The 1,153,433-nt window shown below is 36.1% G+C and overlaps 7 long non-coding RNA genes and 1 other non-coding gene across 11 annotated transcripts; 3 read left to right on the top strand and 5 right to left on the bottom strand.

Annotated features, from left to right (window-relative positions):
• Positions 1–186,662: 186,662 nt before the first annotated feature.
• LOC139361798 (uncharacterized) lies at positions 186,663–212,929 on the bottom strand. Its single transcript, XR_011619440.1, has 3 exons — positions 212,795–212,929; positions 193,358–193,442; positions 186,663–187,086 (listed from the first exon to the last, which is right to left on the bottom strand). It is a non-coding gene; the product is annotated as an uncharacterized lncRNA (long non-coding RNA).
• Positions 212,930–337,549: 124,620 nt separating this feature from the next.
• LOC105477567 (uncharacterized) lies at positions 337,550–915,392 on the bottom strand. Of its 4 annotated transcripts, XR_011620372.1 has the most exons (8): positions 915,115–915,392; positions 714,593–720,796; positions 711,692–711,770; positions 656,022–656,094; positions 553,711–553,782; positions 549,793–549,964; positions 390,507–390,655; positions 337,550–341,615 (listed from the first exon to the last, which is right to left on the bottom strand). It is a non-coding gene; the product is annotated as an uncharacterized lncRNA (long non-coding RNA). The 4 variants fall into 4 exon arrangements; XR_011620371.1 differs by lacking the exon at positions 915,115–915,392 and having other exon boundaries at positions 337,554–341,615; positions 714,593–722,737; XR_011620369.1 differs by lacking the exons at positions 711,692–711,770; positions 714,593–720,796 and having other exon boundaries at positions 337,554–341,615.
• LOC105477568 (uncharacterized) lies at positions 456,573–480,002 on the bottom strand. Its single transcript, XR_984795.2, has 2 exons — positions 460,843–480,002; positions 456,573–457,682 (listed from the first exon to the last, which is right to left on the bottom strand). It is a non-coding gene; the product is annotated as an uncharacterized lncRNA (long non-coding RNA).
• On the top strand, positions 457,894–598,761 carry LOC105477570 (uncharacterized). The gene is made up of 4 exons (XR_003017036.2): positions 457,894–458,597; positions 596,316–596,419; positions 597,500–597,596; positions 598,677–598,761. It is a non-coding gene; the product is annotated as an uncharacterized lncRNA (long non-coding RNA).
• On the top strand, positions 748,091–752,442 carry LOC105477566 (uncharacterized). The gene is made up of 3 exons (XR_003017038.2): positions 748,091–748,749; positions 748,872–749,007; positions 752,357–752,442. It is a non-coding gene; the product is annotated as an uncharacterized lncRNA (long non-coding RNA).
• On the bottom strand, positions 833,329–833,458 carry LOC112425896 (U6atac minor spliceosomal RNA). The gene has a single exon (XR_003017081.1). It is a non-coding gene; the product is annotated as a U6atac minor spliceosomal RNA (small nuclear RNA).
• Positions 915,393–1,029,822: 114,430 nt separating the features above from the next.
• Positions 1,029,823–1,152,357, bottom strand: LOC105470418 (uncharacterized). Its single transcript, XR_011620365.1, has 9 exons — positions 1,151,559–1,152,357; positions 1,132,382–1,132,512; positions 1,077,031–1,077,145; positions 1,061,359–1,061,540; positions 1,060,096–1,060,242; positions 1,059,538–1,059,686; positions 1,058,836–1,058,922; positions 1,058,157–1,058,215; positions 1,029,823–1,033,138 (listed from the first exon to the last, which is right to left on the bottom strand). It is a non-coding gene; the product is annotated as an uncharacterized lncRNA (long non-coding RNA).
• On the top strand, positions 1,057,622–1,062,337 carry LOC139362069 (uncharacterized). The gene is made up of 4 exons (XR_011620368.1): positions 1,057,622–1,057,646; positions 1,058,175–1,058,251; positions 1,061,194–1,061,397; positions 1,062,199–1,062,337. It is a non-coding gene; the product is annotated as an uncharacterized lncRNA (long non-coding RNA).
• Positions 1,152,358–1,153,433: the final 1,076 nt, after the last annotated feature.

The following is a 1,153,433-nucleotide window of genomic DNA, read 5'->3' as shown; positions in this document are numbered from 1 at the left end:
TGTTCTTCCATTTGTTTGTGTCCTCTTTTATTTCACTGAGCAGTGGTTTGTAGTTCTCCTTGAAGAGGTTCTTTACATCCCTTGTCAGTTGGATTCCTAGGTATTTTATTCTCTTTGAAGCTATTGTGAATGGGAGTTCATTCATGATTTGGCTCTCTGTTTGTCTGTTACTGGTGTATAAGAGTTCTTGTGATTTTTGCACATTGATTTTGTATCCTGAGACTTTGCTGAAGTTGCTTATCAGCTTAAGGAGATTTTGGGCTGAGATGATGGGGCTTTCTAAATATACAATCATGTCATCTGCAAACAGGGACAATTTGACTTCTTCTTTTCCTAACTGAATACCCTTGATTTCTTTCTCTTGCCTGATTGCCCTAGCCAGAACTTCCAACACTATGTTGAATAGGAGTGGTGAGAGAGGGCATCCCTGTCTAGTGCCTGTTTGCAAAGGGAATGCTTCCAGTTTTTGCCCATTCAGTATGATATTGGCTGTGGGTTTGTCATAAATAGCTCTTATTGTTTTGAGATAGTTCCATCAATACCGAATTTTTTGAGAGTTTTTAGCAGGAAGGGCTGTTGAATTTTGTCAAAGGCCTTTTCTGCATCTATTGAGATAATCATGTGGTTTTTGTCTTTGGTTCTGTTTATATGCTGGATTATGTTTATTGATTTTTGTATGTTGAACCAGCTTTGCATCCCAGGTATGATGCCCACTTGATCATGGTGGATAAGCTTTTTGATGTGTTGCTGGTTTGGTTTGCCAGTATTTTATTGAGAATTTTTGCATTGATGTTCATCAGGGATATTGGTCTAAAATTCTCTTTTCTTGTGTCTCTGCCAGGCTTTGGTATCAGGATGATGTTGGCCTCATAAAATGAGTTAGGGAGGAGTCCCTCTTTCTCTATTGATTGGAATAGTTTCAGAAGGAATGGTACCAGCTCCTCCTTGTACCTCAGGTAGAATTCACCTGTGAATTTGTCTGGTCCTGGACATTTTTTGGATGGTAGGCTATTAATTATTGCCTCAATTTCAGAGCCTGCTATTGTTCTATTCAGGGATTCAACTTCTTCCTGGTTTAGTCTTGGGAGAGTGTACGTGTCTGGGAAATTATCCATTTCTTCTAGGTTTTCTAGTTTATTTGCATAGAGGTGTTTATAGTATTCTCTGATGGTAGTTTGTATTTCTGTGGGGTCGGTGGTGAAATCCCCTTTATCATTTTTTATTGCATCTATTTGATTCTTCTCTCTTTTCTTCTTTATTAGTCTTGCTAGCGGTCTATCAATTTTGTTGATCTTTTCAAAAAACCAGCTCCTGGATTCATTGATTTTTTGGAGGGTTTTTTTGTGTCTCTATCTCCTTCAGTTCTGCTCTGATCTTAGTCATTTCTTGCCTTCTGCTAGCTTTTGAATGTGTTTGCTCTTGCTTCTCTAGTTCTTTCAATTGTGATGTTAGGGTGTCAATTTTAGATCTTTCCTGCTTTCTCTTGTGGGCATTTAGTGCTATAAATTTCCCTCTACACACTGCTTGAAATGTGTCCCAGAGATTCTGGTGTGTTGTATCTTTGTTCTCATTGGTTTCAAAGAACATCTTTATTTTTGCCTTCATTTCGTTATGTACCCAGTAGTCACTCAGGAGCAGGTTGTTCAGTTTCCATGTAGTTGAGCGGTTTTGATTGAGTTTCTTAGTCCTGAGTTCTAGTTTGACTGCACAGTGGTCTGAGAGAGAGTTTCTTTTAATTTCTGTTCTTTTGCATTTGCTGGGGAGTGCTTTACTTCCAACTATGTGGTCAATTTTGGAATAAGTGTGATGTGGTGCTGAGAAGAATGTATATTCTGTTGATTTGGGTGGAGAATTCTGTAGATGTCTATTAGGTTCGCTTGGTGCAGAGTTGGGTTTAGTTCCTGGATATCCTTGTTAACTTTCTGTCTCGTTGATCTGTGCAATGTTGACAGTGGGGTGTTAAAGTCTCCTATTATTATTGTATGGGAGTCTAAGTCTCTTTGTAAGTCTCTAAGGACTTGCTTTATGAATCTGGGTGCTCCTGTATTGGGTGCTTATATATTTAGTATAGTTAGCTCTTTCTGATGAATTGATCCCTTTACCATTATGTAATGGCCTTCTTTTTCTCTTTTGATCTTTGGTTTAAAGACTGTTTTATCAGAGACTAGGATTGCAACCCTTGTTTTTTGTTTTTTTTTTTTTTTATTGTTGTTGTTTTTTTTCCATTTGCTTGGTAGATCTTCCTCCATCCCTTTATTTTGAGCCTATGTGTGTCTCTGCATGTGAGATGGGACTCCTGAATATAGCAGACTGATGGGTCTTGACTCTATCCAATTTGCCAGTCTGTGTCTTTTAATTGGACCATTTAGTCCATTTACATTTAAGGTTAATATTGTTATGTGTGAACTTGATCCTGTCATTGTGATATTAGCTGGTTATTTTGCTCGTTAGCTGATGCAGTTTCTTCCTAGCCTCGATGGTCTTTACATTTTGGCATGTTTTTGCAATGGCTGGTACCTGTTGTTCCTTTCCATGTTTAGTGCTTCCTTCAGGATCTCTTGTCTTGTAGGGCAGGCCTGGTGGTGACAAAATGTCTAAGCCTTTGCTTGTCTGTAAAGGATTTTATTTCTCCTTCACTTTTGAAACTTTGTTTGACTGGATATGAAATTCTGAGTTGAAAATTCTTTTCTTTAAGAATGTTGAATATTGGCCCCCACTCTCTTCTGGCTTGTGGAGTTTCTGCCAAAAGATCTGCTGTTAGTCTGATGGGCTTCCCTTTATGTGTAACCCGACCTTTCTCTCTGGCTGCCCTTAACATTTTTTCCTTCATTTCAACTTTGGTGAATCTGACAATTATATGTCTTGGAGTTGCTCTTCTCGAGGAGTATCTTTGTGATGTTCTCTGTATTTCCTGTGTTGGTGTGCCTTACTAGGTTGGGGAAGTTCTCCTGGATGATGTCCTGCAAAGTGTTTTCCAACTGGGTTCCATTTTCCCCGTGACTTTGAGGCACACCAATCAGACATAGATGTGGTCTTTTCACATAATGCCATATTTCTTGGAGGCTTTGTTCATTTCTTTTTACTCTTTTTTCTCTACACATCTCTTCTTGCTTCATTTCATTCATTTGATCTTCAATCACTGATACTCTTTCTTCCGGTTGATGGAGTCGGTTCCTGAAGTTTGTGCATTTGTGACGTAGTTCTCATGTCATGGTTTTCATCTCTATCAGTACTTTTATGGTCTTCTCTGCATTGATTATTCTAGTTATCCATTCATCCATTCTTTTTTTCAAGATTTTTAGTTTCTTTGCACTGGGTACGTAGTTCCTCCTTTAGCTCTGAGAAGTTTGATTGACTGAAGCCTTCTTCTCTCAACTCATCAAAGTCATTCTCCGTCCAGGTTTGTTCCATTGCTGGCGATAAGCTGCATTCCTTTGGAGGGGGAGATGCACTCTGGTTTTTTGAATTTCCAGCTTTTCTGCCCTGCTTTTTCTCCATCTTTGTGGTTTTTATCTGCCTTTGGTCTTTGATGATGATGGTGTACTGATGGGGTTTTGGTGTGGGTGTCCTTTCTGTTTGTTAGCTTTCCTTCTAACAGTCAGGACCCTCAGCTGTAGTTCTGTTGGAGTTTGCTTGAGGTCCACTGCAGACACTGTTTGCCTGGGTATCAGCAGTGGAGGCTGCAGAAGTTAGAATATTGCTGAACAGCAAGTGTTGCTGTCTGATTCTTGCTCTGTAAGCTTCGTCTCAGAGGTGTACCCAGCCGTGTGAGGTGTGAGGTGTCGGTCTGCACCTAGTGGGGGATGTCTCCCAGTTAGGCTACTCAGGGGTCAGGTACCCACTTGAGCAGGCAGTCTGTCCATTCTCAGATCTCAACCTCCATGCTGGGAGAACCACTGCTATCTTCAAAACTGTCAGACAGTGACATTGACATCTGCAGAGGTTTCTGCTCCTTTTTGTTTAGCTATGCCCTGTCCCCAGAGGTGGAGTCTACAGAGGCAGGCAGGCCTCCTTGAGCTGTGGTGGGCTCCACCTAATTCGAGCTTCCCGGTGGCTTTGTTTACCTACTTAAGCCCCAGCAATGGCGGGTGCCCCTCCCCCAGCCTCGCTGCTGCCTTGCAGTTAGATCTCAGACTGCTGTGCTAGCAATGAGAGAGGCTCCGTGGGCATGGGACCCTCTGGGCCAGGTGTGGGATATAATCTCCTGATGTGCCGTTTGCTAAGACCCTTGGTAAAGTGCAGTAGTAGGGTGGAAGTTACCCAATTTTCCAGGTGTTGTGTGTCTCAGTTTCCCTTGGCTAGGAAAAGGAATTCTCTTCCCCCTTGCGCTTCCCAGGTGAGGTGATACCTCGCCCTGCTTCAGCTCTCGCTCTTCAGGCTGCACCCACTGACCAGCACCAACTGTCCGACACTCCCCAGTGAGATGAACCTGGTACCTCAGTTGAAAATGCAGAAATCACCCGTCTTCTGTGTCACTCACACTGGGAGCTGGAGGCTGGAGCTGTTCCAATTCAGCCATCTTGGGTGCTCCCCGAAAAGATTTTAAATAAACCAGCATGTCTGGAATAGAGCCAATAGAAAGGAGAGGGTGATCATGGCATATTATGCAGCCATAAAAAAGAATGAGATCATGTGCTTTGCAGGGACACGGATGGAGCTGGAAGCCATTATTCTCAGCCAACTAACACAGGAACAGGAAACCAAACATTGCATGTTCTCACTCATAAGTGGGAGCTGAACAATGAAGACATGGACACAGAGAGAGGAACATCACACACTGGGGCCTGTCGGGGGGCAGGGGGAGGGAGAGCATAAGGAGAAATAGCTAATGCATGTGGGGCTCAATACCCAGGTGATGCATTGATACGTTCAGCAAACCACCATGGCACACGTTTACCTACGTAACAAACGTGCTTGTCCTGCATATGTATCCCTGAACTAAAAATTAAATTAAATTAAATATAAAAAAGAAAAACAAGAAAAGAGAGAGTGATGGGAGATGAATTCATAGCTATTGGCAGTCAGATCCTGGGAAGTGCTGTTGATTATGGTATAGATTTTGGAATTTATTCTAATTAAGATGAAAAACCATTAGAGAATTTTGAGCAAGAGAATAATGCCATTTTACATTTTGAAATTATCAATCTGGTAGCACAATTGAGAATAGAATGCCAAAGGATCAACATAAATACAGGGACTTGAGTCAGGAAGCTAACAATGTAATCCAGACAAGAAATGTGAAAGGGCTTGAACAGAGTTGGAATTGGTGAGTAGTGGCAAGTGGTAAAATTCATAGGGCTTGCTTGTGATCTGGATGTGAGTATAAAGGAAAGAGAGGCAATAAAAGATAATCCCTGGGTTCTTGTCTTGAGCAACTGAGTAAATGGCATGACCACTTTCCCAGATGAGAAAAACTGGGAGAATAGCAGTTGATACGATTTGACTGTGTCCCCACCCAAATCCCATGTCGAATTGTAATTCCCAGTGTTGGAAGAGGGGCCTCATGGGAGGTGATTGAATCATGGGGCAGACTTCCCCCTTGCTGCTCTCATGATACAGTTCTCATGAGATCTGGTTGTTTGAAAGTGTGTAGCACTTCCCCCTTTGCTCTTTCTTTCTCCTGCTGACCATGTGAAGATCGTGCCTGCTTCCCCTTCACCTTCTGCCATGATCATAAGTTTCCTAAGGCCTCCCCAGCCATGTGTCCTGAACAGCCTGTGGAACTCTGAGTCAATGAAATATCTTTTCTTTATAAATTATCCAGTCTCTGATAGTTCCTTATAGCAGTGAGAGAATAGACTAATACAGCATTTAAGGGAGATAATAAAAAATTCTTGATCTGGATAGGTTACCAGTATCATATGAGTATTAGATTTCCAAGTGGAGAAAGTGTGAATAGAGAAAAGGATAAAGAAGTGAACCTGGAGGCACTGCAACATTTAAAGGTGATACATAGCAAAAAAGACTAAGAAGGAGCAACAACCTAAAACCATAAAAACCTTAGAAGAAAACCTAGGCAATAGCATTCAGGACATAGGCATTGGCAAGGAGTTCATGTCTAAAACACCAAAAGCAATGACAATAAAAGCAAAAAATTGACAAATGGGATCTAATTAAACTAAAGAGCTTCTGCACAGTAAAATAAACTACCATCAGAGTGAACAGAAAACCTACAGAATGGGAGAAAATTTTTGCAATCTACTCATCTGACAAAGGGCTAATATTCAGAATCTACAAAGAACTCAAACAAATTTACGAGTAAAATACAAAGAACCCCATCAAAGAGTGGGCAAAGGATATAACAGACACTTCTCAAAAGAAGACATTTATGCAGTCAACAAACACATGAAAAAATGCTCATCATCACTGGCCATCAGAGAAATGCAAATCAAAACCACAATAAGATACCATCTCACACCAGTTAGAATGGCAATCATTAAAAAGTCAGGGAAGAACAGGTGCTGAAGAGGATGTGGAGAAATAGGAACACTTTTACACTGTTGGTGGGACTGTAAACTAGTTCAATCATTGTGGAAGACAGTGTGGCAATTCCCAAGGATCTAGAACTGGAAATACCATTTGACCCAGCCATCCCATTATTGGGTATATACACAAAGGATTACAAATCATGCTGCTCTAAAGACACATGCACACATATGTTTATTGTGGCACTATTCGCAATAGCAAAGACTTGGAACCAACCCAAATGTGCATCAGTGATAGACTGGATTAAGAAAATGTGGCACATATACACCATGGAATACTATGCAGCCATAGAAAAGGATGAGCTCATGTCCTTTGTAGAGACATGGATGCAGCTGGAAACCATCATTCTCAGCAAAGTATCGCAAAGACAAAAAAACCAAACACCGCATGTTCTCATTCATAGGTGGGAACTGAACAATGAGAACACTTGGACACAGGAAGGGGAACATCACACATCAGGGCCTGTTGTGGGGTGGTGGGAAGGGGGAAGGAGAGCATTAGGAGATATACCTAATGTAAATGATGAGTTAATGAGTGCAGCACACCAACACGGCACATGTATACCTATGTAACAAACCTGCACGTTGTGCACAAGTACCCTAGAACTTAAAGTATAAAAAAAAAAAAGAAGGAGCAACAAGTATACTAGGAGGAAAAAGAAGACATGTATTGTCCTAGCCAATACATCCAGTTTGGGGTTGGTAAATTAAAGTTTACATGGCAAATCCTGTCTCCTGCTTTGTATGGCTGTTGAGCAAAGAATGTGTTTTACATCTTGAAATATTTGAAAGAAGAATGTGTTTACATTTTTACACATTGAAAGAAGACTAATATTTATTGACACATGTAATTTATATGAAATTCAAAACTGTGTCTATGAACAAAGTTCTAGTGGAAGATAGCCATACTTATTCATTTGCATTTTGTTGATAGCTTCTTTTGTGCTACAGCAACTGAGTTAAGCAGTTGCAACAAAAGCTATTTGATCCGTAAAACGTAAAATATTTATCAGACTTTATACAGAAAAAGTTTACCAACCTTTCGGTTAATCACTAAGAGAAGAATATGTTTCAAGAAGGAAGTGGTAATCAAATGTATCAAATTCTGCTAGAAGGTTAAGCTAGAGGAGGAGAGAGTTGACCCTGGAATTGGCAAGAGAGAGAGAACTGATGGCCATATCGAGAGTGGGGTTCTGTGGATTGGTGAGGAAAAAAGCCTAACTGGAGTGCATTGAGGACAGAATGGAAATATAGGAAGTAAAGATGGAAAATTTTTAATAAAATACTTCTTCAAGAACTTTTGCTATAAAGGTTAGTATAATCTGGTAGCAACTAGAAGGAACTTGGATTCAGAATAATATATTACTGTGCAATTATATTATACTCTTTTAATTTAAGTTTTACAACAATCCTGCAAGTCAGGTCCATTATAGAGAGAAGAAAGTGTGTCTTGAAAAATTACGTAACTAAAACTTGTGAGAAACAGAATGATTGTCAAAGTTTATGGTGGTAATTATTACAGATGTCTAAACAAAATATTGGCTGAAGCATAAAACAAAACATGTAGAAAGTGTTGTGGATGCAATTACATTTCAGATCTACCATATGCTATTAAGCATTTACTTTCACATAAAATTATCTTGGGGAGGGTTTTTATTGACCTGGCAAATTCCTTCTAATTATTTTTATATGAATATATTAATATATTATGAATATATATTCATAATATGAATATATTATATTCATATATTCATCAACATATCAGCACATACTTGATATGTGGAAATATATATTTTCACTATTACCATTGTAAACTAAACATGGTAAAATTGATCTAGTTAAATGAAAAGTAATTATCAAGGAAAGAAACAACCACTAGTTTTGTTTAATGTAGAGCTTGCTCCACAATAGTAAAATTGTTTCACTTAATTTATTTGTAAATCACAGGCAATGTAGGACAAAATGGATTTATGCATATGATCTCTTACTCCTGAGGATCAATGGAAAGAAAAGGAACATAACCATTAAGATAATAAACACATTCTGTGACCTCACATGTGTAAAAGTTCTGGCCAAGAGCTCCAAAGCCTTTAATAATAACTCCCATAGAAGTCTCCTATGTAACAAATATCAGGATCCTTGGAATTTCAATGAGCCTACTAAAGAGTGAGGTCATGAACTTGAACCTCTGTGATGTATAGAGATATCTAGACTTTAAGTAAAGCCTTTGCGGAAGAGTATTATAGGATTGAAGCTGTCAGGAGAGATCAAGCACTGTCTAATGAACCAAAAAAGCTCTACTAAAGCTGACACAGATGAACTATCTAGGAACAGTACACCCTGCCACAATTACTTGAGCCAAAAATAGTTAGCAGAAGTAGATAATGTAAAGAAGTTAAGTGTAAACTGAAACTAGCTTACACCAACTAAAACTTTTTCATTATTACGAAATATTTGTTGAGTAGCTGCTTGAATAAAGCATGTGGGTTGTAAATAGTTAAGTTATACTGTCCCTTTCCTGGGTGATGGGACACTCCAGTTAGGCTTCTAACATCATGTACATGTATCAGCAAGAAGAATCAAGGTCCATACAAAACCTCAAAAGAAAGCAATGCCATATCTTTTACAGGGATAAACTTTGAATGCAGATTCTGGTATTTATATTCTGTTTTTCTCAGGGTGGTATCCTTCCCTCTTCTCTGGAAAGACTACCACCTTCTGAGGGACTTAACCTTCTTTGTACACAAGATTTAAGATGGGCTGATACTCAGTGAACTCTGCCCTTTCTTATCACCCTCTAAACCATGGGAGATGAAATTTGACCCAGGCTTCATCACAAGTTAAAGTATTCTTTTTCTGGGTGCAGTGACAGAGCCAGTTATTAATACAATGTGTTTTTTTTTTTGAGCCAGTTGCAGTCTTTCCCTGGGGTTTCATATTTTGAGTATAATAGAAGATGATGTAATGTTGAAGTTACTTTCAGTCACACATGCCCCCCACCCTCAACCTGCTTTCATGTTGAAGCTGTGGGAGAAAATCATCAAAACTCAGCATCAAGAGTGGGAGAGTGGAAAGTCAGATGGCATCATTTCAGTCCTTTGACTAATCACTCTCCTTCCCAGTTGTGTGAATCAAGACACCTCTCCTCCTTCCCCTGCTTTTTCTTCCTAAGCTAGTTTGAGTTGAGTCTTGACTACCATATAGGCAGTGATTTATTAAGAGCTTAACTACAATTGTGATTAATAATATGGAAGTGGAAAGAGGCAGTATACAATGTTTTGATAATGTATATGAGCCTATATAAGCTAGACACAAGTTTCTAAGTTTCAGACATCTTGAGAATTCAGGGGAACTTTTAAAATGTCTATTTTTAAGAGCTTCATTATATAAATGAGTGAAGTCACAGAGGACTGGTGTGTCTCCCATAGTCAGCCAGCCAGTCGTTAGAGGACCTGAAACTCAGACCTTCTACCAATAGTTCAATAACCTTTCTCCTATGTTGTTGTGACAGTGATGGATTTCAACATTGGCTAGGAAACTATATTATTATTGAAATCTGCAGTTATGTCTGGACAAAATAAATTATTATATCAATAAATTCAATGTCTACATTTCTCAGGGGGAGAAAGATAGTCCTCTTTAGTGGACTTGTCTCATAAATATAGGACAACAGGAGAGCAAAGAAAAAGAGATTTGATGGAAAGAATACCTTGAACATAAGTATTTGTCAATTACCAAAAAAATGCGTTCACTTTTTCTGACACGTGGCTCATCATTCGTTCTATTGATTCCATTGAAAACTGTGATAGCAAATATACAATATTATCCATAAAATATTCTTTCAGTTTTTGGGTCACCAAATTTCAGTGTCATCCAGTCCGTCAAATTAAAGGTGAGGGAGTTCCTGAAAGCTGGTACAGTGCAATGGACTTATTAATGTAATTTTAAAATGCAGTTTGGTTCTGTGGATATAGCTGGTTAAAACATTTTAAAACATTTGGTACATAGTGCAAAAACTAATCATAGGCAATGGGAAATGACTGCAATGAATAAAATACACTAACAGCAAACACTAAAAATATTGTGTAACAGATTTCAATTATGGAATAGTACTCAGTTAGAAATGGGTTTTGTCAAATGATCAAGTATCTTCCTTTTTTTTTTTTTTGAGACAGAGTCTTGCTCTGTCACCCAGGCTGGAATGCAGTGGTGCCATCTCAGTTCACTGCAACCTCTGCCTCCCGGGTTCAAGCGATTCTCCTGCCTCAGCCTCGCATGTAGCTGGGATTATGGGTGCCTGACACCACGCTTGGCTAATTTTTTTGTATTTTTAGTAGAGATGAGGTTTTATCATGTTGGCCAGGATGGTCTTGATCTCTTGACTTCATGATCTGCCCGCCTCAGCCTCCCAAAGTGCTGGGATTATAGGTGTGAGACACCGCGCCCAGCCCAAATACCTTCTTATACAAATAGGGATAGTAAATGAGACTTCAGTATTCATTGTCAAATTGATAGTTGAAATAGTAGGTTTTGGAATTGGTTGGGAAACAGCATGACTTCTCTTAACACCATTTCTTCAAAACCCATCGTCGCTGACTACCCTCACTCAACACAAACATGGTCAGGGGCTGAACTGCCAAGTGTACCACAGCAAGGATGCAGGGACAGGGAGTAAGAACATTAGATTAAACCACATGATCTCATTTTCATGTGGAATCCAATAAAGATGAACTCAAAGCAGAGTAGAATGATAATTGCCAGGGCCAAGGTTGGAAGAAGACTGGGGAGATGTTGGTCAAAGGATACAAAATTTTAGTTAGATAGGAAGAATAAGTTCAGGATATCTGCTGTATAATGTGATGACTACAGTTAATAATAATGTATTGGATTTCTGAAAATTGCTAAGAAATTAGATTTTAAGGGTTCTCATCATAAAAATAAGTATGAGAGATAATATATGCTATTTAGTTTGATTTAGCCATTCTACAGTGTCTAAATCTTTCAAAACAATATGTTGTTCATAATAAATATATGCAATTTTTGTCGATTAAAAATTAATTAATTTTAAAGAGAAAGTTAATATTGAATCCAGAATTTCTACCTTCACTCTCAGAAGTCCATACTGGGCTATGTCTACTTGAACGAGAGCAGAACATGGGGAAGAAACTTCTTTATTTTCCCTGGATTGGAGAAGAGTCAAATAGGTATGAATTATGTTTTTTAAAAAATTAAATAAAAAAAGAACCTGGGTAGGATATAGGAAAGATGGAGACAAGTCAAGAGAGAGTAAGTAACTGAATGGAGCTTTATAATTTTGAAACATGGAATTCATTTGTGATGCCTATCTGGTTACTATATTTAATTCATCTTTAAGTCTTATCTATTTTTCTCTCATACGTACCTCTCAAGTCTATTTCTTTCAACTGCATCTGCCAACACTCAGCCTGTTCTACCAAGCTGCCAACTCTCTTGGCTGGGCAGCTGCTGAAATCTCGGTACTGGTGTTTCTGCTTCTACCTCTGCTGCTCTGCAGTCAGTGGAATGGCCTGCGGCTGTCTTACTTAGACTTAAGAGCCAGTTGTCGCTTTGGGAGGCCGAGGCGGGTGGATCACGAGGTCAAGAGATGGAGACCATCCTGTGAATGGTGAAACCCTGTCTCTACTGAAAACACAAAAAGATTAGCCGGGGCGTGGTGGCGAGCGCCTGCAGTCCCGGCTACTCGGGAGACTGAGGCGGGAGAATGGCGTGAACCCGGGAGGCGGAGCTTGCAGTGAGCCGAGATCGCGCCACTGCACTCCAGCCTGGGTGACAGAGCCAGACTCTGTCTCGGGGAAAAAAAAAAAAAAAAAAAAAAAAAGAGCCATTTGTGCCCGTCACTTTCGAGCTCCACATTCAGTGACAAGTTTCTAGCTTGAAATTGGCCATGGAAAGAGTATTTAGACAACATGCATTGGGAAATGCTACAAATCTGGGCTTTTAAATACATGTTTTACTAGATAGCTAATTGTTAAAAATTTACTGGTGCATCACTGCTTATATTTTATTCTCCATATAGCTGTAACAGTAATATTTTAAAATCATAAATTATATCTTGTCATTCCTCTACTTTGAACCTGACAGTGACATGCTATAAATTCCAAATTACTTAGATCCTCTGGATCCTAGGATTGTCTGACCTTAGCCTACCCCACACCCTTGCTTTCTTCCACTACCCATTTTACTAAAATCCAGCCAACCTGGGCTGCTTTTTGACCCTTCAACCTCCCAGGTTTATGGTCTTTCCACGTCCAGGCTGCTCTTTTCCTGGATCTTTGCATGACTAAGTCATTCTTACCATTTAGGTATTAAGACAAAGGCTGCCGTCTCAGAGAGGTCTTCCCTGACCACCCTGTCATAAGTTGTTTCTATCATATTGCCTTTTTAAATAATATTTATTATCTGAAATGTTGCATATGTCTTTGCTTTCTATCTCTTCACTGTAATTTGCAATTTGTAAGAACAAGGGTCATACCTTCTAGTTCGTTTGGCTGCTGTATTATAGCATCTAAAACAATGCCTGGTACAAAATAGCAATTCAACAAATTTATCAAATTAATTAATAATTAGATGGATGTATGTAAGTCACAAAGATGCAGCATAATATCTGACATAACTATTTTAATAGATGAATGAAAGAGTGAAACATTAAATATATCAATTTAAGCACTATTGAAGTATCATTTGAGTCTTATCCTATCCTCTACTTACGTATCTATAATAAACCTGAAGGGGAACAACCATGCCCAGTGATCATGGTGAGAAGCTTGTGGTTGGAAGCTTGGGAAATGCCTTTCAGTTTCCTGGGGGATAATTTTAAGATAGCCATAGAACTTTAATCTCATGTTATTGATTCTGCAAACTTGGAGGTTTTAGAGGCTGAAATAATCCATGCCCTGAAGTTTAGGCTATTTTGTTAGCTAAAACATTAGTTTTAAGAACTCTGTTTTAGTTTTGAATTGAGACAGGAGATTTTTTTAAAAGTGTCCTATAAGAATATGCATATTTTTAAAAAAGCATTTAGAATCTCCATAAGATTTCATGACATTCATCTCACTTTTGCTGCTTTAACGAGTTTCATAAAAGCTAAAATGCACACTACAGTACATTTTGGAATATAACTCCATGATCCAATGAACCATCCAGATATAGAAAGAGTGTATCAACGTCCAGGAATGTGAGCTCTTGCCCCTCACTCTGATGTTGGCCACTTTTGAGCCTGGGCCACTCACTCTTTGATGCATTCCTCACCCACTGTTCCTCTCTTAGGAAAATTCCCTTCTGATTTGCAGCTTCGGCTGGACTTAACTCTCTTGCCAACATCTGCTACCTTAACATTGAAGAAAATAAACTCCATCCAGGGTACTCTGTTCTCCCCTTGCACAGTGACCTACACTTCTATCATTTTCAATGTGGAAAGTTTTTGTCACTGAGGTACTTGGAACCCGTCACAGAGTCTGTCATTGTCACGAATATTGTTTTCATTGTTTTAAAATCACAAAATAGATGAAAAAGCATCTGCTTTGCGACAGATGGGCATTTTAATCTTAGTTTAAAAGACTGCAGAAAACACTAAAGTTTTACAGACTTTTCTGAGATTTTTCTACTGATAAAGACCCACTTTTCTAATTGAAATACAGACTAGATTTTGCAAGATATTGGTATATAAAGAATATTTCCTTATATATTTTGTTACTCATTTATCCCTGACCCTAGGACTTGGAAATGCAAGTCATGACTGTTAGTAAGAATGTAAATCAATCCAGCCATTATGAGAAAACACTATGGAGGATCCTTAGAAAATTAAAAATAGAACTACCGGCCGGGCGCGGTGGCTCAAGCCTGTAATCCCAGCACTTTGGGAGGCCGAGACGGGCGGATCACGAGGTCAGGAGATCGAGACCATCCTGGCTAACACAGTGAAACCCCATCTCTACTAAAAATACAAAAACTTAGCCGGGCGAGGTGGCAGGCGCCTGTAGTCCCAGCTACTCGGGAGGCTGAGGCAGGAGAATGGCGTGAACCCGGGAGGCGGGGCTTGCAGTGAGCTGAGATCCGGCCACTGCACTCCAGCCTGGGTGACAGAGCAAGACTCCGTCTCAAAAAAAAAAAAAAAAAAAAAAAAAAAAAAAAAATAGAACTACCATATGATGCAGCAATTCTACTTCCATATCCCAAGAAAATGAAATTAGTATGTCGAACAGGTAACTGCACACCCATGTTCATTGCTTCATTCATGATAATCAAGATATGAAATCAACCTAAGTGTCCATCAGTGGATGAATGGATAAAGAAAATGTGGCATATATACACAATGGAATACTATTTAGCCTTAAAAAAAGAAATTTTGGCACTTGCAATACATGAATTAACCTGGAAGGCATTATGCTCAGTAAAATAAGTTAGGGACAGAAAGACGAATATTGCATGATCTCACTTAAATGTAGAATCTAAAAAAGTCGAATTCATGGAAGCAAAGAGTAGAATTGTGGTTACCAGGGACTGATGGTGGGGTGGGGTTTGGGGAGATGTGGGTTAAAGAATATAAAAATTTGTGAATACAAAATTCAGTTAGATAGGAGTAATAAACTCAGGAGATCTATTGTAAAACATGATGATTATAGTTAGTAACAATGTGTTACATACTTGAAAATCACTAAGACAGTAGATCTTAAATGCTCCTGCCACAAGAAAATAAGTATGTGAGGTAACAGATATGTTAATTATCTTGACTTAGCCATTTCACAGTGTATTCATATATGGAAACATCCTGTTGTACCTCATAATCATATACAATTTTTGTCAGTCAAAACAAAAAAAAGAAGAAAGAAGAGAGAAAGAAGAAAGAAAAAAGAAAGAAAGAAAGAAAAAGAAAGAAAGGAACTGACTTAACAGTGAAAAATGAAAAAAGTCATGACCAGAGACTTAAAGTGTTTACTCTCTAAAAGTTAGAGCTCAGTATTCAGGATACAAACATTCCTGGTCAGGGAAACTGGAATATCGATTTCAATATTTTTAAAGTTCAGATATCCATGATACTTTTTTCTTGTATCTCTGATTAAAGACAACAGCAGTAGTAAATGCTTAGATAGTATATTAGTGCATTCTCACACTGCTATGAGTAAATACCAGAGACTGGGTAATTTATAAAGGAAAGATGTTCAACTGACTTACAGGTCCGAATTGCTGGGAAGGCCTCAGGAAGCTTACAGTCATGATGGGAGGCAAAGGAGAAGCAGACACCTTCTTCACAGGTCAGCAGGACAGAGGAGTGCAAGCAGGGGAAATGCCAGACACTTATAAAACAATCAGGTCTCGTGAGACTCACTCTCCATCAGGAGAACAGCATGGGGGAAACTGTCCCCATCATCCAATTACCTCCACCCTTGGTCCCACCCTTGACATATGGGGATTATGGGGATTACAATTCAAGATGAAAATTTGGGTGGGGACACAGTCAAACCGTATCAGATGGTATGTACTATGCCAGTTCATTGTTCTGAGTGCTTTGCATAGATTCATAATATTATCCTCCCAGTAATTCTATCAAGTAGGTACTACTACTGTTCCTGTTTGCGAATGGGAAAACTGAGAGTCACAGAGTTTGATTCAATTGCCCAATATCACACAGCTATTAGGTGGGGTATCTAGATTTGAACCTAGACACTTGAGGTTCAGAGCCCCTGCTCCCCTGTTTAAGCATGATGCAATCCTGCCTCTGAAAAGTTGGCTATGCTACCTAGTGCAAAATGGAGCAAGAGATCATAGAATACTTACACTTCCGTTCTCTTTTAGTCTGGACACTTGTGTTCTCAGGACTCAAGGATACAATGGAAAAAGCTTTAGACTGAGAATAAAAGGACCATGATTCCCTTCCTGAAGTTTCTACTAACTTATCTTCTGACTTGTACAATCAGAAAGTCAGTTATTCATCTGTGAAGTGGGAGGGTTGAACTAGAGCATCAGTGTTCAAACTCTGCTCCTGGAAAGCTTGGGATTTTGCAGAGGTATGGCAGGGTCTGCTTTTCAGATAAGGGAGTGCCAGGGATGAAGAGTTCCTTCTTGACATTGGGAAGTGTTCCTTCTTTTGTTTTCTGTCATGTTTTATCTTGCTGAATGGGTTCAAAATAGATTTGAAGAGGCAGTGTTTAAATCTGAAGCCACTTCCTTTATTACAATCCCTTCTAGCAGTCTGGCTTTTCTTTCCTGTGTCTATGAATTAATGTGATAATCTTTTCACCTACCAGAAAGAGCAAAGGGTGGTTTCAGAATAGCATGCTTTTTCATGGACCTTTGGAAAGACTGTTCTTGCTTTCTTGTTCTAACTTTTTGACCCTAATGATAAACCTGAAGCTAAGTGGAATAAGAAGGTATTTTTATAGCAACCAAGAAGGGTCTTTCAAATTATAGCATATAAATGGTATATCAGTCTGTTCTCATGCTGCTAATAAAGACATACCTGAGATTGGGTAATTTATAAAGGAAAGAGGTTTAATGGACTCACAGTTCCACATGGTTGGGGAGGCCTCACAATCATGGCAGAAAACAAGGAGGAGCAAGTCACATCTTAACCTGATGGCTGCAGGCAAAGAGAGAACGAGAGCTAAGCGAAAAGGGTTTCCCCTTATAAAACCATCAGATCTCACGCGACTTATTCATTACCATGAGAACAGTATGGGGGAAACTGCTTGCATGATTCAGTTATCTCCCACTGAGTCCCTCCCACAATATGTGGGAATTATGGGAGCTACAATTCAAGATGAGATTTGAGTGGGGACACAGCCAAATCATATCAAATGGCTACCCATTCAATCTGTACATGTTCCAAATGTGTGGTCATAAACACATGCACGTGCACACATGCATGCAAACACACAATGCAGCTAAGTGTTTTGCTCTTTACTCATTATAAGGAACACATATATACACAAATACGCACTTCTTTTCCTACTAGCTCATGGTGATCCCATCCCCCTTTATCCATGGTACTCATCAGGCAGACCCACCCTAATTGGTTCGTGTATAAAGCACTTGGGTTACTACCTTACATTGTAATACAAAAGGAGAAACAGTTATATAACAGGTATTTATTAAGAAGATGAGAGAGAAGTCCCTATTCTGAATCTATCAATCACAACCACTTTAATAACTTAATATGCATCTCAGAGTGGTATGATTTGTTTTATTATTTTTTTTTATTTTTATAGATTTAGAGGTACAGGTGAAGTTGTGTTGCATGGATAAATTGTATAGTTGTGAAGTGTGGGCCTTTGCATACCCATCACCCAAATAGTGTACATTGTACCAAATAGGTAGTATTTCATCTCTCACTCCCCTCCCACCTGTCTACCTATTGGAGCCTCTAATGATTATTATTCTAATTTGTATGTCCATGTGTACCCATTGTTTAGCACCCACTTCTAAGTGAGAATGTGTAGTTTCTGACTTCCTTCTTCTGAGTCATTAGGATAGCAACCTCTAGTTCCATCCACTTTGCTGCAGAAGACATAATTTCATTCTTTTTTATGGCCAAGTAATATTCCATGGCATCTATATACCACATTTTAAATCCAATCATTTGTTGGTGGACACTTAGGTTGATTCCAGACTTTGCCATTGTGAACAGTGCTTTGATAAACATATGAGTGCAGGTGTCTTTTTGATAGAATAATTTATTTTCCTTTGGGTAGATACCCAGCAGTGGGATTGCTAGATTAAATAGTAATTCTATTTTTAGTTATTTGAGAAATCTCCAAACTGCTTTCCAAAGAGATTGAACTTATTTTCATTCCTACCAACAGTGTATATTATAGTGTTCTCTTTTCTCCATATCCACTCCAACATCTGTTGTTTTTTTGACTTTTTAATAACAACCATTCTGACTGGTGTAAGATCATATCTAACTGCAGTTTTAGTTTGCATTTCTTTGATGATTGGTGATGTTAAGCATTTTTTTTCACATTTTTGGCTGCTTATATTTCTTCCTTAAAAAAATTCTGGCGGGCGCCTGTAGTCCCAGCTACTCGGGAGGCTGAGGCAGGAGAATGGCGGGAACCCGGGAGGCGGAGCTTGCAGTGAGCCGAGATCGCGCCACTGCACTCCAGCCTGGGTGACAAAGCGAGACTCCGTCTCCAAAAAAAAAAAAAAAAAATTCTGTTCATATCCTTTCCTCACTTTTTAATAAAAGGGTTATTTGTTTTTGCTTGTTGGGTTATTTGAATTTCTTGTAGATTATGAATATCAGCCCTTTGATTGATAAACTGTTTGCATTTTTTCCATTCTGTAGGTTATCTGTTTAATCTGTTGATTATTTCTTTTGCTGTTCAGAGGGCTTTTAGTTTAATTAAGTTACATTTGTCTATTTTCATGTTCTTTGCCTAGACCAATGCACAGAAAAGTTTTTCTTTGGTTTTCTTCTAAGATTTTTATAGATTCAGGTCTTACGTTTATTTCTTTAATCCATCTTGAGTTAATTTTTGTATATGGTGAGACACAGGGGTCCAGTATTACTCTTCTGCATATGGTTCTCCATTTGTTCATGTCATCTGTGACTTCTTTCATCAGTGTTCTGGAGTTCTCCATGCAGAGGTCTTTCACTTTCAGGAGATATAATTTGAAGGGCAACCAGAATTCTCTTTAGCCCCATCATATATGTAAAACATCCTACTACTAGATATAATTTTAAGTTTATCTTTTTACAGGATACATATTTTGGGGGATTTTAATAAACTCATACTGGTTATCTTTCAGTTATATCTTAGGTGAATGGAATTAAGATGATTTCTTTCTACTGAATAAACTGTTTAAGGTAACAAGGACTTTATGCCACATGACTTATATCTCCTATATACAGTCCCACCAAGAAATTTGTTCAGATGTTTCAAGAATCAGTGTCTGGAAACACTTGGTTCCCTTAGATACACTGTTTTGCCTCTTAAGAGGAAAAGTGAAATGTGTAAATGATTAGTTAGTTTAGTAGCAATAAGGACTTTCCTCTGTTTTCACTTTCCCATAAGCGTTGACCTTCTATGTATATATAACTGAAGTATCAAACTCCCCTTATTCATTTTTAGGTTAACTGTCCTATAGTAAATGGAATTCAAGGAAGAATTGATCTCCTTATCCCTGTGAATTTTCCAGATGTTAACTGCTTCTCAGCATCATGTCCTCCTCAAGATCAATTTGGGAAACTCCTCCCACGGCAAAGACAGCTAGTTGTCTATAATTTGTTTCCTCCTTTTCCTTATCCACAGAACCCTTGGTTTTTAGCTAGGTAGATGTCTATCTATAATAAAGACCCATTTTCCAGACTTCCTTGCTGCAGGTATACCCATGTGACTAAATCCTAGATGATGAGGTTTCTGCTGAAATTGTGTGTGCAACTTCTAAGAAATGTTTCTTAAAACAGTAGCCACACTTTTCTTTGTGGTTATCTTCTTCCTGTTAGAATACAGATGAAATGTCAAGGATTCTAGCAGCCAGCTTCAACAATAAGATGACCTTGAGAAGCTAAACTGCCTACAGAAAGTGACAAAAAATAGTGCTAATCTCAAAGATGGGTGTAAATAATAATGAGAAAATGCATAAGATGTATTTAGATAGTGGTTGTCATGTAAAAGTTATTCAATAAACATTTATTGATTTTGATTTAGATTGAATTCTGATTTTGAGGTGAGGGCTATGAATTTGCCTGTGTGTGTGTGTGTGTGTGTGTGTGTGTGTGTGTGTGTGTTTCAACACTCATCCATTTGACATCAGATGAACTGAGCATCAAGACCTTAGCTTGCACTCAGCTTACCAGACCACATCCACTGGACTATGTGAAAGTCGATCTTAGACTCTCCTGGTAGAAGTTCCCAGACATTCTATTCGATGGGCTAGACCAGATTTGGAGAAATGTGCTCCAGGGGAATCGAGGATAGATCTTAAGGGAGACCAGCTTTTGAGTCTGGGAGAGCTAAGTTGTTTTAAATAACAGAGGCCTAAATAATACAGAGCTTAAAGGAGACAAACATTTATTTCTTTTATGTGAGGGTTAGTGTAGCCACATTTAAGGACCTGATTAGATATTTTGGACAAACTGCTATCCTTCTCCTTAATTTCTGGGAAATTGCCATAGGGATGTCTCTGTTGCAATTAAATACATTTTCTTGGATATGATTATTAATCATTTAAAAATATTCTTCTATTTTGGTTGGGTGCGGTGGCTCAAGCCTGTAATCCCAGCACTTTGGGAGGCCAAGACGGGCGGATCACGAGGTCAGGAGATCGAGACCATCCTGGCTAACACGGTGAAACCCCATCTCTACTAAAAAATACAAAAAATTAGCCGGGCGTGGTGGTGGGCACCTGTAGTCCCAGCTACTCGGAGGCTGAGGCAGGAGAATGGCGTGAACCCGGGAGGCGGAGCTTGCAGTGAGCCGAGATAGCGCCACTTCACTCCAGCCTGGGCGACAGAGCGAGACTCCGTCTCAAAAAAAAAAAAAAAAAAAAAAATTCTTCTATTTAAAAAAGGTACCCTCATGAACTCCTTAGATCATTGGTGAAATAAAGCAGGAGATAACAATACAAATAAAATTAGGTCTGAGAAACTATAAAATTTAATGGGGCATGGTGAGAGAAAGAAGCCTTTTTGGAAGCTGAGTTGATAATACCTGATCAGTGAAACTGAGTGGGGTTCCCTGAGGGCAGCATGAAGACACTGGCCTAGCTGTCAGGAGACTCCAGACATGGAAGGCTCAGGGCCCTTGGGCTAGTTCCACCAGTCTCACTATTGCCTCTCTTGATTGGGCTGTCAGATTTTTCTTTTTTGTTTCTGTATTAATGAGCATTACCCTAATACAATACCTGTGACAGATCTTTAACATTTACTGAGTGCCAGCATGGTACAGATGTGCAGAGATGTTTAAAAGGAAAGAACAGGTTTTCCCAATTTCCTACTGTGAAGGTCATTCCACTTGTTTAGACTTAAAGAAAAATAATGGTGTATATTTTAACACACTTTCTCTCCAAAATGAATGTACAATGTGGGAGTTTTAGTAAGCACTTAAGGACAGAGAAAAATGATAAACACAGGAGGAGAAAGCATAAAAATGAAGCAGGTTCATCAGGTAATAGAAATCATTGTGTTTACTTACTTCTTTCTGAAGTCTAGATAGGCCAATCTATTCTGTGCTCTGCAAAGTACTGAGAATCTGTGATTCTCAATTTTATTCTCTGTAAAATAAAATGAGAACTAAGGATACCCTGAAAGTGAAAAGAATTTGTGGGTAGGGTATAGGAAGAATCTGCAATCCTGAAATGATGTGCCCTAGTGAAAGGTGCCTAGGTTAATTCCATGCTGCATGCACATTAAAAAAAATACATATATATATATATATATATCCATTGGCCTCCTTTGTATTAGGTGAGGGTATCAGAACTCAACTTAAACTAGATTAAGAAAAATCAAAGGGAGAGTTATTATAAGAAAGCAGGAATACTGCATGGAAATTAAGGACAGGAATGAAGCTGGGCTTCAGGAAATCACAGCTCACAGCTAACACGTTCCTATGTTATAGTTCCATGCACTTGTGGATGGCTGCCTCACTGGCCAAAGTACAAATCTCAGGAGAGAGAAATTGAGCAGTTTGAATCAATGACCAGAAGTGAGGGACATTAGGGGATGTAGTAAAATAGGACTGTGAGAGGTTTGCTTTGTTATATTAATGGGGGACCGGAGAAGGTGAGTTAGCCTGGGGTCTAGGCAGGCACCTCGTAAGGTAAACTACTGTGATAAATTTTTGCTCAGCCCCAAAGAGCCTGCTTAACTCCCTGTATGTATTCTGAAACAAAGTAGTAAATAAAAATAGATTTTTCATTTACCTCTTTTGTATTCTTCAAGTAACATCTTGCAAATCCTGCTGCTTTAAGTCAGCATAAAGAAATAGATGCTTCGATTAATTTGGTGTATTTGCTTTGGAGAGGAAATTCTGAACTGCCCGATCTTTCTGTATTTTGAAGATTTAACTCTAGGTAAATTTAAAACAAATGAGTAACTGAGGATGGACAATTTATTTTCATCGATGTTTTAAAACAGTAGGGCCTGTGATGCATGTGTTTGTAACCCATCCTTGACATCCAGGGACAGACCTAGGATCTCCCATAGCAATTTCCCTGTCATCAAACAACTTCTCAGGCCACATTGAATGAAAGAAGAAAATTGGCAGAGAATATCTAGTCACCTTGTGGGTGTATTTACAAAAAGAGTGATTGATTGGCCTATATTTGCAAAATATAAATCTTGCAAAAGAATTCCTCAGCCATCTTTGGATTGCCTGTGTTTGATGCTGAAAGCTCAGAGTCAATCTCTATTTAGATTCGTTGAAATGATGGAAGCAACTGCAGAGGCAGTATTTGCACATCTGATCATGTCAGCTGACTATTCTGGAATCTGGAGAAATGGCACTCTGATCAATGTGCACAAAACCAACATCTTCAGGCAAGCTCTCAGCTTGCAAATCTTGGAGATGCTGTTGATGCTGTTTTTTTGTCTTTCTTCCAGAAAGACAAAAAAAAAATCTATTATTTTTGTCACTCACAGATTATTCCTGGATGCGAGACTCACTACAACTAAGAATGAAATAGTTTCCATTAACATATATATATGTTATATATATATATAAAGTATTTTATATATAATACTTTAAGTACTAGGGTACATATACACAATGTGCAGGTTTGTTACATGTGTATACATGTGCTGTGTTGGTTTGCTGCACCCATTAACTCGTCATTTACATTAGGTATTTCTCCTAATGCTACACCTCCCCCATCCCCCCACCCATGACAGGCCCCGGTGTGTGATGTTCCCCGTCCTGTGTCCAAGTGTTTTCATTGTTCAGTTCCCACCTATGAGTGAGAACATGTGGTATTTGGTTTTCTGTCCTTGCAATTGTTTGCTCAGAATGATGGTTTCCAGTTTCGTTCATGTCACCACAAAGTACATGAACTCATCCTTTTTTATGGCTGCATAGTATTCCATGATGTATATGTGCCACATTTTCTTAATCCAATCTATCATTGATGGACATTTGGAATGGTTTCAAGTCTTTGCTATTGTGAATAGTGCCTCAATAAACATACGTGTGCATGTGTCTTTATAGTAGCATGATTTATAATCCTTTGGGTATATACCCAGTAATGGCATGGCTGGGTCATATGGTATTTCTAGTTCTAGATCTTTGAGGAATCGCCACACCGTCTTCCACAATGGTTGAACCAGTTTACACTCCCATAAGCAGTGTAAAAGCGTTCCTATTTCTCCACATCCTCTCCAGCACCTGTTGTATCATGACTTTTTAATGACTGCCATTCTAACTGGTGTGAGATGGTATCTCATTGTGGTTTTGATTTGCGTTTCTCTTAAGACCAGTGATGATGAGCATTTTTTCATGTGTCTATTGGCTGCATAAATGTCTTCTTTTGAGAAGTGTCTGTTCATATCCTTTGCCCACTTTTTGATGGGTTTATTTGATTTTTTCTTGTAAATTTGTTTAAGTTCTTTGTAGGTTCTGGATATTAGCCCTTTGTCAGATGAGTAGATTGCAAAATTTTTCTCCCATTCTGTAGGTTACTTTTTCACTCTGATGATAGTTTCTTTTGCTGTGCAGAAGCTCTTTAACTTAATTAGATCTCATTCATCTATTTTGGCTTTTGTTGCCATTACTTTTGGTGTTTTAGTCATGGCGTCCTTGCCCATGCCTATGTCGTGAGTGGTATTGCCTAGGTTTTCTTCTATGGTTTTTATGGTTTTAGGTCTAACATTTAAGCCTTTAATCCATCTTGAATTAATTTTTGTATAAGGTGTCAGGAAGGGATCCAGTTTCAGCTTTCAACATATGGCTAGCCAGTTTTCCCAGCACCATTTGTTAAATAGGGAATCATTTCCCCATTTCTTGTTTTTGCCAAAGATCAGATGGTTGTAGATGTGTGGGATTATTTCTGAGGACTCTGTTCTGTTCCATTGGTCTATAGCTCTGTTTTGGTACCAGTACCATGCTGTTTTGGTTACTGTAGCCTTGTAGTATACTTTGAAGTCAGGTAGCGTGATGCCTCCAAAATAGAGAATTGATGATGGTGATCATCTAAATTAATTGCACATGGGACAACCAGGGTACTGATACCACTTACCACTTTAAATTTAGGCAAATTATTTTGTGTCAAGAAATATTAAATGGAATATAGCCAATGTCTCCACTCCCCAAATATATTAAAACATCTATTTGTCTGTCTATCTATCTATCTATCTATCTATCTATCTATCTATCTATCTATCTATCTATCTATCTGTGTGTGTGTGTGTGTGTGTGTGTGTGTGGTGTGTTCAAAAAATCAACTGGGACATTTCTAAAAAGAATATTAATCTTTTAAAAATAATAAACTAGATAATGTTAATTTGTTTAAGAATGATGTAAGTAGTTTTTAGTAGATTCACAGGAAACAACATTTCATCTTACCTTCTGAAATTATTAGAGGTTAATTAAAAAACTAACATGTTTAAGGAAAATAATATGGTTATATTTTGGAATAGTACCTTTTGGATTTTGTCTTGTTTTACATTTACTTGATTTTAAATTAAAATGCCCATGAACAATTAAGACTTCATGAAAAAGAATTTTACTAGATTTTAGTCCAGTGAAATTACAATAAAAATTTATAAGACTCACAAAACACAGGCAAGGAAAGGATAAAAATTCATTCAAGGTAAACATCAGTAACAATGTGGTGATGTGGTCAGGATAACTTTAAAGTTGTTTCTTAAAGTACATGTGTTGAGTAGGGGAGAGGCTATATGTTTTCCTTAATCTAAATGGCAAATACAAATCATTTTCTGTATATTTCTGCACTGTGTTAAAATAATATCTGGACAATCTTGCTATACTGAGAGTAACAAAATAGTATATATATACACATATATATATTTATTATTATGATTATTATTTTCTGGGATGGAGTTTTGCACTGTCGCCTGGGTTGCAGTGCAAAGGCGCCATCTGGGCTCACTGCAACCTCCGCCTCCTGGGTTCATGCAATTCTCCTGCTTCAGCCTCCCGGGTAGCTGGGATTACAAGCATGCCTAAGTTTTTGTATTTTTAGTAGAGATGAACCTTCACTGTGTTGACCAGACTGGTCTCGAATTCCTGACCTTGTGATCTGCCCACCTCAGGCTCCTAAAGTGCTGGGATTATAGGCATGAGCCACCGTGCCTGTCCCAAAAGAGTATATTTTTATTTATTTGATATTTTCCATTTGGAGACTGAATTTATGACACGAGATTTATAGTCATATTCCATTAACATTTTTTATATGAAATATTCTGAAACCTTTACTTTCTTCAGAGACAGGTAGTGAGCTGTTAAACTAAAAACATGACTAAACTAATTTCATATATGCTCAGAATCCATTTTTACTTTGCAATTTCTGTGTCATATTATCCAATCTCTTTCTCCTTTTCCCTCTACATATTTCCTTTTCCATTCTTCAACTCATGCATTATTGAAACTTAACAAAGTGCAAATGAACAAATGTCTGGCTTTAAATGTAATTGAGAATTCCTATTTTTTCTCAACTTTATACATATGCATATCTTGTCATCAGAGAATGATTTCACCATATTGGTTGCCTCCAGAACTCACAGTACTCTTACACCCAAACGTCTTGTTGGCTCAGCATGGTCCCTGGAATAAGAATGCTTTGCATTCTAATTCCAGATATTGATTGACCATGTGTTACTTTGGGAACAACAGCCGACTTGTTTCCTTAGTAGGATAATGAGAAAATTACTGACCTCCTCTCCAGAGAGGTTTGGCAAATAGAGGATTACAAAATGCTTTGCATCAGAAGCTCTAAATATTCTTGTAAGTGCTTTCGTTTTTCTTGGCATAGCAGTGTTCATTTATGGACCATTTTATGGGAAGGCTTTAACCAGGAAGTACATGTGACTATGCTTTAGTCACTGCAAACATCTATACATTCAAGAGGATCTGACTAAAACGGAGTTCTAGAACTCCAAACATGCCCTGACAGAGCCTGACCATGTGCCCGTAAATGAGGACCCCAAGAGCTCCCATGCCATATTTTCCAGATGGGCTCACTCTTGAGCTGTAAGACCTGCAACTTAGCCAGTCTGAATCGTTGCCTACTCACTGTTAGACACTCCTAATTGTGCCATTACTGGGTAAGGGAGAAACCAGTGTGATTGAGATCAGATGGAACTCAGCACAGAAAAGGAATCTCAATGCCACAGTGGCATGGCAGTCTAACACGACTAGAGTTATTCCAGTATTGGCAAACACTTTAAAAAGAAAACAAATGGGGACCAAGCAACATTTCGCTTGTCTCTGTTTCAACAGCTCAAGGCAGAGCTCTGTTTTGCCACTGAATTTTTTTTCATTTTTTAATTGTTTTATTTGAGACAGGGTCTCACTCTGTCACCCAGGGTGGAGCACAATGGCGTGATCTTGGCTCATTGCAACCTCTGCCTTCCAGGATCAAGTGATTTTCCTGCCTCAGCCTCCCGAGTAGCTGGAATTACAGGCACCTGCCACTATGTCCAGCTAATTTTTGTATTTGTAATAGAGATGGGATTTCACGCTGTTAGTCACGCTGATCTCAAACTCCTGACCTCACCTCAGGTGATCTGCCCGCCTCGGCTTCCCAAAGTGCTGGGATTACAGGCATGAGCCACCCGGCCCTGAATTTTAAAATGGAAGTTAGTGTTTCCATCGCATTTGTTTTCCTGACGGTTCAGGTGGTATGAGGTTTCCCCAGGCCAGCTGCAGCCCACTTGCCCTTGGCTCCCTGCTTCTCTGTGGTGCATCTTCCTAGCCTCCTCATAGCTTAAGGTTTTCAAGCACACTAAGTTTGTGTTAGTAAACTATTTAGTTGCACTAGAATCTACAACTTGCAAAGGTCCTCTAGCAGAACTGAGAAGAAATTATTGTAAAAATATAACTACCTGCCCTCTTTAAACACACACACGCACACACACATACACACACACACACACACACACACAGAGAGAATGAGAATGAGAGAACTGGAGAATTGCCATATGTCTAGTGAAGGGTGTAGCTGTTACTACACTTAACTCCTCCACCCTCACTCTAATACCATGTATAACTACATTCTAAGACTTGTTCTAAGGTCACCATATGATTCTCTATAGACTTCAGCCTGCCCGACTACACCCTTGCTCAGACCCTTTCTAGGTACTCACTAGGTTCATTTGATCACCCTCAACTGTTTGGTGAGTACCTTCTACGTGATAACACAACTCAAGGTAACAGCAAGAAACACTGTTAAAATCCCTTCTTTTATGGAATTCGAACTGTAGATTTGGAGACTCTGTTTTTGAACCCGTAAGTTACAGTACAACTTCAGATAGTAACAAGTGTCAAGAATAAAATAAGCTGGGGAAAAAGAGGTATAGAGTTAGAGTTGTCAGAGAAGGTCTCTCTTGATGTACAAAAAGCTGTGTACATTTTATGTATACAACTCCATCCATTTGGAGATAAGTATACACCCATTGTATTAGTCCATTCTCATGCTGCTAATAAAGATATACTTGAGACTGGGTAATTTATAAAGAAAAAGAGGTTTAATGGACTCACAGTTCCATATGACTGGGGAGGCCTCACAATCATGGCAGAAGGCAAAAGAGGAGAAAGGCACGTCTTACGTGGCGGCAGGCAAGAGAGAGCATGTGAAAGGGAACTCCCTTTTATAAAGCCATCAGATCTTGTGAGACCGATGCACTATCATGAGAACAGTATGGAAAAGACCTGCCCCCATGAGTCAACTACCTGCCCCTGGGTCCCTCTCATTACAGGTGGGAACCATGGGAGCCAGAACCTGAGATTTGGGTGGAGACACAGCTAAACCACATCACCCATGAAATCATCACTGTCACTTATTACTCGTCATCATTATTATTGCAATAAGAACACAATGTATTAGCTACCTTCTTAGTAAATTTTTAAGTATACAGTACAATAGTGTTACCTATAGGCACTATGCTATACAATAGATTCTAGGACTTCTTCATCTCCCCATTCTCCCTTAGCCCCTGAAAACCACGATTCCACTCTCTGCTCTTATGGGTTTGACTATTTTAGATTCAGCACATAAATCATGTCGTGTAGTGTTTGTCCTTCCGTGTCTGGCTTATTCCATTTAGCATGTTCTCCAGGCCATTCATGTTGTAGCATGTGACAGGATTGTCTTTTTTTAAGACTGAATACTATTTCATTTTTTGTACATACCGCATTATCTTTATCCATTTGTCTGTCGATGAACATGTAACATGTTGGCCATTGTGAATCATGTTGCCATGAGTACAGGGATGGAGATGTATGAGTTTGGATCTTAAAGTGTGCCTGCTTGTATCTACTGATCACGTTTCCGCCAGTCTAATCAGGTGCTGCCGTGTCACCCGAAGCCGGACAACCCTACTGGAGCTGTGGTTGGCTGAGCCACAGTTCCCTATAGCACTCAAAGGAGGGGCATTCTTTATATATAAATTGCTTCTATGTTTCATAATTTAGACTTGGAAAAAAATAGAGAAAATCTGCTTCTTCATGCTCTTCATCATTGACCAGATACTTGCTTTTTCACTAAATGTCATCCTTAAAAACCACCTGAAAATGATGTGAGAAAAATGTTCCTCTCACCCCCATGTGAGCAAGCCTGCAGTGACCAGATTTGGCCACTAGATGGTAGGTATATGTCAGTACTGTGCAATAATAACAGTTTTCTCTTTGACAAAGGAGTCAAAGAATAGGTTAATGTATTAAAGAAACACAAAATACATGTGCATTTAAAATTCTGTTGGTTGAAATAACTGACAAAAGAAAAAGGAAAAGATAGAAAAAAGCACCACTTTCTGCAGTCCACTTTTTGTTTTTACATTTTTCCTTGAGAGGATTTTTGGCTTCTTTTTAAAATGGTCTTATGACATGAAATACTCATATATGTAAGACAGAAACCCGACATATCATGGCTATGGATATGGAACAGATTCCTCTTGCTCTTCATTTATCCACTGAACTGAGACCTGTTTTCCAGCAGAAAGTGTCTTTTGCCATCTTTGTGCCTCCAGGAACTTGCATAAGTCTTGCAATGTCTTAGGTTTTCAATAATTCTTATTTTAAAGAATGGGCAAATGAACAAAATCTGTTTCCTTTTGCATTTTTTTCCATTAAGAGGAAAAGGTCTTTCCCTATTTTTCTTTCTCTTCCACTTGTACTCATGAACATTTTCACATGAGGAAGGAAGGAAAAAGTATATCCTATTTTCCAGACACTATTTTTCAGACACCATAAAGCAGACCATCTTAGAAAAAGGAAGCCTTAAGGACCAAGGAAGAGGTGGGAGCATGGACCACAGTTGGAATTGCCAAAGCCCGGGATCCTGTAGGGTCCTCACAGTGCACACCCTCAGACTGTCCCTTTTGCATGAACGATGGTGGCACTGGTGGGGAAATCATCCTCATGAATTGATCATCTAGGAGATTACTTGAAGTCAGGGAACCTGACTCTATTACACATCTTTCTCTTTCCAATGATTGACACTTTGCCATGCATACCGTAGGTACCTAGAAATAATAGACTCCCCATTGTTTACTTTCTTATTGGCAGACTGAAATCTTGAGTTAGTGTGATACCTAGAACTGTTCATAAAGTTTTGGGTAAATAATATAAATATGAGCGATTGTGACTATATTGAGGTATCTGTGATGACTGAGAGTTGCTCAGACCTCAAGTTTTCTTCATGAGATAATTTGAATGTTCAATGCATTATGCTTCATGCCTTTACCTGAAATGTATAACTCAGTGTGAATGCTCACTGTATTTCCTTATTGATTAAAATGAAAGAAACAGAAAAGTAAAAGTTTAGAATTTCGTTCTCTTTTTTATGCCAGAAAATAAAAGGCAATTACTTCCCCCCTAGTCATATGGTTACATTTATTTGGTAAGTGGTATTATAATAGAAGTGCATGGATTTCACTTATACTCAACATTTTATTAAAACGAACTTCAAACTCTTCAGTGCTACTAGACATGCTTTGGGGTCTCAAATATTGCTTTAAACATATGACCCATCTCTCCTGTGCAGAGATTCTTGCTGTGATGATATTTTTTGGATAAGAAATTATCTGAACCATCATATGTTTCCCCATGTGTCTTCTGAGCAGAGTCTAGTTATAATATTCCCTGAAAGCTCTTCCTTGTCTGTCTTAGCTTCTTTACAAGCCCTGTCTTAGAGTGTTGGTAAGAATAATAATCACTTATAGATGCATAAGGCTTTACATTTTTAAAAGTATTATATATACATTTTTTCATTTCATCCTCACAGTAATAAATTAAGCAGTATGGATAGATCCACTTTACAGATGAGAAACAGAGGCTGAGATAGTTTCAAGCCACATTCATAGCAATAGTACTGAAAGCAAAAAAAATTAGGTTCCAATTATAGTTTTCAGATTCCTAATTTCTTCCTGACCATGCCATTTCTCAATTGTGCTAATATCAGTTCCTTAGAGAAGGTGGCTTTGGGGTGAGAACTTGTTTTATTTAGCACACCTGAAATGGCATCTCGATAACAGTCTCTTGGCTAATAGCCTTTTTCTTATTCATGATATAGATAAAGAAGCTCTATAATGATTAGCCAATATCTGCCGTGTATTCCAGGCCCCAGACAATGAGCACATGAGCACTGGTGTTACTATTTTTGGGTACAGTATCTATTAATAGATTAGATATTACTTGGGAAAAAGGGCAATGCTTCATCAAAAGACAAAGTGCTAGCTTTGATATCTGTTTGTGCGGCTGCTGGAACACTTCTAGTGCCTGCTTCTAATCTAAAGACTAGCTGGCGGGTTTGCCCTTTTTCTTGTGAAATATCTGTTCTTATGGGAATCCAGTATCAACGCATATTGAGAATTTTTATGTCTTATTAAAGGTTGTTCACTGATATTTGTAGGATCCTGCAGCACCTACCACATTATTATCAGGCAAATTTTAACTTTCCTTGAGAGAAATAATGTTATGAAAAGAGTTCTTCAAAATCCTAAGGGATTGTACTATCACAGTAAGCATCTTTGTTCTTTGTTGTTGAAAATGAATGTGACTCACTTTTTTTGAAGTGGCTTGGAGTAGACTTTGTCTCAGAGCTGGAATTTTAAGAGGAAAGATTCAATGCCACTATTGCAATATTTTCAGACGAGATTGGGCATGGCTTAGTTAGCTTCAGAAAATGAAGTAACTTGGGAGGGTCAGTTCTCATTTGGGGCAGGTTGAGGGATGCCTATCATTTCAGGTACTCAAGGCTGTCTAGTCTGGCAAAAACAAGCAAAAGGGCACGGTTTTCCCTCGGTTCTGGAATAACACATTATAGATGAAGCAAGCAATTGGTACTCAATGATGAAGAGGATAAGGAGTGAGGGGATGAGTCTAAGATATCATACAAACATGTCCTGAGGAGTTGGAGTGGCTTCCAGGAATTTGAAAGCAGAGTGGATCAGGGAGCTGTGGGCAGGGGGCTCAGCCACTGAGGGGGCAATCAAGGCACTGGGCTTCAGGCCCTGGAGGGCAACTAACTGTCCTAAAGAGTCTGGAATCCAGGAAGAGCATTAAGGTAAGGACTTGGTGCAAAAAGAAGGGTTAAAGCTTTGCAATCAGAGCTTGTTCAAAAGGTGAAGCTTAATTCTTTGGAATGAGGCAGAAGCCCACTAATCACTGAGGTGAAGAGACAAATGGAAGGAAAATGAATTAAGACTCTTGAGTTCCCCTTACTCTCTGTGAAATCTTGTCCAGGTCACTCATTTCTACTTAACCTCAATCTTTTTTTCTGTTACATGGCAATGATAATCAGGGCCACTTCAAAGTTGTGAGGAAGCTATAACATATTTGAAATAGCTTTGAGTATTATAAAATACCAAACAGTTATTGTTCATAAGTTTACCACGTGATTAGTAATCATTTGTCTTCTAAGCACTGTACATTTTATGATGAATAATACCTTTTGTTTTAATAAACAACAACAGAATGGCTTCCTTGTGCCATCTTATGTGTGTGTGTTAGGGGGTGTGAAATTTAGCAGTAATCTATGAAACAAACGCTTACATTTTAAAGACAAAAAGGGACGCTAGGAGAGAGAGAGTTGTAGGTTATTCTTGTAGCTCAGGCAAAATTTGAACTGCAAGGCAATACAGGGAAGAAACAGAATGATCTCTTATATTTAAACAATGGCAGCTCACAAAAATTAGCCCAGTACATGACTGATTTCTATCAACACTGTATTATCATAGATACTTTATAGTTTGATTTCTTCTCCAAAATCTAAGTGTACTAATTAAAGTTTTACATCTATAAAAATGCTTTTCTTCATTTGTGACAGAAGTCTGAAATGTACACTTGTCAGCCTCACCCCATTAATCCCTGACCATATAAGGCTTTTTTTTTTTTTTTTTTTTTTTTTTGAGACGGAGTCTCGCTCTGTAGCCCAGGCTAGAGTGCAGTGGCCTGATCTCGGCTCACAGAAAGCTCCGCCTCCCGGGTTCGTGCCATTCTCTTGCCTCAGCCTCCTGAGTAGCTGGGACTACAGGTGCCCGCCAGCATGTCCGGCTACTTTTTTTTTTTGTATTTTTAGTAGAGACGAGGTTTCACCGTGTTAGCCAGGATGATCTCGATCTCCTGACCTTGTGATCCGCCCGCCTCGGCCTCCCAAAGTGCTGGAATTATAGGTGTGAGCCACTGCGCCCAGCCATAAGGCTTTTTGACTTTTAAAAAAGGAGCAAAATTATCCCAACATTATCCTGTGGTTTGTCTTACCTATTAAAAATTGAAGAAGATACAAATACATGGAAGGATGTCCTATTTTCATAAACTGAAAAAATTAATATTGTTAAAATGTTCATACTATTTAAAGTGATCTATAGATTTAATGCAATCCATATCAAAATTCCAATGACATTTTTCATAGAAACAGAAAAAAATCTTAAAATTTGTATGAAACCACCGAAGACCTTTAATAGCCAAATCAATAATATTGAGCAAAAAGAACAAAGCTAGAGTCTCACACAATCTGATATCAGTGTATACTACAAAGCTATAGTGACCAAACAATGTGGTACTTACATAAAAACAGACACATAGACCAGTGGAACAGAATAGAGAGCCCAGAAATAAATCCACACATTTATGGTCAATTGATTTTTTCACAAAGGTGCCAAAAATATACAATGGGGAAAGCACAGTTTATTCAATAAATGTTGCTGAGAAAACTGGATGTTCACATGCAGAAGAATGAAATTAAACTTCTATCACACACTATGTATTAGTCCATTCTCACACTGCTGATAAGAAATATCCATGACTGGGTAATTTATAAAGGAAAGAGGTTTAATTGACTCACAGTTCCACATGACTGGGGTAGCCTCAGGAAACTTACAATCATGGCAGAAGGCAAAGGAGAGGCAGGCACCTTCTTCACAGGGAGGCAGGATGGAGTGAATGCAAGCAGGGGAAATGCCAGATGATTATAAAACCATCAGATCCTGTGAAACTCACTCATTATCATGAGACCAGCATAGGGAAACTGTCCTTATGATCCAATTACCTCCACCTGGTCCTGCCCTTGACATGTGGGGATTATTACAATTCAAGGTGAGATTTGGGTGGGGAAACAAAGCCAAACCATATCACACTGTATACAAAAATCAACTCAAAATGGACTAGAAACTTAGATTTAAGACCTGAAACTGTAAAAGCACTAGAAGAAAACACAGGGAAAAAAGCTTCTTATCATTAGCCTGGGCAATAATCTTTTTTTTTGGATATGACTCCAAAAGCACAGGCAAGAGAAACAAAAATGCACAAGTAAAATTGCATCAAATTAAAAACCTCTGCACAGTGAGGAAAACAATCAATAGAGTACAACCATAACTTATGCAGTGGGAGAAAATATTTGAAAATTGTACATTTGATAAGGGTTAATATCCCAAATATAAGGAACTCTAACCCAATAACAGGAAACCAATGTGATTAAAACACTAGCAAAAGACCTGAATAGACATTTCTCAAAAGAAGATATATAAACGGCCAAAAGGTATATAAAAAATGTTCATCACCACTAACAATTAGTAAAACGCAAGTTAAAACCATGAGATATCACTTCTTACCTGTTAGAATGGCTATTAGCAAGAAAACAAAAGATTACAAGTATTGAAGCAGATATGAAAGAAAGAGAACACTTGTACACTGCTAGTGGGAATAGTAGATTAGTACAGTCATAAAAAATAGTATGGAGGTTTCTAAAAAAATAAAAAATAACAGTATAATGTGACCCAGCAACTTCACTTCTGTGTATATATCCAAAAGGGATAAAATTAGTTCTCAAAAAGATATCTCCCCTCCCATGTTAAGTTGCAGCATTTTTCACAAAAGCTAAGATATGGAATCAACTTAAGTGTTCATCAATGGATGAATGGGCAAAGAAAACATGATGTATATACACAGTGGAATACTACTCAGCCTTAAAAAGGAGGGAAATACTGTCATTTGTAACAAACCTGGAGGACATTATGCTAATCAAATCAAGCCAGGCACAGAAAGACAAATACTGCATAATCACATTTATATGTGGAATCTGACAATGTTGAACTATAGTAGCAGAGAGTAGAATGATGGTTAGTAGTGGCTGGGGCAAGGGAAAATGGGATGTTAGTCAAAGAGTGCAAAGTTTCAGACGGACAAGTTAAGTAAATTCCAGAGATCTATTGTACAGCATGGTGACCCTAGCTAATAGTAATAATTTCTGAGAGAGTAGATCTTAAATGTTCTCACCACAAAAAGATAATTATGCAAGGTGATGGATATATTAATTCATTTGATTCAATCATTTCAAGATGTATAAATATATCAAAACATCACATTGTATGCTTTAAATTGTATAACTTATTTGTCAGCTATACCTTAATAAAACTGAAAAACAAACAAACAATCTGAAACTTAAATAATGAATAGAATTACGTCAGAGGGAAAGAAGTGAGAAGGGCTCTTAATGCTAAATTTAGAAGTTGAAATATGACTCTTCTCAAGAAAACAAAGTTTTATGAATGTGAGCCTCTGATTGCTGTTTTAAAGAAAAGCATTTTCTGAACATGTGAGTTAATGTACATGTTCATAAGCATGAACATGCACATGTAGACTGCTGCTATGGTAACATGACACCAACAGTTACCACCCATGCTGAAAAATACTAGAAAAGCTTTGTTTTATTTATAAAGTGAACTAGAGCCATCTTAAAAAGATGATGGATGAATGTTGGACAAAAGTGTTTCGAGGTGATCTTAGACACACCTCTAATGCCAGTACAACCTACTCAGCAATGTGATATAATTTATGTAATAATTACAAAGCAATGATGCCCTTTAAACTTTAAAAAGTGCATTCAAATGTAAATATAATTTTAAATGTGAACATACTTGACAGTGGAGTTCCAGTGTGCCTACTTCTTGAAGAGTTTTGTAAGCTCTTAAAAAAGAAAATAGTTAACCTAATTAATACCTGGGGATGGGAAAGGGATGGTTCTAAATTGTCCTGCCTATTACATATGTTGCATCTATTTATATATTTAGCCAAAAAGGCCATCTTCATTTATGATTATTAATATAAATTGAACTGTGGATATATGATAGAGAGCTAGTTTTATGATATTAGAATTCAATACTCAGCTCCTGAATTACATCCATTATGAAAAATGAAGACTAGACTGGTTCCCTTTCGGAATACATTTATCAAATGTCACTTACAAATAAGTGTTTAAGGTTAATTGAATGACATGCTGTTGTGTAGGCTTTTGGATGCAAAGGGCTGGCTTTTTCTTTGTGCTATGTTCAGAAAACCCTTTTGTCACTTTTTCACCTCCTTATAGGAAATATGCCTGCTTTGTGGTTTTCAGTCACTCACTAATATTTTTATAAGGGATATTAAATGTAAAAGACCATATCCTTAGAGGGACTGTGACTCAAAGAGTCAAGAAAAAATCAGAACTGTTTCTGCCCTTGGGTTTTTTTTTTTAACTTCAGGTAAACTATGAAATGTACTTGAACAACTTCAGTGATTACATCTGTGAAAATAGGGATTACAATGGTGCCTTAGTCAATTTGTTTCCCTAATACTTCTTGAAACTTTCCCTTCAATTTTTTGATTCCTCGCACATTCTTTTTTCATTTGCTCATCCTTCCAACATCATTTATTATTTGTCATTTTTTGTTTTGCCTTTTTAAAAGTTCACACTTATGTTTGTGAATAGGTCTCTTCTGATGCCTTTATTCTCTTCCTCTCTCTCAATTCAGGGGTGGGGGTCTGTCTTTGCATCAGACGTCATTTTTGTCTCTTCTCAAGTCCTGACTCCTCTACTTGGGGAACTGAGAGGGGATCAGAGACAAAGTGGAGATATCCTTTCCTTCAGTTTCCCATGGTTGTTGGTTTCTGTGTTTCTCTGTCAACATTGAGTGAAGGACATTGTCTACTCACGTCCTCTTTTCAGTATCTGTGTCTGTCAGATTCCCAGCAGAAAAAAAAAAAAAAAAAGGAAAAACAGATTTTGGTAAGGAGCTATAATTTTCTATGACCTATGTAAAAATACATTTAAAAAATCTAAGTTAGAGAAGTCAATCAATAGTTGAGATGGTAACTTACATTCAATATACTGGGGAAGAAAGAGCCACCAAAGAAATAAGTTATAAAAGACTCTAAATGGAACCAATGCCAGAGTCCAGAGTGATTGTGGTCTTTTTAGCTGCTAATTCGAAAAGTTTTTCTTAACACCTGTAGATTGCTTGAAAACTAAAAATGTCAGATATCTCAACTCCTGAAGGCCTAAAGAGACATTTCTTTTGGTAGTGTGTGGTGACCATGCTCTAATTTCATTCAAACTTTTCTCAGAGTAACAAGACCAGCCGCCTTCTGGTGTCTTGCTGGTTTGTTTGCAATAGTGAAGTTCAAACAAGTGTCCCAGCCTCCCTATGCCTTGCTGCCAGACCAACGTCACCCCTTCCTGATCTTTGGGACATTTTAGGTGAGATCCTGGGGAATGTAGTACCAATTGTAAAAGATGACTCCAGTGCTGAGAGGTCAGAGAAATATTTTGGAAGCAACACAATAAAGAAAGTTGGAGATAAATAGAGAGAGGAAATAAAGGCACAGATAAATTACGATTGCTGCATGATATCATAACGAAATTGAGGATAGATTTCAATATACTAGCAGTCTCTGTTGGATTACTTTTGAAATACCATTTTTCCCCAACCATATTAATTGATAACTTTTGTGGTTATTATCAAAAAGCTGAATTAAGATGGTAGTGGATCCATGAAGGCCATAAGCAATGACTGGCATTTGAGTTTCAGAGGCTCAAGCTTTTATCGTTCATGCCTTTCCCATTCTTCCCAGCTTCCGTATACTATTTGGGACAGTTAATATTGGGAGGCACACAAAAAGATGAGCAACGTGGCTTTAAATGTCAATTAGACAGAATTTCTTAAAGTCTTACTCATTGTCATATTATTGTTAACCCTGACACATTTACAAATCAGCAACAACAATGGACTGGATTTAAGAGAAATGAGTCTTGGTCCTGGCTTTGCCACTAGTTAAGTAGTGAATCTTGGACAATTGTTTCACGTCTCAGTTTCCATCTATTAACTAAGACATTTTTATCTAGATGCTTTTAAAGGCCATTTTGTTCCATAATGTGAATTAACAATTCACTAATACACAGTTAGGAAAACAGATTCAGTCACACTGCTTCTCCCATTTGTTTCTTTGATGACTTTCTTCCACTTATTCTGGCTGAGTACTTTCGGCCTCATGATATGGCAAGCAAGGCAGGAGGATGTGGCAATGGGTAGACCACCTTATTCTTTACACTAACATAATGTGAACGAGTCACAGGACTCTAACTGGTGAAGATTTCATAGTTTACCTTGGCCATATTTCAAAATTCAAATAAAGGAGAAATAGCTTAGAAAAGTGAAGCAACCCATTTAATATCGAAAGCTGGTAAATTAAAAAGTAGAAAAGACAATGCATGTCTCTTGACTATTAATCCTCTGATGTATTTATTTAAGTCTTACTATGTTGAGTTTCCTCCTCATATTGAAAATATTTGAGAATCTCATCTGTAATACACTAAGGGCCAGGTGTGGAAGGAAGGGACACAAATCACAAATATGGTGTCTTAGTCAGCAGAGAGATTTAATAAAATCTGCTGAAATTATTAAAAAGTACTTATCCTGTAAGGGCATATTTTTGGATTGTTGTAATTATTGAGAGAGTTAATTGATCATAAAGTGACTCAAGCTATTGCTATACGTATTTTGTCAGAGTCAGAAGGTGATGGTCCCTTTAGAAAAATAAGATGCTGATGATTGCCATTTACACATAGACATAAAAAATTATTACTATTCAAAATATGAAAAAGTCATAAAATCCTTAGACTGTACTAAAATAAATGTTTTTTATAACTTCCAATAGCAGAAACTTCAGAGTGTCTCTCTATAAAATTACAGAGTATTTTCTTCTTCCATAGGTAGTTTCTACATATATATCAATATTGTGTGATTGCAAATATTTAGATAAAAAAATCCCCATGAAGCCAACATTGCAATTATGTTTTTAAAGCCATGTCTCTTTTACTGCTCTTAAATGAATTACAAATGTTTAATTGCAGCTTGCACAAAATGACTCTGTGTTGAAAGCAGCATATAATTAAAGTTCTAAAAATTTTTTCCTCGTGTAATGCACAGTGGTACCTCAAATAACAGATCCTCTGAGGATAAAGATGGACTTGGAATCTGGCCATGCCAGTGTTGAATTGGAAGCAGTGACGGATGAAGAGGAGGATGCAGTAGAATAATTTTAAATATGTATATTTTTTGTAGGAGTGTCAGAGCTTGAACTGACATAAGACGAGAACCACATTCCCCTCTGCTCCAATTTTAAGATTTTGTTACTTGTAAATGGAGGAGCTGCCTGTCACCTTTGCACTGGCAAATATAGATTCGGTGCTACTGGGCAAAGAATCAGTTAAGGATAGGCAGGAATGACTTCTGTAAGAGCAAAGTGTTGAAAGTTAACTTGATCAAGGGGGAATAAATGATAATCATAGCTGCCTCTTTTGAATATATACCTTGTGTCAAGCACTATGACATAAGGTTGTTTATTTTTCTCAGTAAACTTTTTTGGATGCCATTATTGTCTCCCATTTTCTTATAAATTCGGAAAAATTCAGTGAGGTTAAATAAGTTGTCTAAGCTTATACAACTATGAAATAAGTAACTGTGAAATAAGTAAGCTGGAAATCTACCCTAGGTCTGTGCACTTTAAGAGCGCTTGCTTTTTTCTTTATACTATATACTATAGGGTGTTAAGACCTAGAATATATTATTAAGCTACCATATTATTTTTTACTCTTAGTAATTTTCTCAAACTGAAGGGTGTCATTGTAATATAATCTTTAATAATGATTTTTCTGAGTCTTCGATATAGTACATTTTCATACATATTTCACTTATCTTCCAACCCTGAAGTTTAGTTATATTCACTATCGGGAAGGCTATAACCTTCCCAAGACCAAAGACCTTGGTGAGTTAAATACGATCGTTTATGTCTTATATACTTTAGAAAGAAAAATAACCTTTTGTCCTCCCAGGTTTTAACTCTGCTTTTATACTTACAAATGGAAGCCTTTAGAAACTTTCTGTCTTCAGATCTGTGGTACAAAGTGAGAAACCCCTGGTCATTCCTGCCATGTTGTGTCTCTCCACAGGCTTTGTAATCCCAATAACCTGATACCTTATCATTGCTGCTGCTTTCCCTCACCTGATGCTTGTAGGCATTTTCTAACAAGGAAAGATGCACTTTATTGCATGCTATTTAAAATCCTTCAGCTATGCCTCATGAGATTCCTAATTAGCAGCTCCCCTTTTTATGGTTTAAAGCTAAGAAAAAGTCATCCAGAAAAAGCCCACACAGCTAGCAAGATCATATCTGTTACTGACAGAGGTCAGACAATCACTGGAAATCTGGATATAACCCTGCCAATTAAGGAAAGGAGATATATACATGAATATCAGTGGGGTTTAGATAATGACTAAATAGCCAGATCTTAAAGTCTGTTCAGATACAAAAAAGAAAAGAAAAGCTTATATGAGATCTTGTCACTTAAGAAGAAAGAAAGAATTTGAGATGAAATACTATTGGTAATGTGGAGTTACCAAGAACACACTATTCTCATCTTCCAAACCCTTTATTTTATTCTACAGTTGAACCCCAGTGCAGGATATTAGGAGGCAGTGTGGGCTAATGGAAAGAGCCCTTCCCTTGAAGTTTGAAAGTCCTGGGGTTGGGTTGCAGCTTCACCATATATTAACTTTGTGAAATAAATTCCTTATCTTTTTTTGAGTCTTAGTGTGTTACAACAAAAGAGAGACAGTAAACCATGCCTTACCTACCTTAAAAGAATTTGTGAAAGTAAGAAAATGAGATAATATATGGTAAAGGACTTTGATGATTTTAAGAAAGTAATAGCAGGAGTGACTACATAATTTGCCAGACCCAGTGCAAAATGAAAATTCAGGGCTCTTGTTCAAAGAGAAGCAAGAATTTCAAGATGATGACAGAAGCATAGGATCGTTCTACGCACAATGCCCTGTGTGACTGCACGGATCATCAGCCCATGAAGCCAGCCCTGAGTAGTAATAATTGTAGTAGAGAATGTCTCTTTTTGCCTCTACTCCTTGTCCTACATCTGCTACAAAAATCGAGTGTCCACACTTATCACTCTAGTGAGACTGCCTTGTTTTTCTGATGTCCTGCTTGCTTGCAGTCCTTTTTCTCTTAGAAATGAGTAGGTAGGATACAGGCAAATTTGAAGCTAGACTTAGTTAAATTAATACTAAGTGATAATATTATCATGACATTTCTGGTACATTAGAGGTTAAGCTTGATCCAGATGGCATCCGTCTAATGATATTAAATCACTGGTAATGGTTAAGTCTTTCCATGAGGAACTGAATTGACTTTTGACCCTGAAGGTTTTAGAATACAGCTATTCTTTGGTTGGGGACTTCCTGTGCTTCTCTCTAGGAGACCAGCTGCCATGTTAGGAGAGAATGTAGTACCTTGAAAAGTTCCAGTTCAGCTTTCTCTCTAAAGATATTGGATCCTTCCACAGGGAAATAATTAGATCTCCATTTGTGCCCAGAGCTGCCAAGAACACTAATAAAGTCTCTGGAAAATAGAAAGTTGTGGTATAGACACAGAAGGAGATAAACAAGAAATGGAAAAAATCCAATAAGTTGATCCCCCTCTGGGATGGTACAAAATTGTTTACTGCAACCTGAGTTTCCTTCTAGTCTAGTTTTAAATGTAATTTCATAAGCTTCTTCTAGGTCAGAAAGTTTTTTTCTTGCCATTCACCAAAAAAAAAAATATTTATTTATTTTTAAAAAACTTTTCTACTACTACTCGTTGCTTTTCTACTAATTGTGTTTTCTTTCTTAGTGTTTTGCCTTTCAAGTATTTACAGACCTATTTGTAACTTTAAAGACTAGCTGTACAAATCTGATGTTTTTTTCCTACTCCATCAATCACCACGATGTCATCATCGCCACGGCTCATCATGGGACGCTCTCCTCTCTGTCACCTGCTCTATGTGATTAAACTGCTCCAAAGAGGATGAAAAACTTTTGGTTCTTCAGTTGTAGAGATCTGTGCATATCTCAGAATATTATTTTGAAACTGCAACAAAATGATATTGGCCTCTTTTTTTTTTTTTTTTTCCTGCAAAATTTTAGAAGCAGTATACTTACTGGCTACCAGGCAAGATTAACTAGAAGAGATTGCTCAACAGTCTGAAAATCAGAAAGTTCGAACAAGAAAATGCATTGCATGGATTTTATAATTAAGAGACCGGTCTCATTAACCTCTCAGCTGATCAGCCCAGCCACTCTTGAGGCAAGGTTTCTGTGGGTGTGGGAATAGTGGAGATGCATCACTGGGATCTCCCTTAAAGAAGGACTGTTCTTTAGCTGTGAAGGATGCTGTTAGCTAACAGCACCCAACTATAGAACTTCAAGATCTGCCATGGCCGCCGGGCGCGGTGGCTCACGCCTGTAATCCCAGCACTTTGGGAGGCTGAGGCGGGCGGATCACTAAGTTAGCAGATCGAGACCATCCTGGCTAACACGGTGAAACCCCGTCTCTACTAAAAATACAAAAAATTAGCCGGGCGTGGTGGCAGGTGCCTGTAGTCCCAGCTACTCGGGAGGCTGAGGCAGGAGAATGGCGTGAACCCAGGGGGCGGAGCTTGCAGTGAGCAGAGATGACGCCACTGCACTCCAGCCTGGGCGACAGAGTGAGACTCCATCTCAAAAACAAAAACAAAAACAAAACAAAACAAAACAAAAAGATCTGCCATGGCCATTGGACCAAGTTCATCATCATCCCAGGAGGCTATCAGCCCATCACTGATCATGGTAGGGATATTAGGGCCTTGTCATTTCTGCCCAATGTGCACTCCTCCAATAGGTAGTCTTTTCTCCAAAGCACCCTATCAAGTTGGCCTAAGCTTTATTAGGCCTGCATCCTGTCCTGAGTCTTGCCCAGCTCAATTCTACTTCCTTCTCTCACCTCTGTCACAGATATCAGGTCTGTTAAGTGGTCTAAAGGCTCTTCCTGCTCATTCTGCATCCTCCCTCTTTACCTTTACCTTTCATGAGAATTATACCAAAAGAATTCATTTAATTCTGAACAGACACAGAAGGAGTTGAAACTGACTCAGTATGGGCACACAGTGGCATCCACTCAACAGAGCCTCTTTGGTAAAGCTCCATAATGGCCATCTCCATGAAGCCTGTAAAATCCATCAACCTCAACTGGGACCTGATTTCTGTCATCACCTTCAATCTCAGACAAGCACGAAGGTAAAGGATGCAGGATCTGATTTCCTCGGCATTTACTGAAGGAGCAGGTAATACCATCAGACATAAGGAATTAATTGTCCTTGGTGTGAACAACAACTTGTTGGGGACAGGAACCAAGAGGAAACCAGAAAGCAAATGACTCTTTCATCCCTTTCCTCTGGACTGTTTGGAAACACGGTGGTTCTATACACTTTCCTTGCTTTTTTCTTTTGTTTTCCTTTTTTAGAATTATTAGATTTTAGTTTTCCCTAGAACTTTTTAAACTTCAGCTTCACCAAGTAACAGGTCGACTTTTGGAAAAACCACTCTTTCCCAGGCTGTATCCCTTTCCAGGAGACAGAATTCATTATGTAACTTGATTCCAGGATGTTTCCACCACAGAATTCTAAACCAGGCACAGAATCATATCTTCTTCAGTCTTGATTAGAATCAAACAATCTATAGACACATGTAACAGAATCAAAATAGCATATAATGTTTCTTTACTTCTCTTGCTCAATACACTTCCCTCTTTTCCCCCAAAGAGTTCATTACTCAAAGATGTATGAGTACGCTCAGCCCTCCATATCCGTGGGTTCTGCATCCATGGATTCAACCAACTGCCTATCAAAAATATCCAGAAAAAAAAAATTGCACAAAGTTCCAAAAGAGCACAATTTGAATTTGCTGAACACCAAGCACTATGTTGAGTCCGTGCAAATGAAGTGTGTTCTACACACCTTTCTAAAGCTATCCAGTGAGACAGAGCAATCAGTGGAACTTGCTACAAAGCTGTGGCCAGTTCAGCAACATACTCCCTCCTTTAGTGCCTTTTTTCTTTCCTTTTTAAATTATTTTATTTCATTTTATTTTTAGACTTGAGGGTACACGTGCAGGTTTGTTACAAGGATGTATTGCACATGCTGAGGTTTGGGTTTCCAATGATCTTATCACCCAAATAGTGAACATAGTACCTGATAGGTAGTTTTTCAACCCTTGACCTTCTACTTTCCCTGTCCACTTTTGGAATCCTCAGTATCTAATGTTCCCATCCTTGAGTCCATGGGTACGCCATGTTTAGCTTCCACTTACAAGTGAGTACATACAGTATTTGGTTTTCTGTTTCTGTGTTAATTTGCTTAGGATAATAAGTGCTTTTTTCCCCCTTTATCTCTACTTTGCTGGAATAGCTCTCCTTAATAATGTGTTAGCAATAAGGTTTTGACTTAGTCTTTCTAGGGAAACTGGGCTGAGATAGGCATCGCTGGATAGTTGCTGTTATTATTGGTATTCCACCTAACCGAGACTTTTAAAGTTACTGCTTTATTCAGACCATCTTGCTATGCAACCCAGCATAACCTCTCTATTTGTTATAAAAGAGCAAATGGCTTATAACATTTTGGAGACATTCTAGCAGTTCTAGAAAGAGAAGGATTCAAAGACATCTGTTACCAACTAGCTATATATGTATATAACTGATTCTCAATCTGTTTAAGCATAGGGTGTTATATTATGGTTTAGAATTTGTATTAGTAGATTTTGATTGTAATTTTAAGCATAAATTTTCTATTTTTTATTATATCCACACTTACATAATGAGAATGAGCATCTTAAATGTCTTAGAGTTTGAACATTTTTTTGTGGACATTTGTAGGCACTGAAGGTTGCAGAGCAATGAAACGATGTGATCAGAGTAAAGCTTTGTGTAGATGAGTCTGGAGGTTGGCGGGATTCAAAACAAAGAGTCAATGTCAAATGTGAAAGGCTATGGACAGCTGGGCACTAGTAGTACAGCAGACCTCCTTAGACATGGGGAGGACCCCAAACAACTCTCTAATTTGGAAATAAGTAAGAGGAGGGAAGCTGAAAAAAATTGGATGAATGTACCCCAAGGATTCTCAGTAATTGTACAAATATCTACTCTTCATTCCCTAGTGATGAGATGAAGACAACCAAACATTTGAACATTTATTAAACACCTGACATCTGACCATACAAATAATTATACATCAATAGTCCCATTTAGCCCTCTTTAAACACATATAGGCAAATAAATGACCTTTGCTATTATCATAAATGTATATTTAAGATGTATTCTTGTCCATGAATTGAGAAGTAAGTGATTCTAAAACCCTGATGCTCTCCATGGTTTTTGGAAATAAAACCTTAAATGTGTGACTAAAATTTACAGGCATCTGTTGTACTTAAAGCTGAGCTACATATTTGTGGAATCATTAGCTTTCTACTTGGCATGAGACTTGCCTTAGCAGCTTTCGTCATGAACTCAACTTTTCTAGTGGACACCAGGAAATACTTCTGATTGCTCAAATCTCTATCTGAATTTCCATTTAGCCCTCTTAACAATCTTTAAAGTATGCATTCTTACTCCATTTCATAGAAGAGGAAAGCCCTACTCAAAGGGTTGAGTACTGAGTGTTGCATATCTCCTGTGTGACCAAGTCAGAATTTAAACCAGAAATTTATGACTAATTATTGTGCTCTCTACTCTACAGCACACTGCCTGTCACAAATACTGACCTGCATGGTCGAAGACCCAGTGAGTGATAGAAACACAATTGAACCATACAAGGCAGTCTATAATCAAGATATCAGAATTGGCTGAAGATTTTCTTCTGTCTTCTCTTTTTTCTTACGAGTATGAGTAGTGCCTATCTTTGACATTTCAAAAATAAGTTATTATCCATTGAATCCTTGAACACTGTTTTTATGTTCCAGGATCAAGGCATCTGAACAATCTTGTTATAAAATGCAAGAAGAAATCATTTCAGCACCTATATATACTATTTCCAGATGTAAAGCTTTTCTTTATCAGGTGGTATTTGCTATCTTAAACCTCAGTGTTGTTTTTGGACTCAGAGTTGTTTCATCCATTTATCCTTCAGCAGCAGGACCATTGCTGTGTTTGGCACTCATGATGTCTTTACTTTAGTAAACTTAGGAAATGTTCTAAGCATGAGTAAAATTGTTTATAGGCTTGCCAGTGCAGCTGCAGGGGAGTTAAAGTAATTTCCCATACCATCATATTAAATGCAAATTTTACTAAAGTTAAGCAAACAGTTAATAGGATTAAATGGGGTTCTTTATTCTGTCAATAAAATTAACAAGATTTTATAAACAGATTTTATAAAACAGATTCTAACATGTTATTCTGTGATGTGCAGGAGCTTATACATTTTAAAAAGAGTGGATGGGAAATGTTTCTTGGAAACATCTCCCCCTTGGGGAAGGGGCCTAATTCTCTCAACCTCTGCTGAAACCCATTACCAGCTTCCTCTAATTCCTGGCCCTAACATTTTACTACATTATTATTTAATAGCATTGCAGATTGATTTTACTCTAAGTAAACCGTAAAGATAAATTGCAAAACTGATTAGAGATGATTCCTTACTTTGCATGAATACTTGCTATACAGTGACTTTAAAGAGCTTATTGAAAATAAAATTCTCTCTGTAAAGACATCTGTTTTAATATATAAGTTTCTGGGAATATTAGCCATCCTTGATGCTCCAGTGTTGCATACTTATACATGAGTGCTCATAGCTCTAGGAGCTACTGAGGTGAGACCACACTAGGCATGAGCAGCGTTTACTCTCCTCTTTACTGCTGGAATTCGTATAGAATATCTTTTTTCTCTACAAACCATTATCTCTTTTCAGAACTCAGTTAACTCTGTGGGGATGGTAGCGGGCAAAGTGTACATGTGCAGGGAATGTCTGTCTTTCTGCCTTACTGGGAAGTAAACTCCGTGAAAGTAGGCTGTCTGAATGGTTTTGCTGACTGTGGTATCCATAGTACCTAGCAGTACTTGGCACGTGACAACTGTTCAGTAGAGGCCTGTTTAGTTTGTTTACTCATTCAGTCATTTGTTATTTTATTCATGTAACATGTATTGGATGCTGGTCTACTCACTGAAGAAGTTAAATGAAGTGTTAAAATATGTGTGTGTGTGTGTGTGTGTATGTTTGTGTGCATAAGTTTTGTACAGCTCTAGATCCACGTGTTTCTGATAAATTAGTAGCATTGATTCTGAAGGTAATAGTATAGGAATATTTGGTAGTTTAAGTTACTGATGGAGCTGTGATAACTATTACTATGTGGGTGAGGAAGCCTCTTTTCTGATGTCAGAGGGAAGAATCTTTCTATTAGAAAGTTAAATGTATTCCTAGAATATAATTTTTAAAATGTAAATTAGTCTTTTGTTAGAAATAACGTTTAAAAATTGCACTTAAAATGTTTAAGTTCAATAGTAGCAATGTAAATGTATTAGTCTGTTCTCATGTTGCTATCAGGAAATACCCAAGACTGGATAATTTACAAAGAAAAGAGGTTTGATTGTCTCACAGTTCCACATGGCTGGGGAGGCCTCAGGAAACTTACAATCATGGCCGAAGGCACCTCTTTACAGGGCGGCAGGGGAGAGAGGGTGCTAGCAGAGGAAAAGCCAGATGCTTATAAAACCATCAGATCTCATGAGAACTCACTCACTATCACAAGAACAGCATAAGGGATACTGCCCCCATGATTCAATTACCTCCCACTGGGTCCCTCCCACAACACGTGGGGATTATGGGGATTACAATTCAAGATGAGATTTGGGTAGGGACACAGCCAAAGCATATCAGTAGGCTAGCAATGTATGAATAGTAATATACTTAGTTTAGTGAAACAAAAAAACCATTTAACCCACACTATGGCCCAAAATAATGTAGCTTCCATTTCATACACTCTTCATTGGAAAATGTGTTCTGACTTTCTAATTAATTCATTTTTATGTATCCAGATTCGTCCTTGCCATAGTGTAGGTGCTTAAAATACATTTGCTGAATGGTTAAGGTTCCAAATATATGAAAAGTTATTACAAATCACTAAGAAAAAGAAAATCATCTTAATAGGTAAAATGCACAAGATATGAATATAATATCCAGTTCAAAAGAGAAAAATGTTTATTGTATTTTTGTACAAATGTAAAACATGCTAAATTAAAAAAATTTAGAAAGTTAAGACAATAAATTTTCCCTCACTGAATTGACAAAAGATTAAAGAGAATGAAAAGAATCATTGTGAGGGTGTAAAGATATACAGTACAGTTATAAACAGTTTTGGGTTATGCATGTTGGCATAGTGTTTCTGGAGGACTATTAGGAAAAATATTTCATAAGCTTTATTAAGTACATACCATTTGACTCAGTAATTCTACTTCTAGGAATTCATCCTTAAAGAGATTATCTGACAATAGGACTAAACTGTGTATACAAGGATAATTTATAGCAGTGAAATAGTCTGCCTCCAGGCTGTCTTTAGACTCAAGACTACAACAATAAATTTGCCAGCTAGCTGGCCTGACCTGTAGATTTGTCTTGCCAATACCTACAACCACATAAGCTAATTCTTCAAAATCTCTCTATCTCCCTGTCTCTCTCTCTCACACACACCACACACACACACACCATTTGTTCTGTTTCTCTGAAGAACCTTGACTAATATGGTATGGATTGTCAGCCAGGATGGATCCTTCTGGAAAGGATAAGCATCCCAGGCGTCTTGGGCTGGTTCCCTAGAAGTAGACCCTGAGAAGAAGACTTGTGTGCCAGTGATTTATTAAGGAAGTGCTTCAGTGAGATCTTGGAATCAAGTGAGAGAAGCAGGACAGGGAAGAGGAAGAGGCCAAACAAGGATGCAGTTTACACAAAGTCCTAGCCTCTGCCTGGCATTACAGGAGAGCTCTGGAGGATAACTTACACCTCAGAGTTTATCCCGAGTGGAGACAAGGGAGCCAGGTTTTCCAACAATGGCACTATTAGTTAAGAACTGTTGGACACATAGAGGGGAACAACACACACTGGGGCCTTTCAGAGGGTGGAGCGTGGGAGGAGGGAGAGGATCAGGAAAAATAACTAATGGGTGCTAGGTTTAACACCTGGGTGATGAAATAATCTGCGCAACAAAACCCTATGACACAAATTTACCTATGTAAAAATCCTGCACTTGTACCCCTGAACTTAAAAGTTGAAAAAAACAAAAGAACTGTCCCTAGGGGTAGGACTGGTTGGTCAATATCCAGGCACTTCTGGATGCCTGTCTTTGCAGGCGAAGTGGCTTCTGTAGCCCAAGAGAAGTCCTCCTGAGAGAGTCCCAAGTGTGGTGTCATCACACCAGTGGCACAGACACAGAGAAACCAGAGGAAGGGGTATACAGGAACTGTGAAAGAATTGGAGGGGACCTGAGCATTCACAGAATCTATTAATCAGGGCTCTTGGGATTATCACAGAAATGGGATCGTGGGGCTAGAGATAAAAATGAACTTATCTCTGTTACTAAGAGAGAGACTAGGCCGGGCACGGTGGCTCATATCTCTAATCCCAGCACTTTGGAAGGCTGAGGCAGGTGGATCACGAGGTCAGCAGATCGAGACCATCCTGGCTAACACGGTGAAACCCTGTCTCTACTAAAAATACAAAAAATTAGTCGAGCATGGTGGCAGGCACCTGTAGTCCCAGCTACTCAAGAGGCTGAGGCAGGAGAATGGCATAAACCCAGGAGGTGGAGCTTGCAGTGAGCCGAGATCGCGCCACTGCACTCCAGCCTGGGCGACAGAGCGAGACTCCGTCTCAAAAAAAAAAAAAAAAAAAAAAAAAAAAAAGAGATCCAGAGAAATTTTAGTTAGTAAGTGGATCATAGCCTTATTCTGATGCCACTGGAAAAACATTTGTTAGACTACACTGCTGGAACTCAACTGATTCATTAAACACACATGGTTTTCTGTTCTGTTTTGTAAAGTGAGGCTCACCTGTAAAATTTGACATGTTTACAATAGTACTTTAATGACTTGGTAGTAGGCACTCTCTTCTTTTTTCTTCATCGTATCTACCTAGAGTTAGGAGTTCATTGCTATTGGCAAAGAGTCTGTAAAATATAGAACTATATTTCTTTTCTTCTCTACCTCACACTAATGGTGTTTAATGAAATTTACCTTTGCTTAGCAGACATTAAAATAACTGAGCACTTTGCTTTGCTTAATGAAAATATAAGTTAGAAGGTTGCTTGGGGTAGGGAGCTAAGTCCCGGTTATGTAGGATATGTATTTTCTGAGAACAGAAATGCAAAAGTAGAAGTGTAGACCTGTGACCACAGTGTATGAACATTCATTGGAGCAGAAGCCAGTACAGTGACAATTGGTGGTAAACAAACTACGTTTAACTGGAAATGGAGCATGAAGTTTAATATGTACAAGGTAAAAGTGATTCTTCCTTGCTAAACTAAAAAATACTGCCAAATCTAGAATTCCTTTTAAGATTTCCCCAGTAGTATTAATGTTCAACACACCCGCCTGTTGTTTCTCTGAAGAACCTTGACTAATATGATAGTATGCTCTATTTATTAGGTATTTTGTGTTAGATATTGTATAAGAGAGAAAAGAATTGGAAAGATCAGTCTGCGTCTAAGAAATCCACAGCATAGAACATCTATCGATTGGACCTATAAGAATAATAGCCATAAGTTATTTGGTGGGCTGCTGTCTCTGCCAGGCATTGTACTAGGCATTTTGCTCCCATAGCCTAATCTAATCTTCGCTACAGCATTGCAAGTTATAAATTGCTCTTCTCATTTTGAAATGAGTGAGGCTTAGACAAAATAAATTGCTTAGGATAAAATAACTTGTTAGTGCTTGATTAAAGATTTGAATCTGAACCAGTCATCTTTTTACTAAGCTAACTGCTTAAGAATAGTGACAGAAAGTTTGGCATCCAAATTAACCTGAGACTCAAAGAAACACACAAAGACCGTTAGAAGTTAATTTTTAAAAAGCTGTGTTTGAAGAAAAATGTCAATGAAGAAAGTGTGCTGATTAGGGCCACTTGAAAAGTGATAGGAATAAGCAGAGGCTCTCAATGTTTGTTTTACTTTTGTCTTTACTGTAAAATAGAGTGATCTTCAAATCATAGGAGGGTGAAACAAACATTGGTTACTGAGAAATCTAAATCTATGTAGGTAAAGATATTTTGAGACAGCATCTAACAGATTTAAATGAGCTCAGGTCTCCTGCTAGATGAAATATGCCCTTGAAGACTGGGACAACCTAAAACAGATCAATACTCATAGTCCCTCCTAGCACCCTGCATAACAATGTGTATTTTAATTTGTAAGTACATATATATTTCTATGGTTATGTCAACAATTATTTTTCCATCTAGACTCTAAGCTCTTAGTCTGTTGTTTCTCCACCCCCTGCCCCAGTTCCTCTGGTAGCTAGTACCTCTGAAAGTGAGTTGGGACTCAGCATATTTTCAAAGAACAAAGGAGTTTGCTGCATCCTTGTATGTGGCCTCTGAGAAATCAGTGAGAACTGTGGATGATAATATCTGTCTGATTTTGAAAAAGATATTGATGGCAAATAGCACTTTTAACAAGAAGTCACAAACTGGTGGCTTGTAGGACAGACACATAAAGCTGGTAAGAATCTGTTGACTTGTACAGAAGAGGTTTTTGAATCTGAGTACTTTTAGGGACATGTATCTTCTAGTTTATAAGTTTCTACCTCCCTCTGTTGTGTTCCCCAGTTTTATCTCATGGGTAATTCTTGGTTGCATCTGTGATTTAGAATCCAATAGATTGTTAACGTCGATCCTATTCAAGGTTCTAGAATACATAATGGCAAGACTGGATGGTCTGTAAAAATTTGGAGATAAAAGAGTAATCTGTAAGACACAGGAAATACAGTTTTCAGTGAACTCCTTTCTGTGACACCATTTAGCAAAAGAATACAGTAAGTTGGGACAGTGGAAAACTAAATAATTCTATTAGTGATCCAGCATAGACAACATGTTTATTAATGATAGAAGGCACTGGTAAATCATGCTCACATCTAATTTTCCAATATACTGCTAAATAATATACTTGTATACAGTATTTCTTAATTCATCAATTTTATTTGGTATTTTCAGACTTTCTATTTTGGTAGTTGAAGATACAGCACTTAGAATCAGAATAATAATTCAGGATCTAATAACATATTGAGTGATTGGGGAAATAAGTTTCTTAAAACAGAATAGAGACAGAAGTTAACCTCCCACAACAAGATGTCATAAAAAACCCTAGCAACTCTCCTACATGAAATATGAACATATTTGAAAATTTCTGTAAATTATCACCATCATTTCCACTCCTACTCAGTTTCTCCCATTCAGTCTGTTTAAGGATAGAGCATCTTAGGTTCTAAAGAGAAAGGTTGTATATTTCCTATCTTGTCACACTCATTTAAAAACAGTATACAGAGGAAATAATTTGAATAGTGTGCAGGGTTCTACTTCTACCTCAGGATGAATGTGATGATTATATTAGTATTGGGCAGAGACCTTGGTTTGATAAGAAATTGCTCTGTGTGATCTTGAAGAAATCATATCGCTGAGGCTTTTCCTCTGAAGTAAAGTTAATATTGCCTACCCTAAAGGGTTGTTGTGAGGCTTGTATGAGATTGTATATAATATCTACCCTCTACTGAATGCTTTATGGGCCAGCACTGTGCTAAGCTCATCAGATATATTATTTTACATACACTCCACAATAAATGTTGTATTAACTGGGTACTTTGTGGCTGCTGTAGCTCCAAGAAAAATCAAATCTGAAAATTTAAAATCCTCTTCAGATTTTTGCTAATTCTCAAGGACATTATTTTTAAGGGCTAACTCAGCCTACTGGATCCTCCATGGGTTGCCAACTATGTTTTAAAGAATGACAGTTTCTTCTTTAGTTTCTTTGTCAGAAATCACCCACACCAATCACTTTGAGTTTAAAATATGGTGCTGATGATTTTGTAGTATCATGGAAAAAAATATATACATGTGGCACAAAATTTCACCTTCTTGCTGGCTACTGACTCTTAACCACCCCCACACTTTCTTTTAACCTTTTTTCTTCTTAGATTTACCTAGAAATTTCAAATTGGTTTATTCTATTATGCAAAACAAATTCTCCTTTTTAAAAGTTCATGTATAATGATATTCAGGCTCTTGAGATCCCACTTTCCACATCATCATTTGCAAATATAGTTTTTTAAAAAAGTAATGCTACATTTATCAATGTAATACATTTATATAGTTAAAATCAAATAAGACTAATGGGTGCATTTAAAAAAATGCATGTTCTCCTGTCCCATTTTTCCTTGTTCTTCAATCCTACTCTCCTGATTTGTGAATTTCAGCTATTTTCTGGTTTCTTCTGTAATTGTCCAGCATCTTTTAAAATATTTATACTTGTACCTGTTTCTTAATTTATCAATCTTAGTATTTTTAGAGTTCCTATATTGGTAGTTCAGGACCTTTCCATTTTAACGGACTCCCTCCACACACACACACACATTATCTCATACTGTTATCTCAATATTAGTTTAATACAATTTTTAATTAACTCAGTACCCAGTCTCCACATTGTTGAATAGTTGAATTATTATTTATTGCTGAGCCTAGTAGTATACTATCATTTTCGTTTTCAAATTTACTCCATTACTGTACTATTTTTATCATTCTGTTTCTATTTATTTTCCATTTTTCCAAAGGCTCCAATAAATCTGATATTTTTTCAAATGTTAAAACATAGATAACACACATACAGGTTTTTTCCCATCTGAAACAAGGCCTCCTATTCCTCCATCATTCTCCAATCTCAGCTGGTTACACTTTAGGCCTCATGAACAAAAGTCATCCTGTAATTTCCATAATCTTCTTCAGTGCTCATTCCTATTTCTAAAATACTATGTCCTTCTCCTCCTCCTCTCCTTCCTCCTCCTCCTCCTCCTCTTCTTCTTCTTTCTCTCTTCCTCTTCCTCTTCCTTTTTCTCCATCTCCTCCTCCTTCTTCTTTTGTAGCTAACATTTTTAAAAATTGATTTTTATTTTTATTTTAATAGTTTTGTTGTTACAAAAATAAATTCTTTAGTGATTTCTGAGATTTTGGTGGACCCATCACCTGAGCAGTGTACGCTGTAACGAATAGGTAGTCTTTTACTCCTCACTCCTTTCCCATTCTTCCCCCCAGCAGCATCTGCAAAGAAGGATGCCATGTGTTCTCCTTTCTTAGTTCACTCCCTTATTTTGGTGAAGTTTAATTTTTCAGCATCTGTCTAGAAAACAGTGCATGGGAAATAAATTGTTTGAATTCTTACATGCTTGAAAATCCCTTTACTTTCTTCTTACATTTGATTGATAATTTGTCTAGAATAGTGTTTATCTATCATTTGGCTGGAATTGTGGCCATTGAATACCTCTCAGACATCCTCTCTATACTTTTATGGTTCCCTATTTTGTGAGTTCTGTCTTTCCAAGGTGTGATGCACAATATCCTTTTCACGAGCCTCCTTCACAACTATTGTGCAGTTACGTGACTTCAACCAATAAGACAAACTATATACAAGATTTCCACTAAGAAACACATAGCTTGAGCTTTGAAAGGGGCAAAGTTTTACTGGTGAAGATTCAGCAGCAGCAGTTTCGTAGGTGCTGGTAACAGGAATAGTTGTGATGAATTCCAGTTCAAGGTTGGTGGAGGAATAAAGTTTTCTCACCAGTGTGGTCCTGCAGCATGGCTCTGGGCTTTGGCACTGGAAGCCTGAACTTGAGCTTATTTCTCCAGCTCTTCCAATGATTCTACCTACTACCCTTAAAATATTAATTTCTCATGGCTTACAGTATGCATTTCTTTGTTTGCAACTAGGCTGATACAGCCAGCATAGAATTTTGTTTGCAATTAGGCTGATACAGCTAGCATAGAATTCTAGACTGAGGATAATTTTGCATCAAAAGTTGAGAGATTTTGCTCCATTATCTTCAGATATCTAGTGCTGCTATTGTCATGTGATGCCCATTATTTTCTTTTTTAAAATTTTTATTTTACTTTAAGTTCTGGGATACATGTGCAGAATGTGCAGGTTTGTTACATAGGTATACATGTGTCATGGTGGTTTGCTGCACCCATCAACCTGTCATCTAGGTTTTAAGCCCTGCATGCATTATGTATTTGTCCTAATGCTCTCCTTCCCCTTTCCCCCAACCCTCTGACAGGCCTTGGTGTGTGATGTTCCCCTCCCTGTGTCCACGTGTTCTCACTGTTCAACTCCCGCTTATGAGTGAGAACATGCATTGTTTGGTTTTCTGTTCCTGTGTTAGTTGCTGAGAATGATGGCTCCCAGCTTCATCCATGTCCCTGCAAAGGACAGGAACTCATTCTTTTTTATGGATGCCCATTATTTTCTAAGGGTCTGTTTGTCTCTCTGTCTCTCTGTCTCTCTGTCTCTCTCTCTCTCTCTCTCTCTCTCTCTGTGTGTGTGTGTGTGTGTGTGTGTGTGTGTGTGTGTGTGTGTGTATCTTGTAAGCTTTCAAACTCTTCTCTTAACTTGGTAACATTTCTAATGATGTTTCCAATTGTGGTTTTCTTTCATTTATTGTGCTAGGCATTCTGGAGCACTTTCCTTCTGGAAAATTATTTCCTTCACTCCAAGGAAACCTAATCTATTATAATATCTAAATAGTATCAATATTCAGATTTTCTGGAACTCCTATTAGATGTTGGAAAGCTGGGTGCAATTCTCTAATTTTGTTATTGTGTTTGTTATTTTCTATCTTGTTTTACGTTTTAGTTTACTTTCCTGGATTTCTCAACTTGAACTGCCATCCCTGCTTTTGTTTTTTAAAAATTCTGGCTGGGTGTGGTGGCTCACGCCTATAATCCCAGCACTTTGGGAGGCCAAGGCTGGTGGATCACCGGAGGTGAGGAGTTCGAGATCAGCTGGGCCATCATGGTGAAACCCCATCTCTACTAAAAATATGAAAATTAGCTAGGCACGGGGGCAGACGCCTGTAATCCCAGCTACTCGGGAGGCTGAGGCAGGAGAATCACTTGAACCCGGGAGGTGGAAGTTGCAGTGAGCCGAGATGGTGCCATCACACTCCAGCCAGGGGGACAAGAGTAAGACTTTGTCTCAAAAAAAAAAATTCTATCTGTAGTATCTTTCATTTTCAGAAGATCTTTTTTTGTTCTAGACCGGTTTCCAGTTTTAAAAATAGCTTTTTTTTAGGGCTTTAGGTTCATGGCAAAATTGAGCAGAAGGTAAAGAAATTTCCCATATGCCCCTCTGCTCCCACACATGCACAGCCACGAGCAGCATTCTGCAACAAAGTGGTACATTTGTTGCAATTGATGAACCTACATTGATACAGCATTTTCATCCAAAGTTCACAGTTTACATTAGGGTTCACTCTTGGTATTGTACACACTGTGGGTTTGGACAAATGTGTAATGATATCAATTTATTATTATGGCATTATAAAGAATATTTTCATTCCCCTAAATATTCCCTGTGCTTTACCTATTCATCCTTTCCTATGCCCTAACCCCTGGCAACCACTAAAGTTTGTACTGTATCACTAGTTTTGTTGGTTGACTTCAAAAGCTGAGCTTCTAGGGATTTTGTTGGATAAATTAACTAGCTTAGTTTTGGTATCCTCTGCAATTAATGCAGGCTTTAACTTTCTGTATTCTGAGATGTCAGTTACCACTCTCCCATCTATTTTTTTCTGCTCTCAAATATTTGTCGAAATAATTCCACTTCTGTCATTCTTTATGTTACAGGTTGATAACATTTTAATTTCTCAATTGTCATTTGGGTATGATTTTGGAAGAGTTAAAAATGTAAACATATGGTAATCCTATATGTAATTTAAAAGTCTTCTTATTAAATTTTTTAAACAATGATAAACATTTTATTGAGGAATTCTAGTGTCAGCCTTTAAAATAATGAAGTGATCAACTCATCACACCTAGAAGGAGGTGTGATTGTCCCTTTAATGCTTGAGAGAATGAGATTCAGAGAGGTTAAATAGGTTGTCTAGAGTTTTATTCACTTACCAGGTGACAAAACAAAAAGTTAAGTTCAGACCAGTCTGATTCTGAAGGCCATGCTAAGACTAATGTAGCTTAGTACAGTGAGTATCTGACATATCACAAGTTCTCAATGATGGCAACTATTGAGGATGTGAACTCACAAGTATAATATTCTATGTTTTAGATAGATTTTATTTCTAGGATGAGTAGGGTAATAAGACTGTCCTGATACACAGCACATAATTTAGGTCTAAGAATGCTAAAAATATAGGCTACGAATGCTACCTCTATGTAAGGGTATATATATACCCTTATATATATATACATACCTCCAGAACTGTAAGATAAGTTTTTTTGTTATTTAGACAGTAATTTTGTGATAATTTGTTATAGTAGCAATAAGAAATGAATACACTTATTAAATTAAATAAAATAAAGCTCTCCCTCTCTTGCTGTCTGTCTCTCTGTCTCTCTGTCTCTGTCTCTCTCTCTCTCTGTGTGTGTGTGTGTGTGTGTGTGTGTGTGTGTGTGTGTGTGTGTGTATGTATGTGCGTAACTTACCAGATAAAAAGGATGGTAAATGCTTACTTGGGAGCATATGCCGAAAGGAATATGAATGGTGAAATAGTAACTACAGAGATGGAAGGCATCTTGGAAAGGAAGGAGTAATTGGAACTGCAAAGGCACTGCTTCATGGTCAGGGTGGGAGGGAATCCATTTTCATCTTGGACTCAGGACAGTGACTCTTCTTGTCCCAAGAAGTTTTAAATGCCCCTAATTTTGCTATCATAAGCAGAGTGCACAGGCCCTGTCACAGGACCCCCAAGCTAGAGTGAAGAACTGAAGCACTTAAGACATAAGCAAAAGCCAATTCTAGTGGAATGAGAGAGTTAGGAGCTGGTGTTGTTCTTTGTATATGGGAAAGAACAAATCTTCATAGTGTCACCTGATGAACACTGTTTCTAAAGTGACTCTTATCTATCACAGGAGTTGGGATTGGAAGTTAGGTGGGAAGAGATCACAGGTAACACCAGTAGGGAAGTGAGACAGTTGGGGGTAAAAAGCAGCTATAGTTTGAATGTCTCTGCCAAAACTCACATTGAAATGTAGGCTGGGTGAAGTGGCTCACACCTGTAACCCCACCACTTTGGGAGGCTGAGGCTGGAGGATCATTTGAGGCCAGGAGTTCTAGATCAGCCTAGGCAAAATAGTGAGACTACCATCTCTACAAACATTTAAAAGAAAATAGTGAGATGTGGTGACTCACACCTATAGCCTCAGCTACTCAGGAAGTTGAGGCAGGAGGATCCCTTGAGCCCAGGAGTTTAAGACTGCAGTGAGCTCTGATTGTGCCACTGTAGTCCAGCCTGGGTAAGAGAGCAAGACCCCATCTCTAAAAAAATAAAATAAAAATAAAAAAAGAAATTTCTCATTTGTAACAGTATTAAGAGGTGGGGTCTTAAAGAGGTTATAATGGGTCATGAGGGCTCTGCCCTCATAAATGAATTAATGCTGTTATCATAGGAGTGGGTTAGTTATCTTGATGAGAGGATCAGTTTACTCCTCCCCCATTTGTTCTCTGTCTCTGGTGCTCACTTCTGCCTCTTGCCTTCCACATAGACTGACCCTTGCCAGATGTCAGCATCATGCTCTTGAACTTCCTCGCCTCCAGAACTGTGTGAAATAAATTTCTTTTTTAAAAAATAAATTACTCAGTATGTGGTATTCTGTTATAGCAGCAGAAAATTAATGTAGACAGAAGCCAATACTCTAATGAGAAGATTGCCACCATGAGAAAGTAGGGTTAGGACTGCTGGAGATTTCTGAGAGTCAGAGCAGGACAAATCTCACAACTGTCTCCCTGATGAGTGAAGAAGCTGTGATACTTATTTATGAGATCCCCTTTGCAGTGGTTGGGAGTTGCTCTGGGCACTTCACCTTTCTGCCATCTGTGGACTCCCCTATGCTCGGCTGAACATTCACTGGTAAGTATATAAAGCCTTCTGTAATGATCTACAGATGCTTGAAGTAAGAAGCCCTCAACAGGCATATAGCCTATTGACACTATTTCAAAGATAGAGAAAGAAGGAATAATCCTCCCTAAATCATCCTATGAAGCCAGAATCACCATATTACCAAAACTAGGAGAGGACATAACAACAAAAAAAGAAACTACAGACCAATATCCCTGATAAACATAGATGCAAATATTCTCAACAAAATGCTAGCTAACCGAATCCAGCAGCATATCAAAAAGAGAATCCACCATGACCAAGTGGGTTTCATACCAGTGATGCAGGGATGGTTTAACATACACAAGTCAATAAATGTGATACACCACATAAACAGAATTAAAAAGTCACATGATCATCTCAATAGATGAAGAAAAAACATTTGACAAAATCTAGCATCCCTTTATAACAACTCTCAGCAAAATCAGCATAGAAAGGATATACCTTAATGTAATAAATGCCATCTATGACAAACCCACAGCCAACATAATACTGAACGAGGAAAAGTTGAAAGCATTCCCTATGAGAAGTGGAACAAGACAACGATGCTCAGTTTCACCATTTCTATTCAAAATAATACTGGATGTCCTAGCCAGAGCGATCAGACAAGTGAAAGAAAGAGAGGGCATCCAAACTGGAAAAGAAGTCAAACTGTCGCTGTTCACTGATGACATGATCATATACCTAGAAAACTCTAAAGACTCACCATAAAAGTTCCTAGAACTGGTAAATGAATTCAGCAACATTTCAGGATACAAAATTAATGTACACAAATCGTAACTCTGCTATACACCAACGGCAACCAAGCTGAGAGTCAAATCAAGAACTCAACCTTTTTTACAATAGCCATATATATATACTTAAAATAATAATATATTTAGGAATATACTTAACCAAGGAGGTGAAAGACTCTACAAAGAAAACTACAAAACACTGCTGAAAAAAATTATAGATGACACAAACAAATGGAAACACATTCCATGCTCATGGACAGATAGAATCAATATTGTGAAAATGACAGTACTGCCAAAATCAACTTACAAATTCAATTCAATTCCCATCAAAATACCACGATCATTCTTCACAGATCTAGAAAAAAAATCCTAAAATTCATATGAAACCAAAAAGGGCCCAAAGCAAGATTAAGCAGAAAGAACAAATCTGGAGGCATTACATTATCCAGCTTCAAACTATACTAGTCACCAAAACAGCATGGTACTGGTATAAAAATAGGCACATAGACCAGTGGAACAGAATAGAGAACACAGAAATAAACCCAAATACTTACGGCCAACTTATCTTCGACAAAGCAAACAAAAACATAAAATGGGGAAAGGACACCCTATTCAACAAATGGTGCTGGGATAACTGGCAAGCCACATGTAAATTAATAAACTTGGATCCTCATCTCTCACATTTTACAAAAATCAACTCAAGATGGATTAAGGACTTAAATTCAAGACTTGAAACCATAATAATTCTGGAAGATAACATTGGAAAACTTCTAGACATTTGCTTAGGCAAAGACTTCGTGACCAAGAACCCCCCCAAAAAATCCAACAAAACCAAAGATAAATACATGTGACTTAATTAAACTAAAAAGCTTCTGCACAGCAAAAGAAATAATCAGCTGAGTTAACAGGCAACCCATAGAGTGGGAGAAACTCTTCACAATCTATATATCTGACAAAGGGCTAATATCCAGAATCTACAAGGAACTCAAATCAGCAAGACCGAAAAAGCCAAAAAAATCTGATCAAAAAGTGAGCTAAGGATATGACTAGACAATTTGCAAAAGATGTACAAATGGCTGATGAACATATGAAAAAATACTCAACATCCCTAATTATCAGAGAAATACAAATAAAAATCACAATGTGATACCATCTTACTCCTGCAAGAATGGACATAATCAAAAAATTAAAAAACAATAGATGTTGATGTGCATGTGGTGAAAAGGGAACACTTTTACACTGTTGGCTGGTATGCAAACTAATGCAACCACTATGGAAAACAATGTGGAGATTCTTTAAAGAACTAAAAGTAGATGTACCATTTAATTCAGCATTTCCACTACTGGGTATCTACCCAGAGGCAAAGGAGTCATTATACAAAAAAGATACTTGCATACGCATGTTTGTAGCAACACAATTCTCAATTGCAAAAATATGGAACCAGCCCAAATGCCCATCAATGAGTGGATAAAGAAACTATGGTATGTATATACCATGGAATACTACTCAGCCATAAAAAAGAATGAAATAATGGCATTCACAGCAACCTGGATGGAATTGGAGACCATTCTTCTAAGTGAAGTAACTCAAGAATGGAAAACCAAACAATGTATGTTCTCACTCATAAGTGGCAGCTAAGCTATGAGGACACATCTATATTTATATAGTAATCTTCATGGATACATATATGAAGACTCCAATGTGAGTATTGCAGCCAATATATCAGGTACTCAAAGGAGTCAAACAAGATAAATAACACTAATTGTACATCCAACAAGACTTATTGTGTTATGGATGTGTACCACAATACAATTTACTTTCTTTTTCTAAAAACAAAACAAAAAATCGAAGTCCCAGTAGGCCCAGTTGCCAATGTATGTAAATTGTAGAAGCACAACATGTGGTTGAGGATCCAGGTCAAGGAATTGGTTGTACCCTTTTTCCTCCCCTGAAGGTAGAACAGTTGGGAGTATCATCTACATGCACTAAGAACTACCATTTAAAGTAATAGCAATCTCAGATTACACAAGTTCACAGCAGGCTTAACTAACCATGGCAGATGTAATGGCTCAGAAATGAACAATGTAAAAATAAATCAAAAAGCAAACATTTGGACGTATTTCTGTTCTTAACTTACATTTTGAAGGCTATAGTCAATTATAAACTGAGATCTAGCAAAATGTAGATTAAAAACTTTCTTTTTATGTGTTATATTCTTTGATCTTTTCAAAAGGGCATTACAAAGAAAAAGAAAAACTAAAACTCTAGCATTAGAACAAGATGAGGGTTCAAATGCTTTTGTTCTAACATCTATTAGGTTTGATCTTGACTAAGTTATTTAAGTCTCAATTCTTTCATCTGTCAAATATGGATGATGCCTTCCCCAAGTAGTTTTAGTGAGGAGAAACTGGATTAATACATAGCCTTTTCATTGTAAACTTTGAATTGAATGTTCACCCCCATTTCTCCTTATTCACTCTTGGGCTTTCTCAAGTAGAAGGGGTATTTACGTTATTGTAATTAAGTTCAAAATTATTTACTGATACTCTTTTGAGTTCTAGCTACTGTACTAGCTACTGTTGACACCAAAAGAAAATAGAACACAGATTCTGTCTTGAAGTAGCTCAAAATCTGGTGTAGGTATAGACTAAAACAATTCAATACCTTGTGCTATATGCTGTAAGAAATAAAAGGGAAAAGAGGAAGCTAAAGAAAATGAAAAGTTATATTTGAACTGTGCTTTAAGAATAAATACGGTTCATCATTTTATAGGAGGAGAGAGTTAGGGTACTATAAGCAGAAGGATCTAGTATGAATTATGTTTCAAGTGTTTTATATGTGACAGCCTGAATAACATACAGAACAAACAGTTGTTACAGGTTTTGGGAAGTTTACCTTCATAAACTGTATCCTGAATCATTCTGTAGAAAAAACATCGCTTTGTTTTCATAACTGTTATATGGCTGACTTGACTGATCTTTTTGCTGAATATCATTTTGAATGTATTTGGATTATACAGAGAATGCAAAATTTCAGAGATACATTTTCAAACAAGTTTAACCATCAAGAATTAGCCACAAAACAGGAAATGGCGAAAAACTTCTAGATAGTCTCTTCATAGAAGAAGAGCTATGACAGATCCCATAGGCTGATTTTACATTTGTATTTAATTATAGAAAGTATACTGGTGAATTTATAATGTATAAGTATATAGAGAAAAAATAAAAGTTAAGGTTTGTGGCTAAAGCATAAAACATTCCACACACATGTTTTAACCCATGCTCCCTTTATTAGTCAGGCTTATCTAGAGGGACAGAATTAGAGTTTATTAAGTAGTTTATTAAGTGTATTAAGTAGTATTAACTCACACGATCACAAAGTCCCTCAACAGACTGTCTGGAAGCTGAGGAGCAAAGAAACCAGTCCAAGTCCCAAAGCTGAAGAACTTGGAGTCTGATATTCGAGGGCAGGAAGCATCCCACATGAGAGAAAGATGTAGGCTGGGAAACTAAGACAGTCTATTCTTTTCAGGTTTTTCTGCCTGCTTTATATTTGCTGGCAGCTGATTAGATGGTGCCCACTCAGATTAAGGGTAGATCTGCCTTTCCCAGCCCACTGACTCAAATGTTAATCTTTGGCAACACCCTCACAGACACAGCCAGGATCAATACTTTGCATCCTTCAATCCAATCAAGTTGACACTCAGTATTAACCATCACAAGTCCATCCCTTGTCAACTTGAACCCATAGACATCTCCTGAGATCATAAATCTTCGAATAAAGACAATAACAAGGTGATAATTATGCATAATACAACTATCCTTCTTACAACCGGTAATGCACCAATCCCTAACCCAAATGCTATTACATAATGTTAACAATACTTAAATTCTGATATGAATTTAAGTATTGTTAAATCTTATGTCAATAAATCTTATATCACATAATAAAGGAAAAAGGAAATATAATGAAGATATTTTCTTAGTACAAGTGTATACATGCACGAACATGTTTTTAACAAAAGGAGGAGGGAATACTCATGACAATTACAGTCCTCGTTTCTGCAACTGGTCACAAGCTGATATTGATGACTACCTTCTTCTACTACCCATTCTGTATTCCATTTGCCTTCAGCAAGCACCTCAGCAGGTTGTGGTTTTTTCCTGGTGGAGAGACCCAAACATTCATTTCTGAAGGGTCTGGGCCATTTGTAGACCTTGGGCTGTTATAGTTTCCCATTTACCTTAATCACAGGGCATGGTAATACTAAGAGACACCCTAATGGATCTCCTGTATTCCATGCATACTCCTCCTTACCTCCATTGTGCAGTGGTAGACTGATTTCATCTTGATAGTTCAGGTCAATGTCCCCAGCCAACACTGTTACTCCCTTCTTAGCCTGTTGACTTAAAGGTAGGAGGAGCCCAAAGTGTCCAGGTGGCAATCTTTTTTTTTTTTTTTTTTAATACTTTAAGTTTTAGGGTACATGTGGATAACGTGCAGGTTTGTTACAAATGTATACCTGTGCCATGTTGGCGTGCTGCACCCATCAACTCGTCAGCACCCATCAACTCATCATGTACATCAGGTATAACTCCCAATGCAATCCCTGCCCCCTCCCCACTCCCCGTACAGTTTAATAGAATTGTTGTTGTGTCTCCTGGTGGCAGCATTCCTCCCTCTGGAACTAAGACCTCTAGGCCAGCAGAATGTAAAATTGTGGGAACAGGAAGCAAAAATTTTGCTAGTGGATAGCTAGGGGTGATGGTGAGTGGTGCCGCTTCCACTTCCACCACTTGATTCCTGGACCCATAAATCCTGGCTGTGGGAGAAACAGTACCATATATTGGATGCTGATTCAGACCATACACAGTCTTTGGGAGAACTTGGCACCAGTCATGCAAAGTATTGTCACCTAGTTGGCATTACAATTGTGACTTCAGAAGGCCAGTCTGCTGTTCTATCGATCCAGCTTCTTCAGGATAATGGGGAACATGGTAAGACCCGTGAATTCCATGAGCATGAGCCCACTGCCACTTCTTTAGCATAAAGTAAGTGCTTTGGTCAGAGGCAATGCTGTGTGAAATACCATGACAGTGGATAAGGCATTCTGTGAGTCCACAGATGGTAGTCTTGGCAGAAGCATTGTGTACAGAATAGACAAACCCATATCCGGAGTAAGTGTCTATTCCAGTGAGGACAAACGTCTGCCCTTTCCATGATGAAAGAGATCCAATATAATCAACCTGCCACCAGGTAGCTGGCTGATCACCCCAAGGAATGGTGCCATGTTGAGGGCTCAGTGTTTGCCTCTGCTGCTGGCAAATTGGGCACTTAGCAGTGGTTGTAGCCAGGTCAGCCTTGGTGAGGGGAAGTCCGTGTTGCTGAGCCATGCATAACCTCCATCCCTGCCACCATGGCCACTTTGTTCATGGGCCCATTGGGCGATGACAGGGATGTCTGGGGAAAGAAGCTGAGTGGTGTACATGGCATAGGTCATTCTATCCTCTTGATTATGAAAATTCTCCTCTGCTGAGGTTACTTGGTAATCACTCACATTGGATACAAGTATCTTCACAGTTTTTGACCACTCAGAGAGGTCCATCCACATACTTCTTCCCCAAATTTCTTTGTCACCAATTTTCTAATTATGCTTCTTCCAAGTCCCTGATCATCTAGTCAAATCATTGGCTACAGCCCATGAAACAATATATAATGGCACATCTGGCCATTTCTTCTTCCATGCAAAGTGCACCAGTAGGTGCACTGCTCAAAGTTCTGCCCATTGGGAAGATTTCCCTTCACTGCTGTCCTTCAGGGATGTCCTAGAAAGGGGCTTTAGTGCTGCAGCTGTCCACTTTCTGGTGGTGTCTGCATATTGTGCAGAACCATTTGTGAACCAGGCCTTAGTCTTCTCTTCCTCTGTCAGCTGATCATAGGAAACTCCCCATGAGGCCATCGGTACAGGTTGGGGGAGATAAGGCAGGGAGCAGGAGTGGAGACCACGGGCATTTGAGCCGCTTCCTCATGTAACTAACTTGTGCCTTCAGGACCTGCTTGAGCCCGATCACATATATACCACTTCCATTTGGTTATGGAATGCTTCTGTGCATGACCCACTTTATGGCTAGATGGGTCCAAAAGCACCCAGTTCATTATAGGTAGTTCAGGTCGCATGGTGACTTGGTAACCCATAGTCAAATGTTCAGTTTCTACCAAAGCCCAGTAACAGGCCAAAATCTGTCTCTCAAAAGGAGAGTAGTTATCTGCAGAAGATGGCAGGGGCTTGCTCCAAAATTCTAGAGCCCTCCACTGTGACTCATCAATGGGGGCCTACCAAAAACTCCAAATGGCATCCCTTTCTGCCACTGACACCTCAAGCATCATTGGATCTGCTGGGTCATATGGCCCAAGTGGCAGAGCAGCTTGCACAGCAGCCTGGACCTGTTGCAGTGCCTTCTGTTTTGGACCCCACTCAAAACTGGCAGCCTTTCAGGTTACTAGAAAAATGGGTCAGAGTAACACAACCAAATGAGAAATGTGTTGCCTCCAAAATCCAAATAGGTCCACCAGGTATTGTGTCTTTTTCTTGGTTGCAGGAGGGGCCAAATGGAGCAACTTATTCTTCACTGTAGAAGGAATATCTTGACAAGCCCCACACCACTTGAACCCTAGAAATTTTACTGAGGTAGAAGGTCTCTGAATTTTAGTTGGATTTATTTCCCACCCTCTGACACACAAATGTCTCCTAAATAAGTTCAGTGTGTTTTCTACTTCTTCCTCACTGGATCCAGTCAGCATAATGCCATCAATGTAATGGACCAGCATGATATCATGTGGAAGGGAAAAGTGATCAAGGTCTCTCCAAATAAGATTATGACATAAAGCCCGAGAGTTGATATATCCCTGAGGTAGGACAGTAAAGGTATATTGCTGGTCTTGCCAGCTGAAGGCAAATTGCTTCTGGTGGGCCTTATGGACAGGAATGGAGAAAAAGGCATTTGCCAAGTCAAGGGCTGCATACCAGGTACCAGGAGATGTGTTAATTTACTCAAGCAATGAAACCACATCTTGTACAGCAGCTGCAATTGGAGTCACCACTTGGTTAAGCTTATGATAATCCACTGTCATTCTTTAAGATCCGTCTGTCTTCTGCACAGGCAAAATAGGAGAGTTGAATGGGGATGTGGTGGGAATAACCACTCCTGCATCTTTTAAGTCCTTGAGGCATGCAATATTGTTTTTGATTCACTATTTTTCTAGGTAGAGGCAGCTCTAGTGGCTTCCATTTGGCCTTTCCCACCATAGTAGCCCTCACCCTGCCAGTCAGAGAGCCAATGTTGGGGTTCTGCCAGTTGCTAAGTATGTCTATGCTGATTATGCATTCTGGCACTGGGGAAATGACCACAGAATGAGTCTGGGGACCCACTGGACCACTGTAAGTCGGACCTGAGCTAAAACTCTATTAATTACCTGACCTCCATAAGCCCCTACTTAACTGGAGGACCACAGTGACATTTTAGGTCCCCCTGGAATCAACATCTCAGCTCAGAGCCAGTGTCCAGTAGTCCCCAAAATGTCTGATCATTTTACTTTCCCCAATGTACAGTTACCCTGGTAAAAAAGGCTGGAGGTTTCCTTGGGGAATGATGGGAAAAAGATTAACAGCATAAATTGTCAGTAGTTTAGTGGGGTCCTTCTTCAAGGGGATCCAGTCTCCCCTTCACTCAAGGTATTCTGGGTCTGTACACTGGCTCAAGTCTGGAAATTGATTGAGGAGCCATAGTTCTCTGTTTTTATAATTCAAATTAGTCTTTTGTCCGTTGGACCTAGAAATTTTCTGCTTATATAAATTAAGTAGGAATGCAGTAGGATTCCTATCAATTTCACTTCTAGGAACACCATGATTAATTAGCCAATGCCAGAGCTCTACGTGAGTCAAACTATCCTGATTGCCACTTTGCCTCTGCTGTCCATTACAGTAGTTACACCCACCTTACCTTTGATGGGTTAGTGCCACCACTTGGCCCCTGCCACCTCAGGATCCAATTATTCCCACTGTGTTTAAATTTTGTAGTTGAGTGACTATGGTTCTCACTGTTAGATCTGAAATACAGAGAAGAGCAATTACAGGGCTCTTCCAAGATAGAGAGGCTGCCTTCACAAATCTATTCTCAAGACATTGGTAAAGGATATATCTTCTGGACCCTCCCAGTTGGAATGAGTAGGTCTAAAGTTACTAATCCACTTCACCGTCCCAATCTCCCTAAGCCTTTTGTTCCCTTCCTCCACATTAAACCAAGGGAGATCAGGCATTTCCATCTTGCTTACAGTGGGACATCTTTTAATCCATTTTCAGCTAACCAAGCAAATAAACTATTAGAACCTTTTTTAACTCCCGAGCTGCAACATTAAATGCAGAGTACCAACTTAGTGGGCCCAAATCAATGAATTCAGCCTGATCCAACTCTAGAATTTCCTTCCAACATTATCCCACACCTTTAATATCCATTCCCATGCCTGTTCTCTAGATTTCTGTTTATATGAATTAGAAAATTCAAGCAGTTCTTTTTGAGTGTAGTGCACCTCCTCATAGATCACTCTGAACCTCACCTCTAGGGGCCTGCCAGCACTTTAGTTATAGGTCTAGAAGCAGACGGGTGCTGGGGATGGCTCCTGAGGAGAATCAACATTATCTTGCCTGGAAACTCTTTCAGGGGAGGCAATCACTGTTGCCTAAGGCACCACAGGGTTTATTTCTTTAGACAAAAGTGGAAAGGCTAAATGGCAGCATAGGTTGGCGAGGCGATGTTGTCATTACTGGGAACGGGGAAACTGTTTCTTCTGGCAAGAAAAATTCAACAGAGTTTACAAGCTCAGTGTCCCCAGCTTCATCAGGGTCCTCCCAAACTTCCCTATTGCAAGTTGCAGGGTCCCATTCTTTTTCAGTTAATGCCCTCACTTTAACAGTAGACACCTGGTGAGGTTGTGCATGCATCTTTTGTTGCAGGTCAGCCACTCACATGATAAGAGTTTGTGTCTGATTTTCCATAATTTCAGCTCTTTTTCTACAGGAGATTAGTCTCTGACTGAGGGCAATCTCAGAAGATTTGAGGCTCAGTCTCTGCTTCTGAACCTGGGAGTTAGAATCCCTGAGTTCATCATTTTCTTTCATCACTTTGTCCAGTGAACTTAGAAGCAGCCAACCAGCTTTAGTTTGTTCCTTGGTTCTCCACATATGGTCAAAGGTATTATGTATAGAGTCAGTAAACTCCTTGCCTGTCATGAGAGGTGAGTCAGGAGTGTCAAATGCATTTATTTTGCATAACTCTCTAAAACAGTATGTTCTCTATACTATTAGAGGTAGAGTCCTTAGCATTTTTGTGTCTAATCATATTAAGCAGCCAACTCTGGAAATCCCTAAATCAACTAAAGAACTCCATCCTTAATATTCTGTTCTTTCTAGAACCACTCCTGGTACCAAAACCTGTATTAGTCAGGGTAATCTAGGGGGACATAATAATAAGATATATATGTGTGTGTGTAATATATTTATATAAAGGGGTGTTTATTTAAAGTAGTATTAACTCACCCTATCACAAGGTCCCACAGTAGGACATCTGAAGCTGAGGAGCAGTGAAGCCAGTCCGAGTCCCAAAGCTGAAAAACTTGGACTCAGATGTTTCGGGGCCAGAATGGGAGAAAGATGTAGGCTGGGAGTCTAAGCCAGTTTAGCCTTTTCACGTTTTTCTGCCTACTTTGTATTCACTGGCAGTTGATTAAATGGTGCTCACCCAGATTAAGGATGGGTCTACCTTCTTCAGCCCACTGACTCAAATGTTAATATTCTTTGGCAACACCCTAACAGATATACCTAGGATCAATACTTTGCATCCTTCAATCCAATCAAGTTGACACTCAGTATTAACCATCACGCTCCCTCTTAAAACCCCAATAAAAGGACAGTAAAGTGATTTTTTTTTAAGGTACAAATTCACAATGGCAAGAAAAACAATATAAGAGATAGCAACATAGTAGCTAGATGAAAGTTAATCGTCAACAGACTGATTGAAGTTGAAATCTAAACTGGGTAGGGAGTGAAGCCCAGTGGCTTAGACCACATGGAGACATGAAGCATCTTTGAAACTGGGAATGCAAGTAGGACTGAAAAGTAGGAATATTATTGTTAGAAAAGCTGTTGAAGAAACAGATTCCCAGATTTCCTCCTTCAGCCCTGAATCTCAGGTACTTGCTCCTCCCTTCCCCTCAGTGAAGGCAGGTGGATTTTCTGGAGAGATGAGATCAATGAAGTTCTGGGTTTAAGCACCTGCCATGGAAATTTCCAGGTAGAGGGAGGAAGGTGGGATGGGTGTGTGAGTGGGGGTGAGGACCAGAAACTTGTAAATGTTTTAAAAATATTTTTTAAACCTTGTATAATTGTTTGATTATTTTAACACATAAATGAGTGTAGAAAAGTTTAAAATAAAAATTTCCTCTCTTCTTACTGCTTGACAATTAGGGAATTTTCTCGGGCCCTAACACAGAATGATTTTATTTTGGGTACATATGGAGGATATTACAATGTAATTTTTATCTGTATATTACTTCAGTATTCTGGAGTAAAGGAAAAGATTAGTATAACAAAAATAATATACACAAAGCAATTTTTTTCTTCTTACTGTTTCATTTTTTACCATTTTCTTAAAAATATATCAAAATAAGCAAAATTCAATTTATTGCAAACACTTTTCTGGTTTCAGGTGTTGAAGTCTTGTAATAAAATTAGGACTTTTAATTTTCATCCTATCTCTGGTTCAACTTCCTGCTAACCTTAATGACCAATCCTCAATTTTCTGTCAGACTTAAAGAAGATTTGCATCTTGTTCAGTCAAACATGTAACAGTGTTGACTAAGGGCCTGTATTAGTCTGTTTTGCATTGCCCTAAAAGAATACCTGAAACTGAGCAATTTATAAAGAAAAGAGGTTTATTTGGCTCATGGTTCTGTATGTTGACTAAGGGCCTGTATTAGTCTGTTTTGCATTGCCCTAAAAGAATACCTGAAACTGAGCAATTTATAAAGAAAAGAGGTTTATTTGGCTTATGGTTCTGTAGGCTGTACAGGCATCTGCTTGGCTTCTGGTGAGGCTTCAGGGAGCTGTTATTCATGGCAGAAGACAAAGGGAGGGTAGGCATGTCACATGGCAAAAGAGGAAGCAAGAGAGACCGAGGGAAGTCCCAGTCTCTTTTTAACAACCATAACAACCAACAAAGCCATTCATGAGAGATCCATCTCCATGATCCAAACACCTCCCACTAGGACCCACCTCCAATATGAGGATCACATTTCAACATGAGATTTGGAAGGAACAAATATCCAAACCATATCAGGGCCCAACAGTGAGCTTAGCAGTGAATGGGACTCTATCTCTGGAAATGATGGCATCTTTTCTTGGTGACACTGGGACTACATATAAAGCATTTTCTTATTACCAAGCTGTTTCTTATGCTAAAATACACCAGAGGTGTTAATCATATGACTAAAAATAACCTGATAATTTTACTAATCCAAAATTTTTCCTTCCAAATGACTGTTTCTGTTTCAAAGTATTCAGGTTGGAAAAATAGATACTAAATAGAGCAACACATTTTAGAATTCTTCCTTTGACTTTCCTTTGGAACATGCAACATGGTTTTTATCCCTGTCTTTGGAATAGATCGAGATCATTTGAAATCATGTTCAGTAAATAAGTTAGATAAGAAAGTCAATAAATTCCATTTTGGGAAATAAAGTCAAGGAGGGTCAATGTAGTTTGTGACTGCTGAACAATTCCAACAGGAGCAAAAATTTCTTTCTAGGTAACTATTTTGAAAAAGATTATCCATTGAATATATAGATTTTAACAGCTAAAACAGCTCATAGCTAAGCACTCACATAACTTATACCTTACAGCCGAATTGCATATTAATTTAATACTTTTTTAAAATGTGTAATTCTAGCCATAGCAGCTTCATTTATCTCAATTGTCAACAACTATGAGATTATTTTGTAAATGTAGTGTAGTATTATAATAAATCAGGTAATTAAAATACTTTTTTGTTGTAGATGATGAATTTAATAATGGAGATAATGTACATGCATTCAGAGATTACTAGAGTTCAGCAGTAAGCAAAAACACAAGATATCTTCATAATATGGAGACGAGCACAGTTAGAGTTCTGGAGATTACAGCAATGATGGGGTTGTTGGAGAGGTAGTTATAAAGCAGGAAGTTGATAAGGATTTATAAAATCATGGAATGTGGGTCTTTCAGATATTTTAGTCAAATTCCTTCATTTTACGGAAAACTAAACTGAGGCTCAGAAAGGTGATATTTCTAACACAAATGGAATAGTGGGATTCAAATTCCAGGATTTGGGGCTTAATGATTGCAGCCTTCTTTTATTTATTTATGGTCTCTTCCTGCTCCAAACTTCAGGCTACCTTTAATGTAGGCAGTTTGTCTCTAATGTTCTCTTGCCTAACGTCTCATCTCTCTTCTGTTTTATCCTTCCTTCTCCAAGCCTCTGTGCTAAAATGTCCCCTCCAAATTTGTTTTCTCTCAACTGCAAGTTATTTTATATTAAAGGGGAAGATTCTGAAGACCTCTGACCTATACTGGCATAAACGTGCCATAGGTAAAAAAGCTAAGAGCCACTTGTCTTCACACTGACCTCTATCCAAGACACCTTTACCAGAGAAGTTTCTAGCAATTCATTTTTTGGAAAGAACTTCCCAGTTCCTTGGTATAATAAAACTATTCTAAAAAAATTAAAAGGTAAGTAATCAGATCACTTCTCTCCTCCTATCAGGAGGATTCCTTGGGCTATTTGGATCATGGTTTTTTATTGCCTGATTGCAGTAATGGGTGGAGAAGTGAACTGGAGGAAGCCCAGCAAACCCACATTAATTTCAATATGAGCCTACACGTGGAAGAAAAGGAAAGTTCCTGAAGGCAAGTGGAGGGCAGTCAGACAAAGATGCAGAAGTTAAGCTAAGAGAGTTTGGAAGAATTTTGAGGTGTCGGTAAAACAAGTTTTAACAGCTACGTCCCAGAGTAAAAATTCAGAGATGCAGATGTGGGTAGAGGAGATATTAAGTTTCTTTGTGTGAATCATATTAGATGCAATTTTCCTTTTTTTACTTCTCCAAAAGACTTCTGTATAGATATAGGGCTTTTCAAACCTTTGGGAAGTTGGCTTTTTGTTTCACTGGGTGTATCATCATGCTGAGACGGGCCTCTGAGTTGGAGACCAAAGGCCCAGTTTCATTTGGAAAATATAACTGTATATTTTTGATGCACTCCCTGTTTCCTGTAAGTGCCTAGCCAAATTTTTCACAATCTGCATTAATAGGAAAAATGATTGTGTGGCAGGAAGCAAAAGTATGAACTGGGAATTTAATTAATGTTTACAAACACTTATAGGAGGAAAGGGTGACCAACATGCTAAGTGCTTTACTGTCTTCTGTATTTTTGAAATGTTATGAAGATTAACTATGGCAAATGAAATCTATTGACTCACTGGCTGATTAACAAGTCCCTGACTTATGTAATTAAATTTTCCAATAGCACTTTTAAGACACTGTAATTAGTGGCTTATCCCATAATTTGGCTACTGTATTTATGAGATAGGTGAAGATAAGTCCTACATGCACTTACTATACAACTTTAATAAGTATCTGGGACAACACTGGAAATATATAATGAACACTTTTTACCCTTCTTGACATCCTTTTTCTTGCTGCAACTCCAAAGCCGCATCATCTCCTGGTCTGGTTTGTGACACTAATCCAGATGACTGTTTATTTCATTGCAGCCTCTATTTTCAATCACAATAAAAACAGAAGTGGCAGGATATTAGGGACAAAATTGATGGTGCTAAAAAAATTACAGTTTAACTTCTCATTTATCAATGTAATTGAAAGTTACTAGTGGGGTGTGTGGTGCCAGTGTTTCTATTAGGGCATGAGTAATCTGTTTATGCAGCATAATTCATTCTTCTGAGGTTCTAATGAGGACTGCTTAATTCAGGTTTTAATCAAACCTGACAAATTATCATTGAATTGGCAATGGGCTTGTTCACAGGTGCCATTTCCTGGCGAGTCTGACATAGCTTAGATTCATCTCCTCCTCCACATGTTCTTTCCAGACATCATAGACAAAATTTAAAAAGTATTGGTTTTACTCACCACCAAAATGCTAACTGTTTCTGATTTTTTTTTTTTTTACTGTTTAGTGCCATTAGTAGCAGCTGTTTATGTTTGTTACTTTTAAAAATGTGAAATATTGAAAAACAAAATGATTTTTTTTACAAGAATATCTATTCTATTTTACAAAATACATGTGTTCCTGGAGCAGGTTCATGTTCCAAATCTTGCTCTTATCCAATAATCCACTTGACCCAGACAAGAGCCATCTGCTAATGACTAGTAGGGGATGATGCACCAGCTCAGATACACTTAGCAGCTCCACAACGTGAAAGCTAACATCTTATTTCAAAAACAAAATCAGTCTCTTTCCAGCAGAGAGTACATAAGAGATGAGAGATTCATAATACATAAAGAGTGTTGTTGTCAATGACTGCCTGGAACCAGTGTAAAGGAAATTTATCTGGGTGGTAAAGGGATTTACCAAGACAGTTGTGGGGAAAGAAAGGCAGATTTATTAGCAAAAAGTGGGAGATACATTGCAAGAGAGCAATGGGCAATATTGCAGAAGGAAGGCTGTCTGCAAAGAGGAAGGGGCTGGAGGAAAGTTTTAAAAGGTCATGCTGCTTGGGCTGAATGCCTGCAAACAAGACGCTTGGGTGCAGGTGGGCCGTGGACTGAATGCTTGCAACAGGATGCTTGGGTGCTAGTGAACCATTTATGATTGGCCCCATTTCTCAGAACATTGGCTCTCTTCCACCCCTGTTTCTGTTCCTGTCAGCTAAGCCCATTTTCAATTTCCTTTTAACTTCTTAGGGCTCCATAAAATGGTGGCTTAATGTATGGATTTTAATATATGCAATAACTAATGTCAGGGCCTGTAATCTTCACCACTACCATGTGATATGGGAAAGATGTTTAGTAGGTTAGCTCCACCCCCAAGAACAGAATTATGACCTCTAAAAAGAGTAAAGTGTATTCTGCTCACTTAATTTGCTCCGGAAAAAATTTCTGGAGAAACTTAACTCTGTTAGTACATGTAGCCTTTTGCTTTCCAAATCCCATTATTTCCTTTTTCTACACAATAAACACACAATGCAGGTAACACACATAGCAGCATCCCATTTTACCTTTAAACAAATGAGAGAGTAATTCATTTGCCCAAGTCCATACAGTGAAAAGTCATGAAGTCTGACCTCACACCCAGTTACATGGCTCTAAGACTGTGTTCTTTCTATTGCTGCACAGTCTCTCATTGATGTTAGGGGAGATGAGCATTTGATACAGTTCGTGTTGTATCCAATATTATCCTCATCCTGATCTAGGAAATAAAACTCTTTATTTATACAGTTTGTAATTCTTTGAGAGGTTACGAATACAGGAAAATTCCCCAGGTCTTATTTGTAATAAAAGACATTTGCCACATATGAAACCTGTCTTTCATCATAAACTATATCAAATGTAGGCACTTTTGATTTATAGGGATACTAAGTCCTAACTGTTTGTATAAAACACATTGCTCTAAAATCTGATGATTCTGTTTCCCTGCCAAGCATTATAGCAAATCCCTTCTCATTCTTTTGCTGTGACTTGTAGAAATATTTATCTGTGAGGGAACTAACAGAGATCATAGAATAACATAGCTATGGAAAGCAAAAGAAACTGAGGAGAGATGAGTTTAAGTATTAATATTTTATTTAAGGATAATCACTAGTCAGTGTCAGAATCTCTCACTTTTTCGACCATCTGAGTTGACAACCATTGCCTCTATGGATGCATTTAAAGGGTTATTTGTGGCCAGGCACAATTGCTCATGCCTGTAATCCCAGCACTTTGGGAGGCTGAGATGGGAAGATTGCTTGATCCTGGGAATTTGAGATCAGCCTGGGCAACATAGTGAGACCCCATCCCTATTAAAAAAAAAAATAAAGAAATTAGCCAGGTGTGGTAACACATGCTTGTGCAGGCTGAGGTAGGAGCATCTCTTGAGCTCAGGAGTTTGAGGCTGCCATGAATTTTGATTGCTACTGCACTCCAGCCTGAGCAAGAGTAAGATATTGTCTCAAAAAAAATTAAAATAAATAAATAGGGCCCAGCACTATTGCTCACACCTGTAAACCCAGCACTTTGAGAGACTGAGATGGGTGGATCACTTGAGCTCAGGAGTTTGAGACCAGACTGGGCAACATGGTGAAAACCTATCTCTACTAAAAATAGAAAAATTTCCTGGGCATGGTACCTGTATTCCCAGCTACGTGGGAAGCTGAGGTGGGAGGATCACTTCAGCACAGGAGGCAGGGGTTGCAATGAACTGAGATTGCACCACTGCACTCCAGTCTGGGCAATAGAGTGAGATCCTGTCTCAAAAATGAATGAATAAATAAATATTCACCAAAATTCTACTCTAGGCATTACTGAGGTTGTATTCAGAATTGAGCCAGGGAGCTTTTCTGAATGGACTTGCTCCTTGAGCAGTGCTGGTCGAGAATCAGAGTCAGTTGGAGACTAAGCCAGGCTACAGTCTCACCTTCTGCACTGGCATATCCTCACCTGTTTAGCAGCATCACTTAGTAAAACTCTCTGGTCCTTTTTGTTGTAGGAAAAGTTGACTTCATTTTTATCAAGGTGACAGGGAGAGTCTTAATAATCTTACTTCTAGCCTATCAGTACTGGACACAGGAGAAAATCTGAGTTGTGGGGTTAAATGTGAAGTTGAATAGCATGTGCAGGAGGAAGGCTGGGCACACTGAGGCGAGGCAATCTCAAAGTTTGGGGCAAGGGCCCCAATGATTCACTAACTTTTCTTGATTATATCCCTCATGACCATGATTTTGGAACAATGCTGAAACAGGGAGAGAATTATGAAGTGTTAAAATCACAGAAAGTATTTTCAAATGTACATTTTCAATAATGAGTCGAGAGAGTAGGCTGAGCACACAAGCTTATCTATCTTCTCTATCCTAAACCCTTTGAAATTGCAGACTAATTTTTAAACCCATAAACATTTCAAAATTGTGGAAGAAGCATCAGCAGGAAACAACGTATTATGAAGAATTTCTAGAAGATGAAAACCAAATGGGATCTGATTGACAGAAAAGCCAGAGTGAAAATAAAATAGTCTAAACTGGCAGAGAGAATTGGCAGAAAGGAAAATTTGGAGAAACTTCAGGTTTGGAGTTAGGCATATAAATCAGAAGTGGGCATGAATGATATCATAGGGTAATTTCTTAAAGGACCTCTTATATAACATTCTCTGCTTAAATCTCCCCACGCCTCTTTTAAGGAGCTGTTAGTTTTAGAATTTGCTCCAGGATGAGATGCTAAGAATGACTTACCAATTAATAGGCTCTACATGTAGGTAGTTCTTATATTAGATACTGAGAATGAACACAGAAGCAGGGTAGACCTTGAAGTTACTGTGGATCTTTATAATAGACAGATAAGGAGAGGGGGTGAGGAAGGCAGCTCCTTTTAGATGTAAAATATATCAATGTTTATCACGTCTTTAGAGCTTTCCTTGCTTTAGTTAACTTGGGAGTCTTAGCCTGCCTGTTTGCACCAAACCATGCACAATAAGGAAAGCATATCAAGTGGCGCACCCCATTTATAGAGAACCTGTCATCCTATTGTTAGCACTACTCCCAAACACCCACCACACCACCACCGCCTTCATGAAATACAAGAAAGAAAACCATTAGAACCTCAAAGAAAACTAAAGTTGAGTGCTTACATTGATGAGTCAAGACCTTCCCTGAAAATTATAAAATGAAGAATCATCAAATATTTGAGTTAAAGCAACAGTATAATGCAGAGGACCATAAAAACAAACAGGGCTAACTTCAGTGAAAACAGAAATGATTTTGGAAATAATATATACCTTATACAAGCTTGCTTTTTAGTGATTGCAGAGATTGGGGCTAATGTTAAATTCATACACAAGATCTAGAAATTGCAAAAAGTAACAACAAAATAAAAACAATTTCTATTAAAACAGCAATTACAATAATCAAGAGAAAGGCTAAAAATTAAGGTGACTGCTGCTGAAGAAATGATCCGAAAGTTAAATTTGAAGTTTGAGGTGAGACCAGAAAGAATGAAGGTAGACAATATTCAAATAAATTATAGAAGAAAATTTCCCTGAGTTGTAGACAGACTCATGCCTTTAACTTGTAAAAGCTCACCATATAGAAAGCTGGAAAAAATAAAAATAAATATGTAGACAAATTCTAGTTAAACTTCTGGTCTCTAAATGTTACCAAAGCACCAGGGGTTCAGTCTAGGTCCCATTGCTCTCTGAACAGAATGGCAATTATTGAGTCAATGAGTATTGTGAGAGAAGAAGGCTTTATTTGGGTGCTGCGGCCAAGGAAATGAGAGATCATCCTCAGATTTATTACCTTGATTGACTAAAATTGGGGATTTATATATCAGGGAAAAAAATGTAACTATGTATTGAAAAGCAGCAATTAGGGATGGGTAAGGAAGAGGAGTTGGTCAATAGGAAGCAGGTGATTGACTAAGCAATCATAATGAATGAGGGATCTGGTGTCTCATTGTCTAAATGTGCTGATCTGGTGAGTTTCAGTTTCTTGATACTATCTGGGAGGCCTGATGGTTGGTTTATTGAGAAAGAAACTCAGACAAATATAACTTTCTCAAGTTTTAAGATTGGGAGGGTCACTTTATACTTTAATTCAAAAGAAACAGTAAAGATCAATTCCATGGGACAATTGGACTGGTTTCATAAAGACAAAGATAAAATTTGTAAAAGATTCCAGAGACAACAACAGCAAAAAAGTTACTCAATGGATACTGCTGGATGTCTGCTAGTAATCCATTCTCCAATCTTCTATATATATATATATATGCTGCTAGAACTCTGCTTCTATTAGGTAATTGGTAGGTTCTGTGCTTCTTTAGGAAGGCAGGTCTCTTCCTTAAGTGGGAGAATAGTGGTGCTCTTATTCTACTTGCAAGGATTGGTTTGGGCATGGAAATGTGATTAAATTCTAGTTCATAGGACAAAAGAGAAGGTTTGTCTCGAAGAAAGGTTTGCTATTTTGGAGAAAGAGATGAAAAAACAACACCACCACAAACATTCCCTCCTATGCTGCAAGATGTTGTCAAAGGTACATATAATTCTGGAATGCTGGAAGCAATGTCTTGACTAGAAGGATAGCTTGTCAGTATAGTTTAAATAGTATTAAAAGAGTAGAAAAGTAGTTGGACCTTAACAACATTGTTGTAACACTGAATTAACCTACAGTTGTACTATCCTATCTTGAGCCTTCATAGTGAAAAATAGCTTTTTTTTTTTTGCTTGTTTTAGTCTTTTTACTCTAACTTGGAACGGTAGCAGACTAAGTATACACCTACAAAAGATCAAGAATATCGGTGGTATCAGGAGTCCCACCTATAATTCTGGCTACTAGAAGACACTGAAAAATAACGTCAAAAGCATAAATGATTTCTTAACACAGAATTTTCCACCTAGTCAAACTATAATCAAGTTTGTGGGTAAAATATTCATTTTTGCAGAGACAAGACTTCAAAATGTTCATCACTCACACAAACTTTGTGGAATAAAAAGATGATTTGGCGACATAGCTCTGCAACATGAAAAAGGAATGGAAGTCAGCAAAAAGATCCATTACAAAAACCAAAATGAAACACTAAAACCAAAGCAGTAGAAATTAAGTATCACTCAGAAAAAGTAAAGTGCATTAGAAATAAAATAAAAGAGACTCATTAAACATTATATTTTCAAAGACTTACATTTAGGTGGCAAAATTTTAATAATATATAAGTTTGGAACAAAAGTGTACCTAGTACGTACTTCAGAAAACATGATGTTATTAATATTTGAAAAATAGACTAGCTCTAATACATTACAGGAGAAAAAGAAATATTTTACATTAACAAGTTAATGAATGATACAGTTTTAATTTTTATTAATCATTATTTTCTGGTCATCATAAGGTCAAGGAATATAAAGAAAAACACAGAAATAAACAAATCAATAATTTTAATGGGGGACTTTAATTCACCTCTCTTGAAAATTTACAGATGAAGGAAATAATAAGTAAAATAGTATAAGTTGTTTGAATAACACTATTACTGTATTCAATATACTAGGTTTGTATATATAATTTTGTACCAACAAACAGAAGATATACAATTTTTAAATGTCCATGAAACATTCATTAACATTAAGCATGTTATTATGCTGGAAAGAATATCTGCTAATTCTAAATGAGATTATACAAAACAAATTCTCTAACCACAAGCAATAAAATAGACATGGATGAAGAAATTTTAAAATGACCGTTAGTCCACCAAAAAGGTAACCCTGGTCAATATACTTTAACATTTACTAGGTAATAAAACTCACCTAATAGTGAATTACACAATGCAAAAAAAAAAAAAAAAAGTGTTCTTCACATTTGTCTCAATACGTGTGTGTGTATTTAATCCTAAAGTAATCAGTAAGAGTTTATATATACAAAATTAGGAAGGCTGTGAAGATATTTTTAGATTGGTATTATAACTGTCATGAGAAAATGCAGAGGGTTAATTTTTAGCAGTCGCATTACTAGATCATTTGTTGTGAGATTTAAGATTTGATAGTTACTGCCAAGCTCCTCTCTAGAAAGGTGCTTTAACAGTATATGAGAGTGCTGAGTTGTCAGTCTTATTTATAGTGTATATTACTAAGGTTTTCCAATTGAAAACATATCGATGCTATTTTAATTGAGATTGTATAACATTTATAGAGTGAAGTATAGAGAACTTATATCTCACAATACTGAACATTTCTATCCAGAAACATGATATATCTTACTTTAAGTTTTCTTCCCTTCAGGAAAGTAACAAATGGGTACTAAGTTTAATATCTGGGTGATATAATAATCTGTACAACAAACCCGAATGACACAAATTTACTTATGTAACAAACCTACACTTGTACTCTTGAACTTAAAAGTTAAAACATTTTTCTCCCTTATTTTTAGAGTTTTCTTATAGAACCAGCACGTTTATTAAATATATTCCCACCTGCATATGCTTTCATAAAAATATTTATATAATTTTCGAATAGATTCTTTGCATATATGGTACTATTGACTTTATATATTAATTTCATAAGTAGCTGCTTTAGTAAATTTTCTACGTTTGTAATATTTTGGTTGTTTCTCTTATTTTTCTACATATGTAATTCCATCAATATTTAATGATCACTTTCTCTTTTTTCATTTCTCTCTCTCTATATATCTATATCTATATATGTATATATAGATCTAAAACCTCATTTTCTTTTCTAATAGAATTGACTAAGACTTTGAGAATAAAAAGTTAAATAATACTTGTAACACTAGCCTGGGCAACATAATGAGACCTCATCTCTACAAAAAAAAAAACAAAGAAAATCAGCCAAGTATTGTGGCATTCACCTGTCGTTCCAGCTACTCGGGAGGCTAAGGTGGGAGGCTCACTTGAACCTGGGAGGTCAAGTCTACAGTAAGCCATGATTGGACCACTGCATTCCAGCCTGGGCAACAGAGTGAAACCCTGTCTTACAATAAACAAACAAACAAACAAATAAATAAATAAAACTTGTGACAGTGAATGTTGTTGCCCTGGTTTTTACTTTTTATCCTATATATCTTTCTTGAGTCAGTACAAACACCTTACATTGCTTTTACATTTTTTAAACTAATTCACTTAAAAAATTTCTTGTCCTCAAAATGTTATGTTTGACTAAGCTTAACAAACTGCAGCTTTTATGCTGTCCAGACAAGCATTGTAGCACTGATTAAATATCACAAATTTTGTAGCATTCTGGAATTACTTCAATCTTTGCCTTTTTTCTTGGTTACTCCTGAATCCTGATATTAGCTATGGGTATTATGTGTAGTAAAAATTCTAAAAAGTGATCACGTCCCTGGGGAGTGGAAGTAATTCAATACAAAAGGCATAATATTAACACACAAACTGTCATTGTAAGTACTGTGAGAAATGAGGTCACTGCCATGGCTCAGAGGTAATCAAGGACGGGGACATTAAGTAGATGACCATTAGCAAAAGGTAAGTTAAGGTGGAGAAGTGGAGTGCATTTAACTTTAGGGCTCATGTATTTTGTAAAATAGTCACTAGTTTTGCTTTGATATTTTGTTTGCTAAAATCAAATCTTTTACCAAACTTTTATCCTGAAGACAAAATGTGTCTAAAGAATATATTTCCATCATAAAGACATTGTAAGGTTCTAGACTGGAAAGCTGACTTGGTTTATTTCTTTGACTATCAAATATTTTAGTTTAAGAAATAATTCACTTGAGATAAAGAGACCATATTTCTCTAATAGTACTTAGCTCATTCCCAGAGGTACCAGTATTGTAAAAAGTTTAAGTGCTTTTTATCTATCTTCTCTTCTATTACCTAACCACTACATTTTGCCCTGCAATGTAAAGGAAGACATAGGGAAAACTGAGAGTCAGATTTGGTTAAGGGAGTGTTTTAGAGAGAGTAGGATAGATATTCCTTAGGAATGCATCTTCGTAGAATTGTACAATTACTTAAAAGTAATAAGACTCAATGTTTAAATTCCAAACCATATTTTTGGAGGATTATTTGTAAGAATTAATAATATTTTTAATTCTATTTTTCAGGATTAGGTCACAAAACCAATTTCAGGACAAACATAAAACATACTAACTACATTCTTCCATAAACAAATTATTATGCCTCTGATTTATTCCCGAGCTACAGGAGTGTGGAAAAACAATTAGTAACTATTCTTTATCCTGTTTTGCTAGCAACTAATTTGTCTCTCTAAAGTATCTCTTAATCTTTCAGAATTGTGTTTGGAGCACAATGTTATGTTACAGTTTATTACCAGAGGACTTCCGGTCAATACTTTTTTCGATACCCCAAATCTAAAGGCTTTAGGGAGATTAAGAATAAAAGAATGGAGGCTGGGCGTGGTGCCTGTAATCCCAGCACTTTGGGAGGCCAAGGTGGGCGGATCACGAGGTCAGGAGATCAAGACCATCCTGGCCAACATGATGAAATCCCGTCTCTACTAAAAATATAAAAAATTAGCTGGGCATGGTGGTGCGCACCTGTAATCCCACCTACTCAGGAGGCTGAGGCAGGAGGATCACTTGAACCCTGGAGTCGGAGGTTGCAGTGAGCTGAGATCGCACCACTGACAACCAGCCTGATGACAGAGACTCCATCAAAAACAAAACAAACAAACAAACAGAGTACCTTCAAAATTTTTTACCATGCATTGCACGTGTGTTCACAAAGGACTTCTGTGCATCATGGCATGGTACTTGCTAAGTCCTTTAATACTTCTGGCAATCCTGATGGTGCTTCCTGCTGAAATATTTTCAGCTTTCAAAGCTACCTCAACTGATCTTCAGTGCTCACCCTCAGGCTACTTTTTTCTAGGCTACTCTACCTTTCATCAGACACTACTAGCACATTCCACAGTTCTCTTTATGCTGATGCTGACTTCTCTGGAGACCACAATGCACCAAAGCCACCTTGCCTTCCATATAGAGGTTAGATAATGCTTCTTTTATTTCTATTACTTATTTGAGATAAATTTGGTTATTGATACCCAGAAGACCTTTTGGTTTTATATATTAATTTTTTATTGCTGCCATAACAAATTCAGTGCCTTGTAACAATAAACACTCATTATCTTGCAGTTTGGTAGATAAAAAATCCTACACCAGACTCAACTCAAGGTGTTAGGGGCCCATTCTTTCCTCAAGGATTTAATGGAGAATCTGTTTCCTTGCATATTCCACCTTCGAGAGGTTACCCGTATTCCTTGGCATGTTTCCACCTTCCTCCACCTTCAAAGCCAGCAATATTGCATCTCTGACCATTCTTCCTGACTACAGCTAAAAAAGGTTGATGCTTTTAAGAACCCACTTGATTAGACTGGGCACACCTGAATGACCCAGGATAGTCACCCCATTTTAAGGTCTTTAATTATATCTGCAAAGTCCGTTTTGACATACTTGCAAATGTCAAGGATTAGTACATGAACATCTTTGGTGGGCCATTATTCTGCCTGAGCTACATTCTCTAATAGTATATTGAGATTTTGGTATAAAGAGCTCCTTTCACAGTGTTTTAAAATTCTCCCATCCATTCTTTTATAGAATTCAGGCCTGAATCCATTCATTATACCTGAGAGTATAACCTGAAAGACAGACTCCTGATGCTATCCCAATTCCCCATGAAAACATTTCTGGTAATTGCTAGTTTGCACTAAGATCCATTTCCTGCCCTATTATGTCTCCTAACTTGTCTGTTAATGCTATATATTGCTTATATTGTGTTTTCAGCCTTCCAGATGTGTTCAACCAATATAAGACACTGGTGGAATATCAGAAGGTTGCAAAAGTAGAGAAACCAGGATATTTCTTGAGTTAGCAGTTTCTGGTGTGGGCTGTGTCTCTTTCAGGGTAGCAAGTCCTGCCAGAGTAGCTCTCCTTTTTAATACCCATCTTCCACCAAGGAAATCCTGCTGTGGTTCTAGCTCCCCTTGGGTGTTCCTAACTTCTAATTTTTGGTGATACCACCTCCCTACTGTATTCCTTCAGGACTTAGAGTTGGCTTTCTGCTGTTTCTGATCATTTGGTTACTTTTCTATGCCCTGCTTGGCTTTCCATCTCTTTATTACCTCTAACTACTTCCTTATATTAAGTTCTCTGTCTTTAAAACACAAGAGTGTTTTTTTTTTTTTTTCCCTCATTTACCTCTTTCTGATACCAGATGAACAAATACGCGTGCTCAGGCAGTCTGAATCCTGGGACTGAATGTGGCTTCCCCGCAGTGTCAACTTGTGCTATGTGCAAACCCAATTACAAGTTGAAAAGTTCTTAGTGCTTAACAGATGTAGTGGAGCATCTCACTTAAATCAGTAAATAATTAGTAGAGAAACTCTGGAGTCAGTATATTCTGAAAAGAATAAACTTCAGTTTTAACCCACTTTCATATAGCTGACTGCTAAAAATGTTACCGATTGGCACTGGAGTTTCTGTATACAGAAGTCAAAACTTCTGGAGAAATTAGACCACCCAAGAGAAATTCTTACTGTTTGGAAGGATGCCTGATACAGAATTTGAAATTTCTTGCTGTTATGCACTGAATTGTCTTCCTCAAAAGCATAGGTTGACATCCTAAGCCCAAGTACCTCAGAATGTGACTATATTTGGAGATAGAATTTAAAATCACTAACTTTTAAAAAGAGAATTAAGATGAAGCAGTTAGGGTGGGCCTTAATCCAGTCTGATAGGTGTTTGTTTAAGAAGAAACCTGGATACACCAGGGATGCATGCACACAGAGAAAAGGTCATGTGAGGACATAGTGAGAAGGCGGCCGTCTGTAAGCCAAGGAGAGAGCCCTTAAGAGAAACCAAATCTGCCAACACCTTGATCGCCGACTTCTAGCTTTTAGAATTATAAGAACTACATTTCTGTTAAGCTATCTAGTCTATAATATTTTGTTATGGCAGCCCTAGCAAACTACTGGATTCATTCTGTGATATAAATCCCTTCCATTGATGCAAATGTCAATAGACTATTACATTCACAGAAGTCCTTTATGAGGTGTATTTGGGGAGTGGAGTAGGGGAAAGAGAGGGTGAGATGGTATCACAGAAGTATCAAAAAAAAAAAAAAACTATATTCTTTTTTTGTAAGTAAGTTCCAGAGAGAAGGGAGCTGAAAAAGGGATACTGAAATGGAGAGTTCTGTAAGAGCTGGATAATGGGAACATTGATGACTAGGAAAGTATTACCATCCTGATCTGCTCTGAACACCCCTACCTGTGAACACATACCTTACCGCAGCCCTGTGAGAAGGCCTGGAGAGGACAGGGTTTTCGTAATCATAGGGCGGTGAGTGAGCGAGCCAAATCTTAGTGAAATCTTAAAGGATATTTGGATATGTTTATTTAGCTGCAGTGGTTAATGATGGAATTAGAAAACAGTTAAATAGAAGACTTGAGGAAATAGCTGAAGGGAGACTAAGCATATCTAAGATATAGTAAGATGACAATTAATGTGATTAATGAATTACACTTACCAATGTTAAAAGGAACAAATGGGTGAGAGAGGGGGAAAAGCTGCCTTTACACCCACTTTTAAGATGACAACTGTAGCAGCATATAGCTCCATAGCAAGATAAAAAGAAACATTAATTTGACTAGAATATACACGATCTCATGTCACTCAAACGCACAAACACCCACAAACCATGCACTCATACAGATATATCTTTTCTCATATTGTTCCGTCTGCATGAAATATTCTTTATTTTTTCTTGTGCATGTTCAAGTACTAAATATTTTTTAAGCATTTAAGTGCTTTTAATACTAAATACTTTTAAGCATTTAAGTGCTATCTCCCCTTCCAGCATACCCTAAGGTGGATGAATTGCTCTTGCTCCTTTATTCCTCTCTATTAGCTTTATAATTCATTTTAGCATTTAATTAATTGAACCTTTCACATATTCATTCTTACAACTAAATTTTGAAATGTTATTCTTTTTTCATCTTTAATAGCATATAGGAAAATTTATGAACATAATAGGTACTGAATAAATATTTTCTGGGTAAAACTTTTGTTTAGAAGCTACCTTGCATAACTTTAAGAAAACAATAACCTATAATTCAAAACAACTTTTAGTCCAAGATAAAGATTTCTTTGTATTTTTCTCATTTAAGTATTAATATCTACATATGTAGAGATGATTTTTCAGCTTTGCACATGAACTCTTCTGTCTTATGTTAGATTACAGATGAGGAAATGGGTACAAGGAGTAGGAAACATTCCCCAAATGATACACTATTTAAAGGCAATAGCCCAGTAGTGATTCTAATATTTTGCTTAGATAGTGATGTTCACTATTTCTCTATGAGAAATGCCAGCATTACACAAATGTCACTAATGTTTGCTTGCATAAAATTAGGTCCAAACCAACAATTGCTTTATTTATGCCTATTATTTACTATATACAGATATAAGTGGGATAAAATGAATGAATGATAGGACATGATATAGTCACCCCCAATAAGCCGATAATCAAAGTGAAGAGCTGAGTTATAAACATAGGAAATTTTTAGATTGTTGTACAAGTAAAGATGTGTCGATCAATTAGATAATCAGTGACAAAATAGTTGGTTACAATGCTGTCACAAAATTTAACTTGACATTATTAAGGCACTCTACTGGAAGAAACTTTCACATATCCAGCGAGAACTCATACGGTTCAGTCAAAACAACTTTTAAAGATTGGTCAGAATTTGGTCTGAGCTCTGGGCTGATTGTGAACATTCTAAAACATTGACCTGTTTTGGATTTCCTTTACCACTTATGAATTTGCTCTTGTTCTCTAAGTAACCTGCTTTGGCTTCCTGATTTTTGGCTTAAGACTCTTAGTACCCATCTGGCAAAGGTATAGAAGATTGTACAATTAATAGTAATAGCAATAGGTACTATTAACTTAGCATGTATCATGTGCCAGGCTCTCTGCTATGTGATTTATATTATTCTTATAATTATCTTGAAAAGCAAACATTATTTTTTATACTTATAGGTGAGAAAATCATTTTGCAAATGAGAAAAATGAGGTAAAGGAGTTATGTAACTTTTTCTAGACTACTGAGCTAAGTAAGTGGTGTAAATGGATTCACACCTTGTTCTGTTCAGTTTCAGAGGCTGCAGTCTTGGCAAGGCACTTGGTGCAATTTAAAAGATAGAGAGATTAGCATTGTCTGGGGAGTAACTAAAAGATTTCATAATAGTAGTGGCATTAGTGTCACCTTTTGAATGAAGAGTAGCATTTTGACTGGTGAGGTAGATGTAAATCCAGGTAGAGGGAGTATAATGAACAACCAACTATACAATGTAAAGAATGCATTGTAGAAATGATGTAAACTCCAGTCATTCTAGGGATGATGGAGTGAGATAAGACTTGTATAGAAATATGATATAAATTATTTCTAATCATTTTGTTTTCTTAATTTGTTGCATTATGGAAAGTAATTGAAAGCTTTGAGCAATGAATGACATGGCAATAAGAGGATTACTTTACAATTTTGTATGAGAAAGGTGGTTAGAGATTTTGTTTTTCTCAGCACTAGTGAGACAGGTATTACACTTCTATTCTTTCTCTGGGCAGGGCATCTCTGAAAGAAAGGCAGCAGCCCCAGTAAGGGGCTTATAGATAAAGCTCCCATCTGCCTGAGATAGAGCACCTGGGGGAAGGGGCAGCTGTGGGTGCAGTTTCAGCAGACTTAAACATTTCTGCCTGCCGGATCTGAAGAGAGCAGCAGATCTCCCAGTACAGTGCTCGAGCTCTGCTAAGGGACAGACTGCCTCCTTAAGTGGGACCCTGACCCCCGTGCCTCCGGATGGGGAGACACCTCCTAGCAGGGGTCGACAGACACCTCATAAAAGAGAGCTCTGGCTGGCATCTGGCAGGTGCCCCTCTGGGACAAATCTTCCAGAGGAAGGAGCAGGCAGCAATCTTGGCTGTTCTGCAGCCTCAGCTGGTGATACCCAGGGAAACAGGGTCTGGAGTGGACCTCCAGCAAACTCCAGCAGAACTGCAGCAGAGGGGCCTGACTGTTAGAAGGAAAACTAACAAACAGAAAGGAATAGCATCAACATCAACAAAAAGGACAATCTTGCAAAAACTCCACCCAAAGGTCACCAACAGCAAAGACCAAAGGTAGATAAATCCATGAGGATGAGGAAAAACCAGCACAAAAAGGCTGAAAATTCCAAAAACCAGAATGCCTCTTCTCCTCCAAAGGATCACAACTCCTTGCTAGCAAGGGAACAAAACTGGATGGCCAATGAGTTTGAAAAATTGAAAGAAGTAGGCTTTAGAAGGTGGGTAATAACAAACTCCTCTGAGCTAAAGGAGCATGTTTTAACTCAATGCAGGGAAGCCAAGAACCTTAGAGGAATTGTTAACTAAATAACCAGTTTAGAGAAGAACAAATATGACCTGATGGAGCTGAAAAACACAGCACAAGAACTTTGTGAAGGATACATAAGTATCGATAGCCAAATTGATCAAGCAGTAGAAGGGATATCAGTGATTGAAGATGAACTCAATGAAATAAAGCGTGAAGACAAGATTAGAGAAAAAAGAATAAAAAGGAATAAGCAAAGCTTTCAAGAAATATGGTACTATGTGAAAAGACCAACCTTATGTCTGATTGGTATACCTGAAAGTGACACAGAGAATGGAATCAAGTTGAAAAACACACTTCAGGATATTATCCAGGAGAACTTCCCCAACATAGCAAGACAGGCCAATATTCAAATTCAGGAAATACAGAGAATACCACAAAGACACTCCTCGAGAAGAGCAACCCCAAGACACATAATCATCAGATTCACCAAGGTTGAAATGAAGGAAAAAATGTTAAGGGCAGCCAGAGAGAAAGGTTGGGATACCCACAAAGGGAAGCCCATCAGACTAACAGCGGATCTATTTGAAGAAACCCTACAAGCAAGAAGAGAGTGGGGACAAATATCAACATTCTTAAAGAGAAGAATTTTCAACCCAGAATTTCATATCCAGCGAAACTAAGTTTCATTAGCAGAGGAGAAATAATATCCTTTACTGACCAGCAAAGGCTGAGAGATTTTGTCACCACCAGGCCTGCCTTATAAGAGCTCCTGAAGGAAGCACTAAGCATGGAAAGGAAAATCGAATACCAGTCACTGCAAAAATACTCCAAAATTTTTTTTAAATACTCCAAATTCTAAAGACCATTGACACTGTGAAGAAACTGTATCAACCAATGGACAAAATAACTAGCTAGCATCATAATGACAGAATCAAATTCACACATAACAATACTAACCTTAAATGTAAATGTGCTAAATGCCCCAATTAAAAGACATAGACTGGCAAATTGGATGAAGAGTTGAGACCCATTGGTGTGCTGTACTCAGGAGACCCATCTCATGTGCAAAGACACACATAGGCTCAACATAAAGTGATGGAGGAATATTTACCAAGCAAATGGAAAGCAAAAGAAAGCAGGGGTTGCAATCTTTGTTTCTGATAAAACAGACTTTAAACCAACAAAGATCAAAAAAGACAAAGAGGGCATTATATAATGGTAAAGGGATCAATGCAACAAGAAGAGTGAACTATCCTAAATTTATTTGCACCCAATACAGGAGCACCTAGATTCATAAAGCAAGTTCTTAGAGACCTACAAAGAGAGTTCGACTCCCACACAATAATAGTGGGAGAATTTAACACCTCACTGTCAATAATAGACAGATCAGGGAGACAGAAAATTAACATGGATATTCAAGACTTGAACTCATCTCTGGACCAAGTGGACCTAATAGACATCAACAGAACTCTCTACCCCAAATCAACAAAATATACGTTCTTCTTAGCACCACATAGCACTTATTCTAAAATCGAACACATAATTGGAAGTAAAACACTCCTCAGCAAATGCAAAAGCATGGAAATCATAAAAAATAGTCTCTCAGACCACAGTGCAATCAAATTGGAATTCAGGATTAAGAGACTCACTCAGAAGCGCACAACCACTTGGAAACTGAACAACCTGCTCCTGAATGACTACTGGGTAAATAATGAAATTAAGGCAGAAATAAATAAGCCTTTGAAACCAATGAGAACAAAGACACAACATTCCAGAATCCCTGGAACACAGCTGATGCAGTGTTTAGAGAGAAATTTATAGCACTAAATGCCCATAGGAGAAAGTGGGAAAGATCTAAAATTGACACCCTAACATCACAATTAAAACAACTAGAGAAGCAAGAGCAAACACATTCAGAAGCTAGCAGTAAACAAGAAATAACTAAGATCAGAGCAGAACTGAAGGAGATAGAGACATGAAAAATGCTTCAAAATATCAGTGAATCCGGGAGCTGGCTTTTTGAAAAGATCAACAACATAGATAGACCGCTAGCCAGACTAATAAGGAAGAAAAGAGAGAAGAATCAAATAGACACAATAAAAAATGATAAACAGATCACCACTGATCCCACAGAAATACAAACTACCATCAGAGAATAAAATAAACACCTCTATGCAAATAAACTAGAAAATCTAGAAGAAATGGACAAATTTCTGGACACATAAACCCTCCCAAGACTAAACCAGGAAGAAGTTGAATCCCTGAATAGACCAACAACAAGTTCTGAAATTCAGGCAGTAATGAATAGCCTACCAACCAAAAACAGCCTAGGACCAGACAGATTCACAGCCAGATTCCACCAGAGGTACAAAGAGGAGCTGCTACCATTCCTTCTGAAACTCTTCCAAAAAATACAAAAAGAAGGTCTCCTCCCAAACTCATTTTATGAGGCCAGCATCGTCCTACCAAAACCTGGCAGAGACACAACGAAATAAAGAAAATTTCAGGCCAATATTCCTGATGAACATCAATGCAAAAATCTTAATAAAACACTGGCAAACCGAATCCAGCAACACATTAAAAAGCTTATCCACCACGATCAAGTCAGCTTCATTTCTGGGATGCAAGGCTAGTTCTACATATGCAAATCAATAAATGTAATCAATCACATAAACAGAACCAATGACAAAACCCACATGATTATCTCAATCGGTGTAGAAAAGGCCTTCGATAAAATTCAACACCCCTTCATCCTAAAAACACTCAATAAACTAGGTATTGATGGAACATATCTCATAATAATAAGCACTATTTATGACAAACCCACAGCCAGTAACATACTGAATGGGCAAAACCTGGAAGTATTCCCTTTGAAAACTGGCACAAGACAAGGATACTCCTTCTCACCACTCCTATTCAACATAGTATTGGATTTCTGGCTGGCGCAATCAGGCAAGAGAAAGAAATAAATGGTATTCAAATAGGAATTGAGGAAGTCAAATTATATCTGTTTGCAGATGATATGATTGTATATTTAGAAAACCCCATTGTCTCAGCCCAACATCTCCTTAAGCTGATAAGCAACTTCAGCAAAGTGTCAGGATGCAAAAGCAATGTGCAAAAATCACAAGAATTCCTATACACCAATAATAGACAAACGGAGAGTGAAATCATGAGCAAACTCCCATTCACAATTGCTACAAAGAGAATAAAATAGCTAGTAATACAACTTACAAGGGATGTGAAGGACCTCTTCAAGGAGAACTACAAACCACTGTTCAAGGAAATAAGAGAGAACACAAACAAATGGAAAAACATTCCATGCTTCTGCATAGAAAGAATCAATATCATAAAAATGGCCATATTGCCCAGAGTAATTTATGGATTCAGTGCTATTCCCATCAAGCTACCACTGACTTTCTTCACAGAATTAGAAAAAACTACTTTAAATTTCATATGGAACCAAAAAAGAGCCCATATAGCCAAGACAATCCTAAGCAAAAAGAACAAAGCTGGAGGCATCATGCTACCAGACTTCAAACTATACTACAAGGCTACAGTAACAAAAACAACATACTGGTATCAAAACAAATATATAGACCAATAGAACAGAACAGAGGCCTCATATATAATGACACACATCTACAGCCATCTGATCTTTGACAAGCCTGATAAAAACAAGCAATGGAGAAAGGATTCCCTATTAAATAAATGGTGCTGGGAAAACTGGATTGCCGTATGTAGAAAACTGAAACTGAACCCCTTCCTTACACCTTACACAAAATTAACTCAATATGGATTAAAGATTTTAACATGAGACGTAAAACCATAAAAACCCTAGAGGAAAACCTAGGCAATACCATTCAGGACATATGCATGGGCAAAGACTTCATGACTAAAACACCAAAAGGAATGGCAACAAAAGCCAAAATTGACAAATGGGTTCTAATTAAACTAAAGAGCTTCTGCACAGCAAAAGATACTATCATCAGAGTGAACAGGCAACGTACAGAATGGGAGAAAATTTTTGCAGTCTATCCATCTGACAAAGGGCTAATATCCAGAATCTACAAGGAACTTAAATTTAAAAGAAACAAACAAACCCATTAAAAAGTGAGTGAAGGATATGAACAGATGCTTTTCAAAAGAAGACATTTAGGTGGCCAACAAACATGAATAAAAGCTCATCATCACTGATCATTAGCGAAATGCAAATCAAAACCACAATGAGATACCATCTCACGCCAGTTAGAATGCCAATCATTAAGAAGTCAGGAAACGACAGATGCTGAAGAGGATATGGAGAAATAGGAATACTTGTACACTGTTGGTGGGAGTGTAAATTAGTTCAACCATTGTAGAAGACATTGTGGCGATTCCTCAAGGATCTAGAACTAGAAACACCATTTGACCCAGCAATCCCATTACTGGGTATATACCCAAAAGATTATAAATCATTCTACTATAAAGACATATGCACACATATGTTTATTGCAGCACTATTCACAATAACAAAGACTTGGAACCAAGCCAAATGCCCATCAATGATAGACTGGATTAAGAAAATGTGGCATATATACACCATGGAATACTACGCAGCCATAAAAAGGATGAGTTCATGTCCTTTGCAGGGACATGGATGAAGCTGGAAACCATTATTCTCAGTAAACTATCACAGGAACAGAAAACCAAACACATGTTCTCACTCATAAGTGGTAATGGAACAATGAGAACATATGGGCACAGGGAGAGGAACATCACACACCCAGGCCTGTCAGGGGATGAGGGGCAAGGGGAGGGACAGCATTAGGAGAAATACCTAATGTAGATGACGGGTTGATGGGTGCAGCACACCACCATGGCACATGTATACCTATGTAATAAACCTGCATGTTCTGCACGTGTGTCCCAGAATTTAAAGTATAATTTTAAAAAATAGAGAAGAGGTGGGAATAGGTGAGGAGGCCACAATGATATGCACAAGACTGCAAAGGGAGAAGTAGAAGAAAGATGAGAGAGAGAGATGAAGCAATGGCAACTAGTCCCCCTTCTGGAGATGGTTGCTCACATCAAGATAAATGATAGGAAATGGCACATAGAGTTTTCTATCTTATAATGTGCTTTTGTATTTCAATGCCTTTTTCCCCTTTCAGAGCATACATTACTCAAAGGCAGGAAATACGTGCATGCTTGGAGAGAAAATAAAGGGGTTACTAAAAAAAAACCCCAAAACCAAAAAACTTCTAATTTTAGAGAATAAATACAATTGGAATTTATTTTCCAATTAAAAGGAACAGTTGGATAAGCATGTAGAACTTTATGCCCAGAGATCAGAAGACAAAAGAGGGGTAGAGAGAGATTTGGATCATCCATAGTTGACTGCCACATAAAAGTTGACAGGTTTGCCTGGCACATAGACTACAATGTGAATGGGACTCCAGGGTTGTGCGCTGGAGTTCAAACCCACACAGGAGCTGCATGCCCAAAGAGGGGTGGTTCTATTACAGGCATTAAGTGAGGGAGTACAGAAAAAGAACTTTGAGAAATGCCCACATTTAGTGGGTAAAAGGAAAAGAAAGATAAACCAGCAAGGGAAAGAGGGAGAGTCACAAGCTGGTTGAGAATAGTACAGTTGCCATAGCCCATGTCTCTTTCTCTGCATGATATCTAAAACAGTCTTCAAGATTCAGTCTTTCAAAGTGAAAATAGTCTGTGGCTCCTCCTTCACAATGTAACTTCTCTCTTGCTATGTATCTGTCTTTCTCTCTGTGTGTATATGTGTGTGTGTCTGTGTCTCTCTGTGTAAGTGTCCCTCTTTCACACATGCACATATGTATGCATTAGCATTTGACAACTTCTATGCTAATTTCATTGTCAGATCAAATTAGTTCATTAGAGTTAAATGATCTTTGATAAAGCACTATTTACCCACAGCACTTGTTCCTCTTACTAAAATTGATGCTAGTTAGGAAAAACTTAATTACCTTTCTCATTCTATATAGAACATTTTAATTTTAAAGCCTGATTCTCCTCTGAGAAATCGTATTTCACCTTAGAAATTTTATGAGGAATACTTTGTGGCCTTTCAATAGCCATTTCTACCTGCATTATCTCTGTAAAGGAATATAGGTGTTTAAAATGGTTATCCTTGTTTTAAAGTTTCAAGCCATCGTATCAACTTTTGATCATCATCATCTGAAACACTTTTTCTAAAGTCTTTGGTCGAAAAGTTGTATTTCAAAAACTATGTCTTTGGGGACATTTTCTTTCCAAAAGAATAATTAGTTCCTAAGAAATGACACAGTTACACATTGTCAATGTAATTAAGTGTGCTGTTGCCAAACTCAGACAAGCCTACATTTCTGTCATCCTGCCTCATGCCAGAGCCAACATATTTTTTGCTTATTATTTTATAATCACCACTTAGAGAAGCTCAACAAAGCTTCTTGAATCCTAGGAAAACCGTAAAATAAGACTGGCTACAATCCTGGCAATGCCTCAATATCAAAACATGGTAATTTAGTCCACCCCTACCACTTGTCTTTTGTAGCAATGTGTCAATTACGTAGGAATTATTCTGCTTTCTAAAATCATCAGAAGAGGGTTTTCCACGACTTTGTCCTGTAATCAATGGAAATGCATGATAACGTGGATCATCAAAAGTGAAAAACAATTTTAATCGGCATCTTCTTTTTTAGGCAAATGGTGAATAAATTTGATTTATTTTATTTTTCCTTGGCTTCTCTTTACCCATTTTTAACCATCTCTGTCATGGAGTTGGATAGCTAATATTTTTAGCTGTACAGGACAGTGTTTCTTTCCTTCATTACCACTCTCCTAGTATCAGACTTCACCTTCAGGTATGGATTGGATGGGGACAGGGGTATTTACAGGGCTCAGACTTGACCTAGTATAGTGATGCCAACTCCCTGGACACAGTGTTTGCTCTGGGATGGGAGCTAGACCCAAGTATGTCGGGTTGTCAGACAACATACAGGATTCCCACTTAATTTTAAGTTTCAGATAAACATGAATAGGGGTCTAGGATATATTTTTCACCTCTGTTGAAACCTTCTCCAATAACATGTGGGATGTATTCATACTGATACAATTTGTACTTAAGCACTAGTTGTTCTTTATCTGAAAATCAATTTTAACTGGGTGTCCTTTATTTTTGTTTGCTAAATCTGACAACACTATAAGTAGGACCAGAGACTTCTTTTGTTTTGTTTGCTTATTTTATACGAACACAAGAGAAATAATTTCTGTTAGGATGTACAGGACAGGATTAAATTGCAGCCCATCTGATAGCCACTTTCCCTGATGAGTAAGAGGAAAAGTTAGCCAAGTAAAGGGGCGCAAACACCTGAGGTGGCAGAAAGATAAGTCTTCCGAATTCCAGCTCCTATCTGCAGGCTCTGGTACTGCAGCTCTTCCTTTTTATATTATGCACCATTCCAGCATCTTTCTCAGTTATGGCAGCCAGTAGATTACTTTTATTTGTATAAGCAAGTGGGAGTGTGAGCTGTCACTCATGCGACACTCTCCTCCTTCCCCTCCAGCATTTCTGCTTGCCCTCCATGCAGCAGCACACACTCAGACCTCCCCTCCCACACAAGCTGCCCCACCCTGCATAGCACACTGTTTTCCTGCAACAGGACCTTAAAAATTCTTGTTGAAGTAATCAGTGGATAGAGGCACAGGAAATAGGGAGTAACTGCAATACCTTGATTAAAGTATGATATGTGGCTGAGCATGGTGGCTCTCGCCTGTAATCCCAGCACTTTGGGAGGCTAAGGCGGGCAGATCACGAGGTCAGGAGATCGAGACCATCATGGCTAAACAGGTGAAACCCCGTCTCTACTAAAAAAATACAAAAAAAAAAAAATTAGCCAGGTGTGGTGGCGGGCGCCTGTAGTACCAGCTACTTAGGAGGCTGAGGCAGGAGAATGGCATGAACCCAGGAGGAGGAATTTGTGGTGAGCCGAGATCGCGCCACTGCACTCCAGCCTGGGCGACAGAGTGAGACTCCATCTCAAAAAACAAACAAACAAAAAGAATGATATGTAAAAACAAAGTTTTTAGGAGGACAAATCTGCCAACAATGATTTCTCATGTTTCAATCAGAAACTTTTTTTCTTTCCAGTGTTAGAATACAGAAACTTATTTCCTTCCCACAAATGGCAGTTCGTCAGATATCTGGTGGGGGGACAGCTTGTCTGTTTTCTAATTTCAAAAATGAATAATTCCTTTAAAAGCTTTAGATTTTGGTGCTTTTGTCATCTAGCTACAGGGCTCTGGACCCTTGGCCAGTGGCCAGCTTTAGAAATGGTCATTTAGGAAGCAAGGCTTCCCCAGAGAATGCATGTGCTGAGTTGCTGTCATGTTTGCTGGTGGACAGTTGGTCCCCTGTGTCCCCAAGACCACAAAGGCTTTCACGGACAGAGTCCTTCACGGGTAAGAGAAAAAGCTGGGACACATTTTTAAAAAACTTAGTACACGTAAAAGTGATGTACTTTATAAGAAAAATGTTCTTTATTCATTTTGGAAAAAATGTAGAGTCCAAATTTATCAAAGTATAAACACTGAGAGATAAAAGCTGTGGAGATATAAAAAAGAGAAAAACAGGCACTTTGTTTCATGCATATATCAAGAAATTTTAAAAATCAAAGACAAACTAAAATCGTCAGTAGGGGTCCTGCAGGCAAAAAAGACGTCATCTAAAAAGAAGTCTTAAGGAGGGAGTGAAAAAGTAAAGATGGACGAGAAAAGTATAAGTAAATGCTGTATATCTTCCTTTAGGTTTTGAGCACCTTTTGGATTAACTGCCAAAAGAAATCCTTCAAAAGTAAGTGGGTGTGTACTGTCAGGCCTGGCTTATGGGCTTCCCTGCCTTTATAGAAATCACGTCAATTAGTTTCAGCTTCATGGAACATTAGTCATAAAGGTGTGAAAGCTGTGGTCTAATCTAACCACGGGTGGCTTAATGGACTCATTTTAAACACTTTACTGTCCCTTTCTCAAGAAAATAGGAGGCACAATGAAATAAATTGCTAGGCTAAAGCCAAATATCAGGAATCCTGATATTCAACATAGTTAACCCATAGGGTGGATGTAGAATCAGCAGCAAAGGCCCGGATCAGGAGCTAAGTCTCAGATAGGCCTGGATAGATTAGAGAAATCAATCATCTGGGCCAGAGACTTCAATACTGTGAAATAAATAATTGACCTTTACAGCTAATACACAGACCAGTACCCGCTACTTGGAATTCTGACAAAGAGAATAAAGTAATTTAAACCAGATTGACCTCTATAATTTGTCCTGAGCATAATCTAACAAAGTCCAACTTGTTTTGTTTACCTGCTTTATCTCCCATGTTGAGTAAGAATATTGTGGTCAAGATGGAAGCAGGTGGTAGGGGTCTAGCCTGAAGGGGAGAGTAGAGCAGGAAATGGGGGAGGTAAGGATAAGAAGAATTTGTTGAATGCTTTTCAGGAGGATGAAGGAGTACATCAGACAATAATATATTGTCTTTGTTACCTTTTCTTTTTACACAATGTTACAGACTTCAAAGAGATTCTATATTCCAAATCTTCACAAGATTTCTCACAAGAATATTCATATGAAGCAAGGTACATACAATGAAAATGAGACTCAAGAGATTACATGACATGCTCAAAGTCATCTGAATAAGAAATAGCACAGCCTGGATAGACTCCAACGCAGAGCATCCTGAGTGATTTTCCCAGGAATCTTTTCATTTTTATGTCTATTTAATTCTGATGCCCCATTCATATGGAGACATATGATATGGACTTCCATTTACTACATATAAATAAAGAGCAATATGAAGATGGGATAAGGGAATGTCCAGAATGCCAGAATCACACTAGCATCAATAGTGGCAATTATCCAAATGACTGGGGAGAACACCAGGACCTTAGAAATGGTATTTTAGATGTTACCAAGCAAGACCACCTAAAGGAAGCCTTCGCAGAGTTCCAGAAGCAAAGAAAACAGATGAAAAGGCATGAAAACATGAACACTCTAATAACAGTTAAAGTAAATGGGATTGCTCTTGGCAAGGCCTATGAACTGTATCTGATTGGAGAGAAAAATAAAACAGTGGGTGAGGTGGTGCATCCATTCCACAGATATATCTTTTAATAGGGAAGGCAGTTATAGACAAGGTGACTATCCCTTGATTTCCATGATTTTAATTTTGTGACATAATGTGTATTCATTTATATTTTCTACCGCCTATGAGTCCATACACAATTAATGGTTAAATTTTTGAAAATATAAAGATTTTTACTCATAAAATTTATCATTCAAGGTTGGGATGCATACACTTTTGGCAAGAAAAGAGCAACAAATTTGTTAGAAAGTAGTTTTAATTGGGATCCTTTAAAGGAACCTTGTAGGATCATGTTACTTGACACATAAGGAGAATATTGCTCTAGCTTGTGGCTTCAGTGATACATTTTTTTATGGACTGGTTGCCAATGATTCTCACTCACGAAATGTATAGGGAAGTCTGTTGACACTTCTTATCCTCTCTCTCTCTTTTACCTGATTTGAAGCAAAAATAGTGGATATTATTATATTGAAGCAAAAATAATTTTGGAATTAGGAGGAAAAGGACAAGTGAACTTTTGACTTAATCTTAACATTACTGAGCTTCTGAGCTAATGAAAGCAACAAGTTCTTACTTTCAGATTTTGCATTCTGTGACTAAACAAAAAAGACTCCATTTTTAAAATTACTTTTAAAAAATACCTAATCAGATATTTTATTAATTGAAACCAAAGGCATTTCTAACTTCACCCTAACTCCCTGTCTTGTTTTCTCTTTCAGCTTTGTGTCAGTCTTTCTGTTGTGGAGCCTTTTTTTTTTTATTTTTCAGTCTTTTTGTCTGCCTAGCATTTGCATCCCCTTTCTATGGGAGGTTAATCTTCATCTTGGTGGGAGAAAGAGCAAACTTTAAACTTTAGAAACATTAATTATATAAACTATAAAAACTAAAAATGCCAGATATGTTCTCATCCTGATTTGAAGCCAGGGTTTGGGCAGATACTTTGGGCTCTCTATATTGGATGCACTCATACCAGTTTTTGAGTAGGAAGTTAGTGACACCAAAAAACATGGAAAGTGACTCATTCTCTGATAAAGGAAGTGGTTACAGCACAATTGTGTTCTTGATATATCAGTGACAACAGTTTCTAGGACACTCAGTGTTCTAGTTTTGTGGGGGCAGAAGTAGTTTCCTCATCAGCCCAGTTTTGCAGCCTCAATTGGGGCATTGTTTCAAGATTCATTGTTCTGAGCAAGATGATTCCGCTCTCCTGGTGATTCAGAGAGCTACCAATTAGTTTTTAAAATAAAGTCTTTTTTATCCTCCCGTTTATTCAGTCATGATTGATTTATTTTGCTTGATGTATTGTCTATCTCTTAGGCCAAAAGAATAGAGGTCAGAGAAGAGGAGCCTGGCTGGTGGAAACATCTCGCCTTTTCTGCTTGGGTATGCTGTCACCTTTTACAAATGAATAAGCATGTTAATAAGCTGACAAGAGAAAGAGAGAGGAAGAAAACACTGAAAAAAATACAAATAGGCCAGACTCTGTGGCTCATGCCTGTAATCCCAGCACTTTGGGAGGCTGAGGCGGGCGGATCACAAGGTCAGGAGTTTGAGACCAGCCTGGCCAATATGGCAAAACCCCGTCTCAATTAAAAATACCAAAAAAATTAGCTGGGTGTGGTGGCAGGCGCCTGTAGTCCCAGATACTCAGGAGGCTGAGGCAGGAGAATTGCTTGAACCCGGGAGGCGGAGCTTACAGTGAGTCGAGATTGTGCCATTGCACTCCAGCCTGTGCAACAGAGCTAGACTGTCAAAAAAAAAAAAAAAAAAAAAAAAAAAAAAAAAAAAAAAAGAATCACAGCATTTATGGCAATCATGGCATTTATGGCTTTAAGGATCTGTGTAAAAAACTATTGGTAACACTTTAGGGTATGTTTAATGATATCAATTGATGTGTCTCTATCATTCATTCATATATCCTTCATTCATTAGGTAGCCAGGCTCTGTGCTTCTTTGTCTCAAGGATGTTTTGGGTTTGAAAAAAAAACTGAAGTTTTACTTCCAACCTAGGTTTTCATTTTCTAAGTCCATACCTTTTGATAAAATTGTGCTTGATTCCCTTGAAAGAGAGGAGAGAGAGAATGCCTCCTAAGTAAAATAAAAAAAAAAAGGAATTACTTTTATTCATAGTGAAGAGTTTCCTTACACCCAGTTTCCTTACTCCTAGATCTGGAGATCTGTGATACCTCCAGACAGGAGTGCAAGGACACAGAACCACTGTAGGGATCCCTCAAAGGCCACAGCCGGGCCCTGCTCACTATCAGTGCTGTGTGGAGGAAGTAAGACTTCAGGAGGAATGTTGGTGGGTTTCAGGCTTGCCAAAGTTTGCTCCATCCTCAGTGTGGTGCACCGAAGCATCAGTCAGGAAGAAGGCTGGATTTGGAGGGACCCTGTGGAACAGATTCCAGTGTCTAGGTAGTAAACACTGGACACATGGCCAATGACCCAGGGGCCACCTTATGTCATTGTGCTACCTAAGACCTTCACATACTTCATTACCCTGGTAGTAGAGGGTCCCCAAGAATTGCTGAGATAGATTTTTGACTATCTTGGCAAGAAGTGGACAAGAAGTAAGTATTAAGTCCATTTATAGAAAATAAAGAATTGCATTATTATATTAGTTTGTTAGGGCTGTCATAACAAAGTACGTAGACCCTATGGGTTAAACAACAGATATTTATTTTCTCAAAAATATGGTGGCTAGAAGTCCAAGTCAAGGTGTCAGTAGAATGATTTCTCCTGAGGCCTTTCTTGTCTGGTCTTCTCCCTGTGTGTTTACTGTGTGTGCATGATCTTTGTGTATCTGTGTCCTAATCTCCATGTGTTAATAAGTACACCACTCATATTGGATTAGGCTCCCCATATGACCTAATTTTTCCTAATTTACCTTTTTAAAGACCCTATCTCTATATACTGTCACACTCTCAGGGACTGTACTTTAGAACCTCAGCATATACATTTTGCGGGACACAGTTTATTCCATAACAATTATATTTTGCCCAACTGAGTTTGAGATTGTGTTCAAGTTTTCTCTATGATGATGTTACAAATTATTATGTTACTAATAATACAAATAATAATAGCAAATAGGTATTAGGCACTTTTAAAAAACATTTTATGTGGTAACTCATTTAATCCCTGCAATAGTCCATTGTAAGAGATATATTGTTCACATTTTATTAGTCAGAAAGCTGAGGCATGAAATATTTCTGTAACACTTATAAACACTAGGCTACACTGTATCCCAATAAAAGTAATACAGTACTTACTAAGCATGGAAAGTATGGCATAACTGATCCTCCAGTTGGATCAGAGAAGGGATTTTTGCCCACTATGACATTTCCCATTTTGTTCTTGGTTCCTGAAGGTTCTGTCCTATCATTTAACATCGGTAGCTGTATTAGTCAGGGTTCTCTGGAAGGGCAGAAGCAATAGGATACATGTATATATAAAGGGAAGTTTATTAAGGAATATTGACTCACAGGATGACAAGGAGAGGTCCCACAATAGGCTGTCCGGAAGCTGAGGAGCAAGGAAGCCAGTCCAAGTCCCAAAACTGAAGAACTTGAAGTCCAATGTTCGAGGACAAGAAGCATCCATCACAGGAGAAAGATGTAGGCTGGGAGCATGAGCCAGTCTAGGCTTTTTTTTTTTTTTTTACATTATTCTGCCTGCCTTTATTCTGGCCACAGTGGCAGCGGATTAGATAGATTGCGCCCACCAGGATTGAAGGTGGGTCTCCTTTCCCAGTCCACTGACTCGAATGTTCATTTCCTTTGGCAACACTCTCATAGACACACCCACAACGATACTTTGCATCCTTCAATCCAATCAAGTTTACACTCAATATTAATCATCACAGTAGCCATTGGTAATGCTAAAATTGGCTGGCTAGTCATCAGAGGTGAGATAAAACTCTTGAAATTATCTTATTATTATTATTATTTTTTTGTGTGTGACGGAGTCACGCTCTGTCACCCAGGCTGGAGTGCAATGGCACAATCTTGGCTCACTGCAACCTCTGCCTCCCGAGTTCAAGTGATTCTTCTGCCTCAGCCTCCCGAGTAGCTGGGACTACAGGCACATGCCACCATGTCCGGCTAATTTTTGTATTTTTAGTAGAGACAAGGTTTCACCATACTGGCCAGGCTGGTCTCGAACTCCTGATCCACCCGCCTCAGCCTCCCAAAGTGCTGGGATTACAGACGTGAGCCACCATGCCCGGCCAAAATTATCTTCTTTTTTTATTGTAGGGTACAGATATTTGGGTCTCTGGTTTCTATGTTATAGATAAAATCATAGTATAGAAATGCTGCGAGTCTACAGCCTTATTATTTTTTTTTAATTTAATGGGCCTAGATTTCTCTCTGTAATAAGAAATATTGCCAAACCTAAATCATTAAGGGTGCAATCTCCCTGGGCATTTAAAGTCTTATTTTTCAGTCTTAGGATCCATCCTCTTTGTTCAGTTTATTTGGTTGTTTTTTCGTACTCTTCAGGTTTTGAGTGACTTTACTGGGAATTATGTGAGTCAGGGTCTACAAGATATTGATCTAGGACTTATTTCCTTTCTCTAATCATTTCAGGTCAAAGCTCCATTCCACTCTCCGGCTTCCATGGAGGAAGGGCTGAACTGTGCCAAGTTATTTTGAGGTTTGGGACAAAGAATTGAGCACAGTGGTGAGTTGTTTTGAAATGAGAGACCGAGCCAAGGATATGTTCACTTAGTGAGAGGTCGCATCTTCTGCAAATAAAAAAGCAATCAGATCTCTCTCAATAAGACTGGTTGTTATGTGAAGGCACTATAAAGTATAAATAATATGCAAATTGTATTTATTGTTGCTATTGTTCTCTACTTCTGTGGTGTAACCCATTAGTAGCAGATGCTAGTCACTTTATAAAAACTGGAACTAAAAATCAAGAACTACAGTTGACCTTTGAACAATATAAGTTTGAACTGCATGGGTCTACCTATAATCAGATTTAAAAAGAAAATACAACTGGGCTTCTATATTGGCTGGTTTGCCACCCACTACCAAACAAACGCATTGAAAACACAGTGTTAGCAGGATGTGAAACCTGCATATACGGAGGGCCGGGGGCGAATTTCATATCTGCAGGTTCTGCAGGGTTGACTGCGGGACTTGAATATGCACCAGCTTTGGTGTTTGTGGGCAGTCCTGGAACCAATACCCCGCAGATACCAAGGGATGACAATATTTATTTTGAAATAATAATACAAAAACATTTAACAAAATGATTATAGCAATTCATCTTAATCCTGGCTTCGCAGTAGAATTGCTAGGAGGCTTCTACATAGTCATGTTTGATTCTATCAAGATTAATTACATCAGCAGCCCTTGAGGTAAGGCCCGAGTATTACTAGTTTTTGAAACTTTCCAGGTGATTCTAACATAAATCAAGGATTGAGAATCAGTGAGCTATAGGAAGAGCTATCAGGCTTAGTTAGCTACCAGCTGCATGTAATTAAAACTCCTGAGTAAGAGTGGATTAAATAAAATAAATATTTTTTTCTCTTACTTAAAAGAAATCTGGAGGGAGACACTGCAGGGCTGGTGTGGTGGCTCTGTGCTGCTATCAGGAACCCACGCCCATGCCACCTCATTCTCAGCATGTGACTTTCATTCACAAGATCACCTCATAGCAAGATTTGTTATGTATGTAACCATTATTTATTGGGCACCTACCTTATCACTGGAACTGTTCTAGGTTCTAATTGCATTTTAGATACAGTGGCCACAAAATACCTTGCTGAAAAGGTGATGTTTGAGTAAAAAACTAAAGGAGGTTTAGGAGAAAGCCATGCAGATATCTGTGGTAAGTATTCCACACAGAGCAAAGAAACCTAAGTCCCTGCTGTATTTGCAGAAAAGCAAAGAAGCCAACGTGGCTAGCACTAAATGAGTACAGTGTTAAGCAGAAGGGACATGAGACAGATGGGAGAGGGGGACATACTGAGTAAGCTTTCTAGGCTCTGAAAAGACTTTCAATTCATTTCGCCCCTGAGAGTACAAGGTGGGTAGGGTGTTAAACAGAGAAGGGACATGATCTGACTTATGCTTTAGTTTCATTAGGATCATTTTGGCTGCTGTGTTAGAGAATAAACCAACTAATGGACCAGGTAAAAGCCTAAAGACAAGTCAGAAGGCTATTGTAATTATCAGGGTGAGAGATGCTGGTGGTTCCAACCAGGATGGTAGCTGTAAAGGTGATAAGAAGTGTACTGATTCCAGATTTAATTTGAAGATAGAGCCAATACTGTTTGTAAACAAAATGAGGGTGGCACAAAAGCAAAAGAGAGGAGTCAGAATGGTTCCAAAGGTTTTGTGCTGATAAACTGGAAGAATGTTGCCGTTTACTGAGATGGGGAAGACTGCAAGAGGAGAAGATTTGGGTTGAGACCAAGAGTTCAGTTTCAACATGTTAAGTTAAAATGCCTATTAGACATTTGTGTCAGTTATCAATTTATTGCCTCTCAGCTCCAATGTATGCTCTGTGATAAATAATAGCATTGCTTTAAGCATTTCTCCTTTAAAGTGAGCACAATGATAAAATTTCTCAGTAGACAGTGCTGGGGGGCATTGCAAGGAGACTTTCCTGCTGTTTCTGTCAGAGGCTAGGCATTGGCAGCGTGGGCGTGAACACATCCAGCGAATCCTCCTTTGTCCTAGGATCAAGACCCGGTCCCTCTGTGTCCTTGCAGCCTCACCTGGCTGATGATAACATTTTTACTTTTTTTTTTGTTTTCTTTGCAGCCCCATTAACATGGAAACCAGAGTCCCTACATTCTGTGAGGGCCTTCTTCCTCTGCTTGTGCCCCAGTTCCCTCTGTAAACCACTGGCTAATGATCACCTTGTCACATCAGCACTCCAGAGAGGGGCCCATTGCTTTGCCAGCAACTACAGACTGGCCTTCTTTATTATCCAATAGTCAAAACTGTAACCTCTCCAGTAAAATTTGAATTTCTTCCAAGTTTTCCCTGGCTTGAGTATCCTCCCTCAGTCTTAGGGTACCATATGTTTGCTTTTTTATAATAGTTAATAATTCTTTATTTTACACTTCCCTGTTTAACCTACTGTATGGTTTCTATCTGCTAGTTAGACACAGGCTACTATAACCCCCAGCTGAAGATGACGTGTAGGCAGTTGGAAATATAAGCTTGGAGTTCACAGGATAGATTCTTGGTGGGAATACACATTTGGAACCAATATTGTATAAATAAGGACAAAAAGCATGAGACTGAATTGACTCTTAAAGGAAGTGCATTTATAGAGAAAAGAGAAGAGATACAAGACTAAACCTTGTTCTAAAATTTGCAGGAAGAAGAAATAAGGAGAATGTAGCAAAGGGGCTTGAGAAGCAGCCTTAAGAAATAGAGAAAGACACAGGAAAGTATTTAAAGGAGGATAATATAGTCAATTATGTTAAATGAAACTGATTGGTCAATTTATAAAATGGTGGAGAATTTGCCATTGGATTGGGCAGTGTAAAGGTATTTGGTTTCAGCAGTTTCACTGGGGAAGAGGGAATTAAATTCTAATAGATGTGGGTTCCTGAAAGAATGAGACAACAAAATTATAGACAGTTTGTATAGATTCTTTTAAGAAGCTTTGCTGTGAAAAAAAAAAAAGAAATGTGGGTTAATGGATAGAGGACAGTGTGGAGTTAAGGGATGAGTTCTTGTCTTTTTAAGTGATAAAAGGAAAAACAGTGTTTTTTTTTGGTTTGTTTTTTGTTTTTTGTTTTTTTTTGCCAATGGGAAAGTTCCAGTAGGAAAAAAAAATTGTTGATGAAGAAGAGAGAGGAAGTAATTCTTGGAATACTGGAGCAATGTCTTTGAAAAGAACGGAGGAGATGGGATCTTGTATACAGGTGGTGGGGTTTATCCACAGTCACAGGAAAGAAGACAAAATACCTGGGGGACACCAAATGCTACTATATAAGTCGATATGGTGATGGAAACATGTAGAAGAATTCTTTTGATTAAATCCATTTTTCCCATATAAGAAGTAACATTATCAGCTGAGACTAAAGGTGTGGGAGGAGGGGTTCCAGGCTTGAGAAGACAGAAGTTATACATAACTTCTTGTATATGTCTTGAGAAGATATAGTTTACAAAGAGTGGAAGAATAAATTAACTAAAGAAAGATACAATTTGCAAGTGACTTTATGAGTCAGTAGTCATGGCGAAGTTAGAGGGAAGATGGCAGAGCAAGAAGCACCAGAAATACATCTCTACACATAAACAACTATTGCACTGACAGAATCTGTCTGATGTAGTTATTTTGGAACTCTGGAGTCTATTGAAGGCTTCCAACCTCCAGGAGAAGGCTTGGAAGGTAAACTGTGGTTACTTTCAGTCACTTTTATCTTTTGGCCCAGTAGTCGCTACCCTTTCCCTCACTCCTGGCCCCATACCAGACAGCCTGTACACAGATACCTGGAGCAGTTTTTGGGAGGCAGTGTGGGTGATAAGGACTCTCTGTCCACTAAATACTGAAGGTTTGTTCTCTGACTGCTGATTGCTGCTCTGGTAGTGAAGATGCAGACACAGAGGCACGGAGCCATTACTGCCTTCCTTTTGCAATCCTGTCCCCTTCCAGCTGTGGTGACTTCCAGGGAATTTAAAGTATTATCTCTGCTTCATTTTTCTCCTTTCCCCCTTTGTGGTGCCAGATGTTTAATCACTGAAATATTCAAAAGAAACCACATATACAGGGGAATTTAGAAAGTGACTATGCATACCAAAGGAAAGTACAGACTCAGGAAAGACCCGAGAAGATCTTAAATCCATGCCTTGGGCTGATTACCAGCACGTGAATACTCTGCAACAGTAAGAAACAAAACAAAACAAAATAAATCAGCAAACCTTGAGGAAGGAGAAGGACCTGAGAAGGATCTACAAATTTACCACATTATAAGATTTGAAAGTCCAGTATTCAATGACAAAAAAATCACATTATATAAAAAGATAAGAAGGCATTACCCATTCAAAGGAAATGAAATTAATAAACAGAGCCCATTTCTGAGACAGATCATACGGCAGACTAACTAGGCAAAGACTTTAAAAGAACTGTATTAAAGGTGCTCAAAGAGTGAAAACGAGAAGACAAAGTCAAGAGAAAATAATGCAACAAGAATGGAAATATTAATAAAGAGATTGAAAAGTAACCAAAAAGAAATTCTGGAACTGAAAATTACAATAACTGAACTGAAAAACTTATTAGAGCTATGGAAAAGCAGATATAAGCAGGCAGAAGGAAGAATTATGAACTTAAAAACAGGACAATCAAAAGGTCTGAGGTACAGAATGAACAAAAAAAGTTTGAAGAAAAGTGAATAGAGTCTAAGTGATTTCGTGTACACCATTAGATAGTCCGACATCTGCATTGTGGGAGTCTCAGAAGAAGAAAGAGAGAAAGAGGAAGAGAATATTTGAAAAAGTAATGTTGAAAAACTTCCCAAATTTGAGAAAAGATACGTATACAAACATCCAAGAAACCCAACAGACTCCAAGCAGAATAAATTCAAAGAGACCCACGTTGAAGCACCTTTAAGTCAAATATTAAAAGCCAAAGACAAAGACAGAATCTTGAAAGTCACAATGGAGAAGCAACTTTCTACATGTAAGGGATGACTGGTAAGAATATCAGTAGATCCTCGTCAGAAACTTTGGAGGCCAGAAGGCAATAAGTTGGTATATTTAAAGTGCTGAAGAAAAGAAACAAAACAAAACAAAAAACCTGTCAACCAAGATTCCTACATCTGGCAAAACTGTCTTCAAAGTTAAGAAAAAAAATTAGGACATGACCAGAAAAAGCAAAACTGAGTCAGTTTGTTACCACTAACAACTAGACTAGTATGAAATGCTAGTTACCACTAGACTAAGATGAAATGCTAAATTAAGCCCTGTTTCCATTTGAAATGAAAGGACACTAGATAGTGACTCAGATATGTATGTATCAATAAATACCTCTGGTAAAAGTATTTACATGGATAATTATATAAGCTAGTATTATTGTAACTTTGGTTTGTAACTCCACTTTTTTTCCTATACCATTTAAGACAATAGAAACCAATGTTTAGTCTATGTTTCTGGACACACAATGCATAAAGGTGTAATTTTATTACATTGGTAACGGAAAAAGGGTAGAAATAAAATAATATAGTAGTAGAGTTTTTGTATGTTATTAAAATTAAGCTGGTATAGATTCAAATTAGAGAACTATAACTTTAAGACATTAAATATTATTCTCATGTTAACCACAAGTACAGAAAGTAGAACGGTTGTTTCCAGGGATTGCAGATAAAGGGATTGGAGAGTTATTTTTTAATGGGTGCAGAGTTTTAGTTTTATAAGTTTATTTAAATAAAGTTCTAGAGATGGATACTACTAATGGTTGTACCACAGGGTGATTTTACTTAATGCCATTCAAATGTACCCTGAAAAAATGGTTAAGATAGTAAATCTTATATTACGTATATTTTGTGACATTTAAAAATTAGGGTGGATGCAGTGGCTCAAGCCTGTAATCCTAGGACTTCAGGAGGCCAATGTAGGAAGATCTCTTGAGGTCAGGAGTTTGAGACCAACCTCGATAGCATACCAAGACATCGTCTCTAAAAACAAAAACAAACAAACAAAAAAACCCCAAATGTCCATCAGTGACAGACTGGATTAAGAAAATGTGGCACATATACACCATGGAATACTATGCAGCCATAAAAAAGGATGAGTTCATGTCCTTTGTAGGGACATGGATGCAGCTGAAAACCATCATTCTCAGCAGACCATTGCAAGAACAGAAAACGAAGCACCGCATGTTCTCACTCACAGGTGGGAACTGAACAATGAGATCACGTGGACACAGAAGGGGAACATCACACACCGGGGCCTATTGCGGGGTTGGCGGAAGAGGGGAGGGATAACATTAGAAGATATACCTAATGTAAATGACAGGTTAATGGGTGCAGCACACCAACATGGCACATGTATACATATGTAACAAACCTGCACATTGTGCACATGTAATAAATAAATAAATAAATAAACTTAAAAAATAGTTAAAAGTCAAATTTAAGATGAGACCATTCATTATGGTTTTGTGTCTATATTCCGTTTTAGTAGTGTGGTTACAGATAAAGAGCAAATTAAAATGTGAGTTTCCCAAGATTTTAAGACAATTAGGTCATGTGAAAAGAGGATCAAGAAACAAAGAATATACAAAGCAATTAATGTAGTGATTGATTGTGAAATGCAAGCTGATTGCTAAAACTCTCACTGACCAAGTTTGTAACAGAAGGGAGCAGAGGACAGCAAAACGGTGCTGACTAGTCAACTTCTTTTAAAAAGCCCTCTTGGAAGTCCCCAAAACTTACATTTCAGTGGCCAGATTAGTCCTGTGGCAATACATAGCTTATAGGGATTCTGGAAAATCTAATCTTTCATTTTAAGGAGCAATACATTCTTCTAAAACCATGTTATTTGCTAGGGAAGAAGGGGAGTGCACACAGAAAGCAACTAGTCTCCGTCACAGTATGAAACAATGTCTTGCCTAATGAGTATCTTTAAAGGAGGAGAGAAGAAGTTGATTTAGCCTGTGGTTGGGATGGGGAGTAAGGTGGGATGTTCTCCTTTAATTAGAGGTAGGCACAAGGCCATTTAGGCAAAAATAGGAGTCAGACAACAGTATGCTTTTTTGCTCATCCATACATCTCTCTTCATCTTCTTCCTCAAGTCTTTATCTTTTAAGACATAAGACTGATGTACTTTCATCCCTTTACTTACAGAAACTTATTTCAGGAAAGGATGTGGTAAACCTAATTTCATTAAATGGTTCAAATGACTGATAAAGTATAGAGTCATTCATTCAATGGTAGAAACATTTCTAAAGGGGATAGAGCTTGAAGCTAACAGATACAACATCTTGTTGGAGTAGGTTCCTAGCTTAGGAAGTGAAAATAATTTAAAGAGATTGGGTACTTCCCAGAACCTCCCTAATGACACTACCCTGGCTATCCCCTGTCTAAGTGCTCCTAAGGGTATCACTGGCCAGAGCTTCATGATTCAATCTGTCAGACTGTCAATCTGGCAACAGTTATTACATTCAGTCTGAGACGAAACAAAAGGAGCATTTTGCAATTGAATTGAATAAAGGTTAATAGCATAAAAGATGCAGAAATCACGACCACATAGCTGTGGGGACTCAGACTTTTTACCACTTAATCAGTGAATGCTGGGAAGTCGAGTTAACCTCATGGCATCTAGTAGAATTGGCCTAGTACAGACAGAAGCACATTTCTTTCACTGCCCACTAAATAGTCAAATAGAATTGACTGATTATTTGCCACATGCTACCAAGAGATAGTGCATGTGATAGACTACAGAATAGGAATGCTGCTTAACATGAATTTTATTACCTCTCAGCACCTGCTCCAGCCAACAGTCATTACTATCTATGGGAGGGTGTGCTAAGATTATCATTATTCCTGTATCTTTGCATTTGTATTCTGCTGACTACCGTGCAAGGTAAAATTGATAAATGGAGGAACTGATTGTGAGTGGCAGAAACCTGTGGCTGCAAATCCTTTGCAAGCATGAAATATTAGGAAAGGTTGGGGGGATGGATTGTTTGTGTAATTGGAATCATTGTTTAGATAAACCAGCCTTTCCCTCTCTTTATTTTTCTCAATCTCCTTCCTCCCCCCATCTCTATGTTTCTTTCCTCTATTATCTTTTGTCAAGCATTTTATTTTGATAAGAGACAAGAAAAAACATAGCAATAACCAAGACCAACACCATTAGGCTAAAAATCCAAATAAACCTAATTCTTCGATCAGTGGGATCAATGCTAGAATTGTATAAACCTGTGTATTAGGAGCCAGGGCTAATATTTACTCAGGATAGCCAGGCCAGTTGTTGAAATACCTATCTGTTGTACCTATCTGTTGACCCAAACCTTTGAATATATCCTTGCCACCAAGTCCCTTGCTGGGTCCATAAGGGTCCCTAAGATTCTCAAGATTTCTCCAATATCTAGAAACTAAAGCTTTAGACACTGACTTGGTAGAGACTCAGCAGAATCTGCTCTTGTCTCTTACTGGACTGCTCTGAGCGCATGTCACATCAGTTGTAACTGCTCGAATTCTTAACTGCTGGAATGCCCCCCAAAGACTCAAACAAGAAAAGATGCCGTGGGGTAGGAAATATAAAATTAATTGCTTTTGAATAATATATTGGCTTTATGTTCTTAGGAGCAAAACCAGGCTCTTAGTCCTCTTGGGTCTTTGGTGAGGAGTCGAATCAGTATTCGTTTTGCGCATCAAAATGCCTGTTGTTCAGTAGGGAATATCAACTCAGTGTCAGAATAGATGCACAAAAGTAACAGAACATGCTGACTCCACGGGTCAGGGACCCCCCCACAGGTCTAACGCATTTTGTGTGGTCTACTGTAACCCTTCCAACCTTTGCTTATTAGTATGTAACTAGATTACTACTGCATGCATTATTTGTAGGTGCCCTTATCTGGTCGGGGCTCCCAGAGGATTTAAATTTTACCTTTTGACTATTTCTTTCCTTTAAAATTCAGCAGACATAAAAAATGTTTCATATCTTTAGCAGGATTCATGTCTTTTCAATCATAGTTAACAATGGTGTTCTCTGACAGAAATTACATCCTCTGCCGCATTATTATGTGCATTTCTTTGAACCACCATTTGTATGCTGTGTGTGATTGGGTCTGTACAGATTAAAATAGCACCAAGAGAGCCAATTTAAGGCTTGGGATGAGTGAACCTGAACATTAGAGACATTCTGGCAAGCACACACCTCGTAAATCCTGTTGTTAAGTTTGCGGTGCCTGCCATGGAATGTGCAGCTCAGGCACTTTACCCTCGTTAGTGCAAAGGTAAATTGTAAGGGCTCTCACACAGCTCCAAGGGGAATAAAGAAGAAGGGGGAATGGAAAGGACTCTCTTAAATCTGGTAACTGTCCTCCTTGGCACCTTAAGATGCAAATATACTAGTCAGAAAGCTAAGACCTTTGCTAATTTTAGTGTTATGCTAATTAAATACATGCTATTATTTAGTAAAAAGAAAGAATGGCTTTTGCCTGCATGTTCAAAATAGAAGAGGGGCTAGAAAAAATATTCTATAAATAGTTTATTGATAAGATATGGTAAATATGGTAAAAGATGAGGCTCATGATGGCAGTCTGAAAATTGAATATCTATTTTCTTCAAAAATTTGTGATCTTAAATAACAAATATATTTGCCTGATATGATCATCTCTTGGAGCAGTGCTTCTTGACTTTGTTGGCATGTTAGAATCTCCTGGGGAACTTTAAAAAATACTAAAGTCTTAGTCCTGCCCAGAGACATTCTGCTTTATTTGGTCTGGGGTGTGATCTGGCGTCAGAGTTTTTAAAACCTCCGTGGGAAACTTTAATGTGTAGTAGAGGTTTAGAACCACTTGGTGAAAACCACTTTGAATCATTGAGTTTGGGATGAGGTTCTTTTGTGACACAAAAGCTTTTTAAAAAGTAAGGAATCACCTGTTTATAATTGTATATTTTCAATATACATATATTTGTCAAACTGTAAGTGGGTCAGTAAATAATTATTTAAAACTTTTAAGCCTTGGAAACATTTTCATTAAGAGATTGAATTTTTAGTTGAATATATCGAGAAATATGGTTTAATAGCATAGTTTAACACTATAGTGCATAAAGCTAATATAAATCCAGAACTGTATATATTTTAAATTTTATAGTATCTTTAATTCCAAGTCATTGAGAAGTAAAAACAAATCAACAACTCTGGAGTTTTCATTGTTAATGTTTTAATGAGAAATGTTTTCCTGTAGGTACTTAGCAAAAGCAGTGGTATTTCTACGTAACAAAGTAATATTTCTTTTCCATTGAAAGAAAGACAATAATCTCTAGACAGAAGATAATGGCAGCTGAATGCTGAAGACAATTTATCTGATTTTATTACAGTTAGTTAAGAACGCCAGGGTTTCTGAGCATCAAACCTGCTCTATATCAGAGACAAGGGGAGATTATTTTGATGCTTCCAACAGTCTATGAGCTGAGTGAAATCTGTTGGAACTTTGAGATCAGGAACTGGCTTTGATACTATTTATCATTGCTTGGTTATCTACCAATGTGAAGGACAAATTCCCTTCATTAGTAACTTAAAACCCTTTTGGTGGGATCTTTAAAAGTGTCCATTAAGTCTTTAAACATTTGTGTGTGGGGGTGTGGGGGGGTGTGTGTGTGTGCAGAGTAACACCACTGGTTGATTATTTTTTAAAACATTGAAAAATGTCTATTAAAAGGTATCATAATACATCTTTTAGTTCCTTCAGAAATAAATCACCTTCCTTATCTGTCTTTGCTAGATCTGAGTAGAAAATAATGTGAATATTTAAACTAATTGTTCATTCTCCAGTAAGACAGTAAAGTTTCAAGCCAAGACATCCCTAGGTGGCCCTCATCTGCTAGGAATCTACTTCTATCAAAGCAGGGTGAGATAAAAGATGTTAAGAGAAAATTATATATCAGTTTACACTGAGGAGTAGCCTGATAGTTGATGGACAGCATTATCTTCATGGTTCCAGCAAAAGTGTCTTAGAAATATTAATAGTTGAGTTTTAGAGAGTACAATTCTCTAATACAAGAGGTTTTTGATTTATGGATAGTCATGAAACAAGCTCTATTCATTTTACAAGTGCCTCAGTAAAAGATGTTGCAAGACATCTTTGTAGAACTGATGCTATTGTCCACAAAGAGCAGGATTTGAATTTCAATGTTTTCAACTTTTCTTTCTTTTTTTGTTTTCCAATCAATTTATAGGTTTATTTTGTCAAGGTTGAGGATGTGCCTGGGAAAATGAGACACATTACGGTAAGATCTGGGGCCCATGGTTTTCCAAAGAGGGTTTTGAGGGCCTATATATGTATATATAAACCCTTATATATATATATGCAAAACTTATATACACACACACACGTATTCAAGCCCTCAAAACCCTCCATGGAAACACACACACACACATACATATATATACACACATATAAAATACAAACACACACACATATACATATATATACACACATATATAAATACACACACACACACATATATATATATATATATATATTTTTTTTTTTTTTTTTTTCCTTGAAACAAGGTCTTGCTCTGATGCTCAGGTCGGAATGCCATGACACAATTATGTCTCACTGCAGCCTTGACTACCTGGGCTTAAGTCATTCTTCTTCCTCAGCCTCTCAAGTAGCTGGGACTATAGGCATGCACCACCATGCAAGGCTGATTCTTTCAAAATATATTTTTTCTTTTTTTAAATTATACTTTAATTTCTGGGACACATGTGCAGAATGTGCAGATTTGTTACATAGGTATATATGTGCCATGGTGGTTTGCTGCACCCATCAACCTGTCATCTACATTAGGTATTTCTCATAATGCTATCCCTCTCCTAGCCCACCACCCTTCAACAGGCCCTGGTGTGTGATGTTCCTCCACTGTGTCCATGTGTTCTCGTCGTTCAACTCCCACTTACGAGTGAGAACATGTGGTGTTTGGTTTTCTGTTCCTGTGTTAGTTTGCTGAGAATGATGGTTTCCAGCTTCATCCATGTCCCTGCAAAGGACATGAACTCATCCTTTGTTATGGCTGCATAGTATTGCATGGTGTATATGTGCCACATTTTCTTAATCCAGTCTATCATTGATGGGCATTTGGGTTGGTTCCAAGTCTTTGCTATTGTGAACAGTGCTTCAATAAACATACACGTGCATGTGTCTTTATGGTATAATAATTTATAATCATTTGAAACTTAAACAAATTTACAAGAAAAAACCAAACAACACCATCGAAAAGTGGGTGAAGGACATGAACAGACACTTCTCAAAAGAAGAAATTTATGCAGCCAACAAACATGAAAAAAAGCTCATCATCACTGGTCATTAGAGAAATGCAAATCAAAATCACAATGATGTGATTGTGTTAGAATGGCAATCATTAAAAAGTCAAGAAACAATAGATGCTGGAGAGGATGTGGAGAAACAGGAATGCTTTTACACTGTTGGTGAGAGTGTAAATTAGTTCATCCACTGTGGAAGACAGTGTTGTGATTCCTCAAGGATCTAGAACTAGAAATACCATTTGACTGACTTTTCTTTATTTCTTATAAAAATATGTATTATATTTTCTCAGTTTATGAGTCATAAAGAAATCCACAACTTAAAAATCATTGTCTTTTCCCTTGGTTCTAGACCGACAGCATTGAAACCTCCCACATTATAGGTGCTCAACAGAAATGTATCTGAAGGAATAGAAGAAGGAATGAGTCATGATTTACAGAAATAAAGAGGGGAAAGTTGTGATTATCAACAAGGGACTTTTCCACCAACCTACCATCATTTTTTTTTCTTCTTCTAATCAGATTTGAGCTTCTCTATTAACTGGATCATTCCTGAGACATAAGTGCTAGTTCTTCTTTCCCTGTAATTCTGAACAGCACCTAATGCTAATTTATTTTATTGCTTCATGTAGTCTGACATAAGAATTTTGAAGTGTATTTCATCCTTAGGTATCACAGAATGTTAAAAGTTGACTTAGGAAAAAATGAGATACAATTTAAAGAATGTAGCACAGCATATAGCAGATGGTAAACACTTAGAAATTGATTGATATTATTATAATGTATTATATTATCTTAGTTCCTATAGCTTATCCTTTTCTTACTTTACAGCTGAGTAAACTGAAGCCTTGTGAGTCAAGGAATTTTCCCAAAATAAAATTAAGAGCTATCTTGAGAAGTAGGATGAAACACAGGTTCTCTTGAAAGCTGATCTACTGCTTTTTAATACATGTTCCATCAACCTCTTGCTTACCCACGTGCTAGCCAGTGGCATAGACAATGTTATGATGCTTTCCAGGCCCTGTTTCATTTTCCTCTTCTTAGGCAAACAAGGCTATGTTTTCCAGTCTTCATAGATTAAAGTACAATGGTCTGAATGATTGTGTTTCCTGAAAATTCCTATATTGAAATTCTAACTCCCAAGGTAATGGTATTAGAAGGTGGGTTTTTGGAAGATGATTAGGTCATAAGAGCGGAGTCTTCATTAATTAGATTAGTGTCCTTATAAAAGAGGCTCAAGAATAATCCTCTCACTGCTTTGACCATAGGGGGACACTGTAAGAAGGCATCCTATATGAACAAGAAAGTCTGCCCTCAACAGATATCACATTTGCCAGCACCCAAAATCTTAGAATTTTCAGCCTCCAGAACTGTGAGAAATAAATGTCTTTTGTTCATAAGCCGTATAGTTTATGGTGTTTTCCATAGCACCCTGAATGGACTAAAACGGGGGTATTGGATTAACTTCTGGCCAATAGGAAATGGTTAGAATTGATTTAAGCCAGTTTCAGGACTGGGACTTATATCCCTTATGAACCTGTCCTATAGTCTCATTTTTCCTTCTCTGCTGACTTCAGAAACTATGTGTTTCAAAGAGTTTAGCTACATAATGGCTGGGGCTCAGATGCCTGAATCATCACTTGAAAGAGAACCGTCAAGGAGAATAACTCAGGTTTACTGGACTTTAACTTAAGGAAAAAATAGTTTCTTGTGTTAAACTGCTTAGATTTAAGGGTTTCTTTATTACTGCATGATAGTCTGTTCTATCTCCATAGTCCATGATAAGCTGTGGGCTTCAATGAAAGGTATTTTTATATAATATATAAACTCCATAATCCCTTTTCTTTTCAATGGTGAAACAACCCATAACTACTTTTAATTATAAGGAGCAGTGATTAATTTGGCCCATGTTTCTTTATTTTTCTGTCTTTTCTTTACTCAACTTAGTTGTATATAAACAACTAAGGCTAAGCTTTCATTTTTTTGGCCAGGCAAATGTTTTCCATAGGTAATTTTTTCTTTTTCGGCACTCTGCCTCAGTTTCCTCATTATAGAATAGAAACAATAATGTTTCACTCTTTATTACTCAGGGCTGTCAAATAGATAAATGAGTTGATAATTATTAGAAAAGTAGTATCTATGCATAGAACATTATGTTATTATGTTATTTTCACAAAAATAATAAAAAAAGACTTCTGCATTACAAATCTGGGAAATGCTATGAAGGCAAGATTTATGATTTCTTCAGTGATTTGTTTTTCTTTGTAGAATTGGAATAATTCCTTTTGGTTGCATTGATAATCTACTTATCTTAAAACCTAAAGGCATCTTAACACATTCATATGAATATTTAAAATGGTTCAGGACAGTGATACTAAGAATGTTATAAGAGATAAAGTGATTGGTATGAAGAAAAGCATGGGTGGCTTTTAATGCAGTTTCCTATTGCAGTATAAATGTGCAGTTGATTCTAGCCTAGACATAAGTGAAAAATAGTTACAATACCTAGGGGCTTAGTGAACCTTGTATAAAAGTAATATGGATAATAGTTGATCTTAAAAGGAGACCAGGGCCTTAAACATTTTAATTCTTTATAGGACATGTGTCATATTTTAAAACAGTGTTAATATTTAACCATAATTAGTCTTTAAACTTAGGTCATTATTATAAAGTATGCTTTGTGATCTCCTTGAATCATAACTTAATTATGCAAAATGTATTTATTTTAAACTTTGAGACAATTTAAATGTGTCCTCAAATATATTTAACTATGCTAGTCAGGGATTAAAAATAGAGTAATAGGATTAATCACAAAAGAGTAGTTCTCTTGCTTCATACATTCACTTGACTTGCAGAAGAACTAACTTCACTAAAATTTCCTTCAAATGATTCTGATGATCCTTAGAAAGTGCGCAATATGTGTTCCACTGACCCCTGTTCTTGGAAACTCCATGACATTGATTTTTCCTCCTCTTCATCACTGGCCCATTGGGAGAAACATCCTGTCTCGATATGCAAAGCAGGAGCCAGGCTACTGATGAGTCTCAAAGATGCCACTTGTTCTGAAACTGATGCCTGCAAACATGCTCTGAGGTTAATAACACACAGTGCTCAGGCAACACTGATGTTTGCCCTAATGGTCTGTGATCAACGAATACTTGGCATGAAGTGGTTTCTCTAGCCAACTCTGCTCAAAGTCTCATGATGGAAAGAATGATATCATTATTTGTGACAGCAAAAATCTCTCTCAGTCTTTCAATGGCTAATGTTAAGGGTGTCACTCATTACAGAAATAGTAGTAAAACAGCTTGTTTAGGCCCCCTTCCTTTGTTGTTGTTGTTGTAGTTCCCATTACTTACAATTCAGATATGAGTCCTTTAGATGAGGACTCATAGGAACAGACCTAACTAGTAAAAACCATGCCCAGTTTACACTTCCTCCTTTGGTCTGATTCTCACTCCTCTCCTTGTCATGCAACAGAATGTGATTCTGTTTTCCTTTTGGGGGATTTATAGCTTACTAGTCAATCTACTTTATTCTTGCGGTCCAGAAATAGTATGGACGTATATGATGACTAGTCAAAAGGGAAACCAAACATATTAATCCTGATAAGCCTCATCTAAACCTTCAAAAACTATATTGAAGAATATAAATTAGAATCTCAAGTAAGCCTTCCCCAACTTTCATTCTATACATAACTCTTGGGATGTAGTTCTTGTCGAACTAGATTGGGGGCTATTAGAAGAGTGTAGCAATCAGGAAACACGTGTGTGTGTGTGTGTGTGTGTGTGTGTGTGACGATGGATGATACTAGAACATATCCAAGTGTTAATGGGAATTACTCAGTAAAATAGGCAAGGCTGAAGGTGCAGGATGGAGGCTGGTGAGCCATTCGATAAATTCCCAGAGATGAGGGGAGGCATGCAGAAGACTGCTGGACATAACCAGCTTTGGACAGTAGGATGGACTCATGTGTTCTTATTCTTGCACTGGGAATCTTCACTGCTAGAACTCTGCCTATACAATCTTTCTCTGTTTTCTTTTTTCTCTTTTTTGAGACAGAGTCTTGCTCTGTTGCCCAGGCTGGAGTGCAGTGGCGCTATCTTGGCTCATGCAACCTCTGCTTCCCAGGTTCAAGCAATTCACCTGCCTCAGCCTCCCAAGTAACTGGGACTACAGGCGTGTGCCACCACACCCGTCTAATTTTTTGTATTTTTAGTAGAGACTGGGTTTCACCATGTTAGCCAGGATGGTCTCGATCTCCTGACCTCACGATCTGCCCACCTCGGCCTCCTAAAGTGCTAGGATTACAGGCATGAGCCACTGCACCCGCCCGGCTGCCTATACTCTTTCTATTTCATAGTTAACAACCTCATTTCTACCCTTTATTTTGTACACTGTGCAGTAACACCCTTCCTTCTGCTTCCCCACCCTGATTTGGTCTCGATGTCCCTCATTTGTATTCACTAAATGGTGAAAGAATACTTTTATTGTAGAGCTTTTCATGTCTATTGTAAATAGTAACAATTCTTTTACTCCTCAGTTGCTCCAACTAGGTTGTAAACTCCTTGAAGACCTTCTCTAATTAGTTTTATTGTAGTAAAACATACATAACATAAAATTTACCTTTTTAACCATGTTTAAATGTACAGTTCTGTGGCAGTCAGTACATTAACATTGTTGTGCAACCATCACCATCATCTATCTCCAGAACTTCATCTTTTCAACTAAAACTCTGTACCCATTAAACACTAGTACCTCCATTCTTCCCTCCCCCAGACCCTGGCAACAACCATCTAATTTGCTTTTACAGACTCAGAGATGAACTTAATGTTTGTCACGTAATAGGTGGGCAATAAGTATTTATTCAATACATGAATACAGGTACTCATTAATTTGTGTTAATTTTCCTGGGGAAATATGGACCAATGCTTTTATATTTGGAGTTGACTATGTCATCTCTACATTAATCAAAAGAAATTTAATCTACAAAAATTTATTCTAATCACATTGTGCCCTTATTTGATGAAAGAACATTACAATAAAAAAGGACTGAGTAAAAGTGGATGACAATCAAAACCCAAAAGATGGATACGTGCAAACAGAGCATTCAGCTCATTAAAAACATAAACACAAAGGAATTTATTTATCAATAACTTTTACAAGTAAGTACAAGAACAAAAATAATCACCAGTTTCAGAAAAATTCCAAATAAATGACAATGTCAGCCACCACAATTATAGAATTAGAGCAAAGGAAAAAAAGATTACAGCAGAGAGCTTTTTTGTTGTTGTTGTTTCAGAGATATTGTCGTTTCATGATTGGGTTGCAGATGTTGTTTAGAAGTGACAATAAAAAAACAAGTAGGTTGAACCCAATCAAATTATTTGGTTTTTGCGAATAAACAGAATTAGATTTTTTTTTTTTGGAAAAGTAAGCAGTATTATTTCATAACTTTGCAATGCTTTCTTCAATTTTGAGTTTGACAAGCATTTGAAGCTTGAAAGATACTATTTTTGAATGCAGTGGTGCCTTTGGTGGCATCATATTTACTGGAATTTCTAGAAAAGCATGAGTTTACTGAATACTATAGGTATAGTTGCAATAATAAATAAATGACAACAGGCAAATATTCCTGGAACAAGAAATTCCTGTTGGCACTGGTAAAGTTGAGTTTCTCTGTTTCTTTACGCCTGAGGTATAAATTGGCGTTAAGGCTGCTGTGTCAATTCAGCTTTCTTCAAAATACAGGTTAATCTCTTGAATGACATAGAGAAAAATTAATCTAAAGTGAAGTGTCAATTTTCAGTGATGAAAGCCAGTCATGTGAAGTTAGTACACGTTGCCAACAATGAGACAGGAAATCCTGGTCAAGAAGATTGGAGAGTACTAGTGGAGAAAGTAACATTTACAAAATTATGTAAATGTGTGGTTTCAACCCCTGATTCCCTCCAATTTTATAGAATTGTTTTTATAATGCAAAATAATGCTTTAACATTTAGAAAGCCATGTAATCCTATAATTTGGGAAATGATTTAGATCATTTAAAAGTATTAAACAATAACCTAGACTTATCAAGGTAATGTAGAGAGACAGTAGGTTTTGAATAACTTGGCAGATTTTAGTTTTGCCACTTACTAGCTGTGAGACTTAGGCTAAGTTCTTTCAAGTTTTAGTGGCCTTTTCTGTCAAACGAGTAGATTGAGCTAATCAAGTTCTATAAAGTTGTGAAATTTATAAACAAAGCAAATACTAAACTATTAGTTTTTCTTCACACTAAGTTCACCAGAGTTTGGGAGTGACATCAGACAAACAATATTCAACTTACTGAATTGTCTCTCAACTCCCATGTTGTATATATTCCAAATGATCCAGCTGTGTACATCTGACCTATAAAGCACTGACTAATCAACTTTGACTGTCAAGCTTAGGTTAATTACATGAGCTCACATACTTAGACACATGGTAGAATTGGGTTCTATTTTTCTCAATTCTGAAGCACAATTTATCGTGCAAAGATTAAACACTTTTCTTCCTGAAGATAATGAGAATTGATTTTTTTACCCCCAATCACCCTTTAAACTTCAGGAGAGGAACTTTAAATAAATTGGTTTTTAAATCTTGTAGTCTTTCTATGTCCTCAAGGGTAAAAAGGTATTACGCTATTTAAATGATGGAAAACCATGTGCACCTCATTGCACTCTTTTGCACAAGTAAATACGACCTCAGGGACCTTAAACTTTAAAGCAAAAGATTCATCACAATCTTTACCTTAGTCAAGTTTGTAGAGATTGAATGTAGAGCTCACTATGCATCTGAGAAACCTTGAACAACTAATGTACAAGAAGCTAAGTTTTAAAATTTTTTTATGAAAATGTACTCCCTCTTTTTTTAAAAAATATAGTTTTAAATTATCTTCATCATGTTGTTCAAAATCCCTTATTTTTGTAGATTTCTGCTTGAATTAGATGATAGAGGGAAAAAACAAGTCTGGAGATGAATATGTATACATTTTGTTTTTAGAAAGCCCAGACTTCTTTTTTGCCTTCACTATCAAAACATGTAAAGAAAAATTTAGTGTCCAATTGAATTGCCTTGCTTAGTTCTGATAATTAGTATTTTCTTTCTTTAGTTTAAGTTCTTTAGAAGTATGCTCTTCTGGGGGCCGGGCGCGGTGGCTCACGCCTGTAATCCCAGCTCTTTGGGAGGCCGAGGTGGGCGGATCACGAGGTCAGGCGATCGAGACCATCAATTTATTTTACTAAGAATAAAATAAATAAATAAATAAATAAAAATTAGCTGGTCATGGTGGCGGGCACCTCTAGTCCCAGCTACTCAGGAGGCTGAGGCAGGAGAATGGCGTAAACTTGGGAGGCGGAGCTTGCAGTGAGTCTAGATTTCGCCACCGCACTCCAGCCTGGGCAACAGAGCGAGACTTCGTCTCAAAAAAAAAAAAAAAAAAAAAAAAAAAAAAAAGTATGCTCTTTTGAAAGCGAAGCAATGCCTTTCTAGTTTTAGTAAACTTTGAAATTGTTGTCTAGACAATGATTTCCTTGATTCCCTGAACAATGCCATGTTCATTTACTGACATACCTCAAAGAAAGTTTTTTTTTTTTCAGTATAAAAGTGTACTGAAGGAGTCCAGCTTCACTACACATAAGGAAAACAAATGTAGTTCTGGATTCCTTGATCTAAGACTAGGGACCTTTTGATTTTGAAGAAGGTCTGATGAGCCTCATGACTGCAGAAGCCCTTAATGCCACAGATACGTCTTCCAATTTTGGGGTCTTTCAATACTAACTACAAAGGCTAGACACCGGCTCTGAGGTCTTCTCCCATTTTCTACAAACATTTAATGCTACTTCCCTTTCTTTCTCTCAAACTGATTTTACCAAAAGAAAAACGTAAAGAGATATTTTGGATGTCTCAGGCAAACTTTCACTGAGAATAGCCCTTGATGTCAACAGTTGATGAGGCTTAACCAGATTGCGTTTATTGCTCCTTCTCTCTAATGACTAACGAAACAGCTTTTCTAACCATAAATGTAGATTTTTTTTCCTGTAGCAAACATGGGGTTTTCTTTCTTTACAAATCTTATTTCAAAAACTTAAGAAATTAGTTCCTGCTACTTGCCACTTGCCAACTACTTGACCAAATGTCTACAAATTTTGCAGTCTTTCTAAATCCTCAAGGGTAAAATGGTGCTATGCTATTTAAATGATGGAAAACCATGTACACCTAATTTTAATCTTTTGGACAAGTAAATGTGACTTAGGGGACCTTAAACTTTAAATCAAAAGATTCATGACAGTTTTATAAGAAAGTGCCAAACTATTTTCTGTTTTCTAAAGTGGTTATACAATTTTATGCTTCCATAAAAATGGAAGAGAGTTTCTGTTATTTTACATTCTCCTTACTTATTTTGATAGGACACTGTTACTATCAGTTTTTCAAATGAGGATTCCTATTTGGGAGTAAAGGGGAAACTGGAAAAATGTAGCAATGTTCAGGGTCTAAGCCTGGTCTTTCATCATCCTTATTGCTGCTGAAGTGACCCTTGCACCAATTGCCCTACACTCTCTAAAATTCAAATATTGTAGCAAAATCACCACTTTGGAAATAACTCTAAATTCATACTTTTTGTAACTATGACAATGCTTCTTCATAACATGGGTTGTGTCAATTTATTATCAGTCCATATAAGGTGGAAGCACCTATCTCCATAATCCTCTCATTTCTATAAAGAAGAGCCCCAACCCTGATACTATTGAAATTTTGGGCTGGGTAATTCTTTATGTGGGATGGTTAGCAGCATTCTTGGCTTCTCCACACTGGATTCAGTAGCGCCCGCCCCCAGAATAGTGACAAACAAATGATCTCCAGATAATGTGAAATCTCCCCAGCTGGGGGAGCAAAAGTAACCCTTGTTGAAAACCGGTGCTATTGAGGGTAAACAAAGGGCAGGGTGACTAGTCAATTAGGTGAGGATGAAGAAAACCTGACTAACAGAGGCCCCTTTAACCACGGAGAGAGACTGCGCATTGACACTCAAACCACCTGCGTCCACCTCTTTGTCATTTAAATCCTCCCTCTTGCACCTGCCTGCGACCAGGCACAAATCGGTGCAGGCAAAGTTTTGCTGCAGTAGGTCCTTGCTCTGTCAGTGAAGGTCTCAACTGAAAAAGGCCGAGGTGAGTCATGCTGCTTACCTCTGAATCTCCATGTCTTTAATTAAGAGGGGAACGTAAAGCTAGGTCCATTTCAGCCTTCGGTGTGAGCTATGCTCTCCAAATCTGCTTTTTCATTAGCAAGGCTGTATTTTGATTTGCACCAGCCTTTTGGGCTTTATTTTTCCAACTGTTGGGATCCCACAAGGGACACCAGGTAATTAATTAGCATCCCACAAATTTCTAACAATTTGGAATACTGTATATTTGTCTAATCAATGATTACTTTTTCTTCTGTTTTTTTTTTCCCTCCAAAGATATTCTGAGATTTATCATGATTTGAAGTCTGTGTCTTGATCATTGGATTAAACAAAACAAAAAAAAAAAATAGAGGAAATGTCAATCTACTCACTCTATTCCCTTTTACACCAACCCGGACCTAATATTTCGGACCACCAAGGCTAGACATAGTTCAGCCACCTGGCAATTAGTGTGGAAAGGCTGAGGTATCACCTGTTTTCAGAAAACATCAGAGAAGCCTGGCCAGTTTCAGTAGGTTGTGGTCAAGGTGTAACTTGTCTGGTGAATAAACTGTACATGATTTTCAACAACCCAAAAATGTCCAATTAATGTAAGGCCCGAAGGAAAGAAGTTGAAAGCAGCAGGCTATGTTAGATTAGGCAAGAGGGTAGTCATACTCAAAGGATGAGTGCTGTTCTAATTTGAAGAGGAGTTGCTATGTTCTGTGCCTCTCACTTGATCCATAGCACTAGAGAAATACACATAAGGAGTCTCAGACAGGTACTCACAAAAATGCACATGGAGACACACACAGCCACTCACAAATAAAAACAGCTACTCACAGATAGAACCACATATACAGAGTTTATTTTCTCCTTGGGGCTATTACTTACACTGTATCAACACTCATTACCAAATTAACCATCTAAATGAAGTCAGGCTGTACTTTGAATCTCAACAATATTGTTAACTCTTTAAGGTTTTCAATGTTTGGAGCATTGATCTTTTCCTTCTTAGTGTCAATAGGTACCCCCTTAATGGAATACAAAAGTGTTTCCAAAATAATAATAATGTTCTCTCTAAATTAGATTGTATGCTGCATGAGAAGAAGAGACTTTGTTTTATAATTGCCATTGTATCTGTCACAGCACCCAAAAAGTCTGAGAATAAAAGATTTGATAGAGTGGAGTGATGGTGGGGACTTAGAGGATGACATATGAGTGCCAGAGTGATTCCACAGATATTCATTCAACACTAAATAAATAAATAAGCACTTTCTATGTCATAGGCACTGTGCAAATTTTCAAGAATATTATATATAACAGATAAGAGATGTGGTCTTTATATTCTTACAATTTACAGCCTAATGATGAATCTGTTACAAAAACGTTTTTAAAATAAAGTGAAAACCAGTACTATGAGATTTCAACAATTAGCATTTACCTTTTTAAAGTAATATTATTTCCTCTTTTACCTACTAACTTCTTACACAAAATATAAAACTGATGTTAGCATCTGCCTAAGTATAACTATTTAAAAATGTAAAATAGCAGAGTATTGTATAACATCACATACACACCAAAATGCCATTTATACTTAACCAAACTTTTCACAAATAAATAATATAATATAATGACACTATAAACAAATCAGTGCAGTCCATTGCTTGCTTTGTAAATTGAGTGATATTTACATGTAGCACAAATTAGCATATTAACACACAAAACAATTCTCCAAATGAACGTAAAAGATTTGCTGCCCAGTTTAATCTGATAAGTAGTTGTAAAACAAATGTTACCTTTAATGTTATAAATTAAAATATAAAATTACCGGCATTAACCTACTTAATGTTTGTGCAAACTGAAGATAATTGACATCTATTCAAAGGATCATAAGGATTACAAAAGATTATACTGATGCCTTTGTAAACTGTAATTATCACCTTCCATTAATGATAACATTACTTTATGTAAGTCTGTTTCTCTACTAATTAACTATAATTGAAATAATAATGCATGAGATAAATGGATTGTTTTTGGTTAAATCTCATATAGCTCCACAATGCATACATTTTTTATTTATTTTATTTTATTTTGTTTTATTTTATTTTACTTTTTGAGACAGACTTTCTCTCTGTTGCCCAGGCTGGAGTGCAATGGTGCGATCTTGGCTCACTGCAACCTCCACCTCCTGGGTTCAAAAGATTCTCCTGCCTCAGCCTCCTGAATAGCTGTGATTACAGGCGCCTGCCACCATGCCCAACTAATTTTTGTATTTTTAGTAGAGACAGCATTTCACCATGTTGGCCAGGCTGGTCTCGAACTCCTGACCTCATGATCCACCTGCCTAGGCCTCCCAACGTTTGTTTTTTAGTATAATCTCATTAGCTAGTTTATGTACTAAATATAACAAGAACAGATTTTTTTGTTAAGCACCAGCCACAGCTTCTGGGGCGAGAGAAGCTGGAAGCAGAGCTGGGGTTCCCAAAACTTGGGGAGGCCCATCTGTTCAGCCAATGGGGTGAGACAGCCAGTGACTCTTAAGAAAAATGCATGTGGACACATTCACCAATTACAGAGCTAACTAACCTAATGACAGCTGAGCTAATCAGAATCACAGTCCTTTGAAACCCATGGTTGGATTTACTTTTCCTTTGATACTCAAGTTACCATTGTCAAGTTACATACTCAATGTTGTCCACCTGAGGATTCAGACTGTAAGTCATTTCTCTAGCAACTAGAGTCCTATTTTTTGAAAGTCCATTTTCCTCATAAGAATCTAACCATGTACTGGCCAAGATAAAATTAAAAAAAAATACGGGTTTACGATGTGAGGGTGATAAGAATTAATAACATAGCAAATTCTCACTTGTCTCAAGACAATTAATTGTTCAAAGAACAAATTCAGGTGGTTATAGCAAAAAGGAAATCTGGGATATTCATTCTGGATTATACTAAATGTTAAAGAGATGAATAATATGAATTTCTCAGAAATGGTTGAGAGAAGAAAATTGGCTGCATAAAGGACAGTTTGCAATATTTTGAAGATAGCTGGGGAAGCTGCATGGTTTTCATGGCTAAAGAGTGCAGTGTCATCAGGATATTAGTCTAGAGGGGTTAATTACAGGGGATGTAGACATGGCCCTAAGGGTAGATAATGAGAGAGGGATTCCTGTCATCTCTGCAGATTGCTATCATTTATTGAGTCTGTATTGCATGCCAAGCAACTAACCTCAGAACAATCCCAATGTTGAGAGTATTTATAGATGAAGAAACCGGCTTAGAGAGGTTAAGTTCCTCATACAAGGTCTCATATCTGGGATATGAAGAAACCAGGATTTGTCCCTAAACAATTTGCTCAAAACATATGAGTGCTCATTATACTATAATACATAGTATCCTTTGATAGTTCTGCCTAAGGCTCAACTAACTTCTGTCCTTACTTAAGTATATGTAGTGGGCATTTGTAAGTTTTTTGACTGAAGAGTATTGAATCCCATATGCCTAAAAGCATCCTGAGCTCACCCTGGAGTACTCTTTCATTTGTATATAGTCTTGGAGAAAGATACCAGTCCTTCCATTCCTTGTCCTTATATGGATGGAGGAAGAGGAACTAGGAACATACTTGGGTTTGCAAACCGAATGCTACTTTGTAAGACTTTGAATTTTGAGAGTGATGCTAGCAAACAATTGGGGACTTATTGCTCACGATAGGGTTCAAATCAGACTGCTGCTACTGGTATATATTTTCTGCCCTAACCTCTAAGGATCTTTTGATTCCTAATTGTTATCTAGTACTAGCTCTCAGCCTATTGTTGATTCAATTGAGTCCACAGCCTTCCAGTATATTCTTTGTGTGCTTAGGTTAATCAGAGTCAGTTTCTGTTGCTTATAACCAAGAACTCTAACAAGTATTATGACATGGAGTCTGTTTTATCTCCTTGTCCAAATCAAAGGCAACAATAAAATGGAGAAAGAAATAAAGAAAATGTATAAATCTTAAAAATAAAGGGACCATTTCTTTAAGAAGAAATAACATGTAAATTTTTATATCTAAAATTTCTCAATAGATGATTAATAGCAGAAAGAAAAAAAACTGAATTCAGAGATTACAAGCATTAGCTTTACTGAATCTATCTCTAAGAGTCACAGCCAAAAGCCACCAAAAGAGAACTTTTTTGAACTGAACAGAATAAGCACACCAGTATCACATTTTTAGAGTTTCAGATTTTCTAAAGATCTTTCTAAAAATTGACTTGATATTTAATATCTAATACAGAAGGTCCCTGACTTATGATGGGTGGACTTGCAATTTTTCAGTTTTATAATGGTGGAAAAATGATACACAGTCCGTAGAAACCATACTTCGGATTTTAAATTTTGATCTTTTCTCAGGCTAGCAGTATGTGGTAAGATACTCTTTCACTATGCTGGGCAGCAGCAGGAGCCACAGCTCACAGTCAACCACAGGATCACAAAGGTAACCAACACGTACTCTGTAATGCACTCTTGCCAAATGACTTTGCCCAACTGTAGGCTAATGTGAGTGTTCTGAGTATGTTTAAGGTAGACTAGGCTAAGCTATGATGTTTGGTAGGTTATGTGTATTGAATGCATTTTCAGTTTAAGAGATTTCCAACTTAATGATGGTTTTCTTGAGAGATGACTTCATTGTAAATTGAGCAGCATCTGTTTTTGATCTTCCTTTTCTATTTTTCTCTTAGGCACTCTGCCATCCATTTAAATAGCATTGTTGCTCTCTTGGTACTATATATTTTTCCACAAATAACTGATTTTTACTAAATTAATATTTGACCTTTGGAATAAAAATCATATAATTGGATATACCTTTAATATGCATATCACTCTAATTCATTACAGTGAATCAGTCAGGGTAATGATTTTGCTTTGAGATGAATGAATGAATTTCAATAAGGGATCCAGGATTCTGCTCAGGAAAATCATGGAGAAACAGCTTCTTTCATGACTTTTTTGATATGTTACTTTTGAATTTTGATTTTATGGTTTACAAAGTGATTTCAGTACATGATTTCATTTGGGAACGGCATCACAACCAGGAGAGAAAAAAGTTGTTGAAAATCTCTGAAGGAAACAATTAAAATACCTTCTACCATAAAACCTTCAGATGGGGGGTAAAATCCCAGCCTTCTGGGCATAAGTGGATGTTCGAGATTAACTCTTGTTACTGGATTTAAAACTTAACTATTTTTTAATCAAATAGTCCTAAAATTGTGGTGTACATTTCTCTAGCTTTTTAGGCAGAACATGCCTGCTTAAGGGTTCCCTTTCCTACATTCAACTCCAGAAAACTGTTTCTGCAATCTGAGTATGTGATAGCTCCAGTAGCTCTTCAAGGACTAGAAGAGTATCATATTTTGCTTTTTAATTATTTTATTTACTTTTTTTTTTCTTTTTTGAGACAGGGCCTCACTCTGTCACTCAAGCTCGAGTGCCATGGTGCAAGCTCGGCTCGCTGCAGCCTTGACCTCTCAGGCTCAGGTGATCCTCCCACCTCAGCCCCCCAAGTAGCTGGGACTACAGGCATGCAACATCAAACTGGCTAATTTTTGTATCTTTTGTAGAAATGAGGTTTCACCATGTTGCCCAGGCTGGTCTTGAACTCCTGGGATCAAGAGAGCTGCCTGTCTTGGCCTCCCAAAGGGCTAGGAATATAGTCGTGAGCCACCACATCTGACCACATATTGCTTTTTTTTAAGGAGCAATTCTCCTTCTATTTTCTTTAGCTTGTTAGTTCTAAAAGGGGTAACAGTAGAACAGAGGGGTAAGTGTGAAAGCCCTTGGAGTCAAGTTGGCTGGGTTAAAAACCATCGTTTTATCATTTAATAACCATGTGATTTTGGCTGTGAAATCTAGGCCATGTTAGTTAATTTCTCTGTCTCAGTTACGTTAGTAGTAAATTGGTGATCACAGTACATCTAACTCAGAAAGCCATTCATTTGTTCTTTGAACACATGTTATGAACTATTTAATACTGGTATTGGGGATATAGAAGTAAAAAAAAGAGGCAATAACCCCTGTCCTAATGAAGCTCACATTCTACTGGGTAATCACTAACCAACACTTATTTGACACGTAGAATGTCAGGCATTGTGCTAAATGCAATATTCATATATAATAGATCAATATTCATATATTATATATAATATACATCTATTATTAAATACACACACACACACTACATATATACATGCATTCTCACTTTATCTTGACAACCACAACCACTTCATGGGGCAGATAATAGAAATTGATATTTCTATTACTTTAAGTATAGTAACTGTAGGCATTAAGTGACTTGCTCAAGATCCCACAGGATTAGAAGAAAATATGTAAAGCGCTCAGAGAATTGCCTGTTACAAAGAAAGAGATAGATAAATTCATTTTTGTTTAATATTGATATATATTTTTCCTTCAAAAATGTGAAAGTATTCAAATAACACAGAAATATGTGAAGTTAAAAAAAAAAGAGTCCTTTCGACTGTTAAGTGTTTGGCTTTTAACTTATTTGATACGATATCAAATAAACATTATAATATTTGTAATATCTTCCCTACCATTAAGAGTTTGGCTTATAATTTATTTGATGGACTTCTCTTCCTTAGTCATATGTGAAATTAAGTCCCAGAATTTAATAAGCCAAAAATCTAATTACAATCAGTATTCATCTAGGAAATATCAAGTAATATCTGATATCAAAGAAAATCACCAGTAGGAAAGAAATAGCTTGTAGAAGGAGTGGTATAAGAGGATAAGCCATTTCATAATTTACATTTTTTCATTCACCTTCTCATAAGGACGATACTATGCAATATCTCTTTTCTCTGTAGTACAGAAAATAAAGCTTTTCTTTTGCCTAATTAGATTGACTACTAACAAATTGTGAACTTTAAATATAAGTAGTTATTTAGTTAACGACATACTTCAGGGCATATGCTCATTTTTATGTATGAGGAGTCACAATCATAATTCTGATGGAACCAAGAGAAGAATTATTCTCTCCATCTTTTACACATTTTATACCAAAATTGCCTGAGAACCTAGCTCTAATCTTTACTTCCTTTCTTCCATTTTCATTCAGCCCAACTAAAAGGCAATAAATTTCATTTTACATAAATTAATGTTTTGCTATTGTAATTAATAAGAAAATACTTTTGGTAACACAATTAACTAACAAAATTCCCCTCAAGTTTTTAAAACACTATTAGTCTTTCTCTGCTTTTTAAATAAGTAAATGCTTATTGAAGAACCATAAACCAAATGAAAATGTAATCTTTCAAGGTGAGATAATACTTAATAGGTACTATATAGGCCTAAACAGAACTGTGTGCAAATGTGAACTATTATATTCCAGATGTTACCTAGTAAAAGAGAGGGTACTATCGTGGGAAAAATATGGTGTGTGCATAAAAAGGGATGTTCAAAGCAATCAGGACAGAGATAGAATTCAATAGCTTCTATTGGTATTTTTTTAGTCTAATAAATGGGAAGACATAAGGCTTTACTAATATTTGCTATGTTAATAATGTTAAAAAAGAGCTAAAAAGAATCCCTGTGAATAAATTTGCATTGAAGATAAGCAGAAGTAAAGATAAAATAGAGAAAACAATGTTTCTCCCATTCCAATGTCCTCTTCGTCAGCCACAGTAAGAGGCAGAACAATTACCCCATCATATCTGTCATGAAGCTCCTTTAAAAATGAAGCTCCTTTAATAATAAAGATTATTTGAAGTGTGGATTCATATCTACATCATTAATAATGAAACTCATCCTAGATGCATCTTGTGCCTTGAAATATTAGTAATTATTAAGATATTAGCAAGACATCTTGTCCCTAGATAGATATAGTGTATAATGTGTGTATAATGTATATATAACATGTGCACACACACACACGCACTGGGAATACTTTTCCACATTTTTTTTCCTGCACAATCAAAAAAATTTGGAGCACATTCATCTTGTGAGGACAATAGCCATTCTGCCTTTTTAATGAAGGATGAATTTATCAGAAGGAAGGTACCATATACACCAGAGGTTGGAGATACATCTTCTTTGAGCCAAAACATTGACAGAAATATTTTAAAGCAGTACACACATTATTTTATTTTATTTTATTTTTTTACTTAGTTGCTTACATTTAAAACTCCTGGGATATTGCATTTTAAAAGTACAGAATTTTTTTCTTTTGCAAAGTCCTGCCAATAATATGCACACTTTTCTGCATGGGAACCCTCTTCAGACAACATTCTTTGAAGTTCTCTACAGTTTCCGTTACTCCCTATAGTATTACACCCTACTTGTTTTACTCATTTATGTTGCTGTTTGCATTGGAGTCTGTGAACTCCCCTTTTGAATGCAGAGGAGACCCTGTGTGAAAGTTTACATGTTTGTCTCTTGTAAACCTCTTGTTGAAATTTGACCCTTGAGGTTAGAGATGGAGCCTAATGGCAGGTGTTTGGGTCATGAGGGTGGATGCCTCTTGAATAGACTAATACTCCCCCTGAGGGTGGGCAAGGAGTGAGTGAGTTTTTGCTCTATTAGTTCCTGAATAAACTGGTTGTTAAAAGGAGACTGGTATCTCCAATTCCCCTACCCCTTTGCCCCACCATCTCTTACTTCTTCTGTCAACATGTGATCTCTGCACATGTTGGCTCCCTTTTACCTTCCACCATAGTGGAAGCATCTTGAGGCCCTCACCAAAAGCAGGTGCTGGTGCCATGCTTCCTGTACAACCCGCAGGACTGTGAGCCAAGTAAACCTCTTTATAAATTACCCAGTCTCAGGTATTCCTTTGTAGTAACACAAATGAACTAAGACACCCTGGAAGGGGATAGAGTCATCAGAGGGTAGAAGTCTGATACAAATGTAGTATCCCTTTTCTGAAATGCTTGGGAACAAAAGTGTTTCGGTTTTTGGATTTGTTTGGATTTTGGAATATTTGCCGATAATGAGATATCCTGGGAATGGGACCAAACCTAAACATTAAATTTATGTATGTTATATATATACCCTATACATATAGTCTGAGCATAATTTCATACATCTTAAATAATTGTGTGCATGAAACAAAGGCTTGACTGTGACCTGTCACGTGAGGTCAGGTATAGAATTTTCCATTTTTCATGTCATGGCATCATGTAGGTGCTCTAAAAGTTTGGAGTTTGGAGCATTTTGAATTTTGGATTTTTGGGTTAGAAATGCCCAAACTATATCTAAATTACCAGGTGGAAAGCTTTCTGTATTTCTGCTGTGATAAGCTGGAAAGATTTGGACAGCTCTTCTTGTTGCAGCAGTAAGCAGCAGCACAATGACAACTACACGCGAATATTTCTGACATTCCTATGTCATGTCCTGATGAATTTAGAAAGCACTGTTATGTTTACAGATAAATGTCACGAAAAAATAATTAAACAAAATTGCATCTGCAAATACAGTTTGCTTGCGTTAAAAAGCAAACTAGGAAAAAATCATTTGTTGTCAAATCAGGTACTTTTTATTTTTAGAAAATAAAACTAAACAATATCAATAAGGTGTTTATGAATCATTAACAAAGTGGAAAATTAAATCATGGCTCTGCACCTCTGTTACATTAAAGAATCAAAGATTTTAAAATATAAAATAAAACACACTTAAGGTCATGTGTAAAATTCTGAGACTCATAAAAATTTCTATAACTGGGTTAACAAAATTATTTTATCTCTTTCTACTCTCAGATTTTTATCCTCTTTTATTTTTAGTGTCTGTAGATGCAACACCTTAACGAACAGGGAAGATAAAGTACATAATAGTTCTTTGTAGACGAAATAAATTTAAAACATATATTTGCCAGGGGATAGGCTTTAGAAAAACTCCAAGCAGATTATTGTCAAACACACTTTATTTCAATATAAAATGTGACAGTTAAAAAAAAAATTAGTCCCACCCTGCTCAACTTGAAAGGGGAATAAATGTCAGAAAGAAGCTGTCCCAGCATGCGTGCTGTGTCTTGAGTGGGAGAAATAGGCTCAATCTTATGTACGGAAAATGTGTGTATTAATTGTTTTTATCTGGCAAGAAGTGTATGTACCTGGGTGTGTGCGTGTGTGTGTGTGTCTTGGGAATGAGTATAAGGAAGGGCGTGAAGTTAGTTTGTGTATGTAGAGGCCAGAATAGAGTTGATCAGTCATAGAAACTGGACAAACTGAAGGAAAACATCAGGTGAGAAGGAGAAAGAAATTGGAGTGGGGCATTAAGGCAGAAACTCTGGAAGGACTTGCTGCTCATCTTCAGTCATACAGTTGCTTACTAGGGGAGAATTACCCAGAATCTGAGGCAGCACTGAACCTGCAGGGGCAGTTATAGAGCTTTAACCTCAAAGATCAGATTGATAGAGGGTCAAACTGCAAAATGAGCCCTGCTCTATATCAGCACTGTGACATCTTTAACTTTGCTCACAGCCTCTCCAAGTCACTGATTTTTCCTTGCTTCTTTGAAGCACCAAGGGATTTTCCAATCTTCGCAAGAAAGGGGTGATTGCCTGGTCTAATATACCTTAGGGCCCAAGGAAATATTCATAGGAGCACTGTATTGAGAAAAAGTCACGCTAGATCACTTATAGAGCTTCTTTCTTCTTTTTGAGCATGAAATTATACTTTTAAAAAATGCAGTATCTGTAGGATTTGGATTTGGAGTAGTTCCATCAATTGGAGTGGGTTTCCCACTGATTGAACTCTACCTCAGATAACCTCTGACACTCCTTTGTACTCAGAAAATTCTATATATTTCTTACATACAAATTTTTTTTTTTAGGAGATGAACCAATAACTTCAGGATATTTCTTGCAGCATACAAATTCAATGAGTCTTAAAGTAAACGACTTTTTAGGAAGGCATTAAAGTTTCCAAAACTTTACTACTTTTTATTCATACCTTTTTATTGATTAATTTGTTCACTAATTTAGCAGATAGTTGTTGAGCAAATGCATTACTCTGAGTACCGGGAATTCTAAGATGAGAGGATGTAATATCTAACCCCTAAGAATCCACAAGATTAACAAGCAGAACACAGACTTGCTAAGTACTTTGGAGGCACCTCAATTTAAATCACCCAAGTCCTGTGAGTTAGGTTGTACAGATAAAGCAGAAAAAGTTAATTGACTTAACTTGAGATATTACTTAGATTTTAGTCTCCATAACATTTCTTAAAACATTTCCTTTTAAACCAGCTTCCTCGGTTTGTTGTTGTTTTGTCCTTATTGGTTAAAATAGAAATTTAAATACATACGATCTTGAAGGCATGTGAGTTAACTTTATTTGCCATTATTCCAAGCATTTGAAAATATTTTCACCTGTTATTACTAATATGGAAGTGTTAACCATGTTGAAAGGGCCACAGAAATATTTGAGTTGGAAAGATTGTCAAGTATGTCCTTAAAATAAGGTTTAAGAGTCTCTTTTCCTTGCTAAAATGATGAGCTATTGATTAAAAAAGCACCTCAAACTATCTTAAGATTCTAAAATCATTGTCTTTATTTACACCATTCCAAAATAATCTCTCAATGATGCTAATAAAGAGGTTTCATAATCACGTAGGAATTTTATGTAATGTATTCAACTTGCTCGCAACATTTCCTGAAGGAAAATCTTCTAGAAATCGCTTTGTTGGCTCAGATATTTGAATATAATCTAGGAAAGAGTAATGAATGGTAATCATGGCTACTAATGTACATTAGGACTAAGGGAAAAGAAAGAAAGATTGTATATGTTGTTTGAAAAATTTTAAGTGAAACAATTCAGAAACAGTAAGTTAAATACCGCGTGTTCTTACTTATCAGTGGGAGCTAAATAATTTGTTCAAATGGAAATAGACAGTGAAATAATAGAGAGTTGAGACTTGGAAGGGTGTGAAGGTGGGTGGGGGGTTAGAGATGAGAAATTATTCAGTGGTACACACCAGGTGATAGTTACACTAAAAGCCCAGACTTCTCCGTTATGCAATATACCCATGTAACGAAAGTGCATTTGTGCCTTCTAAATCTATAAAAATGAAAAAAAATTATTAGGAGGCTGAGTCAGCTCTATTGCCTTGGGCTTACTTAGGAGGTAAGCAAATTAAAACTCAATTCAATGTAAATAGTAAAATAAAACAAGCTTAACCAATCAGAAATCACTAACTAAACTCAAACTAGATACTTTAACCAGTCAAATATTTTCTTTGTCTTGCTTCCTTAAACATGTTTAAAAAAACACTTTCCTCCTACACTCCTTTAGGTAGAGCCCGACCGTTTGTGAGTCTGGTATTGCCCCAATTCATTAATTTCTGCTGGAATAAATTCTTTAAACTTTTCATATGGCTATGTTTATCTTAAAAATACATATGCTGGCTGGGCATGGTGGCTCACACCTGTAATCCCAGCACTTTGGGAGGCCGAGGTGGGAGGATCAGTTGAGGTCTGGAGTTTGAGACTAGCCTGGCCACCATGGTGAAGCCCCATTTCTACTAAAAGGAAAAACAAAAAAACAAATAAAATACAAATATTAGCAAGGCATGGTGGTGTGCACCTGTAATCCCAACTACTCGGGAGGCTGAGGCACAAGAATCACTTGAACCTGGGAGGTGGAGCCAAGTAAGTTCCACTGTACTCCAACCTGGATGACAGAATGAGACTCTGTCTTAAAAAAAAAAATTCATATGCTGCATATGTTTATCTTAAAACAAAATATATTTAACATTCATTACGGTAATAAGTCTAGATGCTTTGAGGAAGGCTATATTTGTATGTATTTTAGTAAATAGATGATCACAAATGACACTTTAAAATAGATTATATTTTCATTAAATAACTAGATTTATGAACCCACACAACAGGGTATCACATAGTAATTTTTATTAAAGGAAACAACATATTGTTCAAATAATATTTATAGTTTTGGCCCAAAATTTATAGGTTTATTTTGCTCTCTAATTGGATTTTAATTCAATAATGTCATAATATTAAGATAAAGAGAAATAAATGATTGGTTCCACGTATTTATTCTAGTGATTCAATTTTTCTTAAAGAGAAACTTAACAAAGTTCTTGTCATAAGGCAGAGAGAAAAGAACTTAGATCAGCAGACTGAATAGAAGGAAAGAAGTGGTAAAGCATAGTGGTTAGAGGCTGGGCTATGGGAACACACCTTCTAAATTCAAATCCCAGCTGAGTTATTTTCTACCTGTGCAACTTTAAGCAAGAAACTACCTCTCAGTGATTCAGTTTTCTCACCTACATGCCTTGGTGCCCCATAGGTCTATTGGAAGATGAAATGAGTTTCTTACTATTCTTATTATTACTGCAGCTACTACCACCACCTCCTTCATCATTGCTGTGGCTGCTACTGCTGTAAGATAACTAAGAAAGAGTTGAATTGTTTAGAAGTCAACCAAGACAGAAATTGTCACATGGATGTCATAATTCTAAAGTAATAGTGTACAGAGCCTAATGTAGTCAAAGACTTAGGAGTAGTGGAAACAAGTTAGGGGGTGAGCTATACAAGAGGTTCATATTTGGATGTCTAGTTTGTAGTCTGTCAGGCTCCTCTAGACCCAATGTTTCAGCTGTGGCTGCATGGTAATTGGTTAACCAGGATGGGGAAAAATAGAAGTACTGAAGTCAGTATGTGGTCTGTATCCAATTCTTATCAAATGAGATTCTTAGCCACAAGAACTTAGTTTTCTTGTCTTTAAGATGAAGGTGTTAGTAGAGGACTCTAAAGTCTGAGCCTTAGTATTCCGACGACTTAGGAGGTACATGATTTGCTCAAGTCTACACAGTTTGTGAGTCTTAAGAGTTAGAACTCAAACCAAGTGTGTAAAAACATTATAAGTGTATTGAAATAATATTAATCTTCATTAACTTTAGTTTGGAGATGCCTTAATACTCAAATAGAAACAAAGTTAACAAAATCACAAACATATGGTAGTCATAATGTGATTAAGAGTCTAAGAGTTTGGATTTATTCCTCACTGCATAGTATTTCAAATTGGGGCACTAGATCCAAAAGATTGCCTTGACTTAAAAAGAGAAACAGAGCACTGTTCCTGCTGTGTTTAGTAAATAGCTTTAAAAGAGACAAACAAAATGCCATTTCTTGAGATTTTCATCACTATGCTTTCAGCTCTCTGGGGTCTAAAAGGCACAGGAGAAGTTTTAGCAGACCTTCACCATTAGTAAGTGGTATGCATGGTGATGGAAATTAGCTTGACATGTCTTAGGGAGCTTAGGGTTGACAGAGATAAGTTTTGGGTCTAGTCAAATTGAGGGAGGCTTCATCTCAGTCATATCATTCTAACTTCAACCTTAACAATTGAAAAATTATTAAGTGAAAAAGTTACCTTTGGGTATATTTTATTACTTTTTAAAAGTAATTGCTGCGTCTCCCACTCTATTGACATGAGCCTAGACTTTGTGTCTTGCTTTGGTAAATGAAGTGTGAGTAATGTGATGTGTTTCACTTTATAGAAGAAGATTTACAGGCTCTCGCCTGATTCCACCGCTGCTCTTTTCCCTCTGCCATAACAATATTATTGCATGTCCCTGACAGAGGTTGTTGCTATAGTGTGGGACCCCAAATTGAACAAAATCGAGGCAGGCAAGTAATAAAAATAAACATAAGCAAGATATAAACTTGTTGTTAAAGTCATTGAGATTTGGGGATAGTTTGTTGTTATAGGGCAAGCTAGGAAAACCCACTTAATACACTCTTTCTTCCTCCAGCAAAGATACTTTTATCTGGTTACATTTCGAGGTGTTGTTCTTGGTAAAACAATCTTTTGGTGGGCAACCTCTGTGTCAATCTGAATTTACTATTAAAGTTTTGCCTAAAATATCAATATGTTCTTAAAAAAAACCATTTGCCTAATAGACATAATCAGAAATTATGCAATTGTTTTTCCACTATAGCCCAAGTTAATTATAAATCAGATAATAATTTGGCATAGAATGGGCATAGAAATAGAAAGGTTTTTTAAAAAAATTTCTTTCTGAAAAAAAGAAGCCTTCATTGAAAGTTAAATGCAATGAAATTAATTTTGCAATTATTTATATTGATGCTTGGAATCAATGCTTAGATTAATTGACATGTAGTTTCTGTTTCATCTTCCATGACTCTTTCATTACTTTTTGAAGAGGTAGACTGGCATTCCTCATGCCCTTTCAACACAAAGAGACAGTATTTTCAGCATGATGAATGACAGCTGTAAATAGAATGGCTCAGCAAAAGTAAATCCAATTTACTTTCTTTGGAAGTACAAATAGTTCGAATAACCACAATGTTTATAGTTATGGTTGGCTAATCTATGATTCTGTCTCACTCTTCTCATATAGCATCTTCTTTGAGTTTGGGGCATTATTCCAGAGAGACAATTCCAAAGAGTAATGAATTAGTTCTAAACAAGAAAAGTAATCAGAGCCTTTAGAAAAAAAATAAGAGAAATTCAGGGCTGGAAAACGTAAGTGGACCAAAAATTCACAAGAGCTTTTCAAGATAATAATATATTACCTTGGTACCCATTGATGGTACTTATTTATAATATTTTGGAAGAAAGTTTAAAAAAGCAATGTACTTTTTTAACCTCAAGGTTTAAACCTCAAGGTCTGACCTTTTGGTCTTTTTAGATGTGTTTTACAGAAGGCTGATGAAACCCACTGTTCACTGAGAAAAAAAGAATAAAGTCATAAATAACCTGGTTTATCACTGAAACTGCTTCTGATTTCAAGACAATAAGGTTATATTAGTCAGGTTAGGATAGCCTTATGTTGCAGTAAACAATTCAAAAATTACTATTTCTTATTCATACAACTGTCCCATGCAGATTGGCAGGGACTTCTGTTTAACATAGTCACTCAGGGACACAGGTTGTTGAACAATTTACCATTTCTCCTATAGAGACACCATCTGGAACACAGGAATCCCAAGTTTTTCAGAAAGCACAGCCAGAGAGAAGAAATGCTGGAGAGGTTTTCACCAGAAGTTAAAATGCTTTGGTCTAGAAGAAATGCATGAAACAATTAGTCAAGGCAATCACATGGCCTTGATAAATTCAGAAAAGTGAGGAAATAAAATTATCCTCCTGTTGGCCTAGAAGAAGAAAATGAGCTCTAAAGCAGCTCTAGAGAGCTTGACTATAGAAGACCAACCTGAAAAAACGTACTGACCTTGCAATGAAAAGACACGATAACCAGACAAATACAATGAAATAATGTACCATTATTGTGAGTAGAATTTGGAAGAATCTATAAACCAGAATAGAATATTTGCTTTGGAGGACTGTCTTTACAGCTGTGTCTTAAAAACCAGTCATTTATCCATTGTTTTGAAACTATGTTTTGATTCTAAGGTATTTTAAATGTTGTTATTAAACTGGAAAACAGAGCATGGCATTTTCAAAAAATCAGCATCCTGTATCTATAGTCAAGCTTTTTAAATAGAAGGAATTATAGTAACAAGCAAAGGAATACTTTTCCAATATATGGATATTGTCATTGGTAGGAATAAAATAAGAAGAAAATTGGTGGTAGAGAGATATTTATATTTACCAAATAAAAGACAGTAACTGAGGTTGAGAGAGATCAATTGCATCATGCTGGGTAATTTCTTCTTCTGTTTCTGCTATGAAACCAGGCAAAAACAAAGAGAAGACTGTTTGCGAAAACCTCAAGATCTTTTAGTTTATCAAGAATGTCAGTGAAGTTGTAACCGTCACTTAGAAACCTAGTAGCAGAATGAGTTAGTTTAATTCATGCTTTTGTGTAAAAATTAGATCATAGGCCTGGGCCTGGGCCTAAGTGAATTTTAAAATCTCCCTCAGGTGAGCTTAATGTAGAACCTTAGCAGTGAAACCATTGCTATAAGCAGATCAGAGATCATGTCTTGTTTTGTGCACCACTCTTTCTCCAGAGTCTGGCATAATCCTTAGCATATAGTAGGCATTCAATAACCATCTGCAGAATAAAGGAATATAGATGGAAGGAGTATATTTGAAAAAAAAATGTAGAGCACTATATAGATAGAAGCCAACAAAGGCTTAAAATGAGAAGTATATTTATAATATTAAATCAGTTAAATTAAATGATAGTCAACCTCTCTTCAACATTGATTAGATAGTGTCATAGGAGACATGTCAATTAATTTTCTAGTGATGAATCTCATTACATAATTAAATGGAAGGTCATCCTCTCCCTCTTTCTGAGAATCATGATATAGCATGTATTGGCACTCATGTAAGTATGATCCACTCTTTATTTAGATGCCTGAGGTTGCAGATAAGCTGTATCTGTTTTGAGAGAGCTGTAATTAAACAACCCTTTATAAAGATAATAAAATATAATGACTACTCTAATAACATCATCAGAATTACTTTGGTTTAACTCACACAATTTCTTTCCACTTGTCAATTTTTTATCTTTTCCTTTAAAAATTTAATGAATTAATTTTAATTAACAAATAAAAATTGTATGTATTTACTGTGTTTATATGATGTTTTGAAATATGTATAAAGAGAATGGCAGAGCAAGATGGCAGAGTAGGATTCTCCAGCGATTGATTGATTATTCTCCCACAGAAACATGAATTCAAACAACTATCCACACTCAAACAGATCTTCACGAGATGTAAGAAAACCAGATGAGAGATCACAGTACTACCTGGTCTTAGGATAATAATAGGAAAAGACTAATTGAAGGCAGTAGAATGGACAGCCTCACATTTCCCACATCACCCCTCCCCGAATCTCAGGCAGTAAAGCATAGAGAGACATCATTTGCTTGAGGGAAAGAAAAAAATATAAGCATAACATTTTGCCTTGGAACCCTGTAGGGGGGCTGCCATAGTGAAACCCTGCACTAGGCAAAAGCCTCCAGTCCTAGACATCAGGCTAATACTCATAGATCCACCCTGGCAAGAGACAGGCACCTATTGTCCCAGCGGGGTATACTCAAGATCCAACCTGTATTATCATCAGCTGAATACAGTGGTTTTGGCCCCTGAATTAAGTGGCAGGCAGGTTGCAGGCCTTGGGCATGCTCTAAAGCTGCACTGGTGTCAATGGCAGTAGGATTTGGCAAGCTAGGACTGTGTCAGTCTCTGTGGCCATGGGATTGCCTACATCACTCCTCCTCTAACCCTAGGTATTGCAGTGCTGAGAGAGAGACTGTCTACTTGGGGAAAGGAGAAGGAAGTAAGCATAAGTCTTTACCTTGGAACTTCCACTAGGCCCACCACAGTAAAACTCAGTACTAGGCAAAATCCCATGGACCCTGACACCAGACTGTACCTCTGAGCAGAGCCTTTAGAACTGCTATAGTGCCAAATGGGAGCTCAGTGCCAGACAGGAACCCAGGAACCTGGAAAGGCAAACTTGAAATCTGGCCTATATCACCACTAGTCAACTATAGCAACCTTGGGCATTAAATAAACCTCAGTGTTGGGTAAGCTATAGAAACTGCAGAACTTGGGCATGCCCCAGTGCTGCACTGGTCTTGGCAGTAATGAGCTTTAGGTGTGACCCTGCACTGTGTTCAGCTTTTGTGGCCAAAGAATTTCAGCCATGGCAGTCCTGGGCTTAGTGTGCCCCCTAGAGCTTCAAGATTAAAATATAATAGTAATGCATTTAGGGATCTCACCAGTCAACCTACCCTAAATCTCTGGACAGGCTTAGTGCTGAAGGAAGCTCCTAAACAACGCAAGACTGAAGATTAGAACAGATACCTACATAAATGTGCAGACATCAACAAACAGCTACAAATATGAAAATCAATCAGAGAAATATGATATGACCAAATGAACAAACTAAGATGTCAGTGACTGACACTAAAGAGAGGGAGGTGGAAGATTTTCCTGACAAAAAATTAAAAATAGGTAATTTAAGGAAACATCAACTTCAAGAAAATACATAGGAACAACTCAGAAACTTATCAGAAAATTTTAAAAGAGATTGAAAAAATTAAAAGAAAAAAAAACAGTCCTGGAGCTGAAAATTACAATGAACAAAACAAAAAATGCAATAGAGGGCATCAATAGCAGAACTGATTAAATAGAAGAAAGAATCTATGAAATAAAAAACCAGTTAATTAAAAATATAGACACAGAGGGAAAAAATAAGGAAATAAAGAAAGCTTAAAAGATTTATGGGATGGCATCAAAAGAGAAAACTGATGAGGCATTAGTGTGTAAGAGGAAGAAGAGAAACAGAAAGGGGTAGAAAGCTTATTTAAAGAAACAAAAACAGAAAAATCTTTAAAATGATGTAAATATCCTGATACAGGAAGATCGTTTCCTATCACATTCAATACAAATAAGGCTACTTCATGGCATGTTCTAATTAATGTGTCAAAGATCAATGACAAAGAGAATCCTAAAACAGTAAAATAAAACAAATAAGTAACATATAAGGAAGTTCCAATATGCTTAACAGTAGACTTCTAAGCAAAAATTTTAGAGACCGGGAGAGAGTGGATTGATACATTCAAAGTGCTGGAGGAACAAAAACTGCCAACCAAAAATATCAAAGCAAAGCTGTCTTTCTGGGATGAAAGAGAGATAAAGACTTTTCTGGAAAAACAAAAGCTGAGAAAATTCACCTCCAGACATGTCTTACATGAAATGCTAAAGAGAAGTTTTCAAAAATAATAATAAAAAAAGATGCTAATGAATAACATGAAAACATCTAAAAGTACATAATCCACTGGTAAAAGCAAATACACAGTAAAATTCTGAATACTCTAATAATGTGATGGTGGTGTTTATATATTTAGCACAAAGGTTAAAAGATAAAACAATTAAAATTATAACTGCAATGATTTGTTAAGGGATATATAATATAAAAAGATGCAAATTTGTGACATCAAAAATCAAAATATGGGAGGGTGGAGTTAAAGAGTAGAAGATTTTTCTCTCTTTATTTGCAATCAAAACTAGGTTGTGAATATTTTAAAATAATCTTTTTATCACTATAATATTTTAAAATAATCTTTTTATCACTATAAGATGTTTTTTGTAAGCCTCATGGTAATCACAAAGACTATAAGAGATACGCCCCCCCCCCAAAAAAAAGGAATCAAAACATTCTACTAGAAAAAAATCACTTAAGCTCAAATTAAGAGAGTAATAGAAGAAAGACAGTAATGGAGGAAGAAAGGAAGAATGAATCTGTAAAACAACCAGAAAACAAATCAAACTAGTAGCAGTAAGCCCTTACCTATCAATAATTATCTTGAATGTAAATGGATTAAATTATCCAATTAAAAGACACAGAGTGGCCAAATGGATACAAAACAAACCCCAACAATATTCTGGCTGCAACAGACTCACTTCACCTGTAAGAGTACACATAAACTGAAAGTACAAAGATGAATAAAGATATTCCATGTGAATGGAAACCAAAATAAATCAGGAGTAGCTATACTTATATCAGGTAAAATAGATGTTAAATTAATAACTGTAAAAAGAGACAAAGAATGTCATTATATAATGGTAAAGGGATTGATTCAGCAAGAGGATATAACAATTATAAAATATATGCACCCAACATTGGAGCACCTAAATATGTAAAACCAATATTAATAGATAAAAGAAAAAGAGGCTGCAATCCAATAACAGTAGGCAACTTCAACACTCTGCTTTCAGCAATGAACAAACCATCCAGACAGAAAATAAGGGGAAAAAATATCAGATTTAACTGCACTGTAGACAAATGAAGCTAACTGACATTTATAACATTCCACCCAACAGCTACAGAATACACATTTTTTATGAAAATGTGGTTGACTATGGGTAACTGAAACTGCAAGAGCAAAGCCATAGATAAATGAGGAATGATTAGGTATCAGAATATCACAGAAAATGTGCTTTTTTCATGATTTATATAATCTAACCTATAACAAGTACTATTGTTCTAAAGATAACTGTTCTATTGGAAGTTATAGCTATACTGAAAATGAGTTTTCTTTTTTTTAAATTAATTTATTATTATTATTATACTTTAAGTTCCAGGGTACATGTGCATAATGTGCAGGTTTGTTACATATGTATACTTGTGCCATGTTGCTGTGCTGCACCCATCAACTCGTCAGCACCCATCAACTCGTCATTTACATCAGGTATAACTCCCAGTGCAATCCCTCCCCCTTCCCCCCTCCCCATGATAGGCCCCGGTGTGTGATGTTCCCCTTCCTGAGTCCAAGTGATCTCATTGTTCAGTTCCCACCTATGAGTGAGAACAGGCGGTGTTTGGTTTTCTGTTCTTGTGATAGTTTGCTAAGAATGATGGTTTCTAGCTGCATCCATGGCCCTACAAAGGACACAAACTCATCCTTTTTTATGGCCGCATAGTATTCCATGGTGTATATGTGCCACATTTTCTTAATCCAGTCTGTCACTGATGGACATTTGGGTTGATTCCAAGTCTTTGCTATTGTGAATAGTGCTGCAATAAACATACATGTGCATGTGTCTTTATAGCAGCATGATTTATAATCCTTTGGGTATATACCCAGTAATGGGATGGCTGGGTCATATGGTACATCTAGTTGTAGATACTTGAGGAATCGCCATACTGTTTTCCGTAATGGTTGAACTAGTTTACAATCCCACCAACAGTGTAAAAGTGTTCCTATTTCTCCACATCCTCTCCAGCACCTGCTGTCTCCTGACTTTTTAATGATTGCCATTCTAACTGGTGTGAGATGGTATCTCATTGTGGTTTTGATTTGCATTTCTCTGATGGCCAGTGATGATGAGCATTTTTTCATGTGTCTGTTGGCTGTATGAATGTCTTCTTTTGAGAAATGTCTGTTCATATCCTTTGCCCACTTTTTGATGGGGTTGTTTGTTTTTTTCTTGTAAATTTGTTTGAGTTCTTTGTAGGTTCTGGATATTAGCCCTTCAAGGCTACAGTAACCAAAACAGCATGGTACTGGTACCAAAACAGAGATATAGACCAATGGAACAGAACAGAGTCCTTAGAAATAATACCACACATCTACAGCCATCTGATCTTTGACAAACCTGAGAGAAACAAGAAATGGGGAAAGGATTCCCTATTTAATAAATGGTGCTGGGAAAATTGGCTAGCCATAAGTAGAAAGCTGAAACTGGATCCTTTCCTTACTCCTTATACGAAAATTAATTCAAGATGGATTAGAGACTTAAATGTTAGACCTAATACCATAAAAACCCTAGAGGAAAACCTAGGTAGTACCATTCAGGACATAGGCATGGGCAAAGACTTCATGTCTAAAACACCAAAAGCAACGGCAGCAAAAGCCAAAATTGACAAATGGGATCTCATTAAACTAAAGAGCTTCTGCACAGCAAAAGAAACTACCTTCAGAGTGAACAGGCAACCTACAGAATGGGAAAAAATTGTTGCAATAATGAGTTTTCTACCTTTTGAAAATATCTTTGGGCATTTTAAATATGCCTTTATAATCAAATGTATTTGGACATATAAATTCAAATTCTACATGTCTGGCACTGTCATAGGATTTTGAGATACAAAATGACATAGGTATTGATCATACTTTCAGGGAGCTCAGAAACTAGTGAAGGAGACAGACTTTTAAAAAATGAGTATTAAAACTCAGTATGAACTGGGAGAAATATGTCCTGGCCCAAAGCAGGAATTTTAAGGAAAAAAAAAAATTGTTGGAGGACTTTTTCTCTTGGATAACCTTTTGGGTAAATTGCTATCTGTAGTGGAAGTTATCCCTGATTTTGGTATGGAATAATATTAAAGTATTTTCCAAGTGAACCCAGGAAAAAGGCATTCCAGGATGAACAGAAGGGTATGCAAATACACAGAAGCACCAAATTGTATGCACAGTTAAAAAGCGCAAGTAGATCTATAATCTTTGGACACACATTTTGATAAGGATAGTACCAGGTGGGGTCATTACAGTGGGAAATACAAGGCTAGATTATAAAGGGTGTTTTGTGTCATGGGAAGAATCTAGAACTATTCTGACAGCTTTTACGGGGAGCTAGTTAGCTTATGACTGCAGAGAGAATACACCCTTCAACTAAAAAATGCACTGTGAGTTCATTGGATAGATGGTGGTAAAGTCTTTTATTGGCAAATTAGAGAACCTCTAAATTGATGTAAAATGACCAACTTTCTCTTTTACTTTTAAAATACTGGGAAATCTGAAATGAATCCTCTCCCCATGAGCATATTTCATTTTTTTATTGTCACCTGGGGAATGTTAATGCTTTTGGACTGCTGCCTACAGCCTTGGCTTCACTACCTAAGTGGATATTTGGTGATAGCAGTGTACCCTCATAAAGACAGACTGCTGATTACATTTCCATTAAAGACCACAGCCAAGTCTGTCTGCTAATTTCCCTGCCAAAAGCAGTTAGATTTTTACAGTGACCAGTTTGTATGGAAAAGAACCACTTTTCTTTTCAGAGTGTAAAGAGAGAGCATAAGAAATTGAGATTGTGGCCTTTATTCAAAAATATCCAAAATACATTTTCTAAAATAGACTTTACATATTGTAATTTTTAAAAACACCTACCTTTCTTTATGGCAAGTTATATTATTGACTATGCTTTCAAATTCTATTTATCCACTGCAAGTATAAAAACGAAGGAAAAATGAATGTAGAGTAGAGAATATCACTTCAGTCATTCATTCATCAAACATCTATATAACATTTATTATGTTCTAGGCGTTGTGCGAGGTGCCATGGCTTACAAAATGAATGTGGTGCAATGGTTACGCTAAAAAAGCTTAGAATCCAAGCATGCCAATTTTGAGTGTGAAGCATTTTGATAATAAATAAAAAAACCAAAATTCTTATAAAGGAAAGACAATCTATTATAGCACTGTGTTTAGCAAAAGAAACCATAAATAAAATTCTAGGGTCAAGATTATTAGTAGTAGTAAGCTTAATTATAATATTGTCCCTGTGACAACAATTGTTATAATTTCGTCATCATTGTTATTTTTGGATTTTTGTTATGAACTGAATGTGACCAATCAAAATTTATATGTTGTAGCCCTAACCTCAAAAATGTGGTGGTATTTAGAAATGGAACTTTGGGGATGTGACTAGAGTTAGATGAGGTTATGAGGATGGACTCTTGTGATAGAATTAGTGTCCTTATGGGAAGAGACATAAGCGCTAGCCCTCTATCTTGCTCTCTCTGTGTGCACCTACCAAGGGAAGGTTATGTAAGCATACAGCAGGAAGGCAATCATCTGCAAGCCATGAAGATAGCCAGAACCTGAACATACTGGCAACTAGAACTCAGCTTTCCAAGCTATCAGTGAGAATATAAATTTCTGTTTTTATAGCCTCCTAGTCTATCGTATTGTGTTATGGTAGCCCAAACTGACAAATATACCCATCCTATGGTAGGCAACATGCTTAGTGCTTTCTTTTCATTTTTTCCAATGCTCACCATAAATCTTCAAGGCAACTATTACTGTCCTGATTTTAGAGGCATGTAATCTGAGGTTAGGAGGCCTGAACAAATTGCTTGGATGGTATAGCTAATAAGTAGCAAGTGAGGATTTAAGCTTATATTCGTGTTGTCTCCACTACTAAAAGACACCACTTCATGGCATGGATTCTGTCTCAGTCTGGCTTTTATTACTGTAACACAATACCACAGACTGAGTAATTTAGGATAAGAACGAATTTATATTTTACAGTTCGGGAGACTAAGTCCAAGGTCAAGGGGCTGCTGCCACTTAGGGGCGTCTTCCTGCGTCATGACATGGTGGAAGGCGCTACAGGGCAAGAGAAGCACACTGAGAGCCAAACTGGCTTTTATAACAGACTCACTCTTGCAATAACTGACCCACTCCAGGGATAACCCATTAATCCATTAATGATTTAATCCATTTGGGAGGGCGGAACCCTCATGACCCAGCCACCTCTTAAATGTCTCACCTCTTAATACCGTTACATTAGAGATTAAGTTTCAAAATAAGTTCAGAAGGGACAGACATTCAAATCATAGTATTCACCTCTGGCCTCCCCAAACTCATAATCTTCCCACATAGGAACACATTCCTTCCATCTCCATAGACCCAACTTCTTTACTTATTCCAGCACCAACTCAAAAGTCCAAAACCCGAAGTCTCAACTGTGAGCCCATACAATTAAAACAAGTTGTCTACTTCTATGATACAATGGTGGGATAGTTATAGGGTACACATTCCTGTTTTAAGAGGGAGAAATAGGCCAGAAGAAGGGAGTAAAATGCCCGAAGCAAGTTCAAAACCCAGCAAGGAAGACATTAATTCTTAAAGATGACCTCATGTCCAGCATCCTGTGCACACTGGAGCAAGGAGTAGGCCCCCATGATGTTGGGCAATCTCGCCCCTGTGACTTTGCCAGGCTCAGCCTACACTTCAGCTGTTTTGGCTTGGAGTTACACACTGGTGCCTGCAGCTTTCCCTGATGGGCATTATGTGCTACCAGTGGCCCTACAATTCTGAAATCTCAAGAGCAACCCTGGCTGTCACTCCACCTTTCAGTTCAGCATTGCCCTGGTTTGGGCTCTCAGTGGTGGATCCACCCCTGCAACAAGTCTCTGCCTAGGCCCCCAGGCTTTTCAATACATCCTCTGAAATTTAGGTGGAGGCCACCCTGGTATCACAGTTTTTGCATTCTGCACAGTTGCAAAATTAGCACCATATTGACACCAAGCAAGTCTTAATGCTTATGTTCTTTGGAGTAGTAGCACTAGCCACAGCTGGGCCTGCTTGGACCATGGTGTGGTGCCACCAAGGTTTACAGTTTGTACCTCTCAGAGCAGCAAACTGAGTCACAGCTGGGGCAGCCGAGGAGTGTTGCAGCATGATGTAGGAAACAGAGTCCTGAGGTGGCTCTGAGCAGTGAGTTGGTGGAGGGTTTCCTTGGCCCTGTCCTGCAAAACTGTTCTGTCCTCCTAGGCCTCTGGACCTCTGATGTCAGGTGAGGCAGCTTCAAAGATCTCTAATGCCTTTGAGATTTTTCTCCCTTTGTCCTCATAAATAGCCTTTGGTTATTTTCTATCAGTACTAGTCACACCCAAACGTGCTTTTTGTTCTTTACATGACCAGTCTGTGAATTTTCCAAATTTCTATATTGTACTTCTCTTTAATTATAAATTCTGTCTTTAAATCATCTCTTTGCTCCAAAATCTCACTGTAAGCAACCAAAGGTAACTATGCAGCATCTTGAATGCTTTGCAGCTTAAAAATATCTTCTGCCAGATATTCTAGTTTATCACTCTAAAGTGTGGTCTTTCACAAAGCCTCAGGGCATGGACACAGTTTTGCCAAGCCCTTTGCTATCTTTTAGCAAGACAGACTTTATTCCATATTTCAATAACTTATTCTTTATTTCCATCTGAGACCTCTTCAGCATGGCCTTTATGTTCTACATTTCTGTCAGCATTCTGGTCATGACCACTTAAGTAATCTCTAAGAAGTTCCAGATTTTTCCTAGTCTTTTTGTCTTCTAGGCCCTTATCAGAAATCAGAATTGCCCTTAATGCTTTTTTTTTTTGATGGCAATATAGACTTTTTCTAGCTTGCACCTCCAAAATCTTCTAGTCTCAACTCATTACCCAGTTCCAAACCCACTTCTACATTTTTAGGAATTTATTATAACAACAGCCCCACTTTTGGCATCAATTTTCGGTCCAAGTCCATTTTCTATGGCTATAATACAATACCAGAGAAAAAAGGAAGGTAACTTATAATTTTTTAAAAAATATATTTCTTACAGTTCTGGAGGCTGGGAGTTCCAAGGTCAAGGGGTTTCATTTGGTGAGGACCTCCTTTCTGTGTCATAATGTGGTAGAAGGCATCACTGGGACAGAAGCACACTGAGAGCCAAGGTGGCTTTTACAGCAGACCCATTTTTGTGATCACTAACCCACTACCATGAGAACCCATTAATCCATGAATGAATTAATCAATTTATGAGGGCAGACCACTTACAATCCAATCACCTCATAAAGCCCCCACTTACTAATACTGTAACATTGAGAGTAAGTTTCAACACGAGTTTCAGAGGAGACAAACATTTAAACCATAGCAGATTCATTAATCTTTGTTCCCATAATGACAAAATATTATACTCTGATATATGTATTCTTAACTCCCCATATCTTTGGCTTTTTCCATCTCATAATGTAATAATAATCACACAAACTAATTTACCCTTGTTTCTAAGCATTCAAAATGCTTAATGATAATCTATCATTTATATAATGACTTTAATAGGCGTAGAAGCAGGAACATATTTTTTCCTGGGATCCAAATATCATCTTCCTCACTTGCGGTTTAATTTTGTAATTATAAGAAGAAGTAATATAATAGTTGTCTGACACAATATGATAGCACATTATCATATGATTACCGAGATTCTTTGGCTCTGTTTATGTTTATTGTGGAGATTATGTGAAGATGTGAATCAGTGGCAGGCAGGACTGTCTGGTACATCATTTAGGAAGTTATATGGGTCTTTTGATGCTTTTGCTAGGTTTACTTTTCGTATCAGTATTGACTACCCATCTTTTCAATATGGAATGCACATATATTTGGTTACTTTATTTTACCAGTATGTTTTGAGCTTGTAGATTTCCTTGAGTGGTTCCAATAATAAACTTTTATTCCTGGGTCAGTACCTTTTTGATGAGGATCTAGATGTATTCATATTACTGCCTCATTAAAAAAATTTACTTTAGAGAGTGGTTTATACTCACTGATTCTAATTTCTCTCCTCTCTGGCTTTTTAAACTAGCTTAAATTAGATTTTCCCAAACTACTCTTATTGAAGTAACCAGTGAACTTCACATTGCTCAATTCTTACCCCTCTTGACTTATCAGCAGCGTTTGACGCCATCGATTAGTCCTCTTTGAAACTCTTTCTTCTCTTAGCTTCCAGCAGATCACATGCATCTGGTTTTCTCTTTCTGGATAGCTACTGCCTAAAATTTTCTTTGCTAATTTACCTTCACCTATTGGATCCCTACATGTTGGAACGTCTCTGGGATTAGTCTTTGGACCTCTTCTATTTTTTTCTGTATCTCTCTACAGTTGGTGATTTCATATAGTCTCATGCATTTAAATGACCTCTGTTTTACATATCTGTTCCTTTATGAAAAGTTGTTCCAGCATTTAGTGGTTTGAATTCAAAGGTATCTGAGACAGTTCTCAATCAATTTAGAAAGTTTATTTTGCCAAGATTAAGAATGCACCCGTAACACAGTCTCAGGGTTCCTGAGGACATGTGCCTAAGGTGGTTGGGGTACAGCTTGCTTTTACAGCATTTAGGGAGACATATTACATCAGTCAATACATGTAAGATTTACATTGGTTCAATTTGGAAGGGCGGGACAATTCAGAGCAGGGGTTTCCAGGTCATAGGTAGATTTAAAGTTTTTCTGATTGGAAATTGGTTGAAAGAGTTATTATTAATAGAAAGGAATGTCTAGGTCCCAGTAAGACATTGCAGATGAAGCCTCCAGTAGCAGGCTTCAGAGAAAACAGATTGTAAACATTTCTTATAAGACTTAAGATCTGTATTTATGCTAAATGCCAGTTGGCTTTCCTGAATTCCAAAAGGAAGGAGGGCGTAATGAGGCATGTCTAACCCCCACTTCCCATCATGGCCTGAACCAGTCTTTCAGGTTAACTTTGGAATGCCCTGGCCGAGAGGAAGGAGTTCATTCAGAAGATTGGTTGTGGGGGGTGGAGGGGTGGGCTGAGAATTTCAGTTTTGGTTTACAGTGTTTTAAAATAATAATAGCCATTTTATTTCACTTGCCATTTCTCAGTTGAATGGCTCTGGTTTGTGATATCTTCTGAGGTTACAGTCAGTGTCAGCAAATGCAGCAATCAACTGAAGGCTTAACTAGAGACAGAGGATCTGCTTCCAAAGTAGTTCACTCACACAGCTGGCAAGTTGGTACAGATATTGTCCAGAGACTTCTCAATCCCTATGTAGACTTCTCCAAATAGGAAATCATGCACTCATTTCCACCATTGATCAAGTAGGGCTATCCCTGATTCAATGTGAGAATGGAGTATATAAAAACATAAATACTTGGAGGGTTGGCTCACTGGGGGTATTTTTAAGGCTATCTGCCATAGTCCACCCTCTGGCCCCTAATAATTCATAGACCTTCCACATATAAAATATACTCACCCTTTTCTAAATATTCCTTAAAATATAATTTCTTTATGTCTCGGGTGCAGGTTTTAGGTCAAACATCTTCTTGTGTGCTTTGTTATACGTGAATATGTCCCCTCAGAATATATGTGTTGAAAGCCTACCCTTCAAGGTATAGGTATTATTGTATTAGGAGGTGAAGCCTTTGGAAGGTGATTAAGTTATAAGAAGAGAGCTCTCATGAATGGGATTAGTGCCCTTTAAAAGAGGCCCAGGAAAGACCCCTTGCTCCTTTTATCATGTAAGGATACAGTGAGAAGACACCATCTGTGAATCAGAAAGTAGGCCTTCATTAAATGCTAAATCTGTTGGAGCCTTGATCTTGGACATCCCAGACTCTAGAACAGTGAGAAATAAATTCCTGTTTATAAGCTACGCAATTTGTGTTATTATTATTATTTTTTTACTGCAGCCCAAACAGATTAAAATGTCATTAATCTAGTTCAGGTGTGGTGATGCCTCAGGTTAAGTTCACAGAGTACAGCTCTTCAAGTCCAATTTCCCTGTGAACTAAAGAGATAATTTTTCTGCCCCCAAGACACCCGATATACATTAGTTGGACAGACATAGGATAACTTCACAAAGCCCTCCATTTCAAAAAGGGGGTAAATAGCCCACAGGTGTAACTATTCTCAAGCAATTCTGAAATTCAGCTGGACATATGTTTCCAGTCTCTTGATTAAGGCTCATGTCTACTGCCTGGGATTTATACATTTTGATGCTTAACTCCACCGTCTGAGATCTTGATTCCATGTTTTAATTCATCCTTTCTTTTAATAATAAATGACTGGTGTTGGTAACTGAGTAGTGTTTCAGGCTATTTCCAGCCCATAGTAATTTCAGAGTCCAAAGGCAGTTTTCTCTTTTGTATTATATCTGCCCCTCTTTATCTAAGCTAACAGTGTTTCTACAAATACGATTCATTTGTGAGTCTCTTAAAACTACAAGATGTTGCTGACAAAAATCATATCTCACAAACAAATGGAAAAACATTCCACTTTCATGGATTGAAAGAAACAATATTAAAATGGCTGCCCAAAGAAGCCTATAGACTTAATGCAATTTCTATCAAACTACCAATGTCATTTTTCACAGAAAAAAACTGTTTAAAAAAGTAATACAAAGGAAACAAAAAAAGAGCTCAAATAACCAAAACAATTCTAAGCAAAAAGAACAAAGCCAGAGGCATCACATTACCCAACTTTAAGCTATACTATAAGTATTTTACTGGTAAAAACAAACAAACAAACAAAACCAGACACATAGATAGACCAATGGAACAAAACAGAGAACCCAGAAATAAAACTACACACCTACAGCCATTTTATCTTTGACAAAGCTAACAAAAATAAGCAATGGGAAAAGAATTTTCTTTTTAATAAATGGTGCTGGGATATTTGGCTGGTCACGTGCAGAAGAATGACACTGGACTCCTACATTTTACATATCAAAAATTAACTCAAGGTGGATTAAATATTTAAATGTTAAATGTTAAAGTGTAAGAATCCTAGAAGAAAACCTAGGAAACAACATTCTGGACATTGGCCTTGGGAAAGAATTTATGACTAGGTCCTCAAAAGCAATTGTAACAAAAATGAAATTTGTTGAGTGGAACCTAATTAAACAAGAGTTTCTGCACAACAAGTGAAACTATCAACAGAGTAAACAGACAACCTAAAGAACGGGAGAAAATATTCATGAACTGTGCATTCAACAATGGTCTAATATTCAGGATCTATAAGGAACGATTCAAGGGGCAAAAAACAAATAACTCCACTAAAAAGTGAGCAAAAGACATCAACATGAACAGACACTTCTCAAAAGACAACATACAAGTGGCAAACAAACATATGAGAAAATGTTCCACATCACAAATAATCAGAGAAATGCAAATCAAAATCAATGAGATATCATCTTACACCAGTCAGAATGACTATTACTAAAAAGTCAAAAAACAACAGATGCTTGCAAGGCTGTGGAGAAAAGAGAGCAGTTGTACATCGTTGGCAGAAATGTAAATTAATCCAGCCACTGTGGAAAGCAGTCTGGAGATTTCTCAAAGAACTTAAAACAGAACTACCATTTGACCCGGCAGTCCTATTACTGGGTATACCTTGAAAAGAAAATAAATCATTCTACCAAAAAGATACATGCACTTGTACGTTCATCATAGCAATATTCACAATAGCAAATTAATGTAATTAACCTAGATGCCTATCAATGATTGATTGAATAAAGAAAATGTGGTACACATACACCATGGAATACTACACAGCCATGAAAAGAACAGAATAAATCTCTTATAACAACATGGATGTTGCTGGAGACAATTATCCTAAGTGATTTAATACAGGATAAAAAACAAATACTACACAGTATATACACCATGGAATACTACACAGCCATAAAAAGAACAAAATCAAGTCTCCTACAGCAACATGAATGTTGCTGGAGACAGTTATCCTAAGTGATTAATGCAGGATAAGAAAACCAATCACTCATGTTCTCACTTATAAGTGGGAGCTAAACATTGAGTACTCATGGACAAAAAGATGACAAAAATAGACTGGGGACTACAAGGGAGGTGAGGGGGAAAAGGGCAAGGATTGAATAACTAACTATTGGGTACTATGCTAATTACCTGGGTGAAGAGATCAGTTGTATTGCAAACCTCAGTATTCTACCTGTGTAACAAATCTGCACATGTACCCTCTGTATCTAAAATGAAAATTTAAAAAAAAAAACAAGTAAAAAAAGTTTGAATTAAAAAATAAGTAGAGGATAGAGCAAACAACCAGTTTAAAAAGATTCCATGGGTCTCTTAGAAATCTTATTGGGAATGTACTCGATTTTTTAAAAAGTGACATTGATAACAAATTTTGTCACAATAAACTTTATTTTGAACTTCCTGCATGGCTGCTATAGAAAAACACATCTAAAATCCTTGGAAGTTCTGTTGTTAATGAGTCTGAGAGGTCTTCCTTTAAGATTTTTAGAGGCCCTATTTGTTTTTATTTTTGATACATTACTTTAAATATGCGTAAAGTCTTGATAAAGTTTTCACAGTAACACCCTTTATCTTTAGACAGTGTTTTCCTGACAATGTCTTGGATTTGATCTTTTCCTGGAAACCATTTTCATATTTTTAGCATTGTTTGCCATCTGGATAGGCAGGATTTAGATACAGTTTTATTTTAAACATAGAAAGCTCTGGATAATTTATGTATTTAACAATTATTCTTTTAGCTTAACTTTTAATTTTCATTTTACTACAGACAGTAAGAAGAAGCCAGGTGACACTTTCAACACTGCCTGGAAATAGCCTTAGCTAAATTAGCTTGTTTATTAAGTATATTTTGTAGTTCCTATGGTGTTGCAACGGATTTTTTTTTTTTTTTTTTTTTTTTTTTTTTTTTTTTTGTGACTGAGTCTTGCTCTGTCACCCAGGCTAGAGTGTAGCGGCATGGTCTTGGATCACTGCAGCCTTCACCTTCTGGGTGCAAGTGATTCTCCTGCCTTAGCTTCCCAAGTAGCAGGGACTACAGGTGTGAGCCACCATGCCTGGCTAATATTTTGTATTTTTAGTAGAGGGTTTCACCATGTTGGTCAGCCTGGGCTCAAACTCCTGACCTCAAGTGATCCACCCACCTTGGCCTCCCAAAGTGCTGGGATTACAGGCGTGAGCCACCATGCCTGTAACATGGTGTTAACTGTTGTTAAATTGTTGTTAAACAACAATTCTCCCTTTCTCCAGCTTCCAATAACATTTCTTTATTTTCATTTATGTTCTTTCTCACTGTCTTTTTAAGAGCCAATGGGTTTTTGCTAACTTTCTTTTCCTTGACCTTTAGAATTTCACTAACATTCTCTGAGTTTATTTCCCCACGTCTAATGTGAACATATGTATAGACTTTGTGACTGCTTTAATTAATAGGAAGGTACAGTAGAAGTGACACTCTTCTACTTCTGTACCTAGTCATTAAGATTCCAAAATATTTTGTTTCTTCACAACTGGAAATATTTTGGGACACCTCCTCTTAGAATACAGCCACTATGCTATGAGAGAACCAAGCCACAAGCAAGGAAAGGCAATCTGTAAGCATTCTGTTGAATTCCCAGATAATAGCCAGCATCAACTGCCAGCTATATGACTAAGTCAACTTAGATATTCCAGTCAATCAAGCCTACAGATGATTCATTGTCACCTAAAATAAGGGAAACAGAGCCGTCCAGCTGAGTCAAGTCGATATATAAAAAAATGAATTTTGTTTTAAACTGCTAAGTTTGGGGATACTTTTTTATACCTTAATAACTAATAGGAAAATGATTTGGTACTAAAAGTGTGATTGTGCTTTAAGATAAACCAAAATTATATAATATTGGCCTTGAATCTGGTAAAGTTGAATCTACAATGGCCTCAATGAGATTGTTAAGGAAGATTGGAAGGATAAGAAGAAAACTGCTATTGAAGGTTAGAGAAAAGGTAAATTGTGTTATGTAGTAGAAGAAAGTTTAGCAACACTTTTGACCACAATTTGTGATCATTTTGAAAGTAAGAAATATGCATGTGGATTTAGTCAATGAACTTTTCAGGAAGAATGTTGAAGTGCCATCTGGGTTATTTAAGCTGCATATGATAAATTATGGATATTTAGGGAAAAACTAAAGATGAAATTGCATAGTTTTCTGATAGAATTTGGATAAAAATTTCTGAGTCAGGTTTTGCTGGGTGCAAAAAAGAAAGTATTTCTTATTGCCAGTCTCTTCTGGAAAAAAAATTTTTCACAGAATAAAATGGCTTTAGGGAAAATAGCAAATCCAAAGCTTTGCCAACAAAACATGATTTCAGAATCAAAATTTCAAAGGTGCTGCTGTAAGATCCTTTGTTAAGACCACAAAAGTATTTAAGGCAGGGCCAAGTAGACTCTCTCAGCTGGGCAACGTAAAAGACTTTTAATAACCATGACACCATTACATTTTTTAAAATTTCAAATGAGTTTATTCACATGAAATTAGAATAATTAATTTACAAGTTTTATTCCTGAGTCAAGTAAAAAAAAAAATACTTGGTGCTTCTCAAGTACTGGAGAGCTAGTAAAAAAATAGAGTGAGACTTTCAGTTTCTGGGTTCCACATGTAAACAGCTTGGAAGTCACCACTCTATCTCAACAACACTTAAAAAGCTGGGGAAACTGAAAAATCAACACCCTTCTTAAATCTGAGGAGAAGTGAGGTCACAGGACAAACCACTCAACATTTGAGAGACAGGCAGATGCAAACATCAATTTACTGAGCCAGAAATCTCTTTAGAACTAGTGCTAAGGTAGGAAAATGTGAATTGTAATTGACAAATTTCTGGAAGTTGAGTCTGGACAAATATGAGTTAAAACCTCCAGGGAGACCTGGTCTTCGGCGGGGCCCAGTGATTTTGTGAGTTTTATCACCAGGAGCTGACCAGGTTCTCACAGTAATTATCAGAGAAAAATCTTCTCATACTTCCAGCACAAAAGGAAAAGAACCATTTTAAAATATGGAAGAGTGCTGTGTTCTTCCTTAAAAAAGGCCTGTTCTCAGGAAAAACTATTTAATTAGTGACTAACCTGCTGGGGTTTTATCAGGCTTGAGGTAAGGGCAATGCCCAACTTCAGCCAACTCTAGCCATCCTGTCTTACTTAAAAGAGGTGAAAAAGAACTGAGAAAAACTTGTGAAGTTCACAGACGAGAGGCATAAACTCACGAAAAGACTGAGACCTAATAATAGGACTATAGAACACTTCTCCCCAACCCACCTTTAACTACCATGTTTTAAAAACATGTTTACCACAGTTCTTCTTAGTCAGTACATCAAATTAAGCCACCAACAAAAATTACAAGGCATATTAAAAGTCAGAAAACATAATCTGAATAAACAGGAAAAGCATCTGAACCAGACGTGGCAGAGATGTTGGAATTAAAAGACTGGGAATTTAAAACAACTGTGAGTAATATGCCAAGGGCTCTAATGGATAAAGTAGAGAGCATGCAAAAACAGATGGTCAGTGTAAGCAGTGAGATAAACATTCTAAGAAAAAAAAAGATTAGGATTAAAAAAACATTAGTAGACTGGACATCACTGAAGAAGTAATCTCTGAGCTTGAGGCTATATCAATAGAAACCTGCAAAACAAAAGCAAAGAGAACAAAGACAAGTAAAATCAAAAGAGAGTATTCAAGAACTGTGGGACAACTACAAAAGGTGTAATTTATATGTAATTGGAATACTAGATAGAAAGAAGAGAGAAAGGAACAGAAAAAAAGTATGTAAAATAGTAGTGAGTAAGAATTTTTCCAAATTTATGTCAGACATGAAACCATGTATCTAGGAAGTTCGGAGAACATCAAGTGAAATAAATGCCAAAAAACTATACCTAGGCACATAATTCTCAAACTACAAAAAAAATAAATAAATAAATAAATAAAATAAACGAAGAAAATATCCTGAAAGAAGCCAGAAGAAATAAATAAAACTTTTTCTATTATAGAGGAACAAAGATACGGATTGCATCCTACTTCTCTGAAACCATGCAAACAAGAATAGACAACATTGAAATATTTAAAGTGTTGAGTAAAAAATTGACCAACCTATAGTTCTGTATATTGTGAAATTATCCTTCAAAAGTGAAAGAGAAATATAGGCCTTCAAAAATTGAATGAATTGACTGCCACTAGATCTGCCTTATAAGAACTAATTAAGAAAATGTTTTTAGAGAGAAGAAAAAATAGAAATTTGGACTAATATAAAGAAAGAATATTGGAAAAGTACTAAGTGAAGGCAAAACAAAAACTTTGATTTGTTATATTCTTAACTAACTACATAACAGATAATAGTTTGTTCAAAGTAACAATAGCAACCATGTATTTAATTATGTACACATATTTATGTATCAATGTGTATATATTTATGTATAGAGAGAATATACTATGTGTGCTTATATTTAGTTGAAATGAATGACAGAAATGATACAAGACACAGGAGAAAGAAATTATGATTTCAGTACTCACAACTTATAAAGCAATATAATATTATTTGATGGTGGACTTGGATTAGTTGTGAGTGTATATTGTGAGCTTTGGGGAAATCACTAGAAAAAGTAAAATAAATAAATAAATATAACTAATATGCTAAAAATTGAGGGGCCCTGAATTATATAGAAGTCTCAATGAAAACCATAAAAACTTAAAAAAGAGTGGAATGCAAAAGGAGAAAAATAGGACAAAGGCATCAAATAGAATACAGCAACGAATGCGATAGGTATTAATCCAACTATATCAATAATCACATTGAACTTCAATGACCTAAATGTACCAGTTAAAAAACAAACAAACAAGTCCAACTTCCAACTGTATGTTGTCTACAATAAACCTTTATTTATTTATTTATTTAGTTAGTTAGTTAGAGACAGGGTCTTCCTCTGTCACCCAGGCTGGAGTGCAGTGGCTCAATCACAGCTCATTGCAGCTTCGACCTCCTGGGCTCATGCAGTCCTCCTACATCAGCCTGTCCCATAGCTGGGACCACAGATGTACATCACAACATTTTGTTTTTGTAGAGATGAGGCCCCACTATATTGCCCGGGCTGGTCTCAAACCCCTGGGCTCAAGCGATCCTTCTACCTTGACCTCCCAAAGTACTTGAATTACAGGCATGAACCACTGTGTCCAGCCCAAGAAACCCACTGTAAATATAGACATAGGTTGATTAAAAGTAAATGGATAGAGAAAGATATACCATGCCAACAAAAATTTGAAAGAAAGCAGAAATCGCTATATTAATTTCAGACAGAGCAGATTTCAAAGAAAAAAATTATCAGGGTTAAACAGGGGCATTACATAAAATATATAAAGGTCAGTTATCCAAGAAGACATAGTAATTCTTAATGTATATGTGCCTAACAAGAGAGTATCAAAATACACTAGACACAAACTGATGAAATTGTGCAGGTGATAGATTGCACTGTTAATCACCTCGGTATAACTGACACTTATAGACCACTTCATCCAATCACATCAGAATACACATTCTTCTCAAGCTCATATGGAACATTCACCAAGATAGACCACATTCCCTTTAAAACACATCTTAACAAGGCTATAAACCATACCTTAACAGATTTTAAAAATAAATATTTTACAAGCTCCAAAAACTTGGAATAGTGGAGAACTTCCTGAACTTGGTAAAGAATATCTGCAACAAACCTACAGCTAATTTCATACCTTATGGTATGAACTAGAGTATTTCCCACTAAGATCAGGAACAAGGCAAGGATGTTCCCTCTCACCACTTCTTTTCCACATTGTACTGGAAGTCTGAACCAATGCAATAAAACGAGAAAATAAAATATAAGTTATGCTAATTGGGAAAGAAGACATAGAACTTTCTTTGTTTGCAAGACTATTAGCATTAGCACACCAAAGAGTGAAATAGGTATAAATCTAACAGAATATTGATATGGTGATCTATTCAAGGAAAACTGTAAAACTGTTACAAGAAATAAAAAATCTAATTAAATTAAATGATTTCATGGATAGGAAAACTCAATATTGTCAAGATATTAGTTATCTCTAAATTGATCTGTTGATTAAGAAATATACCACAAAAAGGTGGGATGTTAAAAATGGCTGAGGCTATGCATGTCTTAATTATTGCTTTCCCATTACAATGGCAGAGCTGAGTAGTTGCCACAGGGACAGTGTGGTCCACTAGTCTAAAACATTTCCTATCTAGCCTATTCAGCAGAAGTTTGCTAACCCTTGCTCTGGGGTATGTGTTTTCTTAGACAGAGCCCATAGTCTATTCCTTACCTAAAATGGGACTATACTCAGAGTCCAGTGTTAAATAAGACTCTAAATTGAATGAATGTATAAATGAATGAATTCTAGCAGAAACAAATACATATTTAATACTATACCACAAGTACACAGATAATTGATGATTCATTCAATAATCTTTAAGGATATCTTCTTCAACTCAGAAAAGAAGGCTTCTTAGGAAACTTAATGGCATTGTCCCAGAACGTACTGATTCTCAGCCCAAGGAAGACAAGGTATAGCTCAAAGACATATGTAGGGATGGTGTTTGTCTAACAGAGTGGATTGTAACTTATTACAAAGTATGCTGCAATTTTAATAATGGAATTATTACAACTTGGGCTAAAAGGAACAGAGATACTCAACATGACAGAATGCATGGTGCTGGTTCAGAATGACTAAGTATTCAATGAATATTTACTTTATTTGGGGGGAAATTGCAAGGATGTTTACCTAAACTCATTTGATTTCAATTTTGTGTAGTAGATATTATTACCTCTAATTTTAAAGGGGAAAACATTGGCTTAGAAAGATTAAATAACTTACAAAATTTTTAATAATCAGTAAGTGTCAGTAAGTGGCAGAATTAAGAGTGAAACCCAGGTGTTCTGACCAACTTCAGTAGTTTTCCAGTGATGTGCCAGCCACCTCATGTGTTATGATCTGTGAATAGAAACATATGAGCAGACATAGTTTTGTCTCATGGAAACACATATAACTCATACCAAGTCAAAAAAATCCTCAAGCAGTGAACAGTGGAGCACAAATTGTGTAAGGAGGGTGGAGGAGAGGAACTTGGGAAGCACAAAAGTGATAAGGATAAATTGTGCCAATAAAGAAAGGCTTATTTGGTGGAATCAGATCTAGGCTGAATGGTGGAGAGGGCAATAGTTCAAATAGGCAGCCAGTAATGTGAATAAAGGAGTAGAAGTAGAATGACTAAAACTCCTTCAGGCTCTTGTTCTGGCTTGAGTGGAAAGATGTGATGAAGCTTTTGGGTCTTGTTTGAAAGTTAGAGAAAGTACAACATTGGGAATAGGAAGGGAGGTGTTATTCTTTTGACATTTGGTAAATTCTTTAGATGTTAGCATTTCTAAAAAAAAAATCTGTGAAGAAAGTGTGAAATGCAATTAAGACAGCTCTTCCACATGTCACACTGAATAGACAATGGCTTTGTATATTTTGGAAAGAGTATGTAGAATGCAAAAAGTTATTTGAGATTGAAAAATTATGAGCTCATTGTACAGAATGATCTGTGTGTGTGTGTGTGTGTGTGTGTGTGTGTTTTCCCAGTATGGAGGTTGCCTCAATTGAGTGCTCCTTGGAATCTCTTCCAACAAGTCTATCAAATAGTAAAGCAGAGTGCATTTCAGCAACATTAAGAAAAGCTCATATCCTCATTACCTAATATAAACAAGGAAAGAAAGATAAGAGCAAAAAGTTGAGGAGCCAAGTATAGTTAACTACCGATACTTGCATAGTCTGTAAAAGCTAAGTACAATGTGTGAGGCTCCTCAGGGAGCCAGGGAATTGACTTTGAGTGCTGGTACATTAATCCTACTTAGAAACACTTATCATTATAAATAATTAAAACGCTCTGATTTAGGTAGACAGTCTATGCTGAAGGAAGTTCCAGGAAGAGGACCGAATAAAATAATAGTCTCTATGGGATAATATGAGAATGGAGAAGTAGAGAAATCATTCTGATATTATTCCTCTTGGAAAAACAATGCCTAAACTCTCTCAGACCTTCAAAAGAATGAATGAGAACACTCTCTTCATCAGACACTCATTGAATTGAACACAGTGAGACTTAAATGGATGCTGAGTTAAAAAGAGGTGGAGGGGAACGATAATGTAATTGCAACTGAGCCTCTGGTATATGTGAGGGACTATATGTACAGGGACTATAATACAACATGGAATACAAAATACTATGTATTTAATTGTACATGTCCTTCATCATAGCTACCCCAAATCTCTTAAGTAATACATGGGAAAACCAGCTTGTAAAACTAGATGTCAATATGTATGTTATTTCATCCAATATAAATGTAAAAAGAAAGTTAAAGTTTATAAATAGCCCAGTTTTTTATGGAGGAAATGCAAAATCATATTTTCCCTTCAGGTGTAGTCTTTTTCCTGGAGCCAAATTATTAGTGGAAAGAATGTGTGCAATGGTCGATGTATGTGGTCTGAAAGGGAATTGAATTATAATAATAAAAGGAATAAAAGATATAATAGTTATTCCATTTTGGTTTGGGTAGCACATCTTTTAATGCATCTAGGGCATTTCTAAAGTCTGGCTTTTTCTTTAGAAAACTACGTCCTTTAATTTGTATGCTTGACAAAATGATCTCTTAATTTTAAGGTCTTTAATATCTAAACAATGAGATATGGAATTTAACAGTCTTTGGTTCTTTACATCACTCTGGTGGAAGAGGCAATCTGATAGAGTCTCCAGTAGCAACCCACTAAAACTGTAAAACATAAAAACCACCATCTCTTTCTACCTAATAGGCATTTTTTCACTGATTTAAGAGATCCTGGATGACAAAGGATACTTGGTGCTTTTTTGAGCTTTAAATGTGATTCCCTAAAATTTGACCCATGGTGATGATTAATTTTTCATAAATCTCCATTTCACATGAATGGAACTACAGGTTAAAATATTTTTTTAGTATTTTAAGAATTTTCCCAAAAAAGAGATTGCTACTACTTGTCACACCTTAAATTGTATTAGAAATGACAACATAAATGTTCACATTAATGATTTTTAAAATTTACTTATTTTAAACCATACAAAGAATTATGGGTGATCCTAGATGACAGCATATTTATTTACAACTTCTTTACCTGAGCCATTGCTATTGATATCTGAATTTACCAATGAAGAAACTGAAGCAAAGAGCAGTGTTAACTTGAACAATTTCCTTAATTAAGATACCTCAGTTCACAAAGTAAAATTGGAATGAAAACCCAGAGCTGTCTCACTTTAAATTCCTCTTTTTCTTAAAAAAATACCACCTCCCATGAGGGCAAGATCATTCATATATTTAACATTGACTAGCAGGAAGGTTTTTTCCACAGTCGAAACTACTGCGACATTAACTTCCTGATGAGGCCTGGTTTCTTTTCTCCACACTGACATTTAGTAGGTTAGTAGCGAGGTGTAGGGTATCTTACATTCTACTCAATCACTGTGGCTAAAGGGAGAGACCATAGCTGACATCTCAGAATAAGCTAATAGGGTGGGGAGCTTTGGCTATTCCTGAGCTTATTCAGACTCTGTGTTTGGCTGAAGATCATAGTTCCTGGTTTTACTAGTTATCCATCCTCTCAACCTTGTCCAGATCATATTATCAATAAAAAAAAGAATATTTATAGAATGCATGACTACATCGAGACTTTCAGTATGTTAATAGTGGTTTTGATTATTTGGTCTTAAATGGTTTTGTTCATTCAATACTATCATTCAACGCATTAACAATCTTAAAGTATTTCTGATATTTCTGATATTTCTGACTTCTGTAATGCTTAAGCAAAATTAAACTTATTTTTGAACTGTTCGTAATATTTCAGAGATAGTATTTACTTCAATATGTTTTGTAATACACTTTTTATTATAAAATCAATTCTTTTTTTGGTTAAGTTATTCTATTTAATAAATTAAATAAAATATCAAATCTAGTTGACTTCTTTCCTCTCTAAAATCCATCCCCAGCTAGTCTCGCTATCCAAAGGAAACCACTATTAATTTTTTGTTTTTCTTTTAATTGCCTATTAAATGTCAAATAATGTACTTATTTGCTATATGCTTTACTGATTCATCAAATTAATACAATGCTTAATGAATCTCTACTAAGAAAATAAGAAATTATGCACTTTCAACTTTTCTTTCAGTTCTTTTCCATTCCATCTCTCACTTTTTGTTAGTTATATTGTCATTTTTATGTTGCCAAACCTTAGCATTGTCATTCTGTTATTTAAACATTAAGTCTTCTGTGCTATGTCTAGACTGATTCCAAATAATCAAATGCTAATAGGCAGCATTTACAATATGGTTTTCTAAATATTTTGTTCTATAAAATCAATAATATGAATGGATCTGTAAAGGGGAAAATACGATGCTTGCTATGGCATTAAAAATTCATTACTTTAAAAAAGACTCTTCCAAATGCTAATGTTAAATAGACTCCCTTATTTTCTGTCCAGATTCCTGCAAGCCTTTTGGGTTATATATGGTTCATGGATGATAAATTCATTGAATTCTGGCATTAGAAAACTAGAATCTATAAAGGATTCTATACTTTTTCTCACATTTTCTTGATAGTTTGGCAGGGGATAGTATGTGGCACTCCAAATATTTTTTCATTCAATATTTAAAGGGATTCTTTAATCTCTTGTTTCCTATAAGAAAATGTTTGTCAGTATATGATTTTTACTAATTTATCCCAAAAGTATTTTGTGAATACTTCCTTCCATGTAGGTAACGTTTGTCTGTAGAAGTTTTTGAAATTTTTTCTTATCCTTATAATTCGCAATGTTGTATCTAGGTGTTGGTATGTTTCACCCCTCATGAATTCTCCAGGTGTTCTTGTTCTGAAACTTTAAAATTAGGGGAATAGTCTGTTGTATTCTGTTTGTTCCCTCTCTCCATCACTTTTATGTTCCTTTTTGGAAACATTTTTAGATAGATTTCAGACTCTTTGGATCCTTCATGATTTTTCTCTCGTAATTTCTGTGTGCCTGTTTTAACTTTATCATATTACATTCATTTTAAAATCACCAACTTGATTTTGAGTCAAGATTTCTTTTCTATCACTTACTCTATATTTGTAAAAAGTCACAATGATTGTCATGTTTTCTGATTATTCTTTTTCTTTGTCATCTGTGATAATAATTGTAAAAAATATTAGTCATAGTGATCAAAAAGTTTTGTTCCCCAATTTTCTTACTGGGATACATTATTTTATATATCCTTCTTTATGCTGTTGGCACCCTTTGACTATCTTGAGACTCTTTATTATTTGTATATATTTATGACTAGCAAACCTTATGATGATGAGAATAAGTAGATGTTTCCTTTGACTTTGTGTAGGTCTTTACTCAACAGATCTTTGACTTGACTAAGAGTTGGGCAAAAGTATCCTGTGCCAATTAAGGAATTGTGTAGGCAGACCAGCTTCTCCACTGGATGTGTGTGGGGAATTTATTTGATGATATTGCTGACCACTGTAATACAGAAAGAAAAAAGACCTAGGATAATTATTCCATTGGTGGTCTAGTTGGGGACTCATGTGGTACTGAACCTTGGCTTTTCCCTGGTCAACAGTCATTTTCTGGTGACTACTACCAAATTCCTAAGTCTTTGAGTCTCTTCCTTGACATTTTTTTTTTTTTACCATATGCATTTTGAATGAAACTCTGATAATTAACCTTTAACAGAAGGCTGTTTGTCTTGTTATTGGTATTTGATGTGCTCCTTTGATAAACATTCTGTTGTAATTATAAATTTTATTTTATATGCTACATGAAGTTCCTGTTGATCACACAAGTTTTTTACCATAGGAAACAATTATTCCACAATAAAATAGAAATTATAAAGAAGTGATACATTTCCAAGAAAACAAGAGGAATATTGTTTCACGGCAGAATTCTTCAGAGCTTATTGAAAGGCTTTTGAGAAAAGTAAAGGAAGTTTAAAAACATATGAAATATAGATGAGGCAGAATAATGCTTCCTGGATGGGTAGAATGAGAAAAAGTTCTTAATGGCAAAAGAAAAAAGCATGGTTAAAAATCTTTGGTACTTGGTTTTGTACTTTGTAGATCTCTTTTAATGAATGAGTAGTATAAACATAAATAAGACAAGGTAATATTTATCCTTTATAAGGAAAACCTAGGTAAAATATTGATGAATTCTTCTGAAATATACTTCATAACCATATAGTGTACTCATTTGAAGACCAGAGTTGATGCCATAAATACTCTGCTCAATTTAATGTCAGAATGTCAATGCTTGCTTGAGTAGAAGACCTTCACTTATTTTCATTTTATTCTTCAAAGACACATTATATACTTTCCCAGCTTGCATTAGCTTCTCACTATGAAGTGATTTTTCATGTTAAAAAAAGAAAATATTTTCCACCCCAAAATGGCAGATTAGAGGTTTTCAGCATAACCAGGTCACTTGGAAATAGTAAGATAGGCATAAAGATCAATTCTACAAGCTTTAATTAAAGAAGGAAAATGCGAATTATTTGGAATCATGAAGGACACCCCAGGTCCCAGGGAGGAGAATGTGGGCAAACAGCCCCTGTGATGGTGTTCAGCTGATGAAAGTGAGTGAAACTCCAGTATATGAGAGAGAAAGAGAGCCTCCCTCTGTGACTTACCCTTCCACAGGGCATCCAAACAACCCAGACCAAGTGAGAGCACTTTGTTTCTTTCAAGTCCTGGAAATAATTTGGGGAGAGGCTTAGAGTACTTGTGAGAGGAAGACACTGGGAAAATATGCAGACATTTTCCAGTCCTGGAACTGAGAGTAGCATGCTATTTTTGATCTGGGCACAAAGTTAGTCATTTTTTGGTGACCCAGAAGCATGGCCAGGCAGGCATTTAGTCTCAAGCCAGAGACTGGAGCACCTGCTCTGCAACAGGATAGGGGCCTCCAGAGCCAGAACTGTGCAAACTGTCTCAATGTAAGCACTGGAATTATGCTCTCCCTAGGGCAGGAGGAGAGCTGCTACAACTGTAGATTCTCTGACAACAAGACTTGCAGCCAGGGCCAGCTTGGCAAACTGGACCTCATTTGCATGTATCACTGCTAGGTGCCCCAGTCTGCGCTCCTAAGATCATGGTCCACCTCACTCCCAGGCATAAATCCAGGCATTTCGAAGATCTTTTTTTCTTCTGGACCAGCAGCCTGAGTCACCCCGCCTTTCTTTGACATAGATTGTGGTGCAGCAGGGCCCTCTGTGCTCCACGCCCAGGCAGATCTCCAGGCATTCAGAAATTGAGATCTGAAAATCCACATAAAAAATCGATGAAACAAAATTTGTTTTTTGAAAGGATAAACAAAATTGATAGACAGTTTGCTTGATTAGCAAAGAAAAAAAGAGAGAAGATCCAAATGAACACTATCAGAAACAATAAAGGTGACCTTACAACTTATCCCACAGAAATGCAAAAGACCCTTAGAGACTATTATGAATATCTCTATGCAAATAAACTAGAAATCTAGAGGAAATGTATACATTCCTAGAAACACATTTCCTGAGGTTCATTATGGAAGGACCTGAAACCCTGAACAGATAAATATCGAGTTCCAAAACTGAATCAGTAATAAAAGAACTTACCAACCAATAAAAATAAAAGCCCAGGATCAGATGGATTCAGAGCCAAATCACACTAGATGCACAGACAAGAGCTGGCACTAATTCTACAAAAACTATTAAAAAAAAAAAATCTAGGAGGAGAGATTCCTCCCTAACTTATTCTGCAAAGCTAGCATCACCCTGATACCAAAATCTGGCAAAGATACAATGAAAAAAGAAAACTACAGGCCAATATTCCTGATCAACAGAGATATAAAAATCCTCAACAAAATACTAATAAACTGAATTCAACAGCATATCAAAAAGTTAATTTATCATGAACAAATAGGCTTCATTCCTGGGACTCAGGGTTGGTTTAACATATGCAAATCAACAAATGTGATTCACCACATAAGCAGAATTAAAGACAAAAACAATATGCTTATCCTACTACATATGGAAAAAGCTTTTGATAAAATCCAATGTTCTTTCATGATAAAAACACTCAAGAAACTAGACAGTGAAGGAACATACCTCAAAATAATAAGAGCCACCTATGACAAACCCACAGCCAATCTCATATGGAATGGGCAAAACCTAGAAGCACTGTCCTTGAGAACTGGTACAAGAAAAGGATGCCCACTTTCACCACTCCTATTCAATATAGTATTGTAAGTCTGAGCCAGAACAAATAGGCGACAGAAATAAATAAAAGGTATCCAAATTGGAAAATAAATCAAACTATTTCTCTTCATGGACAATGTAAAGCTATAACTAGAAAATCCTAAACACTCTGCCAAATGCTTCTGAAAGTGATAAACAGTTTTAGCAGTTTATATACCAATAACATTCAAGCTGAGAGTTAAATCAAGAGCACAATCTCATTTACAACAGTCACACCAAAAAAAAAAAAAAGGAAAAAAATACCTAGGAGATCTAATCAAGAAGGTAGAAGATCTCTGCAGGGAGAACTACAAAACACCGCTAACAGAAATAATAGATGACACAAACAAATGTAAAAACCTTATATGCTCATGGATTAGAAGAATCAATACCATTCAAATGATTATATGTCCAAAGCAGTCCCAGATTCAACACTGTTCTTAGCAAACTACCAATTTTATTCTTCATAGGATTAGGAAAAAACTGTTCTAAAATGTATATGAAACCAAAAAAGATCAAATAGCCAGAACAATCTAAAGCAAAAAGGACAAAGTTGGAGGTGTCTGTCACATTACCTGACTTCAAACTATACTATAAGGCTATGGTAACCCAAACAGCACAGTACTGGTATAAAAACTGGAACACAATACAGAATCCAGAGATAAAGTTGCATCTGGCCTCTGATCTTCGACAAAGTTGACAAAAATAAGCAATGTGGAAAGGACTCCCTATTAAATAAATGGAACTGAGATAGCCAGCTAGACATATGCAGAAGAATGAAACTGAACCCCTTCATTTCACCATGTACAAAAATTAACTCAAAATGGATTAAATATAATACCTCAAAGTATAAGAGTTCTAGAAGAAAACCATTCTGGATATTGGCCTTGGGAAAGAATTTATGGCCAAGTCTTCAAAAGCAATTGCAACAAAAACAAAAATTGACAAATGAAACTGAATTAAACTAAAGAGATTCTGCACAGCAAGGGAAACTATCAACAGAGTAAATGGACAACTTACAGAATGGCAGAAATATTTACAAACTACTCATCCAACAAATATCTAATATCCAGAATCTATAAGGAACTTGAACAATTCAAAAGGCAAAAAACAACCCCATAAAAAAGTGAGCAAAAGACATGAACAGATACTACTCAAATGAAGACATACAGGTGGCCAACAAACATATGAAAAACTGCTCCACATCACTAATCATTGCAGAAATGCAAATCAAAACCACAATGAGATACCATCTCACTCCAGTCAGAATGACTATTATTAAAAAGCCAAGAAACAACAGATGCTGTCGAGGCTGTGGAGAAAAGGGAACACTTATGCACTGTTTGTCGAAAAGTAAATTAGTTCAGCCACTGTGAAAAGCAGCCTGGAGATTTCTCAAAGAACTTAAAACAGAGCTACCGTTTGACCCAGCAATCACATTACCACGTATATATTCAAAAGAAAATAACAGCAAAGACATGGAATCAACCTAGATGCTCATCAATGGTGGATTGGATAAAGAAAAGGTGGTATATATATACCATGAAATACTATGGAACCATAAAAAGGAGCAAAATCATGTTATTTGCAGCAACATGGATGCAGCTGTAGGCCATTATCCTTAGTGAATTAACATGGGAATAGAAAATAAAATAGCATGTGTTCTCACTCATAAGGGGGAGCTAAACATTGTGTGCCTGTGGACACAATGTGGCAACAATAGACACTGGGGACTACTAGATGGGGGAAAAATGAAGAAGGGTAAGATCTGGAATACTAATTATTGGGTACTATGTTCATTACCTGTGTGATGGGATCGATTGTATCTCAAACCTCAGCATCATGCAATAATCACAGGTCACAAACCAGCACATATACCCCCCAATATGAAATAAAAATTTAAACTAAGAAAAAAGAAATAATATATAGCTATTAATACATGGAATGTGATTAAGAATAAAAAATTTAGGTAATTCTACATAAACCCTAATAATATTTTATTGATATCACATTATTTTCACTTATTATAATTGTGTTTGACTACCAAAACAACAGTTGAAATAAAAAATACTATTTCACTATTAGAAAAACCAACTGGTAATTCTTGAGAGTTCATGTTTAGTAACAAACAGAAGGTAATGACTAAGACAAGAATGTCAACACCGTTGAGTTGAATTGAATTCACTTTGTCTTCAAAGGTCCAAAATATTGTTTTGATGTTCTGTAGCTCTTGATGCACAAATGTATAGATTTTTATTGGTTTAAGGTCACTGATTTTTTTATAGGCATGGAGTCAGAAGAAAGTAAACTACTGACCTACTGTAATGCATTTGTGTTTGTATGTGTGTGTGTATTTATGAGAAATGTTTCAGGAAGGGATCTATCTACCCTTTGCTGTTGATCCCTTTTGTTACTGGCGCTTTATCTTGTAAGAAGCATGCTGGCATGCAAGGATGAAAAAATTATTAGCCAATAGAAGACTTTATGTTTGTCAGGCTTTATTGCCGTTGTGCTGATAAACTGAGCAAAAATTGTCACAGAACAAAAACTATTCCTGTATTTATTTTTGTGTTTTTGAAGGCTACATTAAGGTAATTTTGGCCTAAAAGCCCATTTATTTTGTGATGTTGATTGTATTGTATTGCTATAAATCCATAGAAAGTATTATTAAAAATAAAAACAAGGGTAATTTTACAGTATTTCCTTGGCTGATGTTAACTGTATTTGGAAAAACTGACCCATGCTTTATGCAGATACTTAAAATATAATATCAACAACTGAAATGACTCTAAGAAGCCAAATGTGGAGGAAATTCATTCTACAAATTATTTTATGGTTCTAGGTAATGCTGATCTTCTTGTTCACAAATCACAGGAGTTTTGCATTTTTTTTGTTAATTCATTAAGGCTTGTTACTCTGATTGATCCTGTAGCTTGGGAATGCATCATTCTCTAGCAGTAATTTATGATATATGCAAAGAAACCAGGCCTAGTTTTCTCTTTGCCTAATAATCTCTGCGTGGAACTAGAGCCTTTCTCTGGATAATCCACTTGAAGCACAGTCTTGAGTTTTTAAAGTTCTTGCTCAATACCAGTGACTATAAACATGATTGGATGGTCTAACACATAAATATAAAACACTTCAAAATAGGTAGTAATAATCAAGAATGGTTCCTGCATGCATTTTGAACCAAATGTTTATGAAATATATGCAAAATATGTGTTTGTGACATATACACCTTGTGTTTGGCTCATTTCAGTATGGGAACATAGAGACGTTTGGCTCTCTTTGTACCTGTAGGGAGATAGATTCATGACAAAGCATCCTTTAACAAAGTTATAGTTTTCAAGCCATAGCTGATTGAAAACCTTTATGTGAGTTCTACTCATACTGTACCTACCAGTGTCCTTAACTCAGTTGCACTTGAATTTTAGTACATTTCAAAAGGTTCATTCAACTACCTTTAAATTGAAAATGATGCCCACACATAAACAACATTAATATAGATGTTTAAATGGAACTTGCAAGGAGACAGAGAGAGATTGCAGAATAGGAAGGCATACAACCTTCTATTAAATACCTTATTTTCAATATATTTTGCTTTCTTGATGTGCATAGCTACTGAAGGTTATAAGAAAAGAATCTGTATGGAGAGACAAAACAATGTTCCTGGTGTCACGTACATTATAGCAACAAGGTTAGCCATGAGACAAAGACGTTTTGAAAAGCATATTGTGTGTATTGAATACACATTACATATATTGTGATAAACTCATTTATATGTATTTTCAAAACCCACAGAATGAATTAAATTGGTATCATGATGCTTTTTAACAGAACTCAGCCTGTGTAAATGCTATTATTTTTGAAAGCTTAAATTTTTTTTCCAGTTGCTTGTTACATAGACAGATAGAACGTGACCTCTACCTTGCATATCTTCATGAGAAAAAAAGACAATGCATTTGTGATGGGTAATTTCACATTTCAAGTTTGAAAAGTCCTGTTCCTAAAATACTAAATTTTGCCCTCCTTTTAACTGTTACTGTGTCAAAAATCTCTAGATAAAATTTTAAAAATTTAAAATTTCAGAAAGGGAAGGAAAAGAAAAGCAACGTGATTTGCAACTAAAAGAGGAGAGGTTTAACAAACCATTAGTCAAGAGATTCTTGGGAACTTATAGGTACAGTCTCCAAAGCATCATGTACAAAAGTTTTGTTTTATGGGTCAAAGAAAAACACAGATATTGAAGGCAATATGGAAACTGAAAAGTTGTAATGGGAAGAATTATTTCGAATATGTTTACAGAAAAACAAATACTAAACGAACAAACAAAAACCTTAGGTCTTCGACTTTGCCCAGAAAATATAATTAGGTAAATCATAGACTTGAAACAAATGACCTCAAAAGATAATTATTTCAAATGATATATCAGAATATAACATAATATGGGAGTTAAAAAACATGTATCTTTATTCTTGGTATATTTGTATAATAAAAAACTCCATCTAATGTTCATACAGTTGTTTGATTTGTTATGCAGGAAAAGACAGTCAGCCACTTGCGAATGCATTCCACATTCCAGGAAGTTTACCTGATGCTTCCAGTACTTCCCATTTCATTATCTTGAAACTCTAAGAGGAAATCATTTTGTTCCCCACTTTTACAGATGAGGATCACATGACGTGGAAGTTTGCCCGGTTTCAGTTTTATCCCCCTAACTAGGGGCAGGATGTCACTACAAACCATGGGCTTTCTGACTGGAAGTTTGATGTTCTTCCACTTTACTCTGCTGACATCCTGAGTTTTCAAGCCTTCTAACTCTGTATATTATCTCATTTGATTCTCATGAGAACTGTGCAAAATTTATTAAACAGGAATGGATATTCTCATTTTAAAGATAAGAAAATGGAAATAAACAGTAGATAAACTGACATCCTATTTCTAATTTGTGACAAACATGGTTCTTTAAAATCCAAGTTTCAAATATTAGACGAATGTATTTTCGATGTCAGATTATGCCTCTAATGGCAATACGATGGAAGACAATATACTAATATAGAGATAATTCAGAGTCAGGGTCTAAGTAGTATCCTCATTCAGGATTTGTGTGTATCCTGGATTGTTTGGGCAATGCTGATTCTACTGTCATTTACCAGACGGTTTCTTGTACCTGAGAGGACAGAACCTGATGAGATGCTATCTGGTGGTAACCTGGGCCCTGGCTCAATACCATCTAACACTTTGAAACAGTGCCCTCCCATTTTTCCAAGACAGACTTAAGGAAAAGTTCTGGGAGAACAAGTCAAGTATGGGGAATCTAGTTTGGGAATGAGAAGAGGACTGTATTCGTAGGCAGTGCATCATCAGTTCATTAGGTTCTGACCAAAATTCCCTTCATGTGTTAACTCTTCCCAATACTCATAGAAATTACAGAGGGGAAAATACGTTGAGTAAAAATGTAGTATCATTAAATACACTGCAAAAATTGGGAAATGTAAAATCACTCTTCTGTGGCCTAAAATAAAGGTTGAATCAGATTGGGGGAAGGCATGGCCTCAGACTTGAGCATTTTCACTTGTAGAGAAAGACCACAAAGTAGACATCACATACATGGTGGCCAAAAGTGAGATGAGACCAGCCTTTGAGAGCCCTGTGAATGAGGTCAGTTCAGCAAGAATCTTCTTCTTTTGTATTTAGATTTTTGTGGTTTCCAGGTAATAAATAATAACATCTGCAAATAGTGTGGTGAACATTTTCTAATTATAACAACAGTCATGTGGTACTAATATTTATTGAGTGCTTAACAGATGTCAGAAAGAGAACTGTGTGTTTTCCATTTATTATCTCACTTAGTTCCTGCATAACCTTTATGTTCAGGTATGGTTATTATTTTTGTTGTACACATGAAAATGATGGAGGCACATGCTTAACTGCTAGGTGTTACTTCCTCCACACAGATTGTTTTTTAATCAGAAATTAATTTATTAGTATATCACAGGTGTACTAGTCCATTTTCACACTGCTGATAAAGACATACCCGAGACTGCGAGGAAAGAAAGGTTTAATGGACTTACAGTTCCATGTGGCTAGGGACGTCTCACAATCATGGCAGAAAGTGAAAGCCATGTATCACACGGTGGCAGACAAGAGAAGAGAGTTTGTGCAGAGAAACTCTCCCTTATATAATCATCAGATCTCATGAGACTTATTCACTATCACAAGAACAGCATGGGAAAAACCTGTCGCTATGATTCAGTTACCTCCCACTGAGTCCCTCCCACAACACATGGGAATTCAAGATGAGATCTGGGTGGGGACACAGCAAACCATGTAATTCTACCACTGGCCCCTCCCAAATCTCGTGTCCTTACATTTATAAACCAATCATGCTTTCTCAATAGTTCCCCAAAGTCTTAACTCATTTCAGCATCAACTCAAAAGTCCACAGTACATAGTCTCATCTGAGACAAGGCAAGTCCCTTCTGCCTATGAGCCTGTAAAATCAAAAGCAAGTTAGTTACCTCCTAGATACAACTGGGGTACAGGCATGTGTTAAACACAGCCATTCTAAATAGGAAAAATTGGCCAAAACAAAGGGGTTGCAGGCCCCATGCAAGTCTGAAATCTAGCAGGGCGGTCAAATCTTAAAACTCCTAAATGATCTCCTTTGACTCCAGGTCTCACATCCAAGTCACGCTAATGCAAGAGACGGGCTCCCACAGCCTTGGGCAGCTCTGCCTCTGTGGATCTGTAGGGTATAGCCCCACTTCTGGCTGCTTTCATGGGCTGGCATTTATTGTTTGTGGCTTTTCCAGGCACACGGTGCAAGCTGTTGGTGGATCTACCATTCTGGGGTCTGGAGGATGGTCGTGCTCTTCTCACGGCTCCACTAGGTGGTGCCCCAGTAGGGACTGTGTGTGGGGCCTCTGACCCCACATTTCCCTTCCCTGCTGCCCTACCAGAGGTTCTCCATGAGAGCCCTGCCCCTGCAGGGCTTCTGCCTGGAAATCCAGGAGTTTCAACACATCTTCTGAAATCTAGGGGGAGGTTCCCAAACCTCAATTTTTGACTTCTGTGCACTTGCAGACTCAACACCACATGGAAGCTGCCAAGGCTTGGGGCTTGCACCCTCTGAAGCCACGTCCTGAGCTCTATGTTGGCCCCTTTCAGCCATGCCTGGGGTGGCTGGGATGCAGAGCACCAAATCTCTAGGCTGTACCAGCATGGGGATCCTGGGCATGGCCCATGAAACCACATTTTTCCTCGCAGGTCTCCAGGCCTGTGATGGTAGGGGCTGGTATGAAGACCTCTGACAAGCTTTGGTGACATTTTCCCCATTGTCTTGGGGATTAACATTTAGCTCCTTGTTACTTAAGCAAATTTCTGCAGCCAGCTTGAATTTCTTCTCAGAAAATAAGATTTTGTTTTCTATTGCATTGTCAGGCTGCACATTTTCCAGCTTTTATGCTCTGTTTCCCTTTTAAAACGGAATGCCTTTCACAGTACCAAAAAGTCACCTCTTGAATCCTTTGGTGCTTAGAAATTTCTTCCCCCAGATACCCTAAATCATCTCTTTCAAGTTCAAAGCTCCACAAATCTCTAGAGCAGGAGAAAAATGCCACCAGTCCCTTTGCTAAAAGATAACAAGAGTCACTTTTGGTCCAGTTCCCAACAAATTCCTCATCTCCATCTGAGACCATCTCAGCCTGGATTTTATTGTCCGTATCATTATTAGCATTTTGGTCAAAGCCATTCAGCAAGTCTCTAGGGAGTTCCAAACTTTCCCACATTTTCCTGTCTTCTTCTGAGCCCTCCAGACTGTTCCAACCTCTAACTGATAACCAGTTCCAAAGTCGCTTCCATATTTTTGGATATTTTCTCAGCGGTTCCCCACTCTGTGGTACCAATTTACTGTATTAGCCCATTTTCACACTGCTGATAAAGACATACCTGAGACTGGGAGGGAAAAAAAGTTTAAAGGATTCATAATTCCACACAGCTGAGGATGTCTCACAATCATGGTGGAAGATGAAAGGAAGGTGAAAGAAGAGCACTTGTGCAGGGAAACTCTCCCTTATGTAATCATCATATCTCATGAGATTTATTCACTAGCACGAGAACAGCACAGGAAAGACCTGCCCTTGTGATTCAATTACCTCCCACCAGGTCCCTCCCACAACATGGGGGAATTCAAGATGAGATTTGAGTGGGGACACAGCCTAACCACATCAACAGGCTATAGCAAACTGAAAAAATAAATGTTAAAATACTGAATGATTATTTTAAATTTAAGCCTTCAATTAATATAGCTTTATTTAACGTAGCCAAATAAAATGTAAATTTTTAGAAACTATGAAGAGGACAAAAAATTTACTTCAAAACTACACTGAATAATTTCAAGTATTTGTGGTATTTAAAGTGAAAAAGAGAAAAATCATTTTATCTGCCTAGGTCAAAACCAAAGTTTGGATTTTTATTTGCATAACTGAATTCTATTTGAAAAGCTAGTATCTCTCATATGTCCTCCAGTCTAATTGTAATTCAGTGACCATTGAATAGCATCTTAATCCATTCTTTACACTATTATTCATTATTTGTGAAGTACCTACTAAGAGCATTAATTCTCTATTGATTGCCAGGGATGCAAAATTTGCAAAATCATAAACTCTGCCTTCAACTAGTTGATATTATAGAGAGAAAATAAGCAATATGTTAAGCACTGTAATGGAGGAAACAGACTTCTGGGAGAGCAGTGAGAAAGCCATGCTTATCTCAGCTGAGAAGGCTTATTTCCGCAGAGAAGACAGCACCTAAGTTGAAAGATGCTGGTCCATTGTAAGCCTAGAAAGGAATAGTATTCCGGATGGATGATATAGTAATGATAAGAGTTGTCTCAGTAGTCCTCATCAAAGGGCTCTCATTTGATCAGACAAGTAAAAAAAATCTTGATTCTCATTGAAAGACTTCCAGAAGTTGTTCTTTATTTTTAGATTTCCAATGTTCTTTCTTGACTTGTTCTTTAACCAGATATTAGAGAATATGAGCAAATATGCTTTGCCACACTTTTTTCTCCTTATTATGAAGTTCTAGCTTGCTAATAACCTCTGTAGTGCACATTGATTGCCTCAAATTATAAGTGATCTGTCTACCAGAATTAATGTTATTGACAAATGTATTCTGTGGACACATGGGTTTAAGATACATGACTATTCCACATGATCATATTTGTCAGCTTGCAAAAGTTTCCTTGATCATTAAAATAAAGTATTCAGTTATACAAATGTTTCTCATTTCATTATTCCTTGTACAGTGGACAAAGTAACCTTGGCAAAGAACTTTATATCATGCTGAATACTGTTTCCATTATCCCTCTGCTGCACATAATTTTCTTTTTAATTTTACTTATCTTTGTTTCTTCTGACATTTGAAACTTAGCATCTTAATCTACTTTTTCTTCATTGTATCAATTTTCAATTTCCCAAGGTGATTCACATTTATGGTCCTCTTAGATTCTCTGTTATGGCCTTCCTTTTTTTTTTTTTTTTTTCTTTGCATTTTTGTGTCACTTTCTATTTTGTATCACTTTTATCTTTATTATGTTTATTTTAAATGTGCCATAAAGATAATTAGATTCCTGTAGGTAAAGCTAGTATGATCCCTACACACTTCAAGAGATTCTGGGGAGGTCAAAATTTGGGCGCCCTTGGCTGGGATGTTGAGTTAAATCCTAAATGAGAGAGCAAAGAGATGGTAAGAATAAAGTAGTAGCATCTGTGTACCCCTTCTTCACTCTTCTGACGCCAAAGTGAAAAATAAACATGAAAGCAGAAAAGTATTCTCTCTGGGGGTGGTCACATACCTCAAGCCCATATTTTCAAAGAATACTTTTATCAAGCTTAATAATTGGTTAAGAGTCTCTCAGAACTTTATTCCTTTTATATCACAAAGAAGGTGACCTTTTTAATAATTCTATCAACAGTATAGTTATATTGAATACTTCCTCAAGTAAGTTCTCCAACGCACTTTTCTGGGAAACGTCAATAGTGTATCATGAAAAAGTAATCAGTACTTAAATAAATTTAGAAACATCAAATACTCTATCTCCTTGTATATTCATTGTAGATTTTTCCCATATCAAAAGATGAGAAAATTTCTAGATGAAAGCTATTTGTTTAACACTTTTAAAGTCAAGATTTCCAAAATATATGCGGCTAGGAAATCTTTCTGATATGGTACCATTTCTTGTGGAAAAGTGTTTAGAAAACAGGACCTGAGAGAATAACTTGTTTCTTGGATCCAATTCTTTGAGTCCCTCTAGGTTTCACTGATTATAGATATGGGGTACAGAAAGGCACACATAAACAAATGAACTTGGGAGAACTGATTTTCCACATTCATTTTTTTGATATATTAAAACCCATTCCATAGCCCAGCTCTGACATCAGTTGTGGTTCTGGCAGACAGTTCCTTTGCACACTGACAGAATTATTTTCCAAGTTCCTGCCTGCCTTCTCCATTTCCCTACTAGAGAACATTTTGCAATGCCTGTTTAAGTTGCTGGACTCAAACATAGGGTGGTCTGAGTGTGCTGAGGTGGAAGGCTTGGGAGGCGATGTTAACCTCTGGGTGGCAACTTCCAGCCAATAAGGGGAAAGATGACTGTCCCAGACTCTGTCCTATCAATAGATAATTCTGAAGTGCATTCTGCACAGTTCTCCAGAGGGCTCTCAGTGGCACTGAGTTGATTTGCCCATAGTGGTAACCAACTCATTAGCCCATGCTATATTGGATTTCTTTCCATTCCTTTCTCACTTTCACTTCTGCTTCCTGAGGTTATCTCCCAAAAAAGCTAAGTCCTTGTCTCAGAGTCTTCTTTTAGGCAAAACCAAATAGTGACAATCTTTTCTTCCCCAAGTGGCAAAAATAGGTAAGGATTACACTGACATATGAAAGCATATTCTTGGTTCCTGAAGACCCCATCTGGTCTATATTATGTTTTGAACCAATTCTCTTCTATGTGCCAGGGTTCTTTTTAGGGGTATATAACCTGATGGTCTTTTAGCCCTGCCATTTTGGCCTAAATGTTATCAGAGCTTCTTCTGCTTTGGCCTTAAAGCCATCTCCATTCTGTAAAACCGCAAGAACAGTACCAGTTTTCATTTAAAAAACAATTTTGGCCAATATACAATATGCTCAAAGAGTATTCTATCCTTACAATTGTAGGACAACTACAGTAACATGTAGATGTTATTGTTCTCACTTCACAGATACAAAAAACTTGAGAAAAAGAGAAGTTAAGTGATTTGCAGATCATCCTTCTGGTTATTAGCAGAGCCAGAATTGGAACTCACATCTTTGTGACTCCATGGTCCAAGCTCCAAGCCACTGCTTTCTATTTAAACTCCATGTCTAACAGTTGTTAACCCATTATGATCACATACCCTCCTGCTTGTATATTCAGTAGATTACCAGAAGTTTTCATTTCCTCTTTAAAATGAGGAAAATAATGCTACTTTATAGTACAGTCAGAATTATTAAATGAGTCACTGTATGTGAACATAAAGCCCACTCAACAGTCTCTATAAAAATGTTTTTTATTTCTATTATTACCAGAATTACATAGAATCCATCTCCTCCACTTTTTTTGAGTTCTTGAGTATATCCTCTGTAACCTCTAGTAGGTAAAAAAATGTGATAACACATGGAAAACTACATGGGAATTGTTTTAGAAGCTGAGGCTAGAAATGTATCAATGCTGTATTCTAGCCATTCCATTGGCCAGTATTAAGTCACATGACCCTACCTAACTGCAAGGGAAATTGGGAAATATCATCTAGCTATAGACTATATGTGTGTCCCTGTGGAAAAGGAAGGGAAGATAAGCAATTGCATAGCAATATCTCCCATGTTAATCCTCATTGTTATTAGTGTAATTTAAACGTAGCATATTCAGAAAAGTGTTCTACCTCTAACCTATAGCTGGCATCCCACCAGGTCTCAGTGCATCTCCATCATCACTTTTCTAGTTCTAGTAATTATTTCTCTCCCTGATTGCAATATCTACCTAACTGGTTTCCCTACTCCACTGTTGCCATTCTAAAAATGCATTCTTCAGTCAGAAAATACATCAGTGTCATTATGATCAAATTATGTCTGCCGCTACTCAAAATTTTCCAGTGGATTTCCATCACAGAATTAAAGTCTTTGTCTATGACTTTGGTATTACAGCTTATAAACTCCACCTTGTGGTTCTCTGTGCTGGTCACAGTGGTCTTGCTACTCATTGGACACTCCACGACCCTTCCTGCCTTGGCACAATGGAATTGCTCTTTTTTTATTCTTGAAGTACTCTTGCCATATATCTTTGCATAGCTCCTTCCTCATTTTATTCATTTCATTCATTTCCTCAAAAAGGTCTTTTTCATCATCACACTTAAAATATGCCTCAGTCATTCTCTAACCCCTTAATCTATTTTTATTCATAGCACTTATAGTAGCTGGTAATATATTGTGTGTGTGTGTGTATATATATATATATATATATATTCACACACACATATATATGTGTATATATATATTTACAAGTTTACTCATTAGATTGTAACTTTATGAGGACAGTTTTTAAAATTTTTATTTATTTTTTTAAATTAAAATTTATTTTATTTATTTAGTTTTTTGAGACCTAGTTTTGCTTTTGTTGCCCAGGCTGGAGTGCAATGGTACAATCTTGGCTCACCACAACTTCCATCTCCCAAGTTCAAGTGATTCTTCTGCCTCAGTCTTCCAAGTAGCTGGGATTACAGGCATGCGCCGCCACACCCAGCTAATTTTGTATTTTTAGTGGAGACAGGGTTTCTGCATGTTGGTCAGGCTGGTCTCGAACTCCCGACCTCAGGTGATCTGCCTGCTTCAGATGTCCAAAGTGCTGGTATTACAGGCATAAGCCACTGCTTTTGGCCCTAATTTTTTTTTTATTGATAGCAGAGGACAACTTTATTATTATGTCTTCAGTTTTTTTCTTTATTGAGGTATGCTTGACAAGTGAATATATGTATTTATAGTGTACAATGTGATGTTTTGATTGATATATAAATTGTGAAATGATTACCACAATCAAGCTAATTGGTATATTTATCACTTCATGTAGCTATCATTTGTGTGTGTGTGTGTGGTGAGAACATTTAAGATTCTGTCCCTTAACAATTTTCAATCATAAATTATATTATTATTAACTGTGGTTACCACCTATGCTGTAATACAGATCTCCAGAACTTATTCATCCTCACTGAAAGTTTGTACCTTTTGACCATCTTTCCATTCCCCTTCTACCCTCCACCCCCTATCCCCTGGCAACCACCCTTCTATTATTTGCTTCTATGAGTTAGACTCTTTTAGGCTCCACATATAAGTGAGATCATATAGTATTTATCTTTCTGTGTCTTGCTTATGTCTTCTAGATTTAATCATGCAAATTACATGATTTTCTTTTATAAGACTACTATCTTATGTATACACACAATGCACACACGCACACAATTTTCTTTACCTTTTTATTACTCAGTGGACTCTTACGTTGATTCCATATCTTAACATTTATGAATAATGCTGCAATGAAGAGTGCATATTCTTTTTGAGAAAATTTCATGGTTTTTGAAGTACAATTACTGGATTACATATATGGTAGTTATATTCTTAAATATTTTTGAAGAAATCTGTACTCTTTCCATAGCGGCTGAACCAATTTACATTTCCACCAACAGTGCACCAGGGTTCCCTTTTCTCCACATCCTTGTCAATACATTTTATCATTTGTCTTTTTGATAATAGCCATTCTAACAGGAGTGAAGTGATATTTCATTGTGGTTTTAATTTGCATTTCTCTGGTGATTAGTGATGTTCAACATTTTTTCATACACCTGTAGCCATTTGTGTATCTTCTTTTGAGAAATATGTATTTCTTAAACCTTTTTAAAATCAGATTGTTTTCTGGTTACCAAGTTGTTTGGGTTTTTTATATATTTTTGGATATTAAACTCGTATCAGATGTATGGATTATAAATATTTTCTCTCATTTTGTAGATTGTAACTTTATTCTGTTGATTGTTTCCTTACTGTGCAAAACCTTTTGAGTTTCATGCAGTCTTATTTGTCTATTTTTTGTTTTACTGACTGTGATTTTGAGGTCATATCCAAAAAATCTTTGCCCAGATCAATGTGAAGAACCATATTCTCTGTTTTTTCTTTTAGTAGCTTTACAGTTTCAAGTTTTACTTTTAAGTCTTTAATCCATTTTGAGTTGATTTGTATGTATGGCATGAGATTGGGGTCCAGTTTCTTTTTTCTGTGTATAGAGATCCAGTTTTCCTAACACCATTTATTGAAGAGATTATCTTTTCCCATAGTATGTTCTTGGCATCTTTGTCAAAAATCAGTTGACCATAAATCAGTGGATTTTTTTTTGGGATCTCTACTCTGTTCCATTAGTCTATATGTCTGTTTTTATTTCAGTACCATGCTGTTTTGAGTACTATAGCTTTGCAGTATATTTTGAAGCTAGGTAGTGTGATGCCTCCATTTTTGCTCCTTTTGCACAACATTGCTTTGAGTATTCATGGTATTTTGTGGTTCCATATAAACTTCAGGATTGTTTTTTCTATGTATGTAAAAAATGTCACATAGATATAAATTTGATAGGGATTGTACTTTGATTACAGAGTGCCTTAGGTAGTCTGGGTATTTTAGCAATAATAACTTTTCCAATCTATGATGATGAAGTATCTTTCCATTTATTAGCATCTTCTTCAATTTATTTCATGAATTTCTTATAGTTTTCAATGTACAGATCATTCATCTCTTTGGTAAATTTATTCCTAATTATTTTATTCATTTACATTCTATTTTTAATTGAATTTAAAAGTTTTTGTTTTCAGATAGTTTGTTAGTGTATAGAAATACTACTAATTTTTGTATATTGATTTATTTTAATCTTGCAACTTCACTGAATTTATCAGTTCTAACAGTTGTCTAGTAGAGTCGTTAGGGCTTTCTATATATGAGCTCATGTTTGCAAGCGGAGATAATTCTATTTCTTTATTTCTGATTTGCATCCCTTTTATTTCTTTTTCTTCCTTAATTTCTCTGACTAGGGCCATTACTGTACAGTACAGTGTCTGGAATATAGGATGTGCTTAACACATATTTGTTGAAAGAGTAAAAGAATGACTACTTGACTTTCTCCCATTACAATTTTTGCTCTTGCCAATCCTTGTTAGGGCTCGTTTTCTTTTTCCAGTGATTACAGCGCTTTTTCTTTACCACATTCCTTTTTACTTTTTTTTTCATTTCTGAGATTCTATCAACTGATGACAATTTCCATTGTGGCTACAGCTCAATTGTCTAGATGTCTGAAACACGTTTGTTTCACCCACACTAAATAGAAAGAGAAACATTATTTAATAGTTTTTAAAAAATTTTCCCCTCCCTTCCCCTTCCCTTCCCCTTCCCTTCCCCTCCCCTCCCCTCCCCTCCCCTTCTCTCCCCTTCCCTTCCCTTCGTTTCCCTTCTTAAATAGTCATTCAATTAGAGAGTAAAATCTGGAACAACCTGTAAGAAATAGCCAGGAGATAGACAATCAACAGATTTGAATTTTCACAATGTGTTGCCTATTAATTATCTATCATATCAGAAGGTAGTACAATAGGTGAAATTGTTCATGTGGGCATTACTAATACTACTGCTATGATGCACGCCTATAACCAACAGCAGCTGCTGTCTAAAAGAAAATTTTCACGATGTCCCTTAGACTCCAAGTAATATAAAGAATCAGCTACTGTCTGTTACTCTCTTACTCTTCCATACCAAACATGCCCTTCAGAGATACCTCTATATAGTGAAGACATGATGGTAATTCCGTCATGGTAATTGTTAAAAAAAAATCTCTTCTGCTTCTGAAGAAACATGTTTCTAGTAAATTCCCCTAAAGGAAAATAAATAAAAGTTTGGTGCACTAAATTTTCTGGCACGAGAAATGACTTGTTATACGGCTGCCACCATCATTTAACTTGTCAGTTTTGGTTTTACTACATATAAAATATAAAAATGCAAAAAATTATTCTCCACTTTGTATTTTAATACTTGGCCATAAAGAATCCAAGTATTATTCCTAAACATTATTTGAAAGAATAAAATATATAAATCACTATATGTTTCAGTTAAAGTTTTATACATAGATACATTTACAGCCATTTTTTAAAACAAGAAACACTGTACCAAGACTGTAACTTGACAAACAGTGGACAATTTAGAAACAGGATTATTTCAGTTCTCAATTTATTTTAGTTCAAAACAGCTAGCATTCCTTCTCAAACTGACAAAATGTTCTCCATGTACTCCAAGCAGTTTTTACATTATCTCATAAAATTATGTTTATTTTAGCTGTTCTGTTTCAATAAATATCAATAGATATTTTCTTGACTTAAAACAAGTCTACGCTGATTGGAAAAATAAGACTTTGATTGGACTGCAGAGCAACTCCAAAAAAGTTATTTGCTTTGTGCTCTCTGTCTCTTCCCATCATTATGTTCCTAATGCAAACAAAGATCTGTAGGTCAGAAACAAAGGAAATGTTAGCATTTCCCTAAATGCCATCATGAAAATGTCTTAAAACATACTCGTTTTATATCTTCAGCAAAAAAGTCATTTGCAACTAATCTTCAAATAGTCAATGACAGTCAAATATTTACCAGACCTGACCTAGATATATTCTTCCATGATAAACCTAGAACTTAAGCCAGAGCAAATTCTGAATTCTTCAAACCAAGCACAATAACTTTTATATGGAAAAAATTTAATTACAAAAATATGTAATTACATATTAACAGGTATTTAAAATCAGGCTGCATTATTCTATTTTGTATAACATTGGACTGTTAGGAGCTAGAATGAGAAAATGTGCATAAAAAACTTCAAAACTAAGACCTTAAGCACATATATTAAAAAATGGCATGTGGGCTAATTTTCAGTAGCATTTGAGCTCTTTTCCTTATCATCTCTGAAAATCTCACCTATTTTTTTTTTTTCCTTCTTAATATCCCATCAGCTGATGAGGTTGTCAATCTCTCTTTATTACATTCTCTACTCTTTTTCATTCTATCATGAAACACTAGTACAAAAAGTAGCAGTAGTATATTGCCCTACCTCCACTAAACTACGGGTTGTTGTCAATTGAATTAAATTTATCTTGTAACTACCATCACTTAAAAATGATTTCTGAAGTCTTTTTGTAGAAATGTAATATCAAAAAGTCAAGATTAGATAATTAATGTGTAAAAAGATCCTTAGATGAATGTGGGTGTTGATGAACAGAAGAAAAAATGATACAGAAAGAAAAAAGCGTTATCACAAAGATTAGGAGAAAATACACACAATTTTTCTTTTCAGTAATAAAATAATGCAGATTATTCATAGAGTGTTTGTTTCAGAGACCAGGAAAGGTACACAGCTAAAGACTGCAGGTCAACTGCATAGCCTAAAAAACCACTGGGGTCAGTAAGAGACCCCCAGTCAAAAATATAGTCATAGAGTTATAAAATTTATAATCTGAATTTTCCAAACCAACAACAAAAAGATAGAGGTAATATTCTGTCTGAAAATAATTCAATACATTCTATATAATATGTGGTGGAGTGCCTACCATTTATAAAACACTGTGCCAGACATTAGGTAGGAGTGACGAAGGTGAATTAAGTATGAACTTGGAATTCAGTCAAAAATCTTCTACTCTAGTAAATCTAGGAATTTGCATACTAGAAATCATAATAAATTCTGACAAATGATCCACACCCTTGTCTTTTAACATTTATATTCAACATACCTGAATAAATATTAATGAGAATATTTGTAAAAATATGGGAGTTTTGTTTGCAGATCACTTCTAGGAAAAAAGCTCTATGACGGTATCGTTTATCTCTAGACTCCATTTAGGAGATGCCATACAGGCCTTCCTTAGCCTAATTTTCTGTAGGGTAGGGGAAAGTGCCATGGGTAAGTTGTCTCAGCACAGGTATTAGTCTTCAATAAATATTTAATAACTTATCCCCAGACAGCAGTGTAAGAGTCATCTACGTACTTTGCATAATGCCTGTTGTGCCTGAGTTCTGTGTTGAGTTCACTTGGAGGGAAACTAGCAAAATCACATAATTTATGCCATTAAAAAATTGTTAACTGGATTCATCATGAAGAGATGCAATGAGAATTAGCACAAATCAATCTACAACATCATTCAACTTTTGTTTTCCAGGGTTTTTTACACCTAAGCATTATAGCGCGTGGTATAATGACTTGTATTTTTTAAAAACATCAGTCTGGAAGATAAAGAAGTGGGGAAAAGAAAGTTTCATTAATCATCTTGGGAATTTAAAAATAAAGTTAAAAACCACTTCTAGTTGTCGGATGTTTCCTCTTTTCCTCGCTCTAGTCTGTTCTTGTGTAGATACCCTGTAAATGTTGGTGTTTCCATGTTCCTGTCTTCACCCTTCTCTTCTTATATGACGGTCACTCTGTGGAATTTCATTTATTCTAAAGAATAAATTTATTCTAAATTTTACTATAGAATTTTCAAAATAAAAATAAATTGCTGTTTTTTTAGTCTTGAGACCAAAAGGAATGTAGACTCATGAATACAGAGAAATTAAGTGTATCTCACATGTAAAGTAGAAAATTAAATTCTCCCTGAAATTATATTCTTTGAATTTGATGTTTATCCATCATTTGTTTACTGATGGTTTACAAATCCAGCTCTGCTTCTTACTTGCGTTTTAACCATTTATTAAATTGATTAACTTGATTTCCAAAGGTTACATAAATGTCAGGATGATCAAGATTGAACCTGGCAGGTTCTGGCCTCATCATCCTAACAAAACACCAATCTAACCTGCTTCATTTCCCTAATTCTTTAACTCAGCTAATCACATGGACATGTAAATAGTCATCTAACCTAGACATCTGTAGTAGTCTTCAACTTACTCTTCAATTTTCACAAATTTTACCTTTTAAATATTTCCTGGATACATTACTGCCTGCTACCCTCCTTGTCATTGTTGCTATTTTAAGCTCTCATCTCTTACCTGATTTCCTTACTCCTATCTTACCCTCTTCTAATTCATCCTGTATGATAGCTGCAGTGATATATCTATTTCAGAGGATATAGTTTAAATTTCTTAACAGGGCATATGAAACCCTCCATTATTTAGTCTAACATCTTAAGTATGCTTCCACTTTCTGACTCAAATCTCCAGTAACATTAAACTATTGTAATTCTCCCTGCTCTATACACTCAGCCACTATTACACAAACACTCAACATTTTATACTAACTCCTTGAGAACTGGGACCATTCCTGTCTCACCAATATTTTTCCAAAGCTGCACAGAATCTGGCAAATGATTGTTCAGGAAATGTTTGAATAGTGAGTGCCTAGGAGCATAAATGGAAGTGACTGAGAATGGAAGAAACAAAATTGTCAGTTATAGAATCCAAACCCTTAAGTCTCTGTTCTATTGTTTACATTCACTAACTCAGTGAGTGTGGCTTCTCTCTTCTCGGAGGGCAATATCCAGTTTTGTAGTTATGACTGATCTTTCTCCAACAACTACTTAGGTGTTGAATCTCTACTCAGATGCTGGATTTTTATCTTCCCTGCCACACCATCACCATTTTCCATCTTGATGCTTTACTATGACTGTTTAGTGTTTATCTTTTGTCCTTCCAGAAATTTAATCAATTCTAAAATCTGATATATATATATATTTTTGAGACAGAGTCTTGCTCTGTAGCCCAGGCTGGAGTACAGTGGCACGATCTCGGCTCACTGCACCCTCTGCCTCCCAGGTTAAAGCGATTCTCCTGCCCCAAATCTGATAAACTTTTTGTAGTATTTTTTTTTCCTGAAATTATTCATTTCTTTTACATTATTCCTGTCTTTAAAGTTCTTTAAGTTTAAATTCCACTTTAAATCCATATAGCCTTGCTCTTAAACATTAATCTACTGTTAGAATTCCTTCCTTCCTTCTACCCTTTAAAAAAATATCTTAGGTTGGGAGCTGTGGCTCACACCTATAATCCCAACACATTGGGAGGCCGAGGTGGGTGAATCACAAGGTTAGGAGTTCAAGACCACCCTGGCCAAGATAATGAAACCCCGTCTCTAATAAAAATACAAAAATTATTCGGGCATGGGGGTGGGCACCTGTAATCCCAGCTACTCGGGAGGCTGAGGCAGAGAACTGCTTGAACCCGGGAGTTGGAGGTTACAGTGAGCTGAGATCCTGCTACTGCACTCCAGCCTGGGTGACAGAGTGAGACTTCATCTCAAAAAAAAAAAAAAAAAAAAAAAAAAAAAAAAAAAATCTTAGTTTGATCTGGCTCCAGTCTAGTTTTCTTCCTCTTATTATTATTCTTTTACTTCTGTCATAAATAAACATTTCTATCTTTCTCTTTTGTTCTTTCTTCAGCTGTGAAGAACTCATACTTCAATTCTACATGCAACTTTAAAAGTTGAGAATACATAATTATTTATTAATAAAGCAATGGAAACAAAGATACTGAGTTCTTGGTTCTCTTTCGGGGTCAGTACCCTTGGTATTCTGATCTACCTCACATTGCTTCATGTTCTGCTGCCTCTGCCTCTGTAATGATACCTTTAATACATCACAATACCTGTTTACTAAGAAAAGATCAATTTGTGTTTCGTTATACTTAATCTGAGGAATCAGGTAGCTGAAGAGTAAATTACAAGAGAATGGTTATCACAAAAGTTGAAAAATCTTAATGAAGTAGTTTTTTGAACACTTGTAGTTCAAAACAACTTCTGATATTTTCCTGTATAGAATTCTAATTGTATTCTTTTCTACATATTGATCAATATTCAATATTAGGAAAAGAAGTTTTGACTTTGCTTTAGTAGACTAATTTATTATAAATCTTTTGGAAATAATTAAATGTCTACCAAGTTAATACAATAGTAATTGGAATTCTAAAATTTTCTCTCCTCATAAGAGAAAAAAATTCACATTCAAAAGTATTTAATCTCTTTGAAGAGCTTTAGTTAAATTCAAGACTAAACCATAGTTTGAAAATAGTTCTGTCAGCCCAGTTATTACCTTTTGCTGATGATTTCTCTGTGGTTACTCTGCCTATGCGAGAAGATTCTAAAGCTAGAAAGACTATTTGTTTTTTAATAGCTAGTTGGCCAGACCACCAATTGATTTAAGATGCTGTGGTTCTGAATACAAGTGCAGAGTATTAGATTAATGGCTTTTGCTTTGACCAGCAAGAACAGGAGAGTTAGGGAATAAAAAGCAGGACCCCTGTTTTCCCCATGGCGGAACTCTTTGTTCCCTGAACCACGGGGAGGATTAGTTTGAATAGTGGTGTGTAAAATGGATTCAGTCCTATAGATCTTATCACCTTTTATCACTCCAGTAAGTGAGGGTTCAATTTAATAAGACATGGTATTAGCTGTATTTGCTTTGTTTAGGACTTTTATATAGATTAGCAACCCTGAACTCTTTTCCTGGTTTTCTTTTTTTTGTTGCGGGAGGACAGAGGATAGTGTGATTAGCACTTTAAAAAAGTAATGGCAGCAGGGGTGGAGGAGATTTGGAAGGTAGAGCTTTGATAAATATCAGGGATTTGGGACTCACAGGAAGAAGACACTGTGTCACAACTTCTTTGTTCTGAAATCTTGTGATCAGGATCTTTCAGGGAAGTCTCAGTGGTTTTTGGTTTCTGTTGAATGGAAAATAAGCAAAAAAGATCTCTCTTTGGTTGCATTCTGCTACTAGATTGTCTATCAGTCAATCTGCAGTCTCACAAACAGACTCACAAACAAAAACTGAATGAACACAAAAGCATTTTTCCTAGTTGGGATTCTGGACCTCCATCCACAATGCCAACAACTACCACCCTCCCTTCTAAACTCACAATCTCTATCTCTGTTTAGTATTTAATTTCCTTTCAACAAACATTTATTGAGTGCCAAGCATTGAACTAGGTGTTGGAAGGGAATACAAGATGAATATAAAACCCGGCCTCTGCCTTGTTTTTACCGCCTGAGAACAGCAATTGTATCTCATAGAATGATTTGTTTGTTTAGTGATCTAGATTAGAAACTAGCCACACAGAATACACCTGGAAGCATAACTAAGTAAAAACAATAAATATAACAAGTTATAGGCCACAGGGTCATGTTACAGCATAAGGGAGATAGCAACTTGAGCAACACCTGGATATTGAAGAATTATAGCGCAAATGCTGTCATGTGGTTCCTCCCACGTGGCTTTAGTTCTTAGTGCCACTCAGAGTTAAAACACACACACACACACATACACAAACACACACACACATGCAAACTGCTTGTCTCTGTAGCCAGACATACATGCACAAAAGATATCCAATGACTTGATCAGCATTTGCCATTTGAATAATTAATAGTTTCAGAGCATCTTGTCTTTTCAATTTAAACTTAAACTGCAAATATCAAAATTGAAAAAATAGAGCCTGTTTTATTCTTTTGTCTAATAAAATTATGACAAAAATTTGCAAACCTCATCCTTTTCTTCTGAAGAGATTTAAGAAATGCACTATATAGATTTTTTTCTGCTGCTATGTAAATTAGAGAACACACAGATATTTTCATCTTTACTTTAGAGACAAACTGAGGTGTTGAACTTTGTAATACTTCAAAAAGCCAGGAAACCACAATTAGAAATTTTAATTCCAGGTCTAGAATCTGCATTGGACAAGATGAGATTCAGGAACACACTACGCCAAAATATGACTGTAGGACACCAGATATGCCCCCTAAAATACCTTTCTTTGGCATATTTTGAGCTGATTATTATGAGAAACTGCAGACACAGGAGTAGCTCTGGAAGCTGCTTTTTTTTTTTTTGGTAATGAAAATTTACAACTATAAAGAAAATCTACGTTAGTAAAGTATCTGCATCAGGAAGAGAGCCATTCCAGCGTCTTTTATTACCCAAGATATTTATTATTTACATAACAGCACAACTTCTAGTCACCATATGTTTCTTCCCCTCACTCTCTCACACCATGTATCACCAGCTCTACCCACTAGAAAACCCAAACCCCTATTCTTTTCTGTAGCTCAGGACACTGTATAAGCTTCAATCATCTGACCCTTCCTTGAGGCTCATGTTTCATGCACTTGCATATGTGTGTAATTAAAATGCTTTTTCTCCTGTTAATCTGCCTTATGTTATTTTAATTTGTAGCGCAGCCAAAGAACATGGAAGGTTAGAGGGAAGCCATTTTTCCTTCCTCTACAGAGGCAAAAAGAAATTGCTCATAAAAGACATTTTTGTTAATGTTCTTTGGTCTTCATTAGCTTTTTACCCAGATTTTAACACGTACAAGAAATCACAAAAGCAAAATGACTCTACTGGGCAAGGGGGGCAGAGTGAACTCCCCACCTTCCTCCCACCATTTGTTTGAGCAGAGCTGGTTGGATAGGAAAATAACTGGGGAGTAAGAGGAAATATTTTAAATTATAAACTGGTACATATTGTTCTTTTTACAGGTTGAACCAAAGAGAAGTTGTTCTGAGGAAACAACTTTTCAGAGGCAGAATGATGGTCACTGTTGATAAAGAGAGTCAAGCTCTATAAACTATTTGAAGAAATTTATTCTGAGCCAAATGTGGGTGAGCATGGCCCATGACACAGCCCTCAGGAAATCCTGAGAACATGTGCCCAAGGTGGTCAGGGTGCATCTTGGTTTCATACATTTTAGAGAGATAAGGCTTCAATCAAATACATTTAAGAAATACATTTGTTTCGTTCAGAAAGGTGGCACAACTCGAAGTGGTTGGCAGGGGCTTCCTTCCAACTTATAGGTAGATCTAAAAATTTCCTGGTTGACAATTGGTGGAGTTTATCTAAAGACCTGAGATCAGTAGAAAGTAGTGTCTGGGTTATGATAAGAGGTTGTGGAGACCAAAGTTCTTATTTGCAGAGGAAACTTTCCAGTAGTAGGCTTCAGAGAGATTAGGTTGTAAAATGTTTCTTATCAGACTTAAAGGTATCTGTTGATGTTAATGCTAGAGAGGTATAGTGAGGCATGTCTGACCGTCACTTCCCATTATGGCCTGAAACAATCTCAGGTTAAATTTTAAAATGACCCTGGCCAAGCAGAAAGTTCAATCAGATGGTTAGGGGGCTTTAGAATTTTATTTTTGGTTTACACCACTATCTTAGATTTCTTCCCAAATTCATTACTATAGGAAGATGATATAAAATGGTCATCTATGGCTACCTAGCACAGCTTTAGTCATCCTCTGATGATTGAGAGTCCAGATATCTTCAATTTAGTATATTAATGGGCTTTAATAGGACACAATTTTAAAAATAGCTATACTTCCATATGCTGAAACAATTTTATAAATTTTATGAATTGTTTAGGCTTTTTCTCTTCATGCTTCCAAACAGTTTGAAAATAGCTAAGAAATTCACTGTGACAATTTAAGCAGCTTGCTGCTGATGCAGTGTCTAACATGTTTTGACAGACAGGGGAGGTTTCCAACACATAAACTGCTATTGTGTTTCAGTACAAATCAAACTTCAACCACCTGGATTAGAAACAAATGTGGGATATTTTCTTGGCAACAGCTACTGCTTTTGGCTTTACTAAAGAGAATCTTGCAGGTATCACTATTAAATGAAGAAAGGAGGGGAATACATTTCAAAAAACACTCTTAGCGATTCTTAGGCCTGAGAATGGCTTCAAATAAATGTCCAGTCTTTCCTCCCTGTTTCCAAGTAGAATTACACTCACTTCAGGCAGACATTTATTAGCATGTCATGGAATCAGGCATTTCCCCAGTAGAGTCTCATCTCTTGGGTTATATATTATCTTTAAAGATAACCTTTTAAAATATAAATAGGCTTGACATGAAGTAAGGTTTAATGGAAAGAGAATAAGATATAGAATCAGAGGGACTTTCTTTCATGTCCCAATTTCGTGTCTGACTCTGTGTACAAGTTGGAATACTTAATCACTCTGAACCTCACCTTCCTCATTTGCAAAATGGGGATAATAGCAACTTTATAAATAATTGGAAGAACTAAATGACATACCCTATGGAAACTTTCTAGCATAGCGTTTAGCACTAGATATGATTTTTTATTTAATCCTCATATCAGCGTTATGAGAAAAATGTAATCTCTGTTTCATAGAAGAATCTAAAGCTCAGAGTGGTAATGCGATTTCTCCAAGTACCTATGTTAAGTAAAAAGAATAGCCTGGATAGTCAAATAACATTTAATCAAAGCAAATAAACTTTGGAAACATCACATGCTTTTCCGACATTTCAAATCCATCTTTCAGTCACTTCTGGGGTAGATATGGTGTTCATTTTTTCACAGTTCTCACACCAGTTATGAAGTGAGTAAATAAAAATAGAACCTATATTGCCTCTTTTACAAATAGTTCTTTATCATTTTTGAACACATAGAAATAAATGGGAAGTATTAATTGAATTTCAAACTTTAATACTTTTTATGATTATGTATTAAATGTCTGTCTTTTCTGCTGGACTGAAATTTCAGAAAAGCTGGGGAACACGTATTTATACACTTATTTCCCAGTGTCTGGCTCATAGCAATTATCTATAAATAATTAAGACTGTAATTAAATAATATTTTCATGGTGAGTGAAAATCTATTTTTAAAGCATATTCTTGTTTCTATGTCTGGAATTTTTCCTTATAATATACATTTCACTTATTTCATTAATAACATCAATTCATATTGATAAATATTTAGAGAATATAGATGAGTCAAAATCCAAAATAATGACATTCAAATTGTTATAGTTTGCTATTTTTTAAAAAATTGAAAATCAATTTTAGTTGGACTTCAGAAAGTGTTTTCCTGGAGACTTGTTGGCCTAACCTCTGGGTTCTTATTACAAGAGATAAAGTGCAATAATAGCCTCATTTTCTTCTAAGTTTCAGCCAGATGTCTTACGGAAAGTTTGCAAAAACCTCTTCACACATTTTTAAGTTTTATTATTGTTTTGGTAAGATTTGTTTCATGTGGTATATTGGTCCGTTTTTATGCTGCTGATAAAGACATACCTGAGACTGGGAAGCAAAAGAGGTTTAACTGGACATATAGTTCAGCATGACTGGGGAGGCCTCAAAATGATGGTGGGAGGTGAAAGGCACTTCTTACATGGTGGTGGCAAGAGAAAAATTAGAGAAGATGCAAAAGGAAAAACCTCTGATAAAACCATCAGATCTCATGAGACTTATTTACCACCATGAGAACAATATGGGGGAAACTGTCCCCATGATTCAAATTATCTCCCACCGGGTCCCTCCCACATCACGTTGGAATTATGGGAGTACAATTCATGATAAAATTTGGGTGGAGACACAGAGACAAACAATATCATGGGGTAACAAATCTTACCAAACCAAATTCCCCTCAGGAATCTTATAATTAATTTTTGATTCTTCCTGTTGAGTTTCTCACACTGAAACAGGAACATTTCAATATTATTATATATCATAACATTTCTATTCTCTTCAGATTACTTTTCAGTCCTCTCTGGAGTATGTGAAGTTTGTAAGTTTCTTAAGCTAAAAACTTTAAGTCCCTTCCACCTATGAATCTGTAAAATCAAAAGCAAGTTAGTTACTTCCTAGATACAATAGGAGAACAGGCATTGGGTAAATACACCCATTCTAACTGGGAGAAATTGGCCAAAACAAAGGGACTACAGGCCCTATGCAAGTCTGAAGTCCAGTGAGGCTGTAACTATATCTTGAAGATCTAAAATGATCTCCTTTGTCTCCATGTCTCGCATCCAGGTCATGCTGTTTCAAGAAGTGGTCTCCCACAGCCATGGGAAGCTCTGCCCCTGTGGCTTTTCAGGGTACAGTCCCCATGCTGGCTGATTTCCCAGGCTGACATTGAGTGTCTGCAGCTTTTCCAGGCTCATGGTGCCAGCTGTTGGTGGATCTACTATTCTGGCGTTTGGAGGACTGTGGCTGTCTTTTCACAGCACCACTAGGCAATGCCCCAGTAATGACTTTGTGTGGGGGCTCCACCCCACATTTCCCTTCTGCACTGCACTAGCAGAGGTTCTCCATGAAATCTTCACCCCTGCAGCAAACTTCTGCCTGGACATCCAGGTGTTTCCTTACATTCTCAGAAATCCAGGCAGAGGTTCCCAAACCTCAATTCTTGACTTCTGTGCACCTGCACAGAACACAGAACCACAAGAACCACAAGACACACAGAACCACAAGGCTCAGCACCATGTGGAAACTGCCTAGGCTTGGAGCTTGCACCTTCTGAAGCCATGGCCCAAACTGTACCTTGGCCCCTTTTATCCATGGCTGGAGCAACTGGGAAACAGGACACCAAGTCCCTAGGCTGGACAAAGCACAGGGACCCTGGGCTTGGCCCACAAAACCATTTTTTCCTCCTGGGCCTGTCTCCATGCCTGTGATGGGAGGTCTGCTTCTAAGGTCTCTGATATGTCCTGGAGACATTTTCCCTGTTGTCTTGGTGATTAGGATTTGGCTTCTCCTCACTTATTCAAATTTCTGCAGCCAACTTGAATTTCTCCTCAGGAAAGGGATTTTCTTTTCTGTTGCATCCTCAGGCTGCAAGTTTTTGGAATTTTTAGGCTTTGCTTCCCTTTTCAACATATGTTCCCATTCCAAACCATATCTTTGTGAATACATAAAACCGAATGCTTTTAACAGCATGCAGGTCATATCTTGAATGCTTTGCTGCTTAGAAATTTTTTCCACCAAGTACCCTAAATCATCTCTCTGAAGTTCAAAGTTCCTCAGATCTTTAGGGCAGGGGTAAAATGTCACCAGTGTCTTTGCTAAAACATAGCAAGAGTCACCTTTATTCCAGTTCCCAACAAGTTTCTCATTTCCATCTGAGATCATCTCAGCCTGAACTTCATTGTCCACACTACTATCAGTGCTGTGGTCAAAGCCATTCAACAAGTCTCTAGGAAATACCAAACTTTCCTACATCTTTCTGTCTTCTTTTGAGCCCTCCAAACTGTTCCCACCTCTGCCAATTACTCAGTTCTAAAGTTGCATCCACACTTTTGGGTATCTTTATAGCAGCACCCCAATACCCAGTTCCAATTTACTCTATTTGTCTGATCTCACACTGCTAATAAAGCATGGTCAGTTTTACAATATTGAGCCTACCAATCTATGTACATGGGATGTGTTTCCATTTGTTTGCGTTATCTATGATTTCTTTCAGCAATGTTTTGTAGTTTTTCTTGTAGAGGTCTTTTGACTCCTTGCTTAAGTATATTCCTAAGTACTTTTTTTTGTCCTAATAAAGACATACCCAAGACTGGGTAATTTATTAAGGAAAGAGGATTAATTGACTCAGTTCAGCATGGCTGGGGAGGACTCAGGAAACTTACAATTATGGTGGAAAGGAAAGCAAACATGTCCTTCTTTACATAGTAGCAGCAGGGAGAAGTGCAGAGCAAAAGGGGAAAAAGACCCTTATAAAATCATCAGATATTGTGGAAACTTACTATCATGAGAACAGCATGAGGGTTACAGTCCCCATGATTAAATTATCCCCCATTGTGTCTCTCCCATAACACATGGGGATTATGGAAACTACAGTTCAAGATGAGATTTGGGTGGGAACACAGCCAAACCATATCAATCTGCAAACACTGACAGTTTGACTTCCTTTTTACCAAGTTGGATGCTCTTGATTTATTTCTCTTGTCTGATTGCTCTGGCTAGACTTCCAGTACTATGTTGAATAGAAGTGAAAATGGGCATCCTTGTCTTGTTCCATTTCTCAGGGATAATGCTTTCAATTTTTCCACATTCAGTACAATGTTGGCTGTGGTTTTGTCACAGATGGCTTTTATTACCTTATATCCCTTCCTTTTTTTATATTTTTCCATCAGTTATTGGGGTACAGGTGGTGTTTGGTTACATGAATACGTTCTTTAGTGGTGATTTGTGAGATTATGGTGCATCCATCACCTGAGCAGTATACAGTGCATCACATTTATAGTGTTCTATCTCTTGTCCCCCTCCCACTCTTCCTTCCAAGTCCCCAGAGTCCATTGCATCATTCCTATGACTTTGCATCCTCATAGTTTAGCTGCCACACATCAGTGAGAACATACGATGTCTGGTTTTCCATTCCTGAGATACTTCATTTAAAATAATAGTCTCCAATCTTATCCAGGTCACTGCAAATGCTGTTGATTCATTCCTTTTTATGGCTGCATAGTATTCCATTGTACATATATACAACAGTTTCTTTATCTAGTTGTTTATGGATGGGGATTTGGCTTGGTTCTACAATTTTAAATGCGAATTGTGCTGATATAAGCATGCATGTGGAAGCTTTTCAAAAACTGACTTCTTTTCCTCTGGCTAGATACCCAGTAGTGGGGTTGCTGGATCCAATGGTTGTTCTACTTTTAGTTCCTTAGGGAATCTCCACACTGTTTTCCACAGTGGCTGTACTAGTTTACATTATCAGAAACAGTGGAGGAGTGTCCCCTGTTCACTGCATCCATACCAGCATCTACTTTTTTTTTTTGATTTTTTGATTATGACCATTCTTGCAGGAGTGAGGTGATGTTGCATTGTGGTTTTGATTTGCATTTCCCTAATAATTAGTGATGTTGAGCATTTTTATGGGTGTTTGTTGGCGATTTGTATATCTTGTTTTGAGAATTGTCTATTTATGTCCTTAGCCCACTTTTTGATGGGATTGTTTCTTACTGATTTGTTTGAGTTCATTGTAGATTCTGGATATTAGTCCTTTGTCAGATGTATAGGTTGTGAAGATTTTTTCCCACTCTGTGGGTTGTCTGTTTATTCTGCTGACTGTTCTCTTTGCTATGCAAAAGCTCTTTAGTTTAATTAGGTTCCAGCTATTTATCTTTGTTTTTATTGCATTTGCTTTTTGGTTCTTGGTCATGAAATCCTTGCCTAAGCCAATGTCTTAGAAGGGGTTTTCCAATGTTATCTTCTACAATTTTTATAGTTTCAGGTTCTAGGTTTAAGTCCTTAATTCATCTTGAGTAGATTTTTGTATAAGGTGAGAGATGAGGATCCAGTTTTATTCTCCTACATGTGGCTAGGCTATTATCCCAGTACCATTTGTTGAATAGGGTGTCCTTTTCCCTCTTTATGTTTTTGTTTGCTTTGTCAAAGATCAGTTGGCTGTAAGTATTTGGGTTTATTTCTGGGTTCTCTATTCTGTTCCATTGGTCTATGTGGCTATTTTTGTACCAGTATCATGCTGTTTTGGTGACTATGGCCTTATAGTATAGTTTGAAATCAGGTAGTGTGATGCCCCCAGATTTGTTATTTTGACTTAGTCTTGCTTTGCCTGTGCGTGCTCTTTTTTGGTTCCATATGAATTTAGAATTGTTTTTTCTAATTCTGTGAATAATGGTGATGGTATTTTGATGGGGATTGCATTGAATTTATAGATCGCTTTTGTCAGCATGGTCATTTTTACAGTATTGATCCTACCCGTCTATGTACATGGGATATTTCCATTTGTTCATATTATCTATGATTTCTTTCAGCAGTGTTTTGTAGTTTTTCTTGTAAAGGTCTTTCGATTCCTTGATTAGGTATATTCCTAAGTTTTGTTTTGTTTTGTTTTTGTTTTTTTGCAGCTATTGTAGAAAGGGTTGAGTTCTTGATTTGATCCTCTGGTATGTCACTGTTGGTGTATAGAAGAGTTATTGATTTGCATATATTAATCTTGTATCTGGAAACTTTACTGAATTATTTAATCAGTTCTAGGAACTTTCTGGAGGAGTCCTTAGAATTTTCAAGGTAAACAATCATATTGTCAGCAAACAGGGACAGTTTGACTTCCTCTTTGCTGATTTGCATACCCTTTATTTCTTTCTCTTGTCTGATTGCTCTGGCTAGGACTTCCAGTACTATGTTGAAGAGGAGTGCTGAGAGTGAACATCTTGTCTTGTTTCAGTTATCATAGGGAATGATTTCAACTGTTCCCCCTTCGGTATTATGTTGGCTGTGTGTTTTTATCATAGATGGCTCTTATTATATTGAGGTATGTCCCTTGTATGCCAGTTTTGCTGAGAGTTTTAATCATAAAGAGATGCTGGATTTTGTTGAATGCTTTTTCTTCATCTATTGAGATATTCACGTGATTTTTGTTTTTAATTCTGTTTGTGTGGTGTATCACATTTATTGACTTGAGTATGTTAAACCATCCCTGCATCCCTGATATGAAGCCCACTTGATCATGGTAGATTATCTTTTTGATATGTTGTTGGATTCAGATAGCTAGCATTTTGTTAAGGATTTTAGCATCTATGTTCATCAGGGATATCAGTCTGTAGTTTTCTTTTTTGGTTATGTCCTTTTCTGGTTTTGTTACTAGAGTGATGCTGGCCCCATAGAATGAATTAGGAATGGTTCCCTCTTTCTTTATCTTGTGGAATAGTGTCAAAGGATTGGTACCAATTCTTCTTTGAAGGTTTTATAGAATTCTGCTATGAATCTGTCTGGTCCATGACTCTTTTTCTTCGTAATTTTTAAATTACCATTTCAATCTCGCTGCTAGTTATTGGCCTGTTCACGTATCTAATTCTTCCTGATTTAAGCTAGGAGAGTTGTATTTTTCCAGGAATTTATTCATCTCTTCTAGGTTTTCTAGTTTATTTGCATAAAGGTGTTCACAGTACCCTTGAATGATCTTCTGTATTTCAGTAGTGTCAGTTGTAATAGCTCCCATTTCATTTCTTAATGAGGTTATTTGGATTTTCTCCTTGCTTTTCTTGGTTAATCTTGCTAATTGTCTATCAGTTTTATTTATCTTTTCAAAAAAACCAGCTTTTCATTTTATTTGTCTTTTGTATTTTGTTTGTTTGTTTCAATTTCATTTAGTTCTGCTCTGATCTTGATTATTTCCTTTCTTCTGCTGGATTTGACTTTGGTTTGTTCTTGTTTCTCTGGTTCCTTGAGATATGACCTTAAAATGTCTGTTGTTTTCTTTCAGTCTTTTTGATATAGGTGTTTAGGGCTATGAACTTTCCTCTTAGCGCCACCTTGGCTGTATCCCAGAGATTTTGATAGATTGTATTATTATTGGCATTCAGTTAGAATAATTTTTTAATTACCATCTTGATTTTGTTTTTGACCCAATGCTCATTCAGGAGCAGGTTATTTAATTTCCATGTATTTGCATGGTTTTGAAGGTTTCTTTTGGAATTGATTTCCAGTTTTATTCCACCGTGGTCTGACAGAGTGCTTGATATAATTTCAATTTTCTTAAATTTATTGAGGCTCGTTTTATGGCCTACCATATAGCCTATCTTGGAGAAAGTTCCATGCATTGTTGAATAGAATGTGTATTCTGTGGTTGTTGGATGGAATGTTCTGTGTATATCTGTTAAGTCCATTTGTTCCAAGGTATAGTTTAAATCCATTGTTTCTTTGTTGACTTACTGTCTTGATGACCTGTCTAGTGCTGTCAGTTGAGTAGTGCAATCCCCCACAATTACTGTGTTGCTGTCTATCTCATGTCTTAGGTCTATTAATAATTGTTTTATAAATTTGGGAGCCCCAGTGATAGGTGCATACATGTTTAGGATTGTGATTTTTGGCCGGGCGCGGTGGCTCAAGCCTGTAATCCCAGCACTTTGGGAGGCCGAGGCGGGCGGATCACAAGGTCAGGAGATCGAGACCACAGTGAAACCCCGTCTCTACTAAAAATACAAAAAATTAGCCGGGCGCGGTGGCGGGCGCCTGTAGTCCCAGCTACTCAGGAGGCTGAGGCAGGAGAATGGCGTGAACCTGGGAGGCAGAGCTTGCAGTGAGCCGAGATCGCGCCACTGCACTCCAGCCTGGGCAACAGCGTGAGACTCCGTCTCAAAAAAAAAAAAAAAAAGGATTGTGATTTTTTTTTTTTTGTCTTTTTTAACTGCTATTACTTTAAAGTTTGTTTTGTCTGATATAAGAATAGCTATCACTGTTCACTTTTGGGGTCCATTTACAGTAAATGCCTTTTTCCACCCCTTTAGTTTTATATGAGTCATTTATGTGAGTTTCTTTGAAAACTCTGCTGTTAATCTGATAGGTTTTCCTTTATAGGTTACCTAGTGCTTTTGTCTCACAGCTCCTAAGATTTTCTCCTTCGTCTTAACTTTAGATAACCTGATGACAATGTGCCTATGTGATAATCTTTTTGCAATGAATTTCCCAGGTGTTCTTGTGCTTCTTGTATTTGGATGTCTAGGTGTCTATCAAGACCAGGGAAGTTTTCGTCTAATATTCCCCCAAATATGTTTTCCAAACTTTTAGATTCCTCTCCTTCCTCAGGAACACCGATTATTCTTACGTTTGGTAGTTTAACATAATCCCAGACTTCTTGGATGCTTTGTTCATATTGTCTTATTCTTTTGTCTGTCTTTGTTGGATTGGGTTAATTTGAAGTCCTTGTCTTTGAGCTCTGAATTTCTTTCTTCTACATGTTCAATTCTATTGCTGAGACTTGCCAGAGAATTTTCCATTTCCATAAGTATGTCCAATGTTTCCTAAAGTTTTGATTTTTTTTTATGCTATCTATTTCCTTGAATGTCTATCCCTTCACTTCTTGTATTGTTTTTTCGATTTCCTTGCATTGGGCTTTGCTTTTCTCTAGTGCCTCCCCGATTAGCTTAATAACTAACCTCTTGAATTATTTTTCAGGTAAATCAGGGATTTCTTCTTGGTTTGGATCCATTGCTAGTGAGCTAGTGTGATTTTTGGGGGGGAGTGTTAAAAATCCTTGTTTTGTCATATTACCAGAGTTGGTTTTCTGGTTCCTTCTCTTTTGGGTAGGCTCTGTCAGAGGGAGGTCTAGGGTTGAAGGCTGTTATTCAGATCCTTTTGTCCCATGGGGTGCTCTCTTGATGTAGTACTCTCCCACTTTTCCTATGAATATGGCTTCCTGAGGAAGGAACAATCAGCTGTAGTGATTGTTATCTCTCTTCTAGGTCTAGCCACCCTGCATGTCTTCCAGGCCCTGGGTTGGTACTGAGGTTTGTCTGTACAGAGTCCTGTGATGTGAACCATCTATGGGTCTCTCAGCTGTGGATACTAGCACCTGTTCCAGTGGAGGTGGAAGTGGGGGTGAAATGGACTCTGAAAGTTCTTAGCTTTGGTGGTTTAATGTTTCATTTACGTGCTGGTTGGTTGCCTTCCAGGAAGTGGCACTTTTCAGAGAGCATCAGCTGTAGTAGCATGGAGAGGAAGGGGATTTGGGCAGGGCCCTAGAACTCCTAAGATTATAAGCCTTTGGCTTCCACTACCAGGATGGGTAGGGAAGCACCATCAGATAGGGGCAGGGCTAGATTCTCCTTGGGCGGATCTTGGCTGTGGGTGCTTTGAATAATGGAGGTGAGGTTCCCAGGTCAATGGAGTTATGTACCTAGGAAGATTATGGCTGCCTCTGCTGAGTCATGCAGGTTGTTAGGGATGTGAGGGAAAGCCAGCAGTCACAGGCCTCACCTAGTTCCCACACAATCCGAAGTGCTGTACCCTTCCCACTGTGTCCCCCCCAAACAGCCCCTGGACTGTTTCCAGGCAGAGAGCCATATGAGCTTGAAAATCTGCCCCAGGCTACCTGCCTCCAAGCTGTGAAAGAAAAGGGCTTGGTTCCTCCGGCTTCTGTGGAGTCTGCATACTGGATTCATACCCTTCCCCGAGTTCTGGCCAGGAGGCTTCTCTCCCCATTGAAATTGTTACAAAGTTCAGCTAGAGATTTGCTTCTCCCTGTGTAGTTTTACCCCCTGCTCCTCTCCCATTGCATCCCTGTGGTGTCAGGCAGGAATGGCCTGCTAGGGGACCCAGTGAGCTCCCAGGGCTTTTGTGCTGCTTCCTCTACCGCTGTATTTTGCTCAGCTCTCCAAATTGATTCAGCTCCAGGTAGTGTCAGAAACTTCTCTCACGAACAAACCTTCAGCTTCTTGAATGGGAGTGTGTGTTAGGGAGAGGACAGTCTCCCTTTCCCACTTCTGCAGTTGGGGCACTCACAGTTTTGTTGGGGCACTCACAGTTTTGTGGTTCCTGCAGGAGCAGTCTGCTTTCTTCAGAGGGTCTGTGGGTCCTCTGGGGATTGCTGGTTTGTTCTTACAGTAGGTCTGGAGCTGTAATTCACATTCTGAGCCACCACCCACTGCTCTGTCTGGAGCTGCCAAGGTATGTCCTTTCTTTCTTTTTTCTTTCTTTATCTTTTTTTTATTATACTTTAAGTCCTAGGGTACATGTGCATAACGTGCAGGTTTGTTACACATGTATACTTGTGCCATGTTAGTGTGCTGCACCCATCAACTCGTCAGCACCCATCAACTCGTCATTTACATCAGGTATAACTTCCAGTGCAATCCCTCCCCCCTCCCCCCTCCCCATGATAGGCCCTGGTGTGTGATGTTCCCCTTCCCGAGTCCAAGTGATCTCATTGTTCAGTTCCCACCTATGAGTGAGAACACACAGTGTTTGGTTTTCTGTTCTTGTGATAGTTTGCTGAGAATGATGGTTTCCAGCTGCATCCATGTCCCTACAAAGGACACAAACTCATCCTTTTTTATGGCTGCATAGTATTCCATGGTGTATATGTGCCACATTTTCTTAATTCAGTCTGTCACTGACGGACATTTGGGTTGATTCCAAGTCTTTGCTATTGTGAATAGTGGCGCAATGAACATACGTGTGCATATGTCTTTATAGCAGCATGATTTATAATCCTTTAGGTATATACCCAGTATTGGGATGGCTGGGTCATATGATACTTCTAGTTCTAGATCCTTGAGGAATTGCCATACTGTTTTCCTTAATGGTTGAACTAGTTTACAATCCCACCAACAGTGTAAAAATGTTCCAATTTCTCCACGTCCTCTCCAGCACCTGTTGTTTCCTGACTTTTTAATGATTGCCAAGTCTCGGGATACAAAATTAATGTGCAAAAATCACAAGCATTCTTATACACCAGTAACAGACAAACAGAGAGCCAAATCATAAATGAACTTCCATTCACAATTGCTTCAAAGAGAATAAAATACCTAGGAATCCAACTGACAAGGGATGTAAAGGACCTCTTCAAGGAGAACTACAAACCACTGCTTAGTGAAATAAAAGGACACAAACAAATGGAAGAACATACCATGCTCATGGAGAGTAAGAATCAATATCGTGAAAATGGCCATACTGCCCAAGGTAATTTATAGATTCAATGCCATCCCCATCAAGCTACCAATGGGTTTTTTCACATAATTGGAAAAAACTGCTTTAAAGTTCATATGGAACCAAAAAAGAGTCCGCATTGCCAAGACAATCCTAAGTCAAAAGAACAAAGCTGGAGGCATCACGCTACCTGACTTCAAACTATACTACAAGGCTACAGTAACCAAAACAGCATGGTACTGGTACCAAAACAGAGATATAGACCAATGGACCCTTAATCATTTTTTATTGCATCTATTTGATTCTTTTCTCTTTTATTCTTTATTAGTCTTGCTAGCGGTCTATCAATTGTGTTGATCTTTTCAAAAAGCCAGCTCCTGGATTCATTGATGTTTTGGAGGTTTTTTGTGTCTCTATCTCCTTCAATTCTGCTCTGATCTTAGTTATTTCTTGCCTTCTGCTAGCTTTTGAATGTGTTTGCTCTTGCTTCTCTAGTTCTTTTAATTGTGATGTTAGGGTGTCAATTTTAGATCTTTCCTGCTTTGTCTTGTGGGCATTTAGTGCTATAAATTTCCCTCTACACACTGCTTTAAATGTGTCCCAGAGATTCTGGTATGTTGTATCTTTGTTCTCATTGGTTTCAAAGAACATCTTTATTTCTGCCTTCATTTCGTTATGTACCCAGTAGTCATTCAGGAGCAGTTTGTTCAGTTTCTATGTAGTTGAGCAGTTTTGATTGAGTTTCTTAGTCCTGAGTTCTAGTTTAATTGCACTGTGGTCTGAGAAACAGTTTGTTATAATTTCTGTTCTTGTACATTTGCTAAGGAGTGCTTTACTTCCAACTATGTGGTCAATTTTGGAATAAGTGTGATGTGGTGCTGCGAAGTATGTATATTCTGTTGCTTTGGGGTGGAGAGTTCTGTAGATGTCTGTTACATCCACGTGGTGCAGAGTTGAGTTCAATTCCTGGATATCCTTGTTAACTTTCTGTCTCGTTGATGTGTCTAATGTTGACAGTGGGGCATTTAAGTCTCCCATTATTATTGTATCTGAATCTAAGTCTCTTTGTAAGTCTCTAAGGACTTGCTTTATGAATCTGGGTGCTCCTGTATTGGGTACATATATATTTAGGATAGTTAGCTCTTCCTGTTGAATTGATCCCTTGACCATTATGTAATGGCCTTCTTTGTCTCTTTTGATCTTTGATGGTTTGAAGTCTATTTTATCAGAGACTAGGATTGCAACCCTTGCTTTTTTTTGTTTTCCATTTGCTTGGTAGATCTTCCTCCATCCCTTTATTTTGAGCCTATGTGTGTCTCTGCATGTGAGATGGGTCTCCTGAATACAGCAAACTGATGGGTCTTGACTCTTTATCCAATTTGCCAGTCTGTGTCTTTTAATTGGACCATTTAGTCCATTTATATTTAAGGTTAATATTGTTATGTGTGAACCTGATCCTGTCATTATGATATTAGCTGGTTATTTTGCTTGCTAGTTGATGCAGTTTCTTCCTAGCATCGATGGTCTTTACATTTTGGTGTGTTTTTGCAATGGCTGGTACCGGTTGTTCCATTCCATGTTTAGTGTTTCCTTCAGGATCTCTTGTAGGGCAGGCCTGGTGGTGACAAAATCTCTAAGCATTTGCTTGTCTGTAAAGGGTTTTATTATTCCTTCACTTATGAAACTTAGTTTGGCTGGATATGAAATTCTGGGTTGAAAATTCTTTTCTTTAAGAATGTTGAATATTGGCCCCCACTCTCTTCTGGCTTGTAGAGTTTCTGCCGAGACATCTGCTGTTAGTCTGATGGGCTTCCCTTTGTGGGTAACCTGACCTTTCTCTCTGGCTGCCCTTAACAGTTTTTCCTTCATTTCAACTTTGGTGAATCTGACAATTATGTGTCTTGAGTTGCTCTTCTCGAGGAGTGTCTTTGTGGCGTTCTCTGTATTTCTTGAATTTGAATGTTGGTCTGCCTTACTAGGTTGGGGAAGTTCTCCTGGATGATATCCTGCAGAGTGTTTTCCAACTTGGTTCCATTTTTCCCGTCACTTTCAGGCACACCAATCAGACGTAGATTTGGTCTTTTCACATAATCCCATTCTTCTTGCAGGCTTTGTTCATTTCTTTTTACTCTTTTTTCTCTACTCTTCTCTTCTCGCTTCATTTCATTCATTTGATCTTCAATCGCTGATACTCTTTCTTCCAGTTGATCCAGTCGGTTACTGAAGCTTGTGCATTTGTCACGTAGTTATCATGTTATGGTTTTCATCTCTATCAGTTCTTTTAAGGTCTTCTCTGCATGGATTATTCTAGTTATCCATTCTTCCATTCTTTTTTCAAGGTTTTAGTTTTTTTGCGCTGGGTACATAGTTCCTCCTTTAGCTCTGAGAAGTTTGATCGACTGAAGCCTTCTTCTCTCAGCTCATCAAAGTCATTCTCCATCCAGCTTTGTTCCATTGCTGGCGATGAGCTGTGTTCCTTTGGAGGGGGAGATGTGCTCTGATTTTTTGAATTTCCAGTTTTTCTGCACTGCTTTTTCCCCATCTTTGTGGTTTTGTCTGCCTTTGGTCTTTGATGATGGTGATGTACTGATGTGGTTTTGGCGTGGGTGTCCTTTCTGTTTGTTAGTTTTCATTCTAACAGTCAGGTCCCTCAGCTGTAGGTCTGTTGGAGATTGCTTGAGGTCCACTCCAGACCCTGTTTGCCTGGGTATCAGCAGCAGAAGCTGCAGAAGATAGAATATTTCTGAACAGTGAGTGTTGCTGTCTGATTCTTGCTCTGGAAGCTTCATCTCAGGGGTGTACCCCGCCGTGTGAGGTGTGAGGTGTCAGTCTGCACCTAGTGGGGGATATCTCCCAGTTAGGCTACTCAGGGGTCAGGGACCCACTTGAGCAGGCAGTCTGTTCGTTCTCAGGTCTCAATCTCCATGCTGGGAGATCCACTGCTCTCTTCAAAGCTGTCAGACAGGGTCATTTACCTCTGCGGAGGTTTCTGCTGTTTTTTTGTTTAGCTTTGCCCTGTCCCCAGAGATGGAATCTACAGAGACAGGCAGGCCCCCTTGAGCTGCGGTGGGCTCCACTGAGTTTGAGCTTCCAGGTGGCTTTGTTTACCTACTTAAGCCTCAGCAATGGCGGGCGCCCCTCCCCCAGCCTTACTGCTGCCTTGCAGTTAGATCTCAGACTGCTGTGCTAGCAATGAGGGAGGCTCCGTGGGCGTGGGACTCTCGTGGCCAGGTGTGGGATACAGTCTCCTGGTGTGCCGTTTGCTAAGACCCTTGGTAAAGCGCAGTATTAGGGTGGGAGTTACCCGATTTTCCAGGTGTTGTGTGTCTCAATTTCCCTTGGCTAGGAAAAGGAATTCCCTTCCCCCTTGCACTTCCCAGTTAGGTAATGCCTTGCCCTGTTTCAGCTCTCTCTGGTTGGGCTGCACCCGTGGACCAGCATCGACTGTCTGACACTCCCCAGTGAGATGAACCCGGTACCTCAGTTGAAAATGCAGAAATCAGTCGTTTTCTGTGTTGCTCATGCTGGGAGCTGAAGGCTGAAGCTGTTCCTATTCAGCCATCTTGGGCGCCCCAGTGGTGTAAGTTTTTTAAAAAACACGTTCTGTGAACTAATACTCTGAGAATTTTTTTAAATGGATTTGGATCTGTGACTTTTGAAAATGTGCCTTCCTTTCATCAGTTTTGTTGGTCAATGCTTTGTAGGTTACCTGTTCTTACTTGTTCACTGGAACTAGTAAAAAAAAATCGTGTTGCTTTGATTAGAAAGAAATGAACTTCATATCCCTAATTTCTAGAATATTGTGAGTGTATGATAATTATTTATTGAATTAACACCAAAAATTAAGCCAGCCCATCTTTATTTATTAGATCCATTTATGTTTAACCTCTAAAATATCTAAGTAATGCTTGAGTATTATCATTTACCTCTAAACCTCACTCTTCAATATTAATATAGATGAAGGGTATTGATATTGATTATTTATCCATGTAATTTCGAGTTGAAAATGCTTCCCCTGTTTTTTAGGTAGAAGAAAATTTAGACATTTTTCAGGAAAGATTATCTCTGATTTTCTTTGAAAAACTGCAAAGAAGAGTTTCATATCTGTCTTTGTCTCTTTTTCCAGTAGGTGATGTGTGAGGTACTGGGCTCATTAAAGGATTTAAAGGACGACAATACATACTCTCTGTCTCTAAAAAGTTTGTGAGACCTTTGGAGATATAAACTATAGAGCTCAAAAGCTTTCAGTGAGTTAATTGAATAGCATGCACAAACTCTACAGATAAAGGGAATAGGAGTGGAAAGATATTTCATAAAGAATTGGAGACTTGAGCATTGAAGGGAGGTTGGCAAAGAATGTAATGTAATAAAGAATAAGAAAAAAGAGAGTGAATGAGCAAAGCAGAAGACACAAGAATAGACCGCACATTCAGCATTCTCCAAGCCATTATAAACCTGTTTTCTGTTTAAAATGAGCATTGTTTTCTTTTCATTACATAAAATTTGTTAGCAGTGAGTGTATTTTAATTTGATAGTGTTCCTGGAGGATGATGTGAATATATTGGTACTATAAACATTAGGAAAGAAAGAATTGATAATGTACAAAAGAACCATAAACTAGAATGCAGCCACATTACAGATGCTCAGTAAAATTTTCAAGGTTTTCCTTCTTATCCTTTGGATCAGGCTGTGTTTAGTACAATTTTTGCCCCTATAACTTTTCACTGGAAATCCACTTTAAACTATGCCAAAAAAAAAAAAAATTAAAAGTAATTCTGATGAGGTGGAGCTATAGATTGGCTTCTCTAGAAAGCAGATGCTGACATGAAGGTAAGTCTGGAAAAATAAGTTTATTATGACATGCTTTTATGATCATTACCTGTGGAAGAGATGGAATAGAGGCAGAATTTGCTGAGGGAAGTTCAATCCCAATGCAGTCTCAGTGAAGGTTTTAGCAAACGTCACAGGTTGCTCTGAAGTAGAGGTCAGATTACTTAGCCCATGTTGTGGCTAGAATGAGAGCTACCCTAGGAAGGAAAGAGAACCTTAGTTGAGGCAGATTCCTTCAGTCAAAGGGAATTTTTTGAGAGGTCTGAGAAGTGACAGCTATTAGCACTCTTCCAGTTCTGGAGGAATTAGTCTTTCAATACTGTGTCAGTCTCCAAGGGCTTCTGTCACTTCACTGGAATAAAGGAGCTACGGGGCCTGTCGCAGCCTGCTCGAGCTGCCATAACAAAATAGCATTTTATTTTGGCATAACAAAATGCCAGAACAAAAGACTAGGTGACTTAAAAAACACATTTATTTTCTCACAGTTCTGGAGGCTAGAAGTCCAAGATCAGGGTTTCAACTGATTTGATTTAGGTTAAGGACTCTCTTCCTGGTTTGCATATGGCTGCCTTCTTGCTATGTCCTTATGTGATCTTTCCTTGGTCTGTGCAAGGAGAGGGAGAGAGAGAGCAAGCTCTCTGATGTCTCTTCTTGTAAGGACACTAACATTATTGTATTATAGTTACTGACATACCTTATAAACAGTCTTAAGTACTTCTTACTTTTAATTTATAATTTAAAATAAACTTATTTCTAAATAAGGTCAATATTAGAAAGTTTTTTGGTTGTGCGATGTAGAACATAAAATTTTCTTGAGTTGTAGTTAGAAATGATAATAATTTGGACTGTTTTTCAGAGACAGGTTACAAAATAGTTGAATTAATAGTTGTGGACAAAAGCATTTTTTGTGATTACAAATGTTTGGATTAAATGAAAATGTTTACAAGAATATACATCATAATATGCCTCCATAATATCTGACCTTTTGATAACATTCAAACATGCGCCCTGCTCAACTATTAATGGACCGAGGGGAATGAGGTACTTAAAGGAAAATAGCTCTCTTTTTTCCTTTTGAGTGTTTATGTGACAGTGCAGTGTAGAAATACAGTAATTCCTTTGATATTTGGATATAAAATAATTTGAAAATCTTACCCCCTGAAGTGTAAGTGAAGAAGGGAAGAAATCTTTTATAGATTTTGTCAGTTGAGGGGGAGGTGGGAGTTTCAGATAGTGGATAGAGAGCTGAGATAGAGAAGTAAACATTTTAACACTGTAAAAGTCTCAATATTTATTGAGACTTTCATGTCCTATTTGCCTTTACTTCCTGTTTTGTGTTTAGTAGTTTACTGATAATAATGAAGGACAAAGTTTTGAGACTCTTCCCTAAACCTGACTCTGCCGGCAAATTGTTCATAAAATCCACAGAACACTATCTCCCAGGCATAGTACTGAGGATCTAATAAAATTTTAATCTCCTGTTTCTGAAATATTTCAGCTGGAGGGTAGAGAACAATTCTGTTACTCTCCTCTGTGACAGATTTATGTGTTCTTTAGAGGATGATGAGCAGTACAATTTCTTTCCTTTTCTTCATTTCTTTATATGCCAACTTTTAAATATTCACAGTTGAAAAATGTCACTTGTCACATTCAGGCATGACTATTATCTTCCTATTGAGCATGGAACATATCTAGTCATCTCTCCTAAGTGGATTCTGACCTGAAGAATAAGCAGTCACTTTTAGGTCATCTTTGGTGAAGTTCATATGAACTAGTTGTTCAGTCCTACTGAAGGTGTTTCAAATACATTATCAATTGTAAATACTCATCTTTATTTGTGTTGCAAATGAAAGCTTGGAAAACCATGTTATTCTGTGATATCTATATATCAGCATATCTGTATCTGTATTTATTTATTCAAGTAATTCGTCAGTCATGAAGTAGCACATTACATGATTGAGGGCTAACGTTTGTAAAACAGCTACAAGACAAAGAAATTATTTGGAGTCAGAATAATAAGGATGATTTATAGAAGAGATAGATTAAGAGTAAGTCCTTGAAGGATAGAAATATTTATCCTGAGAATGAGGGCACAAACCAAGTGTGGGAACAGAACTAATTAGACTACATTTCAGAAACCATGGGAAATTTGGCTTAACTCTAAATTGCCTTGAGGCAGTGAGTCAAAAACAGGGCCTGTCTGTATCTAGCTCACCCTTTCACTTCTCACATCCAGCTTAGGGCCTGTGGTAAAATAGATTCTCAAGAGATATTATATGAATGAATGTAAATCGAGTGAGTGAACAACAGAGGTATAGCTGTGTGGGTTGTGCTTATTTTCTGACCATCCTTAGGTACATATTTGACTTTGTAAGGGAGGCTTGTAAGTCATTTCATCCAACTGACCACTTGCCCTTTTCTGCCTGACAGCCAGACAGATATACTCGTGGCTTGGTGTTCAATCCACCTTTCATCTACAATCTTACAGCCTCAAGCAGATAATGCCATTTTGCCATAATGGGAATCATGTACAAACTAGTGTTTTCTTTGATTGAACTTTTGAGTGTGAGAGGTTACCGATATTCAGGGCTTAGGGCAAAATCCAAAAAGAAGCTGAAAAGACATGGGAAAAAAAATAAGTCCCACAAAACAAGACATTTTCTATTGGTCTATGTTTCACATGTATTCTTACAGCAAATACGTGCTCAGGAGTTAAACTGTCATTTCATCAGGAAAGAGTTTTATTAGTTAAGAAAGCACCCGGGCTGGTCAATAGAAATACACTGTGAGTCGACTGGTAGTTTGACCCATGTCTAAATTTCACACTCAAGACAGCTATGGAAGGGAGCTTGAGAGTCTCTGATTCAGGTGGAACAGTCAGAGAACATTACACCTGCCTTAATTTTTGTAAAAGTTTTGCAACCTTCCAGAGGAATATTACATTAATAGGTGCTTAACCATTTCTCCACTTATATTTTTATAGGTCTCCTCCAATTCTCTTCCCAGAGTGTTGTGAGATGAATGGTTGGGAAAGAGAAATATGATCACATTGCTCTTATTTAAAACCATTTAACACATCCCTGTGGGTTTCAGCATAACATCTGAAGTCATTAGAATAGAGTACGAAACTCATCACATACTCCACATTCTCCTTTCCTGCCTTGCCTTTAATGAGTTTGTGAGTACCTACTATGTGCCTGGAACTGGGCTCCTTGCCAGGTTAAAAAGGAATACAGACCTACTGGATTATTTTCCCACATATATATTTATATATATAAAAAATTTATATATATATATTTATATATATATATATTTTAGACAGAGTCTCGATTTGTTGCCCAGGCTGGAGAGGAGTAGTTGATCTCAGCTCATTGCAACCTCTGCCTCGCCTCCCGGGTTCAAGCAATTCTCATGCCTCAGTCTCCCAAGTAGTTGGAATTACAGGCATGAGGCACCACGCCCAGCTAGTTTTTGTAATTTTAGTAGAGATGGGTTTCACCATGTTGGCCATGCTGATCTTGAACTCCTGGCCTCAAGCAATCTGCCTGCCTTGGCCTCCCAATGTGCTGGGATTACAGGTGTGAGCCACCATGCCCGGCCTGTTTCCCCCTACTTCTCAGACCTAATCTGAAGGACATTTAATAGGCTCATTTGCTTTTTCCCATAATAATTTTTGTGCCTGCCTCTCCCCATTGCCCTCTGCTTTTTACTTGATTTATTCCTACTCATTATTAAAAATTCACCCAAGGCCCAGCCCACCTGTTCCCCTCTGGGACCCACAGGCTGTATGCACACACTCTGCATTTCCAAAAAACATTGATTTTTTTCCTTGCATGTAGCTCCTACGTTATGTGCCTTTCTCTGAGAGGAAAGTCTGTGTTTTTGTCTTTAACCTCGTAACTTGCACAATGCCTAGCTCATAGTAGGTGTTGAATAAATGTTACTTAGCCTCTTCGGTTTTCTTAGAGGTCATCCCTTTCTGAATCAAATCTTACTTTTCAGATGGTTACTTTGATTCTGTGGATTTTATTCATTTCTCTGGCAAATATTTCTTGGAAATCTACAATGTTAGTCTTTATATAGATACATTTCACACCTGATTTCTTCAGCAACAGTGGTGTTGAAGAAATGGAAACTCAGCTGTGATGTTGCTAGTCTTACCCTTCCTATGTGTCAGGAATGCTTCTCAAACTAAGGCATATCTGACCCCAAATGCTCTTTTTAAAGGCTATGTTTTTTTTTTTCCTCTAGGATAAAGCATAATTTTCGGTACATCTTATATAGAAAGTAAACATACACTACAGCTTAAATTCTGTCATAATTAACTCCTTAAGACCTCTTAGTTTACTTGCCATTTGATCATAACAAGCACACTGTTGTAAATCTATTTAACTGTCAGGATCTGAACATCAGAGAGGAGGCACTTAGGGCTTTATTTTTTGTTTTACTTTTTGTTAATAAATTATCAGATGAAAAACAAAATAGTATTTTGTTCCCAATAGAGGAAAGAGAGAAGTTCCATACAAGCGACGCTCTTACTCCTTCCCCAAGGTTGTGGGTTGAATGTACTAAAGCTGGTTGGTTTAGGGCATTGTTGCAAGTTTCTCTCTTCAATCACTTCTTTAAGAGGGGCCTGTGGAGAATAATTTTTCCCCGTGTTTCCTCTCTTTGTTATAAATCTTACATAAAATGAGGAGTTTACTTGACACTGTACATGTTGTGGAAACAAAGATGGATGAATGTGGGCTGAGGCCAGTGGAGAAAGAATTAAGTGATAGTTGATGTTTACCGGTATTTGCATAGCAGATTAAAGATGCCTGCAAATTATTTGACAGTCCTCCCATAGAGAAATGAGATTGATTTTTCCTTCCCTTGAGTTTGGGTGGACTTTGTATTTGCTTTGGTATGATACAGTGGAAGGGAAACAATGCTTATTTCCAGGCCCAGGCTTTAATATACTGGCAGTTGCTACTTTCAGTTTCTTGGGACTCTCACTCTTGGAGCCCTGATCTTCCATGTGAGAAGCAAAACATGGTGACCATGTAAAAGAGGGCCTGTGGCTATGTGGGGGGGAAAAGGGCCCACTGAGTCTAGTCGTCCAGCTCTCCTTGCAAGCTGCCAGGCTTAGACATTCCCTTCCTCTCCTCAGCCCGCAACCCGCACTAGCCCAGCCACCAGCTGAATACGATTGAGTGACTGCAATTGATGTTACAGTCTTCTGTGAAGATAATCTCTCAGATGAGTCCTTTCTGAATTCTTAACCTTTATTAAGCCACCAAAGTTTGGTGTAGTTTGTTAACAGTGATAGATAAGCAGAAAAGTTTGTACCTAGTCATCAATTAACAATTACTTTAACTTATTCCACATCTCCTGAGGAAATCACTGAAGCTAATTGAATATATCATATCTTCCTTCATTTTGATAATGGTGTCACCAGAATATATATGTTGACTAGAAGGCAAGATATGGATTAATTGTGTGTGTGTATATTGTTTAATATTTCTAACTGATGGCAATCATAATATTTATTTAACACATTGTATTTTTCACAACACATTTACGATGATTTTTTCTAAATCTTTCTACCATGTGTCCAGTAAGGTCATTTGTCAGGCCTGAATTATGCCATCTTGCAGATGGTGAAACTGAGGCATAGATGGTAGGTTAACTCCTAGGGTCACGTAGCTAAGGTTTTCAGAGCACACTGGGTTTAAACAAATGTTATTCAGAAATTAAATTAATGTTAAGATGGTTATCTGTTTAATGCTTGTCACATCAACTAAACTTTAAGCTCCAAGAGGTCAGAGAACTTGTCTGTCTTCTTTAACACTTGAGGCGTAGAGCCTAGCCCAGTGCCTGGTACAGAAAAACTCACTTGTTATTAATTGAATGAATAAATGTGTAAAGAATGCTGGGGCTCTGACTAAAACCTAGGTTTCCTCATTCAGAGGTTGAGTCTCTTTTAGTCACACTCCTGAGTTATGAGAGAGGGTATAAGTCACTTGGGAATTTCAGTCAGAAGGCACGGGCACCAATCATGCCCTCCCCTTCCCCGGTTCCCTTTCCATCAAAGCATATCTTTGTGTGAAAAATAATAACGTTTTTGAAAAATCTTCCTAGTCATTCTGATATACCTCCTGTTGAGAACTAAAACACAACGCTACCATTCTTTTTCTTAATCACATGTTATTCTATGTAAAGGAAGTGCTATGAGAAAATACAATCGTGTATGCTTATAAATTCTGAGAACATTAAAGTTAAAGGAAGGTAAAATAACTAAGAGATAAAGGAAAACAATGCCAGAAAAAAATGCACTAAAATGCAATTAACATTATTTTTTTTGTATGTGCGTAGTGAACGTTTATCTTTTTGATTTTCAATTTTCAGTATTTTTATCATTTTTTGGAGACAATAGTTTTATAATAAAAAAGAAAATGCCCCCAAAGCCCAGTACTCTGCCTTAAGGACTAAATGAATGGAAGATGGAAAGCAAAGGGAGAATCTGAGTTAATCAATGATCCATGACATGGGAAGACAATTCACTAGGAGGTATTCAACACCTCTGAGCTGGTGAGGACTGTAGCTCCAATAAGGGTTGGTATGTAAGTTGCTTACACTGATGCTTTTCTAAATGCTTCTGAACTCTGAAAGGCCCTTGAACTAAGTGTCAGTATCTATGAATTGGTATTGGTCTTCAGGAGCTACCAGCAGGTCAGCACACTGGCAGAGAAAAAACAAACAAATAAACAAAACAAAAAACAAACAACCTGCTTTTCAGGATTCCCAGCCATGTACACAGTGGGAAAAACTGGCCAATACATTTAGGAAACAAATGCTACAAACCTTGTATTGCTCACTACCCCAAATTCATAGATAGGCTCTTGGATTTGAGTGTCCGAAATGCTGTGTCCCATAGTTATGGTTCATCGGTCAGGAGTAGGGTAAAGGAATATTGATACTGTAAGGTAATTAGAATAGCATTTCTCTTTTGTTTCAGACAAACGTAAACTTTTTCTTTCTGTAGTCAGAACTGGCCTCTCAAATAAGAAGGAAAGAAAATGTGAAGAGAGGTAGAGTAAGGAAGGAGGTAGAAAAGAGAGAGAAGGCTGGGCACAGTGGCTCACGCCTGTGATCGCAGCACTTTTGAGAGGCAGAGGTGGGTGGATCACCTGAGGTCAGGGGTTTGAGACCAGCCGGGTCAACATGGTGAAACTCCATCTCTACTAAAAATACAAAAATTAGCTGGACATGGTGGTGTATACCTGTAATCCCAGCTACCCAGGAGACAGAGGCAGGAGAATTGCTAGAACGTGGGAGGCAGAGGCTGCAGTGAGCTGAGATTGCACCACTGCACTCCAGCCTGGGCAACAGAACAAAACTCCGTCTCAAAACAAAAACAAAAACAAAAACAAAAAAAAAGAAAGAAAAGAAAAGAAGGAGAAAGGAGGGAGAGAGAACAAGAGGAAGAGAGAGAGGAGGAGGGAGGGGAAGACAGAGAGAGAGAGAGAGAGACCTTAGCTCTGGAAAAATAGTTTTCTGGAAATATATATGTATAGATTCACATACCTCCATGAAAATATTAATGAACTAGAGTTATGTGAAAAATAGGGTGCTTTAAGAAGATTGACTAGCTCTAGTAGTCATTGTCAATTGACTGTCAATTGATGGTACATCATATACCAAATATCAAATTAGAAGATAATACCGGAAGTTGCCACATGGGTCGTCTCAGCTATAACTGAGGAAGAAGATAGAAAACTCACAGCATCCTAGGGGATGTCCGTAAATGTATAAACGGTGTCCTATACATGTCAGTTATCCTAACAGAAGGGCCAGTCTGCCAGAGAAGGTGCACTGAGATTCACAAGGATGGCTCCTAGACACCAAGAGAAAGTTTAAAGATATCCCATATAATTTCCTTATTAGTTTTGGAAGTGTACAACTTTTCAAAGATGTTATTTTTCATATCAAACTTAACTATTATAAGTATTTGGGGAACCATAAATGTTAGGATTAAAAAGATTCAAAAACTCATGTTTCAAAGACAAATCTTATTCACATTTTGGACTGTATCCTATTTTTTATTATATTTAACAGCAATTAATCTTGTTAAAGCAACATTCCATAAAAAAAATTACCTGTTTTGTCCCACTGTTCTTGTTTTCACGGATGCAACATGTTCTTGTTCTTGTGATTCTCTTGTTCTTGTTTTCACTGATCCCATTTTGGTCCAGCAAGAAAGTAACTTTCTAAACTAACGTGAAAGGCTACTTTAACATGGACTTTAAAAACAGAGCAAATGAAATTTATTGCAAAAAACTGAACACAGACCCTGGGATGATTCCATGTATGAACAGATCCCATATTATTATGAGGATTACATTGGTACAACACACCTCATAAACTGTGAAGAATACGTAAAAGAATCTGCTATAAACTTTTAGTTCTCACTACCTAAAAACAGAAATAACTCATGACCTGTCTCTAAGAAAGTAATCACTGTTATAACTTATCCTGAATTCCTTCAAATTTCACTGAACCTCCTTGACATGCTTCCCATCATTTGTTTATCATGCCGGTTTATGCTGTGATGTAAACTTTTTTCTTTCCTTCCTTCCTTCCTTCCTTCCTTCCTTCCTTCCTTCCTTCCTTCCTTCCTTCCTTCCTTCCTTCCTTCCTTCCTATTTCATGGAGTCTCACTCTGTCGCTCAGGCTGGAGTGCAGTGGTGCAATCTCGGCTCACAGCAACCTCTGCCTCTCGGGTTCAAGTGATTCTCTTGTGTTAGTCTTCCAAGTAGTTAGGATTACAGGTGCATGCCACCATGCCTGGCGAATTTTTGTATTTTAAGTAGAGACAGGGTTTCACCCTGTTGGCCAGGCTGGTCTCGAACTTGTGACCTTGAGTTATCTGCCCACCTCAGCCTTCCAAAGTGCTGGGATTACAGGTGTGAGCCACCATGCCTGGCCAATGTTTATTAGAAATAATATTTTAAGGTTTTATTCTTAGTCGTTGAACACTGTATAATCGAAGTTTACTCAAATGAGTCTCTATTCAATTAATTAAACTGCACTCCCTTGACCACATTTTGTAGGATGTTGTATTGCCTAAGAACCCCTACTTATCCACTTAATTCTGTAGCTCCTCTTCTAACGTCAGTGCTCCCTGCCTTTTGCCATTTTATTTTCTTCTCAATTAGTATTGTGTGTGTGTGTGTGTGTGTGTGTGTGTGTGCGCGCGCAGCAGGGGGAAAAGGGAACATTTTAGATATTTTATGTCAGGAGAAATAATTTCCTCTTTAGGATTTGAGGTATTTGAAAAATGAGTCATGTTTTTTATTTACTCTAGTGCCCTGCCCCCTCCACTCCCTTTCTGTCTGCAGCAATTCTGTACAGTGATATTGCCTGATTTTTAATATAACATAATTTCTTAAAGATTGCTTTTAATTTTTACCATAATAGTAATTACGACCATATAACGTATTTTTATTTTTCCTCTTTCCACTTATTTTTTATACCCTAAACACTTTTATACTTTCCATAAACTTAACATCATTATTTTTAATTGTTTTTGAACCAAAGGTATATTATATTAATTTTTATTATGTCGTAAAATTAATATAAGTCCAGTAAGGCTAATTTCGAATAGAAGTAAAAAGCGAAGGTTCACCACTCATCTTCTTTGTGATATATGAACAATATATATGTGTGTGTTTATATATATACACATATATAAATATAAAATACAAAGCAATATGTTTACACATATATACACATATATAAATATATGTGTGTGTATACATAAATATATATGTGTGTGTATACGTGTATAAACATTGTTTTGTATTTTGGCATTTGCTTTCTGAAGTGGGAATTTTAGATGCAAGTGTGTGAACAACGAGGTTTCCTAGGTCTCAGATTCTATATAGAGCAATCATACTTCAGCAGTGTTTGTCCAGCTGGCTGTCCCATATTACCTATGTGATGATTATATAGGTAATATTACTTTTGTCTATTATTTAAAGCTTTTTAAAAGGTAAGTTTTTCTTACAACAAAATTAATCACAGTGCTTTGTGAGGTTTGAGCCATATGAAGAAGTAAAATGTATGACATTAGTACTAAAGTAAGGAGATGGAAGAATACTCTTGTTAGTTTGTTATATTGGATGTGAAATGGTATTATATCCCTTGCAGATAGGCTGTTACATACAAGTAAAAGATGTAAATTTTGTACTTGAAAGCAAGCACTAAAATAACACAAAAGTTATAAGTAATAACCCAATAAAGGAGAGATAATGGAATTATTGAATATGATCAGTCAATTCAAAGGGCAGAAAAAAGAGAAAAGGGAACAAAGAGCCGATGAGAGATATAAAAAACAAATTACAAGCTGACAGATTTAAACCTCAGAAAATCAATAATCACATTAAATGCAAATGATCTAAACACATTTATTTAAAAGGGAGAATCACACTGGATATTAAGAGAAGGTCTAGCTATATTCTTCTCAGAAGAAAGCTTTAGAAAACAGAAGAAAAACCACTCACTTATGATGCCAGTGCCCCATCATTGCTTTTATAGTTCGTATTTCTCTCCTTCTAGACTTTGTTTCATAGGTATGATTTACTTTGTTGCTATCGTGGTATGTGTACAGCTTTCTTTTCTGCTTTCTCACTTAACAGTATGTTGCTATATGGTAATTAGCTAAAGCTCATGTTTCACAATAGTCCATTCTTTCTGTAACACTTCAGAATTTAGAAGTAAACTTCCAATATTAGACAAAATTTTTTCAAAGCTGGCCTACATAATCAGCAATAGTATACAAAATAAGAGAGGATCCTGTTCTTAAAAAATTGAAAACACCATTTCTTACAAGGCTTATCCCTGAGTAAAAGTCTTTACCATAACAAAGGCTGATAACTCAATGTTCCAGCTGAGTCATAGATTCTATGGTTGTTTGAATCTGTGTATGTGAAACCCATGGATATGAAGGGCCAACTGTGTGTGTGTGTGTGTGTGTGCACGTGTGTGTGTGTGCATGTGTGTGTATATGTATTTTTTAATCTTTGAAATTTATGTTCATATTTGGTGCTTTAATGTCACATAGTGTATATTATTACATACTATTCAAAGTTGTGAAATTTTAAATAAGTAGCTGCATTTGCGTGATTGAGTGTCAAATTAAAAGATAATCTGTAAGCATATTTTCAAAAGTTAGATGAGTGAAAGTGTGTTAATGCCTGGCAATAGTACAAAGAGAGTAATATAGTTAGAAATAATATAAAAGTGATTGACATTTGGGGGTCCTAGTGAAAATATTATGGTTTTGGAAGTTAATTTGTCGTTAACTGAGCTACAATTAATATAATTAGAAAACATGAGAATATTATCAGCTCAATGCTAAACACAGTACCTATTAAATTGTGAATAAACTTGCTTTTTAAAATAGTAAAAACTGGTCTTTCATACTATGTCATGAAATACTGTTGATATTCTTTTCATTCATTGGGATTTAATTATATTTTTATTTTAGTATGAATATAAAATTTGTGATAAGATTCTATAGATTCAACTACATATCCTTAAAAACATATTTTTCACAGTTGACATGGAAATATTACAATTTCAAAGGAAAAAATTAGAAGTAGGATTATTAAATAAAAGTCTAGGAACAATTTTTATGACTCTTGATGCATTTGCCAACTTTACTTTTTAAAGTGGTTGAACCAATTTACCCTTGTGACTATGCAGTCATCTGTGAGTATGGAAGTTCCACTTAAACTTTGTCAGCATTTGGTAGTGGCATCAGTTTTCATTTTTGCTTAGCTATCAGATTTCTTCTTATTTTAATTTGAGTACATTAATAGGGAGTTGAGTATTTGAAGGTACCCCACCTATAAACAGTTTCAATTGTTAGAAAATTGTATGTATAACTTGCTGAGATATGTTTGTTATAACACACTCCCTTTTAGCCTAGATCAGGATTATTATAGAACACTATTTTCTCTTTTGAATAAAAATCAATAAATGTATCATCTCCAGTATTAAAATAAAAAACAAATTCAAGGTTTTAGCAGAAAGTAATTTTCTAGAAAGAAATTGAACAGGCTGGAGATGGAGGCTAGGTGCTGACATTTTTTCTCTTCACCATCATTTCTGTCTTAGTGTTTTCATTCTGTCATGAGAACTACCATTACCTTGTCAATCCATCAACCTTCCAATATGCCTTTAAAACTTGGTGAGCATGGACTGAAAGTCCTTTCCCTTAGATTGTCTTAGCACCACTAAAGACAGAAAGAAAATAATTTGGGAGGCACCTTAGCATTTATGCTATTTTTGTTTTACATGAACATGTGATAAAATTCAAATGTACAAAAAAGTACACACTGTAAATTAGAAAGCATGTTTTCATCCCACTTTTCCTTCTCAAAGATAGGTAGTCTTACCTTTTAATGCACTTACAAGCAAATTCTGCTCCTTCCTCCCCAGCTCCATATAAATGATTGTATTTTTTGTCTGTCTACTTGGAAAGGATAAAAAGTTTTGGCCTCAGCAGAGACTTAATAAATGGCACAACCAGACTCAAAGCTATCTATGTGACTTTCAGTAAAAGCAGCTCACGTCTCTGAAGTTTAATTTTTTTTATTTGTAAAAATGAAGGAAATTGTTACCTCAGAGGGTTGCTTACCTCAAAAAAGTACAAATAAACCAATTCCTGTAACATAGAGGGTGTTTCATAAATTATAGTTAACACATTTGTTATTATTATATATATTATTGCTATTTTAATTAATTTTGTTGTTAAGAGAGGGCAAAACCCAGAAATGATTAGAGATCATTCTAAAAGCATAACCAAAGAAAAGTATCCTTGGTAAGAAATTCTGGTTCTAAATGTCAGAACAATCAGCAAATAGCATTAGTTGGTTTTTAATCCCCATAGATGTAAGGAACTGCTTTCTTGTTCTTATCTAGATTTATTGCCTCCCATAATATAATTATTCACAGCATCCTCTCTTAAAATAAATAGAAAAAGCCACTTTGGTTCAAAATCTCTAACCCCTTAGCTTTCTTTCTCTGCTTATATTAGAGAACCTTGCTAACTGACTTTCCACATGTTTTGTAATAAGATATGTCAACTCCACTCATCACTGGGTATTATTTATGAAGACTTGCTATTGAGAAACTCTTTCCCCACCAAAAGAAGTGATTATAAAATGATCACACCTTATCCATGCAAGACCCAAGAGAAAAAGCTCCAACTCATCTCTGGTGATTAGCAGAGTGCTTCATATAGGTAGGTACTCATTAAGTAATTATTGAGGAAATGAATTGCTGGCACACAAAGCAATTGGAAACTCTCACTACAGCAACTTGACTATGGCTGGCACATGTCCTAATTCTTCTTCTTACAAAAAAATCCACGGCCCTTTCACTATTCTTAGGAAATGAGCATCTCTCACTTTCTTAGTCTTTTCCTCTACATGTTTGTCACTCGGACTCCTTATACAAAGAAACAAAGATAAAGTGTGTTGCACACAAACAAAACAAAAAAATCAGCAAAGCAAAACTCCAGAGGTTCTGCATACTGACCTCACAGAATGCATCAATTTTATTTCTTGATTTGAACATTCTGTTTGTACCATATGATATTATATTAGCTATTTTCAGGTGTGGAAATCTTCTTTGTTAATATTGATGTATTTAAATTTTTTTAAAGGTTTACTTTTTTGACAAATTATAATTGTATGTACTGTGGAGTACAATGCTAATTTTGATATATGTATGCATTGTAGAATGATCAAATAGGGAAATTAACATATGTATTACTTCAAAAAATTCCTATTTCTTTGTGGTAAGAACATTTAAAATCCTCTCTTTTAGCTATTTTGAAATATACAATACATTATTATTAACCATAGTCACCTTGCTGTGCAACAGAAACCAGAACTTATTCTTCTTATCAAACTGTAATTTTGTACCTGTTGACCAACGTCTCCCTTTTCCCCATCCACTTTCCCTTCAGCACCTGCCCCAGCCTCTTCTAACCACCATTTTACTCTCTACTTCTAAGAGTTTAGCTTTGTAAGTTTCCACATATAAGTGACATTATACAGTATTTGTCTTTCCATGTGTGGCTTACTTCATTTAAAATTATGTACTCTAGGTTCATCAATGTCATTGCAGATGTTGGAGTCTGCTGTATTGAAAAGCTGAATAGTGTTCTACTGTGTCTGTATAACATTTTAAAAATCAATTCATCCATTGATAGATATTTCCATTTTTTTCCTTATCTTGGTTATAGTGAATAATGCTGCAATGAACATGGGAGTGTAGATACCTCTCTGGAAAACTTATTTCCACTCTTTTGGGTATATACCCAATAGTGGGATTGGTGGATCATATGTTAATCCTACTTTTAGCTTTTTGAAGAACTTCTGTACTGTTTTTCAATATGGCTACTAGTTTACAATACCAAATGGAATTGCATCAAACTAAAATGCTCTGTACAGCAAAGGAAACAATTAATAGAGTGAAAAGACAGTCTACAAATTGCGAAAAAAATCTGCAAATAATTCATTGGATCAGGGGCTAATATTGAAAATATACAAGGAACTCAAACTCCTTGATAGCAAGAAAATGACCCTATTAAATGTACATAAAAGGCTGGAATCAACATTCTCAAAAGAAGACATACAAATGGCCAATAGATATATGAAAAGATGTTCAATGTTTCTAATCATCAGATATTGCAAATTACAACCACAATAACATATTACTTCATACCTATTAGATTGGCTATTATCAAAAAGAAGAAAGAACAAGTTTTCAACATTAATAATTTTCTGCCTTTGTTTTCACTCTCCTACCCTTCTGAAAGCAAAAGAGAGGAAACTGAAGACTGTTTCTTCTCCATTGGTCATCTCAGGTTTGTTTGTTTGCTTACTTTTCTCAGCAAAGAAAGAAAAATCGTGAACAAAAATATTGTATACAAGTTATGAAACTGCTTTAAACAAATCTCTCTTTCTCCTCTTTCTCATTTGAAGGTAATTCTTTTTTTTTATTATACTTTAAGTTCTAGGGTACATGTGCACAACGTGCAGGTTTGTTACATATGTATACATGTGCCATGTTGGTGTGCTGCACCCATTAACTTGTCATTTACATTGGGTATATCTCCTAATGCTATCCCTCCCCCCACTTCCCCCTCCCCACAATAGGCCCCGGTGTGTGATGTTCCCCTTCCTGTGTCCAAGTGATCTCGTTGTTCAATTCCCACCTATGAGTGAGAGTGAAGGTAATTCTTATTGTGCCATTTGCTTATTCCTAAATCCTGTCATGGGCAGAATATTCTTACTACAAGCATCATCATGTTAAATTCTTTCTACATTTTCTGCTGAGAAATGTAATTATCATTTATAGGGATATGTGACAAGAAATCATGTAATGTATATTGTATATGTAAAGACTAGACTTGTGATAATATTCGTAAATAAGTAACTCTCAGCAAATCCATTAATTAAAATCATCCTAATATTTCTATTGTGAAGGATAATGAAGGATAGCAATTTAGCTTCCCTTCTTACTCTGTGTCTTAAAAAGATTGTTATTGGAGTGATTGCTACACAGTGATACCAGGAAATTTGCAATTGATTTTTATTTACATGAGTGTTCTTTTTCTCATTCAAGAATATTGTCTCAGATAAGCAGTAATTACTGGAATCAAGAAATTCTTCATTACAAGAAACTAAATAATATTGTTGATAATGGAAGGATGATCTCAGTGGATGAGTTCACTAATATCTGTCTTTTCTTCCAAACCTAAAACTCTTCTCTGGTATTTTAACATTTCTATGCTAAAAGAATAGTACTTCTATTGTGCAAAAATTAATGTGTACATTATAAAAGTTCCAAATATAAAAATATGACTCCTGTGGAATGAGTCTTAATTTGGTAAAAAATGTTCTGGAACATGCTGAAGTGTCCCTTTGTTTGTAGTCTTTTCACAGTGTTAGATCAAAATGGGAAAGGAAAGGGGTAAGAAGGCAGTGATAAGGAAGCTATAGAGCACATGTTTTAACATTCAAAAATTAGCACATATTTTTAGACAAATAAACATGAACTTATAGGGAAAAGAATATTTGAAATTATGACTGTCATTGAAAATATGAACGATAGGTCATATATATTCTTTTTTTACTTTTATGGTCTTCTGTAAAAAAATCTGAAACCATGAAAAGTTAAAAGTATCACAATTAGATTTCTTTTTGCTTACATAAATATTTTAATGACCAAACATATCTGCTTAATAAGCATCAATTTACTAATCAAAATGTTACATGTGCTAAGGAAGAAAAGGTGTTTATATACTATCTGACAGAGCGGAATATTACTCAATTTTATCTTGTAGTTTATCCAACAGTGACTAAATTCCAAAATTTTATCTGTTTCAAATATATTTTCAAATGAGCTGGAAGATACAAATAAACTATAGTTCAGGCTACATATCGGACCACTGGGGGCAATAACACAGATTAATAGAAAGGATTCTTAGAAGGAGTAGCAATTTCCTGAATGACTTAATTTTGTAGCAGTAAGTAGTATTTAATTTAAAATGAGCCTCCACTTGTTTATCAGTTTGTTTTACTAAAATAGAGGCAAAATAGAGGACAACCTGGCATGGGCAAGTAGTCCTCAGGGACAGTATGAAAAAACCATTAGTGTTTCATAAAATTTTTATGGACTTGAATAAAGGTGAGGAATGATTATTTCAACACTTCGTCTACTGTCCATCATATAGTGCCAATCAGTTCATGTCAAATAAAAGAGTGGATGAGTGAACAACTGTCAGAATGAGCAAACACATTGGCGAGCAGAGCTTGAGTTTAGGCAGCAGTGCTATGATTCTTCTTTGAAGATCATCAATCTACTTTGCCTCTCAGTTTCTGAACACTGTAGTTGCAAATAAACATGAGGAAGCTTAATCATATTTATTTCTGTCTTTATTTATATTTTTTTTTTTGTGACAAATTTCTTTTATGTATTTATTTATTTATTATTATTATACTTTAAGTTCTAGGGTACATGTGCATAACGTGCAGGTTTGTTACATATGTATACTTGTGCCATGTTGCTGTGCTGCACCCATCAACTCATCAGCACCCATCAACTCGTCATTTACATCAGGTATAACTCCCAATGCAATCCCTCCCCCCTCCCCCCTCCCCATGATAGGCCCTGGTGTGTGATGTTCCCCTTCCCGAGTCCAAGTGATCTCATTGTTCAGTTCCCACCCATGAGTGAGAACATGCGGAGTTTGGTTTTGTGTTCTTGTGATAGTTTGCTAAGAATGATGGTTTCCAGCTGCATCCATGTCCCTACAAAGGACACAAACTCATCCTTTTTGATGGCTGCATAGTATTCCATGGTGTATATGTGCCACATTTTCTTCATCCAGTCTGTCACTGATGGACATTTGGGTTGATTCCAAGTCTTTGCTATTGTAAATAGTGGCGCAATAAACATATGTGTGCATGTGTCTTTATAGCAGCATGATTTATAATCCTTTGGGTATATACCCAGTAATGGGATGGCTGGGTCATATGGTACATCTAGTTCTAGATCCTTGAGGAATCGCCATACTGTTTTCCATAATGGTTGAACTAGTTTACAATCCCACAACAGTGTAAAAGTGTTCCTATTTCTCCACATCCTCTCCAGCACCTGTTGTTTCCTGACTTTTTAATGATTGCCATCCTAACTGGTGTGAGATGGTATCTCATTGTGGTTTTGATTTGCATTTCTATTTGATGCAATATATGATATAGTTAGAGGATGGGGCATGAAAATATAATACACACCCATGAGCTCACCATCCAACCTGAAGAACCTAAGGACAAGAACTGGGCCTCAATTGCAAAAGCTACTTTTGTTATTCTTTTATCCTGTCTTTGGGCAGGGGTAGCCATTATACATTTAAAAAATAGTTTTACTACATATTTACATTTTTGTAAGTAATAATTTGTTTTGTTTTGCTTTTTGTTAGCTTTATGAAACTTCTATCATACTAGAAGTGATTATTTACCTAAATTATTAACTTTGGTTTACAAAGATAAAAAGTATATTCACTCTTACCATTGCAAAATATGTATAAAGTGATTGTTCACTCTCCCATGGGTGAATAGTTGAGTTGGCTACTGTTATGTACAAATATATGTATACATTCATGTTGGCCATTGCCATGTTGTTATAACAGCATTTATTTATTTATAAATATGCTCCTAAAGTACAAACTCCACTCAGGCAGGAAAAAAAGAATTTGTATTCTTTGTATTCTTTTGTTTTGTGTGTTCTTTTTTGTATACAAAAAGAATATTCTTTTTTTTTCTTTTTAACCTAGAAAGGTGTTCTTTTTTTTTCTTTTTAACCTAGAAAGGTGTATAATTTGTAATGAGCACTCAATAAATGCTTGTTATAGTTGTTGAAGAAAAGAAAAAACAAAAATATCGTATGTGATTCCTACATGTACATGTGCAAGAGGCTTCCTATAATATATATATAGTGTTCCACATTTTGCTCACATGTTCTGCAACAGAATTTTGAAAATCTGTGTGATTCTTTACACATTTTAAAGTTGATATTTAATTTGTAATCAACTGTTAAGTGATTGCAAATGATATAATTTGTGGTATGTTTATATATTGACATTTTAAATTAATACTGTAATATAATTCATTTATATGGATACAATGAATTCAAATAATGTCATAATCTTTTACTCATCATCATTTATTTATAAAATATAGAAAAAAAGGTATTTTCTAAACCAGAAATTTTGTATATTTTCTCCTAAACTCGTTTCCATTTCACTTCCTCCACAGAATTTTATCCTAATGCAATATATAGTTGCACTTATATTGTCTATATTGACACCCTCTTATATGTTGCAACAAAAATTAATATATAAATACATATATAAATAAATAATACATAAATATGTATATAAATTTGATTTAAAAATTTGCTATGCCTTTAAGACTCTTACATGTTAATTTTTTTTGGATTTAGTTATCATAACAACTATTAGCAAACAGTTGGTTAAAGCTATTTCAAAAATAATTACCACATATTTATTACCAAACATAACGTAAAACTTTATAGAAATGCATCTCTTGAGATGGTTGGGGCTGTAATTTTTCTATTTGTTCCTGGTTCTTGGATGACTATCACCTACTACTGAATGAAACAGGATTCAGTGGAAATTCAGACTAAGATAAGTTATTAGGCTACCAGTAAAGTGCAGGGTTTACATAAAGTGTTAAAATGGTCACTGCTAAGTGCATATTGTGTATAGTAGAATCCATTTGCTCTTCCCATAGGAATAAAATCAGCAAATAAGAAAAGTGGTTGACAAGTTACAAAAAATATATTTATTACAAAGTAAAAAAAATAAGGCTTTTAGGTGTCCGGTGGTGTTTGGGGAATAAAATGCAGGAGAATGTTTCTCCTATAAGAAATAAACAGTTCAAAAATATAAAAACAATGTTTTTACTTCCAATATATGTACCATTTCCTCAAAGATTTAATGCTGACATGTCAGAATTAAACATAAATACTTTTAACTTTAATTCTTTGAAATTATGCAAAATATTCAGTTGAGACACAGTCTCACAATTTCAGGGCATGAGATTTGGAGAACATTGTTTTAATTTTAGGGCACTTTTTCAATACATTCTGAATATTTTAATTCAAAGCTAGATTGTGCAATAAGGCATGGAGCCACAGGTTGCCTACGTTGCTGTCTTTGGTGTTCCTTACTCTCACACTGTTTTGCTCTTTTGAGTCTCTCCCTCAAGTACAATGCCTTCTCCCATAATTACTGGATGAAAAAGTGAGGCCATTAAGTGAAATTGTCATCACTCTCATCCCACACTACAATAAATATGAATTCACTGCAGTCTAATATGGTGTGTGTGTGTGTGTGTGTGTGTGTGTGTGTGTGTCTGTGGCAGGGGGGATATTTCTAATGCCCACTTTGTCTTTAATAGAAGCACATCTATACATGATTGAAAAAGGCACAAAGCCATAAGCTTGTTCATGTTACAATCATTAAAGTTGAATTTTCTGCCCCCAGTATTGTAAATTGTTCCCATTATGTAGCTTTCTTGAAGTTTGTACCATTTATGATAAATTATTCTTATGAAATAAAGATGTGTGAGAAAGTTTTTTTTAATAAACTGGAAGAAATTGTGATTTTTGAATAGAGGGATGAAAAATAATTGTCAATACATGTCTAGCTTCTACTAAAGACATTATCAGACAGATGGCCTTAGAATACATATATCACATATGGAAGCTGGGGATCTAACAATTTATTTCCTTAAAACTGTGTATGTAAGAAACTCATTGTGTACTCCACAGTTATACATGTACTAGTTTGAAGACTTCTGATATGTACCTGGGAACGGATTGTCCCATCATGGGATATGCCCCTTTTCCTCTTTATAACTGCCAAATTATTTACTTAGCTACTCCAATCAGAGAGTACAAGAATTCTCATTTTATTCTATATCTTTGTCAAGACTTATTACCAGATTTATTAATTTTAGACAATCTAGTAGTTATAAAAGGAAATTAGATTTTGGTATTAAATAGAATTTTTATGATTACAAATTTACTAATGAGATAGAACATCTTTCCTTATGTTTATTTTCCTTTCATGATTCCTCATCAGTGCAATACCAATGCATGTCTCTTTGTTCATTTTTCTACTGGGTCATTTGCCTTTTCATTATTGTTTTGTAGAACTTTATTTCTGGATATGTTTGTTGTACATGTTGTACATGTTGCAAATATCTTTTCTTAGTTTTTGGTTAGTCTTTTCAGTTTTTTTTTAAATGGAATCTTTTGATGAACAGTAGTTCTCAATGTAATGCAGTCTAATTGATCTTTACTTTTTTTCTTTAATGATGAGAGCTTTTTGTTTTCAGTTTAAAAATCTTTTCTACTCATAGTTTGTAAAGATATCTTGCTCCTGTACAATTTATAAAAGCTTTCTAAAAGTTTCTTATTTTACATTTAAGTCTTTAATCCATCTGGAATTGAGTTTTTTGTGTGGTTTGAAGTAGAGATCCAATTTCGATTTTTGCATCATTATCCAGTACTGTTTATTGTTTAGCGCATCTCTTGGCTAATGATCTGCCATGGTATCTCTCTGTGTTAGACATTAAGGTGTGTGTGTGTGTCTGTGTGTGTGTGTTTCTGGACTTTCTTTTCTTTTATTTGCTTTCTATCTCTATGCAAATACTTCATTCTTTTTAATTTTATGTTTTATAACAAGTATGGCTATCGGAGACAGATTAAAAGGGACAGCAATTTTTTTACATATTTCCATCAGATGGAAGAATATGATTCCTACCATTAAAAATTATACTGCCCTATAATTGTTTTGACCAATGGAATATGACTCCAGAACTTGACCTTAGGGTACCTTCCAGTTTCCAGTGTGAGCTGAGGGATGCCTGTGCCACCAAGAAAGACATCTAGGTTCCCTGCTAGAGTGGCCAGATGGTGAGACCTTAACAACTACATGCAGAGGGAGAAGGAGCCAGCTAAATCCACATGGCTGGCTGTTCCTGCTAAGGTAATACATATTTGACTGAAGCTGTCTTGGATCCTCCAGAACAATTAACATCTAACTGGGTACCACTGAGTGATCCTGATTGACACCACATGTGGTCAGAAAAAAAAAATAAATAAGGCAGCTGTGATGGCTTCCTGAAATGTCAATTTGTTCACCCTGTGGATAGCAGCTTCAGCCTATGCCTGTGGAGTTCCAGCCTGCATATGGTCTTCCCTTCCTGGTTTCCTGTTGGTATAGACTTTGGACTTAGCCCTCAAAATTGCATAAGCCAAGTTCCTTGTAATAAATAAATATTTGTAGTAATTTCCTGCTGAGTCCACTTCTCTGATTTGAAATTTCCTGATATACTAGCCAGGTCCGGCTCAAATTCTTGACCCATAAAATCATAAGATTAATAAAATAGTTGTTTTAAGCCACTAAATTTTAAGATTGTTTGCCATACAGCAGTAGAAAACCAAAACAATATTTCATAAAGCAAGTTATTGGATTTAAAAAAAATGAATATCTTAGCTATTCCTGCTTTTTTTCTATACAAATATTAATGTCAACTTATTCAGTTTCTTTACAAACTCTATTGGTATTTTGATGGGAATTGAATTACATTCATAGACCAGTATTAGGAGAATGACAATTATAATATTGAATCTTCCTATCCATCTGCCTATTTTTCTATTTAATCCTTTAATGTTTTTCAATAATGTTTCAAATTTTCCTCCAAAGGGTATATTATATACTTTTGTCATGTTTTTCTAGATATTTGATTTTTTTATTGCTCTTATGTCTAGGTATTTTATTACAATTTAAAAGTCTACTTGTTTCTATGGGTGGTAAATTAGTTTTATGTACTAATCTTATATTTCTACGACCATGCTGAACTCATTAATTATAATACATAGCCTAAATAATTTTTTAAGTTTTCCATCTTGCTTTTATTCTCTCTCTTCATGCCATGCCTTCTCTTCATAGACTCTAAATGGGAGGTGAATGGAGACGAAAAGCTGATTTAAAGTTTACCCATGGTCTGAGGGCTCCGGGAAGACTGGCAAAAAGCAGATGAAGTTTATCTTTCATGCTATACTATCCTTTAGATGTCCTGCACTTTCTGTGGTCATTTATTTCCCTTTTGAGTGTCCCATGTTCTTATGTGGAGACAGTCTTAGAGGAAATGAAACTCATAAAATTGATCCTAAGGAATTCATACCCATAGCAGATTGTTTTTTCAAAGATTGTTCTCTTGCTCTCTTGCTCTCTCTCTCTCTCTCTGTCTCTCTCTCTCTCTCTCTCTCTCTGTGTGTGTGTGTGTGTGTGTGTGTGTATGTGAATGCTATCCAATATGCTTTGACAATTTGATGTTGCCATGCTTCCATCAAGTGGTAAGGGGTTTTATATTCTCTCTCCTCAAAATCGTGTGGGCTTTTGTAAATGTCGCACACACGCATAATTTTATTCTGTACTTTTCTGCATCTGAATTATTTCATTAACCAAAATATTTTTAAAAATGTACCCATATATAACTAGTTCATTTTTTTTATTGCTAAGTAGCATTTCATTGTATGATTTTATCACAGTCAATACTTCTCTTTATGGACATCTGGTAAGGTGAACAATGCTGATATAAACATTTTCGTGCAATACCTTTTTAAAACATCCATTTTTAATGTTTTTATTCAGATAAATATCTGTGAGAATAATTGCTGGGTCCTAGGGAAATTACATATTCAACTTTTAAAGAAATGGCCTAACCATTTTGAAAGTGGTTGCACTATGTCCTCTTGCACGAGCAATGTATGACAGTTCTGTTTACTCCACATCCTCACCAACATTTGGTGTTGCAATTATTTTTCATTTTAGCCATTTTGATGGGTGATATCTAATTGTGGTTTTAATCTGCATTTCCCTGAGATGAATATTAAGCACTTTATTGTGTACTTATTGGCCTTTTTATATATTGCTTTGTGAAGTCTATTCAAGTGTTTTATCCATTTATTTTGTGGGTTGTTTGCATTTTTTTATTACTGAGCATGGATAATTTTTGTATATTCTGAAAACCAAGTTTTGTCAGATATTTATGCCACCCATACTTTCTTCCAGTTTAAAGTTTTCCTGTTTATTTTTTGATGGTATGTTCTACTGAGCAGAACTTTTCAATTTTGATTAGGACCAATTTTTAATTTAATCGTGTATTAACAATAAGCAGTTGAAAAGAGGAAAGAGGTGGCCAGGTGTGGTGGCTCATGCCTGTAATCCCAGCACTTTGGGGGTCCGAGGCAGGCAGATCACCTGAGGTCGGGAGTTCGAAACCAGCCTGACCAACGTGGAGAAACCCCGTCTCTACTAAAAATATAAAATTAGCCGGGTTTGGTGGCACATGCCTGTAATCCCAGCTACTCGGGAGGCTGAGGCAGGAGAATTGCTTGAACCCGGGAGGCGGAGGTTGTGATGATCGAGATTGCACCATTGCACTCCAGCCTGGGCAACAAGAGCGAAACGCCATCTCAAAAAAAAAAAAAAAAAAAAAAAAAAAAAAAAAAAGGGAAAAGAGGTAAATTTTCAGCCTAACTTACTAAGATGGCATTGCATAAAAGACCAAAGATGAGACCTTTGTGTTTTCTTGTCATTAATTTGTGTTTTCAAAAATACACAGAGATAAATGTAATTAATTTTTCAATGTATTTAGAATAGCAATGTAACTTCACCTTTCTGCTTAGCTTTGATGAAAAGTTTTTGTAAACAAAAGTGATATTTCTTTTCAAATGTAGATTTCTTGAAATTATACCTTTAATGAATTTATTTAAAAATACGAATATACCAGTTGAGAGAACAAAATCACCTTAAGGAAAACAACATTTTGGAATTGAGCTCAACAATAGATTTAAAATTTACTTAAAATGAAAGATCAAGGATTGTAAAAGTTCTTCCCTAAGGAATGTGTGTGTCTCTGTGGGGAGTGTGTGTGTGTGGGTATGTGTGTGTGTGTGTGTGTGTGCATGTGCACAGCATGTTTATGTGTGTTTACACTTTAGTAGAGATCATCCTGGCCTTGTCCTTCCTTTCAAATTGTCATACCTCTCAGACCACGAGGTACCAGCACAACATCCCCGCATGACCATCTTCAGCTTTAAGGGAAATAGTAAAGAAAAAAAGGAATCAGTTATAATTTGGATTTGTCTCTTTCCATGACAATGCACTGGTCTTTTAATCAGACCAATGCCTCCTGTGGTTTTAATGAATAAGAATGCATAAATGATTGTATATGAACTCTGTGTTAGAAACGGGTTATCACCTTGAAGCAAAACTCTGATAGCCTGCCTCTAATAACATCAAGTTAGGCTTGCAATTTACAAACGATCATTTGAAAGATGTTTTAAATTGTTTTTATTTTGATTACTTTACATGATTAAAAGCCTGAAACTGGTATGTCTGTTTCAATAAGATTCAGCCAAAGGTGAGGAAAAAAACAAGACCTAAGCAGAGTTAATAGCAAGTACCACTGGCATATTTAATGGGATCAAATTTGATCTTATTTATAAACGCATTAAATGGTTCATCTGCATTTTCTATTGAGTGTCAGGGCAGCGTATAATTAAGAAAAATTGTAATTGTAGAGTATTCTATCATTTGCTTAACAATCTTCCTACACTTTGTTTAACGTTCTTTAAAATGATTCATTCTTTGGAAAGGGTTATGTTCCTTTTCAAAGAGGGCTAGTTATGTCTAAGGACAGGATTCAAAATTATAGGGGTTGGTTTTATGTAGATGTTATAAATTAGTAAATAACTATTAGCTGGTTATCCAATTAAAGGAGTGTAGGTTAGGATAATTTATGCAATTGGAGAAAGGGAAAACTGCTGAGGGAAAAAAGAAACAAAATATATTTTTTCTTTATGTTTCATTTGTATACGAGAATCATACTGCTATGGGTACCATTCCATTTGTATTTGGCCTCAAATTAGAAAAAAAAGCATAAATCAGTTATAAACATGATTTGAATAGATAGATAAGATAATATCTTTAACCTTTGGTAAGGGCAACTGTTAAGGACTAAATTGTGTTTTCTTAAAATTCATATGCTGAGGACCTAACCCTCAGTGTGATAGTATTTTGAGATAGGGGATTTAAGGGAATAATTAAGTTTAAATTAGGTCATAAGGGTGAGGCCTCAGTCCAGTAGGGCTGATGTCCATAAGAGAAGAGAAAGAAACATCAGGAGGGCGTACACAGTGGAAAGGCCATGTGAGGACAGGGCGAGAAGGTGGCTGTCTGCAAATCAGGAAGAGAGGCCTCACTGCAAATCAACTCTGCAGGCATCTCGATACTAGACTTACAGCCATCAGAATGTGAGAAAATACATTTCTGTTTTTTAAGGTATCTAGTCTGTGGTATTTTGTTATGGTAGCCCAAGCAGACTAATACAGGAGATGAGTAGAATCTAACCTCCAAGTTTTAATATCAATTCTATACATTAGAGTAAATGAAACCTGTAACAGTTGGACACAGCCAACCTTACTTTACTTTTATATTTATAAGTAATATTATGTTACTTAATATGTGTCAACATTTAAAATAAGCTGTATCTAATATCTTTTAGTTTATAAAATATTTTTACATTCATTAACTCATTTGATTATGAAGAAATATGTTGTTCTTGGATCTTCATATTTTGATCTCCTAATAAAATCAGTTAATATGAGTGTGAAATCTCTAAATAAGGAATAGCATGTTAGCATCCTGCTTTACAGCCAAGGAGGCAATGGAAAGAAAATGAATTTGTAAATAAAATGGAGCCTTGCTACTGAAAGTGTGGTTCATAGATCAGCTGCATTAGCATCACCCCAAAATTGTAAAAAAGACAGCATCTTGGGGCCTATCTAGATGTATGAATCAAGATTCGAATTTTAACAAGATCCAAATTGCAAAGTTTATAAAGCATTCGCTTAGAGCACAGAGTAATAAATTAATTTGCTACATGAACCAAAGTGACAGGCAGACTAACTAAGAGAAAATGCAAGGTGTGCACCACCAAGGGCCTTAATAGTAAAGGAAACATTTACTTTGAGTGGAGAAAACTGTTTTTTTTTTTTTTTCCCCCAATAGAAGGAATTAGGTTTACAGAGAGAATAAAGTGAATAGTGTCACCTTGGTAGGAGGGAGAATATATGACTGGGAAGGGTATCCTGAACTTTGGTGGTTTTTTTTTTTTTTTTGGAATTAGATTTATAAATCAATGCCAGATATGACAGTGATTAGGAAGAAAAACCATACATCCCATTTTATTTCACATACTTGACAATTATCTGCCTCCACAATGAAAAGAAATGTAGAGATTCTTTTAACAAAGTCAATTGTTTTTAGATGTTGTTTAAAATTTTATTCAACTTAATCAATTTATAATTTGGTGTGGGGTATGAGGTAAGAATTGTACGAGTTTTTCCTCCAATTCTTAATGAAAAATTTCAATACAATTAGTCATATTTTTAGTTCACTTAAACCTTAAGTTTATACTAAATTATTGTCTTTTCTTGTATTTTTATGTATTCTGTTATACTACAATTTTTTTTCCAGCACTAATACCACACTGTTTGACTTTCCAAAGCTCTGGAAGATGGTTAATGTATGCTAATGTTAATTTTCAATTATTAGTATTTTTCAACTTTAAAAAATCTCCTTATTTGGTTTAAGTGAGAGTTAGCACTATCTCAGCATGTTTCCGAAATATTCTGTTTGTGTTTCGAATGGAATTGCTTTCAATTTACAATTAACTTTGGAAATAATTAGTATCTTCTCAGTTTCCAGAAACATGGTGTTACTCAAGTATTTTGTTTTTCTCAGTCAACTTGATTGTTATTTATTCATACAGACAAAACTTAAAACATTTAGTTAATTGATTAGGAATACTCACTACAATAGATACACAGAAATCTGTTAGTTGCTTGAAATTGCTAATTTAATATATTAAAAATTGGTTTCCTAGCTAAACAGCTTAAATATTGATTATATGCCTTCTATAACATTATATTACATAAATTATAAATTGGGTTTCTGTAATTAACTCTTAAAATATTCTAGAATTTTCTCCAGAGAGGCAGGTTTTAGTAGATACGTGTTTCATGTACCACTGTTTTAATCCCTGGACTAATTATCCAAGATTTACTTGTGTTCTGCTACATCTATAAAAAAAACTCAGGGGTTAATTTAACATCTTAAAATGAATTAATGTACTACATCATTTTAATAGAATAAAGAAAAAAACCACAAGATTATTTTAATCGCTCATAAAAAGCATTTGACAAAATTCAGTACCAATTCATGATAAAAGCAGTCATCAAACTACTAGCAGAAGAGAACTACCTTAAACTGATAAGGGTCATCCATGAAAAACCCACAGCTATTGTAACATCCTACTTGATTGTGAAAGACCAAATGCTTTCTTCTTAAGATCAGTAAATAGACAGGATGTTCATTCTAACTACTCTGTTAAACATTTTAGTGGAGGTTCTAGCCAGGGCAATTAGGCAAGAAAATGAAATCAAAGCCATCTCGATTGGGAAGAATAAAGTAAAATGATTGCTATTTGCAGATGACAGGATCTTGTATGTAGAAAATTCTATAGGAATCCATGTAAACACAAAATTTATTGGAACTAAAAAAACAGCCATTCAGCAATGTTACACGGTACAAGGTCAAGACATAAAAATAAATTACATTTCTATACACTAACAGAAAATAATCTGAAAATGAAATTAAGAAAACAATTGCAATTACAATAACATCAAATACATAAGCCAGGCACAGGAAGACAAATATTGCATGTTCTCATATGTGGGAACTAAAAACACTGATCTCACAGAATTAGAGAGTAGAATGATGGTTACCAGAGGCTAAGAAGGATAATGGGGAGAGGGTGATAAAGAGGGATTGGGTACAAAACACAGTTAGTAGATATAAGGGACAGTTGATATGGGGACAAAAACACAGTTAGTAGATATAAGATCTAGTCAGTAGCACAATAGGGTGCTATTGTTATAGATAATTTATTGTATATTTCAAAATAACTAGAGGAGTAGACTACATGAAATTTAAACAATGTACGAAAATAGTTCTACCAGGAAGATATACAAATGGCTAGTAAGTACATGAAAAGATGTTCAACATCATTAACCATTAGGAAAATGCAAATCAAAGTCACAATGAGAAACCTCAAAACTACAATGGAATACCATATCACATGCACTGGGATGGCTATAATTTGAAAATAACAGATAGTAAGTATTGATAAGGATGTAGTTATAGAAATTGGAACCCTCAAACACGACTGGTATGGAATGTAAAGCAGTGCCACCATTTTAGAAAACAATTTGACAGTTTTTCAAAAGATTATACATACAGTTACCTTATGAACCAGCAATTCCTCTCTTATGGCCTATACCCCAAATAAATAAAATATATGTTCATAAAAAACTTGACACAAATACTTATAGAAGCATTATTAATAATAGCTAAAAGTAGAAAAATCTAAATGTCTGTCAACTGATGAATGAATAAAATGTGGTATATCTATACAATGGAATATTATTAAGCAATATAAATAATGAAGACATATAGATCCTACATATAGACTAACTTTGAAAACATTTTGCCAAATGAAAGATGCTAGTCACAAAATACCACATATTGTATAATTCCACATACTTAGTATATGACATGTCCAGAATACACAGATCTACAGAGACAGAAAGTAGATTCCCTGTGGCTTAGGACTAGAGGTTTGGCGGAAAATAGGGAGAGACTGTGAAGCAGTACAGAGTTTCCTTTTGGAGTGATGAAAATGTTCTAAAATTGACTATGGTTATGGTTGCATAACCATGTGAACATGCCAAAAAACATTGAATTGTCTACTTTAAACTGGTGAGATGTGTGCTATGTACATTTTATCTCAATAAAAGTGTTATATTAATACAAATCTCAGGGTTCTCTTTCTCCATCATAGACCAACAAAAATATTCTACCCGGAACTCAGGGACTAATGAGCAAGAGTTTCCATTGTTGTTGTTTTCTTAAGCAGTGATCTGTCAAGCATGTTTTGTTTACTTCTGTGTTATTTTTGCTTTTTCTGTAAACTTTTTTATTGTATGCTAAACACAAAACTATTCCTAACTTCTTTACATCCTTAAATGATTATCTTAATAAATTATGTCAAGTATTGGTTATGAAAAATGTAAAATTAAAAGCTAAAATATTTTCTAGAATAATAATCAAACTTGTTATTTGAAAGCAGAAAATGAGTGAAATATAATTTGACAAACTGAAAAAGAAAAAATTATAGAATCTATAAATTTAGGCCCAGGAAACAATAGAAACACTTTGAAACTGAAATAGTAACACTTTTATTAAAACAGAATTTCAGAGATAAATTTAGATGTAATTTTGGCTCACCTAACAGACATTAAAAATTTCATTTAAACTGTAGTTGCCAAATGAATTGGCCTGAAAAGAATCACGAAGCTCAGATCACTCAGAAATGCAGGCCCTTTAATTTCCATTTTCAGGTAACATCTTAATTTTTTCTTACTGTGTCATTGTTTATGAAGAGCAAGTTCATGGTTATGTATGGCAGGCTAAATCAATTAGAGTTGTAAATCCGTTAATGTTCTCTGGCCTTAAATAGTTCTCTTTGAGGCTGGGTGCGGTGGCTTACGCCTGTAATCCCAGCACTTTGGGATGCCAAGGCAGGTGGATCACCTGAGGTCAGGAGTTCGAGACCAGCCTGACCAACATGGTGAAACCCTGTCTCTACTAAAAATACAACAATTAGCTGGACGTGGTCGGGGACGCGGGTAATCCCAGCTACTCAGGAGGCTGAGGCAGGAGAATTGCTTGAACCTGAGAGGCGGAGGTTGCAGTGAACAGAGATCGTGCCACTGTACTCCATCCTGGGCACCAGAGTGAGACTCTGTCTCAATATATAAATAAGTAAGTAAGTAAGTAAGTAAATAAATAAATAATAGTTATCTTTGATTATTTTAAAACAGAATGTGTCACCTTAGTAATAGAGCTCAAGACTTTCGTATTTTTAGTGCTAGTTCAACCTGTTCAGAATCTAAAACAAGACAATGAGAATGAGACTAGTCACTTGCATAGCTCTAAAAGCAATAACTTCAAATACAAGTTGCAAAAATAGACTTAGCAAAAATAAATAAATAAGGAAGGAAAGAAGAAAGGAAGGAAGAAAGAAGGGAGAGTGGGAGGGAAGGAAAAGATGTACAATGCTATCTAACTCACTTTGCTTATCCAAAATGCTAAAGTTTCGGTGACCAGAAATTTGTTATATTCCATTTATACAATGCTATTTTTGCTTCAGCATAAAACTCTGACACTGTGCCAAGTTGTTGAGTGAGCTCTAATCCTCCCAAGTAGGATGGATTGAGCACCGTGTGAGTGATAACATTGATCCCTGGATACCATTGCTCCATTGCCTTATAATATGCTTGGCCAATTAATCAGGGGTTTCTAGCTGGCCCCTGGACTGCTTGTCTTTTGCTATCAGGGAGCAAATTTTAGCTATCTCAATAACAAAATTTGTGTCTTCATTTACATACATGTTCACAATGTAATTATCCTTGGCTTTATGAAGACATGGATTTCAAATCTGAGTTTTTAATTCACCTAGGGAGAATTTTCAGTTGTAACAAATCACTTGCAAGGTTCTTGCCCTTTTATCATCGAATGACTGAAGTATCATGTGAGTTTTGTTATCTAAGTGCTTTCCTTCAGGTGGATTTATATGTAGGCAGTTATAGGTGGCTAGCATGATACTAGAAACCCCCCAGTGAAGGCAGTAGGGGTTGTTATTTCTTCTCATAACTCACCGGAGTTCATAAAGTCTATCATTGATGCAGCTATTCTAGCCTGTGCTTAGAAAAGATAATTTTATCTCACTGAGTATAATAATATTTGATAAGGACTATGGATTTTTAAAAATGAAAGGAAATAATAACAGTATGTGACACATTAACTTATACAGCTAAACAGGTTCTAAAGCTTAAATAGTCTAAGAAAGGAAATAGGTAAGCACTCCAGTTTACAAGTAGCTAATCCTTCATCGCTATTTCTTTTCGTTTTTAAAATATATGAGTGTAGTTTATTTTTTCTGTATTTTCTATCTACTTAATCTTTTCCTTGCATTTTTATATTTTATTTTTATATTGACAGATAACTTGTTTCTTTTTATCATGTACAACATGATGTTTTGAAGTGTATCAACATCGTGAATGGTTAAATCTAGCTAATTAGCACACACAGCACCTCACAGTTATCATTTTTTGGTGCTAGCACATGAAATTCAATCTCTTTACAGTTCTCAATAATTCAATATATCATCACTAACTAGAGTCATCTTGAGGTACAAAAGATCTCATGAAATTTATTCCTTCTGCCTAACTGTAATTTTGTATCCTTTGACCAAGAGCTCTCCATCTCCCTCCCCTAATCACACCAAACTCTGATGATCACACACTCTCTCTATGAGATCAACTTTCTTAGATTCCACATATGAGTTAGATCATGCAGTATTTGCCTTTGTGTGCTTGGCTTATTTCTCTGAACCCAATATCCTTCAGCTTCATCTATCATCTATGTTGACACAAATGACAAGATTAATTTCATTTCTAATGGCTGAATTTTATAGCTCTGTGTGTGTGTGTATACATACACATATATATGTACACACACATTATATACATAAGTATGTATACTGAAAGTGTGATATTTGTATCACATTTTCTTTATCCATTCATCCATCAATGGACACCTAGTTTGGTTCCATGAGTGTGGCTTATAATAGGAATAAACATTAGAAATAGCATTATGGTCTACAACAAATTAAAACGCTGGGAATGTCTAAAATTGTATTTCAAAAATCTATAAATTCTTAGCTGTCATTTGCAAGTGGTTGGGTAAATGTCTTTAAAATTGCATGTGATGGCCGGGCGCAGTGGCTCAAGCCTGTAATCCCAGCACTTTGGGAGGCCGAGACAGGCGGATCACGAGGTCAGGAGATCGAGACCATCCTGGCTAACATGGTGAAACCCCGTCTCTACTAAAAAATACAAAAAACTAGCCGGGCGAGGTGGCGGGCGCCTGTAGTCCCAGCTACTCAGGAGGCTGAGGCAGGAGAATGGCGTGAACCCGGGAGGCGGAGCTTGCAGTGAGCTGAGATCCGGCCACTGTACTCCAGCCTGGGCGACAGAGCGAGACTCCGTCTCAAAAAAAAAAAAAAAAAAAAAATTGCATGTGATGTGGCAGATCAGGGCAGTCAATTTTTAAATATTCACATTTTGTTATATATAAAATGGTTGCAAATAATAACTGAAACATTAGCTATGGCCATCTCTGGGCACTGGCTTAGGTTTTTTTTATTCCATTTTTAACTGACACATAGTTGTACACATTTACGGGTAATAGTGTGATGTTTCCATAAATGTATACAATGTATAAATAATCAAATCAGAGTAATTGGCCTATTGATCAGGGGTATCTAGCTAGCTACTGGATTGCTTGTCTTTTGCTATCGGGGAGCAACTATTGACTATCTCATTGACAAAATTTGTGTCTCCACTTTCATATATGTTCAAAATCTAATCACCCTTGGCTAATTACCCTGATTTGATTATTTGCACATTGCATATATGTATGGAAACAGTCACCATTTGTATGTGATAAGAACACTCAAAATCTGATCTTTTTGTTATTTTGAAATGTACATTATTGTTAACCATAGTCACCCTACTCTGCATTAGGACACCAGAACTTATTCCTTCTATATAAGGAATAAGGACATTATAACATGGTGTTTATTGACCAACTTCTCTCCATCTCCTCTCTCTGCTATCTTTAAAAGACTCTGGTAAATACTATTCTACTCCCTACTTTAATGAAATCCAGTTGTTTTATATTCCGAAGAAGGGTGAGATCGTGGGTAGTTTGTCTTTGCCTAGTTTATTTCACTTAACATAATGTCCTTCAGGTTTATTCATGTTGTCAAAAATGACAGGATTTTCTTCTTCTTTACGGCTGAATAGTATTCCATTCTGGATATATATAAAAGAATATTTTATCCATTTATCCACTGATGGACACTGAGGTTGGTTCCTTATCTTGGCTATTGTGAATGGTGCTATAATAGTGGGACTGCAGATATCTCTTCAACATATTGATTTTATTTCTTTTGGATAAAAACCCAGTAGTAGGATTGCTGGATCATATGATATTTCTATTTTTATTTTTTTGAGGAGCCTCAGGGTTGTTGACCAAAATGTTTATGCTAATTTACATCCCCACCAATAGTAGTTAAGAGGTCTCCTTTCTCCACATTTGTTTATAGGTATACTGACTAAACACTAATAATGCTAACTTTGGTCACTTGACTAAGATAGTACTTGCCAGGTTTCTCCACTGTAAAGTTACTCCCTTCCCCTCTTTTCCATATTTTTTTTGGAGGACTGTTACTTCTTTTAGTTTGTATCTAGAAGGGGCTCAGAAATTCAGACCACAGAGATAAGGCTGTGAAAAGATGTATGTTTAGTAAGACATAGATAATTGGGTTTGAATTCCAGCTCTGCCTTTGACTGTTTCTCTTGGGTGTTTCATGTAACCTCTCTGAACTCAATTTCCTCATCCATTCTTAGTTATCTTATAGTATGGTACTGCAATGAGGCAACCCGGGTTTAGAAGCTGACAAATGTAAAACAGTGCTCAATAGGTGTTTATTCTCTCTGTGTTTCTGTAAAATCCATTTACTACAAGACATCTCTTGACTTCATTTTTTCTCACTAGTACAGAAGACAGGACAGGGGCTAGATTTCACCTTTGTTACAGAGAATATGGTTCAGAGCTACATCTCACCAAATGTGGAGGTCTGTGATGAAAGAGCACCCCGTTTCCTGGCTCCTACCAGCAACAATCTATTCTTACTCTTATCTAAGTGAAGTTTCAGCTGAGCTGGGCCAATTTTTCTGATCAGGCTTATACAACAAATATTGGAGATGTGCAGATGTGCAGGGTTCTGAAACGTTCTGGTTAGTAAGATGCACAAGTTTTTGGTAGTGGTTGTCTGTCTTATTTTCTGTCTCTACTTTTCCCTAAGATTCCTGGAAAGATAATGTATGTACATACACAAGACTGTGCTCATGTCGATGTATACATGCCATTTTATTTTAATCATTTATATAAACTGACTTAAAGTGCTGTAAATGACCAGAATTATACATATCTATTTGTTTCTATAAGGGACCAACTTAAACTATCCTAGAAGTTTTCATGACCTTTAATTCCATTGGTAACAGTTATCCACTGCCATCGACTCCTTCCTTCTTAATGATTTGCTCTACAGTTCCCTGAAAAACCGAACTATTCTAGCCCTCTTGTCTTCAGTAAAACTCGCTGGCTGTTTCTACTCTTGGTCCCTGACGATGGACATCATATTATAAAATATTAGCATACTCTTCTAAAACATCCTACATTTTATATCTCTCATGACTTACGATCTATTTTGAACCTTATTTTTCACTGCAAGTTATATTCATATTTCTAACTGCTTGCGGTTGTTTCAGTTTCTCTAATTTTAACCTTGGTCACTTGACTAAGTGACCACAAACTCATTTATTTCAATACTCTATTTCTACTCCATATTTCTTTACCCTAACACACACTCACAAAAATGTCTCTGCATATTTTTTCTTTTTCTTCTCTTTCTTAACAGAAATTTAATTTCTTTTAATTAAAAAAATTAATTTTTAATTTTTACTCAAATGCCTTTCTATGATTTCAAGTTCAGTACTTGAATTTTTCAGGGTAAACTAGCATATGTACCTCTTCATGGACTCTGTTAATTGGAATCTGTGTGGCAATTATTTTCCACACAACTCTTTTTGTTTTTTAAGTGTACTGTCTAATACTGTCATGATTTGTTTACATACCTGTTCACCAAAACTGGTTGTCAAACTCTTAAGTTTGCACCAAAGTTCCTCAAATATGGTGATATGTCACATCCAGAATAGGGTATTACTGCTTTGTATTAGTTTGTTCTCATGTTCCTAATAAAGACATACCCAAGACTGGGTAATTTATAAAGAAAGAGGTTTAATGGACTCAGTTCTATATGGCTGGGGAGGTCTCATAATCATGGCGGAAAGTGAGGGAAGAGCAAAGACACATCTTACATGGTGGCAGGCAAGAGGGCATGTGCAGGGCAACTCCCCTTTATAAAACCATCAGATCCCATGAGACTTATTCACTATCACGAGAACAGCATGGGAAAAACTTGCCCCCATGATTCAGTTAGCTCCCACCAGTCCTTCCCATGACACAAGGGGATTATTACAATTAAAAGTGAGATTCGGGTGGGTCACAGAGCCAAGCCGTATCACGGTAAACTAGTATATTTACCTCTTCATGGACTCTGTTGATTGGAATCTATTTAGCAATTATTGTCCACACAACTCACTCTTTTTTTTTTTGGTAAAACGTACTGTCTAATATCTTCATGCTTTGTTTGTATACCTGTTCTCCAAAACTAGGTGCCAAACTCTTAAGTTTGCACCAAAGTTCCTCAAATCTAATGATATCTCACGTCCACAATAGGACATTACTGCTGCTTTTCACATGCAGAAGATAACTATGCCACTTTTCTTTACATTTTTGAGTTGGGCTATTCTCAAAATATAATTATTAAATAACAAATCTCTTTGATACTATGTGATCTGGTGACTAAATTCAGTACTGTGGCTATTTTAGTACCTGTTGCATCAGATATTATATGTATTTTACATTCTAATAAATTTTACATATTTTATATATCTTACATGCTAATAAATAAAAATTAAATATCATACCTGGCTTATCATGTCATTTTATCGTAACTGGCAGAAAAATGGGCCTATAATTTGAAATAAAAGTATTAAAGTGATATTCTGCTAGCTAGTTGGTTGGATTGTTAGTTGGTTTCTTGCTTAATTCCTAATGAAAACTGAACATAACCTGTCTCTTTACTTTTACTGGTAGCATTTTTCAAAATGCTGACATGTGATAGGAACCCAATCAAAGTTTGTTGAATAAATGAGTAAATGAATAAATAAATTCAATTCAAATATTCAGAGTAAAACTAATTGATGTTCTTCAACACATTAAAAATATGGTAATTTTTCCACTTGTAGATGAGATTCTGGAGTTCATCTCAATCAAAAAGAGAAGTTGTATTCACTTGAGAATAAGTAAATTTTCTCATATATGTTAGTATTAAATTTCACTGTCATTAATTTCACAAAAATATTCCTTGGCAATTTTGATGTCCCTAATATTTTAAGAATTGTATTCTTTTCATGGCACTAGCTGTTAGTATTCACTACAAAACCTGTAACTTCGTAAGTATCATACTGGCTTTTAAAGCTACAGCTGTCATCTTTGTGGAGGAAGTATCTTCTAACATACAGTGGTATTCCTCCGTATTATTAATTCCACTCCTGAGAATTACACCAGGCCTAATCATGAGCCACTGGTTGTACTATATGCAACATTCTTTCTTGATTGTCCAACTGAATTGCAAAGTGCATCTTGATCAAGGCAAGAATTTTTTCAAGTGATACTTGTATTTGTAGATTTCATTTTGCACATATCCTCAGTGTCTTAAGTGTATCTCTTTGAATCTCACATACTCACATATGCATTCATCACACTCAGCTCTTTGTCCTAATTTATTAACTGCCTACCTTAAAATGTAAAACACAAGTGAGAAGAAAGAGATATAGTTTTACAAGTAGCTACAGGATTAATTCCATTTCCTTGTTAGTAGAAACCAATATATGAGGTGAAGTTATGGAAATTATGCAAGAACATCTGTGTCTATGTTTAGGAAATTAATTTGAATTGGGGTTATCTTCTAGTTCTTCTGGGAAAATAACTTGCTCCAAATTCTGCTTTCTTTTATCTGCAAGTTTAATTCCACGTCTCCCCCACACTGTAGTGAATTTGTGTCATTTTTATTTTATTTTCATTTTCATCTAATATATATTTCGAATTATGGCCTGCCTCCATAGTTTTTTCCTTTTAAATTTAAAAGGTTTTTCAGAAGAGGGGGACACTTTTTTCAGTAATCATAACTAAAGGCTCTCAACATTAAGCTTCTCTCATATTTTATTATTCTGTTTCATTCATTCTTATAAAACCAAATTCTTTATCTTTGTTGTCAAAAAAGGCACCATTTTATCAAGGGCCTACTATTTGCCCTGATTTATATACATTATCTCATTTATTTTCCTCATTCAGTCCTAGGTATTATTACTTTTTTTTTTTTTTTTTTTTTTGAGATGGAGTCTAACTCTGTTATCCAGGCTGGAATGCAGTGGCGCAATCTCAGCTCACTGCAACTTCCACCTCCGAGGTTCAAGTGATTCTCCTTCTTCAGCCTCCTGAGTAGCTGGGATTACAGGTGCCGCCATCACACCTGGCTAAGTTTTGAATTCTTTTTTTTTTTTTTTTTTTAGTAGAGATGGGGTTTCACTATGTTGGTCAGGCTGGTCTCGAACTCCTGACCTCAAGTGATCTGTCCACCTTGGCCTCCCAAGGTGGTGGGATTACAGGTGTGATCCACCCTGCCTGGTCTTATTATCTAATTTTATAATAAGTAAGAGCCAGGTTCTGGAAACCTATATAGCTTTCCTTAGGTAAAGCAGCCAGGTCTCACCAGGTCTGAGTCCCCTCCTCCCTCTTCTTTTCCTAAATGCTTACTCTTCTTAAGTAGTTGACAAGGTTTCTTTCCAAGTTTAGTAAGTTTGATTGCCTGCTGCTATATGTTAATTCTTGTGAAAGATAAAGATTTTTAAAAAGTCCACTTTTTTTTCAAGTAGTTTTGGTATGTTGGTGTATTTTACCATGCTGTAGAATTAGGACAGTCACTTCTTCTTTGTAGTTGACCGTGGAGGGTATCTGGGGAAATGAACAAAATCAACTATCAGAATGACATCCATGGATCTACATCTTGGAAAGTGGCACTGCTGTTATACAATATAAAGCTCCAATTCATCAATTATTATTATTTACAGCATGAGTTGGCCAATGAATAGGACCCCTTGCAGTTGAAGCCTCATAAGGGATAAGATTTTACAAATATAATTTTGGAGAATTATGGATGCTCTACGGACTTACCAAATTGAAAAAGATCTTCAGAGATGACACAGGCCATCCCTCAGTCTTCTGGAAAGAACAGAGCTTACCTCAGATGTGAAACAGAAATTTTATTGGTCTTCTAATGTTAATCAGCACATTCACTAAGAAAGGAAAATTCTGGCAAATCAGTAAACAAATACTTGGCACTATGTTCTGGTTAGTAGCACCCGAGTACTATTTAGTTTCCTTAACCCATGTATTTGAAAATTACATATAATTACAACATTATGACTACAGATTCTCACTACTTATATTAATAGGATGTTTTGGCCCGGTAGGATTCCTTGGTAGTTCTGTCACAAGTGAGGATGTATGTGAATTGATTCTGGGCTAAGGGTTATTCAATGAGTATATATAAAGCAATTATTTTTATCCACAATGAGGTTGACTAGTACTATGCGGTCATGAATCTTTCTCAAAGTAAGAGCTCTACTAACCCTCACACATTTGTCTTGAAGCACGGTTAGAATGCTTGAGATCCCTTTTCAAACTCAGTAAGCTGATAAAACCTATCCTTTATAAATAAAAATGACAAGACTACAGTGTATTTAAGAAGATTCTCAGAGCATGAAGATACATGTTTGTCTATGCACATGTGTTTATGTGTGTATAATGTGTTCTCTCTCTTTAAAAAATGAACAGGAAATATTAGTCATTTCTGAACACTTGCAAAGAGCAAAATAATCTCAGCTAAAAGGAATGGTTTTCCCTTTTTCAGGAAGTTTAAAGCAAGTGTCTGAATATAGGGCTTGCAAAATAATTGCTTTCTCCAATAAAATTATAGCATAATTACTGAGGGCCCATAGTATATTTTATACTGCTCTGTTAGAACTCTCTATCTTTTATCCTTTAGAAGATTTTACGGCACTGAACTCAGAACAGAGGTCACAGTCCACACATCCAACAAATAAGTAAGTACAAAAGGAGAAATCCTAAATAGAAAATGCTTGTAACTACATTCCACATAGTAATATAGTACCATGTTTAACCCTTACTTTAGTTATGCTAATCTATTATCTAACCCATCCAAGATTCAATTAAATAAGGAATTCAGTAATGTACAGTGGAAAGCTACTTACTCCCATAAGAGACTGTTTATTTTTAGCTATAGATTCTTAGAATCTTCTGGATACTTCCCTAGTCTTTTCAGTGGAAGCAATGTAAATACATATACCTGTCAAGTCTAAGTATTTGGAGTTGAATAGAAATGTACTCAGTATTAAAATACAAGTGATCATATATCTCAGGCAAAATGTACTTCAAAGAGCCTTTTGCCATCCACTAAAAAGAAGAAAATGACATAAAGAAGATTCTGTATCTCTATGTAAATGCTTTGGACAAGTGAAAATATTAATGACTAAAACCTTTAAATACTAATGATTAAAATTAAATAGTTGTACTTCAACACTCAGTTTCTTTTTATTTTCAGTTTTTACTCTGAAATAATCATGTCTGCATTCACTGTCTTATATTCCAAGTCTAAATTAGAATGGTATGATTCTGAACTATTTGTAGAGGGAATTTAAAACTTAAGTGAGGATAAAAGGCTATGTTGATATTCATTATACCAGAAATTTATAACTTCAATTGTGGGGATTATTGAACTTTGGGATGTAATTTCTGCTTTTGGAAATTCTTGATCTCCTTTGTTTTCTAGTTTTTATAGCTGTGTGAAATAAATTCTAATTTCCAAACACCTTAATAGCAAAATTTATTCTGAGGTTCTAAAGTTCTTTAAAAGTATTTAATAATAGAGACATTACTCAATTATATTCCAAAACCTAATGTTTAGCTTATATTGTTTTTATAGTATGTGTGAAGTAAAGAGGAGGGTGAAACTATTTTCTTTTTTTTTTTTTTTTTTTTTTTTTTTTTTTTTTTTTTTGAGACGGAGTCTTGCTCTGTCACCCAGGCTGGGGTGCAGTGGCCGGATCTCAGCTCACTGCAAGCTCCACCTCCCGGGTTTACGCCATTCTCCTGCCTCAGCCTCCTGAGTAGCTGGGACTACAGGCGCCCGCCACCTCGCCCGGCTAGTTTTTTGTATTTTTTAGTAGAGATGGGGTTTCACCGTGTTAGCCAGGATGGTCTCGATCTCCTGACCTCGTGATCCGCCCGTCTCGGCCTCCCAAAGTGCTGGGATTACAGGCTTGAGCCACCGCGCCCGGCCATGGGTGAAACTATTTTCAAACGACACGTAAAATAGGACAAAAATTCTACGATTTTAATACACGTTAATAACTATTGCTCATACCTTCAAAATTTTTCATAGAATGGAATACCGTTGATTACATTTTTATGAAATATAATGTGTAAAAAGAGTATATATAACTTATATGTTCAGTTTTTAAAGGTTAATAATAAAACCTGAAGTAACACCGCTTTCCTTCAATGGTGGTACAAACATTGCTACTGCCTCACCTTTCATTTCGGAATTGATCACTATCCCAACGTTTGTGCCTATCCTTCTCTCATATTTCTTTATAATTTTATTATAAAACATACAGGATATGTTAGGTATTTATGAATTTAGAAAGATCATACTTCTTTATGTAATGATGCTCTTCATCTCTAGCTATACATTTTTGTCATAAACAACAACTTTAAGGATTCTGTATGGCTACACGAGCTTAAGTTTAATCTAGGTATTTCCCCTTATTTATTTTTCATCTCTCTTTGTCCTTATGTTTTATGTATACCTTGCATATGGCATATGACTGAATTTTGTTTTAATAAGGTCTGTCTGATATATTTTAAATGGAAAATTTTAGTTTATTTACTTTGATTAGAGATATAGGGTTTGTTCGACACTATCATTGTGTGTTTTTCCTTTTTAGGATCAGCTTTTTTTTCTTTTTTTTTTTTTAACATTCATTTTCTTTCTACTGTCTTGCCTTCTTTTGGACTGATGGTTAAGTTATATTTTATTTTCTTTTTCTGCCCATTCAAGAGTTTGGAATTTGTATACTTGTCTTAGTCTGTTTAGGCTGCTATAACAAAATACTGTAGGCTGGCTAGCTTCTAAACAACGGTAATTTATTTCTCACAGTTTTGGAGGCTGGGAGTCCAAGATCAAAGAATTGACAGTTTTGGTGTCTGGTGTGGGCCTGTGTTATAGACAGTCGTTCATAGACAGTGTCTTCTGCTATATCCTCACACGGTGGAAGGAACAAGGCAGGTTCGCCGGGGTCTCTTTTAATAAGGGCACTAATTCCATTTATAAGGGCTCCATCCTAATAATCTAACTATCTTCCAAATGTCCCATCTCCTAACACATCACATTGGTGATTAGGTTTCAACATATGAATGTTGGTAGGGCAAACATTCAGACCATAATAACTGGTTTCTATTTTTTTAGTGATTACTCTAGAAATTTCAACAGCTCTGTTTAATTTACACCATAAATTATACATGGTTAATTTATATTTATGGAATAAGTACCCCAATGTAAGATTTCAGCATCAAGGGATGAGTATTTTAATAGATTACAAAAATGAAATCATATCCTTTGCAGCAACATGAATAGAGCTGGACACCATTACCCTAAGTGAACTAACAGAAGCAAGAAAATCAGCTATCACATGTTCTCACTTGTAAGTGGGAGCTAAACAAAGGATACGTGTGGACATAAAGATGGGGAAATCAGACTCTGAGGACTCCAAAGAGGGAGGGCAGAGGGCGGGGGGCAGGGAGGATTGAAAAATCATCTACTAGGTACAATGTCCAATATTTGGGTGATGGGTACACTAGAAGCCCAACCCCCACCATATGCATGTACTCATGTATCAAATAAGCCTATGCACCCTCTGAATCTGAACTAAATATATATATCTACTGCTATCTTGTCATCCAAAGGAATTAGTATCAATTTTGACTGCAACTGGCAATCTATAAATGTACAAGTTTTTTGCATTCTTGCAAATGTTGTGTATTGTAATTATATATTTCTTTTAGTGCTAATTAAATTGTGGAAAGTTATTCTTTATTGTTGATATTTTCATACATTGATTAACTAGTATTTTCGTGTGTGATTTATATTTTGTGAATTTAGCTATTTAATTACCATGTTTTATGTGCTCATTATACAATTAATCATTTATTTGAGGCTGATATTTTTCAGTGTCTGTGTAACAGACTTGAGCTAGTTGGCTAATTTATCTTGAAAATTTTTTACACCACCATGATGGCACTTTTATTATGTAAACTACGATTTAAACAAATATTTGTTTATATGTCCTTCTCTCTCCCAGACTGGAGAAATATATTCAAATCTCTACTCATGTTGCCTAACACAATGTTTGTGATGCCAAATATAGAGGTCTTTTTTTCTGGGCTGCCAACACTATCATCACTCATTATAAATTACACTAAGCTGTTATTATATTTCAAAAATGACCTCAGAAAGGAACAAAAGAGTATGTGTTTAGTCAGTTTGCCTTACTTAACTATAAGCTAACTACTTCATTTTAACTGTTTTGTTCTAGTAGAGATTATTAGGAGATACTTAATGAGATTCAAGGGTCACCTCACACAACTAGGAGTATTTAATTTAAAAATCTCTAGTTTCTACCACAGAGTGTACATTATGTTCTCTAGGAGGATGGGGCTCATAAATCTATAGGTGTTAGGCGTCTTTACATTAGGCAAACTTCAATCAGAAGCATCTGACTCAAAGCATTCCAAAGGTAAAGATTCTTCTCCTGGAATGAAGCATCATTCTATTTGTCTGGAGACCCAGTTGTTCTTACAAGGAAATGATACAGGATCACCTACCTTATTTTATCTTCCCCAGAAGCATCCATCACCATCCCAACTCTCTATTCCCTTGGTAATTGGGGAAGAAATGCATCACATCAGCTTTAATTCTTTCCTTCCCAGATTTATTCTATGATATGTTCAGCTAAGCTTACTTAACCTGAGGACACTCCTCCACAGGGATGACAAAAGAATGAGGGAACCATGCATTCTGCTGCTTCTCGGTGTGTAAATTTCCCCAGTGGTCCTTACATTATATATTGCTAGTGACCATTGTGTTAATGCCCTGTTGTACTTCTTATTTATATGTATGCTGTCTATTTACACTGGGATCGTCACTTTTTTATGAGCTTAATTTTATTTGTTTACTGACTGGCTGCCAGATGAAAAATGATTACTTACATATTACAACTTGGAGTAATATTATAAATGATAATAGTATTTTTTATTCCAGTATACATACAGAATATAGAGTTTCATGTGCTGAGACAAGTATTTCTAGAAGCATAAAGTGAAAAAAGTGAACACAGGAAAACCTCATGAATAACTGAAAACTTAAATATTGGACTAATACATCTGCTCTTACTCATCAATACATTGTCTAATATAAAATGCTGTCAATTAGTAGTATGCTTTTTTTCAAATGTAACAGATAAACCTCCTTGGCAAAACAATCAAGTTTGCCAAGAAAAAGGAAATTAATTATTGGATGCAAACAGTAAAGAAAAGACTAAAAATACAAAAAAAAAAAAATCATCCTAAGATGTACTCCTGAGGGAAAACATTGTCCCAAGTTACATAACTACTGAGGCTGTAAAAAAGTGAAGACACACAGTTAACATTATGATAAAAAGAGAAAGCATCTCTTTATCAAGCAATAATGTTGAACATCACATAAAATCAAAATGTGATATCGTAAAATGTAAAAAGATAATGACTGTCATTTATTTTACCTAAATTTGAATGAACAATTGATTTGCTGAGAACGAATCAGCTCATTGTATCTGCATTCACAGGAGTGAGAGTTACTTGACCACTTTTTCTTCTATCACTGCAGGCCTACAAAAAGAGGAGAGTTTCTACTCTTATTTTATTTATCTAATGTCTATTTTGTGGTGGACTAGAACAGGTGTTGAGTTATCAGACGAATAGAGTACAAACAGCTACATATGCAGCAAGGAATGAATGCTAAATGATGATAATCCCCATATTCTTGTATTTATAAAGAATCCTGGCAATCAGCAATAGATCTTTATTTGAGGTTAAAATATATAGCAAAAAATGTGAATATTTTTTCATCACAGCTATTTTAATGTGCTCGTTTTAAAGCATGCTGTTCAAGGAACTGGGCAGATAGTATAAGATTCTGCATTTTGGTCGGGCGTGGTGGCTCATGCCTGTAATCCCAGGACTTTGGGAGGCTGAGGTGGGCAAATCACAGGGTCAGGAGTTTGAGACTACCCTGGCCAACACGGTGAAACCCCGTCTATATTAAAAAAAAAAAATTAGCTGGGCGTGGTGGTGGGCGCCTGTAGTACCAGCTACTTAGGAGGCTGAAGCAGGAGAATCCCTTGCAGTAAGCCTAGATGGTACCACTGCACTCCAGCCCGGAGGACAGTGTGAGACTCTGTCTCAAAACAAAACAAAACAAAACAAAATAAAACAAAAAAAGATTCCGTGTTTCCACACCAAATATGGTGACCATCATGGCAAAAGGTGTTCATGTGAATTTTTGAAATGAAAAGTGAAACTTTAAAAAATATCTTCATGGACTGATAATGCTTCCAAAGACCATCTTTTAATGATTCAGTTGACTTGTTTCAGTGAGTATACAAAACAATATAGTGAGCATCTTTAACAAGCCAACAAAGAAAAACAGTCTTAGGATATGGAAAAGGCTTGGGCAAGTCTCAAGTATTCTGTTTGAGCCTGTGGATTTATATGTGATTAAAACCACATTTACCACAACTTTTTAGGTTTCTTTTTATTTAGATATTTTGAGTATGATATATGCCACTTGAAAATAAGAGAATTCTAAAAACAAAATATGTTGTTGCCATTAAGAGCCTAAATTCTGGAGTAAGGCTGAGTAGGTGTAAATCCTGGCCCCATCACTTGCTTATTGTGTGGCCTTGCACAAGTTTAACTTCTCTGTGCCTGAGTTTCATCATTTATAAAAAAATGAAAAAAATTACTTCATAATATACTTGGTTAAAATGAGATAATATATGCAAATCATTTAAAAGAATTTAGTGTATCTGGCATACTTTAAGAAATTAACCCATATTAATATTTTTTATTAACATTTTTTTTTTTTGACAGAGTCTTGCTCTGTCTTCCAGGTTGGAGTGCAATGGCACAGTCTCAGCTCACTGCAGTCTCCGCCTCCTGAGTTCAGGCAGTTCTCCTGCCTCAGCCTCCCAAGTAGCTTGCACTATAGGCACCATGCTTGGCTGTATTTTTAGTAGAGACGAGGTTTCACTATGTTGGCTAGGATGGTCTTGATCTTCTGACCTCGTGATCCACCTGCCTTGGCCTCCCAAAGTGCTAGGATTACTAGGACATGAGCCACCATGCCTGGCTTTTTATTACCTTTTCTGTATGAATTGGGAACCATTAAAAACTAAATGAAAATATGCAAGGAAACACAAAAACACAGAATACTTCTTAGAGCTGAATAAAATGAAAGAATGGAATGGGAATGCATTACCTAAAGTCTCAAATTGAAAATTTAAAGAATATTTCAAGTAATTTGCTTGTAATTCCCCTTAGTGCTAGTTGTGTGTGTTCTTCGCCCAGTGTTGATTTGGGAAGGATGCATTGACCTAGCAAATGGTTCAAAGTGAAGAGGACTGCCCAGAGCCCAGAGGAGCTCTGCCCGGAGGAGGAGATTGTTTTGAGGTTACACAAAAGCCATCTTTAATTTCTTCACTCTTTTGGGAATGTAAAGGAGGGTTTATAGTCTTCCATGAGAAATTCCTTCATAATTTCCATCACTACTTTTAAGTGAAATGCCCAAATACTGGGACTGCCAAATAGTTACCACCATTTAGGTGAATATATGAAATATAATTTTGTTTTTAATTTAGTAGAGAGAATGAGTACATTATAGCTGATGAGATGTGGAATCTGACATGATTTAGGCATGTATCATCTAGTCAAATAGAGAGAGTTTGGTGAAAAATTCAAATTAACACTTATTAGTAGCACCGAAATATTCATTTAAAATAATTGAAATGTTATTTTTAAATTAAAAGTATGATTTTCTAAAGGTGGCAAATTTTTATAGGTATAAGAAGATAGAGAAACACTGACTGAAGGGGAGCGAGGCTATATACAACTGTAGTTTTCAATTTGGGGCATTTAAAGTCTAGAGAAATTGTAAAGATCTCAATTGTAGCCATAAACATGGGAGCTCCAGGGATATTTTGGAAATTGCTTATTGAGCTATTTATTCATGTATGTATTAAAATTATAAGCATTTTATAAAATTAATTTGTTTCCTGGAAGTAACTTTATAATGAAGATATTTTTATCTCCATTTAACAGATAAGAAAATGAAGGCATAAAGAAGTATAGTAATTTGTCTAAGATCATACAGTAGGCAAGTAACAGAGCCAGGAATCCAGCACAGGGTATCGCACTCTTAACCAATCCCATCTGCTGCCTCTCATGATTAGTAATTATTTGATGACGGAAACAACAATGGCTCTAAATCACCTCCTGTTTATACTCCCCAACTCTCATTTTTCTGTCTTCATCTCATCTTATTTCAAGAGTAACTTTCCTCTAGGCAGATAAAATATGTTCCTCAAACATTGATATGATTTGTGTGTTCATTTAAAGCATTTTCACTCCCTCTTCTCTAAAAATTTATTCAACTAGTTTCTCTTTCAAACTTATACTTAAATGTAACCAACCCACCCAGGGCTTTTATTTGAAAAAAAAAATAATAATTTTGCAACACTCATATCCAAAGTTAATTGTCCAGCTAAATGAGTGTACTTTATATGATTTTGAAAAAAATCCCTTTAAAAATTAGATTTTAAATGTCATAATAATAGAGATACAACTTTAGTTTAAAAATTACATGGGAAATAGCAAATACTCATTTATTTACATATATATGTTGAATTTTTTCAGAGCTCATCAAATTATAAACCTCCACATGGTGAGTCCTTAATGTTTATATTGTGCTGAGTATATCCATTCTCTACCTGATGATCAGTTCAGAAGGAAGTGTTATTGACTTAATAAGTAGTTCAAAGTGGGAAGATACCTCAAAGGAGTGGATTTCCTAGGATGTAGCTAGTGACTCTTTCTTTAATTGGTGTGTTTGCTTACCCAGGGAACTTTAGGGTCTCAAGGTAGCTTAATGTCCTCTTAGGACTTGCATTTCCTCGTTTTAAAACTCCTACAGGTGAAATATGCTTCATCCCAGGATAATTTAAATTGCATATAATCAAAACAGAAAGTGGAAAATTCCCTGGAGAGAATTTAAAATCTGAAACATAGAATAAGAATCTTGTCCCAAATCACACAGGTAGTTAGTAATGGAGCTGGGACCATAAAATGCACTAAAGGAATACCATTTAATAACAACATGCAGAGTTTGTAAGAGATCTGAAGAAAAGTTTCTCATTTTATTGTCCCTGCTGCCTTCCTTATTTAGGTGCATCATTAACAACATTAACGATTGCCATTTTAATAGCATTGTAAAAGCTTTATTTGTCAATACTGACTTGTGCTAAAATAAATGTTGTATTTTACAAACCATGTGTAATATTCTAAAATAGTGGTATGGTTAAAAAATTTTAGCTTTAAATATTCAAATTAGGAGAAAAGGCAAGACCAAGGACACCAGATACCACCACCTTCGAGCGATTTTTCCAGAAGTTACTTAACTTTGGTATGCTTTGATTTATATAAAAAAATCACATCATCCTTCAAACCCATTAGATTGCTCAGCATTCAAACAAACAAACAAACAACCCCAGAAAATAACAAATGTTAACAAGGATGTGGAAAATCTATGACCATTGTGTACTGTTGGTGAAAGTGTTAAATGGTGTAGCCACTATAAAAAAACTGTGTGGTGGTTTCTCAAATAAGTAAAAATAGAATTATTATATGATCCAGCACTTTTACTTCTTAGTATATACCCAAAAGAATCGAAAGGAGGACCTGGAAAGGAGATTTGTACAACCATATACATAAAAGTATTATTCACAATAGCCAAAAAGTGGAAGCAATCCAAGTGTCCATCAATAGATTAATGGCGAAATAAAATGTGGTATATATATACAATGGAATATTATTAGCTTTAAAAAGGAAGAAAATTCCAACACATGGATGAACCTTGAAGACATGATACTAAGTGAAATAAATCAGTCACGAAAAGGCAAACGTTGTATGATTACACTTGTGTGAGGTAGCTAAGGTAGTAGAGTTCACAGACAGAAAGTAGAATGGTTATTGCCAGCGAAGTTTTCTGGGTACTAGGAAAGACTGGGAAGCTGGTGTTTAATGAGTATAAAGTATTATTTTTCATAAATAAAAAGAGACTGAAAATTGACTACACAATGATATAAAGATAATTAACATTTTTGAATTGTACACTTAAAAATAGTTAGTCTGGTAAATTTTATGTTAGATATATTTTACCATAATTATAAATAAATAAAAATTCACAAAGGAAAAAATTATCCCAGATGATTCTAGTGTGCAGTCAGGGTTTAGAACCACTGTGCTTGTCCACACCAGTGATACTCGAGGTGTGGTCCCTGGATCTGCAGCATCAACATCACCTGGAAGCTTGAATAAATAATTCAATATTTTATTCACCCTACTTAAAAGAGCATAGGAGAACCTGTATTTATATTGGGTAATCACTAGTCCTCGCTAAAAATAAAATTTATAGTTTAGTAACTTTTGTAAAATGAATAAAATAAGCATATTATAAGTATTGCAGAATTACTCAATAACATTATATGTTCACTTTTTAAGATATTTGTCTATAAGGTAAATAATTTCACTTTAAAAATTGTTCAAATCAATAATTATACAAATAAATTTAGAAGAAAATCATTATAAACGAATGTGAAAAAGTGTGTTCTATGTGAAGAAATGAGCACAGATTAGTTTATGTGGACAAATGAACATTCTGAAGGGTACTAGTCAAAATATTTAACAACTTTTTTTACATGGGCAAATCTTTGGAGGCACTGGCCATGGTGCTGAAGCTGAATTCTGGATGCCCTCTGACTTTCCAAGCATTATCTCATTGGCTAAATATCAAGTGGAATGGGAACATTTTAATATATTAACAGCCAGCCTAGATACACTTTTGTGTAGTGATGAAGATCAGTCCTAGTTGTATTTTATTAGTTTTTTTGAAGACTGCATAATTGCATGTGTCTTCTAAATGATTTTAGTTTTAACAAGTTACACTGAGAAGATGGAAATGTCATAAAATGTAATGTCTGTACTTGAATTAGATGAAGGTTCTGAAAAGTTGGAGATATTAACACAATAGTAGGGGCTGAATTATAGGATGTCAGAATACAAATTAGAAAGAGCCAAGAGTGATTCAAGATAAGCATGTAATCTCACAAGATAGTAGTTCAGTGGTTTGCACGTCCTGTTATTTAAACTTAAGTTAAGTGGATCAGAAAAGGAGGTGGAAATGTTTAATTGTTTTGTGAAATATACTAAATTTAAAAACTGGCCAAATAAAACCTAAGAAAATGATAATTCACAATTATCAGAATGTTTCCAGTTCTGAGGATTCTAAATATCTTGGTTAGTAGTATTTCAATAAGAATTTTTGGGTAGTAGATATATTATTTTTCCAATCATAGTTGTTAAATTACTTCTAGTTTTACATTGCCACACAGAACTTACCTTCCATATTATATATATATATACACACATACACACACACACATATATATATATATATATATTTTGCAGTTGCAAGATTTACTAGAGTGAAAACAGAGCTCCCATACAAAGGGAGGGGACCCAAAGAGGGTAGCCTTTGCTGGTTCATATGCCTAGATTTATATCCCGATCATTGTCCCTCCTGCTGTGCTCTCAGGCAATAGATGATTGGCTATTTCTTTACCTCCTGTTTTGCCTAATTAGCATTTTAGTGAGCTCTCTTTACTACCTGATTGGTTAGGTGTGAGCTAAGTTGCAAGCCCTGTGTTTAAAGGTGGATGTGGTCACCTTCCCAGCTAGGCTTAGGGATTCTTAGTTGGCCTAGGAAATCCAGCTAGTCCTATCTCTCAGTCCCCCTTCTCAACAGGAAAACCCAAGTGCTGTTGGGGAGGTTGGTCGACGACCGCTCTAACTGCTTCCTGCTGAATTGGGGCATAGTAGGGGTTGTGCAGTTGAGATTTCCTCAGGAGGGGTGCCTTTGATGTCATTAATATCAGATCATGGGCTACTAGGCCAGTCTGGGGGGCCACAGTAGATCTTAGTCACTTCCATATAATTTTATAAGGAAAACTCTACATCGTACCTAGGAAAAATAAAAATGTAATTTTTCTTAGGATAGAGACACTAGTTTCTTTGTTTTATGGCTCTAATAAACCTCTGAGAAGACAGTCAAAAGTAAAATTGAAAGTTTTGGTTTTATTCTTTATTCTTGAATCACTGAGAGTAAGTTATGGAGAAGATGCCGCAGCAGTTGGAAATACTCTAGAATATATTTCCTACAAATAGAATGTTACCTTACATAATTACACTGCAGCCAACAAAATCATGAAATTAACACTTATATATGCAACGATCTAATACGGAGGCCCACTCAAGTTTTGTCAGTGTCCTGATAATGTCCTTCATAGTAAAAAGCATTCAGTCAATAATGAAAGGCTGCCTTTGTCATTTTTTTAGACTTGTTCAGTAATTTTGTAGAACATTCATAAAATTGGGTTTGTTTTCTGTTTCCTCATGACCAGATTCAGGAGTATGCACTTCTGGCAGGAGTATTCCAGAAATCATCCTTTGTTTTTATTGTATCTTATTAAGAAATATGTCATTTATTAACCCAATTGTTGGATTAAAGTGTTTGTCATGTTTCTCCACTATAAACACTCTTTGCTCTTCACTCTTATTTTGATATTCAGTAAGCAGTTTGTAGGGAGGCATATGAAACTATATAAATACCACATTGTCATTAAATAGTCACCCATAATTATTTATATAATTGTTTTTCTTTTTTAAAATTTTTGTGTATACATAGTAGGTGTATATATTTATGGGGTACATGAGATGTTTGGATACAGGCATGCAATGTGAAATAAGCATATCATAGAGAGTGGGGTCTCACCCAAGGTCTACTGTAAGCACTTCCTGGCTACTGCCTATATTCACTCAAGGCCCTGGGCTCTACAATCAGCAGGTGACAAAGCTAGCCAGACCTGTGTTCTTCCTTCATGGCAGAAGGGTCCCCCAGGTCCCAGGTGGATCCAGAAGTGCCATCTAGGAGTTAGGGACTACAGTCAAAAACGTTAAATATCGGCCAGGTGTGGTGGCTTATGCCTGTAATTGCAGTGCTTTGGGTGGCTGAGGTGGGCAGATCATGAGGTCAAGAGATCGAGACCATCCTGGCCAACATGGTGAAACCTCGTCTTTACTAAAAATACACATATTAGCTGGGTGTGGTGGTGCGTGCCTGTAGTCCCAGCTACTCTGGAGACTGAGGCAGAAGAATCACTTGAACCCGGGACGCAGAGATTGTAATGAACTGAGGTCGGGCCACTGCACTCCAGCCTGGCAACAGAGTGAGACTCTGTCTCAGATAAAAACAAACAAACAACTATAAAACAAACAACAAAACCCCTTAAATATCTACCTGGTGTTCTACTGTATTGCCCTGAGCTGGCACTCAAACCACAAGACACAGTCCTTCACGCTCTTCTCCTTCGTTTCCAAAGGCAGAGGAGCTTCACCCTGTGGCTGCCACAACCCCATGCCATAAGAAGTACTGCCAGGCTACTGCCAATGTTCCCTTAAGGCCCAAGGTCTCTTAAGTCAGCTTACGGTGAATGCTGCCTGGTCTGGGACTCACACTTCAGGGCAGTTGACTATCCTCTGTCCCAGAACAGGTCCAGAAATGCTGTCTAAGATTCAAGTCCTGGAAATGAGTACCCCAGGAGTTTACTTGGTGCTCTACTTTCCTGTGGCTATGCTGGTACCTAAGGTGTAAAACCAAGTCCCCTTTACTTTTTTCTTTGCTTTTCTCAAGCAGAAGGAATCTTCCTCCATAGCCACCACAGCTAATGATGCACTGAGTCCCACCTGAAGCCAGCAAGCCTCAGAGGCTCACCCAAAACCCTCAGTGTAGTACTTGGGTATCACTGCTGGTTATTCAGAGCCCAAGGGCTCTTTAATTAGCAGGCGATAAATGCTGCCAGTACTGAGTCCTTTCCTTCAAGGCAACAGGTTCCCTTCTGACTCTGTGTGTGTCTAGAAATGTCTGAAACCTAGGGCCTGGAATGGGGGCCTCACAACTCTGATTGGTGCCCTATCCTGGTGTAGCTGAGCTGGTATCCCCTTAGAGTTGCTGCTTTTATGGCCCAGACTGCCTTTCAAGTTTACTTGCAGACACAGAACACTGTAGCCCTCTGTGGGAATGTTTGTAGGCACTCATGTTCTGACTGCTGGGATTGGTGATTTCCCTCAGGCTAGGTCTGGGATTTTTTTTTTCCAACTTCAGAATTCAATTTTATTATATGACCCCATCTAGCTCAATAATATTTAAGATCAGCAACTCAGTGTGGGATGGTGCTCGAAGTCATTCCACTTTTCACTTTAGAACATAAGCTGGTTCCACTTATGATACTGTGTATTCTAAGCCAGCATCGTTGTAGCTGATAGTCTCTTCTCACCCAGCTTTGATGGTGGCGCAGCTCCCATGTCTGCAGCTGTGGTCCAGGGGCTGTCTGTGCTGAATACAGAAGTTGCTGTGACACTAGGCACACGCCATCTGCAGCATCTCTTTTTTCTTGCATCCCTCTTTTGAGCACAGGTATATAAAAGTCTTCTTTCTTCTTCCCAGGCTGATAGTCATATTCTCCATCAGCGTGATCACCAACCACCATGTCTGGTATCTAACAAAGTTCTCCCCATTCTTCTGTCTCCTCTCTTCAAGTGGAATGAAGGGGTTTCTTTTGGAGCACGAGCTGTGCAGCCTGGGGTTAAGGAAAGGTTTTGCCAGCACCCCCTTAGCTGCCCCAGCTGGTGTCTCCGTGGGCGGCATGTTCCACCAGCCCGCTATTCCTGGGTCTAGTTCAGCACCAAAACTCCCCTAAGAGTTGCTGTTTTTATGGCCCAGATTGCCTTCCAAGTTTACCCAGAGACACAGGACACTGTAGCCCTCTGTGGGGATGTTTGTAGGGACTCATGTTCTGACTACTAGAATTGGTGCTTTCCCTCTGGCTAGGGCTGTTTTAAATGCTCCCTTTGTGGGTGGGGTCTGCTGAGTTTGATATGGCTTTCCTTTCTGCTCTAACAGGACAGCACTGAGTTCATTGCCTCACGATTGCTGTGCTCTCCCTCCCCAGCCCCCAGAGATGCTCTCTGTTACAGGCCTCTGCGGCTGAGGGTGAGGGAGGGGTGGCATGGGCAATTCAGGACTGTTTTTTCTGTCTCTTCAGTGTCTCTTTCAGCAATATTAAGTTAAAACCAGGTACTAGGAGTGCTCATCTGATTTTTGTTTTTTATGAAGGTGTTTTTACTGTGTAGATAGTTGTTAACTTACTGTCCTTGTGAGGGTGGACAATAGGTGGAGCTTTTTATTCCACTATTTATTCCCTCTTCAATTTCACCCACTGGTATTAATACCTATAAATATTTCTTTGACTGAATTAATTATTTTGAAAAAGTTTTCCAAATGATAATTTTCTAAATGAATTATTGCTCTCATATTTTGTCACTGGCCTTCTACTGTGACAGTTTCTGTGCTCTCAATTAATTAATTAATTAGTGTCTGTGTGGGCTCATGGATTCCTATTTTATTTGATGAGTTAATGTTAGAAACGATTGCTACTTAACTATATGTGTTCATTTAAAATAAACTTTTTGAAACATAATTTACTTGCAGTAAAACAAAACCATTCTTGGTGTATTGTTTTGAGTTTTGACAAATGTATACATCAGTGTAACTACCAGGCCAATCAAGACGTGGAAGATTTCTATTACTTTAAAATGGTCTCTCGTGTTCCTGTGCAGTAAACCTTTTCTCTCATGTCAAGTGGTCCCAGGCAACCACTCTTTTTTTTATTCACTACAGTGCAGCTTTGCCTATTGTAAAATTTAAAATAAACAGAACTCTGCTACATGTGCCCCTTTTGTGTCTGGATTATTCTCCTCGTTATGGTGGTTTTGATACTTCTGTATGCATTTTAGTGTATGTGTAGTTTTGTTACATCATAGTATTCTATTTGTATACCAAAAACTATTTATCCTTTCACTGATCGATGAACATTTCGGTTATATTCACGTTGAGAATAAAGCTACTATGAATATCCATATACAAGTCCTTTTTGGCATTGGAAATATTACTATATTTGAGCAAATACTCTTAGAATTGCTGTTGAGTCTTTTCATATGTGATTGCCTTCAAATAAACCATCCAGCTGTTTTTCAAAGTGGCTGTACCATTTTGTATTTCCACCAGTGACAAGTGAAAGCCTCAGATGCTCCACATCATCATCAATGTTTGGTAGTGTCGGTTTTATTAACTTTAATCGCACTAGTTAGTGTGGAGTGGTCCCTCTTTATGGTTTTAATTTGCATTTCCCTGATAAGTAAGCATTTGTTTATATATTTACTGGATATTTATATATTTTCTGTTGTGAGATGTCTGTCCACATATTTTGTCTATTTTTTATTGTGTTTTTTCCTTCTTACTGAGTTGTAAGAATTCCTTTTTATTATTAAGATACAATTCCTCATCAAGCATATGTGTTACAAATATTTTGTCCTATTCTTTGAATTTCTTTTTAATTTATATATATATTTAAAGATTTCTACTATATATAGAACACAAAATATATAATATATACAAGTTTATTATATTTTATTTTATTATATATAAAATATGTAATATTTATTTTAATTTAATATAATTAATTACATATAAAATAAAATAATAAAATAATTAAATAAAAATAAAATAAAATAAAATTAAATTAAATTAAAAAATAAAATAATGAAATAATTATTTATTATTTTATGTATAATATAAAATAAAATAATTTTTATTTTGGTAAGGTATTATATAGAAAATATATATTTTATTATATAGAAAATATATAATATTTTATAATATAGAAAATATATAATATTTTCTATTTATATAAAATAAAATATATAATATTTTATATATATGTAAGAAAATATATGTTATATATATTTTCTTTTTATCTTTCCTATGGTGCTGAGTAATTTTCTTAAAGGTGTTTTGGAAAAACAGGAGTTTTTTACTTTGATGAGGTCCAATTTTTTTTTCTGTTATGCTTGGTGCTTTTGTGTGTGTGTGTCCTTCCTGAACAATCTTTGCATATCAAACAACAGCCTTGATAGGACTCCTATGCAGAATTCTGGAATTTTTCTCTATGATGTTCTCTGCTCTGTGGTGTTCTGCTCTATAAATCTCAGCCACTTTTGCTTTCCTGAAGTTCAATCTCTGGTTATTCAAGACTTTTCAAAAAATTTATTCCTGAATCAATTAAGAGTTAGTTACTGACAAGGTGCCACAGCATTCTGAAAACGTTGATGTAGTCACTAGAACGCTGCCATACGCTACCTAGTTTTCCTTATCCTTGTCTTTAGACCAGAAAATGTCTTCAGACAGAAAGTCTGATGAGTTTTGGACTCATCTCATGAATTTTCCTTTTCTCAGGGATCATAGCCATGTACTGCCTATTGCCAAATAGATCAAACCAGTGGTATTAAATATTTTATTCAGTTTATAGTTGTTTATGCTGAGAGGGCAAGTTACTCCATCAGGTACAGGTAGAAGTTCTCTAAGAGACTAACAATTCAATTTTGAGACAGACATTGAAAAGTAAAATGTAGGCTGCAACACCATTCTTTCTTATGAATTTCATTTTATAGAATTAAATCCCTGAACCATTGGATCCTTGAAGTATACTTTCATAAATCCTACAAATTCATCAGGTCTATATAAGCACTGCCCAGTTCTAGTTGGAATAATATGACTGGCTTTTCTCAAGTAAAATTGAAGTCTAGTGGGTGATGTTCAGGAATATGAGTAACAGGAATAAACACTTCCATGGTCCTTCAGAAATCGTGCTGTTAAATACATAAATACATACAAAAATGTGAGGGGTGATCCTAAATGTCAAATAGAAGTACGTACTTATACTTACATAGACCTAGTAAATGACTGAATTCTTTCATCCGTAGTCATGAACAAGCTCTAAATAAAAATGCAAAGATAAAGTGCATTAAAATGCAAAGCATAAGTTAGTCTCCAAAAAATAAACTTTTGCTTCAGTAAAGCTTATTGGACTTATTACATTTCTCCCCATATTCTCATCTGCCACAATTATTATTATAAACAACTAACTTCCATTTTTTAAGGTTAAAAATCACACTACCCTTGAATCATAAAATTTGTTCATTGTGGATTTTTCATCTTTTCATTATCTAGTAGAAGTACCATATGTTTCTGAACTCTGACCATGATGATAATGTTTCTTAACATTAGTCATGAATAGTGAAGATAATATAGATTAATAAGAATTTTATGAGAAATTTGACTGTCACACAGAAATTGATACTTTTTCTAGGTTCTCCCACAAAGTTTTTGGTTTAATTGTTTCTATTCAGTGTTATTATAGCTAGACACACAGAAAAGAGTTTGAAAGAAGCTTCAGATTGCTTAAATTTCACTTTTTGTAGCAGGAGAAATAAATGTGGAGAGACCCAGCTTCACTCTCCTCATTAATTTCCATCCAGCTTAATAAAATTTACACAGTAAAGTTGTGGAACAGAGGGTTTGGCTACAAACAGGGCAAAATACGTGATATGTGGTAGGAGATCATCTGCACGTTTCATTTCACAGAACTGACAATTATTTATCAATAAAGAGCTTCTTAATCATCTAGTGTCTTAGTTATTTTATACAATCATAAATAATAATAATCTAAAAATTATCCGTGCCTAGCAATCTCAGTAGAATCTGGGAACATCACACACCGGGGCCTATCACGGGGAGGGGGGAGGGGGGAGAGATGGCATTGGGAGTTATAACTGATGTAAATGACGAGTTGATGGGTGCTGACAAGTTGATGGGCACAGCACGCCAACATGGCACAAGTATACATATGTAACAAACCTGCACATTATGCACACGTACCCTAGAACTTAAAGTATTAAAAAAAAAAAAAAGATGTGTAAGCATGGGCTGGGCATGGTGGCCCACGCGTGTAATCCCAGCATTTTGGGAGGCTGAGGCAGGCAGATAACCTGAGGTCAGGAGTTCAAGACCAGCCTGGTCAAGATGGTGAAACCCCATCTCTACTAAAAAAGTACAAAAATTAGCCAGTCGTGGTGGTGGGCTCCTGTAGTCCCAGCTACTTAGAAGGCTGAGGTACGAGAATCACTTGAACCTGGGCAGCGAAGTTGCAGTGAGCCGAGATTGCGCCACCGCACTCTAGCTTAGGCAACGGAGTGAGGCTATATCTCAGAGAAAAAAAAAAAAAAAAAGAAAAGAAAACGTAAGCACGAAATCCAATTTATAGTGGCTTTATGATGACAGAATAGACTTCCTGCCCATGTTTCTACTATATTACTAAGCTAATGCTTCTTAAACTTTTGGATGCCTGAGAACCACCTGGAAGGTGGGCCTTTCTCCAGATTTTCTGACTCAGTTGGTCTGGGGCGAGGCCCAAGAATTTGCATTTCTAAGAAGTTCCCAGGTGATGCTGATGCTGCTTGGAGAAACTGCATTCAGGAAAACACAGCATCAGAACAGAACTATTTTCTCTAGGCAGACTATTTCACAAGTTGTAAATATATTCTCTAACTTGGCTGACTGCCTGCCCTTGAAAGAGAACTATAAATATTGCTTTTATACTACATTTAAGTGTTTTAATTCCTGTGTTTGTAACAATAATTTTTGTTGCAGTGATACAGTTTACATCTATTGTAATTGCATCTATAACTAAAGAGCTTCTTTATTCTCACTTCTTTATTCTAGCAAAGCCTAGGTTTTTGAACACAAATTTTGTTTGTTTGTTTTCCGTGTCAGATCAAGTCTGATTTGTGAATTTCCTCTGAATATGTGCCCCATACTCTGATATGAAAGTTGTTTTAGACTATAAGTCAATTATTCAGTTATATCTTACATTGTCCCAACAATTTATTTTTTCCCTTTTTTCTATTACACAACATCAAATGTTCACTTTATACACTTTCTTTCACATATGGATCATGATGTATTATTTTCCACTGCTAAAAAGATATAAATTCAAGTGCAGATTATTAAATAATGAGCCTTTTATCCAATACACAACTTATCTTTTAAAAGATGAGCACCTTTACACAGTCAGTTAGAATTCTGTGCTAATTTAGACTTCTTCCATTCCTTAATTTCTTTTCTCATTGTTTTATTCCTCCTGACACACATGCATAAGTGTTGGGTGCGTGTGTGCACAAACACGTACAGAAACGATATGCCTAGTGTATATACATACATGCACACACACCATTGTTTGATTATCAAAATAATATCAGTGTATTTACATAACAGTTATGATTATACATATTACATACTGGAAATTGCTCTAGCATTTATGTAAACAAGAGAGATGAGGCATCAGATTCTCCTATATCACACACAGGTAATCAGCACGATTTAGTTTCTGTTGTCTCTTTGAGTTCAACTCTTAGGCATGAAGAATATACATCATCTAATAACTTTCATATATCATAAAAATATAATATATCACATATCATATATATACAATAATATACATTCAATTCTGTTTTCCAAAAGCAAGCCTTATTGATAGTGATATCCTGTCTATATTTTTTCCCTTCTGAAATATTATTCATAAATATATTTTTATAATTATTAAGGAAGCAAGTCAGAGTTGGCTGCTGGATACTAGTTATCAACTATAAAATTAGATTTTTTTGTTTAGGTTCACAGAAGCTTACTTTAAAATTTTGGGAAAGAAATTCCTTTTAGCTAATTATAAAATCACCCAATTTACAGATGAGGAAACTAAATTGTAGAGTGTCTAAATGACATGTGTGATACATACAATTTGGCAGAGATCCTAGACTAGAACCAAAGTGCAATTTCTAGAACTGCATTCTTTCCATTACCCATGGCAGGAACCTAACTTCAAAAAGAATGGTGATCCAAAAAAATCTGACTTCAATATTGAAAGAAATTTCAAAGATACTCTCTCTATGTGTAGTTTCCACTCTGTAACCTTTTCATATTATTCTTAGCCTGTGAATAGCTGAATCTCAAAGTAAGCTGTAAGCATCACTGACTTTCAGGAGGGTGAGAACAGTATGCAACAATATTTATCAAGGTCTCATACTATGTCTATCATGAATAATCACCAAGTTATAGTAATAAATAGATATCCATATATTATAGTTCTCATCAACCTCTAAAATAATGTTTTATATTATCTATCTTACCAAATATTTTTTATGGATTAATCATGTTATACTAGGTACTGAACACTCAAAAATATGTTCTTGCTCAATAATGCCTATATGAACTAAGAAAATGTCTATGTTTTTTTTTTTTTTTTTTTTTTTTTTTGAGACGGAGTCTCGCTCTGTCGCCCAAGCTGGAGTGCAGTGGCGCGATCCTGGCTCACTGCAAGCTCCGCCTCCCAGGTTCACACCATTCTCCTGCCCCAGCCTCCCGAGTAGCTGGGACTACAGGCGCCCGCCACTGCGCCTGGCTCATTTTTTGTATTTTTAGTAGAGACGGGGTTTCACCGTGGTCTCGATCTCCTGACCTTGTGATCCGCCCGCCTCGGCCTCCCAAAGTGCTGGGATTACAGGCGTGAGCCACCGCGCCCGGCCTATGTTGTTTTAAAAACCAACCTTTGAAACAGCACCATGATACACCTTTCTAAAAGAACAAAATGAAACCTCAAATCAGACGATTAGGCTGGATGAGTAACATGATTAGAAGCACCAAAAACATTTAATTAAGGTGAAATTGTGCTTAAGAATCTGACAAATATCCCGTTATCTGCAGCATCAACCCTACTCAGTAGGAGAAATAAATTTCTAGAAGGCTTCACATCTGAGACTGTTTCCATCCAGCTTCCATGATAGTAGCCTCTTAAATATTTGAAATCTTAAAACAGTAATGCTACAAGGAACTTTTCAGTTTATCTAGATGAATGTTCACTTTATAGATGAACAAAAAAACCAAGGCCCAGAAAAAAGCATGTCTTCGAAAAGGTCATGCAGTGATTTGTAGGAGAGCTGAGAGTGATACCTCTTCAGAAGACTTCCAAACTATTATACACCAATTACTTGGTCAAGACAAATGGAAACGTTGTTGTTCTGGGTTCTATAGTTACCCATTCTCTGTTTATTCCTTGAGTCACTTTGCTACTTTCTATTCACAGTAAGTGAAATACCTTGAGCCCTAAGCCCAGGAGGTTTAGATTCTTCTATAACTTTCAATTTAATTGAAGCTTTACCTTATTTATTACAGCAGGAGCTAAAAAGGGAACTTCTTTTAATAACAAAAACATCATGAAAGTTATTGTTCAGTTTGGAATGTTAAAGAAAGTGAATAAATTGGTATCTATGAAAAGCTGCTTCTTATTGGTTTAACACAAAAAGTGAACTTTGCAGAAGTCTGTAATTAAAATCTAAATTTTTACTTAGTTTTATATTATGGGGCCAAAATTCCTGGTTTTAAAATGTTGACTTTTTAAAGCAATGAGTAAACTTATTTTGTTCAGTCTAACTTCTTTTTATTCCTTTTTCCATGCCACTGACGTCATATTTTTAAGTTACTGACTCAAACTTTGGGGCTTTGCCACAATGTGGAGCAAAGGATAGGGAAAAGACTAGTAATAGTCTAAATGTTAACACCTGAGTTCACAGAAAAATGCACACAGCCAGTAGCTAAGGAAATGCATTTCTTTAATTGATAAAACATCAGAATTATGCATTTTAGAAAAGTAAAGACAAATTTATGTGTAATTCTTTATTATCAACATCACAATAAGAAGAAAAATAGAAAATGGAGGAGGAAGTTATAGACTTGGAGTGTGGAAATCAGGATTAAAATGATCAGTTTCTTCCCATCAGAATGACTTTAAGTAAGTCATTAGATTTTCCTGAACTTTAGTGTACTCAATCAAAACATAGATGTAATTATATCCGTTTTTCTTGCCTACTCCACCATGCACATGTACAGAGTTATTATGATTATTAATGTTGATAATAAATTTAAAAATGCCTGGAATTGAATGTGATATGTTGTTGTTAAGAATGTACTTAGAATTCAATCGATTGAACATATGAATGATATAAACTCACATCTGACTATTATAGATCAAGTAATTCTAAATACTTCAATTCTATAATCTGAATATCTGTTTTAACTCACCGAGAGGTTATCTTTGAGATTATGGTCAAGCAGTATGCACAGTTCGATTGCATAAAAAAGATATTCCTTTCAACAATTGATATAGGTTCTTTACGAAAAAGATTTAGCCTAAAAAGAAACGGTATAAAGAAAATGCCTTTCATTTTAATCATTTTCTCTTTGGCTTCTACCAATTTTTAAAATGTGTTCCCAAGGTGGAAAAATGGTTCTGGGCTCTAATAAAAAATCAGACAAAGGGAAAAGATATTGTGAAAGAGGCATGCAATTTAATCTGCTTTGCAATGAGTTGTGCCGTTACTAGGCCAGACAGTGTGCTCAGTTTGAGAGGAGAGGCCCTGTGGCTGATTTCCATTGCATCGTGGATCGCTAGAAGCCATGTGCAGGTAATGATGTCATTGTGAGACTGGAACTTCCCTCTGTGTGGATGCCTACAGGCTTGTAATTTCATAACAAATGAAGGAGTGAGATGAGAATGGTTAATTCTGTTCATTCTGACACTGATGGTTAAACAATGTCAAGAGACAACAAATGGGGAGTGAGTGTCACGTGTTCCTAGAAAGATTCTGCTCTATCAGCAAAAGTATCCACTGATACTGTGAATATGAATCTTCAAAAAACATTTTCTCCTCAATTGTCTCTTGTCATGATAGTGAAATTTATGTTAAGTATTGAATCTCAGGCCCCTTATAGAAAATATAGTAAGTCAAAGACAGGGCCCTGAAATCCGTACATTTTCCCAAAAAGACTGTGGTTTGGAAACTGCTTGTCTAAGATGTGCTGAATAGTTTATAACCCTTCAGTGCATATGAGTCTGAGGGACATAAATTTATTTTTAATATACAAGAAAATACAAACAAGAGCATACAGTGGAGTGATTATTAAATTCAAGTATTAACAATAAAAGTTATAGAATATATAGATGAATGCTAAGAAATTTCAAAATTAAACAGTTTAAGATACTCAATTTAAATCAACTGTATCATGGAGAGTTCATCATAATTTTGCCTTCGTAGCCATTTGCACTTAGAGCTTCACTTAAACCTAAATGAGGAACTAAGTACTTACACTTCAGTCTGTAGCAGGAGAACAAGTGTTTTAGTTTGTTACTGTTTCCTGAGATCTTTAACAGGTAATCCTGTGCTATTATAAAATTCAACTTCAATTTGGAAGTTGACATCAAAATTTTAAGAGGTGATTCTATCTTGTTCATTTATAAATGCACTTTTCAAGCATTTACTGAGTACCTACTGCGTACCAGTCACTAGGCAAATGAACATTACCTTAAATACAGGTATTTGAAGTATAGGCACTGCATTCCTCATTGAGGTCTAAGTGAAGCTGTAAATACAAATGGGTACAAGAGCAATAAATAAGAGTAACACTCATTTTCTCTTGTAAGAGGGTACAGAATCAGCTCAACTTAATGGAAAAATAAATTATTACTTTAAAAGGGAACAATATTTTAATTACTTGACACAGTGTAATCAATTAAAAATGAGGAAATGGGAGAAGAGGACAAAAAGGAATTTCAAAATGAAAAAATAAATCACTTAAAAATATTGACAGATTAAAGGCAAACTATATCTTAAACAAGTCTTTAAATTACAAAATCCAGAATTTGAATTACAGGTTAGATAAAACTGGTGAATGGGCACAGGTTTCACACACATTTTCATTAATTTCTAATAACCTGGGTTATTTTGAAAGAGACTAACGGGCAGATTAGGCTTGGTTATGGATGAATAAAAAAGAACAGATGATCAGTTAGAGAAAGGTTAGTAAGCAAGGTAAATTAGGCAGAGACCTGGAATCATCATGGATCAAGATCCAAAGAAAAATCCTGTATTCTTATTTTGAGGCTTAAAAATCCATGTGAAAACATTTCTTAAGAAAACCTAAAGCAAATTACAGGCAGTCTATCATCGACTAAGAATGCAGATTAAGTTTGTTTATTTAACCCCTGGGGCATTGTTTGCTCATTTATTAAATGGTAATAACACATTCCACAAATCCAAAACGTCTAAAGAATCTAAATAGAAAGATTTTTCATCAGTTTGGCACAAAAACTCACTTGGCAGCAAAACTGGATCTCAAGAAATAAGAAGCAATACGTGGTCTTTACTTATCCCATTTATCCCAGTAATAGACCTAGGAATATTTTTGCAGCAGAAATACTGAAGTGTTTATTATTCCTGCATCATTGTATATATGTAATGGAACTTCAGTAAGAATCATGAAAAGATTGTTCTTAGCACTTGATAAGTTGACTATAAATTATAAATGTAAGCATTTATAATTCATATAAATTATAAATATAAGCATTTATAATTCATACAAATTATAAATTTATGTGAAAGCAGAAGACAAAACATAGATGAAACACTTTTGGAGACAAAGACACAGTATAGCATAGTAATGACAATGTTGGACTCTAGAGCCAGACTGCATGGTTTACAGCCCTATGTACATGACTTACTGTGTGACTATGGAGACATTACTTAACCTCTCTGTGACACAGTTTCCTCTTCTGTAAAATTAGAAAAATAAAAGTACCTATCTTATAAGATTGTTTACAGCATTAGATGAGTCAATATTTGAAAACGGCTTAGAATAATACTTGGTGCAAAATAGGTTCATATGTGCTAATTAATAAAATAAGGTGGGAGAAATTTCCCTACATACCACATTTTAACTAAGATGATATGATATTTTTGTAGAGGACAAAATCAATTACAGGAACACAATAGAAAGGCGAGGAAATACTCATATTTAAATAGAATGTTGACATGTAACTAAGGCACCTGAATAAATCACTGAAAAGAAGTATTTAAGTTTATTATTTTATTTATATTTATTTATTTATTTTTTTGAGAGGGAGTCTCGCTCTGTCACCCAGGCTGGAGTGCAGTGGTGCAATCTCAGCTCACTGCAACCTCTGCCTCCTGGGTTCAAGCTATTCTCCTGCCTCAGCCTCCTGAGTAGCTGGGATTACAGGTGTGTGCCACCATGCCCAGCTAATTTTTTGTATTTTTAGTACAGACAGGGTTTCACTGTGTTAGCCAGGATGGTCTCGGTCTCCTGACCATGTGATCCGCCTGCCTTGGCCTCTCAAAGTGCGGGGATTACAGGTATGAGCCACCGCACCCAGCCTAAGGTTATTATTTTAAAAATGAGAAAGAGATGCTACCTCACGTGATATGCAAAAATCAACTTTCTATGGATTAAGAACTTTAAAGAGAAAACTTAAGAACTTTGAAAAGAAAACATAAGAACTTTCAAAAGCAAAAGCTACTTTTAGAAGAAAATATAATACATGTCTTTCTGATGTTGAGCCAGAGAAGCATATTTTGTAAAAGATGTCAAAAGCAAAACTTAAAAAAGTTTAAAAATCAGATGACATAAAAATTAAGAACATTTTTCTCATAAGCACTTTAAAGAGAGTAGAGAGAATGTGAGAAATTATTTGCAATTCTTACAGCCAGCAAAACCCTATAATCGAGTATATACAAGGAGCTTATAAATTAAAATGATATTGAAAATTAACAATAAAAATGTACAAAAATATGAATAGACTTATAACAAAAGACATATGTATATATAACTAATAAACTTACAAAAAATAAGCCAACATCACTAGTAATTGATAAAATGCCATTAAAGAACACAATGAAATACCATCTCCACTACTCACCAAAAAATTTAATAAGTATTCTGAGAAAGATAAGTTTTGGATAGGAAATGGATCTTTTACACATTGCTTGTAATAGTGGAAAATAATACAACCACCTTCGAAAATGATTTGGTGGTGTTTTATAAAGTAGAGCATTCCCAGATACATAATATTCTTAGATAAATGCCTGAGAGTAATTCTTGCACACGTGTACTGGAAGGTATAACAGAAAAAGTCCACTGGGGCACTGTTCATGTTTATAATAGCAAAAAACTGGAAACAACAAAACATCTGTAAACAGTTGGAAGATAAATATCTGGTGGAGTTTTCATAAAATAGAATATCATACAGTAATAAAAATAATCTATAATTAAATATTACATCATAGATGAATCTTATAATCATAATATGTGGTGAATAATATAAGTCCTAGAAGACTGCATAAAATATGTTACCCTTTTAAAGAAGTTCATAAACAAGAAAAGTCAAGCAATATATTGTATAATATCTGTATGTTTAATAAAATTGTTAAAACCTGTACGAACAAAAAAAATTCATATGATGGTCACAATTTTCTTTTCCTAGTATATTGATCAAGCATAGTAACTCTTTTAGCCCCTCTTCAGGTCTCTTCTAGTCTTTCTCCTTTAGTAATAACTTCAACTGATATTTTTATGAAGATATCAACAAGGACATCTTGGATTTGTTGAGTTTTATGAATTGTGAAATCTTTCACTAGTGTTTTTTTAACTGTAAGAACAATCCCTACAGAAAAGATATCTATTCTTAACATATCCAGGATCTACAACAAACTCAAATGAATCAACAAAACAAACAAACAAACAAACAATCCCATCAAAAAGTGAACTAAGGACATGAATAGACAATTATCAAAAGAAGACATACAAATCGCCAAGAAACATTTAAAGAAAACACTCAACATCACTAATGATCAGGGAAATACAAATCAAAACCACAATGCGATACCTCCTTACTCTTGCAACAATGTCCATAATAAAAAAATTTAAAAAAAAATAGTAGATGTTGATGTGGATGCGGTGAACAGGGAACACTTCTACACTGCTGTTGGGAAGGTAAACTAGTACAACTACTATGGAAAACAGTGTGCAGATTCCTTTAAGAATGAAAAGTAGGACTACTATTTGATGTAGCAATCCCACTACTGAGTATCTACCCAGAGGAAAATAAGTCATTATACACAAAAGATGCTTGCACGTGCATGTTTATAGCAGCACAATTCGCAATTGCAAAAACATGTAACCAACCCAAATGCCCATCAATAAACAAGTGGATAAAGAAACTATAAAAATATATATACACACACACACTACATATATATACACATACCACATATATATACACACACAACACACATATGTACACACACCACATATATATATACACACACCACATACATATATACACCATATATGTGATATGTATATATAAAAATATATATATATGATGGAATACTACTCAGCTATATAAAGAAATGAATTAATGGCATTTTCAGCAACCTGGATGAGATTGGAGACTACTATTCTAAGTGAAGTAACTCAGGAATGGAAAACCAAACATTGTAAGTTCTCAGTCAATAGTGGGAGCTAAGCTATGAGGATGCAAATGCACAAGAATGACACAATGGATTTTTGGGACTTGGGGGAAAGAGAGAGAAAGGGGTGAGGGATAAAAGACTACAAATGGTGTCAGTGTATACTGTTCAGGTGATGGGTGTGCCAAAATCTCACAAGTCACCACTAAAGAACTTACGTAACCAAACACCACCTGTTCCCCAATAACCTATGAAAATAAAAAAAATAAAAAGTCAATAAAATGGTGCTCAGAGTGTGTAGCAAACCTAAGGTCATACAGCTTAGGAGAAGATCCAGGATTTAAAATCAAATCTTTTAACTCCAATTTTTGTACTTTTCTCTGCTCTTTTTTAAGGTCCAAATGATAATTCAAAAGACTGAATGTTCTAGTGGGTACTTTTACCCCAACATTTTAATAAAAGCATATATTATTTTTCTGCTCCTAAAATCAGTGCATTATCCTCTCTTACTTCTTTCATTAAATAACGTGACCAGTGTGTTCATTTGAAACCATAAATTATCTTTAATTTTTCCTTCTACACTATCAGCTATCAAGTCCTATAAATTCTTATTGATATCTTTTTTGCTTTATCATATACAGCTTCTATGTGCTCCACGCTGCAAAGGACCTGAATGTTCTGTACTTCCTCACTTTTGTTCCTTCCCTTTCTGTTCTCTAGAATGCGTGCCTTCCTTTCTTTCTTGCCAAAATCTCTTAAAATCTATCACACGCACCCCTTCATTCAGGAAGCTTCTTATTGATCCTCCAATTTTATTTTTTCTCTCTCTGTCTCTGCCAATCTCTCTCTTTTTCTTTCTTCATATCTAGATTGTTCTTTATTTGTATTTTTCATAAGCCACTTGCCTATTTGCTTTGTAGTTTGCGAACCTATCTTATTATTTATCACCATTACCAGATTGTAAGGTTTGTGCTGGCAGATACTTTATGTCACTTATCTTTTTTATTACAGCATGGCAAAATTATGGAGTAGGTAATAAATAAATGTGTAATAACTTAGATACAAATGTGAGGGAAACCTATAGGCTTAATGTAGCCATACGATAGAACATTACAGCAATGTTCTACTGATTTAGATTTTAGACTTGACATGAAGTATAGTAATCATTACTATATACTACAAGAAGTATACTAATCATTTGTAACTATGACAACCATTACTTATTGTGTTTTAAATCAATTTATTTCCTCAAGTTTTTTTTTTCTTTCTTTTTTGAGACTGGGTCTCGCTCTATCACTCAGGCTGGAGTACAGTGGCGTGATCATGGCTCACTGCATTCTCACCCTCGTGGGCTCAAGAATCCCTCCCACCTCAACCTCCTGAGTAGCTGAGACTACAGGTGAGCACCACCATGAGTAGCTAATTTATGTATTTTTTTTTTAAGTGCTGGAATTACGTGTGTGAGCCACTGTCCTGGCTCCCTTAATTTATTTAAAGGAAAGTTTTGTTATTATTATTTTTGAGAGAAAGTCTCTCTCTGTTGCCCAGTCTGGAGTGCAGTGGTGTGATCTCAGCTCACTGCAACCTCCGCCTCCTGAGTTCAAGTGATTTTCATGTCTCAGCCTCCCAAGTATCTGGGATTACAGGCCTGTGTCACCATTCCTGGCTAATTTTTGCATTTCTAGGGGAGACAGGGTTTTGCCACATTGCCCACGCTAGTCTTGAACTCCTGGCCTCAAGTGATCTGCCCCCCTTGGCCTCCCAAAGTGCTGGCATTATAGGTGTGAGCCACAGCTCCCGACCAAGTTTTTTAAAAGAAAGTTTTAATACTGCTGCCTCTATGTTTGATCTAAGGGCACAGAATATTGGAAAATTTCAATGGATTCCTAGAAAAATAGTTTTTGCAAATGTAAAGCCCTTTCAACTTTCAGGACCAAGTAAAAAGCCTGGGGTTTAAATGTGTTGTGAATCCTAAGTTATCTTTTCAAAGCAGCTGTTCATCTACTTTGGAAAAGTCAAAGCTATGTCTTTCCCACTAATACAGGTGATGTATGCAAATAATCGAAACACATCTCCAAATGAGAAGAAATAAGAAGACTTGTACTCAACTTTGAGCCAGGCAATGGTAGCAAATTAATACTGAGCATGTGTTAATTTATATCCTTGAGTTCTGGACAAGAGAAAATGTCAAGATAATACTTAAGTATATGACTAAGAAATACAGTATAAATTCATGCTTTTAGATGCAAATCATATACAAATGCCAAAATTGAATGTTCCTCCATTTATTATCATGAAAGTTAATGATCTTCTCTGATCTCTTCCTAAGATTGCAGAGAACAAATCCTGACCAGCCTGTTTTTTTGACAGTTTCAATAATAGAAAGTTGGTCAAAAACACTAAAGAGAGGTTTTGACTCTTGAATTCCCTAATGCAAATTTATTTCTCCACTTTATTTCTTACAAATTATTTTCTGCATTTATCACATTGCTTCTTATCATTTTTGCCTGAAGAACCCTACAAAAATGCTTGATTTTGTGTCCCCAAAATAAAACATGTGAATCTGGTTTACTCAGAAACTCATGAGATTGGGTAATAATGATTGGGCTTATCATAAGTACACTTGTCTTCTTGGTGAATAAAAAGTGCCTATAGGTTATGATTGGTAAAAGGACAGTCTTTGGAGTCCCATTGTCTCCACTCAAGTACCACCTCTGGCACTCACAGTTACAATTTCCCAGTTACACTTTCCAGAGGCAGTGTAAATTTCCCATGTGAGTTACGCAACTCGGGGAAATTCACTCTGCCTCTCTAAGTAAAATACTTCATTTAAAAATATGACTACAATAATGATATTCAATTCAATGTGTGTTGTGAGAATTATGTGAAATAATATACTTAAGTATATCCTTTTTTTTTAATTATTATTTTTTTAGATGGAGTCTTGCTCTGTCACCCAGGCTGGAGTGCAGGTGTAAGATCTCGACTCACTGCAACCTCTGCCTCCCATGTTCAAGTGATTCTCCTGCCTCAGCCTCTCAAGTAGCTGGGACTACAGGTGCGTGCCACCACGCCCAGCTAATTTTTTGTATTTTTAGTAGAGACCGGGTTTCACCATGTTAGCCAGGATGGTCTTGATCTCCTGACCTCGTGATCTGCCCGTCTCGGCCTCCCAAAGTGCTGGGATTACAGGTGTGAGTCACCGCACCCGGCCCAGTTTTGTCATGTCACATAGTAAGCGTTAAAATAGAAAACTATCAATACTATTAATAAACAGGCAATTCACATTTTTTTTTTTTTTTTTTTGAGACAGAGTCTTGTTCTCTCACCCAGGCTGGAGTGCAGTGACACAATCTTGGCTCACTGCAACCACCCTCCAGCCAGGTTCAAGTGATTCTCCTGCTTCAGCCTCCTCGGTAGCTGGGATTACAGGCACCCGCCACCATGCCCAGCTAATTTTTTGTAATTTTAGTAGAGACGGGGTTTCACCATGTTGGCCAGCTGGTCTTGATCTCTTGGCCTCAAGTGATCCGCCCTCCTCAGCCTCCCAAAGTGTTGGGGTTACAGGCGTGAGCCATCGCACCTGGCCACAATTCACTTTTGTAATAAAGCCAAGATAAATGTAGTTTTTAATCTGGTTGCATAATCAGATTACCTTGCAACCTCTCAATAACACACATGCAGCATAGGTAAAGTCTGGCTATAAGATTTTTTGCTGTAGTCAGTTTTGTATATGGATGATGAAAGTTTGCCACACCTAAAAGAGTTAGCACTATTCTGTGAGTTTCAACACAGAATTCCATTAAAGAGATTCTTTAATCCCTGTTATAGCTTCTGTCCCCTTAATATTCCAGCAGTGCTGGTCAGTTCAAGGTTTCATATATAATAGTTCATTTTTAAAATGTTCTTATGGTGTTTTCTCCTTAGCTCTACAATTGAACTTTTTGCACTGTAATTATTTTGTAATATTGCTTTAAATACAACTAGAAAGAAGAGAGAAAGGAAAGAATGCTATGAGAATGGCAAGAACACATGGCTCAGAAGTAGCTTCAGAAATAGCTCACAGTTTCCCAAAATCTTTTGCAGGTGTTTGGAACCCTCTCTTCACTCAAAATACAATATTTATCCTCTTAAATTAAAACACAGATGTTTGGAAATTCTTGGATTTCTACTAGGACTTTCAGATATTCCAAAAATAATTATAGGTATTATTAGTAACTTTTAAAAACTATTATGTGTTCAATTATTGTTAGATATTGACAACTCTTGACTAATGAAACACTAATAATATCGATATCTGCCTCTAAAAGACTTTTAATTTTTATTTTTTAAAAAATTTTTGTGGGTACTTAGTAGGTGTATACATTTATGGGTTATGTGAGGTGTTTTAATACAGGCATGGAATGTGAAATAAGCACATCATGGAGAATGGCCTCCATTCCCTCAAGCATTTATCCTTTGAGTTACTAATAATCCAATCCAATTACACTCTTAGTTTTTGAAAAATGTATAATTAAGTTATTACTGACTATAGTCACCCTACTGTGCTATCATATAGTAGGTCTTATTCATTCTTTTTTTTTATAGCCATTAACCATCCCTGCCTCCTCCTTATCCCCTTATTACCCTTCCAGTCTCTGCTAACTATTCTTCTACTCTCTATGTCCATGAGTTCAATTGTTTTGATTTTTAGTTATTTGATGAGACAGATAGTAAATAATCATTTCAAACATGCTGAATTAAGTAATTTAAAACCAAATTGACAGTAGCCAAGAAATCCATATAAAAATGAAAATAGTTGTACACAGCAAATTTTCCGAAGAAGCCTGTCATTATAGTAGTCTGGTGATAGAGGAAAGATACATAATCAAGCTATGGTTTAGATGAAATTAGCTAACTTTATTTTATGGCATGACTCCTAAAATCTATGGATTTGTTTTCTTTTCTTTTTTAAATGATATTTTAAGTTCTAGGGTACATGTGCACAATGTGCAAGTTTGATACATAGGAATACATGTGCCATGTTTGTTTGCCCATCAACTCATCATTTACATTAGGTATTTCTCCTAATGCTATGCCTCCCCCAGGTCCCCACCCCCTGACAAACCCTGGCGTATGATGTTCCCCGTCCTGTGTCCAAGTGATCTCAGTTCCCACCTATGAGTGAGAACGTGCAGTGTTTGGTTTTCTGTACTTGTGATAGTTTGCTCACAATGATGGTTTCCAGCTTCATCCATGTCTCTACAAAGACAAGAATTCATCCTTTGTTATGGCTGCATAGTATTCCATGGTGTATATGTGCTACATTTTCTTAATCCAGTCTATCATTGATGGACATTTGGGTTGATTCCAAGTCTTTGCTATTGTGAATAGTGCCACAATAAACATATGTGTGCATGTGTCTTTATAATACCATGATTTATAATCCTTTGGGTGTATACCTAGTAATGGGATTGCTGGGTCAAATGGTAATTCTGATTCTAGATCCTTGAGGAATCACCACACCGTCTTCTACAATGGTTGAACTAGTTTACAGTCCCACCAACAGTGTAAAAGTGTTCCTATTTCTCCACATCCTCTCCAGCACCTGTTGTTTCCTGACTTTTTAATGATCGCCATTCTAACTGCCATGAGATGGTATCTGATTGTGGTTTTGATTTGCATTTCTCTGATGACCAGTGATGATGAGAATTTTTTCATGTGTCTGTTGGATGCATAGATGTCTTCATTTGAGAAGTGTCTGTTCATATCCTTTGCCCACTTTTTGATGGGGTTGTTTGTTTTTTTCTTGTAAATTTGTTTGAGTTATTTGTAGATTCTGGGTTTTAGCCCTTTGTCAGATGGGTAGATTGCAAAAATTTTCTCCCATTCTGTAGGTTTCCTGTTCACTTTGATGGTAGTTTCTTTTGCCCTGCAGAAGCTCTTTAGTTTAATTAGATCCCATTTGTCTATTTTGGCTTTTGTTGCTATTGCTTTTGGTGTTTTAGTCATGAGGTCCTTGCCCATGCCTATGTCCTGAATGGTATTTCCTAGGTTTTCTTCTAGGGTTTTTATGGTTTTAGGCCTAACATTTAAGTCTTTAATCTATCTTGAATTAATTTTTGTATAAGGTGTAAAGAAGGGATCCAGTTTCAGCTTTCAACGTATAGCTAGCCAGTTTTCCCAGCACCATTTGTTAAATAGGGAATCCTTTTCCCATTGCTTGTTTTTGTCAGGTTTGTCAAAGATCAGATGGCTGTAGATGTGTGGTGTTATTTATGAGGCCTCTGTTCTGTTCTGTTGGTCTACATATCTGTTTTGGTACCAGTACCCTGCTGTTTTGGTTATTTTTTTGCTTAGGATTGTCTTGGCCATGTGGAATCTTTATTGGTTCCATATGAACTTTAAAGTAGATTTTTCCAATTCTGTGAAAAAGTCAATGGTAGCTTGATGGGGATGGCATTGAATCTATAAATTACTTAGGACAGTATGGCCAGTTTCACAACATTGATTCTTCCTATCCATAAGCATGGAATGTTCTTCCACTTGTTTGTGCCCTCTTTTATTTCATTGAGCAGTGGTTTGTAGTTCTCCTTGAAGAGGTCCTTCACGTCCCTTGTAAGTTGTATTCCTAGGTATTTTATTCTCTTTGAAGCTATTGTGAATGGGAGTTCACTCATGATTTGGCTCTCTGTTTGTCTGTTGATGGTGTATAGGAATGCTTGTGAGTTTTGCACATTGATTTTGTATCCTGAGACTTTGCTGAAGTTGCTTATCAGCTTAAGAAGATTTTGGGCTGAGATGCCAGGGTTTTCTAAATATACAATCATGTCATCTCCAAACAGAGACAATTTGACTTCCTCTCTTCATATTTGAATACCCTTTGTTTCTTTCTCTTGCCTGATTGTCCTCCCCAGAACTTCCAACACTATGTTGAATAGGAATGGTGAGAGAGGGCATCCCTGGCTTGTGCTGGTTTTCAAAGGGAATGCTTCCAGTTTTTGCCCATTCAGTATGATATTGATTGTGGGTTTGTCATAAATAGCTCTTATTATTTTGAGATACGTAACATCAATACCTAGTTTATTGAGAGTTTTTAGCATGAAGGGCTGTTGAATTTTGTCGAAGGCCTTTTCTGCATCTATTGAAATAACCATGTGGTTTTTGTCATTGGTTCTGTTTATGTGATGGATTACTTTAGTTGATTTGCGTCTGTTGAACCAGCCTTGCATCCCAGGGATGAAGCTGACTTGTTCATGGTGGATAAGCTTTTTGATGTGCTGCTGGATTCGTTTTACCAGTATGTTACTGAGAATTTTTGCATTGATGTTCTTCAGGGATTTTGGTCTAAAATTCTCTTTTTTCGTTGTGTCTCTGCCAGGCTTTGGTATCAGGATGATGCTGGCCTCATAAAATTATTTAGGGAGGATTCTCTCTTTTTCTATTGATTGGAATAGTTTCAGAAGGAATGCTACCAGCTCCTCTTTGTACCTCTGGTAGAATTCGGCTGTGAATCCATCTGGCCCTGGACTTTGTTTGGTTGGTAGACTATTAATTATTTCCTCAATTTCAGAGCCTGTTATTGGTCTATTCAGAGATTCAACTTCTTCTTGGTTTAGTCTTGGGAGGGTGTATGTGTCCAGGAATCTATCCATTTCTTCTAGATTTTCTAGTTTACTCTGTAGAGGTGTTTATAGGATTTTCTGATGGTAGTTTGTATTTCTGCAGGATCAGTGGTGATGTCCCCTTTATCATTTTTTTATTGCCTCTATTTGATACTTCTCTCTTTTCTTCTTTATTAGCCTTGCTTGCTTCTACCAATTTTGTTGATCTTTTCAAAAAACCAGCTCCTGAATTCATTGATTTTTTGAAAGGTTTTTTGTGTCTCTGTCTCTTTCAGTTCTGCTCTGATCTTAGTTATTTCTTGCCTTCTGCTAGCTTTTGAATTTGTTTGCTCTTGCTTCTCTAGTTCTTTTAATTGTGATGCTAGGGTGTCTATTTTAGATCTTGCCTGCTTTCTCTTGTGGGAGCTCTAAGGACTTGCTTTATGAATCTAGGTGCTTCTATATTGGGCACATATATATTTAGGATAGTTAGCTCTTCTTGTTGCATTGATCCCTTTACCATTATGTAATGGCCTTCTTTGTCTCTTTTGATCTTTGTCGGTTTAAGGTCTGTTTTATCAGAGACTAGGATTGCAACCCCTGATTTTTTTTGCTTTCCATTTGCTTGGTAGATCTTCCTCCATCCCTTTATTTTGAGCCTGTGTGCACCTTTGCATGTGAGATGGGTCCTCTGAATATAGCACAAAGATGGGTCTTGACTCTTTATCCAATTTGCCAGTCTGTGTCTTTTAATTGGGGCACTTAGCCCATTTACATTTAATGTTACTGTTTTTATGTGTGAATTTCATCTTGTCATTATGATGTTCGCTGGTTATTTTGCCCGTTAATTGATGCAGTTTCTTCATAGCATCGATGGTCTTTACTATTTGGCATGCTTTTGCAGTGGTTGGTCCTGGTTGTTCCTTTCCATGTTTAGTGCTTCCTTCAGGAGTTCTTGTAAGGCTAGCCTAGTGGTGACAAAATCTCTCAGCGTTTCCTTGTCTTTAAAGGATTTTATTTCTCCTTCACTAATGAAGCTTAGTTTGTCTGGATATGAAATTCTAGGTTGAAAATTCTTTTCTTTAAGAGTGTTGTATATTGGCTCCCACTCTCTTCTGGCTTGTAGAGTTTCTGCCGAGTGATCCACTGTTAGTCAGATGGGCTTCCCTTTGTGGGTAACTCGACCTTTCTTTCTGGCTGCCCTTAACACTTTTTCCTTCATTTCAACATTGGTGAATCTGACAGTTATGTGTCTTGGGGTTGCTCTTCTCAAGGAGTATCTTTATGGTGTTCTCTCTATTTCCCGAATTTGAATGTTGACCTGCCTTGCTCGCTTGGGGAAGTTCTCCTGGATAATACCCTGAAGAGTGTTTTCCACCTTGGTTCCATTCTCCCTGTCACTTTCAGGTACACCAATCAAACGTAGATTTGGTCTTTTCACATAGTTCCATATTTCTTTGAGGCTTTGTTCATTTCTTTTTACTCTTTTTTCTCTAACTTTGTCTTCTAACTTTATTTCGTTAATTTGATCTTCAATCACTGATACCCTTTCTTCCACTTGATTGAATTGGCTTTTGAAGCTTGTGCATGCATCACGAAGTTCTCGTGCCATGGTTTTCAGCTCCATTGGGTCATTTAAAGTCTTCTCTACACTGTTTATTCTAGTTAGCCATTCACCTAATCTTTTTTCAAGGTTCTTAGCTTCCTTATACTGGGTTCAAACATCCTCCTTTGGCTCAGAGAAGTTTGTTATTACCAACCTTCTGAAGTCTGCTTCTGTCAACTTGTCAAACTCAATCTCTGCCCAGCTTTGTTCCATTGCTGATGAGGAGCTGTGATCCTTTGAAGGAGAAGAGGTGCTCTGATTTTTAGAATTTTAAGCTTTTCTGCTCTGATTTTTCCCCATCTTTGTGGTTTTATCTACTTTTGGTCTTTGATGTTGGTGACCTACAGGTGTGTTTTTTTGTTGATGTTGATGCTATTCCTTTCTGTTTGTTAGTTTTCCTTCTCATAGTCAGGTCCCTCAGCTGCCAGTCTGTTGGAGTTTTCTGGAGGTCCACTCCAGACCCTGTTTTCCTGGGTATCACAAGTGGAGGCTGCAGAACAGCAAATATTGCAGAACAGTAAATATTGCTGCCTGATCCTTCCTCTGGCAGCTTCATCCTGGAGGGGCAGCTGCCTATATGAGATGTCTGTCAGCCCCTACTCTCCCAGTTAGGCTACATGGGGGTCAGGGACCCACTTGAGGAGGCAGTCTACTGTTCTCAGTGCTGTACCAGGAGAACCACTGCTCTCTTCAGAGCTGTCAGACAGGGACATTCAAGTCTGCAGAAGTTGTCTGCTGCCTTTTGTTCAGCTATGCCCTGCCCACAGAGTTGGAGGCTAGAGGCAGTAGGACTTGTTGAGCTGTGGTGGGCTCCACCTAGTTCGAGCTTCCTGGGCACTTTGTTTACCTACTCAAGCCTCAGCAATGGCAGACGCCCTTCCCCAAGCCAGGCTGCCAACTGGCAGATAGATCTCAGAGTGCTGCACTAGCAGTAATCAAGGCTCTGTGGGCGTGGGGCTCACCAAACCAGGCACGGGAGAGAATCACCTTGTCTGTCAGTTGCTAAGACCTTGGGAAAAGCACAGTATTAGGGTGGGAGTCTAATTTTTCCAGGAAGTCTGTCATGGCTTCCCTTGGCTTGTAAAGGGAAATCCCCAGACCCCTTGTGCTTCCCAGTTGAGGGGACACCCCGCCGTGCTTCAGTTTGCCTTCCGTGGGCTGCACCCACGGTCCAACCAATTCCAATGAGATGAACCAGGTACTTCAGTTGGAAATGCAGAAATCACCCTTTTTCTGCATTGATCACGTTGGGAGCTGCAGACCGGGGCTGTTCCTGTTTGGCCATCTTGGAACACCACCCCCCGGCTTTGTTTTCTTAAAGTTTATTTCCTTGAAAAAATCAATTTATATTTCTTTCCACAAAACACTGCCTATGGTGTTAAGCACAGCAGTAGAATAATAAGGTATTGTCTCCACCCCAAGGAAGTGTTAAAATATGTCTTTCTTTTAATGCCGTTTTCTTTTAGAGAGAAGATCTATTTTAACAATACAAGAATAAAAGCAAAGTAGAACAAAATAACAGAAGGTATATAAGAAGTCTTTATTTCAATTTACTTTGTTTTCACAATGAAATAAATGGTACTCAAAATATTTTACAGACAGATTGATTGCCAGGTTAATTTGGTATTTGCCAGGTTATTTCACTGAATGGGTTATCTTTCTATTTGTAACAAGCACAATTTTCTGGGGAGGATCCTTTGAGACAACACAAATATTTTGTTTCTTCTCAGTTTATGCCAGGAATTTTAGCATATATCAGCAGATGTTACCTGCCACAATTATTACTATGGATTATCACTGATACTTAACTTTTTGTCTTAACACTTACTGTGTGATAAGACAAAGCTAAGAACTTTTAAGTACATTATCCCATTTAATCCTTACAAAAACATGTTGAAACAAATAGAGTTATGATGGCCATTTTTTTTTTAAAGGAGGGATTTTACTCAGATAGGGTAAATTTTCCAGATTTGCACAGCTTGTAAGTGTCAGAGCTGATATTTGAGTGAAGACAATATGACTCCAGAGACTGTCCTTTCAATAAGCATAATCTGTAGACATCAAAAAAGACCTCATATCGTTTCTATGGGATTTTTTGGCCAAAAATATTCATAGCCTGATTTTAATTATGAGAAAACATTAGAAAAACCTGAATCGAGAGACATTGTAGGAAATAACTGATGAGTACTCTTCAAAAGTGTCAAAGTCATGCAAGAAAAGGAAAGAGCAAAATCACACATTGGATGAGGGCAAAAAAAAAAAAGTAACAACTAGATGTTATCTGGCATCTAAGATACGACTTTTGAGCAGAAAAGAACACATGGAAAAGCACAGTAATAAAAAATAGTGAAAAAACCTGTAAAATTTGAATAAGGTCTGCAGTGTAGTTGATAATATTGTACCAATATTAATTTGCTGGCTTTCATAATTGTATATATGATGTTTACATTAGGAAAAGTTGACTGAGGGGTATACAGTAACTCTCTGTACTATTTTTGCAACATTTTAGTAAGCATAAACTTAATTTAAAATAAAAAGTTCAAACAAAAAATAATTTAATAACTTATAAGTTGATTAGTGGTCAAGTTTTTACTGAAATTGATGTGTGTGTTTTTCTATTCCTCTATGGCATATTACATTTGGATCAAAGTGTATATTCTCTGGTTTTAGTAAACAAAGCAATAAGTAATATGCTAGTATTAATTTTATATTATTTTGAAGTACTGGCAACCTTTTTAAACAAATGCTTTAATCTTAATATTTTAATGATACAAATTAATCCTAAATAGAAAAGAATCTCAAAACAAGTAATGGATTGAATTTAATCAATCAATTGAATTATACTTTAGAAATACTACCAGTCAAATCTACCTAATCAACAATAAAATTCACATACAAATTTACATTAATTGTTTTCAATAAAAATGAGCCATTGGCTCTATCCTCCCAAGACAACAAGGCACTTTGGTATTAAAAATATAATTTTTTAAAAAGTCACATTCAATCCATTATGACGTAGCAATCCTAACCAGATGGGAGAAATTGTGGGAAAATTTCCAGTTCCATTAAATCTATATAAATCCGTGGATTAAGATGAAAGTATACATGGAAGAAAAGGCTTTTTAAAAGGAAAGTCTCTATGAGACATAGCCTGAGGCTTAGAATCTTCTACATCGAGGCTCCAATGACATCTGGGAAATAAAATCCTTCCTAAGTAAGAGTCAGATGAATTAACAACAACAAAAAGTCTATTAAGACATGAATTTGGGCTCAAGTAAGTTCAAAACTAATCTAGGCAATAAATATTTTTGAAACCTTTTATGAGCAAGGCTTTCTTTTTTGCCTTAGCACTGTCAATGATTCATTTCTGCAATCGTGCACAATTAATTACCTTTGTCCCCTAATGCCAAAGATAAACCCTTCTATTAATAATATTAGTTCATTACTTTTATCATTTTTATTATTTTATATTATGAGTCTTTGATAAATTATTAATGCGTAGAAGCTTTTTAAGTTATCGGAAGGAAGGTATAAGTACTTTTTAAGTCACTGTTCTAAGTAGAAAGAAGACTTTTTGTTTGTTGGAAAAAGAAAAGAAAGATAATATATGCACTACTTTTGAGCTTTGAGAAACAGCCTTTACCAGGTGAGAGGGAAATCTGAAAATACTCTTCAGGATAGAAAATTGGAGGGTAGAATTTCCTCATAAATCTCCTCTTATCAAATAATAAAATGACATGATAAATGAGATGCAAGTATACGGATTCTCTGCTCAGAATTCTTGCCACTGGACTGAAAGATTCTATGTAAGTAAAACCTTGTAAGCTTACAAGTCAAAAACCTTTGTAAGCATTTTTAAAGCCTTCAAACTATGATAGCACTTGTGAGTTCACAGACAACAACTTTGTGTCCTTTTGTTTCCCATAACATTATTAAAACAGTAAATGAAAAGTTGCAAGAGCAGAAGAATGGTCCTAGAGGACATAGAAAACATGACTCTTGATAGAAATATATATATATATATATATAAATGTTTCTATATATTTTAGCTAAGAGACTGATTTCACTCAGGATCTCTAGTGTTGTCACATTTTTCTCTCTAAGGATGAATCTGATCATGTCAGAGTGAGGCAGAAACAAAACTTAGAAATCTCTTGTGAAATTGTGTTTTAAGCCATATTAATTTTCCACTGTGAGGAAAATGCTTGAGTAACAGCCGAAGTATACTTATGATTTCTGAAATAAAATAAACAGATCACCAAATCCAAGGAATATACATTTTTGTATATTTCAGTTCAACAGATGACAGTTATTCATCCTGAACAGAGAAGCTGACCCCCTGTAACTTCATAAAAACGGAATACCCTGAGTCCCCTTAGAGTTAAATGCTAGCCAACTTCACCAGTAGTCTGTTTTCCTCCACTGCAGTAATACTTATCCTGTCCTACATTGTCACAATTGTCACAGGAGATTTGGCATTCAACAAGGATCTCCTAACAAAACCCCTTTAGTGAGAAAGCTGAATGTCAACATGCACGAACTTGTGAGAGAAATGACTGTTCCTAACAAGTTTCTGTTCTACAGGAGCAAGCAGCTATTCAGTGAGAACTGATAGCTCAGGTTGCTTGATACATTAGTGAGCTTTCTGCATCTTGAACGCTGACCCAAATTTCTGCATCGAAATGGAAATTCAAGTAGGAGATCTACAGGGAAATCACTCAAATAATTCACAAAGTGAATTTTTCAAAGGAATTTATTTTCTGGTTACAAACTAACTTATGGCCATTTTTCTCATGATGGAAAGGAGCTCTCTCATTTAGAGTGGACCTACCCCTTCATTCATTTTGTATTCTCTTCTTTCTTAAAACATTTTCAATAAGATTTACCAATTCCTTAATCCATATCGGCAAAAAGGAAAATATGACCTTGTAAATTCGCAGTTTTAAAATCTGAGTCAGTAACCCAAATATCATGCCCTGGCATGGTCCTGGAGAGCAGAATGCAGCATTTTTGACCTTGTAAGAAATTCAGAATCTTATGCCCCACTTCATACCTACTGAGTCTGCATTTTAATAAGATCCCTAGGTGATGTATTGTACGTTAAAACTTTAAAAGCAGTATCTTGCTTTATTACGTTGAAATAAGATGTCTGCTTTTCACTTTGCAGTTGGTAATTATGCTTATCCTTTGATTCTAATTGAAAATTATTTATTTATAAGACATATGTATACGTACATCTGTCCTACTGAGGCTTATAATTTAAGACAATACCAGGAAGACTTATATAAAAATTTAGGCTCCAACCAGATGTGTACAAATCTTACTTTAATCTTGAAAGGTATATAAATATGTAAAAATTAATCAGAGATTTACTTTTATGTGAAATAAGCCTTTCTATTGACACGTCATATAGTCTCTTCTCTACAAATTGTAACATAGGCAAAATTACATTCTTTACTTTATGCTATCACTATAAGGGATATAATAATAAATAAAACATGGATTCTAAATAAATATTATTTGAATAAATTATTATGCTGAAGTATAACTCTCACTTCCTTAGATCACAAGGTGATGAAATGCCTTTTCCTGTAATTCTCCATTTAGTAGCATTATTGTGAACTCTTGGGCCTCTTTCTCTGGTGGGGTCCTGGTTGTTCATGATTTCTCCTGGTAGGCGATTATCTTTCACCTCTTCCATCGTATGTAGCACTCTATATTCACACTGTAGTATGTCAAGATGCAGTTGCTACTGTCTTTGCTACTCTTACCAATCAAAAATAAACAAGATATAGTTAACTGGGGTTAGACATGGTTTCATCTCTTTTTTACATTAACCCAAGTGTTGCTCATATTGAGGAGGCAAAGGGTGTTCTTCTCAGCAGGTGTATACCCTTTGATTAGTCTCCCAAATGAACTACAACATTTTAGTCTTTTAAATGTCTCTCAAATAATTCAAGAATTTGAAACACTCAGCAAAAACATTCATTCAACAATATGTGTATGATAAATACCTGTCATATCTAGAATTGTGTTTAGGTCACTTTTGGAAAATGATATGAACAAGAAAAGAGTTTCTGCTTTCAGAGAGGAAACAACAAACATATAAAAGTGACAAACTTCTGGAAGACGGCGATTAAATATCAGAAGGAAATATATAAATAAAGAGATATGATGAAAGAAACTGAGAGTGGGAGGCTATTTCAGACTGGGGTGATGATCAAAATTTCCTAGAGACGATGGTGATGTTTGAAGTCAGACTTGAAGGATGAGAATAGTCTAGCTAGTGAAAATTTCCAAATGAGATTTAAAATATAGCCATGATATAGATCATACATAATATTAAAGGCCATAGAATATGTTTACTAAAGCACCATGTGGGCCAAAAGGTTTAAAGGGGAAAGGGATATAACCTAATTTTTTTTTGTCAGAATCTTTTTCCTGCAGAGCAATCAGAGTGATTATTTTAGAAAGAGGCAAGAAGACTAGTGAAGAGGATACTATAGTACTACAGTTAAGAAGTGCTGGGGATTGGATGAAGATAATGACAGTGGGAATGGGGAGACAAAAACAGAATTTTATATTTACTGTAGATATAGAAATTAGGAAACTTAATGTATAGGATGACAGAAAGAAAGGGAGAAATAAGAAATGGCACACAGGTTTTTAACTTGAGCAACTGTATGATTTGTTTTGTAACTTAGTCAGTGAGCTCAAAGTAAAAATGGATGAATAAATAAATAAATAAAATTATTAAAGAAAATGTTAATAAACTTATGAAAGTTTCTCTATACCTAAGAATTAGGGTATATGAAAAATGCCTTCACATCACAGAGCCCCACTCAATATTATTTTTCTTAAACTCTACCAAGATGAAGCCAAAGCACCTTGCTTCTTCTTTCCTACTTCTGGATGAGTTACCTCAACCCCCACATCCACACTACCCTCTGAGACATACACCAAGAACTTAGCAATGTCCTTATCCCCTTCCTTCATTTATTAATTCCAATATCCTAGCATTTATTCTCCAAGTAGTCACAACTAGTTCTGATAGCCCTGAAGGTAGATATGCTGAGACATTTTCTAGGACATTTATTTCACAAGATACTACCTGAAAAAGTTACTTTAAAATGTATGAGAACTGTCTCCCAAAATCAAAACAGCAACACATTTTTGGTTCTATGAGCACACACAGAGGTACAATGCTGTTAATCCCTTCCATCTCTCATGCTGAGTGCCCCATATATACTGAAGTGTATTGGTTTCAGATGAAAGGAAAAGCTGTGTGCTGATGACCTGTGGTCTGTAAATAGAATACAAAGGCTTAGTCTTTCCTTGCAGAGAACTTGTAGGAGAAGTGTTGTGGAAAAGCAGTGCGAGATAACGTGAATTATGACTTTGGAGACACCAAAAAAAAGTGTCACAATGCCTTTCTCTAAGTACATGTGTATTTGGCTATCTTTAACTCCTATGATCTTTTAGCCTAGCTATTCTATCTATTTGTGCATATTTGATATTAAAGATTGTTTTCTCAATTATGCTAACAGTTCTTAAAGTTGAACCCATATAGACAACCATATGATGTATAATTAACTAATGATAATTTACTGCATAGGATGATTTAATTGCTCTTTGATTAGGACATAGATAAATCAGCCACGGAATTCTCAGAGATTGGAATCAATGACTTAATTTAAACAAAAACAATATATACTACCTGATACTTATGGTTTCTGCTATATATGTGACCTTCCTAACTGTCTTTTACAATTTGATGGATTGCTTTATGCTTATTATTTCCGGAAGGAATAAGAAGATCCTGGCAGATTTCTGCCTCAGAGGGAAGGAGCCTATCTAGGGATTTCCCACACAGAATGAGCCGTGATTTATTCCTGAGTTACTTTTGGTCTATGGAGCTTCAAAAAAAAGTTTCAGAAGCCTGAAACCTGGTTCTAGATCTACTAGAGATTCATCATGGCTAACAATTATATTTTCCAACTTTAGAATTTAAAACTACAACTATCATAGAATATTATTTAATAAGTTATCGTTAATAATTTTTATTCTAAGTGACAGATATGAGACACATGTCTTACCTGAAGCATATTTACATGGGGACTAAGGATTGTTAGACTGTTAGAAAATACACGTAAAAGGAGAACACCACAAAGATACTCCCTGAGAAGAGCAACCCCAAGACATATAATCCTCAGATTCACCAAGGTTGAGATGAAGGAAAAAATGTTAAGGGCAGCAGAGTGAAAGGTCGAGTTACCCACAAAGGGAAGCCCATCAGACTAACAGCGGATCTCTCGGCAGAAACCCTACAAGTCAGAAGAGAATGGGGGCCAATATTTAACATTCTTACAGAAAAGAATTTCAACCTAGAACTTTATATCCAGGCAAACTAAGCTTCATAAGCTAAAGAGAAATAAAATCCTTTACAGACAAGGAAATGCTGAGAGATTTTGTCACCACAAGGCCTGCCCTACAAGAGCTCCTGAAGGAAGCATTAAACATGGAAAGGAACAACTGGTACCCGCCACTGCAGAAACATACCAAATTGTAAAGACCATCGACACTATGAAGAAACTGCATCAGCTAATGGACAAAATAACCAGCTAGCATCATAATGACAGGATTAAATTTACATATAACAATATTAACGTTAAATGTAAATGGGCTAAATGCCCCAATTAACGACACAGACTGGCAAATTGGAGAGTCAAGACCCACTGGTGTGCTGTATTCACGAGACCCATCTCATATGCAAAGACACACATAGGCTGAAAATAAAGGGATGGAGGAATATTCATTAAGCAAATGGAAAGTAAAAAAAAGCAGGGGTTTCAATCCTAGTCTCTGATAAAACAGACTTTAAACCGACAAAGATCCAAAGAGACAAAGAAGGCCATTACATAATGGTAAAGGGATCAATGCAACAAAAAGCTAACTATCCTAAATATATATGCACCCAATACAGGAGCACCCAGAATTATAAAGCAAGTCCCTAGAGACCTACAAAGAGACTTAGACTCCCACACAGTAACAGTGGGAGACTTTAACACCCCACTGTCAATGTTAGACAGATCAATAAGACAGAAAATTAACAAGGATAACCAGGACTTGAATTCAGCTCCAGACCAAGCAGACCTAATAAACATCTACAGAACTCTCCACCCCAAATCAACAGAATATACATTCTTCTCAGCACCACATAGCACTTATTCTAAAATTGACCACATTATTGGAAATAAAACACTCCTCAGCAAATGCAAAAGAACGGAAATCATAAGGAACAAACTCTCAGACCACAGTGCAATCAAATTAGAACTCAGGATTAAGAAACTCACTCAAAACCACACAACTACATGGAAACTGAACAACCTGCTCCTGAATGACCACTGGGTAAATAACAAAATGAAAGCAGAAATAAATATGTTCTTTGAAACTAATGAGAACAAAGACACAGCATACCAGGATCTCTGGGACACATTTAAAACATTGTGCAAAGGGAAATTTATAACACTAAATGACCACAAGAGAAAGCAGGAAAGATCTAAAATCGTCACCCTAACATCACAATTAAAAGAACTAGAGAAGCAAGAGCAAACAAATTCAAAAGCTAGCAGAAGACAAGAAATAACTAAGAGTAGAACTGAAGGAGACAGAGAAACGAAAAACCTTTCAAACAATCAATGAATCCAGGAGCTAGTTTTTTGAAAAGATCAACAAAATAGATAGACCACCAGCCAGACTAATAAGGAAGAAAAGAGAGAAGAATCAAACAGATGCAATAAAAAATGATAAAGGTGATATCACCACCAATCCCACAGAAACACAAACTACCATCAGAGAATACTATAAACACCTCTACACAAACAAACTAGAAAATCTAGAAGAAATGGATAAATTCCTGGACACATACACCCTCCCAAGACTAAACCAAAAGGAAGTCAAATCCCTGAATAGACATTAACAAGTTCTGAAATTGAGGCAATAATTAATAGCCTACCAACCAAAAAAAGTCCAGGACCAGATGGATTCATAGCCGAATTCTACCAGAGGTTACAAAGAGGAGCTGGTACCATTCCTTCTGAAACTATTCCAATCAATAGAAAAAGAGGGAATCCTCCCTCACTCATTTTATGATGCCAGCATCATCCTGATACCAAAACCTCACAGAGGCACAACAAAAAAAGAAAACTTCAGGCCAATATCCCTGATGAACATTGATGTGAAAATCCTCAATAAAATACTGGTGAACTGAATCCAGCAGCACATCAAAAAGCTTATCCACCACAATCAAGTCAGCTTCATTTCTGGGATGCAAGGCTGGTTCAACATGTGCAAATCAATAAACATCATCCATCACATAAACAGAACCAATGACAAAAACCACAAGATTAACTCAATAGATGTAGAAAAGGCCTTTTAAAAAATTCAAAAGCCCTTTATGCTAAAAATTCTCAATAAACTAGGCATTGATGGAACATATCTGAAAATAATAATTGCTATTTATGACAAACCCATGGCACGGCCAGAATGGGCAAAAGCTGGAAGCATTCCCTTTGAAAACTAGCACAAGACAAGGATGCCCTCTCTCACCACTCCTATTCAACATAGTATTGGAAATTCTGGCCAGGGCAAAAAGGCAAGGGAAAGAAATAAAGTCTATTCAATTAGGAAGAGAGGAAGTTAAAAAGGTCTCTGTTTGCAGATGACATGACTGTATATTTAGAAAACCCCATTGTCTCAGTCCAAAATCTCCGTAAGCTGATAAGCAACTTCAGCAAAGTCTCAGGATATAAAATCAATGTGCAAAAATCACAAGCATTCCTATACACCAATAACCGACAGAGAGCCAAATCATGAGTGAACTCCCATTCACAATCAATACAAAGAGAATAAAATACCTAGGAATACAACTTACAAGGGACGTGAAGGACCTCTTCCAGGAGAACTAAAAACCACTGCTCAAAGATATAAGAGAGGACACAAACAACTGGAAAAACATTCCATGCTCATGGATAGGAAAAATCAATATTGTGAAAATGGCCATACTGCCCAAAGTAATTTATAGATTCAGTGCTATCCCAATCAAGCTACCATTGACTTTCTTCAGAGAATTGGAAAACACTACTTTACATTTCATATGGAACCAAAAAATATCCCACATAGCCAAGACAATCCTAGGCAAAAAGAACAAAGCTGGAGGCACCACTCTACCTGAAACTTTAAACTATACCACAAGGCTACCATAACAAACACAGCATGATACTGGTACCAAAACAGATATATAATGGAACAGAACAGAGGCCTCAGATATAATGCCACACATCTACAGCCATCTGATCTTTGACAAACCTGACACAAATGAGCAATGGGGAAAGGATTCCCAATTTAATAAATTTTGTTGGGAAAAGTGGCTAGCCACATGCAGAAAGCTGAAACTGAATCCCTTTCTTACACTTTACACAAAAAAATTCAAGATGGATTAAAGACTTAAACATAAGACCTAAAACCATAAAAACCCTAGAAGAAAACCTAGGCAATACCTTTCAGGAAATAGGCACGGGCAAAGACTTCATGACTAAAACAGCCAAAGCAATGGCAACAAAAGCCAAAATAGACAAGTGAGATCTGATTAAATTAAAGAGCTTCTGCACAGCAAAAGAAACTACCATCAGAGTGAACAGGCAACTTACAGAATGGGAGAAAATGTTTGCAATCTATCAATCTGACAAAGGGCTAATATCCAGAATCTACAAACAATATAAACAAATTTACAAGAAAAAAACAACCTCATCAAAAAGTGGGCAAAGGATATGAACAGACACTTCTCAAAAGAAGAAATTTATGCAGCCAACAAACATATGGATAAAAAGCTCATTATCACTGGTCATTAAAGAAATGCAAATCAAAACCACAATGAGATACCATATCATGCCAGTTAGAATGGCGATCATTAAGAAGTCAGGAAACAACAGATGCTAGGGAGGATGTGGAGAAGTAGGAACGCTTTTACACTGTTGATGGGAGTGTAAATTAGTTTAACCATTGTGGAAGACAGTGTGGAAATTTCTCAAGGATCTAGAACTAGAAATACCGTTTGACCCAGCAATCCCATTGCTGGGTATATACCCAAAGAATTACAAATCATTCTACTGTAAAGACACATGCACATGTATGTTTATTGTGGCACTGTTCACAATAGCAAAGACTCGGATCCAACCCAAATGCTCATTAATGATATACTGAATAAAGAAAGTATGGCACATATACACCATAGAATACTATGCAGCCATAAAGAAGGATGAGGTCATGTCCTTTTCAGGGATATAGATGACGCTGGAAACCATTATTCTCAGAAAACTAACACAAGAACAGAAAACCAAACACCACATCTTCTCACTCATAAGTGGGAGCTGAACAATGAGAACACAGGACACAGGGAGGAGACCATCACACACCAGGGCTTGTCGGGGGCTGGGGGGCTAGGGGAGGGATAGCACTAGGAGAAATACCTAATGTAGATGACAGGTTGATGGGTGCAGCAAACCACCATAGCACGTGTATACCTATGTAACAAACCTGCACGTTCTGCACATGTACCCCAGAACTTAAAGTATAATAAAAACAAAAAAAGAATATAAAAAAGAATATACACTGTAAGAGAAAAGAAAAAATATGACCCATTGTAGAATCTTAGTTTTTAGTGTGGCAATGGTCACTCAGATTAGTTGCCAAGCCCAAATATCTATGAGCTTATGTTTTATCCTTAAATGTTTGAAGAAAAGTTTTGCTAAAAGAAACCTTCAATGGCAATATTAAGGCATGAGTGACACTGTTTGGGTATCGATTTGGAAAAGTAAAATAATAAAATGAAGAGGAACATTTCTTTGTCACAGGTCAAACACACCTGATTTTCATCACTTGGAGGGTTTCAAAAGTGCATCACTCTCTGACACCTGGAGGTTCCAAGCCTCAATTATCTGGTAGCAGTAATGCCTGGAAGAGGAGGTCCCAGGAGGGCTAAACAGGAACACCGGCAAGGGAGGCCCTGTTGGGAACGGAAATACCCAGTCAAGTGGATTATGACCAGATTCTTTCTAGTGATAATGATAGGAGAGTGATGAAGTGAGATGAAGGAACTTTGACAAATATGTGACCTGGGTTTCAATTCTATTTTATCCACTTATTACATACACTTACACTTGTACATGTATGATTATACATATACAAGTACATGTAACTTGGATGAATTATCTTTTCACAATTCAATTTTTTCAATCCATGAAATGGCAACTATACTGTATACTCCATATATTTGTTATATAAGTTGCACAATGAATATTTAAAAATAAACAAAGATAATGCCTTGACAGTTGAAAGAGTGAAAAAGAAAGCAGTTCTCCTCTCTCCTTCCTTTCTTCTCTGTATAACTTAGTACCAGCGACAAGATAACTTAAATTTAAAAAATGAACAAGAGAACAAGCTTTACATGAAAAAAAATGGGAAGAGAGATGATGAAGAAATGAAAATGAACACACATTATGCTTTCCGTAAGTAAATTCAGGGGACAAAGGAGTTAGAGAAGAGGTTAGTTGTTTGTGGAGAAAAACAATTTAAGAAAAAATTGCTAAATGTAGAAGGGCAATAAAATAATTATTATGAGAAATTGCAAAGTACTAAAAAAATTTTGCTTATTATTTTGCTAAGGACATTTAGAAACAATGCATAGGATATTGTCAAGGGAGTTGTATTAAGTCATTTGACAATTATGTTTTCTTCTCTTTTTTGAGTAAGTCCTCCCTTACTCTAACATGCATAAGATATTCACCAAAGTTAGACACTGCATCAGACACTGTCTGTAAAAGAAAAAAAATCAGAAGTTTATCTAAAAAAATAAAAGAATAAATGAACATTTATGGTAATTGAAGGCAATCCAAGAAATGATAAATTAGGTATTCAACAAGATTTATAGTGATGAGTTCTAATCCATATTTTAGAACCCACGAAGAAATATGCACACACAGACACACATTTACACACACAATTCCTGGTTTATCCCAGAGTCATGAATTGATGTAGCACATTGAAATAATGACAAATTTATCCAAATGGTAGAAATAGACATTAACATTTACATGAAATTCTTATAATTTCTTCAAATTACAGATTAGGTTAATTCAGACACTCTATTTCTCCTCGATTGTGGCTTAGCCAGAAAAGTATCAGTATAGATGTTTAAAAACACATTTTTGAAAGGTCATTGATGATTCATAAGTAAATGTAAGTGTTTTTCTCCTTTTGACTCATCTCATGTGGTGTAAAATTTCTTTTAATCTTTACCTGAAACTCAATTTTTAAATATATTACATATTTGAACTTTTAAAAAATACCAGTAGTGTAAAATTAAAGATAAGTAATGGGCCAGTATAAGTCAAATTCTACTTTCCTTTTTATTAATAATTATACATTGAATACTTAATTATATTTTATGTTCAATCATACACATCTATATGCAATGATTAAGCTAAAAAGTTGGTTAAAAATGAATAGTGATGCAATTAGAGTACTTCCCATTAAAGCAGTCATCTAAGAATATGTAAATATATGGAGGTATGATAATAGAGTGGGATTTAAAGATAAATTTTACTTGATTTAGGTGATGAAGGTGCATATTAGGTGCATATTATTTCTCTCCTTTGACCCAATTGTTAGCTGAACATGGAATACAATAGTGTTTTGCAGTGAGTATTTGGCCAGAGACAATAATCTTTCTTTAAAAATCTTAAAGAAAATTAGAAATTAGAAAAAGAAAGAACATACAAGCAGTCATCTTTCAGTTGTGCTCTTAGCACAAAGTCTGTTTTGAAACTCAGAAAATACATTTATTTTTCTTAATTTGAGGATGAATATTTCCACTGTTACTTCAAAGTACCCAGTAACATGGAAGCTTTACAGAAACAAGGCAAAAACTAATTTTCATTTAATTTATTTCAGAGGAAACAGTGCTGTATTTGTTTCTGAAATGTATTTGAGTGTCTGTCTGTAGCCTCGCTTCCTGAGCAATGCTAAAATAGAATCATTTTCTGTTGGTGGCTGCAGTTACTTCTGGGGTCAGAAGAGTTAAATTCTATGCTGCTAATAGTGTAAATAAATGAAGCAGCACAGGGCCTATCTCAGGTTATAATGTTATTTTGGTACTTCTGCCAACTTGACCAACACTGGGAAAACAAAAAGAGAGAGAAGGACTTTTTTGAAGAGGCACGTCCTGTTGAGCAACAGTGCCTCCCCAATGTTGTTTTCCTGCCTTCTTTGTTCTGTTCACCTTGAGCAATTATTGCCAGGCACCCCAGTGTTCACCCACTGTTGAAAGTTGCTACTGTTGAAAAGAATGCAGAGTCAGAAATTTTAGAGGGTTTCCTGATGTTTATGGCTGAATTCCAATATTGCTGTGGCTTCTCCATTGCTGTAGTAGTTCTTTATGAGGGTATTTCCTACCAGAACAGCAAATGCATTTAAGTCATTTAAGAAGATTTTAAAAGGGATTTTAACTGAAGTGGATGAGAAAAAAACGACATATCTAGCAATAAATTTAGTACGGAACTGGAGTGGGGATAAAAGTAAAACCAAAAACGTTGCTTTATACATTGAGATCAAATAGTTCTCTTTCTGTCAGGTGTGTCCTTGCTTTCCACCTTATTGAGAAAATTCAAGACATGGTATGCCCACTGCCACATCTACCTTCCTACCAGCATCTGTACCTACACACTCTGGCTTCCCTTCTGTTATCAAATGTATATATTATTCTAGATAAATTTTCCACTTAGATATTCTCTTATACTGAAGGATGTTGACCATGGATTTCTCTGTCTTGTTCAAGGATGTCACTCCAACAATTTTCCTCAATCTCTCCTATGTCAGTCTCTCCTTTTTCTTGGATTGTATCCATCACCATTCAAACATGCCCATATTTATCATGTCTTAAAAACAATTGTCTTGTTCTCAAGTCTGTTGTAACTATACCCTCATTTCATTGTTCAGCATTATAGTAAAACCCTCAAAAGTGATCAGTACTGTCACCAATTCCTTTCTTACAGACTCCCTTAAATTCACTATAATAAAGATAATATTCTCACCACTTCACTGAATATAACATAACCAAACACCTCCCTGTTACTAAATCCAATAGTTAATGCTCAGTCATAATCTTACTGAAATTTTTAGTAACACTCTTTTTCCCCATTAGTTCACACTCTCATGGTTTCCTATCACCAACTTTTTCTTCTTTTATATTACCCTTTACTGTTCCCTTATCTTATTTCTAATGTTTAAACTTCAGAATGTCCCAGGACTCAGTCCTTGGCCTTTGTCATTTCTCAGTCTGCAGTTACTTATTCAGCCCCACATCTTTAAATAATGACCATGTGCTGATGATACCATGTCTTTTCATGGCTTGATAGCTCATTTCTTTTTAGTGCTGAATAATATCCCATTGTCTGGAAGTACTGTAGTTTATCCATTCATCTACTGAAAGACATCTTTTTGGCTTGCATATTTTGAAATCATGAATAAAACTGCTATGAACATCTGTGTGGAGTTTTTCATGGGGCTATAAATTTTCTTTTTTTTAAAAAATTTATTTATTATTATTATACTTTAAGTTGTAGGGTACATGTGCATAACGTGCAGGTTTGTTACATATGTATACTTGTGCCATGTTGGTGTGCTGCACCCATCAACTCGTCATTTACATTATTTGAGTAAATACCAAGGAGGGCTATTGCTGGATCTTATGTTAAGAGTCTGTTTCATTTTCTTAAAAAATGCTGAAGAGTCTTCCAAATGTCTGTACCATTTAGTATTCACACCAGCAATTAATGCTATTTTTGTTGCTCCACATTTTTGCTAGAATTTGGTGTTATGGATTTTGTTCTGGGTTTTGACTTCTCTAATCGATATGTAGTGGTATGTTATTGTTGTTTTAATTTGCATTTCCCTGATGACAAAAGATATGAATCATCTTTACGTGTGCTTATTTTCCATCTGTATATCTTCCTTGCTGAACTGTTGCTTAAGGTGTTTGGACCGTGTTTCAATCCTGTTGTCCATTTTCTTATGTTGAATTTTAAGAGTTCTTTTTATGTTTTGAATGAGTTCTTTATCAGATATGTCTTTTGCAGTGCAACCATTTTCTCCCAGTCTGCAGTTTTTTTTTTCATTCCCTTGTGTCTTTCATAGATCAAAAGTTTTTTTTTTAACTTTATTAAAGTTCAGTTTATGAAATTTTTCTTTCATAGACTATGCCTTTGGTGTTGTATCTAAAAAGTCATTGCCAAACCCAAGATCATTTAGATTTTCTCTTATGTTATTTTCTAGGAATGTTATAGTTTCACTAGCAGTATGTCTATTTTGAGTTAGCTTTTGTGTAAGATCTGTTTCTAGATTCATTTTTGTTGCAGGTGGATGTCCAGTTCTTCCAAGACCATTTGTTAAAAAGACTATTTTTGTTCCAGAGGTTCTGCTTCACTAGCTTTTGTTCCTATGTCAAAGATCAGTTGTCTTATTTACATGGTCTGTTTCTGGGCTCTCTATTCTGTTCCATTGATCTATTTTTCTGTTCCTTCATTACTACACTGTTTCTATTATTGTAGCTTTATAGTAATCTTGAAGTTGGATAATGTCAGTCTTCCAATTAAGCTTTTTTTTTCTCCAATATTATGTTGGATACTCTGGGCCTTTCCCTCTCTGTATAAAATTACAAATCAATTTGTTGAGGTCTACAAAATAACTTGCTGTGATTTTAATTGTATTGTATTGACTTCATAGAACAAATTAGGAAGAAATTACATCTTGAGAATATTGGATTTTCTCATACATGAATATGGAATATCTCTCCATTTATTTAGTAATTTCTTGGTTTTTAAAATCAGAGTTTTGTAATTTTTCTCATATAGAGCTTGTATATATTTTGTTAGATTCATACATAAGTACAACAATTTTGGGGGTGCTAATATAAATGGTATTGTGTTTTTAGTTTCAAATTTTACTTGTTAATTTCCGATATATAGGGAAGCAATTTAATTTTGTATATTAACCTTGTATACTGCAACTGCTGTAATCATTTATTAGTTCCAAGAGGTTTTCTTGATGTTGCTGTTAATTCTTTTGGATTTTCTACATAGACAATTGTGTCAACTGTGAATAAAGACATTTACATGTTTTCCTTCCCAGTCAGTGTAACTTTTATTTCCTTTTTTATTGTATTAGGTAGTAATATATTAGGTTCTTTCTGCTTTGAAGGGTTACTAATCATTAACTCAATTTATTTAATAGACTTAGACCTACTCAGATTGCGTATTTCTTCATGCATATTTGTGGCAGAGTTTGTCTTTCAAGGAATTGGTATATTTTATCAAAGTTATCAAGTTTGTGGACATACAGTTAGCTATAGTATTCCATCATTATCCTTTCAGTGACAACAAGACTTAAAGTGATATTTCTCTTTTATTTCTAATATTAGTAACTTATACCCACTCTCTTATTCTCAGTTAGCCTGGCTGGAAAGTTTTTGATTTTATTGACCTCTTCAAAGGATCAGATTTTGGTTCTCTTGATTTTGTGTTTTTAATTTCATTAATTTATGCTCTATATTTTTTTCTGCCTCTTACTTTAAATTAAATTTGATCTTCTCTTAGTTTCATAAGATAAATGCTTTTATTACTGATTCCATATCTTTCTTTTTTTCTAATATATGCATTCAATTCTACAAGTTTCTCCGTAAGAAATGCTATTGCTGCATTCCACAAATTTTGGTAAGCTGTGTTTTCATTTTTATTTAGTTCAAAATATTTTCTTTTTAAAATTATTATTATACTTTTAAGTTCTGGGATACATGTGCAGAACATGCAGACTTGTTACACAGGTATTCATGCGCCATGGTGGTTTGCTGCACCCATCGGCCCATCGTCTAGGTTTTAAGCCTTGCATGCATTAAATATTTGTCCTAATGTTATCCCTCCCCTTGCACCCCAACCCCTGACAGGCCGCAGTGTGTGATGTTCCCCTCCCTGTGTCCTTGTGTTCTTATTGTTCAACTCCCACTTATGAGTGAGAACTTATAAGGGACATAAAGGACCTCTTCAAGGAGAACTAAAAACCACTGCTGAAGGAAATAAGAGAGAACACAAACAAATGGGAAAACATTCCATGCTCATGGATAGGAAGAATCTATGTCATGGAAATGGCCATATTGCCCAAAGTAATCTAGTTCTAGTTGCAGGATCTCGGGCAAGTCTTTGACTCTTTCCTCTTTCGGTATACTCTTCTGTTAAATGAGGTATTGAGTAATAAACCATTTACATTCTTTATAATATACTTTCAAACAATACTATGGTTTGTATCTTATGCCTATTACACAAGATTAAGTTGTAAATGTTAGGATTATTGCTTCTGCCATTGTGCAAGGTTTATCTTCTCTTTCTCTCTGGCTCCCTATTATCTTAAGTTGTGTTTGGATAAAAGTACTTGGTAGATAGAACAGAGAGAATCTGGAGGTGAGGGGACTATGGCCATGAAGAAGAGCAAGGACCCATGATGGTTTATCAGATTACAAAATGGAGAACACTATTCAGGGGTGTTAATGATTCCCCGATTGTTTAATGAGCACAGGTTTAGATATAGCAATAGTCAACTGGAGTTTACACAGCCAAAATTTGTTTCTAAGTTGACATGGATTGCAGAGTTGTTTTTCTGTGACCCTTTCCCTATTTGATAAAATCCTGCAAACTTTTCTAACTTCCCTCAAGACAGAATTGAGGTTTATAGATGTGTAAACTTGATTTTTAATACTGATTCCAAGTTAGTATGACGAGCAGTACAAATTAGAGATGGCTATTTAGAAATGACCAGAAAACTTGTATTATTACTTGTATGATACTTTAGCACTTAGATAGTTATCACATTATTATTTTACTTGAGTCTTGACTCTATTCTTCAGATGCATTCATTTACTGATGGTGAAGAAATAAAAATGGTAGCTTTCTCTTCTCAAAACAGAAATTCACAATTGCCTTATAGGAAAGGTAATTGACCATGACCACATTCATGATCATATTGAATAGCAGCATACATTTTATTTAAAAAATAAACTACTTAGAAACTATCTATATTAAATAGATCTCTTTCACATAAAATTTGACTGATTAGGACCCAACCAGGACCAACATCAAAGAATATGATTAAATTTCAAACCCGGAAATATCCCTGCTAACCATAGTCTTAAAACTCTAATTCTTTCTTCATTTCCAAAGGCACAATATATATGTCTTAACAGTCTTACTCAAAACCTGAGGAACATGTATAATTTTATTATGCACTTTGTCATGTATCCATTCCATTGTGTTGGAAACTGCTTCTGACACAAAAAATTTGTATATAAACAGAGAAGATTAGTTTAGTGTGTGTATATATCTATATCTATATAGATATATAGGCATCCTCGATTGCTGGTACGTATGTGCTGACTGCTAACCCTATCTTTGCAACAGAACACTTCTACCTTCATAATTTTATTGCCTGCTTCTGTATTGCCTGTCTTGTCATTTCTAAAAGATATAAAAATATTGACTATCTTGTTATTTAAGTCAACAAAGCACATTTACGTTATCTTTATAATTAGACATTTCTGTCCTCTGTAAATGAGAGAGAGAGACTGAATATTCCTAACCTTTCAAAGTCAGATGTATTTATGTCATTTCTGAAGATAACTATTATTCCCCAAGCCTGTGGTGTTTTCATTGAAAGAGATTACTTTCCCTTGCACAGCTGAGTCCAAATGCTTTTCATTTGGAAATGAAATGGCCTGTTCATTTGAATGTTTTATTATGTCAGTGTCTTATAATTATGCTTTAATTAAATAATGGCACAAGATATATACCAAGTGAAGATATTAAGGAGACTCAATGTACAAATGAATTATAGGATGGTAGTGTGTCAAATGGTATCTAGAGAAGTGAATGCATAAGGAAATATTTCAGAAAAGTAAAGTTTTCTTTTTTTTCTTAATTCTGTTATTTTCTAAGATAAAGGAATACAAGTTAAGATCTGGGAACACTAATTCAGTGCCTTTTAGTCCAAGGCTGCCAATTCTACCTGATAAACTTTTTTGTAAAGTCAAAATGATACTGCTTTCAGGTTTTTCTTCTGTTGTTTTTCATGAGCATCTGGGCTGCTACTGCTCAAAATTTTTACTGTGTTTATGTGGTGTGAGTCACTGAGGGTTCCCTTTCACTGAATATTCAACTTCTGTTTACTTCAGTCCTCCCTTGTTAGCTTTTCAATATTAATTAATTAATTAAAAATGAGAAATGCTTGTATTATTGTGTCCAATGTACTTTCTTATTCTGTTTCGGCAACATGTGAAAATTCTTTTAGATAGTCAGGAAGGAAGAAAATAGCTATCTTTTCAAATATATCAAACACAATGCCTATGAAGTATTTTAGCTTTTATTAAAAGGAAAGAAACTGAAGAGTATGCTCCACATTTCCGCAAACACTAAAGGTGTTGGAAGAGTTTCTACTTTTTTCAGTCCCCAAGCTGGGATAATCGCTTCTGTCACCTCAGCCACTGCCCCAGGACGGGAATGGTTTCTCCATCAATTGTGGGTCCAAGTACCTTGCTGCTTAGTCCCTTCACTGGATCCACTCTGGGTATCTGTGTGAACACCTTCAGAATCAAGAAATATCAGGATTTCTGAGACCGTAATATTTCTACGACATAGTATATAGCTCTTTACTCTGTTGTACTTTTTGACACTTAAACATTTTTTGAGAATTTACCCCAGCCATCTAGTTATAGATTTTTCAGCTGCATGTTTTCAGAAGAGTTGTTCCTCTGTTATAAAATTGTCAAAGCTGAAAGCTTTCCCCCTAGGCTTATCTCATTCAAACCTTGTTGTTGGGAGGAAATGGAGCTCCATACGGAGCAGCCTAACCTGCAAAATTTTGAATGTCAAGAAAACACACACTAGCATATGTTCTATAGGAGGAGTGGTGAAAACAAACTACAATTCATTGGTTACATAATAGGTGGCAGGCCTCCGCTATTTGTTTTAAGTATAGCATTCTTCCGTTCACAACATTTCTACAAGGTAGTTACTATTATTTCTATTTAGCAGTCTATAAAACTGAGGCTCACAGGGCTTAATTATTTGGCCAAGCTCACACTGTCAGTACCTTTCAAAAGCTGGCTCCTAATGTAAATTTTTCCGACTCTTCACAAAAACACATTTTCATTGTCTAAGGGTCACTAATAGTATTATGAGATCTTCATTCTGACCCTGAAAATTTTACCTGAGTTATTTAATCTTTCTGATTCTCTGGTATTTTTTCTGTAAAAGGAAAATAATAGTCTTTATCCACCTCAATGAACTTGAGTGAAGATGAAATACAATAACATGCATAAATAGTTTTGTAAATTATAATTTGCTATAATGGCTAAAAAATCTCAATAGTATTAACTATGATATTTTAAATAACAATTACAATTATCTCTCAAAAGACTGGGGCAGTGAAAGTAAGGGAGGTCATAGATAAATCCAAATCTCATTCAGTGCAAATGTGGTCAAAACATGGTACAAAAGCTGTTTAATGATATATTTGCTTAGAATTTTACCCTATATTTAGAAACACCTTTACAGAAAAAAGTTCTGCAGATATTATCAAGAAAAGAAAATTTCAAGGATAATATCAAGAAAATTTTTTAAATTTCTATTTTTTTTAAAAAAAGTTCAAAATCCAACAGTTAAGGATCACCACAAATAACACAAGTTTCTTGATAAACAATGAACAAAATTACTGTCATCTTGCTAAAGTAGACCATTTCCCCTCACATTTTGAATGAAACTTAGCTCCATCTATGTCTTTCTCTCATTCTTTTTTCCCCTGATTTCTCCACCCAAACCTCAAACATCTGTAAGAGATGCAGTTTAAAACCATAAGCTCTGAATCACTCCCACCCTTCATCCCACTCAAGTCTTTGAATGGCTATAGACAGAAGGACGTTAGCATTGTTCCTGAGGACTGCAAATCTGATTAAAACTATGTAGTATCAACTGTTATCCTCAGCAAACTAACACAAGAACAGAAAACCAAACACCAGATGCTGTTACTTACAGGTGGAAGATGAATAATAAGAACACATAGACACATGGTGGGACAACACACACTGAGGCCTATTGGGGAGGGTGGGGGTGGGAGGCAGGAGAGCAACAGGAAAAATAGCTGATGGATGCTCGGCTTAATACCTAGATGATTGGTTGGTCTGTGCAGCAAACCACTATGGCACACATTCACCTATGTAGCAAATCTGAACATTCTGCTCATGTACCCCAGAACTTAAAAGTTGAAAGAGAAAAAACCCAGTATGTAGTATTTAGAGTACCTGTCCTCTTTAACTTGTGAACATATTTGCAGTTGTTGAATGGGAGGCAACTTTGGGTTCAGAGACATGTTACAGAGTGAACTTTATTGTTTTTGTTGTACTCTACCTCATAACTCAATCACATATCATAGGTGAAGCTACAGTTTAAGCACCTTTTGTGTGTGTATATGTCGGGAGGGGATTATTTGCCTCCAGTTATCTTTTTAAAAAATTTTTGAAAATTATTTTAAACAAGTTTTGTGGGTACATAATAGATGTATATATTTATGAGGTACATGACACAGGCATCCAATGTGAAATAAGCACACATCATGGATAATGGAGTATTTGTCTTCTCAAGCATTAATCCTTTGAGTTAAAACAATTCAATTACATCCCTTAAGCTATCTTAAAATATACAATTACATTATTATTGACTATAGTTACCTTATTATGCTATCAAATAGTAGGTCTCTTCTCTTTCACTGTCTCTTTTTCTTTCTTCACACACACACTCTCTCAATAGAGAAATAGAAAGAGATTAGATAAATACAGATTTATGCACATAGATATATAGATATGATACACACATATACATATATATACACATTTCTCCCACCCCAAGTCTAATAACAGTAAGTATGTTGGTTTACAATGATAACTTTTCTCTTTCTTGAGCCTAGTTTCAAAATAATTTTACTTCAGTCCCATATGGCACAGGACAGTTAAACAGTAATAATGGGAGAAGTGGGTAAAAGAAGTATGAGGAACAGATACTCAGACTCAGAATTAGATAGAGGTGAAGCATTATGGATCATTAGAGATAGAGGGATTATAAGTCAAAATCTATGACATTCTCAGCCCCCATGCCTGGCACATCATACCACACCTCTAAAAGATCAAAACATTGTAAACATGAACTAATATAACTATATTCTGACCTAGCTAGAAACTGAAATTGTACTCTTCAATAACTCACTGGGTTGCCCTCTCTAGTGCCTTGATATTTCGGTTTTATAAGGCTTTGGTATCACATAGGTAACTGTAGTCTCTTATACACAGTATCTAAGGCAGATTTGTTGACACAGTCTACACATTTTATACAGTTATGCATTCTTGGAAACAAAATTCTAGACATCGACATGTTTGTAAAGTAAAAAAAAAAGGTAAGAATTTCATTGAAACAGATTTGTGAATAAAGAAGGAGTTGGTCACACAACCTGGTGAGACACATTTTAAAAGCCTAGAGTAAAGAAAAAAGAAGTTCAGGCCGGGCATGGTGGCTCACGCCTGTAATCCCAGCACTTTGGGAAGCTGAGGTGGGTAGATCACAAGGTCAGGAGTTCAAGACCAGCTTGGCCAACATGGTGAAACCCCATCTCTACTAAAAATACAGAACTTAGATGGGCATAGTGGAGGGTGCCTACAATCCCAGCTACTCGGGAGGCTGAGGCAGAGAATTGCTTGAACCCGGGAGGCAGAGGTTGTAGTGAGCCGAGATGGCGCCACTGCACTCCAGCCTGGGGGACAGAGTGAGACTCCATCTCAAAAAAAAAAAAAAAAAAAAAAAAAGTTCAAGGGATGTACAGGTTGCTTCAAGTGCTAGGTAGAAAGGTGGAATGGCTACATGTATGTATTGCAGAAAAATATTATGTAGAGAAAAATATATCATAAAGTCAATAACATGAATGTGATCTTAAGCCATTATGAATCGGTACTCAGGGAAAGAAACTCATCTTCAAATATCCCAATCCAAAGTTATCTTTTTGTTTGTTTGCTTGTTTTTTAACTATACCATAATACATGTGTTTCGCAATGCAGAAACTGAAGTAAAATGAGTTTCACAGTTTAATTTCTCATTTTGCTATTTTAGCTTTTATGGAACTTGTGATGGTTAATAATGAGTGTCAATTTGATTGGATTGAAGGATGCAATATTGATCCTCGGTGTGTCTGTGAGGGTGTTGCCAAAAGCGTTTAACATTTGAGTCAGTGGGCTGGGAAAGGCAGATCCACTCTTAATCTTATGGGCACCATCTAATAAGCTGCCAGCAAATATAAAGCAGGCAGAAAAACATGAAGAGGAGACATAGGCCTAGCCTCCCAGTCTACAGACTGATATCCTTGATGAACACAGAGCTAAAATCCTTAACAAAATACTAGTTAACCTAATTCAACAATGTATCAAAAAAATAATCCACCATGATCAAGTGGGTTTCATAACAGGGATACAGGGATGGTTTAACATACTCAAGTCAATAAATGTGGTACACCACAAAAACAGAATTAAAAACAAAAATCACATGATCATCTCAATAGATGCTGGAAAAGCATTTGAAAAAATCTAGCGTCCCTTTATGATTAAAACTCTTAGCAAAATCGGCATACAAGGCACATACCTCAATGAAATAAAAATCATCTATGACAAACCCACAGCCAACAGAATACTGAATGGGGAAATGTTGAAATAATTCCCTCCAGAACTGGAACAAGACAAGGATGCCCACTCTCAGACTCTTCAACATAGTACTGGAAGTCCTAGCCAGAGCAACCAGACAAGAGAAAGAAATAAAGGGCATCCAAATTGGTAAGGAGGAAGTCAAACTGTCACTGTTTGCTCACGATATGATCGGTTGCCTCAAAAATCCTAAAGCCTCTTCCAGAAAGCTCCTAGAATTGATCAAAGAATTCAGCAGTGTTTCTGGATACAAGATTAATGTACCTAAATCAGTAACTCTTCTATCCGTGAACAGTGACTGAGCAGAGTATAAAATCAAGAACTCAACCCCTTTTACAATAGCTGCAAAACAAACAAACAAACAAACAAACAAAAAAAACTTAGGAATATACCTAACCAATGAGGCAAAACCTCTACATGGAAAACTACAAAACACTGCTGATAAAAATTTCGATGACACAAACAAATGGAAACACAACCCATGCTCATAAATGGGTAGAATCAATATTGTGGAAATGACCATATTGCCAAAAGCAATCTGTACATTCAATGAAATCCCCATCAAAGTACCATCATCATTCTTCACAGAATTAGGAAAAACAATTCTAAAATTCATATAAAACCACAAAAGAGCCCATATAGCCAAAGCAAGACTAAGCAAAAAGAACAAATCTGCAAGTATCAACACTACCTGATTTCAAACTATACTCTAAGGCCACAGTCACCAAAACAGCATGGTACTGGTATAAAAATAGGTACATAGACCAATGGAACAGAATGGAGAACCCAGAAATAAACCCAAATACTTACAGCCAACTGATCTTCAACAAAGCAAACAAAAACAAAATGGGGAAAGGACACCCTTTTCAACAAATTGTGCTGGGATAATTGGCTGTCCACATGTAGGAGAATGAAACTGGATCCTCATCTCTCACCTTATAAAAAAATCAACTCAAGATTGATTAAGAACTTAAATCTAAGACCTGAAACTATAAAAATTTTAGAAGACAACACTGGAAACCCCCTCTTGACATTGGCTTAGGCAAGGGTTTCATGACCAAGAACCAAAAAGCGAATGCAATAAAAGCAAAGATAAATAGCTGAGACTTAATTAAATTAAAGAGTAAACAGACAACCCACAGAGTGAGGAAAGTCTTTGCTGTCTCTCATCCAACAAAGGACTAACATCCAGAATCTACAACAAACACAAATAAATAAGCAAGAAAAAAAACAAGCAATCCCATCAAAAAGTAGGCTAAGGACATGAATAGACAATTCTCAAAAGAAGATATACAAATCACCAACAGAAATGTGAAAAAATGCTCAACATCACTAATGATCAGGGAAATGCAAATCAAAACCACAATGCGATACCACCTTATTCCTGCAAGAATGACCTTGATCAAAAAATAAAAAAGCAGTAAATGTTGGCATGGATGTGGTGATCAGGTAATACTTCTACACTGCTGGTGGGAATGTAAACTAACACAACCACTATGGAAAACAGTGTGGAGATTCCTTAAATAACTGAAAGTAGAACTACCATTTGATCCAGCAGTCCCACTATTGGGTATCTACCCAGAGGAAAAGAAGTCATTATATGAAGAAGATACTTGCACACACATAATCATAGCAGCACAACTTGCAGTTGCAGAAATATGGAACCAGCCCAAATGCCCATCAATCAATGAGTGGATAAAGAAACTGTGAGATATATATATATATAGAGAGAGAGAGAGAGGAGAGAGACATATATATCACAGTTTATACATATATACACACAAGCATATATATCACAGTTTATATATATATCTCATATATATGAGAGATATATATCTCTCTCTCATATATATATATGTATATATATAAAACACTTGGGAGATAGTACAGAAATATGTCAGCTCCCTGTTCTCCAGGTGGTATAATTGCAAGGGTTACTTTTTTCACAAAATCTATACTAGTTCCTGTTGCTGCTTGAACTAAAAAGCATACTAAGTAGCTAGAAAAAAAAAAAAAAAAAGCACACACTGATTATCTTACAATTCTGGAATTCGGAAGTCCAAAACAGGTCTTACTGAACTCACTTACTTACATGAAGTAAATACCTTAAAGTAAGCGTCATAGTTTTTAACTATGAAAATTTGAAGAAGCTATTTAGTCTTTCTTCATTTTATTTCCCTATCATTACAAAAATATCTACAATGCTTGCAACATAGGTTCTGACTCAGTTCGGATTTTTCTAGTTGTAATATTTATTTCAGTACAAATAGCTAATGTTTTTGGGAAAAGTGTCAGAAACACCACAAGGGAAAAAAAAGGGAAGAAAACCACACAAGGAAAGGAAGGCTGCTTGTAAGAACTGCAATATTGGCCTGGCGCGGTGGCTCACGCCTGTAATCCCAGCACTTTGGGAGGCTGAGATGGGCGGATCACGAGGTCAGGAGATCAAAACCATCCTGGCTAACACAGTGAAACCCCGTCTCTACTAAAAATACAAAAAATTAGCAGGGCGTGGTGGTGCACGCCTGTAGTCCCAGCTACTCGGGAGGCTGAGGCAGGAGAATGGCGTGAACCCGGGAGGCGGAGCTTGCAGTGAGCCGAGATCGCGCCACTGCACTCCAGCCTGGGCGACAGAGTGAGACTCCATCTCAAAAAAAAAAAAAAAAAGAAACGAACAAAAAAACCCCCTGCAATATCAAACCAGTGGTTTGATACCAGTACAGTGGGCTTAGTCCAGCAGAAAAATGTTTGTAAATATGATAATATGATGATAGAGCCAGGCATAGTGGTGCATGCCTGTAGTCCCAACTACTTGGAAGGCAAGAGGATTGCCTGAGATCCGGGAATTGAGTCCACCCTGGGCAACTTAACTCTCCCACCCCACATGTTTTATATATATACGTGTGTGTGTGTGTGTGTGTACCTTTGTATGTATACATACATGTATGTATTCATTAATATCTATATCCATACATATATATGTGTGTATATTTTGTGTGCGTGTGTATGTGCTTATGATAGAAGCAGAGGTAGAAATGATGTGGACATGAGTCAAGGAATGTGGGCAGCCTCTAGAAGCAAGGAAAAATAAGGAAATAATTCTCCTTCAAAGCAGTCAGAAGAGATGTAGCTCTACTAACACCTTGAACTGAGTTCAGTAAGACCTGTTTTGGACTTCCGAATTCCAGAATTGTAAGATAATCAGTAATCAGTGTGTGCTTTTTTTTTTTTCTTTTAGCTACTTAGTATGCTTTTTAGTTCGAGTAGCAACAGAAACTAGTATAGATTTTGTGAAAAAAGTAACCCTTGCAATTATACCACCTGGAGAACAGGGAGCTGACATATTTCTATACTATCTCCCAAGTGTTTTCAGTTTTAGATCTACTCCTTTTAGCTTTCATTCCCTTAAAATAAGGAGAAATAACTGCCTTTCTTGGTTATAGAATAAAAGCTTCAACCATAGATACGCAGAAACTGGCAATTGGCAGTTAACCAAGAAAAACCTAAGGGATGAGTTAGGGCAGGCATTGACAATCTGATACAAGAATTAAATGAGATTATATAAATGAGTATCTTTTTCCATGTCCCAAACAGCGTGAGAAATGTTACCTTTCTTTTTTCTTTCTTTCCTATTCTGTCAAACCCATATTTTTCCTTCAAATCCAGTTGAAATATCAACCGTTTTCTGAAATTTTCCTATTGATAGCAGGCCGAATTGACTTTGCTGAACTATGTGCATCCTTCATAGAAATATAACTATGTTTTCATAATTTATTTGCATGCTTATCATTGCCACTAAATTATAAGTTCTTGAGAACAAAGACCATGTTTAATTGTTTTATTAATTTGAAACTCCCATGTATTGTAATAGTTAGGATCACAAGTAACATTGGTTGAATGAAAGAACTTTTATGTTCAAAACTTGGTTCTCATCTCAGATGGAGATTGCATTTCATAGTTATTTCACACCTGCAGAATTATGTAGGCCTTTATATCATCTTTCTGAGGATTCTAGATAATTGTTTTATTTCATGTCAGCAACTTCACTAAGAAACGTCCCCCAAGATGGAGGTGACTTTAGTGGTCCAACATCGTTTCCATTAAAGACCTGTTCCTATTAGTCTCACTATACTTCCTGCCACTGCATGATTACACTGGGTAATAGCAACCAAAATAATCGAATTAGTGTTTGAAAGCATTTTTTTTTTTAAATTCTGAACATCTGTAAAAATTGAGGCTCTCCATGGAGCTATATTTATTTATGAGAGAAAATACTGAGCTGCTACAACCAGTCAGGCTAGCAAAATGCAAGAAAGTATATATTTTATTCTTCTTTGTTTCCACAACATTTATAACTTCCACAAAGCAGAGAACAGCTGTTAAACTGGCAATGTGCAGTATATTTTGGGCAAGTAGGGCAGCAGGGTGACTAATGTGCACTGTAATGGCATTATAAGTGACTCACTGGAGTGCAATTATCAGTATAGTTGCCACATGCTTGGTTTATGATTAGGTTAATCGGTTCCTTAGCTGATTTCACTCTGTGTCTTCTTCTGGTAAATTTAAACACTTTATTCTTTTGCCTGGGAAACCTAGTCATAGACTTTATTTGTGCTTTTCCCCTGGTTAAATTTCATGTCACTTTCTCTGTAAGTTGCTGTTTTCTTTGGGTCATATTTAACCCCACAGACGAGTTTGCAAACTAAACCACTGTGCAAAATTTAAACAATGCAGAATTCTCAAGGTATCACGCATCTTAGCAACCAGGAGTCTCTCAAGGGAGCATGCTATTTTTCTTTATTGCCTTTCTTACTCTTGTTATTTATTGCCATTGAGATACACTGGAAGGAGATGGTGTTAATTCTTCACATTAGAATGGGCATCACATAGACAATGTATGGTGCCCCTCAAATTGCAAATGACCAGAAGAGAATAGATTTGGGATCACCCCATGAGTTATGGCCTAATATTGTGAAGGCAATAAAGACAGTGCTTTGAAGTTTTATTTCTTTAATCTTCCTATTTCTATTTAGAAGCAAACTCTAATTTTGTTCTTCTTTCAGCACAGTTCTGATTATTTCACTCCCTTACTCAAAAATCTCTGATACATTTATATTTTACTAGAGTCAATCTTAGTTTTACTGTGATGATAATGATGGCAGACAGACACTAGGGTGTACCTTACTTTATCTCTACCAATTGGTGCTCATGCATGTGTTATTCCCTTCTCTTAAATGTGAGCAGCATCTGTAACTTGCTCCCAAACAATGATAGATGTCAAAGATCATGACCAGTTTTTTTCATGATTATGTAATGTTTTGCTAGTATAATTACTCTAGAGATTCTTTCTGGTGTCCAGTGAAGTAAATGGTCATAGTAGGAACACCCATATGGCAAGGACTTGTGTTGGGTCTCTAGAAGTTGAGGGTGGGCACTAGGAGCTCAGGGTGGCTTCTAGCCAATAGTCAGCAAAAGCAATTGATGTTCAGTTTTAAGAGCTGTAAGAAACTGAATAGTACCAACAACTATGTGAGCAGGACACTGAGTTCTTCCCCAATTGAGCCTCCAGATAAGAATGCAACTGACTGAAACCTTGATCATGGCTGTTGAGACCCTAGACAGATAAGTCAGTCAAGCTGTGCCCAGGCTCCTGACCCACAGAAATTGTGAGACAATAAATGTGTGTGGTCTTAAGCACTACATTTGTGATAATTTATTACACAGCCATAGAGATTGAATACAGCAATCAATGGCTTCTATAATTTAGTAAACATTTTTAGCTTCTTTCTACATTGACATGTATATTGTAAATTCCTGTGACACAGACTATTCTCTAAATAGTCAATACTTCTTATCTTCAAAATGTGGATATTAAGTAACTCACTGGTGTACAATTGTCTTCACTGTAATGGAGGATAATTAAATGTTAACAAAGTTTTTGTGATTATTCAGTTATATAACACATGGAAGCAACTGTGATAATTTTTGGAACATTCTAGGCATTCAGTAAATACTAACTTCCCTTCCTTCTCACTTTTTTTTCCTTTTACAAGTAGTCTTTTTTATCCTTAGTCTATATGCCTTTGATCATGCTGGCCCTTCTTTCCAGAATGCCCTTCACTCTCATGTCCATGAATACCCTCCCTAATTGAAAGTCTACATCAGAGTTAACTTCTCTGCAAAATACTTATCTACATGAATCTTAATTTCACTGTTTTTTTAATTTACTACTTAATAAAAATATAATAAAGTCTGCAATTAAGCTATAAACATGCATAATTATGCTTCTAAAGGAGAGAGAATATGTTTATGAAAACAGCTGAATGTCTATCAAAATTATGTTTACACTCTAAGTGTTTATGGAATATGATCTTTCTATTCTCCTCTGTCATCTAACCTCATCAATGCAGGTAAGACATTGGGAAGAGGTCTTGGAGATGTGTGAAACTTCTGTCACATGACACTTCTGTTCCCTCCAAATGCTCAGTCTCCATGTGCAGCTCCTGCTTTTTCTTTTCTTTATAACTCTCTTGGGGTTTTTTGTTGTTGTTGTTGTTACTACATCATAACAATGCAGTATGGATGGATGAAGAAGCCCGTTTATTAATTTATTTTTTAAAAAGAAACATGAAGACATAAACAATACTAGGCAGGATTGTTGACTGGTAAGGGAAAGAGCGAAGAATATTTTTGTTTTCATCTAATCATAATATTCTTACTATAGAAACTCACAAAGCCTATGATAGCTCTTCTCATGGCTATACCTTACCTACATTGCTTTATTTCATGTGATTTGTATGGGTTTTTTCATCTATAAAATGGGCAAAGTCAAGCTTGTTTAGTTCATTCCTTCTGGAAGAAAAATAAGACAAAAATATCATTCATGGAATCAAAACGTCTCATTTAATAAAAGTAGAAATACCAGTTTCTTGACCCTTATCAAGCCTTTTTGTTGTACCCTGTGACTATTGCCTTTAGAACTTAATAAGGCTTTGACATTTAAGATGATCATATTAAATATTTTCCTCTTTATCCCTCAAATGTACCCAGCTATTCGTTTTTCATGAGATTCCTGTAATGTAGCTAGTAAAGTGGTAGTTACGTTAAGAGACATCAGCTTTGGAGAGAAAAAATAATAATTTTATTTAAACTAATTAACTTTTAAAGAGTCATTTTATTTGTTTAGGTAATTTTCCTTGTGGTACAATCTGTTGCATATTGGCTAAGTGCACTTTATTTCATAAATTTTGCACATACGTATGCACTAAATTGAGTGGCTGTCTCAGTGACAGGTGTGAAGATGTTTCACTGTCTGTTCAGTTGTTCCCTGGGGATTTTCATAATATTACCACAATTCTGTAACCTGTAATCTTGTTATTTATCTCCTCTTCTTTTTGTAAATATATAAATAACTCAATCACAATATTTTTAATAAATGTTATCCTGACTTTTGACTGCTGCAGCTGTGACTTGTCTAGCTACATTTATATCTTAGAATATGAACACACTTGAAATATTAAATAAAAATTTAAAAAATAAGGTTCAGTCTTGTTTAAAGGAATGTAAGATATAGTCTGGTAAAATGTCTAATACTATTCTATTCTTGAATTTATGAGTTGAAACCAACCAATAAGAAAATCTTACAATTTCCCTTATCTATTTCAGCTCATTCAGGGGGAGGCATGCTTTTATTCTGAGTTAATTTAGAGAACATTTGGCACATTTATTTACAGTTAAATACAATTAGAGGTATTATCTTAAGCACATGTAATATACTACTCTGTATGTTATTTAACAACAGATTTCAACCAACAGAAAATTTCTTCTGAGGAATGAAATGTTAACAACGATGTCCTTCTGAGTTTTAAATAAGGTAGCTTGTATTTCTCAGAATGATCTGCCTTTCTCCCATACACTGTCCTGTATCTGCCATCATTAACTACAATGCCATATCCATAACACCAAAAGTTTTGTATACATCATCCCACTCAATAAAAAAAATAAGTTTCATTATCAGAAAAACATTCATTGAACTACTCTGTTATAAAGTCTAGAATAAGAGAGAAGTCCACAATCTATAAGGCCATATTAAGATAGTTATTTTAGATAATGGAAAGGTGGAAATACTTGCCTGCCTTATGACTTCTGATCTTTTTCAGACTGTCTTCAAATATTTGAACTACTGAAATAAGGAAAATGTTTACTTTATATGTCCCAAAAGAAGAAAAGTAGGGTAAATGGATAAAGGGAGACAAGTTTTAATATATTAGCAGATTTCCTGTAGGGTGGCTATTGTCAATAAGCATGGACAAGCAGAGTTTAGGAGAAATGTCATAGAGGAGACTCAAGTACCAGTTGAAATGCTGTACCAGGTAACCTTTAAAGCTCCTTTAGAACTTAAGATCCTCTCATTAAAATTATTGAAGAATCAAGCCTTCAGTTTTCAAAGACTAATCTGGTTACTGAATGGTTCCAGAATAGCCTTACTGCCTTCATTAGTCATGTACATTGTAATTTTAGATTTTTCACTGACAATATTATTTTACATCATTAATGAATACCATGATAGATTACAATGTCTATAACAAGAATCAGTGATCCCCAACATAATGAGAGAGTACTATGCCTCATGATCCAACACTTATTAGATATGTTCTTAAATAAAAGCGAGTCACTATCATTGTCCTAAAGAAATAAGCATATAACCCACATGAAGGATGTATAATTTTTAATTTTAGCCTCAAGAATTGCTTCTTTCCTCTAATTAATGTGTCTTTTTCTGACTCTAAGCTTTGTTTTTGCCATATGCCTTCTGAACAGGTAAAACATATGATTTAAATGACTTTTACATTATGCTTAATCTACCCATATCTTGTAAATAGAGAAGAATTTTAATTACGGATATATCAGTCACGGTTCTCCAGAGAAACAAATATATAGGATATAAATGTCTATATACAGATATATTTATTTAAGGAATTGACTCATGTGATTATAGAGGCTGGTGAACCTAAAATCTGCAGGGTGATCTGGCACTTCCTGACACAAGGAATAGCTGATGTGTTTCAAATCCGAAGGCCATCTGCTGGAGAATTTTTCTTGCTAGAAGGAGATCAGTTTTCTGTTGCATTTAGATTTTCAATGAATTGGATTAAATTATACTTGTCTGCATTATGGAGAGCAATCTTTCTTACTCAAATTCCATGATTCAAATGTTCATCTTGTCCAAAAAACAACCTCACAGAAAAATCTGAACCATGGCTCAGGAAAATTGACACATAAAATTATGTGAAAAATGTATCCATTGAGGTCTCCCACTGTGTTTCTTTGTCCTGGAAAATGATCCCTCAGAGTTTCTTTCCTCTCCTTTCCTTGGACTATGTTACTTACAAGATTGGCATAATATAAACTATAATTCTGGGTTTTGTTTCATAAAAGTTTCCACTGACTTGTCACTGTTTTCTTAAGATAACTTTGCACATTGTAATTGTTGGATAAAAAGTTGTATACATCTATCAGAAACCAACTTAAAAAAAAGAAACCAGGTGATTTTTAAATCTTATCTAGGTTGTTGCATTTTTTAGACTCACGCTATTCAAAGTGTCATCTGCGGATCAGTAAGTTTGGGTAGTGCTGGTTTAGACCTCTCATGCTGCCACTTATAGTAAAGATTTTAAACCTTATATCGTTTTGTCACCTAATTATTTCTATATTTTATTTTGGTTGCATGAAATTTGGTTGCATGAAATTTCTGAAATCCCATTTCATACATACTAATTACATTAGTAACTTTTCATTTCTTTTTTGAAAAACTTATGCATAATAGGTGTACCTAGTTTCAAAGTATATGTAATAAATTAATATATTCATGTAATTTGTAAAGATCAAATGCATGTACTTGGGTATCCATCACCTTAAATATCTGTGTTTTCTTAATGCTAGAAATATTCAAATTATTTCCTTCTAGCTAGTTTGAAATGTAAACTACGGATTAGAGTTTACAATAATCCTGTACTACTACTGATCTAACACTAGATGTGTCTCAATGTTGTGTTTAGTTTGTTCTCGGTCTTCTAGTCCTTTGAGGTATATCTTTAGGTTGTGTTTTTGAAGTCTCTACTTTTTTGATGCAGATGTTTATTGCCATAAACTTCCCTCTTAGTACTGCTTTTGCTGTACCCTACAGATTTTGGTATGCGTTATTTCCATTTTCATTTGTTTTAAGAAATGTTTTAACTGTCTTAATTTTTTTTCATTCCTCATTGTTTGTTCAGGAGATGCTGTTTAATTTCCATGTGTTCATGAAGTCCGAGGTTCCTCCTGTTACTCATTTCCAATGTTATTCAATTGTAGTCAAAAAGTTACTTGATATGATTTCTACTTTTAAAAATGTATTCAGACTTTTTTATGGCCCAGTATATGATCTACTTTGTAGCATGTTCCATGTGCTGATGAAAAGAGGGTATATTCTGCAGCAGTTGAGTGAAATGGTCTGTAAATGTCAGTTAAGCCTATTAGGTTTAGCAAATAGTTGAACTTTAATTTTTCTTTGTTAATTTTCTGTCTAGGTGATCTGTTCATTATTAAGAGTGGGGAGTTAAAGTACTCTACTATTATTGTATTGCACTTTGACACTTTCTTTTGCTCTATTAATGTTTGCTTTATATACTTGAGAGCTCCTGTGTTGGATTCATAGATATTTATAATTGACCTCTTTATCATTATAAAGTGATCTTCTTGGTCTCTTTTTATGGTCTTTGATTTGTAGTCTTTTTTGTCTAAAATACGTATAGCTACTTCTGCTCGTTTTTGGTTTCTAGTTGCATATAATACCTTTTCTCATCCCCTCACTATCAATCTACTTGTGTTTTTATAACTGAAGTTGAGTATTCTTTAGGCAGTTATTAGTTGAGTTTTGTTTCTTTGTTTATTCAGCCATTCTATGCCTTTTCATTGGAGAATGGAGTCCATTTACATTTAGTGTTGTTATTGATAAGTAATGACTTACTACTGTCATTTGTTGTTTGTTTTCTTGTGGTTTTATAACTCCTTTCTTTCTTTTTGTCTTATTTTATGGTAAAGTAATTTTCTCTGTTAGTATGTTTTTATTTTTTCTGGTCATTGCTTTTTGTTTTTAGTCAATCTGTTACAGGTTTTTGCAAGGTGGCTACCATAAGGCTTACAAAAAAAACAAAAAACAAAAAACAAAAACAAAAACAAAAAAAAACCCTGAAGATACAACACATTATTTTAAAGAAGTGGCAACTTATCTTGGATCACAAAGAGTATAAAAAGCAAAACTAAGGGGAAAAAATAATTTACACTGTAATTTTATTCCCCCACATTTTGACTTTTAATTTTCTCCATTCATACATTTTTATATCACCCATCTCTTAAAAGGTTGCTGTAGCTATTATTACTTTTGATAGGTTTGTCTTTTGAGCTTCATACTAGAGATACAAGTGTTACTAGTGGATTGCACACCACAATTACAGTATTAGAGTATTCTGGATTTGTCTATGTATTTAATTTGCCAGTAGTTTTTACACCTTCATTGTTTTGTGCGTTTTCTTCACATTGTTGTTTCTTTTCACCAGATTGAAGAACTCCCTTTAACATTTCATAAAATGGATCTAGTGGTGGCTAATTCTCTAAGCTTTTGTTTGCCTGGAAAAGACTATCTTTCCTTCATATTTCAAGGATAACTTTGCTAGATACAGCATTCTTGGGTGGTGTTTTTTGTTTGTTTGTTTGTTTGTTTTTCTTTCAGTGCTTTGAAAATTTTGTGCCACTCCCTCCTGGCCTGTATGGTTTCCACTGAGAAATCTGTTGCCAGAATTGGAGCTCCTTTATATGTTATTTACTTCTTTTCTCTTATTGCTTTTAAGGTCCTCTTTGAGAGTTTGATTATTGTATGCATTGTGGTAGTCTTCTTTAGGTCAAATCTGTTTGGAATTCTCTGGTCTTCTTGTTCCTGGATATTTATCTCTTTCTCAAGTTTTGGAAAGTTTTTTGTTTTTGTTTCTTTGAACGATATTTCTACCTCTTGGTCTTGCTCAACTCCCTCTTGATCGCCAATAATTCTTAGAACTGTTCTTTTGAGATAACTTTCTAAATCTTGTCAGTAACCTTTGCTCCTTTTTAGTCTTTTATTTTTTTCTCCTTTGACTATTTTAAAATAGTCTGTCGCTGAGCTCACTGATGTTTTTTCTTTGCTTGATCTACTACGCTATGAGAGTCTCTAAGGAATTTTTGAGTTCAGCAAATGTATTTCTCAGTTATAATATATCTGTTTAATTTTTAGAATTATTTTAATCTCTTTGTTAAATTTATATGATACATTTCTGAATTGCTTTCCTGTGTTACCTTGAAGATCACTGAGTTTTCTTCACACTGCAGTACTGTATTTTTGATCAGAGAACTCACAAATCACTGTCATGTTTTTTTGCTTTGTTCATTTGGAGAGATCATGGTTCTTGGCTTGCTGTCATTTCTTGTTGATGTATTTCTATGTCTTTGCTTGAAGAACTAGTTATTTACTCCAATCTTCTCTGTCTGGCTTGTTTTGTTTTTTTCATGGGTGTATTTTCTTAGAGTTTCTTTACTGTTAGGTGGTTGTCTCCTTTCTAGCTCTAGTGTCTCAAGCCCAGGTTCACCTTGGCTGTAGTAAATAATCAGAGCACTGTCCTTCCCAAATGGAGAAAGTGCCAAAAAAATATCCCAACAGTATGAAAAGGCTGGCTTGGGGTTCTTTTCCAGGGACCTGTGGAATGAACCTCCTATATCATGGTGTAGCTGAACAGTCTCTTTTGACTGAGTTACAAAGTAGAGTTTTCAGGGCTGGAAAGGTAGTCTTGCCTCCTCCTTTTTCTCTGCTTGTTCTTAGGGGTATTTCTTTCCATTAGCACTTATAATACTTTCTGTGAGTTGAGGCAAGGACAGGTCTCCTGCAAGGAGACACAGGATGGTGGGGAAGCTGGCTGTCTCACTTTTTTCAGTGTACAAACTATGAGTTGGTAGAAAACTTTCTGTGCATTTAGTGTCAGGCAGAATGGGAGGAGGGGAATAGTAGACGTGAAAATCAATTTCTCTTACTATCTGCTAAGAGTTTTTTCACTTCTTGATGGCCTCAGAAACTGTCTCATTTTCATATTTGAATTCTGAAATATTGACGGTAATAATCTTGGTGCTGTTTATTTGGCTTTGGTTTTCTATGGTAGGGAATGAAGTCAGTATGCTTCTATGCTGTCATTTTGGAACATTGGCGGGTCATATTAGAATATCAGCAGTTAATTAAACTGATTTGGAAGGTTGTAGGATAATAAGAATATATATATACTTTAAAATTGCATCATTAAATATATTTTATAATTATTCCAGTTGCTTAGATAGTAAATGATCACTTTGGAAGATGTTAGTGAGCACTTTCCTTAGTAATGTGTCTTTATTACTTTGTAGAAAATAATTTTCCAATGCATATTTCAGTATTATAAAATATTAAATAATCTTATTTTTAAAATCTTAACTACTTTAGTATTTATCTTTGGGAGATGTTATCGAAAAGTTAAAAGTTGGACACAATATGTAAAATAAAATTAATTCAAATGGTTTCTTTCTTGTCCTATTCCAAATATTCATGCCAGTACATTCTTTTAGGTAGCAAATAAATTTGTCAATTCTAGACTCCTTTTTATTACAAACATCTTTGAAGTTTTTGTTAATTAATGATTGGCCTTAAATATTTATCAGAACCACTATAAAAGTTACCGTATCATTTTAACAGCCAAGGTTCTTGCACAAATATTAAGTCACATTTTTGTGTGCAACTTTTATAGTAATCAGCACTCTTCTCCAAAGCTTCTTTTTCTAGTCATTGCTTTAACAAATTTTGGTAAGTTATTTATTTTCTGACAATTTATTTTTTAGTCCTATATATGTGAAGTGTCTTGCATAGTAGTGAATCTTCCTTGCATTCCCTTGCGTGAACATAAAGTAAAAATGCATGCAACATTAGAAGAACTAAAATATCTACATCATTCATTTTCAATCTTGGCTGCATTTTATAGTCATCTTGGGAGCTTTAAAAAATATAGACGCTGAGGTCCTAACTAGAGGTTCACATTTAGTTGGTGGGATAAATTCTAGGTGTCAGTATTTTTAAACACTTCCCTAGATAATTCAACTTGGATTGTGAATGACAATGTACACTCATATCAACTGTAAAAATTTCTTAGGTTCTCAACTTTCAAATTAAATCAGCGATTAGATACACATTCTAAAATTATTCATTATGAACATTATTTCAGACATTTTTAACAGATTTTATTTTATTAACTGTATACTCCATTAATATATTTCCTTCAATACTTAATAAGCTCTTCAATATACACTGAGAAAAATAAGCTGAGAATTTTATTTCTTTACTCATTGTATTTGAATTAAAATTTCCTTGTGGATTGTGCATGATTTGGTAGGTTTGACACATTTTCAAAGCAAGAAACACTTTAGATTGTGGGAAAATTTAAATACCCATGAAATTGAATCCAGATACAAATAAACATCATTGTACTATATTGACATAGCATAACTCAGTAAAAATTCTGGGCAAGTGGTATTCATTTTTGTATAGTGCTTTCAGTGTAGTAAGCAACAGTGAATAAGTTGGTTCATAATACTACAGTATCAAATGACTTTTTTGTAACTTGATTAGTCTTACCCTATTCAATGTCATTTTTCCCTTTTATATTGGCTAATGTTTAGCTGGCAATCCCATTCTAATTTGTAGGCAGTTTTATATCTTGTTAACACATAAAAATTCATTTATAAAGAAAGAAAAGTTTTGAAAGTTTACCATGAATCCACAAATTGTATAATAACATTCTCCTAAATATAAGTCGGGCAGGGAGTGTCATGAACTTCCAATGAGTGCTGTAGCTCATATTTATATCACCATATTATCATGATTTATATTACATAACATTACTATGCAACTTTTAATTTTGCTTATTTCGAGTTTACAATATACAGTCTATCTTGTTTTCCAATTATTTGATATAAATTTCAGTCACTCAAGGACACTAAAAAAACATATTTTGTCTCATTCATAAATATTCAAATGATAAATTTTGCTTTAGAAAGTAAAGAAGTAGGAAGAGAAAAACTCCAAGGAAATGTGTGATCTTCTTATTTCAACAGTTTTTATTTCAGTATTTTTACTTCAATAGTTTTTGGGGTACAGGTAATCTTTGGTTAAATGAGTAAGTTCCTTAGTAGTGATTGGGGTTTTGTTGCACCCATCACCTGAGCAGTGTACACTGTATGCAGTGTGTAGTCTTTTATCCCTCACCCACTTCCCAAACTTCTCCCTGTCCTCACGTCTCCAAAGTTTATTAAATCATTCTCATACCTTTGCATCCTCATAGCTTAGCTCCTGCTTATAAGTGAGAACCTATGATATTTGATTTTCCATTCCTGAGTTACTTCACTTAGAATAATGGCTTTCAGCTCCATCCAAATTGCTGGAAAAGACATTATTTCATTTCTTTTTATGGCTGAGTAGTATTCTATGGTATACATATAACCACATTTTTTTTTTTTTTTTTTTTTTTTTGGTGAGGAAAGCAGTGTTTATTGAGTGACCACAACATGCCAGGAACTGTATGATTGCAGTCTCATTTTATCATTTCATAAGTTCTAAGAATTTTTACTCTTGTATCCTTTCTATTTAAAAGATTTTTTGAAATGAGATTCCAATAGAGAATAATATTCAAGCTGACATACATATTAAGAGTTTAGTCACAGTAGGGAGTTTGAAAAGGACAAATATTTATAAAAAAGAATATAGGAATTACTTACAATCCCATTCAAAACAACCACAACAATTATTTAATGTAACTCCTCACAGCAATGTTTTTCCCCATGTTAAACTCCTTTGGATTTAAGGTTGCTTTGTGGTCTCTCATAGAGTTTAGGGTCCAGAATGGGTCCCTTGCTCTGAGATCTGAAGACCCCCAGGAACTAACGCCACTGCCTCCAGCTTTTTGTTTTGAAGTTCAGAGGTACATGTGCAGGATGTTTGTTTTGTTTTTTGTTTGTTTGTTTTGCCTTGGTTCTCTAGTTGTTTTATTTGTGATGTTACGTTGTTGAGATCTTTCTAGCTTTCTGATGTGGGCATTTAGTGCTATAAATTTTCCTCTTAACATGCTTTAGCTGCATCCCAGAGATGCTGGTACATTGTTACTTTTGTTCTCATTAGTTTCAAAGAACTTCTTGATTTCTACCTTATTTACATTATTTATCCAAGAGTCATTCAGGAGCAGGTTGTTCAGTTTCCATGTAGTTATGTGTATAACACACACAACTTGGTTGATGGGCACTTACATTGGTTTCATGTTTTTGCAATTGTGAATTGTGCTGCTATAAACATGTGTGTGCATGGGTCTTTTTCATGTAATGACTTTGTTTTCTTTGGGTAGATACCTAGTAGTGGAATTGCTAGGTTGAATAGTACTTCTACTTTTAGTTTTTTAAAGGAATCTCCATACTATTTTCCATAGTGGTTGAGACAAAAGAGAAGCCTCACTTTGTGTAATGATCTTTGGCTTCTGAAGCTTGGCTAAAACTAAAAACCATAAATAACTCCTCATATGCAAACCATATCTGAGAAAACATATTAGATATTCTAAAAGAAAAAGAAAAAACACATTATGAAAGCCAACTGCATACTGAAGCAAAAAGTATCATGAGGATTTTGCCATATAATTTTGCCAGACTTTTTTTAACCTTGTTATTTTGACTAATAATGTATTTCCTCCTTGCTTCTATTACCAGAATTACCAATATTGTGCTCTAAAATTTGTTTTTTTCTAACACAGGAAAATAATAATATCTTACCACTTGAGAGGCTTAAACTACTATTATATTTCTTCATTAAGTACAGGAAAAGTTCAGGGAAAAAAGGAAAGTAAGAAATTTTGATGATAATAGAAATTCACTGCTTGGAACTAGACAGTTTTAAGAAATTCTGTTTTAAATATACATAAGCAATAGCATTGTTGAGGGTTGCCTCATGAGTGTTAACTTCTCTAAACCACTAAGTGGAGACTTTATCCACCTAAGTGGCCTTTAGATTCCTAGAAAAAAAAAGTAAAATGGCAAGAGGGAGACAGAGAGAGGGAGACAGGTCAAACCACACATTTGATGTGCAATGCTAGCAAAAAACCCCAAAAACCATGCTTAAATGCAGGTGGATAATGTGAACAGGGAGTGATATATCACCATGATTTACAACTACCTCTGCCTTGTATCCATTAGATGTCTTTATATCTTCATGACTAATAGCAACCACTAAGTTGCTATTAATTTAAGTATAGTTAATTTACTTAATTTAAGTATACTTAATAAAAAGTACTTAAATTAAGTATTTTTACTTAGTTAATGGGACACACTATAGTCTTGAGGCTGCAACTGATAGTTATCATATTATTCTTCACCACCCAGATTTCACTTAATCACAGCCAGAATGTCAGCTGATCAAGGTTATTTGCTTAGAGTGGGGAGGAGAGTGGGGGGCACTGGTGATTCATACTTTTATTGCTGTGTGCCTGATTTTTGATTGCCTTGATCTTGCTAGACTATGCTGATACAATTGCAAATTTGCTTTTATCACTGATGATAGAACACCAAAGATTATATGAGTGATGCTACTGATTTATAGAAATACTCTTTCTTACCTCTATTGTGTAAGAACAATACTGACTTATTTGCCTACTGTCCACTGGTGTGAATAAGTGACCAGATAGTGGTTGAAGCTTTAGATTCACTGAAATTCTTGATAGTATCATGTCACAACACTATAACTTGTATACCTGGAAAGACCACTTATCTAACATTCTAGAGTTGTAGGGAAGAGAAGCTTGGATTATAAAGTAGCTTCCAGAAAGTGATGGGGAAAAGGGCCAATCTAACTTTCACTTCTTGTTTTGTAGACTTAGAATATTTTCTTTTATTTTGATTTTTCTGAGATGGAGTCTCCCTTTGTCACCCAGGCTAGAGTACAATGGTGTGATCTTGGCTCACTGCAACCTCTGCCTCCTGGGTTCAAGTGATTCTCCTGCCTCAGCCTCCCGAGAAGCTGGGATTACAGGTGCACACCACCACGCCTGGCTAATTTTTGTATTTGTAGTTGAGATGGGGTTTTACCATGTTGGCCAGACTGGTCTAGGACTCTTGGCCTGAAGATATCTGCGTGCTTCAGCCTCCCAAAGTGCTGGGATTACAGGGCTGAGCGACTGTGCCCAGACAGCATAGTTTACCTTTTAAAGCAAAAGTTTCATCTTGTTTAAGAATACCTCAAGCCTGTAGTTAATGACACTTTTCCTATACCTTACATAAGTCTTTACCAGGCCATGACAAGATTCTATCAATCTATCATTTTTCAGATGATGTAATATACATTCGATTGTAACAATGGATCCTGTGTCAATTGTTACAACTCCTTTATTACAAAATGAGTTCCCTGGTGGATGATTATGTTGCATGGAATCCTATGTTGGTAATTCAGACACTGTATAAGCTCTTAGATAGTGGTGGCAGCAAAGGCATAATGGACTAAAGAGCAGATTAATATTTGGAATATTAGTCCATTTCAATAAGAACAAGCCAATGGTTCCTTCCAGGATGGAGGAGGTTTGATATAACTGACTTGCCAACAAGGGGCTGGCTGGTCTCCTTAAGGAATAGCACCATACTATGGGTTTAGTAACTGCACTAACAAGTAGGGTACTCAGCTATATTTCCACCTGACTGGTCTCATTGAAAGGCCCATGGATAGTCTATTTCTAGCACCATAGCTGCGGTACTCATGAGCTTATTGAGCAAGTAGGGAGTATGGGTGGGTGTGAAGGCAGAGTCTTGCTAATATTCACTGTCAAGTGATTCTCTCCAACTGGTGGCTGAGACCCTCTTCTACCATAGCTTCTCTGATAGTCACTGACCTGAGACACAAAGACTTTTGTGCCTATTTCCAGATGTTCATACTCATGCTTCTGCCTCAGATTTTCTTGTCTTTAATCTTCCAATATTGCTACTTAGACGTCTCAATTCAACAACTCAAAACACTTATCATGACCCAGGAGTATTACATACACACATGCACACACATATATGTATTTATAAAGAGAGAGAGAAAGAGAATTTTATTTGAGTCTACTTTTTGTAGACATAATGAACAAATACACTGATCTACTTCCTGAGAAAAGTTTTCCTCATTGCTATCATCAAAATATCTATCTATCACAGGTGAAATTGTGTGAAACAGAAGTATGTTTTTATTCTTACAAACATATAGAGATGATGCATCTATGAACCAGGACAGAGTTTTATTCTTCTCTGTCCATTTATTGAAGATCCCTTCCCCATCACCTTATGAAACCTTAAGTGTAAGCTGAAAGAATTTATAATGCAACAACGATAACAACATGATTGGTTTGGGCCAAGTATTTATGTTATATAGTTTTAGCTTCTAGATCTGCATAGGGGCCATATCAAATGTATCATTTCCAACATATGAAAGATGGGTGCTGCTCCTGCCCAACAATGTGACTTGGAAGACCTGACAGTATCAATTTACAATGGACAGCTCCAGTTGCATAGTCACTGATGTCTGAGTCAGCGCCTAGGCTGTAATAGGCCCCAGGAACCAACAGGAGCTTCTTTTCAAGCAACTATAAAAGAAAAAGAAATTACACCCAAACTCGAGAGTGTAGTCTGAAAATTTCTTACTTGGATCTGGCAGAGACTCCACAATGCATCTTTGTCTATGATGAGTACCTCTGGTTTACGTAGATCTACTGGATTATATGGCCTGAGTAGTAAGATAGTTTATACCATAGCCTAAATCTGGCACAAAGCCCATGCTTGCTTTGGGTCCCACCTAAAACTGGAATCCTTTTAAGTCACACAGTAAAAGGGTCAGAGTACTAGTTTTAAGTGTGTTGTGTCTTGTCTCTGAAATCCAAAGCAGTAGACCAAGAGCTGTGTTGTTTTAGTGGTAGGGGATACAGGATATAGTAACATATTCTATTCATGGAGAGGGTATCCTCCAGATCATCGAACTTTTAAAACTTCACTGACATGTCAGGCCCTGAATATTTGAAGGGTTTGTCTTCAACCATCTGTCATGCAATGTGCCTTTATGGGTGGTATGGTTTGACTGTGTCCGCACCCAAATCTCATTTTGAATTGTGATCCCTATGTGTCAGGAGAGGCATTTGGTGGGAGATAATTGGATTATGGGAGCAGTTTCCTCCATGCTATTTTCATGATAGTGAGTGAGTTATCAGAATATCTGATGGTTTAAAACTGTGGCACTTACCCCTTTGCTTTTTCTCTCCCCTGCCATCATGTAAGATGTGCCTTGCTTCCCCTTCATCTTCCATGATGATTGTAAGTGTCCTGAGGCCTTCCCAGTAATGTAGAACTGTGAATAAATTAAACCTCATTTCTTTATAAATTACCCAGTCTCGGGTAGTTCTTGATAGTAGTGTGAACACGGACTAATAGAGTAGACCAGGGTACTTGCTACTCATCGCTCTTCAGGTCCAATGAACATATCCTCTCATTTGCAGTGACATGGATAAACCTGGAGACCACTATGTTAAATGAAATAATCTAGGCACAGAAATACAAATACTGCATATCTCACTCATTTTTAAAAAAATGGAATTGGAGGGCCAGACATGGGGGCTCATGCCTGTAATCTCAGCACTTTGGGAGGCCAAGGCAGGTGGATCATGAGGTCAGGAGATTGAGACCATCCTGGCCAACATGGTGAAACCCTGTCTCTACTGAAAATACAAAAATTAGCTGGGCGTGGTGGTGAGAGCCTGTAGTCCCAGCTACTCAGGAGGCTGAGGCAGGAGAATCGCTTGAACCTGGGAGGTGGAGGTTGCAGTGAGCCGAGATCGTACCACTGCACTCCAGCTTGGGCAACAGAGAGAGATTCTGTCTCAAAAAAAAAAAAAAAAAAAAAAAAAAAAAAAAAAAAAAGGAATTGGAATTTTTAAAGAATTGATCTCATAGAAATAGAGAATAGTGGAATGATGGTTACCAGAGGTTGGGATGATAGGGGAGTGGGGGAGATGATTGTCAGAGTACAGAAAATTACAGTCAGATAAAAGGAATAAATTCAAAAACATATTGCACAACATGATAACTATTGTAGTTAATAATGGTATATTGTATTCTTGAAAAATGATGAGAAAGAATGTTAAGTGTTCTCACCACAAATCAATAATTTTCATTTTCTTCTACTGTGTCTACTCTGCTGATTATCCCATCTAGGCAGTTTAAGCATCAGTGACTTTTTTTTTTTTTTTTTATCATAGAGTTTTTAGAATTTTAATTTGTTTCTTTTTCAGGATATTTTTGTAGATCTTATCTTAGGACTTTTGAATTACTTCTTTGCTTATCAGTTTAGATAAGTGTATTTTACGTTCTCTTGTAGATTGTTGATCTCTTTTACCAAATTTTTGACATTTTTAATTATGCTATTTTCCTGTTAGATGATCCTTTTTATGATGCATTTTTCTCTTGTTTTGTAATGTTTTGTTTAATGTTTTGAACACATATCTAGTGAGGCTTTATTTAATTTCTCATGGCTGTGAGATGCTCTTTTGTATTTTTATTGGTTACCCAGATCCCAGATTAGGACATACAGGCTTCTTTGTCAACTCCTTGTAATGCAGACAATTTTCTCTGTGAGTCTTTCATAGATAAAGTTTATGAAGGGGTAACATTTCAAAATTCCAATCTCAGGGATAAAGTTTATGAAGGGGCATCATTTCCAAATCCCAGTCTCACAAAAGTCCCGGTCCTCACCTTCTGCTATAGTATGAGTATTTAACTCAAAATCTTAGGTTACTAAAGTTGAATTCTTTCCTGCTTCTCCACCCACAATAGCCCTATAGTTGCGTTCCGTTTTGACTTCTCTGGTTTTCACTTGTCTCCGCATTTATGTAACCTAGAGATTCCTTTTCTTTGTTGAGAGCTGAATTTTGTATCTTGAAGAATGTTTATTATCCACATGTTAATTAATGCACATTAATTCTAATTCTTATTTCCACATGTTTTTAAAGAAAGTTTAAAAAGAATTTGATGTTCCATATTTCAGGAAATGTTTATAGATGATTGAAAATTTTACATGTACAAAAACACGAAAATTATAATATAATATAAATCTTTATACACTTATATCCAATATTGAAAATATTGTTTTGTCTATATCCTACTCATTCTTGCCCACATTATTTTGGACATGTTTCAGATATGAAATAATTTCACTCACAAGTATTTCTATATATATATCTGAAATAAAGGAATTTTTCTTTGGTAACACACAATATTCATATCACATTTAAAATTATTCATACCTTATCTTCAAAGATCTCATTATCACATATATGTATGAAACAAACATTTTACAAGGGTATTTTTTAAAGAAACAGAATCATCTGTGCTGTGTAGTTTTATACAGTGTAATTTAACTTATACCTCTGATGTCTCTATTTTCTGTAAGTTGGATCTACAGCCGTGATCTCATTTGTGTTCAATTTTTTTTTTTTTTGCAGTAATACTTCTTAGGTGATGTAATATTCTTTCATCAGGAGACATATGGTGTCTGGTTGCCTCTATTTCTATGATATTAGCAGCTGTTCATGTTTAATGACTAAAGCCATTCATTAAATGGGATTTGCTAAATAGTGATATTCTAAATTTAACATTAATTCTTAACTTAATAGCTGAGATACTTCTATAAAGAGCAACTTTTCCCTTGTGACAGAATGTATATAGGAAAGCAGGATTGAATTTATCACTTAGTTAGTAGTTTGCAGAATAATGTATTTTTTCCCTAGGATTAACCTTCTTAATATTTGATAAACTCATGGTTTTAATCATATATGATGTGTTGTATATATCATGATTGTTGTTGCTATTAGCATCAATGAGAACATCTTCACCAGGAAAAATAGAAATAGAATATCATGTAATTATCTGCTTGTTTTATTTTACATTACAGAATAAAAATTTCAAGTAAAAATACCATCAATATCCTACCATCTACAATATAACTACGAAAGAAGAGTTTTTAAATTCTTTTGTCCTGGCCAGGCACAGTGGCTCATTCTTGTAATCCCAGCACTTTGGGAAGCCAAGGCAGGTGGATCACTTGAGGCCAGGAGTTTGAGACCAGTCTGACCAACATGGCAAAACCCCATCTCTAAATATTAAAAAAATACAAAAATTATTGTATCCCCATGAAAAAATACAAAAATTGTTGTTTCCACATGCAAAAATTCAAAAATTATCTGGGCATGGTGGCATGTGCCTGTAGTTCCAGCTACTCAGGTGGCTGAGGCAGGAGAATCGCTTGAACCCAGGAGGTGGAGGTTTTAGTGAGTGAGCCAAGATCAGGCCACTGCACTCCAGCATGGGTGACAGAGCTAGATGCTGTCTCAAAAAAACAAAGAAAAAAAATTCTTTTCTGCTTATGCTATAATTCAGTACAGATATGCAAATTATCATGTTCTTTTAATTCACTTAGAATAGATCCTTTCTGTATTGATATATCACGAACTATATGCAAATTTAGATTTGTTTGTTTTGTTTTCATTTTGGAGATTTCTTTCTTTTTAAAATGCAATTTTGTTTTATGTTCATAAAAATATTAGAAATTTCAAACTTAAATATCTAAAGCAATATATCTTCAAAGAAGTTCTATACATGCCTCCTGTATTGCCACCTTTTTAAATAGCCATCTTTAAAATTTTATGTATATATATTTATGTCTTCTGATTTATTTTAAAAAATGAGAGTGTACCATATACTTTCCTCAACTCTTTTTCATCTTAATAATATATCTGGGATATTGTATGGCCTAATAACAGAAATATTTATTCTTTATTATAATTGAAAAACATGCCACCATGTGGATTATGTTTATTCAACCATTGTTCATTCAACCAATGCCTTAGAAATAAGAGTTTTTGAGCAGACCGTTTAAAATGAACGTTGTTACACACATAGTAGAGTATTATTTTTATTTCATATTCTGGATGCATTAATTTCTACATTAATTTCTATTAATGTAGTCTAAGTATTTGAGATTAAAATTAGTAACAATAAAATTATCTCTTACAGTAAATATCATTGGATGTTGCATAATCTTATTAATCTCATTCTAATTACTTGAAACACATCTAGAAATTTATATATAGTTTTGTTATATTTCACTTTTTAAAGCTAAGCCCATATTTTTAGGTTAAAAAGAACTTTCAAAATTTTGAGTTTTGTATCTATTAGGTGTGGACAAATTACAAATTTGACAAATACACTTTCTATTATTTCATTAAAGTATTTGGTAAAATTGAAATACATTTCCAAATCAAATATATAACCTGAGAATACTCTAACAGTACTTCTGCCTGAGACACTGACCATCAGTCAGTCATATTAAGGGTAGTTTTCAGTCAGAAATGACTCAGCAGGAACATTACTCTCCCAAATTATAGTATTTCTTTAAATATTCCTCAGAGTAAGTAGACTTTTTAAAAGTATTTAGATTTTTTAAAATCTAAAGTATATACAAAAAATTAAAATTATGCCATGAGTGTAAACAGATTTGAATCTAGAAATAGCAAATGTCTAAGATATTAACAAAATATCGACTGAACAGACCAGGTATTGCCAAACATCTGGAAAACAAGATGCATTAGTTGTAATATCCTAGATTTTTATAGTGCTTTTACATTTACCTAGCACCCCCTTCTCTAATTTACTAGACCCACATAACAACTCTGCAAAGAAAAGGGCAAATCCAACCAACCCCATGGGAAAACTCTAACTGAGAAAGGAACAACTTTCTGTAGTGAATATATTAATACAGTTAGTTAACTGATGGGCAAATTTTACTACTCATCTATTCTAATTTCATGACAAATGTCACAAAAAAACCAGATAAATAAGGGCAAGGCTCTGTGTCATTTTGTGAACCTGTGTAAAGCCAGCCTTTAACTGGCGTCTTAAAGAATTATCTGAGGGAATCTGAAAACTGAAGCCCTGAAAATAGAGTTCATATTAAATTGACTCCAGTATCAGCTACTGTTTTTTTTTTTTTTTAAATAGAGACAGAGTCTCGCTCTGTCACCCAGGCTAGAGTGTAGTGGCATGAACCAACTAATTTTTAATATAATTTTTATTTTTGTGGAGATGGAAAGGTCTCGTTATGTTGTCCAGGCTGGTCTTGAACTCCTAGCCTCGGATAATTCTCTCTCTTTGGCTTCCCAAAGTGCTAAGATTACAGGCATGGGCCACCATACCTGGCCAACTAAGTTTCTTTTTCAGCAGCAATTATAATTGATAAGATGATGAACTATACACACACACACACACACACACACACACGTATTGAACGGGAAAATACTAAACAGTAACATAATTTCAAGTCAAGACTCTTTTTTTTTTTTTTTTTTTTTTTTGAGGCGGAGTCTGGCTTTGTCGCCCAGGCTGGAGTACAGTGGCGCCATCTCTGCTCACTGCAAGCTCCGCCTCCCGAGTTTAGGCCATTCTCCTGCCTCAGCCTCCCAAGTAGCTGGGACTACAGGCGCCCACCACCACGCCCGACTATTTTTTTTTGTATTTTTTAGGAGAGATGAGGTTTCACCGTGTTAGCCAGGATGGTCTCGATCCTCCTGACCTCGTGATCCACCCACCTCGGCCTCCCACAGTGCTGGGATTACAGGCTTGAGCCACCGCGCCCGGCCAAGTCAAGACTCTTAAAACCACTACAGTTAGATACTATGCTGGAATTCAAGAAAACCGTATAAAGAATTTGTAAAAATGAATTTTCTTCCCCATGATCATGAAACAAGCTGAGCTTCTAAAGCTATTTTGATCCTGAGCTATGGTAAATTAAGAGTGTAGAGGTGGAATGTGCCCAATAAATCATCCTACAGAAACGTGAAAGTGTAGAATTCCCCAGGAAAGCAGGCACAGGCAACAAATACTTAGCCTGATGGTGGCCTCTCTTGTATCACCTGGTAATACAGTGAAGACAGAGACCCGTCCAGCTCAAAGAAGTCCAGGATTTTGGTAACTTCAGGATTCCTGCTGGTGTCATGCTGACAGCTGATGTGTCTCAGTCCAGATAAAACAAATAGGTTTCCATAACATTTTATCTGGGTTAACTTCTCTCGGCTATTTCTTCTCACCTTGGCGCCTATTCTTTCTCACCAGAACGACCTAAATGCAATAATAAAACAGGGTGGCTGTTATCAGCAAAGGAGATGAAGTAGGATTTCTTCTCATTCACTCATTATTAGCCATTGAGATGCCCAGGTGTTGGCCAAAAGTTTCTGAAAGCCTCTTCCATTCCGGCTGTCTTGAATCAATAGCTTAAGGGGTGTGCACATCCCCCTCAGTATAAAATCTCAATAGATAAGCACATTGAGTACATCGATCCAACGTTGCAAATATAAAAATTTCAATTTTACTCATAGTCTGATGACAAACCAACAATAAACTATTCCAAGAAAAAGGGAGTATAAAGTAGTGAAAGCCATAGCAGTGATTATGAAAGTCACTTTCTTAGAGAAGTAAGAGCGATATAGAATGAAGGCCAAACTGGCAATATGGGTTTAAAGCATTTTATACCTTTGTTCCTTTAACAGTAAGCCCAGTGTATTTTGCTCAATTCCTGTTTGAGTGATTGATTATTTTAAGCCCCATAAGAAGAAAAAATTAACAATTGACCAGCATGGAAACCTATAAAGAGTTGCTAATATATGCTAATATATGAGTGAAGTGTAAGTATGTAAATAAGCAATATGGGAGATTTAATTGGAATATTCTGTGATTCTCAGGTCTTTATCTATGAAATGGAGATATAATATCCTGAAGGTTTGCTGAGATTGTTATGTTATAAATAATACCTAGGGTTCAACTGATATTAAATACATAATTACTATTATGATTTGTAAATTGTAGTAGTAACTATTTGTTTAATATCAGTTGAGAATTCAGATAAATTTATGTAGAAAAGGAAGAGTGATGGTAAAGCAGATGTCCATGTGACTCCAGAGCTATTAAACTAAAACACAAATGTGATATATAAAGTAATTAAAAAGAGTGTTTACGTTTGTTAGATTTTCTTTCTCTTGCTCCAATTACAGCTTTTTCTTATCCATTGATAAAATACATACCATGTTAGGAGTAGAAAATAAATAAATTCAGACAGACTTAGCATGTGGAAAAATGAATAAGCACTTGGACTTTAACATTAGAAGTAATTCTCTCCAAAAAACAGAAAATACATTCTACCCACTTCATCCACAATCCCCACAGAGTCAATGCAGGATCTTCCAGAGAAATGGTACATTGTCATAAGCCTCAACCCTCAAAGAAGAATGACATCCTTAAAAATAGGAAACTTTGAAATAAATGAGGTAATGAGAATGAGATAATCTTAGAATGTTAGGGATGAAAGAATATCAGAAGCACAGTCAATAAATGGTGCTGGAAAAACTGGATATCCACATGCAAAAGAACGAAATTGTACCCTTTTCTTACACCATATACAAAAATCAACTAAAAATGCATTAAAGACTTAACTGTTATATCTGAAACCATAAAATTCCTAGATAAAAACATAGGGAAAAAGCTCCTTGATATTGGCCCTGGCAATGATTTTTGGATAGGACATCAAAAACACAGACAACCAAAGCAAAAGTAAACAAGTGTGACTATATCAAACTAAAAAGCTTCTGCACAGCAAAGGTAACAACAAAATGAAAAAGCAACCTATGAAATGGGAGAAAATATTTGCACATCATATATCTGGTAAGGGGTTAATACCTAAAATATACAAGAAGTTTACACCACTCAATAGCAAAAGCAACCCCACCCCCAAACCCCCACAAATCCAAATAACCTGATTTTTTAAAATGAGCAAAAGGCTTGAGCAGATATTTTCCCAAAGAAGACAAAAAATGGACAACAGGTATATGAAAAGGTGCTCAACATCATTAATCATTAGAGAAACACAAATTAAAACCACAATGAGATATCATTTCACACTTGTTAGGATGGCTTTTATAAAAAGACAAGAGGTAACAAGTGTGTGGATAACAATGGTGTAGAGGAAAGGAAACCCTCGTACATGGTTTATGGGAATGAAAACTGGTACAGCCATTATGAGAAATGGTATGGAGGTTCCTCAAAAAATTAAAAATAATACTACCATATAATCCAACAATCTAACCTTGGGGCATATATCCAAAAGAAACAAAATTAGTATATGGAAGAGATATATGTACTGCCATATTCATTGAGGCATTACTCAGCATACCCGAGATGAAGAAACAATTTTAGTGTTCATTGACAGATGAATGAATAAAGAAATTATGGTACATATTACAATGGAATACTATTGAGCCATAAAAAGGAAAGAAATTCTACCGTTTGCTACAACATGAATAAACCTGGAGGACATTATGTTAAGTGAAGCAAGCCAGACACAAAAAGACAAATACTGTATGATCTCACTTATATGTGGAATCTAAAGCAGTTGAACTTACAGAAGCAGATAGTAGAATGGTGGTTGCCAGGGGTCAAGGACTGGGAGAAATCTGTCAGAGGATACACATTTTTAGCTATAAGATGAGCATGTTATAGGGATCTAATATACAGCATAAGTGGTAATGGCTATTTTAATTTGGTTATAATAATTATTACATAATGTGTATGTATATCAAATCAAATCATTACATAAAGTATTTGTATATCATATTGTTATAATAATCATTACATAAGTATATCAAATATATACCTTGAATATATTCAATCTTTATTTGACAATGAAATGTTTTACATTTGAAAAATCACACAATACTGTCAGCACTTGAACATTCTCAGCCTTGCTGTCTCCTCTACAAACATCCTGAGTGACCAGAGACCACAGGTGTTAGTTGAGTGCAACAAAGCACACTTTATGATGTGCTTGAATGAGACAAAGGCCCTACCTCTTCACCTTTAATATAAAGCATTTAGCATGGTGCCTAGCATGCACAGGAGTCACTAAAGTAAATGTTTACTTGGCAAATACATACTCCAAATGAAATAGCAACAGAAAGAACAATTTAAAAAATCATTCAGTAAATATTTTCTCGAATGATTATTTTTTAAAAATATTTTTTGTAAATATTTTTACCAAACAATGGGTTTCTTTACCCATTGTTCTAAAAACGTTAGCAGCTAAAACTTTTTTGTATCATAAAATGTCCTCAGACATATCAGAAGAGCTGACATTCACATGCTTTGCTATGTGATGGCTGCCTAAGTATATTTTTTGAGTAATCTGAACATGGATTTTTTCTAAACAAAAATATGTAAACAAAATTGTTTTTCAGAGGCAACATATTAGAGCAGATAAATCTATTTCTGTAACAGGAAATCTGGACTGTAATATGTGAACACCTAATACGTAGTTAGAGGTAGTAACTGTGTGTAGTAATCGTCATTCTCTTCTTTATTTTTAGGTGTCAAATATAAATAAAATATAATAATACAAATAAATAATAAATACAGAAATAACTTATGCTTCATATGGCAAGTTTCAATAGACTTGAATTTCATTTTTTGACTTGTTAATATGATACCACCTTTTGTAACAGGGAAAATTTTCTACTGAGAAGTTTGGTTGCATGATCCTCAAACAGAGGTAATCGTAATGCATGGGACTGTTAGAGCTAAATTCAAATTTCATTCAACTGTCCTTAATCTGGCTGATACTGATGTATACTTGGAATGTGTAAACTGACAAAGAGATTCTTGGCGATTCCCAATGTGTAGAGAAGCAGGGATTAAATTCACATGGCTTTTGTCACTTAAAAATGAGTCAAGTTAGAAATAGTTGAAGGTGTCAAACATTTTTGAGTGTATGAGAAGCCACTGTAGTTTTCAGAGCAACTACACAGTATAAATTCTAAATGTAAGAGCATGTGATTTCCAAATTGATTTATTTATGCAAATAATTTACCTCTGTGTCTTGTTTTACTTATGTTGTAGGATGGCATTTTTGAAGTTTAGCTTAGGTAATTTTTTTTCTGTTATTTTCTTTTGCTAATTGGACTCTGATTAACTCAGGTATGAGGGCTCAAGAATGGCATGATACAGCAGAAGTGCAGAAATAGAAAAAAAGTAAAGCACTGTTGCTTTTGAATGTAAAATATTAAAGCCTTAATGAAATGGTGCGCACTCATGCACATAGACAATTACTGTGGGAAAATATACAAAAAGAGATAAAAGATTCTCATGCTAGAACACAGAAATATCCTGGAGTTAGAGGGATTGGAGAAAAATAAAGGAAATATAAACAGTAACATGAGGGTCCCAAAGGAAGGACTAAGGTACAAATTATACAAGAAAGTGTACCAGGTACACTTGCACCTTGGAGAAAGAAAATGTACAAGGTACAATTGTACCTTGGATATACAAAATGTATATGGAAGAGTCAGCATTCAGAATTCTCCTAGTCACTAGCAGCCACTTGACGAAATCTCATCCACTACCTACACCTGGGAACTAAATGCTTAGCCATGCAGAATCCCTAGCCTACAAGCATCGATCAACAAGCATTACCTGTGCCGAGAATTAAATATAACTTCACTCTCCACTAGCCAAGAGGACTTCCTTAGGCAGCAGGAAAGGGTGCTTCCTTTAGAGTTTCCAGGAATGATGAAGCCATTTAACTCTCTTTAGTCCCCACTTGACTAAGAAGGCCTGGATAGAAAGCTTCCTTCGTATTTGGCAGAACATGAGAAAGCTCTGTGATGGATAGCAGAACTTTGGATATCATTAGAGAAAAATTGCACTGGACAGAGTAAAACAGGCAAGGAAGATATTATTCAAGACCACTGCAACAGGGTCAAGACTAATGTAATAGGAAAGAGAGCTTGAACTCAACTCAGACTACAACAGGGACAAGTGAAGGTTTATAGTCAATGTGCAGAATGAAGGAATGGATGAGAAATTACTAAGGAGAACTTGGTTAGGTATTAGGGATAGGGGAAGAGGAACTTGGTTAGGTATCAAGAGTAGGGGAAGAGGAACTTGATTGGGTATTAAGGGTTAGGGGAGGCTCTCTAAATTGGCTTAGCAGGATTCTTTGATAAAACTAGGCCCAGCGGGCCAAGAATGGGACCAAACCAAGGCCTAGTTGAAAAGGGATGTTTGGTCAGGGAGAGAGTCCTTGTCAATATCTACTGGAAGAAGGTGCTATGGAAGGAGCGTCACCCTTTCTCCCCACGACCCACTTGGCAACTCCTGTCACTCAATACCCTCACAGTCCTCCTTGCCTCACTGAGTCTATAATTACACTCTTTAGACTGAAAAACCTGAGAAACACACTGCCTCAGTAACATATTCATTTTTCATGAATTATTTGTCCTACCCGATGATACCATGCCTAGGGCGAAACTCCTTGCTACTGGCCTCTATTGTGAAGGAAAATCATCAGGTTAAATGTTTTAGGAATTTAAATCTTCCAGCTAATATTTCTTTAGTTTGACAATTCAGCATTCTGCATGATACTTAGAATAGGTGTATATATATTTAAAATTAACAACTTCTACCCAGTATTTTGTGAATCCAGACCAATGGTTCTTATCTCATGGAATTACCTGGGTCACTTTGTAAACGTATAAATTATCTCATGGAATTACCTGGGTCACTTTGTAAACGTATAAATTCTCAGTCATAATTCTGGACGAACTGAATGAGAATATATCCAGCATGGCTTGGGGATGGGGTCAGCCTTATGTATTTTTACCAAGTTCCCAGTAAATTGTGATGACTATACACATTTTTTAAACAGTAATGTTGAGAAGTGTCCTCCAGGGTGGTACTGACACACCAGAGCTCAAAATGAGATTGTTGGATCACCAAAATACATAAATCATAAAGAAATAGATTGCCTTAGAGATTGCTTTGGAGACTACAAAATATTTGTGAAAATTATATAAGTTTAGTTTAGTTGTAATTAATAATAATTGAGTGCATTCTATTTGCCAATCTCTATACATGAGATGATGTAATCCTTACACTGGCTCTATGATATCACTCTCTTTACTTAAAACTGAGGCATTAGAAGTTAAGTAGTGTTGTCAAGGTCATGTAGAATGTGACAGGCCAGAAATAACACTGAAATGCACAAAAGTCACTTCTTTCTTCTATTATGTAATAAAGCCTCAACTTTTTTTTTTTATCTATTAAAACTTTTATTTTTAATTAGTAGTCACAGTTACCTGAAGAGTTTGGAAGTAAAAGAAAGATAAAATTTAAAAAAAATCATCTATATGCTCATTATGCTGTTAACTAATGTTAATATTGTAAAATATTCTTATATCCCTATGTGTATTTTCACTTGATATACATAGCTTTTATTTGTGATATAATGTATACATCTAGAAATATGATGTTCAGCTTAAAAATATTTGCCATACAAATTTTCCATTTCACTATGAAATCTATAAAAATTTCACTCTCAATGGTTGCCTAATATTCTATTAGTGCAATGTAATTATTCTTCTGTTTTTGGACTCTTTGTTTTCCGTTTTTAGCTATTATAAAAAACACTGGATACTTCAATTAAATTCTTTAAAAATAACATTTAATAAACATATATACACATATGCACACATATCAATATTTGTGCAAATATCTATTACTTTAGGATATATTCCTAAAAGACTTGTTAAAAAGAGAAAATAATGTAACAATTCTAAATACATTGTGTAAAATTCCTTTCTAGAAAGCCATATGTCTTAGCTTGAGCTTCTATAACAAAATACTATTCACTAGGTGGCTTAAACAATAGAAATTTATTTCTCACACTTCTGGAGGCTAGGAAGTCTGAGATTAAGATGTTGGCTAATATGGTTTTTGGTGAATGCCTTCTTCTTAGCTTGCGAACAGCTGCTTTCTTGTAATATTCTCACATGGCAGAAAGAAAGAGAGCTCTGGTCTCTTCCTCTCCTTTTAGTAACACTAATCCCATCACGGGGCTCTACCATCATGACCTCATCTACTAACCCTACCTAGCTCCCAGAGGCCTGACCTCCTAATACCAATACATTAGGGGTTAGGGTCTCAACACTTGAACCTTGGAGGGACACAGGAACTCACTTCATAACAACCTGTAAACTTACAATAGCAATGTATGAAGTGATTTTTATTATATTCATTCCTTCATTGAATAGTATCATTTTTCCTCTTTGCTAAAATGATAAAGAAAGTGATATCTTAATATAGTTTTCATGCTTCTGTTAAAGATTTCTTTTTGTTTGTTTGTTTTGAGAAAGAGTCTTGCTCTGTCGCCCAGGCTGGAGTGCAGTGGCACAATCTCAGCTCACTGCAATCTCTGCCTCCCGGGTTCAAGCGAATCTCCTACCTCAGCCTCCTGAGTAGCTGGGATCACAGGTGTGCACCCCCATGCCCAGCTAATTTTTGTATTTTCAGTAGAGATGGGGTTTCACCATGTTGGCCAGGCTGTTCTCGAACTCCTGACCTCAAATGATCCGCCCGCCTCAGCCTCCCAAAGTGCTGGGGTTATAGGCCTGAGCCACCTCGCCTGGCCTGTTAAACATTTTTTATACTTTTTTTTTTTTTTAATAATCAGTATGTCTGTATCGTGGGTTTTTCCTTAGAATTTTCATCTGACAACAATGACAACAGCAGAAGCTTATATTCTATGGAACATTACTCTTTGCCATCACTATCTGAATGCTTTACAGGAGTTATCTGATGTGCTCCTAATAAACATTCTTGCTGTCTTCATTTTATTTATTAGGAAACTGAGGCCCAGAGAGGTGAAGAAAATTACCCAAGGCTGCACAACTAGCATGTTCTCTCTTTATATCAATGTTGAACAATATTTTTTCTATAATATTGTGTTTTTGTTTTTGCAGATAACTTCTCAAGTTTATTTATCTTTCAATTTTATTCATTTTTGTGTAGAAATTAAATGTTTCTATGTTATCAAATTATCAACTTGTTGAATGATTTCTTTCTTTGTTTCAAAGATTAAATAGTATCTGCTCTATTTTGGAAAATAATATTCTACCATAATTCTAGTTTTTAAGATACTTGGAATATATTATATAAATGACATAAGATGCGAACCTGAACTTAGACTATTTTCCATGATAACCCATACTTTAAAATTGATTTATTGACTAACACTTTATTTTCCTGTTGCCTCGTGATTTTTCTTTATTATATGCCATATCACATATGTACACTCTATTATATTATTTTATATTCTCTTGAAGTCATATCACTCTGTTTCAATTATTATAGTAGTATAAACCTTTTAAATACTGGTTAAAATGATGTCTAGAATTCTGATCAGTGTTCTATCTGGGAGAATATTTTCTCAAAAAAGGAATGAAGAAGAAAATGAAATTATAAGACACACACAAAAAATCAGAGGCCAGTAAAATGAAATCTATGAGGTTGTGATGCCATATTAGGTAATGATATTGGAGTGAAACACAGTATAAATCTACAGATAATATTACTGTGTAGGCCGGGCACAGTGGCTCACGCCTGTAATCCCAGCACGTTGGGAGGCTGAGGAGGACAGATCACGAGGTTAGGAGATTGAGACCATACTGGCTAACATGGTGAAACCCCATCTCTACTAAAAATGCAAAATATTAGTCGGGCATTGTGGTGGTTGCCTGTAGTCCCAGCTACTCAGGAGGCTGGGGCAGGAGAATGGAGTGAACCCAGGAGGCGGAGGTTGCAGTGATTCGAGATCGTGCCAATGCACTCCAGCCTGGGTGACAGAGCGAGACTCTGTCTAAAAAAAAAAAAAAAATTACTGTGTACTGTACTATGTTATGCACCTGAATGTAACTTTCAATGCTCTAATATCTTTTCTGGTCTGAACATTATAGTTTTAGGGTTTCATTGGCCAATAAAACATGGCTTTGGACAAAATGCATATCAGAACTCATTAGAATTGTGTTTCCGATTTTTGGTTAGTACAGGCTTCCCTACTCAGATTTTTCTAGCATTTGAAATTTTCATCATTTTGCAATACCTTAGTCTTGGACATTGATACATTCCCTCCACAAAAATGATATACTACCTCTTTGCACTCCATCTGTTATAAAAGAGTCACACACCGGAAATTTAGTCAAATCTTGGAATATTTTTATCCCCGGTCAATTTTTTATCCATATTCAGTAAAACTGACACTGAAAAGGTACATAGGTTGCATGTGTTTTATAACTAAACAATTCAATTAAAATTCACAAAGATGTATTAAGCTTCTACTGTATGTCTAACATTGTGCTTTAGGCTAAAGACAGAAAAATCCACAAACATAGGCCTGAACAAGAAGAGTTTCTTTCTCTGCTGAATGCTTAAATAGGCCACATAACAATGGTTGTGAAATAATTAAACACAAATGTTCCCCTGTGCTGCCACAGGAAAAGCAGACCTTGCTTAAGGAAACATCTCTACCCAATGGGGAAATTTATATGCAACTGAGACACTAATCAGAAAATAAAAATATCCTTTCTTGCCAAAAACCAATTTTAACTCCAGCATTGATACCCACTCATTATCACAATACACATAATCCAAACATAGAACAGAGCATAAAGATGTGGACAACAGGCCATCCAAATACACTAAGTGAATAATAGCGGCGATTTTACAGCTCTGTTGCATTAAACAAACCTCTGAATAAATCAGTGGATAAAGTCAGCACTGAAAGTGAACTTGTGGCTTAGTAGAAAAATTGAACAAGAACCCTGAAACAATCTCTCATCCTAAGGCAGAGAGCCTGGGATAGGACGTATGGGACATAGGAAAAAACGATGGTAAAAGAAACCTTTAGAACTAAGGCAAATCTTTGATGAGTAAGAGCTGGAAACTCATGGCAGAACCGCTTCACTTTAGAGACTTCAGCATTTGCTACATATTTTCGGTAGCAATAAACAGAGTGTGAGTTATCATGAAGGCAATAAAATGATCTGGTCAAAAGAACTAAGGTAATGAATTGCAAGTAAACCAGATAAAATGGACCTACTTTTTAAAGTATACCAAACTCCAGCAACATGCAATTTACCCATATAACAAACTGGCACATGTACTCCCTAAACCTAAAAAAATAAGTTGAAAAAGAAAAAAAAAAAAGCCAAAAGTTTAATACTCTACCTTAGGGAAATCAGGTAAGCACTTCCCCTATTCTCCAGGTGCCATCCCTAATAAGACTTCTGCTGTAATAGGCCACATATTACATTCCCATGTAAGAAAATCACTGTTTCTCTTAGGATTTTACTTAAACTTTCTTGACCTGATGTATTGGTAGTGTCAAGTCAAAACACCTAAAATATCTTTAAAGAAGACATATTCCACCCTATTTAATACATCCCTCTTCTATTTCAGCTGACACTATTGACAAAATACTCCTGGAAATTACAGCAATAATAGTTTTATCCTCAAGAGGAACCATAACCGTAATGTTAAACCCTCAATCCGTGGGATGTGTCCTTTAGCATCCCACTTCCTTGGAATAAAAGAAGATTGGGGAAGGTGTTTTGGATGAGCCATGTCCAGCCTCATGTTATTCTTCATTGCTCTTAACATCCTCAAAGTACCCTATGAGACTATCTATGTCTTAGAACCTGGAGCAAGAAATACAGAAGAGCCTCATGAGGACTGGAACTGTGGCCTGAAGAGTCAGAAATCCACCCAGTTTACTTCCTCTAATCTACATAGTCTTTCTCTCTCTCTTTCCTTCTCTCATTTCTATCTCTTTCTCCACTTCCCTCTCTCTTTCTCTATCTCTATCTCTGTCTTCCTCCCCTTCCATCTGTGTCCATCTCATTTTCCATATTAGTCCTTTCTGCTTTATTATGTCTATAACACCTCATACCCATCTCTACAGGGCTTCTCAAGGAAAGCAATCAACTGGGTCTTGTGTAGTTACTTAAAGTCGTATATATTTCCAATACTAGATGGAGAATATGATTGGCCCAGCTTAGGTAAATTCTCTCTTGCTGATTCAATTAGGGGCACTAAAAATGATACTAGAGGTCTGGAAGACAAGTATTTTTGTGATAAAGCAGAAACAAAAAGATGAGAAAATGAAATAATTAACCTCTTTATATATTGCTGCTATTGACAGTGTCCGAGTAAAACCTCTTGAGCAGTCAGGCTATGCAGCCAGGAGGTTGGAATAAGAATCTGTACGGTTTTTAAATTGGAGATAAAGACATAAAATCCACAGTTATAAAATATTAATAGCAATAGTATTAAAGACTTGATGCATCACATTAAAATTTTTAATGAAATGACTAATTGTGCAATGAACCATTGAGCACTTTTCATATAAAAAGCACTTTATTATGTATGATATGTTGCACATTATATATCACATTATGCTTACTATATATTACATATTCTATAGAATATATATTACATCACATGTAATAGAGGCTACATTACATAATACCATATATATGTGTATGTACACACACATATATAAAATATCATATAACATTTAAACTATGAGGTAGGTTCTAATTTATCACCAATAAACAAGAAAACTAAAATCTATTTAATTCATTTATTTGTATTGTATATATTTAATGTGTATAGCATAATGTTTTGATACACATATATGCAATAAAATGATTACCACAGTCAAGCAATTAACATATCCATCACCGCACATAGTTACCTTTTTTTGTAGTAAAATCACCTAAAATCTACTCCATTAGCTACTTTTTAGTATATGATACAATATTATAACTATATTCCTCATGCTGTGCATTCAGTCTCTAGACTTTTTTTTATCCTACATAACTACAAGTTTGTACTCTTTGACATTCATCTCTCCATTTTTCCCTTTCTGAACCCCTGGTAAGCACTGTTATACTGTTTCTATATATTTGACATTTAAAAAACATTCCATCTGTATGTGAGATCATGCTGTATTTTTCTTTCTGTTTCTAGCTTATTTCACTCTTAATTTCACTTCAGGTTCATCCATGTTGTTGCAAATGGCAATGCAAATTATTTGTGAATGCTTCAATTTGAAGATTATAAAGTATCAGCAAATGGAAAAATCAGTGGAATACCAAATATTGGATTCTAAGTTTCCATTTCTCTATACTTAATACTAATTTGAGGGATAGAAAATATTCATTTAAATCTGAAATTTTATGGGACATCTTAACAGAAATCCTACATTATAAAATTTTAATATTGGAGGAGTCTTTTAATGCCCTTGAGTTCAGATTCTTGGCATTTCCAAGTGTGATACATTTTGTAGGTGTGACATAATTACAAAGTGAAGTAATATATTTGGCTATAGGTCAAAATGGGCCCACAATATTTAAAAAACTGTCTATAAAATACTTAGATTGATGTTTTCTAAATGTGTTTTAGAATGAATCCTCATACTGCTGTCCTCCAAAAAAAAAAAAAAAAAAAAAACAACACAGAAAATCTGTAGTCTATTCCCTGGATAATGCTTATTAAAAGAAATCATAATTTCCTAAACATTTTTCTTAACCAACCTACTGACTTAAAAGAAGTTTTCTGACAAAGGAATAGCAATAGAGATTCCAAGTAACTTTGTACTCAAAAAGAATATGAAAATTATGCTTGAATCATTCAATTCAATTTATCCTAATTAGTGTAGTTTTATTTTTTAGATATATAACAGTTTATTGATAAATTTTACTCTCTCTCTTTCTCCCTTTTTCTCCCTTAAGGACCAAGTTTGTGAGACAAGAGTCCAAAGAGTAGTTGGAAAAGCGGGCTCTTTTCTTAGGAATTATTAACATTCTGTGCTTTCACTAGTATATTAATTATTATAGCTGTTCTCTTGTCTATGTAACCAGGCATTCATTACTGGACTAAAAATGGCTGTGGAATTTGCTTCATGAAGGACCAGCTGAAGCAGCTGCCCGTTAACATCACTATCCAACAAATGATACACTTGGGACATCTGATGGTGAAGGAAAAGGGTATTTAAAAAGTCCGACTTTCTTAATACTATAGGTAGTAAGTAACAGAGGCAAAACTCCAAAGTAAGTTTGAAAGTAAAGCATACCTCACTGTTTAACATTAGGAAAACTGTAAAAATGTATTCTAAGATTTTTTTTTAAATTAATTAAGCTTTTCAAGATTTAAAATCTTCAATCAAATACATTTCTTAAATATGAACCCAATTTTATTTTATTTATACCGCTCTCTGTTTAAACTTTACATGTATAAATATATACATATATACACATACAGTTGACTCTTATGCAACACAAGTTTGAACAGGATGGGCTCACTTTTTCAACACAAGTTCCCATGAGTATGCCTGCTTCTCCTGCCTCTCCTTTTGCTTCCTCTACCTCCTACATCTCTCCCACCCCTAAGACACCAAGATCGACACTCTTTCTCCTGCTCCTTAAATCACTCAATGTGAAGAGAAGAGAGATGAAAAACTTTATGAAAATTCACTTCCCCTTAATGAACAGTAAATACGTTTTCTCTTCCTTATGATTCTCTTAATAACATTTTCTTTTCTGTAGCTTACTTTATTGTAAGAATGTAGTATATAACATATGAAATACATGTAAATTGACTATGTTATCAGTAAGGTTTCTTGTCAATAGCAGGCTATTAGTACTTAAGTTCTAGAAGGAGTTAAAAGTTATACATGGATTTTCAACTGCACGGGATGTTGGTACCTCTAACCCCCATGATGTTCAAGTGTCAACTGGACATTTATAATATATACATGCCTATATAGAATGTACATAGAAACACCGAACACACCCACAGACATGGAAAGGTTTTTGAATTCACTTTCTATCATTTAAAGAATTTTACCCTAGGCACTACTGTGATTTGTAGGTATATAAATTAGTTTTTTATTTGCATGAGGATGTTTGTCTTGAGACAACATTCAAAGCTTTCAAAATAAAGGGTCCATTTGTCTTTTTTTCTAAATAAAAATGTGATCCTATTTTTCAGGTACTGATTTTGAATGATGATAACATATTACCAGCTATCAACCAATAGCTTCTGGAGTGACTATTGTCTCTTAAAATCCCTTTAGTATTCTCTGAAGTAAATGGCATATTGTTATTTTTGTGTCTGTAAGATCGTCTTTCAAGTAGATTCTTAAGTCCCTTTTCTCATTGCTCTCTAGAAATTTTAATGGGAACTCATCTGTTGTCTCGGTTTGTTAATGTCTGGGCATAAGGACAGAAACTAGAAAAGTAAGTAGTTGGTTTACTTTAATAATAGATGTCACAGAAACCAAGGACAGGAAATACAGCCAGGTCTCATGAAAAAGGAAGCTTAAACTGTAGTCAGTGTAAATGATCCTGAATGGAGCTTTTTCTGATATTTGGGAATCACAGTTAAGGCTAATTGTAAGCTAATAAGCAATGCACAATGGATGCCAGATCTCTCTCTCTGCAGAGCTTACCAAATGTCACTGCACCACTTTCTTTTTGGTGAATGAAAAATAGTCTTGTGGGCAGATAGAAAAGCCAGAGGATTTTGGCAGTACACTTGGGAAGAATGTACCAAAAATGGTAACAGGCTACTCTATATTCGTTCCAGACCACTTGCCCCTTCTCAACAATGGGAATAGAAAAAGTGAGGTCTTCTTACCACTATGAAAGTCAAGTTTAAGGAACAGCCAAAGATAATCACAAGGAGAGATTGGGCATACTTCTAAGAAATATAATTGGACATCTCTTTCCCTGGCTGGATGTTTGTCAAGCTGCAGAAATTAAAAGTTCACTGTTGTGTAATAATTAAAGCAGTAAATAACAAGGAAGTTTTTAGGAGACCTTGACTTCTATCTTCTGAGTTTGGAGTATTGCCCATTTATTGTCTACAAATTTCAAACGGTCAAGGATCATGTGGAATATCTCATAATATTAGGGCTAAAAGGAAACATGATGAAGCACATTTAGAAAGATGATGGAGCCTACCTCTGTCCATCTTTGCTCTCTTTTACCGACAGTTGAAGAGAGAGTATCTCAGCAGTTACTGAATAATTGATTGAAAGAGAAAGGGGATTAATATAATGGCAGAAGACATGGGCGGCTACCAGGCAAAGCAATGGGATACCAAATATGAAAAAAAGGGACAGAAACTGGACTTCTTTTTTTCAGGATCACAGAGGAAAAGAGCTACCTCTGTCTGAGGGAATGAACAACAGTGGTGGGATCTAGGATCAAGGTGAAGCCCATTCTAAGAAAATCACAACTATCATTTTCTCAGGTATATCCAGCATCGGATGGAATCAGACTGAACTAAATATCCAGAGATACTTACCCCCAGAGGTAATCTTGCCAAGTTAAGTAGGGACAGATACCTTCATTTTTATGTCTTTCCTCTTGATCTCATAGCCACTAGAGGAGTAAGAGACTAGAAAGGGCAAATATGAGAGAGGCAAGGTGGGGAGCAAATACTGTGAATCAGGTATGAGATTTGAGTATTACACTAGGTTGAAGTAAACTTTAACAACCAATAGTAACCAAAAAGTTATAGAACCTTTCTAAAGCAAAGGAAAGAAGGAACTAATAGAGCACATTTGAAAGGAGTAATTGAAAAGTAGAACTAATTAATGTTAATAAAATCTAGTCTAATTAAAGTCAATTTCTACTTCTCTCAAGGGTTACTTATCCTTTGCTTCTTCCAGTCTCAGGTGTGGCACAATCTCTATCATTCTCTTATTTTCTTTACATCTATCTCTTTATCTACTTGAGTTTGTCTTGCCTGCACATGACTTAACATGGCCCTAAGGTTATATGGCCCCAGTGCAAGCTGTGATCTCACTATGTGTCCCCTAAGGCATATTTTCAAGAGAAGACATTTAATTTTCTTAACTCATGTAGTAGATGGTTTCTCCTTAGGTCAATCACTGGCCCCATTAGGTATGGGCACTTGGTATAGACAGGGTAGCAACAGCGGTGAAAATTTTCTGAGAAGGGAACACCAGAAATAGGTAATTTTTGGTGCTTACTCAAGTCAGTTTTCATTTAATATTTTGTGGATTTTGGTGCCTTTTGGATGAGTCAGTTTCCTCTATACGTATCTGCAACTTTCTCAAATCACAAAGAGACTCTGGTATTACATCAAGGTGAATCATAATAGATCTCTTTACCTACCTATTACTTGTGAAGAGAGAGGAAGTTTGTTAAGCAAGTCAGATGTGACATCTGTTCTTGGTCAGTAAGAAGAAATGAAACAAGCAAGATAATCTTCCTTCAAATTACTTGCTCACGATTAAGCAAAGAGCTTCAGGTAAATGAAAAGTACAATTGCATTAGTAATGTACTTGTTTTTCAAGGTGGAATATGAAAAATTATATATAAAGCTGAACATCAGTGTTACTGAAATACTGAACACTGAGGTCAGACAGGCCTGAAACTCCTGTATTTCAAAGTTCTAGATGATATCTTACTCACACCATGTCCTTGAGAACAGTTGAGGGTTTGCATTTGATATGTAGCTGAGGAAGAACAGATAAGTGCTGGACACTGTATTTTCCTGTTACTTGGCAACAGTTTCTTTTCCCTCTTAGCAACAGTAGAGAGAAAAGCTTTTTGAAAACTGAAAAGACTACAGAACAGAAAAAGTCAAAGTCTTTCATATATCCTCCAGCTGGAGGGCATATTAAAAAGAGCTGAATTTAGGAAGAAATGAAGTATACTTGTTACCCAGTTGCAATCTGTTCCTATTGAAATTTAACCCCAAATTTCAATGTCCTAACCATCTAACTATTTCACCTCTGTATCACAGTTAAGTATTTGAAAATACAGTTCTCTTGGTCAATTTATATTCATGTCAGTTTTCCCAGCACATGTGACTAAGACCAAAAAGAAACATATAGAAAAGGCAATAATTTCCAGATAACCTTTTATTATTTGGTTAACCAACCACAGCCTGGATTTCTCATTTACTTAACATTTAAGAAAGACTGCAGTTGGGTGGGGAAGCAAAAAAGAGAAAAAGTAAGTGATTGATTTTGGCAGGATTTTTAACTTATAAAGACATCTCTAGTCTTCCTCTCTGTGTTTTGGGGAAGGTAAATTTTTTAAAGCAAAAAATAGAATTTTATTGTCACTGAGAATTCAGAGTGTGTTATAGCAGCTTGTGTCCTTTAACTAATACATTACTCTACAATAGAAACAAAACTTTTTACAAGTAATTTCAAGTCTCAAATGGTCTTGATTGAGAGAAAGCAATTGATATTGTGTGAAGGTATGTCTCCACCCAAATCTCATGTTGAATTGTAATCCCCAGTGTTGGAGGTTGGGGTTGGTAGGGGAGGTGTTTGGATCATCAGGGTGTATCCCTGATGAAAGGCTTAGCCCGTCCCCTTTGGGATAAGTGAGCTCTTACTCTGTGTTCTAGCAAGATCTGGTAATTTAAAAGTGTGTGGCAACTCCCCCCGCCACCCCCTCTTTCTCTTGCTCTGTTCTCACCATGTGATGTGCTTCTCCCTCTTTGCCTTCTCTCATGACTGGAAGGTTCCTGAGGCTTCCCCAGAAGCAGATGCCACCCACCCTGCTTCTTGTACAGCCTGCAGAACCAGAAGCCAATTAAATTTATTTTCTTATGAATTACCTTGTCTCAGGTATTTCTTTATGTCAATGCAAGACTGGCCTAATACAGAAAATTGGTAATGAGACATTGGGACATTGTTATAAAGATAACTGAAAATGTGGAAGCAACTTTGAAACTGGGTAATGATCAGAGGTTGGAAGAGTTTAGGGGACTCAGAAGAAGATAGAGAGATGAAGAGGAGTTTGAGACTTCTTAGATACTGGTTAAATGATTGTGACCAAAATGCTGGTACTGATCTGAACAAGGAAGTCCAGGCTCAGGAGGTCTCAAGTGGAAATGAGGAAGTTATTGGGAACTGGAGCAAATATCATGTGTGTTGTGCCTTTACAAAGAACTTGGCTGCATTGTGTCCATGCCGTACAGATTTGTGGAAGTTTGAACTTGAGAGTGATGGCCTAGAGCTTCTGCAGGAAGAAATTTCTAAGCAGTAAAGTGTTCAAGATGTGGCTTGGTTGTTTCTAACAACCTAAGCTTCTATGCAGGAGCAAAGAAATGACTTAACTTGGAATTTATGTTTAAACAGGAAGCAGAGCAATACCATTTAGAATATTTGCAGCCTAGTCATGTGGCAGAAAAAAAAAAAAAACAAGTTTTTTGGGGAGATGAAAAGCAGGCCGTAGAGCAACCTGAGAAATTTGCATAACTAAAAAGGAGCCAAGTACTAATAGCCAAGACAATGGGGAAAGGCCTCAAAGGCATTTCAGAGACCTATGAAGTAGCCCTCCTATCACAGGCCCAGAGGCCTAGGAGGGAAGAATGGTTTCATGGGCAAGGCCTTGCTGCCCTGCATAGCCTTGTGACACTGCTTTTCACATGCTGGCTGTTTCAGTTCCAGTCACGACTCAAAGAGGGCCAGGTACATCTTGGGCTGTCACTTTGGAGAATGCAAGCTGTACGCCTTGGCAGCTTCCATGTGGTATTAAGCCTGTGGGCACAGAATACAAGACTGAAAAACACTTGGCAGCCTCTGTCTAGATTTCAGAGGATGTATGAGTGAAAGCCTGGGTGACCAAGTAGAAGCCTGCTGCAGGGGTGAAGCCCTCACAAATGGCAGTGACAACAGGAAATGTGGGGTTGGAGTATCCACACAGGGTTCCTGATGGGGCACTGCCTAGTGGAGCTGTGAAAAAGGGGCTACCATCCCCCAGACCTGAGAATGTTAGCTCCACCAGCAGCTTGCACCCTGCACCTGGAAAAGCTACAGGAACTCAAATTCAGCCTGTAAGAGTATCCTCAGGGACTAAACCCTGCAAAGCCACAGGGATGGAGCTGCCTAGCTTGTTGGGAGCCCACCCCTTGCAGCAGTGTTCCCTCTATGTGAGATATGGGGTATAAGATTATTTTGGAGCTTTAAGATTCAGTGACTGCTCTGCTGGATTTTGAACTTGCATGGGGTCTGTAGCCCCTTTCTTTTGGCCAATTTTTCCTCTTTGGAATGGGAATGTTTACCCAAAGACTATACCCCCATTGTATCTTGAAAGTAACTAACTTGTTCTTTATTTTACAGGGTCGTAGGTAGAAAGAAATTTCCGTGCCTCAGTTGAGACTTTGAACTTTTGAGTTAATACTGGAATGAGTTAAGACTTTGCAGGGAGTATTGAGAATGTATGATCATATTTTGCCATGTAAGAAGGACATGAGATTTGGGAGGGAACAGAGGCAGAACAATATGGTTTGAATATATGTCCCCACCCAAATCTGTTGTTGAATTATAATCTCCAATGTTGGAAGGGAGCCTGGTGGGGGTGTTTGGATCATGGGGATGTATCTCTCATGAATGGCTTAGCCCATCCCCTTTGAGATAAGTGAGCCCTCCTTCTGAGTTCTCATGAAATCTGATTATTTATAAGTGTGTGGCATCCTCCCTTCCAGTCTCTCTTTTGATCTGTTCTTGCCATGTGATGTGCCTACTCTCTCTTTGCCTTCTGCCATGATTGGAAGATTCCTGAGGTCGCCCCAGAAGTAGATACCACTGTGTTTCCTGTAAAACCTGTAAAATAATGAGCCAACTAAATCTATTTTCTTATAAATTACCTAGTCACAGGTATTTCTTTATAGCAATGCCAAGAATGGCCTAATACAACAACCATTGCTGAGACTGTCACAATGTTCAGATAGTCCTACCAGATAGTGAGGCTCAGGCTATTAGAATGACAGCATCATTTTTGTTGTTTAGATTCACTTTTTAAATTGTTTTTTAAAAAGAGACTAGGTCTCACTCTGTTGCCCAGACTGGTCTCAAACTCCTGACTTTAAGCAATCCTCTTGCCTCAGCCTCCAAGACTGCTAGGATTGCAAGCAAGAGCAACCATACCTAGCCTAGGTTCACTTTTTATAGGCGAGTACACAGATATAACAATACATTTTCATGAGAGCTTGTCAATGTGTTCTTCTGGGAAATCTTCATCCCTATAAAGATATTGAACATTTCTATCATGCCACAGAGTTCCCTCATTCCTCCTTCTAGTGAATCTACAATGCTACCTAGGCAATTATAATTATAATATTTGCAACCATAAATTAGTTTTCCCTTGTCTACAGTAAACAACTCTGTATGAATAAATACACATACATAGATACACATGGTACCTTGACAATGCCCATTTTTTTTAGCTCTATAAATGCTCCATTCTCTCTAGCCTTCTATGTCATTGCATAGTCATTTGCATTGACGTTTTCCCCATTTGTATGTAGAATTATTCCTTGTGTGTAGAATAACTGTCATAGTTAATTTATTGGGAAGGGTACCTTGTCAAGACAGAGTTAGAAGATTCCTGTCAATTTTTTTTTTTTTTTTTTTTGCATATTGGGATGAAACAATTATTATTACTGTTCTAGAATTTGCTCTATTAACAGCTGTTTTTTAAGTCAAATTTTATTTTTAATTCATTGTAACATGCAAATTTCTATTTTATAAAATAGAGATAAATGCAATTAACAGTTATAATTCAAATTTGTAGGATTATATACGGCTCTGAGTTAGAGACCTGGGTTCTAAATCCAACTCTATGAGTAACAATGTAATACAAGTTTATGTCATATATGACAAGCCAGTTAAAATGTGACATATCTTCTTCAAAGAACAAAATAAAAAGTACATTCTATGCATTTTAAGTGTATTTCAATGGTTTTTGAAATCAATATTTTAATTTTAAATGATGAGAATTTTTTAGGTGAAGAATCTGAAAAGTTAAATTGTTCAAAGACGCAGTTTTCCTTTAGAAGAACGTGCATTGCAAGCCAGTACTCTTTGACCCCATTTCCTTATCCTTCTTCAAAATAAAGAAAATTCTATAATGTGAAGGAATGCAGGGCAGCAGGCAATGCTGTTTTATAATTCTCCAGCATCTAGTTAAGTGCTGGAACTTTAGCATGCAAAAGTTTATTTTGATTGAATATTTTCACTTCCAAAATTAAATAAGTTAAGCAAAACTGCTAATAAGTATGAGTCTTGGCTATATTATCTTGTGACCTATATAGAAATTCATCTTGTGAAAGGTCGTGGGATGTCTTAATCTCTTAATTTTATGTCCTCGTTGTCATGGTCTTCCCCAGGACCATTGCCTCCTCTGTGCCTGTACCAGTACTCTTTGGCTAAACTTGGCTTTGAAGTCTGTTAGTTCTGAGGTGGAGCAGCTTCTCAGTAATGAACACGGCTTCCAAAATCAGAGTCCTTTGCCTCTTAGCTCGATGTACACAAATCAGGTCTCTCAACACTACCTCAGAGCCTGTGGATGAACAGCTTCAAAGTTAGAGCCACATAGTCAATTTAGACAGAAATGAGTTTCTTCCAGAAAAGGAAGTCCCTCTCCATCTGCCAGAGCTCTCAGAACTGAAATCCACCCAGCTGTAGTCAATTGTTAATACTCTCTTTCCATCAAACAAGAAATAGCCCTGACCATCCGGGTCACAATCCTGGTCAATCCAGTAATGTTTAGCTTTGTTTCATTTATGTCTTCATGTGACACTTCTTACAAAACTTTTTAAAACCTCTGTACCCCAGGTTCCATATCCCATATTTTATAATCTCTTACTGTCCTGATTCATCACAGTGGCTGATGTTTTTTTAATTACCTGGTTCCATATTACAATTTTTGAACACTTGGACATCTAGGTCATCTTCTTGTACTCATTTTTAGCCAGTTTTGTTATCATTCTGGGTAATTTAATGTTTGCGTAAAATACCTATACATACTCTTAATCTCTCAATTTCTTTAACATCCTTTTTATTTTCTCCCCAGCGTCATGACCTACACCACACTAGAATTAGTACCCCCACAGCAGCTCCCTTTATTTTTAAACAAATGTTGGAAAGATTAGCTTTTAGAACTCTGAGATGAAATAGTTCTAAGTGATGAAAGTTCCTGTACTTTCAATTATCTACTCAGTTATGCTCATTACACATGTTTCAGGTAAATAAGAAAGTGAATGTGAGAAAAAGGTAAGGAAAGGGAGTAGAAGCCATCATGAAGTCAGCTTTCACAGTTCAGCATCACTTAGACTATGTTATAGACTAAGATAAATATTTCTTGCAAATATATTTTACTTCAGTTTCATCTTGCTATCAGAGAAATATTTTAAACAGTTATTCTCATTCTTTCTCCCTATATACGAACATTTATTTACAATTAAGTGATTAAATATATTAATATTGTTAATATTAAATAGCAATTATTAAAATATTAAAAGGTTACTCCAATACAAAATAGAAATACAAATTTTGAAATGTTCTTGCAACACCACAATAAATCAACCCCGTGTCAGAGATTGCATTCTATTTTGTGCCCCATTTCTCTTACAGTCAACCCATCTGAAAAACCCTAATTCTGAATCAAGCAAACCACTTGTTCATCTTCTCTGTACCCATACCCAGGCTGTGGAGGACTGGTAGACTAAGAACCACAAATTTTGGTTTTTATTATAAATATGTGTTCTCCATTTGAACTGAGTGCTTAATGCCACCAATTAATGTTTCTTTCCACAGTTAGCTCTCCCTCATCTTCCACCGCCAGGAATTCAATGCTTTCCCACTCTCTAAGTGCTAATCTTCCTGTCTCCTCGCTTTTATTCTCACTAAATGACTTCATCTTAGTTTTCAGAGTATATAGAAATGATCAGATAAATTCCTTCAACTCTCTGCCACTTTATCTACAACATGTTTCTGAGCCCCCTTTTTTTCCTTCCCGTCATTAGAAAAGATTGCTCAAGACGGTCTCAGCTTATGCATATTGTTCCAGAGTAATTATTAACAGTACCTCCTTCCATTATTAAAATGTTACCCCTAATTAGACCAGAAGCCCTGCTTGTCTAACTTCTGATCTCTAATATAATCAGAGTACTACCCTTTGTCTGTTTATTACATTTTACTATATTTTTCTTATATCTTCAAACTTCTATTCTCTTCTGATCTGCTCATCTAACTTCTGATCTCTAATATCATCAGGGTACTACCCCTTAACTGCTTATTATATTTTACTATATTTTTCTTACATCTTCAAACTTCTATTCTCTTCTGATTTTCTTCCATCAGTATTTATGTTTATCTCATAGTAAAAAATAAAGCACGTTATGCCACAGTTTTCTTCACTACATCTCTTACTCAGCCTGCACTTAAAAGAGTTAATGACATTTGCTTTTATCACTTTCCCGCCACTTGTTATTACTTATTAACCCATCACAGCTGAGATTTTGCACCACAGCACTCCACTGAAACTATTTTTGTCAAGTATGAATGACTTACTGAATATACTGACATTTGTCCCTTTTGCTCTGTGACCTCTATCCCCCATGCCTTCTTTCTTGAAAATAAGACACTACACCCTTCTGGTTTTGCTCTACTTCAATAATGATTGCTTATTTGTTTCATGAGTTCTTTTTCTGCTCATCCCTTAAATGTTAATATTTCCTATGGTTTCTAGGTCCCCCTTTCTTCTTACCCTCTCTTATTTCTTGGGCTACTTAATCGATTCATATGGACACAGTTACCACATATATGCTGTTGATTTGAAAATGTACAACCTAGATATTCTGCTAGATCACTCTAGGATCTAGATCTAGATCTCTCTCCTCATTTCCAGGCTCTGACATCCAACTGCCCGTGAGACATATTCTCTTGGATGGTACTTATTCATCCAGAACTTGACACATACAATCTTGTGTGATCCCTTTCTTCTTTCCTTCCTTTATCCCTACAGTTCTCCAATCCATTCATCTTCCTATATTCCCAGATGTCCAATCCTGACACCTGAGAAATGTAACTGTTTCATCATGTTCTCTTACCCTATTGCACCCCATTGCCAATCACTCAGCAGTTTTAAAAATTCTGATTAACAGCTCTCAGATATTTTTGCTTATCTCCATCTTCACAACCCCTATGATAGACTAAGTGACCACCACGGTTCCTTGGATTATTCTAATAGTTTCTTAAATACCACCCCCCTTAAATACCACTTTATATATATATAAATATACAACACTATATATAAATATATATAAGCACACACTTTATATACATAAAGTGTGTGTGTGTGTGTGTGTGTGTATATAGAGAGAGAGAGAGCGCCACATTTATAACCACATGCATAGGATTTGTGTGGTATCCAGGAATGCAATGCAGGAGGGAAAAACAATATATACATATATTTGTTTTCCCCACCATATCTTTCTGATACGTCACTAATTCAAGATTGTGTGACTGAAAATGCAAAGAAACTAAGGGGATTTACATTATAACTAACATTAAACAGCAAAAATTATGAATTAATAATAGGCATTTCTGTATTTTAAAGTCCCTCACTGTGTACACTACTAGAGAAATTGCTCATCTCTTCAAAAGTTCTAATCCCCTCCAATATCCTCAAGTCCTCCTTCAACCCCAGTAGCTTTCTCTTCTTCTCTCAGTTATCTAATTATTGATTTTTTAATAGAGATTACCATAATTGTCTCTGAATCTGAGCCAATTCTAGTCATGAAATGAAGGTTATCTCTCCATAAGATATTTTGCTAAGAAAAATAGTTTACTTTTTTAAAGTAAATTTTTTTTAAAATGAAAAAAGCTGGCCGGGCGCGATGGCTCACGCCTGTAATCCCAGCACTTTGGGAGGCCGAGGCGGGCGGATCACAAGGTCAGGAGATCGAGACCGCAGTGAAACCCCGTCTCTACTGAAAATACAAAAAATTAGCCGGGCGTGGTGGCAGGCGCCTGTAGTCCCAGCTACTCAGGAGGCTGAGGCAGGAGAATGGCGTGAACCCAGGAGGCAGAGCTTGCAGTGAGCTGAGATCAGGCCACCGCACTCCAGCCTGGGCGACAGAGCGAGACTCCATCTCAAAAAAAAAAAATAATAATAAATAAATAAATAAATAAAATGAAAAAAGCGTCTTACTGATGTTAGTGTTAGATTAATATTTCTTTTCCTCTAAACTGCTCATCTGTATTTCCTACATAAAGATAAACTACTTCAGAGCAGAATCCACATCATGTTTTGCCATCGTCTCACTAGTAACTTGTCAAGAGTCTGGCCTATTTTAACATTAAATATATATTTGTGTAATAAACTTTAAAAACCTTAAAAATATTAGTACGAAGGCAAAGTTACTATAGTATAATAAATGAATAAATCGTTTCTTAACTTAAAAAATTTTTTATTTGATGACACAACTTAGACAATCTAACATTTCCAAGCATTTGTCTCAGGGAGTCATCTTTAAGGTTCACTGAGAACCATAAAAGGGTAGGACGTTAGTCTCTGATAAGAGAGAAGAATGATACATGTCTATGTATTACTCTTGCTGTTTAGTCCTAGACTAAAATGGCATAAATGGAATCATTTTTTTTTAAAAAACTGCTCTATTAAGAATATTAATGCCCACAAAGACTGTGAGCATTCTGATGGTCAATGATGAGTTCTGCAGACCATTTTACCCAATTATTATTTATTCCTACCTCTATAATTATAGCACATCTACATGCCACAGTAGTTCCTTCTAACTGTGGAATAAATAGTTCATCAAAGGTATAAATGGCTAATCATAATTTGTAACCACATTGACAGTGTTTGAGCTGCAAATATAGTTATTTTAATGTTTTATCCAGAAGGACCCTTGGAGTATAATTTAAATTTTGAATATCTTAAATGTTGCCTGTAGTACAACCTATTATAATGGCTTATTTTGTTATTATCTCAGAAAGATGCTAGAATTTTATACTATTTAGAATTTTAGTTTTATAATTACCCACATTTTATATTACTTTTAATATTATGTGTATTTTTCCTAATATTATTTCATTTTTGTCTATGTTTTTATGAATTACTTTCATAGATTTTAAACAAAAACAGTATCTTATTGCTTTCTAATTTATCTTTTACTTTAGTTTTTAAGATTTAGTTCAATATTTCTTAATGATAGTTACTTACAAATATTTCCTGGAAATTTGTTTGAAAGTTGCAGTATGGCATGGTGTATACAGTTAGACTTTGCATAATATAAACAATATTACAGTGATTCATATTCTATCAGTGGAATCTCTTATGTTTCAGGAGAACAATGACATTCACAATAATAAAATGTTCCCAATGGTTTTCTGTCAAACAAACCAATAATGTCTAAGAAATTTGGTAATTTCATCAAAATGTACAAATTTTTTTTAGGGGTTGTGATATCTAATTTTAACCTCACTTGGGTAAGGGATGCCCAGATGGCTAGTAAAGCATTATTTTGAGGTGTGTTTCTGGAAGGTTTCCAGAAAACATTAGCAGTCAAATCTGTAGATTTAGTAAAGAAGATCTGCCCTCATCAATGTAGGTGGGTATTATCCAATCTGTTTAGGGCCCGAAGAGAACAAAAAGGCAGAGGAAGAGAAAATTCTCTTTTCTTCTTGAGCTGGAACATCCATCTTTTCCTACTTTTGGACATCAGACCTTCTGGTTCCTGGGGCTTTAGACTCTCCCCACTTCCTGTTCTCAGATCTTTGGCCTCAGGCTGAGGGTTTATGCTATCCTTCCCCTCGTCCTCAGGACTTCACACTCAGACTGAATTACACCACTGACTTTCCTGGTTCTACAGTTTGCAGGTGGCATATTGTGGGACTTGCTGGCCTCCATGGTTGTAGAAGCTAAATTATATAATCAATATTATCTTATATATCTATTTATCCTATTGTTATTGCTCTGGAGAACCATGGTTGAAACAGTGGTCAATTTACTTCTATCTGTATTTGGTAGTACACAACAGTATCTTGTTGCAGTGAAAAAGCATGAGGTCTTACACTGTCTTCAATAAATGGTTTTAGGACAACTGGATATCCACATGCAGAAAAATTAAATTAGATCTTCATCTTATGCCATCTACAAAAATCAACACAAAATGGATTAAAGACTTAAACATAAAACCTGGAACTGTAAAACTACTAGAAGAAAACATAGGGGAAAAGGTCTATAACATTTTCCTGGGCAATAATTATTTGAACAGGAACCAAAAAGCACAGGCAACATATCTGAATAGATGTTTCTCAGAGGAAGAGATACAAATGGGCAACAAGTATCTGAAAAAGCTGCTCAAAAATCACTAATCATCAGAAAAATGCAAATTAAAACCTCAATGAAATATCACCTCACACCTGTTAGGTACCACTTATTAGAATGACTATTATCAAAAAGATGAAAGACTATGTGTTAGAGAAGATACAGGAAAAAAAAATCCTTGCACACTGTTGGTGAAAACATAAATGACTACAATGATTATGGAAAGTTATATGTTTCCTCAAAAAATTAAATATAAAACTCCTATATGATCCAACAATCCCTCTATTGGGTATATTTCCAAAGGACATAGAATTATATATCAAAGAGATACTTGCACTCCCGTATTCATTGCAGCATTATTTATAATAGCCAAGATATGGAAACAACCTGCATGCCCATGAATGAATGAATGAAGAAAACGTGGTGTATATATATATATGTATACAATGGAATTCTATTGCCCCTTAAAAAAGAAGGAGTCTTGTCATTTGCAACAACATGAATAAACCTGGAGGATATTTTATTAAGTGAAATAAGATAGGCACAGAAAGACAAATGTCATACAATCTTACTTATATATAGAATATTAAAAGGTTAAACTTGTAGAAATAGAGAGTAGAATGGTTGTTACCAAGGGATAGGACAGAGGGGTTTGGGGAGACGCTGGCTACAAAATTTCAGTAAGATAAGAGGAATAAATTCAAGAAATCTGTTGTACAACATGGTTACTACAGTTAATGATAATGTATTGTATTCTTAAAAATTGCTAAACGTAGACTTTAAGTGTTTTCACCATACAAAAAAAATGTTAAATATGTGAAATAATGCATATGTTAATTAGCTTAGTTTAGCCATTCTGCAATGTACACGTATTTCATACAACATGTTTTACACACTAGATACAATCAAGTAAATAAATAAGTTAAATTTAAAAATAAGGTCTTAAAAATAAGTGAAACTTAATTATTTGAAACCCTAACTTTAAACTTGCTGGCTCTAAGTATTTGTACAAGTTACTTAGCAGCTTTATGCACAAGCCATCTCATTTATAAAGTTTGAAATACTGTGCCTTCTTGAAGTCTTGAAAATCATATATGTAAAACATTTACCAAGTGCCTAGGACTGATTGTATTATTATTATTTTTTTTGCCAAAACAGAATAACTTTAGTTATTTCTTTCTTTCTTCCTTTACATCATATTCTATTGTCTCAGGTGGCATCCAGTAACTGATTAAACCATAATTCCAAGATCCATAGCTCTCAGAGCTGCACATGGAGCCTGGGCTGTGTTGTAATCATAGCAACTATTTTCCAAAATTATAGCTAAGGAACTATCTTTAATACCAAGGGACCCTTTCATTTCAGTAACCACTCCACCTCCCTCTATCAACTAAAACAAATTCAAGTAGTAGTTCTTTTTTTTTTTTTTTTTTGCATGTTTTTCTATTACCTATCAAGTAATACTGATCTTGGTAGATTCACTTTCAGTATCTTCAAGCTCAAATTTGATTTCTTACAGCTGACCTCCAATTTCAAAATGAAGTGGGTCATTAGGCATTTTAAATTCTGAATGATAATTCTTAATTTGGTGTTCTTTCACCTGTCTTCAATATCTACAAAAGTAGATATTGAAAATAGTATGTTTAAGGAAACAGAATTTATTTGTTCAAGGTCATCATTGAGTTTTGGACACATGAAAACTCTTTGAGCAATCTGATATATATTAATCAGGATGAACACTTGAAAGAAACACTAATAATGATAACCGGTTAATGTATTCAAGAATTTCCTATTATAAGCAAGGCTATAATAAAGAAATATAAATTAATAGCCATTTAAGCATAAGTAAACATTTAATTATATGATATATGGATTTTTTTTGAAAATTAGATATTATTAAAGTGACTTAAACCTTAATTTCAAGGAATACTACCTATTTTTAAATATTTGCTGTTTCTTTTTTTTTAAATTTATTTTTATTATTATTATACTTTAAGTTCTAGGGTACATGTGCATAACGTGCAGGTTTGTTACATATGTATACTTGTGCCATGTTGCTGTGCTGCACCCATCAACTCGTCAGCACCCATCAACTCGTCATTTACATCAGGTATAACTCCCAATGCCATCCCTCCCCCGTCCCTCCTCCCCATGATAGGCCCCGGTGTGTGATGTTCCCCTTCCCGAGTCCAAGTGATCTCATTGTTCAGTTCCCACCTACGAGTGAGAACATGCGGTGTTTGGTTTTCTGTTCTTGTGATAGTTTGCTGAGGATGATGGTTTCCAGCTGCATCCATGTCCCTACAAAGGACACAAACTCATCCTTTTTTATGGCTGCATAGTATTCCATGATGTATATGTGCCACATTTTCTTAATCCAGTCTGTCACTGATAGACATTTGGGTTGATTCCAAGTCTTTGCTATTGTGAATAGTGCCACAATAAACATACGTGTGCATGTGTCTTTATAGCAGCATGATTTATAATCCTTTGGGTATATACCCAGTAATGGGATGGCTGGGTCATATGGTACATCTAGTTCTAGATCCTTGAGGAATCGCCATACTGTTTTCCATAATGGCTGAACTAGTTTACAATCCCACCAACAGTGTAAAAGTGTTCCTATTTCTCCACATCCTCTCCAGCACCTGTTGTTTCCTGACTTTTTAATGATCACCATTCTAACTGGTGTGAGATGGTATCTCATTGTGGTTTTGATTTGCATTTCTCTGATGGCCAGTGATGATGAGCATTTTTTCATGTGTCTGTTGGCTGTATGAATGTCTTCTTTTGAGAAATGTCTGTTCATATCCTTTGCCCACTTTTTGATGGGGTTGTTTGTTTTTTTCTTGTAAATTTGTTTGAGTTCTTTGTAGGTTCTGGATATTAGCCCTTTGTCAGATGAGTAGATTGCAAAAATTTTCTCCCTTTCTGTAGGTCGCCTGTTCACTCTGATGGTAGTTTCTTTTGCTGTGCAGAAGCTCTTTAGTTTAATTAGATCCCATTTGTCAATTTTGGCTTTTGCTGCCATTGCTTTTGGTGTTTTAGACATGAAGTCTTTGCCCATGCCTATGTCCTGAATGGTACTACCTAGGTTTTCCTCTAGGGTTTTTATGGTATTAGGTCTAACATTTAAGTCTCTAATCCATCTTGAATTAATTTTCGTATAAGGAGTAAGGAAAGGATCCAGTTTCAGCTTTCTACTTATGGCTAGCCAATTTTCCTAGCACCATTTATTAAATAGGGAATCCTTTCCACATTTCTTGTTTCTCTCAGGTTTGTCAAAGATCAGATGGCTGTAGATGTGTGGTATTATTTCTGAGGACTCTGTTCTGTTCCATTGGTCTATATCTCTGTTTTGGTACCAGTACCATGCTGTTTAGGTTACTGTAGCCTTGTAGTATAGTTTGAAGTCAGGTAGCGTGATGCCTCCAGCTTTGTTCTTTTGACTTAGGATTGTCTTGGAGATGCGGGCTCTTTTTTGGTTCCATATGAACTTTAAAGCAGTTTTTTCCAATTCTGTGAAGAAACTCATTGGTAGCTTGATGGGGATGGCATTGAATCTATAAATAACCTTGGGCAGTATGGCCATTTTCACGATATTGATTCTTCCTATCCATGAGCATGGTATGTTCTTCCATTTGTTTGTGTCCTCTTTTATTTCACTGAGCAGTGGTTTGTAGTTCTCCTTGAAGAGGTCCTTTACATCCCTTGTCAGTTGGATTCCTAGGTATTTTATTCTCTTTGAAGCAATTGTGAATGGAAGTTCATTCATGATTTGTCTCTCTGTTTGTCTGTTACTGGTGTATAAGAATGCTTGTGATTTTTGCACATTCATTTTGTATCCTGAGACTTTGCTGAAGTTGCTTATCAGCTTAAGGAGATTTTCGGCTGAGACAGTGGGATTTTCTAAATATACAATCGTGTCATCTGCAAACAGGGACAATTTGACTTCTTCTTTTCCTAACTGAATACCCTTGATTTCTTTCTCTTGCCTGATTGCCCTAGCCAGAACTTCCAACACTATGTTGAATAGGAGTGGTGAGAGAGGGCATCCCTGTCTTGTGCCAGTTTTCAAAGGGAATTTTTCCAGTTTTTGCCCATTCAGTATGATATTGGCTGTGGGTTTGTCATAAATAGCTCTTATTATTTTGAGGTACGTTCCATCAATACTGAATTTGTTGAGCGTTTTTAGCATGAAGCACTGTTGAATTTTGTCAAAAGCCTTTTCTGCATCTATTGAGATAATCATGTGGTTCTTGTCTTTGGTTCTGTTTATATGCTGGATTATGTTTATTGATTTGCGAATGTTGAACCAGCCTTGCATCCTATTTGCTGTTTCTTAAAGCACTTTGGCTTTTTAGCAACCTACTCACTTCTTTGAAAATGTACAACTAACAACTTTGAACTTATCAATGGGATAAAGGGTTAATTACATACATAGATTTACATTCCTCTTTGATTGCAGAACATTTTTATTTTATTTGGCTTACTTCAGGAGTAAAGTTTTCCTGTTCATTTATGTTAATTGTTGACCTTTTCTCTTGATTAAGCCTGTATCCAATTACAGTTGGAGACATATTTTATGTTTACCTTATATGGCACACATAAAGTCTAAATACAGAAATAAATGTCTTGTGTAGCTAGCATAAAATCTGGCACGTAAAGAAGAGATTTTTCAACAAACAGCTCTATATTTCAACAGCCATTGTTTTAGCACTCTAATTCAGTGCAACATAAAACTGAGAACTTTGAGAAATAGACAGAAATTGCAATTGATCAAGAGCTCCAGGAACCAAAAAACTGATGGATTTAATTGTTGAATATCCAATTCTAAGAGCTTTTAGGAATAAATTGTGAGAATACAGAATTGTCAGAGTTTGAGAGATAATATCACCAATATATTTAGTACTATAAAGACCACACCATAAGCATGGTATATTGTTCTGGACATCACCTTTGAAGAAGGATGTTCATATGGTGTAGTTTGTATGAATGAGAGCTGTGTGGAAAACTGAGACCTCAGATCATGCCACGTAATCAACTAATGGACTAACTAGGGATATTCACCCTACACAAGAGGCCAATCAGAAAGCAAGCTAACAAACTTGATAGTGGTTTTCACATATTTGAGGGACTCTTATGGTAAAGATCAACCAGACTTGTTTTTTTAAGATATCCAGGGATTAGGAGGTAGGTGAAAAATGTAATGCTATGTTTTCATTTTAATATAGGAAAACTCCAAATATTTAGAACCACTTATTAAAACTATAATAGTCTGCCTTAAAAATAACAGTGTTTTTTTGACCCTGGAAATGGTAAAGGAACACCTAAATAGTCATTGAGTTATGAGGAAATAAAATACAATAGAAGATATAACTAATACTTGAATTAACTGCATATCAGTGTGCCCTGTAAGTTTGATTATTTCTGAATATATGGGATAAAATGATTGTAGACGTTGATTTAAAAGGTAATGATACATTGAAAACACAAAATGCTGACATCGGTTTATCAAAATATGTATTAACCCTGTACACTGAAAACTTCAAAATAATGCTGAGAGAAATGAAAGAAGACCTAAATAAATGGTGATATATAACAAATTTATGTATTCGGAGATTCCATGTTTTTAAGGTGTTAATTTTCCCCTAAATCATTTACAATTCAAGGAAATCCAAATAAATATTTCAACAGACATATTTTGGTAAAAATAGATAAACTGAATCTAAGGTGTATTTCAAGATGCAAACAATTTAAAATAATTAAGCATTTTTGTAAAATAAGAACAAAGCTAGAAATCTTGCACTACCATGGTTTCAAATCTTACTATAAAGCTACAGTAATCAAGACAATGTGGTATTTGCAAAAAGATAAAGATATAGTTTAGTGAAACAGTGATGATTTTAGAAATAGATCTCCACATATGTGGTCCATAAGTTTTTGATAAATATGTCAAAATAATTCAATGGGTAAAAGAACAATATTTTCACCAATTTAATATTAGAACAATGAACAAGAACAAATGGAAATTTACATAAATAATACGAACCTCAAACTCTTATCTTACAAAATTAATTTAAGGTATACCAAATAAAAGCTAAGATTGTAAAGCTTCTGGATATAAACATAACTAGACAAAAACTTGCAAGAGACACTTAAAACATTGCTATAATAGAAAAAAATAATAGATTTGACTTCAGGAAAATGAAAAACATTTTCTTATCAAAAGTGATTATTATGAAAATGAAAATGACTGCGATCAGAATATTTGTGTCCCCGGTTAATTCACATGCTGATTTCTTAACCACTAAGGTGTTGGCATTAGGAGGTGGGGACTTTGGCAGGTGATTAGATCATGATTGGGACGTAAAAAAAAAGACCCCAAAAGCTAACCTGCCTCTTCCACCATGTGAGGACACAGCTAGAAAGTGCCATCTATGAAGAAAGGAGGTTCTTACCAGATACTGTATCTGCCAGTGTCATGATCTTGAATTTCCCAGGCTTCAGAATTGTGAGAAATAAATTTCCATTGTTCATAAGCTACCATGTGTATGATATTTTGTTATAGCAGCCTGAATGGACTAAAACAAAAAGAAAAGCCACAGACTGAGAAAAATATTCACAATATGTATATCTGATAAGAATTTGTAAATTTGTACCTCATATACATATTTGTAGATAGATAGATAGATAGATAGACAGATAGATAGATAGATAGGGAGATAGATAGATGTAAACATAAATGGAATCCCATGAAGAAAAACAAATCAATCAATAGGAAAATGGGTAAAATACTTGAACAGACATTTCACAAAAGAGGATATATGAATGGAAACTAAGCATGAGAAAGATGCTCAGCATTATTCGTTATCAGGAAGAGCCAAGCTAAAATTACAACTAGGTACAATTCCCCATCTAATAGAATGGCTAAGATTGAAAAGATTTACAACAAATGCTGGCAAGGATTTAGAGCAACTTGAATACTTAGACAATATAAGTAAGAAATAAATGGATAGAGCTGCTTTGGAAAACTATTTTGCAGTTTCCTGTAAATGTAAACATAAACCAACCGTATCAACCAATGATTTCACTTCTAAGTATTTACCCAAGAAACATGAAAACATTTGTCCATTAAAAAGATTTGTACATGAATATTCATAGTAGTTTTATTTATAAGAGCCAGGAACTAAAAACAACTTAAATATTTATTAGCAGGTGAATTGACGAACAAATTTTCATAAATTTGTACAACAGGGTATTGCCAAAAATAAAAATAAACAAACTACTTCTATAGCAATAGCGTGGATGAATATAAAAGATAGTGTCTTACAGAAAGCCAGATGCAAGTAAGTTTATACTGTATGAATCCATTTCCATAAAATGTTAGAATGGCAAAATAATCTTTAGTAACAGAAGGTATATTAGTAATTTTCAGGGGCTTTGATGGGAAAGATTTGAGGCAAATAGGCATTTTTTTGGGGTAACAGAAATATTTTTACCTTAATTTTGATGATAACTACACAGGTATATATATTTATTGAAACTCCTTAATTGTATACTTTAAAAAATGCATTTTATTTCTAGAAATCATACTTCAATAAAGTTACTTTAAGAAAAGATGATGACCAAAATGCACATGGTAAAAGTAATCAGAATATGGAGCTAAAATATTATAGAATCCTCTTAACAGCCATTATTTTAGAAAAAAGAACACAATAAAAGCATTGTTCAAAAGACTACCAAAGGACCGAAAGTCACTAAAGAAAAATCAGATACAGAATGAAAACAAGAGGGGAAAAAGGCCGGGTGCGGTGGCTCACGCCTGTAATCCCAGCACCTCGGGAGGCTGAGGTAGGAGAATTGCTTAAACCCGGTGGGTGAAGGCGGCAGTGAGCAAAGATCACGCCACTGCACTCCAGCCTGGGTGACAGAGTGAGAATGCATCTCAAAAAAAAAAAAAAAAAAAAAAAAAAAAAAAAAAAAAAAAAAGAAGAGGGGAAAAAGAAGTGGATAAGGAAGGATAGAATTATTTGTACTAATAGATACTTTTCCATGTAAAGAATGACTAAATATGTTGTGTAGAAATAAAATCAGATTATAAAGAAAAATGGTAATGTTCTAATAGTGCTTGCAGGAAATGAGATTCTTAGTAAGTAATGTAATTTAGAACAAGCTTGAAAGAATGTTCTCCTGGTACATCATACCAAACTGTCTTTTCAATAAAAAAGACATATGGCATTAATTATAAGACGGTCATGTGAAACGTACATGTTAATTTTCATATGAAAGAAACTGCATAAAATAGTTTTATGACTACTATCATCATTATTATAATGCCTCCAAGATACTCGCCCAGCTTGGAAAAATAATTCAAATTTCATGTCAATTGCAGCATGATAAATCCAAGAGGTTGCTGTTATCACATTGAGAATAATAGCCCCTTTTCTTTAAAATCAGCAGGGAAAATGGGAGCAAAATAAAATGCAAGTTCTGATATTTCTCAGTGTTCCTATATCACTGGCAGGTTGAAGAAATAAGCCGTGTGTGTGTGTGTGTGTGTGTGTGTGTGTGTGTGTGTGTGAGTGTGAATAATTACTGGGTTCAAGCTATTCCTGCTTTCTTCTGGTTACAACCAGCACTTGAGACAAAAGCTTTGGACACAGGTTCAGACTTGTCTTGTCAGGGACTTTTTTCTCTCGCAGCCATGTGTTGTGAATATCTGCTTTTTGGGTTCTGGGCTTTTCCCTTCTGCATGGATTTCTAGTAACCACTAGTTCTCTGCTACTTTGGCTGTTTTCTCTGAACTCCAACTCTGGCTGTGTGGTTAAGGTATCCATCATGGCTGAGTAGCTCATAAGACTCCTGGGTAACCCAATACTATGGGTAGAAAAGATATCCGCTAAGTTAGAGTAGGATGGTTTTATACAGCTAGCTGAGAATAATATTTCTCTGTTGAGTAAAAAAAGAACAAATTATAAAGTAATAAATTTATATGTGCACATGGTAATAAAATAAAATTGACAGAAATGCTAAAATAAAAATGACAGAAAGTCTAAAACAAAATCTACAGAAAGGCTAAAATAAAAAGCTAGCAACTTTCAGCTTCAGTGTATTCCTTTAACCTCCCTGTATCTTAACCCAGAAAAAAACTGTTGTTAATCTTTTTTATTTTCATATATTTTGTGGATTATTTTACTAAGTATAAACAATAGGCATATAACACTGTTTACTGGCTATTTATACATTATTAACTGAAGATGAAGACATGTTATTTACAGTCTAATCTATCGTTCTTATCCCTCTATGCTTTATACTTATGTAATTATTATTAATTTCATCATAGTTTTCCCTAGATATCCCTAGTTAATTTAAAGAAATTGCCTGTTCATGTAACTTCTCCTCTCCTTCCTTAGAACAGGGTCTTTATTTTCAAACAGGCTGGAGTTCAGTGTCATGACCATGGCTCACTAAAGCCTCGACCTCCTGGGCTCAAGTGATCCTCCTGCCTTAACCTCCAAAGTAGCTGGGACTATGGGTGCATGCCATGATGCTCAGCTTTTTTTGTTTGTTTGTTTTGTTTTTCTTTTTTGACATGGAGTCTCACTCTGTTGCCCAGGCTGGAGTGCAATGGCGCGCTCTCTTCTCACTGCAAGCTCCGCCTCCCGGATTCACGCCATTCTCCTGCCTCAGCCTCCTGAGTAGCTGGGACTACAGGCGCCCGCCACCAAGCCCGGCTAGTTTTTTATATTTTTAGTAGAGACGGGGTTTCACCGTGTTAGCCAGGCTGGTCTCGATCTCCTGACGTTGTGATCCACCCGCCTTGGCCTCCCAAAGTACTGGGATTACAGGCGTGAGCCACCACGCCCGGCCGATGCTCAGCTTTTCTAAAGAACTTTTTTGTAGAAAGGGAGTCTCTTTATATTGTCCAGGCTGCTCTTGAACTCCTGGCCTGAAGCGACCCTCTCACTGTGGCCTCCTAAAGTGCTGGGATTATAGGCATGAGCCATTGTGCACAGCCTCATTAACTCTTGAAACCTATCTTTATTATTTCTTCAAATATTTTCTTCTATCCATTTATCCTCTTCCTTTTTGAACAGTCCTGTTTTCAAGGTGATGACACATTTATTTCTATTATCCATAGTTTAGCTTTAGCATTTTTTGTCACTTTCTTTTATTGCTGCGTGTCAAATAAGCTCCTCAATCAGATACCCAATTTACTATTCTTCTTTCAGCTGTCCATTTATTCTGCTGTTTGTTCCAAATATTGCAGTCTTTAATTTTATTAATGTCTGTATCTAATAAAACCACTTGATTTTAAAGGTTTTTTTTGTTTGTTTTCATTACCAATCTGTTTCTTTATATTTCAAATGTATTTTGAAATGTTTATCTTATATTCTTGTTTTCCGAAGTTCCAGAATTTTGCATCAGATGGTATTTAAGTTTACAGTTGTTTTTAGTTTACTTTCTTTTGGCCACCTATGTTCTCCTGAAACATCAACTATATGACATAATAGTGTATACTGAGGAAGAAGTGTTTATTGAAATCCATGCCTCAGTAAGATTTTGAAAGGAGGAAGATGATATTGATGGCAGAGGACCAAGCCCAAGAAAACAATGTTAATTACTGTCCTCTGCTGGCTTTTCCCTGGACAACTCCTTAGGTCTGGATTTTGCTTCAGGGAGAAACAGCATTGGCCAGAGCAGTCTTCCTAGATTGAAGTCCCTAGACTTGGTGTTTGGAAGGATGCGATGGATGAAAGGTTTTTTTGAGCAATGCAAGCCAGCCCACAGTTGCTTTAATCAATTTCTTGTGCCAACAGAGCTTTTGCATAGGCCAAATTTACCCCTGAATACTAGTATCCTGATTTCTGAGGATTTATGTGGTATAATGTCAAAGAAAACCAGAGCCAGACAGAAGTTTAAGTGGTGAATGCAGATTTCATTCAAGGCTATTGTAATAGGGGAAATGAGATCCCAGCAAAGAACTGGGCACCATTCCTAATACAGCAGGGAGAGGTGTGGGATTTATAGCCAAGGAGAAGGAAGTTGGTATGGAAAATTACTAAGGGGAAACATCATGTCTGGGGAGAATTCTGACTGAACCAACCTAACAAAATTCCTGCTGAAGGCAGGCCAAGGGATAAGATACCAATGATGGCTTATGAGGAATTTTAACCAGATATTGAGAGCTATCAGGTAATAAGAACGGGGAATTCTTTCTCAACTGACTTGGCAGGGTTCTTTTCTAAAACTGGATTTTACAAAGAAGTGTATATATGGGACTACAAAAAGGTTCAGTAGTCTGACTAAAGTTTAGCCAAGCAAAAAATCTTCACTAATAGAAACCAGGAATAGTAATTCCAAGTCAACTTTCAAGGGAGATTAGGAGACCTTTAAAGATTTTTCCAACTGATGTAGGACAGGCAAGCCCCAAAATTGAGGCTTAGCCCAGGAGGGTTCTTGGCTTCACCCAGGAAAGAATTCAAGGGCAAATTGGTGATATTAGACAGCAATCTTCTATTGAACAATAGAACTCCTTGCAGAGCAGGGCTAACTTATAAGCAACTGTATTTATATTCACTTAAATCCACTTACCGTTATGTGTAAATTGAGGGGCAAGTCAATGCAAATTGAGGGTGGGTTAATTAGAACTTTGTAGGAAAGAGATGGTAACTTCTGGGTCATTGCCATGGAAAGCTATAGCTACTTTCAGGTCATTGTCATGGCATTTATAAATTGTCATGGCTCTGGTGGGAGTGTCTTATGCTAATGAGCAATGACGGGAACCCAGGAATTACCCTGGTGGCCATTTGCTGGTTCCTGTAGGTTTCTTCACTTTATCCTTTCTGGATGGGATCCTGTTTAGATCAGCAGGGTTTTGACCAAGAAACAATTCCTGCTGATGTCCTACTTCACAACCCACCCCTTTACTGCTAGCTCAATAGACACACACACACACACACACACACACACACACACACACTGATTCACATAAGTTTGGGACAGCTTTCAACCTGGAGGAAGTGATTTCTCATTTGTTTTCTTAGTCCCTGACGTCCATAATATTCTCCTAATTTAGATGGGCAATATTAATCCAGATTTTCTTTTAATCTATCTTTGTTTACCCTACTTTTCATTCCTATTATTTATCACATTTTCACACTCTGACCTTGATGTTCTATAATAACAATTTAATGTGAATCACCTCTCTCACTGAGTGGCATCTATCTTCCAGGTCTACAACTTCATAAGGAGCTTTATTCCAGTATTTTTAAATTTATTTGACCATAATCCATACTATCAATCATATTTTTTATTATAAGCCTGAATATAACTACAGACATATGTATACTGTATATATGAATTATTTTCCTTAAAAAATACCTAACTTTATTATAATCAAATACACTTTTTCTCATTATATTTCACTAAAAGTGTGTGCCATGATCCATGATTCCTGAAAAAATTCCATGAAAAACAATTTGGTTTCACATTGTTTTTATCTCTTCACTTTTATATTTTATTCACATCTATTATTCTTATTCTAGATTTTCTTATTTTCTTTTCTTTCTTCTTTTTGAATTTATTTCCAGTCTATCCTGGGTTTTACTCTTTTGACAATATTTACAGCTTACTTATCCTGCCATCTTTCTGTGCAAAATCCAGGCAGAAAAAAATCAATTATAGAATTATTCAATTGGTCATCTTCAGTTGTCTTCTCCCAAGTAGCTTAACTGGGCTGGAGAAAAATTAACAAACTACTCAAACTAATGCTAATATTAATGTATTATCCAACAATTTGATACAAAGTTTAAATTATCTATATTACTTATAAATTTCTGTAGTCTATTCTCTCATACTTTCTCCATAGCTGTTATTTAAACATTTATTTTCTCATATATCTCACACTCTCACATCTTTCTTTGCCCTACACTAAGCAAATGTCCTCCTAACCTAATTTACAGAAAATAGACTGTATTGTGGCTTTACACTGGAAGATTTCTTCTGCAAATCCCAATAGAACAAAGTTTGAAAATCCCTGCAATAAATAGTGAAGACTCACAGAAGGTTTAAGAAGAGTGTAGCAAATTTAGAAAAATTCACTCTGCCAAACTGGTTGAGTAAAAATCATGAAGATCACATACGGAGTTACTGGTAAGGTCTACAGAAAAGATGAGGATTTGAACTAAAGTAACAGCAGAAGCAGAGAGAGAAATTAGCACTACTTAATATATATGAAAGTCCTATTAATTTATTGAATTCCTATAGTGTGACAGATATCCCTACCTTCATTATCTTCATTTTCATGAAGGAAAAAATGGTAATTTTCAAATAAATGATGCATATTGCTATTTAAGATATATGTGTGTTTTAAAGAAAAGTAAGTTAGAGAATATGGATATGGAATCCCAAGGGTTAAAAACCTCAAGAGAAAGTCAAGAAAAGGTTCAGTTAGAAGGTGACATTTGAACAAAGATGCAAAGTAGATGAGAGAGCCAGCCATGGTAGTGCAAGGATAGATTAAAGTTCTTGACAAGGGAAGTGTAGGTGAAAGGCCCTGAGACAGGAACAGTTCTAGTGTTTCTGAACAATGAAAATAGGCCGGGCGCGGTGGCTCAAGCCTGTAATCCCAGCACTTTGGGAGGCCGAGACGGGCGGATCATGAGGTCAGGAGATCGAGACCATCCTGGCTAACACGGTGAAACCCCATCTCTACTAAAAATACAAAAAACTAGCCGGGCGAGGTGGCGGGCGCCTGTAGTCCCAGCTACTCGGGAGGCTGAGGCAGGAGAATGGCGTAAACCCGGGAGGCGGAGCTTGCAGTGAGCTGAGATCCGGCCACTGCACTCCAGCCTGGGCGCAAAGCGAGACTCCGTCTCAAAAAAAAAAAAAGAAAAAGAAAAATGAAAATAATACTGTTGCTACTGGAGCATGTTATGTGAGGGAACAAATGTCAGAGAGAGGATCAAGAGAGAAGCAGGGGTCAGATTGTGTGGTACCTTGTAGGTCACTAATGTAATTGGCATTTATTCTGCATACAATCAGAAAACAATAGAGGGATTTGAGTAGAGGAATGATTTACCTTTTAAGAGGCTTGCTCTAACTATTATGTTGAGAATACACTGCAGTGAAAAAAAGTGTCAAGATAGAAACCTCTTTCAAATTAGAGATTATCATAGCTTGGTACAGGGACACAACAGTAGAAGTGATGGGAAACGATCGAATTCTGGATGCAAAGTAAAGCTAGCTGTATTTGCTTAAGAAGCGGATGGAAGATGTGAAAAAATAAGGAAGCAAGAATATCTTCAAGGTTTTTGGACTAAACAATTAAAGGATAAGGTAGCCAATTGCTGAGCTGCATAAGAGTGTAGAAGTGCAAGGAGTTTTAGAGAAGATCGATTCAGTTTGGCGTATTAAATTTGATATGCTCATTAGACATCCGAGTCATATGTTAAGTAGGCAATTGTAGCTATAAGTCTGAAATTCAGGGAAAAGTTTAGGTTGTAGATTTACATTTGCAATCTATAAACATCCGGTACTGAAAGCACAAGATTAAATGAGGCCACCAAGAAAGCAAGTATGAGAAGAAAATAAAATTTTCCAAGAACTGAATCCTCGGGCATTCCAAGGTTTATTTAAGTTAGGAGAATGAGGAAGAACCATGAAATGAAACTGAGAATGAGTTAGGAAGAGTTTACTGTCCAGACAGCCAAGTGAAGGAAGTGTTTCTAGGAAAAGGGAGTGATAAAAAACAGCATCAAAGCTATTAAAAAAAAAAAAAAAAGAATAAGATGAGAACTAGAATTGTGTGTCATATTTAACAGTGTGGGTAGAGATTGTGACCTTGTTAAGAACAGTTTCAGTGGAACTATGAGGAGAAAAGGAGTTGGAGAGAACTCTTACATTGACAGATTTTAATTTATTTAATAGACTATATTTAAAGCAGTTTTCAGTTCACAGGAAATAGAGCTGGAAAGTACAGAGATTTTTCATACACATCTCAACCCTCTCATACATGTACATATCCTCCTTGTTTATCAACTTTCCCTATTAGAATGGTAATTTGTGGCTGGGCGCAGTGGCTCACGCCTGTAATCCCAGCACTTTGGGAGGCCGAGGCAGGCGGATCATGAGGTCAGGAGATAAAGACCGTCCTGGCTTACACGGTGAAACCCCGTCTCTACTAAAAATACAAAATAGCCGGGGCATGGTTGTGGGCACCTGGAATCCCAGCTACTTGGGAGGCTGAAGCAGGAGAATGGCGTGAACCCAGGAGGCGGAGCTTGCAGCGAGCCAAGATGGAGCCGCTGCACTCCAGCCTGGGCGACAGAGCGAGACTCCCTCTTAAAAAAAAAAAAAAAAAAAAAAAGGAATGGTAATTTGTTACAATTGATGAATCTGCATTGGCACATCGCTATTTTCCAGAGTTCTTAGTTTACATTATGGTTGTAATGTACAAGTTTGAACAAATGTGTAATGGCATGTATCCAACATTACAATACCATACAGAGTAATCTCATTGCTGTAAAATCCTCCGTGCTCCACTTATTTATCATTCCCTTTCCCCCAATCCCTGGCAGCAACTGATCTTTTTATTGTCTATGTAGTTTTATCAGGCTGTGGTCAGTTTTTTAAAATATATAAAATATTTCATAAAATATATAAAACATTACATAAAAGCATTAACAGGTTTGTATTGAGATAATGGTTACACAGTAAAGAGAGAAAATTGTTACTATGTTTGCAAGGAGGACAATTGCTGGATCAGTGTCATGGAGGAAGTTGTTGAGCTTTGTTGGTCTATCTCTCTATCTATCTATCTATCTATCTATCTGTCTATCTATCCATCCATCCATCCATCTATCTATCCATCTAATGATAATAGGAGAGAAGCCACAGTCTGTACACAGCTAGAGGGTAGATGTTTTGAACACTTGTAATTTTTTTAAAAAATTACATCTACTTTCTCAGAGAATCTCAAGCAAGGTCATCAACCAAAAGTACAGATGGTGAAGTGGGTTTTTAATCTTTGAGGAGAGGAGACGTAAAGGAACTATTTAGGAAAGTGATAGAGTAATTGACTGTAATACAAAACAATCAGTTACACAAAGTTAAAATTATGTATTTTGTCTTATTTCATAGGTCTTTCTTTCAAATCATATTTTATTACCCCAACTACTTATACAAGTGAATACATGAGGTACCTCCTCAGAGATTTACTTTTACTGATACAACCTCTGAGAACCATCACTTTGGGGATTTTAGTTTAAATATAAGTTCTGAATACTTTAAGTTGAATACTGAAACTAAACTATGGGCATGATTAATTCAATGACATCCCTATCAAAAGGAAGACATATAAATGGGAATTGATAGAAAAGGATACTGCTATGAGAAATTCACTAGGTCTACTCAAGTTCAGTCATGAATGGCCATTCAAAAACAACTTTATTTGTATAGTAAGGTAGAATATATAAGTGCATAAGCCAAGTTCTCTTTATGAGAAAAGGAAGTTACACATAGGGAAAGGATAAAGGCGAGAATAAACTTTGTGGTATGAGACTGAATCAGTAGTATCAATGTGAATTGTAGTTTGCAAAATACATATTCAGACAGACAGTTGATAGATAGGAAAATAGATCAATGTAGATGTATGTGGGTGCGTGAAGTGTGTGGGTGTACGTGTGTGTGTGTATGTAATCTTCTAGTACTGTCTTTAGAGGGCCTAAAACCATTGACACCCCAATAATGGACACACCGCCCACTCTGATCTCAGTTTCTATTGATCATTCTCCAATTAAAGGAACCAGGGCTCCTTGTAGTCATGGTTTATTTCAAGACTGGAGCAAGAAAAATGCAAGATGAATCCAGAGCACCTTATAGTGCTGGAAACTCAGTAAGTACTCAAAAAAGCTGGAGGCTCACAGAAAGGAGAAAGGAGCCAATGTAAAAGAGATCTTAATTGCAAAGATGGAACAATTGAGCAATAAAAGAAATAATAGTATTGGATCATAACCTCTAGAATAAAGTAAATATTCATGATGTAAATAAACAATTTAATAAATAAGTAGAGAAGAAGGAGAATGTTTCCTTACAAAAGAATTCTAATTAATAAACGTAGAAGAAACAAGTGACAGATGAAATCACCACTAGAAAAACACAATAAAGACTGTTGCATACAAGACATATTGAAGGTTGCTAAAAGGAGTGGGTGAAGGTTTGAGGAAAAGTAGAATATTTACATACCCAAATATCTCTTCCAAGATACTCATTACTTGTAGAGGAAAAAATAGTGATTTTGTAATATAAAACCTGGTTGACATCACCTTCAGTTTCTGTTGCTCTACATTTTCACCAGCATTTTGTGTTATCAATGTGATGTCCTTTTCTGTACCAGGATCAGGTCTAGAATTCCATATTGCGTTTACTTCTTGTGTTCTTTCAGCCTCTTCCAATCTCTAACAATTCTATTGTCTTACTTTGCCTTTCATAACCTTGACATTTTTGAAGAATATTAGTAGGTTATCTTGTAGAATATTTCTCAATTCGGGTTTATATGATGTTTTCTCATGATTACATTCAGGTTCTATCTTTGTTGTAGCAAGAATACTATAAAAGATGTGTAGTAGTATTTCACTATTGTTTTCATTTGCAACTCTTTAATGACATATGATGTTGAACATCTTTTTATATGCTTATTTTATGTCTGTGTATGTTCTTGGTGAAGTGAGATCTTTTAAAATCTTGCTCCCAGTTTTAAATTGGGTTCTTTGTTTTCTTATTGTTGAGTTTGGGTTATTTTTATAATTTGATACCAGCCCTTTAACCAACATGTATTTTACAATGATTTCTTTCCAGTCTATGGGTTGTCATTCCATTCTCTTAATGAAGTTGTATATATATTATTTTCCATTTTTATTTTAGATTCAGGGGATACATGTGGAGGTTTGTTACAAGGGTATATTGTGTGATGCTGAGGACTGGGGTATGATGGAACCAGTCACCCAGGTTGTGAGTATAGTATTCAATAGGTAGTTGTTCAATCCTTGCCCCTTTCCTCCTTCTCCTAGTACCTAGTGTCTATTGTTGCTGTCTTTATGTCCATGTGTACCCAAAGTTTAGCTCCCACTTATAAGTGAGAATATGCAGTGTTTGGTTTTCTATTTCTGCATTAATTTGCTTAGGATAATGGCCTCCAGCTGCATCCATGTTGCTGCAAAGGACATGATTTCATTCTGTTTTATGGCTGTGTAGTTTTCCATGGTGTGTATGTACAACATTTTAAAATCCAGTTCACCATTGATGAGAACCTGCGTTGAGTCCATACCTTTGCTATTGTAACTAGTGCTGCGATGAACATATGGGTGCATGTGTCTTTTTGGTAGGACAATTTATTTTCCTTTGGGTATATACACAGTAACGGAATTGCTGGGTTGAATGGTACTTCTGTTTTAAGTTCTCTGAGAAATCTCCTGAGTGCTTTCCACAGTAGGTGAACTAATTCACGTTCCCGCCAATAGTGTTTAAGCATTCCCTGTTCTCTGCAGTCTCATCTGTTATTATTTTGGCTTTTTAATAACAGCTATTCTGACTGGTATTAGTATCTTATTGTAGTTTTGATTTGCCTTTCTCTGATGATTAGTGATGATGAGTATTTTCTTACATGTTTGTTGGCTGCTTGTATGTCTTCTTAATGAGGTTGTTTTTCTGTTGTTGATTTGTTTGTTTCTTATAGATTTTAGATATTAGACCTTTGTCAGATGCATAGTTTGCAAATATTTTCTCTCATTCTACAGGTTGTCTATTTATCTGTTGATAAGTTCTTTTGCTGTGCAGATGCTCTTCAGTTTAACGGGCTCTCACTTGTCAACTTTTGGTTTTGTTGCAATTGCTTTTGAGGACATAGCCCTAAATTCTTTGCCAACGCTGACGTTGAAAGGGTATTTCCTACATTTTCTTCTAGTTTTTGTAGTTTGGGGTCTTACATTTAAGTCTTTAATCCATCTTGAGTTAGTTTATGTATATGGTAAAATGCTGGGGTTTAGTTTCATTCGTCTGCATATGGACAGTCAGTTATCCCAGCACCACTTACTGAATAGGGAGTCCTTTCCCCATTGTTTATTTTTGTCTCATTTATAGAAGATTAGATGGTTGTAGGTGTGCAGATTCAATGCTATTCTTATCAAACTACCAACATTACTTTTCACAGAATTAGAAAATACTATTCTGAAACTCATATGGATCCAAAGAGCCCAAGTAGCCAAATAAATTCTAAGCAAAAGGAGCAAAGCTAGAGGCATCATATTACCTGACTTCAAACTTCAAACTATAAAGCAACCATAATCAAAATAGCACAGAACTGGTACGAAAACATACATATAGGCCAATGGAACAGAATAGAGAACGCAGAAGTTTGATACTTTTAATATACTTTATTTTTAGAGAAGATTTAGGTTTACAACAAAAGGTACAATTATTTCCCATACACTTCCTACTCCTATACATACATACATAGCTCCCTCCATTATCAACATCCCCCACCAGAGTGGTACATTTGGTACAATTGCTGAACCTACACTGACTTGTCATTATCATCCAAAGTTTATAGTTTCATTAGGGTTGACTCTTAGTGTTGTACATTTTGTGGGTTTGGACAAATGCATGATGACATGTACCCAACATTATAGTATCATACAGAGTAGTTTTATTGCCCTAAAAATCCTTTGTGCTCTGCTTATTCATTCCTTTTCCTCTCCTAACCTCTTATTGTGTATGTTTTGTTTTCTTTTCTTCATTTTTTGGCACAAAAATTGGAGAAGGATGGAAGAGTATCCTTTATGAGTATAATTGACATATAATGTTAATTAAATGACAACACAAATAGAAATTTGCTTAATATTTTCATATTTTGTTCTCACCAATATGACTATGTCAACAATAATTTTTAACTTTGAAATAATAAGCAAGAACTTCCTTGTTTTGCTGTTTTGAAAAATATCTCGTATTACATTTGAGACAGGCTGGGAATGATCACAAAGTGTTGTGGCAGCTGACAGTGAAATCAATTTATTTTTTTGTTTTGTTTTGTTTTTTGAGACGGAGTCTCGCTCTGTCGCCCAGGCTGGAGTGCAGTGGCGCGATCTCGGCTCACTGCAAGCTCCGCCTCCTGGGTTTACGCCATTCTCCTGCCTCAGCCTCCTGAGTAGCTGGGACTACAGGCGCCCACCACCGCGCCCGGCTAATTTTTTGTATTTTTAGTAGAGACGGGGTTTCACCGTGGTCTCGATCTCCTGACCTTGTGATCCGCCCGCCTCGGCCTCCCAAAGTGCTGGGATTACAGGCGTGAGCCACCGCGCCCGTCGTGAAATCAATTTATAATCAGCTTTCATACTTACACACTTATGCATAGATTGTTACAATGAACAAAAATTAATAAAATTGTATAACACTTTTCCTGCAAAACGTTTGAAATATATAAATTATGATAATAAAAGACAAAATTGAATTTGTCAAGATTTTTATTGTTGAAATTGGACCGCTTCTTTTTGATTATTCCCTTTCACTTAGATAGGGAAAAGATAAAAATGGTATTGTAAAACTCAAGTCTTGAGATTTAAAGAAAATTTCATTAAAAATCAAGTTCATAAGAGGAAAAACTTAATATCTATAAATAAGAACGCCGAAGATGGTGTTTTCAACCTAACATTATTTTGATGGAAGTTTTGCCTATTACTGTAATTTTAAGGGATAGCATCTTCACACTTTATTACAAACCTATTTTTTAAAAAAGAGAGAAATAAAAATGAGAGTGAAATGATTGCTTCATAGCTTAATAGATCAATTCTTTCTAGTTTATACAATTTAATTTATTTTTTACATGTCAGAAAAAAAAAAGAATCATGGGTAACAAACAATAACAAATAGCATATGTGCTCAAAAATGAAATCAAAACTGTCAAAAAATGAATTGTTTACCAATAAAGAAATATTCAACAGAAAATGAAATATATTGAATAGATTTTCTGATTCTGTCACTCAGTTTATTTTCTCTAAGCACAAACTTAACTTTCTTTTATGCCTCAAAGCCATCGTACCAGTAAGACTTTGCTAAGTTACAGACAAGGAAATAGGTTTCTGGATAACTCATAGGTTTTCTTTTGCAAATTTATCAAAATTTCCAGAATAGATTATGGATTAGATTTTGTCTCTAAATGAACTCAACATACATTGGTAAAGAAAAAGCCTTTTCATCAATAGAGAGTAAGAAGAAACTGTGATAACTTGTGGCTTCCAGAAGTGAAAGTACTTTTAGAGTCTTTGTAATATTTAGCACTAACAAAGAAATAACAAAGGGTAAAACATGTAGGTTAATTGATAAGGAAATTTATTTATCAGTGGGAGAGTTAGGGAGTGAATTGAAATTAGAAATTTGACCCCAGCAAACGAGTCACATATTCTAGTAATATGAGGATATGAGAATAGGGCTGGTAGAAGCAAATTCAGGTCTGGATCAGTGTGTATTCACACTGATCTTTTCAAATGGATCACTTTGAAGGCTAATGGTCCTGTTCTAAAAGGGCTGAGTTGGATGGTAATCAGAACCCAGCTTCAACAGAAAGAAAGTTGAAGATTGAGGACCATAATTCCACCAAATTTTATTCATTGACGTATACTTTCATACACCCAACAAGTGAATGTAATTTTCTTGAAAATGTGGTCTAAGATAATTTGATTTTAATTCTAAGTAAAACCCTCTCCCAATATTATCTCAAATCTAAAATTATTGTTTGGGAGGACTATTCTGGAGGTGGAAACTGCATACACTCTACATGAAAATCTCAAGTGCAAATGATTGCAAAAAGCCTTTGTAGGGAGAAAACATAATTCATTTTAAGAGTTCTTTAAGGATGAAGGTATAAATGAACGACTTTTTTCTTTACCTTTCTTCTTCTCCTTACTCTTTTCTAGTGCCACTCCTTTCTTCCATCCAGAGTTAATGACTCCTACAGTGTTCGTTACTCTCAAAGTAATCACTTGCATGGTTCTTAGCCGTCACAGCACAATGGAATCAGCTGAGGAGCACACCTACCTAAGGCAAATTAAATCAGAATCTCAGGGAGGGTGACACTTGATATTTGTGTTTTAAATAGCCTTCTTGTTGATTGTAATGTGCAGGCAAGTTTAAAAAACTACCTTCTTAGGTAGAGTTAACAAGGTAAGTCAGAAAGTTTTCAACACTTAAACACCTACTGTCTACTCAGCAATTGCCTTAGTATTATTGGCAAGTAAGAGCAGCATAAATGCTAGTCTGTGCCATCACGTTTCTTACCAATTTGTTGCAGTTGAATTCTGAGATGTATAAAAAAATAATTTCTATAATCTAATTTAGCAAGTAACCCTGTTAGGCCTTAACTACTTGTTAAGGAAAAGTGTAAAATACTTTATGATCAATTGACAAAGTGTGGCTTTGGTTGGACTTACACTTATTAATACATCAGTTACAAGCTATACCTAAAAAATCTGCTTTTCCTAAAAGTTTCAATTCTCTAAAGTTTTGAATATTTTTCTCTTTTTCTTAAAAAAGCAATATTTCATTCAATTGCAATCTGGTATGTTTTCTGATTGGAAAAAAAGAGTTGCAGTTGCAGCTTGTAAGATCTAGAAATTGTGCACACAACTTTAACAATTATTGGTTTAGAGTTCTTTGGATTAGGGTGCGTGAATTCAAATTTTAGCTTTGCAATTTACTAGTTGTGCTTTCTTGAGCAATTCATTTAACCTCTTTGTATTTTTATCCTCTCATCTGTAAAATGGAGACAGTAATATTCCTGCCTTATCAAGATGTTGTGAGAAGTAAATAACTTAGAGTTCCTGGCATATGGAAAGTACTATCTAAGTGTTAGACAGTATGTTAAAGGTTTTCATGTTTAACATGAAAGGCTATTAATATTTATTCATCTTGTAAATACTCATGCATGTGATGTTGGAAAATATTGTGCAACCATTTGCTTTATATTTATATTGCTGCAAATTTTTTTTGAATTATCATAATATGGGTATGCCTAGAGAGTAAATTATGAATGCAAATGTCTATTATTTCTTAGGTAAAAATAGACTGAGGGTCATTGGCATAGACCCAAAAAATTTGAGACGGAAGAGATCAGATTGGTATGAGCTGGCATACTTCATTGAATACTCATTCAAAAAAGAATGAGTTTATGCATTGAAAGCATGTAGAATTTGAATAATCAAGGAAGAAGTGGGTGGTTGCTGATGCACCTCAGAAGTAAGCTTGACTGTGAAATAATATGAATTGAACCAGGTATATCATAGTTGTCCCTTTTATCTCAGTCTAAGACTGGATTTTTTTTTAACCTCAAAAAGTAATAAAGTACCCATATTACCTAGATATTTACAAGAAGAAAACGAGTTCTTCAGCATATGTCCAAATTTCTCTTCACACTCACTACACTGCAGTTGACAAAACATCAACATATCCACAATTGATCAGCAATATTATGATTAAAAATACACTACTAACAATAGACTTTCTATGTTATGACATTCAAAAGGTCATTCTGAATAATTACAAAATATATGAAAAGATCATAATCATTACCATCATTTTTTATTATAATGAGAAAATTATCCTTCATTTAGCAGCCTGGGAGCTTGAATTTTTCTATTACCCTAAGATACTATTTCTTTTTATTTTTTTATTTATTTTTATTTTTTAAATTTTTTTTTTATTATACTTTAAGTTCTAGGGTACATGTGGATAATGTGCAGGTTTGTTACATATGTATACCTGTGCCCTGTTGCTGTGCTGCACCCATCAACTCGTCAGCACCCATCAACTCGTCATTTACATCAGGTATAACTCCCAATGCAATCCCTCCCCCCTCCCCCCTCCCCGTGATAGGCCCCCGTGTGTGATGTTCCCCTTCCCGAGTCCAAGTGATCTCATTGTTCAGTTCCCACCTATGAGTGAGAACATGCGGTGTTTGGTTTTCTCTTCTTGCGATAGTTTGCTGAGGATGATGGTTTCCAGCTGCATCCATGTCCCTACAAAGGACACAAACTCATCCTTTTTTATGGCTGCATAGTATTCCATGATGTATATGTGCCACATTTTCTTAATCCAGTCTGTCACTGATAGACATTTGGGTTGATTCCAAGTCTTTGCTATTGTGAATAGTGCCACAATAAACATACGTGTGCATGTGTCTTTATAGCAGCATGATTTATAATCCTTTGGGTATATACCCAGTAATGGGATGGCTGGGTCATATGGTACATCTAGTTCTAGATCCTTGAGGAATCGCCATACTGTTTTCCATAATGGTTGAACTAGTTTACAATCCCACCAACAGTGTAAAAGTGTTCCTATTTCTCCACATCCTCTCCAGCACCTGTTGTTTCCTGACCTTTAATGATTGCCATTCTAACTGGTGTGAGATGGTATCTCATTGTGGTTTTGATTTCGTGAAAATGGCCATACTGCCCCAGGTAATTTATAGATTCAATGCCATCCTCATCAAGCTACCAATGACTTTCTTCGCAGAATTTGAAAAAACTGCTTTAAAGTTCATATGGAACCAAAAAAGAGCCTGCATTGCCAAGACAATCCTAAGTCAAAAGAACAAAGCTGGAGGCATCACGCTACCTGACTTCAAACTATACTACAAGGCTACAGTAACCTAAACAGCATGGTACTGGTACCAAAACAGAGATATAGACCAATGGAACAGAACAGAGTCCTCAGAAATAATACCACACATCTACAGCCATCTGATCTTTGACAAACCTGAGAGAAACAAGAAATGGGGAAAGGATTCCCTATTTATTAAATGATGCTGGGAAAATTGGCTAGCCATAAGTAGAAAGCTGAAACTGGATCCTTTCCTTACTCCTTATACGAAAATTAATTCAAGATGGATTAGAGACTTAAATGTTAGACCTAATACCATAAAAACCCTAGAGGAAAACCTAGGTAGTACCATTCAGGACATAGGCATGGGCAAAGACTTCATGTCTAAAACACCAAAAGCAATGGCAACAAAAGCCAAAATTGACAAATGGAATCTGGTTAAACTAAAGAGCTTCTGCACAGCAAAAGAAACTACCATCAGATTGAACAGGCAACCTACAGAATGGGAGAAAATTTTTGCAATCTACTCATCTGACAAGGGGCTAATATCCAGAACCTACAAAGAACTCAAACAAATTTACAAGAAAAAAACAAACAACCCTAGCGAAAAGTGGGCAAAGGATATGAACAGACAGTTCTCAAAAGAAGACATTCATACAGCCAACAGACACATGAAAAAATGCTCATCATCACTGGCCATCAGAGAAATGCAAATCAAAACCACAAAGATACTATTTCTTTAATGGTGTCAATCTTTTTAGAAAAGCCCACTTCAGGACACTTAGCTCCAAGAGTTCTAGTTTCTAGTCTTGACTAAAACTTTTATATCTCCTAAATAGATATTTAATTTTGAATAACTTACTAATATCTTAAGTTCCTTACTTTAAAAATGAGGGGAATTACATTATATAAACAACTCACAGGGTTGTTGCAGAAAAATATAGAAGTATTCGAAGATGCTCTGTGAAAATAATATATGATTTTACATGTGTATGTATGTATGTTTTTTTCTGGGGCTGCTAAATTCTGAGCTGCAAATATTCTATTATTTCTAATTTTGGTATCATTTTGTATGCAATGAATGCATTTTTCACTGTAAACATCATTCTGTGGATAGCATCTAGAAATTGTTTTTTCTCTCTTAATCCTCGCACTTAGTATAGTATGTAGTATATACCACGTGTTTTTAAAATATTGCTGTTTGAATAAATGTTAAGATATGTAATATGGTGCAGTAAATTAAATCCTGGAATTGAAATCAGAAAGACCAGATTTAAACTCTAGCTTTTCTTATTATTGGCTTAATAACTTTGAGAAGAATCTTACATTTTTTGAATCTTAATTTTCCTCAAAGCTAGGGTAAAGGCACTAGCATGGATTTACTAAAAACTATTGATATAGCCTCACAAAACTGCATAAAATTTAATGAGCTCGTTGACTCAATGAAGCCCATCCACTAACTTTATTTTGCACATAATATCTCTCTGTATCTATGTGATAACGTATATTGAATACCTACTATGAGGCCAGAACCCTGCCAGGCATTGAGTTATGGCCAGAAACAATAAACTTATGCTTTCTGATTTTATGATGCTTATAATCTGTGCCGTGTAAAAGACATTCATAAAATAACTACATTAATAAATAAGTATTGCCATGAAGCAAAGAAATCTAGTTCTCTGAAAGCACTGAAAAGCTGATGGTCAGAAAAGACTTCCCAGGAACATAAAACTGAAACTGAGATTTTGAGAATGAATAAAAATTAATAGGTAAAGGTAAGGGTGGAGAAAATGTAATCTGGGAGGAGGGACTGGCCAGTGCAAATAACCTGTTGCAAGAAACAGCATGATCTACAAGAGAAAATTTTAAAAAGATTGCTGTTCTGAAGAGCAGAAAGCAAAGACTAGAAAAGTGTGAGATGAGAACGGAGAGGCAAGCATGTCATTTTACAATACAGTAAGGATTTTAGTCTATATCCTAGGAGAAACGGGAAAGAATTTTTCAAAGTTCTGCCTAATGCCGAAATTACATAATAAAATATTCTTTAAAACATTTCTCTGAGACCCTCAAAAATCTATATATGATTTCATTAAAAAAATTTCTATATTGTTTTTCAAAAGTGATTATGATCATGGTGTTTAAAATCCAGTTATCTGAAAGAATGTCATTTCTATGAGTCTTTGGCCAACTCCAAAATAGGAAGAAAATGTTTTTACGTTTTAAAATAATCATTTTTGAACTGTAACAAATGGAAAAATATTAGTAATTTTAAAAATATTAAGTAAAACTTCAGTCTGGAAAACATCTGTTTAACCACCTCCTTTTTACTTTATGTAACCTTGATTCTCCTTTCCACAAATCTACAATTGAAATGCATACAGACGTAGTCATAATATACAAATATTCACTAATTAAACCACTGCTTATTCAATTAGTCCCCACTCAGACAGTCCTGTTAGTTTATTGTGACATTATCATCACCTATTACACCAATTAATTTGTCAACATTTAAAATAAATTTCTTGCAAACAGACATCTAACTACTTTCTTTCTTTCTTTTCTTTTCTTTTCTTTTCTTTTTTTTTTTTTTTTTTTTTTTTTTTGAGCGGGAGTTTCATTCTTGTCGCCCAGGCTGGAGTGCAATGGTGTGATCTCAGCTCACCGCAACCTCTGCCTCCCGGGTTCAAGCGATTCTCCTGCCTCAGCCTCCCAAGTTGCTGGGATTACAGGCCTGCACCACCATGCCTGGCTAATTTTGTATTTTTAGTCATGATCTCTCATTGACTAAGAGTGCTCTGTAAGAACTGTAATCTCAGAGTGAATGAAGGAGAGACTATATATAGGAGCAGCTGAGATCAGTCAATTATGCTCTTCACTATTATGCGCCACTCCAGACACCACAGTCTCTGCAGCTATAGGGCCTTTTTATATTCCCTCTAGTTTTTTTTTTTTTCCCAACTCTTTCTACCTAATATCAGTTTTTTAGATCTGCCCTAACAAAGTTACAGAGTTTAAGTACTGAGTGCTTAAAACAACAGAAATTTATTCTCTCAAAGTTCTGGAGGATAATGATCTGTCACCTGGGCCAGTTTCTGACTCTGCGGGAGAAACCTCCTCATGACTTTCTCTTAGACTCTGGTTGTTGCCAGCAGTCCTTGGCATGCCTTGGCTTGGAGACTAAGAATCCAATCTTGGCCTCAGCCTTCATGTGGCCTTCTCTCTATATGTCTTCACATCATCTTCTCTCTTCGCATATTTGTGTTCAAATTTCCCTCTTATGATAAGGACACTGGTTTTTGGATTAGAGCCCATTCTCATATACTATGGCCTCATCTTAAATGGATTACATTTCCAAAGACACTGTTTTCAAAAAACGTCACATAAGGTTCTCTATAGACATAAATTAGGGAGATGCTATTCAACCCAATGCATATCGCTTTCTCTCTTCTGGCCTAGCTAACTCTCTGTCTTTCTTCAGATTCAGGTCAACTGTCAGTTCCCAGTAGTTTTCCATGACCAGGTTTGTTTCCCCTGTTTACTCCGTTGTAGCATCATTTTTGCAGCATTTATCGCAGAGTGATTTTATATTAATTCATGTGATTCTTTTATTGATGTCTATCTTCCCATGCCAACCTGCATGCCTAAAAAAAGCAAGGAATTTCTCATATTTTTTGCTCACTGGTGTATCCCTAAAACATAGTATTGTGCCTATCATGTAGTGGTTACAAAGAATAAAAAAATGAATAAATATGCAAATGACTCATATGTTGAAGTAAAGAACAAAGGAGGAATGGTCGGAGAGGGTGGTAATAACATTGTGGAACCATCTCTGCTCTCTGTTAGTAGAAGAAAGAAGCACTGAGGGAGGTAACCTTTCCTTTGTTCACAATTTCTTTATAAATTCTGCCATTAGAGTCTTCCTAGATTGTCCATGAATATTGGTGAGGGAAGTTTAAAAACTGACTGTTGGAGTTCTGGAGGATCCTGAGGCAAAGGGAAAAAAAAAGAGAGAAGAAAGAAAAAATAGCAAGAAGAAACAGTGCGCTGGCTGAGGTGGCTTAGACTGACCTTTAGAAGGCTAATTGAATGTGGTGGCAACCATAAAGTCGCAATGAATAAGGCAGGCCATGACTGCACTGAAAATAAGGATGGATTAATGTCTGTCTACAATCAAAATAGATTACGATTTCTTTTTCTTAAACAACATATTGCTGCACACCATTAACCTGAGTAATTTCTATACTTTCCATTCTCATGGAAGTCTATATTTTGCCAGTGTGAAATTTAAAAATTGAGGCTGGGGAAATTGCATAAAACCCTAATGCAAGAGAACAGGGAATTTTCAATGGCAATGTTACCAGACAGTAGGCACCATCCACAGGTGGCCTCTTCAGTTAGAGACTTAAAAATATGATCCAACCAAGAAACAAGTACAAAGGTATAAAGTGTGAGAAAAACAGAGGAAATAGGTGACCAAATGGAACCTAGAAGAAAAAAGAAAACTGAAGATGCACCAAAAAAAAAATTGTTTTAGAAATTTACCCACTAGCCAAGCGGTGTCTTTTTCAAACTCATGGAACTTTGCAAAAGCTTAAATGTCCATATTTTTATTGTTTTAGTTGTGGTGGCATTTGGGCTAGTATTGATAGAAGAATTCAGGAAATTCATCTGATAATTTATTTCTTAGCATAACTGGGAGGTTGGGGGCAAGCAGTGGGTGTTGGTTTAAATTTTAGTTCAGCCTTCTGCAGAATTCAGAAGGCTTTGCAAACTAGGCAGGATTTGAAAGTGCAAAATTTTACTTTTAAGTTCCTATTCTCTTGCAAATGTGAAACTTCTAAAAAAGTTCAATTTTTTTCCCACTTCCTATGTTTAAGTGAGCAGCCTACTGTTCTTCAAATACTACTCAATACTTATTTGTTGATTATATCACTGAATTTCACATAGGAGTCACACTGGCTTTTGGATTCCAATTGCTACCTAATTCTGCTCTTGTCCTTTATCAGTCAGCCTGCTATTAGCACCATTATTATATTTCCAATTGGCACATATCAATTGACTTTTGCATGAGGGAAATGTTCTAAACACCTATCCTCTGATTTTCATTGACAGTTCTTGAAGTTGCTTTGGAAGTGTTGTAGCATTTTGCTCCTTAAGGCAGAGTCAGAGACTAAGGAAAAAGTTAAAATCTGGAAGACATATTTTAGCTACTAAAAATTATTGAATGAGAAACTTATCTTACTTAAATGTTATTTTATGTAGAACTTTCTTTTCCTTAGGCATCAAGCAATAAATAGAAGAAGGATTGAAACTAGTATGGAAAATGAGAGTATCCAAACACATCTTCAAACAGAGAAATTGATCAGTTCAACCTACAGGGATAATGATACATTAGCTTCTTAAAAAAGAAAACAGAGGAGGAATCTTATTTTGTCAGTTATGAAGAAGGGAAGTCATTAAAGAGCTAAAGAACTATAGGGATGTAATTATAAGAAGAGACAAGTCTATTTGATCAATAATCAACCTTAATAAAAGAGAACCTGTGACAGAAGGATTCAGAAAATTGGATGACATTTGAACACTGGAAATTGACCTAATATTTAACTTCCAAAAAAAAAAGTCATGCAAGTATACACATATGCATTCACAAATATATTAGTTGAAACGGGCAGGGGAAAATGGAAAGAGAAATAAAAAAGTGTCTAAAGCAAACCACATGAAGTATTTATTAATATCTTAAAAAATTGATCTTATAGACAATCTATTTCCACAGCTTATCAGTAAATATCCCTATCCTATTAGCATTTCTCCCTTGATTTAAGCATTATAACTTCAATTGCTAAAATGCTATCTTTTAGTACTCTGCAGAGTGGCTATAGAGTTAGCTTCTTGAAGCCAGAAGATGTTTACTCAGAACCACAGAAACCTTGGCTTCATATGTCTGACACAAACACACACTTGCACACACACACACGCACACATCATGGATTGACTTTGTACACTGACCCTAAAGGGTCTACAGGGGGACAACATGAAGAGATAAGGAATTTCCAGAGATTTAAAGCCAAGTTTTGAGTTGTTGCCATTCAGGATTATTATTATAGCCTTAACCTCAAAAGCAATGACTATCCTTGATGTTTATCACAGAGGACAATTATTTCTAAACTGTGTGAGAGTAAAGCCTTAGTAGAAATAGTCTTTTTAGAAATCATTGCCACTAATTCAAGGTTTTATCTAGCACCAAATGATGGGTTGATTTAGTTGTATTGGCAAACGAAGAAAAATAACGACAAAAATAAGGAGCAGATACTTGCAGGAAGGTTTGTTGAAATATTATTAATGAGTAAACCCTGTACAGATGCTCCTCAATTTATGATGGGGTTACATCTTCATAAATCCATCCTAAAGTGAACATATCATATGTCAGTAATATGCTTAGTACATCTAACCCACCAAACACTATAGCACAGCTTACTATACCTCACATGTGCCCAGAACACTTATATTAGCCTTCATTTGGGTAAAACCACCTAACACAAAGCTGATTTTATAATAGAATTCCAAATATCTCATGCAATTTATTGAATATTATATTGAAGTGTGGCTTCTACTGAATGTGTATCACTTTCATATCATTGTAAAGTTAAACAATCATTACACTGAACCATCTTAAGTCAAGGGTTATCTGTAGATTATTTCTTAAAGAGATGACTAAATATAGTATTTTTTGGGCAAGCAGTTTTAATAATCTAGGTTTTTTAATTGAGCCATTATCTACAAAGCACACTAATAAAGAATGACATGGTTACAATGAAATGATCAAAGTCTTAATTGCTTATCTTTTTAACATTTTTTTGTACTCTAACTTGTAAAAGGGAGTCAGGACAATGTATTTTAAAATTTGCACCCTTAAAATGCTGATGGAGGATCAACTGTGTTTTCTTGTTCTTATCCCTTAATCAACAGGGAAGAAGAAAATAAAACGGTAATAGTATTTTAGTTATTAGAAATTATGGTAGTACAGTGTGAAAAATAAACTTCCTGAAAAGAAAAAAAATGAGGTGGAAAAGTGTAAGCAAATAAGATGACATTAAGTGAAAATTCTTACTAAAGGAGTCATGAGGAGCACAAGACTTTTCTCATGGAGGTGCAGAGAGATATGTATGACAGATATGAATGTACCTGGCTTTCATAGAAAGATTTATTTTATAAATACAAGAACAGAGGTTGACTGTCTTAACCAGTTCATTTTTTAAAGGAACTGTCAATTTTAAAAGCCATGGACCTCAGGCATAGAGTAAAACAGGCTTGGAGTGATAATGGAAAGTACATAAAAATCTGTTTTTCTCAAGGCGCCCTGTGGACATGACTATCTTTGATATTTTCTTAGGAAACAGAATTGCATAATGCACCATCCTCATAGTAATTTAACACTTTTTCTAAAGCCTGAAAAAGACTAGAATAACATTAGGAAGGAAGAAACACAAACTTACCCAGAGCTACTATGAAAATGCTTCACTGAAGCTGATAATGTTCAACATGAATTGGCTTCAGAAACTTTACCAAACTTCTCAAAGCACATTTTCTAATAATGAAACGTTTATTCTTTGAAAATTAGTAAGATATTGGGCTACTTATCACAATAGTAGAACTTCATTATCTTCCACCAGTTCTAGACAGGAGTTCTATGTTCTAAGTGACACTTCTCCTTTCCTGTCCATAAAATCTGATTAACAGACCCATGAATGCTTCTTTCCAAAATTATGAATCTCAGTAGAGAAATAATGCTCTCAAGAAATAATTTTCTATTTAAGATAGATGTTTCAGAAAAAAACATTCTAAATTCATTACCTAATTTTAAATGTGGATTCATAGATACCTTCTATGATTTTAGAACAATAATTAAGGTCTCCTATGTGCTGTGAACTGTTGTAAAATCTGGGGATAGAGCAGTAAGTAAGACAACTATTCTTAAAAGTTTACATTCTAGAAAGGAAATAAATAGTACACAAAGGAATAATTGAACAAAGAAATGCCAGATATGATAAACTATTAATAGGCTAACTTAAAGGTTTGTTGAGCTTCAAATGTGCACCATATTCTAGATAATAGTATATACCTGTGAACAAAAGAAGTGCAACTCTGCTCTCAAGAAAGTTATATGTATTGGAACAGTCAGACAGTAAATATTATAGTTGTGTTTGTATGTGTGCACAATTCAGATAATAATGAATACTTTAAAATTAAAAATAAAATAGGAGATAGTATTAGACTAGAAAAGGGTAAGAAAGGGTTGCTTTAGATAGGGTGGCCAAGGGAGGCCTTCCTTTTATAAAAAATTAACCTTTCTATGTTATTTCTTTTATTCAAGTCTTTTTTATTTGTGTGGGTACATGCTAGGAGTATGTATTTATGTGGTACATGAGATACCTTGATATAGGCTCACAATGCATAATAATCTCAGGGTAAATGGAGTATCCATCACCTCAAGCAGGTATTCTTTCTTTATGCTGCCAACAATCCAATTATACTCTTTAAAATTTTTTTAACTGAAAATAAATTATTGTTGACTGTAGTCATCCTGTTGTGCTATCAAATACTAGATCTTACTCATTCTATCTAATTATATTTTATACCTATTAATCATTCCTTTTCCCACTCCCCAATACCCTTCTCAGTCTCTAGTAACCACCAAGGACTTTATTTTTTAAAGCAGTTTTAGATTCACAGCAAAATTGAGAGGAAGCTACTAAGATGTTTTTCATATTCTCCCTGTCCCCACACATGCACAGCCTTCCTAATCAACATCCTCCACCAGAGCAGCACATTTACTACAATTGATCATCCTACATTGACACATCATTATCACCCAAAGCCCATAGTCCACATTAGGGTTCACTCTTAGTGTTCTATATTCTATGGGTTTGGACAAATGCATAATAATATGCATGCAACATTACAGTATCATACAGAAGAGTTTCATTGCCCTAAAAATTGTCTGGGTTCCACCTAGTTAACCATTCCCACCACCCAACCCCTGGGAACTACTGATGTTTTTACTGTCTCCACAGTTTTACCTTTTCCAGAATGTCATATAGTCAGAATCATACAATATGTAATCTTTTCATATTGGCTTCTTTTAGTTAGTATTATGCATCTAAGAGTCTTCCTTTTTTGTGGCTTGACAATTCATTTATTTTTAGCACAAAATAATATTCCATTGCATTGATACACTACATTTTATTATCCATTCAACTACTGAAGGATATCTTGGTTGCTTCCAAGTTTTGAAATTATAAATAAAGCTGCTATAAACATCTGTGTGCAGGCTTTTTTGTGGACAATAGTTTTCAACTCCCTTGAGTAGACACCACGGAGGATGATTCCTGGTTTGTATGGCAAAAGTATATTTAGTTTTGTCAGAAGACAAACTATCTTCCAAAGTGGCTGTATCATTTTACATTTCCATCAGTAATGAATGAGAGTTCTTGTTGCTCCACATCCCTGTCAGCATTTGGTATTGTTGGATTTTGGATTTTGACCATTCTAATAAGTGTGTAGTGTTCATCTCATTGTGTTTTAATTTGCATTTTTCTGATGACATATGATGTAGATCATCTTTTCATCTCCTATTTTCCATCTGTAAATCTTCTTTCATGAGGAGTTTGTTAAGGTCTTTGGCCCATTTTTAAATTTGTTTTCTTATTTTTGAATTTTAAGAGTTTTTGCATACTTTGAATAACAATCCCTTATTGGATGTGGTTTTTGCAAATATTTTCTACCAGTCTGTGACTTAGGTTCTCATTCTTTTGAAAAAAGGCTTCTTTGAAAAGGTGAGATTTGCTATGAGACTTGAGAAAGTGAGGCAGAAAGCTTTACGGGTATCTAGAGGAGGAATGTTCCTATAAGAGGACTGTCAAGTGCAAATGAATATATATTTCATGTGATCTATTGTGTACCATCAGGAAATTAAGTGATTTGACCAATATAGGTTATTTTCACCACCAATTTATGGGAAAACTAATTTCATTATAAATTTATGTAACAGAAGATATATCAAATATCAGTTGAGTGTGAAACCGATTGCTATATTATAATTAATTTTAATAAAAGTTCATTCTATAACTTTTTACCCACCTTGAAAATATGAAGTAGATTCCGTGGGATTTTCTATATAGATTATTCTATTATCTATCAAAAATATTTTTATCTTTTACTTTCCAATTTTCATGCTTTTGATTAGTTTTATTGGACTCATTTCATGGGCCTGCACCACCAGTACAATATGGAGTAGTTGTTAATATTGAATTAAGGGCCTTTGCATGTAAGGTTGCAAGGAATACTCGTCTACAATTTTTCATCTTCCTCTTCTCTTTTTTGAAATGTCTTGCTGACTTTTGTTTCAAGGTAATGCTGGACTCAAAATATTAGTTGAAAAATATTTTCCTTTCTTCTATTTTCTTGTAACATTAGTGTACAAAGTATATTTTTTCTTCCTTAAATACTTTGTAGAATTCATGATAAATGTGATCTGGGACTGGATTTTAAGTTTTGTATATGGTTATAAACTTTGAACTCAATTTCTTTAAAAGATATGGAAATGTTAGAGTATTTATTTCTTCTCTTGTGAATTTTATCAGTTGGTCCTTTCAAGAAATTTATTTAATTTATTTAATCTATGTTATCAAATTTATTGACATTTTTATTTATGATAGTCCCTTATGGTTTTAGTATCTGTTGGATCTTTTTTGGTAACACCTCTTTCATTCTTAATATTGGTAATTTGTGTTTTCTTCTTTTGTAAAATAACAGTATGACTAGAAGTTTATCAATTTCATTGATCCTTTTCTGGTTTCACTTATTTGTTTTTCTAATTTAAATATAATCTGTTTCTGCTCTTATTTAATAATTCTTCTTTCTGCCGGCTTTGGGTTTTAATTTGCTCTTCTTGTTTATATTTTTTGCAGCATATTAGGTCACTGATTTGAGAATTTTGTTTTTTTAATATAGGAATCTAGAGTTATAAATTTATCAACCATAACTGTATCTCACAAAATTTCATTTTCAAAATATTTATTTACAAAATAAAGTACTTTTTAATTTTCTTTGTGTGTTTTTAAAATTTGGCTACATGTTATTTGGGAGTATGTTCTTTAATTTTTAAATTTTTAAAGATTGCTCAGGCCTGGCCTGTGGCTCCCGCCTGTAATCCCAGCACTTTAAGAGGCTGAGGTGGGCAGATCACCTAACCTCAGGAGTTCAAGACCAACCTGGCCAACATGGTGAAACCCCATCTCTACTAAAAAAATACAAAAAATTAGCCAGGCATGGTGGCAGGCACCCGTAATCCCAGCTACCTGTGAGGCTGAGGCAGGAGAATTGCTTGAACTCGAGAGGCGGAGTTTGCAGCGAAAAAAACCAGATTGGTCATATATCTTGGTGTTATTGATTTCTAGTTTAATTTCAGCATGATCAGAGAATATTCTTTGTTTGATTTCAATCTTTTGAGAACATTTTACATTTCCAAATAGGGTCTCTATCTTGCTATATGTTCTATGTGCAATTGAGAGTGTGTATCTGCTGTTGTTGGATGAATTATTCTGTAAATGTAAATTAGGATATGTTGATAGTGTTGCTTAAATCTTCCATACTCCTCATGATTTTTTGTATAGCTGATCTATCAGTTCGTGAGAGGGGAGAGCTGATGATGTCAACAACAATTGTCATTTTATCTATTTCTCCTTGAAGCTCTGTTATTAGTTGCATACACATTAAGGATTGTCATAACTTTCTATTTTTTGTTCTGAATCTACATTGTCCCATTTACTGTCTTTTTCTTTTTCTTTTTTTTTTTTTTTTGCCACAGAATCTCACTCTGTCCATCCAGGCTGTAGTGCAGTGGCATGATCTCGGCTCGCTGCAACCTCCTTCTCCCAGGTTCAAGCAATTCTCCTGCCTCAGCCTCCCAAATAGTTGGGATTACAGGTGCCTGCCACCACACCTGGCTAATTTTTGTATTTTTTGTAGAGACGGGGTTTTACTATGTTGGCCAGGCTGGTCTCAAACTCCTGACCTGGTAATCTGACCGCCCCGTCCTCCCAAAGTGCTAGGATTACAGGCATGAACCACTGCGCGTAGCCTGCTGTCATTTTATTATGCTGCATTTTATTATAGTTAGCAGATAGTTGAGATTTCAACAATTTAAAGTTAAAGGTTTTGGGAAACTCTGCATTGAGAAAATCTGTCAGGGCCATTTTTTCCAATAACGTGCTGATTTTGTGTCTCTGTGTTACATTTTGGTAATTCTCACAAAATTTCAAACTTTTTATTATTATTATTATACCTATTATGGTGATCTATGATCAGTAATTTTTTATGTTACTATTGTAATTGTTTTGGGGTGCCATAAATTGTGCTCATATATAAGATGTCAAACTTAATAGATAAATGTGGTATGTGTTCTGAAAGCTCCACCCGCCGGCCAGTTCCCTGTCTCTCACCCTCTGCTCAGACTTCCCTATTCCCTAAGAGAAAACAATACTGAAATTAAAGCAACAAATAACCCTACAGTGTCCTGTAAGTGTTCAAGTGAAAGGAAGAGTAATGTGTCTCTCACTTTAAATCAAGGCTAGAAATGATTAAGCTTAGTGAGAAAGGCATGATGACAGTCTGTAAAAATAACAAGAAAGTGAAACAGCCATATGGAGAAACTTTTACTGATCTGGTTAGAAGATCAAACCAGCCACAGTGTTCCTTTAAGCCAGAATCTAATCCAGAGCAAGACCCTCACTCTCTTCAGTTCTGTGAAAGCTGAGAGAGGAGAGGAAACTGAAGAGAATTTGAAGCTAGCAGAGGTTGATTCATGAGGTTTAAGTAAAGAAGATGTCCCCATAACATGGGGAAGTACTTGTGATGGAGAAGTTGTAACAAGTTATCCAGAAGATCTTTTTAATATAAATGATGAAGGTGGCTACACAAAACAACAGATTTTCAGTGCTTATATTGGAAACAGGCTTATATTGGAAAAAGATACCACTAGGATTTTTATAGCTAGAGAGGAGAAATCAATGCCTGGCTTCAATGTTTCAAAGGGTAGGCTCTCTTGTTAGGAGTTAATGCAGTTAGTGACTTTGCGTTGAGGTCAATGCTCATTTGCCATTCCGAAACTTCTAGGGCCCTTAAGAATTAGGCTATATATATCCTGCCTCCTCTTTATAAATGGAACCACAAAGTCCAGATGACAGTACATCTGTTTACAGCATGGTTTGCTGAATATTTTAAGCCCACTGCTGGGACCTACTGTTCAGAAAAATAAAATTCCACTCAAAATATTACTGCTCATTGACAATGAATTTGGTAACTCAGTAGCTCTAATACAGACATACAAAGAGACTAATGTTGTTTTGGACTGGCAGAGGCAGAAGTGAAGGAGGTGAAAGGGGAGGTAGGAGAGGCAGGAACACTCAATGTAACTTTATGAAAATATTTAACTTTTTGCTTTTTAATTTCTCTAAAGATATTTCTATATAGTACCAATTAATCTTTCACCATTTACTTCATTTCAGTGTCCATATAATAGAAGGACCCATGTTATAAAAGAAGATAAAAGCAGTCTTGAATCATTGGGACCCTTCTGCCAGATTGTTTAATGTCAATTTGTTTTCTGGCACTGCTTCTTCTGTCTTCTTCCTCATCCTCTGGCACTGGTTTGGAAGCACTCATCTCCATCAAGTCATCTTCTGTTAATTTATCCGGTGTAATGTCTATTAGATCTTGAATTTCTCTGAGATCCATATAATGAAACCCTTCACTCCCCAATTTTTGCGGTATCTACAATCTCTTTCATAATTTCGTTGATTGGTATTGTAAATCCTGTGAAGTCATGTACAACATCTGGACACAGTTTTCTCCAGTTGGAATTTACTGTTTCAGGCTTGATAGCTTCCATGGCTTCTTCCAGAACAATGATAACATGGTCAATGGTGTAATATTTTCAGATTTTCATGTTGTTTTCTCTGTCAGTGTTTTCTTCCTTAGCATTGACAATCCTTTCCATAGAGTACAGTGTGTAATTGATAGTGATAGAAGACAGAGAAATTCTAGGCAGAAACTCAAGCCAAAAGGCCTGAGACAGTGACCCAAACTGAGAACGTACATCCCTGTTTTCCCACTCAAATGTTGCCTTTTTCAAAACCATCCATGGCCTTGCCTTTCCTCATCCTGTGCCTACAAAAACCCCATACTCAGCTAGCAGAGAGAGGAGAAGCAGCTGGACATCAGAGACTATGGCTGGACATCAGAGAAAAGCAGCTTGACTTCAGAAGGACAGCTATGGCGTAACTTCAGAGAAGAATCTGGCTGGAGATGGCCAGACTGCAGGGATAGATTACCTTCCCAATCCATCCCTTGTTCAGCCCCCCTTCCTGCTAAGAGCAACCTCCATCAGCAATAAAACACCCACATTTATCATCCTTCAATTTATTTTTGCAACTTCATTTCTCCTGGATGCCAGACAAGAACTCACGAACCATGAGTGCAGATGCAAAAGGCTGTCGCGTTGACCCTTTGCCCCCACTGGTGGAAGGCAGCTTCACACGAAAAGGCAGAGGGTTGTGAAAAGAAAATAAATCTTGGGGCCCCCAAATCACTAAACTAAAGGGGAAAGTCAAGTGGTAACTGCTTAGGACCAACCTGCCTCCCATTCTATTCAAAGTCACCACTCTGCTCACTGAGATAAATGCATATATATTTGCCTACTTTGGAAAGGCTAATAAGAAACTCAAAAGAATGCAACCATTTGTCTCTTATCTACCTATGACCTGGAAGCTCCCTGCTCGCTTGCAGTCTTCCTGCCTTTGCTTCTAGTTGTCCCACCTTTTCAGACCAAACCGATGTTCATCTTTGATATGTTGATGATGTCTCATGTCTCCCTAGAATGTACAAAACTGGACTGTGCTCTGACCACCTTGGACTCATGTTGTCAGGCCCTTCTGAGGCTGTGTCATGTGTGCGCATCCTCAACCTTGGCAAAATAAAATTTTTAAAGTAACTGAGAACCATCTCAAATTTTCAGAGTTCATGGGGTCCACTGAGCTGTTAACACTTACATCGTCAGTGAACGACAGAGCTAAAAGAGCCCTGTGACAGTCCCTCTGGAGCTTCAGGCATCATGGGCACCCCCTGCAACCCACCCACAAGATGGTGTGGTAGGACCTGCACAATGTTCGCTCCTGCTGGCGCCCAAAAGTGCTTGCTGTGGTTCCTGCACCTGGTCACTTGCATGCTCCCTCCTGTGAGGGGTGGAGCACAGTGGGTCCAAGTGAGTGGAGTTCACACCTGCCAAAATGGCCAGCTAGTTTCAGTGCCGTGGAGTCCAGTTCCGCCTTGTTTGCTTGCTCATTCCCTCCTGCAAAAAGTTGAGAGCTGCCAGATGAGTAAATGAGTCACCCACTTCGTGAGTCCGCAAAGGGGTCAAAGAAATATCCTCGTTCATAATGATCCTTAAAGGTCCTTATACCCTCCTAATCTTGAGGCTGAATTAGAGACATTGTGCTTGTGGACAAGTAGACCACTTTTATGCCTTTGCTGTACAACTCATGGGGTTCTGGGTTTCCAGGGGTATGGTCTAGTGTGAAACAAATTTTAAAGGGCAGACCAGTACTGATAAGATACTTCTTGACTTCAGGAACAAAGCATTGATGGGACCAATCTAGAAAAAAGGTTATTATTGTCCAGGTCTTCTTGTTCAAGCAGATGACTGGCAGTTAGTTTGTATCTTTTTTCTTCAAGAGTCAGTGGTTAGCAGCTTTATAGATAATGGTAGTCTTAATTATAAACCTGACTGCATTTGCACAAAATGGTAGTGTTACCGTAGCCTATGCTGTCTTAATTTCTGGTACTCTTCTTTCTTACTAATAAATGTCCCTGTTTTATTTTTTATTTAACAAAATAGGACACATTTGTCTGCATTCAAAATCTGTTCAGGCAGATGTAATTTGTCAACAATTTTTCTAATGGCATCCTCTTGGTTGGCAGAAGTTGTTTCTTATGTTATCTCAGCAATTTTTAAGCCATATCTACTTCTAAAATTATCAAACCATCCTTTACTGGCATGACATTATCCAGTTTTAGATCGTTCACCATTTCTTTTGCTTTAAGTTATGATATAACCACTTTTTATTAAATAATAGAGACCCATAGAGTTTATTGGTATGTCTTTATTAGAGCAATTCTGCACCTATATAAAAGCTGCATTTAATAAAAAGATATTTTGCAAAAAGTGCACTTTTTGTGCCTGCTGTTGTAGCTACAACGATGACTTTATAAATTTCCTTTTCTATTTGTACAATGGTCCTTACACTGGATTCGTTTATCTTGAAGTGGGCAACCGCAGCTGCAGACCTCAATCTATGTTACATATCAAGCAATTCAACTTTTTTTTTCTTGTAATGTCATAACTTTGCCCCTTGAGAAACTGGCAGCATCACTAGTGGCATTTCATTTGTGCTATGTGGTGTTATTCAAGGTTTGTGATATTGTCCTAAACACAATGAAAAAATATGCAAGTGCTGCAAAAGATCACTTTTTACTGCATTATGTAATTTATTGGAGTGATGATTAGAATTATGCAGCATTTTAAGTGGATACTCACAACACTTGAGATCATCGCAATAACAGTAGGAATTGGCTATACAATTACAGTGGTATAGTATGTACTATAGTTAATTTTAGGCTATCGTAATTTAATATGGCATCTTTAGATTTGTTCACATTTCTCTGAACTTAAATGTTCTCATTTAAGGTCTGCATGTATGTACATTTTGATAAATTCTAACTGTTTGATAATAAATTGATGTATATTTTTTGGTAGTAAATAATACAGTAGACTAGCATATACATACACGTTATGGACTTATGACATGCCTAACTTTTTCTCAATTTTTTAATATTCCTAGTCTACACAGTTCATTTGTGAGTTTTTTCAAATTGTTGCAAACTTCCAGAAAAGTTTCCCTTCTGTGTCTCTCTCTCTGTATATATACATTTAAATCAGTTTATAAGTAGACCCACATAGTTCAAACCTACGTTGTTCAAAGGTCAAATGTTTCCCTTCTCTTGTGAAATTCCCTAGTTTTCTAGATTTTGTTTATCTTTTTTAGTAGAAGGTTTTTGCTTATACCTTTCCCACACGAACAATGGATCTTAGAATGAATCTTTTGGGTGAGAGAGTTTATTGCCCTTCTTTCAGAGACTTGAGTTTTATTCTTTCTAGAAGAAAAGGATTGAGGGAAACAGGTAGATCTCTGTGTCTTTCCCACAGCAAGCATTAATCACCTCCTGAAGGCCTGCGCCACAATGTAAGTCCATATCTCTTGTTCTGCTCCTGATCTTTCTTATAAGCACCTGGAGGAGGCCTTGGAAAAGTCAATGAGTGGGTGCAGACTGTTCTAGTGTCTGAGCTTTCAGATATCCTAATCTGACATGTTAGCACACACTTGGTCTTCAGAAATTTATTGAAAATTTTATTTTATTTGTTTTTCTTACCCACTTTGATGGCTACCATTTCTTCTTTCTGTGCCCTTTCCTGTGTGAAAAAGTTCACTGGTCTTCTCTCTCCCAAAAAAGACTTGGAAATTTTGAAATTCAGTTTCCTTGCAACCTCAGGTACACTTTGGGCTCAAAGAATAAAAAGTAACATTATATAGATTCTATACATTGCTAGGTGGGAACAGTGTTCTGTTGTGGCTTTGTACATCTAAGGAGAAAAAAAAACTTCATATTTCTTTTTCAGTGATTTTTTTTGCAGCTGTTTATTTTTCATATTCTGTGTTTTGTTTATTGTTTCTTTTTCTTTTATTCATCATTTTTTACATAGATTTGTCTATGTTATTCATATTTTCAAAAATATTTCATGTTGTTAAAATTTTGTTATGACTTATATTGTTTTTCTCTATTTCAATGATTTCTGCTCATCTCTACATTATTTATTCTTTTATTTTAAAATTTATATTCATTAGATTGCTGTGCTGCCAGTTTTTAATTTTTCTTTTTTTAATACATGTATTTTAGTAAAGTTCTAACTACTGCTTCAGCTATTTACCACAGATATTGAAATGTAGTGTTTGTATTATATTCAATTTTGGTCCTAATTTTTATTTAAATGTTCATGAGACATTGCTTTTTACCTTAAAGATTATGGGCTTATGGTACGTTTAAAATTTTGAATATAACTTGTTTCTTACTTCATAGCATTTTCTTATAAAATCCCTATGCTATTACATTTGAAAGTTTGAGTCATCACTGATTATCTAAGACATGGTAAATTTTTTAAGTATTCCATATATGTCTAAAAGAAAATAATATAATCTGTATCTATACTTTTACAAATTGATTTCACTTAGCATGTTACTTGAAACTTATGTAATAAAGCTAGGTGAATAAAATATTAGGACCCTTAGTGTATAGATAATAAAATGTGAACTCAAGAACTCAAGGGCTTTATAGAATTCCATTCAGTGTGTAAATATTAAAATGAAGAATAAAATCAAGTCATTCAATTCACTTACAATTCAATATTATTTCTACTATACTAATTACTACTTTGAAATTAGAGAAGGCCAAACTCTTGAGTGTATAATCTATAGAATTAAAATGTTATAGGACATCAAGAGATCTCACATCTCAATAAAATTTAAATTAGATAAAAATTTTCATTTTTGTAAATTATTTTTGGTAGGTATTTTAACTGCAGAATTACAGGTATCTTATAGAGGGGGCTAAAGCATTAAAAAATAATTAGGGTTATGTGACCTCTAAGGGATTTTTGTGTCCTGAGACACTATGATTTTAAGAACGGGGATATTCTAACTACACATTTTTTTTTTCTAATTAAAGTAGTTATCTTGTATCAGCCATTTTCTCTTATTGGTTTGAAAATGTTAATGTGGTATAGCTTGCAATTTAACACTTTGAATTTTAGCTATTGATGTTAAATTTTGATGTTGTATCTGTTGCTTGATTACTAGTCTTTAGAATGACTGCTTCATTTGAATTTAATGCTGTACTTTTAAAGCCTTGAAGCCTCCTTCTGCACTATAGCAACAATATTTCAGAATAAGTTTTTCTTTCTACCATTATCCCCATGATGAATATCCCAGCAAATTTCTTTCTTTCTCATATTTTTAAACAAAATTTTCAAGTACCATGTCTATGATTCTCTATAAAAATGACCGTAGATGCAAGACACTTAACAAAAAACTTTAAGAAATATATATTTTAAATAGATGTAGAAAATCAAGTTTTCATACCTCAAAATAACATGCATATATGACAAACCCTCATCCAATGTCATACTAAATGGGAAAAAGCTGGAAGCATTCCCACTGAAAACTGGCATAAGGAAAGGGTCCCCTCTCTCACCACTCCTTTTAAGATAGTATTGGAATTCTACCCAGGACAATCAGGAAAGAGAAAGAAATAGAGTGTATTCAAATAGAAAGAAAGGAAGTCAAACTATCCTTGTTTGCAAACAACATGATACTATATCTAGAAACTTCCAGTGTCTCAGCCCAAAAGCTGCTTAAGCTGATAAGCAACTTCAGCACAGTCTCAGAATACAAAATCAATATGCAAAAATCACAAGTATTCCTTTACACCAGTAACAGGCAAGCTGAGAGCCAAATCATGAATAAACTCTCATTCACAAATGCCACAAGAAGAATAAAATACCTAAGAATACAGATAACAAAGGAAGTGAAGGATCTCTTCAAGGCGAACTGCAAATCACTTCTCAAATCAGAGAGGACACAAACAGATGGAAAAACATTCCATGCTCACGGATAGGAAGAATCAATATTGTGAAAATGGCCATATTGCCCAAAGCAATTTATAGATTCAATGCTATTTCCATTAATCTACCATTGACAGTCTTCACAGAACTTAGAAAACATTATTTTAAAATTCATATGGAACCAAAGAAACACCTGAATAGCCAAGCCTATCCTAAGCAAAACAAAAACAGCTGGAGACATCATGCTACCTTACTTCGAATTGTACTACAGAGCTACAGTAACCAAAAAAGCACAGTAGTGGTACAAAAACAGACATATAGACCAATGGAACAGAAGAAAGAACCCAGAAATAAGACCACACACCGACAACCATCTGACCATCAGTAAACCTGAACAAAACCAGAAATGGGAAAACATTCCCTATTTAATAAATGGTGCTGGAAGAATTGGCTAGCCATATGCAGAAAATTGAAATTGGACCCCTTCCTTACATCATATACAAAAATCAACTCAAGATAAATTAGAGACTTAAATGTAAAACTCAAAACTATAAATACCCCAGAAAAAAACCTAGGCAATACCATTTGGGACATAGGCATGGGCAAAGATTTCATGACTAATATGCCAAAAGCAATTGCAACAAAGACAAAATTAACAAATGGGCTCTAATTAATATAAAGAGCTTCTGCATAGCAAAATAAACTATCATCAGAGTAAACAGACAACCTAAAGAATGGGACAAAATTTTTGCAATCTATCCATCTGACAAAAGTCTAATATCCAGAATTTACAAGGAACTTAAACAAATGTACAAGAAAAAAACAAACAACCCTATTAAAAAGTGGGCCAAGGACATAAATAGACACTTCTCAAAAGAAGACATTTATGTGGCCAACAAACATATGAAAAAAATCTCAACATTACTGATCATTAGAGAAATGCAAATAAAACCCACAATGAGACACCATCTCACACCAGTCAGAATGACTGTGTTTTAAAACTCAAAAAACAACAAATGCTGGTTAGGTTGTAGAGAAAAGGAATGTTTTTACACTGTTGTTGGGAGTGTAAATTACTTCAGCCATTGTGGAAGACAGTGTGGTGATTCCTCAAAGATCTAGAGGCAGAAATACCATTTGACTCAGCAATCCCATTACTGGCTATACACACAAAGGAATATGAATCATTCTATTATAAAGACACATGCACACGTATGTTCATTGCAGCACTATTCACAATAGCAAAGATATGGGATCAACTTAAATGCCCATCAAAAATAGACAGGATATGGAAAATGTGATACATATACACCATGGAATACTATGCAATGATAAAAGGGAACAAGATCATGTCCTTTGCAGGGACATGGATGGAGCTGGAAGCCATTATCCTCAGCAAACTAACACAAGAACAGAAAATCAAATTACCACATATTCTCATTTATAAGTGGGAGCTGAATGATAAGAATACATAGACACATGGTGGGGAGCAATATACACTGGGGCCTGTTGGAGGGAAGGTGATTAGAGGAAGGAGAGCATCAGGAAGAATAACTAATGGATGCTGGGCTTAATACCTAGGTGAGGAGATTATCTGTGCAGCAAACCACCATGGCACATGTTTACTTATGTAACAAACCTGCACATCCTGCACATGTACCCTTGAAGTTAAGATAAGAGTTGGAAATAAAAAAACAATAAAATACAAAAAAATCAAGTTTCCTCATCCAGAAGGTATGTATTCCCAAATAAATCAACTACTGTTAATAAGCCCAAACTTTGCTTAACCAACAAATGAAGAATTTGTTTTGACATACATCTCATTCTATCAATAAAAATGAAAATTATTACCAAAACAGGAATGTTCAAAAATTTGTAAGGCGTTAGTTTAAGATGTTACTGTGGCCATGGTGTTCTTTCTTTGAAGGCCTCAGGCAAAGTGTGGAATTCCTTGGGTTGAAATGTATTCTTTCAGTTCAACTCCTTCAATTAAGAAGAGATTTATGTTTGTCTCCTCACTCAAAAAAAATTACATGGACTGTATAGTTCTGTGAATTTTACCAATTATGCTGATTCTATAACTATCATCCAATAATTTTAACACTCTTAAAATTTTCCTTTGTCATCCCTTTATAGTTACACTTTTGTTCACCAGGAGTCACTGGCAACCACTGATCTGTTCTCTGTCATGATAGCTTGGTCTTTAAAAAAGTTTCATATGGATATAATCATATAGTGTGTGACCTTTTGAGACAGGCTTCTTTTACACAGTACAATGGCTTTAATCCACACTATTCTGAGTATTATCAGTGTTTTCTGTGTTTAGTATTCTAAATTCTGTGCTAGTATTCCCTTTATGGATTTACTGTAGTTTACCTGTTTAGGTTTTCAGAGACATTTGGATGGTGTTCCATTTTAGCAATTATCAACGAAGCTACTGTCAACATTTGTAGATAGGTTTTTGTGTGAACATATTTTTTGTTTCTTTTTGTTGTTGTTATTTTTAAAATTTTCCAGGGCTAAAACCCAGAATTGCTAAATCATAGAACGAGTGTATGCCAAATATTTTCCAGAATGGCTGTATCTTTTTGCATGTCTGGCAAGTGTGGATTAAAGTTCCAGTTGCTTCAGTTCTTCACCAAGACTTGGTGTTGTCAGCTTGTTGTATTTTCACTTTTCTAATAGTTGTATAATGATATGGGATTGTGGTTTCAATTTATATTTTACTTTTGGATAATGATGTTGGACATCTTTTTATATGCTTTTGGCCATCTATATACCCTCTTTAATAAGTATGTTAAAACGTATTTGATGTCCCATCTCAACATCATGGCACTTTAAAAATCTTAATCCTAGGTATTTATACAAATGGATTAAAATTTAAGATGGGAGGACCTTCCTGAATAACAGCATGAAGAGCTCCACAGACCCAGTCTCCAGCAAAACAGATGAAAATTAAATTTTTTAAAAATGTAAGCCTCTGGAAATGTGTCTAAGGGTTTACAGCTCATGAAGATACAGGAGTCCCTTGGTATTAATCAAAAATTTGTTTCAAGGTCACCATAGATATGAATGCTCAAGTCTCTTATATAAAATGGTGTAGGATTTGCATATAACCTATGCTCATCCTCTCATACAATTTAAATTATCACTAGATTACTTATGATAATCTAATACAATGTAAATACTATGTAAATAGTTGTTATAATATATTGTTAAAAATAATGACAAAAATATACCTCTGTATGTATTGAGCACAAATGAAATCATCCTTTCTCCCCCTGCTGAATATTTTCTAACCACAGTTGGTGGAATCTGTAATTCAGAACCCACAAGTTCTGACTGCATGTTTGTTGAAGAAACTATACTAACATTTATTAATAACATTAAGAGTCTGCAGTATTTGAGCTGACACCCACTACCTCCCTTCCCCATGCCAACTCGACAAGACAGAAATTCCGCTGCAAACTGGTGCAGTCAAGAATAGGGTTCCCTCTTTCCCTTTTTGTATGCTACCAGTTCAAAGACTATATTTTGGAAATTGGCAGGATATCAGAATTTCTCATCCTGTCCTCAGCTACCTGCTACTGAGATAAAATTCCTGGCTATTACAACTAAGAGATGGGGCTCCCTTCTTTTGTTCAGACACTACTTCTGGGAGGAAGGCTCTACCTCTTCAAAGCATCACCAAGAATACTGGGGCCTGGTTGCCCTTGAACTTGCTCATAAGGTGAAGCTTGTAAGATGGCCCTTCTATTTTAGAAGAGGCAAGACAAGAAGATCTAGTGATATGGACAGGAGGCAGGAAAATACTGGGAAGAAGAGGGTGGTTCTCTGGCAAAGGTCTCACCCTCAAGTCTGGAAACTTAGAGTACTAAATAGGAACAAGCATTTCTGTTTTCATTCCCAAATGTTGCCTTTTGGCCTGCCATGCCCCCAATCCTGTACCCATATTAACCCCAAACCCTAGGCTCCATGGGCAGAAGAGCAGAGGAGCAGAAGAGCGGCACGGTAGAGAAGGAGAGAAAAGAAGGAGCATCTGAACATCAAGAGGAGTTCGACTGGGGATGATCAGAGAGGAGGTTGGCCACGGGATGGCTGAACTCCAGGGGAAGATCATCTTCCCACTCCATCCCCATCCATCCCTCTGAGAGCCACCTCCATTTGGCAATAAAATCCCCCACATTTACCATCCTTCAGTTTGTCTGTGTGACCTGATTCTTCCTGGACACTGGACAAGAACCCTGGTACCAAGAGGCAACTGAGCTGGTTAACACTTAAGCTATCTGCAGATGGCAGAGCTAAAGGTTTAACACACCCACAGGGGTTTTGGGATTCGCAGGCACCCACCCCTAGACTCTACCATGAAGCTGAAGTCTAAAAGCACTTGCCCCAGCTCGTGCACCTGCCCATCTGCATGGTCCCCTCCTGTAAGGGGTTTGAGTGCAGTGGCCTAACAGACAAGGCCTGTTACACATCCTGTGAAGGGGACGAGGGAACTCTCCCATTTCACTAGGACTACTGCCCCACCTCCACCATCACTTGTGAAGTGAAGGCAGCTCTCACAGAGAAGCATACCACTGTCTCCATTTCCAGCTCGAGAGCCATAGCCCCAAAATGTTGCCTGGATGGGGAGAAATAGGCCTTGAAACAGCTCTAAATCTTTTATCAAAAGAACTGATGTAATTTGCAACACAGTGTGGAGGAGCTCAAGTCTAAGGATACTCTCAACAACAGTAGAGATTGTAGTAAATAACAAAATGGGTAGATTATTTGGAGATATGGACTAAGCTTCAGGCTGGCTAGTTTGCCTGAGACCCAGGGTAAGAACAAATCTTAAACACTGACCTCAAAAACTATCCCTTCAAAAGATAGTTAGTTTATAAAGTCATTTATGTCCCTAGGGCATTATTGTAAGTAATAGCGCAATAATCAAGCAGTTAGTGGAGTCTTACAGCTGGATGTGGTCAGGGAAAGTGACAGACAGAGTCATACCCAAACCACTTTTATCCGGGGTGACTGACCATGGCCAAGAGAAGCAGCATCAGAGTATTAACACTGTCAGGGAAGTGGGGGTGGGGGAATGGAGGTGGGTCAGAAATTAACTTCACTAAAATACTCCTGGAGGACAGGCACTGTGGCTCATGCCTGTAATCCCAGCACTTTGGGAGGCCAACATGGGAGGATCATGAGGTCAGGAGTTCAAGACCAGCCTGGCCAACAGTGAAACTCCGTCTCTACTAAAAATACAAAAATAAGACTCGTGCCTGTAGTCCCAGCTACTTGGGAGGCTGAGGCAGGAGAATCACTTGAACCTGGGAGGTGGAGGTTGCAGTGAGCTGAGACCATGCCACTGAACTCCAGCCTTGGTGACAGAGGGAGACTCTGTCTCAAAAACAAACAAAAACAAACAAAAAACCTCCTGCAGTCACTAAACAAATAATCAAATAACAATAATAAATCCCAGAGACAAAAGACAAATATACAAAGTTTCTATAATATATTGTCTAAAATGTCCAGTTTCTAAAAAACATTATGATGCATATAAAGAATCAAGAAAGTATAACCCATTCATTAGAAAAAAGACAGGCAATAGTAATTGCCTGCAAGAGCAAACAGATGCTGGATTTACATTAAAAAGACTTCAAGGTGTTAGGAAAATAGGAGTACAGGAGAGCCAAGGTGATATCATTTTAAAATCAACTTCATCTTAAAACTAGCAAGGCACATTCATTGCCAGTCATGACCCATGATTATAGGATGTTTATGGCTCAAGAAGCAGTTTAGTAATGTCTGCAAGGACAAACTGCTACAACAGCAGAATGTCCAGATATCCTGATATTGCATAACAATATATGCTTTTAAGATAGTTATAGTCATGCTTTGATGCACTTATGAAATAAAATGCCAAGAATAACTTTCTTTAAATCAACAGAGTACTAAATTTTGTCACACAGTCAGCATACCTGCATATAGACATAGCTCAGCCTTTACACAGATAAGACCCTATATTATGCAAAGCATTTAAAGCAAAGATGGCATATTCCTCTGCTTGCTTTATAAGGATGCCCTACTCTATAACTGAGTAGCTTTAGATAAATGATCTTGTCTCTCTGCACTATGTCATTCTCCTTGAATTCCTGTCTGCAAGAGATTCAAGAACCCTTTCTTGGGGTCAAATTGGGACACCTTTTTCTAATAACAAAAGTAACCATTATAATTAAGTCCAAGAGCAGAAGGAAACCATGATGAAAGAAGTAAATAAAATATAATATAAAGTACGAATGAAAATTCTGGAGTTGAAAGTTTAATAATTAAAATAATTTCACTGGAGGTGCTTAACTGTAGATTTGAACTGGCAGAAGAAATAATTTGTGAACCTGGAGATGTTTGATAGAGATTATGCAATTCAAAAAACACAGAAAAAAAGGGAATAAAGAAAAAGGAACAAAGACTCAGAGTGTGGAACACTATTAACCACAACATATTTGTAATGAGAGTACAAAAAGGAGAACAGATAGAATAAGAAGCAGAAAAAATATTCAAAGAAGTAAATGCTAAAACTTTCCAAGTTTATTGAAAGATACATGTCTATACATCTAGGACACATAATGAACTTCAAGTAAGATAAATGCAAAGAGATGCTCAAATAGAACATCATACTAAAGATGCTGAAAGCTAAAGACAAGGAGAAAATTTTATCCAGCAAAGGTAAGACAGAAAAAAGATTAGCGATTGCTTAGGGTTGCGGGGAGTGATGTGGGGAGACTGGGAGGTGACTGCTTTAGCACGGAGTTTCTTTTTTGAGGTGATAATAATGTTCTAAAATTGTGAGGACGGTTGCCCATATCTGAGAATATGCTAAGTACTATAGAATTGTAGATGTGAAGTGGGTGAATTTTATACATTTCACATTTTGTGAATTGTATTTCAGTAAAGATGTTTAAAAGTAAATTTGTACAAAGACCTGCACATACATGTTTGTGGAAGCTCTATTCATAACCTTGAAAAATTAGAAACAACCAAAATGACCTTTAACACGTGAATATAAAAACAGCCTATTGTTCATCCAGGAAATAAAATACTCCTAAAAAAGAAATGAGCTATTGACTCACACGACAATGTAGACAATACTTACGGGTATTTTGCTAAGTGATGGAGGGCAGACCTAAAAGGCTACATTTTGTATGGTTCCATTTATATGACATTTTATATAGCAAAAGTATAGGAATATAAAGCAGACTGGTAAATGACAGAAGTTGGGGGCATGGATAATGGTTGTCTACAAAACGGCTACATAAGGGGAGTTTTGGGTGATGGAACTGTTCTGTAAGAATTAGTGGATGTATGACTCTATGAATGTATGCAAATCTACTCACTATATGCAGATTATATATGTATATTTCCCATCATGTTGTGAAATTTCAGGCAGAAATGCAGACTGTGACGTGTGAATCAAACCTCATTGAGAAGGGTGAAAAAAAACTGGCCAATTTTCAAAAACTGTTTTGACTGAGCCTATAAAGACACTGTATATAAACACTGTCTGCTGATTGGTAATTTTGTTTTTCCCAAACAGATTACAGGTTAGCAATTCTGAAACAAATTTACGTGTATGTAAGTGTTAAATAATGCATTAAATAATATTGAATATGAAATTATAGATAATGGGACCCAGGTTTCCCATTGTCAGAGTAAACTTAATATAAAATAAATGTATCTAAAATTCATGATCAAGTTTAGTTACTGAGAAATAAATAGGTAGACAAGCTAGTAATTCATTCATTGCCTTAACATTGGTTAACATTTTAGAGAAAAGATCAAGAGTTGAAAAAACAACACTTGCCACTATAGGGTTAAGTGTAAAGTTAAAAAAAAAAAAAAACAGAGCTAAAATCTGGGGATACAGAAGCTCTTAAAAGAGAAAAACCAGGGACGAGGTAACTATAACCTATTAACAAATTATTGCTGTTAGTGCAACCATGATATGAAAATATTCTGCAATATTTTCAAAATACTCTGAAGGAGCAGAAGGCCATGCAGTTATTGAATAAGATTAATTCACGCTGCACCTGTGGAACACATTTGGGAGACCAACCCTTTCACAGAATCATTAGCTTGCACTGGAGCTAGATGTCTGACATGCTCTAATGCACATTAGAAATATTTGGAGACCTCTTTGAACAGCTTCTTTCTCTTCTCAGAGACACCCTCCCCCACTGGCCCCAACAGGAGAAGCAAAATGCCACAGTGGCTTTACTACCTCTGGACTATGTCAGGAGTTCCAGATGCTTTATAGGACTATGAGGACGGGGCATACAGCGAACTGTGCTGATTTACACCAAACCAAGGAAGGCTGCTCCTGCCTGTCAGGGGTCACACTTCGGTGAAGTGTATTGTTAATCAAGTGGCCACCTGTACTTCTCGATGAGTCATCATCAAAGATACACTTGTGGATGGAAACATCTTAATTTTATAAGTACTCATTGAAATGTTCTAAGACATTTTCAGCCTCCTGTGAACTGGCACCGTTTCTCTTAAAGTTGAAGAGCAAAGCATACAAAGTTAATAACACAAGGAAAGCAAAGAACACTTAAGAACCGGTGCTTTGCATTCAGGGCACCATATTTCCATCTCCCCTTTCAATCTAATTCTCTTGGAATTACAGAGCTCTTGTAAATATCAAAAGGACCATTTACTCTCTTTGAGGAGAGGAGAAATGTACTCAGATGGAGCATCACACTTAGGTACAAAAATCAAAGCCTTCTTATGTTTCAGCTTTTCCATTAAGAAAATAGAAACAGCTGAGAGAAAGGCTGTCATCTGAGGTCTTATTAGTAAAATGTAGAATTCTTTGACCCTTATGGAAGAAAATATGCACATCAATGTGTAAATAAAAGGAGGATAAATTAGCCCTTTATGCAGCCTGCCTGGAATATATCCCATTTCAACAGCTAGTGTTTAATAAAATGCTGAGAAACTACAGAGCAGATGTATTCTGGCTTAGCAAAAGAGTTGTGCCATGACATTCAAAGGGACAAAATTTATTCTAACTCTGTAGTGAAGTCAGGAAATTTTTCATTTGTACTTTTAAAACACTGTTGAACAATAAGAATTTCCCAGTACACATTTAGTTGCATCTTCCTTATTCTCAGACATCTATATATAAATGTTACTAAAAGTTATTTCTTTAAGCCACTGTCCCAGAGGTGAAAGCACAATACACACAAGGCTGTGGAAAGTTTGCCAAGGTCTAGTAGTAAGTAGTGATGTTTTGTATTTCATGCCAAAAGCTGGAATTATTGCTGCTATTATAAGAAAGGGGAAAACAAGTGGCAAAGCTTTCTTTGGAAATGAATACATACTGGCTCCAGGGAGGATTGGAAATCACCAATGCCATCCATGGACAATATTACACAAAGCAAGCGTATTGAATGAGCCCACCTTTGTAATGGGAGGTAAGAAGACATGTGGGAAAATGTTTTTCAGCACTAGACTACAGCTATATCTGAAATCAAGAACTCAAAGTGTGAGAGAATGATATCTAGCTATCTGGGGAAACTGTTCCTGTCACTCACTGGAGAACAGAGCTGGGATATGCTGGGGAGAGTCATCTTTCCAGTAAAAGAATTGGAATAGAATAATGGGATGAAGTTTTTTTAAAGGACTTGTCTGTCCTTTTTACCATTTTGTAAGCAAGGATGAAAACAGACCTCTGGTTCTGGCTAAGTCCTGCCGGAAACCAAAGATCCAAAAGAGTTAACAGTAAAACAGGATGGAGTCCTGTTACTTATCTTACTAAAACTTTATTTCTATGTGTCTGAAGAGTGGCTGTGTTACAAACAAGAAGCTCACATCTGTTGGGGGCATTTGCCTGATTATATGAAAGAATTGTCAGATGGCGTCCTAGATAACAGAAATATGAAGGCTGTTCCTTGACAATTGCAGAGTGTAATGTTGGCAGGCACATTTATAACAGAGTAGTAAGAAAAATTCAAATCTAAATTTAGAGCATCTAAAGCATAAATTGAATGGAATGTCATTTCTTATTGATCTTTGTCAACCTATATTCTTTTGTGCCATATACATTTTATATCTCTCATTTCTCCCTTTTCCACACCTTATTTTATTGTACTTCTTTTATCTGACTGAAATTGAACCTTCTGTATTATTTGCTATATTAGTTAGGATTGCACCCAAATTGCATGAGATGACAGTGGCTTTCCCAAATAAGAATTTACTTTGAAGTCTGAAGATAAGTCATAGTGGGCCTATGAAATAGTACCATGCTCATGATGTCAAAAAATGTCCCCAGTCAGCTTCAGTTTTTCTTCCATCCCATCTTTACCATATGGCTTTCATACTGGTCATTCCGAGATGACCACTGTACCTATAGACAACCCATCCACATGCCAAAAAAGAAAAATAGGTGGAGGAGTCAAAAGAAACAAGTCAGCTGAGCCTTCATGCTTTTAAACACGTAAAAATGCTTGCATCTGTTTATAGCACATTGGCCAGAACTGGTTTACATGGTCATCCTGTGGGATGGGACTGAGACAAATTGGAATTATCCTTAGGAAAGAGAAACGGATTTCGGATAGATAACTACTGTGTGCTTTAGTGACCCTCCGAGTTAATATTGTGTTTCTGCCCCCTGTTTTATTTACAATTGTACGGTTAGATTGCAATCTGTTCAATCACATCATTGGTTTATTGTACAGCCTTTTTCCAAAAAAGCATTTAAAATACCTGATTCTAACTCAACATAACAGTGATGTTCAAAGTTTATTGTACATTGGAAGCATGTAGAGGGCTTGCTAAAATACAGATGGTAAAACTCTGGGCCCTACTCCTAGAGTTTCTGATCCAGGAGGTCTAGAATGAGGTCTAAGAATTTTCATAATTAATAGTTCACAGGTAATGCTGATGTTGCTGATCCAAGGACCACACTTTAAAGAAAGCAGTATTTGGAATTTTACAGGGAGATTTTAGAAAATATAGTTAGATTTCCAAAGCCAAACTTTGGTGGGTCATGCTTTCTACATCTATACAGGTTATGGCATGTTCTTTGCTTATTAGAGAGGCTATGGAAAGGTCCAAAAAATTAATCCTTTATGTAATATATTATGTTTGATGATATAAACAATAAATAGTTATACTCAGTACAAATATTTCAAACAACAGAGAGAGACAAAATGCTTCTGTTGACCACAGACACCAGGCCCAGTCCCTCAATCCCTTCCATAGAGATGACCCTGTAAACAATATAATATGTATTTTTCCAGACCTTTTAAATGCAATTATGCTGTAATGGAGTTTATATATACACAATTATGTTAAAATATTGTATAAATATATGACATTTAAAATGTAAATGTCATACTATACACATTTTTGTAGGCTTGCTTTTGTCTGATAAAAATATCTTATATTTTTTTCATGAAGCAATTTTTTAGAGTTAGAAATGCAGGCTTTGTAAAATAGCAACATTCAGCAGCCTACTATTGAGTGTGGGCTGTATTAATCCTAGAAGTGCAGGCGATATAAGTTGTCATATAAAAAATTGAACAACCATTCTCAGTTCATGTAGGAAATATCTACGTAAACTTTGTGTTTTAACCTATTTTTTTTTAGGTAGGTTTTTTCTTACACTGGGAAAAATTAGGTAGTTTATCAGTTTTTCCAAAGTTCATGACTATTCGATAACTTGGCAATATAATGAATGTTTAAAATAATATTGATTGCATTTTTATGTTTATAAAAGTGGTATATATTTACAATAGCAAATTAGAAACATAAAAGTAAAAAAAAATCAATGAAATGGCAGACAACCAAACATGGAGACACATCCAGTATCAATGTTTTACTTTCTTTCTGATACCTATCTAACCTTATAACATACACACATATGGAAATATGTATGAATCTGTATTTTGAATCATGTCGTTTATATATTACATTCTCCTTTTTCCATTCACTATAACATTGTGAGAATTTCATGTCATTTAAAAATTGATGATTTTTAAATGATCTATTTATTCTATTCTATTATATAGAATATTATATTATATTATTCTATTGTATTCTATTCTATTCAATCTATTCTATTCTATTCAATAGAAATCTATTCTATTCAATTCAAATCTATTCTATTCAATATTCTATTATAAAGACCCTAACTTAACTTGCCTCCTTGCTTATAAACATCTATTTTGTTTTAAATTTGTCATCCCTGTTTATTGCCATAAACATTCTAATTCATTATGATTATTTCCATAGGCTAGATTCCTAGTAATTATATTACTAACCTAAAGGATATTAGTATATTTAGCCTCCATTATTTATCCCCAAATTATCATCAAGTTAATAAGATTTCAGATAATATAATTTTGCCACCATTAAATATCATTTAAAACTATAAGACAAATGCTATTTTGTTGTATTTTAATTTATATATTTTTATCACAAATAATATTGATAATTTTTTCAATTGGCAATTTATTTTCTTATTTAGTGAAATGTCTCATTTTTCCATTGAAAATTTTGTATTACAGTATTGATTGGTATGTCTACAATTACATATTATAGTTACTAATTTGTTATTCTTCATATTCCTGAAAATTTTTTGTCATTTTTCTTTTTTGAAAAAAATTAAAGTTATGAATATATTTAGTCAACTTAATGAATATTTTCATTGTGAATTCATACCTTGCTTTCATACTTAAAAGTCTTTAAACATTTCGGAGGGGCACGGTGGCTCATGCCTGTAATCCCAGCACTTTGGGAGGCCAAGGTGGGCGGATCACCTGAGGTCAGGAGTTCAAGAACAGCCTGGCCAACAAGGCGAAATCCCATCTCTACTAAAAAAATACAAAAAAAATTAGCTGGATATGGTGGCACACACCTGTAGTCCCCGCTACTCGGGAGGCTGAGGCAGGAGAATCACTTGAACCCGGGAGGTGGAGGTTGCAGTGAACCGAGATAGTGCCACTGAACTCCAGCCTGGGCCACAGAGCAAGACTCTATCTCTTTAAAAAAAAAAAAAAAGTCTTCAAACATTTCAAAATACATGTTCTCGTATATTTCCTACTTATGGTTTCCTTTTTCTTTTTTTTTTTCTTTTTCTCTCTTTTTGAGGTGGAGTTTCTCTCTTGTTGCCCATTCTGGAGTGCAATGGCGCGATCTCGGCTCACTGTGACCTTCACCTCCCGGGTTCAAGCAATTCACTGCCTCCGCCTCTCAGGTAGCTGGAATTACAGGCGTGCATAACCCACCCGGCTAATTTTTTATTTTTAGTAGAGATGGGATTTCACCATTTTGGTCAAACTGTTCTCAACCTCCTGACCTCAGGGGATCCGCCCGCCTCAGCCTCCCACAGTGCTGGGATTACAGGTATGAGCCAACGCTCCTGGTCTTTTTTATCTTTCTGTAGATGATTGTTTTATCTTCCAAGACCTAATTTTAATATTAGGTTAACTTTAACATAAGGTATAATATTAGATATTAAGTTAACTTTTGCTTCATTGTTAACCAATTAGCCTAGCATCGTTTAAGAAATCATTTTATTCGTTATTAATTTGTAATGCAACATTTTAATATACTAAATATATTTAATAGTAAAATTTATCACAATGTCAATCTGAATCATTGGTTTGTCTCTCTATTCTTGTTGTAGTTTCATATTATTTTGATAATCAAAATATTTGCATTCTCACTAACAGTGTGTAAGTATTCCCTTTTCTCCACACCCTCACCAAAGTTTATCTTTTTTATAGTAGTCATCCTAACACTCGTGAGGTGGTATCTCATTGTGGTTTTGATTTGCATTTTTCTGATGATTAGTGATGCTAAGCACCTTCTCATTTACCTATCAGCCATTTGTGTGTCTTCTTTAGAAAAATGTCTATTCAGGTCCTTTGCTCATTTTTAAATCAAGTTGATTTTGTTTTCCTTTCTTTTTCTTCTATTTTTTTCTTTTGCTATTAAGTTGTGTGAGTTCCTTATATATTGTAAATATTTGCCCCTTATCAGATATATAGTTTGCAAGTATTTTGTCTCATTTTGTAGGTTGCCTTTTCTTTTTGTTGATTGTTTCCTTTGTTCTGCAGAAGCTACACTTTATGTAGTCCTACTTGTTTATTTTTTCTTTTGTTCCCTGTGCTTTTGGTGTGACAGCAAAGAAAAAAAGTGCCAAAACCAAAATCAAGGAGGTTTTCCCCAATGTTTTCTTTTAGGAGTTTTACAATTTCAGATCTTGCATTTAGGTACTTAATACATTTGGGGTAATTTCTGCATATGGTATAAGACAAGAGTTGAACTTTATTACTTTGCATGTGGATATGCAGTTTTTCCACCACCACTCACTTATTCAGTGTATGATCCTTATAATGTCCTGTCGAATTGGGTTTGCTAGTATTTCGTCGAATATTTTTGCATATATGTCCATCAGGAATATTGGTCTGTAATTTTCTTTACTTGTAGTGTCTATATCTGGCTTTGTTATGAAGATAATACTAAACTTATTTTTCCTCCTCTTTAATATTTTGAAAGAATTTTAGGATTGACATGAATTCTTCTTTAGGTCACTGGTGAAATTTATCCGTGAAGCCATTTGGTCCTGGACTTTCGTTGTTGGAAGTTTTTTTGAAATTTTATTTCTTTATGATACAGTCTTGGTAGTTTGCATGCTTCCAGGAATTTATTAATTTCTTCTACTTTATCCAATTTGTTGGCATGTAATTTTTCATAGTAGTCTCCTATGATTCTTTGTATTTCTGTGGTATCTCTAGTAAAGCATTTTCTTTCGTTTATTTTTTATTTATTTGAGTCCTCTATCTTTTCTTATTGGTTAGTCTAGCTGAACTTTTGTCTGTTTTATCTTTTCAAAGAACCAGCTGTCAATTTCTTTCATACTTTCCATACTTGCTTTTCTAGTCTCTATTTTGTTTATCTCTGCTCTGATCTTTTTACTTCAGTTACTTCTTCTCCAGTCTTTATTATTTCTGCTCTAATCTTTTATCTTTGTTCCTTCTGCTAACTTTGAGCTTAGTTTGTTCTTCTTTTTCTCGTTATTTGAGGTGTGAAATTAGGTTAATTATTTGAGACTTTTTTTTACATGTAGGCATTTATTACTGTAAACTTCTCTTAAAAATTTTTTTTTGTTGCATCCCATGTGTTTTGGTATGTTGTGTTCCATTTTTCTTTCTCTCAAAATACTTTTGATTTTCCTTTTGATTTTTTTCTTTGACTCATTCATTTTTCAGGAATATATTGTTTAATTTTCACAAATTTGTAATTTTTTTTCCTTTTATACTATTGTGGTCAGAAAAGATACTTGATATGATCTCAATCTTCTTAAATTTGTTAGGATTTGTTTTGTGGCTCAATGTACAATTTATCTTTAAAAATATTTCATGTGTACTTGAGGAAGAATGTATATTCTGATGCTGTTGGCTGAAATGCTCTGTATATGTCTGTTAGGCCCATTTGGTCTACAGGGTTATTGAAGTCAGCTATTTTCTCATTGATTTTCTGCCTACATAATCAATCCATCGTTGATGATGGAGTGTTGACGTTCCATGCTATTGTTGTTTGCTCTCTATTTCTTCATTCAATTCTGTTAATATGTTTATGTACTCTAATATTAGGTGCATATATATTTACAATTGTTATATCCTCTTGACAAATTGACCCATTTATCATTATATAGTGACCTGCTTTGTATCTTGGCAGAATTTGACTGAAAGTTTTCTTTTTTTGTTTATTATAAGCATGGCAACCCTGCTCTCTTTTGGTTACCATTTGCATAAAATATCTTTTTCCATTCCTTCACTTTCACCCTATGTATTTCCTTAAGGCTAAAATGAGTCTCTTTTAGTCAGCACATTGCTACACCTTGTTTTTATTTATTCAGTCACTTTGTGTCTTTTGATTGGAGAATCTAATACATTTACTTTTAAAGTAGTCATTGATAACTATTTGATATTGCCATTTTGTTAATTATTTTCTGAGTATTTTATAATTCTTTTGTTCAATTATTTATTTTTTGCTGTATTCCTGTCATTTGTTGATTTGTGATATGTTTCAATTTATTCCTTTTTTATATTTTGTTTTCCTACTAGTGGTTATTTTCCTTTGTGGTTACCATGGAGCTTATGTAAAATATAATTATAACTGTAATCTGTAATTATAACTAAAAACTATATCTATTTTAATCTGGTAACAACTTAAACTTCAATTGCTATTTCAATGTACCTTAGTCCCAATACACAATGTTCTTTGGGTAAGCCATGATTTGAGGAGGAAGTCTCTCTTCTATTTGCTTAGTAGTTGTTGACATCAACTTCAGTCATAACATGAGTTATCATTGTCAATGTTGGCCTTGATCACCTGACTAAAGTAATGTCTATCAGATTTCCCCACTGTAAAGTTATTCCTTTTTACTTCCTCTCCCTACTATGTTCTTGGGAAAAACATCAAAATGTGCAGTCCATACCCAAAGAATAGAGAAGTAGGAATTATGCACCCCCTCCTTGAGGGCAAAGTATATTATTCAAGTGATTGTAGATATCCACAAAAATAGTAACTATCTGTTTACACCACCAATATTTTTCAAACTGTATAAAGTGAGAGTTTCTTTTGTAAAATAAATTTTATCTCTTGTCAGTGAAAAGATTTATGAGCCATAATGACATTTACAGGATGAAAAACACACAATATGAGGTTCACAGAGAGGAATAAAATGATAAGTGAAAAGTATTAATTGCTTAGACTTGCAGCCTTGTATAAGGGCATGTATTTATGTTTACCTGGTAAAATTTGAAAATAAATAACTTTATGAAAATATAAAAGCTACTAAAATGTCAATTTTTTTTTTTTTTTTTTTTTTTTTTTTTTTTTTTGAGACGGAGTCTCACGCTGTTGCCCAGGCTGGAGTGCAGTGGCGCGATCTCGGCTCACTGCAAGCTCCGCCTCCCGGGTTCTCGCCATTCTCCTGCCTCAGCCTCCTGAGTAGCTGGGACTACAGGCGCCCGCCACCGCGCCCGGCTAATTTTTTGTATTTTTAGTAGAAACGGGGTTTCACTGTGGTCTCGATCTCCTGACCTTGTGATCCGCCCGCCTCGGCCTCCCAAAGTGCTGGGATTACAGGCTTGAGCCACCGCGCCCGGCCCCTAAAATGTCAAAATTTTAAAGAGTGCTAAATATAACTTCAGAATACATCTTTTCCTTGCCTAACTTTTGTTAAGTAGCTAAGAAGAAATTTACTGTTTTTATTGGTATGCGACTGCCATGCCATTAAAACAATGACATTAAAGGTATTATTATTATTTTTTTTTTTGAGATGGAATCTCTCTCTGTTGCCTAGGCTGGAGTGCAGTGGCATGATCTGACTCGTTGCACCCTCTGCCTCCTGGGCTCAAGTGATTCTCCTGCTTCAGCCTCCCGAGTAGCTGAGATTACAGGCACCTGCCACCGCACCCCACTAATTTTTGTATTTTTAGTAGAGATGGGGTTTCATCATGTTGGCCAACCTGTTCTCGAACTCCTGACCTCAGGTTATCCACCTGTCTCGGCCTCCCAAAGTACTGGGATTACAGGTGTGAACCACTGCGCCTGGCCAAAAGGCAAATTTTTGAATTATTTTCTGAAATATTACATACACATACAAAGCACGAATTATTGGTTTACAGTTTATTCATTTTTTACAAAGTAGATATACCCATGTTATCATCATGCAGGTCAAAAATGTTATGTTACCAACTCCACAGAAATCTCCAATGACTCCCTCTAATTACTACTCCTCAAAAGCAAATGTAACGTGACTTCTAACACAATACGTTGTATTTTCTTATATTTGCCCTTCATATAAGTAAAATCATATTGTACATACTGTTTTATGCCTGGCCTCTTTTGCTGAATATTTTATTTATGAGTTTCAACTATTTTGTAGTGTGAATGTATAGTTCTTTTATTATAATTGCTGCATGGTATGTTATTTGGGAATATTAATAGTGTGTGTTCTGGTGTGTGCATATATGCATTTTTATTGCACATGTACCAAAGAGTTGAATTGTTGTCATGGGGTAGACCTATGTTCATTTTTAGAAGGTAGTGTCAGTTTTCCAAAATAAGTATACTGATTTATACTCTAATTCTGGTTGCTTCACATTTCCACTGATATTTTTTTTGGTGGGGGCTATCTTTTTCATTTTAGCCATTCTTATTCATATAGGGAGTAAATCATTATCTTAATCTCTATTTTCCCATTAAATAATAAGATAATAGGTAATATATTTTCAAAAATTTATTGGATATTTAGATATCTTCTTTTGAGAAGAATCTGTTTATGTCTTTTGCCCACTAGTCAAAAAAGTTGCCTCTTTCTTATTGGCTTATAGAAGTTCTTTATATAATTTTGATGCTACTCTTTGGTTGGATATATTGTATCTAATACATGTTGGATGTAACCTAGTATATTCTACATATCTTCTCCCAATATGTGAGTTACATTTACAGCTTTTAATGATGGCTTTTAATAAGGAGACATCTTATATCTTAATATAAATGCTCTCTCTCTTTCTCTCTCTCTCTCTCTCTCACACACACACACACACACACACACACACACACACTTTATTGTTACTGTTTTCTCATGTCCTTCTTAAGAAATCTTTGCCTACTCCTAGGTCATGAAGATAACTATCCCTCAATTACTTGGAGATTTAAATTATTTCTCTCTCTCTTTTCTCTCTCTCTTTCATTATGTCAGTCTCTCTATACACACAAACAATTCTTTACTATTTATAAATATATAAATATAAATACTTTTTTAGTTAAGAAGGTTTACACACTTTTTATTAGGCTTATTTCTAAGGATTTGATATTTTCAATGCAATCATAAAACTATTTCTTATAAATTTTATTTTCTATATATTTCTATCAATATATACATATAAAAATTAATACAGTAAATTGAACTATGGAAGTTCTTTATAATTTTGATGTCAGCCTTGCCAGTTGTTTTGGATGTATAAAAGTATTAATTTTATAATATTAAACATAATGCATTCTCCTTGACTCTAGTGACCTCATTATTTTTACATATTCATTTTAATAGTTGGTCTGTTGATACTTTGGGGTTTGCTATTTATAATCATGTTGTCTATGAACAATAAGAATATATTTTTTCTAATTTTTGTTGTATTTTTTAGCCTCTTTTAGCTTTATTGCATTGACTAGAATCTTAATGCTAATTTTTAGAGTCGTTATATTTACTATTACAGCAGATGAATTTTGATTTATTCACAAAAAGAAGTGGAGTAAGTTAATCATAAAGGGGGCCATTTTGAGCTTCTGATTTATTATACAGTCAGCAATATTGTGGAGTTTTCAAAAGAATAATCCTGTGAAATGACTATAAAATTACCCCAAGTTCTTTGCATTCTTTTTACATGACTTTGTATATATGTATGTGCGATGGTTAATATTGAATGTCAACTTGATTGGATTGAAGGATGCAAAGTATTCTTCCTGGATGTGTCTTTGAGAGTGTTGCCAAAGGAGATTAACACTTGAGTCAATGGACTGGAAGAGGCAGATCCACCTTCAATCTGGGTGGGCACCATCTAATCAGCTGCCAGCACAAAAGCAGGTATGAAAAGAGCAGACTGAATCTTCTGGCCTCCATCTTTGTTTTGTGCTGGATGCTTCTTGTTCTCAAACATCAGACTCCAAGTTCTTCAGCTTTTGGACTCTTGGACTTACATTAGTGGTTTGCCAGGGCCTCTTGGACCTTAGACCACAGACTGAAGGCTGCACTGTTGACTTCCCTACTTTATTTTAAGTTTTGGGATACATGTGCAGGATGTGTAGGTTTGTTTTCTAAACATGTGCCATGGTGGTTTGCTGCACCTAACAACCCATCACCTAGTTATTAAGCCTCACATGCATTAACTATTTATCCTGATGCTCTCCCTCCCCCTGCCCCCTTGACAGGCTCCAGTGTGTGATTTTCCCTTCCCTGTGTCCATGTGTTCTAATTGTTCAGCTTCCACTTATAAATGAGAACATGTGGTGTTTGGTTTTCTGTTCCTGTGTTAGTTTGCTAAGTATAATGGCCTCCAGCTTCATCCATGTCCCTGCAAAGGACATGATCTTGTTCTTTTTTGGCTGCGTAGTATTCCATAGTTTATATGTATCACATTTTCTTTATCCAGCCTATTGTTAATGGGCATTTAGGTTGATTCCATGTCTTTGCTATTATGAATAGTGCTGAAACGAGTATGTATGTGTGTGTCTTTATAATAGAATGATTCATATTCTTTGGGTGTGTACGCAGTAATGGGATTGCTGGGTCAAATGGTATTTCTATCTTTAGATCTTTGAGGAATCATCACACGGTATTCCACAATAGTTGAACTAATTTAGACTCTCAACAACTGTCTGTAAGCATTCCTTTTTCTCTACAACCTTGTCAGCATCTGTTGTTTTTCACCTTTTTAATAATCATCATCTGACTGGTGTGAGATGATATCTCATTGTGGTTTTAATTTGCATTTCTCTAATGATCAGCAATGATGAGCTTTTTTCATATGATTGTTGGCCACATGTATGTCTACTTTTGAGAAATATCTGTTCATATTCTTTGCCCACCTTTTAATGGGGTTGTTTGATTTTTTCATGTAAATTTGTTGAAATTCTTGATTTTTTTCTTGTAAATTTATTAAATTCCTTATAGATGCTAGGCTTTTGTCAGATGCATAGTTTGCAAACATTTTCTCCCATTCTGTAGGTGTATGTTTACTCTGTTGATAGTTTCTTTTGTTGTGCAGAAGCTCCTTAGTATAATTAGACCTCATTTGTCAATTTTTGCTTTGTTGTGATTGTTTTTGGCATCTTTGTTGTGAAATCTTTGCCCGTGCGTATGTCCTGAATGGTATTGCCTAGATTGTCTTCCAGGGTTTTTATATTTTTGGGTTTTGCATTTAAGTGTTTGCTCTATCTTTAGTTAATTTTTGTACATCATGTGAAGAAGGGGTCCAGTTTCAATATTCTGCACATGGCTAGCTAGTTATTCCAGCACAATTTATTGAATAGGGAGTCCTTTCCTCTTTGGTTGTTTTGTCATGTTTGTTGAAGATCAGATAGCTATAGGTGTGCAGTCTTATTTCTACATTTTAATTGGCTAAATGTCTTGTATCATTTTTAATAACTCCAGTTTTGTTCCCCTTAGTTATGGAAAAATAATATATTATTTAATTATTTATTAGTACCTCTCATAACACCCCACAACTGTAGAAAATTTAAAGATTATTTACAAAATAATTTCAATATATTATCTTACTTGAATCTTACAATTTTAGGGGTTTTTCAGACGTTTTAGTATATAAATACCTGATATGCACATAATATAACTTTATGAAATAACAGCTAAATAATCTTAACTCTACAACCAACTGATGGGACAGACTGCTTGACACAATGATAAAACAAGTTCTACTGAGCACCTATTGCATACTAGGCACTGTGTAAATTCCTTTGGATTAAAGAGATTTTGGGAGATCACAATGTAATGATTCAAGGCTTTTCCGTGGCTGAATTGGGAAGAGAAATTAGAATTCCCATTAGGCAGAGAATCCAATGGACTAAAATTCCCTTTGCAGAAATTTTTATCCAGATGGTTTTATCTGGAAACCTCAGCACACTGGAAAGAAAACAAGATGTGGCATAACACACCTGGATTATTGCAAGAGCTTCTTGGTTTAGCTTTCTGCTGTGTAACCTTACCTTACCATCCCTCCTGTAGAGTGTTTTTGTATTAGATGAACATTTCCAAAACATGAAATCTATTACTTCTCTGCTAAAAGCTTCCAGCTTTTCTTCACACCACTTTGCCTACATCATAACTCTTTTTTCTTCTTCTGGATAAAATATATCTCTTTCAGTCTGGACATACTGAGAGTCATTATTATTGATTCCCACCTACTAATTCAATTACTTCTGGGAATCACATCTTCAATCCCTCCATATGGATCTCTGAACATAAATATACTCTTAATAAATCTGAAGGCTTTGATTATCACTTCCCTACATGCCACTTGGAATACATTTTCTTATATTTTCTACATATTCTAGTGAGACTTTCTTCTTTCTTTTATCATGGACCTTATTAAAAGTTTGACTAAATTGATGCCATACCCCTGAAACTCACCTTTGCACTGGTTGATAAGAAATCTTGGTATATTCTAATGCAAATTATCCTTCAAGACCCAACCACCTAACTCTAATTTCATCTCCCTGATTACTTCTTCAACGACATGTTAATTGCCTTCTTCTGTAAATTGCCATGACAGTTAATCTCTCCTTGATCACAGTCCATGTGTACTTCAAGATCCTAAAAATCAGTTTTTCACATATTTTGTAGTTCTCTTTATATTTAGCACAAAATACTTTGCTAATATTTGTTCAATGAATACTTATCTTTTAAATTATAACAACTTGTCTTCAAGTTTCCTAGGAATTTGAAGCAAGTAAAAACTGTTATTAAGGTCTGTGGTAGTGTTTCTTTACCTTTAATGTTTTCCAGAATAAACTGGGAAGTTTTAAAATATTCAACCTCTTACCCAAGGATTCAGATTCAGTATGTCTGGAAGATACCATGAGATTCATGGTAGTTGTGTTTTTATGCTCCACAGAGAATTCTTACCTATAGCCATGGTTGATAACTATTTAATAGGCTGACAAGAAATAAACCGACCCTGAATAATAACCTATTTTTATATTAAAAAAAGAAGTATGTAAAGTTGTTACATATTTTTAAAAGAACACTTGGCTTACAACATGTATCATAATAGTTACATCTATTTATGTTTAGTCATAATAATGACTGATTAATCAGAATAAGCTTACTGATATAAGAAACTTATATTCATCAAATCTGTTTCTGCAGTTATAGTTTAGTGAGTGTAATGCAGGGAAGATTCGAATCTTATGCTGAGAGCAATATAAGAACTTAATAAATCCTTGTTAATTGATTGACTTAAAGTCAATTTTAAATGGGCTTTCTGAATATTATGATTTCTTAGTAATTTTTTAAATTCTTACGATAAAGTGGAAGAGAGATTATTCTCTAACCAGTACATGTTTTTCTGCTTTGCAGGTTTTTATTTTGGAAAAGAGAGGAATAAAAAAAAATAATGTGTCTTGTGGAACTTTGCAGAACTATCTCTTCTACATATCATGTCCTAAAATATGACAACATATATAATAAACGTTTACACAAAGTGGTTAACCTATATAAAGTGGAAACTAGTTCTATACTTAAATGTACTAGTTACCTTTCTTTCTCATTTATTTAATTTCAGTACCATTTTTAATATGTTCCTTGAAATATAGAACACTATTTGAATATTTACTATAATAAGAGCCTTTGTTAATATCACTATGGTGACATCAGAATGCATTGTATAGTCATATTATGACTAAGGAGACTGCGGGTGCCATAAAGTTCAATATCAAGACAGTGGGGATTTTTGTTGCTGTTGTCATTGTTTGGTTTTGGCGTTTTGGTTTATTTTTAAAGCTTGGAAGAAAGCTACATTCCAGCTTCTATAATACTTTGCTTGTTAATGAGTAGTTTTGACCCAAGACAGTTTTACCTTTCTTTATGTTGGTCAAAATATTCATGGCCTTCTGCTCATAAGCTTATTTAATCTTATCACATTTAAAATTATTTCTTTGAAATTATCATAAGAAAAGTATAGACCATGTTTTCAAAAGTACAACTATCTTTTCTATCATCTAGCACCTCAATCTCTATACCTGTTTTCAAAGATATAATTCATAAGGTTATGCAGGTTAATTCCAAATAACATTTGGCAAATAGCTTTGTCACCCATCACTAATGGGTATATACATGTGAAATTCAGTGAAGGGCAGCACTTTATGTGAATACTAAAATGTCTTAAATGTGATATTGTTAGTGCTGGCAGACAAGAAAAGAAAAAGAAATCTCTTCAAGGCTGGAGCCTTCAGATTACTCGTCTACAGTAAATAGATCATTATGATGTCTATTTAACATCTTCTAAATTTTTGCAAAGTGGGCCTTGCTCTTCTTTTATGCGAGCCTTGCTCTTCTTTTATGCAAGGGAAATTTTATCTTAGGAAAGGCCTTGTTGGATTTTTTAGTGTCTGTTTTAGAGCTGACACTCAAGCCAAATCCAAGAGTAATGTTAAACATAGATATTTTTCACTTCATTTATTTTTGTTAGATTTTTCTAGCTTACTTAAATCGACCCCAGGGCTGTTACATATAGGTAAGATATCTTCCTATATAACAAGCAAGAAATTAAATATGAAACTTTGACTGATATTGGCTAGGTTTCTGTGCAGAATGGATCTCAGAGCTGCCACAATTTCTTTGGATGAACTCACAGTTCCATGAAAACTTCTGAGCCTTTAATGACTTTGTATTTTCTCACAACAGTATTTTAGCTTATGCTTATTTCATCTAAAACTTTTATCTTCTACTTGCCACATAATACTTGACTTAAACATCAAATTATCCAAGAAGATTCCTCTGATCACATTCATTCAGTAAAATTTTAGTCCTGTTAACTCCTACAGCTCTTACACGCAAAATAACATAGTTAGAAATTATATACTATCTGCTGATAAAGGTATTTTCACCCTTGCTTTGCTATTTCCATTTTACTTCTTGAGTATAAGGCCCATAATTCATTTTTATTTGCATCCTCCTCGATAGTAAGCACAATGACTTTTCACGAAAGTTAATTAACATGCATTGGATGATCCACATTTGATGATAAATTAAATCAAGCTCAATTTGTAAGTTCTAGATTAAAACTGGCAAATATTTACATGGTTTCATGCATGATAAACTTTTCTGAGATTCTAAATGTAAGCACATCCTTTGTTGTGATTCCTTTTTCTGTCAAAATTCTGAGTAGTTCATTACCCACAATCTATATTGTAGTAACAGTATGTTGTTTAACCAATAGTAGGATCGGTTATAGAAATTAGAATTAGCAAAGAATTATTTTTTTCTGCAAATATGTGTTCACACAACAAGTTGACGTTTTAACAATGATTTAATTAGAATTTTCTAACTGGCAAAAGTAATTTACATTCCTGCCTCCAAAAATAGCTTAAAATGACATAAATTTTGGAATTGTCTAATATCAAAAACATGACTGGAGTTAATGAATTAAGTCATATGAAAATCTTGAGAACCAAGCACTAGTCAGTTATTTCCCAGATTTTGTGAATTAGGTGCCATGAGGGTTTGGCTGAAGACTCTCAACTTAATAAAGGGAAAGCAGTAAGCTGCCATAATTATAATAAACTCAACTAACAGACCACTAATTTCTTTTAGAACAAGTATGCTAGTTCCATAGTTTGTCCCATACACAAAAAATAAACCGATATTTTAAGAGATTACAATAAGTGAAGGTTTGTTGTTGAAAATGTTGCATTTTGTTTCCTAAACAGGATCAGAAAAAAACATAATAGAAAAAAACCCACACTAGCAGACTGAAATTAAATCATGGATTAGCTCTCTTGGTTACTAATATACTTCAACCTTGAAAGGATACATGATTTTGAATTTATAAGCATGCTAACATCATGGTATTATTATATTATATTATATTAATTTCCAGTGATGATAACAATAATGAAGCTGCAGCAAATGTTAGGAATAATGACTCTCAGAAATGGACAGGTTTTCAAAACTCCAAAGTCATTGCCTTTATATGTCTTCAGCGATTACTATTAAAGATCTAGATGACCAACTATTTTTAACATGAAACGTTACATCTTTGGATTCATTTACAAACAGTGAGCTTTTAAAATATTTCATACTATTACCAACCTGAAGTATTTCAAAGCTGAGCATAGGGAGAGTAACACAATCTCCAAAAGTTATATATATATGTATGATATGTATCTGAGACTGTGAATGAAGTCCTCCTAATATTTATCTTATCAGATTTGCACATTCTGGGACAGTTGCATTTCAACATCTAGAATGAAAGGCTTTTTCAATATTGTAATTGTCAGTGGAAACCAAGGCATAATAATTGTGTTAGAAAATCATAATTATGGTACTTACAAAGATGGAAAGCATTCTTGAAAATATAATTCCACGACTGATATTCTAAAACAAATTTACATAAACCAAGTCATCATTATGTGTCTAGCATGCTAGCATGAACTGTCCTTTATGGTTAACTATCCATATTTGTATCAGCAGTAGTTTTGGCTTACTCAAAGAAATACAACAAGTCAACGTTGATTTTAGTAGTATGAATGACATATATTTTAAGAGTGTAGATTTTTTAAAGTTCAACATTATAAGTTATAACAATGACATTTTGATAACATTTTAAATATTAATAATATATTTAAAATAATATATTAAATATATTAAAATTATTTTAAAATGATATTTTAAAAATATAAGTAATGCACAATGAGTTATTCCCATTATTTTTGGTCTCTTCCTTTTAGAAGTGATTCACAGAAAGCCTTCAAGATTTGCCCTAGAACTCGAAAAGTATTGAGTGATACTTAGAGCAGTCAGCAATATGATATCACCCTGAACGAGATAGGTTTTTTATAGAAGGAAGCTGTTAAACTCAGTTCATGCTTTTGCATAATGAAGATTTGCCATGTCCACAGGCATGTTTATTTGGGATGACAAGCTTAAATTAAACCATCACATGTTCTTCAATAGCTTTCCTTTTGGAATAGGTCCACCATCCAGAAAGCTGCCATACATACCTAGACTAGCATATATATCACTGCAGACACAATGGACTCTAACAGGATAAGAATATCACAGTGCTGCTGCAGTAGGTCATCAGTGAAGCATGTAATGGAAAAGCAGTGAGACTAATCCACAGTTGCAAAAATAGAGTTGTAAAATAATTTAGGCCAAGTTAGTTTCTAAAAATATTGAGAAATGGGTTTCATGTCCTTTCGATATGTGTATTTTTAGGCTGTTCATTTTAATAGCACAAAATCTTAGCTGTGAAAGTGTTGCTTTCAAAATATGCCATAGAGTGTAATGGTTAAGAGCTCAGACTGCCATGAAACAGACTTTGATTTGAGTTTAGTGGTGGCTTATAATTGCTATGAGCTTGGGCAAGTTACTTAAACATGATAAATCTTTATTTCTGTTTTCATAAATTTTGCATGGTAATAATATCAACTTCACAGAGGGCGTCTAAGACTTATGTGAGATAAATAATGTAAAGTGCTTGGCATAGTGTCTGGAAAACACTAATTGTTGAATAAATGTTACATATGTATAAGATGGTCGATGAAAAGAGTTCACAGTTGACAGAATGATAAAGCTAACACAATGATACTTATTTACTAAAATCAGTCTTCTCAATTCAGTAACATGTGCGGTCCTGTCTTTCAAAATAGAAACAAGTAAACTACAGGTTATTTTCAATCATTATCTATGTACATGAATGTTTTTCCACAATCCATCAAGTAAAATGTGTGGTGATTTAAGCATAAATACTTCCAAGAAAACCACATTAGCTATATTGTGAAGACTGTCCTCAAAGATTAACTTACAATTTATATTGAGTAACTTAATAATCTTGATTTAGTTTTTTATATGAGGAAAAAGGTTACGTATTTGTTTCAGCATTTAAATGTAATGTCCAAAATTATATCAAATACTGATTTGGAAGCTAGATTTTGTTCATTAATACTTTAAATTGTTTAAAGTCTCCATCATTTCACACCAAATTTTCTTTTCCAAATTTCTATGGAACCACACACAGTAAAAATGCAATTTAAATAGAGCCCTGTGTTAATAAAGAGAATACATTAGTGAAAATTAAGAAACTTGAGTTAAGCTCAATTTGAGTAAAGCTGTGTGACATGTTAAAATATATTTTTCAGCTATAATACAAATTGTGGTTGTGAGATTTTAAAAATTAGTTTTTAGAAATGTCAACTATAATAAGGCTTGTATTATAAGATTATTCTGAATAATGTTCCATAATAAGAGACCAGGTACAACTGACTCATTTTTAGGTAGATAAGAATGATTATAATATCCATTGTAAACTGTTGCTAATTTTGGAATATATGTTAAAGTAGGCTGTCTTTGATTAATGCTAATTATGTCATAGAATGATGCATTTTAGTGAAAAGGATTTAAATTGATTAAAATTTATAATCTATTTAAATTGGCCTAGAATGTCAGAGACCTAATGCATTGTAGTTTGAACTGACTCTAGAGAAAAGTGAGCACAAGCAATCTGGGAAGGAGTGTAGGACATACTACAGACATATCCAAGCTCTCAGAGGGAGTGAATGATTGAATGAATCTGGGTTTAGTATTTGAGCTTGGAAGATGGAGTCTGTATCATGGCTTAGTGGAATAGGAAATCTTACAGACAACATGTCTTCTTTTGTTTAACTTTTCTAAGTGTTTCATAGTGACATTTTCTTCAATGCTCTTGATTTTAGCAATAATCAAATGAATGTGTGACCTTATTTTTTTATAACATTTTTAGTCTAAATCCATTCTCAGAGAAAGGACATACTCTGCCTGCTCCACTCATTTTCACCTATGACTTTGGGACATAGATGCACTTAATTTAATGATAATCTAAGTAACCTAGGTAAGAATTATGCTCTATATTTTTCTTCTATTATCCAGAATTGAATAATAGATTAATGATAATCTCCTTTTCAAGGCATATATTCGTCATTAGTCCATGCATGGCCTACTTTCTTTGTTTAAAAGTACCCGATCCAATGCAAAATCTCAATTAGTGACAGTCTTTAGGAAGAACGTGTTAATGGTCCTAATGGAGAGGCTTGTGATGTTATAAAATCTAAAACAAGATTTATCTTGGTCAGTGGGTTCTGGAAGAGTTACTCAGAGAAAGTAATACTTGTGGCAAGATCTGAAGGATGAATAAGAGTTTACAATGTGAAGAGGGGACGAGAACAGCATAATGGGTATGGAAGAGAGCATTTTCAAGTGGCCTACTGCATTGAGAGGAAGCACAGCAAGCACAGATGTCTGAAAGATGGCCATTGGGCTGGGGTGAAAAGAAGGAAAGCAAGGGTGGTATCAGATGGACTAACGGATGGAATAAAGAGCCAACCATTCTGGGCATTCTTGGTTATGTTAAATGTTTGTTAAATGTTTGTTTAAATTTCAAGAACAATGGGAAGCCATCAAAGTTTTATGTAAGGTTTGACACAATCATATACGCATTTTAAAAAGGAGTCTTTGGTCATAATTTGAGAAAGAGATGCGATTGAAGCTATTACTAGGTTATTGCTGTAGTCCATGCAGAAAGGGATGGTAGACTGGGCTGAAATTTCACCAGTACATAAAAAGAAAAAGGCTGTATTTTGCAATTTTTCGAAGTAACTAAAATTATTTTTTAAAAATTCTAACACCACCACGTCTTTCTATGTCTACAAATATATCACTGGCATATAAAACGCTTAATGTAATTACATTGTTTGTGATATTATTTAAGTCTCATGGATTGCTACATGGTAACCACTGAAAATAAAATTTTTGAATGACTAGAAATAAATTCGTCTTACAAAAAGTGCTACTTTACTTAAGCAAGAACAAGTATACTACAAGTCCCTGGCAATTACAGTGCAACATTGAAAAACTGTACTTAGTCGTCAAGGATAAATTTGACCTATACTTCAAATTATGTGTAAACAATAGCAGATTACTCAATAGAACAATTATAGTGAGTCCAGTAATATTGTAATGAATTCTATGCTGCCTATTTGAAATAATTTTTCTCAAAACATAGAACTTTAAATAGCTATAGCTATTAATTTTTGTTATTACTTATAGCTAACCTCTAAAACTATTGTGAAATTATTAAATACTAAAACATTCCAACTGCTGGAAAATAACCATTTAAATGGTAACATGACCAAGTGAACAATACTTATCTCTAGTATTAAAAATATGTATTGGTTCCAGTCAAAACCTTATGGATAAATACTTACGTAACAAATACTTATGGAGTACTTATCATTAGATATATAATTTAGTTTTTTAGTGATTACCTAGGATAGCACTTCCCAATGGAACTCTCTGGTAAAATATAAATGTTTTACATTTGTGCTGCCCACTATGATAACCCCTAATGACATATGACTATTGAGTACTTGAAATATGTCTAGGATGACTAAGGATCTAAATTTTAAAAAATTATTTAATTGTAGTTAATTTACATTTAAATTCAAATAGTAATATGCGGCTAGTGATGGCTGTGTCAGATAACAAAGATCGAGGAGATTCAACTTCCTCAATATTTAAACGTTGAAATTTATGGACGTAAAAAAAATGCCTTTCTAAAGGTCGTAGAATGAAGACAATTCAGCTATTTGATATCTAGAAGTTTCTCATTAATTTAAGTAACTTGTAACACACTTTATACTTTTGGTACTGTTAATACAATGGAAAGTCATAGAAAAAAAACTGTCAAAGATAGCTTATAGACGAGTGAGAGATTAGCTACACTTTGAATTATTACTGTGAAGAATAGTTCTTGGATCATTCAGGGAAGATTGATTAAAATAACTTTTGTCTTTTGTTGTTGATGTTCTTGTCCTTATTGTTGAGAATGACTACTCTAGAGATGAGCTGCATTTTTAAAAAAATGATAGTAATCTATAGACCATAACCTAAGTAAGCATATTTCTTGTATTAGCCCAAATATTAATGGCTCACATCAATATTCATTTATTACTTCACATTCTATGTAGGTCAGGAAACTGGGAGTAGCTTAGCAGAGTCCTCTGCATTAAATTCTCTCACAAGGCTGCATTCAAGATCTTGGCTGGAACTGCACTCTCATTAGAGATGAATCTATGGATACTTCAAAGCTCAGTCATGCAGTTTTGCCAGGTTTCAGTTTCTCAGAAACTGGACTGAGGGTCTCCATTCTTTGCTGGCTGTTGTCTGTATGCTACCCTCAGCTCCTTTCCTAGTGGGTTCCTCTGTAGGGCAGCTCACAACGTGGAAGCTCGTTTCATCAGATCAAAAGAGTAAGAAATGCCAAAGAGATAGAGATTGTGAACAAGATGGAAATGACATTTTTTATGGCTTAATTCCAGAAGTGACATCCCATATCTTTTAGTTTAGAAGCAAATCACTTGGTTCAGTTCACACAAAAGAGGACAGGATTACAAACGAGCACACACATCATCAGGACTCCGGGATGATTGGTTGCCTTTTCATAAGATGCTCATCACATTCACCTAACCAAGGTGACAAAGAATTTTGTGGGAAGCATGTGATAGTTCCAGATATTTATCAGAAGCCCCTTAAAGTGCTTTTGCTTTAAACATTAAAAAATCTCACTTAGATAGGAGAAATAACTTCAATTTTTTTTTTTAGATCGCTGACACAGCATGGCGAATAGAGAGTAATTTAGTACTGTACATTTCAATACTAAGAGAGTATACTTCAAAAGTTCTCATCACAAAAGATGTTAAATATTTGAGATAATAGATATGTTAATTGGCTTGATTTAATCATTTTATGTTGTATTAAAAATCATAACATCACTTTGTGCTCCTACATACAACTATAATTTGGCAACATATAATTAAAAGCTTTTAAAAAATCTTTAATAAAATAAAACAAATGAAAGACTATAAAGACACTGATTTTTTTTTAACAGTAAATTCACATTGACAACTCCAATTCCTTAAATATCAGTTCTTGACATTGTCAACTGTGCTTGATTTGGTGTCAGTTGCTGAATGAGAAGTGAAAGTTGGAAACGTTCTACTACAGGAAGTTTCAGTTACCCGGTCCTGAACACCATTTGTTGTGTTTTATTTAGCATTGTCCAATAGCTCAATTGTTTGCAACCTCCTCTCATTGCAAAGATGATGATCTGATGTCTTTGCAACAAATTGCACACAATTCTGTAACAGACTACTTGTCTGACATAAAGGTTAACTTTGAGTAAAGAATGAGTTTACTAGCTTTTCCTCTAGTGTGAGGAAAGTAATTTATACAATCTTCTATTCTAGGACAGGGGTCTCCAATCCCTAGGCCACAGACCAGTACCCATTGTGGCCTGTTAGGAACTGGACTGTACAGCAGGAGGTGAGCAGCAGGGGAGTGGGCATTACTGCCTGAGCTCTGCCTCCTGTCGGATCAGCAGCAGCATTAGATTCTTAGAGGAGCGCGAACCCTACTGCGAACTGCGCATGTGAGGGATCTAGGTTGCCACACTCCTTATGAGAATCTACTAACGCCTGGTGATCTGAGGTGGAACAGTTTCATCCCCGAACCATTCCCCTGGTACTCCCTCCTGCCATCCCCAACTTTACAGTAAACAAATTTTCTTCCACAAAACCAGTCCCTGGTGCCAAAAAGGTTGGGGACCGCTGTTCTAGGAGACTGGTTATACATACAAAATGTCTTTAATTACAAAAGAAATCCACGTGTTCCATTTCCTGTGAATTTTGGCTAGAGATTTTCTAAAGTGTTGAAAATTATGCATCCTTGAATAGGCAGAATCTAACTGTTAATATGCTACTAATCATATGTTGTATTATTCTAAAAAGATGAGAAGGATTTCAGTAGGAGATATGCATAAGATGCAAATTTAGTATCAGTTTTTACAGGATAGTGTTGTAAAATAATTAAGATCAAATACTTGAAGTGACATAATTATATCTATCATGCCCTTTCTTTTAGAAACTGTTAGCTGCCCTGGAACTCTATGTTTCCTTAATCACTTTGCAACATTTCGGCCTAGTGAGCCTACTACCCTGTTTTTCTCTGAGTCCTTCTCTAGCTTTCTAAATTTAAAAACTCTCTAATCTTTTATCTTTTTTTGTAACTCTTTCCTCCCACTTCTTCTGCTTTGGGCTCATCTTCCCATGTCCAACCTAAATTCCTTGAGCTTGAGTCCTTCTCTAGCTTTCTAAATTTAAGGGTGCCTTAAGATCAAAACTTCAGCTTTTTGCTCTTCTTTGTCTAGACTGTTTAGTTACTCTCTCCTGAGGAAATTGTCTGATTCAATGATCATTGCTGATGACCCTTAAATCTACATTCAGCATTGCCATCATCCTTCCTGAGTATAAGTTTAGCATGTATAACTGCATGCTGAGTATTTGCAATTGAACAAATCAGTGTTACCTGAACTAAAAAATAATATAGCATAGAATGACAGTAACATATAATTGGCGTGGGAAGAGTAAACAAACTTTTCTTTTAAGCCTTTTCCCCCTCTGTCAAATAGCATATTTATTTTAGCAAAGTTTAAGATAAAACTTCCCTATGTCTCTTGACTCAAAACATTGAAGTTATGTGACATTCCTTATTCCAAGCTTTCTTTAAATTATAGTCAAAACACTTTTGAAATCATTATGGGAGCTTGGCAAAGTATATACAAATAAACAAGATTAGCCAGACAAACTGTAAGAAAGAATGATAATAGGGATAGGCCATATATATTACCGTAGCTGTTTTTTAGTTTAATTTATGTTCTATAAATGCTGGTGCAATAAGAAATAATTTTTAAACAAAATAATTAACTGAGGAAATCAAAAAGGAAAGGTGTGTATTGGCTGGGCTGTAAAAAAAAAGTTTTGTCAACGAAAAATCAAAAACAAATTGAAAAGGCCAACAATCCCACAAGCAGAAACTATTTCCCACCATTATCTTATATACTATACCAACAACCTGTGAGAGTGACTCTTTTATAACAATCTCACTAGTAGTATATATGAGTATTTTTTAAAGAAATACCTTTAGCAGATGGTATCTTTTAAAGGTTTCTTGTTAATAAGTAGGTTAAGAAAATATTGCTGCATGCTCAATTAGGTAGTTAGCTGCAGAGATGTCTAAAGAAGGTTGAACAATTTAAAAGTTAAACTGTTCTAAGCTCTAGTTTTGCCAGAGTTGAATAGATTTGGGTGTTCTTTAAAAAAAAACAAAAAACAAAAAACAAAAAACTGTTTTGTTGTTTTTGTTGTTGTTAAGATTTTGGTGTTCTAACATTGGTCAGAAGTTAACTGAATCTTGTAAACTAATAGAATACTAATACTGTTACTTTGAAACAGCTCTATTAACTTAGAGAAGCATAGAAGCTCAGTAGAGAGAGCCTGACTCTGAAGAGTGTTATCGTTTATAGAAAAAGAACCCAAGGGGATTCAGAAATGACCTAAGTATAATATACGGGGAAAGTAAACTATGACTATCATGTATCTGTTGTTGAGAAACAACTAATATTTCATATTCTGTACAATCAGGGCTTTCTAAGCAAAAATTACTGGCAATCAGGATTAAGAGATGTTTGAATGGTAAACACGCCTGAAGACCCATCTCCCCTGGAGCCCTTTATTTACATTCCAAAGGGTTGTAAACATCTAGGGATTTTTCTCGCCTCCCTCGGAGAGGATATGTTTGTTAGAAACAGAATTTCTTTTCTTCTCTCTGGAGAGAGAGAGGGGCTGCTGTGCAGCTGTTTCTATATAAGCTGAAAAACTTATAATCTTAGTGACCGTCCCTTCTCCTAGAGACTCTCTCTATGTGTACAGAGTTCATTTTCCCTCACCACATCACTTGAGGAAGAGAAGGGGTCATGGGAAACTTGTGTCATTATTGTTTTAAAAAACAATGGTCCAGAACCTTGTATTTGCTCTCAAGTTAAATACATACTTAAGCTATATCATCTGTTTGTGTCATTTGTGAATATTAAGTGGTACAGAGATCTAGAATGTAGAGTGTGATTCTCTCTTTTGTTGTTAATAATAGTGGTTTCAACTTATTATTTATTCTTACAGTCACAGAGTGTGTAAATAATACAACTTGTTAACATAGCACTGTGGGCACTCTGGGCTTTATGTCTTTAGAGACTACAGAGCTCTTAGAGCTAACAAATGTGGAAACAAAAGAGACCAAATTAAAAGAAAACAAAACAGTAACATTACTTCCGGGTCTTTGAGCCATGATTCGGTGAACTCCAAAAATCTGAGACAAGTCTCAGTTAATTTAGAAAGTTTTTGTTTTGTTTTGTTTTGGTTTTTTGCCAAGACTGAGAACGTGCTCCCGTGACACAGCTTCAGGAGGTCCTGACAACGTATGCCTAAGGTGGTCAGAGAACAGTTTGGTTTTATACATTCTAGGGAGACATGAGACACCAATCAACATACCCAGGACAAACATTGGCTTGGTCTGGACAGGAGGGACAACTGGAAGCAAAGGCGGGAAGATTCAAAGCAGGGATGGAGCTTCCAGGTCATAGGTTAGATAGGTGACAAATGATTTCATTCTTTTGAGTTTCTGATTCACCTCTCCAAAGGAGGCAGTCAGATGTGCATTTATCTTGTGAGCAGAGGGGAGACTTTGATAATAGAATGGGAGGCAGGTTGGCCCTAAGCAGTTCCCAGCTTGACTTTTTCCTTTAGCTTGGTGATGTGGGGCCCCAAGATTTACTGTCTTTTCACAATACTTACTAATATTGAATAGAATGGATTTGCAAGGTCCACAAAGGTCCACAGAAAAATCATTCTCAAATAGAGTTTAAAAATCATTCAGGTGAAAATATCTAAAATTCTCCCTAAATTTTTTTTTTTTTTGTTGTTGTTATTCAATGATCAGATGAGAGGGATAGAGTAAGTTTATCATAGTGAGTTTTTCCATAATGTGAAATTCACTCACTTTAAACAAATGACCTTTGTTCTGAGATTTGTTACTAATGTTTGAAATCTGAACCTTCTTCTAAACAACAGTGGTAACGGCAAATTATATTTTACGTGTTGGTTTATTACATGGTTGATGAAATGCTGCTACTATTGTTTTAAAGTTCTGTTGACAATGACAGCATGATGTCTCAAAACCAGTGCTTTAAATGACTTGTGTTTCTTACAGGGCTTGATACATTTAGTTATAGCCTCAGCCTTAAATAAAAGTAGATTCCTTGAGTTAGGATGCAGTAAACTGAATACCAGGTTTGAATAACTCAGAGAAGTATAAGAATACAAGTAAATAAGTCACTGTTAAATTTTAAAGTAGAAAAGGTGTCACTTTGTTAATATCTGCATAAATATTTATCTTCTAAGATATAAAAGACATGAAACATTTTAAGTAAATACAACATCAAGGTAAATCAAATTTCTTCCTTCATGAGTTTCTTTTTAAAAGGTATTTCCCATTTCCTTCTGGAACTGAGAAACACATTTAAGCAGACAGTATTCTTGCTGAACATAGTTTTATTAAAGTTCTTAAGAAGGCTGAGAGAAAGGAGCCAGAGTATTTAGGAACTTGTTAACTTTTTTTAAAGCCATTAGACTTCATCTTTATGGCAACAGGAAGTAACTGAAGAATTTCAATTATGTGTGCACTACAAAATCATATATATGAATATTTATAAATGATTCCCTCTGGCTGCTGAGAAGAAAATGAAGTGTTGGAAGGTGCAATAGGTTAGAGATAGAAATGGAAGCAAAAGTAGGGTGGAGTCAGACTTGTGATCAACAAATTAGTGAGTAGTCCAAACTACATGTGTTGACTAATTCCTTCTACATTTATGAAGACATAAACTCTTAACATAGTAGAGGTGAGTAGTTAGAAATTGCTTCAACAAATAATTTAAATTATATGGCCTGAAACTGTTTACAAGACTTTCTTATATTTGAGGTAGGTTAAGATTGGATCATGTATAGTTATACCTATATAAATATAGTTATAGACATATAAATAACTATTTGCATTTCTATTATGCATAAAATTTTATAAACAGTAAATACTGTATAATGGCTGTTTTAAAGGTGAATAACATTCCAAGTGTTTCTTCACATTTTGAAGGGAGGTAAAACCAGAAAAAAAAGCCCCCCCAAAAAGAGATAGTTAATAGGTACAAAAATACAGTCAGATAGAAGAAATGAGATCTAGTGTTTGGTAGCGCAATAGGGCTACTATAATTAGCAATAATTTATTTTATATTTCAAAATAACTAAAAGAATGGAATTGGAATGTTCCTAAAACATAAAAATGATAAATGTTTGAGGTAATGGACACCTGAATTACTCTGATCTTATTATTACACATTGTATGCTTGAATCAAAATATCACCGGTACCCTATAAATATGTACAAATATTGTGTATCTCTAACAACTAAAAATTTAAAAAACAACGTCGAAAATCTCATTAGTTTTTTTGTTTTTTTTTTTTTTTGAGATGGAATTTCACTCTTGTTGCCCAGGCTGGAGTGCAATGGTGCGATCTCGGCCCACCACAACCCCCACGTCCCGGGTTCAAGCGATTCTCCCGCCTCAGCTTCCTGAGTAGCTGGAATTATAGGCGTGTGCCACCATGCCCAACTAATTTTGTATTTTTAGTAGAGATGAGGTTTCTCCATGTTCGTCAGGCTGGTCTTGAACACCTGACCTCAGGTGATCCACCCACCTCAGTCTCCCAAAGTGCTGGGATTCCAGGTGGAGCCACTGTGCCCGGCCTAATCTCATTAGTCTTTAAAAAAAACTTTAATTTCTGCCTGTCATCTCTTCATTGTAATTAATGCACTCTGATCAAACTCAATTAACTAATGTTTTTACATTTCTTTATCACAATTTTGGTTTGATTTAGGATCCTGAACACTGGGAGAAAAGGAAATGAAGTGTGTACAAAAACCCAGTGCATCACTCTGTGTTGTCTCCTGTTTCAGTGTTTCTACTTTCATTCCTTGAACTGACTCCAGTGATCCTAGGCTTAGAGTTGCATTTATCACCTTCTCTGGGGAAATTTTTTATAGCTGTGTTTTGAAGCAAGCAGAACATCAAGAAAATAGTTGCTCAGATATGTGTGAAAAGAAATTGCAGGTATGCCAAGATATTTAGGAGGAAATGTGTGAAGTCTCTATTTTTTTAGATGAAAAGCTAGTTAGGTCACCTATATATAGGATTTCACCTGATTGTACTTATTTTATTTAGTTAAAAGCTTAATTAAAGCATTATCTGTCTAATGGATGTTTGGATAAATTAGATTAACACTTAATTTGCTCTTATAAGTCTAGCTGAAAAAAAGAAAGATTGTAAGCATCCCTACTTGCTTCCACATTTTCTGGCAATTCCCCTCTCTAACCATCCCACATACACATTCCATCATGGAATAAGAATAAAAAGAAAAAAAAAAAAAAGAGAGAGCCTGTATTGAGACAAAGATAGGCCTGGGTTCCAGTCCATTTTATCACTCACTGGTAGTGAGATGTTAGATTAAGGATCTGAATTCCTTATTGCTTGGTCAAAATAGTCAGGAGTCTTTTAGAGTTTGAAACCCAATAAAAAAAAATCTTAGGCAGGTACGATAATGTATTGACTGATGTAATCAAACTGAACCAACGGTAGAAATGGAGTTCAGGGATGCCCAGAAAGAGAGACTCCAGTACCACCAGAATTTCTCTCTTCACTTCCCTTCCCTTCACCTATTTTCTCTTAGATCATTTTTTCTTATCTTTGTAGCTTTTCCACTAGAAAGGAAATAACTTATGTATCTTGGATCTAATTGAAAACATTCCAGGGAAGAGCTTTGATTAAAATGTCCAACTTTAATTGTCTACATATAAGTCCAGGAAGATGAAATAACATAATTGACTGTAGCCACTGGAGTGTACTGACTGAAGTAAGGAGAGAAACAGGTCTCCAAATAAGGGGATGCTAACCAAAATAAGAGAAGTGACTAGCATAGAAGAAATTAGATATCAAATAGGCTAACAAGATTAGGTTCATGGTGAGAACCATGTATAGGTATGTCAATATATAAAACCTAGCCTGGTTTGTAATAAACACTACATACACATAGGTTTTCTTTTTATTTAGTTTCCTCCTTTAGAGATGGCATAATGCTTGAAATAATGCTAACACATCTTAATTCTACTATATCTTCAATCTTTGTAGTCAAACTTGATACATTTCATCTCTTCGAGAATGCCTTTAAAATTCAAGATTGTTCAATTAAAAAACTGTCTCAGATGAAGAAAGCAGTATGATGTGGTAAATAAGCACACATTTTTAGAGTCATGTAGAGTTGGGTTCTAACCTTACTTCTGCCATTTGCTAGCTGTGTACCATTGAGCAATTAATTTTTGTATAGCTCAGTGCCTTCATCTATAAAATACGAATAAGGCAATTTCACGAATGCAATAATGTTTATAAATTGCTGAGCAGAGTGTTTGGAAACAAATAAGTAAATTATAATTCTTACTAAGGCAGTTTTGCAGCTTCTTTATTTTTTAAGGGATCCTTACCTGCCAACTTATCCTAACCAGGACAACCCAATTCCTTAAAGATGACCAATAGACATTCGCTGAGCATTCAATCCTTAGAGTTTTTGATCTTTAAAGATTTCCTATACAGAGATTCAGACAGTTTTGTTTCAAAATAGAAAGTCAGAAAAACAAAGACCATGTAAATCAATCAGAGGAAAAAATTAAGAGGTACATCAGTTATCAATTCTAATTTCAATTTTTCCATGTACCTATTTCCTGAACCTGAAGAAGTCTTTAGCTTTCCTCATTTTATCTGATACAGTATTGTCATCTGTAAATCTAGAATGAGACACTACAGTAACACTGCTTGCTTGTGAAGAAGAAAATAATAAAAGATACTACGAAAAGTAAAACTATGAGGTATAATTAACCTGCAATAATAGGTTGTTAAAAAGAACATATGGCATACTGAATGTTTTCATTACTCATATGTATCAAATATTTCAGTGAATCTAAAACTGTTGGGATCTATTAATTTAAAAAATAATCTTTCAAAGTTAGGAAAACACACTCTATCCTATCAAACCATCTCTTAAATGTAACCTTTTAACAAGTACAGTCACAAGCTTGAGTCAGTACAAAGATGTACGTTGCTTTATTTTGTGGTGCTTACATTCTGTTGGGAAGAAGATGTCACAGAGAACAGGACAAGTCAGTGGCTCAGGAAGGCATAGGAATGCACTGCTCAGACCTTTCATGAGAAAACCTGCTGAAAGGGGTATAGTTAGATGCGCCATTCACACTGAGACTTTGCTCTCCTCAGGCTCCTTCCATCTAATCTCTGTGCACGGCGGGGGTACTCCAGGCATTCCACTGTTGCCTAATGTGTAACTCATCTAATAGGCAAGTTTTGCTCTCGGGCTTCCCGTCGGGCAGGTCACAGCTTTCTCAGAGCATCACTACAGACTGAGGCTCTTCCCTGATCCTCCTTTCTTCTTTCCTTTCACAGGTGCCATCTTAGTTGGTTTTAAGCTGCTATAACAGAATACCATAGACTGGGTTATTACAAACAACAGAAGTTTATTTGGCTCACGGTTCTGGAGGCTGAAAAGTTCAAAATTGAGGGACCACATCTCTGATGAGGGCCGTCTTATCATGATCCTGTAGTGGAAGGCAACAGGATGACAGAGAACAGGAGAGAGAGGGCATGAGAGAGCCAAGCTCACTTTTATAACAAACCCACTCCTGCCGTAACAGCATTAATCCATTCATGATGGTAGAGCCCTCCTGACCTAAACATGTTATGTTAGGTTCTACCTCCTGATACTGTTGCATTAAGGGTTGTTTTCAATACATGAACTGTGGAGAATGCATTCCATTTATGTCAGTTTCTCAGCCTGCATTGGAATCTGAAGCTCCGTCTCACCTCTTCTCCTTCCTCCTTTATTCTTTATAGGCGTTTCATCCAGGAAATCTCTTGCATGAGTAATTTTATTATGATGTCTTCTTGTCAAGGAAACACACTGATAAAGTATCCAAATGAGCATTAAAATCAATGATTCTATGATTGGGGTTCTAGTTAATGATGGTAATAAAATCATAATGAGGTCTCCAGTTATTTTTAAAAACCTAATGAAAGCCATATTTCTATCCTGACTGGTTCTGCATAAATTATTATTTCCTAGTTACATTCAGTAAAAATGAAATATTCAGTGTTTTGTCTTGCCTTCCTTGTCCACAATCCTGTTTTGAAGTGTATTTGCACCCTCACTTCTTCACTCTGGTCTCAGCTGATTGTACCAAGGGCCTCTCTGGTCCCTGCAAAAACAACATTTGTCCTGGGCCAAGCTAATTAAATTTCCTTTAGAAATAATAAATGGAATTAACATAAAAATTACAGTGCATGCATGGAGTTTGAAGAATACATAGATGTTTGTTGGATACTCAGCTTGAATGCAAGAGTATGGCAATCAAGAGAGAAAATGATAAAAATAGAGACAAGACTATAAAGACTCTGAGAGGTGGAGAGAACACCTTTGTTTTCACTTTCCATTTCTGTCTCTGGTCCTAAGTTCTGTCCATACATAATTATTTCTCTATAATTGTCAAGAAACTTAACTATTTGAATACTGAAGTAATTGGGGTAAGGAGCACCATAGAAAATAAGATTGAATTAGTTAACTGAAGCACATTGGTGAGAGCTAGTGAATCGGAGGACATGATGAGAGGTATAAAAATTTATCCTAGAGGCAGCATCAACGAGATCCAGAGATCCTTCCAGGAAAAAAGTGGAGGATAAATTATACCTGGAGTGACATTATTCATTCTTGTTTAATAAATGCTTGTGAGGATTGTTGGGGATTTAAAGAACAGTCTCAGCGATTTAGACACTCTTCGTGTAATGGTGGGAAAGTAAGTGCACAGATAACATTAACAGAAAATGATGTAAGTCAAGGGAGTCAAGAGATAAAATGCCAATAGAGAGACCTAGGGAGGAAGTTTAAGGTAGGAAGAAATGTCATCACTTTGATGTTTCCCAAAGTGGAAGATGACATTCGAGATGAATATTAAGTGTAGATACAACTTTTAAGGACATTTTGTGGAGGAGGCTATATAAATGGAATGGCAAGAAACATAGGGGTTAGAGTCAAGCAAGGGGTAATTCATTTTTTAACATAATCTCCACACAGTAAATGGCAGTGCAGGTGTAGTCTACACTTTGTGGAGTCTTGATTTCACTGTTAAAGATCCTGACATAAGAGTCGACAAAAACTAGATGACTGACTTATATATGGTGAACAAAGAAGAGAGAAGATCTAAAAAATTTCCTAGCTCAGAAAGATGAAAAAATGATAGTCCACCGACTGAAGCTGAGAAGGTGTGTGAAGGAATTAAGTTGATGGAAAGATGTGGTAGTATAAACACGAAGTAATAAAACTTTAGGGCAAGCGCGGTAAGCTTGAGAAAACTACAGAGGCTTGCTAAACAGTTTGAAGGTAGAATTTGCTTTTTAATCTCTAACCCTTACTTTAAAAATATTCTTTCTTACACTTTCACTGCAGCCTCTGCTACTTAGCGTTCCTAGGTTTCCCATCCTTAATTTTACTTAATATAAACCCTTTCAATACAGTGGGAATAGATTTGTATAAATACTTACTTCTCCCAATACTATATATATTTTAACCTTATTATTATTCCCTGTAAAAAATGTGAAATATTAATAATCAAGCTAAGGGGGGTATTCTTTGGCATATGAGAAAAAAAAGTCTTCAATTCTGCACTAAAATTATGCCATACGACATCCTGCCAACTCTGCTTATACATAATGTTACCTCTGGCCCGTATGTAACCTGAAAGCGTGGAGTAAGAGATAAATTTGGATGTGCAGGTTGAAGATGTAGATTCAGGAGTCATCATCCAAAATATAAAGTGAATTAATTCATCTGTTTTATAAATATTCATTAAATATTTGCTATGAGCCAGGAACTCTACTGGATGATAGGGGTACAATAGTGAAAAAAAAAAACTCAGAAATTCTTGACCATGTGAATTTTACATATAAGGAGAGAGATAAACAACAAAAATATCTATTAATAAGTAATTAATGCATACATTTATGTAAGTAATTTTATTTAAAATTGCTAAATGTGATGTAGAGCAGGAAAAGAGGGGACAGAAAAACTGAAGAGTAGGAAAAAAATGTAATTTAAAATAATCAGGAAGACACCATTAAGAGGGTAACATTTGAACAGACTTGAATGGTGTGTGGGAATGAACATTAAGAAGAAAATGCATTCCAGCAGAGGGAACGTGTGTTGTCACCATAGTGACAGCTGGACAGAGAGGTAAGGTAAAACAAAATAATCTCTGTTGCTGCAACTTGTCCAAATATTGTAATTGATATTCATAATTTTCCTTCTCTATTATGACTCTGTATTTCCCTCATCTTAGACCAGCACCACAGCTGACCTGAATTGCTTGTTTGCCTACTGGTGTGACCTAGAACTAGAAGGCTACCCCCAAGGATTTGTATCTTTACTTTGCTGCCCTCTTGGTCTATTTAATCACTGGGCACAGAAAGACCAAGCCATTTCCCAATGAATTTGTTGTATTCGAGGCATAACCTACCCTACTCCCGTTTCATAGAAGTAAACTTGCTTCCTGATGATGACTAGAAGTAATTACTTCTTCCTCCTGCTAGTACAGTTAGTACCAGTAACACGAAGAGTCCCGAAAGGCCAGGAAGCAGTTACGACTTCAAGTTCAGTGGAGCCCTTACTCTGTCTTTTAGCTGAGTTGTTTCTGCTGAAAACCATCACTTGTAAACAAGCAGAGCCTAAGGTAACTGAAATTAGGTAACTGAAAACAAATTGTATGTTTGGTTCACTAGAAGTAAAAGTAGTAGAGGCAATCCTACTTCCACCTCTTGGTCCACACATTCAATCTATAGAGCACAAAATACCATGTATCAGCTGATACTCCAATGCATATGCTGCATCCTGAAAAGCAGTGCTGTAATCTGGAGAGTATAATCCCTAATCTGACGCACTGTCTGAGCCTTTAACAAACCATACCATTGGTCAACTGCTTCTGATTAATAGGTTGTATAAGACTGGTGTATTCCATGGCTGTACACCCATTATGGTTCCTCACTTTTTATAAATGTGTGCAATCTTTGCAGGAATATTATGTGGAATATGATTTTAATAGATCAGCTATGATGTAAACTCATGATTAGTTGTGCTGTTAGTAATGCTAGCAGTTGCACTGTGGACAGGAAAGACAAGCCCATATCCATGGTAAGAGGTAATTCAAGTATGACCCATTCCCTCTAAGAAATGGTCCAATATCATTTAATTGCCACCAAAGAAATGATTGTGTATTTAGGAATGATGCCATATAAATTGTTCAGCATTAGTCTCTAAGGCACATAGTTGGTCATTCGGAGGTGTGATTAACTCATCAGGGATCTGAGTTTAAAGAGAACTAATCATGGTGGTTCATATAAATTTTCTACCTTTGTCTCCAGGGTTGCTCTGTTCACTGAATCAGCACTGAACAGAAATAGATGACTGAAAGGAAATAGACTTATGTCCATAGGATGAGTCATTCTATTAATCTAAAATATTTTTAAAATTTCTTCTGTGGCATAGACTCATTAATAGTCACGCGCTCTCTGGCTTTTCTCATAGATGTGCCCATATACATTTTCTTGAGAGATTTTTGTCCCTAGTCTTCAAATATTGTACCTTCTAGAACCTTGATCAATCAGCAAAAGCCACTCCCTCCTGCTGGGGAGCCTGTGTATACTCATACTTCAAGCCACTTTTCTCCATGTGATAATCAAGTCTTGCTATTGGAAGGCTCTTCCCTTACAATTGTCATTAAGACAAGCACTGAGGAGATCTGTAATGACAGAAATAATATACTCTATTATATGTTATATATAATATGTAATAGCATATAGAATATATAGAGTGTTATGTAATATATAAAATAACATACTTTAATATATTAAAGTATATAATTAAAGTGTATAATTTCTGTCAGTAAAGTTTTTAAAAATTGTATGTATTAGTCAGTAATTAGAACAATACAGTCCACTTACATTTTAACCAGTCCTGATTTTTTTCTTTCTTTGCAAGTTGATCATATGAATATCTTCATAAGATCACAATTTGACTTGAGGAAGAAGCATAGATACAATAGAACTAGGTAACATGAGAATTTGAGCCACCCATATATATAACTTGCTTATGAATTTGGAGCTTATTAGACCCAATTTAAAATGTACCATTTGCACAGTGGTCACTGTGGCTATCTGGTTACATGATCTGATGAATCTTATAATGCCAAGCTCATGGTAGATAACTTTAGTCGCATAGTCATGTAATGTTCCAGGTAAGACACTGACAATGTTGAACTTCATCTGAGCCCTATGCTTCCACAAAATATCAACGATTAAGAAATTTCTCCACTCTCTTGTGTTCTAGGAAATCTGTCATCACAAGGACCACGCTGTTCTTGTGTATTCTAAGATAAGATCAACCTCCACCATTCCAGAATGTCTCAGATAAAAGAACCATCTCTAACTTTGTGGCAAATCCCAAAAGTCTTACACATGACTAATTGGTCTACCTGTGTCTATTTAATCTCAGATCTCTTTCCTTTGAGGCATTCCTTCTTAATGAATGTTTTCCTATTGTAATCTCCTAAATAAAATAATCTCCTAAATTGTATGTTGCTAAATATATAAAATGTCTTTTATAACACTTCTTCTTTTTTAGGGCCCTGTTTTATGCCAGGAGCTTTTTACAAATTGTGAGTACTTCTTTGATGCTTTTCGAAAATATATTATTATTACAATTAAAAAATACTTTTAGGTTACTAGTTGGTTTTGATTAAGAATAATGTCAAATTGCATTCACTAAAATTTTTCTACATCTATTGAGATGTTCATTTTCTACTACTAATGTGATATAAAGTACATGAAAATAGTTTCTATTATTAAAACAACAAAACATAGGAATATATTTAGTTGTGCAGATTAATATTTTGTTATGTTATTTATTTTGCACATTTTATATTTTATGTGCTTGCATTCATGCATCTGCTGGTAAATTTTTAAAAATCTATATATTAGTCAATTTGGGCTGCTATAACAAATTACCATATACAGGGTGGCTTAAGCAGAAATCATTTATTCTTCACTGTTCTGGAGGCTGGAAAGTCCAAGATTAAGGCACTGGTAGATTCTGTGGCAGGTATGAGCACTCTTCCTGTTAACAGACAACTATCTTTTCTCATTGCATGCTCATGAGGCAGAGATAGAAAGACTCATGTCCCTTTCTCTTTTATAAGGGCATTAATCCTGTCATGAGGGCTCCACCCTTCTGACCTAATTGCCTTCAAAGGCCTCTACTTCCTAATATCATTACATTGGGGATTAGGATTTCACCATATGAATTTTGGGATGACACAAACATTCAGTCTATAGCATCTTAACAGAATTCTTTATCAGAAAAACTGTATTAGAGTCATTTTACTAGATTCACAAAATCAATTGTGAAGTGTTCCATACTCTAAGTGCTCTGAAATATTAGTAAGATTTGGAAATTATCAATATTCTGAAATTTTGAAAAAATTAATTAATGAAACTGAATCTTATTTGTATGTTTTATTTGGTAAATACATCTTTAACATAATTACCTTTTAATCATATCATTTGCTATCATATTTTAAGCCAAATAAACATGTATTTTATAAAACAAGATATTTTAGTAAATTAAAAACAATTAGTTTTTAGTGTGTATTTGCATACTATTTTCTTATTAATAACTACATATGTGTGTATGTATATGTATATATTTCTATATATAGATTTAGATATCCCTTTTCTTAGTAGTTATTTCTTTGTATTTTCATCTTTATCTCCAATAATTATGGCTACAAAACACAGTATGAGTATTATGGATCTTACAATGTAATGATCATAATATGACTGACACCTTGGGCAGTGCAGGGAGAGAAAGGAAGAGAGTGTCAAATAAGCGATTTTTAGCAATTCTTTCTTAGGTCTAGATTTTGCATAAAATATTTTGAGTACTTTAAAAATATAAATTAAAATTCGTAATGCTTTTTATAATCCTTATATTAGGGACTTCTAAAGCAATACATATCTGATATTCATAAATTTCTTCAGAGAGAAGAAAAGTTTATCTATTTAAAATCTAACTTCTCTTTCCTGAGTCCTTGCCCTCACTCCCTTTGGGGAAGTATGGGTAGTGCCAAAATTATCTCAGGATGATTGACAATGAAACCATCCATTCCATTGAAAGGTAAAGGCTTTTCTTCTGTAGAGCTGCAGCCTAATATTTTGGACTTGACCAAAAATCCCATGAGATTGCCGCAGTCATATATTCCTTATAAGTGGGACAGCAATGGTGCAACCTAAATTGGTCAACATAAAGATCAGTCTGTCTTTCTCACACTGCTCATTAAGGTTCAAATAACTTGAGTGTCCATTCTCATTCACCGATCATTTTGTTATGGAAAAATATGCACTAGGATACTGACACTGATTTGGGGCTTCGAGGCTGTTTCGTTAGCTTTGATTTTTATTATTTCTATCTTCTATTTTTTGTGATTGTTGTGTATTACTTGTGTATCACAACAGTAAGAAGAGATAGAAAATGAACAAAATACTACTGGAAGTGTATCTGCTAAAATGTTTCCAGGAATTTTATCTGAAAAAAATTGAATTATTGATGATTTTTTCTCTCCTTTGTCAATATTTTCAGTATATCTCGAAATAGTAAAGTAAGAAAAAAGTACATTAAAAAAAAAAAGAGCTGCAAGAAAGCTATCAAGATGGAATGAATGGAATAAAGTTGCTATGGTGGATGGGCAAATAAAAATAATCCCATTTGACTCTTGACACTAACCAGTAGCCTTTCTACTCTGAAAATTTTAAAATTTCCTCTACCCTGGGTTTTTAACTCATGATTTCAAGTGTTAATGCCTTATTTTGGCTTTGAATATTGGTGGTGTTTTCCCTAAGATTTACCTTTTTTATTTGTATTTGCTGTTTAGAGTATCAAGTTCTCAAACTCTGCTCATTTGATGGATGTTCCCCTTTTCCAATTTATTTATCACTGACATTTTACAACCTTCTGAGATAAGGATGAAACTTTCACACTCTCAATTAGCAATTGGGCAATCTTCTTATAAGTAATCCAAAATGCATTATGAACTCTGAGCTAGTGGAAATAAACAGTAGAGTTTAAACCAATATTTAAACTATAAACTGGCAATGTTTACAATAATGAGTCAGAATAAGTAAGAAAAATGGTAAAATCACTGATGTACAACTAGGTATGGCAAACTGCTTCTTTAAATGTGTACTTAAGAAGTGGTTAACTGGGCTGTTTTCATGTACTGCAGAATATGGGTTAATTAAAGCGAAATTAACTGTTTTCTAAAATCAATAAATTATGAAATGATGAGGCAATATGTTGTACTGTCCTCCATGGGCACATTATTGCTTTCCTAGAGATAGCATAATTGCTTTGCTCAATTATTCAAAGAGAAGATTGGAATACCTCTTTTGAAAGGAAACCAAATTAGAACTGTGTCAAACTTCACAGCAACCAGTCCTCAGGGGCTCTTGCACAATAGTCACTCCATGAATTCTTATCGTGTTCCATTTGCAGCAGTCAGGTTAATTCCATTTAGAGATCTTTCAGAAGTAAAAAATTAGTGGTCATGTATTTTCACAATTTTGACTATTAGATTGCCTTGATACATACATGGGGTTAGAAATTATCACCAGATTAGGTCTCTTTCTAAGCATAATTTACGTCTTGTCTTTTATGTGACTTGGGCCAAATATATATACGTATATATACACACACACACACACACACACACATATATACAGATAGATAGATAGATAGATAAATAGATAGATAGATAGATAGATAATTTTTAAGTCAAATGAAGATCTCAGACAAAATCAAGCACTTTTAGGGACTGGAGCTGCTTCCAGATTAACTTTTTCTAGCCTGACTAGTGTAATTGTAATGTAAGAGACAGAGATGAGGCACCCTTTCTAGGTTCTTAGCTGTAGTAAGACTAGCCACGTCTTTGTTTATTTGTTTATTTGTTGTTGTCTTTTGGTTTTTGTTTGTTTTGGTTTTACGCAGGACTTAACTGAAAATAACAAAGGCTTTTTGTGGGATTAAGTGAAGTCTATCCTATAATTATACATTTTAAATAATTATACTTTAAGAGTCACAAAGGGTAAAGAAGGGGTTACCAGTCAGTTTCTATTTCCTCTTCAAGAAGAGCTAATTCCAGGCAGATCAAAATAATTGTTTGGTTTTTTTTTCTAGATTTCTTTTTTTTCCTTTTTTTTTCAGTTTATTGGGGGTATAATTGACTAATGGAAATTATACATTTGAAGTGCACAACTTGATGTTTGATATATGTATATATGTATACTCTGTGAAATGATCAATATAATCAAGCTAATTAACAATTCCAACACCTCATTTAGTTACTTACGTGTGTAATGGGGAGGGATGTTTGTGTGTGTAGAGGTGTGAGAACACTTACAATGTACTCTCCTAGCAAATGTCAAGTGCATAACACTGTATTGTTAACTTTAGTCACCATGCTGTGCATTTTATCTCCAAAACTTATTCATCTGGATAACTGAAACTTTGCACCCTTTGACCAACATCTTCTCATTCTCTATAAGTAATTTTCCAACATGCTCCAAGAATACTAGTTTCTAATTTCAGAGCCTTATTTCTAGACTCAAAATTTTATGTTCTTTTTTTTTTTTTTTTTTTTTTAAGGTAGTCTTTCAGGTCTGAGTAGTCTTCATTTAATTTCTATGGAAGCTTTGGCTTCCTTTCCTTTTATAAACTCAGCAAAAGGGTGGCTTTATCAATGGTGGGAATGGTGCTTCAGTTCTATGTCTCTCTACTACCTGAGTAATAATTATTATAATGTTCTTCCTTGCTTTGGTCATCACTTTGTATTAACTGTGGTGTTAGGATGGTTATTTTAAATTCATACTACGGAGGCAGAATATTTTTTTAATTTAGAATCCCAGCTGAAAGTCTCTTCCCTCATTGGGGAGTATCTTGACTTAAATATCATTCCTCATGGCAGCAACTCAGGGTGTTATTTTCCAGTCATTTCACATCTGTGGTGTTGTGAGACACCGGTCTCTGCTCTTTGCTGAGGAGTAGGGCCTGTTGGCCAAAAATGAGATGAGGAAACCAAAAGCACAGCCAAGTGCAGATGAATAAACAGTCACAGCGCCAACTAGCTCTGAGAAACATTACCTAATGATAAAAACAAGCTGTGAGCAAGCCAAGAGGCAGTTCGAACACAGCAAGCCATCAGCTGCATCTGGGATTGTAGTTATAATAGAGCGTGTTCTTAATAGCTATGGTTAATAGGGACATGGAGAGAATGAATGCAATGCATGCAATGGGGTGGGTAAAAGAATGCCAATCTTATTTGTCCTATTTCTGTGAGTCCTGACTGACGCACTGAGATGGGTTTGAGTAAGCTGTTAAGGGCATCAGAGAACTCAGCCTTAAGGATCTGGGAAAAACAGAAACTAGCAAAGCATGCTGACAGATTAAGTAATAAAAGTTCTTAAAATGTAAGTACTTTTCTGAAGTTCTTCTAGTAGTAGCTCTTCAGTTGTGAGAATCAGAAAGATGTAACTTCAGAAAAAAAAAGATGACTACTATAAAAAAATGAATGCAATTCATAGAATCCAAAGAGATGCAGAAAGGTACAGCTGGATTTCTTGGTATGTTAATTTGGAAACCATGAAACTGGGCTACATTTTTCATCCCTCAGGGCCACATGTTACTTCTCTGCCTTCCAAATTGCACATAAAAGGGTAAAATAAATAACTCTGGGCCTTCTGTCTCTTCCTCCACTGCTTTGCAAAGCCATGTACTCCGTTCCATATTTATTAACTGACATAACATATATGAGCTTATTAGGAAAAACAGGAGTTCTGTTGATTTAAAACTTCTAAAAACGCAAACTAGTTGCACATAAGAATCTTCTGAATGAGAAAGCAGACTCTCCTAGGGTATAGGAAAACTTTAAAATTCACTATAGATAGTCATTTAGAAACCACTATAGTAACTTGTGGGTAATATTTTTTCCTGAATATTTTCAGAGAAATTGTTTAATAATTTTTCATCTTTATACTAAGGGCATGGAAATGCTTCTCTCAGTAGAGATTAAGGGACTGTTAGTTTATGACATTGTTATACTGGGTGATGGTAACAAGGAAGAGAAATAAATGGATGCAGGAAACCTAAATCCTTCATGGCCCTCTTTCATAGGGGGAGAGTTTCTCATGGATGAAAGCCTACTGGAATCAAGTGGTAGAGCAAGCTTTTATAACTTGTGGTGTAAAAGATTATCACTGTTAGGGTCCTATTAACCCATTTATGCCTGAGGTTGCAATTTTTTGAATGTTTGCAATCAGGCCTTGGCGATGACCTTGAGCAGTAGGATATAAATAACTCCCACATGCTTAGCGTTCCTATAATGGAACATTAGGCATAAATAACTAACGAAGGTGTATAATTTAACTGGCTTGTGGTGGTATCTTGTTAATGGTATATATATACACACATATGTGTGTGTGTGTATATATATATTATTTATATATATACGTGTGTGTGTGTGTGTGTGTGTGTGTGTATATATTTTTTTTGAAATGGAGTCTCACTCTGTAGCCTGGGCTGGAGTGCAGTGCTGCGATCTTCGCTCACTGCAACCTCTGCCTCCTGGGTTGAAGTGATTCTCCTGCCTCAGCCTCCTGAGTAGCTGGGGTTACAGGCACCCACCACTACGCCCAGTTAATTTTTTGTATTTTTAGTAGAGATGGGGTTTCACCATGTTGGCCAGGCTGGTCTTGAACTCCTGACCTCATGATCCGCCGCCCCCCGGCCTCCCAAAGTGCTGGTATTACAGGCGTGAGACCGTGTCCGGCCAATGGTATATTTTTAAAGCTACTCTGTAGTTGAGAATCATTGTATTGGAGTTCAAACATATAAAGTTCCTCTAGTATTTTGCAAACTTCAATTTGACTTCATTTTTTGTCATCCACAAAACACCTATTTGGTGAATTACACTCATTTGATTTTTGAAGTGTTCATTCATACATGACTTTTTTATCTTTACCATATTTGGAAGTCCCACAATGAAATAAGTAAAAACGTGAAAACCATGTAATCAATATTTTAATATATCCTTTAGGAAGCCCAATATATTTTATTTCTTAACTGACCCCAACAACTGCACCATTCTCACTTCCCACTTCCTCTCAAAAAAGAGGAGAATATAACTTACATTAATATAGCAAATTGAATTTTTGACCATTTCTTTTACTTGTCTTAATTACCTGTAATTGCAAAAGATTTGGCTGGCAGCTGGAATCTGTTGATAAATGTGCAACGCTACTATCAATATTACCCAAATTTCAATATTGCATGGCTTTTTAAATAAGAGAAATAGTTGTAAAAGTTTTACCTCTTACTGAATATAGATAACTCCAGACTGTCCAGAATTTCTCTCAGAGTTCATGAGATGGGGTGGAATGAATCTACCATTATTATTAACAGCACCTAGAATCGCCATCTACAATTATGAATCAGTAATGCAGAATGGTTAAGAAAGTAAACTCTTACATTGGATATATGTGGCCAACTGCTAGCTCTATCATTTATATTCTCTTGTCCCTAAATGTTTTTATTATCTCTGTATCTCACATTTCTCTCCTATAGAATTAGGATAATGGCAATCATCTCATGCAAAAGATAAATAGTATACAGACATAGTGAGTGCTCAATTAGTTAGTTGTTATTTGATGAATAGTATTGATGTGGGTTTCTTTCATATTCAGGTTAGACCTACGTGAAATACTCTAATGCCTTAATTGAAATACTATCTTCAATGAATCCTTTTTTCTCTTTTTCATGTCAAGGAACATATATTTACACATATATAGCATTTCTATCTATGTGCTTTGCAATTTATTAAGCATATTCAGTGTGTTAAGAGTTGGTAATGTCATCAGAGACTCTGCACCTATTTAACCAAAATCATATAAAAACAAAGACTTCAAATAACATTTGTAGCTTTAATTTTCCTATTTGAAAAGCCCCCACTGCAATATATTGAAGTTATGTAAATAAATTCGGATCAAGAACCCACTGGCACCTGGAAAGGTTTATATCAATGTGTTCAGAATGGTTATGTTGTGGAGAATGTTATGGGTATTTTAAGTTTTCTTCTTTTGTCTTATATTTATATTCTGAATATTCTTAAATAAATTATTTTTAATCAGTAACACATTACCTTCACTTGTCATTGTAATTTTGATTATAATGCCACCTAAATGTTCTCTGTAAAGTGATTAAAAGCACATAATTTTGAAATGTAAAAAGTGTTAACACTTACAGTAAATTTTAAACTATTAGAAAATAGTACATTAATCCAAACAAGAATGCACAACCAGGTAGAATATAATTAATAGAAAATAAAAATATTATATCTAGTTATCTGTTAAAAGCATAGCCTTATAATTTACCATATAATACATAAAGCACTTCCTTACTGCTAATAGAATTCAGTGCAGTATTTATTAACCTCATCCAAAGCTCACTGTCCATCTAAATGAAAGAATTAATAATAAGCTTACATAATCCCTTCTTCTTTGTACACCTAAATGTATTTTTTGAAATTCTATTGAAAAAGTAAAAACTAGCATTTGGGAGCTTAGATTATAGATATTGATATTAATTTGATATATATCAAGTGAATATACTAAGGGCTAATTTAATGTTCAAAGTTTGAAAGGACAATGTCTTATGAGTATGAAAACTTAAAATGCTCAACCAAAGATTTAAAACTAATCTTATGTCTGAGCACAGAATTTAGGGGGAGACATAACACCTAAAAGCTGTCACTAGGCTCTTTTTAGGGCTTCGATTTTATCACATGAAGTGGACATTTGTTCTAAATTAATTGCTTCTTTTCAGTTTTTATTCAATGCCTGTGTATTTTATGTCTCCCTTGCTTTCATGGTTTAAAAATGGTGAAAAGTATAATAGACTACTTTGGATAAGATTCAAACCTTTTGGCAGACTCCTAAGTAACAAGAGCCAGTACTTAATCAAATAGTATATTTTGACCCCCACTTTTTTTTTCAAGTTTTGAATCAATGTTGTTTAATTTAACTGCCCATCCATCTATTGTGTAAATTTTTATTGCCTTTTAAGTGATAATATGTTGTGAAGAAAATACAGCCTATCAGTAATATATATGCTCTTTTCTTAGAGTATTTCGATTTCCAAAATTTATTTCTTCTCATGTCAATATTTTCCATTGTGTCATAGAAAGCAAGCTGTGAAATAGTTTTCTCTTTTTTTATCCACACTATGAATGCTTTTCAAATTTAATCTTTGAGATATTTCTTAATATAAACATTTTATTACAGGTAAGATTTTTTTGTCTGAATATTTATATATATATGTATTATTGGACTATATATACATATATATGAATATGTGTATGTCTTTAAAAAATATGCTAATTTCTATTTTTCACATCTCTAAACCTGATTTTTTACCCAAGAGGCACATTTCCTGTTCTAGATAGAGATATAGTATAGACAGGGTGAGATGAAGCAGAAAAGCTTCACAGATGCTTGTCAGGACTCAAACTCTATGGTATAAAAAAATGTCAGTTGTGGTATTGCAACCCCAAGGACATGAAGTCCACTGTGATTAGTCACATGACTATCTCTTGTAGTATCCTGCTGGGATACTGTTGCCATCGTATTGAAAGGCAATCTAGCAGAGGTCTTCAGATGAAATCTGTACAAAGTCTAATGATGTATTTTTTTCTTACAACAAAATTCATTAACGTGCATCTCCCAAACAAATCTATGCCTACTTTATACTGATTATGAAGTATTACTAATCATTTAATACAATTTAGGAGAGTTATTTTAACACAGACACAATTTTTTCTGTTTATTACATTTATGTTGCCTACTAAAGAATTAATAATGAATTAAATTGGGAGCAGATTGGTTCATTTTAGTGAAAAATGTGAAAGCCCAAGATGTAAGCCTATTTCTAAAGTACTTTATTGAATCCATTTATTTTTCCATGAGGTTAAAAGGACATATATATATAAGTTATTTAGATAATAATAAGCTTCAATATTATTTTCTACTGAGGTTATGTGTAAGTATGCTTATAATTCCTATCAAAAGTTTGGAATTGATAATATTGCTTATAATACTATATACTCTTCAAGTAGAATACATGAGTGAAAAGATAATATATATTTTCTATAAGTGTATTCTCAATATTACTGCACTGTATAAATCAACTATGACAAAGTAAAAGTCACTAAAGCACAGCATCTGAACCAATACAAAACTGCTTTCAACTACTGTGACTGAAAATGATGCACCAACTCATAGATTTCAAAACTTCTTGCCAAAATAAATAGTTTGTGACTGAGCTAGGTCAAATTCACTATCTCCAAATAATTTCTAACAAAAAATACATTCAGAAATTTGATTCTTTGAAAAATTAAAGTTGAAATCCTTTCTTTTATTTAGCAATCGTTTCAATCCTAAATATACTGTTGATCCTAATTAAACCAAGCACACAATATGCAAATAATTCTATATTTAAATGCAATTAATAAACCACCTCATAAACATAAAGCACTCATTATATATATATTTTGAGATGGAGTCTTACTCTGTCACCCAGTCTGGAGTGCAGTGGTGCAATCTCCGCTCACTGCAAACTCAGCCTCCTGGGTTCAAGTGATTCTCCTACCTCAGCCTCCTGAGTAGCTGGGATTATAGGTATGCACCACCATGCCTGGCTAATTTTTGTATTTTCAGTAGAGACGGGGTTTCACCACGTTGGCTAGGCTGGTCTCAAACTCCTAACCTCAGGTGATCTGCCTATCTCGGCTTCCCAAAGTGCTGGGATTACAGGCATAAGCCACCATGGTCAGACAATTTACATATATTTTAAAAATTGGAATTTACCTTTTATAGAGAATTATTTTCAAATTACTACAGCAGAATGTATGAGAATAATATTTGCTAACTATAGTTGTGCATTGTGACAGTCACTGGTGTCTTAGGTGCTTTATGTAATTTAATCTTACCAAGAACACATAGAAAACATTTTAATTTCTGTTTTCTGTGAAGAAATTAAGACTTAGAGAATTTAAAGAACTTGCATGAGGGTATTTAAAAGTTTAGATTCATGATTTGAATTACCGGTCCTTAATACTACCTACCTAAATAACTGATTAAACCCATCTTATGGCCACATTCCCATCTAGAAACTATCTTCTCCTCTAATTCCACTTAAAAAGATAATTTTCCAAAAGAGTTTTTTATAAAGCCTCATTTCCAAATATTTTTAAAATGTTTATTTAAAAAATATAAACAGACAAAGAAATGTGAAACATAATATGAAGGAAAACTAACACATTGCAATACAAGATAATACACATAGTAACACAAATACTGATTAACAACACCACCAAACTCAAAGGACAAAACATTGCAAATGGAAATAAGGCTCCGTATAAATGTGTCCTTGATCACAGTACACTTATTCCAGAGATACCTGGACTGCTAAATGTGGTGTTCGATAGCCGGTATGCTCTTACGGTATTTCTACATTATGCTGCTTTTTTTTCTCTGGGGAGTAGACACAAGATAGAGTTAGAAGGAAGTATAATAGTCAAATAGGGTTAGCACTTGTGAAACATAAAGAGAGATAGCATGAAAAGGTCAATTATTACAACATTGCATTTTCTTCAGAATTACCTTGGCGATCCATATTTGATATTTATATGTCTTCTTTGGTAAAATGTCTATTCAGATGTCTTGCACTTTTTAAACTGAGATTTCACTTTCTTATTGTTAGCTTCAGGTGTTCTTTCTTAGATATTTTGAATGTAACGCCTGTATTAGTCCATTCTCACACTGCTTTAAAGACATAATTGAGACTGGGTAATTTACAAAGAAAATAGGTTTAACTGACTCACAGTTCCACAGGCTGTGCAGGAAGTATGGCTAGGTAGACTTCAGGAAACTTGCAATGATAGTGGAAGGGTAAAGGAGAAGAAAGCACCTTCTTCAGATGGCAGAACAGGAGAGAAAGAGTGAAAGAAGAAGCACTACACGCTTGTAAGCAACTAGATCTCATGAGAACTCATTCACTATCAGAACAGCAAGGGGGAAGTATGCCCCCATGATTTGAGCACCTCCCACCAGGCCCCTCCCCTGACACATGGGGATTACAATTCAACATGAGATTTGGATGAGAACACTGAGCCAAACCATATCATTTCATCACTGGCCCCTCTCTTACCTCCTGTCCTTCTCATATTCATGCCTTCCCAACAGTCCCCCAAAGTCTTAACTCATTCCAGTATTTACTCAAAAGCACAAGTGCAAAGTCTCATCTGAGACAAGGCAAGTCATTTCTGCCTATGAGCCTGTAAAATGAAAAACAAGTTAGTTGCTTCCAATATACAATGCAGGCACAGGAATATTGGGTAAATATTCCTATTCCAACAAGGAGAAATTGGCCAAAACAAAGGGGCTAGACACCCTATGCAAGTCCAAAACTCAGAAGGGCATTAAATCTTAAAGCTCCCAAATAAGTACCTTTATCTCTATGTCTCACAACCAGGGCATGCTGATGCAAAGGGTGAGTTTCCACAGCCTTGGCAAACACCATCCCTGTGGCTTTTCAGGGTACAGCCTGCTCCCAGATGCTTTCATGGACTGGCATTGAGTGTCTGAGGCTTTTCCAGGTGCACAGTGCAAGCTTTCAGTGGATTTACCATTCTCGTGTCTGGAGGATGGTGACCCTCTTTTCACAGCTCCACTGGGCCATGGCCCCAGTGGGGACTCTGTATTTGGGCTTCAAGCCCTGGCAGAGGTTCTCCATGAGGGCTCCACCCCTGCAGCACACTTCTGCCTGGAAATCCAGGCATGTCCATACATTTTCTCAAATCTAGGTGGAGGCTCCCAAACCTCAATTCTTGACTTCTGTGCACTTGCAGGCCCAAAACCACATGGAAGCTGCCAAGGCTTGGGACTTGCATTGTCTGAAGCAACCGCCTGCACTGTACCTTGGCCCCTTTTAGCCACAGCTAAAGCTGGATAAGCTGAGATGAAGGGTGCCATGCCCCAAGGCTGCACATAGCAGCAGGTCTCTGGGCATGGCCCACAAAACCATTTTTCCCTCCTAGGCCTCCAGGTCTGTGATGGGAGGGGCTACTGTTAAGGTCTTCTAGAATGCCCTGGAGACATTTTCCCCATGGTCTTGTCTATTAACATTTGGCTCCACTTTACTTATGCACATTTCTGAAGGCAGTTTGAATTTCTCCCCAGAAAATGGGGTTTTCTTTACTACCACATTGTCAGGCTGTAATTTTCCAAAGTTTTACACTCTGCTTGCCTTTTAAATATAAGTTTCAATTTCAGACCATCTCTTTATGAACACATATGACTGTATGCTGCTGGGAGCTGCCAGGCTACATCTTAAAAACTTTGCTGCTTAGAAATTTCTTATACCAGATACCTAGAATCATCTCTCTCAAGTTCAAAGTTCCACAGACCCCTAGAGCAGAGGCACAATGCCATCAGTCTCTTTGCTAAAGTATAGCAAGAGTGATCTTTGCTCCAGTTCCCAATGAGTTCCTCATCTCCATCTGAGACCACCTCACCCTGGACTTCACTATCCTGTTTGTTGAATATCTGTTTGAATTGAATCTATTTGTTCTGTTTCATTGATCTATGCGTCTATCTTTTGCCATTACATGCTTGTCTTAGATACTTAACTTTATAGTAAGTCTTAAAATATGGTAGTGCCAGTCCTCTCCAACTTCTATTTTACAGTGTCCATATATATAGTGTCCATATCACTATTAGCACTTTGGTCACAACCATTCATTCTATGAAATTCCAAACTTTCCCACACCTTCCTCTCTTCTTCTGAGCCCTCTAAATTGTTCCAACTTCTGCCCATTACCCAGTTCCAAAGTTCATTCCACATTTTCCAGTATCTTTATGGCAATGTCTCATTTCTGGTATCAATTTTCTGTATTAGCCCATTCTCACACTGCTATAAAGACACACCTAGGACTACACAATTTATGAAGAAAAGAGGCTTAATTGGCTCACAGTTCTTCACCATTGTACAGGAAGCATGGCTGGGGAGGCCTCAGAAAAATTACAATCATGGTGGAAAGGCCAAGGTGAAGCAAGCACCTTCTTGACATGTCAGAACAGGAGAGTGAACAGGGAAGTGTTGCACACTTAAACAATCAGATGTTGTGGTTCTCATTCACTATCAGGAGAACAGCAAGGGGGAAATCCATTCCCATAAGTGATTCATTTATCACTAGACCCCTCCTCCAACACGTGGGGATTACAATTTGACATGAGATTTGGGTAGAGACACAGAGCTGAACAACATCAAATCCCTTATCAGATACATGTTCTGCAAGGACTTTCTTCCAGTCTACAGCTTGTCTTTTCATTCTCTCCATCGTGCTTTTTGTAGTACATAAGTTTATACTTTTAATAAAGTCTAATATATCAATTTTTCTTTCATGGATAAAAATTTTGGTGTTGTATCTAAAGACTCCATGAAAAATTCAAGGTTACCTAGATTTTTACTGTATTGTTTCTACACGTTTCCATCCAGTTTGAGCTAATTTTTCTGAAAGGTGTGAGGTAGAAGTCTAGGGTCATGCTTTTGTACACAGATGTCCAATGACTCCAGCAACATTTTTTGAAAGATTATATTTTTTCCATAGAGTTGCCTTGCTCATATGTCAAAGATTGACTGGCTATATGTGTCAAAATCTATTTGTTATGTTTCATTGATCTATGTGTCTATGTTTTGGCATTACCATGCTTGTCTTAGATATTTAACTTTATAGTAACTCTTAAAATATGGTAATATCAGTCCTCTCCAACTTTTATTTTACATCAGTATTGTGTTGGCTATACTATGTCTTTTTCCTTTCCGTATTAACTTTACAATGACTTTGTCAATATCCCCAATATGACTTGATCTATTATTGGTAGGGGTTGTGTTGTATCTGTAGATCAAGATGGAAAGCATTGACATATTAACAAATTGTTTTTACCAATATATGAACATGGAATATCTTTATTTTTATTTAGATTTTCTTTATTTTGTTTCATCAGAGTTTTATAGTTTTTATACACTTTTTTAGATGTATAACTAGATAAATCATTGTAAGTGCTATGTTACTTAAAATCTTAAATTTAAATAATCTATTGCTGGTATATATGGCAAAAATGACTTTGTTATATTAATGTTTTATTTGTGAGTTTGATAAACTCATTTATTAGTTCTAGGTGGGTTGTTTCGGGATTTTGGAGGGTCAGTTTTGGGGAATTTTTATATATATAATAATTCTTTTGCAAACACAGGCAGTTTTGTCTTCCTTCCCAATCTTCCTACCTTTATTTTACTTTCTTATCTTATTGCATTAACTAGAACTTCCAGTAGGATATAAATTAGGAGTGGTGAAAGAGGACATCTTAACTTTGTTTCCAGTCTTATGGGAAACCACCCAGTATCTCATCACAAAGTATCATATTATCTCTAGGCTTTGCAGATGCTTTTTAGAAAATGATGAATACTTTTTCTATTATTAATTTGCCAAAAATTTTTACTGTGGTTGATGTTGGATATAGTCAAATCTTTTTCTTCCTTAATTATATGAGCATATAATCTTGGTTCTTTAGCATGTTGTTGTGGTGAGCCACATTAATTTTCAAATGTTGAATTAGTCTTGCATTCCTGGAATAAAGCTCAGTTTGTCATAAGGTGTAATTCTTTTTATACATTGTTACATACAAGGTACTAAGATTTTCTTGAGGATATATATGTATATGCATATATATTCCTGAAAGATATTGATATGTCGTTTTCTCTAATTGTGTTGTCTTTATTTAGTTTTGGTATTAAGACATGTCGTTTTCTCTAATTGTGTTGTCTTTATTTAGTTTTGGTATTAAGACAATGCTGACCTCACTGAATGAGATAGGAAATATTCCTCTACTTATATTCTCTGAAAGTGATTTGGGGAATTTATATCACTTCCTATTTATACATTTGATAGAAGTTACCAGTAAAAATATATAGGCCCATGCTCTATATTTTATAATATTTTAAATTATTGATTCAATTTATTTAATAACTATTGTCCTATTGAGATTATCTATTTCTCTGATGGGAGTTTTGGTAGAGTGGTTGAAGAAATTGATTCATCTATGTTATGATATTTATGATATTTGTGGGATAGAGTTGTTCACAGTATTCCTTATTGTCTTTTAATATCATGAAATCAGTAGTAATGACCACTCTTTCATTTCTAATATTTGTAATTTGTGTCTTCTCACTTTTGTTTGGTTAGCCTGGCTAAAGTTTTATCAATTTAATTTCAAAAATACCTCAAAACAATTTATCAATACATTTCAAAAACCTAGTTATGTTTCATTGTTTTTCTCTATTGATTTCCTGTTTTTAATTTTATTGTTTTCTGTTCTAATTATTTCTTCTGTGTTTCTTCTACTTGCTTTAGGATTACATTGTCTTCTTTAGTGTCCTTAGAAGGAAGCTGTTATTGATTTTAGGGATTTTGCTTTTTCTCATATGTGTATTTAATATCATAAGTATTTCTTTAAGCATGACTTTCACTCTTCTAACACATTTTAATAATTTCTATTAATTTTTACTTAGTACAATTTTTAAAAATTTATTTGAGAGATCTGTGACCCATTTTTATATAAAGTATGTTGTTTTATCCTCAAATATTTGGGAATATTCCAACTATCATTCCTTTACTGATTTCTAGCTTAATTCCACTGTGGCCTGAGAGCATACTTAGTATGATTTCTATTATTTTAAATTTGTTAAAGTGTGTTTCATGACTCAGAATGTAATTTATCTGCGTGAATTTCCACATGAGACAGTGAAGAATGTGTATTCTGTTATTGCTTTATGGAGTACCTTATAAATGTCAATTACATCAAGTCGATTGATAGTGTTCTTCAGGTAGCTTTATCCTTACTGATTTTCTACATCCTTGATCTATCAGTTGCTGAAAGAGGAATGTTAAAGTCTTCAACTGCAATAGTAAATTTTTCTACATCAGTGTTCAATTCTATCAATTTTTGTCTTTTGACGACCCTAAGAACTCTTCCTTATATAGAGTTCGTGTCTTGCAGTTCTTCCAGCTATAATCCATTTTTATTATACTTTATACGATGGTAAGTATTAGGTAGTGAAGGAAAGTGCTCTACAATCTTATGATTAAATCTCAGTCCTTTAGTATGCTTGTGTCGCTGGGCTATGTTTCTCAAAACAGGTTTTTTTTTTTTTTTGCTGTTGTTTGTTTGTTTGTCTGTTTTAACTCTCCCCTCCTCCACCACCACCACACATACCCTTAAGTGAGATAAGAAGGCTAGAAGGGGCTAGAGTTGGGTAAATTGCCTTTTCTGCTGGGTGGCATAAGGCTCTGGAAAAGAAGGGGATTGTTCTTAGCTATGCATTTTGAGAACCTTGTGTGTTTCCTGAATGTAAAACCCACAAGAATGTGGGGGTTCCCCTAAGATTATGACTCTCAGGGGTTTCTCACTCTCAAGAATGTCCACACTCAGTCTCCACCAACTTGTCTATATTATTATTAAAACATTTCTAACAATTCTGCCTCTAGCAGCATCCTCTCTAGGCAAGTGGATCCCAACTGTATTTCTGTGTATTTGCCTGTATCTCCAGATTTCAGCGTGGTGATTTGCCCTGTAACCTCAGTTCTCTGATAGGCCCAAGAACTGTTAATTTTACATTTATTCATTTCTTCTCTTTTGGTAAAAAATGAAGTAATGACTTCCAACCTTTTTACATGTCATGGCTGAAACCAGAACTCTGTTTGTTTGTTTAGTGTTCATCATATATGCTAAATATACTTATTAGTTTATACCTGTTTCATGTTTATTTTTTCAAGAGACTTTACTGTTTAGAGCAGTTTTATGTTCACAGCAGAATTTAGCAGAAATTAGAGAGATTTCCTGTATATCCCCTACCCAACACATGCATAGCCTCCACCATTATCAATATCCCTTACCAGAGTGGTACATTTGTTACAACTGATGAGCCTGTGTTGACATGTCATTGTCACCCAGCTTCTATAGTTTCTATCAGAGTTCACTCGCTCGTCGTGTGATATAAGTTTCTGAATGTTAGTATACATGGTACATTGTTTTTATTTCCAATTGTTCATTACTAGTATATAGAAATAAAGTTGATTATAAAGACCTTAGGAAAAATTTAAAAAATGTGGATATAGCTGACCCACAAAGAAGTTTTTAGAAAATATATGTCTATCAATATATATCTATAGATATGTACATAAAGAGAAGGGGATTCTCAGAATAAATAACACCTTATAGATTATCTAATTTAATCTTTACAACTTTGTGAGGAGAGTATAATTATGGCTATGATTATAATTATTATATTCACATTTTGTAGATGATGAGACTATTGCAAAAACATTAAGTAATGACTAGGTAGTTACAGATAACAGACATGCATTCATAGTTTCAAATCTCATACTTAATATTTGTTAGGTTTGAAGGGTTGACCAAACATTGAAGCATTCCAACCACAGCTTGGATTTACAGTAATAAAAAATATAAGCCTGGAAAAGATGCATGGCCTGATTCTCTTAGGGTTTAGAATGCCTGAGTAAGAAATTTGTACTTTATTAAATCCAAACTTGGATCCAATGAAACACGTTAAAAATGAAAGTGACTTAAAGTGTCTCTGTAGCAAGACTGATCTGACAAGAGTACATGATAAATGAGGACATTGACACAAGACAGACAAGAGTATAGTTAGTGAAATATTGCAGGCCTCATTGGAATGTAGCTTTTGATATGCTATCAGTATGTGGAACCCACTGGGATAGAACAATATTTTAGAAAGGATTATAGATTTATATGAAGCAAAATCTCTGTAAGTATATAAATAGATATTAAAGTGTTATGAACCACAAGTTTCCATTCTCTAGAACACATAATCATTTCCAAGTAGTAACAGAAGAAATGTTTCCCCAAAGTAATTTAGAGATTAATTAACAGCTTTATAGAGACTTGAGTTTCGTTTTCATCGTTATAAATATCTGGTATTGGTCAAGGTTATTTAGAAGTTACACAGATAAATATTGGTTGTCTGCAAGTACAATTGGATATTCTTAATCTTAGCATATCTCATTATCTTAATTTTTAAATAATTGGCCTTAAATATCCATTGTAAAGAGTATTAGCAAATATGCTTTAATGATTTTATTATTATCTACTATATAGGAAATTACTTGCAATGATAGATTCTGAGCATACTAATAAACTACTCCAGAGGTCACAAAACAGAAAGTCAGTTTATTATAGAACAAATCATAGTTTATTAAAAATATTTAAAATACGAAGTAAGAGGCAAAGGAGGGAGGTGGGACAGGTTAACATGCTTCAGAGAGATTGTGAGTGAGAAAAAATACCTGAAACATAAGTTCTGGGATACACAACATACAAACGTCCTGTCTCTTTTTCTCTCCTCCACCATCCTCTTCCTTTCTAATGATATAATTTTGAGAATAAAAGCCCAAGTATGTTCAAAGGACTCATAGACAAAAGTTACTAGGGGCAAAGATATCCATTTGTCTATCAGATATGCAGAGGTAAGTAACTTGCCAATTAGTTAAACGAATAGTCATGGTTTTATGTACCTTCCTTGGGCAGGACATATCTGGGACTGTCATAGGACAATGCTAGGTATTACCATTGGGTGATTTATATAGGGATGAGGTGGCTTTTAGCCTATAGGATGCATTCTCAATATATGACCTTTCTTTTTTGATCTTCGTGTAGCACTTCTGTTTTTTCAGCATACATTGAAATTATTCTTTCCATCTTTAGCATGTTCTGTAGTCTATTAATTATTTACTATTTATTTATATTTAGCTCAGCTTATGAATTCTGCCTGTATGTCATGTGTTAATTATTTATTTATTATCTTCTATTCCAACATACCCTATGAGTTTTGCCTATATCTCATAGTCTACCAGCTTACTTATTATCTTTGCTAATTACTTTTTATGAGATACACTCATGTTGTTTTCTTGTCCTCTACAGCAGAAGTAAGTATTTTCCAATGATAAAGCAAACTCATTACAATATCATATACTACTGTTAGTATAGCACCAATTTTAAGAATGAGTTTTCTCAGGATATACAACTGCTAAAATATGTAAGCACCTGGACCATTTGTTTACAACAAGTACCATCTAGCTTTAAAATTTCAGTCTGATTAAGCGCTACTTTGGACAAAGAGCTTATATCATCTTTTTTATTAGCAAAAAATAGTTATTGATTTCAGTTGTCAACTCTTTAAAAATATAATGCATATTCTATGTTACCTGCAATATTTTATCTTTAGAATTTAAGATTGGACAGTAAAAACAGTTGGTCCATTGGCCAGTACAAAACAAAATTCACCAGTCTGAAGCCTAAGGTCTGAGAGGCTGTAATATAAAAAAGGCTACAAAGTAGCTTTTCTATTCACTTTGACATATGCAGGCATATTTTACACACTGAGTCTACAGGTTCACTCACCCTTGTTTCTGTATTATCTTTTCATAATGTCTTATTCTCTTGATATTTTCAACACAATAAAAGAATTATTGACAACATAGAACTGTGTATCCACTTGAAACTTTTGGAATGATGGCAAAATACAGATTTAAAAAATTTGGGGATATCACTTCCAAAGACAGAGAAGAATTAAAAGATAAGAGTTCAAAAAATATATATATATATAAGAAAGAAATGAAGAAACAAAAGAAGAAAAAGAAGCTAGGTCTGCAACATGAGAAGGTATAATGAGCAACAACAACTAAAATGTGTAAAAAACACATGGATTAATGTAAACAATAAGAATAATGGTAAACGTTTGCAGTCAAAACTGTTGGCACACAAATGTGAAGGAACCATATCGTACAGGCAGAGAAATTTAAAAATATGTTGAAAATATAAATAATAAAAATTCCACATATCACATTTGTTGGCTAGACACATAGCTGTGCTTAGATTGAAATTATAGCTGTTGATGCTCATATTAAAAAATAAAAGAAAATCCTAAAGTTTATTACATATTGTAACACCTTAGGAAGCTGAGAGAGAGAGAGAGAGTAAAAAAAAGTATGAGTATGAAAAGAGGAAATAATAAATATTAAAGGAGAAGCCAGGAGAATAGAAAACAAACAAATAATAGAGAAAATTAACACCCAAAATTTGATTTTTGAAAAGTTAGAAAAAAAGGACAACCATTAGACAGCCAGCCAGAGAGCCAGAGAACATGAATTACCAATATCAGAAATGATAGAGGGAGTATTAATACAGATTCTATAGACATACCATGAACAAATTTGACAACTCAAATAAATGAACAAATTTCTTGAAAAATTTAAATAATCAAGACTTGACATGATATAAACCGAAAAATCAGAATAATATGTCTATTATAACAAAAACTTCACACACACACATGCACATGCACGCACACACACAGAGAAAGAGAAAGAGAGAGAGAGAGAGAGAGAGAGAGAGAGAGAGAGAGAATTTAAGACCAGATAGGTATTCTGGTGAATTATGTAAAATATTCAAGAAAGAAATATTACTAATACTTCACCAGTTTTTTTCAGCATGTAGAATAATTTTACTGGGCTTGAATAACCCTAACACCAAAACCTATGAATTTCATTAAAATATTATGAAGATACTGTGGAGTGCTGCTAATGTTAAAGTCTTTAAAATGTCTCAAGAGTAAACATATTGGTTAAATTAAGATGTGAGTAAGTAAATAGTCACATTAACATTTAAGTGTTAACAGAAAAAAGGGATGAAAACACCACCTAAGCTAATAAAGAGGTAACAATGGAGTGATTTTTAGAAAAAAACAAAAAAGCAGAAAAGAAGAAAAAAATGAATAAAAACAAATAATTCAAGAAGATTGAATTTAAAAAAACAGATTGATGGATAAATAGATAATAGATAGGCAGGCATAAAGTAGAAAAACAGAAGATACGAATTAACATACAGAAACAAATCTAAGTTTATTAATTATCATAGTGAATAAAAATAGACAAATTCACCAATTAGGAGACTAATCAGCATCAGACTCAATTATAACATTTAATAATATGAAGTATATAAGAAATATACCTACACTTAAGGTAAATAAAGTTTTAAAATAAAAGATTAGAAAAAAGACCAAGAAGACAAGTTTTTAAAATGTGACTAAGATAAAAAAATAATTGTTTCTGGTATCCTTTTTAAAATTAATTACTATGGGTATTAAATAGTCATATATTTATGATTAAACATGTTATATGTGTATCACCAAACATGTGATGTTTTGATGTAGGCATACAATGTATAATGATCAAATCAGGGTAATTGGGGTATCCATCCCCTAAAGCATTTATAATTTCTTTGTGTTAGGAACATTCCAATTCCATAGTTTATTTTATGATATAAAATATTTTTAAATAAGGATGCTACCAAATAGTAGATCTTATTTCTTCTACCTAACTATATTTTTGTACCCGTTAATCATGCCCACTTTGTCCCCCACCAACCATGCTACACTTCCCAGCCGTCATTCTACTTTTTATCTCCATGAATTTAATTTGTTTAATTATTGGCTCCCGTATGACTGTGAACATGTGTCCTTCTGTGCTTGGCTAATTTCCCATAACATAATGTCTTCCAGTTCCATGCATGTTGTTGTATATGACAGAATTTCATTCTTTTTATGGCTGAATAATATCCCGTATTAGAAAATAACAAGTCAAAAGGCATTGATAGAAATACTTAATTTTCTGTTTATGGAAAAAATAGTTTTATTTACTAGGAAGAGCTATACATTTTCTAAAGTCACACATACTTCATAACAAAGATAAATTGAAATAGCTACAAGGAGAAATCAATAAATCCCCTAAAACTGTGAGATTGCAATTCATCTCTCTGATAGTTGAAATAGACAAAAAGTCAGTATGGATCTATACTATTTTAGCAGTATAAATAGCAAAGTTGTCTAATAATATATATATACACTTATTAGAAAACTTTGTTATTTATATTGTTAAAATATGTTTTACATATATAAATAAATAATATTTAATATTTATATATAAATATATTTTATATATAATACCACAGCAAACACAAACACACATTCTTTTCAAAACAAGCCCACAAAGAAGATATTAGTGATATTTAGATAATTAAATCCTAGTGTACTCTAACTACAATGAAATTAACTTATAAATCAATAACATAGTAATAAGAGAAAAAATACAATTCCAGCAAAATATGCTATTAGAACATTTAACAAAATCACCTAAAAAGCTCAAATGTAAAAAAAAAAATCATAATGGAAATTTTAAATGCTAATATTTAATGATAACAAAAATACTAAATCTAAATTTGTGTACACAATTAAAATTTTCTACTTCAAAGCAATTTAGAGTATTAAAATTTTAAACTAGAGAAGAAGAAAATGAGCTAGCTGTGTGATGTATGAAGTCAGCAAAATATAAACAAAATAAATATAATGAAACATTAGGTTATGAAATAATAAAGATGAGTTAATATTATTGACATATACAAAACAGAAGATACTTTAGAAAAACCAACAAAGTGTATACTTTTGAAAATGAAAACCAAGATCTGGCAAAATTTATCAAGACTGAAAAAATAAGACAGGGAGAGAGAGAGAAGACATGATTAAATAATAGTAGGAGTGAAAAAATGGAATAAGACTAAATGTGTAAAAGAGTAAAAAGATAAGGAAAATTAAGTATTACATTATGCCAGTAATTTAAAACTGTATAAAAATAGTCACTTTTTAAGAAAAATACAAAGAATCAATAGAGAAATCTCTTTGGCTTTCTTAACTTTATTATACAGAATTCATCAATAGATGAATGTATTCCCACAATAAAAAGACCAGGCCAATACAAATGTATAGTAGGTTCTTTTAAACAGTCAGATAAAGTATGTTTCTAAATTACACGATGCTTTTGGAGAAAAGAAATATTTGCAACTTGAATGCAGTAAGGCATTAAAAAAGTAGGGCATCATGGATAATTTTGGTTATTTCTAGAAATATATTTTTTGTATTAAAAATGTTTTAAACCATATTGATGGGGCTACAGTGTGCCAGGACTCGTTTCTGGCCCCCAACAACTCCCAGGGAACAGGTGAGGTGAATTGGCAAAGAGCAACCCACTTTTGCAATGGGCCTCTGAAATCCCAGCAAGAGAAGACACTTCAACCACCAGGGCCATTTGAGTTGGCAGGAAGAGCTGCTTAGAGAAGTGGTATTGGCAGCACACCAGCTGAAGGGGAGCCCAGAGCGTTTGGTGTGGGAGCATTTGTAGCAGAGCATGGCCAGGGATGGCCATCCCAGTAGGCTTGACTTGTTCTCATAGGAGACTTTAGCCCTAGGAAAACTGTCAGATCTGAACTCTGCAGGGAAGTCTTGCCCATAAGATGGGGCTGGTCAGACCTGAGCACCCCCTGGTCTGCTGGCTTTTCTTGGAGCCCCAGCCCAGCAGCATCTGCTTGCATGGCAGCCTTGGGGGTCCTGGGGACCCATATCATAGCTCCTGCACTGGTGGACCATGCCTGAACAGTCGACAGCTCCAGTGGGGCAGCCTCCACAGTCACACACCAGCCCACTCACTGCCTCCTTACACTGCAGCTTTCCCGAGGCCCAAGGCAACCTCCCACATTGCTCTGATTACATGTGTGGCACAGGCAAATTTTGTCTTACTTGCCTCGGCAGTGCACCTGTGTGCACGCACACTGCCCTGCCACTGCTGCAAATGACAAGAGTATACTCTATCCACCCTCCCGCCATTAGACTGCCATTTCAGTCAGAGCCTTGGTGGGCACAGAGCTAGCTAGCCCAGCCCTCACCAGCCTCCCACTCATGCACAAACACTGTCAACATAGTGACATTAGGCACAGAGAACGGCAAACCCTCCACCATCCTGAGTGACCACCCCTGCCTGTGATGAATAGAGAACACACACAGACCTGCACCTACCTGCATCCCACCCTCATGCTAACATCACCACCAGCATAACCACTGGCAGAGTTGCCAGCAGCTGCTCCCTCATTCCCCCAAGCTGTGCTGCCTTTGCCATGGAGGTAAATGCTTGCAGAGGCAGGCACCCTGGCACCTGCTAGCACACTGTTGCAGCAGACAAGTATGCACCCCACAGCATTACCACTGCTGCTGGCCCTTGTGAACAAGAACAAGATCCCATTGCCACCACACTACAAAATGCTTTGACTAACAGCACCAATCAGAATGTGGTGACTAGTGGTCCAGGAGCCCTTGAGCCATCAGTACAGTGGATTCCTAACCTTGAGGAGCCAGAGAACAAAGTCAGGGACTGATACAAGTCCCCCAGATATAGAACATGTAGTCCAGGAGTTGAAACCTGAGCATTAATCTCCTAAAATCTTCCAAAAATGAAGCCAGCTGGATGGATCCACCTTATATCACAATAAACCTTCAAGGTCATCAAATAGGATAAAAGAAAAAAAAAAACAAAAAAAAAACAACAAAAGAAACCGTCTTTTCTCCAAATAACCACACCACTTCTCCAGCAAGGGTTCTGGACTTTCTGCAAAGCAGAAATGACAGAAATTTCTGTCAGGTCATCTACAAAGGGAAGCACATCAGTCTAACAGTGCACATCTTAGCAGAAATCCTACAAAGTCAAAAAGTTTGGGGACCAATATTCAACATTCTTAAAGAAAAAAAATTCCAACCCGGAATTTCATATCCAGCCAAACTAAACTTCATGAGCAAAGAAGAAATATAATTTATTTCAGACCAACAAATGCTGAGGGAATTTGTTACTACCGGACCTGCCTTTCCTTCCTGAAGGAAGCATTAAATATGGAAAGAAAAAATCATTACTAGCTGCTACTAAAACACACTGAAGTACAGAGACCAGTGACACTATAAAGTAACCACACAAACAAGTCTGCATAATAACCAGCTGACATCATAATGACAGGATCAAATCCACACATATCAATACTGACCTTGAATGTAAATGGGCTAAATATCCCAATTAAAAGACACTGAGTGTCAACCTGGATAAAGAACCAAGACCCCTTGGTATACTATCTTCAAGAGTTCCATGTCATATGCAGTGACATCCACAGGTTCACAATAAAGATATGGAGAAAAATAACCAAGCGAATGGAAAAAGCAGGGGTTGCAATAATTTCAGACAAAATAGGATTTAAACCAACAAAGATCAAACAAGACAAAGAAGTGAATTACATGATGATAAAGGGTTCAATTCAACAAGAGGACCTAACTATTCTAAATACATATGTGCACCCAACACAGGAGCACCCGTATTCATAAAGAAAGATCTTAGAGTTTGACAAGGAGACATAGACTCCCACACAATGATAGTGAGAGACTTTGACACCCCATTGATAGTATTAGACAGATCTCTGAGGCAGAAAATTAACAAAGATATTTAGTACCTGAACTCAGCACCGGATCAAATGGACATGATAGACATCTACAGAACTCTCTACCCCCAAACAACAGAATATACATTCTTCTCATGACCACATGGTACATACTCTAAAATCAATCACATAATTGGACACAAAACACTTCTCAGCAAGTGCAAAATAACTGAAATTATAACAACCACTCTCTTGGACCACAGCAAAATCAAATTAGAAATGAAGACTAAGAAATTTGCTAAAAACCATGCAATTACATAGAAATTGAATATGCTGCTTCTGAATTACTTTTGGGTAAATAATGAAGTAAAGGCAGTAATCAAGAAGTTCTTTGAAACTAATGAGAACAAAGATACAACATACCACAAACTATGGGACACAGCTAAGGTAGTGTTAAGAGGGAAATTTATTACACTAAATGCTCACATCAAAAAGTTAGAAAGATCACAAGTTAACAACCCAACATGACAACTAAAAGAATTAGAGAACCAGAAGCAAAACAACCCCAAAGCTAGCAGAAGATAAGAAATAACCAAAATCAGAGCAGAACTGAAGGAGATTGAGACATAAAACACCATTAAAATGATCAATGAATTCAAGAGTTTGTGTTTTTGAAAAAATTAATAAAAGACCACTAGCTAGACTAATAAAGAAAAAAAGAAAGAAGATCTAAATAAACACAATTAGAAATGACAAAAGGGACATTACCACCGATCCCATAGAAATATAAGTAACCATCTGAGAATATTACACAAAAACCTCTATGCACATACATTAGTAAATTCAGAAGAAATGGATAAAGTTCTGGATACCTACACCATCTCAAGACTAAGCAAAGAGGAAACTCATGCACTGAACAGACAAATAATAAGCTCCAAAATTGAACTGGTAATAAATAGCTTACCAACCAAAAAATTCCGGGGCCCAATGGATTCACTGCCAAATTCCCATTTTTACTGAATTATTCCAAAAATTTCAGGAGGAAGGACTACTCCCTAACATATTCTATGAGGCCAGCATCCACCTAATACCAAAAACCTGGCAAAGACACAACAAAAAAAGAAAACTTCAGTCCAATATTTTTGATGAACATCAATGCAAAAGTTCTCAACGAAGTATGGGCAAAACAAATCCAGCAGCACATCAAAAAGGCTTATCCAGGCTTTATCCCTGGGATGCAAGGTTGACTCAACATATGTAAATCAATAAATGTGGTTGATCGTATAAATAGAATTAAACATAAAAGCCACAGGATTATTTCAATCGATGCAGAAAAGCCTTCCAACAAAATTCAATAGAGCTTCATGGCATGGTGGCTCACGCCTGTAATCCCAGCAGTCTGGGAGGCTGAGGTGGGCGGATCACAAGGTCAAGAGATGGAGACCATCCTGGCCAACATGGTGAAACCCCGTCTCTACTAAAAATACAAAAATCAGCTGGGCATGGTGGTGCGTGCTTGTAGTCCCAGCTAGTCAGGAGACTGAAGCAGGAGAAGCGCTTGAACCTAGGAGGCAGAGGTTGCAGTGAGCCGAGTTCATGCCACTCCACTGTAACAGAGGGATACTTCATCAAAAACAAAAACAAAAACCTCTTAATAAATTAGGTATTGAAGGAATATACCTCAAAATAATAAGAGCCATGTACGACAAGCTCACACCCAACATCATACTGAATGGGCAAAAACTGGAAGCATTCCCCTTGAAAACTGGCACAAGACAAGAATGTCCTCTCTCACCACTGACTTAACGTAGTATTGGAAGTTCTAGCCAGGGCAATCAGGCAAGAGAAAAAACTAAAGGGAATTAAAACAGTAAAAGAGGGAGTCAAACTTTCCTGGTTGCAAGTGACCTGATTCTACATCTAGAACATCTCATAGTTTTGGCCCCAAATCTCCTTAAGCTAATAAACAACTTCAGCAAAGTCACAGGAGAACAAAATCAATGTTCAAATATCACTAGTATTCCTATACATAAACAGCAGTCAAGCTGAGGGCCAAATCAGGAACACAGTCCCAACCACAATTACCACAAAAAGAATAAAATACATGGGAATACAACTAATCAGAGAAGAGAAAGATCTCTACAATGAGAACTACAAAACACTGCTCAAAGAAATCAGACATGGCACCAACAAATGGAAAAACATTCCCTGCTCATTGACAGGAAAAAGTAATATTGTTAAAATGGCCATACTGCCCAAAACAATTTATAGATTCAAAGCTATTCCTATCAAACTAAGAATGACATTCTTCACGGAACTAGAAAAAAACTATTTTGAAATTCATATGGAACCAAAAATAACCTGAATAGCCAAGGCAATCCTAAGCAAAAAAAAAAAAAAAAAAAAAGCTAAAAGCATCATGTTACCTGACTTCAAATTATACTGTAGAGCTACAATAACCAAAATAGCATGATAGTTGTACAAAAAGCAGGCACATAGACCAAAAGAACAGAATAAAGAACCCAGAAAAAAGGCCATACCCCTACAACTATCTGACCTTTGACAAAGTCAGCAAAAACAAACAATTGGTAAACAAACAAACAAACAAACAAAAACTCTGGTAAGTGGTGCCAGGATAACTGGCTAGCCATATGCAGAAGATTGAAACTGGATCCTTTCCTTACACCATATACGAAAATCAACTCAAGATGGATTAAAGACTTAAATATATGACTCAAAACTGTAAAAACCCTGGAAGACAATGTGGGCAATACTATTTTGGACATGGAACAGGCAAATATTTTATGACAAAGATGCCAAAAGCAATTGCAACAAAAGCAAAAATTGACAAATGGCATCTAATTAAACTAAAGAGTTTCTGCACAGCAAAAGAAACTCTCAATAAACAGGCAACCTACAGAATGGGAGAAAATTTTTACAAAATATGCATCTGACAAAGGTCTAATAAGTATCTATAAGGAACCTAAAAAAATTTACCAGAAAAAAAAAAGCCTAATGAACAAATGACATGAACAGACACTTTTAAAAAGAAGACATACATGTGGCCAAGAAGCATACAAAAAAAGGCTCAACATCACTGATAATAAGTGAAATGCAAATCAGAACCACAAGGAACTACCATCTCATCCCAGGTAGAATGGCTGTTATTAAAAAGCCAAAAAATAACAGATGCTGGAGAAGTTGGCAGAGAAAAGGGAACACTTATACCCTGTTGATGGGAATGTAAATGATTTCAACCATCATGGAAAGCTGTGGCAACTCCTTGAAGACCTAAGAACAGAACTACCATTCGACCCAGGAATCCCATTACTGGATATATACCCAAAGGAATATAAATTATTCTGTCATAAAGACACATGTACACATATGTTCACTGCAGCACTATTCACAATAGCGAACATATGGAATCAACCTAAATGCTCATTAATAATAGACTGGATAAAAAACATGTGATACATATACAATGGAACACTATGCAGCCACAAAAAAGGACAAGATCATGTTCTTTGCCACATATCCTCACTTATAAATGGGAGCTAAATAATGAGAACACATGGACATACAGAGGGGAACAACAGACACTGGGGCCGGAATGTGGAGGGTGGGATGAAGGAGAGGATCAGGAAAAATAACTGATAGATACTAGGCTTAATATTTTGGTGATGAAGTGATCTGTACATTAAACCCCCATGACACAAGTGTGCCTGTATATCAAACCTGCACTTATACCCCTGAACTTAAAAGAAAAGTTAAAAAGAATTAAACCACTTTGATGTAGTTCAGTTCATAAAATGTTTAATGAAGGAAAACTACATGTTATCTAAATAGTTACAGAAAAGAATTGCCAATAGGTGTTATCTATTTCTTTTATCATTAACAAAATATAGGTTTTTACTCAAGAGCCAGATTATATGTTTGGGTCAGAAAAAAGAAAAAAAAAAAAAACCAAGAGGTTTACTTTGGAGCAAGATTAACCATATGAGATCATATCTCATCCAGAAGGCCTTAGCCAAAACATTGCCTTCTCATTGGCAAGGATAGAAGGCACATCACTGAAGATTACAAGTAGAGCAGAGAAGAGTAGGAGTCTGGAAAGAGATGTTCCTAGAAAGCCAAATGGAGGGTGAAAGATGTGAAAAGAAGACAGGCAATTCTTTTAAGCAAAACAAAATAAAACTAAAAACCCAAAACAACCTAATCAGGAGGAGAAGGCAGAATGTTGAAAGAAATTGAAGGTCTCAATTTAAAGAATCTGCAGGGAATTTGGAGAGAAGGTGGAGTATAATAGTAAAGGCAGTGAGCAAGTGGTTTAGCCTACAAACTACAGAGTTGGCAAAGGAGACAACACATCTTAACTGAAAATACTGGAGTGGTAGTGATGGTAGTTGGAGTCATGCTTCTCAAGATGTGATCCAAAAAAATACCTACTTGAGATTCACTTGGAGTGCTATCAAGCAAGCATTTACCAATGCTCTTCTCCCCCCTTTCGATGCGACTGAGTCAGAATGCTGAGTAGTGGAGGATTTCAGGAAATGTGCTTCTTTAACAAACAGCCAGGAGGATTCTCATATTCATCAAATTTTGATAATTTCTGACTTTGATATTCCTAATTAACTGGTCTCTTGTTTTTATCCATCCCATTTAAGTTGGTAACATGGATAATAAATGTCAGAGTAGAAAAGACACAATGGGAGATGGTACAACTTCTTATGTTATTGATTATTTGAAAGTTAATATTTCTATATTTTGTATATTAAATCTTTTAACTTTTTTGTGCCCCTACAGCTTAAAAATAAACTCATGGTCTAATATCATGCATCAGTTTTTGTTTTCTATAATGTTTCAAAGGTACACATATACAAATGAGGGATATTTATATAGTTCTTATTTTATAACTTCTGTTCAGAAAAAAAGGAAGGATATTATAAGAGGTATTAAGTAACTATTATAAAATCCTGTGTTTCTGTATTTATATATTATTTAAGAAATGAAAAACCCTGGAATTAAATGATATTGTTCACATAATACTTTGCTTTATAAAATATCTTTTAAGATTAATAGAAGTGAATATAGATAAAAATTGTGGGGGTGTTTTTATTCAGACTATAACAACAAGTCTTGCTTGTTTTGAATCTTTTTGACATATTTTAAGAGTTAATCTGATTTTGTCGGGCCTACTCAAAATAATCTTTCTCTTGCTTAGCAAAGTCAATTGATTAGGGACCTCAATTACATTGCATAATCTATTCTGTTACATAACATAATGATGTGAATATTTCATCATATTCATAAGTACTACTCATACTCAAGGGGAGGGTATTATAGGAGATCTGTACATAATGCTGCAGGAAACTTGGGGATCATCTCAGAATTCTGCAAACCACAGGAAGGAAGCAAAGTAAAAGGGTGCTAGTTGCAAATTCAGAAGTGGCTTTAGAGTTGCACAACTAAGTTGCCTGAGCAGGTTTCCCCAACGCCCAAGAATGACTCAACCAAGAGTGACTTTAGCAGAGGAGGATCTTAATAATCTGGTAGACAAGTCGACCAGCTCCATAGATATCAATCAGCTTCTTTTCCAAGTCTGAACCTGTGCAGAGGTCTAATTAGCAAAGCGTTCATGTCAGTAGGGTTGGAGGTTTTACTTGGGCTAAATAATATGGACTTCTACACACCACAGATGATCTTCTGATAGCCACTGCTTCATGTCTGATCTGCCAACCACAGAGACCAACACTGTCACCTGAATATAGTACAATTTTCTTGGAAGGACCAGCTAGCTACCTAGTATAAGTGTGATTACATTGGACCAAATTCATTCTGGAAAGAATAGCACTGTGCTCGCACTTCAACAGGCATTTATACAAGATATGTATGAATTTCCCTCTCTTGCCAATAATCCTTTTTGCCAAAACCACCATCTGTGGACTTACAGGCGTGTAATTCCATATAATATTGTAAGACAGCAAATGAAATTCTTCAACCGACCCATGTTTATGAAATGCCCTGGACATACTGTGTTTTCTGTCTTTTAAATCAGCTGGCTTGATATAAATGAGGAATGCCCTTACGAAGAATCAATTATGGCAATAATTTTATGGTAATGCATCACAGGACTAGGCTAATATCCTCCAGATGGTGTTATATGGTTGTAATTGGTGGTGTTATTCCCATTGTTGTATTTCAAAGGTCTGGGGTTGAAGAAGTAGAAATGTGAGTGACTTACCTCACTATTGTCCCTAGTGATCAAATGACAAAAATTTTGCTTTTTATCTCTGCAACTTTGGGCCCCGACAATCTAAGTTTTTAGTTTCTTGAAGCGGAAATTTAGAACTTAATCCATTCAAAGAACAGAAAGAGACTACTGTGGCTCTAGTATCATAAATGAGGAAAAGTAAAAATGAAGTTAGAAAAGAAGACAGTGATCAGATCATGTAAGACTTAATTTTTGCCCAGGTAAATAATTTTAACATTATACTAAATAAATGTTAAAGTTGTTAAAATATTTTCAAATTTATTCACATCTTAAATAATGAGAATTTGAATAAAATTATTACTCTAGCCATTGTGAAGAAAATGCACTATTAACAGCAAGGGTGAAAATAGGTGGTCCATTGATATCGTAACTTCCAAGGTAAGAGTTGCAGGCTTAGATTATGGTGGAAGCAGTAATACAAGGTAATAATTACAGTTCTTGCCAATGAAAATAAGCAGTAGACCAATCTTTAGTCGTTAATGTTTAAGACATTAATGGAGTTTTAAAGACATTTTCTTTTGAAGCAGACAGTTCATAGATAAAAGTTAAAATATTTATGAATTTTAAATTTTATAATTAAGTTATGATTTATATGTAAAAGGCAGGCAAGATCACTTAAAAATCTAGAAGGAAATAAATTTCTACTACTACAATTAGGCAGATAAATGACTGGTGAACTGCCAAAAGGTATCCCCTGGCCAAGGTAGTTCCAGAATAAATCATGAGAGCTAGAACCTGTCTTTCATATAAGCAAATCTGTGGGAATATGTAATAAAAGAAAATATCACTGAAGAGTACATTAGAAGAAAAGAAATGTGGTTTTTATCGGGCGCAATCACGATGGACCGAACCCTTAGTCATTTGAGGGAGTAAATATGCATGGAATAATGTATTCAAAGTTCCAGAATATCTTGGCTAACATTTTATAATTGATGCCATTTAAAAAATGGTGTCATCATGATATTGATATGAATGCATTGTTATAATATGAACTATTGAAGATATAAACAGCAGTGGGAAGAAACCAATTAGTGAACCAGTGACTTGGCTGAGCCTGTTGCAGGAGATGGTGGCTAAGCTTCATGTGCTCAGTTTATTTTTCAAAAATAATAAAAAAAGTTTGTGATTCTGAAAGGGTTATACTTAGGCACAGTGAAATGTTCAGTGTGATCCCTAATTAATCACTTTTGAGGCAGTTATAATTCAATACATAGTAGAATGATTAATGAAGGGATGAGAGAACAGCTTATACAATCGTCACATTTGTAGATGGTATAAAACCCCTTCCATCACTAAAGGGTCAAATTAACGGAAAAAACTTACTGAGGCTTTAAACTTTGAAGGAGGTGGGATAAGACTGCTGAATAGAACCCTTCAGAGATTATCCTTGACTCCCAGGCAGGAACACTAAATAGAACAACTATCCATACAAGAAAACATCTTCATAAAAAACAAAAATTAGGTGAATGAACACAATTCTTGGTTTTAACATAAGATAAAGGAAAGGGGCGCTGGAGAGGGTAGGAAAGACAGCCTGGAATAGCCTATGCCCCCCCTTCCCTAGCCCTGAACAGAACAGTGTGATGTGGACCGAGAAACAGCGTACTTGAGAGAGAGCAAACTGATTGTGATTTCGCATTGAAACTTAGTGCTGCCTTGCCACGGTGGAAAGCAACACAAGGCAGAATTTGGCTGACACACACAGAAGGAGCTACTAGACCAGCCCTAGCCAAAGAAGAATTGTTCATCCCAGCTGTCAGAACCTGACTTCTGGCTAGCACCACCACTACAGGCTAAAGCATTCTGAGGTTCTAAAAACACTCGAAAGGCAGTTATGGCCATAAGGACTGCAGTTCCTGGACAAGTCCTGGTGCTGTGCTGGGCTCAGAGGCAGTGGACTTGAGGTGTGCATGACCTAGTGAGACAGCCCTGAGGTAGCCAAGACAGTGCTCACATCACCACTCTCCCAAACACAGGTAGTGTAACTCACAGCTCCGGGAGAGACTCCTTCTTTCCACTTGAGGAGAGGAGAAGGGAGAGTAAAGAGAGTCTTGTCTTCCAACTCAGATACCAGCTCAGTCACAGTAAAGTAAAGTAACAAGCAGAGTCCTGAAATCCCCATTCCAGAGCATAGCTCCCAGAGAATATTTCTAGACTACCCCTAAGTCATAAAGGACCCATTGCCTTCAAGGAATAACCCAGTCATGGCAGAATTCACCACCTGCTGAGTAAAGTGCATTTGGGCCTTCAATGAATATCAGTGGTGTCCAGGCAGCACTCATCACAGACCTGGGCTAAGACCCAGTACCATGCTGGATTCAGGTGTGACCCAGCACATTTCTAGCTGTGGTCGCCACAGGGAGAGGAAAGGAGTGAAGGAGAGGAAAGGAAAGGAGAGGAAAATATAGAAACAAGACAAAACAAAACAATGACAACAACAACAAAAAACTATATCTTGTGATTTGGGAACCAACTGAGCCACAGTAAAATAAAGCATGAAGCAGACTCCTAATGTCTGTGGTTCTAAGCCTTGGCTCCTGGAGGACATTTCTAGACCCACCCTGGGCCAGAACAGAACCCACTACCTTGAAAGGAGAGACCCAGACCTGGCAGGACTAATCACCTGCCAACTAAAAGCCTTTGGCCCTTGAATAAACATCAGTGGTAGTCAGGAAATAGTAGCCACAGGCCTTGGGTGACACCTAGTACTGTGCTGGCTTGAAGAGTGACCCAACATAGTCCCAGTGGTAGTGTCCATAGGAAAGCTTATATTACCCTCTCCCAACTTCAGGCAGCTCAGCAAGGAGAGAGAGAGACTTTTTTTGTGGGAAAATAAAGGAAGGAAACAAGAGACTTTGCTTGGAAATCCAGGGAATGCTATTGAATCTTACCCAAACTACCAAGGCAGTACCTTTATGAGTCTGTAAGAGTCACAGTATTATGGGAAATGCATCCCCTGCTCCTAATGCACATATAACTGCAGTGACCAGACTCTTAGATCACAACAATCAATACCTTTTGAATACTTGGAAAGACTTCTCTAGAAGGATCAGTACCAATAAGCCCAGATGGCAAATATAAGAATAAATATCTAACTCTTCAATGCCCAGACATCAGTGAACATCCACAAGCTTCAAGACTATCTAGAAAAATATGAGCTCACCCAAAATGAACTTAATAAAGCACCAGTGACCAATCCTGGAGTGACAGAGATATGTGACCTTTCAGACAGACAATTCAAAATAGCTGTCTTAAAGAAACTCAGTGAAATCCAAGGTAACACAGAGAAGTAACACAGAGAAGAGGCCTATCAGATAACTTTAACAAAGAGATTAAAATAATTTAAAAGAATCAAACAGAAATTCTGGAGTTGAAAAACCAAACTGATATTAAATTTGTTTTAAGCACCTTTTATGTGCTAAGATGTATGCAAGGCCTTAGGGCTGTGTCAAAGGCAGTGTAGAGAGAGTTCTGTAACTAACCCCCACTGGTCTCTGCCACCACTACTCCCAATGGGCAGAGGAGTGAGTGGAGGTGACAATCATTTATTGAGCACTTGCTATGTGCCAGGCATTTGACTTGTTCATTCTTCAACTGACTTTTCACAAGACTGCATTGATTCTATTATCATCCCCATTTTGCAAATGAGGAAAGTAAGACTCAGATAGGTGAAGCCTCTTCACTGAAAGTTACCCAGCTAAAAACAGTAGAAGGTGAATCTACCCAGTCCCAGTTCCCTTTCTCTTGAGTACAAAATCACACTGGCTCCTATTACAATAACAAAACACAAAAAATAAATTTTTAAAAATCAAAAAAATAAAAATAAAACCCAACTGACAAACTGAAGACTTCGTTAGAGTCAACACTAGAACTGATCAAGCAGAAGAAAGAATTAGTGAACTTGAAGACAGGCTATTGGAAAAGACACAATCAGAGGAGACAAAAAATTTTTAAAAAGAATAAAGCACACCTACAGGATTTAGAAAAAAGCCTCAAAATGGCAAATCTAAGCATTATTGGCTTTAAGAGGAGATAGAGAGACAGAGATGGGGTAAAAAGTTTATTAAAAGAGATAATAATAGAACTTCCTAAACCTAGAGAAAGATATGGATATTCAAGTACAAGAAGGTTATAGAACACCAAGAAGATTTAACTCAAAAAGACTACCTCAAGGCATCTAAAAATCAAGCTCGTAAAGGTCAGGGACAAAGAAAGAATCCCAAAATCACCAAATGAAAATGGAAACAAACAAACAAACATATAAAGGAGCTCCAATATGTCTGGCAACAGATTTCTTAGGGGAAATTTTACAGGCCAGGAGAGAGTGGCATGATATATTTAAAGTGGTAAAGGAAAAAAAACTTTTTAGAATATTCAACAAAAATCTTCTTCAAACATGAAGGAGAAATAAAGACTTTCTCAGATGGAAAAAAAAAAAAGCTGAGGGTTTTTGTCAACAGAAGACCTCTTCTACAAGAAATACTAAAAGAGTTTCTTCACTCTGAAAAAAAGGATGTTAATGAGTAATAAAAATCATTTAAAGGTACAAAACTCACTGGTAACAGTAAGTACACAGACAAATACAGAATAGTATAGCACTGTAATTGTGACGTATATACTACTCAGACATTGATTAAGAAGATTGAAAGAAGAACCTATGAAAAATAATAACAACTACAACAACTTCTTAAGACCTAGATAATATAATGTGAGTAGAAACAACAAAAAGTTTAAAAGCAGGGGCAATAAAGTTAAAATGTAGAGATGTATTCATTTTCTTTTTGCTTGTTTATTAGTTTGTTTCTGCAACCAGAGTTAAGTTGTCATCAGTTTAAAATAATGGTTTATAAGATGTTATCTGCTAACCTTATGCTAACCTCCAATTTAAAAAAAAAACCTAAAACAGGTACCTAGAAAATACGTAAAACAAGCACTTGAAATATACCACCTGAGATAGTTATTTTCACAAAAAGGAAGACAGGGAGGAAAGAAGAAACTGCCACAAAACAACACAGAAAACAACACAATGATAGAAGTAAGTCCTATCTTCTTAATAATAACATTGAATGTAAATGGAATAACCTCTCCAATCAAAAGACATAGAATGGCTAAGTGGATTAAACAAACAAACAAGCAAGACCCAATGATCTGTTGCCTACAAGAAACACACTTCACCTATAAAGGCACACAGAAGCTAAAAATAAATGGATGAAAAAAGATATACCATGCAAATCAACATCAAAAAAAGAGCAGGAGTAGCTGAACTTATGTAGAAAAAATAGATTTCAAGACAAAAACAGTAAAAAGAGACGAGGTTGTTATATAATGATAAATGGATCAATTCAGGAAGAGGATATAACAATTATAAATATATATGCACCCAACACTGGAGCACCCAGATACATAAAGCAAATATTAATTGAGAGAGAAAGAGAGATAGGCCCCAACCCAATAACAGCTGAAGATGTCAACAGCCTACTTTCAGCACTGGGCAGATCATCCAGACAGAAAATTAACAAATATACATCAGACCTAATCTGCACTACAGACCAAATGGGCCTAATAGGTGTTTACAGAACATTTTATTCAGTGGCCGCAGAAAACATATCTTCTGTTTAACTCATATATAATTATCATGGATAGATAATATGTTAGGTCACAAAACAAGTCTTAACAAATCCAAATAAACAAAAATAATATCAAATATCTTCTCTGGCCAAACCTATCAAGATTGAGCCATCAAGAAATACAAAACCTGAATAGACTTATAACCAATAGCTATAATAAAATGTCTCCCAGCAAAGAAAAGATCAGGACTCAATGGTTTCACTGCTGAATTCCACCAAACATTTAAAGAAGAACTAATATACTCAATAATACTCAAACTAATATACTCAAATCATATTCAAAGTATTATAAAAAAATAGAAAACTCATTCTACAAGGCCAGTATTACTCTAATAACAAAACTAGACAAAGAGACTCAAAATAAAAGAAAACTACAGGTCAATATCTCTGATGGACATTGATGCAAAAATCCTGAACAAAATACTAGCAAGCTGAATTCAACAATGCATTAAAAAGATCATTATCATGAACAAGTAGGAATTATCCCAGGGATGCAAAGATGGTTCAACATACACAAATCAATCAATGTGATACATTGTGTCAACAGAATGAAAGACAGAAACCATATGATCATTTCAATTGATGCCAAAAAAAATTTGATAAAATTCAACATCTTTTCATGGGAATAACCCTAAAAAAACTGGGTATAGAAAGAACATACCTCCACACAATGCAATGAAAACCATATACAACAGATCCACAGCTAGTATCATACTGAACGGGGAAAACTGAAAGCCCTTCTTTTAAGATCTGGAACACAACAAGGATGGCCACTATTACCACTTTTATTCAATATAGTACAGGAAGTCTCAGCTAGAGTAATGATGAGAGAAAGAAATAAAAGACATTCAAATTGTAAAAGTAGAAGTCAAATTATCCTTGTTCGTAGATGATATAATATTATATTTGGAAAAACCTAAAGAATCCACAAGAAAACTATTATAACTGATAAACAAATTCAGCAAAGTTGCAGAATACAAAATCAACATACAAAACTCAATAACATTTCTATATGCCAAACAAGCAATCCGAAAAATAAGAAAGTAATCTCATTTACAGTAGCTACACATAGAATAAAATACCTAGGAACTAACTTAACCAAAGAAGTAAAATATCTCAACAATGAAAGCTATAAAACATTGATGCAAGAAATTGAAGAGGACATAAAAAATGGAAAGATATTCTATGTTCATGAATCAGAAGAATCAAAATTGTTAATATGTTCATATTACCCAAAGCAATCTGGAGGTTCAGTATAATTCCTATAAAAATACAAAGACATTCTTCACAGGAATAGAAGAAACAATCCTAAAGTTGATATGAAACTATTAGAGTCCCAGCATGGTACTGGCACAAAAACAGACACATAGACCAATGAAAGAGAATTAAAAACCCAGAAATGAATTCATACATATACAGTGAGTTCACTTTCAACAAAGGTGCCAAGAACATACATTGGGAAAAGAACAATCTCTTCAATAGTGCTGGAGAAACTGGATATTAATATGCAGAAGAATGAAATTAGATCCTTATCTCTTGCTATATAAAAAATCAAATCAAAATAGATTAAAGGCTTAAATGTAAGACCTCTAACTATAAAGCTATTAAAAGCTATTAAAAGAAACATTGGGTAAATGCTCCAGGGCCTTGGTCTTGGCAAATATTTTTCTAGTAATACCCCACAAGCACAGACAACCAAAGCAAACATGGACAAATAGGATCACTTCAAGTTAAAAACACAGCAAAAGAAATAATCAACAACATGAAGAGATAACTCATATAATGGAAGAAGACATATGCAAACTGCCCATCTGACAAGGGATTAATAATCAGAAAATATAACAAGCTCAAACAACTCTACAAAAAAAAATCCAAAAATCCAATTTAAAATGGGCAATGGTCTGAATAAACATTTCTCAAAAGGAGACCTACAAATGGCAAACAGATATATGAAAAGATGCTCACCTTCATTAATCATCAGAGAAATGCAAATCAAAACTCCAAGACACCATCTCACCCCAGTTAAAATGGCTTTTCCCAAAAGGCAGGAAACAACGCCTGCTGGCAAGGATGTGGAGAAAGTGGATACCTCATACCCTCTTGGTGAGCATGTAAATTAGTACAGTCATTATGGAGAACAATACGGATGTTCCTTAAAGAAAAACCATCTGATCCAACAATCCCACTGCTAAGTATATACCCCAAAGAAAGAAAATCAGCATATCAAAAGATATCTGCACTTATCTGCACTTCCATGTTTGCTGCAGCACTATTCACAACAGCCAAGATTTGAAATCAACCTAGATGTCCATCAACAGATGAGTAGAAAAAAAAAAAATCGTGGTATATATATACACAATGGAGTACTAATTAACCATAAAAGTAATGATATCCTGTCATTTGCAACAACATGGATGGAACTGGAAGTCATATGTTAGGTGAAATAAGCCATGCACAGAAAGATGAACTTTACATGTTCTCATTCATTTGTGGGAACTAAAGATTAAAACAATTAATTTCATGGAGATAGATCATGGAACGATGGCTACTGGAGGCTGGGAAGGGTAGTGGTAGAAGGGAAATGCAGATGGTTAATAGGTACAAAAATATGAAAATACAGTTACATACAATAAATGAGATACAGCATTGGATAGCATGGCAAAATGACTACAGCCAAATGTGCAATAACTTGTTGCACATTTTTGAAAAACTAAAAGAGTACAATTGGAATGTTCATAACACAAAAAATTAAAGTTGCTTGAGGTGATAGAAACCCCACTTACTCAAATATAATCATTACACATTTCATGCCTGTATCAATACATATTAGATACCCCATAATATATACACCTACTATATACCCATAAAAATTATAAGACAATTTTTAAAAATTTAATAAAATACAGTGAAGTCAAGCTTCATTGTAGAGGTGTTTCCATATAAGGATAGTCTTTAAAATTTAGGAATCCTTTAGAGAAATACAAGATCTCAGAGAGGATGTAGCTGAAGGTCAAGACATCAGGAAGGACATGTATAGGTTAAGTAAGTAAAATTTCCCCAGATTATAAATAAATATTTCCCAGAATCAAAGCCGCTACTTAAACATAAAAAGATATATTTTTAATCTAAATATAATAAATCCATAATAAAATGATAGTAAAGTATAGTGTTTTTTACTTTAAGAACGTAAAAATCGAAGAAAAGGCTCAAGTAAATTGGTGAGTTTCTGCTTCAGCTACACATCAAAGGTTTTCTTCTCTTTCTTTGGGTGAATAATTTGTGTCTTTAAAGTCTCCTGGAGTTCTTTGTCCAGAGTTGACCAAATGCTTAGTTAGGATGAAAGAGTACTTTATTTTCCCAAAGTTTTGAGTGTTAAAAATTACCTCTAAGGAGTAATAGGTTTTTCCTATATAATAGGCATATCCAAGCAAGACATTGGAAACCAAGCAGCACCTTTCCTTAAAAAGCTTAGTCTTAAAAGAGAAACTGTGAATTACACCTGACTTGTCAGTTCTCTCCTTTAATCTTGAATGCAGGGACCACTTGTATTTTCCCTGTTAACTTCTGGGTCACTTAGCATCTTCTCTTTTAGCAATTCCATGAACCTGCAGGATCCATCCAGACCCTTTTTATCAAGATTTGTTTTGCTCTAATCTCCATTTATTTTCGTTTCTGTTCTTAACTGAGATTACTTTCCTTTGGTATTTCTGTCATTGTAAAAGCAAAAGTTTTCTTTCTAATTTATTTCAATATTACCCATCATTTCATTTCAACCTGCACCCTTATTTAGCTGTTTCCCTCTTATCTCCATGTCTCCAGTCTGAGACAATTCTTTGTGTTTCTTTTTTTCTTGAATGAGCAGTACTTACTCAAAATCTCTTCTACTCATATTTCTTTTTAGTATTTAAACCTCGGTGAAATTATGCTATTTCTTTTTATTCTTAGTTTCTTCCAAGGACCTATCACTTACTTGTCATTTTCAACTTAAACAGTAGGCCTATAGCTTGCTTAACCAAAAATCCAACCTGTCAAAAATTTTACTTAGGACAATTATTGGCAGATCAAAACCTTATTTTTACTCTATAATTACTGCTGCTTAACATCTAAGGATTTGTTTTGTAGAGAGGGGAATAATTTTTTTTTCTGATGGCTTTAATTTTCTTATAAAGTAGTACTCCTTATAGAAAAGCAGCATGGTTATTTTACTGTCATTCTTGATTTAGTAATAAAAAAAGACATGATATTGTAGAAAGAAAATAGACTCTGATTCAGACAGAATTTGGTTTAATTCTGGTTTTCTCTCTTGTTAACTATATCATTTCTGTAGTCATCTCTGAGTCTCAATAACTTTATCTGTAAATTTTGGATGACAATACCCACTTTGTCAAATTGTGATAAGAATTGATTGAGATAATGTAAAGCTCCAAGTACAGTTTTTTAGTAAATTGGCATTAACAATAAGGCTGTCACCATCCGATAAAGTTGAAACAGTTTTATATGGAAAGCTGTGTAGAGCATCATACATGTTCAAAATGAAGAGTGATTAATTTCCACACAAAATATTAAGAGATGTGTTAAAAGATGGGTAGGAAATGACAAAGATCCAGCCACTGCTCATTTTATAACTATTACAAAGGAATTTTGGACTTCAGTAGCTTTGTGTGTGGAGTAAAGATCTTAGAAAATTACTGATATAAAAACAGGATTTATTTGCAGAAGGAAAAATACATAAGGTGATGTGAAATACATTGGAGAGATAACCTTGAAGAATTTTTAGGATTAAATATACATGAAAGCAACTAGTAAATTTTTTTAACAGATGTCACATGATGTAGAATAAGGAAAAAACAGTAAGAAGGAAAAAAGAATACATTTTGATTTAAACAAGAGAGACATTATTGTAAAGAAAAAATTATTTAAAATTTTAAAATAGTAACTTTGTGGTTTATATTAAATTAAATATTTTAACTCATCTTTGACAGAAGCATATCGTATTGTAATCACTTAGCCAGTCAATATTTATTAAACGAAATGTGGATTTAAATATACTGTGTGTAACTTTGGTATTGGGTCCAAATTTCAGAGTGTTTGTGAATTGCTTTGAAATTCAATTTGATTTTGTGGATATTACCTTGAGGCATTTTGTAACAGCAAAGACAGATGGAAGCATAATTCATGCTTAATCTCACTCTTCATTGTAATCACCTGTGAGTAGCAGATTTACCCACAGTGCATTTCACACATACACATACACAGTCCACTTACAATTAATAAGTACCAAAATGAAGCATGCTCACGACAAATGAACTACTCACAAAATTATGCCATGTGGTGTAATGACTTGATACAAGGGATAGGTAATGAACTGTGAAATATATAGTAAAGCATACATTACCCATCTCTAATAGATGATGATAGAAGTAAAAACATAATTTTGTGAGAAGAAATGTAAGAGACCTTGTCAAAGTACACTTTTGTTATATGTTAAAATTTTGTACCTTCAGGCTGGGTATGGTGGCTCACGCCTATAATCACAGCACTTTGGGAGGCTGAGGCGGACAGATCACAAGGTCAAGAGATAGAGACAATCCTGGCCAACATGGTAAAACCCTGTCTCTGCTAAAAATACAAAAATTATCTGGGTGTGGTGGCGCGCACCTGTAGTCCCAGCTACTCGGGAGGCTGAGGCAGGAAAATAGCTTGAACCTGGGAGGCAGAGGTTGCAGTGAGCTGAGATTGTGCCACTTCACTCCAGCCTGGTTATAGAGTGAGACTGTCTAAAAAAAAAAATTGTACCTTCAAATGTGTTCTAATAGAAATTTAAACAGGAACTCACAAACATACACATTGTATCTTTAGTCTAGAGAAGGGATACAACAGTAAGATAGAGTCAATCAGCTGTTAAAATTTTTAGAAATGTTGTGAGTGGATGAATATCTCATTAGTAGATTGAAATGTTTGAAATAGTTACATTACACCTCATGGCTTCTGCTTCTCCAGAGAACCAGTTGTTAAATATTTACCAGCATATGATTGGTTAAGGGGTCACACTTTCTAAACTATCAACAAAAAACATTTACCATTGGGACAATCCTTCAGTATATATGCTAATTTTTTAAGATTATGTTTTATAGGTATATATTTATTGCCCAGTCTCAGAGTTTTTTTTAATAGCAATGCAAGAACAGACTAACACAGAGACCTACATCTTCTCATTTCCCTGTCGCCCCTCTCCTGGCAACCACTGTTTTATTCTCTATCTAGGTATATTAAACCTTTTTTTTTTTAATTCCACATATAAATTAGATTTTGCAACTATCAGATAAGTAAATTAATATGAGACTTCTAACAGAAGAAATATTCCTTAAATTATATATTTTTTAAAATGTCAAGTTAAATATAATTTCCTTATAGAAATCTTGCACTTGGATACACAGCATTTTGTTCCAGAAACAAATGTTGAATATTCCATCATTCTAGAAATCCATTTTCATTAGGAAAATACCATGAGGTAAAATTGTTTTGATTGACAGATATTCACACGTGTTACAAATTTTAACAAAGGAAACCATTATGACCTCATGTGAGTTTTATTGGTAATCTGGACCTTTAACATAATTTTACTTTCAAACAAATAACATTAACCACAAAATGCTTCCAGGTAGAAAAATAATATGATCCAAAATCCTGTGTGTTCCTGTGAAACATTTAGAATTTGACAACTTTTCTATTTGTCAATTTAACAGTTAAAAATTTTAAGCAAATTATCATCTGACTTAGGATTTAACAATCAACACTGATTTGACTAATGAGTGAATTGATTGGCATCGATCAAATACAAAAATTTGGAAAATACATATGGATGAAACAGCAAATAATTGTGTAGGACTGAGACTTTGCCATGAATCTCTGTAATTCAGAAGGTGAAAAAAAGTTAAATTATGTTTTTTCAAAGACAGCGTACTATTTACCATTTCTTCCCATGAAGACAGCACTTACATATTCAACAATGTATTAGCATCATCTGTTCTACTATGATGGTGAACTCCTTTCTAAATCTTGCAACAATCTTTAAAGTTGATAGCAGACATTGATTCATCCACATCCTAGGCCCGTTTATTTCCCTCCCTTCTCTCTTCTGTCCCATAATTTAAGGCACATATACATTGTTTGTATAGCCCACTGTTTTGTTCCTGCTTCACTAAAATTATTAATTAATAATTCCACTTGTAGTTGTGTCATTGGTGGCAATGTTACACCACTGTTCATCTTAAATTTTAAGATATTTTTATAAAGTTTTAAGTGTATTAGTAATTTTGGGCTGTTGTAGCAGAAATAACATAAACTGCAATTTGTACATAACAAACATTTATTTCCCATAGTCCTGGAGGCTAGGAAGTCCAAGATTGAGGGAACTAGCACATTGGAGGTCTAGTAAGGGCCTTTTCCTTGTAGACAGAAAATTCTCACTGCATTTTCATGTGGTATAATGGACCAACAAAAGCTCCCTTGGGCCGCTTTCAATAGGGCACTAATCACATTAACAAGGGCTCCATCTCCATGGCCTAATCATGTCCTAAATGCTCTATCTTTTAGTACTATCGCATTTGGGGTTAGGTTTCAACATTTAATTTTGGGGGACATGAACATTCAGATCATAGCAATATGTTACTCAGATAAATCTAGGGGACAAAGTCTGCAACTATTACAAATTATATATTTTATGGATAAAATCTCTAATTCAGAGAACAATTGTGGTTCTGGTATACAAATAAATCCTTAGAATTGACTGCATATTGTCCTAAGCTTTGTGTGTGTTTAAACTAATTGAACTTTTATAACGTCTCTATGGGGTAGTTTTCAGTAAAGTTCCCATTTTACAGATGAAGAACTTGTGGCATAAGGAAGATGAATACTTAGTTCCATTGTTAAACAGACATGCAAAAATTCAAAACTCACATTCTGGCTTTAGAACTCATGCTCTTGACTACTATGTTATACAGCATATGTCAAAGGGGTAGATTATCTGAATGCATTTTGGAAAAAGGCAAATTTCATAAGCATAAATAAGCAATTTAAATGGAGATATTTTGATTAAAATGTACATTATTTGATTAAACCCTGGCAGGGATGCAAGCTGATTCTATGCTTTGCATCTTTTCTTTGGGGGCCAAATTATCTTATTCTAATATGAACTACACATACCCCAATATACTGCTTCTTACTTGAACCTCTAAAAATTATGGTCACAGCAAAATTTCTTGGTTATTGTGTTTAGGGAAAGATATAGGGGGGATGAAAAGAGAAAGAATGAAAACTCAAGGCAGTGCTGAATTCTAAGAGAAAAATTTCTACTGATTATGTCCTCTTTTGACTCTTCTTATCTATAGCACTTGTGCTCTTTATTGCCACATATAGGGATTTTGATGTTTAGGTCAGAGGCTAATAAGAAGTCTATTTATAAATTACAGTTTAAAGTTGGCAAACTAAAAAGTTTCTTCCTTCTTTTTTCATCAATCAGTCAATCTCTCTCTCACACACACCCATGCATGCGCAAAGAGTAAGAAACAAAGCCTCATACTCCAGCATTAGTAAAACTTCATGGTATCTGTAACCATAAATAAAAATATATGAAGGGGAAAGTAGAAAGAATGGTATATTACTTAGCAGAAGAAATTTTTTAAAAGTCTAAGTGTATAATGAGGGTGATAGTAACAAGACATAAATCATTTGTAATCGTAGTGTAGAAAAGCTTGGTAGTTGGAGACATTCCATATGAGAGAAGCTATACTTGCTGGAAATCTGTGTAAGAAACAGTTACATTCCCCAGTTCTTTAATTCCACTCTAGGACTTCTGACTGGTAACTCACAAAAGACAGCAACTGAACCAGAATACATCCAAATATGGAGATAGCAAGAAAAGGGATGCACAGTTAGAAACACTTAGTTTTAAGCAAGGAATTTCAGAGAAGATCAGCATATTAACTAGTGTGACCCCTTTTCTCTTCACCCCTTTCCCATCATACAAAAACTTAGAAACCAAGCTCACAGCCATGCAGGCAGGAGAGAAGAGAACTCTTATTTGTGGAGAAAGACCAAAGTGTCCCAAAATGAGACATGATAAAATTTGAAGTCCCCCAAGTACAAAAATATCTCACTGCCAGACTAATCACCCTCAGTGACCCCAGCAGTTGATAAGCTATGCCTATCCAAAAAGACCAAGTCAACTTTTCAGGTATTTACTCCTAAATATGAATAAATAGCCAGGAATCAACAGACATTTATGGAAAGCTTATAGCAGGAGACTAGAGATCAAAATTAATAAGCATATAATAGAAACTTAGAGAAAACAGACAATATAGAGAAATTATTAAAAAACCTCTATATGGAAAACCTAACTCGTAGGTTTCTCTGTAAGACAAAATAATATATTTCAACCTTGAAACAAGAGCATGATGTTAGAATAAAGAAACAATGAGAGAACAAGGGAAGTCTTTGGAAATTAAAAATATGATAGCTAAAACATAAAATTCAATAAAATGGTTGGGAGATATAATTAAAGAAATTTCACAGGAAATAAAATGATGAACGAAGACAAGATTAGAAAATTGCGAATCGGTCCAGTGGGTCCAATATCTGAAAAGTAAGTATTCCAGGAGACAAAAAAAAAAAAAGAAGCTATTCGGGAGAAAAATTATCAAAGATATTATGAGAAAAATTATCATAAATATAAAGTTTATTTTTCCATGTGAAATGTCTTAATGAGAGCACAATGAATAAACATTTTCAATAGGTATTGTGGTAAAATTTTAGGGTATGCAGGGTAAATGGAAGACTAGTAAAAGTACACTTTAAAAAACAGGAAACAGTGAAATTTGACTTCTCAATAGCAATTTGAGATACTAGAGGACTGTAAAAAATAATCTGAAACTTTTCTAAATAGAATTTAATAAATGGTCAAACTACAAACACAGAGGAGAGTATAATAAATAAATGTTCAGAGAAGAAAAGACTGAAAACTTTCCTATCTCTTATGTATCTTTTCAGAAAGCTAATAGAGAATGGCCTCTGCCATAGCAAATACATAGACTAAGAAAGAGGGAGAAATTGGATCTATGATAAGGTATTAAAAAATGTAACAGAAAACAGAAGAAGAATCTTACTATGAATGAAGATCCTGATTAGATTATGAAGAAAAAATGCTCCAGGGCAGAGGTCTCTATGAAACAAAAGGAATAAATATATTCCAAATAATTGGTTCATGCAGAAATTTATATGACTCAAAAATTGCAAATGAAAATATTAAGTAATTATTAATTCAAAGAAAATAGAAAGTCACACAGGAAAATAGAAAGTAATCACAGACATTACTTGGCTATAGGTTATAATAACACATGCATTGATTATGGCTTCAAACAATGGGATTGAGAGGGTGTGGGAAGAGGAGGAGTGCATAAGAGATAATATGTGTTTTCTATAATAGGAAGTCAATAGGAAAAAAACAAAACGGATACAGCATAAAAGATCTTTGTTTTCAATTAGCTGTTTTCACTGGTCAGGAGTAATAGATTCCATCTGGATCCACTAATAACATTGACTGTGTTTCAATTGTAGAACAAATTTGTTTCTTCCTTCTTTTTTCTTTATGTTGACACCATTGGCTCTGAGCTGAACCTACTCATTGTCTTTCCGCACTTTCAGCATAAAAGTTAGTCTTAGGACCAATAATGGGGCTATTTACCAATTATTTAACAGATATCAATTATTTAACAGATATTATTTAACAATAATACCTGTTTTTGATGTTGCTACAGGCATTAAATTTTATACAAATTTCTCTATGTTATAGTCTGACAGATCTTGTCAGGGAGCTGTACATTTATTCAACAGTCAACAGCATCTTATATAGTTTGGACATTTGTACATATTTGTCAGTATTCTCCAGAGAAAAAGAACCAATAAAGGAGAGTGAGAGTGAGAATGAGACAGATTTATTATGAGGAACTGGCTTACAGATTATGGACACTGTCAAATCCCACAGTCTTCCAGTAGGAAGTTCCAGTAGGAAGGCTTGAGAACAAAGGGAACTGATGGTGTAAGTTTCAGTCCAAGGGCAGGAAAAGTCCAGTGTTTCAGTTCAACAGTCAAGCAGAAAGAAAAAGGGTCAAATTCTCATTTCTTTTGCCTCTTGTTCTGTTCAGGCCCTCAACAGATTGTACAATGCTCACCCACATTAGGGAGGGCAATATGCTTTACCGAGTGCACAGATCTCTAATGCTAATCTCATCTGGAAACATCCTCACAGACACACCGAGAAATAATGATAGCCAAATTTCAGGGCATGCCATGAGCCAGTCAAACTGATATGTAAAATTAACAGTCCTGCATTCTAATGTTACACTTCATCTCTAGAAGACTTTACCTCATAAGGCTGGCTACCCTATCATATTAATGAGATGTATGATTAATCTTCAAAAAGGGTCAATGTTTCTGTACAAAGGTTATAACATGATACAGATAATTATAAGGGATATCTCCAAGTATTATCAACATCTAGTTTTTCCTTTTCTTCCTATGGCTGGATGAGGACATGACTTTTGGCCAAAGATATAATTCCCTGTCTATTTCTCTTTATGATTAATTACATAGCAGTACTGCTATCACAATAAAGGGTTTTTCTTTTCTTTTTGAGACAGGATCTCACTATGTTGCCTAGGCTGGAGTGCAGTGGTGCAATCACAACTCACTGAAATCTCAGCCTCCTGTGCTCAAGCAATCCTCCCACTACAGCCTCTCAAGTAGCTGGTACTGCAGACATTCACCAACACACTGGGCTCATTTTTGTATTTTTTCTTGAAATGTGGTCTCCCTACGTTGCACAGGTTGTTCTGGAACTCCTGGGCCCAAGTGGTCCTCCCACCTTGGCCTCCCAAAGTGTTGGGATTACAGGTGTGAGTCACCATGCCTGGCCTGATTGAATTGTTTTAACAATGTATTAAATGTATTATATTAAATGTAAATTATAAATGTATAATATGTAGGAGGCATTCTAAGAAAATTTACTTATCTCCTTTAATGTTTATACTAAGTCTATGCAATATGCAATATTCCTATATGTTGAACCACAGTGTGAAAAGAAAATTACTCAGGATTTTACTCAGCAAACGCTATAGCTAGATTTTGAAGTCAGCATTTGTTATTAAATTAAATTTATATGTTAATGATCTAAATCTAACTGTATTAAATTTACTTATATTATCTCCTTTTAGTTATTTCTTATATAAGAAAGCAAGCACAAACTTCAATAATGAAAAGGGCTTTTGTTTAGTGAAATAATGTTCAAGTAGGGTAAGTGATAAGAGAGGATGAAAGAGAAAACTGAAGTGATGTGTTTTATGCCACAGTTGAAAACCTTGCTCGTGCTCACTAGTAAAGGAAGAAGAAGAGTTACTGAATGCCACAGACACCAGCAAGAGAACACTTTAAAGATAAATACAAGAGGGGGTGTCGAGGTGGTTTTAGTTTGTTTTTGTGTGTGTGTGTTTGTTTTTAACATTCTAAAACTCAAGTATGATTTAATAAATAAATAAACATGGAATTTTATTTTCTGTTTTAAAAAAATATTATAGGTACATAATAATGGTGTATCATTATGGAGTATGGGTGACGTTTTGATACAGGCATATAACGTCTATGCGTTTTACAATATCTACAATTAAAGGAATCCAGGAGCATCTGCCTATATTAAATCCTTATAAACTCTTCCTTAGAATAGTTATCATTACTATTCTTATTACTATTACTATTATTATTACTAGGCAAGATTGAAACAGTGATGTAAATTACATGTGTCAAGAAGATTCCAGGGTGGCAGCTGGAAAGGCAAATTTGGCTTGATCACTGGCCAATGAAAATATATTTAGCTGATAAACATGCTTCATTATGTCTATTTTTTCTTCTCTAAATAAGTTAGAATACCATATCAAAGATATTTAGAGCCCATATTTCAAATCATAGACTTCTAAGAATGTAAAATGTGCCAGTGATGAATGAGTATATAACTATGTTCAACATTGTTCCTGAGTAACATCTTTATAAAATAATTGTCATAGACAAAAACTTATTTGTGGTTCTCACTCACTGCCCTCATTTAAATGCATTCTTCTGTCTATTAAAAGACTTTCATTTTAGAATAGGTTCCTGCGAGATTTATTCATCAATACTTAGTCCATTCTATGTTATTATATCAAAGGATTCTTGCCTCTAATTCATTTTTTTCAGGATAAAGGAAGATAGAAATAAAATATTACAGGATTCAACAAATCTCTAAATATAATGCTGAATAAAAAAGAATAACCATTAAAGAATGCATCATTGATGGTATACCAAATATTAGCAAAAATAAAGCATTTAAAAATCTATGCTTTAATAAAAAATGAATCACAATAAAGTCTGAGAAGACGTCATTATAAAATATTCTCAGTATTACATTTCTTACCCTGCTTTCATTCACATTCCTCCTGTGGAGGGTAACAATCCTTAAAGCTTTAACAATTCTGCTTTTCTCTTTTATAATTTTAGACAACATTAAAATCCTTAACTTTTTGGCAAGGTAAATGTTCTGTGATTTTTTTCCCAATACAACTAAATTTAATAAAAATTTAAAAATACATACACATATATATGCACACACACACATATATAGGTAAGTGCACATATAAATTTATGTATGAGTGCATATACATGTGCATATGTATATATTTTTTAATGCATCTATGCATATATAGTCTTATTTTGGATGTGTGTGCATTTGGAGATTGAGAAAGCCTATGTGTCTCAAATAGAGAATTCACTCTTCAGTGCAATAGGAAATGTGGGTTCAAGCTATTTCTGTTCATTAATAGTAATAACTCTTATTGTCTGGTCATTTAATATGTAGGAGGCATTCTAAGAAAATTTACTTATCTCCTTTAATGTTTATAATAAGTCTGTGGAATATGCAATGTTCCTATATGTTGAACCACAGTGTGAAAAGAAAATTACCCATGATTTTACTCATCAAAAACGCTATAGCTAGAGTTTGAAGTCAGCATCTGTTATTAAAAAAAAATGACTGCTTAAGCCCCTCAATATACCCTTTTGTTCAATATTAAGCAGCAATAAACCAAGTGAATATGGAGTCTTCAAAAATGCAAACATATACTATATGAAAAAAATGGGAAAGGAGGTAACATATATCAAGCATTGATATTACAAGAGTTGGGCTGCCTTCTTGAAAAACATATGGATCAATTCTCACAAGGGATAAAAAATGTGTTATAAGGAAATGAAATGTGGTGATAGCATAGTGACTTCCCTTGAATACAGCAAATCAAAAAGCACTGAACTGAGAGAACCAAATAAAACCTGAAAAATAAGGAAATAGGTAGATCCAATGCTACTATCACTTATCTATGACATTCATAGTAATGCTGTTTTTGAATGGGAAATGAAACTTTTGACTGGGTGGTGGAAATTCTTTGTTGTGTTTGTTGTATGTACTGCAACTGGCATTGTTTACTGCTGTTGCTGTCATGATAAAAAATATAAACTACTTCAAACTATTTAGCCATACGAGTTCCTAGATGAATTTTGGAAAAACTTTAAAACTGTCACTCACTCTATAGTCTTAACATTTAGCCTTCACTAATAACTGATAAATGTGTCTTTTCTACAGCTGCATAGATATAGACCCTCTTGAATGCCATTTTAGCCATCTTCCTTTCTCTGTGATATTTGTGTAAAACTCTCATCTATGGCCTTCAAACTAACTTAGATAAGTCAAATTCAAAAGTGGTGGAAAGATTAAGTAAAATGAAAACTAATAAGGCATTAGGACAGACATTCTCAATTCTGTTCCTACACTTGGTTAGTCAAATTATTGCAGAGAATCTTGAGGACATGATACTTTTGTGACTAATTACCAATTTCAGGTCAAACCTGAGACTCTATTTCTGATCATTATTGACTAGCTGATATCAGACCAATCATACTGTCAATAACAATCAGAAAAGTTGGAAAAAATGTAGTCTGAAGACTGTAGAAAGCTACCCAAGGTGATAGGCCTTGAGAATTATAGAGCTCTGAGAGTAGTTTAGAGGTTGAACCATGTCCCCTCAGTTCACGTGTTCAAGTCCACACCCTCAGTACCTCCCAATGTGAACTTATTTGAATATAGAATCATTGCAAATGTAATTAAATTAAGATGAATTCCTTTGAGAATAAGGAAGGTACCTAGTCCGATATAACTGTTGTCCTTAAAAGAAGGGAAACTTAGAAACAGGCACACAGGAAGAATGTCATGTGAAAATGAAGACAGATATTAGAGTGATGCTTTTATAAGCCAAGGAATACCAGGTTGCCAGAAAATAACCAGAAGTTACAAGAGAGGCCTGAAGCATATTCTTCCCATTGTAAGAGGCAGGGACTCGACTCTGCACCCGACTGAAGTCTAGCAGGGAAGAGGCAAAAGCACCTCTCCATAAGACATGCCCATCAGTGTCGTATCAGTTTACCATTGCCATGGCAACACCCAAAAGGTACTACCCCATTCCATGGCAGTGACCCAAAAGTACCACCATTTTTTTTTGAAAAATTCTGAATAACTTGCTCCTTAATTTGCATGTAATTAAAAGTGGGTATAAATATGACTGCAGAACTGGCCCTGAGCTGCTACTCTGGGCACACTGCCTGTGGAGCATCCCCACTCCACATGGAGAAGTACCTTTGCTGCTGCTGAACACTGCTGCTTCAGTAAAGGTTGCCATCTAACACCCTGGTTCATGCTTGAATTCTTTCCAGAATACACCCAAGAACCCTCCCAAACTAAGTCCCAATTTTGGGGCTTGCCTGCCCTGCATCATTGCCTCACAACTCTCAGAAGAAATCAATCTTGCTGCACCTTGATCTTAGACTACTAGACCCCAGAACTGTAAGATAACTAACTTCTATTCAGCTAGCAGATGTATGGTACTTTCTTAAGGCAGCCCGAGCAAAGTACTGCAAGTAAGGAAGCACATTGTGGTGCTGTTTTGCCTCAAAATGTTTATTCATAAGTAATAACACAAGACCAGAAAGTCAAAAAAGTTAAGCAGAGAGCAATAGCTAAGATACTGGAAAACAAAGGCAACTTTTTAGCAGTTATCTCAAATTTTCAGTTAGAGATCTATGATAGAAGTTAGACAAACAGGAAATAGAAAAGTTCTCAAGTTTCAAAAAATTTGCTCAATTCCAGATGAAAATTACTCTAGTTTTCCCTATTTTAACTTTTGGTCATTAAAAAAAAAGGGGGCAGGGGGATGTACAACTTTTCTGGAAGAACATGCATTGAATAGCATTTCTGTAATTTCTGATAGCGTATTCTCAGCATTCAAGTAAAATGTAACAGGAAAGTAAGAAAACCAAAAAGTTAAATAATAGAAACAGATAGACCTACAGCTCATCCAGGTATTGGAATGATCAGTTATAGAATTTTATAAAATCTTGATTAATAAAATGACAATATGAAGAACATCTCTAGAGAATTGGGAAATATCAAATAGATTTATCAAATACCAAACATTATATTTCAATTTTATCAACATAAATTTTTCAGTGATAACAAAATTGTGTGTTTTGTTATATGAGAAGTACAGAGCCATTATTTTATTTTATAAAGAACAGTCTGAAGTATAATTATTTAAGTTACTTAAACATTTTCTTCAAGTATTTCTCCAGGCATATCTCTATTGAGATGCATCAAAAACATATCAGATACTCATACTTAATGTCAAGAAATAAATGAATAAATAAATGGCTTTAAATAATAATATTTATTCATGTTTGGAAATCAATGAAATTCTAAAACATCTTACAAAAGGAAAAAAGAGAAAAAGGTCCTGAAAGAAAGAAAGAATGAAATGATGAATTTGTTAGTCCATGCAACTTAATTCCATTTTAGGTCAAAATTTAGGTCATAAATCCAATTTAGGTCATAAATCCAATTTAGGTCATAAACTGCCTGCAATCCCCAAAACACACTAGTAGATTACAGCAACCAGGGCTCATTTATTAGTTTTTGCCTTTCTGAATGGAAATTTGGTTAATTTTCCTCTATGCATCCTGATTTGCTCTTGTGCTCATTTATCTCCAAGTACCGTTTCCTGGGCAGCATCTAGCAGCTTGAAGTCGACCAAGTTCTATCTACTGCCCTACACTTGAACACTCCCCATGCTTCAATGACCAAACCAAAACATGTCTCCTTCAGGGAGCTTTCCTTGATCTCCCCAACTGGAGCTGATCTCTCCTTCCTCTGGATCTTCTGGCATTTGGTCCCTTTGTTACGGTGCTGACTGAGTCTGTTGCCATTTCCTCAAGTGCCTTTTGTAGTTCAATATTAAACAGGACCTCTACTTCAGAAGAAATGTATCCCTTTCATAATATCTAATTCTTATATATCATGGTTAGAGATGAAAGCATTTTACTCTAAAGCCTATGTTAATATTCTTTAATTCTAGAGCTATTTTTCTATAAAGTATATATAAAGTTAGAAACAGAGAATTGCAAAGGACAGGGCTATATATTTGCTTTTCAATGAAAAATAAATCAGTTTGTCAGTTTGGTACAAAAGTCTTGAGAGTTCAGAAGTGTGAACAAGTTAAAAATTATATAAAGGAGGAAATGATCATAGAGAAATTTTGAGAGGTGGTGATAATGGCAGTGAAGGTGGTGGCAGAGAATAATTAGGTCAGTATATTTATGCAACAGTAAGTGTGTGATTAATAAGAGACAAACGACATATTCAAAAATATTTCAAATTTGAATCTTTTCTGGTATAGGACTTTATTTTCTAGGGTCCACATAGTGGTACTCCAAATAGCAAAGGCCACTCAGAAAAGATGTTTGAACAGAAAGGCAAAATATGCAATAACACATACAAAACTTAAGAGGAAACATAAAATGAGAAAAGATGACTAAAACTTTAATCTATTTAGTTTTAGTTCTTTGTTCTGTCAAAATTATTTTTATGGGTGAGGACAAGGCAAGGTAAAGAAGCATGAAAACCGGATTGTGAATTCTCTATAGAAAGTCGGGATAACGGCAGTTTACCTCGGCCCAAATCTGATATGCCACACAGTTAGCAATGAACAAAGGTCTTTCTCTTCAGTGTGAGGGCCTAACTAATGCGGAATTTATGATAGACAATGACTGTTCATCCATCCTTCTCCTGGAAACTCAGGACACATCTGTGCTATTTCTAATATAAATTACATTCATCAGAGATTCATTTATTCCAAGTAAACTGTTTTGAGGTCCTCTAAAAAAGCAAGTGCCTTGAGATTTCAAAGTCTTTAGTTCAAGGCCCAGTAGAAGGGAGATCTGTTTTTCTTAGACAGTGAAAATTGTTCCTGGAAAAGAATAGAATTCTCAATCTCTGCTGCTGTATAGTATATATGGGGCAGTTAAATATTGTCTTTTTTCCGGTATTAAGTACAATTTCATTACATGGTTCTGGAATTCTCCTTTCTGAGGAAAAAGAATGGCAGATAAGCAGAGCTAAAAACAAAATAAAAAACAAAACCCATAGAGACAAAAAGTCTTGATATAAATTAAAGGTATACAAGATACAGACTGTTTAAGGGCCATCTCCTTGTTTCACCTCCTATCCCTACCCCATATGCTTGTTATCATATATATTGTTTATTTCTAAGATGCTAGTGTGAGAAGAATGTTTGATACAAGCAACCTTCCCTTTAGCCTTTCATATAACTCTTCCTGCTCCACCATCTCCAGTTCACCTTAAGTCCTTTTCTGCCTGACGTCTGTTAGGAAACATATTGAAATGCTCAATGAGAACCCAGTATATTAAACCTGATGGTTACAAATTATGTGCCACCACATAGCACTCCCTACTCCAGCACTCATTTTTCTTCTGAGGGAATTTCTGACCCATCCATCTATTTTCCCCTTTTGTATGCTCTGGGCCATCACCTGGTACCATAGGATACAGTGTTAGAAATCACTGGCTTTGTTCAGGCCTCCTGCTGATTTTGCTTTAGAGATGTGTGGTACAGAATTCTCTGAATCATTAAGAATGTTAAGGCAATGTGCATCTGCCCTCCTAAAGCATGCTCCACTGCTGACAGATAATCAAGAGGGTGAGCAAAGAAGTTAGTATTTGACATGCAGGATGCTGTTATTGGAGCAAAGTCTCTCATTCCATTAATACAATTGGTCGTCACAACACTTTTAGAGAAAATTTTCACATCTTTAGGAACATGAAGCACATTTTCAGAGGAAGCCGAAAGAAATAACAAATTGAGGCCCAGCACCTGGCCTTGGTCAGGTTACCACAGTCACCAGGGATACTTTTAAATTATACAAATACATGATTGCCAAAACATTTTTACAAAGAATATTTAGGATGTCCTGCCATGTGCTTCTTGTTTTCTTTCAGGGAAAGCGCCTCTTTAGAACTGAACACATAAACCACCTGTCAAAAGCTGATTTTCTGTAGAAGGTTGTTAAATACTAGAGCTGAGATGCAGCAATGGATATTTTACCAACATACCCATATGTGAATAATTTTGGAATATTTTTGGCACTGAAAATATTTTCTGTTAGAAAAGAGCATGTAATCAAACTGACTGAAAGGTTCACATTCTTTGTGAGAAAGGCCCACATAAGATAAGACAATGATAACGGACTATAATTGAGTGCCACTTGTGAGGAAAAGCTAACCTTGGCCTTTATATTTTTTCAACAATCATTAGCAGGCCATGATGGCTGTTGTGCACATGGCCATGTTCTTGGTGCAAGAAGAAAAAAGAAGAAAATGTAAACAAATTGACAAAACAAAAATAAGAAAATAAACTAAATAGCAAAGGCACTTAATATATTGCTTGCTACTACTGCTTAGTGTAGAGCCCACTGGTGGCTCACAGGCCATGGTGATATCTATTAACCAAAGATTTCAGCAGCATGTCCCCATGACTTAAGCCACATATTTGTTCTCCTGAAATGTTTCCTTTCTTCACCTCTGACATCCATGGGTATGCACTACTCAGATCTTACTTCAAGAGAGAGTTGGCAGTGAGAGGTGTGGACAGCCTCCAGCTGTCTCCTCTTTGTGATCCAGCACAACATTCATACCAAGGCTATATCTTTCCCGGGCTGCTCCCAGTCAATGACTGATTGTGGTGGTCTTGGGATGTGCAGTCTTTGCTCTGAGGCTTCCCCATCAGCCTGAGACTCTTCTTACTCAATTCTTCTGCCTGCCTGCATTAATTCCTAAGGGCTCACCCTGCCTATTCCTGTTACATTTCCCAATATTCCTCACAGATATTTTGTCCTACAAATCTTCCCCACATTTAATTCCCTCCTGGCACTGCTTCTCAGAGTACCTGAACTAGACACATGCTCAAACTGATCATATTTGCTTATAAAAAAAATCAAGGCCAAGTTTCTTTTTTCTTTTTTTGAGATAGAATCTCACTCTGTTGCCCAAGGTGGAGTGCACTGGCACGATTTCAGCTTGCTGCAACCTTTGCCTCCCGGGTTCAAGCGATTCTCCTGCCTCAGCCTCCCAAGTAGCTCGAACTATAGGTGCACACTGCCACGCCCAACTAATTTTTGTTGTTGTTGTTGTTGTATTTTTAGTAGAGGCGGGGTTTCACCGTGTTAGCCAGGATGGTCTCCATCTCCTGACCTCGTGATCCACCCGCCTCGGCCTCCCAATGTGCTAGGATTACAGGTGTGAGCCACAGTTTCCAGCCCGAATCAAGACCAAGTTCTAATGCTATAACCTTCATCAAGTCTGTTCTATTTTTTCTAATTGGTTATATTATTTCATTCCTTGAACTCCTTCCCACGAAAAAATTTGTATTTATTTTTTATAAGAGTTGTGTAAAACCTATCCCCTTTTATTTTAATTTGTTGCTTGCTTTATTTCTCTTATTAGAGGATAGACACTGTTACGCTACTTTTAAAAATATTTATTCTTTCACATTCTTTACTACACTATCTGGCATATACTAGGCATTGATTGACTCTTTGCTCAATTTAATCAAATGTATCATTACCATACCATGGGACACTTAGCCACTACACAGCATGGCCTGCTCATTCTCTTCAACATGTGCTATTTTCAAAGGGCAAACTTTCCCCCTTTGTTCTGTGGGATTTTCTTGATATTGTATATTAGTTACTTTTCAGTAAGGACTAGCATATTCACAATTCTTTGCTGCAATTTGTCCATTTATCTTTCTTTTTCTGTTGAACACTTGTATGTACACGGCCCTATGCTAGGTGATAACATACAAAGATGGATAAGACATAGTGCCTGGTCTTCAAACAGCTTAGAGTGTAAGTAGGAAACACCAATATTCAAAAAAATGGTAATATAATTTTTAGAAGTTTATGATATGTTTGTACATGATCAGTAGTTGCATAGAAAAAGAGATAGCCAATCCCACATGCGAAATCAGGGGAGTCTTCATAGATATGATAATATTTTACATGAGTCCTAGGACATTTATAGAAATTTACATTGTAGAAAACAGGAAGATGTGCTTGGTGAATGCCACAAATCACTCTCTCTCCCTTGAGTAAGGTAAGACTTGCTCCCCCAACTGCACGGAGTTCAGCAAGACAGTCCTCAGCTGACAGCCCTGTTTGGGATGGCCCCCATTTAAAAATAATAAGCAAAACAAACAACTTCAGCTAAGCACATGCCTCTTTCTGGGATAATCCATCCCCAGTGACTGATCAATATCAAGGTATATAAGTTCAGGCCTCTCACCCTTAACTGGGACAACTCTAAAGATCTGGTCCTGCTGAATAACTTTCTGCGGGGTTGGATGATAGCTTTGTTGAGACTGAATCACTAACCAATTTCTCTCTCCATCCAATCCTGATTACATTTCCTCCCTTCCATAGGTTTTAAGTACCAGAGCACTCTCTAATAAGAATCTTATGTGGAATCTAAAAAAGTCAAACTAATAGAAACAGAGATTAGAAGGGTGGTTACCAGGGTTTGGGAGTATAGGTTTGTGGAGGAGGGGTGTGGAGGGAAGGGGGAAAGGTTGACCACAAGGTACAAAATTTTAGTTATAAGATGAATACAGTCACAAGATCTAATATGCAGCATAGTGACAATAGTTAGTAACCATGTATTGTGTGCTTGAAATTTGCTGAGAAGACAGATCGTAAGTATTCTTACCACCCAAAAAAAAAAAAAAAAGAAAAGTAACATGTGAGGTGATGGATACACTAATTAGCTCTTGGAATCGTGATGATCATTTTACTATATATGTGTATCAAAACACTACATCATATATCTTCAATATGCATACTTTTTATTTGCCAATTATACCCCAATAAAACTGGGAATAAACAGACTCCTGCATGCTAATTGCATCTCAGAATCTGCTTCTCAGAGAACCCAAATGGTGACAAGTGCATTCGGTCCAGGCAGAGACAAGCAGCACAGACAAAGCATGCACATAAAATGGCATGGGTGATTTGTGGAGCCACAGTTTTCTGATGAAAATGGCATCCCGTCTTCCTGCATGCCTTAATTTCTCTTGTTTTACTTATTTATTTTTTACTGAAAATATATATACACACACATATATAATTATACATCTAAAATCACACCCATATATATATACACACACATATATACAGAAAATGTTCTTCACATTTTAAAAATTTTCTCTTTCATGTGTTCTACAGCTGTGTAGCAAGGAAAATTCTAGGAAGTTCCTGTGAATCATCGGATATTTTGTAATATCTATATTACTTTCACATTCTGTGAATGCGAAATGTGAGGAAATAGAAAAGGGAGCAACAAATCTTTGATTTTAGTAACATCGCAATAGTAGTACATCATTATTCCATCAGTTTTCATTCTCTTAAGGATTCAGAAAAACACACATCTCTGTAATGCAAAGACTAAAATTGAATTGGAATATTTGAATTAAATTAAAGTTGTCTAGGTTTTCGAACCACTTATAGATCATCTAAGCCCAGCAACTTCATAAAACCATAATCCCCCTAAATTTTTCTACTTGGAAAATTACTACATATGTTCATCTCTATTTTATGCCTCATCATTCATTTTAGTAAAAACACAACATCAGAAAGAGCATACAACAAACTGTGAGGCAGTCCTAGTCCAACTTGGGCCAAGGCTGACATTAATTTCTTGAGTGGAAGAGGCTCATGAATCACAAGACAACATACTATAGCAAAATATTTCCTATCCCACTTGTCACAGTCTTATGCTAACATCATTATTTGAAGTTACACCTATTGAAACAGGAAGAACAATACCTTTTGAAACAAAAAGAGCAATGCTTTTTGAAACAAGGTGAAAATTGACCAGGTGCGGTGGCTCATGCCTGTAATCCCAGCACTTTGGGAGGACGAGGTGGGAGAATCACCTGAGGTCAGGAGGTCAAGATCAGCCTGGCCAACATGAGGAAACCTGTCTCTACTAAAAATGCAGAAATTAGCTGGATGCGGTAGTGCACGCCTGTAATCGCAGCTACTAAGGAGGCAGAGGCAGGAGAATCGCTTGAACCCAAGAGGTGGAGGTTACATTGAGCTGAGATCGTGCCGCTGCACTCCAGCCTGGGTGAGAGAGTGAGACTCCATCTCAAAAAAAAAAAAAAAAAAAAAAAAAAAAGAAGAAGATAAAAGTTGAGCGAGTGGTTATACAGGAAAATGATGTGAAACTAATTATGGTTGAGATAGGAGAAATTACAGAATTAGTCATGCACTTTATTGGGACTCTGAAAAGTCACAAAGATGTCTTTAAATAACCATATATTAATTAAAGGTTACCATTTTGTTCTCATATGTACTATGCCTCCTCCCTTCAACTACACATTTATAGATGTTTAAATCAACAACATCTCTAAAATTTGTTCATTTCCTACACTTGGGATTTGATTCTTTAAAATCAATCTGATTGCAAGTTCAGCCGACAGACACATTCTGGTATCATCATTTAGCATAATGTTAAAAAGATAGAGAGATGTGGGAAAGAAAGATATGCATTTTGTAGGTGGTATGTATACAAGATGCAAATGAAGGAGATACAGGCAAAGCAAAAACAGAGTGATTCTAATTTCGTGCTCAAATTAGTTTTGCAGATAGCTAGACACTTGTCTCTCATTTTCAATCACTCCGCTGTAGAGCACTTTGATGGGCCGTTTTGATAGCAAAATTATAGGCAATTAAATTTAGAGGGCTAATTTTTCCAATGATTTCAGCTTCAGAGAAATAAGATAGGAGATAGTTTAAATACATCTTATCAAATGAAATGGTGTTGTTTCAAAGGATCAAAAGCTTTGTCTCTTAGAGAGTGAGAGGGCCTAGCCTTTGGCATGCATCACATTTTTTATGAAAAACAGATGTTTTCAGGTCTTGGAGATTCATGAGAGAAAAAAAAATTATTCTATCTATCTGCTCTAAGGCTTTTTCTAAGATGTGAAGATGGAGAGGTATTTGACATTAGCTGTTAACCCACCTGCAGAGAAAACTTCTGTCGCATTTCATCTGTTGAATTGTTCACAGGATCCAGACTAATGTTTATTTGTTCACAATTAAAGGTACCACCTAGTCTTTAGAGATTCTTCCAAAAAGACTGTCAGACAGTCTGCAGGATCGGAATGTTAAGCTGCTCTCACTGTTTAAATACTAGCTCACTATATACATTATGCCTCTTGAAGAGTGTTAAATTGACTAACTGAAGCAAAGTAAAAAACTTTAATTAAGAAAAAACGTGGCTGTCTTCCCACAGCTGCCTCAGTAGTGGCAGCCCTAAATGGTGTATTTATTTGCATTTTATTTTCTATGCATACTTATAGGAAACCATCACTGCAGCATTGAGATATACATCTAAATTTGTGCTACTGTGGGTTTCATCTGTCCTAAGGAAAGTGGCACATAATACCTGCTTATGCTAAAGTATGTTGGATAGAGGCTCTTTTATCCTAAGAATCAATTGCATCCCTTTAGAATGCAAGGCTGCCAATAATGTATTCTGGTTTATCATACCAGAAAATAATGCAATTGGAATTATTGAAAGTAAAGCATATTGGAGAAAAGCACATCTTTTAAAACTGAAATGTAAGCAATACCAGCACAAAGGAATGTCTGTATGGCCATAGTAGCCATTACCATGCAATCACATATTATTCTAATTGTAAGGGAGAGGAAAATAGGTTTTTTTTAACTACAAAGGGACTCATTTAAATAAGCTTCTTAAGGGAGTACTTAAGGTGAAGATATCTTAGGAATTCCAAGTAAAATTTTCCGGCAGATAGGCTGGTTAGAGTAGAGTTGTCAATTATTTTTCTTTGAGACATAAGTCTTAATATTAGGTTTTCTTGGTTATTTTAGTTCAAGTTTAATTTTTAAGAGTTTTCAAGTGCATTTTTGACATTTAGTACCTATTAGGGTTCCCTTTAAAGAATATAATACTCTTGTGTCAGGATGGTAAAGACTACACTGTTTGCTTGAGGGACAGCTGTTCAGCCTCTTAGGTAAATATAGTGGAAGGAAAAAAAATTTGCAATTGTACGCATTCAGTTATGTTTGTAACTATTCAGGTCAACCTGGAAACATATATGTTTATGATTTTATGTTTAAAGCACATATGAAGGAGTCAGATTATTGATTAAATAAAAACATGAAGTACCAGAATTTTGACTTAAAAATAAACAAGACAACAGGAATACAAACAGTGACTGTCCTGAATTTCAGTATTCAGTAAACATTCACATTCACACAACTCTCAGAGATTCAGTTAATAAAAATCACAGTGAAATAAAACAAAGGCAAAAATATGAATTGAAACATAAAATAATGATAGCACTAGCTCTCTGTTTTCTAAGCTACAGAATGAATATTGCCATTGGATTCATCATCATTAAAATACAGCAGATTTGGAAAGAATGGGTTATTTATCAGCCAGAGGATCATTGAAACTCTTATTTTAAATATGTTAAAAGTGTATGTTCTGGACTCATTTATTGATTTCTTTGTTACACATAATACAATTTGAGAATATGTCAATCTTCACAAGTGATGATTGTATTAAAAATTTTAAGAATAACAGGATGAATGTCTGGGGAAATATTACCCCTTTCTATTAATTATATGAACCTGGACATGCCATTTTACAATTTCTACCTTGGTTTGCTCATCTACATTAAGTAACAGTTGGATTTAGCTGATTACTAGAGATCTTTACAACTCCAAAATGCTATTACCTAGTAACTTTACATTACCTTTTCTGGGGTGTTTTCCAACACCAACAAGCAATTCTCCACTCTCTGCATGCCAAGTTGGTGTCCAATAATTCACTTCAATTCTGACACTAACTACCTGGAGATAATACAGACCCCACAGATTAAGGGCTCAGTCCCGCAAGACTGTCCACACTTCAGACATCAGTTCCAAGTCTCGGGTTGTCACAGTATTCTGACTGACCAGCTATACATCTGTGGTTCCCGCAAACCCCTCCTAAGGTTAAAAAATTTGCTAGAATGGCTCACAAAACCCAGAAAACTTCTGCTTATGTTTACTGGTTTATTATACAGGACACAATTTAGGAACAGCCAAATGGAATAGATGCATAAGGCAAAGTGTGGGGTAGGATAAAGGATGTGTCACTTTGATCCCCTTTCTGGGTGTGCCACCTTCCAACACACTGATGTGTTCACCAACCCAGAGCTCATCAAATCTTGTTCAAGAAGTTTTTATGGAGCTTAATCTCCAGCCACTACCTTCCTTCCCCTTCCTAGAGATTGGTGGGTGAGGCTGAAATTTCCAATACTCTACTTAGTCACTTAGTCTTTCTGGTGTTCAGCCCCATCCTGACGCTAGGCCTTCATCTATGTTACTTCATTAGCATAAACTCAGATGTAATCAGAAGGCGTTCTATATGAATAACAAAACATGCTTCCAACACTCGGGAAATTTTAATGGTTTTAGAAGTTCTGCACCAGGAGGCAAAGACAAAGAGCAAATACATTTCTTATTATGCCATATACCACTCCTGGTTTTTGACGATGGATCGGTTATTACGAAAGGCTCATAGCAATTAAAAGATATTGTTACATTATTAGAGTCTCATTTGGTTATTAGTAATTAGTCCAGTTCATTATTATATCATATAGAAATGGCTCCCAGGCAAGACCATTCAGATTTGCAAGCTTCCATTTAATCTTGTTGGGTTCCCAAAGCAGGAAGTGTTCTCAGCAATACATTGCCTCATCTTTTCATGCATCTGGTAGAATTGAGCTAAGAGAAAATATCTTTCATTCTGGGCCTCTTCCAAGATGTTGAGTTAATATTGGATTTCTCTCATGACTTTATACATTTATTCACTACTTTACTTTCAACTACAATTTCTCCTTTTCTCCATTTATAACCAAACTTTTCCAACTTTGGAAAAAACATTAGGTACAGTCACTATACTGGTCTAGATTGCAGGCAGCAATACTAGTCTAGCAAGTGCCTTTCCCTGAGTTCATTACTATCCATCCAGAGTAGGGTTAAATAGACACAGAACTAGTGGGCCACTTTGATTACTAGGCAGTATAGCTACATTTAATATGTTGGCATAATGATCACAAGATCTGTAGATCTGTAAAAGAGAGCTTTATTTTTTTTTATAAAGGGTTGCAGGCTTTGGGCTGGTGGCCCTGGAGGCTGGGAAGTATAGTCTCTGGCAGAAATCAAAAGCAGATACTTTGAAGGAGGAAGGGTAAGAAAGGAATTTATGCTGAATGCAATGGTTCAGAATACATATTCAACAGATTATAGGAGGAGCTATAAATATCTGTAAAGTAGGAGTGAGTACCTATGTAGTAAGCAAACATGCATGTTATGTACATCCCATGTTCACTTTGGAGTGATGACTTAATATTCAAATGCAGTAAAATTGAGTTATATATATCAAAAGGTGAAATGGAGGACACAGAGCTAGCCCTTCATGCTTCTGTGAACCAGCCAGAACCAGTAAGTGGTCACGTATCAGGAAGGAATGCTGGTCAGTTATTGTGTCAAAACCTGAACAAGGGGAGGAGAGTCCAACAGCAGCATCAGGCAGTTGATTGAATTCAGCGGTAGAGCAAGTCTTTCGAAAGGGTTGGTTTCTGCTTAACTCTTGGAAAGAAAGTTTAATGGCAGTTAGCAAGGGAGGGGGTATAACAAAGTGTGTCCAACCTCCCATCGCTTCATGGCTGGAAACTCAATTTTTAAGGTTTCTCTGTGGTCTCCTTGGCCAAGAAGGGGTCTGTTATATCAGTTGGGATACTTAGGATTTTATTTTTATTTCTTAACACTTAACTCAATTTTGCCAGATGAGATGAAGGCACTTGTAGTTGCAGCCCTGGTCTTGTGACCACTGAATGAGGTAGAAAAAGAAAAGTTGAAGCAATGTGCAAAATAAATTTTTAAAATGTATGTATAGTTATCATATCAGCAAACTCCTACCTTAAAAAAATTGTAATCATGCCAGCATGCTTCCCCACCCTCTCTTTCCCAGATGCATCAGAAAAACAGAATAATATATCTATTGGGGACACTTTCTTAGCCCCACTCTTGCCGAATGTGAACACACCCTCACGAAGGTGTATAAGCTAGCCCTTCATGCCTCTATTTCCCCCAATTTTAGAAAACCAACGTTTCAATTGCCCATTTCATTTCTCTATCAATCTATTACCTTGAGGAATATATCTCTCTGCCGATTGTTGGACATTATAAGCTACATAGTATATTCCTTGGTCCAAAGAAATAACGGTCAGTCTTGCAACTTGGTACAATATCTTCTGTTCTAGTTTTGTATAGCACTCTAAATATTTGTGTCTATCACCAGATAAGCAAAGACCATCCCAAAGTCAGTATCTATTCCTATCAAGACCCATTTGTAGCCCTTTAGACATACTAGAATCAGTCTGACTTGCTAGTTGTGTTCAGAGTCTTCCTCTGGGGAATCTGCCTGCAGTATTTGTCTCTTTTGTTGGCAAACAAAGTAGTTCTTATTGGTCTTTGGCATTTTGGAAGGTGCAAGAATATTATGTCTAGATTTAGCCTATCTTTACATTACTGCAACCATCTAAGGTCCATCCATGTCATGGATTCAAGGGAGTACAACAAAATATCCACTTGGTGGTTCCAATCCTCTTCCAAAACTGGAAAGGAGTTTTTCCAGTAGACATTGATCTGACCTACTTAAATGCATCCCCCAAATGCCCATAATGAATTCTGCAGGGCTGTGCCCCACATATGGGCATTCCTTCAGTAGGCCAGTGTTCCATTGCCCTTCTGACTGACCATAGGTCCAGGTTATTGGCCACCTCTGATGGGTCAGTAAAAACCCAAACATGAAAGTTTTTACAGCTCTTCAATTCTTCCATCACTTCCAGCATGAAACTCAGCCTACCAATCTGACTTGTTTTTGCTATTTTTGGTCAGAGTAGTAACCTTCCAAACAAGATGTTGTTTGTTCACCTTGGAACTTCCATTTACAAACTGTACAGCTCACTGTTGGTCAGTCTAGTGCTGTTTATAAGGTACTGTCTAAGTGACGGAAAAGTCTGGCAGTTCCTCTTGCAGTTCCAAAGTCGATCCTAGAGGAAAAGAGGTGAGTACTTGCTTGTGTTCTCCTAGTAACATGATTTTGTACAAACTATTTCCATTTTATTATAGACATTTCTTCAACGTCATCCAAAAAATCATGTTCAGATTTCAAGATCATTTTATGTAGATGATCTTGACCATCTACCTCTATGACTAAAGTTAATGTCCAATAACACACTGGTAAATGGCCTTCAAAGGGAAGTGCTTTAGTGTAAATTACCAGTGGTTTGTAATGAAAAAAGATCACAGGTTTTCACCATAAACTCCAGTCTCCATATAGGGCTACAGCACAGAAAACAAAACAAAACAAAACAAAACAAAACTATCCCTACCAGCACTCCAGTTTCTGTTCTACATTGTGTGGGCTCTGGAAAAGTTACTGGTTTCCACTTCATAATAGCATGGTTAATTAATATTGCTTGAAGGGTGAAGCTTCCATGCCCTCTCCAGGCTTGCCATCCTCTCAACACCTTGATGTATTCACTAACCTGGAAGCTCTTCAAAACTCATTGTTCAAGGATTTATAAAAAGCTTAATATTCAGCTGCCTCTACCATCCCCTAGTTTCTCATCCTGAGACTATAGAGGAACTCCACCCTAAATTACATCACTTTCATAAACTCAAGTATGATCAAAAGAGAATTCTCAGGAATAACAAAAGACACTTATTCAGGAAATGTCAAAGGTTTTAGGTGCTCTGTGCCAGGCAGCAGGGGCAAAGACCAAATATTTGTTATTATAACACATTTTTTTCAGGAAGTTTACCAACATTTCATGCTACTGAAGTAATAACTTATAAAATAATGTTGTATATATTATAATATTTTCTTTTTCACGAGATGGAAAGTGTGTAAAGTGGATCCTGTATGACAGAATCAGTCACAATAGTAAAAGGGTTATGTACTTGAAATATACGAGTTCTGTAAATTTCCTAAAGTGTTGTTTTGGGAAGGATAGCATCTTAGTCCATTCCTATTGATATAACAAAATACCTTAAACTGAGTATTCTATGAACAACAGGAATTTATTGCTCCCAGTTCTAGAGGCTAGAACTTCCAAGATCGAGGCACCCGCAGATTCGGTATCTGGTGACAGCTCTCTCCCAGCTTCAAAGATGGTGCCTTGTTGCTGTGCCCTCACATGGCAGAAGGAGCAAATCGGCTCCCTCAAACCTTTTTTATCAGGGCACTAACCCTATTCATGGGGACAAAGCACTCATAACACAATCACCTTCTGAAGGTCCAGACTCTGAATATTATTACATTGGGTATTAGGTTGCAACATATGAGTTTTGGCAGTACACCAACATTCATACCAAAGCATATGGGACAGAAGAAGATGTAAGAGAACTCAGGGAAAGAGTATTATGTCAGCCTGGTTAAAAACAGACTGTAATCACAACAGCCTGACCTTGACTCTTCCACTTACTAGCCTGTGGCTTTGGGCAAGTTACATGACCTATCTGTCCTTCAGTTTCCTCATTTGTTTAATGGGCCAATAATAGTTGCTATTTTATTTGCTTCCTATGCATAATGAGAAACTTTAAAATAAAAAAATTAAAAGAGCAGCTGTCACATAGAAGGCATTCAATTTATATTATCTACTATATTATTATTATTTAGAATTTATTTTATAAATTCAACCATATGCCCCAATAATAAGTCATTGAGGTAGGTTTTGCTATCTACATTTCATAGATGAGGAAACTAAAGATCAGACACCTTAAATAACTGATTCAGAGGTCACATAAATTGTAGGTTGTAGTGTGAGAGTTTAAACCCTGCCCTTTTTGGTGTAAACTCTCTTTCCTTTGCAGCTGTGGAAGACGTTGCCTACTGTATTTTCTCTTGTTACCCTCCTTGTACCTCCATTACCATCCCTTGTCTAATCCGTCCAGAATCTTCAACTGATAATGGCACTGGTAATCAGTTAAGCCTGTCTACTTTCATTCATAGATTTTTAAATTTGAATCTTTGTAAAAGATCTTAAGGATTGTTTTCTGTACTTTATTTTTAGACAAGGAAACAGATTCTGATAGGTCAAGAGACAAACACTGTGAATATGATGGCAGTTTGTGACTAGGGCAGGACTGGAACACAGGTCCCCTCACTTCTTGTTTACTGCATATTTCTTTTATTATTTATAGTCATCTCCATACCTACAGACTACTACTCTGGACATGTTTATTTCCATGCAGTGTCAAAGATAAGATTGTTTATGTTGCTTCAGATGAAACAACATAAGATGCACTGGTTTGATGGTTCTTTTTTTCCAAGTCAGATTCTGAATGACTATGTTCTTATGCTTACAACACTTACATGTCTGATTTTGATCTTTGTATGGATGCATTTATTCATTTTTATTTTTAAAATATTTAATTGTTTAGAGCTGTTTTAGGTGCACAGCCAAACTAAGCAGTAAGTGCAGAGGGTCTCATATACTTCCTGCCCCAACACATACAAACCTCCCCCACTATTACAGAGCTGTGCATTCATTACAATCAATAAAGCTACATTAATGCATCATTATCACTCAAAGTGCATTGTTGATATTAGGGTTCACGGTTGATTTTCTATGGGTTTGACAAATGTATAATGACATGTATCTACCATTATAGTGTCATGCAAAATAATTTCACTGCCCTAAAAATCCTCTGTGCTCTGCCTATTCATCACCCCTTCTTCCACCGATCCCTGGTTTGTATTTACTTTAACCATCTATTTTTCCTTTTGCTTTGGCCTGAGGGAAAACAATTCTGCTTTGACTTATAAGGCATACTGTAAGTCATCTCCATACTTGCAGGTTTTTCTCACTTGCTGAAGAGCAATTGCTTGGCTTGTTCAGAATTGACACACCATACTTGACATTGGAGGACACTAGTTGGGATACCTCAAAATTATTTTTGTTAGTGAGTGTCATGCACTCATATATGACAGTAAGTTGATTATTAAGTATTTATTGAATAAGTAACCACTATAGTTAATATATTGATAGATAGCTGCAGTTTCCAGATTGAATGTAATCCTCAAATGGGAACAAATGGTCACCAAGCAGAAAGAATAACAATGGCCATTGTAAAGCATCTCATAATGTGACTTTATTTGCAAATGGTGTCATTACAGAGTTAAAATGAGACCATGCTGGAGTACAGTGACCCCTAATCTAACTGGCATCCTTCTAGAAAGGATAAAATTGGGCATAGCTAGGCACACAAGGTTTCTCCATGGAATGACAAAATCAAGAGCCTACAGGGAGGTGAAAGCAATATAAATGAGTGAAGTAGAACAGAATTGTGGCAGGATGGATTAGTAGGTTCTGCGGCAAAATGAAAAGTGACTTCCCTACCTAAATGGCATTACTATTGGGAAGTAAAGTGGGGTCAGTGTTGCCTGATGATCTGATATTTCAAGAGGAATTTGAAAGCCAATAATTTTATGTAAAATAGCCGAATTTTTAAAAACATTTGCGCGGTGGCTTATGCCTGTAATCCCAGCACTTTGGGAGGTTGAGGCAGATGGATTGCCTCAGGTCAGGAGTTCGAGATCAGCCTGGTCAACATGGTGAAACCTTGTCTTCCCTAAAAATACAAAAAAATTAGCTGGGCATGGTGGCAGGCGCCTGTAATCCCAGCTACTCGGGAGGCTGAGGCAGGATAATTGCTTGAACCTGGGAGGTGGAGGTTTCAGTGAGCTAAGATCACGCCATTGCACTCCAGCCTGGGCAACAAGAGCAAAACTACATCTCAAAAAAAAAAAAAAAAAAATTATTTTCTAAAATATTATGCAGGCCGAATAAAGAGAAAATCGTAAATATTTCCTAAATTTTTTTTTTTTTTTTGAGACAGAGTCTCGCTCTCTCGCCCAGGCTGGAGTGCTGTGGTGCGATCTCGTCTCACTGCAAGCTCCGCCTCCCGGCTTCCCGCCATTCTCCTGCCTCAGCCTCCCAAGTAGCTGGGACTACAGGCGCCCGCCACTGCGCCCGGCTAGTTTTTTGTATTTTTATAGAGACAGGGTTTCACCATGCTAGCTAGGATGGTCTCGATCTCCTGACCTTATGATCCACCCGCCTCAGCCTCCCAAAGTGCTGGGATTACAGGCGTGAGCCACCGCGCCCAGCCTTATTTCCTAAAATTTTATGACTAAATTTTTTTTTAGAACAAAACTAGCATTCCACAGAATACTCTTTGGGACCCTCTAAAAATGGGATGATTGCATAATTTTAATATAAAATAATAAATTATAAAATTTTTAAGGATTACGTACTGTTACCTTGCATCTCAATGTGTTGTCTAAAGACGAGAATTTAACAAATTCCAAGGTAACTACTATGTCTGTTAAGCTTGAGGCACTGTTCTATAATACCCAGGCGAATATTTGCCAGTGAGATTGTAATCTGTGGAAAATTAAACTTTCCCTGGGGTATATCAGCCATGTAAGATCTCTCACTCTGAGGAAAAAAAAGAAATATTTTTACCTTACCACCTGATCTCTTGTCTTCAACAGAACTCACACCCAGCATACTTACACACATAGACAAGAACACTCATCTGGGGCTAAAGAAAAGTGAACAGTTGGTCCAAATTAAGATTTCTTCTTTTTAGAGGTAAGAGAAAAAATTGAGTCATAATAGCATCAACAGAGGAATGGATTGTGAAAGAAATCCAAAAAATAAGTGAGATAGTTTCTAGAAAGTGGCCTAAAAGATGGAGGCTATTTTTTTTTGTACACTAGATAACCAATAATTTTGTTTTCCTTTTTAAGGTGCAGGTGATTGGTGTATGAATATGATACTTTTTAATATCCAACATTCTGCCAATAGTGGAAAGTTGGCCAATGACTAAAAAGCCAAAATGATCTCAGGAGGGCTGACCCAGATGGAAGAATCCAGAAATCGTCATTTATATGTATTTTTATTTATTTATTTATAAAGCATAAAACATCAGCCAGTGGAGTTTAGCAGCTGCCCATATCAGAATTAGGAGAATGGACAATTTGTTATTCATCTAGTTCAAAGACCAGACAAAACTCCATGATATATACTTCAAAATCATATCTAGTGGACTATGTGCAGATATGTATCTATTACACGATTTGATTGCAATATATCCAAATGAATGTTGTATTTTAATTAAATGGGCATAAAAGTTATCTTTCAAAAGACCACTTTTAAAAAATGCTGAAAATTTCCAGGTAGATATTTCTCAAGTTGAATAGTTTTATAGTGTAATATCTTCTATGCCCCAATTTTTCTCTCTAGGCTGAATTAACACTATGTAAATGATTTAGGGTGACAAATGGCAAAATGTATAATTTCTGCATATGATACATATTTGCTATTGGTATTAAAATAAAACTTAATGGAAGATAGCAGGAACATCTTCAATAATATTTGACTCATCTCAAAACCAACCTAACCACTGTTAGACTGACTTTATGAAATATCTTCAGTCATTTGGTTGTGTAACTGAACTCTTCTGCTAGCTAACTCTTTCCATTGAATGCAAATAATAGTTACTAAGTTACCATAGGAATCCAGAGAGTTATAGGGATTTCTATTTGGCATGTAGTATAACTGGAGTTTATCACTGAGGGTAAGATAGCTTTGTCAGCCTCTCCTCACTACTCTTTCTGCTCTAAAACATGAGCACTAAATGCTGTTAACCATCTTATTTTGCTGTCCATTGGACAGGAAACTGACACTGTCACTCAACCACCAGCGAAGCAAGAAAAAATAAGAAAGAGGAACCTTCAGAAGAAGAGTTAGCTTGCCATCTGATACTTTCTTTGTCTGGAGGTTTGTTTTTAGAGAAGATGGTAAATAAATGTTTCTTATTGATTGGTTTGAATGAAGCCATTGAATTCTCTTTTATCTAAGTGTATTTGTCAGAATTGATCCAAAGGCAGAGAAGGGACTCTTGAAATGTGAGATCTAAATTACATAGTTCTTAAGATGATTATTATGTATAAGTGTGATTATTTGCGTTTAAGGGCTATACAGGGCCAGCAACAGGGATGGAAACAGGAACATAATCTGTTAGCATCTCAAAGAATACTTAATGTCACTTTACTTATTATTCCTCACCCTCTTTATTTCCTACAAGAAAAACGAAAATTATGGCATTCATACCAGTTCTGATGAGAACTAAGGTCAAGACAAATAAGTATTTTCTCAGACCTTTGAAATACTATACATGAACTGACAACGTTCTCTCAAGAAAAATTCTTTCTTAGGACTCAAAAATTCAATGGCAATGCATTCTCATCTTTTAAAATGGTGAGCTATATAAACCAAGTTTTTCTACCAACCTTTTCAACCATGTTGGAAGGCTTTCCAGTGTATTCCTCCCGAGCAAGGGAGGCCGATCGTACCTAAGTGGTCTCCAGATGCCAGAATACTCCGTCTGACCTGGCGACATCTACTCTTGCATTCGTTGGAATGGCATTTTCTGGGTCATCAAACGTGCCCTTTCAAAATTGCTAAAATGTCAGTTCTTTTGTTGGGGTTTCTCCAACGCTACTTTACTTCCCTAGCCACCTTGTTGGGAAACAGCTGGGAGATGTTGGCTTTATCCAAATGTGTCAAATTGAATATTGAATCAGCAAGGTCTGTAAATGTTTATTATTGAATTCCAGCAGATCTCATAGGATTTGATTCTGTATCCAGGGTATGAACAACTCACCCTCTTTCCTTAGATTAGACACATAGAATTTTGTGTCACTGCTTGAAATGAACCAGGAGACTGCTGTACACACAAGATAAAGTAGTGGGCCCAAAGTGATTTTTTTTTTTTCATCCTGATGAAGTGTACTGCGTGTTCTGGAATTGCTGCATCTTTTTCCCTCTCATGGTAAGGGGAATGTCCAGCAGCATCATAAAAGCCCTGCATAACAACAACAAAAATAGCATCTTTCTGGTGCAAGATTGGTTTGACATTTTCTTTGTTCATTTGCTCTGCTCTGAAAATATCTTCAATGTGGCAGAACTTCCTTATTCTTATCAAAATTGTGAAGGGAGTCAGTAAAACATTCCTTGACGAAACAAATTATAGTAAATGTGCACAAAACCAGGCACTTAATTGTATGTTGTCTTCTATGACATTTTTTTTTTCAGAAGCAAATATAGTTCTTATTAAAATGTCTTCTAAGAGAGCATGGTGTTTACTGTGTTTCTAAGGTAATGTTTTTGTTCAGTTGCTGTAATTTCCACAAATGATACTGAAAAAAGTGAAGAAGATGAATCAGTGGATAAGGATGTCCTCTTTCTCTTAAGATGAGCTTATATAGTTCTTTCAAGAATTACTAAACAGAAGTCCATCTTAATTTGCACAAAAGCAGATTTTTGCCTTTCATCTGCTGTATCAGGGAAGCAGAGTTCTTCATAAGTAACTTTCAGTAAGTTTTTTTGTGAATGATAAAACTTCTTTCCTCCTTCTTTCTCCATCTTAGTGGCAAACATTTTGACTCCATTCTGAAAATTATGGAAAATAAGCAGAAAGGAAAAACAGACACTGTGTGACACTGTCAAAAATCCTCGGGCATTTCAAAATGTTAGCTCTGCATGAAGGAATATGTATTTATCTAATTTCACACTTGGATAGTGAATCATTAATCCAGAATGAAAATGGACATTTTGCTTCTCAGGATTTCCCCTTTCTTTTAAAGTAGCCAATCACACAGCTTAATTTTTCATCACTTAAACAAAGAAACAGTAATTTGAAAATTGTTTCTTGTACATCTCATTTTTCCACAAGCACTCTAATTAGACCACATGAAATATGAAGCTATTTACACATCTGTCCAATATAACTATTTGTCATTCCCCTATTTGACCTTGATTTTGTGGCTCTTTATTCTCTACTACTGTTTATTTTCTTGTAGAATTAGAAAAAAATCTAATTTTTAAACAAAACATTACATGGTTCTCAACCTTTTAGATTTCTTAGTATTTGAAATCCTTTTAGATTTCTTACTATTTTAAATATCGAGGTAAGCAAATTTGATTTTGTTTCCTTTACATTGTGAGAACATGTGTGGCCAGATGATGGCATGATATATGTGTTAATAGCTACCCTTTTGTAACTGCTACATTTAGCCTTATAACAAATTATTGAATAATCCAATTACTATTTCTCAAATAAATAAAATGACATTTGCAGAATCAGAAAACCCATAATTAATAAATATTTTCTGTTCATCAGTGAGATTATGTGGTTGAAATAGCTAACTGACATATCAAGTAAGATAGACTAAACAATTTTTAATATATTTAATGATAAAAATGTGTGTGTATGTGTGTTTCTGTGCCTTAACAAGAAGGATTTCAAGGATCTCTTCAAGGTCAATGAACTAAAAAGCATTACGTAAGGGTTCAAACACAGGTTTAACAACACATATTGTCTTTGACATCAGATATATTTCAAGAATCTCTAGACTTCTGCTGTTCAATAATTGTCTATGGGTCAACAGTAGTTCATTAACTTAATAGCAGTTCATTAACTTAAGCAATCCAGAAATTTTCTGTAGAAACACATGATAATAACGCAACAACATGTAAATACAAATACAAACAAATCAAAATAATTCATTTCGTGATCTAATAGCATTAAGCAACTACTCCTACCCCATGGCATATACATGCCTGCAGCTGGTAGATGCTGGGGTAGCAAGCTCGAGTCAGTCGGTAGTTGAAATTCAAACTCAATGAATTTCAGTAGTTGTAATGCAAGTTCAATGAATTTAATTATATCTTTTAATCTGTTCTTGTTAATGTTCAGCTATGATATCAGTGTGTATAAGGAATTATGCCAAATATAGAGCTTTTAAAATTTAATATTGTTAATCTAATTAATTAAAATTTAATCCAAGAAAAGAATGCATGTGGCATCATGCATGTGTTTTTCTTAATAAGTGCTTTAATTTTTTCAGTTGAATGACACTGCTATTAGAGAATCTTTTAGAATATCAATATCCTTATCCTTAACTCCCCTTTTGCTATAATACCTCGTTAAAACACACACACGCATACACACACACACACACTTTTTTATTACTAAATACATTAAAATCATTTCATCTTTACCTTAGTCGGTATGTCAGTTTGCTATTTCAACCGCGGAATTTCATTGGCAAAGATTGAAAATATGTATTAATTATGGGTTTTCTAAGCTTGGCTGGAGTGACTTGACTCTGCCACTCAGCAGTCTCTTAAAGTCCCACAATGTTCAGTCTCACATTTCCTTCTCTGAGAATGCATAGTCTTCTTGAGTGAATTTATTTCCTTCTATTGCTTTTAAAAGCCCCACTAGAATGTAATCTCCCTGAGAGTAATTTTGTGCCTAGAACACTGACTGACATACAGTAGGTACTCAATATGTATTGATTGAATACATGAATGATGACCAGATAGGTGTCTCTGAATTAAATCTATCTCCTGAGCTCCAAATATTTAAATATTTATTCTATATCTCCAGGGGATTCTAAAACTCACTACACTAAGAGCAAAATTCTTATTTTTCCAAACCTACCCAAACTTTGTTGCTTATCTGAAAAAAAAAATTCATTTTCCCAGTTGTCAAACCAAAATTCATGGCTGCATCTTCAACATTTCTTTTGCCTCTGTACAATACAGCTAGCACCAAATTCTGTCAATTTTCTCAGGGAATTTGGAGGCCACATATTTTGGTGTTTTTCAACTTTTTAAAGACTGAAACAAAACAAAACCCTCTACATTAAAAATCAGTTTTCCCTCTAACAACTTACAGCTCCAGATCTTAGATTTGAATCTTTAGTTCATTTTGACTTGGATATTTTTGTATGTGTATGGTGTAAGACAAGGGTCCAGTTTCATTATTTTGCATGTCAATATACAGTTTTCCCAACACCTTTTGTTGAAGAGATAGTCCTTTTGCCATTGTGTATCCTTGGCACCCTTGTCAAAGATTAATTGACTGAATATGCCTGGATTTATTTCTAAGTATTTTATTCCATTCCATGTAAATGTGTGTTTTTACACAGTTCTATATTTAATCACTATAGTTTTGAAATCAGAATGTGTGATGTTTCCATCTTTGTCTTTTGCTTTGGCTCTTCAGGGTCTTTTAATTCCATATGAATTTTTGAATTGTGTTTTCTTTTTCTGTAAAAAAAAAAAAGCCACTGAGATTTTGAGAAGAATTGCACTGAATCTGTAGATCCCTTTGGGTAGAATGGACATTTTAGCAATATTAAATCTTCCTATTTATGAACATGAATGCTTTTCTCTTTGTTTACGTCTTTTTCAATTTCTTTCATCAGTGATATATAGTCTTCAGTGTACAAATCTTTCACCTCCTTGGTCAAGTTTATTCCTAATTAATTTAATTGTTTGATGCTATTATAAATGGGATTTTTTAAAAATTTCATTTTCATATTATATAATATTACTGTTGATTTTTTATATAATTTCTATAATTATATAGAAATGCAGCTGATTTTTGTATGCTGATGTTGCATCCTGAAACTTTATTGTATTTAAGTTCCACCATATTTTTTTGGAGTCTTTAGGATTTTCTACACGTAAAAATATGTTTTCTGAAAATAGAGACAATTTTAGTTCTTCCTTTCTGATTTTGATTATTTGACTTCTTTTTCTTGCCTAATTGCTTTGGCTAGAACTTCCAGTACTATGTCAAATTGAAGTGGCAATAGTGGGTTTTTGTGCCTTCTTCCTGATCTTAGAGAAAAAAGCTTTCAGTTTTTTACCATCGAGAATGATGTTAGCAGTGGATTTTCAGATGTGGTCTTTATTGGGTTGAGCTACTTTCCTTTTCCACCTAGTTTGTTAAGAGATTTTACCAAAAAATGTTTTGAATATGTCAATTTTTTTCTGCATCTATTAAAATAGTTATGGTATTTTAATCTTTTAATTTGTTATTATGCTGCATCATGTTAATTGATTTGCATATATTGAAAACAATCTTGAATTTTTGGGATACATTTTGCTTGGTAATGGTGTATGATCCTTTTAATGTGCTATTGAATTTGGAATTTGGTTTGCTGATATTTTGTTAAAGATTTTTGCAGTGAACTTGGCAATGATTTAATGTATAGAAGACCAAAAGCATAAGCAACAAATGCAAAATTAGACCAGCAAAACTATATCAAATAAAAAAGCTTCTACACAGAAAAAAAGTCAACAGAGTGAAAGGGCAACCTATAGACTGAAAGAAAATATTTGCAAAGCATCCATCTGGTAAGAGACTAATGTACAAAATACAGAAGGATCTCCTACAACACAATGACAATAAAACAAATAATACGATTTTAATAGGCAAACATCATATATAGACATTTCTTCAAAAAAGACATACAAATGGTCAACAGGTATATGAAAAGATGCTCAGCATCACTAATCATGAGGGAAATAAAATCAAAACCACAATGAGGTTAACCTTTCATATGTTAAGATGTCTATCATAAAAATAAAAATAAAGAAGATAACAAGTATTGGTGAGGAAGGAGAATAAATTAGAACCCCCCTTTATTTTTTTGAGGCAGAGTCTCGCTCTGCCGCCCAGGCTGGAGTGCAGTGGTGCAATCTCGGCTCACGGCAAGCTCCGCCTCCTGGGTTCACTCCATTCTCCTGCCTCAGCCTCCCGAGTAGCTGGGACTACAGGTGCCTGCCACCACGCCCGGCTAATTTTTTTGTATTTTTAGTAGAGACGGGGTTTCACCGTGTTAGTCAGGATGCTCTCGATCTCCTGACCTCATGATCTGCCCGCCTCGGCCTCCCAAAGTGCTGGGATTACAGGCGTGAGCCACTGCGCCTGGCCAGTTAGAACCCTTTTACATTGTTGGTCTGACTGTAAAATGGTGCAGCTACTATGAATAACAGTATAATAATTCCTCAAAATTTAAAAATAGAATTTTTGTATGATCCAACAATATCATTGGGAGTATATAATTGAAGAAGTGAAATGAGGATCTCTAAGAAATGTATTTATTCTCATGCTTGTTGGAGCATTCTTCCCAATAGCCAAGATATGAAAACAACTAAATACCCACCAAAAGATGAAGGGATAAAGAACATGTAGTTTATAAATGCAACAGAATGTTACGTAGCCTTAAAAAAAAGAGGAAATCTTGCCATCTGCAACAACATAGATAAACCTGGAGGGCATTATGCTTAATGAAATAAGCCAGTTACGGAAGGTCGGTACTGCATGATTCCACTTAAATTAGATATCTAAAATAGTCAAAGTCATTAAAACAGAAAGCAGAATGGTGGGTGCCAGGGTTGGAGGTCGGGGAAAATAGGGATTTGTTGTTCAACAGATAACAAACTTTTAGTTATGCAAGATAAAAAAGTTCCAGAGATCTGCTGTGCAACGTTGTGCCTGTAGTTAACAGTATTGTATAGTGCACATAAAGATTTAAGAGGTAGATCGCATGTTAAGTGTTCATACCACAATACAAAAAGTAACCTATCTTCATTTGTAATTTTTTCTTATGGACAATTAAGATAACTTGCTGCTGCTTTCCAGAGTCAGTCCTCCACTGGGGCATTATTGTTGGATTATCTTCTTTTTTTCATACCCCTCTTCGCTCACTCTCCAAAGTTTACTGTGCCTCTGCGTATACGTGGAGGGGATACTCTTCCATGTTAAAAACTGTCAGTCACGTATTTCTGGTATTGCTCTTATTGTTATTATACGTAATCAAAGACTTATCTATACTCATGACTTGTCTTTCCTTCCGGCAACCAATTTCTTAATATCTTGCAACTCATTTTCCCTCATGTTTACTCACTGAAATTCTTTTCTCATGTCATCAGTAACCTCCAAACTACTCAATCCAATCACCTTTTTGTGGTTCTTAGCTTTTGTATTGACTTAATAACTTACTATTTCTAAACATTTTATTGTAATATGCCAAGTGCTTCTCTACATTGTTTGTCTGTGTTGAATATCCATTCATTCTTGAAACTTTTCCTTTCTTCCTGAAGCCTTGTTAAATCTTAATATTTTTACCTAAAAAAATCTTATTATCTATCAAATCTTGCCACTATCTTCTAAATACATACATTTTTCAAGATTCTTTTCTAATCTTTTTTTTTTTGTGCACCATAATCTCTTTCTTATAATACTATCTTATATTTCCAATCCTTAATAATTATCTTATTGTGTGTAACACCTAGACATAAATCTGATAGCCCCAATCTTGCTTCCCCCACCCTCCCGCCCCGAGATGGAATCTTGCTCTGTCGCCCAGGCTGGAGTACAGTAGTGCGATCTCCTCTCACTGCAACCTCCGCCTCCCGGGTTCAAGCGATTCTCCCACCTCAGCCTCCCAAGTAGCTGGGATTACAGGCGCACACCACCAGGCCTGGCTAATTATTGTATTCTTAGTAGTGACAGGGTTTCACCATATTGGCCAGGCTTGTCTCGAACTCTGGACCTCGTGATTCACCCGTCTCGGCCTCAGAAAATGCTGGGATTACTGGCGTGAGCCACTGCGCCCGGCCTCATTCTTGCTTTTTCATTAGGCTCCACATGCTTATTTTTACCTGATAGACATTTTAAACTTCTTTTCTGCTAAAGCCTCAAATCTAAAATGTCTAAAATCAAATGTAATGGCTCTCCTACCTTTTAGGAGGAGAATTTTTCTGCAAGCGTGGTTTTCCATTATACAAACATCCCTTTGCTTTCCTCTACCTGTTGAGACATGGGTTTTTTTTCCTCAAAGGTATAATCTTGTTCCAGGTATCTAAGTATCAACAAGTTCCTGCTTTATGCTCTGAATATTGTGCCCTCCCTCAACTTTTTTTTCTAAATATCTTTTAATTATCAAATAAAATTTATATCATTCGTTACCTCCTCTGGGAAACTTTCACAGATATCTGGTCTTAACTAAATGTTCCCCCTCTGTGTTTCCATTGCATGCTACACAACTCTCTATTCCAGCACTTATAAATCAACACTATGTGAAATTTATTTGTTGGTCTCCCTGAATAGATTATTAAAACTTGTGAGTAAGGATTATGTCTTCTTTATTCTTATATCACCATTTTACTAGGTAGATGTGTACCACAGATTGATTTTTTTAAAAAAGAGAGAAAAAAGGAAAATAAAAGAGAAAAAAAGTTTCCTTTTTTCTCCAAATCAGGAATTGATGAATTCTATTCTTTTGTAATCATTAACAGTCTAAATTGTGACTTCTTTCCAACTCTTGTTGATACGATAATTATTTTCTGGTTTTTGTTTTTCTCTTACTTGCTTTCAATTTTAAATGCTGCTGCCATAGTTCTTGATCTTAAAGTCCAATTGGTTCTGAATAATTTCAATGGTATCCTAACGGTTTTCTTTGTTTCTTTTCCCTCTCGATTACATTGTCTTCTTCACACTGCCACTAAATCAATTTTTCTAAAGTATTCCTTTAAGAAAATTATTTTTCCAAATCTTTCAGTGGCTTATAATCATCTGGTGATTAAAGGACTAGCATCTACCATCACTCTAATTTCTTTGTGACCAATCTGTTTGTCCAAGCTCTCATCAAATACTCTAATATATCATCCCCATGTTTCAGTTCAGTGGGCGTCCTTCTTATTTTGAGCCCATATTTTGCACCTTCGCCCACCTCCTATGCTGTTGCCCCTCACTCTGTTATATTCAGATTCTTTTTCCTCATTATTTTTTTTCCATTTCCCCTATTTCAAAACGTTTTTCAACCCTGAGGCATGCAAGAAGGATCTTGTGATTGATATTTTACTGTCTGCTTCTCTTGGAACTCATCTCTCTCCTCAAACAGCTATAGAATTTTACTTTGTGATACTACTCAGGTGGCCCAAGTCTGTCCTTTCTTCTTATCTTTCATAAGTATTGTAGTGACTACTCTACTTGCAAGATCTTTTCTACTGTATATTATAGCCTTTGAGATCAGAGGTTTACATTTCTGTCTTGAACCTATGAGTGTTCAATTCATCTTTGCTTAACATCAGAATACCAGACAGGTTAAAGGCATCAGCAAGTGAATAAAGAATCCATTCTTCTGAAATGACCAGCAGTTCTATACTCACTTTCTAAAATAATAGCCAGTAGGTGTTCTAAAGAGAAAAAATCGAATCTGTCACCCTTTTCTTTTTTCTTTTTGAAACGGAGTCTTGCTCTGTCACCCAGGCTGGAGTGCAGTGGTGCCATCTCAGCTCACTGCAAGCTCTGCCTCCCAGGTTCACACCATTCTCCTGCCTCAGCCTCCCAAGTAGCTGGGACTACAGGTGCCCACCACCATGCCCGGCTAATTTTTTTTTGTATTTTTAGTAGAGACGGAGTTTCACCATGTTAGCCAGGATGGTCTCGATCTCCTGACCTCATGATCCACCCGCCTCAGCCTCCCAAAGTGCTGGGATTACAGGCTTGAGCCACTGCATCCGGCCTCTGTCACCCTATTCAATGATGTTCTAGACTATGTGGGCAGCCAAATTTACATCACCTACTACTCTGTGAGTACTCATTGTGATATGTACTTAACTTTTATTTGCAGAAACTTGTTGCCCTCCTTATTACAAACAATATTTATTTTTACATCCAATTCTCAATCTACGTCCTTTATAATCACTTAAAGAGAGTGAGAGGAACTTCACATACTAAAAGTCTCATGTCTTACAAAATACATCTAGTGGCAAATGGGTCTGCCACTTGTAATGCTGAGGAAGCCTTTGGGTACCTTTGAACTTTCAGAGTCAGGCAGTTGCAAGGAATGCCTCGTTTGTTGAGGGTAGTGGCACTGCCTTCCACATCCAGCTGTGGTGGTGCCATATGTGAGGCTGAAGGCCCAGATAGTCAGCCTTTTAAGCTTTTGTGAAAAATGAATTTACAAGTCACCTTCATAATTGCATGGTTAAGAGAATCTCCACTCTAATCACCATCATAAGTCTCAGCTGATGAATTTATTATACACCACCTCAGGTGATAAAACAAAGCCAGAGTTTGTTCACAGTGCAGCACCCATGTAACCTGCTTTCAAACACAATTTCTTGAATTAATGCAGAAGAGCTTTCTTTTAATAAGACAAAAAGATAAGAGCTCTCTCCTTAGCTTAAGAATAAAGCCATAATACATTTTTATAATGTTTAAGAGAAATCTGTTTATTCATTTCAATAACCATTAACTAAAGCCCAACATAAGTGACATTCTGTGCTAGGGTCTAAAGTCATCAAGATAAATGAGATTCAGTCCCCTACCCTTAAGAAATTCAGTGTATGAATGAGAAAACAATAGCTTCAATATCAAGGCTCTGGAAACTGTCCACTAAAATATCCTAACTCTTTTTTCTTTTTTTTTTTTTTACATGCCACACTCTTTCCACTCTCTGGTGTATTGTACTCTTCCCCAGAAGGGTTTTTTTTTTCCTTTTCTTTTAGACAGAATTTTGCTTTTACTGCCCAGACTGGAGTGCAATGGTGCGATCTCTGCTCACTGCAACCTCCGCTTCCCAAGTTCAAGTGATTCTCCTGCCTCAGCCCCTTGAGGAGTTGGGATTACAGGCACCCGCCACCACACCTGGCTAATTTTTTTTGTATTTTTAGTAGAGACGGGGTTTCGCCATGTTGGCCAGGCTGGTCTCGAACTCCTGACCTCAGGTGATCCACCTGCCTTGGCCTCCCAAAGTGCTGGGGTTACAGGTGTAAACCACCGAGCCCAACCCCCGGAAGGTTCTTGATCATCCCCTCCATCTGCTAAAACTCTAGGATTTATTAATCCACTTAACAAATATTTATTATGTTTAGTAACTAAACGGGATATAGAGCTGAACAAAACAAGTATGGCTTCCCTCTGTGACAAATTTCATTGTAGCAGGAAGAGACATGTAATGACTTGGCAAGTAAATAAATTATATAATTTTAGAAAGTGCTGTTGACCAAGGAAACTTCTGAGGAGGGTGACATTGGGTCAAAACCTAGATGCTAAAAAGAAGCTGGCCATACACAGATCTGCTTAAGAAACTTCTAGGCAGAAAGAACTAAAAATACAAAGGTATTGAGTGAGAAAGCATGTTGAGTTCTCTGAGGGACAGAAAGAAAGCCAATGGAATGTAAAAGTTGTAAAGACATTACACAAAATGCAAAGGTGTAGGAAATAAATCCTGAGAGTTAAGCAGTAGCGTGTGTATTGACTATGCCAACATTGCTACTGACAAGATATGTGTACCTGGCAGATAGAACAACTGTGCCAATAGGGCACTGTGAAGCTCTGGTTATTAACCCTAAGGACACAACATGTGAAGTTCAGAAAGTATAGGGCAATAAAGACAAATAATAAGAACAGGCAATGGCTGTAGCGTTACATGGAAGCTCCAGAAAAGGAGGACAGACTGACTGAAGGGAAAACAGTGAGAAATGACTCTAAAGCACATAGCAATTACTGCAGAGATGTGGCTGGACAGGAGGACTGGCTCCAAGGAAATGACAGCTGTGCATTTAGAAGAGCTAGGAAATGCTTGGTTTAATGTTTTGCTCTCGTCGTCTTGACATTCTTAATACTTTTTGATCAAGGAGCCCAAGAATTTCAATTTATGTTGGATCCCACAAATCATGTTACCTGTCCTGCTAGTCAGAGCAAAGTGATCTAAGAAAAATGTAATAAAGATGCATTAGAAACATTTTAATACAAATGTCTAGAAATGATTGAATAAAAAATTAAGTAAAACTGTAAATATACTTTCATATATGGTTGAATTTTCAAAAATTAGTAGGTACCATACACTGAGAAGAGGCAATACAAACCAGAACAGTCATGAGGAGGTCATCTTACCACATGCCAGATGTCAGTATTTAAAGCCAGTCTGCAGTAACTAAGGAAATGGAATTATCACAGGAATAGGCACAAACGCACACAGGTACACACCTAAACATACATACACACCAGAATAGGGCTATGTACATGGATAGATATTTCATATATCTCAGAATTGGCAATGTAAATCCATGGGGAAAAGGTAGACTGCTCAAAAACTGGAAAGTAAGTTACCTAACAGGCGTTAGCAAACCTATTTCTATTTCACACTACACCAGAAAAAAGAAAAAAAAAAATCTATCTGGGTGGAATAAAGTCCAAATGTAAAAGTACAGCTTTTACATGTTAAGGAAAATATAGGTGACTGTTTTTAAGATCTCTGGTCAAGTTTGGATGTATGTGTTAAAAGATAAATGTGAATTAAAAATTGTCAAATTTGGCAGCACTAAAATTAAAAAACCTCTTTAAAATCACTTTAAAATGAGATGATGAGCTACTGAGTTTTCAGTATGTATAATAAGATAAAATCGTTGTTTCCAGAATATGTACAGATTTCCTTTAAATAAACATTTCAACAAACAAAAAGCTTAAGATTATAAATTCTCATTCATAGAATAGGAAACAAAAATATTCAATAACTCTAAGATGTTAGTAACCTCATTAGCAATAAGCCACCAATATAGATAACCAAAACTTGTATTTGCACTCAAAATTGATTTACAGAATGATGTACAGTGTTATACTCATAAAGTTTTTAAAAAGCTTAAAAATTTTTACCATTAAAATTGTGCTTCTGTGTATCAATTAAATGTACACATTATATGTGGCAAACATGTGAAATATGCCTGTGAGATTCTCATCAAATTCATTTTTAGTCATTAAACAAACCTTTCAAGTACTAACAATGTGAAGGGCACTGAGATTCTTCAGGGCATACAATGATGAAAGCACTCACATCCTGCCCTGAAGGCACACATGATCTTGTAGGAGAAATAGAGCATGCACACAAATCACTAAAGCACACCCGAGACACTGGGAAAATCTGGAAACACAGAGATAAAATGCTGCATGATCCACAATTGATTAGTTGAGTAAGTTAATTCCTCTCTTCCAAGATTCATTTTCACTAAAACTTGGGAAAAAGTCAGATTCTATCAATACTGTAAACATACCAATGCAATTAACATTTGGGCAGTGGGGTTTGAGTGCCAAAAGACTTTGAGAGAAGTAGATGGGATGTGCAGGATAGCCTGGGCAAGAATATGCATCTGTTAATGGTTTGCAATGCCTCAGACTTTACATTATTTATGAAAATAATTCTTTTGATACATTAATATATAAATAATATTTAAATATAATACTGATAAAATGTATAATATTTACAAAATTACTACAAGGTGGATATTATTTTATCCAGTTTACTGAGAGAGAAATGTAATCTTTGCATGGATAAGTTAGCCAAGGTCATGGGCTCAATGAGCAGCAGATCTAAGATCCAAATCCCAAGACTAGCTGACTCTAAGGTCTATGGCCATTCTTGGAATAATGTCTTCTAAGGAATTATATTATTTCGCATCTGGATATTTTTATGTATATTTTTAAAACTGAACATTTTTAAAAAGTGAAGTGTTTTAAGTGACTTCCATCAGCAATTCTTAAAAGAGTGAAATTATCTAGACACTGTGAAACAGAATTTACTTATGTGGAATCTAAGTTGAACTTATAGAAGCAGAACAGAATAGTGGTTGCCAGGAGCTGGGGGTGGGTGAGTGAGGAGAGGTTAATCAAAGGGTATGAACTTTCAACTGTAAGATAATTAAGTTCTGTGGATCTAATGTATAGTGTAGTGAAATACTATACTATAGGTAATGATATTCCATTATTTCCTTTAAATTTATAAGAGAGATACTGTGTCCTCACCCCACCCCCCCCCCACACACACACTCAAGGGGTAACTATGGGTGGTGATTGATGTGTTGATTAATTTGACTGCAGTAATCAGTATATAATGTAGACAAATATAAAATCACCTTATGTACCTTAAATATACACAATTTTTATTTTTCAATTAAATATCTTAACATTTTAAAAACTAGAAACTAAAAATAAATAAAAAATGGATTGTTTTAAGTAACTTCTATCAGTGAGTCTCAATACATGTTTTCTGAATCTTTGGTGTCTCAAGTGAAGTGTCCATGTATATCATGTATATTCTTCAGGTTGAATTCTACGATTCACACTTATCAGAAGATAGTATTTACAATATGTAGCATGTAATATTTAGTAACTCTCACCCACACTAATGGTAAAGCATAGTGTCATGGAAAATATTTGTTTACTCTCAATTTTGATTCAGTAATTGTGTGCTTTTAGAAATTTTCATTGCCATTTAAAAAATGAAAAAAATTAGAAGATTTTATTGTTTGTTAGATATGTATTTGTTTAATAAATATTTATTAGATGTTATCATTGTGCTATATCCAATTCTAGGTACTATGGTTACAGCAAAAACTTAGGGCTTCACAGAGCTTTCACTCCAGTGGGGGAAGAGAGTGGGAAAAAATATAAAAATTCTGATAGGGATATTTGCTATGGAGAAAAACAAGCAAATAAGAGAATGGCCAGGGACTGGGAGAGAGGGTGTTCAGGAAATGGATGGAATTTGATCCTAAGGCAAGTAAAATTGCAGGTTCGGATGATATGACTAATTGAAAGACATTTCTCTCTGACTTGGCATTTCTGTGATCAGCTAAGCTGCTTGCTTTGCTCCATTCGTACTCAGGTTAATTGGTTGGGAGAGATTCTTGACAGAAATCGGCTGTGAATGTTTGCATTCATTTATTACTCTTATTTTCAAGAGGAAAATGAGGATTATACTCCTTAGATAAAAGGTTGAACAAAGCAAGTTTTTATCTTCTGCAGAGGGGTAGTTAGTCTTGCTCTAGGTTTGACAGAGATTTGGAAAGCATTTTGTGGATAATGTGGAAAGTAGGTTCAGATCTGCCCTCAGAACCCAGGTTTCTCAGCTGAAAAACTGAGTGTCTTTTCTCTGAGACACGATGTATTATTTCATGAAAGTCACTGTAATTCTTTTCTACCTCCTGGAGAAAATTCTTGACATCAACTTGAAGGCGCTCTTATAAAGAGACTCGATACAGAAACATTCATTTCTTTTCAACGTGTTTAATTCCTTACTCTGACACTGGCTAGTTACATGACCTTGGGCAAATTGCTTTCTTTCACAAAACTTCTGATTCTCCCAGACAAGTTCCCTTTTCTTCATCACTCAAACAAGTCTTGAAATCTCATCTCCCGTAGGAAGCAATTCCAATAAATTAGAGAAAAAATGATTAATTCCAATATGCCACTTCCATTGTGCTTTTCTTCTATTCCTACATATCTACTAAACGCACTTATTTCCACTGTTTACAGCTAGTAAAAAGATACTCTATTTTCATTTTATTGTTTATTTAAAACTATTTGTTTATGTTGTCATCCCATGTGCATACTATAGGGGGAAAAAGTAGTATCTTTTCCTCACCCATCTCAAGGTTCATGCTTCTACCCTACGGCGATGGCAGATTAAAAAAAGAAAAGCATGGCAAATTTATTTCATGGAAATTATACATGACCCGAGTCTTCAGAAATAAAAATGCAAAGACCCAGGGAAAGCTGTGTATTTTTTATGGACAGTCCTGAAGAAGTATGATTGGAGGACAAAAGGCTATGTGTGTTCTTATGGTAATAAACTGGAGGAACGCATCCAGATTCTTTTTTCAGATTCTTCTTGGCCTCTGGGTATACACGGAATCCTTTTGGAATGAGGGTTGTATAACCTACTTTCAAAGGAGATAGGTCAGAGAATTTTTTTACAACCTTGTTTCAGGGAAGAAAGGCAGGAAAAATTCAGAGAGTAACTGAGGTTACTCCAAGGTGCCATAATCGGGGTAGCATGTTCTGAGCCCTGACAATACTTACATATTTTGTAGATAATATTCTAAATTAATTGAGTTATATGTTCATGTTTCAGACTCACTGAAAACTGTTTTTACCCTGTACCATCGAATTCTGCTCAACAACAGAGATTTGTTCAGGAGTAACACTTCAGATGCCACCTTGGTTGCCAGAGAAATGGCCTAACATAGGGATATGTCTGAACAGAGGGGCTCAATATGGCTTTTATATCTGGTTTCCTGTGTCTTAAGCTCAGTGTCTGACACTTTAAGAGTGCTCAGTATTTACTGGTCAGATGATTTGTGGCAGAATGAATGGCAGCATTGCCTAAGAGTATCAGGACATTGGTCCTGGAATCTAAAGTTTCTGCAAAACTCAGTCACGGCTTTGTCAAACTGTCTCTGGAGGGAATGGGGGGTGATGGGACAAGAAATTGTGGGAATCTGGTTTACTTTCATTTCTGAAACTATTGAGTTGCATGATTTTGGCAAAACACTTACCCTCCTTGACCCTTAGGTATCTACTCTGTCTCTCTCCCTCTCTCTCTCTCTCTCTCTCCTCCCTCCCTCTCTTTCTCTCTTTCTCTTCCTCCCTCCCTCTCTCCATTTAATATATATGAACTGAATGAGTGACTTCTAGGTATAATATCGTAGAGTTCATGATTGTATCGACAATCCAGCTAACCCCCCGCTTGTAACCCCACTCACCACTTCAGATAAACCACACTTTTCCTAGGGACTGTATTTAAAGTAGGCAATGCTGTGATCAGAGTTCATGTCTGGGTGACTATAATCATTTCCAATAGCAAGATGGGATAACGGTTATGCTTCCAACTGTACCAAGGAAAGAGGTGTTTGCTGAGCATTGGAATCCCCAGTGCAGCAGGGAAGTAACATAAGAACTTAAACCGATGTAGGCTTGAGACAACATGAGCTTGATGCCCAGCAGGTAACTGTATCCTTTATTTGTCAAATAATGTCAAAAAGAGCTATATACATAGAAATGTGCTAGAAAATACTAATACGTATAGCGCTGCTATTGCAGCTGAATATAATCTGCCTCACACTCAAAACATTGCAAAAATTAATGAGTGCAAAATGCTTTTGGGAAGAGAATGAACCTTCCTGAGCTCTGTCTAGGCCAGTGAAATGGGCTGACACTAAATAACCCAAAGGCTCCCTAAGCAGGGTGCCATGAATATTACCATATGTATTACATTGCATTAACATCATGAGTGATTAAATTAGCTATCACCTAAACAGGACAATGGCTAAATCATCCTTACCAGGCAGAGCAGAAAATTGCACACAGCTTTTGAGTATGGAGCAGTGAATAAGATCATAGCACTTCAGTGTCAACTAGGCAGAGTCAGCACTAAACGAAAATTGTTCAGTTCACAAGATACCCTGGCTATTTTCCAGGGAATGCTTCCCCTGCAATTAAACATTAAGAGGGCATCAGTATACCCCATACTAACTCAGGGCTGTGGCGTTTACTTATCCATTTTGAGAACACATATAGAAAGAGAGAACACTATTACCACACGTGGACATATGGGCAACATCCCAGCTGAATAATAAACTCCAGTCTATTTTTTCCTTTACATTGCAAATCTCCATATTTGAAGGTCTTCCTGCAGCTAACAAAAGAGAGTACAGAGAGAGGTGACAACAAGCTAGTGCTGTCTTGAACATCATTTATGGGGATTATGGTATGACTTTTTAGGATAGCACCACAAATCATTATACTGGCTATTCATTAGAGGAAAGAAAACTGTGAGAACCAAGACATAGCACATTGTAATCTCAAGAGCTCCTTCTTGGTCAATGGCGTGTACTAATCATTGCCAGGGGAAAATCATGTTTTTATTTTTTTGCTCGAATAATAAAGAACTCCTGAGCCACTCTAAGGGTGTCAAAAGCTCACTATGTGGTCTCTTGTCCTCTTTGGCCACTGGGTTGCTCCCATGTACTTCTGTGATTTTGAAGTTACCCTTACCTTCTCATACTTGAATTCTTTCCTCTGTCTCTCTTCTGTTAACCAGAAGCTTTGTGCGAGCCATTGCTGCAACTTCAGTGAATAGTGTTCTTATGAATAACACTGCATTTTTCTGAAGGCCTCCGAAACAAAACAGCTGGTTGGTTTAACAACCGCCCTTTCCAAGATTTTTCTGCATGATTAGAAATATAAGCATATTGCTTAGAATCTGGGAACTCTCTCCCTTCCTTTAGAAAACAGAACAACAACAACAACGAAGGCTGTTTTTTTGCTGCTTGCAGGAAAGAAATAGCTGCTTGATAAGAAATAAGTACAAATTGTGAAACTACTTCTCCAAGTCTGTCCATGTTTCAGATTCATGGCCCACAGTCCCAAGCTACATCTCCATTGACAGGTTTCTCCTTTTAATACATTCTAGTGGGAATTTGGCCAATAGGACATGGTTACAACAGCTTGGAAATCACAGTTTTTTATCTTGTACGGGTGAAGAACAAATTCTTAAAGATGGAAAAGTTAAACACCGAGTCACTAATAGAGATGGCGAATTCTCAGAATGACTTTCTATATTATGAGAATTTCTAAATACTGTTTTACAATGTGACTTTTATGAAACTTTTGTTACTGTACCTGCTCTGTTTTTGTTTTTTAGCAAGAGCGATAATTTCCTGGGAACTCCATCTAGCAAATAAATAGTCTTTTTGGGAAAAATAATATATCAAATTGTTCTGTTTCATCAATAAGTTATAAATAAGATTCCCTTGGATGGAAAATAAATTGGAATTTGTTTTATTTTATAAAATACTTATTTTAATCACAAATTTTCTCCCTCCCCCCATGGAGATTTCATCAACTGAAGTCTGGTTTCATGGGTGTGCTACCGATACAGTCAAATAGGACTCCAAACTAAATATGGCTCATATTTGGGATTTAATGCTTTGAAGTTTCCATTTTGAAATTCTTCATAAGGTTACCTTTACATTATGCTTTATAAGTAGAGTCCAATGGAGGAAAGAAACATGTGCTGGGTTCTTGGAATCTCAGCAAATAGGTGGTCCAGCTCACACCATGTATGTTTTTCTGGAACAGGTTCTCTAAGGCCCATCCTTGCTCTCTGGTGCCCCAGTCTGGCCTTGCCGCCCCCTTCTCATTGCCACCTACTGACTAAGGCTGCCAAATGCCTCTGTGGGGATCTGAGAGTGGGCACAAGGAACACTGAGGTTACACACTCTCCTGGAGTCACCAGGCAGGGCAAGGCAACAGCCATTTCTCCCCTGCAGTGGTAGCACCTGGACATATTTTTCCAGCCACTTGCCCAGGAGAGGAGAGAGCAGAAGAGTGTGGAAAGGGGAGATTAACTTTATTACCTCCTGCAAGGTCTGTGCATTTTCTTTTTATACTGAGTGGGGCAGTAGACAACCCTGTCTCAACTCCTGTAATTCTAAAAACTGTCACTCATGACTTTCTTAATAGTAAATCTAAAGGTTTTATTGATCGGTTATATAAAAATTTGCTGAAACGAAAAAAATTGCTTCTAAAATAATTTCAACTATGATCTTCACTTTTAAAGCCCCCTGCAGAGGTTGAGGGAGAAAAGGCACAGAGCTGGTTGGTGACTCTTTTAGTCAGATTCTTTGGGTTGCAAGCAAGAGAAAATCACGAACACTCCCTCGAGGAAAAGTGAGTCTGTTATAAGGCGTGAACAGTGAATGCCATCAGCAGCAAGCACCTCAGGTGACTGCTTCTCACTCCATTTCTGTCGAGAGCTTACAGTCTCTCCAGGACGTCTCTGCTTCTTTCTACGTATCACCTTCCTCATCGCTTTGATTTGTATATGGCTCACCACGGTCTGTCATAGGTTTCAACTTCTGCATTGCAACTTTATAAAGTCAGTTCCCGCTGCTAACTACCTCATTACCTGGATATTTCTCACCGGCTCTTCTTTCATGCTAGGACACATCATTACTGTCAGGCCCCGACTACAAATTGTCTATTCCTTGGTCAGATCCTTAACTCAGTTACCTCAGCTATGGACAGGGTGTTGTGTAGGAAAATGGGTCTCCTTCTTCATGGAGGGCTGTGGACAGGGCAGGCCCTTTAATGGACACCTACTGCAACAGCACATTCTTTCTCTGCTCCTGAATTGATCCCGTCACTTTTATTCCCGATTTCAAGGCCCCATCATGCCAGTGGTTCAGTGAGGCACAAAATTATGTTCATACTCTTTTCTTTCCCTCATGCATCACTTCTATTGGCTGTACCTCCTCAATTTTTCTTTTCGTATTCTGTGATTGGCTTCAGAATAAAATCCAGTGTCTTTAGTATGGCATGAAGACCTTCCTGGCATGGTTCCTGACTAGTCTCCAGTCTATTCTCTGTCACTCTCTGTTTCCTACCCGCCAGCATTGCTATTAAACTACTTGCAGTTCTGTAGAAGAGCCGCCTTCTTTCTCATCTTTATGACTTCCCACATCCTGCTGTTCTTCCATAACACAAGCACAAGGCATTTGCCTTCCTCAGAGCACCGATCACGCACTTGTCACAAGGCATTGCTGCTGTTTCTTTAAGTGGTTTCCCAGTAAGTTGTGAGCTTATTGAGGACACACACCATGTTTCAGTTTTCTGTATCTCTTACATCAAGCAGAGAGCAGAATATATGGTATATGTTAATTAAATACATATTACCATATGTCCCATATCTTAAAAATTTCAGTGACCCTCACATTGCTCTCAGTATAAAGCACACACTCTTAAGCAACTCTCCCATATCATCTTTTCGTTACTCTTCCATTTTATATTCCAACAATACGGAAACATTTTTGCTTAGTCATTTTCTCATGCTAATTTGTGTCTCTTTGCTTTTATAACTGATGTTCCTTATGTCCAGAATACCTTTCTCCAAAGTTTCTGCACAAGAAATTCCTACTTATTCCTAAGTGTTTACCTCAAGCATCGGCTATATTGGGAAATCACCGTGCTCTCTTTTATTTCCCTCTCTTCTCGTAATTTTAGACTCGTTCCTCTTTAGCATCTTGTAAAATTTCTTCTCTCTGGTATTGTACTTTTATAAAAGTATACCTGTTGCTTTTATTGTCTTTCTCTTTAGAGAAAGGAGACCAGGGGAAAAAAAAAAAAAAAAAAGCTGGGCGCGGTGACTCACGCCTGTAATCCCAACACTTTGGGAGGCTGAGGCGGGTGGATCACAAGGTCAGGAGTTCGAGACCATCCTGGATTACATGGTGAAACCCATCTCTACTAAAAATACAAAAAACTAGCCAAGTGTGGTGGCGGGCGCCTGTAGTCCCAGCTATTTGGGAGGCTGAGGCAGGAGAATGGCCTGAACCCAGGAGGCGGAGGTTGCAGTGAGCCGAGATCGCGCCACTGCACTCCAGCCTGGGTGACAGAGCGAGACTCTGTTTCAAAAAAAAAAAAAAGGACACAGGTCCTTCTTTCATCATCAATATATAATGAGACACATTTAGAGATAGAACATAATCAACATAGACCTAAGGACTAGGTCTCTTCTGGCTTATCCAAATGATTTTCCCTTTCATAATGCCACTGTCTGTAAAAATAGTTGCCTTCAAGATAAATGATATAGTTATTCCAATAATGCAATGTTATTTTTTTTTATTTTTTTATTTTTATTTTTATTTTTTTGAGACAGAGTCTCGCTGTGTCACCCAGGCTGGAGTGCAGTGGCGCGATCTCGGCTCACTGCAAGCTATTGCACAATGCATTATTAGTTCTGTATAAGATAAGAAACACATTAAGATGCCTTAAGAAAGACAGCAACCATATAGCTTAAGTAAAATTAAAATGTATTGCTGTCCAACATAACATCCTAGAAATGATTGGTCTAGGTTGTAAAATGGTTCTGCTCCATGAAGTAATTCAGATACAACATAAAAATCAACTTACTTCTGTCTTGATTCTTATGTTGCTATTGGCTACATAGTTGCAGCTGGGTTGCCACTACCAACACTTGAAAACCTGTAGGAAAGGGCAAGAGGGATGTAGAAAAAAATATTTCCTTTAATCTTGTGAAGTAGGAATGTTATGCCTGCTCACATTTCATTAGAAAGACATCTAGCTACAAAGAAGACTAGAAAATACAGAAAATGCAGTCTCAAGCTGAGTGGCCATGTACCCAGCTAATAATGTATTATTATGGAAGCAGTAGGAAACCAATTTTAAAGGACAAATAGCAATTTGAGTAAATTTCTGTTTTGAAATTATTTATATAGCCCAAAGCAAGTTATTATGAAAGTCAATTGGATTTCAAGAACAAATACAGTGTAGTGTTTATGAGTATAGGTTCTAGAGGCAGATCAGACAGCTCCAGTCATTTCTGGGTGTGTGACTTTGACAAGTCATTTAACTTTTCTGTGTTTCTATAAAATGGGTATAACAGTAATATTGACTTTCTACACTGGCTGTAAATAAGTTAGTAAAGAAGAAAAGCTTAAGAGGTGTCTGGCTTAGAGTGAGCACAATTTAGGTGATAGCAATTATTGTATCTATTTCTACAGGTGCTAAATAAATATTTTTGAATGAATAAACAACCTAATTGATAACTCCATGTATTAAATGACTCTGGGAATTTATATTTTGGGATGTCTTATGTTCACTTCTGCATTCTCAATTATTACTTCTTTCTACTATCACAGTATCACACTATAGAAGCCTTCCATTTCTAATTAACTGTTTATAGTAACTATGGATTTCTATCAAATAATTAAACTTACTAAGGCTGTGTGATTAGGCTCTGGCAGACAATCTAAGGGACACTTTTATGACACAAAGTTAGCACAGTTTTAGTGCATAGTTTTTAAGAATCTATTTTTGTTAAGAACATTTTTAGTTTATTTTCTCTGCTTATACATAGTGTTGGCAAATATCTTCAGAAAAGTGAGTCATGGTTTGTTATACACATGTAGGTAATTATCAAAATCTCAACATAGGCTTGAATTTTGTAGTATAAAGAGTTTCCAAGAAACAAGTATCACCACATATTGAAGAGAGTGGAAATTTATTTTACTTTCTGAAGAAAATCAGGCAAAGCAAACAGAAATCTCATTAGAATTTATTGGTAACAATATTTATGAGGAAGTCATCCTTGGGTCTACAGGTTTCCAGAAATTAGGGAATCTCAAAGTCAACATGGGGTATGTACTAAGGGGTATCTCTTTGAAGTCACTTGCACGGATACTGCCTAAGGAAGAAGAATATTTCTCCCTCTAAGACTTTTAAAATCTCATATTCTGTATTCTGGCCTGCACTAGTCCAATGTTTATTCCTAGTCTGTTTTCTTGCAATTGCAAAGCAAAACTGTTATATTGGCACTGCTAGGGGAAAAAAGGGAGTTTTAGTAGCAGCTTACATTGAAGTGCAAAGGAGTGTGTGTGTGGGAAAGTGTGTGTGTGTAAGGAGTCTCATGTTATAGTTATCTGCCCACCATCTTCTCAGACACCTCAGCATGCAGAAATCCTGGTAATTGATCTTGAAAAAGTATATGACAGTTGGTTAATGAGAGTATCAGTATTTTTGTTTGTTTTTTTTCTGTGACAGAGTCTAGCTCTGTCACTTAGGCTGGAGTACAATAGTGCGATCTCTGCTCACTGCAAACTCCACCTCCCGGGTTCAAGCGATTCTCCCACCTCAGCCTCCCGAGTAGCTGAGATTACAAGTGCCCACCACTATGCCCAGCTGATTTTTGTATTTTTAGTAGAGACGGGGTTTCACCATGTTGGCCAGGCCGTTCTCGAACTCCTGACCTCGTGATCCACCCACCTCGGCCTCCCAAAGTCCTGAGATTACAAGCGTTAGCAACCGCGCCCAGCCCTTAAGAGTAGGAGCTGTCTTAATTGCTGCTTTCTCAAAATTCTGAGATAACTGTAAATAAAAAGCAATATCCCTGTTTGGATAAGGTAAAACAAGGTGTTCGAATTTCCTTTAGTGGGCGTCAGTATATCCAAGAGTGAGGATACTAAGCATTTTGGGATAAAATAATGATGAAACTGCCTATCATCTTTATGTCATCCATTTCGCTCCATCAGAAAAAACAACAAAACACCTCCAGTAGTTGCAATGCAGCCACTTCTTGAGATGACAATTGAATTCTGCACTTGATCTTAGCCAAAAGGTATAGATGACAATCGAATTGTAAATATTCATCACACATAGGAAGGAGTCTAGAGATTTAAGGATACCAAATTTCTAATTTGATTTCTACGTTTGGCTAAATATCCTTTAGCGAAGAACCAGTGGGAGCTATCTTTTATTATGTAATAAGATCTTTGAATTGGGTGATTAACAAGATCATGATTACAAAAGATATTCAGAAGTCTTAATACTGAAAGTCTTCTTTGTATCTGCCTGAAGAGCACAGATTTTTTGTTCCTCCGTCCACTTCACAGATTTTCTCCCCTGGCCTTTCTACAATGGGAAGACATTCCCTTCCTTCTCTGAATATTGCTGTTGTACAATAAAGACACAGAGCTGTTCATTCATAAGATTAAAACTGAAGCGAGGAGACAAAAATAAGGCGAGTATTAATAGTACACAAAACAAAAGGTTAGCGCAGCATTCCTCGGCAATACTTGTCCTGTATGGATAAAATCTGAGGTTTTTTTTTTTACGGCTATTATAAATGACGAAAGAAAGAAGACATGGTCCTTGTCCTCTCCTCTTCTTGCCCCACACCCTGTCACCTGCCATGCACTGTATTTCTTCACATATGAATGTTAGTGAACCACTTAAAACTATAAACAGAGATAGCCAGTGGATTAAGAAAACAAATACAATTTGAGTCACAAGCAATATTTTCCTTTTCATAGGGTGTTAACGTAAGACAGTTCTTGTTGTATTCAGTTTCTTGTACTTTCTGAAAAAATCTTTCTGACAAAAAGAAATGTAAATGAAATCCATAAACAACAGGAAAAAAATCTAACTTTTATGTACTATACCCAAATTTCACTTAACAAAGCTCTATATAAAGTAATTGATTACTGTATGTATCACTGAGATGTGTATATATATGTGTGTGTGTGTATATATACATATATATATATATAAATCACTTTTTCTTTACCTTCTCTATAACTATCTCTTTGTATTCACAGCCAGTCAATGTGAACTGTGCATATTACAAACACCTTCAGCCGCTTAGTGTGGCACACACTGGAGTGTGAGTTGCAGTGATTGTTGTTTATTCTGCTATGAGCTTTAATTTGCCATTTATTTTGTGTTCTCACTGTCAGTTTTGGATCCGTGTAAGGCATGCCAGTGATGGTGATGCATATTCCAAAAGAAATAAAGGGAAAGTACCACGCAAGCTTCAGGCTTGAAGCAACTTCAAGGAGCAGGTCAAATGAATCAGACAGTAAAGCAGATTGAGAAGTTAAGGGTGAACGTTATGAAGAACAGCATAAAAATCTCTATGGAGTGGGAGGACTGAGCCTCAATTATAGGAGCTGGCATGGAAGAAACTAAGGCCTGAGGATGGTCAAACCCTCAAAGACTATGAGGACAATAGTCATTACTGTTATAAAATACAAGAATGAAAATCCGTAAGAATTTTACTCTATGACCTGTATTGTACTCATTCACTCAATATGTTCCTGCATTGATCTGCTTAGGCTGCCATAACAAAATACCATACACTAGGTAGCTTAAACAATAGATATTTATTTCCTCACAGTCCTGGAGGCTAGAAATCTTAGGTCAGAGTGCAGGCATAGTTTAGTTCTGATGAGAGTCCTTTTCCTGACTTATAGACAGTCACCTTCTAGCTGCGTTCTCACCCAGTGGAGAGAGAGGCTGAGCTCCTTGGTGTCTCTTCTTATACGGAGACTATTCCTATGAGGACCCCATTCTTACGGCCTTATTCAACCTGAATTCCTTCCTTCCTCCCAGTACAGTCACAGTAAAAATTAGAGCATCGATATATGAACCTCAGGGGGACACAGTTCAGTCCATAGCTGTTCTTTTTCTGGAAATTTTTCCATACTCTCCGACAGTGGTCTTGCATCTATGTGCAACTGTACCGGCAGAATCTTTACTTTATAATAACTGGACTAGCATGAATACGGTAGGCAGAACCAAAATCCAAACTGACCTTTCTTAACTAAATGTTTGGTCGAGTCTTTTTTCACATTTCATTTCTCTGAAACTGACTCTTCTCTTTTCTTCCATCTTTTAAGGTCCTTTGTAATATATTAGACCCAGCTGGATAAATGAGGCAAACTCTTATTTTAAAGTCACCTGATTACAGGCCTTGATTTCATCTAAAACCTTAATTCCACCTTGCCATATAACACAACATCTTCACATGTACCACAGAATATAATGTGGACATCTTTGGTGGACCATTAATTTGCCTCCCACAATAGTCATATGATTATATCAGAACACTTCATTTCTTGTACCTGTAATATAACAAGAACAAGTAAATAAAATCATTAAGTTTGGAACCTGGTTTGACTTACTATTATTCTCCTCGGCATTTTAACTTCTGGCTTCCTAAAAATGGGCCTTTTTCGAATTAAATGATACTCAAACCAGATTCTGATGCAAAGTGCATTTAGTCAATGGCACACAATTCAATTGTCCTCCAATTCTCTTTAGCATTCAGTCAGCTGACATTTGCAAATTTTGAAACATTTTAATAAAGAGACTAACACAAACTTTGGGATATGGAATATACTGAATTTGAAATTAAGGTTCAGCATATTCCAATTTCAAACTGTGAAATGTTTTGAAGAGGGAGTACGTATTAGCAAAGAAATGGCCATATTTAATGTGGATTTTGAAATACGAACTTTTTTCTATTACTGTAAGTACACAATTGGCTGTTAAAAATAATTAATATTCCAATTATATTTTGTACAGAAAGAATATAAAACTATTGTAATGTTACTTTCATGATCTTAGAAAATGCTTACATTTGTGTTACTTCATATAACAATACCCTTTTTCAAATAATATACAAACATATATATTTATTTTAAATGTCATATTTACTAAATCCTTATTATATGCAATGTTTAGAAGGACACAAAATTGTACAGTATATTGACCCTCTAGAATTTACAGATGTAGTAGAGGAGAGAATTTAAATATATATATGTGTAAGATATTACCTTTTATAACCTTATGTTTTCTTTTAATGCAATTAACATAAACACATTTTTTCCATTTTTAATTTTTAAGATCAAACTACAATTTTGAATTAATGTAATTCAGTTAATTTTACCAAAGGTCTTTTGGGAGAATGTGACAAACAAGCTCTGTGATTTTGCCTTAAAGAACTCTGTGTTCTTCAGTTGAACGAGCATAGCTGTTTTGTTCCTTTAGCTTCTGAACACATATTCTCGCAGTAATCAAAAGTGAGGGTAAAAACAATTAAAGTACCAAAAGGGTCAGTACCTGCCTCCACACACACACACACACACACACACACACACACACACACGCACACACCTTATTATATTCATGGATCATGTATTAAAATTACAAAAAAAGAAAAAAACTGTGTTGTACAAATATTTCATGCTTAGTCCTGGCATATAAAATTAAAATAGATACTTGATAAATTAATAAATAATGAACAAATTACAGCCATACCTCATCTTATTGCACTTTATTGTGTCACATATATTTCATATTTTACAAATCGAAGGTCTTGTGGGAACCCCACAACAAGCACGTCTATTGGCATAACTTTTCCAACGGCAGATACTCCATTTCTCTGTGTCACATTTTAGTAATATTGCAATATTTCAAGCATTTTCATAATAATTATGTCTGTTACAGTGATCTATGGCCAAAGATCTTTGATGTTAATATTGCCATTTTGGGGAGGGTTGCTGTGAATTACACCCATATAAGATGGCAAACTTAATAAAGGTTTATGTTCTGGCAATGAAACTGACTGACTGTTGCCAAGTCTCTCCCATTCTCCTAAGGTTTCCCTATTCCGTGAGACACAATATTGAAATTAGGCCAGTTAATAACCCTACAGTGTCCTGTAAGCATTCAAGTGAAAAAAAAGAGTTCCACATCTTTTACTTTAAATCAAAAGCTGAAAATGATTAAGCTTAGTGAGGAAGGCAGGTCAAAAGCCTAGATCAGCTGAAATTTAGGCCACTTGCTCCAGTTAACTAAGTTGTGACTAGAAAGGAAAAGTTCTTGAAGGAAATTAAAAGTGTTACTCCAGTGAACACACAAATAATACAAGAGCAAAAGGTCTTATTGTTGATATGTAGGAATTTTGAATGGTCTGGATAGAAGATCCAGGCAGCCACAACATTCCTTTAACAGACGCCTAGTACAGAGCAAAGCCTTAACTCTCTTCAACTCTATGAAGCCTGAGAGAAGTGAGGAAGCTACAGAAGTGAAGTTAGAAGCTATCAGAGGTTGGCTCTTGAGGTTTGAGAAAAGAAGCCATTTCAATAACATAATAGTACCAGGGGAAGTAGCAAGTGTTAATGTAGAAATGTAGAAGCAGTAGCAAGTTATCCAGAAGGTCTAACTAAAATAGTTGATGAAGGTGGCAGGTGGATACATTAAATAACAGCATTCCCTTCTCCCCTCCTCTCCCCTCTCCTCCCCTCCCCTCCCCTCCTCTCCACTTCCTACCCTTTCCCTCTCCCCTTCCCTCCCCTCACCCTCCCTTCCTTCCCTACCCCTTCCCTCTCCCCTCCTGTCATCCTCCTTTCTTCCTCCTCCTTTCTTCTTTCTTCTTCCCTCTTCCCCCTTCCTCCTCCTCCTCCTCCTCCTTCTCTCTCTCCTCTCTCCCCCTTTTTCTTAAAGATAAGTTTTCACTATGTTGTCCAAGATGGTCTTGCACTCCTGGGTTCAAGTAATCCTCCTGCCTCCGGCTCCTTAGTAGCTGAAATTACAGCTGTGTGCCACTGCCATCAGCTTTGATTTTCAACGTAGGTGAAACAGCATTCTATTGAAAGAGGAGGTCATCTAGGACTGTCATAGCTAGAGAGGAGAAGTAAATGTGTAGGTTCAAAGCATCAAAGGACAGACTGGCTTTCTTGTTAGGGACTAGTGTAGCTGGTGACTTTAAGTGGAAGCTAATGCTCATTTACCATTCTAAAAATTTTAGAGTCCTTAAGAATTATGCTAGTGCTACTCTGTCTATGCCCTATAAATGGAACAACAAAGCCTGGATGATAGCACATATGTTTACAGCATGGTACACTGAATGTTTAAGCCCACTATTGGAATCTAATCCTCAGAAAAAAAAATTCCTTTCAAAATATTACTCCTCATTAGCAATGCATCTGGTCACTGAAGAGCTCTGATGGAGAAGCACAAGGAGAGGAATGTTGGCTTTTTGACAGTTACACAGTAACTAACTGTACATATTTATGGGGCACATGTAATATTTTAATACATGCATATAATATATAATGATCAAATCAGGGTATTTAGGATATCCATCACCTTAAACATTTATGATTTGTGTTCAAGAGATTTCAAATCTTGTCTTCTAGCTACTTCGAAATATACAATGGATTACTAGGTGGTCACCCTACTGTGCTATTGAACACTACAACTTATTCCTTCTATCTAACTGCACATTCGTACTTACTAACCAGCCTCTCTTCATCATCCACCCCACCGCCACCATTTCTAGACTCTGGCAACCATTATTCTACTCTCTGCCTCCATCAGATTAACTTTTTTATCTCTCACATGTGAGCAAGGATACACGATATTTGTCTTTCTGTGCCTGGCTTATTTCACTTAACATAATGACCTCCGGTTCCATCTACGTGACTACGAATGACAGGATTTTGTCCTTTCTGTGGATGAATAGTACTCCATTGTGTAAATGGACCACATTTTCTTCATCTGTTTACCCACCGATGGACACTCAGGTTGATCCCTTATCTTGGCTATTGTGAATAGTGCAGATCTCTCTTTGATTTACTAATTTTATTTCTTTCGGATGTGTGTATATATATACACGCGCACACACACATATATACCTTTATATAAATAGATAGATAGATCATATGGTAGATCTATTTTTAGTTTTTTGAGGATGTTTGATACTGTTTCTCATAATGGTTGTACAAATTTACAGTTTTACCAACAGTATATTGGTGTTTATCTTTCTCCACATACTTGCCAACTTCTGTTATTTTTGTCTTTTTGATAATAACATTTTAACTGGGGCAAGATGATAAACTTGCTTGACACAATCTTTCAATTTGTTAAAAAATTGCCATATGTGTGAAGTACAATAAAGTGAAGTATGCTAAAACAAGGTATGCCTGTATTTTACTTGCTGAGTTAATTTGCTATTACCGTTTTAATTCGTAAGACAGAAATTTAGATTATTTAGTTTCATAATTTTCTTTTCTTATCTATGCATTTGATTCTGTTATTTTTAAGCGTACTTTTCACTGTTTTCCACAAGTTTTCACATATTATATTTTTATTAAATTCAGTTCAAATTAATTTATAATTTTGTTTGTGATTTTTTTAACTCATGGTTTATCTTAGCATGTATGCTTAATGTATAAAACTTTGGTATTGTTTAGATTTTTAAAACGTTGATTTCTATCTTAACTCCTGTCGAGTCAAAGAACAAGCTTGGAAATTATTTTAATGCTTTGAAAAATTTTCATTGGCCGGGCGCGGTGGCTCACGCCGGGAATCCCAGCACTTCGGGAGGCCGAGACGGGAGGATCACGAGGTCAGGAGATCGAGGCCATCCTGGCTAACACGGTGAAACCCCGTCTCTACTAAAGAATACAAAATATTAGCCGGGCGTAGTGGCGGGCGCGTATAGTCCCAGCTACTCGGGAGGCTGAGGCAGGAGAATGGCGTGAACCCGGGAGGCGGGGGTTGCAGTGAGCCGAGATTGTGCCACTGCTCTCCAGCCTGGGCGACAGAGCGAGACTCCGTCTCAAAAGGAAAAAAAAAAAAAATTCAGTCTTACTTTAGGGCTCAACATACTGCCATTTTGGTAAATATTGTATGGGCGTTTGAAGAAAAAAATTTTCAGTCACGTTGAATTTGATGTTTTTTATGTAACAATTACATTAATCTTTTTTTAGATCTCTTATGTCTTTTCTAATGTATTTTTCTTTATATTCCATCAACTAGGAAGAAAGGTTTGTTTTAAAGTCTCTCATATGTGACATGGATTTTCAATTTCTTCTTTTACTTCTGTCAATTTTTGCTTCACATATTTTGAAGCTCTGATACTCAGTAAATACAGATTTTATTTATCTACATATCTTCCGTATGGGTTGACGCTTTTATTTTCATGAAATATATTTCTATTTCTAATATGTTTTGTGGAATTAAAGTTGACTTTAGTGCTGATATAGTTTCACCAGTTTTATTTTGCTTAATGTTTGCATAGTATATCTTTTTCTGTATTTCTAAGTTTAACCTTATTGAATTTATGTTTAACACTTTTTTATATTAAGGTTAAGGTAAATTCTTATATTTGAGGTGTATCTCTTGTAAGTAGAGTATAATTGGATTTTTATAAAATTATTGATATGTTTAGTTTTATATTTATCATCTTATGATTTGTTTTATGTTTGCCATCTTTTTAATATTCTCTTTTTCTCTCTATTTTGCCTGTTGTTGAATTAAGTTAGTTTTATTATATGACATTTCCCTTTAAAGAAAAAAGTTAAAGAGAAAAGTTAGGCATTCTTTTACTGTTATTTTAAGTAGATATTGTAAAGAATATAAAATGCTTTTTTGAGTTAGTATATACACATTATAAAATCTTATATATATTTAAATTAATATAAAATATAAAGTTTAATATAAAATATTATTTTTTCTACTTCCAATAAAATTTTCAACTAAGTTCCTGTCGGTTTTCTCACCTTTTTGTTGAAAAAATTTGTTTGCTTGTCTGTTGTAGTTCCTTAGTTAAAATTTTGCTGATTGTACCTTGTATTGTCATATTGCTATGCTCTGTGCTTCTTTCTGATTCGTAACTGGATATAGAGCCTTTATCTGATTTGAAGTTGACTTTTTTTTTTTTTTACCAAGTACATGTCATAGATTGTGATGTGTATTTCTATTAGATGGTATGTAATACATAATTTTCTTTATTTCAGTGATATTATTGGCCAATGGAGTACTTCCCAATATGGAAATACATAGAAAACCTAAAAAAATGAAAAACTTATCTCAAATACTGTGAGAATTAAAAATATAACTAGTTATAAAACACAACATACAAAAATTAATAGCCTTCATACATGCAACAAAATTGGTTAGATGATATAATGGAAGAGTTCATCACTATAGTGATAAATAAATAGATAGAAAGACAAGTAGATATAAAGTACCTAGATGAAACTTAACAAAATACAAAAGTTGACTGGAAGAAATGGAAAGGCATACTATGTTCTTGATTAAGCAATCTCAACATTATAAAGTTACGAATATCCCTACAATAAACTACAAAATTAAAACAGTTGTGGTATAAACATCATCAGTTTCAACTATCTCTCACCCCTGGAACTTAAGTTGACTATAAAGTTTGCTTGAAAAAACAAACTAGCATAAATATCTAGAAAAAGAGAAACAGAAGAAAAGTAAAAACAATTGTATATGGGAGTAGGAGTGGGAGTGAGTAGTCTCTGCCGATATTAGAATATATTGTAAAGCCCCTATAATTAAGATAGTGTTGTATTAGCCCAAGAATAGAAAAATAAATCAACGGAGCAGACTTAGAAAAAGAAAACATAAGTAAACTTTTGGTATTTGAATATAGACCTTTGATAAAATATTTGATAAAGGCGGCATCTCAAATTAGGTGGATAAAGATGGAGTTCTTAATAAGTGATATTATTCCAAGTAGATATCATTACAGAAAATAATAAAATTGAAACCTAATCTTAAATCACCTGCATTTATGTGTGTATGTGTTGGGGAGCCATCTTCCAATGTGCTCCATTAGATAGCCTGTCATCTGCAGCCATCCCTGGTGTGACCAGCCTATCTCTTGCCTAATCTTATGTGTTTTGCCTAATCTTATTGTGTTTGTCTAGTTCTAGTGTTGATTTCTACCTCAGTCGGTTGGAGCAGATGCATATGATTACATTCAATTATTGATTTACATGCCACTGCATAATATATTGGAAAAAGATTTTTGAAAACATTTCTTAAAAGGTATCTATGTTTATTGTAGACACAAGAGCTTTAAGATCTTCTCTTGCAGTCAGAGTACAATTTAATGAAGTGATCTAATAATTAATTAATATTATATGTAATGTACATATTCAAAAGGAGTAGTATAACTTATTTTTCAAGAAACTAATTGGCCACCGTTTCAGATTTTTAATTTCTCATCTAGTCTCCTCTCAAATCTTTTTCAACTTTCTTTTGCATAGTTCATTTGGCTTGGAATCTGATGAAAGCATTTTGACTTCTTGATAAGCTTTTGAATAAGCCCCTGTTACTATGGGAAGGTATCCAAAATTTGTGGATCAATAGTCTGATCCAGACTGGCAACTCCTATGGAATGAACTAAATTTCCCTTTTACTGTGTTCACCCTCTCACATAAAGCATCTGGTCACAGCTCTATTCAACCACCACAAACCACTCTTCAAAATCACTTCCATAGGGCATGCTCCTCCTTTTCATGTAGCATCCAGTTTTCTATGACTGTCTTGATAAATTGGGTGAATCTTTGTGTGAATGTCATGTCTGACATTTTTTGTAGTTGAATGTCTTTCTTCTGTAGCACAGATTACAGGCTTTCTGAATAACCAAGATTCAATATAAGATTCAATACAAGATTCTATATATTCAATCATGTATATACAGATGAGTCTTGGCTGGTAACAAACAATGTAATAAAGTCAAAAAGAGGTGTAAGTTTAAAAAGACTAGCAAAAATGTTTTTCCAGTCATTCTAGAAAATATATTGAGAAAGAGGTAGAGGATATAGTCGTACCAGAAAAAATTTTCAAAATGTTGAGGTCCTAGTAAGATTTTCAGGATAGTAGGAAGAGTCACAAGAATTTTAGATTCTAGTCTTGCCTCTTTTAGTTCTGTGACTTTGATGCAATAACTTCAATTTAATTTTCTTGTTTATATCAATGAAAGATTGGCCCAAATAATCATTAACAGCCTTTAACATTTGACTTTGGTTAATCTAAACTTTGATACCAGGCATAGACAAGGCTGAATTTTCAAGTGACTAAGCCTGACCCCTTTGTTTTGAGGGAGACAGGGAAGACTCCGTTTCAAAAATAATTCACTTACCGTATGCTCTGGATGTGCAATTAAATGTATGGCATCTTTGTAATTATACAAGCTGAACTGATTCCTTACAGTTTACCAACATGTGAATCCAGACTTAGAATAAATGTTGCTCTCTAAGTAGAGTAAAACTACTCTACTTAGGGATGGAAATAGGGGAGGAAAGTACTTTTAAAAGAGGAGGTAGAAACATTTTTCTACTTTGAAATCAATCTGCAGTCAACTTTTTCAAAAAATAGCAGTCAACCTCCAGGTGGCTTTCCAATATGATTTTCTCTTTGATTCCCATAGGTATGCTAAACAAGAAGCCTGGGGAGAAAAATCCTCTTGATTAAAAGTTGCGTATGGGAAGAGATTTAGCAGCACCATTATCCTTTTTAGATTTCTAATCTTCAGAAATAATTGTATTATATAAAATTCCTAAGATGTTTAGATCAAAAGCAGAGCTCAGAAGAAGATATATTCGGTGGTGAATGACTATGCATGTTAAGACATGCAAGTTTATGTTACAGAAATATGAAACAAATGGAAGCATAATGAACAACCTATTGTGGCATAATATTTTGATATCCATCTGTCTGACTTTCCTATGTGTGCATCAAAATAGTTACGAAAAAGTTGTAAAATATTGGACAGGCATGTATGCATGTAATATAATAAAATCCAGAGAAGACAAAAATTCAGGAAAATAGCTTGAAAATCGATATGTTCATTAATTAATCCTAGAAAATTGATAATGCAGCAGAGGCTATGATTATACAGCAGAATAACTTTAAACTTCTGGGGTTCACAAAAGATTTTCTGGGTGGCAGAGAATATTTACAAATACCCATCCCAGAAAGAGCAGATAACATTTGTCCTCTCAAAGTCAGCACCAGTCTCCCAACAGACACAAACTGGAAATAGGAAAAAATAAAAAAAAAACGTCTCAGCCAGCACCAAATGCAGAAGAATTGGTTTTTTACGGACAGAAAGTAATTATCCAGCTGGAAGTTAGCCAAGACACCAGAGAGAGTGAACATCCCTATTCTGTCTCAAAATTCTGTGGGATTTTTAATGAACACAAATGGTCATGACCTTGAGTTTTATGCTCCATCCATAAAAAGAACTTAACAGCAATGCTAGGCTGTTCCTTCCCTGTACCCCTGCTGCAGGGTACTGACTCAGAACCACAGATTAGGGATTCTGTGAATTCCATGTGGATACTGAGGACCCCTGCACAAATTGTTCAGTTCAATTAAATGACTAATTTTATAGGATAGCAATCTTGCTATTTGGCTGCTAGTGGCAGACTGCAAAACTGCTTAATGAATTCCTATCAAGGAATTTAGTATTTTAATAGTAAAGTGGATATCATCTATAAGGACTTACTACTGCTTTTGCTGCCACTTGGAACACCTATTTTATTCTCCCCAACACCAGTTTTACTTTCGTTCATTAGTCATGGCTTCCCTGTCTCAGACTAATTTTGTACACATGCGTTTTATTTTCAGAGAATGGATGACAGATTAGCCAGATTGCACATCGTAATGAGCAGTAATCCATGTAATGTAAATCACACAGCCCAGCATCCACTTCTCTTTGCCAAAGGCAGCAGTCTTGTAAGTTGCCAGCTAATACGACGGCCCTCAGGTTGCATACCAAGCATCATTCATGAGAGAGTAGAGCTTCTTAACATGAACAACATATGACTTTACAGGTACAGCCCACAGATTACCAAAGAGAAAAATTGTCTAGAAGGGCAGTGTTATAATGGGACTGCAGTGAAGTAACAGAAAGGAAACTATGTACATTTATGCACAAGACTTTGTATTAAAAATTGTATATGTGTTCTTTCATTTGGTCTTTTCAGTAATTGAATAGGTAACATTAATGTTATTTAACAGACAAGGTGGAGGGATATTATGGAATGTAGAGTGTGTCTCTTGTGGACAGAATATGGTTACATTGTTTTTTATTTGTTTTGCTAATCTCTGACTTTTCATTAACAGATTAGTATACTTAATCTCCTTATATTTAATGTAGTTATCTTTTTTTTTTTTTTTTGAGACTGAGTCTCACCCCGTCACCCAGGCTGGAGTGCAGTGGCACAATCTCGGCTCACTGCAATCTTCGCCTCTGGGGTCCAAGTGATTCTTCTGCCTCAGCCTCCTGATTAGCTGCAATTACAAGCGTGTGCCACCACACCCGGCTAATTTTTGTATTTTTAGTAGAGATGGGGTTTCACCATGTTGTGTGCGCTGGTCTTGAACTGCTGGCCTCAAGTGATCTGCTCGCCCTGGCCTCCCAAAGTGTTGGGATTATAGGCGTGAACCATCATGCCCAACCTAGTTATCTATTCTTTTATTACTGCCTTATCTTGTGTTAGATATTTTCTAGTGTAGCATTTTAATTATCTTGTTTCTTTTGATAGAATTTTTAGTTATTTTCTTAGTGGTTAATATAGGATTAAAATTGGCATTTTTGCTTAAAATAACCTAGTTTGGGTTATACTAACTTAAGTATATAAATACTAACTTAAGTATATAAAAACTTTATTCCAAAATACGTCCATTACCTCCACCCTCTTTTGTGCTATTGTTGCCATAGAAATCATGTAAGATTTATATATGATATACATAATTTGTGCAGTATTATGTCATATATGACATATATGAATTACATATATATTCACAAATACACATACAGTGTAGTCCCATCCAAAAGTTTTATAATTATTGCTTCATGCAATTCTCTTTTAAATTAAATAGAAGAGTTGTAAACCAAAACACATATATACTGTCTATTATGTAAATCTTTTATGTAATATAAAGGTAGTTATCTTTACTCATGCTGTTTACTTCTTTACATAAATTTGAGTTACCATCGAGTAACTCAAATTCAGTTCAGCTCTTTCAATTCAGCTGAATTAACTTCTTTTAGCATTTCTTACAGGAGGTCTGTCAGTTTTTCTTTAATCTGGTATTATCTTAATATCTTCCTTATTTTTGAAATATAGTTTTGCTTTATTTAGAATCATTGACTCTGAGAGTCCTTTTCTTTCAGTATTTTGTATATGTCTTTGAACTGCCTTCTCCTTCGTTTCTGGTAACAAGTTAGCTGTTGATCTTACTGCAAATTAACTGTATATGATGACTTCTTTCTTGCCAGTTTAAAGATTCCCTTTGTCTTTGAAAGTTTGATTATGATATTTTTATGTGTGAATCTCCATGATTTTATCTTACTTGAAATTTGTTGATTTTCTTGAGTGTGTTACTTAATGTTTTTATTTAATTTTAAAAGCTTTCAGACATTATTATTCATCTTTTTTTTTCATCTGTATACCTATTCATCTCTCTCTTCTTCTGAGGCTCTCATTGGTATGGTTGATAGTGTCGCACAGATCTGCTCCTGAAACCTTTTAACAAATATTTTAATTATTGTATTTTTCAACTCTAGAATTTTTATTTTAAACTATACTTTTTTACCTCTTTATTGATATAGCTGGTGAGACTTTCTTTTAATTGTTGCCATACTTTCTTTTAATTCTTTAGATGTGATTTTTTTTCTTTTGAATGTATTTACAATAACTTATTTAAAATATTTGTCTATTAAATCCAATATCTAGGCTACCTCAGGGATAGTTTCTCTTGATGAATTTTTTTCTTGGTGTGAGTCATAATTTTCTGTTTCTTGTGTCTCATGATATTAATGATAATTGTGTGCTTAAAGTATATACTGTGGCAACTCTAGAAATTTAATCCCTCTGCCTCTCTCCCCATAATTGTTGCTGTTACTGTTTTTGTTGTTAATGCTGTTGTCCTGATTGTTTAGGAATCTCTTGAACTAATTCTGCAATGTGTATATTTCTACAGGGTGCAGTCACTGAAGTTACTGCTCAGTCAGGTTGGTGGTCAGCGAAGATTTGTGAAAAATTTTCTTAAATACGTAAGGCGCTCTATGTGTGTATTTCACCATGCCTTAAACATTTATGCTATTCACAATTCTGTGTTGGCTTTTGTATCTTGCCTGAAAAAGTCCTCAAGGTCATTCAGAATGAAAGAGTTGACCCCTTGCATGTGGTTCCTGGCCATGCACACAGCCCTACACAGACGTTACCTTTTAGATTCCTTGGAAATTTTTAGGTTTTAAAAACCCTACTATAGGTGTCTTCAGATTTTTTTTTAAAATTTATTGCCAGACTCTTATTTGTATCACAGCCTCAGGGAACGGCAATGTTTATTTACTGTTCCTAATTACTTTTAGCAAATTTTTTGAGGATAGAACTTTTCCCATAGAAAAACTTCTGAGTCAGATTAAATAATAACAGCGCTCTGTAAAGGGGGTTTTTCCAGGAAGCTGAAAAAGAGGTAAAATAGTGAAAGTGTTCTGGAGATGGGACTTTTTGGGAAGCTTCAAATATGCTCTGCCCTCTGTAGGCTGCAAATCTCCTTATTTTTACAGCTAACATTGTTGTAAGACTGCTGTTTTCAACGCTACTATGGAGCTGGGCATGGGGATTAGATACTGGCTAAGTTAAAACAAACAAAAAATCTTGCTATTCTTGCTGAGATTGATTATTTTTTCTTAAATAAATGTTCCTCAGAGTGTTGAAGCATTTTCTTAATTTTCAGAACCCCAAGAAAGTTGACTTTGACATGTTTATGCTAGTTTGGTTTTTTAAATGAGCAGATAAATTTATGAAGGTCCTCACTCTACATTCTTCACTTAAAGAGGAATATTTTAATATAGCTGCCTCAATGTACATGTATAAAAGCAATTGTTAGGAATGGACTAGAGTAGTCTCCAATATAAATATGTAAGCAAAAAATGCAAGCCATATTTTCTAAGATAAATATTTAGTTGTTATATTAAAATACTCAAAGAGAAACAGGTGAAATTGGCTGGGCATGGTGGCTCACACCTATAATCCTAACACTTTGGGAGGCCAAAGCAGGAGAATCATTTGAGGTCAGGAGTTTAAGACCAGACTGGGCAATGTGACAAAACCCCATCTTTACCAAAAATATAAAAATTAGCCTGGCATGGTGGCACACACTTGTAGTTCCAGCTCTTCAGGAGGCTGAGGTGGGAGGATCCCTTGAACCTGGAAGGTAGAGGTTGCAGTGAGCCAAGATTGCACTATTGCACTCCACCCTGGGCAACAGAGCCAAACCCTGCCAAACAGCAGCAACAACCAAACAGGTTAACTTAATTTTAGTCATACATTTAACCCAATATACCCAAATTAATATCAGTGCAATATGCAACCAATATGAAAATATTTGATATATTTTTTATTCCTTTTCAAATACTAAATCTTTGAAAGCTGGTACTTATATTGCACTTGCAATTTAATTTAGCCTAGCCACATACCAAGTGCTCAGTAGTTACATATAACTAGTGCATGCCATATTTAATAGCATAGTCCCAGGGCAAGACTACATGGGCTAATAATATTCTACTTAAAACTCAATTTCCTTAACTGTTTGTTTGTAGCTCATATCAATTTTCTCAAGTTGTGATATAAGAACTTAAAATGTTTTTTACATTATGTGTGTTTGTCAAACTATAGCTTGTTGTCCAAGCTTATTCCATCACATGCTTTTGTAAATGAAGTTTTGTTGGAATTCAGCCTTGATTATTCATTTATGTATTATCTATGGTTGCCATTGAGCTATAATGCAGAATTGAATAGTTGAGACAGACCATAGGGCCTGAAAACCCTGAATTATTATTATCTGATTATTTGTATAAAACATTTGCTGACCTTGCTTTAAAGATTTGTAGATTAAATTATTTTATACATGTAAAATACTTAGAAAAGAAGCTGACACATCATAAGTAATTTTCATATTAGTTAAAAGTATTATGATTAGAGACAGTGGAAGAGGAAATATGTCTCACAATCATTTGCATCTGAAACTACTGCAAATAAGAGAACAGTTTCTCACTGCTATCATATTTAGCCAAAAGTAGTTATTCTTCATTTTTCGTTAATTTTAAAATAGAAACAGACAGCATTTTTGATTTGGGGGCTATACTAATTCTTACTATGTAAAGCATAATTCTTCCAGTATATTTCAAATTGTGGGTTCTTTATCTAAAACCATTTTTAGAAGTTTTCTTTTCAATTGTTTTTTAAAATATAAAAAGAAATGTTAGCTATCCAAATGTGTTTTCAAAAGCTATCACTCCAAATCCTTCATTTGTAAATTCTTATATATGGGGAGACTAGTGGAAAATTTTAATAGTATCTCAAATGTTGCCAAATATATCATTGGGTTGGTATCTATGCTTTCAGTCTCCCAATTACGGCCTATTTTTTAAATAGGAAAAGTAGTCTATAAGCAATTTGTCATGAGGGAATCTATCAGTCTTGATCTCATGTGGTAACTTATAGTCATTACCTCCTAGTGGTTTTAAGTACAGAAGGTAACTTGTTTAACTAATACAAATGTCTTATGAAATACATGATAGGAGATCATTGACAAGTAGCTACTGTCTTACCCCTCTGGTTAGAAAAATTTATTTTGAAATATATTCCAAGCTGTTGGAAAATTTAAGGGAAGTCTCTCTTCTCCTTTTACTTATGCCACATGGATCCAGTGTTTAGCCAACAATATAGAGTACATATTCTGCCAGATGCTGTGGGCATACTGAAATTAACAGTTGGGACTCAATTCTCCAGAAATTAACATTAAACAACTAAATACAGTACAAGATTGAATGGAATCCATTACCAAGTCAAGGCAGTCATATCATACTGTAAGACAACAGAAGGAAAAAAGTCCAGTCTAACTAGCAAGAGCTGAAAATGCATCACAGATGTGGTACCCGTTGATTTGGGTCTTGAGTGATGATTTGGAATAACCAAATACTTGGAATTGAATGGATAGCTGTGCACAACCTACACTCCCACTGATAATTTTATCAAGAGATTTGGTCAGCACATAAATGAACAGAAATCTGGTGCAAAGTCAAGCTACATACATCCTATAAGGTGTAAATGCTGGGATGATAAAATCTCAATTTATCTAAGGCCAGAAAACGGCTGCTCAAAAACTGAACAGAACAAAGGAAAGAGAAGAGCATCCAGAACAACTGAATAAAGAGTATACTGTCAGGAATGGCAGGGTTTAAAATATTATGTGAGTCAGTGCCATTTAGTGATATAGGGTGTATTAGTCATTTTTCACACTGCTTTAAAGAACTGCCTAAGACTGAGTAATTTATAAAGGAAAGAGGCTGAATTGACTCACAGTTTTACATGGCTGAGGAGGCTTCAGGAAACTTATAATCATGGTGGAAGGGGAAGCAGGCATGTCTTACATTGCAGCAGGCAAGACAGAGAAAGTGTATGAGTGAAGAAGAAACTTACCAAACACATCAAACCATCATATTTCATGAGAACTCACTCACTATCACAAGAACCTCATGGGGGAAACTGCCCCCATATTCCAGTCACCTCTCACTAGGTTTCTCCCTCAACATCTGGGGATTACAATTAAAGATGGGATTTGGGTGGGGACACAAAACCTAACCATCTTATTGCACCCCGATCCCTGCCAAATCTCATGTCCCTTTCACATTTCAAAACCAATAATGCCTTCTCAACAGTCTTAATTCATTCCAGCATTCATCCAAATGTTCAATTCCAAAGTCTCATCTGAGACAAGGCAAGTCCCTTCCACCTAGGAGCCTGTAAAATCAGAAGCAAGTTAGTTACTTCCAAGATACAATGAGGATACAGGCAATGAATCCTATTCCAAATGGGAGAAATTGGCCAAAACAAAGAGGCTACAGGTCCATGCATGTCCAAAATCAAGTGGGTAGTCATTAAATCTTAAAGCTTCTAAATAATATCATTTGACTCCACTTCTTACATCCAGCTCATGCTGATGCAAGGGGTAGGCTCCTGCAGTCTTGGGATGCTCCAACTCTGTGGCATTTTAGGGTACAGCCTGCCCCTGGCTGCTTTCACTGGTTGATGTTGAGTGTCTGTGACTTTTCCAGGAGCATGGTGTAAGTTGTCAGTGGATCTGCTATTCTGGGGTCTGGAGGATGGTGACCCTCTTCTCACAACTCCAATAGGCAGTGCTCCAGTGGGGACTCTGTGTGGGGGATCGAATCCCACATTTTCCTTCCATACTGCCCAAGGAGAGGTTCTTCATGAGGGCTCCATCCCTGGACCAAATTTCTGCCTGGATATCCAGGCATTTTCATACATCCTCTTAAAACTAGGTGGAGGTTCCCAAACCTCAACTGTTGACTTCTGTGCACCTGCAGGTCCAACACCACATGGACGCCACCAAGGCTTGGGGCTTGCACCTTCTAAAGCAATAGACTGAGATGTATGTTTGTCCCTTTTAGGTATGGCTGAGACGCAGACCACCAAGTCCCAAGACTTCATAAAGCAGCCAGGCCCTGGGCCTAGCCCAGGAAACTGTTTTTTCCTCCTAGACCTTGAGGCCTGTGATGGGAGGGGCTGCCATGAAGACCTTTGACATGCCCTGAAGACATTTTCCCCATTCTCTTGGTGATTAACATTTGAGTTCTTGTTACTCATGCAAATTCCTGCAGCTGGCCTGAATTTTTTCCCAGAAAATGGGGTTTTCTTTTCTATTGCATCATCAGGCTGCAAATTTTTCAAACTTTTATGTTCTACATCGCTTATAACATCACTTCCAATTTCAGATCATCTGTCTCATGTTCAATATTCCATAGATCTCTAGGGCAGGAGCTAGTGTCTTTGCTAAAGCACAGCACAAGTGACTTTTACTCCAGTTCCCAATAAGTTCCTCATCTCCATCTGAGACCACCTCAGTCTGGACTTTTTTGTTCAAATCACTGTCAGCATTTGGTCAAAACCATTAAACAAGTCTCTAGGATGCTCCAAACTTTCCCACATCTTCCTGTGTGCTGAGCCCTCCAAACTATCTTTTTACCCATTTCCAAAGTCATTTCCACATTTTTGAATATCTTTATAGCAGTGCCCTACTACCTCAGTACTAATTTATTGTATTATATTCGTCGTTTTCACACTTCTATAAATAACTGCCTGAGACTGGGTACTTTATAAAGGAAAGAGGTTTATTTGTCTCACAATTCCACATGGCTGGGGAGGCTTCAGGAAACTTATAATCATGGTGTAAAGGGAAGCAGGCACATCTTACGTGGTGTCAGGCAAGATAGAGAGAGAGTGTGAGTGAAGGATTAAGTTGCCAAACAGTTATAAAACCATCAGGCCTCATGAGAACTCACTGACTATGATGAGAACAGAATGGGAAAAACCACCCACATGATGCAATCATCTCCCACCAGGTTCCTCCCCCAACACCTGGGGATTACAATTTAAGATGAGATTTGGGTGGGGACATCAAGCCTAACCATATCATAGGTCTTCTAAAAATCAATTCGGGAATCAATCAGTCCATGTGGAGAGAAAAGCCTAAGCTTAAAGACAAAATGAAAGAACACTATGTGATTAAAAGGGATGCTAACCTAAATAAGAAACAATATCACTGGTGGCATCTACCTTCTACTTAAGATGTAGAAATCTGAAAATAACGTTCTTTTCATGTAACAGCATGAATAATGTGTATAATTTACAAAATCACACGTTTCCTTGAGAGTTGATGTCACAGGGTAACAAAAGCCCCTGAAATTTATGTAAAGACAAGTGCCTTCAAGGAGAGACAGAACATAAGCACTGGCTCAACTAGGCAAAGCGTGGGAGGAAGAGAACATTACCACAAAGTGAACAAGAAGAATTCAACTACAATTTTTAGCTATTTAAAGGCTGAGTATGGGTTACCAGGAAAGTTTGAAACTCCAAAATGCTGCTGATAAAAGGAGAGTTTGCATTCATTTACAGGTTCTATTGCATAGAACTTTGCTTAGTTCTCACAGGAAATCTGGGATTATAGCAAAAGACTGGAGAAAGCTTCTTTTACTGGTACAGGCCTGGTGAAGGGGAGTGGTTGCTGCTGCAATAAAGACACAAAGCACTGTCTGGGTTTGTTTTCCCTAAAAAAACAGTGAGTCTTGCCATCTCTAAAACACTGTTGCTGGGGAAAGAAAAATGGAAAACCACTCTGTGCCTAGGGCAGGGGCAGAAAACAATTCTAGTCCCAAAGTATTAGCCTCAACATTCTCCTATGACAGAGTAAATAATCAGCACGCAAGATTTATCCCTAAAATTCAGAGACACAAAATGAAGCATGAACAGAACAACCAAGTCTTCGAAGCCTCCTACCACATGTGGAGCCAGCCTCGAGTGATATGGGTGAATTAGTTAGGCAAGACCATGGCGAAAGAACTTTTATGACGCATAAACACACAGAGAAGGCCTAAAGTTGAGGAGAAAGCAAATACTGAGTGAGACTCTTCATGTCAGCTGCCCCGCCACCCCTCAGCACTGGCCACCACATAAATTAACACTGGAGGAATTTGAAACTGGTGGTAACCATAGGAAAAACAAAACATAAGCCTAACTAAATTCCTTTCTAGATTAAATCACCACCCCTCCATTACCTAAGCAAATGCTAAAAGTCTAGCAGGCAAAAAAGTATGTGCCCACCTTCAGGCGAAAAATACTGATTACCTCAGTCTCAACTGGCCTATATAAGATGTATATCTTAAATAAAAATTTATGAGACACACACAATCAAGAGAAAATAATCTGAAAAGAAAAAAATATCAATGTAACCACACTAATATGCAATATGGATATAGGTACTCCTAGACAAAGAATTTAGAACAACTATGATTAATACATTAAAGACTCTAGTAAGAAAAGTAGACAGAAAGAATGAAGAGATGTGAAATTTTAGCAGAAAATAAAGAAACAATATGTCAGATGCAGCTAAAAGATAACAAAAAAGATATTTATAGTATGAAATGTTGTATTAAAAAAGAAAAAAGTCTCAAATACTCATTTAAAATTCCAGTTAAAGAATCGAATAAGAAAGAACAAATTAATTTTACACCAAGCAGCCAGAATAAAATAAATGGCGAAACCATAAATCAGCAAAGTTGTAAACAGAAAAACAATTGGGAGATCAGTGAAACCAAAAGTTTGTTCTTTGAAATAATCAGTAAATCAGTAAGTCTTTGCCAAGAAGAAAAAAGAGAAAAACAAAGAAACAAATGCAGAAAAATATTTGAAATGAAGAAAAAATCATAATAGATTATACAAGCATTAAAGATAATAAGAGAATATTATGATCAACTTTATGCACATTATTTTGTCAAGTTAGAAATTATTTAAAAGATAAAAACTATCAAAGCTCACTTGAGAAGAAATATATATCCTAAAAAGACCTATTAAAGAAATTGAGTTTATGTTTAAAAATATTTCAACAACAACAACAACAAAATTACAGGTACAGATGGCTCAGTAGAATGTTCAATAAAATAAAACATTTAAGAAAGAATGCCCTTTCTAAATATTTACATTTGAATGTCCACTTTTCTCAATACCATTTTTTGAAAGTCTATTTTTTCTTCGTTGAATTTATTTTGATGCCTTTTTTCAAAATTAACTAATTTTATCAGTGCGAGTATATTTCTGGACTCTCTATTCTATTCCATCCTATGTATCTAATATTTTGCCAAGAGTATACTGTCTTCAGGTTCCGTTGCTTTGCAGTAAACTCTGATATCAAGTGTATGTAATGCTCCATATTTAGCCATCTTCTAAAGTTGTGTTTGGGTATTCTGGTTTCTTTATCTTTCTATATACATTTCATAATCATTTTATCAGTATCTATTCAAAATCCTGCCAGCATTTTAACTGGAATTCTGCTGAATTGTACATCAGTTCAAAATTGATATGTAAATAAGATAATTCTTAAAATACATGAAAATGTACATATATATCTACCTATTCTTTTATATCTTTCATTGTTAGTGTTTTATAATTGCCAGCATATTGATGCTTAAAGTATTTTGTTATATTTCCACCCACATATTTCATATTTTTGGTGCTTCTAGAAATAATACTGGGTTTTAAAAAACCACTTTATTGAGTTATGTTTGACATGAAAAATTTGTATGTATGCAATTTATACAACTCAATGAATTTGAGGATAAGTATACATCTGTGAAGCTATCACTACTATCAAGGCCATAAGCATCTCTATCACCTCCCAAGCTTTCCTCTTGCTGTTTTATTATTACGATGATGATGTCTGTGTGAGTGGTAAGAACATTTAACATAAGATCTACCTTCTTAGCAAGTTTTAAGTATACAATACAGTATTGTTAACTGCAGGCACTATGCTGGAGAGTATATCTCCAGAACATATATTTCTTTTATAACTGAAACTTCCTACTGTTTGGCCAACATTTCCCAATGTCCCCTCCGCCCATCACCTGGCAACTACATTTCTACTCTCTGTCTCTATGAATTTGACTATTTTGGATTTTACATATAAGTGAGATTATGCAGTATTTGTCTTTTTGTATCTGGCTTATTTCACTTAGCATAATGTCTTCCAGGCCCATCTATATTGTTGTGAATGGCATGATTTCTATTTTTCAAGGCTGAATAATATTCCATTGTGTACACACACACACATATATATACACATACCACATTTTCTTTATCCATTTATCTATCAATGGACTTTTAGGTTGTTTCCATTATAAATAATGCTTCAGTGAATATGGATGTATAGGTGTCTCTTCAAGATCCTGTTTAAATTACTTTGGATGGACACATAGAGGTAAGTTGCTGGATATGATAAGATGTTAATATTCAAAATATATACAGGAATTACACAATTCGATGACATACAACAAATAACCCAATTCAAAAATGGGTGGAAAACCTGAACAGATATTTTTTTCTAAGAAGATGTGCAAATAGCCAACAGGTACATGAAAAGGTATTTAACACCAGTAATCATTAAGGAAACGAAAACCACCATGGGGAGTGAGGTGCAGTGGCTCATGCCTGTCATCCTAGCACTCTGGGAGGCCAAGGTAGAAGGATTGCTTGAGGCCAGGAGTTCAAAACTAGCCTAGACAACATAGCAAGACCTCATCTCTACAAAAAAATCTACAAATAATTGTTTTTCATTAGGTAGGTGTGGTGGTGTACACCTGTAGTCCCAGGTACCTAGGAAGCTGAGGTGGGAGGATTCCTTGAGCCAAGGCATTAGAAGCTGCAGTGAGTTAGGTTCATGTCACTTCACTCCAGTGGGTGATAGAGTGAGATCTTAAATATACTCTAAGCTTCCATTTAAAAAACAAAGGAGATAAAATACCCAGGGACATCATAAGTTGAGACCTAGGAAAGAAATATAATTTAGAATTCCCTATTCCTGCCAAAGGCATTCTTAAAATTTTAATATTTTGTCATTATCAGAGACATTAGTCTTTACCCCAAATGAGCTCATATACAACTATCTAGCCATTCAGATCCAAAATACAGGTTTGTTTGAAACAAGATGTGTCTTGCTTCATTGTGGTATTTAAAACAGCACTAGCCAGACTTTGAAAATCAACATCTTTAAACCATTCCCATGAGGCTGCCGACTGCTCATTCATAATGGGTTTCTTGTTTCTCCCAAATGGTGGGCTTTAGGGACAGAGCAGGGATCACTAAAGATGATTACTATGGTCTTACTACAAATACCTAATTGTGTAGATGTATGGTAAATGTATGTTGTGTGTGTTTGTGTGTGTGTGTAAGAATGACATAGTCATTGGACTCAATGATGAATTATAATATTTGGACAATCAAGTCAATTTTTGCTCTTTAGAGCAAGACTGTTTCATTAAGTTGTGTGTGTATATATATATATATATACACACACACACACACACATATTTGACTAATATAATATTATATAATAATGCATATTATATATTGTACATATAATGACATGATATATAATATACAATATACCACATATAGCTATCTTGAGTGCATTTAATTATGCTTCAAGAACAGTTGACAGACAAACACTGCATATTATCAATTAGGACCATGAATAAGAAAAAGTATTTATTCATTCACTCCTTTAATTATTTATTCAACCAATATTCTGAACATCTATAAAACATAAATCATGATGTTAATTGTTGCACATAAGGTGAGAACATGACAGAAATTCAGATACCAAACAAACAATTTCAAAATGAATTATGCATTTTCAATTTTGTTAAGCATGCTGTGAAGGAGAAAAACATGATGCTGTAAGTTCTTGTAATAAGAGGATCTGTTATGGAAGGCTTCTTTTATTCCTGCTTAATCTCTGTTGTGAGCGTGTGTGTGTGTGTGTGTGTGTCTGTCTGTCTGTGTATATGTACTCTTGGGCTCAAAACAGTCACAAGAATCTTTTACCATGCAAGGGTGTGGCATATGGAATATTGGAGGAAGAAGAAATTTTAAAAATCAGCCTGTCTTTCTATCTTTACTCCTGGGATTTTCCTTGATATTTACTGTTCTATTTACCTTTGTATGATTAAGAACTAACTTATAGTTTGAACTCTCTATCAGAATTCTTCAATTTCGTATGGTAACTGTTAGTTAGTCAATGATCTCTTTAACTTGGGATGCAATTATAAAAAATAAAGAGAAATTATGAAACAACTAATGATTTTCCTGATTCTGGGAAGCAACCTTGAAGGCCTGCTGACACATTCTACTCTCCCTTTGAGAGGGTGAAATCTGAGTGGCCTCTGTGGTCCATCATCTCCCAGGCTGTTTTCTTACACTCTTTCCAGCACCATGGCACCATGGCATTTAGATCAATGAGTGAAATAATTTTGTACATTAATTTTTATTATGGATATGTCAAAGTAGGTTTCTTAAAAATGCCAAAGTAAGTTGGTGTAGAGATAGTTATCAGGAGGGACCTGAGAGGTTATCTTTTTTATCTTTTTTTCCAGAAAATCATAATAAAAAATTAGACAGATGAAATGATTGCTTGACATGAAAATTGTGTGATTTATGGACAAGGTGATGTTGGGGTTTTATTCAGGGTAAATAAGCTCAGTCCTTTTCAACATTTTTGTCTTTGAAATTTTCAGTACTCTAAACTATTTCAAAAACATTCTTTAACAAGAATAAAATGCTCAAATACAAAACAAAAATAGGTAAAGAAAAGCAAACATTCTGTTAGAAATAAGTTATTTGGCTTGCTGTTTCTTTCTTCTTCCTACTCCATGGGGCTGCAGTGATCAAGATTTCCTCCTGGAGGAGTGAATTCTTCAGCTTTCAGCATCTGTTAATTTTCTGAATTTTGCCTTTCTTGATTTTATTATGGAGCATTTATGGAGAGAAGCATATCTCACAGTGTCCATTAGGCTAACGCTAGTAGATGATAGATGAAATGTCTAACAGCTGCACATTATGCCATCTAGCTCTGAACTGGACATCTACAATTCATCCTTCAAAACACACGTGTACATGATTACTGAAGTTAAAGATACAATTAAATCTTCACCAGCAGATGTCTGGTGGGAAGGAGCTGGAAAGTGAGAGTGTAGCTGTAGCCAACGATGCTGGATTGGACATTGTAGCTTAAAAAACAGCTATTCTTGGCCATGCGCGGTGGCTCATGCCTGTAGTCCTAGCACTTTGGGAGGTTGAGGAGGACGGATCACGAGGTCAGGAGTTTGAGACTGGCCTGGCCAACACGGTGAAACCCTGTCTCCGCTACAAATACAAAAATTACCTGGGCATGGTGGCACGCGCCTGTGGTTCCAGCTACTCGGGAGACTGAGACAGGTAAATCTCTTGAATCTGAGAGGCTGAGGCTGCAGCGCACTGAGATCATGCCACTGCTTTCCAGCCTGGGCAAAAGAGCAAGACTCTGTCTCAAAACAAACAAACAAACAAACAAACAAACAAACAAACAGCTATTCTTTATCTGATTTCTTATTTTAACTGTTTTGTTCATATGGCATTAAAGATAAAAATTCAGATTCTCCCATATCAGCTCTTAGATAATTTTTTTCTTTAAAAGGGCTGATGTCCTTAGAAATGACCAAACTCCAGACAGATGCCCCTATTTTAAACTTGGGGCTTCTTTCTCATTTTCTTTTTTGAGACAGGTTCTTGCTCTGTCACCTGGAGTGCAGTGGTGTAATCTGGGCTAACTGCAACCTGCACCTCCCAGCATCAAGTAATCCTCCTTCTTCAGCCTCCCAAATAGCTGGGACTGCAGACATGTGCCACCACACATGGCTAATTTTTGTACTTTTTGTGGAGATGCAGTTTCACCATGTTGCTGAGGCTGGTCTTGAACCCCTGGGCTCAAACAATCTGCCCACCTCAGCCTCCCAAAGTGCTGAGATTATAGGCATAAGTCTAAACTTGGGGTTTAAACTGGCCAAGCCTAAACTTGGGGTTTCAATGCATCCTATCATTGTCTGACCCTCTAGGATGCCTGTAACAACTTTACCCATGCCTGCAAAATATGATTCACCATGTATTTTCCTCACTTTGCTTTGTATTCAAGTCCGTTGCCCTCTTGCTGTTCTCTGTTGTATAGATACACTAAATATAAACATTTGTCTATGGTAGATAAGTTTAAAAACTCTTGTAAAAATTTGACATGTTTGTAGAAAACTCTGCCACTCTTTAAACCTACTTCTCAATTTGTTTTGCTTTCAAATTTATTCACATGTAACTGTGGCTAACCTTTCTTACTCTGATAATAATTCCCTTATAGGATTTGCTTTGTGATGAAGGAAGAAGTATCTAAAAGAGTTCCTGAAATGTAGTAGGTGCTTGATGAATAATAGCTGTACCATGTCAGGGTGGAAAGACCCTGAATTTTACTTATGGGTAGACCAGAGATCATAGTATATATCTTTGGCTTGCTAGCTACGTGACCTTGGCTGTATTGCTTAGCCTTTATGAGCATTAATTTCCTTTAAGAGCAGGGAATAAACCCCAACTTGTAATGATAATGTATGAATTGGGGAAAATATTTCCAGCAAAAATGGAGTTCACTAAAAATGATATAATCACTATCATCATTCTCAGCTATTCACTTCGGGAACTTGAAATCTTTGTGTTGGCTGTTAAACATGTGATGTGATTTTACTTTTCCACACAACAAAGGTCATGGTAAACTCAGCCTCAGTTGGAGTTTGAAACAATTCAAAGCTGTGGAAAACAATGTGGTACAGGTGTTTTTATCTTTACTCCTGGGATTGTCCTTGATATTTACTGTTCTATTTACCTTTGTATGATTAAGAACTACCTCATAGTTTGAACTCTCAGAATTCTTCAATTTGGTATGGTAACTGTTAGTCAATGATCTCTTTAATTTAATTTAATTGGGATGCAATTATAAAAAATAAAGAGAAATGATGAAACAACTAATGATTTTCCTGATTCTGGGAAGCAACCTTGAAGGCCTGCTGACATACTCTACTCTCCCTTTGAGAGAGTGATGATAGTAGGTGATAGATAGCAGGGCCTCCGGATAGAGGCAACATGGCTGTGAGTATGAACCCTAGCCCCAGTGGTGTGAAATTGAGCCAAATATGTCTTCCTCTCAGCTTCTATCTCACATTCTAAAAATATTAATATTTATTATTTCACCAAATATTTGAGGCCCTACTACAAATGTGGCATTGTTCCATGGCCTGGGGACATATGGCACTAAATATCCCTGCCTTCATGGACTTTACCTGGGGAGAAGTAGACAACAAACAACCAAATGCATGCTTAACTCCTTTGATAATTAAAACTATGATGAGTAGTATCAAGGAAAAGTATAGAATATGAGGACAGCATTTAGCGGGCACCCAACCTTATTCACTAGAGCGCTGTGGAATATAACAATACTTCTTGCAATAATGTCATGAGGATTAACTGCCACAAAGTACTTAGCAAATGGGCTGGCACAGAGTGAGGGTTCAGAAATTGTTAACTGTTAAAACTATGTTTATTGAAGTCCCAATGGATACTTTGTACAAGGATAAAAGCTCTAATAAGTATAAAAGAAATATGAATTAGGCTGCAGGCTATGTCCCCTGAGGATTATACAGTCCCACTGAAGAGACAATAGGTCATACAAATATGAGATTAAATGCCCAAGCAATAAACCTCTAGGAATTTCATATTTTAAAATATCAGTTTAGTCTGGAGTAGTCAAAAAATGGTCCCAGAAGAGATGAAATTTAATCTAGGCCCCGAAGAGAGACTTGATTTTTTTTAAAGTTAAAGACTAAAGGGAAAGGCTAATAGTAATGTGTGCCTTCCATCTTTACTCCCTATATAGGTAAGGTAAATTTTAATTGCTCACCTGGTAGGTGATTCGAGGTTATTGCAGCAAATTTAGTGATGTCATAAAAAACTAATCTTTTTCCATTGTATTCTCCATCATTCTCTGAATATTATGGATATTTCTCAAATAAGAAAGCAACAGCAGCTTCAAGCATATTGAAATACAATTACAGTAAATACCAGGAAAATAATAGTTTTGCCCCACTGGCTTAATGGCTTTATATATATATATCTCAGAGAGAAAAAATAGTTTCTGTAAGCACCTTAACAGAAGTCTTCTCACATGTCATTGAACAAAAGGCATTGCATGCACATTTCTAATCATTTGTTGAGGAGAATCAGAGTGCCATGAATGACTTACATACAACATGTTTCATCCCCTTGGTGGGATATATGGTGTTTGGAATATTTTTTTTAAAAAAAGGACACTTCATCAATATGAGGACAAAAAGAAAAATGACTTTTAGGGGGCTACTAACAGCTACACTTTCTGTTCCTCATTCTTTATCTGTAAAATTTTCTTATATTCATCTATTCTGAGATCCCAAAGAAGAGCTCATTCTCGGTGTATTACTTGCCTGTTCCTCACAAAGCTGAGGATGCTGTCTCCTCTGAGAAAGATTCAGAGTTTTTGCCTCTTGATCTAGGACCCCATGGCATAATCAGCTACTACTCCTCATAGAGCCTTCAGGTACATGATGTTACGTAGAAGTGGCCTAAAAGATGAAACACGTGGGTGAAGCAGGAAAACCTTGTGCTGAGACATGTGACAAACTCATGAACAAGAGTGCATGGCAGCTGTAGACTCAGATTCAGATCTTTGCTAGGAGGAGTGATGATTACATACTCCATAGCGCTGGAAGGATTGTCAGTTGGCACAAACTGAAAATTAACAAAATGAGACATGAAGAAGGAACTTTTTCATTTGTTGTGCAAAACATCGTTAATTAGGTATGTAAACTCCTTTCACTTATAACAAATTTCCACTCACTACCATATTTGATTGTGCATGTCACAAAGTATGAGTTTATCTTTTTTTTTTTTTTTTTTGCAAGTTGCATAGTATGATAGAAAATCCCATACCTCTATGTTTTATCTTTGTGGGATGCTGCCTTAACAGCAAGTCATCTATTCACAGCATTAAATGTTTAGAAGGTATATTGGTGAAACAAGAAATGTTATTCTTCTGATGCTCTATTCTGAGGTTGTTTTATCACAGGACAGCAAGTGGTACAGAAAGGACAAAATCTATTGAGTCAGGTAGGAGACATGGAAGGGAGAAATTTGCAGGCAACATGCAAGTTTAGTGGAGAGAAGGAAAAAAATAGAAATGAGAAATCTTAAGCTTTCTACAGAGAAGAGTGAACTAAAAGTGGTTAGAAAGACAGGTTTAAGAAAGTAAATACAAAAGATAAAAAGTCAGAAATTTGCAGAAACAGTGAATTCAGCTGCCCACCATTGGTTAGAGGAAAACTCTAGTTACTTTTAACTTTTATATTTTATATTTTTCTCAATAGTTTCCATATAATCAACACCTAATTTGATGGCCCACTGTCTGTATCTGAATTGTCCCATAAGGCTAAGGAAAGGGGTGGTGCTGATAATCTTTGGTATCTACCTCCAGTGTGAGGAGGGCTGGGAGACTCAAGTGTCTTAGAGAGAGTTCAGCTCCAGCATTTGGGGCAAATTGGAGTAGTTTCGTTTCTTCTCTTTTGAAGTATTTATTCTACTCACACAATGTTTGCCATCAGGAACTCAATGCTTTTGTGTTGGCCTCTCCTCTTCATCAAGTGTGCCCGATATCTTATTTGATCAGGACCCTGATCTCTGGAGTACAATGTTTTGTTTGGCTGGGAGAAACGAGAGCAACCAAATCATGGATAACAAAACAGATATTTTTATAAAACAGAGCAGAAAGTAAATCAGGTCCCCAGAAACCAAGAAACATTACTTTTTTCCTAGTTCTGTGCAGAGATTTAAATTTTTGACCCAGAATGACTCATTTTTGAAGACTTGGGCACACTGCATATACCATCGGTGGTGTTGGAGGTGCAGAGAGATAGGATTCGGAAGCCTGGAGCTCTCCCAAATACCTTAAGATGCACAGTTCCGAGGGACAGAGGTAACTTGCTGCTCTTATGGGTTGCCAATGGTGGAGCTGATGCAATTCCACCCCCCAGAGGCCAGGTATTGGATATATATGGATATGATGATTAGGGTCATAGGGATAAGTGTGGTTTTTCCTGCTTCTGATAATATATTTAACGGTGAGCAAGAACAAATGAATACTATGTTTTAAAAAAAGCACAGAAACCACCTTTAGGTAGTCAGACAGGAAGTGATTTTTAAAAAAAAAGACCAACTCAACTATTTCAGTCCTCTTCTTTCTGCCATAAAGTGAGCACCTGTTGTTTCTTTGAATTCACTAAATGCTTTAAACTCACTGATGTTTTTATAAAACTTATGATAACATTTAATAGTGCATTTTAAGTGAGAGTAAAGTCTGGTAAGCAGAATACTTGTTTATGACTTTGAGCTACACAAAGTGCATTTGTTTTTTTGAAATATTGTGTCTAGCACCTAAGATGAGAATACTTCGTATTCCTATGTTAAAAAGCTGTTACCATGAACTTGGTCTAAATTCAAGCTCATCATCCATGAATGCACAAGGATGGATGGAATCAAATCAGGGAGCTGAATTGCAGGAATGTGAACTAAGTAAAAGCTGTCATTCTAGAAAGTTGAGTCAAGAAAACCAGGCCCTTAAGAAATATCCTGTGATTGCGGTGGATCTTCTGGTGAATAAATAAGCTACTGCCGCTAAATATGCCTCTACAATATGCTTGACAGTAAAGAGAAGCAACTGGTGATCTTATGAATAAAAACAGCTACTGTCAGAAAAGTTGAGACACCCTGAAAAGTCAGTGTCCTCAGTTCTGCATTATGACATGTAGCAAATAGAAACATATTATGCTAATAATAGTAGTTGGTGTATTAAGTAATTGCTTTATGCAAAGAAGTTTACACTGATTATCCTTAAGACATTCTTGTAAAGTTAGTACTATTAGTAGCCTCATTTTACACGCAAGTTAACTTACATTTAAGGTTTAGATCACATCGTTTTTTCAGCAATAAAGCTGAAATTTGAATTCAAGTATGTTTCATTTCTGGGCCTACACTCTTAACCACTACGCTGGGTTACATATCTAAACACATCTTGATTTTTGATGATTGATAATAATAAATGGATTACTATTGTACTTTGGGATCTTTTGTTGTGTTGTTGTTTAACACATCACTTGCACTTATCCACGTGCGATTACTGGAAGGTGGGCTAAAAGGTTAATTGACTGCAGTCATTTAGTCAATGTTTATGAAAGCAGACTTCCAAGTCCTCTTGACTCTATGTCCCTGGGTCCCTATATTTTGCTCTTTAGCAGGCTTAACCTATGCTTGTAACTTAGAATATTATTTAATATGATGCTCTATTTCTCCCTTTTTTCTTATTGTAATACATGGTATTTCACACTTTTTGACTTAGTTAAACCGAGATATAGTCTCTTTATGCATTAATTTTGCTAGGGCTGTCATAACAAAGTATCACAGGTTGGGTGGCTTAAACAACAAAATTTATTTTCTCATGATTGTGGAGGCTAAAAGTCTGAGAGCAAGGAATCAGCAGGGTTACATTTTTTTCTGAGGCCTTTCTCCTTGGTTTGTAGATGATCATTTTTTTTCCTCTTCTACTTGTCTTCTCATTGTCTTCTCTCTCTACATGTCTATCTCCAAATCTCTTCTTACAAGGATAACATTCAGATTTTTAGACCCCACTCTAATGGTCTCATTTCAACTTGATCACCTTTTTAAAAAGCTAACCTCCCAATACAGCCACATTCTGAGGTACTGGAGACTAGGGATTCAATATATGAATTTTGTGGGGACACAATTTAACCCACTACAGTTTGGAGGACTCAAACTGCTTGCTGATAGTTTAGAATTTTAAAATCATAAACCTCTACTTTACCCTTTCTAACCAAAACAAGTAAAACATATTCAAGTTAAGTGGTTTAAAGATAATACTGACTTTCAAATGGAATGTCAAATTCCTCAAGGGCCATGAAAATGTTACAGAAATTCTTCTTGCCCCTGCCCCACATCCAAATTTTGATTACATTAAAACCCAGACAATTGGCTGTTACTAACTATTCCCATTAGAGCTACTTGAGAGATTTATGAAATGATCTGTTGTTACATCTGAAACAGTTATTATTTCTGCTAATTAATAATTCATTTAAACTATGTAGACAAAATACTAGCCTGTCTTCAGGACCCAGTAGCAAATTACTAAATCAGGCCTGACTCTACCTTAGTATTCCAAAGATGACAACAGCGTTTGTGAACAAATAGTAAAAATGAGTGTCATTTGGTTCTATGTCAGTGACAAAGACCATGACACTTTTCAGAAAGGCCAAGCAAAATCAGTATTTCTGTATGATTCAAAGTATAGTGTGATAAGAGATAGAGAGAAGACTGAGAAAGGAACAGAACATGAAGAGCATTACGTGTCAAAGATCTTGCACTCTAATATCCAAAATAAATTCACAGGTTGCCTATTCTGTTCTACGTACCATTTGAAGCCCTAAATATTCAACAGCTCTCGTGACAGAAATGATTTCTGGTCTCATGGAACTCAGTATCTCACAGGGAAGACACACAATCCCCAATAGGGGGAGGTCATTTGAAGAATTTCATATAGTTAAGTTACATGATCAGATTTTTAACAATTCCCAAGAATCAGATGTCCCAAGTTTAACTTAGTTGAATTTTTAAATTTAATTCAAATTACTTTTTTTTTCTTGGATAGAAAAGTAAAGATGCACGTTAAGCTTCTAACAACATTTTGGAGGTTAGAAAGCTGAACTCAAAATCATCTCTCCCCATTCTTGTGATACCAAAGAAAATGAGGCTGGGCAGCCGAGACACTAAGTATTCCCATTCTATAACCCTGGCTCCTTCCAGGCTATGTTAATTTGGCATTCCAGGGCTAGCAATAAAGCCCTGGGGTGCTTTGTTTACAAACCAAGGCAAAATAACCTACAGAATATTTTCCTATAAAAAGAATAACTTCAAGAGGTTTTAAACTTTTCCTAATAATACTGACTTTTGAAACTGCCTTCAAAGCAGTTTAAAATAATAAAAGAATTCAGGATAATTATTTTAAGATCCCATATTCATTCAGTGGTTCTCAAAATGTGGTCCCCAGACCGCATCAGTATCACCTGGAAACTTGTCAGGAAAGTAAATTTTCAGGTCTTACCCTAAGCTAAATGATCAGAAACTCTGAGGGTAGACACAGCAGTCCAGGTCTGAGCGAGCTCACCATGATATTCTGAGGCTGTTAATGTGCGGAATCACACTTTAAGAATCACTGTATTATTTTGTCACGATTAATATTAATCACTTTGATCATATCATCTTGTCACTAGCCATCCTTAAGTGACTAAGCAGCTTCTTGAAAGCCACCCTCAGAAAATAAATCATTCTTATCAGTGAGGTTATTTAAGAAAGTATGCTGCATGATATCAAGGTAATTGTAACAACAACAAAAAAAGCAGAAACAGCACAATGGGGTTATTTGGAAAGAGAGAATGATTATTTGAATAAATATATACTCATCAGTCTCACAATATGGCAAGGGAAAAGCTGTGGCCATATAGGTCAAATTTAGTATAAGTAAATTTACATTTTGTTTCCTGACTTATTTTCTGCCAACTTTTTCCCACGGTGCGTGTACAAAAAAAAGCTATCAAGCTGGAGAATCCTGAACAACAGGAATCTTATTTTACACTTCATCATTTATCTTAAGAACATTTTCAGTCCAGGTGCAGTGACTCAAGCCTGTAATCCCAGCACTTTAGGAAGCCGAGGCAGACGGATCACTTGAGGTCAGGAGTTCGAGACCAGCCTGGCCAACATAGTGAAACCCCGTCTCTACTAAAAATACAAAAAAATAGCCGAGTGTGGTAGTGCGCGCCTGCAATCCCAGCTACTTGAGAGGCTGAGGCAAGAGAATCGCTCGAACCTGGGAGGTGTAGGTTGCAGTGAGTTGAGTTTGCACGACTGCACTCCAGCCTGGGTGACAGAGCAAGACTCTGTCTCACAAAAACAAAACAAACCAAAACAAACCATTTTCATTTCTATTACTTTATTATAAACCACCATGGCATACATTTACCTATGTAACAAACCTGCACGTCCTGCACATGTACCCCGGAACTTAAAATAAAAGTTTTAAAAAAGAGTACACCAAAAAAAAAATCGCTAATTGGAGAAACCAGTAAGCACAAATTCCTCAAGTACTTCACAAAGTGTAGCATTTTTGCATTGGGAAGCAATTCTACATGGCTGTCCAAAAGAAGCACGCTATTTCTTATAGGCTTTAATAGGTAAACTCTATTAAAATCATTTTTTACTAGTAAAGAATTTCATAATAATTTGGTATTTGTAAAATAGTTACCTTTTTTAAAGAATGAATGACTCTTTTGGAAATGTATTTTTAGGTGCGTTCTTTCAGACCCACAAATTCAGGATGATGGAAAGGAAGACAGTTGTGGTTTTACTAAATAAGTAAATGTGTGGAAGTATTACATAATCAAAGGGGTTCATGTTTCAGTGCAAGTGGCTAGAATCTTAAATAGCTCGAAAGTTCCCTTTCTATTGATTTATATTGAGACAAAAAGCCCTGCTCTATAAACCAGGAAAGAACAAGCATGTAGATGGATAATACAGCTATATTAGCTGCTATGTCAGCAGTTTCCATACTCAGATTAATGCACAAAGAGATTCTCTCTTGACATCTGTTTATGTGCCACAAGCAAGACAAACAAAGGCAATCTACTAAGTAGCATAAATTACACACACATTTCTTGTCTCTTATTACCAAATGGGTTATTGTCACTCTGAAAAAAGGTTAAACATTTTTCTTTAACAGAACAAAAGTCTGGACACCCTCAATAAACATCTCTTGAAATGAAGAACTGTTGTATTTTTATTCTACATTCTTTGAACGTTATTTCAATTATTTATTAAGTACTCCCCGGCATCGAGGTGTCAAGGAAATAATTTCCTGTGAACTCTCACTGACTCTGTTAAATTCTAGTAGATGCTAGAGAGAATATGTTAGCTGTCTTGGAGGAATAACATGCCAGATGCAAAGATTTAATTGTTAAAAAAGATTCAGACCTCTGTCCTCCTCATGCCAATGAAGTGTTCTCATTAGAAAATTAGAAGGGTAGTCTTCCCTCACGTCAGACATGCCTGCTGTTCTACCTTCTCGCACCCTACCAATTAAAAAAATTAAGTAGCCATTGAGAGTAGATTGACAGCTACAGAGCAATTTGGGAAAAGTTTGCTGTCAGGTAAACCTGAAACCGGTTTCTGAGACAGTACATGACTCCTTCCTATCTTAGGAAAGTACAGAAAACCATAGTTAATTTGCAGGAAAATATGTTATCAGTTAGAATGACCTGGCTTTTGTGGCACGTCTACCCTACTTAAACATAGATAAAGTATATAATTTGAGGAAATATTTGACTACAATAAGATGACTAGGAAGAATTTGACCTAGCAAGGAAATCAATTGTGTTACTGTGACTCTGAAACTTCAGCCAGGTAGTGTTGGCTATCTAAGTCTGTATGTTAAAAAAGGTGTGACCTGCATCATGTCAGCAGGAACAAAGGCCTTTTAGATTAGGGATGGCTGCCATAGATGAGAGAGGGGGAGAGTGGCCCTTGAGCCAGGGGTTGTTATTCTTTATGGGAAAAGGGGGTTATAGCCTATTGCCACTGAGATGTCTAATGAATATCTCAAATTCATCCTGTCGATAAGTGAACTTCTCCCTCTCCCCACCATTCACTCGCTCTCATTCCACCTGCAGTCCTCTTTATACCATTTGAAGGCATCTTCATCCTTCCAGCTGCTCAGGGCAAGCACCTTGGAGGCATTTCTGATTCCTCTCTTTCTTTCATCCAATCTCTCAGGATATTCATTTGGTTTAACTTTCAAAATAAATTCAAAGTTCACTGTTATCATCATGGTAGTAGTTACTATCACCTGTTTTAGAAAGCCTAGATCTTCTACCCATACCAACAGACACATAAACACACATTAACAAAAACAAAATGCATTTTTCAAAAACTGAAATCAGATTATGTCATACATCTGTTTTTCCTAAGGTAGGCTTTGTACTGGAGGCTGCCTCTGTTTGGAGTGCCTGACCCTCTGCTCCAGATACTTGCAAGGTGCACTCCCTCAGCTGCTACAAGTCTTTGTTCAAATTTCACTTTCTCAGGGAGGTCTTCTCTGATGCCATTTCAATTCCCTCCTAGCATTCTCAATCTTCTTTGATCTATTTTTTAGTAATGTATACATATTAACATGCCATACAAGTTACTTAGTAATTTTTTTCTATTTCTTCCACTAGAATGCTTGTTTCCAAGTGCTAGTGATTGGGGGCTCCTGTGCTTAGTGATGTAAGTGCCTGGATCAATGACTGGCCTATGTCATTGATTTTATAAATGTCCATAGGATTTTAATAAATGTCAATTGAAAAATAAATACATTTTGTTCTCGTGTCAGTATAGAGGATAATATTCATTATTGGGAATTTGATCTTCAACATAAAATTGAATAAAGAATGCAGTCTAGAACCTAGTGGCTGAAATCATAGTTTTCTCTACTTAAGATAATTATGCCAAATGCACTCATTTAGTTTAATGACTGTATTATTATACTGTGGATTACAGTATAATAATATAATGTATATTATACTATATTATAATGTAGTATTATACTATATAATACTATACTGATCATACTATGTTACAAATCTTAAAATAGAATGTTGAACACACATGCAAACATATAAACAAAAATCTAAGTTTTCATGACAATAATTTTTTAGTTGCTTCCCCATCTAGTTCATGGAACCGTTCATGGAAAGATGAAACTTCAATAGACCCACATAGAATGACCTACATAAGTACTTCAAATATTAAAAAAAAGAAACTGAAGAAAAAGATTACATTAAACCCTTAAGTTTCTACAGCTGCCTAAGATGAGTTTTTAGGCTCATTAGAAGTTTATTAAATGAGTCAATTTTATATTTTCTATAATGCTTTCTTCAAAACTTTTATTGTGTCATATGCTTTTAATCCATAGTATAATAATATAGTTATTAAATTAAATGACTGCATGAGGCATAATTATCTTAAGTAGGGAAAACTATAATTTCAGCCCCTTGGTTCCAGGCTGCATCCTTTATCCAATTTTATGTTGAAGATCAAATTTCCCTTTGCTGTGAGCTAAAGTTCTTGACCTATCCATTTTGTAGCTTTAGAGAACTTGCCAGGACACTATAGGAAAGAGCCACTAAAAAAGAAAGCATATCATTTAAGAGTAGCTGAATTGTGTTGTATTAGATGATTATGATGTTTTTGAGTATCCACCCTGGAAACATTCTCTCTAAAGCTATCTTATTTTCATGAAATGTGCCAACCAGTGATGTAATTAGGCATAAAGAGCAGAGAGCCACAAGAAGACCTTTGTAACACGCTGGAAAAGTTGTAGCAAGGTTAAACCCCAGCCCAGGCATCACTGTAAATCAAGGCACACATTTCGAAGGAAAAGAAACTTGACAATGGAAAAGAGCAGGTGCACATTCCTTTGCCTTTAACAATCTCCCCCTTGTGGCCAGAGTGTGAATAAGCACATGAGCTGTGACCTTGGACATGACTTTCTTTCGAGTTCAATGGCAGTACCTCACCTAAATCGATCATGAGTTCCTCTCTGTAAAGTAAACTTGGTGCTTGTAAAACTTAATTTACCCAATTAGCAAATGTCAATCACAACTTTTGGCAAAAGTGCGTGCCCATCCCACAGCTGACTAGAACTTACTCTTTTAAGAGAATAAGATCTGGATATATACTCCTCCCAGAGCTACCAGACCTGTAAAGTGAAGAGAGCTCCTGTCTCAAAGAAGGTTGTGGGAATTAAATGCAAAGTGCCTAGAACAATGTTGCATGTGTAAATGCATAATAAATACTCACTATTCATCTTTACTGCCAATTTGTGGAAAAGTGTTTTTTTTTTTTTTTTTTTTTCCCAGAAAACCCTTTGGACTAGAGCCTCTAATCAAAAGAACAGAAAGTGTCAGACTAACTAAAATTCCATTACACAATAATGTACATTACAGACAAACCAAGTTCTGATCTAGAAACAAAAAAGTGTTTGTTTTGGGGGTAAAATGCATGAAAATCTCCTATAAATGAAACTTTATTTGGATCAAGTAAAGATGCTGGATGGAACTCAGAAGATTAGGCAAAGTCTGTAATATCAGTTGGTGCTATCAAAACATTATGCATCAGATCATAGAAAAATATATTGCTCTTTTATTTCATTTAAATTTATTAAGCACTAAAAAAGTCATAAATAAATATTCAGACCCATTCAGCAATTTGATTTAAGATTATACTAATTAGAAGGATTTAAATACAAGTCAAGTCTGCTTCATTGTTTGATGAACTAATAAAAATCCATCTGGACTATGGGCATGATAACAAAATTAAAGATACATATCAGCATCGAAATGAGCACCTAGATACCAGAAGATTAATATCTTTCAACTCCTGCTTTGTCGAATTATTCACATCTCTGTAGCCTTTTTATAATTTCTTAGAGCTTTAGAAAGGCTTAACAGTTGAGAATAATACATGTGATAGAATGAAATAATCCAAATGTGTATTTCTTGTTTTATAGACAATGATCTCGCTATGTTCAATTTGCCAAGCTTTTATTGAGAAATGCTCTGCACTAAGTTCTGTGCTAAGGGGGCATTGGTAACACAGAGATGAATAGCATATGGCTCCCATCTCCAAGGAGATGAGAGAGACATGCAAAAAAAATAATTAAAATAGCAAGTGGCATATGCAATTGAAGAAATATTTGCAGGGAGCATAGGCTGTAAAAATGCTGTCTCTGAGTGAGAAAGACAAGGGATATTTAAGCAGAAGAATGATAGTTCCTGGGAAGACTAAGAACATTTTATGAAGACAAAGAAAAAAGAGCTTTGCAGGAAATTGTACAGTAGCAAGAAGCAGTCAGCTACATTGGGAAGTCTTCAAGCAGTTCTGCTTGGCTGATACACAGTTTGATGCTTTTGCCACTGTCACACCTTGGATTTTACATAACTAAAATAAAAACTGTTTTGATTCTTAGTTCTGACATTTCCCAGCATACCTTGTCATTAAGTCCTGTTACTTTATACCCAAAGGGTCTGGATAACTTTACACCAAAAGAAGAACATACAGACACTACTGTTCACATAAAAATGAACCATAAAACACAATGATTACATAATATTCTCCCCAATTTCTTTTATGACATTTAAAATTTGTACAGTAATTTGTCTAATTTCCTTCTGGTAAATACTATGCAAGTTTGATAAATTTTTTGAGCTTCTTTTGCCTAGCTTTCATTCTACATCCACATTGAATTCTACATTGAATCCATTGAATACTGAATGAGTAAAGTGGTTATAGGTAAATGTATAGTGTATTCTGGATGGAAAAAAATAGCTTGCTATTTTTACATAGTATACTTTTGTACCTCACCAAGGCTTTACACCTTTGGAAGAACAAGGGATTAATACTCTGAGTAAAAATATTGACGGCCTCAAGTATATTAAAAGCTGCAGAGACAGAAGGTAATAAATATTGTTAAAATGCTTCATAGTCAGCAGGTAAAAAACTAAGCTGGACATGGAAAATACAAAGAAGCATTTATAAGAGTAAGTGAGACATACCCTGAAATTTCCAAAACTGTATAGAAAAAATCCAGAGACTGGGTCAAAACTATTACTCATGTAAGGAAACAACTAAGGGAATTAACTGTTAATTTAATACCATTTATACTTATATGCAGGAAGTCTTAAATAATTCAAGCCACATATTTTTTTACAGCAACAGGAAAGATGGAAGCAGCAATGAAAATGTATTCCAGGGCTATTATACAAGAAAACCTCAAGAACTTTAGATACCTTTGATCCTCAGAAGAATAGTGTGAGGTGGGTGCCGTTGTCCCTATAATTCCAGTATGAAAAATGAAATATAGACACCTTAAGTACTTTGTCTCTGATCATGCATATAGTAAACAACAGAGCTGGGTTGGGACTAGGACCATCTAATCTCAAAGTCTCTGCTTCTTCTCATAAGATATGAGATAAGATATGGAGGCCCAGCTGTTACCCAGTTTATAGCTTAAAGTGGAGTACTAAGGAATGAGACCACCAGACCCAAAAAACATAATGGGCAAGAACATTCTCAATTTTTCTTGAAGCCTCAAAATTAAAGTTTCCAGATTTAGCAAGTAAAAATACAAATGCCAGTTAAATTTGAATTTCAGATAGGCAATGAATACTTTTTAGTATAGATACATCCCAAACATTTTATGCTAAATATTTTATTTGTGGTATATCTGAAATTCAAATTTAACTGGATGTTCTGTATTTTATCTGGTCAATCATACTCAATACAAGCGATCATGCTACTTCTTGTATTAGTTTGTTTTAAACATGTTAAAATTGACAAAAGTGTTCAGTGTTGACATTCTGACTCAAATGGCTATTTCTTCAAAGCATTAGATAATAGCTATGTTTTCCATGCTGTTTTCACGGAAGCAGCCAGCAAATACACCCAGAATTTTCTGTGAATTGTTGAGTGTAGCTACAAAATAGATCAAATACTGGAAAAAAGGCTTCAGAGAAGTTTTAGTCATCCTGTGTACCTCATCGTAAGCTATTCCAGGGAATCTCTAGCATGTGATTCACTCTGAAAACAAAAACAAGAGAAATAATTGGTGTTTACTGAGGCTAGTGTTTGTCAGCTCATACCTAGCTACCATTTCATTTTATCCCACACTGAAACCCAGCTTCCTCCTAACATGGGTGGACAGAAGATGAGATCATCTTATCTAACAGGCACTATAGCAACAGGAAAACTTGGTGCTTTTGGAATGTGAAATTACTGAGTTTGACATGAAACTAAGAAACTGGGGTTCACATTGACTTCCTAGAGTTTAAGAATGTCTGATCTAATCAAAATGCTAAATTAGATTTCACGCACTCAGCCTCTTTATTTTCTTGAAGATTTTGAGCATGAATAGGCTTAAAGAAGCGTCGAGCCATTGCGGAACCACTGCAACCTCTGCCATGATTGCAATTGCCAGGGTATGTGATTGCACAAGTAAGTAGCATTCTCATCCTGGTCTTTTCCCAAAATTTGTTTTGAATCATGTGTAAGTTCTGTGACCCCTCTATGCAAGCAGAATAGAGGTTGATAGCCTATGGTTTGGAGCCTGACTGTGTGGTATCAAATCCTGACTGTGCTAATGCATATATATACACACACATATATATACACACTATATATATTTTATATATATGTATGTACATATACATTATATACACACATTATACGTATACATACATGTGTATATATGTATATATGTATATGATATTATATATATGTATATAATCAAAGTGTATCATTTTGGTTTTACCTCGCTAGGATTGTTAGGAGGATTGAAAGCATTTAGAAGAGTGCTAGATATATATATAGTAAGTTCTTAATACATGTTACTTATTTTGTTTCTTTAGCAAAACTAGTCCTATTGCATATGATATTTTATAAAGATAAACTTCAATAATTAACCTTGTGACTGGAAACAACATAGAAAACATTCTGGATCTCAATTAATTTCCTAATGGAAAGATGAGGAAATCTCAAAAATGATCCTTAAATAGTGAATGCCAAAATAATCTATGATAATTTACAATTACAATTGCTAGTGATCATTGTAATAAAATATCTTTGAAGGATGCCTCAGATGTAAAAAAAAATATATTAAGAGTTACTTTGGGAAATTGGGTTATAGATAATAAAGTTAACTTCTGCCACTCACTGAGGATGTTTCTATCTACATCCTCTAGTATCTAATCATTCGTTAGTGTATTATCACTCTTGAGAGCTCAGATACATATAGAATGCATTATATAGTAAAATCTCTAAAATTGTAACAAGAGAAACCAAAGGATCCAAGAGGCATAGTGCTTTGTTCAAGTTCAGTCAGCAAATTGGTGACTATAGCAGCATCACCCAAGATGGCCCCCAAGGGTCCCTGTCTCCTGGTAATCATGTCCTTATATAAATTTTTCCTGTTGCATATGGGCTGGACTTAGTAATTTGCTTCTAATAAATGTAATAAGTGGAAGCACTAGTATGATTTTTTTCTCTATATCCCTTTCCTACTTTGTTGGACGCCAGCTGCCAAGTCAGGAACAGCCAAAAGAAGAGGCCCAATTGGCAAGGAAATGTAGTCTCCATCTCCTGCCGACAGCCACGGGAGTGAGTGAGTTTGAAAACAGACCCCCTATCCCCAGTCAAGTCTTCAGATGAGTGGTGTCCCAGGCAACACGTTTATTATAAGCTCAGGGGAAACTCAGAATCATCCAGCTATGCTGCTCCCAGATTCCTGGCCTTCAGAAACTGTGTGAGATAAAAAATTTTTGTTGTTTTAAAATGTTAATATTCAGGTAAATTTGTTATGCATCAACAGAGTAATAATGATATGAAGGCAGAGCTGTTATCAGAGGCTCATGTTCTTGACAGAAATTTCTTGAGTAAAGGGTGGAATCACTATTGTTTGTTTTCAGGTTTTAACAACACACTTGAATGATATAAAGAAAGTTAAAATTATTAGTTAAAATAGTTCAATTATTAGCTCAAAGTTGAAATTATCATTTTTAATAGGCCATTACTCAGTCACAGGGATGGAAAGCACTGATGGCACTCTGCATTTACCAAACCACTTTGGCCACAGTTAGCATTTCTGGCTATTTACTGAGGCTCCACCTAATCAGGGCAGATCTTATATCCACCTCTCCTGTTGGGGTGAATAAAAACTTCTTACAATCCCTGCAGTTGATAACAACTTTGCAAACAACATTCACAGGTGTATTGGATTCTTTATATTGTGACAACAGAACCTCAGACTGAGTACTTAAAAGAGATTCTATTTTTCAGACAAAACCTATTTACCTAGCAATCTTTTCAAGTAGATCAGTGTTGTAATCATGGCTTGCCACATGAGGAAGCATGCTAAACAGTCCCTCCTTGTTCATTAAAAATATCAGGCTTAGACAAGCATAAAAATGAAGGTAACCATGAATCCATGCCAAAGTCCAAGAGGCAATATGTCATCACTGGTGAACAGGTGGAGAAAACCTCCTACGAGTTGATTTTCATGAGATTTCACAAACTTCAAGCCACAGCCAAAGCTGGCCGTGACTTCCTAGACGGAGAAAAGAGAGCGAATACCAGCACAAGGTTGTCAAGGGAAGGGGACAATTCTGATGACAGCCTGGCATCCACATTCAAATAGTTTCCCAGGTATCTCCCATTTGTATTCCCTTTGGGATCCATAACAGAGGGGACCTGAATAAAACATGAAACAATGTTGTGTCACTAAAAACTGTCAGATATTGGGAGCACTGCCTGGAATTCATTTAGCAGAGTGGAGTACTAACAAAAATTAACCTGTGAATTGTGACATGTTGGGGATGCCTCCAGGAGGGGTACAGTGGCACTTATACCAGAGAAGAGGATACACTAGCACAACAAAATGTGGTGGAGATACCCTTTGGAGTATTTCAGTGTCCAGAGAGCAGTGTAATCCCCCAGAAATGGCTTGTTTTGTAAGCAAATGTAAAGCAACCTCTGGATACTCCCAGGAACATTTTGGAGGTGGAGCCTTTCCAAAGTAGAGACAAGGGCCAATGGAATCTGAGTAATTAAAATTGCCATGACTATAGAAGTGTTTCCATGCCCATGAGGCCTGGGAAGAATCAGGTTTCATGTATATGCATATTTTAAACAGAAAGCCGAGAAAGGAAGAAAGAAGAAAGGCAGTTTCTAAGAATTAGGATAGATAGATTACGTCCTTGCAACAGGTATAAGGACTTCTAAGGGAGATATACTGCAACTACAAAGACACAAGGCTTAGTAACTTCATATTATAATCTAATATATAAAGAGCATATAGTATACCATCTTAGTATACAGAGATCCTGCATTATATTTGATTTCTATTGGTGTTTTAACAAATTACAACAAACTTAGCTGCTTAAAACAACAAAAAATCATTAAATTACAGTTCTGGAGATCAGAAGTCCAAAATCAGTGTCAGTGGGTGAAAATCAAGGTGTTGGCAGGCCTGCATGCCTTATGTAGACCCTAGGGGAGAGTCCTATCTCTTGCCTTCTGTAGCTTCTGGACCCTGACTATGTTCCCTGGCTCACAGACCCTCCTCAATCTTAAAAACCAGCTGGGTAGCATCTTCTCTTTTCTTTGACCTCTACTTCTGTGTTTACATTGTCTCTCTCCAATTTTGATCCTCCTGTCTCCCTCTTATAAGGATGCTTGTGATTATAATACATTGGCTGACCCAGATAATTCTGAATAATCTTCCTATCTCAAGATCATTAATTATATCTGCAAATTCTCTTTTACCATGTAAGACAACATATTCACACATTCTGAGGATTAGGACTTAAACACTGTTGGAATGGGGAGTGTATTAGTCTGTTTTCACGTTGCTGATAAAGACATAACCAAGACTGCACAATTTACAGAAGAAAATGGTTTAATGGACTTACAGTTCCACATGGCTGGGGAAGCCTCACAATCATGACAGAAGGCAAGGAGGACCAAGTCACATCTGACATGGATGGCAGCAAGCAAAGAGAGCTTGTGCAGAGAAACTCTCCCTAATAAAACATCAGATCTTGTGAGACTTATTCACTATCACGAGAACAGCGTGGGAAAGACCTGCCCCCATGATTCAATTACCTCCCACTGGGTTCCTCCCACAACATGTGGGGATTCAAGATGAGATTTGGATGGGGACACAGCCAAACCGTATCAGGGACGTTGTTTATTCAGCTACCACATGCATATACAGGAGCCATGAATTTATACCCCATAACAAATTATTTCCTCTTCCATTTTTTCCTCATCCCCAGTGTGTAAATTTTCTTGTTCATTGCTTTATTTTCTTTTGGTTTAAATACTCGGAATTTCAAGTTAAAGCCCCCTTTAAAAATCCCACCTCTGATTTAATTTTTAGATCAGTGATTTATTAGATAGGGATTTATTTGTTTTTACTGGTATACAATAAAGGATATTATTACTGAATCATGAAATGCTGTAAGATCCATCTATTTCAACTGAAGGAGTACACAGCTATGTGACGCCTGCTGATAAACCAAGGTTTTACAATTTTCATGATGGCTCTTTCCTTCCACTGTGGTTTCCCTGTATCATTTCTTTCTGAATATAATAACATCATCACCATTAATTATCATTACACCTCATCTACCAGCTTGTGATTATTTTTCCTTCTTCAATTCTGATTTCTCATATTTTTTTCTGCAACAGTGAACAAGCTTAAATTAACCTTCCTATTTACTATATGTTTACATTTTGAAACATTCTTCATTTTACAAAGCCTCTTTTTTTTTTTTTTTTTTTTTTAAACCCTGCTTTCTTGGGGACATATATAAAACTAAAGAACTTCAAAATTGTCAAATTTCTGCTGTGCAAATCTCATTCTAGCACTACAACTTCTGTTCAAACAAATCACAAGTGTTTCTATCCTCCACATCCCAAAAGAGCTAGACAAAAGAAATCCTCTGTTTAGTAACCTGGCCTTGTTTCATGAGCTTTTTTCAAAGGACCACATCCTAATCTGCTAACACTAAGGTAACTACATAACGTTACAGTGGATGGAAATCTGTCCAATTACACATTTTCACAGGCCTGCTATTAAGTTTCAAATAATTGCTCAATTCTTGCATAACACGAGCTATTAACATAGCTTATCACGTAGCATGCCAGTATTGAATTTCCATCTAAGGGGTTATTTAATAATGGCATTGAAATAAAAAAATGAAATCTCTAGACCCTGAGCAATATCACTGCTTTTACATGCTCTGCAGTCTGTAATAGGCTATTAGATAATAGATAGTAATGTATTCTGGAGGAACAGGTCCATTGACAATGAATAAAGGGCATGATTCTATTCTTGCTTCACAAAGAATGATGTCTGTATCTTTTGTAAAAGAATTATTGTCTTCAAAAGCTTTCAGACTTATATCATTTTGCAGCTGGCATATACCTCCAGTTCTGGACATCTTAAGAGAGCCAGAAACATTCTAGAATATATACAAAAATATCTCGGAACATGGATGTTTTGAAATGTTAAAATCATGAAGAATTGTAAGTTAATATTATTAACATCTTACATATCTAATGAAGAATAAGGAAGAACGGAACTATTTCTTGAATTTCAGTTACAAGATTTAGAGTATATAATTTTAAAACATATTTCCTACTAATAAAGCAAATATTCACAGTACAAATGTTTTAAATTTTTAATGTTTTATATCTATATCTATATATAGATATAGATATATATGTTTTTGTGTATGTCTCTAAGTTACTCAAATATTTAATACCAGGACAATTTCTGTAGAAATATTAATACATTTGTACTATGTTTTAAATGCTCAAAAATAAATACATTAATAATTCTCAAAGAAGTTCACTCTGATTTTTCTGTGATTAGTCAAACACTCGAGGGCAGTGCGTATGGAATTATTAACACCTCCAAGAGCCAGAGCTATCAGAACCTAAGCCAAGCACACTCCATTTCTGTGCCTCACTCACCCTGTAGCTCTTTACCATAAGAGGCAATTTGAAAAAAGACACTTTGCTTTTGTTTAAATATCCTAATGTACTCTCAAGTTACTATGGTGATACCCCTGGGACTTGTAAGGATCTAAAAGTGGCATGAGCTTCCTGTGTATGTTCATCATTTAAAATGCTTATCTGATAAAAGACAAGTCATTAAACATATTCGAAAATTTAAGAATTTAAAGTATTGAGTTAAAAGAAAAAAAAAAAAAAACAGTAAAGAAACTTTCCATGCCCTTTACAGATATCAAAGAGATTTTGAGTGTGATACTCCCCTTTCATTTGCAAAAATCATTTGAATGCTAAATATTGAATCTCACTACAGCTTAGCCATGTCTTTTAGTTTACGCTAGTATAGGACAAACTGCCTTTGACATTTTGAAGCAACATAATGAGTATTGTCAGTTCATGTTTTTTAACAGATTTTGAAGACGAAACAAAGAAACTAAAAGATAAAAGAACTATTTTGATTATTTGGAGACAGACCATTGTGGCCATCAGAACATTGTCCACTAGTTTGAGAATTAACCTCATTAAAAAACAAAGATATATTGCAGCAATTGTTTTAAAACAAAAGAGAGGTCTCTTTTATTAAAACATCACACAGGCTACAAAATCAGAAAACTGATTGACCAAGAAGAGAGGATCTGTCTGAATTTTAAAAAGAAAATTAAGCACAGGATCACGGTTTGCCCATCTATCACAGCAAAAGTTATTTTAGCAAAATAATGAAGACAATGACCTTGTTTCCATGCAAAACCTGGATTGGGTTACTTTGCAAATTCAGTCAGCTCCATTAACAGCAACAACTTCAAAAAGTGTGAAAATATATTCAGTGAGCTTCTTGAAGTTGGCTTATCTATCTTATACATAAATGGTGTATTTGGTTTGGAAGTATCACACATATTATGGATGCAAGGACAGAGTAAAAGCAGTTTTCAAAGAAAGTTAGAAATAAAGATCGATGTGTTCTCTCACAGTTTTAGCCTAGAGCTGAGATGTCCTAAAGATTCTATGATACAGAATTTGTTTCAAGGTATTCTATTTGTATGAAAGATGAGGAAATATTAACATCCTTTTCTGTTTTGGGGGGGTGGTACCTAAATAAAATGTATTAATATCACAATCAGGAAACTCACTGGGAAGGTTCATTTCAAGTATAGAGAACTAACTTTGAATATATGTACATGTATTTATATGTCACTCATCACTTGATATATCACATGCATTCATAATAGAAAACTTTTATTAACTTTATTCACAGAGGTGAGATTTTTAATTGTTGTTTTTTAATACAGTGAGACAGTTGTATCCCTCTGCTGTTAGAGGTGGCAGTTGGCACAGACCTAATTCTGGGTGCTCATTCCAGCATAGTACAACTCGTTTCATTATGTGGGAAAAAGTTATTTTGCCTCTCTAGGTTTTAATTTTTTTTCTGTGTGAAACAAGTTTAGCAGCGTGTTTCTTAAAAAAAAAAAAATCGGAATTTTCTGTTTGTTTATGAAATTCGCGGCCAATAACCACTGTGAACATCTATTACATAAGTTGATATCCCTAGAGGGTTTTGTTTGGCTGTTTAACTAAAGAAAGAAAGATGCTGTTTGTTTTTGGTTTTGCTGTATTTCACCCCACCCCACAGAGGGGCAGCAGAAGGGAGAGGAAGGAAAGCTGAGTTTCCCCTCATCCTCACCACCTTCCTCTGTCTTACTTTACCAGGTTTGTGTGACTAATTTGAAGCTCTAAAGAAATTAGAAGTAAATATCTAGCAGCTGAATAAGATCTGTTCATAAAATGCTGGGAGAATCTACTTCCCTTAGGATGTGCCACTTGAGGGCTCTTCTATGGTGAGAGAGAGATTTCACCATCTTAACAGCAGTACCCCAACATGAGCTTCACCCTCAAAAACACACTCATACCTTCCACTGCAGACCTCACTACATCAGGAGCAGGCAGGCATGGAGAGACAGCCATGCCACATGGAAGAACATTCCTTGAAAAATGCCTGAAGAATGATGTCCTGCTGCAGAACAGAGAAGAACACATGTGGCCTGCGATGTATTTTTATGGGGTGCTCCAAGATAATCAGTTGTTAAGGGATGAACAAGAATGGACTAAGGTCTTGCATCAGGAGATAGGGAGCTAATAGCCATTTTTTTTTTATTACTTTAATGAAATCTCATTTGTACCCAGAGATTAGTGCAACTTGCATACAATACAGATTATAATGTTATTCTCAATTGGCCACACAGACAGGTTTTGGAATACCTAAACAATGCCCTAAAACTGTCAGAACGGAGGAAATCTAATCTATAGAAAGTGCCAGAGTGCAGGGAAAATTCATGCTCTTAAGAGTTTATTATCTAGTATGTGTAATGAAAAAAAGAGTCTTGGAGAGGAGCATGGAGACCTGAGCTATGGCTTTGAGTCTGTCATTGTGTGAAATTAGAGCTGTCCCTTCCTCTCTGTAGGCCTCTTCCCAAATAGTCCAAGACCTTAGTTTCCTTCTATGTTAAGTGAGGAGCTGAGCTCAATGAAAGGAAGGTACTCTTATTGCTCTAATTGTATTCTTGTAGTTGGATAGACAAAATCTTATAGAATAGAAAAGAATCTGATAGAATAGACAGAAAATAATAACCAACAATGCAAAGCTGTATATGATGAAATGTTAAATTGTGTGCTGAGGACCAAGAGTATTTATAAAAGTTCAAATTAGCTTACCAAGTTGAGAGTTCTTTGAGGGCAGGGACAATGTCAAAGTTATCTTTCAATCATTGGTAGTTAACACTGCCTAGTACACAGAATCTATTTAATTAGACTATTTTAATAATTCCAGTGAATAAATGACATTAAGATGCATGCAAAATTATTTGTGTTTTACCAAATACATCGAAAAGCCTAAACTCAATAAAAACAAGATTAGTTGAAGATTTTTTTCTTTAAGAATGTTGAATATAGGCCCCAAGTCTCTTCTGACTTGTAGGGTTTCATCTGAGAGGTCTGTTTGTTAGCCTGGTAGGATTCCCTACGTAGGTGACCTGCTCTTTCTTTCTAGCTGCATTTTACATTCTTTTTTTCATTTAAACATTAGAAAATTTGATGATTAGGTGTCTTAGGGATGATCTTCTTGTGTAGAATCTTGTAGCAGTTCTCTGTATTTCCTGAATTTGATTGCTGGTCTCTCTCAAGCTTGGGGAAGTTGTCACGGATGTTATCTCAAAATACGTTTTCCAAGTTGTTTGCTTTCTCACTCTCTCTTTCAGGGATGCCAGTGATTTATAGATTTGGCTTCTTTACATAATCCCATTAATATGGCATGGCAATCTCATGTCGAATTGTCATCTTCACTTGTCAAGGGAGGGGCCTGGTAAGAGGTGATTGAATCCTGGCTGGACATCCCCCTTGCTGTTCTCATGATGGTGGGTGAGTTCTCATGAGATTTAATTGTTTGAAAGTGTGTGTCCCTTCCCCTTTCACTCTCTGTCTCTCTTGTCACCATGTGAAGAAGGTCCTTGCTTACTCTTTGTATACTGCCATGATTGTAACTTTCCTAAGGCCTCTGTGAGTCAGTTAAACTTATTTTTTTCATAAATTGTTCAGTCACAGGCGGTTCTTTATAGCAGTATGAAAATGACTAATACAGAAAATTGGTACCAGGAAATATGGGGCATTGTTATCAAGATGCCTGAATATGTGGAAGCAGCTTTGGAACTGGGTAATGGGTGGAGGTTGGAACACTTTGCAGAGCTCAGAAGTTGACAGGAAGATATGGGAAAGTTTGGAACCTCCTAGAAACTTGTTGAATGGTTTTGGGCAAAATGCTGATAGTGGTATGAAAAATGACATCCAGGCTGAGGTGATCTCAGATGGAGATGAGGAACTTATTGGGAACTGGAGTAAGGTCAGTTTTGCTATGCTTTAGCAAAGGGACTGGAAGTATTCTGCCCCTCTTCTAGACATCTGTGGAACTTTGAAATTGAGAGAGATGATTTAGGGTATCTAGAAGAAGAAATTTCTAAGCAGCAAAGCATTCAATATTTGGCCTGGCTGTTCCTATCAGTGTATAGTCATTAGAATTCACAAAGAAATAGTCTGAAATTAGAATTTATGTTTAAAAGAGAAGCAGAGCATAAAAGTTTGGAAAATTTTCAATCTGACCATGTGGTAGAAAAGAAAAACCCATTTTCTGGGGGGAAATTCAAGCCAGCTGTAGAAATGTGTATAAGTAAAAATAAGCCAAATATTAATAGCCATGACGATGGGAAAAATGTCTTCAGAGCATGTGAGAGAACTTCCTGGCCGGCCCTTCCATCACAAGCCTAGAAGCTCAGGAGGAAAAATTGGTTTCATGGGCCAGGCTCAGGGCCCCTGGGGCTCTTTGCAGCCTTGGGACATGACACCCTGTGTCTCAGATGTTCCAGCTTCAGCCATGGCTAGAAGTGGCCAAGGTACACCTAGGGCCATTGCTTTAGAGGGTGTGTGCCCTATGGATTGGTGGCTTTCATGTGGTGTTGGGCTTTTGGGTATGCAGAAGGCAAGAGTTGAGGTTTGAAAGCCTCTATCTAGATTTCAGAGGATGTATGGAAATGCCTGGATGCCAGGCAGAAGTCTGCTGCAGGAGAGGAGCCCTCATGGAGAACTTTTACTAGGGCAGAGCAGAGGGGAAATGTGGGGTTGGAGCTCTAGCACAGAGTCCCCATGGGAAAGCTGTGAGAAAAGGGCCACTGTCCTCCAGACCCCACAATGGTAAATCCACCAACACCTCACACTGTGTGCCTGGAAAAGCTGCAGGCACTCAATGCCAGCCACTGAAAGCAGCCATGAGGGCTGTACCCTGCAAAGCCAAAGACACAGAGTTGCCCAAGGTTTGGGAGCCCACCCCTTGCATCAGCGTGCCCCCAATATGAGACATAGAGACAAAAGTGCTTATTTCAGAGCTTTAAATTTTAATGACTGCCCTGCTAATTTTCAGACTTTCATGGAGCCTATAGTGCCTTTGTTTTGACCAATCTCTCCCCTTTGGAGTGAGAACATTTATCCAATGCAGGTAACCCCATTGTATATTGGAAGTAACTAACTCGTTTTTTATTTTACAGGCTTATAGGCAGAAGGGACTTGCCTTGTCCCTTGAGACTAATTTAGACTTGGACTTTTGAGTTAATGCTGGAATGAGTTAAGACTTTAGGGGACTGTTGGGAAGGCATGATAGCATTTTGAAATTTGAGAAAGACATAAAATTTTGGAAGTGCAGGGGCAGTATAATATGGTCTGGCTCCATTTCCCCACCCAAATCTCATCTTGAATTGTATTCCCCATGTTGCAAGGGAAGGGCTTGGTGGGAGGTAATTGAATCAGGGTGGTTGGTGGACTTTCCCCTTGCTGTTCTCATGATAGAGAATGAGTTCTCAGAAGGCATGGTTGTTTGAAAGTGTGTGCACTTCCCTTTTTGCTTTTTCTCTCCTGCTCCACCATGGGAAAATATACTTTGCTTCCCCTTTGCCTTCCTCCATGACTGTGAGTTTCCCCAGTCATGTAGAACTGTGAGTCAATTAAACCTCTTTTCATAAGTTACCCAGTCTCTGGTAGTTCCTTATAGCACTGTGAGACTGATGAATACACCCACATTATTTGGAGGTTTTTTTCCTTCCTTTTTATTATTTTTTCTTTGTTTTTGTCTTACTGTCTTATTTGAGAGAGTCTTTCCTCAACTTGGCTTATTCTGCTGTTAATACTTGTGATTCCATTGTGAAATTCTTGCATTGTGTTATTCAGCTCTGTTAGACCTGTTAGCTTCTATTTTACACAAACTATTTAGTCCCTCTGCCATTCTTAATAGAACTAGAAAAGGCTATTTTAAAATTCATATGGTACCCAAAAATAGCTTGAATAGCTAACAATGCAATCCTAACCAAAAAGAATAAAGCTGGAGGGATCACATTACTTGACTTCAAACTATATTACATGTCTATAGTAACCAAAACAAGATGGTACTGGTACAAAAACAGGTACATAGACCAGTGGAACAGAATAGAGAGCCCAGAAATAAGGCTACACACCTACAACCATATGATCTTCAACAAAGCTGGCAAAAACAAGCAATGGGAGAATGAATCCTTATTTAATAAATTGTACTGGGATAACTGGCTAGCCATATGCAGAAGATTAAAGCTGGACCTTCCTTATACCTTATAAAAAATTAAGATAGGCTAAAGATTTAAATGTGAAACTCAAAACTATATAAAAACCCTGGAAGACAACCTAGGCAAGACCATCCTGCACATAGATATGGGCAAAGATTTCATGAAAAAGATACCAAAAACAATCACAAAAAAGCTAAAATTGACAATTGGGACATAATTAAACTTAAGAGCTTCTGCACAGCAAAAAGAAACTACCAACAGGGTAAACAGACAACCTACACAGAGGGAGAAATATTTTGCAAACTATGCATCTGACAAAGGCCTGATATATAGCACCTATAAGAAACTTAAACCAATGTAGAAGTGTAGAGGACTTCGTGCTCGCAAACAGGGCGTTCCTGCTAAGTCCTGCTCTTGCAAACGAAGCAGGGCGTTCCTTCCCTGCAAACAGGGAGGACAAAGGAGCCAGCTGCTAACAGCAGACCCTGGGGGCTTGTTTATGTGTAAACATCTTGAAAATCCAGAAAGTCAGGGAAAGGTCAGAAAAACAACAATGTGTCTTGTGACTTGGCAACATTCCACAAATGACTGTATAAAATAAAGCAGAGCGTACCATTCGAGGTGGCTGCCATGTTTGTCTTGTCTTGTGTTGTCTTGTGTGTTCATTCCTTTGTTTAGGAAACATGCAGACCCCAACATAGAAGAGAAAAACAACCCCATTGAAATGTGGACAAAACATAAACAGACACTTTTTAACAGTAGACATATATGCAGCCAACAAGCACATGAAAAAAAGCTCAATATCAGTGGTTACTAGAGAAACACAAATCAAATCCACGATGAGGCACCATCTCACACTTCTCAGATGGCTATTACTAAAAAGTCAAAAAATAACTGATGCTGGAGATGTTGTGGAGAAAAGGGAACACTTATACACTTTTGGCTGGAGTGTAAATTAGTTCAACCATTGTGGAAAGCATTGTGGCGATTTCTCAAAGAGCTAAAAGCAGAACTACCATTTGACCCAGGAATCCCATTACTGGATATATGCCCAGAGGAATATAAATCATTCTACTATGAAGACACATGCATGTGAATGTTCATTGCAGTCCTATTCACAATAGCAAATATATGGAAACAATCTAAAAGCCCATGAATAACAGATTGGATGAAGAAAATATGGTACATATACACCAGGGAACACTATGCATCCATTAAAAATTGAGATCATATTTTTTTGTGGAAACAAGGATGGAGCTAGAAGCCACTATACTTAGGAAACTAATGCAGGAATAGAAAACCAAATACTGCATGTTCTTATTTATAAGTGGAAGCTAATTGATGAGAACTTATTGTGTTAGACCATTTTCATACTATGGATAAAGACAAACCTGAGACTGGGCAATTTACAAAAGAAAGTCTCTAGAAAGTTCCAAACATTCCCACATTTTCCTATCTTCTGAGCCCTCCAAACTGTTCCAACTCCCACCTGTTACCAAGTTCCAAAGTCATTTCCACATTTTTGGGTATCTTTTTAGCAGTGCCCCACTCTACTGGTACCAATTTACTATATTAGTCCATTGCTGCAGATAAAGACTTACCTGAGACTGGGCAATTTACAGAAGAAAGAGGTTTAATTGGACTTACAGTTCCATGTGGCTGGGGAAGCTTCATAATCATGGCAGAAGACAAGGAGAAGCAAATCATATCTTACATGGATGGCATCAAGCAAAGAAAGAGCTTGTGCAGGAAAATTCCCCCTTAAACTAACCATCAGATCTCATGAGACTTACTATCATTAGAACAGCATGGGAAAGACCTGCCCGCATGATTCACTTACCTCCCACTGGGCCCCTCCCACAACAAGTGGAAATTCAAGATAAGATTTGGGTGGGGACACAGTAAAACTGTATCACTTGTGAACACAAAGAAGAAAACAATAGACACTGGAGTCTTTTTCAGAGTAGAGGGTGGGAAGAAGGAAATAAATATAAAAGAAAACTATTGCATACTAAGCCTCACACCTGGGTGATGTAATCTGTACAGCAAAGCCCTATGACACAAATTTACATATGTAACAAACCTTCACATGTACCCCTGAAACTAAAATAAAAGTAAAAAATAAAACCCAAGAAACATACATTAAGCACTTAACATATTCTAGGCACTGGGCTAAGTATTTTTATGTAAGCTTAATGTTCACAGATTCCCCCTAAATTAGGTACTGTTGTTAATTCCTTTTAAATAAATGAGACAACTGAGACTAGAAAAAGAATCAAAACCATGCCTTAATATGAAGACAATGATCTTTACACGTGTCTTGTTTTCTCATCCATGATGATGACTTTCACTCGATTTACACATACTTCCTACTACTGAATTGAATTCATGTACTCTGGATAAATTTCTCAACCATTCTCCATTGTAAATATTTCCCCTCAATGTAGCTCCTAGATTTAATCTATAACTGCATGGAGGCAGTTTACCACATTACATGTAAACCCATATACACATGTAGTCCTAACCCTTGAACACGAACTTGATAAGAAAGTATGACTAAATAAGAAAAAACAGTGTTTACTCATTTTCATGTTTCAGCACTTGCATTGCTGTAGCAACAAAAATAGAAAGTGGTTTTTATTGTCACATTAATTAATTTCAATCTCTGCTTACCAAATGGATGACCTGCTTACTGAAAGGAAGATATCTCCTTAGCTGCAGTTGTAGCAGAATTTCCTTATAAGGAAAGAAATACAGACAATATTTGTCTGTCCCACTCTCCCTCTGAGACAACAGAATATATTTGCAGGTTGATTATACTTTTAATACAGAAAACTTGGCTTTAAAATTGGTCATGTTCTATAAATAATGGCATCCAAAAGTCATCTCTACTACAATTGAATCAAAAGTCCTCTAGAAATGGTCTTCCATAGCGAAATCTTTGGTAGAATGGTGAACGGAAAATAAGTGTTTCTGGAATTACTTTATAAAGGCTCTAGTCTACAGATGTTTATCTAATTTGGCTTCATTTATCTAATTTGGCTTCATTTTTCCTTTTTATCGGAATTTTTCTTCTCATATGCATCTTTGTCAGATGACTTATGAAGGAGACAGTTAAAAATGTATTTTCTAAACGTTTGTCATGAATTTGTGTGCCTATGGTAAATGAGTTTATCAATTCTAGGTCCTACCTATATCTCCATTAAGAAAAGTTGCCTACATTTCTTCAGTGGCCACTTTAGTATGACCAAAACTATGCTAGTTTGCTAATAATATATAATTGAATATGTTTAAATAAACCTTTTGGAATTACCAAGATCAGAAGCTAGGTTGATCTTTACTATCATTTCTCTGGACCACGGAATTTCCAGTTTATGTAGAGTCAAATATTCTACAGAGACCTTTGTTAAAGTGGCTGATCAGAAGAAAACAATTAAAAATAAAAGCAAATAGGCAATGATAATCCCATGTTGATCTCTAGTTAATCTCATCTCTTTAAATTCATATGAAAGAAAATCACTCAACTAGTTTAAGTAGAGAAAAAAAAATATAATTAAAATATGTATAAACACCCTGACAAGGGTCTTGTAGGGGAGATATTCTTTTAACACAGAATAACATCCCTATGTTCCTAGGGATTATATAGAATGTGTAAGTTTTCTAAAAATATACTTTTTAATGCATAAAGTATTTATAAAATAAACTAGTAATATTCCCAAAAATACTTATAGAGAATTTCAATTTTTAAGGTTTGTGGACTAAGGAAATAATCAGAGATTATGTATCCCAGTTATGTACGTATTTATGTCTTCAATAGAGATCATGCTTTAGGAAGCTTAATTTTACAAATCCACTTACCTTTGCATCAATTTCACTTAAATGTCTTACAGATATGTCAAATTCATTATGTTCAAAATGACTTTTGAAATTTCTCTTACACATTTCTTCTCCAATAACATGTTTTAAAATAATTTTAACTTTTATTTTAGATTCAGAGAGTACATGTGCAGGTTTGTTACGTGGGTATATTGTGTGACACTCAGTATATGTGCAGATTGTATGATATGGGTATCAGTGATCCCATCACCCATGTAGTGACCATGGTGCCCAATAGGCAATTTTTCAGCTCTCGCTCCTTCCCTGTCTCCCCATGTTTATTGTGGCTATTTTTATGTCAGTGACTACCCATATTAGTATATTCCCATGATGTTAATCAAGACATACCCAGACTGGGTAATTTACAAAGGAAAGAGGTCTAATTGACTCACAGTTCAACATGACTGGGGAAGCCTCAGGAAACTTGCAATTATGGTGAAAGGAGAAACAAACACATCTTTCTTCATATGGCAGCAGGAGAGAGAAGGAGAGCCAAGCGAAGTGGGAAGCCCCTTATAAAATCATCAGATCACCATCATGACGCCAGTACGGGGGAAATCACCCCCAGGATTTAAATTATTTTTACCTGGTCCTGCCCTTTACATGTGGGGATTATCACAATTCAAGATAAGATTTTGAGTGGAAATACAGACAAACTGTATCAGTACCCAATGTTTAGCTTCCACGTATAAAAGAGAACATGTGGTATTTGGTTTTCTGTTCTGGGGTTAATTTGCTTAGGATAGTCACATCCAGATGCATCCAAGTTGCTGCAAAGAACATGATCTCACTTTTTTTAATAGCTGTGTAGTATTCCATGGTGCATATGTAGCAGATTCTTTATCCAATGTACTGTGGATGGGCACCTCGATTGACTCCATGTCCTTGCTATTGTGAATGGTGCTGCAGTGAACATATGAACTGCATGTGTCTTTTTCGTAAAACAATTCATTTGTTTTCTTTTTGGTATATATTCATTAATGGAATTGTTGCGTTGAATGGTAGTTCTGTTTCACATTTTTTGAGAAATCTCCAAACTGCTTTCCACAGTGACTGAACCAATTTACATTCCCACCAACAGGGTATAAGAGTTCCCTTTTCTTTACAGCCTTGCCAGCATCTGTTAATTTTTAACTTTTTAATAATAGCCATCTGACTGGTGTGAGATAATATCTCATTGTGGTTTTGATTTGCATCTCTCTGATGATTTGTGATACTGAACATTGTTTCATATGTTTGTTGGCCACTTGTATGGCCAACGTACAAGTTTTCTTTTCATAAGTGCCTGTTCATCTTTTGCTGACTTTCTAATGGGGTTATTTATTTTCTGTTTGTTGAGTTATTTACGTTACCTATAGATCCTGGATATTAGACCTTTGTTGGATGTGTAGTTTGTAAATATTATTTCCCATTCTGTAGTTGGTCTGTTTACTCTGTTGGTAGTTTATTTTGCTGTGCTGGAACTCTTTAGTTTAATTAGATTTTCTTGTCCATATTTGTTTTGTTGCAATTGCTTTTGAGGATTTAGCCATAAAGCAAAGGCTAAGACTGTAAAAAAATGGTATTTCCTAGGTTTTTCTGCTAGGATTTTTATAGTCTGAGATCTTGCATTTAAATCTTGAAATGATTTTGAGTTAGTTTTTGTGTGTAGTGAGTTGGGGTCCAGTTTTTCTTCTGCGTATAGCTAGTCAGTTATTCTAGCACCATTTATTGAATAAGGAGTTCTTTCCCCATTACTTATTCTTGTCATCTTTGTCAAAGATCAGATAGTTTTAGGTGTGCAGCCTTATTTCAGCGTTCTTTATTCTGTTCCATTGGTCTATGTGTCTGTTCTTGTACCAGTACCATGCTGTTTTGGTTACTGTAGCCTTGTAGTATGGTTCGAAGTTGAGTAATGTCATGCTTCTGACTTTGTCCTTTTTGCTTAGACTCCTTTTCAGTACCACATAAATTTTGGAATAGTGTTTTCTAATTCTGCAAAAAATTTGCATTAGTAGCATTGCATCTGTAGATTGCTTTGGACCATATGGTCATTTAAACCATATTAATTCTTCCAGTCCATAAGCATAAAATGTTTTACCATTTGTTTGTGTCACCTATGTTTTCTTAAGAAGTGTTTTGTCATTTTTCTTGTAGAGATCTTTCACCTCATTGGCTAGCTATATTTCTACGTTGTGTGTGTGTGTGTGTGTGTGTGTGTGTGTGTGTGTGTCTATTTTAAATGGGATTGCATTTTTTTTTTGATTTGGCATTGAACTTGAACATTATTGGTGTATAGAAATTCTGCTGATTTTTGTAGCTTACTGCTAGGCACTCCATTTTTTCACATTCTCAGGATAGTAAACTGGAAACCTTCTTTTCACATCTCTTATCCTTATTCCCTTACATCTGACCCATTTACTATCATTTTTGCCTGCAAATTATAGGGAGACTGTCTATTTACTTCCATTTCCACTGCTATACCCCAGAGTAAACCACCATTCTTTCTCACCTTGGTTACTCAAAGAGTCTTCAAACTGATCACCTGGAATCTAATATAGTCCTCCTCTAAGTTACTTTCCCCTTACAAGCCAGAGTAATCTTTTACAATTCAGACTGTACCTTGCTGTTTAAGTCCTTTAATGGTATCCCTTTGCATTTAATGTAGGATAAAAAATTTTAAGAGGCTCATACGACCCTGCAGGAAGAGGTATTTGCTGGCCTCTCCAACCTCATCTGATTCCAGTCTTTACTACTACCTCTTATAAAATTTTAGCCATATTCATCGTCTTTCAGTTACTAAAAAGTTGTCTACTACTCTAGAGACTTTGTAATTGCTGTATTAGCTCCTTGGGATTCTTTCTCCTCTCTCTTTTCCTATTAATTTGTTTTCTTTAATATATTCTCATTAATGAATTTTTATTTGTAAAATTTAAATGTTTTGTAAATAGTTTAGAATTTTTTAAGCAGGATTTCTTATTGTCTGAGAGTCTCTAATTTTTTCAGCTTTATGAAAGTTTAACTGAGATATAACTGTGAAAACTAAATGGTGTTCAATGTAATTGTGTGTGGTTTATCATTTCTCAATTATACTTTCATGAAGCTGAAGAACTAGTGCATGTAAAATAACAAGATCCTATAATGAGCATATCCCTTACTTCCAAAAATCTTCTTGTGTCTCTCTTTAATCCCTCCTTCTTTTTACCTTGCTCTCATCATTCCTGTCCCTACGCAACCAATGACATGACCTCTGTAATTATAAATTAGTTTAAATGTTTAATTTTCTACATGGACTCTTAGAAATATACTTTTCGGGGAGGTTTGTTCTGGCTTCTATTTCTCAGCATAATTATTATATCCATATCACTGCAGGTATCAAGAGATCATTTCTATCTATTCCTGTGTAACATCCCATTGTATGGATACACAAAAATTTGCTTATTTATGTACATATTAATAGACATAAATATATTAATAGACATATGGATTGTTTCCAGTTTTGGGCTACTATAAGTTACATACCTACAAACATTTATTTACAAGTCTTTAAATAGACATGTGCTTTCATTTCTTTTGGTGAAATATAGACTGTTGAATAGCCGAACTCTATGGTGTGTGTATGCTTATTGTTTTAAGAAAATGCCAAACTTTTTCAAAGTGATACCATTTTACATTTCTACCACAGTGTATAAGTGTTCTACTTCCTCTGCATCCTTTCCAAAACTTGGTATAGTCAATCTTTTAAATTTTGAATTTAGAGTGCAGTGGCATCTTATTGTAGTTTTAATTTGGTCTTTCTAATGACTAATAACAGTAATCATCATTTCATTTGTGCATTTGACATCTGTATGTCTCCTTATCGAAATAGCTGTTCAAATATTTTAAAAATTTAGTCTATTCTCTCATTATTGTGTTATAAGAGTGTTGTGTATATCATAAATATTCTGAAAGCAAGTGCTTTGTCAGATATGTAGTTTGCAAAAATTATCTTCTTATCTGTAGTTTGCTGTCTAATTTTTGTAAACAGTCTCTTTTCAATAGCAAAAGTTTTAACTGGAATGAAATTTAACTTAAAGATTTTTTGTTTTCAGTTTGAAATTGTTATGTCTTATTTTAAAAATGTTTGCCAAATCTAAAGTCACTAAATTTTCTTTATGCTTTCTTCTAGACATTTTATAATTATAGCTCATACAGTTAAGTATAAAATATATTTTGAAATATTTTTGTATATGGTATGAAATCGAGGACGATGCTAATTTTTTTTCACAAGGTTTTGTAAATTTTAGCACACTCATTGAAAAAAATTTCTCCACTGGATTGTCCGGAATCTATGTCAAAAACTCATCATATATATGTGGGGTGGTTTTTAGACTCTTTGTTTTGTTTTGTCTGTCTATGTTTGTCAATGTCACGTGGTATATTTTTTTCTGTGAAGAAACCTGGCAGATACTGTTTTAATAAAGTAATCAAATTTAATATCGTAAGCAATCAGGTTAACCAATATTATGTACCTCCTGATAGACTACACCGAAGGAACAAGATATCATTTAGTATTACTGTTCAAAACACAAAAGCTAAATACAATTATGAGGAAATATATCCAACCAAAACTGGGAGTAGCATTCTACAAGATAACTGGCCTAAATAGGTCAAGAATATCAAAGCCATAAAATACAAATACAGACTAAATAGCTGGTAAAGTTTAAAGAATTAAAGGCTAGGAGAAATGAATAAAATATATAAACTTGAATGGAATCCTTTGGCAGAATTTCTTCTTTCGCTATAATTGACATTATTGGGAGAACTGGTAAAATTTGAATACAATCTAAATATTAAATAATTGTACTGTATCAATATTAACTTCTTCATTTTCATAATTATAATATGGTTATGTAATTCAATGTCCTTTTTGTTGGGAAACATGCACACACAACCACATTCATAGAAAGGCAGCAATAAGAAGACAAATATGGTTAAATAGTAACAACCGAGAAAACTGGGTGAAGGGTAAACCAGAGGTCTTTGCAGTATTTTTGCAACTTTTCTGTATATCTGAAGTTATTTCAATATAAAATTACAGAAAAATTTAATGATGTTAAAGAAGAGAGAACTGCAAAAAAGTATATATTATTATTATTATTATTTTTTTTTTTGAGACGGAGTCTCGCTCTGTCACCCAGGCTGGAGTGCAGTGGCTGGATCTCAGCTCACTGCAAGCTCCGCCTCCCAGGTTCACGCCATTCTCCTGCCTCAGCCTCCCGAGTAGCTGGGACTACAGGCGCCCGCCACCTCGCCCGGCTAGTTTTTTGTATTTTTTTTAGTAGAGACGGGGTTTCACCGTGTTAGCCAGGATGGTCTCCTGACCTCGTGATCCGCCCATCTCGGCCTCCCAAAGTGCTGGGATTACAGGCTTGAGCCACCGCGCCAGGCCAGTATATATTATTTTTAAGTGAAAAAAGCAGGTCTTAAAACTATATATAATATAATTAGCATATATTTATTTAAAATGCCAGAAAGAAAAATACTAACAATATTTAGATACAAAGAATAGAATTGTGTGTGATTATAACTTTTGTTCTTTATACATTTTAATATTATGTAAGTACTACAATAGATATGCATTATTTTTATCATCTGAAAAATGATCAACATATTTTATAAGTAATTACACAGTTTAAGGCCAAATATCCATCTCTTGAAAGTTAACACGCATTGTATTCTTTTTTCCTCTTCCTCTGATAATTAACATGTACTTGACTTCCACTGAAGACTTTTTTAACTCTTAAAATGACCTTCTTCTGTGACTATAGACTTAGGAATTGCAGCTTTCAATTCCTTATAACTGTAATTCTCTGAAAGCAAGAATGACTAATATTTAAGAGTAGAGGACTGTGAGTTAAATGGACTTGGTTCAAATGTATTTACCAGCTGTGTGATCCAAGACAAATTATCCTAATTATTCAGTTTCTTTATCTTTCAAATAGAGAAAATACTGGTAAGGATCTCATGATGCTTACAGGATGGATTGTACTCCTCTCAAAAAAAAGTATATGCTAAAATCCCAAGCCCAAATACCTTAGACTGTGACTATATTTGGAGACAGATTTCTACACAGGTGGTTTGGTTAAAATGAGAGCATTAGCATGGGCCCTAATCCTGTATGTCTAGTGTCCTTATAAGAAGACATTTAGACACCAAGGGAAGACAACGTGAAGAGACAGAGGAAGACAGAAATTTACAAGCTAAGGAAAGAGATCTAGAACAGATCCTTCTCTCATGGCCCTCAAAGGGAATCAACCTTGCTGACACCCTGATTCTAACCTCCAGAACTGTGAGCAAATAAATTTTTGTTGTTTAATTCATCTAGTCTGTAATACTTTGTTATGGCAGCCCTTGCAAACTAATATAGGGCTATAGGGAGCATTAAATGAGACCACATGAGTAAAATCTTAGCAAGTGCTTGGTGCAAAAGAAACTCAATAAATTATTGTTCTTAAAATACAGACGTTCTCATGATTAGCTACAGAATATTTCTGTATGGTAATACTAAAATAAAATAAAATTGCAAATTTCTCATTAATTCTTGAAACAAATCAGATGCTGCTACCTGAAAATCTCTCTTAAAATAATAATTATAATCATATATTAAAAGTGACTTTAGAGTTCATCTAGTCTGGATTTTCTTCTTTCATTTTTCTTCTTTCCGAATACAGAATTTATACAATTTTTGTCCAGGTTGAAAGCAATTCAGAGACGAAATTATGTTTGTAGTAGAGACTTCCAGAGTTTCATTCAAAAATTATTTTAAAACATAGCATGTCGCATATAGCTATGTTTGTTTCAGCTGATAAAACTCTTTTGTTGAGCAAAAGGTTTTTTTTCTTTTTCTCTACATTTTCTGCAAAATAAATTTGTATTTTTCTATATTTGTATAAAATACATAAGTTAATTGCCCAAATGACTTGCATTACATTGGAAAAATTTGTCTTTTGAATAGGAAGATTATACCCAAGGAACATCTTTTGATTCTATGAAGCATTAGGATGCTTCCTTTACAGCAGGCATAGTTACATTTACTGCCACGGAGCCTGTCTGAATCCTGTTTTAAAAGCGGGGTCAAGCCAGATGGCCACATTAGCGTAGCGCTGAAGTAAAGGTTCGTGAGTGCAGATAAACTCTGAGGCAACCTGATGCCATAGAACTGCGGGTAGGAGTGATATACTAAATTTGATTGAAAGACAAGCAAGGTCATATTTGGGGACAAACTACTGAGCACCAGATCTGAAAGCCAAGACTGAAAAACAAAATGAACAACTGGTCTGGAAGCTGGGTGAATTAAAAATAAAACAGAAAATTTTCCTAAAATAAATTGAGAAGTGAGAAAAATAGAAATAGAAAAATATATAGTGATAAAGATGAATAGATATAGTAACAAATATCTTAAGACATTATTCTAGGCAATGCCACGTCTGTGCATCACTCAAGAACAGGTGCTAAAAAAGAAGCATGTAGGGTTGGAGGGAACCCTAATGTGTTCACTCTCCATATGGGATGCATAAGTGAAGTTCTGGTCAAACTATTGATCTCGTCTATTCTGTCATTACTTTGCTAGCCACTTCCAGCAATTTTGCTTATTCATATGATGACCAGTAAGAGCAAAGCAGAAAAATAATCAGAAATAGAAGAAAACAATTATTATTCAACTTGTATGGTTGTTCCAGATCTCCTTTGCTTGGCCCGTCTCCTATTTCTAAGGTTGGGACAATTTGACCTTTAGTTGCATCATCAAGTCCACTCCAATATCAAGATTTAATACTGAACACAGATAGGAAAGGTCTAAGAAACTTAATAATCACTCAGTATTTTCAGGAATGTGGTTGCTCTAATCTCATATCAATAACTGAGTCTCTGCCTGATTTCTCTGGTTAAGTCTTTCCTAATACGCAAGTCTTAAATCAGGATTGTGCTTTTGACCCCCTAGTCCAGGCATCTCTCTTGATTGCTAATACAGTACAGTGCCCCCAGGTTTGGAATCCTTTTGTCTTTGCCAGTCCTCCAGGAATGACAGCCTATGCCTAAAAGCCAGATATATGACTCAGTTCTGCTTTCTTCTGCTACCCGAGGCATCCTGGCTCTCTTGGCTATGCTCTGCTTGTCAGCCAGAGGCACGAGGCACAGCAGTTGGTGTTCCTTCTTGCGCTACGTGGTGTCTTGAGTAACCTCTTACTCTGTGATATGCTGTCTACATTAGGAAGACTGATAGGCCTTCCTAACATTATCTTAACAAGGCTAAGTGTCCCAACATTGGCTCTGTATGGCATCTTCTTCTGTGTCCCTAATTGGACTCCTGATGTTGTCCTCAGCCTCCCTAAAACTTTTGAACTTGGAAGGAGAGTGTAAATATGCCAACACTCTAGCACTAGAAGAGTAGCCTCTCCTTACCTTTCCCTATAACTATGTAATATACCCAGAAACTATGATGTGTTGCTCATTTACCATCAAGAAGAAAGAAACATTCTCAGTGGCTACATATTAGGTGAGGCCCTGGTAAGAAACACCTCAAATCTCAGTGGTTTAAAACAAACAAACAAACAAACAGTTATTTCTTGTTCATACCTTATAACTATATTGGGTTGGTAAGGAAGGATTTCCTCATGTCGTCACTCTAGGCCTCAGTCAGCCACTATCTTGAACATTTGCAATTCTTATGACAGAGGAGAAGAGAAAATGTCCTATGCCTCACACAGGCCATTGAGTATTCATCCAGGAAGTGACACATACCGCTGTCCAGAACAGATTGACCAGAATTAGTTACTTGACCTCACCCAAACCCAAAAAGATCTACCAAATGCTTTGAATGGGGAGAACTGGAAATTTTGTCAAAGAGCGCTAATGACTGTCACTACAGCCAAGCTGTTACTGCCTTTTCCCAAATCAAGGAATCACAGGAAAAAAGAGGCAAGAAGTAAAGAAAATAAACCCCAGTGTCCAGAAAATGAAAGACAGCATTGAACTGCTGAAGTGGAGGTAGAGGCAGGAAGCAGGAGGTATAGAGACGAGAAGCATCATCACTGACAGAAAAGAGGTGAGACCAAAGATCAACAGTACTCACTAGAACAGAGGAAAGTGTCCAGGGAAGGTGTTCAGAATGTGGCCTTCTGAACGTAGTGACAGGCCCAGCCCTCTATACTTCAATAATCTCCAAAGTTAGCATTTGTTTACACTTTTTTACTAAAAGAGTTGGTATATTCATTTGACTCTGTTAACAGGACACATTAGCAGTTTCAGTGTGAAATATGAAAATTTGAAATATTAATCTAATATTCTTACAAGGCTACATTGATTTACGAATAAGAAGGGAGAACTCTTTGGAATATAGGTGCAATTTCCTTTCACATTAATGGAATGAAGAATGTTGCACGTGAAGTGACTTTTGCCACAGAGTTGAGATAGTGTTAGAAGTCAAGAGTTTCTGCTTCCACTCTCCAGTGTTAATAAATCACTGGTTTCAAAGTCACCTTAGAACTTCCTGGCAGGGGAATCTTGAGGGGCCACAACTTGCACAGTGTGCCTGTTGTTGTGGTGAGGCATAGTGATCTCTGACTGCTTATCTTTGAAAAATATTTCATGTAGAGGAATTCCAGCTGGGTTACTTTTTAACTTCTGAGATGAACCAGTCTTCAGTAATGCAATGGATTTCATGAACATCATATGAGAAGCTTTTGCTTCTAATTTAAACTTAAAAAATAAGTAATTGATTATGGGATCTCTCCTGAAGATTTCAAACAGGAAATGGCTAACCACACCTTAGTAAGTTCCATATTTAAACACATACAAATAACAATGATGTTATGGTTGATTTGGGGACCTTCTGTAGCACTTGCACCTACAATCATTCGTATCATTCCAATCTCCAAGAAAGGTTTGAAATAAGATCTATGACAAATGACATTTTTTAAAATGTTAAAATAATGGATGAAGGCCAAGGAAGCCCTTAGGTAATGTATGACAACATCTTCAAAATGTGTGTTTGAAGTGAAAAACAAAGCAAGGCACAGTGCAAAGTGAGTGTGCTACCCCGCTGGAGAGAAAAAAAAAAGCTAATATGTATTGCTACTTACTTGTTCATGTTTAAAAATATTTGGAAGGATATAAAAATGTAATAACAGTGTTTATTTGTGGATGAAGGGATGTTGTGGGGAGTGCTATGGAGTGGGAACTGGGAGGATAGGAGGATAGGGAAAGGGATTGGAAGGAGAAAACATTTTGCCAGCAAAACACACACACACACACACACACACACAATTTTTGTCTTGTACATGTCTTATTCAAAAATTTTAAAAAGTAGCATGTGACATTAAAATGAATTACTCGCTAATTAAAATTAAAGTAAAATAATGGTTAAGATCAAGTAATAAAACTGTATAGGGTTGGGCATTGGGTTATTTGTATGGAATAAACATGGTGATACAAAGTTTAGTAACATTGAAAAAATATAGCATTTGCCTAAAAAGTTCCATCAGGTTTTAAGCACCTAATTCTGATAATTTATGGAATTTAACAAATAAGCCAAATTAGAAATGTCAGCATGTTAGTGTAGATCAAATTTATCATTTCATTTTTTAAGAGTGATTTTGAGAACTTTCTAAGAATTAGGGAGCCATTTGTTAGAGCTGTATAATTTCTCTATCATTTGAATGATTCATCAAGTTAGAGTAGTTTAAGAACATCCAGTAGATGCTGAGTTATACCGGTGCAGCTCCTTAAGAAAAGTTATGGTTTACCTGAGCCATAGTTTATCTGAATAAGACCCAGCATCATAAATCCTTTCTGTAGTGAACTCCTAACTTAATAGAATGTTTAAGAGAGAAGTGGAGGACAATAAAGCATCCCACAACCATGAAACTCTGACATGTTTCTCACTGTTAGGACTCTCATATTCCAGACACCTCACATTTCCAGCACATTTGTGCTGCCTTACTTATTTAAGCAGTACCCCCTCCCTAGAGGCAAGTACGTCTGAATTTTTTCAATCATATACATCTTTCCTTCAGACTCACAGAAAAGTCTATTTGGTCTCCTGTTTTCCTCTTTAAGCCCCAACAATCTGGGCTTTCTGAAGCGCTCTCAGCAAGGTCATTAAAGGACCCAGGTACTAATTTTTCCATCTATGCTGTATCATATATTATTTGCCAAGACACCAAAACCACAAGGTGGTTAGTGAATAAGATTCTAGCTTCATTCAAGATATTGAGTTCAAATTTAGAGACTACTGGTCATCATCAAAATGGGCAACTGGCCCTCAAAACTGGCCAGTAGCAGTGAGGCAGCATATTAAATTCGTGCTTATGAGGGAGAACTATGCTCAATATTCAATACTTGGCATAATTTCTAGGATAAAATTTGTGTTTTCTGCTCAATGAATATTTGTTGGACAAAAGAATAAACATCATCAGTTTATACACAAAATCTCCATGAAAATACAAATTTACTCAGGACATTCCATCAAAACTAAATTTAAGATGGCTTTTTCTTTTTCTGGAAAGCTAATAATAACTCCTGGCAAACTCATCACTGTGTGGACACCGAATTACAGCAAGTATGGACTGATTATGCACAGAGATTTAGGATGTTGTGATTAAAAAATCAGTTAGATGGGAATGCTTAGTGTATTGATGATATTCTTAAATGTTCTTATGTGAGATCCCTGATTGCAAACTAGTTTAACAATTATCTTCTCAGCAAGATTAAAACCTGTCAAGGGGAGGACTTCATCTTCTCTCTCCTTAATCCCCAATTCTACACATATATGATTGTTGATAAAAAAAATATAAGAGAAAAAGAGAGATGGAAGTTGACAAAAAGTGATTACCTGATTACCCAGGACTGAATGGACTTTCCATAACAAATTTTGGTAAATTACAACAACAAGAGAGAATTTTACAGCAACAATCTTCACCTTGCTATTTCTCTAGAGATACTGTCTATTCTTTGCTTTGAACTTGGAGATAAGTCAGTAGAATTAAATAAACCAGGCCGGGCGTGGTGGCTCATGTCTGTAATCCCAGCACTTTGGGAGGCCGAGGTGGGCGGATCACCTGAGGTAAGGAGTTTAAGACCAACCTGGCCAACATGGTGAAACCCTGTCTCTACTAAAACAAAACAACAAAAATTAGCTGGGTGTGATGGCACATGCCTGTAATCCCAGCTACTCAGGAGACTGAGACAGGAAAATCGCTTGAGTCCAGGAAGTGGAGGTTGCAGTGAGCTGAGATCACGTCACTGCACTCCAGCCTGGCTGACAGAGCAAGACTCTGTCTAAAAAAGCAAGAAAGAAGGAAAGAAAGAAAGAAGAAAAGCAAGCAAGCAAGAAAGAAAGCAAGAAAGAAAGAAAGAAAAAGAAAGAAGAAAGAAAGAAAGAAAGAAAGAAAAGAAAGAAAGAAAGAAAGAAAGAAAGAAAGAAAGAAAGAAAGAAAGAAAGAAAGAAAGAAAGAAAGAAAGAAAGAAAGAAAGAAAGAGCAAGAAAGAAAAAGAAACCAAAGTATTTGGGTAATGCACTAACTTAGGGCCCTAGTCAAACACTTTGGCCATATATCATTAACAAGACTCATTCTACTATAACAATCCCATTGACTGTATTCAGTCTTTGCTAGGCAAGAGCTAGCCTAATTTCACTTTAATCTAATAATGTTTCACGATATAGTCATAGAACATCTAAAGTTTCAGTTGTGGACATATTACTTGTTAACAATGCCACATCATAACCAAATCAAATTCAAGTGGCTATGTCTGATATAAAGAAAGGTCCCTTTTTACTTCAGTCATCTCTTTGTAAAAGTTGGATAGTGGTTGAATTCAAACTGTTATTTCAAAACGTGGTTTTAAGAAAATATCTGGCTCAAATCTCTCATTTTCAGAAAAGAGACCAGAGGCTTGAGGAAACTGAACTCACTCAGTACATTTATGTCCCTGGAGTAGAAGTTAGAGTAGAAGGTAGGTTTCCCAACCCTTTTAGTTCTATAAATATTGATTCTTTTGGTGTCATGTCAACAAAGCTTAAAAAAGATAAATTTAAATGACACAAACGTGATTATTTGAAGCAGAAAACATTGGAGCTCATTATTTTAATTTGTTTTTATGTACTATTTTCAGTTACACTGAAAAATCAAAGGCAAGCATATTTAGTGACAATGAAACAGAATAGTTTTTGCTTTCATTACAATGTTTGGTGTTTCCTAATTTTGTTATTATTGTTTCAAAAAGAATTTAATGTGAGCTTATGTTTCAATGTTAGTTACTAAAATATGTATAAAATTTCTGTTACAGCATTCATAGAAAAGGCTGTTCTCTAAGTGTTTCCAGTAATGCAATTGTCCTTATGACCAATTTTGGAACCATTTTTTTTTTAATCAATTTCATGGTTATACTAATATAGCTTTCTATATATCTCAGCAGTGTACCTTGGAATCATTGTTTCACACGTGCTTAAACAATATGTGAGCAGAATTCAATATGATAGAGATTCTTTTAGAACAGATGCATTAGCCAAGGATGTCTCTCATGGCTGCGAAGATGGTGAATGCAGTTGAAATTATGATTCTCCATTCTACTTATAAACACTTATCCATTTTAAGATGTTTTCTAAGCTTCAGTAGTCTGAATAGTTTATAGAAGTCATTGCAACAAATAATTTCTTCTTTAAATGGGGAAATATCCCAGATTCAAGATAATTCTTTCTCTTCTGCAAGTTGTTCTTAAGGAATAAATATAAATGTGTTTCTTTAATGATGCACACAGACAATTTCAAATAAAATGGGAGTTTTGAAGAGAAATTGAACAGAAAGTAGACACTATCATAGTTTGACTAAATGGAGCTCAGTCTCTCAAAAAAAAAAGTCACTATTATGATTGGTGTGAACTTGAACAGATATTCAACTTTTGTGAAATAATACAACCCAAGGCATTACCAGCTAACAGAGAGTTTTCTAGTGGCACTATGTGTACTATAATAGCTTTTGATCTCCACTCAAATGCAGAAAAGGGTACCTGTTCTTAGGCCTAATATAAGTTGCAGGAAGTAAGATCACTTACTGTGAAAAGGAGTTTTCTAATGTGTTTAAACAAAAAGCCATGCTGGCTAAAGTTAACTCTGGCAAACAACAGAAGTGGCTTCCATTAGGAGAATATTCAGGCAAAGTGTCAGTAAAGAAAAAAATTTAAGTAGAAAGTCATGTCTTATTGCAGCAAACAGAAGGGACGATAATTTTCACCTGCTATAAAAATATAAAGAGTTTTACTAATATATAGCAAGTATAGTGCAGTGGTTCTCAACAATGAGCCTGGCCTACTAGTTATGTTAGCATGAATTATCGTATCTAGTCCTTATTATAAGGATATTTTCAGAGTTATTAATTTATTCTTTTTTTGAGATTAAAAACCTAAATCATACAGAGTGTAAACAACTTATTTATGGCCATGCAGCTATTGACTGGAAGAGCTGAGATCCAAATCCAGAGAACCTAATGCCAATGCCAACTTCTTAATCACTAAAATATCTTACATTGGTATCTGCAATTTCTAATGGTTAAATAGAGATCTATGTAATAAAAATGTTGGGAACTACTGATGGGGAGAAAAATTTTAGTCAGAGAAATCTGAGCTCAAATCCCATTTTTGTCATTTGATAGAAGAGCATATTGGACAAATTAATTATTGGCTCTCAGTCGTTTCATGTGTTGATTACATCCTGGTTTTTAATATTTATTCTTTGTTCACACTAGAAACTGCAAATGATACATTTATTTATTTATTTATTTATTTTATTTATTTATTTATTGATGGAGCTTCACTCTTGTCACCCAGGCTGGAATGCAGTGGTGCAATCGCGGCTCACTGCAACCTTCACCTCCTGGGTTCAAGTGATTCTCCTGCCTCAGCCTCCCAAGTAGCTGTGATCACAAGTGTGCGCCACTACACTGGGCTAATTTTTTGGTATTATTAATAGAGATGGGGTTTCACCATTTTGGCCAGCCTGGTCTTGAACTCCTGGCCTCAGGCAATCCGACCACCTAGGCCTCCCAAAGGGCTGGGATTACAGGTGTGAGCTACTGCACCTTGCCCGAACGATTACTTTAGACTCAATAACAAGCACAGATACAAATGTTGAAGCTGCAAAAATCGTATGTTTTAGAGCATGAAAGACATAGAGTTGAGTTTATATTTGACCATGACTAAGAAAAATCTGGCATCTAGATTTCTGTCCAGCTCACAGTTATATTTTATATGAAAATAATAAAAATGGGGGCGGAGCAAGATGGCCGAATAGGAACAGCTCCAGTCTCCAACTCCCAGCGCAAGCGACACAGAAGACCGGTGATTTCTGCATTTTCAACTGAGCCTCTGCTGCTGATACCCAGGCAAACAGGGTCTGGAGTGGACCTCAAGCAATCTCCAACAGATCTACAGCTGAGGGTCCTGACTGTTAGAAGGAAAACTATCAAGCAGGAAGGACACCTACACCAAAACCCCATCAGTACATCACCATCATCAAAGACCAGAGGCAGATAAAACCACAAAGATGGGGAAAAAGCAGGGCAGAAAAGCTGGAAATTCAAAAAATAAGAGCGCATCTCCCCCGGCAAAGGAGCGCAGCTCATCACCAGCAACGGATCAAAGCTGGACGGAGAATGACTTTGACGAGATGAGAGAAGAAGGCTTCAGTCCATCAAACTTCTCAGAGCTAATGGAGGAATTACGTACCCAGCGCAAAGAAACTAAAAATCTTGAAAAAAAAGTGGAAGAATTGATGGCTAGAGTAATTAATGCAGAGAAGGTCATAAATGAAATGAAAGAGATGAAAACCATGACACGAGAAATACGTGACAAATGCACAAGCTTCAGTAACCGACTCGATCAACTGGAAGAAAGAGTATCAGCGATTGAGGATCAAATGAATGAAATGAAGCGAGAAGAGAAACCAAAAGAAAAAAGAAGAAAAAGAAATGAACAAAGCCTGCAAGAAGTATGGGATTATGTAAAAAGACCAAATCTACGTCTGATTGGGGTGCCTGAAAGTGAGGGGGAAAATGGAACCAAGTTGGAAAACACTCTTCAGGATATCATCCAGGAGAACTTCCCCAACCTAGTAGGGCAAGCCAACATTCAAATTCAGGAAATACAGAGAACGCCACAAAAATACTCCTTGAGAAGAGCAACTCCAAGACACATAATTGGCAGATTCACCAAAGTTGAAATGAAGGAAAAAATCTTAAGGGCAGCCAGAGAGAAAGGTTGGGTTACCCACAAAGGGAAGCCCATCAGACTAACAGCAGATCTCTCGGCAGAAACTCTCCAAGCCAGAAGAGAGTGGGGGCCAATATTCAACATTCTTAAAGAAAAGAATTTTAACCCCAGAATTTCATATCCAGCCAAACTAAGTTTCATAAGTGAAGGAGAAATAAAATCCTTTACAGATAAGCAAATGCTTAGAGATTTTGTCACCACTAGGCCTTACAAGAGACCCTGAAGGAAGCACTAAACATGGAAAGGAACAACCGGTACCAGCCATTGCAAAAACATGCCAAAATGTAAAGACCATCGAGGCTAGAAAGAAACTGCATCAACTAACGAGCAAAATAACCAGTTAATATCATAATGGCAGGATCAAGTTCACACATAACAATCTTAACCTTAAATGTAAATGGACTAAATGCTCCAATTAAAAGACACAGACTGGCAAACTGGATAAAGAGTCAAGACCCATCAGTCTGCTGTATTCAGGAGACCCATCTCACATGCAGAGACATACATAGGCTCAAAATAAAGGGATGGAGGAAGATTTACCAAGCAAATGGAGAACAAAAAAAAGCAGGGGTTGCAATACTAGTCTCTGATAAAACAGACTTTAAACCATCAAAGATCAAAAGAGACAAAGAAGGCCATTACATAATGGTAAAGGGATCAATTCAATAGGAAGAGCTAACTATCCTAAATATATATGCACCCAATACAGGAGCACCCAGATTCATAAAGCAAGTCCTTAGAGACTTACAAAGAGACTTAGACTCCCATACAATAATAATGGGAGACTTCAACACTCCACTGTCAACATTAGACAGATCAACGAGACAGAAAGTTAACAAGGATATCCAGGAATTGAACTCATCTCTGCAGCAAGCAGACCTAATAGACATCTATAGAACTCTCCACCCCAAATCAACAGAATATACATTCTTCTCAGCACCACATCGTACTTACTCCAAAATTGACTACGTAATTGGAAGTAAAGCACTCCTCAGCAAATGTACAAGAACAGAAATTATAACAAACTGTCTCTCAGACCACAGTGCAATCAAACTAGAACTCAGGACTAAGAAACTCAATCAAAACCGCTCAACTACATGGAAACTGAACAACCTGCTCCTGAATGACTACTGGGTACATAACGAAATGAAGGCAGAAATAAAGATGTTCTTTGAAACCAATGAGAACAAAGATACAACATACCAGAATCTCTGGGACACATTTAAAGCAGTGTGTAGAGGGAAATTGATAGCACTAAATGCCCACAAGAGAAAGCAGGAAAGATCTAAAATTGACACTCTAACATCGCAATTAAAAGAACTAGAGAAGCAAGAGCAAACACATTCAAAAGCTAGCAGAAGGCAAGAAATAACTAAGATCAGAGCAGAACTGAAGGAGATAGAGACACAAAAAACCCTCCAAAAAATCAATGAATCCAGGAGTTGGTTTTTTGAAAAGATCAACAAAATTGACAGACCACTAGCAAGACTAATAAAGAAGAAAAGAGAGAAGAATCAAATCGACACAATTAAAAATGATAAAGGGGATATCACCACCGACCCCACAGAAATACAAACTACCATCAGAGAATACTATAAACACCTCTATGCAAATAAACTGGAAAGTCTAGAAGAAATGGATAATTTCCTGGACACTTACACTCTTCCAAGACTAAACCAGGAAGAAGTTGAATCCCTGAATAGACCAACAGCAGGCTCTGAAATTGAGGCAATAATTAATAGCCTACCAATCAAAAAAAGTCCAGGACCAGATGGATTCACAGCTGAATTCTACCAGAGGTACAAGGAGGAGTTGGTACCATTCCTTCTGAAACTATTCCAATCAATAGAAAAAGAGGGAATCCTCCCTAACTCATTTTATGAGGCCAACATCATCCTGATACCAAAGCCTGGCAGAGACACAACAAAAAAAGAGAATTTTAGACCAATATCCCTGATGAACATCGATGCAAAAATCCTCAATAAAATACTGGCAAACCGGATTCAGCAACACATCAAAAAGCTTATCCACCATGATCAAGTGGGCTTCATCCCTGGGATGCAAGGCTGGTTCAACATTCGCAAATCAATAAACATAATCCAGCATATAAACAGAACCAAAGACAAGAACCACATGATTATCTCAATAGATGCAGAAAAGGCTTTTGACAAAATTCAACAGCCCTTCATGCTAAAAACGCTCAATAAATTTGGTATTGATGGAACATACCTCAAAATAATAAGAGCTATTTATGACAGACCCACAGCCAATATCATACTGAATGGGCAAAAACTGGAAAAATTCCCTTTGAAAACTGGCACAAGACAGGGATGCCCTCTCTCACCACTCCTATTCAACATAGTGTTGGAAGTTCTGGCTAGGGCAATTAGGCAAGAGAAAGAAATCAAGGGTATTCAGTTAGGAAAAGAAGAAGTCCAATTGTCCCTCTTTGCAGATGACATGATTGTATATTTAGAAAACCCCATTGTCTCAGCCCAAAATCTCCTTAAGCTGATAAGCAACTTCAGCAAAGTCTCAGGATACAAAATTAATGTGCAAAAATCACAAGCATTCTTATACACCAGTAACAGACAAACAGAGAGACAAATCAGGAATGAACTTCCATTCACAATTGCTTCAAAGAGAATAAAATACCTAGGAATCCAACTGACAAGGGATGTAAAGGACCTCTTCAAGGAGAACTACAAACCACTGCTCAGTGAAATAAAAGAGGACACAAACAAATGGAAGAACATACCATGCTCATGGATAGGAAGAATCAATATCGTGAAAATGGCCATACAGCCCAAGGTAATTTATAGATTCAATGCCATCCCCATCAAGCTACCAATGAGTTTCTTCACAGAATTGGAAAAAACTGCTTTAAAGTTCATATGGAACCAAAAGAGAGCCCGCATCTCCAAGACAATCCTAAGTCAAAAGAACAAAGCTGGAGGCATCACGCTACCTGACTTCAAACTATACTACAAGGCTACAGTAACCAAAACAGCATGGTACTGGTACCAAAACAAAGATATAGACCAATGGAACAGAACAGAGTCCTCAGAAATAATACCACACATCTACAGCCATCTGATCTTTGACAAACCTGAGAGAAACAAGAAATGGGGAAAGGATTCCCTATTTAATAAATGGTGCTAGGAAAATTGGCTAGCCATAAGTAGAAAGCTCAAACTGGATCCTTTCCTTACTCCTTATACGAAAATTAATTCAAGATGGATTAGAGACTTAAATGTTAGACCTAATACCATAAAAATCCTAGAGGAAAACCTAGGTAGTACCATTCAGGACATAGGCATGGGCAAAGACTTCATGTCTAAAACACCAAAAGCAACAGCAGCAAAAGCCAAAATTGACAAATGGGATCTCATTAAACTAAAGAGCTTCTGCACAGCAAAAGAAACTACCATCAGAGTGAATAGGCAACCTACAGAATGGGAGAAAATTTTTGCAATCTACTCATCTGACAAAGGGCTAATATCCAGAACCTACAAAGAACTCAAACAAATTTACAAGAAAAAAACAAACAACTCCATCAAAAAGTGGGCAAAGGATATGAACAGACATTTCTCAAAAGAAGACATGCATACAGCCAACAGACACATGAAAAAATGCTCATCATCACTGGCCATCAGAGAAATGCAAATCAAAACCACAATGAGATACCATCTCACACCAGTTAGAATGGCGATCATTAAAAAGTCAGGAAACAACAGGTGCTGGAGAGGATATGGAGAAATAGGAACACTTTTACACTGTTGGTGGGATTGTAAACTAGTTCAACCATTATGGAAAACAGTATGGCGATTCCTCAAGGATCTAGAACTAGAAGTACCATATGACCCAGCCATCCCATTACTGGGTATATACCCAAAGGATTATAAATTATGCTGCAATAAAGACACATGCACACGTATGTTTATTGCAGCACTATTCACAATAGCAAAGACTTGGAATCAACCCAAATGTCCATCAGTGACAGATTGGATTAAGAAAATGTGGCACATATACACCATGGAATACTATGCAGCCATAAAAAAGGATGAGTTTGTGTCCTTTGTAGGGACATGGATGCAGCTGGAAACCATCATTCTTAGCAAACTATCACAAGAACAGAAAACCAAACACCGCATGTTCTCACTCATAGGTGGAAACTGAACAATGAGATCACTTGGACTCAGGAAGGGGAACATCACACACCGGGGCCTATCATGGGGAGGGGGGAGGGGGGAGGGATTGCATTGGGAGTTATACCTGATGTAAATGACGAGTTGATGGGTGCAGCACACCAACATGGCACAAGTATACATATGTAACAAACCTGCACGTTATGCACATGTACCCTACAACTTAAAGTATAATAATAATAAATAAATTGAAAAAAAAAATAAAACAAAACAAAACAAAAAGAAAATAATAAAAATATTTTTGTATTAACTTTGTTATAAATTTTTAAAAAATAAATGTTTATTTGCCAATAGCTTTCTTAGAGTTTTAAATTCTGTTTTATCATGCTTTAAAAAGTTATTGAATACAGATAAAATAAACTAACAATTAATTATTACAAGCATGAAGCTGCTAAGTGTCTATGGAGGAATTTCTTCTTACTCGTTAACCTGTAATGAAAGTTAGGAAAATTTTTTATGTATAATCTGAATAACCTGATGTGCAAACTTATTAAAGCAGAGTCAATGAGCTAAATATATTTTCACTTATTGCACCATATTTTTGTTTTCGTTTCTTCTATATTATTTCAAAGGACAAAATGACTCCTTTTTTTCCTAAGAAATATTTTTTTAAGAAAAAAACTCTCATCATTTTTTTGATCTGAAAAGTTCAGCATAATTTGAATATCTTTTTTATTAAGCTACAAGATTTCCAAAATTAAATCAGATGTCTCACACCTAAATGAATATTTGTGATTTTACATTAAGAAAGATAACATTTTTAAAATTATGACTTGGTTTAGGTCACAGCAGCATCTTGCAACAATCTAACAAATAAGTTTTGGATGTTTAAATATATCATAACATTGTTGAGATAAAATTAATTTTTCTGAGATTAGAACATTTTCTAACATAATTTTAATTGGTTTGACAGTTAATTTTGACAGTGAAAGTTAATGAATTTTATTTATTCCAAATTTATGCTAAACTTTTAAATATATGTGTACACAACATATATGCATACATAGACACACATGCACACCTATACATATATTCCCTGGACAATCTCCAGGAATGTTTTCCTAGCACTGGTCTACCAATAAGTTGAAAATAGCATGGTGAAAACTTCCAGAAATTTGTAATTAGGAGTTGAACAGTTGTTCCATGACTGCTCAAGGCAATTAACGCTTGTGTAAGTATCTAAAAGGTCAGATGGAGCAGAGGAAAAATGCTCAAAATAGTATAATGTTACAATTGGTCACAACGAAAGGGCAGTTCCAGAATTTTTACAAGGAGATTAATTCTGAATTGCTATCATCCCCTCTACTGACATACTTAATATAGACTAGTTTTTCTTCCTTTCAAACTATGCCTAGCTGTACCAAAAAACAGAAGTCAAATAAGACAAAGCAGATAAAGCTAGAGCTAAAAACCAAAACACAGCCCTTCTCCTACAATAATATAAGAACAGCATTATTAAAGCAGGTGTTAAGTGGTCTGGATTTAGCTCAATTTAGTTCCACTAATGACTCAAAGTTGACCTATTCCATTTAAAAAAATAGTCTTTTTTATATAACCTAGTTGGCTCAGGGTGAAGTTGAACTGATATCACACATTGATGGCATAGTTTTCATTTAAGTATTTTTTCCTATGATTGTCTAATTATTGAAGAAAGCAGCAAAAACATCTAAATTATATTCATTTCCTCTCCTTCATACACAGTTTCTCTAACATTTTCTAAGTTCTGCTCAGCTGGTAGCAATACTGTGTGTCCTTCTGGCTGCATGAAACCATCAAGCTGGTTTCCTCAGTGATTTCTAGTGTTTAAGACATCAAGGCCACTGCCTCCCCATGGTCATGTGTTTGAGTGACAGCTCAAATAGCTGCTGTAAGGATAGCGGGATGTCTAGAACCTCCTCAAGTGGTCTCTCATTGATTTTATTGACTGGATTTAGTAACATTATTCCCAGCACAGAGTACACAATTTCTTCACCATCCCAGACCATCGTACATCACAGTCCAAACAGTGGACACACCTACTGGCATTTGTAGAACAACGAAAGTGCATGTATCATATACATCAACTATTTCATTGTATTTAGTTCTAATCCATCTGTCTTCATTACTTTTGCTTTGAATCCACATATACTTGGCATCTTATTTCCCCTCCCTTTCATGATGGAATGATGGTTCTCTTTTTGAGATGCTTTTTTTCTAATCTGATGATAAGCATTTGAACACCTGCCCCCCCCACCATGCTTTCTTCATGTCTTGTACATCTCTGCCTCTCATTTTATTAATCTGTTCTGTGAAACAATTCACTTCTCTTTATTTTGAACATGCCCTTCAAGTTAATTCAGTTACATCAAGAATCATGAAGACAGAACTTTAATCTTTTGTCAGAAAAATTCTGGAAATGGGCATATTCTTGTTTCTGTAATAGAGGCCACAGCCTAGTAGCCTGCAGTATCTAGACCTATTTCTCACTGACCTCTTCAGTTTTTCTATGCTAGGGTAATAGGAGAATGCTGCCTATAATATCATCTAAATCTACAAAATTTTGCTCCTCTTTCCCTTCTAAATACTAAGATTCATTAACCACCCCCCTACAATTTGTCAAATTATAAAATGTGTTAACAACCTCCACATAGTCTGATGTCCTTTAATTCCCATATGTACACACATAATCATGTGTTTGTCATTGTTTCCACCAATTAGTTCATGAAAAACTCTTATTGAAAACACTATTTTAGTTGCTATTCTATTTTAAGCAGTTACATCAAGTTAGACATTTTGATAAGTGCTTTATATAAATAATTACATTTAATTTTCTCAATTGTCCTATAAGGTAGATATTAAATTATTGTTACTAGCCCCTTTTAACAGATACAAAAAAGAACAAAGTAATTAAATACCTTGTCTAAAGTTATTCAATAAAAGAACATGCCAAACCTCTAATTTAAGAATGTGTAATAGAAAATTCTGTGTCTATCCAATAATGTACATGGCCTAAACTTTGCTTAACTGTGTTCTATCAAGTATAAACCTCTGTCAGGGACTGCAAAAATAAATACCAACTATAATTGGAAAAGGAAAAGGCCGCTTTGCCATTAATCAGGCTGGACGAAAGGTTGAACACAGAAAAAGCTAGCATCTAAATTAGTGGAAAATATTATTTCCCCACGACCATACTGTAAAATACCATAGCAAATTCTTTTCTTTGTGACTTCTGTTTGTTTGCCAACGATGCCCGCAGAAGTTCTTTGCTTTTCATGTCTGTTACTAGGAACACCTGATTGCTAAAATGCTTTCACCTCATGACAGCACCCAATCCCTAGTTAAACTTGAATCCTTTAAGTTTTGTCTAGAAGCAGCAATAAATCCAGAATTAATACCCTTTTCCCTTAAACATTCCGCAGTCATTCAACAAGAACCAAAACCTTACCGATGCTTCCTTTGCTCTCTCATATCATGTGACATTCTGTCGTTCCTCTGGAGTGCCCTCCCTTCCTGCATCAAGTCAGTAAAGCTGATTCCTTCGGCTTCAGATTTCTGCTTGGTAGTCTTTGGTTACTCAGGCCTTTAACAGTACGTAGTGAATTAATATACATAAGTAATTTCCAGAGGAAGAAATATAGTCACTAAATATTTGAAAGACTATTTAGTGGCTCTTATAATAAAAATGCATATTGAAATGGTATGCCACTTTCATTTATCAATTTGGTAAAGATAACTCAAAAATTTTAAAGATTGTGTATTATCAAGATCCTGTAGTAAAGGAAGGGATGCATGGATACTCTCATGAGGCAAATGGAGTTATTTCAAATTTTCTGAGGGAAATTTGAATTTAAAATTTTTATCTTGACCAAAGTTTTAAGAGGTTATTGGAAAGAAGGTACAGAAAAATTTTACTAAGATATTTATGGCAACACATTCATAAAAATGAAATGAATGATATAAATGCCCCCAAAAGTCATTTAGTTAAATAATGACAAATGTATAAAACGGAATTTTAGGCCAACAAAAAACCTTTTGTAAATTATTTGGTGACATACTATGTTGCTAAATTAAAAAGAATTTGTTGAACAATACACACGAGATCAAAATTTCATTAAAAACCTTAAATGTATGTGTATGTTGGCGTAATATAGAAAAGATATTAATCAAAAGGTTTTTAAAGACCTTCAGGGAAGTGGAATTATAGGTGATATACTCTCTTTGTACTTTATATACATATATCCCTTTCTAAAGTAAAATAGAAAGATGAGGTATAATCAATTTGAAATCCACAAACATTCAGTCATGATTTTAGGAAAAAAAAAAAAATTTACTATTTTTGTTGTTTGAACTATTACTATAGTTAGCAAGATCTGTATCATACATCTCCATTCCACAAATCTGATATACTTAATACATCTGACTGCATTTTTTCAGTGGAAGAAATATAAAAAAAATTGAGTTAAGAAACAAAGGCCAGTGAAGTTCTGACCCTTAAACCCAAAGTTAATTCATAGATTAGAGCAAAAATATTCCTCTACATACATCAGATTTAAGCCCGTGGACAACCAAAAAAACTGTGGTAAACATGTTACTGAATGTACTATGTTGGAATTCTCTCTCCAGTTTTCTCCCCTCATCCACACCCCCACTTCCACAGGGGAGGGTGGACTACTTAGACACAACACAAGCTACTGAACTACGAGTAAACGCTGACAAACAATAGCCAAAGCTCTCTGCTTCTACCTGTCCTCATTCGCTTATGAGAATAAAAAATAACTGAAGTGCCTTTGGTTAAATATTCCTCAATTTTTGCTTTATGCAGCCCACGGGCATATGCATTTATAATAACAGCCCTCCTTCATTTCCTCCTTCCTTTTATTCTTCCTGAATAATTTAGTCCCCAAATCCATTTGATGGGTCAGAGTAATGTGTCCGGAATTGGTGGGTTCTTGGTCTCTCTGACTTCAAGAACGAAGCTGCAGACCATGGCAGTGAGTGCTACAGTTGATGTGTCTGGAATTTGTTCCTTCAGATGTTCAGATGTGTCCCGAGCTTCTTTCTTCTGGCGGGTTCGTGGTCTCACTGTTAGGAGCGAAGCTGCAGACCTTTGTGGTGAGTGTTACAACTCATAAGAGCAGCGTGAACCCAAACGGTTAGCAGCAGCAAACAGCAAAAGAACAAAGCGTTCACCGTGCGGATGAACACCCCAGGGAGTTACTGCTGGGTAGCTAAGGCAGCCTGCTTTTATTCCCTTATCTGGCCCCACCCACATCCTGCTGATTGGTCCATTTTACAGAGAGCTGATTGGTCTATTTTACAGAGGGCTGATTGGTCCGTTTTGACAGAGTGCTGATTGGTGCATTTACAATCCTTGAGCTAGACACAGAGTAACAGAGTGCTAGTTAGCTAGATACAGAGTTAGCAAGATACCGAGTACCAATTGCTGTATTTACAAACCTTGAACTAGACACAGAGTGCTGATTGGTGTATTCACAAACCCTGAGCTAGACACAGAGTACTGATTGGTGCATTTACAATCCTTGATCTAGACACAGAGTCACAGAGGGCTAGTCCTCCAAGTCTCCACTAGGTTAGCTAGATACAGAGTGCTGATTGGTGCACATAGGATCCTCCTGCTAGATATAAAAGTTCTCCAAGTCCCCACCGAGTTCAGGAGCCCAGCTGGCTTCACCCAGGGGATCCTGCACCAGGGCTGCAGGCAGAGCTGCCTGCCAGTCCTGAGCCACCACTGCACTCCTCAGCCGTTGGGCTGTGGATGGTACCGGGTTCCACGGAGCAGGGTGCGGCACCAGTGGAGGAGGCTCGGGCCACTGGAGCCCACTGCACGGGGGGAGCTCAGACATGGCAGGCTGCAGGTCCAGAGCCCTGCCCCTCGGGGAAGCAGCTAAGGCCCGGGGAGAATTTGAGTGCGGGGCTGGCAGGCCGGCACTGCTGGGGGACCCCGTGCAACCTCCGCAGCTGCTGGCCCAAGTGCAAAGCCACTCACTGCTCTGGGCCTGCGGGCCGCTTTGTGTGCAGCCCGCGAAGCCCGCGCCCACGCCTGCCAGAACTCACACTGGCCTGCGAGCAACCCCGGTTCCTGCCCGCACCTCTCCCTCCACGCCTCCTGGCAAGCAGAGGGAGGTGGCTCCAGCCTCAGCCAGCCCAGAGAGGGGCTCCCACGGTGCCGCTGTGGGCTGAAGGGCTCCTCAAACACCGCCAGAGTGGATGCCCAGGCCAGAGGCTGAGGAGGCACTGAGAGTGAGGGCTGCTAGCCCATTGTCACCTCTCAGTAAGGTAGGTGCCCATGTGGTGTATGTGTCTTGTGTGTGTATGGGTTGAAAATTTGGGGAAACAATGGTGACCTTGCATAAGGTATCAGAGCCTGAAAGGAGTAAGAAGAATTTCCATGCGGAGGGTTGGCTGTGATAGGAGATCTATTACATCTTGGATGAAGAATCAAATAGGTACTTAAATTGAGGTTAATAGGAAAGGGGGTAAGTAAAAATTAACCGATGATACTGGACTGGTATTGGCATAAATTTGTGCTTTTCAATATATGTGTATATAGATAAATATATGTATGTAGGTGATACATGTATATATATATGAACATGAATACACACATACATACATAGGCATACACTAGATTATCCATTGAGAGGACATGTTAATAATGACACTTAATAGCTTCTAGCACTCCTAGAGCCCAGATCTTGGTTTCTAAATAGCATTTTTGACTAAAAGAACTTGAATTTCAGGGATGAAGCAGGGAAAATACAAGATAGGCTTGCAACATCTTATTTGTCACTGTATTAGTCCATTTTTACACTGTTATAAAGATACTACCTAAGACTGGCTAATTTATAAACAAAGGAGGTTAAATTGACTCACAGTTCTGCATGGCAAGAGAGACCTCAGAATACTTACAATTATGACAGAAGGGGAAGCAGGCACCTACTTCACAAGGCTGCAGGAGAGGGGCAAGCAAGAGCAGAGAAAACTGGGTTATAAAACCATCAGATCTCGTGAAAACTCACTATCGGGAGAACTATCACGAGAACAGCATGGGGGAAACCACTGCCATGATCCAATCACCTCTCTCTCTCTCAACACGTGGAGATTACAGGTTTCTCCGTTGACACATGGGGGTTACAATTCAACATGAGATTTGGGTGGGGACACAGAGCCAAATCGTATCAGTCAGAAAGTAAGGAAGTGTTCAAAGACTGATAAGGACACCAAAAAAATGTTGAAGGACTCCCACTGGCCAAATATGGAACAATTTGAGCACCAAGTGAAGATTGTCACTGATAATAACCCTTTAAGTAAAATAGAAATCTTTGAGCCTATCCTGATGTAAATAAATGGATATAAAAGGGAGAAGGCAAACAGTTATTTTAGAGTAGAATTAAAAATTATTAGTATAAAAAAATGTAGTTAGAAAATAATCATTGGCACTTATCATCATACTAATAATCAGGTAAGAAACAGCAATGAAAAAAACCAGTGAGTTCCACTCCTATTTATATAGTATTGGAAGTTCTGGCCAGGGCAATTAGGCAAGAGAATGAAATAAAGGGTATTCAAATAGGAAGTGAGGAGGTCAAATTATCTCTGTTTGCAGATGACATGAGTGTATATTTAGAAAACCCCATCTTTTCAGTCCCAAAACTCCTTAAGTTGATAAGCAACTTCAGCAAAGTCTCAGGATACAAAATCAATGTGCAAAAATCACAAGCATTCTTATACACCAGTAATAGACAAACAGAGCCAAATCATGACTGAACTCCCATTTACAGTAGCTACAAAGAGAATAAAATGCCTAGGAATACAGCTTACAAGGGATGTGAAGGACCTCTTGAAGGAGAACTACAAACCACTGATCAAGGAAATAAGAGAGGATAGAAACAAATGGAAAATCATTCCATGCTCATGGATAGGAAGAATCAATATCGTGAAAACAGCCTTACTGCCCAAAGAAATTTATAGATTCAATGCTATTCACATCAAGCTACCACTGACTTTCTTCACAGAATTAGAAAAAACTACTTCAAATTTCGTATGAAACCAAAAAAGAGCCCATAGAGCCAAGACAATCCTAAGCAAAACGAACAAAGCTACAGGCATCACACTACCTGACTTTGAACTATATTAGAAGGCTACAGTAACCAAAACAGTGTAGTACTGGTACCAAAACAGAAATATAGACCAATGGAATAGAGCAGCGGCCTCAGAAATAACACTACACATCTATAGCCATCTGATCTTTGACAAACTTTACAAAAATAAGCAATGGGGAAACAATTCCCTATTTAAAAAATAGTGTTGGGAAAACTGGCTAGCCATGTGTAGACAACTGAAATTGGACCACTTCCTTACATGTTATACAAAACTTAACTCAAGATGGATTAAAGATTTAAATCGAAGACCTAAAACCATAAAACCCTAGAAGAAAACCTAGGCAATACCATTCAGGACATAGGCATGGGCAAAGAGTTCATGTCCCAGCACTTTGGGAGGCTGAGGCGGGCAGATCATGAGGTCAGGAGATTGAGACCATCCTGGCTAACATAGTGAAACTCCATCTCTACTGAAAATACAAATATTAGCCAGGTGTGGTGGTGGGTGCCTGTAGTCTCAGCTACTCCGAGGCTGATGCAAGAAAATGGCGTGAAACTGGGAGGCGGAGCTTGCAGTGAGCCGAGATCACACCACTGCACTCCAGCCTGGGGGACAGAGCAAGACTCCGGCGGGGGGCGGGGGGGGAGGAAAAAAAAAAAACCACCAAAAACAATTGCAATAAAAGCCAAAATTAACAAATGGGATCTAATTAAACTAAAGAACTTCTGCACAGCAAAAGAATCTATCATCAGAGTGATCAGGCAACCTGCGGAATGGGAGTAAATTTTAGCAATCTATCCCTCTGACAAAGGGCTAATATCCGGAATCTACAAGGAACTTAAACAAATTTACGAGAAAAAAACAACCCCAGCAAAAAGTGGGCAAAGGATATGAACAGACACTTTTCAAAAGAAGACATTTCTTCTTTTGGGCAACAAACAAATGAATAAAAGCTCATCATCATTGGTCATTAGAGAAATGCAAATCAAAACCAAAATGAGATACCATCTCACACCAGTTAGAATGGCAATCATTAAAAAGTCAGGAAACAACAGATGCTGGAAACGATGTGGAGAAATAGGAACTCTTTTAAACTGTTGGTGGGAGTGTAAATTTGTTCAACCATTGTGGAAGACAGTGTGGCAATTCTTCAAGGATCTAGAACTAGAAATATAATTTGACCCAACAATCCCATTACTGGGTATATACCCAAAGGATTAGAAATCATTCTACTATACAGACACATGCACACATATGTTTATTGCAACACTATTTATAATAGCAAAGACTTGGAACCAACACAAATGCACATCAATGATAGACTGGTTAAAGAAAATGTGGCACATATACACCATGGAATACTATGCAGCCATGAAAAAGAAAGAGTTCATGTCCTTTGCAGGGTCATGGATGAAGCTGGAAAACACAATTCTCAGCAAACTAATGCAGGAACAGAAAACCAAATACTGCATGTTCTCACTTATAAGTGGGAGTTGAACAATGAGAACATATGGGCACAGGGAGGAGAACATCACATACCGGGGCCTGTTGCAGGGTGGGGTGCAAGGGGAGAGAGAGCATTAGGAGAAATACTTAATGTAGATGATGGGTTTATGGGTACAGCAAACCACCATGACACATGTATACCTATGTAACAAAACTGCACATTCTGCACATGCATCCCAGAACTTAAAGTATAATAATTAAAAAAAAAACTGCTGAGTTAATGTTTCATAAGAAAGTGGATATTCCCTTTTTTATAAAATTCTTATAAATAATGAATTATATATGTAGTATATTATATAGAGAGTGTATACTCTGTGTGTGTATATATGTATGTGTATATATGTGTGTGTGTATGTATATATATATGGAAGTTGGTAAACCACCACTTTAGTAAAATGGTGACTTCATAATTTCACTTGACTTGAAAATATTTGGACAAATTAAAATTATTTACCACCTGAGAAGATGCAGTGAGAATATAGCATCACTTCTGTGGTATTAATGTCAAAAATATATACCTTGAATTTAATTATGAAGCAACATGGCACAAATAAAAGTGGAGCAACATTATACAAAATATTTGGCCTTTAATGTTCAAAAAATGTTAAGTTAATGAAAGTAAAAAAGATTGAGGAACTAATGTAAATTAAATGGGACCCAAAAAATGACAACTAAATGCAAAATACCAATCTGGATGAAATTTTTTCCTTTTATAATAAGCAATTCATAACACTTAAATGGGGTCGGCGGAGGTAGTAATAGCCTATCAATGTTAATTTTCTGATTTTAGTCTTGCTTGTAATTTTATAAAAGAATGCTCTCGTTTATAGAAAATGTATACTATTCAGTTTGGGATAATGGGGATTAATATTGGCCAGATATACTAAAATGATTCAGAAAAGAAGTTACTTCAACTGGCTTGCAAATGTTTTGTAAGTTTCAAATTATTTCACAATAAAAGAAGTTTTAGCCTCTTGTACCTTTTCTTGTCCTTTCCTCATCCCATTACTAGCACAGAGACAGGTAACTCTCCCCAATTACTAATGAAAACATCGTTCCTGAATTACCCTTTCACAAAGAAAAGCAGCCGATGTGAATAGCTTGAAGGTGATCCTGGAAACCAAAGATAGGGAATTTTTGACTGGCATTTGACTGTAACCCTTTAATGACTCCTTAACCCAACCATTCAGCAGTGCTGAAGAATTTTAATGTATTTCATCTATCTTCTGGATATGTAAAAGTATTATATTGATTGCAAAGTATACTTATAAAATAATAGTTTATTTAAATGTTATTTACCATTAAACTGTGAGCTCCGTGAACCTGTATCACTCACTGGTTGTGAATAAACATAGCTATGTGCCCATAATTACTACCTCATCCATGCTAGCACATGATAGCCATTCTATATGGATTATTTAAATAAATTTTGTTATATTCATTTATCTCACATATAATTTATTATGGTAAGTGCTTTGTAATATATTTATTTTGGAGGCATGGTATGCTCTGTTTACAATAAATACTTTTTCTCATTATAAACTGCAAGTAATTTTATTGTTAAATACATGGAATGTGTGGAAAATTAAAATGAAACCAAGACCTTGCCGTAATCTCATCACCACCTCTCTCCTCCTCCACAAAAAACTTACCATTCACTTTTGAAGCATTCCCTTCATTGTATCCAGATTTTACTTAGCTGAGACCAATGTGTGTGAATGTTTGAGGATGTATATGTGTATATACATATACATATGTATATGTAATACAATACATGTAATACATGTTTTTCAATGCAACTTTATACAGTAATTTTATTTAGTACTCAAAAGTCTCTTTATAAAAGTCATTATTCATATGTGTACATTTAATTGATGTCTACACATTTAGAGGGGAGCAAATTCTATTTAGTTATATCCACCCATTTCTCTTCTAGCAGAAGAGCCTCTAACAGCCCTTGAACCTGAAATCCTTCATAAAATGTGCATGAAATGTGTATTCGATCTCTTCCCTGATATAACCAGGATTAAAAATTATCTACATTAATGAGTCCCTCTTTACCATTGTCCTTTACAGCTGCCTGAATGGAGTGAGCTCATAACTATAGCCTCTGGTTTCTTTTCCCCAGAAATTTGCCTTAAAATATTTCTTTTGCCTTAACAATAGTTATATATTTCACAGATGTCATAGTGTCATTATAAAGTTAAGCTGTAAGAAATATTCTATTTCCTTAAGTTGAAAATTTCATTTTTAGCCCTGAATTAACATGTTAAGGGGTAAAAATCTTCTCATAAATGCATGCATGCATGGGAAAATACTTCATAATATTTTTCCTTCTATTGAATCTCAACAATTAATATTAACACAGAGAGAAATAACATAGCAAAATTTGATGACTTGAATGATTCCATCAGTTTTCCTAATAATACAACCTGATTTCCTAGTCTTCAGAATTGATAAGATCGATGATCAGGAAGCCAAACACTCTGCCATGCAAACTTCCTACATGAGGCTAAAAATGTGAGAAACAAAAATACTATATTATATTTTAAGTTAAGGTGAATTAATATAATCTTAGATATCAGGAAAAGAGTTGATGCAATAGTTGAGGTGAAAGGTGAATTGGTGTAAAGTGTTGATAATAGAGATGAAGAGAAGCATATTGGGGATAAATTGGGCAGAAAAACTAATATATTGGATATGGGATGGTTAAGGCTAATTAACTGAGAGCATAATATGGTATTATATTAATGTAATGGTATATTAATTATGTACCATTTACATAGTAGATATTTACCAAGCACTTCAGATACTCTAGGTTACAATTTCTTTGGCCTTGAAGAATTCATTGTGGAGTGGGCGTGTCAGATATGTCAAGAAATATCTATAATGCAATTGTTAGTCATGTAAAAGAGTTATTAAAAAGTGTAATGGAAACAGATGGAAATTCCTTCCCTTATGACTAGTAATCCCAGATGACTTACACAACAGAAGGAAGACTTTTTGTGATTTGAGAGCCTGTTGGTTAATTTCTCAAGATTATTGGCCAATTCTTAGGCAAAGTCTTTTGCTGTATTTTGACCCAGCAGCTGTCCCTTTGGCTACGCTATTAATCCTATATAGGAGTCATAAGGAGGGAACATATGGCGATCAGAAGAAAAACGTACACATTCTCTAAATCATCTTTTCTTTCAAAAGGAACAGTTACTTAAACATTTCAATATAATATAGAAAAATCTATACATTGACCATTGCTTTGAGAAACACATTTCAGTTCAGGCTCACTTATTGCCAAAAATATTTTCAGAAAGCAAAAATGTAAACCAGTATTTCTTGGGTACTGTTCTGTTTGCACCAAAGATATGGTATGCATACATTTTTTATCACCCTACAAAAGTCATTATGATGTTTGCACTTAAAATCAAGGGAAATTTTACTCTTTAGAGACAACAATAAACAACAGATTGAATAAGGGAAAAATTAAAGAAAAAAGATAAATCAGTCTTTTGGGAGACAAGCTATTAAGAATACCAGTTTTTATTTTCCATTCTGTGCCAATTCAAGACAGTCCTACCAGAGAGTAAAGAGTTACTCTTCACATTCAAAAAAAAAAAAGAAGCAAAGAGTTGAGAGATAGAACTTTGAATAGATTATTGGGTGTATTAAGGTATTAAGGAGTTTGACTTAGTAAAGAGCATCTAGAGTTCTAATGTTCTTATTAGCTAAGGTTTTGTTTACATGGAAAGTTTTTCAAATAATACAGCTGAATATATACAACTACAAAAAGTACACAAAAATAAACACGTAAAAATAATAAGTAATAGTCTCAATAGCTGGAAGTGCCATGGAGAAAACAAATCAGGATAATGTGATAGAAAGTGATTTAAGTTTCATTGCGTTTTTCTGTAGCAGCAACATAAAATTCGAGACCTTAAATGAGAGAGAAATATTCATGCCAATAAAAAGTTTTTCATGCAGAAAGGCAGCTAATGCAGACGACCTTCTTGTAGTCCCAGCTACTCGGGAGGCTGAGGCAGGAGAATGGCGTGAACCCGGGAGGCGGAGCTTGCAGTGAGCTGAAATCCGGCCACTGCACTCCAGCCTGGGTGACAGAGCAAGACTCCGTCTCAAAAAAAAAAAGAAAAAAAAAAAAAAAAAAGAAAGTCCTTGAAAGACATTCAGAATAGCATAACCCGATGTACGTTTTTTAAAAGACCATTGTCTACTGGACAAGAAACTGATTATCAAAAGTCAGAAGTTGAAGAAATAATGTCGAGAAAAGAGTTGTTGCATTAGTTGAGATGAAAGGTGAGTTGGTGTAAAGCACTGATAGCAGAGATGAAGAGAAGCATATTAGGGGGTAAAATTGGGCAGAAAGAGGAATATATTCGATATATGATGGAAATACGGAAAGAATCATCAAGCATAACTCTAAATTTTGTGGGATGAACTACTAAATTAAAGCTAATGTAATGGACCGAGAGGGGGAGTCTTGGGGAAGAAACACATAAAGGCAGTTGTGGGAGAGGATTAGTTAAGAACGGTCAATAATTTCTATTTAGACATGTGAAATTTGAAAATGCCTGTACAATTTTCAAGAGATGTGAAGTAGGAAGTTGTATATATAATTTTGTGGCCAATGGGATAAGTTATGCCGAGCATAGAATTTTGAGTGCTATTAGAACAAAGATGGAATTTAAAGTCAGAGCTTGAAAAACATTGCTTTGGGAGAGAATGTGGAGACAGAAAAGAAAAAGCCCTGGTAATCTCTAAAAGGTAAAAGCTGGGAAAAGTAAAAAGACTCCGGAAATGACCCTAAAAAGGATTAGTTTGTGAGATAGTAGGAACAGAGTACAGTCACACCATGGGAGCCAAGTAAAGTGTTTCAAAGGGAGGGAATGTAGTGTGTACACTCTGGAAAATGTCACTGAGGGAATGAGTAAGATGAAGACAGAGAAGGAGCCATTGAAATTGGTAACATGGAGGTCTTTGGTAATCTAGATAAGAGCAATTTCAGAGAGTTGGCCTTCAATATAATTTTTGGTTTTTAATTAGAAACTACAGAGACATTGAATATAGGTATAGGTGCAAGTCTGTTAGGAGATTTGCAGGCAAAAGGAGAGAGTTCCAGTCTCAATAGTCAATGACAAGGACATAATAGGTACAGCCATTTGCTCTGTGTGTGTGTGTGTGTGTACGTGTGTGTATTGATGTAAAGGCTGGAGTTTAGAAAAGAGAGAATGTAAGAGAATAAATCACTTATTTTGAGACTGAAAAGAAAGTTAGGATGGTTAGGTTTATAAACTTCATATTCAATATTGTAAAATTTGTTTAAATATAGTTCTGGTGAGGATGAAATAGACTCAAGTGTGTCAAGTCCTTGAATTTTCTGTCTGAGATGTAACAGATGATCCAAAATTATAACTTTATTACCCATATATTTTGTGGTCCCAGCCTTTTGATTAGTTATTAGGAAAACAAGAGATTGGAGAAAATGAATAAAATGGTAAGGAAACAGCATATGAATATTTTTCTAAATAGTTTTTAATCATTAGGATATAATTTATGTAAACAAATTTTACATATTTAAAGCATACAATGTCCTAAATTTTGACATGGATACACCTATGAAACCATCCCCATAATGAATCAAGGTAGTAAACATAACCATCACCAGCAAAAGATTCTTTGTGCCACTTTGTGAATCATCCCTCCTGTCTCTCCCTGTTCCCTTCATCTAAGGACAACCATGAATCTACTTTCTGTCAATAGAAAATAGTTTGTATTTGCCAGAATTTTATATAATTGAAATAAAACATTTTTGGTGTCTGACTTGTTTCACTCAGCATGATTACTGAAGTTTTTTTAATGTATGGGATTGATACTTTTTTCTGTTGGTGACTAGCATACAATTGTCTATTAATTCACCTGATATGGGGATTTAGGCTGTTTGCTTTTTTTTTTTTTTTTTTTGGCTATTATAGATAAATCTGTTATTAACATTTGTGTACGAGATTTTATATAGACATATGGTTTAACTTCTCTTGTATCAGGTTTTAGGAGTGAAAGAGCTGGGTCTTATGGTAGGGATATGTTTAACCTTTTAAGAAACTGTTGAACCATTTTCCAAATGGTTTGTAACATTTACATCCTCACTCACTGTATGTGAGAGTTCCTATTGCTCTACATCCTTACCAATACTTAATCTTTTTAATTTCAGGCATTTTAAGAGATTTGGAGTGGTTTCCACTTGTAATTTTATTTTATTTTTGATAGAGTCTCACTCTGCTGCCCAGGCTGGAGTGCAGTGGCATGATCTCAGCTCACTGCTACCTCCATCTCCCAGGATCAAGCGATTCTCCTACCTCATCCTCCCGAGTAGCTGGGATTAAAGACATGTGCCACCACGCCGGGCTAATTTTTGTATTTTTAGTAGAGATGGTTCACCATGCTAGCCAGGCTGGTCTTGAATTCCTGGCATCGTGATCTGCCCACGTTGGTCTCCCAAAGTGCTGGGATTACAAGTATAAGCCACCGCACCTAGCCTTAACTTTAATATTCATAATGACCAATGAGGTTGATCAATTTTTCATGTATTTATTTGCCATGAACTTTGGTAAAGTTCAAACACTTTGTCCATTAAAAAATGGGTTGATTTCATATTGTTAGGTTTTAAGAATTCTTTACATATTCTGGATACAAATCCTTTGTCACATGTGATCTTTGAATATTTCTCTGCAGTCTGCGGCTTGTCTTTTTACTGTTTTCGTGTTGTCTGTTGAAGAGGTTCTTAATCTTGATGAAGTCCAATTTATCCTTTTTCTTTTATGAATCATGTTATGGCACAGAATCTCACCCATTTACATAACTCCAGGTCATAAAAGTTTTCTCCTATAGTTTTTATAGAAGTTGTATGGTTTTACAATTCCCCTCTGAAACTTATTGTATGGTACTTATGTAGGGTACGTATAATCCCAGTACAAGTTATATATTAAGTAGTGAAAGCCATAGCAATAGCACATCAAATCAGCTCAAGAAGCCCCATCCACAAGGTTACTTCCATTTCTATTCCCCAATGTAAAGTCAGCAGTTAAATCCAACACCTCCTGCTGCCATGCAACAAGGTAGAAGGGTGACTTGGGCTTGTGTCAAACAAATGTTTTACAAAAGTTTGAGCCTAGTTTCCCCAGAGTTCTCCAGTATAATCAGACTGATATGTAGAGAAAAAAAAGAGAGATCAGACTGTTACTGTGTCTATGTAGAAAAAGAAGACATAAGAAACTTGATTTTGATCTGTACTAAGAAAATTGTTTTGCCTTGAGATGCTGTTAATATGTAACTTTAGCCTCAACCCTGTGCTCACAGAAACATGTGCTGTATGGAATCAAGGTTTAAAGGATCTAGGGTTGTGCAGGATGTGCCTTGTTAACAATATGTTTACAGGCAGTGTGCTTGGCAAAAGTCATTGCGATTCTCCATTCTTGATTAACCGGGGGCACAATGCATTGCAGAAAGCCGCAGGGACCTCTGCCCAAGAAAGCCTGGATGTTGTCCAAGGTTTTCCCCCACTGAGACAGCCTGAGGTATGGCCTCATGGGAAGGGAAACACCTGACCGTCCGCCAACTCGACACCCATAAGGGGTCTGTGCTGAGGAGAATTAGTAAAAAGAGGAAGGCCTCCATCTCCTGCACGTCCCTAGGAAAGGAATGTCTGGGTGTAAAACCCATCGCACATTCATTCTATTCTAAGATAGGAGAAAACCACCTTGTGGCTGGAGGTGAGATATGCTGGCGGCAATGCTGCTCTGTTGTTCTTTGTTACACTGAGATATTTGGGTGGAGAGAAGCATAAATCTGGCCTAAGTGCACAACCAGGCACAGTACCTTCCCTTGAACTTATTTGTGACACAGATTCCTCTGCTCACATGTTTTCCTGCTGACCTTCTCCCCACTATCACCCTGTTCTCCTGCCGCATTCCCCTTGCCGAGATAGTGAAAATAGTAATCAATGAATACTGAGGGAACTCAGAGACTGGTGCCGGTGCGGGTCCTCCGTATGCTGAGCGCCGGTCCCCTGGGCCCACTGTTCTTTCTCTATACTTTGTCTCTGTGTCTTATTTCTTTTCCCAGTTTCATCCACCTGATGAGAAATACCCACAGGTGTGGAGGGGCTGGCCCCCTTCATTGATACATATGGCATTTAGTCTTGGGGACAGAAAGGCCTTCCCCCACCCCCATCATCTTCTTCTTTAAAATTATTATGTTTGGGATAGAGGGTGAGGGAGGGATCACATACTGCAGAAACAGGGCAGTTTTGTATCAGAAAGCAAGGCACACTTACTTTCTGATTCCTGTGATGCAGGTGAACCAACAAAACACACAATATTTTCATGCCATCCAAAGTTCAATATTGAAGAACAAGTGTCCTGTTACTGATATCATTTATTTCAGCTTTGGAAACCGCTTGATTCTGCAGCCACAGCCCAGTGCTATTCAATATGGGATGGAGGGTTTTGCTGTCTTTGAGTCAACCTGACTTGCACAAAGACTTTTTCCAAAGGAGTCCACATTAATCTGTGACACCTAGTACTCCATTATCATGATAAAATCTCTTTAAGATTTCACCTGGTTTTAACATATGCCTAAGAGAGTTTTTTAGGGGGTGGAGATAACTGCAAGAATTTATCTAAATTGTTTTAAGTCAGTTTCCATTTTCCTCCAAAATCACTTTCATCAGTTTTGTAAACTCAGTCTAGGGCAATGGCCCCAATACTACTGAATGCCTCATCTATGGTTTCCTGTAGGAGTTTGCATGCATTAAGGAAATCTCTCCAAGTGGGTCAAAACACTTATATAATAGGCAGGATCCACCGAAGAGAACAGTGACAACAAATCTGAGATTTTCACTGTTATCTCTGAATGGATCTAAAGTTGGCATTTTAGGCTGAAGGACAGACTAAGTCATAAAATAATGTGTATGGACACCACTCCATTATCTTCCAATCGAACCAGACGAACTGCTCACCTTTTGCTAGGTGGGCCCATAGTATCACTGATTTTCCTCTTTTCATTATAAGTGTAGGGGCATACCTCGGTAACTGTTAGCTAAAAAGGGTCAACCTTCTGTCCATCCACAGAATGATCTTAATACTATTTGTTACAATGTGCACTGCTGAAATTGGCTGTCATGTTAGTGCAGAATGCAAATCACTTGGAGGAGAGTTAGGGTGCCATTTGGGCAGCTGTCTTGGAACCTAATTCCAAGTGATCACCTTTGAACCACATCCTTAATTCCACCCCCCAACATTCCTGATTAATGGGCAATAACATGGAGGAGGCTTTATTGCCCAATTAACCTTGTGATTGGGTCAATGCTTGCTATCGATTCTCATAGTCTTCCCTCAACATCCTGTTAATTGCCCCGTGAAGCTGTCATCATTTCTCTTCCAGAAAACCATGTCTCTATGAGCACCCCAATCTTGTTGCCAAAACTATCAAGAACTGTGATGGGTCTAAGAGCTTACCCGACTTACAAGTTAGCATGCCAGCCTGCTATATTTTCATGGAAACTCTTAGAAGACATTAAATTCATGGGTCAGAGACAAATAAAAATTTGTCACTCATCTCAATAACAGTAGCCAATGTATCAGCATTTTTGTTCAAGCCCCAGAGCCCCAATTCCCACAGAATGATACGAAGAGATAGAGAAATAATACCTGCACATGCGCTGGGTTGAATTACATCAGAGAAACCCTGAGCTTAGGAAATCTAAATTTTTAATAGTGTATGTTAAGTATGACTGCTCTTTGCTCTGGAGGGAGGCTAAACTGTTCACTATATGCACTTAAAAAAAAAGTCCAGAATAAAAGGTAGTTGCCTTGCGTATAAGATGTGAAAAAAATGTAAGAAACCCGTTAAGAATTGTTTCCCAACATTAATATAATATTTTGTTCTGGTTCCTTTTACCACTGTATATCACTGTGTGTGTGTATATATATATACTACTTAATCACTTAATCACTATGTATGCTTAGGCTATATATATATATATATATATAAATATATATAGTGAGAGAGAGAGCGCCTAAGAATACATATAAGAAATTAAAATCCTGAAATCTTAGAAAAATAAGAAACTATTAAGAGCAGCTATTCCATTTCCTGTGTTTGAAAAACTAAGCCTGGAAAAATTAAAGAAGTTGGCCTATAGCCACTTAATTGGTTATATAGTATGAAACTAGAACCTAGGTCTTGCTACTATAGGTCTACCATATTTAATTACTCACATTTTTTAGAAAACATTTTAGAAGTGAATGGCATACAACTTCAGTTCTACTCATGTTCAAGATTAAGGTATGTCTTCATCCTTTGGTTTCCATAGTTCTCTCTACACCTGCCATTGTGCCAAATATTTAAGCCTTCAGTGAATTAATGAACATATGTTTGCAAAACACAAAGAAATAATCACTATTAATAGGACAAAGTTTAGATGTTATTACTTGCCAGCCAATGCTATAGTAAGTTTTAATTCTGGTAAAATGTTTGTTATCCACAGCTGAAAGTCAATTGAGAAAGTGAGCCTTACAATGATTATAGAGAAACTCCATAAATATAGTCATATGCTTAAACCATAACTTGCTATTTTAGCCATTTTAAAACACACAATTAATGTCTCGCTGGTATATTGTGGCAGCATTTTAACTCTCATTTAAGTATTTTAAATAATTGAGCATTAAATAACAATAAAAGCCAAATAGCAGTTTTATAGTGATGCTGTTGCCAACAAGGTCTTAACTCAGGATTTTGCTCCCCTATCAAAGCTTATCTTTCTTCCTATTCTCAGCATTTGCCAGTAAAATGTTCTTAATAAACAATTTAAGCACCACAGTCCATAATCTTAAATTGTTGTCTTACACAGATTCTACTATTCCTGGAGGAAGCTAACATTATTAACTTTTGCTGGCATCTGTGAAAGTGTTCTGAATTTCCAGACCATGTAATATTTGCCATTCATTTGTAGATCATAGCTTTTACAAAGCCAAACTTGGCTGTCTTTACATTTTTCTTAGAAATGGAGGATTTTATTTTAAATAATGGGGCCCTATGTGAGGGATATAAAGTTACCTTTTACACCTGGTGATAAACTGCAAGTCATTGGCCCATTTTTGTGTTTCAAGAACAAAAACGTAAGGATCACTATCAATTTCTGACAACTTAGCAAGATTTTTACATGGAGTTGTTTTGAAACATGTGGGTTTCAAGCAGATGTAAGATTTGGTCCGTTGTAGAAATAAAGGCTGAGAACTTAGAAATGTATCTTGTTTATGACATGAGGCTTAAGAATAATCTTGTAATACAGAGGTTAAAAAATATGAAATTTCCAACCATAATGGTATAGATTTATTAGCTGCAAAACCATTTGTGCAAGGTAATTAAAAATTGGGTTCTAATCTTTCTGTATTCATTACCTCTCCAATGATATTTCATGATATTTCTTGCTCAGCAAATAAAATTTTTAAAATACAAAGTTTATATTCAGTATAATAACTAAAGTTTTATATATTATTTCACCTATTCCTCAGGGGCATGCTATCACCTCTTCATCTTTACTATGCTTTGTGTTTTATTTTTACATTTATTTGCACTTTTTCCTATTTCAAATAGTATAGAATAATATTTCACTGTCATAATTTTTGGGAAGATTAGAAAAAGAAAGTTCATAACAATTCATTAAGTAAGGCATTGCTTTTCATACTTTAATTACAACAATGATATAGCAGTTACGAACACTGAGTAAAATGTCCCTGGATGTAGTTGCCAAAAGAGCTAATAAGATATGAAACTGCCTTCATAGAAGCACATTGTCTTTAAAGAATGGAGTATCACATGTTCTGTGTGAGTTATGCCTCGATACCCTTTGTTCAGTTCTGAAAGTGATACCGAAAAAATAACAACGTGGAGTGAAGTCACAAGATACTAACCAGTCTGTGATGGAATTAAAATCCGGCCACATGAAGAGGGTGGAAGTTGGTGAATGGGGATATGTGGGGCATTATTTAATAGCCATCTTTATATGTCTGAAACATTTTCATCAGAATTTAACACACATATGGGAACCTTCATGTCAGAAATAGAAGAAAAGGTAGAAGTTATAAGGAGTCAGAGTCTCCTCAAGAAAGTTTTCAAAATGATCAGATCTATCAAAACTGGAAAGTAGTATTCTAATAATGCAAGTATCCAGAGATGTGTTGAGAATGCTGTCAATAGGGTTCGAAGCTCTAATTGAGAACTTTACTAGATGATTTCTTAGCCTCTTCCAACTCTGCAAGCCTATGACTTTTATTTGTCTTAAAGCTGGTTTAAATTTACACAGAGAGAGACCCATTTGTGCCAGTAATAGTTCAAGATTAACCAAAAATACGCTTGTTGGAAAAATTTCTAAAAATGTTGATACCAGATTTGGAGGTTGTTGTGGATGTGTCCTATACTGCTCCCAGTTACCTTTGAAAATTACCATTAATAAAGAGATACACCATGTCCAAGATCACTCCCCCATTCCTTGGGGACCTGCATCTGATCACTAATTGAATTAGGAGTATACACACCCAGTCCCCTTATTTTAACTCAGGAAAACTATAAAACACTGTTACAGCATCAGAGTTCTTTGTGAAGTGGATTGAAGCCATAATCTGACTATGCTATAACCCACAATCACAACTTCCCAAATTCTCCTTTCTTCTCTTTACCTGAGAAGTGTTGATCCTTGGAGCCTTTCCTCATAAAAATTCCTGCACACTATTCTCCATCTGAGTTTGGTTCCTGAAAAAAAAATGAGGTGGAAGTTAGAATTTGGTTTTAAAGGTTGGATTACCTGCTCTGCTGGCAATAAGGATATCAAGAAAATAAGGCAATAAGATGCTGGGTGAATTTACAGTACAGAGTAGCCATGTAAATTTAAAACATAAGATAAGGATGTCTGGGATTAGTGCAGTCGAGAATTTTCTTTTACCAAATTCTGCTAAAACCTCTGTGTCTGCTGAAATAGAGTTCAATGCTTCATCATTTTTGAAGTCTTTTTACAGTCCCCGTAGGACAACCCTTGCCCCCTCAGAAAATTCCCCTACTTACCTTCCTAACCACTAAGGCCACAACTAGATTAAATCACCACATAACAAGGTCAAGGATGTCCTGAACTTTCTAAGAAAGGAAAAATAAACGACCATGAAAATACTATAGCACCTAGAAAATATGTAGTAGAAGGATTCAGAAGACATTAGAACTGTATTCTGCAGATGTTCAATGGGGGCAGAAAAGGGTGGAAGAACATAAGCTGAGTAAAAAAGCATTTCTTAATATGGAAGCAAGTCCTCAACCCTCAACATACAGGAGTTTCCACCCTTGCTGCAACCCCTGTGAGACATTGCTAACAAACTGCAGAGATAGCTGACTGTTAGAAGCTTGGACAAAATGATCAGCCAAAGTAGAAAAGCCAGGAATGCCATGGTAGACAGTGGAAGAAATGGATTCAGAGTTAAGAGAAGCAGGCACTCTCAAGTGGATAAACTATATAAGAACTGAAAACACATCAAATGACTGTCTGGCTATAAGAGCTCCTAAAAGTCATTCTGTTTACCAAGAGCATAAAGAACTTGGTGAGAAGAACTCCAGCCTCACTGTGAAGCTTGATGGTGACTGTACTCTGTAGACCAGGAAGACCATAGGAAATATTGTTACCAAACTGGGATCAGTAACAGCAGTGAGGATGACGGGGTCCCTTAATAATAGAGGACATGTGTGAGTTTCAGTTGTCACAGGCAGTAGCAAGATAAGAATGACAGCCAGAGGCAATAACTTGCACAGAAGTATAAAAATATTTATTAGAACCAAGATAGAAGGGCAGCCACTACGGGTTTTACTCAATCTCTGCGACCAGAACAAATCAAAAATAGATTATTAGAATAATGATAAGTAAAATATCCCTACTTCTTTCCTGTTTTTAGATCTGAATCACATTTCTGACCCAGAACTGCTGATGGAAGGAGAGGACAGATCCCCAGGAGAGAGTACCATGCTGCACCATCAGTAAGAACTTCCCTAGACTTTTTCCAAAGGTATCTATGACTATTTACTCAGGTCACAACACCCTGGAGAAATGGGACTACCCAAGCATTGTAGAGACTGCCAGACACAGGGTCAGAGTTGATGTTGATACCCAAGAACTAAATGTATCATTGTTGCCCCCCAGTTAGAATGGGGGCAAGTGGGAACCAGGTAACAAATGGAGTCTAGTCTAGGTCTAGTTCACAATGACTATGTGACCCCATCAATAGATATTTCTGTCACCAGGTTCATAGGTAAAGTGAGTATGTTTGGTATCAGGCAGAATTCCCGTATTAGTTACTTGACCTTTGGAGTAACAATTTTTGTTGTAATAGCCTATGAAACTGATATAGATTCATGTCTACTTTAAGAATAAAAGGAGTACTGTGCTAATTAGGCCTATCATATTCAATTCATTGATCTAACCCTTGCAAAAATCAGATGAATCCTGTGAGATGACAGTAAATTACTAATCAAAATAGTACTCTAATTGCAAATGTTTTTTCAAATACACTTTGACAAGGGTAACTTTGGTCAAGTCAACTAACACAGTCTCAGGTACGTGGTATGTGACCATTGATCTGGCTAATGTAATTTCAATCTCTGTGGAAAAGACTGGAAAGAATTAAATTCACTAGTAACAGACAACAGTACAAACTTATAATATTGTTGTTCCATGGCTATCTTAACCCTCAGCTTTCCACATAATCTCTTCTGATGGATCCAGAACTGATGGACATTTCAGCAGAGTGTCCCATGGGTCCACTATATAACATTGTACTAATCAGACCCAGAAAGAAACAAGTGGCAATGGGTTGGAGGCCTTGGAAAGACACAGGCACTTTAGAGAGTGAGACATACATTCTGTCAAAAGTTAAGATACTACCACATTAATACAATTTTTAGAGGACCAGTAGTTTATGGTATCCCAGGACACACCTTAAAAATAAGAAACAATTAGCGCATCCTGAAGCTTTCATCTTAAGGAAGAACCATTCCTGATAGGCCATCTTCTGGAAGATTTCTCTGGCTATTATACAGATTGACATGAATAACTGCAAAGTTTTAGTAGCATACTGTGCAGGAAAAAGGCTTTTTAGCAATCCAGGTTTTCACATTTTGGTGTAAGTGACAATAAGCTTGGGTAATTTAACCTGACAGATCTTTTGATCTTAGGTATATCTGTGATAGAAAAAGACATTATTTAGGAATTATGTAATGCTTAATGGGAAAATTATAATATAGTATGCTGGGACTCCAGAGCAAGGCCATGCTATCTGCAAAGTAGAACTAAACTTAACTTTCAAATAACAGTTCCTGATGTGATACTGGCTCTGCTAGAGATGCATTATAAGATGCCAAATGAATGTAGCTGGAAATGACAACCGGAGCTACGGTCTGTCAACCACACCACTATTTGAGAGCTTATAGCAAGGCAAGGGTAGAAGCTGAGAGATTGGTAAAGAGGCTATTATAGCAATTCAGGGAGGTAAAACTGGTGGTGTTAAGAAGTGCTCAGATTCTGGATATAACTTGAAGATACAGAGCTGACAAAGCATGCTGGTGGATTGGATGTGTGGTGCGATGGAAACAGAGGAGCCAGGATGACGAGAAGATTTGGGGCCCGAGCGAAATGATTGGCCATGTCCTGAAATATCAAAGAATGTGAGAGGAGATTTGTGAAGGACCAGGGCAATGGTGGAAAGAAAGTTATTTAAGGCTCCGTTTTAGGCAGGCTAAATTTGAGACACATATTAGACATTCAAGTTGAAATGTCAAATAAGCAGTTGATAAACCAGTGTAGAGTCAAGGGGATAGGTCCAAGCTGGAGAAATACAGTTGGTATTATTAGCATATAGATGATATTTAAAGCTGTGAGTCTGTATGAGATCATTAAGGGAGAATGCATGGCTAGAAAAAAGTTCAATGACGGGGTGTTAGAACAGTCTCACTTTTAGAGGTCAGGGAGTTGAAGGGGAGCCAGTATCAGAGCTAAGAGAACAAGGTCAAGAGCAGGAATGAAGACAAAGACAGAATGACATTTTATCCTGAAACAAGTAAAGAAAGTGTTTCAAGGAGGAATGAAAGATTAACCATGTTGCAAGAGGCTACTAAGTAAGTTGATTCTATGTCATTATTCTGTTTCTTCAAATTTGTTTTACTTTGACATTTTTCATTTCAATTTTTTCTTATTAGGACTCATTTTACCTCATTTCATCAGTTTTGCATCCTTGCTCACTTTTGTATTCCTCCTGAACTGTTATGATATTGCTTCAAATACAGTAGTGTTTGGCAGCCCATGTCCTCTGAATTGTAAGAGCTCTCTTTCTGATTTGTAAACACAAGCTAAGACCTATCACAATTTGGACTCTGACCTTGTATTTCCTCCAAAGAATTCACAGTTCTTTTTAGACATTACCTCATTACTCCTAAGGTATAAGTACAGAGACATTAAAATTTATTTGGAAGTACATGTGAAGAATTAATTGTATAAAATAGGCCATGAAGAATGTTTAAACTAAATAAAGTAAATTTTTCTATAGACAAAGTCTTATGCTTTTCATAAGCTCCTATGTGTAATTAGTCATAGAAGTCACACAGAATGGCTTTTTGAAATATCAATCCGGATAACTCAACAAGAAAAAGATTTAGAATGTTGTGCCTGCTTTAAATAGGCATAGCATAATATCAACATAATCATCACCATCTTCATCAGTATTATCTACGAGAAACCTTAGTCAGTGTCAGCACTGTGCTAAGCACTTAAAATTATTATTTCTATGATAAGAGCCACTATTAAACCAGTGATAGAATTGTCCACCTTAAAATAAGGAGTTCCAGGCTCAGAGACTATAGGAAACTTGCTGAAGGTCACTTAGATAAAAGTGATGGGCATGAAATGTGTAACCATATAACCTAATAATAATAACGATGATGCCTAAATTTTGCTTTTAAAGGAAGAGCTAAGTTTCTTGCAAATAGTATCATGGAAGTTGAAAGGAGAAATCTGGATGATAGTTTAAGCATACAGAATAAGAAACAGACCAAGTACTTGAAATTAAAAGTTGATTATTTGGAAAAATGAATAAAATTAGTAAGTATCAAGCAAAATTAAGCAAAACAATAAAGGAAATAAATAAAAGGTCTATATTTCTATCTATCTAAGCTAAAAACAAAAGGAAAAATTGCCCAGAGCTAGAAAATAAAATTACAGACTAACATCATTTATTAAAATAGATTCAAAAATCTAACACAATAAAAATGGCAAAGCATATGATTAAATATGCACTTTGAATTAGTCCCTTTAATTGACAGTGCTTGAGTTAATTTTGCCTTGTTTTCCTACTGCTAAGAACATTCTTTTTACCGGCCCCTTCTAACTACTACTTTGTTATTAATTGCTTATTTTTTTATTTGTTTATTATTCCCTTGTTCAAGGCAATTCTATAAATTTTATTTCCACAGGAAACAGTGAACTATAGAATAATTTTGAGCAAGAAAGTGACCTGACTACATTTGAGCTTTACCAGGAGCATTCTGCCCTTGGCATGCAGAATGCATTCCAATGGAAGAAAATGTACTAGAAAACCAGTTAGAATGCTTCTGTGAGATAAACAGTAAATAATACAGGGATCCTTACAATGTGTGTGATTACCAAAATAAGGTAAACGCTGCAGACGTAACTGTTTAGTTAAAACTAAAACTTTCCTCCATAATATAGGCATTTCTAACGAATCACAAATAAAATTAATGTCAAAATTAGAGAAATTTATTATGTAAATAGTGTTAACTTTTTGAGTGCTACTAGCAATATAAATTGTGCTTAGAATTATTTAGTAGAATTACTAAGTGAATACAGTCAGATTTACAAGTAGAAAAATATTGAAACTATTTTTTCCATATAGGTTTAATAATAGTAAATTGTAAAATGTAATGTGGAAAATACACAAAACACCATTTTTTATATTTATATAAATATAAGTAAAATATAAGAACATAAATTTAGTTAGTAAATATATAGCTATCTTAATAAAATAAAATCAAAAGAAAGTAGAAACCCTGAATAAGTAAAACCACACCATTTCACTAAAAAAGTTAAGAAAATTTACTAAGCAGAGATAAGCAGTCTTCTGATGGATAACTTTCTTTAAAATTAGGTGTTTTCCAGTTAGAATGGCGATCATTAAAAAGTCAGGAAACAACAGGTGCTGGAGAGGATGTGGAGAAATAGGAACACTTTTACACTGTTGGTGGGATTGTAAACTAGTTCAACCATTATGGAAAACAGTATGGCGATTCCTCAAGGATCTAGAACTAGATGTACCATATGACCCAGCCATCCCATTACTGGGTATATACCCAAAGGATTATAAATCATGCTGCTATAAAGACACATGCACACGTATGTTTATTGCAGCACTATTCACAATAGCAAAGACTTGGAACCAACCCAAATGTCCATCAGTGACAGATTGGATTAAGAAAATGTGGCACATATACACCATGGAATACTATGCAGCCATCAAAAAGGATGAGTTTGTGTCCTTTGTAGGGACATGGATGCAGCTGGAAACCATCATTCTTAGCAAACTATCACAAGAACAGAAAACCAAACACCGCATGTTCTCACTCATAGGTGGGAACTGAACAATGAGATCACTTGGACTCGGGAAGGGGAACATCACACACCGGGGCCTATCATGGGGAGGGGGGAGGGGGGAGGGGGGAGGGATTGCATTGGGAGTTATACCTGATGTAAATGACGAGTTGATGGGTGCAGCACACCAACAAGGCACAAGTATACATATGTAACAAACCTGCACGTTATGCACATGTACCCTACAACTTAAAGTATAATAATAATAATAAATAAATTAAAAAATAAAAATAAAATAAAATAAAATAAAATTAGGTGTTTGTGTTAGTAATAGCATAAACAAATGAAATTTTATGTATAAAATTGTTTCTTTTTTCAGAAATAAATTTCATGTTTATAGTTTGAAAAAATTATTCATTTTATTATAACGGTTATGCATGCATGTTTTAAGTAAATATCTAAATGATATATATTTTTAATATTAAATAATTTTGTTTTGATGACTGCCATGATCATTAATAACTTCAGTTAGCTTGTAGAACTAAAGATGACTCAGGTCTTCTATGCTGCGTGGAACAGAGTGATTAAAAACATAGGCTTTAGAGTCAGATAAGCCCAAGATCAAATCCTAGTAGTGTCATTAATGAGCTTAATGGCCTTGGGTAATGTTACAGGTTGAAATGTGTCCCCCAAAAAGATATGCTGAAGTCTTAACATCTGGTACCTTTGAATGTGGCCTTATTTAGAAATTGGGTTTTTGCAGATGTGAGTAAATGATGATGAAGTCATTAGGGTGGGCGCTAACCCAGTAAGGCCTTAGAAGAGGGGAAGAGGCACAGAGACAAATGCCGGACAGAGAGCAGAATGCCATGTGATGAGAGTCAGAGACATAAACAGTGTGTCTCAATACAATGTTAAAGATTGCTAGCAACACCAGAAGCTAATAGGAAAAAAAAATTCTCCCTAGAGCTTCTAGAAAGAGCATGGGCCTGCAGGCACCTTGATTTCAGAATTTTATTTAGCCCCCAGAACAGCAAGACAATACATTTCTTGTTCTAAGTCAGTCAGTTTGTGGTAATTTGTTACAGCAACTCTGTAAAATTAATATAGTTAAGTAACTTACTCATGTTTCAGGTTTTTCCCTCTTTAAAAGAGACATAATAATTCCCATTGAGTATTTAGTATCTCTGTAGTCTGAATTTCCTCATCAGCAAAATAGGAATAATAACGTGCTTGTAATAATGTTGTAAGAATTAAATGAGAATTAACATGTGTAAAGCACTTACACCTGTACCTGACACATAGAAAATTTTCCTAAGTATTTGTCATTTTATTATTAAATTTGATAACCCATGCAATGTGACTAACATAGTGCTTAAAACATATAAGTTTTTGTTAAATATCATTAACTGTTCTGACTAAATAATAAAGTTATATAAAATACTTACAATGTGCCTCAAGCATAGCAAGTTTTCAATAAATGTATGCTATTATAATTACTTTTGAAAATAAAATAATTTATCCTTTAAGTTATTATTTAAGTTTCTAGTGAAACTACAAAATTAATCTTTAAAACACTGAAATGAATTATTTAACACTAAGTACTTCATTCCTTCATGAGTTCTCAACTCTGGATGTCTGTTGGTCTAAATTTAAAAAAGTTAAAACCATGTAGCAATTTTAGTTATTCTTAATGGAAGCAAAGATTGGAATGCTTCAACTACAATTCAAAGGAACACATTTGTCTAAAAATATTTATGAAAAGTTTATCAGTGTCAAGAATTGTGTTACTTTGGGGGAGGAAATAAAGTAAATATGATACCAGTGACTACTAATTAAAAAATGATGAGTATCCTGCAGGGGTGGAAAAAAAGGTGCACTGTGAACACATAGCAGGGGGAGCTAATTTAAAATGGGCAGCAGACAAATATTTCTAGAAGAGGAGATATACTATTGGGAAAAAAATTAAGAATATATATATCACAGATATTAATTTCCTAATTTAAAGGATTATTATAATTATGCAAAAGATTGCCTTGCTTTAGGAAATAAACATTAAAGTATTTATGGGAAAAGGTATCTTACTGTACCCAAAGCTTACTTTAAACTAGTTCAATAAGATATTATATCTCTACAGTAATGCACTGCAGAATGATGTTTTAGACAACTATGGATTGCATATACAATGGTGGTCTCATAAGCTTATAAATCTATGTTTTAGTGTATGTTTTCTACGTTTAGATATGTTTAGGTACACAAATACTTTATCATCTTGGCATAATTGCTTACTGTAGAATGTACAGTAACATTCTATACAGATTTGTAGCCTAGGAGCCATAGGCTACACCGTATAGACTAGGTCTCTAGTAGGCTATACCAACTTGGTTTTTGTAAGTACACTCTATAATGTTTGCAAAACAAAACTGCCAAAGAGCAAATTTCTCAAAAAGTATCTGTCATTAAGCAATGTATGACTTTATATGCATATATAATACATACATAGAGTATATAAATACATATATATAATATCTCTATATTAAATAGAAAAAACAAAAATATGGGGAAAATATTAACAATATAGGGAATCTGGGTAAGGCTGTACTATAATTATTTGTGTTACTTTTGAAACAATTATATACATTAGAATTTATCTAAAAATGGTGGGATAATCATGAATATGTCATAAAAGAATAGAAATCTAATATGAAACAGAGTTGTTCTGCTCTGTCACTTAGATTATTAGTTATTTTTGATGACCAGTTTAAAGCATGGTTTACACAGGATCTAGCCTTCATAATTTGGGAATAAATGAGAAAACTGGACTACAGATATTTCCTTCGAAAACCTGTCCTCAAACACAATTGACTTGGAAAAGCATGAGTATTTTTACATTTTTTTTTCCAAACAATAGAACACTTACAAATGCAAATGAAATACAAGGTTTATTTAAATTAATAGTTTCTCAGCCTTATTCCATTTAATTCATACATAGTCACTTGGCTTATTACCTTCCATAGCTCTGTAGAGATGATCAAGAAAATATATGCAGGTAAATATTACTATATTGCTTTAAGGAGCTATAATACTGAAGAACATTGATTTGAGTCATTTTTGTTTCTATAAACAGAGTTGCCTGATAGATTGTTTTGCAAATCTGTTTATTTGTTTTAGGGAAAATTTTTTCTACTAGTGTTACAGATACAGTATGCACCACCAGATGCTATTTTTATTTAATGATTTTCTACTCTTAATAACCTACGTAGTATGTTTAGAGTTGGAAAGCTGCCAAATTGACTCTAATTTAAATTTTCATATTATAAGTGAATATCTTGGTAAGTATCATAAATCATCCTGTGAAAATATCAATGCATCCAAAGCCACACTAAAACCATTTAAGTCCAAAGAACACTAGGTCATGTTAAACAAAGTGTACTCAGTCAGCAGATCAAAGCAAGTTCCAATTATCTTTAGATAAACTCAACTAAACTTTCAAAAAATATGTGCATCAAACATCATACTTCATCTATCCACAAGATACATTTTTTTTTATCACTGGTGTATATATACTCTCATTTATTAAAAGGTATATTTTGAACAATAAATCTGCCTTTCATACAGTGCCACTCATGCAAAGTCCTATATATCATAAACTGAAGTCAAACTTTGCCAATTTATAGTACAAGGAAGTGGGCTACTCTGCAGTAGCAGTATATTTAATTGGCAGTGAAAGTATTCAGCAAGTCAGGATCCTTTTTTCTCAGCAACAGTGAAACACCTCCATTCAAATAAATTAATACTCTTATCTCAACTGATTTGTTTGTTAGGAGACGTAAGAAAAAGATGGAGCTGTAAATTAATTTTGAAATGTATCAACTGCATTAATTATTATTTTTATTTATTTCTGAGTGTTTTACTACCCTAAAACTTAGTGATATAAAACAACAACTATTCACTTGCTCAGGATACCAGTGATTGGCAACATTGGAAGGGCTCAGAGGGCATGGCTCATCTCTGCTTCTTATGGGGTGTCAGCCGGACTCATTCATGCTGTTGTGGGTCAGTTGGTAGGTCATCTGGTTGGTCCTGGATGACTTTCATTGCTTGCAACTGGCTGGCACTGTCAGCCAGGATATGTCAATACCATTCACATTCTATGTCCAGCAGGCTACCATGGACTTTTGTAGTACAGCATCTGATTTCTAAGAGGACAAGAGAGAAGCTAGACAGCCTCTTGAGTCCTGGACTTAGGAAGCATATCATATTACTCTGTTATTCTGTCGGTAAAGCAAGTTACAGGGCCAGCACATATTAAAAGGAGGAGAAATGGACTTATCCTTTTTATGGGAGTAATTGCAAAGTTGCATCATAAAATGCATATAATAGTAATGAGGGAAATTGTGGCAGTGACATATAAGGACAATAAAGTCATTTCAGGTACAAAGCATCCCTAGGCCTTTGGACTTGAAGACCCAAACAAACAAAACAAAACAAAACAAAAACCCCCAAACCAAACCAAAACAAATGAAAACATTACTGAGAATTCAAATGGCCCATTAACCATCTCAACCTCATTTTTCAAACTATATTGTGGACACAGGAATTAGTTACTTCCAGAGGACAATTTGCATTGTGTATCAAAAGCTTTAATACAAACCTATCAGCACAACAATTGTACTCCTAGAAATAGATCAAGAAAGTAATTATGGATATGTACAAAGATTTTGCTACAATTACAATCATTGCAGCATTAATAATGTAAGAAAAATAATTCTACAAACTACTAATAAGTGATGGGTTGTACAGATTTTTGCAAAGCAATACTAAAGTGCAGTTTACTAACTGGAGTAATTATGTTACTCAGGATATTGAGTCAGCTACTTTTATGGACAGTCCAAATAACATGAATGACATGGAAAAAAATTACAATGTATTATTGAGTGAAAAAAAAAGCTGTGTATGGCAGAATCATGGTTTCATTTTATATAATATAATTAATATCTACTATATATACTCATATCAAGATATAGTCAACATTGATTATCTCTCTAGATGGACACATTCTTTGTTCTTAGGAACATGGCATTCTTTTAAAAGGTATAAAATGCTTTTTAAAAAGTTATTCTTTTAAAGGCAAAAAGTGAATATATCATAAGTACATTAATGCAAAACAGAATTCTAGTGCCCTATCAGCCTCACTTTTATAAAGCAATCCTCTATCTTCTCTGTGCTTTGAATTCAGCACAACAGTAATGACTGAGAAACAACCACACTATGTTTTTCTCTGGATCTTTTTTGGTTGGACTATATCACAATAGAAGAAGAAATATGTTTTGGCTGGTTCAATCTCTTTAATTGAAGCAGATTTCAGAATGCGATTCATCAATTTGGAAATCTAGAATCCAGTTAAACTGGGTCAGGGCTGCTCACTCCTTTCTTGGGCATCTTAATTCCTTTAACATAGGCTCCCATTAATGACTTGCTGCATTTTTGAAAAGACAAAAAAGAGTTAAAATGTATGTTTTGGTTTGAAATAGGACAAAAACACTTCAACTCACCCCTAGCTCTGATTTAAACTGGAAAATATCCTAAGAACTTCATGAAGCAGCAAATTGAGAGGGTTGCCAGGAATGGACAAACATCTGCTGGTTGAAAAGATCTGACCAGAATTAGAGTAGTGACTTTTCTGACTGAGTCCTTTAGTATACCTAGTGGCTGAACCCTGTGATATCCATTTATTGGACCATCAGATTTCATTGAAAGGCTGGAAATGTAAACTTATAATAGATTTGTTTCTTTACCAACTGCTTAATTATGATAACTTCGTCATGTTAACAAACTGAATTACATTTGTTATCCCTGCACTTACCAAGGCCTAACAGGTAAATAGCCTATCAACATGTTTTCATTTCAACCCTACTATTCCAAGTGGATGTGATTTGACTGTAAATTAGCTGCAGGCATCCACCTGCCCAACTCAAAATTATTTTTATGTTTAAGTAAAATGGTGGTCTATCAATTTAACGTTTCATAAGCAAAGAAAGACAAATTTGACTTCTTGTCTGCATTCACTAGTAGGTTTACGTTTTTCTTTCTCAAATATCCATGGAAGCTCCAATTAGTATTTTAAATTTTCTGTGAATTTGTAATGAATGAGTCGAGTTTGCATGGCAACCAGTGGCCAGCTAGGACCCTCAAAAGAGATTTTTTCTGTTCCTGCTGAGAGTGTAATAATAGGGTCAGGTTTATATTTGAATGGTTCTCTCTTTTGGAATAAATTATAGTTGTGCATTTTAGTCTAAATTTAACTAAAAGAAAATTTGCTTTGCCTTTATATGTTGAACAATAACCAATTTGACTTTCACCTGCTAAGATGGTTCAGTATCCTCATTATACGTACTATGAGGGTAATAGTATGAGGAAGACTCAAAGTGTCAACCACGATAGAAGAACCAGCATTATGAAAGTATCTCAGTTTCCATAGAAATATCATGGGCTACTGGGTGGAACAGGTATATGAAGGAATAAATAATTATAAAATTAAGCAAAAGATGTTTTTCTTAAGTCCGGCAATGTGTCTTGACAATAAAATATTTATGGAATGTGTCCTGGTGATTGCAGATTGGTTTTGAAAATTGCAAAACTTAGAAGTGACGTCCACGGGCTAACTCACTCATTTTATACAAAAACAGTATGTTTAAAAAAACATTTCCAAATAACTTAGGATCATGGTTAGTTTGTTTTCTTTTTTATTTTCCTATGTGTTGTGAAAATTAGTTCCTCCTTTTAGGCTACATTTTTGGTCTAAAGTTTTGCTCTACTTCACAACTCTGTGCATTTGTATGTGGTCTAAATTTTCCTATGAAGATATTGGGATATTGAAGATATTTTCTATCTAGATATACCCTAGATTCAACATCCAAAAGACACTGATTTAACAGAATATAAAAGAAAAATTATATTACCATCTCAATATGTGAATAACAGTAATTTGTTAATAATATTAATTCTAGATTTTTTTATGTAGCAAAGTTGGAACAGAATGAAATAACAGAACACAATACCCAAAAAACCCTATAGGGCTGTACAACAATGTGAATATATTTAATGCCATTAAACTGTACACTTAAAGGGTAAGTTTCATGTTATGCATATTCTAGCACCATAAGAACATTAGATAATTTTTAAAGGTAACTGTGGGAGGATATAAATACTTACATCAGTAGCATATACTTAGAATTATGTACTAACCTATTTTGAACACTTTGACCAAAATTCAAATATTAATACATGTTTTTAGCATGATACTTTAAAATAACCAACAAAATCTGTCCTACCTCTCAAAAATTTTTGCCTATGTCCTAATTCCTAGAGTCTATAACTGTTACATTATTTGGGGAAAAAAAAGGTCTTTATACATACAATTAAATTAAGAATTTTTAGAGATTGTTCTGAGTTATCCAATGGACCTTCAATCAAATGACAGGGTTCCTTATAAGAAACACAAAAGGGAGATCTGACAGAAATCAGAGAAAAAGGCAACGTGACCATAGAAGCACACAATTGGAGCAATGCTGCCAGAAGTCAAGGAGGGCCTGGAGCTACCAGAAACTAGAAGCAAAAAAAAGAATCTCCCCATGGAACCTTTGGAGAAAACGTTTCTATACACAAATAACAACCTAGCTAAAGAAAAGAAAAGAAAATAATCACATATATGATAGAATAAAACAAATATCTAGGAATACATTTAACCAAAGAGGTGAAAGATTTGTACACTGAAATCTATGACAGATTTTTGGAAGAAATTAAAGACACAAATAAACTGAAAATATTCTGTGTTCATCAGTGGGAAGAATCCATATTGTTAAAATGTTATACTGCCCAAAGCAATATACTTAGGGCAGTATAGACTTAAGTATACAAGTATACAATACAACTTAACACAATCCCTATCAAAATTCCAATGGAATTCTTCAGAGAAATACAAAACGATTTTCAAAAATTTGTATGAAACCACAAAAAAGCCCTGAATAGCCAATGCAACATTGAGAAAGAAAAACAAAGCTGGAGGTATCATACTTCCTGATTTAAACTTTTATTACAAAGCTATAGTAATCAAAGCAGTATGTTACAGGCGTAAAAATCACACAGACCAATGGAACAGAATAGAGATCTCAGAAATAAATCCAAAAGCATATGTCAATTAGTTGACACTTATATGCCAACTAATTTTCGTCAAGTGCACTAAGAGGACATAATGGGGAAGCAGTCTCTTCAATAAATGGTGTTGAAAAAACTGGATTTCCACATGCAAAGGAATGAAGTTAGACCCTTATCTTACATCATACATGAAAATTAACTCAAAGTGGATAATATAGCTGTATGTAAGAACTGAAATTGTGAAACTCCTAGAGGAGAACATAGGGGAAAAGCTCCTGGACACTCGCTTGGCAATAATTCTTTTGGATGTCACATCAAAAGCTCATGCTACAAAATTAAATAAATAAATGAGACTCCATATAACTAAAAAGCTTCAGCACAGCAAAGTGAACAGTCAACAAGATGAAAAGGCAACCAACACATGGGAAAATATAATTGCATACCACATACCTGAAAAGGGTTAATATCTCCAAATTTATAAAGATCCCTTACAACTCAATAGCTGAAGAACACATAACCCAACTGTAAATTGAGGAAATGACTTGAATAGACATTTCTCCAAAGAGGATATTAATGCCCATCTGAGGAACAACCACACTCTATTTTATGAAAAAGTGCTTAATATCACTAATCAGAAAGGAATTAAAAATCAAAACCACTGAGCTATCACCTCACACCCTTAGATGGCTCTTAGAAAAACAACAAGACCGGGAGCGGTGGCTCATGCCTGTAATCCCAGCACTTTGGGAAGCCAAGGCAGGTCGATCACTTAAGCTGAGGACTTTGAGATCAGCCTGGGTAAATGGCAAAACCTCCATCTCTACAAAAAATGTAAATATTAGCCAGGCATGGTGGCACACCATGTAGTTCCAGCTACTCTGGAGGCTGAGGTGGGGGGAATCACTTGAGCACTGGAGTCAGAGGTTGCAGTGAGCTGAGATTGCATCACTGCACTCTAGCCTGGGCACCGGGAGTGAAATCCTGTCTCGGAAAAAAAAAAAAAAAAGAAAGAAAGAAAGAAAGAAAGAAAGAATGAGGACAAGACATAAAAATGTTAGTGAAGTGTGGATAAAAGGGAACTCTAGAGCACTGTTGGGAACGTAGATTGGAAGAGACATTATAAAAAAAAAAAAAGTAATGAAGTTTCCTAAAGAAATTTGAACTAGAACTACCATATGAGCCAGTGATCCCTCTCTCCTGGGTATATACTCAAAGGAAATGAAATCACTACCTTTAAAGATATCTGTATTCCAATATTCATTGTGACATTATTCACAATAGCTAAAATATGAAAAGAACCTAAGTGTCCATCAACAGAAAAATGAATTTTAAAAAATGTATACACACACACACAAATACATGAGCATGCACACACACACACACACACACACACACACACACAGTGGAATATCATTCAGCCTTACGAAAGAAGGTGATTTTATCATTTGCCACAACATAGATGGAACTGGCGGATGTTATGATAAGTAAAATAAGCCAAAGAAAAACAGTATTGCAAAATCTCACTTATATGTGTAATATATATTTTAGAAAACCTTAAAGGGAAACAAAATCAAAATCAATTTTACCATAGGCTAATCCAAATAATCAAGAGTTAAAGTTCCTATAGTATATTTCTGGTCACAAAATCATCACCACATTTCTAAATAAAGATCCAAAATGCTTCTAATATTAAACAATGAAGTGAATGTAAGCTATCCATACATTTAAGAAAGATTGATAAACACAGGTAAGATAATTCTTTACCAATTATTCCAGTTTAGAATCATGGGTAGCGGGAGCCTATCCCAGCAGCTCAGGTGCAAGGTGGGAACTAGCCCTGGACAGAATGCCACTCCATTGCAGGGTGCCCTCACCCACACGCCTATACTCACTCAGACTGGGACCATTTAGATGCACCAATTAACCTAATGTGCACATTTTGGGGTTGTGGGAGGAAATAAAAATACCCAGAGAAAGCCTATGCAGACATGAGGAGAATGTACTAATTCCATACAGACAGTGGCCCCAGCCAGAAATGACATTAGCTGAGGACCTGCCGTGTAAGTATTTTTTAGCTACTTGTTTTATATGTTACACCGGGACCTCCTACAAGCCCAAAAGTTACTGTGGCCTAACACAGTCAGAAAGATACTGTTCAGACACTTTGGCCTAATCACATAATTAAGCATTCAATGTGTTTTTATTGATTGATTGCAAATTGGAGTCAACTAATTTCAAATTATGTCTGCCAGGGAGCTGCCTCTGAGATTCAACACTACAAGTCTTTCAGTTTCCCTATTTAGTAACAACATTGCCTATGATTTCTATTATCTAATTAAGTACACTTGAGCCAAAACAAATGTTCTCTTTGTTTTAAAGGCATAGCCATGTTGCTTGCTGAGACTAATTTTAAAAGAATAAAGCCTCTTAAAATTAGTCTGTTTTAGTTTGGAAGCTAATGACAATCAATAAAAAAAATAGCCACCAAATGGTAAGTCACCATTTTTTGCAAACATCCTATTCCTTCCTAGAGATAAAAATTTACAATTTTGTTGTAAACTCTGCATTCTCACCATAATTTATATGACTTCTGTGCTTTTGATGTGTCCTTTGCCAATGTCTTGATACACAACCATGACAATGTTGTATACCATTAATAAATGTTGGTGAAGTTGATTGGGTTTTCATTTAATTGATTGAGTTGAGGTTTTTATATCAAGCATTCCTCATCAACACACATGAACATATAGAGAAGAGGCAGGAAATAGCTACATGCTCAGAGATTTAACAAGTGCACACAGAGTTGTGGTGTTGTATAATACCTGTGGTTGGGGAAGCACTTGCCACAAATGGCCTGAGTTGCTCTATAGTCTCTTTCTCTATTTCATAAGCCTTCACCAGTGTTTTCATCTAGAAAACAGACCATACCAGATAGCCAAAATTCCGCAACCATTCTTAGCATCAGGGAATGAAAAACTTTAATTACAAGAAAATGATAAAATACACCTCAACACCATTTCTGTTTGGAGTCTTTTCAATAAAATACCACCTCCAATTCTCTCAAAAGTAATGAAAAGAAAGGTAGAAAAGTACTTGTACCTACTTGAATAACATTTTTTTGTGTCACTTTATGAGCTGGTTTCTATGTGTTTATCTGCTTTATGTATAGATACAAAACCTTGACTCTGCAAGTTTACCATTTTAGGGTCTTCTCATTGATAGTGAATTCACTTTTGAGGCAGGTCCTTGAAAGAAATGACTAAGATGGGTTATATACATCTTCTATTCCAGAAAGAAATATTGTATGGTTTTTTTTTTTTTTAAGCATTACTTCGGTTTTTTCTCTCCCACTTCTTCCAAGGTATTCCTGCATATATTGAAGCCTGTGGTGTGTATTTTTCTTCCATTTTTTTTTTTTTTAGTTTTAAGTTCAGGGGTACATGTACAGGTTTGTTGCATAGGTAAACTTGTGTCATGGGGGTTTGCTATACAGATCATTTCATCAACAGGATAGTAAACCTAGTATCCATTAGTCATTTTTCCTGATCGTCTCCCTCCTCCAACATAGACAGGAATAATACTAAATGGAGCCTATTGGAAGTGGAGGATGATGTGTATTCTTAAAGCATAGCTAGCATACACAATGTAGGGTGCAAACAGATTAACATATTGGGCATATAGAACCCCCAACTATACCATGAATAAAAATAAGAGACATTTATTAAGCCCTTAATTCTGAGTTAGCCATTTGTGACAACTAATTGAAAATTTATATGGAACCTTTATATGGAATATGAAGTTTTAAAAATATTATCTTCAAAACTGTGCTAAAATGTTCACTAAAAACTAATGTTCACTAAAAACTAATGCTACAAATCAAAATTAATTTTTGATCCCAATCACTTGGCACACTAAGTGACTGCACTAAAGGCTGTGCCATCTCACATCAGAATTATTTTGAGTCTGGTTTCCTCAGATAGAAAATGAAAATACTAAACCTACTTAGCAAGGTTGTTGCAAAGTTGTTGCTAGGTAGATGAAATATTTAATTTTTTAAAAAAAGACCATAGATGATGTGCAAGAAATCTAATATTACAATTAAATTAGAATTAAATAAAAGTAAATACTCACATATTGTTGAGTATACAGAGTAAATGTAGGCAATTCATTCACAGAAATTACCATTGGGAATTGTATGCAAAAGACGAAGCTCACTCTTCTGAGAATATTTTCCTTTCATGTTCTGTTTCCTCTTATATATGTACCACTGTTCTCTTTTACATTCAGTAGGCACTAGGATGACTATTATGATAGATTTATTGACTTACTTCACGTTATTTTGTTAATTGAGAAATAAAAACTGTACAGATTTATTGTGTACAAAAAAATCTGTGATTTCTATAAGTAGTCCTTCTCATTAGATCAGTAAACAGCTTACAACTAAGTAACTGAGAGACTCTCAAGACAAACTAGAGAACACTGATAGTAGGCTTATCATATGCCAGGCACCATTCCAAGTGCTTATTTATATAGCACCTTTCCTTATGAAGCTCATACAAGAGTGTTTACAACAGACCCTAAATATTCTTTAATAAACATGCACTTGGTGAAACACATTATTTCAAGGTTATAATTGAAGATATAGGAGACAAAAAATGGAGAAAGATGCAAAAGTTTCTCCTGAATAATGAGATCACAAGCAGAGCAATTTAGATTTGTTCTCTGAATTCATTTGTCTGAGTGCAGAAACAATTCTTACTGTCATTAGTGCCTAGCTGGCATGTGTCAGAGTAGTTACTCAGTGAATACTTGCAAATAAACACTGCTGGTTAAATCCTAAGGGAAGGTTTATAGACTTACATTTGCATGGAAACAAGTTATATTCATGCAGCAAGCAGCAATTTAAATTATTTCCTGGGAATTCAAATGTTACGGACACAGGGGCCCACTTACATTGTCTGCCTCTCTGCTTGGACTTAGAATAAGATAGGAATTGCATACAGTGTGTGTTGAATGAAAGTTCTTGGCTTCTGCGTGTGTTTTCCTAAGGAAATAAAGAATGGCAAGGTGCAAAGATAAAATATTTTTATTTGGGTTTTCCTTAGGTCTTAAGGTCATATTCTTTGGAAACAGTACAAGCTTATAGAGAAAATAGCTCATGTCACCATTAGGAAAATCCATACATAAAAAATACATTCAGGAAAAGACCCTTGCTCCTTAATATTAATCTACTCTGAGTTAAAACTTAATTTCATTCAAAAAAATAAAAGAAAAATCACACCAATAAAGCCTGATGGTGGAGGTTTTCTGAACCACATAGAGAACGGTCTTACCTATGGCTATCCTTTCAAAATGTAATAACAAATGTTGAAGTATTGTTGGACTAGCAAAATATGTTACATTTTGGAGCACTAGAAAAGACTAGACTTGGAAAGTGAGTCACTTAGAAGCAGGGTCTTAATACTTACATACTTAGTCTGAGGATTTTCACCTGGAGCATATCACATTAGTTTCTCCAATCATTAGAGAGCCCAACATTTTTCTACTGAATTACTAAAACACATTTTTATATGCCCTGAATTACAAAAGTTCTCTTCGAAGATTGACATGCAAACAAGTGTGCAATTGTGAACCTGTGTTCACAAGTTGAACCCAGGTGGTTTTGTGTGGCAATAATTTAAGAGCATGATCGTTTTAACCCCTCAAGCCCTGACATTCTCACTGCTTGGTGATTCATCAAAATCGAGGGAGAAAATGGAAAGGAGACCTCTTTTTGAAGAAACATTGCTGCTTGAATATGAAGATGGCCAAATAGGAACAGCTCCAGTCTCCAACTCCCAGCGCGAGCGACACAGAAGACAGGTGATTTCTGCATTTTCAACTGAGGTACTGGGTTCATCTCACTAGGGAGTGTAGGACAATCAGTGCTGGTCAGATGCTGCAGCCCGTCCAGTGAGAGCTGAAGCAGGGCGAGGCATCGCCTCACCTGGGAGGCGCAAGGGGGAAGGGAATCCCTTTTCCTAGCCAGGGCAACTGAGACACACAACACCTGGAAAATCGGGTAACTCCCACCCCAATATTGTGCTTTACCAAGGATCTTAGCAAACGGGCATACCAGCAGATTATATCCCACACCTGGCCGGGAGGGTCCCAGGCCCACGGAGCATCCCTCATTGCTAGCACAGCAGTCTGCCATCTACTGGCAACGCAGCAGCGAGGCTGGGGGAGGGGCGCCCACCATTGCTGAGGCTTAAGTAGGTAAACAAAGCGGCTGGGAAGCTCAAACTGGGTGGAGTTCACAGCAGCTCAAGGAGTCCTGCCTGTCTCTGTAGACTCCACCTCTGGGGACAGGGCACAGCTAAACAAAAACAACAACAACAATAACAAAAAAGCAGCTGAAACCTCTGCAGACACAAACGACTCTGTCTGACAGCTTTGAAGAGAGCAGTGGATCTCCCAACACGAAGGTTGAGATCTGAGAATGGACAGACTGCCTGCTCAAGTGGGTCCCTGACCCCTGAGTAGCCTAACTGGGAGACATCCCCCACTAGGGCCAGACTGACACCCCACACCTCACACGGTGGAGTACACCGCTGAGAGGAAGCTTCCAAAGCAAGAATCAGACAGGTACACTTGCTGTTCAGCAATATTCTATCTTCTGCAGCCTCTGCTACTGATACCCAGGCAAACAGGGTCTGGAGTGGACCTCAAGCAATCTCCAACAGACCTACAGCTGAGGGTTAGAAGGAAAACTAACAAACAGGAAGGACACCCACAGCAAACCCCATCAGTAAGTCACCATCATCAAAGACCAGAGGCAGATAAAACCACAAAGATGGGGAAAAAGCAGGGCAGAAAAGCTGGAAATTCAAAAAATAAGAGCGCATCTCCCCCTGCAAAGGAACGCAGCTCATCGCCAGCAACGGATCAAAGCTGGACGGAGAATGACTTTGACGAGATGAGAGAAGAAGGCTTCAGTCCATCAAACTTCTCAGAGCTAAAGGAGGAATTATGTACCCAGTGCAAAAAAATTAAAAATCTTGAAAAAAGAGTGGAAGAATTGATAACTAGAATAATTAATGCAGAGAAGGCCATAAATGATCTGACAGAGATGAAAACCATGACATGAGAAATACGTGACAAATGCACAAGCTTCAGTAACCGACTCAATCAACTGGAAGAAAGAGTATCAGTGATTGAGGATCAAATGAATGAAAAGAAGTGAGAAGAGAAATCTAAAGAAAAAAGAAGAAAAAGAAATGAACAAAGCCTGCAAGAAGTATGGGATTATGTAAAAAGACCAAATCTACCTCTGACTGGGGTGCCTGAAAGTGAAGGGGAAAATGGAACCAAGTTGGAAAACACTCTTCAGGATATCATCCAGGAGAACTTCCCCAACCTAGTAGGGCAAGCCAACATTCAAATTCAGGAAATACAGAGAACGCCACAAAAATACTCCTTGAGAAGAGCAACTCCAAGACACATAATTGCCAGATTCACCAAAGTTGAAATGAAGGAAAAAATCTTAAGGGCAGCCAGAGAGAAAGGTCGGGTTACCCACAAAGGGAAGCCCATCAGACTAACAGCAGATCTCTCAGCAGAAACTCTCCAAGCCAGAAGAGAGTGGGGGCCAATATTCAACATTCTTAAAGAAAAGAATTTTAACCCCAGAATTTCATATCCAGCCAAATTAAGTTTCATACGTGAAGGAGAAATAAAATCCTTTACAGATAAGGAAATGCTTAGAGATTTTGTCACCACCAGGCCTGCCTTACAAGAGATCCTGAAGGAAGCACTAAACATGGAAAGGAACAACCGGTACCAGCCATTGCAAAAAAATGCCAAAATGTAAAGACCATCCAGGCCAGGAAGAAACTGCATCAACTAATGAGCAAAATAACCAGTTAATATCATAATGGCAGGATCAAGTTCACACATAACAATAGTAACCTTAAATGTAAATAGACTAAATGCTCCAATTAAAAGACACAGACTGGCAAACTGGATAAAGAGTCAAGACCCATCAGCTTGCTGTATTCAGGAGACCCATCTCACACGCAGAGACATACATAGGCTCAAAATAAAGGGATGGAAGAAGATCTACCAAGCAAATGGAGAACAAAAAAAAGCAAGGGTTGCAATACTAGTCTCTGATAAAACAGACTTTAAACCATCAAAGATCAAAAGAGACAAAGAAGGCCATTAGATAATGGTAAAGGGATCAATTCAACAGGAAGAGCTAACTATCCTAAATATATATGCACCCAATACAGGAGCACCCAGATTCATAAAGCAAGTCCTTAGAGACTTACAAAGAGACTTAGACTCCCATAAAATAATACTGGGAGACTTCAACACCCCACTGTCAACATTAGACAGATCAACGAGACAGAAAGTTAACAAGGATATCCAGGAATTGAACTCATCTCTGCAGCAAGCAGACCTAATAGACATCTACAGAACTCTCCACCCCAAATCAACAGAATATACATTCTACTCAGCACCACATCACACTTATACCAAAATTGACCACATAATTGGAAGTAAAGCACTCCTCAGCAAATGTACAAGAACAGAAATTATAACAAACTGTCTCTCAGACCACAGTGCAATCAAACTAGAACTCAGGACTAAGAAACTCCATCAAAACCGCTCAACTACATGGAAACCGAATAACCTGCTCCTGAATGATTACTGGGTACATAACGAAATGAAGGCAGAAATAAAGATGTTCTTTGAAACCAATGAGAACAAAGATACAACATATCAGAATCTCTGGACACATTTAAAGCAGTGTGTAGAGGGAAATTGATAGCACTAAATGCCCACAAGAGAAAGCAGGAAAGATCTAAAATTGACACTCTAACATCACAATTAAAAGAACTAGAGAAGCAAGAGCAAACACATTCAAAAGCTAGCAGAAGGCAAGAAATAACTAAGATCAGAGCAGAACTGAAGGAGATAGAGACACAAAAAACCCTCCAAAAAATCAATGAATCCAGGAGTTGGTTTTTTGAAAAGATCAACAAAATTGATAGACCTCTAGCAAGACTAATAAAGAAGAAAAGAGAGAAGAATCAAATAGATGCAATAAAAAATGATAAAGGGGATATCACCGCTGACCCTACGGAAATACAAACTACCATCAGAGAATAGTATAAACACCTCTATGCAAATAAACTAGAAAATCTAGAAGAAATGGATAATTTCCTGGACACTTACACTCTCCCAAGGCTTAACCAGGAAGAAGTTGAATTCCTGAATAGACCAATAGCAGGCTCTGAAATTGAGGCAATAATTTATAGCCTACCAATAAAAAAAAGTCCAGGACCAGATGGATTCATAGCGGAATTCTACCAGAGGTACAAGGAGGAGCTGATACCATTACTTCTGAAACTATTCCAATCAATAGAAAAAGAGGGAATCCTCCCTAACTCATTTTATGAGGTCAACATCATCCTGATACCAAAGCCTGGCAGAGACACGACAAAAAAAAGAGAATTTTAGACTAATATCCCTGATGAACATCGATGCAAAAATCCTCAATAAAACACTGGCAAACCGGAACCAGCAGCACATCAAAGAGCTTATCCACCATGATCAAGTGGGCTTCATCCCTGGGATGCAAGGCTGGTTCAACATTCGCAAATCAATAAACGTAATCCAGCATATAAACAGAACCAAAGACAAAAATCACATGATTATCTCAATAGATGCAGAAAAGGCCTTTGACAAAATTCAACAGCCCTTCATGCTAAAAACGCTCAATAAATTCGGTATTGATGGAACGTATCTCAAAATCATAAGAGCTATTTATGACAAACCCACAGCCAATATCATACTGAATGGGCAAAAACTGGAAAAATTCCCTTTGAAAACTGGCACAAGACAGGGATGCCCTCTTTCACCACTCTTATTCAACATAGTGTTGGAAGTTCTGGCTAGGGCAATCAGGCAAGAGAAAGAAATCAAGGGTATTCAGTTAGGAAAACAAGAAGTCAAATTGTCCCTGTTTGCAGATGACATGATTGTATACTTAGAAAACCCCATCATCTCAGCCCAAAATCTCCTTAAGCTGATAAGCAACTTCAGCAAAGTCTCAGGATACAAAATCGATGTTCAAAAATCACAAGCATTCTTATACACCAGTAACAAACAAACAGAGAGACAAATCATGAATGAACTTCCATTCACAATTGCTTCAAAGACAATAAAATACCTAGGAATCCAACTTACAAGGGATGTAAAGGACTTCTTCAAGGAGAACTACAAACCACTGCTCAGAGAAATAAAAGAGGACACAAACAAATGGAAGAACATACCATGCTCATGGATAGGAAGAATCAATATCATGAAAATGGCCATACTGCCCAAGGTAATTTATAGATTCAATGCCATCCCCATCAAGCTACCAGTGAGTTTCTTCACAGAATTGGAAAAAACTGCTTTAAAGTTCATATGGAATGAAAAAAGAGCCTGCATTGTTCAAAAGAACAAAGCTGGAAGCATCACGCTACCTGACTTCAAACTATACTACAAGGCAAAACAGGGTGGTACTGGTACCAAAACAGAGATATAGACCAATGGAACAGAACAGAGTCCTCAAAAATAATACCACACATCTACAGCCATCTGATCTTTGACAAATCTGAGAAAAACAGGAAATGGGGAAAGGATTCCCTATTTAATAAATGGTGCTGGGAAAATTGGCTAGCCATAAGTAGAAAGCTGAAACTGGATCCTTTCCTTACTCCTTATACAAAAATTAATTCAAGATGGATTAGAGACTTAAATGTTAGACCTAATACCATAAAAACCCTGGAAGAAAACCTAGGTAATACCATTCAGGACATAGGCATGGGCAAGGACTTCATGTCTAAAACACCAAAAGCAATGGCAACAAAAACCAAAATTGACAAATGGGATCTCATTAAACTAAAGAGCTTCTGCACAGCAAAAGAAACTACCATCAGAGTGAATAGGCAACCTACAGAATGGGAGAAAATTTTTGCAATCTACTCATCTGACAAAGGGCTAATATCCAGAACCTACAAAGAACTCAAACAAATTTACAAGAAAAAAACAAACAACCCCATCAAAAAGTGGGCAAAGGATATGAACAGACATTTCTCAAAAGAAGACATGCATACAGCCAACAGACACATGAAAAAATGCTCATCATCACTGGCCATCAGAGAAATGCAAATCAAAACCACAATGAGATACCATCTCACACCAGTTAGAATGGCAATCATTAAAAAGTCAGGAAACAATAGGTGCTGGAGAGGATGTGGAGAAATAGGAACACTTTTACACTGTTGGTGGGATTGTAAACTAGTTCAACCATTATGGAAAACAGTATGGCGATTCCTCAAGGATCTAGAACTAGAAGTACCATATGACCCAGCCATCCCATTACTGGGTATATACCCAAAGGATTGTAAGTCATGCTGCTATAAAGACACATGCACACATATGTTTATTGCGGCACTATTCACAATAGCAAAGACTTGGAATCAACCCAAATGTCCATCAGTGACAGACTGGATTAAGAAAATATGGCACATATACACCATGGAATACTATGCAGCCATCAAAAAGGATGAGTTTGTGTCCTTTGTAGGGACATGGATGCAGCTGGAAACCATCATTCTTAGCAAACTATCACAAGAACAGAAAACCAAACACCGCATGTTCTCACTCATAGGTGGGAACTGAACAATGAGATCACTTGGACTCGGGAAGGGGGACATCACACACTGGGGCCTATCATGGGGAGGGGGGAGAGGGGAGGTATTGCACTGGGAGTTATACCTGATGTAAATGACGAGTTGATGGGTGCTGATGAGTTGATGGGTGCAGCACACCAACATGGCACAAGTATACATATGTAACAAACCTGCACGTTGTGCACATGTACCCTAGAACTTAAAGTATAATAATAATAATAATAATAAAAAGAAAGAAACATTGCTGACACCAGGAACAGCCCCACAGGTCAGTTGTAACTTCCCATAGTAGTTATTGTTAAGGAATAATCCACTCTGACTCATTAGCTTAATTCCATTCAAAAAATAAAAGAAAAATGACATCAACAGAGCATGATGACAGGGGTTTTCTGGACTACATAAATAGAGAACAGCATTCATGGCAGCTTGCTTCTTTGTCCTTCACCACCACCTGCTCCTGAGGGGGTCTCAGCTAATTTTGATAGTCCTCCTTGTAGAAGGGAATCCTGCCTGCCCTGTTGGATACAAAAGGCGACAATATTCATCCCTGTCCTTCGTCTGGTCGTCTGACTGCGGTCACAGCCCCCAATTACTCAGCTTAAGATGGGCAAGCTCTTTGATGGGATGTTAAAGCCCCTTCTGTCAAGATTTGTGAAGTTTGAATATCATCCCCTAAATTGTGAATATCTGGAATTCTCAAAAGAATATTTTGCCTATCCCTCCACCATTTTTTAAAGAATGGTTGAAGGATATGGGAGTCTTTTGCCTATTTTTCAACCATGATTTTAAAAATCCAGAAGTAATTTCCCCCAAAAGGCTTAAGTCTCAGCAAGTTCCTTGAAGTCTATGAGCTGAGAGATGCAAGCATACATACATAGAAGAAGCAGTAGCTGGAGTAAAAGAAAACCAGTAGTATTTTTCCTAAATACTATATGGTGATTTTTTAAATGTTTACTCTTTCCCCAAAGCAAGATAGTTTTAAAAAATGCTTGTCATTTGCTTTTTAAAACTAACAGACTTTGGGAGGCCAAGACGGACGGATCACGAGGTCAGGAGATCCAGACCATCCTGGCTAACACGGTGAAACCCCGTCTCTACTAAAAAATACAAAAAACTAGCCGGGCGAGGTGGCGGGCGCCTGTAGTCCCAGCTACTCGGGAGGCTGAGGCAGGAGAATGGCGTAAACCCGGGAGGCGGAGCTTGCAGTGAGCTGAGATCCGGCCACTGCAATCCAGCCTGGGAGACAGAGCAAGACTCCGTCTCAAAAAAAAAAAAAAAAAAAAAAAAAAAAAAAAAAAAAAAAAATACTAACAGAGCAGGAAAGACACTCTGCCATGAAAAGTAGAATTATTCAGTAGGAAGAATTAATAAGAAAATGTAGAGTGAATAAAATTTATTTTATTCACAATAAAATACCCCATATTTGGTTACCCCAATAAAATTTGGTTACTCCTTATTCACATGTAGAGTGAATAAAATTTGGTTACACCCACACACACAAACAAATGCAGACACATACACACACGCAAAGATATTTATAACAAAATAAATAAAATATACTAAACTTATTTCTACAATGGGTCAAATGTTCATAGCTTAAACTTATAACTACGTTCTTCCACTACCAGATCTATATTATCTTTGCCCTCAGCAAGTACCTAGGCTGGCTGTGTTTCTTTGCCTATTGGGTGACCCAACTATTTTTTGAGGGTCTGGGCCATTTAGCAGACCTGTCTGGAAAAGACTGTGGTAATTTTTTATTGACTTTAATCATAGGACACCGTAGTAGTCAAAGACACCCTAAGTGATTTCCTGTATCCCAGACATACTCTTCCTTACCATTATTGTGTACTAGCAGCCCAACTTCTCCTTGATAGTCAGGATCAATTATCTCAACAAGTAAGAGTAACTCCCTCCTTTGTCGATTCAGAGACATGAGGAGCCCAAAGAGGCAAGGTAGCATTCTTAATTTCCAGTTCAATAAAATTATTGTTGTGTCTCCTGGGAGAGGCATTCTTTCCTTCAGTAGTAAGACTTCTAGACCACCAGAGCATAAGATTATGGGGGAAAAATAAGAAATTTACTAGTAGATCAATAAGTGTAACAGTGAGTTGTGCTACTCCTATTCTACCCCTTCATTCCTGATCTTTTGTATCTTGGCTATGGGAGAAAAAGCATCATATATTACACTCTGACTTAGATCACACACAGCTTTCTGGAGCACATTGTCCCAGTCATGTAAGTATTGATATAAAGCTAGCATTGAAATTGAGTCTTCAAAAGGCGATTCCAAAATTTTATCAGGCTAGTTGCTTCAGGATAATGGGGAACATGGTAAGGACAGTGAATTCCATGAGCACAGCCCATTGCCATGCTTCATTTGCTGTGTAGTTAGTTTTGTGATCAAAAGCAATGCTGTGTGGAATACCATGATGGTAGATAAGGCATTCAATATATGTACAGATGGTAGTTTTGGCAGGGGCATTACATGCAGAGAAAGCAAATCCATATCCAGAGTGTCTATGCCAGTAAGAACCAAGTATTTCTCCTTTCATGATGGAAGTCATCCAAAGTAATCCACCTGCTCCCAGCTGGCTGGTTAATCACACCAGAGAATGGTGCTATATCAGGAGCTCAGTACTGATCTCTGCTTCTGGCAGATTGGGCACTCAGCAGTGTCTCTAGCCAGATCAGCCTTGGTGAGTGGAAGTCCATTTGCTGAACCTATGCACGACCTCCATCCCTGCATCTCATATATCCTGCCAACCCATGGCTACATTGTTCACGAGCCCATTGAGTTATTGCCGGGGCAAGGAGGGGGCTTGGGAAAGAGCCTGACTTGTATCCACAAAATGGGTCATCTTATCCACTTGATTATTAAAATCTTCCTCTGCAGACATTACACTTTAGTAAGCATTCACATGGGACTCAAATGTCTTCATATTCAGAGAAGTCTATCCACATCTTCTTCCACAGACCTCTTTGTCACCATTTTTTTTCTTCACGTTGCTTCTAAGTCCCTTACCATCCAGCCAAATCATTAGGCACCACTCATAAATCAGAATATATTTGTACTTCTGTGTATTTCTCCTTCCATGTGAAATGAAGAACAAAGTGCACTGCTCAAGTTTTGCTTACTGGGAGAATTTCACTCCACTATTGTTCCAAAAACAGCCTGTAGTGCTATAGCTGTCCACTTTCAGACGGTGTCCATGTGTTGTGTAGAACCATATGTAAGGTGCTTCTTTTTTCCTCAGTCAATTAATAGTAAATACCTCCCCCATGAAACCAGATAACTGGGCTGGGAGGAAATAAATGTGCCACAAATAGGACCCATGAACATTTGAGCCATTTTCTCATGTACAGGACTAATTCAGAGATACTGATGTTTCTGTTCCAACCTCTGTAACAAAGCAAATTCACAATCAAGCAAGTCACACATTTTTTGTTTGTTTCCCAATGTATATAAAAGTTATGCTACACTATACGATAGCCTATTGAGTGTAAAATAATACCATGTCTAAAAAATGTGCATATCTTAATTTAAGAAAGCATTATTCACCCCCAAAACTGTAGCAATAATCTGAGCCTCCAGCAACTCATAATCCTTTGCAGGTGAAAGGTGTTGCCTCAGTGTTGATGGCTGCTAACTAATGAGCAGAGTGATTGCGGAAGGGTGGGATGGCTATTGCAATTTATCAAATTAAGACAATAGAGTTCTGTGCATCAATTGACTCTTTCGTGAAAGATTTCTACATAGCATTTGATGCTGTTGATTACATTTTATCCATAACAGAACTTCCTTCAAAATTGGAGTGAAATCTCTGAAGCCCTGCCACTGCTTTTTTAGCCAAGGTTGTGTAATATTCTAAATACTTGGTTGTCATTTCAACAACGTTCATAGCATCTTTACCACGAGTATATTCCATCTCAAGAAACCACTTTCTTTGCTCATCCATAAAAAGCAGCTTCTTATCTGTTCAAGTTTTATCATGAGATTGCAGCAATTCAGTCACATCTTCAGGCTCCACTTCTAATTCTAGTTACCTTTTTATTTCTACGTCTGCAGTTACTTCTTCCACTAAAGTTTTGAACCCTTCGAAGTCATCCATGAGGATTGGAATCAACTTCTTCCAAAGTCCTGTTAATACTGATGTTTTGGCCTCTTCTTATGAGTCACAAGTGTTCTTGATAGCATCAAGAATGGTGAATCCTTTCTTTCTAGGACACTTTCACCGACCTTGCCCAGATTCATCAAAAGAATCACTATCTATGGCAACTATAGCCTTATGAAATGTATTACATAGATAATAATACCTGAAACTTGATCATTTCTAGCTTTTGATTTAAGGTGACAGATGTCCTACTTTCCTTTTCCCCTGAACACTTAGAAGCCATTATAAGGTTATTAATTGATCTAATTTCAATATCTTTGTGTCTCAAAAAATGGGGATACCACAAGTCAGAGAGACACATGGAAAATGACCAGTTGATAAATCAGTTTAAACACATACAATATGTATCAATTAATTTCCCCATCCTATATGGGTGTGGTTCACGGTACCCCAAAACATTTACAGTAGTGACATCAAAAATCACTAACCACAAGTCGCCATGAGAATATAATATTAATGAGAAGTTTGAAATATTGTGAGAATTACCAAAATGTGACACAGAGACATGACACGAGTACATGTTGTTGGAAAAATGGTGCCATTAGACTTGCTCAGCTCTACGTTGCCACAAATAATCAATTTGCAAAAAATGCAATATGCGAAGTGCACTATAGGGCCTACCAAAAGCTTCATAAAGTACCTCTGTAAACCACTGACACTTGAAGAACCATTAAGATCTATTGGATCCTTTGGCTCAAGTGGTCAACAAGGCTACTTTGGCTCAAGTGGCCAGCAGTTTGTATAGCAGCCTGGGGATGTTGTAGAGCCTTCTCTTGTTCTGGGGCTCACTGAAAACCAACAGTGTTGTAGGGCATTTGGTAAGTAGTCCAGAGCAGTGCACCCAAAAGAGTAATGTGTTGCCTCTGAAATCCAGAAAGGTCCATTTGACATGATAAGTTTTATGTTAGATGAGGTATCCATCATGCTCCACGCAATTGTACTTTCTAGACATTGCACTGAGATGGGAGACCTCAGAATATTTGTTTATATTTTATCTTCTGACATGCAAATGTCTTACAAATATACTACAGTAGTTTCTACTGTCCAATTAACATAATAATGTATTGAATAATTATGATGTCATGTGAAAAGGAAAGATAACCAAGGTCTGTGCAGACTAAACTATGACATAAGAAAGAGTTAGTTTATCTGTAAGTTAGGACAATGGAGGTGTATTTTTGGACTTGCCAGGTGATAGCAAACTGATTCTGGTGACCTTTACTGAAAGATGTTTTTTAAAATCATTTTCCAGATCAGTAACTGCACAACGATTACTAGGGGGTGTGTTAATTTACTTCAGCAATGAAACCACATCTGGAACAGCAGCTGCAATTTAAGTCATAATTTAATTAAGTTTATAATAATTCATGGTCATTCTCCAAGCTCTGTCTGCCTCCTGCACAAACCAAATTGGTAAGTTGAAGGGGAATATGGTGGAAATCACCATCTCTGCATATTTCAGATCCTTGAAAATGGCGCTAATTTCTGCAATCCCTCTAGCAATGCAGTATTGCCTTTGGTTAAATATTCTTCCAAATAAAGACAATTCTATTGGCTTCCATTTGGCCTTTTCTACCACAATATCCTTCACTCCAAAGGTCAGGGAGACTATATGGGAACTCTGCCAGATGCTAAGAATGTCTGTTCCAATTATTTACCTTGGAACTTGGGAGTAGGTTCAAGGACATATTAGATCCACTATGAGATGGACCTGAGCTAAAACTCCATTGATCAAGAGACCTCCATAAGACCTTACTCTGATTAGCGTAACACAAGTGATATTCTTGGTCTCCAATCATCTCTGAAAAATATGATGATTTCATTTCCCTCACTGCACTGTCGCCCTGGTCAAAGGCTGTAGATCCATTTGGGGGAAGACAGAAGAAATACTAAAAGTTTAAAATTTTGGCAGAAAAGCAGGATTTTTCCTGAAGGGGACCCAGCCTCCCCTTTATTCAAGGAGTTCTAGGCTCAAGTCTGGAAATGGATTGAGGGGCTATGACTCTCTCTTTTTATGATTTAAATTAGGCTTCTGTTCACTTGACCTAGAGCTCTTCTGCTTACACAAATCACATAAGAAAAATTTAGTAGAGTAATCACCGATTTCACTTCTAGGGATTCCATGATCAACTAGGAAATGCCGTAGGTCTCCACATAGCAGAAAATTCTGATCTTTGCTTAGAGTCTGTTGTCCATTACTGGAAGCATGTCTTCCTTGTGTTTGGTGATGAAGTGCTGCCACATAGTCTGTGCTACTCTAATAGGAGTAATTAAGGATTTAATTACTCCAATAAGAGTAATTAAGGATTTAATTTCACATATTGTATTTGGGTTTCCAGGTTAGAAGAAGCAGTCTCCACTCTAATTTCTTAGCTACAGAGAAGAGCAACCACGGAGCTCTTGAAGAATGCTACAACTCTTCTCACACATTTATTTCTTACTGTTGTCATGAAAGATAAGTCCGCTGGGCCTTCCCAGGGTAAGTGAGCAGATATCACACGATAAATCCTTAATCTTTCTGTCTCTTGGATCTCTTTTTCTATGGTATACCAAGGCAGTTCTGGTATTTCAACTTAGGTTAGTATAGACCACATTTTGATCCATGTTTTGCCCACCAAACAAGTTGTTAGACCCTTCAAACTCTTTGAGAAGCAACATTACATCTAGAATTTCTGCATAGTAAACTCTTATCAACCATTTTGACCTGATTCAACTTTATATTCCTTCCACCATTATTTCACACCTTTAATGTCCATTTGCAAACATATATATGAATAGGAAAAGAAAGAACATACTTCACCCCACTTTCCACCTTTCTGCTTTATCCACAGGAAAGAGGGAGTAATCAAGTATAAAGATAAGAGCTTCAACAACAGTTTGAAACTTTCCCACAGGTGAACAAGTCAATTCTTTTTTCAGAGAAGATGTAGTTAATTATTGATAATTGAGTGAGAATTTCACAATATCAGTAATTCTCTATAACCAAAAGAAAACATAAGAACTGTTATCAAGTATTTTGTTAATATAGTTATGTTTTGTAAAGTGTTTTTCTTTTAAAATTATAAACTAAGAAGGGTTTGATGAATGTTTGTGAATAGTCAAGATACAGAAACTTTTATCTTAGCAAAACTGGTTAAATAAAGTAAAATTGTGTCTGAGATTAAAGTCTGTAAGAAATTTAGCAGCAATGATAACAGTTGCTTTTACTACTAATAATTATTTTTTGAATTTTTATTATATTCCTGACATTTGCTAAGCACCCTGTATGTCACCTTAATTTCATTTCAAAAGCAACTTTAAATGCTATTTTATTATCCCTATTATATTGAGGCTTCTGAAGTTTAAGTAACTGGGCCAAGGTCAGAAAACTTGTAGAGGCCAAGAAAAGCTTGCTAAATTTAAAAGTCGAGTTTATTCCACCACAAAAGTACTCCATCTTATTAGTTTAATGACAGCATATATTTAAACTATTTCTTGCTAGCTGCATTTTTTAAGATACCATGGCTAAAGTTCTAAAACACACAGAAATTCATCTAAATAACATGTCCAATTATTTTGCCAATTATTAAACAATTCAAACTCTTTAAGCTTTAACAGTCTTTGTTTAGCCAATTTATCTAATTTGCTTACGCCACCTAATGTATTATTTTCTATATAACACTTATCCCCAGGCTTGGCTTCATGGGCTTTCAATCTGTACAGTCACATTGAGTCCAAAGCTTCAAAGGACCTCACACTTGGTTACACAATAGTTGTTGCTGTCTTGAGATTTTTAATATTATTTGAAAAAGGTCTCTGCATTCTCATTTTTTTACTGCTATAACAAATTATGTATCTGGCCCTACTTGTTTCCATCTTATTTACTCTACTATATTTACCTTTTGTCTTCCCTACTAAAATGGAATCTCCATAAGAGTAGAGACTTTGTCTATGTTGTTTAGAGGCATTACAACATGTTTCTTTAATTTTGCACATGGCATTACTTATTCATATCTGAATAAAACCATACCTTTGAGAATAAGCAGCCCAACCTAAAGAATCAATATTCATCTAAAGTTATATAATATTTAAGAGGAGAATCAAAGAGGACATAAACATTATCTCCAAGATTGCCCTTGTACTTCCAAACTTATTAAGTAAGGTAAATGTCACAGTGTATCTTGATTAAAAAAATGCCAACCTTTTGCCTTTAATATGAATATCAGAATTATAATTTCTTGGTGAACAAATTCCATCTGGAATTTCATAAACAAGTGGCTGATATTTTGCTGACCTTTTCTAGTCCTCCTTCAGATCCATCTTGCTACTTCAATCTCTACTTTAACAGAAAAAAAGGCCGGTCGCGGTGGCTCACGCCTGTAATCCCAGCACTTTGGGAGGCCGAGGAGGGCGGATCACAAGGTCAGGAGATCGAGACCACGGTGAAACCCCGTCTCTACTAAAAATACAAAAAATTAGCCGGGCGCGGTTGTGGGCGCCTGTAGTCCCAGCTACTCGGGAGGCTGAGGCAGGAGAATGGCGTGAACCCGGGAGGCGGAGCTTGCAGTGAGCCGAGATCGCGCCACTGCACTCCAGCCTGGGCGACAGAGCGAGACTCCGTCTCAAAAAAAAAAAACAAACAAACAAACAACAACAACAAAAAAAAAACAGGAAGGATAAAAGAAAATGGAGAAATTAGGCAACATAAAATAAATCATATTTGTTATCATTCTTAAGATTAAATCTTGACACTGATATTTTACCACAACCATCAACATCAGTTTGCCAATTTTATGTAAATTTGTTCAGGTCTTCCTTTATCATATAAAAACAAGTTACGTTTATCTATTGTTTTGAAAATTATAATAATAATCTATAAAATAAATTTTCACTGAAAGAAATTCTTTATCATGTGTCTCAGAGTGGATCTCTAAGTTCATCCTACTGGAAATTCATTGAGCTTCTTGGATGTGTAGACTAATGATTTTTATTATTTTTCAATCTTTCTTTCTGTCCCTATCTCTCTCTCCTCTTCTTTTAGGATTTCCATCACACATGTGATGATATGTTTGATGATATAAGTCTATGAGGCTGTGTTCACTTCTTTTCATTCTTTTTTTTCTTTTCATTCCTCAAACTAGATAATCTCAATTGATTCTTCTCGGGTCCACTGATTCTTCTGCCTGCTAAGATCTGCTCTTGAGCCCCTCTAGTGAACTATTTGTTTCAGGTACTGCAGTTTTTAACTTCAGAATTTCTATTTGGCTCTTTTTAAAATTCATATATTTTTGTTAATATTCTGCATTTTATGAGACATAATTTTCATATTTTTATTTAGTTGTTTAGACATGGCTTTCTTTAGTTGTTTGAACATATTTAAAATAGCTGATGTAAAGCCATTGGGAAGTCTAACATCTAGATTTCACCAGAAACAGTTTTTGTTGATTTCTTTGTTTTCTGTGTATAAACTACACTTTATTTCTTTGCATGTCTCATAATTTTCTGTTGAAAACTAGACATTTCAAATAATAAAATGTGGTAACTCTGAATATCAGAGTCTCTCATCTCCCCATACTTTGTTGTTGTTGCTCTTTGTTATGTATGTTGTTATTTGCTTAGTGACTCTTCTGACCTAATTCTGTGAAGTTTGTATTTTTTCATGTGTGATCACTGAAATTTTTGCTCAGCTAGTTCAATCATCAGCTAATGATTAGGTAGAGATTTTCTTAGATACCTTGGACCTATAAGTCTCTGATTTTGCTGAGGAGCTCTGTATTTATGTTGAGACACGCACTTAACCCTTAGGCAATCAGCTTTTATTTTCTGCTTGCATAGAGCCTTAGAGTCAGCTAGAGATTAGAGACTAGGGCATTTCCAGGTATTTTTCAAGCACGTGCACAGCCCTGAGCATGAACACAGTCCAACACATGAATGTGGCTTTTTAGATTCCCAGTAATATGTCAGGACTTTTTAAAGCCCCCATGGACATCTTATTTCTGAGTTTTTCTTTTGCAATTAACTTAAAGCAAAAATTCACTATTTTTTCTTTGTTTGGTTTGTTTTTTCAATAAACACCCATAGGAAAAGAATATTTACACTGGATAAGGATTTAAAAACCAAATCACAAAAAATATAAAGTATTATATTCCTGTTTCTCACTCTATTCATTCTTTAAGAACTCCAGCCCTTTTCAAATTTATGTTAAGCAATTCTGTGATATGCCTCCACAGCCTCCTGTAACAATTCTGGAGATGAGAAAGTAGCTGCAATGCCCAGGGAAACTGCCATCTCCACTGTTCCTTAGCTCCAGGCGGAAGGTATGTCTGATTATATTTCTCAAAGAGCAGGCCCAAGAAAGATGTGCCCTTGACTTGTCATACCCAGCAGGAACTACATTCTGTAATATGATTTAGCAGTCTTCAAAATGGGTGATTAATACCCATTTAATAAAACAAATTTTCACCTTTGAAATTTACTCTGGTGCTTTCACCATGCATCTGTAGATAATGAAGAATTTTTTTTCTATCCCACACTCCCTTTCATAATCAGTCTTCTTCCATTGTATGAAAGAAAAGTATGCCTGTCAGTCGTTCTATATATTACTATGACTACTCCAGGGTATAAAATTCTTTGGGTATTACACGAAGAAATAATTCAAATTGTCATTGGCAGTCAAATATCTTTTAATTAAGGCACTACAGCATTTTACATCTTTCAAAATTTCATTCATATGAATGTTTAAGGTGGCAACGTGTTATTAGATAGTGTGTGTTATGGCCCATGCTGGGTTACTATAAATTAAGGGGAACTGTAGAATAGGCAGCATGAGTAATTTTTAGCAGACTTGAACTATTGGTAAAGAATTGAGGAAGCAAATGAGGAAGAGCTTGGTGAGTACTCACACATCCTTGTCTGAGTTGTGTCTGCAACCCTGAAGTGTATTTAAAGTACATGTTAAGATAGAATCATGTTATCAGAAAATTACTGGAAAATATATATTTAAATTGAATATTATTTTAATTTGCAAAATTTTATAAAATATCATATTTTTAAAAGGCACCTCTAAGTGAAAGAGTATAAAGCACCTAAGTAGACATTTGACAATTCTTAGTAACGTTATTTTAGTTTACTTTCCAGAAATCTAATGACTGGGTAATGAATCATTCTGCAAATTAGATTGTTTACATTTCTTTTCTGTTTAAAAAATTGCAGAAAGACTTAATTGATGGATATGTGGTGGATCACTAAAGATAAGTTTTGATGCTGGATCACAGTATAATTTTTAACACATTACCTAAAAGGAGGTTTAAGAATTGAGGTACACTGTGATTATAACACACCTTTAGTTCCCAATTACTTATTTATATGAACAAGTTTTCATATATGTATATAGGAAAACTGGAATAAATTCGATATCAAAGTATGACTCAACATAATAGTCACTAATTCATATACAAATGAACTACTAATACATGTATTTCCATATTTTAATGTACAATTTGTTATTCTCATCAAAACTTGAATTGTAAGCTATTTTGATAAATTCTGAACTAATAATAATTATAACCAAACTCAATCCAAAAGAAAATAACAAATTGTAACTATTAAATATTTCAAAACTTAAGAATAATTAACATACAAAACCTTCCTGCAGAGTACCATTGGATAACGAACAATATTCTCAAATGTAAATATACTACTTAGACATACCATTTCGTCAGGACATAATGGAAATAGTAGTTCTACCAGAGGGGGAAGACAGTTCTCTCTGATTAAGGAAAGCCAGTTTGTGTATTTTTAAACAAATAAAGGCTGATACAACTTTGCTAAGTATTTAGATGACATAGAATCTATTTTAAAAAGCAACATAAAGTTTTATTTTAAAAACTTCAGGCTGGGCGTGGTGTCTCACACCTGTAATCCCAGCACTTTGAGAGGCCGAGGCAGGTGGATCACGAAGTCAGGAGTTCGAGACCAGCCTGGCCAATATGGTGAAATCCCATCTCTACTAGAAATACAAAAATTAACCGGCCATGGTGGCGTGTGACTGTAGTCCCAGCTACTCAGGAGGCTGGGGCAGAAGAATTGCTTGGACCAGGGAGGCGGAGGTTTCAGTGAGCTGAGATTGTGCCACTGCACTCCAGTCTGGGCGACAGAGCGAGACTCCATCTCAAACAAAACAAAACAAAACAAACAAACAAAAACTTCAATAATTACAGCGTGTTGGATATTACAGCATTTGGAATGATATAAATATACAATGAAAATGTTTGTAAGTCACGTTATAAACTTGCAGGAAGTTATAAAACTTTTCAAAATCCTTTTGTAGGTAAGGAAGCATAGTTTTTGGAGATCATTGACATAGGTTACAAAGGATTATTGCCTCATACTCTCTGTCTAAAGTAAATTTACTGAAGTTAGTCTCAACTCATTTCTCCCCCATTTGTCTATTCTTTCCAAATTTATTCAGAATCAGTAGTGATCAATTAGTTACTAATCCATATTATTATAAAATATTTTTCAAAATGATAAACTTTCTTGGTTCTTGCTATCTACTCATTGACTATGCAAGACAATATGATTTGCATAATTTGTAATTTAGAACGACCTGTGGAGAGTTTTTTAATAGCACGGTGCCAGATGTCATGGAATTACCTAAAGAAAGCCGAAGCAGATGCATCTCCTTCTTTAGCCCCTTATGGCACTGAAGAGAAGTACACAAGTTTCTTTTATATATTGGGCACATCTGTTAATGACAACTTCTGGAAACAAGATGCATTTTTAGTGATAAACTTGTGTAATTTTGTATTAGTAGCAGCATTAGCAGTATTGTTATTATTAACAACCAGTACAAATTCTGAGCTAAGCACATTAATACATTTCTCATTTAATACTCTCATAATCATAGGAATTAGCTAATATATTTTAACATCAGATCAATTTATAACAGGAAAAAAGCCTCAGAGGTACTGAGTAATGTTCACAATTTTACATCTCTAGGAAAGGGTAGAGCTGGGATTTGAACACTCAAAACTTCCTGATGCCTAAATCCTATTATATTGCCTACTGGGGAAGTCATACATAATGTTAGACCTTGGAAAACACACTTCACATCACTTCTAGTGTTGGCTTGGACCAATGGTTTTGTCTAGACAGCATTAAAATGTATATTTTTGTGCTGTAATAAAATGGTACCTTGTAAGAAACCAAACAGAAATTACAGTTGTCAGCACATTTATACTAAAAAATAAACTACCTAAGCCATGTTTTCTTGCCCTTACCGTGATAAAAGAAAATTTTGAGTTCTGTGCAAAGGAAAAATGCTAACAAAACATGCTCTGGATAGAAACTACCTGGTTAGAAAACTTGATTTACGGCTTATATAAAATAAGCGCTGAAGCGGGTATTGCTATTTGACATCAGAAGCTAATGCTGAAAAATATCTACTGAATTTCATGGTTTTCTTTATTGAAAGTTATAGACTCAGATCCCTAGATAAAGAGCTCGCTTTGGTAATGTTATTAGTCTTTTAACTGAAAAACGGATCAGGAAGCCACCATACTGGTTTAATTTAGAATCACCTCCTATAAGAGGTAGGAGGTCAGATACTTTTAGACACTGTTGAGAAGATAATAGCTCATAAGTAAGAATAGAAAGCTTCTGCATGGAATAATAGAATGTTAGAGATAAAAGGAACTTTGGAGAATCTTAATTTCAAAAGCCTTTATTTACTTATTAGAAAACTGAGGTCTAGTGAATCCAGATTTTAAATAAAAGCTTACACTGCTAGTTGCATCAGGGCTAGTCCTGAAATATTAGTTATTTCTTTAATAAATATTATTTCAGTGTAACCACTACTAATTGTGGGAGAGCAGAATGCTTCTTTTTGCACTAGAAATTCTAATTTTCAATGAGCTCCTGATTTCAAGTTGAATTCTTGTCTACCACTTCTTGGTTCCTTCTACATGCATGGGAGAGCAGTAAGACAGACCATGCCTGTAAGCTACACCTCTCCACTTAATCTTCTAATTTTTGAAATTTTCTAATTACATCAAGAGGTACTGTATTATCAGCCTGGCATGTACATATCAATTTAAAAGCCTTTCACTTCCCCTAAGAAGAAAGCAGTATTGTGAACCAGTAGAGATCACAGGGGCCAGGAAGCTGATGACTGAGTGAAACAGGCTGGTTAGGGGAAGAGAGAAGTATGGACAACTGAGACCCAGTGCCTCTTCTAAAAGGGGCAGTAGCTACTCGGCTCTAGCCAGTTTTTACAATGTGGAAGCGTCACCCTAGTGTTGCCAGTTAGTTCAACATTTCACAAAAATCCAAAATCCAAATTTCATCTTGAAATCTCCCAATATTTAAATATTGAAAACAAATTTTTAAATTTAACCAGTTGTATTAAAATGTATAACTTTTTGCATATCAATTATGCCTCAACAAAGTGGTTTTGTGTGTGTGTGTGTTTGTTTAAACCCTAGTCCAAACAGAACATATCTATCTATAAACAGAATGTGGGTCACAGGCCCCCAGTACATGAATGGAGGCATGTAGCCATGCCAGACTCTGTGCCAGGAATTCTATTTCTATCAGTGAGATTTAAGGCTAGTACCCAATGTACATGGCTGACTGGAACTTACCTGTAACCCTGATGTGTTTGGTCACTTTAAAACTGCTTTAGATTTCTGATTAACTCTCTTATCAGAGGTTCTGACAATCCTTTTGCAAGTGTCTTCTCCTGGAAAGGTTGGATCATACTTACATATAGCCCAAGCTACTCAGTGAAGACATGCTCCGAGTTAAACTCATTACCTAAAACTAGCAGTCACTGTTACCTGTTTTTCTCTGACTACTCCTGCTTACTAAAAACTTATGCTACCTTCCAGCACTCTCCAGATTAGACTGTTTTGAAACTGGCATTGGCTTGAATCAAGCCCCCTTATGTAAATTCTGTTAGCAGAGTACTACGAAGTACTGATTGTCTGTATTCAATAAACCCTGGCCCAGATCCCCAGCAATTTCAGTACCTTCAACATCACAACAGTCCCTGGCTTATATCCTAATTCCCTGACTATGGAAAATTTTAGAAATTGGTTGAACGAATTTAGGTACTATGCCAAGACCTCTCAAGAACAGAGAAACTTGGAATTTGCATGTTTTGAGCATATTTTATGGACTTGGTACTTTATTCATTATTCCATTTAATCTTTACAATAGTCCTGTAAGTGGTAGCCCAATTTTACAGAAGAGCAACTGAGGATATGCAACTGTTCAAATCTATCAAACTTCAAAATCAAGAATCCAATTCCAAAGCCCCTGTGTTTATCATAATAATTTGTTTTAGAATGAAGGAATGATTTTTAACATAGAATTTTTTAAAAATCCTGAAAACAAAAGTTATCTACAAGTTTGCTATCCAGAAATGACCATCTTACTTAATTATTTTATAACCTTTAATTTCAAAATGTTTTTTTATTTTATAATATTGGGCTATTACATACTTTTAACAGTATCTAAGAAACATTTTCTCATCATTAAATGGTCTTCTAAATGCCATTTTAAATACCAACTATATATATATATGTAATTTATTAACTCGCTCCCCTGTTGTTAGTCATTTAAGTAACTGTTTTATTCTTTTATAAACAATTTTGCAATGAACATTATCGATGTTAAATCTTTAAACCAATTATCCACGATGTCATGAGTGGGTCAAAGCAAAGGCACCAATTTAAGATTTGCTCGCCAAAATGTTTGGATAAGCTAGATTGTCTAAATGTGAATCCGTACTTTACCACTACTGCCTGATTTTGGACAGGTTACTTAGCTTCTCTGTGACTTAGTTTTCTCGTCTGTAAGATAAGTAAGATAATAATATAACATACTGGTTGCATTATTACCTAACTCATTAGTTATATTATTGTCTGCTCAGCCAAGTCATTCATTCATTGTAAGGACTAATAATTAACACTGTAAAGTACTTTGGATATACCTGACACAATTATAAGCACTCAATAGGCATTTGATAGTATTACCACATGACATTTATCTTCCATGTGTGTTTCTTCTTCTGAGAAATACATCTTTATATTTTGGTATTCTTTTCTCATGGAGGATGTGTTTTCCTTATATGATCATTAAGAGCTTTTAAAATTTTATGGATATTTACCACTTGTAATATATCTTGAAAATATTTTTCCCCGGCATGTCGTCTGGCTTCCAACGTTGTTTATGGTGATTTTTTACAGTCATACATTTGTTCCTTTTATGCCAACTGATCTTTCATATATTTTTTAATGCATACACCTTGATGAATTTATAGATAAATATACACTTGTGAAACTGTCACCACAATTCACAAACTTGTCCATCACCTCCCACTTTCTTATTATCTGTGTGTGTGATAAGAACATTTAATACAAGATCTACCCTCTTAGCAAATGTTTAAGTATATAATACATTGTTAACTATAGGTACCATGCTGTGCAGTAAATCTCTAGGATTTATTCATCTTGACTAACAGAAACTTCGCACATACTCTTCAACAAATCCCTTCCTATGTCTCCATCCCTCCACCCTCAGCCACCACTATTTCATTCTCAGTTTCTATGAGTTTAACTATTTTATATTCATCATATAAGTACTATGATTCAGTATTTGTTCTTCAGTTTATGACTTAGAACAGTACCCTTTAGTTTTGTTCATGTCACTGTAAATGGCATTATTTTTAAAAGGCTGAATAGTATTCCGTTGTGTGTGCAGACATGCACACATACATGCACAATAAAGTATTATATATTGTGTGATATATATCTCATATATATATAATCTCACATTTTTGATCCAATTTTCCACTGATAAACATTTGTGTTGCTTCAATGTCTAGGCCATTGTGAACAATGCAGTAATGAACATGGGAGTGTCAACATCTTTTCAAATTTTAAATTTCAGTTCCTTAGAATACATATCTAGACCTTGAATTGCTGGATCACATAATAGCTCTATTTTTTATTTTTGAAAGAACTTCCTTACTATTTTTTATAGTTGCTGCACTAATTTATATATTCACCAACAGTATACAAGAGTTCCATTTTCTCTATGTCATCACCAACATTTGCTATAATTTGCTTTTTGGCAATAGCAATTTTAACAAATGTAAGGTATTAGCTCATTGTGGTTTCGGTTTGCACTTTGATCATTAGTGATGTCAAGCACCTTTTCATATACTTGTTGGCCATTTGTCATTTGTATGTCTTACTTGGAGAAATATATGTTCAAGTCCTTTAGCCATTTTAATTGACCTTTGACAACTTAATAATACTAAGTCTTTCAATCTATGAACATAGGATGTATTTTTATTATTTGTGACTGCTTTTATTTCTTTATCAGTACTTTATACTTATTGTATAAGTCTTTCACCTCCTTGGTTAATTCCTAAGCATTTTATTCTTTTTGATGCTTTTACTAATGGAATTATAAATTTTTAAAATTTTGTTTTCATTTTTTTATTGTTAGTGTACAGATATACAATTGATTTTTGCATGTTGACTTTGTCACTACCTTGCTGAATTTGTTTATTCATTATAACAGTTTTGTTACAAAAGTTTTAGAATTTTCTACATATAAGAACTTGTCATCTGCAAACAGATAATTTTACTTCTTCCTTTCTGATTTGGATAATTTTTTATTTCTTTTTCTTGCATAATTTATCTGACTAGAACTTCCAGCACAACATTGAATAAAGGTGGTGAAAGCAAGCATTTTTGCCTTGCTGCTGATTTCAGAAGAAAAGCTTTCAGTCTTTTACCATTTAGTATATTCGTTGTGGGTTTTTCAAATATGGCTTTTATTATGTTGTGGTAGTTTCCTTCTATTCCTAATTTGTTCAGACTTTTTTTCATGGAAATATGTGCAATTTTATCAAATGCTTTTTCTGCCTCAGTTGATAAGATCCTGTGTTTAGTTTTGTTTTTTCCTTCACATTCTTAATGTTGTGTGTGACATTCATTGGCTTTTGCATGTTAAATTACTTTTGCATCCCAAGAATAAATTCCACTTGTTCATGGTGCATAATCCTTATAATACGCTGCTTAATTCAGTTTGCTAGTATTTTATTGAAATTTTTGCATTAAGATTTATGAAGGATACTGATTTGCAGTTTTCTTTTTTTGTAGTGTTTTTGTCTGGCTTTGTTATCAGGGTAATGCTGACCTCATTGAATGACATAGAAAATGTTATCTCTTCTTCAACTTCTTAGAAAAGTTTGAGAAAGATTTGTTTTAGTTATTTGAGAGTTTAGTCAAATTCACTAGTAAAGTCATCAGGTCTTAGGCTTTTCTTTGTTGGAAGATTTTTTTTTTTTTCTTATTCAATCTCCCTACTTATTATAGGTCTATTCAAATCTTCAATTTATTTGTGATTTACTCTTGGTAGGATTTTGTTTCTCAAAATTTATCCATTTCAACTTGCTTACCCAGTTTGTTGGCATACAATTGAAGTGGTGGAAATGCCCTTACTTTTTTTATTTTAGTAATTTGAAGCTTCTTTTTTTTTGTTCTTAGTTCATCTAATTAAAGGTTTGTCAATTTTTAAAATTTCTCCAAAAAAATAGATTTTTGTTTTTAGTAATTGTCTTTATTGTTTTGCTATTCTTTATTTTATATATCTCTTCTCTAGTCTTTATTATTTTCTTCTTCCTGCTTACTTTGGTGTTATTTTGTTCTTTTTCTAGTTCTGTAGGTTGTAAAGTTAGGTTATTGATTTGAGATTTTTCTTGTCTCTTAATGTAAGCATTTATAGCTATAAATTTCTCCTTTGCACTGTTTTTGCCATATCTGTTAACTTTTGGTATGTTGTATTTTGCTTTTTTTTTTCCATTCATTACAAAGCATTTTCTAATTTCCCTTGTAATTTTTTCTTTGATCCTAATTTACTGAAACAGTTAATATGCCTTTAAAAAAGTAGTAGATTCTAACTATTTTTTAAAAAATTCTCCATTTAGCCTAACAGTAAAGCAATCCGTGTAGGTACCACACCTTAATTCTTCATATTGAATTCCCGAAATTGTAATACACTGTGATTATGAGTCAAGAAAGGCCCTTGGGTGAGTAGTATAAGTACAACTATTTATTTGGACAATATCTGTTTTGTAAACAAACTTCAAAAATTATATTTGCTGTTACTTAAATCTACAACTAAGAGAATTAATCACATTGCACATACAAACATAAGAACATTTAACATAATTTTTTTCATAAAAAGTCAAAAGGACATGTTTCTATTATAGCACTAAAAGTATTTCTCTGTAAACATTAAATATATGGCATATAAATACATTTCTGTAATATCAAAGTTTTATTGGCAAGAATTTCTTTCATTCTTTTTTTGAGTTGGAGTTTTGCTCTTGTTGCCCATGCTGGAGTACAATGGCACCATCTCATCTCACTGAAACCTGCTCCTGCCGGGTTCAAGCGATTCTCCTGCCTCAGCCTCCTGAATTGCTGGGATTACAGACATGTGGCACCACCTCTGGCTAATTTTGTATTTTTAGTAGAGATGGGGTTTCTCCATGTGGTCAGGCTGGTCTTGAACTCCCAACCTCAGGTGATCCACCCACCTAGGCATCCCAAAGTGGTGGGATCACAGGCAGTGAGCCACTGTGCCCGGCCAGGAATCACTTTTGTCTGTATTACTCACAAATGACAAAGCTTTGGCAAATAAAACAGATCATGCCAAGAAAATGCCAATAAAATATTTGTATCCCTTTCTCAAAAGCTTTTGAAGATTAGAAGAATGACCTCTAAAATCTTTTTACTTCAAAAAACAAATAATTAATTTGCACTTATTTATACATTTTACTGTGAAAATCAGTTTTCACTTATTCATTATATATTCTTATATGTCAGAAGAATAGAAAAAAAATGAATGCAAATTTATAAAAGTGCTCACATCCAAGAGGCACAAGGAAGTATTCAAGGGATCAAATAAAGCACATTAAAAAGTGTAAGAGAATATAACGAAAACTCGTGACTCATGGCATTAATACAGTTAATCTATGAGACCTCAAAGAGTAGCTTAAACCATTCTTAATTGTGTCAATTAAAAACTGAGGGAATTGGATCACTTGAGTTTCACACTTTCTTTGACCTCTTTTCAGCTTACATCATCTAGGATCTATTTCTCTTAGCTGTAACCAAGAATTCTGAATGATTCAACCTTCCATTTGCTTGCTTTCTACTACTGTTAATAATTCTATTTTATTAACTTTGTTGTCCTTCATTATATATTGTTTCAAAAGTATTGAGTAAAGAGATAGGATATGACTAAAATAAAATAAATGGTAATAGCTCTAATTAACCTTATATTATTTTACTGAAGATATTGTATTTCCTACAAACTTCTCTTGCTTAAAATACTGATATTTGTTCAATTCAATTTCTACATGGCATTGTATTTTCCAGCCCATAGTCATTATAATCTAAGGTTCTGTTCCCATACGATTACTGCACATCATTACTCTTCACAGCACATAAGGCCAATCCCAGGCATTTGTTCCAGACTCACTAAGAATAAGTTTGATTTCCACTTACAGAGCTCACTCAAATGGTACCAACACACTTAAATATATTCTGTTTGCTATCATTTCATTCAGTTCCATAATTATGAAAATTATATTGTTTTTCAAAGTATGGGTTAATGCATCTTTGGAAGCAATCATGTCTATGAAACTTATTTCACAGCTTCTCTCAAACTCTGCTCCTGGAACACATTAATAGACATGGTGCTTATTGGGTCCTGGTATTATGAAACATAGGCACCCAGGCTTATGTAGTCTTGTGAGGTACATAAAAAGTTTAAAAGCAAGCAACAAGAAGGCATTTTAAAATGCTCAACATCACTAATTATCAGGGAAATGAAAATCAAAACCACAATGCGATACCACTTCACTCCTGCAGGAATGGCCGTAATGAAAAAATTAAAAAATAATAGATGTTGGCATGAATGTGGTGAAAAGGGAACACTTTTACACTATAGGTGGGAATATAAACTAATACAACCACTATGGAAAATAGTGTGGAGGATCCTTAAAGAACTAAAAGTGAATCTATCATTTGATCCAGCAATCCCATTACTAGGTATCTACCCAGAGGAAAAGAAGTATATAAGGTAGGTTGAGAGGCAGACGATTGGAGCAAGGGCAGGTGAGTGGCCAAAAATGAAATTCAAGAGACTATTGAGGAAGCCAAATTAGGCCCTTCAATTGATACCTTTGGTTAGGTCTGAAGATCTATGAATGGGAATTAAAAGGTGATCAGACAAATAAAAAAGAGTTGGGAAAGCTGGAAAATGTGGCTTGTTAAAAGATAAAGTATATATGGGGCAAAGGAGAAAAAAGAGAAGCGTTTAAAGCTTCTAATCTGGCTTCCTGGAAAATTTAAGGATTTAGTGAAAGAAATAAGGGTGTGTGGAAAAAGAGCGTATTTAAGAAGATATGATATGTTCCAATCTACTGTCAACACCTGTGACATTCTCTGCCATCATGGAAATGTTCTATTTTCCTTTCAGATTAATCCATTTACTCAACGGATATCGGGAAAATTGGAACTTTTACAAATTTTATGACTATGAGAGAAACATAGAAAGTCTTAGGGCAAAACTTGGTCTCAAATTTGGCATTTTGCGTTGGTTAACTTATTGAATATGTGGATAATAAAAGCTTAGAATATAAATATGCTATCTGCACATGTGTTTCCATTTGAAAGAAGACTTTAGCCATTTTCATGATATAAACTGACTAGAGAGCTATAGCTCATTCTTATTCCATAAGTATTTTTAAGCTACCAAATGATTTTCTGTATAAAGAAATCTATGAATAAATATAGATGACTTTTGATTTGCTTGCAAAATATTTTCTGTAGTCTGTGTTTTAGTTGAATTTGCTTCATCCTTTCATGCTTGCTAATAAGACATCTCTTTGGCCGAGAATGGTTTCTGGCTCATCCAAGTAAAACTCACCTGCTGTGCTGCTGCAGACATGGAGTGAGCCTTGTCATTCCATTCTCTTCAGCAGAATATGACATGCGAGAAGTGAACTCAGCGTGCAGACTGGTGAAGCCAGCAGAGGGAGAGTTAAAGGGTTTATGGCTATGGCAGCATGAGGATTTTTACTTCCTGGGGATCCACATGACATGCCAAATTAAATATTTTCATCTGCCTGCTTACTAACATTTTAGTGAATCTTTTTACCACTCCAACTATCTTATGACATGGTAGACGTCAAAAACAAACAAACAAACAAACAAACAAACAAAAAAACCACTATGCATTTATGTTGATCACATTTTGAAAACACAATGTGTTTAACACAGACTGTTTTTTTCAAAAGATAGGACCAGTTATTAGACAAGGTTAGAAGGTCACCAAATTAGGCAAACATTAATATCTGTTAGTAGCATGTTTCAAAAATTGGCATCACAACGTTTTCTTTAAAACAATTCTCTCTCATACAATGTGTGTGGTGTCTTTTTTTTTTTTTTTTTTTTTTTTTTTTGGTGATAGTCTAGCACTGGGCTCAAAACCATGCTGGAAAATCTATGAGATTCTACTCTGCAGAACTCTCTCAGAGGAAATGAATCACTTTGGAAGAATGAAAAACATGTTCATTTCTACTCCAAGGAAGAAAACAAAGCAATGACACAGGAAATGGTCAAGAGGAAAATAGCTATATCTTTCATAGGATTCACAAAGCCAGGTTCTATTAATTTGGCATAGTAAATCCTTTCCTTTTAGACTCCGAAAGTTTGGTGGAACCAGTATCTGTGTACTTTAAAGAAGCATTTGTTGTTGAAACATCTGTCTAATTCCAATCTCAGGCTACGTGGACCCAGTAGAGAGCTCTGCCAAGTAAACTTGTGCCAGTGTTGTGTCCCAGGGCAAAAGCTCGGGTAAATTTTTCTTCTGTGTGTAGCCAAGGTTGGAAGAACTAGAGAGATAAGTCTGAGCCTGTTTCCTTGTGAGTGCCAAGTATTGATCCACAAGTCAAAAATACAAGAAGAGCAAAAACAGTTGACAAACTACGGTTTAGGAATCAATTAAAACAGGAATAGTTACTCAAATAAAATTTGAACAATTAAAATAGGAGAATAACTGGAAACAAGCTAATTGGAGTACATTTTAGCGAAGTGCCTGGGATTCATCTTTAGTTAATATATTCATTAAAAGTCTTTATTGAGCATCTGTTATACACTAGGCACTGTTTTCAGCACATGGGATACTTCAGTGAAAAACATCAAATAATAAACTCTTATTTCTTAGAACGTAACTTCTAGACTGAGAGGGTAAGAGAAGATAATGCACTCTCTGTAGACATAATAAGTTAAGTTATATAATTATAAGACAGTAATAAGTAATATAATAATTCAAACTAGAACAGAGTAATTTGGATTAGACTTATGTAGAAAGGGATAGTTTGCAATTTTAACATGATCAGAGCAAACTTCATTTAAAAACTGGCATTTAAACAAAGATTTGAAGAAGGTGAAGGGATTACATGTAAATATCTGAGAAAATAAGATTCCAGACAGGAATAACAGTTAGTGTATGCCCTGAAGCAGAAACATGCCTTAACCATAGGAGGCTTGATGTGTTTTGGGGTTGAATTGGCTTAAAGGTAAAAGAGTATTTGAACATTATCAAAGCTTACTGACTCTTCTCATTTCTGAGTGGCTTCCCAGAGTGTTTAACGTTTGTCATCTGTGTTATGTCCATTAGCTTCCTAGAGCTTTTGCAGTCTGACTTTCTTTGTAAGACTCAGATGCTATTGTTCCTGGGAGACAACTGAGAATCTGCTTTTGTTTAATTGAAGATCCACGAGCAACTTACCAAACACTGTTCTGAGGGTAGAACAGATCCAGATGGACCCATTCAGTTTATTATACGTAATGGTCCCCCAAAATATTCACATCCACATGCCCAGAACCTGTGAATATGTTGCCTTACGTGGCAAAAGAGACTTTGCAGATGTGACTCAGTTGAGGATTTTGAGGAGAGAGTATTTCTAGTTATCTGGGGGGCTGCAATATAATCAGTCGAGTCCATATAAGAGGGTGGCAGGATTGTCAGTGTTAGATAGAGAGAGATTTGAAATGCACATTTATGGCTTTGAAGATGAGGAAAGGAGCCAAAACCAAGGGATACAGATAGTCTCTAGAAGGTGAAAAGGGCAAGGCAATGGATTCTACCCTAAATCCTACAGAAGGCATCTTGATTTTAGGCCTTCTGACCTCCATTAATGTAAGAAAAAAATTGTGTTGAATTAGGTCAGGAAATACATGGTAATTCATTATAATAATAAGGAACAGATAATTATCATTATAATAATAGGGAAATGCCATCAATTTATATTCAGTTGCCCTAACATGTTCTAATCCTAAAAATTCTGCTAATCCCAAAGGTCAGGATTCTGTGGATATGGATAAAAGTTACAGAGCAAAGAATTCTCAGTTTCTCCTTGACCTTTTTGAAAGCAACATTAAATCTCACAGAGAATGTTTCTTAAATTTATCAAAAACCTTCAGCATCTCATGCCAACTGCTACAGGGAGCCAGGGAAGCCTCAGCCCAGACCAGGCCTTCATTAAGACTCAACAAGTTTGGCTACGTAAAGATTAGCCTTGGCTTTTGGGAAGTCAAAGAGTTATTCACATTATTGCTTTTCCCTCTGTATACTGCATTGTTCTCCTATTACCTTGATAAGGATAATACTTTTAATATGCACTGGCAGATTTGAAAAGAGCTTTCTATTTTTAAAAAATTATAGCTCTGGAACGTGGATAATGTTTTGTGAACATTTGTATTCCAGTTTATATAATCAAGGCAGGATGCAAAGATGCATCATTATCTGTTTAAAAAAAAAAAAAAGTGAACGCAACAGAATAGATTTTAGCTTTAGCCCTTTTGAAAAGTGTGTCCTTGAATAAGTCACTTTGCCTTTCTGTGCCACTCTCTAGACTCTTAAAAATGTAGTAATCAACAAGGTTATCAAGGGAACAAAGACTCTGAGTTATCTGTAGTTGAAGAAGAGCTCAGAGGTAAATTTCATAAGTATTTTAAATATAAAATGTTAGACTTGGAAAAGACCTTAGCAATGAATTGGTCCAAGACTCATTTTATATGAGAAAACTCATGAACAGAGAAATACAGTGGTTTACACAGTGCCACACAGCTGGTGAGGGAAAGGCACAATGTCACATAGCTAGTGCAGCTTAGCTTTCTTAATGCCATCCCAGGCTATAATCCATTTTTTCCCCAAAGAATCCAAAGACATCAAAATATAAGCTGGTTCTTCTTACTCTTTATTACAACTTTATTTTTAAATAGCTCCATCAACTGTGTCATCAATAAATTGCCACTTCACGGAGACTAAAAGTGGAGATGGTATCCACTGAGTTAGCAGTTCCCTGTGAAATGATGAGCCCACATAAATAAGGAAGTAGAAACAGAAAAACTTTGAATAAGGAACTTTTCATATGTATAAAAGCTATGGCTTTCTCTAATTTTAGTCTCCTCGTTTCTGGCTGTAGAAAGATTGTATGTCATTCAACTATTGTAAATACCATGTAACCAATGATCATTCCACTACCATATAGATATTTTTTCCCATTATTTTTCTTATAACCTACCTTCATGAGTAACTCTAAAATTAATTGTGGCATAGTTGTGCAGTGGTTGCTCCTCTTCAGAGATATTTCTGAAACATCCACAGTGCAAAGCTAACCTCATTGATCAGATATGAATATGTTCATAAAATGCTAAAACATATCTCATATATCATATAATTTGTGAATATATATATGTGTATGTATGTGTGTGTACACACACATATGGTGACACTAAAATTAACCATTACAAACATATATATTTAAGACCAGTTTTATCAATACCGAAGAATACATCTAGCCAAGAAGTTGAAAGATCTCTATGAGAAAAACTATAAACATTGATGAAAAAAGTCAGAGATAACACAAATAAATGGAGAAAACATTTTATGCTCATATATTAAAAGAGTCAATATTATTAAAATACCCAGACTGCCCAAAGCAATCTACGCATTTCATTGCTTTTCCTACCAAACTACCAGTGTCATTTTTTTCACAGAATTAGATAAAAACTCTTCTAAAATTCATATAGAACCAAGAAAAGCCCCCAAATAGCCGAACCAAACCTACAGACACATATAAAAAGCTGGAAGCGGCCGGGCGCGGTGGCTCATGCCTGTAATCGCAGCATTTTGGGAGGCCGAGATGGACGGATCAAGAGGTCAGGAGATCGAGACCATCTTGGCTAACACGGTGAAAGCCCGTCTCTACTAAAAATACAAAAAATTAGCCAGGCGCGGTGGCGGGCACCTGTAGCCCCAGCTACACGGGAGGCTGAGGCAGGAGAATGGCGTGAACCTGGGAGGTGGAGCTTGAAGTGAGTGGAGACAGAGTCACTGCACTCCAGCCTGTGGGAGAGAGAGAGACTCCGTCTCAAAAAAAAAAAAAAAAAAAAGCTGGAAGCATCACATTACCTGACTTCAAACTATGCTATATAAGGCCACAGTATCCAAAACAGTCTGGCACTGGTTTAAGAAAAAAAAAAAAGATACATAGACCAATGGAACGGAAGAGAGAACCCAGAAATAAAGTTGCACACTTACAGCCATCTGATCTTTGAGGAAGTAAAAAAAAAGTAAGCAATGAGGAAAGAATTTCCTATTTAATAAATTGTTCTTGGTTAGCTGGCTAACTATATACAGAGAGTGAAAGTGGACTCCTACCTTTCATCACATACAAAAATTAATTAAGCATTTAAATGTACAACATCAAACTGTAAAAATCAGAGAAAACAACTTAGGAAACTCTATTCTGGACATTGGCCTTATAAAAGAATTTATGACAAAGTCCTAAAAAGCAATCACACACACAAAAAAATTGACAAGTGGGACCTAATTAAAGAGCTTCTGCACAACAAAAGAAACTATCAATAAACAGACAAGCTATAGAGTAGGAGAAAATATTTGCAAACTATGCATTCAACAAAAGTCTAATATCCAGAATCTACAAGGTACTTAAACAATTCATCAAACAGAAAACAACTTTGTTAAAAAAGTGGGCAAAAGACATAGGCAGACATTCCTCAAAAGAAAACATACAAGTAGCCAACAAATGTATTAAAAAATGTTCAACATCACTAATCATCAGAGAAATTTAAATCCAAACCACAATGATATACCATTTCACACCAGTCAGAATGGCTACTACCAAAACCAGCCAATCAAACAAACACACAAAAATATGCGGCTGAGGCTGCAGACAGAAGGACATGTTTATACACTTTCGGTGGGAATATAAATGAGTTCAACCACTCTGGAGAGCAGTTTGGAGATTTCTCAAAAAACTTACAACCACTGTTGGATCCAGTAATACCATTACTGGACATATATCCAAAAATAAATAAATTGCTCTAACAAAAAGATAGAAGCACTCATGTTCATCACAGGGCTATTCACAATAGCAAAGACATGGAATCAACCTAGGTACCCATCCATGGTGGATCCATAAAAAATAATGAAATTATGTTCTTTGTTGACAATATGGATGCAGCCAGAGGTCATTATTTTAAGCAAATTAACACAAGAATAGAAAATCAAACACTGCAGACTTTCACTTACAAGTGAAGGCTAAACACCGAGTACTCATGGACATAGAGACAGCAATAGTAGACACTGTAAACTACTAGAATTAGGAGTGGGAGGGGGGCAAGAGTCGCAAAGCCACCTGTTGGGTACGATGCTCACTACCCGGGTGATAGGATCATTTGTATCCCAAACCTCAGCAACATAAGGTATCCATGTAACAAACCTGCACATATACCCCCGAATCTAAAATAAGAGTTGAAATTATAGAAATAAAATAAAATAAAAAAGTTTTATCAACATGTATGTACCACTATATGTATTTTATTATGTATAATTAATATAATAAATAAATATGTGTTAATAAAATATATTTTTTTCCAGCCAATCATTCATGTTACCTGTCCTTCTGTTCTTTAACCTCACAAAAATAAAATTGAGTTTTCAAAGTTTTTTTTCCTGTTGCCTAGTAGAAAAAAATTATGTGACTTCTACTTAAAGTTGTCTAATTTAACATCCAGGCTAAAACAGGGAGAATATCAAGAAGCTTAAGTGTGTGAACAGAGAAGGAAAAATTTTCATAAGTGTTAAATAACATACAGAGAGGTTTTCCTGAATGCTTCACCTCATATGACATTTGCCTTCATAAAGACTGCTTAGTACAGAAAAAATAACTTTGAGAAACCCTAGAAAAAAATATATGGGGTAGAACTGAACAGGCATGAGCTGTCATTCCTAGGATAAGTCAAAGAAGGAAGTCACCAGGAAAGGTACAAAACAAAAGTGACATGGGAATCACCAGGTCATAGAATTAAGCCTGCCACCCGGTGGAATGTCACACAGCATGCATATTAAAATCAAGGTCTCAGTACTGAGCCACTCTCAAGTAAAGGGATGAGCATTGTTGGAATACCACTTGAGTTGGACACACAAGTCCACTATGGTGAGATTTTTTTAAATGTCTCTACTAAACCTAATTTGATTCTGCAGAATATCTGCCTTAAAGCAACATTACATTTAGGTTTATCTAACTCCATTCTTTTGAAATACAAATTGGCCTACCCACTTAGTTCTCCATATGTAATATGTCAAGAATAAGAATTTTTCTTTGTAGTAACTAGTCACATTAATAAACGTTTCTTAGTATCTTTTGATACATAGAACAGACTCTTGCTTGAGTATTAGGAAATATGAAGACAGTTTATTGCCCTCTGAGAAATTCATAATTGGTCACTTGGTGAATTTGTACTTTATTGCTTTTCCTGTGAGAAATGCATTCCTTGGTTTACAAGACCTTGAAATCTCTAAGATAAAGAAATTTTGTTTTTATTAATGTTGAGAAAAGTCATCACTATTATGTTTTTATGATTGGATCTTTGATGGTTACCCATTATCATTACAGACAACAATTTCACACTGTGCCTCTAACATTCTCAAATATATGAATTAACAAAGAAATTGTATGAAATCCTGAGAACCACAGAAAAATGTATGTCTTTTTTTTCTTAAGCCAGATATTTAAGAACAAGGCACAATACATCTTGAAAAACAATTTATAGAACTAATAAAATCTTGACAAATAAAGCATTATGACTCCTTTCACAAATATGATAAAGACAATAAGCTAAACTTTCAAAGCTGTGTCTTAGACACTTTATCCTAACTAGGTTTTCTAAGGTTTAACCACCCATGCGAATTACTATGTGTTGTGAATTTCAAGTATCATTTTTGCCTTTATTTATTAGCCACTAATTTTTCACTTCTGAGTCACAGCATTCCAGCTGAGTAATCATTGCATCATTATTTTAAAAAAAGGAAAGAAAGGAAGGGAGGGAGGGAGGAAGGAAGAAAATTATACAACTCTTAACTTTTTTGCAAAACAAAACCATGTTTTCCTCCAAATTACAAAAATTGACAGCAGAGTTTATGCTTTTCTCACAATTGCAAATACAGTTGACCTTTGAACAACATGCATTTGAATTGCATGAGTCCACTTATACCTGAGTTTTCTTCTGCCTCTGCCACATCTGAGACAGCAACACCAATTTCTTCTCTTCTTACTCCTCCTCAGCCTACACACTGTAAACACAATGAGGATGAAGACCTTTATGATGACCCATTTCCACATAATAAATAGCAAATATATTTTCTCTTCCCTATAATTTTCTTAGTAACATTGTTTTTCCTCTAGCTTATTTAATTGTACAAATTCAATTGTACAGTTAAATAAGCTAGAGGAAAAACAATGTTACTAAGAAAGTATACAATTCTTATATAAAAGCATATAATACATATATAAAATATGTGTTAACAGACTATGTTGTCAATAAGGGTTCTGGTCAAGAGTAGGCTATTACCAGTTAAAATTTAAGGGTGTTAAATGCTACATGAGAGTTTTTCACCTCATGGGGGTTGGCGCCTTTTACAACTGCATTGTTCAAGAGTCAACTGTACTTTTCATTATTAATAAAAGAAAAAACTATACTCACTAAAAACTTACTTGCTGATAGAACCACTCCTAGTATCAAAATCTGTATTACCCCGAGTTTTCCAGAGAAACAGAATCCCCAGGGTATAAGTGTGTGTGTTTATATGTTAATATCTAAATGTATATATAAGCAGAGGTTCATTTTAAAGAATCGGCTCATGCAATTATGGAGGCTCGTTGTATCCAAAATCTTGTAACGTTGGTCACTAGGCTGGAGACTCAGGGAAGAGTTGAAGTTTGAGTCCAGAGGCCATCTGTGGTAGAATTCATTCTTGTTGTGGAGGTTGAGTCTTTTTTGTATTTAGGCCTTCAATTGATTGGATGAAGCCCACTTATGTTATAGAGGACTTTTTTCTTTACTCAAAAGTCCCCTGACTTACATGTTAATCTCATCTAAGAAACACCTTTACAGAAAACATGCATAATAATGTTTCATCAAATGTCTGGGCACCATGGCCCAGTCGAGTTGACACATAAAATTAACCATCACAAACATAGATAGAAAACCAGTTCTGTCAACAGAAGAAAAACTCAAGGAGAGAGAAACATTATAAGGCCAGGTCCCCATTGCCCCTTTTATCTCAGCTCAGCTGTGCCTGCAATGTACTTAAAGGAACACAAAGCCCACCTTTACCAAAACTGTTTCTTCTGAAAACTATGCATGTGTGTGTTTATGTGTGCATAACCCAGAAGTATTATTCTAATAATAGAAATTATAAGCAACATGGAATAATATTTTAGAATTTGTAAATCCTTACAGATCACCATGTCATCAGTGTCCTTATCTGTAGACAGAGTATCTTCCATTCCCCATCCCCTAAGAGAGACATATTTTCTGCTTCTTTATTTCAATTTCCTCTCTTAGATTGTGTTGCTTTGCTGTCTAAATATGAAGCATTTTGTGATCAGTTATATTAAGTGCCTTTCTTCTCTATATTCGTATCTCTTCATAAATTATCTATTCTTTGTTAGATTTGTGAGAATTCAAAAACAGTGCATTCCAAACTTTTTAACTGAAAGTCATGTGTATATCATTGGGGTCAACCATTTTAAAGGACAATGGTTGTAGAAAAGCAGCTCTTTCGTACATTCTACATTTTGATTTTGTTATGGTTTGATAGTGTCTCCCCAAAAGAAGGCATTGAAAACTTAATCTCCAATAGAAGTTTTGGGAGGTGAGGCCTAATAAGTGGTGATTAGGCCATAAGAACTTCACCCTCATGAATAAATTAATGTTGTTATCATAAGAGTAGGTCTCTTGCGAAAAAACAGTTTGGCCTTCTTTTTTCTCTCCCTTGCCCTTTCACTGCCCTCCCATTCTTCTGCTATGGGACGATGTAGCCAAAAGGTCCCTGAAAGATGCTGGCATCTTCATCTTGGACTTTCCAGCCTCCAGAATGTGAGAAATAAACTTATGTTCCTTACAAATTACCCAGTCTCAGATATTCTATTAGAGCAGCACAAAACAGACTAAGAGATTATCTGAGCTTTTGCGGCAGCACCCTGAGGATAGTCAGTAAGAATTAATCATGACAATGATGATAGTGATAGTGGTGAAGATAGTGAGAGTGGTGGTAGTGGGGAAATGACAAGAAAGTAAAAAGGGCAATCATGAGAATAACGTCTAAGTCAAGACTGAACATAAAGTGTCACAGTCCAACTTGAATTCCACCATTTAAGATAACATAATTTACTATTTTTTTCATTTCAACCATCTATATTTGCTAGATTTTCTTTGCCAAGACCAGTGAGAAATTGGCCAAGAACTATGTTACAGACCAACTACATGTCCCTTGTGGCCAAGGCTGATTAATTAAAACCTGGCACTGATGAGATAAAGCTGCTCCAGAAAGTGGTCCCTAGCAATGTATTCCTTAGGGATTCTCAAGATTAGCTAGTAATAGGCACCTGAGGGCTATGTGACTAGCTAATATACAAGCTGAAGGGATTTCAGAGCTTTCCCTGAGTCAAGTTCATCTGCTCATGCTCAGCTTCATCTCTTATGACTTTGCATGTTTCAAACATAGAACAATTATAACATTAGAAGTTGGGCCTGGGACTCACAAAACCTCCACTTTGCTGTTTCTGTTCATGCTGTGTTTCGTCCTGTCCAGTATTATTTCTTAAAGATAAGTAGACAATGCTGGGTAAAATCTATTGTGTCTCATGATTTTGACTGTTCATTTGAACTCAAGACAACAGCTACCAGTGGAGTCCAGTGAGCACTGTTGATATGTAGGTGTTGGTTTGCTGAATCTGAATGTGGGTCGTGATCCAAAATGTTTCAAAGCCACTGCTTTAGGAGAAAAGCTAGCACTAGCCTTACTAGTGATCAAAGAATTATATTTGAGGAACCAATTATTTCTATTAACACATTATCATGCTAAGAGGGGAAATGAAATCCACACATTACCTGTATTAGTGTCCAAAGAAGGCTAAGCCACAGAGTAAGATTGCATTAATATCAACTGACATCCACAGTGGTAGAAGTTGCAAGAACATGATGAACTGGGCGTGGAACAGAAACTCTGTTATACTTTGCAAAAGTGATGAGTTCTAAAGTAAAGAGTACATAATATGAAGGATTTAAAAAGGGACTTCAGATGAAAAATGAAAACAAAAGGGAAAATGAAAATGAAAGAGCTTGTAGAAAGAAGTGTGCATGTACATCCTGCAGCTACACATACAGTTGCCCATGTGCATGCACCTACACAGATTGTGCACAACAGTGTTCCAACTCACAACTATCAAGTTGTCTCTGGAGAAGTCAGACCATTTGGAAATTCCTACCCATAGGTCTTTGACAGGATTATGCAGGACCACATAGAAACATAGGCACAAAAATAAATATTTATACTTAGACCATGAGCAAATTGGCCATCTCTCTTGATACATTTACAGAGCATAGGTGGAAACTTTCCTTGGGCATAGACAGAAGAAGTCCACCAACCTACTAGCCTCAACCAGTCTCTGAAATGGTAATCAAATGTTTACATCCAATAGCAATTGTGGAACTCATCAATTAGTATATTAGTCACTCTGTAAATGTGAAAATTGAAAAGTATTATGGGTTGAATTGTGTTCCTCAAAATTCATATATTGAAGTCACAACCCCAAGAACCTCTGAATGTAACCATATTTGGAAACAGGGCCTTTAAAATAATAATCAAAGTTAAATGAGGTCCTCTAACACAAGCAATTATATTTGTAGATAGAGTGTTTAAAAGGATGATTAAGTTAAAATAAGGCCAACAGCATGTACCCTAATCTAATATAACTGGTGTCCTCAGAAAAAAGAGAATGGGACACAAGATGCAATAGCACAGAGAAAAGGCCACAACGAGGACACAGAAGACTGCCATCTGCCACAGAGACCTGAGGAAAAATCAGACCTGTCAAACTTTGATCTTGGATTTCCCACTTCCAGAATCATGAGAAAATGACTCTCTTGTTTAAGCCAATTCTGTTGTATTTTGTTATGGCAGCCCCTAGCAAAAATACAGATTATGAAGAGACAATGTTTAAAAGTGAACATTATAATATTCAAAACAGCAAACATTGTAATATATTTAAACAATGTATTTCATATTCTTGAAAGAATATATAGATATATGTTTGCTTCTCTTTTTGTTTGTTTGTTTTACACAAAGTAGCAATATTGAAATAGCAACTTTTATTTTTTCTTAATAGGAAGTATCTTCATACTGTGCCAGAAAGCCATTAAGTATTTTTAAGGTTATGAGGTAATGGACTGTGTGTTCATTGTTCTTGGTCTAGATATTTCTTACTGAGTATTGGAAAGCACTTAGGGAGTAACAAAGCTAAGTCAATTCTTTGTATTGACTTATATTGACATTTTTGACATAAATTTTCTCCTTTCATTAATGAAAAATAGAATCAATGTAAATAAAATAATATTGGTGTTTGTGAATCATCTACAGGATGTGTAAGAAAAAGTGTTAATGGCTTTCAAAAGCCTTTACAAAAACGTCAGGGTGGTCAGTTACCTTAAAGTTTTGTTTGTTTCACTTTTTTCTTGTTTCTTTTTTCATAAATTTATAAAAGACTCCAAATATATTTTTAAAAAATAATATAAATATTCATGAATACTCTTTATTGAAGGGTTGTGTATAGACATGCTTCATTTTTTTTCTTCAGGACCACAGTCCTATTCTTTCTATATTTCCCCACTATAAGACTATCGATGAAATAAGCAAAATCAGTATTTTGCCATCTGGGCAAATGGTTAACAAGCCATCAACTTTTTGTTGGTTAAGTGTCTTGTCATAATGTTTTTGATGTCAAGTCCATCGCCATTCTAGTAATAAAGAAACTGACAAATAATAAAGGAGTATTGGGATGGTCCAGGGTTCTTTATCCGTTTCACTATGACATTATGTACCATCCAAGGCAAAAGCAAAATTAAGTGAGAGAAAGAAGCTAACAGTGTTCAAGTTTTTAATATAATCAGGCCCTGCAATAGATGCCATTATGTTTCTTCTAACTTAATCCTCAGAACAAATGATATGAGATAGGGTTAACACTCGTTTAACAATTAAAGAAACTGAGACTTGAAGGAGTTAACAAACTTGGAGACTCCATGGTTTACTGGAGTCTAAAGTAAATGTTCTTTGTACCATTTTCAAAGGTGACACATGCCATTATAGACACAAAAGTACTATCTTAAACAATGTTTATATTTAGTCTACTCAACAGTTTTGCTGACTGCCTCATACTGTGGTAGATACATAGCACCTCTAAATTTCTTCACCTTTAACGTAAGGAGTGGGTGTTCTATCAGTGGTCTTCAAACTGTACTCTCACGAATTCTGTGAGTTTAATAGGGTTGCTTCAAGGAAAAAAAATGTGCTATTGTGGTATCCCCTTACTTTTTAAACAGAATAGCTTCTCTTTGATGTGTTTAATCTATCAACAACTTTCTGGTGAAAAAAAATGTATTTCACTGATTTTGAAGAAAAAAAGAGCATTATCCAACTAGAGGTTTTAAAAATGCCCTCCCTTGATAATATGAATACACATGTGGTTTACCACCTTTAAAAATCTTGCAATTTAGCTATAAAATCAAACAAATGAATGAAGAATATAAGAGGCCTTTAAAGGCAGTACATGACTACCCAAGGGGTGGCCAGGCAAGAAGCTTCTTCACTCAGCTCAGGTCCTATTGGCATAATTAAAGTGACTCTGTCTGTGCTGGGGAATGCAGGAGCTTCTTCCTACCCCTACTGCCAAAAAAGTATATATTCTGGACTTTGCTTGCTCTAAGGAGACTGTAAGATCCCAGTGTTCTAGAACTTAAAACTTAATAAATGTAGACATGGAGTATAATTTTTGAATAATTTAAATTTCTACCTTATTAAAAATAAAGTTTTACATAGAAAGGAGAAAGGAAAAAAAAACACTCAACCACCTACAAGATAATAATAAGAGACGCAAGGTGAACTATTGGCTATTTTTCCTCATATATCACTCTTCCGATATAAAATCACATTTATGAAAAATATGTAGAGGACTATTCAGTAGTCTTCACTTTCTATTTTGTGAGTTATTTGAATTTGAGAAGCTAATGAGTACATTTCACATGAAAAGCCAAAGGTGAGATGGGCACAGGAGTCTGGCAGATAAGAGATAAACTCCGTTCATTACTGTCAGAGTTGTTGAAGTATGTAGTGTTGGGCTCATTAGGCAAGTTGGGCCTTCTAAGAATTTCCTCCAGTCAGTCTCTGGCAGTTGTAATATCCCCTTCTCCACCACTTCACCCACAAAATGGTTTGGTTCTGCAAAATTTACTGCCTGGTGTTGAGCAAAACAGTTATATGTGTTTTCTTCAGGCTCACTCACCAGAAATATTGCTTCTCCTTTAGAAGGAAGGACTAAGAAGGACATTGACAAGGACTGACTGACATCAATTGGCCCAGTCCTTTTGTCTACTTTGGCTTTTCAGTGCCTCTTCCATGGTGGATGAAATTTCTAGGCTTTTTGGTGTGTTTTATATGTAATACAAAAACTTTCACACTTTGCATGCACTCCCATATGTTCAACCACATTCCTCTACTCCACAGTTCCTCATCAGCGATTTTCTAATCCTTTCCCTTCGAGGCCACTGACATATATTCTCACTTTCAGTCATTTTCACTTCAAAGTGGAGAAGATCAGGTGAACCACTTCCACCTTTACTCATTGGGATATTTACCCTTCACTACTTTTTTTAAGGTTATCTTCAGATGTCACTGTGATGCAACCACCATCCATTTTTAGCTTGTACCCCAAATAATGACCAAATACAGCCTTAACCCAACCTTAACCAAGCAGAGACTTCTTTCTTTTCCTTCAGCTGGTTATTTAGGACTTTTCCTCTCTATCTACGGGTGACACATAGAAGTACTATAGTGAAAGGTGATGTGAAAGTCTGTGCTACCCAGCGGTGCAGTTGACTTGCATCCTCTAGTCTTGCTTGAGCACAATAGCAGATGCACTATTTTTTGTTTTGTTTTGTTTCATAGTGTGCTGCTACAGCATCGGTTTTTTATGACATAATAAGCCCAGCTCAAGATGGGCTTTCTAGTGGACATTCTGGATACACAATCACTTAGGGGGCCACAGACTGAATGATTGTGTCCCCTTAAAATTCATATGTTGAAGTCCTAATGCCCAGTGGGATGGTATGTGGAGGCAGGGCCTTTGGGAAGTAATTAGGTCATGATGGTAAAGTCTCCTTCATCGGATAGTGGCCTTATAGGAAGAGACTGCAGAGAGTAGTTTCCAGATCTGAATATTGGCTCAGGACGTGGAACTGAGCAACATCTTATTAGAGCAATTGATTGCCCTCAGCCTCCTTCTTCTCCATTCTTTTTTGGTGTTAGTTTAATTTTAATTGAAAAATAATAATTGTATGTATTTATGGAGTGTAATGTGATGCTTTCTACATGTATACATTGCAGAATGATCAAATCAAGCTAATAACAATATCCCTTACTCAAATGTTTACCATTTCCTTGTAGTACAAACATTTACGATCCCTCTTTTAGCTATTTTGAAATATACCACTATAGTTAATAATAATTTCAGAATAGCTGCCTCTTCATTATTGCTGTCATCTGATTGTAGATCTTAAACAGCACTCAGTTACTATCCATAGCATGCACTGAAGAGAACCATATTCTATTAACCATCTCCACAACTCCTGGAAGGGTCACCTTCCCTTGGCTCTCTCTCTGACTTTTCTACTTACTGTCATAATGTGGTTCTCAACTTTCTTGTCAGAGAAGCCCAGTCTCTTTTCCTCTATTACTTTGAGGCCAGATCCTCCTGGCAATTAACATGCTAACTCTGTAAAACCTACCCTACCATTAGCCCTAGCCTAAAGAGAAGAGCCACAGAAGAACAATTGAGTGAGGTTATAGCCCTCTCACCAGCACACTCTTTATGGCTTTGGCAAATAGCATGTTTTGGAGCTTTTCCATGAAGCATAATAATTTGATGATGGATTTTCTGGCTTCATTTTATATATTCAAGCCAGTACATCCTCTTTCCTCAATCCTTCTATTCCTTCTTCAGTCGGCTAGGCTTTTCTACTTTTCTCAGTATGAACCATGTTTTCTCCAGGCTTTTAAGAGCTACCCTAGTAGCTCCTGGGGTTCCTGTCAGGTTGTTAAATCCTATGTCCCCCCAGAAACTGTCCCCAAATCAATAAATCCTTACTTGTCCAATCTTACGTTCCAGGCCCCTGATCAAAATCAAATCCTAGGGGTGTCACCATGGCTTCTACAGAAACATACCAGCTAATTCTTGCAGCTTCTTCAGGATATGATTTTTTTTTTTCCTTGTTAGGCTCTGTATGTGTCCAAATATGTTCCAAGTTAATCATAGGTATTGGCCTGAGTATGAGAAAAGTGAATGGGACAATTTCTGTAGCAGAAAGATATGTTGTTTTAAGAAAGAGAAAGTGGCTTCTCCTATGCCTTCTCACATTCTGGCTGCTACTATGAATCTGCAGTTTCTAGGGGTTCAGATAGGGTCTACAGAGCCATAAACCTAGGAAATATGCCCAAATGAAATAATTTCTACTGCTATGATTTCAATGTTTGTCCCCTCCAAAACTCACATTGAAATTTAATTGTCATTGTAACAGTATTAATAGGTGAGACCTTTAAGAGATGATTAGTATGTGAGGGTTCTGGCCTCATGAATGGACTAACGTCATTATTGTGTGAGTGAGTATCTTATGAAGGGCAAGTTCTGTCCCCTTTACCCTCTCTCATCATCTCTTATCCCTTTCGCTCTTCTGCCATGTGAGGAACAGTGTCTCCTCACCACTCCGCGTGGTCAAGGCACCCTCATGGAAGAAGAGACTAGGCCATTACCAGACACAAACATGCCAGGCAGGGCCTTGATCAGGGACTTCCTAGCCTCTAGAACTGTGAGAAAAAAATTTGTGTTCTTTATGAATTACTTATTCTAAAGTATTATGTCATAGCAGCACAAAATGGATTAAGACACCTACCTTGGCAAAACAATTCAGCCTTAGCTAAGCAGTTAGCACCGTCTCCAAGCTCCAAGACCTCAACTATTACATCCCAGGCTTCTCCTCAGAAGTCTCCTGTTCAGGAAATAAAGGCTATTTTGTAAACCAAAGAAGCCCTCTGCTTTTACATTTAGCCTTTTATTCTTGTCAATAGTTCTCAGTTTCTCCTTACCTTCTGCCTGGCATCAGTACAACTTAGTAATAAATGGCCAATTCCAGTGTCCTTGTAGACATTGCTTTCCCCATATCTTTTAAATGCTTGAATCATTGCACTGGCAAAAATCATCTCCTTTACTGAGACATCTTTTTCACTGATGAACTCTTAAGCAACTAGACTATCCTCCTATGTTAGGAACTAGCCTTGCCCCCCTTTGTACTCAAGATAGGGCACTCAGGATAGTGCTGATAATATTATCAGCAGCATAGTGAATGAGAAACGTCCACACTCCATCTTACCACTTACTATTTTAGGCCACTCTCAGTACCCGCTTCCAGCCTAGGTCCTCCTAGAAGCAAACATTAAAACTGGATTTTGATGTACATGCAACTTACTGGGGGGAATGCCTTTGAAGGATGAAGTGGGAGAGAGCAAATGTGGACAGAGAAGGCATTCTGACTATGATGCATGAATGACCCCTGTGAAAAAAAGGAGCGAATAAAGGATGAGAAAGAAAGAGCCTCAAACTATAGTGTAGTTCCTCAGTGCCAGCCTACAGAGAATCTCTTACAGCTTTCCCACGAGACACAAAGGTTGTCTATTACAGGAGTTCCACAGGAATGATAGTTATCTGGCTCTAGTATTCCCCACTGTATGTTCCCACACTGGCTGGAAACATCTTGCAGGAAAAGTAGTCTTGCTGAATACCTTGGTGTTAAGACTGAAGTATATTTAAAGGTATGACAGTCAGGGTGTCCTCCACTGCAAGTTCCCCTGAAGGGATATGTGAAGTGCATCCCCACATCCCCACAGTAAACATCAACTTGCAATTTTTAGCAATGGCATTATAAAGTCAGTCTCAGAATTAAAATAAGGGTCTAAACTACAAGAACTATAACATACAGATTAGGGGATACACTTTAATATAATGGAAGAACACCACCCTAGAATTTAGCAGAATTTTGCTTTGTTTGTTATCAGTGGGTCAAGTTACACAGGTCCGTGAAGGTCTATTTTTTTCAATAAGTTAAATAAAAATAATAGAGTTGAAAATCTCCTATCTAGAGCTAATGAACTGATTATTTAGGAAAAAAATCACTTAATTAAACACATTTTAATGATTTATTTTTCACACGGACACATAATTTGAACATTTAATAATGTGCATGTCGTTACAACCTTTGAACTAGGATCCATATGTTTGCATTTTTATCTGCTAATTGGAGTTCTGACTTTTTATTTTTGCAGTGCGATTACAGAATCCAACTAGGATCTTTTAATTAATTAATTTTTATTGTAAATGAAAATTTTATAGTTGGATATATTTATGAGGTACAAAGTGATGTTTTGATTTATGAATGCAATGTGGAATAATTAAATTAAGCTAATTAACATGCTTATCACCTCGAATGCTTAGTATTTTGGAGGGTGAGAACATTTGAAATGCGTTCGCTTAGTAATTTTTAATGTGCTGTACACTATTATTAACTATATTCACCATGATGTACAATAGATCTCAAAAAATGTCTAATCCTTCTGTCTAACTGAGGCTTTGTACCTTTTGACCATCATCTCCTCATTCTCACTACCCTCTAGCCTCTGGTATCCACCATTTGACTTCCTGTTTCTACAAGTTTAATTGTTTTAGATTCTACATATAAGGGAGAACATGAGGTGTTTGTCATTTCTGTGCCAGGCTTATTTTATTTAGTATAATGTTCTTCAATTCCATCCATGTTTTTCCAAATGACAAGGTTTCTTTCTTTTTTTAAGGCTACTTAATAGTACTCCATTGTGTATAGATACTACATTTTGTTTATCCATTCATCTGTTGGTAGACATCTAGGTTGAGGCCAGGCGCCGTGGCTCAAGCCTGTAATCCCAGCACTTTGGGAGGCCGAGGCGGGCGGATCACGAGGTCAGGAGATCGAGACCATCCTGGCTAACACGGTGAAACCCCATCTCTACTAAAAAAAATACAAAAAACTAGCCGGGCGAGGTGGCGGGCGCCTGTAGTCCCAGCTATTCGGGAGGCTGAGGCAGGAGAATGGCGTAAACCCGGGAGGCGGAGCTTGCAGTGAGCTGAGATCCGGCCACTGCACTCCAGCCCGGGCGACACAGCGAGACTCCGTCTCAAAAAAAAAAAAAAAAAAAAAAAAAAAAGACATCTAGGTTGATTCCATAGCTTGGCTGTTGTGAGTAGTGCTCAGTTAACATGGGGCTGCATTCATCTGCTCATCATACTGTTTTCAAATGGTAATTTTCCATTTTTCACCAATCTGACAGTTATTTTTCTATACCTTATTTGATAGCAACGTTTAAACAAGTCAGCTTACCTAAACTGTCCCAAGCATTTAAGAAGTTTCCATGGAAACAAGCACTCTTTTTTGCAGTCATTTTTATATGTATTTATATTTATTTATTTATTTATTTATTTTTTTGAGGCAGAGTCTCACTCTGTCGCCCAGGCTGGAGTGCAGTGGCACAATCTTGGCTCACTGCAAGCTCCACCTCCTGGGTTCACGCCATTCTCCTGCCTCAGCCTCCCAAGTAGCTGGGACTGCAGGTGCCCGCCACCATGCCCGGCTAATTTTTTATATTTTTGTAGAGATGGGCTTTCACCATGTTAACCAGGATGGTCTCGATCTCCTGACCTCGTGATCTGCCCTCCTCGGCCTCCCAAAGTGCTGGGATTACAGGCGTGAGCCACCGTGCCTGGCCTGCAGTTATTTTTAATCTGCATATACAATTATTAATGGAAAAGGTTTGGAACCAATTCCTGGTAAAATGCAACTCAAGTACACTGACTCTCCAGAAATTAGCCTATAACCTGGTAGAATTTACTATGCATATAGACATAGAATAGAGCTGTGATTACACAGAATAGGTTACATGAAGACAGATTAAGGAAGCTTTCACAATTCTCAATGGGATTTTGAAGGTAATAAATGCACAAGTCTATGCTGAATTAATTAATGAACTGATAATCCACAGGTACCAATCACTTGATTAATTTTTAAAATTTTATATTTTATATATATTATTTTCTATATTGTGATTGCCTTTTAACTTCTCTCTACCAAGACATTGTTTCCATGAAACTCCATGTTAGAATCATTTTCTTACACAAGTACACATATTCACTAGATATTTTCAGAGAAGCCACAAGTTCTCCTTTCTAAAAAGGCATTCATACCCTTGCTTCTCTTCCGTGGTCTCTCCAATGACCAGGTATGCTACACAGGTAAATAAGCATGTCACCAGGGTTTGGTGTATTAATTATCCCATCACCCAAATAGTGAGCATAGTACCTCAGAGGTAGTTTTTCAACCCATGCCGCCCCCCTCCCCAGAAGTCCGCAATGTCTATTGTTGCCATCTTTATGTCCATGTTTACCCAATGTTTAGCTTCTGCTTATAAGTGAGAGTATGTAGCATTTGGTTCTCTGTTCTTGCATTAATTCACTTGGGATAGTGGCCTCCTGCTTATGCAGCAATTTGAAAAGGAGAACAGGCCAGTAAAACTGACCAACAAATAGAAGCAATGCTGCTTCATTTAAAACTATCAAGTTCCCTTTTCTACTTCACCTAATCAGGTGCACGTTCTCATGTCCTTTTTATCACAAGTTCAGAACCAAATGCCTAAATTATTAAATAGTCTTCTAGCTGACAAATTCAGTGCAACAATAATGACATTTTATCATGCGCTGGGCATTATGGGAAAATTTAGAAAAGGTTAATACAGTCCCTATTTTAATAAAGCTGACAATAAATTGGGTAATTTTAAGAGACACAAATAATCACAAAAGACAGAAAATACATTAATTTAAACAAATTTTATCAATTATTTAAAAAGTAACATTATGTAATGTATAATAGCAATTTAAGAAAGGAAGTAATGAGACCAACACTGGGGCCAAAATTGAGAGAATGAGAAAGAGCAACCAAGCAAAGACCTAGGTGAAGGACATTCAGAGCAGAATGGTTAGAAAGTATAGAGTCGCAGAGACAGAAATAAGCTTTTCTATAATTTCTGTAATTGAGGAATCGAGAGTAGTCCAAAGTTGCTGGAGTATAATCAAGGGATTACGGCATGAGGTGAGGTCAGAGGACAGAAATGAGGTAAGGTCAGAGGACAGGAATTCACAGACCAGGGAATCTTTTCTAGGTTGTAGAGTGGAGAGCTTGTAGAGGCATTTAATACACATTTTTAATGAATATGTATAATATACATATTATACATATTCAGTATACATAGTAATGAAAAAATCATTCATATCATTACTATTTGATTAACATTAATATATATTATATATCATTTATACATAGTCACATATCATTTATCATATATCATATATTATATATTATTATATCATATCTGGTCATACATAATACCTTGTATACATGATGTGTATATATAGTGTGTATTTATGATGTAATATATAAATGAAATTAAATAATGATATAATAACATATATATTATCTTATATATAAGATATATATACACTTATAACAATATTATATAATACATATATAGTGTGTGTATATATGATTTATTATATATTAATGATATATGATATAATAATATATGAGATAATATATAAAGACATTATATATTAATAATATATAATGATATATAAATGAAAAATATATTGTGTTTATATGATATATAAATGCAAAATATATATTAAAACATATGTACATCATATATATACATACACATACATGTATATACATTTAAACAATTAATGGAAAAATAAGCATGCATTCCTTGTTTGTGGCTGAAGTGACAGAATCCAGTGTTAGGAATATTTTGCTGTTTGAATTTCCCTGACTATGATTATTTTGTGATTTTATCCATTTATCCCTTACTTTTGTAGGGCCTGGGATGAAGGAATCTATCTCATGAAGTTTTGACACCAGAAGTGAGTGAAGAGACTAATACCCCTGGCCCACAGATGTGCCATAGACGAATAATGCTCACCAAATTCTCCGAGTACTCTCCTACATTTCCTAGCTTCCTTTGCAATTAAGTTGTTGTCATGGGACTAGTTCTGGCAAGTGAATTGTGAAGAAGAACTATGAGTGTTAGTTCTGCGCTAAGGCAGTTAGGAGACAATTTGCTTCTTTCATCTCTCTTTCTGGCTTGGAAGCCATGTCTTGAGATGGTTGTCACAGCTGGGTGAACCCTGTTTTCTAAGTCCAAATGTTTCCCAACAATCAGCATCACAGTTTTCAAGAAGATGTAAGCTTTTCTGAAAAGCCATTGCAATTTTTGAAGCCTTTTTTCATTGCAGCTGCTAGAATTGATCACTTTGCTTAATAAAATAGGCAACCTATTTCTCCAGCAAGCAGAGGAAAATGAGTCTAAAGAAAGTCTCATTCCACACCACAGTTAGAAATGCAGTATATACTTCATTCCACTCACTACTATAGTATCACCGTGTGTGAAGACTTGCTAATCCTTTACATTTGCTTAACAATTTAGAATTCACAAGAAATATCCACACATATTATCCCTGTGATCATCACCAAAAAGAAGCAGGATGACAGTTATATTCCCTTTTAACCAATGAAGATATTGTTTAATGAAGTTAAATATCCTGCTCAATGTACCTAGCTACTTAAAAGAATGCATTCAGACCTCAGAATTCCTTATTCCACTACAATCACATGTGTGTATATATGCAAATACATAAAAATATATGTGTATGTGTGTAATTTGTCAATACAATGAAATGCTGATTTCTTTTTCTCATAATTTGATTTCTAAGTTTCTCACCTAGAGTTGCCCAAAATATTGTTAATTATTTATATACAAAGTGACAGACGATTATGGAAAGGATGGGGGTCTGAGAGTCAGAATACCTATGGATGAGTCTTGGCTATGCTAGTTATATGTCCTCGATCTGGTTAACTAATGCCTCTGGGTTTCAGTTTCCTTATCTTTGAAATAAAGGCACTAGGATAAAAAAAAATCTCTAATTACCTTTACAGTTTTATATGCTATACTTTTATGTCAAAACTTACGGATGATAGCTTAGCAGTAGGAACATTTTACTCCCCACTCCAAGAGCATTCAATGATGATGATTATAATAAGGTTTTACAAATGAGTTTTTATAATAGATTGAAAGAATCAAGATATGTTTTAAATGGACTTGATGATTATTTTAAGTCAGTATCTTTCAATAAAACCACTTGAAAGTTTTCACTTTTTGAACTCTAGTTTTTAAGGTTATTTTTCAGGAGCCATAGGTAAAGTGCAATACAAACACGTATTAATAGATGTTCATTCTCCCTTCATTATCAACTTCCTTCCTCACGCTAGGCAAGTAAATTTGCCCCTATATTCCTCATTTTTTGAAAACTTATTTGATCATATTTTCCTACTGCAACAAAAAATCATTATAAAGAGTTCTTAGAAAAATTAGGAAAGCACACATTTTTATTCTCCTGGCTCATAATGATTTGAATAATAATTTATTCAATGTGTTTTATTGAGAATCTACTAAGTGTTCAGCACTTTCCTTCACTTGGAGTATTTGGAAAAAATTCTGATCTTCCTAGTGTATTCTATTCTCTGCGGACTTAATGGTCAAAGGAAGGATTCACTTCCAAAAATCAGTTACTTTTCATCAGCCTTGTGCTTAGGGAAAGGTATGAAGTAGGCAAAATTTATCTTCCTCTTGCCCAAGTTTCTCTTCCTCGACTCTTAGCTCTTCTTATACCTATTTTTATTATCTCACTAAACCTGTTCCCTCCCAGCTCTCTCCCATAACAGTAATCAGGCTCTCTTCTAATATAGTTTCCCTCAATGTTCCCCCTCCACCTGTAAAGGTATTTTTTGGGGGAAGATCTGACAAACATATTCCTTCATATATGTAAATAATTAAAAGTATATAATAATTTAATAAGGGAGTGTAGTGAATCAAACCCAAAGAAAAAACGTGATTTAAATCTACGTCTCTGAGTAGGTAGAATTTGATATTTTAAAACCAAATTGTGAGAAAACAATGCTATTTATTGAAGGCACACTTTGCACCTGATGCTGATAATGGTGATTTCATGTATATTCTCTGCTTTTATCTGTATAGTAACCTCATGGTTAGATATTCTGCTTTGTGTATATATAGATACAGAACTGTGTTTGAGAAAGATTAAGCAATATGCTGAAGGTTACAAAGTCAGTAAGTGGCAAAACTGGGATTCATATCCAGGTCTGACTGCAAAATGTGCACTTTTCTTTTTAATTGCATTGTATCTTTGTGCTTCAGAAATGATGTTTTGAAAAGAACTATAAACCCCCGAGGCTGGTCATGTTTAAAGCTCTACAGAAGTACACTTTTAACTTTCATTATTTGCCATGTAACACTATTTAAATTTTAAAACTTCTCTCACAGTTTGAACCATATTTTCTCATTCAGTCTGGATCTCATATAAATGAAAATATTCTACAAAAAAAAAAAAAAGAAAAGAAAGGCAGTATTTACAACACTACAATACAATGGTGACTACATTAAATGCTACTTAAACTCCAGAATTATTTTTTTCCGCTTATTTAATGTAACATTTACAAAAATATAAACTCCAATGAAAATAATACAGATTAATTTCCTTTTTCTGAAAGCCTCTTTCTAAAAGGATGAAATGAAAGCTACATTGTTTCTATCTTCAAGGAGGATCTGGCCTATTTCATTTTTAGCTTTCTAGCCTCTGCAGCAAAACAAGCTGCACTACATAAAGTCTGGAACTGGGTGAGCCAATCAACTCGAGCCAGTACACTGCTATATTTTACTGCGTTAGAATAGCTTAGAGTTGAGATTGAACCTATGGGAAGTCTGAAGAAAGATTAAAAAATAATGGTGAGTTTGAAAGTATGAAGTCAAATATAAAGAACTTCCCAATTCTTTTTACCAAGACAGCACTAACCAACCTCATAACAAAGGAAAAGAAACGCAAAACAATCTCTTGTGAATATAAGAGGAAAAAAATCCTAAGAAAAATGTAAGCCAAACACATCGTGACATTAAAAATAACGATATACCATGACTCAATAAAACTTTTTTCTTGAATGTATAGTTCAAAATTTTAAAAATCTGTTTACAATTTTTCATATTAACAAGTATTAGTGTGTTAACGCTAACAAGTTGAAGGCCATTTCAATAGGTGCAAATATATTCTGAAAAAAAATTTGACTTAATAACAATAGAATTAAAAAAATATTTCTTTACAAATTATTATTTAAAACTTTTTCCTCAAAATAATCCTAAGGTGACCTAAAAGTATAACATTTTAATAACAGTTAATAAAAGGCTGAAAAATTCAATTCATTGCAAGATTTATTATAAATTTGCAATACATAAAATATCATGATGCTGTTAAAGAAACAAACATATCAAGAAAATAAAATAGGGAATGTATAATAATATAAAATATCATATAATATTTATTAAAATGTATTATTCATTGATTTATTGATATCTGTCATTAACTTATTATTATTAATTTATTAATATTTGTTAAAATATATGTTTTACCATTTAGTATTTGAGAAAGTGGCTATTCAGTATATTATTTTGTGACAAATATTGGGGCAAAAATTTAACAAAAGTTGAACTGTTATAACTCTCCAGATGGAGTTAACTAATTAGATACAAAAATATATGTACACAACTACTGAGAGAAAATTTAATTCATTATTTCTGCAATATTGTAGCAGGAAATTTTTTAAAAAGATTTCTCAAAAGCTATAAATTATCAAGGAACCAACTGTTAAATTAAAATATATTAAGACAAAAATGCTCTATTGAGAAATTTGACTCTAAAAGGTGACCATTATATGTTCCAAGTGAAAAAGTCATTTAACAGAGCAGTGTGTATAATAGTATTCTATTTGTATGTGTGTATGTGCCTCAGTGTGAGTCAATCTCATTGCGACTTATACATCTATAGAAGAAATGGCTGGAAGTCTATTCAGTGAAATGTTAGCAATTACTATCTCAGGGCAGTGGAATTATGTGTAGTTTTCATTTCCTTTCCATATTGTCTGACTCTTATATAATGATTACATATTATGTTTACATATTTTTACAAAGCTATTTTAATTATTGAGAAGGATTACCTTTTGTTTGCCTAAGATAATATGTTTATATTTTTGTAGTCCTGATTAACTTTTGGATGAAAATAAGGATAAAATATGTTTTTTGAACATGTTATAGTTAGATCAGTAGCCCATGACTCTGAAATGTAAAACCTAAATCTTTTTTCTGAGACTTTGAGAGAAATTTTTCAGTATATTCTCACTTGTAAAATAACTACAAGCTTCAGCATGTACCTCGCCTTTACAACCAATGTTAAATGTGTCTCTATTCCAAATGTGCATTCCAACGTGCAGAAACACATTCAAACATTGTGCAAACTGAAGACTATTACAATTGAAAAGAACAACATAAGCAATGTTTTATATCAAGTCATAGCTCAGGTTAATATTTTTTTTATTGTGGTAAAATTTTATGTTTATAAAAAATCGTTTTATGCAATGTAAAATATCTTACAGTAATTGATGTAAAGTTGTTTTATACTAATGCAAAAACATTTTTAAGGCACCCCTCTGTGAAAACATTCCTTATTACCATTCCCATTCACCACTCAATTGAGGTTATTCTCTGTCTCCAAGTTTTTCCCATTACATTTTGTTTAACCTTTACTCTGTTTTTCATTATGCCATACTGTATATTTCCCCATTAAATTTTAAGCTGCTCGTAAAGACACCCTATATGCGTTTTTGTCATGCTGATAGCTTCTCATACAGAGCTTATGCAGTGTAAGTGTTCAACAAATGTTTATTGGATTGACTTGAATAATCAAAACTATTAATGTTACATGGTATCGATCATCTACCTAATCTCATGTCTATCTGTCATTTTTCTTCTGTCTATCTTTCTGATATAAACAATTTGGGGTTAACGTCATTTCCAGGGAAAATAAAAATGTAATAAAATTGGTTAGTACAGGTAGTTCTACTATGAAGGGTAATTTATCAATCCATATAGCCAGTGAGATTATTTAAAATGCTTAGTGTAATTGGAACACCACCAATACATTTAAGATAATGAAATTCTCACAGAGTTTAGTAGACTTGGCCATTTAATTTGTTCACTAAATATTTATTAAATATATTTTTAAAATCTCTGAGTGTTACATTAAACCCTGGGAACTCAAAGAATAATATGGCATGGTGCCTAAACTGAAGAGGCTTACAGATTTTTGGTTCAGACACGACATTCATCAAAAGTCACTGAAAGGCATACGGGTGCTGCAAGCTAAACGATGGGGAACTAGTTCTATGGGTACTTATGAGGAGTGTAAACCTGGGTTGGGGTATTCTGGAGTCCTTCTTAAAATGGAGTCAGTGCATGTAGACGTTCAAAACCATGTGTACTTGCTTTGCAAACTGAGTAGTATGTAAATATAGTTCAACATTATTGATAAATACATTTGCTGAAGAAGTCTGCCTCTGAAAAAAGTCAGTTAAAGTCTCTGAAGTGAAAAATGATTAATCATTTTTTCTAAAGCCAGCATTGCTTTCTTTTTGAATGGCATTTTTGACCATGATCTAGTGACTAACTGGAAAACTAAGAGTATCAATGTTAAGGGACTATCAAGAAAAGTAGAAGCAGAAAAACTTATTGGTGTATTGGGCACAGAATTTAAGTCACCTGGTCCAGTGCCACACATTGTAGATATTAAATATTTTATATTCAGTGACAGTCATAAACTTGTCCACTGTGTGTAAATAGTATTATGACTTTAACTCTGTGCATATTAGAATACAATTCAGTTGATGCAATCTTCAAATTATGTGTGCTTACTTTAATGTGTGGACACATAGATCTCATCAAATTATAAAAATAAAGAAGATTGCAAAACTAATAAAATTAAAACCAACATCAATATATTGTAATGGTTGTTCTTGTCTGATTTAAAGTTAATAGCTGATGTTGGTCTTAATGGTAGGGAAACAGTACCTCAAGTTCAGTTCCATGCTTAAGCAATATCTGCATTTTGACTTTAATAATACTAATGTGATGATAGCAATGACTTCAATCAGCACACATCCTTAATCAGAATTTACCAGTGAGCTGCAGGTGCTAATTTAAATGTAATATCAATTGATAAATCTTTAAACTTAAATTGTTCACATGAAAGTAAAGTTAGCACTGCTACATTATTAAAATGTGCATTAAAAATACATCAATTTTGATTACTTATGCAGTTTGGAAAACAAAATGTTTTTGTTTCATGTTAACAATTCCACTAGCTGCAAAAAAGTAGGACATTTTTCTCTAGTATAGATTTAACTTTTCAGTTTGCTGTATTGATGTGATCCTGTCTTGCATTAAAACACAATCTTCCTACCACATTTTTCTCTCTTCTGACTACCTGTAAATGGTGTACTGTGAGCTCATGCATCTTTCATGTGGTGACAATATTTCATGTGGTTTTGATTATTTTTTAAAAGCAATCCCAAATATGGGCAGAGAAATTGTGGTGTAGTACTTGGATATACAGTGTTTAATAAATATATACTGATAGTAATATTTTAAGTTTAGCATCAAAATGAAACCTCAAATATAAAATTTATCATAGGTAACTCAGCATTTGGGAATGTTCATCAGAAAAGCATATACTTCCATTTGAGAATAAGTAATTGAGAACCTAAAGGAATAATTTATAAGCTTTTTTTAACCCCAGAAATATTATTCAAGCAAATTCTGATGTGGCTATCCAAATGTAAACAGATGCCACTCTTTCATCTCACTTGTATTAATTTCCATTCAATCATTTCCTAGAGAGTAAAAGAGACAGTAGAAAGACATGACAAATATTTTAAAAATTGTGAACTATCAACTTTATTCTTCATTATGAATGCTTTTCATGTACTGAGTATTCTCTAAACAACCAGATAGATATTTGAAGGCTCCATACCTTTCAGGTATGTATCGAGATTGGCACTGACATCAACACGATAATCAGGAATTAAAAACGTAACAGCACTAGTTCTGGCTCGCTATTTGGCTAAAGCTAGTCTAGATTTTAGCCACACCAGCAAAGCACTACTTTGATCTTTTGAGCACTGTTGGACAAGCAGAACTACAGGTTGTTGGCCATTAGCAGTTTAGGCTGCTGTATTGATATTGGTATCATTATCTGAATAAATATAGTGACAGAACAAGCATCAGAAAATTATCTTACTGAGTCACCTTGCCTCATCATGGTAATATAAATAATTTGAAAAATCTAGGCTATAAACTATCGGTATTAAATGCTTTCATTAAATCTCTACTATAAGTCAATATTCTTCTTAAAATTCACTTGGGAAATTTTTCCTTTAGATACACAATTAAGTTTTTTTTCCCGTAATTATTATCTTCAAATGTCTTTTGTCCGGCCTTATCTTTTAAATTAAAAAAAAAATTTATAATAAAATGCTTAGACATACAGATAGGAAAAATTAATACTATAATGTTACCACATGGCTTAAGAAATAAATTATCAATAGATTTTAAACCCATAGTATATCCCTTCCAGAACAGATGTACCTCCTTTCCTAACAGATGAAATCATGATCTTGTTTCTTATCATTTCCATAAATCTCTTTCTAATTTTATTACATATACATTTGCATTTGAGTTCATAGATTAAAACAGAACCAATAGGATATGTATATATAAAAATATACATATATAAAAAAATACATGTATATATATATCATTCCCTATTGGTTATATATATGTATTCCCTATTGGTTTTACACACACACACACACACACACATATATACACAAACACACACACATGCATGAAAAGAAGGAGAGAGATTTTAAGGAAATGGGGAATTGTCTTGCACAATTATGGGAGCTAGCAAGCCCAGAATACGTAGGGTAGGCTGGCAGGCTGGGGATTCAGATAAAAGTTGATATTGCAGCCTTGAGTCTGAAGGCTGAAAACTCAGACAGAATTTCTTTGTTGCACCCTGGAGGCAGAAATCCTTTCTCTTTGGGAAACCTACGTCTTTGCTCTTAAGGCCTCAAATGACTAGAAAAGAGTCAGCCACATTATTGAGGGAAATCTGCTTTATTTGAAGTCAATTGATTGTAAATGTTGATCACATCTTAAAAATGCCTTTACAACAACATCTAGACTAGTGTTTGACCAAACAACTGGTGTCCATAATCTAGTCAATTTGACACATAAAATTAACCATCATAGCTTGTATCCTTTAAAATAAGAATTTTAAATATTATTTTGCATATTTTAAGCTTTATGTAAACGGTATGAAACATTAGATGTTGATTTGCTACTTGCTTTTTTCCTTTTGTTTTTATTTATAAATCCCATTCATGTGACAATTTGTGGCAAGGATTTGATAATTTTTAACGCAGTCTAAAATTTTTATGTATTTTTGGGCATTCTCCTGGTGATGAACATTGGGTCGTCTCCAGTTGTTTGTGGTTATAAACAGTGCTGCTATGAACATCCTTGTTCATGTATCTTAACACGCATATACTAGAATTTCTAAGAATGTAATTGCTTCAAGAGATAGACACTTTTATTAGTCTTTTCTAAATGGTGCCAAATTGTTGAACAAGTCTTCAACCTCTGATGCAGAACTCTTCCATCAGTTATTTTTTTAGAATTTATAATGTGTAGCTTTTAGAAGTTGATATGATAGTTATCCCCATATATCATGTAACAACCCAACAGGAACTGCAGCAGCATCCAATACAATGTTAGCGTTTTTGCAATGAAAGGTACAAAAAATCACAAGTAGGATTAAAAAATATAAATATCTTAACATCAGTTAGGATCAGATTTTGCTTACAAATAAGGTTAAGTCAAGTTAGATCTTACTGCAAAGTGAACAATGAAAAACAAACAGTTATTAGATTGTTTTTGAGTTTTGAATTGTAAAGACCTCATTTGTGCCACGTAATTGCCTAAAATTTGTTATCACAATTATTGTTATTTATGCCAGTCTAATGTAGATGAAATGTTTGAAAGTGTGGTTTACACTGGCATTTTTCTGATGAAGCTAGGCATGTTTTATTGTATTTTCTGGACATTTGGGTTTCCTCATCTGTGAATTGCTTATTTGTATGTTTTGCCATTTTTAAAAATTGTTTTGTCTTTTTTAAAAAATTGGTTTATAGAAGTTTTACATATATTCTTACATTAATCCTTAGTTATACAAGTTACAAATATCTTCTTCCAGTTTGTGGCTTATCTTTTCACTTTTAATGGTGTTTTTATGCACGTGTGTGTATGTTTCCCACAGAATTTTCTTAATGAGTGTTTATCCTAATATTCTTTGCCATTCTTTTCCTTTGCAGTGTGTGCTTTCTGTAACTTATTTAAGAAATCCTTTTATTCTCTGACTTTACTAAAATATGCTCCTAATTCTCTTTTAACAGCTTTAAATTTTGCCTCTTAGATTTAGGTTTTAATTTCACAGACTTAACATTTAAATAGTTTATGAGCAAGTGATCCAACTTCATTTAATTCCATGTCCATGTGGATAACCAGCTGTCCTAGAATCATGTATTGAATAGTCCATTCTTTTCCTACTGAATATTTTTTTAATTTTTGTGGGTATATAATAGGTATACATAATTACGGGGTACATCAGATGTTTTAGTACAGGCATATAATGTGAAGTAAACACATCATGGAGAACGGGGTATCCATCCCCTCAGGCATTTATTTTTTGAATTACAAAAAATCCAATTACATTCTTTATTTAAAAATATACAATTACGATATTATTGACTATAGTCATCCTATTGTGCTATCAAATAGTTGGTCTTATTCATTCTTTCTAATTTTTTGGACCCCTTAACCATCCCCACCTCCTCTCTCATCCCAACTACCCGTCCCCACCATATTTCTCAGCCTCTGGTAACTATCCTTTTACTCTCTATGTCCATGAGTTCAATTGATTTGATTTTTAGATTCCACAAGTAAGTGAGAACATGTGATGTTTGTCTTTCTGTGTCTGGTTTATTTCACTTTTGATCTCCAGTCCTATTCATGTTGTTGCAAATAATGGGATCTCATTTTTTTTAAGGCTGACTAGTACTACATTGGGTGTATGTACCACATTTTCTTTTCTTTTTTTCTTTTTTTACTAAAATAAGGTTATTTACTTCAAAATGATACATTGGACATAATCTGTATATAGAACAAACCAAGTAATGGTAAACTTAGTAAGTCACCTTTTAAACCAGATGCTGTACAAAATACATTTAGTGTGTTACATATCAAAAACAAATCTATATTTTTGGTGTTTTACAATTGCCTGATAAAACTGCTTGCTTTTATCCTTCTTTCAATGCCTAAGTACAGTTTTCCCTAATGAAGCAATAATGATATTTCCATTTTATTCAATATATACTATATTTTAGTTTTTAAATGGGCCAGGACAAAGGTCACTAAAAAGACTTAAATAATTCCATAGAAAACAGAATACAGAGCATAAGCTAAAATTACAATAGTTAATCCTTTGCAAGAGCCATATTCACATACTTTCCTTATGGGACCATCATTACCTTTATCCATTCATCTGTTGATAGGCACTTAGGGTGTTTCCAAATCTTAGCTGTTGTAAACTGTGCCGCAACAAACAGGAGTGCGGATATTTTTTCCATATACTGATTCCTTTCTTTGGGGTATATACCCAGTAGTGGGATTGCTAGGTCATATGGTAGCTCAAGTTTTAGTTTCTTGAGGAACCTCCAAACTGTTCTCCATAGTGGTTGTACTAATTTATATTCCTGTCAACAGTGTACAACTTTCCCTTTTCTCCACATCTTCTCCAGCGTTTGTTATTGCCTGTCTTTTCGATATAAATGGGGGTGAGATAATATCTCATTGTTGCTTTTAGTTGCATTTCTCTGATGATCAGTGATGTTGAGCAACTTTTCATGTGCCTGATTTGCCATTTGTATGTCTTCTTTTGAGAAATGTTTATTCAAATATTCCTTTTTTTGGATCAGATTATTAGATTTCTTTCCTATGGAGTTGTTTGAGTCCTTATATATTCTGATTATTAATCCCTTGTCAGAGGGATAGTTTGTAAATATTTTCTCTCATTCTGTGGGTTGTTGCTTCAAGAAATTTTTGCCCAAAACAATGTCGTGGAGGTTTTCCCCAATGCTTTCTTGTAATAGTTGCATAGTTTGAGTTGTTAGATGTAAGTCTTTAATCTATTTTGATTTTATTTTTGCATATGGCATGAGATAGGGGTCTAGTTTCATTCTTTTGCATGTGGATATCCAGTTTTTCCAGCACCCTTTATTGAAAAGACTGTATTTTCCTCAGTGTATGTTCTGGACACCTTTGTTAAAACAAGTTCTCTGTAGTTGTGTAGATTTGTTTCTGTGTTCTCTATTCTGTTCCATTGGTCTATGTGTCTCTTTTTTATGTCAGTACCATGCTGCTATGGTTACTATACCTCCGTAATATAACTTGAAATCAGGTAAAGTGATTCCTCCAGTTTTGTTTTTTTTTGCTTAGCATGTGTTTGGCTATTCTGGGCCTTTTGTGGTTCCATATAGATTTTAGGATTGTTTTTTCTATTTCTGTGAAGAATGTTACTGGTATTTTGATAAGGATTGCATTGAATCTATAGATTGCTTTGAGTAGTATGAACATTTTAACAATGTTGATTCTTCCAATTCATGAACATGGAATTTTTATTCATGTTTTGGTGTCCTCATCAATTTTCATCAGTGTTTTATTGTTTTCATTATAGAGCTCTTTCACTTCTTTGGTTATTTCCTGTGTATCTAACTTTACGTGTGGCCATTGTAAATAAGATTTCTTTTCTTGATTTCTTTTTCAAATTGTTCACTGTTGACATATAAAAATGCTACCGATTTCAGTATGCTGATTTTGTATCCTGCAACTTTATTGAATTTATTTATAAGTTTTAATGGTTTCTTGTATAGTCATTAGGTTTTTTCCAAATATAGATCATATTATTAGCAAACAAGGATAATTTGCCTTCTTTCTTTCTAATTTGCTTCCCTTTATATCTCTCTCGTCTGATTGCTGTAGGTAGGACTTCCAGTACTATATTGAATAACAGTGGTGACAGTGGATATCCTTGTCATGCTCCAGATTGCAGACAAAAGGCTTTCAGTTTTTCCCCTTTCAGTATAATACTATCTGTATTATATAGACTTTGTGGGTCTGTCATATATGGCTTTCTTTTATTATGTTAAGTTGTATTCCTTCTATACTCAGTTTTTTGAGTTATTTTTAATAATAAAGGAATGTTGAATTTAATCAAATGCTTTTTCAGCATCAACTGAAATGATCATATAGTTTTTAATTCTGCTGATATAATATGATGTATCATATTAATTTGTTTGTGTATGTTGAACCATCCATGCATCCCAGGGATAAATCCCACTTATCATAATGAATACTCTTTCTAATGTACTGTTAAGTTCAGGTTGCTAATACTTTGTTGAGGATTTTTGTATCAATATTCATCAGAGGGTCAGGCAAGATGGCTCATGCCTATAATCCCAGCACTTTAGGAGGCCGAGGCAGGTGGATCACTTGAGGTCAGGCATTTAAGTCCAGCCTGGCCAACATGGTGAAACCCTGTCTCCACTAAAAATACAAGAATTAGCCAGGCATGGTGGCAGATGCCTGTAATCCCAGCTATTAGGGAGGCTAAGGCAGGAGAATTGCTTGAACCTGGGAGGAGGAGGTTGCAGTGAGCCCAGATCGCTCCATTGCACCCCAGCCTGGACAACAAGAGCTAGACTCCGTTTCAAAAAAAAAAAGAAAGATTGACCTGTATACACATTTGATATGTCTTTGTCTGGTTTTGGTATCAGGGTAATACTAGCCTTGTAGAATAAGTTTGGAAGTATTCACCTCTCCTCTATTTTCTGGAGTAGTTTGAGGAGACTTGATATTAGTTCTTTAATGTTTGGTAGAATTTAGCAGTGAAGCCATCAGGTCCCAGGCTTTTCTTTAATGAAAGACTTCTTATTTTGGATTCAATCTCATTACTTGTGGTTGGTCTATTCAGTTTTTGGATTTCTTCCTGATTCAGTCTTGGAAGTTTATGTGTCTAGGCATTTGACCATTTCTTCTAGATTTTCTGATATATTGGCATACGGCTGCTCATAGTAGCCACAAATGATCCTCTGAATTTCTGCAATATCATTTGTAATGTCTCCTTTTTCATTTCTAATTTTATTTATTTGGATCTTCTCTCTTTTTTCCTTAGTTAACCTGACTAAAGGTTTGTCAATTTTCTTTTTTTACAAAATTGCTTTTTTTATAATTTTGGTTTTTGTTTTGTTTTGTTTTGTTTTTTTACAAAAAACAGCTTTTTTGTTTCACTGATCTTTTTATGGCTTTTTTCATTTCGATGTCATTTATTTCTGCTCTGATCTTTATTATTTCTTATCTTTTACTAGTTTTGAGTTTGGTTTGCTCTTGATTTTCGAGTTCTTTAAGATGCATCATTAGATTGTTTACTACAAGTTTTTCCTTTTGTGTAATGCAGGCACTTATAAACTTTCCTCTGAGTACTGCTTTTGATTTATAGATTTGGGTATATTGTTTCATTACTATTTATTTCAAGACATTTTTCTATTTCCTTTTTAATTTCTTCATTGACCTACCGGTCATTCAGGAGCATATTGTTTAATTTCCATGTATTTATACAGTTTACAAAATTCCTCTTGTTATTAATTTCTAGGGTTATCCCATCGTGATCAGAAAATATGCTTGATAATCTTCAATATAATTGAAGATAATATTTCAACTTTTTAATAATATTTCAATTTTTTGAAAGTTTTAGGACTTGCTTTATGATCTAATATATGGTATTTGCTTGAGAATGATCCATGTGTTGAGGAAAGGAATGCAGTTCTTGGATGAAATGTTCTGTAAATAAACCAAAAATCCATTTGGCCATTATAGTGCAGATTAACTCTAAAGTTTCTTGTTGATTTTCTGCCTGAAAGATCTGTCCAATGTTGAAAGTGGCGTGTTGAAGTCTCCAGCTATTATTGTATTAGGCTATTCTCTCTTTAGCTGTAGTGTTTCCTTTATATATATGGGTACTCCTGTATTGGGTGCATATATATTTAAAATTATTATATCCTCTTGTTGAAGTGACCCCTTTATCATTATATAGTGACCTTCTTTGTCTCTTCATATAGTTTTTGTCCTGAAATCTATTTTGTCAGATATAAGTATAGTGATTCCTGTTTTTTATTTTTTATTTTTTGGTTTCTATTGACATGGAATATTTTTCTCCATCATTTTAATTTCAGTCTTTGTGTGTGTTTATAGGTGAAGTCTGTTTCTTGTAGGCAACAGATTAATGGGTCTTATTTTTTTATCCATTCAGTCAATCTTTGTCTTTTGATTTGAGAGTTTGGTCCATTTATATTCAATGTTACTGTTGATAAGTAAGGACATACTTTTGCCATTTTGTTATGTGTTTTCTGGTTGTTCTACAGCCTTCTCTTCCTTCTTTCTTTCATTCCTCTCTTCCTCTAGTGAAGATGATTTTCTCTGGTTATATGATTTAGTTTTTTATTTTTATTTTTTTGTGTATTCATTGTATGTTTCTTGGTTTGAAGTTACTATGAGGCTTGCAAATACTTTCTTATAACCCATTATTTTAACCTGAAAGCAACTTAAAGAATTCTGCATAAAGAAACAAACAAGCAAGAAGAAAACTAATAAAAACTTGCCTTAACTTTGTCCTTCCTCTTTGTAACTTTTTGTTGTTTCTATTTATATCTTATTGTACTATGTCCTGAAATGCTGTTGTAGTTATTATTTTTGATTGATTCATCGTTTAGTCTTTCTACTTAATTCTGTGTTTTTGTGTGTACTTACTATTAACGGTAAGTTTTGTGCCTTCAGGTGATTATTGCTCATTAATGTTCTTTTCTTTCTGTTTGAAGTACTCCCTTTAGCATTTCTTGTAGAATGGGTTTGGTATTGATAAAATCCTTCAGCTTTTGTTTGTCTGGGAAAGTCTTTATTTCTTCTTCATGTTTTATAGACTATTTTTGCTGAATGTACTATTGTAGGATAATAGTTTTTTAAAATTTTTTTCTTTCAGCACTTTAATTATATCATGATAGTCTCTCCTGGTTTCCACTATAAGGTTTCCACTGAGAAGTCTGCTTCCAGATGTATTACAGCTTCAATGTATGTCATTTGCTTCTTTTATCTTGCTGCTTTTAGGATTCTGTCTTTATCCTTGGCCTTTGGGAGTTTTATTTTTTATTATTAAATGCCTCAAAGCAGTGTTCTTTGAGTTAGATCTGCTTGGTATTCTATAACCTTCTTGTACTTGGATACTGATATATTTCTCTACATTTGGTAAGTTCTCTATAATCCTTTTGAATAAACTTTCTATACCTATCTCTTTCTCTACCTTCCCTTTAAGGCCAAAAACTCTTAGATTTCCCCATTAGCGTCTATTTTCTAGATCCTGTAGGCATGCATTTTCAAATAGCCTGTCTTCAATCTCACTAATACTTTTTTCTCCTTGATCCATTCTGTTATTAAAGGACCCCGATGCATGCTTCACTATGCCCATTGCATTTTTCAGCTCCAGGATTTCTGCTTGATTCTTTTAAATTATTTGAATCTCTTTGTTAAGTTTATCTTATGGAATTCTGAATTCCTTCTCTGTGTTATCTTGAAATTCTTTTAGTTTCCTCAACACAGCTATTTTGAATTCTGTGCGCGAAGGGTCACACATTTCCGTTTCTCCAGGATTAATCCCTGGTGCCTTAATTTAGTTCATTTGGTGAGATCATGTTTTCCTAGATGGTGCTGATAATAATAGATTTTCTTTTGTGTGTGGGCATTAAAAAGTTAGTTATTTATTGTAGTCTTCACTGTCTAGGCTTATTTGTAGCTGTCCTTCTTGGATATTTGAACAGATTTCAGTGTTGTGATTTAAGCTGTTTCTGCTTCAGGGAGAACCACAAGTCTAGTAATGCTGTGGTTCTTGCAGACTCATAGAGGTACCATCTTGATGGCCTTGGATCACATACAAGAGAATTACCTGGATTATCAAGAAGAGATTCTTGTTCTCTTCCCTTACTTTCTCCCAAACATATAGAGTCTCTTGCTCTCTTTGTTCTGAACCACCTAAAGCCGGTAATGGAGTAATACAAGCGCCACTGTGCCTACCACTACTATGGTTGCATAGTGCTGGGTCTCACCCAAGGCCTACTATAACCATACCTTATACTGCCTATGTTCGCTCAAGGCCTTGGGGTAATGTCAGCCCTACCTCTTTCCTTCCCTTCAGGACAGTGAAGTCCCCAGGGCTCCATATGGGTCCAGAAGTGCCATTTAGGAGTCAGGGACTATAGTGAAAACCTTAGACGTCTACCTGGTATTCTATTGTATTGCAGCTGAGCTGGCATTCAACCCATAAGACACAGTCCTTCCCACTCTTCCTTAACCTTTCCAAAGACAGAGAAGACTCATCCCATAATCACCATGACCACTGGTCACAAGGAGTGCTGCCAGACTACCACTGATATTCCCTTAAGGCCTAAGGTCTCTTAAGTCAGCCTGTGGTGAATGCTGCCTGGCCTGGGACTCACCCATTAGGTTAGTGGGCTTCCCTCTGGCCCAGGGCAGGTTCAGAAATGCCATCCAAGAGGTAAGTCCTGGAATTGGGGACCCTAAGAGTCACTTGGTTCTCTACCCCTCTATGATAATGTTGGTATCTAAAGTGCAAGACAAAATCCTTTTACTTTTTTCTCTGCTTTTCTCAAGCAGTAGTTTTACCCATAGCCACCACTGCTGGTGATGTGCTGAATCTCACCTGAAGCTAGCAAGTCTCAGTGGCTCACCAAGTCCCTCAATGTAGTACCTGAATATCGCTGCTGGTTATTCAGGGCCCAAGGGTTCTTCAGTTAGCAGGTGATGAATGCTGCCAGACCTGGGTTCTTTTCTTGAAGGCAGTGACTTCCCTTCTGGTCCAGGGTGTGTCTAGAGATGCCATGGGGGAGGTAGGGCCTGGAAGGATTTCCTCATGACTCTAGCCAATGCCCTAACCTGCTGTGGCTGAGCTGGTATTCCAGATGAAAAACAAAATTCTCCCCACCCTTCTCTCTCCTCTCCTCAATCAGAATGAAGGAGACTCTTGGAGCCCTAAGCTGTATAGCCTGGAGTTAGAGGAGATGCTGTCACCTCCTCTAACTCCAGTAGAGCAAGGTAGTGCTGACAACACAGCCAGCACTGCCTTGGTTGCCCCAGCTGGTGTCTCAGTATGTCACATGCCCCCACAGTGCACCATCTCTGGGACTTGTTCAACACTACGACTGCAGTCCTTATGGCTTAGACTGCCTTTCAGGTTTATTTAGAGGCCCAGAGCACTTTGGCCGTTGGTGGCGAGGTTTGTGGGGTCTCAAGTTTGGATTATTGGGATCTGTGATTCCCCTCTGATTATGGCTGGTTTAAATGCTTCCTCTGTGGATGGGCATCAGCTGAGTTTGGTCTCTCTCAGCAGGCATCAGCTGAGTTTTCCTTTCTGCTCTAACAGGACAACAATGAGTTCAATGCCACACAATTACTGTGTTCTCTCTCCCTCAGCACCTAGAGCTGCTCTCCGTAACACTCAGCTGTTGCTAGAGGTAGTCAGTGCCTCTTTCAGCGATATGAGGTAAAACCAAGTACTATGGGTGCTAGCTCACTTGATTTTTGGTTCTTACGAAGGTGTTTTTAACTTGGTTCTGTTTTTTTTGTTTTTGTTTTTGTTGTTTGTTTTTGTTTTGTTTTTGTTTTTGTTTTTGAGACAGAGTCTCGCTCTGTCGCCCAGGCTGGAGTGCAGTGGCGCGGTCTCCGCTCACTGCAAGCTCCACCTCCCGGGTTCATGCCATTCTCCTGCCTCAGCCTCCCGAGTGGCTGGGACTACAGGCGCCCGCCACCACACCCGGCTCTTTTTTTGTATTTTTAGTAGAGACGGGGTTTCACCGTGTTAGCCAGGATGGTCTAGATCTCCTGACCTCGTGATCCGCCCTCCTGGGCCTTCCAAAGTGCTGGGATTACAGGCGTAAGCCACCCACCCCGCCCTTAACTTGGTTCTTTAGGAAGCTGTTGTTAACTTCATGTCTTTGCAGGATGTGGGGCAGTGATCAGTGGGGTTTCTTATTTGGCAGTCTTGCTCTACCTCCCCTCCCACTCATTTTTGATGCCATTCTTATTATATCTGTGTTCAAACAGTTTTATTTCTGTATTATCTGTTTTATTTATTGGTTAACTTGTTTCTTTCTGAAACAATACTAGACTGTCTGAATAAAGCTTTAGCATTAGTCTTGCTATCTGGAAAGATGTTTCTACATAATAGTCTTAGCTAGTCTGTTTCCCTTATACATTAATGTAAAATATAGAATCAGATTAAGTTTCATTTAAAAAGATTAAGCAAATAAATAAACATAAAACCCTGCTGAAGTTAGAAGAATTGCATAGATTAATTTGTGGAGAATTTATATTTTTACTATATCAACTCTTCCTTTTTATAAATATTTATTTAGGCTTTCTTTACTGTTTCCTAATGCAGTTTATACTTTTTGCCATAAAAATCTTGTATATATTTTTTGGATTTTGTTATTTAAAATATTTTTTCACAAAGTTTTAAAATTGAGCTTTTACTGAAACTAAAACTATAAATGAAACTTTTATAAGAAAATATAAACAAATTGTCATGTTCTTTTGTTTTGCAAAGAGTTCTTAGATGCTTGCAATGGTTCATTTTATGTGTCAACATGGCTTGGCCATAGTGTTGAAATATTTGGTCAAACATGACACTGGATGTTTCTGTGAGGGTATTTTTGGGTGATATTTAAATTGGTGCACTTTGAGTAAAACAGTTTGCCCTCTATAATGTGAGTTAGCCTCACTGAATCAGGTGGAAGTACTGATAGAATACTGACCTCCCCCAAGTAGGGAGTAGGTCTGCCAGTAGATGCAGATGGCCTTCAGAATTGAACTACAGTATTAGCTCTCACCTGGGTCTCCAGTTTGATGGCCTTCAAACTTGAATCACAACTTCAGCTGTTCCCTGGGTTTCAAACTGCCTGCCTTATCTGCAGAGTTTGGACTTACCAGACCTCAATTATCACATGATTTAATTTTTAAAGTAAATCTTCTACTTGTGTACACCTACTCTTGGTTCTGTTTCTCTGGAGATCTCTTACTAATACCATGCTACACCAAAGGCATAATCACTAAAATTTTAAAAAGATAAATTGAACTGTACTGAAATTGGAAGGCTTTTCTCTACAAAAGATACTGTTAAAAGAAAGAGAAGACACATCATAAACTGGGATAATATATTTGTAAATCACATATCTGATGATGAATTTTTTCAAGAATATGTAAATAGTTCTCAAAACTCAAAAATAAAACAAGAAACAACATAATTTTTAAATGGGCAAAAGATTTGGATATACACCTTATCAGATGACATAATTAGATGGCAATAAAGCACATGAAAATATGCACAATATTGCTATTTATTAGTAAAACTCAGATTAGTGCTACAATGAGATACTACCACATATCTATTAGAATGTCAAGGGGGAAAAAGTGTGACAATATATTGACAAAGATATAAAATAACTTGAACTCTTCTTCTACATTTCTGATGAAAATTCAAAATGTTACAAACACTTTAGAAAACAATATGGCAGTTTTCCTCATATACACTTGTATCACCCAGCAATTCTATTCACAGGTATTTACCCAAAAGAAATGAAAACTTATGTTCACCAAAAATCCTACAAATGAATGTTTATAGCAGCTTTGTTCAAAATCATGAAAAACTGGAAACAACACAAATATCTTTCAACAAGTGAATAAGAAATAAACTGTGGTTAAAGCCATAAAACACAATAAAAGAAATCAATCGTTGATGTATACAACATCATGACTGAATCTCAATCTCTTTTTAGTAAGTAAAAGTCATCAGAACTAAAGTCTAAATGCTGTATGATTCAATTTATGTGACATTTATAAAAGATAAAACCACTGGGACAGAGAACAATTGGTTGCAGAGGTTGAAACTGTGATGAGGGACTGACTACAAAGAAACAGCACAAAACTTCTGTATCGTGTTGGTAGACATGGAACTCTCTCACAACCCACAAAATGGTACACCACAAAGGCTGAATTTTGCTGTAGTTCAATATAAAATCCAAACTAAGAAAAGATGTCTGCAATATTTTTATTCAGATTTCCTGTCCCAGCCTTCGTATAGGTGTTGAGTTAAACCTCTTTTATTTATTGTTTCTAGATGAGGAGTCTTATGATAGATGATAGATTATATACATATTCCCAAGAAGAAAAATTGGGATAAGGGAAACTAATTAAAATTGATGATACCCACTCTGTGTCAAGTACAATATTATATATTTGCATCCACCATGCCATTCAGCTCTATATCAACCTTATGAAATAAGTTGTTACCATACAGACACTTATCCTACAGAAAGAACAGGAAACCCAGGCGGGTTTGGAGGGCTGACAAAGTAGATGTCCGATTCAGCATTTAGTGCAATCTCCATTATATTAATTTTATAAAATTTATTTTTTATTTATTTTTAAATTATTATTGTTATCATTATTAGTATTTTTAGTACAGATGGGATCTTAATATATCATTCAGATTGGTCTCAAACTCTTCCTCAAGCGATCCTCTTGCCTCAGCCTCTCAAAGTACTGGGATTATAGGTGTTAGCCTCCATGCCCAGCCGTGATACTATTATAGGGCAGATAGTTATTGTTAATTATGATTTTTTTGTGATTAGTAGATGAAGGATACAGAAGCAGGTGAAATATTTTATTTATCTGTTGTTCCTTTCTCTCCCAAGGTGATCCACTGTGTGGCACATAAGACAAGTGTCCTTCGTAAGAAAATTGTAAGTGTCTATTGATGGAAATGCTTGTCTTTAAGGGATTATTTATCTTCTCTGGAGCTTTTTAGGTAGGTGACAGCAGTATACCTGGTGCCACACTGTAACTAAAGTGACACACATTAACAAAATAATAGTGCTGCCTTTATATGTTCCTTCTAATGTTCCAGAGTTATCAACTGTGTAATCATCGGAGTTCACAAAATTATTTTTCTGTGAAGAACAAAGCTGATCTTACCCCTGTTTTTTGAACATGTGTTGACAGGAACACAGGAAAGTGGAAAATATTTCTTAGAGAAAATCTGAGTCATTGTCTAGATAATCCATTCACTTTGTAAGCTGTGCATCTTACATTATTATTAGTTTAGTATGTGCTGAACACTGAATAAAAACATTTCTTCGAAACTGCATGAGTACAACGTTTCTGAGATAATGCACCTCTGTCAACATGGACTCAAGTCCGTTTTGTGCCATGTGTGTAGGTGGAAGACTGAATTAGGAATGAGGGAAGGCACTGTTAGCATCAGGGCTTGTGAGCAGAGAATAGAAATATGTATGAGTCAAAAACAGAATCTTTCAGACAGGGCTAAAACAAAATATTACAGATCTTAAAGGGCACACTGAGTAGTCTAGAATGAAAGAAGTAGGAACTCAGTTAATCATGAAAGTTGAAAAGGGATGCAGGAGGCACCATGAGGCATCAGCATCCCAGAAGCAATGGCTGACACAAAATTCAGCAATGACCTTCTTAATGCATTGCCAGCCAAGGCAAGACACTGTTTCTGAGGAAGTGTCTTAGACTGTTTCGTATTGCTGTAGCAGAATAGCTGAGACTGAGTCATTCACAAAGAGCAGCAATTTATTTTCTCACACTTCTACAAGCTGGGAAATTGAAGAGTAAGGTGTTGTCATTTGTTGTAGACTTTCTTACTGCATTCTCACATGGTGGAACGTGGAAGATGAAAGGGCAAGGAAGACAGAACCCACTCCACAAGGCTTTTTGATAGCAACATTATTCCATTCTTGAGGGTGCAGTCCTCATCCCCTAAACATCTCCCATTTGGTCCCACCTCCACTCATTGTTGCGTTTAGGATTAAGTTTCCAACACATGAATTTTGGGGTACACATTTAAACCACAGCAGCAAGACAATCTAAAACTGAAGTATGGAAGCGGTATCAGTTATATGGAGAAGGAAATGTACTTGGATTAAAAAAAAAAAAAAAAAACAAAAACCTTGGCAGTTTGCTATAATTGTTCAGAAATTCATGTTTGTGACTTGGAACTAAGAAATTGGTGTAATTATCTTCATTGAGACCTGAAGGTTTTTATTTTGTTTTTCTTCCTATTTTTGGCAATATAAACTAGAGGGAATTATCTACCTGACTTAGAGCCAATTTAGAAACTAACAAAATAGCACCCATTAACCTAATTTGATTTACCCAAAGCTAGTGCTAATTTTCATCTTCATTTAAGGCTTGTTAAATTAATCTCTTACCTTAATTCTTAAGCCAGCAGGTGTAAGCATGATAATCTATTGGGATATTCATTTGCATATAGTTTTTCCTCAATTTCCTCTCCTCCCACTAAAGTGAGTGGCCAAGCCTACCTACTCATTGTCTCAGGTAATTTTACAGGAGCTAAATCAGAGGTTTCCTGAAGATAATGTTTCTTATTGTGTTCAGTAAATGCCACAACAAGTTGAAGATATGGGAATAGAGAAAGAAAAGGGAGATAATTCCTAGAAAGCAGGAAGAAACAAAAGTCACCAGACCCTAATGTTCTTGTTCACTTGATACCTACTCTGCAGTCATGCCCCGGGGAGAAGACCAGACCTCAGAGAGGACGGAAGCACGCTGCGCATGGGAGGCTGGCCCCTGGGTATGCCAGTGCCCTGTGACTAGCTCGGAAGTTGAGTTCTACTTGACTTATGGGGGTAGAAAATGGGGGTAGCAGCAGCCATCATAATTCAGTAAAGACTGAAGGGTCTTCCTGTATTTCAGAAATCACATGATCTTTCCAGTTTCTTGAGATGTCTTGCTGAAAGGAAGAGCCCTGACACTGATAAAAAGAGGATTTTTCTTCCAGAAGATAGAAGAATAAACAAGGGAGAGGTTTGGCAGCACTTTGATGTCGATTGTAAGACAATTTTAAAAGCATTTTTGTTTCTCTCACTACTACATTTTTAGATTAGTATTCCTTTGTGGCATGTGCTTAATAATAGTGCTTATAGCAAGGCTAACTTAGTTGCTTCCCCTTTTGCAGAATTTAAAGAGTCCTTTGTAGAAATACTGCCCTGATTTAGATCTAGTTACTGTTTTCAAAGTGAATGTCAACATAGTAACCTTTATTATATTTGTACGCTTATAGAATATTAAGAAAAAATTGAACAAAAGACAATTTAGGCTCAGCACTTTTTTTCAGATTAAAAAAAAAACAAAACCGAAATCCAAAGTCATAGCATGGCCTCTAAGATAACAGATGTCCAGAGGTAGAGTTGGGACCAAGGCTCACATCTCCTGGAACACAGTCTCAGCACTGCCTGCCTTCATAAGAAACCTAAGCCAGTCTGGCCCTATCTTAACAACTGCTTAATTGAGAGGAGGAAACCTCTTTCTTCAATTAGGGAAAATTCAGTGTTTAGTATCATATTTAGAAAATAATTTTCTTCCAGTCAGTTATCCACAGAATGGTATTATTCTTCACAGTGAGCCCCTATGGGTTTCAGGGCTATGATTTAAACCTTGTCATCTAGTCCGATTTTCATCAATCTATGTGGCAAGACTTAGATTTCTCTTCTGAGGGGAGTAATTCTGCTAAGAAAAAGAAAGGATGAGTTTCTCTCTCTCTCTCTCTTTTTTTTTTTTTTTTTTTTTTTTTTTAACTAAAATCCTTGTAAAAAAAAAAAGGCATTGGATCAGGAGTTCGCCTTATTTCTGGGCCCATGTAAGCAAGTGGGCAGCACAGTGCCAGAAGATAGGGATCTTTCCTGTTTATCAGTGGCTTTGCGCAGTGTACACCAGAGAGAATGTGGTGTGCATTTTGCATTGAGACATTCAGCATCTTAGCAGCAAAATGTGAGTGAGAGGCATGGGAAACAGAGATGGGGACTTTGGGAAGAGCCCTAGACCTCTCATTGAAAACAGAGTGCCTGGGACAGTGGCGAAGTCTTCCTCCACCAAAAGCAACAGCTTTGAAGAGAACTAGAAGTGACAGAATTATAAGACAGCAGAGCAGAGCACATAACGCCACACCTCCTCAGGGCTCCCAGAAAGACTGAGGATAAGGAGTAGAGTGCATAAGTTTTGGGGGCTGGAATTTCAGCGGGTTCTCTGATGGAGGGATAGAGCCACAGAAACAGAATTTAAAAATTGTTAATCTATTATTTTTCCCCTTGGCTTGCTGTGGCATAGGGACAAGTGGGTTAAAGTGGAACAGTCATTTAGTATTTGCCATATTTATCTAATCCCATTGATTTCTCCCTCCTCTGCTTTCTCCCTTCTTTCCACCCCATCTCAAACTCACTTTTTTCAAAGGTTGGTCTGAACACCAGCCCTGATATCTACCTTGTAATGCTTCTCCCTGATCTGATCTTCAATGGCATTTCTAGTTTGTACCCAATTTTAATTTATCCTATGCTATCTTATCTTATTGGTCATCTTTTCAAGAGTATTTAGCTTTTCCCCTCTTATAATGTAACGCTATGGTTTTCGTGTCTGAATACCAGCAGACACTCAGACTCAGGAAAGCACATTAAATCTTGTAAAGGTTTAATAAATGTTTACTGATAAAATTATTGACATTGCATTTAAAAGCAAATTAAACATTGTGAATCTCTCTAATTTAAAAAATACACACAACAATAATACACCTCTATAAAGTATCTGCTTCCCCTTTTGCAGTTACTTAAATTGGAAAATTCATAGTCATTAGTACTGGCAGTTAAAAGACTTTCTGTTGTATTCTGATTGTCTCTCCATTCAAAATGACATGCTGAAATAGTGATAATCATCTGGAATAAATTAGAAGATATTTTTGTTTTATAAGTTTTCTTAAATACCTCTTACTTTAAAAAAAAAAACAGAAAACGGTGATATTATAGAAATAAACTGTAAAAAATTAATGCAATATTTTAAGGTTGATTTAAAATTTAAAAGTTTTGAAATTATAAACTAAGCAGTCAAACTGCCACATATCACACTTTCTTTAAAATGTGAATTAGTTACGTTTATTTCAAACTTGATAACCACAAGTTAAGTTTGATTATTTTCCGTTTGAAAAGACTCTTCTGGAGACTCTTAAAAGGATGAGTTCCCTGATAGCTTTAAAGTCTGAATCAACCAAGTAAAATTCACTTTTGAATAAATAAAAGAACAAAATATTTTACAGCACACTATGTCTCCATACCTCTCAAGCATTAGCAGAGGACTTAAGGCTGGTGTTCATCGTTGCCTGCCTACCCTTCAGCCCCAGGGTTCATCACCATTGCACCTTATGTTCTTGCAATTCCTGGCTATATCCAAGCTTCCAAGCCCTGGCCCTCACATTTGCCTCTTTATCTGCCTGGAGAGTCCTCCTTCCCTATCTTCACAGAGAAAACTCAGACTTCTTCCTTAGGGAGAGCAGAGCCATCCCTCAGCGCCCTCTGCCCACAGTGTTTTTCCCATAGTACCTAGGGATGTCTGCCTCATTCTCATTTTCTCTTCTCAGCTCAAATGTCACACAGCAGAGAGACTTCCTTCACCACCTTGTCCCAACTGGCTTTCCCAATTTCACTCCATAACCCACTGCACGATTATTTCCTTTCTTGGTAACAACAATTTTCAGTTTTCTTGCTTATTTATTTGTTTACATGTTTATTGTGAAATTACCCATGTAAACATTAGTTAGTTTACTAAGGTGGAGGTTTCACTTGTATTGATCAGTTTTCTGCATTCCTAAATTATCCTGCAATTCCTGTCACGCACCTGCCCTCTTGATAAAAGGAAAGGGTCTTGAAACATTATACGCAACCAGATGTAAACAGGAAGAGTTTTGTAGTCAAAGAATCCAGCAGGAAACATTTGAGATGTTCTGGAATTTGAAAAGCTGAAGGCAGACCATCACTGGAACCTTTGCTTCTAGCTATACCACTGACGTAACTGTGACATCTGGAGTAAGGTGATTGATTTGAAGGATATATTTGAAATAATTTTAAGTTTTAAAACTCTAGGGTACTGTGATTTATCTACTTTGCCTTGGATTCTAGTGATTAATTTGTGCTATCTTGTCTAAAATAAGCAACAGCTTATATTTGACTCTTTTGGTTTTAATTTTTTGTAGCATTAGCTGTATGACTTCAGTCAAGCAAGTTAGTGTTGTGTGTGATAATTTTTTTACCTATAATCTGAAATGGCAGAATGAGAGAGAGATCACTAAAATCCCTTTTCAATTCCCCCCCACCCCCATTTGTTTTTACACTGCTTTTTGTTTGCTTGCTTGCTTTTAGGACTCAGAACTTTATGATGGATAAACCAAGGGAAAGAGGAGAACAGACACCAGAAACTGGCCATGGGAAGAGTTCTCAATAGGGCTGATGCTAGCAAGCTCAGTGATACTTGCTAAGCATTGAAGCGGACCTCTTTCTATTACCTGCAGGTAAAAATGTGCACATTTCCTGCCTCACATGTTGCACAGCAATTCAGTAAATTTCCAAGTGTTATTAGTTGGTATCTTATAAGCCAGTTGGCATGGTGCTTGGCACATAGTCAGGCTTTAACCAAAGGTTTGCTAAGATAGTTATTAAATAAAAGATTTAATCCTAGTTTTGATTTCCCAGTGTAACAAAACTCTGAAATGATAGCACAGGTGGGGACAGCTCAAGCCCTGGAGAAGTGGAGTTGTCACTAGTTTTAGAATTTTCTATCATCTTAGTCATTTATACTGTTAGTATATCATGTTTCTCTTCCCACTAACTCCTGCCAAATACAAGTGTTCCATTTCAGCTGCCAATTTCATGGGGCAGATGAATTACTCTGAGTAACGTATGACTTGAAGGGCATCCACTTCTGTGATGACTTCAAAGATCCGTCAACAAAAAACTGGGGCAACATCTACCAAAAGGGCTGCTGGCAACTTGCACTAACTTTGCAGGTCTGAAAGTTTTCTGCCCAAAAAGACCATGTCTTCCAGGGGCCAGCACTGTCCTAAAATAAAGTTTGGGCTCACCTGATCAAATCCTCTTAATGTAAAAGTAACCATACTGATAATTAGGGTGAAAATAATTAAGATACTGAATGCAGTGGTTAAGAGACTCTCGGATGCATATTCTAAGCTCTGCTACTTATTATGTTATTTTTCAATAGCTAATTAACCTCTCTGTTCCTGTTGCCTCATCTGTAAAATTGATGCAGTTTAGCACTGACTACTGTAATAAGTATTTTTCAACAATCTTCCATTTTAGAAAAAGTCCTCCCTCGAAAATGGGAATGTTTGAGCAAGTATATGGGTTTGGGAAGGACATGCTTGGAGAAATGAGAAAAGAAGGGTGCATATACCTACCTGTAGCCAAGCCAGATTAATCCTGGTAATAATTGATGGAACAGTGTCACTTTCTGAGATAGAGGAGCCTGGTGAAAAGAAGAAGTACCTCCACAGCCCATTGATTAAATAAAAATTATGCTGCCAATAGTTATCTTCTTTAAGTGTTTTATAAATATCAGAATGCCTAGCTCCTGAAAATAGGATTTGAAAATTGTAGGCAAATACAAAGAACTTTCTTAACAGTGTTGACTGATAGTATGAGTCATCAGCAAAAAGGGGCAGAGTAGGGGGACATATGGGATGGGAGGAAGAGATAATGGTTTCTCAATCTCTCTTAATCTCATGTATGAGACGATATAAACACATTGTCATGGAATAACTAAAATATAAATTATTTTATTATTAATTATTTAAAGTAGGCTTCCAGAAATGAGGAATTGTTAAAAATTTAAACACAGAAATAACCAATGAGATGTATCATTATTTTTACATTGTTTCTTTGAATTGTCTCTTTGGGGATACCATTAGCTCCAATTTTCCAAGCTTTACCATGTAGAAACAGTGTGAAAGTCAAAATTACGAAATTATATAGGTATTTTTAAAAATGTTTTAAACATTGTGTGGCCTCACATCCAATTGCATGCCATTTCTTCTGAGAGTAGTGTCTTTCTTTGGTTTGATTTTAATTACTCTAGTCTGGTTTAGTTTGGGTAAATTGTTTTTGTTTTGGTTTGGTCTAATTTTGCTATTGGATCTTAGTTGTGAAAGTCTCTTAGTAAAATTAAATTGCCTTTCAGCATACGCAAAATATTTATAAACTTTGTGTATGTACTAGCATATTAGGTCAGTGCTAAATACAAGAAAAATAAAACTCCTATTTGCTATGTTTTAAAAGAGGTTTTAACAGAAATAAATGTATCCTCATTTATATTTAAATTAGATTTGATTAAATGTTCTCAAGCTGAAATAGTGAAATTCAGGAACAACGTTTTGAATTAGTGGTTCTTCTAATTCTGAACAAGAATATGTCTGTCTCAGCTAGTGCCCTACATCAATCATTACTTAGAAATGTCATTCTCATCACCATGTCAGCAAGTAACATACTTTTTGCAATTACTATGTATCCAGAACTCTGGTATTTTTCAAGTATTAACTGATTTAATACTTAGAATATAAATAGTATTATTTCTAAAAAGTTACTTGACCGAAGATTCACAGTAGTGAAGGTAGGCCTTGAACTTGGGTTAATGTGACCATAAAAGTTATCAGTCTTAGCTCTTAAGTTAATCTGCACATATGTGAGTGGTATTCTGCTAAATATGTGTATTAATATGAACTCAATACTGTCAATACTAAATTGAATACATTCAAATATTTTTTAAATTACTTGTATTTGCACCCTCTTTTTTCACTTTCTTTTACTCTCACTTCTCTTTTAAATGTTTTGAAAAACAGGGTCATTACATTTATCAGTATATTCTATATCTCAACTGAACATTTGCATTATGCTTTTAATTTAATGTATTTCCACTTAAGTCAATGCATACAAAAGTATGACTTAGTAAAGTCATACAAGCAAAGATTACATTTTGAATGAATTCTTTACCTTTAATATTTATTTAAGTCAACAGATTAAAGAATATTTAAGAGAGTAAAATTAGCTGTCATTCGGTAAATTCGAATTCCTCTTAGCATAATAACCATCCTTGAACACCTTCAACATTTGACAAAAGAATTCAGCAGAGTGATCATATTACCTTGAGTTGAATTACCTGTAAGCAAATTGAAAGTGAAGAAAATTAAATTCATACGCTATGTAGTCTTCTATACAAATCTACAATAACTGTATTTAAATTTGAATTCTTGTTAACAATTGCATTCCTGTGAGAATTCATGGAATAATTGTTTAGTGGAAGAAAATAGATATTCAATCTCTAAGCAAATAGAACTTATTTTAAAAGTTATAGAATATAGTTGCATATTGAATCACAGCATTGCTTACAGTTAATAAATTAAAAAGCCAGTTGTTTTAAATAGATCATCTTGAAAGTCACCCAATATGCCTTATTACATGGTTTTCCTAATATTTGAACTCAAAACTTCACTCTCATTCGAGAGTCAAGTAGGGATAATTGCAGGCTATGGAGGGGTTGTAAGTGCTACTAGCTTGGGTTTTGATAGCTATTAGAAGATAGCCTAAAAAAATTATATATCATAACCAAATTCTCTCCTTTATATAACATAAATGAAAATAATTTGGAAGTAGAATTATGATTTGATTCACAAGAGGGAGAATTCAGTTAAAATTGCTTAAACTCATAAATCATGATACAAGCTATCAAATTAGAAAGAACCAATAAACCAGATGGATTCTGGGTTCTTACTGGAGGTATAGAGTCCACCTTTCATCCAGTGTATTTAAAAATGTGATTCATAGACTATTTACTTCATAATGCTCTGAAAGACTTATTTGAAAAGTACAGATTTCTAGGACTGTCTCAGGCTACTAAATTTGAATATCTGTGGGAGAGCCCAGGAATCTATATTTATACTAAGTACCCCAAGTGATTTTTGAATTTTAAGTATAACAATAAAATACAGAAATCTCAAATGTGCAGCTGGATAAATATTTACATATGAATATACCCATGTAACTGTCATTCAGAATCAACAGATGGCAAATTTCCATCACTCTAGAAGGATTTTTCATGCTCTTTCTAGGCAATAACACAACCAGAGAAAAAAATACGACTGTTTTGCCTCTTCTTGAACTTTATACAAATGGAATACATGATATATGCTTTTTGTAGTTGACTGACTTCTTTCAACATCTGGTATTTAGATTCATCAGTGTTGTTGAGTTTATTAACAGTGCATTCTGTTTTAATTACATTATAGTTAAATAATGCACGTTTGGATAGTTTTCCAGGTAATCCTTGAGTACTATAATATTTTTAAATCTTTCACTTATAGCTTTGAAGGAATATTCTATGGTTGATCAGGACAGCCTGCTACCAAAATAGAACTTTCAAATGTTCTATCTTCTAAACATTTTACCATGAAATTTCAAATTTACATCATTCCCTCATTTGATTTAATCATAGTTACAGAGGCTGAATTTACATTAAAGCAAGTGCTATCTGAGAAGACTTTATATGCATACATTTTATAGAATATTTTATCATATTACCATGTATACGTTTATAAGATTAACTGGCCTAAGGAAGGTTAATAGACACAGAGTGATAGGAAGAACCAGTGGAGAAAAGGCAAATAGATGAAGCCTTAGGAAATCCTACTTTTACTGAAGGTAGGGAAGAAAGGAGAAGAGTGAAGTAGATTATAGACCGGTGGGTCCCCTTTCTCAAACACATTATACCCCTTCCAGTCCCACTCACCTCTTCCCATGCCCTTGGCTGTTGCCAGCTACCACTTTCTGTTGAACTCATCCTAACTAGGCTGAGCACCCCACTCTCTTCCCATGTGTCATGATTAAAGTGCCAGCATCAAATATGCAGGATTACCTTCTATGCTTTCTTTTTCCAGGTCCCTGCACCACGACCTTGGCTGACAAGAAAAACCTCCATGCAATGGTGATGGGTATTTCACTCAACCCAGCATTGGCTTTATCTTTGCCAGAAAGTTCCAGTGATGGTTTTTAAATAAGACCCCAAACTTTACTCTCTATCTGGCATAGGGCCAGTAAACATACTAACTTAGAGGGTAGAACATTCTTGGTCTACAATTAAAACCACATTTAAATGTATTCGTCGAACAGTAGTCATATTTCATATATAATGTAATTGAGAAATTACCGAATAAACCTTTAATTTGAATTTGGAATTGTCTTGTTAGGTTCCTGAATATTCTATTAGAAAATGAACCAGGAGTCAGTGAATAAGTCAGAATTAAGGCAACAGTGTAAATCTTTTTGTAGACTTTAGTATAAAATTATCTATATATACATATGTTTACATGCATGTGTATACATGTGTGTATGTGTATGCATGTATACGTGTATGTGAATCATCACACACATTATCACACAAAGAATGCTTCTGAAAAAGTTCTCTGGAATGTGCTATTGGACTTGCATTCCTTGTGATATTTAAACCTAATATCTCCTCAGGTTTGTAAGCTATGCCAACACTCAATTCTTTTTTTTTTTTTTTTTTTTTTTTGAGACGGAGTCTCGCTCTGTCGCCCGGGCTGGAGTGCAGTGGCCGGATCTCAGCTCACTGCAAGCTCCGCCTCCCGGGTTTACGCCATTCTCCTGCCTCAGCCTCCCGAGTAGCTGGGACTACAGGCACCCGCCACCTCGCCCGGCTAGTTTTTTGTATTTTTTAGTAGAGACGGGGTTTCACCGTGTTAGCCAGGATGGTCTCGATCTCCTGACCTCGTGATCCGCCCGTCTCGGCCTCCCAAAGTGCTGGGATTACAGGCTTGAGCCACCGCACCCGGCCGCCAACACTCAATTCTAATAAATCTATATTGTCAAAATTCAGTCAAAAGCTGAATGTCTATCATATCTTGAAATTACTTCAAAAACTACCCAATATTTATGAAAAACATGTTTACTTTAGTGATGTCTCCAGCGTTTTACATACTTTGCATGGAATAACTTGTAAAATTTCTTTCCCCCTTATTTAAAAATTATTCTACTACAGCATAAACAGCCAATTTGTTGAGTATTTCTTTGGTTTTTCAACCATCTATGGTGATTTATATAATGACTTTTGAGGGTTGAAAATTTTCAGTATTTAATATTCTCAAAATAGTGCATGCTAAAGAATTTAAAAAGCTTTTGAGACTTTCATAAGGCAAGTCAGACTAGTGTTTACTTTTGAAAAATTAAGCAGTTGAGGCAAGAAGAAATAATTGATTTATCTTAGTGAATCAAGAAGCTGGCTATAAACCTTTATACTAGATCACTACCTGTAATTTTTTTTTCACAAGTTTATCTTAGAAAGAAAGTAGCTAATTTCTGAAGATTCTTGCACAAACTTCAATGAATTTTCTGGCTCAACATTACTGATGTGGGGAAATCACATGTGAAAACAGGTACAATGTGCCCTTATTTAGGAATTTACTTCTGAAGGCTAATTTCTAGAGCACCTTTGCCTTTCATTATGGGGTAAAAATCATTAATATTTCTATTATAAAGGTGATAAAAAATTGTCTCCTTTCATCAAATTAACATCCATTTATTTTTCTCAAACATTGTAAAAGACACCTGGATTCTTGTTTCCCTCATGGATGTAAGAGACTCCTGCTTCATAACATGGGCCATCAAAGCATAATTCAGCATCTATTCCCAACATACTGTCACATTTGTCTGTGAAAATCTGTTAGTGCTTATGATCTATTGTTTTTTTTTTCTTTTTTTCATTTTTTAGAGAAAGTAAGGCAGGCAGAAAAAGCCATGCACAGGGATCAGATGCCTCCAGTCGAAGAAGACAAGGCATAAATACCTCTTACCACTAGGAACTTACTCGAGTTACATGTACCAAATACATTACCAGTGGAAGAGATCCGAGTTACCCCAAGTTACCGGTGGTGAATCCGTATGGGTCCACAGCAGCTTCAGTCCTTGCCTCCTCAGAAGGAAGAATTTGACTGAGAAGCATAAAGCAGAAGAGACCGAGGCAAGGTTCACAGCAAGAGTTAAAACTTGTTAAGAAGTTTTTAGAACAGGAAGGAAAGGAAAGAAAAGAAGGAACATACTACTCGGAAGCGGGCCAAGCGGGCGACTTGAGAAATGAAGTGCCAGCACATATATCTATATATCTTGCCAAAACCTGTCAATGTCTGTCTAAGTCACTCAGAAAAAAAAAAAATCCAAAATCTAAAAAAATCAAAATTTCTTACATTGGTCTAAAAAATTGTAAATTATTTGCTATCTCCCTAACTTCACCTCCTACACTTCCCTTGCATGTTCTTTGTTTTTGTTTTTTTTTTCTCTTCTTTATTTTCCTTCATAATGTTGGATCTCTTAGAGTCTCTTAAACTCACTAAACATACACTCAGCTTAGAACCTTTGCACTCCCTGAGACGGTCTGAAATGCGCCTTCCAGAGCCATTTGGGCAACTCGCTCCCTTACTTCCTTCTGTTATCTATTCAAATGCCATTTTATCAGGGATGGCCTTTCTTGAGTACGCTCTATAAAATAGCCACTTCTTTCTACCTTGGTGCTCCCTAGACTTTATAGATACTATATAGTAACTTTTAAAGTGTTTATTGCCTATTTCTCTCAACTAAACTTTGAACTCCATAGGTCTTATTTGCTTTGTTCCCTACCCTTTTTCCAAGAATGGAGAACAGCATGTATTTCATGCTCAAAACATATATTTAATAAATAAAAGGATAGAAATAAATAATAATATAGCAAAACAAAGGTGAAACATCTGAGTTTGTGTTCAATTTTGTTTGTCTTTTGTTAGTGAAGACATTATTGTAAAGATAATACAGTTGGCCTAACAGGTGTCAGTACAAATGTTTGAAGCTCACAGATAAAAGGTTTCGGAGTAGTGTGTGTGTGTCACAGGGGCCGGGGGTATATTTATGTTTCCTTTCCATAGACCTCATGGCTCTGCAGTAGGCCCTAGAGGTTACACAGACATAAATCATGGACTTCACCCAAGGCGGCAGGTGTGACCTGGGAAGCTTAGTCTCCATTTGGAGTTTCAAGAGGCCAGCTGAATTACCACATGCCAATAAGCAGTAAGAGTTCAAAACTGATTTTGAGATTCTGCTAATTTAATCATATATCTTAATCCATTCCCCCTTTCTTTCTTGATTTCTCAATGTTGTTCCACACATATCATTTTTTCTTTCTTCTGAAAAGTGTCAGTTTTCCCAGTTCTACAATATCTCCACCATTGTTTTCATTTTCTCCCAGCATGCCATTTGGTGAGGAAAGAGGCTTTACCTTGCCTCACTGTTCCTGAAACTAGCTCTATCCAACACCAACACATAGGCACTACTCTCAAGAAGAAACAAATGGTCTGTCAGAAATTTCAAATCATTTTCAGCAGGGAGCAAGCTTTTCTGTTGATACCAGCTCTCTTCAGCATCTCACATATAAATTCACTCTAGATGTGTGTGCTCTAAACCTGGCAGGAGAGTGATGGAGGAGGCTTGGAAGCAGAGGTGTTAGAAGCACCATACTGACTGGCAGTAGCGACAGGAATAATGCTTAGCTCATCTATAGCTTTTGTAACTGTAGGTACCGTTAAGATGGTCTCATAATACAAATGAAAAGGGAGGAAGAAAAGCATGTATTTTTAAAAAGATTAACATTATCATTTTGTAGAGGAACAAGAAATCATGTAACAGGGAATATAAAAAACAATTATTGTATTATGGTAGGGAGGTGGGGGTAAATATTTCTCAATTTTGAACTTTATTATGTTTTAATATTAGAAAAATGTTTCAATAAGGGTTAAAATTTAAGCACAAAATGGCTCTAGAGCTGTGGACTTATTGACATTAAGTCTAGGAATTATATCTCAATTCTTAAAAAAAAGTCTAATGATATTCATATTAGTTTTTCTTATACACCTAGCAAATTGCTATAGTTGAAAGTAGGGGAAAATTAGAGTTAGAGGTGTCTACCCACACCATGCAAACCAAATGCTAAGGATAATTCCACCATAGCACAGAAGCCCAAACAGGAGAGGAAGTAACATTTACTGGCACACTTTTCAGGTTATCTCATTCACCTCACACCAATCCTGAAAGATTCTATGAGTTCATGTTACAGAGGAACAAGTGGAGCTTTGGAACAATTAAGTTAACTCGTTTAAGACCACAGAGCCAGAGAATCTGATTCAATCTCATTCCTATCTGTGCTTCAGATAGGAGCATGTGTAAATGAATATTCACTTGAACCCAAAAAGTTAGTAAGTTTTATATTAACAAAGTAATTTTGCATCCACACTTAAATGATTTAGAGCCCCTGTCAGCTGTGTTTTGGGGAGCTAATATTATTGTACTCTAATTGTGATGAATCTTCATAAAGCAATACCAATATTATTAGTAATTATATATATATGTTTATATATGTATGTGTTTAATAGAAAGTCTCATAACCTACCTCCACTTCATGTACTTGTTAGATTGACTGAAAGACACCCACAAGTCTCTCTGTGGTACCCCTTAGTGAGAGCCACAGCATGTTAAACACTATGGCTAACATTCCAGTATGCCTGTACATATGTACTCTCAGTTAAATGCATAAGCAGCTTTTACTGAATCATTTGTGTTTGCTCCCAAACTTGCTTCTATGCCAGGTTTATATGTTACTAAAAATAAATAATTTAATTGGATATTCTATAAATACTGAAATAGTAGTAGAGAAAAATGTTGAGTTGATGAAAATTAAATCTAAGGCTTGTAAAAGACTTATAAAGGTTAATCTTTAAATTATTTCTGTGGAACTAGGTATTAGCCAAACAACTGAGAAGATGGAGGGGGTGGATCACAACATTTCAAATTATTCTGAAATCAGATTATTTTGCAACTAACTTTAAGATCTTGTTACACTTTAAAGAACGTGAAACCAGAAAATATAGAAGCATTATAAGTGTGATTTACATAAAAAGGTAATTGTAATTTTAATTGAAGAATCCATTTGTCCTACCACAACAATCAAGAAATTAATAAATATTTATGTACCGAGTTTTAAAACATTTATAGATAACTGTATTACTTGTGATTCCCTGCTTCAAATAAACTAACTCACCTTGATTGCCTCACTATATTAGTTTTCTATTAACAGCTTAAAATAACACAAATTTATTTTCCAGTTTCTTTGGTCAGAAGTCTGGACATGGTATGACTGGATTCTCTGCTTAGCGTCTCAGGGAGCTGAAATCAAAGAATCATGTGGGGCTGCCATCTGGGGCTTAGAGTCCTCTTCCAAGCTCACTGGTTGTTGGCAGAGTTCATTTCCTCACAGTTGTAGTACTGAGGTCCCCATTTTCATGCTGACTGTTAGCTGGGAACCACTCTCAGGTCCTAGAGACTTCCTTGCCATAGACACCCCAAAGGCCATTCACAGCACGCACGTTTGCTTCTTTTTTTCCCTGCCAGCCAGAGAATGTCTCCCTGACATTCTCTTTTGGAACCATCTAGAGAAAATGTTCTGCTTTTAAAGGATTCATGTGATTAGGTACACACAGGTAATCTCCCTCTGTCTCTTTTCAAACAGCTTTATTGAGGTATAATTGATATACAAAGAACTGTACACATTTAAAGTGTATATTTGATGATTTTGAATATAAACAAACCCCCTTACCTTGATTATACTGATGGTGATAATCTCCTTCTTTTAAAGTAAATTCTGTCATATTGTATAACCTAAACACCAGACTGAAATAAATTATATTCACAGTTCCTGAGATTATATAGGACATGTACATCAGGGAATCTCAGACTCTTAGGGGGCAGCTTAGAATTCTGCCTACCACAACCATATGAAAGGTTGATGCATGAGACTCCAGTATACCATAGTCCACATGACATCAGCAAAACTCACTGGAACCAACCAACTTGCTGTAATCTCTGGGTTTTGCTCTCATCCTTTCTTTTGTCACTCTTCTGTCCCTTCCAAAGCAATTTAAATATTTACAGGATAATAACAGGCTCCTGATAATATTAGCAACGAGTGGTTGCTGTGTTAAAATAAAAAGAAATTCTGATTTTAATTAACAAAAACACTTTGAGAAGAATTCTCGGTTGATTTCAGTCAGACAGCCTCCTACTCTCTGACACCCACATCACTTTTCTTTAAAACAAGACTTAGTTAAAAAAAGAAAATGCATTGATTTGGGATATTATTAGTTGAGGTTGATGGGAGTAGATAAAATAGTGATTCCTAAAATAATCATTTGTTCTCTTCAAAATGAAAATACTTCACAATCAAAAAATTCAAATAATAAACTAGAATAACAGAAAAAATTATCTGATACAATATCAGAGAACTGAAGAGAGGGCTCAGATCAACTGTGTTGATATAAAGGACACTGAAAATCTAAAGCTAATGTAATAAAAGAAGACATTCTGGGTGACTATTGTGTTTTTAGGTATAGACACCATAGTGTTTTCTAGCTGTACTAATCTGTGCTTCCCATTTTGACAGGCACCAAGCAGCCTCCCATTTTTTATGAACCTTAGTACCAGGTAGATACATCTTTTGTCATCACACATATTCTCCTTATTGTCTTTTGTCTTGGAATAAAAAAGGGAACCTGATGAATATGACTAAGAAAAGAGTGATAAAACTCATATTCAGTCCAAAAATGTATGTTCCTTTGACCTTCTCCATGTCATTGAAGCAAATCCTTCAGTTATTGAAGGTAAATAACAACTGGAGAAAATGGTTTGGAGAAAATGTAAGCATCAAGTGAAAGTTCTGATTAGATACTAGGGTTGTTCTCTACCCTATTATTATATGCACCTATGAATAGAAAACATAATAAAATGTTTAGAAGATCCCAGGAGTCAAGCAAAGTGGATATGAACCATTCAGTAGTCAAGAGTTATCATATTATTCTGTCTGCTAATCTCCCACCCAAAAGTCAGCAGGTCCTGCTTTAATTTACCTCATCTTACACCCTAGAAAGCCATTCTCTCATTCAAAACACAGATGTGTGATTATTTACAGTGATTGAATGAGCCTCCAAATCACACGTTTTTAAAATGCTTCAATAGAAATGTCTGAAATATCATTAGCCAAACTTACTTCAAAGAGTCCAGATTTAAATAATGTTTACAAAACTCAAGCTTTATTTTAAGAATACCATGAAGTTTCAATCTACAGATGTGAAAAATATTTCTTTATTTTCAATATTCAATCTCTTATTGTTGTTCAGTATGACTTGTTATTTTAATATAGAAGTAAATTATGAATTTCAAGGAGAACTACTAATTCTTCTATACAGGAAAAAACTGGACTAGAAATTCTGCATCAGATTTTGTAATTTAACTGGAAAATATTTTGCAGTGAAATTATCCAGACACACCATAGAAACATGAAGGAATATCTAAAATCTCTCAGCCACCAGAGATCAGTTACACCTTAAGAATACTTTGAGTCATGAACAGAACAAACACAACATATAGCTAAATTTAAATTTATCTGAATCAGACCTCGAAAGAATAGGTTCCTATTTTCTCATCTCTTTTGTCTATACCCCTTTCTATAATATCTATATCAACATTTCACACTGCATATCTCAATCTATTACCATGCGTTTGCCAAAAATTATTGAGGTCAGGAATTCTCATACATTTCTGTGGGAGTGAAAAATGGTACAATCAATTTGGATAACATGTTAGCAGCTTTGTAAAAAGTTAGACATATATTTATCCTGTGAGTCATCAAATCCACTTCTAGGAATACATACAAAAGAAACACCTATGTCCACAGAAAGCTTGTATAAGAATACTCCTAACAAATTTATTCACAGTAGTGAAAAAGTAGAAATAATATTGTACCAGTCAAGAGAAAAAGTAATTAATAAACAAACTGAAATATACAATGAAATACCACTGAAAAGTAGGATTAAACTAGTTAAACATGCAACAACATGACAAGCTTAAAAACGGTATTCTGACCAAAAACAAACAAACAAACAAACAAAAAACTAGACACAAAAGAACATATACATATGATTTTGTTTATAAGAAAAAGGCAAAAATAATCTACAGTGGCAGAACACAGATTCACAGATGCATCAGAACTCACAAAGATTGACTGGGAAGGGACATGAGGGAAATTTTTCAGGGATATAATGTTTTACATCTTGATGGGGGGTGTGGATCACCTATGTGTTTGCATCTGTCAAAGCTAGACAAGTTGTAATCTTGAGATCAGTGCACTACAATATATATAAATAATACTTTGATTTAAAAAACAATGTCATGTAAGTCTGAAAAAAACAGAGTTAAACAAAGTAGATTTTCTATGATAGTACTAATGGTACTATATTTGGCATTAAATAGCACTAATGGATTAATAGTACTAATAGACTACATTGTACTGATAGATACTGTTAATCTCCAAAGAAGCTGTAGTAAGTAAACTTTTTGGATATAACATATTAAGAAACACCTTTAGAGATTAAGCTTCATTAGAACACAACACAGGGGTAAGGCATACAATGCTTACAAAAAGGTACATAGAAAAATCATATGTGTATGTGCATGTAAGATAATAGCAGAATGACAGAAGTAAGACCAAACTAAAAAGACATCTATTTCCATAGTATAATGACACATATCATATCTTTGGTACCACCTGTTTATAAGGTCAGAAAAGAAATGAAAATTGTTACTGAGCCTGCAGAGATTAGAGGAGACAACTGGAAAGAATAACAAAGGGAAATACTTAGGACACTAAAAGCACAGGCAATTGAGACCTTGATTTAAAGAAGCAAGCCAATTGTATGGGAAGAGTCAGGAGTTTTATTTTTGGCTCTATTTCAGAATAGTCAGGGGCCCCTGGCAATTCACACATACAGTTTATGACACTCTGGTTGGCCTAGTATATCTGACCCAAGAGTTTGTAATTATCTGTGACTGTGACAGCTGTCGCTGGAGTACAGTGAGCAAGGTGATCCCTCTGTGCTTCATGCTTTGGGAGACACCAAAGCTACAACAGAAAATGCGGTAGTGAAGGAAATGAAATATTATTAGCCAGGACCTGTAAACAGGTCACCTTGTGAATAATATTTATAGAGTGTAATTCTCACTGTAATAGTGCCCAGGTGTTTAAAAACTTTCAGAGAACCATGAAGTATTCCTCCAGGGCTGAAGGCAGGGAGTTGGGCAGGAGTGACTCAGGTAGAGACTCTGATGCTAAGAGATAATTTATATAACCACCATTACCAACACTAGTGGATGAGGAAGCCTTTGAACCTTTCACGTCAAGCCTTTGTGCCAGATATTTACATTTTGCAGATACTCTTCTCTTTCAAGAAAATGTTAGTTTGTTCACAGTAAACAAATATTATGCATATAAGAAAAGCCAGTAATGATTTATCTTCTGTTCTCCCACATGAAACAAAATTCATTCTTTAAATGATGTCTTCTACAATGAAGTGCAGACATAGCTAGGGCTTTATTGGTCTTGATAGTTATGCTTCCAATCTCATGTCCAGTAGCCACCAGAATAGAACCTCACACCTATTCGATACAAACAAATTGTGGGTAAATCAAAGGATGAAGAAAGAATAAATAAATGCAAGGGAAAAGAAATAGCTGGATAAAGGGATGGATGACCTAGTTCAACATTATATGTCAACTAAGTAGAATAATATAAAATAAACTAAAGATGAATGTCAGGGCTTTTGGCTTTCCTAAGATGGAATAGTACCATTTCTTGCTAGTCTTCTCTTATACAACTAAAAATTCTGGGCATAGTTATGATAAGAAAGCACAGAAAGACTGAAAGACCAAAAAAGAAGGTAGACTGGCTAGGAACCTCAGTACTTGAAGAACAGCATGAAAATGAGTTCCTTGGGTTTTCTTTTTTCTTTTTCCTTTCATATATCTTATATGGAGCACTGGAGAAAACTGGAACCCACAACTACTAACAGACACAGACAATTTTAAAAGCCCCAGTTAAAAACCTATATAGGCATACTTCATGTTTTTGTGTTTCCTATTATTGTGCTTCAGAGAAATTGCATTTTTTACAAATTGAAGGTTTGTAGCAACCCTACTTTGAGCAAGTCTGTGAACAGCAAACTTCCAACAGCATGTACTCACATTGTGTTTCTGGGTCACATTTTGGTGATTCTCACAATATTTCAAACTTTTTCATTATTATTATATCTAGTATTAATATTATGATCTATAATCAGTTGTCTTTGCTGTTACTATTTTAACTGTTTTAGGGTGCCATGAACTGTGCCCACAGTGAACTTAATATATGTTGTGTATATTCAGACTGATCCACTGACCAGCATTCACCCATCTCTTTCCCTCTCCTATGGCTGTCTATTCCTTGAGACACAACAATATTGAAATTAGACCAATTAGTAACCCTACAATGGGCTCCAAGTGATTAAGTGAAAGAAAAAGTTATGTATCTCTCACGTTAAATTAAAACCTAGAAATATTTAAGCTTAGTGTGGAAGGCATGTTGAAAGCTGAGACAGGCCAAAATCTAGGCCTATTTTGCCAGTTAGTCAAATCGTGAATGCAAAAAAAAAAAAAGTTCTTGAAGAAAATTAAAAGTGCAACTCCAGTGAACACACGAATAACAACAAAGGGAGATAACTGTATTGGTGATATGGACAAACTTTGAGTGGTCTGAAGAGAAGGTCAAACCCAGTTATAACATTCCCTTAAGCCAAAGCCTAATATAGACTAAGGCCCTAACTTTTTGTTTTAAATTCTATGAAGGCTGAGAGAAGTAAGGAAGCTGCGGAAAAATAATTTGAAGCTAGAAGATGTTGCTTCATGAGGATTAAACAAAGAGGCTATCTTCATAACAAAATTGCAAGGTGAAGTAATAAGTGCTCATGTAGAAGCTGAAGCAAGTGATCCATAAGATCTAGCTAAGATCATTGATGAAAGTACCTGCACTAAACAGCAAATTGCCAATGTAGATGAAACAGCCTTCTATCAGAATAAGATGCCATCTAGCACTTTCATAGCTAGAGAGGAGAAGTCAATACCTGGCTTCAAAGCTTCAAAGAGAAGGCTGACTCTTTTGTGAGGGCTAATGCAGTTAATGACTTTAAGTTAGAGCTGATGCTTATTTACAATTCTGAAAATCCTTAAGAATTTTATACTACACCTAGTCTGCCTATGCTCTATAAATGAAACAGTAAAGCCTGGATGACAGCATGCCTGTTTAGAATATGGTTTACTGAATACTTTAATCCCACTGTTCAGATCTACTGCTCAGAAAAAGAGATTCCTTTAAAAATATCACTGCTCATTGACAATGTATGTAGTCACCCTAGAGCAGTGATGGAGATTTACAAGAATATTAATGATTTTTCTACATGCTAACACAACATCCATTCTGTAGCCCATGGATCAGGGAGGAATTTCAACTTTTAAGCCTTCTTATTTAAATAACACATTTAATAAGGCCATTGTGGCCATAGATAGTTATTCCTCTAATAGATTTGGGCAAAGCAAGTTGAAAACCTTCTGGATAGGATCCATGATTCAGGATTCAGGACATTCATGATTCATAGAAGGTAAAAATAAAAAGGAGTTTGGAAGAAGTTTATTCAAATCCTCATAAATGCCTTGAAGGAGTTAAAGGATTCAGGGAAGGAAGGAAGTGCAGATATAATGGAACTAGCAAGATAACTAGAATTAGAAGCAGGCCCTGAAGCTTTAACTGAATTGCTGCAATCTCATAATAAAACTTGAACAGATGAGGAGTTGCTTCTTATGGATGAGCAAAGAAAGTGTTTTTTGAGATGGAATCTATTTCTGGTGAAAATGTCATGAACATTGTTGAAATGACAACCAAGGATTTAGAATATTACATAAATTCAGTTGATAAAGCAGCAGCAGCAGGGTTTGAAGATCTACTATGGATAAGATGCTACCAACATCATTTACTACAGAAAAATCGTTCATAAAAGAAAGAGTCAATTGATTCAGCAAACTTAGTGTTGTCTCATTTTAAGAAATTGCCATGTCATCTCAACCTTTAGGAACCGCCACCCTGATTAGTCAACAGCCATCAACATTGAGGCAACATCTTCTACCAGCAAAAATATTATGAGTCACTGAAGGATCAGATAATTATTAGCATTTTTATCAATAAAGTGTTTTCTTAATTTAGATATGTATACTTTTTAGACACAAGGCTATTGTATACTTACTAGACTATAGTATAGTATAAATATAATTTTTATGTGCACTGGATAATTAAAAAGTTTGTGTGACTCACTTTATTGTGATAGTTACATTATTGCCAGAGTCTGGGACCAAACCCACAATATCTTCGAGGTATGCCTGTACCCTCTAACAAAAGGACCAGAAAAAAGTTGTGTAGAAGTATAAAAGACATTTTTAATAATACCCACCCTAATCCAGACAAACATAAAAGAAAAAGTGCCTTTTTCCTGAAGAATCAGTGGGGTTGTTGAAGAGTTAAAATTTTCTTTCTGTGCAATGACAGAAGGTAGGTCATGTCAGTCTTCCATTTCCCTTTGCCTGACTTATGTCAATGGAACAAAATAGAAAGTATAACTTTTATGCACATAGAGAAACAATGAGGTGAAATTAGATGGTACAAATGTGATGTTAATTGGCATTCTGATTTCTTCACTGTTATAGTGATACTATCAGTGGGGCCTAGTGTGGTAAACTGAGCTTTTGCCCCAACCAGGGCTTTACTCTACACCTACATAGTGTGACTCCCTGCCAGAAAAAAAAGGGATATTAAATAAGACCTAGGGTCTAACAACATACTTTCTACAATGCCAAGGAAAAAATTAAAAAAAAAAAATCTTTCCTTTCTAAGAATAAGAAAAATCTGAACTTACATGACAAAAGGCAATAAACAGATACCAGCACCAAGATGGCACAGATTATGAAAATATCTGACAAAAATATTAAAGAAGCTATCACTGATATTTTCAGTAAGTAATCTCAGAAACACTTGAAATAAATAGAAAAATAGAAAGTCTCAGCAAATAAGAAAATATAAAGAAGAAGCAAATGAAAATTTTATAATAAAATATAAATAATCAAATAAAGTGCTTGATGATGTGTTTTACAGCAGAATGGAGGGCACAAAAATAAATTTATAAACTCAAATATAGAATAGCAGACATTACCCAATCTAAACAATGGGAAATCAATGGAAGGAAGGAAGGAAGAGAGAGAGAGAGAGAGAAAGAAAGAGAAAGAAAGAAAAAGAGAAAGAAAGAAAGAAAGAAAGAAAGAAAGAAAGAAAGAAAGAAAGAAAGAAAGAAAGAAAGAAAGAAAGAGAAAGAAAGAAAGAAAGAAAGAAAGAAAGAAAGAAAGAAAGAAAGAAAGAAAGAAAGAAAGAAAGAAAGAAAGAAAGAAAGAGAAAGCAAGCAGAGGAAAGGAGAGGACAGGAGAGGAGAGGAGAGGAGAGAAGAGAAGAGAGAGAAAGAGAGAGAACAGGGCTTCTGAGATCTGAAGACCTAAAACAAAAGATCTTACTTTCATGTCATCAGAGCCGTAAGAAGGAAAAAGGAAACATGGTGGGTCTTTAAAAGTATTAAAAAAAAACCCTATGACTGATGAATTCAAACTTTACCAAAAAGACATAATAACAGATCCAAAAAGCTGAGAGAAATTCCAAACAGAATAAACCCAAAGAAATCGATGCCAACACTCAACATAGTGAAACTTTTGAAAATTAAAAACAAAAATATCTTTAAAGCAGCCAGAAAGAAATGTTTCATTATCTATAGAGGAACGACACTGTGAATGAGAGCAATTTTGTCATCAGAAACCATGGAGGTCAAAAGGAAATGGCATATTTTTCATTGCTGACAAAAAAACAACAAATAAACAACAAAAAACCCTGTCAACCTGGAATTCTACATCCAGCAAAAATAGCCTTCAGAAACAAAGGTTAAATGAAGACACTCACAGATGAAGAAAATCTAAGAGAATTTGATAACAACAGGCCTTCCAAAAATAATGTCTGAAGCAAGTTTTTCTAACAGAAATTAAATAATAAAGAAAGGAAACTTGGAACATCAAGAATGAAGAGAGAAAAATTGAAAAAGTAGAAATATGGGTAAATGTAGTATACTATCTTTCTCATGTTGGGTCTTCTAAATTATGTCAGGTGGGTGAAACAAAAATCATACCATTGTCTGATATGATTTCTAATATATACAGACAAAATATTAAAGACATTTGTAATAAAAGGGGAGAGGGTAAATGAATGAAAAAGGTGATTAAGATTTTATACTTTTTGTCATTGGTTAATATCAAAATTAAAATTTAAGCCCATGTTAAGACATTACTCTTCATGTATTAGAAGAGCACAATTAAAAAGAGTGACAATAACAAAAGTTGGTGAGAATGCAGAGAAACTGGATCTCACATACATTGTTGGTGTGAATGTAAATGATATGCCTATTCTGGGAGATAGTTTGGCAGTTTTTTAAAGACTAAAATATAATATGACTCAGAGATTACACTCCTGGAAATATATCCCAGAGAAATAAAATATTACATTACACAAAACATTAACACAGAATTATAGGCTCTAACAGTCTGATCCTGATGACTGAACAGTTAGATACATAATGCATCCTTCTTCAGGCTGGAGATCAGGGGTCTCTTCTCTACAAAGCATCACTCCAAAAGGACCTGGACTGGGGAATTCCAGGCATAGTGAAGAGCTGAGGTGAGGTACTGGGAGACAACAGAAATTAGTTAAAAGTCTACATATGAAGCCGTGTGATTTTTGAACTCCTTTCTCTACTAGAAGAAGATTGTAACATACACATCACCCTACCACTCCACAATCTGGCCACTTCACATCACAGGTGAGGATTAGAAGGCTCATCTTTGGAAAAACTAATTAATCCTAAAGAAAAAATTATCTAGAGTTTCTGCATATTGACAAAAGAAACATGTATTTCTCCTCCTCTAGATGTTGGGAATACCTAGTGCTATTAGAATCCACTGTGGCCATAATGGAATATATTGAAAATTGCAAGTTTCAAGACTGCCAAGACTCTGGGTCTATAATGAGTTTCTGAGCCATTGCATTAACCAGACGTGAAGTCAAACTACTTCAGGACTTCTTGTTACTAGACATTTTATATAGTATTTTAAATTCTATATTTCCTAGGGTGCTTTATGTTTCAAAAAAAAACAGAGAACTTAATCCAAAAGAAAGAAATAAATAATAAAATATAATTGCACAAACAAAGGAAAGATAAGACACCCATGAAGAAGCACTGAAATTTGATTTGATTAGTCCAGAAAGAAACATAAAATTCCATGAAAGAAGAAATGAAATTCATGTAACAAGAGATTCAACATGGGCAATTAGCAAAGGGAAGTCCGAGAATAGCACAAAGTCCTTAATGGCAGCAGTCCTAAAAGGCAAGAGTCCCACTGAATAACACAGACAGAAAAGACTAGGGGCAGCAAATGGTAAACACTACTGATAGGCATTATGTAGAAACATTGAAAGTGTTTAGGAAAGTGATGTCAGCAAAATGGTGGAATAGGAAGTCTCCAGATCCACTCCTTCCCACAGAAAGTTCAACTAGCAATTATTTGTAGATTAGAGCATTTTTATTTTTAGACTCTCAACACCAGGAAAAACTCTGTACTCACTTCACAGAGAACACTAGGCAAAATAGCAAAGCTTGACAACCCAGAGGTCAAGTAGACACAAAAACAGTGATCAATGCACAGATCTTGGTGCTACTTCTTTGTTCCTGCCAGCTGTGGTGCTCAATAAACTGTATCAGTCAGCCTCATAGCACACCTGCAAAACTGAGCAGATTGCCTTCAGAAGCATTCTGGGAAGTAAAACCTACTTTGAGCCTCAATACTGCCAGTCACCCTATCCAATCTTGGAACCCACCTTGATAACCCCACCCAGGCACGGAGAAATGCAGCTCCACTCATTTCAGAGAAGTGAAGGGATTTAATCTGCTATATCCAGGAAGGCAAGCAGTAATTCCACATAGCCATTAAAGCCACCTAATGGCCCCATCCAAATAGAGACCCCTACCTCCATGATTTCAGAGAAACAAAGGAATTAGACCAGCTTGAACCAGGAATGCAGGCAGTGGTTCCACATAGCCCAACAGCTGACGCAATTACTCTACCTTTGTGCATTTTGGAGAAATGTAGGGGGTAGTACTGCTTGATCTAGGAGGTCAAACATCCACTCAGCTCAGCCAAAAGCCCACACTATGGCTCCACCCAGACAGTAATACTCAACTGGGTATCCCTATGAAGCCCAGCTTTACATCCTGCCTGTCCAGAGAAGCAACTCTACTTAACCTTGGAGCTCAATCTGCAGCCCTGCCCAATTGCAAATCCCAAATAGTAGTAATGTCTCGCCAAAAAATATCTCCTGTAACCAGACTTACCAGAGTCCACTGAAGTACCCAGCCAGCAGCTCTGCCTGATAAAAGGACCCAGTCAGTGGTGTCACCAGTCAATAGAATCCAGCCAGTAGCACCATTCAATATCAGGGCAAAACCAGTGGTCCACTCAACTAGAAAATTCACAAGTTTTGCCTGCCCTGGGTTATTATCAGTTGGCTCTTGCAAAATAACAGAGTAGACTAAATAGAGAAGTTTCATCCCTCCCAAAGAAAAACTGTAAAGGCTAGAGGAGATGGCTCTTCCTTAAAATATACAGACAACAATGCAAGAATCTAAGAATTACAAAAAAAATCAGAGAATCATGAAACCTTCAAAGTACACTAATAAAGCTCCAGTAATGGACATCAAAGAAATGAGATATATGAAATAACTGACAAAGAATTCAGAAGAAGATTCATGAAGAAGTTTAGTAAACTACAATAATATACAAATATTAAATGTAGTATAATTTGCATGAAAACGTGAGATCAACAAAGAAATACAAATAATAGCAAAGAGCTCAGTGGAAATCCTAGAGATGAAATATGCAAGGACTGAATTGAAAAATTCAAAGGAAAGCTTCAACAGCACACTCAACGAAGCAAAATAAGAATCAATGAGCTGTGCTCGCTTCGGCAGCACATATACTAAAATTGTGAAAGAATCAATGAGCTTAAAGAGAATTTAAGATTGAGCGAGAGGAGCAAAAAGACAAAAGAGTAAAAAAGAACAAAAAGAAAGCCTATAGAAATTATGGGATATTATCAAGAGATCAAAACTTCACATCATAAAAATTGCAGAAGGAAGAGAAAGAAAGAAAAAAAAAACAGAAATCATACTTAAATAAATAATGGCGGGAAATTTCCCTAATCTGGGAAATTGCTCATACCCAGTATAGAAAGCATAGAGGTCTCAAATCAAATTTAACCCAAGAGGAGTATAGCAAGACATAACAAAAATGAAAGACAAACAAAAAACTTTAAAAGAAATATTGAAGTGTTTAGGTGAATATTAATAAAACTGTACAGCATGATAAGCCAATGAAGAATGAAGTAGGTATTGACTTTAGAAATTTAACTCATGCAAAAAAAGTGTGGTTGTGATCTACTACTTATTAAGAATATAATTTACATAGCCAAAATAATGTAAAAACTGATCATCAACTTAATCAAATATTCTATTACTGGAGCTGGGGGTCAAGGGAGGATAAACATGATGGGACAGTAGAATAACAGAGAGCAATTGACTTCTATATTGGGGCAATTCAAGATAACATGGTTAATATTAATAAACCATACTGATCAGTTATGTAGAAAAATACCAAAATACCAGGAGGACTGTGAGTAGTTGAAGTACTCTTGAAATCAACAGGCATATTCCTATCTCATAGCCTTTGCATTTATTGCCTAGAGACCTCTGATTCTAGATATCCTCTTAAGTAACTCTGCACTTCCCTCAGGTGACAAAAGTCACCTTCAATTAAGCTTGTCCTATAAAATCTATTTAATATTTCACCCCTCCCAATATTTCATATTTCCTTTCATACTGAATTATTTTTAGTTAACTCTGACCACCATCCAATGGATTGTATGTTATATGTACATTGTTCATGGATTTGTTATTTTCTCTTCCACAAGAATGTACACTCCATATTAGCAAGGACTTCCATGGGTTTGTTCATTGCTAATTCATATCACTTAAACAGTGTCTGGAACATAGTAGGCCTTCATGAGATATTAGGTGAATAAATAATACATGTTAAATGTTATCTCTGAGAAGCAAAATGAGAGCCGTGAAGAGGCGGAATAGAGGCTTGCTGTTTTTGTCATTGGAAGTCTTGTCCTATTATTTTTTTTAAGTGAGCATCTACTCACTCAGATTGAAAAGTACATTAAAACTAAGATGAGCTAGGTCAAATATTTTAAAAAATTGTTATAATATGATCTTGAGTCTGAAAAACATTTGGGTAATCCCTTGGTGGTTTCTGGAGGCATGAGAATTTAACCTATTTTGATACCTGTAATGGAGAAATAAGTACTAAATAATGAGGAAGAGGGGAAGATTAGCTGTTAGGCCAGACACTTCAGACAATATTGAATGCTTCACAGAAGAGTTACTGATGTAAGTAATTAAAGACAGGATCTAAAGAGATAAACAAGTGAAGATAATGTTGAGATTGTCTTTTAGTTCTTTAGAAATCGGTCTGGGAAAAAAAAGAGTTTTTAATTTTTTTCTTGTAGTATAAAGCAATATATTTCATTGTAAAACATTTAGAAAACAAGAATTGGCAAAAAGATGAAATTTAAAATCCCTATAATCCTGCTGATTAGGAACACATACCTGTATATTCTTTCAGTTGTATCCTAATGGGTATGTTTATGTTTGTATGTTTATGTATGCTTGCATATGTGTATATATCCTCTCTTGTTTTCAGACCAGAACCTGTGATACAAATACTTTCAAAGAGCAACATTAGAACACCTTTCTTCTTTCTCCTAGAAAACTGACCAGCATTTGTACTCTAATGACTTCCTAGCCACGATTGACTAAGGATAGATGGGGGCTATTGACCTTGAGGTTTAAGTTTCCATGTCACCGGTTACTAATCTCCTGAGACAGCTTGTCCCCAGGCAATGTTTCTTTTGGGCATGTTTTGTCTAAGTCCCTTTTCACAATAACCCACTAAGAACTTATTAATCTGAGAATGTTGAAAGCTGATCCTTTAAAAACCATACCATGTTCCTTGAGATACCCATTAAACTTTGATCTTCCTGTAGAAATTTCATAGTGGGTATAAACTGTCCTATCAAGAAAATTTCCTTCTGTTGCTGATGAAAAGGAATATTTCAGGTAAGAACAGTTTGTTAAGATAACTATGTGAAATTCAAACACATAAGGAACTCACCAAACCATAGATTTCCAAAATACAAATCTATTGTTTCCAATTATCATGTTCCATTTTTGTAAACATACATTTCAAAAGTGTTTTGTTTCCTTCATTCTCTCTTTCAGGTCTTGCACAGAGTATCTGACCTAGTCATGACATAGCTGAAGAGTCACTTATTCTAAGCCTATGCATAAATAGAAAAACAAAAACATGTAACATTTGCCTTAAATTTACCATTTTTCTAATTTTTCGCATCACAGGCATATGAAATAGTACCTAACTGAAGTCAGGACAAAGGAAAATTTCCTGTGACATAACTGACGTTGAAATTCTAAAGTGAATTCGTATCAGTCTCAGAATAGCATTAGGCAATTGTTACATATGCAATGTTCATATTATAAATGCCTATATCTGTACATAAATATATATATTCATATACATATATACACAAATATAGGTTTAACAAAAAAAGAAAACCCTTCATCTCTGCAGAAAATTATGCATCTGCTTTGCCACCATTTTAGCACAATAATTGATAATGTATAACAATATAACCATATATAAACCTTTGAGTACTAATTCACTTATTTACTTACAATTTAATTTGTTTAAACAGCTACTTTAGAAAGGCAGATCTAAATCCTTAAAGTATCTACAGTCTAAAATTCACTTAAGTGTTAAACTCATTGTATCTTCACAAATGTTCAATGCCAGCATTTTTATTGTCCAGATTGGCTTTTGGCGTTTATCTGTTACAATAACAATTTTTAGGGTGGGGAGAGCATTTTCTAATTGGAGAAAAATGCATACATTTGAACTGGACTGTAAATCTAATCTTAATAAATAGGGGAAGAGGAAGACAAGTACTTTTCTGCCTTCTGAGGGAGTATGTCATAGCATAGCTTAGATCTAAATGTATACTTCACTTTTAATTTTTAAATGGTGGATAAAATGGTTTTGTCCTTTTTTTCATCTTGAAAAGCATGTGAAAAAAAAGAGAAGGACAAGAAACAGAAATAAAACTTCCATCTTAACAGAAATAGAAAATATTCATAATTCAAATAACTGTGTTAGAAACTACCTCAAATGTAGTGAAGGTACAATGTATAAAAAGATAACCAGGGTAAGAGAAACTACAAATCTCATCAGTGCATAGCTGTCCACAGGCATAGCACACCTTGAGGGGAAGAAAAAACATATCATATCAGAAATAATAAAAATGTAGCGTGGAAACTGGTGTTAGAGTCTTCTCTTCTATTTCCATAGGAAATCTTCTGTTAGGGAAAGAGATTCTGAATCACAAGGATCCCAGTAGCTGCAAATCATACTGGCTGAAGAAAACAGATACATGGTTGACCAAATGCATATAGCCACACAGCTCTGTGTCATAAGGAATTTTTGTGTGAATTGGGAAGAATATCTGCTATTTGAGAACTCATTCCACTTGCTTTTCCCATGAATATTCTGTAATTAAGTCATCTCGTTAAGACTCATCCTATTCACAGGTGAGGAATAATAAAAAATAAATTAAAAATGATTAAGAAAAAAAAAAAGAGAAAGAACAGGATAAATGAACCACAGACTGAGAAAAATATTATCAAAAAACAGCATGCTTCCTTAAATTCAAGTAACTTAAGAAATCAAGAAAAATTGTCACAGCGAAGATATGATAACTCAGGAGGACACAAAATATGAGCTAACAATCCTCAGTAAAAAAATGAGAGAGAGAGAGAAAATAAAAATCGTAACATAATAAAGGCAATATTTATATAGACATGGATAAAAAACATAGGACAGAGAATAATGGAGTAAAAATGTAAATGTATGTAGAGAAAATATGAGATAGGGAAGATAGTCAAAGGAGATATCACATGAATATAACTACTCCTAACAAAAAAAAATTATTCTTCCCAGAGAAAATATATTTAAATAATATATATTTAAAATGTTTCTAAAAGTAAAAAGTTGAATTTACAAATTGAAGGAATATACTTGATTCCAGGAAAAAATTTATGTAGAATTATAAGCACCAACAAATATCCCAATAAAATTACTGGACTTAAAAAAATTAAAAAGAGCTGTGTCATCCATTAAAAAAGCAAACAACAACAACAAAAACTTAGATTGTCCTCAGACACACTGTCAGCAACATCATTCAACACCAGGATACAGTGGGGCGATACCCAACAGTTTCAAGATGGAAAAAAACATTGAGAAACAATATTACTATATCCAACAAACTATTGGTCTCAGGCCAACAGTGCTCTTAGGTCAAATATAGTGTATGGAAAATAGTAAATGGATCAATAAATGAATGAACTTTTTGATAGTGTGTGTTAATTAATTTGATTCCCTATTAGACATCCACAAGAGGATATTAGCAAACTTAGTGATTTGAGAGTAGAGCTCAGGAGGAAAGAGGTCACATTCAATATCAATTAGAGCCAAAAAGTAGATACAAAGCCCAAGAAAAAAAAAAAATCACAACTTTCAAGAACAACGTCTTTTTAGAACCAGATAGACAGTAATGGCACAAGCAAGAGTAGGATAGTTCACTTTGCCAGGCACTGTTGTAAATCCTCTACACTGGTCAAATCATTTTATTCGCACAAGAACTGTGTAAGTAGGGAGTGTTACTATTATTGTATCCATTTTACAGACAAAAAATCTGAGGCATAAAGTTTTAAAGCCATTTGCATAACATAGCTATTAGCCACACATGCTATATTGAACAAAGTCCAGTTTCACATAGGCAGTTGTTTCCATTAAAGAAAAAGGACCATTAGGAGAATGCAATGCAAGGAAAAAGAGCATTTCAAGGCAATCACATAGACAGTAATGTCAGACATTGTAGAGAGGTCAAGCAGAATTTGGCAATTAGCTAGACTTTTATGATAGTTTAGAAAATAATCTCAGCAAGTGTTGAAGGCAGAAACAGACTAGAGTGAAAAGAGTAAGTGTAGACAAGAAAAATGAAACTGTAAGCACAGATAAATAATTAGAAGCATTTGACAAGGAAAAGGAGACATGGATATTTCCCAACATGTTCTGGATTTTCTCTTTTCTCTGTAAGGAAAGTCTGAACATACAACCATTACTTTAATGACAGAATCACATCTCAATAATATACACATATTAGGCATTTAAATTTTATCTTCTTGTCTTAAATAGTGTTTTATTGACTTGTAAGCCTTGCAGCATATAAAGGAGAGCTGCAAACTGCAACATCAGCAGCTATCATCTGGTTTTTCCTAGATTTGCCTTCCACTTACTAGGTAAACCCATTTACAGGACTATTTTGCTTCCTTGTTCAAAGCTTTGGGACTTTTTTTTTTTCTTGTTCATGTTATAGTATATGATATTGTTTACTTAGAATAGTGATCTCAGTAACTAAGCAACTAAAAATAAAAGCCTGATTTTGAAAGATATCATACAACCCAAATAACATGCTGCAGAATAATTACTTGTGCTTTTACTTAAATAAGAAATGGGGTTTTGATCTCTATTGCCTCCTCTTTGGTTACTTAGTGATATTGCCCAGTAACAGTCTGTCTTCCCAAGCTGAGTCAAATAAAGCAGGTCTGCATATGCTGCAGATTTCAAAATTGCAAATTTACACTGCAGAATAGGTCCCTCAGGGCCATGATGGCACATATAAATAGTGATGACATACTCAGGAGGTTTCGGTACGTTTCTCCAGTAGTACAAAGGGAGCCTCTTCTTTAAAAATCACAAAAATAGTCGGCCAGCTGTTGGAGTGCTTTTTGACTAGTTTCAAGATCATTTCTTTCTTTCCTTTGATGATGGCAGGCAGCTAGCTACCTTTCCTTAGCCATCTCCTTTTCTAAGTTTCTTACAGCATCTGGGAGTTGAACTAAGGAGAGATTTTGTGTTTGTGCTGTCACAAAACAATCTGTCACTACTCGGAAGCAGCAGAAAATATGTATATAAAGCATTATATATAAAAGAGGCTGTCCTACAGTTGGCAGGAGAGAGATGTGTGAACAGATACAAACAAGACTGTATTATTCATGCCAGCACTGTAGGACATGGATTTTTGTGAAATTGAACTCTGTGCAAATATCCCAGGCTACACAAACTGGTAGCAGAGGTTCTAAATTGGAATAAAGCCCCTACTGACTTTAGGCTCTTGATAGTATGTATGGCCTTCACCTATGCAGTCCTTTGTGAATAAATAAATATTCATAGTTTTCTATAAGAGCTAGAATAGTTATCTCTGAAAGGTAAGAACATTTAATCATCAACCATCTGGCCCCTCCTTAAACGCTCATGTATATAAGACTTTGTATATGACTCTTGTGTTCATATGCACATCAGTAAAAATTTGTATGCCATTTTCTTTCTATCAAAAAAAAGAATGCAGGATTCCTGGACAAGATGGCCAAATATTAATGGCTCCAGCCTGCAGCTCCCAGGGAGATCAACACAGAAGGCAGGTGATTTCTTCATTTCCAACAGAGGTACCCGGTTCATCTCACTGGGAATGGTTAGACAGTGGGTGCAGCCCATGGAGGGCAAGCAGAAGCAGGGTAGAGCATTGCCTCACCAAGGAAGTGCAAGGGGTTGGGGAACTCCCTCCCCTAGCCAAATGAAGCCTTGAAGGACTGTGCCATGACAAACAGTGCTTGCCAGCCCAGATACTATGCTTTTCCCATAGTCTTCACAACCATAGACCAGGAGATTTCCTCAGGCGCATATACCACCGGGGCCCTGGGTTTCAAGCACAAAACTTGTGCTGTTTGGGCAGACACAGTGCTACTGGGCTAGCTGCAGGAGTTTTTTTTGTACCCCAGTGGTGCCTGGAACCCCAGCAAGACAGAACTGTTCACTCCCCTGGAAAGGGGGATGAAGCCAGGGAGCCAAGTGGTCTTGCTCAGCAGATCCCACCCCTATGGAGCCCAGCAAGTTAAAATCCACTGGCTTGAAATTCTTGCTGCCAGTTCAGCAGTCTGAAGTCGACCTGGGACACTCAAACTTGGTTGAAGGAGGGGCATTCAGCATTAATGAGGTTTGAGTAGGAGGTTTTCCCCTCATGGTGTAAACAAAGGCACCAGGAAGTTCGGATTGGGCAGATCCCACTGCAGCACCACAAAGCTGTGGTAGCCAGACCTCCTCTCTAGATTCCTCCTCTCTGGACAGGGCATCTCTGAAAGAAAGGCAGCAGCCCCAGTCAAGGCCTTATAGATAAAACTCCCATCTCCCTGGGAAGAGCACCTGGGGGAAGGGGCAGCTGTGGGCATAGCTTCAACAGACTTAAAAGTTCCTGCCTGCCAGCTCTGAAGAGAGCAGTGGATCTCTCAGCACAGCACTTGAGCTCTGCTAGAGGAAAGACTGCCTCCTCAAGTGGGTCCCTGACCCTCGTGCCTCCTGACAGGGAGACACCTCCCAGCAGAGGTCGACAGACACCTCATACAGGAGACCTCTGGCTGGCATTTGGTGGGTGCTCCTCTGGGACAAAGCTTCCAAAGGAAGGAGCAAGCAACAATCTTTGCTGTTCTCCAGCCTCTGCTGGTGATATCCAGGCAAACAGGGTCTAGAGTGGACCCCCAGCAAACTCCAGCAGACCTGCAGAAGACAGGCCTGACTGTTAGAAGGGAAACTAACACACAGAAAGAAATAGCATCAACATCAACAAAAAAGGCAACCACGAAAAACTCCATCTGAAGGTCACCAACAGCAAAGACCAAAGGTAGATAAATCCATGAAGATGAGGAAAAACCAGCACAAAAAGGCTGAAAATTCCAAAAAACAGTGTGCCTCTTCTCCTCCAAAGAATCACAACTCCTCACCAGCAAGGGAATAAAACTGGATGGATAATGAGTTTGAAAAATTGACAGAAGTAGGCTTCAGAAGGTGAGTAATAACAAAGTCTTCCAAGCTAAAGGAGCATGTTCTAACCCAATGCAAGGAAATTAAGAACCTTGATAAAAGATTACAGGAACTGCTAACTAGAATAAGCAGTTTAGAGAAGAACATAAATGACCTGATGGAGCTGAAAAATATACACAAGAACTTCATGAAGCATATACAAGTATCAACAGCCAAACTGATTGAGTGGAAGAAAGGATATCAGAGACTGAAGATCAACTTAATGAAATGAAGCATGAGACAAGATTAGAGAAAAAAGAATGAAAAGGAACAAACAAAGCCTCCAGGAAATATGGGACTATGTGAAAAGACCAAACTTACATTTGATTTGTGTACCTGAAAATGACAGGAGAATGGAACCAAGTTGGAAAACACTTCAGGATGTTATCCAGGAGAACATCCCCAACCTAGCAAGCCAGGACAACATTCAAATTCAAGAAATACAGAGAACACCACAAAGATACTCCTTGAGAAAAGCAGCCCCAAGACACTTAATCTTCAGATTCACCAAGGTTGAAATGAAGGAAATAAAATGTTCAGGGCAGCCAGAGAAAGGCCAGGTTACCCACAGAGGGAAGCTCGTCAGAAACAGTGGATCTCTGGGCAGAAACCCTACAAGCCAGAGGAGAGTGGGGGCCAATATTCATTATTCTTAAAGAAAGAATTTCCAACCCACAATTTCATATCCAGCCAAACTAAACTTCATAAGTCAAGGAGAAATAAAATCCTTTACAGTCAAGCAAATGCTGAGGGTTTTTGTGACCACTAGGCCTGCCTTACAAGAGCTCCTGAAAGAAGTACTAAATATGGAAAGGAACAACTGGTACCAGGCACTGCAAAAACATACCAAAATGTAAAGATCATTGACACTATGAAGAAACTCCATCAACTAATGGGCAAAATAACCTGCTAGCATCATAATGACAGAATCAGATTCACACATAACAATATTAACCTTAAATGTAAACAGGTTAAATGCCCCAATTAAAAGACACAAACTGGCAAATTGGATAAAGAGTCAAGAACCATCAGTGTGCTGTATTCAGGAGACCCATCTCATGTGCAAAGACACACACAGGCTCAAAATAAAGGGATAGAGGAAGATTTACCAAGCAAATGGAAAGAAAAAAAAGCAGGGGTTGTAATCCTAGTCTCTGACAAAACAGACTTTAAACCAACAATGGTCAAAAGAGACAAAGAAGGGAATTACATAATGGCAAAGGGAACAATGCAACAAGAAGAGCTAACTATCCTGAATATATATGCACCCAATACAGGAGCACCCAGATTCATAAAGCAAGTTCTTAGAGACCTACAAAGAGACTTAGACTCCCACACAATAATAGTGGGAGACGTTAACACCCCACTGTCAATATTAGACAGAACAACGAGACAGAAAATTAACAAGGCTATTCAGGACCTGAACTCAGCTATGGACCAAGCTGATCTAATAGACATCTACAGAACTCTCCACCCCAAATCGACAGAATAAACATTCTTCTCAATACCACATAGCACCTATTCTAAAATCAACCACATAATTGGAAGTAAAACAGTCCTCAGCAAATGCAAAAGAATGGAAATAATAACAAACAGTCTCTCAGACCACAGTGCAATTAAATTAGAACTGGGGATTAAGAAACTCACTCAAAACCACACAACTACATGGAAACTGAACAACCTGCTTCTGAATGACTACTGGGTAAATAATGAAATTCAGGCATAAATAAATAAGTTCTTTGAAAGCAATGAGAACAAAAACACAATATACCAGAATCTCTGGGGCAGAGCTAAAGCAGTGTTTAGAGAAAAATTTATAGCACCTAATGCCCACAGGAGAAAGTGGGAAAGATCTAAAATTGACAGTCTAACATCACCATTAAAACAACTAGAGAAGCAAGAGCAAACAAATTCAAAAGCTAGCAGAAGACAATAAATAACAAAAATCAGAGCAGAACTGAAGGAGATAGAGACATGAAAAACACTTAAAAAAAATCAATGAATCCAGGAGCTGGTTTTTTGAAAAGATTAAAAAAATAGATAGACCACTAGCCAGACTAATAAAGAAGAAAAAGAGAAGAATCAAATGGACACAATAAAAAATGATAAAGGGGAGATCACCACTGATACCACAGAAATGTAAACTACCATCAGAGAATACTATAAACACCTCTATGCAAAGAACCTAGAAAATCTAGAAGAAATGGATAAATTCCTGAACACATATACCCTCCCAAGACTAAATCAGAAAGAAGACAAATAATAGATCAATAAAATTTCTGAAATTGAGGCAGTAATTAATAGCCTAACAACCAAAAAAAGCCTATGAACAGATGGATTCACAACTGAATTTTACCAGATGTACAAAGAGCAGCTGGTACCATTCCTCCTAAGACTACTTCAAACAATTGAAAAAGAGACACCTCTCTAACTCATTTTATAGGACAGAATCATCCTGATATTAAAAACTGGCAGAGACACAACAAAAAAAGAAAATTTCAGGCCAATATCCCTGATGAACATTGATGCGAAAATCCTCCATAAAATAATGGCAATCTGAATCCAGCAGCACATCAAAAAGTTTATCCACCATGATCAAGTTGGCTTCATCCCTGGGATGCAAGGCTAGTACAACATATGCAAACTGATAAACATAATTTGTCACATAAACAGAATTAATGACAAAAACCACATGATTATCTCAATAGATGCCAAAAAGACCTTTGATAAAATTCAACACCCTTCATGCTAAAAACTCTCAACACTCTCAATAAACTAGATATTGATGGAACATATCTCAAAATGATAAGAGTTATTTATGGCAAACCCACTGCCAATATCATACTGAATGGGCAAAAGCTGGAAGCATTCACTTTGAAAACCAGCACAAAACAAGGATGCCCTCTCACACCACTTCTATTCAACATAATATTGGAAGTTTTGGCCTGGGAAATCAGTCAAGAGAAAGAAATAAAGAGTATTCAATAGTAAGAGAGGAAGTCAAATTATCTCTGTTTGCAGATAACATGATTTTATATTTATAAAACCCCATTGTCTTAGCCCAAAAATGTCTTAAGCTGATAAGCAATTTCAGCGAAGTCTCAGGATACAAAACCAACGTGCCAAAATCACAAGCATTCCCATACACAAAAAATAGACAAACGGAGAGCCAAATCATGAGTAAACTCCCATTCACCATTGCTATAAAGAGAATAAAATAGCTAGGACTACAAGTTACAAGGGATATGACGGACCTCTTCAAGGAGAACTACAAACACTGCTCAAGGAAATAAGAGAGGACACAAACAAATGGAAAAACACTCCATGCTCATGAATAGGAAGAATCAATATTGTGAAAAAGAAGTGACCCAGTAGGAGATAATTGAGTCATGGGGGCAGATTTTTCCTGTGCTGTTCTCATGATAGTGAGTAAGTCTCATGAGATCTGTCACTTTTATAAGGGGAAGTTTCTCTCCACAAGTTCTCTTTTTTTGCCTGCTGCCATCCATGTAAGGTGTGACTTGCTCCTCCTTGCTTTTTGCCATTATTATGAGGCTTCCCCAGCCACATGAAACTGTAAGTCCACTAAACCTCTTTCTTTTGTAATTTGCTCAGTCTCAGGATATATATATCCTCTGAACAACTTCAGATACAACTTAAGATACAGTTTCTATTATTAATGGCAGTAGTGAAGAATTAGTAGGCTTTATCAAACAACAGGAGAGGACTGGTTGCCCATGGAATCAGTGGCTAGATGAATAACAAAGGGCGGGTTCCATGGGGCAAGCATCTGTGCCAGAGGACATATGAGGTCTGTCCTGGGAGCATGCACATATGCCCATTATATATATATATCTATATATACCTATAGATATATATATAAAAAATACTTGACTTGGGAGACAAAGGTTCACCATTCCTTCTCCATGGCTAGAGCACTTTGGGAGGAAGATATTATAAAGCATATTGATAGTTCTTTCTAAAAACCATTTTTTAACATCCATCTTGACATTTAGAAATTTTTACTTAGATATTGATAAGGGGTTGATAAGGAGTTAATTCACAAACTCGAAATGGCTACCTCCTGGGCAATATTTGCATGATGGCCCCTCACCGAATTTTGAAATGTTTCAGGGGTTCCAACAAAGCTGAGATTAAAATAGTTTTTGTTCATGTGTTTTGTCTTTTTTCTTTTTCTTTTCTTTCTTTTTTTTCCTTTTTGCAACAAGGTCTCACTCTGGTTGCCTAGGCTGGAGTGCCGTGGCACATTCTCAGCTCACTGCAGCCTCGACCTCCTTGGCTCCAGTGATTCTTCCACCTCAGCCTCCTGAGTAGCAGGGACTACTGGCACATGCCACCATGCCAGACTAATTTTTTTGTGTTTTTGGTAGAGGTGAGGTTTTGCTATGTCGCCCAGGGTGGTCTTGGACTCCAGGACTCAAGCAATCTACCTGCCTTGGCCTCCCAGAGTGTCAGGATTAGAGGCATGAACCACTGCACCCAGCCTAAAATAGTTTGATTTCAAAATAATACTAAGAATGCATAAAATGCTATGGAAGTAGTAAAAGGAGACTTCATTTTTGTTACATGAAACTCAAAAACTTTACTGGCCAAATTGTCCAGAAAAATCCCACAAAAATTGAGATTTCATTGATCTTCAGGAAACTATGCTTTTTAAATAAGAAGGCTATGGAAAGGATAGTGATTAATGCAATCTGAAGTAAATAATTGTAGCTTTTTCAAACATCAGTTAAAAATATTATTTAAAAGGAGGTCTTCCAAGGTTTGCAAAGATTTCTTCACATCCCTATGCCTATAATGACTAGATCAATTATTAGCAAAAGATGACTCAAAACTGTAAGTGTATTTAGTTTTTGCCTTCCACCAGTTCTATTAATAGATTTTTTCATAAGATTTAAATTCAAAATAAGCTAAGCATGTGTACAGAAGACCAATGGGAAAGAAATCAACAAGAGGAAAAAAGAGACAAAATTATTAAGGCTCAACCTGTGTGTCACCCATGCTTAAGCTGCCATCTGCTTTACTGAGCAGTTGTTTCTTCTTTTAGCCACACTAATGTTCACCATGCAAAGAATATTGGTTTTTCTCCATTTATGTATTTGTTTCCCACTACAGATTAGAAACTTTATTTATTTATTTATTTATTTATTTATTTATTTATTTATTCCATATGTTATTGGGGTAGAGGTGGTGTTTGTTTACATGAGTAAGTTCTTTAGTGGTGATTTGTGAGATTTTGGTGCACCCATCACCCAAGCAGTATACACTGTATGCTATTTGAGGTCTTTTATCCCTTGTCCGCCTCCCACCCTTCTGCCCAATTCCCTGAAGACCATTGTATCATTCTTATGCCTTTGCATTATCATAGCTTAGCTCCCACATAACAGTGAGAACATACTATATTTGGTTTTCCATTCCTGAGTTACTTCACACTCTCATCCAGATCACTGCAAATGCTGTTAATTCATTCCTTTTTATGGCTGCATAATATTCCATCATATGTATATACCAGTTTCTTTATCCACTTGTTGATGGATGGGCATTTGGGTTGGTTCCAGGATTTTGCAATTGCAAATTGTGCTGCTATAAACATGTGTTTGCAAGTAAGTATCTTTTTTGTATAATGACTTTTTCCTCTGGTAGATACCCAGTAGTGGCATTGCTGGATCAAATGTTAGTTCTACTTTTAGTTCTTTAAGGAATCTCCACACTGTTTTCCATCATGGTTGTACTAGTTTAAATTCCCATCAACAGTGTAGAAGTGTTCCCTGATCACCGCATCCATGCCAACATCTACTGTGTTTTTGATTTTTTTATTATGGCCATTCTTGCAGGAGTAAGGTGGTATTGTATTGTGGTTTTGATTTGCATTTCTCTGATCATTAGTGATGTTGAGCATTTTTTCATATGTCTGTTGACCATTTGTATATCTTCTTTTCAGAACTGTCTATTCATGTTTTTAGCCCACTTTTTGATGGAATTTTTTGTTTCTTTCTTGCTGATTTTTTGTTTGAGTTTGTTGTAGATTTTAGATATTAGTCCTTTGTCAGATGTATAGATTGTGAAGCTTTTCACCCACTCTGTGGTTGTCTGTTTACTCTGCTGACTGTTCCTTTTGCCATGCAAAAGCTCTTTAGTTTAATTAGGTCCCAGCTATTTATCTTTGTTTTTATTACATTTGCTTTTGGGTTCTTGGTCATGAAATCTTTGCCTATGCCAATGCCTAGAAGGATTTTTCCAATGTTATCTTCTAGAATGTTTACAGTTTCAGGTCTTAGATTTAAGTCCTTGATCCATCTTGAGTTGATTTTCATATAAAGTGAAGATGAAGATCCAGTTTCATTCTCCTACATGTGGTTAGCCAATTAGAAACCAGCACCATTTGCTGAAAAGGGTATCCTTTCCCCACTTCATGTTTTTGTTTGCTTTGTCAAAGATCAGTTGGCTGTAAGTATTTGGGTTTATTTCTGGGATCTCTATTCTGCTTCATTGGTCTATGTGCCTATTTCTGTACTAGTACCACACTGTTTTGGTGACTATGGTTTTATAGTATATTTTATTGAAATCAGGTTGTGTGATGCCTCCAGATTTGTTCTTTTTCTTTAGTCTTGCTTTGGCTATGTGAGTTCTTTTTTGGTTCCATTTGAATTTTAGAACTGTTTTTTTCTAATTCTGTGAAGATGGTGGTATTTTGATGGGAATTGCATTGAATTTGTAGATTTCTTTTCGCAGTTTGGTCATTTTCATAATATTGATTTTACCCATCCATGAGCATGGGATGTGTTTTCATTTGTTTGTGTCACCTATGATTTCTTTCAGCAGTGTTTTGTAGTTTTCCTTGTAGAGGTCTTTCACCTCCTTGGTTAGGTATACTCCTAAATATTTTATTTTAATTTTGTAGCCATTGTAAAAGGGATTGAGTTACTGATCTGATTCTTAGCTTGGTCACTGTTGGTGTACAGAAGAGCTACTGATTTGTGTACATTACACTAAATTCTTTTCTCAGTTCTAATAGCTCTTTAGGGTTTTCAACGTAAATGATCATATCAGCAGCAAACAGTGACAGTTTGACATCCTCTTTACCAATTTGGGTGCCCTTTATTTCTTTCTCTTGTCTGATTGCTTTGGGTAGGACTTCCAGTTCTATGTTGAAGATGAGTGGTGAGAATGGGCATCCTTGCCTTGTTCCAATTCTCAGAGCGAATGCTTTCAACTGTTCCCCATACAGTATTGTGTTGACTTTGGGTTTGTCATAGATGGCTTTTATGACATTGAGGTATGTTCCTTTTACACTGATTTTGCTGAGAGTTTTAATCAAAAAGGATGCTGGATTTTGCCGAATGTTTTTTCTGCATCTATCGAGATCATGTGATTTTTGTTTTTAATTGTTTTTGTGGTGTATCACATTTATTGACTTGTTTATGTTAAACCATCCCTGCATCCCTGGTATGAAACCCACTTGATATTGGTGGATTACCTTTTTGATATGTTGCTGGATTCAGTTAGCTAGCATTTTGTTAAGGATTTTAGCATCTATGTTCATCAGGCATATCAGTGTGTAGTTTTCATTTTGGTTATGTCATTTCCTGGTTTTGGTGTTAGAGTAATGCTGGCTTCATAGAATGAATTAGGGAGGGTTCCCTATTTCTCTATCTCATGGAATAGTGCCAATAGGATTGGTACAAATTATTATGTGAATGTCTGGAAGAATTCTGCTATGAATCCATCTGGTCCTGGACTTATTTTTGTTGGTATTTTTTAAATTAATGTTTCAATCTTGCTGCTTGTTATTAGCTTGTTCAGGGTATCTAATTCTTCCTGATTTAAGACAGGAGGGTTGTATCTTTCTAGGAATTTATCCATCTCTTCTAGGTTTTCTAGTTTATTCATGTAAAGATGTTCATAGTAACCTTGAATGATCTTTTGTATTTCTATAGTGTCAGTTGTAATATCTCCTGTTTCATTTCTTATTGAGGTTATCTGGATTTTCTCTCTTTTTCTTGGTTAATCTTGCCAATGGTCTATCAATTTTATTTATCTTTTCAAAACAAAACAGCTTTTTGTTTCATTTATCTTTTGTGATTTTATTGTTTCACTTTTATTTAGTTTTTCTCTGATTTTGGTTATTCCCTTTCTTCTGCTGGGTTTGGGTTTGGTTTATTCTTGTTTCTCTAGTTCCTTGAGATGTGACCTTAGATTGTCAGTTTGTGCTCTTTCAGTCTTTTTCATGTAAGCATTTAGGGCTATGATCTTACCTCTTACCTGCATCCTAGAGGTTTTTGTAGGTTGTGTCCCGATTGTCATCTAGTTCAAATAATTTTTTAATTTTTATCTTGATTTTGTTTTTGACCCAATGATCATTCAGGAGCAGGTTATTTAATTTTCATGTATTTGCATGGTTTTGAAGTTTCCTTTTGGAATTGATTTCCAGTTTTATTTCACTGTGGTCTAAGAGAGTCCTTGATATAATTTCAAATTTCTTAAATTTATTGAGGCTCATTTTTGTGGTCAATCGTATGATCTATCTTGGAGAAAGTTCTATGCACTGTTGAATAGAATGTGTATTCTGTGTTTGTTGGATGAAATGTTCTGCATGTATCTATTAAGTCCATTTGTTCTTAGATATAGTTTAAATCCATTGTTTCTTTGTTGATTTTCTGTCTTGATGACCTGCCTAGTGCTGTCAGTGGAGTATTGAAGTGTTGCTGTCTACCTCATTTCTTAGGTCTATTAGTAATTGTTTTATAAATTTGGGATCTCCAATGTTAGGTGCATATATGTTTAGGATTGTGATATTTTCCTGTTGGACAAGTCCTTTTACCATTATAAAATGTTCCTCTTCATCTTTCTTAACTGCTGCTGCTTTAAAGTTCATTTTGTCTAACAGAAGAATAGCTACTCCTGCTCGTTTTTTTTTTGTTTTGTTTTGTTTTTTTTTTTTGAGATGGAGTCTCTCTCTGTCGCCCAGGCTGGAGTGCAGTGGCCCGATCTCAGCTCACTGCAAGCTCCGCCTCCCAGGTTTACGCCATTCTCCTGCCTCAGCCTCCTGAATAGCTGGGACTACAGGTGCCCACCACCTCGTCCGACTATTTTTTGTATTTTTTAGTAGAGACGGGGTTTCACCGTGTAGCCTGGATGGTCTCGATCTCCTGACCTCGTGATCCGCCCGCCTCGGCCTCCCAAAGTGCTGGGATTACAGGCTTGAGCCACCACGCCCGGCCCCCTGCTCGCTTTTGATGCCATTTGCATGAAATGCCAGCAGGTAGTTGGTTGGTGAGTTCTCATCCATTCTGTGGTTCTGTATCTTTTAAGTGAAGCATTTAGGTCATTTACATTCAATGTTAATACTGAAATGTGAGGTACATTGCATTCATCGTGCTCTTCATTTCCTATGTACTTTGGTTTTGTTTTTTGTTCTTTGGTTTTGCTTTTTAACTAGTATTTTTGTTTTATAGGTCCTGTGAGATTTATTTATGCTTTAAAGAGGTACTGTTTTGTTGTATTTCCAGGATTTATTTCAAGACTTTTAGCAGTTGTTGTAGTGGTGGCTTGGTAGTGGCAAATTCTCTCAGCATTTGTTTGTCTGAAAAAGACTATATCTTTCCTTCATATATTATGCTTAGTTTCTCTGGATACAGAATTCTTGGCTGATTATTATTTTGTTTGAGGAGGCTGAAGACAGGGCCGCAACACCTTCTAGTTTATAGGGTTTCTTCTGAGAAATCTGCTGTTATTCTGAGAGGTTTTTTAAATAAGTTACCTGGTGCTTCTGTCTCACCCCTCTTAAGATTCTTTCCTTTGTCTTAACTTTGGATAACCTTATGACAGTGTGCCTAGGTGAAGATCTTTTTGTGATGAATTTCCCATGTGTTCTTTGTGTTTCTTATATTTGCAGGTATAGGGCTCTTGGAAGGTTGAGGAAGTTTTCCTCGATTATTCCCCCAAATGTGTTTTCCAGGCTTTCAGAATTTTCTTCCTCAGGTACTCCGATTATTCATATCCCAGACTTCTTGAAGGCTTTGTTCATATTTTCTTATTCTTTGTCTTTGCTGAGATTGGGTTAATTCAAAGACTTTGTCTTCAAGTTCTGAATTGCTTGCTTCTACTTGTTCAATTCCATTACTGAGACTTTTCAGAGCATTTAGCATTTCTAAAAGTATTTCTAAAGTTCCCTGAATTTTTGACTGCTTTTTCTTTAAGCTATATATGTCCATGAATATTTCTCTCTTCACTTCTTTTGTCATTTTTTGGATTTCCTTGCATTGGGCTTTGCCTTTCTCTGGTGCCTCCCTGATTAGCCTAATAACTAACCTCCTGAATTCCTTTTCAGGCAAATCAGGGATTTCTTCATGGTTTGGATCCTTTACTGTTGAACTAGTGTGATTTTTGCAGGGTGTTGAAGAGCCTCGTTTTGTCATATTGTCAGAGTTGGTTTTCTGGTTCCTTATTTGGGTAGACTCTGTCAGAGGGAAGGTCTAGGGTTGAAAGCTGTTGTTTAGACTCTTTTGTCCCATGGGTTGTTCCCTTGATGTAGATTCTCCCCCTTTCCTATGATGTGGCTTCCTGTGAGCTGAACTGCAGTGATTGTTGTATCTCCTCTGGGTCTAGCCACCCAGAGAGTATACACGACTCTGGGCTGGTACTGGGGGTTGTCTGCACAGAGTCCTGTGATGTGAGCCATCTATGGGGTCTCTCAGCTGTGGATACCAGCGCTTGTTCTGGTGGAGGTGGCAAAGGGGTGAAATGGACTCTGTAGGGTTCTTGGCTTTGGTGGTTTAATACTCTATTTTTGTGCTGGTTGGCCTCCTGCTGCACTTTTCAGAGAAAATCAGCTATGGTAGTATGGAGAGGAACTGACGGTGGGCAGGGCCCTCGAACTCCCAAGAGTATATGCCCTTTGTGTTCAGTTACTAGTGTGGGTAGAGAAGGACCATTAGGTGGGGGCAGGACTAGGTGTGCCTGAGCTCATACTCTTCTCAGGCAGGTCTTACTGTGGCTGCTGTTGCAAATGGGGTTGTGGTTCCTAGGTCAATGGAATTAAGTAACTAGAATTATAGCTGGCTCTGTTGAGTCAGGCAGATTGTCAGGGAAGTGGGGGAAACCCAACTGTCACAGACCTCATCTTGTTCCCAAGCAATCCGAAGGGCCAGTCTCACTCCCACCATGCCCTCCCTGCTGTTTTCAGGAAGTGGGCAAGCAAGGCTGAGAACTTGCCCCGGGCTGTGAAAGAAAGTAGGGTTTAGTTCTTCCGCTGCCTGTGGAGTCTGAACACCAGATTTGCGCCCTCTCCTGAGTTCTGGCCAGGAGGCTTCTTGACCAGTTCAAATTGTTCCAGAGTTCAGCTGGAGATTTCCTTCTCTCTGTGGCATTTTCCCCCATGCCTCTGGCCATCCCCATGAAGGATCCCTGTGATGCTAGGCAGAAACGTCCTGCTTGGGGACCCAGCTAGTTCACAGAGCCTTTCCCACTGCTTCCTCTACCCCTGTATTTTGCTTAGCTCTCTAAACTGAGTCAGTTTCAGGTAAGGTTGGAATCTTCTCTCGTAAGCTAGACCTTCAGTTTCGCCAGTGCGGGTGTGTGTTCAGGGGCAGAAGACCTCCTTTTCCCACTTTCACAGTTTGGGCACTCACAGTATTTGGGGTATCTCCCAGGTCCTGCAGGAGCAATCCACTTCCTTCGGAGGATCTGTGGGTCCTCTCACATTTCCTGATTTATTCCTGTAGTCGTTCTAGTGCTAAAATTCACCATGCAAGCCTCCACACGCTGCTCTGTCTATCCGAGTGGGAGCTGCAATCTAGTCCTGCCTCCCATTTGCCATGATGTTCATTTGCCTCAGGAGCTATGTTTAAACTCCTTAAACCTCACTTATAAATGTTCCCTGCCGACACAAAGACTCTCTTCCTCCTTTCTTTCACTTCTTCTTCTTCTTTTTTTTTTAATAATCTCTCTCTTCTCACTACTCTATGCACTTTCACCTTTCAATTTACCTCCTGGCAATTTTCAGATATTTTTCCAAACTGAACCCTGCATGTAATCCTTGTGATCCAGTCTTACTCCTTTCTTTCTTTAATAAGATCAAATGTCCTTTGAGGCTTCAGACTTGTAAGTTGGGCAAAGGCTAGAACATTGGCACCTCACAAAGCCTCACCAGGAGATTATTCTAGGTATGACAAACTAATTCCTGCTATTTATGTAAAGAGAAAAGGGAAGAAACATACATTTCTTTTTATTTATGATGTTGTCAGGCAAATTGATTATTTTATATTGTCTGACAAACTTTATATCACATCAGCTTGTACATTGCATCAGAAAAATAATTTTATGGCCGGGCGCGGTGGCTCAAGCCTGTAATCCCAGCACTTTGGGAGGCCGAGACGGGTGGATCACAAGGTCAGGAGATAGAGACCATCCTGGCTAACCCGGTGAAACCCCGTCTCTACTAAAAAATACAAAAAACTAGCCGGGTGAGGTGGCGGGCACCTGTAGTCCCAGCTACTCGGGAGGCTGAGGCAGGAGAATGGCGTCAACCCCGGAGGTGGAGCTTGCAGTGAGCTGAGATCTGGCCACTGCACTCCAGTCTGGGCGACAGAGCAAGACTCCGTCTCAAAAGAAAGAAAAATAATTTTATACTGGGCAACATTTGTGGAAAGCATACAAATATTCAAGCTATCCTTGAGTTGGTAAGTAATCTGTAGTGAAGATATCTGATAAAATCCATCTTTGATACTTCAACCTGTCATTAGTTTTAAAATGACTATATTGGTCTATCTAAAATTAAATTTTATTCATCTCTCATCAGGCTTAGCTCAGTGTTACTTATGTTCACGAAACGCACTACTTTATGAGATTTCACAAAAAAACCGAAATGCAATAATTATTTTTTATAGTAGCAATGAGAATACAAGCTTAAAAATAGGTTATTTAATGTGCTAAGATTGAATAATCACACTAAATATAAAATAGAAATAAAAATGTAAATAGAATTACTCCTAATAGAAAAGATATAAATTATGAATTTGATTCTTATCAAAAACAAATAGAAAAAACTAATAAATATATAGTCTCCTTTTAAATAAATTGGAAACACACATTATTAGTAAGAAATTGTTAATCTTTTTAATTTTTTAGTTTGTAATTAGTGTGAGTACATTATAGGTGTATATATTTATGGAGTACATCAGATGTTCAGATACAGACATGCAGTGCATAGTGATCACATCATGAAGGATGGACTATCCATCCTCTCAAGCATTTATGCTTCGTGTTACAGCTGTTAATTTTTTTAAGGCATAAATTGCTGCACACATTTACAAAGCTATTTTAAATGTTTCAAGAATATTAAAAATCCTTCTATCCTTTAATCCAGTTTCAAGACTTAAAAAGAGGCATAAGTTACCTACAGTTGAGGATGTTCAAGGCTTTATTTATAATAGAAAACAAAGACTGGGCACAGTGGCTCCCACCTGTAATCCCAGCACTTTGGGAGTCAGAGGCAGGCAGATCACGAGGTCAAGAGTTCGAGACCAGCCTGGTCAACATGGTGAAACCATGCCTTTACCAAGAATACAAAAATTAGCTGGGCATGATGGCGGGCACCGGTAATCCCAGTTACTCGGGAGACTGAGGCAGGAAAATTGCTTGAACCCAGGAGGCGGAGGTTGCAGTGAACCGAGATCATGCCAGTGCACTCCAGCCTGGGTGACAAAGCAAGACTCTGTCTCAACAACAACAACAACAAAAAAGGCCTATGTCCAAAATTAGGCTGAATAATTTGCATTATACACTTAAAATATTATACAAATTTTGCAAATCATGTTTTCGAGGAATAATGATATTAAAAATACTCTAAAGAGAAGGAAAGCTGGTATAAAATTGTTTTTAAAATGTTCTTATATATAAGTATGCAAATATTTAAAAATGTATAGATAAAGCAATATGGAAATGGAAGAGAACAAGCATTGGAAAAAATACTCTGTTTAATAGTGGTCATTTATTGGTGATAGATGTATTGTAATTTTTGTTTATATACTTCAATAATCATGTATTACTTTTATGATCAGAAAAGAAGAAAGGATCATTTTATTTGTTATAGTTGGAAGTTTCTTATTGTATTTTTAATTGATAATACATTTGTACAACCATAGTTGTACAAATTTTGGGGATATATGTGATATTTTGCTACATGTACACAATGTAATGAACAAATCAGAGTAAACTGGGATATTCATCATTTTTAACATTCATCTTCCTCTGTGTGTTGGGTACATTATAATTCTTCTAGCTATTTTGAATTACACAATAAATTATTAACTATAATTTTTCTAGTGTACTATAAAATACTAGAACTTATTCTTTCTAACTGTACTCTAATGCCCATTAATCTACTTCTCTCTGTCCCCCATCTTCCTTTCCCTTCCCAGACTCTAGTAATCACCATACTAGTCTCTGCCTCCATAAGACCCATTATTTTAACTCCCACATATGAGTGAGAACATACAAGCTTTGTCTTTCTGTGCCTGGCTTACTTCCCTTAACACAGTTTCCTCCAGTTCCACCCATGCTGCTGTAAATGACATTTCATTCTTTTTTATAGCCAAGTAGTATTCCATTGTGTATATGTACCACATATTCTTTATCCATTCATCCTTTGATGGATATTTAGGTTTATTCCATATCTTGGCTATTGTGAATAATAACATGGGATGATTATGCAATAAACATGGAAGTGCAGCTATCTCTTCGATGTACTGATTTTCTTTCTTTTTGATATATTCCTAGCAGTGAGATTGCTATATCATATGGTATCTCTAGTTTTAGTTTTTTGAGGGACCTCTATACTGTTTTTCATAATGACTGTATTACTTTACATTGCCAGTAACAGTGTACAAGAAAAGGTTCATTTTGAAAGCAGTCAAAATGATATAGATAAAGATAGAAAAAAACAATCAATTTGATAATAAATGAAAGGAAAAGAGAGAGAAACAGAAATGAAAGGAGAGAGAAAGAGGAGTGAAGAAAGGGTAAGAAAGAGAAAAAGGACCAAGATGGGAAAACCCAACATTGGATATGCTCAGAAGGAGCTCCAGAATTTCTGTCTAGGAAGGGCTTGGCACAATCCCACTGGGAAAATAAAATGAAATTTTAATTCTCTAATTGTTATATAAAATTATAATGATACTCTATTTAAGCTTTTTTTTCCCTAGAACTATTAATAAACATTTCAGGCTTTTGAATAAACACTATATAAAACTCAGAGAAGAATACTACTATCATCATAACAAAGGAACAAATATAAATATATTTGTTACCTTCTCTTGAACTACTTATTTTTAATGACTTAAGTATTAACAAATATATTTATTCCTAAGTCTACAAGGATATTGGTGAGAATAAATTATCGCCCTCTGCTGAAAAAAGGACAATTGTTTAACTTATAATACTTATAATATATGACAGCCATAACTAAGTACTCTGGAACAACCACACAACAACAAAGAGATTATTATCCCCCTTTTTTTCTGTTTTCTGTTTTGTTTTTGTTTTTGTTTTTGTTTTTTGACATAGTGTCTCACTCTGTCGCCCAGGCTGGAGTGCAGTGGCATGATCTCGGCTCACTGCACACTCTGCCTCCCAGTCTCAAGCAATCCTCCCACATCAGCCTTCCGAGTAGCTGGGACTTCCCACATTCACCACCACACCCAGCTAATTTTTGAATTCTGTGTAGACACAGGGATTCCCCATGTTGCCCAGTCTGGTCTTGAACCCCTAAGCTCAAGCAATCCACCCACCCACATTGGTTTCCCAAAGTGCTGGCATTACAGGCCTGAGCTGCCATGCCCAGCTTATTATCCCCATTTTATAGTTTATCAAACTGAGGTTTAGATTGCTTAAGTCTTTTGCTCAAAGTCACACAATTTGGAATTCCTAAGTCATAATATATCCCTGTTCTTCAACTGCTCCTTCTCACCACAATGCCTTTACTTAATGAACTCACTAATGATTTTTTCTCCTGCTCTATAAGCATCCTGCTCATGTGTTCTTACTGAACCATCATAAAAAAAAATACGACGTTGGCTTAATAAGGAGATATTTCTATTTTCTGTTATTGTCTCAATCCATAACCAAGAGGACTATATCTATTTACTGTGGAAAGTTCTCCATGAATCATTCAACTGATGCTCTAGTCTATAGCCAAAATAATTTCAATGGATACTGCTATGTATCACCTAGATCTCTCATCCAGATCTGAGACACTTAATCCCCCAATTTCTCAGCATGTTGGCAGCTAAGTGTTCTCGGATGAGTGCATTTCCAGTACTTACTCAAAGTCATGCCCTGTTTCCTAAAGCCATGCATATCCAACGACTGGTTTATATGAGAATATAAAGACCCTTGTGTCCATTTCAGACCATTTTTAAGGGACATCCCAACTCCAGCACTCCCTGTCAGATTGGTTGGGGCCTCTTACATAACTTCCTTGTACCTCTGCCAGATCCTGCTTTCTTTACTTCCACCATTCCTAGATATTGATTCTGGGAGAAATTCCTAGTAAACATTTTCCATGGACATTTTTAATCTCAGAAGCTGCTTTCTGGGAAACCCAATCTGAAACAGTTGTTGCTAAAAGTGGTCTGAGAAAGCAACTCAAAAATGGAATTTTAAAACTGGATCACCTGCTGGCTAGCTGACAAGGAGAATCCCATCACTAGCAGTAAATATACAGATACAGTCCTTTGCAGGTGATAATAGTACTATTGTTACAATTTCTATTTGTTGCGAATTGAGATGGTACTGGTAAAAAGAAATGCACCGATAGATGCAATATATAAAGCAATTGAGAAATATGTAGGAATTATTATGATAAGGTTTATAACTTTTGATGACTGTTTTTGGGAATTGATGATTTGAAAAAAGACAATGGAAGACTAAAAGGTGATTAATCACCAATTAAGGATTAAATGTGAAAGACAGATGATCTTAATGACTCATTTGTTGCAGCTAGAGAGCTTCAGCATACAGTTGACCCTTGAACAACATGTATTGGAACTGTTTGGTTCTGTTAAATGTAGATTTATTTTTAACCAAAAGGGGATTTAAAAAATGCAGCGTTCACAGGATGTGAAACCTGCATACTTGCCACTTTTAGCTCATTCACTTCAATTAACATGATGTCATTGATGTAGTAAGTAGTGTACAAGTGTGATATTCTATGGAATGTCCTTATGGTTCTATTAAGTCTCAGGCTACAGGTGCCTGCCAGTTAACTTCAGACTCCTTGTGCCAAGATACCAACAGGAAAAGATGAGAAATCAATGTTTGGAAGCTCGGGATACTGTTGGGGTGCCAGTTGGGACAGTGAATAATAGGTTTGGCACCAAGTGATCTTACACAAATTACTTAACCTTGATGCCATAATTGTCCCAATATTTATAATTAAGACAGTAATAGTGGTAATAATAATGCTATTGTGAGAATTAAGTAGATTAATACTTGTAAAAAATTTAGGACAATTGCTGGTATATAAGTACTATATAGTACTAGCTATCATTGGCATTTCCATGCCTAAATTTTATTGGCCAAATTTACATTTTTAAAAGATATTATATTTTTATTCCATTATTACATCAGGGATTACTCAGATTTTTAAGATCTTGTTCTTCCTTCTTTTTTTTTTTTTCTTTTTTTGCAATATGTTGCTGTAGGATTTATTTTCACCTTATGAATTTGTGCAACTACAATGCTACTTTAAGGAAAAATTAATTTACTGCTAGGCACTGATCCACAATTCAGTTGACTACCATCACATTAATAACAGATGATGACCATGGTTCTTGTATAGGTAGATAAACCTTTCTAAGCATGGTTGATGCAGAATACAAGACTAAAAAGACTATGTCTTAGATTTTCTCATTCAGAACCAAAAAACACAAAGTATAGTCTAATTTTTCTACTCATAGTGTGGATTTTGTGCCGTGTGATTATGCCATTCTTCACATTCTATACATACACATATGTATGTATCTGGAAACTGAGTCTAACAGTTTACAGTATTGGTAGCCTAAATATGAAGCAAACCTATTATTTTCTTCATCAGTAGATCACAAATGGGGAACTGGTATGTATTTAAAAATCATTAGAACGTTTTGCTAAACTACAATATCACTTTTACAGCTTTACCCCATTTTATATGCTAAAACCATTCCCACATTGGAATAGGCAGGGATGTTGGACATGAGCAAGTGGAAAATTTCCTGTTAATTCTGGCAACTCCCCAAGGTCAGCAGCCAATGCTTCATTCCTCTGATTTAAAACTCAGCTAAATCCTCTTCTTCCACTCTGCCCCTAATTGTGTTAATGAAACTCATTAAACCTCTGTATAGTTTGCCTTCCATACCTCTTGAGATTTTTCTTCCCACATTAGTAGCAGAATTGTCTTCTCATTAGCTGTGATGCTTCAAATCTGGCTATTTCTTAAAACTACGACTCTGAACTTTCTATATTATTGTCCCTGGAAAGTCCTTAAAGTTACTTGCTCTTTTTTTCCTATCTTTGGATAGAACTTTATTTTAAAAGGCACTCAAATATATTTTAGATAGTTGACTATTTGCCTGTAATCTTCATGATGTCTTCCTTGAAAATGGATCTCTGCCTCATCCAACCATGTGTCCCCAGCATCTACTCCAATGCCTGGCACATAGCAAAAGCTTACTGCAAATTTTTCCCATTTTCCGTTGAGAAATTAACATAGCAGGGTATAATCACTTGCCTTCTTTTCTTTATATAATAATTAGCACAGGAAATTACCTAAAAAGCAGATGTCAGCTTCTTCCAGAAGAGAATTGTATTCAGTGCGTCACAGAAGGACTTAAGTAATCTGTCTTTTCGAAAACCATGCAGTGATTTTAGTAACAATGGCCATTAAAACAGTTAAAAAAACAGGAGTCTAGAGTCCAGTCTACACTTTCACAGAGTCAGAAACTTGGTTTTGCCAGTAAACACAAAGGTGATCAGAATCAGAGCAACTATCTCACAATACACTTGACTATATTGGTAATATAATAATTTTTTTTTTATACTCAGGGTCTGGTTCTGTTTCCCAGGCTAGAGTTCAATACCAGGATCATAGCTCACTACAGCCTCCAACTCCTGGCCTCAAATAATCTTTCTACCTCAGCCACTAAAATAGTTGGAACTACAGGCACATGCCACCACACCCAGTTTTATTTATTTATTTATTTATTTATTTTTATTTTAGAGATTTTTGTCTCACTATGTTGCCCAGCTGGTCTCAAACTCCTAGTATCAAGTGATCCTCCCACTTCAGCCTCCCAGGCTTCTAGGATTAGAGCCATGAGCCACCACACTTGGCAATATATTAATTTTAAATGAGAAACAAAACTATAGAAAGACTAATCAATGAGTCAGTTAATTCTCACCTATAGGAAAATTAACATAAAATATTATTAAATTTTAATCAGAAAATTGTTTTGTGAGCCAGGCCAGTTCTGTGGGTGATGTTTGACTTGTGTCTTCTGATACAGAAAGGTGGATGCTTTGGGCTCCACTTAGAAGTCTACCTGCCCAGCAGCCCATATAGTGTTAGTCAGTAAGCTAGAATGTACTAGCAGCTGTTTGCCTTCAGAATGCCCACTTTCCATATGCCATGAGGCATCTTCCCTCACAAGTACATTCTTCTTAAGGATGCGCTACTTTAAAATTGACATTCTAATCATCTTTATTGGACTCACTAATCACTTTTTCAAGTGAGGCAAATATATACAGTTCTGGTTACTTTAAAAAAAACTTCCTTCATCATTTAATTATCATTTCATACATTCATTTCCAATTCCTAAGAATACTTTTAACTATTTCAAAATAGTTTTGGTCATACATTTTGTAATTATTGCCATAAACAGACAAGTCTTTAACCTCTTGGACTCTGAAATTGGAGTGACAATAAATGGCCTATTTGAATTGTTTTGTAAACAGGAAATTGATACCTTATAATATATGTTTAATTATTTTTATTACTGAAAAGTTATTTTCAACAAACAAGTTCTAATTTTGCTGCAGAGTTTGCATTTTGTTTCTATTGGATTGCAGTTTCTGGGAAAGGTACTGTGCATTTTCACTTGGCAGGCGAAGGCATTTCATGTGCATATGCACATACACACAGTATGGACTCATGCCAAAGCTAGATAAGATGAAACAGGGTGCCTTTACACATCGCAGGGGAAACTACAGAAACATAGAGAAAGGGCTGACTCACGCCATCATCATCAGAGGCTAACTAGGCAATTCTACACAAACATTTACTGGCAACTGAAAAAAAGCATCAAGTTTTTATCTATAAACAAAATAAGAAACCTCACAGAGAACTAAAGTGGCAGAACACACTCAGAAAAAAAAATTAAAGTAAAAGAATAGATTTGGATGAGAAGAGAAACTGAACAGAAAACCAGGAGGAGGCCCAAAAAAAACAGCTTAATTCCCCAAGATGTTCACATAAGCAAGATTGTAGAAAATATCCTTCTTCTCTTTGTTTCCCCCAAAACCAGCTGTTTAACATAAATGCATGGAGCCAAAAGTTCTAAAATTTCAACTTGTGCTTATTGAGAATTAAGTAGATTTTCATGAGTAAAATATATTAACTAACCAAAACTTTATAATATCTACTTGACATGACAGTTTAATTTTCAAAGGATAAGGTAAAATCATTATTTCAATCTGTAGAATCAGTAGGATAAAATCATCATGGAAAAAATGATCAGTGAAGTAGATTTTTGTAGCATGTCTCTAGAACATCAGAGACTAAAACATTAGGAAATTTGGTGATTTAAAAAAGCATTAAATTGAGAAAAGATTTTATTTGCACAAAAGCTGCTAATGCACATAAACAAGAATCTTTAAGATGTCATTCTGGTGGATTTTAACATACAGAATTGATTATTCACTTAAAAACCTTCAGCAAGTAGAGAATCAGATACTTAAAGAATGAAGAGCTCTGTATACATTTGTTTTCACTGCTCTGACACCAATTTACCGAAAAACCTTGGTAGTAAGTCATTTGCTCCAAGCCTCTGTGTCTTCATTATTTTAAAAACATTAACAAGTCCTACAAATATGGGGCCTTAGTTAAACAAATAGCATAGGGTGGATTAAAGGCAGTCACAGAATCTTGGCTATTGCTTCCATTGAGAGATCAAGTCACGCTTCTAGTTGAATGTCAGCTTGCCCTAGGAATTACTCAAGTAGTAGAATGCAGAAATGATGTTCTGGAGCTTCTGAGTTTAGGTCACAAAAAGAATTGCATCTTTCATCTGGGACTCTTGGAATGCTGCTTCTGGGAAATTCAGTCACATGTAAAAAGTCACACTAGTCTAGGACCGCCATACTGTAAGGAAGCCTAAGCTAGCCATGGGGTCACATGGAGAAAGCAAAACAACTTTCAGAGCTCTAGCTTCTCAGGCCATGTGTCAGCTATGCACATGAAGAAACTTCAGATGACTCCAGCCCCAGCTACTATCCATTTGACTGCAATTACATACATGGGAAACCCCAAGCAAGAATTGCCCAGGACGGGAGGGAATAAGCAGTATGTAGGTGAAGTGGATCACCTGTGGGATATGGGATAGACTGGGTGCAAAGGAGAGTCCTGGGAGGGGACTAGTAAGGGAGAAATAGAGAACCTCTTAAATTATCTTATTTTAATGGAAAAATTTGGAAATGTTTGCCCTTCCAGCTTTGAAGAGCTATGAAGCGCTTATTTGGGCCAAAGTCAGGGCAGAGAAATAAAGTGGTAAACAAGGAAGTAAAACTGGGTATCATTATTTAAATCTAAATTAAAGCACAAAGGAGTTTAAATGAAGCGACAGGTCCATTTAATGAGGAGGAATATTTTTAGCACTGTTGGTAGTAACTAATTGAATGACTGAGCATGTGTGGAGCTAAGCAACCCTACAGCTAGAGAGAACAAGAGGAATGTGAAAGTGGAGCATCCAAAGTCCCACAGCCTCTGAGTTGGAAGAATCAGCTTATTTCTACTTCCTTTAGTGGTGGCATTCGGAGTTACCCCGTCGTTGGAGGAGAGGAGACTTAACCTGGGATTTGTTTGTTCTTATTCTACCACATCTTATTATATATGTTTATAGGTCAGTTTTCTTTTTTTTCTTTGTGAACACAAAGGCTGGCACAGTACCTTGAATGTAGTAGATGTCTGGTAAATATTGAAATAAGTAAGAAAAAAAAAATCTACCCAGTTGGTCCTTGTTTCTACTTCTTAATTTTGTTTGGGAGCAGAAAATATTACACTCTAAAATTAGGTTTAAGATGAATTTAATATTATATTCCAGCTAGTCATATGTACTCTATACCTATTTTTAAGGTATTAATGATATACTCATGATATAAGAATCTACGGACTAAATCCAATTAATTTCCATGTGAAAAAAAGTCTTGAGAGTAAAACGTTCAGCAATAATATGTTAAATTGATGAAGGCCTTATAATGACAATTGGCTTTAGTTGGCTATTCCTGTTTCCAAATATACTTCTACTTCTTCACTATGATATGGTCACATGAATTTGGGGTGTTAGTAACTTTCCAAAATAGAAAAATATCTTATTGATATTTTATAAGTCATAATTCACTCTATTTTCTTAGGAAAATCCAGGTTTATAATTTTAGAACTCTGGAAAATCCAGGTTTATAATTTTAGAACTCTGGTAGTTCCTGTATTAACTTATGGTATGGTTTGGCTCTATGTCTCCATGCAAATATCATCTTGTTGCTCATATAAATCTCATGTGTTGTGGGAGGCATCCAATGGGAGATGATTGAATCATGGGGGCAGGTCTTTCCCGTGCTGGTCTCATGATAGTGATTGGGTCTCTCAAGATCTGATAGTTTTAAAAAAACAGAAGTTTCTCTGCATAAGCTTTTTTTTTTTTTTTTTTTTTTTTTTTTTTTTTTTTTTTTTGCCACCCACATAAGATGTGACTTGCTCCTCCTTGCCTTCCACCATGATTGTGAGGCCTCCCCAGCCACGTGGAACTGTAAGTCCATTAAACCTCTTTCTTTTGCTGCCCAGTCTCGAGTATGTCTTTATCAGGAGTGTGAAAACGCACTAACACAGCAAATTAGTACCAGTAGAGTGGGGCATTGCTAAAAAGATACATGAAAATGTGGAAGCAATTTTGGAACTGGGTAACAGGCCGAGGTTGGAACAGTTTGGAGGACTCAGAAGAAGACAGAAAAATTTGGGAAAGTTCAGAACTTTCTAGAGACTTATTGAATGACTTTGACAAAAACGCTGATAGTGCTATGAGCAATAAGATCCAGGCTAAAGTGGTCTTAGATAGAGATGAGGAACTTGCTGGGAACTGGAGCAAAGGTGACTCTTGCTATGTTTTAGCAAAGAGACTGGCTGCATTTTGCCCCTGGCCTAGAGATTTGTGAAACTTTGAACTTGAGAGAGATGATTTAGGGTATCTGGCAGACGAAATTTCTAAGCAGCAAGGCATTCAAGATATGACTTAGATGCAGTTAAAGGCATTCAGTTTTATCAGAGCCTAAAATTTCAGAAAATTTGCAGCCTGACAATGCAATAGAAAAGAAAATTCCATTTTCTGAGGAGAAATTCAAGCCACCTGCACAAATTTGCATAAGTATCGAAGTGTCAAATGTTAGTCCCCTAAACAATGCGGAAAATGTTTCCAGGGCATGTCAGAGGTTTTCGTGGTAGCCCCTCCCATCACAGTCCCAGAGGCCTAGGGGAAAAAAGTGGTTCCATGGGCCGGGCCCAGGATCCCATGCTGTGTGCAGCCTAGGGACTTGGTGCCCTGCATTCCAGACGCTCCAGCTGTGGTTCAAAGGGGCCAATGTAGAGCTTGGACTCTTGCTTCAGAGGGTGCAACCATCAAGACTTGGCAGCTTTCGTGTGGTATTGAGACTGCAAGGGCACAGAAGTCAAGAATTGAAGTTTGGGAACCTCTGCCTAGATTTCAGAAGATGCATGGAAATACCTGGATTCCCAAGCAGTGTTTGCTGCAGGGGTGGAGCCCTCATGGAAAACCTCTGCTAGAGCAGTGCAGAAGGGAAATGTGAGGTGGGAGCTCACACACTGAGTTACTGCTGCGGCACTGCTTAGTAGAGCTGTGAGATGAGGGCCACCATCCTCCAGACCCCAGAATGGTAGATCCACTGACAGCTTGCACTGTGCACCTGGAAAAGCCACAGATACTCAATGCCAGCTGTGAAGACAGCTGGGCAGGAGACTGTACCCTGCAAAGCCACAGGGACAGAGCTGCCCAAGACCATGGGAACCCACCTCTTGCATCAGCATGACCTGGATATGATACTTGGAGTCAAAGGAGATCATTTTGGAGCTTCAAGATTTGACTGCACTGCTAAATTTTGGACTTGCCTAGGGCCTGTAACTCCTTTGTTTTGGCCATTTTCTCCCATTTGGAATGGTTGTATTTGCCCAATGCCTGTACCCACATTGTGTCTAGGAAGTAACTAACTTGCGTTTGATTTTACAGGCTCATAGGCAGAAGAGACTTGTCTTGTCTCAGATGAGACTTTGGACTGTGAATGTTTGAGTTAATGCTGAAATCAGTTGAGACTTTGGAGGACTGTTGGGAAAGCATGATTAATTTTGAAATGTAAAAATACGAGGTTTGGGAGGGGTCAGGAGCCGAATGATATGGCTTGGCTCTGTGTCCCCACCCAAATGTCATCTTTAAGCTCCCATAATTCCCACGTGTTGTGGGAGGGACCTGGTGGGAGATGATTGAACCATAGGGGCAGGTCTTTCCCGTGCTGTTCTCATGATAGTAAATGGATCTCACAAGATCTGATGGTTTTAAAAAATGGGAGTTTCTCTGCACAAGCTCTATTTTTTTGCTTGCTACCATCCATGTAAGATGTGACTTGCTCCTCCTTGCCTTCTGCCATGATCATGAACTTGCCAGTCATGTGGAACTGTAAGTCCAATCAAACCTCTTCCTTTTGTAAATTCCCCAGTCTCAGGTATGTCTTTATCAGTAGAGTGAAAACAGACTAATACAACTTATATTTGATGATGAAGTGCTCATGTTTCATCTTATAAACATCTCTCAGTCTGACAATATATAACACCATGCACTAGAGAATGCCTTTTCTAATTTAGTGGTCTTTCATTTCATCCTGTGTCATTCATTTTCTATAACTGTCATCAATCAAATTTGTCTCTAATATATACTTGCTAAGTTTCCCTGATAATTACCTTCTCTGAAGTTCCATGCCAGATCCTTTAATCTTCCCAAAAGTGTGCCTTTCCTCGGTCATAATTAAATGATAATTTTAAAGCCCTACATGATCCCAGCTAAGAAGAGGTGGGTAATAAAATGAATGTTATTTTGCTTCTCATATGTGAATTTCCTGCTGGACTGGATATAAATTATCTAATTTAAGAAGGAAAAGCAAGTATCTTTCTGTAGATAAATGTATGAAATAAAAGTTTTTGATGATAATTATAGTTTTCCTACCTGTTTCTGAAGTTAAAATTTCATATAGAAAATTTTACTTTTTTGAAAGGAGACATAATGTCTCTCATATAGGTAACCCAGATATCACTTATAGCCTTGACTGAGTGGTCCTGTTTTTTCTGAAGAATATTAGAGCAAGACTTAGTGTACATGGAGACATAGTACCTGCAAATTGTTTAATCCTTCATTGCTCAGAAGAGCACTATAGGATTACAGGTCATACAATTCTGCAAGGGCAATGTCATCTCCCAGATTTAGCCAGATATTTTCCCTTTGATGATGGTGCATGTTTATAAATATTAGTAAGTCAATTGGATTCTCAGGTATCTGACAATATGACACTGGAAAGAATCTTAGAATTTAGAATCTTAGAAATTATGGCATTATTCAGTCAGAATCTGGTCTGCTTGAATACTTGTAAGACTGTGGGTTCTGGCACATGTTTAAGCCCTCAAACACCTCCCAGACATTCCCTGGGGGTGACTCATCCAGTTTTAAGTATCACTGACTATATGCCTCACTGCTTCTTTTCACTTCCATATAGAAAGCTTATGGATCTTTGGGGAAATGTGAGAAATGAGTTTCAAAAGAGGCTTTAACAAGTAAATGGCACAGAGTTTGCACTGTGGAGGAAGAAAGGCAATGGGGGAAGTAATTAAAGTATTTAGAGATTCATTTAATTTACCAAGCTAAATAAAGGAGCTATGGGTTGAGCTGTCTCATGGTTAACATTACACAGGAACACTACTATTTTCTTTCATTCTTCTCTGGAAACAATCTTGAATCATATTCTTCCAGTTACTTCACAAAATGTGGTGCTTGTGAGAAATTACATGTTATTGAGATGTGGTTCTCAGTCATTGAGATGTATAATTTGACCTGAAGTAAAAGAACTCACACAAAGCTTTCCACCTAGACTACAACCTAGTCATTTGATAGAGTAGTCTTAGAGGTTTTGAAATGGGAGATGACACATATTCCTCTTCTTTTTGGTCTGTTTATTGATAAAACAGTGCATACCAAGCTTGGCTCAGGGCATTTTTATTCTGTACATAACTGATTATATCCTTCAGTGTTTCCACTTCACATACTGCAGTGTCCAAAGTCCTGAGTGTGGCCTAATAGGCCCCTCCCAGCATGTCTTCTGGCTCCTTTATCCAGCCTCTTTCTTCCTCACCACTCCTCCCAATGCGGATGCCTGACTTTGTCATTAAAAGTGTCTGTAATTCTTACAAGGTTCTCACAGGTGCCTGTTGGAAGATGGTTTCTCTCCTGTTCTTTTCTTCAACACATAGCCTTCCTTTATGAACTTCACTTCCTTTATGAAGGTGTGAACCAAAAATTATCTGAGACAAGTCTCAGTTTAGTTTATTTTGCCAATGTTAAGGATATGCCCATGACACACCCTCAGGAGATCCTGATGGTGTGTGCTAAGGTGATTGAACTAAAGCTTAGTTTTATACATTTTAGGGAGACGTAAGACATCAATCAGTACATGTAAGATGTACATTGGTTCTGTCTGAAAAGACAAAACAACTCTAAGTGTGGGCTTCCAGGTCATAGGTGGATTCAGAGATTTTCCAATTGACAATTGGTTGAAAGAGTTTTTCTAAAGATCTGCAATCCATAGAAGGGAGTGTTTGGGTTAAGACAAGGGGTTGTGGAGACCAAGGTTCTTATTATGCAGATGAAGCTTCCAGGTAGCAGGCTTGAGAATGAAAAGATTGTAAATGTTTCTTATCAGACTTTAAAAAGGTACCAGACTCCGTTCTCTCCTGGATCAGGGAAAATAACTGGAAAAGGAAAGAAATTCTCTACAGAATTTAGACTTTCCCCACAAGAGACAGCTTTGCAGGGGCATTTCAAAATATTTCAAAGAAATATATTTTAGGGTAAAATACTTCAATTTCTTTCAGAGCCTGCTATCTGCCTTGTGACACAATACCAGAGTCAGGCTGGAATTCGGTGTCGTTTTGCCACAAAAAGTCTTAAAACCTCTGTTTTAATGGTTAATGTTGGTGAGTTGTGCCTGATTCCAAAGGAAGGAGGGTATAAGGAGGTATGTATGACCTCCACTTCCCATCATGGCCTGAACTGGGTTCTCAGGTTAACTTCGAAATGGCCTTGGCCTAGAACAGGGGTTCATTCAGATGGTTAGAGGGCTTAGAATTTTATTTTTAGTTTACAAAGGTAACATTGCTTACATCTTAAAAAGTTTTTCTGCTCCCACAACTCCTACAGCTTTTATAGCCCTGATCACATTTCAATAGTTCTGCCTCCTGAACCAGAACATAAGTTCCTGGAAGATAAGAAGTGAGCCATTTTATAGTTCCATCCCTTATCTTTCCACCCCTGAGAGCATAGCAGTTCCTGAAATAAAACAGGAGATCCATGCACTTTTGAAATGTATTTTTTAAAATGATTCATCTCTCCATGTAAGAGAAGTGTTGTAGGTGGTTTCTAAGATGGTCTCCAAAAAACTCTGCCTCCTGTATTCATGCTTTTGTAAAATTCCCTCCCCTTCAGTTGGATTTCATGACTCACTTCTAGTGAAGGTAATGCAGCAGAGGGAATGGGGCGTCACTTCCAAGAGTAGTTTACAAAAAGTCTGTGATGGCCATCTTGGTCACTCTCTCTTGCTCTCTCCTCTTCTTCTTTGAGGAAGGCAGCTGCCATGTTAGAAGTACACGATGAAAAGGTCTACATTTCATTTGAAAGAGGATTCTGGTCAACAGTTAGAGAGGAAATAAGGTCTTCAGCCCAGTGTCCTGAGAACTGAAATTCTGCCAACAATCATGATGTGAATGAATTTAAAAGCAAATTGTTCCCCAATTTTGACTTCAAAGGAGACTGCAGTGCCCTGAGAGACCCTGAGTCAGAGACACCCAGCTAAGCTGGGCCGGTACTCCTGATCTACCAACACTGTGATCATAGATATTTGTTGTAGTAAGCTTCTAAATTGTGGGTGATCTGTTACACTACAAGAGATACTTAATAGAGGGAGTAAAGAGTTACATTAAATAATAAAACTCTAAATTACACAGTGTTGTGCCATGAGTTTGCTACTGTAACAACAATAGTTTAGGTTTTACTCTGCTTTGTAAAGCAGAAAGAAATATTGCAATTCCAGGAGAGAAAGAAGCGCAATCCTTTCAGGACAGGAGAGAAAGAAATGCAATCCTTCAAAAATAATTTGGCTGGGTGCAGGGACTCACACCGGTAATCCTAACACTGTGGGAGGCCAGACATGTGGATCACTTCAGGTCAGGAATTCAAGACCAACCTGGGCAACATAGTGAAACCCCATCTCTACTAAAAATACAAAAAATTAGCCAGGCATGGTGATGCACGCCTGTAATCCCAGCTACTTGGGAGGCTGAGGCAGGAGAATTGCTTGAACCCAGGAGGTGGAGGTTGCTGCGAGCTGAGATTTGCCACTGCACTCCAGCCTGGGTGGCAGAGCGAGAATCTGTTTCAAAAAAATAATAATAAAATAAAAATAATTCAAAAAATATATATTAAATATCTACAATATTGAAAGCATTGTTATAGCATCTGGGAATACAATGACAAAAGCAGGAATATGATTCAGTTCCAGTTAATGGTGAAATAGCATGTATTGAACTAGCCATCCTACTGTTACCAATGCTAAATCTGGGAGAAAAAAATATTTGAAGCTATCTGAAAGCACAGGAGTGACCAAAAGCAGACAGAAACTGAAGAAGCCTTGAAAGAAAGTAAGAGGTTCATGTTTATATGTTTTTCCCCCAGGAAATCCCTCAGTCAGCAGAGGGATATAGAGCAGCTAGAACTTTAAAAGAAAGCTGAGATCTTACTGGTTTGATGATGGAAGGATGGATTTCAGGCTGCCAAAGTCATTTCAACTTTCGAGAGAAGAAGTGGTCCTGGAAGGGAGGGAGTCACAAAGTAGATGTATTGAGAGTATACAAATGATTCCTAAAACTTTGTAGGAAAGAAAAACTACTTAATTTTAGAAAATGAGCAAAAGAATTAGACACTCAAAATATCATATTGTAAGTGCATGTTTCACTGTATGTGTTTTTTCATACAAAATTTTAAAGAAGAGAACAAAAGCAAAGCATACACCATTCTTACACATGGAAATCATTTAGACTAATATAATTTTATTTTTAACTGATTAATTAATAACTTGAGGAGTTAGATTTGAATATGAGAATGATCAGAATAATAAGGTATAATAAGGTATAAACTCAAAATAAAATTCTAAGGCCAACACCCACTGAATAAACACCCTTGTGGCCAAGGGGACCCCAGGACAACCTTAAAACTGAATTCCTAGGCATGACAGCATGGGGGATCAGACATGCCTCACTGTACCCCACTCCCTTTTATGATTTAGATACAGTAACTGATCAGCATCAATGTCAAAATACAGATCATAAGACTGACAGAACAGCCTCTTCGTAAAAGATACCAATTTATAAACAGGACCTAAGGCCATGCCAGGCAAGAGCTACATCATGCACCTCTATTAATATATTTAAACAATAAACTATGTTCTAACTGCCATAAGATGTTTCTTTTTCTCTACCAGATGAACAAGCACTGTCCATGAGATAAGCAATATTAAAACAACGTGTAACTTCACCAGATGCTGACTAACTGACCCCAGCTCCCGTTCCACCAGCTAGAACTACAGCTTTCATTGGAAAAGAGCCTGATTTTAGTAACTCTCTCCAGATAAGACCACTGACCATGGATTGGTTCCAGCTGTTTACAGAGATTGCACACTTACATGCCTTTGTGTTGTGAAAGGACCTTTTGATGTAAAAGGTCTAATTGTAATACATCTGGATATTAAGTTTCCATCTCAAGTTGAACATAAGTCTTACGTTACATGCATGTTTTCGGGATACACATGTGTCAGGACCACTTTCATGCATATTCGTAGCTCTTTCTGTAGGCTGTTGAATACATATGTTTAGCAAAACTATTCAGCATAAAACTGTATCACAGGCCGGCCGCGGTGGCTCAAGCCTGTAATCCCAGCACTTTGGGAGGCCGAGACGGGCGGATCACGAGGTCAGGAGATCAAGACCATCCTGGCTAACCCGGTGAAACCCCGTCTTTAGTAAAAAATACAAAAAAATAGCCGGGCGAGGTGGCGAGAGTCTGTAGTCCCAGCTACTCGGGAGGCTGAGGCAGGAGAATGGCGCAAACCCGGGAGGCGGAGCTTGCAGTGAGCCGAGATCCGGCCACTGCACTCCAGTCTCAGTCTCAGCGACAGAGCGAGACTCCGTCTCAAAAACAACAACAACAACAACAACAACAACAACAACAACAAAAACTGTATCACAATCCCTCTTCCTTTAAAGTGCCTGGTGGCACTTGGCTGGTGGCTGTACTTCCCAACCTGCAGGATGGCCACCTTACAGACTATAATCCTTTATAAGAAATAAAATCTTCTCTCCTTCCCAAATTTATACACTGTGTTTATTTTTTAAGTTGGCGAAGGGTAGGTGCATAATAAAATCTAGTGGGGTATATGCAAACAGATACAGTGAACCTCAAAAGAACAATTGAAAAATACTTAGCAAGGAATTTGCCACTATGTGATACTGCCCGGCTCTGGAAAGTGAGATGCTTTACCAAGCTTTGCAGACATCCAGGTTCATGTAAATTGTTTGCCACATCTTGAGCTTAGTCTTGCGGGCAATGCCTTTCCCAAACAATGTCTTCAGTGCACACCAAACCTGGGACTTGTGGGAAGGTTAGACCCAGCAAAGAATGACTTTGGCACAGAAATTGTTTAGAGTTACCTTTGCATGATAGTAACAACAGCAGATTGACTCTCAGTCAGTTTTATTTTTGCTTTTATATATTCTGCCAAAAAGAAAGAAAAGTACACCCATTATTGTCTGCACTAGGGATGATTTCTACCATTTGTTCCTTGGTATAGCATTGAAATCTCCATTTGTTAAAACAGTTTAAAGATAGGACACTCTTCTTTACTTATCCACCATAGTCTCCCAAATTCTTAACAATTCCAGATTGTTTGCTTCACCTTCCTCCATCTGCATTATGGAAAGAATGCTAAACAGAGATAGACTCAAGAAACCCGGGAGTTGCAACTCTATCTTTGTCACATAATCATATGTGTTAAATGAGATAAGTATATGGAACTGAGATCACACTCTCCTTTGAAATTTAAATGAAATTGCTCAAGATCACTAACTCACAATTTTGTGATTTTGTGAATTCCTAGGGATTTAGTTCCCCATAATTACAACTGATTCTGAGTCACCTTACTCTCCTTACTTCCTTGTTTCAGAATCTTCTTTACTACAAAGTTGTTCTCTTCTCTGTCTTCTTTCTGACCCAGGTGTGAACATACAATATCATTTTCTAGATTTTTACCAAATTCTCTCACCCAAGAAAGGAAATTATGTGTGCTGAAGACTGTGCTGAAATTTGGGGTCAGGAAAATGATTACAATCTAATAACATATATAATTAAAACTGAATATCATACCTCTCTACTGATAAGTCCTGTAGGGGCCCCATCCATGGACCTTCAGTAGCGTGTTTTTCAAGTACCAACTCAAAACATGTCACCCGGTTGTCTGTTCCTCATACTCTCTTCCCAGCTAGCCTATCTTTTTCTCCAAGCATATACATATGTGCTTTTCCAAACAGAAGTCTACCTATCTACTCTGGATCCTAAATTTAAGTAGCCCAGAAAAATAGGCAGAAACTAGGCATTCTGTTCGGTCTTTTTTCTCTCCCCACAACACTCTATAGTAAAAAGAATAAAGATATTTGTCCCCACTGAGGTGGTTTACATCATCCCTCAGAGATTAAAAGCTATTATATTAGAGTTAGCTATCTTTTTAAATACAAATGCTTTTCCCTACAATGTACATAAATGTTTAGCACATAAAGGTAACTTAATTAATTTTTATTTCATTTCTGTACTATTGGTCAAATTGCTTCACCTTCCTTGGCCTTGTTACCCATTTAGCAAAGGCTCAGTGCTGAACACTGCAAAGCCTTGGGGATGGGAGCTGCTCAAGGCCTTGAAAGCTCACCCTTCTATGAGTGTGCCCTGGATGTGGGACATGGAGTCAAAAGAAGATTACGGTGAAGCTTAAAGTTTCAATGAATGCCCTGCTGGATTTCAGACTTGTGTGGGGCTTGTAGCTCCTTTCTTTGGCTGATTTATCCCTTTTGGAATGGGAATGTTTACCTAATACTCATACTCACGTGGTATTTTGGAAGTAACTAACTTGTTTGTGATTTTACAGGTTCAAAGGTGGAAAGGACTTGCCTTGTCTTAGATGAGACTTTGGACTTTGGACTTTTGAGTTAATACTAGAATGAGTTAAGACTTCAGAGGGATTATTGTGAAGGTATAATTGCATTTTGAAATATGAGAAGGATATGAGATTTTGGAGGGGCCAGGGGCAGAATGACATAGTTTGGATGTGTGTTCCTGACCAAATATCATATTGAAATGTAATCCCCAATGTTGGAGGGGGCCTGGTGGGAGGTGATTATATCCTGGGACAGGGTTATTAATGAATGGCTTAGCACCATCCCCTTTGTACTGGCCTCACAATAATGAGTGAGCTCTCACAAGATTTGATTGTTTTAAAGTGTATGGCACCTCTCCCCTTTTTCTTGTTCCTGCTTTTGACATGTAAAATTTCTTCTCCCGCTTCACCTTTTCCCATGATTGTAAGTTTTCTCAGACCTCCCCAGAAGCCAAGAACATGCCAGCATTATGCTTTCTGTACCGCCTGCAGAACTGTGATCCAATTAAACCTCTTTTTTCTTGTAAGTTACCCAGTCTCAGGTATTTCTTTACAGCAATGAAAGAACAGCCTAATACATAATCTTACTCAAACTTTTCTGAAAAATAGAGAAGGATAGAATCCTTCCAAATTCATTCTACAAGGCCAGTGTTACCCTGATACCAAACCAGACAAAGACATATCAACAAACAAACAAACAAACCAGACCAATATCCCTGATGAATATTGATGCAAAAAATCTTCAACAATATAACAGCAAACCAAATTCAGAAACACATTGCAAAAATCATCCATCACTACCAAGTGGGATTTATCCCCATGATGCAAGGATGGTTCACCATACATGCATACATGAGTCAATCAATGTGATACCTCACATTAACCAAATGAAGAAAAAAACCATATGATCATTTCAATTGATGCTGAAAATATATTTGATAAAATTTAACATCTCATTATGATAAAAACCCCAACAAACTTGGTGTAGAAAGAACAAAAAGAACAAACCTTAACACAATAAAAGACATACATGACAGACCCACATTGTGTATCATGGTTTGTGGAGAAATACTGAAAGCCTTTTCCCTAAGATCTGAAACATGACCAGGATGCCCTCTTCCACCACTGTTACTCAGCATTGAACTGAAAGTCCTAACTAGAGCAATCAGATGAAAGAAACATAGGGCATCCAAACTGGAAATGGAGAAATGAAATTATCCATGTTTGCATATACTATAATCTCATATTTGGAAAAACCTGAAGACTCCACCAAAAAATCTATTAGAACTAAGACAAGAAATTAGTAAAATTGCAGAATACAAATCAATATACAAATATCAGTAGCATTTTTATATGCCAACAGCAAACAATCTGAAAAAGAAATCAAAAAAGTTCTCATTTGAAATGGCTACAAATAAAATAATACACCTAAGAATTAACCAAAGAAGTGAAATATGTCTATAGTGAAAACTGTGAAACACTGATGAAAGAAATTGAAGAGGACATAAAACACATGGAAGAATACTTCATGTTCATGTATTGGAAGAATCAATATTGATAATATGTCCATACCAATCAAAGCAACTCACAGATTCAATGCAATTCCTATCAATATCCCAATTATATTCTTCATAGAAATAGAAAGCACAATCCTAAAATTTATATAAAACCACAAAATACCCAGAATAACCAAAGCCATGTTGAGCAAAAAAGAACAAACATGGAGGAATCACATTACCTGGCATCAAATTATATTATGATGTCATAATCAAAACAAAAATATGGTACTTGCATAAAAAGAGACACACAGACCAATGAAATACAATAAAGAACAAGAAATTAACCCATACATCTAGAGTGAACTCATTTTTAAAAAAAGGTGCCAAGAACATACACTGGGGAAATATAGCCTTTTCAATAAACCATGCTGGGAGAACTGGTTATCTGTACACAGAAGAATAAAACTACACCTCTATCTCTCACCATATACAAAGTAAAATTATAATGAATTAAAGACTTAAATCTAAGACCTCTAACTATGCAATTCCTGAAAGAAAACTTCAGGGAAGCTTTCCAAGACATTGGACTGGGCAAAAGTTTATTGAGTAATACCCCACAAGCATAGGCAACCAAAGGAAAAATGGACAGATGGAGTTACACCAAGTTATAAAGCTTCTACCCAGCAAAGAAAACAATCAATAAAGTCAAGAGACAATGCACAGTGTGGGAAAAATATTTGCAAACTATCCATTTGGCAAAGGGTTACTAACGAGAATATATAAAGAGCTCAAATAATTCTAAAGGAACAAATCTAATGATTTGATTTAAAAATAAGCAAAATATCTGAATAAACTTCTCTCAAAAGAAGACATACAAATGGAAAATAGGCATATGATAAGGTTCTCCACATCACTAATCATCAGAGAAATGGCCAATCCAAATTACCATCAGATATATCATCTTATTTAAAATGGCTTTTGTCCAAAAGACAAGAAAAACAAATACTGATGAGGAGGTGAAGAAAGGGGAATTGTCATGCACTGTTGGTTGTAATGCAAATTAGTGCAGCCACTATGGAGAACAGTGTGAAGATTCTTCAAAAAACTAAAGATAGAACTATCATATGTGCCAGCAACCCCACTACTGGATATTGTTCCAAAGAAAATGACATCAATATGTCAAAGATATATCTGCACTCCCATGTTCTTTGCAGCACTATTCACAGTAGCCTAGATTTGGAAGTAATCTTTGTGCCCATCAACAGATGAATGGATAAAGACAATGTAGTTTTATACAAAATGGAGCACTATTCAGCCATAAAATATGATCATATCATTTGCAACAACATGGATGGAAGTGTAGGTCATTACGTTAAGTGATATAAGCCAGTCTGGTTACAGAAAGAAAAATTTTGCATGTTCTCACTCATTTGTGGGATCTAAATATTAAAACAATTGAACTCAAGGAGATAGAGAGTAGAATGGTTACCAGACACTGGGGAAGGTAGCGGGGCAATTCAGGGAAAGTGGGGATGATAAATGTGCACAACAAATAATTAGAATGAATAAGATCTAAAATTTGATAGCATAACAGGATGATTACACTTAATAATATATTATACATTTAAAATATCTAAAAGAATATAATTGAAATTATAACATGAAGAAATGATCATGCTTGAGGTGATATATACCACATTTGCCCTGATGTGATTATTACTCTTTGTATGCCTGTATAAACATATTTCATCTAACCCATAAATATGTATGCCTACTACATACACTTTAAAATAAATATTAATTTTTTTAAAACATAACATTAATCTAATAAAACCAAAAACGATGTGCAACTTCTCAGCAGGTATTTCATTGTGAATAACTCCATATCTCTTGTGTAATTTGGTAGTCATTTAAATACTATGCCCTCAACCCAAGAGTAGCATTGAGGGTGAGAGGTGACAACAACAACTAGAAGACAGCCAGAAATAACCTTCATGGGAGTTGTTTATACCAATGGGTTCATGTAATTCTATATTAAACCAGAAAAGAAATAGTACTGGACTCCCTCACAGCTCCTTAGAATCACCCATAGATTTCCCAGATCCTTGCTTTTCCCAGTGGAAAACAATCTTCTATAGTTTCCTGATCCTGAAAATATAGCAATCATATATCAGGCTTTACACAGGACTGTACCTATTTAAGATAGCCTGTCTCATTGCTAGACCACATACCAACATGTATGTCTCAAAATATAATTCTGCCAAAAAAAAAAAAAATGGAACCTAGAAATTTCAGAACCATTATTTTATCCTATTTTAAATTAGCTTTAAATTGCCAGTTAGCTGCAATTTCCTCTTCTCAAGTGACTGAGCATTATATCAGTTCCATTAAAAATGTGACATTAGCTGACCGATGGAGCAAAATACTAGTAATACTTCACCTCCAGTCATTGGACAGGCCAGAGGTGAGCCCTGCAGTCTAGGGGACAATCTTTAGCTGCTCAAGGATCAGATTCTCTCTCTCTCTCTCCCTAAAGTGAATAAAGAGATACAGAGACCTTAGTACAACAGTTTAGGTACTTGACCTGCAAGTTCACACAGGGTCAAATTTGACTCCTTCATTTTTGACCACATGTTCAAAGATGAGATGCAGACAAAGATGGTCCCTGCTCTTGGCTAGGAGAACAAAACAGACATACAAAGAAAAGCCTTGGCCCTAAAGTTCCCCAGGTCATACATCTTCCCTTGTGCCTGGCTGAGATGTGCTTCTTTATTCTTCAATATATCTTTCCATTTAGACTTGTCTAAATGGTTCATTATTACCAAATTGCCTTGACTAAAACACCAGAATCTGAGACACAAGTTGCTAACTGCTGAAGAAAACACATTATACAATTAAAGTAAATTTCTGGGCCATGCAAATTAAAATATACTTTGAGGGGAGATACTCAATGGAAGATAGATTTTTGTTGTTGTTGTTGTTCACAATAATATATCTTTTTAAAAAATCTACCACTACAAACACTTTAAACAGGACTTTCCTTAAGTGCCATTCCCTTTAAAAAATTGGAAAGATCATTTACATTACTATTTCAACCAAGTAAAAGGTGCAGGGAAATAGCTTGATTACATCCACTCGTCCTAACTTTCAACAAACTAGCTGTATGGCTGTGGGCTGTCACCTTCTTTCATCAGGGCTCTATCCCCATCTAAAAACAAAGAGGTTAAATTAGATGCCGTCAAAGATTTCTTCAAGCATTAGAAAAATTGTAGCTCTAAATTGATAGAAGATTACAAATGGTGCCTAAGAAAAATTATAATCACCATTAGGTTTCTCCAAGGTTTCAATTAACTTACTAAGCTGAGCATTGTGATAAGATTGCAATATAATTGTGATTAATGTTGTAATCATTATGATAATTTGTATCATAACAAATCAGGAGGAGATCTTCTACAGCTACAAAGGCAACAGTATAATACAGGTTGTTGCTAATATTAACCATACCTTTATTTACATAGAGTTTTACAGCTTAAGAAAACATTTTATATACATTATCTTATTTGATCTCACACCGCCTCTATGAAATGCTCCTTAATTAAATATGCTCACAGAAATCGAGAATATTTGAAGACAGAATCAAGGAATTTTACAGAATGAGAACTTTCAACTTAATGGAGAAAATTAGTTTGATTCATAAGGCAGGTAAAACAGTGATTCCCAGCATTTTAAGTGGGTGTGTAGGTCATAGATCATTTGAAAATCTGAAGAAAGTCATGAACCCTCACCCCAAAAATACATATGCCTACAACTATTAAAACTTAAATTTAATATAGGGAACCCCTATGATATGGTTAGGCTTTGTGTCCCCACTCAAATCTCATTTTGAATTATAATCTTCATAATTCCCATGTGTCAAGGGAGAGAGACCAGGTGGAGGTAACTGAATCATAAGCAATTTCCCCCATGCTGTTCTTGTGATAATGAGTGAGTTCTCAACTAGATCTGATGGTTTTATAAGGCAGTTTTCTCTGCTCTTGCTTGCTCTTCTCTCTGTCTTCTGCCACCATGTAAGATGTGCCTCTTCTCCTTCTGCCATAACTGTAAGTTTCCTGAGGCCTTCCCCATCCCTGTGGAACTGTGAGTCAATTAAAGCTCTTTTCTTTATACATTACCCAGTCTCGGGTATGTCTTTATAGAAGTGCAAAAACAGACTATTACCCTAGAAGCCCATATACCTCTCACTATTTACCCCTGATTTTAGGTCTAGAATGTTGCTTATTTTGGGAACTCAGCAAAAGGAAAAGAAAAAAGAATTTTTCTCTATTGTCTATGAATTTAGGTAGGAGAAAATATTTTTAATATTTATTGAGTAATGCCTACATTTTAAATATTTTCCTTCCTTAACTCATTTAATTCTAACAATAGCCCTATAAAGTAGGAATCACCTTCAATTTACACTTGAATCTCAGAGAGATCTAGTAACTTGCCACACAATTAGAAAGCAACAGAAGGAATTTAAAATTAGGCGTCCCTGATATGATAGGATATACTCTTTCCACTATACCATACTGCTAACACGTAGACACATTGTTCAGGGAAAGAAAATGAGCTCTTTTGTTTCGGCTGTCCTTGTAAAAATTGGGCTTAAAAACTTAGGTGACCACATTTGCATAACTACATCCTTAAAGTTATTAACAAGAGGTGAGGGAGTTCGTGTTCCTAAAGAGGTAATGGTGTCACTTTACATGTGGGGAATTGTTTGCATTGTGAGGATACAATGAGGTAAATAGAACAGACTAAGGATAGAGACAGGCTCAGGGAAGGACATCACAGATAAGCCAATTAGGAAAGATGCTAGAAAATCTATGACATCAGAAGCAAGAAGGAGATACAAGCATTTCCACCAGAGGGAAATGTGGGACTACCATGAAAGATAGAGTAGGGTCATAAGTGTCACCTGTTTCCAGATATGTAAATGTTGCAGCAGGACTGGGGCCTCCCCACAACATTTGGAAAGAAACACTTCCTGTGACTTGCATGGTTCAGTCCCAGAATTCTCAGGCACAATCTTCTTATTCTTTTATTGGCCCAATCCTGTAATTCCTACTCTCACCTTCTTTAACGAACTCCCAAATATCATCCTTAACACCTCTCAGGGGTCATTAGTAATAGCCTGTTAGTGAAACCAAAACACATTAGCTCTCTGGGCTATTGTTTCCTTTCAGCTCATCTGACTGCTAAAGAAAGCAACCAATACCCTTATAAGGACTTCTAACAGAAGGCTCCACCACAGCAGTTCACAGGGGAGCTTCTCCTGAGAACTGGGTGCTCCCATCACTGGATAAACTGAGAGCCATTTCTCCAGGGACTAAGCCCTTGGAAATCCCAGTTCTCACCTTTTTTGTTGCCGTTGTTGTATGTAATATGTTTCTCTCATAGTCTCCACTGCAATGCCAGACCTCCACTGCTGTTATAGAACCGAACTGGGGTCTGCCCGCCTGGCACAGTAAGACCAGATATCCACACTGAAGTTTGCAGTGGGAGAAAGGAGGGCATTTATTTCCAGGGTGCCAAGCAAAGAGGAGTAGGGAGCTAACACTTAAATCCTGACCTCTCCAGAGGCTTGAAGATAAGGGATTTTAAAGGCAGTGGTACATTTCTGGAAAGCCAAAATTATAAATTAATAAATGGTGGCTACATATTGATTTTAACCTAAAAGGGCAGGATGTCTGGAAGTAGGAGCTTACAGGTTATATGTAGATTCAAAGATTTGCTGAATTGCAATTGGTTAAGGAGGAGAAGCTTTGTTTTAGAATCTGGGGTCAGCAGAAAAAAATGTTAGCTCTGGCTTTTGGGTGTGACTCCTTTCAGGTCCCTCAGGGAGAAATTGAGAGCAAAGAAGAGCATCAGGGTTGAGTCCATTCATTGGGATCCAGGTTTCTGAAAAACAACTTCGAAACATATGCTAAGATGTTTTCTTTAGTTTCTATAGGGGCACCAAACATCCCATGGTTCTAGGTTCCTTGGCTATTGTTTCAGGCTACTATTACTTTCTTGTTTATCAAGTTGATTATTTACTTTTCAGGGCTCTCTAGGTGCCAGGAATGTCCCTTGAAGGAATCCAAAATTTTACGTTATTTCCATGCTTTTGGTACGGAGGACACAGGTTCCTAAGAGGGCATTCCTATTTCGTCTCACTCCTAAGGCTTCCAATTGGTAAATCTGGTAAGAGAATAAAAATTTGTCTATTTATCCATCCTTCCATCCAACCATCCTTCCATCCTCCTGTCTATCTATTTTTGTTAACTCCTGGGATAATACTAGTAATCAGTTTGGAATATCTCTGTACTACAGAATATGCATAAGCAGGTATGCAGTTCAGACTTTTTACATGGAATATCACCAGAAACAAACATTCAAAAATTATTTCAGAGTCTAGAATATGCTATAATGCATGTGAAGATGAACAGTAATTTTTATTAGATCAGTTTAGGAGAAAAACTGCATGCAATTTTTGTAAGATGTAAATACACAATTATGTGTTATTCGTTATTTGGCACAACTTGTAGTTGTCAAAAAGTTATTACTTTTCTCTCTTCTAGACCCACCTCTATGCATAAGACTTCTTTTCTTATCCTCAGGCTGAACTTTCCCTCCAGACATCCAGAGAAAGCAAGGCACTCTTCTGTTTGAAACACTACCTTATCCCCTGGACTCCATGTGCAAATTGACCTCAAAGTCCCTTGAACTGTGACTCACATTTTATCTGCTACAGTCAAATTTGATCTGCTTTTATCTCAATCCCAATCTCAATGAGCATACCCCGGGTTTACCTCTAATTACAGTATTATGTATTATATATGTAGTGTTTATATTTATGTGTATTATATTTATAGATATAGTATTATATAAGTATCTTTTCTAATAACCACAACTTTATTTATATCCTTTTGTAGTTTTTATTTACCAAGTAGGTGTTACTGTAATAGATTCACATTTCAGCTACCTTGCCTCAGGGTCATGATTTCCTCTGGCATTATGAGAGTTACTCTCCTACATTTCTGTTTTACACCACGAACCCTGTTAAACAGGGATAGCCCAGCTTGATTTGTAAGAAGAGGTAGTTTCTACAAAAAAATTGATGGGCTTTAAATTTTGAAAACTATTTTGTGGCAAATATCACCACAGGGCTTTGAAAACTCCAAATGAAAACTAAAGAATCAGTATTTTAGAATTTGCCATTTTAAGACCTTATTGAAGATGTAGGAAATAAGACAAAGGGACAGCAGAAGTTAAAGAAGTAAAAATACATTAAAAAAGTAAAAGTTTAAGGTCACTTGTAGGATAGAGGCTAAAAATCAAAAGAACAATTGATAGCAGAATGTTAAAGATCCTGGCCGTGACTCCAAACCTCAGTTATTTCAATGTAGTTATCCTACCACATTTTTTTAAGGTTTTGCCCATTTTGTATTCATATGGAATACCACATGGAGCTTGTGTGTGTGTGAGAGACTCAAATCTGCTATTACCCAATCTCACTAACACATTTTCTTTAAATTGCCCTGCAATTCCCAGTGACTTCAACTTCAATTTAATACCAGAATAATTGACTCCTGGTTAATTCCGAACTTCATTCACAGAGAAGAGACTGATAATGTGTACTGTATTTTCTGAGAGCCAGGCTGACTGTGCTCAGAGGGAGCTTGACTTTGTATCTTATCTTCAGGCCAGAAATCTTGAGTTCTGTTGAACACAGGGAAGCAAGAGTCGCAAATGTTATGCATCAGCAAGAAGGCATTTACCAGATGCCAGTGTCATGCTTCCTACTCTCCAGAACTGTAAGAAATAAGTTTATTTTTATTATAAATTACCCAGTTTATGGTGTTCTGTGACAGCAACAGAAAACAGACTGTAAGACATTATGTGTAGAAAACTCAGATTTATTAAATGTTAACATATTGCTATATTTGTTCCAGATCATGCATTGTAAAATAAATAAAACATCATAAATACAGCTAAGACCCCATTCCTTATTTCTTGTCCCTTCTTTTCCAGAGGTAACCACCATTCTGATGTTAATGTTTATCAGTTTCAAACACATTTTTTTAAATGCACATACTATCATTTGTATATCTTCTAATTTGCATACATATCATCACACTCTTAAATATCATTTTATCACTCAATCTATTGATCTTTTTAGTTATACGTATTGTGATACATGAAGCTCTGACTGATTCATTTTAACTGTTATGCAGCATTCCACTTTACTAATTAAAGATATATACTTGTTACTCTATTAAGAGATGGTTAGGTAGGTTGTTGTCATTTTCCTTCTATTTTAGAAATACAGTAATTACCCTTCTTTGGCAAGTTTTGGGAAAATTTTATAAATAGATATCTAGAGGTCTACTCTTTTAGATACATAGTAGAATCAATGGGTATCTTTAGCCCTACAAAATTCTGACAAATTGCTTTCCAAAGTTTTGGTAGCAATTCATACTCTTACCAAAAAGGCTCTCTTATCTTTACCATAGTATCACTCTTAAATTTTACAAATTGATAGTGTATAGGATGGTATATAATCATGTATTTTTAACTTGTTTTTCTCTAATTACTAAAAGAATAAAGCATCTTTTAATAGTTCACTTATTATTACCTTTACATCTTTTTGTTGGTCTTATTAAGGGCCTGGGAAGTGAGCAAGGTAGAGAACAAACACAAGAGTCCAACCAGTAAGTTACAAAAATAAGTGGCTCCTGCCTAACGATAGCCTGGATATTGCATTTATAATAGAAACATATATTATAAAGATATAATATACTTATATATTATATATACTTATATATAATATAAATATATAATATATAATATATATAATATATAATATACTTATATATAAATATATAATATACTTATATATTATATAATAGATAATTTACATATAATTATATGTTATATAAATATACAATATACTATTTATGTATAATTATATACATTATATATTATATATACATGTATAATTATATATAATATATAAATATTATAAATACTATAAATATATACTTCTGTTATAAATTACACACACATAAATGTATGTGTAATAGCTTACATTGACACTGTTGCCTTTGTATCACAGTATTCATCCTAGCAATTCTTATGTACTTATTCCGCCCTTCTTAAATATTTTGCCCTTCTTAAAATAATTGTCAAAGAGAAAAACAAAAACATAAAAATAATTTGAAATAATGGAGTATATTTCTCTCAAAATTGTGATGAATGAGAAAACTCTCACATGCCTCTCTGGGATAAAATGACCCTTTGAATATTTAAGTGAGTTAGGAAGACATGATACATTTAATTAACGAGCAACAACTGAAATACAAAGGAAAGCCAGCATGGCCAAAGTCTATCAGCTATTTCTGAGAGAGGAAAACTAACATGACTATGAAATAGCTTCTTATTTTTAATTAAAGAACTATAAATCATATAAGATTTTACTGTGGGGTATCTTTTTAGAGCAAGTCTTCCACTATTGTATCTCATGGAAATTTAAAAATAGAAAATCTTATTTTCTCCATTCACTGTCATTACTTTTGGTATTAATTGCCATAGATACTGTGGATATATAGGATGAAATGTTTCAAACAAGTGCAATTACTATGGCAGCTCTGCAGTTTATGACATTTTATATTTTTCCCTGATTTATATGCTTTTAGGTCACCCATTAACATGCTTTGTTGCATTCCATATAAAATGAAATGGGATCAATGCACATCTTAAACTCATTATGCTGATATTACAAATGCAAATTGCCTGCTACCTACAGAGTAGTTAAATATCATCCTGCAGTTTCCTGTTACTTATGAACAATTTAGAAATAACATCTGCAATTTTAAATATGTTTTCTTTGTCTACTCAACCTTGCAGTGTTCCCAAATACATGCCATATCTTGGAGAAAGACTTACAAAGTCAAACAGACCACGATCCCTTTGCTTGCCAGATTACTGAGTTAGAAATGAGAATCCATAGCCACTGTGTTCAAGTTACAATACTAGGAAATTCTCAATAGCTTTATTATACATTTGATTGTTGAAGTGTCAACACAAACACCTTGCTGTCCACACAGAGGGGCCATACTTCCCAGCAGGTGACTTTTGGTTTTTACAGCCTCTCATGACAGAGTAGCAAGCATTGAATATCCCAGGGCATTCCAAAGTGATGCTTTGTGAAGCTTCTCCCACCAGCGGCATTACAAAAAGGTACTGATCAGAAAATAAATAGCCAATTTGACCACAATGTGTAATAGCAATTCCAGGATAATATGGATTTCAAAAGCATAATTATGGAACTAACTCTTTAAAAATATTGTATGAGATGTCTAAGTAATTAATATGAGGACATACTCTATTCTTAATCATCAGAAAAAAAGCTTGATTCCTTTACCTCTCTTGGGTCTCACCCTACTCAAGTATAAGGCTCAGGATTTGATTAATAATTTGGGTTTTCCTCCTCGGGTTTGGGACTTCATTTGATCTCTCAATAAATGACAATGTATAGCTGGTTTTCTTTTCAAAAAGTATTTTTCTTATTTCTTCCTTATATATCTGCTACTAGTCTACTTGTACATGCTCCTTCCTAGATCTCATGTCCTGTGAACCTCCCAAAGCAGCAATTCGCTCATTTGATAAGCTCATCAATGCTTTTACGCCAATGGAAGGATAGGAAAGGAGATAATCACTAATGACCTACATTTTAGAGTTTTCTTTGCATATTTCTTTCCTGTTGTCCAATAAAGATGATTTTAATTGGAAAGTTCAAGCCTGAGAGAAGAGAAAAACAGTGAGTGGGTTGGTAGTACAAAAAAAGTGGCATTTTGGGATAGATACGGCCTTGAAGATACTTTAGGGGTTATTTCTTTAATTTCTTTTACTATAGTATATGTAATGGTGATCCCAATAATGATACAATTCAAAATGCATTGTCCCTTTATTGTATCATAATAAAAATTTGTAATTAAGTTTATCTAGTGAAGTATTAATAAAGACATTGTACTGGTTTGCTAGGGCTACCATAGCAAAATACCACAGACTTGGTGGCTTAAATAACAGAATCTTATTTTCCCACCGTTCTGGAGGCTGGAAGTCCATGATCAAGGTGTGGTAGGTTGGTATCTCCTGAGGCCTCTCTTCTTGGCTTGAAGATGGTCCATTCCTTACCATGTCCTCGCATGAGCTTTCGTTTGTGTACATGAATCCCTGGTCTTTGTGTGTACAAATTTCCTTTTATAAGGACACTAGTGAGATTAGATTTGAGCACAACCTAATCACCTCATTTGAACTTAATCACCGCTTTAAGGTTTTATCTTCAAATGCATTCACATTCTGTGATATTAGGGGCTAGAGCTTCAACAGATGAATTTAGGAGGAACACAGTTCAGCCCATAAGCAACCTGAAAATCTTGCGCTCCATTTTGAATGCTTCACTTTAAAAGGAATTTTGACAAAACAGCATATATGCATGGAGTTGTGACATAGTTTTGAATTCTGGTCATTCTTTCTTACAGAATATAGTTAAACAAATTGGTAACAACAAATATTTAGCAGAAATACAATGTGTCCCTGTCTAACAAATCTGACTGGCATTAACTAATTAGCACGTTCCAAGCCTGGACATGGTTTCTGAGTACTTTTCACTCCTGCTTTCTTGGCTGTTGCTAATAATTGAAAAGAATTGGTACATAAAAAGAAACTTATCTAATTCACATCTTAAACTGGAGGACATAAAATTAAAAACATATACTGTAAATAAGTTAATATATTTGTGTTATTCCTCCATACCTAAACACTATTGTATTAATACAGCCTATAAGCATGGGTGCTCAGTGTTCTTCAAAAATAGTACGTATTATTGGCATTTATGTGGACAAATTCATTGTGCTGTACTCTGCATTGGCTACTGCTGCGTTGTTTCCTACTCTGCACCGGCTACTCCTAAATGTTTGCAATATTCCGCAGTCATTTTGACAACCAAAACTGTCCCTTCATGTTTCCAAATGTCTCTTGAGGTAGGTTCTGCTACAATTATGAAGTGCAAAAAGCTACCAATGCAGTCATATTGCATTATAATAATATCATCTAAAATCCTTTAAGATTTTTCAAAAGTTGTGTTTCTCAACCTGCTTTGCTTGTTCTCAGAGTTTTGTAGGTATGGTTGTTAAATGTTATCTTGCTGATTTAGCAATGTATACCAGATTTTGAAAAAGTTTGCCATTTGACCCTGCATCTCCATTTCTAGAAATTGAATATGTATACAGGCAAGTATATAGAGATGAATGCACACAGGTATTATCAAAACATTCTTGATCATGATAACACATATCAATCTACTAAATGTTTGTGCAGAGTCCATTGTTAATTATAGTATATCTACCTAGTGGAATACCATGTAGTCACCATGATGTTGAATGACACATAAATTTATTAACCTGGAAAGATGATAATTCAGAAAACAGTACAATAAAATAATATTCCAATATGTTACAAAGTGTGTGTATAACAATACACAGGATAAAAAAATTGTATTGTTTTAAAATTTATTGTTTCATGGTACTAGAAAACAATAAGTTATGTTAGGTTATTTAATGTATGTGTATTAGGGCTGGCATATAACTTTTTGTAATATGCCTCCTAGTTTTTTACAATAAATACTTATTACTGTTATAATCAGAAAAAAAATTTCTCATAATTTATCTTGTCATGTTTGATTCATAATTTCACCCTAAGATCTTCTACATCCCAATTCAATCATTCAATGTATTTTTGTATCATTCCTAAACCTGAAAAAGAGTCTCCAAGTCTTGACTCAAATTTTGAATAGACTCAACTACACAGGACTAAAGAAAGAACCTTAAGCTAAGTCACTAGAAAATCCCTTTATTAGCCAATACCCTTTTAGTAAAGTTACTCAACTATATGATTCACAAGAGTGTCAATAAAGATTTAGTGTAAATTGCCTTGTTGAGTTCCCCAAGTGATATATCAATTGCCTTGTCCTTATCCATTTAGAGTAGTAGTTATAAAATATTTTTAAAAGTACATAAAGCAAGGAAAATCAAGAGAGAGAGAAAGGAAGGAAGGAAAGAAGGAAGGTAGGAGGGTAGGAAGAGAGGAAAGCAAGAAAGTAAAGAAGGAAAAAAATGTGATAATTTGATTTGATTTTTTTTTTGTAAACCCATGCTGATCCCCTTCAATAAGCTGTTCTAGAATCTTTCCTGAATCTCTAATACGCTTCCCAACTACGTCATGATATTTTTTTGCCTTCAGATGTTGGCCTATGCCATCGTTTTCTTCTGAAAAGCTCTCTCAGCTCCCTGTCCCCTCCACACTTCTGTCCTGCCTTCCCCCACACACATACCTTCACATCTTAATTTTCATTTTTTAGTGGATCTTCTGGTAAGAAATTAAAATCTTTTACTTTATACTCTTTGGAATCCCATTTTGTAATATTTGCTTCTGCATTAACTGCTTATTTACTTGTATGTAATCTCTGGATCATAAACTCATTAAAGTTCAGGTTAGTTTTCTGTTTACCACCACATTCCTAACACCTAATACCATATCTGGCACATTGGTATAAATGATTACTGAATGACTAAATGGCTGAATAAAAAAATTAATCAATCAATATATTGCCCATAGTGAACATCAAAGTCACCAATAGTCTGGAGTTTATGGAATGGGTAACTTCATCTGCCTGTTTGCAGCTTTCTGGAATATTTCCATTCTCTAAAGAGCCTTTCCAAATTTTTAGACAGGGGCTTAGAATTAACATGTGAGACTTCGGAGCCCCCAGTATGTAATTCAGCTAAGTTTATAACCTTGAATTGACTCAAAGTTCTCAAAGCCTCTCTTGATTTTCCTGTACTTCAGTTTCCTTTTACCAGTATTTCTCCAGATGCTTTTTGTTCTGCAGAAATATTATTTATAATTCATATTTAATTGATTAAAATAATGAAAGTTATTATCAGAATTTAAACTCCTACAAAATAAGTTATTGATTTTAAAATTCTAAAGCAAAGTATGTTTTCTGAATTAATAGACACAAAGTCTTTGAATATTAGCATTTGGGAAAACAAGAGAAATTTGGTTAAAAAAAAAAAACTATCAACTGACCCCGATAAATGTTGACCAGAAAGAATTAAATGATAACAGTAATAATGAGAATCACAAAAGCAACCAGGTCTGGTGTCTCGTCTCATATTTAAATACTCTCAACTGTAAAATCCATTATAAACTGTGAAATTACAATTGTTTCCCAGCAGAAAGTGATCATTAATAGCGCTGGTGACCAATTCCTAATTTAGATAGAATTTTAAAGACCTGCCCCTAAACAGGGATTTTATTATGAGCACTTTTTTTGGTTCACAAACACCAGCTATTCTCAAATAGTTTATTTAACATGTCAACATTGTCTAGTAAGTATTAACCATTTTATTGCCCAGAGGTTACAAAGGGGCTTGTTTGACATTAGCTTGCATTTGCCCTCACAATTCCAAAGACTTTTTTCAAAGAAGATAATCAGCATAGAGAGATATTAGAAAGGAGTACGCAAATGCAGAGGTGAATACGAGGTCACGCTCATGACTTTCTGAAGCAATAGCAAAAGCAAAAGGAAAAAAGATCACAAAGAAAATTTAAAAATGGTCTTTTAACAGAGACAAAAGCAGTTTACTTCCAGAGGCATGTTGTTTACTACTCTATTTAGAATATCATATCCCCAAATCTAGCTCACAAATCATGTTGCAAACATCTTTATAATTTAAATATATAGCCCAGTTAATTCTGAAGCACAAATGTGTAAAGTTCCCTCACTTCCTTGACTTGAAGAGTGAATATTTTCTCATGTTGTACGTGAAAAGAATTCCTGAAGGATTTTTATGAACGTAGAACTGTAGGTCTCACCAACGCTTCCATACTAAGCAAGCTGGTAAGATCAATAACAAAGAATAAGAGTCTTGAAGCAACCAAACAAATAGGAATTTGGTAGGATCACAATGGGATGATCACTTAGTCCTTTGAGGGAGTGTGGATAAAAGAATAAACATCTGGGGTTATGGGTTACTATAGTTCTCTATTTTAAATCTTTATTTTCCTTACTTTTCACAATTTTTATGTATTATGTTTGCCATTGTAAAGAAAATTAAATATTTTGCTATGGCTGTCGAGAGTGGAGTGAAATATCTAAGCTGGGGTACATATGAATAAAGGTAGATTGAAAAGGCTTGGGCTAAATTGCGTTAAAGATTGTTTTAAACAATGAGTCAAAAAGAGATTGGGGAAAAGAAAAAGTCATTTGATCAGATAATAAGTGTCTTCTAAAAAGTAAATTGCTGATAGAGAGAATCGATTATTTCTATTTATGGCAAAGGGCAAAGAGTGGGGTTTTTCATGAATAATTCTGGGGTCATTTTTATCTAACATCTTATAAATGATCCGAAGCAGAAGTGCAGAGTAAAATCTCACAGTTCAGAAGCACGCAAGTCTTCCAGAGAGTGAAGTGACAAGTGAATGAAGATAAGCAGTAGTAAATTTCTCAGAATCTGCAAGGGACAGTGTAACAGACAGAGAACCCTTTGAAGGTAGAGACCATGTAACTTCATTCCACTCTATCTCTAACTCCAATCGCATGGTGTGCACCCCAATATTTTTGCATACAAAAAAGAAGGAAGTTTGTAAAGTGGAAAACCAAGAAGTTAAGTCAAGCAGAGCAATCTATGATACTAAAGAAGTATAATTAGTAAACTTAAGATCAGTCAGCTGTTATCTACAGCCCTGCAAAAGGACAAGAAAATAGATGGAGGAAGTGAGCTCAATATGCCCCTGGGACTAAGACCACAAAGTCAATTCAGTTCAATGCAGCAAAGATGGAGCACAGGAGGAGACCCTGGTATAGACAGACTTGAAGTGAGTGACAACAAAGTGGTCTGGATTAAATAATACCACTCGCCAGTTGAACGTAATTGAGCTCTTTACAATTCTCTAATTTAATTAGCTATTTGCACTTGGCTTATACTCTGATAAATCTTCATACTTACAGTAAAGCAACTTTATGAAAGACAATGGCCAGAGAAGTTAGAACAAGAGATTATTTTTTGAAAAATTTAGGTTTTTTTTATTCTGAGATTTTTTTTTTTAGCCTTGATTTTATAGATTGCATTTCCATGGCCACATTTGACATATTTCTCTGTCCCTTTGGTTTTCTCCAAATTGATAGTTTTACAGATTCCAGCAGATTTAGGTTCAACTTTAGCAAAAATACTGTTTGAGGATACATTTATTTTAAGGAGACTCTCAAATGTCTTCCAGAGGTCAATGAGATGTGCAAAAGGGAGTTCACTTAGATAATATCATTTTAGGGGTGTATTTCAGAAAAAAAATATAGCTCATAAATAAAAAATTTACTCATTTTACTCCAAATAGCTGTACAGATAATTCCAAAAATAGTTACAAAGACTTTTTTTTTAAAGCTCTGTCATTGAAATGAATGTAAGACACTCTCAAGGTGACAATTTTCTTGTGAGGTATGAAATTCCCTGTATGTTTGGAAAATTAATCCTTGTTGCTGTTGTTTTACTATTTTGTTTTATGATACTGATTCTCAAGAGTTTAAAGCCTAGTTGGGGATCCACAATAGACACAATAAAATAATTAAAGAATACAAACAAATGCACTAGAAGGTACTTAATAAAATGTCCTTGGAAGTAGGTGTCAATGCCTTAATAATCTTGTGTGTTGTCAGGCCCGAGGGCCTCTTCCATTCTTGTCAGGGGGAGTGCTAGCCTTCTCTCCTTTCATACAACACAGTAAAATATCCTTGGGAAGAACTAATTCTCACCAAGAAAAGAGAGAGTATTTTCTATATTTGGGGAATATCCAATACTATTAAAATCTTGATAACTAAGCCAAATTGGAAAACGTATAGTGATTGGCAGGAAGAGATGCTTAAGGATAGAGTTATCTGATGGTTCTTGAAAGAAACAGAATGACAAAGGGAAAAAAAAGGACTTATTAAAATTATTTAAATTTCCAAAATTCAATGACAATACGAATGTTTAGACAAGTTACACCTGTGCTTGATTCTAGGTTCATATTTTATACATCAAACAGGTGTAATACTGTCTTGTTAAATGTAGCAAAGTTAATAATAAATTGGGTTCACAGTAAATAAATAAATAGGCAGTGATTTTAATAACTACTATAAAAATATCTTAGGAAGTAGTGGGTTGGAAAAAATATTCTAAGTTAATACAATATTAGAGTAACATTAATAGAATCTTCCAGAGTGTGAGAAAATGTGCTCACAAGTGGTTATCAGTGGTTAAGCTAATCAAAAAAGAAACTCAACAGAACTTTTAGTCCAAGGACATTACCTTATCAATATTTTTATTTAGGAGTTCTCACATAAGTCATTCTGAGAACTACAAAATATGTCTTCATGAGATGCACTTATCAATGGAATAAAAATAAACCATATGATAAAATATCCTGTAATTCTACAATGGTATTCAGGGTGGGGCAATGTGATGCAGCAATGAGTAGATAATAACTTGGAAATTATCTGATAAAAGTTTTGTGTAGGTAAAATACAAAACAACTTTTTGCCACCCCATGTCCTTCCTCATGATAGATTCTATGAAATACCCTGAATTATGTCCACAGATATATCACCTTCAGTTTTACTGTGGGCCAATAAGAGAGCCAGGTATCTATCAATGATAATCATGATATAAAAAAAAGTATGAGTGCATATTTATGTGTGTATGATTGTTTATCTATTTGGGATGAAACCGTGACTAAGTTTTTTGTCCACTGAAAATTGACCTATGCTTTTCTCCCTACCTTTTCATATGGCTAAAAGATAGGAGTTTAATTTATCCTCCTGACATTTTCTCAAACATATTTCTAGTGATCTAGGCAATGTATTCTAGCTAATGTATCTTACTTGACCTATCAGGAGTATTTGACACTCTTAATCAGTTCTTATTCATTGAAATGCTTCTCTCTTGGTTTCCAGGACACCAAACTTAGCATTTTCCCCTCCACGTCACTGAATTCTCCTTTGCCCTTTTCCAGCTATTTTTCATCCCTTTGACCTCCAACCATCAAAGTGCCCCAAGGATGAGTCCATTAATCTTTTCTTTATCCACACTCCCTCTCTTTATGATCTTATTTAGTCTAAAAATTTAAATACTAACTATGCCAAACACTTCCAAATTTAGACCTCCTGCCCACTTTTCTCTCAAACTGTAATCTTCTATTTCCAACTCCCTCTTCAGGACCTTCACGTTAATATTAAACAGGTAACTCAAATGCAACATGTCCCAAACTGTACTCCTGTATCTCAGTCCCAACCCTACATTCTACAATCTTCTCCTTTTGGTAAGTGTGATGCCATCTTTCTGGTTACTGAGACAGGACCACTAGAATCAGTGATGGCTCTCCTTGTCCTATCAAGTCCCAAATTCAATCTCAGCAAATCCTGTTGATTCTATTTTCAAAATATGTCCAGAACTGACTCTTTGTCTTCACTTCCCAGGTGCTGATACCGCCCAGTTCCAAAGCATCATCATCTCTCACCTGGATTAAATCTGTAGCCTTGTAACTGGTTTCCCAACTCCAATCTTGGCCACAGTTCTTCCACCCATTACCAATCTGTTCTCAACCCAGTGGCCAGAGAGATTCTTCTAAGCCTAAGTCATGGCACAAAACTCTTTCCAAACCTCTTCTTATCTTTCCTAGATTAAAATCACTCTGGAATAAGGGAAAGAGATGGAATTAGAGATGAAATGGAGCTGGAGCCTATCATGAGGGCTCTGAAGGCCTTCTTGAGAGCTTGGGATTCTTCTGTGGGAAAGAGGGGAGACTTTGCAATGTTTTGAGCAGACTGTTTTCTGTCACATGGTGATAATAGCTCCAAGAAAAAATAAAACAGAGAAGTGGGGAGGAGAGAGTACTGGTGTGAGAAGTGATGGCAAAAACTGCAATTATTTTTGCACCAACCTAATAATATTAATCAGACTGGATCAGGAAAAGTCTAAAACCCAGGAGGGAGCAAGACATATGAATATCCGGGAATATGTTATTCTAAGAAGAAGCAGCAGTAAATGTAAAGGAAGGCCCTAATTTGGGAGTATAGCTTACTTATTCAAAGAAATTTTACTTCACATGATATACATTTAGTAACGACTTATTAAATAACTGATTAGATAACTCTTAATTTAGATGTAATTGTATATATTGACCCAAACTTTAAAATTATTTTCAGTGGCCTGATTCCATAATTAATACAGTCCCAATAAAGTTCACAATCTACTGGCTTTCGCTTTTCACACGGCACTAGCTAAAGAGAACAGAAGATGCTATGAGTACACATTTAAAAAATCCTTTTCTGACAGCTCCACTCTTCCCAGTCTGGGTAAGGTAACCCTTCTCTGTGCTATTATTCTCTTTTTCTTTTTTTCAATAGACATGGGGTTTCACCGCGTTAGCCAGGGTGGTCTTGATCTACTGACCTCATGATCCGCCCGCGTCGGCCTTTCAAAGTGCTGGGATTTCAGTCATGACCCACCGCATCTGGCGCTATTATTCTTTATTATGCTTATCTTAGCCCTCATTATACTGGATGTACTTGTGTCTAACCCCACTATTGAGATTTTAGAGGTTAATAAATAAATTCTTCCTTGTCTGAGAAAGGTAGATAGACATGGGAATTGAACACATAGAGACTTTAAGATGTTAGTTTTATTATTGACTTATTAAAAGAAGAAAAAGTTTGGAATAAAGATATATGACCAAATAATCATGATAATGTTCATGACTGAGTTAGATATCTAATACTCACTTTACTAGTTGTCACAGTTGGACTAACATTGGCCTCCTCTGATCTGTGGAGAAAGCCCCTATTACCGCATAACAGAAAGCGGATATGAGCACTTGCTTCTTGTAAGCAGAAAGATTCCAAATCTGAGTACTTCCACAGGGGTGAAGTCATGCATGCCTAGTACTCAATCCTATATTCTCCATCCGATAAAACATTTAACCTTCTCTAGGGAGGATTGGTAAAGAGGCAAAGAAAACTCAAGACTGATGATTTTCCTCTACTTGGAAACAGGATAGATCCATAAAGTCTCAACACTCAAGGATGCCTGTATGTCATGTTCTCCATTTAATTCTCAGTGCTTAAGAAACTGCCTGGTATATAGAAAGTTAAAAACAAATATTGGATTAAATAAGTAGTTAAAGATCATGGTAAAAATCTAATATTATCCTTTTCTCACCCCCTAAAAACTAAACGCGTCAAAATTATCCAGAGGAGGCAGTCTAGATGGAGTATATGCTTAAGGTTCTTGCTTAGTTTCTGCAGCGTCCTGCCAATACTGCCAAAACTTATCTTTATGTCTAGTTTAAAATTAATCACCAAGATAGTATTTCTCATTCATCTAGGAAAACTACACAATGAAAACAATATTAAGAACCACTCTCTTGTTTTGGATATATAGGAGCCAAGGACTGGCCAGAGGGTATGGAATGGGTGATCCGAGCGATCCAACACAGTATAGATGAAAAGAACATGTACCATCCAACTGAGGTGTCACTCCAAAGAAGCCAGGCAGAGACCCAAAAATCCAATTTATTTTTATTTTTAATGGCTACATAGTAGATATATGTATTTATGGAATATCAAATATGAGATATTTTGATACAAGCATACAATGCCTAATAATCACATGAGGGTAAATGGGGTATCCATCACCTCAAGCATTTATCCTTTCTTTGTGTTACAGACCAGTCAATTCTACTTTTTGAGTTATTTTTACTTGTACCATAAATTGTTGACTATAGTCATCCTGTTGTTCTATCAAATATTAGATCTTACTCATTCTATTTTTTTGTACCCATTAACCATTTCCACTTTCCCCAACCTTCACCACCCCTTGTAACCTCTGGTAAACATCATTCTACTCTCTATCTCTGTAAGTTCAATTATTTAAATTTTTTGATCTCAAAAATAAGTAAGAGTATGTGACGCTTGTCTTTCTGTGCCTGGCTTATTTCACTTAACCAAATGAACTCTAGTACCACCCATGCAGTTTCAAATGATAAGATATCATCTTTTATGACTAAATAGTACTCCACTGTGTACATTTTGCATGTACATTTTGCACATTTTATATTGTGTACATGTACTATATTTCTTTATTCATTTATCTGTTGTTGGAAACTTACATTGCTTCTAATTCTTGGCTATTGCAAGTCGTGCTGCAATAAACGTGGGAGTGCAGAAATCTCTTCGATACACTGATTTTCTTTTTGGAGGGCATATACTTAGCAGTGAGATTACTGGGTTATCTGGTAGCTCTATTTTTAGTTTTTGGAGGAACCTTCAAATTATTCCCCAGAGTGATTGTAATAATTTATATTCCCACCAATGGTGTACAAATGTTCCTTTACTTCACATGCCAGCCAGCATTTATTATTAACATTCTCTTGAATAAAAGCTATTTTAATTGGGGTAAGATGATATCTTGTTATCGTTTTGATTTGCATTTCTCAGTCAATCAGTTATATTGAGCACCTTATCATGTACCTGTTTGCCATCTATGTCTTCTTTTGAGAAATGTCTACTCAGATCTTTTGCCCATTTTTAAGTCATATTATTAGATTTGTTCCTACAGAGTTGTTTGAGCTCCTTACATATTCTGGGTTTTAATACCTCATCAAATGGATAGTGTGCAAATATTTTCTTCCATTATTTGGGTTGTATCTTCACCCCATTGTTTCCTTTGCTGTGCCAAAACTTTTTAACTTGATGTGATCCCATTTGTTGATGTTTGCTTTTCTTGTCTGTGTTCATGAGATATTACTCAATAAATCTTCATCCAGTCCAACGTCTTGGAGAGTTTCCCCAGAGTTTTCTTTCTTTTTTTTTTTTTTTAATTAATTTATTATTATTATACTTTAAGTTGTAGGGTACATGTGCATAACGTGCAGGTTTGTTTCATATGTATACTTGTGCCATGTTGGTGTGCTGCACCCATCAACTCGTCATTTACATCAGGTATAACTCCCAATGCAATCCCTCCCTCCTCCCCCCTCCCCATGCTAGGCCCCGGTGTGTGATGTTCCCCTTCCTGAGTCCAAGTGATCTCATTGTTCAGTTCCCACCTATGAGTGAGAACATGCGGTGTTTGGTTTTCTGTTCTTGTGATAGTTTGCTAAGAATGATGGTTTCCAGCTGCATCCATGTCCCTACAAAGGACACAAACTCATCCTTTTTGATGGCTGCATAGTATTCCATGGTGTATATGTGCCACATTTTCTTAATCCAATCTGTCACTGATGGACATTTGGGTTGATTCCAAGTCTTTGCTATTGTGAATAGTGCTGCAATAAACATACGTGTGCATGTGTCTTTATAGCAGCATAATTTATAATCCTTTGGGTATATACCCAGTAATGGGATGGCTGGGTCATATGGTACATCTAGTTCTAGATCCTTGAGGAATCGCCATACTGTTTTCCATAATGGTTGAACTAGTTTACAATCCCACCAACAGTGTAAAAGTGTTCCTATTTCTCCACATCCTCTCCAGCACCTGTTGTTTCCTGACTTTTTAATGATCGCCATTCTAACTGGTGTGAGATGGTATCTCATTGTGGTTTTGATTTGCATTTCTCTGATGGCCAGTGATGATGAGCATTTTTTCAGGTGTCTGTTGGCTGTATGAATGTCTTCTTTTGAGAAATGTGGACATCCAGTTTTCCCGGCATCATTTATTAAAAGGCTGTCCTTTCCCCAAAATATGTTCCTGGCACCCCTGTCAAAAATGAATTAACTGTAGATGTATGAATTTATTTCTGGATTCTATTGTATTCCATTGGTCTATGTGCCTGCTTTTATTACAGTACCATGATTTTTTGATTATAATAACTCTGTACTAAAATTTGAAGTCAGGTAATGTAATTCCTCCACTTTTGTTCTTCTTGCTCATAGCTTTGAGCTATTCTAGACCTTTTGTTGTTCCATATAAATTTTAGAATTTTTTTAAAATTTCAATTTCTGTGAAGAATATCATGGTGTTTTAATAGAAATTGCATTGAATCTGTAGGTTGCTCTGGTTAGTATAGATACTTTAATTATATTGATTATTCTAATCCACGAACATGGGATATATTTGCATTTCTTTGTGTTTTCTTCAGTTTCTTTCATCAGTGTTTCACAGCTTTTACTGTGATGTAGACATCTTACACTTACTTGGTTAATTATTAGGTATTTTATTTTATTTCTAGCCATTTCAAATGGGATTTTTCCTTGATTTTTTTTTTTTTTTTTTTTTTTTTTTTTTTTTTTTTTTTTTTGAGACGGAGTCTCACTCTGTCGCCCAGGCTGGAGTGCAGAGTGCACTGGAGCCATCTCGGCTCACTGCAACCTCTACCTCCTGGGTTCCAGGGATTCTCCTGCCTCAGTCTCCTGAGTAGCTGTAATTACAGGCATGCGCCACCATGTCCAACTAATTTTTATTTTTGTATTTTTGGTAGAGATGGGGTTGACCAGGCTGATCTTGAACTCCTGCCCTCAGGTGATCTGCTGGTCTCAGACTCCCACATTCCTTAATTTCTTTTTCAGATTGTTTGCTGTTGGCATATGGAAATGCTACTGATTTTTGTATGTTGATTTTGTATCTTGCAATTTTACTATATATTTTTTTAGAGTTCTAACATTTTTTTTGGTGGAGTCTTTAGGATTTTCCAAACATAAGATTATCTAATCTGGAAAGAATAATATTATAACTTATTTTCTTCCTATTTGGATGCCGTTTATTTCTTGTCTGATTATTCTAGCTAGGACTTCCGGTACTGTGTTGAATAACATTGGTAAAAGTGGGCATTCTTCTCTTATTCCAGATCTTAAAGGGAAGGCTTTCAGTATTTTCCAATTTATTATGATACAAGATATGGGTCTGTCATATATGGCTTTTATTGTGTTTAGGTATGTTCCTTCTATACCCAGTTTTTTTAATGGTGTTTTTCTATGATGGGATGTTGAATTTCATTAATTAGATTTTCAGCATCAATTGAAATGACCATATGGTTTTTGTCCTTCATTGATATGATGCATAACACTGATTGTTTTGCATATATTGAAGTATCCTTGCACCCCTAGATAAATTCTTCTTGGTAATAATTATGGTTAATGTAATGTGTTGTTGAATGTGGCTTGCTAGAAATTTGTGGAGGATTTTTGCATCAATGTTCTTCAGGGATAGTAGCCAGTAGTTTATTTATTTTTTATTTTTTAATGTTTTGTATGCTTTTGGTATCATGATAATACTGGCCTCATAGAATGAGTTTGGAAGTATTTTCTGCTCCACTTGTTTTTGGGGGGTGGGGAGAATAGTTTCAGTCGCATTAGTATTAGTTCTTCTTAAAATGTTTGTAAAAATTAACAGTAAAGTCATGGGGTTCCGGGTTTTTCTTTGCTGGCAGATGTTTCTTTGCAGCTCCAGTTTCATTACTTGTTACTAGTGTGTTTAGATTTTGGATTTCTTCATGGTTCAATCTAGCTGGGCTGTATGTGTCTAGAAATGTATTCATATCTTCTATATTTTCCAATTTACTGACATATGGTTGTTCCTAGTTACCTCTAAGGATCATTTGAATTAGTGCATTATCAGTCATATTGTCTCCTTTTTCATCTCTGATTTTATTTATTTGGATCTTCTCTCTTATTTTCTTAGTCTGGCTAAAGGTTTGTAGATTCTGTTTATCATTTTAAAAATGAAATTTTTCATTCTGTTGATCTTTTGTGTTGTTTCTTCATTTAAATTTCATTTATTACTGATAAATAAAATTTTATTATTTCTTTTATTTTTTTTTCTCCTACTGATTTTGGGTATACTTTATTCTTGCTTTTCTAATTCTTTAAAATGCATCATTAGGTTGTTGATTTGAAATTTTTCTACTTTTTCAATGTAGACACTTATTGCCATGAACTTTCCTCTTAGTATAACTTTCCCTGTGTCCCACAGGTTTTTGCATGTTATGTTCCATTAGCATTTGCTTCATGAACATTTTCAATTTCCTTCTTAATTTCTTCATTAACCCACTGGTTATTTGGAATCATATTGTTTAGTTTTCAAGTGTTTGTATAGTTTCCAAGATTTTTCTTGTTATTGATTTGTAATTTTATTCCATTGTGGTCAGAGAAGATACTTGAAATAATTTGATTTTTTTTTGAATTTTTTAAAATTTGTTTTGCAACCTAACATAAGATCTATGCTTGAGAATCTACATGCTGAGAAGAATATGCATTCTTCTGTAATTGGATAAAATGTTCTGTAGATAAATATTAAGTCTTTTTGTTCTATAGTGCAGCTTACATCCAACATTTATTGAATTTATGTCTATGTAATTTGTCCAGTGCTGAAAGTGAGGTGTTGATGTCTCCAGTTATTATTGTATTGGGATCTATCCCTCTTCTTAGCTCTAATAATATCTGCTTTATATGCCTGGGTGCTCCAGTGTTGGTTCCATATATCTTTAAAGTTGTTATATCTTCTTGCTGAATTCAACCCTTTATTATTATATAATGACCTTCTTTGTCTCTTTTTATAGTTTTTGTCTTGAAATCTATTTTGTCTGATATCAGTATAGATTCTCTTGCTTTTTTAAAATTTCCATTTGCATGGAATGTTTTCCAACCCTTTATTTTCCGTCTCTGTGCGTCTTTATAGGTGAAGTGTGTTTCTTTTTGGGTAACAGAAAGAAAGGCCTTGTTTTCTTATTGACTCAGCTGCTCTGTGTTTTAATTGGACAGTTTAATCAATTTACACTCAGTAAGATTATTGATAAGTAAGGACTTACTCCTATCATTTTGTTATTTGTTTTCTGGTTGTTTTGTGCTCTCTCCCTTCTTCTCGTCCTTTTAGTAAAGAATATTTTCTCTGATGGTGTATTTTCATTTCTTGCCTTTTGTTTATTGTGTATCTTTTGTAGGATTTTTTTAAAATTTGCAGTTACTATGAAATTTGCAAATACTGTCTTAAAACCCATTGTTTTAAACTGATGACAACATTTATTGCATAAACAAACTAACAAGCAAAGAGAAAGATAATAATAAACACTACATTTTATCTTCATTCCCTCACTTTTGAACTGTTGGTTATTTCTATTTATATCTTATTGTACTGTTTATGTTTTGAGAAGTTTTATAGTTACTTTTTACTGGTTCATCTTTTGGTCTTTCTACTCAAGATATGAATAGTTTATATATCACAATTACAATGTTTTAATATTATGTGTTTTTCTGTGTATTTACTATTACCAGTGAGTTTTGCACCTTCAGTTGATTTCTTACTGCTCATTAACGTTCTTTTCTAACTTCCTTTAGCATTTCTTGTAAGATAGGTCTGGTGTTGATGAAATCTCTTGGCTTTTGTTTGTCTGAGAAAGTCTTTCTTTCTCCTTCATGTTTGAAGAATATTTTCACTAGATATACTATTCAAGGGTTCAGATTTTGGCCTTCAGCACTTTTAGATATATCTTGGTACTCTCTCCTGACCTTTAAGGTTTCTACTGAAAAGTCTACTGCCACACATATTTGAGTTCCATTGTATGTTGTTTGTTTCTTTTCTCTTGCTGCTTTCAGGATCCTTTCTTTTCCTTGACCTTGGGGAGTATGATTATTAAATATATTGAAGTAGTCTTATGTGGGTTAAATCTGTCTGGTGTTCTATAACCTTATTGTACTTGAATATTTATATCTTTCTCTAGGTTTCAAAAAGTATTTCTTTGAATAAACTTTCTACCTCATCTCTTTCTTTACCTCCTCTTTAAGGCAAATAACTTTAAGTTTGCCTTTTTTAGGCTATTTTCTAAACCTTCTAGGTGTGCTTCACTCTTTTTTAATTTTATATACATTTTTACCTTTATATAAGTAAAAAAGAGTGAAGTACACTTTGAAGATTTAGAAAATTTACTTTATTTTCTTTTGTCTCATCTGACTGTGTATTTTCAAATAGCCTGTCTTCAAGTTCACCAATTCTTTCTTTTGCTTGACCTATTCTGCTGTTAAAAGATCCTGATGCATTCTTTGGTATGTCAGTTGAATTTTTCAACTCCAGAATTTCTCCTTAATTCTTTTTTAATTATTTTAATCTCTTGGTTAAATTTATCTGATAGAATTCTGAATTCAAACCAGGTAGTTTGATTTTTCTATCTGAAAGATCACATATTCTATGCCCTATAAGGTTAGTTACCAGTGCCTTATTTACTTTGTTTAGGTCATGTTTTCCTGGATGGTCTTGCTGCCTGTTGATGTTTGTCAGTGTCTGAGCAATTGAAGAGTTATGTAGCTATTGTAGGTTTCACGGTCTAGGCTTGTTTGTACCTTTCTTTTTAGGGGAAGGCCTTCCAGGTATTCAAATGGACTTGGGTATTGTTATCTAAGTTTTTGATGACTGCCATCTTGTTTGCATTAGGGAACATCCCAAGCCCAGTAACACTGTGGATCTTGCAGGCTCATTGAGGTACTACCTTGATAGCCTTATTAGATAGTATCTGGAAGAATTATCTATATTACTACACAGAGTCTCTTGCTCTCTTCCCTTTCTTTCCTCCAAATAAATGGAGTCTCTCTGTCTCTCTCTCTTTCTCTCTCTCTCTCTCTCTCTCTCTCTCTCTCCCCCTGTCTCCCTCTCTCTCTCTCTCTCTCTCTCTGTGCTGAGCCATCTGGAGCTTCGGATGGCACAACACATGACTCCTGTGGCCGCCACCAGAAGCCAGCACAGCACTGTGTTTCATCAAAATCTTACTTTAACAACTGCATTGCCACTGCCTCCATTTGCTGAAGGGCTAGGCCTCTACAATTAGCAAGTGGCAAATCCAGCCAGGCTTGTCTTTCCCTTCAGTGTGGCAAGGACCCACCCAGTCCCAGGTGGGTCTTGAGATGCCATCTCCTAGGTGGGGCATGATGGCAAAAACTTTAGGAATCTACCTGGTACCCTATTCTACTGCAGCTGAGCTGGCACTCAAGCTGGAAGACAAAATCCTCCCCATTATTTTCTCCTCTTTACACAAGCAGAGAAGTGTCTCCCTGTGGTCACCAATGCCCCAGACCCACAGCAAGTACTGCCTGGATATTGCTAATGTTCATTCAATGCCCAAGTCAGATTCTGGTGAATGCTGACAGGTCTTGGACTCTCTCTTTAGGGCAGTTGGCTCCCCACTGGTGCAGGGTAAGTCCAGAAGTGCCATTCAAGAGCCAAAACCTAAAATCAGAGATGCTACAAGCCCAGTTGGTGCTCTACCCCACTGTGGCCAGTCTGGTACCCAAGCTGCAAGACAACGTCCTCTTTATTTATTCTTCTCTCTCTTTTTCTAAAACAGAAGTGCTGAGTCGTACCTGAAGCCAATATTTCTCTCAGTCTCACCCAAGATCCACAGTGAGTACTTCCCGGGTACCACTATTGTTTATTCAGGGCCTCAGGGCTCTTTAGTCAGCAGGTGATAAACTGTGCCAGGACTGGGTTCTTCTCTTCAAACAGGCAGGTTCTCTTTTCACCCAGGGTATGTCGAGAAATGTTGTCCAGGAGCTAAGGCCTGGAATGAGGACCTCAGAACTCTGCCTGGTGCCCTATCCTGTTGTGGCTGAGCTGGTATTTAAGTTGTAAGACAAAGTCCTCTTTACTCTTTCTTCTCCTTTCCTCAAGTGCGTGGGAGGTGTCTTTCCCAGAGCTGTAAGCTCAACTGCCTGGAGTTGGGGGAAGGATGGTGCAAACCCTCTCTTGGCTACTCCAGGTGACATCTCAATAGGTTGCATGCCCCACAAGTCTACTGACTCTGAGCCCAGAACAGCAGCAGGACTTGTCCAGGAATTGCAATTATTATGGCCTTGACTGCCTTTCATGTTTATTTAGGACCTCAGAGCCCTTTTGCCCATAGTGGCGAGGGTTATCAAAACTCAATTTCCAACTGGTGGGGTAGACGATTCTCCTCTGACTAGGGCTGGTCTAAGTGCTCCTTCTGTGGGCACTGGCTGAGTCATGCTTGGTGTTGTTTTCTGCTGTGACAGGGCAGTACTGAATTCCAAAGCAAAGTCCCACAATCATTGCATTCTCCTTCCCCCAAGTGTACAGCTTTTCCATGCCAGGCAGCCAATGCCAGGGAATGGGGGAGGAGTGGTGAAAGCAACTCAAGACCATCTTTCCTACTCTTTGCAGTGTCTCTTTTTAAATATCTGTTCAAAACCTAATTTTTGGTTCTTTTAAGGTACTGCTTTTGTGTTCGGTTTGGTGATCTTAGGAGAAGAGATGATCAGTGGCAGCTTCTATTCAGTCATCGTGCTTTGCCTCCAAAAATCCAATTTTAATACATTGTAAAAGCCAGGAATACTAGACCAGAGCACAAGAGAGTAGGCAAGAAGAATAGCGGATAATGCCTGGAGAGATTCCCATTCAGATAATACAGGAGGATAACATTTGTGCTTTTGATACTCCAAATTTCTGCGATTATAAATATCAAAGATTTAGACCCATATTCACTTGCTCCCCCATTGGAAGAGATTAAGAAAAAGAAGGTCCACAAAGAAGCACTTGTTGCTTCAGTTGACATGATTACTGACACACTGGGAATCATTTTATATTTATGTAAATTCCTACTCCCATTTGGCAGAGGTCATGCTCATGCTTTTTTGTTTTATATTTAGTTTTTAGCATGTCTGTATCTAAGCATGTTTAGAAATAATTAAACAATTATCCTATCCTGCCCTTAAATTTATTGATTTTTTATTGCCTGTGTTCAATCAGATATTAATACTGTTGATTATATTTGCTCTGTTTTGTTTGTTTTCTAAATCCTTCCTGGAATTTCCTTTACTTTACTTGATTATTTTCCTGTAGGTTCATTAACATATTGATCACAGTTAGTTTAAATCCCTTCGCTGATATTTTCAACATCTTGATTATCTGTCCCTGTTTCCATTGACATTTTTCTAATTTTTGCAGTTTTTGTATTTTTTATTGAATTCTGAGAAGTGTGTTTGAAAGAACAACAGAGGGCTATGCTAAGCAGACTTCTGAGATGGCCCCTAATTAACTCTAATTTTTGGCATCTCTGACCTTCTGTAATGCCTTCCCTTTGAGTGTGAGCTAGACTTAGAGACTTGCTTCTAATCAACAGAGTATGTGAAGGTGATAGCACTTCCGTGATTAGCTGACAAAGGTGTGTGACTTCCATCTTGATAGCTGACTCCCCCTATTACCTTCTTGTCTTGCACACTTTGATGAAGCAAGCCATTATTTGAGACAGGCCCATGTGACAAGGAACTAAGAGTGGCCTCTGGCCAATAGGCAATGAGGAACTGTGTCCCCTCAGGTCAATAACATTAAAAAAAAACTAAGTTGTCAACAATCATTGAATAAGCTTGGAAAAGATCCTTCCCAGATGACCCTTTAGATAAGACAGCAAGACCCTGGGCCTTGATTATAAACCGTGGGAAATTGTAAAGCTAAACCACAGAATCTGTGCAATGATAAGTATGTTTTTGTGGCAATTTGTTGTACAGCAATAAATAACTAATGAGAGTCTTTACTTTGTGAGGAAGCTACAGTAAAATTGTGATTAGTTTATTTCAGTAAGATTTTGAATAAGTTCAGAGAGAAGCTGAAACTTTAGTCTTTCTAGCAGGGCAGAAGTTAAGTACCAAGAAATTAAAGAAATATCTCTTTGCTTTTCCACCTAGCTTCCAACCTTCTACATAGTCACAAGGTGCTGATCTATTTGATCTCACTACAGGATAAAATGAGTTGCAGCTTTCATTATTTTGCCTCTGGATTCAAACATTTTGAAGGTGAGTTCAAGTCTCTTCCTAAGATAGCACCTTGGAACCAAACACCATTAGACTTCCAGACCTCCAAACTGTGGAGAGTTGGAAAATGACAGACATTGATACCATGAGAACATGGGACTGAAAACCTTAGGACTGCAGGGCCATGAGACTTGGAAATTGTGAGATTCAGAGATCATGAGATCTCTTTCCAATTTCTAGTGCTGCTTTCAACTTCTACTTACTCAGCAAAGTTATCATATAAAACAATTACTTCAGGAAGAGAATTCTTTTGGTGCTGGGCAATGTTATAGACTCAAATTCAACATTTCAGCACAAAAGTTGATCAAAAGTTTGACTGATTTCTCCTTCTCTGGACAAAGACAGTCCTGATCTGTAAGCTGTAGTTCCCCTTTCCCCAACACCAACAGGTGGGTTCAAACATGAAAGCATCTTCTGTTACTTGTTCAACTGGAAAAGTTTGTCCCTGTGGAGTTTAGATATTTTAGATTTATTTGTGTACATAGGTCTTCAGTGAAATTTTTAACTGTATGATTTTTTTGATTAATCCTTTTACTTTTTTTGCTTTCAGCCAGAATAAACGCCTTTCAGATTCTTCTACACAATATTCAAAAGTCACCTTGATGTTCATTTGTGAATTTATAAATTTGCTACTTAAAATAAATTTATTGTTTTTATCTATATAAAACTACCTATTCCATTCATAATTGAATATTCAGAACGTCTAAGATGAAATCTCTTAAGTATAATACATTCACACGTTGCTGTGATACGCTAGTAAAATTGTTTAGCTCAAGCTTTGTATTATTTTAGCCTATGTAAGAGCAAAGTAAAATTTATTTTTTCATTATTTTAACAATCCTTAGACAATCCAGCCAAGTGTTAATTTGAACACAGAGGAAGATCAATAAATATATTTTGTCTGATTAATTAATCTCAACTTCTCTTTGTATAGCAGAACTAAATGGTATTATAGAATTTAATTTCAGAATTTTAAATAAAGTACATTATATTATCAAATAGAATTGACATCCATCTTTAAGATTCACTACAATATCATGAAACCAGTGTATAACAAATTTAAGATGCATTTCCAACGATTTTCTCAAGATCAAATATATTTCTAAACAAGAACATATTTATTATTTATTTATTGAGAAGTGAAAAGGTTGATCACTATTTGGAATAATATACTCATATTTTCCTTCTTTAATAGTTTAATCCTCTTTGATTTGATATAGTTATGAACCTTCTTCTAAAGTGTAAGTTTAACGGTGACTTTTTTTCTTAAAGATCATAGGAAAGGTCACTATGTAACTTAAATTGGAAAGTCATCTTTTAATTTAAAATTGAATAATTAAATTCCAGTAGTAGTTAGTGTTCACAAGAAATAATCCCCAATAAAATATTAAAATATATCATTGCTGTCTGTATTCAAGATAATCAAAACTATTATTCTGAAAATTCTAAACAATACAGAAATACCCTTCTCCAATTACCAGATAATTATTCTTATTTGTTAAGTAAATGGTTTATTTACATCTTTTTGTTATAATTTTTCAACAAGTGAAATAATTCATTCAGACTTTATATTAATCAGAATACTCAGACATAGAGAATACAAACACTATTTTCTTCTTGCATGCATTATTTCTATAATGAAACTCAAATTGACAGCACCATATGTTTACTTAGTTACATAGGTACTATGAGAAGAGGAAATAGCTGTGTTGGGCATAAGTTAGTATTATAAATGAAGTTTAGTTGAGAGTTAGCCCTATGTGGCAATTTTATAAAATAGTCTATAAAACTTTATGCTTAAAAAGAATGTTCCATTATTTCTGGGCATCAGATTAAGAGCAAACTTTCTGGTCTTCACCCCTTAATCTTCTCCAAACTTTAAGGAATATTTTTATACTTAGTTTTTCTGTACTCAAAAAGCCCTTTTATTCTCACATATCAGGATTCAATACCTGGATAATTTTAGCCTTTTGATTACTATTATTGTGGGCAAAAGAGCACTTTACAGTTTTGTTTTGTTTTTTCCTTTCTTTCTTTCTTTTTTAAAATCTGGTACTAAAACTTCACCTTAATTTATTTCAAACTGAAAGTTAAACCCAGATTGACTTTGGAAAAACCTTCTAACATCTTAAAAATGAAGAAACATTACATTGATCACAAAATAAATATTAAAATATTATTGATAGATCAATAATTTAATTTATAAAACATTCAAGGCCTATGACTTTTCTACAAAGTTAACCAGTGAAGAGAAAATGGAAAGCCAGAATATATGTCTGGATATCACAATACTAAGAGCAATAAAATGTTTTCAACTGTCTCAGCATACGTAACATTTTTATTTAAAATGAAGTCCTATAACCCAGAGTGCAGAATATTTAAACTGTCACAGTGTGTTGATTGTCTTGATATAGACAGCTACTGCCTTTCATAATGACCTCAAATTTTATGTTTCCCTTGCGTCCACAGTGATTAAGATGGAATATGTTAATGAAGAAGAGGGCATTTTCCTGTCAAAGTTGGTGTTCTTGGATGTACTGTCTTTCCTTCTTCACCTTTTCTTTGCTACTTTTATCCTCTCTGATCTACTGTCATGTGTAAAGGCTCTGGAATTCCTGAAAAAAATGAGACACTATGCTTCATTCTCTACTAGTATAGTTTAAACATGATGAGCTCATGTTAAATAAAAAGGGCAGCCCCTAAGGGATTTAAAATTTACAAGTTGGTCATGTGAGAGGGTTTTGTACTTAGCTTTATGGTACTAAATGAGTACAGCATAAGTTTTATGCCTCAGTTAGCATCTTTGGAGTTTTCTCTGTTCATCTCCCCTCTAGTGGGGTAGATCCTTTCTCTGTTGCATACTTTTATGTCAGTGTGGTTTAATTTCAGCTAAATCCTACAAAAGCATATTGAATATTCACTGTGTGCTACAGCCACGAAGATGAACATGACATTGCCTTTGCCTCAAAAATACTTAATATTTAGCAGGCCATGAAATACTATATATTCAAGGGGTACTTCAAAGCAGATTCAAAAACTATGGTAATTCATCAAGAGGGAGCCTATTCCTCTTGTAGGTACAAAAATCTAAGATCTTACTGGATAAACATGCTGAAGAAAACTACTGTAAAATCTGGACATATCACAAACAGCAACTCCCTGAAGGTGCTGGAGATTGAGTAGAAACAGATTCTGCACAGACTACCTGAGGAAGAAAGACAGAAGCTGGACAGGGAAGTATCAGTCTCCACAACCTTTAACCTTGAACTAATTTCAGTCCATACCTCTCACATAATGGTAGCAAAGACACACGTACCAAAAGCCCACAGTCTTTCTGGCCTGGGGAATCAGAATACGGAAGCAGGGAAGCTATAAATGCTGCAGAGAGTCGGGGAATAGCCGAAGGGGAAGAGTCATAGAGGGAATCCCTAAAGTTTTCTCACATCTCTGACTAATTCCTGAATCAGGCATTTACAGAACAGACTAAAAACAACTGACTTAAAGACCATAGGTCTAAAATCGAGACCAGAGAGCTGTCCAAGACACAGAGTTTGCAACTCAATCCCATCTGAAAGAAAATTCCCTTATACAACAAAGGACACACTCACTGGAGAAAATAACACAATACAGATCCTCCATGACTCAGCATTCAGACTGTCTAATATGCAACCAAAGTTATGTAAAATAAGAACGAAGAAAATGGAACACTTTCTCAAGAGAAAATAAAATACTGAAACTAACAGGCAGGAATTTTAAGCTACTTGTTATATCTATTCTCAGTGAAATAAAACAAAACATGATGCTTTTATAAATAAAAATATAAGTGAAGTGGTAGAAAATATCAACCAAAAAATAAAAACAACGAAAATAAACAAAATGTAAATTCCATAATAAAATTCTGAAATAAAAATTTACTGGATTAACTTAGGAACGAAAAGGACAAGACAAAAGAAAGATTAAGGGGACTTTCAGACAGATGATGAAAATTATCTAAGTTGAAGAATATAGAGAAAATAATAAACCACAGGGACTTGCTAGATTATACAAAACTGTCAAACATACATGTTATTATTATACCAAAATAATAGAAAGGAAACAAATCAGAAAACTAATATTTAAATAAATAATTGTGAAAATTTTCCTGAAAGTATTGAAAGACAGGAATTTGGAGATATGAGGTGCTAAAGGTACCCCAAATAGAAAACAACAACCAAATAAAAAAGTCTATGCTGAGGTACATTATAGTAAAACTGTTGAAGGACAAATATAAAGAACAAAACTTGAAAGCAGCAAATAGAAAATGACATATTATGTACAGGGTGACAAAAATCCCATTAATAGCTGACTTTTCACCGTAAATCAAGGTGGCTACAAAAGACTGGAACAACACCTTTGTGATGAATGTTTCAAAAAGAAAAAGAAAATGAAAGAAGGGAGGAAAACCTGCTAACCCAGAATTCTATAACCAGTAAAAATGTTATTTAAGAATGTGGGCAAAATAAAGACATTTTCAGAAATTCAACAACAGGAAACCTGTACTACAAGATATACTAAAGTAAATTGTGCAAACTGAAGAGAAGTGATACCAGATAGAAACTCAGATTCCAAGAAAACATTAAAGAACACAGAAAATAGTAAATACCTGGAAAACTGCAAGTTGCTTTTTATTTTACTTTTTTCTTTGGTTCTTTATATACCATGTCAATGTTTAAAACAAACTTAAAACATTTTCTTGCAGTACTTTAAAATATACTTATATATTATATATAACAACTACTTGTTATAATCAAAAGGAAGCTAAAATGGATCTACATGTTTTCAAGATTGCTATAATTGATTTTAAGTAGTATGGTATTAACTATAAGTGGACTGTGAAAAGTTAATGATGTATGTTTTATAAAAAAAAAAACACTTAAAAATGCAAGAATGCCACAAAAATGTTTATTAAAAAATTTAAATTAAATTCAAAGAATCATCCAAATTATTTATTTTCTATGTTTTTTTGAGACAAAGTCTCGTCCTGTCACCCAGGCTGGAATGCAGTGGTGTGATCTCGGCTCACTGAAACCTCTGCCTGCCAGGTTTAAGTGATTCTCCTGCCCCAGCCTCCCAAGTAGCTGGGATTACAGGTGTGCGCCACTACGCCCAGCTAATTTTTGTATTTTTAGTAGAGACGGGGTTTCACTATGCTGGTCAGGCTGGTCTGGAACCCTTGACCTCCTGATCCGCCTGCCTCGGCCTCCCAAAGTGCTGGGATTACGGACGTGAGCCACTGCGCCCAGCCCAAATGACTTTTTAAAAGCAGAAAAGGAAGAACAGAGGAACAGCAAACAAAAAAAGATAAGCAAAAAATAAAAAGCAAAATAGTAGGCTCTAATGCAAACTTATCAATTGTTACATTAAAAGTTAATTAATTAAATATTCTGATAAAAAAACAGAGTTTGCCAAAAAAAATTTTAAGCCAAACATTTACAGAACACTTACAAGAGATGTGCTTTAAAATCTAAAGATTAGTTAGAAATAAATGAATAAATGTGAACACTGAGCATAGAGGCTAGAATGACTATATAACTATGAGAGAAAATAGATATTAAAACAAAAAAGAATAATTCATAACAGTAAAAGTGTCAGTTCATCAGAAAACAATCATAGCAGATGTACCAATAATAGCAGAAGTTTAAAATACATGATGCAAAAATTAACAAAATTTCAGGAAAAAGTTTACATTTCTATAATTTTATGTGAAGACAAGCACATTTCTCTATGTAATTTATTAAATATCTGGACAGAAATTAGCAGACATGGATCTGAACAACACTATCAAATATCTTTACTTGATCGATATTTATAAAACACTACAGCTCAAAATAGAAGAATGCATATTTTTTAAATGTATATTGTTCATTTTTTAGGTTAAATTATATTTTGAGGAGTTAAAAATACCTTAATAAATGTAAAAAGTTTGAACTCACAGAATATGTTCTCTAATCCCAATGGAATTAAATTAAACTTTCATAACAATATTGCCAGGAAAATCCCTGATGTTTGGAAATTACACAATGTGTTTCTCAATAAACATTTTGCTAAGAAGAAATTATAAAATTGGTTATAATAAAAATATAAAGTATTAAAATTTGTGGGGTTTTACCAGAGCAATGCTTAAAGGAAAATGTATAGCACTAAAAGTGTATATTAGAAATTAAGGGAGTCTGAAAACTATGATCTAAGTTTCTACTCTAAGAAACTAGAAAAAAAAAAGAGCAAATTAAGTCCAAACCAGACAAAAAATTAGAGCAGAAATCAATGAAATACAAAAAAAAAAAATCAATGAGATTAAAACTTCTTTTTGAAAAAGAGTCAATATAATGAATAAATGTTTAGCCAGAGAGAATGAGGAACAAAAGAAAAAGGGAAAGAAGGAAGGATGAAATGAGGGAAGGAGGGAGGGAGGGAGGGAGGGAAGGAGGGAGGGAGGGAGGGAGGGAAGGAGGGAAGGAGGGAGGGAGGGAGGGAGGGAAGGAAGGAAGGAAGGAAGAAAGGAAGGAAGGAAGGAAGGAAGGGAGGGAGGGAGGGAGGGAGGGAGGGAGGGGGAGAGAAGCAGAGTTAAGGCACAAATTACTAACAACAAATGAAAGAGGTAACACCATTACAGAGCCTTAAGAGTTCAAAAGGATAGTAATGAAATATTATGAACAACTTTATGGCAATACATTTGACAATCGATATGAGAGTAACACATTTCTTGAAATAAACTGCCAAAACTAATGTAGGAAAAAATAGAAAATGTATATTGATGTACACAATTAAATAAATTGAATTCATAATTAATCCACTTCCTTCTCCACATTATTTTAACATATTTCTTTAGGCTCAAAAGGCTCTATTGATTATTCTTTTTTCAAACGTTTAAGAAAGAAACAATTCCAATTCTTCACTTTCAGAAAATAGAAGTCTGAACAATTCTCAACTTATTTTGTTGAGATATAACAGGAAATGAGAATGAAAGACTAACAGTCCTCATGAACATAGACACAAAAACTAATAATATATTAGCAAATAAAATCCAATGAAATATAAAAAGAATAATACATTATGACTATGTGGAAGTTTATCCTTGGAATGTAAGGTTGGTTTATATGTGAAAAATCAATCAACTTAATTCATGTTTTAATAAAATAAAGGATAAAACCATATGACTCCTTCAATGCATGCAAGCAAATTATCTGAAAAATAGTTAAACCTTTTCATTGATAACAATTCTCAGAAAACTGAGAATAGAAGAAAACTTTCTCAACCTGATTAAGAAAATCTGAAAAATCAACAACTAACATTATTCTCAAAGCTGAAAAGATGAGTGATTCCTACTCAAGGTTAAAACAAAGAAGGTCAATTCTCATCACTTCTATTTAAAATTTTACTGAATGTTCAACTAACACATTAAAGCAAGTAAAAGAAATAAAAACCATATATAAAGATTATAAAGGAATTATAAAACTTTTTTATTTGCATATGACATGATTGTATATGTGGAAAGAAGCTAAGAAATGCATAAAAACTTTACTAATACAAATAAGTGAATGTTACACTGTTTTGGGATGCAAGATTAATATTCAAAATTAGCTATGTTTTTATATAGTAGTAAAAATTATTAGAAAACAAAATTTTTAAAAAGCAACATTATTTATGATAGCAGCTGAAAATATAAGCTAATTAGGGCTAAATTTGACCAAAATGTGCAAGAACATAAGTTGAAAGTGCAAAATTAAAAAAAAATGGAAGTTAAGGAAGACCTTAATATACAAAGAAATATACTATACTTATGAATGGAAGATTCTATAATGGTAACGTGACAATCTTCTTCAAATTAAATTGTAGGTACAATGCAATCACAATCAGAACACTACTGGACTTTGTGAAGAAACTTGTAAGCTTATTTTAAACTTCATATGAAAATGCAAAAGACCAAGATTATTCAAAGTCATTTTAGAAAATAAGAGCAAATGTTGAGCACTTACATCAACTAATTAAAAAACTTATTCTAAAAATCATCAAGCAATATGGTCTTGGTATAAGGGTGGATTAATTGATCAGTGTGACAGATTGGAGAGACCAGGAATAAACCATATATATGTAGTAAATTGATTTTTGATAAAGGTTCAAAGTAATTAAGAAAATTATAAGCATAGCCTTAAAATGTATGAATTTTATTATATGTAGGCAGTATTTTTTTTTTTTTTTTTTTTTTTTTTTTGAGACAGAGTCTCGCTCAGTCGCCCAGGCTGGAGTGCAGTGGCGCGATCTCAACTCACTGCAAGCTCTGCCTCCCTGGTTCACTCCATTCTCCTGCTTCAGCCTCCCGAGTAGCTGGGACTACAGGCCCTCACAACCATGCCTGGCTAATTTTTTTGTATTTTTATTAGAGACGGGGTTTCACCATGTTAGCCAGGATGGTCTTGATCTCCTGACCTCGTGATCCGCCTGCCCCAGCCTCCCAAAGTGCTGAGATTACAGGAGTGAGCCACCTCGCCCGGCAGGCAGTATTTTTTTCTTTCTTTTTTTTTTTTTTTTTTGTTTGAGACGGAGTCTCGCTCTGTCGCCCAGGCTGGAGTGCAGTGGCGCGATCTCGGCTCACTGCAAGCTCCGCCTCCCGGGTTCACGTCATTCTCCTGCCTCAGCCTCCCTAGTAGCTGGGACTACAGGCGCCCGCCACACCAGGGAGGCCGAGACGGGTGGATCACGAGGTCAGGAGATCGAGTATTTTAAAAAGAGTATGAGAGATTACACCTTGCTCAGAGGATCAAAAGAGTTTTCATTCACTGCTGATGTAGAAGATAGGACTTCAATGATGGATAAAATGTTTATTATGCTCTCTCATAGGTAAAAAAATTCCAATAGAGAAAATCAAAATATTTCACACCAAAATATACTTCTCTGGCATATTTTGAGATTGCGGTACAGAGGGCATGCAAACAGAAGTAACCTGGAAAGCTGTCTTTTGTGGGTGAGATTTGTATCTGTAGCACAAATCTGCATGGAGGCAGCCAGGATTTCTCTGAGGGCTTCCCTTACCTGAATCTAGGGAAAATTAACAGAGAGTCTGACACCTGTAAAGGTCTGAAAGAAATATTCACAATAGCAAAGACTTGGAACCAACCCAAATGTACATCAATGATAGACTGGATTAAGAAAATGTGGCACATATACACCATGGAATACTATGCAGCCATAAAAAAGGATGAGTTCATGTCCTTTACAGGTACATGGATGAAGCTGGAAACCATCATTCTCAGCAAACTATCACAAGATCAGAAAACCAAACACCACATATTCTCACTCATAAGTGAGAGTTGAACAATAAGAATACATGGACACAGGGAGGAGAACATCACACACTGGGGCCTGTGGGGGTTGGGGGACTAGGGGAGGGTTAACATTAGGAGAAATACCTAACGTAGATGATGGGTTGATGGGTGCAACAACCACCATGGCACGTGTATGCCTATGTAGCAAAACTGCAAGTCCTGCGCTTGTAGCCCAGAACTTAAGGTATAATTTTAAACAAATTTTTAAAATAAAAAAATAAAGAAATATTTACCATCTATTCTCTCTGAGGGCTGCTACCTGTGAGGTTTCATCTACAGAACAAGGCTGTCTTTGCTTGCCAGGCCTCATCTTGCCCCAACTCCCATAACCTGTTTACCAGCAGAACCTGTTTGGCCACAGTCCAAGCTCCTATTCTTTCTATAACCTCAAGATGATAAGTAAGCTTCTGAACCCCATGGGAAGGTTGAGGGAATTATTCTGTGGCTCTCCTCCATGTACATGAATTATGAAGATCCAGTTGCCTTAGATTTTCTTTCAACTACATAGCTTTAAACCTGGGCAGTCACTTCAGAGGTGTTTCTGTTGGTTTTAATTCTGTAGTATCGTGTGGACTTGCAAGCTCCCAAGATTTCCAGTGCCCATAAATATAAGCCATAGAAAAGTTTTCATCCATGGAAGTTAATTTTAGTTTCAAGTCATCTTAATCCTCACAACAATAAGTGGTTTAATTTTAATGAAGTAATTCACGACAGACAAGATATCACCACAAGGAACCAGCTGAAAAGTGATTCCTCAGACTGTTTTCTGGTCAGAATTCTGGAGAAATTAGGAAAATGGAATCAGAGCTGGCCAATGGTGGTTTGTGTAGCATTGTAAAACTCTTAGGCATCGTATCCAACATATTTATCTTAAACTTTGCATTCTAATGCTTAATGAAATTACATCTTTTCCAGAGCACTCTTATATCTTGATATCAGAAATGTCATGTTTAAGAAACTTGCTGCTTGGAATATTAAAATGCAATACCCAATTGTGAAGTGTGATATAGCAACTCATCTTTAAGATCTTCATCTACCTTTATATAAAATAAGGTCACAAAAATTGGATGGTGAAAAAAAAGGAATCTAATTCATTAAAGTCCAGGAAGAAGGGCTCAGCGCCTGCTCTCTGTCCAAACCACACCCGCCTTTGTAGCCCACAAGCATCGCCATCGGGAGGTGAATCTGTGGGTACCACGCTAAAACTGGAAGGGAATTCTCCAGAGCACAAGGAGGACATTTTGGTTCAAAAACGTATGTTTTAATACTAAAATTTGATGTCCAACAACTTCTTAGTATGTAAATACTACCATTTAAGCAAGGAAAGAAACAAGTAGAAAAAGAATATTAATACAATAAGCCAGTTTAAGTTATTCATTAAAGATGTGTCCAAATGATTTCTAGGTAATGTTTTATTAGCTAATTGTTAAAATGATACTTTTGGTAATAATACATTTGTATATATTTTGTAATCATTTAAAATTTTTACTTAAAAATGAAATGATGAGTCTATCTGATACCTCTTCCCTCTGGTCAGGACTTTTCAGCTCATCTTAAACTCCAGCCCTTTCTATGCACAACCTTTGATAATATACAAATACAACACCTACTCTCAGTTCAACCTAGAATTTCTCATATTCTGTTCTTGGGCGTCTCTGACTCAGCATCAAGCAGTCATGCAAATGTAGTGCAAACAATGAGGGAGTTAATACCCCGTAGAGCAATTGTGAATAAACGTGCCAGTCTTTTGTTCCTTGGGTAGGTTTTGTGAGATGACTCCACAGAAAGCCTCAGCCTAATCAGCCCCAGATGCCCTTGCAAGGACAGCTTAGTATTTATTGAACCTTGCGTTGGCTTGTCCTCCATCCTCGTTTCCCTCATCCCAGCCTCACTCTCTCCTGACTCGGGATGATTTCTCAAAATAAACTACCTCCATGCAAGCCTATGTCACAGGTCCTGCTTTCATAGGGGAAGCCAGGCTAGGAAGTGAGTTTTCACAAAAGTCACAAATCCAGGTAGGCATGTGGCTGCAAATTCATACACCACTGCAAAAGTAGTTAAAAAAAAATAAAAAGACTTCATTATTATCTTCTGTTCACAACTTACCTAATAAGACCTACATTTCTTGCTTGGCATTAAAGATTTTTAATACTCTGTACCTCAACCCTGGCCCCCTCCACCCTCAATATCCAATCTTACTCCCTTTTTGTAAACCATATTTGCTACTCAGCCAGGACCTCCAGCTAAAGGAAGGCCCCTTCTGTCGCACCCACCAGTCAAGCATATCCTGTTTGGACATCTTTCTTCCCTGAACTCCCATTGCTTTCATACCCTGCATTACCAAGTTTTAAAAAAAATTATATTGCCACAAAACCTTATCTAACAATATTGGGGATTTTTTTTTTTTTTTTTACTCTCTCCAATTATATTTTAGCAACTTGAAGACAGAGACACTAAATGTTTTTACATTTCATAGCATAGAGCAAAATTGTGGGCACATAGTAGGTCTTTAATAAATGTACAGTGTTGATGGATTCTCCTTTCAGTATACTTGACGGAATCTTAAAATCTATTCTAATATCAAGATGCCGGGAAAGACAGCCTAGCTCTTCCCCGAGGTCAGACTCATCACTCTCTGCTTTCAAGAATGATTAAGATTATGACCAAGCCGCACAGAAGTCAGCATGCACACATGCACACAGACACGCAAAAAATAACTACTAAACTTCTGCTTCATATTAAAACGTCCTTATTTTTTCCAAAGGAAATTTTCAGTATGAAGAAGTCTAATTATTAGAGAAATGTAACATTTTAACTTTCTTGGCCAGTTTAGGGTACAGAGAAGCCTAAATAGCTGTGAGGAAATACTGCCCAGACAAGTTGTGAGGCTGTTCTTGAGCTTCCTTTCTGCAGTAAACAGAACTACAGTATGCCTTAGTTCAAGCCCGTCTCACTCCCTTTCTTGATCAGTGTGTAAAATTGCCCAGCGGCTGTTCATTGGATAAAATGCAGTGTTCTTGTGGTGAACTTCAAGGTCCTTCCTGATTTTCTCTCTGAATTCCTCCTCAATCTAATCCCATAAGCCTCTACCTTTCCCAGTCTTAAGTTCCAGTCATTTGGAATTAATTGAAATTTTAAAAAATATTCTATTTCCACTTTTTGAAATGTTTCTTCACTTGACTAACTTATTTTTGGTGTTCAACACTCAATTTAGTTACTATTTCGTTTAGGAAGAGACCTCTAATATCTCCGCCCTAGTTTAAAAATGTATTGTTCTCTGCCTATCACTATAATCCTATGCATCACCTTGAACTGCATTTAGCTGTTTATCTGTATCTAAGTTTCATTAACCTCCAAGTTTCCTATGATCATAGACCAATTAATATTAGTATTAGTTTCCTCAACATATAGTAAGAATTCAATACATGTTTAAGGAATAAATTGACACTAAAAGAGATTGAAGGAAGAGTGGGTATGTGATCAGTGTTACAAAGGAAGTGGTGAAGCAAACTCTTTTTTTTTTTTTTTTTTTTTTTTTGAGACGGAGTCTCACGCTGTTGCCCAGGCTGGAGTGCAGTGGCGCGGTCTCGGCTCACTGCAAGCTCCGCCTCCCGGGTTCCCGCCATTCTCCTGCCTCAGCCTCCTGAGTAGCTGGGACTACAGGCGCCCGCCACCGCGCCCGGCTAATTTTTTGTATTTTTAGTAGAGACGGGGTTTCACTGTGGTCTCGATCTCCTGACCTTGTGATCCGCCCGCCTCGGCCTCCCAAAGTGCTGGGATTACAGGCTTGAGCCACCGCGCCCGGCCGCAAACTCTTAACTATAAAAAGAAAACTGAAAAATTGGGACTAAAATGAGTTGAGCAAAACAAAGAGCAACAGTGTGGGACTGAGGTGGTCACATACATCCATGACTTGTGATCCCCAAGCAGGGCTGACCAGGATGGTCTATCAAGCAGCAAACAAGATCAGACCAGAGAGAATAGGAGAAAGTACATGTGGCTTGCTGTACATGATTTACAGAATGAAACTCTTCACACTGGTAAGCACCTCTTGCATATTAATTAACTAAATGATGACTAAGTTTGCATTTGGGGGCTATGCTGACAGGAACAGATTCTGTATTCATCATTTACTTTCTGTGTGTGCTTAATCTTTCTAAATCAGTTTCCTCACCTGCAATATGAGATGAGCAATATATCTGAGTTATAATGGGGACTAATAATAGAGCATACACCAGGACAGATCCTAACAGATCCTATTCAATAAATGGCAGTTACTGTTCAGAGTAGCAGTAGTTGTAGTTATTGTTTTCATTTTAGTGGTAGTAATAATAATCTTATCTGAATAAGAGAAAAACCTTAAATCTCTTGGGTGGCAGCAGCAGAACTAGCTGGAGGTAGAAGTGAGAATTCTTCTATTGAGGGTCTGTTGTATGCCCTCCATAGGCTCTGCACAGGTCATCTCCTCTTTTACCAGGTTTGCTACTCTCAACAGTCTGAGCTACTTGAAGCACATCAAATTAGGGAGGTACTCATTATTGTATGACTAAGAAGATGCTTGAGCCATGGCTGTCTTCATGACAAGCATTCCAGCAATTGAGCATCTTCTCACCCCATTATTTCATGACCATTTTAAGGGCACCAGAAAAAATAAAAACAGAGAAGTCACAGTGAATTGGATACAGAACTGTTGTTCATTCTTCTTCTACCATGTTTTACATTCTTTCTCAGGTAGCCTGCTTGCCAGCAGCTTCAAACACCTCTAAATCCCTGAGGCTAGGCAAACATATTTTCTAAAATGCCTGAATAGCAAATTAATTTTAACAACACCTCCTGTCTCTCCTTCCATGCAAGAGCATATGACTCAGAAACTACCCTCCCTCCTGCTGACTGCAATTCCTCTCTCATTCCAGGATAAATGGACCACTTAATGTCGGTAACCACTCCATTTATGCCGGGATTGCCTAGTTAAAGGGACCTGTGCTTGATATTTGTGAGGGTCCAATTAGATATTACTAAAAAACAGGAGATCTTTTTCAAGTTCAATCTGCTGCAAGGGTTTATACACAAAGTAAATATCAATTGCTTTGGCAGGCTTTTGCTTGCATCTCTCCTTTAATTCAAGTTTGAAGCAAAATATAATAATGAGACACAAGGCTGCTGAACAATATTCAAATACCTCTCTGATGGCAAAACTCATTAAAAGCCACAGGGCTCTTGTGATGAGCCAGCGCTTTCCACATGACATCAAGACAATATGTGTGTGACCTTCTCAAAAAACCTGCTGGAAATTAAACCTTTTCAAAAAGCAGGGTCAGAACGGTGAATCAGTCCATAGAATATGTACAAAAATCACCGGCATTCTAGTGAGCTAAGAAACAAGCTAACTGCCTGCAGCAGCATCCATTTAGTGATGAAAAAGAAAACACTAGATTTCTGTAGTAATCCATCTCTGTAACTTCTATAACCACCTAATCCTAACATCTAGCAAATTTCAGAAATATAGAAGGAATACATTTTATCTTCAAGCTTATATAGGATATTCCTACCACTTCACTACATTACTTTAGTAAACAGTAGGAATATTTTAAAATAAATTTTAAAAGGATACCTTCTCAGTAATACAGTCGAATATGGTATGTATCTTCACACTGAGAGAACGCTTTTTGGAACTATAATCACTACTGTACAAATTAGAGCCCAAAATAAGATAACATGTTATCAAAGGCCTACACTTATTACTCTATATAATTCATAACATAGTAGCTTTCAGGAAAATTACATGTTTCTATAAAAAAGCCAAGCTACAGTCTTTGGTTTAGATGATTCTTGTGAAGCTGCATCTTCTAAACCTAGGAATACGGAGTTTAAGAATGTCATACCTGTAAAATCAAATACTATTCTTGATGCTATTGCCTATCCAGGATTTGAAATAAACCTCTTGTTTAAAATTTTGTTTATAGTAATAGATGTGTGTAGCAACACACTTTTTTTTAAAAAATTATTTATTTTATTTTTATTATTTTTCTGTGTGTGAGACAGTGTCTTTTCCTGTCTATCCAAGCTGCAGTGGAGTGGTGCGATCCCAGCTCACTGCAGCTTTTACCTTCTGGGATCAAGTGATCCTCCCACCTCAGCTTTCCCAGTAGCTGGAACTACAGGTGTGTGCCACCATGTGTGGCTTCTTTGGGTTTTTTTTTTTTTTTTTTTTTGAGTTTTTTATAGAGACAGGATTTCACCATGTTGCCCAGGCTTCTCTCAGATTCGTGGACCCAAGAGATCCACCCACTTAGCCTCCCAAAGATTACAGGCATGAGCCCAGTCTTATTTTTTTATTTTTCAATAATTTCAACTTTTGTTTTAGAGTCAGGGGGTACATGTGCAGGTTTTTACATGGGTACTTTGTGTGATGTTGAGGTGTGGGATATAATTGATCTTGTCACTCAAAAACTGAGCATAGTTCTCAATAGTTTTTCAACTGCTGCCCCCTCCACTCCTCCAGCAGTCCCCAGTGTCTATTGTTGCCATCTTTCCATCCGTAAGTGCTCAATGTTTAGCTCTCACTTGTGAGAATGTGTTGTTTTGTTGTTTGGTTTTCTGTTCCTGCATTCATTTGCTTAGGATAATGGTCTTCAGCTGCATCCATGCAAAGAACATGATTTCATCCTTTTTTATGGCTGCATAGTATTCCATAGTGTATATGTACCACATTTTCCTTATGTAACCTAATTCATCATTGATAGGCACCTGGGTTGATTCCATGTCTTTGCTATTGTGAATAGTCTTGCAATGAAGATATTAGTGTAGGTGTCTTTTTGGTAGAATAATTTATTTTCATTTGGATATATACACATTAATGGGGTTACTGGATTGAATGGTAGTTCTGTTTTAATTTCCTCAAGAAATCTCCAAGCTGCTTTATACAGTGACAGAACTAATTAACACTTCTACCAACAGTGTATAAGTGTTCCCTTTTCTCCACAGTCATGCCAGCATCTGTTGTTTTGACTTTCTAATAATGGTCATTTTTACTGATGTAATATCCCATTGGGGTTTTGATTTACATTTCTCTGATGATTAGTGACAGTGAACATTTTTTCAAGTTTGTTGGCTTCTTTTGAGAAGTATCTGTTCATGTCTTTTGCTGATTTTTTAATGGGGTTATTTGTTTTTGGTCTGGTGTCCAGGCTGGAGTGCACTGACATGATCTCGGCTCACCTCAACCTCGACCTTCCAGGTTGAAGTGATCCTCCCACCTCAGCCTCCTGAGCAGCTGGGACAATGGTCAGAAGGATGTAGGTGTGCAGCTTCATTTCTGAGTTCTCTATTCTGTCCCATTGGTCTATGTGTCTGTTTTTGTGCCAATACCATGCTGTTTTGTTTACTGTAGCCTTATAGTACAGTTTGAAGCTGCATCATGTGAGGCTTCTGGCTTTGTACTTTTTGCTTAGGACTGCTTTGGCTATGTGGGTTCTTTTTTGGCTCCATATTAATTTAGAATAGTGTTTTCTAGTTCTGTAAAAAAAGCTATTAATAGCATGATAGGAATATCGTTGAATTTGTAGATTGCTTTGGGCAGTATGGTCATTTTAACAATATTGATTCTTCCAATCCTTGAGCACAGAACATTTTTCCATTTGATTTTGTCACCTATTATTTCTTTAAGCAGTGTTTTATAGTTCTCTTTGTATAGGTCTTTCACCTCTCTGACAGAGAGTGACTTAGACAATTTTGGCTGCTTTAACAAAGTCTACTTAGTTAGAAACTACTTTACATACATAAAATATCTATTCTTCAATGGTTCCTACACATGGTTCCAAAACATATCCCAGGATTAAAATGAATTTTTCTCACATATATGCCAGCGTTTTTTCAAACCACTTTATGACATCCTACTAACATTTATTTTTTATTTTATTTTATTTTTTTTTTAGTCACAACAGTTCAGTTTGAGAGGTCCTCTGAGATGTCTTTGATACGGAAGAGTTACTAAAAAAGGAAACTTAAAGCTTAGAGAAACAGGAAATTTTGCTTCTAAACACTTAAGTATAGAAATAAACACAGTCATACATTGGTGAAGACAACATACTATTAGTATCACAATGAGATGTGGCATTTGGATTAAGTTGAAAGGAAAGTATTTCTAATTATACAACTGAATGACAGATGACAATTTGAACTGCTTAATGTAGTTTATAGATTTAAAAGATCATAGTGACATTTTCCTTTTTCTTCTTGCCACCCTTTGATAACCCCTTTAATGGCATGTTGTGATCCACAGGTTCAAAAGTAGTGAACACTTAGGAGGCTTAACTTATCCTAATGACCTTTCAATGCAAAGCAAAAGGTCAACAGTTAGTGTTAGGCACATTGAGGCTGACAAAGAATGTTGCCTAAACCTGAATGACAAAGGCTTGCTATTGGAGGTCACCTCTTAATTGACTTTTCTGACATTAATGCTTGTTGTAAACTAGGAAACTCATTTTGAAGTTGCAGTCCTTTCTTCAAAGTCTTGCTTATTATAGATAACATATTTGTGACAAGATATCGGTCACTGTTTACTCACCCTTTTGAATGTTTTATAGAAACCATCAAATGTTGCTCATTCTTTCACAAGTCTCATATTAAGTACAATTTCTTTAAACTCAATTGGGGTTTCAAGCTTTGTCTCTAATATGTACATGCATCTAATGAACTTTGGGTCTTTGGCATTCCTGGACATGTCTATTACGTTAACATCCTTGGTGTGTTCATCATCTACAGAAGGCAAGGTGGAATGCAGACTGGACTGAGCAGACCAGTGTTAGTGCCCACACTAACATACCTTATTTTTTAATGTGGCATTGTTTAGATGCTACTCTTAATTTTGGGAGATGCCTAAACGTTTATATGTGAGCCTAGTAGATAAGAGTCCTGTTTCTCAAACTTTCTAGATCTCATTGTTCTAATTTATAAATTTAGAATTTTTGTAAGTGATCTATAACTGCAGTTATACTGATAATGTATTTCAAACATGTTTGTTCTCTGTTACCTTTAGCTGAAATAGAAAAATGTGAATATTCTATAGCCCCTGATTATTCATATTTTGTTGAATATCTGTTCTCTGCCACTCCTTCAAATTTGGCAAACATGTTCTTTAAAGTACTTGAGACAATCCAAGGCATATTAATCAGTCTTTTCCTCCTAGATGTTTGTCCTTTATTCCTCATAGAGGAATATGATCTCATAACCTCAAGTTTAAAGAATCATACAATCTTAAGCTAGAAGAGAATTTAAAAAGTCATATATTCCAGCAGTGTTATTCAAGTCTGTTCCACTCTTCCCCAGAGGTCTGATAGACCTGCATTGTACAATATGAAAACCATCATTTAAATTTAAATTAATAAAAATTAGGTAAAATTAAACTTCACTTCTTCAGTTGTACTAGCCACATTTCAAGTACTCATAAGCTAAATGTGGCTATCAGTGTCCATATTGCACAGCACAGAAATTACTTCCACTATCACAGAACGTTCTATTAGACAGTGATGACGTAGACTAAGCTTTAGTACTTTCATTACAGTAAGCCCACTACCTCCCAGGTACTTTGATACTTTTACAATATTATCTTGTTAGAATTTTTTCCTGTGTTTGTATCAAACTCCTGAAATATCTATCCATTTATTCTTAATTTTATTTTTAAAAATTAGCCTTCTAGTCACACGCTCTTCCACATTTCTATCCTTTCAGATATTTAAAGACAATTGTCATGTGCCTCATTTCCTCTTTTTTGTGTCCTCCTATATGGCTATCTCCTGTATTTTAGGTATATGATAGAATTTGCTGAGTTTGTCCTGGGAACATTATTTTAAAATCACAAAGTTTGAGTTGCATTCTCAATTACAAATCGACAAACTTAAGTCACAGATATGTAAATGCATAAATATTTACATAAAAAGAAATGAGAACTTTTCCTCCTAATCCTCCCACCCATCCCCAGTACCAGGCATAGAGTAAGCAATCAGTAAATCCTGGCTGAATTAATACATGAATAAACTTAACCATGTTGCTCTTAATATATTAATGGTTGTTCTTGATGTGTTATTGTCTCCATGTAGTAAATTAAAAAGTCTTCTTATTATAAAAATAATATTCATCCTAGATAACCTGTTATATACATAAGAAAAAAAGATCAAAATACTACCACTTGAATGGGCAATAAAATCTGTCACTTAGACATGATTAATATTAATCTTTTTTTCTTGTATAGGTTTTGTTTAACAAAGTTGAAATACATATTGATGTTTTCTAAATTTATTATTTCAGAACATATTATGTGCATTGCTTCATGTCATTGAAGAAGCTTCTATTTTTTATTAACTACATTATATTAGATTATTTTATATCCGTTTATTTTGGATCATTTAATATTTACTTAATGTTATGAAATGAAGTGTATACTCCCCAAATTTTTATGTTGAAGCCCTAACCCTTAATACCATAGAATGTGACGTTATTTAGAGGTAGGGCTTTTAAAGAAATAATTAAGTTAAAATGGGATTGTTAGGGTGAGTCTTGAACCCAATATGACTGATATTCTTATAAGAAGAGATTAGGATAGAGACAACACAGAGGGCTAACCATGTGAGAACACGGCAAGATAGCAGCCATCTGAAAGATGAGGAGAAAGTCTTCAGTAGAAAGCAGGCTTGCTGACACCTTCATCTTAGACTTCTAGCCTACAGAATTGTGAGAAAATTAATTTGTATTTTTAAGTCATTCAGATTGTGGTATTTTGTTATAACAGGAAAGCTTTATTTTCAAGTTTTTATTTTGATAAATAAGACTGTAATTTCACAGAATTTTTGGCCCATCTCATTATCTTGCACAAAATTTTTATGAAAAATTATCTTTTAAAAATCTATGAAAAAGACTTTATATATACTTTTAAACTGTCTCATGAAAAGTTGTAGTTTGCAAACATGCAACATTTTCCTCAATTCAATAAGAAAAAAAAAAATCACATCACTCAGTGTATTTCATTTTGCATTTTAAAAAATTAAAGTGAAGTACAATTTTTGTAATGGCTATTGTCCTTTTTTGTGGTATTGTGATGAGTAAACTTTATAGTCTTAACTCACATGTAAATATAGATTAGTTTTACATGTATTTAGACATACATATTTATATATGATATATGACCTCTGTCCCTTGCTTTTATCACTTAAAAGATTATTTTGGTGTGAATTGGCATGGTAAAGTCAGTTCATTTTCACTGTTGTATAATATTATTCTATATGACTATATCTTGATTATTTATCCATTATGATATAGTGGATTTTCAAGCCATTTCTCTTTTTTTTTTTTCACTAACAGCATAATTGCTATGAAGATTGTCTTAATGTATTTTGAGCTGCTATAATAGAATATCGCAGATTGGATATGTAGCAAGAAAATAAATGTATTTCTCACTGTCCTGGAGGCTGGAAATTTCAATATCAAGGTGTAGGTATCTGGCAAAGGCCATAATACCTCATTATTCCATGGCAGAAGGTAAAAGGGCAAGTGAGGGCAAGAGTGAGAGACAGAGGAATGAACTCGATTTTTTTCGCTTTTTTTTTTTTTTTTTTTGAGATGGAGTTTCACTCTTGTTGCCCAGCCTGGAGTGCAATGGCACAATCTCAGCTCACTACAACTCCCGGGTTCAAGTGATTCTCCTGTCTCAGCCTCCCAAGTAACTGGGATTACAGACATGCACCACCACGCCCAGCTAATTTTAGATTTTTAGTAAAGACAGGTTTCTCTATGTTGGTCAGGCTGGTCTCGAACTCTCGACCTCAGGCAATCGACCCACCTCAACCTCCCAAAGTGCTTGGATTACAGGAGGGGTGAGCCACTGTGCCCGGCCCTTCACTCAATTTTATAGCTACCCACTGTCATGATTATAAACCCACTTCAATAACAACATTAGCCCATTCATGAAGGCAAAGCCCCGTGATCTAATCAACTCTTAATGATTCCACCTCTTAATACCATCACAATGATAATTAAATTTCAACATGAGTTTGGGAGAGGACATTTAACCTATAGCAAATATATTCATACTGTTTCTTTTTGCCATGGGGAAAATTCCTCTATGATATATGTCAATAAGTGAAATTACTGGCTTTCCTTGTTGGAAGGGATAGCATAATATAATGGTCCATTGTAAAGGGATAAACTCTGAAGCCAGACTGCCTGGGTTCAATGCTGTTTGTACCATGAATAGGTTTTTTTATTTTGGCCGAGTTACCCAACCTCTCTTTGTCAGTTTTCTCATATATAAACAATGAAAATGGTAGTATTTACCTCACAATTATTAGGATAAAGTGATTTTGCATTTGCACATTTAGGAAAATAACTAATATATAGCAAACACTCCACAAATGTTTATTGTATTTTCAACAAACATGATAATCATAAATTATTTTCCAAAGTGGTCACATAAATTTATATTTGTACTAGTGATACTAGGAGGTCATGCTAACTCATCAGCACTTTACATTACAGGACTTTTTACCAAGATAAATGTGATTAGCTACGCTTTATTCTTTGTCACTACTGTATAGTATTCCAGTATTTACATTTATGTCAGTTTAATCATTCTCCTTTCACAGGACTTTTGAATTGTTCTCCGTTCTCGCTATTACAAACACCACTGAAACAAACATTCAGGTATATGGCTCTTGATGTCCACTGGCAAATGTTTCTCCTTAGTATATGCAAAATATAGGCATCCCAAAGACAAGAACATGCTCCAAATTTGAGAGCAAATCAGTTAAAAAGCCTGAGATAATGTATCCATGTCTAAAGTTTAGGCTTAAATCACCAATTCCTGAGTATTTCTAAAGGTTTCCCAAAAATCAGCCCTGAAACATACAGTATTCCCAAGTCGTAAAATCTGATTAGCTTCTTCTCCTAAGAGATTCAGTGGTGTCTGTGTTTCTGGAAAGAAATAAAGGGTTTGAGAGAAGAATTTCAGAAATGAAGTAACAAGTGCTACAACATGCCTAGATAATATGTATTATCTACAAATGAATATGCTTGATAGCTTGAGTTTGGGAGAGGACATTTAAACTATAGCACACATACTCATACTGCTTCTTTTTGCCATGGGGAAATTTTCCCTAGGATATATGTTAATAAGTGAAATTACTGGCTTTACTTGTTGGTAGGATTGCAGAGTTGAACACTCCCTTCACCATCCACAGATTCTGATCACTGGAAAATAGCATAACAGCCTTGAATAAAGGAAATGTGCTAAGTTTATTCCAGCATGTGTAGGTGAGAAGCCCATAGTAGCAGAGACATAAAAAAACCTTTATCTTCTGCCTTTCCTCATCTGCTTCCTTGCTGGGATGACATCAATCATCCTCAATATCTTGCCTTTTTATTTAGTCACTTCTTTAGTATTCATCTTTAATATTGTGTAACCACAACCTATCATTACAATCAAAGGACAAAATCAAACATAAAAATGTGAATAGAGGCTACATAAAAAAATACTCAGTTTGCTCATTACAGAACCACTGGCAACTGCCTTAATTCATATTCAGCCCCATCATCTCATTTTCTCTTTCTCAGGTTTGGGCTCTCATTCTTCCTTCTGCAATGACCAGAGAGAGTCTTTGGCTTCTTCCATCTTGCTGGAAAAAGAACATTCATGGGTACATATGACCTTTTTAAGAAATTTCTACATTAAGCCTATAAAAACAAGGTGGTGGAAATCTCCATTAGATTAGATGTTACACATGTCATTCAAATTAGTTAAAATCTAGAGGCCCAGATCTTGTAATAAAGGCAGAAAAGAAATATCAAATATTACGTGTGAAAAACATGCAATGAAAATAGTGCTGGCTTACAAACAGTTTGAACTTGATGCTTTCAAATTCCTCATAGTTATAATGTTAGAAGCTGTTTTAAGTGATAAGTACCACTTGATTAATTTTAACATGGCCAAAGCAATATGTAAAAATGAAACACTGGAACTGAAGTCAGGAGGCATGACTGGTCTTTTACAGGCTGTGTAACTTTAGACAGATCACTACATTTTGTGATTTATAGTCTCATTTTGGTAATCACACATGTGGAATTAAATCACTTTCACTCAATAATCAGAATAGTCCTCTCCTTGATTCATGTACGAGGACAAAAATCAGAAACCCCCTTCTCCATGTTAACCAAAATTAATCTTTACACATATTGGATCAGATGATCTCTGAGGGGCCTTGCAGGGTATCTAAAATCACCTAAGTAACGAAAGCCATTATTCTCAACCTTGGCTGCAAATTAGAATCATCTTGAGAATGGAAGAATTCTCAGTGCCCAGAATACACCCTCAGAGATTCTGACTTAATTGGCTGGTGGGGTCTTGCCAGCCATCATATTTTAAAACTCTTTAGGGAGTTCTCTGCAACGAGGGTCAGGAAGCCCTTTTCTCAGGGATTATAAATACACGACTGGATTGGGATTCCTGCTTTGTCCCTTCACATTAATCCACATACCAAATACCCAAAACCATCCAGCCATCCAGTTGGCAAGAAATGAGGCAGCAGACTTGAAAGAAATTGAATAAATATTGTCTCTCCTTGTTAATCCCTCTGGCTAGACTTTCTGTGGAAATGGATTGTTATAAAGTTAATGTGGGCAGCAGAGACTGGCTTATCCTTAGGCCAGGAAGATGAGGAAGCGAGAACTCTCTGGGAAAAGCTGGACAGGGTGCATAGATTCAATGAAGTTCAGTAAACTTGGTGGAAACTTTGTAAACCTTTCAGCAAACCTGCAGCCTTCCTGAATCAGTGCCCCAGGGCAGAATCTCAACAATAACCATGTCAATTTTTGCTACTGGTTATGGGTGAAGCAGCAAAATTTCATGAATTAGTGGAAGATTCATTCTCATTCAGTACATCTAGTCTTCCCTGATTCAGAGAAAGTAGGCACTCGGTTGGTTTTTTTCATTGTGAACTTTGTAACCTAAATAATCTGTCTTCCTCTAGGTGTAGAGCAACTCTGTAAACTTAATTCATTAGTTCATGAAGCAACATTCATTAGTTCTATTAACATTCTTCCCAAGACATGAGATCAACCTATATTTTGTGTTTTACAGTGCTATTCTTTGCAAATTCTACATCATAGAACTGTGTTAGTTCCATTTCCATTGGCAAAAAAACCCCACAGAGTAACTCATCTATTTTAAACAAAACTGAGGAAAACTATGAAAATTTCTTTGTAATGTGAAAGTGCCTATTATGAACATAAGCTTGGTTAAATAAAAAGCGGTCTCTTTATCACAATATGGCAGCATATTGAAAAATGGTGAATAAAAATAATAATTTGTTAGTATTAATATGTATTAATGTATTAAGCACATAGGATCTTATATAATCTGAAAATAACAATAAAATTAGATAGATGATACAAATTGATAGATAGCAATACAAATGGGAGAATATAAAAATAACTGATGAAGTCATTAAAATTGAATAGAAATGGCAAAACACAGAATTGAATTGGATATCAGTGTATATATTCTTATTTTATATAAGAGGCTACATTGGTAGAAATGGTTGAGTCTTGTTTAAAGCTGCTAAATATGATGTCACTTTTTACTTAACACTCAAATGCTCAGTTTTTTAGGGTACATTGTTGAGGAGGGGACAACAGAAAGGTGACTTCTCTTTTTTATTTGAGAATATAAGTGGTAAAAAAAAAAAAAAGAAGCATTAATATGTAATAACTAAATGTCACATAAATAATGTCTATCATTTGAAATCACTATGTTTCAGGTACTAATAGATGCTTTGTATATCTTATTGAATTATGAAGGATGAATATTATTATCTTTGTGCTACATGTGAAGAGACTGTCTCTTAGACCTTATAACTGGCCTAAGTCCATATAACTTATAAATGATAGCCCTCTGTGAGTAACAATGAATATAATTACTATAATGCATGACAATTGATAAATTAATCTGAAAATTATTCTGGCTATGTAAGGAATTGGTAAAACATTTTGGAGGAAATAAGTCACTTATTAGCCATTATTTTTGTCAGCCTCTATTTCCTCATCTCCAAGATAAATAACATGATCCTTGAAGCATATTTATGCTCATTTAATGAGATTCCAAAGCCTCTCTCTCTATGAATGGCACCAATAACCACTTAGCTAAACACCTGGAAGTCATCCTGACCTCACTTCATGTCTAATTAAGCCATCAAGTCCAAGTATTTTCCTCCTAAATAGCTCTCCAATTCATGTTGTAGTTCCTATCTCACTGACATGGATTAGTTCAAACCCTTATCAATTCTCATTAAGATTACTCTCACTATTCTTTAACCCATTCTTTTCATTGTGAAAAGTATCATTTTAAAAAGCTAATATAATAAGTTTCTGTGCTCATTGCTTTTGCTTTACTATAAAGAAATACCAGAGGCTGGGTAAGAAAAGAGGTCTAATTGGCTGGTTCTGGAGGCTTTACAGGAAGCATGGCATTAGCATCTCCTCACCTTCTGAGGAGAGCCTCAGAGAGCTTATAATCCATGACAGAAGGAGATGCAGAAGCTGGTGTATCACATGGTGAAAGGGGAAGCAAGAGAGAGAATAGGGGAGGTGCCACAGTCTTTTATAAAAACAGATCCCACGTGAACTTTCAGAGTGAGAACACACTCATTACCAAGGGTATGGCACTAAGTTATTCATGAAGAGTTCACATCCACGATCCAATAACTCCTACCAGGTCCCACTTCCAACATTGGGTAATAGATTTTAACATGAGATTTGGATGGGACACACAACCGAACCATATCATTCTGTCCCTGGTCCCCCAAAACTCATGTCCTTCTCACATTGAAAACTACAATCACTCCTTCTCAATAGCCTCACAAAGTCTTAACTGATTCCAACCCCAAGTCCAAAGTCCAAAGTCTCATTTGAGACATAAGTCAAGTTCCTTCCACCTATGAGACTGTAAAATAAGATATTATTTAAAAGAATGTATTTAACTTACATGATACAATGGTGGTAAAGACATTGGGTAAATATTCCCATTCCAAAAAGGAGAAATCAGCCAAGAGAAAGGAGCTATAGGCCCCAAACAAGTCTGAAACTCAGCAGGGCAGGAACTAAATTTTAAACCTCCAAAATAATCCTTGACTCCGTGTCGCATATCTAGTGTAAAAGGTGGGTTCTGGAGGCCTTGGACAGGTCCACCGTGGTGACTTTTCAGTGTGCAACCCTTTAGCTATCCTTATGGGTTAGAGCTGAGTGCCTGTGGCTTTTCTCAGTGCAGGCTGCAAGCTGCCAGTGGATCTAACATTCTGGGGTCTGGAGGATGGTGGCTCTGTTTTCTGGAGGATGGTGGCTCTGTTTTCACAGTTCCACTAGGCAGTGTCCCGGTGGAGACTATATAGAGGCACCAACCCCACATTTTTCTTCCACACTGTCTGATACGGTTTGGCTCTGTCCCCACCCAAATCTCATCTTGAATTGTAATTCCCACAATCCCCATGTTTTGTGGGAGGGACCAGTGGGAGGTAATTGAATCATGGGGTGGTTCCCTCCATGCTGTTCTCATGATAGTGAGCAAGTTCTCACAAGATCTGATGCTTTTACAAGGGCTTTTATAAGGGGTCCATCCCCCGGCCCTTTGCTCTGCACTTCTCCTTGCTGCTGCCATGTAAAGAAGGACACGTTTGCTTCCCCTTCCACTATGGTTGTAAGTTTCCTGAGGCCTCCCCAGCCCTGGAGAACTGTGAGTCAATTAAACATACTTCCTTTATAAATTACCCAGTCTCAAGTATTTCTTTGTAGCAGAATGACTTCAAAGAATAAAAATGGACTAATACAGTAAATCGGTACTGGGACTGGGGCATTACTATGAGGATACCTTAAAATATGGAAGCAGTTTTGGAGCTGGGTAACAGGCAGAAATTGGAACAGTTTGGAGGGCTCAGAAGATAGGAAAAAATGGGAAAGTTTAGAACTTCCTAGAGACTTGTTAAATGGTTTTGACCAAAATATGGACAGTGATATGGACCATAAAGTTCAGGCTGAGGTGGCATCAAATGTAGATGAGGAACTTCTTGGGAACTGAATTAAACATCAGTCTTCCTATGCAAAGAGACTGATGGTATTTTGCCCTTGCCCTAGAGATCTGTGGAACTTTGAACTTGAGAGAGATGATAGGGTATCTGGTAGAAGAAATTTCTAAGCCGCAAGGCATTCAAGAGGAAGCAGAGCATAAAAAGTTTGAGAAATTTGCAGCCTGATGATGCAGTGTGGGAAAACAAAAAAACAAACAAACAAAAAAACATTTTCTAGGGAAAAATTCAAGCCAGCTGCAGAAATTTGAATAAGTAACATGGAGCCAAATGTTAATCCTCAAGACAATGGGGAAAATATCTCCAGGACATGTAAGAGACCTTCAAGGTAGCCCCTCCCATCACAGTCCTGGAGACCAAGGAGGGATAAATGGTTTCCTGGGCTGAGCCTCCAGGTCTCTATGCAGCCTCAGCACACGGTGCCTTGCATCCCAGCTGCTTCAGCTCCAGCCATGGCTAAAAGGGGCCATTGCTTCAGAGGGTGCAAGCCCCAAGCCTTGGTGTCTTACACATGATGTTGGACCTGCAGGTGCACAGAAGTCAAGAATTGAGGTTTGGGAACCTCCACCTAGATTTCACAGGATGTACAGAAATGCCTGGATGTTCAGGCAGAAGTTTGTTTCAGAGGCAAAGGCTTCATGGAGAACCTCTGCTAGGGCAATGCAAAAGGGAATTGTAGGGCTGGCACTCCCACACAGAGTAACCACTGGGGCATCGCCTGGTGGAGCTGTGAGAAGAGGGCCACCATCCTCCAGACCACAGAATGATAGATCAATCAAAAGCTTGCACTGTGCACCTGGAAAAGCCACAGACACTCAATGCCAGCCTGTGAAAGCAGCTGGGAATAGGGACTGTACCCTGCAAAGCCACGGGTCAGAACTGTGCAAGGCTGTGGGAGCCCACATCTTGCATCAGTTTGACCTGGATGTGAGACATGAAGTTAAAGGAGACCATTTTGGAACTTTAAGGTTTAATAACTGACCTATTGGATTTTGGACTTGTATAGGGCCTGTAGCCTCTTTGTTTTGGCCAATTTCTCCTCTTTGCAACAGGTATTATTTACCCAATGCCTGTATCCCCATTGTATCTAGGAAGTAATTAATTTGCTTTTGACTTTACAGGTTCATAGGCAGAAGGGACTTGCCTTGTCTTAGATGAGATTATTGGACTTGGACATTTGTGTTAATGCTGAAATAAGTTAAAACTTTGGCATACTGTTGGGAAGGCATGATGGTGTTTTGTAATGTGAGGACATGAAATTTAGCAGGGGATGGGGATGGAATGCTATGGTTTGTCTGAATCCCCACCCAAATCTCATCTTGAATTATAGTCCCCATAATCCCCATGTGTCATGGGAGTGACCCAGTGGAAGGTAATTGAATCATGGAGGCAGTCACCTCCATGCTGTTCTTGTAATAGTGAGTGACTTCTCACAAGATCTGATGGTTTTATAAGGGGCCTTTCCCCCACTTTGCTCTGCACTTCTCCTTCCTGCTGCCATAGAAAGAAAGGTGTGTTTGCTTCCTCTTCCGCCATGATTTTAGGTTTCCTGAGGCCTCCCAAGCCCTGCAGAACTGTGAGTCATTAGACCTCTTTCCTTTATAAATTACCCAGTTTGGGGTATTTTTTCATAGCAGCATGAGAATGGACTAACACATTGCCTTAGTAGAGATTCTCTGTGGGGTTCTGCCCCTGCAGCAGGCTTCTGCTTGGCACCCAGGCTTTTCTCCTGACAATCTCTGGAATCTATGTGGAAACTGCCAAGCCTCCTTTATTCTTGAATTCCATGTGCCAGCAAACTTGACACTGTGAAAGCCATCAAAGTTTATGGAAGCTTGCAATCTCCCAAGAGACACCTCAAACCTGTCTCTTGGGCCTTTTGGGCCACAGCTGGAGCCAGAGAAGCTGGGGATGTAAAGGGCAGTGTCCCCAGTCTGAGGAGGGAAGTGTTGCCCTGTGCCTGGCCTGTGAAACCAATCTTTTCTCTTAGGCTCTGGGCTTGTGATGGGAGGGGCTGCCTGAAAGATTTCTGAAATGCCTTTGAGGTCTTTTTCCCATTGTCTTAAGTAGTAACGCTTGGCTCCCCTTTAATCATTCTAATCTGTTTAGCATCTGGTTGTTTCACAGCCTGCTTCGATTCTTTACCACAGAGGCAGACTGCAAATTTTTCAAACTTTTATGCTCTGCTTTTATTTTAAATATAAGTTCCAGCTTTAAGTCATTTATTTTCCCTGCATCTGAAAATAGTCTATAGAATGTTAGAAGCAGCTAGGCCACATCCTGAATGCTTTACTGCTTAGAAGTTTCTTCTGCCAGATACCCTAAATTATCACTCTTAAATCCCAATTTCCATAATTCCCTAAAGCATGGACACAATGCAACCATTTTTTTTTTTTTTTTTTTTTTTTTGCTACAGCATAACCAGAATGACCTTTGCTCCAGTTCCTAATAACTTTCTGAGACCTCATCAGCCTGGACTTCACTGTCCATATCTCTGTCAGTGTTTTGGTCACAACCACTTAAAGTATTACTTTGACGTCCTATTTTCTTCTGAGCCCTCTAAACTCTTCCAACCCCTGCCCATTACCTGTTTCCAAAGTCACTTCCATATTTTCAGGTATCTTCATAGCAGCACCCTATTCCTCAGTACCAACTTTCTGTGTTAGCTTGTCTTTGCATTGCTATAGAGATATACCTGAAGCTGGGTAATTTAAAAATAAAAGAAGTTCATTGTTTTACAGGCTGAACAGGAAGCATGGCACTGGCATCTGTTTGGCTTCTGGTGAGGGCCCGAGAGAGCTTACAATCATGGCAGAAGGTAAAGCAGGAGCCAGTGTGTCACATGGCAATGTGGCGGGGAGGTGCCACACTCTTTTAAACAACCAGATCTCATGTGAACTACTAGAGCAAGAATTCACTCATCAACAAGTGGATGAAGCTAAGCTATTTATGAGGGATCTTGTTTTATGAGGCAGTCACTCCCACTGGGTCTAACTCCAAATTTCAGGATTATCTTTCAACATGAATGGAAATCATATCAGTTACTTTCCAAATCATATCGGCCAAACCATATCAGTTACTTTCCTGCAATTCTACAATCAAACATAGACTATGATCCAGCAAATCCATTCCTAGAGGTATGCCCAACAGAACTGCACATGTGTTCAACCAAAGGGTATATACTAGAATGTGTATGATAGCACTACTCATAATAGCTAAAAACTAGAAACTAAGTAAATTTCCAACTATAGACTTGATGGAAACATTGTGGCATATTCACACAATTGTATATTATATAGCAATGAGAACAAACAAATTAACTATATATAAGCAAAATGGTTATCTATACAAACTTTTATTTTTTTTTTTTTGAGACAGAGTTTTTTTGCTCTTGTTGCCCAGGCTGGAGTGCAATGGCACAATCTCGGCTCACTGCAACCTCTGCCTCCTAGTTTCAAGTAATTCTCCTGCCTCAGCCTCCTGAGTAGCTGGGATTACAGGCATGCGTCACCACGCCTGGCTAATTTTTTTTCGTATTTTTAGTAGAGGCAGGGTTTCTCCATGTTGGTCAGGCTGGACTCGAACTCCTGACCTCAGGTGATCCACCCACTTTGGCCTCCCAAAGTGCTGGGATTACTGGCGTGAGCCACCGCGCCAAGCCCAAATCTTTAAATAAAGCTCAAAAACATGCAAATCTAAGCTATGCTCCCAACTCCCATGGTTACCCAGGCTGATAACGTTACCCACTTACAATGTGTTTACTTTTCTTTATGTGTTATATGTAAAAAAATTTTTTAAGTAAAAAATTTTCAATTATTCTTCATTGCTTTTCATCTCTTGTTTTTCCCCTTCTATGGAGTTCCTCAAATGTACCCATTTCTGTAACCTCTCCTCCTTTACACACCTTTCCCCCCAGGAGTTTCTTCTTAAATCTTTGTTATTCCTCTTTCTTCCTCCCTTTCCTGCCTCATTTACTCTAACTCATTCTTTAAGCTTTAAAAGGAAATCTTTCCTGAGCCTCAACCTTTTACTTTGTCCTACCTCTGCCATAAAACATACCACCATGCATCAGTGTTACACTGGGGAGTTCTCTCACCCTCTAAATCACTGAGATTTTTAGAGATCACCACAGCATGTATATCCTTATTTTAAATCACAGGCCAGCTGGAGGGTGAGGTACCTTGAGGTCCAGCATTCTATGCAGACACTGCAGTTGTCTTCCTTGTAGACAAGGAAGGTTTGGTTAAATAAAGGAATGATTGAATGAATGTGTAAATGGAATTTGAACCTTCTAATGCAGACCTTCTGGACACTATTATTGCTGTGCAGAGTTTAGTTTCTACTACCACTCCTTATTTGTCCCAAGCCATTTTTAGCTCAAAATTTAGCAAATATCTGAAGTCATTCTTATGAAATATCAAATCACCATTTGATTTGTCAGTAAAATCAAACAAAAATATTCTGATTATTTCCCTTTAAAATGAACGTATCTATTGTTACTGCACTAACAGTTTAGTGTACTCAAAATAATTGAATATACTCTAACACACATCATCCAGTTAAATAGAGACATAATTGGCATAAGTTTGTATTAATGGAGTTTTTATATTCCAGATATGTTTAGGCCAGAGGTTGAGAATAGGAGAAAACACAATTCTCTCAAAGTATTACTTTTTCTAAACCAGTGGTTACTCTTGATTTGTGCTCCTCCGTCCCCATTTTGTAACAAGTTAACTTGGTCTAGTATTTCTGTTTTTCTTCTAGCATTGTCATTAATATTTATTTTGATGTCAGTATAAAATGTAGTTCATAGGCATTAATGGGGAATTTGTTCCAAAAGTGTAACGGTCATATTTAGTAGAAATATTGATTTTATAGATCATTACTTAATGGCGAATTATGATCTACTCTTCTGACAACGCCTAAATTAATGGAAATGCTTGCTTGTTGAATAAAATTTAATGTTTTCTGCTTAAAAGTATAACTTATCAACAATTTTTGAATCTTTTTTAAATAAATTATTTTTAAATTTTCCAAAGTCCAAGAAGATGTTTGTTCAAAATTCTGTACTCAAACATCTTCAGTGAATACTATACCTTTCTTCTGAAAACCTCTGAAAGTTTCTGTTTTAGGAAAATCTGTTCAACCTACAATTTTCTAAACCTATTTGAACACGGAACTTTCCAATTTTTAACCCAAGAAAACCATTGTATTCATTTATTTAAATCTTTTGATTCTTTATCATTATTATCACTAAATTTTACTATTTTTATTATGGGCTTTCTCCATGCAAAGCATTGATCTAGGTAGGCATGCATAAGGATGAGTCTCAAACACAAAATGCAATAAATTCTAGAAGAGAGGTAGAAAATAAAAGCAATACTATACACTATAAATTCAGAAAGACCTGAGTTTAAACTTCAGTTTTGCCACTTAAGAATTTTGAAAACTTGGACAAAATATTTAAACTATTTTATATCAGTGTTTTCTTCTAAAAAAAATTGAGGATGATGATAATAATATGTACTTCATACCATACATGGTACACAGTAGGTGTTCAATAAAAAGCAACCAAAATCTGAGTTAAAAAAAGAGAAGATGAAAGAAGAAGGAGCATAATTTGATGGAGGCTTAAAGATAATATAAGAGATTTTGTTAAAAGTCAAATTAATTATATGATTATTCTGATCAAATGCAGAAAAGATCAACTAAAATGGATGAAATAAACAAGAACCAATTTAGAAGTCATGTAGAGATTTGTCACTTGTATTCACATTTTGCCATTGTCAGGCCTCTGAGCCCAAGCCAGGCCATCGCATCCCCTGTGACTTGCAGGTATACACCCAGATGGCCTGAAGTAACTGAAGAATCACAAAAGAAGTGAAAAAGGCCCTGCCCCGCCTTAACTGATGACATTCCACCACAAAAGAAGTGAAAATGGCCGGTCCTTGCCTTAAGCGATGACATTATCTTGTGAAATTCCTTTTCCTGGCTCACCCTGGCTCAGAAAGCTCCCCCACTGACCACCTTGTGACCCCCCACTCCTGCCTGCCAGAGAACAACCCCCCTTTGACTGTAATTTTTCTTTACCTACCCAAATCCTATAAAAAGGCCCCACCCTTATCTCCCTTCCCTGACTCCATTTTCGGACTCAACCCACCTGCACTCAGGTGAAATAAACAGCCATGTTGCTCACACAAAGCCTGTTTGGTGGTCTCTTCACACGGATGCACATGACAGCCATGTATATCTATTTCTGTTTCAATGCAAAGTCAATGCTAATAATTTCATTATAATTAAGATTATTTATATTTATCATCTTTTTATATTATGTAAGCATATATTGTTATTTTATTTCTGTTTTACAGACAAAGCAGTTCTAGAAGGAAAATTAATTTATCAAAGCCAGTTAGCCTTCAACTAAAGTAGAATCTCCTAGTTTCTAATAAAAGCTCATCTTCACTAATTCCAGGACCTAGTCCTAGCCCTAAAACACCGATATGTTAATTTACCTGGTCCTACCTTTCACTTGCGTCCTTGTGACCAAACAGGCTTTGTGTGAGCAACAAGGCTGTTTATTTCACCTGGGTGTAGGCGGGCTGAGTCCAAAAAGAGAGAGCAAAGGGAGATAGGTGTGGGGCCGTTTTATAGGATTTGGGTAGGTAGAGGAAAATTGCAGTCAAAGGGCATTGTTCTCTGACAGGCAGGGGTGGCAGACACAAGGTGCTCAGTGGGGGAGCTTTTGAGCCAGGAGGAGCCAGGAGAAAGAATTTTACAAGGTAATGTCATCAGTTAAAGCAGGAACAGGCCATTTTCACTTCTTTTGTGATTCTTCAGTTACTTCAGGCCATCTGGATGTATACGTGCAGGTCACAAGGGATATGATGGCTTAGCTTGGGCTCAGAGCCCTGACACTCCTGTCTTCTTTTTTTTTTTTGAGACGGAGTCTCGCTCTGTCGCCCAAGCTGGAGTGCAGTGGCCGGATCTCAGCTCACTGCAAGCTCCGCCGCCCAAGTTTACACCATTCTCTTGCCTCAGCCTCCCGAGTAGCTGGGACTACAGGCGCCTGCCACCTCGCCCGGCTAGTTTTTTGTATTTTTTAGTAGAGACGGGGTTTCACCATGTTAGCCAGGATGGTCTTGATCTCCTGACCTCGTGATCCGCCCGTCTCGGCCTCCCAAAGTGCTGGGATTACAGGCTTGAGCCACCGCGCCCGGCCCCTGTCTTCTTATATTAATAAGAAAAATAAAATGAAAATAGTGGTAAAGTGTTGGGGTGGCGAAAATTTTTTGGGGTGGTATGGAGAGATAATGGGCGATGTTTCTCAGGGCTGCTTCAAGCAGGATTAGGGGCAATGTGGGAACCTAGAGTGGGAGAGGTCAAGTTGAAGGAGGATTTTGTGGGAAGGGGTGATATTGTGGGATTGTTAGAAGAAGCGTTTGTCCTATAAAATGATTGGTGATGGCCTGGATACAGTTTTGGATGAATTGAGAAACTAAACGGAAGACACAAGGTCGAATAAAAGAAGGAGAAAAATAGATATTAAAGGACTAAGAATTGGGAGGACCCAGGACATCCAATTAGAGAGTTCCCAAGGGGGTTCAGCATAATTGCTTGCTTGATTGGCAAGTTTAGGCTCTTTCCTTGAGTTTTTTATTTTGTCATATACCAGGCCAGATTGATTTAGGTAAAAACAACACTCTTCATTTAAAAATATACAAAGTCCTCTTTTTTCTTTTTTTTTTTTTTTAGCAGTGAGTAAGTCGAGGCTGTGGCAATTTTGGAGGAAAGAGAAATGCAAAGCTAGCAATTGTTTGTTACAGAAGGATTAGAAACTGCTAGGAGAGAGTGACTGAGATTGATAGTATGGTGGAGATAGCTGGGGAGAGGTAGAGGGTGGCATAAGAATGGGAACGAAAATAAGAGTAAGTATAAAAGTAAAGAATAGGACTTTATCAGGGTGAAAGTATTGGAGTGCACTTTGTCACTGAAGATCTTCTATGCACTTAAATAGGAAATTGCTGGGCAGGTAGGGGAGGGCTAGTCGCAGAATGAAACTGTAAGCCAGACCGGTGTGAGGAGGGGAGGTGATAAAAGGATTATAGGGTGGGGGAGCGGAGGCTAAGGAAGAATTGGGACCTGGCTCCACCTAGCGAAGAGCAGCCTGGGGAGGAGGGTAGAGGTCAGATAGGTTTGTAGAAAAGGAAGATTGGAAAGACTCAGTGACACTGGGGGTTGGGACTGAGGGGACAGGCGGGAGGGAAAGAAGCAAGATTTAGGATGAGTTGCATTGGGAACAGAGACTAGGGAGGGACTGATCTGTAAAAGATTGCCTGGACGTCAGGCACCTCAGACCATTTGTCCATTTTACAATAATAATTATCTAGTTCTTGTAGGATGGAAAAATCAAAAGTGCTGTTTTCTGGCTATTTGGAACCATTGTTGAGTTTGTATTGGGGTTAAGCGGCATTGCAGAAGAAAATAAGGCATTTAGGTTTTAGGTCAGGTGTGAGTTGAAGAGGTTTTAAGTTCTTGAGAACACAGGCTAAGGGTGAAGGAGGAATGGAGGGTGGAAGTTTGCCTATAGTGAAGGCAAGTCCAGAGAAAAGAGAGGGTAGAGATATGGAGAGAAGGGGTGGAGGGTACTTGCCCCCCAGGAAAGTGGAGAAGGGGTGGGTAGACAGAGAGAAGGGGTGGGGGGTGCTTGCCCTCCAGGAAAGTGGAGAAGGGGTGGGAGGTGCTTGCCCCCCAGGAAAGTGGAGAAGGGGTGGGAGGTGCTTGTCCCCCAGGAAAGTGGAGAGAAGAGAGGGTAGAGACACGGAGAGAAGGGGTGGGTGAGCAGTCCTGAGCTGCAGTGTGGGTGAGCAGCCAAAGCAGGCATCCCTGCAATTGACTTGCCACCAACGGAATGTGGGTGAATGACCAAGGCAGGTGTCCTCGCAGTGATCAGACACCAATTATGTGTGGGTGAATAATCAGGCAGGTGTCCCCACAGTGATTAAACACCAAGGGAAGACTATCTTACCGAGTCCGTGACTGGTGCTGGAGTTTTGGGTCCATGGATAAAATGCGACTCCTTTGTCTCTACCAGAAAAGGAAAGGAACTGAAATTAAGAGAAGGGGGAGATTGAAGTGTGGCACCAAGATTAAAAGGAGAAAGAGGTTGAGGGATAGCGAGAGAGGTTGGAGAAGAGAGTAAAAAGAGGCCGCTTACCAAATTTAAAATTGGTGAGATGTTGCTTGGGCTGGTTGGTCTGAGGACCAGAGGTCGTAGGTGGATCTTTCTCACAGAGCAAAGAGCAGAAGGACAGGGGATTGATCTCCCAAGGGAGGTCCCCTGATCTGAGTCACGGCACCAAATTTCACTTGTGTCCGTGTGAAGAGACCACCAAAAAGGCTTTATGTGAGCAACAAGGCTGTTTATTTCACCTGGGTGTAGGTGGACTGAGTCCAAAAAGAGAGTCAGCAAAGGGAGATGGGGTGGGGCGGGGCCATTTTATAGGATTTGGGTAGGTAAAGGAAAATTACAGTCAAAGTGGGTTGTTCTCTGGCGGGCAGGGGTGGCAGACACAAGGTGCTCAGTGGGGGAGCTTTTGAGCCAGGATGAGCCAGGAGAAGGAATTTCACAAGGTAATGTCATCAGTTAAGGCAGGAACAGGCCATTTTCACTTCTTTTGTGATTCCTCAGTTACTTCAGGCCATCTGGATGTATACGTGCAGGTCATAGGGGATATGATGGCTTAGCTTGGGCTCAGAGGCCTGACACTACCTATGGACAAAATTGCATGGCTCACTTTCAAATCATGAGTTGATAGCACTTGCTTTAAATCATCACAACTAATTAATCTTGTAATAGTAAGAATATTCACAGGAATCAGTAAATATTTTCTGTAATTTACCACATAGTAAATATTTTAACCTTTGAGGGCCATATGGCCTGTCACAAATACTCAACTCTGAACACTAGAACAACCATAGACACAAACACACACACTGACACAACACCATAAGCCATTATTATTAATATCACATTAAGTAGTATTAACTCATATTTACTCATGTAAACCAAAATTAAAATTCTAAGTCCCCCAATTGACTGAATACACTTCTCATCTTTGTCAATGGAATTTCAAATAAAACCTAAAAAACTACTTCAGGCCATGATAGGAAGGGAGGTCAAATATGCCTCCTTATGTACTTTTTCCTTGAGAATTTAGGCACAACTGACCAGCATTAACATTAAAATGGAAATCATAAGACCCTCAAAACAGACTCTTTGTAGAAATGAGATACTAAATTCCAACCTGACTCTGGTATAACATCACATAACAGATAGCAGGTTCTAAAGAAAATCAAAGTATTTTACCCCAAAATATATTTTGAAATGGTCATCCAAAGCCTTCTCTTGTGGAGGAAATTTGCATTCTATAGAGAATGCCCTTCCCTTTCCAGGTCATGTCCTGAAGCAAGACAAATTTAACTAAAAGTCTGACACCTTTTAAGGTGCCACAAGAAACATTTACCGTCTATTCTCTCTGAAGCCTGTTACTTAGAGGCTTCATCTACATAACAAGAACTTTGGCTTCCAAATCTCTCTTACATTAACTCATGCGTTTATTTATGCTGACTTAAACTCTTCAGGCAAAGCTTAACTCTTTTAACCAATGGCCATTCAGAAAATCCTCAAAGCTATCTATGACCTGGAAGTCCAAATTTTGAGATATCCCACTTTTCCAGGCCCAACCAATTTGTACTTTACATGTATACTTTACATGATTTATGTCTTTACTTATAACTTCTGTCTCCCTAAAATGTATAAAACCATGCTGTAACCAAACCACCTTGGGCACACATTCCTGAGATCTCCTAAGACTGTGCCATGGCCAAAATTATTCAAATACGAAGCTTAGAATAAACCTCTTTAAATATTTTACAGTTTGGCTTTTTTTTTTGTCAAGAATCACATAAATAACTTTCTTGTTGCTCTTCATTATTTTTTTTGTCATTGCATTTCAGTCTGGGATTATTTTTCTCCTGCCTAAAGAGCTGTGTTTAGTGTATGCTTTCATATGTGTCACATAGCAATAAGTTTTTGTTCATTTGAAACATCTTCATCACTTTCATTTTGAGGAATATTATCATTGAGTATAATTTTCCAAGTTGCCAGTTATGTTTGTAGTTCTCTAAACACATGATTGTCTTCTGGCTCCCTTTATTTTTCCAAACTGTCATGTGCATCCGTGTGAAGAGACCACCAAACAGGCTTTGTGTGAGCAATAAAGCTTTTTAATCACCTGGGTGCAGGCGGGCTGAGTCCCAAAAGAGAGTCAGAGAAGGGAGATAAGGTTGGGGCCATTTTATAAGATTTGGGTAGATAAAGGAAAATTACAGTCAAAGGGGGGTTGTTCTCTGGCGGGCAGGAGTGGGGGTCACAAGGTGCTCAGTGGGGGAGATTTTTGAGCCAGGGTGAGCCAGGAAAAGGACTTTCACAAGGTAATGTCATCACCTAAGGCAAGGACTGGCCATTTTCACTTCTTTTGTGGTGGAATGTCATCAGTTAAGGCAGGGGCAGGGCATTTTCACTTCTTTTGTGATTCTTCAGTTACTTCAGGCCATCTGGGCATATACGTGCAAGTCACAGGGGATGCGATGGCTTGGCTTGGGCTCAGAGGCCTGACACAAACAATATACGTTGTTGATATATTTTTGCTTTGCTAAAGTTAATGAGCATTCACTACTTCTATAACTGCATGCATTTAAGATTTCTTGTTTTTAGCTTTCAGTAAGTTTATTATAATATGTCTGGGTGTGCTTTTCTTTGTATTAATAATTTCTGGAAGTCACTAATCTTCTTAAATCTCTGGGTTCATGTTTTTAATCAGTTTTGGGAAATTCTTCACCATTCTATCTTCAAAACTTGCTCCTTCCCATTCTCTCTCTTTTCTCCATCAAGAATTTCACTTACATATATTTTGGACCTTTTCATATGTCATGTAGTCTCTTACCCTGTCTTCTGTTTTTCCTTTTTTGGTTTTTCTTTAATTTAAAAACCTTTTCTGGCCCTACATTTCCATTCTGTAATCTTCTCTTCTTCTTCATCTTTTTTGTTTTTTAATAAAGTAAGCAGTTAAGCTACTTTTTTCTAATGCACAATAATATAAGTAAATTAATCATTTAAACTTAGGTTTCTGTTGTCTATTTTTGTTTCTCTTCGCTTTCAGTTATTTGATTCTCCTTCCTGAAATGCATGGCTATTTGAAAAATTCTAGAAGAATAAGAGGAAAAAGAATGGAATAAAAACTAGTAGACTTTTGGAATTTTAATCTTTCTTATGGAGAATTTAATTTTATTCTGGAAGATAGACAGAGTATGATCAGAAACATTGGAAAATATAGATTAAGTCTTAGAGACATGCCAACCAAACTGAAAAGAAATTAGGTCAATTATATATTAGCACCTTAACAATTACTAGATGAGAGTTGCTTTGGGAGAGTTGAATATTCAGAGTTTCCAATATGCCCACACATGAAACAAATATATTTTTGTATAAGACAAAGCTTGCAGGCAAAAAGTCGCAGATATATTCAAAACTTAGAGATGAGTGTACTGATGAAATTGGTGCAACATCAAAGATGTCTGCTATAAATTTTCTCGGTAATCTTGGACCCTTAAGTCTTTCTGCCATGAAAACTTAATTCTTTCATGAATCTTTAAGTTCTTAATTATTTTCTTATGCCTTTAAATATCTGTTTTATGTAATAATTATAAACTTATTAATGATTTAGAAATTTAATAATCAATAATTTTAATTATTTAATTACATTAATAACTGTTCTTGGGGGGAGAAAAGAATTTCCACCACAACGGCCACAAGTAGAAATCAGCTCATCCTTCCCCTTCTAAATTTAAGATACAAACACTGAGAAAGAAGTTCCAGGACACCAGAAATGAGATGAGTCCACAACACCTTCTATTAAGTAGTTTTACAAAATTCTAGGTTTGAGGCTCCGCCAAATGGAAACCGGGAGAAAATCCAAATATTTGAAAACCAAATAACATACTTTCAAGTAACCCTTAGAATTCAAGGAAGAAAACAAAAGGAAAATTAGGAAGTATTTTGAAATGAATGAGAATAAAACATGTTAAAATTATGGAATGTAGTTAAATCAGTGCTTGGAAAGAAAATTATAACACAGAGTGCCTATGTTAGAAAAGAATAAAGATACCAGAAATAAACTCTCAGCTTCTACCTTAAGGAAATAGAAAAGACAATTTTAAAAAGCAGAAAAATATCAGAGGACAAATCAATGAAAGAGAAAACAGAATGATAGCGAAATTCAATAACACCAAAAACTGGCTCTTTGAGTAGATAAAAAAAAAATGATAAAGCCCTAAGCTCATCAAAAATTCGTAAAAAGACACATATTATCAGTGTCAGGAATGAGATGGGAAAAATCACTACATATTTTACATAGGTTAAAAGGAAAATCAAGAAATACTGTGAACACTTTATACTCATAAATTCAGCAACTTAGAAGAAGTGGACAAATTTTTAAAAATACACAAGTTTCAATAAACCATATAGCCTTATATGCATTAAATAAATTTATTTCATAGCAAAACTTTTTCCTATAAAATAACTTTTAGGCCCAAATGACCTCATTAATAAATTCTACAAAATATTTACAAAAGAAATACTATAAATTCTACAAATACTCTTCCAGAAGATTAAAGAGGAAGGAATGCTTGCCAACCCCTATGGGACCAGCAGTACTTTGGTATCAAATCAGAGAACAACATCACAAAAAGAATACTAGACACCAACATATTTCATGATTATAGATATTTAAGTCATTTTTTTAATTTAGTAAATCAAATTCAATAATGCATTAAAGGAAAAATGCAGTATGTCCCAGTAGGGGTTTTTCCTGGGAAAGCAAGCTTGGTTTAATATTTAAAAATCCATTAATATAATTCACCATATTTATAGTCTAAGCAAAGAAAAATCAGGTAATCATCTCATGTAATGCAGAAGAAATATTCATAAAATCCAACATCTATTTCTGATTAAAATCCTTCCTAACTTGGTATAAAGAATGTACAAAAAAACATAGTTCATATCAGATGTAATCTTGAGATACTGAATGTTTTCCCCCTAAAATCAGGAATAAGAAAGTCCTATTCAACACTGTCCTGAATGTCCTAGCAAATACAATAAGGCAAATAAATAAACAAATGCCAAAATCAATAAATAAATGGCACCCAGATTGGAAAACAATTCTGTCTTTATTCACAGACATCCTGATTGTCTACGTAGAAAATTTTATGCAATGTTCAAGAACACTACCAAAACCAGTAAGTGAGTTAATCAAGTTTGCATAACAAAAGACCATTAGACAAAAATCAGTTAGTTTTCTTTGTATTAGCAAAATGCAATGGGAAGTTTCCATCTTAAAAATATCATTTATAATAGCATTGAAAAATACATGGCAATAAATCTAACAAGATATGCACAAGACCTGCATACTAAAAACTACAATATATTACTGAGAGAAATTCAAGACCTTTTAAAGAAGTAAAAATATGCACCATTTTAATGTGTTAGAAAATTTTGCTATTTTTATAATGCCAATTATTGATAAATTAATCTATAGTTTTAACACAATCCCAACTTACATTCCATGAACATTTTCAAAGAAGTTCACAAGCTAATTCTAAAATTCATATGGAAATGTAAAGGGCAGAGAATATTTAAAATAACTTTAAAAGCACTAATAATTTCTTCTTTCAAGACTTCTTGCCATATTAAAGCAATGAAGGCAGTACGGTATTGTCATAAAAATAGACAAATAATTCTGGGAAGATGGCAGCAGAAGAAGCGCCAAGAATCCCTCTCCCAACCTAGGCAACAACTGCACTGATGTGACTATTTTGAAAACTCCAGAGTCTATTCAAAGATTGCAACCTCCAGAGGAAGGCTTACATGGTAAGTTGCATCTAATTTCAGTCAGTTTTAACGCTTACTACAATAGCAGCTATCCATGCCCTACCTCCACCTCCATTACAAGCAGCTGTCCACAAAATCCGGGAGCAGCTTGCACACAGTTTGTGGGTGCCAGGGTGGGAAAAAAGAACCTTGCTCTTCAAATATTGAGTATCTGTTCTGATCACCGATTGCTCCTTATTCCTGTAGAGTTGCAGACAAAGAGGTAGGTAGCCACTGTTACACCTTCCTCAATTGTTCCAAGTCCCTCCCTCTCTGGCAGAAGTGACTTCTAGAAAATTTGAAGGGCCAGTGCCTTTTCTCCCTCTTTATTTATTTATTTTTATATGTTTTTTTGAGATGGAGTTTCACCCTTGTCGCCCAGGCTGCAGTGCAATGGCGCGATCTCAGCTTATTGTAACCTCCACCTCCTGGGTTCAAGCGATTCTCCTGCCTCAGCCTCCCAAGTAGCTGGGACTGCAGGTGCCCGCCACCACACCTGGCTAATTTTTGTATTTTTAGTAGAGATGGGGTTTCACCATGTTGGCTAGGCTGGTCTTGAACTCATGATCTTGTGATCCACCCACCTCAGCCTCCCAAAGTGCTGGGATTACAGGCATGAGACACAACGCCTGGCCCCCTCTTTATTTTTTTATTTTGCCCCCTTTTTGGTATCAAACATTAAAGACTAGGTCACTAAGAAGCAACTGCTTATATGAGGAAAATTAGAAAGTGACCATATATGCTCAGAGAAAAGCGCAGGCTCAGAAAACACCTGAAAAGACCTTAAGTTTACACCTCAGGCTGATCCTTGGCACGAAAAAAAAAAAAAAAAGCTACAACAATAAAAGATAAATAAAGACAATAAACAACTGCAATAACAAAATAAGGGCAAACTCTGGAGAACTGGGAGAACCTAATTACCAGAATTACCACATTATTAAATTTAAATGGCCAGTTTTCAACAACAACAACAAAGTCACAGGCATACAAAGAAATAGGAAAGCATGTCACATACAAAATAGATAAATAAATAAATAAAAACAGAAACTGTCATTGAAAAAGACCCATTATGCAAAAAATCTAAAACAACTGTCTCAAAAATGCTTCAAAAATTAAAGGAAGATGTTGATGTATGAACAAAATAGAACTATCAGCACAGAGACAGGAACCCTAAAAAAGAAACCGAAAGTAAAGTCCAGAAGTGAAACATAGAATAACCAAAATGAAAAATACACACAAGGATTCAAAGGCAGATGCGAGCAGGCAGAAAAAAAAAAAAAAAATTGCAAATTCACACATAAGACCATGGAAATTATAGTGTCTAAGGAAGCAAAAGATAAAAGATTAAAGAGAAGTGGTCAGAGCCTAAGGGACCTGTAGGACAACCATCAAGTGGGCCCACATATACATTGCTGAGTCCCAAAAAGAGAAGAAAGAAAGAAAGGAGAAAATAAAATATTTAAATTAATTATGGCTGAAAACTTTCCAAATTTGATAAAAGGTATTAATACAGAAATCTAAGAAGCTCAACAAATTTCAGTAATATGAACTCAAAGAGTGACTGGAACAGATTATAATAATACTTTCAAAACTCAAACATAAAGAGAAAATCATGAAAGCAGCAAGAGAGAAGCAACTCACGATAGAAAAGGGATCAACAATAAAATTATCAGCAGATTTTTCATCAGAAACTTTGCATACCAGAAGGCAGTGGGCTGATGTATTCAAAGTGGTAAAAGAAAAAAATAAAGTCTGCCAAGCAAGGATCCTATCTCCAGCAAAACGGTCCTTCAAGAATGAGAGAGAAATTAAGACATTCTCAGATAAAAACTAAGGGGGTTCATTAGCAATAGGCCTGCACTGCAAGAAATGCTCAAGGGCATTCTGCAGGGTGAAATGAAAGAGCACTAGACAGTAGCTCAAAGTCATATGAGGAAACAAATATCTCAATAAAGGTAAATATAATTATAAAAGCTAGTATTCTTCTAACAACTGTTAGCAATTCTACTTTTTGTTTTCTACATGATTTAAGAAACTAATATATATAATATATATAAATATGTATACTTATTAGTCTAAAATCTAGTATTATAATCTTGGTTTATACCTACATATTGCTTTTGACGAAATTGAGGACTCTAATGTATGTGAAAATTGTTACTTTAAATTTTAGGGCATACAATGTATAAAATTATAATTTTCCAGCATCAATAACAGAAAGGGGTGGAGACAGATCAGTAAAGTAGTAGAGATTTTATATTTTATTAAAGTTAAGCTGGCATTAGTTGAAATTTGTGTTACAACTTTAGGATGTTTAACACATTCTTTATGGAATAGCAATGGAATATACACAGAAGAATATGGGCAAGAAATTAAACCATTTTACTTCAAAAAATAAACTAAACACAAAAGAAGAGACTGATGCAGTAAATGAGGGACAAAAACTATAAAGCATCTGAAAAACAAATAGCACAATGACAGGAATAAGTCCCTCATATCAGTATTTTATATGTAAATAGATTAAACTCACCAATCAAAAGACAGATTGGAAGAATAAACTTCTTAAAAAAACATGTTTTAACATAAGGTTATTTATGAAGACTCACTTTAAACACAAAGGCACGGATAGAAAGTGAAATAATGAAGATGTCCCATGCAAATAGCAACCAAAAGACAGCAGGTGATAGCTATGCTAATACCAGACAAAATATACTTTAAATCCTAAAAAGTTACAAGAGATAACAAAGAACATTATATTTTTATTTTTTATTAACAAGTTATAATTGCATATATTTATAGTATAAGATGTGATATTATCTGTATATAATGCAAAATGATTAAGTCAAGTCAGTTAACATATTCATCACCTCACACACCATTTTTTAGGGTGAGAATGTTTGAAATGTACTCCCTTAGCAATTTCAAAATATACAATACACTATGCATGATGTGTGCAATAGATGTCAAAAAAATTATTCTTCTATGTAACAGAAACTTTATACACTTTGACCAACATCTCCCCATTCTCCTCACCACCACGAGCCAAGTGTAACAATCATTTAACTCTGTACTGTTACAAGATTGACTATATTAGATTCTACATAACTGTGAGATCATGTGGCATTGTCTTTCTGTGCTGGGCTTATTCACTTAACATAATATCCTTCAGGTTCATTCATGTGATTGCAAATGAAAGAATTTTCTTCTTTTTTTAAGGCTGAATAAATTCCTTTGAATATATATAGATATTCTTTTAATCCATTCATTCTTTGAGGAACCCAGGTTGATTCCATATCTTAGCTATTGTGAATAATGCTTCAATGAACATGGGAGAGCAGATATCTCTTTGACAGACTTATTTCAAATCTTTTGGCTATATACTCAGAAGTGAGATTTCTGGGTAATATAGCAGTGGTATTTTTAGTTTTTTAAGGAAAGTCTATACAATTTGCCATTGTGGCTATACCAATTTACATTAATATCAAAAAATATACAAGGATTCCTTTTATTCTATATCCTCTTCAACACTCATCTTTTGTTTTTTTCATAATAGCTATTCTAACAGATGTGAGGTGATATCTCAATGTGGTTTTAAGTTGTTTTTCCCTAATGTTTAGTGATGTTGAGCATTTTCTTCAACTACATATTGACCATTTGTGTGTGCTCTTTTCAGAAATGTCTCTTTAGGTACTTAGCCATTTTTTAATCAAGTTCTTCCTTTTCTTGCTGCTCAGTTGTTTGAGTTCCTTACGCAGTTTGGATATTAACCCCTTATCAAATATACGGTTTGCAGATATTTTCTCCCAATCTGTGGGTCATCTTTTTATTCCTTCAATCATTTTATTTGCTGTGGAGAAGCTTTTAAGTTCTATAATCCCATTTATCTAACTTTGCGTTTCTTGCATGTACTTTTGGGGTCACATCCACAAAAACCACTGTCCGTATCAATGCCACAGAGCTTTTCCCCTATGTTTTCTTCTAATTGTTTTACAATTTCAAGTCTTACATTTATGTTTTTATCCATTTTGAGTTACAGACTTACAACACTACACTCTCAGCAATGGATAGAACAACCAGACAGAAGGTAAGGAAAGAAATACAGGACTTAAACAACACATTAAACCAACCTGACTTAACAGGCATATACAGAACAACAACACTATCTAACAACAATAACATACATATTCTCCTCAAGTATACATGGGATACTTTTCAGGGTAGACCATATGATAGGCCACAAATAAAGTATCAATATATTTTAAAATATAGATGTCTTATGAAGTATCTTCTCCAACCACGATGGGGTAAAAATTAAACAACATGGAAACAAGCAATGGATGAAGGAAGAAATCACAAGAATAATTAGAAAATACTTAAAAATTAATAAAAATGAAAACAATGTACGAAAACTTATGAGACACAGAGAAAGCAGTGATAAGAAAGAAATTTATAGCTATAAAGGCTTAGGTTTTAAAAAAGGTCTGTAATCAACATCTTAAATTTACAACTTAAAGAATTAGATAAAAAAGAAGGACAAAATAAACCCAGAGCTAGCAGAAAAAAAGGAAGTAATAAAAATTAGAGCAGAGATTAACCAAATACAAATAGAAAACCATTCAAGAAAATAAATAATACTAAAAGTTGATCTTTTAGAAAGATTAACAAAATTGAAAAATCTTTAACTAGATGGACAAAGTAAAAAAAAAAGAGAGAGAAGACTTGGCCAGACATGGAGGCTGATGCCTGTAATCCTAGCACTTTGGGAGGCTGAGGCAGGAGGATCACTTGAACTCAGGAGTTCAAGACCAGCCTGGGCAACATAGTGAGACTCCCTCTCTATTATTTAAAAATAAAAGTTTTAAAAGAGAGAAGACACAAATTACAAAATTAGAAATGAAAGTGGAAACATTATTACCAATTCTACCTAAATAAAAAGATTATAAGTGAATACTATGAACAATTATACACCAATGTATTGGATAATGTAGATAAAATGGACAAATTTCTAGAAATGCAAAAATCTACCAAGACTAACTCATGAAGAAACAGAAAATCTGAATAGACCTATAGCTAGTAAGGAAATAGAATCAGTCATTTAAAACCTCCAAAAAAAGAAAAGCCATGCAGCTAGTGGCTTCACTGGTGAATTCTACCAAACATTTAAAGAACTAACATTGATCTGTCTCAAACTTCTCTCAAAAAATTGAAGATAAAGTAACACTTCCTAACTCGTTCTATGAGGTCAATATTACCCTGATACCAACTACAGACAAAGACACTGCAAGAAAACTACAAATGTCCCTGAAGACCACTGATAAATTCTTAATGAGTAATAGCATATTGAATGTAACAGTATGTTTAAAAGATTGCAGCATGACCAAGTGCAAGAATGGAATGCAAGAATGATTCAACATACAAAAAGAAATCAATGTCATACACCACATTAACACAATGGGGAAGAAGAAAAAACACATGAGTATCTCATTTGATGCAGAAAAAAACACTTAAAAAATTTAACACTCTTTCATTATAAAAGTACTCAATGAACTAGGAATGAAAGGAAACTACCTCAACGTAATAAAAGCTGTATGTGAAAAAAGTTAGTGAACATCATACTCAATGGTATAAGATTTAAAGCTTTTCATCTAAGGTCAACAATAAGGCAAGCATGTCTACTTTTACTACTTCTATTCTACATGGTACTGGACACTCTAGCCGGATCAGAAAGGCAAAAAATTAAATTTACAAAGGCATCCAAGTAAAAGAGAAAGAAGTAAAATTATCTCTTTTCACAGATGTCATGTTTTATGTAGAAAATTCAAATGATTCTACAAAAAATGCTTAAAACTGATAAATGAATTCAGAAAATAGCAAAATACAAAGTCAACACACAAAATTCAGTTGCATTTCTATGCATTAAAAATGAAAAATAAAAATGGAAATTATAAAATAATTCTATTTATGATAATATAAAAAAGAACAAAATATGTATAAATTAATGTAAGGAATAAAAGACAGTAACAATAAAATTACAAAACATTGCTGAAAGAAATTAAAGAAGACATACACGATTGGAAATTCATGCCATGTTTATGGATTTGACAGCTTAAAATGTGAAAATGTCAATATTACTCAAAATGACTCATAGATTCAGTGTAATCCCTATCAATATCCCAAATGACCACATTTGCAGAAATAGAAAACCCCATCCTAAAATTTGTATAACATGTCAAAGGACTCCTGAATGGCCAAAACTGTCTTTAAAAAGAACAGCCTAGAAGACTCACACTTCTTGATTTTAAAACATACCAGAAAACTAGAATAATCAAAGGAGTATGGTAGTAGCATAAAGTCAGACATTTAGACAAATGGAATAGAATGGAAAGTTCAGAAATAAACTCTTACATATAGGTTTGTGCATCAAAAACACTATCAAGAGAGTAAAAAGATCACCCATGGGATAGGAAAAAAATTTCCAAATTATATTTCTGATGAGGGATTAATAATACACAGAACTCCTAAAACTCAATAACAGAAAAAACAAGGTGATTCAAAATGGGCAAATAATTTGAATAGACAAATATGTGGAACACAATACAGTCCAAAAATAGACCCACATACTATAAAATTTAACAAGGGGCAAGGGCAATTCAGTAGAGAGAGAATAGCCTTTTAACAAATGTTGCTTGGATAATTGGAGATGCGTATGCCAAAATAAAAACAAATAAGCAAAACAAACAAACAACCAAAAAACTTTAATGCTATATCCATCACACTATATATTTTTTAAACTCAAAATGGTTATAAACCTAAAACTGAAAAGAAAACACAGAAGAAAATCTTTCTGAGCTTGTACTAGGCTTGGATTTCTTAGAAATAACACCAAATGCATCATCCATAGGAGAACTATAGATAATTTGGGCTTTATCAAAATGTAAAACTTCTATTTTCTGAAAGGCACTGTTAACAGAATGGAAGCATAAGTCACAAATTTGGAGAAAATCTTGCAAATCATATATTTGGTAAAGGACTTGTTTCCAGAATAACAAAGAAAGCTCCAAACTCAATAGTAAAAGACTCAGTAAAAAACAAACCAAAGGTTTGAAGAGACACTTTGCCAAAGAAGATATATGAATGGCAAATATGCACACACACAAAATATTCATCAGTTGTCCTTAAGTAAATACAAGTTAAAAAAATAATGAGATACTACTATACACCTAGTGGAATGACTAAAATTAAAAATCTGACGATTCCAAGTGTTAACAAGTTTGTGGAAGAACAAAGTATCATACATTGCTGGTAGGAATGTAAAAGTAGTTCAACTACTTTGGAAAACAGTTTGAGAGTATCTTAAGAAGTCAGATATACCCTTAGAATATGCTCAGCCATCTCATTCCTAGGTATTAATCCAAGAGAAATGAAAGTATGTCTACCCACACAAAAACTTATACGCTGATGTTATAGCATTTGCATATTTGCTATTGTAGTTGTAATTTACAAAAATGTATTTGTAATTTACACAAACTAGAGACAACCCAAATATCTATCTTGAGTGAACAAATAAACAAACTTGTAAATTGGTACAAGGAACCAATAAGCAATAAAAAGAATGGACTATTTATACATGTAATAACATAGATGAATCTCAACAATAATTATGCTGAGTGAGAGAAGCAGTTTCTATAAAATTCTAAAAAATGCAGACTAATCTCTGGTGAGAGATGGGAGATCCACTGATGCCTGAAGGTAGGGGATAGGAAGAATAGATCGTACTGATTAAAAAGGAACATAAGAACACTTTTTCAGGTGATAAATATGTTCACTATCTTGATATTGTGGTGGGGAGTTTGTGGAGAGAGAGAGATATATACACACATATATATGTGTGTATATATATATGTCACATATTATCAAAGTGCATATCTTTAGTATATACAGTTCATTTTGTGTTAATTATACCTCAATAAAAGTGCTTTTTAAATTTGTAACCTCATTTGAGAAAGTTCCAGTGGGTTAGACTTCATCTAATCTTAAGGATGTAAGTATTAACAAATCTAAGAAAAGTTTCTGTGTTACAAAGAAACTTCTCCCCAAAATTTTACTAGGATTACTTATTGTAATATTTTGTTTCTGATAAAAGCTGTAGAAAGCCTTATGCAGTACACTTTATTGTCACATTTATTAATTTTTTCCCCAGGAAAAAGAAAAAATTAATTGCACAGCAAAAATCTAGAAGGATATTTTTAGGCTCATGAAAGGAAAGCACATTCAAAAAGAGAATTTTACTGAAGACTGTCTAGAACCAAGGTACATTATGAACTGAGTCCTTAACTGCTAAAATTTGAGCAGGAAGGGGATATTTTAGGTGAATAAAATAGAAAGATAAGATCACACAATTTTAACAAAAAAGTAGTAAAAAATATAATGATTATTTCCCCAATATCCATATTATTGTTTTCCCATCTTGTCAGATCTCTGCCTAGATGTCATCTCTTCACTCAGAACTCCTAATGCCAGTCTGCATAATGTTAGCCTTCAACTCTTTTGCTCTACCATCTTACCCTGCTCTTTTTTTTTTCCTTTTTCGGAGCATTATTAGCACCTGACATCTGTAGCTTGTTATGAAGTATTTATTTGTTTCCCTTTTCCCCACAAGAAAATAATATCCATAAGTGTCAAAACATTGTCCAAAGGTCATGTTCACACAATGTCCTCAGATCCTAGAACAATGTCTGGCACACAATACTAACTCAATAAATATTTGTTGAATAACTGGAATAGTAGTAAACTACAAATAATCAAATATTTGTGACTCTTCCTTACTACTACTCTGTTGTGAAGGGTTTAGAAACCAATCAATAAACTAGATTATATCTTGTGTTTCTTTCCCCAAACTCAGAGCTTCCAAATTACAAACACCTGCTAACATGATCCTTTGAAGCCAGAGCCCATTCTTCATTTTAAAGCTTTTTTATGTGCTCTGTATCCCAGACTGGCAAATAAGTCCCCTACATTCCAGAACTCACATTCTAGACTTGCTTCTTATTGCAGGCTTCCTGGGTACCTTTGTCAATAAAAAAAAAAAAAAAAGGAAACAGGTGGAAAATAATTAGATTTGCATATCTGCAAGAGTTGTTTAATTTTCTGTCATAAGCGTAGCTCCTGAAAAAAAATTCCACTAAGATTTATGCAAATCCCTTCCAAAAGACCTCACACTGAATAAAATTCTTAGAGTAAAATAGTGTCTTCAAGAGCATAGCTAGATATGCCTCTGTCAAGTTTAGCATATGAATGTAGACATGGGCATCTGTTCGGTGGGTTTGATGGATCACAGCACCAACCGGCAACAGGGTCCGGGCTCCCTTGGTCCCAACCCTGAAAATCTCTCCTCCACTATGGATTATGCAGGAGTAATTATCCCAGGTCCCAGACTTCAAGATGGTTCAGGAGATAAATAAATTATGTGGTTTTCTACAAAAGGAGCCTGACAGTAGTATCTTAGCTCTAGATGATTTTAATAAGGTCCATGGTCCTCTCTATAAGCTATAGAAAAGAGAAGTACTGTCAGTTTGTCAGACACCTTCGTGCTCACTCACTGGTATATAAAGCAATTAGAACTAACTTGTGCTTATACCATTTCACAGCCACACCTCAAAATGCTGCTAACCTTTAGCTAGAACACCATGCTTAATCATCCTCTAATATTACCGGTGCCAAAAAATTAAAAATCCCTTAAGAGATAACAATAAAAAGTCATCCATTTATGCTGCACAATGCATCTCCCCACGCATATAACACAGAACACAGAAGCTGGTAGGACTCTAATTAATAAGATGCTTAGATTCTGATTCGACTGACATAAAGAAGTGAAAGATACAGGAGGTTAAATAATTTTCTCACACTCTAGGAAACAGAGCTAGAATAAGAACCTAAGTCCCCCAACTCCCATTTCAGTTGTTTTTCTACAACCATCAATAATGTTCTAGATTCGTGGTATTTAAACATTTTTGTTTAGCAGCAGGACCCTTTCACAAACAAATTTCTACTAGAAATCTAATATAAGCAACAAAGATGAGGTGATCTGATTGGAGAATTGTGCAGCCACCCCTCCACAAAGTAGCAGAGTCCCAGCTTTGCTTTTTGATATGGTTTGCCAACCAAACCTCACCTTGAATTGTAATAATCTCCATGTGTCAAGGACGGGACCAGGTGGAGGTAATTGAATCATGGTGGTGGTTTCCCCCATGCTGTTCTCATGATAATAAGTGAGTCTGATGAGATCCAATGGTTTTATACGTGTTTGGCATTTCCCCTGCTTGCACTCATTGTCTCTCCTGCTGCCCTGTGAAGAGGTGCCTTCCACCATGAGTGCAAGTTTCCTGAGGCTTCCCCAGCCACGTGGAACTGTGAGTCAATTAAACCTCTATCCTTGATAAATTACCCAGTCTCATGTATTCTTTCTTCATAGCAGCATAAGGATGGACTAATACACTTTTCCTATCAACAGCTGAAGACTAGAAGAAATGACTAAGAAAAAATTGCAAAGTTTGTGAAATCTGATTACAGCTCACAGCACCACTGTTTCCAATACACTTTTCTCTATTGGGTGGTCTAACCTGTCCTAATTTATGATGCATTTAGCCCCTCTGCACAATAACCCTATTATTTAAAGCTGGAAGCAGTCATTGGTACATTGATTTAAAACCATTCTCAGTAATGCTTATCCACTCACAGTCCAATATGCTTTATAAGACTCTTTTTAATTTTGAAATATAAATTTCCCTCCTATTAAACATTTTAAACATTTGAGAACAGTTTAGGGCAACCATGTAGACAACAGAGCTATAGATCTGCTATATGAAGCAGAGCTTTCTAACTGGCTTTAGTTATTTCACGCAACCTGAGCTGAAATCAGGAGACTATACATTTTCTTTTCAGCTCTACATGCCTGGAGTGTAAAGCTGAACCAGCCAGTTACTTGCTATGTAACCTTCAGTACATTTCTTTATTTTTCCTAGCATCAATTTTCTTATCTGCCAATTGGGCTTAATCATTCTGTTTCAGAAATTTGTTAAGAAGCATCAAAGATGACAAAGAATACAGTACAGCGTACAGTGCTTAAGGTAACAGTAAACATTGATCCAGTGTCTAATTTCTTCTCTCCTTTTGGGGAGATGATGGTTTGAGTAAAATAGGCTGTGACTGCTAATGTACTATTCCTGGTAGCTGGTGGAAAGGAAGATACCATCAGCTACAGTGTTTTGGAACTGGTACATATTCTTCCCAAATAAAAGCTCATCCTTCATTCCAGCCCCTTCCCAACCTTGATTTTTACTCCTTTGCTTTCTAGATAGTTCATTCATTCAACAAACATGTGGTTTTAATTCCTGGTTTCTCTCTCTCCATCTCTCTCTCTCTCTGTGTGCCTGTCTATCTGTCTCTCTCTCTCTCTCTCTCACACACACACACACACACACACGTGCACACAAACCAGGCACAGTTTATTTTCTTAAGGGTTAAGGTTCTGTATAGATAGGCTACACATTTTTCTCATAGCCACACACACCTAAGGGTTTCACAAATACTTATAGGGGTGGTTTATCATATGTAGGAGTCCTTAAGATAGTAATAGAATTATATAAATAATTATAGTTTAGGATATGAAAGTGGTTGTGTATATATACCTGCTTATCCTACAGTTTAATAAATGGTACATAGTTAATTCTATAAAATGGGTGTTAATTCTCATCTTTATGTGGTCTTTTTGAAAACCCAAACTAAAATAACTTTTCAGAAATTGAAAAGAAGAAACTGAAGTAAATGGATGCCAGTGATAAATGTATTAGGATTTTAGTGTCCAGAGTGGGCAAATACATCTAGAAGTCTTCCTGTCTCAGTTATATAGCATCACCTGACAAAGGGTTTCCTATCAGTCTCCAACTTAGTGCATTCCCCACTTCCCCCGCTCTGTTTTTGTCCCACAAGAAATGATATTTCCTAGGATCTTCTGCCTCTGGGCCTCTGGATAGATTTGGCTAATAAGAAGGCAGTGGCAGGTGATTGGAGGATAGGATGAGGAAGTAAGCTGAGGTACTTCTCCCTCTTCTCTATTTCCTGTAGTGTCTTCAGCGATGGCTATGTTTCCTCCATGACAACAGCTCCTGTTGGACAAACGGACTGTGGTCCAGCTCCTGTGGAACCTCCTGTCTGTCTATCTAGTCAGGTGATAGGGACTTCCTGCTGATCCTGATTGCTCGATTGCCTCACTAGCTATTTGGCTTCCCAGAGATTCTAGCACCTGCTTAATCAGTTCCAAGAGTTAAATTTCTTGTTTCTTGTTTCTTGCTGAAAATTAAACACTGTAAAAACGTTTACAGTGATCTCAGTATTTATCTGAACTTTGCCTTATATACAAGGCTTGTTCTGATGTAAGTATACTATACATTTAGATACATGCTGTGCATATGTCTGTGTAAACACTGTGAACACAGATAAAAAATTAACTTACGTTATATCCAGCACATTACCTGGGATGCAGTAGGTATTTAATGTGCATTACTTGGTGAATTGACTGTATATGGTATCAGGGAAAATAGCATAAAATGTAATTCCAATGTGGAAAATACATACTAACTACAATCATTTCATGACTTAAAACCATTTATGCCTCTTCACTGTTGTGACAGTAATATATCTGTCAAATCAACAGTGTTCAGTTTCAATTGACTAGGTATATAAACTATATATAGGTCCACCTCTTCATTTTTCACTCCTTTGAAGTGATTGCCTTCTCAGCACTTAAATATTTATATTGCAGCCAGGCAGAATGGCTCATGCTAGTAATCCCAGCACTTTGGGAGGCCAAGGTGGGCGGATCTGAGGTCAGGAGTTTGAGACCATCCTGGCCAACATGGAGAAACCCCATCTCTATAAGAATACAAAACTAGCCGGGTGTGGTGGTGCATGCCTGTAATCCCAACTACTCGGGAGACTGAGGCAGTAGAATTGCTTGAACTCGGGAGGCGGAGGTTGCAGTGACTTGAGATATCACCACTGCACTCCAGCCTGGGCAACAAGAGTGAAACTCCGTCCCAAAAAAAAAAAAAAAAAAAAAAAAAAAAAAGAAAAAATTTATATTGTTTTACAGGAGACTCCTTGCCTCAAAACTCCAAAATTTGGTTACTGTGTTTTTTGTTTGTTTATGTTTTTCGTTTGATTTGGTTTGGTTTTCTTTTGTTTTGAGAGACAGGGTCTCACTCTGTTGCCCAAGCTGGAGTGCAGTGGCACAATCACAGCTCACTGCAGCCTCGACCTCCTGGCCTTGATCAAGCAATCCTCCCACCTCAGCCTCCCAAGTAGCTGGAACTACAGGCATACACAACCATGCCCGGTTAATTTTAAAATTCTTTTGTAGAGACAGTGTTTCACTATGTTGTCTAGGCTGGTCTCAAATTCCTGGGCTCAAGCAATCCCCTTGCCTCAGACTCCCAAAGTTCTGGGATTACATGTGGAAGCCACAATGGTTGGCCCTGATTAATATTTTGTTTAGCAACAGTTAATCAATCAATATTTTAATGGCATTATATCAATACTCTGGAGTTTATAGGGCAAATGAGAAATCAAAATTGATTAAAAAATGAAGTATCCTCAGAGAAGATAAAATAATATAGTTGATTTCTTAATCTAGACTATCCCCATAAGATATAAATATTCTGAGTTATAGAAACAACTAGAAAATAAAATTTTAAAATAATTTACAATGGAAAGAAGTAGAAAAACTGATTAGAGAAACATTGTTAGCAAACTGCTTAGAGTATTAACCAATATTTTTAGGAAGATTAATCAGTAATAAGGTAAAGTGAGTGAAAGAGATTAAGAGGCTATCATAATTAATGTATGAGATGAGAAAAGCACAAATGACAGTGGTCACCATTACAGTGAAAAGAGTGGAATGAGTGCTAGAAACATAGTGAGGAACACATTTTTAAAGAGTTACGTCTTCTTTTTTTTTTTTTTTTTTTTTTGAGACAGAGTCTTGCTCTGTCTCCCAGGCTGGAGTGCAGTGCCACAATCTTGGCTCACTGCAAGCTCCACCTCCCGGGTTCACGCCATTCTCCTGCCTCAGCCTCCCTGGTAGCTGGGACTACAGGTGCCTACCACCACGCCTGGCTAATTTTTTGTATTTTTAGTTAAGATGGGGTTTCACCATGTTAGCCAGGATGGTCTCAATCTCCTGACCTCGTGATTCACCAGCCTCGGCCTCCCAAAGTGCTAGGATTACAGGAGTGAGCCACCGCGCCCGGCTGTCTTCTGGATTAATAATACAAATAATGCTAATTACCATTAATATTCAAAAGAAAAGATGGAAATAACAATGGCTTCAAAGTTTCTAGTCAAGATCCAGAAGACTGGTGATACTGTCTGCAGAAATAGTTAAGGTAAAACAAGAAACCAAGAAGGAGGGAAGATGGTTAATTTGGCAGGTACATAGAGTTTAAATAATGCTAAATATCCAAATTTAAATGTCCAGCATAATAGGAAATTTCAACCTTCAAACTGGATTATTTTCAAAACTTAAATTTATAGGTGAACTACATTCTTACCCGGCTAATTAGTTGGTGAAATACTTTAAATAGAAGAAAACAACTAAATTCACACTTTAAAAGTCTATGGACATTTTTTTCTAAAGCACCGACGGGGAGGAAAGTCAATATTTTTATTTGTTCATATGACTGATAGTAATGAATACTGGCTTTGCTCAGACAAGGCAAAGAAATTTAGGATTTCCAAAGCAGTAGCCAAGTATGGTTTGTTTGTTTCATCCATAATCTTCTACATGAGTGTTTCTTTCTGAAAATTACACTTTTTCCTCTTAATACCACTATAAAGAGTGGTGTGCATTATGTTGCTTTCCCTTTAGCAGGTTTAATTTTATTTTGTAATTAACAATAGCTAGTTTGGGAATTATACTGTGATATCACTTGGTTTTGAATTTTCATTGAGTCTTTTTATGAAAAATTACAAACTCCTCAGAGGGACTGATGTAGTTTGTTGCCATGGATAATTGTCTCTAAATAAACTCAGGGTTGTTAAGTGGATATGAACAGATGGAAATAAATTGATGGAAGTTGACTATTGTGCCTCTTGGCTCCTGTTTATTTGTTACCAGCAGCATATCTTTTTGTCTTGTCAGGCCCGGCATTTTATGCACTTGAACTTTAACAATGTCAGCTGGATTCCTCCTCAGAACTGGCATAGAAATTGCTCCAGGGTAGAGCCCTCTGCCAGCCTGACCAGAACCACAGCAGAAACCAATAGCCTAATTACAGTTCTCTAAGCCCCATAGGAAGAAGGTCACATATATTGGTACAGCTGTCTAACCATGTCCAGGTTTACCTAACTTCAGTCGAATTGTAGGCAGGCTCTATTAAAGCATCACAGTCTTTCCACTCTTATTTTACATATAGGGAAAATGAAGCTAGGGGAGAGAAAATTATTTAGCCTGGTGTTTAGTCATTCATTAAACTAATTTCACAATTACCTATTAAGTGCCAACTACAGGCCAGCCACTGTTCTGGACACCAATAATTCAATAGTCATAAGGCACAGTCTCTGCCATAGTGGTGGTAAGGGTGACAGATAAGTCAGCAGGAAATTAAGATACAGTATGATCAGAACTTTGATGAGCACAAGTAAGAGTGTAAGAATGGTATAGGAGCTCATAAGAGGGATACTTACCTTACTCTTGATGTCTAGATAGTTTCCAAAAGATGGAACATCTATTGTGACCTGAAAGATGATTAGATAACCGGCCAAAAAATAACTCACTGCCAAACTTACTGGCCAACCAATCAAGCTTGGCTACTAAATATTTCAATTTAAACCAACAAATGCTTATGGGAATCCTGCATGTTTCTAACACTTTGATAGAAATTTTAGGAGGATGCCAGAAAAATATAATACCAAGATGCCTTCCCTCAGAAGACTGCAGTTCTATTGGAGAAAGCAGAATCAAAACACTTGAACCAATTAGGAGACAGTAAGAAGGATATTAGATTAAAGACTATGACACATTTATAAATAGCATTATTGTATGAGAGATCCTCAGAGTCACTTCATAGACTTCAATTGAAAGGCAGAGCTAAGCTGAGCTTGACAAATGAGTAGGCAGTAAAGTGAGAATTTTTATCTTCTTCAGATATCACTAATCTCACCCCAAATTATAGCTAGAGTCTACCCACAACATTAACACTGAAAACATTTTTTTTTTCCAGACTGATTCTTTTGGAAACCACTTCTTTTCTCAAACCAACTCTTACAGGCTCAATGGTGTTGCCCCCCAAAACTAGGCTGAACTCCCAGTGCCTGAAAATGTTACCTTACTTAGAAATAGGGTCTTTGCAGATATAATCAGGTTAACATGAGGTTATATGAATTAGAATGGGTCTTAATCCAGTATGACTGATGCTCTTATAAGAAGAGAATCAGAGACAGACACACCAAGAATTAATATGATGTGAAGACACACAGAGAGAATGTCATGTGATGATGGAAGAAGAGATTAGAGTGATGTGTCGACAAGCCAAGAGGCTCCAAAGATTGCCAGTAACACCAGAAGTTAAGAGAAAGGCATAAAACAGATTCTTTTACTGAGCCTCCAGAAAAAGCATGAATGTAAATGACACTTTGATTTCAGACATTTAACCTCCCAAAGTGTGAAGGAATAAATTTCTGTTAAGTCACCTGGTTTGTGGTACTTTGTTACGGTAGCCCAAGGAAACTAATACACAAACTGGGCATGTTGACTCCTGAAAGAAATTTGGCATGTGTGAATACTGTAAATGAATAATAGCTTTAAGATTGTGTGAAATTTCAAGTGATATGGAAAGATAAAGGATTCAGCAGCAGGGCAAGGTTGATTACCCAAAGTGGGTTATTGCAGATAATGAGCTTTTGAACACAGAGATTAAGGCCTCCATAGCATCAGTCTCAGGCATAATGGCATTAAGGAACTGGAGAACCTCCACCATAACTAGTGTAGGGTTCACTGGGGCTCTGGCTCTCCTCTCCTAGGAATATCCTTTTAAATAAAATATTATAATATCAAATATGTGAATATTGTACTCAAGGAGTATGAAAATTGCAACAGTGTTTCATGTAGTTTTGGTTAGCTGGTAAGTTTTACAACATCATATAGTTTTTAAAATCATATATTGAAAAAGGAAAACAATAAAAAAGAATATGAAATAATAAATAAAACAATACAGAAAAAAATTTATATATATACACATAATCACCAAATGTTTAGAAAGTACATATTGACATTGATGGTGGCATTTCAAACATCCTGGTAGCTCTACTTTTAAAATATATGTGACCACTTCTCATAAATAGCAAATCTACATTTATGGTCCAAGCCACTGCCATCTCCTATCTGAATTATTGCAACAGGTTCCTCACTGTTTTCATTCTTACCCCACAAGGATCCACACAACAATCAGAGTAATTTTGTTAACAATTCAGTCTACATCATTCCTCTGATCAAAACTCTCCAATAATCCCCTATCTCTTCTAGCATGAAAGAAACCCAGAGCCCTTACAGATAGTTCTTCAATGCTACATAAGATCTGGACCCAGTTACCTGTCTGATCTCATGTCCTGCTATTCTACTCCCACAGAATTTCTATCTTCCTAGGAATACAATCACGCCGGGCATGTTCTTGCCACAGTCTAGATATCCCAGAATGTATCCCTCGCTCCTCAAAGCCTTTGCTCAAATGTCACCTTCTTTTCAAGGTCTTCCAGACCACACTATTAAAATGACATCACACACTCTCTACATTCCCCAACCCCTTTCTTGCTTTTTCTCCAATGCACTTATCATCTACAAGTATACAACATAATTTGCTTATTTAATTGATTTATTGCTTGTTTCTTTCCCACCAGCTATAAGATCCATGAGAACAAGAATTTCTATTTATTCTGTTGACTGTTATATTTTATTGCCTAGAATCATGTCTGGCATAATAGGTATTCAATAAATATTTGTTCAATGACAGGATAAGGATATTTATCTCAGCATTATTTAAAACAGCAAAATATTGGAAATGACCTACATGTCCAATAAAGGAATGGCTAAATAATATTTCAATAAAATATTATATGCCTGTTAAATTAATTGTATGTAATTATGTAATTGTATATGCTGCATCATCTGTGTAATTATTTATAATCAAATAATTTAAAAAGTTGAATACAATCATAGGTTTCCTTTAAAGAAAACTACATCAAATTGCTTGTGATGGAATAAGAAAAAATAAAAATGCTTTGTTAGGGTGATGGAATTATAGTACCTTTTGGAATTTTAAATAATAATGTTTGATATCTGTGTTACTATACATATTTTTAAAGTAAAATTGAGCTATATTAGAATGCTAAAAACAGAACCAGAGTTATATTTTGAGATAGCTACATTCATTGTCACTAGGTGAAGTTTTAAAAATCAACTTTATTCTGATTATTAAAACTAATAGTTTCATTCTTGAAGAGCAGAAAATGTCATTGATGTATTCAAGTTATAAAAATGAAGTAGAACTTTTCTGTCATGCATGCTGAGTTAAACTATTTCATAGCTTAAATTTACTCAGAAAATTCTGAACATAGTTTCCCTATGGTTCAAAGTAGGAAAGTGTTATTATGTTTGCTAATACATGCCCTGAATTCCAATGGGCTTAGGGAAATTTGGGACTTTAAAGAAATATTAACATACAGGCCAGCCGCGGTGGCTCACACGTATAATCCCAGCACTTTGGGAGGCCAAGGCGGGTGTTTCACTTGAGATCAGAAGTTTGAGACCAGCCTGGCCAACATGATGAAACCCCATCTCTACTAAAAATACAAAAATTAGCCAGGTGTGGTGGCGGGCACCTGTAACCCCAGCTACTCTGGAGGTTGAGGCAGGAGAATTGCTTGAACCTGGGCGACAGAGGTTGCAGTGAGCCGAGATTGTGCCACTGCACTCCAGCCTAGGCAATGGAGTGACATTTGTGAAAAAGGAAAGAAAAAAAGGAGGGAAGGAGGGAGGGCGGGAGGGAAGGAGGGAGGGCGGGAGGGAAGGAAGAAAGGGAGGGAGGGAGGGAGGGAAGAAAAGAAAGAGAAAGAAAAGAAAGAGAAAGAAAAAAAAGAAAAGAAAGAAAAGGAAGAAAAGAAAGAAAGGAAAGAAAAGAAAGAAAGAAAAGGTTTGACATACAACCATATGTAATAAAGCCTGAATATCAACAGGGAAACCCAAGGCTTTAGGAGAACATTGCTTATAATAAAAAATATTCCTGCTGAAGGAGAAAGGCTGATACATTTCCAGAAAAAATGTATATCTAAACTTTAGGTGAAGTTTTTTTCTGGCTTTGCAGTAATTACCCCAATATCCTCAATCTTCTCTAAAAGTCTAAGCGCCCAGTACCCAATAGTCTTATATTGATTGTGCTCTGTAGAACCGGGGTTCAGCCTTGGAGCAATATATGAAAGAAAACAGAAAACAGTCACAGGAGCCTGGATGGACAGAGTTGCTGGCTGCTTTGTGGACCACTGTACACCTGAGAAAGGTGACTATTGAAAGGAAAAGAGGTAGGAAGAGATGGGATCCTGCTGCCTCTTGGGTGGACACCATGCAGGTGGGAACACTTTGGTTATACACAATTCCTTTCCTATCCACAAGGTTGCATCCTGTTACATTTTATGAAAATTAGTGGGACAGCATACATGGCAGTTGATTTTTTTGTACACACATGAAATAAGTAAAATGAATCAGTAAATAATATAAATAAATGAGTGGAAGAATGAATGAGGAGGAAGAAAAAGCAAAGGAAGAGAATGGAATGAAAAGAAAGGAAATGAAAAGAAAGGAAAGGAAGAAACACTATCACTAAATTTGAAAATCAGAAAGAAAGGAAAGAAAAATAAATCACTAGGAAAATAAATCTGGAATTAAATAGATTAAAAGAATGACAGAAATATAAGAAATTTAGCTAAAGTAACTGGAAAAGAAAATAAAAGAAAGACCCAATTGTTAGAAAATGCCTAGTTTTCCAAACAATATTTCAGGTTTTCTCAATATTCTGTGGAAGTCACACATGCAAAGAGAATGATGGTTTGCTGAAGGAGGCTGGACAGATATCGATGGAAAGATGGAAAGATGTCCATATCGATGGACAGATATAAATGGAATGATAAACATTGGTTTTTAAAGTATCTAGTGATTTTTGTTCTCATCGCTATTTTATTTTATTTTATTTTTGAGACGGACTCTTGCTCTGTTGCCCAGGCTGGAGTGCAGTGGTGCAATCTCGACTCACTGCAACCTCCACCTCCTGAGTTCCCGCCATTCTCCTGCCTCAGCATCCCGAGTAGCTGGGACTACATGCGTCTGCCACCATGCCTGGTTAATTTTTTGTTGTATTTTTAGTAGAGATGGGGTTTCACCATGTTGGCCAGGATGGTCTGGATCTCCTGACCTCGTGATCTGCCTGCCTCGGCCTCCCAAAGTGCTGGGATTACAGGCGTGAGCCACTACACCCGGCTTATCACTTTTTACATTTGGAATCAATCATGCTAAAAGGATATTTCACTAATATGAGGTTTCTACAAACAGTTAACATAGTTAATAGAGAAGCCATTAGGCTGAGAGAGCTCTACCACTTTGATTTTCTGTGTAAACAAACTGATTTCCAAGGTAAACAGTAAAACAAAACCAGACTTAACCAATCAGAAACCTCCAGCTAACCTCTAACTAGGAACTTTCCATCCGATAATGCCCAAATAAGCCAAATGCTGAGCTGTTGCCCATCAGTAATTTCTTCACTTTGCTTCTATAATCACCCTATGAAAGTCCACCGCCAAAATTGCTAAGGCAGAGCTCTGTGAATCTCTTCTGGTCCTAAAGCTGCCCAGTTCATGAATGGATCCTTGCTCAGATAAACTCTGCTAAAACTCTGCTAAATTTAATCTGTCTAAAGTATTTTTTTTTTTTAAACAGTAACTTACAACAAAATATTTCTTCATATTTCAAAAAGCACATTAAACCATGAAGCAGGTATTAAAGAATTCAACCCTTTTATGAAGGGCATTATTATTATTACATTTAAAATAATTAATATTTAAAATGATATGGTTTAAAGATGTTAAATCCTTGATGGAGTAAAGAATTGTCCCAAAAATAATTCTGGAGATTGGTTGCATAACATTGTGAATGTACTTAACACTAGTGAATTATACACTTTAAAATAGCTAAAATGGTAAATTTTATGTAAACAGGCTTTACTATAATTTTTGAAAATTTTAAAAATTAAAGATGTCTTAGATCATAGAGCAAGAACATTAATGATTCAGGGAGAAGCACTTGGTTATAATAAATCTGACATAAATTTAAATTGCAAAATCTAAATACCTATCTTAAGGTGATGATTTTGTATTTGTAAATACCTTAAAATTAGGCATGTGGGGAATTGTGAATGTAATAGGATAGTTGCCTAGGAGATCAAATTTTGTAAAATGAAACAGAGCCTGAATCCAGAAGTGATTAACTTCCAGAAGCTTGATAAATAAACATCTACAAGATTTGAAACCTTAAAAAATTTTGATTTTGCTATTATCTCTGAGACTGCAAAGCTTGAAATTATATGCACGCATATTTTGTATTATGTTATCTAACTATCTTCTTATCTCCTCTTTGCTAACTTGTAACATCCACATCTCCCCTGCTTCTCTTATGGATGACCCAGGTAAGTAGCTACAGCTGTTTAGTTCTTTTTCCCTTGCCATCAAGTGTTGGGTTTCAGCTTAAATTGTTTAAGGAAACGTCACCACTCAAAACTGCCTTTGGCAAAATGCCTCAGACGCTAGCCTGTAGAGAAAAAATTATATGCTGAACTTTAGAGAAAATCATTACATTACGTGTAGTGAGAAAATATGAAAATTCTCACATATAGAGACTCTCTAGGAAACTGAGGTCTTGATGCTACCTATATGTAAGGGCATGAAGAAGTAAAACAGGAGTGAGATAGACTGTCACATTATGAGGAAGCATATTTGACAGAGTTAGGTAGAAAACAGCCAAGCATCAACCGTGCCCCTCTCTCTTCCAAGAAGCTCTTTCCCTCACAGCCTAAGTAATACTAATAGATGGACCTGCATTGAGTAAGACAGCAGAGGCCTGACACCTAACACCTCCACTATCATGTAGATTGTTAAGGGGCAGGCACTTGCACTTTTTGTTGGTTCTCCTGTGATAAAAACATTTAATTTATTAGTACTTACACTCTTCCATTAAGACTCCCCTGCTTCCAGCCTTATAAGGAAGAGAGGGCCATGAGTATATCAGTTATGCTTGAGTGAGGTCACTGATGTGAACACAGGTAGGAGAAAAAAAATACAGCCTGGCAGCTTTGCTACAAAGGCTGCCAATTTGAATGCCTAAGGAGGGGCTTAGTGGGAACTGTGAACTGCTTTGAACCAGAGTAAAAAGTGCCTTATGAGAAGAAAGTCTAGGGTTACCAGATCTTCTGGTTTGTGAAGAAATGCTGAGATATCTGGATTTTAACATGAAATATCCTGACTTTCAAAGGTTGGCAAGCAATTCAAATTTTTCAACACTATGTGAAGGCAAAACTCCAGATGCCCGAGGGCTATATTCAGACTGCAGGTTATCAAATTGTGACCTCAGCTTTCCATACCAAAGACTGAGCAGCTGGAGGGGGAATGGGAGGGAGAGATAAGAAAAACTGAGCTTCAGATAGCTGTTAAATGGAGTGGAATTTGGAGAGAAGGAGATTCTTAAGGGAAAGTCTTAGGGATGTTTTCTGTGTAATGGGTGGTGTAAATCCATTTGTAAACCAAAACACCTTCAGTGCTTTTAAAACTGGATTTATATTTTTTGGATATGACAGCATGCTAATACATGCTTTAGAATAAGAGGGAAAAGGCTTAGCTATACATGTTTACATTTACAAATGATAAATATTGTACTGCCAAACTTTTATGAAAAGATCCTATTTGATTTCATGTCACAGTTTACGATAAAACCACAACTCTCAGAGATTTAGTAAGGCCATCAGAGCTGTTCAAATAGAGTATAAAGGTGTAATGCCTCACCAGATTACTATTTCTAGCCAGCAGATGAACCCAACCCAGAGCATAAATATGAAAAGATGGACTGTAATACTTTCAAGGTATGTATTTTCTAATCTCCAGACATACACACACATGTGCACACACACATCTGACTCTGTAATAAATGCTATGGACTGAATCCCGCCTTCTCACATTCACATGTTGAAGTCCTAGTCCTCAATGTGATGGGATTTAGGTGAGGTCATCAATGTGGAGCCTTCATGAATGTGTTCAGTGCCCTTATAAGAAGAAACACAAGAGAGTTCTCCCTGCCTCCCCAGTCTCCCAGGCTCTGCCATGTGAGGATACAGCAAGAAAGCAGTCATCTATAAGCCAGAAAGAGGGCCTTCATCAGGCCCAACCATGCTCTTGCCCAAAATTCAGACTTCCCATGCTTCTAGAACTGTGAGAAATAAATGTCTGCTGTTTAAGCCACTCAGTCAATGAAATTTTGTTATAGCAGCCATAGCCGACTAAGACAAATCAATACTCCAAAATTGCAACATATCATTGGGAAGGTATTTATAAATACCTAATTCTTCCAATGAGTCTTCAAACTACCTCAATATGTGTGCAAAAATCTCCATTATCCAACCAACCTACTGAGGGACTAAGTGGCTAAGTTGGCTGGACTTCCTGGGTCAATAGGGACTTCCCCAAGAGGACTTTCCCCTAAGCCTAAAATGAGTCATAGCTGCAAGCTAATGGATTTAAACTTCAACCAATCATACAGGCAGTTTAAGCTCTAGCTGCAGCCTGATGGTTTTAACTAATCAGGCCCTCCAACCCACAAGCCCATAGAAAATAAGCTAATCACATAGGACAGGAAAAGGAAAAGGGGAGGAGTCATAAAGAGATATAAGCATAATGAGAGGTGACAGCCTGCTAGCAGCCTCACTCTCCGGGCCTCCTCGGCCTCGGGTGTCCACTCTGGCGGCACTTGAGGGGCCCTTCAGCCTGCCACGGCAGTGTGGGAGCCTCTCTCTGGGCTGGCCCAGGCCAGAGCCACCTCCTTCTGCTTGCCGGGAGGTGTGGAGGCAGAGGTGGAGGCAGAGGTGTGGGCGGGAACCGGCACTGCCCGGGCCAGCTGGAGTTCTGGCGGGCATTTGCACGGGCTTGGAGGTCCCGCACACTGGAGCGGCCTCACTGCACTGCTGGCCCAGAGCAGTGAGGGGCTCAGCACCCGGGCCAGCAGCTGCGGAGGGTGCGCCGGGTCCCTCGGCAGTGCTGGCCCACCGGCACCATGCTCGAGTTCTCGCCAGGCCTCAGCTGCGTCCCTGCGGGGCAGGGCTCAGGACCTGCAGCCCACCATGTCCAAGCACCCCACACCAGGGTGGGCTGCCATGCCGCCCAAGCCTCCCTGAGGAGCACTGCCCGCTGCTCTGTGGCGCCCAGTCCCATCAACTGCCCAAGGGCTGAGGAGTGCATGCCCCACTGGGGACTGGCAGGCAGCTCCCCCTGCAGCCCTGGTTCCAGATCCACTGGGTGAGGCCAGCTGGGCTCCTGAGTCTAGTGGGGACTTGGGGAATTTTTATGTCTAACTAAGGGATCATAAACACACCAATCAGCACTCTCTGTCTAGCTCAGGGATTATAAATGCACCAATCAGCACCCTGTCAAAATGGTCCAATCAGCTCTCTGTAAAATGGAACAATCAGCTCTCTGTAAAATGGAACAATCAGCAGGATGTGGGTGGGGTCAGATAAGGGAATAAAAGCAGGTTGCCCGAACTGGCAGTGGTAACCCACTCGGGTCCATTTCCACGCCGTGGAAGGTTTGTTCTTTTGCTCTTTATAATAAATCTTGTTGCTGATCACTCTTTGGGTCCACGCTGCCTTTAAGAGCTGTAACACTCACCACAAAGGTTTGCAGCTTCACTCCTGAAGCCAGCAATACCATAAACCCACCAGGAAGAATGAACAACTCCAGACGGCAGCCTTTAAGAGCTGTAACACTCACCATGAAGGTCTGCAGCTTCACTCCTGACAGCAAGACCAGGAATCCCTGGGAAGGAAGAAGCTCCAGACACATCTGAATGTCAGAAGGAACAAATTCCGGACACACCATCTTGGAGAACTGTAACACTCACGGCAAGGGTCTGCGGCTTCATTCTTGAAGTCAGTGAGACCAAGAACCCACCAATTCCAGACACAATAAGACACCCAAGCCAGAAACAACAACCCTTCCGGGTCCTCTTCCACTGCGTGGAAGCTTTACTTTCACTTTCGCTTTAATAAATCTTGGCAGCCTCACTCTTTGGGTCCGCCCCTTTCTCTAATTGAGCTGTAACACCTGCCGCTGCGGTTCATGGCTTCATTTCTTGAAGCCCGTGAGATCAGGAATCATGTGATCAAGAAAATCCTTTGATGAGAAGAAGACCTCTCATCTCATTTGTAAAACAAATGTTAAAATCAGTCCTTAAGTAGAATGTAATTATAGAAGACCTGGTTGTTAACTGAATGTTTGGGTCCCCCTAAAATTCATATGTTGAAATGTAACTCCCAAGGTGATGGTATTTGCAGGTAGGGCTTTTGGGAGGTAACTAGGTCATGAGGGTAGGACTCTTAATGAATAGGAATAGTGCCCTTAAGAGGTCAGAGAGCTAGCTCTCTGTGCTCTCTGCCATGTGAGAATACGAAAGAGAAGATAACTGTCTGCAAATCAGGAAGAGGGTCCTCACTAAAAGTTAGATCTGCTAGCACTCTGATCTTGGATTTCCTAGCCTCCAAAATGTGAGAAAGGAATGTTGTTTAAGCCACTCAATCTATGGTATTGTTATAGCAGCTCGAGCTAACCAAAGCAGACTCCCTTCACGTTGTATATTCTTAGTTATTTTACTTAAGTATGGTTTTTAAATTTAGTTCTAGAGGCATCTATAACATTACCAATATTACTTGTACAATCTACACTCCCTATTACATTAAATGAGAGAATTAAGTTTGTTTAAAGAAAATAGGCTTGAAGTCAGCAAGACCAGATTCTATTGACTCTGCCACTTACTAATTATGTGATATGGGGCACCTTATTTAAGCAATCTGAGAAAAGAATTCCAGCTCTCTAAAATAAAGATATTACTGAAACTGCCTTTGCAAAAATTTTAACAGTGAGAAAATTATGACAATAAAAGGGATCAGATCTAACTAACCCCGATCTTGCCTTTAACCTCCAAGCTGCCCTTAATCATTCCTGGCCTAAGACCAAGCTAACATTAAGAGACTTTATAGTTTAAATGATAACAGCCCTTCCCCCAAACTAAACCACCTTTGTAAAGCTAATGAAAAACCACCAGGCTAGGAGGATAAGAAGGCTAAATTCTGCCAAGGTGTAAACATAAATGATTACCAGCCATTATTCTGGAGGTCACAAGGTTTGTAACTGCTCCAGTTCCTCCTGAGATAACATTCGTGTTGTAGAACCTAAGACTGGTCTCTTGAAATGTATTTTCAGGTTTTTGCATTTCTGACGACCAGTGGCTCCACCTGGACCCACCAACTGGTCCTGTAATCCCATATAGAAGCAGACTCCCTGGCTTAACAAACTATCCTGAAAAAATCCTAGCCTCCAAATTTTCAGAGAGATTGATATGAGTGTTTGATTTGAGAGACTGATTCCTCCCATTCCAATGCCATGCTGCTCTTGCCAGTGCTGGGAGGACCTCAGCTACTAAGGTCATTAAGGTCATTCTTTATTTTGCAATGCTGTGGCCTCAGTGAATTGATTTTGTCTGTGCAGTGGGCAGGAAGACCCCACTAGGAAGTTACACTACTAACTAGCTAATAGGATTGTTAGAAATATTAAGATTTGTAAATGTATCTAACCCATAGAAAACCATAAAATTTATTTTGCCATTTCTCCTAAAAATGAAGCTATTGCTTAAACCTAACCAAAAGAATTATCCTTGGGTAGTTGTGAGGAGTTAAGATTTCCCTACCGGCAGTTGCTAACTCAGGAAGAGGTAGCTAAATGTATAAGAAGCTGATCAGAACTTCCAACAGGACAAAGGGACAAAACTAAAAATAAAAAAAATATTGGACTCCAGGGTCCTCAAAAGTTGAGGCCTCTTCAAAACTGCAAGCTTTAGGTCAGAACACTGAAGGATCACACACTAACAGAGAGGTTGAACAGGAAGCAGGTGATTTATGTACTGAAGCCTAACTTTGAATTAACTCAATGCACAAAACTAAATTAAGAAAATCTTAGCTTTCAATTGCCCCAAACAAATTACCAGAAAAAAATAAAAAGAAAAAAGCTCTTACAGGAAAGGGGTCCTGATCCAGACCCCAAGAGAGGGTTCTTGGATTTCACGCAGGAAAGAATTCAGGGCAAGTCCACAGTGCAAAGTGAAAGCAAGTTTATTAAGAAAGCAAAGGAATAAAAAAATGGCTACTCCGTAGACTCAAAGAGCAGACCTGAAGGCCCATTTTTATGGTTATTTCTTGATGATATGCTAAAAAAAAAAAAAAAAAGGGTGGATTATTCATGCCTTCCCTTTTTAGACCGTATAGGGTAACTTCCTGACATTGCCATGGCATTTGTAAACTGTCATGGCGCTGGTGGGAGTGTAGCAGTGAGGACAACCAGAGGTCACTCTCATCGCCATTTTGGTTTTGGTGGATTTTGGCTGGCCCCTTTACCACAACCTGTTTTATCAGCAAGGTCTTTATGACCTATGTTTTGTGCTGACCTCCTATCTCATCCTGTGACTTAGAATGACTTAACTGTGTGGGAATGCAGCCCAGGAGGTTTCAGCCTCATTTTACCCAGCTCCTATTTAAGATGGAGATGCTCTGGTTCACACACCTCTGACAAAACCACATATCCTCTCTAGAGAAAGATACCATCATGCTAAGCTGGAAATTATTTTTTAAACTTTTCACATAAAATAACTAGCAGTCAATAAAAATGATCATGAATATGAAGAATCAAAACAATATGAAAGAAGAAAAAAAAACAGACATTAGTAGGTTTCAGAGGCAAAGTTAAGTCACTTGGAAACAGTTTGATACTTTCTAGTCTTGCTTTTAAGCAGGACTACTTCACAGGTATATGACTTGGTCAGTCACACAGGACCAAAGGTTAGAGAGGCTGTAGGCTTGATTTGGTACTGTACTCTTGCCAATGTGGAAGTCTTAATAATTTTGAGTAAGGGGGTCTGGCATTTCCATTTGGCATTGGGTCGCTCAAATTATATGGCTGGTCCTCCTTTTAAGATTCATTAGATGAGAAAAGAGCAATGTTTAATCTAGGGCTGAGTATAATACCAAAGCAAGACTTTGCAAAGTACTCCACCCAATGCTCTGTGAATAATCAGATTTTCCAGTTGGACTGGAGGGATCAGGTGTTGTTCCCAGTCCTGTGTGAGGGCAGGATATTTTCTCTAATATTCTCAAGTAGTTTTTCCATTTACCTCAGATAGTTTCCTCACATGCACATGCTGATAAGTATTCTCCTGAATACACAGAGAGACTCTGAAGATTCATAAAATTCTCCCTATGTAGCTGTCGCTTCTCTCGTCTTCTTTCTTGCAAACCCAGGGAGTCCACCTGGGATCTCTGTTCCCGCACCATGGCCTGCAAACTCACTTAGTAATCAATTGTTTGGCCACCTCATTTATTTCTCATAGATATCACTGCCCTTCATTGTCTAACATCTTGTGTTTTGAAAACAGTTGTTATATATCTCGTCCAGTTTTGTTGTTGTTACTATCTCAGATGGAATAATTTATCCCATCCTGTTATTCCATATTGGTTGGAAGTAGTAGTCCAAAAGCATTTTATGTAACAGCTTACAAAAGTGTAAACATCCCCAATATTGATCAACGGTAATGTAGATACACAAATTGTGGCATGTTCCTACAGAAAAAAAAATGCCATTAAAGAAATAAAAATAAATAAAGTGCAACCACATTCAGCAACAAGGATGAATTTTGCAAGTAATGTTGAACAAAAGAAACCAGACACAAAATAATGTAATACTGCATGCTGTATGACTCCAAAACAGGCAAAACTAACCTGCTGTTAGAATTCAGGATAATGGTTATCTTTCAAAAGAATAGAGGGAGAGAGGGTCGTAATCTGAGGGTACATAAAGGAGGCTGCTGTGTCCCTGCCATGTTTTTTTTCTTGACCTGAGTGGTGGTTATGCAAGCGATCTCTTTATGATAATTACTGAATGTTCTTTGTACTTTTCAGAATTCTAACAAGTGCATTTGGAAAGCATTTTTGTCAAGAGGTATGTAACATATTCGCCGAGAGTATTCTAAAATTCCTGAGACACAAGCTATACGTGCTAACTAAAATAGAATGGTTTTTGACATTGATATACATTGCCATGATGTATGTATGTTACGTGTCAAGAAGCTTCTCTGCTAAAACAAGCCAAATTTCACTAAATTGTTTCCTTGTCTATGGAGATTTTTAAGTGTATTTGTTTGCAATCATTTCCATTAAAATATTTAGTACATGACTAACACCTTAAGTTTTGGATTATTGATACATTGCTTGATGTACCCTTTGAGGTTCACGGGCACCGCTAAGAAAGCATTTTTGTAGCCAATTCAGCTCAAATGCCCAGATTCATCCACATCTGCAGCTTATGTCACAGGGCTGGTAGCTAATAGAAACCATCAGCTCTGCCTTTGTTTTGTTATCAAATCATATGTGATAATGTCACAACCAGTAAGTTGTGTTTTCAGGTATGTGCTTGTATTGACTTGACAGTGAACCTAAAAAGTGAAATAAATATGAAGAATGAGAAATTCTAAATTCTCACCCTTCAGGGGTGTTAATATTATCAATTTGCCTGTGTTGTCTTTAAACACACACACACACACACACACACATCTTCTTTACCACTAGTGTATAGAAAAGCAGGACAAATCCTACATTGATAAATTAATGACAGTACTAAGCTAAGTCATTTTAAACTGGATAGGTGAGATATTTGGATTTGCATTTTGATGGAGGTTTTCAGAAAGATAATGTGTAATCCACTGTGTTATCCGCTAGATAGAGAAATAGTTTGTGGTGGAAGAAAAGGGAGAGTATTTGAAGGCAGGAGCTCAGAATCGGGCTCTTCACCCCACCACTTACTAGCTGTGCTACCTTCACCAGTCACCAAATTAATTTAATTTAATTATCATTTTTCCCATCTGTGAAATGAGAACTGCTTCACTGGGTAGTTATGGATATAAGACGAGGAAAAGGTGTTTTAGGCCCCAAAATGTGTGACTACCATCTAAATGTGTAAACTGAGACTCAGAAAAGCAAGTGACCTGTTCAAGGTCACAATTAATTAAATACCTTGCATATAATGTTACCTTTTTGTGGAAGAAACTTACTCCAGCCCTCCCATTCCAATGCCATGTTGCTCTTGCCAGTGCTGTGAGGACCTCAGCTACTAAAGCCATTAAGGTACTCTGAGTGGCAGGAATGGTGCAGTTGTTCTGACTAGAAACCGAAGTCGTTGAGCGTGATTTGAATTTAAATTAAATAATAGAGTTGTGTCAATGCAGGTGAACATGATAATTTTTCATTAATAGTCTTCGTAGCCTTTAATCAAAATTGACTCAACATGAGAGTAATCTTCTCAGCTGGACTTTATCACATAATTTGCTTATATTTGGCTGATTTAATTCCTCAGCAATAGAGGGTAACTAACATCGTTTTATAAAATAGACGGTATAACATTTTATCAGCTTCTGAATCCCCATTAGAGTTCAGCTCTACCTGAAGTTCGGCTCCAGCCGAACTTATATCATCATCCTATGATTTTTGCTTTATTCACAATAAACTCACAGTCTTCCCCCAGCATGTTTCCCCACATTTCACATGTAAAATATACATTCAAGTAATGCATTAGGAAGAAGTAAAGTCATTGTGTGGAATAAAAAAGAAAGTAATATATAAATTTAAATAGCTATTGAGATGAGTCAAGAGATCTATTGATTTTGATTGTAAAAGATTTTGTTGAGCATCTAGTTTTATACTATAGGTAATGGGAGGTTAAAAACAAAAAGGCAACATAAAAGAAAGTCTCTAATTTTATAGAACTCATAATCCCATTATGAAAACAATATGTGTTTCAATAAAATATCAAAGAACAGTACTAGGCATTTAATAATTAAAGTCAGAATTAGAATTGGAACTTAAGGATTTATGGGCTGGAGGAAATGATACTTAAACTGGGTTTTGAATAATAGGAAGGTTTTCCACAGTGGAAGGGAGAGAAACACACACACACACACACACACACACACACACACACACACACACACACACACCCCCTAGATGAAGAAATACCAAGAGAAAAGGCTAGGAAGTAAAGTTCCAAATGCTTACAGAGATTATTTCAGGGAATTTGTGGAGGAGATAAGAGGGATTTTAAATTATTCTGGCTGAACAATCAATTTCTAGGTAATGGAAAATGATTGAGTTTTATGACCCACTCATAGCCATATCTCAATGACCTAAGCTCCAAGAACGCTTTGTTCCAAAATTGAGCTTTCAGACAAAATGTCCTTTCTATTTTAATTCTGACACTAACGTAAAATGGGTTGAAGTGCTGATAGATATATATGTTCTTTTCAACACCAAATCAGGAAGTAGAGAAATGGGACAAATAATTGATCTCCCCATTCTCACACTCATTAAGTATCCACTTGCTCTCTGGAAACACAGATTATGTGTACTCACAAAGCCTGGTACATCGAGTAGGTGTTCATCCCTTAATATACTCAAAGAACATGCCATATGAATGGATTAGAGTATGTCTCATATTTGGTGAAGGAGAGGCATTCTCCAGTGTCTAGCTAAATGAGCCAGAAATATTCCCAATAGTTCTGCATCATAAATGAAGAGAGGGTAGATAGTTCTTCCAGAATTCTTGAGCACTTGCAGAGCTTATTAATGTATTAATTTAGGAATAGAATTCCCAGGAATATAAATGACACTTGCCTCAAAATATCAAAACAATCTTGGGGCAACGAAATATGTATTTTTTAGAATTATATTTTTTCTTTCCATTCAGTCTAAATGATATATGTTTACAGAGAAGTGGTAGGGGTTAAATTCCCTCTCTCTCTCTTTCTTTATCCCTTTTCCATGTATGTGTGTGTGGATGTGTGTGTTCATCTTTCTGAACAAAAAATATACTATGAAAATACTGACTATAGCATAGTAATAGAAAATACGTTAGAATCAGAAAATACAGCTTAAATTAAACCTATACTGTTATTGACAGCCTCAAAACCATTTAAAAATTGTTAAACAAATGAAAGTCTTCGTTATTATTAACTTCATCATAATTGTTATATACAATGAGCCATTTTTAGTTTAGTAAGCAGCTGTAAATGAGAGTATTTTGACTTGAAGCATTTATTAAAATATATATTTTTTAAACTACCCAAGGCCAGGATTATAAGAGCATTCAGTTAGTCACTTTAGCATATACATTCATGGGTAGGGGGAGAGCAAAGAGAAGAATTTCTCTTTGAAGAAAGAAAGAAAGAAAGCATTCACCTGACTGATTAAAGATTTTATGGATCCAGATATAACCTTAGATTTCCTAAGGGGCAGCTTTAGGCCACTTACTGCATTTTCCCTCTGTTCATGTGATATCTCCAAATTGTAGAGCAATTGATGCTGTTTTAGGAACAAAGCAAATACTTAATATGCATATTTCTTTTTTTTTTTTTTTTTTTTTGAGACGGAGTCTCGCTCTGTCGCCCAGGCTGGAGTGCAGTGGCCAGATCTCAGCTCACTACAAGCTCCGCCTCCCGGGTTTACGCCATTCTCCTGCCTCAGCCTCCCAAGTAGCTGGGACTACAGGCGCCCGCCACCTCGCCCGGCTGGTTTTTTGTACTTTTTAGTAGAGACGGGGTTTCACCGGGTTAGCCAGGATGGTCTCGATCTCCTGACCTCGTGATCCGCCCGTCTCGGCCTCCCAAAGTGCTGGGATTACAGACTTGAGCCACCGCGCCCGGCAATATGCATATTTCAAATAATTAAAATATATGAAAATTTACAGCAATGCAAAAAGAAAAAAGTTGTATTCCATGCGCTGCCTAAATTACAAACAGCATAGGTTGAAACATTTCAATTCTCCAAAGACCACAACTCCCTATGTCAACCAAAACCACGTTTTTTTGCATTTTCCTAAAAGCAATCATGGATCTTTAATGGAAGAATCTAAGAAGTAGAGACGGCTCCATAATTGATTGGTGACCAAGACCCTGGTTCACATACTGCAATTGGCTTTAACGGACTTTAAAAATAATTTTCTCTAGGACACCTCAGAGACATGAAACTAGATAATAGTGACAGGTAGAAGCCACTTTTTTGGAAATTTCAAGGCATAGCTGAGGGAAAATTAAGGACAAAAACTTGATGTGAGAGAAGCTTAGAGATGACTCTGTGTATTATTTGGAACCACAGATTTTGAAGCAACTTTACACAGCATAATATTAATTGGAATTTGCTAACAAAAATAAAGCTTATGCCAAGTAAATGAATTTATATACACCTCTGTATAATTTGTTGGGATCCTCTAATTTTTGATGCATTGTATCTATTTCCAGGAAACATTGATGTGGTATGCAAAATTTTAAGATATACCTCAACATTTCTATCCCCTAGAGTACACATCACCCATAACACTCTCCACTTGAATCCAGGTGCCATCTATGATTACGATGGTTGTCACTCTAGTGATTATGCTAAATTATATGGCAAAGGTCAAGAGATTTTGCAGATTAAGGTCCCAGATTAGTTTGAGTATCAAAAGAGTGATTATCTTATATAGGCCTGACTTAATCAGGTGACCCTTTTAAAAGAGGGTCAACATCTTTCCTAAAAGGGAAATTCAAAGGGATAAATTCACCTGCTGACTTTGAAGAAACAAACTGCTTCGGATGAGGCCATGTGGCAGGGCGACCTCCAGTAGATAAAAATGCTCCCTGACTGACAGAACAAAAAAGCAGGGACCTCAGTCTTACAATTCCAAGGAAGTGATTCTGTCAACAACTAGTGAGTTTGGGAGAAGACTCTGAGCTCCAGATTATTAGGTAGCCCTGGTTGACACCGTGATTTCAGATGTGTAAGATGCTGAGCAGAGAACCCAGCTATGCCATATCCAGGCTTCAGTCATGCCAAAACTGAGATAAGAAATGAATATTACGTTAGGTTGCTGAATCAGTAGTAATTCGTTATTCAGCATAGAAAACTAATATAGTCAATCTGTATTGAAAAACTACTAATTTTTTCTGCTTCCTATCTATCAATCTACCCATCACTTTTTCCTCTTTTTCTAGAAACAAGTCATATTTCCTTCAGCAAATTGGTCCTCACAAATTCCAACCACACAGTTCTCTTAGAGGTTGTTAGTCACAGTATTCTCTTCCCACTGACCCTAGCAAAGGGCCTGTGACAATCACACCAATCATGGAACCCAGTAACAGTGGCCTGGCATGATGAATGGCCCAGGCATTACCATTTGGCTCAAACAAGGCCAATAGAGTTCCTCTACAGGGTGATTCTTTTTTTTTTTTTTTTTTTTTTTTTGAGACGGAGTCTCGCTCTGTTACCCAGGCTGGAGTGCAGTGGCCGGATCTCAGCTCACTGCAAGCTCCGCCTCCCGGGTTCACGCCATTCTCCGGCCTCAGCCTCCCGAGTAGCTGGGACTACAGGCGCTACAGGGTGATTCTTAAACTGTCTACAGGGAAACTGATTTTCACTCACTAAACTGAAATTATGCCCATGGCTCTGTTCTCTAACTCTGTGTTCAGTGAATCCTGGAAAAAAGCGTGATTTGATTTAAGAGTATACAAAACCAACAAGTAGAAAGAAGCAGACAGGAAAGATGGGAAGAAAGAGAGAGCCCTGACCCCAATAAAATCCCCAGTTCAAATTCTTGGAGCTGTTCTTGTCTCCACTCCACTTGTTTCTATTACTTGTTCTTCTAAAGTTAAGTTTTACTGAGTTCCCTAGGATTTCCCCAAGGAAAGACAGGAATAAAGAAAAGGGCGTATGCTTTATCAGCAAATACGGCTTCAGAAGAAACAATCTTGTTCACCTTCTAAACAGATTAAACCTAAGATACTCCTACCTAAAATTTCTGACACCATTACTGTGTGAGTTTGGGGCAACAGAGACAGTGTACACCTTTGTCACTAAACAGAAAGAGTCAGCTTAGATTTATGTACATAAAAATACATATTAGATAAGAAATTGGAAGCGAAACAAGAGGTGACAGTTGAAGTTTGATCATTATTTTAAGCTCCACAAAGCAGAATTAAATAACAAGACTGGTAATTATGATATTTGCTGTCATTTTAGAGGTTTGTCTTTATAATATTTTGTTAGATTTACAGGATTTAGAGGTTTGTTATCACCCCATCTTATAACCACAGTGGTTTTTTACCAATCAAGCACTGATCTGAACTACAGATCAAGGTACATATCTAAACCATAGATTTTCCTCTCATTATCCTTGTTAAATGAAATCAGAACACTTGACTGAAACTACTGAAAAGATACAGAAACCAGTATTACTAGACTTTATACTTAGATGAAATAAAATATGAAAAATATGAACCTGGCAGTTACATCATATAATCACTTAATTCAGGAGAATTCAATCTTACTTGTTTATCTATTTTTATGATGCCGAGAATTCAATCTTACTTGTTTATCTATTTTTATGATGCCTGTAATTAAGTAATCAAAAAATTAAAAATAAGTAAAAATAAAAACTGTAAGTAGTGCAGTTAATTTTGTCTACCACTACATCCAGCAGGCGCATACCTTATCCTAAAATGAGCGTGAAATGGTAGATGTGTAACTCTTATTATTTTAATCTTTTACATTTCCAGCATGCCTGTGTATGTGAGCAATTTACTGCATTGAATGTAATTTAAATATTTAAAGATTAATATATGTACATATATATACACACACATGTTTACACATATATATATACACCCACATACATACTTTTTTGACTCACCATAGCTCTTAAACACAAGCCAACCACTTGTTCACTCTCAAAAGGAACATCACTGTATACATTATATATTTATAGGTGTGTAATGCTGCACAGGATTGTATTTTAAAAGCATCCATTTTGTGCTCTATGAACCTTTTAGAGGTTTTCAAATTTAACTTTGACCCTCTACAGTTTTATCCTTACCTATAGGCAACAGTACCTAACCTCTACCAAGGCTGCCTCTATGCTTGCTAGTTTACAAGGGAAATAAGCTTTTGGAAACACTAGAAAATTGAAGGCAGAAATACAGCTTAATATTGACTCTCTTTGTAATCACAGATAAAATGTCCTAAGAATCAAATCTGCAGGGCCCCAGATAGGGCAGAAGTAGCCACAAATCAAAAAAACATTACAAAAGAACAGATGTTGCTAAAATAATATTCAGAGTGAAAAGTTTTTGGTCAGAAGTTTTCAAAGAATGTTCACTTAATTGTCAAAATATGATAAATATGAGAAGAGAAAAAGCAGCTTTTAAAAGACTGACAAATCAGAAAGAGGTAGATATAACAAGTTTTGGGATCTGCCTCGAAGAAATTCAAAACAGAGAAATAAAAGTCAAGTGAGGAGTCAGGGTAGTGAAAACGGCTGTGTAAAAACACTAAGGAGAGGAAAGGACTGGGAACAAATCAGAGTTCTTCATTAAGACCAGGGTGCCCCCAAAATGACAGGTATTATTCATGGAAATGTCTGTGAATGGAAACCATGAGGACAACTGCTCATGGGATCAAGAGACTGTCTATTCCATGGATTATTAGTGGTTGGGGAGCCATGATCCTGAACTATCCTTCCTCTTTGAGTGGGAGCCAAAAGAGATTTTAGAAAGCGATGATGGGAGGTCTAAGGAAAGATAAAATGATGCACCTAATGAGGGTTACTTTGGGAAATAGAATTAACTAGATCATGAGCCAAAGACAAAGACTGAGATGATGGGCAAAGCGAATGAGCCACCCAATCTATACACTAAATTAAAAGTAGTAATATGTAAACATCTGACTCACCCCCAAAAAACTCTGAAGAATGTGCTTGCTTATCTCATGTATCCAAGATTCTCAGGTTGGTGGGATGATTATGGTGAAGAAATGGAAGGACAAGCAATGGAATCAAGCTAATCAAAAAAAGCAGTTCTGTAGGTAGCTCTACAAACTGTTTTATACTTTGAATGTCATGCAACATTTTGCCCTAGATATGGTCAGAGCTTGTCTCTTAAAGGACAGAGATACCCCAGACGTCTTGTTATTGACTCTCTGAAGCAAGGTTTTGGGCATTCTCAGAAGATTCCAAAGTGGCAAGTAGCAATAATTTATTCTCGGACAGGAAAGATGCAAGCTCTTATAGTATTAATATGTTTTTCTTAAGAAATATTTTACTAAAATAACATCATATTTTAGTAAAATATTTATTAAGGAATATTCTAATAAAATAAAATATTTTAATATTTTAATAAAATAAGAACTATTTTGATAAAATAGCTGATTTTAATAAAATAAAAATAATTTTAATAAAATAATATATGCCAAAGACATTACTAAATTTCTTTTACCTTGTTAGAATGTTTGGAGCATCAATTAACCTAATAGACAGAAATTTCAGGTTTTAGAATCAAACAAACCTAGATTTAAATCTTAGCTTTTCCACTTAGTAGACATAGGACTAACAAATTTCAGTTTCCTCACCTTTTAATCAGTTACAAAAATTAGCTAGCTTAAAGCTTTTTTGAAAGTATTAAATGAGATAGTATATGCAGATACATTGTTGTCTGTGAAAATATATGTATTTAATAAAGGTAACTATAACTATTAACTAAACATCACTTGAAATATATATTTTTAAGATTTAGTTGTCAAGCCCATCTGAGACTAGTACATGACAGAGGCACATACTTTCTTATTCACAATCACAGTGATTATGAAACTCATTAGGTACTTGTATAGTTATTATGGTACAAGCACCTTTCATTTATTAGAGTCTTATATATATATATTTTTTTTTCAAAGATGGAATCTCGCTCTGTCACCAGACTGGAGTGCAGTGGCATGATCTCAGCTCACTGCAACCTCTGCTTCCTGAGTTCAAGCGATTCTCCTGCCTCAGCCTCCCAAGTAGCTGGGATTACAGTTGCATGCTACCACACCCAGCTAATTTTTGTATTCTTAGTACAGACAGGGTTTCACCATGTCAGACTTAAATTTTAAAATGGTCTAAGCTAAGATGAGCAAAACATCAATTTCTATACCTTTTCTGTAATCACATATTTGAGCTCAATGTAAATATAAGCAAATGTGTAAATTGAGTATTATTATCCTAAAGGGGAAGAAAATAACAAGTGATAAATTGGTTTTCAAGGACTTGTTTTCAAATAACAATAGATACAAGCCACAGTATTTATATAACTAAAAAAATCAAATAATCCAATCATTAAATACCACACTAGAGACTGGTAGACAAAATCCCAGGACATATTTTCAATTTATAAATACTAATAAGCCAAGTTTGACTTCAAATATTAACATGACTGAATCAGCCAGATGTTCTTCCATGTATTTCTGTGATTTTGATTTCTGCACAGATATTCATTCCACCATAAAAATGTGTTCAAAGATTGTGAAAATATCACTAGAAATTGAAAGATAGAAATAAATGGAATACAATGTGATTCCTGAATCTTTTATTGGCCTATACCTATTATGATTCTATTAATAGCTCCATCATGATAACAACGGTTAATGTTGAGAGGTATGTGAAATGGTAGGTCAGATAGAGGATCAACTAAAGAATCCAATGATATTCAGTTTCCACTTATGTATTCTCCTGGTCTCTTTTCAGCCAGCATAGAAAATCACCAGTTCTTGGCCAAATATTGTAGCCCCCACACACACAGTTGAAGGGAAAGACTGTCATTATATTGCTAATATTTGTGAAAATACAACATGACTTTTAAAACTTTAAGCCAAAAGATACAGCAATTGCCTTTGAAGCGTGTTTCCTGTGTCTATTTCCTCTTCATTTTTGTGCAGAATATCTACCTCTCCATGCAGGCCCGTGAGTCTGTTTTTCTATCTGCAACACTTCCCTCTCTGTCTCTGCTTCTTTATTCAGAGTATCATAAGATGAAAATCAAGTCCATGACAGATGGGCACAAGCAGTGATCATAAGATAAATTTGATGAAAGCATGGGGTAAGCACCAAAAGCAAACTGTTATAGCAGAAACCAGTATCTAGTACAGGGACTCAGTACATATTTCTAGAATGGATATTTCATTTAACCCCACTTGTAACACAGCAAAATATATATTATTATTCCCTGTCAATAAATAGAAAAAATGATGTTAAACTAGATTGGGTAAATTGCACAGCAAAAAATAAAAATATAGCAAACTGGAAAGAAAAATTACATCAAACAGAATGTGAAGTATATATTTTTGCCGTTATTCCATTATTCCATATTTGCCTTCACAGTGGTCTCTGTCTATATATGTATGTGTCATATGTATGTGTCTCTTCATTTTAACATTGTTTCTTCCTATCTCTTCTGGCTTTTTTTCCCTTATAATAACCATAACATCATACAAAATTTTGGAACATTTGCTGCAATTATCAAGTAACACTTTATGTTCTCTGGTTCTCATTTCGAAAAGGAATTTGGAGGCATAAAGGGAAACGTTGAATATGTCTTTTAAAAAAAGAGAGAGAGAAAGAGACAGGGCAAGTACAAAACCCTATAATTTTTTCTCCCCGTGGATCAAGTCAATAATAAAAATAATAATTTTATATCCCTCCCTATATCATAAAACAATGTCTCTTATTCTATTGCTACGAGGCAAGTAAACCAAAATCGAAGACTTCATTTGTTTTCATGTGTATGCTTAAGCAGCTTAAAGTATAATAGGAAATACAGCAGATGTAGGAATTGAAAACATAAAGCCATTTTTAGCTAATTATACTTTTTAAGCTAACATTTATTTTAAAGCGCATTCTGCTGCGTTTATCATGGTCACCATGAAGACAAAGTAGATGTGAAGCAAAAGGGGAGCGGGGGCAGTTAGAAGAAGAAAGAAGAAAAAAGATGTAAGGTCAGTTGAGGATTGGGGTAAGAGGGAAAGACAATAGACCAGGGAAAATAGAACTTTATGTGAAGAGAATTAAAAAATATATATATATTTTCCAAAAAGCTGTTAGGGAATAAAACAGAACCCCAACACATGCAGAAGATAGACATATAATTCGATATTTAACATAACACAGAAAGAGATGGCATTGGGGCATGTTACAGTAATAAGAATGCCATAGAGATATTACTAGGACACCTAGCCTAATCTGGGGATGTAGGGAGCAGGAGACATTGAAGGGTTTGCCCAGTAGAAGTCTTATAGGATGAATAAGAGTGAACAAGAATAGGAAAGAAATTCCAGGCCAAGCCAAATCACAGCACTAAGAAAATGTGTTGTGTGCTGGGGGGCACAGCAATCTGAAGTTACTGGAATATAGCATGTAATATGAAGAGTAGTGGGAAATAAGTCAATAGATAGATACTTGCAAGTTCCTAGAGGGTTTGTCCCTTAGTGTGGGAGTACTGCCTGGAATCGATGTAAAGTAATATGATCTGCAGTCATTGCTTGGTTACCTTATAATTATTGCAAAGTAGATTTGTTTATATTTTCCCAGCCTTCCATCACCACTGCCTCCTTTCATACAAAATTAAAGTAAACATATAAAACATGGTCAATTCTTCAGCATTCTTTTAAAGAGAGCTATCATTATCATGCAAGCCTTTAATGTTTTTAAGCTGAAGACAAAAACATTTAAAAATACGAGCGAACATTCTTAACAGCAGAGGTGATTTTTTTTTATATGCCTGTGGCATGGAGGAATGAATTTCAACTTAGCAAACACAATGGTAAGTCCTTTATTTTTGTCACTTACAAATGAATAGTAGCAAAATCTCATTTTTTTAATTGCCTTTTTTAATACACAAATCATGACTAAGCTTTTGAAAAGCGTAGAGGTCCCAGAAAATCATGAGGCAGTCATGTAGCAATGGAGTCCTCTGATCTCAATCCCCTTCCAGGCCTAATGATTATTTTCAATCTTTGTAAAACATAGATAAATCAACAGAAACCAAATCAAGTTGCTCCACAGCAAATGCCTGACCTTGAGTTGTCTACAATTCCTTTCCACTCAAATACGATGTCTCCTTTCAAATTCTCTACTCCATTTAGCACATGCAATCTTTAGCTCCATAATATATTCATTCACTTTTTTGTCTCTCCTGAGAAATGTGCCCTGCTCTTGGCATGCTGGGATAACTAAATGAATTTTCCTTCAAAAGGCCAATGTTTTCTAAACTCACTGATTTATCTCAGTCAGCATCCATCAACTTTTGATTATCCGTCTGTGTTCAGTGCTACGCTACCTACAGTGGGAGACACCAATAAAACTCCAAGAAAAGAAAGTCGGCACTTTTCTCATTGACTTTATGATCAGGTTTTGGGAGACAAGACTAACATGCATACAACATCTAGGAAACAATTTGAGACAGTGTATAATTAAGTGTTGAATGTAATACTGACTGTAAGTGCACAATTCTTCACTAATTACCAATTGCTTTAAGGAATTAATACTTAACTTTGGGGATTTCAATCACAATTTCTCTGTAAGCCTTAATTCTTGAAAACAGCAATTCAATTCATTTCAAAGAGTTACAAACATACCCTGGTTTAGCAAATTATCTGCATTGTTCTCAGAAATGTTTTTTTTCCATTAAGCAATTAATTTAAATCCTGACTGTTCTGACCTCCAGGGCCTTTCGGGAGGTGCTTGTTTCTCAGACACAATTTGATTTTTCAAATGAATTTTCAACTGGTGCAGGATTCAGAGCCCTGAGGGGAATGAATACGTTTTCTACCTAGGAGCAGGACAAAAGGAGACATCCATAGCAGGCCAGTTCTCCCCTCTGGTGGGAATGAGTGAACTCCAGCCCTGGGCTTCTTTCCTTTTTCCTGTCTTCCTTTCTTCTCTTTTAGCTACTTTTCTTTCCCTCTTCCTGTCTCCCCTACTTTGATTGTCTTATTGCCCCTCTTCTGCCTTTGTTTTAGTCTGGCCAGCTCTGTTACTAGCTTCATGGTCTTGGGGAATTCATTTTACTTTTTGATGTAGAAGGGCTGGGCTCCCAGCTAAACCCCCACCTTTAAGCTTGGAACCGCAACCCTAAGTGAAAACAGCTGACCCCATTTTTCCATCCAAATGTTACCTTTTTGGCACGCCATGCCCCTATCCAGGACCCATAAAAAAGACTTCAGCTGGCAGAGCAACACAGGTGGCTGAGGGGCAAGGATACAAGTGACTGAGCGGTGAGCAGAGAAGTAACTTAGTGTCTGAGACTACAGATAGATGCAGCTAACTTCAGACACTGTAGCTTCAGGGAAAGATCACCTTCTTCCCACACCATCTCCTTTCCAACTCCCCATCCTGCTGACAGCCGCTCCCACTGCCCAAAAAAATCTTCTGTGTATACTACCCTTCAGTCTGTTCATGTGACCTCATTCCTCCTGGATGTGAGACAAGAACATGGGTGTGGAGAGGGCAGGGGCTTGAGCGCCACTGCAGGGCCCACACAAAGCCTGCTACCACCAGAGAGGAGGGACCAGCTGGTTCCAGCGTTCATTTGCTCCGATTCTCACATTCTCTTGCTCACACACTCCCTCTTATGAGGAATGGCCAGTGGTGGGCTGAGTGAAACAAGTCACTCCAGTTCCCGCCTATGAAGGGGTTCAAGGTCAAGGGAACAATCCTGTCTCACATGGCAGAAAAAAATTCTTCTCACTAACACCCCTCAGAATGGAGGAGGCTCCTGACTCTCTGATCTTTGATGCTTTCCTTGCCAGCATGTTAGAGAGGAGCATAGCAGGGATTATGGCAACAGAGAATAAGCTCTTTCCATCTATGGAACATTTGGAGCCCTTAGCCAGCTTCCAATCAGCTAGTAGGTGTGCTAAGAGGATTGCAAACATATTTTTCTCACTGCCCTCAGCTCCCTGAGCATCTTCATGGATTCACTCAGCCAGGGCAGCATAAAGGGCAAGCGCAGCCATATCCAAACTTGCCCTTCGTTTCCCTTTCACCAAAAAATAATGGGCCACTTTTATGTTTGAAATGACACTTGTTTCCTCTTCTGTCTGAATATGGTATAGGCTAGAGGACAAATACACGTTACTCCACTTCTCTGAGCTTCTGGTTCCTCCTCAGTAAGAAAGTGTTATCCACACAATGAGTTGCTGTAGAAATGAACTGAGAGGACAGCATGGCAGAAAAGAAAACACAGACTTCCCAACTTCAAGTCCGAATTCTGCATCTTTCCAGGTAGATAGCCTGAACAAGTTGTATAACTTTTCTATGTTTTAAATCCTCATCTCTAAACCAGAGATAATAACAGTATCTATTTCATGGACTTTATATCTCAGAATTCAAAAGTTGAATTATGTAATACATATACAAAATTCTGTAAGTATTAGTCTTTGTTACATAAAGCAACTTGCACATAGTTGATACTCTATAAATGTAAGCTCTCTTCTTTCTATTCATTTGGACCTGCTGGAGAGTGTAATCCCCAGGAGAGTGACTACAGCTGTCTACTAGGAAATGTTATTTCCTTATGTTCAACCCCTTTCTTGGTTTCTATCTCAATCTAAATGTTTTCTTCTTTCTTCTCCTTTCACCTGTGTTTCTCTAGCCTACAATCTGTTCTATATACCTGACCACCTCTCAGAAGCACAGAATCAAGGTGGGCAACACTACAGGCTTCTGCGATGGCCAGAACCAGATCTCAGTCCTGCTTCCCCACTCAAAATCACTACGTGATCATTGGTGGAAGTAATATGCTCTGTGATCTGATACAACTCAGCAATATGCACTGAAGGCTTCCTTAATAAGTCACTAAAAACTCTAAATAGGACAAAATAGGACAAAAATAAGTGCCAACATCAAAAGCATTTTTGCAGTAGACTGTGCAATTAGGAAATTTTAATCTGATGAACATAAAAATATCCAAGAATGCTCAAACAACTTAGATGATAAAAATAGGAATGAATGGATTTGAGAAATTTCTGCTATTGTTTTACTTTTTTACAAGTCAATGGAAAACAAAATTTATGTAAATGGATGAATAAAGATATTTTTTCTTAACATATAGCCCTACCATAGTTGATAGTATTTATCTTGTTCTACCAACAATGAGGGTTCAAAAGTGGTCTTGAGCATGTAGTAGATAAACAAAAGATTAAGAGAAAGGAACTTACAGCATATCACCACAAAAAGTCATCAAATCACGAAGGAAGACAACAAGAAAGGAAGAACTGAAAGGAACTACAAAGCAATCAGAAAACAACTAACAAAATGGCAATAGTAAGTCCTTACCCGTCAATGACTACTTCAAACAAAAGTGTTTTTGATGGTGAGCACATTCCTGGGATTGACTAAACTGATGACAGGGAAATAAGAGTACAATTTCCAGTAAATCTCCCACCCTCCAGTTACTAAAACTTGAATTAGTAATTTCTCTCCAAAGCTAAACACATTGGGAGCCAAATTACTTATGTGATCATGATAATGATAATGATGGCTGATACGTATTGAGTGCTTGCTCTATGTCAGACACTGTCCAATACATTTTACATCTCTGATGGACTTATATGATCACATTTAATCCTATTGCAGCTTAATGAGCAGAAACTATACTTTTTCTTTTTTACTAATAAGTTAATTCAGAAAGTCAACTACCTTGCTCAAGTCCACACAACTTGAAAGGATGATTCCTACTAGTGCAAAGGCAGATAATGCAAATCCGAAAGCACTTTGCAGTTAACTTTTAAAGTGATTTAATTGGGTCAAGGTTCGTCAACAGCAGAAGTGATCTAATATAAAAATCTGCACAGTCATTAACTTTTATGGTTGTAATATTGGCCTTAAATATCAACTACCTCCTTATTTGTAAAGTCATATAATTCTGCTCCTAGGAACCAAAAACTGAAAATTTACCAGATACCTTATTTGTGCTGTACCAAATCTCTCCAATCCAGTTTATAAACCAGAAGCCCTTTCCCAATAGACAGGATCCATATAAAATCTAATCTTTTTCCTTTTACAAAAGAACAAGTAACAAGGCTGCTGGCCAATTTATACAACAGGTACAGAGGCTTTTAAATTCCTCACTGCCTTCTCCTTATCAAGAAAGTTAATTATTACCAAACTCCCAGCTCTCAAAAATAAGCCAAAAGTCACTTTGCTCCAAACGCCTTGCCAGGTAAAATAAAGTGGGAGGAAAATGGCAGTTTTATTCTGAACCAAATTCTTGATTCTCTAGAATAACACAACTTTTAAAACCCAGATAAAATTTGCAAGAATAGTTGTTACATGAAGCTGGGAGACAGGGTGAAGTGGAGAGAGTTGGGGAGAGAGTAAAATACTTGAGAACCACAAAGAAAGACAGTTCAGAATAGATAATCAACTCTTCCTAAGGTAAAATGGTAGAACTCGAGTGATGTATATTAAAGCATTATTAAATGAAGAGCTAATCTAGTAAGATTGCCTGCTCTCTTACTGTGCGTAGAAACTTAAAAGCTACCCAGCCCTTGTGTGGAGGAGAAATATCCATTAAAGATTGAAGTGCTTTGGAAATCGTGTCTCTTGGTATCCCTTTGATGGCCAAAACCAATCTGGAGAATAAAATAAGGGCATAGTACACATATCCACATATGCAGAAATATGAAGAGGGAGAGAGAAAGAGGGGAGATGACAAAATGAAAAACAAATTTCAAAGACAAGTCAGTCATCAGAATGTCTTTCAGTTTATAGAACCATTTGTAGAAATCAAACTCTTGTTTCCATGTGATCTTGGAAATACGGACTTTCCTAAAGCTAAATGGATAGTGAATTATGTTTTCACAGAGATTTAAGTAAAAGTAATCTTGGAGGTCTTCAATATTCTCAGAGGGCTCTTTTGGCTTTGAACATACACACTACAATAGATTGTAGGATAATTCTAATTTTTTAACTCAATTCGTTCAGATGAATTAGAAAAAAATAGCCTATGAAGGATTAACTTGTAATGTGGTTAAGACAAAAAGGTTATAACTTTATAGTAAGGTTGCTAACACACATGAAGATTTGATTATGAAGTACTGATTCCATATGCCACATTCAAAAGATGCTTTAATTCATGAATAGTAGCATATCATAACTATGAGAATAGCAGGCAAAATGGCTTCACATATAAATAAAAATTCCAAGGAAGCTGGATTCTTAAATGATTGTTTTCTGGCAAAAGATCCATAGAGTTTAGAATGGGTGTACGTCAAAGTCAATTGCCTGAACGACATGGAAAGCGTGTGGATCACACACTAGACTTCTTGCCAAAAAGGAAATGCCTTTTTCAAATCGACAACTTTGTTATCTCCTTTTGCAACAGTGATTACATTTGAGTTTTACATTATGGGTGCAATGAAGCTGGAATTTACTGCCTTAATAATAGATCAAAGCAAATCAGAAAGTAATAAGTTGATAGAGCAATGAGCTGCTTATCTGAACAACTCGTTTATGGAACATAAAGGAACAGGGAACCCTTGACTTCTATAGCTTTTGAAATAAAGAAGAGGGAAAACGTCATGGAAGTACAGTTTATCAGCAGGGTGAAATCCAACTACATCTATTCTTTTCTCTTGCAAATTAGTTCCTTTTTTTCCTTAGGACTAAACTTACTAATCTGACAATCCATTTACCTTCATTGCATATGTTTCCCTAGAGGCTGCATATTCATTTTCTGGATATTAGATACCCTATTTACCACAGCCTGGAGCCTGGAGACATTTGCTGTGCAGGGTTTTCTCCCCTCCCCTTTCGAAGAAGAATGTTATAGTGAAAATTACTGATGAAGGAAGTGAGTGACAGACCCTTATTGAGCAGCCAGTGATCACTGTACATTTTGATTTTATATTATTATTATTATTTAGCATATTAGGTGCCTACTCTATCATTACTGTGGGTGACTTCTCAGGGGGTAGCAGAGCATTCAGTTTCAAGAGGACAGAGTTTAATATTAGGTTGAAAATGGTTAACAACAGGCTGAGGGCCTAACGAAAACACATTTAGAAAGTCAACCAGAGGGATTTTTATTTTAATGAAAAAGAATAATGAAAAACCCTCTGCAGGGAGAGCAAATTTGACAAGGTTATTTAAACATATATGTGGGCTTTAATGTTTCAAAGGAGTTTTTTTTTTTTTTTTAATAGGTTTTAATCTAATTTGTGAGTTTGGAGCTGAGTTTCAGGGTAGTTGCAAGATAGTCTTAGAGAGCAAGACTCCTTTGCCACCAAATAAGAATTTAGAATGGATTTTAGGGTGTTTGCATTGGATAGGGACTAAGAGATGATCTAATTTAACCTCTTCATTCATAAGACAAGACACTGAAGCTCAAAAAGTAAAATGAATTCCCCAAGACCATGAAGCTAGTAAGTAATAGAGCTGTTCTGAGGGTCAGCATATGATGAGCACTTATGCAGGCCATGTCTGTTAGTAACTTTCTATCTGTAATCCCTACGAAATACTGCAAGCAAGTACTATTATTGCTATTTTATAGACAAAACAAAGGAAACTCAAAGGATTTATGTAATATACCAAAGATTACATAGTCAGAAAAAGAAGATTGATTCTAGGGGGTGCCCTTAGCTACTCACCCCAGCAGAAAGCAGAGCTGTCCACTACCCACAACAAAGCCTTCAGCCTTTAGTACACTAGCTTTCAGCACATCTAGCCAGGCTCTGCCTTCCAAACCTGTACTATCAACTGACCTGTTTCTATTTGCTTACACTTTAATTCTGATCTCCTTGACTTGATATTTTGAATGCACCCTAGTTTCCAATTCCATCCCAACCTCTTCCGAAATTAGACCTTATTCCTCTTGGCTCCTACTTGGAATCACCCCCACCGCTTTTTTCCTTAAGATCCAACTCCTGAGACCCTACCAAAGGCCAGTGGTCCTGGTTCAGAATCAATTGAGGGGCAGGTCAGGTGGAAATCTGATTGGTGCAACTCCAAATTGGGTGGAGTGGAGGTGGTAGTGTGTGTGTGTGTGTGTGCATGCGTGTGTGTGTCTGTGTGTGTGTGTGTGTGTGGTGTGATGGCCAGGGTATGCTGGAAAGGAGGGATACGGGACAAATCTGGCAGCCCAGTGATTCAGGTATCAATTCTGTCATCAGACATTGGTTTAGGATTGGAATGCAATTCTAAAATCTACCCTCTAAAATCTGTAGGGTAGTACAGAAGCTGCTGACCTGAGGATAGTCAGCATCAGATTGAGTCACAGCTACTTTGGCAGTGGGGCTCATCTATGGTTCCAGCAGTGAGGTGTGAGGACCAGCAGAAGCAGAGAACCTGAGGCACAGCCTAACATACTGCCCCACTTCCCAGACCTCTCTGTCACTTCCCCAATCTTCTGCAGGTGGGATCTGTTGCAAGTGGTCAGCAATGCCAGGACCAACTGCTGTGCTTTCTGCTCACGTGAGCACCATCTTGGGAGAATAACAGTTTGGGGATTTTCCTCTACTATGTCTTACGCCCACCCTTAATGATCACTTTTAACTTCTTCCAGCCCGAGTTTTCTCTCTTAAATAGTATATACCTTAAAAGAATGAATGAAAATTTGTTTACAGCTGTGGCTCCAACACTGAGGTCCCTTAGTAAATTTAATATGTTAAGCCTGAGCCAACGTAGGTCAGAAAGTGTGTGAAAACAAATTCACGAATGCATTTCTACTTTTATGGCCAATTTCTGTGAGGTAGATCAGATATTTTAAATTTAAACTAATTATCAATATGCCTGAAAACTGCCATTGATATAGCATACATTATAAAAATATTGCAGCTTCCAAACAAAATATGAGAAATCACATCTTAATAAAACTAGTATTTTAATTCTTGGGTAAATCCATTAGGAATTTAATTAAAGAAAAACCAGCCACTGCACTGCAAAGTTTACAGAGCCAATGAAACAAATCCAAAAAAAGTCTCTAATCTACTAAATTTTCTCCTGTCTTACATAAGATAGAGCATACTATATAAGGGATCCAATGGATATAATTTGCTCAGAATTTTTTAATAAGCTTTTTGAAAAGTTTCTTTATAACAGATTATAAAGGGAAATAAATCAGTAGGGGGTAAGGGGCAAAATACTGCCAAGAGTTGCTGTGAAGAGTCGCGGAGTCTTAGTGAACAGCTGTGACTAAGACTTAGTAATTAGATATCCAGGGGTCTAGCATTGGTTCTAGCATTGTTCAATACAATGTATTTGATGAGAAAGAGGTGGAGAAACTGGGAGATGCATTAATATATATAGGCATATAGGATTTGACTGCCAAATCTGCCAATGATTCTGCTTTAGGTAGGTGGACAAAGTTGGTCAAGAACAATGAAAGTTATCACATGAACTCAGCATTTTGAGATTTATGCATAAATGAAGGCACTTACAATTCAACTTGTACCAATGGTCATACCAGCAGAAATTAATTCAAATTTCTCTGAAATCTCTTCTGCAAAGTAAACTGGTTAAAAGACAATCTAATGCCTATATAAATAGTTAAATGACAAGAGCAGAATGCAATTATAACATGAATCGGTTGTATAAATATAAAATGTTTATCTATGAATTTCTATAAAATTATGATAACAAAGACAACTACTCATTGATTTTTTAAAATGACTCAATATACTTTGTTTTTTATTGGCTATCCATGTTATTCTGCATTGCTCTAGGCCTTAGCAGACTGTGGCACAAATGAATTCACATTAGCATTGATACACAAATTTTCATGGCAAACAGTTATCACTTTCATAACTGCCTCAAAACCTTCAAGGTTTGCAGCGTACTGGACAGAGGACTAGCATCATTTCTTTCCTGAGAAAAGCCAGCTTTACCACTAAGACTGGAACCTGGATGCTGCATGAGAAACCTGCATCACTAATACCAGGAGTTCCAGGCTGCAGTGAGCTGTGATTGTAGCACGATACACCAGCCTGGGAGATGAAGCAAGACTCTGTTTCAAAAAATAAAAAAAATTAAAAAACCTTCAGATGATTCCAACCACTAGCTTTGGAGTTGCTCAACAGACTCCTAGTCAAGCAGCAATGAGTTATCCCTGCAAAACTCTGTCCAAATTGCAAAATGTGAGCAAAAGAAATGTTGTTATTGCTTTATGCCACTGTTTGGGGGTGGTTTGTTATGCAGTATTACATAGCTGAAGCAATCCTCTTTCATCGGAGCTACATATTTCAACCTAGAACTGAGAATACCAACACCCTCAATTCTATGTGAGAATTTGAACATAAATTCCAAGCCTATGGCTACCCAAATACTACAGAATTCTTCATAAAAACAAGCCTCATGACTTCTGCTTTAGACATTTCCCAAAAATAAGCCACTGAAGATTCTTGGCCCAGCACAAAGGTCTTCTGTCATCTCAAGCTCACTATTTCTCCCCAAGGAACTTTACTCCTAAATGTCCTAATAGCAGACTCCTTTTATGCATACATTTCAACATGTAAATAGGTGCCTGTGCATTGAAGGTAGGGCTAAGTAACTGTTCCATAATTTCAGATGGAACATGAGATTCACTCAAATTCACACTTCAGGCCCAACTTGCTCCCATTATGTTTTATAACCACATCTGAAAGAGAAACCTTCTGAGAGGCTGTGATTTCATTCTCTGTCATGGCAATGTCATCTGATGAATAAAGTGACCAGGCAATATAAATAAAAATAAAGGAAATTTTATTATTGGAGGGATATATTTTCTTGTCAGAAATGTACTTTATGAGGGTTATAGGGCTACAATAGAAGTAAAAAACGTTCATACTTCTTAGAAAGAATGTCACACTACCAAGCTAACACTTAGTGGGGGTAAAGTAAGAGGGTTATTGACAGGGTTTGGCTCTATGTCCCCATCCAAATCTTATCTCAAATTGCAATCCCCATATGTCAGGGGAGGGACATGGGGGGAGGTGATTGGATCATGGGGGCAGTTTCCCTCATGCTCTTCTTGTGATACTGAATGAGTTTTCATGAGATCTGATGGTTTAAAGTGGCACTTCCTGCTTTTCTCTCTCTCTCTCAAGACAAGGAACTTATTGGGAACTGGAATAAAGGTTACTCTTGCTATACTTTAGCAAAGAGACTGGCAGCATTTTGCCCCTGCCCTAGAGATCTATGGAACTTTGAACTTGAGAGAGATGACTTAGGGTATCTGGTGAAAGAAATTTCTAAGCAGCAAAGCATTCATGATGTGACCTGGCTTTCTCTAAAAGCTTACATTCAAGTGCATTCACAAAGAGATGGTTTGAAACTGGAAGTGATATTTAAAAGAAAAGCAGAGCATAAAGGTTTGGAAAATTCACATCCTGACCATGTGGCAGAAAAGAAAAGCCTATTTTTTGGGAAGAAATTCAAGCCAAAGCCAGCTCCAGAAATTTGCATAAGTAACAAGGAGTCTAATGTTAATACCCAAAACAATAGGGAAACTATCTCCAGGGCATTTGGGAGATCTTCACAGCAGTTCCTCCTATCATAGGCCTGGAGGCCTAGGAGAGAAAAATGGTTTTGTGGGCCAGGCCCAGGGCCACACTGCTCTGTGCAGTCTTGTGACAAGGCACTCTGCATCTCAGATGCTCCAGCACCAGCCATGGCTAAAAGGGGCCAAGGTACAGCTCAGGCCACTACTTCAGAGGGTGCAAGCTCCAAACCTTGGCAGCTTCCATGTGATGTTGGGCCTATAGGTACACAGAAAACAAGAGTTGAAGTTTGGGAGCCTTTACCTAGATTTCAGAGGATGTACAGAAATGCCTGGATGTTCAGGTAGAAGTCTGCTGCAAGGATAGAGCCCTCATTTCCTCTCTGTTAGGGCAACGCAGAGGGGAAATATGAGATTGGAACCCCTATACAGAGTCCCCACTGGGGCATTGCCTGGTAGAGCTGTTAGAAGAGCCCACCAACCTCCTAGATGCACTGACAACTTGTACTGTGCACCTGGAAAAGCCACAGGCATTCAATGGCAGCCCATGAAAGGAGCCACAGGAGTTGTACGCTGCAGAGTCACAGGTGCAGAGCTGCCCAAGATCTTGGAAGCCCATCTCTTGCATCAGGGTTTGCTTCTGTGTCCTTACCCAAATCTCATCTTGAATTGTAATACACATATGTCAAGGGAGGGACCTAGTGGACAGTAATTGGATAATGGGGGCAGTTTCCCCCATGCTGTTCTAGTGATAGTGAATGAGTTCTCACAAGATCTTATGGTTTAAAAGCGGCACTTCTTTCTTCGCTCTTGCTCTCTCTCTCTCTCTCCTCCTGCCAGGTAAGACATGACTTGCTTCCCCTTGGCCTTCTGCCATGATTATAAGTTTCCTGAGGCCTCCCCAGTCGTGTAGAACTGTGAGTCAATTAAACTTTTTTCATTTATAAATTACCAGTCTCAGGTATTCCTTAGAGCAGTGTGAAAATGGACTAATACAGTTATAGAAAAAACTTTTTATGCTTTATAAAACTATGAAAATCTATGAGTTAGAAGACCCTACACTAGACAATTAGAGAAGAACTGAAAGGATACTCCAAATAAGTGATATGGAAATAAATAAATCTCTTGTTAAGAAATAAATGGGTTCTAAAATCAAGTGAAAAACTATACAACCTTCACCATAACCCATAAGATTATACATGCCCTCTATAGCAGAGAACTTTTCAACACAAAAATTGAAATTAATTATAAGATAATTAATTATGAGATTCAGAAATTGAAGCAGGTACAATAGTTTTTTTTAAATTTTTCTTATTGTTAACTTCATTTTATGAAAGCAGTACAAATTAGAGAGTTGTAGATATATACTCAAAATAAATACACATTTGAAAATCATACATAAATACAATTGTACATAATATCTCATAAGTTCATTGCAATACTTTCATTTTGAGCAATGTTTGGCTTGATAATTTGTAAAGAATTATGGCTTTTTAATTTTAATAGCTAATTATAACTAATAATAATTGTAGCTTCTAGCCATTTAGAATTCAATGGAACCAGTCACTGCACTAATTACTGACAGTATCTTACTTCATCCTCATAACAACCCTTTGAGATATATATTATTATCTGTTATCTCCGGAGCAAAACAGCTTAAATAACTTTCTCAGTATCCTACAACTGGCAGAACCAGGCAACTAAGGGAGGCAACGTAACCCCAAACTTGTGTTCTGAACCCCTGAAATACATTCCTCCCATAGTCATGTGAACTGTGGCATCAAAACTTTTATGTTTAAGAAAGTCCTAAACACCTCAGTTTAGGGTTAAGAAGACTACAGCTCAATCTAATTGTATTTATTCCCCAATGTGTCACTGACTCCTTCCCAGAAAAGAAACCAGTTATCTTCTTTCTCTCTCTGCAACAACCACCATGGCATTTCTTTTCAGAGGCCTTGCTTCTCTTATGTATTTCAGGAGTGAGATCCAGGGACTCAGGATTTAAGGAGTATCAGGAAGAGGGATTTGATTATGGGGAAAAAAGTATTACTTCCATGCCAGCTTGACAACCACACCCCTTAAAACCCTGCCAACCTCCATATTCTCTTTTTTATTTTCTTAAGGAGGTATTCAAAATATGTTCATACCAATGCAAAGACACTATATTTTACTTTCCTCTTATTGAAAAGGTCAAAGAATTTGACTCTTAGAAAAGGAAGTAATGGTAGGCAAATTCCAAATGTAGACACTTCTAACTGATTTGGGCAGAAAGGACATTCCAAGTTTATTGAGCACTCAGCTACAGAATCATTATTAGCCAGCTTTCCATGATTAGCAGTGTCAGAGACTTGAAATTAATGTAAATGTGATATTTTCACTTTAAAAGGATGACCACAGAGTTTTAATCTTGTCTATTAGCATGAACAATTTATCCTTAATATGCCACATATTTTAGTAATTGAAAATTATATGATTTAATTTGTTCTCAGGCAACATTTGTGGGGTGGTTAATTTAATCATTAACATATAATTAAAAGTAGAAACTCACAAATAAAAGAAGATCATTAAACATCCTTTACAGACTGCAGTAGATATGACAGATGATTGGTTTAAAAGAGCAACAGCAATCTTTGCCATGATCTTTTGCAATGGAATCTTGTAAGCTTTTCCCTTAGGAGGCACTCATATCTTCTCCCCATGTTTCTTTACTGGAGTTACAACTTCTTCAACCAGTAAAATGTGGCAAAAATGATAATGTACCAATTTCAGGTCCACCTCTCAAAAGTCCTAGTAGCTTTCACTTTTCCTCTTGGAACCCAACCTATACTCCACCCACCCCTGCCACTGATAGGCAGGCAATGCCTGCTACAGCTGCCAGCCCAGTAGTCTTGCTTCTGTGTGAACTCAGCTGGAGAGTGCAGCTTCCTATTGTCCTGCCTGAGCATGCCCCTACCACGGGTAGCCAGGTGGGCAACATTTGCTAGAGCTTCTGACCCAGTAGCCACACTTCTATGTGAACTAAGGTGGAGGGCACAGCCTCCTGATATTCCAGGAAATATTTGATCAGCAAGGCACATGACCCTACCACTCCCTCCACCAACAGCCAGGTGGGCAACACCTGCTAGAAATTCCAGCCCAGAAGCCCTACATCTGCCTCAATTTGCCAAGGGGCACAGGCTCCTTTTTTTTTTTTTTTGCTAGAAATATCTAAATAGCAGTGCTGACAACCCCACCCACTCCCACCTTCCATAGCCAGATAGGTCACATCCACTAGAGTTTCCAAGAAAATTGTCCCACTTCGGCCTGAACTCTGCTGGTGGATGCAACCTCATCTTTCCCCAGAAAGTACACGAATAGAAGATTAAGGCCAGCTTGACAAGGAAACAGCTTGTCGGCCAACTGCAGCCCCAGCCTGAACAAGCCCCATGCACCAGAATACCCAACAAAAAAAGTGCAGACACTAGACAGTAATTGGAGGGGACTCCTCCAAGACCCAGGAAAAATCTAGAATCGAAGATAGTCAACCAAACCCACCTTATACTATAATCAAACTCCCAAGGGCATCGATGAAGAAAAAGACAAAACAATCCACCCAAAGGACACCAACTTCAAAGACTGAAAAAAATCAGCCCACACAAATGAGAAAGAACCAGCACAAGAACTCTTGGCAACTCAAAAAGCCAGGGTGCCTTCTTTTCTCTAAATGATCATACTGATTCTCCAGCAAAAAGGTCTTAACCAGGCTGAGAGAGCTGATGACAGAAATAGATTCAGAATACGGATGGGGGGAAAGAAGCGGCTTGCCACTGCAAACTCCATGAGAAACAAAAAACTGCGGGTGCTCAAAATGTGAAGGAGGAAAGTCTTTCTCTATACATACATCCTCACTGGCAACCTGAAAATCCAGATCATGGGGGAAGGATTTAACCTTACCTAGACCTGAAATGAATTTAAAGAGCCAAGCAAAATATAAAAGTAGAAGAAGCAGCAGAAAGAGCCTTGTAGGCACTCCCGTTCCCCAAGGAAGCCATTTCTGACTTTATCTCATAGGGGATCTTGGGGAGGGCTGCCACTGAAATTGAGAGGGAGCACAGGGAGAAGGCAACTTCCAGCTGAACTTCATAACTATTTCAACTGGGTGTGAATTTTCCTGGACAGAATCTAGGGGTGGGGGAGCAAATGAGATGTGCAGATATGAGCATAGAAGCTGTGTCAGGTAGGGAGGGACAGGACCTGAAAGCCCTTTTATGCTTTCTCAGTGCGCAGGCTTGTACCCTGGTGCAAAATCTCAGCCCTGCTCACCAGCTGCCTGGATATAAAACTCAGTGCTGTGGGTGGGGCATGGTGGGAGTAAAACTGGCCTTGCTGGCTGCATGGAAGCTGGATGAAGCCTATCACTGCTGACCTTCCTCCACTTCCCTGGCAGCCAGTTTGACACAACAGAGACATCCATAATCCTCCTGGAAACATAACTCGATTGTCCTGAGAACCATACCCCCATTCCCCACAGCAGCTGCAGCAAGCTCTGCCCAAGGAAAGTCTTGAGTTCAGACAGCCCTAAACCTGCCCCCACCTGATGGTCTTTCTCTACCTGTCCTGGCAGCCAAAGACAAAAGACATAATGTCTTGGGAGTTCTATGGCTCTGCCCGTTGTCTGAGAAACTCGAATACTTATCCAAGTGACCTTAAGGAAAGCTTGTATCCCCACTATACTACTGCAGCTGATGCAACTCTGGAAAGTACCACCTCCTGGTTAAAGGCCAACCAACTCAAGCCATTATAGCAACTCATAAAAGAACAACCCTACTCCAAGAAAAAAAGAAAACAACAGCTAATTCCACAATCTGTAACATTCTGGCTAACCAAAGGTCTTGAGTCTGTCCATGTGACAATTTCACTGCTACCACAACCAGCATTTGAGAAAAACTGCACACTAAACAAAACTACAACCAAGGACCATCATAGAGTCCACTTCACTCCCCTGCTGCCTCCATTGGAGCAGGTGCTGATATCCAAGGCTGAGATATCTGAAGACAGGTCACATCAAAGGACTCTTTGAAGACACTTCCCTAGTACCAGCCCAGAGCTTGGTAACTCCATTGGGTGACTAGACCCAGCGGGGCAATAACAATTACTACAGTTCAACTCTCAGGAAGCACCATCCCTAGCAGAAGGGGAAGAAAACCACATCAAGGGATCATTCTGTGGGACAAAAGAACCTGAATAGCCGGCCTTGTGCCCCAGATCTTTCCACTGAAACAGTCTACCCAAATGAGAAGGAATCAGAAAAACAGTTCTGGTAATATGACGAAGCAAGGTTTGTTAGTACCCTCAAAAGATCACAGTAACTCTCCAGCAATGGATCCAAACCAAGAAGAAATCTCTGAATTGCCAGAAAAAGAATTTAAAAGGTTGATTATTAAGCTACTCAAGGAAGCACTAGAGAAACATGAAAAACAACTTAAAGAAATGTTAAAAATTATACAGGATATGGATAAAAAATCTCCCAAGAAATAGATAGCATAGATTAAAAAACCATCACAACTTCTTGAAATGAAAGACATACTTGGAGAATTGCAAAGTACACTACAAAGTTTCAACAATAGAATCAAGCAAGTAGAAATAAGAACTTTAGAGCCTGAAGACAAGGATTTTGAATTAACCCAAACCAACAAAGACAAAGAAAAAAGAATTTTAAAAATGAACAAAGAATATGCATTCTATTCATCAGCACATGGACCAAGCTTCAAGACAGACCATATGATAGGACACAAAATAAGTCTCAATAAATTTAAGAAATTCAAAATTATGTCAAGTACTCTCTCAGTCTACCGTGGAATAAAATTGGAAATCAACTCCAAAAAGAACCCTTGAAGCTATTCAAATACATGGAAATTAAATAACCAGATCCTGAATGATCATTCGTTCAACAATGAAATCAAGATGAAAATTTAAAAATTCTCTGAACTGAACCATAATAGTGGCACAACTTATCAAAACCTCTGGGATACAGAAGAAGTGGCGCTAAGAGGGAAGCTTATAGCATTAAACGTCTACATCAAAAAGGCTTAAAGAGCACAAATAGACAATATAAGGTCACATCTCAAGGAACTAGAGAAATAAGAACAAACCAAACCCAAACCCAGCAGCAGAAAAGAAATAACAAAGACCAGAGCAGAACTAAATGAATTTTTAAAAAAAATACAAAAGATAAATGAAGCAAAAAGTTGGTTCAAAGGTGACAGACCATTAGTGAGATTAACCAAGAATAGAAGAGAGAAGATCCATATAAATTCAATTAAAAATGAAACGGGAGATGTTACAACCCATACCACAGGAAATAAAACAGAATATGGATAGGAATGAAGATCATTGAGATTCAGGAGAACGTTGAAACCCACTCCAAGAAACCTAAGAATCAAAATAAAACAATACAGAAGCTGATAGACAAAATAGCCAGTGTGGAAAAGAATGTAACCAACCTGACAGAGCTGACAAACACACTACAAGAATTTTATAATGAAATTGCAATTATTAACAGAGGAATAGATCAGGAAGAGAAAATAATCTCACAGCTCGATGACTGGCTTTCTGAAATAAGACAGTCAGAAAAGAATGAAATAAAAGAGTGAAATGGAACAAACAAAATCTTCAAGAAATACAGGATTATGTAAAAAAAACAAAATTTATCAATCATTGGCATCACTGAAGAAATGGCAAGAAAGAAAACCACTTAGGAAACATATTTCAGGATATCATCCATGAGAACTTCCTCAACCTAGCTATAGAAGCCAACATTCAAATTTAAGAAATTCAGTGGGGCCAGGTGGGGTGGCTCACACCTGTAATCCCAGCACTTTGGGAGGCCGAAGTGAGAGGATCATGTGAGGCCTGGAATTCTAGAGCAGCCTGGCCAATATAGACAAACGTGGTCTCTATTAAAAAAATACAAAATTTAGCTGGGCATGGTGGTGCATGTATGTAATTCCAGCTACTCAGGAGGCCGAGGCACAAGAATCACTTGAACCCAGGAGCCAAAGGATGCAGTGAGCCAAGATTGTACTACTGAACTCTAGCCTGGGCAACAGGGCGAGACTTTGTCAAAAAAAAGGAAATAAAAAAAGAAAAAAAGAAATGCAGAGAATTCCCGCAAGATACTTCACAAGAAAGACATCTTCAAGACATATATTCATCAGATTTTCCAGGGTCGAAATGAAAACAAAAATGTTGAAGGTAGCTAGAGAGAAAAACCAGGTCACCTAGAAAGGGAACATCATCAAGCTAACATCAGACCTATCAGCACAAATCCTACCAGACAGAAGATACTGATGGCCGATATTCAACATTCTTAAGAAAAGAAATTCCAACAAAAGTTTAATATCTGGCTGACATGGTTTGGTTGTGTCTCCACCCAAATCTTATCTTTAATTGTAACTTCCACAATTCCCACAAGGAATCTGGTTGGAGGTAATTAAATTATGGGGCGGGTCTTTCCTGTGCCGTTCTCGTGATAGTGAATAAGTCTCACCAGATCTGATGGTTTTAAAAATGGGAGTTTCCATGCCCAAGCTCTCTTTCTCTTTGCCTGCCACCATCCACTTAAGATGTGACTTGCTTCTCCTTGCCTTCTGCCACAACTGTGAGGCCTCCCCAGCCACATGGAGCTGTAAGTCCATTAAACCTCTTTCTTTTGTAAATTGCCCAGTCTTGGGTACATCTTTATCAGCAGCATGAAAATGAACTAACATGGTAAATTATACAAGTAAAGTAGGGCACTACTGAAAAGATACCTGAAAATGTAAAAGTCACTTTGGAACTGGGTAACAGGCAGAAGTTGGAACAGTTTGAAGGGCTCAGGAGAAGACAGGAAAATGTGGGAGAGTTTGGAACTTCCTAGAGACTTGTTGAATGGCTTTGCCCAAAATGCTGATAATGATATGGACAATGAAATCCAGGCTGAGATGGTCTCACATGAAGATGAGAAACTTGTTGGGACTTGGAGCAAAGATGACTCTTGTTATGTTTTAGCAAAAAGACTGGTGGCATTTTGCCCCTGCCCTAGAGATATGTGGAACTTTAAACTTGAGAGAGATAATTTAGGATATCTGGCAGAGGAAATATCTAAGCAGCAAAGCATTCAAGAGGTGACTTGGGTGCTGTTAAAGGCATTCAGTTTTAAAAGGAAAACAGAGCATAAAAGTTTGGAAAATTTTCAGCCTGACAATGCAATAGAAAAAAACAAAACAAAACAAACATTATCTGAGGAGAAATTCAAACTAGTTGCAGAAATTTGCATAAGTAATGAGAAGCCAAATGTTAATTGACAAGACAATGGGGAAAACGTCTCCAGGCATGTCAGAGACCTGTGAGGCATCCCTTTCCATCACAGGCCTAGAGGCCTAAGAGGAAATCATGGTTTTGTGGGCTGAACCCAGAGCTCCCCTCCTGTGTGCAGCTTAGTGAATTGGTGCCCTGCATCCCAGCTGCTCTAGCCATGGATAAAAGAGGCCAACGTGCAGCGTAAGCAGAGGCTTTAGAGAGTGTAACCTCCAAGCCTTGGCAGCTTCCACATGGTCTTGAGCCTGCAGGTACACAGAAGTCAAGAACTGAGGTTTGAAAACCTCTGCCTAGATTTCAGAGGAAGTTTGCTACAGAGGCTGGGCCTTCATGAAGAACCTCTGCTAATGCAGTGTGAAAGGGAAATGTGGGATCATAGCACCCACACAGAGTCCCTACTGGGGCACTGCCTAGAGGAGCTGTGAGAAGAGGGCCATCCTCCAGACCCTGAAATGGTAGATCCACTGACAGTTTGCACAATGTGCCTGGAAAAGCTGCAGACATTCAATGCTAGCCCACAAAAGCAGCCAGGAGGGAGGCTCTACACTGCAAAGCCACAAGGGTGGAGCTGCCCTAGGTTGTAGGAGCCCACCTTTTGAATCAGCATGACCTAGATGTGAGATATTGAGTGAAAGCAGATCATTTAGGAGCTTTAAGATTTGACTGTCCTGCTGGATTTTGAACTTGCATGGGGCCTATAGCCCCTTTGTTTTGCCAAATTTCTCCCAGTCAGAATGGCTGTATTTTCCCAATGCTTTTACCCCAATTGTATCTAGGAAGTAACTAACTACCTTTTGATTTTGCAAGCTCATATGCAAAAGAGACTTGCTTTGTCTCAGATGAGACTTTGGACTATGGACTTTTGAGTTAATGCTGAAATAAGTTAAGACTTTGGGAAACTGAGGACTCTTCCAAGATGGCAGAATAGGAACAGCTCCAGTCTACAGCTCCCAGTGAGATAGATGCAGATGAGTGATTTCAGCATTTCCAAATGAGGTATCAGGTTCATCTCATTGAGACTGGTTGGACAGTAGATGCAGCACACAGAGGGTGAACCAAAGCAGGGTGGGGCGTTGCCTCACCTGGGAAGCACAAGGGGTCAGGGGATTTCCCTTTCCTAGCCAAGGGAAGCCATGAGAGACTGTACTAGGAGGAACGTTACACTCCTGCCCAAATACTGCACTTTTCCCATTGTCTTTGCAACCAGCAGACCAGGAGATTCCTTCTAGTGCCTGGCTCAGGGGATCCCATGCCCATGGAGCCCAGCAAGCTAAGATTCATTGGCTTGAAATTCTTGCTGCTAGTGCAACAGTCTGAGATTCACCTGGGATGCTGGAGCTTGGTGGGTGGGGAGGGGTGTCTGCCATTGCTGAGGCTTGAGTAGGTAGTTTAATCCCCACAGTGTAAACAAAGCTGTTAGGAACCTTGAACTGGGTGGAGCCCACCACAGCTCAGCAAGGCCAACTGCCTCTCTAGATTCCACCTCTGTGGGCAGGGAATATCTGAACAAAAGGCAACAGCCCCAGTCAGGGATTTATACATAAAATTCTCATCTCCCTGGGACAGAGCACCTGGGAAAAGGGACAGCTGTGGGCAAAGCTTCTACAGACTTAAATGCCTCTGCCTGACAGCTCTGAAGAGAGCATGTTTCTCCCAGCACAGTGTTCAAGCTCTGATAATGGACAGACTGCCTTCTCAAATGTGTCCCTGACCCCCGTGTAGCCTGACTGGGAAACATCTCCCAGTAGGGGCTGACAGACACCTCATACAGGAGAGTTCTAGCTGGCATCTAGCGGGTGCCCCTCTGGGATGAAGCTTCCAGAGGAAGAATCAGGCAGCAATATTTGCCGTTCTGCAGCTTCTGCTGGTGATACCCAGGCAAAAAGGGCCTGGAGTGGACTTCCAGCAAACTCCAACAGACCTGCAACTGAAGGGCCTGTCTGTTAGAAGGAAAACTAACAAACAGAAAGGAATAGCATCAACATCAACAAAAAGGACATCTGCACCAAAACCCCATTCACAGGTCACCAACATCAAAGACCAAAGGTAGATAAAACCATAAAGATAGGGAGAAACCAGAGCAGAAAGGTTGAAAATTCCAAAAACCAGAACATCTCTTTTCCTCCAAAGGATCACAGCTCCTTGCCAGCAATGGAACAAAACTGGACAGAGAATGAGTTTGATGAGTTGACAGAAGTAGGCTTCAGAAGGTGGGTAAAACAAACTTCTCCTTGCTAAAGGAGCATGTTCTAACCCATCACAAGGAAGCTAAAAACCTTGAAGAAAGGTTAGAGGAATGGCTAAACTAAAATAACCAGTGTAGAGAAGAAAATAAATGACTCGATGGAACTGAAAAATACAGCACGAGAACTTCACGAAGCATAAACAAGTTTCCGCGGCTGAATTGATCAAGTAGAAGAAAGGATATCAGTGATTGAAGATCAAATTAATGAAATAAAGCAAGAAGACAAGATTAGAGAAAAAAGAGTGAAAAGAAACTAACAAAACCTCCAAGAAATATGGAACTCTGTGAAAAGACCAAATCTATGTTTGATTGGTGTACCTGAAAGTGATGGGGAGAATGGAACCAAGTTAGAAAACACTCTTCAGGATATTATCCAGGAGCACTTCCCAATCTAGAAAGGCAGGCCAACATTCAAATTCAGGAAATACAGAGAACACAACAAAGATATTCCTTAAGAAAAGCAACCCCAACATACATAATCATCAGATGCACCAAGGTTGACATGAAGGAAAAAAAATGTTTGGGCAGTCGGAGAGAAAGTCTGGGTTGCCCACAAAGGGAAGCCCGTCAGACTAACAGTGGATCTCTCAGCAGAAACCCTACAAGCCAGAACGGGGTGGGGGGCCAATATTCAACAATCTTAAAGAAAAGAATTTTCAACCCAGAATTTCATATCCAGCCAAACTAAGCTTCATAAGCAAAAGAGAAATAAAATCCTTTACAGACAAGCAAATGCTGAGAGATTTTGTCACCACCAGGCCTACCTTACAAGAGCTCCTTGATGGAAGCACTAAACATGGAAAGGAACAGCCAGTACCAGCCACTGCAAAAACATGCCACATTGTGAAGAACATTGATACTATGAAGAAATTGAATCAACTAATGGGCAAAACAACCAGCTAGCATCATAATGACAGGAACAAATTTACACATAACAATATTAACCATAAATAAAAACAGGCTATATGGTCCAATTAAAAGACACACACTGGCAAATTGGATAAAGAGTCAAGACCCATCAGTGTGCTGTATTCAGGAGACCCATCTCACATGCAAAGACACACATAGGCTCAAAATACAGGGATGGAGGAACATCTACCAACCAAATGGAAAGTAAAAAAGAAGCAAGGGTTGCAATCCTAGTCTCTGATAAAACAGATTTTAAACCAACAAAGATCAGAAGAGACAAAGAAAGCCATTACATAATGGTAAAGGGATTAATTCAACAAGAAGAGCTAACTGTCCTAAATATATATGCACCCAATACAGGAGCACCCAGATTCATAAAGCAAGTTCTTAGAGACCTACAAAGAGACTTAGACTCCCACACAGTAATAATGGGAGACTTTAACACTCTACTGTCAATATTAGACAGATCAACGAGACAGAAAATTAACAAGGATATCCAGAAATTGAACTCAGTTCTGCACCAAGCAGACCTAATAGGCATCTACAGAACTCTCCACCCCAAATCAACAGAATATACATTCTTCTCAGCACCACATCACACTTATTCTAAAATTGATCACATAATTGGAAATAAAACACTCCTCAGCAAATGTGAAAGAACAGAAATCACAACAAACTGTCTCTCAGACCGCAGTGCAATCAAATTAGAACTCAGGATTAAGAAACTCACTCAAAACCACACAACTACATGGAAACTGAACAACCTGTTCCTGAATGACTACTGGGTAAATAACGAAATGAAGGCAGAAATAAATATGTTCTTTGAAACCAGTGAGAACAAAGACACAATATACCAGAATCTCTGGGACACATTTAAAGCAGTATGTAGAGGGAAATTTATAGTACTAAATGCCCACAAGAGAAAGCAGAAAAGATCTAAAATTGGCACCCTGACATCAAAATTCAAAGAACTAGAGACGCAAGAGGAAACAAATTCAAAAGCTAGCAGAAGGTAAGAAATAACTAAGATCAGAGCAGAATTGAAGGAGATAGAGACACAAAAAAACCTTCAAAAAATCAACAAATCCAGGAGCTGGTTTTTTGAAAAGATCAACAAAATAGATAGACCACTAGCAAGACTAATAAAGAAGAAAAGAGAGAAGAATCAAATAGACACAATAAAAAATGATAAAGGGGATATCACCACTAATCCTGAAGAAATACAAACTACCATCAGAGAATACTATAAACACCTCTCTGCCAATAAACTAGAAATCTAGAAGAAACGGATAAATTCCTGGACACATACACCCTCTCAAGACTAAACCAGGGAGAAGTTGATTCTCTGAATAGACCAATAACAAGTTCTGAAATTGAGGCAATAATTAATGGCTACTAACCAAAGAAAGTCAAGGACCAGAAGGATTTACAGCCAAATTCTAACAGAGGCACAAAGAGGAGCTGGTACCATCCTTTCTGAAACTATTCCAATCAAAAGAAAAAGAGGAAAACTTCCTTAACTCATTTTATGAGGCCAGCCTCATCTGATACCAAAACCTGGCAGAGACACAACAAAAAAAAGGGAGTTTTAGATCAATATCCCTGATGAACATCAATGCGAAAATCCTCAATAAAATACTGGCGAACTGAATTCAGCAGCACATCAAAAAGCTTATCCACCACAATCAAGTTGGCTTCATCCCTGTGATGCAAGCCTGGCTCACTATATGCAAATCAATAAACGTAATCCATCACATAAACAGAACCAATGACAAAAACCACATGATCATCTCAAGAGATGCAGAAAACACCTTCGACAAAATTCAACAGCCCTTCATGCTAAAAACTCTCAATAGACTAGGTATGGATGAAACGAATCTCAAAATAATAAGGGCTATTTATGGCAAACCCACAGCCAATATCATACTGAATGGGCAAACCTGGAAGCATTCCCTTTGAAAACTGGCACAAGACAAGGATGTCTCCTCTCACCACTCCTATTCAATATAGTATTGGAAGTTCTGGCCAGGGCAATCAGGCCAGAGAGTGAAATAAAGGTATTTAATTAGGAAAAGAGGAAGTCAAATTGTCTTTCTTTACAGATGACATGATTGTATATTTAGAAAACCCCATCGTCTCAGCCCAAAATCTCCTTATGCTGATAAGCAACTTCAGCAAAGTCTCAGGATACAAAATCAATGTGCAAAAATCACAAGCATTCCTATACACCAACAACAGACAAACAGAGAGCCAAATCATGAGTGAACTCCCATTCACAATTGCTAGAAAGAGAAAAAAATACCTAGGAATCCAACTTACAAGGGATGTAAAGGACCTCTTCAAGGAGAACTACAAACCACTACTCAATGAAATAAAACAGGACACAAACAAATGGTAGAACATTCCATGCTCATGGATAGGAAGAATCAATATCATAAAAATGGCCATACTTCCAAAAGTAATTGATAGATTCAATGCTATTCCCATCAAGCTACAATTGACTTTCTTCACAGAATTGGAAAAAACTACTTTAAAGTTCATATGGAACCAAAAAGGAGCCCCCATAGGCAAGACAATCCTAAGCAAAAGGAACAAAGCTGGAGGCATCACGCTACCTGACTTCAAACTATTTTACAAGGCTATAGTAACCAAAACAGCATAGTACTAGTACCACAACAGATATATGAACCAATGGAACAGAACAGAGGCCTCAGAAATAACACCACACATCTACAACCATCTGATCTTTGACAAACCTGAAAAAAACAAGCAATGGGGAAAGGATTCCCTATTTAATAAATGGTGCTGGGGAAAATTGACAAATGGCATCTAATTAAACTAAAGAGCTTCTGCACAGCAAAAGAAATTTTCAAGAGTAAACAGACAACATGCAGAATGGGAGAAAATATTTGCAAACTATACATCAGATAAATGTTTAGTATCTGGAACATACAAGGAACTTAAACAAATGTGCAAGCAAAAAACAATAACAAATAACCCTGTTAAAAAATGGCCAATGACATGAATGGATTCTTTTCAAAGGAAAACATACATGATGCCAACAAACATATTAAAAAATGTCCAATATTGCTAATCATTAGATGAATATCAATAAAAAAGCCAAAAACATATCATCTCACACCAGTCAAAATGGCTATTATTAAAAAGTGGAAAAATAACAGATGATGGCGAGATTGCAGGAAAAAAGGAATGTCTATACACTGTGGGTTGAAGTGTAAATTAGTTCAACCATGGAAAGCAGTGTGGTGATTCCTCAAAGAGCTACAAACAATTACCATTTGACTCAACAATCCCATTACTGGGTATATATCCAAAGGAATCATTCTACCATAAAGACATGTGCACATGTATGTTCACTGCAGCATTATTCACAGTAGCAAAGGTATGGAATCAACCTAAATGCCCGTTAACGATGAACTGGATAAAGAAAATGTGGTACATATACACTGTGGAATGCTATGCAGTCATAAAAAGAATGAGATTGTGTGATTTGCAGAAACATGGATGGAACTAAAGGCCATTATCCTTAGCAAATCAACACAGGAACTGAAAACCAAATACTGCATGTTCTCACTCATACGTGGGAGCTAAATAATGAGAACACATGTACACAAAGAAGGGAACAACAGACACGGGCCTACTTGAGGATGAAGGTGGGAGGAGGGAGAGGTTCAGGAAAAAAACAAGCAACTATTGGGTACCATGTTTATATACCTGGATGACAAAGTAATCTGTACAACAAACTCCCAAGTCATTAATCTATATAACAAACCTGCACATGTATTCCTAAACGTAAAATAAAAGTTAAAATGTTTTTAAAAATCAATGACTAATGAAAAAAAAAAAAAAAAAGAAAAGAAAAATAAAGCCGGGCGCGGTGGCTCACGCCTGTAATCCCAGCACTTTGGGAGGCCGAGGCGGGCGGATCACAAGGTCAGGAGATCGAGACCACGGTGAAACCCCGTCTCTACTAAAAATACAAAAAATGAGCCGGGCGCAGTGGCGGGCGCCTGTAGTCCCAGCTACTCGGGAGGCTGGGGCAGGAGAATGGCGTGAACCCAGGAGGCCGAGCTTGCAGTGAGCCAGGATCGCGCCACTGCACTCCAGCTTGGGCGACAGAGCAAGACTCCGTCTCAAAAAAAAAAAAAAAGAAAGAAAAATACCTCAGGCTGGGCTACAGCATAAGGAGACATCCTGTAGGAAGAAAGATCCCAGTTTCTGGCTTTCTCACCAGGGCCTCAGACATACAGATAGGGATATATAAGGCCCAGTTGATCCCCTAAGTAAATAAAAAGCATGAGTGATGCAATGCAAGAGCAGCATGAACATTCCACAGCCAGACCACAGAATTGTGAGACATAATAAATCATTGCTTTAAGCCACTAAGTTTTGGGATGGTTGATTAACCAATACAGTGGATTAAGTTAGTCCAAAAATAAGTTTGGCTCTTGTTGCTTTAGCCCTCACAAACCATTTATAAAGTTTAATCATGGTGAGAATAGTTAGCCCCCTAAATTAATGAATGTTTATATTTATAGATTAATTGACATCCTTGTTCAGTATCAGATACAGACAAGATCTTAGATACTACTCTTATCCATAGTTAATAAAGAAATAATGTTCTATATTGATTACCTTGCCTAAAAGAATCAGTCTATTGCTTAGAATCATGTTGCAGCTTTGATGAAAACTGTTTTTTCCTTTGAAACACAAATGTCAGATAGTGCCACATCCCTCCAATGGATGAAAGGAAGACCCCTTATCCTTCTAAATCCTATCCTAAGCCTAAAATATTTGACTCAAACTCCAGGGGTCTCAAAATTTAAAACCTTTACAATAAAGTCATGCTTCCCGAGAAAGACAACAAATACTAGTGGGGAAAAAAAAAAACAAAAAAATAAAACAAAAAAAAACCCACACATACCTGCCTTGTATTGAGTCTAATTTACAATCCACTCACACTTGAACTGCCAGTGTCATTTAGTTAAGAACTAAACACGACCTTGAAGGGTCGCTGGTTCAGTGTTTTCAAATACTGTTTTTAATCCATAGGTATTTTCTTTTCTTCCCATATGCCTTATTTTTCCCAGAATCAAAAGAGTTAAGGAATTTCCCACCTTAATAATGACTTGGCTAATAAGTATTAGAGTTAGAGGATAATTTCATTTTATTTTTTACAGTGATGTGCTGGTAAATGTTTAAAACCAATTCTCTGTAAAAAGAAATGTGTGCATATAAATATATATGCAATTTTACTATAAATTTTCATGATATAAAATATGCGTAGCACACAATTTATAAAACACAGTAAGATATAAGAATATTTATTATAAATTCTATGTAGCCAATGATTCTCCCGGAAAACATTCATTAATATTTGTATTTTTTTTAATCTGTAGCCAACTTATGGTACAAACCAACCATGATTTGCCAAATGGAATTGTGTTCCAATCCAGTAACTCTTTTCTCAATAAATTTATTATCATTTAATGTGATGTATGACTAAGCTACTTCTCTCACTTTTGTACAAATTATGTCCAGTAAATTGAAACTACTTTTATTTTCAGCATAAGACATGACATATGTTTAAGTTTAATCTTCATTATTTACATTTACTTATCACTTTCTTCAGTCTAGATAATCAACAAAACAAGAAATCAAACCCTTATTATAGTATTTGCAGATTTCTATTTTATATGCCACGGTTTAAATGTGTCCTCTAAAGACTGTGTGTTAGAAATTCAAGCTAGACCTAAGCAGGAAGGAACAGGACAAAGAAATTAAATTTGGAGAAGGAATATTCACAGCCTTGTATGTGTATGAAATTTTTCTTTACCTTAATCTCTTATATTCCTATTCCCTTGCTCTACTCTTTATGGACACTGTTCTCCCTCCATGTGGTCAGATAAAAACCCTCCCAATTTTTTACACAGGCTCCAGGACAGAGGCAGTTGAGATGAATGACTTTTAAACTCTAGCACTGCAGCGATACTCAGGAGTACTTCTAAAGAACTCATTAACACATCAGGTTAATATCCCATTTGGCTGCTAAAGTATGCAGAAAATGCTCTTCTGCATTTACTTTGTAGACTTTCAAACCCCCATTAAGAGTGTACATATTCAAGCTTGAATTTTCACACTTGACTCTGGCCAAGCTTCTGAGTGATAAACACTGATTTCTTTTATTTCCTTGGCTTTATTTGGCTACAAGCATGTGGCTTCTCTGGAACCTTCTTTGAACCCAAAATGCTTTCTCTGCTTGAATGTATTTATGGTCTTTGCCTTAATTTTCTGTATTTTTGTCTGTATGGGTCTTTCTAGGCTTCCTCCTTAGAGTATAATCTCTTTGAGAGGACGAATGGTGTTTTATTCTTCTTTGTACTCTCTGAAGACACAGTGCCTTGCACGAATCCAGCTGATGTTTTGTAGGGTATCTTATACCATCTATGCAAGGCAAGGCCCAAGGTCTTTGTTTTCTATTTTAGAAATGCACAAGGCTGAAGAACTGAAGAATTATCCCCTATTATATCTAGGTAAAAATCAAATAGACATCAAGCAAATAAACCTTATTCTTACTCAAAGGACTCTTCCCCTTAATAAATAGTCTTCTTTATTTGAAAAAAGAAAAAAATAAAGCTCAGTATCAGGTACCAGAAAACTCTAGCTGGTCAGTCCTGGGTATCAAAAACAAAGTTAATAGAAAGCGTAAATCATTTTTAGTCATAAATTGAAGAGAGTAATTTTTAAACAAATCTTACATGATAAATATCATTGTCATTGAGTTCAGGAGTTATCTGAGAGATTTTACCTTTTCCCTTTCATCTTGTAGCTTTAAAAACAGGGGAGTGGGGTGCTTTCTAAACATGCTTGTCTATTATATAAAGTGCTGAGGATACAAATATTAGTAAAATACTGACTCTATCTTTAAAGAGCCACAGTCAAATTGAAAAATAGAACTGTATCCTTGATTAGGAAAGAGCCACAAACATTTCTGTGTCAAGCCAGAAGAAAAGCTTCCAAAATTTATTGTCCATTCATTCTGTACCAGACACTGGCTAGGTATTTTGTATATGTTCACTCACTTGCTATTATGCTTACTGTGCGCTGCACTATGTTAGCTTACATGGCTGTGGGGCTTATCTTCCCAGTGGCCTTATAAACTGCCTTATACCTACTATGCCTCTTCTATGTAATTTATACCTCAACAAACAATCCTAAGTGACAAAATATTTGAAGGGAGATCTAATGCTTTTTCAAGCCTACTCTCTCAGAATAATTACATAATGAATTAATCAGCTTTTGCTACTACAACAATCTTGCATACCAAATGTAGTGACTTACAAAAGTATTTACTTTTCTCTCCAATGAGTCTGCAAACTGGCTGGGCCATCTCTGCGTAAGCCTGAAGTTTGGATTTTCAGGACTTCCTCAGACATATTCTTTCAGGATTTTTCTAGTTTGAAGGGACAATGGCTTCTTGGGGGATGCTATTTAAAATGACCATTCATTTACAGGAGCATAAGGATTATCTCTAAGGTAATAGCTTTCAACTGGCACAGTAACTTATCTGCCCTCATTCCACACCAAATTGATTCACATGATGAAGCCCAGATCGATGGGTGGGAAGTATATGCCCTTCACTTACCTATTGCAAGACCACATGGCAGAAGAGACTGAAGAATGGAAAACAATTTACCACACATGTTTTATTTCATTTAGTTCTCCATAGAAGGATGTATTCGTACCCCCATTAAAAACATGAGTAAACTAAAGCTCTGAGAAATTAGATCCAAAGTCACATAACAAATGAGAGCAAAACTAAGAATTTAAACAAGATGTAGATTTGATTTTATGGAGCACTTACTATTTTCATGGCAGCAGTAACCTCTTTTATAGCACTCATATTCCTAGATTAAAAAGAAAAGTTGAGCTTTTGCAGGTGATGGAGCTCTTTTTGCTGTAAAATGGATAAAGATACAAAACAAATGAAGGTATTCAAAGTCTATAGCATCAATCACTCCTCTGGTCTTAGCCCTAAAAAAAGAAATGGATTTGGCCTTGAAGTGACTCTCCCATTGTTACAGAAATTATCTATTGTGACTGCAGTCAGTGGACTCCACATAGCATGTGCTGCTAATTAGCCATGTGTGGTGGCTTAAAATAAAATCTTTTATGAGACTTGCAAAGTCAGTTTAACTTTCTTTCTAGCTAAAGAGGGAGACTGCAGCAAGCAACAGTGATAGTATGTAATTTTAATTCAGTTCTTCACAAATAAAGATGAGAAATTCACCATTAGAAGGTGAATTTTGAAACAGGTTTGATTTTTTATTAATGTTCTGTGAATATGGGCCAGAATCTATTATGACCAAGAGATTATGTTGGATAACCAGTGAACATGAGAGGGTCACACTGGGTCAAGGAAAACTTGACCCAAGCTACCGTCCCTCCATAGATGGGGGCTTATGCCCAAGACTTTGGCTTCTAAGCAACATTCTCTCATGCACTGTTGTCCACATTTGCCAGCTTTTAAAAATCACATTGGAGTGCTGATTAAAATTACAGATTGTCAAGGTCACTTCCCTGGAGAATTTGATTCAGTAGATAGCATATGCTCTGGTAACCTCATGATCAAACTAGCATGGAGGTCAATGCATTAAAAAAACTGAGTAGCTATGATTTGTTTTGGATGGCTGTTCCTCATAGCATTTAGAGCTGAAGAAAAAGCTGATACTTTAAGAATTTATCACACGTTATTCTTAACCACCTTGTACTTTCTATCTTCAAAAGAATAAGGTAAATGCCTTTTGAATTATAATTATATAATCATAATTCTATTGGGGAAAATTATGGAATTGTCAACAATTTCAAATTTTTCTTCATAGACAATTGTTTAAACCTTCTCAGACTTCATTCTCTCTTTATTTTTCCTTTTTTCTTTTTTTTTTTTTTTTTTAATTGTTATATGCTTTTCCATTGTTTGACCCTTTGCCTCTCGGTCCAGATACTTCAAAGCATACTCTCAACTCCTCCAAATCACACAAATGCAAGTAATCAAACCTGATTAGTCTCATCCTGTCCACTGCATGTCTCCCTTGAGTAACAATGCTGCCTTTCTCTGAATTGTCTCTCAATAAGTTGGGCCCATGAGCTTCGTATAGTAGTTTTTAACTCAGAACTAATGGAGAAACAGGAAAGCCTGATGGGATGACAAATAGTTCCATATCTCTTAAAGGAGTATTGGAAAGTACTATAGTTATTGTAAGGTCCTCTGAGCTGGCCACACCATGGTCAAGCCATCGTGACATTCCCCCACCCTTGTGATAATGTACTTTGTGATATTCCTTGTCCTTGTGAATGTACTTTGTAACATCCTCCCCGCCCTTGAGAAGGTACTTTGTAACATCCATCCCCTACTCACAAAAAATTGCTCCTAACTCCACCACTTATCCTAAATCTGTAAGAACCAATGATAATCCCACCACCCTTTGCTGACTCCTTTCTCAGACTCAGCCGACTTGCACCCAAGTGAATAAACAGCCTCATTGCTCACTCTAAGCCTGCTCAGGTGGTCTCTTATATGGACATGTGTAACAATTATGTCCAGATTACATCAAGATTAAATCTAAGGTAGAGCTCAGATCAGATCTATTTTTAAGCCAAATCTCTTCTTGTGGCTAGATGTGGACTGTATGTATGGTCTACTGAATGCTGATTTAAAATGAGATTGCATATCTTTCATTAGCTGCAATTGTATGGAGTGCTTGAATTTGGTTCATTTTCTAAAATGCTTATCAAAATGATTCCTTCAGTTATGCATCCAGCTACAAGTTGCTCACACCTTAGTATGTGTCATCACGAGTACAGTCTGGTGAATGGCAAATTACCCTTAATAACAGGAAGATGAAATCTGTTTCCTGTCTTGGCTGGTGACTGGCTGCCACTGTGGCCAAATCCCTTCAACTTCTTCCGCCTCAATTTTTAGCCTACAACCTAAATGAGCTGATGGAAAGCACGTTCTCTATAAAGCAGCTGTCTTCAAAATTCTAAGCATAATCATTTGTGATTGTTATCCAGGCAGTTTAGAAGCAACTGAAAAAGTCAGTTTTGTCCTTCCATTTTTAGCAGAAGTAACACAAATTAGCAATAATATCCAAGAAGAAATATTCATGGTATATCTTTTCTTTATATTCTTCTTTTTACAATCCAAAAAAATTTTGTTTCTTCCCTTTATAACACAAATTCATAGGGAATAGAACATTCTAGACAACTTTACATAAGCTTGGAAGAGACTGCTAAATCTGTGAATCCGCAAAAGGGTATCCCAATGCCTATAGATATATATCTATATGTGTGTGTATATATCCCAATGCCTATATATATGTGTGTGTATATATATATCTATATCATTGTGGTCATGGGTGCCACAAGTGGCTTCCACACTACCTGTAAGTTTGAGGATTTTTCCTAATGCTGAATGCATCTGCTGTACTACAGGTTTCATTCATGGGAAGATGAATGAAATTTATTGATGTATTTGTTTATTTAATGCTCTGTTGCATTACTCAGGAAAGTGCGTACAATTAATTATAGAACAAAATAAAATTTAAATGAGGCAAGTTAGGAAATTAGAGAACATGAAAAGGAAAATAAAGTAAAACCAGAAACTAAATTATTGCATAAAAGACTTTCCCTGATCTTGTAAATTTGCTAAAAATGGGACATCAATTTGCCTCTGAGATTCTGGCAGCTACCCGTTGGTCCGACTTTTGCTCCCTGAAGCTACACTTAATAAATCAAGTCTCCCTTCCACAAGCATGTCCCACAGATACACAAAAAGAAGTACTGAGTCCTTTAGGCTAAATCAAAATGAATAATTTTACCTATTGCCCAGAAAACATTATTAATTTACTTCACCTTTGTAAGAAAATTCTAGTCAGCTCTATTGCCTCTATGCTTGAGACTCTAGGGCATTTGACTTTCTAACCTCATTCCACTTAACTTTTCTTTAAGTAGAGCACGTTTTCACATGGAAATTGAGCCATTTGTAGGAGAATAGTGGAACTGACAATAGCAAGCCACAGTGTTAGCAAAGTCCACTTTTAAAACTTTCTTTCCTGACCTAAATAAAGTCAAGACCCATTTTTACATTCCCTTCCAGTGATCTACAACAGGCAGCATAGGGAGTCGTTTTACTTACCTGGGGGATTAAGTAGTTATTTGCCTTCCCGACTTGATAGAATTGCATTGAAATCCTGCAAAGTGAAAGGAAACTATTCTGTTTTAAGGTTTTTTGGCAAAGGGGATTATGTGTGGGGACTCCTTGGATATTAGAGTGATCTGGTTCTAATATCTGTTATCCTTACAATGTCAGCATTGTGGTTCAATACATTTGGCTGTTAGATTGGCTAAGGCTTTTTCTCCTTCTATTCTGTGTATATTCTTGCCCAAATGTGGCATTTTGTGAAGAAGACATCAGAAAAAGCACAGAAATGTCTGAACTTCTATACTCAAACCTCCAGTGAACATCAAAAGGTATATCTGAGCAAGATAAACTGTAAAATCTGTTACTCTATGCTTAGCAGGATTAGATCTTACTTTAGCCTTTAAATTGTAAAAAGTTTAAGTATATCTTCAGGCCCATGCACAAGTCCACTTGCCTGCTGCCACAGCCAGCAAGAAATAACCAGTGTTTCTGTCTTCATGATCCCAGAACATATCAGTGAATCACATACCACTTTAAATATGTTTAAATATCCCTCAAATCAAGTGGCAATTTCCATCAGCCAGCTGTGATCTGCATCTAATTCATCACCAACTTCTTCTCAGATACCATTCAATTAGGCATTCTAGAAAGATTCAAGATGAACCAAACACCGCAGAGATCAGAGCTAAATATCCTTCCCAAGGTTGTGTCCTAAGTAAATAGAGCTCAGAAGTCAAGAGAGACAAAACTATTGGCATAACTCCACTGTGAACTAATCACACCTTTTAAGCATTTTGATATTACCATCAGAGCTCTAGTATCAAAGATTTTACAAAGGTATCCCCTTGAATTCATTTTCACCTCCAACCTCTCAGAAATGAGTGGCTGAAAATTGTAAAACCATTTTTGTTATTCAGTGAGGTGATGGTGCCCTCAACAATTAAGGCAGCCTTTGGTTGTCTTGGCAACAAGATGCAAGGGAAAGCCCAGAATGTAAGCACTTCTCTTATATTCTGTTTTAGGCCCTGGTACACTGACTTTCTTCAGCATCTAGTTGCCAGAGCGAGTGGCAAGTTGCCATTTTTTATGTTGCCATATCAATGTGATATTTTGAGAGAGAGCTACCTTACCTTTGACCAAGAGAATATCAGAATTCTGATATTTACTCATGATACTTTGAACAATCCTGTTAAGTGCAAAGACTGAAAAAGAATAAAATAAAGCAATCAGAACTTCAGGAAGGTAAATAAATATAATTATACAAGAAAAGCATGATCCAAATAAAAGGCCAGCTACAACAGAGCAGCAAGAATTTGAGTGATTGGTAAAATACATGCCAAAAACTTGAACTTGATACTAGGATTGGTATATTTTGTGAGTCACAAGTGTTATGATATTGGAACTGTCGAAAAGGATATGTAATCATAATAAACCACTTGGCTATGTAGATAACAATGCTGACTTCTCATGATGATGTAAGCAATTTTACTTTTCAACTTTTAAGATTACTGTCTGGACAAATCACAAAGGCCATCAAACTTGAGCTTGCATATGTTATTTTAAGTTCTCAGGTAGAAGCAACAAAAATAGGTAAAGGAAATAGGTCCTCATCTTCCAGGGTGGGGAACAAAATATTCTATATAAGAATAAGGAATGAATATTTAAATTATGTGGATAGAATTTGAAGTAAAAAAATGAACCTTATTGGTTATATGTGCTCTCCTATTTAACGCAATAAGCGGGAGAGTATATTTAAGCAATAAGTTTCATATATATATGCAATAAGTAAGAAGAACATTTGCATTTCATATAGTAGGAGGTAAATTTTAAAATAATTTCTAAAGTATATATGTTGAATAGCAGTTATAGTGCATGGTTAACAGAGTTATGGAGGCAACCACCAGATGAACTAAATTAAAAAATTCTAAGAAACACTTCCTTCTGACAAGTGGCGCTAAAAATGCAGAAGGATAAGTAGGAATCTGTCACTTTTCTGTTATAAATTTTTCTGTATTATTTTATTTCTTACAATATCCATGTAGCAAGATGTTTTCAGTGCTATCCTTGCCTATTTACTCTCTACAGTCAACAGAAATCCAGATAGATAATTATCACTGAAGTAGAAACTAAGGGAGGGCTCAAGAACCTCTTCCTGAGAGTCAAAGAAAGGTCTCTAACATTCAGATTAAGGACATGGTTGAGTTGTTTCATTTAAAATGTTATAGCTTCCTGAGTCTTAACAAACACCAAGATAATTTTAGACTAAAGTTAGAAGTGCCACCACATTTAGTATAAAACTTTTAAGACATACAGATCAATTCATGCTTCTAAGCATCCCACACAGCCTTTCTGCAGTGAAAATGTGATTGCACTGTGGTAGAACCTTGACAAAGAAATGTGTTTAAGAACATAAAGATAGTGATAATATCACAATTTTCTTACTTGTGCACCATACAGACTCCTGAAGTCTTAGATATCTTTATGTTTACTGTTAATTTATCCAAATTGTAAATGGGGGAGATTGGAAAGAGCACAATTTATTTTACTCAAAATTAAGTGAATTCTTTTAAGGTCATGTGGCCAATAGAGAGTCCGGACCTTAAGTAAAAATAATTTGATTCAAATTCAGTATTTGGTTTGCTAATCTCAGACTTACAATAACTACAGTTACTCTTTATTGAACACTAATAATATATGCTAATTTTAATACATCTATTAGCTCAATTTTTCCTCATATTGTGCAATTATTATACTCATTTAACCAGTAAGAAAACTGAGAAATAAAGACATGAATTTATACAAGTGGACTTAGCTAGTATGTGATAAATTTAGGATCTGAATGCAGAAATCACTGGTATAACATAGGATCAGATTGGAAGAGACCTATAAAACATCTTAGCCTAACTTATTTATTTTATAATAGGAAAAAATCCTGGATCATAGAGGAAAATTAACTTGTCCAAAATTACACAGCTGGTTAGTGACAGAGCCAAGACTAGAACCCACAGATTCTGGCATCCAGTCTAATTCTCTTTCACCACAGAAGGTCAGAAAATGTTAAACTTTGTGAAACTCTACAACCCATCTGGGTTTTTTTAAGTGCCAGAATTGTAAGTCATCATAAAAAGTTAACTTGGGATCTAGAGAAATTTAATATCACCACACTTTCACATTTGGCAGGGCCAAGAGATTTAATGAAAAATCACAGCACCCAATGATGCTACAATTTTTCATACTCAACAGCACAACAAAAAATCCACTTACCCATCCTTGCAGGGACACCTCAAAGTCATCAGAAAAAGCATCTGTCATTCAGATGCCTTCCATGTTGAAGAAATGTTTCTTAGAATTAACTAATCATTAGAACCAAAAATTAAACTTGTAGATAGGGAAATTCATGTATAAGTAAATTAAAACACAAAATCAAGAATTCAATTCAGATGTCTATCTGGTACACTCTTAATATAAGTGCTTTAAGTTGGCTTAGGCAGTAAATCAAAAAAAAAAAAAAAAAAAGAAGCCATATACTTCTTCCTGCTCTTGCCTCCACAGTTGTGAATATTGACTTTTAAATACTAGAATGTCTTGTGAAGATTTCTCTTCAGCTCAGGAAAAAACAGTTAGTTGCTATTCTATTTTAACTGTATCTATCAAATAAGATAATAATTATTAAAAGTAAGCATTGCAAACTGGTTGGCTCACCAGCTGAATTTGAGTCATGGAAAAGTATTTTTGGGGGATCTACACTCTCTAGGTCACCACTGCTCTCACCAAGACAATTCTTACATGCTAAGTGCCTAGTGTCTATAAACATTTTAATTGGTGATTCCCCCTAAAGCAACACACAGCTCTCCTTCAAGTTCTAAATTTGAAAGCTCTTAGAAAATGCAGTTACTGTTAGACATTTTTACTCTTAGGAAAAATGGTCAAGGAGAGAAAATCTTAAGTTTTCAATACCCCTTTTAGGTGTGTTTTTCTTTCTGTCTTCATCACTCATTTTTATGTCCCAAAATATCCATATCCCAGGGTCCTTGATTTTGGCTTTCACATGATGTTTTTCTTGACTCTTAAATTCCATATAAAACTTATCAGAACACAGTCCTAATCCCTAAGCAAACTAAATCACCAGTTTCCAAAATTTACTACTCCAATTGATACATCAATAATCAAGATGATGATATATAGATGTATTCTTCATTCAGATAACTTAAAGTAGAATAGTGAACCTTCAGAAACACATACTTTTACCCCAAAGGACTTTCAAAATTTTAGAAACCGTGGCAGTTCAAAAAAAAGGAGGCATTTTTTCAGAGGCAGAAGGCCTACCCATTGGCAACCCCTGCTGACATGAAATGAAAAGAGAATGTTTCACAATAATCGGTTTCTGTTAATAATGAAAGATAAGATCAAACAGTTCATTCATAGTGAACAGAGCAAAAATGTACCATAATTTCATTTAAAAATTCCACAGCTGTGGTGGCTCACGCCTGTAATCCCAGCATTTGGGAGGCCAAGGTGTGTGAATCACTTGAGGCCAGGAGTTTGAGACCAGCCAGGCCAACATGGAGAAACCCTGTCTCTACTGAAAATACAAAAAATTATCCAGGCATGGTGGCATGTGCCTGTAATCCCAGCTACTTGGGAGGGTGAGGCATGAGAATTGCTTGAACTCAGGAAGTGGAGGTTACAGTGAGCTGGGATCATGCCACTGCACTCTAGCCTGGGTGACAAAGCAAGACCCTATCTCAAAAAAAAAAAAAATCTACAACAGCTAATCTATATCTGATGACACATTATTTTTATGTATTTGTGACAAATAAAAACTTCCTGTGAGGCACCAGCGTGTTTGGTGGGAGAGAAAGAGAAACATTACAGGCAAGCACCCAAACTTGAGAGACAGAGTTCTTTTATGCCAATAAAGTGAAAAACAGTATTCTAGCTAGATCTTTTTCGAAATGCCACGTTTCTTTGAATAAACTGTTGGCCAGTGAAGCAAGTACTCAGTAGAAGAATCCAGTCTTTACATTGTGTTTCAATCTTCTTACTTTTCAGATATTTTGCAATCAACAAGGCATTTTGAAACCTCTATTATGTATGTGGCTATATTATGTTATATACTAAGGGAACATCCTTTTTCTGGAGAAATTTAAAAGTTACCTTGGAAGAACATGATTATATATGGAAACATTATTCTGTAAGTAACTGCTTATTTAGCACAGATAAATTTTTCTGAATTCAAAGAAAAGTTAATGTGTCCTGAAACATTCACCTACACCAAAAGTTGAGAACAGGCAGGTCCCTACATATATGAGAATGCTCAACAACTAAAAGAAGCTTTGAACTCCTAATTCATCACTTGCTTTTACCTACATAACTTCCTCAAGGTTGATCCAAGTGGTTTGTGTAGGAATAGTTTCCTTTTATTACTGAATCGTTTTCCATGTTATGGGTGTACCACAGTGCCAGCTTTGATGTTATTATTTTTCATTGTGGCCATTCTGATAAGTGTGTAATAGTATCTGATTGTGATTTTAATTTGCATTGTCTAATGGCTAATGATGTTAAACATTTTATGTGCTTATTTGTCATCTATGTATTCTCTTTGGTAAAATGTTGGTGCATGTTTTATCCTGTTTTCAAATTGAATATTTTTTCTACATCTCACTCCCCTCTCCACCTCAGTCTCATCTTAAATTTCTTTAATAATCATCCCAGGTGATTCTGATGCACACTTATATTTAAAAGTTCGAGCCTCAGGGACAGGAAGGAGACAGGAAGAACCTGAGTTGATAGCCAAATGACCTGCGCCAATCATCGAGAGGACACTGTCACTAAGGGATGAAGGAAAGGGAGATGAGAAAATAGGAAAGGATCTCAGGGAGGAAACAGAAAGGTCCCAGAGTTAAATATGATTTACTTTGCAATGTTTTTCAGCTAACTGTGCTGCTACTGAAAATCATCCCAAAAAGCATGTGCTCTTAGGGGACTCGGCAGAGGTAGGCTATGATCTTCCCAGTGGTATGAACCTGAGACAAGTAGCCTTTCAAGGTTTTTTCCTCCATATCTGTGGTTATGACAGCTGTGGGAGAGTCAAGTGGAAGGTGTACTGAAGCCAGAGCTGCTAGCAAGAACTGATAACTGCCAAAGTTGGTACATTCACCTAACCTCATACCTATTGGATCTTACTTTGTTCCTACAAGAGATGCTTATGCCATCAGCTGAAAACTTCACTGACATACTGAGTGTGAAATAATCGAAGAGAAAGGAAGGGACAAAACTCTGAGGTTTTATACAAATGTCACAGGAAACAAAGTGAAATGTTGGACTGCAGGAATCTGAGACCAAACTGCTGCTCTTGTCTTGAACAACTGTTCACCTAGAGAACTCACTGTGCATTTGATCCTGATGGCCAGCTTTGTTTTTATGAAGAAGTTTTATTAAGAGTTTTGTTAAGAAGTAAACTGGGCAGATTCCTAGACTGCTTTAGCAAAGGTTAAAACAGCCAACATGGAGTCTCCTGGTGGTAATTTAAAGAGCTGATGATGGATTTTATCTAAGCATGCTAACCTTCAGAGCTTAGATTTTCTACTTCCATCATCAACTTCCTTTTTATCTCTATTAGAGTCTGGGAAGGTTTTATCCCCACCACAACCTCAACCCCCAGCCAATGAGACCTGTCTGGGCAGGCTTGGGAGGGTCTCAGCAACTCGAAAGGAGTTAAATATTTTGTTTTGCTTTTTTCTCAAATATCGGTCAGAAGAAAAAGTGACCTTTTAGGAGGAGCAAACTCCCCTAAAGAATGTGTGGATCATCCCCCTTTTACTCAGGTTATTAGGCCATTCTCACATTCCTATAGAGAAATACCTGAGACTGGGCAATTTATAAAGAAAAAAGGTTTAATTGGCTTGTGATTCTGCAGGTGGTACAGGAGGCATGGTGCTGGCATCTGCTCAGCTTCTGGGGAGGTCTCAGGAAACTTACAATTATGGTGGAAGGTGAGTCTTACATGGCAGAGACAGAAGGGAGAGAGGCTACACACTCTTAAACAACCCGATCCCATGAGAACTCACCTACTGTAAATAACACAGTACCAAGAGGGATGATGCTAAACCACTCATGAGAAACCCACACCCATGATCCAGTTACCTCCCACCAGGCCCTACCTCCAACACTGGGGATTACAATTCGACATGAGATTTAGGTGGGGACACATTTCCAAACTATATCCCCTAATAATACTCAATTGGATCAAACACATTTCAGAAGCCGTTTCAGCAAACATTTAGAAGACAGCAAATCCCTCAGCCTATGGGAATAGCAAATCAAACTTTAAGGAGAAGGTTAGGCATCTTTTTAATTAAATTTCAGGATGAAAATGTTTTCATGAGTCAAGTTTTTGTTGCCTTTTAACAGCCTCCTGTTTCATCCAACCAGTCACCACATTAACCAAGTTTAGCATAATTGCCAACAGAAAAATTTCTCAAGCCATCAGCGGCATTAATTAGCTCTGACTGTAACTTTTCAAGCACAAGTTGTCATCATGTAGGGCAGAAAGTTCCACAGTTTCTCTGTGAAGAAAAAAATTAGGCAGCATCTGAAGGTAACACCGAAAATGAATTCTCTACTAAAGGCTTACTTTCATGGAGAGCATAGATCTAGCACGTTGACTTGAACATCGCTTAGTATCAGCAAGTAGTAAAAAGGAAGAGAAAGGAAGCAGAAAACATAAAGAAAGGTGGGGAAAAGAAAAAGCGAAGACAAGAGAAAAGATCAATTTGAACACAGGATGTTTATGCTAAACAGATTATCAGTTTCCAGGAGCCTTGCAGATCCAGGTATTTAATACATCTACATTATGTATTGAGAGAAAAGTCATGCCCAAGGATGCTTGGTATTCACTGGAGTAGTATTTGTATCTCATATCATTATAAAGAGAAAATGAAACAACTTACTATAAATACATTAATGGATATAATTGGGGAGAGAGTTGGGGTTTGTTTGATTGAGTGGATATATTAGCCATTAAATAGAATGGAGAAAGTAACTCTCCCTCCAAGTCAAAACAGGTTGCTAGAAGGATGAGAGCCAAGAAAAGTAAGAGATGATGCCTTTTCAACTCAATGACATTAGGAATAGTATTTGCGACACATGGTCCCCTGTTCAATGAGAATAGCTACTTACCATCATGACTTCCAGAAAAAAAAAAAAAAAGTGTCAACAGCTCTGGTTTAAGGAGGCAGGATCTAGGCTTTAAGTCCCTAGAGGGCAGGCACTATGGCTGTCTGCCTTCGCTCCTGAATTACTGGCACATATTAAAAGTCTCGGCATGTCACAGATACTCTGTAGACAAGAGTGAATGACCCGGACAGCTACGAAAGAATTCCCCTAAAAGTCAGCCATACTCCCAAGTCCTGGGGAATTTGAAGGAATTGGAAGATGTAAGAATAAAATAAAATAAAATAAAATAAAATAAAATAAAATAAAATAAAAACATACTCCGTAGGAAAAGAAATTAAGAGTTGTAGATTATGAAGTGATGATATGAATAGATTTTGCAGACTGAAGATCTTTGGGTATTATTAATGTCTACATCCATTTGGTATGTTGCAAGTTTTTACATATGTGTATATGTGTGTAAATACATATGTATATATGTATAAAATGCATTGTATCTAGTATACAGTAGAGTATTAGAATTAATTAAATTTCTTAATTACTTTGAGAATAGACTGCTTACCCTATGTTTCAAATGTTATACAGAGTTTTGGTATTGTTGATTCTGACACCCTGAAATACTCCATGAAACAAATTGCTTGGTGAAATTGATAAAAAATTAAACAGATCATGATGCTACAAAATTTTTTTCACTCTGTGCCAAGGAAAATTAAATAGAGATAAAAGTGGAGTAAATAAGTAGAATACACAGACCATGACCAGAAAATGCACACATTCATGCCACCATTCTCAAATTCCCACTCATGGCAGAGTAAGGAATCCATCACAGCTCTCTCCCATTTGAGTATGCATGCTACACCTAACTCTCTGGCTGGTGCTCTAGACATCTGTAAATAAGTGATTAGGATTACTGTGCAGGTTCAAACTTTATCACAATCCCAGACTTTAGCCATGAGATCTAAGTAACTGCTAAAATAAAGCAACCCACATATTTAGTACTATGCTGTCTAGTAGCCCAGCAAAAAAAAAAAAAAAAAAAAAAAGAAAAAAAGAAAAAAGAAAAAGAAAAAAAAAGTACGCTGTGTAGTTTTTATTGGCAAAAAAGGTAAAATCAAAACAGTTCCTAAAGGAAGCAATGATTTTTTAAAAATATTTTTTCTATAAAATAAATTTCCCATGCAAGCTTTTTTTTTATAGGACACAATATTTTCAAAAATAGTTCTATAGAAATGTAACAGGTTTCATATTGTCTTAGAATATCATTCAGTTGATCAACACATGATGTGAGAGCATTGCATTTTGACCTCTGGATCCAGAGGCTGTCCAGATTCAAGGAGAGAGCAGAGAACATTTAGAGAAATAATTGGCTTCTGTGTCCTTCAAACACCACTTCTCTCAGTATATTTCTGATAACAGTTTGATATCTGCAAACTGCTGCTCCCTATTTTTTATTCTCATTAGAGATTACATTGCTATTTTTTAATAGAAAATAAACGGCACAATCAAGATTTCTCAAGGAATTCTTCTTTGCAGGAAGGTGGGTGATGAAAAACCTTATTGATTTCAAAAGAGTTATTGAATACTTAAAATGTAGCAATTGCTGTTGTAGCCACCACAGGAACAAAGACAAACAAAACAAAAATTCAGGATATTGGTGAGTTAAAGAATGAATGAAGATGAGTAAAAGAAGACCCAGTGAAACACAGATTACTCTTGCAAGACCCTTGACCTCTAAGAAAAGGAGCAATAGTTAAAGGTGAACGCAAGTCAGGTTCACTTAAATCATATTATGGAAATGACCAAAACATAAAAACTACCAATCTATATGATATCCTCAAATTATATCCTCAATGTCTGTGATGCTCTAGCCTCTAGCATTACAGTTTCCTAGTATGAAATCATAAAAGTGACAATTTAAAAATAATAATAAAAGACAGTATATTTAAAACAAGTTATCCATTGAGCAGAAGCTAGCTACGCAGTTATTTACATTGTAATACTATCAAAATAGTGTGAGAGTTGGAACTAAGCATAATAAAAAATGATCCTCAAGAGAAAAATATTCAAAGAATAAAATAACATCTATACTGTTATATTTAAAAATACATCTCAGATAGCATAAGTTTTATCTGGTCCAATCTCTTCATTTTTTAAAATTCAACTTTTTATGGATGTAGGGGGCATAAGTGCAGTTCCGTTATATGGTTATATTGCACAACGGTGAAGTCTGCACTTTTAGTGTAACCAGCGTTCAAATAGTGTCCATTATACCTAATAGATAATTTATTTCTCATCCTTTACCCCTCTCTCACCTCCCACCTTTTGGAGTCTTCAATGTCTATTGTTCTACTCTGTATGTACATGTGTACACATTGTTTAGCTCCCATTTAAAAGTAAGAATATGTGATATTTGACTTTGTTTCTGAGTTATTTCACTTACAATTATAGCCTCCAGTTTCACGTTGCTGCAAAAGACATGATTTTATCATTTTATGGCTGAGCAGTAGTAGTCTATGGTTTATATATACCATATTTTCTTTATTCAATTATACATGGACACAGGTTGATTCCATGACTTTGCTATTGTGAATAGCACTTCTATAAGCATATGATTGCTGATGTCTTTTTTACATAGTAATTTGTTTTCCTTTGGGTAGAAACCCAGCAGTCAGATTGCCTCGTGGAATGATAATTCTACTTTTAGTTATTTGAGGAACTTTGTTTTCCATAGAGGCTGTACTGATCTACATTCACACCAACAGTGTATGAGTGTTTCCTTTTGTCTGCATCTTTGCCAACATTTGTTTTTTTTTTTTTTTGACATTTTAATAGTAGTCATTCTGAATCGTATAAGATGATATCTCATTATGTTTTAAATTTACATTTCTCTGATGATTAGGGATGTTGAGCATTTTCTCATGTTTCTTGGCCACTTGAATGTCTTCTTTTGAAAATGTATCTTCCTGTCCTTTGCTCCCTTCTTAATGAGGTCATTTTTTTTCTTACTGAATTGTTTGAGATCTTTGTATATTCTGGATATTAGTCCTTTTTATTTAATGTGGAAAAGTGATGTTGGTAAATTGATAGGAATTTCACTGAATCCATAGGTAACTTTGGGTGATATGGTCATTTTAATGATATTGATTCTTCCAATCCATGAGCATGTGATTCTTTCCATTTGTTTGTATCATCTATAATTTATTTCATGAGTGTTTGACAGTTCTCCTTGTAGAGATCTTTCACCTGCTTGGTTAAATGTATTACTAAGTACTTTTTTTCCATAGGTATTGTAAATGAGATTGAGCCCTTGGTTTGGTTCTCTGCTTTATTGTCATTGGTATATAGAAATGCTAATGATTTTTTCACATTGATTTTGAATCCTGAAACTTTACTGTTCATTTAAATATAATTCTTAGAAGACTACATTCCTGCTCTATTGCTTTCTACCTGCCTGAATAGTCTTATATTTTTGAATACTGAACTTTCAAGGAATTTTAAGAGGTAAAGTCCAGATGGACCTTCTTTAGAAAAGAGAAAGAAGAATGGAAGCTAGTCTTTAAAGATTTGCATTTTCAGAACCAAAATACAGCTTGGGATGAATCATACAAAGACTTCTGAGTGTTCCAAGGGATAGTGTGATATATTAAAAAATATGAAAAGCCTATCATATTGGCTTTCTGTTGTTATAATAATAAATTACCACAAATGTAGTGGCTTAAAACAACAGAAATTTATTATCTTTACAGTCTTGGAGACTAGAAGTGTGAAGTCAGTTTCATTTGGCTTAAGTCAAGATGTCAGCAGAGAACCGTGCTCCCTCTGGAAACTCCGGGAATAATTAGTTTCACTTCCTTTTCCAGGTTCTAAAAATCACCTGCATTCCTTGACTTGTGACCTCTTTCTCCATCTTCAAAGCTAGCAGCACCACATCTTCAAATGTCTCTCTGCTTCCATCACATTCCCTTCTTTTGTGTAGTAAAATTTCAATCTCTCTCTCTCTCTCTCTCCCTCCCTCTTAGCAACAATGTTTTATTGAACAACTGTATTAAGCACTGTATTAGTTCCCATGGATACAGAGTGAATGAAATCAACATGATTCCTTCTTTCAGGAAGCAGAGGTCATGCCTGGGACAAGTAATTCCCAAATATTTCTTTAGAAAATGTAATCTGTTCCTTACCAACTATAGTCTTGATCATATCTTTTTTGGAATTGAATATAGTTTTCACATTCTTCTTTTTTCTTAAAATCATCAGTTTCTCCTGTGCTTTCTTCTCTTTTCCTTTTAAATCAACATTTTAAAAACATCTTCTTTCCTTTGCTGCAGTGAGAGAAGTGGTCTGAATTTATCTTGGTTTCCTAACTTCTCATTACCCTTTAACTTCTGCAGTCCCACTTTTTCCTGATTCTCAATTTACGCTTTCTCCGGTGGTCATCAGAGACCTTTCCTTAGTCTTCCCTGTGGCATCTGATGTCATTCACACTACTCCCTCCCTAACATGTGAACTTCCCCTCTTCTCCCAGAATACTTTTTTAAATTATTGTGGTAAGATCACTTAATATGTCTATCCTCTCAACATAGTTTTAGAAGTACAATACAGTTGACCCTTGAAAAACATAGGGGTTCAGCGTGTCAATCCCCCCAATACACAGTCAAAAATCCATGTATAACTTTTTTTTGTTTTTTTTTTGTTTTTTTTTTGTTTTGTTTTGTTTTGTTTGAAATGGAGTCTCGCTCTGTCGCCCAGGCCGGAGTGCATTGGCGCCATCTTGGCTCACTGCAAGCTCCGCCTCTCAGGTTCATGCCATTCTCCTGCCTCAGCCTCCCAAGGAGCCAGAACCACAGACTCCCACACCACGCCAGGCCAATTCCTTGCATTTTTAGTAGAGACGGGGTTTCACCATGCCAACTAGGATGGTCTGGATCTCCCTACCTCATGATCCGCCCTCCTTGGCCTCCCAAAGTGCCGGGACTACAGGCGTGAGCCGCCGCGCCTGGCCCCTGTATAACTTTTGACTCTTCCAAAACATAATTACTAATAGCCTACTGTTGACTGGAAGCTTTATTCATAACATGCATAGATGATTCACATATATTTTATATGTCATATGTATTATATACTGTATTCTTAGAATAAAGTAAGCTGGACTAAAGAAAATGGTATTAAGAAGTTTATAAGAAAAAAACATATTTACTATTCACGAAGTGAAAGTGGATCATGCTCATCTTCACATTAAATAGACTGAGGAGGAGGAGGAAGAGGAGGGGTTGGTCTTGTCTCAGGGGTAGTAAAGGCAAATGAAAATCTGCATCTAAGTAGACCTGCATAGTTCAAACCCATGTTATTCAAAGATCAATTGTGCATTATATTTCTGCCTTTCTCCTATAAGGACACTTGTGATTACATTAAGGGCCCACCCACAAAGTACAAGATAATCACTCTATCTCAAGATCCTTACCTTAAACAGATCTGCAACAAGGTAATATTCACAGGTTCTATCTAGCACATAGATACCTTTGGGGGCCACCTATCACACTTATCAAGGGAAACATATATTTCAAAAATCCATTGAGATTGTTCCAAATAACATATATGTTCCACAGAACATATTCCTGCTCTGTTATGATGGAGGTGATTTAATACAAATAGCAAAAGGTAATGATGGGTTGATTTCATATATTAGAATGGTCATGCATTATTCTTTGCCATTTAACCAAGTCATCTCACCTAGTATATAACCATAAGTAAATTATAAGAAGGAAATAAAGAAACAAACATAAGAAAAAAATCTCAATTGGTAGAAGATGAAATGAGACCCATACAATTCATAAATTGCTCAAGTTCATATATTGTATATGCAAACTTGAATTCAAGGCAATTGACAACACATTCTAGAGTGTTTCTTGTATTATCAGCAAAATTATTTTTGTTCTTCAGTAATTTTTTCCTAGTTACCAAAATGATCTATTAGAAAAATATTCTGGAAAGCACAAATAATAACAATAACAATCATTCATAATTCTACCATTCAAAGATAAACAGAGTTAGTATTGCAGAGTATATCTTTCTTCTAATTATATGTATATTTATATACTTTATACAAATATACACACACTTGGAATCAAAATGTACAAACTTAAAAGTTACTTTTTTTCACTCCACAATATAATGAACATTTTCTCTTGTATTCTTCTACAACACACTTTTTAACAGCTACATTAATATTCTACAAGGTGGCTGCATCATAATTTATTTATATAATGCTTTATTGTTGAAAACAGCATTCTTTTTTGTTCTCATCCATTGTTGCAATAACACTCACGCATATGCCTGGTTATTCATTCTAAATATCCTAGAAGTAAAATTGTTGGGTCACAGGATATAAATAGTTTATTTTCTATGCTTATTCTTACCCATTCTTCTAGAACCACATTTCACACCATGGTCTCTGTCATGCCTTTGCTGATCCACTGTCCGTTCCCAATCCATAGATAGAAGCAGCATCACTTTGTGCTTTCCTACAGTGTACATTATAGCTGCCTCTACATACTAAACATACACTACACTATTGTATTATTTTTTAATTTTTTATTTTCTTGGATACATAGTAGGTGTACATATTTATGGGGACATGAGATATTTTAATACAGGCATGTGATGCACAATAATAACATCAGAGTAAATGGGGTATCCATCACCTGAAGCATTTATCCTTTGTGTTACAATCTAATTACACACTTTTAGTTATTTTTAAATGTACAATTAAATTATTTTTAAAAATTGTCCCCCTGTTGTGCTAGCAAATACTAGGTCTTATATTATAAATGTTTTCAAATTATGTTTTGTACCCATTAACCATCCCCACTTGTCCCCTACCCACTCCTCTCTACTACCCTTCCCAGTCTCTGGTAATTATCCTTCTATTGTCTGTCTCCAAGAGTTCAATTGTTTTAATTTTTAGCTCCCACAAATGAGTGAGAACAAGTGAAGTTTGTCTTTCTATGCCTGGCTTATTTCACTTTACATAGTAACATCCAGTTTCATCCATGTTGTTGCAAATGACAGGATCTCATTTTAGTTTTTGATGGCTGAACAGTACTCCATTGGGTATATGTACCACACTTTCTTTACCAATTCATTTGTTGATGGACACTTAGGTTACTTCCAAATCTTGGAATATTCACTACTGTGAGTAGCACTGCAATAAACGGAGTACAGGTATCTTTTGACATACTGATTTCCTTTCATTTGGGTAAGTATCTAGTAGCTGCATTGCCAGATCATATGGTACTTCTATTTTTAGTTTTTTTGAAGAACCTCTAAACTGTTCTCCATAGTGGTTGCAATAATTCATATTCCCACCTCTAAACTGTTTTCCATAGTGGTTGTAATAATTCATATTCCCACCAACAGTGTATGAGGGTTCCCTTTTCTCGACATTCCTGGCAGCGTTTGTTATTGCCTGTCTATTGGATATAAGCCATTTTAACTGAGGAAGACAATATCACATTGTAGTCTTGATTTGCATTTCTCTGATGATCAGTGATGTTGAGCACCTTTTCGTATACCTTTTCGCCTTTTATATGTCTTCTTTTGAGAAATGTCTATACAGATCTTTTGCCCATTTTTTAAATGGATTATTAGGTTGTTTTTTTTTTTTTTGTATAGATTTGTTTGAGCTCTTTATACATTCTGGTTATTAATCCCTTGTCAGATGGATAGTTTGCAAATATTTTCTTCCATTTTGTGGATTGTCTCTTTACTTCGTTGTTTCCTTTGTTATGCAAAAGCTTTTTAACTTAATGTGAACCATTAACCATTAATCATTGTCCATTTCTGCTTTCATCGCCTCTGCTTATGGAATATTACTCAAGCAGTCTGTGCCCAGTCCAATGTCCTGGAGAGTGTCGTCAATGTTTCTTTGAAGTAGTTTCATAGTTTGAGGTCTTAGATGTAAGCTTTTTTTTTTTTTTTTTTTTTTTTTTTTTGCTGGAGTACAGTGGCGCGATCTCGGATCACTGCAACCTCTGCCTCCCAGGTTCAAGTGATTCTCCTGCTTCAGCCTCCTGAGTAGCTGGGATTACAGGCACGTGCCACCATGCCCGGCTGATTTTTGTATTTTTAGTAGATACGGGGTTTCATCATGTTGGTCAGGACGATCTCAAATTCCTGACCTTGTGATCCACACACCTCGGCCTCTCAAGGTGCTGGGATTACAGGCGTGACCCACCATGCCAGGCTGATTCTATTTTTGTTTATGTTGAGAGATAGGGGTCTAGTTTCACTCTTCTCCCTATGGATATCCAGTTTTCCCCAGTGCCATTTATTGAAGAGACTGTCCTTTCCCCAATGTATGTTTTTGGAAACTGTCAAAAATGAGTTCACTGTAGATGTATGGATTTATTTCTGGGTTCTTTATTCCATTCCACTAGTATATGTGTCTGTTTCTATGCCAGTACCATGCCATTTTGGTTACTATAGCTTTGCAGTATAATTTGAAGTCAGGTAATGTGATCCTGCCAGTTTTGTTCTTTTTGCTTAGGATAGCTTTTTCTATTCTGGCTTTTTCTGTGTGTGTGGTTCCATATAAATTTTAGTATTATTTTTCTATTTCTGTGAAGAGTATCCTTGGTACTTTCATAAGGATTGCATTGATTCTGTAGATTGCCTTGGGTAGAACAGACATTTTAACAATATTGATTCTTCCAATCCATGAACATGGAATATTTTTCCATGTTTTTATGTGTCCTCTTCAATTTCTTTCATTAGTGTTTTATAGTTTCTATTGTAGAGATCTTTCACTTATTTAGTTAATTCCTAGGTAGTTAATCTTACTTGTAGCTATTGTAAATGGGATAATGGGATTACTTTTCTTGGGTTCTTCCCTCCCCCGCCCCAATTGAGACAAGGTCTCACTCTGTTGCCCAGGTTGGAGTGCAGTGGCATGATCAGGGCTCACTGCAACCTAGACTTCCTGGATTTAAGCAAACCTCCCACCTCAGCACCCCCAAGTAGCTAAAACTATAGGCATGTGCCACCACACCTGGCTAATTTTTTAAAATTTTAGTACAGACAAAGTCTCATTATGTTTCCCAGGCTGGTCTTAAACTTCTGAGCTCAAGCAATCCTCCTACCTTGGCCTCCCAAAGTGTGGGATTACAGTCATAAGTAACCATGCCTGGCTCTTCTTTTTCACATTATTCACTATTGGCATATACCAATGCTACTGTTTTTGGTATGCTGATTTTATATCCTGCAATTTTACTGAATTTGTTTATCAGTTTTAATATTTTAAGGTGGAGTCTTTAGGTTTTTTACAAATATAAGATCATATCATCTGCAAAAAAAGGATAACTTGACTTCTTCCTCTCAAGTTTGGATGCCCTTTATTTCTCTCTTGTCTGGCTACTCAAGGTAGGACTTCCAGTACTATGTTGAATAACAGTTATGAAAATGGGTGCATTAGTTCATTCTCATTATGCTATAAAGACACACCCTAGACTGAATAATTTATAAAGAAAAATAAGTTAAATGAAGTTACAGTCTCACATAACTGGGGAAGCCTCACAATCATGGTGGAAGGCAAAGGAGGAGCAAAAGCATGTCTTGCTATGGAGGCAGGCAAGAGAGCATGTGCAAGGGAACTACCCTTTATAAAACCAATAGATCTCATGAGACTTATTCACTATCCCAAGAACAGCATGGGAAAAACCCACCCCCATGATTCAATTGCCTCCCACAGGGTCCCTCCCACGACACATGGGGATTATGGGAGCTACAATTCAAGATGAGATTTGGGTGGGGACACAGCCAAACCATATCATTCTACCCCTGGCCCCTCCCAAATCTCATGTCCTCATATTTCAAAACCAGTCATGCCTTCCTAACAGTTCCCCAAAGGCTGAATTCATTACAGCATTAATTCAAAATTCCACAGTCCAAAGTCCCATCTGAGACAAGTCAAGTCCCTTCTGTCTATGAGCCTGTAAAATCAAAAGCAAGTTAGTTACTTCCCAGATAGAATAAGGATACAGGCATTGGGTAAGTATACCCTTTTCAAATGGGAGAAACTGGCCAAAACAAAGGGGCTACAGGCCCCATGAAAGTCTGAAATCTGATAGAGCAGTCATTAAACCTTAAAGTTCCAGAATGATCTCCTGTGACTCCATGTCTCACACCGAGGTCACACTGATGCAAAAGGTGGGTTCCCATGGTCTTGGGCAGCTGTGTCCCTGTGGCTTTACAGAGTACAGTTCCACTGCTGGCTGCTTTCATGGGCTGGCCTTGAGTATCTGCAACTTTTCAAGCACATGGTACAAGCTGTGGCTGGATCTACATTCTGGGGTCGGGAGGACAGTGGCCCTCTTCTCACGGCTCCACTAGGTAGTTGACCCAGTGAAGACTCTGTGTGTGGGGGCTCCCACCCACATTTCCTTTCTGTCTCCATGAGGGACACGAGCCTGCAGCACACCTCTGCCTGGACATCTGGGCATTTTCATACTTCCTCTGGCATCTAGGCAGAGGTTGCCAAACTTCATTTCTTGACTTCTATGTACCTGCAGGCTCAATGCCACATGGAAGCCACCAAGGCTTGGGGCTTGCACCCTCTGAAGCAACAGCCCAAGCTGTACATTGACTAGGACATAGAGCCCCAAGCCTGGAGACTGCACACAGCAGGGGAGCCCTGGACCCAGCCCAGGAAACCATTTTTCCTTCCTAGGTCTTCAGGCTTATAATGGGAAGGGCACCTTGAAGGTCTCTGACATGCCCTGGAGACATTTTCCCCATTGTCTTGATGAATAACATTTGGTTCCTCATTACTTCTGCAAATTTTTGCAGCTGGCTTGAATTTCCCTCCAGAAAATGGGGTTTTATTTTCTAATGCATCATCAGGCTACAAATTTTCCAAATTTTTGTGCTCTGATTCCTCTTGAGTGCTTTGCCACTTAGAAATTTCTTCTGCCAGGTACCCAAACTTATCTCTCTCAAAGTTCAAAGTTCCACAGATCTCTAGGGCCAGGGCAAAATGCCGCCAGTCTCTTTGCATAGCAAGAGTGACCTTTACTGCAGTTCCCAACAAGTTTCTTATTTCCATTTGAGTCCACCTCAGCCTGGACTTTATTGTCCATATAACTATTAGCATTTTGGCCAAAGCCATTCAACAAGTCTCTAAGAAGTTCCCAACTCACATTTTCCTGTCTTCTGAGCCCTCTAAGTCTCTAGGAAGTTCCAAACTTTCCCACATTTTCCTATCTTCTTCTGAGCCCTCCAAACTGTACTCAGTCTCCAAACTGTACTCAGTTCCAACATCAGTTCTACACTTTCAGATAACTTTATAGCAGCACCCCACGACCTGGTACGAATTTACTGTATTAATCCATTCTTGTGCCGCTATAAGGACATACCTAAGACTGCGTAATTTATAAAGAAAAAGAGGTTTAATGGACTCACAGTTTCACATGGCTAGGGGAGGCCTCACAATCATGGCAGAAGATGAAGGAGGAGCAAAGGTACATGGTGGCAGGCAAGAAAGCATGTGCAGGAGAACTGCCCATTATAAAACCATCAGATCTTGTGAGATTTATTCACTATCACGAGAACAACACAGGAAAAACCCACCTCCATGATTCAATTACCTCCTCCTGGGTCCCTCCCACAACAAATGGAGAATGTAAGAGCAACAATTCAAGACGAGATTTGGGTGAGGACACAGCCAAACTGTATCAATGGGCATTGTTGTTATGTTCCAAATCTCAGAGGAAAGGCTTTCAATTTTTCTTCATCAGTATCGCACTATGATATGGCTTCTATTATTTTGAGGTATGTTCCTTTTATATCCAGTTTTTTGAGGGTTTTTATAATAAAGGAAAGTTAAATTTTATCAAGTACTCTTTCAGCATTAATTGAAATAATCATATGGATTTGTTCTTCATTCTATCGATATAATGTATCCCATTGTTTGCTTTGCATATGTTGAACCATTCTTTCCTCACTTGCACAAATTTCACTTAGTCATAATGAATGACCTTTTTAATGTATTATTAAATTCAGTTTGCTAGCATTTTGTTGAGTATTTTTGCATCAATTTTCATCGGTGATCTTGGCCTGTAGTTTTCTTTTCTTTTCTTTCTCTCCCTTTCTTTTCTTTCTTCATTTCCCTCTTTCTTTCTTCCTTTCCCTTTTTCTTTTTCTTCTTTCTTTTCTTTCTTTTCTTTCTTTTCTTTCTTTTCTTTCTTTTCTTTCTTTTCTTTCTTTCTTTCTTTCTTTCTTTCTTTCTTTCTTTCTTTCTTTCTTTCTTTCTTTCTTTCTCCTTCCTTCCTTTCTCTCTCTTTCTTTCTTTCTTTCTTTCTTTCTTTCTTTCTTTCTTTCTTTCTTTCTTTCTTTCTTTCTTTCTTTCTTTCTTTCTTTCTTTCTTTCTTTCTTCTTTCCTTCCTTCCTTCCTTCCTTCCTTCCTTCCTTCCTTCCTTCCTTCCTTCCTTCCTTCCTTCCTTCCTTCCTTCCTTCCTTCTCTTTCTTTCTTTCTTTCTCTTTCTTTCTTTCTTTCTCTTTCTTTTTATATGTCTTTGTCTGGTTTGGTATCTGGCTAATACTGGCCTCATGGAATGGATGTGGAAGTATTCTCTCCTCCATTCTTTGAAAGGGTTTGAGTAGTATTGGTATTAGTTCTTTAAATGTTTCCTAGAATTCAGCAGTGAAACCATAGGTCCCAGGCTTTTCTTTGCTGGGAGGCTTTTTAATGTGGCTTTGACCTTGTTACTCGTTATTGGTCTTTTAAGTTTTTGATTTCCTGATGGTTCAATCTTGGGAGGTTGTATGTGTCTATGAATTTATCCATTTCTTCTAGATTGTCCAATGTATTGGCACATAGTTTCTCATAGTTGCCACTAAAGATCCCTTGATTTTATGTGGTATAAGTTGTACTACCTCCTTTTTCATCTTCGATTTCATTAATTTGGATCTTCTTTCTATTTTTCTTAGTCTGGCAAAGGTTTGTCAATATTGTTTATTTTCTTAAAAACTGACTTTTTGTTTTGTTGATCTTTTGTATTGATTTTTTTCATTTCATTTCTACTGATTTTGGACTTGGTTTGCTCTTCCTTTTCTAGTTCTTTAAGATGCATTGTTAGGTTATTTAAAGTTTTTTTTTTTCTTTTTTGATGTAGGCACTTATAGCTATAAACTTTACTCTTAGTATTGCTTTTGCTATATCCCATTGAATATCATGTTCTGTAACTCTATTAGGTTCATTTGTTCTATAGTGTAGTCTTCTCTTTTTTCTTTCCTTTTAGTGAGGGTGATTTTCTCTGGTGGTATAATTTAATTTCTTGTTGTTTATTTTTATTTTTCTATATCCATTGTGTTTTTTTTTTAAATTTGAGGTTACCATATGGCTTGCAAATACTACCATAGAACCCATTATTTTAAGCTGATAACAACTTAACACTTTGCATAAACAAGCAAGCAAGAAAAATTAAAACTTACAAAAACTCTACACCTTAACTTCATCCCCCTGCTTTTTAAGATTTTGTTGTTTCTATTTATATCTTATTGTACTGTCTATGTCTTTAAAAAGTTGTTGTAGTTATTATGTTACTGATTTGTCTTTTAGTCTTTCTACCTAAGAGTAGTTTACACATCACAATTACAGTGTAATAGTATACTGTGTTTTTCTGTGTGCTTACTATTACCAGTGAGTTTTATCTGTTCAGATGATTTCTTACTGCTCATTAATGTTCTTTTCTTTCTGATTAAAATATTCCCTTTAGCATTTCCTTAAGACAGGTCTCCTGTTGATGAAATCTATGTTTTTGTTTCTCTGGGAAACTATTTTTCCTTCATGTTTGAAAAATATTTTTTGCTAGATATACTATTCTAAGGTAAAAGCTTTTTTTCTTCCTTCAGCACTTTAAATATGTTCTGCCACTCTCCTTACCTGCAAAGCTTCCACTGAGGAGTGTGCTGCCAGATGTATTGGAGCTCCTTTGTATATTATTTGTTTTTTTTTTCTCTTTCTGCTTTTAGGATACCTTCTTTATCCTTGATCTTTGGGAGTTAGTTTATTAAATGCCTTGAGGTAGTCTTCTTGGGTTAAATCTGCTTGGTGTTCTATAACCATTTTTGTACTTGGATATTAATCTTTCTCTAGGTTTTGGAAGTTCTCTGTTATCTGTTTGAATAAACTTTATACACCTATCCCTTTCTCTGCTTTTTAAGGCCAAAAACTCTTAAATTTGCACTTCTGTGGCTACTGTCTAGATCTTGTAGTTGTGCCTCATTCTTTATTATTATTTTTTTGTCTCCTCTGGCTGTATATTTTCAAATAGCCTGTCTTCCAGCCCATTAATTCTTTCTTCTGCTTGATCAACTATGCTGTTAGAAAAGACTCTGATACATTCTTCAATATGTCAACTGCATTTGCAACTCCAGAATATCTGCTTGATTCTTTTTAATTATTTCAAGCTTTTGTTAAATTTCTTTGATAAGAGTCTGAATTCCTTTTCTATGTTATCTTGAATTTCTTTGCGTTTCCTTAAAATAGAAATTTAAAATTCTCTAATTGAATGGTCACATATTTGTTTCTCCAGTATTTAGTTCATTTGGTGAAGTTATGACTTCCTAGATGGTCTTGATGCTTATGGATGTTCATTGGTTTCTGGACATTGAAGCCTTATGTATTTATTGTAGTCTTTGCATTCTGGGCTTATTTGTGCCTGTCATCCTTGTAAAGTGCTTCCAGATATTTAAAAGGACTTCGGTGTTGTGATGTAACCCATATCTGCATTAGTAGGAACCTCACACTAAGGAATGCCGTGGTTCTTGCAGACTCATGGAGGTACTGCCTTGGTGGTCTTGGATAAGACCTGGAAGAATTTTCTGGATTACCAAGCAGAGATTCTTGTTACCTTCCCTTACTTTCTCCCAAAACAATGGAGTCTCTCTCTCTGTGGTAAGTCCTCTGGAGCTGGAAGTGGGGTGACACAAGCACTCCTGTGGCCACCACCACTGGGACTGTGCTGGGTTAGAACTGAAACCAGCACAGCACTGGGTCTTACTCAAGTCCCGCTGAAACCACTACCTGGCTACTGATTATGTTCACTCAAGGCCTAGAATCAGTCACGCCAAGAGCCTGTTAGGTGCTCTACCCTGCTGTGGCCAACCTGGTACCTAATGTGCAAGTTGCATTATTATTTCTTAATATGTCTACCTCCTCTACTGCTGTGAACTGCTTTAGTAAGTAACACCCATGTCTTACTTTTCTCTGTATCTGTAACACAACATCTAACATAAAAAAACCTTTAATAAATAATTTTTGGAAGAAGTTAATGAATGAACTAACAAATAAAACAACAAATGAAACAATGAATAAAGAAAACTATTTGGTCTTTTCAACTCAGGTTTTTCATTATCCTTATGTGGAAAGTCCCCAGCTTTCATTTTGTGAATGAAAAGACAACAATTTTTTTCTTCTTTTTTCAAATTACCCCAATTCATCTGCTTTCCTAGCCTGCTGAATGACAGAGGCTTTCATCTCGAACTCCAGAACCCTTTCAATGCCTTAGAATAGAGTCAGCCAAAAATCATTATCAGCACAGAATCTGGACAGACATCACCAAGTAAATAGAACTGGTGACCTCTTGCATTATTATATTATAGAATTTTCCCTGAAATTTTTATTTAGAGAAAAGTAGAGAGACTGCTTTCTACTTGGCATTATCTTTTATTTCATTCCTCAATTGTAAAGACACCCTTTTTAAAACATATAAAATTTAATCTTTCATTAAGAAGGAATGCACTCCACATCAATAAACATATATCAAGTGTATACTAATGCCTACTTTTCATAGACATTATCTTATATATAATTTAATCAAAACCAAGAAAATAAGAAACCAAGAAAAATTTATTGTTTCCTATTGGAAGACAAGAAATAAGAGAACATTAGCTATTCAAGGCCCAATCCCTGCCCCCAACACACAGAGAGATTTTTCTCCTTATCCCAAAAGCTACAGAAAAACAGAAAGATTGGTTTTGTTCTCTGAGATCAAAAAACAAATGTATTCCCTTCTGTGATCTCCCCTGTCTGACAGAGGCATCCCTGCCTCACCTTAAGATAAGGAGAAGGATGATATGGTTGCCCTCTTAATCTCTCTCCATTTTTCTGCATCACTAGCAGATTTCCTCACACACTCCTGTCTCTTACTATATGTATAGGACATGCATTAGCATCAGAATCACATAAGGAAACCTGCCATGGTCAGCGACTCACAATATCAGCCCCTATGCTGACCAAGTGGCTGTCATGGAATTTCCCTTCCCATACTGTCAAATCTCCAAATAACTGTAATTTGGAACAGCCTGTTTGCTGAACCTGAGGGCAAAAGCAGGGCAAAATTGTCAAAGCAGAAGAGGCAAAAGCACTTCAGGTAAGTAAAGTAATTCCTTTTGGTTTAGTTCCTCAATTCACTCATTCATAAATATGTAATTTCAAACAGCTGGAGGATCTGACATTTTTCATTTTCAAGGAGGACTAAAACAAATATGCTAAAAGAAATGTCTAACCTTTTTTAAGTGTCTTATTCTTCCTGTGAAGAAAACACTAACAATCCTCATATTTGAATTTCATTTATATTTAGTGAAAATGCACTGTTATTCCTAACCTTAATATTCTAGGATACAAATACTACAAGCAATGTTTTTTGTTTTTTGTGTTTTGGTTTTTTTTTTGAGACAGGGTCTTGTTCTGTTGCCCTGGCTGGAGTACAGTGGATCACTGAAACCTCCCTCTCCTGGTTCAGGTTCATGTGATTCAAGTGATTCTCCTGCCTCAGCCTCCTGAGTAGCTGGGATTGCAGGCACGTGCCACTACATCCAGTTATTTTTTGTATTTTTGTACAGAGAGGGCTTCACCATACTGGCCAGGGTAGTCTAGAACTCCTGACCTTAAGTGATCTGCCCACCTTGGCCCCTCAAACGGCTGGGATTACACGTGTGAGCCACCACGCCTGGTCTAAACTGATGTTTCTGATGGAATAAACAGAAAACGACAAGAAGCACAGGATTAAGCATTCTGTGAAACCTTCTTTGTTTTGAGTCAGTGAAGGAAATGCTTGGCAAAGCACACTACACCATAGTGAACCTGCTGGAAAAATTGTTAATTGTTTTCAAGTCATATGTGTAATCTGGTTATTCTTCTGCTCAGAACTACCTGTAAAAGGTAGTTTATCAGTCTCCGTTTCAGTTAATAAGTTAGAAACTCTGGGATTCATATGTGACCCTAGTCCCAAGATATGGTAGAGGTGGTGCACTGCCAATGGGCTAATTCTATTTCTTCCCCCAAAGTCAATATGAATAGTAACACTAATCCCAGCCATCATCTACATTCTAAAATGATGCTAAGTGCTAACTAATGCTAAAGAAATTACATTTGGTATCATCTGAACTTAGAATATACCAGAAACTATACTCTTCTTTTAAACATATTCAAAACATGACTCTAAAGAAATACAGCAAAGAATATTCACGTTTTATATGAAGTTATTTAAGTATCTTTGAATCTTACTACTCCTACAACTTGTTTAGAATTAGATGCTCAATGACATTTGCCTAAGTTTTAATTTCTCAACATAGCAGGGGTGTTTTACATCTCATTCATCCCAGTTTCCATATACTACATTGGATTAGCATCTTCTGGAACCTTGCTTCTCAAAGTGCAATCCATACATCAGCAGCATCCTGGAGGTGGAGGGAAGGGAGACTTGTTAGAGATGAAGAAACTCAGTCTCCATCTCCAGTGATCAATGGCATCAGAATTTGCAGTTTAACAAGACCTCAAGGTGATTCATATGCACATTCAAGTTTGAGAAACATGCTCTAGAATAAAAATAGGCAAGCAAATTTCACTACGTTTTGGTCAGGCATCAATGAGACAAAAGCAAACATGTGAAAGTCTACAAGGACAAATAAGAACAAACTTTACAGGAAGGTGAAGCACAGAGCAGACTACATGGTGTGATTTTAAATTCTCTAAAAGGAATAAGCAATAGTTATTCTGTTGTGACAAACCCAACTCAGTAGCTTTCACATGTAGGTACCATTTCTCAAACATAATATGTCATTTCAGCAGACAACAACCATGTGTACTATTCCAAACCTTACTATGCACTCGTTGCAGAAATTTACCAAAAGTGATTTCCATGTACCTGGCTCTATGCAATGTTTCTTATGTGCATAATTTCAATTAATTAATTATTCTATGGTGCTTCAGTTTCATACTCCTACTTTTTCTCAGGTCATGACAGCTGCCAAAATGTATATGCAACCCAGAACCAATTGGAATAAAGATGGTTGAGTAGAAAACCAAGAAAATTGTCCCAGGCCTTAGGTTCCATGGTGGCTATAACTCTCAGTAAAGATGTTACAAATTTCTGACTCAGTGGGGCTGAGGGTTGTAGAAAAAGCAAATGCCAGTAGAACATGTAAAAGGCCCCCAACACTCTTGAAATGTGGTAGACAGTGTTAGTTATGGTCCCAGTAAAAGCAAGATCAAAAGGAATAAGCAAGAGTGGAGATGCAAATGATGTGGGCCTAGAATTGAAGACCTACTAGAGACAGGTAAAAGCTGGAGTGGATTTACCAGAGTGTACTGTTGAGGCAAACATAAGTAGCACTCACTTTGGTCACAGCTCCCTGTCTGCCACAACCTGAAAGCTAAATACGCACAAAAGCCACCATCTGATATAAAGTGGACTCTGGTAAAATGCTTATTGGTGCTGTTACTCACCCTGTGTTACTTAGTTTTCCCCTTATATCAACCTTAGTTTCATGGGGCCTCAGGAGTCTGAATTTTAAACTACAATTTATCCTAAACAACTCCAAAGGGCTCAAATACATATAGGCATACGCCCACTTTAAAATATGTAGTTAATTATATTTATGTAAATTGTAATTCTCATTTCCTGGTGGTATAAGGAAAGTTAGTACTGAGATGATATGGTAAGTGTTAATGACAGCTGGGCTAGCTGACTTATCACTTCTATAAATATTGGCTTCTAGAAATGCTGCTTTTCTGAGCACAAATATCATTTTTTAAAGAACTGAAGGGTAAGGTTTTGGAAGAAATGTTTGCATTTTTACATGGCTTTACATATGCATGTTAATAACAACAAGCAGCTATCCCTTTAAAGGAATACTATTGAAGGTTGTTTTTGTTTTTGTTTTTCCCATCTAACAGAGCTTAGTCTGTATTTGTCATGCACAAAAAGTCAGGAAGCGTTTTCCTTACTATTAATGACCAACGAACCATGTAAGTAAACACAGGAGAAAATTAATATGTCCTGCCTACATAGCAGCATCAATTAATATTGAGTGTGTTGGAAAAGGAAAAGGTTGCTGTGATTAGCTCCACAGGACACTATATAGATGCCAAGAAGAATTCCATAAAATCCTCAGATTGCAATTGAAGTTCTATGTACATTTTGACTTATCAGACCTTATGTGAATGTGGCAATATACATCCCAATAATAATAACTGTAATTTTTTTTTTTTTTTGAGATGGAGTTTTGCTCTTGTTGCCCAGACTGGAGTTGAGTGGTAAAATAGCTGCTCACTGCAACCTCCGCCTCCCGGGTTCAAGCGATTCTCCTGTCTCAGCCTCCTGGGTAGCTGGGATTACAGGCTCACGCCACCAAGCCAGGCTAAATTTTTTGTATTTTTGGTAGAGACAGGGTTTCACCATGTTGGCCAGGCTAGTCTCGAACTCCTGACTTCAGGTGATCTGCCCGCCTCGGTCTCCAAAAGTGCTAGGATTACAGGCGTGAGCCACTGCGCCCAGCCAACAGATAATTTTTATGGAATGGCTACATGATTTTTACCGGTTTGTTTGTGTATGTTATCTTGCTTAATGCTTGCAGAAATCCTAGGAGAAGAAATTAATCAACTTATTTGGTGGTCCAAGACATTGAAGCACAGAAAGGTTATTTCCCAGCATCATACAGGTAAGAAATGAGGGAGACAGAATTCAAATTCAGGCAGTCTGACTCCTGAGCCCAAGCTCTTAACCATCATGCTATGTTGACTCACAAGGAAGAAAGGGGTTTTCCAAACTCTCTTCTAAGACTTTTACTAAACAGGAGAGGAAGTTTCCAGCAGGTGTACTAAAAGAAGGCAGGCTGTTGGGAGTTTCCTCCAATGCCACAAACCTTTCAATGCTCAACCACTTGAAAGGGAGATCCAGACTCAGAACACTCAGTTTTTCCTAATGAGATTAATTTGTTGTTGTTTAAATGTAGAACAAGGGAAATAACGACAATTAATGGTCCTAAATATACTGCAGTGCCAAGAATTACCCACTCAGTGCAGTTCTATGTTTCCCAGAAAGTAAAAAAAAAAAAAAAAAAAAAAAGAAAAGAAAAGAAAGAAAACCTGGGGTTAGAATAATAGAAAAAGAAATAAATTAACTGAAAGCAGCCTTTCTGAAATCAGGAATCCAAACTGAACTGTTTTAAGAAATGAGAGATGTTCTAAATACTGCTAATAACAACTAGAACACCAGAATAGTGATTTTGCAAAAAGTGAAGGAAGACTTGAAAGTTTCCCTGAGGAAGAAGGTCTGGGGACAATTGACATCTGTATGCTATACTTGTTTCATTTTAAAATCTATGTACTTCCTTTTTCCCTAGCTAATTATCAGCTTCTCAGGGTCACGGAACAGTCATGTGCATTTTGGTATCTCTCATACAATGTCAGCACATTAAAAAAGAGCTCAGGAGGCAAGTTTTTTTCTCTTTCTACCTTCCTTACCCCTGCACTTGCTGTGCTCAGCCATTGTTTGCAGTGTATTCCCACAGAAATATGGTTCATTAAAATTGCATTAATAAATGATAGCAACTTATATGGCCTTCACCATCCCAGGCATTAAAACTTGACTCCACCTGCCAGAGAAATGTCCCCAGTTTCTACTTCTACATGGAATAAGATTAGAAAGCACCTTTAATCCAAGTGTCTGGTGAGATGACTAAAGACTATGTTGAACATGAGTAAACTAACATTCTGACATGCCTTCCTAATTCTCTACATATGTAATTTACTATAAGAAATATTCAGAGGACTCCTACTCACTGAAGTACTAGGGAACTGCTCTGGTTCACCCTATATTCTTTTCCTTCGGAGTGTTTGAACTGCTCTGTGTCTCAAGCTGGCTTGTCTCATGCTGTCCACGCCACATATGTGCTTCTTGAGCAAGCTTTATATCTTATGCCTCAGCAGATATAGATAATAAGCCAAGCTTGCCTCCTCTGTGAAGCTCTATGTTTCCCAGAAAGTCAAAAGAAGGAAGAAAAAGAGAAAAGCCTAAGCCAGAATAACAGAATAAAAATAAATCAACTAAAAGCCACCTTGCTAGAATCAGGAATCCAAACTGAACTGTCTAAGAAATGGAAGATGTTCTAACTTCAGCACTAGCAAAAGGTAAAACATATCAACCTTGACTAGACTTTTACTGTTCAAAATTAACGCATTTCCCTAAACATTCAGAACATCCATTCCCTTCAGAATGAATGCTACCCCTTAAACAGAGAAGTCACTGGCCTCATAGCCTTGGCAAGACAGATTAAAGTTAGCATAACATTGGTTCATTTTCAGAATTATGTGTTATTCCATCTTTGCCATAATCTCTGTATATTACTTTTGCTAAAGCAGTTTTATTATTAAAGTTAGTTTTAATTTTACACTTTAGAGAAGTGCAGTCGTTAATTATCTTTTATGGAATAGGCTGCTTCCCTCCAATAAGCATAGAAGATGTCAGCTGATGGCTTACATTCCTTGTTAGAGCCCATGAATATCAAAGGATATTCAAAGGAATAAGAACCCAGCTTCACTGCAAGGCTATAAATCTAAATTCCATATGACCATAGACAAGATATTTAACTCCTCTCAACTTGCGCCCTTAGCTGAAAAATTTGTATGAATGTAGCTACCTAAAAGAGTCAGTGTGATTAAGGTGTTACATATCAGGCACCCTACTCAGTATCTGGTATATGGTTAACACTCAATATGGGTTAAGCATTATTATTATTATTATTCCTAACTATTTAATACTTGAGTATTTGTTATCATATCCCTCTTTTCTGACATCATGAACCTTCCTGGATACCTGAGATTAATTGAAGACACTGCACTGCACTGCAATTTTCCAGTAAGTAATTTTTTTTTCTTTTTTTTTTTGGCATAGAGTCTCACTCTGTTACCCAGGCTGGAGTGCAGTGATGCAGTCTCAGCTCACTGCAGCCTCCGTCTCCCAGGTTCAAGTGATTCTCTTGCCTCAGCATCCCTCAGCAGCTGAGATGACAGGTGTGTGCCACCATGCCCAGCAAATGTTTTTGTATTTTTAGTAGAGATGTGGGTTTCGCCATGTTGGCCAGGCTGGTCTTGAACTCCTGACCTCAAATGATCTGCCTATCTCAGCCTCCCAAAGTGTTGGGATTACAGGCATGAGCCACCATGCCCAGCCTCCACCAAATATTTTTAACATACAACTTCTCTTAATGCAGAACTTCATTCACCTCTTTTCATTCTGTTGTTGAGCCCACCCTATCTCTATCCATGTTTTTTTCTGTGCCCATCGCAGCTTGAAGGCAATTCCATCAACAGGTTTTAGTCTTCCTCTATCAGGTATGATTTACTGTATAACTGCAGGGTCTGGATTAAAATAGTCAAAATGTGATTAGCTATGAACAAAAGCAAAACATGATAAAGAATGACATAGCCACTGTCTTATCCTTCAGGATGTTAAAGTTGATCACATTTTCTTATTTCAGCAGGAAAAAGCTCATTGTGCTGAAAGCATTAGGGCAGTGTGATTAAGTGCTACTGTGTATAATTTGATATTAGGTATTACTTGCATAATACCCATCTCTTCCTGCCACTGAAGCTAACCCATTGGCAAACATTAATGTGGTGCAATTGAATGCAAATCGTTTTTTTTGTGTGTGTCTCCTTGGATGTAGTAGAGTTAAAATGATAACAATAATCATAAAATGTGTTTTGTTTGTAAGGCAAATGATTAGCAATAAAGAAGAATAATAACTTTTTATTAAAAATTAGAGTAAATAACAGATGGCTGAACCCTTGGATACCCGAGCAGAAAAAAATTGTTGGTGTTCTAGCTTGAGCACTTTGGGAAATGTGTATGGCACTTACTTTCTGATGAGTAACAGCATGTAGCATTGTTAAGCTTGATTAAGCAAATTTAATTAGTGTTAGTCAATGCATTTTTGTAAGTGAATAAAATATATTTCAGTTTAGGCATGACTGTTAATCTTTAATTTATGAAATAAAAGTCAAAATGTAGCTATAAAATATTAAAATTGCATTAAGACAAATTTAAAGAAACTTTTTTTTGTTGTTTTAAAGTAAAATTTCCTCAAGTAATTTTTAACTCTACAATGAAAAGAAAGGTGGTAGAAGTACAATGGTAACATGATCTGTGCACTGCCAACTGGGATACTTATTTCTAAATGACCCTAGGACCACATTACTCTATAACCACACTTTATAACATTCTTCAAACATAGGTGTTTTATTTTACAGGACTTAACTTCTTTAGGTTTCTGGAGAGTAAAGACAGGAAGAAAATGTAGATTTCACCTTAGAAAATAAAATGAGCTCAGGAAAAATAAATAAAATAAATTTTAAAATTCAGAAACTGTTTAAATAGGATATTCTCAAGGCTGGAAGAATCTATATCCCAAACTAACTTGAGACTTTTCAAATCTAAATTAATACTTTTAATGCTGGTCAATGATAATTAATTAAGTAGACCCTGGCAGAATGCAAGATCTTTTGCACCACACAATTAGCATTCCTCACAAATACTGCAACCTAAGAAAGCACAGGCACAAGATTTTAAGGAGTTTCTCAGAACTCACATGGATAGTCAACACAATCTACCATGCTAGTAGAAAAATCTGGAAAACTTTATTTTCTAACTTTGCTTAAAATTATTCTGTCTCTTCTTTTCTCTGATTCTCTTTTCCTTACTTTCTTTCTCTTTTCTCACATCGGCTGCTCTAAAGTTTCTTAAAAGTTGGTCATAATAAAGTTCGTGTGTGTGTGTGTGTGTGTGTGTGTGCGCGCGCGCGCGCGCAATTGGGGAAGGGGGAGTATTTGAGCTTAGCTACTTTATAGGAAAATGAGAATATCAAGCATTACCAACACTACTCCCCTTCAAATGTTGTCAAGTACCGAGAGGATCTCTAAAAACAGTAACTATGTAAATTGTTTCCAAGAACATGCCTTGTCCCATAGGGAGACTCCTCCTCACTAGAGTAGGAGCGTGAGACTATAGACCTCCAGAGGTATGGGGTCCTTGACCAAGGGTATGGGGAAGAATGGAGTGTGAGAAAGGAAAAGATTGGTATGTATCCATAGTAAGGAGGTGGATATAAAGTCAGAATGGGAACAGTATCCTCATTCAGAACACTCATGTCATTTACTCATTCAGTCAATATTTCTTGTGCACCTATTATATACCAGACACAATGCTAGCTTCTAGGGATACAAAACAGCAAAACCGACAGTTATTAGACTTCATGGAACTTTCAGATGATCAATCCATAAGCTTACCAGAGTAAACAAATGAGAAAATTCCACAAAATTCTTCATAATCTGGCTCTTGTTCACTTCTCGTATCTTACTTCACATCACTACTGACTCACCACCATTGTCCTATCCATACTGAACTAATTGAAACCTCACCAAAGTGCATGATCATACTTCCCTGACTTTGTTTGGTACAAACCATATGGACTTACCCTCTTCCATGGGTAAATATAAAAGACTACATGTGTAAATATAGATTTTTTTCTTTTCTTAATTTCTTTAAAAGTCATATAATAGCAAAAATTATAACCCTATATTATTGATGTTAAAACTATATCAAAAGGCTGGGTGCAGTGGCTTATGCCTCTAATCCCAGCTCTTTGGGAGGTTAAAGCAGGCAAACCACTTGAGGTCAGGAGTTTGAGATCAGCTTTCCCAAAATGGTGAAACCCCATCTCTACTAAAAATACAAAAATTAGCTGAGTATGGTGGTGGGCACCTGTAATTCCAGATATTTGGGAGGCTGAGGCAGGGGAATCGCTTGAACCCAGGAGATGAAGGTTGCAGTCCAGCCTGGGTGACAGAGCAAGACCCTGACAAAAACAAAACAAAACAAAACAAAAACCCAAAACTGTATCAATGGAATACATATCACAACCATAGCACAAAAGATGTGAGTTAAGTAAAACTATACTGTTTAATTCTTCTATATTTTACTGATAGTAATTCATTGGTAACTTTTAGTATTGTTTTTTCTACTGTGGTTTTGATAATATCCCTCAGTATAAATATTTTAATCATTGTTCTAGTAATTACAAAATATATACTTAACTATTCGCAGTATATTTAGAATCATATTTTGCCACTTCTGTCGCAATTTAGAAAGCTTACATTTATACAGATTCCATTATTCTTCCTTCTTCATTGTAGTTATCATATTTATATTACATCCATATGCATTGGAAACCCCATCAGACAATGTTATTTATTTTATTTTCAACTGTCAAATATATTTAAAAGAACTCAAAAGAAGATGTCTGCTCTATTTAGCAATTCTGTTGCTTCTCCTTCATTCCTGATGTTCCAGTTTCTTTACTGTTTTTATATTTTTCAGTTAAAAATTTCTGTCTGCTTCTTTACATGACATATTCCCTTGTCAATCCATTCTATTTTAACTTTTTTTCAAGAGAGTTTGCAATTACTCTTTCAAGCATATATAATAGCTGCTTTAAAATATTTGTCAGGTAATTTCTATCTTGTCATTGGCATTTGTTAGTCATCTTTCCCCAGGTGAATTGTGATCTTTGTGATTTTGTGTAACCAAAATAAGTTTTATTGTATCCTGGATACCTTGAACATTACCTTATGACAATCTACATCTTGTTTAAACCATATGGAGAATGTTAATATTTTTCTTTTAGCAGACACTTTACCTGGTTGGTTTGAGCCCAGAGGTTACAATACATTTTCTGTGGCCTATAGTTCCAAAGTCAGTTATACTAGCACTGCCATTCTAGTTAAGGGTGCCAGATAAAATACCCAGCACCAGATATTGCATGAGACATACCAGAAATATGTATATTCATTATTTATCTGAAATTCAAATTAAACTGGCATCCTATATTTTTATTTGCTAAATATGACAGCCCTATTTGCAGTGCTATTAGAATTTGTCCTGCATGTTAACTACCATGTAGCTATACCTTATTTCAGTTGTCAAAGCTATTGGCATGATAATAAAGATAAGACTCTAAGTGCAGGTCAAGGATGAGCTTAGTAGTTCACTTTTTCACACTTTCCCTTTTCTGGTTCCCTGGGGCTCCCCTTTTTATTCCTTTGGCCAGAAACTGCCAACTTCTGTAACTATACTACATGAGGAGAAAGGACACAAAGGAAAAGTAAAAATCAACAGGCTTTGGCATCACCTTCATGGAGCCATGGTTCCACCAAAAGGAAAGGAAGGCCTTCCACAGCATGCCACCACCCTCACTGTATGATAGCTTTGTCCTGGGGGCGAGAGAATAGAATAAAAAGAGAGAAAAAAATAGGGTACCTTTGCCATTATCTCTGAACTTTAGAATTTCTGTTTTCTTCTCCTTAAGCCAGAACTATAGGATTTCTCCCAGATCTCTGTCTGCCCCACAGTGTTCATGTCAGGGTTTCAGATTGCTATTAAATTTATGCCATGGCATCCTGGAGGGGAAAAAAAATGGTAAACTCCCTGCCAGTTCAGTGGTACTTCAAAATCTGGTGTTCTCTTCCAATTTACATGCTAATATTTGCTTTTCAGAGTTTTTAAATAGCTGCCCATGGATTCTCTCATGTTTTTAATTGCTTTCAGTGGAAGAGGAAGGTTTATGTGTTTACCTCATCTTACCCAGAACTGAAATTTCCAACGTTAACTCTTAGAAGACTGCAGAGAGGTAAGATACATATTGTAATCCCTATGGAAGCCAATAAGAAATCATGTGAATGTACATGGCAATAAAGCCAAAAGAATAACTGCAATAGTATACTAAAATGATTTGTTTATCACAAAAGAAGCAATAAAGGAAGAACAGATAAACCAGAAAGAAATGAGATGAAAAAAATAGCAAATAGCAGACATAAATATTACCATATTAATAATTACATTAAACAGAAATAGGCCCCTATATATGTTATTTTTGGTATAACTAGAGCCTACCAAAGAACACTCTGTTTGTCACTTCTTAAAATTAAATTTAGGATGGAGCTTAGAGGATGGGAGTCAAGAACAGCCTTAAGTTTTCAAGATGGTTGTTTGTGGTATAGAAAGGGTGGAGAAGGGAGCTTTCTGGAAAATGTCTGGGAAGAGAGCATACCTAGGCTAAACATGGAGGTTACTCTTAGAAAAAAATGGAATACTAATGACTTATAGCTACTTCTGGATATCTAAATTCTACCTTTCATTCTCAAGCACGTTTAGTGATAGATCTTCCTTTCAGACACACTCTTACGAGATATTTTTAAAAAATTACTGAGACTAGCCAAAGCCTTTGGCACTTTGGCTAGTTTGTATAAAGTACATACTAGCCATCAGGCATGGAGAGATAGATGATAGATCAATTGATAGATGGATGGATAGATACATTGATTGATAGATGGATGATAGATGATCTTCATACTAATCAAAATGTACACAGTAGGTATTATGTGTCCATTGTATAGTTGAGTAAACAGATAGCTTAAAAGGGTAAATAATTTGCCCAAGGTAACGTAGTCATGAGTCAATGGAGCTCAGATTTTGAATCCATTAATTCTCTTCAAATCAAACACATGTTCTTTCCTCTATATAATACTTTCTCCCTATTAGAACACCTTAGCGCCTACAACAGATAAAGTGAAGAGACTGTACTAGGATCATTATTGAGAGTCTTGTGTAGGATGAAAGCAAGAAGACAAATTTAGACTCCAACAACCTAAAGATGAATGAAAAAGCATAAGAAGTAGAACAGAGACCTTTTGACTTACTACTCAATGTTCATATTATACTGCCAGTTCCCAGAAGAAAAGGGAAAATGCCGGTTGATGATTGAAGAGGTAAACAAGTGAAGCAAATATCAACATTTCATGAACAATCAATCATCTGAATACATTTCATTAACCAAAAGTCCATTGTATCTGACAATTATCCAATTGAAATCAATCATTTTTCAAAATAAGGGCAATATTACTGCTGCAAGCATATTGACATTTCTAACAAGTGTTAAAAGACAAGAATCAATTTAAATAAAACTATATTCTAATCAAAGTCAAATTAAAATTTCTAGAGATTCAGGGCACCTGGGAATAAGCTTCTTGCAGAACTTTAACAAACAGAGCTCAAAGTATACTAAATTACTTAAATGTTTTTTAACCTTTTAAAAAGAATTCTGCATTTCATTTTATTAAGACATACCAAAATAGTTTTTAATGCAATCAAATTGAGGGTAATATTCTTCTCTGTGGTGAACATGTAATAAAGACATTCTTCATTCAAATTATTTTTGGAAGAGAGAACTTAAAATTATACTCGCATTTAAATAGAAAAGTATGAATGGTCCTACTTACACTCCTACATCGTATATTAATGCCAAAGGATTCCACATCTTCAGTGTTCCTATAATTTATTTGCTATAGTGATATTGGGTGTGGTTAAGCCTGATCTTATTTAGAGCAATAACACTTTTTTTTAATGAAGACATAATAATAATCTTTTACTTGTATTGCAGTTTTTCAGCACCACTGTGTTTTAGAATGGGACATTGCTAAAAAGTAATTCAGCAACAGTAGGCAGTATGAGTTCACTGAATAATTGCTTTCATACAAGTGAACATGGCTTCTAATCAAGGAATCTGGGAACCTGGCTCCCAGAGATACATGACAGAGTCAGACTGCCTGCTTTTTCAAATTCCTAGAAAGAAGAAAAAAAAAAAAAAAAGGAAACATTTTGTGAAACACATACCATGCACCAGGTCCATGAAATTATCTCATTTAAACCTTACAACTAAACCAATTTTTACAGGGGAGAAAGCCAAGATGCAGCTTCTCAGACAAGAGATTTCCATTTCACTGCATGTTCTCACTTATAAGTGGGAGCTTAATCATGAGCGCACATGGACATATTCGGGGAAACAACACACACTGGAGCCTGTTGGGGGGTTGGAGGGAGGGAGAACATCAGGAAGAATAGCTAGTGGGTGCTGGACTTAATACCTAGGTGATGGCTTTATCTGTGCAGCAAACCACCATGGCACACGATTACCTGTGTAACAAACCTGCACATCCTGGACGTGCACCCCAGGACTTAAAATAAAAGTTGATGAAAAAAGAAAGAAAGAAAACCCAAGGTCCCTGATTGTAGGATATTGTGCTTCTATCTGCCTTTAGACTCAAACACCTGTTATACCAATGTACAATTTTATTTCCCCCACAAATAAAACATATGGTAAATGTGTGGGGCTAACATTCCACTCTGCATTCTTTTAGTCTCTGTCCCAAACTGTTGATTTCACTAACACTAGTAACAACTTTATGAAAGTATTATAGGTTATATTGCAATCTGTCTCAACATTAATATAGGATGTAATATATCGTTATACATTTAAGATATATCATTACATCTTAAATGTAATAATTACAATAATCTCTAGTACTGCCTATCAGCAGTGATCAATTTTATATTTAATGACTTTAAAACCTATCCTACAGGCATGTGCAAGGCCATATGTACAATATGTATGAAGATGACAGTTTTATTTCTAATATTGAAAATTTGAAGAAAGGAGTAATATCCAACAAAAACAAAAGGGTTAAATGATAGTGTAACCCACATAGTCATTAAAAATAATGTAATCTGTTTTAATTGGCATACAGAATGTCCACGATAGACAGAATGGTCATATTTTGGTAAAGATATATATAGGTATATCTGGGTATATAAACTTATATATACTGAAAAAATACATGTGTTTATACAGATAAAGATCTGGATGTTCACAAATTGTAATGGTCTTCTCTACAGAGTAGGATGAAGTGTGCTGCCATTTTAAGAAGAAATAATCATGCCATGGAATTGAAACTCCATGGCTAGAATTGAAGGCAAACTCTAGTAAATGAGTGACCTCTGGCTGGCAGGAGAAAGTAAATGGGTCATAGTTTCTACAACCATAAAAAAAAAAAAAAAAAAAAAAGAAAACTAAAAAAAAGAGCCGGGCGCGGTGGCTCATGCCTGAAATTCCAGCACTTTGGGAGGCCGAGGAGGATGGATCATGAGGTCAAGAGATCAAGACCATCCCGGCTAACATGATGAAACCCTGTCTCTACTAAAAAATACAAAAAAAAAAAAAAAAATTAGCTGGGTGTGGTGGCAGGTGCCTGTAGTCCCAGCTACTTGGGAGGCTGAGGCAGGAGAATCACTTGAACCCGGAAGGCAGAGGTTGCAGTGAGCCAAGATTGTGCCACTGCACTCCAGCCTGTTGACAGAGCAAGACTCCATCTCAAAAAAACAAAACAAAACAAAAAATATATATTTGGCCAACAATTTGGATGGATTTTGGAGAGTACTCTAAGACCTGGAAGAGAATGCAGTCTGGCTAACACCTTGATTTCCACCTTGTACAACTCTGAGCACAGGACTCAGTCTGCTGTGCCCAGACTTCCGACCTACAGATCTAATAATGTGTCTTTTGTTTTTAGCTGTTAAGTTTATAATAATTTCTCACACAGCAATAGGAAGCTAATACAATCATTCAGCATGACAACTACAGAAAAGCTTATACAATCTCATTAAAAAAACTATAATATAATAAACATAAAAAGATTGGATTTCAAAATGATTTTTTGATTTACTATATTGAATAATATTATTAAGATATGTTCCTGAACAGAGTTTTAATTTAAATGTCAAGCAAAAAGAAAGGGTCTCAGAGTGGTACAGATTCAAAATCATCTACAATTCTGCATTTTCAGTTTTTAAAATATATATGAATATCTTCAATTAGGTGACATGTAGGACTAAATAATACCTTTTGATTACAGATTAGTAAATTGTAGTGGAACAAACAAAACTTTCAGTCTTTCAAAAGCACACACTGTCATTTCAAGGCAAGTAGAAACTTTCAATGGCATCTCAACATATTCAAAGTACGTTGTAAAACTTCAGCCTGACAACATTTCCAAAATTAGATTCCAATTTTTTTTCTCAGCCTATAATCTGACTTTGCCTTACTGATAGTCTACTTGTTGTTTGTTTTTTTCCCTTTTATATGCCTTTGCTTATGACACTTCCTTAGTCTGCTCCTGACGCAATTCACCAGTTTAGCCTCTTACCAGCTAGGCAAGGTTTGGCTCACCTCTACTAAGAACTCTGCCCCCTTCCTTACGTGCTCGCTACACATAGAACTGGTTCCTCTCTCTCCATATTTTCAAAGACCTTTATTGGTTTTACTAGAATGGGACATATTCTCCTCTTCTTTGTTTTAGGTTTCTAAGCATGTGTGATACCACCCTCACTAGACTGTGAGTTCCACAATGTCAGGGACCATCCCGTTCCTGATCTGCAGTATGTGGCAGGCATCTAGCTCATGATTAAAAAAAAATGATCACTAAACTTTTAAAACTTTCACTTTGTCAATACACAAGAACAAAATACAAACTATGGTGCACCTAATTTTAACTTAAGAAAGCCTGAGTCAAAATGGAGATCTGATGAGAAATAGAGAAATTCAGATTTTTTAAAAAACGAGAAAAATTTTGCTCAGAGATTAAACAAACCATAGCAATTGCTAAATGAAATTCAAGTGCAATAAAAGGGGTTCAGAAGAGAAGGAAGGTCATACTTAAGAACTGAAAATAAAGAACAATATGTATAATATTCACTACACCTCTATAGTTTCTGCTGTAGCATTTTACATTATTCAAATCCTTTTATCACTGCTTATGACAATATTTGCTTCCCTTATGAATTCATTTTCAGTACAATGTTGTACTGCAGTTGATTTTGAAAGATATTCTAATTTAAGATTATCAGAATTAGACAGGGTACTACATTGAATAACCCGAAGTTTTATGCATCTGAATTTCAAAATGCCTCAAACATAACTAAAATTGCTGCAAGCCCAAGAGAAATGTAAAGTAGTAGGTACTAGTAACAGCTTACTATCTCTAGTTTGCATGCAATTATTTTACACTTTTGGAAAATAATATCAATGTGCTCATGTAAAATACAAATAACACAAAAGGCTGTTTGAGACTCCATTCAGTTAACTATTTATTGAGTACATAGTGCATATAAGACCTAGTATTATAATGTATGAATTACATACAAGGAAAAAGAAGGATAGAAAGAAGAAAACAGAAAGTTAACTAAATGTTTTTAGTGTTCTACCTATGCGAGAACCAACCTTAGAAGAGTAATAATAGCTAATACTTCTTGAGTGTTTATTATTTCTAGATATTCTGAATTACATCATTCAGATATTCTGGATTACATCATTTAAAGTTTTAAAACAAACCTATGAATTTAACATTATTATTTTTCCCATTTTTCAGATGAGAAAATTGCAGCACAGAGTTTAAGTAATTCGCTAAATGCTGTAGAGCTAAGAATTTCAAAGGTGAAACTTGAATTTAAGCAGGTAAGCACTGTGTACTCAACCCCTACTTTATATACTTCCTGGCTAGTTTTATTATTCCATTTCACAGAGCAAGAACTTGAGGCTCAGAGAGATTAAATAGGCTACCAAAGTAGACATCTTTAATCAATGACAGAGTTAGCATTCAAAATCAAATATGTTTGATTCCAAATTCTTTGCTGATTCCTCTTACAATTTCCAAAACTACATGAAATAAAATATATTCAAACTATATTCTTTGTCTTCCATTATTTAAATACAAACTACATTCATTGCTTGCTGTGTGACATTAGGCAAGTCACTTTATCAACTTTTGCTTTAGTTCTCTCATCAGTATAATGAGGATAATAATTCATCACACTTCAAAATAATTGTTTGGTGCATTGAATATAATATGTAAAGCTACTAAACAGTGCCTAATATAAACTTCTTATTATTATTAATATTAATATGTATGTGTATCATTATTATTACAATTTGTAAATTATTGTACTTAAGGAGATAGAGTGTATATATGTGTGTATATACTATTAATACTAATGTTATTAGTATAATACTGTATTTAAATATATATAAAAATTAAAATATCTATAAATATCTACTAATACATACCATTCATTGTAGTGTATTATATATATACACACATATATATTAGTAGTATGTGTGTATACTACTACATAATACTACTCAATCTATTAGTGGTATATATGTTTGTGTGTATATATGCAGCACATATATATGCAGACATATATATATGCAGCACATATATATTTACATACATATACAAACATATACATAGTGTATATATGTATGTATGTGCGTGTATATATACACATATATATACTCCTAATAGGTTGAATTCTGAACTAAGCACTTTTTCAACTTTATTTCACCTCAAAGATTCCATTAAGTTGTAGTAAAAACTCATCTTTAAAACTGCACAGATAATGAGAAAACTCATCATTTGACAGATGATGAAAATGAAGCTTTGAAAAGTTAAGGAAGTTGCCTAAGATCATACAGCCAGTGAGTGGCAAGACCAGATATCAAACCTGGGTTTATATGACTCCAAGGCCCACAAGGTAGTATACAATCAGTGTCAAAAGGAAGGTGTAATCGGCTGGTCGAAGTGCAAGGGTGTTTACAACTAATTTATCACAACCAGTTACAGATTTCTTTGTTCCTTCTCCACTCCCAATGCTCCACTTGACTAGCCAAAAAAAAAAAAAAAAAAAAAAAAAAAAAAAAAAAAAAAAGGAAAGAAAAGAAAAAAGAAAGAAAAGAAGGATGTAATCCAAGTGCTACAAAAGTTCAGAGAATGTAGAACATTTTTTGCTTAGATGATTGAGAATAGTTTCCCTGGGTGGGTTGACATTTGAGCTTAGCTGTAAAGGTAGACAGAATTTCAATAGATAAGAGGTATGCCTTTTGAAGGACAAAACAAGCTTACCTGGAACAGATGAGCAAAGGTCTTGAGATCAGGTACAATCCATTCGGCATTGTAGGAAAAAAATAAAAGATAGAGCTGGAAAGGAGAGTCAATGTTAACTCCATGAGTGCAATCTGTGCTCCTAGAATTATGCTGTATAGTACAGCAACCCTGAGATACACGTGACATCGAAAATGGGGCTATGGAGACCAAGGGACTGAATTTTTAATTTAATTTAAAATTAAATCTTAAAACTGCTACTTGATTCAGTTATTGTCAATTTTCAAGTATGTTTGAACTACTGAGATATGTAGATCTTTTTCAACTGTGCATGTTATGAGGTCTAAATACAAATTAGGAATTTTCGACTGAGCGTGGTGGCTCATGCCTGTAACCCCAGCACTTTGGGAGGTTGAGGCAGGTGGATCACCTGAGGTCAGCAGTTCGAGACCAGCCTGGCCAACATGGTGAAACTCCCTCTCTACTAAAAATACAAAATTAGCCAGGTGTGGTGGCTCACACCTGTAGTCCCAGCTACTTGGGAGGCTGAGGCAGGAGAATCACTTGAACCCGGGAGGTAGAAGTTGCAGTGAGCCAAGATCACACCACTGCACTCCAGCCTAGGCAAGACAAAGCCAGAGTCCATCTCAAAATAAATAAATAAATAAATACATGAATAAATAAATAGTTTTCATCGAAAATTTACAACCTGATTGAGATGTGCTGCTAAGTATAAAATACACATTGAATTCTTAATATTTATTTTAAAAGAATATAAATAGCTCCTTAACAAATTTTAACATTGATTACATTTTGATCTTTTATATATTTTGTATATGTTGGATTAAATATAATGCATTATTTAAATTAAGTTTACCTATTTATTTTAAGTTTTTAATATGACTACTAAAAAATTTTAAATTACATATGTGACTTGAATTGAATTTCTTTTAGACAGAGATATTCTAGCCTATTCATGGCACACAGCAGTCACTCCACAAAATACTTTTTAACCAACTGCAGTGGGAACCAGATTGTAACTTCAAAGCCAGGCTGAGGATCTTGTATTTTAGTCAATAGATAAGAGAGCCACTAAAACTTCTCAGTAAGGAAAGTGATAGGCTCAGAGTACTATTTTAGAAGGTTCCATCAGGAAGACTAATACAAACAGATGAGAAATTGAAGTTAGATTAGAAGTATATTGCAATATTAAAACAGGGCCTAAACACATATCCCTTTTCCACAAATTCTTCCAAAGCAGCTCACTCTGGTAGCATAACATTGTGTAAATGCTCCATGTTTCTCATGAGAACGCTAAACACGCTTACATGTGAAAGGCAATTCCTTTTCAAGTGAAGTCTTACCCCTCTATGCACCTAATTTTATCACTGTTGCTTTTAAAGAAAATAAATCAATGCAGTTAATCTCTGTATAGTGTCATGTGGGATGAAACTCCCTTTATTAGAGTAATGGTCTGATTACAGCATAATTTTGAAATATGCACAAATGGAACTACAGATATGAAAAAGCCTCAATATTATTCTCAACAGAGCAAACAGAGTTTTCTTGTTTAATACATGTCTGATTGTGCTATTTCCTGTTGAAAACTTTAATGCTATACCATGGCTTAAAGGATCAAGTCCAGACTCAGCAACCCTTCCCAACTAATGCTATTCCACTTCAACTTTCTGTAATGCCCTTCTATAAACACTGACTCATTCAGGTCTTTTTCAGTAGCAAGTGACATAAATCCAACTCAAAGAACTTGTTGGTCCCACAAAAGGTAAATAAATGTCAATACATGGAAAGACACGTGAATAGATTAGTGGATGAATGGCTGTCTTGATACTGTTGATCCCTAGATGCTGGCCTCATTTACTCGTGGTGCAGACAAACCTGCTCCATGTGGCAGAATAACTGTCTATCAGCAACTCTTACCTCATTTTCTTCCAACTCCTTGACCAAAAATGCAGAACACCTCTCCCTCCACTCCAAAAAAGAAAAATGCCACCACATGGAGAGTGTGCACCATGTTCCAAGCACGATTCCACCTACTTTTCATGTCAGTGATCTGATCCTCACAACAACCCTAGTAACATCCCCATTTCGGAGATGGGGAAGCTGAAGCACAGAGAGGTGAAGTAACTTGCCCAAGATCACCACATTGAGACATGGCACGGCTGGAATGTGAAGTCAAATAGGCAGACTCTGACATCCAAGCACCTCTACGGAATCACTGTGGCCAGGGGAAAAGGAATTTTGATTGGCTATTCCATCGAGGAGTGAGGGAGTGCGGCAACTGACAGCCCCATCAGAACATAGGACATGACTGGAGTAGGAGAGCAAGGTAGGCAGATCAAAACAACAGGGTCTGGAGGGAGTCCATATTCCAACTATAGCCAAAAGAACAAGTCACTCTTTTCAAAATTGACCATGCACTGTCTTTTTCTCTAACATCTACCACTCTTTCCACTCCCACTTCCCAACTCTCCTCCTGGAGAATTGCTATTTATTAGTCTATGAGGCCAACCTCCAGCAACGAACAGCCCGTTTAGCAAAGTTTCTCAAGTTCTTATGGGCAGAATAAATCACTGCCTACTGTGTGCTCCTTTCACATCCTAGGCACCCCAGTATCAGTAGTGCAGACAGAAGTTCCGCGTGGCAATCTTGTCATTTTGAGACAGCCAGGTAGGAAGAGCTCCCTGGCACAGCCTCCAACCGACCTTTGTTCCGGGAGGAACGCACACTAGGGTGGAGCCTCAGAAGTTCGCACCTTTTGCAGCGGAGAGGAGCCTTGCCCCTCCGCTTCCTTGGTGGAACATGGAATTCAATGGGCCAGGCAGGAAGCCCAAGGGCAAGAAGCACACGCTGTTGCTTTGCTAAGAGTCTCTGTCCCCCCCCCCCCCCCGTTTTTTTCTTCTTGCCCAATAAACCCCATTTTTCTCACTCTTCAAATAGTCTGCGAGCCTAAATTTTCATGGCTGAGTGATAAAGACCCCCGTCTTTAGCTGAACTAAATAAGGAAACAACCCCTCAACAAATTCTACTACTGTAAAAGGAATTTGTAATGGCAAGACTCCGTCAAGCAGAAGAAAAAATAAATAAATAAACCTCCAGCACCTTTTTCCTCCACTTATTCATAATTGTTTCGTCGGAACATCTCAGGATCTTCAGATGAACACTGCTCAACTCAACTCATGGGTTTCCTTTGATACCAGGCACTGGTGATGGCTTCCCTCTACTCTGCTCTTGCCTGTCTGTTTTCTTTATTCATCTGTTCATTTTTCAGTGTAGTATCCTGGCATGAGGGATGCCTATGACAGGAGTCACTGAGAATGTCCCCATTTTGGGGTTCGTTTTATTGGTTTACATTTATTTGTTTTGATGTCTGTCTCTCCCATGAGACTTGGAACTACTTAACGGTGAGTATTGTGACCTAAATCACCTTGTTATCCCTAATGTTAAAAGGAGTTCCTGGCCACAGTAGAGATTTAGTGGATTTGTTTCCTTGAATGGAAGAAAGAAACAAGGAGGAGGAAGGGAGCATAGGAAGGAGCGAGAAAAGAAATGAGAGAAGGACAGAAAAAAAAAAAAGGGAGATTATTCCAGTATCTACATAGTATCTACATATTACTTAGGAAAGGGCAAATAATCCACAACATGTGCAACTAAAACTTAAGTCAAATAAACAGTCTTTAAATTTATAATGGTAAAAAATTAAATTAATGAAACAGTGAAACAATTCTTATTGTTGGAGAAAATTTTCAGAAACAAGCTTTTTTCTTAAGACCTTGGGCACTTTTGCCTTTATCTCGTATGGCAAACGCAAGCTATTGCGGTAATGCAAGAAAATTGGGTTGATTGAAGTAAATCTACCTCTATTCTAAACTACCCAGAAAAGTAGTTTAGAATAAAGAACTACTCAACAGATCATTTTGCCCTAACCTCAATCTGTCCTTTGAAAAGAGGAAAGTTGTATCACCCAGAGTCTGGAATTGGCCTTGACCTCGTACATGTTACTGGCTCCCTGCAGCCCAGTTTCATCTCTTCCTCTACCCAGGGCAGAGTAGTGCAGTTAGAAACAGTTGATGGCTGAACCCCTGAGCAGGAGATCTCACTGATAAAGACTGGTTTTTCCTTGATGTGATGTTTTATTAATTAAAAAAAGCTTGTTTCTGACCCTAAAGGCAAATGTAAGAGGCAATTTCTTAAGAGTAAAATCTGCATCTCTCTTAGGAGTAAAAATCTGCATCTCTCTCCAAAGTTAATGCAAGCATTTGACACAACCAGAGTGGTCAATAATGTTAGCTCTGAACCTGGAAGAATAAGCTCCAAATCCTGGATCCTCCACTTTACTGACACAGTGAAGTCAGTACTAGACAAACTAATCTTTCTATGTCTCAGTTTTCTCAACTGTAGACAGATAATAACACTTCATATGGTTGTAAGGGTTAAATGAGTTGGTATTTATAAAGTGCTTATGTCCAACTGTGCCTAACACACAGAAGACACTATGTATTTGTAAAACACTTTCAAAATAATCTGCAGACAAATATAAGGTATACAAATACCTTTGGAACATTACCTAAAATTACTGAGTAAAGAAAAGACTGAACAGAACAAATACATACATCCTAAAATCTGTAAGATAGATTAAAGTCAGGTGACCTACAGCTTGAATTTTTGAAAACTTTAAATAACGTGAGTACAAGAGTCTTATGGTTTCTCAAGTTAACAGGATGCTGCATTAAAAAGTATTCTACTAGCTGAGAAACATGTTGTATAAACTTCGAGATAGCTGATGGTTTCTTAAATAGCCAATGTTCCTTTTCTCTATCTAACTTTACGGTTCTCAACAACCTATGACATAATACTTAAAACCTTTTAAGCAAAGCATTAATTGTTTTTAAAGCATTTTATGAGGGCAGTGCCTTATTGTCATGGAGAAGAAAAATTATAAGTTCTGTTAATCCTACAATGGTTTGAAAGCACCAGAGATCAATAACTACTCTGTCTTCTAAATTGTATCACTTTCTTTTCAAGCTGTACTTTCATCAAATGTCTGCCTCTAACTAAGGATGAAAGATTACAACACCCAATTTTTAAAAAAGAATGGTCCTAATAAAGGTATTTTAATAACTGCACCTCATAATGATCTTACTGGTTGTTGTTTGTTTGTTGTGTTGCTTATTTTTAAAATAGTTCATGAGACCCAAATTTGAAAGTAAATTATTAATGGACTCAATGCAAAAAGGAAAGGTCTGGTAACGGGATATCACATTTTGCAGCCTAAATCAAAGTGTCCTTTTCTCTGTTGTTTATCATGTGAACTGGATGTTGAAAAAGGCTTCCAAAGTCCAGAAATTTTTTTCTCTTCCCTGTGCAGTATTTTTGGGAATGCATTTGGAGAATCCAAATACTACTAAAAAAAAAAAAAAAAAAAATCACAGGATTAGTAAGGCCAAAAGCATTAAATTGGAAAAAATCAAGCAGGACCATGCTATTGTGAAGCTAATAAAAACTTTTTTTTTTCAACTCTACTGTCACAAAAACACAAAAGTAAAGATAGCAAAATGTTCTGTAGATTTCTGCATTGAGAAACTCTCAAATTATCACAAGGCAGTCATTTCCTAACCCTATTCTCCCACCAGCACCCTCTCTTCTCTCTACAGGAATCAATGCCCCAATCGAATTCATGTTGCTGTCAGATATTATATCCCTGAGTTTTACTGTCCAAGAGAAGAATTGTATAGCCAAGGGAAAATGAGGCAAACTTCATAAAAGAAAGATGTTCAATGAAAACCCTAGGCATACCTCAGGCCTAAACTCACTGATTCAGTCATAAAATGAGCTTAAGGGAAAAGGGAAATTTATAAAAAGCATACAGGGTTATCTGTTGAAACTCAAGGTCAAAATATGCATCTGGGCTTTGTGAGACACTAGAACCAAGAACAGGAAAGTCAGCAGAAGCCAACACACCTGCTATTTTCAACTTTTTGTTCTCTCAGGGAAGCAAGATCTAAAATCTATTTCTCTCTAGACTGGTTTCATTCCTTAATTTTGTTATGGACCCACTTACAAATGGACCACCTGACTACTGTCATCACAAGTTCCCGGGGTGAGATAATCTAATTAGAAGAGACAAACTCTCTAGAGGAGATTGTCTCTCTATCCAGTGAGTGTTGGTCATTTGTATTATGGAAATAGTGCACAATGAGGGTCATGACAATAGTCTACACCAAGGGATGGTAAATTTTTCTCTGTAAAGGGGCTATGATATGGTTTGGTTGTGTCCCCACCCAAATCTCATGTTGAATTCCCACATGTTGTGGGAGGGACCTGGTGAGAGGTAATTGAATCACTGGGGCAGGTCTTTGCCGTGCTGTTCTCATGATAGTGAATAAGTCTCATGAGACATGATGGTTTTAAAAAGGGGAGTTTCCCTGAACAAGCTCTCTTTGCCTGCTGCCATCCATGTAAGATGTGACTTGTTTCTCCTTGCCTTCTGCCATGATTGTGAGGCTTCCCCAGCCACATGGGACTGTGAGTCCTCCGTTTAACCTCTTTCCTTTGTAAATTGCCCAGTCTTGGGTATGTCTTTATCAGTCGTGTGAAAACAGACTAATACAGGCTACATAGTTAATTTTAGATATTGGGAACCATAGGTTCTCTGTCAAAATCACTCAACTCTGCTGTTGCAGCACAAAAGCAACTATAGAAAATACAGGATATGGTTGTGTGCAAAAAAAATTTTATTTACAAAAATAGGGATGGGGCAGGATTGGTTCCTCAAGCTGTCGTTTGCTGACCCCTAGTCTACAACTACACTATGAGTGGAAAAGACTATTTAACAAAGGGGTGGGGCAAGTTGGAGGGGGTAATCATCTCCGGTATTCTCACCAAGCACTGAATATTGGAAGCAGAGGCCTTTCATGTATGGGGAGACCTAAAGCATGGCTGCAAGTGATAAAGCACTCACATCATGTTCAGAGAACATTTCTCATTCTATCAACAGAATTCCACCCTCAGGAACATGCCTGCCTTTTCTCAGGATAAACAGGGAAGAGAGAGCTCAGAAAGAAAGAGGAGAATTCAGCAGACTGAGTTGGAATAGAGAGATTCATACCATTGTAGGAAAGGCAAGTTTTCAGAAAGATATGCCTAATGATCTCATACCTAGCTATAGCCCTGCTGGGAATTCTACATTGTAGGGAAAATGGTAGAGCAATGCACAAGGTGAAGTTGGAAACAAGGCAGTAGGCAATTTTAAAGTCCCATTTTGAGCTAGGAAGAAAAAGGAGATATAAATATTGCATAAAGTAGTATCTTAAAATGCTGTTCTATCCCTTTCAGCAAACTAGATACTCAGTGTTTAATAGCACTGGAAGCCAGCTATAATAAGGAGGAAGGAGAGAGATGTGCACCAGTGGAGTAGCCACCTCAACAGCACCGATAATACCAAGAGCTAAAAGGTCATGTTTGTTTGATGCTTTCCATAAGCAACTGGTCTGACCAAAATAATTCTGCAGGAATGATTAAGCTTTCTTTAGCACTTATTGTAGCCTAGATATGGTCAGCAAGACCAAGCTCTGCAATCAGTAGAAGGGGACAATCACAGATAGGTTTCAGTGACCTCTCTTGGCAGCAATTTTCCTCTCTGTCCTCACTGGCTTCAATAGATTCCCTAGTCTACAGTTATTACCTTGGCAGGACTGTTCTGCCCCTCTCTGTCATGTAAGATAGGCTGGGATAAAAAGGGAGATGGCAAAAACTGAAGCAGGTGGATATTACAGGGGGTTATTAAAATACTGAGTACTTGATATTTTAAAATAAAAAATTAAAAGCAAATGGTTTCCAAATACCTGCCAACCTTGGAGATATTGGTGATTTGTTTCCAGACTACTGCAGTAAAGCAAATATCAAAATAAAGCAAGTCGCATTTATCTTTAGTTTTCCAGTGCATATAATAGTTATGTTTCTCTCTATATATATATAGAGAGAGAGAGAGTGAATACACAATAGTCTATTAAGTATGCAATGGTATTATTTATAAAAAACAATGTGCATACCTTAATTAAAAACACTTTGTTGCTAAAATATGCTAACAATCATCTGAGTCTTCAGCAAGGCATAATCTTTTTGCGAGCAAATGGTCTTGCCTCGATGTTAATAGCTGCTGACTGATCAGGGTGGTGGTTGCTGAAGATTGGGGTGATTGTGGCAATTTCTTAAGATAAAACAACAATTAAATTTGCTACATTGACAGACCTTTCCTTTCATGAAAGATTTCTCTGCAGCATAAAGTGCTATTTGACAGCATTTTACGCACAGCAGAACTTTTGAAACTGGATTCAATCTCCTCAAACCCTGTTGCTGCTTTATCAAGTGAGTTTATGAAATATTCTAAATCCTTTGCTGTCATTTCAACAATATTCACAGTATCTTCACTAGGAATATATTTATTCTGAAGAAACCACTTTCTTTTCTCATCCATAAGAAACAACTCCCCCCATTCATTCAAGTTTGATCATGACATTACAACAACCCAGTCACATCTTCAGGCTCCACTTCTAATTATAATTCTCTTGCTATTTTCACCACACTGGCACTTACTTTATTCCCTGAAGTCTTGAACCCCTTAACGTCATCCATCAGGGTTGGAATCAACTTCTTCCAAACGCCAATTAATATTGATATTTTGACCTCCTCTCATGAATCAAAAATATCCTTAATAGCATCTAGAATGGGAATCTTTTCCAGATGGTTTTTAATTTACTTTGTTTAAATCCATCAGAGGAATCCCTATTTATGGCCGCTATAGCATTAACAAAGGTATTTCTCGAGTAATGAGACTTGAAAGTCAAAATTACTCCTTAATCCATGGGCTACAGAGTGAATGTGCTGTTAGCAGGCATGAAAACAAGAGTAATCTTCTGTGCATCACAATCAGAGCTCTTGAGTGACGAGGTGCATTGTCAATGAGCAGTAATATTTTGAAAGGAATCTTTTTCTGAGTAGTATATCTCAACTGGGGGCTTAAAATTTTCAGTACACCATGCTATGAAGAGATGTGCTCTCACCAAGGTTTGTTGTTCCATTTATAGAGCAAAGGCGGAGTAGATTTAGCATAATTCGTAAAAGCTCTAGGATTTTAGGAATGGTAAATGAACACAGGCTTTCACTTAAAGTCACCAGTTGCGTTAGTCCCTCACAAGAAAGTCAGCCTGTCCCTTTGATGCTTTGAAGCTGGTCATTAATTTCTCCTCTCTAAGCTATGAAAGTCCTAGATGGCATTTTCTTGCAATAGAAGGCTGCTCCAAACTTTTCTTCTGCAACTTCCTCACCTCTCTCAGTCTTCATGGAACTGAAGTGAGTTAAGGCCTTGCTCTGCATTAGGCTTTGACTTAGTGCAATGTTGTGGCTGGTTTGCTCTTCTGTCCAGACCACTAAAAACCTTTTTCCATAGCAGCAATAAGCCTGTTTCACTTCCTTCTTCATGTGTTCACTGGAGTAACACTTTTAATTTCCTTCAAGAACTCTTCCTTTGCATTCACAATTTTGCCAACTAATTGGTGTAATAGGCCTAGCTTTTAGTCTATCTCAGCTTTGCTTTTTTTCTTCTTTTCTTTTCTTTTTTTCTTTTTTTTGAAACTCAGTCTTGCTGCGTTGCCCAGGCTGTAGTGCTATGCAGCCTCAAATTTCCGGGCTCAAGTAATCCCCCTACTTCAGCCTCTAGAGTAGCTGGGACTATAGGCACACACCACCACATCCAGCTAAACTTTTTAGTTTTTAATAAAGACTGAGCCTCACTACTTTGCTCAGGCTGGTCTCAAACTCCTTGTGTCAAGAAATCCTACCACCTCAGCCTCACACAGTGCTGGGATTACAGGCTTTAACCACCATGCTGGGCCCTATCTCAGCTTTTGACATGCCTTCCTCACTAAGCTTAATTATTTCTGGCTTTTGATTAAAAGTCTGTTGTGTGGCCAGGCACAGTGACTCATGCCTGTAATCCCAGCACTTTGGGAGGCCGAGGCAGGTGGATCACGAGGTCAGGAGATCAAGACATCCTGGCTAACACAGTGAAACCCCACCTCTACTAAAAATACAAAAAATTAGCCCAGCGTGGTGGCGGGCGCCTGTAGTCCCAGCTACTGGGGAGGCAGAGGCAGGAGAATGGCATGAACCCAGGAGGCGGAGATTGCAGTGAGCACTCCAGCCTGGGTGACAGAGTGAGACTCCATCTCAAAAAACAAACAAACAAACAAAAAACAAAGTCTGTTGTGTGACTCTTCCTTTCACTTGAAAAATTAGAGGCCATTGTGAGGTTATTAATTGGCCAAATTTCAACATTGTTGCCTTCAGGGAATAGGGAGGCCCAAGGAGAGGAAGAAAAATGGGGGAATGTTTGGTTGGTAGAGCAGTCAGAACACACTCTACATTTATTGATGGTTTGCTATCTCATATGGAGATGGTTCATGGCACCCTAAAACAACGACAAAAGTAACTTCAAAAATTACTGATCATAGATCACCATAAAAGTATAATAATAACAAAAAAGTTTGAAGTATTGTGAGAAATAGCAAAATGTCTCACAGAGAGATGAAACACATGAAGTGAGCTTGTGCAATTGGAAAAATGGTGCCAATAGATATGGTCAACACAGGACTGCCACAAGCCTTCACTTTGTTAAAAAAAAAAATTAGCTTAATATCTGTGGAACACAATAAAATGAGATGGACCTGTAGATTTTCCATGGTTTGGAGGCAATATAGCACAATGGCCAAAAGCAAGCCCAGGGTTTATATCTAAGCACTAGCCAGCTATAGGATTCTGAGTTACTAATCCTCTCTCAGACCTAGGTTCCTTATTTGAAAAATGGGAAGAAGAGTAATTCTACCTCTTAGAATTACCGCATCTCTTAAGTGAGATTAAATACGTAAAAAGCTGAACTTACCATCCTTGTCCTTACTGCAAATGTTAGTTATATTACATATTTTATATTATATTAACAAAAGTTTTAAACTAGGTAACTACAGAAAAGTCTAAGAAATATTAAATCATTGCTGTGATATGTGTGAGAAAATTAGGGCTCAGAAAAGTCAAGGGGCATTTTATTACTCCTTGAGCCAGTATATACAAAACTCCAGAGTCTTGGCTACTTCTTTGAGAAGGTTAATGGTATGGACTAGCTTCATTTGTCATTGCCTTACCTGCTCTGTTATACGTGGTATGTTTCATTTTACTATGCTATGGAATTCCTTTAGAGCCAGAAAACAAACATCCAATTATTCATTGTTCAGCAAATATGTCATCTATCACAGCATCCTGCATTACTATGTCATGCACTTGAGATATAATCATGGCAGAAATCTGGCCCTGTTTCCTAGGGAATTATTATCTAATCCGTAGGTGTGTCTTATTGCAGAGTGCCTTGAGGCTCATCTGTACACTGGGAAAAACTTTATTGCAAAGGTTTAGTGGGTATGATATTTCAGACCATAAACTCACAAAGGAACAAATGGAGTTAACTTTATTTTTCTATAAATGAATTTAGTTCATATCTAGAGGCCTCATTCTGTCTGGTAGTAGAAAAGGTAATCCTGGTTAGTTTGGAGTTCACTCCGTAACATCCCAGAGTCTTCTCTATTTTTTTCCCATGGAGTTTCATCTCCATTCCTCGGGCTTCATAACACCAAGCTATTTGGTTTTCTGGTCCCAGGGAGCTGTCTGTCCACTCTGACATTCAACAAAAGATGTATCACATTGTCTCCTCCATCATTACTATGCCCTTAGGCCAGCAACGGCAGGATTATTCACATTCCCCCTAATATCTAGCTGAATAGCCTACATTTCATCCTTCCCCCAAGACCTTATGAAGTGTACGAGTTCACCCTCTCAGTTATGCATTTTCACCCTTCTCAGATTTACAGAAAATATTGCTTATACACTCCGAGGCTATCTTAGGCTTTCTCTGTTCAATATCTCTTGAACTATCTTTTATGGAGATTCCACATCATGTTAAAGCAAGAAAATCTGCAAGGCTGTCACACCCAGAGTCCCCAGTTAAGTGAGTACAGATCTCCTTTACTCTCATATCCCTGAATCTATGTGGAAATTCTCTTGCTTTCACAACCCAAGGAGGCAGAGGTAGGTTCTCCTCTCAGACATCCACACCAGCAATTTATTCTACTGTTTTTTTCTCCTCAGTTTTAATATATTAATCTCTTGCAGAATTCTTTGCTTCTTTCCCAGATAATAAAATTTTTATCTTTTTCTAATTTAGAAAAAATTTGGAACGAGAAACTGTTCTTCCAATTCCTTTTTTTTTTTTTTTTCTGAGACAGAGTCTTGCTCTGTCCCCCAGGTTGGAGTGCAGTGGCGCGATCTCCGCTCACTGCAAGCTCTGCCTCCCGGGTTCACGCCAGTCTCCTGCCTCAGCCTCCGAGTAGCTGGGACTACAGGTGCCCGTCACCACACCCGGCTAATTTTGTTGTTGTTGTTGTTGTACTTTTAGTAGAGACAGGGTTTCACCGTGTTAGCCATGATGCTCTCGATCTCCTGACCTCGTGATCCGCCCACCTCGGTCTCCCAAAGTGCTGGGATTACAGGCGTGAGTCACTTTTCCAATTCTATTGTTTTATTCAAGGTCGTCAGTTTCTGAAGTATAAAAGTCAGTTAATAAGTAATGGTTCTTTTTATTTTAACTACTTATAAAGTTTATGAGTTATGTCCAGATACCTCAGTGAAAAAGTATTATGGGAAAAAATAAATTTCCAAGGGGGAAAGCATCACAACATCCTATTCTGCTACAGTGTTAAGAGTCTGAGTCCTGTTTGAAGGAATGGAGCCTCCTTTGTGGAATTTGTGAGAATTCTGCAGTAACCAAAGCTGGGTCCTTATCTTCATGTAAGATAATGATGGGATGGGCTGGGCGCGGTAGCTCACGCCTGTAATCCCATCACTTTGGAAGGCCGTGGCGGGTGGATCACCTGAGGTAGGGAGTTTGAGACCAGCCTGGCCAACCTGGGGAAACCCCATCTCTACTAAAAATACAAATATCAGCCGGGCGTGGTCGCGGGCGCCTGTAATCCCAGTTACTTGGGAGGCTGAGTAACGAGAATCGCTTGAACCCGGGAGGTGGGCCTTGTAGTGAGCCGAGATCTGGCCACTGCACTCCTGCCTGGGCGACAAAAGGGAGTCTCCATCTCAAAGAAAAAAAGATAATGATGGGATGTTTTCTCAACACTGAGCTAAGTCTTAAGTCCTATCTCCATATCAACTGGTATGGGTAGAATTGTGCACCACTCCCCCCAAAACATATTGAAGCCCTTACCCCTGGAACTTGTGGATATAATTGCATTTGGAAATCGGGTCTTTGCAGATATAATCAAGTTAGGATGAGGTTATTAGGGTAAGCCCTAATTCAAAATGGCTGGTGTCCTTATAAGAAGAGGAGAAGGGACACAGAAACACAGACACACCTAGGGAGAACACCACATAATAAATGAAAGCAGAGATCAACATATAGCAGCAACAAGCCTTGAAATGCCAATGACTAACAGCCACCACCAGAAGCTGAGAAGGATTTTCCCCTAGAGTCTTTGGAGGGAGGATAGCCTTGCAGGCATGTTGATTTCAAACTAACTTCTAGAACTGTAAGATAACACATTTTTGTTTAGTCATAGGGTTTGTGTTATTTTGTAGTAGCAACCCTAGGAAACTAATACACCTAAGCTTAGCACCCCAAGAGTTGCTCATTTGGAAGAATATAATATTCAAATAGATTGACTTATACCATTTAAAGTCTCCTAACATCAATTTTCAGAAAACTAAAGAAAGCCCCAGATAGAGCCACAAGCTGATTGTAATGAACCTCTCCTCAGGACCCGATTACCTGAGTCTTAAGAAGCCTAAAGAACACAAGAGCTGAGACAGAGCTGACTCTAGAACATAGTTGGAGTTTCTCTGAGTAGCCACAGTTTTTAATCCCTGTGAAAAGGTAGGGAGAGTCTGACCTCAAGGCACAGCCATGGTCCTTCTTTCCTTCACATTTTAAATTTTCTACCTAGGTAATATCATACAGTCTTATGAAGTTAAGTGTTATCTATATGCTAATGGATTCCAAATATATTGTTTCAGTGTGTGGCCTCTACAATAAGGCCAGACTTCTACATCCAACTCTCTGCTTGACATTTCCACTTGATTGCTGCCCTGCAACCCAAATGTTACATTACTAAATCGGAAATCTTGATCCACAGATACTCTCTCTACCAAAGCTCTGCCTAGTTTAATATTCCCCATCTCAGTAAACGACACCTTCATTTGATTGGTCCTAAAACACAAGTGTATCCCTAGATACCATCCATAAGTAATTCCTGTCAATTATATTTCCAAAATATATCCTCCTCAATAATTACCCCCCTTCCCTATGACACTATAATCTATCGCCTAGACTTCTACAATAACGTCTGTAGACCTTACAGTCCATTTTCTACTCAGTCATCAGAATTTTTTAGTTTAATTTTAAAAAATGTAAAACACCATTCAAATATTCACACTTAAAAGGCTGAACAGATTACATAGTGTTAACCTAGGATGAAGGAAAGCTAATGGAACAAATTAATCTACCCACTGAAAATGTTTATATTGGAATCTATAACAGGCCTGCACTTTATAAAATGTGGTCTGAGGAAACGGCCTTCTAATATACAAGAAGAGACAAAACAGTTTGAGGTGCAGAAGACACGTTATCTTTTTCATGGAGTGTTACAATATGTGTTAGTGTATTTGAAGTCTTTGAGATATCAGAAAGCAAAGACAAACACTCAACATCGTTTAACCCAGAATTTTATGTGATAGTTTTTATTTGTAACATTTATTAATATACTGTAGCATTTAGGAATACATTCTGGGAAATGCTTCCTTAAATCAGAGAATTCCAGTCAAAGACCAGCATCAACAAATTTCAAAGCCTAAGCTGGCGGATATGCAAGTTCTGTCCAGCTCCACCTCTTTATAGTTTGCAGAGATGTGTAGCACGCACAGAAGTGCTAAAGGTGGCACCTCTCCTTAGGGGGAACTTACTGCCAGTGCCTCCAGCCCTGTGATCTGAAATCTTAAGGGAGGTTAAGGTAGCTCTTCATGATGAATGGGCCAAATAGAGCCCTCACCATCTGGAATTGATAAAAAAGAAAACAAAGGACGTGGGCCCTATAAGCAACTTGATTATAAAGAGGCAGATGCTTGACTAAAGCTCTATCAGAAGACGTTGAAAATCATTCTGTAAGATTGAAACAAAGAATAAAAATCTGGGGTTCACTTCTCAGTAATTAAGTTCAAAATCATAGTAATATGACGTTGTTATTTAGTAATAAAATTATTGAGCTACATGTATTAATCAAGTGTCATCAAAGATTTGCAGAGGGTCACAAAAAAAGAGGGCACCTCTGAAAGACTTAGTGTCAATCTTTTTTCTGTAGAAAAAGGAAAGAATCAGGATGTATATTACATAATCTGAAAATAACAGTTTCAGGTGACATTTAGTAAATTAAGCTTTTACTAATAGAATATGCTTAATTCAGGAAAATCAGTTGCAAGAAATCAATTTAAAGGATTATGTACTGGAATAAAATAAGTAATACTTTATTATATATACATACAGAATATGATATAGAACATATAGAATATTGAAGGAAAGTTTATTCTATATGTAAGTACTTTTTTACTACTAGCAGAAAAGCAAAAAGTGTCAATAAATGTTTTTTGTGTGTCTTAAAACTGGAGAGTGAAGGATAAAATGGTGGTTAACAAACAAAAAAAATGATACATGAAACTAAGAGCTATAAAATTCAGAATGAGTAAGAGATCGTTGTAACTATTTTAAGGAGAAAAAGAGAAAATATAGTGTATGTAAGCCCTTAATAAATTAGACCTATTAAATCCATGATGGGTAAAACACTGAGCCACTGAATTTCTTTTAATTTTGCTTTAGGTAAAAAAATAAAGTGAAACTTTTAGGAGCAATAAGGTGCAAAATGAGAGTAGTATGGTCCTTTGGGGAGATGAGCAAAACATACTCAGTTAAAAGAGAAAGGTGATGGCCAGAAAGGTGGGGATCAGGTATATTCAGTATAAACTGCATTTATCTGGCTTTCTATTTCTATTAATTTTCTATTTCTATTAACTTTCTGTTGTTGAAACTGATCCAAAGTTACCCCATTCTGCACAAACTATGTGGTGGAGGAGGGAGGGGAAGAAAGTGTTTGCCTAAGCAAATTACTAGTGTCAACACAGTTAAAGAGCTATTGTTTAAACAAATCTGGCAGGTACTCTGTTTGGAAACCCTTGGTTAGCCATTAGTTGGTGTTACTAATTAACCTACTCCTTCTGCCATCTGCTCTTTTCTCTTCACAGTCTCTCCCTTAGAGAGTGGATCTGTTCTCATGACTTTCCCTATCACCTTTTTGCTAATGTCTCCCAAACTCAGGTATCCGTCTCTCAATTCCTTCCAGGTGCCAGCCTCAAAGTTTCAAACACTAAATAAAATTCTGTATTCATAAAGCCACGTTCATTGTGTTCTTCCCAAAAACTGCCACCTGCCCTAACTTCCCTATTTTAGTCAATGACACCATCCTTCTTCCAGCCAGTCAGCCTTGATATCTTGGGGCAATTTAGAATTGCTTTCTTTCTTATAATGCACATATAGAAAAGCTCCCAAATGCTCCCTTCTAATAAGACCACCCTAGGCCATATAACCATTGACCCATACTGAAATACCTCCTGGAATCCCTGACCCTTACTTTTCTCCAATATACACTTTTTTCTATATAGAAGGGTATACACACACACACACACACACACTCTCATACACACACACTCTTCTAAATTAAAGCTTACATATACATGTATATACTTTAATATATTAATTAGATAATATATTAATTTATATATATATTAAAGTATATACTGTATATACTTTAATTTAGAAAGTGTGTATGTAAGCTTTGTGTCCATCCCTTGATCAAAAACTTTCATTTTCTACCTGCACTGTACCTTATCAAGTATTATAACAGTAGTGATAAGAGTACGGACTCTAGAGCCAGGCTGCTTGAATTCAAATACCAGTTCGGCAACATCTTAGCCATAAGGCCTTGGTCAAATGATTTAAACTTGCTGTACTTCAGTTTTTCCCTCTGTAAAATAGGAATAATAATATCTAAATTATAATGTTGCTATGAGAATTAAATGAGTTAACACATTATTTAGAACAATGCCTGGCACACAGTTAATGTGGAATAAATAATAGCTATTATTATGAAAAATCATTTCTGTTTAATTTTCAAGGTCCTCTAAATCAAATTTTACCTCAACCTAATAACCTGCTTTCACATGACTTTATAATAAGACCTTCTATTCATTAGGCTGGGCCACTTCACCATCAGATAAGATCATGCGATTTCCTGCCTCCAGGCCTTCCCTGTAAGAAACATTTGGGTCTTCCATGTCTCAAAGCCCATTGGCTCCTATCCTATTCCAGCCTGATTGGTCAATCCATTTGTTAAGATCCTCAGACTTTATGGGTAACAGGTTTGATTTCAATTGCATATTATTTTACAATAATTTAATATTATTTTATTTATTTTATTATTATATTATTATTTTATCTTACAACCATTTATTATTATTTATTATTTTACAGAGTTCCCTCTTGTTTTATGTGTATGATTGTTTTTTCTTGCTATCACCATGTACGATGAAAAAAAGCTCTAGACTGGAGTCAGGCAAAAGAACTTTATGACCTCAGCTAGTAATTTAAGCACTGTGTTCCTTATTGCCTCCATTTATCAAACATTACCTGGCAAATTGTAAGCACTTAAGAAATATATGATGTATACAGTCAAATTCTACCAGATATAAAAGGAAGAGGTGGTACCATTTCTACCAAAACTATTTCAAAAAATAGAGGAGGAGGGACTCCTCCCTAATTCATTCTATGAGGCCAGCATCATCCTGGTATCAAAACCTGGAAGACACACACACACACACACACACACACACACACACACTCTTCAGACTAATATCCTTGATGGACATTCATGCAAAAATCCTCAACAAAAATACTTGCAAAATGAATCCAAAAGCACATCAAAAAGTAACCCACCATGATCACATAGGCATTATCCCTGAAATGCAAAGTTGTTTCAACATACACAAATCAATAAAGTGATCCACCACATAAACAGAACTAAAGACAAAAACCACCTGATTTTCTCAATAGATGTTAAAAAAAAGAAAGGCTTTTTATAAAATTCAACATTCCTTAATGTTAAAAACTCAAAAATCTAGGTATTGAAGGAACATACCTTAAAATAAGAACCATCTATGACAACCCCACAGCCAAGATCATACTGAATGGGCAAAAGCTGGAAGCATTCCCCTTGAAAACCAGCACAAGACAAGGATGCCCAGCTTTCACCACTCGTATTCAATATAGTATTGGCAGTCCTGGCCAGAGCAATCAGGCAAGAGAAATAAATAAAGGGCACCCAAATAGGAAGAGGAAAAGTCGAACTATCCCTGTTTGGAGATGTTATGATTCTATTAATATACCTGGAAAACCCCATCATCTTGGCCTAAAAGCTCCTTCAGCTGATAAACAACTTTAGCAAAGTTTCAGGATACAAAATCAACATACAAAAATCACTAGCATTTCCATAAACCAGCAACAGCCAAGCTGACAGACAAATCAGAAATGCAATCCAATTCACAATTGCCACAAAAAGAATAAAATAGCCGGGAATATGGCTAACCCAGAAGGTGAAAAATCTCTATAATGAGAATTACAAAACAGTGCTCACCGAAATCAGAGAAACACAAATGGAAAACTATTCCATGCTCATGGGTAGGAAGAATATGACCATACTGCTCCAAGCAACTTATAGATTAATTGCTATTCTTATCAAACTTCCAAGGACATTCCCCAAACTTGAAAAAAACTATTTAAAAATTCTATGGAACTAGAAAAGAGCCCAAATAGCCAGACAATTCTAAGCAAAAAGAGCAAAACTGGAGGCATCACATTACAGACTTCAAACTATACAACAGAGATACAATAATCAAAACAGCATAGTAATGGCACAAAAACAGACACCTAGACCAATGAAACAGAATCTAGAACCCAGAAATAAAGCCACACACTACAATCATCTGATCTTTGACAAAGTTGACAAAAACAAGCAATGGGGAAAGAACTCTGTATTCAATAAATGGTGCCGTGGTAAATGGCTAGCCATATACAGAAGATTCAAACTGGGACCCTTCCTTATACCATATACAGAAATCACTCAAGATGGATTAAAGACTTAAATGTAAAACCCAAAACTATAAAATCCTGGAAGACAAACTAAGCAATACCATTCTGGATATGAGAACTGGCAAATATTTCATGGTGAGATGCCAAAAGCAATTGCAACAAAAGCAAAAACTGACAAATGGGATCCAATTAAAGTTAAGAACTTCTGCACAGCAAAAGAAATTATTAACAGAGTAAATAGGCAACATACAGAATGGGAGAAAATATTTGCAAACTATGTATCTGACAAAGGTCTAATATCCAGCATCTATAAGGAACTTAAAAAAATTTACAAGAAAAAAAAAAAATAAAAAATGGGCAAAGGTCACAAACAGTTTTCAAAAGAAGACATACATGCAGTCAACAAGCATATTTTTTAAAAAGCTCAATATCACTGATCATTAGAGAAATGCAAATGAAAATCACCATGAGATACCATCTCACACTAGTCAAAATGGTTATTATTAAATGTCAAAAAATAACAGATGCTGGTGAGGTTGCAGAGAAAAAGAAACACTTATACACTGTGGGTGGGAGTGTAAATTAGTTCAAGCATCCTCAAAGAGCTAAAAACAGAACTACCACTTGACCCAGCAATCCCATTACTGGGTGTATATATATGTACATACACATACACACACAAATGAATTATGAATTATTCTACCATAAAGACATATGCACACAGATGTTCACTGTAGCACTATTCACAATAGCAAAGACATGGACTCGACCCAAATGCCCTTCAGTGGCAGATTGGATAAAGAAAATGTGATACAATACGCTGTGGAAAACTATGCAGACATAAAAAAGAACAAAATCATATTCTTTACCGGAACATGGCTGGAGCTGGAGATCATTATCCTTAGCAAACTAATGCAGGAACAGAGAACCAAATACCACATACTCTCACTTGTAAGTGGGAGGTAAATGATGAGAAGACATGGACACAAAGAAGGGAATAACAGACACTGAGGCCTTCTTGAAGCTGGAGGGTGGGAAAAAGGAGAGGATCAGAAAAAATATCTATTGGGTACTAGGTCTAGTACCCAAGCATTGAAAAAATCTGTACAACAAACCCCCATGACATGAGTTTACCTGTACAACAAATGTAAACATGTACCCCTGAACCGAAAATAAGTTTTAAAAACGAAAAGAAAAGAAAATGAACAAAGGAAATACATAATGTATAAATGAATGAGTTAAGGAAAACAAAAATAATTAAGGAGTAGATCATGACAAAGGCCATTTCAAATAACTCTCAGTAATTTTAATTTGTAGTCTATCATTTCTCTTTGCTATAGCTCAGAAAGACATTGAGAAAAGCAGGTGAAGGGCAGTGGCAGGCTAAGATTGACCAGCTACTTCGTGACAAGCAGTTTATTTAGATAATCTCATTGAATCCCCTATGGAGGGAGTATTATTACCACTATTTTATGACAAGAGAAGTTATGTTCAGAAATATGAATAAATATGGAAACACTGCATTAGGAAATTCCACAGCTTGTCCGGATCCAAATCAAGAACAGTTTAAAGGAAAAACCCATTTCTTTCCACTGCCCCACACTACTTTTTTCATAGTAGTTGCCCAGTGAATAATTCTGGCAGGTCAGTTTACTGTAAGTACTTGAAATGAGAGTCACATTTATGTTAACATATGGCCATTTTATCATGCTACACTACGTACTCTATAATGTTTAGGAAGCTGATGTTTCATATTTCAAAAATTTTAATAATTCATTCATAACTTTCCCCAATATTATCCAAAGTGGTAAGTGTTTGGTGACCTTAATAGGTTGAAAATGTGTGCTGGTTTATGCTCTTTTGTATCCAAGGCTAATTTTCTTAAACATCTGCCTCTAAATGATAAGGCATCAGTAATTAGAATAGCAGCTATCAGTTGAATAAATTGATCTTTAAGTTGTAAACCTGAAACTACTCATGGGTAAATTACCAATTTGGTGATTATTGACTAAATATAGGTTTTGAAGAAATTCTCTAGTTTATAAGCCACAAGCAGCTTGAAAATCAGATAAGTTAGAAAAACAGATGCCAAAAAATTATAACAGAAATGCAAATAAGCTACACAATATGTTAAAAAGAAAGGCAATCTCAGCAATTATCACTGGACAGAATAATGTAAGCAGCGATGGCATTGGACAGAGTACGCAAACCTGAGTCTGCAAACTAACTGAGCCACTTCCTGAATACAAAACATTGGAAAAAATCACTTCACCTCTTTCTCCTAATCTCAGGTTCTTTATCTATGAGATTTATTACCTAATTTGCATGCATGCCTATGTGTGTATACCATTAATCCTATTTACTGCCACATGAAATTACATGCAAATATAGATATATTAACACAATTGCATATGTAATATCTATAAAGTGTAAAGGAATATTAAATAGCAAACACTAATATAAATAGTAATGGAAAGGTTAGAGTTTCTAGAAGAAAATAATCTTTATGTATATCAATGGGATATTTTTAAGACAATCCAGTTAAAAGCAAAGCATTTTTTCAAAGAAATTATTGCATAGTAATAAAATTGATGGATTATATATAGTAAGCTTTAATCAAGATTTTTAAAACAATGCTACCAATTTTTTGCAGGGAAATATTCAGTTTGACATGACGGAATGCTACATAGCCTGAAAACAATTTAAAGCAGGGGTCCCCAACCCCCAGGCCACGGGCCTGTACTGGTCTGGGGCTTAGGAACCAGGCGGCATAGCAGGAGCTGAGTGGCATGTGAGCATTACCACCTGAGCTCTGCCTACTGTAAGATCAGGTTCTCATGGGAGTGCAATCCCTATTAACCCTGTTGTGAATTATGCATGCGAGGGATCTGGGTTGTATGCTCCTTATGAGAATCTAACTAATGCCTGATGATCTGGTGGAACAGTTTCATCCCAAAACCATCCCCCACAACTCCCCACCCATGGAAAAATTATATTCCACAAAACCGGTCCCTGGTGCCAAAAAGCTGGGAACTGCTCATTTAAAGGATATCTTTACATGGTAAGAAATTGCAGTAAAAAGGGAAGAATTCCATAAAATAATGTGAGCCATCAAGCTGGGTTCAAGTTGTTTTTGTCTTTCAGATAGTCTGAAAGAATAGTACCAGATCGTGTCTTCCAATACAAGAAATATAGACGCGTAGGCAGCAAGAGAGAAATAATAAATGCCTTTTATATGCAATATCACAGCCAGGAAGAGCAGAGGCCTAAACCCTTGCCACTTTAAGTGATGTGAGCTTCAATTCAAATAGTTGGCGAATTAATAGAACTATTTCCCATGATTCGTCTTTGTGTCATTTCTCTGTATGAACCACCCTGTTTAATCTCATAATCTCTTCAGCCTATTCTTTTGAATATTTCCTTTTTAAAGGTAAGGGAAAGGAAGGAAATTAACATTAATGTCTAAATCCCTTGTCTACTATCAACTCTTGAAATTACAATAGCCTTTGAGATTCTTCCTTCATTTACTGAATAGCAAAGACTCATGAGAATTAAACAACTGCTGGTGGAAAGTTCACAGTTATCCAGCATTTATAACATTTCTATTTGACATAAAAATCTCACCAATACATTTTTTTAAAAAAATAAGTTGCTTAAAGCAAAGTCTGCTTAATAAAGTTTGTGGATATTTTCGTGAAAAAAAAAGACAGGAAGATAATTTGCAATAATTGAAATATAGTTTGTATAATGCATCCATTCAAATTTCAAATTTTGTCTCAAATTTTATTCTAAAGGGAAAAAGGCCTAGTAATTCAGGCACAGTTGTATGTTATGATTTTGCCTATAAGGGCAGAAGTGAATTAAGAGAAAACACTACCAAATGGCCAGTCTATGAGAGGGGAAAGGAAGGAACAAGGACTTGAGAAGCAGTTGGTAACAGCAGAGGAACAAGTATTGACTAAATCTCTTCCCGCACATCACGGTTAAGCAGCTGGTGAAATCCTTTGTTTTTCTTCACAAGGAGAAGGCACATTTTGGTTATTAAATCATCCACTAGTAGTTTGGTTGTTTAAAAAAAAAAAAAAAGTGCTTATGTTGAAAGTAGCAAAATGGACTCATGTAAAGCAAATAGCTTACCTGAGATTCTTTCCAAAATGCAGACGGAAAGAAATATTCTGGCTGAGTTAGAATACATGAGCCAATTCAATAATTCATGATTTAAAGACTTAAACATAAAGTTTTTTAGGTAGCACCACCTGCATACATGAGCAGATCAATTCTGTGACATCTTTGCTGGAAAAGAGCAACCCTTTTTTTTTTTTTTTAACTATTACAACTTCCTGCTCATCTATAGTTTTCTCTCTTGCTTGAACTGTGACTTAAAATTGTCTAGAATATCACTCCCTTGTCTGATCACAAGAAACCCCATCGATACTTGTTAAAAACACAGCTTCTTCAGCTCCATTCCAAAGTTACTCACTCAGAAACTTTCCCAGAGAATTTTTAATCTCCAGGTAATTTTAATGATGAGGAAATTTGGACTAACTGCCTCCAAACATTTCTGTGACCCTTTCTTACCCTGATCTGTATCCTCCTGTACCTTCACCTAACATATACATATCAAAGTGAGGGAATAAAAAATATATAACTTTAATTCAAATTGGTTTTCTGTGCTCTAAGCATAATTGCATCATTATTTTATCACCACTTAATGTCAAAGTATCCAATAAAAAGTTGCAGAGGTCTTTTTTCTAATGGATAGAACTTAAAATACTTTAAAGATCAATTCATACATTTTAACTTGCATTCTTCAAATGATTCAAGGTGGAAAATGAGAAGCAACTTTGTCAGACAATAATGCACCATGTTTTTTCTCTTTGCCTGGGGTGAGCCAAAAGGTTATGAGAAGCCTGTTCCATGTCATAAAGTGAAATTATTCATAGTTGATTCATTTTAAAGGTTGTAGAAACAGTCTGACCAATAACAATACAGATTCCCTGTATATAAATAACTATAACACGAGAAACTAGCTGCTTCATAAGCCAGTTTGTAACCATGAAATTCTCTAAGCCAACATAGTCATTTTCTCTGCCACTCTCTAAAGATTTCTGAGGACAAGGACTCCCTGGGATTACTATTCTATCACCTGTATATCATAACTTTTTTGTATGTATAATGAATATATAATTTCTTACCACAGCTCTAATTCATTAGGTTTGTTCATTTGGGCACACCGGCATTATAAGATTGACAATGAGGAATTTCAGGGGGAAAAAAGTCACAATCAGCTATTAAACCTAATTGCCCATCTGAGTTCTCCCTACAAGATTTCTTCAAACTAATCATTTAGCTTTGGCTAAATGATTTCCAGAAAGCTGTCTTTCTGGAAATTTCCAAAGCATCTGTTACCACTTCTGTGAGAAAGCTTTTACTTGTCTTAATTTGAACAAGGCCATGTTCCTGTATCTTATACCAATTCTAGTTCAACTCACTGAAAGTTTTATCTTCTTCCATTTGACATCTACAAACATCAGCATCAAACTAATTTGAAACTTCATATCTGCTGGTTAAATTTCTCTGGTGGCTTTAACCCTTCCATATACAATATCATGTAGCTTGCTGCTTATACCACTCCAGTTTGCTCTTGTCTTACAAACTGTAAAGACACAATCATACCCCAAGAGGACAATACCTTCCCTTTCTTCATCCTTTGTACTGTGCATCCACCAAAGCATCTAAAGTAGCACAGGGAACTTCACCCCAAAATATATTTCTTTGACATTTTGAGATGGCTATTCAGGACAGCTGGAAATAGAAGAATAGATGAAAGGCTATCTTTTGTGGGGGAGATGTGCCTTTGTAGAGACAAATCTGTGATGCAGCCAGGCTTTCTCTGAAGCTTTCCTTGGTCTGATCTAGGAAGATTAACTGAGAGTCTGACACCTTTAAAAGATCTGAAAGAAATATTCACTATCTACTTGCTACTTGTAAGGTTTCAGCTTCATAACAAGACCACATTTGCAAGCCAGGCCTCCTCTTCTCCACCTCTCACAACCTGTTTTACCATTATAACCTGTTTTGCCACAATCCAAGCCCCCATTCTTTCTGTAAGCTCAAGAAGGTATGTAAGCTACTGTACCCCATTGGGGGGTTGGAGTGATCACACTGTGGTTCTCCCTAATGTGCACATTTGTATGCCTATTCTCCAACTGATCTGCCTTTTGTGAGTTGATTTTTCAGCAAACTTTCAGAGGGCGAAGGGAAAGCTTTCCCTTGGCCCTTGCATACCTAAGATTGCAATTGTGTTATGGTAGCTGCATTGCTTTGTTGCCTCACATTGCCCATGCTATGATACAAGATCACCATTCGTAAATATCTCTGTAAAAGAAACATCTCCTACATTATTTCCTGGTGAAGTTATTTTTAAGTCCAGGAACTGGCTCTCAGATTTGTTCCTACTAAGGTTTGTTTTGATAAATTTGGGTCTGTTATTTCAGCCTGTAAAGATCATATTAGTTTTGATTGTATCATCCAGTATATTTAGCATTGTTCCCATTTTGGGGTTGCCTATGAACCGGATTTAAAACTCTGAGAACACAGGGCTTAACAATACCACTAGAAGTTCCCACTGCAGGATAACTCTGTGCCACTGAGTTATTGTGTCTGGAATTGGTTCCTTCCAGTGGGTTCTTGGTCTCACTGACTTCAAGAATGAAGCCGTGGACTCTCGTGGTGAGTGTTACAGTTCTTAAAGATGGTGTGTCCGGAGTTTGTTCCTTCAGATGTTCAGATGTGCCTGGAGTTTCTTCCTTCTGGTAGGTTCGTGGTCTCACTTGACTTCAGGAGTGAAGCCACAGACCTTCACAATGAGTGTTACAGCTCTTAAAGGTGGTGCCTCTGGAGTTGTTTGTTCCTCCCGATGGGTCTGTGATCTGGTTGACTTCAGGAGTGAAGCAGCAGACCTTCGCAGTGAGTATTACAGCTCATAAAGGTAGTGCATACCCAAAGAGTGAGCAGCAGCAGATTTACTGTGAAGAGCAAAAGAACAAAGCTTTTATGTTGTGGAAGGGGACCTGAGCAGGTTGCTCCTGCTGGCTTGGGTGGCCAGTTTTTATTCTTTTATTTGGCCCCACCCATGCCTGCTGATTGGTCCATTTTACAGAGTGCTGACTGGTCCATTTTTACAGAGTGCTGATTGGTGTGTTTACAAACCTTTAGCTAGACATAGAGCACTGATTGGTGCGTTTTTACAAAGTGCTGATTGGTATGTTTACAATCCTTTAGCTAGACAGAAAAGTTCTCCAAGTCCCCACCCAACCCAGAAGCCCAACCGGCTTCACCTCTCATTATCTTATTGTGGAGAGTCGCTCAACCACTTGAAAATCTCCAATTGTACTATAATTAAGGTAACTGTCACTGTTCTCTATTTCTCCATTGTGTCCCAGGGGCTACCATGGAAAGCTTTATCCAGAAGAAATAGAGAAAATTTGTATAAATCAGAAAAGAAATCAGGAAAAATAATTTACAATTGGATGGGAACTTCTTAATCATTTAATATCTTTTCAGGCAGAATTTTTAGAAATTCAAACTTTAAGAGATCTAAATTCCAGATGAATATGTAGTACTTATTAAACTCCCTTGCAATACCGCAAATCTTCGGAAGAATCTATTTAGTGTCGTTTGTTCATCAAAGAAATAGACAACTTTCTCTCACAGAAAATAATCTGAAGCTTACATAAACATCAAGCATAGACAGCAGAAACAGATAATGGCTGATACTGGCAGATCAAAGATTTCTGAAAGCAATATGGTGCCCTTTCCACACCTAAGCCAAAGGCTCTATGCATTAGCAGGTAACCAAAAGCAGGATTTCTAGATTTCAAATGCAATTTAGAACCAAGTAATTCACTATTTTCACATGTGACAATCTGATTTGATCTCAACACAGAGGGAAACAAATCCAGCTGGCAGCGAATGGTGCACCAGGCAGGTGGAGAAGCTAACTCTTCCTTCAGATGGGTCTCTCCTGACACTCAAGCTCACACATTCCAGCTGGCTTTGAAGATTTCCCAAGTTCCTCAGAATCTGGAACTCCAATTCAGAAACTTAGTTCATCCATTATTCATCATTACTTCACACCAAATTTCTAAATTCGTATCTGACCTGGAAAAAAAAAAAAAAAAAAAAAAAAAGCCTGGTTCCTTTGCATTTGAGGAGTTGTGCAGGAATGTGATGGAACGGAACACAATGTGGCAGATCAACGGAAGGAGGGGCACCAGTTGAGATTTTCAAACTTAAGTTGAGATTTTTTTTTAACCCACTCATAAAAAATCTAGTTGCCAACCATTCCTAAAGACCCCCATCTCCAGCTGTCAAAATAATAATTGTCAAAAAAAAAAGTGCATTAGAAATTGTAAATTCCCACCATGATTTCTAATACAAAGTTTAATATTCCATTGACTTCTTACTATGGACAAGAGCTGAGTTCTTATCATTTGAGTTCAAAGAGAAAGAGCATTTGTTGAGAAAAATGAAAAATGAGACCAGACCAACATAATTCTATGGTGCAAATATCTCATTTTTTTCTTTTGGTCCTAGAAAGTATGTTTTAAGGAAACCCAATAGTTATATAACCAATGTCATTAGGTAGTTTTCAACTGGATTTGTTTCTATGGCAGGGTCACGCTCAGCCTGTAGCAGCACAAGTAATGAGTGAAATGCAAATGTTCAAAGTGTTTGCTGTTGCAAGTCAGAGAGAATCTATTTACAGACTGTGGAGGTCTGGAGGAGAGAGGGCTCCCTGAGCCTGTAGAATCTAAGATTGTCAGTTTAAATGATAGGACCACACACAACTGTGTTAATTGCCAAGAGGCAGGTCTGAGAGGTTCTCTTAATTAGGATGAATAAATTTCTACCCGAAATTTTCAGTTTACTGTCAGGGTTTCCATTGTCTTCTCTAAAGCTGTCTTATTTAGGAGCCAGGTTTGAATGCTGTGTGCAGTGCATGTAAATGATCTCAAGCTGAGGGACCTCTGCAGACAGACCCAGGTAGTCTTATTACCAATGCTAATAACACTCGGCTTGTCAAGTGCTGGGCTGCATGTGTCTCAGGTTTTGACATCTCTGCATGTCTTCACATTTTATACAGATGTGCTAAGGGTCTTGACTTGCAGGGAGAATATCAACACCAAATCTTAGAAGCAGGACAGAAAGTTATGTCCACTGTGTGATAATCATAGTGGTGTGTGCTGTGTAGACTGGAGGAGAAGTCCACTGTACCCCCATCCACCCCATTAGGACTTGTATAAATAAGTAAATAACAAAAGGACAGATTGAGAATCTGCTAAGGGATCTAAGTGATAAATCTAGCTAACATAATGAAAAAAAAGCAGGCTCAATGAAGTCTCTTCGATAGGAGCCTGTTACATTCTTTAAAGTGAGTGAATACATACACAATAAAGGGAAATAAGTACTGCATTTTCTTTAATAGGCAAAATCAAACCACAAATAATAGAAAGGTTTCTTTCCACGTGATGAGTGAAATCAGATTCAGCAAATTATCTATCTAAATTACCACTAACATGATTAAGCACACCATATTTTAGCATAACACTGGGTAGAACAGGTGCTACAAAAAATATGTGAAACAATCTTTGTCTTTGTTGGCCCTTAAAAACTTCATTTATACTGCAAAGATTGACTAAGTAGTTGCAAGCAAAGCAGTGTCCTGGGTTTTGGGAAAACAAGAAAGTTAGAAAGTAAGAGAAGTCCTCTTCCCTGCAGTACTCTCCCTGGTGAGAGAAGAGACTGGCAATCACAATTCATTGTGGGTGGTGGGCCCTGAGGTCAGGAGGCCATGTGTACTTTGAGCTGAGGCCTTGGATTTTTGTCTTAAAACAAACACGATTTCAAATCATGGCTCTGCCTGCTTGGCTACCTAAGTCCCTCGAACAAGTTGCAGTTGTCTCATGCTTAAAATAGTGATGCCAAAACTCAACTCCTAAATTGCTGTGAGAATGAAGCAAAGCAATATGTGTAAAATGCTTCCAAGAGGCTTTCTTCAGAGTATGGTCTCAATAAATGGTAGTTTAAATTGTACTAGAAGGGAAACTGGAAGAAATTTCGTGCAAAATTCTGTTACAAAGGTCTGCTGTCAAAACAAATTATAAATTATTTTTTAGTCATTGACACGTATCTTGATGACTTGTTAATTAGAACATATCTACAATTTTATTCCCCCTTACCTCAAAAGGCCTAATGCAGGAATTTTGAGTGGTTTTAGTAATATTATTCTGTTTCTTGTTGAAGTTTAGAATAAACTAAGAGACAAACATTGAGGTCGAAAAGATGGAGATCAGCACATCTGAGAAATGTAGCAAGAAGAGTCTCCCTAATACTGGATCCTAGAATTAATCCGGAATTAGTCACTGACAAAGCTGGAAACTTACATCATAGAGAAGCCAAAGATATACTGCCTGAAGGCAGGCTGCTTCTCCAAGAAGGCTGGCAGAGATGGAGTAACAAGGGCTGGGTTCCTTTCCCTAATCACACAAATGAGACCAAAGACACTCCTCAACCAGAATAAGAGTTAGTGAGCCCGCAGAAAGGGGTCAAAGATATTATTCTAGGGCAGCAGCTCCTAGCGTGGTCCCAAAGACCCTTTCAGGGATCTACAAACCAAGACTATTTTTATAAAAATACTAGAATGTTTGCCCTTTTCAGACTTATCCTCTCACTGGTGTACAGTGGAGTTCTCCAGAGGCTACATGGCATGTAATATGACAACACAATGGTTTGCAGAAGACAGGAGACTCCAGTTGTGTTCCATTAAGTCAGGCATTTAAAAGACTTGCAAAAATTTAAGCAAGGCCATCTTTCTCACTAGTTTTAATTTGGGAAAATACAGTTTTTTATTGAAAAAGTTTAGGCAGATAAAGAGGAAAAGGGGTTCTTGCGAAGTTTTTGTTTTTTAAAGCATCTCACAAAAAGTTTCTTGTAAAGCTCCGGCTCTTAGAGCCCCACCAGCAAACTTTGATATGCAAATGCAAGCCATTAGAACTGGGTCCACCCAAACATGGTAATTCCTAAGGCCTTCTTGCCCTTGCCCCACATGTTCCTGGCAACATGGCAGCCCCCACATATCCCCACGTGTGTACAACATCAAGGCGCCCTGCATTTGCATATTAAAGTGCTAGGGTGGGAGAGCCAGGACTATGTGAATGACATACCTGGTCAAACCAATCCCCTAACCCCTATGCAAATCAGACACTGCCTCCTCCAGCCTCTGTATACATCTTGGCTGGTTTCTGCCCCACTTGGGGTTCCCTCTCTCGACTCTGGAGCTCCCCTCCCTCTGTCTCTGTATGGGGAGCTTCTTCCTTCTGCCTTCTTTCTGGCCTATTAAACTCTCCGCTCTTTAAAACCACTCCATGTGTGTCCATGTCATTTTTTCTAATTTGACTGGAGATCAAGAACCGTGGTGTTCCTCCACTCATCAGAGATGTATCAGTTGTTTTTGAATGAACAAAACTATTTAAAATTTTACAGTTATTTCTAGTATGGTAAATTATATACATAAAATTCAAATAAAAGTTATCTGAGATTCTCAATAATTGCAAGTAGTATAAAGAGATTCCAAAACTAAAGAGATTGGAAACTACCCTTCCAGTGGAGATACCTCCACATGGAATCCAAAATATTAGGGAATAAGTCTTTACATGTTATACTCAATACAGATACTTATCATAGTATACTCGATATTAGGTAAATATGTATAGGCTGGTTAAAATACACAGATTTGAAAGGTTGTAACCTACCACTAATTCAGGTTTCTCTCCCTACCAAATAGGAGAAATAGAGTTTAATTTGCATGTTTACTTTGGAGACTGTGATTATTCCAGGGATTTGATTAGTCTTCTTGTGACTATGGAGAGCATCTACTTTCCCACCCCCCACACCACCTCCCCAAGTTCTTTAGAGGTCTGCTTTTAAATGTTAATAGAAAGAAAGTGTGATATTTGTTGTAATATTTAGGGAGGAAACTATCTAAACTAGTCTCAGTAAACATTTCCTGTAAAGGGCCAGATAGTAAATGTTTTAGGCACTGCAAGGTACACAATCTTTGTCACAACTATTCAACTTTGCTATTATAGAACACACACAATCATAGGCAAAACATAAACACATGAATGAGGCTGTGTTACAATAAAACTTTATTTATAAAAACAGGCAGCGGGCCAGATTTGGTGGCCTCTGCTCTAGGGGAACTGTAAGAATATCTTTGAAGCAAATAAGAAATTTATGAATAAGTGTCCTACAACGGAGCTTTGCGCTATGAGTATAGTATTCTAATGAGTTACATGAACTACACAGTAGTTCCCTGAGTGTAAAGCTAATAAGATTGAAACTTGTTCCTCAGAAGAGTTTTTCTCAGGAAAAAAACAAAAAAGCAAAAACGAGACTCATTGCAGCTGCTATGAGACATCTCAGCAGAGATGCTGCTGAAAAATGAATGAGAAACTGAGTATGTGGGAGATTCTAGGAACCATTTGAAAGCAGCTGAAACGCTTGCTGATGAGAGTTTCCATAATGAATCATACTAGTAGGATCTAGAATTGTAGAATAGGGAAAGCTCTTGATTTCCTTGCTTCTTATAATAAGAGTTAGTCACAATGAAGTATAAAGGAATAATCTCCACACTTTACTCAATATTCCAGGGAAGTTTGTAAAATTATTGACCTAAATATCTTCCAAAGAAAAGAATAATATAGGCCTCCATTGGGAAATATGACAGGTTTGGAAACCAAGAAACTCTGAGTAAGTACTTGAGCCATCCCACACAAAGATCAAACCAAATATTCCCAATCAGGAGTTTTGAAACTATATAGATTGACAAGATGATCAGCTATTTCAAATATTTTTATAACTTTTTGTATTGGTAAAATATCAAACATACTGAAAAGTTACAAGGAATGCTTGTGTACCCTTTGAATATTCTCACCAATCATTTACATTTTGCCCTATTTGTTTTATCATTCTGAACCATTTGAGAGTAAGTAGGATATAATGTCTCTTTATCAGTATATATTTCAGTATGTGTGTGTCTCTTGCATAGCCACAGTACAATGATCAAACTCATGATGTTAAACATTCCTACAATATTATCATCTAAACCACAGTCCATATTCAATTTTCAACACTTTTATCAACAATATTCTTCATTTTTCTTGGTCTAGACTCCAGGATCACACATTGAATTTACTGTCTAAACTGGAAAAGCTCTTCAACTTTTATATTTTGAAAATGAAGGGCCAATTGTTTTTGTGAAATGTTCATCAATTTGAGTTTGATCATGTGTGTCATGTCAGGGGGCATAGGAAATTAAATTATTCCAATATTTGACACATATATTTGATCACATTTAAAGTACAGTCTGCCAAATTTTGTCCCCTAAAAAACTACCTATTTTTTATTTCTTTTTATTTTTTTTTAATTTTTATTTTAAGTTTGGGGTTACATGTGAAGGTTTGTTATATAGGTGAATTCTAGTCATGGGGATTTGCTGTACAAATTATATCATCACCCAGGTATTAAGCCTAGAACCCAATAGTTATTTTTTCTGCTCTTCTCTCTCTTCCCACCCTCCAGCTTCAAGTAGACCCCAATGTCTGTTGTTCCCTTTCTTGTGCTCACAGTTCTCAACATTTAGCTCCCACTTATAAGTGAGAACATGCAGTATTTGATTTATCTGATATTCTGTTTGTGTGTTAGGTTGCTGAGGACAATAGCTCCATCCATGTTTACACAAAAGACATGATCTCTTTCTTTTTTACAGCTGCATAGTGTTCCATAGGGTATATGTACCACATTATCTTTTTCCAATATATCACCCATGGGCATTTAGGTTGAGTCCATGCCTTTCCTACAGTGTGTAGTGCTGCAGTGAACATTTATGTGCATGTGTCTTTATGGTAGAATGATTTATAGCCCTCTGGGTATATATCTAGTAATGGGATTGCTGGGTTGAATGGTAGTTCTGTTTATAGCTCTTTGAGGAAATGCCACACTGCTTTCCACAATGATTGAACTAATTTATACTCCCACCCACAGCGTATAATATTCACTTTTCTCAGCAACATCACCAGCATCTGTTATTTTTTTACTTTTTATTAACAGCCATTTGGACTGGTGTAAGATTGTATGTCATTGTGGTTTTGATTTTCATTTCTCTGATGATCACAATATTGAGCCTTTTTTCATATGCTTGTTGGCCACATTATGTCTTCTTTTGAAATGTGTCTGTTCATGTTGTTTGCCCACTTTGTTATGGGGTGCTTGTTTTACTCGTGTAAATTTGTTTAAGTTCCTTATAGATGCTGGATATTAGACCTTTGTCAGATGCAAAGTTTGCAAATATTTTCTCCCATTCTGTAGGTTGTCTGTTTACCCTGTTAATCCTTTCTTTTGCTGTGTAGTTTTTGCTTAAACTCTTAAGTTTAATTAGGTCCCATTTGTCAATTTTTGCTTTTGTTGTGATTGCTTTTGGTGTCTTTGTCATGACATCTTTGCACATTTCTATGCTTAGGGAGGTATTGCCTAGGTTGTCTTCCAGGGTTTTTACAGTTTTAGGTTTTACATTTATGTCTTTAATCCACCTTGAGTTGATTTTGGTATATGTTATAAGGAAGGTGTCCAGTTTCAATCTTCTGCATATAGCTAGCCAGTTATCTTAACTCCATTTATTGAATACAGTCTTTCCCTATTGCTTGTTTTGTGTCTGCTTTTCAAAGATCAGATTAGTTGTATATGTGCATCCTTTTTTCTGGGCTCTCTATGTTGTTCCATTGGCCTATGTGGCTGTTTTTGCAATAGTACCATGCCGTTTTGGTTACTGTAGCCCTGTAGCACAGTTTGAAATCAGGTAATATGATATCTGCAACTTTATTCTTTTTGCTTAGGATTGTGTTGGCTATTCAGGCTCTTTTTCAGTTCCATATAAATCTTAAAATAGTTTTCTCTAGTTCTGTGAAGAATGTCATTGGTAGTGTTTGATAGGAAAAGCATTGAATGTATAAATTTCTTTGAGCAGCATGCCCACTTTAATGATATTGATTCTTCCTATCCATGACTATGGAGTGTTTTTACATTTGTGTCTTCTCTGATTTCTTTGAGCAGTGTTTCTCATTGTAGAGATCTTTCCCCTTGGTAGTTAGCTGTATTCAGAGGTATTTTATTCTTTTCATGGCAACTGTAAATGGTATTGTGTTCCTAATTTGGCTCTTGGCTTGGCTGTTGTTGCAGTATAGGAATGCTAGTAATTTTCATACATTGATTTTTAATCCTGACACTTTACTGAAGCTGTTTATCAGCTGAAGGAGCTTTGGGGCCCAGATGATGGGGTTTTCCAGATATAGAATCTTGTCATCTGAAAACAGAGATAGTTTGACTTCCTCTCTTCCTATGTGGATGCCCTTTATTTTTTTCTGTTACCTGATTGCTCTGGCCAGGACTGCCAATACTATGTTGAATAGAAATGGTGAGAGAGGGCATTCTTGTTTTGTGCTGGTTTCAGCTTTTGCTTTTGCTCATTCAGTATGATGTTTGTTGGCTGCAGGACTGTCACGAATGGCTCTTATTATTTTAAGGTATGTTCCTTCAATACCTAGTTTATTGAGAGTTTTAACATGAAGAGGTCTTGGATTTTATAAAAAGCCTTTCCTGAATCTATTGAGATAATCTGGTTTTGCTCTTAATTCTGTTTATGTGATGAATCACATTTGTTGATTTGCATATGTTGAACCAACCTTGCATCCCTGGGATAAAGCCTACTTGATCTTGGTGGGTTAACTTTTTCATATGCTGCTGGATTTGGTTTGCAAGTATTTTGTTGAGGATTTTTGCATCAATGCTTACCAAGGATATTGGCGTGAAGTTTTCTTTTTATGTTGCATCTATGCCAGGTTTTGGTATCAGGACGATGTTGGCCTCATAGAAAGAGTTAAGGAGAAGTCCTTTCTCCTCAATTCTTTGGAATAGTTTCAGCAGTAATGGTACCCACTCTTCTTTGTACATCTGGTAGAATTCGGGTGGGAATGCATCTGGTCCTGGACTTTTTTTGGTTGGTAGGCTATATATTACCGATTCAATTTTGGAGCTCCTATTGGTCTGTTCAGGGAATCAATTTCTTCCTGGTTAAGTCTTTGGGGGGTATATGTGTCCAGGAATTTATCTGTCTCTCCTAGGTTTTTAAATTTGTGTACATAGAGGATTTATAGTAGTTTCTAATGGTTATTTTTATTTCTTTTGGGTCAGTAGTAACATCCCCTTCATCATTTTGAATTGTGTTTAGTTGGATCTCCTCTCTTTTCTTCTTTATTAGTCTAGCCAGTGGCCTACTTATCTTTTGTGTTTGTTTGTTTGTTTGTTTTTTTAAACTTGTTTTTTGAATTTTTTTTTTAATTGTTTTTCACATCTTGATTTTCTTCAGTTCAGCTCTGATTTTAGTTATTTCTTGTCTTCTGCTAGCTTTGGGGTTGATTTGTTCTTGACTCTCTAATTCTTTCAGTTGTGATATTAGGTTGTTAGTTTGAGATCTTTCTAACTATTTGATGTGGGAATTTAGTGCTATGAATTTCCCGTTTAACACTGCCTTAGCTGTGTCCTAGAGATTCTGCTATGTTGTATCTTTGTTCTCATTAGTTTCTGCCTCAAATTTAGTATTTACCCAAAAGTCATTCACTAGCCTGTTGTTTAATTTCCATGGAAATGCATGGTTTTGAGCAATTTTCTTAGTCTTGACTTCTGTTTTTTTGCACTGTGGTTCAAGAGTGTGTTTGGTATGATTTTGGTTCTTTTGCAGTTGCCAAGGATTGTTTCATGTCCAATTATGTGATCATTTTTAGAGTATGTGCCATTTGGCTATGAGAAGTATGTATATTCTATTGTTTTTCAGCGGAGAGTTCTATAGAGGTCTATCAGATCCATTTGGTCCAAGGTTGAATTCCAGCCCTGAAAATCGTTTAACTTCCTGTCACAAATGCTGTCAGTGGAGTACTGAAGTCTCCCACTACTATTGTGTGGGAATCTATGTTTCTTTTTAGGTCTCTAAAGCTTGCTTTATGAATCTGTGTGCTCCTCTGTTGAGTGCATACATATTTAGGATAATTAAGTCTTCTTGTTGAATCAAACCCTTTACGATTATGTAATACGCTTCTTTGCCTTTTTTTTTTTTTTTTGTCTTTATTGGTTTAAAGTCTATTCTGTCTGAAATTTGGATTGCAACTTGCGCTTTTTCCTGTTTTCCATTTCCTTGGTAGATTTTCCTCTAACCCTTTATTTTGAGCCTATGGGTATGATTACATGTGAGATGGGTCTCTTAAAGACAGCATACCATTGAGTCTTGCTTTTTTATCCAGATTGCAACTCTGTGCCTTTTAAGTGGGGTATTTAGCCAATTTACATTCAATGTTAGCATTGATATGAAATTGATTATGTCATTGTGCTCTTAGCTGGTTATTATGCTGGTTTCTTTATGTGTTTGCTTTACAGTGTCACTGGTTCTGTTTAAGCGTGTTTTTGTATTAGCTGGTAGTGGTCTTTTCTTTCTATATTGAGTGCTCCTATTTAGATGTCTTTTAAGGTAGGTCTAGTGGCAACAAACTCTCTCAAAATTTGCTTATGTGAAAATGATCTCATTTCTCTTTCACTTATGAAGCTTACTTTGGCTGGATATAAAATTCTTAGTTGAATTTTTGTGTGTCTTTACAGATGTTGAATATAGGCCCCCAATCTCTTCTGGCTTGTATGGTTTCAGCTGGGAGGTCTACGGTTAGCCTGATGGGTTTCCCTTTGTAGGCGACCTACCCTTTCTTCCTAACTGCCTTTAACATTCTTCCTTTCTTTTCTACCTTGGAAAATCAGATTATTATGTGTCTTGTGTCAATCTTATTGTGTAGACTCTTGCAGGCATTCTCTGTATTTCCTGAATTACACTGTTGGCCTCTCTAGCAAGGTTGGGGAAGTTTTCATGGACCATACCCTGAAATATATTTTCCAAGTTGTTTGCTTTCTTTCCCTCCCTTTCAGGGATGCCAATGAGTCATAGATTTGGCCTGTTTACACAATGTCATCCTTCTCAGAGGTTTTGTTCATTCCTTTCATTCCTTCTTCTTTATTTTTTTTTCTGTCTTATTTTAGAGAGCCAGTCTTCAATTCTGAGATGATGTCCTCGGCTTTGTCTATTCTGCTATTAATACTTGGAATTACATTTTGAAATTCTTGTATTATTCAGCTCTGTCAGATCTGTTAGGTTCTTTTTCATATCAGCTATTTTGTCCTTTAGCTTCTGTACTGTATTATTGTGAGTCTCAGTTTCCTTGGGTTGGGTTTTGCCATTCTCCTAAATCTCAATTATCTTTCTTTCTATCCATATTCCGAATTATATTTCTGTCATTTCAGCCAGCTCAGCCTGGTTAAGAACTCTTGTTGAAGAACTAGTGAAGTTGTTTGGAGGACATATGACACTATGGCCATTCACGTTAGTGGAGTTCTTGTGTTGGTTCTTTCTCATCTCTGCACGTGAGTGTTCCTTTAACTGCAGTGTAGATTGAGTAAAGTTAATATATTTATTTCTGGATATTTTCACAAGGTAAAGGCTTTCTGCAGAATCTTTATTAGAAGCTGATTTCTTGTCTTTTCTTTCAGAGGTGGACATATTAGCAAAGTATTTTTGGGGTTGAAACTTCAGGGTATGATCCAGTAGGTGGCATTTAGGCATATTGGTCAGTTGGTCGACTCTTGCTCAGTTGCATTGCTCCCCTATGTTTCCTCACAGTTGCAGCCATGTTCCCTCTCAATCTTCTGAAAGTGTGGGCTTCTCTCTCCCTTGAGTGCTGGCTGTCAATCATAGCTTGGTGTTCCTGGGCTGCCCACTGCAGCTCTGGGCAAATATCATGATTTATATTCCTTCTCCAACTTGAAAGCAGTGGAAGAAGAGACTTTAGTAGTGGTTGTGGCCAAGGGTCTTTTGCTTATCTTCTGGTGGCTCCATCCCAGAGGGATGCAGGTCAGCACTTACTCAGTGCAATCAGCCCAGGATGGAAGGTCTGTGCTATGGGCCCAAGCCAGAGCCTCCTTGTTAGGTGACAAGCAGGGGTTGTGGTTGGGACCTATGGAAGATGGGCTGGCCTCTTCTCCTTGGGTCAACTGCAGCTTATTGGAGGTATGGATAAAGCACTTATGGTCTTTGCTCCTTCATTAGTCTTATGGTAGCAAGGGCAGTTCCACTGCAGAGATGGTGGCAGAGAGGCTTTCTATTGCCCCTGGGGGCTCTATCCAGGGAGTTGCCAAGCTCCTACTGCCTCAATAGCCCTAGTGGGGGATGGCTGGAGACCCAAGCCTGGAGGACCTGCCAGGAGAGGAGATATGGGAATGGGCACCCTCAGTCTGGCCACATTTCTGTAGGGCTGCTGTGGTATGCTGGGGGTCTGCTCTAGTCCCTAATCACCTTGAATTATCCAGCACCTAGAGGTTATTAATAGTGAAGGCTGTGAAACAGCAAAGATGGTGGCTTGCACCTTCTCCTGGGAGCTCCATCCTAGAAAGGTACAGATCTGTTGCCTCCCTGAACACACCTATAGGAGATGACTGGATACACAGTTGAGAGGTCCTGCCTGGTGAGGAAGAATGAGATTGGGGACTCAAAAAAGCACTCTGGCCATGTTTTGGTAGAGTAGCTGTGCTGTGCTGAGGGTACCTTTTAGCCCCCATTTGCCTCAAACTCTCTGAAGCCCAAATGCCAAAATGACTAAGTCACCCAAACAGCAGAGATGGTGGCCTCCCCCGCCCTCTAGAAGCTCCATCCCAGGGAAGTTTGAAACCTTTGTCAGCTGGAGAACACCAGCAAAACTAGCTGGAGACCCTAGTTGTGAGGTCCCATCCAGAAAAGAGGAACAGGATCAGGGACTCACTTTAAAAAGCATTCTGGGTATGTTTTTGTAGAGCAGGTGTCCTGTGCTGGGGGCCCACTTCAGCCCTCGGTCGCCTTGGACTCTCCAAAGCCTGAAAGCCAGAATGACTGTATTGCCCAAACAGCAAAGATGGTGGCCCACTCCTCCCTCTGGGAGCCTGTCATCCAGAAAACACTAGCAGGGGTAGTGGGAAGTTCACGGTTGGGAGGTCCTGCCCATTGAGGAGGAAGAGGATTGGGGACACATTTCTAAAAGCAGTCTGGCCATGTTTTCACAGAGCAGCTGTGCTGTGCTGGGGGTCCATGCTGGGTGCCATGGCAGCCTGAAGCACCCCACAGGGGCCTGTAGACTATCGCTGCTCTGCTCTCTAAATTCAGCCTCTTTCCTAGGGGTGTGTATGGTAGTATAACCTCCTGTTTTCTCATAGTTGCAATTACTTTTGCTGGGAAGCCCAGGGAAAAAAAAAAAAAAAAAAGCTTGGATATCTAAGGCTCCTGGGTCTCTGCGTGTACCTGAGCAGCTGCTTTGCCAAGACTCCACATAGCTTTGTGTGTCAGACTGAGGCCCTGGTGGAGTGGGTTCATGAGGGGATCTCCTGAAATGAGGATTACAAGGACCCATGGGAGAAGCGTGGATTTCCGGAGTCACACATTCACTCACCACTTCTCTGGGTCAGGGAGGTTCCCCTGGCTCCACGCCACTCCTGGATGACCCATTGTTCTGCCTTGCTTTTCTTCATTCTCCATTGGTTAAGTTGTTTCTTTGATTAGTCTCAAAGTGTATACCTGGGTGTTTCTGTTGAAGGTGCTGTATTTACTCACTCCTCCTCTTCTTCTCTGTGAGAATGGCACACACCGGCTCCTTCTAGTCAGCCATTTTGTCCATTGCCCTCTCTTTTTATTTTTAATTGACAAGTAAAAATTTCATATGTGAATGGTGTACACTATGACATTTTTATACATGTATACACTGTGGAATGGTTAAATCAAGCTATGCAACATGCATTACCTCATATACTTACACTTTTTTTGTGGTGAGAAAAAATTCTACTCTCTTAGCAATTTTCAAGCGTACAGTATATTGTTATTAACTATAGTCACTATGTTATACAATAGATCTCCTGAATATATTCCTCCTATCTAACTGAAATTTTGTGTCCTTTAACCAACATCTCTCCAAATGACCCTCCACACCCAAGGCTCTGGTAACCACCATTCTACTCTCTGCTTCTCTAAGTTCAACTTTTTTTGATTCCACATATAAGTGAGAGTATGCAGTATTTTATTTATGTGCCTAGCTTATTTCACTTAACCTAGTGTCCCCAAGTTCATCCATGTTGTTGCAAAAGACAGAATTTCCTTTTTTTAGAAAAGGCTAAAAAGTATTTCATTGTTTACATATGCCACATTAGCTTTATTCATTGATTGATAGGCACTTATATTGATTCCATATCTTGGTTATTGTGAATAATGCTGCAATGAATATGAGAGTGCAGATATCTCTTCCACATGTTGATTTCATATCATTTGTATACATACTAAGTAGTAGGATTGTTGGATAACATCATAGTTTTATTTTTAATTTGCTGAGGAACCCCTGTATTGTTCTCCATAATGGCCGTATTAATATACATTCCCATTAGCAGTGTACATGGGTTTTCTTTTCTTTATAACCTTGCCAACACTGCTGTCATCTTTTGGATAATAGCCACCCTAGTATGTGTGAGGTGATATCTCATTATACTTTTGATTTACATTTTCCTGATAATTATGTTGAGCATTTTTTCATACACTTGTTGGTCATTTATATGTCTCTTTTGGGAAACATCTATTTGGGTACTTTGTTCATTCTCTAATGAAGTTATTTGTTTTCTTACTATTGAGTTGAGTTCCTGAGATATTTTGAATATCAACCATTATCAGAAATATAGTTTGCAAATGTTTTCTCCCATTCCATAGGTTATCTATTCACTCTGTCAATTGCTTCCTTTGCTGTGCAAAAGCCTTCTAGTTTGATGTAATCCCATTTGTCTATTTTTACCTCTGTTGTCTTTGCTTTTGGGGTTATACCAAAAAAAAAATTTTGTCCAGACCAGTGTCATGAAGTTTTTACTCTATGATTTCTTCTAGTAATTTTATAGTTTTAGATTACATTTAGGTCTTTAATTTATTTTGAATTGATTTTTGTATATGATGGGGGATGAGAGTCTAATTTTGTTTTTATGCATGTGCACGGTCAGTTTTTCCAGAATATTTTATTGAAGAGATTGACCTTTTCCCATTGTGTGTTCTCAGCACATTACCAAAGATAAATTGACTATAAATGCATGGACTTATTTCTGGACTTTCTATTCTGCTTCATTTGTGTCTATGTCTGTTTTTATGACAGCCTCATGCTGTTTTGATTGCTATAGCTCTTTCGTAGACTTTTAAATGAACTAGAGTGATGCCTCTAGCTTTGTTCTTTTAGCTCAAGATAGCTTTGGCTATTTGGGGCCTTCTGTGGTTCCCTACAAATTTTAATATTTCTTTTCTATTTATATAAAAATGTTATTAGAATTTTGATAGGGATTGCCATGAATCTAAATTGCTTTGGATGATATGGACATTTTAACAATATTAATTCTTCTAATCCATAAACAGAATATTTTTCCATTTACTTGAGTCTTCTCTTTTCATGAATGTTTTATTATTTTCAAGTTACGGATTTTTCACCTGCTTGGCTAAATTTACTTCTAAGTATTTTATTTTGGGTACCTATTGTAAATGGGTTATTTTCATAATTTCATGTTTGAATAGTTCATTGTTAGTGTATGAAAACACTAATGATTTTTAACATTAATTTTATATGTGCAACTTTATTGAATTTGTTTATTACCTGTAACAGTGTTTTGGGCATCTTTAGGGCTTTTTTTTTTTTTAAATGTAAGATTGTGTCATCTGCAAACAGAAAAAAAATAACTTCTTTATTTTCTATTTGGATGCCATTTATTTATTGCTCTTTCTTAATTGCTCTGGCTAGAACTTTCAGTACTATGCTGAATAGAAGAGGAAAAGGTGGACATACTTGTATTGCTTCTTATCGTGGAAGAAAACCTTCAAAGTTTCACCACTGAGAATGTAAGTTAGCTATGGGCTTGGTGTACACGGCTTTTATTGTGCAGAGGTACATTTCTTCTATACCTAATTTGGTGAGAGCTTTTATTGTAAAACGTTGTTGGATTCTGTCAAATGTTTCTTCCGCATCTATTGAAATGATTATATGATTTTTGGTCTTCATTTTGTTAATGTAGTAGATGACATTTACTGACTTGTATATGTTGAACCATTCTTGCATCCCACTTGATCATGGTGAATGATCCTTTTAATGTGCTGTTAAATTTGATTTGCTAGAATTTTATTGAGGATTTTTGCATCTATACTTATGAAGGAATGTTGGCCTGTAATATTCTTTTTTTATAGTGTCCTTGCCTGGTTTATTATCAGAGTAATTCTGGCTTGTAAAATGAGTTGGAAAGTATTCGCTACTCTTCAACGTTTTGGAGGAGTTTGAAAAGGATTGGTAATAGTTCCCTTTAAAGATTTGGTAGAAGTCAGCAGTGGAGCCAGAAGGTCCCAGGCTTTCCTTTGATGGGAGACTTTTTATTATTGATTCAGTCTCATTACTTGTAATTAGTCTGTTCAGATATTCTATTTCTTCATGATTCAGTCTTGGTAGGTTGTAGTGTCCCGGAATTTATCCATTTCTTCTAGGTTACCCAAATTTTTGTCATATAATTGTTTATATTAGCCTCTTGTGATCCTTTGTATTTCTGTGGTATCCATTGTAATGTCCCTCTTTCATTTCTGATTTCATCTTTTGAGTCTTTTCTCTTTTCTCTGAGTCTAGTCTAGCTAAACATTTGTCTGGGCCTAAACAAAAATGTATATTATAGTCTTAGCCTTCAACTAGTCTAACTAAAGTTTGCCTAAACCTTTAGCCTGAGGAAAGGTTTGTGGATTTTGTCTACTTTTTTTAAACCTATTTTCATATTATTACCTTCTTTCTACTAACTTTAGACTTTGTTCTTGATTTTCTAGTTCCTTAAGGTGTACCATTAGTTTTTTTATTATTATTATTTGTTTGTTTGTTTTTAATTTGGGATCTTTCTTCTTTATAACTTAGGTGTTTATAGGTATAAACTTTCCTCAATGAACTGCTTTTGCTACATCCCATAAGTTTTGGTGTATTGCATTTCCATTTTTGTTTGTCTATAGGTATTTTTAATTTCTCTTTTAATTGTTTCTTTGACACATTGGTTGTTTCAGAGCATGTTGTTTAATTTCCACATATTTGTATGTTTCTAAAAATTCCTTGTTATTGATTTCTAGTTTCATACCATTGAGATTAGAAAAGATACTTGATAAGAGTTTTTTTTCTGGGTAATTTATAATGAAAAGTAATTTATTGGCTCACAATTCTAGAGGCTGAGCAGTACAATATCAAAGTGCCAGCACCTGATGAAAGCCTCAGTGACTATGATATAACATGATAGAAAGCATAACATGGCACAAGGGCAAAGAGAAGGCAAGAGTGAGAGAGCAAGAGAGGGCAAAGCATGTGCTAGCCTCAGCATCTATAAGGTCACAGTGAATCTTAGTGAAGCATCTACAGGGTCAGAGTGAAGCTCTGTGGTGGCTGAGCTGGTGCCTGGGGCATGAGCATAAGCAGCAAGAGCTTGGCTCCAGAACCCAAAATGCAAATTAGCTTACTACGGCAATGACTCCAATGTCTGAGACATAGGCAGATCCAGTGTAACCACAGAGCTTAGGTCTGGATGTGCACACCACAGAGTGGCCAAAGCTCTGTTGGCACTCACTGGGCCCATGCTGGGTTCAGAAAGGTGACAATTCCTCTCCCAGCATGGATAATCAGTGGCTGCTTATTAAGTCACAAAGGGGTATGGAGCCACATCTCCATCTCTAAGGTATCCTTGAGGGAATGGCTATTGGTTTCCTCAGTGGCAAGTGATGTCCATATTTTCTCAGGACCAGGCTGCTATAAACCATGGTGATTCCTGCCACAGGACTGAAACTAAAAAGTTACATTAAAGTCTTCTAATTCCAACTTCTGACTCAGTTCATCCTGTTTCTTCTATTATTTTTCTTGATCATGGATATCATTTTCTTCTTTTTTCAGATGTCTAGTAATTTTTATTTTATACTGAATAATGTGGATAACACATTGTAAAAACTGTGGGCTTTATTACCTTCCTCTGGGATGAGTTTATTTTCTTATTGGAGGCAATTATCTTTCCAGACTCAAATTCAAATCTCTACTTTTCTTGTGATAGTCTTTCAACCTTCTAGTTGGTATTTTTTGTTTGTTCGGTTTTGGTTTTGATTTTACTCATACATCTTCTTGTAGTCTTCTCTGACTGAGAAGACTACAAAATTTGGCCGATCTTTCAAGGATCAGCCGAATTTTGATCAATGTTTATACACAGATTTTTGACTCCAACCTCCATTGTTACTTCCATTGCTAGTTTTTGTTTTTTTTTCCTCTCTCACTTTCCACTACTCTAGAAGTCTTGAATGCTATCCACCTCCTCAAGTCATTGTGATTGTACCTTAATACTCAAGTTTTAGTCATACCAAGACACTTGGACTTGGGAATATTCTCAGGTGAAAAGCTGTATAAAATTCAAATGCACTATTTGATATTTTTATTTCAAGGATTAATGCTGCTACAATTTTTGTTTTTGTCAGTAACCTTTGCCTTCATACTTATATATGTTTTTTGTTTGTTTGATTTTGTCCAAAGATTATAATTGTTATCTGTATCTGTCAGAAGGATAGTCCAATAAAAGCTACCCTATCATTACAAAAAACATAAGCTTGCAAGTTTTAAACTTGCAAAACCCAAACTTTTTCTGTCATAATGTTTCACAAGAGCACTAATGGCATTTTTTCTACTTTGAGCTAAAATTTTATAAATTAAGTATATAGATCCTACTGATCTCATCTGTCTTCCAATAGACTTTCAATGTATGTATTGTCAGGCACTTCTGTAAGTACTGGGGATATGATAGTGGATTACATAAAGGCTTGATCAATAGAACTTCTATCTAAGGACCATTATATTTAATTTTAACTTCAGAAAATATAAGTTATAAAAAGAGATTAATTGCATAAAGAGTGATCAGGTTTTAAGAGAGGTGGAAGTATTTGTTTTAGGTGGTTAGAGAAGGTCTCTCTGAATAGGTCATACAAAACTAAAATGTAGATTTCAATGATCAGAAAAAATCAGCTATGAGAACATTTAAAGACTAGTTTCTTTATCTTGGCAATGTTAACATTTTGAGCCAAATAATTCTTTGTTGGAGAGAAGGATGTACTGTGTGTTACATAATATTTAGCAGCAGCGTTCCTAGCCTCTACCCACTTAAAGCCAGTGGCATCCTACCCCTAATGGTGATGATGAAAAAATTCCTGCAAACATTGCCAAATGCCCCCTCAGATGCAAAATCACTCCTAGTTGAAAAACCACTTGTCTAGATGAAGAATAGTCCAAGTATAAGTTATACTAAGAGCAAAGATTTTGAGGCAGGAACAAGTTCAGCAAGCTCAAAGAAGAAAAAGAAGGCTGGTCGATCTGATGGCTGGTGAGCCAGGAGATATATGGCCAAGATATGCAAAAAGGCAAAGGAAAATCACATAATTGCTTACTTTAAAAGAAAAGGAAAACAAAGTATTATTCACTGAATGCCCATTTATTGGGAATATATATATACACACACACACACCCCTATATATGTATATATAGACACATATATATTCCCAATTAATGTATACATGTACTTCCAATAAATCAGTATATAGTGAATAATTATATAATATACCAATCCTAAATATATATATGTGTGTGTATATATATGGATTTGAAAGAGTATGTTACTATACATGCTGAGACTTATCTATAAAATTGCTATAATAACATGTCAACATTCTAAAACAAATTCTTTACATTTAACAGATGATAAAATGCATTGAAATTTATACTACTTGAACTTAAATTCTACCATAAAGTGAAAGCAAATAATGAAATTTAAAATGGAATTGGCCAATCTGAAAATAATCTATTTCAAACTCTCAATATTTTCCCCAAAGTAGAATTTATTTCTTAAACAAAGAATACTAGCCTTTAAGACTGCTATTAGCAATAAGGCAAAGGGGAACATATACATATATACATCTACATATATATATGTATGTGTATATATGTGTGTGTATATCTAAACATACATATATATATATTTCGAATACAAGATATGACCTGAAGGAGTTACAGTACAAAATCAAGAAAACTTCTGATATACAGGAGTTTGCCTCATTTTTTAACTTGGATTCTTTCTGCCATAGAAAATTCTGCATGATTTTCTTCAGAGAAGCACATGATGACAACCCCTCCATAGTCAGATCCAAGGGTCATTTTCTTGGTTAATATAAGAATCACACATAATAAAATCAAGGCAGATTCATAAAAATCTAACTAGGATCCAGATAATATTTGAATAGGCATGATGGCATATTTTTATTTAAGAAATTTCAAGCAAGGAGTAAAGAGAGTTAAAGAAGAAAAGAATACACCTTCTTAATCGAAAAATAATCTCAAATTCCATTCACTCCTAGAAAATAAAGCTCTGGCTTGTTCCCCTTTGCCTTGTTGCTAATAGTAGTCTTGAATAGTAGTCTTATTCTTTGTTAAGAAAGAAATTCTACTTTGGGGAAAATATTGAGAGTTTGAAATAGATTATTTTTAGATTAGCCAATTCCATTTTAAATTTCATTATTTGCTTTCACTTTATGGTAAAATTTAAGTTCAAATAGCATAGATTTCAATGCATTTTATCATCTGTTAAATGTAAAGAATTTATTTTGGAATGTTGACATGTTATTATAGCATTCTATAGATATGTTTCAGCATATATAGTAACAGATATTCTTCCAAATCCCTTTATCTTATGTAGAAAGGATGACATGGGTTTTTCCATGTCTATAGTGGTATTAAGATGTCAGTCAGTGTCAAATGCTATTTTAAATTTCTAGTATCCATTTTCTGTCTTGAATTCCTTTAATGCTGTGTATTTAGGTTGCACCTGAACATCTTCTAATCTTATAAGCTTGTGGCAGACTAGAAAGAAATACCATACATTTATTTATAGCCTCAACATAACATTGGACTGAATAGAAATATAAAACACACATGAAAAGAATGGTTTGCATTTTGGTGATATCACATGCTTTGCACCAAATGGGCACTTAAATATGCTTAAATGAATGAATGAATGATTAGTGTCTCAGGGCTGCATTAAAGACCATCAAGTTTAACCTTCTCAGTTTATCAAAGAAAAAAAGGTTGTCCAAAATATTTGCTCAAAAGTAAATACATTTCCCAAAGCATTATTAATTTCAGACCAAGTCAAAGAATGGGTCTGATAATAACCTCTGACTGGTTTTGTTCATATTAATTATGTTTAACATAGTTATATCCAACTACTCATATATATCCATTAAAACTTTGATTCATTCATCTATTTTTAAAAAATCTATTTTTTAAAAATCTCTGGGCATTCCCCAAGTACTAAGCATGACCCGAGGTACTGTGGATACAGGAGTGGGGGAAACATAGTCTTTCTGCATCAGTTGCTTGGAATCTGGCAGAGAGAAACATATGTATAACCTAATTGAAGGGGCAGATGTGCTATGACAAAGAAAGGGACAGTTTTATGAGTACCCAGAAGAAGGATACATTGGTTCTACCTGAAAAAAAAACAGTAACTGCTCCTCAGAAAAGATGAGTTGTTATTGGGTCTTAAGGTTAAGTAAGAATATGATGGCCTCAAAACATGCAAACAGGAACACACAGGCCCCAAATGTATGAACACTCAGAACATATTTGAGGAGATGTCATACATACAGAGGAGTGGCAGAGTTGAGGTTAGATATGGGCATCAAAGCCAGATTCTAGAGAATCTTGTAAGGGGCCAGACTTCAGAAGAAACAGAAACTTCAAAGGATATTTTAGTATCAGAACACAGATTTGTGTTTTTAAAAAATATCAGTTGACAGTGAGAAGGATGGATTTGTGATAACGGGGAGACTGAGGCAGCGAAAGGAGAAAAGAGGTCAATGCAAGACTCCAGATGGCAGATGATGAGGGTCTGGACAAAGAGTAAGAGAAACTAAGCCCTGGGTGTATGATTGGATCAAGCAAGAGATGAGGGGGAAGATTAAGGTAATTAAGGTCTGAGGGTTCTCTAGGACAACTTGTTGCATTAATTTTCTTTGCTGATATTCTTGAAAATATATAGACTAATTGCTTTAATCCAAGTAAAAGCCAAAATCCTTGTAACACTCTAGAAAACCTACATGATATGGCTCCTATTGCCTTGTTAACCCCATCTCCCACACCTTATCCCCCCTCACCACCAGCTCTGCTGCAGCCACACTGGCCTCCTTTTTTTCCCGCAAAAATGCAAGGCATAGTCCACCTTCGAACTTTCCTGACCCAATTGCCTGAAACTACAGTCTTCTCCTTCAGCATTAGTATCTCCCCTGCTTTAGGTTTTTCATAATTGTGGGTGTGTGTGTGTGTGTAGTTGTTGTCATCTTGCCCTAATAATTTGTTAACTCTGTGAGGACTAGGGTTGTTTTCAGGTTTTATTCACAATTATATCCCACATAGAAGAATAGAAGAATGTCCAATAGATATTCAATACATATTTGATTAATATTCCCTTAAGCAGAAACATTAATTAATGTTTCCAAAAATGTTAAGCAATGTTTCTAAATTTGACAATTTACATGTCTTCATTCCAGAACGGGGAATAGGAAAGGAAGGAATTTGCCTTTTACCATCTTCACTTACTTCCAGACAATGTGCTTGATGAGTCTATTTTTAGTTTAGTTCAGGCTTTCACCTCTGCCTCTTACATGGCTTTTAGAATTTGAACAATGTTGACTAGACTTATGGGTTCATATTAAAGGTTTTTATTTTTCATTGTCATGGAGTCTATCTTAAACCTTAACCCTTGAGAGTATTATTTAATTTATACTTCAAGTCTCTATATAAATTCACTCCCATCTCCCTTATAGAAATTTTCGTGGCCGGGCGTGGTGGCTCAAGCCTGTAATCCCAGCACTTTGGGAGGCCGAGACGGGCGGATCACGAGGTCAGGAGATCGAGACCATCCTGGTTAACACGGTGAAACCCCGTCTCTACTAAAAAATACAAAAAAAAAAAAAAAAATTAGCCGGGCGCGGTGGTGGGCGCCTGTAGTCCCAGCTACTCGGGAGGCTGAGGCAGGAGAATGGCGTGAACCCGGGAGGCGGAGCTTGCAGTGAGCTGAGATCCGGCCACTGCACTCCAGCCCAGGCGACAGAGCGAGACTCTGTCTCAAAAAAACAAAACAAAACAAAACAAAACAAAACAAAACAAAAAAAAACCACGAAATTTTCAAGCACACATTCTTCTTCGTTCACTTCAATGTCCCTATTACTACTCTCTGAAAATTTAAAATAAAGTAAATCCTCTTTTATTCTTCTATTACCATTTACTCTTCCATCTAGATACCTGTATCTAACCTCACAGTTACTCTTACAATCTGAGAATAAAGAAGAAAGTGCTATTATAAAGAGGATACACCTTACAACCTTATTTAGATGCTTCATAGTATACACTATTTTAATTTAAAATTAAATTAAAATTGAAACAAAGCCTGTTATCATAGTGTCAGAGGGAAGAAAGCACAATTATTGAGCTAATACTCTATGCCAAGGCCTGGAGCTAGGCAACCCTATACATATTATGTTACTACTTTGCACAGATCATACAGATCTATATAATGTAGTTGTAATTGACCTTTATATATATATATAGTTGAGGATAGTTAGGCTGAAAGAGGTTTGATAGCGTTCTGATGGTTAAATGGCTACTACATGGCAAGACAAAAATTTCAATCTAATTCAGATGCTAAAATTCAAACTTATTGTAAGGGATGGAAGAAATGTTGTGATAACGATTTTAGGCTATGTTATCTCTAACATTGCTTTGAGCATTAATATTCCGCGGGTCTAGAAATCCACACAGTGATATTTGCCTATGACTACAGTAATTCCAAAACAAAGCAACCTCAAATTAATATTTATTTTAACAACTAAGGTTAAGCAAAAGATAAACAAAATCATCTGAAAAATTTCTAAGAAGACAATAAAAGTATGACTCCGGAGCTGAAGAAGTGAAAAGTACAGTTCTTAATTACTTTTCCACCACATTCCAAGTCTATTTATGACAAGTGTTTGGAGTTTAAGTGACAAGATTTAGACAAGTGGACAAGCCATGGTTTAACTTAATATCATATCGAATATCAACAGAATGCATAGTATAAACTTGGGTACTCACTGCATGCCTTGTCATCACAAAGGCATGCTATTATTACCAAGTTAAGATGCGTAAGTGTGCTTGTACTCTGCCCTTCAGCTTCAAAGCAGAGTTGCTGTGGATCAAGACACCAACATTACAGTCACTGGTAATCCCAGTTAACTCCCACGCCCAGTGTGCTATCCCCATATACGGCAATGGCATGCCCTGTGATTCACAGCCAAGGGGCTCTTCAAATAAAGCAAGGTCTGGGAGGCCCATAGATCACGAACATTGAGCTCCACACAGGCAAGAGAGCAAATGTCCCATTCTTCTCATTTGCCAAATATGCCTCTCATGAAGTAAAGAATAAAGTTCCTTCTGAGATAATGCCCACCCCATTACCACAACAAATAGACTCCGAAGATTTAAAAAAAAAAAAAAATGGAACGTTTGAGCTTGAAGGGAAGTTGAAGTTACTTAACACACTCTCCTTGATTTATGTGATCATAAGTAAGTACGTGGCCAGCATAAAGGTGCAGTGAAGTTGAAGATGAATCAGGGCCCCAATTGTCTTTCTTTTCATCTCTTTCTGAGGGTGATATTACAAAATGGTTAAGAGCTCTATATTAGGGTATAATACTCATGATTTTTGCAATTCTGCTTCTGTTTATCTTACCTGTATGAATGATTCTAGGTCTGTTATTTGCATCTCCTTGGTGAAGATTAAATAGGATGCTGCATGAAAGGTATTGCCATCAGAATTCATACAAGGTGGGTGTTTAATAAAAGCTAACTATAGATATAAATTTTATTATTTATTCTCAATATCAAACATAACATGAATTTTTATTAATAAGGGAAAAATAGGAAGAGTAGTTTATGCCTTTGTTCTTTTGGGGTATTACTTTATTCTGTATGTATTGTAAGAAACTCCTGAGATCCCCCAATGTGCCTATGGATGCTTGACCCAGCATTTCCATCATTAACCAGCATCACTCTTCCCACAGGCTGCAGAAAGTCCAATTAATTTCAATTAAATTAAAATTTAAATCTAATTAAAGTAATTAAATGTAGTAATTTACCTACATTTGTAAAATGTGGTAACTAGATTTATCAAACAGCCATAACATATAGCACAACATTACACTTAGAACAAATCCTAGTGAAGTTTGGTAAACATGTCTCCTCCTTCCTCTTCTAAAACTTTATTCCCTTCTTTTGAGTCTGGCTCTTACTGAACCACATAAGCTGAGGTTCCCCTCCATTCCAGGAACATTTGCAACTTCCCTGTATTACATCTCACTGACTTTGAATAAGCAAAACATTGGAGGCCTGAAAAAGACCAACAGACTCACCCTCAGATGTCGTAATTCATAACAGAACAATATGTGAGCTTTCCCAGGGTCACTTGTATTATTTGATGGTTTAGCAGAGAAATCATCCTTCAGTTGTAGAATTTTAAGTAAGAAAAATAGAGGAATATATTTTGAGGCAAATTGTTTTTCTAGTTCCTCCCAGAAAATGTCATTTCAAGATCTGCTTACTCTGTTGATGATGTCAGGCAAAATTATGGGAAAAAAAAAAAAAAAACTTTGTAAAGCTGAAAATGAAATGACCTTCCTGGATGTTTAATTTGCTGTTTTATGATTCAGTCCCCTGAATAAAACTAACGCTACTAGGCATTTATCTCAAAAACAATGAAAGAATGAATGCGGTCTTCTCCATGACACTCTATGGCAAGACAGCTCATGAGCCTGTACTGACTTTAAGTCAGCCCAACAATTCAGCACTTGCTATATGCAAGACATGCTAGGCATCATGGGAATAGAACAAATTTTTTTTTGGTCAAGTGACATGAACTCAGTGGCTTTTCTCAGTAAGATTTAACCTTATTTACATATTGCCCCCCAATTTTTTTTCTTTATTGGTAGACATCAGTACCTACTACATTGAATTATGTTGTCAATTGTGTCTGCCTTCCTCATTAGATAAGCCGTCCCTCCACGGCAGGCACCATTTGCTAGATGCATCTGTAGGCCCAACACTTAACATAGTACCTGGTTCTTAGTAAATGCTCGTTGATACCTAGGCCTGAAAGTCCCAACACTGTATTGCCCAGAGCTGATAAGCAGGTGCCAGTGAATGAATTCTCTGGGTTTAAAGGCCCACTTCCAAAAAGAAGAAATTAAGTTACCATAATGAAGCCCTGGAGTCAAAACAGAAATTTAACACATGTTAATTATTATCTATGTGTTTCAAGGTAAAGTTTAAGACACATTGTTAATATGTTTCTACTCTACAGATTAATATTTAAAGACATAATAATGTAAAATAACATCACCCACATACTCTTTCCTGAAAAAATAAAATTATATGTAACACAATGCAAAATTCTATAAAACAATTATTTAAAATTAGGGTGTACTTTCGTTATTTTATTCCTGGTAAGATTGATAATATCTTACTAGATTTAAGGACTTCAGGCTTTAAAAAAAATACTTTTTTCTCCTAAAAACCTTGGAAATTGTGGATTTGCCAGTTGATTTTCATGTGAATTATGAACATTTTTGAAGTACAGGTGCTCTTTATGGCTAAAAGTCATTAGAGAAAATTACCTTATCATAGCATCTATACATAACAAGGGAATGAATTCAGATAATTTCTTTATGTTTGAAATCCTAATATCCTCATGCCATTTTAATATCTCAGCTCTCTCTGGTTTGTAGTCTTTCTTCTCACCTCATTCTGTTCAAAAATTGTCACTAAAATATAATTTAAGAACATGTTTATTTAAATGATCATTTCCTTAAAAAGTACTAAAACCCTCTTTGAATTTACAAAAAGAAAAAACACCTCCCCTTTTCTACCTGTAAGTTAATAGAGCCTAAAATGAATCAATTTTTCTTTGAGCTCATAAAAGCATATCAAATTCCCAATGCAAGCAATACTTATTTCACTTCTATATTGTATACAACATCACTTGTGATTACTGGTTATTTTTTTAAGTGGAATATTCTTTTTCCTCAGTTGACTTGAAAGCATACCTTTCCTTGAATTTTTACATTCATTTTGACATTAAAATGAAATATAATTTCTTTTGAACACACTTCAAAGAACACTAGCATTGTAAGAAAAGTAACTGTCTTCAATTATACTTGGAAATATTTGCCATCCTTTCACCTTGAATCAGTGACTTAACTTTACCTTACTCAAACAGATGCAACAATTGCTCTGGTGTTAGTACTACAAAAGTGTTCACAGAGAGTATGTAAGCTTCTATATATGTTTTTGTGAGTATTCTATTTTTCTTCAGTCTATTACTTGAGTCATTTCATTGTTGCCAATGTTGCCAAAATATTGGGATTCCTGGAACATTTTGATGTTTTAAGGCACAAACAAGATAGAATATCTAAAATCAGTACTATTCTGGAAAATTTTTCAATCTGATTTAAGAATAACAACACAAAGAAATAATAAATAATGTTTTGTAGAGAAATCTTCACAATAACAGCTGACAAGATAGCCCAGTATTGGCCACTGAATTTATACCCCTTGCTCAGAAAAAAAGAAGCACTATGACTACTTGAATAATAATAAATATCCATAATTACTACTTATCTGCCAATCAACTATTGTCAGTTGTGTATGTATTTTAGGAGGAAGAAGACTGTTATTCTAAAAGTATAAATTTGCTAACTTTTCTTGTATTCAAGTTGCAGAGAAAACTCTTATGTGAACAGCATGGTGGCTAGGCCCAGACTGGCAGCAGTCACTTTCATCAGGGCTTTGAAATAATGCATCATGTGACCACACAGCTCCACAGGCTAGTCCTCCTTATAAAGCTTCAATGTGACTGGGACTATACAATTCCTACTTACCATAATATAATTTGTGGTCCAGGAAACAAGAAACCGGAGGTAACGTTGAAAGTTGAACATGATATCTAGATCATAGATGCAGGTGATACAGCTTGCTAAAGTTAGAGTTCCAAGTTCTGTGATTGGGAGTAATGAAGCTCAGCAAGCTCCTTCTTGGGACAGAGATATTGCAGGACTTTTCCCTGGAAAAGTAGAACACCACTGCCACCAATCAAGCATGACTGTTCTGGGGAACTGGGAGTTCTGAGGAGCCACACCCAGTTCACATCAATAGGCCTGCTGGGTGTTGCTAAGAATACATCCTTCTAGCTTATCCCAGTGCACTATAACTTCTAAAAGAAAAATTTACAAATGGGCCGGGCGCAGTGGCTCACGCCTGTAATCCCAGCACTTTCGGAGGCCGAGGCAGGTGGATCACCTGAGGTCAGGAGTTCGAGACCAGTCTGGCCAACATGGTGAAACCCCGTCTCTACTAAAAATATTAGCCAGGCGTGGTGACAGGCACCTGTAATCCCAGCTACTTGGGAGGCTGAGTCAGGAGAACTGTTTGAACCCAGGAGGCAGAGGTTGCAGTGAGCCGAGATCACGCCATTGCACTCCAGCCTGGGGACAAGAGCAAGTCTTTGTCTCAAAAAAAATATATATATGTATACATATATTTTTATATATTTATATATTTAAATGTAATATATATTTATATGTAATATATTTTTATATATTTATATTTAAATATATATTTATATATTTTATATATTTTAAATATATTTTTTAATATATATATAAATGAATTTGACCTTTCCATATTGTCTAACCCACTAAATGTTTTCCTTTTGTTTATAGGTATATATTAATGATATACAATACAATTTTAATACAAGGAGGAAAATAGTACATATGTGAACATGAAGTAAATGACCATCTAATACCAGCTCTATTTCTGGATGGCTCTCTGTATCACAAGATTCGAATTGAAATTCATGTCAAAACATGTGTGTGTCTCATAAAAATTTAATAATACTTATTTTATTAGGAGAGTCCAGGATATCCTCAGGAGACATTAGATTCAATCTGGAGTTTAGGGTTCCAAAATGAAACAGGACACAGCTATGTGTTATGGGACTGCTACTAATAGGAATAGAACTAACAGCCCACGTTATCTTCCCCCAGAAGTGATTGGGCTGGATTAGAACTGTCCCAGTTTGATCTTGTAGGATTCAAATAGCTTTTAAATTATCTTTATTCTAAGGCAATGCAACCAAAAGTCAAGGACATTTGGTTTCACACTGGGTTTTGCCATGAGCTAGCTTTAAAACCTTATAAATTAATTTCTTCATTTATTCAATAGTTTATTGACTGCCAACTCTGTGTCAGACACTGTTCATTACTGGAGATAGAGTCAAACAAATGCTACAAGATCCCTGCCCTCATGAACCTTATGATCAAACAGGGATGACAACTATTAAATATTATCACATAATATACAATAAATACTATAAGCAAAAATTACAGTCAGTTTGGGATTCTAACAAGGGGCCTGTTGAGTTAGGGAAGGCCTTTCTGAGATAGTGACATTTAAACCAACAGTTCTAAATTTTGCACATTAGAATCACCTGGGGAGCTGTAAGAACTATGAGTGTCTGGCTCTACTCCAGATAAAAAGAACTGAAGCTAAAAATGAGGTCTGGGTAGTAGCATGTATTAAAATTTCTCCTGAGTGGTTATGATTTATGGCCAGCATTGAGGGCCACTGATTTCAGCAGATACTGGAAAGCAGGAAGAAGCTGAGTAAAAAGAAAAAAAAAAATGTTTTCAAGACAGAAAAGCCCACCTTTGGCAAAGCACAGGAAACAGCCTGCCACATTTAGGAATTAGAAGGCAGGCAGTGAGAAATGGACGAGGCAGGGACTCTGGAGCTGGGTCCCTATGTGAGCAATTTGAAAGATTTGGAGTTTTGTCATAAGTACAATGGAAACCTACTAAACATTTAGCAGGGAATTGACGTGACCAGTTGTTAGTGATCACTGTAGCTCCTCTGTAAAAAAAAAAGTATTGGTTAATAAGGAGATGAGAGAGGATGACGATGGCTTGCACTGGACTTGTAACAGTAGAGATGGAGAGAGAATTATATTAAGCTGTTTCAGAAGTAGAGCTGATGTTTTGCTGAATAAAACAAATGAAGGTGAAGGAGAAGTGTGAGAAAAGGTTCCCAGGTTTATGGTTGGAACAGCTGGGCAAAAGAATGCACATTTGCTGAGATATTTAACACCCAAGGAGAAGATGAGGGGTTGGTTTGTACCTGTAAATGTAAGATACCCGTGAAACATTCGAGTAAAGGTGTCAAGTAGGCTGTTGGATATATGGGTCTTAGGAAACTGTCTAGAGATGCTAATTTAGAAGTCAGATGCATATATATAGTATTTGAAGTCATGTGTGGTATAAAAGCCTGGAGAGAGCATAAGAGAACCAGGTAGTTTCAATATCTTTTTAATTATTATTAAATGAAAGAACTGGATATGACCAGTGGTTCTCAAACTTCAATGTGCCTCAGAGTCATCCATAGAGAGTGTTACAACATTCATTGTTTTAATCGGAAACATTCAGTTTCTGATTTTGTGGGTCTGAAATGGAGCCTGTGAGTTTGTATCTCTAACAAGTTTCCCAGATTACACTAACGCTTCCGGTAGAGGCCAGACTTGAGTGCGAGATGATCTAAGATTTCACTTCCTTCTCTGTTATTCTACAGTAACAACACTGTGTCATCTGCAAAAATACACAGGAAAACTTGTCCAAATACCAGATAGAGACTTCATTATTGTAAGATGAAAGGATTTTAAAATGAAAAGATAGAGATATGATCATAGGAAAGGTAGGTTAAAAGATGTTTTATGTCTTCATAATTTGTTTTCAAAATGTTGACTAAATAGAAAACTTGACAAATATATATTGAGTATATTCTTCATGCAAAACATTTTATAGCAAGATGAATCTCTAACTGTCTCAAAGTAAGGTGTATACATTGTCCTGTTAGTGTTGCAGTTGTTTTTGAGGAACATGAGGAAGTTTAGAGATTTCATTTGTTTAAGCATCATTCTTTTGTACATTGCAAAAGGAGCCTGAAATATAACGACAAGGGAGAGGAGCACCTCAGACCACAATGTAGACATTTTGCATCCTGCACACACACATTCATGCAAGATCAATTACTATTGTGAGAATATTGTTTTACTTTACTCTTACTATTATTATTTCAAAGAGAAGAGGTAGTCTGCCCCCATTTTCTTATCTCCCAGTGAGAGAGGGCATAAGTCTTAGGTGATATCCAGTCACGATCCTACCTCATTTGAGGTGTCTTCAATGTGACATCCAAATACAGTTCCTAACCTCAGTGAATGGGTTGACTTCTCTCTATTCTCTAGCAGAAATAGTATGCTGTAAATAAGCAGATTTCTGGACAATGAGGGTCTTCTCATGGGAGTTATGCCAGCATTACACAACCTGTTCCCTTGCTGAATAACAAGTGAAGGGGCGTAAAATCTTGGTGACACTTAATGTTTCTGAAATCATTCATTTCCCACGAAAAAAGGTATTACTTTTTATAGGTCTTCAGTCTATTAATTTTAATTATGAAGTCTTCAGCCTCATAAAGGGAAATTTGACTGAGGTATCCTGTTACGTAAGATTAAGTATTTGACGAAGGTGTGGAAACATAATTAACAGAATGTTCTGAACAAAAATAATGAAACTTAGCAGAGGTACAGGATATATATATATACACACACACACACACACACATATATACACATATATACATATATGATATGTAAATAGATGTAAACACAATGTTTTTGAAACTAGGTAGGTGTGCTAGTTCAAGTCCTCTGAGAAACAGATGTCAAGATAGGATTAGATATACAAGAGATTTACTGGAAATACAGGTATAAGAGTCCCATTCCCCTTTCCTATCTAATAAACAATAACCCCACTCCTAATTCTTGTATAGTAATATTCTTTCCAACGATTACATTTCAGATGGAAAGAAGATCATTTTTTAGCTGCATTAGTAAAAATACAACCTGAGTTCCAAATTCCTAGCACATTGTGCTATATATTTTACATGTACTATGTCATTTGATTCTCACAACAAACATTTATAGGGGAGGAGGGGATATTTGTATCCTCATTTAACAGATTTAAGCAGTTTACTTAAACGCTACAGCTAATAAACATTTAGGTTTTAGTCTAGATATTCTGTTACCATAGCCACCCATTCCCTTAAACTGATTTGTCTCCTTAAACAAATGAGAAAATCAGTAAATCTATAAACAAGCATTTTAGGTACCTACTATATTCTCAGTGCTGCGGAGAATACTAACAAAAAACAAGGATTCTTCGCTTCTATGGCCTTTTAATGCAAGGTTGCAACCAGGAAGACACATCTTTCACAGACAAATTTTATAAGAGACTGTGTATCATTAAGTTCTATATTATTCGGCCTATTCTGGAAGTACTGTCAGAATTCAGAGGAAAAAATGTTAACTAAGTACTGAAGTGAAACAGAGCAGGATTCCTAAGGAGATAGGATTGGAACCCTTTAGATCGTGCATAGAGTTTAAATTGGCAGGGAGTGCATGAGAAGACCTTACAGCCCAAGAGAAAAACAGTAACAAAACTTTAAGGGCAAAACTGAGTGCCATAGTTTTAGGATTTTAAGGGGTCGAAGACACAAGACAGGCAGCATATCTATCCGATTACAGTGAAAGGTTAATTTTGGAAAGCCAGGTGTTCTATAAATGTTCTCCAAGTAAGTAAATCAATGAATACATGGATGACTAAATGATGACTATATTTCCAAAATTATAAAAGGACAAATTGTTAAGATTAAATTATCACTTTACATTTAATTCCTTCTGTCTTTTTTCCCCTATCTTTAATGATTAAATGCTGTTAAAAAGTTAAAACAGAAAATGAAATCTCTAAAGTATACCTTCTATTTTGACTGGTTTTACTTCCAAATACACCATTAAAAATCAGAAACCTAGAACCCTAAGAGAAAATGCTGCTTTATCTATTTCTCTGATTTCACCCACTCTGTGATTTTAATGGGAAAAGAAGTCATTAGTAATCTCCCTTATTGAAGCTGAATCTTAAAAAGAAAATTTCTCCCAAGGGACGGGCAATATCAGGGAAATATGAAAAACATAAGGGAACAAAATGAATTACACATTTTTAATGGAAAAAGAAACCTGAACGCCCAAGTATTTTCTTTTAAATAAATTGAGAAACATTCCCCATATATATGTGGGAAGTTAATGGTAACTTGATAGGTCAATTTAAAATTTATAATGTGAAGCATTGTTCCAGGCTTGAAGGAATTGGGGTCAGAGAATACAAACTCTTTCTTTATCAAGCAATAGATCATGCAATGACAGCCTGTGCGAACAAGCAGCATCTTCACAATCTCAAGGCTATACACAAGAAGGTCAGCATGTGGCACAGCATTCTTTGTTTCCTATCTCCAATCAAGCTTAGAATGTTTTGTGCGTAACAATGTGAGAAAGAAAGAAAAAAAAACTTAAAAGTGATCTTTGCCGTGACGGAAAATCTCCCTTAGCATTGTTGAAAAAAATCACTACTATTCAATTTGCACTATTCATTCGGTCAATTCTCCACCCCTACTAATGAAACATCCAGCAAAAATGGATGCAGGTGAAAAGAAAATTCAAACCCTTCAAACCTCATACTCCCTGACACTATGAAGCCAATGACAGAAAATGCAATTAGTGAATTAGGAAATTTGTTAAAAGAACCTCTTAACCAATCAAGTTCAATATTTCCAGGCCTGGGACATCAGCTGTGGTATTGCTTTGTTAGCAAGGATTCTCAAGACAACATGAGACAGTAATACCCAATTAAACCATTTTAAAAGGCCAGGTACAGTGGCTCATGCATGTAGTTTCATTGCTTTGGGAGGCCAAGGCAGGAGAATCACTTGAGGCCAACAGTTTGAGACCAGCTCAGGCAACATAGTGAGACCCCGACTCTACAAAAAAAAAAAAAAAAATAGCAGAATGTGGTAGTGTGTACTTGTAGTCCTGGCTATTCAGGAGGCTGAGATGGGAGGTTCACTTGAGCCCAGGAGTTCAAGGCTGCAGTGAGCTATAATTATATCACTGAACTCCAGCCTGGGCAATAGAGCAAGACCGTATCTCCAAAAAAATAAAATTAAAATTAAAGCCATTTAATAAGAAAACACATTATATTTTCCTAACCAGAGAATCTCCAATGGCTATTTAGATTGATGGAAAGACAAATAAGTCGTCTTATGATATCTCCCAAAGTGTGTTAAATGAAACCCTGATTCCATTAGATGTTTACAGCTCTGACAGAATGAAATGGTTCTGTGATTAAAAGTCTGGGAGAAACAAAATGGCTTTACAACTGGGTTTCTCTGACTCCTTCATATGATGATGTGCACTATTAAAATCAAGGGGAAATAGTATGTGGTATTTTCCCAATTTGCTTGACTGAAGAACCCGTTTTTAATGGAGCATAAGATAAACATCCTGATAGTCTGGTTTAGGCATTTTTTTTTTAAGGAGGAGGAAGAAGAACAAGAAACCACTAATGATGAGGCAGTTCATTTTACTTTTTTACATTCCAACTTTATTTTAGATCATGTGTTACATGTGCGGGTTTGTTATATAGGTAAATTGTGTGTTGCTGGGATCTGGTGTGCAAATTGTGTTATCACCCAGGTAGTGGGCATAGTATTTGATAGGTAGTTTTTCAATCTTTACCCATCTGCCAACCACCACCCTCAAGTAGGCCCCAGGGTTGTTCTCTTCTTTGTGTCCTTATGTACTCAATGTGTAGCTCCTACTTATAAGTGAGAACATGCAATATTTGGTTTTCTGTTTCCTTTCTTAATTCACTTAGGATAATAACTTTCAGCTGCATCAATATTGCTGCAAAGGACATGACTTTGTTCTTTTTATGGCTGCATAGTATTCCACAATGTATATATGCCACATTTTCTTTATCCAGTCCACTATTAATGGGCATCTAGGTTAATTCATCCACAATCTTTGCTATTGTGAATAGTGCTGAGATGAACATATGGGTGCATGTGTCTTTATGACAGAACAATTTATATTCATCTGGGTATATGCCCAGTAATAAGAATGCTGGGTAAAATAGTAGTTCTGTTTTAAGCTTTTTGAGAAATCTCCAAACTGCTCTCCACAGTAGTTGAACTAATTTACATTGCTACCAGTAGTGTATAAGTGTTCTCTTTTCTCTGCGACCTTGCCAGCATCTGCTGTTTTCTAACTTTTGAATAATAGTCACTCTGACTGGTGCAAGATGGTATCTCATGGTTTTGATTTGCATTTCTCTAATGATTAGTGATGTTGAGCATTTTTTTCATATGCTTATTGCCCATGTGTATGTCTTCTTTTGAGAAGTGTCTGTTCATATCCTTTGCCCACATTTTTATAGGGTTGTTTGTTTTCCTCTTGTAGATTTGTTTAAGTTTTTTAGAGATTCTGGATATTAGACCTTTGTCAGATGCATAGTTTGCAAAAATGTTGCCCCATCCTATAGGTTGTTTACTCTTTTGATAGTTTATGCTGTGCAGAAGCTGTTTCATTTAATTAGGTCACATACAACAATTTTGTTTTGTTGTAATTGTTTTTAGAGTCTTTATCATAAAGCCTTTGCCAGGGCCTATGTCCAGAATGGTATCTCCTACATTTTCTTCTAGGATTTTTATAGTTTTATAATTTTAGGTTTTACATTTAATTTTTAAATCCATCTTGAGTTAACTTTTGTAAATGGTGAAAGGTAGAAGTCCAGTTTCAATCTTCTGCAAATGGTTAACTAGTTATCCCAGCACCATTTACTGAATAGAGAGTCCTTTCCCCATTGCTTATTTTTTCCAGGTTTATCAAAGATTAGATGGTTGTAGATGTCCAGCTTTACTTCTGAGTTTTCTAACTTGTTCCATTAGTCTATATGTCTGTTTTTATACCAGTACCATGCTGCTTTGCTTACTGTAGCCTTGTAGTATAGTTTGAAGTCATGTAACATGATGCATACCACTTTGTTCTTTTTCTTAGGATTGCTTTGGCTATTTGGGTTCTTTTTTTGGTTCTATATGAATTTTAGAATTTTTTTTCCAAATTCTATTTAAAAAAGTCCTTAGTAATTTAATAGGAATATCACTGAATATGTAAATTGCTTTGGACAGTGTGGCCATTTTAACAGTAATGATTCTTCCTATTCATGAGCATGAAATTTTAAAAATTTGTTTGTGTCATCTCTGATTTTGTTCAGCAGTGTTCTGTAATTCTCATTGTTGAGATGTATCTCCTCTTTGGTTAACTGTATTTCTAGGTATTTTATTCATTTTGTCGTTATTGTGAATGGAATTGCACTCTTGATTTAGCTCAAAAGTTGGATGTTATTGATGTATAGAAATGCTACTGATTTTTATACAGTGATTTTGTATCCAAAAATTTCATTGAAGTCATTGATCAGATCTTCTATTAAGTTCTTTTTATTTCTTACTCTTGCCTGGTTGCTCCGGCTAAGACTTCCAGAACCATGTTGAATAGGAGTGGTGAGAGTGAGCATCCTTGTCTTGTCTTGGTTCTCAAGGAGAATGCTTCCAGCTCTTTCCCATTCAGTACAACATTGGCTGTGGGTTTATAATAGATAGCTCTTATTATTTTGAGGTATATTCCTTTGATGCCTAGTTTGTTAAGAGTGTTTAACATGAAAGGACATTGAATTTTATCAAAAGCCTTTTTGGTGTCTATGGTGATGATTTTGTGGTTTTCGGTTTCAGTTCTGTTTATGCAATTAATCACATTTATTGATTTGCATACATTGAACCAATTCCAGTTATAAAGTCTATTTTATCTTGATGATTAACTTTTTGATGTCTGCTGGATTTGGTTTGTTAGTATTTTGTTGAGGAGTTTTGCACTTAGGTTCATCAGACATACTGCCTGAAGTTTCCTTTTTCATTGTGTCTCTGCAAGTTTTTTTATATCAAAATGATACTAGAGTCATAGAATGAGTTAGGAAGGAGTCCCTTTTCCTAGATTATTAAAAATAGTTTCAGAAAAACTTGTACCAGCTCTTCTTCATACATCTGATAGAATTCAGCTGTAAATTTGCTGGTCCAGGGCTTTTTCTGGTTGGTAGCTATTTTGTTACTGATTCAACTTCAGAACTTGTTATTGGTCAGTTTAGGGTTTTAATTTCTTCCTTGTTCAATCTTGGGTTATTTTATCTTTCCAGGAATTTATTAGTTTCTTCTAGATTTTCTAGTTTGTGTGAATAGAGCTGTTGTGTGCATAAGTCTCTGAGAGTTTTTTGTATTTCTGTGGGGCCAGTGGGAATGTCCCCTTTGTCATTTCTGATTGTGTTTATTTGGATCTTCTCTCTTTTTAAAATTAGTCTAGCTAGAGGTCTATCAATCTTATTTATTCTTTCAAAAAACCAAATTGTGGTTTCATTAATCTCTCATATGGACTTTTGCATCTCAATTTCATTCGGGTCAGCTCTGATTTTCGTTCTTATCTTCTGCTAGCTTCAGAATTGGTTTTTCTAGTTTCTCTAGGTGTAATGTTAGGTTCTTAATTTGAAATCTTTCTATCTTTTTTTTTACATGGGCATGTAGTGCTATAAACTTTCTTCTTAACATTGTTTTAGCTGTGTCCCAGAAATTCTACTATGGTGTTTGTCTGTTTTCATTAGTTTCAAAGAATTATATTATTTCTGCCTTAATCTCATTGTTTAACCAAAAGTCATTCAAGAGCAAATCATTTAATTTCTATATAATTATATGATTTTGAGAGATCTTCTTTGTATTAATTTCTGTTTTGTTGTGCTGAGGTTCAATAGTGTGGTTGGTATGATTTCAGTTTGTTTGTTTTTTTAATTTGTTGAGAACTGCTTTATGGCTGAGTGTGTCATCAATTTTAATATGTCACATGTGAATGAGAACAATGTATGTTCTGTTGTTGTTGAGTGAAGTATTCTATAGATGTCAATTAGGTATAATTGGTCAAGTGTTAAGTTCAGGTCCTTAATATCTTTGTTAATTTTCTGCCTTGATAATCTGTCTAATATTGTCAGTGGGGTGTCAAAGTCTCCCACTATTATTGTGTGGTTATCTAAGTCTCTTTGTAGGTCTCCAAGAACTTGTTTTATGAATCTGGGTGCTCCACGTGTGGGGGATATATATATATATATATATTATATATATATATATATTATATATATATATATTTTATATATATATATATATATATATATATATAAGCCTTCTTATAGGATTGAGCCCTTTGTCATTATGTAATGACTTTCTTTGTCCTTTTTGATTATTGTTGTTTTAAAGTCTGTTTAGTCTGAAATAAGAATAGCAACCAATTTCTCCTCTTTTTTGTTTTCCATTTGCTTGATAGATCCTTCTCCATCCCTTTGCTTTCAGCCTATGGGTATCATTGGATATAAGATGGGTCTCTGGAAGATAGCCTACAGTTGAGTCCTGCTTCTTTATCCAACTTTCCACTCTGTGCCTTTTGTGTGGGGGCATTTAGCCCATTTACATTCAAAGTAAATATTGATATGTGCAGATTTGATCCTGTCATAGTGTTGTTAGTTGGTTGTTATGTAGACTTGATTGTGTAGTTGCTTTATAGTGTCAACGGTCTATGTACTTAAGTGTGTTTTTGTGGTGGTCAGTTATGGCCTTTGATTTTTATGTTTAGCACTCCCTTAGGGACATCTTGTAAGGCAGGTCTGGTGGTGAATTTCTTTAGCATTTGCTTGTCTGAGAAGGAACTTATTTCTCCTTGCTTGAAAGCTTAGTCTGGTTAAATGTAAATTATTGGTTGGAATTTCTTTTCTTTAAGGATGCTGAATACAGGCCCCAATACTTTCAATCTTACAGGGTTTTTGCTGAAAAGTCTGTGTTTAGAATGAAGGGGTTCCCTTTGTAGGTGGCCTACCACTTCTCTTTAATTGCCTTTAACATTTTTTCTTTCATGTTGACCTTGGAGAATATGATGACAGTCTTGGGTATAGTTGTTTTGTATAGTATCTCACAGGGCTTCTCTGAATTTCCAGAGTTTGAATATTGACTTCTCTAGTGAGGTTGAGAAAGTTTTCACGGGCAATATCATTAAATATGTTTTCAAACTTGCTTGCTCCCTCTCCCTCTCTTTCAGGGATGCCAGTGAGTCACAGGTTTGGTCCTTTACATCATCTCATGTTTCTTGGATGTTTTGTTCAGTTTTAAAATTCTTTTTTCTTTATTTTTCGCTGACTGAGTTGAGTCAAAGAACTGGCCTTCAAGCTCTGATATTCTTTTCTCAGCTTGGTCTATTCTGCTGTTAATACTTTTGATTGCATTATGAAATTCCTGTAGTTCTTCAGCTCTAGTTTGGTTCTTTCTTAAAATTGTTTTTTTGTCTTTTAGCTCTTGAATCATTTTACTGGACTCGTTAGATTCCGTGGATTGAATTTCAACTCTCTCCTGAATCTTGATGATACTAATTGCCACACAGCTTCTGAATTCTATGTTGCCATTTCAGTCATTTCAATCTGGTTAAGAGCCATTAGTGGGGAGCTAGTGTGGTCATTTGGAGGTAAGAAGACACTCTACCTTTTACTGTTCAGGCAATTCATTTTAAATCCACTCAAATAATTTTGTGATTTTTCTTTTTTGTTTAATTTAAAATGAAAATTAAAAATTCTTTAATACCAATTACATTTGAATGTGGCAAGCATAATGCTTTTTTAAGGTTCTATGTTTTTCTAGCTTTCTTTTGAGTTTCCCCAAACATTCTGGAAATACAAAAATATTTTTCTTAAAGTAGAATTTTTTGTGCAAACTCAAACAGTAGAAAACATAAAGTGACATACCTGTAAATTAAATTCTTCAGCAGAAAAATTGTTTAAAATAGAAAAAAAAAGTACCATAAAGCATGTCAGAACTTGAAAAAATGTGGCTATTTTGCTACCCTTAAACTTAAAGTATCATCTTAACAAAACCATCCAAAACTAAAATTTATTATTTACATTAGTTGTTAATGAATAAAAATTAAAACTACTCGACTATAATCTGAGCACAGATATTTACTGTCTTTGAATATGTTAACCTAAAAATTTCTAGCATCATATGCTCTCTATAAAATGAGATGAAACTAAGTCTACGTATTTATACTATTTTGAAAAATAATACATATATTGCATACCTTTTATAATATTAATTATATCAGAAAATTATCCTGAAAATTTATCTTTTTAATAAAATTTTGAATATTTTACAAGAATATCCAATAAGAATCAACTGCTTTAAAAAATTTTTAATTTTCCCACAATGACTTCAAAGATGAAATGAGTGAGCTGATCTATCTGAAAACAGCTGAGAAAGAAGAATTTTATAGAAAAGTAGATGGAATCGTAAAAGAGGAAGATACGATGTGAACAGAATAAGACAGTCAGAGAAGCAAGACATCTCTGTGAAACAAGGAAGAGAATAACCAAGGTCTTAAGTGTTCTGTGGCTTACTAGCAGCAGGATAAAATATAAAGATACCCTTTGTTTTGGAATAAGAAACTAGAAACAAAGTGTTTCTTGTGTCATCTTCAATCAAATTCAGAATACAGTGTATCCCTGGTTTCTTTTTCCAGATCTTCATTAGTATTCAAGAAATAAGTATTTATTTTGTAAAGCACAGTCATTAAAGAAAAGAAAGCATGAAAAATGGCATGGAAGGAAATATTTTCTTATTTGCTTGCATGAGTAGCCACGAAGGAAAAAAATAACTCAATAAATTTTCAAATGTTTGGCTCTAAAGACTTTTACAACACATAGAAAATGAAAAGGTATTCCAAATATTCACATGAAAAGCTCACTCTAAATGCCCAAATCTTTATGTTACCCTGATTCCTCCCAACCCTTCTTTTTAGTCATTTACTGAATTAGATAGGTATATCTTTTTAAGACAGTTTCTCAAATAAATGAATTTACTGACATTATATTCAGTTAATACTATACTCACAAATGCATTTGGATTGTTGTTTAATTTAGCATGCTTTTAGCTGTAAGGAACAAAAACCTTGTCTCAAGCAAATTTAGCTATTAGAACATGTATTATCTTACATAACAGGATGTCTGTATATAGGGAAATTTAAGGACTGGTTGATTTAGCAGATCAATGACTGTAACAGTAGCCCAGGTTTCCTCTTCTCAGTTCAGCTGCGTTCACAATTAGCACCATCCTTAGATATAGTGTGATATGGCTACCCCAGTTTCCGGAAACATGTAATCATGACAATGTCCAGAGACATTATTTCCTCCTGTGGAATTTTAAAGTAAGGAAAACTCTTTCCAGACACTCTTTTAAAAATCATCCTTTAATTTCATTGGCCAAAATTGGTTTATGGGTCCATGTCTCAGAGTCAGTAAGATTACCCTTAATCTAATGGGTCCACTACAGAAACTGGAGTGGTGATTAGCTTTTCCATAGGCACATGGCTGGATTAGGAAGAGGAAAATATCTGGAAACAATTTTATAAAGAAGAAGAAGATTTTATATAGGAAGAAGAAAAGAAAAAAATGAAAGCTAAATAGAAGCCAACAGTGCCTTCCACATGTACATGTGTTGCCTGGACTTTTAAAGACAAAAGACACATAATATTTCTGCAGCTTACATAGTAATACTAAAGAAAGGTTAACTTAAATTGAATATATGAATAAACAGTTCATGTTTGCATAATCTTCTTCTGAGAAACCCAATAAAATCCTAAAAGCTCAGTTTCTGGGAAACTCATTTCTTAAACATTTACTTGGGCATCCTGTTTTTTTCTTGCAAATAGCCTGCCTACACAGATCCTTGTAATAACTCACTTATAATAATGCAATGCTGTCAGGCAGTTAATTTCATCAGCTTCCCCAGGAAAGAGAAATCATGACCTGGTGATGCTGGTGGCTCCTGGAGGTCTGTCATGGCACTGTTTCCCCTGCATGTTCATGAGAACCCCCACACATATCAATCATCTAGTGTCCCATTTTTGTCTTGACAACTGGTTATTTACTGTTATTAACAGTTCCCTGCTAAGGTGGTCACAAATAATTAATGTTTCAGTGAGTGAACTCAGTGTTAGGACTGAGATTGAAAGGATAACACCCCTCACCACAGTGGTCACTTTAAAAGACAAAGATGAATTATCTTTTATTTTCACACAGCATGAGACTAGAGTGGCCATCAAGATTTAATGAGATCAGAAGTGACATCAGATAGTAATGACAAACTACTATTAGAGCATGAGGAGAGTATCATTCAATCTGCCTAAGAGATACGGTGATACTATTCACAGGTCTCTGCCTGTTTCAGCTTTTTGTTTCACCCTAGTCCCACCACTGGTAGGAAGGGTGTCTTTAAATTCAATAGCTCACAGAAGTTCTTCTATAAAAGCTGATGGATATTAGCAAGACGACATGGTGTTTTTGTTTGGTAGGTTCTCCATTCTGAGAAATACAAGAATTGATGTAACATAGAAGCTGCCAGCTTGGAGCACGGGGCATTGCAACAGGATTAAGTTGAGACAGAGGAATACACAAGGGGAAAGAAATCAAAAGGACAGGGGATTTCTAGTGCCTGTGAGAAGGTTTGTGCAGCACTGAGAAACAAATATTTAAGGTAAAGTATAAAGAAAGGTATATGCCCTGCTTTGGATCCCCAGTCAGTCATAAAAAAGAGTAGATTTTTTTTTTTTTTTCTGATGATGAATCAAGTCTATGATCCTCTGAAGAGCATAACAAGGGTACACATGCTATAGGGAAACTTCACTCAGAATTCAAGTTTGGGCTACTCCCAAAGTTAAATTCTGGCTCCAGAATCAAGGATAGCATAGGCAGCTGGCTTCCCCTTCACTCTTAGGGAGACACTTCACCCTTACGCAATCTTCCTTGGTTTACATAAGGAATTATGTTTACTCCATTATCTAAGACAAAGAGGCAAATCAAAGCTACGTATTCCCACAGACACTCTGTAACTCACCTTAGTTCCTGAACATTGGCCATATGACAGCTTTAGTGTTAAGCCAGCCACAATGCTATCATCTTCATCTTTTTTATGGAAAGGGAAAATAGAAGCTTTCAAAGATTCCCTGTTAATCTCTGAGGAAAGATACTTGAAAGTCCAGCTACAGTGCCGTGTCATAGGGGACAACAGTGGTCTGTGGGTCTACGTGCGCTAGATCTCTTCATTTAAAATAATATTTTAACTTCAAATTTGTACCAGATCAAAGGTAAACTCTATTACCTAAGAAACATTCACTGGCATGTCTTCTGTCCATTCAGTTGTTATCAAATACTTATTAAGCACATACTGTGTGCCAGGAATTGTTCTAGGTGTTGGAGACACATTGTTAAACAAAACTGGCCCTTTCTACAACTAAATGATATTTAAAAAAAAAAAAAACCCACAGTGATGTTATGTCTATATCCTTTTCTATTTGACTCATCCCAAACATGTTTTAGTAAGAAAACCATGTTCAATGATAAAACATGTTATACAGTATACATGCAACAAAATAGTCCAAGTGACAATAGATTAATTAAGCAGGCTTGGTAGGGTATAAGTAAACTTACAGTAAAAGGCCACTGGGTGATCTAGGACTACCTTTCCAGAGCCAGATTGAGGCATTTCCATTTCTTGATGAGGAAACAGATGAAATGTATTTGTATAAGATCATTCAGCTGCCACCTGTTGGAACAGAATTTGAAACGGTTTATTTTCTGTAAGGTTAGCCAAGAGAAAGGATGAGAGAGAGAGAGAGACCCAAGGTCAGGCTAGTAAGTTTATTAACCTGCCAGGCTGCTCCCCCAGTCAGAGGAGGCAGCCCTGAGCTTACAAAATGAGGGGTTTACATGGGTGAGAGAGAGCCTGGGGTTGTCAGTTAACTTTACCACATAACATCTCGTGACCGGCTTACAATATAGGAATTTACAAGAGAGTGTAACTTCGGTTTATCCATGTTTCTGGTGACCCCCCCATGCCACCCGCAGGGCTGTAAGCAAGTGTGGTAACCTTGCTGTAGCACCTAGATAAGGGTCCAGGAATGCAGCTCCTGTGTTCAGGGTAAGGATCAGCTGCATTGCAAGTGGGTGGGGGAGTGGGTGGTCCTGGGGCAGCTTGTCCCTAACACTTTCCACCTGAGACCATGCCCCTGCAACCCTTTACCCCTTTCTTCCGGTCATCCCCTAATTTCTTCACATTTGTCCATAACTGTCTGAGCAAGTATTAGCATACTTATACAAAACTGCTGTGATTTTTGAATAACAACTTAAACTTAAAGATCATTAGAATAGAATAGGTCAGTTGCAGTTAAATATCACCTGAATCAAGTTTAGCTCCTCAGGTTGTTCCAACTTTGAAATATAAATTAAACACAGCAGTTTTAGTTCATGCTAAAAAAATAAAAAATTTAAAAAAAATACCTTTCTGGATATATTCCACAGCCAGTCCAAGCAGCTACTGCCTCAGGCTTCTAAGTCTTTGTTAATTTGTTTCCAAAGCTTCTACCTAAACCCAGACCCTTGACCCTTGACTTTTTCTTAAGACCTGAGACAGTCTTCTCTGCTTTCTTTGGCACCTAATTACCCATCCCAGGAAGTTAGTAGCTGCTGTTAAATTAAGTTTAGCCTAAAGCTACCTCCTTACATATTTTAAGTTCAGCCTAAAAGTTTCTCTGTACATCATGAACTATAACCTAAATGGAGTTGTATACAGAGTGTAACCTACTCTTGTGCTAATTACCAAGTTTAGGCCAATGTGGCCAACTGTTGAAACCCTGTTAAAATAAGACGAATGCCAAGCTGTAACCATTCTGGCTGTTGTACCTCTCTTCCATTTTCTGTATGTCACTTTCCTTTTTCTGTCCATAAACCTTCTTCCACCACGTGGCTGGGCTGGAGTTTCTGAGTCTTGTCTGGCTCGGGAGGCTGCCTGATCTGCGAATTGTTCTTTGCTCAATTAAGCTCTGTTAAATTTAATTTGGCTAAAGTTTTTATTGTAGCACTGCCATCAAGTTCATATTCACCTCTGGATTGCATCTGCTTTCAAATTTGAGGATGTCTTCGGCCAAAAGCAGTTCATTCTTGTTTTTAATTTATAGGTCAATGGTTCTCATACTCCAACATGCATCAGAAGCACCATGAGGTCTTTGTTAAAACACAGATTGCTGGACTCCACCCCCAAGAGTTTCTGATTTAGTAGGTCTAGGGTGGGGCCTAGGAATTTGCATTTCTAACAAGTTCCCAAGTACTGCTGATGCTGCAGGTCCAGGGACTGCGTTTTGAAAACCACTGCTGTAGTTCAGTGATTCTCATTCCTGGCTATACATTAGAGTCCTCTGAAGAGATTCTCAAAATAGAGATGCTTAATTTCTTCAGAGACTCTGAAGGTCAAAGTTCAAAGGCCAAACTGTGGTGGGGCCCAAGAAATATATTTTTAAAAAATTCCCAGATGTTTCTACATCTATGAGAATAGCTAAAATTTAAAAATTCAGAAAATTCCAAATGCTGGCCAGACTGTAGAGAAACTGGATCTTTCATACTTTGCTAATGGTATTGGAGAAAGGTACAGTCAATCTGGAAAGTGGTTTGATAGTTTCTTAGAGAACTAAACATACACTTCCCATATGACCCAAAAACTATACTCCTGGGCATTTATTGCGAATAAGTGAACACTTATGTTCACACAAAAACCTGTATATAATAGTTCATAGCTGTTTTATTTGTAATAGCCAAAAACTGGAAACTACCAAAATGTCTCTCAATAATTGAATAAACTGTGGTACATCTATACCAAGGAATACTACTCAGAAATTTTAAGAATGAACTATTGATACATGCAACAACTTGAATGGATTTCAAGTATATTACGAGGAGTTAAAAAAAAAAAAAAGCCAATCTCAGAAGTTCACATATTGTATGATTCCATTTATATATTATAACATTTTTGAAATGATGAAATTATAGAAACGGAAAAGAGATTAGTATTGTCAGGGGTTAGGGGTGTTGGGGAGTGGGAAGAATGACTATAAAAGGGTCACAAGGGAAATCACTGTGGTGATGGAACAGGTCTGTATCTTGATTTTGGTGGTAGTTACGTCAGAGGAGTTTGAACCAGAGTGACTCTATCTTGAATAGGGGCTGGGTCAAATAAGGCTGAGACTTACTGGGCTGCATTCCCAGGGGACTAGGCATTCTAAGTCACAGGATGAGATTGGAGGTCGGCACAAGGTATAAGTCACAAAGACCTTGTTGATAACACAAGTTGTGATAAAGAAGCCAGCCGAAACCCACCAAAACAAAGACGGTGATGAAAGTGACCTCTGGTCATCTTCACTGCTCGTTATATGCTAACTATAATGCATTAGCATGCTAAAAGACAATTCCACCAGCACCATGACAGTTTACAGTGCCATGGCAATGTTCAGAAGTTACCCTATGTGGTCTGAAAAGGGATCGTGCCCACCCCTTTCCCAGAAAATATATGAATAATCCACCCCTTATTTAGCATCTAATCAAGAAATAACTACAATTAGGCAAGCAGCCCATTTCACTGTTCTGCCTATAAAGTAGCCATTCTTTATTCCTTTACTTTCTTAATAAACTTGCTTTCATTTTATTCTAAGGACTTGTCCCAAATTCTTTCTCGTGGATCAGGACCCCTTTCCAGTAACAGTTACAGGAATCAGCATATATATGAAAAATGACATAGAACTATATACATACATTGTACCAATGTAAAATTCCTGGTTTGGATATCATATCGTAATTATGTAAGATAGAACCAATGGAAGAAACCAGGTGAAGGGTGCACGTGCCTTCTCTGTACCTCTGTGTAATCTGTATAACTTCCAGTGAATCTATAATTATTTCAAAATAAAAAGCTAAGAAAAAAATATATATCTGTTGTCAGCAGCAGCCAGGGTTTGGAAACATTGTTTCAAGCCTGTTTCTTTCTTGAGGTCCCTACACAGCTCTGCCCACACCTGGCTCAATCTGTGTTAGATTGTTCCCTCTTTTACAATTACCTAAATTGACTGATCTTCTACATGCTACTACAGGGAATTAATTGGTATCATCTGTCAGGAGAGGCAACTAGGCTGTGTCTATCAAGGTCCTTAAAAATATTCACATCCTTTCACCCAGTGATTCCACTCCTAGCAACCTATCCTAAGGAAAATACCAGAGATGTAACCAAAGATTGTCCGCAGTTCTAATCACAGCAGCAAAAATACTGAATGTAAACAAAATAGTTAAATAAATGTAGATAAACCTATATGCTAAAATGAGGCAAGCTTTTAAAACAAAGTTCTTGAGAAATTTTTGCTAAGTCTCATAAAGTATGATATCAAAAATTACATATAGATTTTGTTCCCAATTACATTAATTTGTATTTGTGAAGGAAACACACCAAATAGTTAGCGGAGTTTGTATTTGAGAAGGAAACGCACCAAATAGTAAATGGAGGTACTTTTTGAGGACTTAATAAGTAATTTTGAATTTTCTTTTTACAACTTTTTCTGAAGTTTTTGATTTTGTATGATGAGCATGAGCTTTTATAATATAAATAATGCTGCCCAAGGCAGGTACGAATTAGCAGGCACATCTACAGGCTTTCAGAATGTTTACAAAAGAAAACATTGTCCCTGACCATATACAGAAACATAATCTACTTCTGTCCAAACTTTATACCAGGCTCTTTTTGGAAATCTCTCAAATCTCTCTGCCGACATTATCTCCCAATCAGACCATTACTCCCAAAAGTGTGATCGAGGCCCTTTCCTCTGGCTATCCTATCACTCCTCTCTCAGTCTATGCCCCCACCATTCAGCCATCTGCTACCTGGACAGGATTGCCTCCCTCCATTTTCTCAGATGTGAATGTATTAGAGTTGTTTAAAACAGGAAAAGGGAGGAGTATTTTCTGGTATTATGTAATTAAAAATTCCATTTAGTTGACAATCTTTCAGCAATATTCCTATAACATTTGGCTGCCAATAAAAATTTCTTTAAATTGATATTTTCAATGTTTGTGATTTCAAAATACATTTTTAAGTGCCATGGTATTTTGTTATCAGCTTTCTTTTTCTATAAGTTTCTTTCTGGCAGTTTGAACTATTCTAATAAAGTGCTTTAATTACAAAGAGTATTTTTGTTTGTTTTACTTTTCCTGGATTCAAGCTTTATTTTTAAAAAGGAGTAAAACATGAAGTTATCTTTATCTCCTTAATTTGATTATATTCTACCTGTCAAAATATTTATATTAATCTCATTAAAATATGAATGCATTTTTATGGTGCTTGATTTTACAGAGTTCCCTAGAGCTCTTTTAAATGTCTTCCTTTGTATATTTTCTACATTATAGATCACCACAGTGCTGTCCTCCACACTGCCTCTTTCATCTCAATAATCTAAAAATCTTCCAGTAATTACAGTTCAGAGATATGCTTTCAGTTGAAGTTCTAAGCATCACAATAGTCTCACTCTTTTATTTTAACCCTTTGAAAAACAGACATATCCAAAAAGTGTCACAGGGTAACCACCAGAGTCCCAAATTCTAATTCAACCCTCTTAGTCATGCTGTCAGCTTGGGAGATAGCTTGCAGTCAGCATTTTCATGTATAAACTGAAAACACTGGACCAGATAAACCTCCAAAAGCAGTTGATGGGTTGCATTCTGTTTGTTGAATTTAAGATACTTCTTAGCCATGTATAGCAACACTCCCATCATTGCAATCCATTTCTTAGCAGTACTGACATTGAATAGGCTTGTTTTAGAAAGTGAGCACAGATCAGAGACACCTGGGCTTCGAATGCCAAAGCCTAATTCCTACCTATCTACTCTAAAGGCAACAGAAATTTTTGTAAAATAATAGATTTCAACCTTAAATTCAAATTTCCTCAAGTCAGCTCCATAGTTTCAACCTTGTACAGAATTTTACTAGTGTAAGGAGTCAGGGAACCAAGTCTTTAAGGTAGTTTGGGGCTAGTGGACAGTCATTTGACAAGACTATGATTAAGCTTCAGTGAATCTTGCAACACTGCAGGTGAACAAACTTAAGGAGACTGTCATTACAAGCACTACAGTGACTGGCCTAACGCCTTTCTTTGGTGATGATTGAAAATTAACTGTGAGACTCTCAAAGGAGGGAGAGCCAAGAGCCTGCAACTGACAGATGGTTAACTTAGACTGCAATCCAGATCATATTTTTCATTTAAATCTGAAAAACTTAAATATTCATTAAAAGTGAGTTAAAATTGAACATTTTCATGTGAAGGAAAACAAATCAGATTAATAATAATCCCCAAATCAAATTATGGAGCTTATTATTTATGCAGAGCAGCAATTTGTTGACTACATCTATTAATATAAGGAATGAATTATTAATTAATAATTTTTAGCAAGCATTTGTTGAGTATCTAGGTTGTCTATTGCTCTGTTAGAATGAATGTAATCAAGAAAGCATTATCTTTGGGTTTGTACCCAGAAGAGGGATTGTTCTATTTTTGTGTGTGGTATGATAGGGGTCCAATTTTATTCTGTCGCATATAGAAATTCAGTTTTCCCAGCACCATTTATTGGACAGACTATTCCTTCCTCAGTTGTCCTCTTGGTATCCCAGTCAAAAATTAGTTGACCATATATATGCTTGGGATTATTTCTGAGCCCTCCACCTGTGGAGCAGAATAGAAAGTTCAGGGTTTTTTTTTTTATTACTATAGCTTTGTAATATAATTTCAAATCAAGAAGTGCGATGCCTCTAACTTTGTCTTTCTCAGAATTGCTTTGGCTATTTGGGAATCTTTTATAGTTTCATATGAGTTTTAGAATGTTTCTTCTATTTCCATGAAGAATGCCATTGAAATTTTGACAGGAATTGCACTAAATCTATGTATCACTCTTTACAGTATGAACATTTTAACAACATTAACCATCCCAATATATAAACGTGGAATACCTTTTTATTTATTTGGGTCTTCTTCAATTTATCTAAACAATGTTTTATAGGTTTCAGTGTGTAAGTCTTTCACCTCCTCGGTTAAGTTTACTCCTAAGTATTTTTATTTTTTGATGCTATCATAAATGGGATTGTTTTCTTGATTTTTTTTTTCAGGTAAGTCATTATTTCTATACAGAAGTTTATGGAAAGAGCAGTCCCTTTTCTGGGTACATACCCAAAGGAAATGAAATCACCACTTCATAATGATAGCAGTACTCTCATGTTATTTCAGCGTTATTCACAATAGACAAGATATGCAAACAACTGAAGTGTCCAGTAATAGACAAGTGGATAAAGAAACTGTAGTGTAGATATATGATGATATATTATTCAGCCTTAAAATAAAAGTAGATCCTTCCATTTGCAACAACATGGATGTAACTGGATGTCATTATGCTAAATGAATCAGCCAGATACAGAAAGATTAATACTGAATGATCTCACAATATATGTGGAATCAAAAACAAAACAAAACAAAAAGTCCAATACAGAGATAGAAAATAAAACAGTCGTTACCAAGGGTAGGGCAAGGAAAGGAAATGGGGGGATTTAGGTCAAAGGATACAAAGTAGCAGATAGATAAGATGAACAAAACTACATGAGAAATATATTTTAAAATATTGTATTGTATTTGGGATTTTTGCTTAAAAAAGTGGATATTTGATGTTCTTGCCACAAAATAACTGTGAGACAATGGATATGTTAATTTGCTTGACTGCAGTAACCATTTCACTCTCTACATGTATTTTAAACATCATGTTGTACACTTTAAATATGAACAATAAAATTGTTTAAAAGCTGAAGAAAAAAACACATTATCTATTCAATCAGTTATTTCTTTTTTTTTTTAATTTATTTATTATTATTATACTTTAAGTTGTAGGGTACATGTGCATAACGTGCAGGTTTGTTACATATGTATACTTGTGCCATGTTGGTGTGCTGCACCCATCAACTCGTCATTTACATCAGGTATAACTCCCAATGCAATCCCTCCCCCCTCCCCCCTCCCCATGATAGGCCCCTGTGTGTGATGTTCCCCTTCCTGAGTCCAAGTGATCTCATTGTTCAGTTCCCACCTATGAGTGAGAACATGCGGTGTTTGGTTTTCTGTTCTTGTGATAGTTTGCTAAGAATGATGGTTTCCAGCTGCATCCATGTCCCTAAAAAGGACACAAACTCATCCTTTTTGATGGCTGCATAGTATTCCATGGTGTATATGTGCCACATTTTCTTAATCCAATCTGTCACTGATGGACATTTGGGTTGATTCCAAGTCTTTGCTATGGTGAATAGTGCTGCAATAAACATATGTGTGCATGTGTCTTTATAGCAGCATAATTTATAATCCTTTGGGTATATACCCAGTAATGGGATGGCTGGGTCGTATGGTACATCTAGTTCTAGATCCTTGAGGAATCGCCATACTGTTTTCCATAATGGTTGAACTAGTTTACAATCCCACCAACAGTGTAAAAGTGTTCCTATTTCTCCACATCCTCTCCAGCACCTGTTGTTTCCTGACTTTTTAATGATCGCCATTCTAACTGGTGTGAGATGATATCTCATTGTGGTTTTGATTTGCATTTCTCTGATGGCCAGTGATGATGAGCATTTTTTTTCATGTGTCTGTTGGCTGTATGAATGTCTTCTTTTGAGAAATGTCTGTTCATATCCTTTGCCCACTTTTTGATGGGGTTGTTTGTTTTTTTCTTGTAAATTTGTTTGAGTTCTTTGTAGATTCTGGATATTAGCCCTTTGTCAGATGAGTACATTGCAAAAATTTTCTCCCATTCTGTAGGTTGCCTGTTCACTCTGATGGTAGTTTCTTTTGCTGTGCAGAAGCTCTTTAGTTTAATGAGATCCCATTTGTCAATTTTGGCTTTTGCTGCCGTTGCTTTTGGTGTTTTAGACATGAAGTCTTTGCCCATGCCTATGTCCTGAATGGTACTACCTAGGTTTTCCTCTAGGATTTTTATGGTATTAGGTCTAACATTTAAGTCTCTAATCCATCTTGAATTAATTTTCATATAAGGAGTAAGGAAAGGATCCAGTTTCAGCTTTCTACTTATGGCTAGCCAATTTTCCCAGCACCATTTATTAAATAGGGAATCCTTTCCCCATTTCTTGTTTCTCTCAGGTTTGTCAAAGATCAGATGGCTGTAGATGTGTGGTATTATTTCTGAGGACTGTTCTGTTCCATTGGTCTATATCTCTGTTTTGGTACCAGTACCATGCTGTTTTGGTTACTGTAGCCTTGTAGTATAGTTTGAAGTCAGGTAGCGTGATGCCTCCAGCTTTGTTCTTTTGACTTAGGATTGTCTTGGAGATGCGGGCTCTTTTTTGGTTCCATATGAACTTTAAAGCAGTTTTTTCCAATTCTGTGAAGAAACTCATTGGTAGCTTGATGGGGATGGCATTGAATCTATAAATTACCTTGGGCAGTATGGCCATTTTCACGATATTGATTCTTCCTATCCATGAGCATGAGTTATTTCTACAAATATTCCTATAATCTCTATAATATTTAAAACCTTGTGGTAGATAAACCATGAATCTTAAGTAAATAACAATAATAACAATAGCTTATAATTATAAAGTATCCTACCACAATTAGAGCATCATAAACATATAAATTAGCCCATTATTCTTTCCAGCAACCCCATGAAATTGGTAATATTATCATCCCCATATTACAGATGAGAAAATTGAGGCATAGGCTGTTAGGAGCCATGCCCAGGGTCTGGATCCCAGATCTATTATTTGACATAAACTCTGAGTTTTAAGTTCCAGCATTTTAACTATGACAATCCAATATAATAGTTGAATTATTAAAACATAAATTTGCCATTTTTTATCAAAATGGATGAATATCATCAATTAGATATAATTCAACGATACAGGTTTGCATGCATGAAATAAGAGATTAATTCTCCTAACAGGGCTATAAGAATTTAGAGGTAGTAGAAACAATTCAAACAGTTTGGTATTATCAAAGAACACTTAATGGAGAAGGTGGAAACTGATCTCAGTTTTAAAGGGTAGAATGTGAATAAAAGAAAAACCAGGAAGGGTTTTCTAGGTGACAGGATGACTTATACCAAGCCAGGGAGGTAAGAATGCATGCGTGTCTTCTATAAGTATTGACATTAATTTGATTTCTGCTATGGAGTCTTGATACTTATCTCCTGCCTAATTTCCTGATTCCAGGTACCCCCACAGTACCACTACCAACTAATTTGCCCTAAACAGGGGCACATGGATTTACTTGTGCCCCCGCTCCAAAATGTATATGTTGAAGTCCTAATCCCTAGTATCTCAGAATATGGCCTTATTTTAAAATAGGGTCACTGCAAATACAATTAGATAAGATGAGGTCAGTAAGATGGTCCTAATCCAACATAATCAATTGCCTTATAAAAAGGAAAAATTTGGACACAGAGACATACACCCAGGAAGAACACATGTGAAGGTGAAGGCACGGATTGAATAAGCAGCACAGAGGTACTTCTACAAGCCAAGGAATACCAAAGATTAGGGAATGTCAAAGAATACCAAGGAATACCAAATCACTAGAAGCTAGGCAAGAAGCATGAAACAAATTTTCTCTCACAACCTTCAGAACAAAACCAACCTTTGACCTGAGACACCTTGATCTGAGAACACCTACTTCCCAGAACTGTGAGATAATACATTTCTGTTAAGTCACCCAGTGTGTTAGTCAGGGTTTTTCAGAGAAACAAATCACATAAATGAAACTATGTAGAGATGTACTATGAGGCATTGATTCATGTGATTATGGAGGCTGAGAAGCCCCATGATCTGCTCTCAGCATGCAGGAAACCCAGGAAAGGTAGTGGCTTAGCTCTTGTCTAAACCCACAGGCCTGAGAAGCAGGATCAACAATCTCAGAGGGCAAGATAAGATGGACGTTGCAGTTCAAGCAGAGGATGAATTTGCCATTTCTCCATCCTTTGGTTCCAAGTCCTCAGCAGATTGCATGATGTCCACTCATACTGCTGAGGGCAATCTTTACTAAGCTTACCAATTCAAATGCTAATCTTTTTTCAGAAATACCCTCACAGATACACCCAGGAGTAATATTTTACCCGCTACTTGAGCATCTCTTAGCCCAATCAAGATGACACATACAATTCACCATCACATTTGGTTTGTGGTACTTTATTATGGAAGCCCTAAGCAAACTAATACGAGGGAGAAACACAAAAAGCCTGCTTGAGTGTTCTCATTCTTTTCTCCCTTTCTCCACAGGAACCCTGGGAAGATGTAGAGATTCAGAGAAATTCTTCTGGCCTCCAAATTCTGAGCCTCGGTCAGCACCTCAGTCCTTCTCTCAATTTTTTATCATAATGAAAACTTGGCCATTAGTCCAAACACTATTTTTTAGACATTCTGATTTTTGCATCTTCCAAGTGACACATGATCACACTAGATCTATGTCTTTAGTCATTTCTTTCCTTGTGTTAGCATTTTTATCTTCCAATTTAAGAATTGTTTATAGACCATACAAATATGTGAGACATTATTTTATAGTAACATTTGAAATATAATGTTATTATTTCAAATTTTATAGATATAACCTATAAAATATAGATATAGATATACCCACTTCTAAATATAACCACTTTAGATCTTTTAGAAAGAATGTACAATTTCTTGAGACAATTCCAAGAAAATGAAAATAGCTAATGTTATTTATGCTTGTAAAAGATACTTTTTAAAGCAGATTTACATGTGTTACCTCATTTAATCCTCACAACAAACTATGAAGTAGTTTCTATAAATTATAGTGAAGACAGTAAGGCACAGAGATCAAAGTCATATAGCTACTTTGTGTTATAATCAATAAAAAAAGTAAACATTTATGAGTACTTACTACATATGTAGAACTGTATCACCTGGTTTGATTAGTTATCTTCCTTAATTTTACTTAATCTTTGGTAGCATTGACCAAAACTGTGTGACTAACATGTTATTATATGTAACATGTTATTGCATCTTTTTTCCCCCAGATAATACAGCTAAGGCATAGAGAATTATTTTGCAATTTGTCCAGTTCACATTGCTAGTAATTTGGGGGATAATATTTTAGGCCTGTGTTTGGAACGTGTTTTCTCTTCCAAGTTAATTATATATATTACACAGTCTCACACATCTTCATAAGTCTTTTTTTTTTTTTTTTTTTTTTTTTTTTTTTACCTCAATCTTCCTACTGGTGTTCCCTAACCACTCCTGTAAACAGAGCCCCACCCAGTTCTTTGGATCCAGGGTAATCTCAACAAAGGGCAAACATAAGAACCACTTTATCCAGAGCCAAGCAGCCAGTCTTCAAAATTGACCTACTGCTTTTCTTACTGGTTTTCTTCTCTGGTCTTTTATTCTGGTTTCAGAAACCAAGCTCATTTTTTCTTTCTTTGTAATCAGATGTCCGCTTTAAGTCACATAATGAGTAACTAGACCCCTAATTTGATATCCTCACTCCAGTATGTTGCTTGCTGGCACAAAATTTCCCCCACAGATCAGTTTTTTATATCAATTTTTATTGGTGCTGGTTAAATTCTTCTGTTTTGAACTGTTAGAGGCACAAACAAAGGTTTCTGAAATTTCTTGAGAGTCTTCTGTCGATTACACCATAAAAGAGACACACTGCACGTTTTGTTTGTCCTCTTGTTTTCATGACTGGTGCTAGGAAAATCCCCACTGTTGAAGAAATTTGATCTCAGAAAGAAACATAATAATCAGCTCAGACACCAGAATGAGGAGAAAGAGATGGAGGACACAAGTAGAGACTGGAAGCATGATGCCACTTTTTTTTACATTACCTACTGTTGTAAAATGTAGTGTATTAATATAAATTTGAAGAATAATAAGGCCAACAGATTAGGAAATGGCTGCCGTTGAAAACACAATTTATTACTCACAGTTCCCAAGAGGAGGGGGCACACCATGCCACAGGAGGCCACAGGGAAGCACCAGGGTTGACCAGGAGGCAGAGGGAGAGGGAAGAACTGTGGACGAGACCCTTCATTGCAGTTTTCATGAAAAATAAGGAGTGAGACAAAGTAGGCAGGCTTGGGATTGGCTAATTTGAATTCCCGTGGGTTCCAGGGCATAGGAACTGACCTTAGTTGTTTGGTACCTGGCCCTGGAGTAATTAAGGCAGGTGAATAGTGGCTTAGAGTGTGAGAAACCTGTAAAGGTAGTTGGGCTGTAGGTTGGCTGGTTTGTATTTGATAAGTGCACTCACAGACTAGTTGTTTATAATCTCTGTGAATTGGCTAGCCCTGGGAGAAGCAGTTCTTCTAAGGCCCCAGTTGTCAAAGCATCTGAATAAAGAAACTAAAAGACATAGTTAAGACACCAACACATGACCACTCAGATGTGGAATAGTAAATTTTTTTATTGTAATGTTTCAAAAATATTTTTATTTTATTTTTTGACTTTTAGGTTCAGGGTTACATGTGCAAATTTGTTACATGGGTAAATTGTGTGTTGCTGGGGTTTGGTGTACAAATGATTTTGTCACCCAGATAGTGAGGATGGTACCCAACAGTTAGTTTTTGATCTTTTAAAACTAAAATTTATACATGTTTTTTAGTTGGAGTCTCACTCTGTCACCCAGGTTGGAGTGTAGTGGCTTCTAGCCTCAAACTCCTATAGCTTTTATTTTGATATTTGCTAATATTTTCAAGGAAAAAATAACTTTTTTATGAACAAAGCAGCACGTAAGAATTACCAGATAGATCTAGATATTACTTTAACAACGCTAAAAAAATCACAATATAAATAATAATTATTAATTTAATCTATTCATCATATGCAGCATCATTACAATGTTTGGACATGGTATGCAAATTTTGTGGTACATTTTTAAAGATATATGAAATTGTTGGTTATTGTGTTGCATAATTACCGTGAGTAGTAATCATTTGGTGTAAGGGCTTGAGAGTTGAATTGCATTAAGTGAGACTTTCTGAGATTAGTGTGTGGGCAATGAAAGAGAAGAATGGTCTCAATCCTGGAGAGCAGGCTATCACGGCAAATCTGTCCTCACCCTACCCCAACCTGCCTCCTGACCCCAGCCCTCTTCCCTGCTCTCAGGAAAGTTTTTTCTGACAATGCTGCTGCCCCCACCATTGCTGCCCAGATGCTATCAAGAAACATTAATCCAAAAGAAGGTGAAAGCTCTTTGTGTCTCGGGAGAAAAGGTCTTGTTCTGTGATCTGGGCTGGCACTGTACTATGATTAAGTACATCTTTTCAGACCCACAGTTCACATTACTGTTTACAGTTTTCTCTTTTAGGAACTCTGAGCTGACTCATCAAGGGACCAAATGTCAGAAGCTATTGCTAGCTAGTGTTCCCCAACACATGCACCTTTCCTATGTCCTGTAAAAGAGTTTGTGTACATTGACCCCCAGCTACAATTCCATGTGCTCTCTCTCTTTCCCAGGTTAGACCTAATCAAACATTCCCCCTCAATTTAACATTTTTCTCACCTAGAATTTTAGGAATTCTTATGCAGATAGAAAACCTCATGAGAAGATACAACCTTCCAGAACCTTACTTCTAGAAGTGGCTATGCTTCTCGCATTCTCCTGAAGCCTAGAAAATATTACATACTGCTCGGAACCACAAATTACACTTCAAAAAGATATATTTCAAATTATACAAATATAATATACAATATAATACAAATTATACAAATGTACATACGTATCAATGAGTTCCAGACTTACAGCTAGACAGCTGAATTTAATTCTAATACAGAAGAGATTAATAGGCTAATCAGTTGTCTCCTGTTGCTGTCTTTTCCTCATCTGTAAAATGAAGGGAGACAATAACCTCCCATTGTGATAATCAAGTGAGATAAAGTGTAGTTATTACCCGCACTGTAAAAGCTGGAGAGAAAACGCCCCAAGGAAATCACTCCAGGGTTCTGCTTTGCCCAAAGCTGTTCTTAGGTTAAAGACTTGTGGCCAAAGTCTTAAAAGGGCAAGGGTTTGAATGTTGGTTTTCAATAGAATTGAACAAGTTAGGGGACAAGGCCAACATTCACAATCAATTATGGGTAGAGGCAACCCTGAAGAAAGAGATGACGTGGTGATAGTTTTAATAAGAAAGAGTAAGAAGGCTATATTTCTAGGGCTGCTGAGAAGAAAGGAAAGAGAAGAACAGGGAACTGGCTAAGCAGAAGTCACAACCAAGAGCTGCATTTGCCCAACAATGATATTCAGGTAAGGTCCAGTTTTTTTTTGTTGTTGTTGTTTTTTGTTGTTTTTTTTTTTTTTTTGAGACGGAGTCTCGCTCTGTCACCCAGGCTGGAGTGCAGTGCCACGGTCTTGGCTCACTGCAAGCTCCACCTCCCGGGTTTACGCCATTCTCCTGCCTCAGCCTCCCGAGTAGCTGGGACTACATGCACCCGCCACCTCGCCTGGTTAGTTTTTTGTATTTTTTTAATAGAGACGGGGTTTCACCGTGTTAGCCAGGATGTTCTCGATCTCCTGACCTCATGATCCGCTTGCCTCAGCCTCCCAAAGTGCTGGGATGACAGTAAGGTCCAGTTTTTACATTAAAATATTTTCAACAAGGGGTTGTATTCACATTAGGGATTTTGCTTTTTGCTTACCTCATCTACCCAGGTAAACTTTTAAATTACTATGGTAAGCATTTTTCCTCATAAGTTAAAATAAGCAATTCTCTTATAAATATTTAAAAGAAATCACCATATTATGCCTTAATATAGCAGTACACATACCAAAGAAAATTTCTACAATCAAAAAATAGAAAAATATATTTAAATATGCCCCAAATCCTCCAGAACTATGTAAGTGCTACAATAGCTTTAAATACATTCCATTAATTTCTGGGACAATAATCCTATCACAAAAACACAAACTGTATTCTCTAAAACAGAGATATCACTCAATCAGAGAAATAACTTACTTCAAAAAAAAAAAAAGTAGATCACTGAAATGGAAAGCTGATACACACACATATTTACATACACATGTATATGAACTATATAAACAAATACATAGAAATGTTACATAAAATATAAAATGTGAAGTATGAAAATTTCTCTTTGTAACTCCATATTATTTTAATGCAATTATCAAGCAGAGTTGTTCCTTTTAAAGCATCGCTTTGATAGATACTAGAACAATCTCCCTGAGGAAAGGCAACAGCAACTATTCTTAAGGCAATTTATAGGCTATATTCTTTGATTCACTGAATATATAGTCTTGCTAATATGGTGAGAAATTAGATAAATGTGTATTCCCCATAAAGTGGACAGTTGTCTGAAGCCAATTGCTAAGTTAACTGTATAATTGTTGTAAACATTTCTTATACGTTAGTCATTTTTCCACACTATAAAATTAGTTGAGACTTAAATTTTCAGGTTTTAGACCCCTGATTGGAAATTTATTTACCAAAGCAAAGCCCCCAGAGCACTGTATACTATCATATAATTAAATGCCTGCATATGCTTTGAAGATAAAGCAATTATTATAAATTATTTGAAGGAATTATTTTAGGAATAAATTAAACAAGTACATTAAGTAGATATATTGGTGTTAAAGGTGGAAGTACACCTCTTTACACCCTATAATATCAGCCGTAATGAGCACCACTAGTTTTGGACACTGTTAGTCTTTAGTTGGCCTGTCTCCATTCTGGAAAAGGCCATCAATAGGAACTGATAGCTTCTATAAATGCAAAGATATTCAGGGTTTCTGCTGCTTCTTTAATTGCCTGTAACTGTTCTGTCTCTTCTTCTTCCTTAGAATGTTAAATGAGATCAAATAGGCTAGAGTGCCCAGAAAGAATAGGCACCTGCCAATGAAGAATTCTTAAAGCTGTTGAGTGAGAATATTCACTATCAATATCATTAGTGCTTTTATTCAGTTATCCATTAATACATCTATTCAGTTACCCAATATTTTCTGAACAATTGTTATAGGTGCAAATTATGGAGACAAAAAACATGCCCAGATTTTTACCTCAATCAACTGATGCTCTAATAGTCACATAAGTAAGAAATACTATCAAATCACTGAAGAACTGGGATATTTTCTATAAGATTCACCAAGACAGGAAAAAATGATAACAAAATCTTAAAATAATACTGTAATATTTAATTATTTTTCATGGTATACAATCTTATGATCTCTGGGTGTTGCTTGAAAACCATCCACATGAATAATTGCAATTATTGATGTGGATCAGGATCAATGCTGAGCCTCTTTGCTCAATAGAAATTAAGGGAACAATGGTTGTTGGGCTAGCCTCAATTTCCATTCTATCCCCACCCCTCAAATGGCTGAACACAAAAGAGTTTTTTATATTAAATAGAAGAAGTACCCTCTCCCCCTGTCCCGGCAATCTTGTTTTCAGTCTTTAGAGATCACATTTCAAAAGCAAAATTTATACTTTTCAATATAAGTCAGAAAAAGGAATTTGTTTCCTGAAGAAATAATTCTATAAATTTGAAAGTCACCTATAAAGGGATAATATCTGAATTAGTTTTCCAGTATCCAATGGATAAGAGAGCTGGTGAAATATGGACTATTTACAAATTCATCTCTAAATTATTGAGTGCATACTATACCAGATTTTAAAATCAGTGCCAAATGAACCTAACAACTATAATATTGTATAACTTTCTTTGTTAAAAATTTAAAATTCTGAACCAAACTCTTCAGTTTATTGATGCAGTATACCTGATTAGAGACTTGAGCTCTTGCTGTTGAAAAATGTTTTTAGGGAGATGAAAGTAAGTGGTTTCTACAAATTGTGTTCTGGCTTCCTAAAAGTAATATTACCTGTTTTTCTTTATACAGATGCTATGTGCCAGCTGAAAAATAAAAGATAAAAGAATCAGAGATGGAGTAGGGAATCTGGATTTGGAAATGTGTAAGGGACAATGATTGTCTGGGGAACAATGGGAAAGAATGATGCAGGAAAGGGAGAATATGTGTTAGCTTAGAAGTTTCATTTCCATTTGGAAAAAGAAAGAAAATTGGATACTTCTTGAGTTTCAATTATGAGTCAGGTCATTTCGTAACCTTGCTTAATGTTCATGGCAACTGTATGAGAGAGCATTTTTTCCTATTTTACAGATTAAAAAAATGAACTTAAATAAATATCCAAGATCCTATAGTGGCCAAGCTAGGAATGGAATTGACTCTGTATGATTCCAGAGCCTGTCTTCATTCTCTTCTGGATAGAACAGGGATCAGAGAAGAACAGATTATTTGGGAAATAATGATGTATGCTGACATCAGAGGACTCAAACTATAAAAATGTAATTTATGATTCAATGCCTTAGTGACGTTTTATTCAAAATGCCAAATAATTATATTATTTTTTGCAATAATCTTAATATTCTAGCATGGGAACTTTCTCAGTGTAACCAGTGCTAGACCACCAAGGGAATTAGGAATTTTTGTTTCAGTTCAGGCTTTTACTGATAAACTTTCCAAAGACTATTAAAATAGCTCATTTCTTTAACTCTAAAATGCTTTTCACACTGTGAGAAAATTATAAGATATTAATGAGTTCATGCATGTGATGTCCTTTGAGTTCCCTAAAAGAAGGGACTTTTTAGAAAAGTGATGCTGTCCTCTTTTGTTCTCTTTTATTTGGTATCTTGCCTAAGTTGACTGAATGTTTGTAGCTTGTTGATTCTGTTAGTCACAAGAAAAAAATGAAGCCATGCTTCAATGGCCAAATTAGAATAGAAGTCAGTTAATGATTTAACTTCTACCTCCAGACTTTCAGGAATAAAGATTTTGTCTATGCTTTGATTGCCATTGCTTTAGTGTGTGTAGATTGGTACTTCACCATGATGTTAGATTTACTTAAGAGCATGTGATGTGAACATCAGCGAGATTGTGACAGAACTTGAGAGCTACCTTTCAAAAATCCAGGAGGTAAAGAAGGAATGGAGAGGGTATAAAAGTAGCTGTTAATAGACCCAGCAATATTCCAAGTAAGCATATTTAACTTCATAAAGCACTGAAGATGTCATCAGTTTGGTGACCTGGAAGACAAGCTCACATGAAGAAATATCTTTTTGACAGGAGATTGGTTTGTATGTAAATGGACTTTAAATGTACCAGAGATTGTTTGTATTTGGCATTACATAACTTGAAAAACTAATCACACAGTTTGTAATTAACAGGCAACACTCTCTTTGGAGTAAATAATTTTAACTCAATATCTGGAGTTGCTAATTTTCATTTTCTCAACTCTTCTCAACCTCCCTTGATCCTACTCTTCTTTGTACTTTCTCACCAGTCACCTTCTTCTTGCTTTCTACTGGTTTCTTTCCAGGAACATTTAAACATAATCAATAGGTCATTTGCCTAAAACAAATAAACAAAACCCTCTCAACCCCATAACCTCCTCCAGAGGTTGTCCAATCTAATTATTTGAATTATTTTTGTGTTTTATACATAATAAATACTCTATATGTATTTGTCCAATCAAATAATGTTTGCTAGAACATAATGCAGTCTTTTGTAAGTTTTATCACTTGCATCATGATTCTTTCTACTTATATGTACCAAGGTTGTTTTAATTCATAGATGACTCCTAAATCTATACTCCCAGGCTATTGTCTGGATTTACAATCCAATTGCATATATTTTCAGCTATCTATTGGACTTTTTCACCCATGTGTCTCACAGCACTTCACACTCAACTTGTCCAGAACTAACTCATCAGGTCTCCTTCCATATGTGTGTGTGTGTGTGTGTGTGTGTGTGTGTGTGTGTGTGTAGTCTTCCCTATCTCAATGAAAGACAGCAAAGCAGTTTCATCCACTTCATTTTCCAAGCCATTTATCTAGGAGCTATCTTTAATCCCTTCCAGCTCCTCATCTCCAATATTTTTGTTAACTACTGCATATTCCCAGTTTTATCCCCTTAAGATTTCTTAGATGTCATTTCCCTCCATCTCACTGTACTCTAAGCCATACCGTCATTATCTCCCTAGATTATTGGAACTGCCTCCTAATGCTTCCATCTATTCTGCATACTTGATCTAGAATAATCTTCCTAAACATAAATATGGTATTAACACTATCCTGCCAAAATCTTTGTCCATTGACCTAATAATGAATGAACAATCCTTTAACACAGCTTGTGAGTTCCCACCTGCATCATTTATCCCTACTAGACCAACCTATTCTATAGTGACACTGAAATATTTTTCTATTCCTTGAACCTGCCATATTCTCGTGTTAGATCTTCAAGCATGCACTTCTCCCTCTCTGGAGCACACTTTCCCCATTCTATTGTCCTCCAACCTGAGAGGGGAAAAGTAAAGTCTCAGTTTCTATCAAGAGACCACCTCTAGTTTGTCTGGATAAGAGTAGGTTCTTGTCTATGTCTTTTTTCTAAGTTACTACTGATCATATTTTAATTATTTTATAGTTGTCTTTTTCAATAGAATCCATAATTATTATGAAAAGAAATCATGTCTCTTCTTGATCTCACACTATCCTCAGCTTCTAATACAGTGCTTTGCAAGTAGTGGATGCTTAATAAAGTTTTTATATAAGTAAGTTTATCTGAAATAAAACGTAGTATCATTTAAGCATACAAGTTTTGATAGTTGATTGCATCCTTTCCTTAGACAGAACAGATTCAGAGTCCTCTGAAGTGTTCATTCCCACCAGGCCATGTTTTAAAACCAAAGGGGATAATATTAATGAATTATACGTCAACAGAGTAAATGAGATTCTTACAGGCAGACTAGGAAATGTGGTCACCCTCCTTTAGAAGTTAGGCAGATAAGTAAAGTACATGTACCTCTCCTTTTTCTGGGGAAAAGGAAGGAGTTCTATTGATCTAGAGATGGCAGGAACTATGCAACTCCAGACAGTTATTTGTATGTAGGAATACAGACCCAATCTTATCAAATCTTCTGATTTGTCAAGAAAAAATAGGAAATTCCATCTGAATTCTATTTTATCTGAAATATCTTAATGTTTTAATGTTAGTAATGCAGTGAATTTATTATTTTTTTTAGAAAAACAAAGAAGTTCTAGGTATGGGCAGGAGATAAAATAAAAAATGAGTAATAATCTGCATAGGCCAGACACACAGATATCAGTTTTAGCCACTTTGTAAGATCAGGGTACTCCAGGCATTATACCTTTAGTTTCTGAGTCATGGGGGAAGTTTGGAAAGTCCTAAGCAAGGGGCCTATTCAGCCAGGATATTAGGAAGACATTCAGGAGGCCTGATAGCAACATAATATTCTAAACCCAGCATAGCCACACCTAAATATTCATCCTGGTAGAAGGAATACTTCATGAGGCCCTCCAAAGTGACATTGTAAACTTCTGAAATCGTGTGATAATTTTTATTTCCCTACTCACTCACTACACGATCATTTCCTAATTGTTGTCTGTGTTTGACTTGCCCCTATATTAGGTAACAAAGATTCAGAATTTTATTCACTCTGGTTCCACAACAAAGTTTTACTAGTCAATTGAGAAACAGATACCATTAGCTGTCAATTCCAAAATCATCAGTTTGGTGACTACAACTTGGGTCAGAAAGATTTAGCACTGCTTCTCCTTCCACATCCACAACTTTTAGCTCACAGTTTGTCCCTTGGAAGTATCTGTCTAACATTCGTAGTTTAGCCTGTAAGCTGTTGCTTAGTCTAGTAGTGATACATACAGAATGGTTTTATGGTCAAGCACTGAGTCATTCCCCAAGCTGCTTGTTTTAGTTATATTCTCCAAATGTATACAATATAGATTTATAAAAGTGATTATGCTGAGGTTATAATTTCAAAATGAGCCACAAAGTACATTTGGGGTACTCATCTGGTCTTTTCATTTTACAATGAGGAAATACCCACAGGTGGTTGACCAAATTCCTGAAGATCATACAACTTGTAAGATGATGACTTCAAAGTTCTTTGAATGGTATCAGCATTTGTGAGTAACAGAGGCTTCAGCCTATGGATGGGGATGGAGGCTACACAATTTGAGGTACGGAAGGGTGGGAGTTTGGGAACCAAAAGTAGTGACTAGCCTGTTACCAAAGATAGATTTTGTTTGCAAAGAGGCAAAGTAAACTGCCAGTGACCTCACCACAAGGCAGGGGCAGACTTCCTGCTAAGGCATTAAGACCTTCTCAGCCATCTGGGGAAAAAAGTGGCATTCACAAGGAAACGCCTCTGACCGCAGACCTACTGGGTACTGGAGGTTTTTCATTCTTAAGTTTGTTCTTTCATTCCTATCAACTTGCAAATTTTCTACTATCGTCACTCACCTCCTCTCAAACCCTCATTTCTGTTCAGCTTAGATCTCCTCTTTTCCTTTTGTTTTCTCCTCGATTATTTTTATCTTATTTTATGCCATCATGCCGCATTTCAAAGAAATTGTTCTTATTTTCTTAAAGCCTTCCATGTAAGATCCATTTATCTCCTCACTCCTACTGAAACCCGGATTTCCTGTGGCAAAACCACTTCCCTCACAAACTTCCAAGCACACTCTTTTTATTCTCCATCCTGCCTCCTGTTCCCTTGGTCACTGAGTCATCCAAAGCCTAGGTCACTCATGATTTATCCTGGAATCCTATCTTCTCTGTCAGCAAGATTCTGTTTCAAAAAAAAGGAGCCATTGCCCCCTCTTCATGTCTAGTAACAATGTCTTAGTTCATGCATTTAGAGTTTCTAACTCAGAACATTGTGATTGACTTTTGAATGATTTTTTCCACCTCCTTCTTCCCTTTCAGCTCATTCTTCTAGCCACCAGAGCTTTTTGTCTAAACCACAACACTGATAATGTCATTACAGCACATGTGTCATCACTTCCAAGATAAAGTCAAAATGCCTTGGCAGTAAAAATGCTTTGACCTAGTGAATTACATGCTTTCTTATGTTTTGATCTAGTGATTTAGTTTATAAGAGCTTCTTTTAAAGAAATAATCAGATTTAGAGAAATGTTTATTTTAACAATATTCTCTGTAATGCTATTTAGAAGAACCAAACAAAGAAGAAACTCAAATGTTCCTAAATAGAAAAGCCATTTTAAATTTTAAAATATCCATAAAGCGAATTACAATGTAACCATCCAAAATTATGTTTATAAAAAGTTCTGTTGCCAGCCAATATGGATAAGCCTACTATAGCTTAATTCCCTAACTGATTACAACTAAAACCTGTAGACAAAATACAGAAAGTAATTATCTGAAGAGTATAAAAATGCAGGCAGGTTGGAGAGAGAAAGTCAAAACTGAAAAAGGAAACTCAGATGAGTATAATTTTCTTGGGAGGTTTTTTTTTTTCATATTTTCTTTTCTTTCATGAACTAGGCCTGAGAATGAACTCCAATCACAGAAATCTGGGGGTAGCACAGACACCTAAGACTGCAAGACAAACCTAATCTTTTTGGTCGGAGGATTGGGCAAGACATCCCCTGCAAAACAGAAAATGTAGAGGAATCCAGTAGAAAAGAGAGAAGAAGGAAATTTCCTAATTCTATGTTTAAATTAGCTAAACTCCTGAGCTCATCTCTGAGCTGTGAATGCATAGGAAAACTGCAAAGTAACACAGAAAAAACTTTAAGAGTTGAGCCTCAATATAAAGCACCACCTCTTAGTTTCTGACTAATCCCTGGTGACACATGATTGGCACAGGCTCAAAGCAATGTAGCAAAGGTTTAGAAACTAAACTGATATTAAAACCACTAATCACCTTTTGAAACCAAAACGGTAAGAAAAATTTTAATAAGTCACTAAACATGTCAAATGCCTGCTAAAAACAGTAACTTTCTATATTTTGTTTAGAAGTTTGAGTTACAATCAGCCGGGGAGCTAAGCTATAGTGGGCTTATCCTTTGTGGCTGGCAATGGAACATTATATAAATTAACAACATTGTCAACAGGCTTTTAATAGAACCTACAGTGTCACAGAATAGTATCAAAAATGTGTAGTGTATACTCCAAAAAATTCTATGTGCATGAATCCAGGAAACTATGATGAATTGTCCGGGAAAAATACAATAAACTAATGCTAACCACAAGGCAACCCAAATGTTGGAATTACACAGAATGACTTTATAGCAAAGAACATAACTATCCTTTAGTTGTAGGTGCATTAGTTAAAAGTAGACACACTGGAAATAAATAGAAATGTAGTAATTTTCAGCAGTGAATTTTAAAAATCTAAAAATGAAAACGTTAGAACAAGAAAATATAATAGATAAAAGTTACGGCCGGGCGCGGTGGCTCACGCCTGTAATCCCAGCACTTTGGGAGGCCGAGGCGGGCGGATCACAAGGTCAGGAGATCGAGACCACGGTGAAACCCCGTCTCTACTAAAAATTACAAAAAATTAGCCGGGCGCGGTTGTGGGCGCCTGTAGTCCCAGCTACTCGGGAGGCTGAGGCAGGAGAATGGCGTGAACCCGGGAGGCGGAGCTTGCAGTGAGCCGAGATCGCGCCACTGCACTCCAGCCTGGGCTGGGCGACAGAGCGAGACTCCGTCTCAAAAAAAAAAAAAAAAAAAAAAAAAAAAAAAAAAATAGATAAAAGTTTTAAAATTCACTTGTGAGTTTACTTGCTGAATCAAGAAAACAGATGAAAGAGACTGGGAACTTGGAGATAGCCCAACAGAAATTATCTGTTAATTAATTTGTTAGTTAAGAAACGTAAGGGAAAATGTTGAAAAAAAATAACAGAACTCTAGGTGCCTGTGGGAAAAATATCAAAAGTCATAACATCCATGTCACTTGAGTCCTATAAGGAGAAACTCAGAAAACTTTTAAAAGGATAAACTCAAATTAAATTAGGATTAGACAGATCATGATCAAAGTGGTAAATACCAAACATTACATGAAGTGAGCACAAATTCAAATGATTGAAGTTTCCTCATCAGAAAACATGAAAGCCAGAATACAGCAAAACAAATCTTTAAGATACTGAAAGAAAAAAAAAAACTATCAACACAAAATTATATAGCCAATGAAAATATCTTTTAGATATGAATGCGAAATGAAGATCTTACCAGATGAAGGAAAGCTAAGAGAATTTGCTAATAGCAGATCTATTCCAAATGAAATACTAAAGGAATTGCTTTAGGCTTAAGAGAAATAATATCACAGGGAATCCTGAACTTCAGAAATGAAGAAAGAATGACAGAAATGATAAATATCTGGTTAAATAGACTATTTTATTTTATTCATTTTTTTAAAATTAAAAAAGTGAAGGTGCACAATAGGTGTATATATTTGTGGGATATATGAGATATCGTGATATGGGCGTACAATGTGTAATATCCTTTCTTGGTGTTACAAACAATCCAATTATATTATTTTAGTTATTTTGAAATATACAATAAATTATTGTTGATTGTAGTCACCCTGTTGTGCTATCAAATACTAGATCTTATTCATTCTAACTACATTTTTTGTACCTATTAACTATCTCCCCTTCCCCCTTTCCACCATTACTCTTCCCAGCCTCTGGTAACCATCACTCTTTTCCCTATCTCCATGAGTTCAGTCATTTCAATATTTAGCTCCCACAAGTAAATGAGAACATGTGAAGTTTCTCTTTCTGTGCCTAGCTTATTTCACTTAAGATAATGTCCTCCAGCTGAATAGCACTCCATTGTATATACATACCACATTTTCCTTATCTATTTGTCTATTGATAGACACAGGTTGATCCCAAATCTTGGCTATTATGAATGGTGCTGCAACAAATATAGAAGTGCAGATATGTCTTCGATATACTGATATCCTTTCTTTTGGATATATACCTAGCATGAGATTGCTGGATCATATGGTAGTTCTATTTTCAGTATTTTGAGGAACTTCTAAACTATTCTCCATAGTGACTGTGCTAATTTACATTCCAATCAATAATATATGAGGGTTACCCTTTCTCCACATGCTCTTCAGCATTTGTTATAGCCTGTCTTTGGATAAAAGCCATTTTAACTGGGGTGATATAATATCTCATTATAGTTCTGATTAGCATTTCTCTGATGATCAGTGATTTGAGCACCTTTTTATATACCTATGTGCCATATGTATGTCTTCTTTTGAGGAATGCCTGTTCATCTTTTGCCCATATTTGTATTGGATTATTAGATTTTTTTTCCTATTTTGTCGAGTTCCTTATATATCCTGGTTATTAATTCCTTGTCAGATGGATAGTTGGCAAATATTTTCTCTATTCTGTGGGTCCCTCTTCACCTTGTTGATTGTTTCCTTGGATGTGCAGAAACTTTTTAACTTTATATGACCTTTCTTCGGTTTTCAAAAAATGTATATAACTGTTGAAAGCAAAAATTATAAAAGTATTTTCTGAGACTTTGAAATATAATCAGATGCAATGCACATGACACCTAGAAAAAGTAGATAGTATACAAACCTATATGGTTGTAAGGCTTCTACATTTATACTTTAAGTGGTAAAATATTAACTCAAATAGACAGTGAAATGTTGAGTAAACATACTGTGATCCATAGAAAAACTATTGAAATAAATAGAAACTTTACCAAAAAGCCAATATGTTAATTAAAATGAAACACTAAAAACAGCTTAATTACCAAAAATGTCAAGAAAATTAAACATGAAACAAGAAATAGAGGAGACAAAGAATATTAGTAATAAAAAGATAATAAATTAATAATCAACTAAATCTAATCATATCAACAATTAAATTAAATGTAAATGATCTAAACATACTAATTAAGAGATAGATTTTCAGGTTTTTTGTTTTTTATTATTATTTATTTATTTATTTTTTTGAGACAGAGTTTCACTCTTGTTGCCTCGGCTGGAGTGCAATGGCACGATCTCGGCTCACTGCAACCTCTGCCTCCCGAGTTCAAGCAATTCTCCTGCCTCAGCCTCCCGAGTAGCTGAGACTACAGGCATGTGCCCCCACACCCAGCTAATTTTGCATTTTTAGTAGAGATGGAGTTTCTCCATGTTTGTCAGGCTGGTCTCAAACTCCCGACCACAGATGATCCTCCCTACTCGGCCTCCCAAAGTGTTGGGATTACAAGCGTGAGCCACCACACTCAGCACCGTGTCCAATCCAGCCCAATTTTCAGGTTTTTAAAAAAGAAGGCTCAAGTATATGTTGTCTATAAGTAACCCATTTTGAATATAAAATAACTGGTTAAGAATACAGTAAGTAAAAAGATATACCATGCAAATATTACTTAAGAAAGCTAGAGTGTCTATATTAATATCAAACAAAATAGACTTTAGAACAAGAAATATTAGTATGGATGAAGAGGGATATTACATAATGATAAAGATGTCAATATACCAAGAAGAGATTACAATAGGAATTGTTTACAAACATAATACCAGGGCTTTAAAATAGCTGGAGAAAAACCAGAAAGAAATCTGAGAAATAGAAAAACAGCAATTATAATACTTAGATATTTCAAAACTCTTCTCCCCAAAATTGATAGAACAGATAGACAGAAAATAAACTAATATATGGAATATCCGACCAACACTATAACCTCCTGTCCTAATTGACATTAAGAAAACACTCTACCAAACAAGAGAAAAATATTTATTTCCAGTGCACATGAAGCATTAACTAACATTGACCATATTCTAGGCCACAGAACAAACCATAGCAAATATAAAAAATCAAATCAAAATCATACAATAAATATTCTCAGTTCATAAATAAATTCAACTAGAATTCAGTTACATAAAGATATCAGAAAATTTCCACAAATATCTCAAAATGAACTATATTCTTCTAAAAAACCTGTGGATCAAAAAGGAAGTGATAAAAAATAAGAAAATATTTAGAGTTGAATAACAATGAAATTAATGCAGCTAATGCAATGTTTAAAGGGAAATTTATTAGCACTGAATGATTATTTTAGAAAAGAAGAAGAAACTTATAATCTAAACTTCTACAATAAAATGCATGAAAGAAGACCAAAGCAAACAAATATAAGGAACTAGTCAAGAACAAAATTCAGTAATCTTGAAAATAGAAAAAATTTTTAAAAATCAATAAAACCAATAGATGGTTATTTGAAAAGATGTATGAAATTCATAACTATCTAGCAAAAATAACCAAGGAAATAAGAGATATGTTGCAAATTACCAATATCAGAAATGAAAAAGGGAACATTACCACAGACATTTAAAAGACAATAAGAGAAAGCCATGAATAACTCATACATAAAAATGGCAATGTGGATAAAGCAGACCAATTTCTTGGAAGATAAAAGCTACCTAATCTTACTTAAGATGGAATATAAAAGCTAAATACCTCTGTATCTATAAAAGATATTTAATTTATAAACACTTTCCAAAAAATTTTTTAAAAACTACAGGCCAAGATGGTTTCACTGATGAATTCTAGCAGACATTTCTGGATGAAATAAAACCAGTCCTATACAATGACTTCCAGAAATCATAAGAGGAGGAAAATCTTCCCAAATCATTTCACGAAGCCAGAATTACCATGATACCAAACCAGAAAATGATATTAAAAAAAAAACTATAAACCAATATTCTTTGTAAACAGACACACAAAAATCCTAAACAAAATAATATCAAACTGAATCCAGAAAGGTATGAAAAATATAATCCATCACAGATAAGTGATGTTTGTCCTGGAAATGCAAGATTGGTCCAACATTTGAAAATTAATCAATGTAATTCACTATACCAACATTCTAAAGATTAAAAAACGTGATCATCTCAATAAATGTAGGAAAAGGCTTTAAAAACTTCAATATGTATTCATGATCTTAGTAAATCAGGACAGGATAATTTCCTTAGTTTGAAAAAGGTCATCCACCAAAATACACACACACACACACACACACACACACACACACTACAATTAATATGATACTCGATGGTAAAAGTCCAAATGTCTTTTCCCTAAGATCAGGATCAGGAACAGGACAAGGATGTCTATTCTCACCGCTCCTATCAACATTATACTGAAAGTCCTGGGAAGTGCAATAAAACAGTAAAAAGAAATAAAAGATGTACAAATTAGAAAGGAGGAATATAAACTTTATTCTCAGAAATAATTGTCTACATAAAATAATATTTTAAAATCTACAAAAAGCACTTATTACCAATTAGTGTGATTAGCAAAGTCAGAAAATACAAGATCAAATATGTCTAGAATAAGCATCCTGAAAACTACAAAATACTGAAGAAAGAATCAACGATTTAAATAATTGAATGATAAATCATGTTGTTAATGAATTGGTGAACTAAATAAATAAATATTTAGTATTCCAATTATTCCCAGATTGGTCAACAACTTTATTACAAAAATTCTCAGTAAGATTTATTCTGGACTGGGCGCGGTGGCTCACGCCTGTAATCCCAGCACTTTGGGAGGTCGAGGAGGGTGAATCAACTGAGGTCAAGAGTTCGAGACCAGCCTGACCAACAAAGTGAAAACCCATCTCTACTAAGATTACAAAAATTAGCTGGGTGTGGTGGCAGGTGCCTGTAGTCCCAGCTACTTGGGAGGCTGAGACAGGAGAATTGCTTGAACCCGGGAGGCAGAGGTTGCAGTGAGCCGAGATCACACCACCGCACTCCAGCCAGAGCAACAGAGTGAGACTCTGTCTCAAAAAAACAGAATAAAGGTTTGTTCTGTAAATATTAGTAAGCTGTTTACACAATGTATATGGAAAGGCAAAGGAACAAGAACCAAACATTTTTTGAAAAAGAAAAACACAGAGGATGATTTAATTTCAAGACTTACTATAAAAACCACAGTAATAAAGACATTGTGGTATTGGGGTAAGGATAGACACAGAGGTCAATCAAATAGAATAGAGAGTCCAGAAATAGACCCATATTAATATGGTCAGTAGATTTTGACAAAAGTACAACGTCAATTCAGTGGAGAAAAGATAGTCTATTATACAAATGGTGCTAAAACAATTACATACACATATGCAAAATAAAGTGAACCTCAACACATACTTTATACCTTATACAAAATTTAACACAAAATAGTACATAGACCTAAATGCAAAAACTAATACAGTAAAACTCATAGAACAAAGTGCAAGGAAAAAAAAAAAACTTTTTAACAATAGACAAAAAGACTTTAGATAGACCAAAAATGCAAACTAAGAAAGAAAAAAAAATACAAACTAACCTCATTAAAAATATAAACTTTGCCCTCTTAAGTAAAAGCAAGCCACATACTGGGAGAAAATATTTGCCAATGACATATCTTAATCCATATTATATAAGGAATTCTGAAAATTTGATAATAAGAAAACAAACTGCCTATTTTTTTTAAAGGGAAAGATGTTTGAAAAGAAACTTCACAAAAGAAGTATGGATTCCCATAAGCATGTGAAACAATGTTCAACAGCAGCCATCAAGTAAATGCTTATTAAAACCACAATGGGATACCATTACACCTATTGAAATGGTTCTAAATGATTTAAAAATACTGACAATATCAACATGCTGATGAGAATGCAGGACAACCAGAGCGCTAACACGTTGCTTCTGAGAATGTAAACTGCTATGGTTACTTTGGAAAACAGCTTGCCAGTTTGTTTTAAATTTAAATGTAGATGCACATTTATGATACAACAATCTCACTCCTAGCTATTTACCCAAGAGAAATTAAAGCTTATATTCACACAAAAACCTGTGTGGAGGTTTTAACAGCTTTATTCATAATCACCAAAAACTGGAAGAAACTCAACTGTCCTTCAGTTGTCAAATGAATGAACAAACTCTGTTACCTTCACATGGGAAAATGCTAATCAGCAGTAAAAAAAAAAACAAACTTGACAATTAAAGGTAACAACATGAGTCAATCTCAGATCATTTTATTCTATAATATTGTAGAAAAGGAAAAATATAGTGATGATTACTGGTTAGTAATAGTTGCCAGTTTTGACGTTTTGAGGGCTGGGGAATGGATAAACAACAAAACAAAATATATGAAATAAACGAAAATGTATGAAAATGTGAGGGCAGTGATGAGGGAACTGCTCAGTCTTGATTATGGTGGTGGTTGTGCAACCCCGCAGTTGTCAAAGCTCATAGAACCACATACAAAAATGAGTGATTTTGACTCTATGTAATTTTTGTAAATAAAAAAATTTAAAATATCACATTTGGAGACTTATTTAATTTCCTGGGACATTTTCATTACAAAAAAATCAAGATAAAATTATTTCTCAATTTTGTGAAGGAAAAAAGTCAATGGAAAAAAATTACTTCCAAACATTAGTCCCAAAAGCTATCATGTCAAGATAGAGAGCTTATAGATGACTTTTATTTCCTCCTTTCTCCTACTTTCCCACAAAAGTGTCTACAAAGAGCATATATTACTTTTGAAATCGGAAACAAATCAATGCTTTTTAAAATAAAAAATCATGGCTAATAGTTGTCCATTGGATTTCTCCATATAAATAACCCATATAAAAATGTATTTTATAACTCCATGTAAAATACATTTTAGAATACATATGTATACATGTATATATGTATAAAACTAGTCATTTTCCCTACTAAACTTTCTCTTCTCTTTATCTTTGCTGTCTTAGTGAAAGGCTCATCATCCATCCAGTCTCCCATTCCTCAAAACCAAAATCGACCTTTGGTCCTCTGTATTTCACATCTACCCTCCTGATTTCACCCATTCTCCTAAATTCTCTGTTGCTTTAAACTCCTAAGTATTTTTTGAATTTATTTCTTTCTACCTGCACTGGTACTACCTAGCTATAAGGGCTAATTATTTGCCACCAGAAAACTGCAATATTCTGTTTCTCTTTGTTTAGAATGACCTTCCTTCAATCTAACATCCACACCACCATTAAACTAACTTTGTGAAAAACAAATTTGACCATATAGAGTTTCTGCTTTAAACATATGAGTAGCCACCTCTTGCCTGTAGAATAAAGTGTAAGCTTTCTAATGTAGTATATGAAGTCCTTTATTACATTAGGTATTTCATAAATAAATTATAATTAAATTAATAAATGAATGAGCAAAAGAACATATTATACTTAGAGGGCATATTTGCAAACGATGCAGCATAAATGTGTAATTAACTTAGGACTTTCCACCCATTTTACCCTCACCCCAACTTAAATGCTTCTCTTATGCTTCTGGGGCAAGCAGGTGAGACTATGATATGAAATTCCTGCTCGAAGAGAGTCTTTTACTCAGGTAAAGTCAACTTTATACTTATTCTAGTGTTTTTGTAGAACTTCTTAAGACCCTTTATTCTTTTTAACTTCCTCCCCTCAGAAGTTGACTCAGGAAGGAGGCCCAAAAACAGGCCTAAACAGCTATCATCCATTCATATCTCTCGAAGCACTCTTATGAATAAGAGATAAAGGGGAACAAAGGGCATCTTGAATTTTTGTGAAAAGAGAAAAATTAAGGTTCCTTTGCAATTTATAAATCTACTTATTTAATGACAGGGCATTTATACCTTGCTATGTTAAAATAACATCTCACATGCTTATTTCCATTTGCAACCACACAATCTGATAAACTTATAAAAATGTGGTTATTATAATGTATTGCAACAAATCAAATGCCACCTCTTTGTATTAGGGCCTTATACTTTATTGTAGATGTGTAAATGAAACAGAAACATTGACCTACATTAAATGTGGTATTAAGGCAGGAAATATGCCCAAAATAATATTCATTCCATTAGAGTGGCACTTAGATTTTAGAGTCTCCATCATGGCTCTTCTCTGACTTAACCGATGCTGAAATGGGACAGACTCTTGTTTATTAAACACTTCTCGGAAGGCTTTGTGCTGGTCATCTCGAAATACGTGTTTTCCCAAAAATAGTGGCTTCAGAATGGTAAATGGATATTTCATGTGTAATTCAGTGGATTTTGTTTGACTCTAATTTTATTGTGTTTTATCAACAAATAATATTTTGTAATCCAGTTCTATTTCACAAGTGATCTTTTACATTATTTTACATTTGGATATTTAGTTAAAAAAAAAAAGGCAATACGTAGAAGAGCAACAATAAGAATAAAAGTAAAGATTTATTCAAGTACTTTTATTCATAAATGGCATAGAATTTTAACTTTTAAAGTGGAATTATAATTATCTCTGTTAAACTATGATTGTAAAAATGTAAGATATGTTGTAAGATATGAATCATCATTTTAATAATGACAATTATTTGTTTTTAAGTTAGAAAAGTAAAACCAAAATGAAACAAAATGGTCAATAAGTCCAGCTGTCATTTTAAAAATTAGTTAATAAATTTAAAACTAATACATTCATACAAAAATATAATGAAAGGTATATAATTTGTAATGTATATAAGGAAAATGTAAAACTACTTCTCTCTCTTTCCACTAGGTTGTTGGCCCTAAATATAACAACACTTAATATTTTTGAAACTCGGAAACAGCATTTCTTTAAAAAAAATACCCACTTTTGTACTTTGATTTTTTTTCCCTTTGCTGTTGGCTTATTAGCATATATCTCTCTGTCTTACCCTTTAACAGTTGCTCTATTATTTACTATACAGCTTTCATGTCTCACAGTCTCACCAAATAATATAAAAGCCACATATGTATATTTTCTTCATCATGTCATTTTTTGTTATTGTCATATGTTGTTTCTTCAAATGCTATAGAGTTTTATTACTTTGTTTAAAATAATCAATTATTTGTTACAGAAATTAAAATGGAAAAAATGTCTTTTATATGTACCCACAGATCTAAAATTTCTAGTGCTATTCATTCCTTTGTATCAACCCAAATTTCCATCTGGTATCATTTATTTTTACCATTAAGTTAATAGTAGTGCAGGTTTGAAGGTGATTAATTCTCTAAGATTTTTGTCTAAAAATATCTGTATCTACCTTCATTTTTGAGAGATACTTTCACTGAATACAGAGTTTTATGTTGAGTTTTTTTTGTTGTTCTTTCAATATTCTAAAAATGTCCTTACCTTGTTTTTTGTCTTACACAGTTTTTGGCAAGAAGTCATTTGCAGTTTATTTATCTGTATGTAACATTCTTTCTTTTCTGGCCACTTTCAAGATTTTTTTGGCATTTTTTTCCGGCAATTTTTTCCAGCAATTTGATTATAATTTTTGGTGTGGTTACTTCTGCTCAGGTCCATGGAGGTTTTTTGACCTCAGGGTTTATAGTTTTCAACAAATTTTAAACAATTGTAATTATTATTTCTTCAAGTATTTTTTTCTATGCCCCCAATCAAATTATGTAAATTAAACAAATTGATTTTATTCCACCACTCACTTAATGCTGTGCTCTTTTTTTTTTTGCAGTCAATTTTGCCCAATATGTGCTATTTTGAATAGTTTCTACTCCTATGACTTCAAATTCATTGATCTTTTCTCTGCAGTGTCTAATCTCTTGCTAATCCCCTCTGTTATGAGCTGAATTATGTCACCCCTAAAATTCATATTTTGAAGTCCAAACCCCTAGGTACCTCAGAATGTGACTATATTTGGCAATAGGGTCTTTAAAGAGATAATTATGGTTAAATAAGCTTGTTGACCTCATTCCAATGTGACTGGTATTATAAAAAAGGAGATTAAGACACAGAGGGAAAACCACGTGATGATACCAGAAGGCAGCCATGTGCAAAACCCAGGAGAGAGAGGTCTCAGAATGAAACTAACCCCGCTGACACCTTGTTATTAAACCTTCTAGACTTAAGGATGATGAAAAAATAAACTACCATTTAAGCACTTCAGCCTGTGGCACTTTGTTTTGGTAGCCCTACCAAACTATAATAATATACTATCTAAACTATTTCTTATCTGTAGAAGTTCTACTTGGGTCTTTTTTTCTTTTTTTTTTTTAACTTTTTCCACTTCTCTCTTCATCATGTGCCACTTTCTTCTATGTTAAATATGTAGAGCATGTTTATAATATCTGCTTTAATATTCTTCTCTGCTAATTTCATCATTTGTGTTGTATCTGGGTCTGTGTCGATTGATGTTTCTCATTATAGGTCACATTTTTCTGCTTCTTTGCATGTCTGGTAATTTTTTACTGGATAACACATTTTGAATGTTACATTTTGGGTCCTGGATTTTGTTGTATTTCTATAATAATATTTTACTTTATTGTTGCATGATGTTATTTGAAGTCGGTAGGATCCTTTTGAGGCTTGGCTACAAGGATTATTAGGCCAGGCACAGTGCAGTTTTTAGTCTAGGATATTTTAGCAGAAGTAATAAAGCAATACTTATTGAAGATCTACCAAATACCCTGCATATTAAGATGCCTTACTACTTTGCTGCTGGAATCATAAACATTCCTCAGTCCTGAGCTCCAAGACTTGTTAAGCCTACTGCTTTCTGGGTGTTCTTTCTCTAGTCTTGAGCAGTCTTCTTCACGTACGTGTACAGATTAGAATTTAGTCAAATACTTAAGAGCCCTCCACTACAGATATATGAAGCTCTGTCTCCATGTGGCTCCTTTCTCTCTGGCACCCTGACAGTAAATTCTAACCACTCTGACCTTCTCAAAATATAATATCTGTCTCCTGAACCCAGTGAAACCTCCAGGCTCTATTTAGGTTCCCTCTCCCTGCATCACAAGATAGATATTACCTCCAGAGAGAAAATAAAAACCATAAAGTTTACCAACTTCATTCATTTACCTTCCCTCAAGGATTACAATCATATGTGGCCTGTGGTCCAATGTCTGAAAACTACTGTTTCATATGTTTTGTCCAATTTTCTAATTGTTTAAGAACAGAGGGAAAATGTGTTCCCTGTTATTCTATTGTAGTCAGAAGAAGAAGTTTGTACTTTCATTCTAAACTTTTCATATCATTATATTCAAATCTAATCCATTGTATATATATTCCATTCAATTAATATAATAAATGTATTAACAAATGTAGTAAATGACATTTAGGTTATAGACAGTATTTTGCTATCTAAAATACTGTTGCAATAGCATTCTTATTCTAACAATACAGAATAATTTTGTGATATTTTATTTTATTGGACAAATTTGTAGAGTAGAATTTTCTGGATCAAAGAGTATAGATATAGATATTTTTAAACATTTATAAATTATCCTTTGAAATTTGCAAAATTAACACTAATTCAAGTAGTGTATAAGACCATATTTTTCCACAGTTTTCCCCAGCATAAGAAAATTAAGTTATACCAATCTGAGAGAAAAGGTGTGTTTTGTTTTGATTTTTACTTATTTAATTATACATAAGGCTGGGAATATTTTATATTTTATCAGCAATTTATTTTCATTTGCTGTCAACTGACCATTTTCTTTATTCAATAGGTATGAGTTTCGTGCAAAGAATAAATTTAGTTTATTGCCATATTTTTGGAACTATTTTTCACAGTTTTGTTTCTTTTAATTCATATTATTTATGACATACTGAATTTTTGAATATTTAAATTTTTCAATTATTTTGCATTTTGTGCTCTTCTTTATAAGCTTTCCTCAAAGATACATTTTCTCATCTATCATTCTAAAACTTGAATTTAACTTTTTACAATTAAATTTTTTAAACATTTAAGCTGAATTTTGGTACAAAGAGTAAAGTAGAAAGTCTAGATTTATTTTTTTCCCAAATAATTATCTAGCAGTTTTAACTCTATTGACCTCCTTTTCCCAATGCTAATTCACCTATCATATTTATCATTTTTAAAAAATCCTTTTTGTGGGCTTTATATACATTACTTTGGATATACATTTTATCTCTACTATCAAATTTCCATTATTATAGCCTCTTAAGTTTCAGTATGGACTTTATGTTTCTTGGTTTTTCAGCCCTAGGCAAGAAATCCAGTTTTCTATTTCTATGGATTTGTTTTTTCTTTTTTAAAGTTACACTTTAAGTGCTGGGATATATGTGCAGAATGTGCAGGAATATATATGTATATTCCTGATTTTTTCGAATAGCTTAATATGCTTCAATATTTGATAGAGCCAGTATATGCATTTTTCTTCTTTTAATAAATTCCCTGAATAATGACATGTACTTACTTTTCTAGATGAACTTTACTTTGAGTAGAAATTTATAGATTAATTTATAAGTGATTTATAAACTGGCAATGTAAGTTGTCCTTTGAAAGAATATAGTGTATGTTTATACTTACTTTAGTCTTCTCTTATATTGTAAACTATTGTATTTTCAGTACTGTATATTTTCTACTGCATTTATTCTTATGTATTTTGACTCTTTGATATCTGTATCAATCAGGGAAGGCTAACTTCTGTAACAACAACTCAAATTCCCAATGACTTAGCAAAATAAAAACTTGCCTCTTGTTCACACTGTAGTCCATTCCAGTATGGAGAGCGGCTTTTCCTAAAGGGATGCAGAGACCCAGGCTATATCCATCTGTGGCTCTTGCCTTGGAGTCATCCACTGGATCATCAGCATTTTTCCAGGAGATGAGAAAAGATAGTCATGGGAAAATACTTAGTTGTTGGTCTAAAAATAACACACATTATTTTTGTGCATATTCCATTGTCTAAAACTAGTCACACATCTTGACCCAGCAAAAGCTGTGAAGTGAAGCCTTCTTCTAGGCCCAAGAAAATAAAAAGGGGAAAAAACAGTCTGATAAACATTGTCTCTGCTGCAATAATTATTGTGATGGGATATTTCTCTATTTATCTATCCTTTTAAAATCATAAATGGCTGTCAGGTTTTGTGAAATAACTTCTAATATGTTGAACTAATCAACAGGACATTGTTTTTACGTTTATAATTAAATATGTATATAGCTTTACTAAAATATATTTTTATATAGCACAACACATATATTTAAAATATACCATTTGATGAGTTTTGACATATCTACACTGTAAAACTATTGCCACAATCAAGACAATGAAGATTTCATCACCCTTAAAAGTTCCCTTATGCCCTTTTATAATTAATTCCTCCTCCCACATTTGTACCTAGGAACTAAGGTTATGTTTACTCTTACTATTGATTAATGCATTTCTATACTTTTATGCGAATGCAATCATATAGTATATCATCTATTTTGTCTAGCTATTTATGCTCTGGAAAATTATCTTGATTTCCACCCAACTTGTTGCAGGTGTTAATAGTTGCTCCTTGTGGTTTCTGAGTAGTAGTACGTTCTATGAATATTCCACAACATGTTTATCCATTCTTCTTTTGATGGACCTTTGAATTATTTTCAGATTTGGTTATTATAAATAATGCTAGTAAGAATATTTATGTACTGTTCTTTCTTTGAAATTATGCTTTCATTCTTTGGGATAATTGTATAGGATAGGATGGCTGGGTTATATGGTAGATGTATATTTAATGTTTTCAAAGAAATATATTGATGTATAATTTATATACTATACAATTCACCCATTTTATACATACAATCCAATATTTTTTAGTGTACTCACAGAGTTGTGGAACCATCACCACAGTCTGATATTTAAATATTTTCATCATCCTAAAAAGAGACCCCATACCTATAAGAGTCACTGTCCAATCCCCACTCTTCCATGTCATCATTCTCAGCCCTAGGCAAGTAATCCACTTTTCTATTTCTATGGATTTGTTTTTTTTTGTTGTTTTTGTTTTTTTTTTTTAATTACACTTTAAGTGTTGGGATACATTACACTTTAAGTGTTGGGATACAAGTGCAGGTTTGTTACATAGGTATGCATGTGCCACAGTGGTTTGCTGCACCCATCCATCAGTCATCTACATTATGTATTTCTTCCAATGCTATCCCTCCCCTCACCCCCACCCCCTGACAGGCCCCAGTGTGTGTTGTTCCTCTCCCTGTGATGATCTATTCTCATTGTTCAAATCTCACTTAAAAGTGAGAATATGCAGTGTTTGTTTTTCTGTTCTTGTGTTAGTTTGCTGAGAATGATGGCTTCCAGCTTCATCCATTTTCCTGCAAAGGACATGAACTCATCTTTTTTTTATGGCTGCATAGTATTCCATGGTGTATATGTGCCACATTTTCTTTAATCAGTCTATCACTGATGGGCATTTGGGTTGGTTTCGAGTCTTTACTATTGTTAATAATGTTGCAATAAACATGTGCATGTGTCTTTATAATAGAATGATTTATAATCCTTTGGATATATACCCGGTTATGGGATTGGTGGGTCAAATGGTATTTCTGGTTCCAGATCCTTGAGGAATTGCCACACGGTTTTCCACAATGGTTGAACTAATTTACACTCCCACCAACAGTGTAAAATTATTCCTATTTCTCCACATCCTCTCCAGCATCTGTTGTTTCCTGACTTTTAAATGATGCCATTCTAACTGGCGTGAGATGGTATCTCATTGTGGTTTTGATGTGCATTTCTCTAATGACCAGTGATGATGACCTTTTTTTCATATGTTTCTTTGGCTGCATAAATGTCTTATTTGAGAAGTGTCTGTTATGTCCTTCTCCCACTTTTTAATTTTTTTTTCCTTTTAAATTTGTTTAAGTTCGTTGTAGATCTGTATATTAGCCCTTTGTCAGTTGGATAGATTGCAAAAATTTTCTCCCATTCTGTAGGTTGCCTGTTCACTCTGATGATAGTATCTATTGCTGTGCAGAAGCTCTTTAGTTTCTTTAGATCCCATTTGTCAATTTTGGCTTTTGTTGCCATTGCTTTTGGTGTTTTAGTCATGAGGTCTTTGCCCATGCCTATGTCCTGAATGGTATTGCCTAGGTTTTCTTCGAGGGTTTCTGTGGTTTTAGGTCTTCCATTTAAGTCTTTAATCCAACTTGAGATAATTTTTGTATAAGGTGTAAGGAAAGGGTCCAGTTTTAGTTTTCTGCATATGGCTAGCCAGTTTTCTCAACACCATTTATTAAATAGGGAACCCTTTCCCCGTTGCTTGTTTTTGTCACGTTTCTGGAAGATCAGATGATTGTAGATGTGAAGTGTTATTCCTGAGGCCTCTGTTCTGTTCCATTGGTCTATATATCTGTTTTGATACCAGTACCATGCTGTTTTGGTTACTGTAGACTTGTAGTATAGTTTGAAGTCAGGTAGCGTGATTCCTCCAGCTTTGCTCTTTTTGTTTAGGATTGTCTTGGCTATACAGGCTCTTTTTTGCTTCCATATTAAATTTAAAGTAGTTTTTCTTCTAATTCTGTGAAGTAAGTCAATGGTAGTTTGATGGGGAAAGCATTGAATCTATAAATTACTTTGGGCTTTATGGCCATTTTCACAATATTGATTCTTCCTATCCATGAGCATAGAATGTTTTTCCATTTGTTTGTTTCCTCTCTTATTTCCTTGAACAGTGGTTTGGAGTTCTCCTTGAAGAGGTCCTTCACATTCCTTGTAAGTTGTATTCCTAGGTATTTGATTCTCTTTGTAGCAATTTTGAATGGGAGTTTACTCATGATTTGGCTCTCTGTTTATCTATTATCAGTGTATAGGAATGCTTATGATTTTTGCACATTGATTTTATATCCTGAGACTTTGCTGAAGTTGCTTATCAGCTTAAGGAGATTTTGGGCTAAGACAATGGGGTTTTTTAAATATACAGTCATGTCATCTGCAAACAGAGACAATTTGACTTCCTCCTTTCATTCAAATAAAATGAATACATTTTATTTCTTCTTCTTGCCTGATTGCCCTGGCCAGAACTTCCAATATTATGTTGAATAGGAGTGGTAAGAGAGGGCATCCTCGTCTTTTGCTGGTTTTCTAGGGGAATGCCTCCAGCTTTTGCCCATTCAGTTTGTATTGGCTGTGTGTTTGTCATAAATACCTTTTTAAATTTTGATATATATGTTCCATCAATACCTAGTTTGCTGAGTGTTTTTAGCATGAAGGGGCATTGAATTTAATCGAAGGTCTTTTCTACATCTATTGAGATAATATGTGTTTTTTGTCATTGGTTTTGTTTATGTGATAGATTATGTTTTTTGATTTGCATATGTTGAACCAGGCTTGCTTTTCAGGGATGAAACCGACTTGATTGTGGTGGATAAGATTTTCGATGTGCTGCTGGATTTGATTTGCCAGTATTTTATTGAGGATTTTTGCATGGATGTTTATCAGGGATATTGGCCTGAAATTTTCTTTTTTTGTTGTGTCTCTGCCAGGTTTTGGTATCAAGATGATGCTGGCCTCAATGAGTTAGGGAGGAGTCCCTCTTTTTCTATTGTTTGGAATAGTTTCAGAAGAAATGGTACCAGCTCCTCTTTGTACCTCTGGTAGAATTCGGCTGTGAATCCACCTGGACCTGGGCTTTTTTTGGTTGGTGGGCTATTAATTACTGCCTCAATTTCAGAACTTGTTATTGGTCTATTCAGGGATTCGACTTCTTCCTGGTTTAGCCTTGGGAGGGTGTATGTGCCCAGGAATTCATCCTTTTCTTCTAGATTTTCTAGTTTATTTGTGTAGTGGTGTTTATAGTATTCTCTGATGGCAGTTTGTATTTCTGTGGGATCGGTGGTGATATCCCCTTTATCATTGTTTATTGTGTCTATTTGATTCTTTTCTCTTTTTTATTAGTCTGTATAGTGGTCTATATATTTTGTTAATTATTCAAAAAACCAGTTCTGGATTAATTCATTTATTTCGAAGGGGTTTTCATGTCTCTAGCTCCTTCAGTTCTGCTCTGCTCTTAGTTATTTCTTATCTTCTGCTAGCTTTTGAATTTGTTTGCTCTAGCTTCTCTAGTTTTTTTAATTGTGATGTTAGGGTGTCGATTTTAGATCTTTTCCACTTTCTGATGTGGGCATTTAGTGCTCTAAATTTCCCTCTAAACACTGCTTTAAATATATCCCAGAAATTCTGGTTCGTTGTGTCTTTGCTCTCATTGGTTTCAAAGAACTTTATTATTTCCACATTAATTTTGTTATTTACCCATAGTCATTCTAGAGCAGGACAACCAGTTTCCATGTAGTTTTGTGGTTTTGAGTGTGTTTCTTAATCCTGATTTCTAATTTGATTGCACTGTGGTCTGAGAAACTCTTTGTTATTATATCCATTATTTTACATTTGCTGAGGAGTGCTGTACTTCCAATTATGTGGTCAATTTTAGAAAAAGTGTGATGTGGTACTGAGAATGTATATTCTGTTGATTTGGAGTGGAGAGTTCTGTAGATGTCTATTAGGTCTGCTTGGTCCAGAACTGAGTTCAAGTTCTGGATATCCTTGTTTTTTTCTGTCTCATTAATCTGTCTAATATTGACAGTGGGATGTAAAAGTCTCCTACTATTATAGTGTGTGAGTCAGTCTCTTTGTAGGTCTCTAAGAACTTGCTTTATGAATCTGGGTGCTCCTGTATTGGGTGCATATATATTTAGGATAGTTAGCTCTTCTTGTTACATTGATCTCTTCACCATATGTAATGCCTTTCTTTGTCTCTTTTGATCTTGTTGGTTTAAGGTCTGTTTTATCAGAGACTTGGATTGGAACCCCTGCTTTTTTTTTTTTGCTTTCCATTTGCTTGGTAAATCTTCCTCCATCCCTTCATTTTGAGCCTATGCGTGTCTTTGTGTGTGAGATGTGTCTCCTGAATACAGCACACAAATGGGTCTTGACTCTTTGTCCAATTTGCCAGTCTGTGCCTTTTAATTGGGGCATTTAGCCCAGTTACATTTAAGGTTAATATTGTTATGTGTGAATTTGATCTGGTCATTATGATGCTAGTTGGTTATTTTGCCCATTAGTTGATGCAGTTTCTTCATAGTGTCACTGGACTTTACATTTTGGTTTGTTTTTGCAGCGACTGGTACTGGTTTTTCCTTTCCATGTTTAGTGCTTCCTTCAAGAGCTCTTGTAAAGCAGGTCTGGTGGTGGCAGAATCCCTCAGTATTTGCTTCTCTGAAAAACATTTTATTTTTCTTTCACTTATGAAGCTTAGTTTGGCTGGATATGAAATTCTGGGTTGAAAATTCTTTCTTAAAATTGTTGAACATTGGCCCCCACTCTCTTCTGGCTTGCAGGGATTCTGCGGAGAGATCCACTATTAGTCTGATGGCTTCCCTTTGTGGGTAGCCTGACCTTTGTCTCTGGCTGCCCTTAACATTTTTTCCTTCATTTCAACCTTGAAACTGACAATTATGTGTCTTGGGGCTGCTCTTCTTGAGGAGTATCTTTGTGGTGTTCTCTATATTTCCTGAATTTGAATGATGGCCTGTATTTCTAGGTTGGGGAAGTTCTCTGGATAATACCCTGAAATGTGTTTTCCAACTTGATTCCACTCTCCCCATAACTTTCAGGTACACCAATCATTTGCAGGACATAGTCCCATATTTCCTAGAGGGTTTGTTCATTCCTTTTCATCTTTCTTCTCTAATCTTGTCTTCATGCTTTATTTCATTAAGGTATCTTCAGTCTCTAATATCCTTTCTTCTGCTTGACCAGTTCAGCTATTGATATTTGTGTATGCTTCATGAAGTTCTCGTGCTGTGTTTTTCAGCTCCATCAGGTCATTTATGTTCTTCTCTAAACTGATTATTCTAGTTAGTAGTTTCTGTAACATTTCATCAAGGTTCTTAGCTTCCTTGAATTGGGTTATAACATGCTCCATTAACTTGGAGGAGTTTGTTATTATCCACCATCTGAAGTCTTCTTCTGTCAATTTGTCAAACTCATTATTTGTCCAGTTTTGTTCCCTTTATGGTGAGGAGTTGTGTTCCTTTGAAGGAGAAGAGGCATTCTGGTTTTTGGAATTTTCAGCATTTTTGCTCTGGTTTTTCCTCATTTTTGTGGATTTATCTACCTTTGATCTTTGAGGCTGATGACCTTTGGATGGGGTATTTGTATGGGCATCCTCTTTTGTTGATGTTGATGTTACTGCTTTCTGTTTGTTAGTTTCCCTTCTAATAGACAGTTCCTCTTCTGCAGGCGTGCTGGAGTTTGATGGAGGTCCTCTCCAGACCCTGTTTGCCTGAGTATCCTCAGCAGAGGCTACAGAACAGCAAAGATTGCTGCCTGCTCCTTCCTCTGGAAGCTTCATCCCAGATGGGCACCTGCCAGATGCCAGCTTGAGCTCTCCTGTATGAGGTGTCTGTTGACCCCTGCTGGGAAGTGTCTCCCAGTCAGGAGGTATGAGGACCCACTTGAGGAGGCAGTCTGTCCCTTAGCAGAGCTCAAGTGCTATGCTAGGAGATCTGCTGCTTTCTTCAACCCCAGCAGGCAGGAACATTTATGATTCGTTTTTTCCAGACTTTTTGGATAAATGGAATTCTACAATATATGTTTTCTGTGACTGGCTTCCTTCACTTAGCAAAATATCTTCAAGGTTCTTCCACGTTGTAGCAGGATCAGTACTTTATTGCTAATTTATTGCTGAATAATAATCCGTTGTATGGATGTATCGAATTTTGTCTATTCATCAGTTTATGGACATTTGGGAAGTTTTCACTTTTTTGCTATTATGAAGAAGGCTGCTATGAACATCCATGTACAAGTCTTCATTTGTAAATTTTCTTTAATTGTTTTGGGCAAACACAAAGAATATAATGGCTGGGTCATATGGTAGATGAAACTCTAACTCAGTTAACTCTCTGAGAAACTTCTAAACTATTTTCAAATCTGTAATATTCTACATTTCTACCAGAAGTTATGAGAGTTCCAGTTGTTCTACATTTTCTTCATCACTTGGCGTGATCAAGATTTTAATCCTAGCCAATATACTGGGTATTTAACTGTGGTTTCAATTTGCGTCTCCACAGTAACTAATGACACTAAACATATTTTAATATACTCATTTGCTATCCATACATTATTTTTGGTGAAGTATGTGTTTAAATTTTTTGCCCATTTTTATTGGGTTTTCAGCTAATTATTCAGTTATAAGAGCTCATCATATATTCTGGATATAAGTCCTTTGTTGGATTTGTATGTCAAGTATTTTATCTCAATCTGTGTCTTGCCTTTTTCCATTTTTAATACTGTATTTTAAATAGCAAATGTCTTTTATCAGCTTTATTGAGGTAAAATTGACAAATAAAAATTGTTTATATTCAAGATATATAATATGATGTTTTGATTATACTTATACATTGAAATGATTTTCAAAATCAAGCTAATTAGCCTATCCATTCCTTCACACAGTTACTTTTGTGTGTGTGTTTGTGTAGTGAGAATACTTGAGATCTACTCTCTTAGTGACTTTCAAGTATACAATAAAATATTAACTATAGTCCTCATGATCTAATAGGTCTTTAGAACTTATTCATTTTATAACTTCAAGTTTGCACTCTTTGACCAACATATCATTTCCCTCTAACGTCTAGTTCCTTAGTAACAACTCTTCTACTCTCTGTTTTTGTGAGTTAGTCTTTTTTAGATTCCTCATAAAAGTGAGATCATGTAGCATTTATCTTTCTATGTCTGGCTTATTTCACTTAGCTTAGTGTCCTCCATTTTCATCCATGTGGTCACAAATGGCAGGATTCCCTTCTTTGGAAGGCTGAAAAATGTGTGTGTGTGTGTGTGTGTGCACGCGTGTGTGTACATATATATTTATATATCACAACATCTATTTATTCATTGATGGGCACTTAGGTAGTTTCCATATCTTAGTTATTATGAATAATGTTGCAATAAGTATGGGAGTAAAGGTACCTCTTTGAGATAGTGATTTCATTTCCTTTGAATATATATCTAAGTGGGATTGCTGGATCATATAGTAGTTCTATTTTTAGTTTTCTGAGGAGCCTCCATGCTATTTTCCACAATGACTCTGCCAAATTACATTCTCACCAGGATTGCATTACATCTGTAGATTACCTTGGGTAATATGGCCATTTGGCAATAATAATTTCTCTGTTTCATGAACTAGGGATTTATTGCCATTTATTTGTGTCTTCCTTAATTCCTTGCATTAATATTTCAGTTTTCAGTGTACAGATTATTCAACTCCTGGATTAAATTTAACCCTAAGTATGTCCATTCTTTTTTGATACTATTGTGTGCTAATAAATTGGATAATTTAGAAGAAATGAATAAAGTCCTAGACACATACAACCTACCAAGAATTAATAATAAAAAAATAGAAAATTTGAACAGATCAATAACGAGTAAGCAGACTAAATCAGCACTCAAAAACCTCCCATCAAAAAAAAAAAAAAAAAAAAGCTGAAGATTTGATGGCTTTGCTGGTTAATTTTACCAAACAGCTAAAGAAGAATTAATAATACTGTTTCTCAAACTTTTCCCAAAAATGGAATTGGAAAGCACACTTCCATACTTATTTTTACAAAGCCAGCATTATGCTGACACTAACGCCAGACAAAGATACATGAAAAAAGAAAACTACGAGTCAATAACCCTCCTGAAAATAGATGCAGAAAGTCTTCAACAAAATGCTAGCAAACCAAATTCAACAGCACATTAAAAGGATCATACAGCATGATCAAGTGGGATTTATTCCCTGGATGCGAGAGTGTTTTAACATAGCCAAATCAATAAAGGTGATATACCACATTAACAGAATGAAGGGCAGGAATCATATGATCATCTCAATAGCTGCAGAAAACGTTTTCACAAAATTCTGCATCTTTTCATTATTACAAACGCTCAACAAATTAGGTATAGAAGGCATGTACCTCAACACGATAAAGGCCATACATGACAAGCCCACAGCGAGCACCATATTTAATGGGGAAAAGGTGAAAGAATGGTAGCTACAGTGAAGAGTCTGTTAATTCAATTGCAGATGTGTCTGAGGAAAATGATATTTGGAATAAGGAAGAAGAAAAGTATAAGATCCCCACTTATGCATATTTTTATATAAGATCAATCTGGCAAAAATAAAAACAACTGAACAGCAAATCAGCCTTAATAAATAATACTGCAGTGCAGAATGAATATAAGTCTCTCAAAGGCAGTGATTATAGTCTCCTTAGAAGAAGATCATGTCTTTTTGGATCATCGTTATATACCTAGAGCTTAGTACACAGAAGTTGCTCTAAAAATATTGAATGTTGAGTGACCAAGAAATAAGTAGAAAGGATGGCATAAACAGCCAACTGAAAGGATTACAAGTGAAAGATCACTACACATTATACATCTTGAAACGTTACCATGTACTTCATGAATATGTACAATTATTTGTCAATTAAAAAATAATTTAAAAATTACAAAGTAAAAAGTAGACATTTAATAATAATTATCATCATCATCATCATTGTTTTACTGGTTAAATGAAATTTAATATCCCGGATTGGATCCAAGAAAAGAAAAGGGACATTAGTGGAAACACTGACAAAATCTAAATAATACCTGTAGTTTGATTAAAAAATAATAATTGATAAATTCTGGATTTGGATTCTGGTCCTTTGGAAACATTGATGAAGAAAGGATGCAAGTGAGATCTAAATGCCTCTAATGTGGATGTTTCAGAGTCTGAAGAAGGAGTTTCAATCAGGCAAGAATTGAAACCAGTCCTGTGATATGGGGCCTGGGACTGGACCTCCATGGATTCTGGGTGGTGAAACTTCAGAGGCCCAGTAGGACCTCTGAGCTTTTGGGGGAGTCTCAGAAATAAGGATATATTTGGGAAGGGCTTATAATATTGGTCTTTCAAGAACAGTTCTGGATTCTAACAGATGTGAGTATAAAAGTACTGTGAGTATAACAGTGTTAGGAGACTTCAGGGTTTGTAGATGAGGGAAATAAAAATGACTCCTATGGGTTTGTGGATGGTGGGACATTGATGTTGCTCCCTGGATACTCCAAAGCCATGGTTGTCACATTTACTTTGTATCAGAATCACAGGGGAGCTTTCCAAAAAATGCAAAACCCTGAGATTGTAATTGAATTAGAGCAAGATTCAGGCATCTATAGTTCTTGAACTTTCCCAGATTATTCTAATGTGCAGCCAAGGATTGAGACTGACTTAAACCAAAGACCAAGGAGGCTTTAGGTTAGCTGCACTGGTGATTCTTTAGAAATGTATTGCAGGTTATAAAGTCTGTGGCTGGACCTGAGAGCACTGGTGGAAGAATCTAGGATTATGAGGTGAAAACATTTGGAAAGTGGAGGATGAGGAAAGGAGAAGATCAGTCATTGGGCATACTTCATTCAATTATATTTCAAGTACTGGAATTTACTCTATCCCTTACAAGCTAGTAGATTTTGTGGAAAAGGCAAAGAATCTGCAGTCTGATACCATGAACTTAAGTTCAGCCTTATACCCTTACAAACTGCCTGACTTCAACAGATTATTCCACCTTTCTCGACTGGATTTTTGTCATCTGCAAAGTGAGAATAATAATTTTTAAAACCGAGGAGTCACTGGGAATGGAGGAATTATGGAATGTCTATGTTCATGTCACTTATTATAAAAGTATGAAAGGCCTCCCCAAGCTGAAGTCATTGTCAATTTTGGGGACTCTGCTCACAAACCCAATTCCAAAATAAGAGTAGAGTTATACAAGAAGTACAGTGATGACCAGAGAGAAGAAACAAAGGAATACGAAGGCAGGTATCTGAGGTCTCCATGATTCAGGGTTGAGGAGCTAGATAGGAAAGAAAAGCAGAGTTTAGGTCCATTGAGGGTTTCAGGCTGAAAATGATAATGTGATTTGCTCTGAGGTAGTTCAAAGATTAGATAAATTAAAGCTGCACTTCAGAGACTGAAATAACTGAGTTCACCGGAAAGCTGGGTTTTTTTCTATCCATGAGTGCCTTGAGGGACCACCCTTCCCATGCACTTCTCCACTTGTACACAAAGATCCATATTCACAAATGAAGACCCTATGTTGGCTGATGTAAAAAGGCAAAGGAACCATTCTTTTCACTGTAGCTTCAAATAAAGGAATTTTTTTTTTCTAAAAAGGATGGTCAATAATTGAAATCGAAATAAGAGACACCAAAAATAAAGTTTTTCATCATTTTTTAGGTAGAAAGTAGGGCTGAGGACTATAACCACATTAATCATATTTCTACTATGAGAAAGTATTTAATGAGCGTCCCATGTAATGCTACTTTGAGGAAATGTCGTTATTAAAATTGTATGGGCTGCTCTGAATACATAAATTTTTTTACCAAAAAATAAAAACAGACACACTAAGAGTATTATTGTTGAGGCTGGCATTATTATGACGGTTGCTCGGTGGCCCTACCTCCCCCACCTCTTCCTGTCCAGTCATTGCTTATCAGTGTCAAATAACTCCATATCTACTTCAGTAGATGGAAAAGAATATTCAGAAATGAAAACTCATTCTATTACCATATTTGCACCTTTAAAGGCCTGCTTCTTTATGATCTGCCTTCGACTTTTTTACCCTTCAAGCCCTTGAGCTTAAAAATATTAAATGAAGGTGTTTTCTATATTCTACCTTTAAGACCTTTTGCGAGAGATAGGAAATTTCAAGAACATATCATAATACACATTATCTTTCCCTGCACTTGGCTAGAGGAAAAGATATAAAACAAACTCAAAGGAAAGAACAACAAGAAAAATAATACCATCTAAGCAGATGTCAGATGGAATATCCGTTTAGCCTTCTGAAACAGACACCACCACAGCTACTCCATGGGTAGGGTCAATACAGAGCCCAGGAGCTAGCTGGGATGCTGGTTCTCTGACACAGCTTTCTCAGACTCTGGTGCAAATCTGCAAAATAGCTCAGACTTAGAGGCACGCCAATAACGTGCATATAATTATTATGGGAAATTTATAAGTTATTTACTCAGTAAGCTTGGAAATATCAAAGGATGAATTCGGCTCTTATTAACATGAAGCCTTTTAAAATGACACTCAGGAAATTCTTTTCTGTTCTTTTATTTGCAGTTTATTTCCTGAGTACCTCTGTACCACATCTTGAGATTACAGAACCACCCAGAAATTTTATCCTCTTCTTTTAAACAAATATTGATTTTTACCAGTCCTTCTGAGCCCAAATATTTCAGATGGGATGGAAATGAATGTCACTTTCTTTTTAGGGCTGTAAGTACTTAATGATGAGATTCCCTCAGGTGATATGCCACTAGCCCAAAAGTCAGTTATGAATTTTGGAAGGGGGGTCCAGATGAAGAAAGCAGCTTCTTTGGTTTTAAGCTCTTGCTTGAAAACCAAGGCTAAAACCTGGTGATGTGGCATTTCATCTAAGAGTGTTATTTCCATGCTGAAGAGCCAGTCCATCCCAAGTTATCTATGCTCAAACTATCTTATCTAGGATGAGCTGAATCAAATACACTTTGGGCTCCATTGCAAAGGTTCTGTGTGAAATTCCCTTTGGGCAGAGTCACTGGGCATAAGAGCTGGTTAGCACAGAATTTGAGCAAATTTCCTGGTGCCTCCCAACTATCGAGTAAGTTTTTCTGGGAAACCTGTATCACCACTCCTCTCCACTGTGTGTAATCTGTAAAGGCTATGGAAAGGAAGGATATGCATTTCTAAGGAGTTAGCTTGGAATTGTCAAAACTAACCCCGTCTTGTGGTTTTTGTAATTGGTTCTGTTTATGTGATGAATTACGTTTATTGATTTCTGTATGTTGAACCCACCTTACATCCCAGGGATGAAGCCAAATTGATGGTGGTGGATAAGTTTTTTGATGTGCTGCTGGATTCAGTTTGCCAGTATTTTAAAGAGGATTTTCGCATCGATGTTTATCAGAGATATTGGCCTGAAATTTTATTTTTCTGTGTGTCTCTGCCAGGTTTTGGTATCAGGTTGATGCTGGCCTCAAAAAATGAGTTATGGAGAAGTCCCTCTTTTTTATTGTTTGGAATAGTTTCAGAAGGAATGGTACCAGGTCCCCTTTGTATCACTGGTAGAATTCAGCTGTGAATTCGTTTGATACTGGGCTTTTTTTGGTTAGTAGGCTATTAATGACTGCCTCAATTTCAGAACTTGTTATTGGTCTATTCAGGGATTCGACTTCTTCCTAGTTTAGTCTTGGGGGGGTGTATGTGTCCAGGAATTTATCTGTTTCTTCTAGATTTTCTAGTTTATTTGCGTAGAGGTGTTTATAGTATTCTCTGATGGTAGTTTGTATTTCTGTGGAATTGGTGGTGATATCCCCCTTTATCATTGTTTATTGTGTCTATTTGATTCTTCTCTCTTTTCTTCTTTATTAGTATAGCTAGCTGTCTATCTATGTGGCTAATCCTTTCAAAAAATCAGCTCCTGGATAGATGCAAAAAAGGCCATCGATAAAATTCAACACCCTCCATGCTAAAGACTCATAATAAACTAGGTATTGATGGGACGCATCTCAAAATAATAAGAGCTCTTTATGACAAACCCACAGCCAATATCAAACAGAATGGGCAAAAATTGGAAGCATTCCCTTTGAAAATTGGCAAAAGACAAGGATGCCCTCTCTCACAAACTCCTATTCAACATAGTATTTGAAGTTCTGGCCAGGGCAATCAAGCAAGAAGAAATAAAATGTATTCAGATAGGAAGGGAGGAAGTCAAATTGTCTCTGTTTGCAGATGACATGACTGTATATTTAGAAAACCCCATTGTCTCAGCCCAAAATCTCCTTAAGCTGATAAGCAACTTCAGCAAAGTCTCAGGATACAAAATCAATGTGCAAAAATCACAAGCATTCCTATACATCAATAATACACAAAGAGCCAAATCATGAGTAAACTCCCATTCACAATTGCTACAAAGAGAATAAAATATCCAGAAATAGAACTAACAAGGAATTTGAAGGACCTTTTCAAGGAGTACTACAAACCACTGCTCAAAGAATTAGGAGGGGACACAAACAATTGGAAAAACATTCCATGATCAAGGATAGGAAGAATCAATAGCATAAAAATGGCCATAGAGCCCAAAGTAATTTATAGATTCAACGCTATTCCCATCAAACTACCATTGACTTTCTTCACAGAATTAGTAAAAACTACTTTAAATTCCATATGGAAGCAAAAAAGAGCCTGTATAGCCAAGACAATCCTAAGCAAAAAGAACAAAGCTGGAGGAATCACGCTACCTGACTTCAAACTATACCACAAGTCTACAGTAACCAAAACAGCATGGTACTGGTACCAAAACATACATAGACCAATGGAACAGAACAGAGGCCTCAGAAATAACACTACATATCTACAACCATCTGATCTTCCAGAAACCTGACAAAAATAAGCAATGGGGAAAGGATTCCCTATTAAATAAATGGTGTTGGGAAAACTGGCTAGCCATATGCAGAAAACTGAAACTAGAACCCTTCCTTACACCTTATACAAAAATTAACTCAACATGGATTAAAGACTCAAATGTAAAACCTAAAACCATAAAAACCCTCGAAGAAAACCTAGGCAATACTATTCAGGACACAGGCATGGGCAAAGACTTCATGACTAAAACGCCAAAAGCAATGGCAACAAAAGCCAAAATTGACAAATGGGATCTAATTAAACTAAAGAGCTTCTGCACAGCAATAGAAACTATCATCAGAGTGAACAGGCAACCTACAGAATGGGAGAAAATTTTTGCAATCTATCCATCTGACAAAGGGATAATATCCAGAATCTACAAGGAACTTAAACAAATTTACAAGAAAAAAAAATCAAAAAGTGGGTGAAGGATATGAACAGACACTTCTCAAAAGAAGACATATATGTGGCCAAAACACATATGAAAAAAAGCTCATCACCACTGTTCATTAGAGCAATGCAAATCGAAACCACAATGAGATACCCTATGGTAAAAATGAAAAATAAAAAAAAATGAAACTTAGCTAAATAAATACGCCAATGCCAAGTGGAAGCAAAAGACTCAAACCTTGTCTGGCAAAGCAATTACTGGAAGGTGTGTAATATTGTGGAGTAACAAATAGGGTAAGCAAAGAAAGTCACATGGAGTTCTCATGTGACTTTGAGGTCAGGTTGACCTTGGAGAAATCGACTAGCTTCTTTGAATTTCATAATGTGTTTCTTAATAATAACATTTATGGAGTGTCTCAGGCCTAACAGGGAATGTTTTCATATCTATTTTCTCTTTTATTCATATCTATCATGCCATGGAATGGGGACGAAGAGAAGGAAGAAGAGAAGGAACATTCAGCTTATTATCTAAGTCAAATTCTAAGTGCTAAAGTATATTTACTTCTTTTTTCAACAACCCTATGAGGTACCTACCAGTATGAAGCCCATTTTATAGAAGAGACATTGAAGTCAAAGGGTTATATAGTATGCATGATGACACTGTCAGTAAGTTTTGAAGACAGAATTCAAACTGGGTCAGCCTAGTTTTGAATTTTAAAACCAGATCTGTAATTATTGCTACTTTCACAGGACAATAATAAAAATATGATGATGACAAAAAAGCACTACAAAACAATTATGCAGAGATTGAATTATATTTCCTGAGACTCGAAACTGCTTTCCTCTTGTAAGCAAGGCAATGTTGAGAACTAGGTGAATTGATGTCAGTGAATCCATATAGCAAGTGGTATCGAAGAACCATGCACCTTCCTAAAGTGCTTCACATTACTCAGAACACTGGGGGAAGTCACTTCCAAGACAAGAGAGAATGTGGGCATTATGATTATTATTCTTATTATTCAGTTGAGTAAACTGAATTCACACAAGTGTAAAGAATGGAGTACACAAGTGTAACATAGTTCAACCTTGTTGATACCAAAGTACAGTGTAATGTTCCATGAACATCTTTTAAACCAACTTCAATCCAGAATTATTCTCCCATTACAGGAGCGGGAGGATTCCACTTGTGGGGTTTATTAGGATGCTTCCAAAATACTCTGGTTTTCTTTCTCATCACCTAGTAGGAATGTCCTTCCCGATCCCTTGAAGTTAGGTATGGCCATGTGACTTATTTTAGCCAATGAAATAAGAGTGTGACATGTGTCATTTCTAAACTGAAGCTTTAAGCACCAGGGTGATTCTCCAGCTGTCCATTTTCTCTCCGATGTGGGTAACAGCAATGTTTCACAGGAGGGTGCTATGTAAGCTCACGACTGCAAGTAAGGAGACACAGAATAGTATCCTCCGCTGACTGACTTTTGATGTCTAGTGTGTATGAGAAATTCATCTTTTGCTGTGTTAAGTCACTGAGACTTGGAGACTGTTCCAAATTTCAATCAAGGGACTGTTCCCATCCTTACTGATATACAAGCTTATCTCTGTATTTGTCAGAGGTCAATGAAAGAACCAAAAATGACCATACATATTCTTTTAGCAGCAACATTATTAACGAAGTGGACTAGGTGCTACAGAATGACTGGAAAGCTTGAAGGAGAAAGGTTTAGGTCAGAGGATGGCAAACTGTAGCCTGAAGATCAAACACATAACTGCTATCTGTTTTTGTAAATAAAGTTTTATTGGGACATAGCCATGTCTATTTGTTTATGTATTTTCCATGGCTATTTTTAAACTATCACAGAGTTCAGTAATTGCAACAGAGACTGAATGGCCCACAAAGCCTAAAATATTTACTATCTGACATTTAAATAAAAAAGTTTTTCTATTGCTGATTTAGGGTAAGCTTCCTGGAATGGCTTTTAACAGCATTCAGAACCAACAAACTTAGGAAGTTACTACCTCTAAGGCTACAACTGGAGGTTGCCAGAAGAAAGAAGGCAATTTTACCTCCAACATATATCTATCCCTCAACAGAGGCTGGAGAACAGACACTGGACAGCTGCTGCATAAAAACTGCACATTGGGCCGGGCGCGGTGGCTCAAGCCTGTAATCCCAGCACTTTGGGAGGCCGAGACGGGCGGATCACGAGGTCAGGAGATCGAGACCATCCTGGCTAACACGGTGAAACCCCGTCTCTACTAAAAAATACAAAAAACTAGCAGGGCGAGGTGGCGGGCGCCTGTAGTCCCAGCTACTCGGGAGGCTGAGGCAGGAGAATGGTCTAAACCCGGGAGGCGGAGCTTGCAGTGAGCTGAGATCCGGCCACTGCACCCCAGCCTGGGCGACAGAGCAAGACTCTGTCTCAAAAAAAAAAAACAAAAAACAAAAACAAAAAAAAAAAACTGCACATTGGCCGGGCACCATGGCTTGCGCCTGTAATCCCAGCATTTTGGGAGTCCGAGGCAGGCGGATCACGAGGTCAGGAGATCGAGAGCATCCCGGCGAACACGGTGAAATCCTGTCTCTACTAAAAATACAAAAAAATTAGCCGGGTGAGGTGGCGGGCGCCTGTAGTCCCAACTACTCGGGAGGCTGAGGCATGAGAATGGCCTGAACCCGGAAGGTGGAGCTTGTAGTGAGCCGAGATGGAGCCACTGCACTCCAGCTTGGGCGACTGTTGGGCGACTGTATGAAAAAGATGCAAAAAGACAGCCTCTGCCTCATTTTTGTCTCAAAAATCTTATGCAAGTGAACCTAATTGGTATAATCTAGTTCTCATTCAGAATTTTAGCTTTTGGGCCTGCAAAAAAAAAAAAAAAAAAAAAAAAAAAAAAAAAAGCATAAAGTTCTTAGCTCTCCAACTTTTTATCTAAAAGTACAATGAAAGGGGAATTGAATTAACCAACTCAGAGTATTTGGCTTACAGTTACTGTTTTACTGTCCTCAGATTTCCGGGATAGTCCATCCTCTTTATGATTTCACATAAACCCTTGCAATACACACTTTCTTATTTAGACTAATATGAGTGCATTCCTTGCAAATCATTAGAGAAGAACTTGAAATTGAGCTATCAAAAATATGTGTCCTGGCTCAATTTTATAAAAAGACACATAGATGTACACATTACATCTTCATTTATGTATCAGTCACAGCAGAGTTACCAAATGACAATAAGTGGTTAATAAATGTACATTACTAAATTGTCAAAAACCTTCCCAGTCCATCCATTTCCCTCTACATCAAATAAAATTATTTTCATTTCAGTTTCAAGAATAATCATATTCTGGTCCTATTCTATTTAACCATGTACCCATCGGCTCTTAAGTCAGTTTCCCTGTCTCTGCTCAGAATGATCTGGCTACATACTGTCCCCTAAATCCATGTTAACACCTACCTCACCTACCTCTGTGCCTTCCCGATGTTATTCTCCCTTTCTCCTTTCCCTTTCATCCACCATATCAAAGTTGTTTAGAGCCACCTTCTCAAATCAGCTGTGTTCATTCGTTGTCTCAATTCCACCCTGATTATCAACTCCTGCAGTCCAGGGGACAGCAAAATTATGGACGCCATCAATTTAGTGAACATTTGATCCTCATATTACTTGCCCCCTCAGCCACATTTGAAGCTATTGATTGCTCCTTTCATGTTAAAATTCTCTCGGTCCTTAGTTTCTGTGACAACACCCTTGCCCAGTGTTTGTGACAACATCCTTCTTCCCCTCTATACTGGCAGCTTGTTATCTTCCAACCAGGAGCTAGATCAGATCTTTCTTCAATCATCTGACCTAGACTCTTCACGCTCTGTATTCTCTTCCTAGGTAAGTTTGTACAAACCCACAGAATCAATTACTATCCTCACACTGATGATTGATTTTGGTTTATGTTCTAGTATGAAGAAGATAATTCTCTCATTCCTTTTGTTTCTTTTCTTATAGATTCCCATTATAGAGAAACCCAACCCTTTCTTGTGTGTTCCCAAGAGAGAAGAAATTATGTGTCAAATACTAATTTTGAGAATAATAAACTAAAATTGCTTGGATCATCACTTTCTACTTTCTCTTTAGAAATCAGACACAAAGAGCATATATTCTGTTTCCTTCCTCCATTTGCAAGTTTCCAGGCATGGGTCCACTCACGTGTGATACAGCACTGCCTGTGACAGAAAAGGTAGGTCTGTCTATTTGTGGGGCTCACTAGTAATAAACAGAGTGCCTGCAGTCAAAAGCCACATTCATCAGTATCATTCTTAGCAATAATAAAATCATTTTACCTCTCCATCTTCTCTCTTGATTTATGTCTCATTAAATTAGAATTGAATAGAGAAAGTGGCACTCTATAATGGGCCCACATACAACAACTCTGAAAGAATTGAGTCCCATTTTCAGAGCAACCACTTCACTCATTTCAGAAATTTTTATTGAACATTTACTATGTCCAGACACTGTACTATGTACTGAGAATACATAGCAGGTATTCCCAATGAACAAAACATCTAGTTTTGCTTCCTTATTCATTTATTTGTTTGGTCAACAATTACATATTGAGCATCTGCTCCACGTGCTTGATATGCATCGCTTAAAGTAAACAGACAGAAAATGAGATACATGCCCTTGTGGAACTTTATTTTACTAGGGGAAGATGTGCAATAAATATAATAAATAAACAAATTATACAATATGTTAGAAAGTATTACATACTATAAAAAAGGAAAAAAAACAGTACAGAAGGGTAGGGAATAAGGAGAGTTGTTACAGTATTATGATTTGTAACAGGTTACTCAAGGTAAGTCTTCTTAGGTAGTTGAGCAAAAAAGTGGAAAAACATGAGCAGTTAGCTTTGTAAACATCTGGGGAAACTATTTAGACAGAAAGAACAGCCAGTGCAAAGGCCCTTAGGCAAGATCATGATTGGTGTGCCTATAAGGGAACAGTAAGGAAGACTGTGTGGCAGGAGTAGAAAGAACCAAGGGAAGAAATATAGGAGATGAGGGTAGACACAAACCCTGGGGCCAGAGCATGTAGTGTCTTGCAGGCCATTGTCAGGACTTTGATATTTAATGGAGTCACTCTGGCTCCTGTATTAAGAAGAATGACTCACTGGAAATAAGGATAGAATCCCAGACACCAGTTAGGTGACTTTTGCTGAAAGTATAGTGGCTTAGACCAGGCTGGTAGCAGCAGAGGTGGAGGAATATAGTCAGAGTGTAGATATAGTTTGAAGGTAAAGCAAGCAAAATTTTCTAAACAATTGGATCTGAGATATTAGAAAAAGAGAAAAGCCATCGATAAAACCAAAGCTGCTTTTGCTTTTGTCTTTTAATTTTTAGTGTCCCATTTTACTTTCTGTTTTAGCTTTTTCATTATACCACTTTGCATTAATTATTGTTTTACTTGTTTCTTTAGGAATTATAAGATGTAGCACTTTGGGAGGCCGAGGCAACTCAAAAGTCACATTCATCAGTATCAGTCTTAGCAGTAATAAAAGCACTTTACTTCTCCATCTTCTCTCTTGATTTATGTCTCATTAAATTTGAAATTGAATAGAGAAAGTGGCACTCTATAATGGGCCCACATACAACAACTCTGAAAGAATTGAGTCAATTTTCAGAGCAACCACTTCACTCACTTCAGAAATTTGAGGGTGAATCACAAGGTCAGGAGTTCAAGATCAACCTGGCCAAGATGGTGAAATCTGCCTCTACTAAAAATACATAAATTCGCTGGGCATGGTGGCGTGTGCCTGTAGTCCCAGCTATTTGGAAGGCTGAGGCAGGAGAATAGCTTGAACCCTGGAGGTGAAGGTTGCAGTGAGCTGAGATCACGCCACTGCACTCCAGCCTAGGCAACACAGCAAGACTCCATCTCAAAAAATAAATAAAAATTACTGTCCTGCCACTTTACATGAAATGGAACGATTTTTCCACAGTATAATTCCAATTCCCATCCTATGTGCTACTGGTGTCACATATTTTACTTGTATCTGCATTGTAAATAACACAAGAAAATATTTTTATTTTTGTGTTAAATTGTTATCTATTTTTTAAATGTCAAGAATAAAAACATGAGTAGTTGCTTATGTTTGCCCATATATGTATCATTTCTCAAACTCTTCATTTCTGTCTGTAGATCTGAATTTCCATCTTATATTATTTTCATTCCACCTGAAGAGCTTCCTTTAGTATTTCTTGTAACACTAGTCTGCTGGCAGCAAATTTTGCCAGCTTTCCTTTATCTAAAATTGTCTTTATCTCATGCCCATTTGAAAAGATGTTTTCATGGAATTGAGGCTCTGAGATGACAATATTTTTTCTTCTAGCTTTTTAAAGCTCTTTCTATCATTGTTCTTCTGTATGTAAAGTCTTTTTTTCCTCTGGCTATTTTTGTGATTTTTCTCTTTCACTTTAGTTTTCAGCAGTTTGTATGACTGTGATGTGCATCACTGTGGCTGTTTTTGTATGTTCCCTGCTTGCGGTTTGCTGAGTTTCTTGCATCTGTAGGTTAATTTAGAAAAGTTTGGCCTATATTTCTTTTTAATATTTTTCAGTCTCGTTTTTTCTCTCCTGTTTCTGGAAGTCCAGTTGCATGTATATTATAGTTACTGATACTGTTCAATAGGTCGCTAAGGCTCTATTCCTTTTTTATTTCCTTTCTTTTGGTTCAATCATTTTTTTCTCTCTTCTATGTCATATTGTGATCTCCTAAAAGTTCTTACGGAAAATGTGTCCATATATATATATGTGTGTGTGTGTGTGTGTGTATATATATATATATGTGTGTGTATGTGTATATATATATATATATCACTCTTAACAATCTATCCCAATGGTCAGATGTACCCTAGTTTTCATGGTGGTAGAAGAAAGACTTCTAAGAAAAGCGACTAGATATTTGTATAGCTGCTTTTGGAAGAAGATAATTATCTTTCTCTGCCAACAGTGAACGAAATAAAAGTCTAGCATGAACATTTGGCAAATATGTGAAACCTTGTTGCCATGGACTTGGAGGATGCTTCATATAGCAAATTGAAAGACATTTCTGTGTTGGGTATTCTGTTCAAAGTGTGGCTCATTTAGTCATACCACAGCATTCAATGATATTTTACTTATTTCGCCAAGGTTTAAAGCAAATAGGCATTAATTTGTAGTTTATTATTATAGTTACAAAAAAACTCAAAATATTTCCAGTGGACACATTGTGATAAATAAAACAACTAACATTCATTAAAAAGAAAAATATTTACTTCCTACCCTCAACCACCTCCTTTCACTTTCCCAAATTGCTTATGAAGGGAGTTTTTGTTGCTGCTCGTTGCAGTGATCTAGGCTTGCTGCCTAATTTTCTTTTCTATTTCTCACTTGACTCAATCACAGTGCCCAAATAGGTGCTTAAAAACAAAACCAAAGTCCCAGTGTTTTGGGTACATCAGAGTGGATATGTGCTCTAAATGAGAGAGTGCTTCTCTGAACATTATTTATCAAAAAGGCCCTGAAGATGTCATCTTGGATTTTATCTGCTTTAAGCAAGTGTTCATCTGTTGCTAAATTCACAAGACAGAATTACAGAGACTAAGGATATACAGAGGGTTAGAAAAAAAACAGTGAAAAATATTCTCTGAAGTGAATATGGGAATCAGGCTGCTAATTCATCATTGAATAATTATTGCAAATCCAAAGTAGTAAATTGACAGGGTAGATGTTGGGGGAGACCTACTGAACTATTTGCCACTAAGGGAAGAAAAGAAGACATAAAGGTCATAGTTCTTGGCTTTAATATTCTCAGGATCTACTAAAGTAGACAAGACATATGCAAACCCACCCAAGGAAGAGAGACAAAGAAAACTATGTAAAAAATCAAGAATAGAAAAAAAAAAAAGCTGAAAAAAAAAAGATCAAATTCTAGAATGATTTGTTTTGGAATTTTTGTATTATAATATTAATAAAGTTAAATAAAACTAGAACCCCAGAGCAATAATACATGCTGTGGGTTAAACTGTAAGGCATAGGGATTTAAGGGAAGAAATTCATTCATTTATTAGTTTTCTCAATAAATATTGCATTGAGTATTTATTACACATCTACTATGGTTAAAAAGCAGTGCAAGATAATTGTTCTTGATACTCATGGAGCTTATTATGGTCTGCTGGGTATGAATTGATATTGGCTAATTAACCGTAATATAAAGAATGTAAGCTCCACTTTCTCCCTTGATTCTAGGACAAAAATCTCTAGTTTTTTCTCCCACCTCTCTGATCACTAATTTTCAGTCTCCTTTCCTAGTTTCTCCTCTCACCCTGGGCTTCTAAAGGCGAAGTGCAAAGACTCCATGCTTGGGCCTCTTTTCTCTTTTAAAAAATCTATGGTTGGTTCCTCGGTTGAGTTGAGTTCCCTCAAAATTCACATGTTGAACTCCTAACCCCATCTATCTCAGAATGTGACTTTATTTGAAAACAAGGTTGGTGCAGATGTAATCCGTTAAAATTAGGCTATACTGGAATAGAGTGGACCCCTAATCCAATATAAATGGTATCCTTTTAAAAGGGGAAATTCAGACACAGACACCCACACAAGGAGAGCACCATGTGAACCTGAAGACAGAGATTAGGGTGATGCATCTATAAGCCAAAGAACTCCAAAGATTGTCAGCAAACACCAGAAGCTGGGAGAGAGGTATAAAACAGATACTTGATTCTCCCTCATAGCCTTCAAAGAACCCATCCCTCTGACACCTTAATCTCCAGCTTCGAGCCTCCAGAGCTGTGAGACAATAAATTTCTGTTGTTTGAGCCACCCAGGTTGTGGTAGTTTGTTATGACCTCCCTGTCAAACTAATACAGTCCCCAAGTAATCACATTTTGCCTCAGTTTTAAATTACATATCTATGCCAGAATCTCTCACATTTACATCTTTTATAAGAATATCCTTTCATTTTCCAGATTCATATATGCAACCACCTACTGACATTTCCACTTAGATGTCTTAAAAATATCGCCAATTCAACGTGTCCAAAATTGAACTCTTGATCTCTTACCGTAAAACTTGTTCACCTATAGCCTTCCCTGTCTTATTAAATGACAGTTCTATTCTCTTGGTTTTCAGGTCAAAATCCTTGGTGGGTTTAATTCCTGGTTCCTTTATTTTTCTTATATTCTATATTCAGTCTTCCAGGAAATCCTGTTGACTTCACCTTCCAAATACATCCAAAACATATTATTTTGCCCATGACTTCTACTCTATTACTCAGATCTGAGCTAGCATCTCTCTCCCCCGGATTCCTGCAATAGCCATCTAACCTCCTGCCTTTACTCTTAACCCCCTTAATCCATTCAACACAGCAACTAAAATGATCCTTTTAAATATAAGTTGCCTTGTGTTGATCCTCTGCTGAAAGCTTACAATAGTTCCCCCTTTCCTTCAGTGGAAATGTCAAAGCATTCACAATGGCCTGTGATGGTGGTTTAACACACAGACCTTTTCTCCTCTGTCACATTCTCTTCAACCACACTGATTAAACAACTTCAGACTTTTATCAAGTGTTTTGAGTCAAATTTAATTGTATCAATTGAATTGTCATTTCTGAGAACCTCAGTTTCTTCACTTGTAAATGAAGAGGTTTAAATTATCCATAAGGATTCTTTCAGCTCTAACACTTACAATTTTTCACTAACAAGAGATTTCACTCCCCTATGTATTATGGTGACACTGTGTTGAAGGGTTGAAGGAGTCCAAATGAAGCTACTGTTTTGTAATTATAGAGTTGATCTAATCACCAAAGACAGAGCACTAGGTAATCTAATCCCCAAAGTGAATTTTATTCAGTTTAGCTGACTACATTCAAACAAATTAGATAATTTGATAATCTCAGCCACTATGTAAGAAACTAGTAATCTTTAGACAAGCTGCATGTTCTGAATGGACTGGTCCACATTTTACATGAATCAAGAGGACATATACACATGTAAGAATACCTACATGTGAGATATACATATATGTGTGTGTGTGTGTGTGTGTGTATCACTATGATATTGTAAAGTATACCTAGCATGCTGCGGTATAAATACATCACTATAATATTTATAAAGTATCTCAATATTGCCAGATCACATATAGTAATATATTATCATGAGATAATTGCGCCTTATCTCATGACTTCTACTAACCTGCCACCTCCAAGACTGAACCTTGAGTATTATTGCCCCATGAAAAGTGAGGGCAGATATTTGGTTTAGTTATTGGTAAAATAATAAATAAGCTTGAAAATCAAGCATGGAAAAAGAGAATTTTTCTAACTTTCATAGTATATTTGGCCAAGCATGCTCAGACCATGGAGTTTCTATCAGGGACAAGACAAAAAAAAAAAAAAAAAAAAAAAAGCTAGGCCAAGGGATTTGCTGCCCTAAGGTAGAAGGAAAGAACCTTCTCCATACTTGACAATAGGATATGTTTTAGATAAGGTAAGGGACACACTGAAAGTAGATGCTGCTCACATAAGAGTCTGGAAAACACCATGGTGGAGAACAGTTCTATACCCACATAAGGCTATAGCAAGGTAAAGAGGGTCAGGCAACTTGATGGGCAAAGTGAGATACAGTTGGTACTCCTAAAGTAGCCTCTGTTTCTCTGTGGCATTTTGATACATCAAGAGAAGGTAGATTTCCTGTAAGGACAACTCTATTCTCACATTTAAGCTAATCATTTGTGTTTTGCTGGCACTTTCTGTTACCTGCATCAATTCAGAGACAAAATTCTCTGTGAAGCTCTCATGTGTTCACAAATCATCCACTCCTGTCCTTTCTCTCTGGCCCCCACACCAATGTTGATGGCTTTCTGAGACACTTGAGGGAAAGGGCCACTTTGGCTGGACACCAGCAAAGGGAATTCCAAGGGTGCTTTCTCCTGATGCTCCCAAAGTACCTAACCCCCAATATTTCAAAGCCTCTTTGTTGAGCTACGCATCAGCACTTCACCATCCTCATCCTACTCACAAATCTTAAATGACTAAGATGCCACTGTGTATGTGTCAAAGTCATGGTCAAAAGGCAGAAACTGAAGCAATCATAGTTGGTATTCATTCTGGAATGTGCTAAGAGTGTGCTGGGAAGACTAGGGTAATCATATCTGTCTGACCTTAATCCAGAAAGATAACAAGGAAAAGGTGAGTTATGAGCCAAAATTTTAAAGAAGATTGGAAGGGAAGAAGTTAGGGCATTCCAGCTAGTGGGAATAAAACAGTGCAAGTTGGAGGCCACTTATCTGAGATATACAAAAGAAGCACATTTGTTTTACTGGAGCAGAAACTGTGTCAGCAAGGAGACATGTAATAATTACAGAGTAAAAACTGATGGCAACTGTAGAGGAATCATTTGATATAACTGCCTTAAGGCCAAATCTCTCCACTCAAAAAAATAGTATTTCATACTTCAGAAGCAAAAATATAGCTAATATTACCTTTGAACTGAGATTATATATAGAAGCATATTCATTTTTTAATGTTTTTGCCCTGAAGTATTTTCTCCTTTGAGAGGCACTATTAGAACTATGGTGATAATGAAACCACTCAACAACTGTAGCCACATTTGCAATGATTCAGCGGTACTTAGCTGAGGTACCATGACATCAGAAAACACAACAAATGCTTTGGAGGGACAAGGAGTGTTGTCTATACTTAGCAACACTGTGCCTGCATATGTTATAGATGGAAAAGCCTCCTGGATAAGCACTGGATAATAAAGAATTTGATTCATCTTTGCTAAAAATTCTGAAAAAGAAGCTAAGTTTAACTTCCTGGCTATGGCAGCAAGTATTTAGGTCAGATGTATATGTGCATAGCATTTATGGTATATGTTCTGTGTATATGTAAGCACATTCATAAATACATATACACAAATATTTCTGGGAGGCAAACTCACTTTTATTTGAGAACTTATCTCAGACAGTAGCCACGTCATTGACTCTAGATCAATCAAGCAATATTTATTGAAAAATCTGTATATTATTTGTGCTACATGGGATGGAAGCTTGAAAAACTATCTCAGACCCTCAGAGAGCTTTTATCTGTCTTACCTTAGAGCAGCAAAGGCAGGAAGAGAAAGGATGGCGCTTGAAGCTGGCACATGTCCAGATAACTGTGCAGTCCAAGGTGCAGAGGGCTTGACAAAACCTTAGCATGCTGCAGGCAATAGTGAGCACTTTACCACCAAGAGGACATGAGCTTCCAACAGGTAAACACTTTTCGTCCTAAGAAATCCAACAGTTGTGAACGTTTATTCCAAGAACACAAGAAGACAAGGTCACATGAAACTTACCCCATCAGCCTGATAATCATGCTAGGATTCAGATTTATAGGCCATTCAGAAATCTCACAGACACCAATAAAATGTGTTCAGCATCTTCTACCTGGGACTCCCACAGAAGTTATACATTTCAAAATAAAAAAGGTCAACATGCTGTCATTCTTTATAGTGCACCCATTGTGTAGAATTTACCCCAAGTCACTTTGGAGACCCCTGAGCTTCCTCATGGGCACCCTTTGTACTTATCTCACGCTCCTGTCTCTAACCTAATTGTATCTGGCTATTGCACCAGAGTTACTTTCACTAAAAATCCACACTGTGAGCCCTACAGTAGCCTCCAAAAATAACAGTTTTCTTGCCACTTTCCCTTTCAAAGTTAGTTGCATACAAATAAGCACCATAGACTCTAGCAGCCTGCAATGGAAAGAACTATGAGCAGCAAGAGACTCATGGGTGACCTCCTCAGTCAAGAAAACCAAAGTGAACAGGTATCACCTATAATGAACCAAAGTAGAAGCAGAGTTTTAGGAAGTGAAATGACAAAGCACAGGTCATTAGCGGGGCACCAGAGCTGGGTCAGGTTGTAAGTGAATGATATCATGGTCAAAGTAGAGCTAAATCTTCATGAAAATAAAAAATTAAAAAAAAAAAAAGATGGTCTTAGCTGAAGAGCGTGATCATAAAAGCAAAAGATAAAGTTCGAAGAAGCCAAATGAAGACACAGCATAAACAGGTGTAAAGCTAAATGACAATATAGGCCATAAATCATGATACACGGTGCCGAGGCACGTGTATAGGCCATAAATCATGATACACGGTGCCGAGTGCTAGTGTTCCTCAGGCCTCCTCAGTCACTACCACTGCCATCACCCCAGGAGCCACCTTCAGAGCAAAGGAGAGGTTTGGACTCAGTCTTAAATGAATAGGCATCACCAGGAAGTGGGAGAGAGAGGTGCGAGGTGGGGGGAATCAATGTGACTACAGCATAGGGCGGGTGTAGGGAAGGAGCAAAGATAAACATTGTATAAAGAAACAAAAGATGAGTGCAGGCACACCACGAGAATGGATGTTAATAAAGTTTGTCTCTACTACATGAGGCCTAAATGAGAAACTGTCATTCTGTGCCCACATTTATTTGAATATCCAGAAAGAATATTCAGAAGAAATCTCATAAACACTTTACATTCTTCATACTGAAAAACAAAAAAAGGCAAGAGAGTCTGCAGATGTAGTCAGCATTAAGTCTGCCTTAATGAGGCATGGCATAATCTGTCAACTAACCCAGGAACTGAAGCCCATACTACCAGCCAGGCATATCAGGAGAGCACTGCATCAGACGTCTCAGTTCGTCAATCTAATAAATGAGTTCTCAAATGTCATTTTCCTTCTATATGCAGCAAATATTTTTCTATTATTTAGTTATACTGTTTTAACTGGATTAACTCTCAGTGTACCAGCATGGTCTTATCTGAGAGAGAGACTTAAGTCACTTAATGGAGAAAAAGAAAGTTGCATGAGGAAGGGAATCACAGTTCAGAGGGACATGTGGTATATGCTTGTCAGTACAGAAAATAAGCATGCTGACTTCATATTTTTAAATTAAGGATCATAAAATCAACTGGGGATATATGTTTTATTTCTTTAAGAGAAACATTATCCATGTTGAATATCCTTCAGCAAAATATGCATTTTAATTAAATGCTACAGACAGGGGCTATGCTCCTGGTCTCTTTGCCATATGTGACAACTATAAGAGAGTTATTAATATAATTTGAGAAAAGAGTACAAAATGATATATATCACTTATAAACCTGGGTAAAATAACTAGCCAGGCTACACCTTGGCAAATGGAACCTGCTCGTGTGCAGCAAAATTCTGAATGATAATGAATTCGGAATTTCATTTCAGAATTTCATTCTGAAATGATAATGAATTGGGTTATTAAAATATTTTGCTAGTTCAGAAGTGGTTAAGTCAATAAGATAATATTTATTGTTTCAACAGTAAAACAACGTGTTAACAGAAATTTTCCAAGTCCCAAAGTGTTTTATCAACTTCGAAAGTTTAATGTTAAATACGTTTTAAACCATTTTCCTTTGTAAGAATGTGAATCAAGTTTTTCCAGCCCTTGGTGACTTCTATACATGAGCTTGATATACACAGCACTTCCATATGCACAAGCCTTGAGTGTGTGTGATCTGTGTGAAATGTGGGCAGTGCCTTCAGAATCCACAGCTTGACTGCAGATTGCTGGCTTCTTACCCAGAGACCATGGTTACCTAATCACTCAATTTATGTGATCACTATAGACAGCCAAACTGAACAAAACCCACTTCAGGGATTGAATTATATGGTTTAGCTGCCTGCATTGATCAGATTTACTGTATTATTACAAAATAGTCATTTCAATTTGTGCTAGCTCCACATACCATGCGGTATATTCCCTTGTTCATAAAGAATTATAGAATTTTTGAGCCAGAAGGGGCCTGAGAGATTAATTCCTTATTTTACAGATGAAGAAACTGAAGAGTCAAATTTGTTCAATTCAATTGGCACAGTTAAATCAGGAGGAAAACACTTGCTGGAATCTGAATCATTTCAATTTGTTTGCTAGGACCAGCATCATAAAACAGCCTATCAGGCCCCTTGGCTAGAATGATTTTAGGTAAGTTTCCTAAACAGGATGGCATAAATGGGTGAAGATATTGATCCTTTAGACCCCAGTATGCCTGAGAGGACCTAAGGCAGACCGAACTCCCAGGCCAGTCACCCCAACCCTTGAGTAAACACGACTATTTATCCAGGTGTGCCAAATAAATACTATCATCTTGTTAGTGAAGTAATATGCAGGGATTGGAAAGAATGTTATCTTTAGTGCTTCAAGCAATTAAATCTAGCCTATCTGTATCTCAGACAGTTATAAAGTTATGGGCTCTTACTGTATTACTTGGACTGTATTACTCATATTACTTTGTAAGAAATTTCTTACTTACCAAAAAGGTCTTTCATTTATCAAATTATGCTAGCATAATATTGACTAGAAGCCTTACTGACAACATAAACGATCAATTAACACATATTTTATATATTATATGTATCATATACTGTATACTTAACAATAAAGTAAGCTAAAGAAAATGTTATTAAGAAAACTGTAAGGAAGAGAATATATATTTACTGTTTAGTAAGTGGAAGTAGATCATCATAAAGGTCTTCATCCTCATCATCTTCACATTGAGTAGGCTGAGGAGGAGAAGGCACAGGAGGGGCTGGTCTTGCTGTCTCACAGGTGGCAGAATCAGAGAAAATCTGTGTACAAATGGGCCAGCGCAGCTGAAACCTATGTTGTTCAAGGGTCAACTATATTTTTATGTATGTGGAAAAAATTTAAAAATTCAAGGGGATGTATTGATATGAACTTTTATGAGAAGTATTATATTTCATCTAAATAAAAAATATTACGTTTTATGTTAGGAATCCCCACCCAATTGTCATATATTTTGAGGGTACTAAACCAGATTCATTGGGTGAATAAATATTATCCTTCAGGGGAAGATATAATTATGAGTAAGGCACAGTGCACTGTGTTAGCCAGAATCGGCAAGTCTATGCTGTAATAAGAAATAAATAATAATAGCTCAGTGGCTTACTGCAACTCAATCAAGTTCAATGCAAGTCAAGTTTCCCTCCTCCATTTTATTGTTATACCATCTGGGACATATATCCTCCAAGATCATGACCGCAGGAGAAAATAAAAATGGGGGAGACATATCTACTCCTTAACGACTTGACTCAGAAATGATATACATTAATTCTGCTCACATTTCATTAGACAGGATTGATTACATCTTTCTACCCTGCCTGTCAGAGTTCTAGAAAATGTAGGAGATCACATAAATATTTGGTGACCACTGATAGCCTCCACTTTATTCACGCAGGAAAAAAATATATGTATACATATGCGAGTATATATATGTACATAAATAAACTTTTCTAGAAACTTTATTTTAAAATAAGATGTCATGCTTCTGTTTTTTCTTATATAGATGTTAATAAGCATAACATTTATTTATCCAATGGACCTCATTTAGTACCCTCAAAATATATGACAGTTGGGTGGGGATTCCTAGCATAAAACATGAAATCTTTTTCATTCAGATGAAATGTAATACTCCTAATAATAGTTTGCATCAATATATCCCCTTGAATTTTTAAGTTATGTTATCAGTAAGGCTTCTAGTCAACATTAAGCTATTAATCATTAAGATTTGGGGGTGTCAAAAGTTATGTGCAGATTTTGGACTATGCAGGGAGTCAGCACTCCTAACCCCCACCTTGACCAAGGTTCAACTCTAATAACAACCACTGTTTTAGTCAATCTGAGTGGCTATAACAATACAAAACACCACAAATTGGGTAGCTTAGAGACAACAGAAATTTATTTCTCACAATTCTGGAGGCTGGGAAGTCCAAGATCAAGTAAATTTGGGTGTGGTGAGGGCCCATTTCCTGGTTTGTAACTGATGCTTTCTAGCCATGTCCTCACATATCAGAAAGAACAAGGCAGCTCTCTGAGAATTCTTTCATAAGGGTATTATTCCCACTGATGAAGGCAGAGCCCCCATGAATTAATAACTTCCCAAATCGACCCAGCTTCTAATACCATCACCTTAGGCAATAGGATTTCAAAATATAAATTTGTGGGAAGTGGGGAGGTGGGCAGCGACAAACATGCAGACCATAGCCCTCATCTTATATGACTGTTGTAAGAATTAAGTGTTGTTGTTGTTTTTGAGACGGAGTTTTGCTTTTGTTGCCCAGGCAGGAGTGCAATGGCATGATTTTGGCTCACTGCAACCTCTGCTCCCCAGGTTCAAGCAATTCTCCTGCCTCAGCTTCCTGAGTAGCTGGGATTACAGGCATGAGCCACCACACCCCACCGTGCCCTGCTAATTTTGTATTTTTAGTAGAGATGGGGTTTCTCCACATTGGTCAGGCTGGTCTCGAACTCCTGACCTCAGGTGGTCTGCCCACCTTGGTCTCCCATAGGCTGAGCCACCATGCCCAGCCAAGAATTAAGTTTTAAAACAAGTTTAAAACACTTTGCACAATAACTATGGAAGAGCTAAATAAATGTTATCTTTGTCACCAGCAGTGTCATTGTTGTATTGTTGCTTGGTTTCATCTGACTCTCTGCAAGCCATATTTAGCCTTACTAAAAGAAGTTACATTTAAAAGTTTAAGCCATTGGCCCAACAACACAGAGCTTAAAGTACAAGAATTATAAGTGCAGGGTTGCCAATCTAAATTACCCTAACATCAAATTCAGTAATCTCTGTATTTTTTTAAAAGGAATGAGTAAAACAGTTCTATGTTTGGACCCCAAGTTTATCTGTAATTTCTGAACAGTCTTTTAGTTGTGTAAATTAGTGAGTTAACTAGGAGATACTCTGAACTCTTCCTGTTCTAAGATTTTAGCAGCATCCAATTATTTCATAATCATATAACTTATGGCACAAAAATTGAAATAACTTTTTAAAAGAAGAAACATAAATGTGATTTGGAAGTGGCACAATTCTTATGACATCTTTGCCTAAATTGATAACTGTAAAAGTCCCTCTCAATCCTCAAATTTGATGATTCTGCATTAACGAAGTGTATCAGAAACTGTTCTCTTTACTTGTTGAACTGTGTGTGTGTAACTCTCACACTTAATAGTAATATAAGCTTTTACTTAAGCTCATGTAATAAAAGATATTTCTCACTTTTTAGTGGGACATACCATCCAGGACTCAGACGCTGACAACTCTCTTGCATCTTTCCAGGCTTATTGGTTTCACTCTTTATCCTCTATATAACAAGTTAAACTTTAAAAATTATCTGAGTTTCCCCCTTGCAGTATAGATCAATGCTACTAGTGTAGCTCTTTCTAGTGTATTTTAACTAATAGTCTAATATCATTTTATACATTTGGAAACAAATTTAGCCCAATAAAAAGCTAGTGTTTCTCCTTTTCTTATTTTCTTCTTTATTTAAGAATGGTTTGCTGTGTCTTTAGAATCAGGATACTAGAACACAGAGCAACAATGTTCTCCTCACTATCTCCCACCCTTAAGACTCAGAATTGGCCAAGAGAGTTGTGTAAGTCAGGTTCTCCAGAGAAACAGAGCCAACAGGATATATATAGATATATAAGAGAAAATTTATTAAAATAATTGTTTTACATAGTTATAGAGACCAAATAGTACCACAGCATACTGTCTGTAAGCTGCAGAATCAGAAAAGCCAGTGGTAGAATTTAATTCAAGTTCAAAGTTCTAAGAACTAGGAGCTCCAATGTCCAAGGGCAGAAGAAGAAGGATATCCAAGGTCAAGAAGAGAGAAAAATAATTTGCTCTTACTTTGCCTTTCTGTGCTATCTGGGCCCTCCATGGATTGGCTAATGCCTATCCACATTGGTGAGAACAGATCTTTACTTAGTACTGATTCAAATGCTAATATTTTCCTGAAATACCATCATAAACACAGCCAGAAATAATGTAATAATGTTTCACCATCTATCTGGACATCCCATAGCCTAGTCTAATCAAGTTGGCACATAAAGTTAACAAACACAACATTAAAAGCAAGAACCAAATTAATTTTTAATAATGTTCCATATAAATAATCAATCTTAACAGTTATTTCCTCAGTTTTTGGTAATTTTTCAGTTTAGTCAGTCCAAACCATTGAATGTTCTATTTCTTCATAGGTTTTCTTAATACATATAAAGATTTTGGAGAATATGGAGGGACCAATTTGTATATTTGTTACTTCCCGTCTATCCTATGATACAAATAAAAATGCATACAGCAATCTAGTCTACTAAACCATTGTATCAGTGACTAAGATGAATATGTAGAAGGTAGGCATAATTCAAGCTGCAGATGATACCAAGAAGGGAAAGCTAGTTTTTATGACGAAAGGGAGAATCAGATTTAGAATGATTTCAACAGGTTGAAACAGCACAGAAACACCAACAGAAAGAAATGTGAGGGGTGTTCATTTATTTTTTTTTAATTCATCTAGCAAATATTTACAGAGCATACCTATATATTGTGTTATGTAGAGGATGAGTAGGGAAATACAAATAAGACATGCTTCCAACCTCAAAGAATGACAGTCATGAACCTGCACCATACCTCCTCGTTTTATAGTTAAAGAATATTAGAACTAGAAGCCTTAAGTGATTTATCCCAAATATCACAGCAAGCCAGTGAAAGAGCCCAGAGCAAGTTCAAGTAGAGAGAAATCCCCACTATCCACATAGCAGTTAAGCAATAGTTGCATACGTAAGAAGATATGGTACAAAAGAAGTACTTTAAAGGGTAATAACTAACAAGAAATGGTCTCCTCCATCTAACTTGCTTTTCTCCTTCATATCTTTGAAATGAGGTGTAATTTAGAGTGACTGTCTGCAACACAAGGGTAAGTGGCCAAGGCAATATTGGCACAAGATTGCTGGGATGGCATCCCTTGGAGAAAATTCCATGAAGACATCATGAACAGTAGGTATCCAGGTCTCCTCTTGCCCATTGTTTTTTTTTTTTCTGGGATTGTTTATGGAACCCTTGACTGTGGAATTTAAATGCATGATTATGGACGTGTAAGCCCATCCCTGGTATAATCAGGGCCAGGATACAATAGCACTGTAATAACAGAGAGTCCCAGGTCATTGGAAGAAACCAGGAAGCAATGATGCCTGTGATGGTCTTTTCTCATTCTCCATGTTGAGGTTCAAATAATGACCCTGTTATACTTTGCAACTAGATATCTCCAGGGCTATTCAAATTAATGGCCCTCCCTACTCTACTTTAAGTAAACCTGAATTCCTCTGGCAGTACTTATCAGCCATTTCTAACTGTCCTCCAGTGTCAACCACAGTGACGCTGTGACTAGCCACACAACTCTTATTGATTAAAATGATAGCTCATAATGCCTAGACATTGCTTCTTAGTTTGGGGAGAAGAGGAAGAATTGAGAGGAAAGGTTATCTTGACTGACCCTCTGAAAGCTAATCTCACATAAAAAGAGGTGATCTTTTGCAAAGCTCCATGGGAATTGCCTACAGCCCAGTGATTAAGGCAATCAATCACAGTCAACTGCAATGCTTGGCCCCCAGGTCCTTGAAAAAGTCAGGCAAGAGGCCCAACCTGAAACACAGCCAGGTGACAGTAAGGCTGTAGCCAATGTCCTGCCAGGTCATATAGTTTTGTACCGCAGATTCGAACACACTAAAGAAGTGCTTGTCCACTTTTAAATTATTCAGTTTAAAAGTCCATCACCTAAGAGACAAGAATCCCTCTCTTGGAGTCTGATGAACAAATCTGATAGATGACTGTGCACTGCCCTAGAAAGAACAGTTGTGGAAGGTGTGGAAGATGTGCCTGCAAATCTATTACTGATCCACTACCAACGCATGTTCCAGAACACTACACCAGTAGGCCTTGTGTGAGTGCTATTTTGCAATTCATCTTTTCTTGCACAACAGGCACATTACAATTTATTGTTAAAACAAGAACATTATTAAAGGTGAAAGAGAACATTATTACTATTTACATCTGAACAAGGAGATTGTCCCTGGAAATCCAGGACATATGGTCACCCTAGATACCTTGCCTTTCAGAGGAGGAAAATCAAGCAGTGAAATGCCTGGAATCCTGGAAATCATATAATATGAGTACACGAAGATATTCAGCATGAAGATAAGTCTGACTGAGGATGTGTGTGTGCGTGTGTGCACGCGCATTGGAGACCAAAAAAGGGCAGCTTACTCAAAGGGCAATCATTTGGCAAAGTGAAAAGGTTTCTTCCCTCCTGTGCCAAAAATCAGAATTGTAATCAGGAAGCACATTCAGGCTCCATGTAAGAAAGAGTTTTTTTTCAGAACTGCCCAACAACAGAAGAAGTTGCCTTGCCAGAGTGCTCTCCTCATACTTTGAATGCATTCCAGCTGAGGAAGAGTAGATACCTTTCATGGGTATAGTGAGATGTTTTCTGCAGTAACTGAGGAATTGTATACATAGTTCCTAAGACTCTTTGAAGATCATAACAAATAGCTATTATCATGAAAATATACGATAACTTGTTGGTTTTGTAATACCAAGAATCTCATGCGTTAGTAAATAGACTACATTTAAACCAAGGCAGACAGGGAAAATCTAATGCAGGAAAGAAAAATTAGAAATTTTCCTGAGTGAGATGGGTCACCCCAACAGGCCATGGAAGATAATAAAACTCCATGCCTGATATGCATGCATGAAGGAAAATCATAGCACTAGATCATTAACAAGGACATAATTAACTTGTATTACTTCAGCAATTTGAAAATTCAAAATTTCATTCAAAATTTATGGTTACTTATGTGGAATTAAAAGGTTTAAACACTAATTGAAAAATGATGAAATTTTATTAACTCTTCGATCCTTTGGCTAACTAGCATATTTCTTTATAATATTAATTCTTCTGAAATAGAGTTGAACTTTGGCTAAATTATGAAGGTGGTAAAATTTAGCTTTAAATAAACTTCACTTCCTCACTCTCCGATTTCTCCTCCTTGAGGCAACTCTTTCTTATGTATAACTTCCTAATGCTTATTGCCTCTCCTCTTTCCTGACTGTTTACTTTCAGGACAGGGTAGAATCAAATCTGGTTTCCTACTATTAAACTGACCAAAAAGGGTAATATGCTACCACCTACCAATGATTTTATATTTAAAAAGCATTTTTGAACCTTAATCCCAGTGTAATAAATTCTAATAATGGAATTCCAGAAATCAGTCTTATAAACAGTTATTTGGAAGAGAATTCTTGACTTCTGAATTTATGCCATGTAGGAAGCTACCATTCTTCAAACTTGTTAATCTTGTGCTATATTTATCTACCCTTGTAAGACCAAAGAAATATTTTGTTATGATCATCATCTTTTAATAAAAATAGTATCACTAATTTAAATTTCATGTGCTAAACACTGTACTAATTACACACATATATTATCTCATCCTGTAATCTTCACAACGATCATATAAATTACATGTTGTCACAGAGCTAAAGAAATTTTGGTGTAAAAAGATTGAGAAATTTTTATAAAACCATAGGAGCAAGTGATGTGACTGGAACTTACCACTAGGTCTATCAAATTTCCAAGCCTGGGCTTTCAACCTGGAGGTTCTATTCCACATTAGCATGCCAAAACTAACTCAACAAGTATTTCAAATGTGCATACTGAGAAAATGCAGAGAAATGAAAGACTGACCTTTCTTTGTAAGTTGTCCAGTGTCTTATATCTTGCTTTCTTCCATTGATGCCTATGCCTATGGCAAATTTAATCAGAATTCACCCAGACATTTCAGGAACAATTAGAAACTATTAAGCTCCTCTCAGACTTCAATATCCAACAACTCCCTCACATTTCTTTTTCAAAAATACATGAGTTTACTGTCTCATTCTTCTTTTGATTAAATTATTTTAGGTAAAAGTGAATTCTTCCTTCTGGAAATTGAAATTTATGATTTCCTTCTTTTCCCAGATTCCTTTTAAATAGAAGTCTGTGTGATTTAAAAGGAAAACAGAATCAATTATCTCCATATTAACCCAGAGGGGAAGATAGCAGAGATGGAAAAGGAAAGGAAAAACTGCTGTCTCTTTGTGTTTCCCTTGCCCCCACCAAACTGATCAATATCAAACATTTAATCAAATTGTATGGCTAACTGTGCAGAAAGTGGTCCTCCACTTTATTGCCTGTTAATGAGGAGAAATTGGGGAGATGGTTGCCGATTGGACAGCATGAAGTTAGTTCAAAGACAGCTGCCTATGGGAGAGCAAGGAGACTTCTTTGTCAGTCTCACAGTCAGTTTCAGGTCCACCTTATTGTAATATAAGATTCATCCTGAATGAGCATAATATTTTGTTTCCTTTTAGGCAAGTTACTGAGGGGCACACCCACTAAGTGTTCAAGGAGGAAAATTTGTGAGCATTATGGAGAGAAAAGCAGGCAAATCATTGGAACTCTGATTGATTCAATCAGGAGATGAGGGTTGAGGTGGGTGGGTGGGTATGCACAATGCTTGTTAAGAAAAGATGGCAACAGCTGGGCTGTGTATGACCCAGCCCTTCCCACAGTCTATCACGGCAATCTTAAATCCATTCAAAGGCAACAGTAAGAAGTCCCAGAGATGTCTTCACTTGATCCTGGCTTCTTTAAGAGACTGTGCCTGTCTGGGGAGATTTCTCTGAGACAGGCAAACATGTGTGAGAAGTCATGGAGGAGGCATTGACTACTATTCAGACTCTTAGTACCCTGGATTGGGTTTGCAATGTTGATGAAAGTAACTCACTAGAGAATGAGAAACTGTTTTCAGAAAATCTGGAGAAATTCTGTCAGCCCTGCTGCTTTGAAAAATTCCCCTATTCCTTATGTTGAAACAAAGTAAGAATTTAAGAGAAGTTACCTTGATGAGATGGCAGCAGATACCCCAGATTAAGGTGGACTCCTTTATAAAAATTGCCTTGATGAGAATCAAGACCAAGTCAGGCAAAGGACATAAACCTGGAGACCCCAACTAGAAACCAATGTGGTTCAAGGACCTCCAAAGCAGTAATTGATGGTGTTGGTTGTGATGACCTTCATGCTTCATACTGGTTTTTGATGGGATCAAAGACAGTGGAGGTTCATTTGGTTTAGCCACACAAAGCTGCTGCACCACTCAAAATGGAAAGTAAATATGACTTGCTTACTGGAGCCAAGTCATTGTCTCCCTATGTGACCCCTGTCCTCTCTCCTCTAATCCAAACTTAACCACATTAAAGAGAAAGCCAACTAGAGGTAGGGCCAAGATGTCCCTGTCCTCAAGGAGCAGACTATGTTGTCAATTCAGTGTTGTGGCTTTCACTGCTGAGTGTGTAATTGATATTCATGTTTCACATGCTTGGACTCTAAATATTTATCGGTACTGTGTCTTCCTAGAGACATGCTAGGGAAACACCTAAGTGGCTCTCCAATCCATCCCCCAGTTCCCTCCAAGGTATTCCAACAGAAACAGTATAGAATCCCAGGAGAAAAAAAAGAGAAATTGCCACTCTGTGATTAAAGACTTAAAAGCATCAAGGGTGGTAAAAAATGCAACTGCCT

The sequence above is a fragment of the Macaca nemestrina genome, chromosome 2 (genome assembly GCF_043159975.1).
Source record: "Macaca nemestrina isolate mMacNem1 chromosome 2, mMacNem.hap1, whole genome shotgun sequence".
NCBI classification, from domain to species: domain Eukaryota; kingdom Metazoa; phylum Chordata; class Mammalia; order Primates; family Cercopithecidae; genus Macaca; species Macaca nemestrina.
Note: the sequence above shows the minus strand (reverse complement) of the source record. Positions and strands in the feature narration are given on the sequence as shown.